This window comes from Jaculus jaculus, chromosome 10 (genome assembly GCF_020740685.1).
Source record: "Jaculus jaculus isolate mJacJac1 chromosome 10, mJacJac1.mat.Y.cur, whole genome shotgun sequence".
In the NCBI taxonomy this organism is placed as follows: domain Eukaryota; kingdom Metazoa; phylum Chordata; class Mammalia; order Rodentia; family Dipodidae; genus Jaculus; species Jaculus jaculus.
The window spans coordinates 55,390,806-56,544,238 of NC_059111.1; the positions used below are offsets into that span (position 1 = coordinate 55,390,806).

Genomic DNA, 1,153,433 nt, shown 5'->3' on the forward strand with positions numbered 1-1,153,433 from the left:
AAAAAAACATTAAAATAAAATAAAAATTTTTAAATGATGTTTAAAAAAAGAAAAGTAATTAATTTCCTCACCTTGCCTTGTTGCCTTCTCCTCAAACAAACTAGTATGATGCCCTGCCCAGGGAAGCAGGATACTGTGCCTCTCCCACTATTACTAAGGTGGAAACTCCCCACAAAGCCCTTTTGCAGGCTGCCTGCATGCTCAGGAGTTGTGAGACAGGTTTATTTTGATTTTTTATTAAGAACATACTTTGCATGGATACAACATGTGGTGCTACCATCCTTTCCCTCCTCCCTGCCCCCATTCTGCAGGGTGCCCTCCTCAGTAGGGTTGCTGGTATTCCCATGAGGTTGTGGGTTATGTCTTTAGGGAGCAGCCGTCAGTTATTAGGGGGAGGCAATGCGTCTGGGCATGGCATCCCAACTTGTGTTTTTTTTTTTTTTTTTTTTGGTTTTTTTGAGGTAGGGTCTCACTCTGGATCAGGCTGACCTGGAATTAACTCTGTAGTCTCAGGGTGGCCTTGAACTCATGGCGATCCTCCTACCTCTGCCTCCCAAGTGCTGGGATTAAAGGCGTGCGCCACCACACCTGGCACAACTTGTGATTTTTACAATCTTTCTGCCTTCTATTCAGGAGGTTACTTGAGTCTTGGTGGGTGTGTTTTTAAGTATACTTCAGTGATAAGCTCTCTGGGCCCTCTGGATTTCTGCTTTGGTATGTGTTGAGTATCCACAGCATCTGTCTCCTTCACCCTGGCACTGATTGTCACATTCACCATGGAAGCAGCATTCTTGCTCATCTCCTCAGTTCCTCTGTGGTTTCACCTGGGCCTTAACTAAGTTGCGAGGGTTCATTTATCTCATCAGGTCTTGCTACCTTCTGAAAAAGAGAAACTATTTCTCCAATGGACAGTGAAGTCAGCATAGGTTAAATTGTATAACTGCTATTAATTTAGAGAGAGTTTGATGGATATAGGCCCTGTTTTAGCCAAAGACTAGTGAGAGCTTGACACTGGAGAGCATAATCTTTGTCTCCCAATTCCAAATATGAGTTCCTTTCCACTGAGCAGATCTCCTAGCCAATCAGAAAGCCACTGGTTGCCCCCTAAGGCTGTGTGCCACCATTGCACTGGTGTGCACTTCTTGTCAGGCTGGTTGTTTCTGAGTCACTTAGACCCTGCTTCCTCATGCTGTTGTTGGCCACTTTCCCCCAGTAGTTAATGTAGTGCTTTCCATCAGTAGGTGAACTAACTGTTTGGGACTGGCTCTCTTCCAGATTTCAGCCAGGTCTCTCCATGTTCTGTGTGGTAGGTAGCATATGGTGTCTTCAGCAATAGGGTCTTATCTTTTACCTCGGGCAATAATCAAGTGCTTTGATAGAAGCCTGGTAATACAGGTTTATAAATTCATTCTGTCCACCCTTTACTTATAAAATTTGTAGAAGAGGCCAGGTGTGGTGGTGCACGCACACCTTTAATCCCAGCACTCGAGAGGCAGAGGTAGGAGGATTGCCATGAGTTCGAGGCCACCCTGCTACTACAGAGTGAATTCCAGGTCAGCCTGGACTAGAGGGAGACACTACCTCGAAAAACCAAAAAAAAAAAAAAAAAAAAAAAAAAAGTAGAAGAGCTATATTTTCATCTTTATAGTAAAACCCAAAATACAATTTCCATTTGCTGGGTATGGTGGTGCATACCTTTAATCCCAGCATGCAGGAGGCAGAGATTGCATGAATCTTGAGACTACATAGTAAATTCCAGGTTAGCCTAGGCTAGAGTGAGACTCTACCTGAAAACAATGCAATTTCCTTTATAAAAATCTTCCACAGTGCAGGAAAGATTGTTCAGTGGTTAAGGTGCTTACCAGCAAAGTCCAATGACCTGGATTCAATTCACTTATACACACATAAGACCAGATGCACAAAGGGGCACACGTGTCTGGAGTTTGTTTGCAATGGCAAGAGACCCTGGCACCCCCATTCTCTTTCTCTTTCTTTCTCTTTGTGTCTTTTTCTGCTTGAAAATAAATAATTTAAAAAATATTACACAAACACTTACAGGAATGGGTTCTCTAGTTTAGTTTACAGGAAAATTGAATGGAAGGTCCAGAGATTTCCCACATACTCCCCGCCTCCACTAAACACAGTCACCCCATGATCAAAATTCCCAACCAGAATGATGTATGTTTGATACCTGATAAGTCAGTATTGACATGCTAAAGTCTTGGTATTTTCTGTGAGTTTGGCTTACAGTGGCAGCTATCTACCATTACAGTATATTACAGAACAGTATCACGGCCCTAAATATCTCAAGTGTTCTCTCTACTCATCACACCCTCCCTGTTAACCCCTGACACCTGCTGATCTTTTTGTAATCTCCCTAATTTTCCCTTTTGTGGGATGTCATAATGTTGGAAACCTACAGTATTAAGTCCTTTCAGACTGGATACTTTCACTTAGTCTGCATTTAAATTTCTTTCTTGTCTTTTCTCAGATCACTTATTTTTGGTAATAAATAACATTCCATTATCTGGACATATTGCCATTTATTTATTCATTCTCACTCCAAGGAATATCTTGGTTACTCAGGAAGCTTTTTGAAAACCTCAAACTAATAGTAACTAATAAAGAGTAACTAATAGGTAACTAAGCTAATTTCTGGTCTCCTTGTCCTATATTATGCTCACCAGATATAATCCAGAAGGCACTTAAAATCATTGTTAAATGAATCAACACCAAACAAATCTTCATTTTCATGGAAGAGAACCAATTTGCTCAGAAGCCTGCTAAACCTAAGGGATGAAAGAAAAGCAGTTTTTAGTGTGTGTGTTCATGTTCATATGTGTGAGTGCAAATGTGCTTGTACCATGTGCCAGTGCGGAGGTAAGAGGACATCAGGTGTCAGTCTGCCTTCCACTTTGTTTTAGAGTCAAAAATCTTGCATTCACCACCGAGTTAACCTGGCTAGTTGGCTTACAAGATCCTGGGCTATTCTTCTCTCTCTCCCTTTTCATCCTAGGCATGCTAAGATTACAGACACTAGCTAGCACTGGTGTCAGGCTTTACAAGTGTTCTTAGGATCTATGCTCAGGTATATAGGCTTGTGGGACAAACACTTTTTCCACTGAGCCCACTTCCTAGTTCCCAACTCTTTTTCAATGTTCTGTATGTGTACCATTGTCCTAAATACTTTTGTTATATTTAGTGTCCAATAAACTTCATGAGATAGCTATTGAAATAAATCTCTTACTTGCCAACAAGGAAGCAGGCCTGGCAAAGTAAGTAATTTACCTAAGAAGCCACATTTGATAACCACTTGCAGGCCTAAACAGAAACCCAGGCTTTCCTGGCTGGAACACCAACCAGCAAGCAACGAGAGGGAAAACATTTAAATTTAACTGCCCACAGCAAAAAAAGAAACGTGCAGTTTTCGATTCAAAGGTCACTTTTCTTATGACCAAAACTGAGTCTTTTGAAAGAGTCCAGGTGACAACATTTCACCATGTATCTTTGCCCATATCGGTCATCATTCCTGCTTTTCTCTTTGCTATTCTGATTTCTCCAAGGCCAGAGTGAGGTCTTTCACCTTACTGTTTGACATTCCAAATTGTACAAAGGACTTCCGTTGCAGAAAGTGAACCAAGAAAATCTTTTTTATTTTTTTTTCTCCTCAGAACAATCACTCTTTTTCTTTTTCTATTCAACAAATATTTTTTGACTGAGGACTTTTAATGTTCCAGGTATTGATAGAGCTGTCAGGCACATTATGAACACTAGCTGTTCATCAAGATATCATAGTGTGGAAGAATTCTTTTGAAGAGGAAGAAAGTTCAGTAAAATGTAGACCTAGAAGGCTTGTCATTTGACCTCATTATCAATTGGCTTGAAAGACTGTAATGACCTTAAAGGTGTCTGAATTACCTGGGCTCAGCTAAATGGTTCTTCTCTCCTGGGGCTATAGTCAGATACTATCTGGGGCAGGAGCCCCATAAAGTCCTGACTGACAAGCTCATGTGACTGGCATGTGATAAGGTACTAAGCCAAGGGCTGGGCAGGACCAAGTCATGTAGCCACCCACTGGTCTTCGGCTTCTTTTCATAAGAAGGTGGCTGGCTTCTGAGAGTAAGGGAGGGAACATTACAGCTTAGGATCTTGTCTTCAACTTTGAAAAAAAAAAGGCTCAATTTTTTCAGGCAGAGCTTGAAGAGGAAAGAAGGATCCTTGCTTAATACTAGGGTATCCCATGCACTGTCTACCTTGTTCATCATATGCCAATATGGGGGTGGAAGGAGCATCCTCGTCTTGATTTTCTAAGGCTCCTTGAAGCAGGCTATTTCACCACCTGAAACACTGTCTCCTACCCCCATTCCCACCTCTCCTAACCTAATGTCTGCTTATTGTTGAGAATTCATTCCTAATTATCAAACACAGCAAATTTTTAAGATTTTCCATCTATGTCTTATTTCTTTTTCTTAACTTAAAAATTAATTATTTTTGACATTTTCACAACACATATAATGTATTTTTATCTTATTCCCCAAATTACACTCTCCCATTGACACCTTCTCCCTCACATCCATCCCCATCTTTTTAAATCTACTAAATTGAATTACGGTTGCTTGCAAGATCATAGGTAGAGGGTTATTTACCATGGAATGGGCACTAGGCAATAGTAGCTACACCACTGATAAACCTGACGTCCCTTCCTAACAATCATTAGCTCCACTAGGTGCTCTGGGAGGCTAGGGGGTCTCCTTTATCTTTCCACTACCAATGCTAAAGTACTTACAGGCTCAATTTTGTGCAGGAAACCACAGCTGCTGTGAATTCGTGAGTGTTGTATTTATGGTTTACCTACTTTAAACTTCAAAATAACTATAGAATCATATATATATATATGAATCTATATTCATATGAACTATAGAATATAGCAAAAGGCTTACATGGGATCATGTGTATCTGTCACTAACCTCTTCCAGTGATGATCTGTGGCTAATTGTAGTCTGTTATCAAACCCAGGAAGTTGGCATTGGTACCATACTGTTACTGTACTGCTGTTGCAGTTATCTTCTTGTTGCTTGGATGAAACACCTGAAGAAAAGCAGCTGGTGGGAGGAACATTTTGGTTTAGAGACTCCAAGGGAAGCTTCATGATGACAAGGATAAGATGATAGAGTAGAGGCTGCACATTACCTCTTTGCCAACAGCAGGTGGAAAACAGCAGCAGGAGTATGAGCCTAGTCCTAGCAAGTGGAGCTGGCTTTAATACCCGAAAGCCCCATCCCAAACAATGCACCTCTTCCAGCAAGTTCCAACCCCCTAAATTGCCATAGGCTGGGGATCAAACATGCAAAACACATGAGTTTATGCCAGACATCTGACTGAAACCACCACAACTACTCTAATTTCTTAAAAATTAAACTATATGCATGTGATATATATATATATATATACATACATACATATATATATATATATATATATGTGTGTGTGTGTGTGTGTGTGTGTGTGTGTGTGTGTGTGTATACATCTTTATAAAGATTTTATTTTCTCTTAAAACTTAGACACTATTCATACAGGACATTTTCCTTTCATTCCGTGTTGTGGATAAGGCTGAGGCAATGTCTCCTTTCCTTACATTTTGTGTAGAATTATACACCTTCAATTAAGAATCCTCTTCATATGTTATGTGTAAACAAATGACTTGTTAGATGTTAATTTCTGATCAAACCAAACTGAGGCACAGTCAGGTGATCGCAGGACTAAAAATCTCCAAGTAATCCTTTTCTCTAAGCCATAAACTTTGCCAACCACATGGCCTTATGTGGCAAAGGTAGGAGTCTCCCCAAAAGGTTTTCAAAATGGGAGCCAGAGGGTTCTGAAGCTCAATAAGAGAAAATTGAAAGTTAAAAGCTCACTCTTGAGACCTGAGGACAAGTGGCTCTTTGTGTGTCAGGAGATAGATTGAAGCACATTTCGAGATTGAATCTGGTGAGCCATCATTGTTCAGTGTTGGATATCACAGGATAACTTTTGGGAAGAAGTTACAGAAATTAAGAAGCCTGGCTGAAAAAAGAAATGAACTTAGCACATTGAAAATACTAGGGCCATCTGTATCCTCAGGGTCACACCTCAAAACCTTCTGTGTTGATGTGAGTCAATACAAACATGATCTTTCCTGCTGAAACAGTTCCTCATTTCCATCAACACCATAGCATCTTCCCAGACTTTTTTTTTTAATCATTTTTCCACCTCTCATGTCTAGCATTTGGTTGATTCTTGGTTCATCCATTGTTTTGTTAGCAGCTGACTCAGAGCCTCAGTAGCCTCACTACGTATGCATTTGCTTTACATAAAAGCATGTCAGTTAGCTTCCCTGGCTTTAGACTGAGAAATGATCACAAGCCTGGTATCTTGAAACAACTTTGCTTATTCATTCACATTTTCAGAAGCCAGAAATTCAAAATCTTGCAGGGCTACATTCCGTTTGTGGATTCTAGGTGATATTTGACCTGTCTCTTTCAGCTTCTAATGGCTACCAACTTTCCTGGGCTAATGGCTACATCACTCCTATCTCAGTTGTCATGGGCATACCCTTTGCTTTTCTTCTGTGTTAAATCTGTCTCCAGCTCATTTTATGAAGACACTGGGCATTAGACTTAGAAATTGGGGTGATCTCATCTTAAGATCCTTAGCATAAGCCGGCACTGCCTACTCTTGGCCCCTCACCAAATCCTGCAATTTACTTCACCACACATTTATAGTGCCAGCTATGTTTAAAAGACTATTTCTAGGCTTTTGGAGATACCAAGATAAATATAGTGCTTCCCTGCCATCACAGAACATATGACATGGCCAAAGACACATTTAACACATTAACACACTCACTTCTCACCAGGCCAGTGTCTGCACTGGGTTACTCCTGCAACCAGGGTTTCCAATATTACCCATGACATTTTGCAGCTGAGTACTTACATCACCCTGCAGTTTTATTCCTGCCTTAGCCTTTAGAATGTGTCCCTAATGAAGATGTTTCTTAATGACTAGTACTTCATTTGCTTTTCCTCAGCAGAGTCACTGTAACATTGCTTGAAATAATAGCACTGTGTCTTTTAACATGGCTTTGCCTGCAATAAAATGACTTATTGCATGTGAATTCACCTACTGAATGCATAAACTCACCACATCTACAAGGATCCATAGATTCCCTCAGGTCAATTTTAAAAGCAAAGTAAGTCAATATTTGAGGTACCCTTTAGAAGTGAAATTGGGAGGCTCTGCAAGGGAGGACCTCCACTTTTTGGGATTCTAGCCAGGACAACAGGAAATGAAGGGCAGCAGAGCCACAGTGGTTTCTCTGGATTGTCAACTTGATTGATTTATCATTACCACGGTAATGATCTTTGGGCATGTCTGTGGAAGATTTTCTAGATTAGGTTATTGAGATGGGAAAACCTACCCTAACTGTGAGCAGCACAATTTTTCATAAGAAGGAGAAAGTGATCTGAGTACCAACATTCATCTCTCTGCTTTCTGACTGGGGATACAATGTACTAGCTGCCTCAAGCTCCAGCTGCTCTGCCTTCCCCACCATGATGGACTCTACTTTCAAACTGGAAGCCAAAACAAACCCATCCTTAAGTTCCTTTTGTAGGGCTTTTGGTCTTCAGAATGAAAAGTTACTAGTAGAGAATACTGGTAAACTGGCATATAGCTATTGCTCTTGTCAACACTTTCTTTTCCATGCCTGTCCACCCACTAGAAGCACTTGGCTTTCAGCTGCCAAGGCCAGCAGCACAGGTTTATTGTTTTTCCTCAAGTCTCTATTAATTCTCCAGCTCTCTGTCATAACAGCTCACTGAAATCTTGATCACCTGCCCTTCCACAAGATATCATTCTGGTCCATTATATGGATGATGGTATGCTAGTTGGGTGAAGTAAGCAGGAAGCAGCAACCACTCTGGACATCAGAGGATGAGAAATAAAGTCAACCAAGGCCAAAGGCATTCTACCTGAGTAAAACGTCTGGGAGTTCAGAGGCATGCCAAGACATTCCTTTTAGGTAAAGGATTAGTGGTTATATCTGATCCCTCCTACCACTGAGAAGTACAATACCAGTGGATATATTTGGGATTTGGAGGCAGCACATTCCTCACTTGGGTGTGTTACTCTAGCCCATATACTAAGTGAAGAGGGGAGCTTCTAGTTTCAGTGGGGTCCAGAATTGGAGGAAGTTCTTTAACAGGTCCAGGCCACTATGGAGGCTGCTCTGCCACTTGGGCCATTTGCTCCAGCAGATATGATGGTACTTGATGTGTCAGTGGCAGATGAAGATGCTATTTGGAGCCTTTGGCAGGCTCCTATAGGTGAATCATAGCTGAGACCCTTGGGATTTAGGATGAAGGCCCTGCCATCATCTGCAGACAATTATTCTCCCTTTGAGAGACAGATCTTGGCCATTATTGAGCCTTAACGGAAACTGAATGCTTGACAATTGACTACCAAGTTACCATGAGAACTGAGCTATCTATCATGAGCTGAGTGTTATCTGACCCTCCAAACCATTAAACCATTGCACAGCAGCAATGTGTCATCAAATGGAAGTGGTACATATGTGATCTGACCCAAGCAGCTCCTGAAAGTACAAATAAGCTTCTGCCAGCAGGTAGACAAAACAGTCCATTAAGACTTTGGCCTCCAGATGCCCTTGAGTCATCAGGCTAAGACAGGAGTCACAGTAGTAACAGGAGTGATTGATCATGACTACCAGGGGGAGATTGGAAACCTCCACAATGGAGATAAGGAAATGTTGGAGTTACTTTCATGTTGCTCAACAAACACCTTACCAGAAACAGCTTATGGGAGAAAAGAGTTTATTTCAGGCTTACAGAATCCAATGGAAGCACAATAACCATTGATGAAGCTAGCTCACTTTCATGGATCAAAGCGGGGCAATACCATCAAACAGTCAGCAAGCACAAACAGCTGGAGCTCCAAGTGCTCTAAACACAACTTAGGACTGGACTATAGATCCACACCCAATGATAACTCCTCTAGCAGGGCTTTGCCTGCTGGACACAAGTTATTCACTTAATCAAAAATACTCCAGGCCCTGGGGGGCCTACTTTCATATTCAAACCAGCACAGGAAGGGTATTCCTGGTATGCAGGAGGTTCTTTAGGGTGTGTCTTAATGTTACCATGTCTGGTAATTAAGGTCAATGAGAAACTACAACAACCCAATCATAGAAGGGTGATATATGGCCCAGACCCTTTAAGAATGGATCTATGGGTCATTATTATATATACAAGCAAAGGCTACATGACCAGTTACAGAAACAAGGATTGTAATTTGCACATAATACCTGTTAAATTTTATTAAGAATATGTTTGTACATACACACACATATATTAGCAGATACTTATTTTTTCACCTATATTTTTGATGCATATATAAATAATATAGTATTGATTTAAATAATAGCAGCAGCTTAGTGTTCAAGGTATATTATTATAGTTAAGTCATGGGATATTAAAAGACTAAATATTCCTCAAGGGGCTTTGTCATCTATTTTGGGAACAGAATAGTGTATTCTGGTTATATGTGGCATAGTTACATCATGTTAGGTAGAATTAGGACCTTGTTATTATTTTCATTTGAAAAGTAAGAATGGCATAAGAGATGTTGTTCAGTGTCAAGCTGACAGGGGGTAGACTTGTGATGGTTAATCTCTGGTTGTTGATTTGACTTAAAATCACCATAGTGACAAATGTTTGGGCAGGTATATGCAATATTTTGTTTCTTAAAAGAAATTTTAAAATTTATTTACTTATTTGAGAGGTGGAGAAAAAGAGTGGGTATGCCAGGGCCTCTAGCCACTGCAAATGAACTCTAGGTGCATGTGCCACCTTGTGCATCTGGCTTATGTGGGTACTGGGGAATAAAACTTGGACCCTTAGCCTTCACAGGCAAATGTCTTAACCACTAAGCCATCTTTCCAGCCGGAGTTTTTCTTGATTAGGTCAATGGAGGTGAAAAGGCTCACCTTAATAAGAGAGCAACAGGAGTACCAGCATCCATCTTTCTCATTTTCCTGAGATTGCAACAAGACCAGATGCCTCAATTTCCTGACACCATGCCTCCCCCACTACAATGGACTGCATCCCCAAACTCTAAGCTAAGACAACCCTTCCTTAGGGTGGCTTTGTCAGATTTTGCCACAGCAATGGTAAAAATAATTAATATATCAGGTCAGGCAGACTCAGCAGGTATAACCTGAAAGGTTGTGCTTGCTATGCTTTCTTGCCCATCTGAACTGGGGAAAAACCTAATAGAATACAATTTTACTATTTTTTGTTTTTTAAAATTTTTTTAATTTTTATTTGCATTTTCCATGATTATAAAAAAAAAAATCCCATGATAATTCCCTCCCTCCCCACCCCCCACACTTTCCCCTTTGAAATTCCATTCTCCACCATATTACCTTCCCATCACAATCATTGTACTTACATATATACAATATCAAACTGTTAAGTACCCTCCTAATTTTACTATTTTTATAGCCATCTAAGAATGCTATTTTAAAAAAAAATACAGAAAAGTCACATACAAAGGAAACGTCCCACAGAAAATCTAAAAAACTATGTTTTTTGAAAAGTGAAACCAAGAATTGATATGGCTTAATACCTTTATTTGTGTAAATTTATCAAAGTGCTTTTATAATCAGCATTATTTTCAAAGCCTCAAACTTATTTAAAAAATAGGGGGCCAATGAGATGATAGCTCAGTTAGTAAATTCCTTGATTTTAAGCAGGAGGTCCTGAATTTGATTCCTAGAATCTCCAATCCCCATGAAGGAAAAGCAGGCATGGAAATACAAGTAATCTGAGCACAAGGGGGTTGGAAATGCTTGTGGCTTCCTGGTGCCACATGTTATCTCTCATCTGTGGTTCCTAAATTGGAACAGCTTGAATTGCAGGTACAACTGACAAGAAACTTGAGGGATAGATAAGAGGGATGAAAGGGTTTGGGGAGATGGGAACAGGAAGGCAAGGGGAGATAAAAAAAAAACAAATAGAAAATAAACTTATACCATAGAATCCTTCCTCTTGGGTAGCAGAATAAAAGATATAACCTTCAACAGGAGCATGTAAAGAGCATCTGGTAAGAAAGGCCCTGGAGATGGTGGGATGAAGGCTAACCCTAAAACAGTTGACTCTGGCTTGTAATTCTTACTATCAGAAATTGTTATACCCACATTGAGCTGTTGATCAGAGAGATCTATGAGCTCCCAAAAATAAGACAGGTTTCTGTCAAAGCACTTGATTACCCACTTGAAGTAAAAGGTCAGACCCTATTATTGAAGGCACTACATGCTGCTGACACAGAATATTAATAGATCTGGCTGAATCTGTAAAGGAGACAGATCCCAGATGGTTAGCCTTTATACTGCTGAAATGCACTACATGAACTGCTGGGAGAAAATGATCAACAATGTTGTGAGCAAGCAGGGGACACTGATATATGAAAGCAACCAGCCTGACAAGATATACACACCTGTGGAATAGTGGCACATAGCCTAGGTGGATAACCAATGGCTTTCTGACTGTGTAAGAGATCTGCTCAGTGGAAAGGAACCCATAGCTAGAACTGAGAACCAAGTAAAAATTCTATGGAGGCCAAGATTATGGACTCCAGTGAGAAGATTCCACTAGTCTTTCGCCAAAATGAGGCTACATCCATCAAAATCTCTCTAAATTAACAATGCTTATTCCCTTTAACATATGCTGATCTCACTCTCCATTGGAGAATCTGTTTTTCTTTTTTCAGAAAGCAGTGAGAACGAAGGACAACCAAAATCTATCAACAAGGCAAGAATAGACAGCCGACTCCCTGTTAGCACATGAACTACCACTAACACAGCAGCTAGGGTCCAGGTGAGACCACAGAAGAATTCTTGAGATGAACAAGAGTGGTGCTTCCATGGTGAGCCTGACAACCTGTGCCAGGTTGATGGAGACAGACAGTTAGAACACTCAAAATGCACCAAAGCAGAAATCCAGAAGCTGCTGAGAACACAACAGCAAAGTAAACTTAAAGCACACCCATCGAGGCTCAGGGAATTTTGTGAGAAAGGAGGCAGAAAGAATTTAAGAGCTATACCATGGGAGGGACTATACAGCGGCATTGCTCCCCCCACCAACAACTGACTGCTGCTCTCACAACTCAGAACCCACAACTCCACAGTAAATCTTGAGCCGTGGTGGGTGAGTTTTAAGTCTACTTTAGTGATGAGCTCTTTGGAGCCTCTGGATCTCTGCTTTGGTAGGTATTGAGTATCCTCAGTGTCTGTCTCCTTCACCCTGGCACTGATCATTGGTACAGCCTGGAAGTAGCACTCTTTACTTCAGTATTTTTAAAGTGGAAATACTATTGAGATCATCAGAGAGCCTTTTATAGGGGCATCAGATCAATGCACTCTTCATCACTACATCTCAGTCCACATCCCAGAACCTCCTAGTGACCTGTGCATTACATTGAAAGCCATAAAAATGTGGCAGTGTAGGACTCTGTGGGACCAAGTACAGGAAGTTAAATAGATGATTCTGTGAAGCCCAAAGTGCAGCGATACAGAAGAGGAATCAGCAAAATTGAAAGCAAGGTGGATAATTACTAAGGATGCAATAACAAATGGTAAAATAAAATGGAAAGCAAAGAATTGGAATACAGTGGCTTTGCCAACAGAGAACCCTCTTCAGATTCATTCATCTAAGGTTGTGTCTATGTGAAGGAAGGAAGATAATAGGTTGGCGATAATGATAGCTTCTTAGAATAACTGATTTAACTATGCTCACAAAGAATCCATTTTTGAATGTCAAAATTATCTAAGTTATCATTCCAAATATGGATATATGCATTTGCATACATACGCATTATATGTATTATATATTCCAACTGTATGTATACAGAGAAAGAGAGAGAGAGAGATCTATATTTCCATGATGTAGCTTCCATGAAGTAACTATCCAGGATGGGATGGGACTTTGTAGTAATGCAGTTGCCTTTGAATCACCCATTCTTCTTTAAGTCATCCCTCACTGGTGCTCTGTAACCCCCCAAAATTCATTGAATCACCAAAACTAGTTTTGGTTTAATCATTCTTTGGTCTAACATCTGTGTTCCATCTGGTGTGAATAGATCCCACCCCAGGAAGAATGTTTAGTGCTACACTAGGTGTCCAAATGTGGGGCACAGAAGAACCAAATGATGAGCAATGGGATGGTCCAGGCTATGGGTAGAAAGACATGTAACTGAGGCTAAGGGTGAGTATCCCCGAGGGAAATCCTGACATGGCTGTCCTTCTCCATGTGGTGTGTTATTGTGCCTTCTTGTAAAGGTAGTGAAGGAGAATAGGAGAAAGCTTGCTCTTTTAGGCAGTTTCAGTTAGAGATTGAGGCCCAGAGAGAACCAGGAGACGCCATGTCACATGCCACCTCACCCTGACATAAGAACAAAACTCACTCTGGAAAGATTGCTTAGTAGTTAAGGTACTTGCCCACAAAGCCCAAGGACCTATGTCCAATTATCCAGGTCCCATATGCACAAGGTGGCACATAAATCTGGAGTTCATTTATAATGGCTAGAGGCTGTAGCATGCCCATATTCTCTCACTCTATCCCTCCCCCTCTGTCTCAAATAAAATTAAATTTTAAAAATATCTTTAAATAAAGAACAAAACTCTTGGCAGAAAAGGACCTTGAGTCTGATTGAGAATGATGCACATTGTCTCCTGCTGCCCACAGTCTAGTACTACCTAGACAGATGGACCAGGTGAGCTGGCTCTGGATCCGCCATCCAAATCTAGCAATCAATTGGGTCTTTCCTTTGCCTATAAAGGCTTCTGTATTCTTCCTGTCACTGGCTGTGGCCCACTCTGCTCTCTGGAGTGCTCTGCTTTTCTAGTCTCCTTCTCTTCTTCCCTCAGGCCACAGGGACACAAGTAAGTCTGGTTTCTCCTCACCCAGCTACAGTTTCTTGGTCTGGGAGAACTTTTATGCTTTATAGTCTGAAATAACTTCTCACTTTGATTGCATGCATGATTGTCCTTTGGTCTCCTACTCTATCACATGCATATTTCCCATAAACCTCAGATCTACCATGTGGGTGCTTTCACTAACTCTAGGTTTTCTACCTGTGTAATTTCTTTAAACTTGGGATAACCATGAGTGTGACTCTCTTCATCATTCATTTCTGCTCTGAATTTCTTGGTCTCTGCTTTGATATTTTCTCTGTGATATTTTTCCTTAAGCCATGACCACTTGCTCTTTTAACTTTCTTCCCTGGGGAAAGCACATGGCAAATGTCTAATCTCCCTTATACAAGCTCCTAAATTCTATCCTTCACATGCTTGTGGCCCTACTAAAGTTTTCCTCTAAAACCTCAATTTCTCTTAAAAGGAATCTTATAAACTATGCAGCGTTTCCACATGAGAATGTGTTTTCTAAACCCCATAATTGTCATTTCTCCCTTAATAAACCCCACAATTAATTTTCCCCTTAAATAAGCAATAATTCATAATTTATCCTTCTTGAATCTGCTTTTATTAATCCTTTATTAAAGGTAGGGAAAAACCCAAAATTTGTGGTTCATAAAATCTGGGGGACTTTTCCTGAACCCCCAAATCCTATATCAGTGGCAGTTGTTTGGATATTACAATGGGTAGTAAGACATATACCTAAGGCTGAGCCTGTGGGAGGACTTACAGAGTAGCTATCTTTCTCTATATGGTATGGAGTGGTATAGGTGCTTGAAGAGTGGGGTCTGCTGTGGTATATGGGGATGCCCTGAAAACAGTTGAAGGGTTTGTGGTAGTGTGAATAGATGGTTCCCTATAATCAGTGTTTTCTTAGTTTGTAGTTTGCATCTGTAGTCACCTGGCTGGATGCCGTGCCACTGGACAGCTCTTAAATTGTGGTGGTGGGTTTGAGATTTCAATCTAAAGATATGCCAAATGTGCCTAGCTAGAGTTCCTGAAGTGTGCTGTGTGGCTTTTGGTTTTTAGGCTTGTGCTTCTCTCTGTCAGGGCTTGGACCTTTGAAGGCAGGCTAGCTTCTTCTGACATTATGGCACTTCCCTCTGGATCTGAAAGCTTCAATAAATCCCTTGCTCAATAACTGTGCCTGGTCTGGAAGTTCATCTCAGCAAACCTGAAGCTGTCTGCTACAGGGTTAGAAAATGTTTTGAAATACGTCAGTGTGACACATAAAGGACTAGAGTGTCGGAAGCTGCCATGGAGGTGGCCTGGCTGTTGTTATGAGTAATATGATGTACAGCTGAGGCCAAGATGGCTGTTCAGAGAAAACTTGGTTGTGTAAAAGAGGGGTTGTAAAGGGAGAGGGACATGCGGCTAGAGTCCTCTGTGGTAGTTTATGATTTCACAGATAAATTAGATAAAGGAGAATGAGGTAAAGGTGATAGAAGATGGCCTTCAGATCTGACCTTTAAGAGGGGGAGAGGAAGTCCAAGATTCAGTATGCAGGCAGAGGTATTAATGATGATAAGGTTTCAGGAGACCATGATAGGAAGTATCCTGCTTCTGAACTTCTTGAGTTGGGAAAGACTTTTAAGAAAGATGTGAAAGAATCTGTCTTAGCCTGGCTTGTGAGGCTATGGGACATGGGTTCAGATGGCATCTGTCTGAATGTAGAGTAACTGATTAATGTAACTACTCATCCTTCCTAGAGAGAAAGGCTACAAAGCCTGAGGCACTGTGAGGGAAACAGGTCCCTGATAGACTGGCTCATCCAAGCCATTAGGGACACTTGGTTATTACAGGCTGAGAGCCTCATGAATATTAGGGACTGGATGACAAGGGGATGGGACTTACTGAGAGAACTAAGACTGAGAGAAGCAGTGTTTGATGTTCAGCCTTCAGGACCAGATAAGACTATTCACAAGAGAATTACAACAGATAAAAGAATATATAGATATACACACACATACACATTATAAACAAGATGACTCGAGTTACATGAAAATTTAAGTTTCACACAGACCCTTTATTTTGATACTTTTGCAACATCTGTTATCACTTAGCATGACAATAATAACTAAAGTAAGAAAGGTTACACAAAATTACACATTTAATTTAGAGAACTCTTTGTGAGCACAATCCCATTGATTTATAATAATTTCTGAATCTTTCTTTCTACCTGACCTAAATCCCTTGTGTCAAGCATGCACAGGCACTGTCTCTCAACTCTGGTTTGGTTTGGTTCTGATTTGTTTGGTGGTCAGTCAAGGAAAGACCCATGTAGTTATTACTGAGCTTTACAATGAAGGTGGGAAAACAAGGAAAAAAATCTTTAAATTCTTTTGGAAATAATATAATGAAGTTAAAATCAGGATCCCTCCAATTTGATGATTATTTTTTCAATTTCAGTTCTAGTTATTTTTTATTTAATTTTTAATTTAATTGTTAATTTAACTCTAAGCTTGCTGAATTTATCTTTAATAGTGTCAGGAAATGTTCAACATATTAAATTTCTAATTTAATGGATGCTCGATTTTTAAACTTTGATTATGTGCCAATTTAAATACCAATGTTAAGGGTATTTAGCATCTTAAAGTGTTACATTTCACAAATGCTTTGCTCCAGCCTGGACCATTGAGAAATAGATGCCTTTCTGTGCCAGCAGTTGTTGGTGGGTGCCATGCTCCTTGACCTTGCCATTCTGAATCACGATGATTAGGTCTGCGTTTTGGATGGTGGACAGACAGTGGGTGATCACAATGCAGGTGCGGCCTTCTCTGGCCTTGTCTAGGGCTTCCTGAACAACCTGTTTCATAATTATACAATTATTTATGGTAGAAGCAGTTCTCTTCCTTTATTTTTTTTTAAATTTTTTGTTCATTTTTATTTATTTATTTGAGAGTGACAGAGACAGAAAGAGGGAGAAAGAGAGAGAGAGAGAGAGCGGGGGGGGGGGACAGAATGGGCACACCAGGGCTTCCAGCCCCTGCAAACAAACTCCAGATGCGTGCACCCCCTTGTGCATCTAGCTAACGTGGGTCCTGGAGAATCGAGCCTTGAACCGGGGTCCTTAGGCTTCACAGGCAAGTGCTTAACCGCTAAGCCATCTCTCCAGGCCAGTTCTCTTCCTTTAGCTCCTCCTCCATAACAAGCCTCATAATTTCTCCACCATGTCATTTATCATAGTGTCAAAGAAATGTAAATCAAAGCTGCACCGATTATCTTACCCCAGCCATGAAGAAAAAAAGGATAACAAATGCTGGTGAGAATATGGGGAAAGAGGAGCCTTTATACAACCACTGGTGGGGGTGTAAACTGATGCAGGCACTGTGGAAATTGGAGTGGAGATTCCTCAAAAAACCTTGGAGAGAGCTACCATATAATCCAGCTATTCCTACTTTTGAGCATATACCTGAAAGTCTCTAAGTCAGCACACCATAGAGATACCTTCACATACATGTTTATTGCAGTACTGTTTATAACAGTCAACATTCGGAGACAACCTAGATGCTCAACTGGTAAATGGATAAAAAATATGTGGTACATATACACAGTGGAATTTTACCTGGCTATAAGGAAGAATGAGGGTATGTTATTTGCAGGAAAATGGATGGAACTAAACATAATTCTATTAAGAGAAATAAGCCAGACTCAGAAAGACAATTATCACATGTTTTCTCTCACATGTGGAATCTAAACTTACACACACACACACATATGGCATGAAAGTAGAAGGGGGATTATGTAGATATTGCAAAGTGTCTACAGGGAGAGGGAAAGAGAGGGCAATGGTAGTAATACAAAATATTGCATGTTTTCTCTTATATGTGGATATAGATTTAACACTAACAACTACACACACTATAGACATAAAAGAAGAGGGACTATTTGGTGAGATAAAATGGGAATGATGAATTAGGGAGAGCAGTGGGAGGGTGAATATGAACAAAGTACAATGATATGTATGCATGAAAAGGTCATAATGAAACCCATCAATTTATATTGTAACTAAAAATTAACAAAAAATAAATGAAAAAATAAGAAAGAGTAGTATCAGTGAAATATAATATAAAATTTAAAAAATAAGAAATCTATCATTTCAGAAAAAACATGAAGCCCAGTTTGGACAAATCTTAAACAGGAGATCTATTTCTAAGGTTACAGCAGTAAAGACAGTTCATCCAATGGTTTCAAAGCACCTTTGTGTCCTGCCACACAACAACCCTACAAGTAGCCCTCTGGTGCAACCAATTCAGGAAGCCTGAGCACAGGCCAAACCCATCAGGACAGGAAGCATCTCATAATCTTCTGTCTTTTGCTAAATTCTGAGCCTTTTCTCAAGCTGAAAAGGGTTGCTAACATTTGTCTTAAGGTGTGACCAGATTTTCACCCTTGTCCTCCACCTTTTATATTGCTGTGCAGTCTCTGCTGCACAGATGGGACATACACTACTGGCTGGACACAGATGTGGAGCTGGCTGGGAGCATATATGCTGCAATGCTTGTCTTATATCACCTAAGGGCCCCTAAGTCTCAGAACATGTTTGGCTTCCACTGGAAGCTGACCTAAGCAGCAACCAACTATCTCAATGAATTGTTCTCATTACGTCAAAGAACAGCATAGATTTAAACTTCTTAAGGGCATCAGACTACAGCATGAAAGAACCCAACTCAGGTCCTTACCTTTTCACTTTCTGTATCCAGAGCTGATGTTGCTTCATCCAAAAGCAAAATGTGAGGCTGTCTAACAAGGGCACGAGCTATGGCGATGCGTTGTTTCTGACCACCAGACAGCTGAGTCCCTTTGTCTCCAACTCTGGTGTTATATCTCTATGAACAGAATTTGGTTATAATGAAAATAGAAATGATAATCCTCAAATGCAGTTTGCTCATTGAAAATAGGATAATTATAAAAATTAATTAGGTTCAGAAGCTAAGAATAGGTTCACATCAATCTAAACAATTCAGCAAGACTCTAAATGGTAAATTTAATACCTGCTTTGGCTTTAGCGTTATTACATTTAGTATAAACAAGCTAAACTTTCTTCGTGTAGAATTTCTGACGAGTCCGTCATCTTCTACCTTCTGATTTTATTTTATTTGGAACAAAGATTGGCAAGAGAAATTAAATATGATGTGAATAGGTATTCATAATAACTGAAATTCATTTCACTTAAAACCAGCAGGTGACACTCTTTACATGATTTTAAACCAAGGAAAGAAATTCTTGGGCTATTAGCCTTTTATTGTGTTTTTATGAAACCATCTCTAACAATTAAATGGTTTAAATGAATGTTAAGGAATTCAACCTTAATATCTAACTTTTATAATGGGAGGTTTTTTTTTTTTCTGCTTTTAGAGTTCCCAAAATTCTTCCCATATTATTTCTTAGAATAGAGCATTGTCACACATTATTTAAATAGAAAGGCAAGGATGGGGGATAAAAGGGTACATAGAAGAAAACCAAAGTGGGATGACAACAAATGTAACTAGAAACCAGATCAGTCATCTCAATATATGAGGTCCTTAGCAGGCTCAACCTATGGTCATACCAAGGAAAGGTTCTGATTAGTACACTATAAGACTAACTATAAAATCCATGTCCTACATAGTGATGAAAGTTTTACTAGTACCCCTAGTTCTATGGGGAGAAGAACAAGGTCTCCATTTGTAGAAGAGAAGCCCCTTGTGAGTATCTAGCAGTTGCTCAGACCCATTCCATAGCCATAGCACCCTCAGAAGGGACGCTCTGAAGTATGTCCATGTGAGTACAGGGTTTCTGGGCTCTGCTGACACATGGTGATGCTTGTGAGACAGGTAAGAGCACTGCGGGAGCCCTGGAGGAGGTAGAAAGCTAACCCAGCCTCAGCAGGGCAAAGCTGTTCTAGCACTAGACACTCGGGAGAAATGAGTGCTCAGACTGAGAGCAGGACTTTGTGTACTGGTCCAAACAACAATGGAAAGAACTAGGATGTCTACATAATTCTCCGAGTATCAGAGAGATCAGGAGTCCAGAAAGGTTAATCCTGGTGGTAAACAAACACCATAGGGACCAAATACTCTTAGAAGTTAGACATGTTTGTGTCCTGCGTCAGTATCACCTGGGCTTTAAATCAGACTTCCAGAGCCTACTACCTGATCTTTCTCATTCAGCAGAGTTGAGGTGGAGCCTAGAAATCTTCACATCTAAGCACTTCTAAGGTGATGGAGATCCTTGTTCACACTCTGAGAACCACCAACTTCTCATCACCATATAAAGGGGACTGCAGTGCTATATTTTAAATGTCAGATCTCAGGATTAGTCAGCTATAAATAGTTGGACAAAGTTTTCTCTTTTTTTGATAGAAAGAGAGGAGGGGGGGAGAGAGAAAATGAGAGAGAATTGGCATGCCAAGGCCTCAGCCACTACAGTAGAACTCCAGACACTTGCACCAACTGGTGGGTATGTGTGACCTTGCCCTTGCCTCACCTTTGTGCATCTGGTTTACATGATATCTGGAGAGTCCAACATGGGTCCTTAGGCTTTGCTAAGTTATCTCTCCAGCCCTAGACTCAGGTTTTTAACAAGAGGAAGGGGACAGGGCCATATCTTTGGTGTTGTGCTTGGTAGAAGTAGTTATCTGCAAAAGAGCCTAAGGTGAAAAGAAATCTTGGGAACAGGGACATCTGCTGTAGTCATCTTTGCCTGTGCGGTGACTGCTCTCCAGGCTTCTCTGACACTACTGACTTACTCTTTAAAGGATACACCCTTGATAAAAAATATACACAATGATAGTAGGATGGGATATATTATCTAGATAAGATGTGTTTAAGAAGTTAGACCATGGGGTGGAGAGATGGCTTAGCTGTTAAGGTGCTTGCCTATGAAGCCTAAGAACTGAGGTTCAATTCCCCAGAACCCATGTAAGCCCAACACACAAGGTGAAGCATGCGCACAAGTCCTCACATGTGCACAAGATGGCGCATGTGTCTGGAGTTCAAGTGCAGTGGCTAGAGGTCCTGGCCTCTATCTCATAGGAAAATAAAATAATAGGACTAGCCAGATGTGGTAGCACACATCTTTAGTCCCAACACTTAAGAGGCAGAGGTAGGAGGATTGTCATGAGTTGGAGGCCACCCTGAGACTCCATAGTGCATTCTAGGTCAGCCTGGGCTAGAGGGAGACTCTACCTCAAAAAAAGGTAGGACCTGAGAGGGCTTAAGAGAAGGTGGGAAGTTCAATTTACCTAGCATACTGGAGAAATTCAGAAGTCATTCATAGGATAAGAGCATAGAGAAGACTTCAGTTATCAATCACCAAGGGAGCTTTTGGCTTATGAGAGACAAAAGATGAGAAATCTCACATTGCCACAGTTTCTCAATGAGTCAGGTTTGTTCAGTGTACACTCTTTCCAGGAGGGTTCCAGTCTGGCCTGGCTCCAGAATGAGGCTTGAGGAAGAGCTGCAAAGTGACAGAGGAAACGAAACGAGGAACTGAGGAAGGATGGTCATGCCTGCTTCTTGGCAGAACCAGAATCAGGAAAAAGGAAAAGGAATCCCAGACACTACTTATTCCTAAGGCTGATGTGGGTGGAGCTGCAAACCTAGAAACTCCTAATAAAATTCCTGAATAGATCGAATACTTTGTTCCTTCCGCACAAGGACAGCTAGGTAGACATAACATTTCACAGGCATTAGAAACATTTGTATGTAAGTGCAATACTGGTTGTTCATTTCACCTTTGCGAAATCAGCCCTTTGATCACCAAGCACAGGCCTGAGAAGAATAGAGCTCAGTGATAGAATACTTACCTAGCATGATTGGGTTCAGTTCCCAGTATAGAAGGGAGGAAAGGAGGGAGAAAAACAGGAAAAAATTATATAGACCAGGGATGGTACATGACCTGGACTCTGAACATGGAAAGAGACCTACATCAGGCAGAGAATCAATGAACTGGTGGATGTTGGCCTCCTTGGCTGCTCTAACGATCTCATCCTGGGACACGACCCTGCTGTTGTCTCCATAGGCGATGTTCTCACTGATGCTGCAGTCAAACAGGATGGGCTCCTGGGACACGATGCCCAGGTGTGCTCGGAGCCACTGCACATTCAGTTGCTTTATTTCTTTGCCATCTAGAAGCTGCAAGAATATATCACAGATCAACTTCAGGGACCAGCACACTATAGACTTAGCAAAATAATTTCATATTTTAAAAGTGCTGAGTTGCTGTGAGATTAAGGAAAAGTTTTATTTGTTTTACTTTGGGTTGTCAGGGTTAATTTAACAATACAATGATTTGTACGCTTTGAGGAAATACCACATTTCTCATGTTTCACCTAGCTTCTGATTTATGCAGTAGTAGGGTAAATAACAGGCCTCCCCCCATTGAAAACTGAATATATCATTCTGTATGCTAATGAGGCTTTAAGATATCAAAAGGAATTAAAGCTGCTAGATAGCTAAACTTCAAGTAGATGATTATCCTGGATTATCTTTGTGAGTCCCACATAATCATAAGGGTTCTTAATTGAGGAAAAGGGGGCAGGAGGATCAGAGGTAAGCAGAAAGAAAAGACTGAAGATGGAGTAAGGAGCCACAAGCCACCACAGATTGTCCCTTGCAGTCTGGAGAAGGCATACTGCTGTACTGACACTTAAAGTTTAGCTGGGTGAGACTGATTTTGGATTTCTAGCCTCCATGACTATAAAAAAAACAAATTTATGCTGCTTAAAGTCATAAGAAACTAATACCATACCTGCTTTTATCTCTCTCATGTTTATGTGCGTGAATGTGTGGTATATCTACATGAGTGTATAGACGTGCATGCCGGAGGAAGATGTTGGACATACTCTTTTATTGCTCTTCTGCCATTCTCTGGGAGTGGCCATTGCCTGAACCCGTAGCGCCTGGGTTTTGGTTAGACTGGCTGAACCTGATGATTATTCTATGTCTGCCCCACTCAGTGCTGGGATTACAGACAGATGTTGATATTCCTGGCTTTCTATGTGGGCTCTGGGTATCAACCTCAAGTGCCCTGGCCTGCACAATAGGTGCTCTTACCTCCCTCCTCCCACCCCTCAGCCATGTCTCTAGCTCTTCCTCTTTCTTTTGAGTTTTTTTCTGGCATTTTAATTCTTATATTTAATTTTCACAGAAAACTGGCTGGGGTCAGAGTGAAAATTGGAAACTATATAACAGATTTTTTGGTCATGTTTCTGACCTGATCTGACTTTGAGGAATCAGAGGCAGCAGCTAAATAGTATGGAACATAGGAGGGCGGCTGCTGGATCTTTCTGTAGTTGCTATGTTGGGAAAGATAATTTCTCTGACTTAAATTCTTTATGGACCAAGCATGAGTGATGACAATTCCTAAGCTCAGAGAATGGAGGACTAAGTGAGAGCATACCTGGATCCTACACAACACAGCACAGAGCACAGAATAAGTGATTAAGGGCTCAAACAGTTTGTATTTATGTCTGTGACATAGGATGGACACACAGACAAGTACATACCATCTATAGCAGTGAACCAAATGAGCAGGAAAGGAGAAGCCACTTTCCCTGGTGACATGGCTTCCCAGACAATCCTGCAGCTGGTGAGATCCCACTACAGCCTGGCCAATGAAAAGCTTTCCTCTCCAATGCAGATGTATCTGTCCAATAGATCTGCTTTGCAAAGTAATGCTTTTGGTATTCAAGTGAGGGGAATGTTAATGCTCTCTGAAGAAGTCACTAGTGACTCTGCTTGGGGTTTTCTATCAGTCATGAATGTACTGAGTTATACAGACTCTTTGTACCCCTATGTGGGCCTGGTGGCTCTGGCAGACAGCTGGCCAGAAGCACAGTAGACCTTTGCTGCAGGAATCCAGCCTCTGTTGGGAAGCTAGCAGCTGCAGGGATGGAAAGCACAGCCATGACCTTGTTGGCACATAGTTGCTATGGAAACTGCTCTGAGCCACTATGTTCCTGGTTTCCTAACAGTTTGAATAAGTGAAGGTGGAAAATAGAAGGTGGAGAGAAGAAGCAAAATGATACCCAATGACGGGATGGATACAATAGGCTATGTCTACTCTCCTAGCATCCAGCAAGCTGGGACAGGTAAATTGCATGGTCTAGCCTTGGCAACATAAGGGAGTTACAGGCCCAAGACTGCTTCAAAATAAGCAAGAAAGCAAGCACAATCGTATAAGAATGTAGCAAAATAGCCAATTTTGTTATATGAAGCACTATATTTTATAAGAGGAAATTTGAGGAATTTTTTAAATTATTTTCATGTTTGAGGAGGGAGAGAAGGGGAGAAAGAGAGACAGACACAGAGAGAAAATTGGCACACCAGGACCTTCAGCCTGCTGCAAATGAACTCCACACATGTGTGCCCCCTTGTGGCATATGTGCAACATTGTGTGCTTGTGCCACTGTGCATCTGGCTACGTGGGACCTGGAGATTTGAACATGAGTTCTGAGGGTTCGTAGGCAAGCAACTTAATTGCAAAGCCATGTCTCCAGCCTTAAAGCAGTCATTTTGTAAAGCAGTCAGTTTATCTGAAATGAGATTTAGGAGGAGTAGTGGTAGCTCTCAAATTGTCTGATTATGTCCTATGAATCACTTTAAAGTCTCACAGCTTACATGCATTCATAATCACCTTTCAGTGAGGGAAAAACACATTTGATTATAATAGAATGTTGAAGTTGCAAACAATACTAAAAAAATTACATGAGAAGAGCCTCAGAGGCCCCCAACACCTCAGCACTGAAGCAGACCAAAAATGAACCCAACATGGCTCAGGGAAATTTTGCGGAAGAGGGGGCGGAAAGAATGTCAGAGTCACATGTTGGGTCATGATTTGCAGAGACATTTACCATACCAATAACTGGGGACTAACTCCACAATGCATGACCCATTTTCATTAACAAGGAGGGTCTAATGGGAAGGGGTAGATCACAGATGAGCCTAAATAATGGTACCAAACTGCCTGTATTTACTGAAAAGAAAACTAATAAATTAAATTAAAAAAAAAACAATTAGTGAAAACAGGGTGAGTATGTGATCAAAATACATTATATACATACATGAAAATGTCATAATAAAACCCATTATGTATAATTTAAAAAAAGTATAATAAGTCCATCTATCAAGAAAGTATGAGGGCTAGGGAAGTTGCTTAGTAATTAAAGGTATTTGCTTGCAAAGCCTGCTAAACAAGTTTTATTTCCTAGTACCCATGTAAGGTCAAATGCACAAAGTGGTTAAGTTCATTTGCAGTGGCAAGAGGCTCTGGCTTGCCCATTCTCTTCTTTCTTTCTCTCTATCTTTCTGCTCAACACTCAGGGGCTGAGGTAGGAGGATTGCTGGGAGTTTGAGGCTGGCCTGAACTACAGAGTGAGTTCCTGTTTCAAGACAACTTTAGAAAAGAAATGAGGAGCCAGGCTTGGTAGCACAGGCCTTTAATCCCCGAATTTGGGAGGCAAAGGTAGGAGGATCACCATGAGGCTACCCTGAGACTACATAGTGAATTCCTGAATTCCAGGTCAACCTGGGTGAGAGTGAGACCCTACCTCAAAAAAAAAAAAAAAAAAAAAAAGAAAGAAAGAAAGGAGGGCTGGAGAGATTGCTTAGTGGTTAAGGTGCTTGCCTGAGAAGCCTAAGGACCCATGTTTGCCTACTCACATAAGCCAGATGCACATGATGGTGACACAAGCATCTGGAACTGGTTTTCAGTGGCTAGAGATCCTGGTGTCCCCATTCTTTATTTCTCTCTCTGTCTAATAAATAAATACATAAAAATAAAATATTTTTAAAATAAATGATAATAAATACATAAACATACAAAAGTGAATATTTAGGTATAATTCCATATTCATAAATTAAAACATGGGCAAGTATCATCTCTACTCAGGGTAGGAAACAGGAATTCCTCTAAGTATTTCAAGAGATGAGTACATAATAAAAGGAATTAGGTTGCTATCTTGCAAGAGCTGGAAGACTGGAATTATGAGACTGATGTGCTACCTACTTCACTAACAAGGCTCCTTGGAGCAGCTGTGACAAGAGTATGATTTTCTTCAACGTCTTAGTCATAGAGTCACAACTGCTCCAAACCCTGACACAAGACCAAGTTCTGGTGGTCACAAGATCTCCCATAAGCCATATCTATCACATGTTAGCTCCCTGCTTCTGCTAAAGGAAGTTAGTATCTGCTTCCCAGAGTTTACATGTACCTCTCACTTTTAGAACCTAACTGAATTCTAGTAACATGGGAGCTTGGAGAAAGACTTCAAATTGCTTAATATATGGAAGGACAGATAGAAAAATATGAAACTGCAGGCTGATTGAGTGAAACAGTAACCATCTCTAGACAATAAACATTAAAAACAAAGTGTTCTCATTAATCACAGGAATATCAATTAACTTAATTCTGATTCCTCTCTAGCCATTTTAGTTCAGAAAACAAAAGAGCATTCTTTCTTATTCTCTATCCACTTCTCAGATGTGTCCATCTTACTTTTGGGGTTTTCTGTTTTGTTTTGCCTTGGAAGGTGTTTCAGTACCCTATTTAGTGGTATTGTCTCAGCCTCAACATAATACCTGTCCAGATTCCCCTTCTTTTTTTTTTTTCAAGGTAGGATTTCACTCTAGTCTAGGTTGGTCTGAAATTCACTCTGAATTCTTAGCGTGGCCTCTTCGAACTCATGGCAATTCTCCTACCTCTGCCTCTCCTGAGTGGTGGCATTAAAGGTGTGTGCCACCATACCCAGCAAGGTTCCCCTTCTTAAACACATTCCCTGGGCTCTCCTCACATTCCAGCTGCAGTTCTAATTTGCCTCTTCCACCTTTGATCTTCTTCAGGGTCCACACTCCCTTAAACCTGCATGTTCCCTCCTAGCCACCCTTCAGCCATGCTAAACTGTTTGCGCCCACCAGCCTCAGTGAGAATACAGAATGTCTCCACCAGCATGTTAATGGCCATGTCATAGGATGTCTTCTCAGTCCTCACCTTATTCAAACTTTGCATAACATCCCTTTCTTCAAAGATAACCTACCATGGCCTTTCACCCCAGTCTCCTAGAGCCTCTTTTCTGTCTCTCTGGCTACTCTCATTTTGTTGGCTTTCCTCAAATCAGCTTAAATCTAACCACAGCCAGGGAGATGGTTGTTTGCAAGTGAGCACAGAGGGGCAATATTGATGGAGAAGGTGGCTGGAGCAGATAGCACAGATTAGACATCAAATTTAGGCTGTCAGACTATCTAACAGGATCTGATGCTTAGAGATTTGAAAAACCATGACTTATGTATGATCAAGGGTTAAACACGTCCAGGAGTGTGGATGAAGAAAACCCAACATCATTTGCATATGAAAGTATGCTCACCACTCTTCCACCCAGGGGGTCATAGAACCTCTCAAGGAGCTGGACCACTGTGCTCTTTCCACAGCCACTGCTGCCCACCAGGGCCAGTGTCTGACCCTTCTTCACCTCGAGACTCAGCCCCTGAAGCACTGGGATGTCTGGTCGGGTGGGATAGTTGAACACGATGTCATGGAATGTTATATTTCCTTCCAATGTATTCTAAAAGGAGAATAACACTCAACTTGATTACTGAAATACTGAAAACATAGGATGGAGCTAACTTCATGTACCTTCATAAATCAGAGGGATCCACCTCTCCCTGGGGCACTGGAGCAAGACTTATTCACTGTTAGCATTGTTTGTTTGTTTGTTTTTAATTGAGATAGGGTCTCTCTCTAGTGGAGACAGACCTGGAATTCAATATGTAGTCTCAGGTTGGCCTCTAACTCACAGTGATCCTCCTACCTCAGCCTCCTGAGTGCTGGAATTAAAGGCATGCACCACCACTCCTAGCTTAAGTACTGTTAAATGTTACTACAACTGTTGGTTCTATGTTGAGCTTTCACTGACTTTATTATAAATACCTTTTGAACATTTTCTGTGAATGCAGGTTGTTTGATAGGCTGTGGTGGCTTGAATGTGAATGCACATTCCCCATAGCCCTATATATATATAAATATAAATACACACACACACACACACACACACACACACACATACACACACACACACACACACACACACACACACACACACACACATATATATATATATATATATATATATATATAGAGAGAGAGAGAGAGAGAGAGAGAGAGAGAGAGAGAGAGATTGAATGCACACCAGGGCCTTCAACCACTGATGAACTCCATGTGTGCTTCCCCATGAGGCACATGTGCAACATTGCACACTTGCGTCACTGTGCATCTGGCTATATGGGATCTGGAGATTTGAACATGAATTCTTAGGCTTCATAGACAAGTGCCTTAACTGCTAAGCCATCTCTGTAGCCCAACCTGCAATATGTTTGATTAAGGTTAAATTCCTACTTGAGTCTCCAGAAGCCTCTTGGATGAGGTCACTGAGTGTGGATCCTGTAGTCAGTCCTAAGGTGGGTCTAGAGCCAGTATAAGCTCTGGCTGTTGGTGTTTGCTGGTTTTGTTTCTGCTTTCTCTGCTGTGGATACAAGCTTGAGTGAACCAGTATTTTCCACCATGATGGAACATCCCCTGGATTCTGTAAGCCTGAAATAAACCCTTTCCTCCCTTAAGCTGCTTCTGGTTGGGTGCTTGTCCTAGCTATGAGAAGGTAGCTGCAACACAGGCCCTTCTAGTACACCTGGCTGCCTTGAACAGAAGAGTGTTAGCAAAACCAGCACTGCTTTTATGCTAGTCTGGCTCCTTTGAACACTATAAGTTCTGGGAGAAACCATCACTTCAATCATAGCTGCTTGCTACAAAAGGCCAACTCCAGCTGCTGAAGGCACTAGCATCAGCAATAACTTACTTAAATAGCTTCCAGTGGATTTTCTGCCATTACAAATCCTGTGAATTCCAGCAACCATTTTACCCAGAAGAGCACAGGACTACTGGCAGCCTATGATTAGTACAAATGCAATCCTTATTTGTAGAAGCAAAAATCTTTCATTTGCCTTAAAGGCTATGTCATGATTCGTGCAAACACACTTGCCATACTTTTTTTTTTTTTTTTTTTTTACTGGATCTATAAGCAGACTGAGACTGTTTAGCTCACTTTTCCACTGATCCAGGAGACACCCTTCTGTGCTCCTCAGTGGGGTTGCAAGATTAGTCCCATTAACTAGGTCCACTCTCTTGAGCGGTCTTTTCTTGTCTGCTTTTGGGCTTTGTCATTATAGGGTGGGTTGAACTGGTAGCAGGAAGACAAGAGAGCAAAAGCAGCAGTGGCAGTAGCCTTTCAGTGGGAGGGTGGCTGAGGGGTTCTGGAGTGACTAGGGTGGGAACAGACAGTAGAGACTACACAGGTTATGAACAGTTAAAGATTGAAAACCCTGGGCCTTCATTACTGGAAGAGTTTCACATAGCTGCCAAACCAAGCTTTAAGGACCAAAGGTCCTGACACCCTAGCCCAAGACCTTTAACACCAGCTGATGCTGGAGCTGAGTCCATTCGATAGCTGTGACACAAGCAGGCATGGGACTGCAATTGCTCACTGCTGTGAACACTGGGGAATATGACAGCTTCTAATTACCAAGATACCTGGTTGTTAAAGACAGTAGTAATATGTCCCCACCCTTACCATCTACAGACCCATAATGGTCTCCAGCCTCTAAAGCCCAGAGCAACAGGCTCTGAGTTATCAAAGCTTTGAGCTATAAGCCATGAGGCCTGCTAGTCCAGCCCCTAGGTCTTGAGATTCCAGGGCCTAAAACTCCCAGTGCTAGAAGACCTTCTACTCACATACTCATAGCTTCTATCCAGGTAGAGAAAAAGGCCCATAGCCAGTTGATTAGTGTGGTGGTTTGAATGTGAAATGTCCCCCATAGACATGCATGCTTAAATATTTAATCCTAGTTGGTGGCACAATTTGAGACTTTATGGAACCTTATAGGAGGTAAAAGCTTGCTGGAGGTAATATGTCACTGGAGAACAACTTGATATGTTACAGCTCAGAACCACTGGCTTGCTACTTCTTCCCTGCTGATGTGAAGATGTGACAGATGTTTCCCAATCAGGCCTACTATACTTTCACTTCCCTAGAAACCATGAACCAAAAATAAACCCTTGGGCTGAGGAAATGGCTTAGCCATGAAGCCTAAGGAACCTGGTTTGATTCTCCAGGACTCACATAAGCCAGATACACAAGGGGATGCATGTGTCTGGAGTTCGTCTGCAGTGGCTAAAGGCCCTGGTGTGCCCATGCTCTCTTCTATCTGCCTCTCTCTCTCAAATAAATAAAATATTTATAAAAAATAAATAAACCCTTTCCTTCCTTATGCTGTTTCTGGTTGGGTATTTTGTTCCAGTGGTAAAAAAGTAGTGGATATCAATAGTAACAAATGTAGTGAACTCCTATTTCAGCTAAGCTTCACTTCAAAGAGCTAAAATTTAATTAATAAGCTCTACAAGAAAGTCAATGCCTTAATATCATGGATTGTGAATGCAATTCATGCACACAATGCAATTGATCAAGCTGTTTCTCCAGAACATTAAAAAAAACCTCCTTAGTGTGTATATATATATATATATATATATATATATATATAGAGAGAGAGAGAGAGAGAGAGAGAGAGAGAGAGACAGAGAGAGAAAGAGAGAGAGAGAGAGAGAGAGAGAGAGAGAGAGATATGTAAGGGGCAGTATTCTTGTCTCCTTGTAACTTTGTTATGTAAAAGTACTAGATCTCAATACACATTAGCATTTAATTTATATTAAAAATACACCTAGGACATTTTATATTATTATTATTTTTTTAAATTTTATTTATTTATTTATTTATTTATTTGAGAGCAACAGACACAGAGAGAAAGACAGATAGAGGGAGAGAGAGAGAATGGGCGCGCCAGGGCTTCCAGCCTCTGCAAACGAACTCCAGACATGTGCGCCCCCTTGTGCATCTGGCTAACGTGGGACCTGGGGAACCAAGCCTCGAACTGGGGTCCTTAGGCTTCACAGGCAAGCAGTTAACCGCTAAGCCATCTTTCCAGCCCCATTTTATATTATTTTAAGTATACATAGAAGCACAAATACTACAATTTCTCTCCAAGTACTATCATCCAGCAGTTAGGAGCAGAACAAATAATTGAAAGAACTCACAGGTTTTAGTCCTTGTGTGCTGTAGGAGTCAACTGCAGGGACTTTTTCAAGGATCATGATGATATGTGATGCTGACACTTTGGCTTTGGTGTAGTCTGGAGCAAATGAAGTGGCATTCCCAGCTGCTAGGGCACCAAAGATAATAGCTGAGAAAACCCTAGAAAACAAAAGACAAGACATGTACACATGGTTCTGACTGCAATTCCAGTATTCTGATAACTCTACAACCAAGAGCAAGATGCTGGGTGACCACCATTCTGCATCTAGAAAGTCCTTTTACTAAAACTATACTTGGACCAGCTGGGAGAAGATACATTCCTTTGGTTTACTGGTAGTGCCACACTGAGCTTGGCAATGGGGAAACCCCAGCTAGGAGCTGACCTGGTCTTCCTAAGGGGCAGTGCCCCAGGGAACAAAGAATGAAGCTTCTCATAGTCTACATTTTGGGTGTGTGTTTCAATTTCAGTGGGAACATATTGGAAAGAAGCCTAATTAGCTTACAGAAGAACTTCCCTTTAGCTAGTATTATATTTGCACACATGCCTTCGATTTCAGAGATCACACTCTGTAGCCACCAGCTAGAATTACTGGAGTAAGTGCTGTGTATTTCTACCAAGGTAACCCTCTCCATATTTGGTGATTTTAAATCCTTCCCCAGCCTCCTAGATCGTGGAAACAAGCATGAAATCCCTACACCCTAATCCCTCAGCACACACCAATGTCTGACTGCTGTAGTTACCTAATCATGTTCTTTGCCAAAGAACTTTGGCGAGATTGTCATGTTTCCTTTTCTGTGCTCATGAGTTTGTTTAAAATTGAAAATTGTTCTTCTCTGCTACACAGAATTAAATACAACAGGATGTTGAGTTAACCTACTACATTGTAGTATGGTTTAATGTTTTTCATGTCTTCATATTAATTATGTTTGTTTACTTGAACAATAATAATCAAGAAATTACTTCTTAGTCATTAAAAATATGGAGGAATGCAGGAAACCCAGAGAACAAAGTACATCACTTAAAGACATTCTTTTTTTTTAAATTTGTTTTTGTTGTTTATTTATTTGAGAGCGACAGAGAGAGAAAGAGTGAGAGAGAGAAAGAGAGAGAACGGGCGCACCAGGGCTGCCAGCCACTGCAAACGAACTCCAGACGCGTGCGCCCCCTTGTGCATCTGGCTAACGTGGGTCCTGGGGAACTGAGCCTCAAACCAGGGTTCTTAGGCTTCACAGGCAAGCGCTTAACCGCTAAGCCATATCTCCAGCCCTTAAAGACATTCTTTAGAGATACTCATTTCATTTTTAAACACATTTTAAGTTTTATTTTTAGTGTATGTGTAGTGTGCATTTACAGATATGTGCATCCTGAGTGCTTACATGTGAAGGCTAAGGAACATGTAGGGTATGTCCTTGTCTATTGCTCCCCTACCTTACTGACCTGAGACCGAATCTCTCACTGAACCTGGAGCTCCCCATGTCTCAGTTAGAGTGGCTGACGAGAGAGTAAGCTCTAGCAACCCTTGTGTCACTGCCTACTGCAGCTCTGGGGTTACAGGTATGTGAGGCCATGCATGGCTCTTTACATGGGTGCTGATGATTGAACTTAGGCTTGCATGACTGTATAGCAGGGACTCTTACCCACTGAGTTACCGCTCCAAGTCCTCATCATATTTATTAAAAAAATATTTTTCATTACTTAAAATTAGAGAAAGAAGAAAACAAAACAAAACAAAACCAAAAAGTAGAACCAGGAAGAATTTTATCAAATGAAAAACAAGAATTTAAAAATGAAAGAAATAAACACTTTTCCTTATATGTTAGTATAACTGCAAAACAGCCCATTGTTTTTGACTTTCACAACACTGTTCTAAAAATGTTTAGTTTCAAACCCTTTGAATCTAGATTGACCTGATGACTTACTCTGGCTAACCAGATATGGTGGAAACCACTGTTGTTAGCTGCAAGCATATGACTCAGGCAATGAAGAGGGTCTTGTATGCTTGCTCATCCTCTCTGTCTCTCTAATCCTGCCACTACTAACATGAAGCAAGCATGCACTCAGAACAGTCATGACTCCTGGTTGATAGGCTGTAGCACCCTGCGATATAAGAGTAATTCCAGATGAAAACTGCTATGCCCAACCCAGATCAGCAGAACTGACTTAGATATATGGACAAAATAAATATTATTATTTTCAGGTCTTTGAGATTTAGTCACTGGTTGTTGAAGGAATAATCTGATTCTTTTTTGTTTTATTTTGTTTTAATGAGAGGGAGTGAGAATGAGAGAAAGAATTAGCATACCAGGGCTTCCAGATATTGTAATCAAACTCCACATGTGTGTGCCACCTTGTGTGCATGTGTAACTTTGCACATGCATCACCTTGTGCATCTGGCTTACATGGTTTCTGGGAAATTGAACATGAGTCCTTAGGCTTTGCAGACAAGAGCTTTAACTGCTAAGCCATCTCTCTAGCCCAATAATCATATTCTTATAAAATCTGTGGTATATATGGGAAGACAGTTCTTTAAGCACCACATTATATAGCTTCCAAGACATCTGCATCTTTCATCTCTGACACAGAATCAAAGGCACCACCAATGAAACACCCTTGGTGATATCAGGTCTATTATCAAGGTTCATGTCTGGATATTTCCCCTAGATTGGCTTGCACCCTGTTTTAGGAAGTAGTGTGTTTCATTGAGTCTATTGTTAAAACTTCACTTTAAAACAGGAAAAATCATTTTCCTTTTTCACAAGATGGCCCTTCAAGTACTGGAACATTGTCAAAAAGATCCTTGTTTTGTTGAACATTCCTTTCATTGCCTTCTTCTAGACACATTACAATGTATCTTTCTTTTTTTTTTTTATTAACATTTTCCATGATTATAAAATATATCCCATGGTAATTCCCTCCCTCCCCACCCCCACACTTTCCCGTTTGAAAGTCCATTCTCCATCATATTACCTCCCCATTACAATCATTGTAATTACATATATACAATATCAACCTATTAAGTATCCTCCTCCCTTCCTTTCTCCACCCTTTATGTCTCCTTTTCAACTTACTGGACTCTGCTACTAAGTATTTTCATTCTCACGCAAAAGTCCAGTCATCTGTAGCTAGGATCCACATATGAGAGAGAACATGTGGCGCTTGGCTTTCTGGGCCTGGGTTACCTGACTTAGTATAATACTTTCCAGGTCCATCCATTTTTCTGCAAATTTCATAACTTCATTTTTCTTTACCGCTGACTAGAACTCCATTGTATAAATGTACCACATCTTCATTATCCACTCATCTGTTGAGGGACATCTAGGCTGGTTCCATTTCCCAGCTATTATAAATTGAGCAGCAATAAACATGGTTGAGCATGTACTTCTAAGGAAATGAGATGAGTCCTTTGGATATATGCCTAGGAGTGCTATAGCTGGGTCATATGGTAGATCAATCTCTAGCTGTTTTAGGAACCTCCACACTGTTTTCCACAATGGCTGGACCAGATTGCATTCCCACCAGCAGTGAAGAAGGGTTCCTTTTTTTCCACATCCCCGCCAACATTTATGATCATTTGTTTTCATGATGGTGGCCAATCTGACAGGAGTGAGATGGAATCTCAATGTAGTTTTAATCTGCATTTCCCTGATGAGTAGTGACGTAGAACATTTTTTTAGATGCTTATATGCCATTCGTATTTCTTCCTTTGAGAACTCTCTATTTAGCTCCATAGCCCATTTTTTGATTGGCTTGTTTGATTCCTTATTATTTAACTTTTTGAGTTCTTTGTATATCCTAGATATTAATCCTCTATCAGATATGTAGCTGGCGAAGATTTTTTCCCATTCTGTAGGTTGCCTCTTTGCTTTTTTCACTGTGTCCTTTGCGGTGCAAAATCTTTGTAATTTCATTAGGTCCCAGTGGTTAATCTGTGGTTTTATTGCCTGAGCAATTATGGTTGTATTCAGAAAGTCTTTGCCAAGACCAATATGTTGAAGGGTTTCCCCTACTTTTTCCTCTAGCAGTTTCAAAGTTTCCGGTCTGATGTTAAGGTCTTTAATCCATTTGGACTTAATTCTTGTGCATGGCGAGAGAGAAAAATCTATTTTCATCCTTCTGCAGATATTTATCCAGTTTTCAAAACACCATTTGCTGAAGAGGCTGTCTCTTCTCCAATGGGTATTTTTGGCATTTTTATCGAATATCAGGTGGCTATAGCTACTTGGGCTTACATCTGGGTCCTCTATTCTGTTCCACTGATCTACATGTCTGTTTTTGTGCCAGTACCATGCTGTTTTTGTTACTATGGCTCTGTAGTATAGGTTAAAATTAGGTATGGTGATACCACCAGCCTCTTTTTTGTTGCTCAGTATTATTTTAGATATTCGAGGTTTTTTGTGATTCCAAATGAATTTTTGGATTGTTTTTTCTATTTCCATGAAGAAAGCCTTTGGAATTTTGATAGGGATTGCATTAAATATGTAGATTGCTTTAGGTAAGATTGCCATTTTCACGATATTGATTCTTCCAATCCAGGAACAAGGGATGTTTCTCCACTTTCTAGTGTCTTCTGCAATTTCTCGCTTGAGTGTTTTAAAGTTCTCATTGTATAAGTTCTTTACTTCCTTGGTTAGGTTTATTCCAAGGTATTTTATTTTTTTTGATGCAATTGTGAATGGGAGTGATTCTCTGATTTCATCCTCTGTGTGTTTGTTGTTAGCATATATGAAGGCTACTGATTTCTGTGTATTTATTTTGTATCCTGCTACATTGCTGTAGGTTTTGATCAGCTCTAACAGTTTGCTAGTAGACTCTTTAGGGTCCTTTATGTATAGAATCATGTCATCTGCAAATAATGATAACTTGATTTCTTCCTTTCCAATTTGTATCCCTTTTATGTGTGTCTCTTGCCTTATTGCTATGGCTAAGACTTCCAAAACTATATTAAATAGTAGTGGGGACAGTGGACACCCTTGTCTTGTTCCTGATTTTAGTGGAAAAGCTTCCAGTTTTTCCCCATTTAGTAATATGTTGGCTGTAGGCTTGTCATAAATAGCCTTTATTATATTGAGATATGTTCCTTCTATTCCCAGTCTCTGTAGGACTTTTATCATGAAGGGATGTTGGATTTTGTCAAATGCTTTCTCTGCATCTAATGAGCTGATCATGTGATTTTTGTCCTTCAACCCATTTATGTAATGTATTACATTTATAGATTTGCGTATGTTGAACCATCCCTGCATCTCTGGGATAAAGCCTACTTGGTCAGGGTGAATGATCTTTTTGATATACTCTTGTATTCTGTTTGCCAATATTTTGTTAAGAATTTTTGCATCTATGTTCATGAGGGAGATTGGTCTGTAATTTTCTTTTTTTGTTCTATCCTTGCCTGGTTTTGGTATCAGGGTGATGCTGGCCTCATAGAAAGAGTTTGGTAGAATTCCTTCTTTTTCTATTTCCTGGAAAAGCTTAAGAAGCAATGGTGTTAGCTCTTCCTTAAAAGTCTGGTAAAATTCAGCAGTGAATCCACCCGGGCCTGGGCTTTTTTTAGTTGGGAGATTATTGATAACTGTTCGGATCTCCATGTTTGTTATAGGTCTATTTAAGTGATTAATCTCATTTTGATTTAATTTAGGTAGGTCATATATATCAAGGAAATCATCCATTTCTTTCAGATTTTCATACTTTGTGGAGTATATGCTTTTATAGTATGTCCCTATAATTTTTTGAATTTCTCTGGAATCTGTGGTGATGTTACCTTGTTCATCTCTGATTTTATTAATTTGTGTCTCTTCTCTCTTTCTTTTGGTCAGATTTGCTAAGGGTTTATCAATCTTGTTTATCCTTTCAAAGAACCAACTCTTTGTTTCATTAATTCTTTGGATTGTTCTTTTTGTTTCTATTTCATTAATTTCTGCCCTAATCTTTATTATTTCTTCCCGTCTACTAATTTTTGGTTTGCCTTGTTCTTCTTTTTCCAAGGCTTTAAGGCGAAGCATTAGGTCGTTTACTTGTGACCTTTCTAATTTCTTAATATAGGCACTTAAGGCTATAAATTTACCTCTTAGAACTGCCTTCATTGTGTCCCAGAGATTTTGGTATGTTGTGTTCTCATTATCATTTGACTCTATAAATTTTTTGATTTCCTTTTTGATTTCTTCATTGACCCACTCATCATTAAGTAGTGTATTGTTTAGTTTCCATGGTTTTGTGTATGCTCTATAGCCTTTCTTGCTACTGATTTGTAGTTTAATTCCATTGTGGTCAGATAGAATGCAAGGAATTATTTCAATTTTCCTGAATTTGTTAAGATTTGCTTTGTGTCCTAATATATGGTCTATTTTAGAGAATGTTCCATGTGCTGCTGAAAAGAATGTATATTCTGCAGCCTTTGGATGAAATGTCCTGTATATATCTGTTAGGTCCATTCCTTCTATGACCTCATTTAGTCCAGATGCCTCTCTGTTTATTCTTTCCCTGGATGACCTGTCAATTGATGAGAGTGGGGTGTTAAAGTCACCCACCACCACTGTGTTTGGTGTTATCTGTGACCTTAGTTCTAATAGTGTTTGTTTGACGAATTTGGGAGCCCCCATGTTAGGTTCATATATGTTTAGGATTGTAATGTCCTCCTGTTGGAGTGTGCCCTTAATCAATATAAAGTGACCTTCCTTATCTTTCTTGACTAACGTCGGACTAAAGTCTACCCTGTCTGATATTAGGATAGCAACCCCTGCTTGTTTTCTCGGCCCATTTGCTTGAAACACCGTCTTCCAACCTTTCACCCTAAGATAATGTCTATCCTTTGTAGAAAGCTGAGTTTCTTGGAGACAACAAATTGTAGGATCCTGCTTTTTAACCCAGTCTGCAAACCTATGTCTTTTCGTTGGGGCCTTGAGACCGTTGATATTAAGAGATATTATTGAAAGGTGTGTATTTATGTTTGCCATTTTTGTGTGTGTGTGTGTGTGTGTTACTGGTTCTACCTGTGCTCTCTTCTGTTAACTGGTATTTGAGTATAGCTGGTTTTTTCTAGGTTCCTTATATGTGTGCTTTACCTTTTGTTCAGCATGGAGGATTCTATCAAGTATTTTCTGTAGAGCTGGTTTTGTCTTCAAATACTCCTTTAACCTGCTTTTGTCATCGAATGTCTTTAGTTCTCCATCTATTTGAATGGATAACTTTGCAGGATAAAGTAACCTTGGTTGACAGTTGTTATCTTTCAGAACTTGGAATATATCACTCCAAGCCCTTCTGGCTTTAAAAGTTTGTGTTGAATAATCTGCTGTAATCCTGATGGGCTTGCTTTTGTAGGTAACTTGATTTTTCTCTCTAACTGCTTTCAATATTTTTTCTTTGGTTTGTGTGTTTGGAAGTTTGATTATAATGTGGCGAGGAGAGGTTCTTTCTGGGTTTTGTCTGGCTGGGGTTCTAAAGGCTTCCTATATCTGTATTGACACCTCTTTCCCAATTTGGGGGAAATTTTCCTCTATGATTTTGTTGAAGATGCCTACTATGCCTCTGGAGTGGATTTCTTCTCCTTCTACTATGCCCTGAATTCTTATATTGGATCTTTTCATAGTGGCCCGAATATCTTGAAATTCCCACTCATACTTTTCTGTAAGTTTGTCTTTCTCTTTGTTGGACTGCATTAGGTCTGCCACCTGGTCTTCTAGCTTAGATATTCTGTCCTCTCCCTCATCCATCCTACTGGTGAGATTTTCTACAGAGTTTTTTATTTCATTAACTGTGTTCTTCATTGCTAGTAATTCTGACTGGTTTTTCTTTATTATTTCTATTTCCCTATTTATGTCTTGTATTGCCTTCTTTATTTCATTAAATTGGTGTCCTGCCTCTTCTTTGATTCCTTTGATTTCCTCTTTGATTTCCTCTTTGATTTCTTCTTTGATTATTTTCATGTGTTCTTTGACCTCTTTGAACATATTTATAATTATTCTTTTGAACTCTTTCTCAGGTATTTCCTCTAACTCTTTCTCACTGGAGGACATTTCTGATGCATTAATACTTTTAGGTGGATTTATATCATCTTGCTTTTTAGTGTTTCTTGTGTTATAATGTATATATTTTTGCATCTTGGATTAGGTTAATGCTTGGATTTTCTAGCTAGCTGTGTATTCTTAGCTGTATCAATTGATTTGATGTAATATATTTTCAGGGTAGGACCTTAAGGTATTAGGTGTGGCTCTTAAGACTCTCAGAGTATCTACAAAGATGTTCTTAGGGGTTGAGTTTCCCTGTTATAGGAGTATTCAAGCAGGCTGAGTGGAATAAAATGCAGGTAGATTCTAAAATTTAACTAAACACTGTACACATTCAATCAAAAACAGCCCCGAGTATGTATGCAAGAGTAGTTATTATAATGGCCAGATCCTCTATCAACAAAGAGGTTTAGATTTCTGGTTTGTTTCGGTATCCAAGTCAGCTTGTGACCAAGTGAGTCCCTTCCCTGGTGCAATCCCAGTTACCTTGGGTGATTTTGGTCTCAGTCAAGTTGCTGCCTGGGTCGTCGGGCTGCTGTTCTGATTTCTGGAGCTGGGCACTTGCTTTTCCTACGGGGCAAACCGAGCCGCTGCTGCTGCCTCTGCTGATGTCGTAGCTGCCACCACCGGAGCCACCACCACTGCTGAAGCTGCTGCTGCCGTGTCCACCGCCGCTGCTCCCCCCGAAGCCGCTGCCGCTCCTGGGTCCGCTGCTGCTGGGGCCGCTGGTACCGGTGCTGGAGCTGCTGAAGTTGCTGCCGAACTCTGCTCCTGCTTGGGTCCCGCCGTCAGCCCAAGTTGGCGTGGCCGGTCCCGAGCCGCTGCTGTGTTCGCTGGAGCTGGGTTCAGGCGTTGGGGTAGGGGAGGGAGCCGCGGCTGCTCTGGTTGTCTCACTGCTCCATGTGTGCTTATACCTCGCGGTCTGCTCCTCTGCTGCTCGCTGCCGCTCTCCCCTCATGTGTCCCGAGTTGCGGAGAGCGCGGTGTGAGGGGAAAATCCCGCACCTGGCTTCTCCTGCGGCTCGAGCCGAGAGTCTGGCGGTTTTCGGCTGCGCCGCAGTTGCGGCGATTGGCCGAGCTGCCGGAGCCGCCCTTCCTGCCTGTGCAGGCTCTGGATGCTCTATAACTCTTCCACTTCTCCGCTGCTGCCTCAATTTTCTATACACCTCACTTTTTAGTAAAAGTGTGTATTCTGCTGAGTTTTTTTGGTCTTTTTCCCCCCTAGGCTGCTTTGGCGTGGTACCTACGCCGCCATCTTAACCGGAAGTTACAATGTATCTTTCTAAATAGTGGGCCTGGAACAGTGATCACACTTAAGAATGACCCCAGAATACTGGGAATCTATCACATCCTCTTCACAGGACTCTACACTTGTGTCAAAGAAGCATGCTATAATTTTTTTGTGTTCCTGATTTTTTTTTTTTTTTTGTAGTCAGTGAATACAGTTAAGTTGGTACCATTGTTAGCCTACTCCCTGTCCTCACCCCTCCACAGGGACCCTCCTTGTTGGGGTATATGGGCCGTGTATTGTGGGGTTGTATGCTGTAATATTATAAAATGATTCTGACTAAACCACACAGGGGTCAGTTCTGGACCTTTATCATTTAAACCTGTGGGATCTTGTTCATCTGGTCTGCCCTTCCTTTACTTATTTGGAAGACTGATTTTATACATCAAAGACTATAGTGTCAGTAACTTTCATCACTGCAAAGGCTTAGAGTACAGCCATATATCAAATAATTACCAACCCAAGGTTCCAGTACTAATGACGCCTGATGCTAATCTCTGCTGCATAATCACAGGCAGCATCTCCACATCATTGTCAGACATACATGTCACAAAGTAGAAAACTTAAATCTTGGGGCTTACAGTTAAAGGAACTTGTTTGCAAAGCTTGAGGAGCCTAGATTAGATTCTGAAGTACCCATATAAAGCCGGATGCACAAAGTGGTACATGCATCTGGAGTTCATTTGCAATGGCTACCACTTCCCTCTCTTCCTTATTCTCTCTCTATTCTCTCTCTCTTTCTTTCTCTCTCTCTCCTTACAAATAAATAAATAAAACTTTTAAAAATCCTTAAATCTTGCTTATCCTGAACTAAATATAATTTGCAAATAAGTAAATACCTCAAAAGGACAAATACAATACTACTAACACATTTCATGGTGAGGTTCATATGATTCTGACTTTAATGTAAAACTGATAGTACTTACTATATTCTGTACTAAGGGCAGTCTTGCCTGTCAACAGCATTGAAAAATCTAACCGACTTGTGACTAGTAAACTATTGTTCTGGTGCTTTGATAGAATTCAGTTCAGGCTTGTCTTCCACCTTCACACTAACGTAGCAGGAAAACTTCAAGCTATGCCATCCTTGGCTATTTTTTGTTGTTGTTGTTTATTTTTATTTATTTGAGGGAGACAGACAGAGAAAGAAGGAGAGAGAGACAGAGAAAGGGAGAGAGAGAGAGAGAGAGAGAGAGACAGAGAGAGAGAGACAGAGAGACAGAGAGAGAGAGGGAGAGAATGGGCACACCAGGGCTTCCAGCCACTGCAAACGAACTCCAGATGCATGTGCCACCTTGTGCATCTGGTTTATGTGGGAACTGGGGAATCAAGCCTTGAACTGGGGTCCTTAGACTTCAGAGGCAAGCGCTTAACCACTAAGCAATCTCTCCAGACCACCTTGGCTATTTTTAATATGTCTGCTTCTTACCTTACAAACATCCTTTTTATCAAGGAAAAGGAATTTATCCTGTAATCTCCCAGGATTTGCAGAAATTAAAATGTCACTCCCACACCTTAGCTGCCTATGGGAAGCACTTTGAAGCTCCTTCTGATTCCTTGCTCAGAGAGAGGCTTTGGGAAGACCAAGGTCATGGCCTTCAAAAGATCTCTGAATTGAATCCCCCTCCCAGGCACAGATGCAGAAAGTCAGATATGTGTGAGTTAGCACAGGAAAGAGAAGTTGCTGAGGAAATGTGGTGCATCTCTGGTAACTTGTGGAGACTCAGAGGCAAAATGCTGATTTCTCAGGCTGGAGAAATGGCTTAGCAGTTAAGGTGCTTGCCTGCAAAGCCTAAGGACCCATGTTCAATCTCCCACCAGATCCCACATAAACCAGATGCATAAAGGTAGCACAGACATCTGGAGTTTGATTTCAATGACTGAGTCTCTGGAGTACCAACTCTCTCTCTCTGTAAAAAAAAAAAAAAATTTAAAAATAAAATAAAAAATGCTGTTTTCTCAATCTCTAAACTCTCTTCATGAGGCTTTACCATAGGGGTTCTTACCATAGGGGTTCTTATCTGAACACTAAGCATGTTTATCCCAGGATTCCTTTCAGAATTGAACTGTAAATATTAACTGTGTACTTACAACATAACATTTTGAAAATTCATGAGGTGATGGGCCACCAGGAAGGCCCCAAATTGGAAGCAAGCAGCATAGGAAAAATACATCATTGCCTGGGTGAAGGAAAATGTGATTCCAAAGATGTGTGCTTTCCTCAAAGCATTTCTGGAAAGAAGACATTTAAAAACTTATTATGGGCTAAGGAGATGGCTCAGACATTAAGGATCTAGCCTGCAAAACCTAACAACTTGGGTACAATTCCCCAGTAGCCAGGAAAAGCCAGATGCACAAGTGGTATATGCATCAGAAGGTCACTCCAGTGGCTGGAGGCCCTAGTGCACCCCCTTCTTCTTTCTATCTCTCTCTGCTTACAACTAAATAAGTGAAATATTTTAAATGCATATAGGCTTTTAAAAACTTATTCCACTATCATTTCTCCATCCTTAAAGTGCAACCTATGATGGCTGGTAGTGGAGCACAGATAAAAATGGATTAAATTTTTAAGAAATGAAATTTGATCCTCATTTTATTTGCCACTTGTGTGAATTTAGGAAACTACCTTGTCTCTGAGCCTTGGTGTCTTCGATGCTAGATTAATTACACCTCAGTGGGTTGATGTGAGGATAACCTGAGAGCTCTGTAAAGAGCCTATTTTCCTTTCATGAAGGAAAGTTTCTTCCCTTTCTTCCAAGCACTACACATAGAGTACATGTGTCCTCCAGAGTAAACATTCCTTCTATACATATTTATCCAACATCTACAAGCTGCAGGGACCTTCTAGGTAACACAGGGAAAGGGCATGTTCTTGCCCTTGAGGACCTAGAAGACGAGCTAGATCAGGTACTTTAAGAGAACTGTGCTGTAGGAAGAAAGGAGCACTTGACTCTCTGGGGGAGCTCAAGAAGGCTTTACAAAGGATCACAGTCCAGGACTTCCTGAGCAACATGGAGTTCAGGGATGTGGAGTTGTGGCAGGGTCAGGTAGGGTGGGCAGCCCTTTAGACTTCCTACTGCTGCTTTGACATACCAGAAATGATTCTATCTTTGACATACATTGTGATTTTAAACGGACACTTTTCCAGAAAAGAGATCCTATGATCACTTTATCATTACAAACATGTCTGAATCCATAAAATAAGGTACAGTTCTCTCCTTTTACTAGATCAGAAGCTGAGCTTCTAAGGTTAGGCTTGCAGACGTTCGCGTCAATTATTAAGCCTTCATGGATAAAGGGAGCAGAGAAGGCCTCCACTGCAGAAGGATGAAAAATATCCTCAAGAAGTAGCACCTCTCAGTGTTCCATGACACCCCTAATTTCATGTTCCATAAAAAATTCCCATAAATAGGGGCTGGACAGATGGAGTGGTTAAGCGCTTGCCTGTGAAGCCTAAGGACCCCGGTTGAAGGCTTGATTCCCCAGGACCCATGTAAGCCAGATGGACAAGGGGGCTCACGTGTCTGGAGTTCAGTTGCAGTGGCTGGAGGCCCTGGTGCATCCTCTCTCCCTCCCTCTCTCTGTCTCTGTCTCTGTCTCTGTCTCTGTCTCTCTCTCTCTCTCTCTCTCTCTCTCTCTCTCTCTCTCTCTCCCCCTCTTTCTCTTTGTCTGTTGCTCTCAAAAACATATAAGTAAAAATAAACAAAAAATAGAATTCTCATTAATAAAGAACTCTTATCCCAAAGTAAAGCATATAATAGGGTTATTTTATGAACAGCACCTCAGAGAGTCATTCTCGATATCCTCTTCCATTCGGCACCTGATGTGTGAGCCAACTTTACTGGTTCTGCCTCAGAGATTCTGCCCATGCTTAGGTCCTCCATTTCTCTTGGATAACTGCTTCCCAATGAATTTCTCTATAGTACTTTCCATGCTTGTACCCTGACTTCTGATTACATAATCCTCCTGAAAGCATTGCATGGAAAACTGCTCAGACTCCTTCCGCTGTTCATGGGCTCTCACCTGTATGGCACCTGCAAACTCTGTGCATACATATTTTCAAACCTCTGCTCCTGAGTCAACGAAACAACAGTGCGGAAGTTTTCTATTGCTTCAGTAGCGATCTGTAAGAGAGATCACCCATCATCAAGGGGCACAAGGGCAAACAGAGGAAAGTAATTTGAATTCTTTAAGATATGTTGTTATGATTATATATTTGTTTAGCATTTAGTATTATCTATGACCATATTCTCGTTTGAAAATACTGCATAATTTATCAAATTAAATTTAGATATGAGAGATCAATTAGTCCATCATATCTTACAGAAAGCAAAGCTAATGATTGAAGGGTGAATTACTTGCCTAAAGCCACTAGCTTTACATGGCTTTATAACAATAACTTAAGAACTCAGTATTTCACAGTATCTGCAGTGCTTTTCTTTTTATAATAGATACATTTATGTTTAACTTTACAGTTGTTTTATGCTATTTATTTATTTATGGCAATTTGTTTATTTATGGCAAAACTTTGATATGTAGTTCAGGCTAGCCTGGAACATGTTTAGATTTTTTTTTTAAAGTATAAGATGGCAGGGAACTTGAAAGCTTCCTGACCTAACCTCCTGAGTTCTGGGAATACCAGCAAGCATCATGGTGCCTGACTATATTTTTCTTAAAATTTGATATGTAGATTTTCTCTCCATACTTGCCATTAATGAAAATGAAAAAAAAAAAAAAAACCATTTGGACTACATTACAAAGATAGAAAGGTAATAAGAAACTACATTTTAGTGTATTTTACATGTTAGTAAAAATACTGGTTTTTTTCCCCAAGCATATATATCGTTAACAATAGATGGTCTAAATTCTATATTTGGTTATGATTTTTACCTTAATAAAACCAGGAGAATTTTCCAAAGTAACTAAACATACCTAAATAGTAGGCTGTGATTGATTACCTTAATATCCTAGGCAGTTAAACATTCCTGGTAATATTTTTAATTCTTTTTTATTTTTTGAGTTGCTTTTCCTTTATTCCTCCCATTCCATCACAAATGGAAATTAAAGAGCATTGGTCAAATGTGTGCATATCAAGGAGTGAAAGAGGGAATTACCATGGGATATTTTTTTATAATCATGGAAAATGCTAATAAAAATTTTTAAAAAAGAAGTGAAAAAAAGAAAAGTCAAGTAGTGAATTAATGAATATTTACTCCTAAGGGGCTAGCATCTATACTCAAAGCATCTCTGAGCAAATTAATGGGACTCACTGATATTTCCATATATATGTACACACACATATACTTGTATATATCCATATATATGATGTGTTGATCATATCAATCTACTCTTCTCTCCTTGACCCTTCCTATCCTCTTGTAAGTTCTCTTCTTCTCTAATTTCAATTTAAAATATTCTACATATGAAACAAAACATATACTTTTGTGTGTGTTATGTCATTTATTATATCCTCAATTCCATCCATTTTATCTCTTTGTGGCTTAATAATACTCAGTTATGTACATATGTGAGCATATTTTATATAACTATTCATCTGTTGATCAGCACTTATCTGATTCTGCATCTTGGCTATTGTGAAGAGAGCAATTAATGTTGGTGTGCAGAAATATATTCTGCATGCTGATTTCACTTCCTTCAGGCTATATTCATCTGGTCGATCTAGTTTTAAGTGTTTTTTGATTTGAACCATGATAATGTTTTCCAAAACAACTGTACTTTCATTATATACTAGTCCTTTTTCTGTACAACAACAACAGCATCTTACTTTTTTTATAGACATAGTTCTTATAATGTGTGATCTGGTAGAATACCAATTTCCTTTATGGCTAATGATAATTTATCAGTTTTCCATATTTTTCTGGGCTATTTGTGTTTGTTTGAAAAGCACTAAGATCATGTATCAATTAAATTGTAATACTTGGCTTTTTAATGTTTTGAATTATTTATATATTCTGGATGTCAATTCTCTTCAGATGAAAAGCTGCAAAGTTTCTTCCCCCATTCTATAGTTTGTCTTTTTACTTTACCATTTCTTTTGCTTTGGAATTTGATGTGATCCTCTGAACAAATTCTTGTTTTTATTCTTATAAATTCTTATAAAGTGTTACCTGAAGGGGTCTGATCCATTTTCAATTCATTTTTGTACAGGATGAGAGACAGAGTCATAATGACATTTAATAATATTAATTCCTCTAATGCATGAGCATGGACAACCTTTGCATCTTTTTGTGTCTTCAACTTACTTCATCAGTTTACTTTTATAAGTTTTAGTATATATTCTTAGGTTTATATTAGGTAATATTTATTCCTAGGCTTTTGTTGTCATTGTAGCTATTGTGAATGATATTTTTAATGCCTTCTTGGTGAGTTCTTGGCATGTTAGAATACCTATTGACTTCTATATGTTAACCTTATGTTCTGCTGCGTTACTGAATTTACCAGTTCTAATAGTCTTTTGGTGGAGTCTTCATGTTTTCTATGTAAAAAAATTACATCATGTAAAAACAGGAATAACTGACTTTTCCTCTTCATATTTGTATGCATTTTATTTGTTTCTCTTCTTAACTTCTATGGCTAAATTTTTCACTACTACCTTGAGTGGTAATAAAAGACACTTGTATTATTACTGATTTATAAGAAATGCTTTCAGTTTTTCTCCAATGTGATACTGGCCATGGATTTGGCATGTAAAACCTTTCATATGTCTATATGTGATCCTTCTATATATAATGATGTGCTTTTATCATAGAACTGTGTGAGATTTTATCTAACATTACTCCTACATCTCTTCAGACAATCAGGTGATATTTACTTTTTATTCTGTTTATATGCTGCATTACATTTCTTGAGCTATTCATGTTTAATCAAGCCATTCTTGAAATTATTCCATTTTGACCCTGGCATATGGTTTTTCCATTTTGTTTTTTGAGACAGAGTCTCATTATATAGCCTAAGTGATCTTCAACTCACAATGAAGCCCAAGTTAGAAACTAGCCAATCTTCCTTTTATCAGTCTCATGAATGCTGGGATGATAGGCATACATGATGCATGGCAGTATATTATCTTTTAAATATATACTTCTATTTTGTTGAGTTTGAAACACTTTTAGTATTTTTTAAGTATGGTAAAACTTATCAGTGAAACTACCTGGTCTTTATTTCTTTTTGTTGTTGGGAAACTTATTACTGATTCAACTTGTTATTGTCCCATTTTCTTAAGTTCTTTTCATTAACTTTGGTAGGTTCATATATGTCCATAAATTTATTTTCTTTTTTTAAAATTAAGTTTTGTACTCAGTAAATACTAGTCAATTGGTACCACTGTTAGCCTCCTCCCTGTCCTCCTCTCTCCACATGGCCATAAATTTCTCTCTTTCTTCTACATTTGGGAATTTATGAGCACATTCTAACAACCAAAAAAAAGTTCCTTAATGATGATCCTTTGAATTTCCACAGTATCAAGGTTAATGACTTTATTTTTTCATTTCAAATGTTATCTAGTTCTTCTCCTTTTTGGCTAATTTAGCTGTAGTCTTCTCCATTTTCTTTCAAAGAACCAGCTTTTTGTTCTTTCTAATGGTCTTTTAGGATCTATCTTAACTTTTGTCACAATCTTCATTGTTTTTCTACTATTATTGTTTTCCTTTTTCTGTTTCCTAACTTGAGATACAACACTGGGTTGAGATCTATTTTTATGGTATAAGCACTCATTGCTAAAAATTTCCCTCTTAGTGCTGCTTTTGCAATACTGAATTTTTGTATGTTGTGTTTTTGTTTGTTTGTTTTTAGGAATTTCTTGAATTTCCCACCTGACTCTGTGTTTACATAATTTATTATCTTGTAGTTAACATCAACTTTCATTCTATTTTGATCACTGAATATAAGCTGGTTAATTTTTTATATAATTTAAATGAAGGTACCCACTATCTCTCCCTTTAGTTCGGTAGTATTTGTTTTATAAAATTGAGTGCTCTGATATTTAGTTCATATACATTTATACCTTTTGGATGAAATACTCCCCTAATAATGACCTTCATCTCTTTTGATTCTTCCTTAAAGTCTATTTTGTGGCACTAAGCATATCCAACCTTATTTGGTTTTAAATTTTGCTTACAATATAACTTTTCATCCTATGCATTTCTTTAAAGGTAAGGTGAGTTTCTTATAGGCAGCATATTGTTGGGTCTTGTTTTTTAATATACATCATTCCACCTATCTTTTAATTGAAAATTAAGACCACTTATATTTAGTTATTGAAGACATATTCATAATCCTATCATTTTCATAATTTCCCTCTAGTTGTTTTGAATATTTTTATCATTCTCTTTTTCATTATTAAGGTTTAATGATTTGTCATACTGATATTTAATATTTTTGGTATTTCTCATTTGTATAGTTTTAGTATTTCTCATTTATATATTTATCCTATAGATTTCTAAATCTAGTCACATTTAGAAATAAGCTGTATTTTAAAAAATATTTTACTTATTTATTTATTTGAGAGAAATAAGAGCCAGAGAGAGAGAGAGAGAGAGAGAGAGAAAATGGGCACACCAGGGCCTCTAGCCACTGCAAAGTAACACCAGATACTTTGTGCATTTGGCTTTACATGGTGATGCGGTCAGGTTTGCACTGCTGGTAGAAATCATCCAACCAAGAGCATCTTGTGTGAAAAAGAGGTTTATTTTTGGCTTATGCACTTGAGAGGAAGCTCCACAATGGCAGGGGGAAACGATGAGCAGCGGGTAGATATGACCTCCTGGCCCACATAAGGTGGACAACAGGAACAAGAGAGTGTGCCAAACACTAGCAAGGGTGAGCTGGATACAACACCCATAAGCCCACCCCCAACAATACACTGCCTCCAAGAGGCATTAATTCCCAAATCTCCACCAGCTGGGAACCTAGCATTCAGGACACCTAAGTTTATGGGGGACACCTGAATCAAACCACCACACATGGGTACCTGGGTCTTTTGGCTTTGCCAGTAAGTGCCTTAACTGCTAAGCCATCTCTCCAGCCCTAGAAGTAAACATTGTAAGGAACATGGCATGGATTATTTTTCTCCCAAGAGTTTCTTTTTCTGTTCTTGAATTATGTTCTCATTACACATTACTTCCAAAAATTATACTTGATTAAGACATACATACATCCTTTGCCTCTTTTTGGAGTCTGAGAAAGGAACTGTAGAGAAGGCAAAGAACATCAGTATGCCCAAGGAGATCTTAGCCCTTATCAGCCATGAGATGTCACCCAATGAGAGCTCCACTTGTATCAGTCATAAGACCTCACCCAATGAGAATCAGCCTGTATAGTCATGAGATCACACCCAATGAGATCTCAGCCTGCAAACAGCCATGTGACCTTAAAGTACCATTCTGACTCATTTTTCTCACCTGTAAAAGGAGCTCATATCACCTATAAAAATCACTAAAGCTCCTTTAACTATAATGTTGTAGGTCATCAGGAGAAATCACTTTTATTGGTTAAGATTCTCTTTCTCTATTGATCTTTTACTATTCAGAAATGATTCTAATATTGATATACTCCATTGATTTTAGGGTATTTTCTAGAATACCTAAAGATGTAAAATCCTACTTACTCCTCATGGAATCCTATACAAATTATCTAAATTTCAACATAGTTAGAAAATATTTTATAAAACATTATCAGTTTTGAAGACTAATGCAAAAAACTATTAGAAAAAGGTTACCATATTCTTTAAAACTTATGTAAAACTAAAATTAAGCTAGGCATTGATCGCTTACTTCTAGAACTTTGGGATAATGTGGCAAATAGATCATAAATTCGAGGCCAACTTAGGTGATGTAGTAAAATCTGTTCTCCCTCTCACACAATATGCCTTAAGAATTAAAATATTATCTGATCTAGAGAAGATATTTGAACTATGTTTATCTTAAATTAGGCAATCAGGTATATAGAACAATACAGGCTTAGTGTATATTAAAATATATTATAAGTTCTTTTTACATTATTAAAAAAGTATACTCAGGCTGGAGAGATTGTTTAGTGGTTAAGCGCTTGCCTATGAAGCCTAAGGACCCCGGTTCAAGGCTCAATTCCCCAGAACCCACATTAACCAGATGCACAAGGGGGTACATGCATCTGGAGTTCATTTGCAGTGGCTGGAGGCCCTGGCACACCCATTCTTTCTCTCTCTCTCTCTGCCTCTTTCTCTGTCTGTCGCTCTCAAATAAATAAATAAAATTAAAAAATAAAAAAAAACTGGAAAAATATATTCATTTTAGATAATCCTGGAAGCAAGATAATAGAGGAAAAAAAATCACCCATACACAACCCTTGTTCAGACACAGAAATTATTTTAATTATAAGAGATCATACAAATAGAAGAGGGAGGCTGGATTAGTAAGGACATTCAACAAACTAGATCAATGTGTGCTGAAAACAAGTTTTACAGTCAATTTAAATTCAATGGTTTAAATATTTTCTGTGTGTGCATCATTTTATATGTTTTGATTGTGAGGAGATCGTAAATGTCATATTTTATTATGTAGCCAATCAAAGTAATCTGAGGCAGAGGCATTGCATGGTGAACAAAACAACATATTCATGTAATAGTCAAACTTGCTCATTTTCATGCATAGACAAGTAGGAGAAGCCTTAGTTGTTTGCATCCTCATAACATCATTCATCCCAAGAGTTTAAATAAGATTTAGTAAGGAGAACTTCTAGTTCAAATAGGAGTAAATAGTATTGTTTCTTCTTGAAAAAGCTATAATTTACTAAACCATTTTGGAGAAAGGAAAAATGTATATTTCATGAAAGAAAAAAAATGAACAAACCTCCTCATTTTCTTTTCTTCCTCACTTCAAAAAATTCAAATTTGATTATGACTTTTAGTGTTGAAAAGTGTGTCATTTTTCAGAAATACTCATTAGTTCATAATAATATAATCAGGGCTGGAGTGATGGCCTAGCAGTTAAAACACTTGCCTGAGGACCCACGTTTGATCTCTAGATCCAACGTAAACCAGATGCCCAATGGTGAGGCAAGTACAAAGTTGTATATGCCCACTAGATGGAACAAGCATTTAGAGTTCAATTGCAGTGGCTGAGGCCCTGGCCAATTCTCTCTCTAAAATTAATTAATTAATTAATTAACCATATGGTCAAACACTGCCAAGCACAAGTCATAAACAAGGGAGAACCCAGTTATCATGCAGAAAATGTGATTGGGACTGATTCCACATAGTCAAAGTATAAGTGATTAGGACTGATTCCACATAGTCAAAGTATGAGTAGACTGACTTCACATAGATAGCATAAATGGGATCTGATGACACAGAGTACAAGAACAGGCTGTGACTTTGTTGTCAGGATTTGAGCAGGTCTTGACATCACATAGTTAGGATATGAGTGTTCTCTGAAATCTCACAGACCTGTTCTGAAATGTCAAGCTTGCCTTGTGCCTTTAGGAGCAAATCATCAGAGATAGCTCTGTGCCTCACAGAGCTTACATTTTAGAAAGGGAAAAGAAGGTAAACTTTAACCATTAAATAAATAAATAAATAAGAATCAATAAGAGCTAAGGAGAGGTCATACATTCAAGTATCAGGAAAGGCCTCTGAAAATGTAGTAATTCTGAGACTGAACAATGAAAAGAAGCCACCTATTAGATCAGAAGAAACCAGTTTGTAGTGTTCTAGGAACTGTAAAAAGGCCCACGAGGCCAGAGCAATGTGAGAAATGGAGAACAGAGTGTAAGCGGCTAGAGAGTCATCAAGGTCTAGGCCATGTAGAGCTTTAGCCAGGATAAAAGGTTGGATTTTATTTGAATTGGCTAGAAACCACTGGAAATTTTTAAGTAAGGGCTAGCATGACCTAATTTGTATTTGAAAGATATAAAAGTGGATTTTGTGAAAAGAACATAGGTATACAAGGATGAAAGGAGTTTCAAGTCTGTTGTGACTTTGAGCAAGATACTGGATCTCTCTGAACCTTGGATTACATTATCTGTTCAATAGGGATAATTCACCATGGTTATTGACAGCAGTAAGTAAGAACATATATAGAATCCTCAGGTTGATGCCAGATATATAAAAATATTTACTTAATAAATAATGACCTGAGGCTGGGCGTGGTGGCACATACCTTTAATTCTAGCACTTGGGAGACAGAGGTAGGAGGATCACTGTGAGTTCGAGGCCACGCTGAGACTACATAGTGAATTCCTGGTCAGCCTGGGCTAGAGTGAGACCCTACCTCAAAAAACCAAAATAATAATAATAATAATAATAATAATAATAATAACAACCTGAGAATTATCATATGGGGTTTTCAAGATCAAATGGGTTGGCTGATATAGCAACTATCATAGTCACTGTGTGACTTTGTTTTTTTCTGAGGAGCCAGTTCTGAATTTATTAGACATTTATGACATTCCTCACTGTTACTCAGAAAATCTGCTATATCCACACATATTCATTTGCATCTAAATCCATTACCAGACTCCCTCTGAAAGAACCTTAAGAGTCTTATATGTGATGTACTGTTCAAAGGTGTGGTTTGCAATGAACCAGCTTAGGATTGCTCATCATCTTCCTATAAACAATAAAAGGCACCTTTCTGAGATGCTTCAAACCATCATTAAATAATAACACTATGGAACAGTAATGTTTTTCTAATATTACATTTCACTCTACATTTTCCCATGTTTCTTAGGTAAAGTCTTATTAAAAGAAAGAATCCCCAAATCTATTATCAACTGAAGTTATTGGCACAGGAGGCATCCCCTGGCAGTGAGCAATGTTACTTGGACTAACCATCATTGGGAGTTCAGTGTCACTCTGCTGAGAGAGTCTGCACAGATAACTCTGTGAAATCTTACCCCAAAGACACTTGTTCTGAGACATGAAAGCTTGTCTCAAGGGTTTTCCAAAAGGAATTGGAAGAAAACAGGGCAAGCAATCTGAGGACATGTAGTAATAAAAGGCAATGACCATCAACCTCCAGAACCAGCCCCATCACTCATGTTGATGAGGTACCTGGCCCAGACACAAAGTACCACAGACACTTTACCTACTGACAATCAGAACCACTTTCACCTGCCACTTTAGACATAGGTCCATCTAGGGGTCAGCTTGTTCTGACCTTTCATTTCTGCAAAGATCCAGATCATGTGATGTCTGACTGTGTTCCACCATAATATAACCTCTGTGATATGCAGCTAACAGGGGTACCACTGTCCCAATTTGAATAGTAGACACAAGCCTGAGCAGTTTAAACCAAAGGAATGTTGCCAGCTTATGCCTCAGCCTCACCTCAGAAATGAAGTAATGACAGAACTTATCTCAAAGAGTCACTAAAAGGAGTAAAGCATTGGCCAGGAAACCTAGTAAATGCCACGTAAGTATTTGTCAAGTGATGAGAAAAACATATAACAGCAGGACAAATAGTGTCAAGAAAAACATAAACAGAATCAGGATGGAAGGAGGAGGCACAACAAAAAGGAGGAAAATGGTGATCTTTTAAACAAGGGAATAAATTCTCTTAACTTTTCTGTATTGAACTTCTTTAATTGTGCATAATAAAATAGTTCTACTTTCCTAAATACAGGTATAGTCTTAAACTTGTGTGAAACAAAGAGGGAGTTTTTAGTTTTTGTTTTTATAAAAAAGAACATGAGAAGAGAGGAAAGAGGAAGAAAGCAAAGAAGTGAAGGAAAGAGGGAAGATATATAAGGAGAGAATAATGTCAATTCAATGGCCTGAACCCAGAAAAGCCTATGAAAAACAGATGTCAATCTTTGAGCCTAGGGGTGTTACTTCCTACTTTTCTTAATTTCCAATTCACAGTGAAATTTTCCAAAAAGTTACCTTAAGTAATGGTTATAAAAATATTCGCAGCATAGCTAGCAGGAGGGAGTAGCAAAACACAATTGATACTATTTTTATTCATAAGCCATTCAATTTAGTTTGACTCACCTTCCCAGAAGCTTCTAATTCTTTCTTTTCTTTCAGTGCTTGTCCAGACAGCATTTTAATTTCAATAGCTCCCCCTAATACTATGAGGGGTACAATTGCTAGCAGTAAAAGTGTTAACTGCCAGCCATAGATTAAGGATATGATAATTCCTGTCCCAAGATTTGCTATATTCTGGGTAATTCCAGCAAGTCTGGAGCTCACAGCCTGGAAAAAAACACACATTGCAGACCAATTTTATATTAGTATTAAAATGCATGCCTACAAGTAGTCAAGGATCAGGACAATTTACTTTCATGAAATATACTATCTTTTCAACTATTAAATAAAAGTATAGGTTTAATTTATGAAGCTTATTTTATTTCTAAAATGAGGATTTTCAAATATTAAAAGTACAGCAGAATTATGGAAATTAATTCAGAACTCAGTTACATATTTCTCTACTGTCTTATTTTTCATCACCAAGAAAACATTTATGCATCAATCATGACCACTAAAGCTCTAGAAATTAGCAAGGTAACTGGCCTTGACAATTATACTAACCTGAGAATGGTGGAATTTTCCCATGTTAGGTATAACTAATAATTAAAGGATAACATTTGCCTTGAAGGATATTCAAATATAGCTGAGCTTATTTGAAACATTAATCTGTTTAATGTACTTGGATTTGATTTTGGAGAAATGTAGTTGAAAGTTAACTTAGTTTAGAGTCATCAGGTATCAGAACCCTCCATTAGAATGCGCATGTGCATGACTTTCAGTATAGTGAAGGGTTCCCAACTCTCCACCAGCGACCACTCTGCAAGGTCACTTCAGCTCATGCCTTGATAATGCAGTCCACCCCATTTCCCTTAAGACAGAAGTTCCCAGTAGTCTCAAATCATTTCACATTCCTATTCTGGCCTCAGGCTCAGTCTCTGCACATGGTGTACGTTCTTTTCCACTGTCAAAATACCTTCTAATAGTGGATCTGGACTCAGCTAATGATTATGACAGAGTTCAGTCTAGTACCATATTATGATATGGATACAAAGTGTCCAAAAAGATCCATGTGTTTAGGACTTGGTGCTTATCTGGTGACACTGTGTTGAGATGTTGAGACATTCTAGAAGCATTAGGAAGTGGGACTTAATGGGAAGAAGTATATCACTGAGGCGGGGCCTCGGGATATCTTATTTGTGGCCCTTTCCTGTGTCACTTTCTCCTTCCTCTTTAACATGAGGTGAGAACCTCTTCTGTAACATGCTCCCACTGCCATGTCCTGTCTAAGTATATCAGAACATGTAACCATGGGCTAACCCCTCTGGAATTATGATCAAATATATATTTCCTCCCTCTAGGTTTGTTTCAGGTACCTTCAAATATGGCCATTGCCACTCTGACTTTAGGCAAATCTTCCAATTTCAAAATTGAGGAGGCACACTGATTAATGATCACAGCTTCAATGCATGTATTGTGTGACAGAATTCTTTATGATGCCCCACATCAGGCCCTCCCAACATGATTAATACCTCCCTGATATAACCAACAGACTAGAATGTTGTAGGGAAAAGGTAATGTAACTATCAAGACCACTTATAGACATCAACATCAGGAGGGAACTGTACCAGCCCTGAGATGGCATAAATAGTAAATCATGCTTATTTGTGTTTGGTACAGTCACCAAAGAGACCCCATGCACAGGTCAAAGAGCAGAGTGACCTTCAAAGCCAGCTCCCTGTTTGCAACATTTCCCATGTGAAGATAAAGAGAAGCAACCTGAAAAGTATCAGCCGCACAGGGATGCTGGGGTGCTCCTATTCCTAGCACCTACAAACTTACATAGTAACAGTTTTCTCATAGCAGTTGCTGATGTACAGAAGCACCCTAGGAAATAGAAGGCACTTTCCTGGTACTTCACATTTTTGGCATACACAGGTCCTGCTTTCAATGATAGTAGGGACCTCAGAAATAATTAAGATAAATCTAAAGATGACAAATCCTTGCTGTCTGAGGAATGCTACAGCTTTGGAATCTTTATACCTGCTGGTTTTCTGTAGGACACTTCTGCAGACCCTTGAAGGATGGCATGTTTCCTTCCTTTGTGTCTCTTGCCCATAAGGTCTTCCTGCCTTGATAACGAGGCAGACCCTAGCAGCTCATCCTGCTTACATTTTTCCTGTAGCTCTTTTATTTATTTATTTATTTATTTATATATTTTTAAAATTATTTATTTATTTATTTATTTGAGAGCGACAGACACAGAGAGAAAGACAGATAGAGAGAGAGAGAAAGAGAGAGTGGGTGCGCCAGGGCTTCCAGCCTCTGCAAACGAACTCCAGACGCATGCGCCCCTTTGTGCATCTGGCTAAAGTGGGACCTGGGGAACTGAGCCTTGAACTGGGGTCTTTAGCCTTCACAGGCAAGTGCTTAACTGCTAAGCCATCTCTCCAGCCCATCCTGTAGCTCTTTTAAACAATCTGACCTAGTCATACAGACTACATAAAGGCAAAACCATTGTCTGGTGCACAAAGTACACAATTATTTCTTACTTGTACATTGTTTTGCTGTAAAGTTCTATACCACTGGGATAAATATATTTTCTTTAAAAAGATCTATATTCAAACAAGAATTATGATTTTTAAGAATTAAAACTCTGTGTGCTTCCAAGTACATACCCTATCAGAACAGAAGCCCTACTTACCAGGCTGAAAAATCATCCATGTAGTGCTATCTTAAAGAAAGATTGAAAAGTAAAGACTAAGCTGGGCGTGGTGGTGCCCACCTTTAATCCCAGCACTTGGGAGGCAGAGGTAGGAGTATTGCTGAAAGTTTGAGGCCACCCTGAAACTACATAGTGAAAGTAAATTCCAGGTCAGCCTGAGCTAGAGTGAGACCCTATCTTAGAAAACCAAAAATAAATAAATAAATAAATAAAAATAAAGAAAGAAAGAAAAATAAAGACTGAGACATAACAGAGACCACAAAGTTTTCAAATTTCACATCACCTTGTAGTTATTGATAGAAAGTTATGACTATACAAAGAACTTAAGCAAAAAATCAAAACCAGGTGCTTTGAGAATTCAGTTATTTACTGTACATTGGCCATAACTTTAAATATGTTTTTAATTTCTTTTTGCCATTTTATATTTCTTTTAAATATTTTTTGTTCATTTTTAAAATTTATTTATTTGAGAGTAACAGAGAGAGAGAGAGAAAGAGGCAGATAGAGAGAGCGAGAGAATAGGCATGCCAGAGCCTCCAGCAACTGCAAATGAACTCCAGATGTGTGCACCCCCTTGTGCATCTGGCTAACGTGGGTTCTGGGGAATCAAGCCTTGAACCAGGGTCCTTAGGCTTCACAGGCAAGCACTTAACCACTAAGCCATCTCTCCAGCCCTCTTTTTACCATTTTAAAGACATTTTTTTCCTCCTCCTGAGCTGTCATGCCCAAACTTTCTGACAGTAAGTATATATGTATTGCTTCTTAAAGAAGCAATTACAATTTTCTGTTGACTAGTTGAGCATTAAAATAGATTGATTTTAAAGAATATGTTGAGGTACTGGACAGATTGCTTAGTGGTTAAGTGCTTGACTGTGAAGCCTAATGACCCCAGTTTGAGGCTCGATTCCTCAGACCCATGTAAGCCAGATGCACAAGGGAGCATATATATCTGGAGTTCATTTGCAGTGGCTGGAGCCTTGGTGTGCCCATTCTCCCCCGCCCCTCTTTCTCTCTCTCTCTGTCTGTCACTCTCAAATAAATAAATAAAAATAAACAAAAAACTTAAAAAATAAAAAAGAATATGTTTAGAATGCTTCCTTTTCTGTGAGCAATAACCATACCTATTCCTTTTAGAACCATTTTTGCATGCCTCTTATTAACAGTGCAAGTAGCAAAACTTAGATGTTATCTATAAAGTATACAATATACAATGTTCAATTTTCACATTTTTCTGTAAGTATGGGATACATTTGTGAGTTAACTATTTATTAACATTTTGTTAAAGACACTAGTAACAAACACCTAACATGAGAAAACCAGTGTTAAGCTGTGGGCCAAGGTGGAATTAAGTTGCCACCACAGAAAGGAGGCACATACCCCTTTAATATTCGCAGCATCATTGGAAAGTCTGGTGGTTAGCACTCCAGTGGTGTTCTTGTGATCATCAAACCAGCTCATATCCTGGGACACAAAAAGCATTTCATTATCTTAAAGCCTATTCATGAAACCAAGATCCAGAAGAAAGTAATGGGTCAGTTTTAACACATATATCCCTTGCATTTAACATTCAGAACTTAATGTTCAGTAAATAAGAGAGAGACTTAATATGCAAGCACATAACTAGATCATTTCATTTGTCATTTTCTTTGGAAATCCTACTATGAGTCCAGCATGATTTTAAGTGTTGAACAGTGAAGATTAACAACAAAGGTACTGCTGCTGCAAAGTCCCCAAGGCAAAGGCACACTGACCTGCCAACACACTAGCATGAAGCCTTAAGGGCTGAAAGTTGCCTGTAAAGAAAATGTTTCCTCATTTTTTAAACTTGCCACCTTTGTCCTCCTGTGGCTCCCCCATACCTTTGAGCAGTGACTCAAATGTACAGGGAAGACACTATGCTGAAAAGGGTGACATCATGTACATCTTTGTGATTGGGTAGAGGGGGCTGAATACAGGCCTTTAGGCAGCTGTACAGATTACAGACTTCCGTAAAAGAAATTAGGAAGCCTTCTGCTGCCTTTGGCCTAAGAGATGTGTTTTGACTCACATCTTAGAAGAATAATGATGGCTGTCATGAGGCCAAAGTAGAGGGTAGAGGATGAAGAAAATGAAACCAAACAGGAGGCTGTTGCAATATTAAACAGAGAGGGTAGTCATCAAGACCTTAGCCTAAACTAAAGAAGCATAAAGAGTAGATATGAGTAAGCCTAGTGAGAGAGGAGTCAAAAGTTCAAGTTTGTATTAAAGTTTGAAATATATACTAGACATCCAAAGTGAGAAGCTAACAAACAGCTAACTCTAGTCCAGGGTAGAAAAAGTAAACTGAGTTAAAAACAAAAGTAATCTAGACTGAAATGGCATTTAACATTGAAAAGGTTTTTCTGAGCCAGGTGTGGTGGCACTCACCTAAACTCCAGCACTTGGGATGCACAGGTGGGAGGATCATCATGAGTTTGAGGCCACCTTGAGACTACATAGTAAATTCCAGGTAAGCCTGGGCTTGAACAACCTTGAGAAGCCAATTTTTTTTTTTCTTTTCTTTGTCAAATCCCTTGAACTTTTAAACAAACTAGCAAGATTGTTATTTGGAAGCATGAATTTATGTCTGTCACAAACAACTGTGGCTTCTAAGATGCTACCTTAAACAGTGATTTTCATCAAAGTAATAACTCAATTTTATCAAAAAGATTTGTAGCCACATGCCCCACCCTAAATAGGGATCCCTAGATTAGACCCTGGAAGAGCTGGGCTCAATTCCCAGTGCAGACCCATGTAGAGACTGCCTAGGCACTGAATAGTGTACCCAGAGGCCCATGTGAGTGCTCCTTCCCCATATTTAGTCACATGGGTATAACCACAGCCCACACATGCACAGGTGGGATCAGCCCCACTTGGCACTGACCTCACTCCCTGGCCTGCCCACCTACTCTGCCCTGAATAAGGATGAAAAGATTGGGCCCCCACACTCCTCAGCCCAGACTACTGTGGAGACTACCTAGGGTACAGGTGAGTGCTACCCCAATGTCCATTCAGTAATTCAGGCATAATGCAGGCATGTGCAAACATGGATTGGGGATTATAGAGGATTTGGTCCATCTAGTGCTGTCCTCACTCCTCTGTCAACTGACAGCACCTGTCCAAAGTAGGGACAACTAGATTGTGCACTGGTCCCACTGGTCCTACTCCATAGGATTTCTAGCCCAGACCTATGTGGAGACTGCCCAAGCATGGAGTAGTTTGACCAAGGTCCAGTAAATTCAGCCTAGACCCCAAGATACAGCACTAGCTCATACCCACCTGGATCAAGATGATAACCATCAAAATTATCCTTCAAAAATATTTCCACAATAAAACTGGCTTTATAAATACATCAACACTAAGCCAGTCCTACAGGGAATAATGGATAGAATATTTCACATCAAAGAGAAGAGCAAAAATACTCAAGAGGCTACTGGAGGGAAAAAAATAATCAAAATTAGAACAGATGTAAAAGCAAATGAAGATGAAGAAAACACCAAACTCCACAAAGACTTAGCTCAAGTAGTAAGACAAGGGAAAAAAGTAAAAGGGATAAAAATTGGAAAGAAAGAAGTCAACTAAACCTATTTTCAGATGACATGGTTCTATACAAAAGTTATCTGAGCTACTCCACCAAAAACCTCCTGGAGCTGAGAGAGTCTCTTTCAGAAAAGTAGCAGAATATTGCAATGACAAACATAAGGAGAAAAAAAATCAGGGAAGCAGTCCCATTTACAGTAGCCACAAAAAAGTAGTTTAGCAGACTTCCAGTCAAGACGGCATCACAAAAAAGTAGTTTAGCAGACTTCCAGTCAAGACGGCATCTGCCTAACTGCACCGCAACTCCTGGGGAAGGAGAGGCAAGGCATTAAGGGGTCATTGGGTCTTTTAGGGGAGAGTAATCTCTAATAGATCGCCAGTGGGATGGGCAGAGGGGCATAAAAGGGAATTGGCTGACTCCCATGCTCTTGAGTAGCTCACCAGTCCCACAATTCCCCCTAGCAGCCATCCTAACCAGAGTCCCAGCCTCAGGCTATTCCCACACTAACTGCAGGCAAGGGGACCCAGGCCAGTAGTCCCACCTGTGCCATCGGGCACAGCTGATCACCTGGATCCCCGTGCCCACCTGCATGTGCTCAGACCCTCTCCACTCCACCCCAACCCCCCCATAACCTTGGATCCACTCTGCTCTGCCCCACCCTGCCCCTGTGTGACTTCAGACCCTCTCCGCTCCACTCTGCCCTGCCTCCCTGACTTTGGGCCCTCTCTGCTCCACCTTGCACAGCCACCCTGTGACACTGGACCTTCTCCACCCTGCCCCACCCCGCCCACGCGCTAACCACACACAGACCTGGGATCCAGTCCACCCACCTCTGGACCCATCCCCACCCCCACGAAGTGGCACCATTTCCCCCACCCATCACAACCACCATCCCATTCTCCCTGCCCCCACACTGTGATAGGCAGACTGCAACATAAAAGGAATAACATAAAAAGTCAAATACAAGTAAAACAAACAAGATCTCCCAGTCCTGTAATGGATGTCTCTAATCAAAGCATAGAAGAGACACAAAACCAAAGCTACTGAGAGTATTTCAGGAAATTCTCCACACAGAAGAATCAAATAATCAACTTTAAGTGCCTATAAGAAACAGATCACAATAACCAAAATCAGAGAAGGCACAAAAATATTCAAGTCCATGAAAATACCAAGCCACATAAACCAACATAATATGGCAGGGATCAAATCAAACCTCACAGTCATTACCCTAAATATCAATGGCCTTAATTCACCCATCAAGGGAGACAAGCTAATAGGGTTGATCAGAAAATTAGACCCTTCAATCTGTTGTCTTCAAGAAACCCACCTCACCACTAAAAACAGACACCTCCTCAGGGTGAAAGGGTAGAAAATGATAATCCAAGCAAATGGGAGTAAGAAACAAGTAGGTGTATAGCCACACGAATATCAGATAAAATAGACTTCAAACCAAAAACAATCAAAAAATACAAAGAAGGCCACTTCCTACTGATCAAGGGAACAATTCATCAAGAGGATATCACAAGCATCAATCTTTATGTACCAAACACAGGTGCACCACAATTCATAAAACAAAACCTACTTGACAATAAGACAGAAATAACCATGAACACCATCATAGTTGGGGACTTCAATATACCATTATCAGCAATAAATAGATCATCCAAAGAGAAGATCAGCAGGGAAGTGAGAGAACTCAACAAAACCATAGAACAATTAGACCTAAAGGACATCTTCAGAACATTCCACCCCAAATCAACAGACTACACATTCTTCTCAGCAGCCCATGGAAACTTCTCTAAAATAGATCATATACTGAGTCACAAAGTCTGCCTCCATATATTTAGGAAGATTGACATAATCCCCAGCATGCTATCATATCACAATGCCATATTGCTAGAAATTACCAACAAAAGACCCACCAAGAATCCCATCAGCTCCTGGAAACTGAACAGCACACTTTTAAACAATAAATGGATAGTGGACAAAATAAAAAATGAAATTGTGAAATTTTTGGAAAAGAATGACAATGAGAATACATCCTACAAAAACTTTTGGGACCCAATGAAGGCTGTCCTCAGGGGATAATTCATAGCACTAAATACCTTCATAACAAAGACAGAGTGATCCCAAATCAATAACCTAGCCATCCACCTAAAGAAACTAGAAAAGCAAGAAAAATCAAAACAAAAAACCTCCAGACAGAAAGAAATAATTAGGATCAGAGCAGAAATTAATGAATTGGAAAACTAAGAAAACAATTAAGAAAATTGATGAAACACAGAGCTGGTTCTTTGAAAAAATAAACAAGATTGATTTGATCAAGCAAAAAAAAAAAAAAGAGAGAGAGAAAGAGACACTCTAAATTAACAAAATTAGAAATTAAAAAGAAGAAATCACAACAGACAAAAGTGAAATTTGGAGAATCATCAGGTCTTACTTCAAAAACCTCTACTCCACAAAACTGGAAAATATGGAGGAAATGAATAAATTCCTAGATACATACCATCTTCCAAAGCTAAACTCAGAGCAGATTAATCTCTTAAACAAACCTATCACACCCATTGAAATTGAAAAGGTAATAAAAATCCTCCCCCAAAAGAGTCAAGGACCAGATGGCTTCTCAGCTGAATTCTAAAAACTCTTCATGGAAGAACTCAAACCAATCTTTCTTAAACTGTGCCACACAATCAGAGTACAGGGAAAGCTTCCCTACTCTTTCTATGAAGCTACTATCACCCTATTACCAAAACCAGGCAGAGATGCCACAAGAAAACTACAGGCCTATTTTCCTGATGAACTTAGATGTGAAGATCCTGAACAAAATCCTCACAAATGGAATCCAACAACACAACAAATCCATTATCTAACTTGATCAAGTGGGATTCATCCCAAGAATGCAGGGGTGGTTCAACATATAGAAATCTGTCAATATAATATAATACATAAATAAGGTTAAACACACAAAGAAACACATGATCACTTAAGTAGATGCAAAAAAGGCCTTTGACAAAATACATCACATCATGATCAAAACATTGGAGAGAATCAGCATAATCTATATTTTAACACAATAAAGGCTATATACAAAGCTCCTGAAGCCCAAATAACATTTAATGGAGAGAGACGGAAGGAATTCCCATTGAGATCAGGAACAAGACAAGGGTTGTCCACTCTCACCTCTGCTCTTCAATATAGTACTGGAAGTCCTAGCTCAAGCAATAAGATAGGAGAAAGAAATAAATGGGATACAATTTGGAAAGGAAGAAGTTAAGTTAGCTCTATTCACTGATGACATGATTCTATATGTAAGAGAGTGGAGAGTCCCCAAAATCTGAAAGGTGATAAACTTCTTCAACAAAGTAGCAGGATACAAAATCAATGCACAAAAATCAGTAGCCTTTCTATAGGCAAATGACAAAGATAGAGAGAAAGAAATAAGTGACATTGTCCCATTTTCAATAGCAACAACAACAAAATACCTTGCAATAACCTTAACCAAGGAAGTGATCTATACAATGAAAACACAAAAACACTTTAAAAAGAAATTGAGGAGGACTTCAGAAAATGGAAAGACCTCCCCTGCTCCTGGGTAGGCAGAATTAATGTAGTGAAAATGGCAATTCTACCAAAGGCAATATACAGATTTAATGCAATTCCAATCAAAATCCCAATATCGTTCTTTACAGAGAGAAAAAATGATCTCAAAATTCATATGGAAAAGCAAAAGGCCTCAGATATCCAAGCATATCCTCAGCAAAAGAAACACCTCTGGAGGCATCACCATACCTGATCTAAAGCTACATTACAAATCCATAATAATAATAACAGCATAGTACTGACAAAACAAAACAAAACAGGAGTGTAGACCAAAGGGATAGAATCAAGAATCAGAACTTTGGGTCAAGTAACTACAGCTACTTGATATTTGACATTGGCCCTAACAATATAGGCTGTAAAAAAGACAGCATCTTCAACAAATGGTGCTAGACAAACTGGATAACCATATGTAGGAAATTAAAACTTGATCCACACATCTTGACATGCACAACAATCAAGTCCAAATGGATCAAAGACTTCAAAATAACACCAGAAACTCAGCTACTACTGGAAGAAAATTTAGAAGGAGCATTACATGATCTAGGAATAGGAAAAGACTTCCTGAAAAAAACCCCAGTAGCACAGGATCTTAAATAATCACTCAACCAATGGGAACTTATTTAGCTGAAAAGTTTCTTCACAGACAAACATACAATAAGCAGAGCCAATAGACTACCCACAGAATGGGAGATAATATTTGCTGAATATCCAACTGTCAGAGGCCTGATCTCTAGAACCTACAAACAACTCAATGTCGGGAGCCATTCTGAATGGCTGGACTTGTATCCATAGCTCTGGGCTTCTGGCAGCAAGACATTAACAAAACTATAGCAGCCTTCCTACAAGCAGTGTCAGGAAGCCGTCTGGCAGCAAGGCATTAGCAAAATTATAGCAGCCTACCTGTAAGCAAGATTAGGTATCTTCAGCCATTTGGCTGGTCCTTTGTACTTAGAAATGATTGAAATGCAAAAACTCTGTAACAGGAAGGTTTTTTGATAGGAACTTGTAAAGCTCATAAAATCTTTGTCTATGGAAAAACTATTTGTAAAAAGATATAAAAAGGAATGCTGTGAAATAAACCATGTCTTCAGTCCTGGCTTCAGCCCTGGACTGGAGTCCATTCTTTCACTCTTTCTTCTGTCTTTCCTTAATCCTCACTCCCCATCAGGCGTGAACCCTTTCAGCCGGCAGGCTCCGGCAACTCAAAAACTTAAACAATAAAAAGTCAAACAACCCACTCACAAAATGGGGCAAAGAGCTGGACAGGCAGTTCACAGATTAAGAAATATAAATGGCAAACACGCACTTAAGAAAATGTTTATCATCTGTAATCCTCAGGGAAATGAAAATTAAAACAACTATGAGATTCCACCTTACCTCACTAAGGACAACAAACATAAAAAGTCAAATGAAAATAAATGTTGCTGAGGATGTGGAGAAATAGGAACCCTCAGCCACTGTTGGTGGGAATATAAGATGGTACAACCACTTTGGAAAGCAATATGGAGACTCCTTAGAAAGCTGACTATAGAGTTATCAACAGATCCAGTTATTCCCTTACTGGGCATGTACCCTAAAAGCTGCACAGCTCAGTTCAGAGAGATTTGGTCAATCATGTTTATAGCTGTTCAATTCATAATAGCTAAGAGCTGGAATCACCCAGATGTACATCATTAGACAAATAGTTAACTAAGATGTGGTGTATCTACACAATGGAATTCTACATAGCTATAAGGAAAAACAACACAATGAAATTTGAAGAAAAATGGTCGAACTTGGAGCAGATTATTATCAGTGAACTCACCCAATCACAGAAAGATAATCACCACATAGTCTCACTCATCTATACCTCCTTATCTGAATCTTCCCAAGTTGCAGGCATACCTACCAAGCATCTCGAGGACTGGACAATAGGGAGGGGGTAGGGGACACAAAACTGGACCCAAATGGCAGTGGTACCATATAACTCTAGATCCTAAAAAATAGACCAAATGGTTGAACCTTCACCAGGCCCTTAGAGGGAATACCTGATTCACAAGGTACTGGAGAGGGTACAACAAAAACTGACCTTTATTTCCTCCTATTTCTGTTTCTTCCCCCCTCTCCCTCTTCTCTATCATCTCTCTATCTCTTATATTATGTATCTTTTTCTTCCTTCTCTTCTTGATTGCTGACCTGTAACTCCCAGTACCAGCAGGTGGCTATCATCCACAATGAGCTTTTGATCAGAGAGAACTACGTGGTTTCCTAAAAGAATGACAGATTTCTGTCAGAGTGCTTGAGGACCCACCATAGGTTAGTGGTAACACCCTACTGATAAAGACACCATATGCTGTTGGCATGTAACATGGAGTGACATAGCTGGAAGATAGAAGAGAGTCAGTCCTCAGACAGTTAGTGCATTTAGTGCTAGAAGGTGCTACATGGGCGACTGGAGTAAAATGACCAATATCTGTCCAAGCAACATATGGTCTAACCTACTTAGCAGCAAACAAACTGACATGATGTTCACACAAGTACAATAATGGTGCATTGCTATGGTGGGAAACCAACTGCTCTTGATTTGGCTAACTGATCTGCTCAGTGGAACAGAACCCATTGGTGGTGCTGGGAAACAAGTCAGAACTATGTCCAAAAATGATCCCACTCTCCAATGTCAAGATTCCACCAATTGTAGGCTATAAGTGGGCCTATACCTATTAAACTCTCTCTGAAAAATAATGGTTATCACATTGATTTGGTGCCAACTTTACTCTCTTTTGGAGAATCTGCTTCTCTTTTTCAGACAGACACAGATCCTAAGGAGAGAATCACCCCATCATACCTCACAAGGGCCCCCGCTGAACTAAGAATAATTGGGAAAACATGCAAGAATGCTGTTTTCTTAGCAAACTGGGAACCAGTACAATGGTGAAGGAGATAGACACAGAGAACAATCAGCCCCTATAAAAGTAGATATCTATCCAGAGACACAGAGGCTCCCAAGATCTCAACACTGAAGCAGACCTTAAATGAACCCAACATGGCTCAGGGAAATTTGCAGAAGATGAGGTGGAAAGAATGGCAGAGCCTCACATTGGGTCATGATATGCAGAGACATTTCCTCCCACCCAAAACTGAAGGCTAACCCCACAATGCATGACCCAAATGCCCCATCAAGGAGGGTCCCTGTGAAGGGGGGAGGATAGGGAGGAGGATAACAATGGTACCACCTTGACTGTATTCACTGAGTACAAAAATAAAAAAGAAACACATTTAAAAAATAAAAAGAAAAGAAATGTATATATATATATATAGGCATAATCTTAACTAATGAAATGGAAGACCCCCTACAATGAAAACAATAAAATACTGAAGACATTGAGGACACCACAAAAAGTCAGATCCCCCATGCTTATAGATTGGGAGAACTAATAGCATGAAAATTCTAATTTTACCAAAAGCAATATACAGAATCAATATAATTCCAATCAAAATTTCAGCTTGATCTTCACAAAAATAGAAAATCACCTCACAACTCATATGGAAGCACAAAAAGCCTCATGTAACCAAAAATGTCCTCAGAAAGAATAATATTTGTGGTATCACCATACCTGATTTCAAGATATACTACACAGACATGGTATAAAAACATCATGGTACTGGCACAAAACAAAGATCAATAAGTTGTAGTAACTACACAACCTGATCTTTGATAAAGAAGACAAAAACATACACAGGAGAAAAGACAGCATTTTAAATAAATGGTGCTGGGGAAAGTGGATAATCACATGTGAAAGAATGAATCTAAGCTGGTTGTGGTGGAGCAAACCTTTAATCTCAGCACTTGGGAGGCAGAAGTAGACTGACTTAAGTTCAAGACTATCCTCAAAAAAATGAAAAAAAAAAAAAAAAGAATTTAACCCTCTTCTCTCACCTGCATAAAAATCAACTACAAATGGATCAAGGACCTCAATATAACAACGAAAAATGAAAAACTAGAAGAAAAACTATGAAGAACATTCCAGTAGCCCAGAGTATAAGACAAATGCTCAACCACTGGGATCTCATGAAGCTACAAAGATATTTTACACCTATCAAACCATCAGCAGAGTCAATAGACAATCTACAGGACTGGAAAAATCTTCACCAGCTATACATCTGATAGAGGTTTAATATTTAGAATATGCAAAGAACACAAAAACCTGAACAATAAATGAAAGTCAATCAACCCACTCAAAAAATGGATCAGGGGGAGCCGACAAGAGTTCTTTAAGGAAGAAATACAAATGCCCAATAAGCATCTAAACAGATATTCAATATCTTTAGCGATAACACAGAAGTACAAATTAACACTATTTTGAGGTTCTGTTTCATTCTGCCCAGAATGGCTATCATCAAAAATTCAAATGCCAACAAATGCTGGTGGGGTGTAGGGAAAGGGGAACCCTCATACAGGTGATGGGATTGCAAACACGTATAGCCATTTGGCAATCAGTATGGAGAGGTTTCTCAAGAATCTAAAAATAGATCTACCATTTGACCAGCTATACCACCCCCAATCCTATATCCTAAAGATACTACTCTTGCTCAGCCATGTTTGCTGCTGCTCTGTTCACAATATCTAGGAAATGGAATAAGCCCAGATGCCCATCAACTGATGAATAGATACTGAAAACATGTTACATATGCACAATAGAATTTTACTCATCAATAAGTTAAAGTGAAATTAGGAAATTTTCAGGAAAATGGACAGAACTAGAAAAAATATACTGAAGTTACTTAGACTCAAAAAAACAAATACTGCATGTTTCCTGTCATATGTGGATCCTGACATTGAACAGTTTGATTATTTCTTTGTTAAGTTGTAGTAAGCATCAGTAATGAAGCTAGAATGAGGCTTGGTGAGAAAAGAAGCAGGGAGGGATAAGAGGACAGGCAGGTGGAAGGACAGAATACAGGTGCAGGGGTAATACAGGGAGTAGATACAAAAACTAATGAGTCATGAATCAGTACCATATAAATATACTGCTTGGAGCTTCAAAGATGGTTTAGTGATTAAGTTACTTGCCTGCAAAGTCTAAAGACCTAAGTTCAATTTCCCAGTACCTAGGTAAAGCCAGATGCAAAAAGTGGTGCATGCTTATCTCCTTTGTTTGCAGTGGCTAGAGGCCCTGACACCCATTCCCCTATCTCCCTGACAAGCATGGTGGCACACGCCCTTAATCCTAGCACTCAGGAAGCAGTGGTAGGATGGTTGCTATGATTGGAGGCCAGCCTGAGACTACATAGTGAATTCCAGGTTAACCTGGGCTAGAGCAAGACCTTATGTTGAAAAACAAAACCAAAAAGAAATCTACCCCTTGGTTAGCTAATTAAAATACTTGTTTCTTAGAAAGAGTGTGAGGCAGGCACAGGAAAAGAGAAAGAGAGAGAGAATGGGTGGAAATTGGGCAAAAGTACCATGCAGGCATGAAAAATACTCTATCTTAAAACACAGGCTGTTGCTAGTAAATCCCAGTGCCAAAAATAGGTTACTTCTCGTAGTGGTGAGGGAGGCTCATGAGGTTCCCAAAACAATGCAGGCCATTGACAAAGCACATTAACCACCACAGTTAAATGGTATAAGACCCAAACTGCTAATGACATCACAGGGTACAGACACGGGGTACTGAAAGATCTAGCTGGAACTGAGATGAGAGCCAGCTTCCTACTTGCTACCTGTCATAGTGTTGGAAAAAATTATGCAAGCTGCTGAGGAACAAAAGTCACCAACAGCATGGACAAGCAGTGGGTACTGCAAGCTGCAAATTCAATCAGCCAGGAAAGGTGTGGACAGTGGTGCAATAGTGGCACACAGGCTATGGAGGTAATCAACTGCTCTCTGATTACATATGAAGCTTGCTCAGTTGGAGGGAATTCCACCTGATTCTGGGACTGATACCCAAGTTAGAAGCCTATGTCTTGGAAGATCATACACTCTAAAGTTTCTATGGTTCTTTGGCTAAAAGGAGAGACAATGCCCATCAAAAAGTCTTCTAGTGGCCTGGAGAGATGGCTTAGTGGTTAAAGCACTCACTGAAAAATCTAAGGAACCAGGTTCAACTCCCCAGAATCCACATAAGCCAGATGCACATGGTGGCACATGAAACTGGAGTTCTTTGCAGTGGCTAGAGGACCTGGTGTGCCTACTCTCTCTCTCATTTTCTCTCTCTCTCTCTCTCTCTCTCATAAACAAATAAATAAATAAAAATTAAAAAATTATCCTCTATGTTCTATGCTACTCTCAGTCTTGGATAGAAAATATGCTTTTTACAGGTGGCAGAAAATATTGGGGAGACCTAAGACCCATCAGACTAACAAGAAATAAAAAGCCAACTGCCCAATACCAGAAGTCACCTCTATCATATCTGTGAGGGAGAGGAAGTACCACATGAGATATGAGTGCTGTACTCATTGCTAGCCAGATAACCTTCCCCAGGTAGATGGTGGTAGATACTGAGGAGACACAAAACTCACTAAAGTAGAAAATCAGAGTTTTCCAAGAGTTCAGCAGTAAAGAAGACTTAGAACACACCCTCCAGAACTCAGGGAAGATTGCAGAAGAGGGTCTAGAAAGAATATAAGAGGCACGGGGTGGCAAAGGTGGACTCTGAGGCATTGTTCCCCCTACAGACACAGAAGAGTACATTCATGATTCACAGTGAATACTGATAATCCCACTGAGGGGGGCACACAGTAGTATGGGGGTAGGAGAAAGGAGAAATGAGAGTTATAATCTGAGAGAAATATGAGCAATTTCAATATGCTCATACAGTAATGTTCTCAAGAAAAAATTTCATTATACCCTGTATTCATTTCCTCCTAAGTATTCTCTGGTGCTTAATTCTTCCCCACTTAAATGTGACTTTCTTGGAGGCTGGGCCCACTCAGTTTTGAATGCATTACAAAACTTAGTAAAACACTTTGTAAGCAGTGGCTTTGATATTTTGGGGTTCCATTGAATAATTTCTGCAGAGGACATTTTAAGAACCGTTCCACCCTGTCCCCTTGGCTCTCATTGTATAATGGATCTGGTATAGAGACTGGTGCAATAATGGGGAATGTGGTGCCTTGAGCCTAGGAGTAATCTCAGTGATGAATATGGCTTGACCAGAAAGTCCAAGAACAGAACTTTCAAAATTACTGCTTTCTCAATTGTCAGATGCAATACTGACTGTTACCCTCACCAAAAAGCAAACACAAGTATCTTTTTAAGTGGTGGTGGGAAGACTTGGAAAGGAATATGGTACTCCTTATTCCTTATTAAAACAGCTGGAGAGATATCAATGTTCTCCAGATACCCAAACATAGCAAACATGCATTTTTAAACAGGTACAAGCACCCTTGGTCTACCTGGGGCAGGCTGCTAGAGCAACATTTTATTCAATGGCAAATCATGACTTATTATAGAAAGTTTCAAGTCACATATAAAATTTATGTGACCATTAAAATTTCCTCTTTCAACTGGGCTGTCCTGGGATCCATTCTCCTAATCCTATTTCTTCTTTTTCCCTGAAAAATATTCACATAGTCTGTTGTTAGGGTCTTTGAGGTACAAAATGTGAGATTCTATTAAGACCTTGTCAGCAATTAACACTGTGACATTAGTTAATGTATATTTCATTGGGGTAAAGATACTGGATAATAAGGAATGGGACATGGGGATGAGTTTGGATTTGTGGAATGACAGGTGTAAAGAGTGTCCTATAGTGTGTAGAGAGTCATAACAGAGTACACCGGAGAAAGAAGGAAAGAGATGAGGAAAGGAAGAGTACTTGAGATCACTTATGCTTACATGGCCTCCTACTGCTGACACCAAAGACTGGAGGGGAATCCAGTGCAGTTTTTTATGCATGCCTGAAGCACAAATACTGCAGGGTGTAAGCACATGGTTCACCTGAATTCATAAAATGAGTCTCAGAGAGGACAAACATGGGACTTCAACCTGAGCAACCTGTCAGAACTTGCAACACCTGGGTGCATAGGGCTCAAGTGTGAAGTTATAAACATACCATAGTGCAACCTCAACAGCCATACCTGCCTCAGCATGGACTTGAAGACCATGTATCGGAGCCGCTTGGTGAGGATCTCTCCAGCTTTGCCAAATGTGTATCCCTGTGAAAAATTAGAAGATGGAGGCTGGGAAGATGGCTCAATGGTTCAAGTAGCTTTCTTGCAAAGCCTGATGGTCCTGAGTTCAATTCCCAAGCCACCATGAAAGTCAAATACACAACATGGTACAAGCATCTGATATTTGTAGTAGCAAGTGGCCCTGGTACCTGCCCCCCCCCCAACACATAAATAACTAAATAAAAATTTAAAAATAAAGAATGCAAACATGCCATGCAGAAGACTTGTCAAATAGTAGTTACACAACAGAAGGGGGATTGATATCACTTCCAAGGCAGGATGTTAGACAAAGGCACAAAACCTCATTCCTTATGTTTGTTGTATTTCTATGACTATATACTCTAGTGTATGGGAATATGTGTAGTGCAATGGGAGCAGGACCAGCAGAGCCCAGTTTTGAAAGTAATTCTGCAACTCCCAGCTAGTAGACCAGAGGTTTATTACAAATGTATTTCTTTGTCTCCCATTCCTGGCTCTATTTATTTTCCTAACAAGGGTCTCTCACTCAGAAAGCTTCCAAAGATAGAGGAAAACCAAAGCACAGTGCCTACCTAAATTATCATATAACTGGAATACTTCTGGGAGAGAAATGGGGTGTTGTTAACAATTACACAAGAACTTGCAGTGAGATCTGGGGAAAAGTATTTACATTCATCTACCCATGAAGGATGCTGAGAACAAAGTTATCATATTCTTTTTTCTTTCTTTCTTTCTTTCTTTCTTTCTTTCTTTCTTTCTTTCTTTCTTTTTTTTTTTTTTTTGAGGTAGAGTCTTGATCTAGCCCAGCCTCACCTGGAATTTACTATGTAGTCTCAGAGTGGCCTTGAATTCATGGCGATCCTCCTACCTCTGCCTCGCAAGTGCTGGGATTAAAGGCATGTGCCACCATGCCCAGCAACAGTTACCAAATTCTTAGTTTCAATCATAAATAGCCAAAAGTTTGAAAACAGAACAGGTTGAGGAAGAGTGACCAAGAGAGAACCATCTTCATTGTATCTTCCCATCCTTCAGAGCCATCCTCCTCTGTGTCTCAAGAGTGGAATTTCAAAGGGGAAGTGGGGGGGGGGATTACCATGGGATACTTTTTATAGTCATGGAAAATGTTAATAAAAATTGAGGAAAAAAAGAGAGGTGGGAAAATCCAGAGGAATGTGGCTGCTGCTACTGTGTACAGATTTGATAATTAGGAGGCATGCACTAGAAATAAGAGGTATGGTGCAGTGAAAACATAATCTCTTCATAAAAAAAAAGGAATCTAAAGACTGAGAAAGGACAGGACAATGTGTGTGTACCACCATGTCTGGGGAGGAAGGACAACTGAGTCCTTCCTCCAAAGAGCTTGGGGACACCAGATTAGAAGGAAGCAGCACTCTCCTTTCTATCTGAAACTGGGAAGAGGCAGCACATAGAGATTACAGGTGGGGAAGCAGAGTGGAAGAGTTTAAATGGAACATAAGGAAAAGAGGCTCTGACACAGCCCTGGATCTCTTGCAGTCACAGAAAGAGGAGGGCAACAGTATGTTCCTTTGTGTTTTTACATCACATGCTGGGTATTATAGACAGGGAGGAAAGAAACACATGCACAAACTCTAGTCAACACAGAGCCAAGTCTTCTAAGTGGTCAGAAAAAGAGGCCATGTAACTGAAGTTGCCATAACCCCTCAGATAGCCAATATAAAGAGGGTACACAATGTCTTACCGACCACAGCTCTCTACTCAACACTGCAATGTTACAGACCTTCCACTAATATATACTTTCCACTCAGGGGTTAGAGTAAGAAAAATCCTAGGTGAATTGGGATTAAACCTAAAACTAGCAGTGTGTGAGTTCACATGGAAATTATCACAGGACAGTTTCTGCTATGGAAGAATGTGGAATATGAAGTGTCCTTCTCACATGGGGAAAATTACTACTGTTACTACTGTAGAGCTAACTACTCAGACACTATATTTACATACATTATTTCATGAAGACCTGTGACAGTGCTACAACCATGTTTCTGAAGAAATAGAGGTTTGGAGTAGCTGGCAAGTCACCCAGAGCCACAGCTCTACAGTGGCATAGTTGAAGTCTGAATTGAGGTCTGTGAGAGTCCTGACCAAGATGGACCCACAATCTGAGCTCTTGTCCCCACTGAGCTCCCTGTCTGTTCTCAGATGGGCAGTTTGACATATCACCCTTTCCAGGTATGGGCTGTGTTCTGCACTGTGGAGGTCCAGGAGACCATTGGCTGTGCTCACACAGTGTGGCAGTCAAGAAAGAATCAAGCTCCCCAAGTGCCTCCAGGTCATAGGTGAACTGCTTTCACTCCATATGACTTGGGATCCCAACTGCCAAAGCAGGGGCAACCAGAGAAAAGCCTGCCTGCCTCAAATCTCTTTACCAGCTTTTCACAGAGCCATCTGCCTTCTCTACACTGTGCTGTTCAGTTGGTAGGATACCCTTGCAGGTACCCAGTGTCCCATATATTCCACCAAAGTGAAATTCCCCAATGAAACTTTCAGTACTTATATTTTTCATTTACATTTTCATTTTCTTTTTTGTTGTTGTTGTGTTACCTGTTTTAATGTTCAGAACAATGCCTCATCTACTAATATTAAAATATGAAGAGATACTTACAATGTGTTAAAGAAAACTTCCAGTTTTAGCTAAAATATTGCATTGGTTTAACAGTTATTTAGTCAATACATTATTTTTACTAATGTTGATATGTTAGTAACTTAGTAAGTTGACACTGATTTATTCAATAAACTACTTTTACTAATGCTAACACAGGCCAGGGCACTTTTCTAACAAAGAAGAGGCAACATTTTCCCATTTTACAGATAAAAAACTGAGGCTCACATAGCTTACATTACTTATTTGTTCAAGGACACATAATTGGGAACATGTACAATTGGATAACCAATCCTAGATCTAATACCAAAATCCACAGTGTGTGCCTTACTTCGCCAAGCCTTGAGAACACTTACTCCTTTAGCAACCGCACCTGCTTTCTACAGGTCTTTTTGTGTGTCATACATGTAAACATGTGTGTGAACATGTGTACATAGGTATGTATGCACAGCACCCCAGGGATCCTCCTTTCTCCACTTCCCCAGTGCTCGAGTTGCAGGCATGCACAGCCATTTTTGGCATTTTTATATTTGCCCAGCAAGCACTTTACCATTAACTTATGTCTTCAGTCCCAGGATATATTTTTAGGACTGAAAATCTCCCATCTTCAAAGGGTTCTTTCTCCTTTAACAAGCACTGAATGATAAACTTTTCAAACCCCCTTTTAACTAGTGTGATCTTCTTGTAAAATTATTTTAATTGCTTGTTGTGTTTAGAATATAGGAAGACATTTTTTTGCAATATTTAAATTTACCAGCAGTATTTACATCATAACTTATATTCAGATGTTCCCCAAAGCCCATTATTGAGTGCCCATCTTTTGGTCATAATCACAATATTAGATCTACCAATCTCTTTTCTATGATTATTACATCAATAATTCCATGTGGGGGAGAAGTATGTAGTGAGAAGTTAAGGAAGTCTGAAGATGGAAAACAACATGGCTGTTATAGCCAAATTAATAAAGGAGCAATTGTATTAACAGGGAAATTATACAGATGTTTGCAGGTACACCCAAAGTGAATAAAACAATGTAGACATTTACCTGAAGGAAATACGTAATAAAAGAAATAATTCCAAAGACCAGAAAAAATAGTGAAAACAAGTTACAATTTTGTCGTTTTATTTCAGGATCATCATTTCTTGTAAAAACCTGTTTAAAAAAGTGTTTGAAAGTTGTTAGTTCCATTGCTGAGAAAAGCATACTCTGACTGCCCCATTTCTCATTCACAGTTTTGAGAGTCAGGAGACCCTTTGTCTGCTGGGACAGGGTTAGCTTCCAGAGAACTGCCTTCACACCATCTGCCTTCCTAGAGACACAGAGGATCTGTCATTCACAAACATCCAATATTCTCGTGCTGAGATTTCTTCTAAAGAGTAATGAGTGGCAGCCTATAGTGCAAAGAGGAATGCAAACAAATACTCCTGGAAGCCTTGGTAAGGAACTGTGCTGTGGGTAAAGCTCACTGTTTTCCTGTGTGGACATGTCAAAGTGTCCCATGGTGTCTGGACAGAATCTGATGATGGCTCTTGCTAACCAGAGGAGGTGTATTCACTCAGCCTTTCAGAAACAAAGGCAGTTCCTGAGCCAGCATTCTTGTAGGAGGGACAGGTAGACAGCAAGGTGATAGTTGTAGCCAGCTGACTGAGTATCACAGAGGGAAAACTTTCCAGAGATGATTAGAAGTATTAAAGGATATTTGAGGCTAGAAGAACACAGACAACAACCACTCCACAGGGAAAGAAATTGCCTCTCTCCCTCAAGGGCTAAGTCTGGTTAAAATAGATACCCTTCTAGCCCAACCCAGAAAACTTTATACTTTGCAAAAATAAAGTTTGTTTTTCTTGACTTAGCTTTCCTCTTCCAAACCAGGTATCTATTCACCCATCATCAATCTGAAGGATTTGAAGTTAAGGAGGCATGGCATACATGTGTGTATGGCTTAGTTCAATGGTACAAATAGGAGCACTTCATTCATTCTTCAGATGGTAACAACATATAAATACAAACAAATGGGCATAATAACTCACCCCTACAATCCTTGAAAACACTATAGAAAATGCTGGCTGCATAACTCCATTTATAGTGGCACAAAACACACCAACTATTAAATAAGGCCATTCTGTTAAATTCAGATTTAGGATTCTCCAAAAGGAAGCTGGAGGTACATTTTCTTCCTAGACATCATACAATATTACAAAAGTCAGTTTAAAAACTTGATAATTTATGCACATTCCATGTCAAATTTTGAATGAATTCATCTTGTTTTTATTCTTTATTGGTTGATAGCAATTCAAAATTCTAATTCTAAAAAGCACTGACAGACTGTTACGTGACCCCTTCATTTTGTATAAAATGGGCCAATGTGGCTACTAACACTAATGCTTGGCCCAATGCTTAGAAGATGACAAAAATATAACAATTAGGGATAAATGGAAAAGAAATTTTAATATTGGAATACCCATTATAATTTCTTTTTAAAAAATTACTAAACTGTCCTATCATATGAGGTTATAAAGAATATGTGCTTCTAATCTAATACCCACTAACATAATTTTTGAGGAGGGAAGCTTGAGAGATGGCTTAGCAGTTAAAGGTGCTTGTTTGTAGAGCCCAATGGCCTGGGTTCTATTCCCCAGTACCCTTGTGAAGCTGATGTACAGTGTGGAGAGATGGCTCAGTAGTTAAAGGTGCTTGCTTACAGAGCTTTCTGGCTTGGGTTCAATTCCCCAGTACCCTTGTAAAGCCAGATGTATCAAATGGCATATGCATCTAGAGTTTTTTTGCAGTGGCAGGTGGCACTGTTGTGTCCATTTACTCCCTTTGCCTCTGCTTGCAAATAATAATTCAGAAAATCTTGAGGTCTGGAGAAATGGGTTAGTGGTTAAGGTGCTTGCCTGCAAAGCCTCATGTTTAAATCTGCAGATCCCACATAAGCCAGACACACAGTGATGCAACTGCACAATGTTGCACATGTGCACAAGGGGGCACACACATATGGAGTTCATTTTCAGTGACTGAGGCCCTGGTGTGCTCTCTCTTGCTCTCTCTCTCTCTCTTTCCCTCTCCCTGTCTCAAATAAATAAATTTAAGAAATAATTTTGGTAGCTATATATTAACTTAAAACTATTATGACTAGATTCTAGATAATCTGTTTGTTCATATGCATATGGAGGATAAAATGGCATACAAAAAAGGGCAATGTTTACCTGATGAAATAGATATTAAAAGGAAGGGTTAGAGGGCTAGAGAGATGGCTTATCAGTTAAGGCGCTTGCCTGCAAAGCATAATGACCTGTGTTTGGCTCTCCAGACCCCATGTAGGCCAGATGCACAAAAGGGGAGGCGAGCGCAAGGATGCACATGACCACTAAGTAGTGCAAGTGTCTGGAATTCAATTGCAGTGGCTGAGGTCCTGGTGCACCAATTCTGTCTCTCTCTCTCTCTCTCTCTCTCTCTCTCTCTAAAGCAAAAAAAAAAAAAAAAAAGAAAGAAAGAAAAAGAAAAAGAAAAAGAAAAGGAAGGACAAAAGATGTAGCTCAATGGCATAGTCCCTACCTTGCATATGTAAGATCTAGTGCTAAATCTCCAGCACCAAAAAATCTTTAAAGAATTGTATTAATATTTATTCTTAAATTCTAAAATGAGTATAAAATTGTGCTATTTTGGTTCCTTGAACACTCTGGAGAACAGGACAGAAGAATTCTAGACAGTTTTATATTATTCCCTTTCCTACTCCTATCCCATCCCACCCAACCAGGAGAGCCATGGTAGGATTCAGGACATAAAACTACAGCCTCACACATACCAGGGCCTCTTTTGTACTAAGCTTTTTGTCTTCGGCTTGTGGACCATGCATACTCTGGTGAGTTAGTCTTCTTACTAGAGGAGATCCTGAGTCTTCTGAAAACAATTCAAAGGTCTCAGTTTGACTTCTTGGTTCATAAACTTCATTTTCTAACTCGGCTTCAGTTCCTCTTGTCTAAAATAAACAAGGAATATACATACACTGGTCAGGCTCAATTAACCAATGGAAATGGATTATTAGACATCAGTATTGAGAAAATTAAAATTTGCTTAATTATAGTGAAAAATGAAGTAAAATTCTATTTCTTCCTATGTGATACATTTGGAATGAAAACTACTGAATAAGAAGGATTACCACTGAATCTTATCATCTTCTTTCTGTAGTATTTCACTCAATGCAACTGTTTTGGATAAATACTATCAATAGAAATGTGGTGAAAACCATAATGTGAGTCACACTTGCCATTTAAATTTTTCTAGTAGCTACATTTAAAAAATGTGAAAGGAGGGCTGGAGAAATGGCTTAGCGGTTAAGCGCTTGCCTGTGAAGCCTAAGGACCCCAGTTCGAGGCTCTGTTCCCCAGGTCCCACGTTAGCCAGATGCACAAGGGGGCGCATGCATCTGGAGTTCGTTTGCAGAGGCTGGAAGCCCTGGTGTGCCCATTCTCTCTCTCTCCCTCTATCTGTCTTTCTCTCTGTGTCTGTCACTCTCAAATAAATAAATTTTAAAAAAATGTGAAAGGAGGGCTGGAGAGATGGTTTAGTGGTTAAGGCATTTGCCTGTGAAGCCTAAGGACTCATGTTCAACTCTCCAGAACCCACATAACCCACATGCACAAAAGTAAGGCAAGCTCAAGGTTGCACATGCCCACTAGGTGGCACAAGTGTCTGGAGGGCAATTGCAATGGCAGAGGCCCTGGTGTGCGAATTCTTTCTCTCTCACACTCTCTCTTAAATCAGTAAATATATGAAAATTAAAAAATATGAAGGGATCAAAACAGTACAGGGGGCCATTGTCCCTTGTCCCCAGTTGCTCTTTTTGCTGCTCTCAGAGCAGTCACTGTTGGAGGCTACCTCATAGTAAGCCAGAGGCCCTGCTGACCTCACAGCACAGGCACCAGTCCCTGGGCCTTCCCTGGGAAGGTACCAGTGGGAAAACTACACAGACAAACCTGGCATGTAGTGTTCTATGGAAGCTCCAGGACATTGGCAGTAAAAGCAGATTCCCCCTTTCATGAACAGTGTTGTAAACCACGGGAGCTTGATTCCCCCTAGCAACGCATCTCATTTCTACAATGAAGCTAATAAGAGTTTCATACACCAAACTCATTAGCTTGTGAACGCTTGGCTAACACTGGCGAGAAAGGGAAGCAGGAAAGAGTTAATATGGTAGCACAATCGCAGCATGTCGGTAAGGAGGAGCTTTCCCACAGTACAGCCATGGTGGTGCCAGTAGTAGAGGGGGAGTGCTGGGTTCTACATCCCCAGCGGGCCTTGAAGATGTTTTGTGAGTACATTAGCTTCACTTTCGGTACTAAATTAGAGCGGTTTCATTTCAGAGACTTTGCCTTGATTTTGTTTCAAGTAACTTCTGATCAGCACTCAGAAGATAATAGTGACATATTTTTACAATATAAGCATACTTTTTTGTACATTGTGTTCATTCTCGAATAAAGTGAGTTTAGTGTTGGCTTGTAAAAAAATGTGAAGGGGTTAAAATCAATGTAAATTACATATTTTGCCCAATAAATCCAAGATATTATTGTTACACAATGATATTATCCTTTCACTATGTAACAATAAAAAACTATTGGGATGTTTTTCATTATTTTGTAATAAGCATTCAGAATCCAGTGTACACTTTCTACTTAAAATATTTCAGTTCAGAGTAACCACCATTCAGATGCTCAGTAGACACATGGGCCTAGCAAAGATTAGTGGGTAGGGCACCACTAAGCCCTGTTAAAGGTTTTTAAGGGTTCTGGGCAACATGGTGGCATAGAAGCCATGCCAAACCAGCCTAGGCAGGGATTTAAGCAAAACCCTAGCAAAATATACTCTTCTTCTGAAAAGTAAAGGAGTATAGGTTATTCTTAGACACAGAGGAGAAGTTGAAGAGACCAAGACCCATCAGAAAGGAGGAAAATGGCCAGAATCCCCCTGAGGCGCTTGCACCCGCCTATCCACACAATCTGCACACCCACTGGGCACTGCCTCGCCAGGTGTGCCAAGAAGCATCAGCAGAGCCCAAACAAGGGGATAGTTCAACTTCATCAGCCTTCTTGCAAAGTTATGAAATCTGAAGGTCAACTAATGAGCTACTGAAAGGGATACAGGTACATAGGCCTGCAATGGAAAAGCTAATCTCACTTTCCTTGTCAGGGAAGGTTATGGGTTGTATATTCTTGGTTGGCTTTACTATTTTCAAGTAAACTGTATTTGGGGGTTGAATATTATTGCCTTTTATGCATTCATATTTATAGGGCCTATGTCTTTTGCTTCTGTCATTACTGGGGGCAGAGTCTGATCCAGATCCAGGCTAACCTGGAACCCAATTCAGAACAGAAATCTCTACCTTCCAGCTAACAAGATTAAGGGTATAGAGCAACACACACCCATAGAGATTTTGGCTTTATAAGACTATCTGTTTTAATCCCCACAATTGCATACTTTGTGCTGGTTTTTATTGAATGTGTATATTGATGAGTTGAAGTTCAGAATTTGCCAGTAAGTTCTGCCACCCAGTCCACTAGAATACTTGCTTAGCAAGCAAATGCAACACCTAGGATTACTTCTGAAGCTGGATTGGGGTACAAGAGCTACACCTAGTACCTTAAACTCATATCCTGAAAGTATATAAAGGTGGATCCTGAAAGTATATAAAGGTGGATTGTATATAAAGAACATTGCAGATAAGTAGAAAACCCAAGCATCAAATCGACTCAGGATGCAAAACTCACTATTTACAATACAAGAAACTCAAAGAATTAAGACAATACAACCCCACCAAAAATTATAAATCCATCAGAAATGATCACCAATGAGACTGTTCTATATGAAATGCCTGACAAAGATTTTTTTAAAAAATGATGATATCTATACTCAAAGAGGAAATGAAAGGAATCAAAGAAGGAAACAAAGGAATTAAAGAAGTAAACAAACTTCTGAAAGAGAACACAAGAAACAAGCTTCATGTAATAAGGAGGTCATTATAAGACATGAGTAAGGAAATATAAATACTGAAGAAAAACCAGGCTGAAATTCTAGCTCTGGAGAATATAGTCAGTTGTATCTTATCAAAGGTCTTTTCTGCATCTATCGAAATCATCATGTGGTTTTTGTGTTTAACGTGTTTATGTGGTGTATTACATTGACAGATTGCCATATCTTGAACCACCCCTGTGTTCCTGGGATGAATCCCACTTGGTCAAGTTGGATAATGTTTTTGATGTGTTGTAACATCACTTCATGATCACAACATTGGAGAGAATTGACATGGTTGGTTCATATCTTAACAAGACAGGGTTGTCCACTCTCACCTCTGCTCTTCAATATAGTACTGAAAGTCCTAGCTCAAGCAATAAGACAGGAGAAGGAAATAAAATGGATACAATTTGGAAAGGAAGAAGTTAAGTTAGCTCTATTCGCTGTTGACATGATTGTATATGTAAGAGACCCACGAGACTGACTCCATCCCAAAACTTCTGAAGGTGATTAACTCCTATAGCAAAGTAGCAGGATACAAAATCAATGAACAAAAAACAGTAGCCTTTCTATATGCAAATGACAAAGATACAATAAAGATAAGGGACATAGTCCCATTTTCAATAGCAACAACAACAGCAAAAATATCTTGGAATAATGTTAACCAAGGAAGTGAAAGATCTATACAGCGAAAACATAAAAACACTTTAAAAAGAAATTGAGGAGGACTTGAGAAAATGTAAAGACCTCCCATGCTCCTGGATAGGCAGAATTAACATTGTGAAGATGGCAATCCTACCAAAGGCAATATACAGATTAAATGCAATGCCAATTAAAATGCTAACAGTGTTCTTCAAAAGAAATAGAGAAAATGATCTCAAATTTCATATGGAAAGGCAAAAATCCTCGCATATCCAAACATATCCTCACAAAAGAAATACCTCTGGAAGCATCACCATACCTGTTCTAAAGCTATATTACAAATCCATAGTAATAAAAATAACATGGTACTAGCATAAAAACAGGAGTATAGACCAACGGAATACACTTGAGGACCCAGACATTGAGTCAAGCAACTATAGCTACTTGATATTTGACAAAGGCCCTAACAATATAGGCTGGAAAAAAAGACATCATCTTCAACAAATGGTGCTGGACAAACTGGATAACCATATGTATGAAACTGAAACTTGATCCACACATTTTGCCATGCACTACACTCAAGTCCTAATGGATCAAAGACCTCAATATAAGACCAGAAACTCAACTACTACTGGAAGAAAATATAGGAAGTATTTTCCATGATATAGGAATGGAAAAGGCTTCCTGAACAAAACCCCAGTAAATCACAATTTTTTTTTTTTTTTTTTTTTGGTTTTTTGAGGTAATCACACTCTAGCCCAGGCTGACCTGTAATTGACTATGGAGTCTCAGGGTGGCCTCAAACTCACGGCGATCCTCCTACCTCTGCCTCCCTCCTGAGTGCTGGGATTAAAGGCATGCACCACCATGCCCAGCTTAGATCACAATCTTAAACAGTCACTCAACCAATGGGATCACATGAAGCTGAAAAGTTTCTTTACAGACAAGCTTACAATAAGCAAAGCCAATAGATTACTCACAGAATGGGAGAAAATATTTGCTGGCTATCCAACTGTCAGAGGCCTAATCTCTAGAATCTATAAAGAACTCAAAACTCTAAACAGTAAAAAGTCAAACACCCCACTCACAAAATGGGGCAAAGAGCTGAACAGGCAGTTCACAAAGGAAGAAATACAAATGGCAAACGCCCACTTAAGAAAATGTTCATCATCCCTAATCATCAGGGAAATGCTAATTAAAACAGCTATGAGATTCCATCTTACCCCAATAAGGGTAGGAAACATCGAAAAATCAAATGAAAATAAATGCTGGTGAGGATGTGGAGAAGTAGGAATACTCATCCACTGTTGTTGGGAATGTAAGATGGTACAACCCCTTTGGAAAGCAATATGGAGACTCCTGAAAAAGCTGACTACAAAGATACCAACAGACCCAGTTATTTCCTTACTAGGCATCTACCCTAAAACCTTCAAACCATAGGCTAGAGAGATTTGCTCAACCATGTTTGTAGCAGCTCAATTCATAATACATAAGAGCTGGAATCAACCCAGATGTCCATCACTATAAGAATGGATAACTCAGGTATGGTATATCTACACAATGGAATTCTATACAGCAGTAAGAAAATAATGACACAATGAAATTTGAGGAAAAAATGGTTGAACCTGGAACAGATCATTCTCAGTAAACTCACCCAGTCACAGAAAAAAAATTGCTACATAGTCTCACTCATCTACAGCAACTAACCTGAATCTACCGAAGATGCCTTACTTACCCAGCAAGCATCTCATAGACTAGATAATAGGATGGGTGGGGAGGGAGGGGAGGGCAATGGAGGGGGGTGGGAAACACAAATCTAGACTCAAACAGCAAAGGTACCATAAAATTCTACATCCTAAAAGGCAGACCAAATGGCTGAACCTTCACCAGGCCCTTAGAGGGAATACCTGAGCCATAAGACACTGAAGAGGGTATGATGAAGACTGACCTTAATCCTCTGAAGCTTCTCTCTCTCCTTCTCTCTATCTCTTTCCACTCTAACTCCTTTATATTAGTTATCTTTTTCTTCTTTTTCTTAGTGTGCATTGACCTGTTACTCCCAGTACCAGCATGGGGCTATCATCCACAATGAGCTTTTGATCAGAGAAACCTACAAAGTTTCCTAAAAGAAAGATAGATTTATGTCAAAGTACTTGATGACCCATCAAAGGTTAGTCGTAAGACCCTACTGCTAAAGACACCTTATATGGTTGACATGTAAAATGGAATGGCATGGCTGGAAGCTGGAAGAGAGTCAGTCCCCAGACAGTCAGTGCACCTAGTGCCAGAAGGTGCTACATAGGTGACTGGGGGACAATGACCAATTTCTGTCCAAGCAACTCATGGTCTAACCTACTTAGCAGCAAATAACCTGTTGTAATGCTCATACAAGTGCAATAGTGGCACACAGCCATGGTGGGGAACCAGCTGCTCTTGATTTGGCTAACTGATCCCCTCAGTGGTATGGGACCTATAGCTGGATCTGGGAAACAAGTCAGAACCATATCCAAACATAAGCCCACTCGCCATTATCAAGCTACCACCAATTGTGGTCTTCAAGAGGGACTATACCTATTAAATTCTCTATAAAAAAAAAGTAAGGGTTACCTCATTTGTCTGGTTCTAACTTACTCTCTGTTGGAGAATCTGCTCTCTTTTTTAGGTAGATGTAGATCCTAAGGAGAGAGCCACCCCATCGTATCTCAAAAGGGCACCAGGTGGAACTAAGAAGAATTGGTGAAATAAGCAAGGGTGCTGTTTTCTTGGTGAAATAGGTACCAGCACAAGGTTGAAGGAGATCAACACAGAGAAAAATAAATTCCTACAAAATCAGAGATCCAGAGACCCAGAGGCCCCAACACCTCATCACTGATGCAGACCAAAAATGAACCCAGCATGGCTCAGGGAAATTTTGCGGAAGAGGGGGTGGAAAGAATGTTAGAGCCACATTTTGGTCATGATATCAGAGACACTTATCCTGCCCATAACTGTGGGCTAACTCCAGAATGCATGACCCATATACTTCAACAAGGAGGGGCCTTGGGGGAGGGGGTGGATCATGGATGAGCCTAACAATGGTACCAAATTGAGTGTATTTGCTGAGTACAATTAATTAATAATAAAATTAATAATAAAAAAGACTACAGTCAGCGAAATAAAAAAATAACTTTCTGGAAAGTCTCACCAGTAGAATGGATGAAGGACAGAACAGAATATCTAAACTAGAAACCCGGTGGCAGACCTAATACAGTCCAACAAAGAGAAAGACAAAGAAAAATAAGGACACTCCACAACAAAAACAGGCTAAAGGAATTTATGATAACCAAACCAGGTCTACAGAAAATCCTTGAAGGAATTCTTCATGCTAAAGAGAAAGTAAAACACACAGAGAAGGAAATAAGAAAAAATAAACCACACTCAAATAACAGTAAAACAAATAAGCAAAGGGAAAATAGGAAACACTACAAAATAAGAACAATAGTGAGAATAAATACATACCTTTCAATAATAACTTTTAATATCAATGATCTCAATGTACCATCCAAAAGACACAGGCTTACAGACTGGATTAAAAGACAGGATCCTGCCATTTGTTGCCTCCATAAAACTCATCTCTCGATAAAAGATAGACACTGTCTAAGAGTAAAAGGATGCAAAAATGATATTTCAAGCAAATGGGCCTATGAAACAAGCAGGGGTTGCTATCCTAATATCTGACAGGATAGACTTCAGACTAATTAGTGAGGAAAGATAAAGAAGGTCACTTTATACTGATTAAAGGAACACTCCAACATGAAGACATTACAATCCTAAACATATATGCACCTATGGGGTCTCCGAGTTTCATCAAACAAAACTATTATACTTAAGGTCACAGATAACATCAAACACAATTGTAGTGGGAGACTTCAATACCCCACTCATCAACTGACAGGTCATCCTGGCAAAAAATAAACAGATATCTGAATTAAATGATGCCATGGAACAAATGGACCATAACAATATCTATACAGAACATTCCATCTAAACACTGCACAATATACATTTCTCTCTGTATACATGGAACATTCTCTAAAATAGAACATATATTAGGACACAAAGCAAATCACAACAAATACAGGAAAATTGAAATAATCCCTTGTACTCTATCTGACCACAATGGGATTAAACTGCAAATCAGAAACAAAAAAAGGTATAGAGCATACAGAAATTCATGGAGACTAAACAGTACACTATTGAATGATTAATGGGTCATGGAAGATGACAAAAAGCAAATAATTAAATTTATAGAATCAAATAATGATGATAATACAACATATCAAAACTTCTGGCACACAATGAAGGCAGTCCTAAGAGGGAAATTTATAGTTTTACCTACCTATATTAAGGAACTAGAGAGTTCACAAATAAACAAATTAATGCTTCACCTTAAGGCCTTGGAAAAAGAAGAACAAGACAAACAAAAAAAATCAGTAGATGAGAAGAAATCATAAAGATTAGGGCAGAATTTAATGAAATAGAAACCCCCCAAACAATCCAAAGAATCAATGAAACAGAGTTGGTTCATTGAAAGGATAAACAAGACTGATAAACCCTTTGAAAATTTGACCACAAGAAAGAGAGAAGAGACAATAATTAATAAAATTAGAGATGAAAAAGGCACCATCACAACAGATACCAAAAATATTCAGACAATTATATGAACATATGTTAAGAATATATATGCCTCTAAGTTTGAAAATCTGAAAGAAATGGATGATTTCCTTGATTCATATGACCTACCAGAATTAAATCAAGATGAGATAAACCTATAACAAGTATGGAGAACCAAGCTGTTATAAAAAGTCTCCCAACTAAAATAAAGCCCAGACTCAGGTGGACTCACTGGTGAATTTTACCAGACCTTCATGGAAGAACTAACACCACTCCTTCTCAAATTTTTCCATAAAATAGAAAAGGAAAGAATTCTACCAAACTCCTTTTATGAAGCCAGCATCACCCTTATACCAAAACCAGACAAAGACAGAACAAAAAAGAAAACTTCAGAGCAATATCCCTCATGAACATAGATGCAAAAATTCTGAACAAAATATTGGCAAAGGAAATACAAGAATAAAAAGCTTATTCACCCTGACCAAGTTGGCTTTATCCTATGGATGCAGAGAGTGTTCATCATACACAAACAGATAAATATAATACATCATATAAATGTTCTGGAGGACAAAAATCACATGGACATCTCAGTAGATGCAGAGAAGGCATTTAACAAAATCCAACATCCTTTCACGGTAAAAGTATTGCATAAACTGGGAAGAGAAGGAACATGTCTCAACATAATAATAAAAGCTACTTATGACAAACCTACAGCCAAAATAATACTAAATGGAGAAATACGTGAAGCTTTTCCACTAAAGTCAGGTACAAAATAAGGGTGCCCACTGTCCCCATTTTTATTTAATATAGTACTGGAAGTCCTAGCTATAGCAACAAGGCAAGAGACACTCATAAAACGGATACAAATTAGAAAGGAAGAGATCAAATTATCATTATTTGCAGATAATATGATTCTATACATAAAAGACTCTACCAGCAAACAGTTAGTGCTGACAAACACATTTAGCAACTGTGGAGGTTTGATTCAGGTGTTCTCCATAAACTTAGATGTTCTGAGTGCTAGGCTTCCCAGATGATTGCAATTGGAAATTGAAACCTCCTGGAGGCAGTGTATTGTTGGGGATGGGCTTATGGGGTGTTATAGCCAGTTTCCCCTTGCCAGTGTTTGGCACATTCTCTTGTTGCTATTATCCACCTTACGTTGGCCAGGGGGTGATGTCCATCCTCTGCTCATGTTGTCATTTTTCCCTTCCATCATGGAGCCCTCAAGCATGTAAGCCAAAACAAACCTCTTTTTTTTTTTTTCCCACAAGCTTTTCTTGGTTGGGTGATTTCTACCAGCAATGCAAACCTGACTGCAACAGCTAGGTAGTAGGATACAAAAAACATACACAGAAATTAGTAGCTTTCCTATGTACTAACAACATTCAGAGGATGAAATCAGGGAATCTCTCCCATTCACAATTGCCTCAAATAAAATAAAGTGCCTTGGATTTAACTTAACCAAGGGAGTGAAGAATCTCTACAATAAGAACTTGAAAACACTCAAGTGAGAAATTGCAAAAGACACAAGGAAATGGAAAGACATCCCATGTTCTTAGATTGGAAGAATCAATATTGTGAAAATGTCAATCTTACCAGAAGTAATCAACACATGTAATGCAATCCCCATTAAAAAGTCAATGGCATTCTTCACAGAAATAGATAAAACAATCCTAAAATTAACTTGGAAGCACAAAAACTTTGAATAACAAAAAACAATTTTGAGCAACAAAAATAAGACTTGTGGTATCACCATAACCCATTTTAAGCTATATTACAAAGCCATAGTAACAAAAACAGCATGCTATTGGCACAAAAACAGGCATGTAGATCAATGGAACAGAATAGGGGATCCAGATAGTAATCCATGCAGCTACAGCCATCTTATTTTCGACTAAAATGCCAAAAACATTCATTGGAGAACAGATAGCCTCTTCAACAAGTGGTCCTGGGAAAACTGGATATCTATATGTAGAAGGATGAAAATAGATCTTTGTCTTTCTCCATGCACAACAATCAAATCCAAGTGTATCAAGGACCTAAATATCAGACTGAAACTCTGAAACTGCTAGAGGAAAAGGCAGGGGAAACCCTTCAACATATTGGTATTGATAATGACTTCCTGAGTACAACCCCAATTGCTCAGAAAATAAAACCACTAATCAACTACTGGGATCTCATGAAATTACAAAGCTTTTGTACAGCAAAGAACACAGTGAATAGAGCAAAGAGACAACCTACAGAATGGGAGAAAATCGGGCTGGAGAGATGGCTTAGCAGTTAAGCGCTTGCCTGTGAAGCCCTAAGGACCCCGGTTCGAGGCTCGGTTCCCCAGGTCCCATGTTAGCCAGATGCACAAGGGGGCGCACGCGTCTGGAGTTTGTTTGCAGAGGCTGGAAGCCCTGGCATGCCCATTCTCTCTCTCTCCCTCTATCTGTCTTTCTCTCTGTGTCTGTCACTCTCAAATAAATAAATAAATAATTTTTTAAAAAGAAGAATGGGAGAAAATCTTTGCCAGTTTCACATCTGACAGACGATTAATATCTAGAATATACAAAGTACTCAAAAAAGAGAACAATAAGAAATCAAACAACCCAATCAGAAAATGGGCTATGGAGCCAAATAGAGAGTTCTCATCAGAAGAAATACAGATGGCATATAAACTTCTAAAAAAGTGTTTTACATACTTAGCCGTCAGGAAAATGCAAATTGAAACTACCTTGAGATTCCATCTCTCTCCCATGAGAATGGCTACCATCAAGAAAACAAATGACAATAAATGTTTGTAAGGATGCAGTAAAAGGGGAACTCTTCTACACTGTTGGTGGGAATGTAATCTGGTACAGCCACTGTGGACATGAGTGTGGAGGTTCTTGAGATAGCTAAAAACAGATTTGCCATATGATCCAGCTATAGCACTCCTAGGCATATATCCTAATGACTCTTCTCACTACCTTAGAGATACTTGCACAACCACCTCTATTGCTACTCTATTCATAATAGCTAGGAAATACAACCAGCCTAGATGTTCATCCACAGATGACTGCATAATAAAGATGTGGTACATCTTCACAATGGAGTTCTATTCAGTGGTAGAGAAAAATGAAATTATGAAATTTGAAGAGAAGTGGATGGGTCTGGAAAGGATTATACTAAGTGGGGTAACCAAAGCCCAGAAAGCCAAATGTCACATTTTGTCTCTCATATGTGGATCCTATCTACAAATGTATAGACTTGTCTGTTATCTGGAACCAAAAATCAGTACCAGAGGCCTATAAGCTAGAAAAGGGCTATAAGGGAAGGAGGAGAGGGAAGATCTTAAGGGGATGGTATTTATATATGTAAATAGAACAAATTACAAGGAAGGGAAAGGCCTTAGTGTGGTCAGGGAAAGTGATTGTATAACAGAAAGGTGGGGGAGGGTCAATCAAAATTCAAGATATTCTGAATAAATCACATGAAAATCTACTTTCTTGAGTGATGGAACATCCAGAAGCCATAGATTGCTACTAGAAAATTTCCAGTGTCAGGGATGGGATACCTTCCAGTGATTTGTCAGCCAGTGAGTTCCCTGTTGCCTCCAAGATATTATAGGCTATTGCCAAGGCCCCTGGTTTCCCATGAGAAAGAGATGGCAAGACCCTATCGCTGAAGACTTCACATGCCTGAGCAGCAAAGTCACTGAGAAATCAAGCTGATCCTGAGCAGAAAACCTTCTCCCTGTAGAACAGCTAACTGAAAGCTGGAAAAAGATGTACTATATCCAGCCTTATGGGAGACAGAAGTCATCAGCAGTGAAAACAGTGGCATTGGAAGCCTCAAGTTTGGCCAGGGAGGCCAAATGACTGAATGAGTGCAATAGTGGCATGTCTGCTCTGGGGGAAACCAGCTGCTTTCTAGTTGGACTGAAGGCCCACATGCCTGGTACTTAAAACCTAATCAAAAGCCTATGGCAGGGGAGGTCATGAGCCTTAGGGGGGTATAAAGCCTGTTTCTGTCTGGATTATTCCATACATTACTCTCACCAAATTGTCCTGAAAGCACTATACTTAACGTTCATACTCATATATTAATGTTATTCTCACTTTTGGTTAGAGAAGCTTCTCTTTTCAGATGGTGATAACCACTGGGATGTCCCAAAAGGCAACATAGTGCTGAGAAGAAAAGATCAAGGAGTGTCCAGCACTGAAACATCTCACACCCTCCAAGGCTCAGGGTGCATTGCAGAAGAGGTGGTGGAAAGAATATAAGAACCAAAGTTAGGGTACCACTCCTTACATACAACTGTCTGGACAGAATTTGGCCTCGATAGCCATGACCTCACAGTACTTAGCAATACCTACACAAGACCCTCATAATAGGAGTGTTGCAGTCAGGTTTGCATTGCTGGTAGAAATCACCCAACCAAGAACACCTTGTGGAAAAAATGTTTATTTTGGTTTACACACTTGTGGGGAAGCTCCACAATGGCCAGGGAAAATGAAGGCATGAGCAGAGGGTGGACACACCCCCTAGCAACACAAGGTGGACAGTAGCAACAGAAGAGTGTGCCAAACACTGGCATGGGAAAACTGGTTAAAACACCATAAGCCCACCTCCAACAATACACTCCCTCCAGGAGGCATTAATCCCCAAATCTCCATCAGCTGGGAACCTAGCATTCAGAACGCATAAGTTTATGGGGGACAACTGAATCAAACCACCACATTCTGCCCCTGGCCCCCATAAATAATAACCATACATGATGTAAAATGCAATGCATTCAGTCCAACTTTAAAAGTCCCCATATATTTTTTTAAAACCCAATGATGTTCATGCATGCCCATAGTCCAAGGTCTTATAACTGAGCCATAATACCAAAAAAATCCCCCCAAAACTCATAATTGCTCAGAATAAATATTCACACTGAAAAGATGGCATGGGGCATAGCAAAGAAATATTCAAGCGATACATGATTTAAACAGAGCAAATACCAGGGCAAACATCAAACTGTAGCGTCAAGTCCAACAACTCTAGCCAGTGACAAATCTCCCAGTCTGATAATTCTAACCAGCAACAAGTCTTTGCCATTCCAATTCCACCCCCCAGCTAGGCTACTCACAGCCCTTGAAAACTTGATTGGGGCTGGCAGCTTTCCTTAGCAGCCATATCATGGTCCTGGCATCACCCCTGAGTCTCCACTGCAATCCACAGTTCATCCTCTTGGCCCCGTGGGGTCTCAAGCAAGGATCCAGCAAACCTGCTTCACACTGCCCATGGCCATTTCCAAAACACAAGACCATGTTTCAAACTCAATAACCCTCTCTTTCCTGCATTTCTTATACTCCACAATACCAGGTAGGTTACCAATTTGTTAATTTCAGGGGAATAAAGTAGACTTTGAAGAACAGGACACTCCTTGAGCACTCAGACCCCTTCAAAAGAGTGGACATTTTTTTTTTTCTGTTGTCCCAGTGCAGGTCAGCTGGCCCAATCTCAAAGGTTGTAATCTCTCAATTACAACTGAACAGGCAACAGCCATTTTCAGCCTAAAGATTTCTTTCTGTGCCATATCCCTCTGCTCACACCAGTTCATTTCTAGGCAAAGAAACCTGCACAATGTCTCGGGACACAGGCATAAGAGCAAGCTTCTCACAAAAACTGCTAGCCCAGTCCAAGCAAAGCTCTTTCTCACCCTCATAAGCCAAACGTCACAGTCCATAGTTCTTACTGCATTTCAGGTCTTTCAACTCTGACCAGAATAGTCTATCAAACTGTACTTACAAGGCTTCTCTTAGGGCAAGGGTTCAAATTCTTCCACATTCTTCTTGAAAATTATCTGCAAAAGGCCAAAGCCACACAGTCAGGTGTCCAACAGTAATCCCACTCCTCGGTACCACTTTACTGTTGCAGCCAGGTTCACATTGCTGGTAGAAATCACCCAACCAAGAGTAGGTTTATTTTGGCTTATGGGCTTGAGGGGAAGCTCCACAATGGCAAGGAAAATTGACAGCATGAGCAGAGGGTAGACCCCTGACCTACATAAGGTGGACGATAGCAACAGGACAGTATGCCAAACACTGGCATGGGGAAACTGGCTATAACACCCATAAGCCTGCCCCCAACAATACACTGCCTCCAGGAGGCATTAATTCCCAAATCCCTATCAGCTGGGAACCTATCATTTAGAACCCCTAAGTTTATGGGGGACACCTGAATCAAACCACCACAAGGAGAAAAAGATGATGACATCAAATTGAAAGAGAGACTAATGGAGAGATGGATAAGATACGATGGAGAGCAAAGTTATAAAGGAGAAAGTGTGGGAGGGGAAGGAAATAACATGGTTTGTTGTCTGTAAGTATAGAAGTTGTCAATAATATACATACACACACAAACACACACACACACACACACACATATATATATATCTAATTTAAAATTTCCTCTTTAACTCCTCTCTTATCAAGAAAAAATAATTTAATCATGGATCAGAACCTGCATATCCATAGCTTATTTCCTATGTTTCAAGATAATCAAATTTATTTGTAGCATTAAACAATCAATTTCAGCTTATTACTGAGATAATTTTGGAAAATCCTGAAGTTAAACTTCACCTGCATTGTGACCAGTTTGAAGTAAATTCCTCTCTCTTTCATGAGTTCATCATGATTTCCCTTCTCCACAATGACTCCATCACCAAAGCCAGCAATGGCATCAACGTTGCACACTGTAGACAAGCGATGAGCTATCACAATGGTGGTCCTACCTTCTCTGGCCTGATGAGAGAAATCTGACTTTCGGTATATGAATAATTCTATGTTAAACTTATTCATTCAACATCTGTTTATTGAACAATAATACTTTAAACTCTGTCAAACAAAGCTACAGAAAATAGACTCTCACTGCAATAAATGTACACTCATTTGGCATGTGATTATAGTAAACATAAACACTAATAGCATATTTGCATATTAATATTATGTACATTTCTAAGTATTCCATTTAATATACATCTATAAGCCTAAATTTGCAGTAATAATCAGGGGTTTATAAAAGCAACAAAACTCCACAGCCAGGCACTGGTCAATCAAAACACACACACAAGCCTGGGTGCTATACAGGCATAAACCAATTTGTGATCGCTCCTATGAATTGTAAGAGTCTGCATCTCACAGAGCCACTTGGGTTATCCTGACACAAATATGAGGCAGCAAAGCTTAGATTTCAATGTCATGTTGACCTGAACTTGAATTCTAGTTCTGCCATTTATATACTCCAAGCATCTATTCAAGTATTAATTTATGTGAGGCTCAGTTAATTCATCTGTAAAGTTGGTATAATAACAGTCTTAGTGTAGTTATGATGACTACATGGTGAAAGCTCATAAAATACTGAGCACTTTGACATACACAGAAGTGCTTAGGAAGCTAGTATGGCAGTGCAAACCTGTAAGCCAAACACATGAGGGGTGAAGGCAGGAAGAGCATATGCTTGGAGCTAGCTTGGCCTATACTATAAGATGCTATCTCACAAAACCAAAAATTTAAATTGTATGAAAAGAAAGGAAGGAAGTTAGTAATGGAGGGAGGGAGTGCAGGAGGGAGGCTAATAAATGGTACTCATTTCTTGGTAGAATAATTATAGAAAACTTCAAGATCTTTTAAAATATTTTTAAATACCCAATCTAATTTCCATTTTAACATGAATAAGAGAAAGATGATTAGAATTTGTCTGATTTTTTTTTACCTTTGTAACTTCCTAATTCTTATTTTTTTTCTCACTCTATTTCTCTCAGATAACAAAGCAATAAAGATACATATTCACACAACAATATCAGTGTCAAGCTGGAAAACCAGAAGTGGAGTACTTTGCAAAATTACTTGAGGTGAGAAACATTCAGTGGTAGTAACTAGAAAGTAGAGAAAATATGAATGACTTTTGGATATTTTTGTGACAAAGAGGACATGTAAAACTGCCTCCTAAAATACCATAAAGAAAAACATTTTCTGATTGTGTGTATGCACAATGTGTTTGTGCATGTGAATGTGGGCACATCATGGAGTGTGTGTGGAGGTCAGAAGACAACCTCAAATGTCTGCCCTTGTCTTTCACCTTGTTTTTGAAAGACAGTCTTTCATGTTGATTGCTGCATTCTCCAGGCTAGCTTTGGGATACTTCTGTCTCAAATTATCATTAGGTCTACACAAGAGGCTTTACATGGGTTCTGGGACTCTGGGTCATCAGGCTTGTGCAATAAGCACTTTTCCCACTGCATCAGCTTCCCAGCCCAAGAAAAACATTTTAAAAAGTTGCTTAATTTTTAAAAAATATTTTATTTTAGTTATTTATTAGAGAGAGAGAGAGAACATGGGCATACCAGGGCCTCAAGCCACTGCAAATGAACTCCAGACACAAGCACCACCTTGTGCATCTGGCTAACATGGGTTCTGGGGAATTGAACCCAGGTCTATAGGTTTTGCAAGCAAGCACCTTAACCCCTAAGCCATCTCTCCAACCCTAAAAGTTTTTTTTTTTTTAATTGACAATCTGATACATAGTCTCATTGTGGAATAAGAAACGCAGTTGTGATATAACATGTAAAAAATCAAGGGGGGGGTGGCGAGGGATGGCTTAGCACTTAAGGCATTTGCCTGCAAAGCCAAAGGACCCAGGTTCAATTCCTCAGGACCCACATTAGCCAGATGCATAAGGGGGCTCGTGTGTCTGGAGTTCATTTGCAGTGGCTGGAGGCCTGGCACATCCATTCTATCTCTCTCTTTCTCTGTCAAATAAATAAGTAAATAAAAATAAAATATTAAAAAAATCAAAGTGGAAAAATCAGCTACATGTAATTCTATGTGCCTGAATTTTAGTTCACAAAATGATGGTTAGCCAATCTCCCTCTCTCGACAATGGACTAAATGCTCTAACAGGGCATTTGAGAAAATAACAATGTTGTTTTATTAGAGAGAGAAAACTCAGTGTAAATATGGGCTCATCTTTGATATGTACAGTGACAGCTCAACCCAGGCGGCATTTATTTTCTTTGGAATTAATGTGGACTTTAGATTGATTTTCCTTTTATTTTTGACAATGTTGCAAACTCTCAAATTTGAATAACAGTTATTCCTGTGGATAATTTTTCAATATCATAAAAAATTAATTTTAACTTGTGTTTATTTTTCTAATTGTTTAATTAAAAATATTTGCAACTGTCTTCATAAGAAATGTACTCATTGGCACTTAAAAATCAGAGAAATAAAAATTGCATAAGAAAACAAATAAACAAAAAAGATTTAGGAAGCCTAATTTTTTTGTTAAAGGGTAAAAGAATTACCTAGAAGCTATCAGATGTTTCTTCTATGTCAAGAGTAAGAAAAATAGTGGGATATTATTTATATCATACATCAGATCTCTGAAAGTATAGATCACAGACCTTATCCAGGGCTGCCTGAACAACTGCTTCACTCTCTGTGTCCAGGGCTGACGTGGCCTCATCCAGCAGGAGGATCTTGGGGTTGCGAACCAGGGCACGGGCAATAGCAATTCTCTGTTTCTGTCCACCACTCAGCTGGGCCCCTCTCTCTCCCACCAGGGTGTCAATTTTCTATACCAGAAAACAGACAGGTTTACTAGAGCAACATAGCCCCTGAGTTCACATTTCTAATCCCATCAAGCACCCATGACTCATCAGTAGTCATTCTAGTCCAGTTCTTTTTTATTTTATTATGTTATCTTTTAGAGAACGACAGAGAGCAAGGGAGGGAGAGAGAGAATTGGTGTGCCAGGGTCTTAGCCACTGCCATCAAACGCCAGATGCTTCCTCTACCTAGTGGGCATGTGCGCCCTTGCACTTGCCTCCCTTTTGGCATCTGGCTTACATGGGATCTATAGAGTCTAACATGGATCCTTAGGCTTCACTGGAAAGCACTTTAACTGCTAAACCATCTCTCTAGCCCTCCAGTTCTTTAAGATCCAGCAACAACCAACTCCAATTTGAAAACTCTATCTACCACTATCTAGGAGCATATACTGTTAATAGGCTTAACTTGCAGCCAAGCAGGCAAGATGGATGAAACTCATCAAATAACTATGATTTAGCATCCCTTGTGCAGATATCACTGTATGTAATGCACCTGTGTGTGCACATGTTGATGACGTCATTGTGTTGAGTGTGCCTGTGTATACGCTCCCTATATAAGCACTGTGACTGAAATAAAGAGCTCAGCTCTGCCCTATCATATTTGGTATTGTAACAGGGGTCTGAAAATGTGTATTCCATGCACCTTCTTCCAGTTGGGCTCACCATTTTCATGAATTCCCCTGGAGCTGCCCACTCCTGACACACTACTTGCTAGGGTTAGAGCTTTAACATCCACAATAAATTTGATTTCCCTTTTAAGCAGGCTTTTCCAACTTATGGGAGTTTCCTCACTTTGTGTGGACTATATTAGGCCAGAGTTCTCTCTTCTCTGAGCTCTAGAATGAGGGGTGAGGAACTCACATGAGGTAGTTTCATAATGAAGTCATAGGCATTGGCTTCCTTGACAGCTTTCTCAATCTCATCCATGGTGACATTTTCACGACCATAGCGAATGTTTTCAGCTATCGTGGTGCCAAACAGCACAGGTTCCTGACTCACCACACCGATAATTTCCCTCAGATACCTTACATTTATGGTCCGAATGTCCTGACCATCAATACTGACCTGAAATAAAGCATAAGTGTGAATTTCATAATCTGTACTTAGAATCACAGTATGAGAATGGTAACTTCTGACAGCTCCATGTCTAACTCACCACACCCTCTGTGGGGTCATAAAGCCTCTGCAGCAGCTGGACAGTTGTGCTTTTCCCACAGCCACTGTTCCCAACCAGGGCTACTGTCTGCCCACTCTGCACCTTCAGGTTGAGTCCCTTCAGGATCTACCAGAACAAGGGAGGAGTCAATGGTAATCTCCATACACAGAGATGCATGAAGGTTCTATGGACTGATGACCCAATAGCAAGCTTTATTGTATACATAACATATTTTGTTCTGCAATCTCTTAGAGAATTAGAAGCTCTTCAACTGATTAATTTTTAATCTCTGATTTGTCAGCTATCACCATACCTGAACTTCTTTTCGGGATGGGTAGCTGAAGTGAACATTTTTGAATTCCAAATTTCCCTTAATATTATGTGGTTTATGCCCCTTCTTCGAGAAGCTGTCAATGCTTGGCTCCTACAGAAAAGTATTTTTTAATATATGTTTTTTTAAATTTATGTATTTGAGAGAGAAAAGGAGAGAATGGGAATGCCAGGATGACCAGCCACTGCAAATGAACTCCAGATGCGTGCACTCCCTTATGCATCTGGCTTACACGGGTCCTGGAGAACTGAACCAGGATCCTCTGGCTTTGCAGGCAAATGCCTTAACCACTAAGCAATCTCTCCAGCCCCCAGAAAAGTATTTAAGGAGATCAATAGGTTTCAATAACCACTTTATAGTGACGCTTTATGGAGAGTTATTATTGTGAAAATAAAACTGACTCAACTGAAAAATCTTTTATGTAGATGGATCAGTGGGCAGGTCAGTCAGACTTACATTATCAATTATCCTGAAGATTTCATAAGCTGCTCCTCTTGCATTTGAAAATGCTTCAATATATGGAGATGTGTGCCCAATACTAAATGTCCCCATTAATATAGAAAAGAAGACCTAGGATGGAAACATAAACCATAGAATTACTTTTTGCTTACCACAATAGAATAATTTTGTGCTCACCACAATTTTTTTCTCATATTTCCTTTTTTAAATAAAAAACCAATTGCATTTTAAATTATTCAGGCAATAAGAATATTGGGTATTAAAGATATTTAAGTTTATAACTAAGAGATTAAAATTTAAATTCCCCCTAAAATATTGAATGAATATATAGATGGCAATCATCTAGAGTTATGCCCACCACAATGCATGCATATGTCAAAATAGCACATTATACTATACAAAACTCATTGATGATTTGTCAATTAAAATAAGGTTTTTAAAAATTATGCATTTATTTGTATGTGAATGTGTGTGTGTGTGTGTGTGTGTGTGTGTGTGTGTGTGTGTGTGTGCGCACATGGGTGCATGCCAAGGTCTACTCTGTCACTGAAAAAAAAAAATTTCAAATACTTGCACCACTTATTGTGTCTGGCCTATATTAGCAGCTCAGAAATTGAACGCAGACAAGTAGGTTTTGCAAGCAAATACCTTTAACTGATGAGCCATCTCCCTTTCCCCTAAAACAGAACTTTTAAAATGAAAATTTTTCTTTTAAATATATCTTAATATGTTTGGTTCTTGCCTTTTTTAATTTTTAATTTTAATTAATTTTATTTTTATTTGAGAGAGAGAGGTAGAGAAGAAAAAGAGAGAATGGCTGCACTAGGGCCTTCAGCCACTGTAAACTAACTCCAGACACATGTACCACCTTGTGTATCTGGATTATGTGGGTCTTGGAGAATCAAACCTGAGTTCTTTGGCTTTGCAGGCAAGTGCCTTAACTGCTTAGCCATCTCTCCAGCTATACTTAATATGTTTGAAACGCAGGCTTAGTCTTACTTACTCTGTAAGACAACGATGAAAGGCCATCCTATTAAACAGAGAATGTTTTTTTGATTTCTTCAAAAGTTAAGCAGAAGGGTAAAATGTAAATAAACAGAATAAGGAAAATCAAAAGATTGGCATCTAAGTCCTGGAGTACTACTATATGTCATCAAGATACTCTTAGAATCTTTTGCCTTTAATTTTGTCACATGCAAAAATAGGTAAGACATGATGGTTCTCTGCAGTTGTCATATCAAATGAAGCTGCTGACACAACTGCTTTGTAAATTAGAAAGCAAACACCTAGGGTATGACTCTTTATCAATCTGAGTCAGGGAGCTTTGCTAGTGATATTATATTCATTGTTACACTTTATAAGAACACAGAAAGTTAGGGCAACTACTTCTTGTTACAGCTATTTGCTAGAAGAGGTACAAAGGCCTGAAGAGTTTAGACATCTGCTACAAACCATAATGCCATCAAATCCTGCACTCACAATTTTGGATGCCACCTGCTTGTAAAATTGATTTGTGCTCAGTGAACATTGTGTTTATATTGCTTATCCAAAGTTGGGGACGTAGCTCAGAGGTAGATGTGAATGACTATCATGTTTTGAGGCCCAGGGTTCTATCTTCAGGAAAGAGAAGGATTTGGGGAGACAGAGAAAGTAGAATGAGAAGAGGAAGAGAAACTGTTCATCTATATCATAGTAAGCAGACACATCTTATTACAACCTAGGTCCTCTGCATTATTACTACTCTAAAAATAAACTTTTAAAAAATAATTATTAAATTATTATATTTGTTTAGGAAAGTACAAAACAAAGGGAAGGAAAATGAATACACCCACATGGTCTGAAGAGCCCATGTAGCCCAAAAAGAAATATGAAAAGAGATTTGAAGAGAAAGTACAAAGAGTGCCTGCCAGGTGGAGGGCCGAGAGCCCACGTGGGGGTAAGAGGGGTCTCCGCTAGTATTGTCCTAGCAGGCCAAGAGGATGGAAGCTTACCAGACCCTCAAATCCCAGAAATAGGCCCCCAAACCCTGATAAATATATTATAACCTTGTGTTGGTGGGCCCTACCTTCTGGCTCAGGTGAGCCGTAGTGAGAATTGATTGGTTTGGACTAGGGGCTGGCTCATGAAGAGGCCATGACACTGAACTGGGGCTGAACTTATCCAACCACAACGTCAGGATTAGATTTAAATGAAAATAAACTTTTGGGGTCAAATATATTCATAAACAAATAGCCTCACAAACATTAGATGAGAAAATAGTTTGAGGTAATTACTACATATATGTTACATGTAAAATATATGTATTTGAATTCTGAGAAACAGAATTGTTTGCCAGGATTGGTAGTATATACCTATAATCTCAAATTTTAGAATCTTGCAGAAGGATCATAGATGTAAGGCTATACTAGGCTACTTAGCAAAACTGGTCATAACAGAAGAGAGGAAACTAAAGTCATTCACAACATGTGACCTGTCACCAGTCAGTATACTTTTTCCTCACTAAGAAAAAATAAATTTAAAAAAAATAGAGTGAACCCTCTTTTAAAAGTTAAATTAATTTTTTGCTTATGTGTGTGTGCACATGTGCATACATATATGTAACGTTGTATGTGGTATGCACATATACATGCCTTTGTAGTGCTCCAGGGGCCAGCATCAGGGGCTGCTCCTCTGTGGTGGCCAGAGTGGTACTTACAGTGAACCTGTCCATCACTTCTCTGCTTGGTCTTATATTGAGTTGAAGTATCCTTTTACTGATTCCCGATACCCAGGTCTTTGTTTCCCTGCCAGACTTATAGGTACACATGACCATTCCCAACTATTTTACAAGAGATCTGGAGATTTGAACTTGGGCAGTGTCAGGACCCTAAGGCCCTCATGCTTGTGTAGAAAACATACTTAACTTCAGAGCCATCTCTCCAGTCCCAGAGTGAACAACAGAGTAAGGTTGGTTTGTGAATTATTTCATTGTTATAAATGAATGAAAACATTAAAGGCTAAGGTTTCTGTACCTGTATACAGCATTACTATGTATAAAACCTCTAATTACAGCAGGCCATGGTGGCACACACCTTTAATCCCAGCACTCAGGAGGCAGAGGTAGGAGGATCAATGTGAGTTCGAGGCCACCCTGAGACTACGTCATGAATTCCAGGTCAGCCTGAACTAGAGTGAGACCCTGCCTTGAAAACAAATAAACAAACAAAACCCCTCTAATTAGAAGTTTCTTTTGTGGAGTGTAACAATTTATATTTTCACAATTTTGTAAGCTGCATCAGTTGCCATTCATTAAAAAGATTTGAAAAAAAGTTAAATTGGAATCTCAAGGTAGTTTTAATTTTCATTTCCCTGATGGCTAAGGATGTAGAACACTTTTTTGGATACTATATGACATTTGTGTTTCTTCTGGTGAGAACACTCTATTTAGTTCCATATCCCATCTTTTAATTGGATTGTTTGATTTCTTATTGTCCTGTTTCTTGAGCTCTTTGTATATTCTGGATATTAATCCTCTGTCAGATGTGTAGCTGGCAAAGATTTTCTCCCGTTCTGTAGGTTGTCTCTTTGCTCTATTCACAGTGCCCTTTGCTGTACAAAGCTTTGTAATTTCATGAGATCCCAGTGGTTGATTAGTGGCTTTATTTCCTGAGCAATTGGGGTTATATTCAGAAAGTCATTACCGATGCCAATATGTTGAAGGGTTTCCCATACCTTTTCCTTGAGCAATTTCAGAGTTTCAGGTCTGATATTAAGGTCCTTGATCTACTTGGATTTGATTCTTATACATGGAGAAAGACAAGGGTCTATTTTTATCCTTGTACATATATATATTGTTGAAGACATCACATGCCTGAGCAGCAAAGTTACTGAGAAATCAAGCTGGTGCTGAGCAGAAAACTTTCTCCCTGTAGACAAGCCAACTGAAAGCTGGAAAAAGATGCACTGTATGCAGCCTTCTGGGAGACAGAAGTCATCAGTGGTGAAAACAGTGGACACTGGAAGCCTCAGGTTTGGCCAAGCAGGCCAAATGACTGAATGAGCGCAATAGTGGCATGTCTGCTCTGGGGGAAACCAGCTGCTTTCTAATTGGACTGAAGGCCCACTCTATGGGAGGGAATACATGCCTGGTACTTAAAACCTAATCAAAAGCCTATGGTAGGGGAGGTCATAAGCCTTAGGGGTATAAAGCCTGTTTCTGTCTCGATAAATCCATACATTACTATCACCAAATTGTCCTGAAAGCACTATACTTAATGTTCATACTCATATATTAATGTTACTCTCACTTTTGGTTAGAGAAGCTTCTCTTTTCAGATGGTGATGACCACTGGGATGTCCCAAAAGGCAACATAGTGCTGAGAAGAAAAGATCAAGGAGTGTCCAGCACTGAAACATCTCACACCCTCCAAGGCTCAGGGTGCATTGCAGAAGAGGTGGTGGAAAGGATGTAAGAGCCAAAGGAAGGGTACCACTCCTTATATGCAACTCTCTGGATAGAAATTGGCCTCAATAGCCATGACCTCGCAGTGCCTAGCAATACTTAAGAGAAAAAGATGATGACATCACATTTAAAAAGGGACTAATGGAGAGAGGGAAGGGATATGATAGCGAGCAAAGTTATGAAGAGGAAGGTGGGGGACGGGAGGGAAATACCATGGTTTATTGCCTGTAAGTATAGAAGTTGTCAATATATGTATATGTATGTATATATACTTTTTTTTAAAGAAAGTTAAAGTGTATATTTTGTCTGTTATTTTATGAATAGTAATCAGAAAGAAGTGAAACATTAAGCAACAAGTTTGAGAAAAGGAAGCAATCTCATCACAACAAAGATTATGCTAGAGAAATTAGTAATGTTAGTATTATCTAGAGTACAGAAACACTGTAAGATTCAGAAAGTCAACAAAATCGAGCAACTGATTTTTTCTAGTCTTTAACTCAGCAACATACTCATCTCCTTGAAGTATTCAATAGCCATTCCAAGCACATTCTTCTAATATCAAGTTGATACCACTTGATTAAACTGGCACTTTAATGATTCATTTTATAACTCATGTTTTACTTACAGTGAGAACTTGTCCAATAGAATATTCATTGGAGAAGACCAAGGAGGTCCCAAACCAGAATGCCAGAGCATATGATGCATAGACTAGTAGGTAAGCAGCACCTATTGAAATGTTGGCTGTGACAGCTTTCTTAATACCAATAATTTTAGCTTCTTCTAAATTTTTATTGTACCTATGAGGAAAAGAATCATTACATTTACTATAAACCTTAGTAAAACATGCCAGTGTAGCATGATGTTTACTGGGTAGCTAGAATGCATCCAGCCTTGAGGTATACAAGTATTTTCTTCTTTTATTCCTACATGCAACTTATGATGTTTTATTAATACTTTGCTCACTTCTTATAGAAGAAATTGATGCTTATAGAGAGTAAGTTATTTGTGTATAATCTCCTAGAAAGATCCTTCTATGGCCCTAGCACAAGTGAAATAATTGGGCCGCAGAGATGGCTTAGTCATTAAAGTGCTTGCCTGTGAAGCCTAAGGACCCAGGTACTATTCTCCAGTACCGATAAACAAGATGGCACAGGCTTCTGGAGTTTGTTTGCAGTGGTGAGAGGCCCTAGTGCACCCATTCTCTCTCCTTTTATCTGCTTCTTTCTATCTCTCTCAAATAAATAATTTAATTTTTTTAAAAAGTAAAATAACTAAAATATTTAGCAAATGTCCAGATCATGTACTATTTTATACACAGGATAAACATGGATGTATATAGTAGCCATTCTTGTAACCCTCCACTAAGGGACTAAAGAAATACAATGCAAACATTAGCATTTGTAAAATATTGTTATTATTAAGCATATGAGAGGACTTGTCAATGTTGCCAGTAGCTACTTAAGAGCAAAGAATAGGGATGGGGCTCTGTAAGTAAAAGTGTTTGTTATACAAACATGGTGACTGGAATTCAATCCCTAGCACCCACAGAAAAAGCTGAGTATGGCATCACCTGTCTACAAATCCCAGCCCTAAGCTGGGTAGAGACTTCAAAGTAAGCAGTGTCCTGTTTGGTTTTTGCAGTCTTCTGTGTGAAAGCTTCTCTTTTCATGCAGTTGCAAGTCTTACAAGAAGAGGGAGTGATACATGCCAGTTGGAGGATATATTTGGAGAAACAAAGTGCTGAGAGTCATTGGGGGTATTCTGTAGGGAGGAATGTAACCAGTGCTTTGAGAAGTGATGTGAGGAAAGCCAAATGAAATACGGTGGAATGTTGCCACTAGGCTGAGTGAGACCTGAGGGATGAGAAAAGGCATCCCATGGTGGGGGAGGGATGGAATGGCTGGGAAAAAGAGTTTGAAATTTCCTGAGGTGGTAAAGCTGTGTTCTCTGGGTGATATCACAAGGTTGGATATAACAGGAGAATAACTGGGCCTCACTGGGCAACAAGTCTGACTGAAAACTACGAGTTTAGTGAGAGATTTTGTCTCAAAGAAAGAAAATAAAAGAGGGGGACCCCTGACATTTTTCTCTGGCCTCCATAGGGCATGCAGATCTGCACACACATGTGCATACTCTATATGTACACTATACACAGACAATAAAAAACTAAAATAACAAGGAAATATTTCTGATTAAGTAAACAGAAATCAATGCAAACAAAGATATGTTTGAAAGGCACATAAGAGAGAAGCATATATTAAAATATAAAGTAACCAAAATTTTTCTAAATGTAATTATGTCCATTTATAGTTCTGGTTAAATTTCCAATCCAAGGGAGCTAAATTACTCCTCCTCTTGCTATTTTGAACAGAAAGTCAGACTAAGACTAATGGTGGATGTAGTGGAGAGGAAGGAACGAACTAGAAAGAAAACTAAAGGGCTATGTTTGAGAATGATTGTGTCAATTCTACTACCCAGCTGAATCCAAAGTCTGGAAACTTCTCAACCTTCTCCTGCCCTCACTTCTTGATCAGGCCCTAATCCCTCTCCCTGGAGCATTGCATCAGCCTGTCCACTGGTCTGATCCCACTCAGTCATCAGACCCCTTACATAGAAAAATGATTCTGAAAATATAAGGAGAATGGCCATTTGTGTTTCACACCTTCAGACAGTTGGCCATGCCCTTGGAATGAAACCCAACTTCTTCATATCCCACAAGTTTTCCACAGCCTTGTCTCTATCTACCACAATACCTTCTCTCAAGTGAGTCCCAATTACATGACCTTGTGATGTAATCCAGAGCACACACAATTGCCACCTCGGGAAATTTTGAACACGTTTACTCAGCCATCATCCCTCCCTCAGTATGAGATGCCTTTTCTCATTCCTCAGGTCTCAGTCCAGAGGAAACCTAATATAAAATTTAAGTTTGCTTTCCTCAGATTACTTTTTAGAGCACTGCTTACATTCCTCTCTAACGAATACACTGATGGGGCTGGAGAGATGGGTTAGTGGTTAAGGTACTTGCCTGTGATGCTTAAGGACCCAAGTTTGATTCCCTGGTACACGTGTAAGCCAGATGCACAAGGTGGCACATGCATCTGGAGTTCATTTGCACTGGCTAGAGATCCTGGTGTGCCCATTTTCTCTATATATACCTACTTCTTTCTCTCTCTCAAAATAAAATTTAAATTTAAAAAAGAATACCCTCGTGACTCTTAGGACTTAATTTTTTAAAATATATTTTTATTTATTTATTGGAGAATAAATAGACATATAGATGATAGATATGGACAGACAGAGAGAAAGAATGGGCATGCCAAGGCCTCCAGCTACTGAAAACAAACTCCAGACACATGTGCCACCTTGTGCATCTGGCTTAAGTGGGTCCCAAGGAATCTAATCTGGGTCCTTTGGCTTTGCAGGCAAGTGCCTTAACTGCTAAGCCATCTCTCCAGCCCTTAGTACTTTATTTTTTTTCTCCAAATACATCCTCTAACTTGCATGCATCATTCCTTCTTCTTGTTAGAAGTGAAACTGAATGAGAAGAGGAACTTTCACACAAAAGTTTGTGAAAACCAAGCAGGACACTGCTTACCTTGAAGGCAGACATTAGAGGGATACAGTTAGCCTAACAATGTCTCCAGAATATTAGCAGTGATGTAATAAAGCCATTAAATAATATAAAGAAACATATTTATATTGGAAAACTTCTGTATAATAAACATAGATGCAATGACACATAATTTAACATTTCTAGCAACTTGGAAAAGAACTCAAACCTCTGAAGTTCTTTGTTTTGTCCTCCAAATGCGATCACAGTTTTAATGGCTGCTAAGACTTCCTCTGCTACTGCTCCAGCTTTTGCATATGCTGAGAGTTCTTTAGTAGTAAATGAAGACAATACCTGTCAAAATGCAACCTCATATCACTTAAAATTTTAACTTTATAATTTACGAATTAAAAATAAATTGATATAGAAGTTCTGTTTGTATGCTAATGCATATAAAAACAAAATCTTTAGATGGTTTTTGTCCTGACATTTCACCTGCTAAATCACTCTGTATGTCATATCTACATGATCAGTAGTGACTTCCCCTATCCTGATGCTTCTGGATTTTGAAAGTGATCATAAATGTCCATTTGTCATGGAGGCTCTCTTCATTTTACGTGCTCCAACTAGATGAATTCTTCTACTACTACTCTAGGTTCACTGATTCTATCATTTTCATTTGCATAGATTGACCTTCTCCAGTGTGCTCATATTTCTGTTGTATCTCTGAGCTCTCAATGTCATTTTGTTTCTTTCAGTAGTTCCCATTTTGTGGCTGGCATTTTCTATTGGCTCAAAAGAACTGATCATTAGTGAAGCATCTTCATGATAGTTGTTTAAAAATTGTAGACAGATAATTCCTATATCTGATTTACCTCAGTGTTTGGGCCAGTTTTCATACACATGGCAATTTTCTTGGTCCTATGTAAGACAACCATTTCCTATTGCATTCTGGACATTTTGTCTGTTATGTTAGTAAACTGATGGCTATTTAAGCCTTGGATTTAGAATGCAGTCAACCTCTTTAGGACAACATGCTATTGGTCTACATTTATAATCTGTAGCTCCAGTAGCTATTTAATATTTGAGTCTTCATGGTATTATTTTGGTCACTTGGTTTATCTGGTGCTGCTGGAGGCCCTATTGGCCCTGACTTCAGCCTCTAGAATAAATGGAAGAGGTTCCACCTGGACAGAGTGCCAAGCATCTCTTGTTAGAGGAAGTGTGGTGTTTTACTACCAGTGCCTTATACCCGTGTGTCCTTGTAGTGTATCTGGGTCAGGCAGAGGGTCTTGGACTGAGTTTCTTGCTGTACCTGAGGCCCATCCTATTCTTCCTGCTGAATTTGGTGTGTTGGAGTTGGAGAAGAAAGCCTTAAGCTCACAAAGAAACACAGGATTTACAAACTAGGGCATATATCTTTGTAAAAATGTTTGAGCTGGGCATGGTGATGCACATCTTTCATTATAGCATTTGAGAGGCAGGGGTAGGAGAATCATTTTGAGTTCAGGGCCAGCCTGCAACTACATACTGAATTCTAGGTGAGCCTGAGCTAGAATGAGACCCACCTCAAAAAAATGTTTGATAATCAGAGCACTTAAATGTGCTATAAATAATATCAAAAGATTAGCAGAGTAGAGATTAAAATGCAATTGCCAGAAGGTGGCCTAGCACTGTCTAAGTAAATATATAGCATCTAAAATGATGCATTATTATTATTATTTGTATATCTGTGTGGTGTATATGAATGTATGTGAATGTGTGTTTTGCATGTGTGTGGGTACCTATGTGTGTTTGTGGGCTAGGGGGTGATTTTGCATGCTTTCTTCAATCATTCTCCATCTTATATATATTTTTTTAATTTTTTATTTATTTATTTGAGAGCGACAGACACAGAGAGAAAGACAGATAGAGGGAGAGAGAGAGAATGGGCACGCCAGGGCTTCCAGCCTCTGCAAACGAACTCCAGACGCGTGCGCCCCCTTGTGCATCTGGCTAACGTGGGACCTGGGGAACCGAGCCTCGAACCGGGGTCCTTAGGCTTCACAGGCAAGCGCTTAACCGCTAAGCCATCTCTCCAGCCCTCCATCTTATATTTATTAAGGCAGGGCCACACTCATTTGAACCAGGGAGTTTGCCAGTGAAGTTAATCCAGGTAGCCAGCAGGTCTCACAAGCAGGAGGATTATAGGTGACTACCATGCCTGCCCTATGGCTTTTACATGGGAGCTAGGGATCAGACCTCCAGTCCTCTTACTTGAGCCAATTAAAATAAGCTTTTAACCACTAAGCAATCTCCCCAGCTAATAATAACTATTTATTAAAATATTAAGTTATAATCTGTTATCTTCACCTAGGTACAATAAATTCAAATACATTTTTAAAGATTTTCATTCAAGATGAAAATTTAGCACCTAACTTGCTCAATGCTCTACTAAACAGAAAAATCAACCAAGAAAAAGAAGCTTTCACTACATGTTTCAGCAAACTGATAACCAGGAAGAGCATTTCAGCCTATGTTACTCTGAGTAGCATAGTAATAATCTTTAGAATTTCAGTTTCTTTCTTTGTAAGATGAGATAATACCTTGCAAAAAATAAAGAATGTATCTGCTCAATAAATTGTAGTTGCTATTTGGACAAAACAGCATACATTTCACAAGAGATATTTGCTATATTTTCTTAATACATAGGGGCTGTTTTATTTTGCATTAGGCTTCCTTTGGTTGGCCTTCCATTATTTCTATCTTTTCTACATAAATTTGTAGCACCTTCTATACATTATTTGGAAGCCAGTAGAAACTGTGCACTGGGCCAGACTCTCCATTGCATATCTACTTATATGTTAAATCAGTTTATCAAATGAATGACATGCCCACACATACAGAAAAAATTCAGTTTTACAAAGTCATTGGATGCATGTGTACAGAGATAGGGAGGGTTACTTTTACTACTGCCACTTCATGATTGATAAAAAGAATGTTGACTAAGGATTTAGAAGTATCTAGGACTAGCATGTATCTATTTTTCCCCAAATTTTGTTATAGCTATGATTTTGTAAATTCATAAACAGAACCAGGTAAATGATGAAAATACCTACAAAATCCTTTTTTTTTAAATATCTTTATATATATATATATTTTAATTATTTATTTATTTATTTGAGAGCGACAGACACAGAGAGAAAGACAGATAGAGGGAGAGAGAGAGAATGGGCGTGCCAGGGCTTCCAGTCTCTGCAAACGAACTCCAGATGCGTGCGCCCCCTTGTGCACCTGGCTAACGTGGGACCTGGGGAACCGAGCTTCGAACCGGGGTCCTTAGGCTTCACAGGCAAGCGCTTAACCGCTAAGCCATCTCGCCAGCCCACAAAATCCTTTATAAAGTAAATAAAACCCTAAAATTCCACAGCTTAAACTGAAAATGCTAATTGAATGAGATAAGTCTTGTTCACTGAACTTGAGTCTCTACTTGCTATGTGGATATTTATTATCTACTTCAGAACACAGATGTTTCCATTTCACAGTATCATTTCTATGAAAACATATGGTGTGATTTAAGCTTTTTCCTTCTTTCTCACATTTTTTCCATATAATTACATGGCCAAGACTCTGGCGTCATGGCAGGGGTAGTGCTCAATGAGGATAGATCAGCTTATCCTGATGACTTGTTGTTGTAATGTGGTATCATGTGTGTGTGGTGGTGCCGCATAAGCTGGCCTGTGGAAAGAAGCACTTCCCTACAATGGCCAGAGTGGAACTTTGGGTGCCACACTCCTTGACTGGTTTTGTTTTGAGCCAGAATTTCAGATTCTGGAGTTTGTGGGGATCCAACAATTCTCAGGCCTCTGTTCTCCTGCAGGACTGGGGTGACAGGCTCATGTGGCCACACCCAGCTGTTTATTTGAGGTCTGGAGATTTGAACTCTAGTGGTATCAGATCCCTTAGGTGTTCATGCTTTCATAGGAAGTAAACTTAATCTCTGAGCCATACCTGCAGCCATATCCTACTAATTTTTACAAAAGGTTCACAAGAAAGTATCAAACCCACAACCAGAGATACTTTGGTTAAAAAACCCTTTAATGCAGTCGTGGGAGGAATTTAAAAATGTGGATTCATTGGGCTAACCTACCTTTGCCCACATAGCAGATGACAGTCCAATAACAGGGCTGATGGCCAAAATTACAAGGGTTAACTTCCAGCCACTTATAAATCCCACTATAAAACCAGCAAGAAATGTTGTAATTGACTGAAAGAACATTCCAATTTTCTCACCAATTCCATCACTAATTCTGGAGACATCACTAAAAACAAACAAACAAACAAACAAACAAACAAAACAGGTAGTATTAGAACCAAGTAGACTATATCCCAGAGATTCAGGGGTGGTTCAACATGCACAAATCAATAAATATAATGCATTAAATGGACTGAAGGACAAAAATCACATGATCATCTCATTGATGAAAAAAAAGCATTTGACAAAATCCAACATCCCTTCATGGTAAAAGTCCTACAGAGACTGGGAATAGAAGGAACATATCTCAATATAATAAACACTATTTATGACAAGCCTACAGCCAACAAAATACTAAATGGAGAAAAACTTGAAGCTTTTCCACTAAAATCAGGAATAAGAAAACGATGTCCACTGTCCCCACTTTTATTTAATATAGTACTGGACGTCTTAGCCATAGAATAAGGCAAGAGACACACATACAAGGGATACAAATTGGAAAGGAAGAGATCAAGTTATCATTATTTGCAGATGACATGATTCTACACATAAAGCACCCTAAAGACTCTACCGGCAAACTGTTAGAGCTGATAAACACTTATAGCCATGTAGCAGGATACAAAATAAACACACAGAATTCAGTCACCTTTCTACATGCTAACAACAAACACAGAGAGGATGAAATCAGAGAATCATTCCCATTCACAATTGCATCAAAAAAAAAAAAAAATAAAGTACCTTGGAATAAACCCAACCAAGGAAGTGAAAGATCTCTACAATGAAAACTTTAAAACACTCAAGTGAGAAATTGCAGAAAACACTAGAAAATGAAAAAACATGCTTTGTTCTTGGATCAGAAGAATCAATAATGTGAAAATGGCAATCTTACCAAAGGCATCTCTACATTTAATGCAATCGCCATCAAAATTCCAATGGCATTCTTTGCAGAAATAGAAAAAAACAATCCAAAAATTCATTTGGAAGCATAAAAAACTCTCAAATACCTAAAACAATTTTGAGCAACAAAAATAAGGCTGGTGCTATCACCAAACTTGATTTTAATCTATACTACAATACCATAGTAAAAAACAACAACAACAACAAAAAAAAAAAAACAGCATGGTACTGGCACAAAAACAGATATGTAGATTAATGGAACAGAATAGAGGACCCAGATGTAAGTCTGTATAGCTACAGCCACCTGATCTTTGACAAAAATGCCAAAAATACTCATTGGAGAAAAGACAGCCTCTTCAGCAAATGGTGCTGGGAAAACTAGATATGTATCAGTAGAAGAATGAAAATAGATCCTCATCTCTCTCCATGTACAAGAATTAAGTCCACATGGATCAAAGACCTTAATATCAGACCTGAAACTCTGAAACTACTGGGGGAAAATGTATGGGAAACCTTTCAACATGTTGGTCTTGGCAAAGACTTTCTGAATATAACCCCAATTGCTCAGACAATAAAACCACAGATTAGCTGCTGGGACTTCATGAAATTACAAAGCTTTTATATAGCAAAAGACACTGTGAATAGAACAAAGTGGGAACCTACAGAATGTAAGAAAATCTTTGCCAACTCTAAATATGATAAATGATTAATATCTAGGGTATACAAAGAACTTAAAAAGTTAAATAACAAGAAATCAAGCAACCCAATTAAAAAATGGGCTATGGAACTAAATAGAGAGTTCTCAAAAGAAGAAATACAGATGGCATATAAACATCTAAAAAATGTTCTACATCCTTAGCCATCAGGGAAATTCAGATTAAAACTACGTTGTGATTCCATTCTCACTCCTGTCAGATTGGCTACCATCATGAAAACAAATGACCATAAATGCTGGTGAGGATGTGGAAAAAGAGGAACGCTTCTCTACTAGTAGGAATACAATCTGTACCAGCCATTGTGAAATCAGTGTGGAGGTTCCTGAGATAGCTAAAAACAGATTTGCCATATGATCCAGCTATAGCACTCCTAGGCATATATCCTAAGGACTCATCTCACTACCTTAGAGGTACTTGCTCAACCATGTTTATTGCCTTTCTATTCACAATAGCTAGGAAATGGAACCAGCCTAGATGTCCCTCACCTGATGAGTGGAGAATAAAGATGTGGCACATTTACACAATGGAATTCTACTCAGTGGTAAAGAAAAATGAAGTTATGAAATTTGCAGGAAAATGGATGGATCTGGAAAGGATTATACTAAGTGAGGTAACCCAGGCCCAGAAATCCAAGCACCACATGTTCTCTCTCATATGTGTATCCTATCTACAAATGATTGGATTTCTGTGTGAGTAGGAAGAAAATTCAGTAGCAGAGGTCAGTAAGCTATAAAGGAGATGTAAAGGGAATAGAAAGAGAGGGAGGGGTGACTTAATAGTATGGTGTTGTATATATGTAAGTAAAAGAACAGAATTAATGGGGGTGAAAAGGCCTAAGTGAGGTCAGGGGAAGAGATTGAGCAAAGAAAAGGTGGAGGGAGTACTAATCAAAATCTAAGAGGATATAAATAAGTCATATGGAAATCTACTTTTTTGGACAATGGAACACTCAGGAGCCATAGATTGTTACTAGAAATTTTCATTACCAGGGATGAGATGCCTTCCAGTGAGTTGTTGGCCAGGAAAGTTCCTGATGCCCCCAAAACATTACAGGCCATTGCTGAGGCCCTTGGCTTCCTAGGAATATATGGTAACACTCTACTGCTGAAGACTTCACATACTTGGGCTACAAGATCACTGAGAAATCCTGCTGGAGCTGACTTAAAACCTCCTCCATGTATACCAGCTATCAGAAAGCTGGAAGAAGCCATTCTACATGCAGTTCAATGGGAGAAAGAGAACTCAACAGTGAAGATAGGTGAACACTGCAAGCCTTACATTTGGCCAGCCAGGCCAAATGAGTCAATGGGTGTAATAGTGGCACAATCATTATGGGAAAAACCAACTGCCCTCTAATTTGACTGGAGGCCCACTCCATGGGAGGAAATACAGTCCTGATACTTAAAACCTACAACAGGGGTATTCATGAGCCCTAGGGGTATAATGTCTGCTGATGTCTGGCTAAATGTATATACTATGCTCACCAAACTGCCCAGTAAGCACTTCATGTTCATACCCATATATGAATGCTACCCTCACTTTTGATTACAGAAATTTCTCTTTTCAGATGGCAGTGACCTTGGGATGACTCAGAAGGCACCATGGTGCTGAAAAGAAGTGCTCAGCACTGAAATACTTCAATCACACCTTCTATGGCTCAGGGTCCATTGCAAAAGAGGTGGCAGAAAGAATGTACAAGCCAAAGGAAGAGTAGGATTCCTTACAACATGCCCCTCCAGACACAAAATGGCCTGGATATCCATGACCTCACAGTGTCTGACACTACCTACACAAGACCATCATAATAGGAAGAAAAGATCATGACATCAAAATAAAAGAAAGAGTGATTGAGAGGGGGAGAGAATACAATGGAGAGTGGAATTTTAAAGGGGAAAGTGGGGGGGTGGGAGAGAATTACCATGGGTATTGTTTGCAATCATATAAGTTATCAATAAAAATAAAAATTTTTAAATAAGATTTTTGAAATGTCATAATTACAAAGCTAGAACTTTTCTCTTGAGTTGAGTTTTGGTATGTTCTGTTGAATGTGAGGAAATTAATGTCTAAGTTCTTTGTATAGTCTGTTTGGTTTTTGAAAGAAGGTACAAGTTATTTGTTTTTAGTGGGAAATTCATCATTAATAGTAACCTATGCTACATTGAGCCTCAAAAAATGGACATGGTGTGCTCAAGAACTTTCACTGTAGAAGTTTCAAATGGCTCAGAAATGTCTCCAGGGAGCATCATTGTTGCTCCACTGCATGGTACTGCCGGGCACAGTTTCTTGTGCTGGCCCATCCAATCCCTTATTCAGTGTCAGTCATGCAGGGCTTCTTATGTCTTGCCAGGAACTGAGAACAAAAAGCTGCACAAGTTATGGTTGCTGCTCTCAAGGAATTTGCTTTTCCTAGAGATGCAGTAGCATTTCTGGCAGATCTGATCCTACCTATTTCACACCATGAACAGCAAGACCACATCTGAATTCAACATAAAACTAAGTACTTACTCAGTGAGCCGGGTGTTAAGCTCTCTAACATCATGCACATCAAACCAGCCTATCTCTTGCTTCATGATAGCATGGAAAAACTGCTGCCTTATTTTGTGTATTTGTCTTCTGGCTGCCAGGCACCAGAATGAAACCTGAATGTAAGCAGCAATAAGCACACCAGCACCAATTCCAGTGTAATAGTAGGCATACCTGAAAGACAAGAGCACTGTTCATACCCTGCATTCTAATCAACGTCCCTCTCCAACCACATAACTTAGTCTTACATATTCAGTTATCTGGGTATCTTGCCATCCTTAACGACTAATTCAGGATGCAATTCACCTACATCAGTGCCAACACAGAGAAATGATTAATAATAGTTTATCCTTTGGTGCAAACCTCAGCTCTTCACTTAACTATGCAGTCAGGCAATCTAATTAACCTGCTAAGCCTCTGTTTTCTAACTGGCAAAATGGGGTTAAGAACTGTAATGTAGTGATGTGTGAAATGTACTTGGCCAGTGCTTCACACATAATAAGTACTTAGAGACTGTCAGTGATTGTGAAAAACTGCCTGGCATATTGCACTCATATAAGCAGTATCACTGTAGTCCTGTCTTCTTTTATTACACCAGCACCAATTGATGAGCCCCTTTAGGTTGCCCCTGCCTGTTGAGCGAGGGAAAGAAGCAATAGAAGTTTCCTAAAAGAGGAACCAAGAGGTAGTTCCTGATCGTTTCAACTATTAGTTTGGCAAAGTTTTGATGGTGTCAACTGAAAATTAATACTAGTGTCCAAATGGACATTATGAGCTATCTTAAAATGTTATGTAAATCAAATTTTTATGTTATAAAAGTTCTCTACTTGCTATATTTCAACAAAGAATGTGTTCCATGGAGAAGCTGCAAAAAAAGACTATGCAACAAACAGTTCATGCTTAATGTTTCAGAAATCATATTAACAAGTCATATCCTAGGTAGACCTTGGAGTTTTCAGTACATTTTTTAGAGATGTACTAAAAACACTAACTTTTCGTTAATATGTGAGCCAATAATTAATGTTATCCAAGTATTAATGATATAGCAAGGGAAATTCCATTTCACAGTGTAATTTATACTTTAGGAAACTTTAATGTGTTCCTTGTTATTATTCATTTATTTACTTACTTAGATACTTTTTAGTTTTTTTTTTAGAGCAAACCTCAGCTCTTCACTTAACTATGCAATCAGGCAATCTAACCTGCTAAGCCTCTGTTTTCTAATTGGTAAAATGGGGTTAAGAACTGTAATGTAGTGATGTGTGAAATGTACTTGGCCAGTGCTTCATACATAATAAGTACTTAGAGACTGTCAGTGATTGTGAAAAACTGTCCAGTCCCGGCTGGCCTTGATTTCATAATTATAGTGCCTCTGTCTTCCCAGTACTGATATGTGCCACCATGCTCAGCACCTATAATTTGTTTTAAATAATAAGACATTGTGTTTTGGTAGGAATAGTGGTTCATGGATATAATCCTGTCACTCAGAAGGCTGAGGCAAGAGAATTACCACACGTTCAAGACCAGCCTGGGCTACATAAGTGGATGAGAATGAGTCCTAACATCAAAAACACATTGTGATTTTCTCAGTATAAAAATCAATGCCTCTAGATAATAATATTTAGACATATTTAATTTTTGTCTTTCAAAGATAATCAGGTGTTTCCACTTTCTTCAAAACTATCACATCATTTATAGAATAATGTGGAATCATTGTTGCCTGATTCACTGACATAAAATACTTTTATATGTTAAAAGATAGTCTGGGGAGCAAGATTCAAGGTATGTAAATCACAAATGAAGCATTTCCTCAAAGTGAGTTAAGATTGAAAGGACTCTATTTCTTCTTGAATGCTTTGTTTCATTGTTTATAATTCGGTGATGAGGTAAACAAAATTTCCTACTTGCAGACCTTATCATCCTATCATGACTGAAAACAGCAAGAATGTATATTATCAATTAGAAAGTCACTGAAAAGGATTCTTTGTTCAACTATAGTTTAAAAGGTAACTTTAAACTGATTTCATTGTATGTGCAGTTCATATTTGCTAATGCATATCTAGGTCCAATTTAAGCTTAGCCATAACTTTATATAACTTATGCAGGCAATTTTGTTTTAAAAAATCAATATTGTATCCTCAAAAATTAACAATCATTCTCCTTAAAACTTCAAATTATATTACAGTAAAGCAAACTTTTATACATTTCTACAACTAGATTAAAGGTTAATGAAATAATGGTTAGGGAAATATGTAATTACATGGTCATGTTTTCTTCCAGATGGCTGGAGATCTGTGTACTGTTGGTTTCACCTAGACCACCACAAAATAAATGCATATCATTTAAAATAAGTACAAAAATGTAAATCAAACTCACTTTGATTACTAAATTGTGAAAAAAGAGGTCCAGATGACTTAATCTCAGTTATGTATAAATGCTCTGACACCCACTCAGCCACTTCTTGCTGGCTCTGTACACAGAGGCTAGATGTTGAGGTGCTTCTTTGCATGAAGAAACCCACATATACCACATATAAACACTACCACACACACAGTGCTCAGGTATATATTTAAAATCTCACACATTTCTCAAACTTATTTTTACTTAAAATCATCATAAAGAATATGTAAAAACATTGGTGAGCATCACCCAATATTAGGAAACACCAGTATTCTGGACCAAATACATGAGAAACTCCTTCATAACTTTGACCACACCCACACACATATACATACCGAAAATCTCTCTTTTCAACATTTTATGCACATATTATCAAATTTTCTTTTATGTATGTATACATACACATATCCAAATACACATACTGTGTTAGAGACAGAATCTTGGGCTGGATTAGTGATTAAAAGTGCTTGCTTACACAGCCTGCTGGTCTGGGTACAATTCCTCCATATCCAGGTAAAGCCAGATGCACAAAATCATGCATGCATCTGGAGTTCATTAGCAGTAGTAAAAGGCCCTGTCATGCCTATCCCCACCCCTACCTCTTGTCCTAAATAAAAATATATTTTAAAGAGAAAGAAAAAGAATTGTAATCTTTATTCATGGCCAAGTTTTAGTTGTTTCCAATATTTCGTGTTACAAATAATGCTGCATTGGGCTGGGGGCATAGCTCTGTGAGAATATGTTTGCCTAGCAGGTGTGAGGCCCTGGGTTTGATCCCAGCATCACAAGAAGTAGTAAATAATGAGGCTTGTACATGCATATGAATAATGCTAAGTACCTTGTAGGATTAATTATAATCAAGATTGCTGAGTTAATGTAGAGGCATACTTCAGATCTCATTATAAAATGTTAGGTAACTGTATGTGTGGGACTCAGTCAGAGAAGTCTGACCTTGACAGGTGTAAGACAAAGGAAAAGAATTTTTTTTTTTTTTGGAATGTGAACAACATAGACAAAGGTCTATCTAGAATATCTGAGAATGAGTCTCTGGTTCTCTGTACTTTTTTTCATTTCCTATGCAAGGATTTAACATCCTCTTCTACCCAAATAATCTGGGTATATCAAGATTCAGTGCCTTTGCTTCAACTGCCTAGGTGTTTGTTATTTAGACATGTGTAACCTGCTGCCTTCAATACAGCAATCTAATACCACAATGGCCTTTATTTAGATCTACTTCCAGACATTGGTCAGGCTCATTATAAACATGTGGATTCACAGAATAATCCAAAAATTTCTTGGTGGTTAGTTTCATCTACAAAAATCATGTCACCCAATTAGAGAATTCTCTATACTTTGTTCATCAGATTTGGTGGCAAAAACTGCAGATTTTACTATCCAACTAAAGAGAGCTGGAAATAGAATGTCAGGAAACTAGGAAAATAGCAGGACAAAGACTATGACTGATAATCAGCCAAGGTATCAGAAAAGCTCACAAGGGGACTACTGCAGCAGCAAGAAGGACAGGTCCACTTACACAACTATTATTACTCCAATAACAAAACACCAGGGTCCAGGCCACCATATACAGAGGAAATGATATTCCCTAGCACCGACCAAAGTGAAGAAAGGATTGAGCATCTGGGATTCTGGAAACTCAGGAGTCTGGCTTTTGCTTCAGAGCCTCACAGAGAGCCTTTGCCTTCTCTGGGACACCCCTGTCCCCACATGGTGAAATCCCCAAAGTGTCACAGAGTAGCAATGACAGTAGAGACAGCAGGATGTCTTTGGAAAGGCATGGAAGAATATAAAAGCGGAGGGGAGCAACAAGCAAGTGCAATGAGAAAGAAATTAATTGTATTTATTCTATTGTCTTTTTAAATGAACTCACAGAACATGTTTATTTTGCCTAAGAAAGAAATGCTGAGTAAACGTCATCGTCTCCTGGAAGCTTCTCATGATTCTTGTATATGCAGCCTAGTATTCTCCCCCACCTTTTCCTAACTCAGGTTGAATATCTCCATATGACTGAACTAATCATATTAAGAATGCATGTTGGAGCTAGGCATGGTGGTGCACACCTTCAATCCCAGCACTGGGGAGGCAGAGGTAGGAGGATTGCTGTGAGTTTGAGGCCACACTGAGACTCCATATTGAATTCCAGGTCAGCCTGGGCTACAGTGAGACCCTACCTCAAAAAAACAAAAAACAAAAAAACTCCAGAAAAGAATGCATGTTGGGTCACTTGTCAATTTCTTCAGTACATACAGATTCTTAAGGAGTGAGAAATCCTGGCTCATTGTGTCTCATAAGAGTTCAGGTCTGCTAGTTTTTTTCTTTTCTTTTCTTTCTTTTTTCAGGGCAACTGAGTTTTAATAATATATAAAATATTTAAATTTAAACTGACAGACATTTTGGTAAAGTACTATTTCTAATTATTTTTGTTTATTTATTTATTATTTATTTATTTGAGAGTGACAGACAGAGAAAGAGGCAGAGAGAGAGAGAGAATGGGCACACCAGGGCCTCCAGCCACTACAAACAAACTCCAGACGCATGTGCCCCCTTATGCATCTGGCTAATGTGGGTCCTGGGGAATCGAGCCTCAAACTGGGGTCTTTAGGCTTCACAGGCAAATGCTTAACCACTAAGCCAACTCTCCAGCCCCTGTTTCTAATTTTGATTGAACATAGTTTCATGTAGCCATTTAATGGCCTGCTATTCCCGGATTAGGGTAAGCACCAAAGCTGTTTAATAGTCCATAACGAGTCCAGTGGTTATTGTGCATATGTTGTACATCAAAGCACAGCATAGCTGTTTACCATCTTTCACAATGTTAAAACAATGTTTGTTGGGCTGGAGAGATGGCTTAGCGGTTAAGCACTTGCCTGTGAAGCCTAAGGACCCCGGTTCGAGGCTCGGTTCCCCAGGTCCCACGTTAGCCAGATGCACAAGGGGGCGCACGCGTCTGGAGTTCGTTTGCAGAGGCTGGAAGCCCTGGTGTGCCCATTCTCTCTCTCCCTCTATCTGTCTTTCTCTCTGTGTCTGTCACTCTCAAATAAATAAATAAATAATTAAAAAAAAACAATGTTTGTTACATTTCATAAAAGTGAGTGGGTTCAGAAATAGCAAAGATGTCTGCTGAACTTCTGAAGTACTGAAAGATCTCATTATTACACTTGTGAGAAGGCCACAACGTAATTACACTGAATGTTGATAAATACTGGATATAGAGAAATCAGTGAACACAGCAAGCACTGAAAACATCTTTTTGGTGAATATCAAAGAAAGGAGAGCTGGAGAGGTGTCACAGTGGTTGAGAGCACTTGTCTTCAAAACGTGTCAGTCGGGGTTAGATTTCCCAGTACCCATGTAAAGCCAGCTGCATAAAGTGGCACATGTATCTGGAGTTTGTTTGCAGTGGTAGGAGGCTCCAGTGCACCCACATTTAAATTCTCTCCTTGGAAATAAATATTTAAAAAAGAAAGAAAGAAAGGAGACAGGCTGGAGAGGTGGCTTAGCAGTTAAGGTGCTTGCCTGCAAAGCCTAAAGACTCATGTTCGACTCTCCAGCTCCCACATAAGCCAAATACACGGTGACTGAAGCATATAATGTTGCACATGCACACAAGGGGAAGAACACATCTGGAGTTCAATTGCAGTGGCTGGAGGCGCTGAAATGCCAATTCATTCTCTATCTCTGTCATTTGAAAAAAATAAAGCCAGTCTGTTGGATTTGCCTCAAAATGAAAAAAAAGAAGGAAGGAAAGAAGGAAGGAGGGGGGAAGGAAGGGAAGAAGAAAGGAAGAAGGAAAGAAAGAAAAGAGCCAATTAAAATGCACTGCAGCATATTGAGCCAGGTCCTTTTGCACACCTAAAGGGAGGTTCTAAATGCACAAAACTTTTACATAGCTCAAAACAGGTGTGGTGACTCCCATGTTTAAGCCTCACATTCTGGAGGCTGAAGCAGATGGATCATCATGAGTTCAAAGCCAGCTTGGGTTACATAGTAAGTTTCAGGTCAGTCAGGTTAGAGGAAGAGCCTACCTCAAAAAAAAGTAAAGAAAAGAATTTTTACATAACTCAAAGAAAAATAAAATGATCATATATTCAGAAAAATGGATGGACATGGAACTCAACATGCTAACTGAAATAAATCAGACTTATAAATGTTCTCATGTGAAACTTGGATTTTAATTTGTGTGTCTCTCTGTGTGTGTGTGTGTGTGTGTGTGTGTGTGTGTGTGCGCTATCATAAAACTAGAAAGGGGAAAACATTAAAAAAAGAGGAAAATATCTTAAAGGAGGGAGAGAGGAAAGAGGGGATTGAATATATGTACGTGGAAGTAGAAGGAGGGATTATTTGGGAAGAAGGGGATCAGCAAGAGGACAGGGAGGGCAGTGGGGAACTTTCACAGTTTCTTACTTCCTTATCTACCACCATTAGACTGATACTCACTTACTCTCTTTCCATCTGCAAGTGAATTGTCCTTGTTACTATCTTTAGTAAATATTTCTTCCTGAGAATTGGATCTCAGCCTTTCTCAAGGGTATTTCTTATTTAAAAAAATATTTTATATTCTCAAGGGTATTTCTAAAAAGTCTCTTTACTCTCCTTTCAAATGTCACTTTTCACTTTCTCTTTCTTTGAGATTATTTCCATCATAACACAAGTAGGATATGACATCTCCCATTATGAAACACACACACACACACACACACACACACACACACACACGCACGCACGCACGCACACACTTACATTTCTCCATCCCTGGGCCTGCTTTCAGACAGTCTGATTATGACAATACCCAAAACTCAATTTCTTATATTTACCACTCAGACCAACCCTCCATCTATTTCATCTCAGTTAAGAGAAACTGCATCCTTCTACTTTTCTGGCTAAAAACTTTAGAATCATTCTGGACGTTTTCTCTCTTACACTCATAACCAACCTGTCATGGACACTCATAATTGATTCCTTAGATTTTCCTAGTTCCTCCTGAAGCTTTCATGGATATTTCTGATGTTACAGAACCCAATCCTTTTTTACATATACCAGCATCTCTGCTGGGTATTCAGATGCTCATCTTTTCAAATTTATTGCAAACATGAAGTAGAGCTTTAGCCCTCTACCTGCCACAGCACTAACAACAACAGTGCATACTTAGTAAGATCCCTGAAAATGTCATTTTAAGTGACTTTTTTCCCTGCAAACTTCCAATAAAATCATTATCATTCACAATACTTACTTTGATTAATAACGTTTGGTAGGATCTTGTTTTCTGTATTTGTAAAGCTGTCTGTCATGTTCCCAAACAACAGCATTAAAAGGGGAAGTCCAATTCCATGAACAATGGCAGCCAGCGTTCCCAGCACCATATACAGCTTGTCTAGAGAATCCGCATAGCGAAACTGTAAACAGAATAGTGTCATGGATGCAGTTAGCCATTTCATGGATGGTTTCCAAACAAAGATTCCAAATCCAAACATATTTCAGACTGTCACTGCTACTAGCCTAGTTCAAGCTGCCCTCTGCCCTTGCTGAATGACTACAGTCACCCAAGTAGGGTATGTACTAGATCTTCTTAATTGTACTCAGTATGTGTTCTCTTATACCTGATGAGAGTTTTGAAAGGATTTAATGGGACAATAGTAGAAAAATAGTATTTACTGCTCCTGCTTCTTTTCTTTTGGCATGTGTGCATGTGTGGAGATCAAAAGATAACCTTGAGTGTTGGAACCTGACTTCCACCTTCCACATTGCTTGTGGCAAGATCATTCACTGTTCACTGCTACATGCACCAGGCTAGCGTCTTCCTGATTCCACTTCCTGTCCAGCAATAGTGTCCAGCTTTATGTGGAGGATATAAACTCAGGCACTCACATTTGCATAGTAAGGGTTTTGTCCACTAAGCAATCTCTCCAGCTCTGTTTTCTAAGAATAGAAATCACTTCTCATGCATTGATGGTTACCTTAATAGTGAATTTGACCTCTCTGCTTCCTGACTGCCAATATCATGTGACCAAATATCTCACACTCCAACTACCATAGTTATGGCTACTCTTGTCCTTATACCTTTCCTGCCATGATGGACTGTAGCTTCAAACTGAGCCAAAATAAACCCTCTGTTCTTAGGTTGCTTTATCAAGTATTCCGTCATAGCAACGAGAAAAGTAACTAATATATATCCCATGTAAAGAAACCTTGACTATCAAAGGCCCCTTTGAGAATACCACCAAGGAAGTTTTTTATCACTTAAAAATGAAAGTGTCGTGGGTAAGAATGCTTCTTAAGGACCTGACAAATTACTTTCTGGGCATACTTTTCTGGGAAGTCTTTTCTGATAAACTCTTGTCTTGCTCCTGTAGCCACATTAATCATATACACTGTAGTCATTCAAAACTATATCCCCTGTGTTCTTAAAGCATGCATTCAGCTTGATTAAACAACAACAATAGCAACAACAAAAACTAGGTATAGGCATGACTGCCTATGTCTTTGAGCAGCCTCAGTAATCAATATCTATGAGATACGTTAGACATGTTTTTAAAGAATGCTCCTTATTTTATCTCCCTAGAGAACTGATTATGATCCTGGTCCATAACAGTGAATTTATGGGTAAAATGTGGTAATTAAATTTAGGACCCTACTGAAAGCATTTAAAGTTGAAAGCAATGAAATTGACCATAAGAATGTTGAAAGCAGCATGTGGGCTTACTGTGAATGATTAGTGTGTGTAAGTGTGTGTGTGTGTGTGTGTGTGTGTGTGTGTGTGTGTGTGTATTCTGGGTCAACAGAGGTCAACACTCACCTTTAAGCCCCTTTCTTTGAATAGTGCATCAAGAAGTTTTAAAGAGAAAGTTCCTTATTCATGTATCACATAGTACTGATTTTTTCTATTTGATAAATAGAAAAGATGAGTGCTGGCTCAGCAGCAGTGGGCTCATTCTTGTTTTAAGTGACTTTAAGAGTCAGTTTCATTATTTCAAGCAGTATCCTGGAGTCAGATATGGTGGTGCACACCTGTAATCCCAGCACTCTGAAGACTGAAGCAGGAAGGGCATATGTTTGGAACATTCCTGTGATACAAGCTGAGACCCTATTTCTAAGTAAAAATAAAGCATTTGTATTGAAGTCCCAATGCACAATGGAATTAGCTTAAAAGTCTGCAAGGGAAACCTTGAGCAGTGAGTTTCTAGAGAGTTTCTCTGACAGACAGCATTCTACATTTGTTGTCTCAACTGCTTGCTGGAGAAAACAGGTGTAACCTATATAAATAACCCCACTGGGAAAGGACTCCTGAAATGTGTACCTGGCTTTCCCTGAGCTTTACTCTATGTGACTTTTGCCACCACTGATTTTGCTTTTTACACTTTATTTTCTGATTTTTTTAAGTGTGTGTATGTGGTGTTCATGTGTGTTTAAATGTGTGTTGACATGTGTGTGGGTGTGGAGTTCAGAGGTGGTTGAGGTCAGATGTCATTCTTCACCTTTTTAAAAATATTTTTATTATACACACACACACACACACACACACACATATACATGTGTATGGAGAGTGAGAGAGACAGAAAGGGAGAAAGAGAGAGAGAAAGAGAATGGTGATGCCAGGGCCTTCAGCTGTTGCAAATGAACTCCAAATGCATGTGCCATCTTGTGCATCTGGCTTACATGGGTCCTTTGGCTTTGTGGGCCAACAACTTAACTGCTAAGCCATCTCTACAACCCTCTACCTTGTTTTTTGATACAGGGTCTCTAACTAAACTTGGAGCTCAGAGATTCATCCAGACATCAGTCAGTAAGTACCAGGGATCTGCCTGTCTCTGCCTCCCCAGTGCTAGGATTAGTGTCCAAACTCAATTTCTCATGTTTGTGTGCCAAGTACTTTGCCAACTGAAGCCGTTTCCTAGTCTCTTGCTTTGCATTATTTTCCCCCTTTATTTGTTTATTTTTAATTTTTTCACACATATATGGTATATGTGTGTATGTGCATGTTCATAACTATATGGGTGCTTATGAATGTGTGTGAGTGTGAGTGTTTAGGCCAAAGATCAACATCAGGTATATTCTTCAATTGCTCTCTACTTTTCATCTTTTGAGACAGGGTTTCTTTTTTAAAAAAAAAAAAATTTGTTTTTTATTTATTTATTTAAGAGCGACAGACAGAGAGAGAAAGAGGCAGATAGATAGAGAATGGGCATGCCAGGGCCTCTAGCCACTGCAAAGTGCCTCCAGACGCATGCACCCCTTGTGCATCTGGCTAATGTGGGTCCTGGGGAATCGAGCCTTGAACCGGGGTCCTTAGGCTTGACAGGCAAGCGCTTTACTGCTAAGCCATCTCTCCAGCCCTGAGACAGGGTTTCTTGCTAAACCTAGAGTTCACTGATTCAGTTAGAGTAACTAGCCAGTACTCAATGCTGGGATTGCAGTGCATGTCACAATGCAGTTATTCAGACATAGTGGCTCATGGCCTTAATCTCAACATTTGAGAGGACAAGGGAGGAAGATTAAGAGTTTGAGACAAGCCTGTAATATCCAGCAAGATCACATCTCAAACAACAACAAAAATGATAGCATACAATGTAGCAGATTTCCTCTACCTAACTGCCAATGACCATCACTAAGAAATGTTTACATATAGGTAAAAGGTCATTGATAACATAGCTACTTAGAAAAATGCTGAAATCTAGAGTAGGCAGGGCTGTTGAGACTCAAATCACATGGCAAATTTTGACCAGCATCCCTCTAAAAGTAAGCTAAAACCAATTAATTCTGCTCTCAAATTTCCATATTCTCTGAAAAAGCTTTTTATCATATGGACTGTCTTATTATAGGGAAGAGAAAGCCAAATTTCCAATAGTGAATAAATCTAGAAACTCACCATTGCAAGTGTACTAACAGCTGCTTTCTTTTCTTTCTTCTCATTGTTACTGAAAATCACAGCAAAACTATTAAAGCTTTAAAAATTACACAAAATCTTTAAATTACCAACTTAAGTTACAAAATTTATATTTAATGATAACTAGAGCAAGCATACCTATATCTTACTCACATAAAATAACTAAATAGCATATAATTTAGGAAGCTTAATATATAAATTATATTTTAGATCTTTAACTATGTGATTTTCCCTGGGTATTGGGATTTCTATAAGGATATATTTTATAATGTGCATGAACACATATATGAGCACATATATCTACATATCTTTCATATGTTAAAACATGAAAATAGTTTTCTAGGGCTGGAGAGATGGCTTAGCACTTAAGACACTTGCCTGTGAAGCCTAAGGACCAAGGTTCGATTCTCCAGGTACCACATAGGCCAGATGCACATTTTTGGTGCATGCATCTGGAGTTTGTTTGCAATAGCTAGAGGCCCTGGCATGCCTGTTCTCAACCGCTCTCTCTATCTCTCTCTCTCTCTCTGTCATTTTCTCTATCTCTAATTAAAAATAATAAATAAATAAGGAAAAAATCTGAAAAAAATAGCTTTCTGTTTTTTATTCTAATTAGAGTATCATCACTGGGTATTGTGATATATACTGGTAATCCTAGCTAAGGTAGGAAACTGGAGGAAAACTCAGGCTATATGGGAAGACATTGTATGGGGGGGTAGGGAGAGAGAGAAGAGTAGGAGGAAGAGGAAGAGAAGAGAAGAGAAGGCCAAGACAAGAAAAAAGAAGACAAGAGAGAGAAGGGGAAAACAAAAATGAAAAGAAAAAGATAATCATTCATGTTCTCCAGAATTATTCTCCTAATTATCATCCTGGTAATTTTAGCTATAGATAGTATATCTACTATTTAGATATTCTTCTCCCCCATCAAACTCGGGGCCTCATGCAAGCACTATACCACTGAAATATATTCCTAGTGTCCTAAATACTATTCTTTTTTTAACATCTTATTTATTTATGAAAGAGAGAGACAGAGAGGGGGGGGGAGAATATGGCTGCACCAGGCCCCCTAGCCACTGAAAATGAACTCTAGATGCACGTATAACTTTGTGCATCTGGCTTTATATGTGTACTAAGGAATCAATCCCAGGTCCTTAGGCTTTGCACTAATCATCTCTCCAGCCCCCAAAATACTATTCTTAATCATTCTTTTTACTAATGGAGAGTAACAATCAAATGTTGGACATACTGAGCCTAACTTAAAAGTAATTTATCATTGGATGAGCAATTCTACTTCTGAAATGATGTCTGGGGTCCTAAAAGGACTATAATGTAAATAAACATAATCTTAACAAGCCATGGCCAAAATAAGATGTTCTTTCTATAAACTGTCAAGAAACTCTCCTTACCCACTTATTCAACACTTATTTAGAACTGAAATCCAAGGGGCTGCAACCCAGGAACCTGTATTTGCCACTACTAGTAACTGCCACTGAGGATGGAGAAGAAAATAATAACACACCAGCCTCATTTTTGTACATTTAAAGGAAGGTTATTGTAAAAAACAAGATGAATATTTTATACAGATGTTTATGTTTGAAAGTAAATTCACATATATGAAGTGAATTCAGAAGTAAAAGTCCTCAGGTCCTCATAAATGTGAAGTAAGCACTTAAACAACTGAGCTGTCTCCCCAACCCCAAGAGTACTTAATTTTTCCTATTCATTTTAGTGGACTGAAAATTGAATCAGTAAAATATCATGAGTTCTTTGTTGAAGATTCTTATTTAAATTTAATATATGCTCACATTAGGGCTAAGGTGGTAGCTTGGCAGTTAAAGGCTCTTACTTGTAAAGTCTGCTGGCTCAGATTCAATTCCCCAGTACCTACAAAACCCAGATCCACACTGGTAGGCCCATGTGTCTGGAGTTCATTTGCAGTGGCAAGAGACCCTGGTGGGTCCATTCTCCTCATGCCCCCCACCCAGATAAATAAATTAATATGATTTCCACTTTTGTACTGTTCTCCTTATAATAAAGTACATGATTTCTAGTATTAATGTATTTACTAATTTGCACTTCCTTTGTTTAAAATTTCCACTAACAATGTACCTATTAAGTAAAGTTTTTCTACTATAAATATTTAATAATCAATAAACAGTAACTATCACAAATATTTATTTGCATTCTACAACAAGATACATAAGGGTCTAACAGACATTTGGCAAGCAGTATATATCAATATGATTTTCAAGTTGGTCACTTAAATAAATACCATGCATGTGGGCATTAGGGGGTTTCCTGCAACTTTGTAGCATTTTTTTAAGTATGATACATTTTAAAAAATTGACACAAAATTTAAAATAAATTTTGACACTTTTATACATTAATAAGATGCATTTGATACCACTTGTCCATTTATTCTCGCTCTTCCCCCTTCCCCTCCCACTAAAACCTTTCTTCCAATTATATCCCCATTCTTTTTTTTTTCCCTCCCTCCCTCCCTCCCTTCCTTCCTTCCTTCCTTCTTTCTTTTTTTTGAGAGCAAAAGAGAAAGAGAGACAGGCAGAAAGAGAGAGAGGAGAGAGAGACTTGGCATATCAGGCAGGGCCTCAGCCACTATCCAACTCCAGAGGCTTGCACCACCTAGTGGACATGTGTGACATTGTGCTTGCCTCACCTTTGTGCATCTGGCTTAGGTGGGATCTGGAGATGGAACGTGGGTCCTTAGGCTTTGCAGGCAAGCACCTTAACTGCTAAGCCATCCCTCCGGCCCTCCCCATTCGTTTTTCATTTTTTGACCGACCCACTGATTTAAATTAGGGTTGCTTGCTTAATCATAGATGGAATATTATTTACTGGAGAGTGGACAATCCTCCAGTGGCTATATCACTTAAAGACATGACTTCCTCTCCCCCAGAAATCATGTTTCTAATATTCACTCTGGGAGGTGTGGGGTCTCATAGACCTCTTCCTGAGGGAAGTAAATTTCCTGTTACAGTCAGAGCACTGTGATAAAAATATACTGGAAATAATTATTCTATATCTGTGGCCATTAATTTTGTAATAAAGCAAAACGGACCCAAACTATAAATGTACTTTTGCTTGGTTCCATTTGTCATGCCACATGCAGTGTTCATGTAGTTGCTTATCAAGGAAGATACTAGACACAGAGTAGAGTCTCCCTATGGTGCTGGGGCACTAAGGACCACTATCGTTTGTAAAACAGAGGTACTAACACAGTAAAAGCACGTGAGCAATGGCCTCCTGTTGATGGATAAAAGCTGTGCTGTGCCCCACACAGCCACAAACTTGTGCTCCAAGTGGAGGAACTGCTTCTAAAGGCTTGTTTGCATCTCTTATGATTGAATCACCACCACTCATCATTTATTTCAGAGCTGGAGGCTAAAGACAAATCACCAATATGGGAAGGATGAAAGCGAAACAGAGCGGCTACCTCGTTTTGTCCAGCTTCCAATTCTTCCCTGCCTTTCCATCGCTGTCACCTTCAAGATCCATCGCGACCTGAAGAGAAACCACAGCCCATTAGCCAACTGTAAGGGTCCCAGATGGTCCTAGGAGCCAGAGCGGAGACCCTCCTGCCCCCCACCGCCACCGCCACCCGCCGCGGGCGCTAAGTAGGGGCCCCGTCCTGATGCTCTCAGAACCCAGATGTGGATTTTGGAAATAGACTGACAGGGACTTTGGTACAGGGACCTCGGAGCCTCTGAGCTTCCAGAGGTCAGAATGAGCGCGTACCTCCACGGACCGCCGAGTAAAGCAGCTTGGCTCGCAAGCGCAGCCACGCCCAGCCATCCAGACCCACCCCGCCCAGCCCGCCTGCCGGATTGCTGGGGAGACTGCGAAAGGGACATTGCAGGCAGAGCCCCTGGTATTCTCGCCCTTCGGAGGGTGGGTGTGTGCCTGAATTGACCTATACAGACATGTTTCTACATGTCCAGGTAAGTCTCCATATATTAGTGTATGTGCGTATATGTAACACAATTGCCTCTGCTGTGTCAATTAAAAGAAAACTTCCTCTGGCATTGTATCTGATCCAATCGTTCATAAAACAGCCTCAGGGCCTTGGGTTCCGTGGTTAATCCTCTCTTCCTTGAAGCCTTGTTTTAAAAAAAAGGGCTGGAAGGATGTTTTATGCACGGGTCTCTCTTCAACATGTTTCAGTTTTTGAGGTAGATGCATACGTTCCCCCCCCCCCCTCCAAGTGGTGAATAGAGAAATTTCTACTGGGAACATTATTCTGAAGAAGCCAGTAAAATTGTCAGTAGTGGGGGGACTGGGACGCGACTCGAGTCCACACTGCGGCTCTCAGAAGCCTGAGTAGTTCCCTTAGACTTTGAGGGACATCAAGGGGGCAAACCGAGGAGGAATATCTGGCTTAGATAAGAGCCAGCATGGAGATTTGATTACAGACAGGAAGAAAGCGCTCTAGAAAAAAATGGAAGCACCTCTGTGAGCATGGCTGTGGGCTTCTGTAAGAGAGGGCTACTGTGGGCGAGTGTAACATACCTGACTTGTTAATTGTGCTGGGATTCTTGATTTGCTGCTGAAAAGAGGCTTCATCCAGACTCCAGAATGAGGGGCACGTCTCCTTTTTCATGTCTCCAAAATTTATTTGTCTTTCTGTCTTGTCTCAAAATAACAAGTGGGTGGTAAGAAAAGTAGATTATTTTTAAATGATGTTGTTGGTTAGCATACAAAGTATTGAGCATCTTCATACACTTTACTCATGTTCCCCACTACCATCCTTTCTACAGCTAGTTTCCCTTCTTCCCTGCTTCTGCATTCCTTGGACATGCATTCTATTACACACCTTCCTTAAGATCTTTTCCTATCTAGAGAGTGTTTGTGTAAGTCAATAGAAAAATTACAGGTAGAAATGATATATTAATTTGTGTAGTATATTAAGCTTTTAGCTGTCAAATCAATGTACCTGTTTTTCCCAGTGAGGCAGCTTAGGGATGACAAGGCCCCAAAGTGAGTAGTTTTCTCTTGGCTAAACATAAGAATTGACCTTGAGCCTATAGGGGAAAATCTCTGCCTTCTTAGGGTGCCCTTCCACTCTCTTCTGAGAAAGCCATCCCTAGAACATTAAGTTTTCTGGGAGCATTGCCCTTTTCCAGAAATCCTGACCCCCAGACACTTGATGTCAGGACTAATTGGCTAGACAGGCCATGGGGCTTACATTTTAAACAAAAACAACAACAACAGCCTGAGTCTCCAGATGGGCTTTTCAACCCTACCCCCTTGCCTCCTGAAGCAAAAATTATGTCTTCCCTCCCTCCCTCCCTCCCTCTTGTCTTCCCTCCTTCCTTCCTTTCTTTCTCCCTTTCTTTTCTTAAGCTCTCTTTTTCTTCAAGCTCTCCCTCCTACAGCTATAAGCTATAATAAAATTTTTCTGAACCTTATCTTTTGGTCTGTGGATTTTATTTGTCAAATTCATAAGTAAGAATCTTATGATACCCCAAAATTATTGGTGCATTTGTATATCATATTGGTGCATTGTCAAGGAACCTCCGAAGTTCCTGTATTTTCATGGCTTATCAAAATTCTTACATTTTAAATTGGGATTACTAAAATTAATCTTGTAACATGATTTTGTTGTACTTTCTTTTTATGCTTACTCCTAGCTGAAACAGAAGTTCCCCCAACCAGTGCACCAATATGATACAAGAATTGGGATACAAAATTCTTGGGGTATCTTTGGATTGTCTCTTCTAAGAAGGGACTTCTTTCTAGGAAGATACTCAGGCTGAGTTCAAGAATAAACAGATCTAGGAAGGGAACTCCTTATTACAAAGACAGGCACAAGGACATTATATTCCTCACTTTTAATTTGGGGCCCAGTGACCCTAAACTACTCATAGCAATGAATAGTTTGGTCCTCTATTTTCAAATAAAATAAATGTCATTTCACAATTCAGATTCATAGGGCAGAGTTAATTCATTCCAGAGCTTTCATTTTTCTCACAAACATAGGAGAAGTAGCTGTTTTGTAGTCTGTAACCCTGCATTCTCGTATTGACACCTGTTGCCTTCCAGTTTGCTGCAGATGTTTAAAAGAAACCGCCTTCACTTCACTGTTGCCAGGCTGGGGATATTCCCCTCCTTTTCTTAGTGTCAAACATGTTCACACTTGTGTTTTTCTTTCTATTCTTTCCTCCTCTCCTTGCTTTACTTTATTTCTTTTCTTAGCCTCATAATCAAGGGGGGTTTTTTGCAAATATTTTTGAGCATTTTCTGTTATTTATTTGAGAGTGAGAGAAAGAGGCAGAGAAAGTATGAGAGACAAAGAGAAAGACAGAGAGACATAGAGAGAGAGAGAGAGAGAGAAAGAGAATGGGTGCACTAGGGCCTCCAGCCACTTCAGACAAACTCCAGATGCATGTGCCACCAGTGCGTTTGCTTATGTGGGTCCTGGGGAATTGAACCCGGGTCCTTGGGCTTTGTAGGCAAGCACCTTAACCACTGAGCCAGCTCTCCAGCCATGTTTACAAATTTTTAATTAGACTTAATAATAGACAATAGATTTTTCTTTGTTCTCATTGGCTATGCTTGTGTATAGGGTTGGTTTACTGATTAAAGGCTTAGCCATCTTGTCTACCTGGGGCAAATGTATAAGCCTTTATCTTCATTATGAACATTTTTTTAAAATTATTTATTTATTTATTTGAGAGCGACAGACACAGAGAGAAAGACAGATGGAGGGAGAGACAGAGAATGGGCGCGCCAGGGCTTCCAGCCTCTGCAAACGAACTCCAGATGCGTGCACCCCCTTGTGCATCTGGCTAACGTGGGACCTGGGGAACCGAGCCTCGAACCGGGGTCCTTAGGCTTCACAGGCAAGTGCTTAACCACTAAGCCATCTCTCCAGCCCCATTATGAACATTTTTATACTCACTCATATCTCTGTTTTATTTCCATTAATTCCACCTTTAGTTTATGCAAACTTACTATACCTTCATGTCCCTGCGACTACACTTCTTACTAAAATAATGCAGGATATAAAAAAGCATATTATGCTGCTTTTATTATTTCTATTAGGTTGAGCTTCAAGTGAATGTTTCTAACAAAGACATATGTAGGGTAAGAATCAGAATAAGCCAATTTTATTCTTAAAAAATAGGCCTGTGCCAAACTATTATATTTTGCTGAGTTTCTTTGCCACACTGACATTAAAATATGGATATAAGATATAATGGACTTAGAACAATGGAAAGGCCTAGCTGCTGCTATTCCCATACCATCATCCTTGACTTACTTAGACATTTAGAACATTTCTGTCTACCGCTTGGCCAGTGGCTTCTCTTTTTTTTTTTTTTTTTTTTTTTAGCATAAAGCCACAGAACAAGCCTTGGTTTTTATTATTTAAAAAAGCTTCATATTTATTTAGCTTTCTGGCTCTGTGCTTGTGCCTTTAACACCTTCACTGCTCCTCAATAAGGACAGCTCGCTTGATCTTGTCACGGACACATTTAGCACACATGGAACCACCATAGGCCCGGCTGACATGTTTTTTTGTTTTGGACAATCTCATAAGGACTTTAGGTCTCACAGCACGAAACCCTCTAAGTCGGCCTGGGCACACGCCGCAAGCTGACTTTGGTGCTTTCCCAACCTTCTTGGTGTACAGGTAAACAATTCTATTACCAGGGGTTCAGGACAGCCTAGTTTTGTTAGAGGCTGTGTTGTAGGAAAGCCTATGACGGTATGTCAAATGCTGGACCATTCTGAGTGCCTCTAAACACTGGCCCCGGAAGAGCCAGTGGCTTCTCTTTGAGCTTCATTAACTTCCAGTGAAATCCCATCCTGTCCCTTCATGGTTGTCATTCACCCATCCTTATTCAAATGCCTGCTTGCATTTTGTGAAGTGTGCTTCCCCACCACACATCCTTCGTATCTTGTGATGTAACCCTTGTGATGTCATTTCATCAATTTGTCTATATTTTCCCAACATTAAGGATTTCTTCCATTCTATGCTTTGTCCTGTATATGCTTGTGGAAAGAATAGTAACTAACATTTATTAAGCTTTGATCATATACAAAGGAACTGGACCAAGCACCTTAAATGGACCAACTGGAATTCAAATAGAAGCCCTATGAAGTGTTCACTAATAATGTTATTCCTATTTTATACTAGAAGAAACAGGTTTGCATTATTTGCTCAAAGTCACACATCCAGTAACTTGACTCTAGACCTAAAAGCAGTCCATCTCTTGTAACTACATTCTGGAACACCACCATGCATTATGGTCCATGAGTGAAGGACAATACTATATCAAATTTCTGAGCCCTGTGAAGCATGCTATCTCATTATCCCATATTAGAACAGCTGCAATGACCCCCTGCCACTGACTGTATCATAGCTAAAAAGTTTCATTTAGCTTTTAAGGACTGCATCACGTTCCCTCTACCTATCTTTATCCACTTAAGTTCTTTATACCATCTCTCTCAGTAGTTCATTCAGTCATCCTCTCAAACGATTTACTGTTTTTTTTTTTCACTCTGTGCTTTTGCACATGTAAATCTATGTTAAGTTAAAATAATTTTCTCCTTTAATACACGTGGTGGTTTGAATGTAATGTCCCAACTCTCTCCATAGGCTCATGTATTTGAATAATTGGTTAACAGCAAAGTGGTGCTACTTGGGAAGATGATGGTACTTTCAGGAAGTAGAGCCTTGCTGGAAGACATGTGCCAACTTGGGGCAGGATTTGAGGTTTTACAGTCTGGCTTCACTCTTAAATTGCATCTCTCTCTCTCTCTCTCTCTCTCTCTCCTCTCTCTTCTCTCTCTTCTCTCTCTTCTCTCTTCTCTCTCTTCTCCCTCCCTGCTGGTGTGATACCAGTGCCAGCATCCTGGTCCTGCTATGCTTTCCCTACCATGATGGACTGTACCCCCTGAAACTGTAAGCCAAATTAAACCCTTTTCCTTCTAGAAGTTGCTTCTGGTCAGGCATTTTGCTCCAGCAATGGGAAAGTAACTAATGTAGTAATTACTGTTTTAAATAATTTGAGTTTCAAAGTCAGAAAAGCATAGATCAATCTATATCTTGAAATACTTTTTTGTTTCTCACTGTTTTTTTTGGTAAATAATAGTTAATAATAGTACCTTAAGGTATTTTTGAAAAACTATATTTGTGTATTTGAAAATCTTACATAGTTCTTGAAACTCCCCAAACACTTGACAATATTTATGTGTGGTGGTTTGAATCAGATGTCCCCTATAAACTGATATGTTCTGAATGCCTGGTCCCCAGCTGATGGTAATTTGGGAGATGGACCCTTGCTGGAGGAGATGTGTTGTTGGGGGCAAGCTTAGAGGTGTTATATCCAGACTCACCCTTGCCAGAGTTTGGCTTACTCTGCTGCTGCTGTTTTCCACCTACTATTAAGAAGTGATATCCAGACCCTGCCCTTGTCATGTTTTCCCCTGCTATCATGAAGCTTCCCTTAGAGACTACAAAAATAAAAACCTCTGTGGTAGTTTGATTCAGTTGTCCCCCATAAACTTAGGTGTTGCAAATGGTAGGTTGCCAGCTGATGGAGAGTTGGGAATTAAAGCCTCCTGGAGGGAGTTTATTGTTGGGGAGGGCTTATGGGTGCTATAGCCAGTTTCCCCATTCCAGTGTTTTGGCACACCCTCCTGTTGCTATTGTCCATCTTATGTTAGCCAGGGGGTGACGTCCATCCTCTGCTCATGTCATTGTTTTCCCTGCCATAATGGAGCTTCCCCCTTGAGCCTGTAAGCCAAAATAAACTCTTTTTTTCCCCACAAGGTGCTCTTGGTTGGGTGATTTCTACCAGCAATGTGAACCTGACTGCAACAACCTCCCTCCCATCACCTGCTTTTTTGGTCAGGTGCTTTGTCCCAGCAATGAGAAGGTAACTGAAACACTATATATTAGTAATAAAACCTCCCTCTCAATCTGTCTTTTCCTTCTTTTGCATCCTTCAGCACTCATGTATGAAGCCACCTTTGTTGACTCATAAATGATTTACCAGTTGGTCTAGTAACTAGTATAAAACACAGAAAAAGTACCTCTCAACAGCAATAGCGAAGAAAAGGCTAAAAACAGTAAGTAAAGAAACCCATGGGGCTGGAGGGATAACTTAGCAGTGAAGGCGCTTGCCTTCAAAGTCAAATGACCCACGTTTGATTCCCTAGGACCAATGTAAGCCAGATGCACAAGGTGGCACAAGTGTCTGGAGTTCCTTTGCAGCAGCTGGAGGCCCTGGTGTACCCATTCTCCCTCTCTCTCTCTCTCTCTCTCTCTCTCTCTCTCTCTCTCTCTCTCTCTCTCATAAATAAATAAATTAATTAAATATTTTAAAAAAGAATTCCATAAGGGATGGAGGTATATCTCACTGTTAGAGCACTTGACTTGTTTGCGCAAACTCCAGGTTGAAACTGCAATAAAACACACAAATCATTAACACACACATGCACCTATGTGGCCACATTTCCCAGCCTTTTTCACCACAAATACTATGACAACTTCATAACTGTTCTCCACTTCTATCTTCCACCTTTCTAGAAACTTCTTTACCCCGTTTTACCAGTGTCTTCTTCAGAGTAAAATGTAGAATCATGTCACTGTATAATGGCTTCCATGTTATTGTAAAATCCAAAGTCCTTCCTATGGTATGTAAGTCTTTCCCTGCATATTGTAGCTACTCTTACCTCTCACATCATCTCTTATTATTGTTTCCCTCCTTAATTCTATTCCACTCTAGTGATGCTTTACCAAGGTCTTTGAACATTCATGCATGCAGCCACCTTTGTTGACTCATAAATGGTTTACCAATTGGTCTGATTACTAGTACAAAACACAGAAAGAGTATCTCTCAACAGCAATAGTGAACAAAGGGCTAAAGACTGTAAGTAAAGAAATCCATAGGGCTGGAGACATGCCTTAGTGGTGAAGGTGCTTGCCTGCAAAGCCAAAGGATACAGATTCAAACATGCCTCCACCATAGGCTACTGTCACTTATTATTACCCCAGACATAAAGCCTTTTCCCTTAAGTTAGGCTCAATGTCATGCCATTTTGTTTTAGCACCTCCCAAATGTCTCTTGCATGTAGTGTGTGCTCAAAAGACATGTGTTATGTGAATGAATGAAAACAAATGAGCAGGTTTAATAAATAAAATGTAGATTAAGTATAAAAATTATATAAAAGCTTTGAATTCTAAGAGAACATTGCTCTTATTTTATACAGTTTTGAAAAAAATTAAAATTATTTCAAGTTATGCTTATTGGGATGTTTGTTAGTTACTTTTACATAGCTATGACCAAAATGTCAGAGAACAATTTAGGGGGATGAATTACTTATTTTAGTCCAGGTTTCAGAACAGTCAGTGCCTTGTTGTGGGGAGGGAGTGACAGAACAGAGGTTCACATCATGGAGTCTAGGAAGTAAAAGAATCCAGAACAAGGTACAGCTTCCAAGGACATGTCCCCAGGATCTACTGCCTCCAGATAGATCCCCCTTCTATTTTCCAGTTCATCCTACTTATTCTATCATATTAATGTTCATTAGGTTAAAGGCTTCATGACCTAATCCTGTCTAGGATAACCCTCACAAACACACCTAGAGGTGTGCTTTCCTAATCTAGATGTTTCTTAGTCTAGTCAAGTTAATCAAATTAACCTTCCTAGGCTATTTCTTCAAAAATATGCAGTTAGGTTCAACCTAATGTCCTACAAACATTTACCTAGTTCCTGCCATATGTTAGACATTTTGCTGAATTGTCATAACATATGGTTTAAACCTTGTATCTTGTCTTCAGGAAAATTGTTAATTATTTGTAGACTTTCAGCTGCCCCACATAGAATCTATGGGCATTGTTGTTGGAATTGTTGATGTGATTGTGTCTTTGTGAAGGTTTGTGTCTTCTTTGTTTGTATGGGGTTTTCTCATGAGTTTTGTAAACCCTATATAATTATTTTCTCCCCTAGCTCCTCTATTTTACCAGTTCGAGTCCAAACTGAATGTACATTGAAAGAGTATATCCTGAGATAATGAATGAAAATTTCCTTTGGTTTATTTCTTGGCCTGAATATAGGAGAATCCCAGTGCAAAAGAAATACAAATGCCGGGCATGGTGGCACACACCTTTAATCCCAGCACTTGGGAGGCAGAGGTAGGAGGATTGCCGTGAGTTTGAGGCCACCCTGAGACTCCATAGTGAATTCCAGGCCAGCCTGGGCTAGAGTGAGACCCTACCTCGAAAAAAAAAAAAAAAGAGAGAGAAATACAAATGACTCACTTATGATAGGGGATGCTAATCAGAAATAAAGGGAATAAGAAGACTTTCTGCAGACAGTGGCTTCCCAAGCATCATGTAAGACGTATGGATATCAACTTCCTCTGACATAAATGACATGAATAGTTATCAGTAGTACCTTGGTAGATAGAAAATCAAAAAATTTAAGAATATAGCATATTTCATGTGTCAGAATGAAAAATCTTCAAGCTGTTTGTAACTTATTTTCAAGTGTTAACTTTCCATTGCTGTCTAAACAAAAATCAGCATTAGCCTTTCAGTGAGTAATAAAGTTCAACAAGATACTAGTCACAGACTGCAAAGTTAAAGATGAACCAATGGTGGGGGTGTTAAAACAGCCACAGAGCTAAAAGCTAAGCTGATAATACTTACTATAATTAGGTTTTCCTTCCAGCCAAAAGCTAACACAACTAAAAGGCAAGCTGACAACAAGAAGTGCTGTTAGTTATTCATTCCCTTTCCAAAAAGCTAAGTAGTAAACTGATGAGAAGAAATGGTTTTTAGTCTTCATGTCTTAGACACATACTCAGTTCTAGGTCAAACAGAACAACTATAGCTGACTGTAAGGTTAAACCAAATAATTTTAAGGTTAAATATTACTTCCTTGGTTGTGTTAAAAGGGTGTGGAGTGCTGTTTTCACACCCAAGGCTTGCATTCCCCTGAAATGAGGGCACTTTTCATTCCTCCAATAAGAACTACAAGGAACACAGCCCTGCGCATCTGGTTCTTTCTGTTTCTTATGTGCCCACCTTGTCTTCCAAGGTCTATATTTTTACTTTAACTGTATTAAAAGTGTAACTTCTGTTTTCCTCTTTTATATCTCTTCTCCCAAGATGTCAAGGTCCCCTGTTGATTTCTCTTAACAACAATAAAATTGTCCAAAGGTTTCTTTCTGTGTCCAGTTTTAAATTCTTTTAACAGTAAGACCAAGAACCTACAAAGCAGATTCTGTGTGTCCAAGTAATCCTAACAGTTACATGTAGTCCATAATGAAGTCTGTACCCAATAGTATGTAACTAATTATTATGTATGAAGGACATATTGATAATAGGGACTCAGAATGATCACCTTGACTTATCTTAGAACATATAGGATCATTTTAAATATCTTACATGTGAAAAATTTAGAGTCTAATTTGGTAATTTCAGAGGTGATGTTTAGCTTTTCATCAGTTAATCAACTTTGAAAAGTTGGGTTAAATGGTGAGTAGATATCAAAAAGTCAACTTAATGAAAAATTGAGTTATTGATCTACTCAATGGGGCAACTGTACTAGCCACAGTATAAAACTCTCAGGAAATTTGTGTCAGAGACACTTCGGCAAGTCAAGACTCTCATGGGGCTGCTCTGTCAATGCAGCAGGGTATCCATGGGGATCTTGAGATGTTACTGGCACAGATTTTCTCACTCTCACAGCAGCATGTCTCAGATAGTAGGTTTCTTTGGAACATGGTCCCCAAAGTTTCCTGAGAAAAGTGATGAAATCTCTTCTCTGAAGCTAGGTCATTGTATAGGCTCTAGGTCACTTGTTTACTTAAGCTGCATGTCTAAAGAATGTAACCTTCTGAGTCCAGCTGCAACTCTTTCACATTTACTCCTTTGGAGAGAAAATTACCCTCCCCAGTTGTTGGGGTATTCCATTTCTCATACTTTGTTATTCTCCTAGTCACTGGATTTTGCCAAGGTTTTTTTTTTTTTTCCCCTATCAGTTGCCCTGAGTTACCATGGCCACTCACTGGCTGAGACAGTTTATTTCTGCGACAGTGAGGAGCCAACTAGTGTTGAGTATATGATCCGAAACCTTCTTCCTCATCACCTGCCAGGAATACACACTTTAGTCATCCTCAATAGTAATAGACTTTGACTTTTCCTGAAGAGTTAAGACACAATCCAGTACTGCATCTGAAAAAGTAGACTTAAGGAAACAATCTGAGTTTGTGTTCTGATCATTTAATGGATAATTTATTTTCACTAAAATTGAAATTTCTAAAATTATATGCTGAATGTAAAGCTTAATACCTAGATATCTAAGTTCTGAATGTTGACTTGTATTGCTGTTGTTAACATGTCAATAAGTGGTTTATTTAAGAAGGAGTTTCAATTAAAAGGAAAATACAGGTATAAGTAATGAGCCCAGTTTTCTGTATGTGCTTAATAGATTTTCTTTGAAGGTTATTCCTTAAGGAAATTCCTTTTATGATTAATAAGTATTTGATTGGACCAATCATAATATAAACCTATTTAATCATCCTCTTTAAAGCCTAACCATTTGTCATCAGACATCAGCACTAAGGAATTCATGTATGAAAGCCCAGTGGTTGATTAGTAGCTTTATTTCTTGAGCAATTGGAGTTATATTCAGAAAGTTATTGTCTATGCCAATATGTTGAAGGGTTCCCCCTACCTTTTCCTCTAGCAATTTCAGAGTTTCAGGTCTGAAAAAAAAGTTTAAGGTACCTGGTCCACTTGGATTTGATTCTTGTACATGGAGAAAGACAAGGATCTATTTTCATCTTTCTACATATAGATATCCTGTTTTCCCTGCACCACTTGTTGAAGAGGCTATCTTTTCTCCAGTGAATGTTTTTGGCATTTTTGTAAAAAATCAGATGGCTGTAGCTGCCTAGATTAACATCTGGGTTCTCTATTCTGTTCCCTTGATCTACATGTCTGTCTTTGTGCCAATATCATGCTGGTTTTGTTACTATTTTTGTAATATAGCTTGAAATCAGATATAGTGATACCACCAGCCTTATTTTTGTTGCTCAAAATTGTTTTGGCTATTCAAGGTTTTTGTACTTCCAAATTAATTTTAGTATTTTTTCTATTCTTGTGAAGAGTGCCATTGGAATTTTAATGGGGATTGCATTAAATGTATACATTGCTTTTAGTAAGATTGACATTTTCATAATATTGATTCTTCCAATCCAAGAACATGGGATGTCTTTCCATTTCCTTGTGTCTTCTGCAATTTCTCACTTGACTGTTTTAATGTTCTCATTGTAGAGATCCTGTACATCCTTGGTTAAGTTTATTACAAGGTACTTTTTTTTCTGAGGCAATTGTGAATGGGAGAGATTCCCTGATTTCATCTTCTGCATGTTTGTTGTTAGTGTATAGGAAAGCTACTGATTTCTGTGTATTTATTTTGATTCCTGCAATGTTGCTAAAAGTGTTTACCAGCTCTAACAGTTTGTTGAAAGAGTTTTTAGGGTCTTTTATATATAGAAGCATATCATCTGCAAATAGTGATAGTTTGATCTTTTCCTTTCCAATTTGTATCCCTTATGAGAGTCTGTTGCCTTATTGCTATAGCTAAGACCTCCAGTACCATATTAGATAAAAGTTGTGACAGTGGACATCCATGTTTTGTTCCTGAATTTAGTAGAAAAATTCCACAGTTTCTCCATTTAGTATTATGTTGGCTGTAGGTTTGTTATAAATAGCTTTTATTATGTTGAGATATGTTCCTTCTGTTCACAGTTTCTGTAATAATTTTACCATGAAATGATGTTGGATTTTGTTGAATGTCTTTTCTGCATCTATTGAGATAATCATGTGATTTTTGTCCTTCAGTCCATTTATATGATATATTACATTTATTGATTTGTGTACATTGAACCATCTCTGCATCTCTTAGATAAAGCCAACTTGGTCAGGGCGAATAATCTTTTTGACATAATCTTGCATTCTCTTTGCCAATATTATTCTCAGAATTTTTGCATCTATGTTGATGAGGGAGATTGATCTGAAGGTTTTTTTGTTCTGTCTTTGTGTGCTTTTGGTATAAGGGTGATGCTGGCTTCATAGACGGAGTTTGGTAGAATTCCTTTCTTTTCTATTTTATGGAAAAGTTTGAGAAGCAGTGGTGCTAGTTCTTCCATGAAGGTCAGGTGAAATTCACCAGTGAATCCTTCTGGGCCTGGCCCTTATTTTAGTTGGGAGACTTTTTAGAACTGCTTGGATCTCCATACTTATTATAGGTTTATCTCATCTTGATTTAATTCTGGTAGTCACATGAACCAAGGAAATCATTCACTTCTTTCAGATTTTCACTTAGAGGCATGTATATTCTTTTTTTTTTTAAAAATGAAATCCTTTTATTTGCATCAACATAGATAGAATTATATATAAAAAAGCCTGAAATGCATTTGTTTAATTTTAAGCTTTTAATAAAGCATATATTTAATAAAAGTTTGTTCTCCCATAGATAAAATTATAATATATATATGTATATATATATATATTCATATATATATATACTAGATAGCATTATGTTACATGAAATAAGGTAGGCATAGAATGTCAAATAACACATGTTTCACTCACATATGGAAGCAGATTTACTAGAATGAACAGTAGAGTCCTTAGATGTTAGGAAAGAGAAGAATAGGAAGAATAAAGGGAGTATGATAACAGTTGCAAAAATACAGTTATATATGTGGAATCAGCTCTATTGTTCTACAATAGAGTAGGATAAATTTAGTTCACAGCTTACTAAATATTTACAGGAGATTGTAAAATGTATAAGGAGATTTGAATCCTGATTAGATCATTACACATTGTATACATGAATCACATTACCACACTGTCTTCCATAGTACGCAATTATATGTCACTAAAGTGCCTCTCTGCACTATTGGAACTTTTGTTTATAAGGTTCACAATTTAGTTTTCAAAACAAAAATATGCTAACATTTTAAGTTGGATAAATGGCTCAGCAATTAAAGGTACTTGCTTGCAAAGCCTAAAGGCCTAGGTTCAATTCCCCAGTGCTTCTGTAAAGCCAGATGCATAAAGTAGCACATGCTTCAGTAGTTTGGTAGCAAGGGCATGAGGTCCTCTCATGCTCATTCATATTTTCTCTCTCTCTTTCCTCCCTCCCTCATTCTCTCTCTCAAATAAATCATTTTAAATGAAAGTATATTAATATTTTAATATTAAATTCACATATTGCTTTCCTTTCTATCTCATGACCTTCAAGAGTTAACATTATCCTGCAAAGGTTAAAGAAACAAAACTAAATTGGAATTAAAATTTGAAGGATATACAGTGTTTGGTTCATTTTCCCCTTTTGTTTTATTTGTTTAGAAATACATATTCATAGAAGAGAACAGACATGATGTTCCACTTGTTTATTTCCATTCCTGACTTCTAGACAGCTCAAATTTGCTGTGCTGATATATTATATTCAATGCTTCCAATGCCACCTTATTTAGTTGTTTGGTTGGTCTTGTTGAGAATTCTTCTTTGCTAGACCATGTGAAATATAGGCATTCCATGCTTGCTTTTGGCATCCAACATTGCAATGCTGCTGGTTAATGTTTTTACCAGGAAGCTACTCAGGCAAAGGAAGAAGTCACCACATAGCTGACAGATCAACAACCAAGGTTAATTTTTTTTTAATTTAATTTATTAGTTTTCTTTTCAGTAAATACAGGCAGTTTGGTACCATTATTTAGGCTCATCTGTGATCTACCCCTTCCCATTAGACCCTCCTTGTTAATGAAAATGGGTCGTGCATTGTGGAGTTAGCCCCCAGTTATTGGTATGATAAATGTCTCTGCAAATCATGACCCAACATGTGACTCTGACATTCTTTCCGCCCCCTCTTCTGCAAAATTTCCCTGAGCCATGTTCGGTTCATTTTTGGTCTGCTTCAGTGCTGAGGTGTTGGGGGCCTCTGAGGCTCTGGTTCTCTGCTTTGGTAGGAGTTGATTTTTCTCTGCGTTGATCTCCTTCCCCTTTGTGCTGGTATCCGGTTCACAGGAAAACTTCACCCTTGTTTATTTCGCCAGTTGTCCTTAGTTTCAGTTGGGCCCCTTTTGAGGTATGTTGGGGCAGCTCTTTTCTTAGGATCTGCATCTATCTGGAAAAGAGAAGCAGATTCTCCAACGGAGAGTAAGTTAGCACCCGGAAAATTGAGATAAGACTTACTTTTTTGATAGACAGTATGGTAGATTTAGGCCCTCTTATACCCCATGATTGATGGTAGCTTGATATTGAAGAGTGGGCTTGTGTTTGGGTATGGTTCTTACTTGTTTCCCAGCTCCAGCTAAGGGTCTAGTACCACTGAGTGGATCAGTTAGCCAAATCAAGAGCAATTGGTTCCTCACCATGGCTGTGTACCACTATTGCACTTGTGTGGGCATCACATCTGGTTATTTGTTGCTAATTAGGTTAAACAATGTGTTGCTTGGACAGATCTTGGTCATTTCCCCCAGTCGCCGATGTAGCGCCTTCTGGCACTAGACAGGCTGACTGTCTGGGGACTGACTCTATCCTGGCTTCCTGCCATGTCATTCCATTTTACACATCAGCTCTATATGGAGTCTTCAGCAATAGGGTCTTACCACTGGCCTTTGGTGGGTCATCAAGTACTCTGACAGAAGTCTGTCATTGTTTTGGGAAACCTTGTAGGTTTCTCTGATCAAAAGCTCATTGTGGATGGTAGGCCCAAGCTGGAACTGGAGGTTGCAGGTCAATGTCCACTAAGAAATTGAGGAAAAAGATAACTAATATACAAGAGTTAGAGAAGATAGAGATAGAGGGGAGAGGGGGAGAGGGAGGGAGGGAAGATGTAGAAGATTTAGGTCAGTTTTAATCCTACCCTCTCCAGTGTCTTGTAGTTCAGGTGTTTCCTGTAAGGGTCTAGTGAAGGTTCAGCTATTTGGTCTGTCTTTTAGGAAGTAGAATTTTATGGTACCATTGCTGTTTGGGTCCGGATTACTGTTTTCCACCCTTTGATTCCCTCCCCGCCCTCCCATCCATCTTATTGTCTAGTCCATGAGGTGCTTGCTGGGTATGTAAGGCATCTTGGGCAGATTCAGGTTAGGTGTTGCAGATGAGTGAGACTATGTGTCGATTTTTTTTCTGTGATTGGGTAAGTTCGCTGAGAATGATATGTTCCAGGTTCAACCATTTTTCCTCAAATTTCTTTATGTCGTTTTTTTCTTACTGCTGTATAGAATTCCATTGTGTAGATATACCACATCTTTGTTATCCATTCTTCTAATGATGGACATCTGGGTTGGTTCCAGCTTTTAGCTATTACGAATTGAGCCGCTACAAACCTGGTTGAGCAAATCTCTCTGGCTTTTGGTTTGAAGGTTTTAGGGAAGATGCCCAGTAATGGTATAACTGGGTCTGTTGGTATTTCTATAGCCAGCTTTTTCAGGAGTCTCCATATTGCTTTCCAAAGTGGTTGTACCATCCTGCATTCCCACCAACAGTGAATGAGTGTCCCTGCTTCTCCATATCCTCGCCAGCATTTATTTTCATTTGACCTTTTGATGTTGGCTATCCTTATTGGGGTAAGGTGGAATCTCATAGTTGTTTTAATTTGCATTTCTCTGATGATTAGGGATGATGAACATTTTCTTAGGTGTGTGTTTGCCATTTGTATCTCTTCCTCTGTGAATTGCCTGTTTAACTCTGTGCCCCATTTTGTGAGTGGGGTATTTGTCTTCTTAGTGTTTAGACTTTTGAGTTCTTTGTAAATTCTAGAGATAAGGCCTCTATCAGTTGGATAACCTGCAAATATTTTCTCCCATTCTGAGGGTATTCTATTGGCTTTGCTTATTATATGCTTCTCTGTAAAGAAACTCTTCAGCTTCATATGATCCCAATGGTTGAGTGACTGTTTAAGAACTTGAGCCACTGGGGTTTTATTCAGGAAGTCTTTTTCCATTCCTATATCATGGAAAGTACTTCCTAAATTTTCTTCCAGTAGTTTTCGAGTTTCTGGTCTTATGTTGAGGTCTTTGATCCATTTGGATTTGAGTGTTGTGCATGGTGAAATGTGTGGATCAAGTTTTAGTTTCCTGCATGTGGTTATCCAGTTTGTCCAGCACCATTTGTTGAAGATGCTATCTTTTTTCCAGTCTATATTGTTTGGGCCTTTGTCAAATATCAAGTAGCTATAGTTGCTTGATCCAAAATCAGGGTCCTCAAGTCTATTCCATTGGTCTATACTCCTGTTTTTATGCCAGTACCATGCTGTTTTTATTACTATGGCTTTGTAATATAGCTTTATATCGGGTATGGTGATGCCACCAGAGGTATTTCTTTTGCTGAGGATATGTTTGGATATTCGAGGTCTTCTACCTTTCCATATGAAATTTGAGATCATTTTTTCTATCTCTGTGAAGAACACTATAGGGATTTTAATTGGAATTGCATTAAATCTATATATTGCCTTTGGTAGGATTGTCATCTTCACAATGTTAATTCTGCCTATCCAGGAGCATGTGAGGTCTTTCCATCTTTTCAAGTTCTCCTCAATTTCTTTTTTGAGAGTTTTTATATTTTCATTGTATAGATCTTTTACTTCCTTGGTTAACGTTATTCCAAGGTATTTTATTTTTTTGTTGCTATTGAAAATGGGACTATGTCCTTTATTTCTTTTTCTGTGTCTTTGTCATTTGCATACAGAAATGCTACCGATTTTTGTGCATTGATTTTGTATCCTGCTACTTTGCTATAGGAGTTAATCACCTTCAGGAGTTTTGGGATGGAGTCTCTTGGGTCTCTTACATATACAATCATGTCATCAGCGAATAGAGCTAACTTAACTTCTTCCTTTCCAAATTGTATCCCTTTTATTTCCTTCTCCTGCCTTATTGCTTTGGCTATGACTTCCAGAACTATATTGAAAAGCAGAGGTGAGAGAGGACATCCCTGTCTTGTTCCTGACCTCAATGGGAATTCCTCCAGTCTCTCTCCATTAAGTATTATTTGGGCCTTTGGAGCTTTGTATATTGCCTTTATTATGGTAAGAAGTGAACCTGTCATGCCGATTCTCTCCAATGTTTTGATCATGAAGTGATGTTGTATCTTGTCAAAGGCCTTTTCTGCATCTATCGAAATGATCATGTGATTTTTATGTTTAAGCATGTTTATATGGTGTATTACATTGACAGGTTTTCGTATGTTGAACCACCCTTGTGTTCCTGGGATAAATCCCACTTGGTCAAGGTGGATAATACTTTTGATGTGCTGTTGGATTTGGTTTGCAAGTATTTTGTTGAGGATCTTTGCGTCTATGTTCATTAGGGAAATAGGCCGATAGTTTTCTTTTCTTGTGGCATCTCTGCCTGGTATTGGGATGAGGGTGATACTAGCTTCATAGAAGGAGTTGGGTAGCTTTCCCTGTTCTTCAATTGTGTGGCACAGTTTTAGGAAGATTGGTTTGAGTTCTTCCATGGAGGTTTGATAAAATTCGGCTGGGAATCCATCTGGTCCTGGACTCTTCTTTTTTGGGAGGTTTTTTATTACTTTTTCAATCTCCATGAGTGTGATGGGTTCATTGATGTGATTGATCTGCTCTGATTTTAGCTATGGTAGGTGATATGCATCCAGGAATTTATCCATCTCCTCCACATTTTCCAGTTTTGTGGAGTAGAGGTTTTTGAAATAAGTCCTGATGATTCTGCCGATTTCACTGATGTCTGTTGTGATCTCTCCTTTTTCATTTTGAATTTTGTTAATTTGGAGTCTCTCCTTTTTTTGCTTGATCAAATTGGCCAGAGGTTTGTCAATCTTATTTATTTTTTCAAAGAACCAGCTCTTTGTTTTGTCAATTGCCTTAATTGTTTCCTTGGTTTCCAATTCATTAATTTCTGCTCTGATTTTAATTATTTATTTCCTTCTGGAGCTCTTTGGGTTGGATTTTTCTTGTTTTTCCAATGCCTTTAGGTGGATGGTTAGGCTATTGATTTGGGATCTTTCTGTCTTTTTTATGAAGGCATTGAGTGCTATGAATTTTCCCCTGAGGACTGCCTTCATTGTGTCCCATAAGTTTTGGTATGATGTGTTCTCATTGTCATTCAATTCCAGGAATTTTGCAATTTCATTTTTTATTTCATCCACTATCCATTTATTGTTTAAGAGTGTGCTATTCAGTTTCCAGTTGCCGTTGGGCTTCTTGTTGGGTTTTTTGTTGTTGGTTTCTAGGAATATAGCATTATGATCTGATATCATGCAGGGAATTATTTCAATTTTCCTAAATATGTGGAGGCTGTCTTTGTGACCCAGTATATGGTCTATTTTAGAGAATGTTCCATGGGCTCCTGAGAAGAATGTGTAGTCTGTGGATTTGGGATGGAAAGTTCTGTAGATGTCTGTTAGGTCTAAGTGCTCTATGGTTTTGTTGAGCTCTCTTACTTCCCTGTTGAGCTTCTGTTTGGATGATCTGTCTATTACTGATAATGGTGTGTTGAAGTCCCCAGCTATGATGGTGTTGGTGGTTATTTCTATTTTATTGTCAAGTAGGTTTTGCTTTATGAACTGTGGTGCCCCTGTGTTTGGTGCATACAGATTTATGATTGTAATATCCTCTTGATGGATTGTTCCCTTTATAAGTAGGAAGTAGCCTTCTTTGTCTTTTTTGATTGTTTTTGGTTTGAAGTCAACTTTATCTGATATTAATATAGCCACACCTGCTTGTTTCTTATTCCCATTTGCCTGGAATATTGTTTTCCACCCTTTCACCCTGAGGAGTCTTTAGTGTCTTTAGTGGTAAGGTGGGTTTCTTGAAGGCAGCAGATTGAGGGGTCTAATTTTTTGATCCACCCTGTTAGCCTGTGTCTCTTGATGGGTGAATTAAGGCCATTAATGTTTAGGGTGATGACTGTGAGATTTGATTTGATCCCTGTCATGTTGTGGTGGTAGAGGTGTGTTGGCATTTCCATGGAATTTAATTTTTTTTTTTTCTATCTACTCTGGGTTTGGTTGCTGTGATCTGCTTCTTGTAGGCATTTGTGTTTGGTTATTTGTTTCTTTTCTATGGAGAATTTCCTGGAGTACTTTCTGTAGGTTTGGTTTTGTGTTCATATAATTGTAAAGCTGAGTTTTGTCATGGAAAGTTTTCCTTTCACCATCTATTATAAGGGAGACTTTTGCAGGGTAGAGTAGTTTAGGTTGGAAGCCATAGTTTCTTAGAGTTTGGAGAGTATCATTCCAGGCCCTTCTAGCTTTCAGGGTTTCCATTGAGAAGTCTGAAGTAATTCTGAGGGGGTTTCCTTTGAAAGTGGTGTGCTGTTTTTCCCTAGCTGCTTTTAGGATTTTTTCCTTGGTGTCAGTGTTTAGAGTCTTAATGATAATATGTCTTGGGGAGTTTCTCCTTTGGTCTAGTCGATTAGGAATTCTGTTTGCTTCTTGAATCTTGATGGGCCTTTCTTTTAAGAGGCGGGGGAAGTTTTCTTCAATTATTGTGTTAAATAGGTTCTCCATGCCTTTGGTCTGAAATTCTTCTCCTTCTGGTATTCCATTGATTCTGATATTAGGACGTTTAAGTGTATCCCACAATTCTCTCATGTTCTGTACACAGGAACTTTTGAACTTACTGAACTTTTTGGACTCTCGAACTGTTTCTTCCATCCTGTCTTCCAAATCAGAATTTCTATCTTCCACTTCGCTGACTCTATTCTTGAGAGCCTCTAGTGAGTTCTGGACTTGTTTAATTAAGTTTGCATTTTCTACTACTTTCCTATGTATCACTTCCATCGCTTTGTCCAGCTCCCTTTTTGTCTCATTTTCTGATTTTCTTGATGATTCTTGGAAATCATCCTTGCATTTCTTTATATTTTCATTTAGTATGGTCAGCTGATTTTTAAGGTCTTCTTTTTTTTCACTCTCCCTCAACTCTCTTAGCTCTCTTTGAATTCCTTCCAGTGACTTATCATATTGCTCTAGCTTAGTGATGGTAGCATCCATACGATTATCTATTCTTTGTAGCTTTCCTGTCAGTTCTAGCAGTAGTTTGGTCAGGGTTGCATTGTTCATTGTTTCCACTTGATGTTCTGATCCTAAACACTCTTCTATGTTTTGGTTAGTTGTGATCCTTGTTGGACTGGGTGATCTGTCTGGGTTTTCTTCCATTTTATTTTTCGTGTTATTTCTTTTGCGCTGTGGTCTACCCATGTCAGTGTATGGGCAGGTAGGTGGGTGGAGCAGCCTGGGAATCTAGCTTAATGCAAATCCAAAGCAGCCTGGGACAGTTGCAAGCAGCCTGGGTTTTTGCTAACTCTTGGCAAAGCCGCCTATCTATAGCCTGACAGGGGCACCAAAGTTGCCTAAATTCTCACCCAGTAATGCATCTAAGCTTCCTGCCTTTGAGCTTGAAAGGGGACTGAGGTAGCAAGCCCTGAAGGTGCCCAGACTCTGGCTGGGTACACTGGGGTCTGTAAACAGTCTGTGCTCTCCTGCCTCAGGGGAGTGGGGGATGGATGGCGATGTACAGGTAGAGGATGGCACCTGCGCTGGCACTAGTGACTCAGTGTGGACTTGTGTGGCTCTTGCTGTGGGAGTGGGCCCGTTGCACGTGCAATTGTAGTGGAGAGGCAGATGATGTGGGTACGGAATCAAGACACAGCAGAGGCTGACCGGCAGCAAGTGATGTGGGCACAGCAGCAGGGGATCTGGCAGCCACCTATTCACAGCAGGAGTGGCCCCTACAGGCCTGAGAACCGAGCACCACATGGCTGGTCTACTCGCAGGATCAGAGAACAAGGGTGAGGTAGGAGGTCTCAGCTTCAGTGCAGCAGGCTGGCAGGTGTGACTGGTGGGTGCCCGATCAGAGCACAGCCACGCAGGACGTGCGGAGGGTGCATGGGCGGGTGAGCGGACGGGGGGGGGGGGGCGCGGGATGCGACAGGGTGTATGGCGCGAGTGGGGCACACAGCGGGGCGGCGTGGGGCGCGCTGGGGCACCTGGCAATCAGGGTGGGGCGTGCGGGAGGCAGCAGGGCTCAGGGGGTGCAGGGTGGGGTGCCCTGGAGGGGCAGGGGCGTGGGGCACTCTAGTCGGTCTGGGGGGGCGAGGGGCGCGCCGTGGTCGCGGGGGGGGGCGCGCACGCAGGGGGAGTGTGCGGGTCGTGGGGGGGACACGGGGCTGGCAGGGGTGCATGGGGGAGCATGCAGGAGGCGCGGGACACGTGGGACGCTGTGGTGTGTGGGGGGGCTAGGGGCGTGGGGTACGTGGGGGGGCACGGGGGGCGCAGGGTGTGCAGGGGGCGCAGGGTACGCGGGGGGAGGGTGCGCGGGGCACACCGGGATGCGGGAGGCCACGGGACGCTGCGGGGTGCTCTGGACACGTGGGGGGGGGCGGGGCACACGGGGGGGTCGCGGGGCGTGGAGGGGCCGGATCACGCTGAGGCACGCTGTGACTCAAGATGTGTGGGGGGGTGGGGGGGCGCTGGGAGGGGCGCTCGGGGGTGTGGCGCGGGGGTCGCAGGGCACGCCTGGGCACACGGGTGTGCTTAGGACGCGCGGGGGTGCGCGGGCCTTGTGCAGCGGGGGGACGAGGGGCGCGCAGAGTGGGGGGGGGCAGGAGGCACCGGGCCGGGGCACGGGGGGCAGGGGGCGCAAGGGGCGCAAGGGGTGCGGGGGGGTGCTGGATGCCCTGAGGCGCGTGGGGGTGGGGGCGCGAGGGGTGCGGGGCACACAGGGGCGCGATGCACAGTGGGGCGGCTAGGAGCACGGAGTGCGGGGGGGAGCAGTGCGCTCAGGTGGGTGCGGGGGGTGCGGGACGCTGTGGGACACCATGGGTGCTCTGGACTCGCGGGGGGGGTGCAGGGGCGGTTTGCGCGGGGCAGGGGTCACGGGTCACGCAGAGCACGCTGAGGTAAGAAGGGGCGCGGGACGCTGGGACGCCATTGGGTGCTCTGGATGCGCGGGGGAGAGCGGGGCACGCGGGGGGGGGCCTCGAGGAGCGCGGGGGTGGGCCACGCGGGGTGCTTGGGGGCGTGGGGCATGCCTGGGTGCCTGGGGCGCGGGATGCTGCGGGTCTCTCCTGTCGTGAGTGGATAGGGAGGGTGGGGCGCGCGGGGGGTGGGGCACAGGGGTCTCCGGGCGCGCGGAGGGGCGCGGGGGCGCGGGGCACGCCTGGGCGCCTGAGGCGTGGGAAGCCAAGGGGCGCTTTGGGCACGCCTGCTGCGTGTGGATAGGGAGCGTGGGGCACGGGAGGGAGGGGCGCGTGGGGCGTGATGGGCGGGGGGGGTGCGCGGGCGTGGGGCGCGGGGGTTGTGGGGCCCGCGGGGCTGCAGGGGCGTGTGGGGCTTGGTGCGCGCGGGGCCACCAGGGCACCGGGCCGCGCCTGATGAGTCGGGTCGAGGCAGGCGGGGTGGCGGGGCGTGGGTCACCAGGGTGTGTGGTTCCCTCTTTTACCCTAATATGTGCCCTCCCTCTTGCAAAATATTTCTGATTTCCCTTGTATACTTGCCTTTGTTTTCTTTGTTGTCTGTAGTGCTGCTAGGCGGTCGCCATCTTGACCGGAAGTCTCAAGGCGTGTATATTCTTAACGTATATCCTTATAGTTGCCTGAATTTCTTTGGTATCTGTTGTAATGGTGCCTTTTTCATCTCTAATTTTATTAATATGTCTCTTATCTCTTTCTTCTAGTCTAATTTACTAAGGGTTTAATAATCTTGTTATCTTTTGAAAGAACCAACTCTGTTTCATTGAGTCTTTGGATTGTTTTCTTTGGTTTCTATTTCATTAATTTCTGTGCTAATCTGTATTATTTCTTCTTGTCTACTGATTTTTGATTAGCCTTGTTGTTCTTTTTCCAAGGCCTTAAGGTGAAGCATTAAATTGTTTTTTTTGTGAACTCTAATTTCTTAATATAGGCACTTAAAGCTATAAATTTCCCTCTTAGTACTCCTTCATTATGTCCCAAATGTTTTGGTATGTTGTATTATCATCATCATTTGATTCTATGAATTTATTGATTTCCTTTTGGATTTCCTCAATCACCCATTGATCATTCAATAGTGTGCTGTTTAGTCTAAATGAATTTCTGTATGCCCTGTAGCTTTTCTTGTTGCTGATTTGCAATTTAATCCCAATGTGGTCAGATAGAGTACAGGAAATTATTTCAATTTTCCTGTTTTTGTGGAGATTTACTTTGTGTCCTAATATATGGTCTCTTTTATAGAATGTTCAATGTGCTGCTAAGAAAAATGCATATTCTGTAGCATTTGGATGTACTGTTCTATAGGTCCATTTGTTCCATGGCATTATTTAGTTCAGATGTCTGTTTATTTTTTTTGCTGGGATTACCTATCAATTGATCAGAGTGGGGTATTGTAGTCTGCCACTACAATTGTGTTTGATGTTATCTGTGACTTTAAGTCTAACAGTGTTTATTTGATGAAACTGGGAGCACCCATGTCAGGTGCATATATGTTTAGGACTGTAATGTCCTCCTGTTGGAGTGTTCCTTTAATCAGTATAAAATGACATTCTTTATCTTTGCTCACTAATGTTGGTTTGAAGTCTATCCTGTTAGATATTAGCATAACAAACCCTGCTTGTTTCCTAGGCCCATTTGCTTGAAATACTGTTTTCCATCTTTTCACCCTAAGGCAGTGTCTATCTTTTATTGAGAGAAGAGTTTCCTGGAGGCAACAAATGGCAGGATCCTACTTTTTAATCCAGTTTGCAGGCCTGTGTCTTTTAGTTGGTGCATTGAAGCCCTTGACATTAAGAGTTATTATTGAAAGCTATGCATTTATTCTTGCCATTTTTCTTATTTTCTTATTTTTCCCTTTCTCGTTTGTTTTAACTGTTATTTGAGTGTGGTTTATTTTTTCCTATTTCTTCCTCTGTGTGTTCTGCTTTCTCTTGAGAATGAAGAATTCCTTCAAGCATTTTCTGTGGAGCTGGGTTAGTTGTCATAAATTCCTTTAGCCTGTTTTTGTTGTATATTGTCCTTATTTCTCCATCAATTTGGATAGATAGCTTTGCAGAATAAAGTAATCTTGGTTGACAGTTGTTATCTTTCAGAACTTGGAATACATCATTCCAAGCCCTTCTTGCTTTTAAAGTTTGTGTTGAGTAGTCTGTAGTTATTCTGATGGGCTTGCCTTTGTAGGTGATTTGCTTTGTCTCTCCAACAGTTTTCAATATATTTTCTTTGGTTTCCATGTTTAGTAGTTTAATTATAATATGGCAAGGAGAGGTTCTTTCCAGGTTTTGTCTGTTTGGTGTTCTAAATGCTTCTTGTGTCTGCATTGGCATTTCTTTCCCATCTTGTGCAAAATTCGCTTCTATGATTTTGTTGAAAACACCTACTAAGCCTCTGGAGTGAAATTCTTCTCCTTCTGTTATACCCTGAATTCTTATGTTTGATCTTTTCATAGTAAATTCCCATTCATACCTTACTATTAGCTTGTGTTTCTCTTTGTTGTACTGTATTAGGTCTGCCACCTGGTCTTTCAATTTAGATATTCTGTTCTCTCCTTCATCCATTCTACTAGTGAGACTTTCCACAGAGTTCTGTTTATTTCACTGTCTGTATTCTTCAGAGCTAGGATTTCAGCCTGATTTTACTTCAGTATTTCTATATCCTCATTCATGTCTTAGAATGTCCTCTTTATTTCAGTAAGCTGGTTTCTTGTGTTCTCTCTCAGAAGTTTGTTTTCTTCTTTAATTCCTTTGTTTCCTTCTTTAATGATCTTCACTTCTTCTCTGATTTCTTTGAGCATAGATACCATTGTTTTCTTGAAATCTTTCTCAGGCATTTCATCAAAAACAGTCTAATTGGAGATCATTTCTGATGGACTTATAGTTTTTGGTGGGACTGTATTGTCTTGATTCTTTGAGTTTCTTATATTATATTATAGCAACTTTTGCATCTTGAATTGACTTGATGAATGGGTTTTGTACTTATTTGTAGTGTTCATAGGCATGGCAATATACCTCTACATACCCTCAGGATATGATTTCAAGGTGCCAGGTGTAGCTCTTGTCCCCTAGTCAAGCCACAGAAGTAATTCTAGGTGTTGGGTTAGCTTGCTAAGCAAATATTTTAGTGGACTTGGTAGAATAATTTACTGGCAAATTCTAAACTTCAATCAAGTAACATACACAATCAATTAAAACCAGCTCAAAGTATGCAATTTTGGGGATTAAAACAAACAGACCTATAAAACCAAAATCCCTAAGGGTGTGTGTTGTTCTAAACTCTTAATCTTGTCAGCTGGGAGATAGAGATTTCTGTTCTGAATAGGGTACCAAGTCAACCTGGATCTGGATCAGACCCTTCCCCCCATAATGACAGAAGGAAAAGACAAAGGCTCTATAAAAGTGAAAGTATCAAATGCAAGAATATTCAATGCTCAAATGAAGATTATTTGAAAATGGTAAAGCCAACAAAGAATATATAACCGATAACCTGCCCTGTAAAGAAAAGAGACATTAGCTCTTCCAATGTAGGCCTATGTACCTGTTTTTATGTTTTTTTGTTGTTTTGTTTTGTTTGTCTTTGTTTTTTGTCACTTGGCCTGATTACCTTTTGGGGTGGCTTCCAATCTCACCAATGCTGAGTGCCCACCTTGATCCCTCAGTGTTGTGCTGTGGAGCTGGAGCTCTGATCAGCTGTGCTGGACGTGCTGCCATGGGGGGTTGAACACCAGAGGTTCATGGGTCTGATGGTGGGGGATGGGTAGTGCAGACTTCTGGAGTTGCTCGCATTTTTGGTAGCTCTTTAGTTGATCTCAGCTGTCTTTCCTTTAGATTTCTTAACTTTGCAAGAAGGCTGATGAAGTTGAAAAATCTGTTGTTCAGTCTCTGCTGTTTCTGCCTCTTGGAGCTCCTAGTGGGGCAGCGCTGGGTCAATGTGTGGAGCTTGGATCATGGGCCATAAGTGCCTTAGTGGGATTCTGGCCATTATCTTCCTTTCTGATTGATCTTGTTCTCTCTAGCTTCTCCGCTGTGTCTTGGAATAACCTATACTCCTTCACTTTTCAGAAGAATAGTGTATTTTCCTTGGGTTTTACTTAAATCCCTCCCTAGGCTGGTTTGGCATGGCACTTATGCTAACATCTTACCCACAAGTCCCTATGAGTCTATTTTTGATCAATTTGATCTCATGTGAAGAAGCTAGTTGTAACCCTGTGGAAGATTTGATCTTTAACGTCTAATTATTGTAACTTGTATTTGTTGTAAGTACTTTGATTTGTCCTATTGTTTTGTTACTATACTATATTGTAGGACATATTAAAATTATAACACTTTTAACTTAATTATTATGTTTAAGGTAAGGTGATAAAACTAACAAACAAAATGTTAGGGCATGGCATGTTTGCAGCTCAGTAAGGTAGACACTCTTGTGGGGAAAATTCTATATGTCTTACCTTCAAAGTGTTTTCTCCTTTGTAGCAACTAAAACTTTGAAGTAAAAAGACATCTCTGAGGATGTTTCTTGTGATTCATTCATGGAGTCCTCAAAATGGACAGCTTGTATGGTCACAATTGACTCTCCTAGCACCCCAGACTGTGTAAGAGCCACTATCATCATGACAAAACCTAAGTGTATTCAGGAGTACTCCCACTCACCATCCTTGATGCAAAGTGAGTATACTGGATGAGATCTGGTGCTACCAGAAATATTCCTGTCTCACAACTTTCCTTCTTAAAATGTGACGCTAAGTTGAGCATGCTCAGTAGTATATAGCTTGAAATAAGCATGTGTGGTAGTTTGAATAGATGGCCCCCAATATATTCAGTGTTTTATTAGTTTGTAGTTTGCATCTGCAGCCACCTTACTGGAGGCAGTGTCACTGGGCGAATCTTAAGGTGTGGTGGTAGGTTTGAGATTTCAATCTAAAGATATGCAAAGTGTACTAGCTGGAGTTCCTGAAGTGTGCTGTGCTGTGTGGCTTTTAGACTGGTGCTTCTCTCTCTGTGGTCCAGTGAAAGGCCAGCTTCTTCTGCCATTATGGAACTTCCCCTGGATCTTTAAGTTTCAATAAATATCCCATTCATCCTCTATAACTGTGCTTTGTCTACTACAGCAAGCTTGAGAATATCCTCACCCCCAAAGTGCTTTCCCATATTACTGTGGATAGGCTCTTTGGCTTGAGGTGGGCAGTGTTTCTGCAATAATTCCAATGTTGTCCTTTCCTGCTTCATGTAATAAATCTTTCTCCACTCTTCTCTATGGACTCTGTTTGGACTCCGAATGATGAAATTCCATTGCATTCTGTTACAAAATTACAAGAAGTGGTAGAATCTGTGTGGCAGGCAAGTTATCTAAATATAAGAAACTCTGTCTTACAGTTTTCTATTAACAGATCATTGCTCCTAGAAGGCTCTTTCTCATTTAAAAACAGGGATCAAACTTTACTTTTATACCAATGTATCTTTGAAATCTGTACAGCCTTTATAAAATCCCTATAAATAATTTTCATTGATTTGATCACCTCTCCCTGGGGCAAAAAGTCATGAAATAAGCATTATTAAAACACTATTAAATACATTTAATGTACTATTAATGTTAATAAGAGACTTTCATTATATGCAACATTTTAAACATTTATGTCTTCTCTAAGCTAATATGTTCTAGGCCAGGTAATTTGACTCCCTACCTGCCCGAGTGATGGACTATCAGCCAAGCCAATTTTTTTGAAATTCATTAATCTGTATGTGGGCACCCAGGATTCTGATGTATCTTGACTTTTGTGAACAATGCCCTAGGAAATATGTATGTGCAGGTATACTACATGTATGTGCTATGATATACTGAGGATTCCTTTGAGTTTATATCCAAGAGTCCATATGCGCTTCTTTTGCAATGTGTCTCTTTAGATTATTAGCCAATTTTTTTATTGGACTACTTGGGGTTGTTGTTACCAAGTATTTTTAGTTTTTTATGTATTCTGGACATATATCTTCTATGAAATAAATAGCTAGCAAAGATTTTCTACCATTCTGTAGGTTATCTCTTTTTTATCTGTTATTTCCTTTGCTGTACAGAAGCTTTTGAGTAGTATTGATATTCTCCAGTTATTTAATTTGTTTTCTGAGCTATTACAATCATATCCAGGAAATTGTTGCTTGTGGCAACATCTTGGAGTATGTGTTTCTCCTATGCATTCTTCTAATACATTCAAAGTTTCAAAGATTACATGAAATAGTCTTTTAGCCATTTAGAATTGATTTTCATACAAGGGGAGAAATGAGGGTCTAGCTTCAAGACAACTAGATATCCAGTTTCCCTGGAAAGATTTATTGAAGAATGTGCCTTTTCTACAGTGTATGCTTATGTTTTCTGGCACCTTGGTAAAGAATCAGTTGGTTGAAGATGTAGTAATTTATCTCTGGGACCTCTTTTCTGCTCCATTGGTCTATGTGTTTATTTTTTTATGCCTATACCATGTTGTTTTTGTTACTATGATTCCTTAATATGCCTTATAATCAGGTACTATAATTTTGAGTCTTTTTAATTTTGTTCAAGATTATTATGGATATTTGGGTCTTTCATGTTTCCATGAGTTTTTGTTGTTTTTCTAGTCCTGTGAAGAATGTCAGTGGTATTTTGATGGGAATTCATTGGATCTTTAAGCAGTTTTGAATAGTATGGGCATTTCCCCAATGTTAATTCTTTTCCTGTGTGTGTGTGTGTGTGTGTGTGTGTGTGTGTGTGTGTTCAATGTCTTTAATCAGTGCTTTATAATTTTTATGATAGTGGTATTTTATTCCTTTGGTTAAAATATTTTTTAGAAATTATTTAGTATCTATTTGTATATAGCTGTTTTGCTTGTTTCCACTATACATTTTTAAAAATATTTTTATTTCTTTACAAACAGAGAGAGAGAGAGAAGAGAGAGAGAATGTGTATTTCAAGGACCTCAAGCCACTGCCAAAGAACTCCAGATCCATGTGCAACCCTGTACATCTGGCTTTATGAAGGTACTGAGGAGTCTAACTCGGGTTATTAGGCTTTGCAGTCAAGTGCCTTAACCACTGAACCATCTTTCAAGTCAACTATTCATTTAAAAAATATATTTATGCTGGGCATGGTGGCACATGCCTTTAAGCTCAGCACTCGGGAGGCAGAGGTAGGAGGATTGCCATGAGTTCGAAGCCACCTTGACACCACATAGTGAATTCTATGTCAGCCTGGGCTAGAGCAAGACCCTACCTCGAAAAACCAAGAAAAAAAAATTATATATATATGAAGCTGGGCCTGGTGGCACACGCCCTTAATCCCAGCACTCAGGAGACAGAGGTAGGAGGATCACAATGAGTTCGAGGCTACCCTGAGATTGCATAGTGAATTCCAGCTCAGCCTGGACTACAGTGAAACACTACCTCAAAAAAACCAAAAATAATAATAATAAAATAAAAGAGAGGAGAGAGAAAGGGGGAGAATGGACCTCCTGTTACTGCAAACAAACATCAGATGCATGCACCTCTTGAGCATCTGGCTTTATATGAGTACTGGGGAATCTAACCCAGGCCATTAGGCATTAAAAGCAAGTGCCTTTAACAGCTGAGCCACCACTCCAACCCTTGTTTCCTTCTCTCCCTCTTTTTTTGTGTGTGCTCATGTATATGAATGAATTCCATAGTGGCAGCACTAATTTACAATCCCACCAGTGGTGATTAAGGATTCCTCCCCTCCTGGCATCTTTGCCAGCATCTGCTGCTATTTCATTTATTAATGATAGCCATCCTCATTGGAGTGAGATTGTATATAAATGTAGTTTTGATTTGTAATTCTCTGGTGGTCAAGTATGATAACTTCTTTCATGTATTTTTATACTTCATTATAGAACTGTTCACTCGTCATGTATCGATCATCAGGTGTATAACTTTTTGAGTTCTTTATAAGCATTTATCCCATCAGCTGTATAGCTGGCAAAGACCTTTTCTCATTCTGTGTAGTGTCTTGTCACTTTTCTAAGTGTTTTTTTTTTTGTTTTTTTTTTTTTTAGTTTTTTGAGGTAGGGTCTCACTCTGGCTCAGGCTGACCTGGAATTCGCCATGGAGTCTCAGGGTGGCCTCGAACTCTCGGTGATCCTCCTACCTCTGCCTCCCGAGTGCTGGGATTAAAGGCGTGCGCCACCACGCCCAGCTCTAAGTGTTTCTTTTGCTATGCTTTTTAATGTCATGCCAATTCCCTTTGTCACTTTGGGGGATTATTTCCTATACTGTTGGAGTCCTTTTCAGAAAGTTTTTGACTATGTCTATATCATGATGTGTTCTACCAAAGATTTACTCTTAGTTTCAAAGTTTCAGGTCTTATTTCAAGCCTTTGATGCATTGATTTTCTGGAAAGAGGTGGTGGGGAGAGAAAGAGAGAGATTTATTTGCAAGAAGCGAGAGATAGTGTAGGTGTGCCAGGGCCTCCAGCCACTGCAAAGAATCCCTAGATACATGCACCACTTTGTGCACCTGGGTTTATGTGGGTACTGGGAATTGAACCTGGGTCATTAAGCAAGCATGTTAATCACTAAGCCATCTCTCTAGCCCCTTTATGGGTGTTATATTCTATTCACTAGTCTATGTGTCCATTTTTGTGCCAACACCATGCTGAGGTTTTTGTACATTATATTTCTATAGGATAATTTGAAATCAAAGATTATAATATGTACACCATTGATCATTTGCTCAGGACTGCTTTAGCTATCTTGGGTCTTTGTGTTTAAATATCAATTTTACAATTTTTTTAGTTCTGTGAATAATGTCATTTTGATGAGGATTATGTCAAGTCTATAGATCAGTTTTAGTAACATAGCCTTTTGTACAATATTAATTCTACTGATCCATAAGCATGGAGGACTTTTCAACCTCTACTGTCTTCTACAATTTCTTTTTTCATTGTTGAAAGTTTTCATTATGAATGTCTTTCACCCCTATAGTTAGGCTGACTCCTAAGTATTTCATTTGTTTATTTATTTCAGGCTAATATGAATGAGCTTATTTTCTTGATTTCTTTCTTAGCATGATCCTTATCAGTATATAGAAAAGATGCTGATGTGTTGAAAGTATTTATCAGATGTAAATATTTTCTACTGAAGTCCTTATAGGGTATTTAAGTATAGGTTATGTTATTGTCTATAGATCAGGATAATTTGCCACCTTCTTTTTCTATTCTTATCTTTTTTTAATTTTTAAGAACCAATTTTTTAGAAAAGCTAAATCAATCTATAATATCCCAGTTCACAGAATATATACATTCATGCACATTTTGGACAAGATAACTCCAATCATATGAAAGTTAATTTTCATTATATATACTTTATACAACCATTTCAGTAATTTGATACATTTATAACGTTTAACAAGGAAATCAGTTATAGTCTAAATGAGAGGACATATAATAAAATAAGACAGTATCACAACTTTATTTTTAATTCTTTCTTGAATTTTATGATGCAGTTAAAACCAATGATAATGGTTTTTGATGTTTGATAATGTCCCCATTTCTGTTCCTTCAGTTAGGGAGTCTCTGCAGACTCTGAGTTTGACTAAATGATTTTCATCATGATAGGTTATGTTAAACAGAAAACTACCAAACCTACTAAGTACTTTCTTTTAAGCTTTGAATAAATGCCATACTTTCATACAAATATTTAAACAATATTTAACATCTTATATGGTTATAGTTCCTTAGCGCTTTGCTCCAGCCTGGACGCTGACCATTGAGAAGTAGATGCCTTTCTGTGCCAGCAACTGTTGGTGGGTGCCATGCTCCTTGACCTTGCCATTCTGAATCACCACGATTAGGTCTGCATTTTGGATGGTGGACAGACGGTGAGCAATCACAATGCAGGTGCGGCCTTCTCTGGCTTTGTCCAGGGCTTCCTGAACAACCTGTTTCATAATCACACAAATTAATTCTAGTAACAATCCTCTTCCTTTAATTCTTCATGAAAAGCTTCACAATTTCTGTACTATGTCCTTTAACAGTGGTGTTGGTGAAATAAAACAGTTTAAAATCAAGGAGTGTGTCACATCAGAAGAAAATTGAACTCCAGTTTGGATCAGTTCTGAGAAACCTGTGTTAAGGTTACAGCCGAAAACACAGTCTATCCAATCATGTAAAGGCATCTAGGTACCTTTCCACACAACATTCCTACAAACAGCTGTCTGGTGCAGCTCCACAGCCTATTCAGTAAGCCTGAACACAGGCTAAACCCATCATGACAGAAACTATCTTGTAATCTTCTTTCACATAGGTGAATACCTAACCTTTTCTTAAGCAAAAAAGAATCACCAACATTTATCTTAAAGCATGGCCAGTTTCAGACCTTGTCTCACTTCTACTACTGCACATGATTGCTGTGCAATCTTTGCTGCACAGGTGCAGTCTGCTGGCTAGACACAGAGATGTGGAGCTGGCTGGGAACATATATGCTGCAATGCTTGTCTTGTATCACTGAAGGCCCCTAAGTCCCAGCTACAGAACATGTTGTGCTTCCACTGGAAGCTGACTTAAGCAGTAAACTCTCTGAATGAATTGTTCTCTTACTACGTCAAAGAACAGCATAGATTTAAACTTCTTAAGGGCATCAGACTAGAGCATGAAAGAATCCAACTTAGGTCCTTACCTTTTCACTTTCTGTATCCAGAGCTGATGTTGCTTCATCCAAAAGCAAAATGTGAGGCTGTCTAACAAGGGCACGAGCTATGGCGATGCGTTGTTTCTGACCACCAGACAGCTGAGTCCCTTTGTCTCCAACTCTGGTGTTATATTTCTATGAATAGAGTTTAATTATTATAAATTTAGAACTGTTATAAAGTTCAAACACACAGTTTCTCACAGAATATATGATAATTTTATAATAGTATAATTAGAAAAATTTAGGTTCTTTCTTCCTCTCACAACAGGGTCTCTGTATGTATCTCAGGCAGGCTTCAAACTTACTAAGTAACCTTAACTGGCTTTGAAAGCATCATCTCATTTCAGCCTTATAAGTCATATCAACATATGATAGTTATATGCCATTATGCCTAGCTTTAATCTCTCTTTGAAAGCAGATACCAGGGGCTTAAAAATGCATCCTTTCAAGTGCAAATACAACAAATTTGTATGTTTTAAGTTTTGACTTCATTATACTTGGACAAAGATTGGCAGGAGACAGGAAGTTTAAGCTGTTCTACATAATAATTAAAGCTTATCTTATTCATAGCTTGCAGGTAGTGATGGGCTCTGCAAGTGTGTCAATTCTCTCTCTCTTTCATAAAAATATTTTTAGAATATTAAGAAAAATAGGGGTGGAGAGATGGCTTAGTGGCTAAGTGCTTGCCTGTGAAGCCTAAGGATCCCGGTTCAAGGCTTGACTCCCCAGGCTCATGTAAGCCAAATGCACAAGGTAGTGCATATATCTGGAGTTCTTTTGCAGTGGCTGGAGGCCCTGGTCTGCCCATTCTCTCTCTCTTTCTCTGTCTGTCGCTCTCAAATAAATAAATACAAATAAACAAAATATAAGATTAAATAATAAAAATAGAAGAGGGTTGGGGGGGAAAGAGGTACAGTGATGGAATGGGCAAAGGTGGGGGACAAGAAAAAGGTAGTGGGAGGAGATTATGATGAAAAGTCAATAAAAAGTTTAAAACAAAAAAAAATGTTTTAAGCATCAAGTACAGTCAATCATGATTGTACTAGATTATTTAAGGAGAGGGAACAGGGCCTCCTCCTGGAAGCTTCTGGATGCTGTGCTTGGGAGGAACAGTTATCTGCAGCAGACCTAACAGCCTAGGGAAGACTTCAATGATCAGCTCTAAAGTTCTAGCTAGCTGCTCATGAAGGCTTGTGATTTGAGATTATACAATAGCATGGTTTCTCAATAACACAGCCCTATTCAGAGTGACCTCTTTCTAGCATAGGTTTGGCCTGACTCCCGAATGAGTCTTGATGTAGGAAGACTACAAAGTGGTAGAAGGAAAATAAATGGAAGAAAAGTGAGGAGGAATAGTCACACTGGCTCTTTTTGCAGCCTAGCCATAGAAGGAGGTCAGATGCTGCCTTCAGACTTTGACCTAGACTTGGAGGGAAAGGACTTCCCCATGGTGCATATTTATGGAGCTGAAGCAGGTGTACCCTCAAGCCTAGAAGCTAAAGAGTTGTTTAGTCCTGGCCCCCTGGAAAGATCTATTCTCTTATACCTGAACAGACCTAATACTTTGTTCCCTCCTCAGGACAGGGAGATGACCAGTCAGGTAAACATGATAATCTAACTGAGATAAAATGTGGACAGATGCTTTATACTACTACAGTATGTTCTGGTTGATAATTTATCTTCAGTTTTGGAAGACTAGTCTTTAGCAACCAAATAACAGGCTTGTGTATCTAGCTCAGTGGTAGAGCACTAGGAACAATACCCTGGGTTTTATATCTGAAATGGTAAAAATAATCAAAAACTATGTGAAAGTGGGGGGAGGGAAGGAATTACCATGGGCCATGGGATATTGTTTACAATCATGGAAGTTGTCAATAAAAAATTTTAGGTGAGAGAGGCTGCTAACTTTCCTAGCTCTACAAACATACGTCAGGCAAAGAATCAATGAACTGGTGAATGTTGGCCTCCTTGGCTGCTCTCACGATCTCATCCTGGGACACGACCCTGCTGTTGTCTCCATAGGCGATGTTTTCGCTGATGCTGCAGTCAAACAGGATGGGCTCCTGGGACACAATGCCCAGGTGTGCTCGGAGCCACTGCACATTCAGTTGTTTTACTTCTTTGCCATCCAGAAACTGAAAACAAAGGTTCACAGATCAACTTCAAGCTTAGCACACTTTAGATTTAGCAAAATTACCATCATTGTTTACTACCTTAAAACTGTTGAATTGCTGAGAGATTAAGGAAAAGATTTTTTTTCTAACAATTTTTTAGATGTCATGCAAAATAATGGATTTCACTATGACATTTCCAGAGATGTGTGTCATTGTACTTTACTCATACTTGCTCCTCCAGTATATTTGGTCCTCCTATCTTCTGCAGTTTCTCTTCCTCTTCACAAATCATTTCCCTTTTGTGTATAACTTTGGATTGTTCATGTTAACCCAAAAAATTCCATAGTTACATACTTTGAAAATATACACATTTCTCACATTGTAATCTGGCTTATGATTAATGCATTAGAATAATGCTCCACCTTGAAAATATACATGTCCCAATACCTGGAAACTGAATACATGATGTCACATTTCAAGGAGGTATTAAAGTATTAGATGGATGTAAGGCTGCTAATCAGCTAATCTTCAAATAAGATGCTCATCCTGGATTATGTTATTAAATCAAATGTAATCATAAGGGTTCTTAACTGAGGAAGAAAGAAGAGTATCAGCTGTGAGCAAAATGAAAAGACTTGGCCAGTCACTGCTGGCTTTGAAGATAGGGGACTGTGAACTAGAAAAGATGGAATAATGGTTTATCCTTTAGAGTCCCAAGAAGGAATACAGCTCCATTGACACCTTAATTTTAGCTTTATGGGACCTCCATAACTCTAAGGTAATAAATTTGTGGTGATGAACTGTAGCAGCCTAAGGAGACCAACATACTGTCTCTTTCTTCTGAGCTGTATCATGACCTTTTTATTCTTGTATCTCAGTTTTCCACAAAATAGTGTCTAGGATCAGAGTAGAAATAAATACCAACTATGACTACAATGGATTTGTAGATCAGGTTTCCAATCTCACTTGAGGAATCAAAGTGGCTAAGTATGAGATCACTGAGTATTGGAGAGTATCTACTATGACTTTATATACTTGATCTTGAGAAAAGGGAACTCATTTCTCTCACTTCCTTCCTGGGTCAAGCAGAAAGGATTATGATGCCTAAATTCCCACAATGGAGGATTCAATATCAAATAAGGATGCCATGAGGCATAGGATCAGATATAAGTGCTCAAGATATGGCAGCACTTTGTAAATCTTCATGTGTGATGTGCTTAGAAGGATAGACAAACAGGTTAGTGGATAATGGAGATATACAACATCTTTAATACTGAAACAAAGGTGTAAGAAAGGAGAGGCCACTCTTCTGCTCGTGACCTTGATCCCTAGATTATCCTGCAGAATTTGGAAAGAGCCTGCTATGCTCTGCAGACATATCACCCACTATCTTCTTTTCAAAAGAATTTTTTGGCATGTACATGAGAAAACTATTCATGTTTTCGTAGGTAGAAAGAACAAGTCAGCTTCAGCTTTTCCAATAGTGATGATCAGTGTGTGCAGAGCCACATACACTCTCCATATCCATGTGCCTGACAGGGCCTGTGGGAAATGACAGTTTGCCAAAAGCAGGATAGATTTTTGCTGCAGGAATACAGCTTTGGCGTGGGAGGTTGACAGGTGCAGGGATAGAAAGCACAGCCACAACCTTGTTAGTACCATGCCTAGTTGCCATGGAAACTATTCTACTATTCATGGGCCATCTACACAGCAGGTTTCCCTAACAGCTTTAATAAACAGAGATGGAAAATAGAGGGGGAGCAGTAGTAGAAAAATCATATAAGGCTGTGTAAACAGTAAGTCTTTGTGGTGGTTTGATTCAGATGGCCCTCATAAACTCAGGTATTCTGAATGTTAGTCTCCCCAGCTGATGGCAATTGGAAATTAAAGCCTCCTGGAGGCAGAGTATTGTTGGGGGCGGGCTTATGGTTTTTGTAGCTGGTTTCCTGTTGGCAGTGTTTGGCACACTCTCCTGTTGCTATTGTCCACCTTATGTTGGCCAATGGGTGACGTCCACCGTTTGCTCATGCCATCATTTTCCCTGCCATCATTTCCCCCTTGAGCCTGTAAGCCAAAATAAACCTCTTCCCTCCCCCCAACAAACTGCTCTTGGTCAGGTGATTTCTGCCAGCAATGGGAACCTGACTGCAACAGTCTTTATATGGAACATGACATTTGAGAAAAGTAAGTTTGAGGAAGTAAGGAATTTTTAAAAGTTCTTCTAGGGCTGAAGAGATGGCTTGGAAGTTGAGCGCTTGCCTATGAAGCCTAATAACCCCAGTTTGAGGCTGGATTCCCCAGTACACACATTAGCCAGATGCACAAGGGGGTGAACGCATCTGGAGTTCATTTGCAGTGGCTGGAAGCCCTGGGCCGCCCATTCTCTCTCTCTCTCTGTCTCTTTCTCTCTCTGCCTCTTTCATTGTCTGTCTGGGCCGCCCATTCTCTCTCTCTCTCTCTTTCTCTCTCTGCCTCTTTCATTGTCTGTCGCTCTCAAAGGCTTCCTATATGCTAGGCCAACATCCTATCAGCTGAGCCACATTCCCAAATAACATACTAAGTTGTAATAAGCCAATAACAAGGGTCTTTTAACTATAGCTGATGCATAGGATGGACCAGGGAAGGAAGAAACAGAAGACTCAAGCTCATAAAGTTTAAGCTCCAAGGAATCTCAACTTTGAAAAATCTCAGACTTGAAAAATGCTTTGGATGGAAAAGAGGCGAGTACTGTAGTCAAGACACTCTTCCTTGTAAGCGTTTATGGTGTGCTACTTAAAAAGTAAGGGGAACAAGAGCTTGATGTTCCAGGTTGGGATTTTGTTGTGAATACTTTTCATTTGAGGTAGCCACTCATGTACCTAATTTTGAATTAAATTTTTATTTTATTTAAATAGAATACCTAAAATCGCATAATTTTCAGGTCCTACAAACTTTGATCCATCCCTCTCCATAATTTTGCAGCTTGATATTCCATGATTCTCAATCGTTTACCCTAAAATTTTCTTCAAATTTATTATTTAAGCAAGAAACATTATAAATATAAAAGTCTAGTCCCAGCTTATTTGAATGATCCAGGGTGGCTGTGTCCTTTACTAATGCTCAAGGCCATTGTAATATGTATGATATAAAGTTTGAGAACTACCTCTCCAAGTGCAAGTTTCTCAAAATGTGAGTCAATTATCACTGATGTTTGTAATAGTTTCCTGATTTCAGGGTGATACTCTCAGTAAGTCTTTCATTCATTTCTTATCATCAAATGATTCTCAAAGCCACTTGGTGTCCATGCCCAGCCATTGACTCATTCTTCCATGTCAGTAAGAACTAATTGGTACTTAAATAGTAGTTAAGTTACTAAATGGTTTTAGCTGATATAAGTAAAATTTACACATTAACTTGAGGATTTTTTGATCCTTTTGCTAACAAGTCTAGCTTCTGTATACCTGGGGCAGCATTTTAAAGCTCTTCTGCAAATACCCAGAGCACATAGACAAATAGTACTGTGGTTAAGTGGGAACAACTTGATTTTTAGTGCAGTCATAGTTTTGTGATGGTTGCTAACCTATGACATCAACATTCACTTTTATCTTCTAGTCAAGACATTAGAAAGATGAAAGCTTTTAGTCATCCTCCCTCGGTTCTAGAACTAAGGTTCTATCAGTGAAAGGCACTGTGTAAAATCAGGAGACACACACCAGTCTCCTACAGTAGAAGTGGTAAGCTAATGTGTTATGACACATAGTTGTTGTGGCAGCCAGATTGTGGATTTGTGTCTGTAAATTAGCAACAACATGAGCAAAATTTTCTGCAATTTCCTAGTCCTAGGATTACAATGGTAGTGCTGCCCTTTGGGAACCTGGGAGAAGCCTCCTTTACTCCTACTCCTCTAACACTTCCAAAAACTAAGCACCTAAAGCCCTTTACCAAATATTCATCTACTTAAAATATGTAGCATAATTTCTCTTTCCTACACTGAACTTAAGTGATACTGCTCTTGTTTTGAATTGCTTTACTTATACTTATGAACTTGAAATATCATCATTACTCTCTTCTTATATAGCTGTTATTTTACTATTTAATAATACTGCTTTAAATTCTAACATTTTGTTATCACCAAATATTTTCCACTAGAAAGTGCATGTCTTAGAAATATGAGAGAAATATTTCATTAATAAATAATCAGAGTTTTCTGAGAATTACTAATCTCACTAAATTACATTTTAGCTGAACAGGTCTATTTATCAGTTTACGGCCACAGTTCACACCTCTGCAATGGCTATATACTCTGAGTACGACCTCTAGGTATAATCCATAACTAAATGCTACTTAATGGCACTTTCCTATTATAAATTCTGTTTCCTCTGGGCTTTTCCCCTCCCTCATTGTTTCAATAGCTATTTAAATCCACTATTCTCTCCAAGATTCCTTCTCATGTCTAGCTCCCAAGACAGTTCCCAACAGCCTCAAAGTTCTGCTTAGTTCTGATTCCTCCCTCACCATTTTAGCTCAGAAAAGAAAAGGGCATTCCTCCTTATTCTCTATTCACTTCTCAGATGTGTACATCTTACTTTTGGGGTTTTCTGTTTTGTTTTGCCTTGGAAGGTGTTTTAGTGCCTTATTTAGTGGTATTGCCTCATCCTCAACATAAAACCTCTCCTGACTCCCCTTCTTAAACACATTCCCTGGGCTCTCCTCACATTCCAGCTGCAGTTCTAATTTGCCTCTTCCACCTTTGATCTTCTTCAGGGTCCACACTCCCTTAAACCTGCATGTTCCCTCCTAGCCACCCTTCAGCCATGCTAAACTGTTTGCGCCCACCAGCCTCACTGAGAGTTCAGAATGTCCCCACCAGCGTGTTAATGGCCATGTCATAGGATGTCTTCTCAGTCCTCACTTTATTCAAACTTTGCATAACATCCCTTTCTTCAAAGATAACCTACCATGACCTTTCACCCCAGTCTCCTAGAGCCTCTTTTCTGTCTCTCTGGCTACTCTCATTTTGTCGGCTTTCCTCAAGTCAGCCTAAATCTAACCACAGCCAGGGAGATGGTTGTTTGCAAGTGAGCACAGAGGGGCAATATTGATGGAGAAGGTGGCTGGAGCAGATAGCACAGATTAGACATCAAATTTAGGTTGTCAGACTATCTAACAGGATCTGATGCTTAGAGATTTGAAAAACCATGACTTATGTATGATCAAGGGTTAAACACGTCCAGGAGTGTGGATGAAGAAAACCCAACATCATTTGCATATGAAAGTATGCTCACCACTCTTCCACCCAGGGGGTCATAGAACCTCTCAAGGAGCTGGACCACTGTGCTCTTTCCACAGCCACTGCTGCCCACCAGGGCCAGTGTCTGACCCTTCTTCACCTCGAGACTCAGCCCCTGAAGCACTGGGATGTCTGGTCGGGTGGGATAGTTGAACATGACATCATTAAAAGTTACATTTCCTTCCAATGTATTCTAAAAGGAGAATAGCAACAGTTACTTTGATTGCTGTAATACTGTAACTACAAGTACCAGGTTTCTGAAGGTAATGAACTCCTACTACAGTTAAGCTTCATTTCAAATCTCTGAAATTTAAGCAACACTATGTGGAAGACATAAAGTTTTTGTAGCATAACTTATTAATGTACTACAAATGTACAATACAAGTGTAATAAATTTGTTCCCTAGAATACAGAAACCTATATATAGAAATGCCTGATGAACTGAATTTCCATACACAGTAGAAACTATTCTTATCTTCCTATAAGTGTGTAAAAGTACTGGTTGTTAACATATATTATTAACATTTGTTAAAATAAACTCATTTTCTAGATCTATCATGTGCACATAAGAAGGACAAATTTTGTTGAATTTTTTCTTTAAGTGCTTTTGTTGAGGAGTTAGAAGCAGATAACACACTGAAAACATCAAACTCACAGGTTTTAGTCCTTCTGTGCTATAGCTGTCAATCTCTGGGACTTTTTCAAGGATCATGATGACATGTGATGCTGAAATTTTGGCTTTGGCATAGTCTGGAGCAAATGAACTGACCTGCCCAACTGCCATAGCACCAAAAACAATAGCTGAGAATACCCTAGAAAATGAAAGACACATATCATCTCATTATGGCAATGCTAACACACTGACATTTCTCTAAGTAAGGAGTAATTAGAAAGCAGATATTGCAAAATTAAACAAGCCCTTTTCTTTATATGTTTATGTCAGCATGACAGATTGATTGCAAAATTGCTTTTTTTAAAAAAAAATTTATTTATTTATTTGAGAGCGACAGACACAGAGAGAAAGACAGATAGAGGGAGAGAGAGAGAATGGGCATGCCAGGGCTTCCAGCCTCTGCAAACGAACTCCAGACGCGTGCGCCCCCTTGTGCATCTGGCTAACATGGGACCTGGGGAACCAAGCCTCGAACCGGGGTCCTTAGGCTTCACAGGCAGGCGCTTAACCGCTAAGCCATCTCTCCAGCCTGCAAAATTGCTTTTTTAAACCTGTGCTGGTATCCTCAACATGACCTTTGCTTAAACTTCCATCTAGGAAGTTTGTTTTCCAGCTGTTGGATCTGAATGGCCTTGTAAACATGACCACAGGATGTGGTGGAAATCGCAGTTCCCAGCTCCAAGCCTATGACTCAGCCTATGCTTTGTTCTATCTTTTTGTTTTGTTTTGCTTTTGTTTTTCTTTCATTGTGGTCAACTAGCATGAAGCTCAATGCCAATAGACAGTGATCACAGAGGAGAACCACAGTGCCTAATCTAGATCAAGAGAAACCACCTAGAGACTTTGGGCAACATAAATGTTTTTATAGTTCCATGTCACTGAGGTTGGTTGTTACATAACATAACTATGGCAATCAACAGTAATTATAGTCCATATTGTTGACATCGGATTCTTAGAAAACCTTATGAGCATTGCGATGGAGTTTCATAAATATAAACTAAATATAAATATATTTGATGCTTTTCTCAAGGTGCATCTGCATTCTTAATCTATTACATGGGAGTCACAAATGTCAGTAACTTTCATTGATTCATTGCAGTAAAGTGATCTATCAAAGAATTATCCAATCAAGGTCACAATTCCAGTGATGACTGAATAATTGTAATTATCAATAGCAATTGTGAAGCATTTTGCTAGACAAATATGTAAGAGGATGTAATATTTTAATCTCCTGTTAAGTTCATCTTGAGCTGACTATAATACATGAATAAATCAATGTATAAATAGGTTAGAAATGGCACAAAAATACATATTAACACATTATGTTGTCAGACTTATATGATTCTGGTTGCAAGGTAAAACTGTATGCATTCCAATTATGTAGCACTATGATAAGGCCAGACTCTTGTCTGGCACCAAATATAGATGTTCAGAAAGTTTATACACATTGTTGAAAAAGAAACTCCATCTTCAGGGGCTTACTTTAGTAAGATTATTTCTTTCAGGCTTGTCTTCCAATGACAAAATATAGCAATGTAAGAGGAAAATCCTCACATATACCTTCCTTGGTTATTTTAAATTCCTCTAGCTCCTAATTTGTAAATATTCTCTTTATCAAGAAAAAATAAATGTATCTTGAGTCTTCCAGAAGTTGCAACACTTAGTACAGCATCACCATACCTTAGCTGCCCTGTGAGAAGGCCCTTGGAAGGAGCTATCAGCTCCTTGACAAACTTCTTTCCAAAGGCCAAGGCCTCTGAACTGAGTCCCCCTTCCAGGCAGAGATTAAGAAAGGTCAGACATGTGTGAGTCAGCACAGGAAAGAGAAGTTGCTTATGAAATATGGTGCTTCTGTGGTAACTTAGAGATGTAGATGCAAAATGCACTTTCTCAATCACAAAAACAAATCTCTTTATAAGTCCTCACCATAGGGTATTTTATCTGTACACTTAGCATGTTTATCTCAGTTTACTTCCAGAGAGAAACTGTAAATATTAACTCACTACTTACAATAGAACATCTTCAAATACCATGGTCTCACGTGCCACCAGGAAGGCCCCAAACCGGAAGCAAGCAGCATAGGAAAAATACATCATTGCCTGAGTGAAGGAAAATGTGATCCCAAAGATGTGTGCTTTCCTCAAAGCATTTCTGAAAAGAAGGCATTTAAAAGCTTACTTCACTTTCACTTCTCCATCCTTACAGTGTAATTTAAATAGGTTAGTAGTGAAGCATAGACAAGTAACAAATAAGTTGGATTAAGTTTCTAAAATTGAAATTTGATCCTCATTTTATTTACCACTTGTGTGAATTTAGGAAACTGCCTTGTCTCTGAGCCTCTGGCGTCTTCATCTTTGATGTTATATTAATGACACCTCAGTGGGTTGATTGAGGATAACATAAGCCAAGAACTGTGTAAAGAGCCTATTTTCCTTTCATGAAGGAAAGTTTCCTCCCTTTCTTCCAAGTGCTGCATGTAGAGTACATGTGTCCTCCAGAGTAAACATTCCTTCCATACATATTTACCCAACATCTACAAGCTGCAGGGATCTTCTAGGTGACACAGGGAAAGGGCATGTTCTTGCCCTTGAGCACATAGAAGATGAGCTGGATCAGGTACCTTAAGAGAACCATGCTGTAGGAAGAAAGGAGCACTTGACTTTCAGCGGAAGCTCAAGAAGGCTTTACAAAGGATCACAGTCCAGGACTTCCTGAGCAACATGGAGCTCGGGGATGTGGAGTTGTGGCAGGGTCAGGTAGGGTGGGAAGCCCTTTAGACCTCCTACTGCTCTTTCAACATACCAGAAATGATTCTATCTTTGACATATGTTGGGAATTTTAAAACAAATATTTCATTGATGTATTTATTTGAGAGAGAGAGAGAGAGAGAAAGAAAGAAAGAGGGTGCACCAGGGCCTCTAGCCACTGCAAACAAACTCCAGATTCATGCACCACCTTGTCTACCTGGCTTATGTGGTATTGGGGAACTGAACCTAGGTCCTTAGGCTTCACAGTCAAGCACCTTAACTGTTAAGCCATCATTCCAGCCCATATTTTGGGACCTTAAATGGACACTTTTCCAGGAAAAAGGTCCTATTCCAATCATTACTCCCCCACAAAGCCTGCAAACCCATTGATAGGGTCCAGTTTTCCCCTTTTACTTTAGCAGAAACTGAGACTCCAAGACGCTGTTTGTTTATATTCATGTCACTTATTTGAGCCCTCATTGATATGATTATGTTAAAGGAAAAAGAGAAGGTATTCACTTGAGAAGAAAGGAATGAAAAATATTTTCAGGAAGTACCACTCCTCATTGCCCCATGACACTTCAAATCATGTTCCATTAAAAGCACTCATCCCCAACTAGAGCAAATAGCAGGGTCATCATTCAAACTGGATGTCACAGAATCATTCTCCATGTCCACTCCATTCCTCAAGTGTTATCTCATAGACACACCTGGATTTAGGCCTCTCCATTTCTCTGTTGGATAACTGCTTCCAAATTAATTTCTTTCTAGTACTTTCCCCACTTTGACCCTACCTTGTGGCTAAGTAATCCTTCTGAAAACAAACTGATTGGAAAACTCCTCAGACCCCTCCCCACTCTTCATGGGCTCTCACCTGTAAGGTACCTGCAAACTCTGTGCATACATATTTTCAAACTTCTGCTCCTGAGTCAATGAAACAACAGTGCGGAAGTTTTCTATTGCTTCAATGGCGATCTGTAAAGAGATCATCCATCATCAAGGGCACAAGGTAAAATGGGGGCAATTAATTAGAATTATATAAGCTAGATTAACAAAAGTTACAGTTCTATATTCTTCTTTAGCTTTTAGTACCATCTATTCATATCTTCAATATAAAAATGAATAATATTTAATCAAACTGAATTTTAGACTTTTTTTTTATAATTTTTATTTATTTATTTATTTGAGAGCGACAGACACAGAGAGAAAGACAGATAGAGGGAGAGAGAGAGAGAGAGAGTGGGCGCGCCAGGGCTTCCAGCCTCTGCAAACGAACTCCAGACGCGTGCGCCCCCTTGTGCATCTGGCTAACGTGGGACCTGGGGAACCGAGCCTCGAACCAGGGTCCTTAGGCTTCACAGGCAAGCGCTTAACCGCTAAGCCATCTCTCCAGCCCGAATTTTAGACTTTTAAGAGAGATCATATAATCTTACCTTCTTTACAGAGTGAAGGTGCTTACCTAAACCCACATAGCTTTATAGAATTAACATTATAGTTTATCATTTTATATCTTCTGCCATGCTTATTCTGGGCACATTTAAGTTAACTTTTATGTTATTGTACACATTTTTTTAAAAATGTGATATTGCATAGTCCCAACACTCAGGAGACACAGGTAGAAAGAATGCTGTAAGTCTGAGGCCAGTCTGAGACTATACAGTGAGTTCCAGGTCAGCCTGGGCTAGAATGAGTCCCTACTTTGAAAGACAAAAGTAACTACTATAAAAATGTGATATTTACATACTTTCTTTGCATATCTGCTACTCATGACAACACAACGAAGTCAAAGATGTTGAAAATGTAAAGAAGACATTAAAATTATATATTACTATATTTTCTAGTTACTTGCTTTTCCTATACATAGAAATCTTTAACAAAATAGGATTAAATTATTAACTTTGTTACGTAGTTATTTTGGAATTTATCAAACAAATATCAAGAATAGGGGGCTGGAAACATGGTTTGGTGGCTAAAATGCTTTCCTTTGAAGCCTAAGGACCCAGGTTTAATTCCCCACTACACCGATAAGCCAGATGCACAAGGTGGCACGTGTCAAATTCATTTGCAGTGGCTGGAGACCTTGGTATGCCCATTCTCTCTATCTGCCTCTTCTCTCTGCTTCTCTCAAATAAATAAACAAATATGTTGAAAATACATTAATAGTAATAATAGTAGTAGATCATTAAATATACATTAATAGTAACTTCGATTAGATTAATGCCTTCTTTATATCTCATGCAGTTAGGCATTAATAATAATGCTTTAAATTCTTTCCCTATTCAAACATTAGAAATAACCTTATATATAAACATTGTCTCATACTGAATGATTTTCATAGGAAAAGTTCTTATAAGTGAGATTAATAGGGCTGAAAGATGGCTCAACAGTTAAAGTGTTTGCCTGCAAAGCCTAAGGACCCAGGTTCAACTTCCCAGTCCATGTAGAAAACCAGATTCACAAGGTGGCACATGTGTCTAGAATTTGTTTGCAGTTAACTGGAGGTCCTAGTATGCACATTGTCTCTACATCTGTCTGTTGCTCTCTCAAATAGATAAATGAATAAATATGTTTTTAAGTCATATTTATAGGTCAAAAATACATTTTTAAACAAATATGACATGTTACTATTTTCAGGATAGTACCTATCATTGAATTATATTCTTCTTCTTCTTCTTCTACTTTTTTTTGTTGTTGTTGTTTTTTGTTTTTTGAAGTAGGGTTTCACTCTAGTCCAAGCTGACCTGGAATTCACTAGGTAGTCTCAGGGTGGCCTTGAACTCATGGTGATCCTCCTACCTCTGCCTCCCAAGTGCTGGGATTAAAAGGTGTGTACCACCACATCCAGACTGAATTATATTCTTTTTTATTCTTTTTGTTTATTTTTATTTATTTATTTGAAAGTGACAGAGAGAGAGAGGAAGAGAGAGAGAGAGAGAATGGGTGCACCAAGCTTCTAGCCATTGCAAATGAACTCCAGATGTGTGCGCCCCCTTGTTCATCTGGCTAACGTGGGTCCTGGGGAATCGAGCCTCAAACCAGGGTCCTTGGGCTTCACAGGCAAGCACTTAACCACTAAGCCATCTTTCCAGCCCCTGAATTATATTCTAATTGCATGCTCCCCCAACTCCCAATGAGACTGTTTATGTAGGACAATGCAGCCTTTGCCATCTTTTGGATTCTTGGTACAGGGATGTGAAGAATGCAGAGAATACCTAGATACACACATAGAGATTTCAGCTTGTATCAGCTATGAGACCTTGAATACCACTATGTTTCATTATCCTCACCTGCAAGAGGAGGAAGATGAATGCAGCCCAACACAAAATCCTAAACTTACAACATTATGAGAGTTTTTTTTTTGAAAACTGATCATGAGGTTCTTGAGCATAAACTTTGTAGAAGACAACACTACATGCAATATTAAAAGGTTGAACGGGGTTGAGAGATGGCTTAGCGGTTAAGTGCTTGCCTGTGAAGCCTAAGGACCCCGGTTCGAGGCTTGATTCCCCAGGACCCACGTTAGCCAGATGCACAAGGGGGCGCACGCATCTGGAGTTCGTTTGCAGTGGCTGGAAGCCCTGGTGCGCCCATTCTCTCTGTTTACCTGCCTATATCTGTATATCTCTCTCCCTGAAATAAAAATAAAATATTTTTTTTAAAAAAAAGGTTGAACGCTGTACCACAGAAACCTTGTTGAGCTAACTAAAAGATGTAACTGTCAATAAAGGAGAGTGAAAGGTGAAGAACAGTTTAGGCAGAGGTATCTCGAGGGGTAAAGCTTTCTTTACCCTAAAACCATGGGCTGTTGTTGGTAAATTCCAGGACCAGAATTGAGTTACCCACCACAGTGAGCTGTTTGAGAAGCCCAAGAGGCCCTCAAGATAATGGAGGCCATTACCAAAGCACTTGGGGACCCAACAGATATAAATGGTAAGACCCTATTGTTGAAGACATCACAGAATACAATGGCAAGACACTGAGAAATCATGATAGATCTGAGGTGGAAGTCTGCTCCCTACTTGCTAGTTTTCATAGTGCTAAAACATGCAATGTGAGCCACTGGGGGACAGTGTTCACCAACAGGTGAGCTAGCAACAAAATCAACCAGCAAGACAAGAAATACACTTCAGTGCAATAGAGGCACAAAGCTATGGGTGTACTCAAATGCTTTCTGACTGGATATGAGGCCTGCTAAGGGAGAGGAAATTCACATCTGACACTGAGAACTAAGTCAAAAGTCTATGGCTTAGAAGGTCATAAACCCTAGAGGGAAGCTTCCATTGTTCTTTGGCTAAAAGGAGAGGTTATTCTCATCAAATATCTGATTGAAAGAGCCTCAGTGTGGGTGGAAACAACTTGAGACATCATACCTGCAGAGACTGACTGAGGCCTTGGGGTAGTTTGAATGGATATCCTCCAAAAGATTCAGGACTTTTAGTCAATCTTATAACTTGGTGTCACTGTTGGTGGATCCTAGGTCCAGGCCTAAGGTGTTTGGGGGCAGATCTGGAATTTCCCCTAAAGACATGCAAAGTGCTTGAGTCCTGCCTGGGTTCCTGGAGTGTGCTTGCTTGGTGGTGCTTTTTGTCTCTTTCTCTCTGTGGACTTGTGAAAGGGGGCCAGTGACTGGCAATCTCCAGATTTTCCAATTAAGTGATGAGAAAAACAGAAGAACATGAAGAACAACCAGAGTTAGAGGAAGGGTAAACAGAATCAGGTATGGAGGGAGGAGGCACAATAAAAGGTAAAATATGGTGATCTTTTCAAGTGGAGAGAATAAATGCTCTTAATTTTACCATACTGAATCTCCTCATTATGCATAATAAAATGGACCCTTCTTTCCTGAATACAAGAATTGCTGTAAATTGGCTTACAGCAAAGTTGTGGGGGGACAGAGAAGATGGGAAGATACAAAAAGGTTGGCAGAATCAATGAACTGAAGGAAGGAGGGACCAGATAAGAAGAGAGGAGAGTGTGAAGACAATGGCCTCAGATCAGAAAAGCCTGTAAAGAGCAGGTGTCAGTCTTTGAGCGTAGGGTTACTGGTTTTTACTTTTCCTCAAATTCTAATCTGTGAAAAAGTACAATACTTATTTCCTTGAGAAATAATTATAAAAACATTTTCAGGGCTAGAGAGAATGCTTAGTGGTTAAGTGCTTGCCTGTGAAGCCTAAGGACCCTGGTTTGAGGCTCGATTCACCAGGACCCACGTTAGCCAGATGCTCAAGGGGTGGGGGGCACATGTGTCTGGAGTTCATTTGCATTGGCTGGAAGCCCTGGTACACCCATTTATTTCTCTCTCCCTGTCTCTCTCTCTCTCTCTCTCTCTCTCTCTCTCTCTCTCTCTCTCTCTCCCTCTCTCTCTGCCTCGTTCTCTCTGTCACTCTCAAATAAATAAGTAAAATACACAAAAAGAGTTTAAAAAAACATTTAATAGGTTGATATTGTATATATGTAAGTACAATGATTGTAATGGGGAGGTAATATGATGGAGAATGGAATTTCAAAGGGGAAAGTGTGGGGGTGGGGAGGGAGGGAATTACCATGGGATATTTTTTTATAATCATGGAAAATGTTAATACAAATTTAAAAATTTAGGGCTGGAGAGATGGCTTAGCGGTTAAGCGCTTGCCTGTGAAGCCTAAGGACCCCGGTTCAAGGCTCGGTTCCCCAGGTCCCACGTTAGCCAGATGCACAAGGGGGCGCATGCGTCTGGAGTTCGTTTGCAGAGGCTGGAAGCCCTGGCACGCCCATTCACTCTCTCTCCCTCTATCTGTCTTTCTCCCTGTGTCTGTCGCTCTCAAATAAATAAATAAATAAATAAATAATTAAAAATAAATTAAAAAATTAAAAAAATTTAAAATTTAAAAAAAAAACATTTTCAGAGCATAGCTAGTAACAGGAAATAGTATCACTGATAAGAATATTTCTTCTAATTAAGGAAACATTTATATTTAGTTTGACTCACCTTCCCAGAACCTTCTAATTCTTTCTTGTCTTTTAGTGCTTGTCCAGACAGCATTTTCATTTCAATGACTCCTGCTATTGCAATGATGGGTACAATTGCTAAGAGCAAAAGTGTTAACTGCCATCCATAAATTAAAGATATGATAATTCCTGTCCCAAGATTTGCTATATTTTGGGTAATGATAGCAAGCCTGGAGCCTACCGCCTGGAAAACACAAAGAATCAGAGAAACATTTTTATGTTATCTTTAGAAGGCACACTTATATATTAAGCATAATAATGACTCATTTCCATGGATATCTCACTTATAAAATAAGAAGCAAATGTGTACTTGTAAAAAGTTTTGGAGTTTCAAAAATGAGGATTTATTTGATTTATGAATAAATCTGAATGTAGACTGATAATCCACAATTCAATTACATCTTTCCCTCTATTTTGTCCCCATTCTCTTCCCTCCTTCCTACCTTTGTTCATGTATAGCCCAGACCCTCCTGCCTCTACCTGCATGATAGGTTTAAAGGTATGTGCCACCATGACTAGTTTAATAAACTTGGGAATAGAACCCATGGCTTCATGCATCCTAGGCAAACATGCTATTCACTGAGCTACACCCAACTCACTTATTCTTGTTTTTCAACATCAATAAAATCTTCCTGACTCAAAGCATGATCACTAAAGCTTTACACATTACTAAGGTAAAAAGTGTCTGACAATTGTACTGAAATGGAAACTGGAATTTTCCAGTGTTAGATATATTAACTGCTTAGAATTTAAGGATGATATTTGTCATTGGGGATATTTGAACATAGTTGAATATTAAACTTACTATGCTAAATATACTTGGATTTGATTTTGAAACAACAGAGTTGAAAGTTATTGAACTAGATTACAGTGATCAGGCACCAGAACCTTCTGTTAGAATGCCATAAGGTACATTGTGCACTGCTCTCAGTATTGTCCAGGATTTCAAACTCTCAACCTCAATCTACTGCAGTCCGTCACATCTCTTCTAGTACAAAATTACTCTGTACTCTCAAATCATTTCACATCCCTACTTTGGCCCCCAAACCTGATTTCTCTATAAATAGAACATGCCTTTTACTACTTCTTTTTCTCCTGGAGTAAGGCTAGTCTTAGTTAAAAGTTATAATGGAGTACTCTCTAGTATGGCCATTGCCACTTCTGTCACTTTGGGCAAATATAACTCTAAAAATGAATACCACTTAGTGTAATGACCAAAGCTTCTCTCTACTCTGAATTCTATGATGGCATCCTTTACAACTACCCACATTAGTCACATCAGTGTGACTTAATAGCAATCTGACACAATCAATAGACTGAGACTTAGTGGGGGAAAGGTGCCCCAACTTCCAGTAGCCTTGATATACATTAAATTCCTTACCAGATCATGAAACAGGGCTGACAGAGATAGCATGAATAATGAAGCACATTTATTTATATCCAGTGCAGTCATTAAGTTTATACTGATGAGACCCTTTTCCAAACTATGTATAGGTCAAAGATCAGAGTGGCCTTCAAAGACAGTTCTCTGCTTGTTGTAGGGTATCCCTGTTCTCAGTACCTACAATCCTACACAAAACTTCTTTACCAAAGCAACTGCTGCTGAACAGAGCACACAGAACATCCTCCAGGTCACAGTGCAGGTACTTCCCTGGTATTGAACATTTTACACATATTATAACACTGTAATGTTTCCTTCTACTTGCTTTCCATCCACAAATTCCTGTCCAAATCATCTTGTGTGGCTTTAAAACTCACCATTGAATTGAAAAGTTACCAAGTGAGTCTTTCCAGACCAGACATTTTTGCTAAGCTCCAGATATGCAAAGCTTCTTGCCTTCTTGACATCTCCAATTATCATCTAATGTGGGCACCACTAACTTAAGTCCCACATAAGATCCTCAAAACTTTCCCAAGTTTACTTCACCAACAAGATTCTAATTTCATTAAGAACCAAGCCTACTTTATTTTCAACTGTGCAACTCAAACCTTTCAGTCATTCTTTAACTTGTTTCTCAAATTCATCATCTAATTCAACCAACAACTTCTATAGAGTGTACCTTTAAAATATTTCCAAAATCAAGTATATTTTATTTACTTTTATTATAACTATACTCTTATAAAGCCACTGTGGCACTCTCTGCATTATTGCAGATTCTCTACCTTGATTCTTGTCTCCTTCAGCCTATTCATATAGCAACCATGTAACTCTCTTGATCAAAATTCAGCAGTGTTTCCCCAGCTGATTATATATACACTGCTGACCATAACCATTATCACTCTTCACTTTCATATAGAATTTTCTATCCTCTTTGCCAGAGAGGTATGAATGTTGTAGCCTCAAGGTCTTTGTACTAGATCATTTGATTAGAATACTCCTCCAGACACTTACAGGGATGGCATCTTTCCTTCCTTGGGGCCTCGAGCTTATATTACTACATCAGTGAAGCCCTCCTTCCAATGATAATTAGGCAGAACTTGGTCCCACATTCTCCTTTTTTCCTCTAAGACACCTTCTGACAATCTGATCTACTGTACAAATTCTGTATGAGCAAAACATCATCTGTTTTAGGAAGTTCAAAGTTATTTCATACAGTGTGCATCTACTTTTGTTAAATTATATAACCTGTATCTAATTCATAAATTTTGTTGGTTGTTCCAAGCAATAAATCACCTTAAAGCAAAAATTCCTGATATTTACATTGCAGTTGTGAAGTTCTGTGTTCTTCTACTTTCATAACCTCAGTTACTCATAAACCCAATTAAATAGACAGAAAAACTTCCTGCATTATACTGCCTTTCGGGATGATTAAAACATAAGATTGGTAGGGGCCAGAGATCATACATTTTTCAGCATCATAGTGTAGATTATTTCCACAGAAGATGTAGTTACAGGAGAAATTATCACTTCATCCAAAAATCAAAACCCATTAAACATTTCTATTTATATCAATTAGAGATTCAGGTAGCAATAAACTTTCAGTTTATAGTCTGTTAAGTTATGAAGTTTTTCCTTCCATAATTGTAATGTACATTTTGTTTTCTTCACTCTATTTTTAAGCATGTTTTCTTCCTTTGCTACTAAACCATAATGCTCCTTTAGTTTCTGACAGCAACTATACTATCCTCTTTTGTCAGTATTCATTTCAATTTTCCAAGCATTAAAAATAGATATTAAGGTACGATGAAGAAACTTCTTTTTGTCCTTTGGCATACACCTTCTTCATGGTATGAAGAGCATTGCAAAATGGAAGAAAGCCTATAGCTATCTGTATGCTACATAATATATTATCTTTAAATTTTGACATGCTTGGTAAAGCATGTGATACACTAGTGGGTTAAATATCTATTTACATTTTATTAAAAATAAGGCTCAAAACTAACACCAATTATGACAAAAACCAACTTCATACTAAGATTCAAAATAGAGTTAAGATGAACACGCATACAGAAAGGAGGCACATACCCCTTTAACTTGAGCAGCATCATTAGCAAGCCTGGTGGTCAATGCTCCAGTGGTGTTTTTAGGGTTATCAAACCAGCTGACATCCTATGGAACAAAGACATTTATCATCTTAAAGCTCTATTTATGAGACTCCAGGAGGATAATGACAGTCAGTTTTGTTTACCTTTCAGGATCTAACATCCACTAGACAACAAAGTGATTCTAAAAACACATAAATACATAACTTCATTTGTTTTTTGTTTTGTTTTTTTTCAATATGGGGTTTCACTGTAGCCCAGGATGACCTGGAATTCACTATGTATTCTTAGGGTGGCCTCAAACTCATAGCAATCCTCCTACATTTGTCTCGTAAGTACTGGGATCAAAGGCGTGTGCCACCATGCCCAGGCACTTCATTTTTAAAAACATTTTTTAGTCTCTACTTTGTCCAAAGCATGATTTTAAACTTTGAACAGTGAGACAAGTAATGACAAAGTTGCTGCTGTTTTAAAGGCTTCCTTCTAGCAATAGAAGGCACATATGAATAAACATGCCATCTCAGGTGATGATAAACATGGTGGAGGGAAAACAAGGTGAGGTAAGATATATAAAGTGAAGAAAGGTGCTACAGATTGGGAGACAGTGCAGAGAAAGCCTCTTTGTAAGGTGACATTTTCGCAAAGACCCACATGAAGGAAGGCTTAGGAGTATCTAAGGGAAGATATAACACTTAAAAAAACCCCGAGACAAAGTCTACACTTGATTTACTCATACATAGCAAGAAAGCCTTATAGCCTGCTAGCAACATAGGAAGCAAATTTGCTTCTTTATCTGTAATCCTCCCTCTACCTCTGGATACCACTGTTCTTCCCTGGTCATCTCTTTAACATGTTGTATAGTACCCAGTCTTGTGGGGGTATGGGAAAGATACTGTGTGCTACACATGAGTAGTATTGCAGATAATGTCTTTAAGGTGGGATGGGAAGGAATGCATAACATGTATGGCCTTTAGGCAACTTTGCAGACTTTTCCTTAATAATGTGTTTTTTTCCACATTTTAGAAGAACAATGCTGGCTTTTGTGAGGGCAAAATTCTGAATTGGGAAGAGGATAGAAGAAATAAACCAGCCAGGAGGCTATTGCAATATTAAACAGAGAGGGGAATCATGAAGGCTTTAGTTTAGAGAAGTGTAAAGAGTAGATATGATAAGCCTGGTGAGAGATGTGAACAAAAGTTCAAGTTTGGAAATGTTGGCATTTTAAACATTTATTAGGTATCTGAAGAAAGAAACTGATATGCAGCTAGCTAACTGTCCCAGGGTAGCATAAATTAACCAGATTAAAAACATTTTAAAAATTTAGATTAAAATGACATACTCAGAATAAGCAACAAGGATTTTTAAATTTTAATTCATGTCATAAATAGCTTTGGTTTTCAAGTAGTTACCTGAATTAATAGCTTGTGTTAAAGAAGTGACTATTATTTTTTTCAAGGAAACATTTAAAGCAAACAAAATGGTGTAACTCATTGTAGTCTACATCAGTTTGCTCTTCAGTATTCTCTAATGCTTAATGTTTCCCCCATTGAAATGTGACTTCCTTGAAGCTTCACCATTCAGATGTTTTTAAATAGTTTTTTTTATTTTTATTTGAGAGAAGCCGAGAGAGGCAAGGAGAGAGAATGGGCACACTAAGGCCTCCAACCACTGTAAACGAACTCCAAACCTGTGCTACCATGTGCATCTGGCTTATGTGGGTCCTGGGGAATCGAACCTGTGTCCTTTAGCTTTTTTAGGCAAGCAACTTAACCACTAATCCATCTCTACAGCACCTAGATTTTTAAAGAATAGCTCTGATATATGTGTTTTCTACTGAGCAATTTATGTAGAAGGGATTATAAGTTATAACATCCATTTCCTCAGCTCCCAAAGCATAGATGGATGATCTAGTAGTTGGCCTGGCATCTGCTGGGGTAATGGGCTATTTGGTGCTGGACCAAGGTAAGCCTTGAGCCTAAGGGAATGTCAGTAATAAATATTCTTTAAAAGCTGTGTATGCTGGCATACACATGTGATCCCAGAACATGGAAGGTGGTGGTAGTAGTATCAGGAGTTCAAGGTTCTTCTTGGCTACATAGTGATTTTGAGGCCCACCTGGACCACCACAACAAAAATCCTGTATGTATATATGTCTAAAATGTATATGTATATATACTTGTATATATATGTATAAGTGTGTATATATGTATATATATGTACATATATATATATATATATATATATATATGTATCTTTACATTTCTATATACCTGTATTGTGCTAGAAGAGTTCAAAAACAGGAACACTATTAAACAGTACTCTTTCATTCATCATGATCAGTACTAGCTGTGTCTGTCACACTACCTGGATATCATAAATATACCTTTTAAAATGGTAATGGAGTGAAAAAGGAGTATGAGTTCACACACAACTGGGAAGATGGATGGTCTTTTAGAAATCCAAACAAAAGATATGGATATTTCTCATCAGATTCTTTTTTTCCCAGTTACATGATCCAATGATGCCTTATCTATGCTAGGCAAGTGCTTTGCCTCTGACCTACATCCCCAGCCCTGTGGGGCAGCTTCCAGAGCTTTATGCAAGAGACTAGTGATTTTAAGAAGGAAATATTTCATCATATACAACATTTTGATGATGATTAAAGTTTCCCACTTGGAACTGGGCTGCTGTGGGTTACCTCCCCCAAGTACTCTTTCTCCTTTATAATGAGCACATTGATACTGTTGTTTGTTATACAAATACACATTGTAAAAGGCACTCTATTAAGTTATTGCTAGCTAATAGTGGCAGGATGAGTTACTGTATTAATCTCATCCCAGCAAAGAAACTGGGCAGTCAGGCATGAACATGAATCTAAATTTTGGAAGGAAGGTACAAAAGGTATCTATTGGTGTGGATGTGGGCGAAAGAAGGCTAACGAGAGAAAATATGAGGGATATAGAAAAATCACTTCTATTACTTTTTTTTTGGCTAATATCGCTTATGCTTACATGGTTCCCCACTGCTGAGACAAACTGAGTCATAAGCAGTCCAGTTCCTTGTGCACATCTGTGGCAAACACACTGCAGAGTAGCATAAGCCTGTACCTGCACCTCCAAAATGAGGCTCAGAGAGGACCAACATGGGACCTCAACCTGAACAATCTGTCAGAGCTTATAACACCTGGGTACACGGAGCTCAAGTGAGAAGTGAAAAACACACCAGAGAGCAATCTCAACAGCCATACCTGCCTCAGCATGGATTTGAAGACCATGTATCGGAGCCGCTTTGTGAGGATCTCTCCAGCTTTGCCAAATGTGTAGCCCTGTGAAGAATGAGAGCATCCCACACAGATTGTCAGACACTCAGGCAGTGATTATACAACAGGAGAAGGTTGATGACACCATTAAACCAGGATTCTAGACAAACTCACAAACCTCATTGTGTGAGTTTGTCATGCATATATGACCCTATGCTACAGTAAAATATGACCCTATCACTCCCATCCAGCTGACAGGCTGACCACAATTTCCTTAAAAATATATTCCTCCTCTTCTGATTCCAAGCTCTACTTACTTTCCCAGTGAACACATGCATATCACTCAGGAAGATACTGTGTTCCCAAGGCAGGGACTAACACTTGAAAGAAGATGGCTACATTATCTAGCATCTAAATTGGGATACCTGTGAAAGCCAAAGCACTACTATTAATAATTAAACAAGACCCAGAAGTATAATAAGGGAGTACAAGAATTTTTACTCCCCCAACTATAAAAGGTGCAGGGAACAGAGGTATCATATTCTTAATTTTCAAACTTAAAAGGTCAAATTTTTGTGAGCGAGTAGATTGAAAAAGGCAGCTGAGAGGACTTTCTGCATATTACTTCTTCACCCTTCAAGGCTATATAACCTTTTAGCTTAACAGAAGGGGAATAAAATGACTTGAAGAATAAGAAGACATAAGTGTGCTGCCATACTAGGCCACGTCTGGGGAGAAAGGCTGATTCTTCCCTCCAATGATCTAGGGGGCACCAGGGTAGAAAGAAGCACAGTCAACTTCCCATTTGACACTGGGAATTGATGGCCCACAGAAGACACACAGGGAAGTAGACTGGAGAGGCAATGGCCCACAGAAGCACACAGGGAAGTAGAGAGAAGTGATGGCCCACAGAAGACACACAGAGCGTGGTAAAGAAAAACCTTATTTTTATTTTGTGCTAAGTATAGTCAGCAGAACAATTCCCTGTGTACTAAAATGTTAATAAGTACTTGAGATGTATTAAATAAATAAAATTCAGAGTCTTAGGTAAAAATATTGTATATAACTAACCACTGATTCATTTAATAAGTAATTATTTACTATTGCTTCAGATTGGTCCAAGTTCTTAGTCACATGATCTCTGTTAATTAATGAGGCAATATTTTTGCTATTTACAGATTAAGAAAGCTGAGACTTACACAGATTTACTTATTTGTCCAAGCACTCATAACTGTGTACCTATACAAATGTTAACTGAACCTAGGTATAACCCCAAACTTTATACTGTATGCCTTAGCTCAATAAACTTTCAGAGTACTTATTTCCTTAGCAATTGCATTTGAACTACATGATTTGAAAGCTGCCACATTTGATTTATACATGTTTCCTACAGGGGGTTTTTGGTTTTGTCTGGTTTTTAGGACACACATTCTGCCATCATTAACTGGGTTCTTTCTCCTTTGTCAAGAGCTAAGTTATTTAACTTTTGAGCCCCCTTTTGAATTCAGTGTGATCTGCTTGGGGAGTTTTGTAATTTTTTGTTGCTTTTAAAATAAAGGCAGACATTTCTCTGAATATTTAAATTGACCAGCAATACTTACATCATAATTTATACCAAGGTCTAATACAAAGTCCATATTTGAGTCCCCACCTTCCATTTGTTATCATATTAAATCTACCAATATGTCCCCTATGATTACTTCAGGATTTTCAGTTGTGGAAGGGTTGGGTGGGGAAGAGAAAATAAGGAAGGGAGACAGAGAATGTAAAAACAACCTGACTATTAGTGGCCACATTAAGTGAGGAGAAATTGTAATATACTGAAAGTTACAAAGCTGTTTGGTTTATATTTCCTCTCCCAAATGAAGTAAAAATAGATAAATGGAGACATTTACCTGGAGGAAAAATGTAATAAAAGAAATAATTCCAAGGATAAGAAACAATAGGGAAAACAGGTTACTATTCTGTCGTTTAGTTTCAGGATCATCATTTCTTGTAAAAACCTATGAGAAAATATTTGAAAGATTATTAGTTTTATCACTGAAGAACTCATTCTGCATTCACCCCATTTCCCATATGACAGGATTGGCTTCCAACTAATGCCAACCTCCAAGGCATCTGTATTCTGCCTTCCTTAGAGACACAGGGGTTATGCCATTCACAGACAATTCCAATATTCTCTTGCTCATTTTTCCTCTTAGAGTAATGTGTGCCATCCTACAGTGCGAAGAGGAAGAGAATATGCTCCTGGAAGCCTTGGTAAGGAACTGTGCTGTGGGAAAGCTCATTGTTTTCCTGAGTGGACATGTCCCACAGTGTCTGGACAGAATCTGATGATGGCTCTTGCTGACCAGAGGAGGTGTATTCACTCAGCCTTTCAGAAACAAAAGAAGTTCCTGAGCTAGCATTCTTGTAGGAGGGACAGGTAGAGAGCCAGGTGATAGTTATAGACAGCTGACTGAGGTCCATAGAGGGAAACCTTTCCAGAGATGGTTAGAAGGACTAAAAGGACGCCTGAAGATGGAAGAACATAGACAACAACCACTCCACAGGGAAAGAAACACCTCTCTCTCTCAAAGGCCAAGCCAGTCTGGGTAAAAGAGATACTCTCCTTATCAAACTCAGACAATTTTATGCTTTGTAAAAAAGAAACAAAATGTTATTTTCAGAAGACATTAACTCAATTTTTCTTGTCTAGACATTTCAACAAAAATAAGAGCTCAAAAACACTGAATTCTCACTCTGTATCAGGTATTACTTTGGGCAGATTCACGTGCTAATCCTTGTTTTTATTACTTTCACTATTTTATGCAGAGAGGAGTAAGTAAAGCTCAGAGAGATAACTAACCTATTAAAGATAACATAGCAGGAGATGATCTAATGAAATAAATTCAGGTCAATTTTCCCAGATTTCACTGTTTATACTGAGGCAGATGAGATGGTTGCTTGCCTACCCAGTGGCATCTCAGAGCTAATATGCCTGCCCCATGTCTCCTACCGTCAGACATATGTTTTATAAAAGGAATTAGAAAAATTAAAAGTGCTTAAGTTAATATGTTGTTAAAACTTCCAAGCCATTTCTAACTTAGCTACTTTTAATCTTTTCTTTTGATGACACTACAGTCTCTCTCCAACACCACAAGACATATATTAGAATAGAGATAAGTAAACTAAAGTATGGTCCATCAGTCAAATTACATATAATTTGGTGGAATGCAGTTATGTTCATATGTTTCAACACTATACTTTGCTGATTTTTCATAAAAGCAATATTTTTTTTGCAACAGAAAACACATGACTGACCAGCAATGCCTAAAATATCTGCTCCTCTTATACTTTTTTCTTAAATCTTTTGCTTATGCTTGTGTGTAGGTGCACACTCACTGGTGTGCATGTGAAAGCCAGAGCACAACCTTGGATATTACCTCATTTTTAAAGACAGTAGCCTTCGTTGGTCTGGAACTCACCGATTAGGCTAGACTGGCTGTCCAGTGAATTCCAGGGATCATGCTGTCTCCACTTCCCTAGCACTGGGATTCTAGGTACATGCCACCATGCCTGGCTTTTATTTTTTTATGTGGGTTCTAGGGATCTGCTTTAGGTTCTAATACTTTCAAGATAAGCACGTTAGTGGCTGAGCTATCTTCCTGGAACCTCCTCTTACACATTACAGAAAAATTTCCTGGGCTCTGTTCTATAGTATATATTCTATAGATTCAGTTTTGTTTCCTTCTTAGTAATTTTTTTCAACAAATATAAAAGTACCTCATATAAGCAGGAAGTGACAAAATATCTCTTGAATAAGTACATTAAATATAAATATTAACCTAGATAGGCATATATAGACTTGAATAGTTATTATTTGTTATAAAATGAAGTCTTTGGTTCATGATTCTAATGGTGATTAATGTCTTTCTACACAAGTTTTTCACAGCATGACAGGGGTGTGCTTAACATAATGGCTGGAACATTTGTATTTGTCATTAAAGAGAGAATATGACTTCCTAGATTAAAACTTAATATTGAAAATGCCACTGATATGGGCTGGAGAGATGGCTTAGCGGTTAAGCGCTTGCCTGTGAAGCCTAAGGACCCCGGTTCGAGGCTCGGTTCCCCAGATCCCACGTTAGCCAGATGCACAAGGGGGCGTACGCGTCTGGAGTTCGTTTGCAGAGGCTGGAAGCCCTGGCATGCCCATTCTCTCTCTCCCTCTATCTGTCTTTCTCTCTGTGTCTGTCGCTCTCAAATAAATAAAAATTAAAAAAAAAAAAAAAAAAAGAAAATGCCACTGATAAAATCAGATGGAACCAATATGACTTCAATCTTCAGGGTATTTGTTATGGTTTGTATATGAAGTATCTCTCCAAAAGGCTCACTTGTTAAAGGCTTATTTTTCAGCTGATAGATCTAATCATTGAGAGGTGCTTGGATCATGAGTGTTCTTACCTAATCAATGGACTAGTCCTTTGAGAGATTAATATGTGCCCTCTTGGAAGGTGATGCCTCATTATAAGAAAGTAGACAGTATCTCAGTGAAGAGGGATTCCTAGAAAGTTAAAACCTTGTCCCTATTCCTTCTATCTCTGTTTCTGTTTCCTGGCTACCATGAGGTGAGAAGCATCTGCCACATGCTCCTACTGCCATGATTTCCTGCCTTACCTAAAGCCTGAAGAAATGGGTCCAGCTGACCTTACATTGAAACCTATGGAAATGTAACCAAATAAATCATTCCCTCTACTGTATTTCTTCGCTAAAAACTGGGCATGGTGGCACATGCCTGTAATCCAGGCTACTTAGAAGGTTGAGGAAGGACAGTTTCAAGTTCTGCCTGAGTTATGTGGCAAGCTCAGGGCCAGCCTAAGTAATTTATCAAGATCCTGTCTCCAAATAGAAATCAACAGGTCTGGGGATGTAACTCAGTGGTAGTGGATACCTAGCATACAAAAGAACCTTATATAACATTATCTTTTATAAACAGAAAAGGAAAATAATCTCAGGTATCTTTCACAGTGATTAAAATCTAACTAATATACAGATGTTTGTTCCTATTTTAGTCATGAGGTAAAAATTACATCCTACACAAGTAATTTGTGTTCATGGTCACGTCTTGGCCAGTGTGCATATTACACAACTGTTGACCTAGTCTGAGAAATGTTGCATGTTGGTGAGGTAAAAGACAGTTCATGACTTTTGCTGAGAGCTCAACATTGGGAAGTATAGGAAAGTGAGTTCCAGATTTCAATGACTTCTTCAATGAATGAGTGCCCAACCCACTAGAATAGAAATTATCAAGACCTCTGGATAGAAACCAGGATCAAAGAGTATCTAAAAAAATTATCATTCCTCTGATAAATCAGACTTCAGTTCTTACTTTTTAAGAAGCTGGTTTTGTTTGAAGGAATATGTTTCTTTATGGCTAATGCATATTCATTAAATAGTTCAGTCAGTATCAGTAAAGACTCATAAATAAATTAAAAAATACTTACCCCCACAATCTTTGAGAATATTACTGCAAATGCTGGTTGCAAGCCACCATTTATAATGGCACAAAATACACCAACCACAAAATAAGGCCATTCAGTTGAGTTCAGCTTTAGAATTCTCCAAAATGAAACTGAAGGAACATTTTCATCCTAAAAATCATAAAATATTTCAAGCTAGTTTAAAGAAGAACCTATCATTGATTTTACTAGTTTTTCTATAGGGATGAAAACGTTTTCTTAGATATGTTCTCATTTAGCACAGGCTGGCCATGAGCTCAATATGCTACAGACGCTGTTCTTGGACTTTTGATCATTCTCCTTTCAGTCCCCAACTGCTAGGATTATAGGAGTGACACAAAATTCTTAAGTGTATATTTAGGCGATTTTTATTCTTTAACAGTTGATAGTTCTTTAGTTTCTACTACAGTGATGACAAATTATTATGGTAAGCCTCTATTCTTTAAGAAATGAACAATGCTTTTAACTTTAGACCTGGAAATCAGCAGGTGATAAGAATATTTTATAAGTAGGAATAAATAAAATAAAAATGTAATATTTAAAGACCTCCTATCATCTCTACATTAAAAATTTTAATTATAAAAATCTGTAATGCTTATTCTTAATTTATAAATCTTTAATTCTTAATCCCTTTAATTTCTAAACTGACTATAAAATGTTGCTGGAACACTCAGGAGGTTAGGACCGAAGGATTATGAAAGCTAACTTCTTATTCCTGCTTCTTTTCTAGCTCTAACCCACCTACCTAGGAGAGCCACAAGGTGTGTGGGAATGTAAACTATGTACTCATCCATACCTGGATCTCTTTTGTACTAAGCTTTCTGTCTTGGCCATGTGGTCCATGGGTGCTCTTGCGAGTTGACCTTCTTCTTATTAGACTGGATCCTGCATCATTTGAAGACATGTCTAAGGCATCAGTTTCACTTTTGGATTCAAAAACTTCATTTTCTAATTCAATTTCATTTCCTCTTGTCTAAAATAAATAAGAAACATGCATAATTTAGTTATACTTAGTTAGATAATAAAATCTATTGATGAACATCAGAATCAAGCAAAATAGTAATTTATTTAAGTCATAGAAAGGATAAAATTAAGCTGCTATTTCTTTTTGTGTGCTATGTTGGGAAAATAAAAACCACTAAATAAGAGGGATTGCCTCTGAATGTACTGAAATAACATGACATTCCTTCCACATATCTTATGTAGTCATTTCCTTTCTGGAGGTATGTGGTTAAATCAAGTTTGCTTTTGGATCACTGTGTGAACAGAAATATGGTATAAGCCACATAGTGCTCCACACTTATAATCTAAAATTTTATAGTAGCCACATTTTAAAAAATGTAAAAAGAAAGAGCGTAAATAAATTGTTGTTATGCATCATATTTTCACAATATGTCAAAAATACTGATATCTAATATCTAATGACGTTACTTTATAAATTTCAGCATGTAATCACCATAAAAACTTACTGAGTAGGCTTATCTTTTAAAATCAGAAACAAGACAGAGATATCCACTTTATTATTACTCTTACTCAATATAGTATCTGAAGTCTTATCCAGTGTAATAAACAAGAAAAAGAAATAAAGGAATGCAAATAGAAAAGGAAGAAATAAAATTTCTATTTATAGATGTTCTGATAAAAAAAAAAACACTCAGAAAAGTAGCTGGATATAAAGTCCACATACAAATATAAGTAGTTTAGCTGGGCATGGTGGCACATGCCTTTAATCCCAGCACTCGGGAGGCAGAGATAGAAGGCTTGCTGGGAGTTCAAGGCCACCCTGAGACTACATAGTGAATTTCAGGTCAGCCTGAGCCAGAGTGAGACCCTACCTTGAAAAAAAAAAAAAAAGGTGGCTTCTCTATATGCCAATATTGAAATCAAGGTGAAATGCCAATACCAATTGCTTTATAAAATGCCTAGAAATAAGCCTAACCAATGAGTTGCAAAGACCCCTACAATGAATTCTTTGAGATATTCAATAAAGAAATTGAAAGATAAAATAGGAAATGGAAAGACCACCCATTTTCATGGATCAAAACTGAGACATGAAAATGACTATATTATCAAAACAACCTAAAGATTCAATGAAATATCCGTCAAAATCCCAATGACATTCTCCACAGAATAGAAATAATATTAATACAGAAACATGCTTCTTTTCTAGACAATACTATATGTGTTTAAGACAGAGAGAGAGAAATAAAGAGAAAGAGAAAGAAAATGAATGAATATGGGTAGAATTATGCTATGGACATGGATAATGGTGCACTCAGAAGCCATAGACGGTTATTATAAAAATTTCAGTGCCAGGGGTGGGATACTTTCCAGTTAGTTGTTGGCCAGGGAGATCCCTGATGCACCAAAACATTACAGGCCTTTGCCAAGGCTCTTGGTTGCCCTTCAGAACCAGATGATAAGATCTATTGTTGATGACTCTACATGCTGAAGGTCATTGAGAAATCAAGCTGGAGATGAGCTGGAGACCTCCTCACTGCTGACTAACTGTCAGAAATATGTAAAGAGCTATGCTGCATTCAGCCTTTTGGGAGAGAGATGTCATCAACAGTGTCAAGTGACAGTAGACCTTGCAAGCCTTAAGATTAGCCAGCTAGGTCAAATGTGTCAACTGTTGCAATAATGACATGTCTTTTATGAGAGAAACGAACTGTTCTCTAATTAGACTGGAGGTCTGCTCCATGGGAGGGACTACATGTCAGGTACTGAAAACCTAGTCAAATGCCTATGGCTGGGGAGTCATGAGCCCTAGGGGAGTAATGCCTGCTGTTGTCTGGTCTGGCTAACTGCATATATTATGCTCACCAAACTGTCCTCTAAGCATGTTTTTATGTTTATACCTACATATTAATGGTACTTTTGCTTCTAGCTGGAGAAACTTCCTTTCAGATAGCAGTGACCACTGGGGTGACTCAAAAGCCACCATAGTGCTGAGAAGAAATGACAGTGGTGTGTTCAGCACCAAGACACCTCTTTCATACTCTCCAAAAACAGCTCATCACTTACAAAGGTAAGCCTATCAGAACTGCATCCAATTTTTCAATGGAACTCTAAAAGCAAGGAGGGCTTTGAATTTTAAAAGACCCTGGCTTCCAACCCAAATTACTATACTCAAAAAAATTATCCCTTATCATAGAAGGTAAAAGTAAATTTTTCATAATAAAAGTAGGCTTTGTGAATATATGAGCACCAAAACACCCCTACAGAATATACTGGATGGAATACTTTATACTGAAGAGAAAAACAATAATTTGCAAGTTGCTACTGGAGGTAAAAAAAACAATATTGAAAACTAGAACAGACATGAAATCAAATGAAGATCAAGAAAACAACTAACTCCCCGAAGACTTCAACATTACAGGGATTAGCTCACTCTTCTCAATTATAACTCTGAACATCAATGGAGTCAACTTCCTAATGAAAAGACACAGAGTAGGCTGGAGAGATGGCTCAGTGGTTAAAGGCACTTGCTTGCAAAGCCTATAGCCTGGATTCTATACCCCCATTTCCATGTAAAGATAGATGCACAAAGTGGTGCATATATCCAGAGTTCGTTTGCAGTGGCACTAGGCCTTGGCACAATGATTCTTATTCATTATTTCTTTCTATCTCCTTGCAAATCACTAAATAAAATAATATTTTTAAATGGCACAGGTTAAGAGTTTGAACTGGATACATTCATCTGCTGTCTTCAGGAAACTTCCCTTCCCATAAAATATAGACACCACTTTAGAGTAAAAGAATGGAAAAAGATATTCAAGCAATTCTGTCTGTACTAATATCTGAAGAATAGACTTAAAACCAAAAGCAATCAAAAGAGATAAAGAAGGTTACATTATACTCCGCAAAGAAACAATTCAACAAGAGGGTATTACAATCAGAAAAATGTGCACCAAATTTTATAGAGCAAAAGCTACTAGACATTAATCAGAAATATATCCCAATACAATAATAGTGGGTGAATTTAAGACCTGACTGTCATTACTAGTCAGATCATCTAAACAGATAATAAGGAAAAAAAAAAAACAACCAATGGAGCTAAATAACACCATAGATCAAATGGACTTCACAAATACCTACAGAACATTTCACTCAAACACTACAGAATACACATTCTTCTCAGAAGTTCATCAAACCTTCTCTAAAATAGATTAATCAGGGCTGGAAAAACTGGCTTAGTAATTAAGGCACATTCCTACAAAGCCAAAGGACCCAGGTTCAATTCCCCAGTACCCACTTAAAGCCAGATGCACAGGGTAAGGAATGCATCTGGAATTCATTTGCAGTAGCTGCAGTACTTGGCACACCCATTCATTCTCTCTCTCTCTCTCTCTCTCTCTCTCTCTCTCTCTCTCTTTCTCATAAATAAATAAATAGATTAATAATACAATAGGACATGAAGCTAGTCTCCATAAATTCAGAAAAATGGACATACTTACCTTTCTAGTATTGGAATACAATGCAATAAACTAGAAGTCAACAAGACAGACATCAGAAAATACACAAATTCCTTGTGGTAGTTTGTATGGCCCCATAGACTCAGGTGTTTTATTAAAATTGAGTTTGCAGCTTTAGCGTCTAGTGGGCAGACTTCTGCTACTGGGAATGGGGCAGAGATTACTGGGAGTGCATCTGAATTCCAAACCAAAGGTATGCAGAGAAGTCTGAACTCAGCTAGGTCCCTGCTTGTTGCATTAATTAATTAGTTAATTAATTAATGATAAAGACAGGGGGGAGGGAGACAAAGAAAGAATGGGTGTGCCAGGGCCTCCAGCCATCTGCAGACGAACTCCAGACACGTGCACAACCTTATGCCCCTGGCTTATGTGGGTCCTGGGGAATTGAACCTGGGTCCTTTGACTTTGTTGTCAAATACCTTAACCACTGAGCCATCTCCCCATCCCTGATTCTTTTTAATGTGAGAGAGTGAGAGCAAGAGAGAGAGGGAGGGAGGGAGGGAGAGAACTAGTATGCCAGGGCCCTCTCTAGTCACTGCAATTGAACTCCAGGTGATGTGTGCGCCACCTTGTGTGCCACAACCTAGTGGCTTGCATCACCTTGTGTGTCTGACTTACATGGGATCTGGAGAGTCAAACATGGGTCTTTAGGCTTGGCAGGCAAGTGCCTTAACAACTAAGTCATCTCTCCAGCCCTGCTTGTTGCTTTTTAATGTTTGCTGGCTTTTTGGTGGTTTCTCTCTGCTTGGATCTATGAAAGGAAGCCAGCTTCTTCCATCACTGATGGAGCTCCCCCAATCTGTGAGCTTGAAATAAATCCCTGCCTTCCATCAACTGTGCTTGGTTGGATGTGCATCCCAGCATTGTGGAAGGGACTAATACACTCTGGGAGATTGAACAACCCACTGTAGAATAGTTAATGGGTTGCCAAAGAACTGAATGAGAGCAAAAGCACAACATACCAAAACTTATGGGGCACAATGAAATAAGTCCCAGAAGGGAAATTTATAGCTCTAAATGCCTATAATACAAAATAATCCCAAATCAATTACTTAACAATCCATCTGATGTCTTTGGAAAAACAAGAAAAAACAAATACAAAAATAGCACATGGAAGGAAAGAATCAAGATTAGGGCAGAAATCTATGAACTGGAAACAAAGAAAATAATTTTTTAATTGATTAATCAAAGAGTTGATTCTTCAAAGAAAAATAAACAAAGGCTAGAGAGATGGCTTTGTGTTTAAGGTGCTTGCCTTTAAAGCTCAAGGACTTGGGTTCAATTCCCAAGTATCCACATAAACCAGATACACAGGGTAGCACAATTGTCTAGAGTTTGTTTTCAGTGGCTGGAGTCCCTGGTGTGCTCATTTTCTCTCTCTCTCTCTCTGGCTATCTGCCTCTCTCTCTCCCTCTCTCCCTCTCTCCCTCCCTCCCTCCCTTTCTCTCTCTCTCTCTCTCTCTCTCAAAAATGAATAAATAAATAAAATATTAAAAAAGAAACAAGATTGACATACCCCTGGCCAAATTGATCAAAATAAAAAGAGAAAATAGTCTAATCAAGTGGATGAGAGATGAAAGGAGGTTTTACAACAGATATCAATGAAATTAGGAGAATCATTAAGACGTATTTCAAAATCATGTATCCCAGGAAGTCTGAAAGAAATGGATGATTTTCTTGACTCACATGACCTTCCAAAACTAAACCCAGAAAAGACAAACCATCTGATTAGAATGATAACATTTAATAAGATTGAAGGACTAGTTAAAATCCTCCCAATAAAAAAGTCCAGGCCCAGATAGATTTATTGCTGAATTTTACCAAACCTTCACTGAAGAAATAAAACCTCTTCTTCTCAAGTTATTTCACAAAATTGAAAAGAAGATATGACTCCTTGACTCCTTTAATGGAGCCAGCATTACAATAATACCAAAACCATACAAAGACAACAACAGGAAAATGGAATTATATAGCATTATCTCTGATGAATTTAAATGCAAAATTCCCAATAAAATTCTTGCAAACCAAATTCAAGAACACACCAAAAATATCCACCTTGATTAAGTTGGTTTTATGCCAGGATACAGGGGTGGTTCAACATACAGAAATCAGTAAATGTATTATATCATGTAAATAGATTTAATGACAGAATTCACATGATACTTTCAATTTTATATATATTACCTTCATGATGAAAACACTAGAGAAACTATGGATGGAGGAATCATATCACAACATAATAAGAACTACATCCAATGGACTTAAGACCCATATCATACTAAATAGGTAAACACATGAAGCATTTCCACTGTCTGGAACAAGACAAGGATGTCTACTCTCACCACTGCTATTAACATAGTACTTGAAGCCTTAACTTGAGCAAAAAGACAAAAGAAAGAAATAAAAGGGATACAAAATGGAAAAGAAGTCAAAATATCTCTGTTTGCAGATGATATGATTCTCTACATAAGTCACCCAAGAGACTCCTACAAAACCCTTCTAAAATGGATAAACTCTTTCAACAAAGTGGCAGGGTATAAAATCAGCACCAAGCAACAGCCTTATTACATACCATTGACAACATACAGAGAAAGAAATCAGGGAAACAGTCCCATTTACAATAGTCAACAAAAAACTAATTATCTTGGAATTTCCCTTACCAAGGAGCTTTATAACAAAAAAAATTAAAATATTGAAGGAAGAAATTAAAGAAGACACCAGAATATGGAAAGATTCCCCCATACTCACAGATCAAAAGAATTAGTCAAGAAAATGGCCATTCTATCATGAGAAATATACAGATCCAATCCAATCCCAATCAAAATTCCAGTACCATTCTTCACAGAAATATAAAACATAGTTTCAAAATTAATATGGAAGTAAGCACAAGAGGCCTCAGATAGGCAAAGGCATCCTCAGGAAGAAGAATAATACTTGTATTATCATCATACCTGATTTCAAAATACACTGCAAAGCTATATTAATAAAAATAGCATGGTACTGGAAGAAAAACATACATAGATCAATAAAAAATAATGGAAGAGAGTGCTGGAGTGATTGCTCAGTGGTTAAAACACTTGCCTGCAAAGCCTAATGACCTGGATTTTATTCCACAGTACCCACATAAAACCAGATGAGGAAAGTGGTGCATGCATCTGGAGTTTGTTTACAGCAGCTAAAGGCCCTGGTGTGCCCTCTTCTTCCCTCCCTCCCTCCCTCCCTCCCTCCTCCCTCCCTTCCTCCTTCCCTCCCTCCCTCCCTCTCTTACTCTCCTCCTCCCCCCTTGCAAATAAATAAATAAAGCATTCAGTTACCCACCAGAGCTTAGTCACCCATCAGGGTGGTAGATTGAGAGATAATGATAGACACAAAACTCATCAAGGCAGAAAATTGGAGGCTGCCATGTGGTCAGCACTGAAAGAGACTTATAATATGCCCTCCAAGGCTTAGGAAACATTCTGGGAGAGGTGATGGAAAGAATGTAAGAGTCACAGGGTGGCAAAATAGACTCTGAGGCATTGTCTCTTCCCCAAGAGACTGAATGGTGCATTCATGAACCTACAGTGAATACCAATAATTTGAGGATCCTCAGTCGAGTAGTAACTGGAGAGAGATAAGAATATAACCCTATGGCAATATGACTATTATGCAAGAAAAGAAGGGAGGAGAATAATTAATAGGTTGGTATTGTATAAACGTAAATAGAAGACTAGATTAACAGGGGTGCAAAGGCCCAAAGTGAGGTCAGGAGAAAAGATTGAGTAAAGGAAAGGTGGAGGGAGGGCTAATCAAAATCTAAGAGGATATAAATAAATAAATCATATGGACATTAGAACACATTTGGACAATGGAACACTCAGGAGCCATAGATCGTTGCTAGAAAATTTTCATTGCTGGGGATGGGATACCTTCCAGTGTGTTGTTGGTCAGGGAGGCCCCTGATTCCCCCAAAACATTATAAGTCATTGCCAAGGCCCTTGGTTTCCCACCAGGAATAGATGGTAAGACCCTATTGCTGAAGACTCCACATACTTGGGCTGCAAGGCCACTGAGAAATAAATACTTCTGGAACTGAGCTGATAACCTCCTCCATGTAGACCAGCTAACAGAAAGCTGGAAGAAGCCATTATGCATGTAGTTCAATGGGAGAAAGAGATACCACTAGTAGTGAAGATACTCAACAGTGGACACTGCAAACCCTTTAATTGGTGAGCCAGGCCAAATGAGGCAACTGGTGCAACAGTGGCACATCTATCATGATGGAAACTACCTGCCCTCCAATTGAACTGGAGTCTCGCTCCATGGGAGGGAATTCCCTCATACTGAAAACTTAAAACAGGTGTAGTCATGAGCCCCAGGGGTATAACATCTGCTGATGTCTGGATAAATGTATATACTATGCTTATCAAACTGCCCAGTAAGCACTTTTCTTAATATTCATACCCTTATATTAATGCTACGCTCACTTTGGGTAGAGAATCTTCTCTTTTCAGATGGCAGTGACCTCGGGATGACTCAGAAGGTATCATAGTGCTGGAAAGAAGTCACTGGAGTACTGTGTAACATCTCGATCACACCTTCCAAGGCTCAGGGTCTAATGTGAAAGAGGTGGCAGAAGAATGTGAGAGCCAAAGGAAGGGTAGACCTTCTGACAATGTGCTCTCTTCAGACACAAAATGCCCTGGATATCCATGACCTCACAGTGCCTGACACTACCTACCCAAGACCATCATAAGAGGAGGAAAAGATCATGGCATCAAAATAAAAGAGAGACTGATTGAGATGGGGAGGGATATGATGGAGAATTGAATTTCAAAGGGGAAAGTGGGGGGAAAGAGGGTATTACCATAGGTTAGTTTTTATATTCATGTAAAATGTTAATAAAAATTGAGAAAAAATAAAAGTAAAAGAAAGCTTCATGTTGATTTTTTTGAACTAAGCCTTCAGAATTCTGTGTGCATTTTTTATTTCTTTTATGATATTTGTTATCCATCATTCAAGTAGCAAGTAGCCATTGTAGCAGGTAGCTATTATAGTGGCTATCTTACTTTTAAATCTTATTTACTTATTTGTATGTTGGTACATGTATGTGTATGCGCACATGTACTAACCCATGTACATGGAGGCCAAAGAAGAATGTTTGGTGTCTCCCTACAATACTCATTTGCATATTTCCTTGAGACCCCGGAGACAGAATCTCTTTTCCACACTGAGAGCTACTGTTTTTGCAAGCTCCAGTGAGTCTCCTGTTTCTACTCCCAACAACATGTAGGTTACTGGCAGGTGTGGCCACACCCAGCTGTTTATGTGAGTGCTAGGGAATTGAACTCCAATGGTCAGGTCTTAGCTCTGTCAGACTCTCATTCCTTTTTATTTTATTTTATTATTAGAGAGAGAGAGAGAGAAAGGCACACACACACACACACACACACACACACACACACACACACACAGAACTAGTGTGCCAGGGCCTCAGCCACTGCAATCAAACTCCAGATGCTTGCGCCACCTAGTGGTCATGTGAGACCTTGTGCTTGCCTCACCTTTGTGCATCTGGGTTACATGAGATCTGGAGAGTAGAACATGGGACCTTAGGTTTTACAGGCAAGCACCTTAACTGCTTAGATATCTCTCTATCTCTAGACTCTCATCCTTAAGAAGCAACGTGTTTTTACCCACTGAGCCATCTCCCCAGCCCTAGTTCCTCTCTCTCTCTTTTTTCTCAAGGAAAATATATCTAAAGACTTGGCCTGATTCTAAATACCCAAATGAATTTTTTCCTACATCTTAAGTAACCAAATAAATAACATTTATCTATAGCATTAAACACAGCAGTATCAGCTTGTTACCTTTATAATAAAGGAAAATTCTGTAGTTATACTACACCTGCATTGTGACTAGTTTGAAGTAAATGCCTTTCTCTTTCATGAGTTCATCATGATTTCCCTTCTCCACAATGACTCCATCATCAAGCCCAGCGATGACATCAGCATTGCGCACGGTAGATAAGCGATGAGCTATCACAATGGTGGTCCGGCCTTCTCTGGCCTAAAGAGAGAAATCTAGATTTTGGTACCTGAACAATTAAATACAAGCAAACTCATTCATTTAATTTATGTTTACTGAATACTTTAAAACTATCACCCAAGAGTATCTGGCTTTAGTAAAGGTAAAATCAACTGATAATGGTTAAACTCTTGTTTTATTATAATAAATTTAAAATCACATTTATATATTAATGTAACTTAACACTTATCAATATAAACTTAGAGCAATTATCAAGCAATTAAAAATATAAAGCCCAATGTCCCAGGCATTAACCAAAACAAACAGGACAGGTGCTATATTGACTACATATATATATATACACATATATATACACACATATATACATACATACATACATACATACATACACATAAATTACATTTAGCCAGCAATCAACCTGAAGAATTACGGAATGATTCACTTAGAAAATCAAGATCCAAAGAGAAAGATGAGGGCCCAAAGTTCAGATGTCAGTGCTTGATTGACCTGAATCCAAATCTTGTTTCTTCAATTTATGAATTCTAAATATTTATCCAAGTCTTTTAAAAATGTTTTTTAAATATCCTTTCCACCTTCCTTTCTCCCTCCCTCCCTTCCTTCCTTCTTTCCTCCTTCCTTCCCTCCCTCCCTCCCCCTCTCTTTCCTTCTTTCTTTCTTTCTTTTGTAAGGTTGATGTATTCATATGTAAAACTTACAATTATTCATATGTAAAACTTAACAATTATCAGTTCTTAGGGTAGATAATAATGATTAAATAATGTAATGCACAAAAAGAGCTTCTCATTTTAAATAAAGTGCTTAATTAATGATATTTGCTTCAAGGTTCATATATGGATAAATTGAAGAGCAATGTGAATGTTTTTAAATGCTAGTCTCATTTTTTTTTTCCTTCTTTCTTTCTTTTTTTTTTTTTTTTTTTTTTTCGAGTTAGGGTCTCACTCTAGCTCAGGCTGACCTGGAATTCACTATGTAGTCTCAGGGTAGCCTTGAACTCATGGCGATTCTTCTACCTCTGCCTCTGGAGTGCTGGGATTAAAGGTGTATGCCACCATACCCAGTGCTAATCTCATTTTTAATGAAACATAGAACTAAGGCAGATAACCAGAAATTGCTTGAAATTTCTTTATCTAAATCCCTATGAATTCTGTCACTCTTTAAGGAGACAGAGATGAGCAAACAATAAGTAAACTTGAAAACAAAGTGTGGTAATACATGCTTTTAATCCCACCTAGTACTCCAGAAGCTGAGGTAGGAGAATCTCCATAAACTCAGAGCCAGACTAGGGCTACACAGTGAGTTCCAGGTCAGCCTGGAAGGTCCTCTTGGCTAATAAGCAGCAAGGTGTTCTTGGTGTTCCACCAAGCCATCTCCCCAGACCCAGCTCTCTCTCTCTCTCTCTTTCTGTCTCTTTAAGGAAAAAAATATCTAAGGATTGGTCTGATCCTGAATGCCCAAAGCAATTTTTGGAATTCAGTGAGATTGAATAAAATGAGACTATACCTCAAAAACAAACTCACAAAAGAAGTAAATGGAGATATGAACTCATAGATAGCCAAAATAAAGAAAACTTCCTCCATTTTAGCTCACAGAATGGTTCATAGGCTATTTTACCCTTCATGAACAATCTATTAAGAACATTGATAAGATGATTAAAGGAACATATATGATTTTTTATTAGGGGAGAATTAGAGTAAATATGGGCCCATTCCTATTTGAATCTATATTTCTCATTGTTTAAAAAACATAAAGTTTTGAAATTTTACTGAAAATGAAATTTTACTCAATTCTACTTTTTAAAAAATCAGAGAAATAAACAAACATTAAACAGGCAAACAAACAAAAAGACATCTACGGCCCAATGCTTTTTTCTAAGCCCAAGATTAAGAAACATGAGCAGTAGGATATTATTGTTACTATAAATCAGATCTTTGGAATTAGGGTTCACAGACCTTATCCAGGGCTGCCTGAACTACTGCTTCACTCTCTGTGTCCAGGGCTGATGTGGCCTCATCCAGCAGGAGGATCTTGGGGTTGCGAACCAGGGCACGGGCAATAGCAATTCTCTGTTTCTGTCCACCACTCAGCTGGGCCCCTCTCTCTCCCACCAGGGTGTCAAATTTCTATAGCAGAAAACAGACAGGAAGATTTAACAGAGCAATATACCACCTGATTTCACATTTATAATCCCATCAAGCACCCATAACTCACCAGTGTCACTCCAGTCCAGTCCAGTTCTTTAAGACACAGCAGCAACCAAACCCAATTTTAAAATCTCTCTATCTGGGGCTAGAAATTAAACATCAACACTAAACTTGATTCCCCTTTTAATCAGGGTTTTCAAATTTCGGGGAATTTCCTAACTTTGTGTGGACTATATTAGGCCAGAGCTATCTCTTCTCTGAGCTCTAGAATGAGGGGTGAGGAACTCACATGAGGTAGTTTCATAATGAAGTCATAGGCATTGGCTTCCTTGACAGCTTTCTCAATCTCATCCATGGTGACATTTTCACGACCATAGCGAATGTTTTCAGCTATCGTGGTGCCAAACAGCACAGGTTCCTGACTCACCACACCGATAATTTCCCTCAGATACCTTACATTTATGGTCCGAATGTCCTGACCATCGATACTGACCTGAAATAAAGCATAAGTGTGAATTTCATAATCTGTACTTAGAATCACAGCATCAGAATGGTAACTACTGACAGCTCCATGTGTCTAACTTACCACACCCTCTATGGGGTCATAGAGCCTCTGCAGCAGCTGGACAGTTGTGCTTTTCCCACAGCCACTGTTCCCAACCAGGGCTACTGTCTGCCCACTCTGCACCTTCAGGTTGAGTCCCTTCAGGATCTATCAGAACAAGAGAGAAATCAATGGTAATCTCCACTCACAGAGATGCATGAAGATTCTATGGACTGATGAACCAATAGCAAGCTTTATTGTATACATAACATATTTTGTTCTGCAATCTCTTAGAGAATTAGAAGCTTTTCATCCAATTCATTTTTAATCTCTGATTTACCAGTTATCACCATACCTGAACTTCTTTTCGGGATGGGTAGCTGAAGTGAACATTTTTGAATTCCAAATTTCCCTTAATATTGTCTGGTTTATGCCCCTTCTTTGAGAAGCTGTCAATGCTTGGCTCCTACAGAAAAGCATTTTAGGAGATAACTAGGTTTCAATAACTACTTTATAGTGAACCTTTAAGGAGAGTTATTATTGTGAAAATAACTGACTCTACTGAAAAATATTTTATGTAGATGTTGCAATGGGCAGATCAGACTTACATTATCAATTATCCTGAAGATTTCATAAGCTGCTCCTCTTGCATTTGCAAATGCCTCAATATTTGGAGATGCTTGTCCAATACTAAAGGCCCCAATTAATACAGAAAAGAAGACCTGAGAAAAATGAAGTTAAACCATTGGTGTATTTTATTTACTACCACTTTTTACACTTCCTCTTTTACCAACATAACTAATTGCATTTTAAAATATCATAGGAACATATAGATTTTAGGTGTTAAAAATATCTTAAGAGTAGGTATCAAAAAGACTTCTGGTCAAGATGGCATCCACCTAACCATTCCACACCTTCCAGGGAAGGAAAAACAAGACGTTAAGGGTTCATTGGGTCCTTTAGGGGAGAGCAGTCTCTAATAGACCTCCAGTGGGAGGGCATGAAGGGGAAACAAAGGGGAATCTGCTGATTCCTATGCTATTGAGTAGCCCACCAGAACTCCAATCCCCTCAAGCAGCTGTCCTAGCCATAGTCCCAGCCTCCTACACTAACTGCAGGCAAGGGGTCACAGGCCAGTATAGTTCCACTTGCACCACGGCACAAGGGCGATCACCCCACTCCCCTCACGCATGACCTCAGAACTGCTCCCCCCGCCGGCGCAAACTCAGACCCACTCCCCCTGCCCATGCAACCTCAGACTACCTCCCCCAGCCTGCATGACCTCAGACCTGCTCCCCTTATGTGAACTCAGACCCACTCCCTGCCTCTGTGTGACCTCTGACCCGCTCCCCCTGCCCCCATGTGAAAGCCACCCTGCTCCCCTGCCCCATATGAAAGCAGCACCACTCCCCCTGCCCATCACCGCCAGAGTCTCATTCTCCCTGCCACTACACTGTGATGGGCAAACCACAGCACAAAAGGAATAACATGAACAATCAAATGCAAGTAAACCCAATAAGATCGCCCAGTCCTAAAATGGATATTTCTAATCAAAACAGAGCAGAGACTTTAGAATCAGAACCCCCAAATGAAGTTATGAAAAATGCAAATTGACCAAGCTAATGGTAGAACTTGCAGAAAAGCAACAAAGGACTGATAATAGTGTGGATGCTATCACCACTAGACCTAATAGATAAGAAAATGGAAGGGATCCAAAGATAGTTAACAGATATGAAGGAGAGTGAAAAAAAAAAAAAAAGAGGACCTCAAAAACCAGCTGGCTTGGCTAAATGAAGACAAAGATATGCAAGGATGAATTCCAAGAAGCATCAAGAATCAGAAAAATGAGACTTCCGGGTAGGATGGCGGCATAGAGCCATACCAAACCAGCCTAGGGAAGGATTTAAGCAAAGCCTCAGCAAAAATGCTCTTCTTCTGAAAAGTGAAGGAATATAGTTTATTCCTAAACACAGTGGAGAAGCCAGAGAGGCCATGATCCACCAGAGAGAAGGAAAATGGCTAGAGTCCTACTGAGGCACTCGCAGCCCCCGATCTGCACTCTGCACGCGCCTCACTGCCCAGGGGTTATCGCTTTGCTACTCCTGCCCATGCATGACATTGGGCAGGCTCTGCCCACTGGCCCACCGATCTCAGGCTCCTTCGGTCCATTTGCCTGCCACACACACACACGCCACTGATCCCACTTGTGCAAGCTTAGCCTGTCTGTACATTTGTCCACTTACTGCTCTGGCTGCCACCCTTTCACAGGGGAGCTCAGGCCCATTCCACCTGCCCAAGCAAGCTCAGGTTCACTCTGCTTATCAGCCTGCGCCAGCTCAGGTGCAAGCCCCTGCCTGTCTACCACGCTGGCTGACCACCAGTGTCCTGTTGCAGGTGAGCTCAGACTGATTCTGTGTCCCAGTGTTCCGCCATGCACAACTTTTGGCTGCTTCAGTGTCTCTCCGAGCGTGAGCACAGGCAGCTTTGGCACATTACTGTGTGAGAGCTCAGACAACTTTGGCCCCACTGCCATGCAGGAGCTCAGACTGCTTTGGCATTGTGCCAAGTGAGAGCTCAGACTGCTTCAGCATCTTCTCAGGCTGCTTCAGCTTCCCACTCTGCTTGAGCTCAGGCCAATCCACCCACCATGTGTTCAATAGCAAAAAAATAAAATAAAATACCTTGGAATAACATTAACAAAGATGTGAAAGATCTATATAATAAAAAACATAAAAGCTCTCAAAAACAAAATCAAGGAGGGCTTGAGGAAATAGAAATACCTCCCATGCTCCTGGATAGGCAGAATTAACATTGTGAAAATGGCAATCCTACCAAAGGCAATATACAGATTTAATGTAATACCAATCAAAATTCTAACATTGTTCTTCACAGAGATAGAAAAAAATATTCTCAAAATTCATATGGAAAGGCAGAAGGCCTCTGATATCCAAACATATCCTCAGCAAAAGATACACCTCTGGAGGCATCACCATTCCTGATCTAAAGCTATATTACAAAGCCATAGTAATAAAATCAGCATGGTACTGGCATAAAAACAGGAGTATAGGCCTATGGAATATAATTGAGGACCTGGACTTTTGGTCAAGTAAATACAGCTACTTCATATTTGACAAAGGCCCTAACAATATAGGCTGGAAAAAAGACAGCATCTTTAACAAATGGTGCTGAACAAACTGGATAACCATATGCAGGAAATTGAAACTTGATCTGCACATCTCACCATGTGTCACAATCAAGTCCAAATGGCTCAAAGACCTCAATATAAGACTGGAAACTAAGTTACTATTGGAAGAAAATATAGGAGGAACTTTCCATGATATTGGAATTGGAAAAGACTTCCTGAACAGAACCTCAGTAGCTTAGGATCTTTAACAATCACTCAACCAATGGTATAACATGAAGCTGAAAATCTCTTCACAGACATACATACAATAACCAGAGCCAATAGATTACCCACAGAACAGGAGAAAATATTTGCTGAATATCCAACATTCAGAGGCCTAATTTCTAGAATCTGCAAAGAACTCAAAAACCTAAACAATAAAACGTCAAACAATACACTAACAAAATGGGTAGGTGAGGAGGGAGTGGAGGGTAAGAGAGGAGTGGAGCACACAAATGTGGACCCAAATGGCAATGGTACCATAAAATTCTACATCCTAAAAGACAGGCCAAATGGTTGAACCTTCATCAGGTGCTTAGATTGAACACCTGAATCAGAAGGCCCTGGAGAGGGCATGATGAAGACTGATCTTAATCTTCTCCTGTTTCTTTTCTTTCCCTCTCTCTCCCTCCCTCCTTCTCTCTCTCTCTCTCTCTCTCTCTCTTCACTCTTCTCTCTCTTCTATGTCTTTTATATTACTTATCTTTTTTTTTCTTCTTTTCTTGGGCACTGACTTGTAACTCCTAGTACCAGTATGTGGTTATCATCCACAATGAGCTCTTGATCAGAGAGACCTACAAAGTTTCCCAAAAGAAGACAGATTTCTGTCAGAGTACTTGATGACCCACCAAAGGTCTGTGGTAAGACCCTAGTGCTGAAGACACCAGATGCTGTTGAAACATAACACAGAGTAACATGGCTGGAAGCTGGAAGAGAGTCAGTCCCCAGACAGCGCTTCTAGTGCCAGAAAGTGCTACATGAATGATTGGGGGAAAACGGCCAATATCTGTCCAAGAAACTCATGATCTAACCTACTTAGCAGCAAACAACCTGACGTGATGCTCACACAAGTGTAATAGTGGTACAATGACATGGTGGGAAACCAACTGCTCTTGATTTGGCTAACTGATCTTCTCAGTGGAATGGAACAGATAGCTGGAGCTGGGTAACAAATCAGAATCATATCCCAAAATGAGCCTGCTTTCCATTATCAAGCTACCACCAATCATAGGCTACAAGAGGGCCTACAGCTATTAAATTCTTTGTAAAATAATAATAATAATAATAATAATAAGGGTTATCCCATTTGTCTGGTGCTAACTTTACTCTCCACTGGAGAATCTGCTTCTCTTTTTCAGATAGATGCAGATCTTCAAGAGAGAACCACCCCATCATACCTCAAAAGGGCCCCAGCTGAAACTAAGATCAACTGGCAAAACAAGCAAGGGTGCTATTTTCTTGTTGAACTGGGTATCGGCTTAAGGGTGAAGGAGATCAACACAGAGAACAATCAACTCCTACTAAATCAAACATCCACAGACCCAGAGGCCCCCCAACACCTCATCACTGAAGCAGAACAAAACTGAACCCAACATGGCTCAGGGAAATTTTGCTGAAGAGGGGATGGAAAGAATGTCAGAGCCACTCTTTGGGTCATGATACACAGAGACATTTCTCCTACCCATAACTGTGGGCTAACTCCATAATGCATGACCCATATACCTCAACAAGGAGGGGCCAGAAGGAGGGGGTAGGACATGGATGAGCCTAACAATGGTACCAACTTGACTGTATTCACTGAGTAAAAAACTAATCAATAAAAGATAAATTAATTAATTAAAAAAAAATAGAGTCAGCTATGTGGAGGATAGAAACTCAGACCTGGAAGACAAAACAGAAAAAACAGTTTTAGAGTTCAAATGTTTCAATAAGTATAAAAATTTCTGTGAACAGAACATGAGGGTGCTGTGTGATACCCTTGAGTGTCATAACATTCAGATCATAGGAATACCAGAAGGGGAAGAAATTCACACTAAAGGCATGGAGAACTTATTTAACAAAATTATCAAATAAACCTTCCCACTCTCTCAAAAGAAAGGCCCATCAAGATACAAGAAGCTAAAAGAACTCCAAACAGACTGCACCAAAGGAGAAACTCTCCAAGACATATTGTCATTAACACTCTAAAAACTGATACCAAAGAGAAAATCCTAAAATCAGCTAGGGAAAAATAGCACATCACATTTATAGGTAACCCCATCAGAATTACTTCAGACTTCTCAATAGAAGCCCTGAAATCCATAAGCACCTGGAACAGAACACTAAAAAGTCTAAGAACCTATGGCTTCCAACCCAAACTACTCCACCCAGCAAAAGTATCCTTCATAACAAACAGTGAAAGAACAACTTTTCATGGCAAAACTCAGCTTTACAATGATACGAATGCAAAGCCAAACCTACAGAGAGTATTTCAGGAAATTCTCCACACAGAAGAGTCAAATAGTCAACCTCAAGTCACTTCAAGAAGCAATCACAATAATCAAACTCAGAGAAGGCACAAAAAACTTCAAAGTCCATGAAAACACCAGACCAAATAAACCAACACAATATAGCAGGGATCAAACCAAACCTCACAGTCATTACCCTAAATATTAATGGCCTCAATTCACCCATCAAGAGACATAAGCTAACAGGGTGGATCAGAAAATTAGACCCCTCAATCTGTTATCTTCAAGAAACCCACCTCACCACTAAAGACAGGCACCTCCTCAGGGTAAAAGGGTGGAAAACGATATTCCAAGCAAATGGGAATGAGAAACACGCAGGCATAGCTATAATAATATCAGATAAAATAGACTTCAATCCAAAAATAATCAAAAAGACAAGGCACTTCCTACTTATCAAGGGAACAATCCATCAACAAGATATCACAATCATAAATCTTTGTGTACCAAAAACAGGGGCACCAAAATCATAAAACAAAACCTACTTGAAAATAAAAAAGAAATACCCACCAACGCCCTCATAGTTAGAGACTTCAATGCTCCATTATCAGCAATAGATAGATCATTCAAACAGAAAATCAACAAGGAAGTGAGAAAGCTTAACAAAACCATAGAACAATTGGACCTAAAGGATATCTTAAGAACATATCACCCCAAATCAACAGACTACACATTCTTTTCAGCAGCCTATGGAACATCCTCTAAAATAGATCATATACTGGGCCACAAAACCTGCCTCCATATATTTAGGAAGATTGACATAATCCCCTGTATGATATCAGATCACAATGCTATATTGCTAGAAATTAACAACAAAAGACCTACCAAGAATACCATCAGCTCCTGGAAATTGAACAGCACACTTTTAAACAATAAATGGGTAGTGGACGAAATAAAAAATGAAATTGCAAAATTTCTAGAAATGAATGACAATGAGAACACATCATGCCAAAGCTTATGGGACACAATGAAGGAGATCCTCAGGGAAATTTCATAGCACAAAATACCTTCATAACAAAGACAGAGAGATCCCAAATCAATAACCTAACCATCCACCTAAAGGAACTAGAAAGAATAATCCAACCCAAAAAACTGAAGATGGAAAGAAATAATTAAGATCAGAATAGAAATTAATGAATTTATACCTCAAATGGGCCCCAGCTGAAACTAAGAATAAGTGGGGAAACAAACAAGAGTGCTGTTTACATGGTAAACCTGGTACCAGAACAAGGGTGAAGGAGATAGACACAGAGAACAATCAACTCCTACCAAACCAGATATCCAGAAACACAGAGGCTCACCAGACCTCATCACTAAAGCAGACCTAAAATGAGCCCAACATGTCTCAGGGAAATCTGTGAAAGAGGGGGGAGGAAAGAATGTCAGAGCCACACTTTGTGTCTTAATATGCAGAGACATTGACTCCTACCCATAACTGATAGCTAACCCCACAATGCATGATGCATATTCCCCATCAAGGGTCCCTGCAGAGGGGGAAGGACAGGGAGTAGCCTAACAATGGTCTCAACTTGACTGAGTACAAAACTAATTTTAATTTTTTTAAATTTATTTATTTGAGAGCGACAGACACAGAGAGAAAGACAGATAGAGGGAGAGAGAGAGAATGGGCACGCCAGGGCTTCCAGCCTCTGCAAACGAACTCCAGACGTGTGCGCCCCCTTGTGCATCTGGCCAACGTGGGACCTGGGGAACCGAGCCTCGAACCGGGGTCCTTAGGCTTCACAGGCAAGCGCTTAACCGCTAAGCCATCTCTCCAGCCCACAAAACTAATTTTAAAAAGTATCAAAAAGATTTTTTAAAATCTTAAAAGTATACAACAGCAAATTTCAAATGATTCACCACACATAATGTCAAGTATGTGATAGATGACAATCATTTTAATTTCCATATGATATATATATATATATATATATATATATATATATATATATATATATATATATATCAAAACATCATACTATACTTCTTAAAACTAATGCAATAATTAGTTAATTAAAATAATATAAGAAATTTGGGGGCTGAAGAGATGGCTTAGCATTTAAGGTGCTTTCCTGTGAAGCCTAAGAATGCATGTTGAAATCTCCAGGTCCCATGTAGCCAGACACACAGTGACAAAAGCATGCAATGTCACACATGCACACAAGGAGGTTCACAGTGGCTGAAAGGCCCTGGCACACCCATTCTCACTTTTTCTCTCTCTCCCTAGTACCCTAGTAAAACTGGATGCACAAAGTGACACATGTATCTGGAGTTCACTTGCAGTGGCTGGAGGCTCTGTCATGCCCATTATCTCTCTCTCTATGTGCTTCTTTCTCTCTCTCTTTCTCACATAAATAAAAAATATTTTTAAGCCAAAGGACTAAGGTTCAATTCCCTAGTACCCACATAAAACTGGATTCACAAGGTGGCACCTGTATCTGAAGTTCACTTGCAGTGGCTAGAGGCTCTGTCATGCCCATTTTCTCTCTCTCTATGTACTTCTCTCTCTCTCTCTCTCTCTCATATAAAAACATAAAATATTTTAAAATATTTTTTAAAATTTCAATGTAAAAACATTTCTAACTATTAAGTAATTTCGTATAGTTTATAAATCAGAATATGTCTTAGTTGCTTAATGAAGTAATCATATATAAATTCTATAGTGCCACATTATAATAGAACCATTTTATTCTTGAGTGTCTGTGTGTGTGTGTGTGTGTGTGTGTGTGTGTGTGTGTGTGTGTTCATATACCTATGGAGGCCAGAACACAACCTCAGATATCATTTGTTAGGAATGCTGTCTAGTCCACATTTATTGAGTTTGGCAGGTTTTTCATTGGCCTGGAGTTCACCAATTAAGTAGACTGGCTAGCAGTTGAGCCCCAGCATTCTACTTGCCTCTGCCTCCCCACTGCTAAGATAACAGGTATTTGCTATCCTGCCCAGCTTTTATTTGGGTACTGGGGAACAGAACTCAGGACCTCATGTTTGTGCCACAAGCATTTTATTGACTAAGCCATCTCCCCAGGCCCTAAAATATATGAAACTTTCAAGTAGAATTTTTTTTAAGAAAAATGACACTTTTTCTATTTTAGTCATTTGAAGGGGGGCAGATATAGAGAGAAAACAGGTGCATGGGTGCACCAGGGCCTCTAACCACTGCAGATGAACTCCAGATGCATGTGCTACCTTGTACCTCTGCCTTAGGTGGGTACTGGGGAATTGAACCTGGATCCTTAGGCTTCGCATCTAAGCACCTTAACTGCTAAGCCATGTCTCCAGCCCCACTTTTTCTTTTATAAGTTTGTGAAGTAAGTTGAATGTAAACTAAACTGCATATTTTGTCATTTGTTTTGTGAACAATATATCATAAAGTGAATGTTGAAAAACCTATTATCAAGTTTAGCAAAAAGAAATAATGACATCAAATGAAACTTCATGTTACAGAAACTAGTAATGTTTAATATTATTTTGGCTACCAGAGAAACTATGCAGGACATCTACAAAAAAAAAAAAAGACAATAAAACTAATTTTTAGATACATCTCATTTTTTCCCTACTATTTAACCTAGTAATGCATGTCTCTTTATGTACTTTCAAATACAGATCCATAATTAATTATTGTTAAGCCAAGCCAGCACCACTTGATTTCACTGGCACTTTTAATATTAGTCCATTTCTGTTATATAACTTACAGTGAGCACTTGTCCAATAGAATATTCATTTGAGATGACCAAGGATGTCCCGTACCAAAATGCCAGAGCGTATGATGCATAAATGAGGAGAAAAGCAGCACCTATGGAAATGTTGGCTGTGATAGCTTTCTTTATCCCAAGTCTTTTGGCTTCTTCTAAATTTTTATTATACCTGGGAGAAAGAATACAATTTAGTACATATATGTATATAGCTTATGAAACTATGTCAGTGTAGCATGATGATTATTGACTAGCTAAAATGCGTCCAGCCCTGTGAAATTCATGTGGTTTCTCATTTTGTCCATATATTGGCCATATGATGTGTTATTCCTCCTTTGTTCTTTTCTTGTATAAGAGGAAATTTGGGCTCATAAGACTAATTTTCTTTTTTTTTTTAATTTTTATTTATTTATTTATTTGAGAGTGACAGAGAGAAAGACAGATAGAGGGAGAGAGAGAGAATGGGCGCGCCAGGGCTTCCAGCCTCTGCAAATGAACTCCAGACGCGTGCGCCCCCTTGTGCATCTGGCTAACGTGGGACCTGGGGAACCGAGCCTCGAACCGGGGTCCTTAGGCTTCACAGGCAAGCGCTTAACCGCTAAGCCATCTCTCCAGCCCAAGACTAATTTTCTTGAGGGAAAGTCTTATAACAGTTTCTTAGCAACAGTAAGATAGGAGAAGTAGTATTTAACTCCCCAAACTTGTAGTGCTTCATAAACAGTACAGAAGCCATAAACATTGTCTTTTCTCCAAAATCTGCTTGCTCTTTTATTAATAAACATGATTTAATGGTAGAAAACACTAAACACAAGAAAATTATTTAAATTCATGAAACTCAGGGTAGCTTTAAAGATAGTTTCCTCACTGCTATGAATGCTTTTGGGATTGTTGGCAAGACCAACTACATGTTAATATGTGAGCTCATGGTGAAAGCTATAAAATGCTTTTTGTGATTTTTTAATGTTTAAATATTCTGTACTGTTTATCTTACTCCCATAGCTATTTTTTTAAAAAAAGTTACTGACCTACAAAACTTATTTGGCTTGAAAATCTATAGTAGTTCATGACTATTTATTTTCTTTTATATTTTCTAAATAACCTATACATCCTTTCCAACAATTGCCTTATCATAGCTGCAGATATTGGTAAGAGGCTCTGGCCTGGTGGCTTGGGCCATATAGGTCATTTTGACTGCAAAGCTAAGAGAATAAAAATTTTAGCACATTGACAATGTTGTGACCTGCTCACAGCACAAAGGTCTTGGGGAATACTCTTCACACTTCTTATAGGAATATAAGGAATTACAATAAAGAAAGCAAACAAACAAACAAAACACTAACAAGGGCTAAAGAGAGTGCTTAGTGGTTAAGGTGCTTGCCTGCAAATTCTAAGGACCCACTTTGTACTCTCCAGATTTGACATAAGCTAGATGCACAAAGATGAGACAAGCACAGGGTCGCACATGCCCACTAGGTGGTGCAAGCATCTGGAGTTCAATATCAGTGGCTGAGGTTCTGGCATGCCAATTTTCTTTCTCTCTCTCTCTCTCTCTCTCAAAACAAAACAAAGCAAAACAAACAAACAAAAATACACTAGAATGTTGGAATCCACTGGCAAAATTTCTTTGTTCAGGTGTTATGACTTAAACTTACTCCTAGTGTAACATTCAAGTGCTTAGAAGTAGGATGGAAAATTTCTAACCTTAAAGCTACAAGAGATGGTGCCTATAGCTTTACCTTCCTTCGAAAAGAAGAATTAAAGAAGAGAAAATTGCAAATGTAGAACCAGAGTAAACTTACTAAGGAAATATGAGAGGTTGTAACTGAGCCTCCCATGTTTTTCTCTTTTTGTTTATTTGATTGTTGAAACAGGACCTCACTTTGAAGCCCAGGTTAGCTTTAGCTTGAATTTAGGATCATCCTGCCTTAGCCTTCCAAGTGCTAGTGTCATAGGTATCTACCACCAAACCTAGATTTTTTATTTTGCTTATCACAACACCCTGCAGAACCAAGAACTTTTATTTTCTTGCATATTTTTAAATGAGATTTAATTCTACATATAATTCATATTTTGAGATAATTGATTAATCTAACACATGATTATATGAGTACTGTTTTATATATTGATTTCTTTGAAAAATTCATTTTATTTGTAGGTACATCAGAGTTCAAGTCCTGCCAACATATAAGTGTATATTATTTCTTTCCTTGCTTACCACATTTTTTTAGCTGGGTATTTCATCAAGGTTACAAAACATGCTACTTGTTATTTATCTAAAAGTCACATCTATTCAAGATTTGATAGAAACTTGTAACAGTAAAATATGTAAAACCCCAAATTGCCAATTATTTTATTTAAACAAATATGTTAAGAAACATTTCAGTATGGGTTATATATATGTGATCTCCCAAGTTAGGTGTTGACCTGAAGTAAATTTCAAAATTCACTTGGCAAATATTTTACATAATTACATTAAGACTTATTCTTTACCATCTCCTTTTATTTTAGTTCTTGCTTACCGAGACTATTGGGGAAACCATTTCACTGATATGATGTTGTCCTATGCAGCCAGAGGAAACATGTGAAAAGGAAGAAGCAACAAGGGAAAAAAAAAAACTATTTAGATAGCATAAAAGGCTTTGAAAATAAGGGGGTAGAAGAGGCAGGAGACATAAATAATACTGTATCAACAAAGATGCTCTTGTAAAAAATTAGTTTTTCAACAAAATGTCATTGATATGAAGCCAGATTTAAAACTCATCTGCTCATTGGAAACTTTAATATGAAAATTATCATTAAAATAGGAATGACTAGCTGGGTGTGGTGGCACACATCTTTTATCTAAGCCCTCAGGAGGCAGAGGTAGGAGGATCGAGGCCACCCTGAGCCTACATAGTGAATTCCAGGTCAGCCTGGGCAAGAGTGGGACCCTACCTTGAAAAACCAAAAAAAAAAAAAAGAATGTCTAAAATAACAAAACCATTTGTGTTCACAAAACATTCTTAACTACTGGGAAAATATTTGTGACTTGTGCAAGTAGCTACTTATAAAAACAATTTTTGTAAGATGGAAAGACAGATTAGTGGTTAATGTACATGCTTGCAAAGCCTAAGGACCTAGGTCTAATTTTCTAGGATCCACATAAGCCATGAGCCATAAGACTTGAGCATGTGTCTGGAGTTTGTTTGCAGTGGCTAAAGGCCTTGGAGCACCCATTCTCTCTCTCTCCTTTTCTCTCTCTCTCTCTTTCTTTCTCCCTTTCTATTTCTCTGTCTCATTAATAAAAATAAAATATTAAAAAAACAATTTTGGCTAAGCAAATAAAGTCAAAAGAGTAAATAAAATAAAATGAAACCAAAAGAAAAACATATTTACATGAAACATATAACAGAAAAAAACTATGTATATGTGGAAATCTGTTAATGTATTTCAGCACATAAATAAACTTAATCACAAGAACCACATGATCATTTCAATAGATGCAGACAAGGCCTTTGACATAATATATTACTTCATGATCAAAATGCTGGAAAGAATATGGATGGAGGGATTATATCCCGATATAATAAAGGCTATATATGAAGAACCTAAAGCCCAAATAATATGAGTTCCCAATAAGATCAGGAATAACACAGGGGTTCCCACTCTTACTTCTGCTCTTCAACATAGTACTAGTAGCCCTAGCCCAAGCAATATGACAGGGGAAAGATATAAAAGGGATACAAAGTGATAAAAGGGAAAGGAAGAAGTCAAATTAGCCCTATTTTCAGATGACATGATCCTATACATAAGTGACCCAAAAGAATCCACTATAAAACTTCTAAAGTGGGCTGGAGAGATGGCTTAGCTGTTAAGTGCTTGCCTGTGAAGCCTAAGGACCCCAGTTCGAGGCTCGGTTCCCCAGGTCCTACATTAGCCAGATGCACAAGGGGGCACACACATCTGGAGTTCGTTTGCAGAGGCTGGAAGCTCTGGCGTGCCCATTCTCTCACTCTCCCTCTATCTGTCTTTCTCTCTGTGTCTGTCGCTCTCAAATAAATAAATAAATTAATTAATTAAAAAAAAAACTTCTAAGGTGATAAATTCCTTCAGCAAAGTTGCAGGATACAAAATCAACACACAAAAATCAGTAGTCTTTTTATATGCAAAGGACAAATATACAGAGAAAGAAATTAGTAAGGCTGTCCAATTTTCAATAGCCACACAAAAAGAAAAATCAAATATCTTGAAATAAAACTAACCAAGGATGTGAAAGACTTATATAATAAAAACATAACAACACTTAAGAAAGAAACTGAGGAGGACATGAGAAGATGGAAAGACCTCCCATGATCCTGGACAAGCAGAATCAATATTGTGAAAATGGCAATTTTACCAAATGCAATATACAGATTTAATGTAATACCAATAAAAATCTCAGTATCATTCTTCTCAGAGATATAAAAAATGATCTAAAAATTCATATGGAATGGCAGTAGGCCTTGGACATCCCAACATATCCTCAGTGAAAGAAACAACGCTGGAGGCATCATCATACCGTATCTAAAGCTATACTACAAAGCCATACTAACAAAAGCAGCATGGTACTGGCATAAAAACAGATATATAGACCAGTGGAACAGAATTGAAGACCCAGATCTTAGTTCAAGTAATGACAGCTACTTGATATTTGACAAAGGAGCCAATAATGTACACTGAAGAAAAGACAGCATCTTCAACAAATGGTGCTGGACAAAATGAATAACTGCATGTAGAAAATTACACTAGGCCTACTCATTTCACAATGCACAAAAATCAACTCTAAATGGATTAAAGGCCTCAATATAAGACCTTAAACTCTTAAATTACTCGAAGAGAAAGAGAAAGTAGGAGGAACTCTCCACTAAATAGGAGTGGGGAAAGACTTTCTGAACAGTACCCCAGTAGCCCAGGAAATTAAATAATCACTCAACAGTGGGATATCATGAAGCTCAAAATCTTTTGCACAAACATACCATTAACAGTCATAATATAAACCATTAACATAAACCATAAACAGAGTCAACATATTACCTACAGAATGGGAGACTATCTTTGCCAGCTATACCACTGACACACCTAATATCTACAATGTACAAAGAAGTCAAAAGACTATGAACAATAAAAATTCAAACAACCCACTCAAAAATGGGGCAGAGAATTGAACAGAGAGTTCTCAAAGGAAAAAAATACAAATGGCTAACACACATTTAAGGAAATGTTCAACAACCTTAACCATCAGGGAAATGTCAAATCAAAACAACTTTGAGATTCCAGAATGGCAATCATTAAAAAAAAAAAAAGTCAAATAACAATAAATGTCAGCAAGATGTCTAGAAAGAGGAACACTCACTCACTGTGAGTAAGAGTGCAAATTTGTACAACCTCCATGGAAATCAATATGGAGACTCCTGAAAAAGAGGAAAATAGAATGACCAACAGACCTAGTTATTCCTTTACTGGGCATTTAACCTATAGGCTCCATACTTCACTGCAGAGATACTTGTTCAGTCATGCTTATAACTGCTCAACTCATAATAGCTAAGAACTGTAATCAGCCCAGGTGCCCATCTTTGGATGACTGGATAATGAAGTTGTGATACATTTACACAATGCAATTCTACTCAACAGTAAGAGAAAAGGATATAATGACATTTGTAGGAAAGTGGACAGACTTAGAACAGATCATACTTCACAAACTCACACAAACACAAAAAGACAAATGCCACATGTTCTCACTTATTTGTGGTTCCTAATCGGGGAGATCATGGCTGGCATGACTGAAAGGCAACTCAAGGGCCAGACAATAGGAATGGAAGGATTTGGACAGGGAATGTGAGGTTGGGGTAAACTAGACACAAAACTATACCCAAAATGAACTTGTACCATAGAAACCTTTCTCAGTGATAGTAGATTAAAATATATAGCCCTCAACAAGAGTATGGGAGAGATCATCTGGTAAGAAGGGCCCTGGAGAGGAGGGATAAAGCCTAATCTTAAAATATTTGGCTCTGGGTTCCAGTTAAGATGGCGGCATAGGTACAATGCCAAAACAGCCTAGAAGGAAAAAGACCAAAAAAACTCAGCATAATACACACTTTTACTAAAAAGTGAGATGTATAGGAAATTGAAATGGCAGGGGAGAAGTAGAAGAGATCCAGAGCATCCAGAGCCCACACAGGCTGGCAAAAGCAGCCCCAGCAGGTCCGCCAACCGCAGTGGCGGCGGCGTACCAGAAAGCCACCAGGCTCGGCTCGAGCCACAGGAAAAGCCAGGTGCAGGGAGCTTCCACTCATACTGGAGCTCTCTGCAACTCAAGAAATGTGAAGGGAGAGTGGCAGTAAACAATGGAGGAGCAGACCATGAGGTAAAAGAACACATGGAACAGCAAGAGAACTAGAGCAGCTGCAGCTCCCTCCCTTCCCCCACTGCCTGTGCCCAGCAACAGTGAACACAGCAGCTGTCCCAGGACCCGGCCACGCCAACTAGAGCTGACTGCAGGACCCAAGCAGGAGCAGGGGCTGGCAGCAATATCAGTGGCCCTGGGACCGGCAATAGCAGCCTTAGCACTGTCAGAACCAGTAGTGGCAGCTTCAGAGGCAGCAGCAGCAGCTTCGGTGGCAGAAGTGGTGGATCCAGCAGTGGCAGCTTCAAAGGCAGCAGTGATGGAACCAGCAGTGGCAGCTACAGCAGCAGCAGTAGCAGTGGCGACAGACCCAGCAAAGGCAGCTTTCACAGCAGCAGCAACAGATCCAGCAGTGGCAGCTTCAGTAGCAGCAGTAGCAGCTCCAGCAGCGGGGGTGCCGATCTGCAGGGCCACAGTTGCCAGCCTCGGTTTGCCCCATAGGAAAAGCCAGTGCCCAGCTCCAGAAATCAGGACAGCAGCCCAACAACCAAGCCAGCAACTTGACTGAGACCAAAATCATCCAAAAAGGTAATTGGGATTGATTGCACCAGGGAAGGGTCTCACTTGGTCACAAGCTGACTTGGATCCCTCAAAAGACCAGAAATCTTAACCTCTTAGTTGATAGAGGATCTGGTTGTTATAATAACTACTCTTGCAAAATATTTGGTGCTGATTTTGATTGAATGTGTACAGTGTTTAGTTAAATTTTAGAATCTACCTGTATTTTATTCCACTCAGCCTACTTGAATACTCCCATAGCAGGGAAACTCAACCCCTAGGAACACCTTTGTATATACTCTCAGAGTCTTAAGAGCCACACCTAACACCTTAAGCTCCTAGCCTGAAGATATATAACATCAAATCAATTGATACAGCTAAGAATACCCAGCTAGCTAGAAAATCCAAGCATTAACTTAATCCAAGATGCAAAAATATATACATTATAACACAAGAAACACTAAAAAGCAAGACAATATAAATCCACCTAACAGTATTAATGCATCAGAAATGACCTCCAGTGAGAACTAGTTAGAGGAAATGCCGGAGAAAGGTTTCAAAAGAATGATTGTAAATATGTTCAAAGAAGTCAGAGAACAAATCAAAGGAGTCAAAGAGTAACTCAAAGAGGAAATCAAAGGAATCAAAGAAAATGCAGGACACCAATTTCATGAAATAAAGAAGGCAGTACAAGACATAAATAAGGAAATAGAAATAATAAAGAAAAACCAGTCAAAATTACTAGTAATGAAGAACACAGTTAATGAAATAAAAAACTCTGTAGAAAATCTCACCAGTAGAATGGATGAAGGAGAGGACAGAATATCTAAGCTAGAAGACCAGGTAGCAGATCTAATACAGGCCAACAAACAGACAGACAAACTTATAGAAAAGTATGAGTGGGAATTTCAAGATATTCGGAACACTATGAAAAGATCAAATATAAGAATTCAGGGCATAGTAGAAGGAGAAGAATTCCACTCCAAAGGCATAGTAGGCATCTTCAACAAAATCATAGAAGAAAACTTCCTCCAAATTGGGAAAGAGGTGTCAATGCAGATACAGGAAGCCTTTAGAACCCCAGCCAGACAAAACCTGGAAAGAACCTCTCCTTGCCATATTATAATCAAACTACCAAACACACAAACCAAATAAAAAATATTGAAAGCAGTTAGAGAGAAAAATCAAGCTACCTACAAAGGCAAGCCCATCAGGATTACAGCAGATTATTCAACACAAACTTTAAAAGCCAATGGGCTTAGAGTGATGTATTCAAAGTTCTGAAAGATAACAATTGTCAACCAAGGTTACTTTATCCTGCAAAGCTATGCATTCAAATTCACAGAGAAATAAGGACATTCCATGAAAAAAATCAGGCTAAAGGAGTATTTGATGATAAAACTAGCTTTACAGAAAATACTTGATAGAATCCTCCATGCTGAAGAAAAGGGAAAGCACACATATAAGGAACCTGGAAAAAACAAGCAATACTCAAATACTAGTTAACACAACAGAGCAAAGGTAGAACTGGAACCACAAAAAAAAAAAAAGACAAACATAAATACACACCTTTCAATAATATCTCTTAATATCAACTGCCTCAATGCCCCAACAAAAAGACATAGGTTTGCAGACTGGGTTAAAAAGCAGGATCCTACAATTTGTTGTCTCCAAGAAACTCATCTTTCTACAAAAGATGGAAATTATTTTAGGTTGAAAGGTTGGAAAAAGGCGTTTCAAGCAAATGGGCCTAGAAAACAAGCAGGGGTTACTATCCTAATATCTGACAAGGTAGAATTCAGTCCAATGTTAGTCAAAAAAAGATAAGGAAGGTCACTTTATATTGATTAAGGGCACACTCCAACAGGAGGACATTATAATCCTAAACATATATGCATCTAACATGGAGGTTCCCAAATTCATCAAACAAACACTATTAGAACTAAGGTCACAGATAACACCAAACACAGTGGTAGTGGGTGACTTTAACACTCCACTCTCATAAATTGACAGGTCAGCCCAAGAAAAAATAAACAGAGAGGCATCTAGACTAAAAGAGGTCATAGAAGGAATGGACCTAACAGATATATACAGGACACTTCATCCAAAGGCTGCAGAATATACATTCTTTTCAGCAGCACATGGAAAATTCTCTAAAATAGACCATATATTAGGACACAAAGCAAATCTTAACAAATTCAGGAAAAATGAAATAATTCCTTGCATTCTATCTGACCACAATGGAATTAAACTACAAATCAGTAGCAAGAAAGGCTATAGAGCATACACAAACTCATGGAAACTAAACAATACACTACTAAATGATGAGTGGGTCAATGAAGAAATCAAGAAGGAAATCAATAAAATTATAGAGTCAAATGATAATGAGAACACAACATACCAAAATCTCTGTGACACAATGAAGGCAGTTCTAAGAGGAAAATTTATAGCCTTAAGTGCCTATATTAAGAAACTAGAAAGGTTGCAAGTAAACCACCTAATGCTTCACCTTAAAGCCTTGGAAAAAGAAGAACAAGGCAAACCTAAAATCAGTAGATGGGAAGAAATAATAAAGATTAGGGCAGAAGTTAATGAAATAGAAACAAACAAAAAAAAAATCCAAAGAATTAATGAAACAAAGAGTTGGTTCTTTGAAAGGATAAACAAGATTGATAAACCGTTAGCAAATCTGACCAAAAGAAAGAGAGAAGAGACACAATTAATAAAATCAGAGATGAAAAAGGTAACATCACAACAGATTCCAAAGAAATTCAAAAAATCAAAGGGACATACTATAAAAGCATATACTCCACAAAGTATGAAAATCTGAAAGAAATGGACGATTTTCTTGATTTAAATGACCTACCTAACTTAAATCAAAATGAGATTAATCACTTAAATAGACCTATAACAAGCGTGGAGATCTGAACAATTATCAATAATCTCCCAACTAAAAATAGCTCAGGCCCAAATGGATTTTCCGCTGAATTTTACCAGACCTTCAAGGAAGAGCTAACACCATTGCTTCTTAAGCTTTTCTAGGAAATAGAAAAAGAAATTTTACGAAACTCCTTCTATGAAGCCAGCATCACCCTGATACCAAAACCAGGCAAAGATAGAACAATAAAAGAAAATTACAGACCAATCTCCCTCATGAACATAGATGCAAAAATTCTCAACAAAATATGGGCAAACAGAATACAAGAATATATCAGAAAGATCATTCATCCTTACCAAGTAGGCTTTATCCCAGAGATGCAGGGATGGTTCAATGTATGCAAATCTATAAATGTAATACATTATATAAATGGTTTGAAGGACAAAAATCACATGATCATCTCATTAGATACAGAGAAAGCATTTGACCAAATCCAACATCCCTTTATGATAAAAGTCCTACAGAGACTGGGAATAGAAGGAACATATCTCAATATAATAAAAGCTATTTATGACAAGCCTATAGCCAACATATTACTAAATGGGGAAAAACGGGAAGCTTTTCCACTAAAATCAGGAACAAGACAAGGGTGTCCACTGTCCTCACTTTTGTTTAATATAGTTTTGGAAGTCTTAGCCATAACAATAAGGCAAGAGACACACATAAAAGGGATACAAATTGGAAAGGATGAGATCAAGTTATCATTATTTGTACATGACATAAATCTATACATAAAGGACCTTAAAGACTCTACTAGCAAACTGTTAGAGCTCATAAAAACCTACCGCCATGTAGCAGGATACAAAATAAATACACAGAAATCAATAGCCTTCATATATGCTAACAACAAACACACAGAGGATGAAATCAGAGAATCACTCCCATTCACAATTGCATCAAAAAAATAAATAAAGTACTTTGGAATAAACCTAACCAAGGAAGTAAAGAATCTCTACAATGAGAACTATAAAACACTCAAGCGAGAAATTGCAGAAGACACTAGAAAGAGGAAAAACATCCCTTGTTCCTGGATTGGAAGAATCCATATTGTGAAAATGACAATCTTACCAAAAGCAATCTACACATTTAATCAATCACTATCAAAATTCCAAAGGTGTTCTTCATGGAAATAGAAAACACAATCCAAAAATTCATTTGGAATCACAAAAAACCTAGAATAGCTAAAATAATATTGAACAACAAAGGTAAGGCTGGTGGTATCACCATACCTGATTTTAACCTGTACTACAGAGCCATAGTAACAAAAACAGCATGGTACTGGAACAAAAACAGACACGTAGATCAGTGGAACAGAATAAAGGACCCAGATGTAAGTCCAGGTAGCTATATCCACCTGATATTTGATAAAAGTGCCAAAAATTCTCATTGGAGGAAAGACAGACTCTTCAGCAAATGGTGTTGGGAAAACTGGATATATATCTGTAGAAGGATGAAAATAGATTCTTCTCTCTCTCCATGCACAAGAATTAAGTCCAAATGGATTAAAGACCTTAACATAAGACCTGAAACTCTGAAACTGCTAGAGGAAAAAGTAGTGGAAACCCTTCAACATATTGGTCTTGGCAAAGACTTTCTGAATACAACCCCAATTGCTCAGGCAATAAAACCACAGATTAATCACTAGGACCTCATGAAATTACAAAGATTTTGCACTGCAAAGGACACAGTGAAAAAAGCAAAGAGGCAACCTACAGAATGGGAAAAAATCATCACCAGCTATATATCTGATAGAGGATTAATATCTGGGATATACAAAGAACTCAAAAAGTTAAATAATAAGGAATCAAACAAGTCAATCAAATAATGGGCTATGGAGCTAAATAGAGCATTCTCAAAGGAAGAAATACGAATGGCATATAAGCATCAAAAAAAATGTTCTACATCACTAGTCATCAGGGAAATGCAGGTTAAAACTACATTGAGATTCCATCTCATTCCTTTCAGATTGGCCACCATCATGAAAACAAATGATCATAAATGCTGGCGGGGATATGGAAAAAGAGGAACCCTTCTACACTGCTGGTGGGAATGCAATCTGGACCAGCCATTGTGGAAATCAGTGTGGAGGTTCCTAAAACAGCTAAAGATTGATCTACCATATGACCCAGCTATAGCACTCCTAGGCATATATCCTAAGGACTCATCTCATTTCCTTAGAAGTATGTGCTTAACCATGTTTATTGCTGCTCAATTTATAATAGCTGGGAAATGGAACCAGCCTAGATGTCCCTCAACTGATGAGTGGATAATGAAGATGTGGCACATTTATACAATGGAGTTCTACTCAGTGGTAAAGAAAAATTAAGTTATGAAATGGATCTGGAAAGGATTATATATGTGAGGTAACCCAGGCCCAGAAAGCCAAGCGCCACATGTTCTCCCTCATATGTGGATCCTAGCTATAGATGATTGGGCTTCTGCGTGAGAAGGAAAATACTTAGTAGCAGAGGCCAGTAAGTTAAAAAGTAGATATAAAGGGAAGAGAAAGGTAGGGAGGAGGGTACTTAATAGGTTGGTATTGTATATATGTAAGTACAATGATTGAGATGGGGAGGTAACATGATGAAGAATGGAATTTCAAAGGGGAAAGTGCAGGGGGGTAAGTATTACCATGGAATGTTTTTTATAATTATGGCAAATGTTAATAAAAATTGTGAAAATAAAAAAAAAAATATTTGGCTCTGGCCTATAACTCCTAGTACCAGAAATTGATTGCTACCCAAATTGAGGTGTTTATCAGAGAGACCTACAAGGTCCCCCAAACAAGGCAGGCTTCTGTCAAAGCACTTGATTACCTGCCTGAAGTAGTATGTAAGACCCTATTGCTGAAGACACCACAGGCTGCCAACACAGAAAATCTAGAGACCCAGGTGGAACCTGGAAGGGAGCCAGTCCCCAGATGGTTAGCTCATTTAAAGCTGGGAAGTGCTACATGAGCTACTGGGGTGTTGTAGTCAGGTATGCATTGCTGGCAGAAAACACCAGACCAAGAGCAGCTTGGGCGGGGGAGGGGTTTATTTTGGCTTATAGACTCATGGTGAAGCTCCATGCTGGCCAAGGAAAATGGTAGCATGAGCAGAAGGTGGACATCACCTTCTGGACAAAAGCAACAGGAGAGTGTGCCAAATACTACCAAGAGGAATCTGGTTATAACACCCCTAAGCCCACCCCCAACAATACACTGCCTCCAGGAGGCTTTACTTTCCAAATTGCCATCAGCTGGGGAATCTAACATTCAGAACACCTAGGTTTATGGGGGATACATGAATTAAACCATCACATTCTTCCCCTGGTCCCTATAAACTGATAACCATGCATGATATAAAATGCAATGCATTCATCCAACTTTAGAAATTCCCATACTTTTTAATTAATTGCAGTGTTGTTCAAACATTCCCACAGTCCAAGGACTTTTAATGGAGATGTAATAGCAAAAACAAACAAACAAACAAAACCATAATGGTACAGAATAAACATTCACACTGCCAAAGACGGCATCTGGCATAGCAAATAAATATTCATCCAATACAAGATCTATGCAGGACAAACATCAAAATCTGTACCACCAAATCAAGCAACTCTAGCTAGTGACAAGTCTCCAAGTCCAGTAATTCTAACCAATGACAAGCCTCTGGAGTTCCAATTCTGCCCCTCCAGCTAGGCTACTCACAGTCCCAGAGAACTTCATCCAGTATAAGCAGCTTTCCTTGGAAGCCACCCCATAGTCCTAGAATCTTCATTGGGTCTCTGCTGTAACCCACAGTTCATATTCATAGCTCCATCTGGTCTCTATGCATGTAATTCAATAAGCCTGCTTCACACTGCCCATGGCCATTTCCAAAAGACAAGACCATGTTGCAAATTCAATGACTCTCTTTCCTGAATTTGTTATATTCCATAATAACAGGTGGCTGGCAATTTGTTAATACAGTCAGGAATAAAGCAGACTTTGAAAAACAGGACACTCCTTCAGCATTCAGGTCCCTTCAAAAGAGTCCATATTCTTCCTATTATCCCAACACAGGTCAGCTGACCCAGTCTCAATGGTTGTAATCTCTCATACAAATGCAGATGATCAGGCAGTAGTTTCAGCCCAAAGATTTCATTTTTTTCTGTGTCATACCCCTCTGCTCACACCAGTCCATTTCTATGCAGTCTGTCTTTTTCAGAAGGTAGCAAGATCCAAGGAGATATACCACCTCTCACACTTCAGACAAGGCCCAGGTGAAACTACAGAGGATTTGGTGAGATGAACAAGAGTGCTGCTTTCATGGTGAGCCTGACAATCTGCACCAGGGTGATGGAGACAGACATTGAGGATACTCAATATATACCAATGCTGAAATTCAGAAGCTCCTGGGCGCTTAACATTGAAGTAGATTTAAAACACACCCACCATTCACACAGGAAATTTTGCACAAGAGGGGCTGGAAAGAATGTAAGAGCCACAGGTCTAGAGGGCATATACTCCCCATGACTGACTTTTGCTTTCACAATACATAGCCCACTATCCCATAGAGAATAACAGCAGTCCTCCACCCCAGGTGGGCCCTCAGTAAATCGTGGGAAGGGAGGAAGAAATGATGGTTTCATACAAAGTAGATTATTTCATTTATTAGAAAGAGAGAGATAGAACATGCTAAGGCCTCCAGCTACGGCAAAAGAACTTCAATGCATGTGCTATCCTGTGCATGTAGCTTATGTGGGCCCTGGGGAATCAAACCTGGGTCCCTTGGCTATGCAGGCAAGTGCCTTAACCACTAAGCTATCTGTCCAGCCCCAAAGTATATTCTTTGTAAAATAAAATAAAATAAAGGCAAAAAGTTAATGTAAGAAATTATGTATAAATATTTTGGGTGTGGGAATATTCTGACATAAGTCCTCAATATGCAGGTCTAGACTGGTCTGGAATTCAAGATTGTCTTGCCTCAGCCTCCCCAGGACTGAGATTATAGGCATGTACCTTACAAGCCCAGCAAGAAAAAAGATTTTTATATTAAGCCTAGGTAAAACTATCTTAATTATTGAATTAACAACACTTCCAATGCTGGTCAAATGTATATTCCAAGAGAACTAAACTCCTCCTTAACCTGCTCTTTTGAAGAGAAAGTGAGACTGATTACTGATCTGTAAGCAGAGAATGGAAGAGCTAGAAAGATAACTGAAAGATAATGCTTGATCTAAGAATAGTTGTAGCAATTCTACTTCCAAGCTAAATCCAAAAATCTAGGAATTTCTCAGTTTTTTCCTGACTCACCACTAGATCAGGTCCCTGGATCCCTGTATCAGCCTGTCCATTGGTATCTTGACCCCACCCACTCACCAGACCCCTTACAGACAGAGAAATAGATCTGAAAACAGAAGGAGAACAGCCATTTCTGTTTCACATCCTCAGATGCTTGCCCATGCCCTTGGAATGAAACCTTTCTTCATGGTCCACAAGTTCCTACATCCTTACCTTCACAAACCCCAATTCCCTCTCTCATGTGAGCTCCAGCTATACAGCCTATGACATATCCAGAGCACACTGAAATCATTGCCAAATGAGGACATTTGGAAGACTCTTCCCAGACTTCTTATTCCCTACTGCAACATGGAAGGCTTTTTACTCATATCTCAGGTTTCGACATATACTAACTCTCCTAAAAAAGATATTTCTTGATATCCTTGTTCTCAGTATAATTTCTTTTTTAACTTGTTTGGAGCACTTAAAAAATTCTATAACTTAAAGGACTCAGAAGATAAAACTTCTCCTTTGCAAACATAAGGATCTGAGTTCAATCCCCAGAACCCATGTAAAATAGCTGGCTATTGCAGCAAGTATCTGTAATCTCAGTTCTGGCGAGGTAGAAAAAGATGGATCCCTGAGGTTTGATAGTCATCCACTCCAGCCTAATTAGTCGAGTTCTGGGCTAGTGGAAGATCCCCAAAAAGGTGAAGACACCCAAGGAATGATACCTGTGGTTTTCCTGTGGCCTCCACATTCACACACATACATGTACACATACATACAGACTCCTACACATGAACATACACACAAATAAAAAGTACCAAAATAAATTCTACAATTGAATAATACCTCTCTAAAGAGTACCTCTATATAACTCTCAGAATATTTCATTTTATATATCCTAACAATATATCCTACAACTGATGTCCTAGGTACTTTTCTTGTTTGGAGTTACCTGTACCCTTCCATTCCTTTTGTGAGAATTTCATGAGAATATTAACTTCATTTGATAGAATGTCAGTCTATCATTCAGGAAGGCTGCTCATTTAACTAGTAAAACATAGTTTAATACAAATTAAAAAGTGTGCCCAAACTAAACAGACTACAGCTATTGCCTTCCTTGTAACTAAGGCACTTAATTATCACAATTTGTCTTTGCAGAAGTGATATATGTCAGGCCAACAAAGTTTCTCAAATGCACATATAAAATGTAAAAAAATAATTCAACTGTGACTATTTATATAAACACAGCTGAGGTCAAGAAACAGAATACTGATAGAAACTCTAGCCATGTGTCCTGCTCATCATACAACTTCCCTTCTTTCCAAGAGGCATAACCAGTATGCTGACTTATAAATATACTCACACTTTTATATGGCTTTATCATATAGTATCAAACCCCCTTAAACAAAATAGCTTAGCTTTTTCTTATTTAATATATATGAGTAACATTAAAATATTCTTTAGATTATCATAATCTATTAAGTCTTAAAGAAAGTTGTTTACTGCTAAGATATCAATGGGTATGATGAATAATATAAATTTGTATACAGCACTATGCTCTCAGAAATCTAGTGAAAAGTCACATGAATACTATAAAACAACACTTAATAAAAAGATTCTAAGGTTTTTTTCTTCTGTTTCAGTTTTTTGAGGTAGAGTTGCTCTGACCCAGGCTGACCTGGAATTCACTCTGTAGTCTCAGGCTGGCCTTGAACTCACAGCACTCCTCCTACATCTGCCTCCAAAGTGCTGGGATTAAAGGTGTGTGCCACCACTCCTGGTGACTCTGAGCTTTTGTACATGGTTTCTTAGATAATATTTACTTACTTCTAAATCATAGATCTCAACTAAACAGGATCTTGAGCATAAAAGGAAAAAGAATCACATTAAATTAACTGTTCAGATACTATTTAAAAACCCACTCACCCTTGAGAGGGTGCAGATTAGCTTCACTGGTAGAATAAAATAATCAAAAAACATTTTCAAGCATTAAGAAATTATTTTTATATTCTTACTCATCTTCTAAAACTCTAGAACATTCTTTGAATCAACAGATACAAGACTAGAGGTATAATTGCAATTTCCTCATAATATTAGTAATGATGTAATATGTATCCATTAAGTTATTTAAGGAAGCATTTACATTAGAAAAAAATCACCATATGAGATGACACAGAATTTAACATTTCTAGAAACTTGGAAACAAAATTCAAACCTCTCAAGTTCTTTGTTTTGTCCTCCAAATGCGACCACAGTTCTGATGGCTGCTAAGACTTCCTCTGCTACTGCTCCAGCTTTTGCATATGCCAAGAGTTCTTTATCAGTAAATGAAGATAATATCTGTAAAAATGCAATTGAGATCATTAAAAAGATTTGAACAGTTATAAATACACAAATGCTGGATGTCTATTGATGCATGTGAAGGACAAAATGTTTTAGCTATTACTGGTCATGGTGTTCTTTTTCTTCTTTTCTTCAATTTCTTTTTTGACTGAGAAGCTGTATAATCCATTAGATAAATTGCACAATTTTCCACTGAAAAGCTCATGGATTTTCATCTCAACAACAACTGAAACTTTTGGAAGATGTTAAATTTCTAAAAAGGATATATCTGCCATAATATCATCAAAAGCAGGCATAGAAAATATACATAATGGCATAATAAGTATAGCAAGATAATAATTTCATAAGGCTTCATAGATATTCATTTGATACATGTGAAATTTTTATGAGTAAAAATCTGTCTACTATATGCAATTTTGCATTGTTCAAACTAATTTATTCAGAAATGTTTTTAAACTACCAATACAAGTTTTTACCATATTTTAATACAATTTTTCCATTTCTCAACATAAGCTTTAGTCAATTTATAAATACTCTACTTACTTTAACTGTTTATTTTGAGATGATTTGGGGCTTAGATGTAACTGTAGAAGACAATACAATCACATTTCACATGTATCCCATCCAATGTCTCCTAATATTCACATCTTGAAAATTATAGAACACCACACCAGAATTTAACATTGATATACTCCAACAATATTATTCATATTTTTACTTTATATTCATTCATATATATGTACACTTAGTCCTAGAAAATGAAATCACTTATGTTGATTCATATGACTATCACCATATTACAATGTAGAACTTTAAAAAACAATTTTTATTAATTTTGTACTCAGTGAATACAGTCAAGTTGGAACCATTGTTAGTCTACTCCCTGACCTTCCCCCTCTGCAGGGACCCTCCTTGTTGTGGAATGTGGGTCGTGCATTGTGGGGTTAGCCATCAGTTATGGGTAGGAGGCAATGTCGCTGTGTATCATGACCCAAGGTGTGGTTCTGACATTCTTTCTGCCCCCTTTTCCACAAATTTCCCTGAGCCATGTTGGGTTCATTTTAGGTCATGATGCAAAACTTTTACAAGGAGCTTTCATGCTACCTTTACTTACCATGGCCACCTCTGTCCCTAGCTCTTGCCTCTCATCTCCTAACGGCCTTAAGTTTTGGCATCCACTAATCTGTTACCATCTCTACAACTAAATAGAATCATATGTTATGCTGCTCTTTGTCTATTCATACAAATCTGAATAAACTTTATTCATACAATTCTCTAGAAACCCATCCAGTATAATGTATACTGCATGTATCAGTAGTTCTTTAGTTTTCCTTGGTGACATGTTATCCATGATATGGGTGTACTATCTGTTTAATGATTTATTAGGATCTAAGTTGCTTAAACTACCATATATAGGTTTTTATCCTAATATAGTTTTCTTTCCTTGCAGATAGGTAAAACTCAGATGAATCATTGCTATGTCAAATGATGCCAGTATGTTTGGTTTTATAAGGCTGTTTTTCTGAGTGACTGTGCCTTTGTATGGCCGCCTCAGTAACTTCTGAGTGACGCAGTATTTCTGTACTGTAGCATTTGGCCTTTAGCCTTTTGCCTTTAGCCAGTCTAATACATGTGTTCTGATGTATTTCTCATGCCTGAGTACCTGACTTCAGCCCTCAGACCTCTTGTGAAACAATGGAGGCTGTGGCATTCTTCTGTATCCCAGCACAGTGACTGAGAAGGGAGGTGGAGACAGAATTCCCCAGAGGCTCTTAGCAAGTACAGCACCGACAACAGCAGAGAAATATTGAGAGAAACTCTGCCTCAAATGAGGGGAAATCGCCAGGACCAACCTGAAAGTTGTCCTCTGACCTCCACAGACACGCTGTAGCATGGGTGCACCTGCACTCTCATATACAAATGCATATACATACACACAAATGAATAACAAAAACTAAAAAAATGCATAATATATTTTCCATACTGTTATTCCTCTCAAGTTGTTGAATTTGAAGATTTAAGCTACAGGGAAACATTTCTACTGGTGTATATACAGAAAACATTTAAATTTAAGGTGGTTTGTGATAAATTAGCACCTAAGTCTACTATTTTATTATATTTTCTATATTTCCTCTCCTTTTTCATTTCCTTTCCTTTTTGCTGATGGGTCACTTGATAATTTTTAGAATTTATCTTACTTTGTTAATAATATTTATTATATTATTACAGTATCTTGGGGGTCTTAATAAAGTAAATAAATAAAGTGCTTATTGCACAAGCATGCAGACCTGAGTTTGGATCTCCAGTATCCACAGAAAAGGAAGCATGGTGGCACACATGTGTAATGCCAGTGCTGGAGAGAAGGCAGGAGGATCCCCAGGACTTGCTGGCTAGCTTGTCTAGCCTTATCAGTAATCTCTGAGTTTAAGGAGACATTTTCTCAAAGAACAGGATGAAAAGTAATTCAGAAAAATACTCAAAATATTCAACTTCTTGCCTCCACACAAACACACATGTACACATACACACATACACAGAGAGAGAGAGAGAGAGAGAGAGACATATACTTAGACATACAAGTGTCCACACACATGCATATACACCATACACATGCAAAAATCGATTTTATGTTATTTTATTATTTATTTACTTATTTGCAAGCAGAGCATGAGAGAGAGATACACACAGAGAAAGAGAGAGAGAGAGACAATATGGGTGTGCCAGGACCTCTAGCCACTGCAACCAAACTCCAGGTGTATGTGCCACTTTGTTTATCTAGCTTTATATGAGTACTGGGGAATCAAATCCAGGTCACCATGCTCTGGAGACAAGTGCCTCAACCACTAAGACATCTCTCCAGCCCAGAATATGAAAAAATAACATATATACATACATACATATATATATAATTTTATTTATTTACTTAGTTATTTGAGTGAGAGAAAGAGGCAGATAGAGAGAATGGGTGTACCAGAGCCTCGAGCCACTGCAAATGAACTCCAAATGTACACACCACTTTGTGCAGCTGGCTTACATGAGTCCTGAGGAATTGAACCTGGGTCCTTAGGCTTCATAGGCAAGTGCCATAACCGCTAAGCCATCTCTCCAGACCCATAATTTTGATTTTTATGTGAATTTCATGATTTCCTTGTGCAAGTATGTCTACTGATATCAACATCTTAACACTTCCATCTTTTGGTTCAACCATTAAATATGATTTACAAATCTCTTTAGAAAAAGGAAAGTTTCTTCTATATGTAACTACTTCAGCTTTCTATTGTTCCTTTTCTTTTATAGCTAGTCAAATACTTCTTTAATTATTTGCTTTCTGTTTGAAGAGCTTCACTAAGCCAGTCTTTAAGAGAAGATATGTTAGTAAAAGTATTTTACAGCTTTCTTTGATATCAGAGTGTTCCTGTTTTTAGTCTCTTATCATTCCTGAAGGAGCATCTTATCAGAAACAATAAAAACCTTGGTTAAATCTGTGTGTGTGTGTGAGAGAGAGAGAGAGGGGGGGGGGGACAGAGAGAACGGACTGTGCCAGGGCTTCTAGCCACTGCAATTGAACTCCAGAGTGTGTAGCACCTTGTGCACATGTGTGACCTTGTGCATCTGGCTTACGTGGACCCTGAGGAGCCAAACCTGAGTCCTTAGGCATCACAGGCAAGCACTTTAACCACTAAGCCACTTGCCACTTGTCCAGCCCTACCTGGGTATTTTTTATTTACCACTTGATAGATTTGACTAACTTTTTTTCAGTATTTGAAAAATGATTGTGCCAATTCCTTCTGATCATGGCTTCAGATGAGAAATGTGTTACCATTCAAATTGTTGTTCATCATTGGAGGATTATTTCTCTTTGGCTTATTAAAAAAAATAAAACTTATCTTTAGTTTTCAGTTCTTTAGGAAGGTTTTTATCCTATTTGGGATCAGTTCAGTTGCTTGCATCAAATCTGCTTTTCACATTCAGCCATTATATCTTCAGATCTTCCTAAAGCCTCATTTTCTCCTCTTCTTTTGAGACTCGTATGATGATATAAACTCTGTATCTTCTGTATTATCCTACATCTTCCTGAGGCTATCTTCATTTTCTGTTTCAGATTGTGTGAACACTTTTATTCTATCTCCAGGTTCACTGATTCTGTTCTGTCATTTCAATTTACATCAATCCCTTTTAATGTGTCTCTTATTTCTGTGGTTGCCTCTTAAATACAAATAATTCCAATATCTGATCTATATCAGTATTTTGGCCAGTTCTCATGCCCACTGTACTTTTTGTTATTCATAGGCATAGCAGTGACTTTCTGTTGTATTATAGACATTTTGTCTATTATGTTAGGAAGACAATGTTTATGTAAGCCTGGATTTTATAAGCATGAAGTGAGCCTCTTTAGGTTTTATGTGCAATTCTTGATCTACATTTATGGTCTGCAGCTCCAGGGGTTGTTTAATATTTGATCCTTCATGGTATTACTTTGTTCATGTGGTTTATCAGGAGCTGCTACAGGTCCCACTGGCCCTGATTTCAACTTCCTGAGTAAATGGAAGTGGCGTCTTTTGGAATCTCTTGTTGGAGGAAGAATGGTGTTTCCTAGTGCCAGTACCCTGTGGCTGCCTCACTGTCTCTGCCAGGAAGAGAATTTTAGACACGTGGGTACAAGTGGATTTCCCAGACCAGGATTCTTTCATTCCTGGGCCCCTTCCTGTTCGTCCTACTAGATTTGGTGTCTCTGAATTAGGGAAGAAAGCTTCAAGATCACTAAGAAACACAGGTTTCCCAAGCTAAGGAACACATTTTATATATATGTATATGTATATGTATATGTATATGTATATGTATATGTATATGTATATGTATATGTATATGTATATGACAGAAGACTGGGAATTAAAATTTAGGTCCCAGTAGGTAGCCCATCTTACAAACTAGAACCTGACTTACTCTGTTTTAGGCTTCATTTGATTGGCCTTCCATTATTTTTACTTTTTAAAAAATTCCATGTGTTTCCATATGTGCATGTTTGAGTGTGTATATGTATATTCTAATATGTGTTCGGGGGGCAGATGTTGATATTAAGTGTGTTACTTAATCACTCTCCAGATTTATTTTTGAGACAGAGTCTCTCACTGAACCCATAGCTAACAGTTTAGGCATGACAAGCTAATGAGCAAGCACTGTGGGTCCTCCTGATCCTTATCTCCAGTGCTGGGATTGCAGATGCACACTCCCTTGCCTGGTATTTTTACTTAGGTACTGGGACCCAAACTGGTGTCTTCATGTTTGTGTGGAAAGTAATTTACTACATGAGCCATCTTCTCAGCCCTTGCTATCTGAATTTGTATGCCACCTCTAAATTATATAGAACCCCACAAAACTACTTACTACACCAATCTCTTCACCACATAGCAACGCTTACATAACATCATTTTATAAAATGAATTACTGTTTGTAGAAAGGACTCATCAGTTAAAATCACTTGCTTACAAAGGCTGACAGCCCAGGTTCAACTCCCCAGTATCCATGTAAAGCCTTATGCACAAAGTAGCTCATGCAACTGGAGTTCATCTGCAGTGGCAGGAGACCCTGGAACACATATACTCACTCTCTTTCTATCTTTCTCTTTCTCAAATAAATAAATTAAATTAATTTCAAAATATAAAATGAATCATAGCTCACCCAGAAAGGAAAATAAATTTTACAAAATCATTGCAGGAATGTGTACAGAGGAGATGAAGAGTACTTCAACAGCTGTATTCACAACTGAGAGAAATCACCGGAGGCTAAAGATTTACATGTCCAAGGTTAGAGACTGTTTCTATAAATTATTTTTATAATAATTACTATGAATATGTATAAACATAGTACCACTTGCCATGATGACAAAACTATAAAATCAATTTACAGAGGAAACAAATTCTGCACACAACAATATTAAAAATGAAAATGTTAGTTGAATGGAACATATGTGGCTCATTGAATTGAATCTCTCCTTGCTGTATGAATACAATATTGTCCTCAGCTGAACACATATCTTTCTCAACATATCTTTTCTGTGAATGCATACAATGAGATTAAGCTTTTTCCTTCTTTGTCATGCCTTCCCCATATAATCACATGGCCAAAGACACAGTGAAGTACTGGTAGGGGTAGTGCTCCACAAGGCCTTGAACGCATGGTGATCCTTCTACCTCAGCTTCCCCAGTGCTAGGATTAATGGCATATGTCACCAAGCCCACCTGACTTTTGAATATATTTGAATATATTTATCACCATGGGTTTCTTCTGGCAAAAAAAGCATCATTGAATTTAGCCTGTGAGTGTTTACTCTCAGCTAGTATCTTTTGAATGGATGTCAAAATGCTTATGCACAATTTAAATTGAGTCATTTAGAATGTTTTCATAATGAAATGAATTTGATTTATTTTCATAAACTTATTCTTAATGGTGACCAAAGACAAAAATGGTTTGTTTATTTTGTGAAAATCCAGGTGAAATCAACAAAACAATGATCCTTGAAAAACTGCTGACTTTTAAAAGGGGTTTAAATTATGACTCACAGGTTTCACTTACTTACCTTTGCCCAAATAGCAGCTGATAGTCCAAGAACGGGGCTGATGGCTAAAATTACAAGTGTTAGCTTCCAACCACGTGTAAATCCTATTATAAAACCAGCAAAAAAAGTTGCCATTGACTGGAAGAGCATTCCAATTTTATCACCAATTCCTTCATTAATTTTGGAGACATCACTAAAAGAATAGATAATATTAGAAAGAAAAGTCAGGATTGGAAACACAACTTTCCTCCTGAGTCTAGCAGTGGTATGCATTGTTATGTGTACAGTAATTAATTTATGTCTAGGATCTTTGTATATGCCTATTTGTTTTACTTTTGTGGGGGTAGGTACAGGCTACTCATGTTTAGTAGAAAATTCATCATTAACAGTAATCTGTGTAGACCGAGCTTCAAAAAATGGACATGGTATGCTCTATAACATTCACTGTAGAAGTTTCAAATGGCTCAGAAATGTTTCCAGAGAGCATAATTGTTGCTCTACTGTACAGTACTTCTGGGCACAGTCTCTGGGTACCCCTTTTGCTGGCCTGTTCAATCCTTCTTTTTGGTACCAATCACACAGGGCTCCTCATACCTTGACAGATACTGAGAACAAGAAACATAAAACATGGTTGCTGTTCTCAAGGACTTTACTATTCCAAATGATGCAATAGCATTTCTGACAAATAATGGTATCACTTTCATGCCATTATGAGAAAAAGTACACCTGAATTCAACATAAAAGTAGGTATTAGGTACTTACTCAGTGAGCCGGGTGTTAAGCTCCCCAACATCATGCACATCAAACCAGCCTATCTCCTGCTTCATGATAGCATGGAAAAACTGCTGCCTTATTTTGTGTATTTGTCTTCCGGCTGCCAGGCACCAGAATGAAACCTGAATGTAAGCAGCAATAAGCACACCAGCACCAATTCCAGTGTAATAGTAGGCATACCTGAAAGACAAGAGCACTGTTCATACCCTGCTTCCTAATCAATGCCTGTCTCTGAAGTAGTCCACCTGGTCTTACTGTTGCACTTATCTGGGGATCCCACTACCCTAAACAAGTAAGGGGGCTATAAGAAGTGGAGCTATAGTGATTAGTATTTATCTATATCTACATAGAGGAATGGTTAATAGTAGATTTTACTTTGGTACACATCTCAGTCATTCACTTATTTACTGTCTAATTTCAGGCAAGCTACTTAACCTTCTAAGCCTCAGATTTTTAGCTGCTAAAATGGAGATGCAAATTGTAATACAATACATATGAAATGGATATACAAATTATAATACAATATGTATGAAATGTTCTTGGGCCAATGCCTTGCACATAGTAAGTACTCAGAGAACTCCAGTGATTTTGAAACACTGCTTGGTACACTGACACATCAAGTATGGTGTGCCATTGTAGTCCTGTCTTTTATTACATCATCATTAATTATTAGTAATTTGGTTGGATGGCCTCTGGAAAGAAATGGCAGAACTTATTAAAAAGTGGAACCAAGAGATATAAATGTTCTTCTGGCTGTTTGAACTATTGATGGAGCAGGATTTGGAAGGTAAAAGACAATTGAAAATTATAGTATTTGCATGTTATCTGTACAAATGGCCAATGTAAACTAGTCTAAAATGATTAATAAATCACATCGTATCACTTTCAGCTTAAATTTTGACAGTAAAAAATATAAGCCTTCTAAAACCAGACCTCTAATATTTAGAAAAGTTGAATGAATGTTTATTTGCTGAATCTTTACAGTTAAAAATGAAACAACTCTAGGGCTTCTCTAAGCAGTTACTGTTAATTTAAAAGGGCATGCTTCTTTCTTCTTTATGATGTGTAGATAGAACTCTTTTTTGTGGTGAATAGAATAGAACTCAAAGCCTCATAAATGCTAGGCAAATGCTCTATCACTGACTCATACCCCCTTCAAGACAAAACTTCTAAAATGAATAAAAAGAGACTATTTTTTTTTTTTGCAATTTTTAGGTTTCTAGTCGCTATCCTTTAATAATAACAGCACCACATATATGGTGTAGAATCTTTAAAATGGCAATATAAGGGCTGGAGAGATGACTTAGTGGTTGAAGTGCTTGCCTGCAAAGCCAAAGGACCCAGGTTCAACTCCCCAAGACCCATGTAAGCCAGATGCACAAGGGGGTGCACGCATCTGGAGTTTGTTTACAGTGGCTGGAGGCCCTGGCACACCCATTCTTTCTCTCTCTCTCTCTCTCTCTCTCTCTTTCTCTCTCTCTCTCTCTCCCTACTTCTGTATGTCTCTCTCAAATAAATAAATAAAAATCAAATATTTAAAATGACTATATCATAAGATAGTCCCTGATGTCATTGTTCAAAATTTCATGAGCAAACCATCAAGAATCTTGTTAAACAGATGTTTCCTCAAACTATACCTTATAAATTATATTTTATCAAGGAAGATATAATTGGAACACTAAATTTTAGTTAATAGATAACCATGTAATTAATTATTATCTTATGCTAATGCAAGAGAGAACTAAAAGGATATCTCAGTTAACAAGTAGAACTTATACTCTGAGAATCACTAAAGTATCTTAATTTGATATATTTAAACAACTAAAGTATTTCAGTTTTCCAAGTATAAGGAAACAATGCTTCTTCACAGGAATATGTGGAAGTATTTGATCTTCATTTTTAAATATAATGAAGTGTCTCTATTAGATCGTTTAGAGTATAATAAAGAATCACTATCATCTGATTCCCTAACACATACCTTTGGACATCTGTTGCATGCTCTTCTAGACAGCAAATGCCACTATGTGTAAATAATTAACTAAACAAAAAGTGAATTAAGGGCACGGTGGCAACACCTTTAATCCAGCCCTCAGGAGGCAGAGGTAGGAGGATCACCATGAGTTTGAGGTCACCTTAAGACTACATAGTGAATTCCAGGTCAACCTGGGCTACAGCGAGACCCTACCTCAGAAAAAATTTTTTAAAAAGTGAATTGTGTAGTAAGTATATTTCTCCCGGGAAGTTTTATTTTATTACCTATTATTAAATATGCAGTTTAAAAATCCTATTGGCTGATTTTACCATCATATCATGATTGAAAACAGCCAGAAAACAAACTAACCTTTATAAAATCATAGAAATGATTCTTAATTAAGCTACATTTTTAAGTAAGCTCTATTAATTTCTCTGTGTATGGTATTCCATATTTGTCAACACATGCATAAGTCTAACTGAGGCTTAACTGTAACTTTATACATCTTACACAGAAAATGCTTTTCTTTTAAAACATCCTACACTGTGGCCTACATGTAATAAAACCAATAATGGTATTCTCACAACTTCACTTTTTTAATGATAACACAGTTTTATAGATTATTATAACTAGATTAATGCAGAAAAAGTTAATAAAGCAGTAGTAAGGAAAATGTATAATTACGTGGTCATGTCTCTCTCCAGTTTTTCAAGGATCATTGTTTTGTTGATTTCACCTGGATTTTCACAAAATAAACAAACCATTTTTGTCTTTGGTCACCATTAAGAATAAGTTTATGAAAATAAATCAAATTCATTTCATTATGAAAACATTCTAAATGACTCAATTTAAATTGTGCATAAGCATTTTGACATCCATTCAAAAGATACTAGCTAAGAGTAAACACACACAGGCTAAATTCAATGATGCTTTTTTTGCCAGAAGAAACTCATGGTGATAAATATATTCAAATATATTCAAAAGTCAGGTGGGCTTGGTGGCATAATCCTAGCACTGGGGAAGCTGAGGTAGAAGGATCACCATGAGTTCAAGGCCACCCTGAGACTACATGGTGAATCCCAGGTCAGCCTGGGCGAGAGTGAGATCTTACCTCATAAAAAAGAAAACAAAATCTCAAATACATATTTAAGATTTAACATTGCCTTTCTCTAATTTTATTTCATTTTATTATTATTTATTTATTTATTTATTTTTGTTTTTTGAGGTAGGGTCTCACTGTGGCCCAGGCTGACCTGGAATTTACTATGTAATCTCAGGGTGGCCTTGAACTCATGGTGATCCTCCTACATCTGCCCCCTGAGTACTGGGATTAAAGGTGTGTGCCACCATGCCCAGCTCTAATTTTCTTTTTGTTTAAAAATTATTACATGTAAATGTAGGATAACAGACATCAGAAATTATCACTAAACATTAAGGAATGCTTGTTCTTTTTGGACGAAGGACATTAAAATTCTTTCATAGATTTACTACCCCAATCACACAAATAACTACTATTCAATATTTCTTATGTAGAACTGCAGATCTTTTAAGTGTTCATGTATATATATGTACAAGCACGCACACCTACTTTGTTTTTTTAAATATTTTTTGTTCATTTTTATTTATTTATTTATTTTTATTTTTTTTGTTCATTTTTTATTTATTTGAGAGTGACAGAGAAAGAGAGAGACAGAGACAGAGACAAAGAGAGAGAGATTGAAAACAGGCACACAAGGGCTTCCAGCCACTACGAATGAACTCTAGATGCATGTGCCCCCTTGTGCATCTGGCTAATGTGGGTCCTGGGGAACCGAGCTTGGAACCGGGGTCCTTAGGCTTCACAGGCAAGCGCTTAACTGCTAAGCCATCTCTCCAGCCCTTTATTTATTTATTTCAGAGTGACAGAGAGAAAAAGAGACAGACAGAGAGAGAGAGAATGGGTGCGCCAGGGCCTTCAGCCACTGCAAATGAATTCCAGATGCATGCACCCCCTTGTGCATCTGGCTAACGTGGGTCCTGGGGAATCAAGCCTCCAACCAAGGTCCATAGGCTTTACAAGCAAGCATTTAACTGCTAAGCCATCTCTCCAGCTCTACTTTGTTTTTTAAAATGATGGAATCTTAGTCTACATTTAGTAACCAAGTTGCTATATTAGTGTATCTTTCAAAATTATATCTATTTTTATTATCTGAAACATTTTATTTCTACAAATAATGTGGATTAAAGTAATTTATAATACCTAAGTACTTATGGTAAATATTTTATGGATAAATTATCACAATCAAAACTTCTGGGTCAATAAGGAGTCATACTTTAAACCTTATATACATTACAATAAAGTTGCAATATGTGAGGACCTCAGTAAATGTCTCTAACAATTACAGAAAAATTTTCATCTGTTACCTCTTCATTGCTAATTCAGGTTGAATACCTTTTATCTAAAATGCTTGAGATTAGAAGTATTCCCAATTTCAGAATTTTTTGACATTACTAATCCAAAAGTTCCAAGCCCAGAATGAGCCCAGAACTCAAAAGTTTCAGGCTTCAAGGCATTTTGGGTTTTGAATTTTAAGACTAGTCACCTTATCATTGCTAGGACTAACTTCGTGACAAAAATCCACTTAAAAGAGGAAAGGTTTATTTCAGTTCACAGTCTCATGATGGGGAAGGCAAGGTAGCAGAAGTTGGTCACATTCAGTACAACAGTGAAGAAGCAGAGCAGAGTGATGAATGCTTCTGCTCAGCCAGCACTCTCCTTGTAATACAGTCCAAAACCCTGCCCCATGGTGTGGTGCTGCCCACTGTTAGGTGCTTCCATCTCAACTAACCTATTCTAGAAAATTCTTCCTCAGGTAGGACCAGAGATTTGTTTTCATGGTGATCCTAAATCCTACCAAATTGACAACCAGAGATGAACCATCACAAGGATGTTAAACCTGTACTAGGTTTTTAAATTTTTATTTTTCATTTCATCCAGAACCAAGAGAATTTCTGTTTTTGAGGCAGGGTCTCACTGTCCCCAGGCTGCCCTTAAACACTAGGCAATTCTCCTGCCTCAGCCTGAGTGCTAGGATTAAAGGCATGAACCATCATGCCAAGGTTGTAACCAAGAAAATTTGAGCAAATGCTCATTGGCAATGGTAGTTTCTAATTCTTGAATAATTTGCATATAGCTTTAAGAGTAAAAAAACAAGTCTAAGGTCAAGATTGGCTCATTTTTGTGTGTTCAACTATACTGTACATAGGTTCATTCATCAGAAACCAACTTATTACCAAGTTTCTTTTCACTTATGTTTCAGTAGCATCAGTTGGAGTAAAAGCCAGTAGTAGAGGCCAGGAAGCCATAAAGGGACTATAAGGAAGAGTAGACAGGGAAAGACTTAAGGAGAGAGTAGTGTGTGTATGTGTGTGTAGAACAGATTAGAAAGTTTGAAAGAGCTATGCTGCATGCAGCCCTATGGCAGAGAGAAGTTATAAATGGTGGTAAACCTCAATGAAACTTGCAAGCCTTAAGACTGGCCAGCCAGACCAAATGTGCCAACTGGTGCAATAGTGGCAGGTCTGTTGTAGGAGAAATCAATTGCTCTCTAGTTGGACTGGAGGCCCACTCCACAGCAGGTAATATATGCCTGATACTGAAAATCTAGTCAAAAAGCTATGGATGGGGAAGTCACGAGTCCTATGAAAGTAAATAAAACCTGCTGTTATCAGGCTAAATGCATATATTATGCTCACCAAACTGTTCTGTAAGCACTTTTTAAAATGTTTATGCCTATATATTCATGCTATTATTACTTTTGGTTAGAGAACCTTCTCTTCAGATAGTGATGACCACTGGGGTAACTCAAAAGCCACTATAGGGCTGAGAAGAAGTGATAGTGGAGTGTTCAGCACTGGTACATTTCTATCACACCTTCCAAGGTTCAGAGTCCACTGCAGAATAGGTGGCAGAAAAAAATGCAAGAGCCAAAGGAATGGTAGGAATGCTTATGATGCAATCTTCAAGACACAAAAATATACATGACCTCCCAGTGTCTGGCATACCTATAAAAGACCTTCGTATTAGGAAGAAAAGATGATGACATCAAAGTAAAACAGAGACTAATTAAAAGGAGGAGGGGATTTGATGGAGGGTGAATTTGAGAGGGGAAAATGGAGTGGTGGAGGGAATTATCATGGTTTATTGTTTATAATTATAGAAGATATCAATAAGTTAAAAAGAATGGGCACAATCTCTGTTTATCAGACTAGAAAGATATAACACTGCCATCTCCAATCAACATTTACTTCCTCAAGTAATCCTTTATTAAATAAAAGCTCTTGAGTCCAAATATGTTTGGGCCTCACAAAATTCTTACACGAAATTCTAATCTTGAAATATGCTTTCTCAAAAATTCTAATGTAAATGACCTTAGAGAACTTGAAATCCAATATTTTTGGTGTGTGTGTGTGTGTTTGTGTGTGTGTGTGTGTGTGTGTGTGTATGATGTGTCCATATTGGTACAAGTTCATATGTGTGAGGATGGAACCACACATGCCATGGCACACAGGTGGAAGTGAGAGGACAGCTTTTGAGTGGGGTCATGATATGCAGAGACATTTATCATACTTTCTATCATCACTTTCTATCACATTTGAAGCAGGGTCTCTCGTTCACTGCTCCATCCATGGGCTAGCTGGCCTAAGAGATTCTGGATGATATCTCTGTCTTTGCTTCCCTTTTTGCCCCAGACATGATGGGACCACAAAGGTCCACTCTGAAGTTTGGGGATTTCAACTTAGGTACTCATGTTTGCCCAGAAAATGTTTTATCCATTGAGCCATCTCCACAGCCCCTTCTAGTACTTTTTTATATGTAAAATTCTCAAAGAGCTACTTGCCAAACAATGAAGGATACTTAAAATATTAGAAATTCTTCGGGCTATAGTAACAGTATTAGCCTAATTATCAGTGTAGAAAAGCTAAAATTTAACATAGCCTCTTTTAATGAAGTTCTCAGATTCCTGATTATTTTTGTGCCCATCTGGCTTATAGAACTTTTACCTGGTTTCCCCACAATTTTCATTCCTCTCCCTCAGTCTTCTGTAGATCTTTTGGCTGTCCCTCCTCCCTGTCAATTGGATTTTCCCAGAATTCCATGCATGTTGCCAGGATGGCCATGTCCACTTCTATAACTTCTAAATCTGGGGCTGAAGGGATGGCTCAGAGGTTAAGGAGCCTGCCTACAAAACCTAACAACCCAGGTTAGGTTCCCCAGTACCCATGTACAGTCAGATGCACAAAGTGGCCATGCATCTGGAATTTATTTGCAGTAGCTAGAGGCCCTGATGTGCCCACTCTGTCTGTCTCCTCTCTCTCTCTCCTTGCTAATAAATAAAAATATTAAAAAATTACTTCCAAATCTGTATGTGGAGATTCTCAGATTAGTGCTCTGGTTTGGTTCTCCTTCCCGACCTTGACTCTGACAAAAGCATCCTAACTGGTCTCTCTATTCCAGCCAGGTCATTCATATTGTCATTTGCATTTATCTTTAGAAACAACAGTATAATCCTATTGCTTTTCCATTTATAATCTTAAGTGACAGTCCACCCAATGTAAAGAATAAACTTTGAGGTCCATGACACGCCATGTTTACTATTTTATGACTTTACCACAGTATGAACTATATACATGGCAGAACAGTATCATTTAAATATCAACCAATGATTTTCCAGACATTATTTCTTTGACTCCACACCTTTCTACTTATTCTAGTATCTATGGCACTATGCAATCACTGCCCAAAGAGAAAACTTCTCTCATAAATAGAAATAGTATACAGGTTTCTTCTCAGCTTTGGGGTGCCCAAAATCCAATCCCTTAATAGATTAAGAGAGAAAACTGAGCATGCTAAATATTTTGTTTAAATTTCCTGAATTTAAGCTCTACATTTTTAAAACTGGTATTTTTTCCATGTGCTACAAAGAAAATGTACAGCTGAGAATTGACAAGAGTAACAGGCACTGGAGGATCCAGGAAAGACAAACCTGTCTCTGGCTACCTAAGCTGACCCTGGAGAAACCTCAGAAAAACAATGATTACATCATGAGTTGAGGAGATGGCTTCCAGAGCCTTCTTGAGGAGTTGAATGATCCCAGTGCTCCTATGAGGAAGAAGTGAGAGAGCCTGAGAAAATGCCTGTGTGGTGCTGAACAACATATGGCTTTTGCTCATTTGGAGTTGTTGTGGGGCTGGAAAGTAGTATAGTAGTTTGCCTAATATGTGGGAAGGTAAACATGCCAGGATCAAAGGTTTGATCCTCAACACAAAAACAAAACAACAATAACAACAACAAAGAAAAAAAATACAAAAGAAAAAAAACAAGACAGGGCTGGAGAGATGGCTTAGTGGTCAAGGCGCTTGCCTGCAAAGCCTGAGGACCCAAGTTTAATTTCTCAGTACCCACATAAGCCAGATGCACAAGGTGGCACATGCATCTGGAGTTTCTTTGCAGTGGTTAGAGGCCCTGGAATACCCATTCTCTCTCTCTCCCACTCTCTGCCTCTTTTTCTTTCTCAAATAAATAAATATTTTTTTAAATGCACATAAATATGACCTAGGATCCATGGACAAATAGCGAAAGTTCTACAATTATCTCTACTTATGTGCACATTTCTGGGAAAGGATATGGCCTACATCAGAGACAACATTCGAGCACTGATGTGCAAAGCCCTAGGTGTTTAATCCCTAGCACAAAATAAAAAGGAAAGCCCAAATACTGAAGGATCATTGTAAGCTAAATTGCATTGGTTATATTTTCAAGGCATTTAAACCATTTTACCACCTGACTGCAAACTGAGATGTAAGCTTTTGAACAATTTAGTTTGATTCAATCTCTGTTTGACTGAAGTGACCTAAAAATTGAAGCTCAGAGCTATCAACCTATTTCTACCTAATCAAGAGTGTGTATCACACAAATTATTTTAGTAATCCATTTATTAATCTGCTAGCTCAGGCTGACCTGGAATTCACTCTGCAGTTTCAGAGTGGCCTCTCAGCAATCCTCCTACATCTGCCTCCCAAGTGCTGGGAGTAAAAGTATGCACCACCATGCCCGGCTTTTGGAGGATATTTTAAATCCCCTTTCCTTGTCAATCAAATGTCTTGCTTCTAGCCTCACTGAGAAAACTGAAGTATAATAGTTTCCACTCTTATCCAGTTATACTTTCTGTGGCTTCAGTCTTCTGAGGTCAACCAGTAATTGTATTATATTATATCATCATAAAGAGGATGAGGAGAACACAGTAAGATATTTATAGAAAGACCACATTCACATAATTTTAATGTAGCATATTTTTATATTCTATTATTATTGTCATTAAGCTTTATCTGTGTTTAACTTATCACTTAAACTTTATCACTGATATGTATATAGAGGAAAAAAATACAAAGTTTATGTGGAAGTCCGTACTATCTGTGGTTTCAGGCATTCACTGGGGGATTGGGACATATCCTTGGCAGAAAAGAGTATCTATTGCAATCAACAGAAAATTTACAAAGATTCTTACCTCCTCATCTATCACCTCTGGACTGACACTCACATATTCTGTCTTCCCATATGTTATTGTAGATAAACTGTCCTTGCTCCTATCTTAAGCAACATTTTCTCCTGGGCATTGAATCTCATTCACTCTTAAGTATATTTCTAACAAAGCTCTTTGCTCTCTCTGTAAAACATCACTTTATGCTTTCCCCTATCTTTGGGATTATTTCTGTTAATACTCGAGGAAGGTACTACTTCTTCATGTAAACACACACAAACACACTTAAATTCATATACAATTTTCCTTGTTCCCACTCCTCTATTCCTGCATCGGCTTCTAGGTATCCTAACTCATGACTATGTATGAAACACAATTTCTGGCATGTGTTGCCCAAACCTACTGTTCCTCCATTTTCTCATCTTAGTTGAGAGTAACTACATCCTTTCAGTTTCTCAAGCTAAAAGCTTTAGAGTTATTTTGGATTCCTCCTTTGCATCCATAATCAGTGTGTACTCTAATACCTGATTCTAGTTTACCATTTAAGGTCCTGATTATATCTTTGTACTTCCTCCTAAAACTTTCCAAACATTTCTGAGTTCAGGGATCCTTCTCTATTTCAACCTATCTTCCCAGCACTTCCACTGGGAAGTCTAATGCTTAGGAATATTATTTTCTCAATCTCATTATAAAAATCGGCTAGAGTTTGTCCTCTACCACTGAGATCATTAAACACAATAGTGCATATTTAGAAAGTACTCCCAAAATATCACTTTAAGTGTGTGGGTTGGTTTTGCAAGTTTCCAATTAAAATCAATACCACAAACAGTACTTACCTTCAAGGGTAAAATTAGCTGGAATATTGGCTCCTGCACTTGCAAAACTGTCTGTCATGTCTCCAAATACCAGCATTGTGAGTGGAAGTCCAGCTCCATGGATAACGGCAGCCAGAGTTCCCAATATCATGTACAGCCTATCAAGCCAACCTGCATAGCGAAACTATAAAGGGAAAGAAAAGTATAACAGGATGACAATTAGCACAGTTTCATGGGTGTTTTCTTCTATCTCTGAAATCTATCTCAAATAAGCATTTTTCACACTGCTACTACTACAACTGTGGTCCAACTACCCACTGCCTTTGCTAATCTACCTCAATGGCCTAATCAAAAATGAGCATCTAACTCTTATGTTCAGGTCTGTCTTTATTCTTCATATTGGACTGAGACTGCCTTCTCTTCTTCTTCTTTTTTTTTTTTTTCAATTTATTTATTTAACAGAGAAAGAAGGAGAGGAGAGAGAGAATTGGTGCACCGGGGCCTCCAGCCACTGCAAATAATCTCCAGATGCATGTGCCCCCTTGTGCATCTGGCTAATGTGGGTCCTGGGGAATCACACCTGGGTCCTTCGGCTTTGCAGGCAAACACTTTAACCATTAAGCCATCCCTCCAGCCCTGCCTTCTCTTCTTAAATGACATATGGATGAGGAGTTTAAAAATTAGTAATACCATAGTAGAAATAAGATATTTGTTGCTCTGGATTCTAAGAATAGAGATCATTTTTCATCTCATGGGAAAGTACTGAATGCTAAGGACCACTCTGAAGATATTACTGAGGAAACCAAGATATCACTGGTGGGACACATGTGCTCTGGTAAACAGTGACTTTTCATAAGATTTAGAGTACAGCCATAATAAACAATCAGTGCAGATTGGCAGCTTTTCTCTAATGACAGACAAGTTACTGGAAGGAATGAAACTTTTCTCTGGATCTAAGTGATGGAAGGAGCACACAGGAAGGAGAATGAGTTCAGGACCCACCTGGGAGCAACTGATAGTTCTGTGTAACTCAGAAACTGGGAGCTTGGAGATAGAGAAAATCATTAAGTGCTTCCCTTGCAAGCATTAGGATCTTATTTCAATCCCCAGAGCCATATAAAGCCAGGTGTGGTGACAAGCACCTGTGATCCTAGTGCTGAAGAGTCAAGCAGATCCCTGAAGCTTCCTGGCCAACCAGTAGAGCCGGTCTCAAAAAGAGGTGGATAGTAAACTTGAGGAATGACATTCAAGGTTGTCCTCTGGCCTCCATGGCACAGGCACACACATGTATTTACTACACACATATAAATATGCATACACACATACATGTGCATGCACACACACACAAGTGATCAAATGAGCTTAAATTTCAGTTGATATAAATTTCAAAAACCTCATCTTTACAAATTAAGAAAAAGAAAAGAGTAGTTTGGTCATATTTCATATTTAAAATATTTTATATTTATTTATTTATTTTCACAGAGAAAAGAGAGACACGTACACACAAAATGGACACACGAGGGCCTCCAGCCACTGCAAATGAACTCTGGATGCATGGGCTACTTTGTACAGCTGGCTTTGTGTGGGTACTGGGGAATCAATCAAACTTGGGTCATTAGGCTTTGTAGGCAAGCACCTTAACTGCTGAGACATCTCTCCAACCCCACATTTCATATTTTATTAAACCACAGACTAAATGTTGCCAGTGCATTTGTTCTCTTAAGAAAAATACAGAGAATGAGGCATAAACCACAACCCCATGGAATACCTGTAACCCCACTGCGGAGGGTCCTTAATGGGATGGAGGCAGGGATGGTACCAATACATGATGTACCCATGCAAAATATGTAGTTGATAATAATAATAATAAATAAAGAATTAAATATATATATAATCTCATTTTATTGTCTTTGTAGAAAAATTGGCTTAAAATTGGATCACCCTTTCTCTTCTTATCTCCTCCCAGTTCAAAATGCTTGCATCTCTTCATGGCCAGCATTCTCTTATATCTTCAGTTGGGCTCAACACACTCAAGCCTCAGCAAAATCGTCTTTGTAGTTTTAGCCTTTTACCAGAATACAGGCTTAGTCTGCCCACGATAGCCACTCTGCTTCTTGTCATAATGCCACTTTCCCTGGGCATAGGAAAATCCTTTCCCTTCTTGTACTGGTTACTTTGTTGGGCTGGTGTTTGCCGCATTTCTTGCAGAAAGTTTGAAGAGTTTTACCAGTGTTCACCATGCTGGTGGGAGTGTTATCAGCACATGTACTGTGTTGAGGGCTAGAAATGATAGTATATAGAAGATACTTGTTCCTGATCTTAATGGAATTGTTTGCATAAGGTTTTACCTAGTAAATATAGAATAATGGTAGCTATATATCTGTTATATATAGCCTTTATTATTTTGAGGTACGTTCCTTCTATTCCTAGTCTCTTCAGGGTTTTTATCATGAAGATCTTTTCTATATCTGTATTATCATGTGATTTCTGTCCTTGAGCCCATTTATATGATGTATTCCACTTATTAACTTGCACATGTCAAGCCATCCTTGCAGCTCTGGAGTCAAGCCAACTTGATCATGGTGAATGATATTTTTGATGTGTTTTTGAATTCAGTTTGTAAATATTTTATTGAGATTTTTGTATACCTATGTTCATCAGGGAGATAATTTATAATTTTCTTTTTTGTTGTGCTTTTATATGGCTTTGGCATCAGAGTACTTTGAGCTTTAGAGAATGAATTTTTGCAGCATTTCTTACTTTTCTATTTTATGAAATAATTTGAGAAGGACTGGTGTTCATGATTCTTTAATGATCTTATAGTGAATCCATTGGGACCTGACTTTTTCAGTTGGGAGATTTTTCATTACTACTTCAATCTCATTGCTTGTTATAGACCTGTTTGTTTATCTCATCTTGATTTAACTTTCGAAGATCATATACATCCAGAAGTCTATCCATTGCTCTGAGTTTTCCAATTTAGTGGGAACTAAGTTTTTAAGGTATGTCCTAGTGATTTTCTGAATTTCATTGCTATCTTTTGTATATCTTCCTTTTTAACTCTAACATTAATTCCAATCTTTTCTCTCTTACCTTTTATTAGTTTGAGAAAGGGTTTGTTGATCTTATATATGTTTTTAATAAGGTATCGCTGTTTTATTTTATGTATTTCTTTTTATTTTATTTTTTGGGGTGGTGGAGGTTGAGGTAGAATCTCATTCTAGGTCAGACTGACCTGGAATTCACTGTGTAGTCTCAGGCTAGCCTCAAACTCACAGAGATCCTCCTACCTCAGCCTCCCAAATTCTGTGATTAAGGGTGTGTGCCACCATGCCCAGCTTGTATGACTTTTTAAAGAAATAATTCTTTGATTTATTGATTCTTTGTATCATTTTTCTTCATTTTTATTTCATTAATTCTGTCCTAATTTTAATTATTTCCCTCTATCTACTGGTTTTAGACTTGACTTGTTCTTGTTTTTCCAAGTTCCTAATGTGCATTGTTAAATTATATATTTTGGCCTCTCTGGTTTTTAATCGAAGTATTCGTCATTACTAGCCATCCCCTTAGGACTGTGTTCACTGTGTCTCATTAATTTTGGTATAATGTTTTCATTTTCACTCAGTTATATGAACTTTTAATTTCCTTTTTTACTTATTCAATAACTCATTGATCCTTCAATAGCATGCTGGTTAAACTCTATAATTTTGTGTATTTTCTCTTGTCTCTCTTGCTTTTGATTTTATTCAGGTAGAATTTTAGAAGTTATTTTTCCTACATTTGTTAGGACTTTTTTGTGTGTTAGGATCAAATTTTTGTGTTAGGATCAAATTTTCTTCACAGTCTGTTAGGTTCATTTGTTGCATGATGTAACTTAACTCTGATGCTTATCTGTATTTGGGAATGGGGGTAGGAATGACCTGTCTATTGGTAAGAGTGTAATATTGAAGTCACCTACTGTTATTATGTTGAGGTTAATCTGTGAATTTCTATCAAATAGTATGTTTTATGAAATTCGATGTTGCAATGTTCTCTTGATAGATTGTCCCCTCAATCAGTGAAGTAATCTTTATTTTTTTATCTTTAACTTTAGTTTTTATGACAACTGTTTGTTTTCCAGTTTTGTTTTCTTTGGATATTTTTTTTTTTCTTGCTTTTTACCTTAAAGGAGCATCTATCTTTTGTAAGGTATGTTTCTTGGAGGCAACAAATAGATGGATCTTGTTTTCTTTTTTAATTTTTTTTTGTTCATTATTTATTTATTTATTTGAGAGCTACAGACACAGATAGAAAGACACATAGAGGGAAAGAGAGAGAATGGGCGCACCAGGGCTTCCAGCCTTTGCAAATGAACTCCAGACGCGTGCGCCCTCTTGGGCATCTGGCTAACGTGGGACCTGGGGAATCGAGCCTCGAACCGGGGTCCTTAGGCTTCACAGGCAAGCGCTTAACCGCTAAGCCATCTCTCCAGCCCTGGATCTTGTTTTTTAATCTAATCTGTGAGTGTCTGTCTTTTGCCAAGGAATTGAAATGATTAATATTCCATTGTAATTAAGATGTGTGTGTTAATTCCTGTCATTTTTTTTATTTTGTTGTCTTTGGTATTTTCTTATCCCTCGTTTGCTTAACTGATATTCTTGTATTGTTTATAGCCTCTTGGATATGTTTATCTTTTTCTTCAGTCTGAAGGATTCCTTCCAACATTTTCTAATGAGCTGGCTTAATGGTCATGAATTCCTTTTGTCTATTTTTTTATTGAGACGTGTCTTTCTTATGACAGTTTTATTGGGTACAGTAGTCTAGGTTGAAAGTTACTGCCTTTCAGAATTGAAATATATCATTCTAAGCTCTTTCAGTTTTAAAATTTTCTGTTAAGATATCAGCTATTATTCTGATGGGACTGGCTTTGTATATGACTTGGGTTTTTCTCTCTTGTAGCTTTCAATATTCTTTCATTCTCTATATTTAGTGTTTAACTATAATATGATGTAGAGTTTCTTTCCTGGTTTTGCATATGTAGTAATCCCTTATATTTGTATGGACAGCTCTTTCCTTAGATTTAGGGACTTTTATGCTATTATTTTACTTAAAATGTTTTTATGCTTTGGATATTTGTACATGATTCATAGATTGGACTTTTCACAATGTCCTATAAATTTTACATGCTCTGTTCATAATTTTTAAAAATTTATCTTTGCCTTGGATGGAATGTTTCCATTCTTCTACCTTGTTTTTAAGCTTTTGTATTCTGTCTTACTCATGATAGGTTCTATTGGTGAGTCTTTCCACAGAGGATCATATTTGACTTACTGAATATTTCCCTTTGTAGCTTAGATTGTCTTCAGTATTTTTCTTTATTCAATTCTATTTTTTATGTCCTGCATGGACTTCTTTACTTCATTTATCTATTTGTGTTCTTTGCCCTCTCTTGGAATTCATTCAGGAGTTTATCTGTATCCTCTGTGATTTATTTGAACACACTTAAAATATTTCTTTGGAATTTCACCTAATTCAATGGAGGCCTTTGGGAAAGACATGTTAGCCTTGCTGTTTATTTTCTTTTTTAACATTGGGACTGGTACCTCTGGTATTAAGTCATTGGTTGTACTTTTTAAATTTATTTGTGCATATGCATCACCTTATGCATCTGGCTTACATGGGTTCTGGGGAGTTAAACCTGAGTTCTTAGATTTTGCAAACAAGCACTGAAACCACTAAACCATCTCTCCAGCCCTGAATGAATTTTATTTTATTTTTTATTAGTTTTCTATTCCACAAATACAGGCAGTTTGGTACCATTATTAGGCTCATCTGTGACCTACCCCCTCCCCATTGGCCCCTCCCTGTTGAGGTATATGGGTCATGCATTGTGGAGTTAGCTCACAGTTATTGGTATGATAAATGTCTCTGCATATCATGACCAAACATGTGGCTCTGACATTCTTTCCGCCCCTTCTTCCACAAAATTTCCCTGAGCTATGCTGGGTTCATTTTTGGTCTGCTTCAGTGATGAGGTCTTGGGACCTCTGGGGCTCTGGCTCTCAGATTTGGTATGTGTTGATTTTTCTCTGTGTTGGTTTCCTTCCCCCTTGTGCTGGTATCCAGTTCATCAGGAAAACAGCCAAACATCAGCCCACTCTCCAATATCAAGCTACCATCAATCATGAGCTACAAGAGGACCTACATCTATTAAACTCTCTATGAAAAAAGTAAGGGTTATCTCATTTGTCCTGGTCCTAACTTACTCTCCATTGGAGAATCTGCTTCTCTTTTTCAGATAGATGCAGATCTTAAGGAGAGAACCACCCCATCATACCTCAAAAGGGCCCCAGCTGAAACTAAGGAAAATTGGTGAATGAATTTTTTGAAATAACCTTTATTCTTTCTATGGAAGCATCAGTGGTGTTCAACAGGGTTCAGAAGGTTGTAGCAGGGCAGAAGTATCATTTTGCTCTGTTAGGCTTGTGTTCTGGATACCATGTTTGATCTCCAGTACTTCCCCAAGAATAGAATACTATTTACAGTAACAATCACTATCAAGGGGTAGACTCATTGTGACAATATGGTGATAATCAAACAATTGCCTTAAAGCACTAATCATTTTAGGTAAAAAGGAGGTACTGATAGAACTCTGTCAACTAATATTGTAGTTACTTTGGGTCTGAGCAGAAAGGGATAAAGGTAGAGTAAGATTAGTGATATGTATTGGGTTGATAAAGAAAATAAAGAGCACTTAATAAGTGCTCATGCTTGGGTCTATGTACTGGCATAACAGTGCCTAAGACAAGTTACATGTCCTATCAAAGCTTACATTCTAGTAAAATTAGGAAGAGGAAATAGACGCATTCAATAGTGATTCACTAATCTAGGTACTTAGTAAAGTACTGGGTACTGTCCTAGATCCTTAAGGCATAACAGTGAACAAAACATCAAACACTCCAACTGCATGTAACTTACATTTAGGGAGAAGAAAAACTAAGAAATGAGACAATGGTTAAGAATTCAGAAGACATGTGCCACAGTGACAGGCAGGGTTAGTGGGTTTAGATGAAAAGATCTGAGAATGTCAGAAAAGGGCCTCAGTGCCAGGAAGGATATAATCCATCATGTGGACAGAACATTCAGACAAGCATATATGCAAAGCCCTGGGGAAGAAATGAATTTTATATATATCAAGGATCAAAAAGAACAGACATCACAGCAAGAGCAGACAGAAGGAGATTTATTTGTTATTAAGTTATAGATAAGAGCAGTCAGATAATATGGATCATAGATAGGATAAGAAAGGGTTTTGGTTTTTACTTTGAAATTTCCCTATAAGTAAAAAGGAAAAGCATTCAATATCTGAAGGAAAGGACTAGGGTGATCTGCTTTGGCCATTATGGGTAAATCATCTGAGGTACAAAACTGGAGAATGGCTGAAACTAAAGGCTTGACTGGGAATGGGTGGTAGAATAATGCCTCCCTGGCACAGTTACATCTCAACTATAAGATGCTCTCTCAGAATATGCTTTCTTACATGGTGAGAGAGAGAGAGACAGAGAGAGGGGGGGGAGGAAGGAAGGAAGGAAGGAAGGAAGGAAGGAAGGAAGGAAGGAAGGAAGGAAGGAAGGAAGGAAGGAAGGAAGAAGGAAGGAAGGAAGGAAGGAAGGAAGGAAGGAAGGAAGGAAGGAAGGAAGGAAGGAAGGAAGGAAGGAAGGAAGAAAGAAAGAAAGAAAGAAAGAAAGAAAGAAAGAAAGAAAGAAAGAAAGGATGTTATGGATCTTGAGGAGAGGAGATTGCCTTGTGTTATCCAGGTAGCTCCATTGTCATCATAAGATGCTTCCAAGAAGGAAGTATGGGTTCAAAGGCTGGAGTGATACAAGAGACCACAAGTCTAGGAATGCAAGTCCCCTCTGGAAACTAAAAAGGGGGAAGAAATAAATACTTTTTAACATCCTCTAGAAATAATGAATTTAGAATTTGAATCTTGAATTTTGCCTAGTAAGACCTTTGACTTCAGAACTGGATGCATAAATGTTACTATTAAGTGGTATTTTGCTATTGCACAACTGAAAAATGAATATATAATGCCAATGGAAAGATAATAAAGAAGTGCATAGATTTCTTTAGAAGGAATCAGAAGTTGAGGTCAAAACTAATACATTTACCCTTATGATGTCATCAATAACAGCTGTTTTAGAAGAGTAAAATAAAGGTCCTTAACCCTAAGTGTAACAAACGAAGGCAGAGTATGGGTGGGACTTTTATAGACAATGAAGTAAAAGAATGTTGAGTCTAGGCCCAAGTATAAGTTCACTAAAACATTCACAAAGATAACTGGAGCATAGGTGAATGAAGCTGAAGAGTCAAATGCCAAAGCTCTCAATGAAGTAATGACAAATTGAAAAGAAATATCTCTGTAAATTGGTATAACAGCATAATTAGGCAGAGTGAACATAAAATGAGAAAGAGGATTTTTTATATGAGGATCAGAAATACTTTAGAAATGGCTGTTAAGAAGTAGCAGAATGTCAAAGATCTGTGGAAACAGTGATTAAGAAACTCTTAACTTCAAAGGCAAAGGTGACATAAGAAAATGCTAAAGAGCTGATATAAAATCATCCTGTGCTATCACAGAGAGAGGATAAAGATGATGACTGCCAGTGGCAAGTGTTTCTGAGATCAACAGAGAATTCCCAAATGTCCACTGAATTGAGTAACTGGTGGGAATAGAAAGCAAACTGGAATAGGTTCAAGCTGATTGGTAGGTGAAACTAAAGACAGAGAGACTTGATGCATCAATGCTAAAGGAGTAGAACTCAACTCAAAGACAAAGTGAAGATATGGAAAGGAAAGAGTGATAACAATGTCAGACAGAGTTAATAGGAGTCAAAGTTCAAGTGAGTGATGAGCTTTAGGAACTGGAGATAGGTATTATGGGTTATACCTATAATCCCAGTACTTCTGCTAAGGTAGAAAGGACATAAATTCATTTCAGGACAGCTTAAGGATATAGTGCCAGACTCAAAAATAAAATTTAGGTTGGGACAAAATGGCCTGGAATCTATGACTTCACAGTGCCTGATACTACCTACACAAAACCATCATAATAGGAGGAAAAGATGATGACATCAAAATAAAAGAGAGACTAATTGAGGGGAGGAGGGGATATGATAGAGAATGGAGTTTCAAAGAGGAAATCGGGGGGAGGGCATTACCATGGGATATTGCTTATAATCATGGAAGTTGTTAATAAAAAATACAAAAATAAAAAAATTGAGGATGGGGAAACAGATCAGTAAGTAAGCATGCATGTTATGCAATCATGAAGACCTGAGTTTGAGCCCCAGCACCCACACAAAAAGGTGGGCATGGCCCCACATGCATATAATCCCAGCACTGTGATGAGAAGAAGCAGAAGAATCACTTGGGCTCCCTGGTCAAAAACAGTGAGCTCCAGGTTCAGTGAGAGACTCTCATTTTAAGAAAATAAGGCAGGACACCCAAAGTCCTTCTCTGGCCTCTCCATGCATTACACAGGACATATACATCTCCATACACATGTACTCCATACATACCACACATCCTACACACATAAAACAAAATTTAAAAAATGGATGCTCTGCTTTAACATGAAAAACATATGTGAACATATCCAAATTCAGGTAGGTTTATAAAGTTACTTTAGTTATAAAGGTCAAGGAATAGTTATTTATAAAACAATAAAATGAGTTCTTGGGAGGATCAGTAATAGAAATATAGATTCTAAGCCAGGTGATAAAGTCTCCTATGACTAGATGATCATAAGATAACAGCATCAACAAAGAATTCTTCAGTTCACAGGAGGTAATAGTTTAATCAACCATAAGCTATCATAAACAATTATAGTTTTCAAAGCAAGTGCTCAGTTGCATATATGAGCCTTCCATTATTATAGTTATGTGAATACCTTCTCAAATCTTAGCTGTGAGCATAACATGCTGAGTTTTATGAGTCTCCTTAACAAGTCACTGAATGTAGGGTTCTTAGAAATAAGCAATATATATGGGTCTTAGATGCAGTTAAAAAAATGTTATTAATAAATATTGCAATAATACCAATATTTTACCCTTAAACTTTCAGATTATGTTCCTGTGTTCATAGATTTTATATACAAAGTTGGGGCAGTTTTCTATATCAACTTTTTTTTTTTTTTTTGGTTTTTCGAGGTAGGGTCTCACTCTGGCTCAGGCTGACCTGGAATTCACTATGTAGTCTCAGGGTGGCCTCGAACTCTCGGAGATCCTCCTACCTCTGCCTCCCAAGTGCTGGGATTAAAGGCATGCGCCACCACGCCCAGCTCTATATCAACTTTTAAGATAAGGTGAGAGAAAGACACCTACATAGCATAGCACTTTTCAAAAGACTTAGAATATATTTTCTCTGTATTGTTTTTGCTACATATTCTGGAGCAAGGTAAAGTTTGGCCTCAGTTTCTTCTGAATAATAATAATAATAATAATAATAATAATAATAATAATAATATCTACCTCAAAAGCAGGTTAAGGATGAAATGAGTTGGTGTGACAAGTCTGGCACATAGTGCTATACATGTGTAGCCATTACATTCTAACTGTAGCTGTGGAACTTAATTAGTGTAGTAGCCTTCCAGGTTTCCATGCCTGGAAGAGTTCATGCAAACTTTCACACTTAGAAAAAAGGAAGTATCCAAGGAGATAGAATAGAGATCATCAAAAGCCAGGCGTGGTGGCATATGCCTTTAATCCCAGTACTTGGGAGGCAGAGGTGGGAGGACTGGTGTGAGTTCAAGGCCACCCTGAGACTACATAGTTAATTCCAGGTCAGCCTGGACCAGAGTGAGACCCTACCGCGAAAAAACAAAAAACAACAAAAAAAAAAAAAATAGAAATCACCAAAAGTCAGTCATACTTATAAAATTCTTACCATATTACAAGTAAAATTAAAGGAAAGCTTCCAAATAACCACCATGTAACCAGAAAATTAAATGGAAGCACTATGCTGAAGTTTTCAAATGACAGATTTTTAGCTATTTAGCACAGGAGAATAATAGCATATGCTAAGTCATGGTAATAAATAACCCATTGCTACTTTTTATTATGATGGGTGCTTGGGACTTTGACCTCCATGCTGCTTGGATCTCAGAGACACTAAAAATAGCCTGCCATATAGCAGATTTCCTATGCCCAGAAGGCAAAGATAATAACTAGGTAAGATGTCTGCACTGGTCACAGATCACAGCAACATAGTGTATTAGGAAAATACTGGAATGTAAGCATGAAGGGTGGCTACTGAGATATAATTCATATGTTAAATCATGAATAGCAATCCCCTGAAAGTAATTTAAGTCCACAATTAGTTTTGTCTCTCCATTACCATATTCTCCAAGTAAATATTATAACAGATGAAGTATCTCTTTTCTAGGGATGAAAGAAGTCAAAATATTTAAGTATTTTGAATAGTAAATAAATTAAAAACTCACCATTGTAAATGTACTGACACTTGGTTTCTTTTCCTTCTTCTCCTTTTTACTGAAAAACATAGCAAAGGAATTACATAAAATTTTAAAATTATACAAACTTTTACAACTACTAAACCAATTTACAAAGCTTATACTTAATGATAATTAAGACTAAAGCATGTCTATATTACTCATTGAAAAACAGGGCTGGAGAGATGGCTTAGCGGTTAAGTGCTTGCCTGTGAAGCCTAAGGACCCCGGTTCGAGGCTCGGTTCCCCAGGTCCCACGTTAGCCAGATGCACGAGGGGGCGCACACGTCTGGAGTTCGTTTGCAGAGGCTGGAAGCCCTGGTGCGCCCATTCTCTCTCTCTCCCTCTATCTGTCTTTCTCTCTGTGTCTGTCACTCTCAAATAAATAAATTTAAAAAAAATTAAAAAAAAAGAAAAAAGAAAAACAGGTGCTACTATCACATTATTTATGAAGTTTAAATATATCTTAGAAACTAAATATGTAGTTATAGTTGGACATTAGGATATTCATATAAATATTTTTTTCTTTGTACTTCTTTGAGTATTTCTGGATTTTTTATGTTGAATAAACATGCAATACTTTTCTTTAAAGTTTTTTTTTTTTTTTTTTTTTGGTTTTTCGAGGTAGGATCTCACTCTGGTCCAGGCTGACCTGGAATTAACTCTGTAGTCTCAGGGTGGCCTTGAACTCATGGCGATCCTTTTACCTCTGCCTCCCGAGTGCTGGGATTAAAGGTGTGCGCCACCACGCCCGGCTCTTTAAAGTTTTTTAAATTTCATTTTTATATTTTATTTATTTATTTATTAGAGACAGCAAGAGGGGGAGAGAGAGAATGGGCACACCAGGGCCTCTAGCCACTGCAAACAAACTCCAGATGCATGCCACCATGCGCATCTGGCTTATGTGGGACCTGTAGAATCGAACCACGATCCTTAAGCTTTGAAGACATGCACCTTAACTGCCAAGCCATCTCTCCAGCCTCAAAAGGAATATTTTTAATAGATGAGAAAAAAAATGCATGGTAAAAAGAAAGGTTTGCACTTTTATTCTAATTAGAAAATGTTTTATTCTAATTAGAAATGTTTTCAGAATTAATCATCTTGGTTAATTCTGGCAGTAAACATTCTATCCACAGACTACCTAGACACTATTATTAATAATTGCCTTTACTAATGGGGAGCAGGAGCACTCAGATGTTGAACATAACTAGCCAACGAAACAAAATAATTAAATCACTATAAGGAAATCTAATTTTGAAAGGATATCTGCAGCCCGAAGTGAGCCATTATGGAAAGAAATGCAATCAAGAAAAGATGTCCTAGCCAGGCGTGGTGGCGCACGCCTTTAATCCCAGCACTCGGGAGGCAGAGGTAGGAGGATTGCCATGAGTTCAAGGCCACCCTGAGATGACAGAGTTAATTCCAGGTCAGCCTGGACCAGAGTGAGACCCTATCTCGAGAAACCAAAAAAAAAAAAAAAAAAAAGAAAAGATGTCCTATAAATTGTCAAAAGGGTATCCTTAGGCATGAAAAGATCAACTGTAATTTTGAGCCCAGTTTCAAATGACTCTAATTTAGTAATCTATATTTGCCACTGTATGTAACTGTGAATGAGGAAGAAAAAACAAACAAATGTAACAAACCAGTCTTCATTTTCCTATGTACAAAATAGTGGCCTTATTTTCACACAGATTTTTAGCTTTATTTGTAAGTTCAATTTTTTTCAGTCTTCTTTTAACTAAATAAGGTCAAAAGATAAATAAAAACCCTGAGGTTGTTTGTATTTGAATTGTTTGTATTTGGAGTGATGTTAGACAGACACACTATACACAAACATCTTCAGGTATCAAGCACTAAGTAAGCACTTCACATGGGATTTGTAAACTCGGAGGAAAGTATACTTTGTCCCTCTTCACAGAAGATCAATAATTAGCTAACTTGACTTAGATCTCACAGCTGGAACAAAGCAAGACTTCACTGTAAAATTTATCCCCTTACCTCCATGCTGTAAGATACAACCTCCGACTTTTGAGACATTGTATTGAATAAAATACACCTTCATACAATTCTCGCCCTTCATGGATTATTATTCACTATTCCTGACAATACAAAACAGTGTTTATAAAGGCAAGCTTTTTATCAAACACCTTTTTTTTTTTTTTTTTTTTTTTTTTCCGAGGTAGTGTCTCACTCTGGCCCAGGCTGACCTGGAATTAACTATGTAGTGTCAGGGTAGCCTCAAATTCACTGTGATCTTCCTACCTTTGCCTCCCGAGTGCTGGGATTAAAGGTGTGTGCACCATGCCCAGCTCAAACACCATTTTAAAGCACTTGTACAAAATGCTGAAAGCCTTGATTTTGATCCACAGTACCACAAGACCAAATAACAAAACATTTTAGTGAAGAATGTGCAAATACATATTGTCCAGGTACTACTATCATTGCTTATTCTATATAAGCAAAACCAAATGCTTCTTTATGAACCCATGTTAAGACACATACTTTCATGAACAGATTAAAGTAGTGATGAACATAATTTAATAAGACCTGGCTCAACTGAAAAATAATTTCTAGTTTGAAGAAAAGGAAATGAAAGAAACAATAATAAAATTAATTGTATGCACAAACACTTTTCTCTATAATTTCCTTTAACATAACCTCATACTTCTTATTTAGATGCATCTTACTGTTATGTCTTAAGAACATAGCTCTACTTTTTTGGCATGTGTATGTATGGTGGTGTGCATGCATGTGTTTACGCAAGTTTGCGTGTGTTTGGGCACTTGCATGTGTGGATGTACACACACGTAACTATTCATGTGTGTGCAGATCAAAGGTGAATACTGGGTTGCTCAGTCACTCTTCACTCTTATTTTCTGAGGTAGGGTCTCTCACTTGAAATCAGGGCTAGCAGATTTGACTAGTCTAGCTACTAAATTTCCCTGGGGATTCACTGTCTCTGCCTCCCAGACCCTGGGATTACAAGCAGGCCACACCCACCTGGCCTTCACATGGGTGCATACAATTTGAACTCAGATCTTTGCACCTGGGTAGTAAGCATTTTACCAATGAACCACTATGCAAACTCCAATACTGAGTTATTTTAAATATTGTTTATTTAAAGTAAAAAATTAAACTATCTATCCTTCCTATGTGAGTCTTTTTTGTTTATATAAAATTTTTAGTTATGAAAAATATGAAGTCAAAGGGAAATTGAAAGATTAGTATATAATTAACCTAGATTCATCAATTGCTAATATTTTGACCATATTTAGCTATATATTACCATTTGTATAGATTTAACCAATCTATTTAAGTCAGTTGCAAATATTATGGTATTCACATGTTCTACTATCATTATGTGCAACAAACTTAATGGCAATATTGATATCATTTAAAATTCAATTCACACATTCCCAAGTATTCATTCTGTAGCTTTTTTCTTCTTTATTCTTTATTACATTTAGTTATGTCGCTTTAGTATATCTTAATCTAGAAGTTCTCCTTTTTGAGTGGTCAGACCTTTTTTGAAGGGACAAAACATCCTATATGGTAGCTTTGTCTTTCAAACTGAGCACAAATGGAGATAGACAGATAGTGAGGAATGGTATACAGAAGCCAGATCAGGGAACTACGATTAGTACTTATTTCTACTCTTCCCTTCCAGTAGACTGAAAATGAACTATTATAAAATCATCAGTTCATATTGAAGTTTCCAATTCAAATTTAACAACCTTTTAAATGTTTACTTGTTACATATATTTTTTCCTCATGCTGAAAAGTTTGGTTTTTAATATTAATATTTAAATTTACATAACTGTTGTCTACTACCAATGAATCTACTGAGTGAAGTCAAAACAACTACCTCTTATAGGCACAGCACTGTGACCAAAATGTACTAAAAATAATCATCTTCCATCTGTGGTAACACAACTAATATATGCATACACACACAGAGAGAGAGAGAGAGAGAGAGAGAGAGAGAGAGAGAGAGAGAGAGATTATCACTACCAGTTCAAACTAAAACTAATTCTAGTTGCTTCTACCATTTCACAAACATGGATGTTTAGATAGCTGTTTATCAAGCAAGATACTATACACAGAGTAGAGCCCCCCCCCCCATATGGTGCTGGGGCACTAAGGACCACTATCGTTTGTAAAACAGAGGTACTAACACAGTAAAAGCATGTGAGCAATGGCCTGTTGAAGGATGAAAGCTGTGCTGTGCCCCACATAGCCACAAACTTGTGCTCCAAGTGGAGGGACTGCTTCTAAAGGCTTGTTTGCATCTCTTATGATTGGATCACCACCACTCATCATTTATTTCAGAGCTGGAGGCTAAAGACAAATCACCAATATGGGAAGGATGAAAGCGAAACAGAGCGGCTACCTCTTTTTGTCCAGCTTCCAATTCTTCCCTGCCTTTCCATCGCTGTCACCTTCAAGATCCATCGCGACCTGAGGAGAAACCACAGCCCATTAGCCAACTGTAAGGGTCCCAGATGGTCCTAGGAGCTAGAGCGGAGACCCTCCTGCCCCTCACCGCCACCGCCACCCGCCCCGGCTGGCGCTAAGCTGGGGACCCCTTCCTGATTCTCCCAGGAACCAGGCTTCCCAGAGCCGCGCCCGGCCCACCCGCCACCCGTGTGGGCAGAGGTGTGGGGCTGCCCGCAGGAAGGGTCTCCCGGGCAGCGCACCCAGCTCCTCGGCCGCCTGCAGCTCACAGGCCGGCCGGGCTGGGCCAGGCTGCGCCTGGGCAGCGGGTCCACCGTGCGCGATGGCTACGGGTTGCTCCGGAGCTCCTCCAGAGACGTGCGGCTCTGGCCACTTGTTCTCCGCGGACTTCAGAGACCTCCCACGCCCTCCAAGGAGCCCCTCCCACTGGGACACCGCTCAGGAAATTTGGGAGTTCGATGCCTCCTAGGAACTGTCTACTTCTCGCGCTCCTACCTCGGACTTTCCTTTTTGTCAAGAAGTGTCTGACAGAAGCAACGGAAACTTCAGTGGAGAGACCAGGAGATAGGAGCAGAGACTCCTGGAAACCGCTGCTCAACTGCGCCTCGACTTCCTGTACACAGGCAGTAAAGCGGAGAGCTTGACCCACGCCCAAGCAGTCCCTCCCTGTCAGCCAGCCAGCGAGTCAGCTCAGGCCCCACCGCCAGGCTTGACTCAAAGATAATTGCTGAAAGGAATGCCCTGTCTTCTTTTTCCTCTCTCTAAGGGCGAATAGACAAAAGTACATCCCCTTAATAATCAGGGACACACTAAGATTTATCTCAGCAAGTCCATTTGTCTCTATATGTAGAATTGCATTATGCTAATATATAGTTGGCCTTCTGCTTGTAGCATAGTTCAGAAAAACTGTCTCGGTGTAACATCAACTATGGTAAAACAAACAAGAAAACAGTGGGTACAGACCTTACCTATTCTGTAAATTTCCCTTCCTTGCAGAATGTCTGCAAAGGATAATGTTCCTGCAAGAGTCTCTCTTCACTTTCTTTCATGGTTTCTGGGGTATACCTGCTTACCTTTTTTAAATAAAAACTACATAGAAATAAAAAGGACAACTTTCTAATATGTATTAGAGTGGTTTTCAGTGTAGAAATGGTATTTAAAAGTGAGTGGTATTTGAAACTTTTAGTTGTCGAGCCAATATCTATGTTTCCCCAGGGCATCTGAAATTACTACATTTCAAATCAATGTTTTAGTTGTAATTTCTCTCTACATTTACTGCTAACATTTATGTAATCCATTTTCTTGTCTACTACCTTCTTCAAATTGACCAAAGGTGAATGGAATCTTCACATTTCAGATCATAGAACAGTGTTACTCTCCTGAGAGGGTCTCATCCTTCCTAAAAGCAACTGCCAGCCTGCATTTCTTACACTTGTCACTTCTTGGCTGGCTGCAAACATTTAGAAGCAATTTTTTGTTGCTGTTGCTTGCTGCACAGCATGAAGATACTTCTCTTTTTCTAACATAGTTCAAAGCCATAATTTCATTGTATCCTTTACTCCAAATTGTCCTTAAAGTGACTTTTTTTTTCTTGGCCATTTTTGTCAAGTTCCCCATCCCCCATATTGTGTGTGTGTGTGTGTGTGTGTGTGTGTGTGTGTGTGTGTGTGTTTATGTGTGTGGAGGCTAGAGGTCAACATTGAATATCTTCTTCAATCACTCTTCATCTTATTTTTGAGACAGTTTCCCATGGAACTTTCAGTTTACCAATTCAGCTACATTAGGTGGCCAGCAATCATCCCATCTCCTTCTCTGAAGCCACCACTTCTTTTATGTGGATACTGAGGATCTTAACTCAAGTCCTGATCAACTGAGACTGAACCATCTCCTCAGCCCCTTTACTAATACTGTCATACACTTTCTAAAAGCCATTAATTTATGTCTATGTTCTTACTAGGTATGGCTTGTTAAGCACTGGTTCACTGCTTTTTAAAGACTAAATTCCAACACTATGGTACACCTGGGCAAATGCATAAGCCTTCATTTTCATCATAAGCATTTCCTGTCTTATTTATGCTGCTGATTTCTAGTTCTACTTTAAATTTATTTCCTTTAGTCCACCTTTATAGTCTTAGCAGTAGCCAAAGTTCTGTCTAAAATAATGCAGGATATAAAAAGCTTTGCATTATACAATTTCTAGTCTTGAGCTCTAACTGAAAATTCAAGGATTAGAATTATTTTTTTTTTTTTTTTTTTGGTTTTTGAAGTAGGGTTTCACTCTAGCCCAGGCTGATGTGGAATTCACTATGTAGTCTCAGGGTGGCCTTGAACTCACAGCAATTCTTCTACCTCTGCCTCCCGATGGCTGGGAGGCATGCACCACCATGCCCAGCTTCAGAAATTTTTTTATAAAATATCTTATTATTTAATTATTAGGGGGGAGGGAGAAAATAGGGGCACTAGGTCCTCTAGCTACTTCAAATGAACTCCAGATATATGTGCCACCTTTTGCATCTGGCTTATGTGGGTACTAGGGACTCAAACCTGAGTCTTTAGGCATCACAGTCAAGTGTCTTAACCACTAAGCCATTTCTCCAGCCCCAGATATTTATTTTTTTTAATTTTTTGTTTTTATTTTTGTTTATTTATTTGAAAGCGACAGACAGGAAGAGAGAGGGAGAGAGAGAGATAGAATGAGCATGCCAGGGCTTCTAGCCACTGCAAACGAACGCCAGATGTGTGCACCCTCTTGTGCATCTGGCTAATGTGGGTCCTGGGAAATCGAGCCTCGAACCGGATCCTTAGGCTCCACAGGCAAGTGCTTAACCACTAAGCCATCTCTCCAGCCCCAGATATTTATTTTAATGAGATTATACAATATTATCACATTCTTCTTCCCCTATTCTTCCTCTTCCCCTTCTTTTATCTTCTTCTGGAACAGGTTCTCATGGGCCCCGACAGGCCTCAAACTCTATGTAGCAGAGGACAGCTTTGAATTCCTGATCCTTCTGCCTCTACTTTCAAGTACTAAAATTGTACATATGCAACATTATAGCTAGCTTCCAAATGTTTCTTAATTCTAATTCCTTACTTTTTAATTCCTGTGAAATTTTTATTAATAAATGTCCATATTTCTGAAATGTAGACAATTCAGTACTTTCAGGTGATATCATCAATAGAAAATCTATTAAATATGTTTCTATCAATTAAAAAGATTTTACAGGGCTGGAGAGATGGCTTAGCGGTTAAGGCACTTACCTGCAAAGCCAAAAAACACATGTTTGAATCTCCAGGTCCCATGTAACCAGACCCCCCAAAAGTGATGCAAGCATGCAATACCACCCACATGCTCAAGGAGGCACATGTGTCTGGAGTTCACTCACAGCAGCTGAAAGGCCCTGGCATGCCCATTCTCTCTCTCTCTCTCTCTCTCTCTTTCAAAAATAAAATAATAAAAAAGATTTTCCAGATATATTTTACTATTAAGATGATATATAGGGGGTTGGAGAGATGGTTCAATGGTTAAGGCACTTGCCAGCAATGCCTAACAACCTGAGCTCTATTCCCCTGTACCCATGTAAAGCCAGGTGCACAAGTTCATGCATGCATCTGTAATTTATTTAAAGAGGCTGGAGTCCTCTTTAACCCATTCTCCCCCCATCCCCCTTCTCTCTCTCTCTCTCTCTTTCTGCTGTGCATGGAGGCACATGCATTTAACCCTAGAACTCACAGAGGTAGAAGGATCCCTGTGAATTTGAGGGCAGCCTGTGACTACAGAGTGAATTCTAGGTCAGCCTAGGCTACAGGGAGACCCTACCTAAAAAAAAAAAAAAAAAAAAAGAATATATAGGCTCTGGTTGAATGAATGTTCACATAACTAACTTCTTCAACTGTTATGATGAGTATTTGTTAACAATAAATTTACTGAAGTTAAAAAGGGTTTCTCCTTCCCTTCTGTTACAATTTGTATCTGAAATGTCCCCCAAAAGTTCTGTGTGCTGAATGATTGGTCCCCAATGAAGCAATATTCAGATTCAGGTTTTTGTAAAGTTATTGGATCATGAGGGCTCTAACCTAATCTATTAATAGATTCATAATTTGATGGGCTATTGGGTTTTGATTGAAATTTAGGGCACAACACTTAGTTGAAGGGAGTGGGTTTTTCACCCTTGGAAACTGCATCTTGCCCTGTCTCCCTTCATTCTCTCTTTCTGCTTCCTGGCTGACATAATATGAACAGCTTTGTTATACAACATAATGATGCAAAACTGACTAACATGCCTTCTCTGAGTCTTTATCATTCACTGGGTGATTCTTTTCATGATTTTCTTTGAGACCTTGTGTCTCTTTCCCTGATCTGTACAATGATTTCCCCTATTTCTTCTCACTCCTCAATTTAGCCACTTTGAGTACAAATTGATTATACCTTAAAAGGAAGAATCAAGAGTTACATGAATGAATTTCATTGACCTGAGCTAGAGAAAGACTATAACAGGATCCCAATACAAAGACAAATGACTCATTTGTGCTAACAATGATAAAGGATATACAACAGTACAATGTTCACCTATCTATGTGTAACTGATTTTATGGATGGATATATAACTATCTTAACGACAGGGATACTGAATGACTGTACCCGAACTCATGCAATATTATATCAGAGTGCTTTCAAAAAATCTGCACTAATAAATACAAACTCTTGGGCTGGAGAGATGGATTAGTGGTTAAGGTGCATGCCTACAAAGCCTAAGGATCCAGGTTTGATTCTCCAGATTCCATGAAAGCTAGATGCACATGGTGGCACATGTGTCTGGAGTTTGCAGTTTCTAAAGGCCCTGGCATGCCCATGCTCTTTCTCTCAATCTCTCTCTCTCTCTCTCTGTAATGAATAAATAAAAATACAACTTTAAAAAATAAATAAATATGAAGCTATGTAGTGAATTCCAGGTCAGCCTAGGCCAGAGTGAGACCCTACCTCGAAAAAACAAAAAACAAAACAAAACAATAAATAAATAAATATGAACTTTTAAAGTAAATTTAGTAATATTCCAAGAAGTTGGGTATAATACTGTCATTTCTCCAATGTATAACAGCCACTATGTGGTGAAATAGTGATCAAATAACAATAACTTATCCTAAATGAAAATTAAATATGTAAGAGTTGTAGAGGATTCAAGGGTGACAACTACTAGGACAATATTATCACACCATTCAGGTGTTTAGTTTTTATTTTTACAAATGAAACTGAATTTACCTGGCTAAATGCTCACTATTCCTTCAGAGTAAATATTCATGCCTGCCAAGAAATATACTATTTGATGCTTTTTTTTATTGGTCTTCAGAATTTATGAGAACATACCATTAGTTGAATGTCCTCAATAGTAGCAAAACTTGCCTATTACTGGAGATTTAGAAATGAAACCACCCAGGATTCCAATTAAGGTTATAGATGTTAGCTGAAACCAATGAAGCCCAAGTCCTGCCTTGCCTTGTGCTTTCCCTCTATGATGTATGTTGGCCAGGTTGGTTTCAACTCATGGGTTCCATTGATCTTTCTACCTTGGTCTCCAGAGTACTTTAGACTATAGGCAAGAGTCACTATAACTAGGGAAGTTCTGGTCAATTAGCACAGGACAATTTATTCTTGAGACTGGAATTTCTGAAATTACACCAAATGTAAAGAAGTTGGCTTAGTACCTGGATGTCTAAATCCTCAAAGTTTACTTGTGTTATTGTTATTAATACACTAGTGCGTAATTTAGTTAAAAGTTTCAAATATTGGCTGGAGAAATGGCTTAGCAGTTAAGATGCTTGTCTGTGAAGGCTAAAGACTCAGGTTTGATATCCCAGTACCTGCATAAAGCCAAGTGGCACATGCTTCTGGAGTTCATCTGCAGTTGCTACAGGCCCTGGCACATGTATTCTCTCTCTTTCTTTCCCCCCACTTTCTCTCTCTCTCTATCTGCCTCTTTATAACTCTCCAATAAAGAAATTTAAATTTTTTTAAGTTTCAAATAAAAATGAGATATGACTTGGGCATGATGAAACACATCTGAAAAACTTGGGGGGTGGAGGTAAGAGGATCAAAAGTTCAAGGCCAGTATGAACCACATAGAAAGACCATCTTTCAAGAAAAAAAAAGACTGCAAATAATTAGCCCCATTTTCTTGAAAACTTAATAAATTTAATCTGAAAATGATTCCTAAATAGAGATGCCTTTGATGTTTAGTAAGTATTTGGTTATATCAATCCTAGCCCATGTGCATGCATATATATTTTTTCTTACCTTACTTTATAGCCAAGCCTTTTGCACTCAGACATCAGCACTAAGAAATTCCTGACATAAATGTAACTACATTACCTTAAAAGTTTTTCACTTTACAAAGCTCATAAAAAGCATCATTTCCCATTTATATTTTTTCATTGCTTTATGATTCCTGGACTTTGAACTTGTTTAATCTCAAATGAACTCTCTCTTAGGAACAAAGTCAAATCAGTTCAGTAAGCCAGCCAGTGTTCATTCATTATTAAGGGTGTATACTATTTCAAGAGGCATATCTACTGAAAATATACTTCCAAATGTAAGAATCATTATGTAGCAGACCAATCCATAGTTTGGTCATATTTCATTTTACAATTATAACAAGCTAGGGGATACTTTGTGTTAAATTTGTAGTAGGAAATCATTGGTTAATTCAACAGTATTGACTGAAAACTTACTAGATTTTATGTGCTTATCTTAGTACATGGTATGTGTCTACAAGCAAGAAAAAATTCTGTTCTGCTCATGTATATTGGTATTGTGGCTAGGTGGGTAGACAAAAGCATAGTAAGTGGTTAGTATATGCAAAGTAGAACGCATATGGAAAAAATGGAAGGGAGAAGGAGACTGGCAGCATCAGGCAGAAGAGATTATACTTTCACTAAATAGAACAGAACTGAAAAAAATATTAAATTGAGATCTTATAAGTCCTTAAATATTAGACTTTAAATTTTAATGTTTTTTCTACTAAAAGATAATTCTCATGTACAACTGTTTTTCTCTAGAACAGATGTGTGGGATTTCAATAAAGAATGTATAGAACATTCTATGCAGTTCCCTCAGGAAATGTGTCTCTGAAATGCCAAATAACTTGACCAAGGCTGTACAGTCAGTCAGAAAGCAGATCCAAATTAAAAATATGAGTTTTCTGACATGGACCTCACTGTTCTTTTCATACTGGGTGGGGGGATTCTAATGGTGAAGATTTCAGACTGGCCAACATGGAACACAGGGCAGTCTTGTTCTCCACTTGTTTAGTTCACGTTCTCTCATCTTGACTGTATTTGTGCCCTTGATGACTCAGACCATCCCATTTTCATTACCACTGTTCAGAACTAATGGAAGGGCTACAGATAGCAGATGTCAGTCTTATGTTTTTGCCCTAATAGTGCCTGTGCTCTAGATATCTAGCACCAAAAATAACTGAGAACTGAAATTTATTTTAACACGCAATACATTTTTTTTAAAGGTAAAAGAACTGATGCTCATTACAAAATACATTTGGTTCCATTGATTTATATTTATGTATAAAATATCTAAAAATCATGGGGCTGGGGAAATGGCTTAGCAGTTAAGGCATTTGCCTGCGAAGCCTAAGGACTCCAGTTCAATTCCTCAGGACCCACGTAAGCCAGATGCACAAGGAGGCACATGCGTATGGAGTTCATTTGCAGTGGCTAGAGGACCTGGTGTGGCCATTCTCTCTTTCTTTCTATTTACTTCTTTCTCTCTCTCTCTCTCTCTTAAATAAATAAATAAAAAAATCTTAAAAATATCTAAAAATCACATCAGCACATAGAAAATGAGGGGATAAACACTGTACTGTAAAAATAACTGTAAGGGCTGGAGAGATGGCTTAGCGGTTAAGCGCTTGCCTGTGAAACCTAAAGGACCCTGGTTCAAGGCTTGGTTCCCCAGGTCCCACGTTAGCCAGATGCACAAGGGGGCGCACGTGTCTGGAGTTCGTCTGCAGTGGCTGGAAGTCCTGGCGCGCCCATTCTCTCTCTCTCCCTCTGTCTTTCTCTCTGTGTCTGTCGCTCTCAAATAAATAAATAAAAAATGAACAAAAAATAATATAAAAAAAACTGTAAAACTTTTCTCTTTGACTTTTTCTTGACACATAGATAAATTTTTATTCTTATCTTTAAGTTTCCTTTGCACTAGTCTTTCAAAGTGAAGTATTCTGCACTCTGCCAAATAGCTAGTTGTAACTTCTCTATTGTTTGATGTATGGTACCATGACTTTGTCATTTATTGTGTTTCTACTTATTGTTACATCAAACTTCAATGGCTTTTTTCTAAGAACTAGCTTTATTTTGCAATTTATACTCTACTATTATGCTTAGTTTTGTTTCTTTTATTTTATTTTGATTACTATACATTACAACTAATTAGTTCTGATCCAAACCTAGTATGTTATGCCTATTACCATTTCATGACATAGCAATGGCAAGCCTTACCATAGGCAACTTTTTCATCATTCTCTATCAACTCTGTTGTTGTTTAAGGTAAGAAAATACTTTAAAAGTATGATGTACAAATTTCTACCTATGCATCTCACAAGCTAAATTCCAAAGCCCTGTACCCTGCATGATATGCCTCTTTTTGCCAATGTAGTTCATGTCATTTCTCACCTTAGTCTTTTTTTCATTTTTTTATTAACAACATATTTTGTATGTATACATCATGTGTTGGTACCCTCTTTTCCTCATTCCTGCTCCCATTCTGCTGGGGACTCTTCTCAGTGGGGTTGCAGGTATTCCCCATGGGATTGTGGGTTATGTGTTGTGAGAGCAGCAGCCAACAAAACTGGCATAACATACTAGGTTTGGATCAGAACTAATTAGTTGTAATGTATAGTAATCATATAAAATGCCCATTTTCTCAAAGGTACCCACAAAGCCACCTGAGGACAATGAACAGACATATCTGTGAGAAACCAGGCAAGTAAGGTGCCATCCTAGGTTGAAGGTGGGAGGGACAGAAAAACATTTCCTAGTTTATGGCATTTCAAAGTTCGTGTGTGACCTTGCATCATAAGGCACCAGATCAAATAAAGATTATCCAAGGTGAATGCCTCAGTAAGCAAAGTGTTGCAATCAAATGCAAATCACATAGAAATGTGTTAAGATTCAGCCAGTGTTTTCTTTTATTTTTATTCCTTTGTTTTCAATCTCTTTTGCTACATTGCAAATTAATTAAAAAAGAATTTTTTGGGTGCCTCGTCCTGTTTTATAATCCACATAAGTTTAGACACACAGTAGGGGCTTAAACCCCACTAGGTGAATTAATGAATAAGTTTGGGAAATATATCCAGTCTATTTGAAATTTGCTAGAATTAAGAAGGTACAAATGGACATCTTTCCAAAACAATCTACTTCTTTGGCTTCTTGTTTTGATTTTCATACCCTCTCATTCAAATTTCACATTGCAAACCAAGCCTAATTATACCAGGAAGATAAATTTGACCATGAAAACATCAGTGAGATGAACCATCTAAATGCTACTGCCCATTACCCCTTTTAATTATATGCAATGGCACCAGAACTCTGGATTCTGTTACCTGCTATACCTTAATTTCTTCCCATCCTCTGTTCCAGTATTACCTGTACAGTTGCAGTCCTGATATCCTCCATGTTTCATATACCAAGAGTTTGCTATTGGCTGCATTCTCTGCTTGGGATATTGTTCTTCCATTATCCACAGCTGAGCATCTACTCAGTATGTCCTTTTCTCTTTCTTTCTCCCTCTCTCTCTCTCTCTCTCTCTCTTTCTCTCTGTCCCTCTCTCTCTCTCTTTCTCTTATGGAACACATATAAAATTAATGATGCCCCCTTTGATGTTTAAATGTACCACATGTGTGGGGACAGGATGGGAGCACTTGTTAATGTGTTCTAATTATTGATGTCAGTGTTCATGTTTTGGGCTAGTCTCTCACTATTTCATTGGCTGAAGTTCTTAATTCATTTTTGTCACCTTAACATAATATGTGCTCAACCAATTATTGGCAAATGAAATTAAAAGAGATAAAATTAAGAAATTGAAGCTCATTTCACTGATTTAAAAATAATAATGGGAAACATAGTATACATCAAGTATTGTTCTACATTAATAAACAAAGCATACAGTTTTTCCCTGATAAAGTTTACCTACTAGTGAGGGATGATAAAATGTGAGCAAGCACATGAGTTAACAATATAATACTGAGGTAATGATGAGTGGTATGGAGACAGAGCAATCAGAGAAAATAAGCAGTTTAGAGGAATGATGGCTGCTATTTAAATTGTGTGCCCAAGTATGAGGCCTGACAGAAGTAAGTGAATGAGCCCTACTTGTATCTAAAGTAAAGCAATTCAAAGCCTTGAGAAAGGAGCTTCCCAACAATGTTCAGAACAGTAGGAATCCAGAGTGACTGCACAGAGTGACCAAGGAAGAAAGGTAATAGGAGATAATATCGAGAATTGATGTGATTAGGTACTACTGGGAATGGAAGTTGTAAAAACTGTGACTTGGAAGGAGAGAAAAAACCATTGCAGAGTTTGGAGCATAGGGATAATGTAATCTTACCACATTGCTAAACTGGCCCACAGCATATTTTTTTAATGTGTAATAGTTAAGATAATCTATGAATAAAACATGATGAAAGGGAAGAGGAGGACTGGGAAAATAGCTCAATCAATAAAGTGCTTGCTTTATAAACATGAGGACCTGAGTTTGATCCCAAGTGCCCATGCAAAAATGATAGATGTGGTGGCACAAGCCTATAATCCCAGTACTTGGGAAGTAGAGGCAAGTACATCTTTGTAGCTCACTGGATGGCCAATCTAGTCTAAGTGGTGAGTTCCAGGCTAATGGGAAATGCTGTCTCAGAGCAGGTAAACTACAACTGAAGAATGACACTCAAGATTATCCTCTGGCTTCCTCATGCACCCACCTGCATGATCACCCACACATCTATGAACATGGATACACACTATATATGTGCAAATAAAGGGGAGGAAAACAAGAGATTTTTATAAGAGTTTGGAAGTTTGAAAAGTTATATTTAATTAATTTTACCCTGGAAGGATGAGTTTTTAAAGTTATTTATATCTGCAAGCAGAGAGAGAGAGTAGAGAGAGAAAAAAGGAGAGAAGAAGGGAGGGAGAGAGAGAAAGTGGAAGTGGGGAAAGAATGGGCACACCAGGGCCTCTAGCTGCTGCAAATGAACTCCATATGCATGTGCCACTTTGTGCATCTGGCTTTATGAGGGTACTGGAGAACTGAACCCTGGTCTGTAGGCTTTGAAGGAAAGTACTTTAACTTCTGAACCATTTCTCTAGCCCAAGATGGGTTTTTAAATATAAACCACAGAAGGCAAAAATTTACAAAATCTTCATGGTTGGGAATAATAGAGATATATTTACAAGATGAAATACAATTAACTTTATGTTTTAATCAAAGATTGAAAAAGCTTAATAACCCTGTTTGGCTTTGTTAATTAGTACATTAGTAGTAAAAGAAGTAGAAAATGAAGTTTATGAACTTGTAAGTGAACATGATGACCACTGTCCAGTACAACATGTTTCAAAGAGAGCAGATTTTTTTTTTTTTTTTTTTTTGGCTTTTTGAGGTAGAATCTGGCTCTAGTCTAAGCTGACCTGGAATTCATCATTTTGTCTCAGACTGGCCTTAAACTCACAGCAAACTTCTTGTGTCTGCCTTCTGAGTACTGGGATTAAAGGTGTGTACTACCATGCCTGGGAAAAAGAGAAAGAGAAAAAAAATGCACCAGAGCCTCTAGCCACTGCAAATGAACTCCAGATACATGTACCACTTTGTGTATCTGGTCTTATGTAGGTAATGGACAACCGAACTTGGGTCATTAGGCTTTATAGGCAAGCTTTTTAACTGCCAAGCCATCTCTCCAGCCCAAGAAAGATTTTTTTTTTAATTATTTATTTATTTATTTATTTGAGAGCGACAGACAGAGAGAGAAAGATAGAGGGAGAGAGAGAGAATGGGCGTGCCAGGGCTTCCAGCCTCTGCAAATGAACTCCAGACGCGTGCGCCCCCTTGTGCATCTGGCTAACGTGGGACCTGGGGAACCGAGCCTCGAAGCGGGGTTCTTAGGCTTCACAGGCAAGCGCTTAACTGCTAAGCCATCTCTCCAGCCCCCAAGAAAGATTTTTAACATCAACTTGGATAGTAGTAATAATGTAATATAATGAGATCTCATCATCTCATACACCTATTTACTTTTTATGTGTTGTTTTGGTATTGTGTATTAGCTATGCTATAATATATTAAGTATGAGCATATCGTATACTTTTATTGGTTTATTGCAAGGTACAAAAAAGCACAAAGACAATTCAAAATAGAACACTTATAGGACTATGAAAGAGAGGGAAAGCCTGATAAGGGTGATAATGCTAACCAATCTGGAACTGGCAAAATTACCTAGGCTAAAAAATAAGCAACAAACAACAAACCACCAAGGTCAAAGTCAGTTCAAGAAACTATTGACAAAACACATAGTAGATTTTTGGAGACACTGAGACCAGAGTTAAAGTGCAGGAGCCCCTTCTAAGATCAGTTAATAACAGCTAACACTTGGTAGCACTTGCCACTCACCAAGCCTTTTATTTATTTATTTATTTATTGGTTTTTCGAGGTAGGGTCTCACTCTGGTCCAGGCTGACCTGGAATTAACTCTGTCATCTCAGGGTGGCCTTGAACTCATGGCAATCCTCCTACCTCCGCCTCCTGAGTGCTGGGATTAAAGGCGTGCGCCACCACACCCGGCTCACCAAGCCTTTTTTAAGAGCTCCATTTGGTTTTCATTTATTGCGTTCCCAAGTCTTATTAAATAGTTACTATCATCATTTCAGAAAACTGAAATACACAGAAATCATGTAACTTCCCTAAATTTGTATGTCATTGAAGGGATATGAACTATTGTATACTGTCATAGTGAAGGCAGTTAAGAGTTTTCTTTAGAAGTCTTCAGTGCAGCTGGAGAGATGGCTCAGTCAAAAAAAAAAAAAAAACTTGCTATGCAAATATAAAAAAGGCCCTCCACTTGGGTCTTTTTTATATATTTATATTTACACACACACACACACACACACACACACACACACACACACACGCTGGGCATGGTGACACCTGTAATCTTAGTTCTCAGGAGGTGCATTCATATTCCTGGGACAATATATCTGGAGTTAGACTAGCCAAGTTGGTCAGCTCTTGGCCAGATAGCTCACCACTTTAATCCCAGCTCTAGGAAGACTGAGGTAAAAGGGTCACTGAGGTAAAGGATAATCTGGGCTACAGTGAGACTTTATTCAAAAACAAAACAAACAAAAAAAACCCAGGACTTCTAGTCAAGATAACAGTCCCATAACCACACTTTAACTACTGGAAATCTGGTTTGTGTTTTTTTTTTTTTTTTTTCAGAAGGCAGCAAGACCCAAGGAGATAAACTCTGCACAATTCAGCCAACATCCCAGTTATACCACAGAGGAATTGGTGTGATAAGCAAGAGTGCTGTTTCCATGGTGAGGCTGACAGTGCCACAGTGAAGGAGACAGATTCTGAGGATACTCAATACTCCAAAGCAGAAATACAGAAGCTTCTGAGAATTTTTCACTGAAGTAGCCTTAAAACACACCCACCATGGCTCAGGGAATTTACAGCAAAAGGGGGCAGAAAGATTGTAAGAGCCAAAGGTTGGCACAGTATACCCAGAGGCATTGCCCCCCATCCAGTGATTGACTGCTGTTCTCACAACTCATAACCCAGAACTCCATGGGGAATACCAGCAATGACACTAAGGAGGGCCCTCAGTAGAATAGGGACAGAGAGGTAGGAAATAAAGGTACCAATAAAGGCACATGATGTGTTCATACATAGTATATTTATAATAAAAATGACAGAAAATTTTAATTAAAAAATGAATAATAAAAAGAAATATGTCTGAAGAAAAACAAGGGCTGGAGAGATGGCTCAGTGGTTAAGGCACTAGTCTGCAAAGCATAACAACCTGGGTTTGATCTCCTAGTTCCCAAATAAAGCCAGATGCACAAAGTGGTACATGCATTTGGAGTTCGTTTGTAGCAGCTAGAGGCCCTGGTGCATTTATTTTCTCTATCTCTCCTGTATATCTCTTTCTGCTTGCAAACAAATAATAAATAAATATTTTTAAGACAAAAAACTGAACATAACAAAAAATAACAGAACAAATTGGCCAGCTGTGGATTCAGTGAGACACTGTCTTAATAAACAAGGTTGGTAGAGACTAATGAAGACACCTCCCTTATATCAATCTCTGGTCTCCACATACATGCACACATACATGCATGTGCCTACACACACAAATGCACCCCCACATACATATGAATGCATATATACATACATGTGTACCACACACAAAAATTTCCTCAGTGGACTAGGCCAACATGCACAAGTTATGAATAAAGTGTAGGTGTGGAATGGAAGTGTGGGAGTAGGATATGAACTGACTAGGGTTGTGTTATTTAGTCTATCCCATGTATTAAAGTTCTGCCTGACCCTGAAAGTTGAGCATCACAAAACTAGTAAAAGAAGTACACTGAGATCTTCTGCTTTGGCGGTACTATTAAATTGTTTATTAAAGTTCACTTAAGTGGGGATGAAACCCAATCATTAACAGGACAATCTTGTATTCAAGGATTCCTGTTTAAAATCATTCCTCAGAGCCAGGTATGGGTCCTGCAATTCCAGCTACTAGAGAGACTAAGGCTAAAGGATCACTCGAGCGTGAGAACTGGGGAATATCTTGGGAAATAGATTGTCACTCATTTAAAAGCCACACCAAACCAAAAATTAAAAAACCTCTATTATCCTGGAAATTGTCTTTTATGAAACATACTTTGTCAAAATTGAAGGTAATGGTCCAGAAAACCAAAAGTTTTATTCTTATGTAAAAAAAGAATTTTCTAGTAACCACACTTGTTCTAGGTTAGGAAACACCAAGCAAAGGCAGATGACCTTATTTGGGGCAAATTGGTATGCTGCATAAGATTGTACAGTACTGTCACCTGTTATCAGAAAGCTACTTAGGCTTTAAAGGAAAAAATAGAGTTTCTAGTCAGAGACTATAAAAACCCAAGTGATGAGGGAAATTCTAATAAAGTCTTGCATTTTGACTACTTTCAAATCGTTATGGGGCAGCATTTTCCACTTGATTTCAAAACTCAAATCTGATCTTGTTTCTTCTTTCAAATTGTTGTTCTTGGTATTCTTAGGATGAAGATGGAAAATGCTTAATGTGGTCATTGAGCCTGTGTGTAAGTAAATCTTGGCTTCTTCTCTGCCCTTATGTGCAACTAAACCTTCTCACATACCCTCTGAGGTGATGCCAAGGTAACCTTATGTACAATGTATTTCCTAGAGCCCATGATCATTTGTACATAGTCTCTACCTCCTCTGTACTTTGCCTGGATACTTTCTCTCATAAGCTCCTCTACTTACTTAACTCCTATTCTTTCTTTACTTTAGCAGTCATTATATATTTTTTTAATTTTTATTTATTTATTTATTTGAGAGCGACAGTCACAGAGAGAAAGACAGATAGAGGGAGAGAGAGAATGGGCGCGCCAGGGCTTCCAGCCTCTGCAAACGAACTCCAGATGCGTGCGCCCCCTTGTGCATCTGGCTAACGTGGGACCTGGGGAACCGAGCCTCAAACCGGGGTCCTTAGGCTTCACAGGCAAGCGCTTAACCGCTAAGCCATCTCTCCAGCCCAACAGTCATTATATTCTGATATCCTTACAGGGATACAGTGCTGTTTCACTTCACAAACACAAGTGACACTGTCATTTTTAGGAATAGTGACTTCTCAAGTTTTGTCCTTCTCCTTTTATGTGATCTCATCTTCTTTGGATAATTTACTATACATTATAAACATGTATGCTTGTTTTTGATTTATAGATATCCTATCTATAGCTTAAGTTCTTCAAAAACAGAACTTATGTTCACTACTAAAAATCTATAGCCTAGAATAATATATCTCGCATAATAGGCAACTAAGTAATATTTATTCAATGATTAAAGTAATTCATAGTTTCCAAACCCTTAGCACCAGCAGTTTGATAGCTTCTCTGAAATTAGCTATAGTTCAATTCCCATAAGGATATCAACAGAAGTAGTTTGGTTGGGAAACTTACTATTTTGGTCATACTACATTAGTGTTAAGTACATTTTTATTCTCATGATCTTATTGACAAATACACAGCTTTTACAAAATGAAGCTATTTATGGAAAAAACATTTTTTTATATCATTACAAAGAACTCTGAGATGGCCTTCTGAGTTTCTGCTACCTAGAATTATTACTCCTGTGATTACATAATTTCGGATGGCAAAAAGACATTTTGCTGATATAAGGTTACTAATTGGCTAACCTTGAGACTAGAAATTATCTATGTTGGTCAAAGCTAATCATGCAGACCCTTTAAAACAAGCATAGGTCTAGAAAGATGGCTTCCTGGCTAAGGCAGTTGCCTACAAAGCCAAAGGACCCAGATTTGATTACCCAGGACCCATGTAAGCCAGATGCACAAGGTGGCACATGTGTCTGGAGTTTGTTTGCAATAGCTGAAGGCCCTGGAGCATCCATTTTCTCTCTATCTACCTTTTTCTCTCCTCTCTCACTCACATAAATAAAATATTTTTTAAATATTAAAGTCTTAATTTATTTTTCTCAAATAAAATAAAAATTTATAATTAAAACAATAAAATAAGGGGCTGGAGAGATGGCTTAGCAGTTAAGCACTTGCCTGTAAAGCCTAAGGACCCTGGTTCAAGGCTCAATTCCCCAGTACCCATATAAACCAGTTGCACAAGGTGGCACATGTATCTGGAGTTAGTTTGCAGTGGCTGGAAGCCCTTCTCTCCTTCTCTCTCTCTCTGATTGTTATTCTCAAATAAATAAATAAAAATAAACAAAATATTAAAAACTAAAATAAAATAAGCATAGAATTCCCCACCAAGTGACAGCAGAACTTAGAAATATGAAACATGAATGGTCTTTGATGCTCTGTTGCTGACTTGAAGATACAGAAACCGTATGTCAGCCAGAATTAAAAGGAACACACTCCTTCATATGCAAGGAGCTGATTGTGCCAAAAAGTGAGAGTCTGAAAGGAGGTTGACCACCCCCACCACATACACCCTACAAAAGCACCCAGAAGAGAACATAGCTCAGCCTACACCTGGATTTTACTTTAGTAAAACATTGAGAAATAAGGTCTGAGTTTTTACCAAATTTGATCTATAGAATGGTCATAATAATAATAATAATAAATGAGTGCATTTAAGGCACTAAGCCAGTAAAAATTCTTATGAAATAATAGAAAACTAACAATTGTAACTGATAACTGTAATTATGGAAGAGTATGTTCCATAATCTGCCAAGAAATATTTCCAAGATATTAACTCATGATGAATGAAATAGCTCTTAATCAAGAGCTAAATGACTACAACAATATTCAGTTTCCTTAGTTATATTCACTGACTGATTCAGAGAAATATACTTAGTCAAACTTATGAGTCAAAAGATGCAGTAGACCAAGTCTTGAACACCAACCAGAAATCTTAGTAGTCATCCGTTTACAAATGAATTGGCCCTGGGATTTCAAAGGTGAATCATTACTGTCTTTTCATATACTAAATATTGCATATACAAAATTTACTTGTGAACATATTAAGTTTTGCCAAAATATTTTCTCTCTTGATTTCATTGATTTATCAAGAATTTCATTTCTTTAAATTTTTTATTTATTTGTGTGTGAGAGAGAAAGAAAGAGAGAGGAGAGAGAGACAGATACACAAGGCACCATTGCCTTTTTCACTAGTAAATGTTTCAACTTTTTTGGTAGTTGTGCCATTATACATACTCTTATAACTAATTGTAACAGACTACACTGACGGTAAGAATGGCTTCTAAGACAGCCTCTACCTGGTCCAGGAAGGAGACCACTCAACCACTGGACTACCCCACGGGAGGGCAAAGTGAGGAGAAATGGTAGACTAGGATTTCTCAGTCCAGATGCTGGCGGCACAGCTTTGTTGTTGTCCCTTGGTTCTTCCTGCCCTCTACTCTGAAGAGTTGACTTCACCTTTTACTTCCTTACCTGCTAAAATGAACTCTGATTACATGATTCTATACTCGTACTCTGTTGTGAATTCTTCTTCTTTGGGAGCACAACTGAGGCTACTGCTGCACTTAGCACCAGAGGGTATGTGAAGAAGAAGCAAATCTCCCCATCCATTACAAAGGCAGAAAATCATATACGAAAGCTTGAGTGTCATTTTTTTTCTAAAATGTTATGTATGGCAACTGGATTTGTGGTACACATGGAATGTTCACATTTTCTGAGACTAAAAGAAATGTGGTTTGGTAATTTCTTTGGTTTACAGAACTTTGTACTTGACAAGTTTTACTTGTTGCATTTGTAATTTTTTCTCTTGAGCAGAAGTGTAAGGGTGGGGAAATAATAAGAAAAGATGAAGCGAGGCGTGGTGGAGCACACCTTTAATGCCAGCACTCTGGAGGCAGGAGTAGGAGGATCACTGAGTTTAAGGTCACCCTGAGACTACATAATGAATTGCAGATCAGCTTGGGCTAGAGTTAGACCCTATCTCAAAAAACCAAAAATAATAATAGTAAGGAGGTGGAGACAGGCAGAGGAGGAAAAGAAAGAGGAGGAGGAGGAGAAAGGATGGTATGTATTTATCCAATACTATAGAATTTCTATAGGTCTGATTTGGTATCTGCTGCTTCTTAGTGAATCTTTTTATATCCCAGAATAGTCTTTATTCAAATAATCAAATAATTAATTGAGATAGTTGCCAAAAAGTTAAAAAAATAGCATGAAAACTTATGGAGCTCTACAGTTGTAGAATACCATGTACTAATTACATAGTAATCTCCTTTTAGGTTAGTAATCTAGAGAGACCCAGGACACCCATCTCTGAATAAGTGAGGGAGAAAATTATCTTATCAAGTAAGGCCCCCCAGTGGCAGTTTAATTAAATACTATACATTCAAAAGGAAATAATTGCTTATATTATAGTAAAATATTAAGTATTGATATGTCAATTCAACCTCTCTAGAAGTAATATATGAAAAACAACATTGGTATCTAATAATTAGAGAAGAAATTTTATTTGTTAATCATAAATGCTACTTCATTGTGATCTTTATTCTCAAGTTTTGAACTTAATTGGGTTTAGAAATCACCATGGAGACATATTTTCTGGGTATGTATGTGAGGTAGTTTCTAGATTAGGTTAACTGAAGTGAGAAGACTCACCCTAAGTATGGGCAGTATCATTCCACTGGCTGGGGCCCTGGACTGAATAAGTAGGAGAAATCTAAATGAGCATCAGCACTTGTTGTTCTCTGCTTCCTGGTTTTGGATGTAATGTGAGCAGCTGCTTCACACTCCTGCTGCCAAGCCTTCTCCACCATGATAGACTGTAGCCTCAACCTGTGAGCCAAAACATAAAACTTGTCTTCCTTAAGTTGCTTGTCAGGTATTTTGTCAGAGCAATGAGAAAAACAACTAATACACTTATAGTTCAAATAACCTGAAAATGCACTTGATGCTAGAAAGCCAATTTTTGGAATAGTAACATCTTGCTTTTCTTGTTCTAATATGACCCCTCACTTTTGTCTTCTTGATAAATGCTTCAGGTCCTTCTCTCAGGACTTAACTAGCATAGGTGCCTAGAAGTTCAATTCTCTCCTTTTTTCTCCTCCCTTCCTCCTTTCTTCTCTTTTCCCCTTTTTGTCTCTTTTTAAGACAGGATCTCACTATGTAGCCCAATGTTCCATTTAAATCTGAAATGGCTCATGTTTTGAATGCTTTTTGACCCTGCTGGTGGTTCCATTTTGGGAAGCTGAAGAAACTTTGAGAGGTGGGATCAAGCTAGAGGAAATAGACCACTAGAAGCATGTCCTGGAGGTATATCATCCCTGTATGTTTCTTGACACTCTCCACATCCTCTCAGTTATGATGTGAATTGGTTTGCTCTGCCACAGTCTTCCATGTCATGATGAGTTGTGATGATTAATGTCTGGTTGTCAATTTGACAGGATTTAGAATCAACATGGAAACAAATCTCTAGGAATGTACTCAATTTTCTGGATTAGGTTATTTGAGGACCCACCCTAGCTGTGGGCCAGGGCCCTAGACTGAATAAAAAGGGCTGAGAGGGTGTAGTGGCACATGCCTTTAATCCCAGATTTGCAAGGCAGAGATAGGAGGATCACTGTGAGTTCGAGGCCATCCTGAGAATACACAGTAAATTCCATGTCAGCCTGGGCTAGAGTAAGACCCTACCTCAAAAAAAACACTTCCTTGTTGTGGATTGAATGTAACCAGCTGACTCAAGCTCCTGCCACCATGCTTCCCACACCATGGTGGACTGTAACATTGAAACATCCTTCCTTAATTTGCTTCTTGTAAGGTGTTTGGACACAGCAGCACAAAATTAATACATCCACTTCCTACTTAAGTCTCCTGAGTGGTAGGATGTCAAATGTGCTCCACCACTCCTGATCCTAGAGTTTTTCTCTATATAAGGGCTTTCTCTATGCAGTTTTAATTTGTGGTTAAAAATAGCAGTGCCATGTGGGAGAAATGGCTTAGCAGGACCCACATAAGCCAGATGTGAAAGGTGATGCATGCATCTGGAGTTCATCTGTACTGGCTGAAGGCCCTGGAATGGAAATGATCTCTCTCCCTCTCTCTACCTCTTTTTCTTTTTCTTTCTTTCCTTCCTTCCTTCCTTCTTTCTTTCTTTCTTTCTTTCTTTCTTTCTTTCTTTCTTTCTTTCTTTCTTTCTCAAATAAAAAATAGCAATGTCAATTTGAATAGTATTGCCTTTGTCAGTCTAAACTGCTGAGACTCTATATAGCCTGTGTAACTGTTTCCCAGGGGCCACTTCTGAATGCATATTTGGGTTAGCAAGAAAAGATACAATTTCCTAGGAGAGGTCTCCTTAGAAGCATCTATATCACAAGAAATGCTTGGGAACAAGTGCACTGATAGCTCATTTATACCTGTATGTGAAAAACACCTGCTTTTATTAATGTGAAAGAAAAATCTAGAGTTTATTCTCATATCCATGCATACTCATTATAATAACTTAGTTAAGACATTTTTCTAAATAGATTTTTATTCTACCATTAGGTTTTGCAGATTAAAACTGTCTTTGCCCTGATGATTTTAAATAGATTTTCAAGATTTAAACCTTCTGAAAGTAGTAACTATATATTTTTTTAAAAATTCAACATAGAATAACAATGTCTCCTTTCCCTACATACAAATACAAGGCTAAAAATATCTGCACTAAACTACATATCGTATTCTTTGAGAGAAACTTCAAAAATAGAGGTGGAAATTATATGGATATTTGAGTCACTAGAATTGTGATGTTTCAATAAAAATAGCAAATTTGACCTCCAATTAAAGTTTAAGGAGCGTTTGTTTGAGGTCACGTTATAAGCACAGCACTTTGTAGTAGGCTCCACGGGAATAGTAGTTACTAAGGATTTCAATCTACCGTCTGTACAATACTGGTTCCAAGACAGGCAGACAGCATCTTAGGTGAGGGAGGGCGGCCTGGGTCTCAGCTCAGCAGTCTCCCACAGGTAAAGCCTGAGAGATGGAGACTGCAAAGCTTCCTTAGACCTCTCGGGAAGCAGCCCCATCGGTATGGACCAGGGTCAAGCCCCAAGGGTCACTACCCAGGACGCGAGAGTGTACACTCACGCTCATTCTCCGCCCGGGCTTCACTCTGTGCTGGAGGAAGGGTGGGAGCTGTCGTGGAAGGTCCAGAAGTCCTAGACATCCCAAGAAGGATGGCCCAGGAGCACATTTCCCCCTCAGCCCATTGTGTCGCTGTTGACCAGGCCCAAGGTAGGCGCTGGGATCAAAGAACCCCGCCCCCCCCGTCTTGCTGGTCCTCCTGCACAGAGCGGGGTGCGGGCGCAGAGGCATCTTCTGTCAGAAACTAGGCTAGGCCCCAGGCCTAGGGATCTGGTTTTAAAGCTTGATACCCCGCCGCTTCCGCTGGGCCCCAGCCACTCTGTGAACCCCGCTTGCCATGGCCTGGCCCGGAGCCACACTGCGCGTCGGACCGGTGAGTCGCGGAGGGGCTCTGCACGCCGCAGGTAGCCTTGACAGACCCACGCGTCGGGGGCGGGGCTTCAGCACGTCGCTTTAAAGGTCCCACCGCAGGCCCCGCCCCCGCCTGCTACGATTGGGTCCCGAGGGTAGAGGGTGGATCCCATAGGTGGCCGGAGGGAGGGCTGCGTGCGTGAGGCTCCGGGCCTCACCGCAGCAGCCGCAGACGGGACCGGGAGAGATTAGTGACCAAGCGCGAGTGGTTATTCTGTGGGTGTGGCGGGGTCGCGCGCGCCGGCGGCCGGGGTCCCTGGGGACGGAGCGAAGCGTCGAACGCAGAACCTGAGCTCCTCGGCGGCTGGCAGCGGCGCGCGCGAGGGCGGAGGTGGTGCGTGCGTGTGCGCGCGCGCGTGTTCGTGCGTGAGAGGAAGCTGGGTGCCAAGCGCTTGCCGTCTGCGGTCCACACCCAGCCTCGGATCTTCGCTGCGTCCCTCACGTACCCTGGGGGTTGTGTACGGCGCGAGGACCCTGTGAAACAGGTGTGGGAGGCGTGCGGGGTCGTAGGAGACAAAAGGGGCCCAGGGGTGAGCCCTGCCATGGCCTCCCGGAGTCTGGGGGGCCTGAGCGGGAGCCGCGGCGGCAAGAAGAGCCTGAGCGCCCGCAATGCCGCGGTGGAGCGCAGGAACCTGATCACCGTGTGCAGGTACGGCGGCCGAGGCCGGGCAGGCGCGGGCTGAGGGCTGCGGGCTGCGGGCTGGCGCGCGAGCCCCTGGAGGGCCAGGGCCAGGGCCGGGGCTGCCGCCTCGCCCCGCGTGTCCGTCCGCGGCCCGTGCCCTGCAGAGGGCGGGCATGTGGGCGCCACCCAGGCCCCAGACTTCGCAGCAGGACAAGTGCTAGAGGCCGCCGCGGGAGGGCTTGGGGCGGAGCCGGCGAAGATTTGTTTTGAATGTGTAATTTAGTGTGGAGCGGTTGAGGAGGGCCTGGAGGAAGAGTGCTTTGCTTTGGAGCACGTTCAGCTATCAGGCAGTTTCTGTGAAAGTAATTACTCTGTTGGCGCAAATCAGCGTGCATTCGGTTGTGTGTGCTTGTTTACATGTATTTTCACTCCTTTGTTCCATAAAATACTGAATGCCTAATGCTAGTTACCAGATAGATAGATACTAGATAGTAACTAGCATTAACTGCAGTGCTAGTGCTGTTTTTGGGACTGTGACGGATTACTAGTCTTCATGTCAAAGATTTATTCCTAAGTCTACTGTCTTTCCTTAAATGTTTTCTAATTATAAAATGTAGTTTTCCCTTCCTGTAGGAAACACAGAAACGAAGGAATAACCGCTAGCAGTTCTAGTATTCAGATAGAACTGATTTTGAACGAGGCAATAGGTTGTCAAGTCTTACATTTGGAGTTTTTTTTTTTTTTTTAAGAATAAAATTCTGGGTATCCATTTTCTTAGAAACTATTCTAAACCTTAAATTCTTTTATTATTACTTTATTTCATCGAGTCACCAACTATCAGTGATAATTAATTATTAGATAATGATGACTCCTTTTTCTTTTCTGCAATTTATGTCTACACTTTTTAAATTTCTTTATGTAAAAGTGTGTCTAGCTTCTTAATCAGTTTGCTGATATTTGAAGTAGGAGTTATATTCAATAAATTTGAGTATCTTTTAAAAACTTTTGTTGTACATTTGTCTGCTTAGCAGGAAGAACATCACACTTTAAATTGCCACACTTCAAATTGTAAATGATAAAATAATTTCATCTATTTGTTTTGTATACGATGTAAGCTTTGTGGGAGATAGGCTTTATTAAAGTCTTTTAAACAAATAGCATTCTTAAGTAGAACAAAAAGCTATTCTTACCTTTGTTTTACAGATATTAGAAATGATAGTTCCAAATCAGGTTCCATCCTATATCATGCTTCTCAAATAGTATGTTTCATAGTCGCTTCAACAGAGTTAAACTTCGTGGAGGTGGTGATCACACCTGTTTTCTGTGTGATTTTTTAAAATTCTACTCAGTATTATCTACTGACACTCAGCAAATACATATTGATTGAATGATATTTTTTTCTTTACTAGTTTTGTCTTTGTTGGTTTTAGATCATTCATTGCTCATTTGTACTCTCATGAAGGCAGTCAAGAAAGAGACAGGCATTTGTATTTCAGCTTCATGTGAAGTAAATTTTAAACTATGTTTAAGACATTTCAGTAACATCACAGATTTGTATGGACAGCTATCCAGGATAGCTATTTCTTCATTGTTTAGATAATTATTTTCTGTTTTACTTGTTTGCAAGCAGAGAGAGAAAAGAGAGAATGGGCACACTAGGACCTCCAGCCACTGTGAATGAGCATCAGATGCATATGCCACCATGCATCTGGCTTTATGTGGGTACCGGGCAATCAAACCTGGGTCATTAGGCTTTGCAGTCAAGCACCTTAACAGCTGAGCCATCTCTCCATCCCTATTTTATGTTTTGAAATTTATAAATGCTGACTTTAGTTATAGTTTTTGCATAGTATGTGCATAGTATATTGACTTAGATTCAATCTATATAAATATTTATATTGATTGCATTATCTAAGCTGTTTTGTCCAAATTGTTAATGGTGCATATAAATTATTACTCATGGCTAACAATGGAGCCTATAATATAGGCTTTGTCTCAGTTGCTAATGTTTTGGAGAAAAAGTTATATTGACCTATAGGTGTAAAGAAATTGAATTTTGGTTCATTATGATTGTGTGTGTGTAATTATTTCATCACTTCTTCCCAAAGATCATTTGTGTATTGTACAACAAAACCATTTGTGTGATACTTATCTCAGCAAGTAAGATCTTATTATATGTTTCCACAGATTTATCACAGGGAAATTAGGTCATTTGAAGGCTCTAAAGCTTCCACACTTCAAAGTATTTGTAGAATGGCTTCATTTCTATCATTTAGATTAGAACTTTGAAAAAAAAATTTTTTTTCAATCGGATACAAGTCTTTTCTCCCCACTGTTCTTAAGCTTAATTGAAAGTTAAGAAAAGCTGACATATTCTTTTGACTGGTTCTGTTGGCAAAGGTAAATAAAATCTAAACTTTTAAAAATTGATAGTTATATCAAGATAAACATTTTTAAATGCTTTACAAACTTTAATATAAATCAGTATTTAAGAGAAACTTCTCACACAAAATCATAACAAGAAGGATTTAAGAAGATGGATAGTATGATGAAATAAGCAGGGTAGACACAATCTCATAATGTACTTTAATAACATAAAATATGTTTTAATAGATCAACATATTTCTGAATGTGAATATTTGTTTGATGTATTCAGGGAATAAAGACCTCATATTTTATAGTTAACTGATATTCATGTTAACTTTTAAATTTCATCCATCCACTGTAGTACTTCAGTCAACAACTATTATAGAATACAACCTTCTGTATAACTGGTTTGTAATTGAACCCACAATAAACAGCAGTTATACATTTTTGGTATATTGCTCAAAAGAAGAGGTTATGCATTTCCCTGTATGATTTAAAGAATACATGAAGCATAATGTAATGCTGCCCTTGGAGATTCTTGAGGTGCACTAGTCCTTTTTGCTAAATGGTCCTATAATTCCTTTGTTTAGAGTTCTTTGTTTTCACATTTCTACCATTTCTCCAAAATTAGCTGTTACTTCTTAAAGCTGTCTAGCAGGTCTTTTCTTTCTACCTCACATCTATACTTGCCGATTTATAACCATGGTGAACTAGGAAAGATATAACATTTTGCTAAAAAAAAAAGAAATGTGCTCAGAGGTCCTAGTTAAGTGAGTGACCTTTAGCAGTCTTACCATTTTAGTGTGGGATAATCATTTTTAAAAAGTCTGTTGCTCTTCAACTTAGCAGAAGAAATGTATTTAGGTAAAAGATTATATTTTCACACTTTATGTTACTACTTGCTTGAATTTGCCTTATGAGACTGTTCATACCTTGGCTATAATGAATATTTTTTTTGACTGAATTTAGGAGAACGTGTGTGGGGGAGGGCAGGTTCATCTGTGTGTAGATGCTACAGATAAGCCTTGGGTGCTATCCACATTTTTATTTTGGAAACTTTCATTGATTTGGCATTTGCCTGATTAGACTAAACTAATCTGGCCAGCCAACCCTAAGGAGCTATCTGTTTTCACATCCCTGGTGCTAATATTATATGTGTGACCACCACATTTGGGGCTTAATTTTTTTTTTTTTAAATACCTGAGTTCTGGGAATTGAACTCTAGTCTTCACCTCATGCTTTTAAGGCAAGTGCTTTACTAACTGAGCAATCTCCCAAGCCCTGTAGTAACACTTTGGGTTTGGACTTTGATCAACATTTCTAGGTTATTTCATAGCATCATAGAGTATCTGAATATGTAAAACTGAATTATTCCATGCTTCTCTCACCCAATTTACTTTATCTACTCTTGCACTGATAATATTTTATCAGTGTACATGGAAAATTATGATGAAAAGAGATTGCAGAAGGTCTGTTTGATGTTATTATTACAGACATTGTTGATTATAACGTAGCTTATTTGTGAAGACTTCTGTGAGAAATATTTGTCTTAACTTCATTGTTACCATTTGAATTTCTAGGAAATGGATTCATGCTCATCTGTTTGGCTTATGAATATGTAAATGACAACTTTATCTTTTTCTTATATAGCTACTAGAAATCTTAGTGTTAAATTTATGACCAATCTCTAAAAGATAGAGATGATACCATAATAATACATTTAGCTCCACTATGCCCCTACATTTTAATATGGATGTTTATTGATTTAGGCATGTAGAAAAGTACATGTAGCATAAATGTACTGCTTAGTGAATATTTTATTCCTCCTATTTTGTGCTGATTTTTTACTCTACAGTGTGTGTTGGTGGATTAAAATTAAATTATAAAGGATTTGTAAATTTTATGGTTAATGCTTATAAATTTCCACAGTTAACAGTTACTGTGATGTGCTTAATAAATCATCTTTATTCAAAGTTATCAGAATATTCTTCTGTTTTCTTCTAAAGCTGTGCTTTTTAAAATTTATTTGAGAAAGAGATAGAGACAGACAGAAAGAAAGAAGCAGACAGAGAGAAAGTGAATATGGGGTGTGCCACTTTGTGAGTTTGGCTTTATGTGGGTACTGGGGAATCAAATGTGGGCTGTCAATTTTTGCAAGCAAGCACCTTTAATCACCCAGCTATCTCTCCAGTCCAAGCTGTGTTGTTTTGCTTTGTACATTTATATCAACAATCTATCTGTAGTTTATTTGTAATGTTAAATGTAGGAGTCGGGATTAATATCCATGAAGAAAATCAGTTGACCTGGAATTATTAATTAAGAAGATACGCTTTTTCTACTACCTTCAAGTATCACAATTATCTTTTCATTTGAGTAAATCATTGTGACTTTCTTTCTAGACTTGTTCTTTTGTTCTGGTAGTGTACTTGTTTATCATTGACTTGATATCCTGCTATCATTAATAACTTACTCTATAATATGTCTTATTTAAAAGAAGAATTTTTTAGTTATTTTTGAAGATTGTCTTGGTTATCCTTAACTTTTTGCAAACTAAGTTGTAGGATCCATTAGTCAATTTTCATGAAACTCTTGAGATTTTTAGTAAGGCTGCATTAATTCAATAATATAATAAATGCCTTAATATAGTTAAATATTCTGAATTTTTCTTAAATATACTATATAGAATGGAATATATAGTGATAAATGGCTTTGAATATATATATTTTGTCAAGTTTATTTTTGTATATTTGTTATATTTTTAAATTGTGACAACTGAAATCATCCATTAAAAGTATTTTTCTTATTTATTTATTTATTTGAGGGGGAACAGGGGAAGAGAGAGAGAGAATGAGTGAGTGAGTGAACAGGCATGCTAGGGCCTCTAGCCACTGCAAATGAACTCTATATACATGCACCACCTTGTGCATCTGGCTTATGTGGGTACTGGGGAATTGGACCTGGATGCTTAGGCTTCACAGGCAGGCGTCTTAACCACTAAACCATCTCTCCAACCCTCTTTTTTTTTTTCTGGAATAAAAACTAAAATTTGCTTGTAAAAATACTGCCCTTGCATACTGGGTTTGCTTATTCTAACAGAGTTTTCTTAGATCTCTAAAAGTTTAGTAAAATCAAGGAGAGATTGGTTTATTCTTGTTTTTTCTTATAGTGTCTTCTCGTTTTATCATTGATTGATTGTCTTATATAGAAACTTCGAAATTGTTCTTTTTTTCTATTCTATAAAGGTTTATCTAAGATTAGTATTACTTCTTTTTTAAACATTTAGAGTAATTGATCAGGGAAGCAATGTGTAGACCACAAATTGTCTTTGTGGGGAATCTATTAGTAACATTCAGTTTATTTGATAGATGCTATGCAGTTCAGATTTCTGTTTCCTTCTTTTATCATTTTTAGTATTTTTCAAGGAATGTATCCTTTTATGTTATTAATTGATTTAATAACTTTTTCTTTTTTTTGGTTTTTCGAGATAGGGTCTCAGTGTAGCCCAGGCTGACCTGGAACTCTCTCTGTGGTCTCAGGATGGCCTTGAACTCACATTGATCTTACTACCTCTGCCACCCAAGTGCTGGGATTAAAGGTGTGTGCCACCATGCCTGGCTAATAATGTATTTTTATTGAGGAAGAATTTTGGTGTAAGGCCGAAGAATTTTAAATTCAACCCCTCCCCCTCCCCGCCCATTTCAGCCTCCTGAAGGCTGGGAATGCTAAAACTTTTTTGTTTGAAAGATCTTTGGTGATTTTTTTTCACTTCTCTAAAAATTTTTAAGTTATGTCCTCCCAGTTTTTTTTTTTTCTTACAAAGTCTTTTATACATTGTAGTAATTTTTTTTTTTCAAAGAATCAGCTTTGGGCTTTGTTAGTTTTCTCTGTCTACTCATAGATTATTTAAAAAAATAATATGTGCTTTGACGACCTGAAGCAATGGCTCAGTCAAGAAAATACTTACCATGCAAGTATTAGCATCTGATTTGAATTTCCAGCACCCACATAAAGACCTATAATTCTAGCACTTAGGAGGTAGAGGCAGGAGGTGCCCTGGGACTTGTTAGAACAGCTGAATTGGTGAGTTCCAACTTTAATGAGAGGTCTTGTGTCAAAAACTAAGTGGGAGAGCAATGGAGGAAGACAACTGACATCAGCTGTTGGCCTATACTGCATGTGCACACCCATGTACCTAAACGCTTATGTGTATGTGGTAGCTTGATTCAGGTGTCCCCCATAAACTCAGGTGTTATGAATGCTAGGTTCCCAGCTGATAGAGATTTGGGAATTAACACCTCCTGGAGGGAGTATATTGTTGGGGGCAGGTTTATGAGTGTTATAGCCAATTTCCCCATGCCAGTGTTTGGCACACACTCCTGTTGCTATGGTCCACCTTATGTTGGCCAGGGTGTGATGACCACCCTCTGCTCATACCATCATTTTCCCCTGCTTCCCCTTAATCCCGTCAGCCAAAATAAACCTCAGAAACTGCTGTTGGTTGGGTGATATCTACCAGTAATGTGAACCTGACTACAACAGTGAAGTGGTACCAAAGAGTGGGATTGCTGCTAAACACCTGACTGTGTGGCTTTGGCCTTTTGGAGCCGATTTTCAAGGGGAATGTGGAAGGATTTTAAATCTTGGCCTAAGAGATGCCTTGAAATGCTGTAAGTACAGCTTGATGGACTATTCTAGTCAGGGATGAAAGACCTAAATGCAGTAAGAACTATGGACTGTGAGGTTTGGCTTATGAGGGTGAGAAAGAGCTTTGCTTGGACTGGGCTAGCAGTTTGTGTGAGAAGCTTTCTGTTATGCCCATGTCCTGAGAAGTTGTGTAGGGTTGCTTTGCATAGAAATAAAATGGTGTGAGCAGAGGGATATGGCACAGAAAGAAATCTTTAGGCTGAAACTGCTGCCCATTAAGCTGCAATTGAGAGATTACAACCTTTGAAATTGGGTCAGCTGACCTGCACTGGGGCAACAGGAAGAATATTCTCTATTGAAGGGCCTGAGTGCTCAAGGATTGTCCTATTCTTCAAAGTCTGCTTTATTCCCCCCTAGATTAACAAATTGTCACCCTACATGGTATTGTGGAGTATAAGAAATGTAGGAAATAGAGGGTCATTCAGTTTTGCCACACGCTCTTGTGTTTTGGAAATGGCCATGGGCAATGTAAAGCAGGTTTGCTGGATGCCTGCATGGAGACCCCATGGGGCTATGAGGATGAGCCCTGGATTGCAGTGGAGAGACAGTGGAGATACCGGGACCACGAGATGGCTGCTAAGGAAATCTGCCAGCCCCGATTAAGTTTTTAAGGACTGTGAGTATCCTAGCAAATTGGAATGCCAGACTTGTTGCTTGTTAGAATTATTGGACTTGAAGATTTGTCACTGGCTAGAGTTATTGGACTTGAGGCTACAAAGTTTGATGTTTACCCTGGCTGTCTTAAATCTCGTATTGCCTGAATGTTTCTTTGCTATGCCCAATGCCATCTTCTGCAATGTGAATATTTATTCTGTGGCATTATGGGTTTTTTTGAGGTTATTTTTTGTTGTTATGGCTCAGTTGAAAGATCTTGGACTATGGGGATGTATGACCATCATTGGAATTGGTAAAAACTATGGGGACTTTTAAAGTTAGATGACTGCATTACATTTTACATCATGTATCGTTATCAGTTTATGGGGGCCATGGCCAGAATGTGATGGCTTGATGCAGGTGTACCCCATAAACTTAGGTATTCTGAATGCTTGGTTCCCAGCTGATGGAGATTTGGGAGTTAATGCCTCCTAGAGGGAGTGTATTATTGGCGGCGGGCTTATGGGTGTTATAGCCAGTTTTCCCATGCCAGTGTTTGGCACAGTCTCCTGTTGCTGTTGTCCACCTTATGTTGGCTAGGGGGTGATGTCCACCCTCTGCTCATGCTATCGTTTCCCTCTGCCATCGTGGAGCTTCCTCTTTAGCCTGTAAACCAAAATAAATCTCTTTTTCCCAGAAGCTGCTCTTGGTTGGGTGATTTCTACCAGCAATGCGAACCTGACTGCAACAGTGTACATGCAGATACAAAAATGTGCCTTTAACTTTCAAACACTTCAAAGTGTTCTAATCATCTCTTACTACTTTATATCTTAATTCCACTACAAAAGTGTGTATTTTAGAAATATTTCAAGCTTTTTAAGCCTAGAAATTTTATTGATATTTCTTTTATGGTATAGTAGATACTTTCATTCAGTATTTTCTGCAGGCTTGAATGTTGTATTATTGTTGGCTACATACTCTATACATACCTGTTAGGTCAATTGTGTTGCTGTTCATTTCTTTTTTTTTTTGTCTAGTAAGGAGAGATGTGATAAAGTCTACATCTCTGAGGATAGACCTGTCTCTTTTCCTATTTAGTTGTCATTTTTTTTCTGCAAACATTTTGTTGTTGTATTACCACTTACATGCAGACCTCGAGCTTGATCCTTTCCGTGCAACTTAATTCTTTATCATCATGATACATTCTTTTACATATCTCATAAAGCTATTTTCTTAAAGTCTATTTTACCAGCTGTTATCAAATTAGCTTTCTTTAGCAATTATTTGTATATCTTTTTTCGTAGTTTACTTTCATTCTTTCTGAATGCATGTATTTAAAGTTTCTGGTGTTGGTAACATAGATTTTTCTCTTATGTTATGTGAGGAATGAAACCCAGGGCCTCAAGCATTAAGTGCTCTACCACTGAGCTAGCTACACTTCACACCCTATGGGCAGGGCATAATTGAATTTCACCTTTTGTCTAGCATTAAAATACCAACCTAAAACACTAAAAAATCTACATGTGTATTAAATTCTACAAAATTATTTCATTATTGTATTTCATGGCCAATATTCAGGAAATACAGACTTGTATTTATCCAAATATTTACCCTTTTTGTTTTTATTCCAGTTTTGGAAAGAAACAGTATTAATCCTAGCCTTAAAATTAGCCCATAGTTCTTGAATTTAGTGAGAGGATTTGGTGCAATAATGAATCCTGTGGAAGCACTGGAGAAGAAACCAATTGCATTGATCCTCATATAGTAGAGTGCTTTAACCAGACACAGTCTTGAGAGTGGACTGCTTATTTGAGAGTTAGATTCTCTAGGTACCTGAAAAACAATCACAAGTCCAGGAGTCAGGAACACTCTGCCACAGTGTTTGGATAGGAAATTGCCCTGAAAGATGGTCTTGGGAAAGGGGAGGTTGGATAGGGATGGCCACCCAAAGTTTTAGCTGCAGGGAGTTCAGACTATGGAGGGTGAGGTGGTCGGTAGCTCTCTCTCCCAAGGATAAAAAAATTAAAAGAGACCAAACAGATAATCCTTTGGAATGCTCCAGACAGCTTGTTGGGCTGTGAGCATGTAGGCCCAGGCCCTGGGATATGAGTTGGTCATCAGCTAGGGAAGCTTTTGGAAAGTACCAGGCAGCTCACTCCAGCGTGCAGGCCCCAGACAGGGAAGGTTTCCAGCCAGTGAACCGGAAAGCACTAGACATCTCAGTATCTAGCATATAGGCCCAAGTCCCAGATATGGATAAGTCACCTGGGAACCAGAAGCACCAGGTGATAGGGCCCTGCCTTCCAGTGAGTTACAAATCAGCACTGCCTTTCCTCTCAATCCAGACTCTGGTAGGTCACTGGGGATCCAGGAGAATCGGACCCATTAAGCTCTTAGTCCATACTTGTGTCTCTTACTAATAAATCAGTCCTAATCCCAGCTACTCTGTACTCTCCAGTGAAGCCGCTATTGCTACATTCTCCACAGGACAAAAGGATTATCTCCAGATGAGTAACTCTTAATGGAAACAACACAAGAAGCCAAGACAAGATTTCACCATGAAGTCTACCTAGTCCCATAGTTGAAGCCTCCCAACAAAATCTATTTAGAGGAAACTCCAGGCAACGGATTCCAAACAATGATCATGATAATTATATACTACAAACGTAAAGTGGACATAAATAAAAGCCTGAATGAAATGCATAAGAATTAATTAAAAGAAATCAGTAGATGAATAAATTCAAAAAGGACACAGATAAATACTTGAATGAATTCCAAGACAACACAATTAACTAAATACAAAGAAAATCAAGCCAGGAAATAATAGTAGAACTCAATAAAAAGAAAGATATTGTGGTGGTTTGATTCAGGTGTCCTCCATAAACTTAGGTGTTCTGAATGCTAGGTTCCCAGCTGATGGATATTTGGGAATTAATGCCCCCTGGAGAGAGTGTATTGTTGGGGGCAGGCTTATGGGTATTATAGCCAGTTTCCCCTTGCCAGTGTTTGGAACACCCTCCTGTTGCTGTGGTCCACCTTATGTTGGCCAGGGGGTGATATCCACCCTCTGCTCATGCCGTCGTTTTCCCCTGCCATCATGGAGCTCCCGCTCGAGCCTGTGAGCCAAAATAAATCTCTTTTTCCCAGAAGCTGCTCTTGGTTGGGTGATTTCCATCAGCAATGCGAACCGGAGTGCAACAGATATGTTGCAAAAAAAGGAATACAAAATGAAATAACTCAATTAAAATGATTCCAGAAGAGCCATATCAATGCAATAGATCATGTGGATGACAGCATATCAGGATTTGAGGACAAGGCAGAGGACATAGATCAGGAAGCCAAAATCAATGACAGGTTCAAGAAAAGCATGAGCAGTACATGAAGGAAAGGTGGGGCACCTTTTAAAAAGACAAAACATTCCAATTTGAAAGAAAACATTTGAACCAATCATTAAATTTGGAAGAAGAGTTTCCAAATTTTATGTAAGAAAGGTCTATCTAGTTATAAAAGTATAACATATAACACCAAATCCAATACACAGAATCAGAAAAGAAATTTTCCATGACATAGTTAAAATAGTAAACACAGAAAACAAAGACATTACTAAAAGCTGCAAGAGAGAAACAGCTTGTCACTTACAAAGGTAATACCTTCAGAGTGACATCTGAAGGGCATGGGATATAGTCTTTAAGATATGGAATGATCACAGATGCCAACCAAAGCTACAATACCCAGTAATTTTATCCCTCACAATAAAAGGACAAAGTAAAGCTTGCTACAATAACAGCTGGCTATATGAATAAATGAGAACAAAGCCAGCCTTGCAGAGAATACTGGGTGGAATATTGCACAATGAAGAGAAGAATAAACATACTTAAGAGTCTGGAGGAGGGAGAAGAGAATAATCAAATTAGAACAGTTAAAGTGAATGATGACCAAGAAAACACCAGACTTCACAAAATGACAGAGATTTACTGACATCTTTCAATATCTGTGAATATCAGTGGACTCAACTGCCCAATGAAAATACAAAGATTAAGAGGTTGGATCAGAAAAGAGGAGCTATGCTTTGGCTGTCTTCAAGAAACACACCTATCAAAGACAGCACCTGAGGGTGAAAGGATGCAAAAAGATATTCTAAGCAAATGAAATTACAAAAAAAGTGGGTATAGTTAAACTATTATCTGACAAAATAGACTTTACAATAAAAAGAAAGAAAAAAAATAAAGAAGGCTACTTCATACTAATCAAGGGAACAGTTCACCAAGAGGTTGTTACAATTGTAAACATACCCACACCATAAACAGGTGTACCAAATTTTATAAAGTAAAATCTAATAGACATAAAGCCAGGTACAAATCCCAATACAATAATGGTGGGTAACTTCAATACCCCACTATTCCCATTAGATCATCTAAACAGAAGATAAGCGAAACAAGGGAGATAAATAATTCCATAGATCAAATGGACTTAACAGACATCTGTAGGACATTCCATACAAACTACACAGAATACATATTCTACTCAGCAGTTCATACAACATTCTCTATAATAGATTGCACATTATGATACAAAACAACTCTCTACATATTCAGGAAAATTGAGATAACGTAGTATTAAATTCAACCAAAATGCAATAAAGCTAGACATTGACAAGAGAAGCAATACAATATACATGAACTCCTGGAGATTGGACAATACCCTATTCAACAACAAACAGGTTACAGAAAGAAATCAAAACCTTCCTATAACTGAACGAAAATGAACACACAACATACCAAAACCTACGGGAACCAATGAAGGCAGTTCTAAAGTTTTTTTTTTTTATTTTTTATTTATTTGAGAGCAACAGACACAGAGAGAAAGACAGATAGAGGGAGAGAGAGAGAATGGGCACGCCAGGGCTTCCAGCCTCTGCAAACGAACTCCAGATGCACGCGCCCCCTTGTGCATCTGGCTAACGTGGGACCTGGGGAACTGAGCCTCGAACCGGGTCCTTAGGCTTCACAGGCAAGCACTTAACCGCTAAGCCATCTCTCCAGCCCTGAAGGCAGTTCTAAAAGGCAAGCTAATAGCTCTAAATGCCTACATTACAAAAATAGATCTCGGACTGGAGAGATGATTTAGCAATTAAGGTGCTTGCCTGCAAAGCTGAAGGACCGAGATTCCACACCCCAGAACCACGTAAATCAGACACACATGATGATGCATGTACACAAGTTCACACATGCACACAAGTGGTGCACACATCTGGAGTTCAATTGTAGTGGCTAAGGCCCTGACATACCAATTCTCTCTCTGATAAAAAAAAAAATAGATCTCAAATACATATGGTGCAAAATCTGAAGGCCTTGGAAAAGCAAAAACAAACTCAAATGTTCCAGACACAAAAAAATAAAGATCAAGACAGAAATCAATTAGAAATGTAGCAAAAAAAAAAAAAAATGCTGAAGCAAAGAAGTGGTTCTTCCAAAAGAAAAACTAGATAAGCTCCTAACAAAATTAACCAAAAGTAAGAGAGAGAGAAGACACTAATTGACAATATTAGAGGTTAAAGGTGATATTACAACAGACTCCAATGAAATTGAGAGAACCATAAGGATGTATTTCAAAAATCTAGATACCACCAACTAAAAAATGTGGAAGTGAATGGATGAATTTCTTGACACTTATAATCCACCAAAGTTAAATACAGAAGAGAGAAATAAATTTAAATAGAGCTGTAACAAGAAGTGAGATTGGCATGACATGGTGGTGCATGTCTTTAAGCCCAGCACTTGGAAGCAGAGGTAGAGGATTGCTATGAGTTCAAGGCCAGTCTGAGAATTCCAGGTCAGTCTGGGCTAGAGTGAGACCCTATCTTGAAAAAAAAAATGAGATTAAGGCTATAATTAAAAATCTCCCAACCCAAAATAATCCAGGGCCAGACTGATTCACAGCTGAATTTTACCAGGCCTTTATAGAAGATCTGGAACCACTACTAATCAAGTTATCTAATAAAATTGTAAAGGAGGAAAAGCTCCCTAAATCTTTCAATGAAGCTAGCATTAAAGTAATGACAGAGACACAGAAATAAAAGAAAATTATAGATTAGGATCCCTGATGAAACTTACTGCAAAAATTATCAATAACATTCTTGTAAATTGAATTCAAGGATCATCCACCTCTATCAAGTAGGTTTCATCCCAGGCTATATAGAACAAACTAAAGCCAGTATCATACTAAATGGAAAAAAAAAACTTGAAGCATTCCCACTAAGGTCTGGAACAAGACAGGGAATACCAGTCTCACGACCGTTGTTTAACTTGAAGTCTTAGCTTTAATAATAAGAAGAGAGAAATGTTTAAGCCCTTTGATTAATAATTTTCTCACTTTTGGTTAGAGAACCTTGTTTTTTACAATTGGCAGCAAATACCAGGGAGACCAAAGACTCACCCAAATAGGAAGAGAATGTCATAGCTTAAGACCTGACAAGTCCTCTCTATCATATTTGCCAGGGCTCAGGGAACATTGAATAGTCAGTCATAGAAAGAATAGAACTGTTAGCCAGAGAGCCATTCCTAGATGGTGGTAGACACTAAGGAAACTCAAAATGCATCAGAGTAGAAAATAAGGGTGTGAATAGCTCAACACTAGTGCCCTCCAAGACTCAGGGAACTGAGGAGGAAGGTGGAAAGACTGAGCCACAGTGTGGGCATGCATTGTGGTGCTATATTCCCAACATGAATGGTTTGGTGCATTTATGACCTCACATTGGTTACTAATGCCTTCACAAGACTAGCATGATTTTGAGCCCATCAACATTTTGACATGGAGGATGAAGGGGAACAAAAGGAATGAAACAAACAACAACAACAACACACACACAGAGGAAAGACTACTTTAAAAGAGATGGTCCTTGGGCTGGAGAGATGGCTTAGCGGTTAAGCGCTTGCCTGTGAAGCCTAAGGACCCCGGTTCAAGGCTCGGTTCCCCAGGTCCCATGTTAGCCAGATGCACAAGGGGGCGCACGCGTCTGGAGTTCGTTTGCAGTGGCTGGTAGCCCTGGCACGCCCATTGTCTCTCCCTCTCTCTCTCTATCTCTCTGCCTCGTTCTCTGTCTGTTGCTCTCAAATAAATAAATAAAAATAAACCAAAAAAAATTAAAAAAAAAAAGAGATGGTCCTCAGGGTATGGGGGTGAGTAAAAGGGGGGTAATTGGACAGGAACATGATCAAATTACCATATGTTTATATATTATATATTAAGATTCTCAATAAAAAATGAACTAGGGATATGGATTAGTGGTGAGTACTTGGTTAGCATGCTTGTGGCCCTAAGTCCATTTCATGGTACTGCAGAAAAAAATAAAGAAATACTTGAATACAGAAGATGATAAAAGTTATACATAATCACAACAATATTGGAAAATAATAAATTTCACCAGGAGAATAAACAGATGAGAATTACGAAATAAGCATGATTAACTCAGTAAACTATCAAACCTCTAAGTTGAAGGGAAAATTAATATACACATTCAAGTGATAACTGTAAAGACTGAAATCCATAATTAAAAGATGCAACCTACCTGAATGGATTAATAAACAACATTCAACTGTTTGCTGATGCCAGAACCTCACTTGACCAGCAAAGACCTACACAGACTGGAGTGAAAACATGTGAAAGTAAGCAAGGTTCAGAGCCACCATATCAGATTTCAAGCCAGAATCAGGGTACACACTTGCACATTAATACAGCGAACAGTCTAGCAAGATGATATAAGGGATTTAAAGATGTGCATCAGAGCTGGAGAGATGGCTGAGCACTTAAGGCACTTGCCTCTGAAGCCAAAGGACCTCGGTTCGATTCCCCAGGACCCATGTAAGCCAGATGCATAAGGTGGCACATGCATCTGGAGTTCATTTGCAGTAGCTAGAAGCCCTGGCATGCCCATTATCATTCTCTCTCTCCTCCTTTCCATCTCTCAAATAAGCAAATAAAAATAATATATTAAAGAGGTGCATCATATGTTAGTGCAACCAGTTTTGTAAAATAAGCATCATTGAACATAAAATGAACAGGTAAATCCAAATACAAATATACATTAATACTCCACTCTCATTAATAGATAGATGATCCAGGTCCGCATAGATGAAATGGACTTAGCAGACATCTACCTAGTATTCTAGCAGCTGTTGAGTACACCTTCTCAGCAATCTATGAAACTTTCTACAAAATAGATTACATTTTAGGACATAAAGTAAGTCCTAATAGATATAAATATTTGAATAAGTTCTCACCTTCATAATAGAGCACAGAAGTCAATAGCAAGAGGAACTACAGAAACTATACAAACACATGGCAATTTAATAATATACTTTTGATTGATTCATTCATTGATAATTGAAAATAATGGGTGTGAGGATTGAAATCTTCCTAGAAACAAATGAACATTAAAACAACTTCATGTAACCTTTGGGATAGAGGAAAAGCAGACCCAAGAGGGAAACTTAGAGCTATGAGTACCTGCATTAAAAAATTAGGAGACTGGAGAGATTGCACAGTGGTCAAAGGCACTTGCAAAGCCTAGTGATCTGTGCTCAGTTCCCTGGTACCCACATAAAGTAGATGGACAAAGTTGCTCACGTATCTGGAGTTCGTTTGTAGTGGCAGGAGGCTCTGACATGTTCATTCCCTCTCTCTTTCTCTCTTTCTGCTTGAAAATAAATAAATTATAAAAAATAGATTGATCTAAAATAAATAACATGAAACTAAAAAAACAAGTCAACCCAAAAGTAGTTAAAAGAAATAACAAAGTTTCAGTGAAGAATTAATGAAACAAAGAATAAAAATATAAAGATTTGGTTCCTTGAAGAGAGAAACTAGATTGACAAGCCCTTATCCTAACTACCCAGAATAAAGACCCAAATTAATAAAATTAAATACAAAAAGAGGATATTAAAAACAGATAACACTGAAAACCAGAGGATCTTTAGGGAATCTTTTGAAAAATTCTGTTTCTATAAGTTAGAAGATTGAGACTAAATGGATGAATTCCTAGAAGCATATGATCTGATAAATTTGAGCCAAGAGGATATATAAGCAACTGAAAAAGACTGGTTATTTTAAGCAAGTATATTTAAGCAGTAGTAAGGATTCTCCTAAGAACTAAAAGCCCAGGATGAGATAGACATTGCTGAATTCCTAAGAGACCTTTAAAGAAGAACTAGCGTTCCTTAAATTGCTCCATAAAACAGGGAAGAAAGGAACACTTTCATACTCGTTCTATGAGTCCTGACTTATCCTGATACCAAAACCAGAGAAGGAAAGACTAATAAAAATAGCAGTTGACCAAGTTTTATGGTGAACATATTCACAAAAAAAAAAAAAATTTCCACAAAATATAAATACAAGGTTCAAGGAATTTCATGGAAGAGGGGCAGAAAGAACGTAAGAGCCACAGGGTGGGAGGGTATCAGGTACAGCTGAGGCCACTGGAGCTTTAAGCAGTCCTGAGCTGTCAGACAGAGCTAAGGGCTCCAGGCCACAGGAGGTTGTAGCAGGTGACCCTAATAATCTTACCTCAAGAACTGCAGAAGTGGGGCTGCTCCCTCCACCTGCCTGGGGCACCTGGATATCCTCATAAGACTTAGGTTTCATTTTCCCCATGGCCATGTGACCTTTTAGAGCTCACCTGGAAGGTCCCTATATGTTAATGAGGTATCACCCAGCAGCCCTCATACAGCCAATCTCCATGTGACCCGTACCATATACCTTTTCCTACCACTACATGAGTGCTTTTAAGCCAATTCCCCTAACCAATGAACAAGCTGTCCTCTGACACAGTCTCCCAGTTGTTCCCATTGCACTCACAGCCACCCAAGACCCTGCTCCACAGTTGCCTGGACACCCGTGGGAAACCAATGTGCAGCAGTCCTAGGGCAGCCAGGAACCACAGGAGGGAACATTGAGAAGCATTGCCCAACCTCCACAGTAACTTACTGTTGCTCTCATAACTCATAACTCATAATTCCATCATGATTACCAACAATCCCACTCAGGAGGGTCCTCAGTGGACTGGGGACAGGGAGAAGTGAAATGATGGTACCAACACATGATGTGTACAAAGTTTCTACATAATTAAAAAAAAGAAAAAAATATATACATATAACACTTGCAAACCAGATTCAACACTCTAAAATAGTCATACACTACCATGGGTATGAAGATGTTTGAACATACTCAACGTACTCAAATACTCAACATACTCAACATATAAATAGAATCAAGTGCCAAAATCACATAGTATTCTCAGTCTAGTCACCTTTGTTCGGTGTGGTTCTTGAAGGCAAAGTCAGAGTAGGGAACCATGACAAAGAAATAAAAGGAATACAAATAGGAAAAGAAGAAATGAAATTATCATTATATTCAGTGTGGTTCTTATACCTAAAAGACCATAAAGTCTCTACCAGAGACTTCTTATATTTGTTTGAATTTTAAGCAGAGTATCAGAATACAAGATCAAAATGTAGAAAAATTGGCTTTTCTGTATACAATATCATTAGCAAGTTCCTTAAAAGAAAATAAACAGGGATGTGAAAGACCCCAAAAGTGAAAACTAGATAACATTGAAAAAAGAATTTAAAGGGAGGAGAAGATGGAAGGCTATTTCATTTTGAAAAATCTGTAGAATAAATGTGAAAATGGCTATAATACTGAAAATGACCTGCGGATTTCAGTGCAATGCCCATCAAAATTCCAGTGACATTCTCCACAGAAATAGAAAAAAAAAATCCTAAAATTCACATGAAAGCACAGAAAACCATGAACAGCTAAGGAAATCCTGACTAAAATTAGTAGTGCTAAATATACCACAATACTTGGTTACAAGTAGAACTATAAAACAATAATAACAGAAATGGCATAGTACTTGTACAGAAGAAGTCATGTAGAACACTGGAATGGAATAGAGGACCCATAAACAAACACCACTGCAGTCTTCTGATATCTTTATTAAAGGAACAAGATTGCCATGAGTTTGAGGCCAACTTGTGTTATAGAGTGTTATATCACTAGAAACAAAAACAAATAATTTTAATAAAGAGTGTTTTATACACTTAGATGGCATTTTATGTAGGAATACAACTTCTTTATCCAGTAGCAAATGAAAAAATTCATGTAAAACACTTTAGCATAAGTGAATATTAGGAAGCTACATTTTAAATATCTAGAAAAATTGCATTTTGAAACAGATGACCACTATAAATAAGACTTTCAGCATCAAAAGGCACTTGACTGACACTTGGCTCAACTGTTATCTAACCTTTGTTAAGACACTGAGACACACAGTCTTTAGTATCATTACTTGGTACTGCAAAGAAAAGGAATGGTGTATGGAAGACATTTAAAATAGGGTTAGCTTTCATAAAAACCACAGGTTAGTGTACATCCTCTTTCTTTTTATAACATCTGAGCACAGATAAAAGAAGCTGGAATTACAAATGTCTGCATGTAGAAAAAATGTATTACAAATGGGAAAGGTATTTTAAATTATATTTTTCTATTTCAAGTTTTTACATTGACAAAAACAAAATAATTTTTAGATATTTTAAAAACAATAAACTATGTGAGAGCTTTGAGTGCAAAGGACAAAAACTTGCATCCTCCTCAATAAAGGAAAGTCTTCCTAAAATGCGAAATAATGATGCAAAAAAGCCAACGAAAGTCAGAAAACTGAGAGATCTCCACCAAGGATGCCTAGTCCTACAATGGAAGCCTCCAATTAAATCAGAGAGAAATCACCAGAAATTCATTCCCAAAATGAAAGCACAATATCCAATCACACCCTTATCAAAAAAAAAAAAAAATCACTGAACTTGGGCTGGAGAGATGGTTAAACACTTGCCTGTGAAGCCTAAGGACCCCGGTTTGAGGCTCAATTCCCCAGGAGCCACGTTAGTCAGATGCACAAGGGGGTGCACATGTCTGGAGTTCATTTGCAATGGCTGGAGGCCCTGGCACACCCATTCTCTCTCTCTCTCCCTCTCTCTCTCTCCCTCTCTCTCTCTCCCTCTCTCTCTCTCTCACTCTCAAATTTAAAAAAAAAGTCACTGAACTGGAAGCAAAACATCAAAGAACCAACAATTGTATCAATGAAATTGAAGAGAATCATCTCCTAGAGCATTCAGCTTTTGACAGTAGGCTTAGCTTGATTGAACAAAATATTAGACCCCTCCAAAGAGATAGGAATAAATTGAAGGTGAATCAAGAAATGAAAGGTCTCAGCAACCAATTGATTAAGCTTAATGAAGACCTGATCAAACTCAAGAATGAAATTTAGGAAGCATCTGGAAAATCAGAACTCAAATTGAAAATTGTACCTCAAAAAAGAGATGGACATGATGCAAAAAACACAACAGAAAAAAAAACCACTAAAATAGAAATTATAAAAATCTACCTGAAACCTCTCACCAACAGAGTTACTCATGTGGAAGACAGAACCTCTGACCTGGAAGATAAGACAAAAGAAATTAATCAGGAATCCAAAAACTTTGCTGAGTTCAAAAAAAAAAAAAATCAAGTGAACAGAATATGAGGGAACTGTGGGATACACTAAAATGACCAAACAGCTGGATCATGGTTATGTCAGAAAGAGAGGAAATCCAGGCTAGAGGCATAAAGACCATATTCAACAAAATTATTGAAGAAAATTTTCTGAATCTCAATAGAGAGGTCCATCCAGATACAGGAAGCCCACAGAACACCAAACAGTCAGTACCAAAGAAAAAACTCTCCAAGACACATCATAGTTAAAACTCTTAACAACGAAAGCAAACAGAGTATTAAAAGCAGCAAGCAAGAAATAATTCACAACATATAAAGGCAATTCCATCAGAATTATGTCAGATTTCTCAGTGGAAACACTGAAAGCCAGAAGGGCCTGGAATTTAATGCTCCAAACTCTAAATTTATGGCTTCCAACCCAAGTTCCTATACCCAGGAAAAGTATCCTTCCTAATAAATGGTGAAAGAAAAACTTTCCATGAAAAAACTCAACTCTGTGATTATATGAACACAAAACCCAACTTACAGAGAATACTTGAGGTAATACTCCACACAGAACAGTCAAACAATCAGTCTCAAGAGCCAACAAGAAGAAGGTCACAGTAATCCAAATAGACTAGGCTCAAAATACTACAATACACAAGTGTGGTGGTTTGATTGAGGTGTCCCCCATAAACTTAGGTGTTCTGAATGTTAGGTTCCTAGCTAATGGGGATTTGGGAATTAACACCTCCAGGAGGCAGGCAGTGTCTTGTTTGAGGCGGGCTTATGAGTGCTATAGCCAGTTTCCCCATGCCAATGTTTAGCATACTTTACTGTTCCTGTTGTCTACCTTATGTGGGCCGGGGGGTGATGTCCACCCTCTGCTCATGTCATCGTTTTCCCCTGCCATCGTGGAGCTTCCCCTCAAGCCTATAAACCAAAATAGCCCTCTTTTTCGCAGAAGCTGCTCTTGGTTGGGTGATTTCTAGCAGCAATGTGAACATGATTTCAACAGTAAAGTGGTACCAAAGAGTGGGATTGCTGCTAAACACCTGACTGTGTGGCTTTGGCCTTTTGGAGTTGATTTTCAAGAGGAATATGTAAAGATTTGAAACTGCCATAAGAGATGCATTGAAGTGCTGTAAATACACCTTGATGGACTATTCTGGTCAGAGTTGAAAGACCTGAATGCAGTAAGAACTATGGACTGTGAGGTTTGGCTTATGAGGGTAAGAAAGAGCTTTGCTTGGACTGGGCTAGCAGTTTGTGTGAGAAGCTTTCTGTTATGCCCATGTCCTGAGAAGTTGTGTAGGGTTGCTTTGCATAGAAATAAAATGGTGTGAGCAGAGGGATATGGCACAGAAAGAAATCTTTAGGCTGAAACTGCTGCCCATTCAGCTGCAATTGAGAGGTTACAACCTTTGAGTTTGGGCAAGTTGACCGGCACTGGGGCAACAGGAAGAACATAGACTCTTCTGAAGGGGCCTGAGTGCTCAAGGATTGTCCTGTTCTTCAAAGTCTGCTTTATTCTCTGCTGGGCTCCTTCCCCAGGCAGGTAGGTAGTGTTGAGGGAAGGACCAGGCCTGCTGATTCCTCCCTAAGGGTTGAGGGGATGAAGAGTGTCGGATGACCCAGATCTGTCCTGGCCACCGGAGAAAAACCACACTGAGTCAGGAGTCTTTTCGAAGCAGGAACACAGAGAAAAAACTCGCTTTATTACTATGAGCAGTTGCCTATATCATGTTGGGGACGAAGGTGGGGATGTTAGGATGGGGGAAGAGGTAAGGGCCAATAGTAAACTTTAACTATTGAAATGGTACTTACAATTGCTACCCAGAGGTGGCAGGCCAGAAGCCATTAGGTGTCTTGCTGAGTCCTAGCTGGCCAGAGACAGGTTGCCAAATTTTAGCTAAGCTCAGGAAAATCCACTAGGCCTCACACCTGGGCCCTTCAGAGCCCAACAATTCTCCCGTGGATTAACAAATTGTCACCCTACCTGGTATTGTGGAGAATGAAAAATGCAGGAAAGAGAGGGTCATTGCGTTTGCAATATGATCTTGATTTTGGAAATGACTATGGGCAGTGTGAAGCAGGTTTGCTGGATGCCTGCATGGAGACCTGATGGAGCCATGAGGAAGAACTGCGGATTGCAGTGGAGACCCAGTGGAGATTTCGGGACCACAAGATGGCTGCTAAGTAAACCTGCCAGCCCTGATAAAGTTTTCCAGGACTGTGCGAAGTCTAGCTGGAGGGGTGGAATTGGAACTCTGAGACTTGTTGCTGGTTAGAATTATCGGACTTAGAGATTTGTCACTGGCTAAAGTTATTGGACTTGAAGCTACAGAGTTTGATGTTTGCCCTGTTGGTTTTAAATATTATATTGGCTGAATATTTCTTTGCTATGCCCAGTGCCATCTTTTGCTGTCTGAATGTTTATTCTATGCCATTATGGGTTTTGGGGGGATTTTTTTGGTATTATGGCTCAGTTAAAGGACCTTGGACTATGGGAATGTATGAACATAATTGGAATTAATAAAAATTATGAGGACTTTTAAAGTTGGTTGAATGCACTACATTTTAAATCATATATGGTTATCAGTTCATAGGGGCCAGGGGTAGAATGTGGTGGCTTGATTCAGGTGCCCCTCCATAAACTTAGGTGTTCTGAATGTTAGATTCTGAGCTGATGGATATTTGGGAATTAACACCTCCTGGAGTCATTGTATTGTTGGGGGCAGGTTTATGAGTGTTATAGTCAGTTTTCTCATGCCAGTATTTGTCATACTCTCCTGTTCCTTTGTCCACCTTATGTGGGCCAGGGGGTGATGCCATCATTTTCCCCTGCCATCATGAAGCTCCCCCTGAGCCTGTAAGTCAAAATAAACCTCTTTCTCCCACAAGCTGCTCTTGGTTGGGTGATATCTACCAGCAGTGAAAACCTGACTGGAACAAGAAAGCACCAAACCATATAAAACACCTCATCATGGCAGGGATTAAGTCAATCCTCACAGTAATAGCCTTAAATATTAATGGTGTTAACTCACCCATCAAAAGACACAGTTGATCAGGATGGATCAAAAAACTGGACCTTTCTATCTGCTTTCTTCAAGAAACCCACTTCACTAAAGATAGAACTCCTCCTCAGGGTGAAAGGCTGGAAAATGCTGTTTCAAGAAAATGGAAATTAAAAAAAAAAAAACAAGCAGGTGTTGCTATATTAATATTTGATAGAATAGACTTAAAAAGTAATCAAGAAGGACTAAGAGGGCCACTTCTTACTCATCAAGGGAATGATCCAACATGAGCACATCACAGTCATATACATACACCAAACACTGGTTAACAACATTTTTTACAAAACAAAATTTTCTTAACAATAAAACAACAATAAACACCAACACCATCATAATGAGAGACTTCAATATTCCATTATCATCAATACACAGATCCTCCAAGTAGAAAACCAACAGGGAAATAATAGAGCTCAACAACATCATAGATCAAATAGACTTAATGGATATCTACAGAACTTGCCAGCACAACTCTACATAACCTTCAAAATTGACCATATATTAGGCAGTAAAGCATGCCTTCATAAAGTCTGGAAAATTGAAGTAACTTCCTGCGTCATGTCAAATCACAATGCTTTAAAGCTAGAAATTAACAACAAGAGACACATCAAGAACTCCACCAGCTCCTGGAAGCTAAACAACACATTTTTTAAACTATGAATGGATAGGTCATGGAAGAAATCAAGAAAGAAATTGTAAAGTTCCTAGAATTGAATGATAATGAAAACACAACCTACCAAAACTTATGGGACACAATGAAGGCAGTCCTAAGTGTTAGATTTCTAGCCCTAAATGCCTTCATTACAGAGACAGAGAAATCCCAAATTAATAACCCGACTGTCCACCTAAGAGCACTGGAAAAAGAAGTATTCACCCCAATGAGTTCCAGATGGAAAGAAACAATCAAGATTATGGCAGAAATTAATGAATTAAAAACTAAGAAAACATTTTTTTAAAAAATCAATGAGCTGGTTCTTTGAAAAAATAAACAGGATTGACAAACCCCTCACCAATTTGAACAAGCAAAAAAGAAAAAGAGAAGTCTCAAATTAATAAAATCAGCAATGAGAAAGGAGAGATCACAACAGACATCAATGAAATTGGAAGAATCATCAGGGCATACTTCCAAACCTGTACTCCACAAAATTAAATAATCTGGAAAAAAAAATAGATGAATTCTTAGACACATACTACCTACCAAAACTAAACACAGAGCAGATTAATCCCCTTAACAAGCCTATCACATTCATGGAGATTGAAAAGGTAATCAAAACCTCCCCAAAAAGCAAAGTCCAGGTCCAGATGGCTTTTCAACTGGATTCTATCAAACCTTCATTGAAGAACTGAAACCAATTTTGCTCAGACAGGTCTTCATAATCGGAGATGAGGGAATCCTCCCCAACTCTTTTTTTGAAGCTAGCATTGCCCCAATTCCAAAAGCAGACAGAGGTGCAACAAGGAAATAAAAGTATAGGCCTATATCTCCAATGAACTTAGATGCAAAGATCCTGAACAAAATCCTTGCATGCTGAATTCAACAACACATCAAAAGCATTATCCGCCTTGATCAAATAGGCTTCACCCCAGGGATGCAGAGCTTGTTTAATGTATGAAAATCAATCACCATAATAAACTGCATAAATAAATTTATAAGAATCACATGATAAGCTCACTTGATGCAGTGAAGGCCTTTGACAAAATACACTACTTCATGATCAAACTGGAAAGAATAGACATGGAGGGTTTACATCTCAACACAATAAAGGCTATTTTAGCTCCTAAAAGGCTCCTAAAGCCCAAATAATACTCAATGGGGAAAAATTCAAGAAGTTCCCACTGAAATTGGGAACAAAACAGGGGTACCCACTCCACTGTTCAACATAGTACTAGAAGTACTAGTCCAAGCAATGCGCCAAGAGAAAGAAAAGGGATTCAAACTGGAAAGGAATAAGTCAAATTAGCTTTATTTGCAGATGACATGATCCTATATATAAGTGACTTGAAAGTTTCCATCTCAAAAGTTCTAAAAGTGGTAAATTCCTTCAGCAAAGTGGCAGGGTATAAAATCAGTGCAAAAACATCAGTAGCTTTTCTATATGCAAAGGACAAATATACAGAGAAAGAAATCAGTGAAGCTGTCCCATTTTCAGTAGCAACAATAAAATTAAATACCTTAGAATACCACTAAACAAGGATGTGAAAGATCTATATAATGAAAACAAACACTCAAGAAAGAAATAGAGGAGAACTTGAGAAGATGGAAAGTCCTCCTATGCTCCTGGATGGGTAGAGTTGATATTGTGAAAATGGCAATTTTACCAAAAGCAATATGCAGATTTAAAGTCATATCAATAAAAACAGGGCTGGAGAGATGGCTTAGTGGTTAAGCGCTTGCCTGTGAAGCCTAAGGACCCCAGTTCAAAGCTCAGTTCCCCAGGTCCCACGTTAGCCAGATGTACAAGGGAGCACACGCGTCTGGAGTTCGTTTGCAGAGGCTGGAAGCCCTGGCGCGCCCATGCTCTCTCTCTCCCTCTATCTGTCTTTCTCTCTGTGTCTGTTGCTCTCAAATAAATAAATTTTTAAAAAAATAAATAAAAACACCAGCATCATTCTTCACAGAGATTGAAAAAATGATCTCAAAATTCATATGGAGTGTCAGAAGGCCTCAGATACCCAAACATATTCTCAGCAAAAAAATAAAAAATTAAACACTCTGTTGTATCATCATACCTGATCTAAAGCTATATTAAAAAGCCATAGTGGCCGGGCGTGGTGGCGCACGCCTTTAATCCAGCACTTGGGAGGCAGAGGTAGGAGGATTGCCATGAGTTCAAGGCCACCCTGAGATGACAGAGTTAATTCCAGGTCAGCCTGGACCAGAGTGAGACCCTACCTCAAAAAACCAAAAAAAAAAAAAAGCCATAGTGACAAAAAGCAGCATGGTACTGGAATAAAAACAGAAAACTAGACCAGTGGAACAGAATTGAAGACCCAGACCTTAATGTCAAGCAACTACAGCTGCTTGGTCTTTGACAAAGGTGCCAATAATGTAGACTGGAGAAAAGACAGCATCTTCAACAAATGGTGTTAGGTAAATTGGATGGCCATGTGTAGAAAAATGAAATTAGGGCTGGAGGTATTACTTAGCAGTTAAAGCATTTGCCTGCAAAGCCAAAGAACCCAGGTTCAATTCCCCAGAATCCACATTAGCCAGATGCACAAGGGGGCACATGTATCTGGAGTTCATTTGCAGTGGCTGGAGGCCCAGGAATGCAGTTCCCCCCACTTCCTTCATCCCTTCTTCCCCCTTTCTTTTTCAAATAAATAAATGAAAATAAAATATTTTTTAAAAATGAAATAAGACCCACTCATTTCACCATACACAAAAATCAAGTCCAAATGGATTAAAGACTTCAATATAAGACTTGAGACTCTTCAACTATTGGAAGAAAAATAGGAGGCACTCTTCCCATTATAGGATTGGGAAAAGAGTTCTTGGGCAAAACCCTCATAGTCCAGGAAATTAAACAAGCACTCAACCAATGAGATTTCATGAAGCTAAAAAGCTTTTGCACATCTTATAAGTAGAGCCAATAGATTACCCACTGAATGGGAGAAACTCTTTGCCAGCTGTACCACCAACAGAAGACTAACACCTAGAATCTACGAAGAACACAAAAAAACTAAACAATAAAAAAAATATCAAACAACACCCTCCAAAAGTGGGCCAGAGAATTGGATAGGGAATTCTCAGAGGAAAAATTACATATGGCTAATACACACTTAATAAAATGTTGACCATCACTAACCATTAGGGAAATGCAAATTAAAACAACTGTGCGATTCCACCTTATCCCAGTAAGGATAGCAAACGTTAAAAAAATGAAAATAAATATTGGTAAGGATGTGGAGAAATAAGAACACTGATTCACTGTTGGTGGGAATGTAAGCTGGTACAACCTATGGAAATCAATATGGACACCCCTGAAAAGGATGAATATAGAGTTACCAACAGACTCTGTTATTCCCTTACTGGGCATTTACCCTAAAAGCTCCACATCTCAGTTCACCCATGTTTATACTTGCTCAATTCATAATAGCTAAAAACTGGAATTAACCTAGGTGCCAATCATTGAATGAGTGGATAACAAAGATGTGGTATATCTACACAATGGAATTCTACTCAGGAGTAAGGAAAAAAGTAGCACAATTAAATTTATAGAAAAATGGTCAAACTTGGAACAGATGATTCTAAGTGAACTCATACAATCACAGAAATTCAACTGTCGCATGGTATTACTCATCTGTAGTTCCTAACCTGGGTCAGCCCAACTTGCTGACATACCTGAATATCATCTTGAGGCTTAGACAATAGGAAGTTGTAGGACTTGGGGGAAGGGGAATGGTGGAGGGGGCCACAAAATTGAACCCAAGTGTACTGATACCTTAGAATCATATCCTGGAAGTTAGACCCTTGAGAGATCCTTTGGGGGGAGTACCTGAATCGAAGGGCCGTAGAGAGGGTGAGATGAAACCTAACCTTAAATTTCTCCTGGTTTTCTTTTTTCTTTTCCCTTGGTGCTGGCCTGTAATTCCCTGTAACAGGATGTGGTTTACATCCACAGTGAGCTGTTGATCAAAGAGACCTACTAGATCTCCCAAAATAAATAAGATAGACTTCTGTCAGAGTACTTGATAACCCACAAGAGGTTAATGGTAAGACTCTTCTGCTACAGATATGATACACTGTCATCATGGACCGTGGAGAGAATCCAGAAGAGAGCCAGTCCCCACACAATTAGCCCATCTAGTGCTAGAAGGCACTACATGAGCTATCAGGGGAAAGTGGCCAATATCTGCCTGAGCAACTCAAAGTCTAAGTGACTCAGAAGCAAACAACCTGACATGATGCTCACAGAAGTGCAATAGTGGCACACAGCCATGGTGGGTAACCAACTGCTCTTGGATTGTCTAGCAGATCTGCTCAGTGGAATGGAAATCATATCTAGAATTGGGAAACAAGTAAAAAATCTTACCTAGATAATGATTCTGCTTTCCATTCCCAAGTTTCCACTAGTCTTCAGCTATAAAAGGATATATACCCTTTAAATTCTTTCTAAATTAGTAATGGTTATCTCATTTAACTGGTGCTGACTTCACTATCTATTGGAGAATCTGCTTCCCTTTTTCATACAGGAGCTGGTACTGAGGAGATAAATGACCCAGTGTGCTCCACCCCAGCCTCAGCTGAAACCACACAGGAATTGGGAAAATGAGCAAGAATGCTGCTTTCCTAATGAATCTGATATCAGCACAAGCGTGAAGGATATAGACACTGAGGGAACTCACCTCCTACCAAACCAGAGATCCAGAGGTTCCTAAGTACCCATCAATGAAGTAGACTCAAAATCTACAGCATGGCTCAGGGAATTTTGTGGAAGAGGGGCCAGAAATATTGTTAGAGCCACAAGTTGGGACATTTTGTACAGAGACATTGCTTCTCCCCCATAACTGGCTGCTGCCCCCATAATGCTTGACCCACAATCCCCATGTGGTTGACCTGCATCCCTAACAAGGAAGGTCTCTTCAGAAAAGGGACAAGGAGGAGGGAAAGGATGGTACCAAAATGTGTTGTTTACACACTAAATATGTCCATATCTAATAAAAAAAAAGTTAATGGGAAAAATAAAGGAAAATACATATGATGATTGGGAAACATAACTTGTATTATTACTTGAAAATATTACTGAATTTAAAAAAATGCACAAAATAAAATTGAGTTTCTAGAGTAAAATTTGAATAAGCTAATGTGGTCTCTGAGTGTTGTGTGTATCACAGATACTCACTGTTTTATATTTGCTGTAATTTGTAACACTTCTTTTTGCAGCCATCTTGTTGATTATTGATTATAGCAATGTATTTTAAGTAATCTAACAACAAAGACATATAATAAGGGTTCCTATAAATTTGGTGTAAAACAGTAGTAAAAATTATCACAGAAGTTGTGTACTTAAAAATATCACTTTTGGGCTGGAGAGATGGCTGAGCAGTTAAGGTGCCTTCCTGCAAAGCTAACAACCTGGGAAATCTAGGTTAATTCCTAGTTACAACACTCATGTAAAGCTTGATGCACAAGGTGACACATACATCTGGAGTTCATTTTCAGAGGCTACTGGTGCACTCTTTTTCTCTCTCTCTCTCTGCTTCTTTCTCTCTCACGCAAATAATAAATAAGTAAAATAAAATATAACTTTTATTAGTGTCTTCACTCTTCTGAGCTTTTTAGTTTTGTAATGAGGATTCTAGATGCATTTGTTACTTTAATTATCATTGGATTTATTCAAATTTTTCCAGATATCTGTGATATATATCAATATATATGTAGATTACTATTGCAAGGCCTTATTTTATAAAAGGTTATTTGCCACTTCTTAATTTTGTTATAGTAAAATCTATAGAAATTTGACAAAGTAATGTTTATCCTGATCTTTTCTTATTTTTAAGTTACGTTAAGTTATTTTTAGTTACAATATTACAAATCCATATTATAAATCTGCAGTTAAGGAATTATGTTATTAATTAGATCCTATAAATATTGGTTTGGAACTCATTTCTCTTGATGTATTGCCAAAGGGATAAAGGTAGTTCATATTTTTAGTTTTAAAGTTTTTAATTGTATTCATTCTTTCTTATTTCTAAGTTAACAGAAGTTTTCTTTAGATATTGAAGGTAGGAAGGAGCATCTTTTAAGTCAGAAATGTCAAAAACTGTAATTTGGAAATGAAATATTAGTTCATAAATTTTTATTTTTTATATCCAAACTGTTACTTAGACTTGATTTAGTATTTCAGGTAGTCATGAATGGTCACTTATTTATTTAAAGATCAGTCCTTTTCAGGAAATTTATTACTAATATTGATAATAATTAATTACTAATATTAATTATAAGGAATAGCATATCTGTATGATACTTTTGATATTCTTTTACATTTTTGATTTTGATAGAACTTAGCTAGTTATTGTGTTTCAGAAGAAAGATTCTCATTACTGTGATGTAACAAAGCTAGCTACATGATATTAGAGAAGTATAGAGTCAGAAAATTTCACAAGCTGGAAATTTAAAATGAACTCTGTGGACCTGACTTTCCTTCTGAAGTTCTGGCTAGTATTTGCAGGAGTGTAGGACATACATGATGAAGCCAAGCTCAGGAACGTTGCATTTTTTTCTTTAGTAGTCCTCACATAATAAAATCACTTAAAATGCTTTCTCTGTAGGTATAGAAGTTGTCATTAAAAAAAATTCTTTTTTAAAAAAAGCTTTTTCATACTTAAATATCTATGTTTGGAAACAGTATAAGTTGTGTTTTATGGTATGCTTTGGGTATTGATCCTTTTGATTTTTAGTTTTTAAATGGCTGTCAAGTTAAAATTGATTCTGTGTTTTGTAATTCATTATATTGGGTTTAATCTTACAGATCTTCTCTAGGAATGTACTGTGAAGTTAACACGAGAATAAAATTTGTGTGCTTTGTTGACTGGCTTGATCTGTAAATGTCTTTTTCTTGATCCATAAAAATATGTATGCTAGCAACCATGGCTGTTTCTTTACACTAGCTTTTATGAAGTAGATAATTTTCTGTAATTCCTGGAAAGCAAAAGTTATTAAAAGCTAATTTAATTGTTAAAGATGGAAACTGAATCATATACTCATTTTTTGTGATATGTGTTCTGTGTTATTTTAAAACATTTCTAGCTTATTGCATAGATGTGCATTACTATCTTGGATGACATAATTTTCTAAAGCAGTAGGATTTTATTACCTTAAGGAATGTGCTGATAGTCAGTTTCTACCTAACAAGAATTAGAACCATTTATGAAATTTTTTCTAGTGAAGTCAAATGTAGGAGAGGAGGATCACATGGCTTTGGTTTTTCCTTTTTAGGCATGTGTGTGCTATGTGCACATCTGTGTATGCACGTTTATATGTATTTGTGCACACACATATATGGCATGCACATGCACATGTGTATGATTCTTGGCACCACTCAGGCAAAAAACTTGGGTATCTTCCTTAGGTATGCTATCCATTTAAGACAGGTCCTTCATTAGCTCACCAGATAGGTTAGACTATCTGGCTAGTAAGCCTTAAGGATCTGCCTTCTTCCACTGCCTAGTACTTGGAATGCAGGCATAAGCAACCCAACCAGATTTTATGTGGGTGCTAGTTATTGAACTCAGGTCCTCATACTTGCACAGCAAGGACTTTACTGATTGAGCTATTTCCCCAGCCTCAGTTTTTGCTTTCTGTTTTAGAAACACTTATTCTAATCTCCTGCTGAAAAAACTTCAGTTATTTTCTCCTATTAAAAGTTTGATAGGACTCCTTACAATGAGCTCCTCCAAACACAAAATGGCCTGAATATCAATGACCTCATAGTGCCTGGCACTACCTACACAAAACCATCAATATAGGAGGAAAAGATCATGACATCAAAATAAAAGACTGATTGAGAGGGGAAGGGGATATGATAGAGAGTGGAATTTCAAAGAGGAAAGTGGGGGAAGGAATTTCCATGGGTTATTGTCAACAGTTATGGAAGTTGTCAGTAAAAAAAAAATAAAAACATTTTTTTAAAAAAAGTTTGCTGGGGCTGGGCATGGTATTGCGTGCCTTTAATCCCAGCACTAGTGAGGCAGAGGTAAGAGGAGTGCTATGAGTTTGAGGCCACCCTGAGACTTCACAGTGAATCCCAGGTCAGCCTGGGCTAGAGCAAGACCCTCCCTCAAAAAAAAAAAAAAAAAAAATTTGTTGGGCCTGGAGAAATGGCTTACTGGTTAAGGTGCTCACCTGCAAATCCTAAAGACCCAGGTTCAATTCCCCAATGCCCACTTAAGCAAGGTGCACAAGGTGGCACATGTGTCTGGAGTCCTTTGCAGTAGCCGAAGGCCCTGGTGTGCCCATTCTTTGTAGCTGCCTTTTTCTGTCTCTTAAATAAATAAAAAAAATTAAAGTTGGCTGGTTATTGGCATCATTTTTCTTATAACTCAAATGGACTTATTAAACAAAACTTTTCAAATCCTTTCTGGTTTCTCTCTATATTCTTCTTGTTTGTATTCATGTATACATGCATTGCAGCTAATATTTATCTCACTAATATTCTTTAGGTTCAAGTGACCACCTTCATGAAAGTTGTTTCCTAGCTATTTTTCACCCCCTGTGGTATTATATAATAAAATTCTTCTCTGAGCTCCCATTTCTACTGTAGATACTACTATGTAGTTGAATTTGAATCTGTCTTAGGGTTTCTCAGTAAAAATTATTTACCTGAACAAAAGGAAAACAGGAAATTATTTGAGTCACAGCTTTCTTAACTCTGCATACAATTAGTACTATTGCAAGTTCTTAGGATCTTCCAAGTGATGAGGTTAAAGGCTTGTGCCACTATGCCCAGAACAATTCCCGTTCTTTAATAAATGTACAGTAGAGTTTTCTAGAACCAATATAACATGCAATATTAGAATAGTTTAATATTGAAAAACAAGATCTAATCATTTGTTTATTAAATAAACTTTAAAGGTATTTACATGCTGTATGTTCATATGGTTTAATTCACAATAAAAAATAAGATAATAAAAAGGAAAGAATGAATTTTATAAAGGTATTTATAAGCAGGTAAACAATAGTACTAGAAATTTTTGTTTTAGTTGGGGCTGCTTGAACTCTACAAGCTTGCTGGGGAAGCCGGCCCCTTGCTCCACCTTCCTGATCAAAGTGCCCCTGGGTCCCCAGTTTCCGGATACCTTGCATGCAGGGTGTGCAGCACAAAGTGAGTAGACCAGATCCCTGTTTCCCTACTCCTGCCAGTTTCCTGGTCCTGGTAGGTCCTCCTGCAGCTGGCTTGGGGCTGCTTGGATCCTGTGACCTTGCTGCAGAAGCATGCCCCTTGCTCTGCCTTCCTGATCAAAGTGCCCCTGGCTCCTCAATTCCCAGATACCCTACATGGAGGGTGCACCTGGCACCTAGTGAATAAGCCATATCTGTTCCCAGGCTCCTCCCAGTTTCCTGGTCCCAGTAGTTCCCCCTGCAGCTACCTTGGGGCTACAAGCTTGTTGCAGAAGCAGGTCCCTTGCTCCGCCTTCCTGGTCAAAGTGCCCCTGGATTCCCAATTCCCAGATACCCTGGGCTGCCTTGAGTGAGTAGGCCAGATCTCTATTCTGTGGCTCCTCCCTGGTCCAGGTCCAGGTCCTTCTGCCTGTGATTTAGGTCCCTGTGTGGGGGCTGTGGAAAGCAGGTGTTTTGCTCTGGTATCCTGACTGGTCCCTGGGTATCAATATCCATTTTTCTCTGAGTCAGAGGGTGCATGGTCCACTGTAGAGGTAGTCCTCTTGCCTCAGACTCTCCAGCTTCCTGGGGCCTGTTTCCCCAACCTATGATTCCTGTATGCTGAGGAGTACATGGAAGTGGATTGAGTAGGCTAGAACTCCCAGTTCCCCCCAGGTACCTTTGATATACCTGCAGCCTCCACAGTCTGCACATCTATGTTGGAACTCCATCGTACACCAGTACACCAATCTGGTTCACATTTAAAACAGAACACTTTCTGAAGATCCTACAAGAATAAGAACTTGCTTCCTCAGTAGAATAATGTGGCTCCCCAAGATGGGTAGACCACAATGCAAAAAGCCAGTGAAAGTCTGAAAACTGAGAGATGTCCACCAAGGGTGCCTAGACTCACAATAGAAACCTCCAGTGAAGTCATAGAGAAATCAAGAGAAATTTAACCCCAAAATGAAAACACAACAAATGTGACCCTGATCAAACGAATTGTGGAACTGGGAGAAAGACCATCAAAAAAAAAAAAAGTCATATCAATGAAATTGAACAAAATTGTCTTTTAGAGTGTTTAACTTTTGATAGTATGCTTCACTTAATTGAAGAAAACATTAGAACACTGAAACGAGATATGAATGAATTGAGGGTGAGTCAATAAATGGAAGATCTCAATAACCAATTGATTAAGCTTAATGAAGACTTGATCAAATGTAAGAATGAATTCCAGGAAGCATCAAGAATATCAGAACGTGAACTGGAATCATACTGCAAAAACAAGATGGACATGATGCAAAATAACACGACAGAAAACAAAAATTAAATAGAGCATATAAAATCCTCTCTACCCCTCACTAAAGAGTTACTCTTGTGAAAGACAGAACCTCTGACTTGGAAGATAAGATAGAAGAAGTTCGTTGGGAGGCCAAAAACTTTGCTAAGTTCAACAAATCAAGAGAACTGAATATGAGGGACCTGTGGGATACCTTAAAATGACCAAACATCCAGATCATGGGTGTATAAGAAGGAGAGGAAATCCATGCCAGAGGCATAGATTCAACATAACCACTGAAGAAAATTTTCTGAATCTCTTTAAAAGAGAGGCCCATGCAGGTACAAGAAGCCCACAGAACATAAGACAGGACCAAAGAAGAAACACTCAAGACACATCATAGTTAAAACTCTTTAACAACATCAATGGTTTTAACTCACTCATCAAAAGACACAGATTATAAGGATGGATAAAAAAACTGGACCCTTCTGTCTGCAATCTTCAAGAAACCTACCTCACCCCTAAAGATAGACACATCCTCAGGGTGAAAGGTTGGAAAATTATATTCCAAGAAAATGGAAATAAAAAAAACAAGCAGGTGTTGCTGCTATATTGATATCTTATAAAATAGACTTCAAAGATAATCAAAATGGACAAAGGGCACTTCTTACTCATCAATGAATGATCCAACATGAGCACATCACAGTCATAAGTATATATGTGCCAAACACAGGTGCACCACAGTTTATAAAACAAAACCTACTTCACAACAAAACAGAAACACCAATACCATCATACCAAAACCATCATAGTCAGAGACTTCAATACTCCACTGTCATCAATAGATCATCAAAGCCAAAACTCAATAGGGAAATTATAGATCAACTAGAACTAACAGATGGCTGCAGAACTTTCCACCCAAACTCTACAGAATACACATTCTTCTCAGTAGCCCATAGAACCTTCTCCAAAATAGACCATCTATTAGGCCATGAAGTGTGCCTCCATGAGTTTAAGAAAATTAAAGTAACTACCTATATCATATCAGATCATAATTCTTTAAAGCTAGAAATCAACAACAGACTCTTAATGAACTCCACCAGCTACTAGAGACTAAACAACACATGTTTAAACAATGAATGGGCTGTGGAAGAAATCAAAACAGAAATTGTAAAATTCCTAGAATTAAATGATAATGAAAGCACAACTTACCAAAACTCATGTGACACAATGAAGGCAGTCTAAGTGGAAAATTAATAGTGCTAAATGCCTTTATAATAAAGACAAAGGGATCCCAAATTAATAACCTAAGTTTCCACATAAAGTCACTGGAAAAACAAGAATCTTACCCTAAGCGCTGCAGATGGAAAGAAATAGTCAAGATCAGAGGAGAAATTAAAACTAAGAAAACAGTTTTTAAAACTGATGAAGCAAAAAGCTGGTTCTTTGAAAAAACAGAGAAGATTGATAAAGCCCTGGCCAACTTGATCAAGAAAAAAAAAGTCTCAAATTAACAAAATCAGAAATGAGAAAAGGAGAGGTCACAACAGACATTCATGAAATTGGAAGGGTCATCAGGGCATAGTTCTAAAACCTCTACTTCACAAATTGGATAATATTGAAGATATGGATAAATTCTTACCCTCAAACCACCTATCAAAACTAAACACAGAGGAGATTAATCTCCTAAATCAGCCTATCAATCACATCCATGGAGATTGAAAAGTTAATCAAAAACCTCCCCAAAAATGAAAGTCCAGGACCGGATGGCTTCTCAGCAAAATTCTATTAAGCCTTCATTGAAGAACTGAAACCAGTTTTTCTCAAACTGTTTTCACAAAATCAGAGACCAGGGAACCCTCCCCAACTCCTTTCATGAAGCTAGCATCTCCCTAATACAAAAACCAGACAGATGCAACAAGAGAAGAAAACTACAGGCCTATATCCTTGATGAATTTAGATGCAAAGATCCTGAACAAAATCCTTGCACATTAAATATAACAACACATCAAAAGCATTATCCACCTTGATCAAGTAGGCTTCATTCCAGGATGCAGGGATGGTTCAAAATACAGGCATTGGTCAATGTAATACACCACATAAAATTAACATAAGAACCACATCATCATCTCAATTGATGTAGAGACAACTTTTCACAAAATACAATGCCACTTCATGATCAAAACACTGGAAAGAATAGGTATGGAGGGTTTATATCTCAACACAATAAAGGCTATTTATATAATATACCCAAAGCCCAAATAATGGGGAAAGACTCAAGGAGTTCTCATTGACTTTGGGAACAAGACAGAGGTGCCCACTCCCACCACTGTTTTTCTAAATAGTACTAGAAGTACTAGCCCAAGCAATAAGACAAGAGAAAGAAAAAGGTTTCAAATTGGAAAGGAAGAAGTCAAGTTAGTCCTATTTGCAGATAATGTGATCCTGTATATAAGTGACCCAAAAGTCTCCCTCTCAAAACTTCTAAAGGTGATTAATTCCTTCAGTAAAGTGTTTGGATACAAAATCAATGCATACAATTCAGTAGGCTTTCTATATGCAAAGGACAAATATGCATAGAAAGAAATCAGTGAGGCTGTCCCATTTTCAATAGCAACAACAACAAAAAAATTAAATACCTTGGAATAACACTGACCAAGGATATGAAAGACCTATATAATAAAAACATAAAAACACTCAAGAAAGACATTGAGGAGGACTTGAAAAAATGGAAAGTCCTCCTATGTTCCTGGATAGGTAGAATTAATATTGTGAAAATGGCAATTCTACCAAAGGCAACATATAGAGATATAGCAGCTCCCCTTTTACTCAGCAGTCCCCCAGACCCTTACTGCCCCCACCAGGTCTCCCAGGCCAGGCCTCACTCCTTCACACAGCACCTGGAGCTTCCAGATCATCGAACAGTATGTTTGTGGATGAGTTAGAGTCATCCTTTGAGGCTTGCTTCATTTCTCTTGTGAGTCAGGATTATGTGAATGGCGGTGATCAGGAAGAAATTGGAACTGATGTTGATCAGTGTATTCAGAAGTTTCAAAACAGAGTGCTTTTTCCTACAAAAAAGATTGCAGTTATCTGTTCAGAAACCTGAGTAGGTTATCAAGGAGGATGTATCAGAACTAAGGAATGAATTGCAGTGGCAAGATGCTGAGGTCCAGAAGCACTTGACAAAGCTGAGTCATTGGCAGCAGGTGCTGGAAGACATCAATGCACAGCACAAAAAGCCAGCCAAAGTCCCTCAAGGCTCTTTGGTCTACCTCAAACAGGCATATGCCAACATCCCTGCAGCTATGAAGAAGACCTTAATACTCTGGCCAGCAAGGATTCCTGTCTAGACAGTTGATCAAGCTTCCTTCCTTATAGTATTTTGGAAGAACTATGTTGAAGAATAATTTAATGCTAATTTTATGTTCCCACTATTATAATTATGTTTGTTTGTTTGTTTGTTTGTTTGTTTGTTTGTTTTTGAGATAGGGTCTCACTCTAGTTCAGACTGACCTGGAATTCACTGTGTAGTCTCAGGGTGGTTTCACACTCGATGGTGATGCTCCCATTGCTGCTTCCCAAGTGCTGGGAGCAACCCACTACTATTTTTGTGAGTGCTAGCTCTCATTCTGTCCTCAGACAGGGTCTCACTGTCTATACCAGGCTGGCCTGGATCTCAGCCCACTGCCTCAGGCTCCTCAGTGCTAACTTCTTGGGTAGTTTGTAAAGTGCATGTCTTTGGTAAGGCAAGTAAGGGTTTTTGTTTTTAGTCAAGTTCAAACCGTTAAGAGGAATGCCACAGATTTCCTCTTGTTTCATGGATTCTTTGTTGGGTTAAATATCTTTTCATAGCTTCATCTCTATTTTTCTGGTTGCAAGTTTGTTACTATCCATAGGAAAAAAAGTAATAATCTGAGAAGCAGGAGATAAAGGTTTGATTGTTAGCTTTAATAACTATTTATCCGTGGTAGTGTAGACAGATACATAAATTTTCTGTTTCAAGGCTTTGAACTACCTCAAGAAGAGGACTCTAATACAGCACATAGTGCTTCCAGAACAGTATACAGTATGCATATTTTGTGAGTTACAAAAGGCTAAACTATGCTGTTACTGTAGGTTAGTATAGGAGGTTTGATGTTGGCTTCTACTTGATGAGTTTGTATTTGCATGTTGTTTACTTGGGGATGTATCTGGAGCATACTGCCCTAGTCAGTGTGAGAACAAAGCAGACTTCATCTCATTAGTGTCACAATGGGGACACAAGTGAACTGTGAGGAGTTAAAAGCTGGTGTAAGTTATCTCTATTTTGAGGTTTGTATAGATACCTTTTCAGAGCAGATTACATCCCTTTACCAGAGCAAACACTGCACTGTCCTCAGTAGTGTCTCCTGCTCATTGTCTTGGCCCATGTTCGTCTTTAGCCTTGATGGCCCCCTAATGTTAATATTCATTAGTGTCCCTTGTCTGATCTGAATGCCACCTGGTCTGAAGCTTCCATTGTCTCCAGGGCATAGGATTGTGTGTTTGTCTCTTTTACCACCCTTTTTAGTTTTTCCTTGTGGGTATTATGTCCATGATAATTAGGCATTAGTCCCCCTTGAACATAAAAGATCACATTTATTTCTTATATGGGTATTTTATCTTTCTTTGTGAGCTTGGTTGTGTGATACTTGTAACATGGACCTATGAATACCAGCCTAATGCCAACAGAGTCCCTATTAGTAGAACAGATAGGGTAAACAAAACTTTCAAAAGGTATTCTAGGCAAGAACTGGTGGCAGACATATAATCCTAGCACCTGGGAGGTAAAAGGAAGATCAGTTCAAAGTCATCCTCTCTTACATAGCAAGTATGACATCAGTCTGGGTTACATGAGACTCTTATATTAAAAAATCACAAAAATAATTGTTACATAAGATTTTGACTAGTGGTTTAATACTAATTATGCTAATTAGAAGCTCTGAGCCAGGGCTTGGTGGCTCACACCTTTAAAATCCCAGCACTTGGGAGGCAGAGGTAGGAGAATAGCTATGAATTCCAGGTCAGCCTGACTTTGAAGGAGACTCTACTTTTGTTGGGTGAAAGCAGCTCTGACTGGAAGTCGTAGATTTTTTTGGGTAAAAACCTAATGAGACTACATCTTTTAAAAAATAATTTTTAGGGCTGGAGAGATGGCTTAGCGATTAAGTGCTTGCCTGTGAAGCCTAAGGACCCCGGTTCGAGGCTCGGTTCCCCAGGTCCCACGTTAGCCAGATGCACAAGGGGGCGTACGCGTCTGGAGTTCATTTGCAGAGGCCTGGCGCGCCCATTCTCTCTCTCTCCCTCTATCTGTCTTTCTCTCTGTGTCTGTTGCTCTCAAATAAATAAATAAACAATTTTTTTTTAAAAAAACCTTTTTTAAAAAATAATTTTTACTGGGACTTTTACGAACGTATTGCAAATTAGGAATATTACCATCAGGTTATCCTATTTTGTCCTCTCTTCCCACCCCTTTTCCACTGAGGGTAGTTATCATTGGGGACATAGGTAATCACTGGCTCATGAATGTGCCAGTCTGTTCATGTCAGGCAGACAATACCTCAAACTACACTTTCCCATCTTGTGGCTCTTAATGTTCTTTCCACAATTTGTTACATTTTCATTTGTCATTCAGTAATAATAGTGTTCTTGGTAAAAATACTGGAAACTATTCCTGGTTCTTAATGAAAATATTTTTGATTAGTATATGAATAAGTTAATTAATTTATTAGTAAATTCAAGAGTAATGTCAAATAACAATTTTTCAGTCTTGTCAAAAAAGTAATATACAGATTTAATGCAATACTAATAAAATACCAGCATCATTCTTCACAGAGATTGAAAAGATGTTCTCAAAATTCATATGGAATGACAACAGTCCTCAGATATCCAAACATATCCTCAGCAATAAAAGAACACCTCTGGAGGCATCACTATACCTGATCTAAAGCTACATTACAAAACCACAGAAACAAAAATAGCATGGTACAGGAATAAAAACAGAAACATAGACCAATGGAACAGAATTGAAGACCCAGACCTTAGGTCAAGTAACTACAGCTGCTTGATCTGTGACAAAGGTGCCAATAATGTAGATTGGAAAAAAGACAGCATCTTCAACAAATGTTGCTAGACAAATTAGATGACCATATGTAGAAAAATGAAACTAGACCCACTCATCTTGCTATACACAAAAATCAAGTCCAAATGGATTAAAGACCTCAATGTAAGACCTGAAACTGTTCTCCTACTGGAAAAAAAAAAAAAAATTGCAAGCACTCTGCATGCTATGGGAGTGGAAGAATACTTCCTGAATAAGAGTTCAGAAGCTCAGGAAATTAAACAATCACTCAACCAGTGGGGTCTCATGAAGCTAAAAAGATTATGTTCTCCAATGTTAAGCTGTCACAAATCTTTGGCTAAAAGAGGAGTTACATACATCAAATTCTCCCTAAATTAATACTGCTTATCCCATTTAAACTATGCAGACTTCACTCTCCATTTAAGAACCTGTTCTTTTTCTGAAGGTAGCAAGACCAGAGGAGACAATGAAGTACCTCTTACACTGCAGCCAAGCCATAGCTGAATCCACAGAGGAACTGGGGAGATGAGCAAGAGTGTCACTTCCATGCTGTTCCTCATAATCAGTGCCAGGGTGTAGGATACAGACCCTGACGATATTCAACGCCTACCAAACGGAGATCTAAGGCTCCTAAGAGCTCATCACTGAAGTAGACTTAAAACTCACCCACCACAGCTGAGGAAATTTTGCAGAAGGGGCGTGGAAAGATTGTAATAGACACAGGTTGAGACATCATACCCAAAGGCATTCCCTTCCCTCCAAAATAACTGACTACTGCTCCCACAACACATAAACTGCAACACCATGGGTAATACCTGCAAGTCCACTGAGGAGCGTCCCCAACAGAATGGGGGCAGGGATGAGGGAATAAAGGGTGCCAACACATGATGTATCCATAGGAAACATCTTGATGATAATAATAATAAACATTAAGAAAATGAAATTTTCATTTTATAAAATATACTTTTTAAAATATATAATATATGGTAGATTTAGTTTATTTATAATTAATAAGTAGATAATCCTTTGTATGGTTATATTTTATTTACCACAATTGAGTTAAATAAAATTAGTTAGTATAGTTCTAATTTATCACCATATATTAACTGAGCAAATGTATAAAACACATTTTTGTTGGTAGTTCATCAATCCACAGATGACTGCATAAACAACAGAAGCACATCATGATTGACAGCTAGCCATTTCACTTCTTTCAAAGTCTATAAAGGACTGTTCATTATGCCTTTGTGGCATAGTTATGTACAGGGAGTAAAACTTTTCTTTCCTAATATTGATAAGCCTACATCAAATGGATACATAGATGAGTGATGGCCAATTTTCAAGATAAAAGTATAGCAAGGAAATAAGATTATGCTCAAAGTAAAATTTAAGTCAAACATAATTTAAGTTGCTGAATAAATAAATCACTATGAAAAAGCTGATAGTGCTGCTGTTTGAGCCTGGTGTGGTGGCACATGCCTGCAATCCCAGCTTTTAGGAAGCTGAAGCAAGAAGGTGGATTGTACATTAGCTTTGGCCCTGGTATACATGGTGAGACATTGCCCCCAAAAAAGGAAAGGGAAAGGAAAAGAATGGGAAAGAAAGAAAAGGCATTACTGCTGTTTTAAGATGATCAAGGTAAACATCTGGATGAATTTAGCAGAGGAAATTGGTTGTAATAGGAAAGAGAAAGATATCCTAAAGTAAATGGCAAAGCATTTCACAGTAAAAGACCTCTCAGAGATGTTTCACAACATTGAAAGTGTAAGGGAGAAAATGTAGGAAGCTGTCACCATTTGGATTGATTTGTATAGTAGAGAGATTTCATCAAGTTTGATACTGGTAACTTTTTTATGCTGAATGGAGGTGCTAACATATGAAGAATTAGAGTGATCACTGAGAAAGCTATCTTAGCTCACTTGGTGTGATTCACATTAAAGATGCCAATGGCCTGCTTTCCATCATTTTCATGGCAACAAGCCATGGATTTCCCTTACCCATGGGGGGTGGGGGAAGCTTCCCATTATTGCTGAACAGAGAGAGACAAGAGGCTGGCAGCCAGACAGAGTAGTAGCATGCTGATGAGGCATTTGCACTGCAACATAGAAGATAAATAGATTGATCGGTTTTTAAAATATGAAGAGTTGATCCACACTGAAAATGGGATAGGACAGTTGGCCAAGGCATGCTCATGTCTAATCATGTTACCCAAAGGGAAGAATTAAGACAAGCTCCAGTCTACTCTTGATAATTGTTTGCTGAAGAAATAAAGTACTTTAATCCTCAGTATTTTGAGTTGGAGTCTTATTCTATCCCAGAGTCTCACTCTAGCCCAGGGTGACCTACAACTCACTCTGTAGCCTATGGTGGCCTGGAATTCACAACTGGCCCAGCATCTCAAATGCTGGAATTACAGATGCCGCCAGTGTTTTTAATATCTTAAGTTATGATATTCTAGAGTAATGTTTTACTTTTTTTTACTTTCTATATTGTAATTGACTACATATTAGAGTTTTAAAATATTTTGAGATTTGTAAATGTCACAATTATAAATTATTATTATTATTAAATTATAATTAAAATTATTTTTTCATCAGTTACTAAGATCATTTTGCATGGTTTCAGTTTACCCAGTCATTTTTTATAAAATTATATTTTAATATTTTGTTTACTAATTTATTTATTTGAGGGAGGGAGAGAAAGAGGCAGACAGATAATGGGCACTACAGAGCCTCCAGCCCCTGCAGATGACCTCCATACACATATGCTACCTTGTACATCTGGCTTACTGGGGAGTTCAACCTGGGTCCTTAGGCTTTGCAGGCAACCACCTTAACCACTAAGCCATCTTTCCAACTCCTACTGAGTCGTTTTTATGGCTCTTTACTGTGCTAACTGAAGGCTTCCTTTCTTTAAAATTAAAAAAAAAATTATTTATTTCTTTGAAAGTGACAGCGAGAAGGAGGCAGAGAGAGAGGGGGGGGGGGGAGAGAAAGAATGGGTGCGCCAGGGCTTCCAGCCACTGCAAACAAACTCCAGATGCGTGCACCCCCTTGTGCATCTGGCTAAGGTGGGTGCTGGGGAATCGAGCCTTGAACCAGGATCCTTAGGCTTCACAGGCAAGCACTTAACTGCTAAGCCATCTCTCCAGTCCCCTTTGTTTAAATTTTTTATGTTTAATTTTTATATAGTAATTAATAGATATAAGCCATATGAAATCTCTTTATTTTCCTTTATACTTGTGGATTTTCTGTTTGGGTTGAATAGAACGACCATTAAGCCAACAGCCTAAGAAAGAGATTTTATTTTATTTTTCAAGGTTATTTTTCAGAGTTTTCATTTCTAGTTGTTTAATACCTCTTATTATTACTACTTAATTTCATTTTCCACTATTTGTCTTGGATACTCGTGCATTGTCCTTTAAATGATAAAACCATAAAAGGAATAGGATGAGGGAATTGTTTGAGGTGACAGATCTCTTTTCTATCCTGATTTTGATGGTGAGTATATGAGTCTATACGTGGTAAAAACTGTGTTTATTTTGCCCTAGAATCTACATTTAAATATTTCCAGTCTTTGAAAATGGAGTTTATGAATATATTAAGAAGTATGTCATAAGTACACTGCTGAAGGAATTGTCCATAGGGAATAAGGAAGAGTTCAACACTCAGAAGATGTGTGTCTGCCCTGGAGGAATTCATAAGTTTATATTCTAATAAGTAAGGGCTAGGTAACACAAATGACAGAAGTTAAATTGTATTTGTCTCTTTAGGGAAACAAAAATATTCATTTATTGTAGGAATATTGAGGATAATTCAGCAAAAAAAAAAAATGTCATTTAAACTGAAATTAAGAAAGTTCATTGACATTTGGGGTATGATGTAGCTCAGTGTTAAAGCGCTTGCCTACTATGTGAGTGGCCCTGGGTTCAATCCCCAGAGCCTTCCCATGCCCTCACCCACATTGTATAAAATGGAAAGGGCATTTTGATTTGTAGAGAAAGTGAAGCATTCTTTATAGGTGTATAGGTTTTTCTATTTATAACTATTCCTAAAATCTTTGGATTTACCATTCATGAATGCACAAATCCTATTTAATTCTATTTAAAATTCTTAGGCCCTAGGTTCTTCCTATTTTTCCATACTGAAGTGAATGAATTAACTCTATGTAAAAGCAATAATCTTTATGTTACAGGTATTCTGTGAAGACCCTGATTGACCGGTCTTGTTTTGAAACAATTGACGATTCATCTCCTGAATTTAACAATTTTGCAGCAGTTTTGGAACAAATTCTAAGTCACCGACTAAAAGGTAACAGAACTGATTTTTTTTCTAATGCTTTTCTTCTGATAAGCTTGAAATTGTACCAATGATATAGTATGGTTTTGATTGAGTTAGCAGCTATTCTGTACTTTGAGAAACATCAAACTGATTTCACAATGCATGATCTTTTGGCCTGTGTCCATAGAATCTGTATTCTCAGATTTACACTTTCTTCTAGAATTCTCAGATTTAGACTTACTTCTAGAATGTACTTATTTCTCGAATTTGTAGAATGTTGTGTATGTTTATTGCTACATATAGGAACAAAGTCACTTTTCAATAATACTAAATAGTGGACCATCCCAAAGCTTACTTATTCACTTTATTCAAGGAATAAATATTCTAAGAATTAAGTATTTTTGCTTACTATATATTACCTTAACTTAGGAATCTTTTAAAAAATAGCAGTAAGTACATTAAAATAATGTAGGAAATATTTGGCTTTGTTTTCTTTAATCAGTAAGTATATTTACATCATGAATATGAATCTCTTAAAACTTAAAGGGAATATAGGAAATATGTTGTCTCTGAATTCAGAATCCATGTGCATATGCATGTTTGTATGTGTGGATTCATGGATGTGTGTGCACCCATATGTGCACATGTGTGAGGAGTCCAGAGGACAACCTTGGGAGCTATCCTCAGAAATGTTATCTGCCTCTTTTTTTTTTTTTTTGTCATTTATTTATTTGCAAGCAGAGAGAGAGAGAAAGAGGAGAGAGGAGAGAGAGAAAAACAGAAAGAGAATGGATGCTCCAGGGAAAACTAAGCATTTGACTCACCAAGTTATCTCTCTAGCCCTGAATTGAGCATTTGGGGAGGGGGGTTGTTTTGAGGTAAAGTCTCACCCTAGCCCAGGCTAACCTGGAATTCACTATGTAGTCTCCTTAGGTTGGCCTCAAACTGACAATGACCTTCCTACTTTTGCCTTCCAAGCGGTGGGATTAAAGGCGTGCACCTCCACACCCAGCTTAAATTCAGTATTTTTTTTTAAATCAAAGTATCTCAAAATATAGTTCACAAAAATCAATAATTATATAGTACGAGTCTTGATAAAGTAATAACATATAATCACATTAATTCTGTTAACTAGTTTTAAAGGAAATTTAATTATTCCATTCTTCACTTAAGATTTTCTTTTCTTTATAATCTTAATTATAAATTTAAAGTTTGTAGTAGTACGATGCTTTGGTAATTCACAAGCATTTTTCAGATGTAATTTGAAGAGTAATTCCATTCTGTACTTTTTGATTCTGAGCGTATCACATTATGCTAAATTTTAACTCATTTGAACAAATGGTTCAATTTATATAGGCAGGAAAAAAATCTCTGAATCCATTTAAAGTTCTGCTGTTAAAATCAAGCCCATCATAAAATCACTGAAGCTTTTTCTGTTAAACTTGCTTTATTACATATTAAAAGGATTATTACTTTTCATTTTTACTGTCCTTAATTTTCTGCCATTAATATAATATTTTAAAGAAAATATATTTGTATAAAAGTGAGTAATATGGATATATTTTGAAATAGTGTAAGAGTTATACTGTGTAATCATATTTTAAAATTTTTATATAAAAATTTATAAGTAACACTGGCCAAAAAAGCATATATAATATAGTATATTGTAATTACCTTAATGTTCACAAACATTATCTATGAAAGTTCCCATGATGTGGTTTACCATTTAACATATAATTATCTCACAAAATATAATTTAAAAATCTGTCAGTAGAAAAGTATAAGTCTGTGTAGAGATTGCCAGATTGAGTTATTGGGCAGATTCTACCATGTGTAAGTGGAATTCCTCTTCTACAACCAGTTGCCATCTTCTGAATTATTCACTTCAAAATATAGACTATGAACTATCAAAATTACTTCCAGTCTATCAAATCTATTAATGTTACTTCCGAGAAATATTGTGATAAAAATATAAAATCTAATTGATTTGTGGATAAAAATTCTACTGTTGTAACTATGACAGAAAAAAAATAACCATGGAATTAAGGAAATTGCTCAGTGACATATGCAAGATCATAGGCTCAATCCCTGACACCATAGAAACAACAACAAGAAAAACACTGGGCCAGGTATGCTAGCGCACATCTTTAATCCCAGCACTTGGGTGGCTGTGGTAGGAGGATCACCATGAATTCAAGGCCACCCTGAGACTACATAGTGAATTCCAGGTTAGCCTGGGCTAGAGTGAGACCCTACCTCGAAAACAAACAGCAACAACAACAACAACAAAACCCACTGGTATAGTAACATCTGTTATGTAAGATCAGTGTTTCTGAACATGCTTTGGATAAGTTGGCTACTGTAGTTTTGAGATTGATACTAATCATGAAACAATATGTAACTTGGGGTGGGCAGATTGCTCAGTCAGAAAATAAAGTACTTGCTTCACAAGCATGGAGACCTGAGTTTTATACCCAGAACCCATGTAAGTTCTGGGTGTGGTGGTACAGGCCTATAATTCTAGCACTGACAGACAGGGGAATCTGTGGAGCTCACTGGCCTGCCAGTCTCTCCTAATTGTTGATATCTGGGAACTTAAAGCATTTGGACAGTTTAACTAGTTAGAAAATTCTTACGTTTTGAGGCCATCCAACTCATTGTGCTTTGTCCTTTTTCTGCTAAACTTTTCAAATATGAGCTTAATAAACATGACATGATTACTATCATGAAACCCTTTCAGGCCTTTTCTCATTATCCTTAATCATTCTATAATATATACAGATTTTAGAACATAGTGATTATATATAGGTATGTATAAGTATATATAATTTTCAACTTAGAATATTTTAAATACATTTTTAAAGAAATAAAAGGTTAATAAAAATTTTAACATCCTAAGAAGAAAAAGAGATCAGTCACTAAAGGTATAAAATGGGATAAAATTAAGAAATATAGAAGTTGTTGGCTGTAAGCAAGAGAAAGCTAAGGACTGGAGTTAGGTAAGAATTTTCATGTTGTGTGAGAATAAAGTATTTCCATGGATATGGCCATTACCCAGCGAAGTTGAAAAGAAAGAACATGTTTGGAAAAGGGAAAAGTCCAAGGTTGATTTGTGGACATTGAGGAAACTAAGAAAAAAGAAAAAGAGAGAAAGCAAGGAGAAAAGGAAGACAAAAAGTAGCAAATTAAAGAGATGCTTAATAGAAAAGCAGTCTCATTTCACAAAACAGAGTTGATTTTAGTCAGTTATTTTGGTACAAAAGCCTAAATAATTGATATCAAATATTAAGAGAAGACTAGTTTTTGAATTTGTCAGTTGTATTATGGTCTATCACTGTCTTGCAATCTTATTTATCACTAAATTTTTTTTGAATTTTCACTTACTCAAGTGTATTCATTTGTTTAGCTGTTTATTGAGTACCTACTATATGCTGTACACTGTTTTCATGGCTGGGCATACTTTGGTGAATAAGACAAATGTACCTGTTCTTGGAACAAGAAATGCTGGCAAAGATGTACACGTGTGGTGTATGTGCTCACCCTGTGTGCATGTGGACATAGGCTAGAAAGGGATGTCAAGTGTCATCCTCTGTTGTTCTTCCATTTTATTTCTCTAAAATAATCTCTCCTCAACCTGGAACTCACTGTTGTTTGGTTTGACTTCCTGACCAGGGAGTCACAGTGATAAGGTGGCTCTAATTCTGGAAAGTGGATCAGCAAGAGGAAATGTGAGGAACAGCAGTAGAGGTAGTGATAAATAAGGAAGTATAATTATATATGTATACAAACACCACAGTGAAACCTACTAACCTGTATGCTACCTAAAGAAAAATTTTAAAAATGTAGTATGTGAGTAGTTTGGATAATTCTGGCCATAAATTTGACAATTTGGAATAATTTTGTCAATTTCTTGAAAGGCATAACACAAAAAAGTAGGATAGTGCTATTCTATTTTTAGAGATAAATAAATGTCTTAAAGATGTTCTAACAAAGAAAATTCCAAATCCATTGCTTTTACTGTTAGTTGCAGCAAACCACCAAAGGAAGAAAAAATAATTGTATTGAATACCTTCTTGAAAACATGAGAAAGAACACTTTCCAACTCATTTTATGAGGCAGCATTAGACCAGTACAAAAGCTGACAAAATATTGTGAGAAAAGGAAACTGTATGCCACTATCTTTCCATGTCTTCTACATTATAATATTCAATAAAATTTGAACAAATATTAGAATTAAAGGATACTTCAGTGCTAAAAATTCATTTTCAATGCATTTATGTATTTTATTAAAATAATTAAAAAATAAAATCACATCAGTAAAACACATTTGACAAAATTCAGCATTAACTCATGTTTTAAAAATACTTTTCACAAAATAATTCTTAAAAAGAGAACTTTCTTAGAGTCCGTCAACATAAATTTACAAAAGACTTTCTCAATCCTAGTATATTGACCTTTACTCTATATCAGAAATCTAGGTAACATGTCATTTGCTCTGTAAATTCAGTGCACTCAGTTTCGGACTTTTTTTTCGTAGACAAAGTGATTCTAAAGTTTAAAGTAGGTTCTGTAGAATAGTCAGGCACTCACACTTTGTGGCAAATACTTTCTCCACTCAGTCATCTCCCCAGCCTTTATTGTAGAATTTACAGAAATTTTCATGAATATTAATGAAGTGAGTGGCATATTAATGATGTAAGGACCATTTTCCCTTCCTAAATCATGAGTGACTGAATCTCCTTTTTAGGGTGTTTCTTCCCATGATCTGCTAGAAGAAGTCACAAGGAAAGGGTCAAGACCTCAATGGAAGCTGAAGTCTTTCACTGGTGCAGACCCTTCCTTGGGTCACATATTTGATATGGGGACAACAAAATGCAGTTTTAAGGACATTTTAGCTACAAAGGACATTCAGACTGTCAGGAGACATAGCTATCAAGATATGCTGTAACTTTCTATATCAAATTCCTTTCTGAGATTACTCTAGGTTCATGGTTGATCTCATGACTATTTATTGTTTGAGACTTTGGTGATTTTTAAAATTGAGGTTTTACACTAAAAGTTGTGTTGGGGTTTTTACAGTACACTGGCAAAATGTACAAACAGAAAACATCACTTGGGCTATCTGTAGGACTGTTTTCTAAGCTCCACCCTCATGTCTATTTGCTACATAATAAAATTCCACCAAGTTTTCTCTGCACACTACTCTGGTACTCTGGAGTGTATAATGAGAAGTTGGAACTTTCATTCATTGCTTCTGGTGGGAGCATAAAATTCTATAGCCTCTTTGGGAAAGCTTGAATTTCTTTAAAAGGATAAACATACTCTTATTTCTCAGAAATCCCAGTCCTTTACTAACAAGAAATAAAAACTTATATTTATTTACAGAAGCTTTATTTATCATTGTCAAAATCTGGAAACAATCCAGATGCCCTTTATGTCATGAATGGATAAACTGCTGTGTACAGTATAAAAACTCAGTAAGAAGAAGGGAAAGTATTTATACTCACAGCAACATGGCTTATGTCAGATATATTATGATAAGTATATGAAGGAAAACTTCAAAAGGTTAGATACTATGCGATTCCAGTTATATGACATTTTTAAAAATTTTCTTTTTTGTTCATTTTTTATTTATTTATTTGAGAGTGACAGACATAGAGAGAAAGACAGATAGAGGGAGAGAGAGAGAATAGGCGCGCCAGGGCTTCTAGCCACTGCAAACGAACTCCAGACGTGTGCGCCCCCTCGTGCATCTGGCTAACGTGGGACCTGGGGAATCGAGCCTCGAACCGGGGTTCTTAGGCTTCACAGGCAAGCGCTTAACCGCTAGGCCATCTCTCCAGCCCCAGTTATATGACATTTTTCAAAAGGTCACATTGTAGTGTCGGAGAATGGATTAAAGGATACTAGGGGTTACAAGCTGGTGAGTTGACTACACGGCATCATGAGGAGGTTTTTGTTTGTTTGTTTGTTTGTTTGTTTGTTTTGTTTTCCGTTTTTCAAGGTAGGGTGTATTCTAGCCCAGGCTGACCTGGAATTAACTATGTAGTCTCAGGGTGACCTCAAACTCATGGTGAACCCCCTATTTCTGCCTCCTGAGTGCTGGGATTAAAGGAGTGTGCCACCACGCCCAGCTGATCATGAGTTTTAATGGATAATGGAAATGGTATGAATCTTTTGGTCATACTTACATATCACCCTCTGCATTTCTCAAAATTCATAGAAGTGGGCAACAGCACTAAATTTGTCAAAAATTAAATTTATAATATAAGTAGAGAGGGCCTCAGTTTTTCATTTTAACTTATAACATTCCAACTGTTTCATCCTCTGTTACTTTGGGAAGCTGTATATTTTGTCAGAGTGCACAGTAAAATAAGCGCCAAGGAACATTCCTGTAATGTCACCTTTCCATGTTTTTCTTGGCTTATTGTTACTGTTTTCCTTTACTTTGGAAATGCGTCATAACCTGAATTCTCTTGTTATTTTTCTGGAGTAAGTAGGTGCCTTAATTTTGGTACTTTACAGGTAGTTTTATTTTCTAATCCTTCTCCATCTTGTATCTTGTATTCCTGAATGTAGTCTATTTCCCCTTCTCTCCCTCTCTTTGTGTGTGGAGTATGTGTGTGTGTGTGGTGTTATACTATGTTTGAGAATGTACATGCCACAGTGCACATGTGGAGGTAACAGGGTAACCTTGTGGTGATGTTTCTCACCTTTCCACCTTATTTGGAACAGGGTCTCTCTTGTTTTGCTGCTGAGAATGTCATGGCCCATGAGCTTCAGGATGCTCCTCACTCTGCTTTCTTTTTTTTTTTTAATTATTTATTTATTTATTTGAGAGCAACAGATGCAGAGAGAAAGACAGATAGAGGGGGAGAGAGAGAATGGGCGTGCCAGGGCTTCCAGCCTCTGCAAACGAACTCCAGACGCGTGCGCCCCCTTGTGCATCTGGCTAATGTGGGACCTGGGGAACTGAGCCTTGAACCAGGATCCTTAAGCTTCACAGGCAAGCGCTTAACTGCTAAGCCATCTCTCCAGCCCCTCACTCTGCTTTCTATTGCCATAAGCCTAGGTGTGTTGGGATTACAGACACATGTGCTACTTGCCTCCAGATTTACATGGGTTTGGGGGATGAGAATTCATGTAAAGTCATCAGGTATATTCAGCAAACCATCTCCCCAACCCCTCTATTCTTTGTATGTCATTCATTGTCTTACTCAGGGCCTCATCCAAGCAGGGCTTAGGATAGAAAGATTAAAAGTATTTCTGATTCTGATGTAGTGAAAGGAATGAGCTAGTAATCTGTTCTGCTTGGTTTGGGGAAGACAGAAAGGCAAGAGATTTAACAGTGCTTCAACAGTTTAGTTATTTAAAATATTACCTTTGTCTTCTTTCATTTATGAGTTAGTAACTTAGATAAAGAAAAATAAGAAATTTAACAGTGAAGTTAGTAGAAGCTATCATGGAAAGTTCAACTAGGTGACATGGGATCTAATGTTATAAAGACTGTACAAAGTTATTAAAATGAAAGGCTTCTGAATAATTATAAAGAATTACAAATGAATGCTAACATGCCACATATTAAAGAAAAACAATATAAGTTATAACGGGATATGTCATTTCCTGTTAATCTTTTAACAGGGATTTTAGAGTCCAGAAAGAGTTTATGAACTCCAAACTGTAGGTTTTCCATGAAGAATTGAGATAAGTAGACTGAAATGGACAGAATACAAATCATTACATTTATTCAGGGGGAATGCATGAATCAAGGGAGGAGACTGGATACATCCATGTAGTCTGGGAGCCCAGGCGGAAGCCTGGGCATGGAGGGAAATGTAAAAGGAATTTTTCAGGGAAACTTTAAAAAGGTAGTAAGAGGGTGGAGAAAAAACACATCTTTCCCCCATTCTGGCAGATAGGGAATTACTAGTGCTGGGACCCTGAGGTTCAGGCAAGGAAAGAGGAGCAGCCAAGAAGAAGGGGAAATAGAGGAGCTTGCCTCACATACCTCCCTCAGTTCCTATTATGTATGTGTGTATGTGTGTGTGTGTGTGTGTGTGTGTGTGTGTGTGTGTGTGTGTGTGTGTGTGTGTGTGTGTTTTCTTCTGGTAGGCTTTACTCTTTACTCTTAAGTGAATCCAGGAGAGAGCTGAGTGGTTGGACTCAGGGGTCAGGCTCAGGAAGAGGCCAGCACACCTGAATAGGGAGTGATGTCATTGAGAGATGAGACGGGATCAGTATTTCCAATTCTGCTAAAGCAGGCAGTGTGACATTTCTTTTGGTTTCCCTCTTTAGGTGCTCCCTGAGTGAAAGAACTGCCTTGCTCCCATTCCTCCTTCAACCTGCTCATTATTCTTAATAACACTGGATTTGCTGATTCACTTTTCAACTTAGATTTTGCATTTTTCTGAACATTTTTCCAGTTACACTTGTATTTAGCTACTCTTTTCTTTTTCATTAAATTGCCACACACTATCCTTATCAGCTGTTTATCTTCTTGACTGATACAATCCACCACAGTGTATCATTGCATGCCTGTTCCTTATGTAGAGGACACACCTTTCCTGGTATCTGAATTATTAACTCTTCTGTCTGTTTGAAAATTACTTATTGAGGCCTAGCTCTTCTACAGTATTTAAAATCATAAGTAACCTCCCCTTCTCTCATACCCTCTAAAAGTTCTGGCATCTTTATCTCTGCATTACCTTTTACAAAGTCTTTATTCCCAATGATACTCATTATAATTATGTATCCTTTTTGTATGCCTCACCAGAGCTAATTATTTTTGTCACTTTTGTTGACATATTCCAAATCTCTAGCAAAGTTTCTGAGACAGTAGACACTCAGTGAAAGTTTGTTAAAAAAAACTAGATGTTTGTTTCAAGAACAATAAATAATTTCTCTTACTCCCCCCACCCCCAGCCAAATATCATTTGGATTCAGCTTTAAAAGAGTTAGAACTCCTGTAACTGGTATTCATCTGTAATCCAGTTGAGCTGTTCCATCTAAGCAGTGCTCAGGAACTCTGGCCTCAACCTCAAAGCTCTTCCTGATTTAGATGGTAAATAGTCACTCCCCATGAGGCCCTCTTTTGAACTGCAGGATAAACACTGTTAAAAACAATAGGTAGAGATAAACCTGTCCATTTGGTTTTTGAGTTTTCTTTGTCTATTTTTGAAGGCTTTCCAACTTTTGAGTTTTAGTATGCACACAGAATGAGAGCTGGATTGTTTCTGAAGTAACATGAGCAGAAGTCATCCAGTAAAAATCCAAATATTCAGGCCAAAACATGATACCAGAGATAAGAAAATGGCTGTGAGATTGCCAGAATTTGGTGTTTAGACAATGGTCAAGGCCATGCCGAGAACACCCTTTTAAGTTATGAACTTTCAGCAGCTCTTATATCTCAGGAAAGCCACAATACTCAAATATGTTTGAAGCATTCAGTTATATGTTCTCTGTTAATTTTTTTTCTGAGACTTATTGTAAATTTGATTTGACATCTCATACTTTACAGAGTAAAATTAGCCTCTAATTAATATTTCTTGATGACTACAAGGTTCAGATATAAATGTAAAATTGGAAAGCCCTAATCACCAAAGTAACTATAGTGAAAAAGGCTAGTAAGTAGAAAAATTTTAAGTTTCACTCAAATTTATGTACTTTTCATGTGTCATTTTCAATCCAAATTGTATTCCTATGCATTGTTTAGTCTTAAATTCATATATCCTATTGTTTCTTGCTTTTCTGATATCTTTGGAAAAGACTTCACTTTAATATTTTATTCCATTATTACCATATGGACCACTTGACTTTATTCCCATACCTGGTAAAAATAGAAGAAAAAAAAGCAAGGGGAAAAAGGAGTAAAAAGGCAGTGCAGTTGTTTCTTACCTTTGTTCTATATGTGTAACTTTGTCTTTTGGAGCTGCCTATCTTTTTAATTTTAGTTTTTGGCCTTTTATCTATCATAAAAGTAATGAAACTTCAAATATAATGTGGTAGTATTAATAGAAAGTACCAGAAATACCAGATATAACTGCAACCAACAATATATCTATTATATATCTATCATCATATGCATACATGTGCGTGTGATTTGTATATTTGTTTGTTTTTAATCTCTCTTAACCTTAGTAATGGTAAGTATATTTTCATGACCATATTTATTTTTGCTATCTCATTTCAGGTTTCACTGTTCTAATATTACATATAAATACCATGTATATGTGCAAACAAATAACTGATTTCTTATTATTTGCAAGGGAAGATATTCATTTCATTGTTGAGACATAATTATTTTAGTTTGTCATAATTATAGCTATACATCTTCTAATATCTTCAACTATAATTTAAATAATTTTGAATGTTTCCAAATTTAATATTTGTTAAAATGGTGCAAACTGACATAGGATAGATATGGCACAACATTGTAAATCTTCCTTTCAACTTTCTTTTCTTTCTTCTGGCATATATACTTATAGTATGTGTGGTTTGATATGCATGTAGTGAATGCACACATGTATAGATGCATGAACTCCATGTGCTTGTGTGTGGAGGCCAGAGGACATCTTTGGATGTTTGCTTTAGTCACTCACACTGAACCTGGAGCTGCTGTTTTGTAGTCAGACTGGTTGACCAGCAATTCTCTTATCTCCACTTCCTATAGCTCTGTGTGGCCTTGTAAGGCTTTTTATATGAGATGTGTGTGACCATCTCCCGAGCCCCTTCCTTTCAATTTTCATTCAACATTGCTATGTTATTTGATTTTATAAAGAATGTAAATATTTGGAAAGGTATATGATCATGTCTTATTGGCAATTTCATTAATTTCCTATAAGTGAAAAAAAAATGACATTTGTTGGAAATAGGATATCAGAACTTTGACTTTGGGACTTTTTCCCATGTTGTTACAGTAGCAAACTTCAAAAAAGATAGACAAAAATGCATAGTGCTATTCTAAATGTCAGTTATTTTTAATTAATTTACTTATTTATTTGAGTAAGTGAGAAAGAGGCTGAGAGAAAGACGGAGAAAGGAAGAGAGGGAGAGAATGAGCATGCCAGGACCTCCAGTCACTGCAAAAGAACTCCAGATGCATGAGCCCCGTTGTGCATCTGGCTTACATGGGTCCTGGAGAATCAAACCAAGGTCCTTTGGCTTTGCAGGCAAATGCCTTAAGTGCTAAAGCCATCTCTCCAATCCCCCAAATGGCAATTCTTAAAAAGTTGGAAACTTAGCAAATAAAACATTTTCCATAGAATAGGATTTTAGTCAACATTGGTATACTGATGAATATTTTGCTTGATATCAAAATGCTGTTCTTATTCCAGGAGAATACATGTTGAGGCCAATAAAACTCCTTTTGCAAAATGTATTTGTTTATAACTTGCAGAAAAGCCAACTATAAAAATAAAAAGTATTTACTTTAAGTTAGATATTTCTTAGCCAGAAAGTTCAAATATGACTATGATAAAACAATTCTAAAAATTTAAAAGTTATATGAAACAAATTTTATTAAATCCAAAGTGAAAAGTGAGCAAATTCATTCAGGCTGTTGCTTGGTTTGGGTGTTTTTGTCGTCATTTCATTACACTGAGAAGAAGTAGAAGAGGTCAAAGTTAATGGAACAATCTATACCATCTTGCTGCAGACTTGCAGTAGTACCCTGGCTGCGTCAGTGAATCAGGCCACAACCAGCCAACCTTACTTATACAGTTTAGCTCACATTCATCCTTATGCATCCTTGGTGCATCAAGGAACAGAGAATTGAATTCATTTTATTTATTAGACAAAGGTAGTATTTATTGCTTCAGTAACATGTATCTTTCTTGTTTGGAGTATTCAGTTTGAATCTATAAACTTAAAGGTAAGTTTCTTAAATATCTATGTGCTGTTTAGTTTTTAAAAGAGATTTCCTAAAGTTGCAGATGGCTAGCTCATCTCCAAATACCTCTTCAGGGTACTTTATACTGGTGATGTCTCCCACCACTGAGTTCTGTGGGAGCATGGAATTGACTTACTGGGGAGGGCTGTATCATTTAAGTATATTGCATGGATTTTGCAAAACTTCACCACCAGTTTTTTTTTAAATCCAGAAGGTACAGGTGTTCATACACAAATCTTTAAAATTAAAATTTCATTTTAAACCTATACAATACAAAAATCTGTTCTTTCTTTTCCACATGACCCTATATATTTCTATTAAGTTCTCTTTCTTTAATTATGGTTTTATTACTTATGCATATTGTTGTATTTATTATGACTTTTAATAATATAAGGCTTATTATTACTCATTTTTACGAGTGTTGTTTAGTTACATGCATACGGTGAGCTCAGAGAAGCAGTATGAATTTTCTCGTCACTCAATAAAACATAAATAGGTACAATCAACAATAATTAATTCATCATCTCAAACACTGGTAGAATTATATTTTTAGGTCTTTTCTTCCAGGTAGAATGAATGCCTTTATTTACTCATTCATAATATTTTTATTAATTTTCTTCCATATATAAAATATTGTTGGACTTCTGTAAAATGATCTAGCCTTCATATGTTTAATTAGAAGATACTTATTTTTCAAAGATTGGAGGAAAAGGGAAGGAAAAGGAAACAGAAAACAATCTAAATTCCCACAAGTATTCATGTTAGAGTTATGTAACTATGTATTCTATTTAGAAAGATAATAATTTATAGGAATGGAGATTCATATTATAATCAGTTCTTAATTCAGATTTCTTATAAACCTAGTTATCTCAGTTTTAATTATAGAAGATCAAATTAACTAATCTTTTTTTTTCAAGGTAGGGGCTCACTCTAGGCTAGGCTGACCTGGAATTCACTATGTAGTCCCAGGGTGGCCTTGAACTCATATGATCCTCCTACCTCTGCCTCCTGAGTGCTTCATATTATAGTCTAAAGTGTTCAGTTTTATTACTATTAGAACATTATTGTAAGAATGTGTTTGGAAAATTAATCAAAAGGCAATATTCAGAACTGGGTGGTTTAAATAAAAACCTCAGCCAACAACAGTATTTGGTTTAAAGGGAAAATACTCTGAACTTGTTACAAAAAAATAAAATATTTTTTTGTGTGTTTGAACATCAATTGAAAAGTGTTTAGTGGTATTCACAGTAAGAAGTTGCTATTAAAAAATTTAAAGTGTAGGCTGGAGAGATGGCTTATTGGTTAAGGCACTTGCCTACAAAGCTAAAGGACCCAGGTTTGATTCCTCAGTACCCACATGAAGCTAGATGTACATACAAGTTGGCACATATATCTGGAATTCATTTGCAGTGGCTTTAGAGGCCTGGGAACATCCATTCTCTCTATCTGCCTCTTCCGCTAACTCTGTCACTCAAATAAATTAAAAAAATTTTTAAAACAATTTCAAGTGAAAATTTAATGTCTAAATGTTAATATAGTGATAAAAGTTTTAAGTAGCCAATTCCCTTTAAGTATCTGCACTGTTTTACAGTGATACCATGTAGTTTATTAAACTCCTGTGGGATTATCTTATCCTTCATTGCTTGTTGAGATGAATAGCAGCTTCAAGATAATAAATAATCTTTGATATTTTCAGATAGATAGTATATTGTAATACTAACAGAACATCAGTTATGAGACAAGTTTTCATTTACTGCTTACATTTCTGAACACTGTTGCAAAAGCTGGAGAAGGGTATTTTATATTCCATCATTAAATGGTGACTTACTAGTCATTAACCACTGCTTAGCAGAGAACTACTTCAGAAAGTTTAGCTCTTGTTCTTACATTTTATTCTGAACACAAAATAAGACATAAACAAAATACAGACACATTTTAAGGTGAGAGCCTTTATCTCACCAAAAGATTATTCAAAAAGAGTGGGGAAATGTCTCAGTGGATAAAGAGTGCTTGCTGAACAGACACGAAGACCTGAGTTTAGTCCTAAGCACCTACTCATTGGGACTTACTAGGAAGCCAGTCTGACTGGAAAAAAAATGACAGCTCCACGTTCAGTAAACTGTATGCATGTGCACAGGGGCCATGCATCTGCACGTGTGTATACACCATATAGACCTCTCACATACATAAATGTACAAGAGTAATTTTTTTTAATTTTTTTATTTATTTATTTGAGAGTGACAGACACAGAGAGAAAGACAGATAGAGGGAAAGAGAGAGAATGGGCACGCCAGGGCTTCCAGCCTCTGCAAATGAACTCCAGACGCGTGCGCCCCCCTTGCGCATCTGGCTAACATGGGACCTGGGGAACCGAGCCTCGAACCAGGGTCCTTAGGCTTCACAGGCAAGCGCTTAACCGCTAAGCCATCTCTCCAGCCCTACAAGAGTAATTTTAGACTAATTGGATACAAGAGCTCATGAGTCACTTTCATATATGAAAAAGCAGTAAAGCAGTGTAGTTATAGGTAGTAGTCTTTTAGTTGTAAAGCTTTTTGCCACTCATTTCTGTACTTAACAAGAATTAGAGTTGGGTTATAGGAAGGGAAATGATTTGAAAAGCTTGCTTAATTTTGTCATTGATAAGCAATGCCAGCTTCTAAGAACACTTATAATTGAAAGCATATTATACACATACTCATTGAGAGTGCTAAAAAGGATAATTTTGTTAGTGCCAGTGTATATCTTCACTAAAATAACTTTTCTCCAACACACAAATTAGTCAGGTTTGGAGTTGGATTTTTGCTGTTTGATTTGTTTTTGTGGAGAACATGAAATGTTTAGGATTGGTTATCACTGTCATGTTTATTTATTTATTGTTTATGTATTTGTTTTATTTTGGGGTAGGGTTTCACTCTAGCCTAGGCTGACCTGGAATTCAATATATTATCTCAGGGTAGCCTTGAACTCATAGCAATCTCCTGCCTCTGTCTCCAAAGTGCTGGGATTAAAGGTATGGGCCACCACACCTGGCCCATGTTTTTAAGCAAATTTTGCTTGTGGCCTTGTTTCTTTATCTCCTACTGAGTACTAGCAGTCAGTCTATGTGTAAGAAAAAGTTAATATTTTAGTGAAATCTGAAATAACCATTTGAACACACATTTCATGCCTAAATTTAACTTCTTATATGTACAGAAATAATTTCAGTAAAATTTGAAAATATATTGGCAGTTTAAAAGCTTATTTGAGGGCTCTCACATGTGACTCTACTTTCTTTTAAATCAGATGCTTCTGAATGTGACCATTTCAGTCTCTTAAATTAAGAACTTCACTCTGGCAGGGTTGCATGCATGTAGATTAGGAAGGGAGATACTCAGATCCAACTTGTTGAATTTACAAAAAATACATATACAGTGAAGATACTACTGGTTTATTTAAGGTCTTGCAAGTCATAGTTATATACCATTCTGTGAATGAGTTTCTCACTTTTTAGTGTGAACAATCTTGCCATTATCTTTTGGGTAGAAATCTTTATAACTAGTATAGCATACATATAGAAGTAGTCCCAGGGACTTAGTGGGCACTCTTCTGTACAATCCAGACCTAGGTTTCTGTGTTTTCTAAACCTTTGTTTCCTATTTTAGGCTTAAAAAACAAACAGTAGCTCTTTTTTAAAAAAAAAAATTATTTATTTATTTGAAAGAGAAAGAGGGAGAGAGAGAGAGAGAGAGAGAGAGAGAGAAAGAGAGAGAGAGATTGGGGCACACCATAGTCTCCAACCACTGCAAATGAACTCCAGATGCATGTGGCCCCTTGTGCATCTGGCTTATGTGGATCCTGGAGAATCAAACTGGAATCCTTTGGCTTTGCAGGCAAATGTCTTAACCACTAAGCCATCTCTCCAGCCCAACAGTAGCTCTTTTTTGAAAATTACAAATTATTTTCCTTAGCCATGTGAAATATAAGAGAAAAGAAATTTATGAAAAACAAATTATACCCTATTCAAAGTGCTAGATTCCTGTATGTTCCCTGACAAAGGAAATTACACTTGGTGATGACAACCTGCATTCTATTTTTTTTTTCCCCCTTGGGTACCCATCTCAATTCCCTTTATATGTGATGGAAAATTAAAATAGTGCCCTTTTCTTGCCTTCCTCTGGCTTCTGTTTCCCCTAGTCTTTATTATTATTATTATTTTAGAGAGAGAAAGAGAGAATTGGAACACCAGGGCCTCAGCCACTACAATCGAACTCCAGACACTTGCAACACCTAGGGAGCATGTGTGACCTTGTGCTTGCCTCACCTTTGTGCACCTGGACTATGTGGGATCTGGAGAGTTGAACATAGGTCCATAGGTTTCGCAGGCAAGTGCCTTAACCACTAAGCCATCTCTCTAGCCCCGTCCCATACCTCCTTTTTAGAGAGATTAAGGACAACAGAAGATTTTTGTGATAAACTAATTGACAGTGTGTACTAATCATTTTTTTTTTGAAAGAAGTCAGGCAGATATATATATATATATTTTAAATCATAATATGATCTCTGACAATAAAAGATAAAATTAATTTACTGCAGAAGCATTTTGAGAAAGTAAATTAGAAATGTTGACATGGAGGACTTGAGAGGTGACTTAGAGATTAAAGTACTTTCTTGCAAAGTCTGACAGCCTGAGTTTGATTCCTCAGTATCCACGAAAAGCCAGATGCACAAAGTTGCACAGCTATCTGAAATTTGTTTGCAGTGCAAGAGATCCTAGCATGCCCATTCTCACTCTCCCTTTCTGTCTCTCTTTTAAGTAAGTAAAAATATGTTCATTAATAAAGAAATGTTAAACCAGGCATGGTGGCGCACGCCTTTAATTCCAGCACTTGGGAGGCAGTGGTAGGAGGATCACCATGAGTTCAAGGCCACCCTGAGACTACATAGTAAATTCCAGGACAGCCTGGGCTAGAGTGAGGCCTTCCCTTGAAAACCCCCCCCCAAAAAAAAAAAAAAGAAATGTTAGCTGGGCATGGTGGCATACACCTTAATCCCAGCACTTGGGAGGCAGAGATAGGAGTGCCATGAGTTCAAGGCCACCCTGAGACTACATAGTTAATTCCAGGTCAGCCTGGGCCAGAGTGAGACCCTACCTCAAAAAAACAAAAATAAAAACAGAAGAAATGTTGATATGGGAAAAGATTGATTAGGAATTGAAACTTAATTTTGCATCTTATTCCTCCTCTGTGTTGCAAAGAAAACATGGTCCCTTTAATGATGTGTGACAACAGTAATATTAGCAATAATTAATACCTACTACTTAATCTGAAGTAGTCTCTGCTACTTAGTGCATGTATATGAGCTCATCTGATATTCATGAAAGTGCTGTTGATATGATTTGCATTCGTCTCAGTTTACAGAAGTTGTTCAGATAAATAGAATTAACTTAAAGTCATTTGCTTCATATCACACAGCTAGAAAGTGATGGAATTCAGATTCACCTGTCTCAAAATCCCATGTTATTAATCTACTAGCCATCTGGAAAGTTGATGACATGAAACCTGCCCTGAAGTTAAACTATTTAGAGGTAGTTAACCAGGAGTGTTTTTTTTTTTTTTTTTTTGGTTGTTTTTAAGGTAAGCCCAACAGACTGGCCTGATTTTTAACATGAGAGAGCTAGAGCAAGAGAGGGAGGGAGAGAGAGAACGAGAATTGGCACACCAGGACATCTAGCCACTGTAATCAAACTCCAGATGTGTGTTCCACTTTGTGCACATATGCGACCTTGCACACTTGCATCACCTTGTGCATCTGGCTTACTTTGGATCTGAAGAGTCAAACATGGGTCCTTAGGCTCTGCAGGCAAGTCCCATAACCACTAAACCATATCTCCAGCCCTGACCAGGAGTTTTTTAAAGTCAAAGAATATTAGAAGCAAAGTAAAGTGATGAAGGGAGGTTATAAGTATTCATGTAAACTTCTATTTGTAGGTAGTAATCTATGATTTTTAAAAAGACATTAAACTATATAGCTGTTTTAAAATATGCAGTTAAAGTGCTTTTGCACTTTTATTCACATTGAAGCATGAGTTAATGTATTTGTCTAAAATGTTTGGTGTTTGTAATTTAGTGCAGTTAATACCAGCAATTTTGTGCTGATTTACTCTCTCATTTGTCCAACAAGTATTTATTGAGTCCCTGTGATGAGTCTAACCTAATATGGTGTTAAATGCTAAAGATCGAACTGAAGAGTTGATGTAATAGTGATCATACCACTTATATATGAGACAATTAGATAGAGAAATAATTATAAGAATCAGTTGGTATGGGGATGTAGCTTAGAGACAGATTGCCTAATATTCTGGGACCCTGGATTTCTGGCCAGAAGCACATAAAAAATTAGTATAACAAGTTGTGCCTCCAGTGGACCAACTGTGGAGAACACACGGTTGGAAGCAAGGAGGAAACTTGTTGATTGATCACAATTACATTATTAGAAACCCTAGAGGAATTTTTTGAAAAATACTATTCCTGCTTCCTTCACTAAGTATTTTGATTATTTTATCTGCAGAGAAATAAAAAATGAGTATTTTTTTTTTAAAATTGTCAGGTTTTGCTGCCATGGTTGGGAACTAATCAAATATCATCTTCAACATTGTCCTTTAAAGGCAAGTTGCTGACAAAACACATTTTTATGTCTCTGGAGAGAAGTTATTATTGGGTAAGGGAAATTTTGAGATAAGTAAGTAGCTCGTATTTAAAATATAAAAGCAAATATTTCTACATTAAGATTATCTAGCTTCCCTAGATAAAACTAATCACACTGGGCAACAAAATGACAGAAAGTGTAACTGTTACAAGGAAGTTCTATAGACAAGAATGGTTGGATAGGGGTTCATGACTCTTCAGGAAATATGCTTATTGATTTTATGTTCTTACAGGATAGATCACAGCTCATATTTGAAATATCCATATAAAGGGGAAGAAAAGAATTACCTTTTTTTTTTTTTTTTTGCTATTTTTCAAAGTAGAAAAAGGTTTAAAATTCAACCTTTAAATGAATGCTTAGCCAGTCAACAGAAAAGACAAGGACAATTTCTTATGACTTATCTAAAATATTACCATAGATAGTAAGATATTTTGAGTGCCCAGTTCTTTTATTTATTTATTTGAGAAAGAGAGAGAGAGAGAGAGAGAGAGAGAGAGAGAGAGAGAGAGCGCACGTGTGAGAGAGAATTGGCATGCCAGGGCCTCATCAAATGAAGTTGAACTCCAGATGCTTGTGCCACCTAATGGGATGTGCAGACTTGCACTTGCTTCACCTTTGTGCATTTGGCTTATGTGGAATCTGGAGAGTCGAACATGGGTCCTTAGACCTTGCAGGCAAGTGCCTTAACAACAAAGCCATATCTCCAGCCCCCAGTTCTTTTTTATTTCACTAAAAAAAAAAAAAAAAAAATTGGAGAAGAGGAGACTTTCTCAATGTGCTGAATATTAGTGGTTGATTTTAGAATTTCTGCTGGTTAGTTATCCACTTCCATTCTACTCAAGGTAGAAAGGGAACTATACTTAACAATTCTTTGAAGATCCATGCTCTTTCCATAAGGGCCCACTATATTCATTACCTTTACTTTTTTAGATTTTTATTGTTCTTACATTTTGAAAATTTTCTGGACTAGTTTTCTTTTATTTTGTATTACAATTTATCTCCTGAAGGTCAAGTAACCTGGTTTGGTTATGAAAGTCCTCGTAGCTTCTGGGACTATATCAGAGTGGCTTGCCGGAAAGTCTCACAAAATTGTATCTGCAGCATTGAAAATATGGAAAATGTCAGTTCCTCTAGAGCTAAGGTAAGATATACATAATATGCACTGTCTATAATTAATTATAAGCTTGTTTTACCTATACAGAAAATATTTTAACTATATACTGGAAAAAAAATGTTTCCTCCTCTTCCAGAGGCATGTTTCCTTTTGTTTTTCATCACATATAGCTATTTTAGAATGCTATTGCTTCTTCACTGTTGCATCTTGAATAGAAGAAGATACTAATGTACTCTATGCAAATTTCCTTTGAGGAAGTGTGACAGAATATGTCCTATTCTGATTTCTAGATTAATCTAAAACAATGGCTCTTCACCAGTGTCCTGAGGAATCTTTGGGGGTTTTAGCCTTTGTTTAGGTCCATTATCTCTAAGATTGGGATCTCTGCTCTCTTTGAAGCCCATTATCTCTAAACTATTTGTTTATAATGCCAGCTTGTTATTTGCTTTTCCATTTCCCTGTGTCAGCATTCACACGCACAAGCACAGCAAGAGGAGGTAGAATGGCTGGTGCCAGAGCACAGATTAAGGCAGTGGCATCAAGTAACACGAGTAGTAATTGAGCACTTTCTCATCATATAGAAAGCAAGTATAAAACAGCTTGCCTTGCTCAAAATGTCCATGATAGCACAGTAAGTGCTAATTTTATTTAATTCAGCTTTTGAATAGATATCTCCTTATAGATTCAGAAGAAAGTGGGAAATATGACTGGACATGGTGATTGTCACATGACTGTAATCTAGGCTGGATGAGTCAAGAGGACTGGGCTACATAGTAAATTCCAGGGCAGCCCAGGTTATATAGCAAGATCTTATCTCAAAAAATACAAAAATATGGGAAAATACATGAATTTTTTCTTAGCTTATTGAAATGTGTGGTTGCCTCTAGAAACATACTTGTGTGATTGAATTGTTAACTAAGCTGGGTACTTTAAGTTTTTTCTAATAACATTGATGTTTATATTAGGAAATGTATTATTTAATTGTATAATGTTATTGTTAATACTTGTGTTGGTTTAATTCAAATGTCCCCCATAAACCTGGGTATTCTGAATGCTAGGTTTCCAGCTGATGGAGATTTGGGAATTATTGCCTCCTGGAGGCAGTGTTTCGTTGGGGGCAGGCTTATGGGTATTATAGCCAGTTTCCCCTTGCTAGTGTTTGGCACAGTCTTCTGTTGCTGTTGTCCAACTTATGTTGGCCAGGGGGTGATGTCCACCTTCTGTTCATGCCATTGTCTCCTCTACTATCATGAAGCTTCCCCTTGAGTCTGTAAGCCAAAATAAACCCTTTTTTCTCAAAAGGTGCTCTTGGGGGTGATTTCTGTCAGCAATGCAAACCTGACTTCAACATCCACCTTAAACTGAGGTGTTCTGAATGCTAGGAGACAGCACCTTCAACAAATGGTGCTGTACAAACTGGATAACCACATGCAAGAAACCGAAACTTGATCCACACAGTTCACCATGCACTACACTCAAATCCAAATGGATCAAAGACCTCAATATAAGACCGGAAACTCTAATACTACTGGAAGAAAATTTAGGAAGTACTTTCCATGATATAGGAATGGAAAAAGACTTCCTGAACAAAACCTCAGTAGCTCACGATCTTAAACAGTCACTCAACCAATGGGATCACATGAAGCTGAAGAGTTTCTTTACAGACAAGCATACAATAAGCAAAGCCAATAGATTGCCCACAGAATGGGAGAAAATATTTGCGGGGCATCCAACTGATAGAGGCCTAATCTCTAGAATATACAAAGAACTCAAAATCTAAACAGTAAGAAGTCAAACACCCCACTCACAAAATGGGGCAAAGAGCTGAACAGGCAGTTCACAGAGGAAGAAATACAAATGGCAAACACATACTTAAGAAAATGTTCGTCATCCTTAATCATTAGAGAAATGCAAATTAAAACAACTATGAGATTCCACCTTACCCCAATAAGGATAGCAAACATCAAAAAATCAAACAAAAATAAATGATGGAGATTTGGGAATTAACGACTCCTGGAGGCAGTATATTGTTCTGGGTGAGTTTATGGGTGTTATAGCCAGTTTCCCCCTGCCAGTTCTGGCATATTCTCCTGCTGATGTTGACCAGGAAGTGATGTCCATCCTTTGCTCATGCCATTGCTTTTCCCTGCCATCGTGGAGCTTCCCCTCAAGTCTGTAAGCCAAAATAAACCTTTTTTTTTTCCCACAAGCTGCTCTTGGTCGAGTGATTTTGCCAGCAGTGCAAATGTGACTGCAGCAATACTTGACCTGCCTAAACACATGGTTTCCAAATAATACATGGAATTACAAAATAATGCATAAGTGAATGACTAATTAAAACTACAAGATAGGGCTAGAGAGATGCAGGTAAGGCATTTGCCTGCAAAGCTAAAGGACCTCAGTTCAATTCCCTAGGACCCGCCTAAGCCAGATGCACAAGGAGGCACATGCGCCTGGAGTTTGTTTGCAGTGGCTGGAGGCCCTGGCATTCCCATTCTTTCTCTCTCTCCCTCTCCCCCCACCCCTTCTTTCCCTCTCAAATAAATAATTTTAAAAAATCAAAAAATATAGCTACAAGATAAACCATGGTATGATACAGTATTAGAAGTTCATTTTTAAAAATATTGATGTAGCAACTAACTTTTAAATATTATCATTTGCTAAGTTTTGACTTAGCATAAAGAGAATCTCCACAAATGTTTTAATCATTAAAAGAGTTCCTGAAGGGCTGGTGAGATGGCTTAGCAGTTAAGGCACTTGCCTGCAAAGTCAAAGGACCTAGGTTCAATTCCCCAGGACCCAGGTAAACCAGATGCACAAGGTGACACATGCATCTGGAATTCATTTAGTGTGGCTAGAGACTCTGATGTACATCTCTTTCTCCCTCCCTCCCTCTCCCTCTCCCTCTCTCTCTCTCTCTCTCTGTCTCTCTCTCTCTCCCTTCCTCCCTCTGTCTCTCTCACTCCCCCTTTGTTAAATAAAATAAAAAGTCCCTGAAGCCATGCATAATTAAAAAAATGTTTTGTTTATTTATTTGAAAGTAGAGAGAAGAGAGGTGTAGAATGGTCATGTCAGGGCCTTAAGCCACTGCAAACAGTCTCCAAATGCATGTACCACTTTGTATATCTGGCTGTATGTGGGTACTAAGGAATCAAACCTGGATGGTTAGGCTTTGCAGGCAAGTGCCTTAATCACTGAGCAATCTCTCTAGCCCAGCCTTGCACATTTTTGCATACCTGTAATCCTATATGGCTTGTCAGTTTGAGAGACTATGTAGTGAGTTGCATGTTAACCTGGAATACAGGGTGAGACTCTGTTTCTAAAAAGAGAGAGGAAAACAAAAAAAAGGGAAGAGATTTCCTTTTCCTATTATCTGTGTGAAGCAAGAGTATCTTCATGCACTTCAACAAAATAACTGGTAATTAACTTGAAGACAACATGTAGCAGAACCTTTTCTCATTAATACTTTATACAGAAAAATAATAATTTTATGACCATGTTATTTATACTAACATGTAATGGGCTATTATTTTTTATGTTTTTATTTTGGCTATTATTTTTGAATTACCTCATATTCTAAAATTTTCTAGGTTTACATTATAATGCAGTAATTATTAGTAGATATAGCCCACATAAAATATCTTTTACAGTCCTCAGTAATTTTTAAAATTATAAAAGCCTGAGCTGCTGAAGTAAGCTATATTAGTGATAATTCACAAATTTTCTTCATGTTTTTATTGTGTTGTGGAAAACAAAGATTTACAGTTTGATCATCAATTCACAATTAAGATCATTATTTCAGAATTTTCCAATTGCAATTGTATCTGGGTTAAGTTTATGTTTTACTTTCATGTTTTCATATGATTTAGAAATAATATTTTGATTACTTTAGATTAAAGTTAAAAGATTAGTTATAGTTTGGATGAGTCAAATCTATGCAAGTAAAAATTTATGGTATATAAACTTTCTCATTTTTAAATTTAAACAAGTGATGTGAACATGACAAGTACATTCCAAGCCCTTCAATAGAGAGTGGAATATATTTATAGAACTTGCATGTCCTCATTGAGAAGTCAACAATCTTTAGAACTGTAGCATTTTGACTGAAGTTGGGGTGGACCAAAGAATCCTAAGCCCTTGCTTCCCAACTCTTAATTAGGCTCTTGGGATTAGTTCCTGTACAGGAAGTCACTCAGCAAAGACTTGTAATTGTTTTGTAAAGAACTGGTGTTGAGATTCAAAATAACACAGAAAATCCATGTTCTGAGCCATGGCTTTTGTTGTTGTTGTTGTTTGTTTGTTTGTTTAGTTGGTTGGTTGATTTTTTGTTTTGTTTTGTTTCGTTTTTGGGTTTTCAAGGTAGGGTCTCACTCTGGGCCAGTCTGACCTGGAATTAACTATGTAGTCTCAGGGTGGCCTCGAATTCACAATGATCCTCCTACATCTGTCTCCTGAGTGCTAGGATTAAAGATGTGCACCACTACGTCTGGCCTAAGCAATGTTTTTATGTATTCATTTTGTTCAAATTTCTTCCACAGATTCCATTTAGTGGAAAAAGATCTATGATTGGTCATGCTGTGAGAAGTTTGCATCAAAGATGGCTTTATTCATCATAGTTAGAAGAGTAAAGTGCTCAACCTACTCAGTAGATGACTCCTACCAAGTGTCAGGATTGAAGGATTCAGCAAATGTCTGAATTGCAGGTTTATTGAGCCTTAAGAAGCTGCTGTCTTGATTGACTACTAGCGTATGTCATATTGTCATTCTGCCTTGACACAAAGACAAAGAATCACCAGAATTAAAGCACTGCACTTACCTGATAAGCATAAAGCTGATAAACAGCTTTAGTTTTTGGTAGTACATAAAGGGACAATTTGATTACACTTTAGTTGTGCAGAAGATAGTTGAAACAATGAAAAATATAAATACACTGTGGAACAATAACCAGTTTAGTACAGAAGTGTTCTTAATGTGTGTGGGTAGGGGATACTAGGGATTGAACTGAGTAAGCACTTTGCTACTGAGCTATACAGATAGCCTCGTTCCATTAATTGAACTGATTGATTTGATTATGTGTGTTCTGACACTGCTATGCCACTGACACTTATATTATAGGACTATGTCACCATGGGGAATTTGATATTTTAATCTATTTAATTTAATTTTAATCTCTAGATTAAAAGGAATGTAGAGTTTTTCCTTTCTTTGGCTGAGCTCAAGCTGAGCCTGTTTCCTAGCATCTAAACATATCCTAACAATATGTTAGAATATTTGAATTTAAAATCATGTCTAAAGTCTTTCCATCTAAGGTATATTGTGGGCTGGAGAGATGGCTTGTTGGTTAAGGTGCTTACCTGCAAAGCCAAAGGACCCATGTAAGCCAGATGCACCAGGTGATGAATTAATCTATTTCTCAAATAAATAAATAAAAATAAAATATTTTTAAATTATAATAAGGTATATTGCATTGCTTTTTTTCCTTAATTATCAAAGGTAATTGGGACATAGGATTTCTAAGCATAAACTTATTTAGGTTCCAGACTGTATTCCAGCCCTCTTAGTAATGGCTTAATCTCAGTAGATAATTTACTTCACTTTGATAAATTCATCTGAATCTTCTGCTTCCTCTCTTAAGCTAATTATCTGTAAGCATATTTATGACAACTAAAAAAAAAAAACTCTTGGTGAGTTTTTAGTTACTATTACTGACTTTGTCCATATTTCATTATATTTTCTTAATATTCCAACTATTTCAAGTTCAAGAAATCCTTTCTGTACCTTTAAATTTTTTTCTTAGTCTCAAATACTGTTCTTGAGTCATTCTTATATATCTTTTGATTTTTTAGAGCAGTTCTTATTTTAGCTAGCTTTAGCTTTCCTTCTTTGAAGTTGCCTGTGTTTATATATATTTTCTTATTGAATTTAACATGCTAGACCAATTAATGTATACTCTAGTTACATTAACTAGGGTATATACATCTATCCTTGAATTATAATTTAAAATTATTCCTACCGTTATGATTTATTATATTCATTCATCATAAATAATGAGGTGAGAAGAAATACTGGGTAAGGAAGATAATGGCTCAGCAGTTAAGAGCACTTGAAGCTTATGCATGAGGGCCTCTGGAGCTAGAGACTGCCATGTTTGACTCCTCAAAACTCATGTAAAAATCTGGACATGGCCACACACATTTGTAACCCCAGGCAACAGGCTGCAGAAACTACAGAATTTCTGGGGTTCACTGACAGATAGCAGCTCTGGGTTGAGGAAGAAATCCTGTCTCAAGGGGACATACAATACCTGGGGTGCATGCAGCTGCACACAAGTGTGCATATACCACACATACACACCACTTATATATAATATGCAAATATAAATTAATTAAAATTTGGGGAGTATTAAAAAAGGATTAATATCAACTGCTGAAAAATGTTGTTATGTTTGGTAAAGTTATATGCTAATAAGAATTGTTTCTATGATTGTTTGCCAAAATGTGCCAATTCATTGAGGGTTTTGTATTATTGTATGTGTAGTACTAGAAATTAAATGAAGCCTGGAACATGACAGGCAAGTATTGTATCACTGAATTATTTCCAAAGTCCCTGGATATTTTTATAGTCTAAATATTTGGTGATAAATTTTACAATTCTCAGATGGGGAAGGCTTAAAATTTAATAACTTATGGTTGGTATACATGATTATTTATGTAATGTAATTTGTTGCCAGTAATATGAAAGCCTCTATCTGGAAGGATAAGAGGAAATTTTCTTAAAACTTTAATGCTAGAGTTAATGAAGAAGAACTCTGTTTCTTATGTGTTATAAGGTGCTTGCTTAGCATGTTGCCTTTGGGTATTTAAGTAGAATTATATCTTATCATTCAAAATAAGTGTCTAATCCAAGTAAATCATTAATGTTTTGTCTCATCAGGGGACAGACTTGGTTTGCTAAACCAAAAAAAAAAAAAAAAATCAAAACACATACTCGATGTGAGTTTACCTACTTTATCAATGTAGATATTTTTGTAGTTTGTATTTTTTAAAGTTATTTACTTATTTATTTGAGAAAGCAAGAGAGAGAAAGGATGGGTGTGCCAGGGCCTCCAGCCACTGCACACAAACCGTAGACACATGTGCCACCTTGTGCATCTGTCTTACATGGGTCCTGGGGAATTGAACTGAGGTACTTTGGCTTTGCAGGCAAACACCTTAACCACTAAGCCATCTCTGCAGCCCCATTGTTTGTATTTTCAATGAGTTGTTCCTTGTGTGCTAAGATGCTTACACTTTGACAGTATGCTGGGTAAAATATGTTTTTCTTACCTGATTATTTCTTTTACCTTTTAGGGTAGAGCCTGGATCAGAGTGGCACTCATGGAAAAACATTTATCTGAATACATCTCTACAGCTTTAAGAGACTTCAAAACAACCAGGTTAAAAAGTCCTTTTATGTTCTAATATTTATTTGAAACTTAAAAATAACAACAAAGTGGGGCCATTTAGTCTGAAGTTCGAAATTTTTATTAGGTCATCTATTCTTACTGCTCAGATAAATCTACTGTCTTCTTGGGAATATTATTTGTCAGCCATACATATATATCTGCCTTGTTGATTTATGTACAAGGTACACATGCATGGAACATAATTTTCTGAATGATTTCTGTCTATGAAGTCATTATGACATCTTTACTCTTTTCATACTATAGTGTATTTTTTGTTGTATCTTGAGAAAAGTATAAATGCATCATTCACTTCTTTAAATCTCGTATCTAGCTAGTGATTGTCTTTTTGGTGCAGTCTATGTCAACATTGCATTTCTTGAGTTATGTAGACTTTCCCTGTGAAAGCCAAGACCTTATTTAATGCTTATAATGGTAATGAAAGTTCAGATTTGGTCAATAGTATTCCTATTTAGCTCTGGTCTACTGATCTATATTTATTGCTTTTGAAGGAAACCACTTTTCTTTATATCAAACGTATTTGTAGGAGCTGAGAAGATTACTCAGTGGATAAGGTACTTGCATTGCAAGCATGAGAACCTGAGTTTAAATCCCATTTAAAATCCAGGTATGGATATGTGTGCCTGTAATCTCATTGCTGGGAGGCAGACACAGGAGGATCACAAGGGTGTGTTGGCTAGCCATTCTAGTAAAATCTGAGCTCAGGGTTCAGTGAGAGACCCTGACTCATAAAAGAAGGTAGAGAGTGATTAGTAAAGACATGTGATGTTAACCTCTGGCCTCCACACATGCACAAATGCATTTACACATACCTGCATACACATGCACCCACATACATGAAAAGATATATACATATTCACATGTAAAAGAAGTATTTTTAGGGGATGGAGAGTTGGCTTAGCAGTTAAATCATTTGCCTGTGAAGTCTAAGGACCCAGGTTCAATTCCCCAATACAAACGTAAGCCAGATGTACAAGGTGGCGCTGGGATCTGGAGTTTGCAGTGGCTAGGGGCCTAGCATGCCCATTTTCTCTCTCTCTCTCTCTCTCAAATTAATAAATAATCTATCAAAAAATAATTATTTGTTGATGAAAACAAATTAATTATCTCATATCTTTAGGCATACAATATATAATGCCATAAGCCACCATAAAGCCAAAATTATTTAGGGTTACAAAAAACTCCAAATTTAGTTATTTAATTGCTGTACCATATTTCAAGTACTCCATAGCATTTGGCTAATAGCTCAAATATAAATTATTTTCTTTCTCACTGATAAGAATGTTAGGTAGCACTGATGTGGATATTTATAAATTAAAATAGTTATGTATTTTTTTATTAATCATATTTCTCAAAAAGAAAATAACATAACAGGAATATGCCACTTTTAATTTAAAAAATTAGTCACAAAACACTTGTATACATCTGGAATCCTACTTCTGTTTTTATTATTGGGAACTTTAATATATGGACTAGGATCTTGAGTTCTATGTCTTGACAAAACATTTAATGTTCTGGATTTTGAGAAGATCTGAGAATTTATTGTAACATTCTTTTAGTTACTGTCTTATAGAGATAATAGTGTTTTATTTATATGCCATTGTCTTCATGGGTAATAAAATAGTAAACTTTTAATTTGGGAAATACAAAAACATATGATGACAATAAATTTATCCAGCTGGAAAGATTTATATATACAGAGCATTTTCATAAGGGAAATCTGATACATATTTATTAAGTTCTTTTTAAGAAACTTGATATTCTTGTGATATTTTAAGGTGGATAATGAAATGACTGATAAACACATGTTTGAAATGAATTTAAAAAAATGAAATATGTATCATTACTAGTAAAATAAGTTTAATTATGAAAGCAAAACACTAAAGATACCAGGACTGGAAATTAAAATCAGAGCACATTGTCAAAATTTATTAGACTAGACCTAAAAACTCTAAATTAATTAAATGAAAACCAAGCTTACACATTAATAATCTCGTGAACTATGGTATTTCATCTTTTCTAAATAGAAATTAAAACAATAATCTTTCTTAAGTGTTAATTCTGTTTCTTAGCTTAAATGATTGGGTGTGGTAGAAATAATTTTTGAATAGATTATTTTTAGAACAAGTAGTTCAAATATTTAAAAGGAAATGTTCTTTTTTGCCTTGTCCTTAGGTATTACCCATGTTCTTTGATAGAAAGGAAATGATTCAGCTTTAAACAAAGTCAATGAAGTAAAAATATTCTTATGCTATATACACATATTCTAGTCAAGCAGAATATGTATGTATGCATACACACACATATTCTAATAAAAGTGCTTAAATGTGGATAGCATGACTTTACTAACCACAAGATGAGAAGAGATACTTTTTTCATATTCTTCTTAGAGATACTATTATATAGTAACTAAACGCAAAAACTAAAATAGAAACTAGTATTTTTTGTCACTGTTTGTCATTGTCTTTGAAATGAAATCAGATAAACTTTTTAATTACTAATGAATGTGAATTTAAACTTTTGACCAAAAAAATACATGTGGAAGATTAGGTTTATAAAATATAAGCAACATATTGAAAGGAAAAGTTGTACTTTACCTTTTATCTGGATTATTATCTGAGGTAAATGCATATAGAAGGAGAAATTATTTCCAATCCGTTAGGAATCCAGAGAGTACCTAAACAAAAGAATTTCTTCTTATTCTGACTTCACAAAGAAAAATGATATCCTTTAAAATAGTGACAGCGTTTTCCTCAGTACAGCAGGAGGAGCTAAGGTAGGCAACTTTGCAGACACTATTCTGTGAAAATCTAAGGATAAATGTGGGTGGAGTAAGGGTGGGGAACTGAAAAACAGTAAGTTTTCTTGGAGATAATGACTGGCTACCAAGTATTAAAGAAATTTGTGTGATCTTTTTTGTTGAGGGTGAAGATATCTTGGAGAAAAACAGAAAAAGAAAAACAAGAGCTACTTTGAGGAATTCTGTGGTTCAGGGATTTGGGTATTATTGGGAAAAAAATCAGAACTGAGGAACAGGGAGAGTGAAGATTAGAATCTAAACTAAAAAAATAAAAAAAAAAACTGAAGAATTGCTTTGCTAGGTTGCTGGGTACTAGGAAAAACTACAAATGAGAAATAAAGTAAAGGCTGAATTAGTTTGTTCAGAGTTTTCATTTCTGTCTACCCAGACTAAAAAATAATCAGAAACACCAAACTAAAATTTATAAATGTGATATTAGAAACAAGATTGAAAACATTTTGGAAAAATAATAAAGTAACAAACATGGACAAATTTAGCATGTAGAAGATATGAAGTTAAGATAAGCTTCATAGAGACCCATGCATAGAAATTACACTACAACCAGGTGTGGTGGAGCACGCCTTTAATCCCAGCACTCAGGAGGCAGAAGTAGGAGGATCGCCGTGCATTCGAGGCCACCCTGAGACTACAGAGTTAATTCCAGGTCAGCCTGGGGTAAGGTGAGACTGTTCGAGGCCACCCTAAGACTACAGAGTTAATTCCAGGTCAGCCTGGGGTAAAGTGAGACTCTACCTCAAAAAAAAAAAAAAAAAAAAAGAAAGAAAAGAAAAGAAAAAGGAAATTACACTACAGTATTTAAATAATACTGATAGAAGTTGTATTACTAAGAAGTTAATCTTTATAATATTTTAGTGTATATGGGAAGAAAGTATAAGACTTTGTAAATTATTGAGCTAATATTAAATGATAATTGGAATTCTCAGTTCTATAAAAGCATGCAATATAAAATAGTAATAAAATAGTATAAAAATAGTAATATCACAAATTTTTTAATAGCCAAGAGAATGTTGCAGAATCTTAATATGCTAAGTATTTCATGTTAAAATAATCTTCTTAGATCTAAGGATGTGCTTTCCATGGTCCCAGTTAATTACTCATCATCTGAAAATATTACATGAAAAATTCATGCACTTTAAATAACTTTTGTTGTAGTTTATTATTAATAATTGTATATTATTTTCAATATCTTACTGTGGCTAATGTATAGGTTAAAATTTCTCATAAGCATGTATGTAGAGGAAAAAGAAGTTCTTTGACCTACAAGTGGAGTTATAGCTGAATAATCTTATCACAAATTAAAAAAAAATATGTCAAAAATGCATTTGGCTCATCTATCCTCCCAAGCATTAGAACTTAGTCTATTCTACCATCATATTCTTCATATTCTCACATAATCCTGTGATTGAGCAAAACCATTTTAAGCAAGGTTATTTTATATATCGTAGCCATGTGATTGTATAGCTGATGGGAGCTCAATTATGGTCACTGCCCAGAAGGACAAAGTATTGTTTGCTATATTTCTACTCTGGAAAGGATAAAAATTCCAAATCCAAAGTATAAGTTTCTACTGAATATATATTGTTTTCTCGATTACCCTTAGATCAAAAAAATTTATAATTGCACCATCATAGATTGAGGACTGTTTGTATAGACTTTGATATTATTCAGTTTCAGGCATTTGGTAAGTATTTCCTAATGTATCCTTCATGGATAAAGAAGAGCTACAGCACTTACAAAGATTAAAATAATAAACACTAGGACTGGAGAGATGACTTAGTGGTCAAGGGACTTTAAGGACCCAGGTTCGATTCTCCAGGTCCCACTTAGGCCAGATGCACATGGTGACGCATGTGTCTGTAGTTCATTTGCAATGGCTAGAGGCCCAGGTGCACCCATTCTCACTCTGTCCCTCTCTCTACCTTAAATAAATAAATAAGAAAAAAATGATAAACACTATCAAGAGTTTCTTAGAGGGGTGCTGGAGAGATGGCTCAGTAGTTAAGGCCCTTGCCTGCAAAGCCTAAGGACCCGTGTTTGATTCCCCTCTGCCTATGTAAAGTCATATGCATAGTGGCACATGCATTTGGAGTTTGTTTGCAACAATTGGAGGCTCTGGCATGTACATTTTCTCTCTCTCTGTCTCTTCCCCCTCCTCTCTCTATCACTACTTGCAAATAAGTAAAAATGTTTTTTAAAAAAATAAAATATTTATGAAAAAGAAGTTGGTTTTTAGTTGACCTATACATAGCCAATGCAAACCTCCAAATGGATGAGGCTTAAATATAATACTGCTAGAAGAAGACAGTTATAAATTTTTGTATTGACAATAGTATCTTTGTCATTATCATAAACATTTAAGGCTATGAGAGTCATTTTATATTCAAACCACCACTCACAGTGACAAATACATGTATGTGTGTGTATATATATATGTATGCACACACACACACACATACACACCAACACTAAAAGAGACCCTGTTCCAAGCAAGGTAAAAGGAGAGTACAAACATCTGAAGTTGTCCTTGGACCTGCACATATATTCTGTAGCATATGCATGCTTCTAAACATAAACACCCACACACTTTATACCCATATGTACATGTATAGACATACATACACATAGTAACATAAAGAAGAGTGTACTTAATAAGAACTGTACATTTCTTCTAGAACACAGTGATATCACAAAATTGCTTATGGCAGGCATAGTGCACACACCTTTAGTTCCAGCACTCTGGAGGCAGAGGTGGGGGATTTCTATGAGTTCGAGGCCGGCCTGAGACTACATAATGAATTTCAGGTCAGCTTGGGCTCAAATGAGACGCTACCTTGAAAAAACAAACTATAAAAATAAAACCAATAATAATTGCTTGTGTTTTTTCTTGACATTTAAGTTATAGAACTGTATTTAATAACATCCTTTACTATTCAACTATTTGGAAGATTTTATGTATTTTTATCTTAGTACTTTAAAATTTTATCATTGGAGGTCAGTGAATTTTTTTAGTTAAAATGTTCTCATAAAAATATTTTCTCTAGACGGGCTGGAGAGATGGCTTAGCGGTTAAGCGCTTGCCTGTGAAGCCTAAGGACCCCGGTTCGAGGCTCGGTTCCCCAGGTCCCACGTTAGCCAGATGCACAAGGGGGCGCACGCATCTGGAGTTCGTTTGCAGAGGCTGGAAGCCCTGGCGCGCCCATTCTCTCTCTCTCCCTCTATCTGTCTTTCTCTCTGTGTTTGTCGCTCTCAAATAAATAAATAAATAAATTTAAAAAAAAATATTTTCTCTAGAACAGAAAATATTTTTAAATGAGAAAAAAAATTCCTTAGTGTATACCTTACTATTATTAAATGCCAAAAATACTTTACTCTTTGCTTAGTGACTGTATAACCGTAGTTATATAAGCAAACTTTTAAAATATTAAAAACATAAAAAAGTTGAAGTTTTATGAGCTTTTGAAATTTTGGAAAGTGATAGTAGTCAGGTCTTTTGTAAAAATGACTAATAAATTCATCATACTAACAAGATGCATTAATTTTTCTAACTAATCTCTCTCTTTAAATACACATGAATGACTTTATCTTCAGTTACATGACCAAAATATCTGCTCAGATTAATTTAATTCAGTATTATAAGCATATTATCTCAAACCTGAAAGTATATCTTTTGCAGTGTTTTTTTAGCCAGAGCAGTGATGAAATATTCAACTTGTCATGGGCAGTCCTCATAGCTAGCCCTTTTATTTTTCCTCTCCTCCTCACAGCTGCATTATACAAAATCAGTATTGTGTGGTGTAATGCTTGAATTATGGTTTTATTTGAATGGAACTTTGTGTCATAGTTTGAGCCTAGTAATTTCACTTATCCTTAAAATTTGACACATTTACTAATGGATTAAGTGAAAAGCTCCTATAAGAGAAACATTTAAAAAGACTTCTTTAAAAAAAAATCTCTAGGGCTGGAGAGATGGCTTAGCGGTTAAGCACTTGCCTGTGAAGCCTAAGGACCCCGGTTTGAGGCTCGACTCCCCAGGACCCACGTTAGCCAGATGCACAACAGGGTGCAAGCATCTGGAGTTCGTTTGCAGTGGCTGGAAGCCCTGGCGCGCCCATTCTCTCTGTCTACCTGCCTATTTCTGTATCTCTCTCTCTCTCAAATAAATAAATAAAAATAAAATATTTTTTAAAAAATCTCTACAACAAGTTACTTTTTTTGTTTCAGATTCTTCAGTAGTCCTTAATATAATGTTAGCATCAGGATACAGGCAAGAATAGTCTCACCTGACTCATAGTATATAATTTCAAGCCAAATATGGTAGAGTGGTTCATAATGAGTGATAAAAAAAAATAGACCTCCTTACAAAAGAAATAAAGGAATTGATTCTCAATATTAAAATCAGAATTGTTTTCCAAAAAAATAACTTTCATTGAATTTGATTGTGTAGAACCATTGGGATGAAGTTGGTAGTGTAAGGCAGTAGTAAGAGGAGGTGAAGAAAGGAGCATGTTCTGAATCATTTATAGCGGCACACAAGCTGGACCTGCAGCCTGACTTCCAAGAGGGTGAGGGGATGTCATACTTTGATGGGCTTCTTTTACTTATGAAACAAAGTATGTAAAAGTTTCCATAGAATATATGTTAAATTCTTTTTACATAGCAGTTAGAATACAAATTAGAATGAATGGGTTCCAGACAGAACCCTAATCTGCAGAAACAGTCCAACCAGAATCTATTCACAAAGAGGAGGATGACGGGGTTCGGCCATTAAAAAAAACACATCTAGGCTTCAACAGAGCATTACAAATAGAGTTGCCTCCTTGAACAGTTTATTTATATGAGCTTGAACAAACTGTTTTAACCTTTTCTTGCTAGTAATTTTCTTGCTAGTAAAATGGATCATATCTTTGTTCAATTTTTGTTATTCTAAATGCCAAATGATATGTTTGTAAAAGTAATTGGCAAACTTTGAACAGCTGTTCAGAATTGATAGTGTAAGTTTATGTTTACATTTATAAACAGCCAACTTAGTAACCCATCTTTCTACTAATATTACAGTATTACTACTAATTATTATCCTACTATTATGAATATATTAAAATATAGTCTTTATGAATTCACTAAAACTCATTAAAAGAGCAAGATAGCTAATGTCAGGTGTTTTTAGTCAGTACAGTGGTATTGAGTGATAAAGTGCTATTCATTGCCTGAATGTTACATAAATAGCTAGAGCAGTGTAACAATCTCTGCAGTAAAATATACCAGTTTTTAACATAACACTTTTTTTGGTATATACTCCTAAATGAGTATGGCAATCACATGACAGTTTTTAAAATATTTTTTTTATTTATTCATTTGCATGTAGAGAGAAGGTAGAAGAGAGAGACAGAGACAGAGAAAGGGAAAGGGGAAATCACAGCCTCCAGCTACTGCAAACGAATTCCAGAAGCATGTGCCACTGTGCATCTGGCTTTATGTTACTAGGGAATCGAACCCAGGTCATTAGCCTTTGTAGGCAAGCACCCTAATAACTGAATCATCTCTCCAGCCACATATGCTGGTTTTCACCTTTCCACCTTCTGTGACAAAGTTTCACATCGTTCACCATAACTTTTTGCCAGACTTGCTAGGGCCTGGTCTCCTGGAAAATTCTCCTGTCTGCCTTCCTTCTTGCTTTAGCCATGGAATTATAAATACCTGCCACAGGCCTTTGTTGACATGAGTGCTGGTGTTCCATACTTGGGTACTCAGTCTTGTACAGCAAATGCTTGATCCACTGAGCCATCTTCCTAGCCTAGTAGTACGGTTTTAAAAGAAGAAAACTGTGCTGGGCACAGTAGTGTGTACCTATAATCATAGCAATGCAAGTGACTGAGGCAAAAAGATCATAAATTCAAGGCCAGCCTAGGCAACATAGCAAGATTTTATCACAGTAAAAAGAGTTAGAATAGAAAGAAGTAAATTCAACAGTGCTAGATTCTTTGTAGAAATATATCCTGTTATTTTCTTCAAAATAATTTTGAAATTATTGTTGCAGTTACATCTCACTAATGGTCAAACACCCAACCAGAAGCAGCTTATGGAGGGAAGGGGTTTATTTCAGGCTTACAGAATCCAGGGGAATCACCATCAATGGCAGAAAAAGTTGGCTTACTTCCACAGATTCATAGCAGAAAGACACCACTAAATAGCCAGCAAACATGAACAGCCAGAGCTCAGACTGCTTCTCCTCACACACCTAGTAGTGATGGACTACCAAATCCACTTCCCAGTGACACCTCCCCAGCAGGGCTCTGCCTGCTGAAGACTCAAGTTGCAAACTCAATCTTAAGTAAAAATCCCTCAGGTGGGCTGGAGAGATGGCTTAGCAGTTAAGGAGCTTGTCTGCAAAGTCTAAGGACCCAGGTTCATTTCCCCAGTACTCACTTAAGCCAGATGCACAAGGTGGCACATGTGTCTGGAGTTCACTTGCAATAGTTAGAGAATCTGGTGTGCTCATTCTCTCTCTTTCCCTCTTTCTCAAATAAATAAATAAATATTTTTTAGTTCCCTGAGGCTATTGAGGGCATTTACATGTTAACAAAAGCAATGTTCTGTAGAAATTAGCAAACATACATTTATACTCTCATTTTTGGCAAAGAGATTTAACCTCAGGTGGTGGCACTCTTGCCTTGAATCTTGTTTGAAGAAGAGTGTCTTATTCTCTACCTTGCTTGCTAGGATAGCTGGACTATGAGCTTCTGGGGAGTATCCTGTCTCTGAGTCTCATCTTACCATTACAGTGATGCATATGCAGATGCTTGCACTACTGTGTCGTGCTTTTCATGTGTTCTGGAGATCTGAACTTAGGTCCTTACACCTGCATGGCAAATGCATTAATCCTTGAGCCTCTCCCCATCTCTGAGTATATGTATGTATGTGTGCATATATATTTATTATGTACTTTAGTGGCCACTTGCACTATTAATATTACAATATTGTGGTTAATATATAATACTAATAACCACATCTTCCAAGCCATTAGTCAGTAAGTCTTGGAATTATACAAAAAATATTATAAGTAGTTTTGGAAACTGACCAATACAATTGATCCTGAATTTTCTACCTTTTACACTACATTAGTATTTTTCACCATTAGAGAAATTTCTGGGCATCCAAGGCCCATTGAGGAATCACTTTTGAAATTATTTATCAGAATTTTGAGAACATTTAGGGTGAGTAAGTTTTATAATGATACTATTGGTTTTTGTTTGTTTTGGTTTTTTCCTAAATGTCTTCAAGACTTCATCGATCAAATTTGAATTGTCAGTTAAATAATATTGAGCTATTCCTGTATTTTGGGGGCTCTGATTTCTCAAGATCAAAATAGTGGTGTTTTCAATATTTATATATCCAGTCTCATCTTTTTTAGGAGATTTTATGAAGATGGAGCAATTGTCCTGGGTGAAGAAGCAAATATGCTTGCTGGCATGCTGCTTGGACTCAATGCTATTGACTTCAGGTGCTTCACATTTAACTCAAGATTCATCATGTAAATTATTCTTCCTCACAATAGTTTCTACCTAGGATATTTCTCTTTCAGGTTTTCAAGTGAAGCACATAGTTGAATTTTGATTTTTGATTTATATTGTCCCCTTTCAAATCAATTAATTTTAAAATGGTCTCAAAAAAGGAGATGTTCTCAAGCATAATTGGGCAGGCCTGCTCTGTAACTTGAGTGACTGTAAAGATTAGAGTGCATTCTGCAAGCAGTGTCCCGCTAGCACTGAAGGAAGGTTTCTGAGTCTCTATTTTTTAGCTACTGCTTTAAAGTGAAAAAAAATAGACTCAAAACAAATTCAAGTTAAAAAAATTGTCATTTTTAATGATTGTAATGGGGAGGTAATATGATGGAGAATGGAATTTCAAATGGGAAAGTGTGGGGGTGGGGGGGGGAGGGAATTACCACGGGATATATTTTATAATCATGGAAAATGTTAATAAAAATTTTAAAAAATTGTCATTTTTGTCATGTGTCTAGATAACAAAGCTTCTAGCAGAATGTTTTGGATATCTTATATCTCAGGTTAGCTTTCTAAAATTTCAAATGATATTGCAAGCATTGAAGGAGAAAAATAAGAATGCTAGATTCTTTTAGGCATTCAGTGTAGAGACAAGCCCAGAGAGAATTGATGCTATGTCACCCTGGCATGAATGGAACTCTTGGTAGGAATGAAACTTGTGTCTGATCTAGACTCAGCTACAGCACCCCCTGCTGCCCACAGTCTAGCATACTCCCAAGAGGGCTGTTCTCGGTTGTCTGCCCCTCACATCTGTAAACCATATAAGGGTGGACCCCTTACATACCTGAATCTGAGGAGAACAATCATATCAACCAATTATAAAGGCTATCCCAGTTCATCCTTTTCTCTCTGTGGATTCCCTGTCATCTCTGCTTGGATACACATGAGTGACTTTCCCTCTCACCCAGCCTTGCTGCAGAAAGGGAGGGGGCAGAATACTGCTTCTTGGTCTGGGTGGTTTTTCTGTAGGCCTCTGCTTCATTCTTTGGGATAACTTCTCACTTCAGTTACTTGTCTGATTTTCCTCTGGTTTCTGAATCTACCACAGGTATATTTCCCTTACACTCGATCTACCGGGTGGATGCTTTCTCTAAACTCTGAGCCTGCTGCCTGTGTAATTACTCTAAACTCAGGGTAACTATACGTATGACTCTCTTTGTGACTCCTTTCTCATCTAAATTTCGTGTCTCTACTTTTCTCTCTCCACTGCCATTTGCACTCTTAACTTTCTTCCATGGGGAAACTCAGGATGGATGCTATGGTGTTCCTTCTAAACCTCCATATATTAAAATCTTAGATTCTATCTTCCATGTATTTATGGCTGGGCCCCAACTTTCTCTTGAATGAATCTCATGGACTTTGCCATGTTTTCCATATGAGTGCATGTTTCCTACTTCCCATGTGCTTATGGCTCTGCCATAGCCATCTTCCTGCACCTCAATTTCCCTTAAAGAAACACCACAATTTGTAGTTTCTCTCTAAATAAACTTAATAATTCATCATTTATCCTTCTCAAGTCCATCTTTATTATTATTATTTATTATATTGTTAAAGATACTATAGAACCCAAAATCAGGGTTCATAAACTTGGGGGACCCATCTTGAATGCCAAAATCCTGTATCAATATATACTTTTATTATCAACAAAAATAATTGGTTTCAGAATGACAAAAACTAAAATGGTTATTGTAAGTTTCTTTCTAGATATATGGACACATCATTTTGCATTTCTGTAACTGATCACAAATTTTGTTATAACAAAAGGTTTGCTTTTAAGTAAATTCAAAGGCAATAATATAGGAAGTATTTTTATTAACATATATAATATTTGAAAATTCAAGCAAATTAACAAAGTGAGACTTAAATGATCTTGAGAAGAATACTGCAGTTTTTACTGAGGTTATCTTTTTCTGGTAAATCACTTTTTTTCAAAATTTTTATCATTCTGTAAGTTTATCATTCTGAATGTTTATCATTCTATAAGTTGGTATTTCTCCTGTTTATGATTTAACAAACTACTATTGAGCTAATTGTTTTATTTTTTACAATGAACATGGTATGTACAATATGATTGTCTTTTGTAATTTAATTTTTTAATAATTTCATGCATGTATGTAATGCATTTTGATAATATTCAGCCCCCATTATTTTGTCTTGTCCCGTCCCTTGCTAAACCTCTTCTTTCTAAGTAGTCCTCCTTCTATTTTCATGTCTTTTTGTGTATGACTCACTGAGTTTAGTTAGGGTTGTTTACATGATTCTTGGTTGTGGTTTATTTACTGTAGCATGAGTAGTTTGCCAGTAACATCACCACTGAAGAGAATGACTCCCTGTCCCTGAGTAGAAGGTTGTCTTTTTGACCTGCATAAGGATGTTAACTTAATATTTAACAAAAGATTATTAAAATATTTGTTTAATATAACTAATTGCACAGTTTTCAAGTGAAAGTGAGTATCTTAAAGTATATAGTAATGTTTCTGCAAATAAAAGATAGCTCATGTTAAGTGATGCCACTTTAATTTTGTATTTGTTTGAATCTAGAATAGGATATGTATATATTATATATTGAAATTAGTATTTTAGACTAACTTACAAAGAAAACCAAAAGGTAGGAGTTCATAGGTCATATTTCCCCCTGAAATAGTCACCTCTCTGTCATAGATTTGTTTTATTAGCATTGTAAGACTGGCAGTATAACTTTTGACATGTCACTGAATCTTTTCCTTGGTCACATGATCTCACAAGAAAGAGATCATCTGGAGAGTAATGGGTGTTTAGTATCATTTGGAAGTCTAAGATCCCAGTCTTAACCTATTCAGTATGATCTTTTAGGGGATATATGGTATCATCACAGAATTTGCATCTAAATATGAAAAACAAATCTCTATATTGTCAAGTAAGAAAAGGGGACTTAAATTGATTTCTCAGTACATTATACTTTTGCTCATGAAACATTGTGTAGTAAATAGTGTACTAATTTGTACAATGCTTTATCATTGGTATTAAAAATAAAATATTTTGAGGTTATTGTTACATGTAACAAGTAACAATTAAATTGCATACAAAAAAAATCATCCCTTGTAGTTGGAAGAAAGAAATGTCTCTAGCAAGAGGTTGTTTATAATACTTTAGTTTACTATTTATATACTAATATGGACTATTTATTGTTTACTTTCATAGCTTCTGTCTAAAGGGAGAAGGATTGGATGGCATCTTCCCTGCAGTGATTGACTATACACCATATTTGAAGTTTGAACAGAGGTACTTGGCATTTTGAAACATTTACTACAGTCTTAATTGTAATTGAATGTTTTTGACATTTTTTGTGTAATTTAAAATTTGTGTACAATATTTGTTTCAGTATCATATCAGAAATTATTAGTGACTACAACTCCAACTTCAATGCTTATAATTATGAAAATTCACAATTTTTAAATAACTCCAATCATATTAAGTAGTTTATAGTACAAACATGTAGTTAAATTGTTATAGTTATTATGAAACAATAGAAACAATAATATATCTGAAATAACTTCTTGAGATTTCAAAACTATTTCACTAAATTCTTTTCTATTTCACAAGCATTATAAAGATTATTTTCTGCCCTTCTAGAAATAAACTTTGCTTTGTTTTTGTTAAATATTTTTGCTTATTATATGCAAATTCAGTGATATACTTATTGACTCTTAAAAAGGGTATGTTTATAAAAATTCTGCTAATTCATTTTGTGTATTATGTGAGAGCTCTGGGTCTTCCAGAATTTCATATGTATTGAAAATTAAATGACATCTGTAGCTGCTTCCATGTTTTGTTTGCAAATATTGATCTCATGAATAGCATGATTATCTACACACACACACACACACACACACACACACACATATATGTATATATGTATGTATATATATGTCAGTAGTGCTCTGTGACTGTTCCTGGGGAGATGTGAACAAACAACACTTCACCTCAAGTGGGCACCAATGACAGATTAGAGATGATTCTGCGCACGTCTAGCTGGGTGAACCTCCGAGTATATTAAGGTTACTTATAGGAACATCTGTAGCGTTAGATACCTTGTCTCAAGCAAGGTGAAAGATGAAGACAGACACCTGAAAGTTGTCCTCTGAGCAATACATGTGCCCCATAGCACTTGTGTGCCTGCACTCAAACTCATATACATCATACACACACACCAAAAATCAACAGTGTTTTTTGTTCTATACTAGTGAGAAATAGTTGTTTCCAATTAACTGCTTGATATAAATTTAGGCATTTTATGCATTTATTTATTTATTTAAGAGAGAGAGAGTCAGTGAAAGAGGCAGATAGACGACAGAGAGAATGGGCACACTAGGTCCTGTGACCACTGCAAACAAACTCCAGATGCATGTGCCACCTTGTCCATCTGGCTTAGGTGGGTACTGGGGAGTTGAACCTTGGTCCTTAAGCTTCATAGGCAAGCACCTTAACTGCTAAGCCATCTCTCCAGCCCATTTTAAATATTTTTATTTCAAGGAGAATAATGGTATATGCCTATAATTCCAGCATATGGCACATTGAAACAAAATGATCTTAAGTTCAGAACCAGCTTGCGCCACACAGCATTTTTAAATGCATTCTAAACCTTAAATTTCTAATAGGTTATCATTATTAGTCTTTTGTGATATTATCGGGGTTTGAATGTACAATGTTCCCCATAGGCTCAAGTGTTTTTAATACTTGGTCCCACCTAGTGGCACTGTTTGGGAAGGTTGTAGAATCTTTAGAGGCTAGGTTAGGGAAAGCTGTAGAGGTAGAGCCTTAGTGGAGGAAATGGATCACTGGAGGTGGACCTTGAGGTTTGATAGCCTGGCTCTACTTTATGTTTGTTGTCTGCTTACTAACTATGGATACAATATGACCAGCTGACCTCCTGCTGTTACTATAATGTACTGGACCCCTGAAATTGTAAGCCAAAATAAACCATTTCTTCCTGAAGCTCTTTTCATCATGTATTTTGTCATCACAACAAGAAAAGAAACTAATTTAAAATCCAAGGCATTCTCCTTATGTTATCCAGGGTGGCTGAGAACTTGATGTGCAGCCCAGGCTGGCCTCAAAATCATTCTGCTTCAGTCTCCTAAGTAGTGAGATTACAGGCTTATGCCCCAAACATGGCTTCAGTTTTCATTTTTAAACATAATGATACAATAAGCATTCTTAAAACTATCTTTAAGTATGATTATTTCCTAAAGAGACAAATTTCTATATTCAAAATTTCAGAGAGTGTAAATGATTAAGTGTGCCCCTGAATTGTCCTTCCTCTACTTAGAATCCTAAGTACTTCACCCCTCCCTTTGGGAGGGCAAACTCATCATTTTTGGTTTAAGGCTAGTCCTTTGACTTACACACCCCACCCCATCCACTCTCTTCATTAGTATCTGCTCCAGCAATTGATCAGTCTCATTAATTACCCCTTTTCTAGATCTTCTCAGCTATTACAGCTCTGAGGACATACTGGACAATCAAGCATGGTTTCTCTTTTTTAATTAATTAATTATTAGCATTTGTATGGATACATCATTTCTCTTGTTCCTTCCCCCATTCTACTGGGGACCCTATTCAGTGGGGTTGCAGGTATTCCCCAAAGGTTGTGGGTTATGTGTTATGGGAGCAGCAGTCAGCTTAGGGGGACAGAGAATGCCTCTGGGCATGATGTCTCAACCTGTGGCTTTTAGAATCTTTCCGCCCCCTCTTCCACAAAATTCCTTGAGTCGTGGTGGATGAGTTTTAAGTCTACTTCAATGATAGCCTCTTAAGAGTCTCTGGATTTCTGCTTTGGTAGGTGTTGAGTGTCCTCAGGGTCTGTCTCCTTAGCCCTGGCACAGATCATCAGTTTCACCATGGAAGCAGCACTCTTGCTCATATCCCCTATTCCTCTGTGGATTCACTGTGGCTTGGCTGAAGTGTGAGGTGTAGTTTATCTCCTTGGGTCTTGCTACCTTCTGTAAAAGAACAGATTCCCCAATGGAAAGTGAAGTCAGCATAGTTTAAATGGGATAAGCTTTATTAATTTAGGGATAATTTGATGTATGTAACCCCTCTTTTAGCAAAAGACTAGTGAGAGCTCAATCTTGGTTTCTCTTACCACATAGGCCATTTCTTATGATCTGAACTATGTGGGTACTTCTTCCCACCAGCAGGCAAGCATGTAGATCTGCAGTCGGAGCTAGCTAAAGGATATCTTCTAATTCAACCTACTTCTTATGCTGTCTACCTTGAGATAGTGTCAGTCATGCAAGACTGCCTTCACTTTAGTCACCGGTTGCAAGTCAGGGTCTATATGCCATCTAATGAATAGACTCAAGTTGGGGTTAGCCTAACCTTACCTTTATTACAGTTTAATTTGTTGTAGTATCTCACAAACTATCAGATAGTATAGACAAGGTAGGACTTAGAATTGCTTTATGGCCTATTAAAAGACAAAAGGCAAGAGTAGTAAATGGTATAACTCTATAGTTTCCATGACCTACCTTGAGGACAAGGAAATCCTAGTTTGTATAATAAGTGAAGGGGAAGAGGCAATGCTGAAAGAGAAGAGAGAGGGAAGGAAAGAAGAGAGAATATGAGTGGATTTTGCTTTCTGAGCCTTCAGATACTCCAATATTATAAGAAGACTGCCTTTCATCTTAACTGCTCTGAAGCTGTTCCAAAGCTGCTTCAGGAGCCAAGGACAAAAGGCCAAATCCTTTAACCTTATTGTTCTACTTATTTAGGAAATAACAAGGACTATGGGAATTAAATGCCAGAATGTTTGTGCATGCATGCATGTGTGAGTGTGTGAAGCCCTCCTGCCTCCCAAGTACAGAGCCTTATAAGCCACTCACATGTTCAGCTCTTCAGAAACTAATACCAAAATGTCACATCAGCTTATAATCACATTAATTTTTTATACCTTACTTATTTCTAGCTATTTCTCTATTCTCTTTTCTTTTATTACAAATATGTCTTCCATATTTTTTCCTTCATTTTATCTTGAACTACTTAAGATTGAATCCCTGCCTCCCCCATTAAAAAAAAAAAACAAAAAAAAACTGCTCTTATAAGTCAGCTTAGTATCTCATTGCCAAAGCTACGTAAGATGAAAAGACTACTGGATTTAGTGATTATCCATGGTATTCTCCTCTTGCCACTTTCCATGTGTGAATGGGATGTGTGCATTTGCACATATGTGCATATGCCACTCTCATATACACTACAGATATATTACAGCACCCATACGATACATGCAACAAAAAAAAAGTAGAATGAAGACTGGAGAGGTGGCTTAGTAGTTAAAGGCACTTGCTTGCAAAGCCTGACTTCCCAGGTTCAGTTCTCTAATACCCACATAAAACCAGATGCCCAAAGTGGTATATGTGTCTGGAGTTCATCTGTAGTGGAGAGGTCCTGGTCTGCCCTTACATATATATTCATATTCCCTCTCTCTCGCTCTTCTCTAATAAATAAATGATTTTGTGTTATAAATATATAGGGCATAAATATTTCCTGAAGCCCTACTTTATCATGTGAAAGTCTAATAAATTTTTGATCATTATAGTTTATAATATATTATTATAGTTTATAATTCTGTGGAGATGTTCATGGATATATTTGTATTGTTTAAATTTTATCTAGGGTAGTTTGAAGTGTAATTTTTTCAGATATTTTCAAAGCTTTTTATTACTGTCGTGGTTATTGAATGAAATTTGTGACCAAGTGTAGATTCTAGTCAGTTTTACGGGGATTCTTTACTGTACTTACTAGATTGATCTTATCACTGGTGATACTAATATTTGTAATATTCTTATCCTTTTTCACTGATATATGCTTGATCTTTTAAATTACAAAACTGATACATTAAACTTTTTCACCATGACGTTTGTTAGTTTTTTTTTTTTTAATTTTTATTTATTTATTTGAGAGCGACAGACACAGAGAGAAAGACAGATAGAGGGAGAGAGAGAGAATGGGCGCGCCAGGGCTTCCAGCCTCTGCAAACGAACTCCAGACGCGTGCACCCCCTTGTGCATCTGGCTAACGTGGGATCTGGGGAACCGAGCCTCGAACCGGGGTCCTTAGGCTTCACAGGCAAGCGCTTAACCACTAAGCCATCTCTCCAGCCCTAGTTTTTTCTTTTATGGTTTTATTTTTTCTTTCTATTTTGAAGCTAATTTGTCAGATGTACTCAACAGTTAGAATTCCTAATTTGTTTTGATCTACTTTTATTAAGTATGTCAAATCATAAGTATGTAATCATACTTTTATTCCTCAAAGTTTATTCTTAATGTTTTGTTTGATATCAGTAAAGTCCTATCAATTTTCTAGTGGCTAGTAGTTTTCTTACCTTTTTAAAAAACTACATTGTATTTCAGTCCAAAGACATTAATATGTAAGAAAATAGTTTGACAGTAATTGTAATATATAGCAATTGCCTCCCCCCATATTAGATACAATAGCATGCAAGAAAAACATGCAAAGGATTTATGGAACATAAGTAGATAGAACTTTCACCTATCTGTGCCTTTATGCTTAAGTATGCCTTTTAAAATGATATTAAATTTGAATTTTTTCTTTTCTGGTATTGAGCAAAGCCCAAACACACAAAAAAAACTCTATTTGACAAGTTTTTATTTGTATCAAATTACAGAGTACTGTAAGCAGACAGAGAAAGAGAATGGGCAGAATCCTCAGATCCTCTAGCCACTACAAGTGAACTTCAGATGCATGCGCCACCTCGTGCAGCTGGCTTATGTGGGTACTAAGAAATTGAACCTGTGTCCTTAGGCTTTGCAGGCAAATGCCTTAATTGCTAAGCCATCTCTTCAACCCTTTATTGCTATGTCTTTAATGTCTTTGGTCTCAGTGCCTAGCTTTCTAACAAAAGTGGAAGCTTCTAAGTTGTCCAGGCTGACCCTCAACTCAGGTGGACTTTGAATTTGAAATCCTCATTCATTAATCTTTCCTGTAGCTGGGATTTATAGGACCGCACCATCAGCTTTCACTCCAATTCTATTATCATTATCATTATGTTCACATTTGCTTTTTGGATTTTCAAGATAGGGTTTGATGTAGCCCAAGCTGACCTCAAACTCCTGATCCTCCTGCCTTTACCTCATAAGTGCTGGGTTATAGGCATGTGCCACTGTACCAAGCTCTAAATCTATTGATGGTAGCTAGTAAATTCTAATTTCAGTTTATTTAAAGTGTAGTAAATAGTAAATACTTGAAGTTGCAGTTACCTCCTTATTGCTGGGATGAAACACCTGACCAGAGGCATATTTTGGGAGGAAAAGATTTATTTCAGGGAAACAGATTCCATGAAAAGCTGCTTCAGGGCTGGAGAGATGGCTTAGAGGTTAAGCGCTTGCCTGTGAAGCCTAAGGACCCGGGGCTCGAGGCTCAATTCCCCAGGTCCCACGTTAGCCAGATGCACAAGGGGTCGCACGCGTCTGGAGTTCGTTTGCAGTGGTTAGAAGCCCTGGCACCCCCATTCTCTCTCTCCCTCTTTCTCTGTCTATCACTCTCAAATAAATAAATAATAAACAAAAAAATTTTTAAAAAAGCTTCTTCATGGCAGAGAAAGCATAGTGCATCTAAGATAGCAGGGGAAGGCAGTAGTCTGAGTGACCTCAAATTTTTAATTATTGATATGCTTTGCCAGTTAACTGAAGTGCTTGAGATATTTATTGCTATTTATTTATTTATTTATACTTATATATTTATATTTCTATTTATTATATATTATTAATTATTAATATATTATTAATATAATATATTATTATATATTATAATTATATTTATATATTTATATTTATATATATTTATTTGCTCTGATATATACTGCTGCATTTTTGGATGTTAATTCTACGTTCTGCCTTTTTTGCATTTCTTTTGCTAGTCTTGCCTTCTGTGGGGGTGGACTGATTTCTCCTCTTTGCTACATTTTATTCCTCTTCTAGTTTACAAGTTATTTAATCCGTATTACTTTTGCTGTTATGCCATTAGTTTTAATAGGCAGACTTAAAATGTGCTATATAAAGTAAAAATCTATACTGTCCATCCAGATAGTGAGGATCTTATACTGCTTAAACTCTAGTCATTTTGGTTTTTGGCATGTTAGCATATAATGTGTCCACTGTAGGTCTGTCAATGATTATTTAAAATTCAAAAAGTAGAAATCATTGTTACTATTTCAAGCCCTCAATCAGATAATCATTTTTGTTGACTTTCCTTTCTACTTGCTTTCTCCTATCATTTTTTCACTTTATTCTATATAAATGTCATAGGATTTTAAATATGGATTGTGATGGATGTTCTCCTTCTGATAATAAGAAATGCTGAGGAGTGACTGCTCCTTCTAAAACTGTTATATTCTCTTTGGCAAAGCTGAGCTGACCCTTGAACTCTGTCCTGTCTTGCATCTACAGCCATTAGTATGTACTACTCTTACCAGTACATCTGGAGTTTTCCATTCTCTTCCCTGGAAATCTTTTCTTTCTCCTATGGATGTTCTCCTAGTCTCATGTTAATTCCTTAGATCTCTTTAAGTCTCATGTTAACCATAGCATATCTAGGCTTGTTTTTTTAGCATTCTTTTTTTGTTAAATTTCAAGAAACTCAAGTCCTTATACTATGCCTATAATTATATCTTTACTGTCAAATGTTTTAAGTTTTCTCACCAATAGCTTACAAATACAGGAGTGCTAATTTTAGGAATTAAGTTTGAGAATATTATTTCACTTTTACCTTTAATCTCCCCAGTTCTGACAGTATCAGCAGTGACGAGGAGGAGCTGAGGACTTGGGGAAGCAGTGACAGTGAGAGCAGCACTCCAGAGAACATGGGGCCACCTTTCATCATGGATGAGAACAGCTGGTTCACCAAGTGCAAGAGAGTGAAACAGAAGTATCAACGTACCCTTGAACAGAAGGTATTTACCAGTTGTTAGAATTTATTTCATTTGACACTACTTCTTGCCTTTGGAAAGTCATTGTCCAGACATCATTTAGCTGATTAAAAAAATATATATTGTGGGCTGGAGAGATGGCTTAGTGGTTAAGTATTTGCCTGTGAAGCCTAAGGACCCCGGTTTGAGGCTCGATTCCCCAGGACCCACATTAGCCAGATGCACAAGGGGACGCATGTGTCTATAGTTCATTTGCAGTGGCTGGAGGCCCTGGCGCATCCATTCTCTCCCTCTCTCTCTCCCTCCCTCTCTCTCTTTCTCTCTCTCATCTATCTATCTCTATCTGTCACTCTCAAATAAATAAAAATGAACAAAAAATATTTTTAAAATATTGTATATCCATTAGTACTTCCCTGTTTCTGAATTAGCCTCTTTATTAAAAATGTAGAGCTACAAGATGGCAGATGGGAGGTACTCAGCACTCACCCACTGTCTAACAGAAAGAATCAAAATACTACAGAAGTAAGGCATGGTAGTGTCTGTAATCCCAGCACTCTGGAAAAGATAGACAGATGACAAGTTGGAGGCCAGCCTAGGCTACATAGCAAGTCTCTGCCTGTGGATTTAGCTTGGAGGTAGAGCACTTGCTTTGGCCAATACACTGGGTTAGATTTCTATCACCACAAGCAACAATGACAACAGTAGCAATGAAAATAACTTTGGGAGCACCTACTCTTAGAGGGAAGTGGCAGTGGGAAAGCACTGAAGTTCAGTAGCATGCACACAGACTTGGAGAAACCCAGAGATTTTGCTAGTGGAACACAGAGTAAGAGCTCACCTGCACGGAAAGGTAAGAGACTAGTGAAAATAGTTGACAAGGACTCAGACCTGTGCAGAAGTCAAATCTACACAGATAGTGAGGCTGGAGAATTTCTCTGTATGTTCCAGCACATATTCAGAGAACTATCTTGAGAAGGTCTTGTCTGTACATGCTACTCTGAGTATCAACATCCCCTGCATTTCCCTGTCTCCATTAACTGGCAGCAAACATGGCTACACTGACTTCACCAGTGCCCACTTTGAGACCTAGTTTGGTTCTCCAAGAGAGGCTGTGAACAAACCCACTGAAAAGTCTATTCAAAGGGAAACCAGTCTGTGACATGTGAGAGAACTGTAGATATTTCCCCTTTAAGACTGCCATCCAATTCTTACAGCAGCCATCGTGAAATACCAGCATCCATGGCGGTTGAGTTTAGGTGTTCCATTGCTCTCTCCAGACCTGCTGCTGACAGTTTCAAAGCCCATAACTTCTCACTACCCACTGAGTGGGCATCACAAATCGTGCAGAGGCTCTGCTACACTGCAGCAGCTGTCATCTTCCACGCTGGGAGTGTGGGGAGCCAGTGTCTTGGAAATAAGTCTAATGGATCAGCTCTGTGTTCTGCCCTAGCTCATACTCAAGAGCAAGGTAGATGAGAGGGATTCCTGATGGGTATAATAACCTGCCTAGGAACAGAAAGGAAAGAAGAAAGGACTGAAAAGGCCTCAGCTTTTGCTTTCTCCAAGAGGCAGTTTTCTAAGATGACATGGAAAGAAGCTCTGCAGAGATTGTGAACATCTACTTTTATCCACACTGCTGATTTTCTTACTAAAGAAAACATTAATTTTAATGTAAGAATTTTATTTATTTATATTTTGTGCGTGTGTGTTTCCTCCCTTCTTGTCTTCTCTTTTTTTCAACCAAAAAGAAAACCTTTCCATTTATAATTTTCCTTCATTTACATAATGCATTTTGACTATATTCCCTCTGTTATCTTCTTTTCTCCCAAACCCATCCTCATTCACTGAACCCCTTTTTCTAACTAGTCCCTGTTGTACTTTTTTACCTTTATTGACAAGTTCCATAAATACAGACAATATACCATGATCAAAATCCCCATCCTATAACCCCTCCTTTTCTCCCACCTAAGTACCCCTCCACTGAATCCCTTCCTCTTTCTAACTGGTCTATTTTCTATTTTTGATGTTCTCATGTTTTTCCCTCCTGTTATGCAGATTCTTGTATAGGGAGCATCAGCCACTATGAGATCATGAAAATCAAGGCCAATTTGTGTCTAGAAAATAGCATAGCAAAGCACTCCTCCCCTTTCCTTTGGCTCTTACATTCTTTCTGCCACTTCTCCTTCAGTGGTCCTTGAGCCTTGGAGGGTGTGATAGAGATGTCTCAGTTAATGCTGAACACTCCATTGTCACTTCTTAGCACTCTGGTGAGTGTTGAGTCTACCCAACGATCACCACCATCTGAAGAGGGAAGCTTCTTTAACCAAAAGTGAGAGTAATATTTATACGTGGGCATAAACGTAAGTTTTTAGAGATCAGTTTGGTAGACATAATATATCCAATTAGCCAAATTACAGTAGCAGTTCCCCCTAGGTTTTATGACCTCCCCAGCCAGAGGCTATTTATTATGTTTTCAGTACTAGGCAGAAATTGCTTCCCATGGAACGGGACTTAAAGCTTTTACATCCACTTCTGGTTAAGACCAGCAATGACTTTTCTTCCCCAACAGGCTACATAGGGTTTTTCCAACTTTATGACAGCTAATCAACAGGAAGGAAGGTTCCAGCTCAGCTCCAGCTTGATTTCTCAGTGACATGTGCCAAAACGTGTGGAGTTTTCAACAATAGGATCTTAATATCTAGTTTGGTGGGCAACCAAGAGCCTTGGGTATAACCTGCAATATTTTGGGAGCATCAGGAACCTCCCTAGCCAACAACTCCCTGGAAAGTATCCCACCCCTGGTACTGAAAGTTTTCTAATAACAATCTGTGGCTTCTAGGTACAACATACTCTCCTCCCCAGAATATAACTGCCCAAACTCCCCCTTTTTATCCTGTCCTATTAGCTAGCAATGAAGTAGGTTTCCATATGGTGTATTTGTGACATCTTAAATTTGTTTTTTGAGTTAGGGTCTCACTCTGGCTCAGGGTGACCTGGAATTCATTATGTAGTGTCAGGTGTCCTTGAACTCTTGGCGATCCTCCTACCTCTGCCTCCTGAATGCTGGGATTAAAGGCGTGTACCACCACGCCCGGCTGTGACATCTTAAATTTTGATTGACCCTTCTCCCATCCCCTCCTCATTTCCATCTTCTCCCTGATCTCACTTATACCATTTCACCCCCAGTATTCTGTACCCTTGCTTTTGTATCTACTACGCCTTTTCATTTAAAAAAAAAAAAATTCACTTTCTAGGACTAGGAAGATGGCTCAGTGGTTCCATTCATAGCCATTATGTAAAAGATGGGCTTATCCATACATGACTATAATGCACTGAGGGGGACCAAGATAGGAAGATTACGAGGGATCTCTGGTCAACTAGTATACCTAAATGTTAGGGAACACCAATTTCAGTGAGAGACTGTCTCAGGGAAATAAAGCAGAAGAAAATAGAAAAGGACACCTGACATCTTCCTCTAGCTTCCTCATGCATGCATACAGGTACACTAACACCACACATACTACATACATTCTCCTCAAAAAGTTTCAATTCTTGCCTTTCTCGTGCTTTTCCTTTCTTTTTTAATATTTAACTTTTTGTTCTTTTTTTCTTCTTTTTTGTGTTCTTTTCAGATTTTATTTTGTTATTATCATATAGCTTTTTAATTTATCTGGTATAACTTGCCCTCCATCATTTCTGTTGATTGGGAGATTGTGTTTGTTGTTGACTTTCTTTGTTTTTACTTTGTATTTTTATCTTGTTTGCTTATACTCATTGTTTTTGTTGTTGTTTTCCATTTTCTCTGTTTTGAGCACATTTGCTGGATATTTTATTGCAGACTAGCTAAAGGAAATCATATATTAGCGTATCTAAAACTCAATGCAATTTCAATCTTGATAGAAACTTAGAGAATATAGAATACAGAAGTCCACAGCTTCTATATTCTAGCTCCAAGTAGACATGGCTGAGGGAGCTCAAGACCCATATATGGAATTCCTGGATGCTCATTCTTATAGCAACAGTAGATAGAGAGAGAGAGAAATAACACAAATATTGTAGACACTGCATCTACAACAGGCATCCACACAAATGGTCCACGTATACCATGTTCAGACTATACATTGCTGAGGAATAATCACAAAGTACAGTTGATTTTTTTTTCTGTATATATAATACCTTTAGACCCACCAAAGGAAGACTACTTTTCCCAGGCCTCTAGAAAAAGCAGGTCTCTTAGACTCTGAAGTAGTTACATGTGTCATAACCCACTTATAGCAAAGAAGCCACAGGGTAACAACACTGTAAATTCTAGTTGAAATTGAACTCAGTACTGCACAATAAGTCAACAACTAAGGGAAGATACTGCTTAATAAGGTCACACAAAAGTTGTGTTATCTAGCTTTTTATAACTAACTGTGACAAAAGACTTGATCTAGAGAATAATTTAAAGAAGGTGGCTTATTTTGGTTCACAGTTTAATAGGTTTCAGTCAGTACATTGTTAGCTGGATCCATTACTTTTAGTAGTGTGGTGAGATGGAACAGTATTGCATGAGAATGTGGTAAATGAGGCTGCTCACCTTATGGTGATCAGGAAACCAGGAAAGTAAAAGGGCTCAAGGACAAGATACAACCTCCAGGAATATGCACCCACATAGTGACCTACTTCCTCCACCTAAGTCCTGATCAAAGCATGCTATAGGAGTTTCTCAGTGAAGTACATCAATTTATACAATTAATGTGCATTAACAATGATAACAAAAACATCAGGCAAAGTTTTAGGATTAAAATGAGGAATTCTTTTGTCATATATATATATATATATATGATTTTTTATTTTTGGTTTTCTAGGTAGAGTCTCTCTCTAGCCCAGGCTGACCTGGAATTCACTGTGTAGTCTCAGAGTGGCACAGATTTTCTCCTGTCTCTGCCTCCAAATACTGGGATAAAAGGCATGCACTACCACACCCAGATATAATCTATATTTTTAATTTATATATATGAAAATTTATTTCTTGTGAGTAATTTTATTTGTTTATTTAAAGTAATGTTTGCCTAAACACATAGGTGTCTATTTTGTAAAATTATATTATTTTAGCAACTTAGGGAAAGCAGAGTGTATAAGAGAAATATTCACTTCCATTGAATTTGTAACTTTCCCTTTTTTGCCATCTTGTTTTACCCCAACCTCCTTTTTCAAAATTTAGCATTATTATTGTTGAGAGATGCATGGAAATCTCAAGGAAATTAACAGAAGTATTACAACAACACAAATATATTTGGGATAAAGACTGCAGAATAAGCTTACAAATATAAATAATTTCCTATATATAAAAAGCTTCTGTTCAAATATCTAAACATACTGATTATGATAGCTACAAAAAGTTGCATATCTATATGAGTAGATGCTTCAAATCCTGTTTGAGGAGATTTCTGGTGCCAGTAAGGATAACTCAACAGCCTTTTGTTGTAAAAAATTTTTAATGGAATGTAAAATGCAAGTTTTTTTTAAATTTCATGCAGCACTTTCATAAAAACATGTAAAGAGCTGAAAATAAGAGGAATAAGAATAGGAATTAAGGCCAGGCATGGTGGTGCATGCCTTTAATCCCAGCACTCGGGAAGCAGAGGTAGGAGGATTGCGTGAGTTCAAGGCCACCCTGAGACTATATAGTTAATGCCAGGACAGCCTGGACCAGAGTGAGACCCTACCTCAAAAATCCAAAAACAGAATAGGAACTAATACCACTGCAAGCCCCAAGTGTGGGGATGAGTGCATAATTTTTTAACCTTAGGTAGCTGTATTTTAATACTAGTGGGAGAACAGCAAATAAGGCCCGCTACCATTCAAGATAGATAGTATAAAAGAAGCACACCTAAGGTGCAAAATGGTAGAGTAGACAAATTGGTAAATGAACTTTGTCTACATAAAACAACAAAAATGATGGTGAATATGGAATTACAGTTGTGTGCTTGATATTGTTAACAGCTAGCTTTTGCAGAAAGGAGATGGAGAAAGAAATACTGATTGTTGTGCCAACACTTTAGGGTAAACATTCCCATATAATCAGCTTAAAGCTACCAATATGACATTACTTCCTGTAGAATTAGGAAGAGATGCACAGTAAAACACTGTTTTACAGTATTTTGCCAGATAAATGAAATAGAAGTACATAGGTAACAGCAAAGTTATTATAAAAGGTTTCTAGTAGCTTGTTTTTACTCAATTCACTTAATTATATTAATATGACTACTTTTAAAAACAACAGTTGTTAATAATTGACTTAAAAGTTTCTGAAAATAATCACCTTTTGAGAGCCCACAAAAGCTGCTGCTTGCCCACACTAGGAGTTAAAAAAAAAAAGCATAACTAAACACTAACAGTGAAAAGATGGCTGAAGCTAAAACCTTTGGAGGTTTGACTGTCATGTAGGCATTTTGCAATGTACATGCCCATTTGCCAAGTTACTATTTAGGAATTGTACTTAAAAGAACAAATGTAGAATTTTTACCTTCCAAACTAATAATGGAAAAGAAAATAGAGCAAATTTGATTAACGCAATGAAGGGAAACAAACAGGAACGGTAAAAATAGAACAAAAAATAAAGTAGATCCAAATATAACCAAGATTCAATATTACTATAAAAGTAAATAATACTGGTATAATTGCCAGTTACAAATTTATTTTAGTTTAGTTTAGTTTAGTTTATATTTTATTTTATTGGTTTTTCGAGGTGGGGTTTCACTCTAGCCCAGGCTGACCTGGAATTCACTACGAAGTCTCAGGATGGCCTCGAACTCACGGCGATCCTCCTACCTCTGCCTCCCAAGTGTTGGGATTAAAGGTGTGCGCCACCATGCCCAGCCAAATTTAGTTTTTATATTATAAAATTTCACTATACTATTGTTTTTAGAAAGCACAAAATTTAATGATACATGAGAAAGTTAAAACTACCATATAATTATATTAGGCATTTGTTAACCAAAAGAATTCTATATCATTACACATAAATATTAAGAGGGAAAAGTATTATCACAACTAGGCAATTGCCTTTTTTTTTTTTTTTTGACATAAAATCTCAGTTGTAACCTAGACTGGCCTGAATTCACTATGTAATTTAGGCTGGCTTCAAATTTGTAACTGTTTCTCCTTTCCTGGCCTTCTAAGTGCTGGGATTAGAAGCATTATGCCACTATTTCTAGTGAAATTATCTCTTAAAAAGAAACAATTTAGCCTAGAAAGATAACTCAGTGGGTAAAGTGCTTGTCATAGCAACATGAGGACCCAAGTTTGAATCTACAGCATTCACATAGAAATTGAAGGCATGGTGGTACATGGCTTTAATCCCAGATCTGGGAAGGCTGAGGCAGGGAATCCCTGGGGCTCACTGGGTAGTTATTGTAGCTAAATAAGTGAGCTCTAGGTTTAGGAAGACCCTGTCTCAAAGACTAAAATGGAGAGCAACTGAGGAAGACCTCTGATGTCTAACTCTGACCTCCACATGCTTGGATACACATATGTATGTACATCCACAGCACATTCAGGCACCCATACATACATAAACATAGGTGTGCCCACCACACGTACACATGCAAAAAAGAAACAGTTCCCTCAAAATGTCTTATCAATGCTGAATTTACATTGAACAAAAACAAAACTTGTTCTAAAATATATTAAAATGTTAGAATGAATACATGTTATTGGGCTCAGAAGAAGAGTTCTTGCCTAGCATTTATGAGGCTCTAGATTCAGTTCCTTCTACCACAAAATAATTAACAATAATAATAATGGGCTTTCTTTTCAGGCACAAATGGAATAGCTGTGCAATTTTTATGTAACATACATATGTACAAATATCTCAAATGCCAAAGAAATTATATAATTGTGATCACAATACAATGAAGACAGACAAAATGTTTACTGTACCACACACATGCCACTTACTGGAACTAAACAGAACTTCAAATTATACGGGAAAAAGAAATAAGGAAATAGAAAATGAATGAGAGTAAAAATAATGCAAATTAACCATTACAAATTGCAACTTGACAGTATTTGTAGAAAAAAAGAGAAATAGAAATTAATAAAGCCAAAAGCTGATTATTTGCTACAAGTAATGTAAAAAATAAGGCCTTAGAAGTAAGATGTAAATTGGTATTTTAAAATATGAAAAGAAAATGAATGGAGTAACTGTATAAACCCTACAAATACTCATTAGAGAATAGTCTTAAAACTTTTATATCAATGCCTTAGAAAACTGATGGGAAGAATTTTTTAAAATAATACTTATCAAAACTGATGCACTGGCAAACTTTTAAAAACCTGAATAAAGGGGTGAAGAGATGGCTTAGCAGTTAAGGCGCTTGCCTGCAAAGCTGGAGTTTGAGTCCCCATTACCCATGTAAAGCCAGATGCATAAAGTGGCATATGTGTCTGGGGTTTGTTTGTATTAGCTGTAGATCCTGACATGCCCATTCATGTTTTTTCTCCTTGAGAATAAAAATAAAAAAAATATATTTTTTAAATGTTAAAAAAGCTGAATAAGCAATTTAAAATCTACCTTGACCACTAAAAATATCTTCAGACTCATGGTTTTAGAGGTAGATGCTACCAAATATTTTAATGCAGTGATCTCAATTTTATAGTGACTATTACTGACACTGGAAAAACAAGAAATATTCTGTAAATCATGGGCTGGGGAGCTGGCTCAGCAGGCAGTAAATGGCACTTTGCAAACTGTCAGTACAGTTTTAATTACCCAGGACCCATGTGAAGCCAGATGCACAAAGCGGTGCATTTGTCTGGCATGTACATTTTCATTCTCTCTCCCTTTCTATCTTGCTCTCTCTTTCAAATATAATAAATAAAAATGTTTAAAATAAATAAAAACTTTTTAAAAGGGTTGAAGAGATGGCTTGGCAGTCAAGGTGCTTGCCAGCAAAGCCAAAGGATCCAGGTTCATTTCCCCAGTACCTACATAAAGCTGGATACACAAGGTAGCACATACACCAAGAGTTTGTTTGCAGGGGCTAGAGTCCCTGTTGTGCCCATTCTGTCTATCTGCTCTCTTTTTCAAATAAATAAATATTTAAAAAATAAAAATATATTCTGTAAATCAAATGAATACAGTATAGTACTGATATTGATATAAAGTCATGTGCATATAATATAAGGTAGGAATATAATTACTATAAAGCATATAAACTAAAGAGCAATTAGACACTGTCTGGTTATGTGAAGATATGTGTGGCCTATGCATACATCTCCTAGGAACTCTTCTTACATGTGTATACCAGAAGACATGATACTGAGTTAAAGCATTATTGCTTTTATCAATTAAAAACATAATAGTCCAGTTTGGAGAGAGACTAAACTGTAATAGTCACATAATGCAATAATATACAGAGAAAAAGGGCTTGTTAAACTCATCAATGTAAGAGAATAAGCAAGTTTGAAAAGCATACAGACAAAACTTAGGGAAACTAAACAATTGATTGTTAAGACAACATACATTTGTAATAGAAACCAGGAAGAAAAGATGATAAAAATATCTCAAAATAATGCTATTCCTGCAAAAAAGGCACAAAATTATAAAGAACAGCATTTTACTGGCTCATAAGGTGGTAGTAATTAATCAAGATACTAGGTATTCTTCAATTGCTGATGTTTGAAAATATTCAATGTTTATATACAGAAATGTTCCATTTATAAAAAATTTTACTTTTTCCAGGCGTGGTGGCGCACGCCTTTAATCCCAGCACTTGGGAGGCAGAGGTAGGAGGATCACCACAAATTCGAGGCCACCTTGAGACTCCATAGTGAATTCCAGGTCAGCCTGGGCTAGAATAAGACCCTACCTCGAAAAAACAGAATAAATAAATAAATAAATTTAAGTGTTGAGATTCTAATTTGAACAACATTAACATGAGAATTATCAAGGAAAGTGTGAAACACAGTCATAAAGGCAGAATAATACTTGCCATTATGAACAGGTATTATAAAGCTAAAAGAGATGAAGCAGTTTATCAATGATATAAATAGGATATGTTGTACTGGGATAAAAGGTGAAACTATCATGGAGGTTAAGTAACTTGCATAGGAACCTGTAGTTAACAAGTGGTAAAATCACAAGGTAGTCCCTAAGCCCTGTGCAATAAAAATGTTATACTGCTTCTTACTGATATTTTAAGACTAAAATGTTAATATCGTCATGTTTTTGAAAGTAATTATATAGAGGAAGCTTTCCAAATTGGGTCTGGGCTTTGAAAAACTATGCATTTACTACAGTTGCATAGCTTAGAAATCAGTCATGTTTTTAGGCTGGGGAAATATCTCAGCAGTTAAAGGTGTTACTTGCAAAGCCTGCCAAACCAGGTTTGATTCCCCAGTACCCACATAAAGCCAGATGTACAAAGTAGTGTGCATGCTTGGGGTTCGTTTACAGTGGCAGGAGCTCCTGGGACGGCCATTCTCATTCTTTCTCTTATAAATAAATACATTAATATATAAGTAAGTAAAGATTTTAATAGAAATTAACAGTGCTTTAACCAAGTTTTGCCTTACTTTATAATTCAAATTTGTCTTAATTTGAAATATCTCAAGCTTAAAGAAACAGCTTTGCTGGCTGGAGAGATAACTCAGTTGCTGAGGTGTTTGGCTTGCAAACATGAACTGAATTTGATCCCCATGATTCACAGTGATGTAGGCTTATAATTCCACTGCTGGAGAGGTGGAGTCATGTGGATTCCTGGGGCTTGCTGGACAGCAAGTAGAACATAATTGGGAAGCTCCAGGCTACTGAGATGCCCTTTCTCAAAAAAAGTAGCCATCCCTGATATTGTTCTCTTGCCTCCACCTTCACACATTTGCAACCCCCCCCACACACACGTGCTCCTACATAAATATATTTGCACTCATACACATGAAGAAACACCACAAAATTATCTTTAACCAGTAGTGGTATGACATGCCTATAAACCCAGCACTCTGGAGTAGGGAGACAGAGGTAGGAGGACAGAGTTCAAAGCCAGCTTGAGCTATATACCTAGATTCTTATCTAAAAATAATAGACAAAATATCTTAAAGAATGAAGAACATTAAAGAATAACCACTGAGAGTGGCCAAGTGAAGAATAAAGTGGTTCCTTCCTTGGTTGAAAAGGAGGAAATTCATGGAAAGTTGTTGATGAATGAATAAGATGATCTGGACACAGGTGTTCACCTCTGGTGTACATGTTGAGTCCAAAAATTTGGAAGCATTGAATTACTCACTTTCTATAGAGTTACATTGTATGTTAACTATATCTTAATAAAGTTGTCATTAAAACAAAAGAATGGAAAGTAAATTTATATATTCAATTAAAACTACTCTTTATTAATTTATCAGTAATACTTTGAAATTGTTTCATTCTACTTAAGCCCTTCAGCATTTATTTTTATTTTATTTTATTTTATTTTATTTTATTTTATTTTATTTTATTTTATTTTATTTGTATTTACTTATTTATTTGACAGAGAAAGAGGGAGAGAGGGGGAATGGGCGCACCAGGGCCTCTAGCCACTGCAAACAAAGTCCAGATGCTTGCACCTCCTTGTGCATCTTGCTTATGTGGGTCCTGGGGAATCAAACGTGGGGCCTTTGGCTTTGCAGGCAAACACCTTAATTGCTAAGCCCCAACATTTGTTTTTAATACATCTCCTAAAAGTTTTGCAGTAGCTGTTATCTTCATGACATTGTATTTCCAGGGTTACCTTGAAGAACTCTTACGACTTCGAGAGAATCAACTATCTGAATCTGTCTCTCAGAATAAAATACTTCTTCAAAGGATGGAAGATTCCGAAGTGGCCCACAAACTGGAGAAAGAACAGTTAGAATATATCATCGTGGAGCTTCAAGATCAGCTGTAAGTGAGATCCTGTCATAAAAATGTTGACAGTGTATAATCATCAAGGCAAAATATGCTTCACTACAGTATTCAAATGCTATTAATTTTCTTGTACTTTAAAATTTTAATTTTGGCCAGGCATAGTGGTGCATGCCTTTAATCTCAGCACTAGGGAGGTAGAGGTAGGAGGACAATGAGCTCAAAGCCACCTTGAGCCTACATTGTGAATTCCATGTCAGCCTAGGCTAGAGTGAGCCAGACCCTACCTTGAAAAACCAATTTTTTTAAAATTTTTTTTGCTCATTTTTATTTATTTATTTGAGAGTGACAGACACAGAGAGAAAGACACATAGAGGGAGAAGGAGAGAATGGGCATGCCAGAGCTTCCAGCCACTGCAAATGAACTCCAGACATGTGCGCCCCTTATGCATCTGGCTAATGTGGGACCTGGGGAACCGAGCCTCGAACTGGGGTCCTTAGGCTTCACAGGCAAGCGCTTAACCGCTAAGCCACCTCTCCAGCCCTGAAAAACCAATTTTTAAAAAAAATTTTGTCTTTATTACAAAATTAATCTGTGTTTATTGTAGAAACATTAAAAATTACAAGAAAAAAATAAAAATTTCCTTTAGCTCTATTATTCAATAAATATCCTTCTAAACATATATGTTTAATTTTTTAAGTCCTCATTTTTGTTTTGGTTTTGCAGTGTTAAGCATCAGACCCAGAGCCTTACATATACTAAGATTATTCTGCCACTAAGCCACATCCTAAACTATTGATAGACTGATCAAGTGAAAAAAAAAAAGCTATTATCAGTGTTAGTACAGATATTATGAATAAAAACTGTTGCAAGGCTGTGCCATAACATCACAGTGAGCAATATAATGAACTCTGCTTTTTTGTATCGAGATATTTTTGGATAATAAAAGCTGCATACATTAAGGTACATTTTGGTACAAGAAGCTCCCTAACTTTCCACAGTTCAAAGCATTTATATTAGTCACACTATTTTGTCACATGTCCTTTTATTAATTTATTTTTATATTGGAAACCTCCATACATTAGTGTTTATTTTTATGGGGTGACTTTTTAAATGATTCATTTTGAAATATTTTCAGGCTTCTAGAAAACTTACAATGGTACATAGAATTTCCATATTTCCTTTCATGATTCACTAGTTTTTAAAAAAAAATTATTAACATTTTCCATGATTATAAAATATATCCCATGGTAATTCCCTCCCTCCCCACCCCCACACTTTCCCATTTGAAATTCCATTCTCCATCATATTACCTCCCCATGATTCACTAGCTTTTAAATTTTGTTTATTGGGCTGAAGAGATGACTTCGCAGTTAAGCACTTGCTTGTGAAGCTTAAGGACCCTGGTTCAAGGCTTGATTTCCCAAGGACCCACATTAGCCAGATGCACAAGGGGGCACACTTGTCTGGAGTTCATTTGTAGTGGCTAGAGGCCCTGGCGTTCCCATTCTCCCCCCCTCTCTCTCTCTTCCTCTTTCTCTCTCTGTTGTTCTCAAATAAATAAAATAAACAATTTAAATTTTATTTATTTTGCTTTGTAATTCTCCCCACATATATGCATACATACTTTTAACCACTTGAGATGTTGGATACATCATACCTCTTTACACCTTAAACTCCTTAAGTGTGTCTTTCTTAGAACAAGATCTTTACTTCTATAATCAGTGTTCAGTGATTATTTTAGAAGTTTAAATTCATTAGAAACTTTTGTATATACCCATATCGACTAGAACAGGTATGTGGGGGTTTGAATGTAAAATGTCCCCCATCACTTCATGTGTTTTTGATTAAGCCTTATAGTTAATCCCTAGTTGGTGGATCTTTGCTTGAAAAGGTCTGTTAGTGGGCCTTGAGGCTTTATAGAATAGTCATGACTCAGCTCACTCTCTTTATTTTTTCACTGTTGTGACAAGATGTGATGCCCAGCCATGCTTTCTCTTCTATGTTAAAACTTCCCCTCAGAACTCAATAAGCCAAAGTAACCCCTTTCCATCTGCAAGTTCTGGTCAGCTGTTTTCTCCCAGCAATGAGAAGGTCACTAATGGAGAAGATTGATGCTAAAACTTGGGCTGGTGCTGTGATAAACCTGATCATGTGGTTCTTAGATGTTTGTAACTAGTTAAAAGAGGAACATGGAAGTTTTTGGAACTATGGACTAGAGAATCTTTATATTACTATAAACAGAGCTTAATTCTGGTGAGAGTTTTAAAGACCAAGATGTAGATAGGAGTGTGGACTGTGGAGGCTTGGCTTACATGGTTTCAGAGTGGAAAGGACTTTATTGAGAACTTGGCTAGAGGCAAGGTGTGATATTCTAACAAAGATATTTGTTGGTTGTGTTTCACCCTTGTCCTAAGAACTTGAACAAAGTTAAATTTAAAAATAGTGGAGTGGGGGTTTTGGTGGAGGAAAGTACAGAGCAGAAAAATGTGAAAGATGTGAAGTTTGACACAGGAGAAAATGTAAATGGTTTTCATATCCATAGCCTAGACATTGCAGCTATTTCAGCTGCAAGTTTTTAAGAGATCACCACCATTAGGGAAGGGCCAGCTGCTCTGCACTGGGACCACAGGAAAAGTGCTACTCCTTCTGAAAGGAGGGGGCCTGAATAAAGAATGCTAAAGAGTTTCCTGCTCCTCATGCTTGAGTTTCATCATTCCTAGAAATATAACAGTTGGCAGTGTTGTCCACCTGGTACTGGTTCTGGAAGACTGAAAATACAGGAAATAAAGGGTCATTAAATACATGATTGTTCTGGGGATCCATCAAGGCTGGACAGTGTGAGGCATGGTTGAAGTCCCTGCAAGGTGGACCTGTGAGGCAATTCTCTGAATCTGTGAAGAAGAACTATAGGTTGCAGTAGATATACCAGGAATTATGGAATGGCTGACAAAGCTGCTGGCTTTGCATAGATTCTACCTGGGTACAAGCAGCATGCCTGGAAGGGTGGAGTTGCCCAAGCCTTTTGAAGCTCAGGTGATTTCATCACAAATTCAAAGTGCCAGATACAGAGCTATAGGGTTTTATGTTTTCCCTGTTGGTTTTCAATTGTAGGTTGGTCCAGTTTTTTTCTTGCTGTGCCCTCACTCCTCCATTTTGAATTAGAAAAGTTTGCTCTTTGCCATTATATGTTGGAAATATACAAGTTAAGTTTTAGTTTTACTCATAGTTAAGAGTGTGTCTTGGGTCTCAGATGAGACTTTGGACTTTGGAAGAGACTTGGGATTGGTAAAAATTATGATATCTTTTTTTTTAAATTTTTATTTATTTATTTGAGATAGACAGACACAGAGAGAAAGGCAGATAGAGGGGGAGAGAGAGAATGGGTGCGCCAGGGCTTCCAGCCTCTGCAAACGAACTCCAGACGCGTGCGCCCCCTTGTGCATCTGGCTAACGTGGGACCTGGGGAACCGAGCCTTGAACCGGGGTCCTTAGGCTTCACAGGCAAGCGCTTAACTGCTAAGCCATCTCTCCAGCCCAAATTATGATATCTTTTAAAGTTGAACTGAATGCATTGTGCATCATGAGATGGCTATAACTATGGTGGTTAGGGGAAAAACATAGTGGCTTGAATGTCAATTGTTCCCCATTGCCTCATGTGTTTGTGGTTAGGCCTCATATTAAATTCTCAGCTGGTGGAGTCTTTTGGAGGTCAATCCTTGCTGGAGGAGGTGTGTCTCTGGGAGTAGGACTTGGGAGTGTCATAACCTAGTCCCACTTGCTGAATTCATTTCACTCTGTCTACTTTCTCATTTCTAATGTGGAGATGTAATGCCCAACTATCTGTTCCTGCCATGCTTTCTTTGCCATCGTGAGGCTTCTCATTTAAACTGTGAGCTGGAAAACAAAAATACCCTTTCCATAGATGCTTCTGGTAGTGTTTCGTCCCAACAACACCAAGTTTAATTGTATAAATATCAGCAAATGTAGTCTTTAAAATTAAAAAAATGAGACAAAGACAGATGTTAGATATTAATAAAAGTCATACATCAAGAAGGTAAAAGTGTAACAAATAATTTTTAAATATTTTATTTATTTATTAGGGAGAAAGGCAAATAGAGAGAATGGGTGTACCAGAGCCTCCAGCCTCCAGATGCCTGTGCCACTTTGTGCAGCTGGCTTTATGTGGGTACTGGAGAATTGAACCTAGATCCTTTGGCTTTGCCAGTAAGTGCCTTAACAACTAAGCCATCTCTCCAGCCAAATTGTTATTTATATTTAATGATAGGCCATCAAATTATATGAAGCAAAAATGAACAAAATTAAACAGAAAATAGAAGGTTCTACAATAGTAAAGACTTCACTGTGTCTTTCAGTGGTCGATAGTATAACCAGACAAAAGATAAGGTAGTATCTAGGGTCCTTAAATAACACAAAAAACAAATTAAGTCTCTATGACATGTAACTTGCGATTTATAGTTATTATTATAAGTAAATTTGCATTGACTACATGCAGAAATTATTTTTAAATATTTTATTTATTATTTATTTGAGAGAGAGGCAGATAGAGTGAGTATGGATGCGACAAGGCATCCTGCACTTTGTGCATCTGGGTTTATATGGGTCCTAGGGAACTGAACCCAGGCCACCAAGGCTTTGAAAGCAGGCTTCTTTAACCACTGAGCCATCTGTCAACCCCAGAAGTTTTTTTGATGTTAATTCCACCTGTTTTCTCCTGTAACTATTGGAACACTCTAAATTACAACATGGCTCTTCTTAGATTTCTGTTGGATAGCCTTGGTCTGTACGCTTCCTTGATCTGTATGGTTCAGAAACTCAATTAGGGTCATCATTGGCTATGTGGTGAGGGCTACATGAGACCTGTCTCAAAAGGTCTAAGGACAACAAAAAAGAAGCAAATGAACAAAGCGTTGTTATCAGTCCTGAGTAAACAGATTTGTGGGTCTTTTTAAAAGAGTTTATAAATATTTACTTGATTAAATCTGTTTTTTCAAAGGAAGGAATTCTGGGTGTCTATTTCTTAAAATAATAGAATAATTTGGGTTCAGAAGAGTGTTGGTTATTAATTTTGAAGCCAAAATACTCTGCATTTACAGGAAAATTGAAAACTTGGAGAACAAGATGTAGGGAATTATTGAGAATAAACTACATGTAAGAACTAAGTAAAGGAAAAAGAGATGAGAAAGACATGCCTTGGATATAGGTACTTTTGTTATTTCACAAAGAAAAAAAAAATGGGCTGAGAAGATAGCTCTGTGGATAAAGTACATGATGCCTGGTACCTGTGTAAATTATCAGATGTGGTGGTACACATTTGTAATTCCAGTGCTGGGGAGATGAAGGCAGGAGGAGCTGTGGAGTTTGCTAGTTAGCTTACTTAGCTAAATGGGTAAGTTCCAATGATGCATCTCAAAAGAGGTGGATGGTTTCCAGAGGATAGCACTCAAGGTTGTTCTTTAGCCTCCTTATGCATATACAAATTATATGCATGTACATACACACATGCATTATGCAAAACTGAGAGGGAAAATTATATGCTTATATTAAATGCACATAGCATTAAGAAAATATAATTTCCTGGGTCCTATAATCAGAGAATCTTATTCTTTTTTTTTTTCTTTAAAAAAAAAACTTGATTGATTTTATTTGAATACAAATATGCAGATTGGACATTATTCTTGCTTATCATCTCTAATAATGAAAGAGGAGAATCAAGCAATATTTTAGTCTATAACTAGCAGTGAAGTGGGAAGTTCAGAGTAAAATAAAGAACACAGTTTTGAGTGGTGTCCTTAGCTGCTAAATGCCCTGTCTCCCTAATGAGGTTAGTTCATCAGTTCTTTATCCATAATATATTTCTGGAAGTCTCAAACCTATGATAAATTTCTTTCTATTTTTCATGTTGCAAATGTTTGGACAGAAGAAAAAATTATTTAATAATAGGACAGATAAAGTCAAATTCATAAATAATGATGTTTTAAAAGGTGAACCATTCTTATTACACACAAATGGCAAATTTTTGCATTATTTATATTTGAGTTGATTTTTGTCTGGATTCTTTTTTTTTTTAATTTAATTTATTAGTTTTCATTTCAGTGAATACAGGCAGTTTGGTACCATTATTTAGGCTCATCTGTGATCTGCTCCCTCCCATTAGACCCTCCTTGTTAATGAAAATGGGTCGTGCATTGTGGAGTTAGCCCCCAGTTATTGGTATGATAAATGTCTCTGCAAATCATGACCCAACATGTAACTCTGACATTCTTTCCGCCCCCTCTTCCGCAAGATTTACCTGAGCCATGTTGGGTTCATTTTTGGTCTGCTTCAGTGCTGAGGTGTTGGGGGCCTCTGAGGCTTTGGCTCTCTGATTTGGTAGGAGTTGATTTTTCTCTGCGTTGATCTCCTTCCCCTTTGTGATGGTATCCGGTTCACAGGAAAACATCACCCTTGCTAATTTCGCCAGTTGTCCTTAGTTTCAGTTGGGCCCCTTTTGAGATGTGTTGGGGCAGTTCTCTTCTTAGGATCTGCATCTATCTGGAAAAGAGAAGCAGATTCTCCAACGGAGAGTAAGTTAGCACCCGGAAAATTGAGATAACACTTACTTTTTTGATAGACAGTTTGATAGGTGTAGGCCCTCTTATACCCCGTGATTGATGGTAGCTTGATATTGTAGAGTGGGCTTGTGTTTGGGTATGGTTCTGACTTGTTTCCCAGCTCCAGCTAAGGGTCTAGTACCACTGAGTGGATCAGTTAGCCAAATCAAGAGCAATTGATTCCTCACCATGGCTGTGTACCACTATTGCACTTGTGTGGGCATCACATCTGGTTATTTGTTGCTAATTAGGTTAAACAATGTGTTGCTTGGACAGATCTTGGTCATTTCCCCCAGTCGCCTATGTAGCGCCTTCTGGCACTAGACACGCTGACTGTCTGGGGACTGACTCTCTCCTGGCTTCCAGCCATGTCATTCCATTTTACGCGTCAGCTGTGTATGGAGTCTTCAGCAATAGGGTCTTATCACTGGCCTTTGGTGGGTCATCAAGTACTCTGACAGAAGTCTGTCATTGTTTTGGGAAACCTTGTAGGTTTCTCTGATCAAAAGCTCATTGTGGATGGTAGGCCCAAGCTGGAAGTGGGGGTTACAGGTCAGTGTCCACTAAGAAATTGAGGAAAAAGGTAACTAATATACAAGAGTTAGAGAGGAGAGAGATAGAGGGGAGAGGGGGAGAGGGAGGGAGGGAAGATGTAGGAGATTTAGGTCAGTCTTGATCCTACCCTCTCCAGTGTCTTGTGGTTCAGGTGTTTCCTGTAAGGGTCTAGTGAAGGTTCAGCCATTTGGTCTGTCTTTTAGGAAGTAGAATTTTATGGTACCATTGCCGTTTGGGTCCAGATTACTGTTTTCCACCCTTTGATTCCCTCCCCGCCCTCCCATCCATCTTATTGTCTAGTCCATGAGGTGCTTGCTGGGTATGTAAGGCATCTTGGGCAGATTCAGTTTAGGTGTTGCAGATGAATGAGACTATGTGTCGATTTTTTTTCTGTGATTGGGTAAGTTCGCTGAGAATGATCTGTTCCAGGTTCAACCATTTTTCCTCAAATTTCTTTATGTCGTTTTTTCTTACTGCTGTATAGAATTCCATTGTGTAGATATACCACATCTTTGTTATCCATTCTTCTAATGATGGACATCTGGGTTGATTCCAGCTTTTAGCTATTACGAATTGAGCTGCTACAAACATGGTTGAGCAAATCTCTCTGGCTTTTGGTTTGAAGGTTTTAGGGTACATGCCCAGTAATGGTATAACTGGGTCTGTTGGTATTTCTATAGTCAGCTTTTTCAGGAGTCTCCATATTGCTTTCCAAAGTGGTTGTACCATCCTGCATTCCCACCAACAGTGAATGAGTGTCCCTGCTTCTCCACATCCTCGCCAGCATTTATTTTCATTTGACCTTTTGATGTTGGCCGTCCTTATTGGGGTAAGGTGGAATCTCATAGTTGTTTTAATTTGCATTTCTCTGATGATTAGGGATGATGAACATTTTCTTAGGTGTATGTTTGCCATTTGTATCTCTTCCTCTGTGAATTGCCTGTTTAACTCTGTGCCCCATTTTGTGAGTGGGGTATTTGTCTTCTTATTGTTTAGACTTTTGAGTTCTTTGTAAATTCTAGAGATAAGGCCTCTATCAGTTGGATAACCTGCAAATATTTTCTCCCATTCTGTGGGTATTCTATTGGCTTTGCTTATTATATGCTTGTCTGTAAAGAAACTCTTCAGCTTCATATGATCCCAGTGGTTGAGTGACTGTTTAAGAACTTGAGCCACTGGGGTTTTATTCAGGAAGTCTTTTTCCATTCCTATATCATGGAAGGTACTTCCTAAATTTTCTTCCAGTAGTTTTCGAGTTTCTGGTCTTATGTTGAGGTCTTTGATCCATTTGGATTTGAGTGTTGTGCATGGTGAAATGTGTGGATCAAGTTTTAGTTTCCTGCATGTGGTTATCCAGTTTGTCCAGCACCATTATTCTATTGATCTATTTGAGACAATATTTTCTTAAATGTTTGCCTAGTTCTCCTACATTGTCAGGTTTGCAAACTACTAGACCAGAAGTTTAGTATGCTCTCTAGCAAAGCAAAGTGCTATTTATTATAGTCTAAGAACAATGAAATTGGATCATAGCTTATTTTGAAAAATGATTAAAACAATTGTCTATTTCTAAATTCAATATGTATTGTACTGATCACCAAGTCCATTTTTGATAATACAGAATATATTTGTTCTGGTTTTTGTCATCTAAGTGCTTACAGAAGACACAGATATAGAAGCAGTTAAGAACAATAGCAACATCAGATGTTATGATAGACTTTCATATGATACCAAGTGGGACACAAAAAAATATTTTGAAATAAAGGAGGGGAGCCTTACATAAGGAGGTAATGTAGCTCATCATTTACTTCCTTGCAGTAAAATACATATTTGATATGCTGTGTGGGAAAGGGTGATTATTGAAGGCAAAGGAAACGCACCAACACACAGAAACATTGATGATATAATAAGTATAGGAAACTGCATGATGGCTTCTCAGTACTCAGAGGGCAAGTATGTGCACATCTTGGGAGATGGCCAGATAAAAAAGACCTGCCAGGAATGGAGAGATGGCTTAGTGTTTAAGGCACTTTCCTGCAAAGCCAAGGGACCCAGGTTTGATTCCCCAGGACCCACGTAAGCCAGATGCAAAATGTGGAGCATGTGTCTGGAGTTCGTTTGCAGTAGCTGAAGGCCCTGGCTTTCCTATTCCCTTTCTCTCTCTCTCTCTCTCTCTCTCTCTCTCTCCCTCTCTCTCTCTCTCTCTCTCTCTCTCTCTCTCTGGCTGCCTGTTTCTCTCCCCCACCCCTAACAAATAAAAGTGTTTTTTAAAAAAATTAAAGAAAAAGACCCACCATGCTAAAGATTCCTGTGATGGTACTAGTGTCATATCAGATTGCCATTTAATGTGTTAGATACGGAGATTTTAATGGTGAACAATGGACTTAAGGATATCAAGCCTACTGAGCAACTGACATCTGAATAATACAAAGATGCATTTGAGCATATACACATACATGTGCATTGAGAGAATATATAGTTTACAGAGGTATTACAAGAGCAGTAGTCCCAAGAAAGCATCAGTGGGAATTTGATATTGGAACCGGGATGTTCAGGAATTCTCCAGGTAACCAGGGGAGAAGAAAGGAAGTATTCCTGATCAAGAGAAGAACATAAATATGTGTAAAACATAGTGTGAGGATTAATGCAATGCAAAGTTTAAGTATTATAAAAAGGAAGTTGACATTCTAAGAACATTGAATCTCTCGTTGAGACTGGATATTTTTAATCAGAGATGTGTATCTATTAAGAAAACTTAAATTCCTATAAAATATTCCACATTATTAAAAGGGAAGGCTAAATACACTGTTCTTAGACCCTTGTATTCATATGACTAATTCTGAAATTGAATTTAACAAATTGCTTACTGGACAACTTGTTTGTGGGATGCTATTTTAAGGAGACAGGAAACAACCAAATTTTTTCTTTAAAAACAGTAGCCAACTGGCAATACTTACACATAGTTCTGCCTAGTTACATATAAAAACTCAAACTTTATTTTATAATTTTTAAATATTTTTTTGTTCATTTTTTATTTATTTTTTGAGAGCGACAGACACAGGGAGAAAGACAGATAGAGGGAGAGAGAGAGAATGGGCGCGCCAGGGCTTCCAGCCTCTGCAAACGAACTCCAGACGCGTGCGCCCCCTTGTGCATCTGGCTAACGTGGGACCTGGGGAACCGAGCCTCGAACCGGGGTCCTTAGGCTTCACAGGCAAGTGCTTAACTGCTAAGCCATCTCTCCAGCCCTATTTTATAATTTTTAATTAGCATATAAAGTACTAGGTTTCAAACAAGTGCTTTTAAACAAGATTTGTTTTTGTTGATTGTCTTCCCCACTTCTCCATTTTCATGCCTGTTGTTGCCTCCTTCTGTCACCTTTCCACTTTCATGTCGCATGTCTACTATTACCATTCCTCATCTTTCTCATCTTTTTCCCCATCTCATGGTCTCCTAGTTTCATAGCTTATACCTGTACTCACATCCATATGTATACATATAAATATAGATAAAAATTATAGAGATCATGAATTTTGTCTTTCTGAGTCTTAGCCACCTCACTTAATATAATGCTTTACAGATCCATCCATTCTTCTGAAAATTTCATGACTTTAGTTTTCTTAGTAAAACTGAGTAAAATTATATTGTATAGATGAACCACATTTTTGTTATCTGTTGATAGAAATCTAGGTTGGTTCACGTTTCTTTACTATTGTCAATAATGCAGGATATTGAGTCTTTTGAGCCCAGGAGTGAGTGGTGTAGCTCTGTCATGTGGCAATTCTATTTTTTTTTTAATTTTTTTTGTTTGTTTATTTATTTGAGAGCAACAGACACAGAGAGAAAGACAGATAGAGGGAGAGAGAGAGAATGGGCGCGCCAGGGCTTCCAGCCTCTGCAAACGAACTCCAGATGCATGCGCCCCCTTGTGCATCTGGCTAACGTGGGACCTGGGGAACCGAGCCTCGAACCGGGGTCCTTAGGCTTCACAGGCAAGCGCTTAACCGCTAAGCCATTTCTCCAGCCCGGCAATTCTATTTTTAATTTTTTGAGAAACCAGCATACTGATTTTCATAATGACAGTACTAATTAGTAATCTTACTTGCAGTGAATAAGGATTGTTCGTTGGTTGTTTTGTTCAAGGTAGTATCTCGCTACTGCCCACACTGATCTGGAATTCACTATGTAGATTGTAGTCTCAGGCTAGCCTCGAATTCACAGTGATCCAGTGATCCTCCTACCTCTGCTTCCCTAGTATTGGGATTAAAGGTATGCACCACCATGACCAGCCCTATTGGTTTTTTTTGTTTTTTTTAATTTTTTATTTATTTATTTGAGAGCGACAGACACAGAGAGAAAGACAGGTAGAGGGAGAGAGAGAGAATGGGCGCGCCAGGGCTTCCAGCCTCTGCAAACGAACTCCAGACGCGTGCGCCCCCTTGTGCATCTGGCTAACGTGGGACCTGGGGAACTGAGCCTCGAACCGGGGTCCTTAGGCTTCACAGGCAAGCGCTTAACCGCTAAGCCATCTCTCCAGCCCCCTATTGGTTTTCTTAATGATAGCCATTCTGACTGACATGAGACTGTATCTTAAAGTAATTGTAATTTGCATTTCTCTAATGTCTCAGAATATTGAGCACTTTTTAAAAATATTATTAATTAATTAATTTATTAATTAATTTATTTATTTGACAGAAAAAAAAGGAGAGAAAAAGAATGGACACACCATGGTTTCCAGCCACGGCAGATGAATTCTTGATGTGCCCCTTGTACATCTGGCTTACATGGGTCCTGGGGAATGGAACCTGGATCCTTTGGCTTTGCAGGCAAATGCCCTAACTGCTAAGCCATCCCTCCAGCCCCAGAGCATTTTTTAAAAATACTTATAAGCCATTTGTGTTTCTTCTTTTGAGAACTGTCTACCCATTTCAGTAGCCTATTTATTGATTAGTGGATTCTTTTGGTGTTTAAATTTTGCATTTCTCTCCTGCACGTGCACACTGTGTGTGTGTGTGTGTGTGTGTGTGTGAGGGGGGGGGAGAGAGTGGTGTGTGTGTGTGTGTGACTTGTGCATACACTAGTGTGCATGTGGAGATAAAAGGACAACTTTAGTTGTCAGTCTTCACCTTCCACCTCATTTGAGGCAGGGTCTCTCATTGTTTTCAACTGTGTTTGCCTGTCTGAATCACCCGTCTTAGTGTAGACATGATGGGATTACAGGTGCTCACCACAACATGCAGCTTTTGATGTGGGGTCTAGGGATCCAAACTCAATTATACAGAGCAAGCACTTTATTCACTGTGCCATATCCCCAGCCACAATATTTTCAGTTGTCAGTTCTAGATATTAGTCAACTGTCTGAAGCCTCGCTGGCAATTTTTTTTTTTACCATTCTGAATACTGTTTGGTTGCTGATAGTTTCCTGTGTTATGTACGAACTTTTGGATATCATGTGGTCCCATTTCTTAATTCTTTGGGCTATTTCCTTTGCTACTGGAATCCTATCCAGAAAGTTCTTGCTTATTCCTATAATTTATAATGTATTCCATGGGCTGGAGAGATGTCTTAGAGGTGAAGGCACTTGCCTGTAAAACCAAATGAACCAAGGGTTTAACTCCACGGAACCCATGTAAGCCAGATGCACAAGGTGGTGCATGCATCTGGAGTTAATTTGCAGTGGCTAGAGGCTGTGGCATGCCCATTCTCTCCCTCTGTCTGCTTTTCTCTCTCTCTCCTTCTCTCTTTCTCAAGTAAATAATAAAAATATTAGAAAAAATAAAAATGTATCCCTTATTGTTCCTCAACAGTTTCATTGGTTCTGATTTTAAATTAAGGTAATTGATGCATTTTGAATTGATTTTCTGTAGGGTGAGAGATATGGATCAAAATTTCATTCTTCAATTAGATATCTAGTTTTGCTGGTACCATTTGTTAAATATTCTGTCTTTATTCCAGTGTATGGGTTTTTTGATACTTTTGTGCATTTATTTATGGGTACTCTGTTCTGTTCACATATTTCTGCTTATTGACATACAATAATACCTCTGTAGTGTAATTTAAGGTCAATATTAGGATTTCTCCAGCAGTATTCTTTCTCCTTAGAATTGCTTTGGCTACTGTGTGGGTTCTTTTGTTTCTGTATGAAGTTTGGGTCTTTTTTAATTTTGGTTTTTTGAGGTAGGATTTTACTCCATCTCAGGTTGACCTAGAATTCACTATGTAGTCTCAAGTTGGCCTCGAACTCATGGAGATCCTACTTCCTCTGCTTCCCAACTGCTGGGATTAAAGACATGAGCCACCATACTTGGATGGACTTTTTTTTTAAATAGCTCTGAAGAATGTCCTTAGAATTTTGATAGGGAATGCATTGAATCTATAGTTTATTTTATTATTTTTGGTAGTATAGCCATTTTCACCATACCAGTTCAGGAGCATGCAGTGTTTTTTATTATGTGATTTATATGATTTCTTTTTCAGTATCTTAAAGTCTTCATGGCAGAGGTCTTTTACTTCATTGGTTAAGTTCAGTCCTAGGTACTTAAAAAAATGGAAGTATTTGAATAAAATATTTTTCATGATTTCTTTCTAAGGAAGTTTATTGTTAGTACATATGAGAGCTGCTGATTTGTATATATTGATTTTATGTCCTGCCATTTTACTGAAAGTGTATATTAACTCTAGTATATTTCTGGTATAACTTGTATTGTTTTTTTTTAGTATAGGATAATATTTTCTGTGAATGGAAATAATTTAATTTATTCCTTTCTGATTTTTAACTGCTTTTGTCTTTCTCCTGTCTTATTGTTCTAGCTAATTTCAAATACTTCATTGAGTAAAAGTGGCAAGAGTGATCATCCTTGTCTCATTCTGGATCTTAGGAGAAATGCTTTCAGTTTTTTCTTACTAAACTTTACATTCAATTGATATATTCTTTTTACCTACTGAGTAAAAAAAAAAAAAAAAAAACTTTGCAAAAAAGCAAGGCAAGAATTTGACAAGGATCTTTAAATAATTATTAGCAGTGTCAGAATGTAATTACAGAATGTAATTACTTCCTCTTCTGTGAGAATGTTCCTTATGAAAAAATATATATCAGACTTGAGAGATTGCTTAGTGGTTAGGGCATTTGCCTGAGAAGCCTAAGGACCCAGGTTCAGTTCCCCAGTACCCACATGAACCAGATACACAAGGTGGCACCTGTGTCTGGAGTTCTTTGTAGTGGCTGGAGGCCCTGGAATACCCACTCTGTCCTCCCTCTCCTTTCTCAAAGAAGTAAATTTTTAAAAACTATAACAGTCACAAATAATTTTAGATTGTTATCATGTATTTAAATGTATCCTTTACTAATATTGGCCTAGTACTCATTGTGAATATATTGTTTTCAGATATGAAAATGCTGTGAGGAATTCTGTTAATTAAAATATAAGGGGATGAAGAGATGGCTTAGCAGTTAAGGTGCTTGCCTGTGAAGCCTAAGGACTCATGTTCAACTCCCCAGATCCCACATAAGCCAGACACACAAGGTGACACATAGTGCAAGGTCGCACATGTGCTCAAGGTGATGCTTGTGTCCAGAGATTGATCAGAGTGATTGGAGGCCCTGGGGCACCAATTCTCTCTCTCATAAAAATAAATAAAATGAAATATTAGGCTAAATCTTTTAAATTGGCCATAAGTATTAAAAATAATAAAATATTCTGATAGCCTGTACATGTTTTAACAATTTAAAATACTTTCCCCTACAGAGTTGCCTTTCACTTTGCTTCTCAGAATCCCTACATTAGCATCAGGTGCGTCAGACCATGCCTTATTTGGAATCACCATACTCCTCAAGATTAAATTACATTTTATTGAAGGATGAAATTCCTTAATAATTCCTATGAGAATCAAAAAAGCAATGAACTCCTAGAGGTAGATGCCACAAGAAAGTTTTAAAAATTAACTGTGATTAAATATACGTCAATTTAGTCAAATAGTGGACCTTTAGTGGACCTTTCTTTAGGATCTTACCTTAATGAAAGAGAAGTAAATAGATTTATATAACAGAAAAGTGACAAGCAGAGTCTATCACATAGAGAATAATTTCACACTTAGCTGACTAACTTTAGCACTGGTTAGAATTTTAATGTAAAATATTAAGTATTACATATTTCCCTCTGCCACCCATTTAACCTCATCAGGAAGCCATTGTTTAATAATTTAAGCTATCCTCATTTTTATTTTTATTTATTTGCAAGGAGAGAAAGAGAGGAGAAAGGGTGGGGAGAAAATGGGCATGCCTGGTCCTCATGCCACTGCAAGTGAACTCCAAATGCATGGACTGCTTTGTGCATCTGACATTATGTGGGTACTAGGGAGTCAAACTAACCACTGAAATATCTCTCCAGCCCAAGGTAGACTTATTTTTAAGCTGTATCAAATAATAAAAATATTATCTTTAACAAAATGAAAGCTGGGCATGGTGGTGCACTCCTTTAATCACAGCACTTGTGAGGCTGAGGTAGGAGGATTGGTGTGAGTTTGAGGCCACCCTGAGACTACATACTGGATTTTAGGTCAGCCTTGGCTAGGATGAGACCCTAACTCAAAAGCAAAACAATCAACCTTAATTAAGTCACTTTGAATAGTTTTTGCTATTAACTTGATATATTTTACTTTCCTAAAGTAAGAGATGAGATTGTTTGGTTTGCATGCAACCACAGTAATTATTGAGCACAGTCTTCTTGAAAAGCTATCAGCAACTTATCAGAATAAGCACAGAAAGTACAAAAATAGATCTGGAAAGAAATAGATCTGAAAGTAGAGTCTTCAGGAAGGTTTCTTTGCTATCCCCACTCAGGCTCCCACAGCAAGAATAAATTCCTTTATTTATCATTCTGAATAAGTGCTTGCCATATTTCAATCCTGGATGGAACTTTAAGGTTAGCATAATTCATTTGTCAGTATAGAAGTATACCATAATGGGAAAGGTGGGGGGTGGCTCAAACAGGGTTTCTCTGGAAATCATTCCACTTCATAATAGCAGAGCAAGCGCCAGGATACGTAGATGTCCACATTCCTACAAAACATGAAAAATAGATGTTACAAGGACAAAAACTTGTTCCATACAGTGAAATCTCATCTCCTTTTTCAGAGGACCAGGCATTAGCATTTCAGTTTCTAAAGACAGAGGTTTAAAGACAATACCTTAATTTGGTATTATGCAGTTTTCTATGGACAACTATTATGTTGTAACCTTTGTGAAACTTTCATTCTTTTTGTATCTTATGAGGTATCAAACTTCACAGTACAGAAAAAATTATATAAAGTGGGAATTCAGTTACTTATCATTAACCAAGTTCTACCAATACCATTTCTTCACAGATACATGTTTACTTTTCTCACATCCTAATGTATTTCCTGTGGGTCATTTTATGGCATTGAAAGTTGAATTTTCCATTAATTTTGGCTAGGAATCATGAGGGAGTGAATACCTGAGAAATAAATCTGCTAAGAGAATGCAAAATAATGGCTGTGTCTTATGGTATATTAGTGAAAATAAAAATCTTAATTTCTGCTTTTCCTTTTGTGTGTGTGGGGGGGGCACATATGCATGGTGTGTATGGAGGTCACAGGACAACTTTGAGGTGTCTATGCTCTACCATCTTTGAGAAAGGGTCTCTTCTGTTATAAGTGAAATGACAGCCTGCAAAGGCATGTCAGACCAGCTGGCCCCAAAGCTTTCGATTCTCCTGGCTCTGCCTTCCATTGTGGGCTGGTTTCACAGATGTATGTCTCACTTTGTATCCAGCTGTATGTGGATGATGGGAATTGAACGCAGGTTAGCAGGCTTTTCACCTTTAACTACTGAATCATCTCCCTAACCACTGTTTCTGCTTTTTCTACCTTATAATTTCTTTAAAGTTTTTTTTTTGTTAAAAATTTTAAAAACCATGAAAGTCTTTATAAAGATTTTTTACTACTTTTCCAGTGAAATGAATTGTGTTACCTATCAAAAGAAAAAAGTGTGTATTCATAGGATAAGTCTCCGTTTTCTCTGTTGACTTTAGTATTAAACTAAGACAAACTCTAGTGTTTTTATTAGATGATGCTTCCTTGCTGACATAGTGGAACATATATACACACAGAATCTGTGTAAGATCAGAAATACCTTGTGGTCTATTTGAGACAGGAAGACACGGTTATCCTACGGAATCATTGGTGGCAGTTTAAAGGGTATACCATCTGGTTTTCTTGAGTTCAGGGTTGTTCTGCCAGCCCCTCACAGACCCCAGTCCTGCATCCACAAGGGTGTTGACTGTGGAGGTTACTGTTAAGCATCTGTACTTTCCCTGCTTCTGAGATGATATCTCAGATCTGTTGGACACAAGGCTTATAGATTTCTATTTGAAAATTCATATTGCCAAGACATTTTAAAGGCTTTTTTAGAGGTATAGTAAAATATTTGGTTTTAAATTTTCCTTTATCATTAATTCAAGTGTTGATTTGGTAATAGTCATTTCTGTTGAAAGCTTATGGGAGGGCTGGAGAGATGGGTTAGCAGTTAAGGCACTTGCCTGTAAAGCTTATGGGCCCAGTTTCATTTCCCCATGTCTCTTGTAAACCAGATGCACATGGGTCTAGAGTTTGTTTGCAGTGGCTGGAGGCCCTGACATGCCCATTCTGTCTGTCTGGCGCACTCACTTGTGCTCTCTCTCTCTCCCTTTTTCTGTCTTAAATAAAGATACAAACTTAAAACAAAAACTTATGGGAGTCTAGCATGGTGATGCATACCTTTAATCTCAGCACTCGGGAGGCAGAGGGAGGAGGATCATTGTGAGTTTGAAGCCAGCCTGAGACTACAGAATGAGTTCCAGGTCAGCCTGAGCTATAGAGTGAGAACCTACATTGAAGGGGAAAAAAATTAAGACAATCACATAGATTTTTTTATTTTGTATTTTTCTGTACTCTTCTTTTATATAAGGGCCATTTATTCATTTATTTGCTTTTTGTTTACTTAAGTTACTTATATAGGTTGTATATGAGTTTATAAGCCAAAAGATCATATACATGGAATCTTGGATTATAACAAATAAATCTGATAGTCTGCATCATTAGGATAGAAAAACTATTCTTTAGCTTAGATATAAAATGCCACTGGGTCCTTTAGTTCTTTACTGATAATCTCCATGGAAAAGAGAATGCTTGAATTAGTAACAATGATTCATCTTAGGAGAGAAAGACTGAAAAGCACATATTTCAGGAGACAAACTAGTCATGGTCCCAGCTAGTGTTGCAGTACTATTCAGTCTGCTAACATCATCCCATTTTTAACTGATGAATTTGGGGGAGGGGGCTCACCTTGTATCATTAGTTCCTCCACCATTATAGAACAGTGAAGACATAAGCACTCACCGTCTTAATATTCACAGGACTGTTCTAAAGAATAATGATTTAAGATCAAGACAAGAGTTAACTGCCCACCTCACCAACCAGTGGCCTTCCCCAGGAGCTCTGGATGTCAATGCTGTTGCCTTGGATACGTTGCTTTACCGAAAACACAATAAACAGTGGTATGAGTAAGTGTAATACTTTTTTTCCAACTAATTCCAAATTTAGTTATACTGAAACATGTGACTATCCACCTGGGCATCTCAGTTGCTTAGGACAACTTTGATGAGGTTACTTTAAGAAGTAGATGTCTGAACATTTTGAAGCCAAGGCACCCTGGGGAAGTAAAATATATGAGAATTTCTTATGCAGTAAGGTTTTTTTTCCTTTAGCTAATTTATTTATTTATTTATTTTTGAAGCAGGATCTTACTCTAACCCAGGCTAACCTGGAACTTACCCTATAGGTCAGGCTGGCTTTGAACTCAGAGCCATTCTACTACCTCAGCCTGCTGAGTTCTGGGACTCAGGAGCCACAGCTCTTGATGTCCTTCAGTTATATCTATGACCTTATGAGTTATTTTTTTGGAATTTTAGCTTTGTATTTTACTCGCCTAGATTTTTCCAATTTGTCAGAAAGCACAAAATTCCATCTCCTATATATTAATTTATACCAATATGTTCAGTACATTAAGATATACATTTTGCAGTAGGCTCAAAGAGTTTTGTTTATTTCATTAAATGTAATTTTTAGAAGATAACTAAAGAAAAAACTCCTCCTCCAATGAGCCACACTCTTTTTTTATATTTCTATGCCCAAATGTTCAAGAATGTCATTTAGTTATAGTATCTTAATATTTGAATGAGTTGCAAAGTCTTAGATAATCTTCATTTTCAAAAAACAAAACTTATATTGGAATCATTGGGCTTTTAGCTCCTGTCCATTTTAATCAATTGTATTCACTATATATTTCTACCTTTAATTAATTTCCTGACTTTTAAAAAATATTCTTTTCTCCTGTTATCTTTTTACTTATGCCCCATTCCTTTTCTCCATTTTCTCTTTTCCTTTTTTCTTTTTCCCTCCCTTCTTCCTTCCCTCTTTCTTTCTTTCTTTCTTTCTTTCTTTCTTTCTTTCTTTCTTTCTTTCTTTCTTTCTTTCTTTCTTTCTTTTTTTGTTTTTTGGTTGGTTTTTCCAAGGTAGGGTCTCAATCAAGCCCAGGCTGATCTGGAATTCACTATGTAGTCTCAGGATGGTCTCAAACTCATGGCAGTTCTCCTACCTCTGCCTCCCAAGTGCTGGGACTAAAGTCATGTGCCACCACACCCAGCCCTTCTTCTTTCTTTTTTCCTCTCTCTCCTTACTCCTTCTCTTTCTATTTTAGAGTCCTTGAATACAGATGTGACTGGTAGAGTCACACACTTTTACCCAGGCTTCTAGGGCTTCCTGCTAGGTTTGTGTGAGGAGTATGGATCTAGACGTGCTCCTTTATTCAGTTACCCCAACAGACATGTTCTGCACAGACCTGTCTTTCCACCTTTTTTTTTTTTTAATTTTTTATTTATTTATTTGAGAGCGACAGACACAGAGAGAAAGACAGATAGAGGGAGAGAGAGAGAGAGAGAATGGGTGCGCCAGGGCTTCCAGCCTCTGCAAACGAACTCCAGACGCGTGCGCCCCCTTGTGCATCTGGCTAACGTGGGACCTGGGGAACCGAGCCTCGAACCGGGGTCCTTAGGCTTCACAGGCAAGCGCTTAACCACTAAGCCATCTCTCCAGCCCATCTTTCCACCTTTTTTATTCTGTGAACTTTTGTTGTAATCTAGAATTCAAAATAAATTTGACATTTTGTTTTTAAAAGAATTGCTAGAACTGTTAGTGCTTTTCCTTATTGTCTTGATTATTAGAGATGAATAGATTATTTGTGGAAGAAATGAGAATTCTTTTCATCTTAGGATAAGTCAAGATGTTGACCAGGTAGTTCATAGATTATGATGTAGTTCTTTTATATATTCATCAGTTTTCATTAACTGAAGTATACCTTATGCTGTATATGTTTTTATCCTTTGATAGCTTATTCAGTTAATAGAAAAACAATTTATTTGTAATTTATCGTAGAAAATATATTTGTTTTATATATAGCACATAAGATGCTTTTGCATTTTTAACTTATAAAACATAACATTATTAACTCTGCTAAGTTAAAAGACTACTTTTATGTTTATTTTCATTTATTTATTTGAGAGCAACAGACACAGAGAGAAAGAGGCAGATAGAGAAAGAGAATGGGCAAGCCAGTACCTCCAGTCACTGCAAATGAACTCTAGATGTGTGTGCCTCCTTGTGCATCTGGCTAACATGGGTCCTGGGGAATCAAGCCTCAAACCGGGGTCCTTAGTCTTCACAGGCAAGCACTTAACCACTAAGCCATCTCTCCAGCCTTAAAAGACTACTTTTAAATGCAATATCCACACCACCATGTCAGATAGTAGGAAGTAAAAATTTTAGCTAGAAGATAAACTCTTGGCTGTCCACAAAATTATCTATTGAGGAGAATTGGAAGTGTATTATTTATTTCTATGTTATGGTTGCATGTGCAACATAGCTATTTTTTTTTCAAAGTAGTATATAGTAGCAGCAAAAGTGATTGTAATCTCAGAAAAGAAGGCAGGGCCTATTTCCTGATCATGAATCTAGATTTTGTACTTCTTGAATTAGTTACTTCAGCAGCTTAAGAAGAGATATCACTTCCTTTCTAACATTTTCCTTTAATATTATTTTTCATATGTTCACATGGCTTTGAGCTAGCTCTGTTTCTAAAGTGGTATCACTTATCAGCAAGTGTGCAGCTGGAGTTGTGGTACAGAAGTCACTGGGCCTGGAATAGAGAGTCAGTGATTGTCATTAATCTTTGCTTCTTACTTGCTGTGTAACACTAAGCAACTGCTTCCTTTCCTTAACCTTTTCTTTCTACATATACAATACTGGGGATAATGCATGTGTAACAGAATCTTATGTCAAATAAGGCTGTGCATTGTATGGTACTTAATAGCTTCTCACTGAAAATTTGTAAGCTGTATAGTTTCTTTCTCCAACCCTACATCTCTCATGCAAAACAGAATGAATACCCACCTAACATTCCAATATATGCTTTCTTAATGTTAAATAAAACTAAAATGAAGCCGGGTGTGGTGGCACACACCTTAAATCCAGCACTTGGGAGGCAGAGGTAGGAGGATCGCCATGACTTCGAGGCCACCTTGAAACTACAGAGTGAATCACAGGTCAGCCTGAGCTAGAGTGAGACTCTCAAAAAACCAAAAAAATAAAATAAAATGTACCAGGTAATCTTCAAGGGTTTTGAGTATATAATCCTACTATTTTAGAATTTTAGATTAGAGTTCTTTCTATAAATCATGTGTGAAACTAACCAGACTATTCATCAGACATTTTTTGAGAACTTACAAATTATATAAAAGGTCTAAAACTCTTATAATAAATGATATTAGCCCCCTTGATAATTTGGACAAACTGCCTCTATATTCACTACAGTTTTTTCCTGCTAAGGATATAAGATCCTAAAGCTATTTTTCTATAAGCTTCATGAGGTTACTTTACAATCTAGCCTAAGGTATCTTTTAGAAAAGTCTGTGTGTGATATGTATGTGTATGCACATGTGTTGTCAGGGCATGTGTATAGAGGTCAGGGGACAACCTCGGTTGATGGCCCTTGCTTTTTACCATATTTGAGGCTAGGTCCCTAGCTGTGGATAACAGGCTAGCTGACTTGTGAGTTCTCAGGTATTCTCATATCTGCTTCTTCTCATCACATTATCAGAGTTCTGGTATTATAGCCATGTACTACTGCAACTCATTTTTACATGGATTCTGGGCATCCAAACTCAGGTCCATAAGCTTGCACAGCAACCACTTTACTGACTGAGCCATCTCCTTAGTCCTTAAGACATTTTTAAGAATAAAGAGTCATCAGGGAAATGCAGATTAAAACTACATTGAGATTCCATCTCGCTCCTGTCAGATTGGCTACCATCATGAAAACAAATGATCATAAATGTTGGTGGGGATGTGGAAAAAGAAGGAACCCTTCTACACTACTGTGGGAATGCAATCTGGTCCAGCCATTGTGGAAATCAGTGTAGAGGTTCCAAAAACAGCTAAAGATTGATCTACCATATGACCCAGCTACAGCACTCCTAGGCATATATCCTAAGGACTCATTTCCTTAGAAGTACATTCTCAACCATGTTTATTGCTGCTCAATTTATAATAGCTAGGAAATGGAACCAGCCTAGATGTCCCTCAACTGATGAGTGGATAATGAAGATGTGGCACATTTATACAATGGAGTTCTACTCAGTGGTAAAGAAAAAATGAAGTTATGAAATTTGCAGAAAAATGGATGGATCTGGAAAGGATTATATAAGTGAGGTAACCCAGGCCCAGAAAGCCAACTGCCACATGTTCTCCCTCATATGTGGATCCTAGCTACAGATGATTGGGCTTCTGTGTGAGAGTGAAAATACTTAGTAGCAGAGGCCAGTAAGTTAAAAAGGAGATATAAAGGGAAGAGAAAGGAAGGGAGGAGGGTACTTAATAGGTTGGTATTGTATATATGTAAGTAGAATGATTGAGATGGGGAGGTAATATGATGGAGAATGGAATTTTAAAGGGGAAAGTGTGTGAAGGGGAGGGAGGGTATTACCATGGGATATTTTTTTATAATCATGGAAAATGTTAATAAAAATTAAAAATAAATTGTGACAAGAAAAAAAAGAGAGACTGATTGAGAGGGGGAGGGGACATGATGGAAAGTGGAGTTTCAAAGGGGTAAGTGGAGGAGGGAGGGAATCACCATGGGATATGTTTATAATTATGGAAGTTGTCAATAAAAAATATTTAAAAACAAAAACAAAAAAAAGAATAAAGAAAATGTTAGAAGCAAAAAAGAAAAAAAGACTAACAGCACCTATTTAAGAAAAGAATAATTTATGAATGAGGCAGTACTCAGAACCAGAAAGAGTTCAGAGAACTCCACACCAGCAGTGAAAGCAGCATGCTTTTATAGACCAAACAGGAAACAAAGTAGAGAAATCATCTGAGTGGCTATAATGAAGCACATGCTTTATCCGGGGTAATGTGATGAGACATCTATCTTTTTGGAAACAAAATGAAGCATAGTTCTGAATTACATTTGTTTGTTTAGGTTACAGTTTGTTATCAGAAACTCAATAGTAATGGTGTAGCCTGAGACTAATAGTATTCTGTTTATTTAACTTAATAAGTGTGTAGTACTGGTTTAATGAATGTGTTAATCTTGCTTATATTTTTAATTTATTTATTACAGACAGAGAGAGAGGGAGAGAGAGAATGGGCATGCCAAGGCCTCCAGCTACTGCAAACAAACTCCATACACGCCACCATGTGCATCTGGCTTACATGGGACCTGGAGAATCGAACTTGGATTCTTAGCCTTCACAGGCATGAGCTCCAATGGCTAAGCCATCTCTCCAGCCCCTTTGCTTATATTTTTTTAATTGAGTTTTGGTTAATTTGGTTATATTGTCACCTACACATGGAAGGATTCCTTTCACAATAGATCAGAAATTTATTTCTTCTTTCTGTATTATTTATAAACTTTAAAAATATGATTTCAAATTTATTTCTTCATTAATTAGACCTAGCAAGATAAGCATGCCACATTTTCCTTTATCTCAAACATGGCAATATCATGATAAAAGTTGAAAATAATCATTGTAGTTTTACAGTAAAAATAGTATGTAAGAAATGCTCCCTTGGGATAGAGAGAGGACTCAACAGTTAAGGCACTTTCTTGCAAAACCTGGTGGCCTGGATTTGATTATTCAGTACCAACATAAAGCCACATGCACAAAGTGGTACATGCATGTGGAGTTTGTTTTTAGTGACAAGAGGCCCTGGCATGTCCATTCTCTGTCTCTGTCTTCCTAGTAAATAAATAAAGACATTTTTAAAAAATTCTTTTCTTAACACAACATAGAATAATTGTTTATTTTTTTGTTTCTAGTAAGTTTTGTTTTAACATACCTTTTATTGCATCAAGTCTAGGTCACCTGAGCCTGTGGGAAAATCCTGTTAGATTTTCTCTTACTGAGTATTGTTATCTTATTGGCTGACCCAGTCTTATTCCAAGATCAGATTCATTTAAGTGTTTAATGTAGGATTGAAATTTTTATTATTACATAACTTTTAGAAAATTATATTTCTACATTCATTGCATTTTGTTGTCAAGAATTGTGCACTAACTGTGACAGATTAGAGTAGAAGTTTCAAAATCAGTTTGGGTTCACCAGTGTGAAGTTCTAAAGTGCAGTCACCATGCCAAAAGTTCAGTTGGCTTTGGATTTCTCAGCCGATCTTTATTTGTTCTCCCTCCAGGTGGCAGTCCTGCAGAATATTGTAAATGTGTAATATCAAACTGGGTTCTGACATTAGTCAATGAATGCATGTCTTTTGCTTATGAGTAGTTTGTTGTTGCTAAAATATTTCCCTATGTAATTAATTTTTATTTTTTAAATGTATATACACATATTCATGTGTATACAGATAAACATGCATGCAACCACAGGTGTGTGTGCATGTATTGGAGGCCAGAGGACAGTCTCTGATGTATGCCTTAGGAGTGTTGTCCACCTCTTTTGAAATAGGGTCTCTCATTGGCCTAGAACTCACCAAGTAGGCTAGACTGGGATTTCAAATACATGCCACCATGCACATCATTTACATTGATTATGGGGATCAAACTTGGGTCCTCGGGTTTACAGGCAAGTACTTTACCAACTGAAGTAGCTCCCTCACTCCCATTATTTCTGCATATCATTTAAAGTTTTTTAAATACTAGCACATGGATAGAGAGATGGTTTAGCACTTAACATGCTTGCCTGTGAGACCTAAGGACTAAGGTTCCATTCCCCAGTTCACACCTAAGCCAAATGCACAAGGTGGCACATACTTCTGGAGTTCATTTACACTAGAGGCTCTAGTGCACCCGATCTCATTCTCTCTCTCATCTATACCTCTCTCTTTCTCTCAAATAAATAAAATATTTTAAAAAATACTAGTATATCTCTTTTTAAAAAATATTTTCTTATTTTTTTATTTGAGAAAGAGAGAGAAAAAGAAGCAGATAGAGAGAAAGTGGGTGCTCCAGGGCCTCTAGCAACTGCAAATGAAGTCCAGACATATGTGCCACCTTGTGCATCTTGCTTACATGGGTACTGAAGAACTGAACTTGGGCCCTTAAGTTTTATAGCAAGCACTAAGGCAATTGCTAAGCAATCTCTCCAGCTCCATTATTTTTTTAAATATTCATATACATGTTTATATATATATAATATGTTTATATATATATAATATATATATATTATATATATATAATATGTTTATATATATATTATATATATTATATATATATATATATATTATAGACAACTTCTATACTTACAGACAACAAATTATGATATTTCCCTCCCCCACTTTCCCCTTCATAACTCTGCTCTCCATCATAGCCCCTCCCTCTCTCCATTAGTCTTTTTTAATTTGATGTCATCATTTTTTCTCCTATTGTGAAGGTCTTGTGTGGGTATTGCTAGGCACTACATGGTCTTGGATATCGAGGACAAGTTCAGTCCAGACAGTTGTATGTAAGGAGTGGTACCCTTCCTTTAGCTGTTACATTCTTTCCGCCACCTCTTCCACAGTGGACCCTGAGCCTTGCATGATGTGAGATGTTTCATTGCTGGACACTCGTCCATCCCTTCTTCTCAGCACTATGTTGCCTTTTGGGTCATCCCAGTGTTCATCGCCATCTGAAAAGAGAAGCTTCTCTAACCAGAAGTGAGAGTAACATTAATATATGACTATGAAGATTAACTGTAGTGCTTTCAGGGCAATTTGGTGAGAATAATACATGCATTTATCCAGACAAGAACAGGCTTTATACCCTAAGGATCATGACCTCCCCTGCTGTAGGCTTTTGATTAGATTTTCAGTATCAGGCATGCATTTCCCCCCATAGAGCGGGCCTTCAGTCCAATTAAAGAGCAGTTGGTGGGCTGCAGGGATGGCTTAGCAGTTAAGGCATTTGCCTGCAAAACCAAAGGACCCAGGTTTGGTTACCCAGGACCCACATTAGCCAGATGCACAAAGGGCGCATGTGTCTGGAGTTTGTTTGCAGCTGCTAGAAGCCTGGGCACACCCATTCTCTCTTTCTCTCTATCCCCCCCCCTTTCTCTGTCAAATACAAAAATAAAACTAAAATATTAATTTTTTTAAAAAATGAGCAGTTGGTTTCCCCCAGAGCAGACATACCACTATTGCACTTGTTCAGTCATTTAGCCTGTCTGGCCAAACTTGAGGCTTGCAGTGTCCACTGTTTTCACCAATGATAGCTTCTATCTCCCATAAGGTTGCATACAGTGCAGCTTTTTCCAGCTTTCAGTTGTCTGGGCTATAGGGAAAAGGTTTTCTGCTCAACACCAGCTTGATTTCTCAGTGACTCTGCCACTCACCATGTGAAGGCTTCAACAATAGGGTCTTACCATTTCTTTCTCATGGGAAACCAAGTGCCTTGACAATAGCATGTAATGTTTTGGAGGCAACAGAGACCTCCATGACCAACAACACACTGGAAGGTATCCCATCCCTAGCACTGAAAATTTTCTAATAACAATCTATGACTTCTGGATGTGCCAGTTTCCAGGAAAGTAGATTTTCATATATCTTATTCAGAATATCTTGAATTTTGATTGACTCTCCCTTCCTACCTTCCCCACCCTTCTTTTATACAATATTTTCCCCTGACCTCACATAGGTCTTTCCCTTCCCTGTAATCTGTTCTTCTACTTACATATATACAATACCATCCCCTTAAGACCTTCCCTATCCTCCCTCCCTTATAGCCTTTTTCTAGCTTATGGGCTTCTGCTACTGATTTTTGGTTCCAGCTCACAGACAAGTCTATACATTTGTAGCTAAGATCCACATATGAGATAGAACATGCAGCGTTTTGCTTTCTGGGCCTCAGTTACCTCACTTAGTATAATCCTTTCCATATCCATCCATTTTCCTACAATTTTCATAATTTCATTTTTCTTTATTGCTGAATAGAACTCCATTGTGTAAATGAACCACATCATTATTATCCATTAATCTGTGGATGGACATCTAGGCTGGTTCCATTTCTAGCTATTGTGAATAGGGTAGCAATAACATGGTTGTGCAAGTATCTCTAAGGTAGTGAGAAGAGTCATTAAGATATATACTTAGGAGTGCTATAGCTGGATCATATGGTACATCTATTTTTAGCTGTCTTAAGAACCTCCACACTGATTTCAACAATGGCTTTACCAGATTACATTCCCACCAACAATGTAGAAAGGTTCACCTTTTACTGTATCCTCACCAACATTTATTCTCATTTGTTTTCTTGATGATAGCTGTTCTGACAGGAAAGAGATGGAATCTCATAGTTTTAATTTATATTTCCCTGATGGCTAAGGATGTAGAAGACTTCTTTAGATGTCTACATGCCACCTGTATTTCTTCTGTAAGAACTCTCTATTTAGTTCCATAGCCCATTTTTTAATTTGGCTGTTTGATTTCTTATTGTTCTGTTTTTTGAGTTCTTTGTATATTATGGATATTAATCCTCTAGCAGATATGTAGATGGCAGATATTTCTCCCATTTGGTAGGTTCTTTTGAATCTATTCACATTATCCTTTGCTGTACAAAAGCTTTGTAATTTCATGAGATCCCAGTGGGTGATTAGTAGTTTTATTTTCTGAGCAATTAGGGTTATATTCAAAAAATCATTACCTTTGCCAATATGTTGAAGGGATCCTGATACCTTTTTCTCTAGAAATTTCAGAGTTTCAGGTCTGATATTAAGGTCCCTGATCCACTTGGATTTGATTCTTGTGCATGGAGAAAGACAAGGGTCCTTTTGCATCCTTCTTCCTATAGCTATCCAGTTTTCTCAGCACCAGTTGTTGAAGAGGCTATCTTTTCTCCAGTGAACATTTTTTGCATTTTCATCAAAAATCAGATAGCTGTAGCTGCCTGGATTAACATCTGGGTCCTCTATTCTGTTCCATTGATCTACATGTCTTTGTGCCAATAGCATGCTGGTTTTGTTACTATGGCTTTGTAATATAGCTTAAAATTGGGTATGGTGATACCAGCAACCTTATTTTTGTTGCTTAAAATTGTTTTGGCTAGTCAAGGTATTTTGTGCTTCCAAATGAATTTTAGGATTTTTTTTTTCTATTTCTCTGAAGAATGACATTGGATTTTTTTGTTTGTTTGTTTTTTATTTTTGTTTTTTTTTTTTAAGTATGGTTTTACCCTAGTACAGGCTGACCTGTAATTCACCATGTAGTCTCAGGGTGGCCTCGAACTCATAGTGATCCTCATACGTCTGCCTCCCTAGTGCTGGGATTAAAGGTGTATGCCACCATGCCCAGAGCCATTGGAATTTTAATGGGGATTTCATTAAATGTGTAGATTGTTTTTGGTAAGACTGACATTTTCACAATATTTATTCTTCCATTCCAAGAACATGGGTTGTCTTTTTATTTCCTGGTGTCTTCTGCATTTTCTATCTTGAGTGTTTTAAAGTTCTCATTGTAAAGATCCTATACTTTCTTCGTTAAGTTTATTCCAAAGTACTTTTTTTTTTTTTGAGGCAATTGTAAATGTAAGACATTCCCTGACTTCATCATCTGCATGTTTGTTGTTAGTACATAGGAAAGCTACAGATTTCTCTGTATTTATTTTATATTCTGCTACATTGCTAAAAGTGTTTATCAGCTCTAACAGTTTGGTAATAGAGTCTTTAATATATAGAATCATATCATCTTAAAAAGGAGACATAAAGGGTAGAGAAAGGAAGGGAGGAGGATTAATAGGTAGATATTGTATATATGTAATTACAATGATTGTAATGGGGAGGTAATATGATGGAGAATGGAATTTCAAATGGGAAAGTGTGGGGGTGGGGAGGGAGGGAATTACCATGGGATATATTTTATAATCATGGAAAATGTTAATAAAAATTAAAAAAAAATAGAATCATATCATCTGCAAATACTAATTTGATCTCTTCCTTTCCAGTTTGTATCCTTTTATGAATGTCTCTTGCCTTATTGCTATATTAAGGCTTCCAGTGCTATGTTAAATAAAAGGGGGCCTGTGGATGGCCTTGTTTTGTTCCTGAATTTAGTGGAAAAGATTCAAGTTTTTCTCCATTTAGTATTATGCTGGCTGTAAGTTTGTCATAAATAGCTTTCATTATGTTGAGGTATGTTCCTTCTGTTAGTAGTTTCTGTAATACTTTTACCATGAAAGGATGTTGGATTTTGTTGAATGCCTTTTCTGCATCTATTAAGATGATCATGTGATTTTTGTCCTTCAGACCATCTGTATGATGTATTACATTTATTGATTTGTGTGTGTTGAACCATTCCTGCATCCCAGGGATAAGCCAACTTGGTCAGGGTGAATAATCTTTTTGATATATTCTTGTATTCTGTTTGCCAATATTTTATTCAGAATTTTTGAGTCTATGTTCATGAGGGAGATTGGTCTGTAATTTTCTTTCTTGGTTCAGTCTTTGTCTGGTTTTGGTTATGAGGATGATGCTGGCTTCATAGAAGGAGTTTGGTAGAATTCCTTCCTTTTCTATTTTATGGAAAAGTTTGAGAATTAGTTCTTCCATTAAGGTCTAGTAAAATTCACCAGTGAATCCATCTAGGCCTGGAATTTTTTAGTTAGTAGCCTTTTTTAGTTGGGAGACTTTTTTTATAACTGCTTGGATTTCTGTGCTTGTTATAGGTCTATTTAAATGGTTATCTCATCTTGATTTAATTTTGGCAGGTCATATGAATCAAGGAAATCATCCATTTCTTTCATATTTTCAAACTTAGAGGCATATGTAATCTTAAAGTATGCCTTTATAACATTCTGAATTTCTTTGGTATCTGTTGTAGTGGTGCCTTTTTCATATCTAATTTTACTAATTTTGGTCTCTTTTCTCTTTCTTCTATTCCAATTTGCTAAGGGTTTATCAATCTTGTTTATCCTTTCAAAGAACCAACTCTTTGTTTCATTGATTCTTTGGATTTTTTTTTTGTTTCTATTTCATTAATTTCTGCCCTAGTTTTTATTATTTCTTCCCATCTACTGATTTTTGGTTTGCCTTGTTCTTCTTTTTCCAAGGCCTTAAGATGAAGCATTAAATTGTTTATTTGTGAACTCTTTAATTTCTTAATATAGGCACTTAAGGCTACAAATTTCCCTCTTAGGACTGCCATAATTGTGTTCCACAGGATTTGGTATGTTGTATTGTCATCATTATTTGATTCTATGAATATATTGATTTCCTTTTTGATTTATTCAATGACCCATTGATCATTTAATAGTGTACTCTTTGGTCTCCATGAATTTCTGTATGCTCCGTAGATTTTCTTGTTGATTTGCAGTTTAATACCATTGTGGTCAGATAGAGTATAAGGGATTATATCAATTTTCCTGTATTTGTGGAGATTTGCTTTGTGTCCTAATATATGGTCTATTTTAGAGAATGTTCCATGTGCTGCTGAGAAAAATGTATATTCTGCAGCATTTGAATGGAATGTTCTATCGATATCTGTTAGATCCGTTTGTTCCATGAAATCATTTTAATTCAGATGTCTCTGTTTAGTTTTTTTCTGGCATGACTTATCAGTTGATCAGAGTGGTGTATTTAAGTCAGCCACTACAATGGTGTTTGATGTGGTCTGTGACCTTAAGTCTAATAGTGTTTGATAAAACTGGGAGCCCACATGTTAGATGTATATATATGTAGACTGTAATGTCCTCCTGTTAGATTGTTCCTTTAATCAGTATAAAATGACCTTCTTTATCTTTCCTCAGTAATGTTGATTTGAAGACTTCCTGTCAGATGTTAGGATAGCAACCCCTGCGTGTTTCCTAGGCCCATTTGCTTGAAATACTGTTTTCCATCCTTTACCCTAAGACAATGTCTGTCTTTTATTGAAAGATAAGTTTCCTGGAGGCAACAAATAGCAGGATCCTGCCTTAAATCTCGTCCACAAGCCTGTGTCTTTTGTTTGGTGCATTGAGTCCATTGATATTAAGAGTTATTATTGAAAAGTATGTTTATTCTCACCATTTTTCTTATTTTGTAGTGTTTCCTGTTTTCCCTTTACTTGTTTTAACTGTTGAGTGTGGGTTATTTTTTCCTGTTTCTTCCTGTGTGTGTTTTTCTTTCTTTTCGCCTTTAAGAATTCCTTCAAGTATTTTCTGTAGAGCTGGTTTAGTTGTCATAAATATCTTTCATCTGTTTTTGTTGTGGAATATACTATTTCTCCACCAATTTGGATAGATAGCTTTGCAGGATAAAGTAATCTTGGTTGACAGTTATTATCTTTCAGAACTTGGAATACATCATTCCAAGCACTTCTGGCTTTTTTAAAGTTTATGTTGAGTAATCTGCAGTTGTTCTGATGGACTTGCCTTTGTAGGTGATTTATTTTTTCTAACTGCTTTCTATTTTCTTTTCTTTTTCTTGTTTTTCTTACTATTTTCTTTGGTTTCCGTGTTTAGTAGTTTAATTATAACATGTGAGGAGAGGTTCTTTCCCAGTTTTGTCGGTTTTGTGTTCTAAAAGCTTCTTGTATCTGCACTGGCATTTCTTTCCCAATTTGGGGAAAATTTTGTTCTATGATATTGTTGAAAACACCTACTAAGCCTCTGGATTGAAATTATTCACCTTCTGTTATACCCTTGATTATTATGTTTGATCTTTTCATAGTGTCCTGAATATCTTGAAATTCCCATTCATACCTTGCTATTAGCTTGTCTTTTTCTTTGTTGTACTCTGTTAGGTCTGCCACCTGGTCTTCTGGTTTACATATTCTGTTATTTTCTTCATTCATCATACTGGTGAGACTTTCCACAGTGGTTTTTTGGTTTTTTTCTTTTCTTTTTTTTAATTTCACTGACTGTATTCTTCATAGCTAGGATTTCAGCCTGGTTTTTCTTCAGCATTTCTATTTCCTTACTCAGGTCTTGTAATGACCTCTTTATTTCATTAAACTGGTTTCCTGTGTACTCTTTCAGAAGTTTGTTTTCTTCTTTAATTCCTTTGTTGTTTTCTTTGATTCCTTTTATTTCTTCTCTGATTTTTTTGAGCATAGATACCATCATTTTCTTGAAATCTTTGTCAGGCATTTCATCTAAAACAGTGTCATTGGTGATCATTTCTGATAGATTTATAGTTTTGGGTGGGACTGTATTGTCTTAATTCTTTGTGTTTCTTGCATTATATTGGAGTGACTTGTGCATCCTGAATTGATTTGATGCTTGGGTTTTCTACTTATCTGCAGTGCTCTTAGATGTGGCAATCTACCTTTACATACTTTCAGGATATGAGTTTAAGGTGCCAGGAGTAGCTCTTGTACCCCAATCCAGCCGCAGAAGTAATCCTCGGTGTTGAGCTTACTTGCTAATCAAGTATTCTAGTGGACTGGGTGGAACAATTTACTAGCAAATTCTAAATTTCGACTGAGCAATATACATATTCAATAAAAACCAGCACAGAGTATGCAATTATAGGGACTAGAACAGACAGTCTTATAAAGCCAAAATCCTTAAGGGTGTGTTCTACACCCTTATTCTTGCTAGCTGGGAGGTTATGAATTCTGTTCTAAATTGGGTTCCAGGTCAGCCTGGATCTGGATCTGACCCTGCCCCCATTAATGACAGAAGCAAAAGACAAAGGCGCTATAATTATGACAGCATCAAAGGCAACAATATTCAGCCCCCAAATACAACTTCTTGGAAAATGGTAAAGCCAACCAAGAATATGTAACCCATAACCTGTCCTGACATGGAAAGAGAGATTAGCTCTTCCAGTGCAGCCCAATATACCTGGATTTGTTGTTTGCTTTTTTTTTTTTTTTTTGTAAGTCTCATTACCTTTTGGGGTGGCTTCCAATCTCACTAATGCTGAGTGCCCACCTTTGATCCCTCCATGTTATGCTGTGGAGCTGGAACCCTGATCAGCTGTGCTCTGATCAGTGCTGCCACTGGGAGCTGTGAATGCCAGAGGTTCTCAGTTCTGATAGTTGAGGAATGGGAGACATTAGACTTCTGGAGTTGCTCACACTCACACAGTTCTACCTGTATCCCTTTCAGTAGCTCCTTAGTTAATCTTCAGATTTCTTAACTTTGCAAGAAGGCTTATGAGGTTGGAAAATCCCCTTGTTTAGTCTCTGCTGCTACAGCTTGGTGCAACTGGCAAGGCGGTGCTGTGCGGGTGTGGAGACCATGCGGATCAGCGGGCTGCAAGTGCCTCTGTGGGATTCTGACCATTTTGCTCCTTTCTGATGGATCTTGGTCTCTGTGGTTTCTACACTGTGTCTAAGAGTAACCTATACTTCTTCGCTTTTCAGAAGAAGAGTGTATTTTGCTGTGGTTTTGCATAAAACCCTCTCTAGGCTGGTTTGGCATGACTCCTATGCCGCCATCTTATTTGAAAATCCTAAAATATATTTTTATTATTTATTTATTTTATTTGAGAGAGAGAAAGAGGCAGATAGTGAGAGAACACATTTCTGAAGATGACAAAATGGAGCCAGGTGTAGTGGTGTACCTCTTTAATCCCAACAGTTGGGAAGTAGAGGTAGGAGGAGAGACATGTGGTTTGAGGCCACCCTAAGACTACATAGTAAATTCTAGGTCAGCCTGGGCTAGAATGAGACTCTACCTTGAAAAACAAAACATAAGTAAATTTTAAAAATGAGTGTCAGTAACTCCCCTTAAGACACTAATTTAAAAATATAACTTCTACCTATTGGGCACAGGAAAATAATTTGTAAAGAAATACTTACAGTGTCTCATTAGATTCCTATGTTCTTACTTTCCTATGTAGCTAAAAATACAAAAGTTTAATGAAAATCAAGTGGAAATTCCAGTGATATATTTAAATATAGTTTGTAGTGGTCTTATCCCAACAAATAAGGGTGTTCTTTGAAAGAGTTTCTAACAAAATAGGAAGGCAAATATTTATTTGGGACCTTTGTTTGATTCCCCAGGACCCACGCCAGATGCACAATGGGGAACATGCGTCTGGAGTTTGCAGTGGCTGGAAGCCCTGGTGTGCCCATTCTCAGTCTCTCTCTCTCCCTTTCTCCCTCTCTCTCTCTCTCTCTCACTCTCACTTTGACTCTTTCCCTTTCTCAAATAAATAAATAAATAAAATTGAAGAAAGGGGGGGGATAAAAAATGGTTACTAGTAAGATTTCACTAACTTTTCATTTACAACTGAATTTATCTTCTAATATAACTAATTTTAATTAACATAATAAAAATTTCTTTAATCAACAAATATTCTGATGAATATTAACACAACAGTATATTAATCAACATTTTTAAAATTAGTTATTTGAGTGTGTATGTGTGTGTAGATGTGCCATGGTATCAAATAATTGTCTGACTTTATGTAAGTGGCTGGGGAATTGAACCAAGGCTGGCAGGCTTTGCTAGCAAGCACCTTTACTCCCCAGGCCCTGGTCCACATTTTTGAGTTTCTAAATCGTCTAGGAATGCATAGTAATTTTTTGTTATGCAGTATCATATCAAGGCACTGAAGAATTCTGAAGTATTTGAGGCATGTGGTTATTTTTTAAACATTATCATTTATTTGAGAGAGACAGACAAGAAAGAGGCAGAGAAAAAGGGAGTACGGGTGGGCCAGGGCTTCCTACCACTGTGAAACAGACTGTAAATCCATGTACCACTTTGTGCATCTGGCTTTACATGGGTACCCTGGAATTGAACCCAGGCCATCAGGTTTTGCAAGCAAGCACCTTTAACTGTGGAGCCATCTCTTCAGCCCCTGGACAAGAGGTTGTTACTAAACTGCCAATTTTGTTTCTTCCTTTGGAGTTTTCTGCTTTTATGAAAATTATAACAAATCAGAAATTCCCATTTTTTATTGTCTGGATTAATAAACATTGATGTGATAGTTTTAAGTAGAGAAATTTTTTTCTGTGATTTAATGAATAAAACAACCTACCTCCAAAACAGATAGGGAAAAAGTATAATGCAGATCATACTTAAGTCTGATAATGATAATATTTAAAGAAAATATTAGGAGAAAATTATTCATAAAGTAAATCAAAACCTTTGAGGAATATCACAAAAATTCTCTTTTGTGAGAAAAACAAATCTAGTTTTTAATTCATATTTTACAGGAAAAGTTATCAAAGCCTTGACCAATTATCAGCAGAAGTTAGCTTTTCTCAGACATCCTTGGATCCAAGCCACTCACAAGGAGATGGAAAACAAGACACACTAAATTTAATGAGTGAAGGTAAGAGAATGGTTTCTGATATATCATATTTTAGGTTTTTATTTTACATCTTGTTTTATGACAAGGTATTACCATGTGTACAATTTGCATTCCTCCTAACTCAGCCTCTGGAAGAATGCTGTGATTAAAGGCAAGTCCCACTATGGCTGACCAAAAAGAAAGAGAAAAATACATTTTTTTGCATGCTTTTGGTGCAGAAATTGACAAAGAATACTAGTGATGCTTTTTTGTTAAGCGTATGAGTAATCAAGTTGCCCTTAGAATTAAGAATGATCTGCTCTTGTTTCTTATGTGTCTATGTCTAACTTTCTCAAAACAGTGGTCTGTAATTGTCACCTCATCTCCTTACTTCCTGTACTCCTTTTCACCATTGAATTTGGCAACATGTCTTTCAAGAAACTTTCAAGTTTCTTGCATAATGTAGTAACTACTCCTATCTTGTAACCACTGGTTACATAAGGGTGATATGTATTTGTGAGCTTATGATAGAGGATAAGAAATCTCTTAAGGCAATACATAAAATTAGGACATTTGTTTATCTACTTCTCCTTGTCCACACTGACTCCATTTCCATTGCAAACTTCTCTTCCTTAGAGTTGAGAATCTCATTCCCTAATGGTTAAATACTTCAGAGTCATTCTGGGCTCCTCTCACTTAACCATTTACCATCTAGTCCTACCAGTATGATGCTAATGATTTCTGTTTCTGTTCTATTCTCTGTATCCCTTCTACTGCTAGCCTGTCCACAATCTTAGTTGTTTCCCTAAATCCATTTTATTTTCCTCAAAACTTTGTTTTATAGAGGCTTCAGTTATTTATAAGGCAAACCAACATGCAATTCCCTATGGAAAGACATTAGTGACTGACTTCCATATAAGAATATGAACAAGAATGCAGTGTCTGAATTCAAAAGACTGAATTCAGGTGTTTTTGTTTTGTTTTGTTTTTTACTGAGTTTATGGCCTGTTTGGGTATACATTTATTTTCATTTACAAAAGCAAGAATACTTACAAGAACTAACCTCATGACGTTTTTATAAATTAAAAATGATAACTCATATAAGGCATAAAACAGGGCTTGGACTATTATTACTTGTCAATAAATACAATTACTGTGAGAGCTGATAATGATATTTGTTGTTGGCACTTTTCAAAATCAAAAGTCACCTTCTGTGAACTTCTTGTAAGTTAAGACTGAGTTTGAATTTTTAATATGTCAAGAGCCTTAGTCATTGTAGCAGGCAGCTTCAGGTTTGCTGAAATGAACTTCCAGACCAGGCACAATTATGGAGGAAGGGATTTCTTGAACTTTACAGATCCAGGGGAAGTTCTAGAATGGCAAAAGAATCTGGCCTACCTTCACAACCAAACACAGAGACAGAAGCACAAGCCTAGAAGTCAAAAGCCATACAGCATAGCACACTTAAGGAATTCCAGCTCAGGCACAGTTTGCATATCTTTAGATTGAAATCTTAAACCCACCACCACACTTTAAGATGCCTCCAGCCAGGTGGCTGCAGATACAAACAAATAAAACCCTGAATATATTGGGGCCCATCTGTTCAATATACCACAGTTGTCTTCTGTTTTCTAAACAAAATGATATCAAATATTGAAAGACATTCATTAGTACTCTGATTTCAACACTCCACCTATGCAGTTTCTTTTTGTTTTAACATCTCATCAAATTGAAGCTTCTGCACTTTCTTGAAGGGGCAGACCCATAAGACTTTGTCCATACCCGAGTGCTTCAAAGAGAAAACATGACTGATCTTTGTCTCATATGCCCTTCCAGTAGGCATCATTTACATTGATTTCAGTCAGAAATTTCTATTTTGAGGTAGATTGAATGAGTGGGTTACTTTTGGTTATTTAACAGGAACATTAAACTGAAAACTGGCTCAGTAATGAACCGATTTCATTATTAGTTGACAGGTGATTTGTCTTCTGTATTGAGTATAAAAACTATGAAAGGGGAACACAGATCTTAATTTAAAATTGTTCCTCCTACTCCTCAAGTCTCTCACAGAAAGTCAATGATTGCATAACATTGTCTGAAAAATTCAAACATACAAAAGTGGTTTTAAGGCCCTCTAGAAAAAAAAAAAAAAACATTTTGATGAAAAAAAAAAACAGAGATAATTAAAAACTTTGGAAATAGTAGTGAGAGTTGTATAATAGTTAAGTATAATGAATGCCACTGAATGGTATGGTTAAAATAGTAAATTAGAAATTATATGTTTTTACCATCACAGAGGAAATCTTTCCATGTATACTTATCAACCAATCTCTAAAAGATTTAGTCAGTCATGATGTATAAACTTAGAAAGGCTATCTAAAGTAGCTGTCTCCCTTGAACATTTGACATGACAGCAAAGTTTTCCTTGAAATGTCTTTCTGTGCTTAAACATACAAATTGTACTTAGAAGAGGGGAGAAGAGGCTCAGTGACAGAGCTTTGTCTAGCATGTCTTAGGCCCTGGGTTTAATTATTAGCTCCATGGGGAGGGAAAAAAAGGTACTTAGAGCATCTGTATGTCTTTTTGTCCTAATATTTTATAAAAATTTAAATATGCATATAGCAACAACTAATGTACATATTTTCCTAACACTTGATTTTTTTTTTTTTCTACACTGGCCAGCAAAAGTAGAAAGTCATCTTTTGTTACCTGTTCTCATTTTACAAAGGAAAGAAAGGCTCAGAGAAGATAGGCAAGCACTCAATTATAAATGATATAGGTGCTGTCTTATACTCTAATACTAGTCATAGTTCATTCATTATAGTTACTTAATGGTATTTAATATGAGTTAGGCACAAATTTCCTGTTCTATCTCAAATAGTTTACAATCTAATAGAAAAAAAAAGCCACCAGGGTACTTGGATAAGTGCATTTGAAATAATACATAGTACTCAAACACTGGATCCTAGTTTAGCTTAAACTTCTCTAAGAGTAAAAATCTACGTTTTCCATGTGCTCTGAAAATCTTCTCATTTTCAAATACCTTAGCCTGATACCAAGCCACTCACTTTGTGCTAGTAATTTGTACAGCTTTAGATACATTTTACCACCTTAAGAATAATCGTTTCTAATGGTTTTAGTACCTTGTTGCATGATTTTTTTAGGGATATTACTTAGTGTTATTTCATTTCAATTTTCAGGTAAAGAAGATACTCCCTCATTACTTGGTCTTTGTGGGTCGCTAACTTCAGTGGCTAGTTACAAGTCTCTAACAAGCTTAAAATCTAATGACTACGTTGCAAGTCCTACAACAGAAATTACGAGCCCAGGTCTAACTCCATCCTGAAAAACCATGCAAAAGCCAAAAGTTTCTATACTGAAGATATTAAATTTACATAAGTTTTACTGCTGGGGAGACTTGAAATTTTATATTATTCTGTCTGGAATTCTGTTGGTTAGAGTTTAGTCCAATCTATATAAATATCTGAGGAAAAAAACATAATGGTCTTGCTATTTTTCTTTTACAAAATCTTACACTTATCATTCAGGAGGTTTAAAATAGGCTTTCAGAATTTTTCAGATTGTCTTAATAACTCATTGCAAATTGTACATATATGTTATTCAGCTGATTTTTATATATTTGGTTAAGTATATCTTGGTGGCCAGAGATAGTTCAGGGCTTCACTCTAGAGACTTAAGCTTGTATTCTTTCCCTCCCATAGTCAGTGTTTAAATTAAAAAAAAAAAAAAAATTAACTGACTAATTTTACCAAGCCTTCTTATGTTTTAATGTGTAAATGCCATTTTGATGTGGGGGGTCTTTCAGCTGCAGCTCCAGTGGCTTCCCTAACATTTATTGTTTGGTACCAATTTAACATTTTATAAAGTTTCTAGGAATGTGTCTTTTTAGGCAGATACTGACTTAACTTGTAAGGTATACAGGGAATGAATTTTATATGTAAAAAAATAAATTTTTAATCTTTTGTTTTTCCATAATTTTCTTTAAAAGTTATCCATTTTAAATTGTAAGAGTGATGCTTGAAAAGTTGAAAACATTTCAAATTATAGAGCAAATGTTGAAGCTGTTATATCAGGAAGTTTCAAGTTCAGTTAAGGACGTGAGACATTTCTAAATAATGATCAGAATGACCACCATGTTTAACAATAAATGTGTTTGATATACAGTGCTATAATTTTTCCTCCCTTATGGACAGCAATGAGTTATATGTTTTTGTCTTACCATTATACCATAATCTCATTTTAAAATTGATATTCATGTCTTAAAATCTCTATACTTCTATGGGTAAATTAATTTTTAATAAGCTCTGTTTGAAATCTTTTTGTAGCTTTTTGTCCCTAAAAATTATACCATGTTGAAGATGAAAATATATGAATTATATTTTCTATAGTGATATGAAGAAAACATGATTAGTTGTGCCAAAGAAGTTTTATACATTGTTTGTGTGAAAAGACTAATGCTTACCAGGGACTCATAGGGTTATTTATTTAATATAGCCTTACATTCAAATGTATTAGCTCTGAAGTATAAGAATGTTCCTAAAACAACTTTTTAAAGAGCTGAACTCACACTTTTGATTCCTTATAATAAAAGTATAGGAGTATGATGGCTCTCTATAATATTGTACTCTCATAATTCGGAATATAAAATTATCAGTAGTTACAAGGTCAGTCTTATATGAAAGATAGTCTGAACAGCCCTTTCAGGAATAAGCAGACTTAGAAACCCTTAAACTAAGTCACATTAGGTATGCTAGATCACAAAGCTTTATTCCTTTTAGTGTAAGGCTTTAGTACTTGTAGAAACATAAATAATCGTAAGAAAGGGTACCTTTAACCTATTCTTATTATGTATACCTTAGTAAGAGTGGGGTATGTAAAGCAGCATTTTATCCAACTGGGGATACCAAACGAAGGAAGCAGAACCTTTGGCAGTATGAAATGAAGACAGAGTGAGGAGAATTTTGGAAATTTTACAATGGTCTTGAGCACTACTGGTACTTTCCTATAAGCTAACAAAATGTTTAAAAGATTTATCATTTATGAGCCACTCTCACTTGACAGCTATGATTCCTTAGTATTAAAAATATTAAATTTTTCCATAATTTTTATAAAGTAGAAGGAAATTCAAAATTCTATAACTCACAATTTTTCAGATTTGTCTAATATAAACAGTCATCTATGCATGTAAATGTACTGCTAACTGCAGACTTAGACATGACCACTGAGGATCATGGCTTTTCTTCCTTTCTTGGAGTTCCTGGTATAAAATTCATCAGCTGTTGTGAAATTCAGGTTTGTATACAGTTCAGTTCAAATTAGAGGTAGTTTGTGTTTGCATGAGTTAATGATGTATGTCTCAATCTTTAAAGTTGTATTATTTACTTTGCATATCCCCCCAGAAAGAATGCTGAGTTACATGTCAATATTTCTGTATTTTGTTGCTTTGATGTACTGTACTTGTTGCATGTATATTAAAGGTTTGGTACTACACATTAATCATCTTCTGTTCCTTGAAAAAAAGCTAACTCATTCAACTTATTCACTAAACTTTTGTTTCAACAAACATGGTAAATAGCAATAATTAAGTATACCTAAAATACTAAACTGATTATGATTTGGAGATACCCTTATTGGGATTTAAATGAAATTTGTTTGTTTTCAAGGTAGAGTCTCACTTTAGTCCCAGCTGACCTGGAATTCACTATGTAGTCTCAGGGTGGCCTTGAACTCGCAGAGATCCTCCTACATCTACCTCCCTAGTGCTAGGATTAAAGGTGTGTGCCACACTCCCGGCTTGAAATATTCTTTATTTCTAAAAGTTAGTTGTGTACAACATGACATTTTAGTGAAAAATTGATAAGATAAAGGACAGTGGTTTCAAAAAATTATAAGAGTTAAAAATTCCCATCCTTTACTGACATCACAGCTTTACTAATCTCATGGTTGAAAAAAAAAATTCTGAGATACCTTAAATTAGTTATAAAGGCTAGAGCATAGAGGAAAAGAAAAGTGGGTATGGTGGTGCACACCTTCAATTCCAGCACTTGAGAAGTAGAAGTAGGAGGATAACAATCAGCATGAGTTGCAGGCCAACATGGGGACTACAGAGTGAATTCCAGGTCAGCCTAGGCTAGAGTGAGACCCTGCCTCCAAAATAATTATTATTACAACAATAATTATGTTATTATTTGGGCTGGAGAGATGGCTCAGCAGTTAAGGCACTTGTTTTCAAAGCCTGATGGAGTCATTTTGATTACCCAGTACCTACATAAGACCAGATGCATAATGTGGTACATGTGCGTGGAGTTCATTTGCAGAGGCAAGAGGCCCTGGTGTTCCTCTACTCTCAAAAAAAAAAAAAAAATTAAGGCTCAGGCATAGTAGTACATGTCTTTAATCCCAGCACTCAGGAGGCAAAGATAGAATTATTGTGACTTCAAGGCCAGGCTGGAACTACAGAGTGAATTTCAGGTCAGCCTGAGCTATATAGTGAGACCCTACTGCAAAAAAAAAAAAAAAAAAAAAAAATTAGAAAAGTTAATCACTTAATAGCTTAAAGGTAAAACTCCCAACAAAAATATACTCACATTCCTTCGCAATGAGTTCAAAGTCACTCTGAGACTTAACAAGTGAATTCTAGGTCAACCTGGGCTAGAGCAAGACCCTACCTTGAAAAAAAACAAATATATATACTTCATATTCTGAAAACAAAAACCCTTGACTTAAATTGCATCTCCTCCCACTACCAGAGCCACCATTACCTTTTTAAAGTTTAAATAGTGTAGTTTGTTAGCCCAACAAATTCATAAGAAATACTAACTTCTATGGACTGTCCTACCATCCCAAAGCTTTCTGTGTTTTGAGTTACACTGTCATTCAGATACAGGAATTTGGGGTGTCTTTGAGAGTGATGGAGCCTTTCTTGGCTCTTGATTGGCTTACAACAGTTCAGGTGCCAGACATTCAGTCACACAAAACCTCCACCGAGTCAACGGTTTCCATGTTCTTGTCTTATGAATTCAACAAATAAAATCCATAGACCATAGAGAGTGAAGTTTAGAAAGATTTTATTGTAAAGCTTAAGAGAAGGAAAGAAGGCAGTTTCGGTAGGATAAGCTGGGGTCCCCAAAAATGGAAAAAAGACTCTTTTAAGGAAAGTAATACAGAAACTTTCCAAGTGGGAGGTTTTCTGAGTGGGGAAAACTGCCTGGTGACTCTGACCAGGGTCTCTTAGGGAAATCCACTGGGTGGGGGCTGAATTGGTCATCCAGCCCCCACAGCAGGTGTCCAGGTACTTCTTCAGATTTGTAGTAAATGGAATAATCCCATCTAAGAAGTGGGTAAGCTTCTCTTCTATGAAGGGGGTTGCTCCTCTGGAGAGGAAGAGACAAGGAAGGACTAGACCCATTTTCTGACATTTCTGGCCTCCAGAACTCCTTCAGGAAAAAAGTGAAGGAAGAAGCAGATTCCTCCCTATACAGGCTTGAGGACAATCCTCCCTCCACAGGCTCAAGGACATTTCCCACATTTAGTCAAGAAAAACAAACAAACAAAAAACTGTGCTATTCATTTTGGAGGTCTAGTTACCCTCAGATGCCTAACCAACTACTAGTTCTATTCATCGATTATTATGTAACACCAAGACAGGTTCAAATTATCCTCCCAATTTTTGTCATATAAACATTTGAGTTTAGTTTAGTGAATATTTACCCAACTGCTAGCTACTCTTGCTCATGGGTAGCTGTAGAAATTTGTTCTAAGACCTGATCTTTTTCAGCTCCTGTTTGTAACAGCTCAATGAACATGTATTCTATATGTCCCCTGGTCTCAGGAGTTGCAAGTTCAGGTTAGTATTGTCAATGGTGGCAACAGAGTGAGGTCTTTAAAGGAGCAGAAGAGTGTAAGTCTCTCTATGCCCAGTGCAGTGGCACAGTCACAAGTAGTTTTGGGACCCTTCAAGCTAAGGTAAGTCCTCCTGTTGGATCCTTCAAGTCTTTAAAATCAGTACCTACAGCATATGGCCAAAGCACTCAGGCTTTGTTGAGCCTCTCTGTTCTGGTTAACTCTTAATTAGTTACCCTGTACATCTGTGGCAAATCATTGATTTTTATTTTAGGATGCCCTCAAACTTGCTATTATACCTGTGAGGGTTCCCTCTTTAATTTGGTTTAATAGTATTTCTCTTTATTCTGGCTCTTTTTGTGTAAAATATTGTGAGCACATAGTAGTATCTTTTGATCTTGTGATATAATTACAACTTGGATTTGGTTACTCTTAAACAGCAAGATTAACTACATTTTAATTTTTTAAACCTTTTTTCTTAATTAAGAACATACTTTATAAGGTTATATCATGTGTTGGTACCATCTTTTCCCTCCTCCCTGCCCCTATTCTGCAGGGAGCCTCCTCAGTGGGATTTCTGGTATTCCTCATAGGGTTGTAGGTTATGTTTTGTGGGAGCAGCAGTCACTTATGGGGGGGGGGGGTGCAATGCCTCGCATCACAGCCAAGTTCCAGGTGAAAAACCACAGTGGGATTGAGGAGACAAGCAAGAGTGCTTCTTCCAATTTAAACCTTAATTTTAGGAAAGGGGAACTCCTTTCCAGAGAGGGACTCAGGTTGTTTATAGAAAAATGGATTAGACAAGAGATAAAAAGAGGTCAATTCTTGTCTGATCTCTAGCAAAGCAGAGACTGCAAGAGCATGCCCAAAGACATTCCTGGTGTTTACTTTCAGGGCCCAGTCACCCTAACTGCCTCAGTTTTCCTTTCCTAGAAACCTCACGTAATATTACTCCCTCCCAAGACACCTGATTAATTTGGCTTTTGCTTATTTTTCTCCAAAAGATCCCATTCCCATAAAAGTGCTCAGAATCACCTGGCAAGTTTTCCAATGGTTGGTGATCCCTCTTGTACAGGAGCTCTGCCTTCTTTTCTTCTCAAGTTCTGTAATAAAATCTTCCTAATCTTCACCCTCTATGGTCTGTGGATTCCGCCCCCCCAAAAGGCAAGGAGCTTTATTTCGGGCTTAAGCTTGGTCTCTTGACTTCACCAACACTACATTCCTATAGTCATAGAAAAGTTCAATTCCCTACCCCCCACCTGCCAAAATCCTAAGCCAACCAGAAGAGTACACTGTTTAAATCAACCAATCATGTACCCATCCCCTTCTTCTATGTTCAGATCCCTACAAAAACCCTAACCCTCCCACTACTCAGGTCTCTTATATGGATCCACTGCGTTGGTCTGTGGATTTTATATAAACAATTGTTAAGACAATAACCTGGAGGCCACTATCTCAGTGGATGTTTATGTTACTGTAATATCATCTTACCTTTGAAGTACCATAAGACTGGTTTGTTTGTTTTTTCTGTTTCCAGGTAGGGTCTTACTGTTTTGAATCACAGGGCTCTCAAAAAAATAATTAAATCAAGGTTAGAGAGCTTGCTCAGTGGTTAGGGCACTTGCCTACAAAGCCTAAGGACCCAAGTTTGATTCTGCAGTACCCATGTAAAGCCAGATATACACAGTGGCACACACATCTGGCATTTGTTTACAGTGGCTAGAGACTCTATCATATCCATTCCCTCTGTCTGTCTGTCTTTTCTTTCTGCTTGCAAATAAATATTCTAAAAATTAAATCAGTTCAATTTGCTCTTAAAAAAATAAGCATGAAGTGGGCACATACCTTTAATCCCAACACCCAGGAGGCTGAGATAGGAGGATCACTCTGAGTTCAAGGCCAGCCTGAGATTCCAGGTTGGCTTAGGCTAGAATGAGATCCTACCTCTAAAATTTAAAAAAAAAAACAAAAAAAAAAAAAAAACTTAAAAAAAAAGCATGAGGTACTTATCTCAGTGTTAGAGTGCTTGCAAGCATAAGGCCCTGGGTTCTATCCTCACCACAAAAAAATAAAAATAAGCAGCTTTGAAACACTTTAATTGATAGGAAGGGGAAGACAAAGTTATAATTTTCCTATTATGCCACAATTTAAACCTTTAAGTATAAATTAAAACTTGTTTTAAAACAGGTCACCTCGTTAAGTCTCATCTCCCACATGGGCAATTACATTTCCAATTTACAGGGGAGCCAAAAATCCTTCCCAGGTTTCCTATGATCAATCTGATCTCTTACCAACATTCCCATGTATCCAAGTTGCTCAATCTACATGGGTGAAGTCCCACAGTAGACTGAGAATCTCACATGCCTACACTTTACCTGGAAGACAGTCATATCTCAGATTTAGGGAACATTTTCTCCAGGCCTGACAAAAGCAGAAGGAAGAATTTAAAGGAGTCGTATGCAGTCAAAGAGAACAGTTTTTTATTAAAAAAAAAAATACAAGGAATTTTAACTCCATACCTACTTTTATGTCTATGTATGTGAGATGTGTGTACAAGCATGTATACAAAATGTGTACATGGAGGCCAGATGTCAATTGGATGCCAGAGGTCAATGTCAGGTGTTGTACTTCATTGCTCTCCACCTTACTTTTTGTGACAGGGTCTCTCACTGAAAGTGGATTTCACTGGTTGGGCTAATAAGCTAGTCAGAAAGCTATAGGGGTTGTATCTGGCTCTGGAGGACTGGGACAGGAACATATCACAAGTAGCATTTTTAACATTTTATTTACATAGTATTTCATTTATTTGAGACAGAGAGAGGGGCCCCTAGCCACTGCAAATGAACTCCAAATGCATGTGCCACCATGTGTATCTGGTTTATGTGGGACCTAGAGAATCAAACCTGGGTCCTTAGGCTTTGCAGGCATACGCCTTAATCACTAAGCCATCTCTCCAGCCCCACAATGACATTTTAAATGAGTGCTAGAGATCCAAAGTAAGGTCTCTATGTTTACATGGGAAGAACTTTACCCACTGAACTCATTCTTGCTTTATACATATCCTTTTTTGCTTTTTTGAGGGAGTTTCACACTAGGTCAGGCTAACCTGGTATTCACTCTGTGGCCCAGGCTGGCCTCAAACTCACAGTAATATTCTGAGTGCTGAGATTTAAAAAGTATACTACCAAGCCTGGCTCTGACTTATACCTACTTTTAATAAAGAGTCAAATGTATATATTAAAGGTTGTATTACTCCAATATTAAATTTCTTAAAAATGTTACATACAAGCAATAAAGTGATCCGTGTTAGTATGAACAGAATGAAAACTATTTTCTTCAGCAGCATCATTGTAGTAGTCACTGTCCTTGTTACTGTGACCAAATACCTGACAAGAAGCAACTAAAGAAGGGTCTACAGTGCCAGGGGACACCATTCATCATGGCAAGGATGGTGTGTCACCAAGAGCATAAGGTGGCTGGTCACATCACATAGGTAGTCAGGAAGAACAGGACTATCAAGCCTCAAGGCCCACCTTAGACTCACTTCTACCAGTAAGGCCCTGCCACCATCCAAAACAAGGCCACCAGCTGTGGACCAATGTTCAAACACATGAGTCCATGCAGTACTTTATTTCACAGGTGAAATAGTGATGGTAAAGTGGGAAATTTTCACCTTTTAAACCATAACTATCATGTTACTAATGATAATGGTATAGGCTATATTTACAAATATTGTAATTTTTAGAGTACATTGAAAAACTGAGAAAGCCAGGCAGGGTGGAGCACATCTTTTATCACAGCATTCAGGAGGCAGGGGTAGGAGGAGTGTCATGAGTTCGAGGCCACCCTGAGACTACATAGTGAATTCTTGGCAGTCTGGACTAGAGTGAAACCCTACCTTCAAAATCCAAAAATAAAAATAAATAAATAAAACAACTCTTAGGTAAATTTAATGTGTTTACTCTTTTGTGTTTTTTTTGTTTTTGTTTTTCAAGGTAGGGGCTCACTTTGGTCCAGGCTGACCTGAAATTCACTATGTAGTCTCAGGGTGGCCTTGAACTCATGGCGATCCTCCTACCTCTGCCTCCCAAGTGCTGGGATAAAGGCATGTGCCACCATGCCTAGCTCTAATATGTAATATTTTATGTGCCCCATACACTAGGTTTATCCAGGTACTACTACAATAAAAAATGAAGTTAAAGTGTTAATGCTTCTCTGCCAACTAAATTTATTTTATTGTTTGTGATTTATTTTTATTAACAACTTCCATGATTATAGATAATATCCCATGGTAATGCCCTCCCCCCACCCCACTTTCCCCTTTGAAAATCCATTCTCCATCGTATCCCCTCCCCCTACCAATCAGTCTCTCTTTTATTTTGATGTCATGATTTTTTCCTCCTTATTACGATGGTCTTGTGTAGGGAGTGTCAGGCACTGTGAGGTCATGGATATCCAGGCCATTTTGTGTCTGGAGGAGCATGTTGTAAGGAGTCCTCCTCTTCCTTTGGCTCTTACATTCTTTCCACCACCTCTTCCACAATAAACCTTGAGCCTTGGAAGGTGTGATAGAGATATTGCAGTGCTGAGCACTCCTGTTACTTCTTTCCAGCACTATGATGCCTTCTGAGTCATCCCAAGGTCACTGCCATCTGAAAAGAGAACGTTCTCTACCAAAAGTGAGAGTAGCATTAATACATGCATATGAACATTAAGAGAAGTGCTTACTGGGCAGTTTGCTAAGCATAGTATATACATTTATCCAGACAGCAGCAGACATTACACCCCTAGGGCTCATGACTACCCCTATTTTAAGTTTTCAGCATCAGGGAGGTATTCCCTTCCATAGAGCAGGCCTCCAGTCCATTTAGAGGGCAGTTGGTTTTCACCATGACAGAAGTGCCACTCTTGTGCCCGTTGGCTCATTTGGCCTGGCCAGCAAAATTTAAGACTTGCTGTGCCAACTAAATTTAAACAAAACTTCACCTCACCCTGCTTTGCATCTAGATACACTATATATAATATATGTTAGAAATCAGATTTATGTAACATTATTGTTCATGGAGAAGAATCTTCCTTTAGTGCAATACTAGGCAGCAGAGGAGATGGAAACCTTTCTGTTGTCCACAGGTAACATGTCGAAATATGTGACTGGTCTTTTACAGCACAATACTAAGGTTCCTATCTTGTTAATGAAGTATTTAAAAGAAGCATAACAAAACCAAGGTAAATTTAAGTTTAATGTTAAATGACAGTGTTCAGAATAAACTTTCATTTACATATTATATAGCATACATAATGATTTTATGTGAAAACCTTTTAGATAGAACAATGATACTTTTAAATAGCCATAAATATAATATCAGAAAGTCATAAATATTTATATGGACCTATATTACAATTTTACGACAAATCAACACAAGATAAAAAATAAAGTTGCATATGAAGTTAATTTCTGATGAAACATATGAATGCTTTCCTAATACAATACAAAATGTGTTCATTTCCTACCTATACTACAAGATTTGTCACCAAAATACATTCTGCTCTTTTTTTTTTTTTTTAATGCAGGGAAAATTCCTCATATTTTCATGAAACAAAAGAGAATGTAATAAAGTACTTTTTTCTTATGGGACACAAATCCTGAAAAAAGTTGAACAAAAATGTTAAAAAAAGAATACCATTTCTTGTTTTGCCATCTTATCTGTTTGCTTGCTTGCTTCCTTGCTTGCTTGAAGTGTTTGGATCCAACTCAGTGCTTTACATAAGCTGGCAAATGTTATATCACTGAGCTACATCCCCAGCCCAATCATATCATTTTAAAATCTAGTTCTTCCCTGAAATAATAAATATCTCGCTCATGTGCAATTTCTGGACAGAAACAGTTTCTTGTTTAGTCCTGCAGTGCATCTTATAAATTGAAATGGTGGGAAGTCAAGGGATATTTAAAAATTTTTTGTGAGAACTGGAGAGATGGCTTAGCAGTTAAGGCACTTACCAGCAAAGATGAAGGACCCAGGTTCGATTCCCCAGGCCCTGCATAAAGCCAGATGCACAAGGTGGTGCATACATCTGGAGTTTATTTGTAGTGACTGGAGGCCCTGGTATGCCCATTCTTTCTCTATCTCTCAGCCTCTTTCTCTCCCTCTCTCTCAAATTAATAAAGATGAAAATTTAAAAATATATATTTTGTGACTTTTATTAATGTTAAAGTATCTTTTATCCACAATGCTTACAAGTGTTTTAGATTTCTAATATTTTTTTTCCAAGTTAAGTTCTCACTCTAGCTGAGGCTGACCTGGAATTCACTATGTAGTCTCAGGCTGGTCTCGAACTCACAGTGATCCTCCTACCTCTGCCTCCCAAGTGCTGAGATTAAAGGTGTATGTCACTACACCTGGCTGATTTCTAATTTTTTTCAAATTCTGGAATATTTACACACACATACACATACATACATACACACACACACACACACACACACACACACACATATATATACACACACATACATGTGTGTGTGTGTGTGTATATATATACATATATACATACATATATATATATATATATATATATATATATATATATATATAAAATTTAAAAAATTTAAAGAAAAGGACCCAAGTCTAAATATAAATTATATTTCATATATATTTTATACATACACCCTGAAGACAATTTATGTAACATTTTTTAATGTGCTTGCATTTTGGGTGCTATCACATAAAGTAAGGTGTAGAATTTTCCACATGTGGCTCAAAACCACATTTCACACTGGAGCTCAAAAATTTGTCAGTTTTGAAACATTTCAGATTAGGGAATGAGATTTGTCTTGTTAGAAAAAATAAGAAGTGACCCAAAGAACTGTATGGACAACCACACTTGAGATATTAGTTAAAAACTAGACTGAAGCAGACCAAAAATGAACCCAACATGGCTCAGGGAAATTTTGCGAAAGAGGGGGCGGAAAGAATGTCAGAGTCACATGTTGGGTCATGATATGCAGAGACATTTATCGTACCAATAACTGTGGGCTAACTCCACGTTGCATGACCCATTTACATCAACAAGGAGGGGCCATTGATAGGTCATGGATGAGCCTAAACAATGGTACCAAAGTGCCTGTATTTGCTGAAAAGAAAACTAATAAATTAAATTAAAAAAAAAAAAAACAACTAGAGGCCATTCCTATGAACCAACTATTTCTTTTCTTTTTTAAAAATTATTTTCTTCATTTATTCATAAGAGAGAGAGAGAATGGGTGCACCAGGGTGTCTAGCCACAGCAAATGAATTCCAGGTGCATGTGCCACCTTGTGCAGCTGGCTTACATGGGACCAGGAGAACTGAACCTGGATCCTTAGGCTTCACAGGCAAATGCCTTAATCACCAAGCCATCTCTCCACCCCAACTATTTATTTTCATTCATCTACATACAATGTGGTTTTCCATTGAAGATCCAAGTTTGAATAAAGTATATATTTATTACCAGTAAAAACTATATTTATAGAAACATTAAATCCAGGGTTCTAAATCATCAAAAAAAATATCAAGATACACATCAGGCATACAATTATATTTTAATTTATGTAGATAAAATACACATGAGGCCTGTTACATGGGGACATAGTGCATTTCAATTAAAGTTAACAGGTATTACCTAGCAAATATGAACAATTTAATGACTGCCTCTATTACCTATTAAGATAATAAGATCTATTAAGATGTCAATGTCCATGATTAAAAAATTTGAACTTACACTCCTAGCCGACTGCTTTCAATACCATGGAATAATTTTTTTTTAATTAAATATTTTATTTTTATTTGAGAGAGGGAAAGAGGCAGACAGAGAGAATGGGCATGCCAGGGCTTCCAGCCACTGCAAACAAACTCCAGATGCATGTGCCACCTTGTGCCTCTAGTTTATGTGGGTGCTGAGGAAGCACACCAAAGTCTTTTGGCTTCACAGGCAAGTGCCTTAATGGCTAAGCCATCTGTCCAGCCTGGAGTAATTTTCTTTACAAGAGTGCTAAATGGCTAACATTTCTGGGTTGTTTAAGTATATCCAAACACAATAAAAATTATTTTAAAATAAAAGTTATGATTTAGAGGTAGAGCAAAAATTACTGTTTCTTTAAGTTAAAGGGAACAAAGACATAAAATCAATGTAGGAGAATATTATTGAAAAAAATGCTTGCCTAAAAGTCTTCGTTTTACTTTGTTATAGTTGGTATGTGGAATTAAGAGATCAGTATAATTACTGCCTTTGAACATTTTGTTTCTGGAAAAAAGTCTTTCCAAGTTCATATGTACTAATCATAATGGCACAAGCAGGAGCAATTTTAACTACACGAGGAATTAGACCTGAAAAGAGAAAAGAATATTTCCTTAGTTTTTAAATATGTATGTTACTTGGCTTTATCAATGGTGACCAAATTAAAGTGATGGATCAAAGCCTGCTAATAACATTACACTGGTAGGAAAGAAAAGCTATAATTCCTTACTCCCAAACTCCTTACCTCCAATTCCAGATCATACCGAAAGTTTCCTTATTGATATTACCCTATGATTTAATATTTAAGTTAAATTTATAGCGATGATATTTAGGAGAAAACAATAAATATGGAATGTTAACCTGTATCTTCTTCGTACAAGTAGTTTCAGAAGATGAGAAACTTAAAATGAATGATTCTGTTCAATAATTAATAAAAGCAACTATTTTACCTGTAAATAATCCAGAAAATCCATTTTCAGCAACAATATTCTTCATTATAGCCCAAGTTGACATATGCAAAGGCACAGAAACTAAATGTTTAAAGAAAAAATATAATGGAATAAAAATCTCAATTTAACAATTTCTAATATACTTAGTACATAAATAATGCTACTTATTGCTTTGGGAATATATCATTCCTTTATAACAAAACAGATCTGTGTACCTAAAGGGCAGCTATGTTCAATCTTTCTTATTTTATTTTGTTAAAATATGGTCTCACTAATAGCCCAAACTACAAGTTGGTTGCTCAAGATGACCTCAAACTTACAATCCTCCTACCTCAGCCTCCCAAGAGATGGACTAACAAATGTGAGCCAACATACCCAGGCTCAATCATTTACTACTTGGTTTCTTTAAAAAGATAAAGGCCCCACATTTAAAGCTGTATTCATCTGAATGTAACCAAGGAGGGATTTAGGGAAGACTTTTTTTTTTAATTGATGGGGTTGTTTCTTAAAATTGATAGTATTACTGTGTATACCTTTTCTCATGTCTGGCAAATCTTTTGGGGACTGGAGAAATGGTTCAGTGGTTAGGTGCCCTTTTGTCCACAAGCATGAGGACCTAAGACTGCCCAAGTTCAAATCTCCAGAGAGAATTCCAGGTCTGCCTGAGCTAGAGTGAGACCATACTTAGGAAAATAAAAAGAAATAAGGCAGGGATATAGCTCTATGACAAAGTGTTTGCCTCATGTGCACAAGGCCCTAAATTTAATCGTATTACCACAAAAAAAAAAAAAACAAGCAACAAAAAAGCAAAGAGGGCTGGAGAGATGGCTCAGCAGTTAAGGTGCTTACCTGCAAAGCCTCAGGACTCGAGTTTAAGTCCTCAACAGCCATGTAAAGCCAGATGCACAAAATGGCACATGCATCTGGAGTTCATTTGTAGTGCTTGGAGGGCCCTGGCACATCCATTCTCATTCTCTCTCTTTCTCTCTCTATCTCTCTCTCTCTCAAATAAATAAAAATTAATTAATTTTTTTAAAGTAAAAAGAGAGCTGGAGAAATGCTGAGAGGTTAACAGGTTTGCCTGCAAAACCCTAATGATCCAGGTTTCATGTCCCAGTATCCACATAAAGCCAGATGCACAAAGTGGCACATGTATGTGGATATCCTTTACAGTGGCTAGAGGCCCTGGTATGCCCATTTCCTATCTATCTAAGTCTCTTCTCTCTATCCCTCTCTGCTTGAAAATAAATAAATAAAAGGAAAAAAAAAGCTGAGTGAGGTGGTGTACACCTTTAATCCCATCACTGGGGAGACAGAGTTAGGAGGATCACTGTGAGTTTGAGATCACTCTGAGACTACATAGTGAATTCCAGGTCAGCCTCAGCTAGAGTGAGACCCTAACTCAAAAAAAAGAAAAAAAATCTCCTGAGGCCATATAAAATAGCTGGGTATGACCTCACTCCTGTAAACTCCAGTACTGCGAGGAAGCAGAAACTTGAGAAACAAGGGAGTCCCATAAGCTTTAGAATCAGTAGAAAGAGACCCTGGCTCAAAAACAAGTCCAAGTGGAAGACATCTAATATTCTACTTTGTCAGTATAGGCAAGTGTATGGGGCACTGCATGGACACATACACAGGCATACACCACAAACATACATACACATAAACCTGAGTGAACCTACATATACACATATTACCTACATGTGTGCACCTACACACACACATTACCTACATATGTGTGTGTGTATGCACACACACAAACACACAGAGATCGATAAAGGAAGATCCCTAGGGCTAACTAGCCAACCAGTACAGTCCACCTGGTGAACTCCATGTCAAAGAGAGAACCAGTCTCAAAAAAAAAAAGGCAAAATCCAAAGCAATCCTGAGAATGACACCTGAGGTTGTCATATGACTTCCACACAAACATATACTGGCATGCACACACACATAATAAAAGAAGCTAAAGATCAACTCAAAAGGGCTGGAGAGATGGCTCAGCAGTTAAAGGTGCTTGCTTGCAAAGCCTGATGGTCTAGACGGGTTTGATTCCCCAGTACCCATGTAAAGCCAGATGCACAAAGTGGTTCATGTGTCTGGAGTTAATTTATAGTGGCAAAAGGCCCTGGTATGCCCACTGTCTCTCTATCTGCCTCTTTCTGTTTCTCAAATAAATAAATAAATATATACATATATATAATTTATTATTTTTTATTAACAACTTCCATGATTGTAAACAGTATCCCATAGTAATGCCGTCCCTTCCCCCACCTTCCCCTTTGAAACTCCACTCTCCATCATATCCCTTCCTCCTGTCAATCAGTCTCTCTCTCATATATATATATATATATATATATATATATATATATATATATGTATATATATGTATAAAATTTATTATTAATTTGACAGGGAAAGAGGAAGAGAAGAAGAAAGGGAGAGAGAATGGGCACGCCAGGGCCTCCAGCCACTGCAAATGAACTCCAGACACATGTGACCCCTTATGCATTTGGCTTTTGTGGGTACTGGGAAATCGAATTTGGATCCTTTGGCTTTGCAGGCAAATGCCTAAACAGCTAGGCCATCCCTTCAGCCTAGTCTCTCTTTTTCAAATAAATAAAATATATTTGTTAAAAATCCAACTCAATAATAAAGGAATTAAATGTTTACATATGCTCATAATACCAAAACAATTTTTTCAGTGATTTTTCCTAGTCTTTATTTTAATTTGTATAGATTTATAGATTTATTTTATTAACTTCTAAGACTATTTACAAAGAAAAAGATAAAAGTGTTATTATGTTGAGGCCGGGCATGGTGGCGCACACCTTTAATCCCAGCACTCGGGAGGCAGAGGTAGGAGGAGTGCCATGAGTTCGAGGCCACCCTGAGACTACATAGTGAATTCCAGGTCAGCCTGAACTAGAGTGAGACACTACCTCGAAAAACAACAACAACAACAAAAAGTTATGTTGAAATAGATATGAAAACAAATTGCAGGAAAAGCCATCACTATTTCACTTTTGCCTTAGGGAAAAAAAATTTCTCTTCCCAGCAGGTAAGAGACTTAAGTGATGGCAATCATAAACAGGCTCTTATTTTATTTTGTTTGGGTTTAGAGTATATATTTTTTAGGGTTTTTTTTTTTTGAGGTAGGGTCTCTCTCTAGCCCAGGTAGATATTACATTCCAATAGTATACATGCATCTGTTTCATTAAGAAACTTTAAGGTGTAAGGAAAACAATCTTGAATCCTTATTTCACATATTCCCAACAACATCACAGAAGAACTAAAAATGACACGTTTAAAATGCTTCAAACTTACTTGTATGATTTTCATGTGTCCAAAGTTGTGTCTGTTTTTGTGTTTTTACCACATCAAATGGTAATGTTGCAACTGCTGCAAACTACCAAAAAGTAAAATTAACTTCAATCTTTTTATTTTTCTTAAAATAGTTAACAATTCCTCTAACTGATCATTACTTAATAAAGATAATGATAAAATCATATTTATACTGGTTTAAAATAAGGACAGATATATGTAAAGGAATGTTTGTATTAAAGGAAACAAGATATTTTTTATGTACTCTTCATACAATCTCAAAGTAAATAGTCTGAAAAACGTTTCTTTCTTTTTTTTTTCTAAGATCACTCAGCAAAGGTAGAATTCCAATCAGATCCCTGATTCCAAAACCAGCATTCACAGTTTATGATGCTGCTGTGTGTCTCATTACTCCCTTACATCACTGTATAGTATGTATATGAATGTGTGTAATGATTTGTTTTGTTTTTAAGAAAGAATCTCAGATAGCCCAGGCTGACCTGAAATTCACTGTGTAGCCAAGAATAACCATGAACTTCCCTCTACTGCACAAGTCTGGGATTATAGGCATGTGCCACTCTGCAAAAAATCTCTAGTATTGTACATAATAAGCATATAACTTTTTCCAGTCAAATAATTATAAACAATTACATAAATAAAAATAATTTTAAAAGTAAACATTAAGTAAATAACGAATGGACTTTGTACTTTTAGTAACACATATGTATGTATGCATATTTATCATGTACTTCTTAATGGGTTTTAACATATATATCAAATTAGGTACAAAAAACAAACTCTAAAATCTCAAAATTAATCCAATTTAATATGTACTTCTATATTTTATTGCCTTATATAAGATGCCTCTTTTTGGAAAAAGGAAAAATTACTTTAGGAATGTTATCATATCTGATACAATATCCATGTAAAGTAAAACCTGATCTCCATTTTTTATTTTCCAGTTCACATATGGACCACTATGTCTATAAAATGCTTTTTACAAAATAACATTTTATTTCATTCCAACAATGTGTTGAGTTCTTGAAATCAGTTTCAAAGATCAAAAGAAACATAAAATCAGTTATCTCCAGATCTGATATATATTTCCTTTGACTCATTCTAAGTTATATTGTTTAGACTATTATGTTTTGTGACTGTTATACTTGTGTTCTTTTCTGCTACAGCGACAAATCTTTAGGTCAAAACCTAGCAACATTTGTAGGTTATTAAAAATAATTTAAGCTGGGCTGGAGAGTTGGCTTAGTGGTTAAGCGCTTGCCTGTGAAGCCTAAGGACCTCGGTTCGAGGCTCGGTTCCCCAGGTCCCACGTTAGCCAGATGCACAAGGGGGCGCAGGTGTCTGGAGTTCGTTTGCAGAGGCTGGAAGCCCTGGCACACCCATTCTCTCTCTCTCCCTCTATCTGTCTTTCTCTCTGTGTCTGTCGCTCTCAAATAAATAAATAAATAAAACATTTAAAAAAGAATAATAATTTAAGCTGAGTGTGGTGGTGCATGCCTTTAATCCCAGCACTCGGGAGGCAGAGGTAGTTGGATCACTGTGAGTTCGAGGCCACCCTGAGACTACATAGTGAATTCCAGGTCAGCCTGGGCTAGAGTGAGTGAGACCCTACCTCGAAAAACAAAAAAAAAATTAAAATAATTAAAATAAAATAATTTAAAAATGGGCTGGAGAGATGGCTTAGTCATTAAGGCGTTTGCCTGCAAAGCCAAAGGACCCAGGTTTGATTCCCCAGGACTCATGTTAGCAAGCTGCACAAGGTGGCACATGTGTCTGGAGTTCATTTGCAATGGCTGAAGGCCCTGGTGAGCCTATTCTCTTTCTCCCTCTCTCTCTCTCCCTCCTTCCCTCTTTCCTCCTTTCTCTCTGTCAAATAAATAACTAAATAAATTTTTAAAAAAATAATAATTAAAAAATAAGTTTTCTATGTTAAGCAGAAATAGTAAAGCAGAGTCTTAACTCATATTACCATATAGTTGGTACATCTTGAAGCCATTATGTAAGAATATTAATTTCTTTTTCTGTACTAGTGTGGTTGTGATATACTAGACTGTTACAGGTGAGAATAAAAATTTAAATTTTGGCCAGGTATGGTAGCACACGCCTCTAATCCCAGTACCCCAAAATCAGAAGTAGGAGAATTGCTGTGAGTTCAAGTCCTACCTGGGACTACAGAGTGAGTTCCAGGTTAGTCTAGGCTAGAGGGAGATCCTATATTGAACCTCCCGCTATATACATATATATATATTGGGATGGGGAAAATGCTCAGAGGTTCAATGCATTTGCTTACAAAACCTGCTAGCCCAGGTTCAATTCCCCCTAGCCACTCACTTATAGATAGATACACACACACACACACACACACACACACACACACATTTATAGTGGTAAGAAACCCTGGCACATTCATACACATAAATGCAAAAATATATTTTTTTTAAAAAAATTAAGTTTTGCATCCATAGCAGTGACTTTCTTATCCTAGGTGTCTTGTAGAACACTATTCCATTTTTTTCTGCAACTTTCTATATCACTTCATTCTGGGCCCCCATCTCCCCTTTTTTTTGGTTTTGTTTTTTCAAGATATTGTCTCATTCTAGTCCAGGCTCATCTGGAATATATTATGTACTCTCAGGCTGGCCTCGAACTCACAGCAACCCGCCTATTTCTGCCTCCCGAATGCTGGGATTAAAGTCGTGAGCCATCATGCATGGCTCATTCTGCCCCTTTAAGGTAGGCTTTTGTATATATGTATATGTGTGTGTGTGTGTGTGTGTGTGTGTGTGTGTGTGTCTGTCTGTCTGTCTGTGTGTCTGTCTGTCTGTCTTTCTCTGTATGAGCATACCTGGGGGTCTCTTGCTGATGCAAACAAATAATCATCCTGCTTTACCTGGGTGGCTGGGGAACTGAACCCAGGCCAACTAGCTTTGCACGCATCATTAAAGGTGTGTGGTTTTTACTTTTCAGACAAGGTTTCATTATGTAGCTGACCTTGAATACAAAATCCATATGCTTCCACCTCTCAAGTACTAGGAACAGACTTGTATTATTACACTCAGGTACTCACAACACATCAATGTTATGCTGTATGTAAATTGTAATAAATTCATTTTGGATTTGTAACATTCAACAAAATATTTTAGGGCCACAGTCATGATGCCATACATCTGCATGACTTTCCACTAAATGGAGGAGTGCAAAAAGATGAGCTTTTTAGTACTCAGAAATGATAATTTGAGATTTTTCCTTTCATGATTCAATTTTCTTCAAAAGTCAAAATTAAGAAGTACTTAATAAACTAAATTATTTCCAAAGAAAGAGAAATTGACAGCAGACAATGGAACCTCTTGTAATATGTATATGAATATCACCTAATCATGTCTATTAGCATGTACTTACTAAGTTAATGAACTGTATAATGTACTCTATAAATAATAAAATGCTATTTAATTATAGTCACGATCATACTTATAACTATGTAACAAACATAAAACTTTCTCAGAATAATGTTAATGTATTTATAATAAGCAAAACAAATACAAAATAAATTTTAAACATTTTTTTTTTTTTGACATAGGGTCTCGCCCAGGCTCACTTGGCACTCACTCTGTAGTCCCAGGCTGGCCTTGAACTCACAGAAATCCTCCTACTTCTGCTTCCCACATACTGTGGTTAAAGGTGTGTGCTACCATGCCCCAAAAATTTTAAATTATTTTTATGATTAATATTTTCTTAAAATAGTGTGACAAATAAAATGCTTAAGTAAGCTTTAAGGCAGTGCAATTCAAAAAGCATTTTTTAATATATGAAGTGCTACATACTTTGTTCTCATACAAAAATTACCAGTTTGCTGGAATATTAACAACAAAAGAATAAACTTACAGAACCAGACAATGCCCCTGAAGTAAAGTTGATCATAAATGTCGGTTCATATAAACCAGATTTCTCACACAACCACTTCTTTAAAAATTCATAGTTATACCAGTACATTGCTATAAAAACAGAGAATGAAATGAGCACATATTTAGAAATAAAATGTGGACGTTGAACAGTTATGACATTATAAATGAAAAACAGAAATTCTATCATTGATTTACCCTGCTTTATTCTTTAAACTAGGTAAGATTTAAAAGAGGGACTGAAATTTTAAGTAGCATTCTAGCAGTCCTATGAGAAAATAAAAATAGAAACTTATACATCAATGAAGTAGGAGCATAACTGAAAATTCTGACAAGGACCATTAGGAGAGAGGAAAAGTATTGCAATCTACTGATGAACACAGGTGGAAAAACCCAAACAGACAAAAGCACAGAACAAAGCCAAGAAAAGCAAAGTATTTATAAAAGATCACCCTTTATGACTAGGTTGGGTTTCCCACAAATGGAAAGGATAGTGAATCCAATAAAACTTTTTAAGCTCATTGATAAAACTAAGAATGGAATTTCAAATGCGAAAGTGTGGGGGCGGGGAGGGAGGGAATTACCATGGGATATATTTTGTAACCATGGAAAATGTTAATAAAAATTAAAAAAAAAACTATAGGGTAACTAAATTGTGATGAAAAGCATTTGATAAATGTGACACATTCAAAACAAACAAATTCTTAGAAATCTAGAGCTAAAAGGGTATTTTGTCTAGTTATGCATGAAAAACTTATGGCAATAATAGTAATTATTATCACTAACATTTTTTTGAAGCAGGGCTTCACTCTAGCTCAGGTTGACTTGGAACTCACTTTATAATTCGCTCCAGGCTGGCCTTGACCTCGGTGATTTCTTTACAATGAAGAAAAAGGTGGGGGAGGGAATTAACATGGGATTTTTTTTATAATCATGGAAAATGCTAATAAAAATTTTAAAAAAAGAAAAAGAGGGATGTCCACTACAATACAATATTATTGAAAACTGTACTGAGGAGAAAAAAAGTAAACCCATAATGATTAAAAATAAAGACAGGAAGGCTGGAGAGACGTCTTAGCAGTTAAGATGCACGCCTGCACAGTCTAAGGACCCATGTTTGACTCTCCAGGTCCCACATAAGCATAAAGTGACACAAGTGCACAAGATCACAGATGTGCACAAGGAGGCACAAGCATCTGGAGTTCAACTGCAGTGGCTAGAGGCCCTGGCATGCCAATTCACTTTCTCTTTCACACATAAAGTAAAAGACCAGTCTGTTAGACTTGCCTCAAAAAAAAAAAAAAAAAAAAAAAGGGCAGGAGATACAGCTTAGTAATTAAAGTGCCTACAAAGCCAAAGGATCCAGGTTAGATCCCAAGGACCCATGTAAATCAGATGCACAAGGTAGTGCATGTGTTTGAAGTTTGTTTACTGCTGCTAAAGTCCCTGGTGCACCCATTTTATCTTTCTCTCCCTCAAGTAAACAATAAAAAAAGATAAGAAAGTCACAATTATATTATTTTACAGAGAAATTCAAATGACACTTAAGCAATCAGACTTTATGAATTTTAAAAGGTAGTTAGACATAACCTAACAGGCAAAGGAATTAATGGAAAATGTACAAGCTATAAAGCTTCATGAAACCAAACAGTACTTTAAAACTAGCCATTAAGGGGCCGGGCTTGGTGGCACAAGCCTTAATCACAGCACTTAGGAGGCTAAGGCAGGATGATCACCCTTAGTTCAAGGCCATCCTAAAACTACATAGTGAATTCCAGGTCAGCCTGACCTAGAGTGAAACCCTACCTTGAAAAACCAAAAAAGAACACCTTCTGGTTAAGATGGCAGTGCAGTAGGTACCACACCAAAAGTAGCTTAGGGGAGAAAAAGTAAAAAAAAAAAAAAAACAGCAAAATACACTCTTCTACTAAAAAGTGAAGGTGTATAATAAATTATCAACCACAGCAGAGAAGTAGGAGAGATTCTGAGTGTCCAGAGACCACAAAAGTGGGCAGAAGCAGCTCAAGCAGTGGCGCACAAGTTCCACACAGCCACAACCACAGCCACCAGACTTGGTCTGAGCCACAGGAAAAGCCAGGTGAAGGGATTTTCCACTCAAATCAACCTCCTCACAAACTCAAGAAACATGAAGGGAAGATGGCAGAGACCAGTGGTGAGCCTCATGAGGAAGAAAATTGCAAGGACCATTGTGAGAACTTCAGCCACCATCCACAGTCTCCTCTTCCCTCACTGCCAGCACAAGGAGCAGCAAGTACCAGAGACCTGGGGAAGGGAGTTCACCTACAAGGCACCAGGCACAGGTGATCAGAACAGTGATGCATGACCCAGCCAGCCTACCTGAGCCCACAGCTCAGCAAAGAGGGACCAAAGTGGGCACACAGCATAGCTGAGACCAAAGCCATCACAAAAGGTAACTGGGATTACACCAGGTCAGTACCTGCCAAAAAAAAAAAAAAAGCCTGGTATATAGGCCTATATCAGAAGTATTAATTGCACCTTCCATATCAAGGTAAATCATATGTTAAATCTGATGGATGGTCAGATTTGGCATTCTTAAATAAGCTGTATTTTGGGCTTGTCATTTGTTGCTTCCTGATTTACAGTTCCTTTGTCTCCTCTCCTGCCATTTGGTGGGGAAGGGTCTCACTGGGTCGTAAACAGACCGTGGAACCCTCTACACCAACAATATCAGCCTCCCAGGATGACAGGATTTAGGGTATGAGACAATTCATATATGTAAAGACTATGACTTTGTTAAAGGGTCTGTTTTTGTAATACCTACTCTCACATAAATATTCTGAGCTATTTTTCATTGCATGTATATATCCTTTAGTTAAATTTTAAAATTTGTCTGTATTTTATACCCATCCTACTAGAATACTCTCATAGCAGGCAAACCTACCACCCATGGTCACTTTTGTAGTTGCTCTGTGAGTCTTAAGAGCACACCTAGCACCTTAAGCTCCTACCCTAAAAGTATATAACATCAGATTAGTTGGTACATCTAATAACACTGCAGATAATTAGAAAACCCAAGCATTAAATTAATCCAAGTTGAAAACTCTCTATGATGTAATACAAGAAATACAAAAAACCCACCAAAAAGTATTAATCCATCACAAATGACCTCCAGTGAGGCTGATTTAGAGGAAAAGCCTGAGAAAGATTTCAAAAGGATGATTATAAATATGTTGAAAGAAACCAAAAAGGAAATCAAAGGAATCAAAGAAGACACACGAAACCAATATAATGAAATAAGGAGAACAATACAGGACATGGATAAGGAAATAGAAATAAAGAAAAACCAGTCAGAAATACTAGCAATGAAAAACACAGTCAAATTAAAAAAAAAAAAAAACACAACCCTGTAGAAAAATCTCACCAGTAGAATGAATGAAGGAGAACAGACTATCTAAACTTGAAGAACAGGTGGCAAATATAATACAGTCCAACATAGAGACAAACAAACTAATAGGAAGGTATGAATGGGAATTTCAAGATATTCAGGACACTATGAAAAGATCAAACCTAAGAATTCAGGGTATAGTACAAGGAGAATAATTTCACACCAAAGAAATAGTATGTGTTTTCAATAAAATCATAGAAGTAAACTTCCCCCAAATTAGGAAAGAGATGCCAAAGCAGATACAGGAATCCTTTAGAACACCAACCCGAAAAAACCTGGAAAGAACCTCTCCTCGCCATATTATTATTAAAATACCAAACATACAAACCAAAGAAAATATATTGGAAGCAGTTAGAGAGAAAAATCAAGTCACATACAAAGGCAAATGCATCAGGGTAACTGCAGATTACTCAACACAAACTTTAAAAGCCAGAAGGTCTTAGAAAGATGTATTCCAAGTTTTGAAAGATAACAACTGCCAAAGTTACTTTATCCTGCAAAGCTGCCCATTCAAATAGACAGAAAAATAAGGACATTCCACAACAAAAGCAGCCTAAAGAAGTATTTGAAGACAAAACCAGCTCTACAGAAAATATTTGAAAGGATCCTCCATGCTGAACAGAAAGAAAAGCACATATATAATGAACCTGCAAAAATAAACCATACTCAAATATTAATTAATACAAGAGAGCAAAGAAAACAAGAAAAATGTCAAAAATAAACACACTTTTCAATAATAATTCTTAATAACAATGGCCTCAATGCCCCAATGAAAAGACATAGGTTTGCAGACTAGGTAAAAAGCAGGATCCTTAAAATTGTTGCCATGAAGAAACTCACCTTTCTACAAAAGATGGACACTATCTTAGGGTGAAAGGTTGGAAAACAGTGTTTCAAAAGGGGCCTAGAGGTCTGGAGAGATGGCTTAGCAGTTAAGCGCTTGCCTGTGAAGCCTAAGGACTCTGGTTTGAGGCTCGGTTCCCCAGGTCCCACGTTAGCCAGATGCACAAGGGGGCGCACGCATCTGGAGTTTGTTTGCAGAGGCTGGAAGCCCTGGCGCACCCATTCTCTCTCTCTCCTTCTACCTGTCTTTCGCTCTGTGTCTGTCGCTCTCAAATAAATAAATTTTTTTAAAAAAAGGGGGGCCTAGAAAACGAGCAAGGGTCACGATCCTAATATTTGACAGGGTAGATTTCTGAACAACAGTAGTTAGATAACATAAGGAAGGTCATTTTATATTGACTAAAGGAACAGTCCAACAGGAGGACATTACAATCCTAAACACATATGCACCTAACATGGGGGCTGCCAATTTCATCAAACAAACACTATCAGAACTAAGATCACAGATAACACTAAACACAGTTATAGTGGGTGAATTCAACACTCCACTCTCATCAACTGACATGTCATCTCAGCAAAAAATAAACAGAAATGCATCTAGATTAAATGAGATCATAGATCAAATTGACCTTTCATACAAATGCTCCAGAATACACACGCTTTTCAGCAACACATGGAAAAGTCTCTAAAATAGACCATATATTAGGACACAAAGCAAATCTTAACAAATTCAGGAAAACTGAAATAATTCCTTGCATTCTATCTGATCACAATGGAATCAAACTACAAATCAATAGCAAGAAAGGCTACAGAGCATACACAAAATCATGGAAACTAAACAATACACTACTAAATGATGAATTGGCCAATGAAGAAATCAAGAAGGAAATCAAAAAACTCATAGAGTCATATGATAATGAGAACACAACATACCAAAATCTCTGGGAAACAATGAAGGCAGTCATAGTAGGTAAATTTATAGCTTTAAGTGCCTATATTAACAAATTAGAAGGGTCACAAGTAAATGACCTAATGCTTAACCTTAAAGCCTTAGAAAAAGAACAACAAGGCAAACCAAAATCAGCAGACAGGAAGAAATAATAAAGATTAGGGCAGAAATTAAGGAAACAGAAACAAACAAACAAAAAAAAAATCCAAAGAATTAATGAAACAAAGAGTTGGTTCTTTGAAAGGATAAATAAGATTGATAAACCCTTAGGAAATCTGACCAAAAGAAAGAGAGAAGAGGCACAAATTAATAAAAATAGAGATGAAAAAGGTAACATCAAAACAGATGCCAGATGGGCTGGAGAGATGGCTTAGCGGTTAAGCGCTTGCCTGTGAAGCCTAAGGACCCCGGTTCGAGGCTCGGTTCCCCAGGTCCCATGTTAGCCAGATGCACAAGGGGGCGTACGCGTCTGGAGTTCGTTTGCAGAGGCTGGAAGCCCTGGCGCGCCCATTCTCTCTCTCCCTCTATCTGTCTTTCTCTCTGTGTCTGTCGCTCTCAAATAAATAAATAAATAATTTAAAAAAAAAACAAAAAACAGATGCCAGAGAAACTCAAAAAATCATATGGACATACTTTAAAAGCATATACTCCACAAAGTATGAAAATCTGAAAGGAATGGATGAGGTCCTTGATTTATATGACCTACATAAATTAAATCAAGATGAGGTTAATCACTTAAATAGGCCGATAACTAGCATGGAGATCCGAACAGTTATCAAAAGTCTCCCAACTAAAAAAAGCCCAGGCCCAGATGGATTCACTGCTGAATTTTACCATACCTTCAAGGAAGAGCTAACACCATTGCTTCTTAAGCTTTTCCAGGAAATAGAAAAAGAAAGAATTCTACCAAACTCCTTCTATGAAGCCAACATCACCCTGATACCAAAACCAGGCAAAGATAGAACAAAAGAAGAAAATTACAGACCAATCTCCCTCATGAACATTGATGCAAAAATTCTCAAGAAAATATTAGCAAACAGAATACAAGAATATATCAGAAAGATCATTCACCCTGACCAAGTAGGATTTATCCAAGAGATGCAAGGGCGGTTCAACATTCACAAATCGATAAATGTAATACATTATATAAATGGATTGAAGGACAAAAATCATATGATCATCTCATTAGATGCAGAGAAAGCATTTAAAAAAATCCAAAATCCATTCATGATAAAAATCCTACAGAGACTGGGAATAGAAGGAACATATCTCAATATAATAAAGGCTATTTATGACAAGCCTATAGCCTACATATTACTAAATGGGGAAAAAAACTGGAAGCTTTTCAACTAAAATCAGGAACAAGACAAGGGTGTCCACTGTCCACACTTTTATCTAATATAGTTTTGGAAGTCCTAGCCACAGCAATAAGGCAAGAGACACACATAAAAGGGATACAAATTGGAAAGGAAGAAATCAAGTTATCATTATTTGCAGATGACATGATTCTCTATATAAAGGACCCTAAACATTCTACCAGCAAACTGTTAGAGCTGATAAACACCTACAGCCATGTAGCAGGATACAAAGTAAATACACTAAATCAGTAGTATTCACAATCACTCCCATTCACAACTACATAAAAAAAAAAAAAAATTAAAGTACCTTGGAATAAACCTATCCAAGGAAGTAAAGGATCTCTACAATGAAAACTATAAAACACTCAAGCTAGAAATTGCAGAAGAAACTAGGAACTGGAAAAACATCCCTTGTTCCTGGATTGGAAGAATCAATATTATGAAAATGGCAATCTTACCAAAAGCAATCTACACATTTAATGCAATCCCCATCAAAATTCCAAAAGCATTCTACATGGAAATAGAAAAAAAAATCCAGAAATTCATTTAGAAACACAAAAAACCACAAATATCTAAAATAATACTGAGCAAAAAAAATAATGCAGGAGGTATCATCATACCTGATTTTAACCTATACTACAGAGCCATAGTAATAAAAACAGCATGGTACTGGCACAACAGCAGATATGCAGATCAATGGAACAGAATAGAGGACCCAGATATAAGACCAGGTAGCTATAGCCACCTGATATTTGACAAAGATGCCAAAAATATTGATTGGAGAAAAGATAGCCTCTTCAGCAAATGGTGCTGGGAAAACTGGATATGTATCTGTAGAAGGATGAAAATAGACTTCTTCTCTCTCACCATGCACAAGAATTAAATCCAAATTGACTAAAGACTTTAACATCAGACCCAAAACTCTGAAATTGCTAGAGAAAAAAGTAGGGGAAACCCTTCAACATACTGGTCTTGGCAAAGACTTTCTGAATATAACCCCAATGGCTCAGGCAATAAAACCACAGATTAACCATTGGGACCTCGTGGAACTGCAAAATTTGGTACTGCAAAGGACACTGTGAATAAAGCAAAGAGGCAACCTACAGAATGGGAAAAAATCTTTGCCAGCTATATATCTGATAGAGGATTAATATCTAGGATATACAAAGAACTCAAAAAGTTAAATAAGAAATCAAACAAGCCAATTAAAAAATGGGCTATGGAACTAAATACAGAGTTCTCAAAACAAGAAATATGGATGGCATATAAACAATTAAAAAATGTTCTACATCCCTAGTCATCAGGGAAATGAAGATTAAAACTACATTGAGATCCCATCTCATTCCTGTCAGATTGGCTACCATCATGAAAACAAATGATCATAAACGTTGGCGGGGATGTGGAAAAACAGGAACCCTTCTACACTGCTGGTGGGAAATACAATCTGGTCCAGTCATTGTCGAAATCAGTGTGGAGGTTCCTAAGACAGCTAAAAATTGATCTACCATATGACCCAGCTATAACACTCCTAGGCATATATCCTAAGGACTCATCCTATTTCCTTAGAACTATGTGCTCAACCATGTTTATTGCCGGTCAATTCATAATAGCTGGGAAATGGAACCAGCCTTGATGTCCCTCAACTGATGAGTGGATAATGAAGATGTGGCACATTTATACAATGGAGTTCTACTCAGCGGTAAAGAAAAATGAAGTTATGAAATCTGCAGAAAAAATGGATGGATCTGGAAAGGATTATACTAAGTGAGGTAACCCAGGCCCAGATAGCCAAGGGCCACATGTTCTCCCTCATATGTGGATCCTAGCTACAGATGATTGGGCTTTTGTGTGAGAAGGAAAAAAACTCAGTAGCAGAGGCCAGTAAGTTAAAAAGGAGATATAAAGGGAAGAGAAAGGAAGGGAGGAGGGTACTTAATAGGTTGGTATTGTGTATATGTAAGTAGAATGATTGAGATGGGGAGGGGATATGATGGAGGATGGAATTTCAAAGGGGAAAATAGGCGTAGGAGTGTATTACCATGGGATATTTTTTATAATCATGGAAAATGTTAATAAAAATTGAGAAAAAAAAGAAAAATGAAATTTACAGGAAAATGGATGGATCTGGAAAGATTATATTAAGTGTGGTAACCCAGGCCCAGAAAGCCAAATGTTGCATGCTCTCTCTCATATGTACATCCTAGCTACAAGTGATTGGACTTCTATGTGACTAGGAATAAAACTCAGTAGCAGAAACTAGTAAGCTAGAAAGGGGATATAAAGGGAATAGAAAGGGAGGGGGGACTTAATAGAATGGTATTGATTATATGTAAATAGAACAATGGAAAAATGGGGGTGAAAAGACCTATGTGAGGTCAGGGGAAGAGACTGAGTAAAGGAAAGGTAGAGTGAGGGCTAAGAAAAATCTAAGAGAATATAACTAAGTTATATGGAAACCAACTTTTTTGGTAATGGAACACTCAGAAGCTATAGATTGTTACTAGAAAATTTTCAGTGTCAGGGATGGGATACCTTCCAGTGAGTTGTTGGCCAGGGAAGTCACTGATACCCCCAAAACATTACAGTCCACTTCTGAGGCTCTTGATTTTCCACCAGAAATCAGTGTTGCTGAAGGCTCCACATAGTTGGGCTGCAAGGTCACTGAAAAATCCTGCTGAAGCTGAGCTGAAAACCTACTCCATGTAGACCATCTGACAGAAAGCTGGAAAAAGCTACACTGCATGCCATTCAATGGGAGAGAGAGAAATCACCAGTGGAGATACTCAACAGTGGATTCTACCAGGCTTAAATTTGGCCAGGCAGGCCAAATGAGCCAGTGGGTAACATCTGCTGGTGTCTGGCTAAATGTGCATACTATGCTCACCAAACTGACCAGTAAGCACTTCTCTTAATGTTCATACCCATATATTAATGCTACTCTACTTTTGTTTAGAGAAGCTTCTTTTGTAAGACCTTGGGATGACTCAGAAGGCACCATGGTGCTGAGAAGTGACAGAGAAGTGCTCATACTGAAATACCTCTATCACATCTTCCAAGGCTCAGGGTCCATTGCAGATGAGGTGGCAGGAAGAATGTAAGAGCCAAAGGAACATTAGGACTCCTTATAACATGTCCCCCAGACAAAAAATGACCTGGATATCCATGACCTCACAGGGCCTGTGAGTGGTTTGAGTCAGGTGTCCCCCATAAACTTAGGTGTTCTGGATGCTAGGTTCCCCAGCTAACGGCAATTGGAAATTAACATTTCCTGGTGGCAGTGTATTGTTGGGGGCAGGCTTATGGGTGTTATTGCCAGTTTCCCCATGCCAGTGTTCTGGCACTTTCTCCTGTTCCTGTTGTCTACCTTATGTGGGCCAGGGGCTGATGTCCATCCTCTGCTCATGCCATCATTTCCCCCTGCCATTGAGGAGCTTCCCCTTGAGCATGTAAGTTAAAATAAACCTCTTTTTCCCATAAGCTGCTCTTGGTTGGGTGATTTCTACAAGCAATGTGAACCTGACTGCAATAGTAAAGTGGTACCAAGGAGTGGGATTGCTGCTAGGATCCTGACTGTGTGGCTTTGGCCTTAATTTTCAAGAAGAATGTGGAAGAGTGCCTAAGAGATGCTTTACAGTGCTATAAGTACAGCTTCATGGACTATTCAGGTCAGAGTTGAGAAACCTGAATGCAGTAAGAACTATGGCTTAGGAGAGTAAGAAAGAGTTTTTCTTGGACTGGGCTAGAGGCAAGTTGTGTGAAAAGCTTGCTGTTATATCCATGTTCTGAGAAGTTGTGCAGGGTTGCTTTGCATAGAAATGAACTGGTATAAGCAGAGGGATACAGCACAGAAAGAAAAATCTTTGGGTGAACTGCTGCCCGTTCAACTGCAACTGTCTGACAAATTACAACCTTTGAGATTGGACCAGCTGACCTGCACTGAGGCAACAGGAAAAATGTAGATGCTTTTAAAAGGGCCTGAGTGCTCAGCAAGCATCCTGTTCTTCAAAGTCTGCTTTATCCCCCCTTGTATTAACAAACTGACATCCTACCTGGCAATGTGGAGTATAAGAAATGCAAGAAAGAGAGGGTCATTGAGTTTGCAACACGGTCTTGTGCTTTGGAAATGGCCATGGGAAGTGTGAAGCAGGTTTGCTGGATGCCTGCATGGAGACCCATGGGGCCATGTGGATGAACTGTGTATTACAGTGGAAACCCAGTAGAGATGCCAGGACCACAACATGGCTGCCAAGGAGAGCTGCTGGCCCCAGATGAAGTTTTCTAGGACTGTGAGTAGCCTAGCTGGAGGGGCAGAATTGGAATGTCAGAGACTTGTTGCTGGTTAGAATCATCAGACTTGGAGATCTGTCACTGAATAGTTGTTGGACTTGGAGCTACAGAGTTTGATGTTTGACCTGTTTAAATCTTATAGTGGTTGAATATTTCTTTGCTATGCCCAATGCCATCTTTTGCAGTGTAAATGTTTAGTCTGTGCCATTATGGGTTTTTTGAAGTTATTTTTTGGTATTACGGCTCAGTTAAAAGACCTTGGATTATGGGATGTATGAACATTATTGGAATTGATTAAAACTATGGGAACTATTAAAGTTGGATGAATGCATCACATTTTACATCATGTACGGTTACCAGTTTATGGGGGCCAGAGGTGGAATGTGGTGGTTTGAGTCAGGTATCACCCATAAACTTAGGTGTTCTGGATGCTAGGTTCACCAGCAATTGGAACTTAACACTTCCTAGAGGCAGTATCTTGTTGGGGGCAGGCTTATAGGTGTTATAGCCAGTTTCTCCATGCCAGTGTTTGGCACACTCTTCTGTTCCTGTTGTCTACCTTATGTGGGCCAGGGGGTGATGTCCACCCTCTGCTCATGCCATCGTTTTCCCTTGCCATTATGGAGCTTCCCCTTGAGCCTGTATGCCAAAATAAACCTCTTTTTCCCACAAGCTGCATTTGGTTGGGTGATTTATACCACAGTGTGAACCTGACTGCAACAGTACCTGACACTACCTACAAGACCATCATAATAGAAGGAAAAGATCATGACATCAAAATAAAAGAGAGACTAATTGAAGGGGAGGGATATGATGGAGAGTGGAGTTTCAAAGGGGAAAGTGTGGCGAGGGAGGGATTTACCATGGGTTTTTGTCTACAATTATGGAAGTTTACAGTTAAAAAAAAAAATTAACTAGCTATCAAGGGCTGGCAGAGTATACCAGAGGTTCATTGCTTGCCTAGTTCATAAAACACACTGGGCTTAACTCCCAGCACCTGAAAAATAAGTAAATACATAACTTATACAAAAAATGGAGTAAGGGGTATACTCATAAATCTAAAATGAGTGCATACAACTCTATGAAGAAAATGTTCAATTTCAAACCAGGCGTGATGGCACACGCCTTTAATTCAGGCCACCCTAAAACTACATAATGAATTCCAGGTCAGTCTTAGCTCCATGAAACCCTGTCTCAAAAAAAAAAAAAAAAAAAGTTCAATTTCTACTAAAACACTTAGTTTTATTTTTAACATAATTTCATTCCTAGACAAGAAAAATAGCATAGCATAAAGACTTTTGAAAAGCACTATTAATCCAAACAGTGATATTAGAAAATTAATATTAGACAAAGAAATTAATGAAACAAATACAAGTATACATAAGAATTTGATGAGATGAAGGTAATATTGCAGATCCCTTTACCAACTATAATTCTTCAAAAACTGATAGTGAGAAAATAACCTATCCTTATAAGAGGAATATTTGGTTATATCCAAATCAAGTATTTAGTGGCCATCCTTATTAGTAATTAGAGAAATGTAAATCAAAGTGAGAAACCACTTTAAATTATCAAATAAACAAAATCTAAGAAGTTTGATTTTGAAAAAGCTTATAAAAGTATGAAGCGGCAGAAAATCTCATATTGTGATGGTAGTATATTGACGTGTGTGTGTAGTATACACTGCATTATACATGTTGTGTGCGCCATGTGCATATACGTGGAGGCCAGAGGAGAATGTATCCTTTCTACCACTCATCCAAGTGTTTTCTTGAGATGGTGTTATTTGCTGATCCAGAATTGCTCCACAGATTCTCCACTCTTCTCTCACATGACTGCTCTTACAGACATGCACAAAGGCACTCCCAGTTTTGGTTTTCTGAGACAGGACTTCACTATATGTATGTATGTATGTGTACGCACATATGTGTGTGTGTGTGTGTGTGTGTGTGTATGTGTATATATGTATATATATGTATGTATGTATGTATAAAATTAAAAGAGCTTTTAAAACTCAAAAACTAAATAATTTTTGTGCAATGTATTAAACAATACATTATTTAGTAATACATAGGAAAACATTTTATAATCTAATGGGTGAAAAATAAGCCAGTACAGTGACTACCACTGGGGATGTGACAGTGAAAATATATAAGACTTCATGAATGGAAATACTTGCAACATTCAACTTCACAGATTGAATGGGCAAGTTCAAAGGTGTTGTTACATACTTGTATCTGTTACTTTTTGCTTAACAACTGGTATATGATACTGATTACATATTTTATGTTTTGAAGCAGTATAAACAAAATTATCAATTTGATCTATACTAGTCTTTTACAGAATAGTTATTTGATGGTGTGATTGTTTATTTTTAATATTTGAAATTTAATAGTTTGGATAATATAAAGATGTTCAAATACATTTTGTAACATTTGATTTGTCACAGATTACTTACCTGATTATAACATTTAGAAAAATGTTAAAGGTAATGTGTATTCTGTGAATATGAATATCCACCAATGAATGTTTAACATAAATTAAATAGAAGGAAAAAAGAAAATGTGGCCTGAATTAGAAACTTCATTCAATAATGACCTGTGAAGATCTGAAATCCCAACAATCAGGAAATTGTAGTCACTATAGAAAAAAAACTTAACTTTAACATAAAATTTTAAACCTAGTAAAAATAATATAACCATAAGACAAGTTACTTAAAATTGAGCATGTAACCAATAGGACAATCCTACCTGAGAAAGGTACATCTCTAAGAACGGTAGGAGCCCAGCCCTTCCAGAGGGAAATCCAACCATCTTCAGACACTTTCTTGCTGATAAATAGATGCAGTTCTTTGTAAGAAAATTTCTTAGATTGCATCTTGGTTCTAATCAATTCTAATGGACTTATCATAGTTACTGCACCAACTAGTATAAATAGAAGAAAATAAAAATAAAGCCATGCACAATACAAACCAACATACAAAAGTCATTTCATGTTTTTATATGTTGGCCTTTTATTCAGAAATGTCTACAAAGTTTAAAATCAAGTGTCTAATTGTAACAACACATTTTTTCTCTTGATAAATGTGTCTATTTACATACATTTTTCTGCTCACAATTCTTTCAAGGGTAGTTCCAGAAATGTTACAGTCAACCAGAACTATTACAATCTCATCCAGTTAGTGCCCTTCTTATTCCACAGAAAATAATATTCTTCTGCACAGAGACAAATTTCCTTCTGTGTATGCTCTGAATCCCAAAGTTTCTTCTTTTTTTCTTTTTTTTTTTTTGGTTCTTCGTGGTAGAGTCTCACTCTAGCCCAGGTTGACCTAGAATTCACTCAGTAGTCTCAAGGTGGCCTTGAACTCATGCCATCTTCCTACCTTTGCCTCCCAAATGCTGGGATTAAAGGCATGTGGCACCACACCTGGCTGAACTACAAAGCTCCTAAAGGAATTTTTTTTTATTTTTTATTTTTTTAAAAATTTTTTATTTATTTATTTGAGAGCGCCAGACACAGAGAGAAAGACAGATAGAGGGAGAGAGAGAGAATGGGTGTGCCAGGGCTTCCAGCCTCTGTAAATGAACTCCAGACGCGTGTACCCCCTTGTGCATCTGGCTAACGTGGGACCTGGGGAACCGAGCCTCGAACCAGGGTCCTTAGGCTTCACAAGCAAGCGCTTAACTGCTAAGCCATCTCTCTAGCCCCTAAAGGAATATTTTTTATATGACAAGACTTTGGCATGAGTCATGTATGAATCCAGATGACACTTTTGAAGTATAGGTGATTAATAACCAACTTTAACATCATTCTAAAATGTTCCCAAGATTCCATCCATTAAGATGGGCTAACCCATTTCATTCTGATGACATCATACCATATGACTTTTGGAACATGGATATAAACAAATTAGTACAGACTAGAATGCAAAACATAGCTTATCAATATACTGTACATTACACAAATTCTTTGTGAAGGTCAAAATTTAAACAAATATTCTAAAAATAAATCAAAATGAATCTAGGTTAATTACTTACATCTAGCCACAATTCCAGCAACAATTGGTATTCGGGTTTCATTTTCTCCTAATTTAGACCTCAGAAGAGCAGATAATTGTTCATAGCAGGTAAAATAAACAACTGTGGCAGGAACTGCCATGACTCTGTTAGAAACAAACAAACATATTTGTTCAGAACAATAAAAAAAAACTACTAAATTCAAAGATTATAAGCTGAAAAAACCCTTGTATGTTAGATAAGCTATAAAATACAAACAAAATCTTATGAGATAACGTTTTATTTTAAGATTTAGTGCTTGGGCAGGAGAGATGGTTCAGCTGTAAAAGATGCCTTTCTGCAAAGCCTAATGACCGGGGTTTGATTCCCTACCACTACAAAAAGTCCAATGCCTAAAGTGGTGTATGTGTCTGGAGTGTGTTTGCAGCGGCAGAACGCCCTGACATGCCATTCTCTTGCTTTCTCTAAACAAATAAATTTTAAAAACAATAATAAATTTAGGGCTTAATTTAGTGAGCAACAAAAATAGCATGCAAACATGTTATGTAAGCACTATGTAACAAACTCAGATCATAATAACTATATAATCTCGGGTCATAAATAGGAAAAGACAAATTAGGATACTTCATCTCCTCACCTTAAAAAAAAATCTGTTTCTGGGATCTGGAGACATGACTCAGCAGTTAAAGGTGCTTGCTAACAATACCTTACAGTCCTGGTTCAATTCCCAATCACCTATGGCAAGCCAGACACACAATGTAGCACATGTGTTTGGAGTTCGATGATAGTGGCAAGAGGCCATGGAGTGCTCATATTCATTTAGTCATTCATATTCTCTCCCCCCACTCTCTCCCTCTCTCTCTCTCTCTCTCTCTCAAATAGATACATATTTTTAAAAAGCTGTTTCAGGGCTGGAGAGATGGCTTAGCAGGTAAGTTACTTGCCTGGGAAACCTTAGGAACCACGTTCAATTCCCCAGTACCCACATAAGCCAGATGCACAAAGTGGCTCGTGTATCTGGAGTTTGTTTGAAGTGGCCAGAGGCCCTGGTGCACCCATTCTCTCCTTCTCTCTGTTTGCCTTCTCCTCTCTCTCTCAAATAAATAAATAAAGCATTAATTTTTTCTGTTTTTGGTTTTCCAAGGTAGGGTCTTACTCTAGCTCAAGCTGACTTGGAATTCACTATGGAGTCTCAGGGTGGCCTTGAACTCTAGGCAATCCTCCTACCTCTGCCTCCCAAGTGCTGGGATTAAAGGTGTGCGCCACCACATCCAGCTTGAAAATATTTTTTAAAAAGACAGTTTCTCATTTCCTATCTCTGCCTTCCTAGTTAACATTTACCATGCCATGAAAATCAATGCAATACAAAGTTCATGAACATGTATAAAACACTTTAGCTACACCTCATATATCACACCTGCTTATAACCAAAAATAAATTATAATTAACATTGAACGTTTGTTTTCAAGTTTTAAAAGACAGTGTTCCATTCCAGGACTTTCTGGCTTGCAGGGTTTCCATTGAGAAGTCTGAAGTAATTCTGATGGGGTTACCTTTAAAAGTGAATATCTTATTTATTTCAGAAACAAATGCAGGGCTGGAGAGAGGGCTTAGAGGTTAAGCGCTTGCCTGTGAAGCCTAAGGAGCCCGGTTCAAGGCTTGACTCCCTAGGACCCACATTAGCCAGACACACAATGGAGCTCATGCATCTAGAGTTCGTTTGCAGTGGCTGGAGGCTCTGGAGTGCCCATTCTCTCTCCCTCTCTCTCTCTCTCTCTCTCTCTCTCTTCTCTCTCTCTCTCTGTCACTTACAAATAAATTAATTAAATAAAAATAAACAAAAAAAAAATTTTTTAAAAAGAAAGAAATGCAGAAAGAGAGAATACACATGCCAAAGCCTCCAGGCTCTACAAACGAACTCGAGACACATGCACCACCTTGTACATCTGGCTTATGTGGGTACTGGGGAATAGAACGTAGGTCCTTAGGCTTTGCAAGCAAGTGCCTTAAACGCTAAGCCATCTCCCCAGCCCTAACATTCCAAGTTTTAACAATTAAAATAGAAAAACTGACTTCAATTAACTTATATAAGTTGTAAAAAAAAAAAAAACAAATTCTAATGGTATATTCTTTTTAATGAAATTCTCTCAAGGGAATTAAGTAAATTCAAATACAAGTTGCAGGCACTATTATGGCACAAATATTAATGCAACAAAAAATAGCTAAGTTGAGGCTGGAGGGATGGCTTAGCAGTTAAGGTAGTTGCCTGGAAAGCCAAAGGATTCATGTTCGATTCCCCAAGACCCAAGTTAGCCAGATGTACATGGTGCACATGGAGTTTGTTTACAGTGGCTGGAGGTCCTAGAATGCCCATTCTCATTCTCTCCCTCTTTCTCTCTGTCAAATAAATAAATAAATATAAAAATATTTTTAAAAATAGCTATAAAAGTCAGGTGTGTGGCATATGCCTTTAATCCCAGCACTTAGGAGGCAGAGGTAGTAGGATCACCGTGAGTTTGAGGCCACCCTGAGAAAACAGAGTGAATTCCAGTTCAGCCTGGGCTAGAGTGAGACCCTATCTTGAAAAACAAAACAAAACAACAAAAACGCTATGCTTATGTATGTCTACAGGATACTGGCAGACCATAGTTTGGTATATATGCTTACTATTCTATAGTGAAGTTTGATGCTAAAACTTTAGAAATAGGACTGAATGGTGGTTTGGGAGCTGCCACTAACTTTATAATCAACCATTAAAATAAATGCCTCCAAACTGACTAATTTCTCCCATACAAAGATAAATGACATGCTTGGAAACAAAATGAGGTGGAAAAAGCCAATATATTTGGAGATCTCATATGCAATATTTCTGGTTTGTCATATTCATTTATTTAATTGTGACTAATGAAGAACTAGAATTATCTAGAAAGCAGAATGTATATACATCAAAACACAATGTTTTAATAAAACAAAAAGTCAAAAAAATACCAAAATCTTTATTTCTAAACATTAAAAAAAATGTTGATCATGTAAGCAACCCTAATTTAGCTCAATGGGTTAAAAAAGGCATGAAAGTAAGATGGGGATTATTGAGGAAGAAGGGTGTCAATGGGAGAGGGAGGAGGTAAGTGAGGGCAATTCAGAACATAAGATCAAAATACAATATGTACATGAAAATGTCAAAAATAAATAACACTTTTAAGTTTATGCAGCAGACTTAAAACAGTAGGCTTGGCTGCTTAAATCTTCTATATCTTTAGGGGGAGCCTATTTGTATGTTAACCTTTGGCCAGTTCATGAGAATTTAACCAATGGAATGTTCCTCACAATAATTCTTTACATATTCCTGAAGCACTAAACCAATTTGTCTAGTATGATTATGCAAACAGTATGATTTTAAAGGACAGAGTTACTTTCCTTTCAGTTGGAGTTTTGTTCATCACAAAGAATATGCCTACATAGCCAAAACCTATAAAAAAACTGTACATTCTGAAACTCTCCTGGGTTTTCCAAGGCAGAAATATTTCGTACACTTTGCAGCTAACTGTTGAAAGAATAAATACATCTTGTGTGATGCTATGAGGGAGGACTTTGGAAACCTACCATTGGTTAACTTCTGATATGTCTTCTTTCTCTTACCAATTCTACTTTGTACCTGTTAGCTATAATAAATCATAATTCATAACTATAACCTCCCTAGGTTCTCTGAGTCTTCCTAGAACATTATCCATGGGTAGCTGGGAGATTCACAAAACGATGCTTCAGAAAAAAAAGTCCTGATCATTAAAAATGCAACACTTTTTCCAATCATACTGATTATAAGAAAAAAACCAACATCATTTAGTGGAAAAAGTATTAAATTTTAACTTACAGAGTAGGAGGAAGGCCACTCCAGAGGGACTTAATGCCCTCATTTCGAAGGATTTTTAAAAAGGCATCCTAAAATTATAATAAAAAATGTATTTCTATATAATAGAAAAGTAATTCAAATATATATGATGTATAAAAATTCATAGAGATAACTTACTGGTAATTTATTCTTTTAAGTAATCATTTCTAAAATTATAACTTCTTGGATTTATGTATGTCTATTAAAAACATCAATTTTAACACAAGACTTAAGTATTTCTAAACAAGATTTCTTCTAGAATAATGTCTATATTATTTGGCTCTGGACTGGTATACTTAAACAAAGCTGTTAAAAGATTGCTATAGGAAGCAGAATCACTATAGATTACTATAGGAAGCAGAGAGTTGACCATATAAACTCTCCTGACCAAATATGAAATCCAAGAAATTATAATAAATGCTCATTTTTTGAAATCTACGGAGAAGAACAAAATCAGAAGCTAAAGCAAAGATTGCTATTAAGAGAAAACTCTTGCACTTAACAATAAAAACTTGAGAAGCCAGGGCATGGTGGTATACACCTTTAATCCCAGCACTGAGTAGGCTGAGGGACGATCACCTTGAATTCAAACCCATCCTGGGGCTACAGAGTGAGTTCTAGGTCATACTGGCTAAAATGAGACCATACCTTGAAAGAACCAAGCCAAAGAACAAAATAAAAATCCTTAAAAACTAGACAGTTCGCCCAAGAAGATACACATGAAAAAGTAATAAATGTCATTCATCATTATGGAAACACAAAGTATAACCACATCAAAATACCTCTTCATACCTACCAGATAAATGAAAATAAAACAGTCTGATACAGACCTAAAATCCCAGCTACTTGAGGAGAATGTGGCAGGAAGATAGAGAATTTAAGGGCAGGCTAGGCAACATACAGAAACCTCCTCTCAAAGCATAAAAATTATGAGCTGGAGAGATGGCTTAGCAGTTAAGATGATTGCCTGTGAAACCTAAGGACAAATAACAGTACCCATGTAAGCCAGATGCACAAGGTGACATGTGCATCTGGAGTTAGTTTGCAGTGGATAGAGGTCCTGGCATGCCCATTCTCTTTCTCCCTCTCTCAAACAAATACATAAAATTTTTAAAAAACGTTTTTAAAAAAAATAAAGGTCTCTTGAAAGGATGAAAGAAAACGATACAAAATACTAATGAGAATGTGGAGAACTGGAAGCCACATATACTGCTTGTAGGAATGTAAAGTGGTATGCCCACTGTGAAAAATAGTTTTGTAGAGTCTCAAAAGTTTAAACATGGTGGTACCATTTGCCTCAACAATTTCAACAATAGGTACATATGCAAGAGAAATTAAAATAAATGCTCACACAAAAACATAAATGTTCAAGCCAGGCATGGCGGCACATGCCTATAATCCCAGCACTGGGAGGCAGAGGAAGAAGGATCACTGTGGGTTCAAGGCCACCCAGAGAATCCATAGTGAATTCCAGGTCAGCCTGGGCTAGAGTGAGATCCTACCTTGAAAAACCCCCCAAAAAAGAAAAAAAAAAAACCTTAAATGTTCATAGCTATACTATTCATTCTCTTAGGTGGAAATAAACCAAATGTCCCCAACTCTTAAATAGAAAAATAAAACATGGTAGATTCGTAAATGGTATATAATATGAAAAATAAAAATATACTGATATATGCCACAACAATGATGAGCCTCAAAAGACTTCTGAGAAAAAGTAAGACCGACTACTTTACTCTGAAAAAAAACTGTGGGGCCATTTAATCCCAGCACTCAGGAGGCAGAGGTAGGGGGATTGTCATGAGTTCGAGGCTACCCTGAGATGACCTAGTGAATTCCAGGTCAGCCTGAACTAGAGTGAGACCCTACCTCAAAAAAACAAGCAAACAAAAAAACGGTGGCAGCACCAGCATCTTACCAGTGAAGTCCTCTGCACTTTTATGCCTGTTAAGGTTGCAATGAAGCAGCATAACATCTTTATTCGGTTGATGTTACAGAAGACCAACAGGGAGCTGAAACATTCATACTCATAAGATGACCTCCCTCCCCTACAGTCCAGGGTTAAGAGAGGAGAAATAGTAGAGAATGAGAACTTTTGCCATCATCCAATAAATGAGGCCACTCCAGCTCAGAACCAGAGGAAATGGAGTTAAAACTCCCACCCCTTCCAAACAATAAAAGGTTTTCCCTCAAACGTTTTGCCAGTGGAGGCAAGAGCAAAACCTGGATTTCTAGCTCTCTGGCAGTAACAATGTGGCACTTCCTTATGGTAGCATTGTAAAAAACAAACAAACAATTTTTTAAATTATAGACAGTAATTTAAAGCTAGTTTAAAATAGAATGCGTAAGTGAACTTCAGAATTTAATACAATACAAAATGTCCAGGTTTTAGTCAAAAACTGTTCATCATTCTAAGAATCAGATAGATATTCCACAAAATGAAGATAATAATCAGTTAGCCCTCAGATAGATTTCAAAGCAGCAAACATAAAAAACATTCAATGATCATTTATAAACATGTTTTAAACAAATTAAAACTTAGAATGCTTTTGAAAAATGTACATATAAACAAAACTACTATAGATAAAAATTATAAAAATGTAACATAAAAGCAAGAAAGATAAAAATAGAAAACAATAATGAGAAAGGGCAGAGTAAACACTAACATCTATAATTGCATCAGTAAAATTTACCTATAATTTAAAAATTAAAACTAACTGGATTTAAAACATGACTAAATTATATGCTATTTACAAGAAATGCAAAACTGGAGAGATGGCTCAGCAGTCAATGCACTTTCTTGCAAAGCCTGATGGACTGGGTTATATTCCCCAGTAACCACTTAAAACAAGATGCAACAAAGTGGAACATGCATATGGAATTTGTTTGCAGTAGCAAGAGGCCCTGGAGGGCCCAACCTCCTCCTTCTCTCTCCCTTGATGCCTATTACTCTTTCTAACAAATAATTTCCTTTTATTTATTTTTGGTTTTGGTTTTTCAAGGTAAGATCTCACTCTAGCCCAGGCTAACCTGGAATTCACTATGTAATCTCAGTGTGACCTCAAACTCACAGTGATCCTCCTACCTCTGCCTCCTGAGTGCTGGGATTAAAGCCGTGCACCACTACACTCAGCTACTCTTACAAATAATTTAATAAACATTTAAAAATTCATTTCAGGGCTGGAGAGATGACTTAGTGGTTAAGGCACTTGCATACAAAGCCAAAAGACCCATGTACCCATGTACCCACATAAGCCAGATGTACAAGGGAATGCATCTACCTGAATTCATTTGCAGCAACTAAAGGCTCTGGTGCACCCATTCTTTCTCTCTCTCTCTCTCTCTCTCTCTCTCTCTCTCTCTCTCTCTCTCTCTCTCATCTCCCTCTCTCTCTCCTAGCAAATAAATAAAATAAAATAATTTTAAAATTAAAAAAATCAATTATAGTGAAAGAAGCAGGTTAAAAATGCACTAGAAAAGCTGGGTGGGGTGGTGCACAGCTTTAATCCCACCACTTGGTAGACAGATAGATACAGGTGAGTTCAAGGACACCCCGAGACTACATAGTGAATTCCAGGTCAGCCTGGGCTAGAGTAAAACCCTACCTCGATAAACCAAAAAGAAAAAAGAAAAAAAAATGCATTGAAAGATGTAACACAGTAAATATTATCATTTCTCTCTAAATAGATGTATAGGTTTAATATAATTTCTTTAAAAATTTTAGCAAATTTCTAGTTACACACACGTGATTATCCTAAAATTTATATAGGAAGGCAAAATAACTTTGGAAATAGCTGAAAACAAATCTTGGGTGGTTTTTGTTTTGTATTGTTTTGTTTTTCACAGCGATCCTCCTCCCTCTGCCTCCCAAGTGCTGGGATTAAAGGCAAGTGCCACTACGCCCAGCTGAAAATAATTTTATAAATGAAATATAACAATGGCGGGGAAGGACTGGAGAAGTGACTTAGTGGTAGAGAATTAGCGTAGCATGTGTGAAATCCTGGGTTTGATCCCTACCACTGGGGGAGGGAGGCAGGAAGAATACAAAAGACAATATAATGGAGGAAAAATAAACTTCAACAGATGCAGCTAAATATTCACAGACAGCAGCAACAACAGACTTCAACATCAGTCTCATATCTAAATAAAAATAACTCAAAATGGATCACGAATTTAAATATCACAAAAAATTATAAAATATAAAAAAATATAATTTTGCCAGCATTTAAGAGGCAGAGGTAGGAGGACTGCAGTGGGTTTGAGGCCACCCTAACACTACAGAGTGTATTCTGGGTCAGTCTAGACTACAGCGAGACCCTACCTGGAAAGTAAAAATACACACACACACACACACACACACACACACACACACATTTAAATATAACAAAGAAAACATAATAGAAAATCTTCAACCTAGAGTTGATAGCGTTCCTAGAGTACATAGTAATTGTATGATCTATAATGTTTATTAGAATAAGAAGACAACTTAGTAGGAAAAACTGTTTGTAACCCACATACCAAACAAAGCATTAGCACCCAGAATAAAGAATTCAAGAGTACAAATACTAACAATTATGACATCATCAAAAAATATGAAGAGCCATTTCACTGAATAGGAAATGTGACAATTAGCCTATGAAAAGATATTCACTGTCATTAGACACCAAACAAATGCAAGGGAGAGAGCTAGAGAAATAGCTTTACAGTTCCTGTACAGCCTAAGGACCCAGGTTCAATTTGATTCTCCAGGTCCCATGTAATCCAGATGCATAGCTGGCACATGCGTCTGGAGTTCCTTTGCAGTGGCTAGAGGCCCTGGCATGCCCATTCTCTCTCTCTCTCTCTTCCTCCCTCTCTCTCTCAAATAAAAATAAGTTAATTTAAAGAATTACAATGAGAACAATAAAGTCTAAGTCTCCAAGGATCCCCAGATGACAGCAAGTACAAGGGAGACCCAAAACTTATCAAAATGATACGAGAAAACCTAGTGCTTTCACACCCACCAGGGTTCAGGGAACATTGCAAAGAAGTGGTTGAATAATATGTGTTGCTCTCACTGTTAGCCAGAGACACTTCTCTACTGACATTGCTGCAGATACTGAAGAGAATCAAAACTCATCAAAGTAGAGAATAAGAGACTGACAAGAGCTTAATACTAAAAGAGGTTTCTGCCATGTCCTCCAAGGCTCAAGGAATATCGTGGAAGAGGGGGAAGAAAGAATTTAAGAGCTATAAGGTACATAGGCATACTTGGGGGCACAATCCTCCGGCCATGAACTGACTGCTACATTCATGATCCCACCGTGGTTACTGATACATGAACAAGACAAGCACAATATGATTCTGAGCCCATCAATATTTTGACAAGGAGGATGCAGAACAAAAGGAACATGAAAAAAAAAAAATGGACAGGCTGGAGAGACAGCTTAGCAGTTAATGCGCTTGCCTGCAAAGCCAAAGGACCCAGATTCAATTCCCCAGAACCCATATGAGTGCACAAGGTGGTGCAAGTATCTGGATTTCATTTGCAGTGGCTAGAGACCCTGGCATGCCCATTTTCTCCCTCTCTCTCTCTAATAAAGAAATAAAATATTTAATAAAAGACAAAAAAAAAAAAAAAAGACCAGACATGGTGGCTTTCACCTTTAATCCCAGCACTTGGGAGGCAGAGGTAGGAGGATTGTTATGAGTTTGAGGCCAGCCTGATACTACATAGTGAATTCCAGGTCAACCTGGGCTAGAGTGAAATTCTACCTTGAAAAACAAAAAAAAAAAAAAAAAAAAAAAACAAGAAAAAGAAAGAAAAGGAGAAAACTACCCTGAAAGAGGAGGATCCTCATGGGAGGGAATAGATGGGAAATAAAGGACAAAAGAAGGTAACAAAACAGGAGCATGCTCATATTACTACATGTTCATATATTACTGTTATCAATAAAAAAGGAGATTTAAAAAAATGTTTGTTTTGAGGTAGGGTTTCTCTGTACTCTAGGCTGACCTGAAACTCATTCTATAGTCCAAGGCTGGCCTCAAACTCATGGCAATCCTCCTACCTCTGTCTCCTGAGTGTTGGTATTAAAGGCAAAAAAAGATATTTACAAGTAAAAAAATTACAATAAGATAGTGTTACACATCTACCATAATTGCTGAAATGAACATACAATCCTAGGTATTGGGGTGCACGCCTGTAACCCCATCTCTAAAGAGACAGAAGCAAAATGATTTCAAATTTGAAGTCATTCTGAGCTATATAATGAGTTCTAGAACTGCCTTGACTACAGAGTAAGACTGTATTTCAAAATGTATACATACATACATACAATTCAATATGATATGATACAATAAAATAACAAAAGTAAATACTAATGAAAATGCAGCGAAAATGAGGTCACTCAGACATTATTGATAGGAATGTAAATAGCAGAACAACTTCAGAAAACAGGTTATGCTCTCCACAATGTAACTTTCATGATCACTGAGCAAATGTACTCCTGGAACATTTAGCCCACAGAATGGAGACCTACTTTAACAAACACATGAAAATCTATGAACAAATGTTTGTAGGATTTTGGTATGATTCCATTTATATAGCATTTTGAAATGGCAAAATTTCATACCCTAAAACAGAGCAGTAGTTGCCAAGGGTAAGAGAATGGGAGTGAGAGCACAAAAACAACAACAAAACAAACATAAAACGATGTTTCTCTAAAAGAAACACAGGAAAAGTCTTGTAGTAGTGGAAGTCTTTAATTCTATCAATGTTAATATACTATTTGTGGCCTTTACTGGTTCTATATGACATTATCAGGCTGGAGAGATGGTTGAGAGGTTAAAGGTGCTTGCTTATAAAACCTGACAGCCTGGTTTCAATTCTCCAGTGCCCACTTAAGCCAGACACACAAAGGGTTGCATGTGTCTGGAGTTCATTTGCAATAGCAGAAGGACTTGGGAGTGCTCATAATCACACTATGTATGTCTCTTCCTGTCCCAAATAATTTTTTTTTTTTTAATTTCAAAAAAGATCTTCTTGAGCCAGGTATGGTGGTGCATGCCTTTAATAGGAGCACTTGGGAGACAGAGGTAGGAGGATCGCCATAAGTTTGAGGTCACCCTGAGACTACATAGTGAATTCCAGGTCAGCCTGAGCTAGAATGAAACCCTACCTTGAAAAACTAAAAAAAAAAAAGAAAGAAAGAAAGAAATCCCTATCACTATAAAAAACTAGGACAAACATACATGAGATCTATTTGCGTGTTTTTCTTACAATTGCATGTTGCTGTACAATTATCCTGAATTTAATTTAAAGAAATAAAAAAGGCGCACCCTCTTTGATTCTGTAAGCAGTACAAACAAATAAAACTTAAAAAATAAAAAAGGAAAGAAACACTTCCTTTTTCCTGCTTTATCATCTTTTGTATCTTAAAGAAGACAACATACTATAATTCTAAATAATATAGTTTCCTTACCCATGTTCCATGAAAATTTCCTGGCTTCTTATACCATGCTTTCTTGCCTCCTTCACAGATACACATATGATCCATGAGTCCATTACTATATACAAAACATTTCCCTAAAATCAAGATTATAGCAATCAATAATTATTTTCACATACTGTATTATTTTATAGATAAAATAAAAGCACAATGAGACTAGAGAATTATGGAAACAGAAATAACCATGAAAACCTAACTCTTCATTCTAGAATAGAATATACATTATTAACAAAATTTGTTTAATGAACAGGCCCTGGCCTCTAAACTCACTGTTGTAAAAAGCAATAAATGGAATAAATAGTGGATTTTCTATTTTCAGAACCATGTTATAAAATGTATATTGAAATTAAATTTTAGTTTACCCTAGAATGGCAGAAGATATAGGAGAAAAGCCTGTTTTGAAAGAACTGAAGTTGTGCATCTTTCTGGCATGCAAGGGAATTCAGATAAAAATATTCAGAACAAATGTTCTCCTCAATGTAAATAATGCAATGTTTTGTCTATTTGTACTGCTCAGTGTAGCCATTTGTCATGCCTGCCTCACTCATAGCAATTCATTTACTGGAGTTATTCGTGCTACCAAAATTGTTCTCTCTTTTCAGCCACTTATATAAATTTATGAGTTTCATAATGCGTAAGTCTAAGCATCTTCTTTGTTTGGAAGACATTCTTTAATCTGGAAAAAGAAAAAAAAAAAAAAAACCTAAGATCTCCTTTTACAATCCATCCAATCCTTATGTGAAACCTAACTGTTCATCCTACCTCATCTTTACATTCTCAATTGAGTGGCTTTCCTTTTATTTTATTATTATTTTATTTCTTTTCCTCTACTTTGATGTAACCCAGGGCCTCATGGGTACTAGAAAGGTGCTGTACCACTGAGCTACATCTACAGAACAAGGAGACTTTATATGAGCCAGTGTTGTCACAGTCTAATCTGCTTTCTGCTCTTTTTATTTTATGTATAACTACATTTATAAAGATTTAAGATTTACCATAGCTTTGATATTCTTTTCCGTATTACAAAAATACATAACTACTTATATAAAATTCCCATCAAGCAATTAACCATACTGCCTCATAAAAAATAATGAATTTCCAACAGTTAATTGGCTGTCATGAATGTTAGAGAATAGACATAACTATCAGACAACAAATGAAGTTTAATCCTAAATTCCCTTACAGGTATAATTCTGTTCTTACACAAGAAACAGATAGTCAAATATATAACCATGCTGTGCTTCCATTAGTAGGTCTAAGTAAGTGTAATGACACTGTATATCTTTTTCTGCCTATACTTCACCAGGTACAGTTGAATGGTTAAAAAACAATGTTTTTGAATGGGGCACCATTTCTTAAACATTAACAAAATGCTTATTCAAATAAATATGAACTCTATAAACTCATGTGTTTTGAATACTTGGTACCCAGTTGGTGGTAATGTGGAAGGTGGTGCTTGCTACAGGATGTGTGTTTCTAGGGGAAGGCTGTAGGCATGTTATAGCCAGCCCCCTCTTGTCAGAATTTGGGTTGAATCTCTTGCTACTGGTTTCTATCTGCTGTAGCAGAAGTGATGTATAACCTCTAACTCATGTCATGCTTTCCCCTGTCATCATGAAGCTTCTCATTAAGACTATAAGCCAAAATAAACTTTCCTTCCATCACTTGATTTTGGTCAGGTTCTTTGTCCCAGCAATGAAAAGGTAACTAACTATAACACTAGCCTACATACCTTTGGGGAATGGGTTGCTCTGGGCTTGGAGTCGAATTTTAACAACATCCAGGGGTGTCACTGTAAACACGTAAGTTTCAATTAGGAAAAGGTTCTCATAAATTTCACTTAAATTTTCAAAACAATATAAAATCTCAATTCATACTTTTCTTCATGGCTATGTAACAGGAAAGACTACTTATCTTAAATTTCTATTAAATACATGTTCACTTTTGAAACTATACTCCTACCCCTTGACTGTAACAGAAATTTTCGGCTCTTTAAGTCTATTTAAAGTGGACTAATGAAAAGACACTACAATAATTTCTCTCACAAGTACTACTTATATGTACAACTACAATTCCATAGCATCAGAATTAAAACACAAGTATATATTCAAAAAATAACTATGTTCTCTATATTAAGTAATAACAATTCCAAGGCTGGAGGGATGATGGCTTAGTGGTTAAGGTGCTTCTCTGCAAAGCCAAAGGACCCAGTTTTGAGGTTTGATTCCCCAGGATGCAAGCAAGCCAGATGCACAATGTGGTGCAAGCATTTGTTTGCACCCTGGCATGCTCATTTTCTCTATCTGCTTTTCTCTCTCTCAAATAAAATGAAAGAATTCCAAAAGTCCATTTCAAGATTTTACAAGAACTTTGTATTGCAAGGAATTAATAAGATGGCATTAGCTTTTCTAATCTGTTAAATTTAATTGTATCAATTAAAAGCTGGGGCTAGGGGTGTATCTCACTTGGTAGAGTGCCTGCCTTTTCTATGTAAGAAGCCTTAAATTCAATCTTCAGTACTGTAATATGCCAGGCATAATGGCACTTGCATGTAACCCTAGCACCCCAGAAGCAGATGCAAGAGGATCAGAAGTTCAAGGTCGTCCTTAGCTACATAGTGAGTTTGAGGCCAACTTGTAACATATGACATTATGTTTCAAAGTAAAGAATGAAAAAAAAAGCTATAGGAAATGAAAACTTAAGTAAGCTAGCCAAAAGTCATATTTAGCATCAGGTTATTTCATTTGGGAGTAATAAAACAAAGGCACATTGTTGTAATTTGCATGCTATATTTTTATGCAAGCAAGAAAAACATGTCAATTAGTGGATCTAAGACAACTACTCCTCATCTGAGAATGAGGAAGTCAAATCAGATAATTTCTAAGGCCATTATGATCCTAAAACAGAAAAATGTGATCCATATAAGTTGAAGAAATCATGTGGATAATATAAATTGCCAAAATTACTTTGTTCCATGTGCAAATACTTCATTATTTTTTAAAAGAATCAAAATAGTTTAATGTTTATAGGGAGCTCCAAGAACTTTTCTTTAAAACCCCAAGTTTTCAATAAAAAGATGAATTTCACAAAGAAGTATGTGTAGTAACCTGAGAAAAAACAAGCCCTAAAATTCAAATCTCTTCATTTTCTGTATTTAGGGTTCTTTTCATATTACCTTGCAGATGAACAACTATTAGCATCCTGGATACTGTCGAGATGACATGATGAATATTATTATTTCACAGAAAGCACAGAGTATTCAAAGTTAGCTAATACATCAGTAATATAATTTTACCCATTAGTGAGGTCAATATAGCTCCAGCACAAGAGGAAAGCATTTGCTGAAGTGGTGTCACTTTCAGCATCAGTGGGCCCTCTGTTTCAGCATCCATGTCTTTAATCAACTGAAGAAAAAGCAAAATATAAAAGTTTAGTGGCAAATACCCTCAAAACTAAATGCTGAAGGTGAAAATATAAATATAGTAATCAGGAGTGCTTGCCTAGCAAACACCAGGCCTTGGGTTTCATTACAAGCATTGTAACAAAACAAAACAGAATTTATAGCAAAGCACTTTTTAATTTTTTGAAAGACAGAGAAAGAGAGAGAGAGAGAGAGAGAGAGAGAGAGAGAGAGAGAGAGAGAGAGAGAGAGAAAGAATGGGCATCCCAGGGCCTCTAGCCACTACAAATGAACTCCAGACATATGTGCCACCTTGTGCATCTGGCTTATGTGGGTTCTGGGAACTCAAACTTTGGCTTTGTAGGCAAGCACCGTAACCTCTAAGCCATCTGTCTAGCATGTTTTTTTAATTTCTTTTAATTATGTATTTGTAAGCAAAAAAAATGAGAGTGAGTACACCAGGGCCTCTAGCCACCACAAACAATCTCCAGATATATGCACTACTTTGTGCAACTGGCTTTACATGGGTACTGAGAAACCAAACCTGAGGTTGTTAAGCTTTGTAGGCAAGCACTTTAACTGCTAAGCCATCTCTCCAGACCCCAAAAGTGCATTTTTTGATTAATATCAAATATAAACACGTAAGTTCTGTACTAAAAGCAACATACTATCATTAACTACACATGGCCTCTAATATTAAAGAACTGAAATACTTTACTTAAGCTGTGTGAACAGCATTATATTTGTAAGATAGTAATAATGATTTAATAAAATGTCCTCCACGTGACAGAATGAAAGCAGCTCAGCAGCAAGAATTTACAGAATATGTTAGTTTACAGATAAACACTATTCATAAATCCATGATAAGGTATCATGGATAATATAGTACAAACTTTATTGTTTACCCAAAATTGTTGCATGGGTTTAAAAATACTTAACCTTAAGCAGGGTATGGTGGTGCACACCTTTAATCCCAGCACTCAGGAGGCAAAGGTAGGAGGTTCACTGTAAGTTGGAGGCTACCCTGAGACTACAGAGTGAAGTCCAGGTCAGCCTGGGCTAGAGCCAGACCCTACCTCAAAAACCAAACCAAAACAACAACAAAATAAATAACCATTATTTTAACAAAAATTTGGTAAGAAAAACTGTATCTCTCTCTCTGTGCATGAATGTATGTGTGCATATATATTAGGAAATCAAATACAAAAAGTAAAAAAATATTTATAAGCTCACTATCAAAAATAACTATTAGGGCTGGAAGGTGGTTAAGGTGCTTGCCTGCAAAGCCAAAAGACCCAGGTTCAACTTCCCAGGACCCATGTAAGCCAGATGCACAAGATGGCGCATGCATCTGGAGTTTGCAGTGGCTGGAGGCCCGGTGCACCCATTCTTTATCTGCCTCTTTCTCTCTCTCCTTCCCTCTCTTTTGCTCTCAAATAAATAAAATAAATAAATAATAAAATATTTAAAAAAACAACTATCAGTAAGGGTGTCAGCTGTATAAATGTCTTACACACATACACACATATGTATGTGTGTGTGTGTGTGTACAAGTGCAGAGATTTTAAATGCAGGAATCAAACACATAAAGATATTCATGTACTTGTGTACATGTTCCATTTTTTAAAAAAATAGGTTAATACTACTTATGTTTGCCTAATAGCCTACTTTGCTGTTTATGAAGGTATTATAGATAATATACTAATATATAATAAGGTTTAAATATTCTTATTTCTTATATACCTAAGTTACTGTCAATTTCTCAATGATAAAACTTTTGATATCCTCAATCATCCATCCTTTGTAGTCTTTCTACAATTACTCTGGGAAGGAAAGTAAGATTGTGGAGCTATGTTATTCAAAAAACTCAATACAAAAAAAAAACCTGGCATGGTGATGGAATGCCTGTAATCCCAGTTCTCAGGAAGCTGAGACAGGGGACTGAAAGTTACACAATGGCTTTGACTTTATTATATAGCAAGACTCTTTCATAAACAATTGCTCAAATCCATTCTAGAAAAATTAACTTTTACTTCTAATAACAAAATATAAATTTTGACTAATTACATCACTAAATCCTGTCTCACAATACTTAATCTGAGCCATTCAAATTTAGATTCTTTTTATCATGGCCTTTCACTCTAAATACTTGAGTATATGATCATATATTCACAGCATTAATTAGCAAATTCAAGAAACTTAACTGTGACACAATACAATCCACATTCCAGTTTTGTCAATTATATCAATATTATCTTTTACAAAATTGAATGGTATCCCCATTTCCTTGGAATTTCATAATCTACCTACCTGGTTTATGTCTTCTTCAATTCGATCATCCAATATTTTATTTATAGCATCAGCACTTAAAACTCTATAATGAAATAAAAAAACTGCCTTATCTTTCCACATAGGAAAGGGGTACCAACTAAGAAAGCAATCAATATGCTTTAATAAATGCTTTAAATTAAATGTTTTCTTTTTTATTTTGAGTCTATGTAACTCAGCTAGTCTTGAATTCCTAATCTTCAGCCTCCTGAGTGCTAGGATTAGAAGTATGTGTCACCAGGCTCAGCTCTATTAATTGATTTGAGCAATACAAGGAATACTACACATATAACCATTAAAATAATGAAAGCATCTTCACAAAAAACTTCCTACATTACTAGTTAATGCACTTGCCTTTGACAATAAACAGTTCTAGAACCTGAACACATTAATCAACTATATATCATTTATAGTGAAACTAGACTTTTTACAAAATTAATAACCAGTAACTTTTGAGGGGGAAAAAGCTCCTCCAATTTGAATTTCATCAAGCTTTAGATCTAACTCTCAATTCACAGACAATCCAAAGACTTCATTTTTGATTGGAAACATGCCACACAACCGTTAAAGTTGAAATATTCCAATAGGAGTATTCCTTTGAATTCTTCAAGTCAAGGTAAGGTAGAGTTAACAGTAAAAGAGGGAGAAATCCTTGGAGACAATCTTAGATGAACCAATAACCAAAAGCATGCCATTTAAACAAATTTTTCAATTCCAGTGCCAGTGTAACTACCAGAATACGAACATGGGCTAGCACTATAAAATATAACTACTATATCAAATTACTGAATTTTGTAAAAATAATGGTACTTAAATTAAATGGATAATATCCTTTATGAAAGAGTCTTATTTTAAGGGCTGGAATGTTATGAGTGCTATAGTTTACAATAGTTCAAAAAGTAAATACACTGAAATGTTGCAGTATATTTAATGGGCAAATGCATTTTATTATTCTGTATTTTCTTATATATATGAAAACTTTCAGATTCTTTTTTTTTTTTTAATTTAAGAGCAACAGACAGAGGGAGAAAGAGGCAGATAGAGAGAGATAGGGAGAGAATAGGTGTGCCAGGACCTACAGCTGCTGCAAATGAACTTCAGATGCATGCGCTCCCTTGTGCATCTAGCTAACATGGGTCCTGAGGAACCAAACCTGGAACCAGGGTCCTTAGGTTTCTTTCACAGACAAGTGCTTAACCACAAACCATCTCTCCAACCCAAATTTTCAGATTGTTGATATTTATGGAACCTTAAAGTCTTTTCACAGTCATTGATATAAGAACAGTTCTTTGAAGCAGAAAAAATATGTAAATAGGACTGGAGAGATGACTTAGTTGTTAAGGCACTTGCTTGTAAAGTCTAAGGACCCAGGTTCAATTCCCTAGTACCCACATAAGCCAGATGCACATGGTGGCACATGTGTCTGGAGTTCATTTGCAATGGCTAGAGTCACCTCTCTCTCCATGCCTTTCTCTCAATCAAATAAATAAATAAATAAAAATAAAATATTTTAAAAAAGAAAAAATGATGTAAATATTCCACATGTAAATACTATTATTATGTCAACATGAAATGTCCCTGATTGAATAAATGGATTAATCCCTTGATGGATTTATGATGCCACTATATATAATGGAGATAGGAAGTGGCTCCTACCTGGAAGTGGAAAGTCACTGGAGTGCATATTCTGGAAAGATGCATCTCATCTCCTGCCCTTTCTTCTCTGTGCATGGAGGCCACAAGCTGAACATTTCTGCTCTACCACACCACTTTACCATGTTGTTCTGCCTCACCATGAGCCCAGAAAAAAATGCAGCCAAACAACCACAGACTGTAATCTCTGCAACTGTAAGCCAAAATAAATCCTTCCTTATTCTCTTCCTACCCCTCAGTTTATCTGTCACAGTAATAAACACTGTAATATAGGCATATTGATATTCTGAAGTAATTAAAAACCCTATAGTATATACAGTGGTATCCTTTACATCAAACTTGTACCTCAAATATGTTCACCTAAACTTAAGGTCAGAAAAATTGCTAAATTTCTAGGAATTGTTAAAAATATAAGGGAAACCAGCTATAAATTTAGAAGCAACATTTTTTGCCACAAGTATTAATTTTATTATTTTGGAAAAAATATTAGCATGTATGTTATATGTTATAATGGGATTCATTATAACAGTTTCCTAAATGTATATATTTTAATCATATTCACCCCTTATTATTTATAAGCTCTTATATCCCTCACCTTCTCACTGGTCCTCTTCCTCTTCCCAACTAGCCCATTAGTTACCTCCTATATTCATGTTTTTTTAATTGGGTGAAGAGGGAGATGACATAATGAATTAAATTAGGGTTGCTTATAGGAGCATGTGTAGGATATTTACAGGAGCATGGGGATAACTTATCAGTGGTTACAATACTGAAAAAAATTTCTTTTCCTCCCCCAAGAAGTCAATGGATTCTCAGGAAGTGGAGGGGCCTCATAAGCCCCTCCCTTATCCATGAGGGGGTGTTAACAGACTTAATCTTGGCCAGGTTTTAAGCATTTAAACACAGCTGATGAGAAGTCATGAGTGTAATGGCTATGTCATGTCCATTCCACAACATGCCCGCCCTTCCCCCAGTTCATGCATTCATTCTGCTCCCTCTTCTACAATGTTCTGAGAACACTGGAGGAGGTGTGTAGTAGTTTGAATGTGTGGCCTCCATAGACTCAGGTGGTTTTAATTAAGAACTGAGCTTGTAACTTGGGTCTCTAGCAGCCTGGCTAAAAGTATCACTGGGGACTGATCTTAGAGTTCAGCCCTAAGGTATAATGATATACATGTGTTAATAAGGTATATTTGGGGGACAGACCCTGAGTGCAACACTAAGGTGAGCACTATGGAGAGCAGTTGGAGCTTTGGCTGTTTGTGCATGGTGGTGTTGGCTGTTTGATGGTGTCACTCTGCTGAATCTATGGAAGTGAGCCAGCTTCACCTCTCATTGATGGTGTTCTCCAGATTTTGCAAGCCTGAAATAAACCCCTTCCTCCCATAAGCTGCTTCTCATTGGATGTTTATTCCAGTAACCAAGAGCTGACTGAGACAGAAAGTTGGTACTAAGAGTGGGGTAGTATTTGGAGAAGACTTACAATGGTGCAGTAAGCAGACATTTGATGGGCTATTCTGGTGAGTTTGAAAACACTAAATGCAGAGTGGTCTATGAAGGATTAATTTATGAACTTTCAAAGGGGAAGTGGAGAACTTTGTTGGAACTAAGCTACTGGCATAAAGGTTGGCTACATTCTTTTGTGCAAGCCCAGAGACTTTGATCAAGGTTGAATTTAAAAGTAATGGATGACTGGTGTGCTTGGTGGAAGGTCCTGACAATGAGGAGCCAACTGCAATATAAATTTCATACTTATTTTTGGTACTCTCATTAGGTAAAAATCTCTGAAATAGACTCTACCCACTTCAAAAGGAAGATGCACAAAAACAAGTATTTTGAAGGCAATTTGAGAGGTGTATCATATCCATTTAATAAAACAACAGCAATAGTTTCCCCACTAGGGCATAGAGCTAATCTAAAAATAGTTGTTACTGGGTTTTTATTATTATTTTATAATATATACTAAATATTTTTTGAGGTAGGGTCTCACTCTAGCCCAGGCTGACCTAGAATTCTAAGTCAGCCTGTCTAGAATGATTTTTTTTGTTGTTGTTGTTTGTTTGTTTATCGAGGTAGGGTCTCACTCTAGCTCAGGCTGACCTGGAATTCACTCTGTAATCCCAGGGTGGATTCAGACTCTTGGTGATCCTCCTACCTCTGCCTCCCAAGTGCTGGGATTAAAGCTGTGCTGCCACCACGCCCAGATTTAGTGACATTTTTATTTATTAGAGAGAGAGAAAGAGGGAGAGAGAGAATGGGTGCACCAGGGTCTCCAGCAGCTACAAATGGATTCCAGATGCAGATGCATATGCCACCTTGTGTGCATCTGGCTTACACAGGTCCTGGCTTACCTGGGTCCTTTGTCTTTGCAGGCAAGTGCCTTAACCAGCCCTTAAAAAATATTTTTATCCATCCATCTGTCATAGTAGTGCTACTGTAATTTACTTATTTATTTTACAAAGGTTATAGTTTTATATCCCTGTCTTCTGGACCCATTTTCCCTGAGGGTTCTCCTCAGTGGGGTTATTGGTATTCAGTGAGGGACAATTAAGACTTTAGTCAATCTCTATGTGCCACTACTGCACAGATGTATACTTCTTCCCTGGCTAGTTGGTTGTATAGATTGCAGGATCATCTGCTTATTCATTCTGTTGATAATCTTTATCTCCAAGCAGCTCTCACAGCACTTCCCCATGCCATGAGTTTCTGCCAGGAGAGGAGTGGGTTTCCTCTCAGTTCTGACATGGTCTCTCAGTGTCCCGTGAGAGCAACCTGTGGTGTCTTCAGTAATAGGGTCTTACCTTATATCTCAGGTGGATAACCAAGTGCTTTGGCAATGGCCAGCATTGTATTGGGGGACCAGTTGGTCCTCCCTGAACTTTAACATTTCAGTGAGGGGAATAGCCAAATTCTGGTCCTAAGATTGACTAGACAGAGCCCATGGCTTTAGGATTAAGCTTTTTCCACCTACCACTAAGCAACTTCTGCCTACACTTTCCATCCCTTTACTGAGTGGTATATTTTGTATGGTAGTGTTGTAGTCCATGTTGCTGGGATCAACATCCAACCAGACCCAATTTATGGGAGGAAGAGATGTAATTCAGGTTTAAAGAGTCCAGGAGAACACCATCAATGGCAAAATAAACTGGCTCCCTTTTATGGATACAATCAGAGAGACATCACCAACAGCCTACCTAAGCAAATATGAATGGCCAGAGCTCAAACTGCTCTGAACACACCTTTGGGCTGACAGAAAGATCTGCCCCCAAACACACTTTACAGCTGGACTCTAAGATCCACTCCCAGTCACGGGGGAGGCAGGTTTTGCCTACTAGGAGCTAAAGTAAAAAGTTTAATCAAAGATGAGTAAGTCTATGGGGCCAGACATTCAAACCATTACAGATAGTTCCCAGGGAAAGGTTTCTATTGTACTGATTACTTTTGTCTTTAGTTTTCATAATTCCCCTCCCACTCTCCCTTTCTACCACCCCTTCCCCTTCCCCTTATTCCCTTCACAACCCTGATCTTCCCTTTTCTAGTCTGTCAGGAATCTCCTCTTTTCCCTCCCTATATACCTTTGGGCTGGAATTCAGATCTGCCCCAATGATACACACCCCTGTAACAGGACTAGGCCTTTCCACTTTCTCTTTTCTGTCTCTCAGCTCCATCCTCCTGTTTCTGTCACAGAACACCCCCCCCCCCCGCCATATCTAGCAGACCTACACACATCTCTAGTCTCTCTCTCTCTGTTTCCCAAAACTAGCACAAAAACAAAGGCCTAGTTTTCAAGTTGTATCTTTTTTGAACCTATTTTTGGAATTGAGGGCCTGATGCCAAATTCAGAGTGACAGCAGTTACTGAGTTTTTATTCTGTGCCAGGCACTGTATTAACTAAGTTTTCAAAAACATTTCATTTAAGCCAGGTGTTGTGTTGTATGCTTTTAATTCCAGCACTAAGGGGGATGAGGTACAAGGATCACCATGAGTTGGAGGGTAGCCTGGAATACAGAGTGAGTTCTAGGTCAGCCTAGGCTAGAGTAAGACCCTGCTTTAAAAAAATTCAGAAAATGTTCTGTTTAATCCTCATGACTGAAAAGTGCCATATAGGTGCTGGTGAGGGATAACAGTTGACAACAGCATGAATAATCAGGAGATCCTGCAAGTGACAAAATCAACCAGATGGGCAAGAAGTACACACCTGAGCAACAGTGGCACACAACTGTTCTCAGATGAGTATGAGAACTGCTCAGCGTGGGAGAACTCACACCTGGTACCTGGAAACAAGCCAGATTCCCATGGATAGGAAACCAAAACTCCAGAAAGACCCTCCACTACTCTTTAGCTAAGAAGTGTGACCACACATATTAGTAAGTCTCTTAAATAACTATGCTTATCCCCTTTCCTCAAAGGTACTCTTACTTTTAGGTGAAGAATGTTTTCTCTTTAAGGTTGCAGAGACTGCTGGGCATATCCAGGATACATAAATAGAACAAGAAAAGAAAAACTGCCTATAACAAAATGAGTGGTCACCTCAACTACATCTGCAAAGGCTCAGGAGTCACTGCAGGAGAAGCACTGTAGCAAGTAGTACTCCCACTGCTAGCCTAAACACCAGTTCCAGGGAGATGGCAACAGACACTGAAGTCACTCAAATCTCATCAAAACAACATGCTACAGAGACAGAAACACTAAATGAGATTTATAAGAGTACTACATTTTTTAAAACAAAATAAAAAGTTCCATTTAATACTAGTAATTGCTGAGAAATATTACTCGTTTTCACAGATTAAAATTGAGACTCAAAATTACCCAAATACAGTTTAGTGAAGTCTGACCCATCCACCCCAATGTTGAAAGCAAATTCTATGACTTCTGACCCAGTTCTTTTCACAACTCTGGCTTTTTCTTCATTTTTCACTCTCATTTTATCATCCTCTTTTCATTACTACATCTTTTATTGCACATGCTATCCTAGACAATTCTGAGTCCCCCATGGTTTTAACTGAATTCTATTTGTTTGGTTGTTGTTGTTGTTAAAACCATTTTGTAAACATAGAAATCTTGTGCTCTTGCTGTAATTATTTTTAAAAATAGGTTCAGGACTGGAGAGATGGCTTAGCAGTTAAGGCGCTTGCCTGCAAAGTCTAAGGACCCAGGTTCGACTCCCCAGAACCCATGTAAGTGAGATACACATGGTGGTGCATGCATAGGGAGTTAATTTACAGTGGCTAGAGGCCATAGCACACTCATTCTCAATCTTTCTCTCTCTGTAATAAACAGATAAACAAACAAAAATAGGTTATGCTTCCCAAATAGAACTCATAATATTGAGTGTTAGTTCAAACTACATCACCTACCTCTCGAGATCTAATAACCCTTTTGGTATAACTTATGAGTGCAGTCTATCATCAGTGTAGACTGTCTCTCTCTCTCTCTCTCTCTGTTTTTGTTGTTGTTGTTCTTGTTGGTTGGCTGTTTTGTTTTTTGAAGCAGGGTCTCACTTTAACCCAGGATGACATGGAACTCATCCTGTAGTCTAGGCTGGCCTTGAACTCAAGGTGATCCTCCCACCTAGTGCTGGGATTAAAAACCTGAGCCACCACAAACAGCTCAGTACAATGTATATTAGCGTGTATCTATCCTCCTCCCCATCTCCTTCTCACACATTGAGCTCTCCAACCACCCAACAAACATAGCTTAATAAACAACTAGTTTCATGTTTGTTGCTCCAGGCTGTTTGCCCCAAAACATCTTCATTTAACAACCATGACCCATCACCTTGGCGTCCTCTATTTTGGCTAATGGTGCCACAGTGTACTCCAGTGCTTAAATACACTTATATGCAAAACGGTGATATTGACAGTGACTTTCCCTAAACTACTACTTCAAAAACCAATTACTATAATGAATGTCTATTGTATCCAGGAATTAAGAAATGTGAAACAGTAAAGAATATATTATTTATAAAGCAGTTTAGAAGCAGAAACATAGTTAAACAATTTTGGTGAGGCATTTTACCATTTATAAAGCAAATTTAATCATTTCACAGGCATTTTTCTCCTTATCATAATCCCATTATTAGTCCCATTTTACAGATGAAAAACACCCTTGAGACTCCATTTCCTACTCTTTTATTGTTGCAATAAACTTACACACACAAAAGGGCAGGTCCGCCCCGAACTAAAGTCCTGCAGGTGTCTCGGGATGCCCTCAGGGCCGACCCGCGCCCCGCCTGGCCACCTGGTGCGGCCTGTAAGCGGGGATGGCGCGCGGAGTCGGGCAGTGCAGATGCCCGCCCGGGTCCGGGGTGGAGCGCCCGCAAGGCAGCCGCAGGAGCGGCGAATGCTCATACCTGGTACGCAGGCCACTGGAAGGCAGGTGGTCCAGGCAAACCGAGGTGAGAAAGTCCCGGGTGGTGTTGCGGTCGGCCTCTGAGACTCACTGCGACCACTACCTGGCCAACACCGAGGCACGCGGACTGGTCAGCGGGGCCAGGACGTGACGCGGCTGAAGAGAGCTGGGCTCCCAGGCGGTGGGGCAGGGGCGGGGTCACGAGGCGGGGCGGAGCGCGGGGGCGGGGCGTGCGTCTCGGCGCCGGGTCGCGTGACGCGTTTTCAAATCTTCAACCGCCACTGCTCTCCGGTTCGTGCTTTTCACCTTCCTCCTCCGCACCCTGGAGCCGGAGCGGTAGGCCGGCTCGGAAACCCCGTGTGCTGACGCCGTTCCTCTCTTACCCCGAGGCTGTTGGCCCGGCAAAGGGTCCATTGGATCGGTGAAGCCTGGTTTTCGCCGTCGTCGGCGACGGCACCAGGTCGGGACCCAGAATGTAGGTGCCTGGAGATTGCCATGAGCTCGGAAGCCATGAGGATCCCCAACAAAGGACGTTTCCAGGGTACGTATGGCACCCCACCTCCGGCTCCGGGCCCTTTAATCCTTTGCCCCGCGCGGGTCTCCTCCGGGGCTCTTCGGCCGCCTCCCGGCGTGAGCGCGGCCGCGCGGGGCCTCGCAGAACCGGGGACGCGGGCCGCGCTCCCTGAGCCTTTGGCGTCGTGAGGTCGGTGATGGTGGGTGGGTTTTTGGTCTTCACATCCGTGTTCCTTCACTCATAACTACAGGAAAGGATGTGCGTTTGAGACACACATATTACTGTTTTCAACATTAAGAGACCTCGGAAAAAAAGCATATTTCCAATTTCATCACTTGATGTGGATGAAAAGTAAAAACAAAAGTCATCGTACGAAGTCTTTTCATGTAGTTAGGCCTGTGTGTAACAACCACCTACAAGAGAACCATTTTTGTTCTAACAGCAATCAAACTGTACGAAACTCAGATTCAGTAAATTGCCCTTTGGTACTAGGTAATTCTGGATAACACGCTTTTTGTCTAGCCAGATTGTTTAATATTTGAAACACCATTGTGTGTTTAATAGGAATGGTGATATTTGATGAGCACTTAATACCCATCTGGAGTTTATATGCTAAGAAAGATTTTTAGAAAGGCTCTATGTTTTCATACCGTGATACAGTAACTGGGAATAGATAACATGAATATTTCCAACTGATTCAACTGTTCAGTGTAGAAAGCATAGCCTATGTGGCATTTTACCTTTATCCTAGGTGATAATACAAAGAAATAGACTTAGAGTCCAAGAAAATAAGTTGGTGTGGTTACAGTGACTTTTCTTTCTTTGTGATATAATTACTAAATAATGAAATAATTTAAATTTTTATCTACATAAAATAAGATCTTACCCTGAATCTTTAATAGGTGGAATTCAAGTAAAAAATGAAAAGAATAAATCATCTTTGAAAACTGATAACAGACCAGAAAAATCCAAATATAAGCCACTTTGGGGAAAAATATTTTACCTTGACTTACCTTCTATCACCATATCTGAAAAACTACAAAAAGACATAAAGGATCTGGGAGGGGTAAGTAAAAACTGTATGTCCCCCCCCCAAAAAAATGTGTACTCGTACTTTATAATATGTATTTAAGTTTTTTTTAATTTTTTTTGTTTATTTATTTGAAAATGACACAGAGAAAGAGGGAGGGAGAGAGAGAATGGGCGCACCAGGGCTTCCAGCCACTGCAAACGAACTCCAGATGTATGTTCCCCCTTGTGCATCTGGCTAACATAGGTCCTGGGGAGTCAAGCCTCGAACCTGGGTCCTTAGGCTTCATAGGCAAGTGCTTAACCGCTAAGCCATCTCTTCAGCCCATATGTAAGTTTTTCATTTTGAAAAATTCATAGCCATCTTTCATCACCAACGTTTAAATTTGCATCAGCTGTTGACCGTTAATAAAATGACATTTGGAACTGGGGTTGTAATGTTATGGAGGACGGGTTGACTCACTGGGGAGTGTGAGAAGTTTTATTGGGCAAAAAAAAAAAAGAAGAAGAAAAAGAAGAAATCTGGTGCAACAGGTCTGTATCCCAGAGTTCGGGAATCTCGGGATGCAGCCTTGAACTGTTTGGAGTGTCAGCTTTTATTGGAAATAACCACATGATCTTTATAGGGGAAAAAAACACAAAAAAAAAAAAAACACGGTGGGAGTTAACCCATAAATCAGAAGCACTTGGAGGGGTTTGGGTGAGGTAGGCCTTCCACCAGGAGTCTGCCAGTGTCCCACTTACCTGTCCTGAAGGATTTTGCTCAACAATGCAGGCCTAGGGTAATGCTATTTAGATCAGCAGAGCTTCCTCATGTACCATCCATCCCCATCTGCTTAAAAAAGTGGTTTATTCCATTCTTTTATGAGCTTCTATAAGGAAAGAGTTAACCATGGAGGCCAATTATACCTAGACTAAAACCAATTATTAGTAGCTTGTCTCTGAAGTTTTTTTTTTTTCCTCTGAGATTTTTTTTTTTTTCCTAACTGAAGCCAATGTATTTTGGATTATTCCTGACTGATTGGCATAAAAGCAATAAGTTTTACCTAAAGTCATACATAGGCCCCCTTGTTTTATAAAAAGTAAGGCTAATTTTTTTTGTTTTGTTTTTGTCCTCTCTATTTTCATGGCCGTTGGTGTGATTAGGATTACTTGGTGGGGTCCCTTCCAGTGTCACAATATGGTGTCTCTTGATGTGAACTTTGTTGCTGGGCTGAAAGTGATAGGGGCAAACAGGGTGCGTCTGGAAAACACCCTTGACTGCCTGAACAATGGACTCCTGGACGTTTTGTAAGACTTGGATAGAAAGAAGTCTTTTATTACTAAAGTCAGTTATCTGTTCAAGACCCACTGGGGCAGGATGGCTGAGGTTTCATACATAATTTTAAATGGAGTAACTCCTTTTACATACAGGGTACACCTGGCCCTTAGCAGGGCGTAGGAAAGGGGTCCCACCCATCCTTCACTGGTCTCTAGGGTTAATTTAGTTAAAGGTTCCTTCAAGTTTCGATTCATCTTTTCTACCTGTCCTAAACTTTGGGGATGATAGGTTCAATGTAATTTCCAACTAATCCCCAATGTCTTGGTCAATTCCCTAGTGATTTTTTTTTTTTTAATTGTACATCACTCTTTTGTTATACTGATCTAGAAAAGATTTAGTAGTTATGCCCAAAATGAGAACTGAGCCCATGTGGCAGGACCAAGTAACTGGAACATGATTTAGAAATGAGATGTAGTGAAATACACACACCTAGACATGATCAAGGGGCATTTCATTTCACTGCCACAAAATAAAGCAGAGGAGGGATTCTAAGACACATGGCAGGAAGCAGTCCTGCCCTGCCTCTTCAATGCAACAGAGCTTAATCCATTTTGGTATAAGAAAGGGCTTATTTTCATTACCACGTAGGACTATTTCAGCCACCACTAGAAATCCCAGAAGGGTTTTTGTGTGGCATTATTTATAGATGTGTATGTATATGTGTATATTTTCTTAAATAAAAATAATGCATGAACTTAGTTCAAGATTGATCCTAATTTTCTGGGGTCGGGAAGGAAATAGTTGTTTTCTTAAAATCACCATGCAGGCTACATTTGTATTCTACTGGAATAACTAGAGCCCCCAGATCTTACTGTAGAAGAATGCAGAACAGGCTTTAGGAACAAAAATGGATTGTGGTTTTTAGTTGGTCATGTCTCAGCGTGGTTCCTCCCTGACCAACTTCCCAGGCAGGTCCTTAGTAAACAAAGCACTAGGAGAACTAGAACCACTACCTCAACTCTCCTAGGTAAGAGAATCATTGCCTGGGCTTGGACCAAGGACCTGCATCTCAGAAGTGCTATTCTGACTAGATTCTATGAAGGGAGTGGGTACAGGAGACAAAATACTAAAATGAAAATGGAAGCCACTGGTCCCCATCTGCAGCTACAACTTAAGACTCTAAAGACATAGTTAGTATGACAGGTGCTAGGGAGAGGGGCATGGGACATGGGGACAGGGCAGGTGTTCCTTGAGGTAGTAGTAGACTAGCTGGCCTTCACTTCTAGGGCTTGATGGGTTTCAAGTTCTTGTCCAGTTGGCAGGTTCAGCTCCCGTATGGCCTTTCCAGAGAGACCTTCCAGATGCTTGACAATGCCCCAAAGGCTGTTGCCATGGGCTGTGATCAGGACTCTTTTCCCTTCCTTGATCTAGCGGACAATTTCTTCATTCCTGAAAGGCAGTGCTCTGGCAGTCGTGTCCTTCAGACTCTCACAGAAGGGTAGCTGGTCCTCAGTAAGGTCTGCATACCTGTGATCCTTACTGATATTGCTGTAAAAGGGATGGTCGGGCTCTGTGGGCAGTGGTGGGACATCATAAGAGTGCCTCCAGATCTTTACCTGGGCCTCACCATGCTTGGCAGCAGTTTCTGCTTTATTGAGACCAGTCAAACCCCCATAATGACGCTCATTGAGGTGCCAAGTCCTCCCTACTGGCAGCCACATCTGGTCAATGGCATCCAGCACTGTCCAAAGGGTTCAGATTGCTCTTTTCTGCATTGAGGTAAGCAGATATCAAATTCATAGCCAGCATTTCACAGTGCCTACCCACTGCACTTAGCCTCCTCATGGCCTCCGGGGCTCAGGTTGGCATCATACCAGCCACTGAAATGGTTCTCCAAGTTCCAGGTGCTTCCACCATGCTGGATCAGCACCAGCTTGTAGGCAGCCATTCCCTAATGATTTTTGACATAAATGGAGGCCTATTATCTGATCTTATCCTGAGGCACAACTCATAGCGGTGGAATTATCTCCTCTAACAATTTCTTAGTCACTATTTGGGCTGTCTCAGACATGGTCGGAAAAGCTTCCACCTATCCTGAAAAGGTATCAACATAAACAAATGAATATTTATATCCATACTGATCTGGCTTTACCTCTGTGAAATTAACTTCCCATTATCTATCTGGCTTGTCCCCCCACCCCCACCCCAGCTCTCTCACCTCCATTGGTGGTACCTTACCAGAGGAGGCAATTGTCTGTTGGCAGGCCTGACAGTGGGTGATGATGTCCTTGATGACTGAGTCCTTGATGTCCTTGATGACCTGGGAAGGAAAACCCTTGCCTTAATAGCTTGGCTAGCTTGTTGCTTCCTAAGTGAGTTCCTTCATATAGTTGCTTAGCTAGTCTCTGCTGTAGGGCTTGGGGCAGCAACAGTCATCCATTCTCCAACTGGTACCATCTTTGTGGGGTCTGTTCCTTTATCAGATGAGTGATGAGCTATAGGTCCTGTTCCATGTATGTTGGTCACTCAGGAAGAGTAGGTTCTGGGAGGGTGACCAGACAATCTGATGGATACTGAGGGGCAGCACTTTTTGCTGCTAGGTCTGCCAGTCTGTTCCCTCTTGCTTCTGTGGCCTCCCATTTCTGAGGATCTGGACAATGGATCATTGTCTCTTTAGCAGGCACCCAAATGGCAGCCAGTAAGTCCAGAATTTCAAATTTTAATTATTTTTAATACTTTCTGCTGTTAATAGCCCTCACTCCTGGTAGATGGCCCCATGGACACATGCCATGGGAAAGGTATAACTGCTCTCTGTGTAAAGATTCATTGTCTTGTCTTTTCCCAATATCAGAGCCATGGTCAGTGCTATCAATTCAGCATTCTGAGCCGATGTACCCCATGGTAGGGCCTCAGCCCACAGAGTTTCTTTCATAGTCACCACTACCACCCCTGCATACCTGATTCCGTTCACGACAAAGCTGCTGCCATCACAATACATCACCAGATCAGGGTCCAGCCAAGCCACATCTGTCAGGTCCGGGTAGAGTCCATGGAAGGCAGAGGTGATTTCTAGGCAGTCATGCAGAGGAGCTGATGCCTCATCAGTTTCTGGCAGTAGGGAGGCTGGGTTCAAAACCTCAGTTTGGCAAAACTGAATCCTTGGTTGATCTAAGAGCAAAGCCTGATAGTGGGTTATGTGAGAGTTGGAGGGCCATTGGTCTGGAGGGCTTTTTAAAAGTCTCTATCAAATGTGGAGCCATAATTGATAAAGTTTGGCCCAACTTTTAATTTGTCAGCATCCTGTCAGAGTAGTGGCAGTTGCAATCGTCTGGAGACAAGGGGGCCAACCATCGGCTACTGGGTGTAGCTTCTTAGACAAGTAAGCCACTGGGCAATGCCATGGCCCCCAGTCTTTGAGTTAGGAAGCCTCTGGCTGTCCCCTTCCTTTCATCTATGTACAAATGGAAGGGTTTGGTTAAATCTGGAAGTACCAAGACAAGGGCCGATGTCAAAGCTGACTTTAGTTCTTGGAATGCTTGTTTCTCATTTTCAGTCCAATTAAAATTGGGCTTTTTGTTTGTTTTGTTTTGTTTTGGTCCTCTCCTGGCCTCATATAGAAGCTTGGCTAATTTAGCAAGCCTTGGGATCCAAATTCTGAAATACCCTACAGCTCTGAGGAATTCTCAGATCGGTCTCTTAGTGGGGATTTGAGTGATGGCCTGAATCCTAGAGGCCAACAGCATAGTCTTACCTTCTTGGAGTTCATGTCCCAAGTAGGTTGCCTTATGCACACACAGTTGAGCCTTGCTGGCTGATACCCCATAGCCCTGTTGTAAGTTGTCCAGGAGAAGCTCTGAGGCAGAGGGGCATTCCTCCTTCATTATTGTTGGAGACAGTTGCCTCAGGTGTTTCCTTGAAAAAACCTGCAAGTCTCCATGATGAGCCTCATAAAAGAGGGTGGGTACCTTGTTCTGGGTCTGTCCACTCAAAAGCAAAAAGTGGTTTGACTTCCCTTTGCCAATAGGTTACTAAAGAGAGCATCTTTTAGGTCCAGCACAGTATGTTTTTGCCTTTCTGGTGGAATCATACTGAGCAAAGTATAACGGCTGTCTCGTGGGGCTTTGTGCCTTTTGGAAGGTGGCCCCCATAACCTTAGCCATTTTCTTAGCCTATCTCCTTTAGTGTCTCTATTATTATATACCCTCACAGCAATCTCTACTGACTCTGAAAGAAGTTTACCCTGAAAGCCTTCTATTTTCTGAATCGCCTTTCTGATACCTGGTGCGGACTGAGTTACAAAAACAATGTTAATAGCTTCCCTATTCTCAGCCTTCGGGATCTATGGGGGGGGGGGGGTACGTCCTGCAGCCTTTCTAGGAAAGAAGCAGGGGATTCTGTGGCCCTTTGGGTCACTTCATTCACCTTAGACAAGTTGGTAGAGCGCAGAGCGGCTGCCTGGAGACCACCTATCACAGTCCGGTGAAAGAGGTTAAGGGACACCCTACCTTTTGGTGGTGTTAGGATCCCAGTCTGGTTGTATGGAAGCAAAGAACTCATCAATAACGTTAGGGTTCTCTGTGAGGTGGCTGTCAGCTCCCAACACTAGTTTCTTGGCTTCCCTCCTGATTCTTTCATGTCCCTTTGTGGTGAAGAGGGTCTGCAAGAGTTGCTGACGGTCCTCCCATGTGGGCTGATGGGTATAGAAGACTGTCTCAAGAAGGGCTGTCAGAGGGCTGGAGAGATGGCTTAGCGGTTAGGCGCTTGTCTGTGAAGCCTAAGGACCCCGGTTCGAGGCTCGGTTCCCCAGGTCCCACGTTAGCCAGATGCACAAGGGGGCGCACGCGTCTGGAGTTCGTTTGCAGAGGCTGGAAGCCCTGGCACGCCCATTCTCTCTCTCTCCCTCTATCTGTCTTTCTCTCTGTGTCTGTCGCTCTCAAAAAGAAGGGCTGTCAGAGAACCTGCTTTAAATCAGATTTAAGTTTACCAGTAAGAATGGGGTGCTGGGGAATCAAACCTAGGTCTTTAGGCTTCCCAGATAAGCATCTTAACTCTTATGTCATCATCTACATGATGCCCCCCCTTTTGTTAAGTCATCTGTTTATATCCTGATACATATTTTAGGTAAGTGTGATGTTTGTCTTATGTAAGGAGTTTGTAACTTGATGAAGTACCTTGACTCAGTTTACCTGTTTAATTTTGTGTGTGTATATACTGAGAAATTTCATCTAATCAATGGGACTTTAGATATTTAAAAGAGAAGAACTATAAAGAGAAACAAAGTTATATGCCGTTTGTTATTCCCTTTTTCTTGTCAGAGACAATTGGTCATTTTGTCTCTGCACAGGGTCAAGGGGACACATGGCTTAAACTTGCATGGGCTCTGAGATAAAGGGGGCACCATCCCTTTTTCCAGAGTCTACCTTGCCATGACTTTTAAATAGCATATAACAGTAAGCAAGAGCAAAAGGAAATGACAGAGCAAAGAGCTAAACATCCTAACAGTCCTTGTCTTACTCTGAAGTTATTTATTTTTACCTGGGAAATTTATTTTACCCATTTGTAATACATAAGGTGATAGGGTCTTGTCTATGTCTAACCTGGTTAGACTTCCAAAGAATATGAATTATATCTGTGCTTATGACTTTGTGATCTACCTAGCATAGGACATCACCTGTGTCTAATGTAAGCTGAATTTACATTAAGTCTATGTCAGAGCATCCTTAAAAGTCTGTAAACAGTTGAAAAATCTTTAACTTAAGGCATGGTGTTTAGGTATAGCCTGAAAATTAGATCTCTCCTATCCTTTTTACATACACATATCTTTGTCCACATACTTTTAACATTCTGATCTAAGTTTTACTCAAAAAGCATTTTTAACAAGCATTCTGTGTCAAACATGGAAAAATACCTTCTGTACTAGACAGCATGCAGGAACATGTGCTGCCCATCCTTTGCTTAATAGAAGTAGTAACAAGGGGCACTGCTGAGGGGTGTGAAGCCTGGCTTTGTGATGGGTTCCTGCTGGCTGGACTCAATACATATGGTCCCCTCCCTGAGATTGCCATCTGCTAACTCGGAGTCATCACAGGCCTCTGGCAAACCCTCAAGTTCTGGTTCAGACACTGCTTTTTGTCTTTGAGAGAAGGGAGAGCAAACTTCTGAGGTTTCTTTCTCAAAAGCAGACAGATATTCCCGCACACCCTTCCTGGATTGGAAAACAGACTCCTTCGCCACGAGAGCCATCAGTACCAGGTGTTCCAGAGCAGCCACAATACCATTGACCTCCCCACTGCTTTCAGCCAATCCTGACAGAGTCTCTTCCCAAGTCTTGACTTCCTGGATAGCTGCCTCAATAAAGTAGGACTCAGGAGTGTGCTTCTCCTCTGTGAGTTGCTGCTCCAAGGCTACTAACTACCTGGTGCAGCACCTGCTCCTTAGAGGCCAGCAGCAACTTGGAGTACTGGCTGTGCTGTTCATCTTCTAGATTGAATAGGATGATCTAAATTCATCCATTTGGATTTTGGTAAGGCCGCCAACACTCCTTTTTCTCTCTTCATCGGCTGGATTGTAATGGTATCACCCACAACATATTGGCGTGACTCTGGCAACAACACTCTTGAGATCCTTTTTATGCACAGAACTGTAACAGATGGGACATTTACTCCAAGTCTTCTCACTTAATGAAAGGTAGTGCAAGATGCATGCCCAGCAGAAGATGTGTCAACAAGGGGTTATCTTGGCTGAAATAGGTGGATAGAGGAATATTGTGTAAGATGGCACTTCATGGCTACAGATGAACACTTGTTCCACGAAGTTCCAGTTAACTAAGGTATTAGGATCAGCAAAATGAGCTATGTAGTCTTGGTCTTCAAACACTACAAACTAGCAGTTGGCCTGTAAAAAAAAAGTTCCTTTTTAAAAGGCTTATATGTCCCCTCTTCTTCCTTTTCACCCAGCTGCCATGTCCACTGCCTTCATAGTGACCTGTCTGGCCACAGGGTTCAAAGGTGAAATTCAACGAGTGGTTCAGGTTGATCTTAGGGCCAGAAAACTGGGCAGGGCTAACCTCTGCTATTGAGTCTCTGCTATTTCATCTCTTGAGTTTACTGCTGCTGCCACCTCTTTGAGGAGGCATCTTGTTAAAAGTTTTGCTTTTCTGTGAATTGGAGCTGTGGACTGCTAAAGTTTTCATTTTGGGGGTAGGAAGGTTCACGCTTGCAATTATAACACTTGGATCCATTTGAGTTCTTTCCATGGCTCTGGGGTTTAGACTCACCGGCTGGCCCCGCTGAGGCGGAGCCAGGTGGCTGCTGACCCTGCATTCGGGGAGCTCTGTGGCATCAAAGGGAGCCTTGGCTGTTGGGCCAGACTTTTAAAGACAAAAACCAAAAAACCTTGAAATAAATCAAATACCAACCAAAGATTTAGGAGAGAACTGTTGCACTATTTAGATTAATAAAGAAACCAAAAGGTAGGCTGGAGAGATGGTTTAGCAGATAAGGCATTTATCTACAAAGCCAAAGGACTCAGGTTCAATTCCCAAGGACCCACATAAGGTAGATGCATAAGGGGGCACATGCATCTGGAGTTCATTTGCCGTGGCTGGAGCCCTTGCACGCCACCCATTCTCTCTGTCCCTCTTTCTCTCTGTCAAATAAAAAAATAAAAATTAAAAAAAAAACAAAAGGTTTAAACCATGTCTTTTTTGTTTAAAGTCCAAACAAAAGAGTAAATACCAGGCACAATTCAAATTTAAATTATGTACTTATTGTTATCAAGCAATTTAAACGTCACATGGTTTTAAAATGTGGAGTCAGGCTATCACGTTGGAATGTTGAATTGGAGATGCTCCTGTCTCGGCTTTCCAAGTAGCTACGATAATAGGCCTAGCTTATTTTACTGTTTTATCTTTTTTTTTTCCTTTTTGATGATCTTTAAAGTGGTTTTTAACCAGTTTTAAAGGAGTTTCAGCAGATTGATTTTGACCCATATCTTTAAAGACAAGGACAAGCAAACAAATACCACACCAAACACAAACCTGCTAGCAATAATGGCTGTCCTGACAACTGCCAAACGGCTGCCAAACAGAAACTGAACCAGAAACAGACCTCCGTTTGAATCTCTAAATGGAGCCAGAGAGGGTCAGGAGCAGCCCCTTGATTCCTCATCCAGGGGAATTAATGCTGCATCCAGCTTCCCTCTTGGACCCAGAAAAAGCACAGGAAACCAAAAATAAAAAGGAAAAACTAAAAGAAGAGTGGAAAAAGCACCTCCAGAGGTTTCTTACCCAATAAAGGAGGGACCCAGCATTCCAAGGCAAAAGTTCCCCTCAGTGACTTGCTACCAACTCCAACTAGGAACGTGTAGATGGATGGAGATACGGTTCTTGGGCCTAGATTAGGGGTCCTTCCCAGGTTTGGTTACCCCAGAGTTGGGAGGGAGGTCTTGAAATGTGGATACAGGGCGAGCCCCCAAGTTACAGGGTTCAGTGTCGCACAGTAAGACCATCAACTTATGGAATGCGAGGCAAAGCTTTACTGAGTACAAAGAAGAAAGTGGTGCATCAGGTCTGTATCTCAGAGTTCGGGATCTCAGAATGGATGCAGCCTGGTACTGTTTGGAGTGTCAGCTTTTTTTGGAAATAATCACATGACATTTATAGGGAAAAAACAGGATGGGAGTTAAACCATAAATCAGTTATAGGAAATGTCTGGTTGAGGGGTGTGAGGTAAGCCTGCGACCAGGAGTGTGCTACTATCCCACTTACCTGTCCTTAAGGAGTTTGCTCAACAGTGCAGGCCCAGGATAATGCTCTTCAGACCAGCAGAGCCTCCTGTTTATCTACCATCCCCATCTGATTAAACAAATGTTTCATTCCGTTCTTTTATGAGCTTCTACATTAGGTATAAAGAAATGTAACAGATATAACATTTTGCTCAGTGGTATAGCACCTACTTAGCATGTGCAAGATTACTGAGTTCAGTCCCCACTACCAAATGGAAAAGAAATTTTTATTTATTTATTTAAAAGGAAAGATTGAAAGATGTGTGCTAGGGCCTCCAGCTGCTGCATTGAACTCCAGATACGTGGGCAACTTTGTGCATTTGACTTTACATAGATACTGAGGAACTGAACCTGGATCCTTAGGATTTGCAGGCAAGCACCTTAACTGCTAACAGCTCTCCAGCCCTGTTTTTGTTTTTGAAATTTATTTATATGAGAGAGGTGTACACCAGGGCCTCCCACCACAACAAACAGGAACTCTAGCCTCATGGACCAGTTTGTGCATATAGCTTTTCTTGGATATTAGGGAATCAAGCCTGGACAGTCGGGTTTTGCAAGCAAGTGCCTTTAACCACTAAACCATCTTTCCAATCCCTTGTGTTTTTTTTAAAGCTGTATCTTATCAAAACTTTCACATTTCTATGTAATATAAAAAATGAGACTCCCTTGTCTTAGTGAACTGGTCATTGTCTTCTCTGTATCTTTTTTTTTTTTTTAATTAAATAGAAACTTTATATGGATACATCATGTATTGGTACCATCATTTCCCTTCTCCCTACTTCTAATTCACTGAGGGCCCACCCTCAGTGAGTTGCTGGTATTCACGATCAGGTTTTGGGTTATAAGGTTTGAGGGCTGCAGTCAGTCATTGTGGGGCATGGAGGCAATGCCTCTGGATATTCTCTCCCACACTGTGGCTGTTACTATATTTCCACCCCCACTTCTGCAAAATTCTCTGAGCCGTCGTAGTTGTGTTTTAATATCTTCTTCTTGTTTTTATTTATTTATTTGAGAGCAACAGAGAGAAAGAAGCAAATAGAGAGAGGGAGAGAGAATGGGCGCACCAGGACCTCCAGCCACTGCATACGGCATCTGACTAATGTGGGTCCTGGGAAATTGAGCCTTGAACCAGAGTCCTTCAGCTTCACAGACAAGCGCCTAACCACTAAGCCATTTCTCGCCCTGTTGTAATATATTTTTATAATATTGGGCTGTCCTCCAAAACAGCAGGGATTGGGTTTTAGTCTTATGTAATAATACCATGTGTACATACATATTTTTAGAAGTACTAAATCTCAAAATTAATGTCATTAAGGGAACACACCTTTAGAATAAGAATTAAAACCTTTCCTTATAGTGCACAGTAATTTTATGATGAGAAAGGTCAGGCAAAAATCTAAAAATTTCTCAGGCTTAAGGTTAATTAGCAAGTGAGATTATTAAGATTTAACAACTTTCCTGGAACCATTTGTTAATTTGTTATCTGGAAAGTTTTCTCCCTTTTTTGCTGTTGATTTTGTTACACTCAAGATCTAAATGTAAGAGTTTAAATTCTCAGAAGAAAACTCTGGGAAAGTCTTTGTGCCATTAGATTTGGTAAGGATTCTTCAGACAGGATAACAAAATTATAGGAAATAAATTAAAAAATGTGTAAATTGGACAGTTAAAATTCATCTGCAGCCAGGCATGGTGTTACAAACCTTTAATCCCAGTACTGGGGAGGCAGAGTTAGGAGAATTGCCATGAGTTCAAAACCACCCTGAGACTGCAGAGTGGATTCCAGGTTAGCCTCGGCTACAGTGAAACCATACCTTCAAAAAACCAAAAGAAAAAGAAAATCTACTTCAAGAGACAATAACAAGTGCTGGAGAGATAGCTCAGCAGTTAAGGTGCTTGACTGCAAAGCCTAAGAACCCAATTTCAGTTCCCTAGTACCCATGTCATCCAGATGCACTAGTGCTTCTAGAGTTCATTTGTAATGACAGTAACAAGAGAATGAAAAGACAGTCCACAGAATGGTATCTGTTATATGATTTATAACCAGAATATGCAAAGAACTACAGTTAAGCAACAGAAAAATAATGATCAATAAGCACAAAACATTCTGATCATTAGGGAAATGCAAATCAGTTCATACTGAGTTATACCCATTAGCTACTATCAAACAACCAGAAAATAAGTATTAACAAGATTGTGGGAAAATGGAACCCTTGTGCACTGTTAGTGGGAATGTAAAATAAATCAGTCATGTGCAAAACAGTATAGGTAAGTTGAGGGTAAAAGTTACTTAGAGTATATACCCGAAAGAATTGTAAACAGGGTGTTAAGGAGATACTTGTATGTCTATATTTATAACAGCATTATTCACAATATTCAAATTTGGAAACAGCTCAAATGCCCAGCAATTAAATGAATAAAACTATGTGTGTGCATGTGCACCTTTGTAAAATGGAATATTTAGCTATAAAAAGATGTGGATGCTGGGAGTGGTGGTGCATGCCTTTAATCCCAGCACTCGGGAGGCAGAGGTAGGAGGATTGCCATGAGTTTGAGGCCACCCTGAGACTACAGAGTGATTTCCAGGTCAGCTTGAGCTAGAGTAAAACCCTACCTCAAAAGAGGAAAAAAAAAAAAAAATAGAGCCTTTGACATTGATAGGGCCTGATAAAACATTTGTAAACTATGTATTATAATAGTACTAGGATTATTGTGCTTAGTATTTAATTCTCTTTAGTTTAAATTTTTTTTTTTTTTTTTTTTTTTTTTTTTTGCCTCTGGTAGTTGGGTGGTGGTTAATAGCATAGATTTTGGTATACAGAGCATGGTGGTACACACCTTTAATCTAGGCACCCAGGAGGCAGAGGTAGGAGGATGGATCACCATGAGTTCCAGGTTACCCTGAGGAAGACTTAGTAGTGCATTCCTTTAATCCCAGCAATCAGGAGGCAGAGGTAGGAGGATTGTTGTGAATCCAAAGCCAGCTTGAAACAACATAGTGAATTCCAGGTCAGCCTAGGTTAGAGTGAGACCCTACCTAGAAAAAAGAAAATTTAAAAACTTAATGATTTGTGGCTTAGTGCTTAGGTGCTTGCCTGCAAATCCTAAGGAACCAGTTTGACTCCCCAGTACCCACATAATACCAGATGCACAAAGTGGCACATGCATCTGGACTTTGTTTGCAATGACTGAAATGCCCATTTTCTCTGTGTGTCTCAGCTTGCAAATTAATAAGTAATTTTTAAAGAAAAACTTAATGATTTAGAGCTGTCCTATATAATATGGTACCTAGTCAACACATTTGGCTATTTACATTCATTAAAATAAAATTAAAATTCTGTATCTTGGTCAAATGGCTAGCTACATTTCACATGCTCAGTAGCCATATATAGCAAATCCTTCCATTGGATAGTGTAAGGAAAGAACATTTCATTGTAGAAAATTCCACTGGACACTGTTGCTTCAATCAAAACACCTGTGTTCAAATTTTTTAAGGTGTCAACTCAAGCAAGTCACTTCAGTTTTCTCTGAAAAGTATGGATAAGTACCATAGGAGTATACGGATTACATTAACTAGGATAAAGGGTTTTTTTTGTTTTGTTTTGTTTTGTTTTTTGTTTATTGAGGTAGGGTCTCACTGTAGCTCAGGCTGACCTGGAATTCCTGCCGGGCGTGGTGGTGCATGCCTTTAATCCTAGCACCCGGGAGGGAGAGGTAGGATGATCGCCTTGAGTTCGAGGCCACCCTAAGACTACATAGTGAATTCCAGGTCAGCCTGAACTAGAGTGAGACCCTACTTCGATAAACCAAAAAAAAAAAAAGAAGAAGAATATCTAGCACATGCCATTATAATTTTATTACTGGAACTCCTATTATACTTCTTTAGAACATCAGATTCAGAAAAATACTAAGTTGCATCAATTTGAAATTTTATATTGTCATTGGGTTTGAAATAGTTTATGGAACTTTTCATATAAAATACTTTGTTTTCCTGTAGCGAGTGGAAGAATTTCTCAGCAAAGATATCAGCTATCTTATTTCAAATAAAAAGGAAGCTAAATTTGCACAAACACTGTGTCGAATTTCTCCTGTTCCAAGTCCAGAATCTGCATATACTGCAGAAGCTACCTCACCTCATCCCAGCCATGATGGAAGTTCGTTTAAGTCTCCAGAAACAGTAAGTGTGTTAAATATGCTTTGTGGCTTTCAGGAAAGCTATGCTGTAAAGGTCTCATGGTTTTGTTTTTATTAGTTTGTCTCTCCTTTCCTCCCCACCTTACCTCTCCTTTTTTGTCAACATCTCACTATATTGTCCAACTCAGACTGGCCTGGATCTCTCTGTGTTGGCCCAGAATCATCCCAGTGAGTGCTGGCACTACAGATGTGGACCACTACACCTGACTCATGGCATTTAATAGCAGGCAGAAGAATTCACTTAAGGAAAACAGTTATAAAATATAAATGTATGGATTTCTAGTTATTAATAAGGTTGCTATTTTTTAGAGAATTTAATTTTTTTCCTCTTAATAGTACAGTGTAGAACTACTTGAACCCTGATTCTTAAAGTACATACGTCCATTTAGGAGTGCCATTTATTTTATAGAATAACTTACAACTGAAAAGTTAAATACCCATGCATAGTTGTACACTTTTAAGCACTTGGGAGGCTGAGGTAGGGAGATCACTGTGAGTTCTAGGCCTGCCTGAGACTATTCCAGGTCAGTCTGAGCTAGAGCAAGACCCTACCTTGAAAAACCAAAATTAAATAGATTCTTGATAAGAAGAAACTATTTTTTTAACCTCAGAGCAGAGGTAAGTATGTAAACTACACAATTCCAGCTCATTGCCTGTGTTGTAGCCTATGATTTAAGCTTATTTTTGTATACTCAAGTCATTGGTGGTGGGGGGGATCGAAAGAACATTTTGTGACAAGTAATAGTTCCATGTTTTTTTATAGGTATTAGTGTTGCTTTTGTGCTTTGAGATTCAGTAGGTATGATAAAGACCACCTAGCCTAAAACGCATACTATCTGACCCCTTCCATAAGTACATTACAGAGCCCTATTAAAGAATTACAATACACTCCTGATAATCCACTACCAGTAAGTTGGAAGATACAAAGAAGGGCAAATTAGTTGATTTGAATAATTAGTGGGAGAAGAGATTGAGAGATAAAGTGTTTAATTCATCTTAATTTTGATTGAGTTATAATTGCCAATATTTATTCTGACCACGTGAAAAGCAAAGAAAATGAGAGGAAAACAGGTAGGGAAAATGAGTTGCAAAGGAAATTACTTGAGAAAAGAGGTAGACTAGATTAAGGCAAGCATATGCATTCTCTTATTTATTCGAACTAGGAAATAATACACTAATGAGTAGTTTCCACCTGGCTTCTTTCAAGTACTTTTCATGGTGTCTTATTTTAAAAGTGAAATAAATAATACACTAAGTCTGTTTTTCTTGAATCTTGACTTTAATAAGAAATTAAGCCAGGCCTGCTGGCATTGCCCTAAAATCCCAGCTGAGGCCAGAAGGCTGGCTGATTGTCATGTAAGTTCATGGCCAACCTGTGTAATGGTCTCAAATGAAAAGTAAATAGAAGATTTGGGATATAGCTCAGTGATAAAGTGCTTTCATAGAATGTGCAAGGAAGGCCCTAGGTTCAGTTCCCAGTAACACAAAAAGAAAAAAAAAAAAAAAGGAGGAAGAGAAGAAAGAAGGAAAAACCAAAACATTAGTCTACATATTGTAGATTTAAAATTCCAGCGTAATAAATAAAGTTTACCTGCTTATTTTATTTCACCTTTATAATCTTTTTTCTAATGAAGCATTACTGCAACCTTTATGTGTATTTTTCTTTACAGGTATGTTTAAGCCGAGGAAGATTATTAGTTGAAAAAGCTATCAAGGATCATGTAAGTACAGTGTGTGGACTGGAGATAAAACCTAGTTGGTAGTCTTTTTGCCTAGTAGTCATTAGGCTCTGGGTTTGATCAGCAGCAGCACCTGATCTAGACCTGATAGTGGACAGCCTATAATCCTAGCACTCAGAGGTGGAAGCAGAAGGATCAGAAGCCCATTCTTAGCTATATAAGGTGTTCAAGGTCAGCCTGGCAGAGACCCTGTTTCAAAAAAGGAAAAAAAAAAAATTCAATATATGGGGCATTTTACTTTGTTTTGTTTTATGCAGGTTTTGTTTGTTTGTTTTTAGTTAGCCTCTCATGTAGCCCATGCTGCCCTTAAACTCTGCCTCTACCTTTCAGGGGCTAGAATTACAAATGTGCTGTCACACCCAGCTTTGACTGAAATTGTATAATTTTTAAAAAATATTTTTATTTATTTATTGGAGAGAGAGAATATGGATACAACAGGACCTCCTACCGTTGCAAACAAACTGCCACTTTGCTCATCAGGCTTTACATGGGTACTGGGGAATTGAACCTGGGCCATCAGGCTTTAAAAGCAAGTGCCTTTAACCATTGAGCCATTTCTCCAGCCCTCCAATATTGAAATCCTCCATTAGTTTATTTTTAAGTGAAAATCCTGAATTGCAGCATCAAAACATTTTACCGACAAAATCTACTTTTTATACTGAAATATCTCCCTCTTGTGGCCTTTTAAGATATTACTAGAAACTGGAAACTGCTTTATACTGTATATAAATTATTAAGAACATGGAAATGTAAAGTGGAAATGCCAAAAGAAAAAGTCCTCATTGCTATTGTAATTCTTTGGGGCCTGTTATAAATAACATTTTAAGTAGTATGATGTTTTTAAATAAATAATTTAACTGTATTTTTTTATAGGATCTCATTCCTGCAAATAGTATATTGTCAAATGCCTTATCATGGGGAGTAAAAATTCTTCATATTGATGGTAAACATTTATAATTGCCTTTTGCCAATACTTGTTTTAACTCTGTCCCTTACTTCTTAACTTTAACTAGTGAAAATTTTGATGAAGGGTACCTGTAATGGTAAATCCTTTACCTAATTTTCTATAGCTCTAAGAAAATGTAATTGTTTGATTCTAAAGGCAGAATTGCTAATCTTAAGCCCTTTCTTTCAATAGACATTAAATACTACATTGAACAAAAGAAAAAAGAGTTGTATGTATTGAAGAAGTCAAATACTTCTGTAAGAGATGTGGTATGTTGTGTGTTTAAACTGCTGTTAAAAAGTGATTGTGATTTATGTATCTGTTGTTAATTTCTTGCTAAGTAAGAAATACTGTCTGACTATTCCATGTGAAATATCTATAGATTATGTAATGTATGTGTGTTTGTGAATTACTGTATATCATTTAGTATTATACTCATGATACCAAGGATAGTTGATGATGGGGATATGTTCATGTTGTTGGGAAAATACACCAGGCCAAAAGCAGCCAATAGGAGGAACAGGTTTCTTTTGGCTTACAGTCTTGAGGGGAAGTTTAAGGATGGTAGAACAGAGACAGAGCATGTCTTGCCATAGCAGCTAGAAAATAGCAGCAAGAGAGTTGAGCTCTAGCATGGAGGAAATTGGACTTTAATACCCTAAAGCCCACTCCAAGAAACATAACTCCTCCTGTAATATTTTATCTCCCAATTTCCCACCACTTGGGGACCAACCCTTCAGAACACATGAGCACCTGAGTTTATGGCGGACCTCTCATTCAAACTACTACAGTGGCATGGGTTTTGTTTCCTTCCCTTTTTTTTTTTTAATATATTTTTTTAATTTTTTATTTATTTATTTGAGAGCGACAGACACAGAGAAAGACAGATAGAGGAAGAGAGAGAGAATGGGTGCGCCAGGGCTTCCAGCCTCTGCAAACGAACTCCAGACGCGTGCGCCCCCTTGTGCATCTGGCTAACGTGGGACCTGGGGAACCGAGCCTCGAACCGGGGTCCTTAGGCTTCACAGGCAAGCGCTTAACCGCTAAGCCATCTCTCCAGCCCCCCCCCCCTTTTTTTTTATTATTGTTGTTGCTTATTTTTAAAAAATACTTTTATTAAGCTGGGCGTGGTGGCGCACGCCTTTAATCCAGCACTTGGGAGGCAGAGGTAGGAGGATCACCATGAGTTCAAGGCCACTCTGAGACTACAGTGTGAGTTCCAGGTCAGTCTGGGCCAGAGTGAGACCCTACCTCGAAAAACCAATATATATTTTATTTATGCCAGAATATGGGTGCTCCAGGGCCTCTTCCTGCTGCAGATGGAACTCTAGACATTTACGCTACTTGGATCTGGCATTACATGGGAACTGGGGAATTGAATCTAGGCTGGCAGGCTTTGCAGGCTAACATCATCTTTAACCATTAAGTCAATCATCTTGGCCACTTTTTTTAATATTATTTATTTGCTTATTTGAGAAGGAAAGGGGAGAGAATGAGTGGACACACCAGGGCATCCAGACACTGGCAAACAAACTCCAGATGCATGTGCCACCTTGTGCATCTGGCTTTTGTGGGTCCTAGAGAATTGAACTTGGTACCTTTGGCTTTGCAGGCATGTACCTTAACCACTAAGCCATCTCACCATCCCTCTTTTTAAGTATTCTATTTATTTGAGAGAGAGGACATTCCAGGGCCTTTAGCTACTGCAAACGAACTCCAGATGCATGTGCCTCCTTGTGCATCTGTCCAGCCCTATTTGTAATAAATACATTTTTAAATTCTATTTTTTAAAAAATTGCCTAGCCAGGCGCAGTGGCACACGCCTTTAATCCCAGCACTTGGGAGGCAGAGGTAGGTGGATCGTCTTGAGTTTGAGGCCACCCTGAGACTACATAGTGAGTTCCCAGTCAGCCTGAACTAGAGTGAGACCCTATCTAAAAAAAGCAAACAAACAAAAAGCCTATTATGTAAGATATTCTTAGTATAAGTAATGTTTTTCCCTTTTTTAACATGCAGAATGTGCTTTTCATTTGTTTTAAATGGTAACATAATAGACTCTTGTTATATCTTAAGGCTAGCTAGTCTGAGCTTGAAGTATTTGCTAAACAACCATATAGGTTGTTCTACTCTGTTAGACTTAATGTTTCCATAGCCTCAGTGTATTCAGTCTCTTCTACTTTCATCTTTGAAGTATTTATACAGATTTCAACCTTTTTTCAACCTTTAAACCAAATGCAAAAAGACCTCTCCTCTGACCTTATACCCTACTTAACTACTGCTCAGTCTTTATAATCTATCCCATTTGTATTTCTCAGATTTCAGTTCTACAACTGACAAGATAGGGAACTTCTAAAAAGTTTCTCTCCAGCCCAACTTTAATATTTTTTAAACCAATTAATGTTTTCCACTCTCATTATCTATTCCTTCTTTTACCTTCTCATCGTTTATATTCTATTGAAATTTCTCAAACCTCTTAGCTTCTTCTTCCTGGTTCTCATATTTCTTACACTATGCCTTTATAGTCTGGTTTTCCTTCAATCCTTATATGACTGGGATAGGAAAAATAAATTTTAGTCAGGCGTGGTAGCACAAGGCCTTTAATCCCAGGACTTGAGAGACAGAGGTAGGAGCATTGCCTTAATATCGAGGTTACCCTGATACTACATAGTGAATTTCAAGTCAGCCTGGGCTAGAGTGAAACCCTGCCTCTACAAAAAGACACAATGGTCCAAATAGTTTGATAATTTGGGTAATTTTATGTTGTATAATAGACAACTTAATGTTTGAGTGGGAGAGTGACATTTTCTACAGTTCCAGTACTATTAAACACATCTTGATCTCATCCTGTTCTTGAGGCTCTTTGTTCATTTTGGTTTCCCTTGACCTACTTATTTTTTTTGCGAGCAGAGAGAGTTGTGTGTATGTGGTGGGCATGCCAAGCCTTCTTGCCACTGCAGTCAAACTCCAGACACATGCGCCACTTTGTGCGTCTGTCTTTACATGGATACTAGGTAATTAAACTGAGTTTGTTAGGCTTTACAGGCAAGTACCGTAACCACTGAGCCATCTCTCCAGCCCTCCCTTTGTCTTTTTGTTCTTTCTCTTCCTTTGTGCAGGGGCCATGCTAATCTTCTCTGTATCGTTCCAATTTTAGTATATGTGCTGCCGAAGCGAGCACTGTTCTTTCTCTTCCAGGTGGATATTGTTACTCTTTATTTGGAGAGAGAGAATGGGTGCACTGGGCCCTCTAACCACAGCAAACTAAGGCCAGATGCACTTTGTGTGTCTGGCTTTATGTGGGTACTGGGAAATTGAAACAAGGTTATTAGGCTTTGTAGACAAGTGCCTTAACCACTGAACAGATGCTCCAGCCTGTTTTTGATTTTGGATTTTTGTGAGATAGGGTCTTGCTTTGTTTCAGTGTATTTTGTACTCACTATGTAGCCATGGCTGGTCACATCTAGTTCATTCGCATTTCTACTCAGAACTTGTATCTTTGTTCAGAAGGTAAAGAAAACATACATAAATTTCTTTGAACCACTATAGCCTCTTGTTTCTGTAGTCAGAAAGATGAAGGTAGTTCAGCACTTTGAGCCAGTGGCTCCGCTGCTACTGCCACCTCTATGCTGAAGGGTTTAGGTTTTACTCCTCTTCCACCATCTGTTTCCTTCTTCAAACTGTGTATGTATGCATGTTTGTGTATGTGTGAGTGTACATGTAAGAAGCCAGAGGTTGATAGTACTGTATGTCTCAGTTGCTCTCCACCTTTTCATTTCTTCATTCATTTATTTTCTTATTTGAGGTAGGGTCTCACACTAACTGGTTGAGGCTAACCTGGAACTCCATCTGTAGCCAGACTGGCCACAGATTTATGGCAGTCCTTCTACCTCAGCCTCCTAGGGGCTGAGAATACAGGTGTGAACAACCACATCCTATAAGCACCTTTTTCAGACAGGATCTGTCACTGAACCTAGAGCTCACCAGTTCAGGTACAACACTTAATTAGTAAGTCCTAAGATTATATCCGTCACTGCTTCCCCAGTGGTAGGATTACAAGCATGTATAACCCAGCAGGGCATTTTATGTGGGTTCTGGTTATCTAAATCTCAGGTCCTCATGTTTGTGTGACAAGTACTTTACTCATTGATTCAGTTCCCCAGACCCCTTCTTAAAATTTTTACATACTCATATGGTTATTTATTGAATGATCAGGGGTTTTAGTTACAAGCAATGGGATTAATTGCCTTTAGGATATGGATTTCACATTGGTCTAAACTATTTTAATAACTGTATAGTTTTCTTATTGCCTAAATCTTTCATTTTTCCTTTTCATTGTATGCTAAGCAATTATCTAGAACCCATGGGCTCCAGATACAACTAAGAACACAAGGCCCTAGGCTCAATCCTAGTACTGAATAAATAAATAAATAAATAAAGCCATAGGTACTGAATCCTATTCCATACTAATGGTTGAGATCCTTAATTCTTAAATGCTGATTGTCCAATTTATTGAATTGGCTTTAAAAAGCAAACAATATTTGGCCCTCTTTGGTGTAGTACTTTCCTGTGCCAGTTTTTTTATCTTGAAGATATTGAACTTTTGTCCTTGCCATTTTCACTGTACTATCACCCCAGTATACTATTCACTTTTTTTTAAATTTTGTTTTGTTTTTACCCCAAGGGCAAAAAACTTGGTGTTGGAACACAAAAAGTAAGAAGTAAGTATTCTGCTGTCCATCAATATATTTGTTTTACTTCTGGAACAGATTCTTTGTAGGATCTTCTAGGCTCCTATAAATTCACATTATTAATTCAAGGGTTTCTAAGTCATTTTATAATAATGACACCTGTGATTGCCTTAACTACTGTTCAGGCCATCATAGGTGCCATTTTCACAAACATTTTTTAAAATTTTTATTTATTTTATTTGCAAGCAGGGAAAGATAGAAGACAGACAGGCAGAGAGGATGGCTGTGTCAGTTCCTCCAGCCACTGCAAATGAACTCCAGATGCATGCACTGCTTTGTGCATCTGGTTTTACATGGGTACTGGGGAATTACTCTCAGGTCTTTCTGCTTGGGAGTTAAGTGCGTTAACCTCTGAGCCATCTCTCTAGGCCAACAAACATATTGATTAGATTACCAGGAAAATCAGTTATACCAAAATTTATTTAAAGTGAAAAACATAAGCAGTACTGAGATCTCCACAATTATCTGCTGTTTTCATTGACATTGAAGTTACAGATACTTTTACCATACTGTGGTTTCTTGCTTAGATTTATAATGTTCAATGTCAGTCAGAGTTTAGTGAAAATGACCACATGAATTTTTTCTGCCAATGCATATTTCTTCTGAATTCTGTTCATAGACTATTTGTGAACACCAGTCACTTTTAAGAATCCTCTGTGGCTGGTGTGATGGCACATATCACTGATCATGTTGGGCTACAGTTGGGAGACTATCTCAAAAAAAAAAAAAGAAAAGAAAAAAACCTCGGGAGGTAGTGGTATAGTGGTGAGCATATCTGCCTTCAAAATAAAGAAAAGAAAACCTCAGAATATGGAAAACCAGCACCAGAGGCTTAAAACTTTCAGTTAGACTGGTTGTTTTTAGATTTTATGGGGATTTTAAAAAAATTAATATATTTTATTTATTTATTTGAGAGGAAGAAACAGGCAGAGAGAGAGAGAAAGAGAGAGAGAGAATGGGTGCACGAGGGCCTCCAGCCATTGCAAGTGAATTCCAGATGCATGCACACCCTTGTGCATCTGATTTACATGGGACATGGAGAATTGAACCAGGATTCTTTGCTTGGCTGGCTAATGCATTAACTGCTAAGCCATCTCTCCAGCCCAGGTTTTTTTTTTTTTTTTTTTCCAGAATGTTTTGATGAGAGTTGAGGAAAGAAAGAAAAACATCATTGATTCATAGGTATTTGATGCCATGTTTTTTTTCTCCTCAAGCAGGAAGAATCAAAAAGCCTTTTGTAAAGGTTGAAGATATGAGCCAGTAAGTATCCAAGACAGTGTATGATTTAAGTATTGTTACTATTAAAGGAGAAAGAAAATCTCATTACGGTATCTCTATTAATACATGTAGGTTCCTTTTGTTATATTAAGGTGCTTATAGAAATAATTCACTTGTGTTCATAGGCTAAATTTGGTTTTGCCCTATTGTAGATAAATCTTTGGAGTATCTGGCTTTGAATAATAATGAAACCAAATCATTTTAGTATTTAGTATTTCAAATGATCTCTTGCTAAATGTGGGACAAGGTGTTAGACCTAGTAAAATGATTCCTCCTGTAATTGGGGGAGGGGGAGAATTAACTACTACTTTGAAATACAAACCTGAATATGACATATGATATGATGACATTCCAAAACTCACTCTTAAATTTTTTTTGTTAGATTTTTGTTTATTTATTTATCTGAGAGAGAGAGAGAATAGGTGTGCCAGGGCCTCCAGCCACTGAAAATGAACTCCAGACACGTGCACCCCCTTGTGCATCTGGCTAATGTGGGTCCTGGGGAAAAAAGCCTCAAACCAGGGTCCTTACGCTTCACAGGCAAGCGCTTAACAGCTGAGCTATATCTCCAACCCTGTAAGATAATCTTAATACAAACTTCAAAAATAAGTAAATTAGTTAGGGCTGGAAAAATTTCTTTTCTGACTTTTTGATTATTCATTTGGTCATATGTGGCTACTTCTCTTGAGTATTCACTGAGTTGACAAACGTATATTGAAAGCTTTTTAAGAACTTGTTATTGGGGCCAGCCATGGTGGCACATACCTTTAATCCCAGCACTCGGAAGCCAGAAAAGAGGGTCACTGTAAGTTTAAGATCAGTCTGGGACCACAGACTGAGCTCCTGGGCTAGAGTGGTATCCTCCCTTAGGGGGCGGGGGAGATAAGCATAGAAAAAAAAAATCAATAAATGGAAGTCATGGGCTAAGAAGACAATATTTTGTTAAGATTTTGATCCATGCTACCATTATTAGTCAACTTCTCTTTGCTAGGACAAAATACTGATCAAGAGCAGCTTACTGAAGGGAAGGAGTTTATATTTTCATCTCAATTGTTTCATGAAGTCCATCATAACAAGGAAGGCATGTAGCAAGAACTGGTTACAGACAGTCTAGCAGTGAGAAAGTGGAGGAGGGGGACGAATGCTAATCTAATCTAGAAAATAGCTCACAGACATTTCTAAGGATTTGTTTCTGTGGTAATTTTTAAATATTTTCAAGATGATAGCCAGAGATTAATTATCACAAATCCAGCATATGTCAACTTGACACTCAAACATAACACTTCTAGGACATAAATTTCAGGCTGGTGAGATGGCTTAATGATTAAGGCATTTGCCTGCAAAGCCAAAGGACCCAGATTCAGTCCATGACGACGTAAGCCAGATGCACAAGGTGATGCATGTGTTTGGAGTCCGTTTGCAGTGGCCAGAGGCCTGGCACACCCATTATTCTGTTTCTCTCTTGAATTAATTTTTTTTAAAAAAATAAAAAGATAGAACTTTCCACCCTTTATTCCAAAAGGCTTGTGGTCATCTTGTAATGAAAATGCATTCAGTTCAAAAGTCCCTATGGTCTTTAATAGTCACAACCCTATTAAGAAGTGAAGTATAGTTTCTTCTGAGACTAGGAAACTCTTAACCAAGTTCACATAACATCCAACATGCATAGTCAGTCACAAAGTAAATATTCACAATCCAGAGAGGAAGAAAGGACATAGTGAAGAATGACCATACTCAAAACAAGACCAAAACTCTACATGGCAAAGTCAAAAATCCTGCAGTTTCCTGTTGGTCATCTGTGTCTCCGAATGTGATTGTCTTTGTTCCAGAAGCATTGAGTAGCTCCACCATTCTGGTTTGGGTCCTGTGACCTTTCTTCTGGATTGGATCTAACCTGATCCTGTAGGTTTGTTTGGAAGACGTCCCAGTGTTCTTAATATTCTGGAGTCTCCATTGCAATTTAGGGGTCAACTTTATAGCTTCATGCAGTGGCCTCATAGAGAGCTCCTTGCAAGGACTTTGACCCTACCTCATATTGATTAGCCTCAGAGGCTCTCTTTTCTGTTGATTCAATCCATGACCACCTCAACATGTGAGCAATGCTGACAGTAGGGAATGAAACCTGTAGTCCATGGAATATGTAGTAGCTTCTCTATGCTGACCCTTGAGAGGATTAGTAGAGAAATGCAAACTAAACCATACTTAAAATGTACTGCTTCATATCTATCAGGATAGCTACTTTCCAAGAAATATGTATAAAATAGATAAAAAGTAGAAGCAACTGCAGTCTATCAACAAATATATTGACAAACTGGAGAATATGCATCCTAATATACACATGCATTGGGGGGGAAATAAAGTTCTGATACACAGCGTGGATGAGATGCCAGGTCATGATCCTAAGTGAAATAAGATGAAAAATGCTACATTATCCCATTTACATAAGTATGGTGGTTGTTAAAGGACTGAGGGAAAAAGGAACAGAGAAGTGTACTTACTGTTTATTGTAGTTTTAGTTTTACAATGTAAATATTATAGAGAAGGATAATAGTGGTGACATTTCCACACCTTAAGGGATCCTTTGTATAATTAAACTGTACAGAATAAGACTATAAATTGGTTCTTAGAAAAGAAGCCTACCACTTCTCAGTCTCTTTCTTACTTCAGATTCCAGTTGAATTGTATGATTTTGAGATACAAAAATGTGGAACTTGTTTTTTTTTCATCCTATAGAATCCCGTATTTCTCATTTTATTCTTTCAGATTTTATAGGCCATTTTACCTTCAGCTGGCCAATATGCCTTTTATAAACTATTCTACCCAGAAGCCCTGCAGTCCATTTGATGTAGATAAACCATCCAGCATCCAAAAGCAAACTCAGACCAAACTAAGGTTGGTTTGCAACTTTATTTTTAGAATTGCTACTTAGATTACCATCTCAAATAATTTTTCTTTGTAAACATCTGAAATGCTTTACTTTATGCTATAATAGTGGTGGTATGTGCTTTTAGTCATCATTCTGCTTGCTTTTTCCTACAATATTCTTTATATCACTTTCTTGATTTAGTCTGATTCTAAAAAATGTACTATTCAGGCACTGGAGATGGGGGAGTGGCACTTAAAGTATTAGCAAATAGTAGAAATATATTGTTTCTCTCAAACCATCTGAAGTATTCTGCAAAATATTTAGTATATTCCTAGTTTGCTTTTAAAAGTTTTAAAAGAAATATAGGACTGGAGAGATGGCTTAGCAGTTAAGACACTTGCCTGCAAAGCTAAAGGACCACAATTCAATGCCCCAGGACCCACATAAGTACAGTGGGGCACAGGCATCTGTAATTCATTTGCAGTGGCTGGAAATCCTGGTGTACCCATTCCAACCCCCCCTTCTCCCTCCCTCCCTCCCTCCTTCCCTCCCTCCCTCTCTCTCTCTCTCTCAAATAAATAAAAGTATATTTTAAAAATGCAATATGGTAAAGAGTATTTTTTGGTGCAAGCAGATTCTGTACATCAGAGTGTAACAGTAAATTTTAAAAATGCTTTATTGGGTTTAGCAGTTAATTTTTTACTCTGTATTCTGGTCACCAGAATTCATACAGATGGTGATAAGTGTGGTGGAGGTCCTATTCATATCCAGTTAAAAGAAAAGAAAAAGAAAGGATATTGTGAATGTTGCTTACAGAAATATGAAGATCTGGACACGGTAAATTAAATGACTTTGCACTTGTGGGATTGATATTTATGGAACTGAATATTTTGCTATTTAAATTTTATCTCTTTCAATTGTAATTTATAAATTGGTTATTATGGTTGCTATATTTTTTTTCATAGAAATGTTTTTTGTTTTGTGGGCTCAAACCCAAAGCTTTGCACATACTAGGTATAAACCGTGACACTGAGCTACATCTTCAGTAGCTGAAGTAGCTGTTTCAATACTGAAACAGTATGTTAAGAACTCCAAGGAGGGAAGTATATATTGAAACTATTTTTCTTTCATTCATTCAACATATTTGTTGAACACTTATATTCTGATCACTGCAGAGTGAACAGCAATGAAAACATTCCTTTTTTAATTTATTTTTATTAGTTATAGACAGTACTTAGTTTGTAACCAACACGTGTTGGTACCATCCTTTCCATCATCCCTGCCCCTTTTCCAAAGAGGCCCTCCTCATTGGGTATGTAGGTCATCCCCATGGGGATTGTCATGCATTGTGATGTCAGCAGTCAGCTATGTCTTTGTGCGTAATGTCCCCACTTGTAGCTCTAACAAGCTTTCCACCCCCTCTTCCACATGTGAGTTGCACTTTAAGTTTACTTCAGTGATGGGCTCTTAGGAGCTTTTGGATTTCTGATTTGGTAGGTGTTGACTGTCAAATCAGTGTCTATCTCCTTCACCCTTAGGTTAATATCAGCTTCACCAAGAAAGCAGCACTCTTGCTCATTTCCCCAGTTACTCTGTGCTTTCAACTGAGGCTGGGCTGAAGTGTGATGAGTCATTTATCTCCCAGGTCCCATTCCCATCCAAAAGACAGAAGTAGATTCTCCAGTGGAGAGAAAAGTCAGCACTGGTTAAATGTGATGACCATTATTAATTGAGAGAGAATTTAAAGGGTGTAGACCCTCTTATAGCCCAAATTGGTGGGAGCTTGACATTGGAAAGCAAAATCATTATTTGGATGTGATTCTGACTTGTTTTCTAGTTCCAGATATGGGTTCCTTTCCACTGGATGGATTTGTTAGCCAATCCAAGAGCAGGTGGTTACCCACCAAGGCTGTGTGCCACTGTTGCACTTGTGAGAGCATGACATCAGGTTGTTTGCTTCTGAGTAGCTTAGACTTTGAGTTGCCAGACAGATGTTGGCCACTTTCCTCCAGTAGCTCATGGAGTGCCTTTCAGCACGAGATGGCCTGTCTGGGGACTGGCTCTCTTCCAAATTCCACCCAGGTATCTCTGTGGTCTGTGTCAATGGCATATGGTATCTGCAGGAGTAGGGTATTACAATTAACCTGTGGTGGGTAATCAAGTTTTCTGACAGAGTCTGCCTTGTTTGTTTTGTGAATCCTTGTACGTCTCTCTGATCAACAGCTCTTTGTAGATGTTACCCATGTCCTGCTGCATGGAATTACAGGCCAGTGCCAAGGAAAAAGAAAAAGATGTGTAAAAAAGAGAGAAACGGGAGAAATTAAAAATTAGGCTTCATCTCACCCTCCAGGACCCTTCAGATGCTCCCCGTAAGGTCCTGTTGAGGGTTCAACCTGTTAGTCTGAATTCTAGGATATAGGTTTCTATGGTATCAGTTCAATTTGGGATCAGTTTTCTGTGCCTCCCACACATACACACACACTGTTCCCCTTCCCCCAAACCCTACCTTTCTTATTGTCCACGTCTCGAGATGCCATTTAGGTATGTCACCATGGGCTAAAAATAAACCAGGTTAGGAACAGCACATGAGTGGGACCATGCAACAAGTGTCTTTCTGTGATTGTGTGAGTTTGTCCATTTTTCTATGAATTTCGGTGTCTTTTCTTTCTTGCTGCTGAGTAGAATTCCATTGTGTAGATATACCGCATATTGGTTATCCATTCATCCAATGATGGGCACCTGGATTGATTCTAGTTCTTAGCTATTATTATTTGAGCAGATGTAAACATGGTTAAGCAAATATGTCTGAACTGAGGTGTGGAGCTTTTACAATAAATGCCTAGTAAGGGAATAACAGGGTCTATTGGAAACTCTGTATTCATCCTTTCCAGGAGTCTCCATATTGGTTTCCATAGTAGTTGCACCAGCTTATATTCTCAACAGCGGTGAAAAAGGGTTCCTGTTTCTTCACATCCTTGCCAACATTTGTTTTCATTTGATTCTTTAATGTTTGCTATTTTTAGTTGTTTTAATTTGCATTTCCCTAATAGTTAGGTATGTTGAACATTTTTTTTCTGCCATAAGTTCCAACTATTGCCTGAGTTTATCTTCAAGCAGCACAACTGATTGGAACTTTTCAGATCACTTTAAGTTAAATTGATTAATAATATATAATGTTAAAATGAATTTTTCATGGTTTGGGAGCTAATGTTCTCGATTATTTTTTTAAATATATATATAAATAAATTATTGACAACTTCTTTAAAAACCATGTTATGCCCCTCCCCCACTTTCCCCTTCATAATTCTGCTCATCATCATATCCCCTCTCTCTCCATTAGTCTCTTTTTTAATTTGATGTCATCATCTTTTTCTCCCTTTATGAGAGTCTTGTGTAGTTATTGTTGGGCACTGCGAGGTCATGGATATTGAGGCCAATTTCTATCCGGACAGTTGTATGTAAGGAGTGGTACCCTTCCTTTGACTCTTACATTCTTTCCACCACCTCTTCCGCAATGGACCCTGAGCCAATGGAGGGTATGAGATGTTTCAGTGCTGCACACTCCTCCATCCCTTCTTCTGAGCACTATGTTGCCTTTTGGGTCATCACCATCTGAAAAGAGAAGCTTCTTTAACCAGAAGTGAGAGTAGCATTAACATATGAGTATAAACATTAAGTATAGTGCTTTCAGGGCAAGTTGGTGAGAGTATTATATCCATTTATCCAGACAAGAGCAGGCTTTATACCATTAAAACTCATGACCTCCCCTGCCATAGGCTTGTTTTCTTTTTTTGGTTTTTCTAGGTAGGATCTCTAGCTCAGGCTGATCTGGAATTCACCGTGTAGTCTCAGGTTGGCCTGAGACTACACATAATCTACACATAACTTGCTCACAACAACCCTCCTACCTCTGCCTCCCGAGTGCTGGGATTAAAGGCATGTACCACCACACCCAGCTCCTTGCCATAGGCTTTTGATTAGGTTTTCAGTACCAGGCATGTATTCCCTCCCATAGAGCAGGCTCCCAGTTCTATTAGAGAGCAGGTGGTTTCCCCCAGAGCAGACATGCCACTTTTGCACTCGGTCAGTCATTTGGTCTATCTGGCCAAACATGAGGCTTCCAGTGTGGACTGTTTTCAGCACTAAGAACTTCTGTCTCCCATAAGGCTGCATACAGTGCAGCTTTTTCCAGCTTTCAGTTGGCTGCTCTACAGGGAGAAGGTTTTCTGCTCAGCACCAGCTTGATTTATCAGTGATGCCTACTAAGCCTCTAGATTGAAATTCTTCTCTTCTTCCTCTACTATACTGTGGATTCTTATTGTTGATCTTTTTATAGTGTCCTGGGTATCTTAAAATTCCCATTTATACCTTCCTATTAGCTTATCTTTCTCTTTGCTGGACTGTATTAGATCTGCCACCTGGTCTTTTAGTTTAGATATGCTGTTCTCTCTGTCAGCCATTCTACTGGTGAGACTATCCACAGAGTTTTTTATTTGACTGTTTTTTCAGTGCTAGAATTTCTGCCTGGTTTTTTTTCATTATTTCTATTTCCTTACTCATGTCTTGTAATAACCTTTTATTTTCTTAAGCTGGTTTCCTGTTTTCTCTTGGAATTCCTTCAGGAGTTTGTTTTCTTCTTTGTTTCCTTCAAGTATAGATTATATATATATATATTTTAATCTTTGTCAGCATTTCATCTAAAACAGTCTCACTGGGTGCCATTTCTGATGGATAATTTTTGGTGGCATTATATTGTCTTGCTTCTTTGTGTTTCGTGTATTATAATGCTGCGATTTTTGCATTCTGAGTTGATTTGATGCTTGGGTTTTCTAATAATCTACGGTGCTTTTTGATTGGAAATACAACTTTATGTACCTTTAAAGTAGGAATTTAAGGTGCCAAGTATAGCTCTTATACTCCAGTCCAACCACAGAAGTAATCCTATGTGTTCAGTTTGCCTGCTATTCAAGTATTCTAGTGGGCTGGGTATAGCAATTTGCTGGCAAATTGTAAAATTCAACTGAGCAATATAGATAATTAATAAATCCAGCACAGACTATGCAAGTGTGGGGATTGAAACAAAACACATAACCTTATGAAGCCATAATCCCTAAAGGTGTAGCTCTACACATTTAGTCCTATCTGCTAGGAGGTTGAGATTTCTATTCTGAAATGGGTTCCAGGTCAGCCTGGGTCTGAATCAGAGCCTGCCCCCAATAATGAGAGAAGAAAAAGACAAAGGCCCTAGGAATCTGAAAGCATTAAAAGCAACAATAGTCAACCCCCAAATATAGCTTAATTGAGTGGTAAAGCCAATGAAGAATATGTAACACATAACCTGCCCTGACATAGAAAGAGAGATTAGCACTTCCAGTGTGCGCCTATGTACGTGTTTTTTTTGTCAATTGGCCTCGTTACCTTTTGATGTGGCTTCACATCTCACCAATGCTGAATGCCCATGTCTATCCTTCCATGTCATGTTGTGAATTTGGTGTTCTGATCAGCTGTGTTAGATGCCCAGCTGCAGTAGCTGAATGCATTCTCTAGACGATTAGGGGTGGGAGAGTGCAGGAAGCCTGGAGTTGTACTGAAACTGCTCAGCTGGTCCCCCTGTGTTCTGCTGTCTTCCCTTCAGATTACATGACTTTGCAAGGAGCCTGTTGAGGTCAGAAAATAACCCTTGTTTGGTCTCTGCTCCAGGAGCTGGGCACCAGGTGGGTCCACATACTCTTCAGTGGGATTCTGGCCAGTTTCCTCCTTTCTGATCTATTTTAGTCTCTCCTGCTTCTCTGCTATAGCCAATAAGTACCTGTATACCTTCACTTTCCAGATGAAGAGTGTATTTTGGTGTGGTTTTGCTCAAATCCCTCCCAAGGCTAGATTGGTATAATTCCTATGAAACCATGTTATGTGGAAGTCGCCACCTCTGCTCTGATTTTGATTCTTTCTCTCTAAAGTTCTTTGGATTAGATTCTTGTTTTTTTCTAGTGCCTTTGGTTGGACAGTTAGGTTAGTAATTGGGAATGTCTCTGTCTTTGCAATGAAGGCAGTTAGGGCTATGAATTTTCCCCTTAGGACTGCCTTTATTGTGTCCCATAAATTTTGGTAGATTGGAGTTTCATTATCATTCAATTCTAGGAATTGTACAATTTCTTTTTTTTTTTAATTTCTTCCATGACCATTCATTATTTAAAAGTTTGTTGTTTTGTCTCCAGGACCTGGTAGAGTTCTTGATATATCTCTTGATGTGAATTTCTAGCTTTAAAGCATTGTGATTTGACATGGTGCAGGAAGTTACTTCAGTTTTCCCTGACTTTACGGAGGCACACTTAATGGCCTAATATAAGGTCTATTATGGAGTGTTCTGTGGGCTGCTGAGAAGAATGTGTATTCTATAGAGTTGGGGTCGAAAGTTCTATACATGTCCTTTAGGTCTAGTTGATCTATTGATTTTCTGCTTGGATGATTATCTGTTGATGATAGTAGAGTATTGAAGTCTCTGTCTGTGATGGTGTTTGTGTTTATTTCTGTTTTGTTGTCAAGTAGATTTTGTTTTATAAACTGAGGTGCACTTGTGTGTTTGGTGCATATATATTTATGATTGTGATGATCTTAGGTTGGACCATTCCCTGGGTGAGTAAGAAGTGGCCTTCTTTGTCCTTTTTGATTACTTTTGGTTTGAGGTCTATTTGATGAGATATCAATAAAACAACACTTGCTTGCTTTTATTTCCATTTGCTTGGGATATCATTTTCCAACCTTTCACCCTGAGGAGGTGTCTATCTTTAGTGGTGAGGTGGGTTTCTTGAAGAGAGCAGATAGAAGGATCCAGTTTTTTGATTCACTCTGACAACTTGTGTCTTTTTTGATGAGTGAGTTAACATTAATATTTAAGGTTATTACTGTGAGGTTTGAATTAATCCCTGCCATGCTGAGGTTGTTTGTGCTTTTTCATGTTTTGTACTTTGTTGAGATTGGTCTATTTTGCTTGTACTGATCTTTGTGGCTCTTGAGATTGATTGTTCTGTGTGGAATATTCCCTGAAGTATTCTCTGTAGATTTATGTTCATATAATCCTAGAGTTGAATTTTTTCATGGAAAGTTTTCCTCTTACCATCTATTAAAAGGGTTGCTTTTGCTGGGTAGAGTAGCTTGGGTTAGAAGCTATAGTTTTTCAGACTTTGAAGTGTTCCATTTCAGGCCCTTCAGGCTGTCCACTGAGAAGTCTGAGGTGATTCTGATGAGATTACTTCTGTTTTCATTGTTGAGAGTTTTAACTATGATGTGTCTTGGAGAGTTTCTTCTTTGGTCCTGTCTGTTTGGTGTTCTGTGCGCTTCTTTCAGTGGATGGGCCTCTGTTTTGAGTGACTGGGAAAGTTTACTTCAATAATTTTGTTGAATATGGTCTCTGTCTCTGGCCTGGATTTCCTCTCCTTCTTGTATACCCATGATCCGGATATTTGGTCATTTAGGATATCCCACAATTCCTTCATATTCTGTTCACTTGATTTATTTTTTTTTAATTTAGTAAAATTTTTGGCCTCCAAATCAGTTTCTTCTGGTTTGTCTTCCCAGTCAAAGGTTTTGGCTTCAACACAAGCAATTCTTCTAGTGAGGGGTTCTAGAGAGGCTTTTATAAGCTCTATTTGATTTTTGGGTCATTTTATGTTATTTTGTATCATGTCCATCTTTTTACGATACAATTTTAGTTTGAGTTCTGAATTTCTTGATGCTTCCTGGAATTCATTTTTACATTTAATAAGTCTTCATTAAGCTTAATCAGTCAGTTATTGAGATCTTCCATTTCTTGACTCACCTTTAATTCATTCATACCTCTTTTGAGGATTCTAACATTTTTCTTCAGTCAAGTGAAGCCTACTGGCAAAAAGCTGAATACTCTTTTTAAAAAAATATATATATATTTGTTTATTTTTATTTATTTATTTGAGAGTGACAGACAGAGAGAGAGAGAGAGAATGGGCACGCCAGGGCCTCCAGCCACTGCATCAAACTCCAGACGTGTGCGCCCCCTTGTGCATCTGGCTGACGTGGGTCCTGGGTGATCAAGCCTCAAACCGGGATCCTTAGACTTCACAGGCAAGCACTTAACCGCTAAGCCATCTCTCCAGCCCAAAAAGCTGAATACTCGTAAGAGACAATTCTATTCAATTTAATTGATATGATTGTTGGTTCTTTGATGGTTTGCTTCCAGTTCAGCAGTTCTGTTGATCAGGGTCTCATTGGTTGTTGTGTTTTGTTTGGGGATTGAATTTCTGTTCATTTCTCTGTTTTCACTGGAGGCTTCAATTGTAGGACTAGGCATCCTTGGTAGAGATCTCTGTTTCCTGACTCTCACTGACTTTTTTGTGTTGTGGTCTACCCATTTTAGGGAGATTCTGTATTTTACTGAGGGGGAAGCAAGTTTTTGTCCTTTGGCCCATGTACCCTCTGACTCAGGTGAACAGGGATATTGATACCTAGTGGCCAGTCAGGATACTAGAGCAAAAGGCCTAAAACAACCTCCAGATGCAGATGCTATCCAGTGTGTCCAGCCTTATGTAGGTAACTAGGGAAACTGAACTGGGTCTTTTGGATTTACCAGCAAGTGCCTTAACCACTAAGCCATCTCTTTAGCCAAAATGAATGTTCACTTTAATTCCTAACATCTACTTTCACAAATTTACCTTCTTTTTGGCAACGAATATGCAACTTTCTCATTTTCTGTTCCATTATTTTGTGATCACAAAATTAAGATCATAAACATTAAGAACAAGAAGCTATTAGATGATTCTAAGTCTCACTAATTAGTAAATTTAATTTTCAACAACAGAATTAAATGCAAATTTAAGCTAACAATATCCCCTCATTTATTATATAAACAAACAAAACAAAACAAAAAAAACCTGAAAGTATTGGATATAAAATCAATACACTCCAACACAGAAATGTGAAGACAGATACTTTATGAGTTAAGATATTTTACAGACTTAAACTTTCTCTTTAACTTTCCCAAGAAGTCCTAACAAATCCAAAGGAAACAAACATGGAAACAACCCTATTTACATCTTTCTTTCTTATTTATTTATGAGAGAGTGAGTGAGGAGGAGAGAATGAGTACACCAGGGCCTCTAACCACTATAAACAAATTCCAGACACATGCACCACCTTGTGCATCTGGCTTACATGGGTACTGGGGAATCAAACCTGGGTCCTTAGGCTTTGCAGGCAAGCACCTTAATCGCTAAGTCATCTCTCTAGCCCCTTCCTTTCTTTGAGATGGGGTCTTGTCATGTTGCCCAGGTTTGTCTTATGCCTACATACTCAACTGTTCCTCCTGAATCAGTCTCCTGAGTTAGTACTGGGACTGCAGGGATTTTTAGAGTACACCAACACATCTGGCTTTCTATCTATTTTAAAAGTTAGAAGCTGGGTGTAGTGGCTATATGCCTTTAATTCTAGTACTTGAGAGGCACAGGTAGGAGAAATCACCTGAGTTTGATGCCTGGGCTAGAGTGAGATACTACCTCAAAAAAAAAAAAAAAAAAAAGGAGGGGTCCTGATTCCCTTCGTTGGAGGATGTGTGAGCAGGCATCATGTGGAGTGAGTTGGCCAGATTCCTGCTTCCTGGATCCTCCCAGTTCCCTGGTCCCCACACCCTGTGCTGGACAGTGAGTGGCTTGGAGTAAGTAGGCCTCCCAGTTCCCTAGTCCAAGTAGGTCCTGGTGACCCTAATGTGCCCATTTCGCTCTTTGTATCCCTCTCTCCCTCCTGTCCCCCCTGCCTCTTTTTCTCAAATACAGTATTTTTTAAAAGAAATAAAAATAATATTCTATTATTTTGAATTTTAGGTTTCATAATAATTCAGTTGTACCCAAGCCAAGACACTAATTTAGTAAATACTTTTGAGTGCTGGAGATAAAATTTAAAAAGCAGACATTCTCTCCCTTTTATATAATTGTGGTCTGGCAGAGAAGGTAGAGCTGGTACATCTATTCACAATGTGAAGAACGTTACAGAAGTACAAAGTGGAATGATTGCAAGTAATGAGGAGGGTGTTAAGATGTAGCTCAATGGAAGGTCTATATGCTTGCTATGTTCAAGGTGCTCATTGCAATTCCCAGGCACAATAAAATAAAGTGTAAATCAATAAGATCTCTAAACCTATAGTGAGTATCAGAAAAGGCTCATCTAAGACATTTAAACCAAGACCTAAATAATGAATAAGTAGGTGGATAGAGAGGCAACTATGCAGAAATTAGGGTTTTCTTAATTTAATAAATTGTTATTCTCAGATTATAAACTGAATGTGAATTAATGGGTTAATGTTTCTTTTTAAAATGTAAAGTAAATAATTGGTCATTTTACATTGTTGGGCATTTGTAATCTTTTCTTTAAATTTTTATTATTTTTGAGAGAGAGAGAAGGAGAATGGATGTACCAGGGCTTTCAGGCACTGTAATTGAATGCATGTGCTACCTTGTGCATCTGATTTTACATGGGTACTGAGGAATCAAACTTGGGTCCTTAGGGTTTGCAGGCAAGTACCTTAACTGCTGAGCCACCTCTCCAGCCTGCATTTGTAATCATTATGTAGAAAATCTTACAAATAGGGATACACAGTATGCATTAATTTTGTAACTGAGCAGTGGAGAATTTGGTTATTGCAAATGCAATCATAATTGTCAAATTTAAAATGATCTGTAACTAGAGAAATGTCAACATCGAGTGCGTTGGGGTCCCTGGGTAAGGGTCTCGATGAAATCAGGACACAGGGGGTGCAGAGAAGTTGAATCAAATGCAACTGCAACTGAACACTTTCTTTCTAGCTCTGTTCGTTTTTGTACAGAAAGAAATCATGAAAGAAAGTCACTTCATACACACCAGGTGTTGTTTTTTAAAACAGTTTTCTAGTGCACACAACAATTGAGAGATAGTATAACTTCTTTCTTAATAATATTGAACAAAGTAGTGATGGTTTATATTCCCAATTAAACTTCAAAGTAACTCAAGCATGCAAAACACCTTTATCTAAGCAGAACCATATTCTCAGGCCTGAGCATAGGCAAAACATTCAGTCTTGAGGTCAAGAAGTATGCCTCTTGTTGACTTCAGCTTGCTGAAGCCCCATGACCTCAGTTTCTCCTGCTCCAAGGACACTCTGAGAATTGATTCTAATGCTTAGCCCATTTGAACCTCCTCAGAGAAACAAATGAGATTGTTCCATTATCTATTTGGTGCACACTTCTAGATACACTACAAAATGGTAGACTTTGCCTAGAGACCCCACTCATTCAGAAAGAACTTTTTTCCTATGATGTCTTTTTTTTTTTTTTTTTTTTTTTTTAGAGAGAGAGCGAGAACTGGCAGGGCCTCAGCCACTGAAATCGAAATCCAGACACTTGTGCCACCTAGTGGGCATGTGCAACCTTGTGCTTGTCTCACCTTTGTGCATCTGGCTAACATGGGATCTGGAGAGCTGAATGTGGGTTTTTAGGCTTCGCAGGCAAGCGCCTTAACCGCTAAGCCATCTGTACAGCCCTCCTATGAGTTTTATTACTATACTATGAACTTGTTTACTGCTACATTTAGTAGCTCCTAAGATTGAAAGTTACTTCTCTGCCCTCTATTATTTAATCATTGTGTAATTGAGATAATTTGCTTGCTCATCCTTTAATTTTACTGCACTTATTACAGTTTGTTTTATTTTCTAGTGTTTTGTAGGTTTTCGTTTGTTGTATAAGTTGCAAGACACAATATTCTATAAGACATTCCTTACTTAGATGGTAGTTAAAGTATTGGATTATAAAGTGTAGTGCATAACATTTTGATGTCTCGTACAGTGTTTGGTTTGGTATTTTTGTTTGCCTGTTTTGTTTTGACTTTAGTTTTGATATTTTTGTTTGTTTATTTGGAATAGTTATTGGGTATCTATCTTTAGAATCATGAAAATGTTAGAATTCCAAATCCTGAATTTCAAAACATTTGTTGGTCAAAAATTAACCTGATATTTTGTTTTGTTTTGTTTTTAGCACCTTCTTAGTGAACAGCACCGAAATTTTGCACAGAGTAACCAGTATCAGATCGTTGATGATATTATATCTAAGTTAGTTTTTGATTTCATAGAATATGAAAGAGACACACCTAAAAAGAAAAGGTAACTTGTAAGATTCTACTTAGATTATTAAGCTGTTTTATTATGACACTAAAGTACAAAGTCTTCTGTTCTTAGAGGGAATATGTATTTTTTTTACATAACTAGAGTTAAGAACAAATACCTTCTTTCCTTTTCTGCTACTATAAGAGATTGAGTTTAGTTTCATTCTTCACATAATGGACTACAAAAGGAGTTTTGCAAACTTTTTCTCTGAATACCTGCCAGATATTTTAAGATTTTATTTTATTTAACACACAGAGAAAGGCAGATAGAGAAAGAGAGAATGGGTGTGCCAGGGCCTCTAGCTACTGCAGATGAACTCCAGATGCTTATGCCCCCTTATGCATCTGGCTTACATGCATCCTGAGGAATTGAACCTGGGTCCTTAGGTTTAGCAGGCAAGTGCCTTAATCATGAAGCCATCTTTCCAGCCCCGATATTTTAAGATATTTGAAAGAAAGATCTCTGTTGCTCCTGCAAAGCTATGCTAATGTAGGATGAACATGGCTGTACAGCAATGAAAACTCAGAAAAATTGAGTAAGGTTAGATTTTGCCAACAGACTATATAGCTTGCCAAACTCTGATAAAGAATCATAAAGTTTATCACTTACTCAGCCTAAAAATAGTTACATAACCTTGCTCTTATCTCCTAAGTCTTGTTGTACCTTCACTAAATAATTCTGCATAAACTCTACTTATTAATAGTATTTGCTGCTGGGCGTGGTGGCGTACACTGTTAATCTCAGCACTCGGGAGGCAGAGGTAGGAGGATCGCCATGAGTTCAAGGCCACCCTGAGACTCCATAGTGAATTCCAGGTCAGCCTGGGCTAGAGTGAGACTCTACCTCAAAAACCCAAATAAATAAATAAATAAATAGTATTTGCTAAAGACACTGATAGGACCTTTTATTGTAAATACTATTTACCATAAGTGCACATTGACAAAGTGGGCTCTACTTAGATTACCTGCATAAATCTAAAATTATAAAAAAAATGACTTCATATGGGTATACCCTAGGGTTAATAATAATACAGTCTGTTGTTTATTTGTGAGAGAGAGGATGAATGGGTATGTCAGGTCCTTTAGCCATTGCAAACAAATGTCAGACTCAGTTGCTAACTTGTGCATCTGGCTTTATGTGGGTGGTCAGGAATTGGACCTGGGTCCCTTAGGCTCTGTTGGCAAGAGCCTTAACTGCAAAGCCGTCTCTCTAACCCTCCCTAATTATTTTAATCCTCACCATTATTAAACTCTGGTCACTTTCCTAAATAGCCCTGAATTTATGTAAGGTGAAAGAGCCATACTGAGACCTTTTTTTTTTTTTTTAACCATCCACTTGTTGAAAGAAAACATCCCCTTATTTAGTTTTTGTTTACAAGTCAAATATTTGTGTGAAATTTAAGGATTAATCTGTCATATTTAAAAGCAGAAAGGTACTAAATTTCTAGTTCGCTTTGTCATGAAATAATGTATTTTTAAATAGAAAATTATTTTTATCCTGATTTCCCAGTAAAGACTCATCTTCTAGATTACTAAGAAAACAAACTGGGCATGGTGTTGCATACCTGTAATCCCAGCACTCAGGAGGCTCAGTGTCCAAGGCCAGCCTGGAGCTATAGAACTTCTTTCAGGTCAGCCTGGACTACAGTGAGACCTTCCCTGGAAAAAGAGAAATGAAGCCATGCATGGTGGTGCACACCTTTAATCCCAGCACTTGAGAGGCAGAGATAGGAGGATTGCCAAGAATTTAAGGCTACCCTGAGATTACATAGTGAATTCCAGGTCAGCCTGAGCTAGAGTGAGACCCTACCTCAAGAAACCAAAAAAAAAAAAAAAAAAAAAAAAAACAAAGAGAGAGAGAGAGAATTGAATAAAATATGCATTAGTAGAAAGCAACACACTGAAGTTATGGAAATTTTCTGGATAATAAAAGGAAAACTAGTGTCACACACATTTCTTACTGTCATCTTTTTCTGGTTTACATAATGAATTTTAAACATGGATGGTGGTAATCTCTGGGAGAGAGACAAATGTGAAAAAGATAGGTACAGTAGTATTTTCAGCTATTACACACACACACACACACACACATATATATATATATATATATGTTTTTATTTTTTGCTTTAAAAACACCTGAAGTTGGCAAAATTATTTTATCTTTTCATCTGTTTATGAAAGAGAGAATGGGCATGCCAGGGCCTCCAGCCACTGTAAACGAACTCCAAATACATGAGCCACCTTGTGTACCTGGCTTACATGGGTCCTATTTGAACCTGGGTCCTTTAGCTTTGCAGGCAAGTTCCTTAACCACTAAGCTATTCCTCCAGCCCAGGTTTCTGATTTTAATGTTGGTATTATTGCTAATTTATAACTTTTGGTACATTTATTTTAATTCATTCATTTATTTGTTTGTTTGTTTATACAGAATAAAATATAGTATTGGACCCCTTTCTTCTCTTTCCGGAAAAAGTGTTCTGAAAAAGAATGAATCCAAAGAAGTGCTAGATTTGCATCCTATTTCCCAGGCAGGCATCAGGGAAAACAGTGGACAGGTGATCAGACAGAATATCCTCTATGAAGAAACCAAAGAGCCTGAACAGACACACGTGTTTCTTTCAGAACCTACCTACCCTTCAACGGGATTGAGAGGACTTGATGAGAAGACAATTAGTGAAGGCTCAATGTTAAATGCAGCTGAACACAACATAAAGCAGAATTTTACACAGCTACCTCCACATACCAATAAACAGGAATGTAGTCTTGATATTTCTGAACATAAATTAGTTATAAATGAAAATGGATTAGAAGAACTAAAGGTAGATGACTGTCAGAGTATGCTGCAGACATATGTAAAAGTTTCTTACTTCAATATAGATAATAATACAACACAACCAAAATTCAAGTTGAATCCTGTACAGTTCTCGGCAAAAGATGTGATGGAACAGGACCTTCATTCAATATTTGGTCATGATTCTGACGTGATGACAATAAAAACCTCAAAGGAACACCTAACCACAGAGGCAAATACTGCATCTTGTAGTTCTCAGGATCCCAATGAATGTGACAAGAACATGGACAAATTGCCTTCTGGTGAAATCCATAGGAAAGTGAAAGTATTATTAGGACAAAATAAAACAAATGTAGAACCAAATGTTGAATTAGATAAGAAAATAACTGAATTTCTTACTGTGCAAGAAGACAGCACTTGTAGTTCACCAATACAGTCTCTACTGGACTTATTTCAGACTAGTGGAGATAAATCTGAATTTTTGGGTTTCACAAGCTATACTGAAAACAGTGGTGTATGTGATGTTTTAGATATCTGGGAAGAAGAAAGTTCAAATGATCTGTTGTCCACATTTTTCTCTTCCCCCTCAACTTCTACATTTGTTGGCTTTTAATCTCCTTTTCAAAAATGATAAGTATCATATTCTTAAAATTGTTGTAAAATGTTTTGTGATTTTTCCCAATATTGTTTACAGAAGCATATGTAAGTATTAATAAACGTGACTGCAGTTTTCTATAGGACTGAATAGCTGTTACAAATTATAGAATAAACTTGTGACTCATAATGGTCATAATTATTTCATGATAACTTAATTTTATCACTAAAACTAAGATATGGGAAATTAAGGACCATAAACTTGGATATGCTAATTATACTTATGTATCAAAATAGGTTTCTATCATATAACACATTTTCTTTCAAAGCATTTCATACAGAAAGGAAAATGAAATACCAGTTGCTATGCTTCGATTCTTCAAGTTATTACAGATATGTAAGCCTGAACAAGTTGGACTCTGCTAGCATTCTAGCACTACAGAAATTAAACTGCAGTTTTTAGTGGCAGGATTGATGGCTTAGCAGTTAAGTACTTGTCTGTGAAGCCTAAGGACTCAAGTTTGAGGCTCAATTCTTCCAGACCCATGTAAGCCAGATGCACAAGGTGGCACATGTGTCTGAAGTTTGTTTGCAGTGGCTGGAGGCCCTGGTGCACCCATTCTCTCTCTTGGCCTCCCACTTTCTCTTTTGTCTGTCAAATAAGAATAAATTTTTTTAATGCAGTTTTCCATCATTCTTTTTGTTTATTGCTTTTTGTTTGTTTGTTTGTTTTGGTTTTTTGTTTTTCATGGTAGCCTGACCTAGAATTCACTCTGTAGTCTCAGGGTGGCCTCAAGCTCACAGCTATCCTCCTGCCTCTGCTCCTGAGTGCTGGTATTAAAGGTATGCACCACCACGCCCTCCCACTGTCATTGATTATGTTTTTATAGGAGTGAGGCATATGCCATGAAGGACACTTTCTGTAGTTAAAGTGCTATTGAATATTGCATGAATATGTTGTCACTCAGCATTAAGTTTAGGTAACTTTAGGAAACTACTAAGGTAATATGACACCAAACAATTGTAGGGCAAGCAGTGCCACTCACTGCAGATTGAAGAAACTTGGATTTTAGCTATATTTGCAGAGTGCTAATCACTTACATCTCTTAAACTTACTTATTACGTGATGATCTTACAAAACATGTTTTGTTTGTTTTGTTCCCAGAAAATTTCTAACTCTGCATTAAACAAGGCAATTAGAATACCATCTATTATGCTGCTTCATGTTTGGGGATGCAGAATGCAATAAATTGTTTTTTAGTTTAGATAGGACATTCAGGCATGTTCCTAACCACCATAACTAAAAATGTTACTGATACAGGTACATCCCTGGATCTCACCCCCTGGAACATTAATAGCATAATTATCAAAGCATGTGTGTGTGATGAATACAATTGCATATGGAGAAAATGTATATATTTTGACTACATTATCAGTATCTTTGTATTGTATCTATATTCTCAAGTATTGCTGCTCTTTTTTGTTGTTGGTTGTTTTTTCGAGGTAGGGTCTCACTGTGGCCCAGGCTGACCTGCAATTAATTCACTATGTAGTCTCAGGGTGGCCTTGAACTCAGGGTAATCCTCTTACCTCTGCTTCCCCAGTGCTGGGATTAAGGGCATCCACCACCACACCTGGCCCAAAAGTTCTATCAACTTTAAGGCATATTATACAAGAAAACTGCTTACTGCTGCTAAGAATTAGCAGCAATAGAGGCAGGCATGGTGGCACATGCCTTTAATCCCAGCACTGGGGAAGCAGAGGTAAGAGGATTACCCTGAGTTCAAGGCCACCCTGAGACTACATAGTGAATTAATTGCAGGTCAGCCTGGGCCACAGTGAGACCCTACCTCAGAACCTTCCCCAGAAAAAATTAGATTTTTTTCTGGCTCAGAAATTATAAAGGTTATAACACTTTCAATTTTTTAAGTAAATTAGGTATGCATTCTACAAGACAAAATTAATCTTTATGATTTCATACATATCTTTAAAATATTTATTGGAGGGAGAGAGAGGGTGTTCCAGGGCCTCTTGCTACTGCAAACAAACTCCATACAAATGCCACTTTGTGCATCTGGATTTGCCTGGGAACTGGAGAATTGAACCTGGGCTATCAGGCTTTGCAAACAAATCTCTACAAACTGTTAAGCTATCTCATCTTGGTGGTTCTTGTTTTTCGAGGTAGGGGCTCACTCTACCTCAGGCTGACCTGGAATTCACTATACAGTCTCAGGATGGCCTCGAAATCAAGGCAATCCTATTACCTCTGCCTCCTGGGTGCTGTGATTAAAGGTGTGTGCCACCACACATTGCTAATTTTTTATACAAACATTTCTCTGCAGTCTTTCCCCTGAGAATATTCATATTTAAGTAGGGCATTAAAAATGTGCATGCCAGGGCCTCTAGCCATTGCAGACCAACTCCAGAACTATGTGACACCATGTGTATCGCCTTAGGTGGGTTCTGGGAAGTCAAACCTGGGTCCTTAGGCTTCACAAGCAAGTATCTTAACTGCTAAGCCATCCTGCCCTTAAAACAGTTTTTATTCATTAAGAGCATTTTTTTTTAACTGATCTTTATTCAAGCATATGTGTGGATACCGGGTTTCGTATTGAGAGCCTGTAACCCCAGGTCCCAGGAGGTCGAAGCAAGAGAGGATCAGTAGCTCAAAGCTAGAGCTGACTCAAAAATTGATGTGAGGGTATGTATCTGGGGTTTATCTGTATCTGTAGGGCACCATGGACCACACTTTTCTCTGTATAATACTCCATCTCATTTTTTTCTTTAAGATAGCAAGACTTCTGAACATAATTTTAATTTCAAGGGCAATAGGAGATGGCTGTGGTTAAAGGTGCTTGCTTATAAAGTATTTGAGCATGAGAATTGTGAGATTAGTGTAAATGAATCCTCTTGTATCTTGTATGCCCTTCCTACACCATGTAATTACCAACATTTTACTATTGAAATATCTAATTATACAGTTGCAAAAGGTCATAGTTCTGAGGTCATAGAACCTTTTCAGGAAAAAAAAGAAGTAGGCTGTGCCAAAAAAAAAATAATTAACTCATCCTTAAAATAGAATTGCTTATTGTTTAAAATGACAGTTGGCAAATATCTGGCACTGCCAAAACATTTTGTCACATCACTCTTCCACTCCCTCCATTAAGACTTTCTAGAATATGACAGATTAAATCAAGTCTCACAATTATAGTCTTAAATATTAATGTTCTTAACTCATCCATCAAGACACAAGTTGGCCTGGTATGGTGGTGCACGCTTTTAATCCCAACACTCTGGAGGCAGAGATGGGAGGATTCCCATGAGTTTGAGTCCACCTCAAGACTACATAGTGAATTCCAGGTCAGCCTTACCTCAAAAAATAAATGAAAAATAGAGCCAGGTGTGGTGGCACACGCCTTTAATCCCAGCACTGGGGAGGTAGAGGCAGGAGGATTGCCTTGAGTTCAAGGCCACCCTGAGACTACATAGTGAAATCCAAGAGCAAAATCCTACCTCGAAAAACAACAACAAAAAAGTAGATGCAAGTTAACAGGGTAGATCAGAAAAATTGACACTTCTGTGTGCTATCTTTAAGAAACCTACCTCACCACTAAAGATAGACCCCTCCTTACGGTGAAAGGATGGAAAATGATACTCTAAGCAAATGGAAATAAGTAACAAGCAGGTGTTGCTATGTTAATGTCTGATAAAATAGACTTTAAAAGTTATCAAAAAGGATAAAGAAGGTCACTTCTTACTCGTCTAGAGAACGATTCAGCATGAGGATATTATTATCATAAATCTATATGCATCAAACATAGGTTCACCACAGTTTATAAAATAAAACCTACTTGACAAAACAAACACCAACACCACCATAGTTGGGGACATCAATATTCCACTGTCATCAATAGAGAACACAGGATTTTTTAGCATTGAGTTTCCAACCCCCTTCCATACCCAGAACTTTAATGTTGGGGTACATTAGGAATTTTCCTCTTAGAATCCCCCTCTTTTTTTCTTTAACAGCTTTATTGAAGCCCAGTTTACTTATCCTAAAATGCTTTCCCTAAAGCACTATATACTGTTTAATGGTTTTTGTTTTTAAGTTTTTTGAGGTAGGGTCTCACTCTAGCCCAGGCTGACCTTGGAATTCACTATGTAGTCTCAGGGTGGTCTTGAACTCACGGCAATCCTTCCTACCTCTGCCTCCCGAGTGTTGGGATTAAAGGTGTGGACGCCACCACACCCAGCCTGCTTAATGTTTTTCATCAAGTCAAAGTTGGGTAAATTGTCACCATAATCATTACAGATGTCCACTATCCCTAAAATTATCCTTCTCATTTAACACTGTTAGGAACCACATTAGAAAGGCTTCTTAATGCACTTAGTAACAGGCCAAAATGGGAATAGCCTAGGAACTTTGCTAGAAAGATGGTGTTGGCATTCATGACTTGATATTTTCCTTGCCTTGAGGGTTGCTATCATGGAGTGGTTATACTAGTATGCCCCATGTTCACAAGCACATACAATATGCTACTCTCTCCACTATTAAGCTCTGACTGAGGGCATTAAACTAAAAAAAAAAAACAAAAAAATACCATTATTTTATTTCATTGATGTTAAATGTGGTAACCTTAAAATTTAAAAAGGTGGATACCTGGGCATGGTGGTGCACACCTTTAATCCCAGCACTTGGGAGGCAGAGGTAGGAGAATCGCTGTGAGTTTGAGTCCACTCTGAGGCTCCATAGTGAATTCCAGGTCAGCCTGGGCTAGAGTGAGACCCTACCAAAAAAAAAAAAAAAAATCAAAAAGGTGGACTCAGCCTAAATTTTCTTTGTAGAAATACTATAGTCATTCTTGTTCTTTGATTAATAGTCAATTAATTCATAAATTTGGCAATGTAAGTTTTCTAGACATTGGACACTATATACATACATATACATCAAGGTTTGATACACTGCTGTTCACAACAGATAAATTATAGGCTCAAAAGCAGTGTCTATAAATAGTGGAACTTTTTTCAAACATAAAGACTAATGACTAAATTCCAAAACCAGACAGATACAACAGGAAAACTATAGGCCTATATCCCTGATGAACTTAGACACAAAGATCCTGAACAAATTCCTTGCAAACCAAATTCAACAGCACAACAAAGGAATTAATTTACCTTAGTCAAGTAGAGTTATCCCAGGAATGCAGGGATGGTTCCACATAAAGAAATCTGCCAATGTAATCCACCACATAAATAAACTTAACCACAAAAAAACACATGATCATTCCAATAGATGCAGAAAAGGCCTTTGACAAAATACAACATCACTTCATGATCAAAACATTGGAGAGAATAGGCACGGACAGTTTATATTTGAACATAATAAAGATTATATATAAAGCACCTAAAGCACAAACAATACTTAATGAAGAAAGACTCAAGGAGTTCCCATTGAGATCAAGAACAAGACAGAGGTGCCAGCTCTCACCTCTGCTCTTCAATATAGTGCTAGAAGTCGTAGCCCAGGCAATACGACAGGAGGAAAAAAAAGGGTTACAAATTGGAAAAGAAGTCAACTTAGCCCTATTTGCAGATAACATGATCCTAATCATATGATCTGAAAGATGCCATCTCAAAACTCCTAAAGGTGATTAACTCTTTCAGAGAAGTATATAAAAATACCAGGATTCAAAATAGTAGCAGCATACAAAATCACACGCAAGGGCTGGAGAGATGGCTTAGCAGTTAAGGTGCTTGCCTGCAAAGCCAAAGGATGCATGTTCAGTTCCCCAGGACACAAGTAAGCCAGATGCATAAGGTGGCGTATGCTTCTAGAGTTCCTTTGCAGTGGCTGGAAGCCCTAGTGCACCCATTCTCTCTCTTTGTTTCTCTCTCTCTCTCTCTCTCCCTCTCCCTCTTCTCTCAAATAAATAAAATACCTTGGAATAACACTAACCAAGGATGTGAAAGACATAAATAATGAAACATAAAAACACTTGCAAAAATTGAGGATTTGAGAAGATGGAAAGACCTCTCATGTTCCTGGATAGGCAGAATTAACATTGTGAAAATGGCAATCTTACCAAAAGAAATCCTATTAAATGAAATACCAATAAAAATCTCAGCATCAGGCTGGAGAGATGGCTTAGCATTTAAGCACTTGCCTTTGAAGCCTAAGGACCCTGGTTCAAGGCTCGATTCCCCAGGACCCACGTTAGCCAGATCACAAGGGGGCTCACACATCTAGAGTTCATTTGCAGTGGCTGGAAGGAAGCCCTGGCATGACCCTTCTTCCTCCCTCCCTCCCTCCCTCCCTCCCTCCCTCCCTCCCTCCCTCCCTCCCTCCCTCTCTCTCTCTCTCTCTCTCTCTCTCTCTCTCTCTCTCTCTCTCTCTCTCTCCCTCCCTCCTCCTCTCTGTTGCTTTCAAAGAAATAAATAAAAATAAACAAAAAAAACCCTCAGCATCTCAAAGGTCATATGGAATAGCAGCAGGCCTCTGATATCCAAACATATCCTCAGCAAGATAAAGACCTCTAGAAGCAGCACCATGCCTGATCTAAAGATGTATTACAAAGCCATAGTGACAGAAACAGCATGGTTATGGCATAAAAACAGGAATAGGGCTGGAAAGATTACTTAGCAGTTACGGCATGTGCCTGCAAAGCCAAAGGTTCCTTGTTTGACTCTCCAGGACCCACGTAAGCCAAATATACAAGGTGGTGCATCATCTGGAGTTCATTTGCAGTGGTTGGAGGCCTTGGTGTACCCATTCTCTCTCTCTCTCTCTCTCTCTCTCTCTCTCTCTCTCTCTCTCTCTCTCTCTCTCTCACACACACACACACACACACACACACTCGCTTTCTCATAAATAATAAAATATATTAAAATAAAAAACAGCCTTAGGCTGGAGAGAGAGCTTAGTGGTTAAGGTGCATGCCTGTGAAGCCTAATAACCCAGATTCAATTCTCCTGGTTCCACATAAGCATGTTCATCTGGAGTTTGTTTGCAGTGGCTAGAGGCTGTGGCATGCCCATTCTCTCTCTTCCTCTCTCTCTCCCTCCCTGTCTGTCTCTAATAAATAAATAAATAAAAACAGAATCTTATGTTTAAAAAAGAAGAAGAAGAAGAAAGAAAAGGAATATAGACCAATGGAACAGAATTGAAGACCCAGACTTTAGGACAAGTAACTATAGCTACTTGATCTTCAACAAAGGCCCCAATAACATAGACTGGAGAAAAGACAGCATCTTCAACAAATGGTGCTGGACAAAATGGATAACCACATGCAGAAAAATGAAACTAGACACACATATCTTGCCATGCCCAAAAATCAAGATCAAATGGATTAAAGATCTTACTATAAGACCTGAAAGTCTTCTACCACTGGAAGAAAAACTAGGAGCAACTCTCTACCATATACGAATGGGGAAAGACTTCCGGAACTAAACCCCAGTAGCTCAGTAACTTAAACAATCACTCAACCAATGGGATCTCATGAAGCTGAAAAGTTTTTGCACAGACAAATATACCATAAGCAGAGCCAATAGACTACCCATAGAATGGGAGAAAAATTTTGCCAGTTATACAACTGACAGAGGCCTAATATGTAGAATCTACAAAGAACTCAAAAGTCTAAACAATAAAAAAATCAGACAACCCACTCAAAAACTGGGGCAAAGAACTGAATAGGGAGTTCTCAGAGGAAGAAATACAAATGGCAAACACACATGTTCAACATCCCTAATCATCAGGGAAATGTAAAACAACTGAGATTCCACATTACCCCAGTAAGGATAGCAAGCAGTAAAAAATCAAAGGAAAACAAATATTGGTGAAGATGTGGAGAAATAGAAACCCTCATTCACTGTTGGGAATGTAAGGTGGTACAATCAATATGGAGACTCCTGGGAAGGGTGAATATAGAGTTACCAACAGAACCAGTTATTCTCTTACTGGGCATTTACCCTAAAAGCTCCATACCTCAGTACAGAGATATATGCTCAACCATGTTTATAGCTGATCAATTCATAATAACTAAGAACTAGAATCAACCCAGGTACCCATCATTGGACAAATGGATAACCAGAATTTTGATATATTGACATAATGGAATTCTACTCAACAGTAAGAAAAAATGACATTATGAATTTTATAGAAAAATGGTCAAACTTGGAACAGTACTTGGATCAGAACTCAGCTAACTCATACAATCACAGAAAGACAATCATTGCATGGTCTCACTCATCTACCATTTCTAACCTGGATCAGCCTGAGTTGCTGACATAACTGATAAGCATCTCAAAGCCTGGACAACAGGGAGGGTAGGGCTTAGGAGAGGGGAAGAGTGGGTGGGGGGACACAAAACTGAATGCAAATTGAATGCAAAAAAAATTGAACTGGTACCATAAAAACCTGTATCTTGGAAGATAGACTAAAATGCTTAACCCTCAACAGGACCTTAGGGAAGCACCTGAAAAGAAGGGCCCTGGAGAGGTAGAGATGAAGCCTAACCTTAAATTATTCTTGTTTCTCTTTTTCTTTTCCCTTGGTGCTGGCATGTAACTCCTAGAACCATGATGAGAGATACCTACAAGGTCTTCCAAAACAAGACAGACTTCTGTCAGAGCACTTGATTACTTACCAAAGGATAACTCTATGACCCTATTGCTGAAGCCACCATATGTTTTTGGTAAGATAGAGCTGGCTGCAATCTGGAAGAGGGCCAGTCCTCAAACAGCCCTTCTACTGCTGGAAGCCGCTACATGGTCTACTGGGGGAAAGTGGCCAACATCTGTCAAAGCAACACAAAGTCTAAGCTACTCAGAAGTAAACAATCTGACATGATGCTCACACAAGTACAATAGTGGCAGACAGCCATGATGGGTAACCAACTGCTGTTGGATTGGCTAACAGATCTGCTCAGTAGAAAGGAGCCCATATCTGAAACAGGGAAATAAGTCAGATTCATATCCAGATAATGTTTTTGTTCTCCAATATCAAGCTCCCACTAATCTTGGGCTATAAGAGTGACTCCACCCATTAAATTCTCTCTAAATTAATAATGGCTATCCCATTTAGCATTGTTGACTTCACTCTCTGTTGGAGAATCTGCTTCTCTTTTTCAGATGGGAGCACAACCTGAGGAGATAATATCACACTTCAGCTAGGCCTCAGATGAAACCACAGAGGAATTGGGGAAATCAGCAAGAGGCTCCTTTTTTGGTGAACCTGATAATCAGCACAAGGGTGAAGGAGGACACTCAACACCTACCAAACCAGAGATCCAGAGGCTCCCAGGAGCTCATTACTGAAGTAAACTTAAAACACACCCAACATGGCTCAGGGAATTTTGCAGAAGAGGGGAGAAAAGATTGTTAGAGCCACAAGCTGGGACATTATGCACAGAGATATTACCTCTCCCCTATAAGTAATGGTTGCTACCACAATGCAGGACCCATAACCCCCATGGGGACGACCTGAATCCCCAAGGAGGAGGGCCCCTTAAAAAAGGGGAAGGGATGAGGGAAAGGATGGTACCAACATGTGTTGTTTACATGCTAAGTATGTCCATAACTGTGGGTCCCTGGATCCTTGGGGCCACAGTTTCCCAAAGGTGTCCAAGCAACTATGGAGGGCAGGGTCTTGAGCTGGCATGAGTGTAACAGGAAATACACCTGGGAGACAACTTCAGGGAGTAGCTTGGTTTATTCAATAGGGAAATGGGTTTATAAGCAGTTGAGAGAGAGCAGGAAGAGGGTCCTAAGGGGATTGGTGGGTTCAAAGGTTGCTTGCCTAGGAATGTTCATTCCAGCACATAGGGAGAGAGTCAGGTGATCTACATAGTAGTGGGAAGAGGCTCACAGGGGGATGGCCTGTGTGAAGGCTGCTGCCTGGTACCATATAAGAAGTTTCCTAGGCAACTGGCCAAAGGTCACAGGGCTATGAGCAAAGCCTAAGTTTCAAGACATCCAGGTGTCCTGGGCTGGAGAGAGAGTGGCCTCCTGTAGCCCAAAGGCCCTTACCTGTGCCTGGTAGCTCAGGCCCGTGTTAACCCTCAGTGGTCCAGGACTCTAACCTGTGCCCCATAGCACCACCTTTGTTTTTATGATGGGGCAGTGTCATCATATTGAGTGAGATTTTTATAGTCTATCACAGGTACAGATAGAGCTAGATGGTGCACAAGGACCTGATTAGTAGCAACCTTAGCAATATTATTTGTTGTCTGAGAAATTTTATGAGGCAGGGGGCTACAAGTAATAGGGTTCCTATAGCAAGGAGGGGGCTAAGGTGGGGGATAAGTCAAGTGACTAAAGGGTTAGAGAACCAGCTGGTAGGAACCTCAGGCTTGTAGTGGTCAAGCAGCTCCTTATGATTTTTTTGAGAGTTTTAACATTTTGTTTAAGAACACTTGATTCATTAACAACAACAAAAAATCATTCTCCAAAGAACATACATGTCCCCCCATGTCTAGCAGTAATGATATCTAAGGCTAGATGATTTTGAAGTACCATACCCGCAAGAAAGTTCAGGTGTCTCTGGAGAGATTTGAAGCTGTTGGTCACCAGAGTCATCCAGAGACATTATCATGCTGAGGCCCACCAGCAGAGGGTTGAAAATCTCCATTGGTGCAGATGGAGTTTGTAGTCTTTTTCTTCCTCATAGAGATACACCTACGGAACAATCAAGACTGACAACAATAAGTGGGAGAGGAAACATTTATGCATGGGGTGGTTACCCCTTCACACCTCAGGGCAGCAGGTGTCTTGACACAAGTGATCCTATTATGGAAATATTGAGAAGACATTCAGCTCTCGTTGGCTTAGAGCTGGACAGGCAAAGAGGCACACCTTAACCAAAATCAAAGAGGGGGAGGCTTGTCTTTTGCAGAATCAGGGATGCAGTGCACATGATGGCAGCAATGCAGGCTGGCGAAGATCTGGGCTCCCTGAGGAGCTTGGAAATTTTAAAAACACTTCTTTGGTACTGGGAAAGAGATAAGAAAAATATTCCTGCCTTATAGTCACCCTAACTCAACCCTTCTTCATTTCTCACTCTCATGAGAAGACACTGTAACTGCTATTAGAGGGTAAGGGGGTAATGAAGTCAGATCATTAACTATTTCCTGCTGAATGGGGCATGAAGTTGTGGCAGTTAGGGAGTTTCTCCCAGAGAGGGGAACTATTCTAATAGATCCTGGAAGTGTATTGATGGAGTGCAGGACGATACTCTTGGAAGAGAACATTGGGGAAAAAGAATAAAAGTAAAGTATTAGTAAGAAGTAAGCACACAGCAAACTGGTTGCCTTCAGGGCCATCCTTCTTATGGTCAAGGGAACCCGAGTAGACAGAATTGGATTGTCCCAGGACCATCTGAGCATGAGCTGGCTGAGATTTTCTTCCAGAACTGTTCATCAAATGGCACAATAGTATTTGACATGGCCTGAATCTGTTTCCATAGCTTGTTAAAACAGATGAGATATTAGCAGAGTTATCAGCAATATATAAATATTTACCCTTGATAGTAGCCTTCCAGAGTGTACCTTTTTTTTTTTTTTTTTTTTTTTTTCCACAGTAGGGTCTCACTCTAGCCCATGCTGACCTGGAATTCACTATATAATCTCAGGGTGCCTTCAAACTCACAGCATTCCTCCTACTTCTGCCTCCTGAGTCCTAGGATTAAAGGCATGCATCACCATGCCTGGCTCCAAAGTGTACCCTTTCTAAATACTTAAGGATGTCCTGGCATAAGTAAGAATAGATTCACCATTGTTCCTAGTATAAGTAAGCCTTTTCAACCAAGCAACCTTTAGTCAGAGTCATCTATATATATTCTAGATTTGAAAATAACCCTTTTGACCTCTATGCTTGTTTTCCCTTATTATAGAATTAGAATTATTAGAGATGGGGACAACATGTCTTAAGGTCTTGTTTGTTTCCCTTCGTGGAAAGCTCTGGTTGTATTACTTAATAGGCCATTCATATATTTAAGGTATCTCTTTATCTTTGGTTATACATTTCTCCCTGAGTGTTTAAGACCAAGCAGCTAGTCAAAACTTAATCAAGGATTAATTTCTGAGGTCACTAATGGCTCTCCAAAGGAGACTTTAGGGACCCAGGAGTAACCCTATGGTTTACTGGTGTTTTCTGTCTGTTATAATGAGTCAGGGTTATGTTGGTCACATAATTTTCCCTTCTTTGGGAAGCCAGGAGTACTTATTATTCCTCAATTGTGACTCTCTTGATTCTGACCATGCAACAATTTTTTGTTTGAGTCTCTGTATCCTCCCTGCTCAGGAAGACAGGAGACTTACTAGAGGGGCAGTGTAGAAGAGTCCCATCATCTCCAGTGGCCTCATGACCTGGGAGGACAGACTAAAATATTGGCCTTTTTAGCTCTGATGATTCCAGTTGGCTTTGACTTCTACATAGTTATTAATACACATAGAAAGGAAGCTTTACCAGCCTGGATGTATGTAGATATAGAGTAAATTTTATTACTGAAATAGATTTAGTTAAAAAAATGGCACAAGAGCTTTTTAAAATCATTTTGTCCAACCTTTTAAAATTTTGTTGTCCTGTGGCAGCATAAGCCATATCTGAGGCATATTTTGCTGGGCGTGGTGGCACATGATTTTAATCCCAGCACTCAGGAGGCAGAGGTAGGAAGATTGCCATGAGTTCAAGGCCACCCTGAGACTACATAGTGAATTCCAGGTCAGCCTGAGCTAGAATGAGACCCTACCTTGAAAAAAAAAAAAAAAGAAAGTAGGCATATCTTACACTTTAAATATATAACAGTTTTAAACACAGGGAGCACCTGTTATCAGTCTTGAAAACAATACCAATTAATTTATAAACAAACCAATTAATTCAACCTAGAAATTTTCAGAAAAGGACAAGTAAGACAGTATAAAGTCTTAGCATCTGTGCTTGAAGACTAATCTTTGAATAATTCAGATACCTGTGTGTGTACCAATTAGCAAGAGAGCATTGGAAACAGAACCACAGAACTTGAAATTACTTCTGTGAGATGAGGACCATTGTTTGAGCATGAGACTGTACCCTAATATAGAGAATATGTCTTAAGAGTTAATTTTTTATAAGCCCTGAACTTGAAATGCCAGAAATGTGACAGTTACTTTCCATACAACAAAGCAGAATCTGGTCTTTGTTGAACCAAACCATCTAAGCTCTAATACAACCCTTGACAAATCTGTTTTGAAAGAACAAACACCATTTGACAACCAATGATTTTAGCTTAATCTTGATTTTATGTACCATAGGATTTTTTATTAGCATAGAACAATTTTATGTTTTACCCTTGACTTAAATTTAATAAAGCTTAAGCAACCTATCCCAAAATATTTTCCTAACAGGAACATGAAGGTTATAATGACTGAAATTAAATTTTGTAAAGCATACGTAAGAGTTTGTAAACAGTTGAAAAATCTTTAACTTTTGGATCTAAGTATCACTCAAAAAGCATTTTAAACAAGCATTCTGTCTGACATTGAAAACTTCCTTCCTAGTTTCTTTAATCAACTCATCTTACCCCATAATTAACTATCTTTCTTATAAGACTATTAAGAGAAACTATACCAAATTGATTAATCCTATTACTCACTGACAAGCAAGTAGTCTAGATTAAAACAATTTTATGTCATCAATACCTCTAGCACACTTGGAAATGTTTTTATTAGGAGTAACTAAGCAAATTTTTGTTTTTGTCTTGAGGCAGGCTGGCCTAAATGTCAAGACAGTTTCCTCCTCTTTTTAAGTAGCAAGACATCACAATCATTTTTAAATACCTGACAAATTATGAGTCACACCTCAGAATTTTGTTGAAGATGACCTAGAACATAAACTCAGTAATTATATTAATGATATCATGTAACAATGTATGGCATTGTTCATACAAAATTTCAGCTCGCTATAGGCTTTAGTTAAATGTGAACTTTTTTCTCTCTGCCACTTCATGGAGCCAGTGAGGCAGGCATTGGCTTGGCAGAGCAGGAGCTCACATGACTCACTACTTTCAGATCAGCCCCACCCTGCTCCCAGGCTGTCACCTGTGGTCAGGTCTGGAAGGCACGGAGGCAGTGGCCAAGATGTCACCAGCCTGGGGAGCACACAAGGGAGGGGGCTGGGGTCACCAGGAAGGGAAACGGGGCCATTCGGTGCCCTTGAGCTCGCTGCAGGACCTGAGCGGCTTTCGAGTGCTTGCGCAGCTGACTTGCAGTTTCACCACTGCCATAGTGGAGAAACTTGAAAGGAGATGAAAAGGGAATGAGGGTAAATTCCCTTGCAGAACTTTTCATCTCCTGGTTAGATAAGTTATGTGGATCCACATGTCTGGGTCATATGGATCCCCAGATATCATCCAGGGGCAATCTGGAGGACTTCTTCTAAGTCTAAGGAGATAGCTTCTCTTTGGGAGAATTTAATACACCTAACTTTCAAGATAGCCCTTAATCCATGAATCTGTGATTCCTTTTGGTGGGAGACAATATTGCTCATGATAGAAAAAGAGTGGAAATGCCAAGATGATGGCATGAACTGCAAGTAAAGGAGGAAAAAGAGAAACCTGACAGCCCTCAAAAATGTGGAGGCAAGGCCATAGGGGACTGATATCCCCCAGATTATCCGTCTGGGGAGCACTCACTTACTCTGGTGCACCTCAGAGGGTCCCTGTTCAGGCACTAGCTGTGGGTCCCTGGATCATCAGGACCACTGTTCCCTGAAGTTGTCCAGGCAGCCATGTAATGCAGGATCTTGAGCAGGTGTGAGTGGGACAGGAAATACACCCAGGAGATGACTTCAGGGAGTAGCTCGGTTTATTCAATAGGGAAATGAGTTTATAAGCAATTGAGAGAGAGCAGGAAGAGAGGGTCCTAAGAGGATTGGTGGGTTCAAAGGTTGCTTGCCTAGGAATGTTCATTCCAGCACATAGGGAGAGAGTCAGGTGATCTACATAGTGATGGGAAGAGGCTTGCAGGGGGATGGTCTGTGTGAAAGCTACTTGCTGAGGCCATATAAGGAGTTTTCTAGGCAACTGGCCAAAGGTAACAGGGCTATGAGGGAAGCCTAAGTCTCAGGACATCCAGGTGTACCAGGCTGGAGAGGGAGTGGCCTCCTGTAGCCCAGGGCCCTGACCAGTGCATGGAAGCTCAGGCCTGTTTTAACCCTCAATGGTCCAGAGCCCTAATCTGTGAACCACACATAACTAATAAAAATAAATTTTAAAAAGACTGATGAAGCTATTTCATTTGCAGGACAATGGATGCAGCTTGATATAATCATTAAGTCAGTCTCAACAACAAATATATGTATTTCTAGATTTTTTAAAAAATATGTACACATTTTGTATGGATACATCATATGTCGGTACCATTTTTTCCCTCCTTCCTGTCTCCATTATGTTGGGGGCCCTCCTCAGTAAGCTGGCTGGCATTCCCCATGAGGTTGTGAGATATGCATTGTGGGACCAGTAGTCAGTTACTGGGGGAAGGCAATGCCTCTGGGCATGATCACCGAACCTATGGTTCTTACACTATTTCCATGCCCTCTTCTGCAAAATTCCCTGAGCCTTAGTGAGTGTAGTTTTTCAAGGTAGGGTTTTGCTCTAGCCCAGGCAGACCTAGAAGTCACTATGTAGTCTTAGGGTGGCCTTGAACTTACTGAAATCCTCCTACCTCTACCTCCCAAGTGGTGGGATTAAAGGCATGCACCACCACACCTGGCTATGGATGTGTTTTAAATCTGCTTCAGTGATGAGCTCTCAAGAGCCTCTGGATTTCTGCTTTGGTATGTGTTGAGTATTCTCAGCATCTCTCACCTTCACCTTGGTGCTGATTGTCTGGTTCACCATTGAAGCAGCACTCTTACTTGACTCCCCAATTCCTCTGGGTCTTGACTGAGATGTGTGGGGTAGTTCATTTCCTTGGGTTTTGTTACATTCTGATAAAGAAAGAAGATTCTCTAACAGAGAGTGACATCAGCATAGGTAAATTTGAATATGTGTTATTAATTTAGGGAGAATTTGATAGATGTAGCCCCTCTATTATCCAAAGACTAGTTGCAGCTTGACACTGGAGATCACAATCTTTTTTGTTATTGTTTATTTTTATTTATTTATTTGAAAGCAATGGACAGAGAAAGAGAAAGAGGCAGATAGAGAGAGAGAGAGAAAAAATGGGTGCACCAGGGCCTCCGCACCCAACTCCAGACGCATATGTCCCCTTGTGCATCTGGCTAATGTAGGTCATGGGGAATTGAGCCTGGAACCGGGGTCCTTAGGTGTCACAGGCAAGTTGCTTAACTGCTAAGCCATCTCTCCATCCCCAGAGCATAACCTTTGTCTCCATAGGATTCAGAGCTGGTTCCCAGTTCCAGATATTGGTTCCTTTCCACTGAGTAGATCTCTTAGCCTATCAGAAAGCCACTGGTTGCCCCCTAAGGCTGTGTGCCACCATTGCACTGGTGTGCACTTCTTGTCAGGCTGGTTGTTTCTGAGTAGCTTAGAACCCTGCTTGCTCATACCATTTTTGGCCACTTTCCCCACTAGCTCATGTAACACTTTCCAGCACTAGATGAACTGTCTAGGGACTGGCTCATTTCCAGATTCCAGGCAGGTCTCTTCATGTTCTGTGTCAGCAGCATGTGGTATCTTCATTAATAAAGTCTTACCATTTATCTGTGGAGGGTTATCATGAGCTTTGACAGAAAGCTGTCTTGTTTTGGGGACTTCTTGGGTCTCTCAGATCAACAGCTCAATGTCAGTAATTCCTATTACTGGTACTTTGAGTTACAGATCAGAGCCAAGTTTTCTTTCTTTCTTTCTTTTTCTTTTTTTGTTTTAGACAAGCCCAACAGACTGATCTTTATATATATATATATATATATATATATATATATATATATGTGTGTGTATGTATATATGTATATATATGTATATATGTACATATGTATATATGTGTATGTGTATATGTATATGTATATGTATATGGTATGTATGTATGTATATTAGACAATTAGACAATGAGAGTGAGAGAGAGAGAGAATTGTTGTGCCAGGGCCAACAGCCCCTGTAACCGAACTACAGACAGATGTGCCATCTTGTACACATATGTGACCTTGTGCATTTTCATCACCTTGTGTGTCTGGATTACATGGGACCTGGAGAGTTGAACATGGGTCCCTAGACTTTGCAGGCAAGTGCCTTAACTGCTAAATCATCTCTCCAGCCCTGGAACCAAAAATTTTTTAAGGCTAGGCATCATTCCACCCTCTCCAGGGCACTTCTTTTCAGGTGCTCCCTGTATACTCCTGTTGAAGGTTGTATTTTCTAGTCTACCTGCAAGGAGAAAGGTTCCTATGGTGCCAGTTCTTTTGGGATTTAGTTTTTGTTTATTTGCCTCCACTCTCCACTTCCCCTCCCCTGAACTCTTCCATCCCTATTGTCTGGACCTTGAGTTGCCTATCTGGTATGCCAGCAACTCAAGCTGATCCAGGTTAGGAACCACAAATGAGTGAGAACATGCCGTGTTTGACTTCCTATGATTGTGTGTGTTTGCTGACTATGATCTGTCTAAGTCCATCCACTTTCCTACAAATTTCATTGCATCATTCTTTTTCTTAATGCTGAGTAGAATTCTATTGTGTATGTGTGCCACAACTTCATTAGCCATTCATCCAGAGATGGGCACCTGGTTGATTCTAGTTCCTAGCTATTATGAATTGAGCAGTTATAAATATGTTTGAGCAAATATCTCTATACTGAAGCATGAAGCATTCAGGGTAAATGCCCAGTAGGGGAATAACTGGGGTGTTAGTAGTTATATATGCATCATTTTCAGGAATTTTCATTTTGATTTCCATAGTGATTGTACAAGTTTGCATTCCCACCAGCAGTGAATGAGCATTCCTCTTTCCCCACATCCTCATCAGCATTTGTTTTCCTTTGATTTTTTTTTTTGTTTGTTTGTTTTATTCACTGTAGCTCAGGCTGACCTTGAATTCACTATGCAAACCTATGTCTTTTGGTTGGGGCATTGAAGCCGTTGATATTAAGAGTTATTATTGAAAGGTGTGTACTTATTTTTGCCATTTTTCTTGTTTTGTGTGTCTTTCTATTTTACCTTTGCTCTCTTGTATTAACTAGTATTTGAGCATGGTCTGTTTTTTCCAGGTTCCTTGTAGGTGTGCTTTCTTTCTCTTCAGCATGGGGTATCATTTCAAGTATTTTCTATAGAGCTGGATTTGTCTTCAAATATTCCTTTAGCTTGCTTTTGTTATGGAATGTCCTTATTTCTTCATCTATTTGAATTGTCTTGTACTGTATTGTTGAGAATTCCTCGTGTTTTTTTTCCAGAGGTTGAAGAGTTTTGGGTCTTTATTGAGGTCTTTACTTCATTTGGAGATGATTTTTGTATATGGTGAGATGAGTTGATCTAGTTTCATTTTTCTACAGGTGCTTATTCAATTTGCCCAGCACCATTTGTTGAGGATGCTATCTATTCTTCAGTCTACATTATCGGCACCTTTGTCAAGTAGCTATAGCTATTTGGCCTAAGGTCTTGGTCTTCATTTCTGTTCCACTGGTCTCTATTTCTGTTTTTATGTCAATACCATGCTGTTTTTGTTACTATGGCTTTGTAATATAGCATTAGATTGGGTATGGTGATACCTATAGAGGTGTTTCTTTTGCTTGAGGAATGTTTGGCTATCTGAGGCCTGTTGCCATTCCATATGAATCATGAAATCATTTTCTCTATCTCTGTAAAGAATGATACTTTAATTTTTATCAGAACTGCATAAAATCCGTATATTGCTTTTAGCAGAATTGAAATTTTAACAATATTAATTGTACCTATCCAAAAGCATGGGAGGTCTTTCTGTCTGTTCGAGTCCTCCTCAATTTCTTTCTTGAGCGTTTTGATGTTTATGTTATATATGAAATTAAAGGCTCCTGGAGGCAGTGTATTGCTGGAGTTGGGCTTATGAGTGGTTTAGCCAAATTCCTCTTACCAGTGTTTGGCACACTCTCCTATTGCTGTTGCCCATCTGGTGTTGGCCAGGAGATGATGTCCATCCTCTGCTCATGCCATCATTTACCCCTGCCATCATGGAGCTTCCCCTCAAGTCTGTAAGTCAAAATAAGCCCCTTTCCCCCACAACCTGCTTTTGGTCAGGCATTTTCTGCCAGTAATGTCAACCTGACTGCAACAGTAAAGTTGGTACCAAGAGTGGGGTTATTGCTGCTAGAAACCTGACTGTGTCTTTAGCTTCTGGGAACTGCTATGCGAGAGAAATGTGGATGAATTTGAAACCTTGGCCTAAGAGATGGTTTGCAGTGCCGTAAGTGCAGTGCCGTAAGGTTGATGGACTATTCTGGTCAGACTTGAAAGACTTGAATGCAGTAAGAATTATGATGGACTGTGGGGTTTGGCATGTGAAGGTGAGAAAGAGCTTTGCATGGACTTGGCTAGAAGCAGTTTGTGTGAGAGGCTTGTTGCTATGCCTGTGTCCTGAGAACTTTTGCAGAGTTACATTGCATAGAAATGTACTGGTGTGAGCAGAAGGATATGGTACATAAAAAATGAACTCTTTGGTCCAAAACTGCTGCTCATTCAGCTGCAATTATATGAGAGATTAAAACTTTCAAAACTGGGTCTGCTGACCTTCATTGGAACAACAGGAAGAATGCAGATGCTTTGGAAGGGGCCTGAATGCTAAAGGAGTGTCCTCTTCTTCAAAGTCTGCTTTATTCCCCTCTGGATTAACAAGTTGGCATCCCACCTGGTACTATGGAATATAACAAATGCAGGAAAAAGGAGGCCATTGAATTTGTAGCATATTTTTGTGTTTTGGAAATGGCCATGGGCATTGTGAAGCAGGCTTATTGGATTACCTATGTGGATATCTGATGGAGCCATGAGGATGAAACGTGGGTTGTAGCACAGACTCAATGGAGACACCATGACTATGGGATGGTTGCTAAAGAGAGTTGCTGGCAACAGATGAAGTTTCCTGGGACTGTGAGTAGCCTAGCTGGAGGAGCAGAATTGGAACTCCAGAGAATTGTTGTTGTTTAAAATTATAGGAATTAGAGATTTGTCACTGACTAGAATTGTTGAATTTGGAGCTACAGTGTTCGATGTTTGCCCTGTTTAAATCTTGTATTGGTTGAATATAGTTTGCTATGCCCAATGCTACATTTTGCAGTGTGAATGTTTATTCTGGGCCAGCATGGATTTTGGGGGGGATTTGTTTTGGTATTATGGCGCAGTTAAAAGACTTTGGATTGTGGTGATGTTTGACCATCACTGGGATTTGATAAATACTGTGAGGGCTTTTAAAGTTGGATGAATGTATTACATTTTACATCATGTATGACGATCAGTTTATGGGGGTCAGGGGTAGAATGTGGTAGTTTGATTCAGGTGTCACCATAAACTTAGGTGTTCCGAATGCTAGATCCCCAGCTGATGGCAATTTGGGAATTAAAACCTCCTGCAGGCAGTGTATTGTTGGGGGCAGGCTTATAGGAGTTTAATCAGTTTCCCCATGCCAGTGTTTGTCACACCCTACTGTTGCTGTTTTCCCTCTGAATTTGGCCAATAGGTGATGTCCACCTTCTACTCATATTATCATTTTCACCTTCTATCATGGATGTTCCCCTTGAGATTGTAAGCCAAAATAAACTTCTCCTTTCCCCCACAGGCTTCTCCTGGTCAGGTGTTTTCTGCCATCAATGAGAACCTGATTGTAACAGTTGTGTTCTCGTAATTATTCAATTCTAGAAATTTTACAATTTCGTTTTTGACTTCTTCCACAACCAATTCATTGTTTAAAGTGTGCTAATTCAGTCTCTAGGAGCTGGTGGCATTCCAGATGTGACTCTTCTTAATCTCTAGCTTTTTTTTTTCAAGGTAAGGTCTCACAGTAGTTCGTGCTGACCTGGAATTCACTATGTAGTCTTTAAGAGTGGCCTTGAGCTGGGCGTGGTGGCGCATGCCTTTAATCCCAGCACTCGGGAGGCAGAGGTAGGAGGATTGCCATGAGTTCAAGGCCACCCTGAGATGACAGAGTTAATTCCAGGTCAGCCTGGACCAGAGTGAGACCCTACCTCGAAAAACCAAAAAAAAAAAAAAAAAAAAAAAAAGAGTGGCCTTGAACTCACAGCAATCCTCCTATCTCTGCCTTCTGAGTGATGAGACCAAAGGCATGTGCCACCACACCTGGCCCTTAATTTCTAGCTTTAAAGCATTGTAATCTGATATGATGTAAGAAGTTCTGTCAATTTTCCTGAATTTATGGAGGTATGCTTTATGGACTAATACATGATCTATTTTGGAGAAGGTTCCATGGGCTGCTGAGAAGAATGTGTATATTCTGTAGAATTGGGGTTGATTGTTCTGTAGATGTACGTTAGGTTTTGTTATCTATGGTGTTGTTGAGCTTTGGTTTATTTTCCTGTTGATTTTCTGATTAGATTATCTGTCTATTGATGCTAGTGGAGTATTGAATTCCCCAACTATGATGGTCTTGGTGGTTATTTCTGTTTTGTTGCCAAGTAGATTTTGTTTAGTAAGCTGTGGTGCACCTGTGTTTCGTGCATATAGATTTATGATTGTGATATCCTCATGTTGGATCATTCCCTTGATAAGTAAGAAGTGGCCTTTGTTCTTTTTAATTACTTTTGTTTTGAAGTCTACTTGATCAGCTACCAGTGTAGCAATACCTGCTTGTTTCTTACTTTCATTTGTTTGGAATATCATTTTCCATCCTTTTACCCTGAGGAGGTGTCTTTCTTTAGTAGTGAAGTGGGTTTCTTGAAGACAGGTGATAGAAGCATCTCTTTTTCTGATACACTCTGTTAACTTGTGACTTTTGATGGGTGAGTTAAGATTGTTATTATTTAAGGTTGCAAATGTAAGGTTTGATTTAGTCCCTGCCATGACAGGGTGCTTTCTAGGGTTTGATGCTTTCTTGTGTTTTGTACTTTTTTGAGCCTGATCTATTTGTAGTTATTGTGATCTTATTTCTGTAGGCTCTTGAGATTGGTTGTTTGATTCTTATGTGTGGAGTGTTACCTGAAGTATTCTCTGTAGGTATGGCTTTGCGTTCATATAGTCATAGGGTTGCCTTTTTTTTCATAGAAAGTTTTCCTTTAACCATCTATTATGATAAATACTTTCACTGGGTACAATAGTTTGGGTTGGACACCATAATGTTTTTGACTTTGAAGTGTTCCATTTCAGGCTTTTCTGGCTTTTAAGGTTTCTATTATTATTATTTTTTTTTTTTTGAGGAAGAATTGGTTTATTTAGGCTCATGGTTTGAAGGGATGCAGTCCATTACTGTAGCAGAAGTATGGGTGCAGGAGCACAAGGCAGCCAGACACATAACATCTATACTCAGGAAGCAGAGGAAGATGAATGTTGGTGCTCAGCTGCTTTCTCTTGTGTTCCTTTCTTTCCCCCCAGCCTGGAACTCCAGCCCTTAAGATGGTTCCTTGCACAATCTGGTTGGGTCTTTCCTCTGTAGTTAAACCTCTATGGAAACATCCTCGTAGACATGCACGGTGCACGTCTCCTAGGAAACTCTAAATCTAGTCAAGTTGACAAGGAAGATAAACCATAATACCATCCATCACCTTCTACACTGCATAGAACAATGTCCTCCTATATTAGGAATGCCAAAGCTGATAATTGCTTTAGAGTGAGCTCCCAACTACAAGTCAAGTAAATTTGCAAAGTTTTTTTTTTTTTTTAATTGTTCTCTCCTAGGCTGGCTTGCTTATCCCTGCCTTCTACTTCCCACTCCAAATAATTCATGTGTGCATAATAATTTCACCTTAAAAATGTAATAGCTTTCCTGTGGATTATTTTTGTGCCCGTTTTTATGTGTTTCTATTATTTTTTAAGGTTTCTATTATTATGAAATCTGAGGTGATTCTGGTGGAACTGCCTTTGTATGTAGTGAGTTGTTTCTCTCTTGCTGCTGCTTTCATTGTTAAGAGTTTTAACTATGATTTGCTTTGGAGAGTTTCTTCTTTGGTCCTGTCTGTTTGGTGTTCTGTGAGTTTCTTATGCCTGGATGGGCCTCTCCTTTGTGAGATTAGGACAGTTTTATGCAATAATTTTCTTGAATATGTTCCTTATGTCTCTGGAATGGATTTCTCCTCATTGTGGTATACCTATGAGCCAGAAGCTTGGTCATTTTAGGGCATCCGACAGTTCCCTCATACTCTGTTTGCATGATTTGTTTGAACTTAGCTAAACTTTTGGCCTTATAATCAATGTCTTCTGTCTTTTTTTATAGTTCAAAGATTCTCTTTTCCATATGAGTAACTCTGTTAGTGAGGGTTCTAGAGAAAATTCCATTCTCCATCATATTACCTCCCCATCACAATCATTGTACTTACATATATACAATATCAATCTATTAAGTACCCTCCTCCCTTCCTTTCTCTTCCCTTTATGTCTCCTTTTTAACTTACTGGCTTCTGCTACCAAGTATTTTCATTCTCACACAGAAGCCCAGTCATCTGTAGCTAGGATCCACATATGAGAGAGAACATGTGGCACTTGGCTTTCTGGGCCTGGGTTAACTCACTTAGTATAATCCTTTCCAGGTCCATCCATTTTTCTGCAAATTTCATAACTTCATTTTTCTTTACCGCTGAGAAGAACTCCATTGTATAAATGTGCCACATCTTCATTATCCACTCATCAGTTGAGGGACATCTAGGCTGGCTCCATTTCCCAGCTATTATAAATTGAGCAGCAATAAACATGGTTGAGCATGTACTTCTAAGGAAATGAGATGATTCCTTCGGATATATGCCTAGGAGTGCTATAGCTGGGTCATATGGCAGATCAATCTTTAGCTGTTTTAGGAACCTCCACACTGATTTCCACAATGGCTGGACCAGATTGCATTCCCACTAGCAGTGTAGTAGAAGGGTTCCTGTTTTTCCACATCCCCGCCAATATTTATGATAATTTGTTTTCATGATGGTGGCCAATCTGACAGGAGTGAGATGGAATCTCAATGTAGTTTTAATCTGCATTTCCCTGATGACTAGTGATGTAGAACATTTTTTTAGATGCTTATATGCCATTCGTATTTCTTGCTTTCAGAATGCTCTATTTAGCTCCATAGCCCATTTTTTGATTGGCTTGTTTGATTCCTTATTATTTAACTTTTTGAGTACTTTGTATATCCTAAATATTAATCCTCTATCAGATATATAGCTGGCGAAGATTTTTCCCATTCTGTAGTTTGCCTCTTTGCTTTTTTCACTGTGTCCTTTGCAGTGCAAAATCTTTGTAATTTCATGAGGTCCCAGTGATTAATCTGTGGCCTGAGCAATTGGGGCTGTATTCAGAAAGTCTTTGCCAAGACCAATATGTTGAAGGGTTTCCCCTACTTTTTACTCTAGCAGTTTCAGAGTTTCAGGTCTGATGTTAATGTCTTTAATCCATTTGGACTTAATTCTTGTGCATGGCGAGAGAGAAGAATCTATTTTCATCCTTCTGCATATATATATTCAGTTTTCCCAACACCATTTGCTAAAGAGGCTGTCTCTTCTCCAATGAGTATTTATGGCATTTTTATAGAATATCAGGTGGCTATAGCTACTTGGGCTTACATTTGTGTCCTCAATTCTGTTCCAATGATCTACATATCTGTTTTTGTGCCAGTACCACACTGTTTTTGTTACTATGGCTCTGTGGTAGAGGTGAAAATCAGGTATGTGATACCACCAGCCTTATTTTTGTTGCTAAGTATTGTTTTAGAAATTCGAGATTTTTGTGATTCCAAATGAAGTTTTGGATTGTTTTTTCTATTTCCATGAAGAATGCTTTTGGAATTTTGATAGGGATTGCATTAAATGTGTAGATTGCTTTTGGTAAGATTGCCATTTTCACAAAATTGATTCTTCCAATCCAGGATCAGGGGATGTTTCTCCACTTTCTAGTGTCTTCTGCAATTTCTCTCTTGAGTGTTTTAAAGTTCTCATTGTAGAGATTCTTTACTTCCTTGGTTAGGTTTATTCCAAGGTACTTTTTTTTTTTTGGATGCAATTGTGAATGGGAGAGATTCTCTGATTTCATCCTCTGTGTGTTTGTTGTTAGCATATATGAAGGCTAGTGATTTCTGTGTATTTATTTTGTATCCAACTACATGGCTGTAGGTTTTGGTCAGCTCTAACAGTTTGCTAGTAGAGGTTTTAGGGTCCTTTATGTATAGAATCATGTCATCTGCAAATAATGATAACTTGATCTCTTCCTTTCTAATTTGTGTCCCTTTTATGTGTGTCTCTTGCCTTATTGATATGGCTAAGACTTCCAAAACTATATTAAATAAAAGTGGGGACAGTGGACACCCTTGTCTTGTTCCTGATTTTAGTGGAAAAGCTTCCAGTTTTTCTCCATTTAGTAATATGTTGGCTGTGGGCTTGTCATAAATAGCTTTTATTATATTGAGACATGTTCATTCTATTCCCAGTCTCTGTAGGACTTTTATCATGAAGGGACGTTGGATTTTGTCAAATGCTTTCTCTGCATCCAGTGAGATGATCATATGATTTTTCTCCTTCAACCCATTTATACATTTATATTACATTTATAGATTTGCGTATATTGAACCATCCCTGCATCTCTGGGATAAAGCCTACTTGGTCAGGGTGAATGATCTTTTTGATATACTCTTGTATTCTGTTTGCCAATATTTTGTTGAGAATTTTTGCATCTATGTTCATGAGGGAGATTGGTCTGTAATTTTCTTTTTTTGTTCTATTTTTGCTTGGTTTTGTTATCAGGGTGATGCTGGCCTCGTATAAGGAGTTTGGTAGGATCCCTTCTTTTTCTATTTCCTGGAAAAGCTTAAGAAGCAATGGTGTTAGCTCTTCCTTAAAGGTCTGGTAAAATTCAGCAGTGAATCCATGTGGGCCTGGGCTTTATTTAGTTGGGAGATTATTAAAACTGTTCGGATCTCCATGCTTGTTATAGGTCTATTTAAGTGATTAATCTCATTTTGATTTAACTTACGTAGGTCATATAAATCAAGCACATCATCCATTTCTTTCAGATTTTCATACTTTGTGGAGTATATGCTTTTATAGTATGTCCCTATGATTTTTTGAATTTCTCTGGAATCTGCTGTGATGTTACCTTTCTCATCTATGATTTTATTAATATGTGTCTCTTCTCTCTTTCTTTTGGTCAGATTTGCTAACGGTTTATCAATCTTGTTTATCCTTTCAAAGAACCAACTCTTTGTTTCATTAATTCTTTGGATTGTTTTTTTGTTTGTTTGTTTGTTTCTACTTCATAAATTTCTGCCCTAATCTTTATTATTTCTTCCCGCCTACTGATTTTTGGTTTGCCTTGTTCTTCTTTTTCCAAGGCTTTAAGGTGAAGCATTAGGTTGTTTACTTGTGACCTTTCTAATTTCTTAATATAGGCACTTAAGGCTCTAAATTTCCCTCTTAGAACTGTCTTCATTGTGTCCCAGAGATTTGATAAGTTGTATTCTCATTATTGTTTGACTCTATAAATTTTTTGATTTCCTTCTTGATTTCTTCATTGACCCATTCATCATTTAGTAGTGTATTGTTTAGTTTCCATGATATTGTGTATGCTCTATAGCCTTTCTTGCTACTGATTTGTAGTTTAATTCCATTGTGGTCAGATAGAATGCAAGGAATTATTTCAATTTTCCTGAATTTGTTAAAATTTGCTTTGTGTCCTAATATATGTTCCATGTGCTGCTAAGAAGAATGTATATTCTGCAGCCTTTGGATGAAATGTCCTGGATATATCTGTTAGGTCCAGTCCTTCTATGACCTCATTTAGTTCAGATGCCTCTCTGTTTATTTTTTCCCTGGATGACCTGTCAATTGATGAGAGTGGGGTGTTAAAGTCACCCACCACCACTGTGTTTGTTGTTATCTGTGACTTTAGTTCTAATAGTGTTTGTTTGATGAATTTGGGAGCCCCCATGACAGGTGCATATATGTTTAGGATTGTAATGTCCTCCTGTTGGAATGTGCCCTTAATCAATATAAAGTGACCTTCCTTATCTTTCTTGACTAACGTTGGACTAAACTCTACCTTGTCAGATATTAGGATAGCAACCCCTGCTTGTTTTCTAGGCCCATTTGCTTGAAACACAATCTTCCAACCTTTCACCCTAAGATAATGTCTATCCTTTGTAGAAAGGTGAGTTTCTTGGAGACAACAAATTGTAGGATCCTGCTTTTTAACCCAGTCTGCAAACCCATGTCTTTTCGTTGGGGCATTGAGGCCACTGATATTAAGAGATATTATTGAAAGGTGTGTATTTATGCTTGCCTTTTTTTTTTTTTTTTTTTTTTGTGGTTCCAGTTCTACCTGTGCTCTCTTGTGTTAACTAGTATTTGAGTATTGCTTGTTTTTTCTAGGTTCCTTATATATGTGCTTTTCCTTTTCTTCAGCATGGAGGATTCTATCAAGCATTTTCTGTAGAGCTGGTTTTGTCTTCAAATACTCCTTTGACCTGCTTTTGTCATGGAATGTCCTTATTTCTCCATCTATTTGAATGGATAACTTTGCAGGATAAAGTAACTTTGGTTGACAGTTGTTATCTTTCAGAACTTGGAATATATCACTCCAAGCCCTTCTGGCCTTAAAAGTTTGTGTTGAATTATCTGCTGTAATCCTGATGGGCTTGCTTTTGGAAGTAACTTGATTGTTCTTTCTAACTGCTTTCAATATTTTTTCTTTGGTGTGTGTGTTTGGAAGTTTGATTATAATATGGCGAGGAGAGGCTCTTTCCAGGTTTTGTCTGGCTGGGGTTCTAAAGACTTCCTGTATCTGCATTGGTACCTCTTTCCCAATTTGGGGGAAATTTTCTTCTGTGATTTTGTTGAAGATGCCTACTATGCCTTTGGAGTGGAATTCTTCTCCTTCTACTATGCCCTGAATTCTTATATTTCATCTTTTCATAGTGTCTCAAATATCTTGAAATTCCCACTCATACTTTTCTATAAGTTTGTGTTTCTCTTTGTTGGATTGTATTAGATCTGCCACCTGGTCTTCTAGCTTAGATATTCTGTCCTCTCCTTCATCCATTCTACTGGTGAGATTTTCTACAGGGTTTTTTATTTCATTAACTGTGTTCTTCATTGCTAGTATTTCTGACTGGTTTTTCTTTATTATTTCTATTTCCTTATTCATGTCTTGTATTGCCTTCTTTATTTCATGAAATTTGTTTCCTGCATCTTCTTTGATTCCTTTGATTTCCTCTTTAAGTTCCTCTTTGACTCCTTTGATTTGTTCTCTGACTTCTTTGAAAATATTTACAATCATTCTTTTGAAATGTTTCTCAGGCATTTCCTCTAACTCGTTCTCACTGGAGGTCATTTCTGATGCATTAATACTTTTAGGTGGATTTATATTGTCTTGCTTTTTAGTGTTTCTTGTGTTATAATGTATATATTTTTGCATCTTGGATTAAGTTAATGCTCAGATTTTGTAGCTAGCTGGGTATTCTTAGCTGTATCAATTTATTTGATGTTACATATTTTCAGGGTAGGATCTTAAGGTGTTAGGTGTGGCTCTTAATGCTCTCAGAGTATCTACAATGGTGCTCCTAAGTGTTGAGTTAACCTGCTATGGGACTATTCAAGTAGGCTGAGTGGAATAAAATACAGGTAGATTCTAAAAGTTAACTAAACACTGTACACATTCAATCAAAAATAGCCCCAAGTATGTATGCCAGAGTAGTTACTATAACAACCAGATCCTCTATCAACATAGAGGTTAAGATTTCTGGTCTGTTGAGGGATCCAAGTCAGCTTGTGAGCAAGTGAGACCCTTCCCTGGTACAATCCCAGTTACCTTGGATGATTTTGGTCTCAGTCAAGTTGCTACCTGGTTGTTGGGCTGCTGTTCTGCTTTTTGGAGCTGGGCACTGGCTTTTCCTGTGGGGCAAACTGAGCCTGGCAACACTGGCCGTGCAGATCAGCACGCCCGCTGCTGGAATTGCTGCTGCTAAAGATGCCTCTGCTGGGTCTGTCAGCAGCTGAGGCTGCTGCTGCTCCTGGGTCCGCTGCTGCTGGGGCCTCTGTTACCGGTGCCGGAGCCACTGATGTTGCTGCCGGACTCTGCTCCTGCTTGTGTCTCGCTGTCTTCTCAAGTTGGCGTGGCTGGGTCCTGGGACCACTGCTCTCTTCGCTGGAGCTGGGTTCAGGCAGTGGGGGAGGGGAGGGAGCCGCAGTTGCTCTGGTTCTCTCACTCTTCCACATGTTCTTCTACCTCTTGGTCTGCTCCTCCGTTGCTCACTGCCGCTCTCCCTTCACATTTCCTGAGTTGCGGAGAGCCCCTGTGGGAGTAGAAGCTCCCACATCTGGCGTCTCCTGTGGCTGCAGCTGAGTCTGGCAGCTTTCTAGTGTGCCACCACCGCCACCGCCGCCGCCATCGTGGTTGGCGGAACTGCCGGGGCCGCTTTTGCTGGCCTGTGCAGGCTCTGGATGCTCTGGATCTCTTCTACTTCTCTGCTGCTGCTTTAATTTCCTATACACCTCACTTTTTAGTAAAAGTGTGTTTTTTGCTGAGTTTTTTTGGTCTTTTTCCCCCCAGGCTGCTTTGGCGTGGTACCTACGCCACCATCTTAACCGGTAGTCCTCTAGAGAAGTTTTTAGAAGCTCTATTTGATTTTTGGTTTCTGTTGGTTTATTTTGCATCATGCCCATCTTTTTTTTGAGGTATGATTTCAGTTTGAGATCTGATTTTCTTGATGCTTCCTGGAGTTCATTCTTGCATTTTACCAAGTTTTCATTAAGCTAAATCAGCTGGTTGTTAAGATCCTCTATTTGTTTACTCACCTTTAATTTATTTCTATCTCTTTTAAGGATTCTCTGGTTCTGTTTTTATTTCAATTTTTAAGCCTACTGACAAAAGCTGAGTGCTTTAAGACATGATTCTCCTCAATTTCATTTATATGATTGTTGGTTTTTTGATGGTTTGTTTCCAGATCAGCAATTCTTTTGATAAGGGTCACATAGCTTGTTGTGTTTTCATTTTGGGATTAAAGTTGTATTGTTTTCTCTGATTTCATTGGTGACTTCCAATGTGGGACTAGGCACCCTTGGTGAAGATCTGTTTTCTGACTTTCATCGGTTTTATTGCATTGTGGTCTACCAATCTTTAGGTAAAAGTCTTATTTTATTGATGGAGAAGCAAGTATATGTCTTCATAGGCTCTCCAGTGATTATTTCTTCATGTGCACCCTCCAGAGCTGTGGATCCATGTGTTGGGGACCCAGGGCCCATTCAATCAGGGCAGTGGAGCAAGGGCCCTTTTAGTTTTAAGTTGATATATAAAACCATGTTTGTCTGTATGCATACAAAATATGAAAGTAGAAGCAAAGCTGTTTCAGCTTGGAGAACAAAGGGGACTAACAGGAGGGGTCAGGGAGAAGTAGAAGACCAAGGGAATATGGGGGAATAAAAGGAGGCTCATTGTACATTAGTTACTTGTACATAAGTGTCCTTATGTAACACAATACTCTGTATAATGAACATATATCAATAAAATATAGGTATCCTAGTGTATTCCTATAATCTCAGTACTTAAGAAATTGAGGCAGGAGGATCAGGAGTTCAAGGACAACCTCAGTAGTATAGCAAGATTGAAAACAGCCACATAGCAAGTTGACGGACCTCCTCAGCAACACAGTAAGCTGAAGCCATTCTCTGCAACATAGAAAGTTTGAAGATGTGTGATAATTTGAATGTATGGACCCATAGGCTCAGTCCATTTTTTTTTTTTTGTTTGTTTGTTTGCTTTGTTTTGTTTTTTGAGGTAGGGTCTTGCTCTAGCTCTGGCTGACCTGGAGATCACTATGTAGTCTCAGAGTGTCCTCAAACCCACAGCAATCCTCCTACCTTTGCACTACCACCGCCTGTGGTCTCAGTCTTTTTTTTTTTTTTAATTAAATTATCCATTTGAGTCCCTAGCAGGCAGAATAAGATAATCCCGAGGCTATAGTCACTGGTTATGGATGTTGGACTTGAACCACAGATACTTGATATTTACCTGATGGTTGTTCATTTGGCATTGGTCCAGTCTCTCTTTGTTATGCCTTATAGCAATGGAAATGTATACTGTATACCATTATGTGTTAGAATTAGGTAGCTTGCTTCAATTTAATGGGACACACAGTTCTTTCTTTTTCACAGTTAAGAGTCTTAAATCTCAGATGAGACTTGGAACTTTGAAGCAATCAAAGTTGGTAAAGCTTATGGGGACCTTTAAAGTTAGACTGGATACAATTTAACACTGTTAGATTGTCATGAGTGTATAGGGACAGAGGCAGAATGTGATAATCTGAATTTGATAGTTTGAATGTAATGTGTGGCCCCATAGACTCAGTCACTTTTGACTAAACTTCTAATTGAGCCCCAACAGGCAGATCCCTGCTATAAGGAGGCATGTTACTGGGGATGGATTTTGAACTCCAGCCCAAAAGTGTGCTTGGGAGTAGATCTTCTGTTTATATGGCTTACCTGGGTACTGAGAAATTGAACCTGGGTCCTTTGGCTTTGCAGGCAAATACCTTAAACACTAAGACATCTCTCCAGAGCACCACTTGGGCTCTTTGCCCCTTCTTCCCTCCACATGGCAGGAGCTCTTAGTTCCTTTTTTTCTTTCCTCTCTCTCTTTTTTAACTTTTTTGAAGGAAGCCTACTATGTAGCCTCTCAGACCACATGAGTGTATTCATTTTCCTTTACTTGATTCTATATTTCACTCAATAATGATAATAATTAAAAATTATCCTTTCTCAGACTCATTTTATCCAATTCTTCGCTTAGAGGTGGACATGAACCTAGGGTTTGGAGTTCAAGGACTTTCCTGAACCCCAACATCCTGTTTCAAGATGGGCATTCCTTTTCAGTGGCAAGAGACCATGGTGTGCTCCATACATGCACATGTGCATGCACACATGCGTGCACACGCGCACACACACACACACACACACAAATAAATAAAATAAAAAAATAAATTATGCTATTAATGAATGGAAGAAAATCAAAGGAAATTTTTATATCTCTGGGCTATAATTCTCTTTAACTATTAACATACATTAACATAACTATTCAAATCTTACTCAGACTACAGACAACTATATGTCATATAGGATTCTTACATGTCTCACTGATTTGAAGACTTGAAATTTTTGAGATAATTATATTCTATGACATATAGTTATTAAATGTAACAGAATGTCCTTTAGCCAAGAGTTTAGAACAAAGGGAAAAAGACTCTACTATTGCCTAAAAAAGGAGGTCCACATTATAGCAAACTCTGGATAACATCCTTTAGGTTGGACATTGACACTTTAGGATGAATTTTCAGATCATCGTGGTGGTGTAGGACTCTAATTCCATACCACATGAAACAAGTTTAAAACAAAACAAATCCTTCCCCTTACTCCAGGGAAGGAGGAAAACATGCAAAAGACATCATAATGGAGTGTTCTTCTGTATGTCCTATAGGACCAGAACCTGAACTAATGTAAAGGTTATAAAGCAGTTTGCCATCATGGTGATGTGGAAAAAGACTATCCACAGCATGGCACCTTGGTGCAATTCATTTAAGTTCTGGAAGTCAGTTTTTCCAAAGGAAATGTTCTCTTTTCTCTACTATCCCAAAGAGGAGCCAGTGCTTGAAATATGGTGACTGTGACTAAGAAACAGAATTTAAATTTTATTTGAATTTAAATAACCACAAATGTCTCATGGATATGACATGGAAGATATAGCTATAATCCTTCAATTTGTCTTTCTTTTCTCTTTTCTTCTGATCAAATTGTTGACCTATATATTCCAAATGTCAATATATATGAATTTCAAAAACTGTCAAATGCAATTGTTATCGTGTTAATAAATGTTATTACTATTTCATTATTATGTTTTTCAAACATTTGGAATCAGAGAAATATAGAATAAGCAGCCTGAAAAAAGTACAGTTCTTTGTGTCTTTTTCCTCCTCCTCCTCTTTTTTTTTTTTTTTTTTTCCAGGTAAGATCTCTAGCCCAGGCTGACCTGGAATTCACTATGTAGTCTCAGGCTGATACCAAACTCACAGTGATCCTCCTACCTCTGCCTCCTGAGTGCTGGGATTAAAGGTGTGTGCCATTTAATATAGGTTTGAGGATGGCAAATAGTGTAATGTTATATTTCTCCACATTTCTTTATATCTAGCTTAGAGAAAAATAGAAGTCACTCCTTGTAGCAACTCATAAAAGAATGGAATGGAACACTTGCTTAAGCAGATGGAGATGGTAGATAAACATAGGCTCCGTTGTTCTGGATAGCTCTACCCGGGCCTGCATATGCTGTAACTGTAACATGCAAATTGTGATTTATGGTTTAACTCCCGTCCTGTTGTTGCAATAAACATTTTGTAGTTTTTTCCAATAAAAGCTGACACTCCGAGCAATTTGGGGCTGCTCTCAGAGATCAGGCCCTCTGATGTGCAGTCCCTGTTGTTCACACCCAGCACTTTGTGAGTCAGTGCTGTTACTTGTACGACCCCGGACTCCACTACAATATTGGAGAAAGAGCAAAATATCCTGGAAAACTGAGCAACATTAGACTTCCAGTGCCTGACTAGACCTTCTCTACAGGGTTCCCCATTCCCCCCACTTCACACCCCCCTCAGTTAACCAACCTTCTCTAGGTATTACCAGAACATTTTCCACCGTGTTTTTTAAAAAACGATTTCTTATTTAAAAAATATTTTTATTAATTTATTGGCAAACAGAAAGAGAGATAGAAAAGAAACAGGCAGAGAGAATAGACCTGCCAGGGCCTCCAGCCACTGCAGACGAACTCCAGAGGCATATACCTCTTCGAACATCTGGCTTTAAGTGGGGAATTGAACACAGATCTTAAGGCTTTCTTTGCAGGCAAGCGCTTCAATGGCTGAGCCATCTCTCCAGCCCCAAAGCAGCTTTCTTAGTTACATCTGAGAGCAGGTGACTCAACCAAACAGCACAGTTTCTCGAATGGTTTACTTACAGTGTACTCAGGGAATGGTTCACGGATAGCGTAAGTAGCCACTTGGGGCCAACGTTACAGCTCCTTGCGAACGACGTGGAAGAATAGCAGCTAACAAAATTTCACAATGGTACATGTCCGGTACCCGGATCCCAAGCCGGCGCTTCCCGTGGGCCGCGCCTGCAGGAAGTGGAGGGAGAGCCTGGCTGTCTGGAGGTCCCTGGACTCGCGTGGAGAAGTGCGGGGTGAGGTGGGGAGCCTAGCGGGAACTACATTTCCCAGCCGACGCTCCTGCGCGCGCCCCCGCGGATGCGCGTGGGGCTGGGGCACCCGGCGTGCGTGCGTTCGCTCTGTCGCTGCGGAGTGCCGGCCGCCCTCCAGAGCCTTTGACAGAGGATGGGGTGGGAGGCGCTAGAAACCACTTAGACACAGACAACCGCCCAATGCAGCACTCGCTCGCTGCCCCCGCCGGCGGAAGCGCCCGCGAGGCACAATGCAGCACTGAGGTAGCGTCGCGGCTGAGGCTGCAGCTCGTCGGCCGCTGCAGCGTAGGCTCGGGCTGGGAGCGGGCGGACTGAGGAGCGGGAGGGCTCGGGGCTAGGTAGTAGCCTCGGCATGAGAAGCTGAGCCACCCGGGCGCGGCGTGCTAACCGGCGGCACCGGGCTGACGAGCCAGCAGCAGCACCATGCAGGCGGCGGTGTCCGTGTCCTTCTGGCTGCTCTGCGCCCTGAGGACCTGCCCCTTGGCGCGCTGCGTCCAGGCAGGTAAGTTTGCCAGCCTGGGAGGGTTTAGGATGTACCAATTTCCGGGAATCTTAGGAGACTTCAAGAGCGCCGACAAGGAGCATCCCCTTTCCCCAAGTGCGCGGGGAGATTTTTTTTTCGTTTTCTTTGTGGAAGGGTGGTAGGTAAGATAGGGAGCAAAAATACATGTGTGGGGGCTTGCAGATGCATCACCAGGCAGATACATTGTCTTTTCCAGAAGATGCGGAATGAGGAGAATGGGGAAAGGATGTTCTGTTTCTGGGCCCGGATCCTGCCTGGATGCTCTCAGATGAGCTGGTCCAGAGCTCTCCAGTTGGTGGTGTCTCTGCATCTTTCCCAGATGGGGTCCGAGAAGGAGGAGGCGGGGGAAATTTCGTGCGGGAGATAACCACAGGATGGAGGAGTGAGGGTCAGGGTCATTATTTTCGTCTTTTCTCTCCACTCCCTTCGTCCTCCCTGCCGCAAGGAGAGGCCTCATTGACAGAGTTGGAGAGGAGGAACGAAAACCGCTTCCTGGAACGCCAGAGCATCGTGCCACTGCGCCTCATCTACCGCTCCTGTGGCGAAGATGAAACTCCGCACGACAAGATCAACACGAGGGTGCGAGGCGACCCTGGCGGCCGGCAGGTGAGAGGTGGGGCAGGAGGTGGTCCTCACTGCAACCCCACGTTTGCTCCTAGTTGCCCCGGAGACAGAGTGTGTTCTTTGAAACCAGACCAACCTAATTCGACTCATGCACCATAAGCCCTGTGCAAAAGGAAAGGAAAATGGGGAGAAAAAGGATCCAAAAGCACAGGCTGAGCGCTATGCTGGAGTTTGTGTAGGATGGTTCAGGCAGTACAGTAACCTGATCAAGAGAACAGGGAGGCGGAAAACCCTCTCCGTCAAGCAAAAACCATGCGCAGGGCAGGAGAAGGCAAGGTTTGCATCATCATAATTTTTGTTAATCCTGAGAAACTTTATAACCTGAGATTGGTACTGTAGAAAAAGAGAAGAAAAGTAGGCATTCCTAAGAAATCCAAACTTAATAGGCCAATATCCAGCAAAAAAAAAAAAAAAAAATTTGTGAATAAAATTTATTACAATAATATCAAAAAATACATTTCTAGGGCTGGAGAGATGACTTAGTGGTTAAGCACTTGCTGTGAAGCCTAAGGACCCCATTTCGAGGCTCGATTCCCCAGGACCCACGTTAGCCAGATGCACAAGGGGATGCACGCATCTGGAGTTTGTTTGCAGTAGCTGGAAGCCCTGGCGCGCCCATTCTCTCTGCCTCTTTCTCTCTTTTTCTGTCGCTCTCAAATAAGTAAAAATAAACCAAAAATAAAAATAAAAATAAAAACAAAGAGCATCTCCTTTAAAAAAATAAAAATAAATGAACCTTTACTTTCAACCATAAGTGTCTTGCTTTATCTATCTCTATTTTTCCTCTTCTGTCATTTTGAAACAGTATCATTTAATTCATTTAAAAAATTCAGCAATACACTCTTGACAGTAAAATGTCTTTTACAAAACTAACCCTGATATTGTCATATATTTTAAAAATGTTTTTATTTACATGTTTGAGAGAGAGGCAAAGAGAGGGAAAGAGAGGAAGAGAAAAAAAGAATGGGCATGCCAGGTCATCCAGTTACTGCAAACAAACTCCAGATGCATGCACCATCTTGTGCATCTGGCCTACAGGGGTCCTGGGGAACTGAACCTGAGTCCTTTGGCTTTGCAGGCAAGTGCCTTAACTGCCAAGCCATCTCTCCAGCCCTATTATTATATTTTTAAAAATAATTCTTTAGGGCTGCAGAGATGGCTTGGCAGCTAAGCGCTTGCCTGTGAAGCCGAAGGACCCCGGTTCAAGGCTTGATTCCCCAGGACCCACGTTAGCCAGATGCACAGGGGCACAGGCGTCTGGAGTTCCTTTGCAGTGACTGGAGGCCCTGGCATGCCCATTCTCTCTTTCTCTGTCTCTATCTGCTTCTTTGTCTGTTGCTCTCAAATAAATAAATAAAAGTGAATAAAAAATAATTCTTTAGTAGAATAACCAATCTTTTCAGGAAAAACTTTCACTTACCTCAAAAATATTACATATGTATGCGTATATATATTTTGCATAACAAGTTTTTTTGAGCCAGGACCAAAATAATATCTATAGACTGCTATTAGTTTAGACATCTGTTAAAAGCTATTTTTTACATGTGTATGTGTGTTCACATATGTGTGTGTACACATGTGTGATGGTGCAAGTAGTAGTCAAAGCTGAAGTCAGGTGTCTTCTTTTATCTCTCCCTAATTTACTGTGTCAATGTCTCTCACTGGAACTCAGGGGTTGCTAATTCAGCTAGTTAACTAGCCCGTTAGCTCTGGGATCTCCTTATTCAGCCTCTGCAGCTCTGGGATTACAGGTGGGCCACCATGCACACCAGGGATTCAAACTCTGGCCTTCACTCTAGTATGGCAAGTCTGTTATCCACTGAGCCATCTCTCCAGTTCTCTTAAGTCTCTCTCTCTTTCTTTCTTTTTCTTTTTCTTTTTTTCTTGACTCACCTGACTTGAACTCAGGGTGTTCCTCCTACCTCTGTCTCCCAAATTCTGGGATTAAAGGCATGTGCCACCCTGCCCGAGTTTTAATTCTCTTTTAATGTATGATTGCTCTCTCCATTTTTTGTTTTTCTTGAAATTTATTTATTGAATTCATTAGGTCCTTCATAGTCATAGTTTTTTTTTTTTTTAATCTGGATTTTGCTGATATAAGCAGTGCTTTTCAACAAATCACAAGACTGTGAGGGAGGAGTAGTAGTAGAGTTTCAGAAAAAGAAAACCACAGGATCAGGTCAGGTTGGAGAGATGACTCAGTGTTTAAAGGCACTTGCTTTCAAAGCCTGACAAACGTGGGTTTGATTGTCCAGTAACCACATAAAAAGCCAGATTCACAAAGTGGCCCATGTGTCTGGAGTTTGTTTGCAGTGGCAGGACACCCTTCCTGGCATGCCCATACTTTCTTTCTCCCCTCTCTGTCCAAATAAATAAAAGTACTTGAAAAGAAAAGCAAACCACAGGATCAAATGTAGGATCTCTGAAAATTCTCCTTCATGGTGATCCTGCTTTAGTACCTCTGCCCATCTCTGTGTTGGTCAAAGGCCACCATTGTTTAGAAACAGGACAGTCTTCCCTCCTTTCTTACTGTTTATAGGGCACCATTTCTGCAGTTTCTTTTTATATTAATTTGCAAGGGGCGGGGGGAGAAAATGAGTATACCAGGTCCTCTAGTCATGGAAAACAATCTCCAGATGCATGCACCAGTTTGTGCATCTGGCTTTACATGGGTACTGGGGAATCAAACTCTGGTTGTTAGATTTTTGTGAAGGCAAGCGTCTTACCTGCTGAGCCATCTCTCCAGCCCCATTTTTTTTTTTTTAATAGTCCTCGCCACTTGGGGCAGTTATCTTCTTAGGCTTGACAGCAATAAAGTTCACAATTGAGAAAAATAACTCTAGCATTTGGTGGAACATGAACAAATTGGTAGAATTTAGTTTGAACCACATGTATACCTGATTAGTTCAAGTCAGACGTGGAAGGAATGCTACTGAGTTGCCATCAAAGTAATTATGACAAAAAATTATCTCTGGTACACAGTAAAGCATTCACACTACATCTTGGTGGGATGCACCACTTAGGAACTCATTGTAGTTTACCAGGTTCCTTAAACTACAGATGGGCATCATGGACACCTGGCATTCAAAGATTCCAAGACCAAGCTGCTTTTTTTTTTTACGTATTATTTTTTGTTTTATTTTTACTTATTTGAGAACGACAGACAGAGAGAGAAAGAGGCAGAGAGAGAGAGAGAGAGAATGGGCGCACCAGGGCTTCCAGCCACTGCAAACCGAACTCCAGACACATGCACCCCCTTGTGCATCTGGCTAACGTGGGTCCTGGAGAATCGAGCCTTGAACTGGGGTCCTCAGGCTTCACAGGTAAGCGCTTAACTGTTAAGCCATCTCTCCAGCCCCCAAGCTGCTTTTTAACCAACTTTTTCTTACAGGAAAGAGAGTTGAATTTGTTTTTTGCCCTTCAAACATTTCTGATTTCCAGAGATATTTCACCTGAAAAATATGTGTTTATTTCATGACACTTCCTATTTCTTTGATAATTTCAACAAATCACAAGACTGTGTGTATATTTTTAGCATTTCCCTTTGTATTTTAGGAACAAAATCAGGCTGAATTTTCTGGGAGCTCTCAAAACATTATAATAATATAACATAAATGTATTCATTTGTTGATTCATTTACTTAAAATGAATTTATTTACTGCTATTTAGCTTCTACTATTTTATGGGAGGCCATAGGGATTTAGAGATAAAAGACTACAGTTTTAGCCTTAAAGAGGTTCGTGGATCAGTGAAAGATGAATGAATGAATAGATAGTTACACTTTCCCCTCTTATATGATTTTCCAGAGGTGATCCCAGACTGATGTGGAAGCAGAAAAACCCAACAACTGTAACCCAAGATTGGTCAGAATGTACTCCTGGTAGAGGTGCTATCTGAACTTTGAGAGTGAGCTAGAAATTGACCAGATTAAAGGGGGAATAGTAGGCATATCCAACAGAAGGAACAAGTACATAGGTGTGTGGAAGTCAGAACATGTCTTTGTTAAGTGCAAATAGTTGAGATTTATGGGACAAAAGAGGAGTGCCGGATCTGTCTCTAAGCCTTAACACATTCCTGGCTTGCTGAGGAGTTGGGACTTTGTCCTGAAGGCTATAGAAGCATTTCAGCAAGGCGGATTAGCTAGCTAGATTCATGCTACTTGTGAGATAGTCCTAACAGTTAGAAATAAGTAATTTAAATTTCAAAGAGTGAGCAGGTATGGATGTTCACTGATAAACGGCAGTTGATATCATTAGGCTTCCTGAGAGCTAAGTTCTTAAACATACTGAAAATAGTCCATATGAGTTAAAGTTTATAAAGCACCAAGAGCAGTGCTGGGCATTAGTAAGTACGGTATGAGTCTGTTAAATAACATCCACTCCCTCAGTCTTCTTGAGTACTATTTAGAAATTTTATGTCATCATCATTTGAATGCAAAATGATGCCCCAGTTACCTGTCTTTAACACACTTCCAGAAGTTACAAATTGCTTACCTTTACATAAGGAAATGAAATTGAATAGTCCTAGTGAGAAGAAATCTTATAGGCCATTTAAATGAGTTTAGGAATTATTGATTGCCTGATGGAATCAAACACTTGACGAAGGATAAGGTAATTAGTTGTATATTACTGAAAAAATTGTACTAAGCTTTCAAGAACTAGGTGAGCATAAAAGTCTGATTTTTATTATTAATTGTCCTTATATTAGTTTTTATTCCTAAATGGGAAGATAAAACTTTTGTGTTGGAATAAATTTCATTTTAGTTATATTTACATGTTTGATGTTAAATAGTGTGACTGGTTGATATGATTTCATATTGTAAACATCTTTGCTTGGTGAGTTGCTTCAGAGTTCACTTAATTATTTTTTCCCAGGTGAGATGATGAGTGATGAATCCATACAGAAAGCTAATTGTTGATTCTGGCATAAAATCCTAGGAATGGTGGCCAAAACAATTAGACTTGATTGTGGGTAACCTTGATTATTTTTCTAATTTGAAGTAATTTCAAGCTTGGAAAAATAGCCCTAGAATATTTAATAAAATAGTCTTTTTTTCTTCTGCCTTGGTGTTATTTATGCTAAAGGAATTACATGTTTGTGGATAATAGGCTAAAACTTTTTAAACTTGCCACCAGCTTGTGTAAGGTATCACCTATTAAGTTTTACTGATGGTTTAATATTGATAATCCTGTAATTTTTTAGAATAAGCATCTTAGTAATTGTTTTGCCAAACAAGCATCACAAACCCACTGTGGCATCAAAAATTAGTAGCTTATTTCCTGTGCAATCATCCAATACATTTTATATAATTCTTTTCTTTTGTTGTTGTTTTTTGAGGTAGGATCTCACTATCTCAGCGTGACCTGGAAATCACTCTGTAGTTCAGGTTGGCCTGAAACTCACAGTGATCTTTCTACTTCTGCCTCCCAAGGGATGAGATTAAAGGCTTGTGCCATCATGCTTGGACTATAATTCATTTTATAGCAGTGATTTTATTTTTCTACAAAACAGAATAACTTCTTTTTATCAGATATGCTTAATGTTAGTTAATAGATGGGCTCCTCTTTATCTTGTCCTGTAGAAAATGTTGTAGTCAGCTGGGCATGGTGGGGCACGCCTTTATTCCCAACACTTGGGAGGTTGAGGTAGGAGGATTGCCATGAGTTTGAAGTGAGCCTGAGACTACATAGTGAATTTCAGGTCAACCTATGCTAGAGTGAGACTCTGCCTCAAAAATAAATAAATTAGTTAATTAATTTTAAAAAATGTTGTAGTCAAATGGAGCTAAGGACATAGATATTGTAATTCTCTATAGTTTGATAAGTAATAATGAGTGAGAAAAGCATAGATTATAACAAGATGTTAATCAGAAAGTTCCTGTATTTTATGAATATATTTATATTCATGCCTGAGCATGGATGAGCTATGCTCAAAATGGTTCTGCTTCACCTGGGAGCACTGACTCAGCTCAACAGTATCTATCTGCAATACAGTTTCCCTGGTGGAAAAGGGCTCCTAAGGATTACAGCTTTGCAGATACTTTTCAAGGGTAGCACAAATATTTTTTCTTTAAATGTGAATTTGTTAAACTAAATAGCTCACCACTGATAAAATTTTGCTGTCAATTGGAACTTTGTTGTGAGGTTATAAATAGGAAGGGGATATTTTACTGAGCATTTTTGTTCATTTGCCAACCTTTGTGACAACTGAATTAGGACAAAAATCTAAATTATAGTGTTTCCAATAAATCTTTATTCAAATTTATGTAACTATGTGTAATAATAGAATTCTAGAGAGAAGTCTAGATAGAAGAGCCTTTTTTTTATTAAGCAGGAACTTTATATGGACACATCGTGTGTTGGTACCTTCATTTCCCTCCTCCTAGTCCCCATTCCACTGAGGATCCTCCTCAGTGGGATTGCTGGTATTCACCATGGGGTTGTGGTTTATGATTTGTGAGAGCAGCAGTCAGTCATGGGGGCTCAATGCCTCTGGATATTCCCATCCACCCTGTGGCTAGAAGAAGACTTTATGAGTCATCTAACCAAAGTCAGGAACTACTGTTTCTGCTCTTTCATATCTCAACTTGTGTGTCTATATATGTATGTGCATATATCTATATTATGTTATATTTTATTATTTATTAGAGAGAGATAAAGAATGGGTTGCCAGGGCTTCTAGCCACTGTAGTTGAATTCCAGATGTGTGTGCCAGTATGTGCATCTGGCTTACATGGGTACTGGGGAATTGAACCTGGGTCCTTAGGTTTTGCAGGCAAGCACCTAAACTGCTAAGCCATCTCTCCAGCCCTATGTATGCATTTTTATTGTGTGATTGTGTTAATGCATATGTATACACACATAATAATTTTTACTGTGGACAAAAGGAAGCAATTTTTCATTATTTCTTTACACACAGAAAACTAACACGAATGACTCTAAGCTTATAAGTTGATAAAATGGTTTCTAGTTCTTTTTTATTTTCTCATATTGCCAAAAAAATGTCAGGTATCATTTTGTCATTGTTAATGATTGAGCCTCTTTTAGAACTACCTGGAGAGAGAGAGAGAGAGACCTGCTTTTTTAATTTTTTTTTAATTTTTTTCTCCTGTTATACAGAGAATCTGTAAGGTCAGTCAGCATGATTCAGCAGCTCCAGGGAGGCTAAGATAGAACCACATTTGTCATTAAGTCTCATGAATAAGTCCCAGAGGGAAAGAGGATGCTCAGAAAAGTGGTTGGAAGGAGAAAAGAAAGAACCTTGAAGAGCATGATGAGAAGCAGGAAGGAAAAAGGAATTAGGGAAAGAGAAAAAAAATATTGTACAAAATGTGAGCTATGTCCTAAAATATTTAATATATGGTGATTTATGTGGATACTTTTCATGTGCTAAACAGTCTTCTTGCTGCTTGGTGTACATTAACTCATTTCAGCCTCACAAAAGTCCACATAATAAGTAATAGCTTATCATCTTTAAAAAAAGCTGAGAGGGGATTTGAACTCAGGCACCTCAGTACCCTGCAGTGTGCTACACTGGCCCTATGGTAGAGGCAACTGATACTTACACACACACACACACACACACACACACACACACACACATATTTGTTGTTGTTATTTTGAGGTAGGGTCTCACTCTGGCCCAGGCTGACCTAGAATTCACTATGTAGTCCCAGGGTGGCCTTGAATTCACAGTGCTCCTCCTACCTCTACCTTTTGAGTGCTGGGATTAAAGTGTGTGCTACCACACTTGGCTTACTGATATTTCTTTGGATGACATTCAAGACATTCAGATATCATTATCATTGAGAACAAAGATTTCTTTTACTTGTCTCATTGGAGCTTTGTTTTTGTTGCGCTTTGAAGATTCTCTCTCTCTCTCCCTCCATATATATGTGTGTGTGTGTGTGTTTACGCAATACTGAAGAAGCTTATAGAACAGAATAAAAATTCTTTATATTTACTATCTTTAATAAATAATAGAATATATGGAGACATTTGCCATTTACAAGGTGAAAAAGAGTGCTTTAAGGCCATGTGTTCTGTTTGTAGATATATATACCAATAGTTATGCTTTCTCATTGTAAATCAAAGATTTTAGTGTTCAGTAATCAAACCAAAAGTATATATGTTCTTGTGGCCAAAGTTGCATTGACAGAAACATCAGATGCTAAATAGGGATCTTTATTCATACATCCATCATCAAAAGAAAAGTTAAGATACAATCCATGTCTTTATAGTACCAGTAGCTTGAGAGTTCCAAGTATCAAATCATTCAGTAAAACAGATTCATAACGAATAACAACCAAAAATCATGGCTACCATGAAAATCTAGTTGGATGTATTCACTTTGGTAATAAAAGCACTAGATAGAGCTGGGCATGGTGTATGTAGGAGGATTGTCTTGAGTTTGAGGCCACTCTGAGACTACAGAGTGAATTCCAGGTCAGCCTGGGCTAGAGTGAAACTCTACCTGGGGGGAGGGGAGCACTAGACAAGGAAAAAAATGGCACAAAGAGTTGAAAAAGAAGTCATATTATTAAACATTTACCTTGTACCAGGCATTGTGATTCAAAATTTACATTTATCTGTAATTAGAAGGTAGGTGCTATACCCATTTTGTAGGTGAGTAAGCAGGTTTATAGAAATGGGAAAAGGATTCTCAAAAAAATGTTTAGATCAACATAATGTTTTTGTAGTCTTTGCCACTGATTTAGCATGAATTGCTCATTCACTTCTGTGTTAATGTATTCCTGCCATTTCTTTAAGAGACTCTTGACTCTTAGTGACCTCCTTCCTGGTTGATATGTAGTTTCTTTTTTTTTTTTTTTTTTTTACATGTAATTAAAATAGAGTTCAATATGCTGTGTTTAAAAAGCATTTCACGTAAGAAATGATTTTAGATTTTTGGCTGCCTGCTGCTTCTGATTTTATCATTTGAGTTGCCTTTGAAATAAATCTGTTGTTCAAATCTGTTGTGTTTTCCCCAGAACAAGCTATTATATATAATTTTATTTTGAAAGTAAAGTAAAAAATCTTGTACTGCAATTCAGAAACATCAGTAGTTTTAACGGGAAAGAGAAGGAATAAAGAATTTACTCATTTCTCTTGCCCCCAGAATCTTTGCTGTCTTGAAGAAATTTTTAGAATCAAAAATATCAGCAAGGGTAAATTAATATATTTTTTTAATTTTTGTATTATTATTTTATATTCTATTTTTATTTCTTTATTTGAGAGTGAGAAAGAGAATGAATGGGTGCAACGGGGCCTCTAGCCATTGCAAATAAACTCCAGACACATGCACCACTTTGTGCATCTGGCTTCACATATGTACTAGGGAATTAAACCTGGGTCTTTTAGTCTTGAAAGCATGCACCTTAACCAGTAAGGTAGGGTCTCACTGTAGCCCAGGCTGACCTGGAATTCACTGTGTCTCAGGGTGGCCTTGAACTCATGTTAATCTTTCTACCTTTGCCTCCCAAGTGCTGGGATTAAAGGTATGCACCACCATGTCCGGCCTCTTTTATTTTTATTTTATTTTATTTATTTTATGTTTTTGGTTTTTTCGAGGTAGGGTCTCACTCTAACTTAGGCTGACCTAGAATTCACTATGTAGTCTCAGGATGGCCTTGAACTCATGGCAATCCTCCTACCTCTGCCTCGTGAGTGTTGGGATTAAAGGTGTGCACCACCACGCCCAGCCTGTTTTATTTTTTTAAAAATAAATTTTGTCCCAAGTCAAGATTATTGTTAGATAACCCTGTGAACTTAAGAAATAGATCATGCTTTTTTTGGAGATTAGCATCAACATCTCACATTTGATAAGTAATTTTACAATATTCTACTGCAGGCAGTTGAACCCCTGGTTGACAGTTTTATTAGACCACTTTATTCTATTTGGCATTGCATCTAGTTTGTAGGTTTTACTGCTTTTATTTTCTTTTGTAGTCAGTGGACTCATTTGGGAGAAAATTGCCTTCATTTCCTCCCCTGGTGAGATTAGGATGTGGAGGCTGGACTAGAACACACAATTTGATACTCTGTAAGGGTTTTCTTCTACCTGGATTAAACAGTGAGGTACTGCAAGAGGAGTTGCTTCTTTGCAGATTTTCTTGAATTCCCCAGTCTGCTTCTGATGCATCTAGAGTATTTTGTCAGGTTCTCTCTAGGACCTAGCTTTGGATCCTCAGCAGACATAAATGGTAGCCAAAGTTATTCACAGTTTACCTTTATTAATCTAAGGTATGGAGAAAGAACACAAAGACAGTGGCCAAAAAGTGATCTCGGACCTTCAAAATGTGGGCTGGATCAGGCTTTGGGTAAGGGAGGGAAGAACCTGAGGCTCAGGGAGATCACCGATATGTTATGGAGTGAGGGTAATGAGCCCACTGTATCGAAACACTCCACTATCCTTCTGGTTTAGCTAGAAAGAAAGCTGCCTGGAAGAGGCTTGGGCTCTTTCTAAGTTTTAAAAATGACCTATTTAAAAAAATAATTTTTTATTATCTTTTTAGAGACAGGATTTTATTAAGTTGTCCATGTTGACTTCCATGGTAGTTTGATATCCTCCCATAGACTAAGGTGTTATTAAAATTAAGTTTGTAGTTTCTGTCCCTAGCAGACCAAGTACTGTTACAGCAGATGAGGCATGTCACTGGGGGCAAGGAAAATCTGAATTTCGCCCTAGGGTATGCAGAGTAAGCTCTGTCATTGTCCCTGTGGTTTTTGGTGCTTGCTTATGTGTTTGTTTTTGATGGTTTTGGTGGTGGTTTTTGCTGTTTGGATCTGTGAAAGGGGCCCAGAGTCTCTTGCATATTGCTGACTTATGTGATTTTGAGGTTTGGAAGATGTGCTATAGTTGAACAAACTTTTTATTTTATGACTTACCTTTAATTTGTAGTTACTGGGGATTTTCTTTTTTCCCTTTGATTTTTTTTTTTTTCTCTTTGGTGCCCCTTAATTCATTTTCTTCATTTGATTTGGATTGAAGTATCTATTCTGTTCTTCACTGCTAAAACAATCTCCTTCCTTGTTGTCACTATTCTAATCCCCTCGGGTTAGTTTTGTGTGTTCAGTCTATCCTCTGTCCTTACTTCTTTGTGTCTTCAGTAGTGATCTATTCCTGCAGGATGGGGATCTCCTGCTGTGTTTCTGCAGAGCTCATTTGTGTACAGGAGTGTGGAAGCACTTCTATAAGTGTACCTAAAGTAGAACTTGCCTCACAGGCGTGGCATAAAATTGTGCATGCTTAAGTGTGTGTTAAGGGAGGGGCTCTGGAGACTGATACCTTAGGAAATGGTAGAAGCTATCTCCATGAGATAGACTGTAGTCTTGGGCTCACACCTGGCCATTTACAGTTATTATTGCTTGTTCACTGCTTAGTACTATGGCTGACCTTCAGTGATGCTCAGTAAGTATTAATCACCTGTTCTTGTGTCAATTTTCTATCTCAGAAATAGAGAGGAAAAGTTATATGACCATATATTACTGATTTGTTATACTTTTGAGATATTTCCCACAGTCATAAATATTTCCTTCCTCTAGGTTATTCAGATCTGTGGCTGGGAAGGGATGAAGAAGAATGTAGTTCTCCCACATTTATGCCTAATCACTGAACTCTTCATTCTCCTCCTCCACACAATCCTGATGGCTCAACAGAGCCATCCTGTATTTAATGTGCCTATGGTCTCTGGAGTTCCTAACAGTGACCCCATGTGCTTAAATAATTGTCCCTCTTGTTTGACTTGGAAACAGTATTAGACATAGCTGGGCCACAGTGATGAGGGAAGAGAATGGAAGAGGAAGTGGCAGGAACTTGGACCATGATGGGCATACTGACATTGCACCATATAAAGCTGTCTTGTCTTGTGGCTACTTTAATCACAGTGACATAAGCATTCATGCCAGTTTATAGCCCTGTCTTTCCTAACAAAAAAATAAATATATCCTATTTAACCTATGTGGTGACATTATTCACCAAACTTTGTCATTTGCTGCCTGGAGCATCATTTTCTTTAAGACAATGATGCATGTCTTGTGAGAGAGTGACAGTATTTTTGATAGATTTGAATTCATATGCCATATCCAGCTGAGGAGTTACCTTAATACTTATTCTTTTTAAAATAAGAAATATTTTTTATTCCTCAGATTAGGATGAGGCTTATTTGAGTAAATCAAAAGGCTGGGGAATTGAGGAAATCAGGAGTCAAGATGACAGAGTAGCTCTGGAGAGCATGTGTATGGTGATGGCCAGCCTCATGGCAATGGATGAGAGAGACCCTGCTTTGCTCAGAAAGGGCTTATTGATCACTTCTAGGGAGTGGACTGGAGTCAGGGGCCAGATTCTGTTTACAGGGTCCCTGCTCAGAATATTAGATGCGGACACAGCTCTTGGGCATCAAAGCATGTGCAGAGGAGCTCCTCTTTAAATATTTTTAAGTATAATTTTGAACTAAGGATATCTTCACTTTGTTCCCTATAGCTAAGCCACAGTTAAGTCTTATCTAATGATTTTGTTTTAACTTTTTTGTAATTATTACCTTCCTCTTATGAACAAAATAATGTATAATATGTTTAATATGAATTGGTTTACACAATTAATTCATTTTAATGTTTACTATTTGCAAAAAATATACTATAAAAGATTTATATAACCTAATATTTGTCAACTATGCAACTGATTATATTTGTTTTTTTAAAAATATTTTATTTTTATTTATTTATTTGAGAGAGGGAGATATAGAAATAGGCAGGTAGGGAGAGAGAAGGGGTGCACCAGGGCTTCCAGCCACTGCAAACGAACTCCAGATGTATGTGCCCCCTGTGTATCTGGTTTATGTGAGTCCTGGGGAGTTGAAACTGGATCCTTTGGCTTTATAGGCAAGTGCCTTAACCACTAAGCAATCTCTCCAGCTCCCCCGCTTTTTTTTTTTTTTTTTTGAGGTAGTGTCTCATTCTACTCCAGGCTGACCTAGAACTCACTGGGTAGTCTGAGGCTGGCCTTGAACTCATAGTGATCCTCCTACCTCTGCCTCCTGAGTGCTGGGATTAAAATCAGGTTGTACCATAACTAGCTCATTATTCTTTTGAGACAAGGTCTTGCTATGTAGCCCAGGCTGATTTTTAACTCTCACTCCTCCTGCCTTAGCCTCTAAGTAGTGTACCACCACTAGTGGCCTAATTTATTTATAATGTTAATCATATAAACTAATATATTTTGTAATTTTTTTATTTCTTATGCATCACCCTAAGGTATTTCATGAAATATCTATGTTTCTAAAATCTCTATGCTCATCTGTTGCAGTCAGGTTTGCAATGCTGGTAGAAATCACCCAACCAAGGGCAGCTTGTGGGAAAAAGAGGTTTGTTTTGGCTTACAGGCTTGAGGGGAAGCTCCACAATGGCATGGAAAATGATGGCATGAGCAGAGGGTAGACATCACCCCCTGGCCAACGTATGGTAGACAACAGGGACAGGAAAGCATGCCAAACACAAACAAGGGGGAGCTGGCTATAACACCCATAAGCCTGTCCCCAACAATACACTTCCTCTAGGAGGCTTTAATTTCCAATTGCCATCAGCTGGGGAACCTAACATCCAGAACACCTAAGTTTATGAGGGACACCTGAATCAAACTACCACATTCCACCCCTGGTCCCCATAAACCGATATCCATATATGATGTAAAATACAATGCATTCAGTCCAACTTAAAAGTCCCTGTAGTTTTTATCAATTGCAATGATGTTCAAACATCCCCATATTCCAAGATTTTTTTTTAACTGAGCCATAATACCAAAAAGTCCCCCCAAGACCTGTAATGGCACAGAAGAAACATTCACATTGCAAAAGATGGCATTGGGCATAGCAAAGAAATATTCAGCCAGCACAAGATTTAAACAGGGAAAACATCAAGATTGTAACTTCAAGTCCTCTAGTCAGTGCTAAATCTCCAAGTCTGATAATTCTTACCAGCAGCAAGTCTCTGGCATTCCAATTTTGCCTCTCTAGCTAGGCTTCTCATAGTCTTGGAAAACTTCATCCAGGGCTGGCAGCTCTCCTTGGCAGTCATCTTGTGGTCCTGGCATCTCCCCTGGGTCTCCACTCCAATCCATGGTTCATCCTCATGGCCCCATGGGATCTCCATGCAGGCAACCAGCAAATCTGCTTCACACTGCCCATGGCCATTTCCAAAACACAAGACCATGTGGCCTCTCTTTCCTGCATTTCCTATACTCCACAATCCCAGGTAGGGTGCCAGTTTGCTAATCCATGGGGGAATAAATCAGACTTTGAAGAACAGGACACTTGTTGAACACTCAGGCCCTTCAAGAGAGTCTACATTCTTCCTGTTGCCCCAGTGCAGGTCAACTGGCCCAGTCTCAAAGGTTTTAATCTCTCAAACAATTGCAGCTGAATGGGCAGCAGTTCACTCAAAGATTTTTTCTTTCTGTGCCGTATCCCTCTGCTCATACCAGTTCATTTCTTCGCCAAGCAACCCTACACAAGTTCTCAAGACACAGGCATGACAGCAAGCTTCTCACACAAACTTCTAGCCCAATCCAGGCAAAGCTCTTTCTCACCATCATAAGCCAAACCTTATAGTCCATAGTTCTTACTTCATCCAAGCCTTTCAACTCTGACCAGAATAGTCCATCAAGCTCTACTTACAGAACTTCAAAGTATCTCTTAGGCCAAGGTTTCAAATCCTTTCACATTCCTCTTGAAAATCAGCTCCAAAAGGTCAAACGCACACAGTCAGGTGTCTATCAGCAACCCCACTCTTGGTACTACTTTACTGTTGCAGTCAGGTTCACATTGCTGGTAAAAATCACCCAACCAAGAGCAGCTTGTGGGAAAAAAGAGGTTTGTTTTGGCTTATAGGCTCGAGGGGAAGCTCCACAATGGCATGGAAAATGATGACATGAGCAGTGTGTGGAAATCACCCCCTGGCCAACATATTGTGGACAACAGGGACAGGAGAGTGTGTCAAACACTAGCAAGGGGGAGCTGACTATAACACCCATAAGCCTGTCCCCAACAATGCACTGCCCCCAGGTGTCTTTAATTTCCAATTGCCGTCAGTTGGGGAACCTAACATCCAGAATACCTAAGTTTATGGGGGACACTTCAATCAAACTACCACATCATCTAAGTCAGAAAAGATTGGTATGTGGTAGAGAAGAATAGTTTCATGCATCTTTATTCTTGTATGAATGTGAGATCTGAGACTAAAGTTATAGTCACAAGAAAAGAGCCCACAATAAAAAGTGAAATTGTAGTAATTTTTTTTCCAGAAATAAACTCAAAAAGATCTAGTAGCTTCAGATGACCTACTATAACCTCAAGAACATAATTTCTATTTTTCTTAATATACTTTTAATAGCTTTTGCTGAGATAATTTGCATGTCATAAAATTTGCCTATTTAAATATCTGTAATTAAAAGTTTTAAAATGTATTTAGAGAGTACAACTATAACCACCATCAATTTCAAAACCTTGTTATCACCTTAGAAAGAAATCTCCCTAGTCTATACTCAATAGCATCCTGTATTCATTAGTTTTCTCATTTTTCTAAACAAATATCTAATAAGAATCAGCATAAGAGAGGAAAGATTCATTTTGGCTTATAGTTCTAAGGAATAAAGTCCATTATGGAGGGAAAGTGTGGCACCAGGAAGTAAGTGGTCACATTGCATATGTAGTCAGGAGGCAGAGAATGATGGATGCTGATGTTCAGCTAATCTTTTTTTTATAATGCATATTTTTTATTGACAACTTCTATACTTACAGACAATAAACCATGGTAATATCCGTCCTTCCCCCACTTTCCCCTTCACAACTCTACTTCCATCATATCCCCTCCCTCTGATCATTAGTCTTTCTTTTATTTTTTTTTAATTTATTTTTATTTATTTATTTGACAGAGAAAGAGGGAGAGAGAGAGAGAATGGGTGTGCCAGGGCCTCCAGCTATTGCAAATGAACTCCAGATGTATGTGCCCCCTTGTGCATCTGGCTAATGTGAGTCCTGGGGAATCAAACCTGGGTCCTTTGGTTTTTCAGGCAAATGTCTTAGCCACTAAGCCAACCCTCCAGCCTTAGTCTCTCTTTTATTTTGATGTCATTGTCTTTTTCTTCTGAGGGTCTTGTGAAGGTATTGCTAGGCACTGTGAGGTCATGGATGTCAAGGACAATTTCTCTCTGGACAGTTGCATTATAAGAAGTTGTACCCTTCTTTTGGCTCTTCTTTCCACCACCTATTTTGCAATGGACCCTGAGCCTTGGAGGGTGTGATAGGGATGTTTCAGTGCTGGAAACTCCTCCATCACTTCTTAGCACTGTGTTGCCTTTTAGGTCATCCTAGTGGTCACTGCCATTGTTTAACTAATCTTATCCTTTATATTCAGTTTGGAACCCCAACACGTGGAGTGGTGCCATGGTGGGTCACGTCATCTCAATTAACTTAATCTAGAAATTCCTAATGAGCATGCTGAAATAGTTTTCAGCTTTAAATTCACCATCACATTCCCATAGGTAACTACTTACTTAATTTCCATTCCTATAGATTTTTCCACTCTAGATACTTCTTTTTTTTTAAATTTATTTTATCATTGACAACTTCCATAATTATAGACAATAAATCATGATAATTCCCTCCCCTTCACTTTCCCTTTCACAATTCCACTCTCCATCATATCCCCTCCTACCTTAATCAGTCTCTCTTTTATTTTGATGTCATCATTATTTCCTCCTATTATACTGGTCTTGTGTATGTAGTGCCAGGCACTATGAGGTCATAGATATCCAGGCCATTTTGTGTCTGGAAAAGTGCATAGTGAGGAGTCCTATCTTTCCTTTGGCCCTTACATTCTTCCTGCCACCTCTTCCACAATGGACCCTGAGCCTTGGAAGGTGCAATAGAGATGTTTTAGTGCTGAGTACTCTCTGTCACTTCTTCTCAGAACTATGATGCCTTTTGAGTCATTCTACAGGTCACCACTATCTGAAAAGAGAAGCTTCTTTAACCAGAAGTGAGAGTATCATTAATATATGGGTGTGAATATGAAGAAAAGTGCTTACTGAAGAGTTTGGTGAACATACTATATATTTATTTATTTTGTTTTTTCCAGGTAACGTCTTGCTTTAGTCTAGGCTGACCTGTAATTCACTATGTAGTCTAAGGCTGACTTTGAACTCTCTGTGTTCCTCCTACTTCTGCTTCCCTAGTACTGGGATTAAAGGCATGCTCCACCACTGCCCGGCTCTCTCTTTTATATTTATTTATTTAGTTAGTTTTTCGAGATAGGGTCTCACTCTAGCTCGGGCTGACCCCAAACTCTTAGCAATTTTCCTACCTCTGGCCCCCAAGTGTTGGGATTAAAGGCATGCTCCACTACACCTGGCATTCTCTCTTTTATTTTGATGTTATCATTTGTCCTCTTATTATGAGGGTCTTGTGTGGGTAGTGCCAGGTACTGCAAGGTCATGGGTACCCAGGCCAATGTACTCTGGAAGAGTACATTGTTAGGGGTCCTACCCTTCCTTTGGCTCTTACATTCCAACACCTTTTCCACAATGGACCCTGAGCCTTGGAAGGTGGGATATAGATGTTTCAGTGCTGAGCACTCTTCTGTTACTTCTCAGCACTGTGGGGCCTTCTTAGTTATCCCAAGATCCCAGGCATCTGAAAAGAGAAACTTCTGTAACCAAAAGTGAGAGTAGCATTAATATATGTGTATAAACATTAAGAGAAGTACTTCCTGGGCAGTTTGGTGAGCATAATATATGAATTTAGCAAGACACCAGCAGGTGTTACACCCCAGGGTTCATGACTTCTGTCATAGGCTTTCAGCATTAGGCATGTATTCTCTCCTGTGGAGCAGACCTCTAATTAGAGAGTGGTTGTTTTCCCCCATAACAGACATGCCAGTATTGCACCCATTGGTTCATTTGGCCTGGCTGGCCAAACTTAAGGCTTGCAGGGTCCACTGTTGTTTATCTCCATTGATGAATTCTTTCTTTCCCATAGGATTGCATACAGCATAGCTTTTTCCAGCTTTCTGTCAACTGGTCTACAGGGAGGAGGTTTTCAGCTCAGCTCAAGCTTGATTTCTCAGTGACCTTGAAGCCAAAACATGTGAAGTTTTATCAACAGAGTCTTACCACCTATTCCTTGTGGGAAACCAAGGGCTTTAACAATGGCCTGTAATGTTTTCGGGGCATCAGGGACCTCCATGGCCAGCAACTCAATGGAAGGTATTCCATCCCTGACACTGAAATTTTCTAATAATAATTTATGGCTTCTTGGTTCACCACTGTCCAAAAAAGTAGTTTTTCATACAGCTTTTTCTTTTTTTTTTTTTTTTTAATTTAATTTATTAGTTTTCTTTTCAATAAATACAGGCAGTTTGGTACCATTATTTAGGCTCATCTGTGACATACAGCTTTTTCATACCCTCTTAGATTTTGATTATCCCTTCCCCCACCCTTCCTTTTCTCAATCTTTTCCCCTGACCTCACCATTATCTAGTCTTTTATATTTCACTTCTTTCACTTAGTATATGTTTTCAAGATTCATTCATGTTTTAGCTGTATGCTTCTTACTGCTCAATATTATTCCATTATTCATTATCTTGAGTAAAATTTGTACTATTTACATTCTATTGATATTAGGAATAATGCCACTAGGAACATTTGTGTAAAAATTTTTGTGTGGGCTTGTGGAAATACTAATATGTCCTTATTATACATAGTAGTATACTTTTTATTACAGTCTTTTTTATTTTCTTAAAAAAAAAAAACCCTGACCATGGTATACTGTTTTACAGCCTTGCTTTTGCTGAGAAAACCAACATGTTAGCACTGAGGAGCAAATCTACAACCTTACTCATGCTAGGCAAGTGCTCTATTACTGAGCTACAGCCCTATTCCCTAGTTTTCTTATATATTTTTAAAAGTTAGAACATAACTTAGAAGTAATTCTTATACTACAAAATTAATTATTTCAAAATGTACAATTTAGTTTTATTTATTTATTTATTGCACATGTGGGGAGGAGGTGGGCACAGGTTTGTGGGTGTATGTGCATGTGGAGGCCAGAAGACAACTTCAGGTGTGGTTCATTAGGCACAGTCCACCTTTCTTGAGACAGGGTCTCTCATTGGCCTGAAGTTCACCAAGTAGTCAGTCTAGACTTGCTGGCTAGAATGTTACAGAGACCCACCTGGCTCAGCCTCCACAGAGGATTGTCGCCATGTCTATACAGGGATCTGAAAATTGAACTTGAGTTCAAATGCATAGCAAACACTGTACTGAGATATCTCCCTACTCTATACTGTTTTCTTTTTAATTTATTTATAAGAGAGACAAAGAAAGAAAGAAAGGCAGATAGAGAATGGGCATGCCAGGACTTCTAGCCACTACAAATGAACTCCAGATGCATGCACCACCTAGTGTCTCTGGCTTACTTGGGTACTGGCAAATTGAACCTGGGTATTTAGGCATCCCAGGTAATCATCTTAACTGCTAAGCCATCTCTTCATCCCTGTAGTAGTTCTTCATACAGCTTTTAATAAAATTTGTAGTCATTCTCAATTCAGTGTTTTTTTTTTGTATGTGTTTACACTCTTCATTCTTATTACTGCATTGTTTCTGATACTGCTGTGTCAATAGAAATTTATTTGTTCAGTTTCTTTATTGATACAACTCCGGGCGGAATTTGGATGTAGTCTTCAAGTTAATGGAACAACTTCCATTTGTTACAGTAAATTCCCATATTTAATAAATATTTTAACAATCAACCATGTGTTCCTGAATTTCCAACAGTTTTTAACAAACATTCATTCAAAAATCTGTTATTATAAAGTTAATTGTTTGTGTTATTTCCCTTAAGAAATAATTAGGTTAGAAAAAGCCCGTATGCTTTCATTTTAACATCATATGTTCATAGCAGAAAGTGTTCAGGAAGAAAAAAGCTCCACATGTATATAGTATTGTGGCTGCTGCTGAAAGTGTGCTCTCTCTCTCTTTCTCTCTCTCTCTGTGTAGCATTTGTGGACCATCTCATCTCCATAAGCATAAGGGGTCATTCTTATTCCCACATTTTTGTTGATGAGGAAGCAGCTATACTTTTCTCTGTACTGTGTCCCTTATGCAGTTGAGTATTTCAGTTATACTTGTGCTATTAATCATGGCTTTTTATAGCTCTTGTTCTCTGCAGGGTGTTTTTACTAGAACTAGAGATTTTTGCCTTTCCTCTGCTGGATTCTGTCTTTGAATAATGAAGGAACTGGGGGATCTGCACATATTTAATAGACTTTTATTCTTGTTCCTTTTCTTACAGAGTTTTAACTTGCCAGCTGTGAAGGTCTACAATCAAAATTTCTTCATTTGCATTTCTTCTTCTTCCATATTATTTCTCAAGATAGGGTCTTCTTACTAATTTGTCTAATGACCTGGGTGCTATGTCACCTAGGCTGACCTCAAACTCAGTAATCTTGCTTCTGGAAAGCTAGGGTTATGAGTGTTTATTACCACACTTTGTTTTGTTGGTTCTTTTATATTTCAGGCTAGGGGTGAGTAACTGTTTTGGTTAACACTAATGCAACATATGGGTGCATACATGTATGTGTATGTGTGTATGTGCATGCATGTGTGTGACAATTATTTCCTATGCTATGATATGTAAACTGACTTCACAAATATTTATTGAGGACCTTCTGTGTGATAGACAATATTCTGGGTCCCTTGGGATATACAAGGGGAAAAAAATGTTTTTCTTTCTTCTGAGGCTCATGTATTAGCAGATGGATGGAGACATAGGAAGTAGCAAAATATATGGTTTGTTATCAGAGAGTAAGAGCTATGGAAAAGAAAAAAATAAAGGATGGTAATGAGAATTGGACTTGCAGAGCAATATGAAGGCATAGGATATATATAATTTTTTTTTTGCACTGTTGGTAATTGAAGTCAAGGCTTGTATATGTTAAGAACAACCATTCTACCTTAGGTCTTTCAAGGTAAGGTCTCCCTCTAGCCCAGACTGACTTGGAATTCACTGTTGTCTTAAAGTGGCCTTAAAGTCCTGGCCATTCTCCTAACTCTGCCTCCCAAGTGCTCGTATTAAAGGTTTGTGCCACCACGTCCAGCTTGGTTGTAATTTTTAAGAGTGGGCCTTTGGGTCTTAGAGAAATTCTCCTTTGGGGAGGGCAGAATAATCATGCAGGTATCTGAAAAAGAGCCTTCCAGGAAGAGAGAATAAACAATATGATGACTCAAGGCCAAAGTGTGTCTGTCAACTATAGTGAGATAACTACTATTCTGAAGAAGATTGATCCTAGAAAACAAATTTAAATGTATTTTAAAATATTTATTTGTGAGAGAAAGAGGCAGAGAGAGAAAGAGAGGGAGAGAGAGAATAGGCACACTAGGGCCACCAGCTGCTGTAAAAAAAACTCCAGACACTTGCACCACCTTGTGCATCTGGCCTATGTGGATCCTTTGGATTTACTGGCAAGTGCCTTAACCATTAAGCAATCTCTCCAGCCCAAAAAAGTATATATTTTGGGGAAAGAGGGAGAAAAGAAAGGAGAGAGAGAGAGAATTGGTGTGCCAGCAGCCTTCAGCTGCTGCAAACAAACTCCAGATTCATGTGCCCCTTGTGGTGCAAGTGTGGCCTTGTGCTCTTGCGTCTGGCTTTGTGGGACCTGAAGATTCAAGCATGAGTTCTTAGGCTTTTCAGGCAAGTGCCTTAACCACTAAGCAATCTCTCCAGCCCTAGAAAATGCATTTTTTGTTGTTGTTGTTGTTTTATTTTGTTTTCTGAGGGGTCTTCTTATGTAGCCCTACCTGGCCTGTAACTCATTTTGTAACCCAGGCTGGCTTCATATTTACAGCAGTTCTCTTATCTGCTTCCTAAGTGTTGGGTTTATAGGCATGGACTGCCACACCTAGGAAGAAAGTCTTACTGGAGAATTTGGAATCATCCCTATCTTTGGCAGGGTTTTTGCTTCTTATCTCAAAATACAGATTATCTCACCAAAGAAGAGCACACAGACTTTCACTAGTGTCTGCTTGTAAATTATTCTCCTCTACTTTCCATAATCTTACAATATTATGCATTTGAGTTATTTGTTAAAAGAAAGCTTATTTTGTGCTATTTCATGCACATGTGCTTTGTGTTAAGTGCATATGTGAAAATAAGTTCTTGCTTATGTGATTAGCTATATTTAGTGCCAACTCTCCATAAAAGCTCAGTAAGTAGTAGATACTTTCTACTGTGTGTAAAAAAATGAGAGGTATACTTCCAAGTCACCTTTGAACATATTCTATTTCACCAATGAAGGAAATAGACAACAATTGCATTAGCACACTTTTATTAGCTATCTAATAAGGAAAACAAGATGTTTCAGCATCAGAACGGACTGGCAGCTGAGAAAATGGAGAACTTATAAAGCAATGGAAGGGATATAGCTTAGTGGTAGAGTGCTTGCCAAGCATGCATAAGGTTCAACCCATTCAATGTCACAAAAACTAAACAAATAAAACAAATTTATCAAAGAGATTAAAAAATTAATTTTCTTTTTTTTTTTTTTTTTTTTGAGGTAGGGTTTTCACTCTAGCCCAGACTGACCTGGAATTCACTATGTAGTCACAGGGTGGCGTTGAACTCATGGTGATCTTCCTACCTCTGCCTCCCAAGTGGTGGGATTAAAGGCATGCACCAACATCCCTAGCCAAAAATAACTTTTTCAAAAAGGCTTTTTTTGTTTTGTTTTGTTTTGTTTCTCCAGGTTGGGTCTTACTCTAGCTCAGGCTGACCTGGAATTCACTATGTAGTCTCAGGGTGGCCTTGAACTCATGGTGATCCTCCTACCTCTGCCTCTCAAGTGCTAGGATTAAAGGCGTGTGCCACCATGCCCAGCTCAAAAAGGCTTTAATAGATCTTGGTTCCCTCAAAAGTGTGGGAAGGATTAGTCACTTAATTCTTTGAGTCTCTCAAGCCCAGAGTCCCATCCTTCTTTCTGTCTTGTAGATAATTCATATATCAGGTCATATAGTCAAATGACTACCAAACTCACTAATAAATGTTTGTTGAATTAAGAATTGTTTTAAAAATTGTATTTGTGTGGGTGTGTGTATGAGTGCCTCAGGGCCTCTTGTCATTGTAAAACACCACCAGACAATTGTGCCACTTTTTGCATCTGACTTTATATAGGTGGCTCGGGAATTGAACTGGGGCTGGTAGGCTTTGCAAGCAAGCCCTTTTAATATCCGGGCCATCTTTCCAGCTCAAGGATTTTTTAAATTAAAGTAACTAGAGAACATATGCTAGTAATGGGTGTACTCTTCGATAGTGATAATATTTATACCTGTTAGACAGCCAACAAAGAAACCAGAAAGTAGTTTATGTGAAAGCAAACATTTTTATAATCCTGAGAACTGCTTTCCATTTTTGACTAATTATAATTTGTAATATAACTTTTCTTTATATTATTATAAAATAATTGTCAGAGTTGGTTTGAATTCATAACTGAACACATATTTTGTGCCAATCAAGAGGCCAAACACTGGGGGACACAGAGGCAGTTGGTACTATGTTGAGATTGAAGGGGATGAGGTGGACCTCTGAGATAGAGGGAGAGAAGAATTGTGAACTGGAAGTGACAAGGGAAGCAAAAATAATTGTGATTCATGGTTCCAATATGAAATTTTGTTCCTATATGTTCAGGCCTTTGCTGCTCACATGACAGAATTAAGTACCTTACATTTAAGCACTTAGACTATCTGTACACTTAAGTCTATTCTGTCTACACAGTCATCCTCAGCAATTGCAATTTAATACATACAGAGCCTGAGGCACTGAAAGCATAAATAACTTTCCCAAGATCACTTAGTTTAAGAAGAGATAGAACTAGGATCTGAACATAGGAAGTGTGCACAAAGTCTAGAGTTCTAACCACTGTCCTATGCAACTTTTCAGTTTTTGAAGAAAGAAAACACTTTTTTTCTTTTGTTTTTTTTGAGGTAGGGTCTCACTGCACCCCAGGCTAACCTGGAATTCACTACATAGTCTCAGGGTGGCCTTGAACTCCTACTGCTACACCTAAGAAAATTCTTTGGCCTAAGGCAGTTTTTAAAAACTGGATTTTATTACTAGCTTGTACAATAGCAACATTCTGTTCAGACGATGAAGGTCTGTAGACAGGACCTTTTCCTCTGCTTGAGAGTCCACTATGGTCCTCATGGAGACCTCTCCTTTGGACACAGTGGAATTCAGTCTGGTGGTTGTAAGGCAGATGGTGGAGCAATCCAGGAAGGTCAGGGAAGGACAGAGGATGATGTTGTGGCAGTTTGCTGAGTATGCAGGTCTGGGAACATTTGAGTCAGGAGCCATTGCCAGGAGGAAACTTCCCAGAAATCCAGTGGGGGAAGTTCAGAGAGACTATCTACACAATTTTGTGAAATGAATAAATATTCCCAGGGGATTATTTAATAAATTAAATGAAAGGTGACCTCCATGATACTTTATTAATTTGCATCAGAACAAGAAGTTAAAAAATCATAAAACATAGAAAGAATGGCTATGCTCAGCCTTTTTCCTGTGAAAAAGAATCAAGTTGTCTTTTTTTGTTGTTGTTCATCTTTATTTTAATTCATGTTTGATCGCAGATTTATCCATTAAGCACTATACATTTACAGAAGTTCCAAAGAAACTGATTTGATGGACTTAAACTTAGGGAGGACTCCAGAGGGCTGGAGTTCAAACCCAAGCTTTTATGGGTTAATGTTTACCAACCAAGCCACATCTACTGCTCTAAGTAACAAAGGAGAGGCAGACACAATTGGTGCTGCAAATGTGCCAAAGGGTTTCAAATTCATACTCCAAAAGCTGTGTTCCATCCCTAGTATTGCACAAAATGAAATAAAGCCCAAAGGTCAAAACCCACAAAACATTACCAGCTCTAATTTAAAAGACCCCAAGTCAAGCATGTAGTCAGTTGCCACAAGTCATGTTTGGCTCCTCTTCTTTCCTTAATGAAGTTACTTGAAGTAGGAAACAAATTCTGCAAAAGATCGATTTTTAAAATAGATCAGTAGTTTGAAGCCAAGGCAATTTCTTAATCACGTATGACACAAAGAATGGGTGATATGATTATTTCATGCATGGTTTATCTCCTCAGTCATGGTCTACAGGACTGAGAAGCCATAGGAATATGCAGGTGCAGACTCAAGGCCCAGCTTCATCTCCAATGTTGTGGAAAGGGACTGTACATCCTAGGGCAGAGCCCTGTGCTCCCCTACGCCATTTGGACAGAACCTCGGGAGAGTGACCTCCTAAGATATTCAAGTTGTCTTGCATGAACTTTTCTTTAATTCAGCATGTCACATATACAAAGTTCTCATTAGATTGTTCTGTTTTGCTCCTAGTAGATGCAAGATCTAGGGAGTTTAGTTTATTTAGCTTTGTACCAAATACATTAACAGCATAGAGATATGGGTCACATACAGTACAGACAGAAAACAGTGTCCAAGGCCCTGGGAATGTGTATAGCTTTGTTGAGAATTGGACATCTCAGAAGAGGGAGAAAATGAATCTAATCTAGCTGTTGGCTCCATAGTTCCACCATTTTGTCCTAATGAAGCCATGGTTCCTTGTGATTATATTGGTCTGTCCTTTCTGTTTCTGACACTGTAGGGACTAACTTCTATCAATGCTTGATATGAAATTGTTTCTGTTGAGTTGGAGAGATTTCTCAGTGGTGAAGGCCTTTGTCTGTAAAGCCTAAGGACCTGAGTTTAATTTTCCAGGACCCATGTAAGCCAGATACACAATGTGGCATGTGCATCTCGAGTTGGTTTGCAGTGGCTAGAGACCCTGGCAAACTCATTTTCTTTTTCTGTTTTCTTCTGTCTCTGCCTACAAATAAAAATAAAAAAATAAAGAATTTATAACCTGAGCTGTAGTGAGACAGTACCTCAATCCCCCCTTTTTTTTTTTTTTTTTTTTTTTTTTTTTTTTTTTTTTTTGGTTTGTCGAGGTAGGGTCTCACTCTAGCTCAGGCTGACCTGGAATTTACTATGTAATAGCAGGGTGCCCTTGAACTCATGGTGATCCTCCTACCTCCACCTCCCGAGTGCTGGGATTAAAGGTGTGTGCCACCACACCTGGCTTCCAAATTTTTTTTTTAAAGAGTTGAATTCATGCCAGCTAAGAAATATAAGTGATGAGGCTAACAGTTTTATTCTCTTTTTATATTCACATATGAGGTCATGACACTAAGAAGAAAACTCTATGATTATGGGTTTTACTTCCTTGTAGAAAGATATATTCAGAGCTAAGGGGAAGTCCACCTGTGATTCTGATTGGATGTTTTGAGACACTGTTAGCATTTGTTAGGTCTAGAAGCCCTTTTAGTAAGGCTGTCTATGCTCTCTCTTCAATTAGAGCAGCACTTACTGCTTCTAGCTCTTCATAGTTGAACTCAACAGACTACACAATTTGCTTGTTTCAAATACTAGTTATTGTTTAGGTTACAGTTGGCTATAAACTTTCCCTGTAATAATGCATGCAACATGTGCACACACATATGCATATGTAAGCATAATGGAATGGTTTTATTTGTGGAGTTTTCTTTTTCTCCTAAAATGGCATCATTAAGGATTTTCTACTTCTAAAAGTTATTTAGGGTAAGTATATTTAAAAATACATTTTACATTTCTAGGGACAATGCTTAGTGCTCTAGATTAGGTGACAAGACTGATCTTTTTAGGGAAGGGGCTAATATTTACTTACTTCAATAAATAATTTAAGTGCAAGTAAAATTATCTCCAAGTCTCCTTTATTACCTTTATATAATTGAATAATTTAATTATTGTGCTACCATTTAGATTTACTTCTTTGTACTATGACTAAAAATTATGTTTATTAATATCTTTACTTTTTAGTTATTTAAATTTTTTGAGACAGAGTATTACTCTTCAACTCAGGCTGTCCTGGAACTCACTCTGTATCTCAGACTGGTGTTGAATCCACAGTCATCCTTCTGCATCAGCCTTCTACATGCTGGTATTACAGGCATGAACCACTATGCATGATTTCATTAATATTTTCAGATGCAGATGTTTTTAGAGGCAGAAGGAGAGAAAGAAAAGGCCTCTAACAACATGTATTTGTTTCCCAAAGAAGATGCAGTATAATGTGTATGTGTCAGCTCTTTACCATGGTAATCTGTTGAGTAATATTCCTGAGTTTTATTTCTATAAACACTGGGGAACTGGACGTTTAATGAAAATAAGTCTTTGCTTTCAGACAACTCTCATATCTGTAAGTAAGATTAGCTCAATCAGGCAAAAAGAAAGACATGATAGCTGGTTGATGTAAATCCTGTTGGGAAGAACTTACCATTCTTAATTTTATTCTTTGGAACTGACCTATTTCTGATGTTGCCTCCAGGATAGATCATGACCTAACTGGCAGAGATAACTCTTATTCACAAGTTTGCTTTAAAAATTATTTGGTTTAGAGATAAGCTGACTAATTCATTTGAGAGTATGATAGCTTAACCTTGTGTTTATTTTCCCCTTCTCCTCAGAGATGGTCACAGATAGTCTTTATTTAGCTTTCACTACCTACATTATTCTCCAGGACAAGTTCTTTCTTTAATAAACACATTAAATTTTTTTTCCCACAATACTCTATAATTGTGACTATTTTCAGTTCACATGTAAGAATGATGAGAAGCATAGAGAGTTTTGCTAACTCCATTCTAAATCGCATTTCAAGTCAATAGTGGGCTGAAAAAAGCTCTCATCTATTTTCTCCCAGGCCCTTCCTATACAAGAAGGCATATCAGTTTTCTGGGATTGATTCATCTGAAGCATTTTTTTTACCTGCTGATTTTGTGGTATCCAAATGTTGGAGTTCCTTGCACTCAGATTTAATTACAGCTCAGTATAACTATGTAGTATATTGTTCTCAGATGACTGGGCATCTTAAGGTCTGCTTTGACTCTCAGGATTATGTGAGTAAGCATCTTCTTGTTTGGGCCTGAAATTGAAGGCCTAGTAATTGGCAGTTAATGGCTAAGATGATGGAGAGACTGATTTATCAGAAGACAGCTGGGCATAAATAGGTAATGAGGCTGCCTGGCTTCCTGAATGGAGATGAGAAAATGGGAGCTGGTGCTAGTGTCAGCAGAGTTCCTCTGTCTCCACTTGCTGGAGCAGAGACCACCTTGGCAGCCCACGAATCAGAGTCTAGGGCTATTGATGCCCTAAGAACTGGAAACTTGGCAAGGCAGGTCCAAGGAATGTCTGTCAGGAACTCATACAGTGGAAGCCGTTCTTTAGCTTGCATGGGTGGCTTCAATTAGAGGCTCTTGGAAGTGGAGGTCTACACAACAGGATCTGTATCCTTAGAGATATCCCTAAATAAAGACAACAGTTTATATTTAGATTAATAGCAAAAATATTCATATTAAGTAAAGTCAATGACAAAAACTGAAATTTGAGTTAGAGAGCAAGTTCTACCTCTTTGAAATTCCATGGTAAATATCCACCTTGTAGATTCACATGGGTAGCTCTTTGATAACTACCATAGGGTTTCAGTCTTTGTCTGTTAATTAAAGAAACAAAACCAAGTTTATTGAGGCTACTCTTTGGGAGACAGTATGCCAAGGTCTGTGTAGAGATGGATCTGGAAATTAATCCCTTTTTCCTTTTTTGACTTTCACTGATTCCCTTTCCCTCCCCCCATTAAAAAAACCTTTAAAGCTGTTGTTATTTTTTTTTTAATTTTTTGTTAATTTTTCTTTATTTATTTGAGTGACAGACAGAGAAAGAGGCAGATAGATAGAGAGAGAGATAGAGAAAGAGAGAGAGAGAGAGAGAGAAAGAGAGAGAGAATGGGCACATCAGGGCCTCTAGCCACTGCAAATGAACTCCAGACACACGTGCCCCCTTGTGCAACTGGCCAACGTGGGTCCTGGGGAATCGACCCTTGACCCAGAGTCCTTAGGCTTCACAGGCAAGAGCTTAACTGCTAAGCCATCTCTTCAACCCAAGCTGTTATTTTGATTGAACTCAACAACCAAATTTAGGTACAAAATTGTCTAAAAAGTATACATTTTTTTTGTGAGAAATAATTTGGGAACGCTGGGTGTGTTGATGCACACTTGTAATCCTATCAGGGAACCTGATGCTGGAGAATTGCTGCAAGTTCAAGGTCAGCCTGGGCTACATAGCAGGTAACAGGCTAGGGAGGGCTACATAGCAAGGCTGTGTCTCAAGTGAATGGAAATGAAATAATAATAATATTCAGTAATTCAGCAAATAATGATCAGTTTTCAAAGTTAATCATATTTTGTCATAAATAATAAAGGGAAAAGATGAGAATTGAATATTATCACACATACCTTCATATCAATTTCCCACTGATTTCTGGATAACAAGTATATTTCTTAGGTCTGTTTGGAGTGGTGGTTTTTCAACTTGTGACCAAACACTAGAATTGGATGGGTACTTCTTTTAAAGACATTATTACTTAGAATCTATTTTTGACTAAATAATCATGAGTCTCTGAATTTGGGGCACCAATATTAACAGTTTAAAAAAAAAAAGCTTTCTGAGCAAGACTTACATGCACCCAGAACTGAGGCACAATGGCTTAGAAGTTTCTTAATGTCTATAGTTCAAGGCTGAACTATAGATGCCTCATCAATTTAGTATTTAATATGATTTCCTGATTGTGCTGAGATGTTCCTTATTTTTTGTGCCTTTTTTTTCGTGGAGTGTTTACCACTGTGTTGTCAGTGTGAGAAGCACCGACTCCCCCTCAATAAGCTGACAGAGGATGGCTGTTGTATATTGCACATATATCTATTACTTTACCTATACAAATTTTGTTATTATTTGCTTAGTAGCTTCCCTTTTATACTGTGAGATTTCTGGGTACAGAGCCACATCTCACTCATCTTTGTAGTCATAGGAACTGGTGTGGCAAGAAATGCCAAGACTGAATGGACTTAATTTTGGCAACAGATCTACAAAGTATATATTGTCATTCTTTTACTTTTTCAGAGAAGAGGACTTCTCATTCAAGAGGTGTTGCAGTCAGGTTCACATTGCTTGTAGAAATCACCTGACCAAGAGCAGCTTGTAGCTTGTAGGATAAAGAGCAAGAGGTGTTGCAGTCAGGTTCGCATTGCTCATAGAAATCACCTGACCAAGAGCAGCTTGTAGGTTTATTTTGGCTTACAGGCTTCAGGGGAAGCTCCATGATGGCAGGGGAAAACAATGGCAGGAGCAGAGGGTGCACATCAACCCCTGGCCCTCATAAGGTGGACCATAACAACAGGAGAGTGTGCCAAACACTGGAATGGGGAAACTGGCTATAACACCCATAAGCCTGCCCCCAAAATACACTCCCTCCGGGAGATATTAATCCCCAAATCTCCATCAGCTGGGAACCTAGCATTCAGAACACCTAAGTTTATGGGGGACACCTGCATCAGACCACCACATTATGCCCCTGGCCTCCATAAACTGATAACCATACATGATGTAAAATACAGCGCATTCCTCCAACTTTAAAAATCCCCATAGTTTTTATCAATTCCAATGACATTCATACATACCCACAGTTCAGGATCTTTCAACTGAGCCATAATACCAAAAAATAACCTCAAAAAACCCATAAAGGCACAGAATAAACATTCACACTGCAAAAGATGACATTGGGCATACTAAAGAAATATTCAAGCAATACATGATTTAAACAGGGCAAACACCAAACTCTGTAGCTCCAAGCCCAACAACTCTAGTCAGTGAGAAGTCTCCAAGTTTGATAATTCTGACTAGCAATAAGTCTCTGACATTCCAATTCCGCCTCTCCAGCTAGGCTACTCACAGTCCTGGAAAACTTCATCCAGGGCTGGTAGCTCTCCTTGGCAGCCATCTTGTGGCTCCGGCATCTCCACTGGGTCTCCACTGCAGTCCACAGTTCATCTTCATGGCTCCATGGGGTCTCCATGCAGGCAACCAGCAAACCTGCTTCATACTTTCCATGGCCATTTCCAAAATACAAGACTGTGTTGCAAACTCAATGACCCTCTCTTTCCTGCATTTCTTATGCCTCCATAATACCAGGTAGGGCATCAATTTGTTAATCCAGGGGGAATAAAGCAAACTTTGAAGAACAGGACACTTCTTGAGCACCCAGACCCTTCTAAAAGAGTCTACATTTTTCCTGTTGCCCCAGTGCAGGTCAGCTGGCCCAATCTCAAAGGTTGTTATCTATCAAACATTTGCATCTGAACAGGCAGCAGTTCACCCAAAGATTTCTCTTCCTATGCCATATTCCTCTGCTCACACCAGTTCATTTCTACACAAAACAACCCTGCACAACTTCTCAGGACACATGCATAACAGCAACCTTCCCACACAAACTGCTAGCCCCGTCTAGGCAAAACTCTTTCTCACCCTCATAAGCCAAACCTCACAGTCGATAATTCTCACAGCATTCAGGTCTTTTTACTTTGACCAGAATGATCCATCAAGCTGTACTTATAGCACTGCAAGGCATCTCTTAGACCAAGGTTTCAAATCCTTCCACATTCCTCTTGAAAATCAACTGTAAAAGGCCAAAGCCATATAGTCAGGTGTCTAGCAGCAACCCCACTCCTCGGTACAACTTTACTGTTACAGTCAGGTTTGCATTGCTGGTAGAAATCACCCGACTAAGAGCAGCTTGTAGGAAAAAGGTTTATTTTGGCTTACAGGCTTGAGGGAAAGCTCTATGATGGCAGGTGAAAATGATGGCATGAGCAGAGGGTGCATATCACCCCCTGGCCCACATAAGGTGGACCAAAGCAGCAGGAGAGACTGCCAAACACTGGCATGGAGAAACTGCCTATAACACCCATAAGCCCACCCCCAACAATACCCTCCCTCCAGGAAGTGTTAATTCCCAAATCTCCATCATCTGGAAGCCTAGCATTTAGAACTCCTAAGTTTATGGGGACACCTGAATCAAACCACCACAAGAGGCATCCAGAAACTTGCCCCAGTTTATTCTGCTTGTAAATGAAAGACCCAGAACTCAAGTTCCAACTACCTCATTAAAAATCATTCTGTAGGGCTGGAGAGATGGATTAGTGGTTAGGCGCTTGCCTGAGAAGCCTAAGGACCCCGGTTCGAGGCTCGGTTCCCCAGGTCCCACGTTAGCCAGATGCACAAGGGGGCGCACACGTCTGGAGTTTGTTTGCAGAGGCTGGAAGCCCTGGCGCGCCCGTTCTCTCTCTCTCCCTCTATCTGTCTTTCTCTCTGTGTCTGTCGCTCTCAAATAAATAAATAAATAAATAAATAAATAAATAAATAAATAAATAAAAAATCATTCTGTAAAGAGTGCAGGTTGTTTTGTTTCATTTGTTCTAAATTACCTGCTGCCAAGCACTATTTTGGCTTTTGTTATAATAATTCAGATGATTGGACTTAAACAATAGTCTTATTAAAGATAATATGTAAATGATATGTAGTGTATGATGGCTCATAAAAACTATGGGTATGAATGAGTTGACTGGACAGAATAGGGAGCTGTATCTTAGATACAGAAATATGGAGGAAAACTACTAGTGGTCTTATATATGTTCTGCTAGAACCCACTGTTAACAAGTGGCATTATAGTGCAATTCATCACAGGATTGTCTTATAGTTTAACTAACTAGCCACTCTCTTGCTGATATCTCTACAACAGATTCTAAAATGAGAAATAGTCATCTTGGTAGATGTGGGGATCAGTCTCTTAGCTCTACTGATGGAGGTCCCTTGAAGCAGTGGGGTAATGAGTAGGGTATAAGTGAGGCTATGGTGATTTATTTGATGTCAGAAAGAGGGATAATATATAAAAGTGATACTATTGGTATTTTTGTGTTTTACTGAACTCAAGATAATAGTCTTCTAGAATTACAATTATATTGGCAATTAAATGGCAAGAAGTGTTTAGGAAACAAGACTAGCTAAAGATTCTGTTATATAGTTAACCTTTTAAAATATTTTGTTTTTATTTATTTATTTGAGAGAGGGGGAGAGAGAGAAAGAAAGAAAGAATGGGTGCACAAACAAACTCTAGATGCATGTGCCACCATTTGTGTCTGTCTTACGTAGGTGCTGAGGAATCAAACCTGGGTCCTTTGGTTTTGCAGGCAAGTGCCTTAAACTGCTAAGGCATCTCTCCCGCCCAACGCTTCTTTTTGAATAACGTCAATTACTTTTACAATTGCCATATGGTATGAGACCATTTAGTTGGTAATAATCCCACTCCACTGCCATTGGTGGATTCATTATTCAAGCTGAAGTTAGTTAAGAACACTCACTACTTTTTTTTTTCCCAAGAAGATATTGTGTATGGATACAACATGTGCTAGAACTGTGTTTTCCCTCTTGTTTACCCTCATTTCACAGCAGATCCTCCTCAGTGGGGTTGTTGGCATTACCATGGGGTTGTGGGTTATGCTTCGTAGAAGCAGCGGTCAGTTCTTGTGGGGAGACAGTGCCTCTGGGCATGACATCCTAACATATGGCTCTTATGGTCCTCTGCCCCCTCTTCCACAAAATTCCCTGAGCCTTGGTGGGCCTTTTTTTGTTTTTCTTCTGGTTTTTGAGGTAGGGTTTTACTCTATCCCAGGCTGACCTGGAATTCACTATGTAGTCTCAGTTTGGCTGTGCTTGGATTTAAGGTGAGCACCACCACACCTGGCAGTGGGCGTGTTTTAAGTATACTTCAGTGATGAGCTCTTAGCAACCTGTGAATTTCTGCTTGGGTATGTATTGAGTATCTTTGACATCTGTCTCCTTCACCCTGGCACTGATTGTCAAACACACCATGGAAGCAACATCCTTGCTTGTCTCCCCAATTACTCTGTGGTTTCTCCTGGGCATTGACTGATGCATGGGGTGGTTTATCTCCTTGGGTCTCGTTACCTTCTGAAAAAGAAAAACAGATTCTCCACCATAGAGTGAAGTCAGCATAGGCTAAATTTGATAAGTGTTATTAGTTTAGGGGAGAGTTTGATGGATGTAGGCCCTCTATTGGCCAAAGACTACTAGGAACTTGATTTTGGAGAGCATAATCTTTGTCTTCATAGGATTCTGACTTGGTTCCCAGTTCCAGGTATGGGTTCCTTTCCACTGAGCAGATCTCATAGCCAATCAGAAAGCCATTGGTTACCCATCAAGGCTGTGTGCCACCATTGCACTGGTGTGTACTTCTTGTCAGGCTGGTTGTTTCTGAGCAGTTTAGACCCCTGCTTGCTCATACCATTGTTGGCCACATTCTCCCAGTAACTCATGTAGTGTTTTCCAGCACTAGATGGATGGACTGTCTGGGGACTGGCTGTCATCTGGATTCCAGCCTTGGCTGTTCGTGTTCTATGTTGGCAGTATACAGCGTCTTCAGAAATAGGGTTGTAACTTTAACCTGAGGTGGGTAGTCAGGTGCTTTGACAGAAGCCTGTCTTGTTTTGAAGACCTGTGGGTCTCTCTAATCAACAGCTCAATGTGGGTCACAACTATTTTTGGCACTGCAAGTTACAGGTCAGAACCAAAATTTTTTAAGGTTAGGCTTCATCTCACCCTCTCCAGGACACTTCTTTTTGGGAATTCCTCCAATGCTACTATTGAGGGTCATATCTTTTAGTCTACCTTCAAGGAGACAGTTTTATATGGTACCAATTCATTTGGGGTTTAGTTTTGTGTTATACCCAATCCTTCCCCTCCTTCCAAACCCTTTCATCCCTATTATTTGGGCCTCAAGTTTCCTGTCAGATATGTCAGCAACTCAAGCTGATCCAAGTTAGGAACCACAGAGGAGTCTCACTACCTTCTTTCTCTTTATGTTGAAGTTTTACCTTGATTGTTTCAGTGTCGAATTTTCTGTGATTAAAAAAAAAAGACTATCAATAAATCAGTCTGGAAATTTTGTCTGGGATATGTAGGTTGGCCCTAGTTGGTTGATGCTAGATGATGTGAGGAGAAAAGGACAGACTGCCAATAAACTCACTTCATTAGGAACATGGGGATTATATAGGGTATATGAGGTTCTTTTTCCCTTAAGATTCTATGATTCATTTTTGAAATTAGAAATTAAAATTAACAGCATTTAATTATATTGATTAATTAAGATTCTTGCCATCTGGATAGTTATTTTATGTTTTTACATTTTCCCCTTGAATCTTTGTTTCACAGCTTCTATAAGTGTTAGTCATATTTTATCATACTTATTTCATATTTCCTTAACAATGAGTATGTATTTACATTTGGAACTGCAGTATTCTCTCACCCTAAACTCTTTGGAAGAGTTTTCAATAGTAGAATTATCTTTTTTTGTTGTTATTCCAAAAAGCCTTGTTATTATTAGTCACATTCACTTTGGCACACCCCAGGTGTACCGAATATGCAATCCCAGGGATGGTTGAACCCTTGATACTCCAGAGTCTGGGGTGCCTTTTCCCGTGATGCTCTGGTTCTAGGGAGCAGGAGCACTGACAGCCTCACCATGCTATGTATAGCTGCTCAAATGGGTTTTAGCTGCAAATAATGTCTATTGTTTTTTTTCTTATTGTAGGAATTATACATGTTTGTTTTAGTTTTTTATTATTTTTCAAGGTAGGGTTTCACTCTAGCTCAGGCTGACCTGGAATTCACTGTGTAGTTTCAGGGTGGCCTTGAACTCATGGCGATCCTCCTACCTCTGCCTCCTGAGTGCTGGGATTAAAGGCGTGTGCCACCATGCCTGCCCTACATGTTTGTTTTAGAAAATGGGTACATGTTAAAAAAACCCCCACAAAACATAGTGAACACATAAACAGACTAACAAATAAACCACAATAATGTAAACAATAGATAACAGTCCTATGGTTTAAATATAGCTATGCTACTGTTTGTGTGTGTGTGTGTGTGTGTGTGTGTGTGTGTGTGTGTGTGTGTGTGTAGGAGAGTGTGGCAAGAGGACACTGGCTATAATACCCATAAGTCTACCCCCAGGAGGTGTTACTTTCAAATTTCCATCAGCTGGGAACCCAGAATTCAGGATACCTAAGTTTATGGGGGACACCTGAATCAAACCACCACATTCCAACCCTGACCCCTATAAATTGATAACCATCTATGATATAAAATGCAATGCATTCGGTTCAACTTTGAAAGTCCCTGTATTTTTATCCTAATGATGTTCAAACATCCCCATAATCCAGGGTCTTTTAACTGAGCCATAATGCCATAATGCCAAAACAAAACAAAACAAAACAACAAAAAAAAAACCAACAACTACAACAACATCCACAACTCAAAAAACTCATAACATTCATATTGCAAAGATGGCATTGGGCATAACAAAGAAATATTCAAACAATACAAGATTTAAAAGGGCAAACATTAAACTCTGTTGCTCCAAGTCCAACAATTCTAGTCAGTGAAAAATCTCCAAGTCCAATAATTCTAACCAGCAACAAGTCTCTGGCACTCCAATACCACCCCTTCAGCTAGGCTACTCACAATCCTGAAAAATTTCATCTGCTGTCTTTGGCAGCCATATTTTCAGCAGCTCTCTTTGGCAGCCATCTCGTGGTCCCGGTATCTCTACTGTAATCTATGGTTCATCCTCATGGCTCCATCAGATTTCCATGCAGGCAATCCAGCAAACCTGCTACACACTGCCCATGGCCGTTTCTAAAACACAAGACTGCATTGCAAATTCAATGGCCCTCTCTTTTCTACATTTCTTGTACTCTACAATACCAGGTAGGATGCCAGTTTGTTAATCAAGCAGGGAATAAAGTAGACTTTGAAGAACAGGACACTCCTTGAGCCTTCAGTCCCCTTCAAAAGAGTATTCGTTCTTCCTTTTTACCCCAGTGCAGGTCAGCTGGCCCAATCTCAGAGGTTGTAATGTCATGTAATTGAATGGGCAGCTGAATGGGTAGAAGTTTCAGCCCAAAGGTTTCATTTCTGTGCCATATCCCTCTGCTCACACCAGTCCATTTCTACACAAAGCAACCCTGCACAAATTCTCTGGTTATGGGCATAACAGTAAGCCTCTCCCATGAACTTCTCCTAACCCAGTCCAGGCGAAGCTCTTTCTCACTCTCACAAGCCAAACCTCACAGTCCATAGTCCTTACTGTATTCAGATCTTTCAACTCTGACCAGAATAGTCCATCAAGTTGTACTTACAGCAATGTAAGCTATCTCTTAGGCCAAGATTTCAAATCCTTCCACATTCCTCTTGAAAATCAGTTCTAAAGGGCCAAAGCTACACAGTCAGGTGTCTAGCAGCAACCCCAATCTCGGTATCAATTCTACTGTTGTAGTGAAGCTTGCATTGCTGGGAGAAATCACGCGACCAAGAGCAGCTTGTGGGCAAACAAGGTTTATTTTGGCCTACAGACTCGAATGGGGGAAGCTCCATAATAGCAAGGGAAAATAGTGGTGTGAGCAGAGGGTGGACATCATCCACTGGTCAACATCAGATGGACAACAGGAATAGGAGTATGTGCCAAAAACTGACAAGGGGACACTGGCTATAACACCCATAAGTCTGTTTCCAATAATACACTGCATCCAGGAGGTATTAATTCCCCAATCTCCATCAGCTGGGAATCTAGCATTTGGAACACCTAAGTTTATGGGGTGACATCTGAATCAAACCACCACAGCACTATATACATATATATTTTATTTTGCCTCCTTCATTCATATATTCAGTGTATTTTGATTCTACTCCTCCCACTCACCCCTTCCCCTCCCATTAAAACCATTCTTATCCCTATTATATTCTTATCCTCTTTCAACCCCTTGCCTATTTTTTTTTTTTTTTTGATGTTTTGAGTTAGGGTCTCATTCTAGCCCAGGCTGACCTGGAATTCACTATGTAGTCTCAGGGTGGACTCATGCTCATGGTAATCCTCCTACTCCTGCCTCCCAAGTGCTGGGATTAAAGGCGTGTGCCACCACGCCTGGCTCGCTCTCTCTATTTTTTTTTTTTTTTTTTGAGGTAGGGTCTTTCTCTAATCCAGGCTGACCTGGAATTTACTGTGTAGTCTCAGGCTGGTCTCAAATTCACAGTGATCCTATCTCTGTCTCCTCTGTGCTGGATTAAAGGCATGTACCACCATGGCCAGCTTTTTTGTTTGTTTGTTTTTTTGAGGCAGGGTTTCACTCTAGCTCATGCTGACCTAGAATTCACTATGTAGTCTTAAGGTGGCCTTGAACTCATTGAACTCATGGTGATCCTCCTACCTCTGCTTTTGGAGTGCTGGGATTAAAGGCATGAGCCACCATGCCTGGCAGCTAATTTTTTTTAAAAATTTTTTATTTATTTATTTGAGAGCGACAGACACAGAGAGAAAGACAGAGGGAGAGAGAGAATGGGCGCGCCAGGGCTTCCAGCCTCTGCAAAGGAACTCCAGATGCGTGTGCCCCCTTGTGCATCTGGCTAACGTGGGACCTGGGGAAGTGAGCCTCGAACCGGGGTCCTTAGGCTTCACAGGCAAGCGCTTAACCGCTAAGCCATCTCTCCAGCCCTAATTATTATTATTTTTTAATCCACTGGTTTAAACTAGGGTTACTTGCTTCATCATGGGTGGAAAGTTATTTGCACCACTTAAGGACATGACTTGTCCTTCCCCAGCAACTATTAGTTTCCACTCTGGAATGTATAGGGGCTTGCATGGACCTCTCCCTCATCTATAATAAAATATTGACAGACTCTTTCATGTGTAGGAAACCACAATTGCTATGAGGCCAGGAGTGTAGCAGAACTTGTATTCAGAGACAGAATTCTGCAACTTTACTTCCCATTCTCCTGTTCTTACATTCATTCTTTATACATCTCTGTATTTACCTCACTTTTTGCATAAAGAAATATGTGTGTTCAATGCTCTTAGTAGTACCAATCTATGGGAAGGAACATAGATTTTTAAAAGGTGGTTTAACATGCTATCCAGTTGCACATCCCTATTATTGGATTCCCTCTGGGGTGCCTAGCTACATATGTTTGAACAGATTTATTGTACCCAGTATGTAAAGTGGGTGTAAAATTCAGTAAGAAAGTAGTTTGTTACTGCCATCACATTCATGTGACTATTGTACCAGTGGGCATAGTTTGCCTGACAGATCAGTTGTGGTATGCACAGGGTTTGCAGCTCAGTAGGTTTGTTGATGGCTTTTCTTCCCCAGCAGATTGCGTAGGACCTTTTGGTACAAAGCTTCTAGCTTATTTCAAGAAAATGAAATGTATAGTTTCTTCAGCAATAGGTATTTACCATATAGTCCCTCCCTCTTTTAGGCAAGCTATCATTCTAGCCCTGACTGACCTAGAAATAACTCTGTAGTCCAGGCTAGCTTCAAACACATGGTAATCCTTCTACCTCAGACTCTAGAGTACTTAGATTAAGGATGTGAGCCACCATGCCCACCTACTATCTACTTTGGTAGGCAATCAACAGCAGTGAAAATAGCCCATATTGTTTGAGGGGCCTCTCAGATCTCTTGTCCAACAACTCATTAGAAGGTATCTCATCTCTGCCACCAGGATTTTCAATTAATACCTTATTTTACTGGGAGGTAACTTTCATTTAAATGCTTTTTTTTTTAAAGTTTTAAGTTGGCCTTCCAAATAGCAGTTTTTCATATGGTTTATTCATGTACTTAATTTTAGTTATCTTCCTACCACCCCCATCCCTTCTACATCCTCCCATCCTATCCCTGCTTAAATATTTTTCTTCCAGTATTACTACCCTTCTACTTACATGATCCATGTGTTCTACTATCCCTGAATAACACCCCTCCTCCCCCCTAGCCCTTTATAAGCTTCATGGTCTCTTCAAACACTCATTCTGACTTATACCCTGTAATCTAGATATTTGAAGATAGGATCTGCATATGAGACAGAACATGTGCTGTATGTATGCCTGAATCTGGGTTACTTCAGTCAATATGATTTTTCTAGTTATATCCATTTACCTACAAATTTCATTTTTATTTAGATGCTATATTTTTAGAGTCCCTTGTGATTCTCTCTAGAAGTTCATATGATATTGCATGAAACTATGATTTTTTCCAAGAAAATTTTGGTTAGTGAAATGTACAGAGGTTTCATTTTACTCTTAGAGAGATGTGGAAGCTATGACATTGGATTTGGCAAATTAGAACTGAAGTATTATTTATTTTTAAAAACATTTTAGGGGCTGGAGAGATGGCTTAGCCATTAAGGCACTTGCCTGTGAAACCCAAGAACCCTGGTTTGATTCCCCAGACCCACATAAACCAGATGCACATGGTGATGCTTGTGCCTGGAGTTCGTTTGAAGTGGCTAGAGGCCCTGGCATACCCATTCTCTCTCTCAAATAAATAATAAGGGCTGTAGATATGGCTTAACAGATAAGGCACTTGCCTTCAAAGCCAAAAGGACCAAGGTTCTATTCTCCAGGCCCCACATAAACCAGAGGCATAAGGTAATGCAGTATCTGGAGTTCGTTTGCAGTGTCTGTATGCCCTGGTGCAACCATTCTCTCTCCCTCTTTCTCTCTCAAATAAATAAAAAATTTAATAAATAACTAAACTTAGAAAATATTTTTTTTAAATTATTTATTTATTTATTTGAGAGCGACAGACAGAGAAAGACAGATAGAGGGAGAGAGAGAGAATGGGCGCGCCAGGGCTTCCAGCCTCTGCAAACGAACTCCAGACGCGTGCGCCCCCTTGTGCATCTGGCTAATGTGGGACCTGGGGAACCGAGCCTCGAACCGGGGTCCTTAGGCTTCACAGGCAAGCGCTTAACCGCTAAGCCATCTCTCCAGCCCAGAAAATATTTTTATTAAGTGCAGAGAGACAGAGAGAGAGGGACAGAAGAGTGCACCAGGACCTCTGGCCACTATAAATCAACTCAAGATGCATGCACTACTTTGTGCATCTGGCTTTATATAGGTACTAGGGAATTGAACCCTAGCCACTAGGCTTTGCAGGCAAGCATCTTAACTGCTGAGCAATCTCTGTAGCCCCTATAGTGTTATTTATTTTTCTTTTAAAGAGAGGCCTGCCCACCTGGTAAGCATATTTTTTATTTTATTTTTATTTATTTGAGAGAGTGAGAGAGAAAGAGGCAGAGAGAGAGAGAAGAAGGAGGAGGAGGAGAAAGAGGAGGAGAATAGACACACTAGGACCTCCAGCCTCTGCAAACAAACTCCAGACACATGGGCCACCTTGTGCATCTGGCTTACATGAGTCCTGGGGAGTTGAACTGAAGTCCTTTAGCTTTGCAGGCAAATGTTTTATCCTTTAAATCACCTCTCCAGCCTGCAGTATTATTTTTAAAGTATATATTTGAGGTAGTATGAAAGATTTTAAAAAGGATTGCCTATCTTCCTTGTAAATAGTTTGTATCATTTATTATTTCATTCTTGGATTAAGCACATTTTCCTTTTTAAAGGTCCAAAGCTCACTTTTGAAGGTGCTATTAATTTAATATACAATAAGATTAATAAAGTCTGAGAAAATTTGTGTTTTGCCACTTGAGACAAAGTATAGAAGGAGGGCTCTTGTCCTCCTTGATTGGATGGCATTTTACTTTGTGTTCTTAGAAGGTACAGATTTTGTCTTTGTGTGCTTGCATTTATTCTCATGTTGAATTGGCTTTCTCATTTGTGATACTGTAAACCTTGAATAAGTATTAAGAAATATTAATCACCTAATTGCATGGCCGAGTTAATAAATATGCTTAATCTCATTGATCTTGCAGTTGACCCATGTTGACCAGGCAAGCTTCCAGGTCGATGCTTTTGGAACATCATTCATTCTTGATGTCCTGCTAAACCAGTAAGTGTTTGCTGAGCCACCCTCACTTTTGTCAGATGCATATTGAATCCAATTTCTTGTCCTGTACAATCTTTTAGGACTATATTTTCCTTTGTCTTCCCATATTGGTTAAATACTGTATTTAAAACTATTTTATCTATTGACTTTAAAGTATTAACTGTGATATAGAATAAATAAATTATATATATGAAGGTGCAAAACTCTAAAACTTAATATGTAATAGAGGGCAAGAGTTACTTCATTATTTTATATAATAATATCTATGACTTGAGTTTAAATGCATGACAGATTTTGAAAATAATACTTAAGACATTGAAATGTCTTTCACAAGAAAAGCAGAAAAGAGAAAGCTGTATTAACTCATCTCTGCCAGAACTAGGTTTGTATTTCTGGGCTGGGCAATGTTGAATCACAACTTTGCTGGAACCATCTATGCCACAGTTCAAGAAGACAGTTTGAGGCCAGAAAATCTGACACGTAGACCATGAGTGAGATTTGGAGCCCGCATCCTTAATGTTGAGAAACCAGGTAGATGGAAAACTTTAACCTAATTTGCTAAAGAGTGTAAGAGTAATGATGTGTTACTTCACTGTCTAGATGGTAGCTATTAGCCACTTATAGCTATTTATATTTACATTAGTTAGTTAAGTAAAAATTGGTTGGATGTAGTGGTATCTGCCTGCAGTCCCTGTTGCTAGGAGGCCTAGAGAAAGGATCAGTTGAGCCTAGGAGTTTGAGACCAGCATGGACCATATAGAAATGTCATTTAAAACTTTAAAATTCAGTTTCCAACTTGCATTTAACAATATTTCAGGTGTTCAATGGCCAAGTATGGTTAATGATCAGCTTACTGGACAAGATTTGATGTCAGGTTCCTATTTCAGTAAAGCAGGTTTTTTTAAAAAATTATTTATGTACACAGTGTATATAGTCAATTTAGTACCATCATTAGCCTCCTCCCTGCCCACCCCGTCCACAGGGACCCTCGTCATTGGGGATTGTGGGTTGTGCATTGTAGGGTTAGCCATCAATTATGGGGAAGAGGCAATGTGTGCATAATGACCCAGTCAATGTGTGGTGCTAACATTCTTTCCACCCCCTCTTCCGAAAATTTCCCTGAGCCATGTAGGGTTCATTTTTGGTCTGCTTCAGTGATGAGGTCTTGGGAGCCTCTGTGCCTCTGGATATCTGATTTGGTAGGAGTTGATTGTTCTCTGTGTTTATCTCCTTCACCCTTGTGGGGGTACCAGGTTCACCAAGAAAACAGCACCCTTGCTTGTTTTTCCAATTATTATTAGTTTCAGCTGGGGCACTTTTGAGTTATGATGGGGTGGTTCTGTCCTTAGGATCTGCATCTATGTGAAAAAGAGAAACAGATTCTCCAATGGAGAGTAAGGTTAGCACCAGATAAATGGGATAACCATTTTTTAAGAGAGAATTTAATAGGTGTAGGCCCTCTTGTAGCCCACAATTGGTGGTAGCTTGATAATGGAGAGTGGGCTCATTTTTGGATATGATTCTGACTTGTTTCCCAGCTCCAGCTATGGGTTCCATTCCACTGAGCAGAACAGTTTTCCAAATCAAGAGCAGTTGGTTTCCCACCAAGGCTGTGTGCCACTATTGCACTTGTGTGACCATCACAAGAGGTTATTTGCTGTTAAGTAGGTTAGACCATGAGTTGCTTAGACAGATGTTGATCTTTTTCCCCAGTCGATTGTGTGGCACCTTCTGGCACTGGAGTGCTGGCTGACTGGGGACTGCTTCTCTTCCAGCTTCCAGCCATGTCACTCCATGTTACATGTCAACTGCAAATGGTGTCTTCAGCAGTAGGGTCTTACCACTAACCTTTGGTGGGTCATCAAGTACTCTGACAGAAATATGGCTTTCCTTTAGGAAACCTTGTAGGTCTTTCTGATCAAAAGCTCATTGTGGATGATAGCCACTTGCTGGTACTGGGAGTTACAGGTCAGTGCCCACTAAGAGAAGGAAGAAAAAAATAAGTAATATAAAAGAGTTAGAGAGAAGAGAGAAAGAGAGAGAGAGAAAGAGAGAGAGAGAGATGCTGTAGATGATTTTATGTACATTTCTTATTCCAAGATTTTCAGTTTGTCTTGTTTTTCTGCTTCTATTACTTTAAGAGCAGGATTGTAAAAAATTAAATAAAATCTCTAAAAGCTTTTTTTTTTCCCCCTTATAAAGCAATTCTAGGGCTGTAGAACAAGTAATTTATTTTAACTGGAAATGAAAACGAAATAAGTTTATGGTAGCTGGATTTTGTTGCAGAATGGATCCAGAAACACATATTTTTAGATTGGAATGGAAGGGAAAGTATCATTACATAATTTCCCTCAAAATGTTCAGTAAACAAGATTATGTATAACTAGATAATACAAGAGTTCATTCACCCTTAGGGTTGTAACTTCTATGGGAGGTTATATGGAAGGCTAAAAGCAAAAGGCACAGTCAGTTCTTATTTTGTCATAAATATGAAGAAAAGGGTGGGAAGCAATCTTCCTTCATGAGATTATAGTTATGAAAGTTTACTCTTTAGGACAGATATATTAATAAAAATCAAACATATGGCCTGGCAAACTTGTCCTCAGGCTACATTGGCCATTTCCAGTGGTCAACAATGGGCACTGTATTCTTTTGGAAAACATTCCCTGGGGGGGGGGGGGAAACAGGCTCAATAATGGTATCTAACCATATTACCTGAGCAATTCAAGCCAAGTCTTTCCCTACAAATCCCTCTAGCCCTTCAAGACATGAATAAATTCCCCAAAGCAATGCAAGATTACTTGGAAAGAAATTCCATTCAGCAGTATTCCTTGGTGTTTTTAAATCAGGTATTTTGACTATGCCCCCAGCCCCTACCCCATCTGTCCATCCATCCATCCATCCATCCATCCACCCACCAATCCACCCACCAATCCAGCAACCAAAGAAAGGAATGCTTCAAATGTACTGGGGTTAGTGATACTGCGATGGGAAACATGAAAGAACTCATTTTGTTTTATATAGCTAGTGCTTTTGGGAAGAGATTCTGCTGTAGAGCTCTCAGATCTTGGGTGATCCAACTGTAAAATATTTTGCAGTTCATCACACTTTTCTTATTTAAGTAACAACAAAATATTTTTTCTTTTACTCTGTGATCCTTACAGCAGTCTCTTTCCTGTTTTACAATAGGGGATGGGAGCTGAACTAAAAATTCAGACAGGACTTAAATCAGCAGATGGGGCTAATTATGTAAAATTAGAGATGTCCCGGAGACAGCTGGGGAGGTTGGGAAGGGATTAAGAGTAAAGTCAGACAAAGAACACCCAGATTAAGTTTTAATAGGCAGGTTTAGTCATGTCTTTCATTTAAGGGAATCACGGGCCAATTATTACCCTCTGGCCTGCTTTCCACAGGGGTGGTTAGAGTGGGGGCTTGAGTTCACAGGAGTGATAGGGATGATAGTAGATAAAAGACATGGTATGAAATTCAATTGGAATCAAAAGCTAGTTGTGGAAGAGTCTCATTTACTTAAATATGCTCTATTTACAATGTAGTTGATGAAGGTGATTAAAAATGAGAGATGAAAATAAGATTATAATTAAATGTTGTTTGTGATGATAATGAATAGCAGAACTCTCACTGTTATTCATAAATCTGTAGCTGAATATCCTTTTCTCCCACTCAGTCATTGTAGTAAATATTGCTTTATATATATATTTAGTATGAAATTATTATATAGAAGATAAATCTATGTTGAATAATTTAAGATCCATATTTTCATTTCACATATGTACACCCAAACATCTGTACACATGCACACATACATGTTTCAGAGAGTGAGTGTGTCATTAATAAAATGCCTGGTGTGGAGATTAAGGTGGTCTTTGAATAGTTATTGTCAGGGACATACCTTTAAGGAAGTGACATTTGTAAGAGGCTTCTAAGCAGAGGGAGTAACAGTATGGGTGAAGGTGCTTGGTATGTTTGAGAGAAGGAAAGGTAGTTTAGGAGTGAAACAGGGTGAGCTGAGAGTGTTAGTAAAGCAAGGTTAAAAATGTAAAAGGAAGGCTGGAGAGATGGCTTAGCGGTTAAGTGCTTGCCTGTAAAGCTTAAGGATTCCGGTTTGAGGCTCTATTCCCCAGTACCTACGTAAGCCAGATGCACAATGTGGCACATGTGTCTGGAGTTCATTTGCATTTGGCTAGAGGCCCTGATACACCCATTCTCTCTATCTCTCTCTGCCTCTTTCTCTCTCTGTCTGTCACTCTCAAATAAATGATAAAATAAAAAATATTTTAAAAATATAAAAGGAGGAGTTGGAGAAATGGCTTAACTGTTACAGGTGCTTTCTTTTAAAGCCTGTTGGACCAGGTTCAATTTCCTAACCATCCATATAAAGCCAGAGAGGCATTGGCTTACATTTGGCAAGAGATCCTGGCATGACCATATATACATACATGAAAATAAATAAATAAATAAAATTTTAAAAAATATTTTATATTTATTTATTTATTTAGACAGAGAAAGAAGGGGGAGAGAGAGAGAGAGGGAGAAGGTGGGAGGGAGGGAGAATGGGCATGCCAGGACCTCCAGCCACTGCAAACAAACTCCAGACGCTTGCGCCCCTTGTGCATCTGGCTAACATGGGTCCTTGGGAATCGAACCTGGGTCCTTTGGCTTTGCAGGCAAATGCCTTAACTGCTAAGCCATCCCTCCAGCCCAATAAATACAATTTAAAAAGTAAAATGAGCCCAAATATCTTGGGCCCCAGGCAACAGAAAGACACTGGATGTTAGTCTGATGATCTTCCTACATTATTTATTTCTTCCTTTATTGGATATTGTCCATTTATTCAACAGATTCCTTTTTTCATTCATTAATTAATTTATTACTATTATTAACAACAGCATATTTTGTATGGATACATGTTTTGGTACCCTCTTTTCCCTTTTCCCTGTCCCATTCCACTGGGGATCCTCCTCAATGTGGTTGCAGGTATTTCCCGTGGGGCTGTGGTTTATGCATTGTGGGAGCAGCAGTTGGATTTTAGGGGAGGCAATGCCTCTGGGCATGATGTTTCAACCTGTGGCTCTTACAATCTTTCTGCCCCCTCTTCCAAAAAATTCACTGAGCTGTGGTGAGTGAATTTTAAGTCTACTTTAGTGATGAGCTCTTAGGAGCCTCTGGATCTCTGCATTGGTAAATGTTGAGTATCCTCAGGGTCTATCTCCTTCACCCTGGCACTGATTATTAGGTCCATCATGGAAGAAGCACACTTGCTCATTGCCCCAATTCCTCTATGGTTTCAGCTGTGGCTTGCCTGAAGTGTGAGGGGTGGTTTATCTCCTTGGATCTCACTCCCTTCTGAAAAAGAACAGATTTTCCAATGGAGAGTGAAGTCAGCATAGTTTAAGATGGGCTAAGCATTAATTTAGGGAGAATTTGATGTATGTAACCCCTCTTTTAGCCAAAGACTAGTGAGAGCTTAACCCTGGTGAACATAATCTCTGTCTCCATAGGATTCTGCAGATCCATCTGTTTTATACTATAATTTTTTTAAAAAACAATTTCTTGTGAAGATCTGCTCATTGATTATGAGGAATGTTATCATCATGGCATTGGTTGTTGTATAAGATGTTGTAATACTTGGTATGGAAAAAACTCTCATTATTCATTTTGTTTTTATGGTATTCTTTGTGAAAGAATCAAATATAGTTGAGTACTAATGGACTATACTGAAGCAGTATATTATACTTAATTTGAAGAAATGGCACTAAAATAAACTACAGCTGTTTATTCTCATACTACTATGAAGTTTGCAGACTCAAATACTAATAATGGTTATTTAAAGTCAAATTTATAGGATACTTAGAAAACAGGTTAAATTGGAACAGTTTTTTTTTTGTTGTTGATTTTGGTTTTGGTTTTTCAAGGTAGGGCCTTAATCTAGCCTAGGCTGACCTGGAATTCACAATGGAGTCTCAGGGTGGCCTCGAACTCATGGCGATCTTCCTACCTCTGACCTCTGAGTGCTGGGATAAAGGTGTGTGCCCAGCTTTTTTTTTTTTAAACATAGAACAATAAACTCCCTTATCACACTGGCTAGGAGTGATTTATTGCCTTTCTGGGCTATACAGTTTTATAATATTTATTTGCAACAGTTTTATGTGTTCATGATGCAGCATGTCTTCTTAAAGACATGGAAGCAATTATTGTTTTAAATAAATTTAGAGGTGTTTTTTTTTTTTCTTTGTTTTTGAGGTAGGGTCTCACTGTAGCCCAGGTTGACCTAGAATTCACTATAGAGTCTCAGGCTGGCCTCACACTCATGGCGATCCTCCTACCTCTGCCTCCTGAGTGCTGGGATTAAAGGTGTGTGCCACCATGCCTGGCAAATTGAGAGTTTTAATATCATCTACCTTTAATGTTTGAATTGTTACACAGTCATAATACAAATATTCAGGTAATTTCAAACACCCAACAGTAATCACTAATATCATATAGATGAAAGTTCTCCAGTGCCAGTGCTTCTAATGTGTATATCACATTATAACAAAAGTATAACTATGCTCAAGATCCAAACTACCAGTCTTCATGAGCCACATACTGTATTACCACAAATGTTTATATTATGTTTATATAAATGTATATATTCACTGTGTGGTAGACTATAAATTCAATAGTCTCATTATTTCTCAAAATATCCACCAGAAGGTTTGATCCTAAAGACACTAAGCCTGCGCCCAGCTGTGCATTCTCTGTGTAATTTAACTGGAGCAATCAAATAATCCCTAGATGTTTCTCAGTGTGTGGAAATTAATTTTATTTTGGTTAAACTGGATAGTTTTTCTTGTGTTAATTCAAGGGGCTAATTGGACAAAAGTCCATTTATTTGGAAAGGAAAACCCTTTCCAGAGAAATTGTAACTTTCAAAGCCATTTACTTCAAGTTCAGCAAAGCCTAAGAACACATGTTCAAATCTCCAAGTCCCACACAGCCAGATGCAGTGACACAAGCACATAAGGGGGCACACACATCTGGAGCTCATGCACAGCAACTGAAAGGCCCTGGCATGCCCCCTCCCCAAGCTTGTTTCCAGTCTCTCATAATATTGTATCTTCAATCACAAATGAAACTTGTATCAGTTCTTTTTTGCATCACAATTAAAATAGAAGTATAAATTATTGTTTTTATTTTTAGAAAATTTCCTAAAGCATGATCTTGTGAAGAATATAAATTTTGTTATATATATGCTTATGTATATATTATCCTTATATGCATAGTTAAAGGCGTATGCTCTACTTCAACTGGTAACATGATCAAGACTAGCTCACATAAGTCAATAGTCAGCATTCTTTATGATAGTGAATACTAGAGGTATTCCTAAAACCAAAAGAACCAAGGCAAAAATACTATTATCATCACATAATACTGTTTAGAATAAAATATATTTATATTATGCTTATCTAAATTATCTCAGTGTAAATATTTTAGTTATTTTATACATACACAAACATCTTAAATATTATATTTATTTCAAGTTCTCTGGGAATTGTTTTTGCTTGCCAGTTTTTTTTTGAGATAGGCTTTCATGTAGCCCAGGTTTGACTAAAACTTCTTTTGTAGTCCAGAATGGCCTTGAGCATGTGCTCCTCTTGCCTGTATTTCCCACATGCTTAGATTATGGAAATGCTCCACTATCAAATATTTGATAATTTTTTTTTGATGGTTTATTGGTATATTCAGGTTTCCTGCTTGTTCTTCCAACTTTGGGAAATTATATTTTTTCAAAGAATTACCCAAATTATAGAAAATTTATTCTTTTTTAAAAAGTTTATTTGCAAGGAGAGAGAGAGAGAGAGAAAGAGAGAGAGAGAGAGGGAATGAATGAGAATGGGTGCACAAGGGCCTATTGCCACTGCAAACAAACTCCAGATACATGCGACATCTTCTGAATCTGGCTTTATGTGGGTACTGGGAAATCAAACTTGGGTCCTTCAACTTTGCAGTCAAGGGCCTTAACTGCTAAGCCATCTCTCCTACCTGAGGTGCCAAATTATTAAATCTTGCTAAATTATCTAGCAGTGACAACCATACAGCTGATGGTGGGATTTTATAAGAATATTCAATTGGTTTCCTTAGATGTATGTAGTATACATTAAATTTATGATATAATTGTTAAGGAATTTGGAAAACAGTCATGTGTGGTGGTGTGTACTTGTATTCCCAGTTATTCAGAAGGCTGAAGTGAGAAGGTCACGAGTTGAAGACCATAAGGGCAAATAGTGAGAGCCATTCTTAAGAAAGAAGAAAATTATAGAATTGTAGTAAAAAAAAAAAATCAATGAAACAAAACAAAATGAAAAGATACTGGGTAAGCAAAAATCTTTGCAAGATAAAAGATCCAGTTTGAGCAACTGGCAACTTGTTCTGTAATAGCCATATTTGCTTTATAGTTGTGACTGAATTTTAGAGTGTGGTATCAGGTGTATGCTTACTTCAGATGATACCATCTGCACAGAGCTGACTTTCATTTTGTCTCTGAACTATTTTTCTCATTATGTTAAATATCAGTCTGTTTTAGCATACTGTGAACATACATATTTTCTCATGCATTGGCATATAGTCTCAGTCAATGTGAGCTGGTATGACTATGACAGATGCTATTGTATACTTGTTCCCATGAATATTAATTATTAACCATTTCCAGTTTATTTCTATTTTGTCTAAAATTGAACAGTTTTTTGACTTTAAAAATGGCATAAAAGTAATAATTTCAGATATATTGCAAAGACTCATCCTAGCTATTAAAGTGAAAATTTTACAAAGGTTCAAGGCTCTTCCTAGAAACTGGTAAGATTAGCTGAATGTTCTTTGAGGAAATGATATTGGGGCCATAGAACAGGACTTTACAGGCAGCAATGAATGGTGCCATGTTTGATGTTAGGAAGGGTGTCACATACTCTGTTGAAGCATGGTGGCTTAGTCACAGCTGTGTGACTATAACTAGGAAGCTGTTTAGCAAGGTACCCATTACACAGCTATGGGATTTTACAGAGAAAGGCCTTGTGGTTCCATTTTTCTTTGAGGACCCTACTGGAAAAATTCGGTGTAAAATACATTCAGTTAGTATACTTCCCTTTACCTGACCTTTCCATTACCTCTCTGGGTCAAAAACATTGGAATCTTGGGCTCAGTAGTACTGTGCTTGTCTAGCATGCATGAGGGGGCCCTAGCTTTGAGTCAACACTAGACTGCAAAAAAGGTGATTTTATAGTAATGTGATCATAATTCTCACTCATAGTTATTTTGCTGGAGAACTTTAAGATGTTGAAATGTCTTTAAGTAAAATATTAGTTAAACATTTTAACAGGTTTCGTGTCGTAGTTACATGTTTTAAGAAAGTCTTCAGATGGTTTTCTGTAGCAATTATCTCACCTTAACTCATGTTTATCCAGAGCTGTGGTAAAAGTACAGAATAGAAGCTTGTTCTTACTCTTAGTGCTGCCTTTGCTCTTTTCTCCTCCTTCTCAGTCTCAGGTATCCTGTTCAGCAAGGTTGGAAGCAGCAGATAGATCTTGTAAACTCCCAAGCACACAGATGTCTCTCTGGTAGACATAGCTGTTAACTGTGTTTCACTGTGTCCCTTTATCCTAATCCAGAGAGTTCATTTCCCTGTCATATTCTTTTAAAAGGTATACTGTGGTTGAAACAAAAAAAAAAAGGGGGGGGGGGAATGGTTTTCCTTATGGTTTTCTGTGTTATGTTTGCTAAGAGAAGAGGGATTATCAAACAAACAGTTAATTCTACTCTATGATATATTGTCAGATCCAGAAGATAAAAATAGTCATAATATGTGCCTAAGTAGAACTATTTCCATGTGAACACTGTATGCATAGCTAAAGGTGTATGTACTACTTCAACTGGTAACGTGATCAAGGCTAGCTCACATAAGTCAATAGTCAGCATTCTTCATGAGTAAATGAGAAAGTAAATGAATATATAAGCAAGTAGTAAAAAATGAAGTCAGTTATGATACTTTAAAGCATCAAGTTGCTTACAAAGCAATAAAGTGAAGTGTAGAGTATAGGCTACTTAATGAGGTTATGATATGCCACCAAGCTTTTATTTATAAGTGACCTCTTTGGTAGTACATACCTATAGTCCCAGTTTCTCAGGATGCTGAGATGGAAGAATCACTTGAGCCCCAGAGTTTAAGACCAGCCTGGGTAACACAGCAAAATCTTGTTTCAAAAGCATAACAAACAGCAAAATAAAACATTTTTCCTTACATAAAATAATAGTTATGATAAGTTTATTTGGATCAATTTTAGAAACAGATAAAAAGTTTAGTAACTAATTTATTTTGACTCAGTTTTGTTAAGTGATTAAAAAAGAAAAATAGAAAGGAAAATGAGTAAAGGATCTCAATTTAACAGAGTAGCATTTATTGTATATTCAGAGAGTCAATAGAAACTAGTGTCTTTTATGATGGTTGTATAATATTTATTTTATATTTATAACACTGTATATCCATAATTCTTATTCATGAGATTGCCTGAGAGCATGATTAGAGCCTGAAATATCTTTAGAATAGAAGCAAAAACTTATGCTAATCTTTGATAGATAGAAAGCTAATTATATTTTATTTTATTTGCTATTATTATTAATACTATCTCCAGAGTTCTATAATTTAGTAAAATTAACTCCTTTCCAATTTAATGCATTAGGGCTGATTGTTTTGTAAGTGAGTTGATGCTTTAAGGTATCATCAGAGACTTTATTTTTTACGGTTTGCTTTTATATTCATTTACTCGTTCATTCCCTCATTGATCTATCCATTGAGTGTTTATAGAGCACTGTTAGGTCTTGAGGGTAAAGAATGACTTGCCTTTTAACATGGTAGCCTGGTTTGGGTAGAGATGCAGACAGTGATGGTATGGACTGTACTGTGCACAGAGCAGTATAAAATAGTGGAAATTGGATGGAATACTATGGAACAGAAGAATCTTGTCTGCTATAGATACTTAATAACTTTTTTCCTCACAAATCAACTCATATTATCTTTTACACTATACTTATTAAAATTCCTGTTTGTTTCACCACTTTAGGAAGTAGAGACTGGCAGATGTGAGCTACTGGCAGGATCATGTTTAAAAAACAAAAAATGTAACTGTATCTGGTCCAAATAACATATGAAAAATTCAAGAATACTTAGAATGCTTGTATAACTCTAAACATTATAGAATTTTGTCAACATTCTATAAGCCTATTATTCAGAGTTTATACATATTCAGCATTTTGGTGTGGGCACACTCTAAGTGTGCTCAATTTAAGATGTGCATTACCAACCATGCTCAGTTTAGGGACATGATTCAAGAAGATGTCAGACACATTCCTGGGCATTCTTAGCTCAAATTCATGAATCACATGTTTAAAAGGTCAAAGTGGCAGATAGCTCATTTTAAATCATACAGATAACAACTGGAATACTGCTGGGCATGTTTAGCTTTCTCCCGAATGGTTTAGCTGTAGTCAAGACTGTGTTAATGTAGGAGTGTCCTCATAAAGGGCCTGTCTCACTTAGTTGCTAGTACCCTCTGCTATGCATTGCCTTTGTCCATACACCTTGGGACTGTTCTCTGATCTTTCCATAATGACTTGGCCTTTTCTTTGTCCACATATGCAAATTTTCAGAGATGTTTGTGCCTCTTTGGATGAACTCAAAATATTGATTCTAAAAGCAAGTATTTCAGGACAAGTAGGAAGACAGATTGGATGTTAGGATAAATTTTAAATTTTATTTAAAAAAAAACAATGAGAGGATGATTTGAGCCCCCATGGATCTATATTTACACCAAACTTCTCAGTAATTCCAGGTAACCAGCCAAGGAAGAACAAAAATCAAGTAATAACTAATGCAATTATTTTTTTAAATTTTTTTGTTCATTTTTATTTATTGAGAGTGACAGAGAGAGAGAGAGGGAGAGAGGTAGATAGGTAGAGAGAGAGAGAATGGGCGTGCCAGGGCTTCCAGCCACTGCAAACGAACTCCAGACACGTGCGCCCCCTTGTGCATCTGGCTAACGTGGGACCTGGGGAATCGAGCCTCGAACCGGGGTCCTTAGGCTTCACAGGCAAGCGCTTAACTGCTAAGCCATCTCTCCAGCCCAACTAATGCAGTTACTAATGATGTATAATGTAAGTTATGAAAGCTTCTGAATTTTTAATGCAAACAGTATCCTTAAAAATCCATCCATTTTTGTGTGTGTGGTATGTATAGATGCACTTGTGTATATAGATGTGCACACATGCAGAGGCCGAAGGAGAATGTAGTATCCCCTTCTATTATTCCTCCACTTTATTTCCTTGAGATTGAGTCTCTCATAGAATCTGGAACTGCCACTTTTTTAGTCAGACTGACTGGCAAGCCCAGTGATTCTCCTGTCTTTGTCCCTGTCAGCAGTGGGTTCAAGGCATGTGTGACCATACTCAGCAATTTTTTTGTTTTGTTTTTTTGAGGTAGGGTTTCACACTAGTCCAGGCTGACCTGGAATTCACTGTGTAATCTCAGGGTGGCCTCAAACTCATGGCAATACTCCTACCTCTGCCTCCCGAGTGCTGGGATTAAAGGTGGGTGCCACCACACCTGGATCATACTCAATTGTTAGACCAGTGCTGATATCATGGGAATTATATCTACTAAAATAGATTTGAGGGCTGGAGGGATGGCTTAGCGCTTAAGGTGTTTGCCTGCAAAGCCAAAGGACCCAGGACCCACGTTAGCCGGGTGCACAAGGGGGTACTCATGTCTGGAGTTCATTTGCAGTGGCTGGAGGCCCTGGCATGCCCATTCTCTCTCTCTCTATTCCCCTCTTTCTCTTGTCAAATAAATAAATAAAAATAAAATATTTAGAATAGATTCAACTCTTTGTAATCATTGTTTCACATGAATATCATTTGGTACAGAAGTATAGTAAGTTTTATTACAACTTTCTGCCCTTCAAAACAACACAATACATGCACATTGCTACTTTTCTAAAATTAAACAATTTCTTAGCTCCAAAACACATCTGGCCCCAAGGATTGTTGAAGGATTGTTGTGGGAGTGTGATAAAAAGTTGCTCGTGAAAGATATTTTTGAAAGCATTTATATTTTAAAATGCTGTGAAATGGTACATGTGTAGCATCCACTACTTGAGAAAGGATTCTAATGTGTTCTCCAGATTCAAGTTTAGAAAACTAAAAATGACTTGGAAACAGATTATTTTATTTATATTTTGAAACTGGATCTCACCATCCCAAGCTAGTATTAAACTCATGACCCTTGTGCCTCTGTCTCTTGAGTGCTAAAATTAGAAATATACACCATCCTTTCTGGCTAGATTTATTGTTTTAAACATTCCTGTCCTAGATATTTGCATTATTATTGTAGATATGAAGAGAAAAGATGGAATACAATATTTATGAAACACTGTATGCTCATTTTATATACAGTCACAATGTGTGTGTGTGTGTGTGTATTTAATTCTTATATAACTCTTAGGTTGTTTTTCAAAGTTACATGGCTGGTCAGTATGTGGGAATGGAATTTGAACTTCATTTTGACTTCAAAGCCTACTTTATTCATGAAAGAATAGTGTAAGATCTGGGATTTAAACTCTAGTCCTGTCTAATCCTAAAAGCACCAAAACAGGTGTTTTAATACATAATTACAGATTCACAAATCCATTTTGAAATGTTTTAAATACTTAACATCTCGTAATGGAGAAACCTACAATGCTTAGTGTTTTTTTTTTTTTTTCTTTTTTTTTTTGGCCAGAATTCGTTTGGGTTAGTATAACAGTTACATATCAATAAAAATTTCTATTATTTTTTACGTTTTTTTTTTTTTTTGAGGTAGGGTATTGCTGTAGCTCAGGTTGACCTGGAATTCACTTTGTAGTCTCAGGGTGGCCTTGAACTCACAGTAATCCTCCTACCTCTGCCTCCCAAATGTTGGGATTAAAGGTGTGCACCACCATGCCTGGCAAAAATTTCTATTATTTTAGGATTATTTTTGTATCACTTCAACCTTATGATTAGAATCTCAGTCGAATAATTTACTTTTAGATAAAATGTAATCTTTCAAAATGACATTGTTAATTGGTATATAGCTCAGTGGTAGTCTTTACCTAGCATGCATGAAGCATGAAATTGGCTCTATCCCATGTACTAGGAAAGGACATAATTTACCAATTTAACAGTCATTTAGTCATTATTAAATACTAGAAATACTAATGTATTTTTTCAGTCCTGGAATATTCCTGGAGATTAAATGTTGTTCAGTTAGCGTTTATTATTCTTTAGCTGCCCAGTTTGTTAATCCTGCTATTTAAAATATCCCCATGAAAAATAAATAGCTCCCCTGCTGTTTATGTTTAAACTCTTCCTCACTGTTTTGGTTTCTTTTTTCTGTGTGCTTAAGTGTTGTCAGAAAGCAATAGTAGAGATTAAAAATATGCATCAATTAGAAGAGCAAATCGCAATGTAGTTTCATGCTAAGTATTTTAGTTGCTTCAAGAAAAACACAGCTGTAACAAGTGTCTAAATAGGAATTTCTTTTGAGTTGTTAAAATTGCATCTTACTGTTTTTCACTTTGTGGCTGTCATGGAAATAAAAAATGGGAATAGGCATACATATCAGAATTGTACATAATTTTGAAAAATGTGAAGACTAATCTTTTTACCAATGTTTTCAGTCTGTTCCTATTGCGTTGATTTTATATGCACAAAGAAAGTGTATACTTTTGCATTAGTCATGATGATACATTTTTAAAAACCTTGGCTTTTAAGGACCTTCAAGCTTCAGCAAAATGAATTCTAACTTAGATATAACATAATTGTTAGCAAAAGCTACTTATAAATGAAGTTTTGAAATAGAAAACTAGGCTGACAATTTGAATATTTATTTAGACTAAAGCTTGGGAAAATTCATAGTTATTTCAGGAAGAATAAACCCAATTTTAATGACATTTGGTATATTGAGAAATAAATGGAAAGGCAATAAAGAACAGATCTGGTGTTTTTGTTCACCCTGGTGTTAAGGAATGTGGCTCTGCAGCTCTTTTTCTTGCTGTTTATTGTTTTTAGCATTCTAGATTGGGCACAAATGTATTTGCCTTTTGGGGTTCTGAATAATTGATTAGATTTTATGTGCTATCCTCAAAAAAGGCACTTAATTCTCAGGTATCTGCCTATATTTCAGATAAAAGTAATAGAAACATATTCAGGAAAATAATATAGAATTTTTTGGCCAAGACAACATGAAAGGCAGTAGAAAGCTAATACTCAGAAATCAGTACTTCCTTCTTGCTTAGAGACATAGTTTACCACAGTCTTTAAGAATATGGGATGCCCTTATTTTAAAGGTCTGTATACTATGTTTATTTCAAAATGGGAGGATGAGATTGTGAGCCTTAAGGCTAGTGTGGTACTCTGTCTCCTAAAAACTTTTTTTTTAAGCTTATAGTAACCTAGTGATTTTCCCCATGCCATGGTGGCCTAATGTCTGTAATTCTCTTACTTACCAGTAGGTGAGTCTGTAGAGTCTGGCCTACACTAGCTGCAGCACTAGCAGGGTGAGATAAGCAGGATTTTCCTATTATATGTATTTAGAAAAGCAAAAGCATGACAGAGGAGGGACTCAAAAGACTTAAATTTGGGCTGTAACCCTGTTACTAGTTATATAACGTTGGCTATGTTGTATAATTTCTGTGGAAGTCAAATTTCTTGACTTTAACATGGCAAATGTTTTTGTCTGCTTGAATTGACAAGTTTTTTATTTTAATGGAAAGCAAACATCAATTTTGTCAAGTAGTCCCAGATGATATGTATCATTTGCAAATGGCAAACTTTTAACTTGACTTTGCAAAGGAAAGGATTTCTTGACTCATGGAAACCCATGTTTGTTCTGGTTTTCAGTCTATAGTTCCCTGTTTCACAGATCTCAATTCTCCTATGTTCCATATTAAGGTTTCATTCAGCCTACACCTTGTGTGCCTTCATGTTAGCACAATGGGGAGGACTGCATGCTCCTAGTGCCTCATTATCTCAACGAGTCGTGTCTTCCACCAGCTCCACTGGAGTAATGTTGACACAGGCTCATTCTTGAAAGTGGCACTGTAACAAGGAAGTACTGTGTGGTTCTTGTCAGAGTCCAGCCTGGTTCTGAGTGTGGAATCTGTCCTACCATATCATAGGAACTAGATGGGGAGGAGCTGACTTCTTTAAGGCACTTAAGTTCTTTGAGGAACCAGATAATACTGGGCCAAAAGAGCAATTGGCGGTGAAACAAAGTACTGTTATCTTTATCTTCTTTGTGAAGAAAATATTCAATGACTTGAAAGGAAAGGAAATAAGTAGCTAGTCAACAATAAAAAGTGAAGAAAGAAGAATTTTATTTAATAAATCAGAGAGGGAAAAAGCCCAGAAATTTATCAAGGAAAGGTAAGTACAATGATCTTAGTGTGGCAGAAGATTTTCCTGTAAGTGGCTTGGAAGAGAATTATCATAATGTGAATCATATATGTCCTACATAAACTATTGTGTTCTAAATGCTGAGTCCTAGCTCATGATAATTTGAAAACTGAAGTTTAACTGGAGGAGGTATGTTCTTATAGGTGAGCTTAGGGGTGTTATAGCCAGCTCCCTCTTGCTGGAGCTCAGCTCATTCTCTTGCTGCTATTTCCACCAGGAAGTCATACCATGCTTTCCTCTACCATCATGAAACTTTCCCTTGACAAAATAAGCCAAAATAAGAACTTTCCTCTCATCAGCTGCTTGTAGTCAGGTGTTTTGTCCCAGCAATATGAAGGTTACCACAAGAAGAATCATCACAGTGAGTGGCACTAACTCTACCAAATTAGGTGACCTCTCCCTCCCCCTTTTTTTAATACTGCACTAGGGATTGGACCCAGGATATTACATCTGCTAGAAAAGTACTCTACTACTGATCTGTACTCCTTTGTAAATTTATTTTCTAAAAATATTTTTATTTTTATTTATTTGAGAGAGAGAGAGAGAGAAAGAGGCAGAGAGAGGGACAGATGGAGAGAGAGAACAGATGTTCCAGGGTCTCCAGCCACTGCAAACGAACTCCAGATACATGTGCCACCTTGTGCATCTAGCTTACATGGGTCCTGGGAATTGAACCTGGGTCCTTTGGCTTTGCAGGCAAATACCTTAACTGCTAAGCCTCTCCAGCTGCCTCTTTTTATTTGTTTATTTTGTGGCAGAGTCTTACTAAGTCAACCCATGCTTGTCTTTAACTCTTCTGTAGCTTATGATTCTGTGATTCTCATGTCTCAAGTCACCCAAGTGGCTGGAATTATAATATAGTCCTTTGCCACCAGGCATGTCTAGATAACCGCTTTATGTGATGGTTTTTACTTCCTTCTTGGTCCTAACCTAAGACAATTCATTATTAAGGAGGTTGGGCTCAGGCCAAGGGAATAGAACTAGTAAAACTGTCCCCTAGATGAAATAAGAATATTATTTGTGAAGTGTTGGAAACTTTGGTTAAAACTATCAGTTCTTTGTCAGAAATGCATACATTTTGGCCAAAAAAGTAGCTTTGCAAATTGTGAAAGTTATTGTAATTTTCAGTGACCAACTGGGGACAGAATGAAAACATTTGATCAGGGAAAATTATGAAAACTCTAATAAAATTTTGTTTGGGAAGGGCAGACAGCTGCAGAAGGCATGTTGTTACTGTCCCAAGGAGAACAGAAAATCTCAGGAGATTTGGAATAAACAAATGAGCAGACTTAGAAAAGCAGAAGGTTAAACAGCTCTAACCCAGGAAAGAAGTGAACAATTTTAAGTTGCTTTCTTTGGAATAGAAAGATTATAATTATCACCTCATTTAAACTTTGTGATAATACTGTTTTGCAAAAGTGGAAACTCAAGTTTATAGAAGGTAAATCACTAGTCTGGTGTTTCAACTGATGCTCTGGAATAGAAGTGGGCATTAACCGGGAATCTAATAGAGTGGTGCTACTCTTAGAGTGGCATAACTCAAGTACTCCACGGTGCTTCTGGGGAATTAGAGCAAACTTCATACATGTGGATTCTTCCTTTAAATTTGATATATCCTAACAATAACTTTTTTCATTTTTTGTAAAGATGGTTACATGTCAGATAAAAATTAGATTTTGTAAAATATTTGGCAATGACAAATTTGGGCAGTGAAGTACAATGGAGGAAGATTTTATTCCTTGTCCTGTCCTGTCCTGTCCTCCCTCCCTCCCTCCCTCTCTCTCTTTCTTTCTTTTTATGAAGTAGGGTCTTGCTGTAGCCCAGGCTGACCCTGAATTTACCATGTAGTCTCAGGGTGGCCTAGAACTCATGGCTATCCTCCTACTTCTGTCTCCCAAGTGCTGGGATTAAATACATATACCGCCACACCTAGCCTGATTCTTTTTGTTTTTTTAAAGGATACTCTGTGTGAAAAGACAACTATTTTCAGAAATAAACACACAAACAAAAAAAAGCTTGAAACTGTTTAAAGGCAGCTAGTATTCATTGATAAAAATTTAAAAATTCCCTTGAAAAGTTTCTAAAGTCTGAGAAGTTTGGAGAAAGTGCCACATTATGTCCACCTCTGTATCCATATGCAGAGGAGGCCATGGAACCTGGGCCCAGGAAATCGCCTTTCCTGAGTTTCTTGCACATGCTTCCAGGTGAGCTGGCTATCAGTTATAGGTAGGTAGGCAGACAAAGGTTTGGGGCTGCAGAACAGTGAGGAGGGTGTAGGGGAGATGACTACTAAGAAAGTTTTGAAGGGCTGGAGAACTGGTTTAGCAGTTAACATGCTTGCCTGCAAAGTCAAAGGACTCATGTCTGACTCTCCAGGTCCCCCATAAGCCAGACAGATGCACAAAGTGATGCAAGCATGCAAGGTTGCACATGTGCACAAGGTGATGCACACTTCTCGAGTTCGACTGCAGTGGTTGGATGCTGTGGCATGCCAATTCTTTCTCTCTCATTAAAACATTTATGAAATACTATGAAAAAAGAGAAAGATTTGAAAATTTCTATGGATCTTTAAACATCCTAGAATTTCAGATCCCAAGACCCTTACTACCAAAGGATCATTTATAAGGAAAATACCCCAAATTATGAATATAAAATTAAGAGTGGATGTGGAAAATTGTATTAAAAAGAAAAGAATGTATTTTAAAAAGCTGAAAAATATAGCAGACATCATAAAATCAGTAATTACATTAAAACAAATTAATTCCCCAACACACTGTAATTCTTCATTTTAATTTAAATCTCATTTATTTATTTATCTAATTATTTGAGAGAGAGAGAGAGAGAGAGAGAGAGAGAGAGAGAGAGAGAGAGAAAGAAAGAGAGAGAATGGGTGTGCCGGGGCCTTCAGCCACTGCAAATGAACTCGAGTCTTATGCCACCTTTTACATTTGGCTTTCTGTGTATACTGGGGAACTGAACCTGGGTCCTTAGCTTTACAGGCAAGTGCCTTAACTGCTAAGTTCTCTCCAACCCTAGCCCTACATCTTATGATTACATGCTTTCTCATTATTTCCCAATGCAACAATGACCTTCAAATACATTTTCTTTACAAAGAATATTGAGATGATACAGTCTTTTCAGGAACATGGTTGTTTGTGGTTTATATTTTCTTATAAATTATATTTCATCTTTTTGCCTTTTATGATTTGTGAACTTGGGTAAAATTTGGGAAATTCTGTGTCCTAATGTCCTCTGTGATTTTATTCCATTTCAAGTTGTGCAGGGACAGTAAGTAATTTCAAACACTCAGAATTAATAACCTTATGGCATGGCCTGTCATCAGTGCCTACATTGGTAGAATATGATAAATTGCACATTATCTTCATGGATACCATTTTATGACAAATAAGTAAAAATATAATCCTTTTCAAGTATGCTCATGTGAGTTAAACTCTCTTTGTAGTTGGATTGCTAAAAATTCTCAAGAGCTTCAGGGAACATTGTGGTAGAGGGAGTGGAAAGTATGCAAGAGTCAAAGGATGGGGAGGAGTGCTGTAGAACACTGTTTTAGGGACATTAAGTGGCTATTTCATTCATGACCTCACAGTGACTATCTTTGACCTGCATAATATTTAGCCCATCAACAGTTCATCATGGATGGTGGCAAAGGGCAAAATAAAAAGAAATTAAAATAGACAAGTGATGTGTAAGAAAGAAGAATGGGTTTAGTGGAAGGTTATAGGGAGTGAGAGGTTACAGGAGGGGTTTATGTTCAAAATGCACTATGTACATATATGAAAATTGTCAATAAAAACTTTAAAAAGCAAAGAGCTTGTTCATTATTTTTCTTTCTTCTTGATAGATGGCTGCTTTTGTTATAGTCTGAAAAAAATTATAACATTTGTTTCTCAATGTCAAAATAACTTCAATTGGTTACATGACTGTTCTTTGTCAGTTTGCTTAAGATTTCATTATTTAAAAAATTCCTTTCAGCTTTTAAACAAATATAAAAGATGGGAAAACTCCTTTGTGTACATATATCCAAATTAAGTCTCATGCTTTTTCTAGTTTTATTGAAATGTCTTTCAAATTAGCTGTTAAAATAGATTTTGTCAAATATACCATTCTCATCAAACAAGAGGGTACATTTATGTGAAGTGTATTTTTGACAGGAGAACACTTTATATTTTCATAAGGCATCAGTGATAATGGAAGCCTCTACTTACTATTTTACATATCTGAGGACTGGAAATTTTTTTTCTGAAATTTATTTCCAACCTTTCATTTCTACCACTTGTATTTTTCATTGTCACACAACACAGGATACATTACTCCCTTGACTGGTCCTTGGGACCGTACTTTCTTTTATAAAAATTTTAATTCATTTGTATGTATGTGTTCTTGTGTTAGTGTGGGTCAGCTTGTGCTTCAGCACACGTGTGAAAGTCAGAAGATAACTGCTGGCTTGGTTTTCACCTGTCTGCCTCAAATGAGAATGTTCTCAGTCTGAATTCTCTCCATTGTTCTTTGCATTGTTCTTTGGCTTGTCTCTGCCTCCCATCTTACCATCAATGACAGCCTGGTAGGATAACTGAAGCCCAACAAAGCTTCCCCCTTGGCTTTTTGTATGTGGGGCCTGAGAATCGAACTCAGGTATTCCATCTTGATTGGCACTGCGCTTTTCTGCGCTGAAACTGGAGTTAGCAACCATGGGATAGAGGGGTGTTCCTGCTTGCAATATTCCTGTACACTAAAGCTGGAAACTTAACTATACATGAAAATGATATAAATCATATAAGCATTTTTTCTATTCTGTTTCTCCTTTTTCTAGATGCTTAAAATATCCAAAGGCACTCTAACTCCTTGTGGTTAGTGCTTTTTTTCCACTGGCAAAATATAAAGAAATAAGACCATGTGAATACAAATACACTGCTAGGTGTTTTGTGGGACTTGGTTGGAGGGGAACGGTGCTGGAACTGAGCCTCCTGGGGTCATTGTAGACCTGTGTGAAGTTTTTAGCCTATTGTTTTTCTTTAAGGATCTTTTCTCTGTTTTTCAGTTTTCTGTAGTTGAATGCACTATGCCTAAGAGGAGCTATTTTAGTAATTATCCTGTTTTATATTCTCTGAGCTTCTTGGATCTCTGATGTGCTGTCTGCCATTAACTTGGAAAATTCCTGACCATTACTAGTTCAAGTATTTCTTCTCCATTCTCTTTCTTGCTTTTTTCATATTCTAATTATGTGTATAAGACATTTGGAAACTGTCCTATAGTTATTGAATATTCTGTGCTGATCTTTCATTTTTTTTTTTCTTTTGGTCTTTGCATCTTGATCTAGAAGTTTCCATTACCTTCAACCTCACTGATTTATTCCTCATTTGTGTCCAGTGAACTGCTGAGCATATCTAAAGTATTCATCATTTCAAAGGGGAAAGTGTGGGTGAGGGAGGGAATCACCATGGGATATTTTTTTATAATCATGGAAAATGTTAATAAAAATTAAAAAAAAGAGTAGTGCCAGGCATGGTGGTCTTCACCTATAATCTAAGCACTTAGGATTCTGAGGTAGAAGGATTGCCATGAGTTCAAAGCTAGCTTGGGCTATAGAAAGTGCTTAAAGACATCCTGGGCTAGCATGAGACCCTGCCTCAAAAAGAGAAAGAGAGAGAGAGAGAGAGAGAGAGAGAGAGAGAGAGAGAGAGAGAGAGAGGGAGAGGGAGAGAAAGGGAGGGAGGGAGGGGAATGGGGTATTGAAGTCATCCGCTATTATCGTATAAAGAAGTATCTGACCTTTTATGCCCTTTAGTGTTTAGTGAAATTGAGAACTCCAACAGTCAGTGAATATATTTACAATTATTATATATACTTGATGAATTGTTCCCTTTATTAATATGTAGTGGCCTTTGAAAAATCTCTTATGGGGCTGGAGAGATGGCTTGGTGGTTAAAGCACTTGCTTGCAAAGCCTAACAGCCCCAGTTTGATTCCCCAGTTCCCACATAAAAGCCACATGCACAACGTGCCACATGCATCTGGAGTTTGTGGCAGCTAGGGGCCCTGGCCTACCCATTCTCTCTCTCTGCTTTCAAATAAATAAATAAAATCTATTACGATTGAAGAAAAAAAGTATTCATCAAAGCTGGGTGTGGTGGCACACGGCTTTAATTCCAGCCCTCAGGAGGCAGAGGTAGAAGGATTGCCGTGAGTTCAAGGCCACCCTGATACTAAAGATGAATTCCAGGTTAGCCTGAGCTATAGTGAGACCCTACCTTGAAAAAAACCAAAAAACTAAGAAACATTCATCAAGTATTTATAATTGTTTCTTAGATTTCAGTTCTCAACCTCCTCACTCATTATTTCTTGCATATTATCAGTTTTTTCCATTAAAGCACTTAGCCTGTTAGTTAACCATACTTATATTAAATCTCCTGGTGATCCCCAAATCTATATAGTATCTTGTTCTAGTTCTGAAACTTACTTTCTTTACACTGTGTTTTTTCTTGCCTTTTATTATGCATTATAATTTTTGCTTTGTTTTTGTTTTTCAAAGTAGAGTTTCACTCTAGTCCAGGCTGACCTGGAATCCACTATGTAGCCTCAGAGTGGCCTTGGACTCATGGTGATCCTCCTACCTCTGCCTCCTGAGTGCTGGGATTAAAGGCATGTGCCACCATACCTGGCTCCATGCATTATGATTTTTAAAAGATACACATAGCTTTATTAGGCACTTTTTATTATTTTTACTTATTTATTCAGAGAGAGCGAGAGCGAGAGCGAGAGAGAGAGAGAGAGAGCATGAGAGAGAGAATGGATGTGCTAGGGCCTCCAGCCGCTTATATGGGTCTTGGGGAATTGAACCTGAGTCTTTTGGCTTTGCAGGCAAGCACCTTAACCACTAAGCCATCTCTCCAGCCACATTGTAAATTTTTAATGAAGGTCTGACAAGAGGTATAACACAACCTGAATTAAGATGCCTTGAAATATTAGGTTGGGTGTTAAGACAGGAGTTTGTTGCAGTAGGTTCACATTGCTGGTCAAAATCACCCAACCAAGAGCAGCTTGTGGGAAAAAAGTTTATTTTGCCTTATAGGCTCCAGAAGAGAGCTCCGTGATGGCAGGGAAAATGATGGCATGAGCAGAGGGTAGACATCATTCCCTGGGCAACAAGGTGGACCATAGCAACAGGAGAGTATGCCACACACTGGCATAGGGAAACTGGCTATAACACCAATAAACTTACCCCTAACAATACACTGCCTCCAAGAGGCTTTAATTTCCAATTCCCATCATCTGGGGATACTAATATTCAGTATTTCTAAGTTTAGGAGGGACACCTGAATTAAACCACCACATTCCACCCTTGGCCCCCATAAACTGATATCCATACATGATATAAAATACAATGTATTCAGTAGGACTTTTAAGAGTCCCCATAGTTTTTATCAACCCTAATGATGTTCAAACAGCCTTATAATCCAAGGTCATTTAACTGAGCCATAATACCAAAAAATCCTTCCCCCATCCCCATATGGCACAGAATAAACACACGGCAAAAGATGGCATTGGGCATAGCAAAGAAATACTTATGCAATACATGATTTAAACAGGGCAAACACCTAACTCTGTAGCTCCAAGCCCAACAACTCTAGCAGGTGACAAGTCTCCAAGTCCCATAATTCTAACCAGCAACATGTCTCTGGAGTTCCAATTCTGCCTGTCCAGCTAGGTTACTCACAGTCCTGGAAAACTTCATCCAGGGACAGCAGCTTTCCTTAGTGGCCATCTCGTGGTCCTACTATCTCCACTGGATCTCCACTGCAATCCACAGTTCATCTTCATGGCTCCATTGGGTCTCTATGCAGGCATCCATCAAATCTGCTTCACACTGCCCATGGCCATTTCCAAAACATAAGACCTCTTACAAACTCAAAGACCCTCTCTTTCCTGCATTTCTTATACTCCATAGTACCAGGTAGGTGCCAATTTGTTAATGGGGGGAAGAATAAAGCAGACTTTGAACAAATCACTCCTTGAGCACGTAGGGCCCTTCAAAAGAGTCTACATTCTTCCTGTTGCCCCAGGGCAGCAACCCAATCTCAAAGGTGGTATCTCTCATATAATTGCAGCTGAATGGGCAGAAGTTTCAGCCCAAAGATTTCATTTTTGTGCCATATCCGTCTGCTTACACCAGTCCATTTCTATGCAATGTAACCCTGCACAAGTTCTAGGGGAATGGGCATAAAAGCAAACCTCTCACAAACTCCTTCTAGCCCAGTCCAGACAAAGTTTCTTTTCATCCTCATAAGCCAAACCTCACAGTCCATTACTGCATTCAGGTCTTGCAACTCTGTCCAGAATAGTCCATCAAGCTGTACTTACAGCACTGCAAGGTATCTCTTAGGCCAGGGTTTCAAATCCTTCTGTGTTCTTCTTGAAAATCAGCTCCAAAAGGCCAAAGCCACAGTCAGGTGTCTAGCAGCAACACCACTCCTCGGTACCATCATTACTGTTGCAGTCAGATTCACATTGCTGGTAGAAATCTCCTTACCAAGAGCAGCTGGTGGGGGGGAAAAAGAGGTTTGTTTTGGCTTACAGGCTTGAGGGGGAAGCTCCATCATGGTAGGGAAAATGATGGCACGAGCAGAGGGTGGCTGACCCCCTGGCAAACATAAGGTGGACCATAGCAACAGAAGAGTGTGCCAAACACTAGCATGGGGGAACTGGCTATAATACTCATAAGCCCACTCCCAATGATATGCTCCCTCCAGGAGGCTTTAGTTTCCAATTTCCATCAGTTGGTAAGACTAGCATTCAGAGTACCTAAGTTTATGGGGTCAACCCAAATCAAACCACCAGACTTCTACTCTGTTTTTTAGTCTGTTTGTTTTGGATATTTGGAGGTAGGTCTTATTGTAGTCCAGGCTGACCTAAAACTCAGCTCTGTACCATGCTGGCCTTGAACTCACAGTGATCCCCCTACCTCTGCCTCCAGAGTGCTGCAATTAAAGCATGTGCCACCATGCCCAGGGAGTTATACTCTCTTATTGCTTGCTGTAACTGTGTGTCAAGGGTTTCAAATTTCACAAATGTCTTTGTTTCTGTTTTCCTTGCTATCTTTGCAAAAACCCAAGAACTCCTTTTTGGTTTTTTGAGACAAAGTCTCATTTTATATCCCTGGCTGGCCTACAACTTCCAGAGCAGGTCATATTGACCTCAAAATTGTGGCAGTCTTCCTGCTTCTGGCTCAGAACTCCTTCATAAGGATTATGCCTTACAGCTATTTTACTGTGACCCACTGTGACTGTACTGGAACCGTACTCATATAGTAGTTAAATGTGCAGGGATGGGAAGTGGTCTAGAAACGTATGATTATATTAGAATTTGTCTTTTTTTTTTTTTTTTTTTTTGAGGTAAGGTGTCACTCTAGCCCAGGCTGACCGGAATTCACTTTGTAGTCTCAGGGTGGCCTCGAACTCAGTGATCCTCCTACCTCTGCCTCCCAAGTGCTGGGATTAAAGGCATGTGCCGCCACGCCCAGCTGGAATTTCCTGAGCTTTCTGAATTTTCTATGGTGAATGGTTTTCACTGATGTGACTCTATATTTCCATATGGATATGAAAAGTTGCAGATAGTGTTTTCCATGTTCATGTTTCAACTTTACTGGAATATAAGGTTAATGAGGATAAAGCTTTATTGAGATTCTTTACTAAAACATACAAATTATAAAGAGTTAAAAATATTTAATGGGAAGAACAAATTATTGTGTATATTTAAGTACCACTTATTTTACTATTTATTTAATATTTTCATGAAATTGACTCACTTTTCAATTAATTGATCTATTTTATCCTCTTCTAAGGAGTAATAGCATCTGCAAAATCATGGTTTTGATATGTTAATTGTATATATTTCTTTGGCATATGTAGCAAACATATTCAGGTTCGCTGAGATGAACTTCTAGACCAGGCACAGTTATGGAGGCAGAGATTTATTGAAGCTTATGGATCCTGGGGAAGTTCCATAATGGCAGAAGAAGCTGGCCTGTTTTCACAGGACCAAACACAAAAAAAGAAGCAGAAGCCTAAAAGTCAAAAACTACACAGCACAGCACACTTAAGGACCTCCAGCTCAGCATACTTTGCATATCTTTAGATTGAAATCTCAAACCCACCACCACACCTTAAGTTCTACCCAGTGACATCCCCTCCAGCCAGGTGGCTGCAGATGCAAACCACAAACTAATAAAACACTGAATATATTGGGGGCCATCTATTCAAAGTACCATAGCATATGTTCACATATTCTTATATGAATAAAAAGTTCCTAACATATCCTGTGTTCTGCTAGTAGCATGTACCTATGATGGCAAAAACCACTTTGAGCTAATAAGTCATATGTGACTAATGGTAGCACCAATTGCTGTGTTCTCATAAGAACTATCTAGGAATCAGATTACATTTGTGTGATTAGGCCTGGCAGATATTCTTTCTGCTGTGCATTGTAGGGAGGATGTGGTGGGCCTTGGTGCTGCTTCTGCTCTAGTGAGGTTCATATATTGCTGACTTCTCAGCATGGACTTTTATTTTTACTGCTTTCCCCCCACTCCCAGGTAGGGTCTCACTGTAGCCCAGGCTGACCTGGAATTCACTATGTAGTCTCAAGGTGGCCTTGAACTCATGGTGATCCTCTTACCCTCTGCCTCCCTAGTGCTGGAATTAAAGGTGTGTGTCACCATAGCCAGATGACTTTTATTTTTATTTATTTATTTTTAATATTTCACTTATTTATTAGAGTGAGAAAGGACAAGAGAGAATGGATGTTCCAGGGCCTCTTGTTGTTGCAACCAACTCCAGACACATGCACCACTTGTGTGTCTGGCTTTATGTGCAAACTAGAGAATTGAACCTTAGCCAGTAGGCTTTGCAAGCACATACCTTTAACTTGTGAGCCATCTCCCCAGCCCCCATCAATACTTTAAAATATATATATATATAAAATTTATTTATTTGAAAGAGAGAAAGAGGCAGAGAGAGAGGGAGAGAAAGAGAAAGGGAGAGAATGGGCTTGCCAGGGCCCTCAGCAATTGCAAATGAACTCCAGAAGCATGTGCCCCCTTGTGTATCTAGCTTTCATGGGTCCTGAAGAGTTGAACTGGGATCTTTTGGCTTTGCAGGCAGATGCTTTAACTGCTAAGCCATTTCTCCAGCCCAATACTTTTTAACAAGAATATATTATTGCATTATACTTTAAATTTGTGTGTCAGCTGATGAAAATTTCCTGGGAATATAATTATCAAGAAGTTAATTGGGGACTAGGAGAAGGCTCACAAGTTCAAGGCCTACCTTGATTTAGAATGAATTTAAGGAAAGCCTGGGTAACTTAGGGGAATATGAAAAATAGAAGTCTTGGAGTACAAGTCATTTTTAAAACACTTGCATAATGCTTGAGGTTCAATCCCTAGCACCACAGAATAAGAAAAAAATAGTAATAACAATAATCATGTTACATATATTCTGCTTTCACTGAACTCCTCTAGAATTCACTGTATCAAGCCCAGAAGTTGCTTAGGAGCCTGCAGGCTGCAAAAAATAAACAGACCTTGAAATATTAGACTAAGACATCATTTTATTGAGAGAGTAGAATTGTAGTGGTCCCCAAATACCCATTCTCAGGCTGGCTGTACTGCAATCACTTGGAAGAACTTGTGCAAAAATAATTCCCAAGCCAAACCCTACATAAAGAAAGTAGACATGATGGGGAGGACCTGGGAATCTCCAGAAATTATCGAGCTCCCCAGAGATTCTGGTAGAGAGCTGTGAATATATGTGTTCTGGTTTATGTAACTAGTGATCATTGAACTGTTGTAGAACTTTAAGTGTCCATCATACACTGTGATTTTTTTCTTATTCTAAATGATGTAATAATGACTTAATTAAAAAATTGACTGCAGATACTGAATATGCCATCTATCCAAAGAAGACATAAAAAGAGCTTTATAGATAATCTTAGAAAGTGTTAAGCTTAAAGTTGCTTGAACTGATTCAACCCTAAACAAATGTTATCTATGGATTAGGAGGCACTTAGTAAACAGTAATTAGCTGTGAAGTAGATCAAGTTTATCTTACTTTTGCAAAGCTGGAAAGATAGTCGTAAGATGACTAATTTTCCCATATCGCAGCAAAATAAGAGAACCGTGGATTCAGTCCTGTCGATGTAACCGTGCTGTCTCCATCATCCGGGCCAGCCTTCATTGTACATTTGGAATCCATCAGCACAGACATGCATAGCTGCAAGTGTTTGGTTTCAGGAAAGAGGTTCAGGAAAGCTAAGTGGTAAAAGGGATATGGTCAGATCAAATAAAAACGCTGCACTGATGACACTGGAGGGGAAAATGGAACCAGACCTCCACCCACCTCATTTCATTTTAGTGCATTATATCAGAGATAAGGAAAATTTAGAGAATACTAAAACCTACGGGACACCAGGCAGCTTGGGTTTTTCTTCAAGGATCCTGTCCCAGCAAATGAAGTTTAATTTTCTCATGTGTTGCTCTTTTATTATTGACTTAATAACGCAGCCTTCCATTTCCAGTAGTGAAATTTGTGGTGCAGAGTAGGGTTGTTTATTGCCCGTCCCCCCACCCCCCAGGTAGAGTCTCAGTCTAGCCCAGTCTGATCTAGAATTCACTATGTAGTCTCAGACTGGCATCAAACTCACAGTGGCCCTCCTACTCTGCCTCATGAGTGCTGTAATTAAAGGTGTGTGCCACCACACCTGACCTCAAATTCTTTTTTGGGGGGGGGGGATCTGAATTTTTTTAAACACACAGAGGGAATTAAAGGAATGATAGGCTTAGAAAATTTTCATTATGTTTTTCCTTATAATGTGTGTCTCAAGTTATGTTCTATACTGTCATGTTAATTTGTTGGAATGACTCTTAAAAATTAAGAGGCCTGGTTCCCATAACAGACCTGATAAACCAGCCTTGCTAGAGTCTGAAGCCCAGACATCTCTTTGTTATTAGGCAGCTTCTAAGTGATCTTGATGCAAATTAAAGTTTGAAAGTCACTTTTAGAAAGCTTTGTAAATTTCTTTCACTGTGTAACCCATTTTAATTACATTTCTAGACCTGAAATACAGCTATCATATCTTGTTATAGTATCCTATCTAAAATTATAACTTTCATTAATGCTATTAATATGAAGAAAATAAAATATAAAGTGCCCTCCTCTTAGAACATTGAGAATAGCTGGAGAGACTAAACTCTGGGTCCTAGCATTGCTATTATTATTGGGATATTACTTCTAGGTCTTTCTGTGAGCAGATTTAAAATTTTTGAGTCAATTTTGAATTAGAAATGCAATCATTGCAATTTTTGTTTTCCTAGGTAAGGTCTCACTCTAGCCCAGGCTGACCTGGAATTCACTCTGTAATCTCAGGGTGGGCTCGAACTCACGGTGATCCTCCTACCGCTGCCTCCCGAGTGCTGGGATTAAAGGCATGTGCCACCACACCCAGCTATAAAATAGTTTAGTAATACTTTGCATCTGCTTTGCATCTTAGTGTATTTCTAAAGAAGTATGAAGCACTATGTTCTAAAGACATCTTAGAGACATTTTATGTTTAGTTATATTACCAATTTGCTGTATATGTTGATTTGTTTCAGTTTGTTTTCATATAAAGCTGGAATTTTCTTTTTAATTTTTGAAATTCATAAAATGTATATATATTCAAACTATGTAAAATAAATAAGATTGCTGTGTGTGGTGACACATGCCTTTAATCCCAGCACTCGGGAGGCAGCGGTAGGAGGATCACCGTGAGTTCGAGCCCACCCTGAGATTACAGAGTGAATTCCAGGTCAGCCTGGGCTAGAGTGAGACCTTACCTAGGAAAACAAAAACTAACACAAAACAAAAGTAACATGTACTCAGAAGTTTCATTACATCTTTTTCATCCACTTAACTTCTACCTCCTCCCTAGTAGGTAATCATTTTTTGTTAATTTCTAATTTGTCTTTTCATTGTTTCTTTTTATAAATGTATACATCTACATATGTATATTATTGTTTATTCACAAAAAACAAAATATATATTTAAAAAATTTTTTTCATTTCTTTATGTGTTCAGGCATACTCTAGGATCTCTTGCTGGTACAAATGAACACCTTTTGTGCTACCCTTTGCAAATTTTTATTGGTGGCTTGGGAATTGAACTTGGGCCAGGGAGGCTTTGCATGCCAGCACCTTTAACTGCTAATCCATCTTCCTAGCCTTAGAAAACACTTTTTATCTGCCTTTTAAAAAATTTTTTTATCCACATATATATCTTGGAGTTCACGGAGGGCCTTTGCAGACTGTCACTTTCTCCTTAACTCTCCAAAGACAGAGATGTTCCCTTTGAGTTAATAGTTCATTTTGTTTTTAACTTCTCTTTTATTTCAGGTTTCCAAAGTAACTCTAGCAAAGATTTGTTGTCCAAGGTCAGGATTTATAACGATGTTAATAAATAGCACTCACAGTATATCTTGTTTGTCTGTTAATGAATGCACAGATTAGGCAAACACAGTTCCTGTGAGAAGATGAATTAGGTAATGGTTTTGCTTGTTTTTTTTTTGTCCTCTGAAAAGATTCACATGAATCACTCCAACGCCACCTATCTTTTTCATTTTGTTTAAGATGCCACAATGTACTTTTCTGTGTTTTCCTCTTTAAAAAATTCCATCACTTTAAATACCAGCACTGCAAAGGCTGAGGGAGGCATATTGCCTCAAAGTCAAGGCCAGCCTTGATTACATAGTAAGATCCTGTTTCAAATAAACCAAACAGAACCAAAGCAAAACAAAAATCAATCAATCAATCACAACCAACCAACCACATCATTAAGAACCTTTACAGAGAGATGTCATTTTTTGACTGCTCTTTGTGGTACCATTTATTTTATAAGTAAATTGTATCAGGATCCAGGTTTCCCCCAATCAACAGTTTACTAAATTAATTTTGACTAAAGCAGACAAAGTGTGTATAAAAATATTGAAACCAATTATAAATGAAGAGATGACTTGGATTGGATAGAAACATAAAGCATCTCCCCCCCCACACCCCCTTATTTGCAACATTCATTGACAGTAAGACATATTATTAAAAAAAAAAGAAAGCAAAGCCGGGCATGGTGGAACACGCCTTTAATCCCAGCACTCAGGAGGCAGACATAGGAGGATTGCCATGAGTTGGAGGCCACACTGAGACTACATAGTGAGTTCCAGGTCAGCCTGAGCTAGAGTGAAACCCTACCTTGAAAAACCAAAAAAAAAAAAAAAAAAGAGAGAAAGTCTTTCCAAAGGAAGATTTTCTGTTCAAGTTCAAATTCATTTTTAAGACTCTCAAAGGTATGTTCACTTCTTGTTTGTCTGCATGTGTCACATGAAGTCGGAACATGAAAACCCCAAATATATTTTATTTTATTTTTAAATATTTTTTGTCATTTTTATTTCTTTTTTAATCTTCTTCTTCTTTTTTTTTTTTTTTTTGGTTTTTCGAGGTAGGGTCTCATTGTAGCCCAGGCTGACCTGGAATTCACTATGGAGTCTCAGGGTGGCCTCGAACTCACAGCAATCCTTCTACCTCTGCCTCCCAAGTGCTAGGATTAAAGGCGTGCGCCACCACGCCCGGCTCCATTTTCATTTCTTTATTTGAGAGTGACAGAGAGGTAAAGAAAGAGACAGATAGAAAGGGAATGGGCGTGCCAGGGCTTCCAGCCACTGCAAATGAACTCCAGATGCGTGCACCCCCTTGTGCATCTGGCTAACGTGGGTCCTGGGGAATCGAGCCTCGAACTGGGATCCTTAGGCTTCACAGGCAAGCGCTTAACTGCTAAGCCATCTCTCCAGCCCTCAAATATATTTTAAATGGTTTCTTAGCAAAGAATATTGGTTCCTTAGCAATAAGTACTTCTAATTTTTATATAGTAATCTATAGAAAGAAAATTGCACAATTAATTTTCAAGAACTGATTAGACTAAGGCTTTCATATAAAGTGGTATCAGTATGTATTACTTTTGATAGTTTATTGCCTTGTGTGAAACTATATAAAATATTCTGAGTGTAGATATGATGTCAAAGCACATTATCTCATGATATATATCATGATGTATCTAGTGATTTTCTTTCTTGAAATCTAGAGCTATGCCATTTACTAAATTAAAACATTAATTTCAGAAGTGATCAATTTTTATTTTTTGAGGTAAACTCATAGTTTAGCATTGACTTAGGAATAAGATACATTACCCCTATTTTGAGACTTTTGTTTGTTTGTTTGTTTTGTTTTGTTTTCCAAGGTAGGATCTCACTCTAGCTCAGGCTGACCTGGAATTTACTATGTAGTCTCAGGGTGGCCTCAAACTCACAGTGATACTCCTACCTCTGCCTCCTGAGTGCTGTGATTAAAGGCATGAGCCACCACGCCTGGCTTGAAAATTTTTTTAAAATATTTTATTTATTTATTGGAGAGAGAAAGAAAAAAGAAAGAGAGAATGAGTGCCTCTAGCCACTGCAAAAAAACTCCAGATGCATGAACTACCTTGTGTTGATGGCTTATGTAGGTCCTGGGGAATTGAACCTGGATCCTTAGGCTTTTCAGATAAATACCTTGACCATTAAGCCATCTCTGCAGCCCTGATTTTGAAAATTGTAAGGAAATGAATTTACTTGTGAGTGTATTTTGTTCTTAAAACAATAATAAACCATGAAGACTACCTTGGTGTTCTATCACCTTCCATAAAACAGATAAAGGTAGTATTAAATCCCTGAAATGTTGTAAGACTTCACCAAAACAAGATGAATTCTCTCTCTTAATTGGAGTTTGTATTATTTTCTGGGGAATGCTAATAATTAGTTAGATATGGGCATGTTGATACATTTTCTCTTGAGTATCAATATTGTGTTCATGAATGAGTAGGGAGCATTAGTAATAGTGAGGGACAATGTGTACCCTCTAGCTGCCAATGTGGAAGAAACTGACATCATGGTATTTTGGCTTAGAACAAGTGGAGAATGGCAAGCTTATTGGTATTTTATCTCCTGGGGCCTCACTCAGGTCAGAACCACAGTATCTTTCAACTGGAAGCTGGAACTGGCAGTTGCTAAGGCATGAAAGAGTGGAGTTTTAAATAGTTCTCCCATTGTGTACGGAGAAAGGAGGGATGATGTCAGAACCCCAGGAGAGAATTATTTTATATGATGCTTTTACATGTTTAGAGAACAGTGTGTGTATGCCATGTGGATGGCTGTGTGGTTTGTATTTGGGCCCTTAAGCTGGCAGTGTCTACAGCATCTAAGCAGCGCTGTTGTCATGATTCATTTTCTCTTTTGTGATTATCCTCCCTCCTTTACTAGTCCAGCCTGCTCTGACAGTACTGCTCCTGAAATTCCAGAAGGTGGATTCTGATTCAACTTTGCTTATACTATTTCTCTATGGGAGAGGCCTAGCTAGTCAAAAGTCTAATAACAAATATTCTTAAAATTATAAACATTTAAATACTCTCATAGTCTATTTTATGGAAAAGTTTGAGAAGCATTGGTGTTAGTTCTTCTATGAAAGTCTGGTCAAATTCTCCTGTGAATCCATCTGGGCCTGGACTTCTTTTAGTTGGGAGATTTTTTATAACAGTTCTGATATCTGTGCTTGTCATAGGTCTGTTGAAATGGTTTATCTCATCTTGATTTAATTTTGGTTTTAATTTCTTTCAGATTTTCAAACTTAGTAGAATATATGTAGAGTATGGCCTCAAGATTTTCTGAATTTCATTGGTATCTGTAATAATGGTGCCTTTTTCATCTCTAATTTATTGATATGTGTCACTTCTGTTAAAGGTTTATCAATCTTGTTTATCCTTTCAAAGAACAAACTTTTTGTTCTATTGGTTCTTTGGATTGTTTTGTTTCTATTTCATTAATTTCTGCCCTAATTTTTATTGTTAATTTCCATGATTTTGTATATGCTCTATACCTTTTCTTGCTATTGATTTGTAGTTTGGTCCCATTGTGGTCAGGTAGAGTGCAAGGAATTATTTTAATTTTCCTGTATTTGTTAAGATTTTCTTTGTGTCCTAATATATGGTCTTTTTCCAAGAATGTTCCATGAATTGCTGAAACGAATGTGTATTCTGGAACATTTGTATGAAAGGTCCATTTGTTTGAAGTTTATCCTGTCATATATTAGGATAGCAACACCTACTTCTTTTCTATGTCCATTTGATTAAATAACGTTTTCCATTCTTTCACCTAAGATAGTATTTGTCTTTTATAGAAAGGTGAGTTTCTTGGAGGCAACAAATACAGGGATCCTGCCTTTAAACCCAGTATGCTAGCCTGTGTCTTTTTGTTGGGGCATTGAGGCCATTGACATTAAGAATTATTATTGAATGATGTGTGTTTATTCTTGCCATTCTTTTGTTTTGTAATGCTTCTTGTTTTTACTTTACTGCTTGTATTATTTGAGTATGGTACACTTTTACCTGTTTCCTTATGTGTGTGCTTTTCTTCTCCTTCAGCATGAAGAATCCCCTCAAGTATTTTCTGTAGAGCTGCTGTCATCTTAATGTGCTTGTCTTTGTCTATGACTTGATTTTTCTCTGTAACTGCTTTCAAATATATATATATATATATATAAGTTTATGAGTTTAGTAGTTTAATTATGATATGGTGGTGAGAGGTTCTTTCCTGATTTTGTCTGTTTGGCATTCTAAAAGTTTCCTGTATCATATTGGCATCTCTTTCTCTATTGGGGGGACATTTTGTTCTATGATTTTGTTAAAAGTACCTGTTATATTTTTAGAGTAAAATTCTTCTCCTTCTACTATACTCTGATTCTTATATTTGATCTCTTCATAGTGTTCCAAATGTCTTGAAATTCCCATTCATGCCTTCCTATTAGTTTGTCTTTCTCTTACTGGACTGTATTCTATCTGCCACCTGGTATTCCAGTTTAGACATGCTTTCCTCTCTTGATCTCTTCTACTGGTGAGACTTTCTACAGAGTTTTCTAGTTGACTTTTTATTTGACTCTTTTGCATTTCTAGTATTTCTGATTGGTATGTTTTCATTATTTCTATTTCCTTACTCATGTCTTATGTTGACATTATTTCCTTAAGTTGGTTTCCTGTGTTCTCTTGGGATTCCTTTAGGAGTTTGTTTTCTTCTTTGATTTTTTTGAACATAGATATAATCATATGTTTTGAATTCTTTGTCAGCCATTTCATCTAAATCAGTCTCATTGGAGGGCATTTTTGATGGACTTATAATTTTGGTGAAATTATATTGTTTTGATTTTTTGTGTTTCTTGTATTATGATGTAGAGATTTTTTTTCTCTTTTTCTCTTTTTTTATTGGGTTTGTACTCAGTGAATACACTCAAGTTGGTACCATTGTTAGCCTCCTCCCTGTCTTCCCCACTCCTTGTTGGTGAATATGGGTCATGCATTGTGGGGCTAGCCATCAGTTATAGGTAGGAGGAAATGTCTCTGTGTATCATGACCCAATGTGTGGCTCTATATTCTTTCCACCCCCTCTTCCACAAATTTCCCTGAGCCATGATGGGTTCATTGCTTGAGTGATGAGGTCTTAGGAGCCTCTGGGTCTCTGGATATCTGGTTTGGAAGGAGTTGACTGTTCTCTGTGTCTATCTCTTTCACCCTTGTGCTTGTACCAAATTCACCAAGAAAACAGCACTCTTGTTTGTTTCTCCATTTCCTGTTAGTTTCAGCTTGGGCCCTTTTGAGGTGTGATGGGGTGGTTCTCTCCTTAGAATCTGTGTCTATCTGAAAAGGAGAAGCACATTCTTCAATGGAGAGTAAAGGTAGCACCAGATAAATGGGATAATGATTGTAACTTTTTAGAGAGAATTTAATAGGAATAGGCCATCTTGTAGTCCATGATTTATGGGAGCTTGATAATGGAGAGTGGGCTCATTTTTGGATATGATTCTGACTTGTTTCCCTGCTCTAGCTATGGATTCTGTTCCACTGAGCAGATCAGTTAGCCAAATTGAGAGCAATTGGTTTCCCACCATGGCTGTGTGCCACTATTTCACTTGCTCATGTCAGGTTGTTTGCTGCTGAGTAGCTTAGATCATGACTTGCTTGGACAGATATTGGTGACTTTCTCCTAGTCACCCATGTAGCGTCTTCTGGCACTAGATATGCTAACTGTCTGGGGACTGACTCTCTTCCAGCTTCCAGCCATATCACTCCATGTTATGTGTCAACCACAGAGGGTGTCTTCAGCAGTAGGGTCTTACCACTAACCTTTGGTGGGTCATCAAGTACTCTAACAGAAATCTGTCTTCTTTTGGGAAACCTTGTGTGTAGGTTTCTTTGATCAAGAGCTCATTGTGGATGTTACCCACATGCTGGTACTTGGAGTTACAGGTCAGTGCCAAGGGAGAAGAAGGAAGAATATATGAGAATGAGAGAAAAGAGAGACAGAGAGAAACAGGAGAAGATTGAGGATAGGCTTTATACTACCCTCTCCAGGCCCCTGTCAATCAGGTATTCTTTCTAAGCACCTGAAGAAAGTTTGACTTTTTAGTATGTCTTTCAGGATATAGGAATTTATGGTACCATTTCCATTTGGGTCTAGTTTTTTGTCCCCCCTCACTCTTACCCTCCCCTCCTGACCCACCATCCCTATTATCCAGTCCTTGAGATGTTTATTAGGTATGTTGACATCGCAGGCAGATTTGAGTTAGGAGACTCAGATAGGTGAGACCATGCGAGGATTACCTTTTTGTGATTGGGTGAGTTTGCTGAGAATGATCTGTTCCAAGTTTTGCCATTTATCTTCAAATTTAATTGTGTCATTTTTCCTTATTGCTGCATAGAATTCCATCAGGTAGATATACAACATCTTAGTTGTCCATTTGTCTAATGATTCCAGCTCTTATCTGTTATAAATTGAGCAGCTATAAATATGGTTGAGCAAATTTCTTTGAGATGAGATTTGGAGCTTTTAGGGTAAATACCCAGTAAGGGAATAACTAGGTCTGTTGGTACCTCTATAGTCATCCTTTGTAGACTTCTCCATATTTTCATAGTGGTTGTACCAGCTTGCATTCCCACCAACAGTGAATGAGGGTTCCTATTTCTCCACAACCTCACCAGCATTTGTTGTCATTAGATTTTTTTAATATTTGCTATCTTTACTGGAGTAAGATAGATTCTCCTAGTTGTTTTAATTTGCATTTCCCTGATGATTAGGGATGTTGAACATTTGTCTTAAGTGTGTGTTTGCCATTTGTGTTTCTTCCTCTGAGAACCTTCTGTGCAGTTCTCTGCCCAATTTTGTTAGTGTGTTGACATTTTGTTGTTTAGAATTTTGAGTTTTTTGTAGATTCTAAAAATTAGGCCTTTGTCTGATGTGTATCTGGCAAAGATTTTCTCCCATTCCGTCAGAAATCTGTTGGCTCTGCTTATTGTTTGTTTGTCTATAAAGAAGCTTTTAAGCTTCCTAAGATCCTAATGGTTGAGTGATTGTTTAATTTCTTGAGCTACTGAGGTTTTGTTCAGGAAGTGTTTTCTCACTCCTGTATCATGTGAATTTCCTCCTGTTTTTTCCACCAGTGGTAGAAGAGTTTCTGGTCTTATGTTGATGTCTTTGATCCATTTGGACTTGATTTTTGTACATGGTGAAATGTGTGGATTGAGTTTCATTTTTCTGCATATGGTTATCCAGTTTGTCCAGCACCATTTGTTGTAGATGCTGTCTTTTTCCAGTCTACATTATTAGGGATTTGTCAAATATCAAGTAGCTGTAGTTACTTGATCCAAAGTCCCAGTCCTTGATTCTGTTACATTGGTCTATGTTCCTGTTTTTTATGCCAGTACCATGTTGTTTTTATTACTATGGCTTTTTAGAATAGCTTTAGATCAGGTATGGTGATGCCTCCAGAGATGTTTCTTTTCCTGAGGATATCTGAGACCTTCTGCCATTCCATATGAATTTTGAGATCATTTTTTTCTAGCTCTGTGAAGAAAGATCTTGGGATTTTTATTGGTATTGCATTAAATCTATATATTGCATTTGGTAAGATATTCATTTTCACAATGTTAATACTGCCTATCCAGGAACATGGGAGGTCTTTCCATTTTTCTCAAGTCATCCTCAATTTCTTTCTTGAATGTTTTAATATTTTCATTGTAAAGGTCTTTCACCTCCTTGGTTAATGTTATTCTGAGGTATTTTCTTATTTTTTTGATGCTGTTGAAAATGGGACAGTGTCACTTATTTCTTTCTCTTTGTCTTTTGCATTTAGAAAGGCTACTGGTTTTTGTGCATTGATTTTGTATCCTGCTACTTCACTGAAGGGGTGTTAATCACTTTTAAGAGTTTTGAGATGGAGGTTCTCAGGTCACTTATGTAAAGAATCATGTCATCTGCAAATAGGGCTAACTTAACTTCTTCCTTTCCAATGTGTATCCATTTTATTTCTTTTTCCTGTCTTATTGCTTGAGCTAGTAATTTCCATACTATGTTGAAGATCAGAAATGAGAGTGAACACCCCTGTCTTGTTCCTGATCTCAATGGGAATTCCTTCAGTTTCTCCCCATTAAGTATTATTTGGACTTTAGGACCTTTATATATAGCCTTTATTATGTTGAGATATAAACTTGCCATGCCTGTTCTTTCCAATGTTTTGATCATGAAGTGATGTTGTATTTTAGCAAAGGCCTTTTGCGCATCTATCGCGATGATCATGTATTTTTTCTGGTTAAGCTTATTTATGTGGTGTATTACAATGATAGATTTCCGTATGTTGAACCATCCCTGTGTTCCTGGGATGAAGCCTTAATGTAGAGATTTTTGCATCTTGAGTTAGGTTGATGATTTGGATTTATAATTATCTCAGTATTCTTAGATGTGTAAATCTGACTTTATATGTATCCAGGTGCCATGTGTGGCTCTTATATTACTCCCAGAATAAGACCAGAAGTGACACTAGGTATTGATTTTGCCTGTTGTGCAAGTGTTCTAGTAGGCTGAGTGGAGCAAATTATTGGTAAATTCTAAAATTCACCTGAGTAATAAATACATTCAATCAAAATTAGTACAGCATATTTATGCAAAAGTAGGGATTAAAGAAACAGATTATCTAAAAAGCCACAGTCTCTATGGGTGTGTGTTGATTCACACTCTTAAGTCTGTCAACTTGGAAGCTGAGATTTTTGGTCTGAAATGGATTTCAGGACAGCCTGGAGTGGAGTGAGACCCTGCCCCCAATAATGACAGAACAAACAGACAAAAGCTCTATAAACCAGGATACATCAGAGGTAACGATAGTCAATAACAAAATACAACTTATTTGAGAAAGGTAAATCTGACCAAGAATACATAATCAAATCCAACATATAACTTGCTCTGACATGGAAGGTGAGATTGACATTTTCAGTGTGGGCCTGTGTATATGCCTTTGTGTAAGTAAGCCCTGTTACTTTTTGGGATGGTTTCCTATGTTATCTATGCTGAGTACCCACCTTTGTCTGTCTCTGTTGTTCTGTGCATTCCTTTAAGCTGCTTGGGTTTCTGGATCTGGTGTTCTGATTTGTTGTTCTTGATGCTGTGTGGTGGGGTATATGGTTTGTGGCACTGGTGGTTGGGGGAAGGGAGGCTGTTTGCAGGGTGCCTGAAGCTGTACTGGAGCTGTTCACCTGGTCCCATTTGTGTTCTCCTTCAGCAGCTGCTCAGCTGGTCTCTGGTGTCTTCCCCTTCAGTATAGTTGACTTAGAGAGGAGACTGGTATGCGTGGAAAATCCCTTCATCTAGCTTCTGCTCCTGCGTCTCAACTCTGGGCTGGGCAGGCATACAGACTGGGACTGCAGGTGTGAGGCAGGAGCTGGTTCTGGCTGTTTCCTTAGAAGCTCTGGTTCTCTCCTACTTCTCTGCTGTAGTTGCTAATTCCTTACACACTGTCACTTTTCTGTAGAAGAGTGTATTTTGCTGTTTTTCTGCTTATTCCCTCCCCCCTACGCTACTTTGGGGTGGTTACCATGCTGCCATCTTACCTGGAAGTCCTCATAGTCTATTATGATTTTAAAAAGTGGGGCTGGAGAGATGACTTAGCAGTTAAGGACCCAGGTTTCAGGCTCTATTCCCCAGGACCCATGTTAGCCAGATGCACCAGGGAGCACACATGTCTGGAGTTCGTTTGCAGTGGTTGGAGGCCCTGGTATGCTTATTCTCCCTCTTTGTCTGTCTCTTTCTCTCTCTGTTGCTCTCAAATAAATAAATAAAAATAAACAAAAAAATTTTTAAAAATTAAGAAAAGGAGTGACTCAGGCAGGGCTCAATAATGAATAGATAACATTTGAAATAAGATTATTCTGGGAGAGTTTCTAATGAAACTACTCATAAAAGCATGGGGGTTAAAATAAAACCCTACTGGATAATGCAGTAACTTGGATCTTAGTAAATGAGATGGGAAAATGTTAATATTGGAACTTAGCTCATGAATTCTAAAATAGATTTAACACTTTGAGAGAAGTTACAACCTTCTTTGTTCTTCTTAGGAAACAGCCAACTCCAAGGATCCTGCTTGGGGGAATTAGGCATTTTGTTTTCTTTCATTTCCCTCTCTAATTTTCTGTCTTTCCCTTGTCGTATGAAGTAATATGTTTTTGATACTGTAACAAAATATATGAGGTTGGTTAAGTTGGAAAACAGAGAGGTTCATTTAGCTAACAGTTCTGGAGTTTCAGGAACATAGAGCTGGTATCAGCTTCTGGTGAGGGCCTCATGGTGCATAGCATCACAGTGGTAATAGTTTGTGAGGAGGATATCACATGGTGAGATAGGAAAGTAGAGATGATGGAGTGGCTGGGCTTGTTCTTTGCTACCTTCCAGCTCTTGCCAGAGCTAATGTATTCCTGTGAGGCCTAGCAAAGACCCTTAGACCAGCATTAATCCTTTTATGAGGATGACCATGATTAAATTACTGAAAGGCAACACTTTCAAATGTCTTATGACTTTTCAATAGTGTCACATCTGGGTTCAGTCTTCCACATGAGTTTTGTCCGGGACAAACCATTTTTTAACCTTAGTGTTCAATATTACCAGAAGCCACCAAGTGGGGAACCCTTTGCTTGAACCATAAATAGTAGCCAAGGGCTGTAGAGATGACTCAGCAGTTCAGAGCATTTACCACACAAACATGAGGACCTGAGAGGTCCTTAGAAGGCCCATGACCACCTAAGTTTCATTCCATAGCAGCCACATAATCAGCCTGGCATGGCTCTGCATGTCTATAACCTCAGTCCTGTGGGGGGCAGACACCAGAGAATCACTAGGGTTTATGAAAACTGCATCACTGGGCTCAGAGGGAGATTTCATTTCAAGCATAGAGGAGGACATCTGACCGTCTATACACACACACCAGCATACATCACACATCACACACCACATACAGATCACATTACACATACTACACATGCACATGTAAAAAACAAAAAGAAATCAGCCAGGGCTAGAGTGATGGCTTAGAGGCTAAGGCACTTGCCTGCAAAGCCTAATGACCCAGGTTTGATTTCTCAGTACTCATGTAAAGGTGGATGAACAAAGTGGCACATGCATCTGGAGTGCATTTGCAGTAGCAAGAGGCCCTGTTGCACATATTCTCTCTTCCTCTTTCTTCTTGAAAATAAATAAATAAATAAAATAACTTAAACTGTTAGGTAAGACAGGTTACATTAACATGAATGGAAAAATTATCTTTACTGCCTAGACACCTAGTTCTTAGTAATGGAAAGCATTTACCAAAGCCTTCCAGAGAACTTAACCCACTCTTGTCATTTTATGAGTAAACTGAGGAGTGGGGACTGATTTTATAAACCTTTAAATTTGTCTAAAATGAATGCATTGTTGGAAAGGGGTCCCCGGTGTATACCAAAGGCTTCTGAGAGTCACTTAAGACACCATGACACATACCCTATTCCTGTATTCTGGGTACTTTGTAAAGTCCATTTGACCTTAACGATAGTAGTAGGTTGCGTATTTTTGTATCATTGCCTTGTGTTTGCTATTAGTGATGTGGCTCAGAAATAGAGCATGGAAAAATATAATGTACTTTAAAAGTAGACTTTTTCAATGGTTTTTCAGGCAGTTGTCTAAACTGCTATCCAGAAATGAATACTGAATTTCAGAAATGATTGAAATTTTATTGAAAATGCTAAGTTGTGCATATATGCATTTGTCAGCACACTAGTGCCATGGTTTTCATCAAATTCTCATAGAGGACTTGGAAACACAAAAGATTGGGCTACAATGGGATGAAGGAAGTTTAATTAATTTCACATTTCTTCTTTCTGTCACTATGTACTGTTACTGTGACCCATGTTTTAGGTTTTATTATATTAGACAAAGATATTTCATGGCATTGAAATTCAGATGGTCTTCATAACTTGAATTTCTCTTGTGTGTTGGATTAATATGTGCCAAGTGGTTCTTGAAGTGTGTAGCAGTGTGATCTTTGTTACCAAATCTCATTATGGCTAAGTACTGGAATGATTTATGTTCAGTGAGAATATTTCAGTTGTATTTAACCAAGTGACAAACATTTTGCTTAAGTGATAAGATTTAGTTTGATAAAAAAGCTGTATACTATTTTTTTTTGCATAAAATTGTCACAAAATGTATAACATTTTTTGAAATTTGTAATTTTGTGACTTGTAAGTAACTTTAATAACCAACTATCATTATGTTTAAGACTTTCTCTAGGAATTAATTAGATTTGCAAATTTTAAAACTATGTTACTCATTTTTATTTTGCAACACATAGTTACCTTTCATTAAAATATTATATTAATATACAGTAAATTTATTGCTGCTATTTAAGTAAATGAACAAACATTAAAATGTTGCTATTTAAATTTCTAACTTGGCCAATATTACTAAAAGTTATATAACTCAAAAGACCTTTCATCAACTCCTTTTTAAATTTTTTTTTTTGTTTATTTGACACAGACACAGAGAGAAAGAGGCAGATAAATAGAGTGAGAATGGGCACTTCAGGGCCTCCAGCTACTGCAAATGAACTCCAGACACATGCACCCTCTTGTGCATCTGGCTTACGTGGGTCCTGGGGAATCAAGCCTTGAACTGGGGTCCTTAGGCTTCACAGGCAAGCGCTTAACTGCTAAGCCATCTCCCCAACCCCAGAAGCCTTTTAAGTTGCTGACAAAATTAAATATGAATGTTAATGGGAAATAAGAAGCATATATTTCATGTTCCTGACATATTTGAAATAATTCCTCGCCGGGCGTGGTGGCGCACGTCATTAATCCCAGCACTTGGGAGGCAGAGGTAGGAGGATCGCTGTGAGTTCGAGGCCACCCTGAGACTACATAGTTAATTCCAGGTCAGCCTGGGTCAGAGTGAGACCCTACCTCGAAAAAAACCGAAAAAAAAAAAAAAAGAAAAAATGAAATAATTCCTCAATGGGCATTTTGGATACATTGAACTTGTCCAGCTATGCTTCCCTATAATTTTCTGTCTTTTTTCTTTATCAAGTTGCTTGAAGCCTTCACTAAAAAACCAAGGTTTTTAATTGGCAGCCAGGTTATTGCCTCTCCTAAAGTTCAGAAATCTACTAATTCTTTTGTTGGAAAAATAACCATTCTTTTAAGCAGCATTTCTAATTAGGCCTAAGCAGATACTAAAAGGAATAAAGATTTAAAATGTTTCTCACACTACTAGTGATTACAGTTCAAATTAGTTAGCTATGTAAACCACCATGACAAAACAAAGCCATGAGGAAGTTTCCTTACCATTACCCTAACACTTTACTAAACTAGCCAGTGTTATATCTGTGTTGTGTTCTTTGATATGAAATCTCCGGGTAACCTGAGCCCATTCTTAGTTCTTTTGTTAATTACTTTTTATCCTTTTTTTTTTCACCTAACCAATGAGGAATTTATGAATTAGTATAAATTAACAAGTCCTCTTGATGATTTTTTTTTTTTTTTTTTTTTTTGAGGTAGGGTTTTACTCTAACCCAGGCTGACCTGAAATTCACTATGTAGTCTCTGGGTGGCTTCGAAGTCTCAGTGATCTTTCTACCTCTACCTTCCATGTGCTGGGATTAATGACATGTACCACCATGCCCACCCAAATCCTTTTGATTTTATCACCTTTAAAAAATATTTTGTTTATTTGTATTCATTTATTTGAGAGTGACAGAGAGAGAAAGAGGCAGATAGAGAGAGAGAATGGGCACACCAGGGCCTCCAGTCACTGCAAGCAAACTCCAGATGCATGTGCCCCCTTGTGTATCTGGCTAACGTGGGCCCTGGGGATTCGAGCCTGGAACCGGGGTCCTCAGGCTTCACAGACAAGCGCTTAACTGCTAAGCCATCTCTTCAGACCTTATCGCCTATTTTTGAAAGATTATTTTCCAGCAATTTGTTATAATAATAAAAAAAAACTTCATGGGTTTTATTACTCTTCAAAGAAATAATTGACTTGAATCCCTCATTTTTTTGTTTCCTTTTCTGATCAGAATGCACAGATTTTATTACATTGTGTCCATAACATAATTAGAATTGGCATTTTGCCCTTTCCACATAATGATTATCATAAACATTTCCATAAATTCTACATTTAATTATGTTTTCATAAGGTCTTACTTATTTATAATCCACAGTTTGTGATGAAATTCACATTTTATTGGACATTTGGGTTATTTTTGGTCTTGTATTATGCTATTATGACTACATTTTTGTATTAGAGCTTCTCTTTTGGGTGGCTATTTCTTTTCTTTTTTCCAGGGCTACACAGTATTTTTTGTTGTCTTACAGATAAGCCACAGATGATAGATAGAGTAAGATACAAGGCACAAAAAGCAACAGGTAGCTGGAAGTTGGTGGCTCATGTGTATACATCTCAGTACTTGGAAGGCAGAGGTTGGAGAATTGTTGCAAGCTTCAGGCAAGTGTGGGCTACAGAGTGAGTTCTACATCCATCTTGACTATAGAATGAGACACTGCTGTTTCTGTCTTACTCCAAACTTAGTGTCTCCCTTTAGTTTTCCCTGCGGCACAGTGGCACAGACTACAGAGTCTAGGTCCCAAAGTCCCCAAACTCCAGGTAAAGAACTTATCCAGGTATAGATCCAAGGTGGCAGATAGGCAGTGTGCTCAGAGACAAAGGCCTTGGGTGGCTATTTCTTCCAAAAATTCTAGTAATGGAATAAGGGGATCAAATGACAGATGATTATATAAGCATTAATAATTCAGTTTTACAACAAACTAGAGACTTTAAAAAAATTTGTAGCTACAATATTATAATAGTAGTTTTAAACAACTTTAAGCTTATAACAATGTAATTTTTATTCTTCATGGGCTGATCCCATACATAGTCTACCAAATTATTTTCTTTTAGTCCATTTTACATGAGACAGAGAGAATTATAACATAAAGGCCAATGATGAAGCTCAGTTGGTAGAGTGTTTACAATTTTCCACATTGTATAAAAAAGCCAAACGTTTTTGGCACATGACTGTAATCACAGTATTTGGGAGGCTGAAGCAGGAGAATCCAAAGTTCAAAGTCATCCTTGGCTACATAGGGAGTTTGAACTCAACCTCGGGTTTATAGCTAAGCATCTGTATATATTGATGGTTTATTTTTAGATTAAAATTCTTAGAAACCATATTTAAAATTTTAAAATTACACACTTTTTTGCTTACATGTGTAGTGTGCATGTGTAAGTATTCATGTTTGTATGTGTTTGGGCACACATTTTTGTATGTGTATGGAAACACACCTGTGTGAGTGTACATGTACATGTGTGTGCTTATATGTAGCGTGCACATGTATTCGTTTGTGTTTATATGTGTGTAGGCACACATCTGTATGCATGTATGCACATGTATGTGCATGTGGAAGACAAAGGACAAACAGAGGTGCTATCCTCAGGAATGCCATCCACCTCTTTTTGAGACAGGATCTCTCACTGGTCTGGAGCTTACCAACTAGTCTAGACTGGCTAATGAGTGAATGGCAGGGTCCACTTCTCTCTATTTTCCCAGTTCTGGGATTGTAAGCATATGCCATGATGTGCAGTGTTATACATGATTACTGGAGATAAAACTCAGGTCCTTAAACTTTCAAGACAAACACTTTACCAACTGAGCTATATTCCTAGTTCTTAAAATATGTACATTTACTTTGTATTGTCAAACTGCTTTCTGAAGTTTTTATGAAACTAAATTCCAGTAAATCTGGGTAGCAGAGCATGCCTTTAGTCCCAGCACTCAGGAGGCTGAGGTAGGAGGGTTGTTGTGATTTTGAAGCCACCTGAGGCTACAGAATGAGTTCCAGATCAGTCTGGACTAAAGTGAGACCCTACCTCAAGAAAAAAATAATTATTTATGTATATATATTTTTTTTCTCTAACAGTGTTTGTAGATACTTGTAAGTTTTAAATAGTCTTGTCAAAATTTTGTTTTCTAATAATTATTTTCAAAATACTATCTAAATCTTTTATATTTTTTATTTTTATTTTTATTTATTTGACAGAGAAAGAACTCTAGATGCATGTGCCCCGTTATGCATCTGGCTAACATGGGTCCTGGGCAATTGAGCCTGGGTCCTTTGGCTTTGCAGGCAAATGCCTTAACCACTAAGCCATCCCTCCACCCACCCTTTTTATTTTACTTTTATTTATATTTACTTTTCACCATTGAATTCTTAGATGCAAAAATAAGATTTTTATACTTAAATATGGGAGATTTCTTTCTTGAAAGGGGACAATGATTAGCCATCATTATTAACATTGTATAATAATGCTTTTCAATGTATGTTCTCATTCATGATGGTACCATTGCATTCTTCACAAAGGTGATAAAAGAATTATTAGCATAATGACAGAATAGATCTTAATTAAGTATTGGAGTAAACCAGACATGCTCCTGTGATGACTCAAACCAAGATGGTAGCAATAGAAATATTTTGGAAATACCCTGCAAACAAAATTGACAGAACTGTCTGATCAACTGGGTATAGGATGTAAGAGAAATTAAGGAGTCACTGATCATTGATGATGAGGGTAATTTAATAGATGAATTAGTCAGATAACTTTTGGGGGATGTGAGAAGAAATTAGCAAAAGACATTGAAAAGAAGGAAGAGGAAAAAAATAAGGAGAGTGTGGTGTCCAGTGCTGGCAGGAAATTGAAGGAGCTATTTTAAGGAGAAGGAAGTGGTCAACTATGTTAAATGCTGCTTGTAGGTTAGATGAGCACTGAAAATTAACCTTCAGTTTGAACAACTTGGGTATACAGATAATTAGTGACTTTGATAAGAGCAAGTTTGATAGAAGGGCAAAATGAAGACATGTTTAAGAGATAAGGAAGGAGATAAAGTAAAAATATTATTAGTAATTCCAGTGGTTTTGATTAGAGGACTGAAGGAAATGTAGTTACTATTAAATGTTGTTGAGAATTAACTCTTTTTTTCCTGAATTTTAGAAATAGAAGTTTATGCAGTAATGGGAAAGAGTTAGTATAAAGGGAAAGTTTGCAGATGTAAAGAGAGGGAAGAAGTTCTTGTGATATCAGTGAGTAGGCAAGAAAAAAAATGGATGTGGTACATTGGAAGGGGTTGAGGTGGATAGATTTGGATAATTACCTTCAGAGCTATCTATTCTTACTAACAAGAGGTAAGGCTGAGCAATGAAGACTTATAGTGGTCAGTGTAGAGATGTAGTGGTGGGAGTCTGTGCAAATTATTTAATTTTGTTGTTTCTTTTTTCCTCAGTGGTACAAGAAGTGAAAGACTATTCTGAAAATGGGTGGGGGGCAGTCTATGTTGAAGTTTTGAGGAGAGAAAAGACATGGAATATAGTAAGACATTTGGAGAAGGAATGATCTAGGAAAAGTAGGCATGATTGTCAGGAGGCTTTAAGGGACCACTATGAGTGTGATGATCTCGTGTTGGATCATTCCCTTGCTGAGTAAAAAGTGGCCTACTTTGTCTTTTTGATTACTTTTGGTTTGAAGTCTATTTCATTGGATGTTAATATAGCAGTGCCTGCTTGTTTTTTATTTACATTTGCTTGAAATATCATTTTCCATCCTTTCATCCTGAGGAAGTGTCTATCTTTGGTAATTAGGTGAGACAGCAGATAGAAAGTTCAAGTTTTTTTGTCCACCCTGATAAATTGTGTCTTTGGATGGGGGAGTTAAGACTGTTAATATTTAATGTTATTACCTGTGAGGTTCAAATCAACTCCTGCCATGATAATGTGCTTTATGGGGTTTGGTGCTTTCTTGTATTTTGTACTTTTTTTGAGTCTGGTCTATTAGTTGTGATCTTCTTCTTGATGGCTCTTGAAATTAGTTGTTTGACTCTTCTGTGTGGAATATTCCCTCATGTAATCTCTGTAGGTTGGACTTTGTGTTCATATAATCATAGAGCTGGCTTTTTCATGGAAAGTTTTCCTTTAACCATCTATTATGGAGGGATACTTTTGCTAGGTAGAGTAGCTTAGGTTGGAAGCCATAGTTTTTCAGACTTTGAAGTGTTCCATTATAGGCTCTTCTAGCTTTCAGGGTTTTCATTGAGAAATCCGATGTAATTCTGATGGAATTGCCTTTTTATGTAGTAAGTTATTTCTCTCTTGCCACTTTTAACGCTCTTTGTTTTTGTTGTTAAGAATTTTAACTATGATGTGTCTTGAATAGTTTCTTCTTTGGTCCTGTCTGTTTGGTGTTCTTATTAAGGTAGTACTGACCCAGAAAACCATTTAATATCTTTTTCCTAAAATTCTTTGCAACTCTTGAATGCCCACTGTAGAAGGTGCCAGTGCACAGTATTTCCTAAATTCTCATACGTTCTTCATTTTCTGACTCATCTGGTGAACTTGGGGTAGGAAGCTGGTCATAGACAACATGTCCTCCTCCTTTTGTCTGACCAAAACTTGAAGCAATGACATCCACTGCGAAGCTGGCTGTGGCCTTTGCTTCTTCCTCTGAAGTGGCCAGCTGAGGATTGACTTCAACAAAGTCCAGTGCCAACAGCAGCCCTGGAAGAATGAAGCATAAAAACCTCAGGTGGGGCTGGAGAGATGGCTTAGCAGTTAAGATGCTTGCCTGCAAAGCCAAAGGACCCAGGTTTGATTCCTCAGCACCCACTTAGCATAAGGTGCACAAGGTGGCACATGCATCTGTAGTTCATTTGCAGTGGCTGAAGGCCCTGGTGCACCCATTCTCTCTCACGTAAATATTATAAAAAATATTTATAAAAATATTTATAAAAATATAAAAATATCAGGCTACATAGATGGCTTAGCACTTAAAGCCTAACAACCTGAGTTTAATTCCCTAGTACCTACCTGATGCACAAAGTGGTACTTGTATATGGAGTTATTTTGTTTGTTTGTTTGTTTGTTTTTTGCATTGGCTAGAGGCCATGGTACACCCATTCTCCTTTCTGTACTAGGCATGATGGTGCACACCTTTAATCCCAGCATTTGTGAGGCCAATATAGAATTGCTATGAGTTTGAGGCCAGCCTGAGACTGCATAGTGAATTCCAGGTCAGCCTGGGCTAGAGTAAGACCCTACCTTGAAAAACAAAACCCGTCAGGCTGGAGAGATGGACTAGGGGTTAAGGTGCCATAAGCATAAGGTGGTGCACACATGGAGTTCTACTTCAGTGTTTGGAGGCTCTGGTCCATCAATTTTCTCACATTAAAAAAACAAAAAAAAAAGAAACAAAAACAAGACAACCAAAAAGATCCTCCTGAAATTCCTTGGCTACTACTTTCATTGACAGTCGTGCCTGAAGAAACAAGTCATTTTCCACCATAAAATTGCCCATTGTCAGTCCTTGGACCTCATCCTTACTAACTGTAATAGAAAATAGTATGTTAGAGTAGGACTGGAAGAAACCTTGAAGGCAGTGAAACAAATCTATCCTGTTAAGCTATTCTAACAGGCCCAGGTGTCAGGCCTTGTTTTGTTTTCCCTGTGTTATGGATGAACCCAGAGTCCTGCACGTACTAAACACATACTTCACAGTGGAGTCACATCTTCAGCCTCCTCAGTAGTTCTTACAGTACCACATGTCCTGAAATGTAGTTATTGCTATAACTTCTTATGGAGACGAGGACTTGCTGTACAGCCCAGGTTGTATTCCTCCTGCCTCTCCCAAGTGAAGCGAGCTCAACTACTGACCTTCCAGGTTCTTTACCTACTAAACAAAAGACCATTGTCAATATTTATGACAGTGGGACTAAGATAAGGCCATCTTGGTACTGTCAGATATAGGCATTACTTGCCTGAGGTTTTAGCACACTTTAGGACTCAATTTCTGTTTCATCCTAGCTAGTCATGGATTCCTTACAGACTCTGACCTAGAGTCTGTTTCTTTGTACACCTCAGTTTAATGAAATGGTTGCTATAGGACGTCATGTGGCAAATGATTAAAATTTTGCAAGAAAAGTTCATTTCCAGAAGTCTAAAGAGCCAGGAGCTGTTTAACAGAAGCAAAACTGCAAACAAGTCTGAGTTAATCCCCAAGAGCCACTCTTGATCCAGAATTCGTCATGTTTTTCTATCCATCATCCAGTCATTTTGAAAGTTCTGAGAAAATTTTACTACAAGACTTAGAAAGACCAGGACAGGGCTGGAGGGACGGTTTAGTGGTTAAGGCATTTGCCTACAAAGCCAAAGGATCTTGGTGTGATTCCCTAGGACTCATGTAAGCCAGGTATACAAGGTGGCACATGTTTCTGTAGTTCATTTGCAGTAGCCAGAGGCCCTGAAACACCCATTTCCCCCCACCATGTCTTTATCTCAAATAAATAAGATTTTTTTTTTAAAGACTAAGAAAAAAAACTTAAAGAAATTGAGGAAGACTTGAACAGATGGAAAGATCTCCCATGCTCTTGGATAGGTAGAATTAATATTGTGAAAATGAAAATTCTACCAAAAGCAATTTACAGATTTAACCAATAAAAATATCAGCATCATTCTCACAGAGATTAAAAAAGAATCTCAAAATTCATATGGAATGGCAGCAGACCTCGGATATCCAAACATATCTTAAGGTGGGGGTGGGGAGAGACCTCTGGAAGTATCACCATACCTGATCTAGAGCTATATTACAAAGTCATAGTAACAAAAACAGCATGTTACTGGCATAAGAATAGAAACATAGACCAATGAAACAGAATTGAAGACTCAGACATTGCATCAAGTTAACTACAGCTACTTGATTTTTGACAAAGGTGCCAATAATGTAGACTCAGGGGAAGATAGCATCTTCAACAAATGTTGGACAAATTGGATGACCATATGTAGAAAAATGAAACTAGACCTATTCATCTCTCCATATACAAAAATCAAGCCCAAATGTATTAGAGACCTCAATATAAGACCTGAAACAATTCTTGTACTGGAAGAAGAAAATAGCAGGCATTCTCCATGATATAGGGCTAGGAAAAGACTTCCTGAACAAAACTCCAGTAGCCCAGGAAGTTAAACAAGCACTCAACCAATGGGATCTCATGAAGACAAAAAGCTGCTTTTGCACAGACAAATACACCATAAGCATAGACAATAGATTACCCACTGAATGGGAGAAAATCTTCACCAGATAAGCCATTGACACATGCCTAATATCTAGAATCTACAAAGAACTTAACTAAACAATAAAGAATCAAATAACCCACTCCAAAAGTGGGGCAGAGAGCTGAATAGAGAATTTTCAGAGGAAGAATTACAAATGGCTAACATTCTTAAGAAAATGTTCAATATCCCTAATCATTAGGGAAATGCAAATTAAAGCAACCATGAGATTCTATGTTACTCCAGTAAGGGGAGAAATCATTTAAAAAATCTAAGGATGGAAAATGTTGGTGAGGCTGTGGGGAAATAAGAAACCTCATCCACTGTTGGTGGGAATGTAAACTTGTACAGCCACTATGGAAATCAATGTGGAGATTCCTGAAAAGGATGAACATAGAACTACCAACAGACCAAGTTATTCCCTTATTGGGCATTTATACTAAATGTTCCATACATCAATCCAGAGACATTTGCTCAAGCATGTTCATAGCTTCTCAATTCATTATAATAGCTAAGAAATCAAATCAACCCAGATGCCCATTATTAGATAAATGGATAACCAGGTTATGGCGCATTTACACAATGGAATTCTACTCAGCAGTAGGAAAAAAAATGGTACAAAGAAATCTGTGGAAAAATGGACATACTTGGAACGGATCATACACAGTAAACTCACAGAATCACAGAAAGACAAACACCTCATGGTGTCACTTATCTGTGGTTCCTAACCTGGGCCTGCTCAAAATTCTGTCATACCTGATAGACAATGCAGGGCCCAGACAATGGAAGGGTTTGGGGACAGGGGAGAAGAAGGGAATGAGGGAAAACAAACACAAAATTAAATTCAAAATGAGTTCATACCATAGAAACCTTCATCTTGGGAGATAGCCTAAAAGATATAACCCTCAAAAGGTATAAGGGGGAGCACCTGAAAATTAAGGCTCTGGTGAGGGTACAATGAAGCCTAAGCTTAAAAGAAATTTTTAAAAAAATATCTCTGACTTGTAACTCGTAGTGACAGTGATTGGTTTCTACCCACAGTGAGCTGTTGATCAGAGAGACCTATGAGGTCCCCAAATCAAGACAGCTTTCTGTCAAAGCACTAACCCTATTGCTGAAGATACCATATGCTGCTGACACAGAGCACAGAGAACTGGCTGGAACTCAGAAGAAAGCCAGTCTCCAGACAGCCTGTCTAGTTCTAGAAAGCACTACATGAGCTACTGGAAAAGTGACCAACAACGGTCTGACCTACTAGAAGTCTAAACTACTCAGAAGCAAATAACCTGACATGATTTAAATGCCAGTGCAATAGTGGCACACAGCCTCAATAGGTAGCCAATAGCTTTCTGATAGGCTAAGACATTCACTCAGTGCAAAGGAACCAATATCTGGAATTGGGACCCAGATCAGAATCATATACAGACCAAGATTATGTTCTTCAGTGTCAAGCTTTCACTAGTCTTTGGCTAAAAGAAGGGTTACATACATCAAATTCTCCCTAAATTAATAATGCTTTTCTCATTTAAACTATGCTGACTTCACTTTCTGTTGGAGAATCTGTTCTTTTTCAGAAGGTAGCAAGACCAGAGGAGGTAAACTACCCTTGCACTTCAGCCAAGCCTCATCTGAATCCACAGAGGAATGGAGAGACAGGCAAGAGTGCTGCTTCCATGCTGAACTTGATAATCAGCATGAGGGTATAGGAGACAGACCCTGAGGATTCTCAACACCTACCAAAGCAGAGATCCAGAGGCTCCTAAGAGCTCATCACTGAAGTAGACTTAAAATTTAACCACTGTGGCTCAAGGAATTTTTCCAAAGAGGGTGCCAAAGATTGTAAGAGCCGAAGGTTGAGACATTATGCCCAGAGGCATCCCCCCACCTCAAAATAACTGATCACTCCTCCCACAGTGTATAAACTACAACCCTATGGGGCATACCTACAACCCCATTGAGTAGGGTTTCCAGTGGAATAGGGATAGGGATGAGGGAGAAGAGGGTTCCAATACATGTTGTATCCATATGAAACATCTTGTTAATAATAATAATAAACATAAAAGATGCCCCGTTTTGTCCATACACGTACTTTCTCTCCCCACCCTGCTTTCTTTCAAGTAAATAAATAAAAGTTAAAAAAAATTACCAACCTAGGTAGATGACTTAGGAGTTAGGATACTTGCCTGCAAAGCCTAAGAACTCATGTTTGAATCTCTATGTCCCACATATGCCAGATGCACAGTGACACGAGTATACAATGTTGCACATGCACACAAGGGGGAACATGCATCTGGAATTTGTTTGCAGTGGCTGAAGGCCCTGGCATGCCCATTCTCTCTCTCTTTGCCTCTTTCTCTTTAAATAATAATATAATAATGGTAATAGTAATAATAAATTCCAAAATCTCCCATTTCTAGGTAATCTAGATGAATTTTGGTATAAGTTTTGGAAAGCTAACCCTTGATTCAGCTGCTTTGGAGAGGAACATGCCTGTCTCAGTTGACTATCTGTCATGCATTTCAAGAGGGATGGCTTTTAATTGTTGTGCTATTTTGTGTTCCTTGGTATCCCTGGCTTTCACCGTGGCAATGAGTCATAGGAACCAGAATATTCTAACAACCATTATATGATAATAGAGTTTTACTAGAATATTTATTAACTGGTCATTTGATTATACTTTCATGTTCTGGTGACATTTTGTGACATAGCAGAATATAGCTAGGAGTTACTGATTTGGCAGGTTTGGAAACTCCCAGACATTTTTTCAGCCCAATGTTGTGTTTATACTGTGAATCAAGGCTTGAAAAATCTTTGATTTATTCGAAATAATTTATATGAATAAGAGCTAAGATTAATGACAATGCCAATCTCAAATTTCATCTTAATATATTTAGTCTAAGTTCTCTACTCCTAACATTCTCACTGAAAGTTCCCTGATAATTTTTATCAGATTGTGACTTAGTAGAGGGAATTAAATTAGCCTCCCCTTTCAGACTATATAGAAAATCCTTATATATGCATAAACAGGAGAGGAGTTTTTATGTTTATAGGTTATAAAAATTAATTAAATGAAGCATTCCTCCAAAAAAGTAAATAAGAGGTAAGCTTTTAATAACCTTTTTAGTTTTAATTTCATTTAGTCTAAAAAATAGAAATCTTAAATACTGGCTATTACATGCTGAGGAAATAGATAATAATTAGAGCATCAAACAGTGTTGGAGAATGTATCATTTAATTCATAGTGGTATGAAGGTCTAGGTATTTTTAATCTATTTCTATAGTCAGAAGTCTGAAGAATATATTAGTCTTCCATAAAAGTATCTGGATGAGCAATTCTTTTTTTTTTTTTTTTTTTTTTGAGATAGGGTCTCACTCTAGCCCAGGCTGATCTGGAATTCACTATGGAGTCTCAGGGTAGCCTTGAACTCATGGTGATCCTCCTGCCTCTGCCTCCCGAGTGCTGGGATTAAAGGCGTGGCTACCACACCCGACAAGGATGAGTAATTCATGGTTAGAGTATGAAAGAGAGTATGTGAGGGATTGGTATGGAGCGATAGGAGTGATACATAGAATGGAGAGAAAAGGAAGAATATTTTCTTTGAAACTTTTCCACTTAAAATTTATTTCTCTTAAAATAATTAAATTTGAGGGATGGAGAGATGACTTAGCAGTTAAAGTGCTTGCCTGCAAAGCCTAAGTACTCAGGTTTGATTCCCCAGTACCCACGTAAAGCCAGATGCACAAAGTTGTGCACATGTCTGGAGTTGATTTATGGTGGCTGGAGACTCTGTCACACCTATTCTGTCTCTATCTGCCTCCCTCTCTCTCAAATAAATACATAAAATATTTTAAAAATTATTTGAATTCTTTTTTAGTTTTGTTTTTCAAGGTAGAGTCTTACTCTAGTTCAGGCTGACTTGAAATTCATTATGTACTCTCAGGGTGGCCTTGAACTCGTAGCAGTCCTCTTACCTATGCCCTCTGCTGAGTGCTGAAATTAAAGACTTGTGCTACCATGTTAGGCTAAAATTGAATTCTTAAAGCTTCTATCTCCTGAGTTCTTTTCTTCTGATAAGTTTTTCATAGCTTAGTGACCTAATGAAATCTTTGATTTTCATTATAACCTATGAGTTATTATTTTTTCTGATTTTCTAGGTAAATTATTATCATAGTTGAAGTTGTTAATCATTCTTTAGTATTTATATTATCTCAGGTGAATTGGATTGATTTTTTGGGAACTTGGGTGAAGTAAAGCATGTTAGTTTTGTGCTATGTAACAGTCATTGCATGGTTGAGTAAGAAGGGTTGGTTAGCCTGTTGCCTTACCATGTATTATTTCACTCTCTAATAGGACTGGAGGCCCATTCCATGGGAGGGAATACATCCCTGATACTGAAAACCTACAACAGGGGTAGTCATGGGCCCTAGGGGTGTAATGTCTACTGGTGTCTGGCTAAATGTATATACTGTGCTCACCAAACTGCCCAGTAAGAACTTCTCTTTGTGTTCATATTCATATATTAATGCTACTCTGGTGGTGATTTTGAGGTGACTCAGAATGCACCATGGTGGTAAGAAGAAGTGACAGAGAAGTGCTCAGCACTGAAATATCTCTATCACACCTTCCAAGGCTCAAGGTCCATTGCAGAAGAGGTTGTGGAAAGAATGTAAGAGTCAAAGGAGGGGTAGGATTCCTTACAAGGTGCTCCTCCAGATACAAAATGGCCTGGATATCCATGACCTCACAGTGCCTGACACTACCTACACATGACAATCAGAAGAGGAGGAAAAGATCATGACATCAAAATCAGAGAGTCTGATTGAGAGGGTGAGGGGATATGGTGGATAGTGGACTTTCAAAGGGGAAAGTGGGGGGAGGGAGGAAATTACCATGAGTTGTTGTCTATAATTATGTAAGTTGTCAATAAAAAATAAATTAATAAAAAAACCATCTTGAGCTGGGTGTGGAAGTGTACACCTTTAATCCTAGCACCTAGGAGGCAGAGGTAGGAGAATTGCCTTGAATTTGAGGTCACTCTGAGACTACAGAGTGAATTCCAGGTAAGCCTGGGCTAGAATGAGACCCTACCTTGGCGGGAAGGGGGATGTTTTTGATCTTTTTGGTTGTGTATAGTGTAGTTACATACAACATATTTACAGTGCATCTTTAGTACAGTTTTATAACATGAATATACTTGATTCCTTTCATTTTTATTATAGTTTAATTTATTCTTTTCTGTAAATTATGTGAGAAGAAAAGCTGAAACCCAACATCTTAAAAATAATCAAGGGCTAGAGATGCCATAGCATGGCCTGTGAAGCCTAAGGGCTTAGGTTTGACTCCCCAGAACCCACATAAGCCAGATACACAAGGTGGCACATGCATCAGGAGTTTGCTTGCAGTGGCTAGAGATCCCGGCACACCCATTCTCTTTGTCTCTCATAAATAAATAAGTGTAAAATAAAACATTTTAAAAAGTCAAAAAAAGAAAAAAGAAGATTTGTCATTGGCCTGGAGCTTACCAATTAGGCTAGACTGGCAAGATAGAAAGCTGCAGAGATGTTTCTGTCTCTGCTTGCCAAGTACACTGGCATTTTATGTGGGTACTGGTGGTTGAAATAAGGTACTCATGCTTGGAAGGCAAACACTTTACCCATTGAGCTCTCTTCCCAGACCCTACACTTCACATATATACAAAATATGCTAAATTCCCTCAAAATGCCCTAAAATTTCCTTCCATTATTACATTCAGGGCAATCCCAAGGCTATGGCTCTCACCATATAAATTAGGTGTAAGTAAAAATAAGGCTTCTTGGGGTTGGATGCGAGTTATGTGCAAATATTTGACTTAAAATAATAAGTTATTAGAAAAAAATATTTATTGCACATATACTTACGATAATGAGAGGTAGGAAAATGCTGGATGTAGAAAACAGTCATGTGTAAAAGGTAGAAAAAGGAGCTGCCAGGCAGCCATGTCCATAAAAATTCTGATAATGAAATAGGCATGCCACTACTTTGGGAAAATAGAATTACAGTTTATTTATTTGTTTTTGAGACAGGCTCTTATCATGTAGACTGTGAGGTGTTGAGCTCATGTTGGTACCCTTGACTTCCTGGGATTGTGGATGTGTGCCACCATTTCCAGTTGGGAATGTACACTGATTATAGCTATATTCTGCTTCTTGGGACTGGTTCTTTGTGGTTCTTAGCTCTACACACTGAGTTACCATTTCTTTTTCTTAAGAAGTAGCCCAGATTTTAAATTAAGTAGCTTTCTAGGCCTTAAAAGCTTCAAATAACTATTGATTTGGTTTTAAGCTGTGTAGGTATAGTAATATTATTCTCTTGAAAATTTGGTAAAATTATTATCCAAATTTTTTTAAATTTTTTGTTTATTTTTACTTATTTGAGAGTGACAAAGAGAGAGAGAGAGAAAGAGGCAGATAGAGAGAGAGAGAATGGGTGTGCCAGTGCTTCCAGCCACTACAAACCGAACTCCAGACACGTGCACCCCCTTGTGCATCTGGCTAACGTGGGTCCTGGAGATTCGAGCCTCGAACCGGGGTCCTCAGGTTTCACAGGCAAGCGTTTAACCACTAAGCCATCTCTCCAGCCTTCTAAAAAATTTTTTTATAAGACCCTCTTCAGCCTGGCCTGTGAATTAAGGGCCTGTGAGAAATGTCCTCAAAGTTCTTTTATTTAAAAAAAAAAATTCCTTGAGAGAAATAAAGAGAAAGAACAAAGGGGGGGGGGGAGAGAATAGGTGCGGCGAGCCCCTGTCCTGCAGGGAAAGAACGACCAGCAAACGAAGATCCTTCTTGATCACACTTTATTGGAGAGCCTCTTGGTTAACAGGAAAGCTGATGGCGGGGGGCGAGGGGCGCAGGAGTGTAGCTGCTTTTATAGGGCCGAGCACTACGGGGTGCCTGCTGATTGGCTGCCATAGGCTCACCCGCCCACAGGAGCCACGGGATAGGCTCAGGACAAGGTGCGTCAAGCGCATATGCAACCTCAAGCAAGGTTGGCGCCAAGGCGTTGCCTAAATAAGGAAATGTTTACCTCAAGACTGGCAGGAAGCCAGCATCATCTTGTAATGGCGTCTGCATTGGCTCCCTACAGTTCCCCCTTTTTTATTAACTTATGGCATAGCTCAGGAAAAATAGCCACCTTCCCGATCAGGTCCGCACCTCATGATGTGTTGACCGATCAAGGGAAGAAGTTCAACCTCCCCTTCCTCAGTGCAATGGGACAGATCCCCTGAGAGTGCCAAGGCGGCGATCAAACGAAAGCTACCAGATCCCTGCCCATCCTTGTGCAATGGGTACTCTGAGACCCTGAGGGTGCAAGGGCCAGGGGAGCTATTTGCCTTTTAAAGCTGACAGCCAAATTTGGGGGGAGGAACCACTTTCCAAGGCAGTGAGTGCTTGAGAAATGACCACCTTGTCTCTCTTGGTCTGGGTTCGCAGGCGGCAAACCAACCAGAGGCAAAGTACGCATCCTCCCAAGCAGCACACCAGGAACATTCCCACTCCTACCCATTCCTTAAAATAAGAGAACACTCTTTAGATGGGAATTTAGGGCTATCTGAGTCTCCAGGGCCACGGTAGTGGAGGAGGCCAAACTATTCAAAGTTTCAGCAGTCTGTACCGAAGTGGCTATGGCCACACCGGCTGCTGTGGCAGCAGCTGCTATTGCGGCCACAGCCGCTATCACCGCTGCCGTGATACCAAAATCTCTTTTTTGTCTGAATAGCGATAGCGTGCTGGGGGCCTCTACAGGCACGGGGACCCACCAGGGCACGCTAAGGACCATAGCATTCTTGAATACCTTGGCATTCCAGCATTGAGACAAGTAACAGGAAGCATTGGTACAATTACTGAAAGAGAAGTTACTAAGAACGAACAGAAACAGTGGATGAACACACACCAGCGCAGGGGCAAAGGAAGTATTCCTCCCACAGCCATGTCCAATGTCATTAACACCCTCTTCCACTTGATTCTCCGTATGGAGGGTCCCGGGCACATTATTGCAAGCTATAAGTCCTCCTTGTAACAGTACAAAGGGTGTAAAGTCCATGCAGCTGCCATTTGTTCCACATAAAATCCACTTTGAAAATGGAGTTGTAAAGAAGCGAGGGAAGACCGTGGCAGAATGGAGCACCGGCATAGGTTTGGGAAAGGTTGACAGAATACCCCAACGTGGCTCTCCTTTAATGGATTCCAGGCACAGGAGGAAGATTGTCCACAAGACCTTTATCATCTCCGCCCTGATGGACCTTACTGTCTTCTGGACCCTCCTCTGGAGATCGCTTGACTGTCCTCACCAGCCAGGCTGGAACCCAATGAGGAGAATCCTGTTCCTATGGAAAAACACAAACAGCTCCCCTGGATCTTATTAACAAGATCCGGTCCTCTTTATTTATTATCTAAGACATAGAAAGGGCAAGTTCGCTGAAAAATTAAAGACTGAAGTTGTAAAAGAATATTAGACACCAGACTAGCAGAGCGAACAGAAGCAGCAGTCTCTAGGCCAGCAACCGCATTAGCCACATATAAGGAATCCGTAAACAAGTTAAAAGAAGTAGAGAATGTCTGAAAGACCTCCAAAACAATTAGGCATTTAACATTTGAGGGGAATCGGGTCTAAACATTCTTACTATAGGCTCCGAGCCCTGCTGTAATAATCCTGCACAACAACGCAACGGAATAATCTGCACCTGGTCCAAAACCCTTGACAGCCTGAACCAAATCCTTTAGTTGTTTATAGGGAACTGGTTCATGTCTCCTTTGTTGAGTTACTGGGTCCTCAAAAACGGGAAAAGCAGAGGCCAGCCGTGACCAGGTTTTTGTTTTAATGAAGCGGCATGTGTCCCCAGGGGAGTTATAGGGTGGGGGTGCGGAAGGCTCTATCGACTGTAAAGGACCACACCCTTGGCCTTGAGGCCCCTTTGTCAGTAAAGGGCGTCTAGGCGGGGACCTATATCGCTCTTTTCTATAACAGGCCTCCTTTAGTCTTTCCTCTTCCCCTTTAAATAATTCTTCTTCTTCCTCCTCTGCAGAATCGGAGCTAGCCTCCTTATCTGTGTCAAGTACATTTGCATGTGTAAGCTCCTCAATGGGAGGGTAGAGCCTGTCAAAGGCTCCTTTTTCCCCCTGGGGGGGGGCAATTATAGATTTCACCTGTTTCTCTGAGCTCATCTTTTAAACTTTTATCTTTGTTTAATCCCTTCTTTTTTATTTTTTTTCTTTTTCTAGGCCTAGTTTTTGACTCCCCATTTGAATCTGACTCAGAAAGACTATCCTGATGCCTTGCGAGAACTTCCCGTCCCCTTCTAATAAGTTCCATGTGGTTTTCTTTACTTAAGCAAGAGTGAATCAGCCGCCAAAACGGCAGTGTACCCTTACCAATTCTGTCCTCTGAGTTGCCCATGTTGCGCTCATAGCAAACGACAAGGACAATAAACCACACAGGAATGAAAATAACAAGGATCAGGTAGGGATCTAAGTGAAAAAACATTATGACTGGGGATGACTTACCGACGTCTTCCTCTCCGACGTCTTCCTCTCCGTGTGTCAAGTTCTGGATCCTCTTCGGCCCCTTGCCCGGTGACCACAAAACACCTGGCGTTCCCGGGTTTCGGCACCACTTTGCGGCGAGCCCCTGTCCTGCAGGGAAAGAACGACCAGCAAACGAAGATCCTTCTTGATCACACTTTATTGGAGAGCCTCTTGGTTAACAGGAAAGCTGATGGCGAGGGGCGAGGGGCGCAGGAGTGTAGCTGCTTTTATAGGGCCGAGCACTATGGGGTGCCTGCTGATTGGCTGCCATAGGCTCACCTGCCCACAGGAGCCACGGGATAGGCTCAGGACAAGGGGCGTCAAGCGCATGTGCAACCTCAAGCGAGGTTGGCGCCAAGGCGTTGCCTAAATAAGGAAATGTTTACCTCAAGACTGGCAGGAAGCCAGCATCATCTTGTAATGGCGTCTGCATTGGCTCCCTACAAATAGGCATGCTGTGGCCCCCAGCTACTGCAAATGAACCCTAGATTCTTGTGCCACTTTGTGCATTGATTTACATGGGTACTGGAGAATAACTTTGCCAGAAAGTACCTTTAACCACTGAGCTATCTCTCCAGCCATGAAGTTCTTTTTTTGCTTGTTTGTTTTTTGATGTAGGATTTCACTCTAGCTCAGGCTGTCCTGGAATTCAGTATGGAGTCTCAGGGTGGCCTGGAACTCACGGCAATCCTCCGACCTCTGCCTCCTGAGTGCTGGGATTAAAGGCCCCCACTCCTGGCCATGAGGGCTTTTTTTTGTTTGTTTGTTTGTTTGTTTTTTCTAGGTAGGGTTTCACTCTCGCCCAGGCTGACCTGGAATTCACTATGGAGTCTCAGGGTGGCCTCGAACTCACAGCAATCCTCCTACCTCTGCCTCCTGAGTATTGGGATTAAAGGCCTGCGGAACCACACCCGGCTTCCATGAAGTTCTTAATAACTTTTTTGTTTAGATGAAATCTACAAATCATACCTTTAATATTCTTAGAGGGCTGGGTTGTAGCTCAGTGGTAGAGAACTTGCCGAGCAAGGCCCTGGATTTGGCTCCCCAGCACTAGTGGAAAAAGAATTTTTTAGAAATTCTCTTGTTTAGTTGAATAAGGTACCCTATGTACCTTAGAAACTCTTATATGTAGATCTGTGCTCTTAACAAAATAGCCTGAGGTCTCTTGAAAGTCCTATAATTGAATTCTTGTCTTCATCTTAACCTTGAAGTCACATTTTATTGGCAGCTTCTTAGGTTAAGTAGTTGTTAGGTTGTTTCTTTGAAAATTATTGTAAGGTTAGGGTTTTTTTTGTTATATTTTTTCTTAGGTATTTTTAGTGAGTATGCTGTGAGTTGTATGTTATTACTAAGACATTTCAAAGCACATAATTTGGTTCCTTCTAGTACTGATGATATGAACTGATATATGCCATTACTGGTGATATTAACTGGTTACTTGATTAAGGTGATGTACCCAGTTTTCATTACTGGAAAGTTATTACTAGGATACTTCTTTTTTTTTTTTTTTTCGAGGTAGGGTCTCACTCTGGCTCAGGCTGACCTGGAATTCAGTATGTAGTCTCAGGGTGGCCTCGAACTCACGGCAGTCCTCCTACCTGTGCCTCCCGAGTGCTGGGATTAAAGGCATGCTCCACCACGCCTGGCTTAGAATACATTTTGAATGGCCAATTGCCTAGTAGAGGCAACAATTATTATGCAGGAAACAAATTATGCAGGAAATGTGTCAAGTTTGAAATGCTTACTGACCCTCTAATGGAGACTAGTTCAGAAAGAGAGCAGCAGGTAGATTAGAAACATGAGACATTCCCCTCTGTTTCCATTTTCTTCATGAATATAGAATTAAGTTCAGTAGTACTGAAGAACCACTTTAAAGATCTGAGGAGTAAAAATTATGGATTTGTCTTCTTGGAATAAGGTGACTAGAAGAATATAATATACTTAAGGTCAGTGAGTGTTATGCTGAAGGAACAATTGATAACTATGGTCATAAACTGGACCTGTGATCCCTCAAGTCTTTCTTGGTGTTAGGCTTTGATTTATAGAATAATTAAGTTTTTCCATGCTGTTAATAAGAGTCTTAGTGAGGTTAAGAGTATGTAAGTGGGTAATTATCATGATAGCATATAAATGGTGGCTTAACTGGATAAGACAGGGAATGGGAGTGAAAAACTGACAGGTAGGGCCAATGGCTTAAAGGACCCAACCAAAACAGTTCAAGAGGGAGTTCTAGAGGAAACTTGAGTAAATAGGAAATTGTGAATAGAGAGTAGTTTGATTGAAATCATAATTGGTGAAATCACTTATATTCTATATTGCTCAACTTTTTGATCTCCTTTGTAGAGATGTTCATAAACATTAAATAGCAAAGCTATAGAGCTACTAAATGGTAGTGCTTAGATGGAAACTATCAAATAATTGTCCTTAATTTCCAAACCTTTGTATGCCAGCTCCCACTCATTTTTGATAGTTTCCCATTAAACAAGGGATCATCATTATGTTTGAAAATGGGTTTTGAGAGTTCTTTTTGGAGACAGAATATTGCTATGTAGTCCAGGCTGGTCTGGAACTGACTGTGCAGACTAGGCTGGCCTCAAATCCTCCGGCCCCTACCTCTTTTTATATATTTTTCTTATTTTAAAATTTTTATTAGCATTTTCCATGATTATAAAAAAAATCCCATGTTAATTCCCCTCTCCCCCATACTTTCTCCTTTGAAATTCCATTCTCTCATATTACCTCCCCATCACAATCATTGTACTGATATATATACAATATCAACCTATTAAGTACCCTCCTCCCTTCCTTTCTCTTCCCTTTATGTCTCCTATTAAACTTATTGGCCTCTGCTATTAAGTATTTTCATTCTCACGCAGAAGCCCAGTCATCGGTAGCTAGGAACCACATATCAGAGAGAACATGTGGCGCTTGGCTTTCTGGGCCTGGGTTACCTCACTTAGTATAATCCTTTCCAGGTCCATCCATTTTTCTGCAAATTTCATAACTTCATTTTCTTTACCGCTGAGTAGAACTCCATTGTATCAATGTGCCACATCTTCATTATCTACTCATCAGTTGAGGGACATCTAGGCTGGTTCCATTTCCCAGCTATTATAAATTGAGCAGCAATAAACATGGTTGAGCATGCACTTCTAAGGAAATGAGATGAGTCCTTTGGATATACACCTAGGAGTACTATAGCTGGATCATATGGTAGATCAATCTTTAGCTGTTTTAGGAAACTCCACACTGATTTCCACAATGGCTGGACCAGATTGCATTCCCACCAGCAGTGTAGAAGGGTTCCTCTTTTTCCACATCCCTGCCAACATTTATGGTCATTTGTTTTCATGATGGTAGCCAATCTGACAGGAGTGAGATGGAATCTCAATGCAGTTTTAATCTGCATTTCCTGATGACTAGTGTCATAGAAAATTTTTTTAGATGCTTATGTGCCATTCGTATTTCTTCCTTTGAGAATGCTCTATTTAGCTCCATAGCCCATTTTTTGATTGGCTTGTTTGATTACTTATTATTTAACTTTTTGAGTACTTTGTATATCCTAGATATTAATCCTCTATCAGATATATAGCTGGCGAAGATTTTTTCCCATTCTGTAGGTTACCCCTTTCTTTTTTCACCGTGTCCTTTGCAGTGCAAAATCTTTGTAATTTCATGAGGTCCTGGTGATTAATCTGTGGTTTTATTGCCTGAGGAAATGGGGTTGTATTCAGAAAGTCTTTGCCAAGACCAATATGTTGGAGGGTTTCCCTACTTTTTCCTCTAGCAATTTCAGAGTTTCAGGTGTGATGTTAGGGTCTTTAATCCATTTGGACTTAATTCTTGTGCATGGCAAGAGAGAAGAATCTATTTTCATCCTTCTGCATATATATATCCAGTTTTCCCAACATCATTTGCTGAAGAGGCTGTCTTTTCTCCAATGAATATTTTTGCACTTTTATCGAATATCAGGTGTCTATAGCTACTTGGGCTTACATCTGGGTCCTCTGTTCTGTTCCACTGATCTACATGTCTGTTTTTGTGCCAGTACTACACTGTTTTTGTTACTGTGGCTCTGTAGTATAGGTTAAAATCAGGTATGGTGATACCACCAGCCTTATTTTTGTTGCTCGGTATTATTTTAGATATTCGAGGTTTTTTGTGATTCAAAATGAATTTTTGGATTTTTTTTCTATTTCCATGAAGAATGCTTTTGGAATTTTGATAGGGATTGTATTAAATGTGTAGATTGCTTTTGGTAAGATTGCCATTTTCACAATATTGATTCTTGCAATCCAGGAACAGAGGATGTTTCTCCACTTTCTAGTGTCTTCTGCAATTTCTCGCTTCAGTGTTTTAAAGTTCTCATTGTAGAGATTCTTTACTTCCTTGGTTAGGTTTATTCCAAAGTACTTTATTATTTTTTTTTGATGCAATTGTGAATGGGAGTGATTCTCTGATTTCATCCTCTGTGTGTTTGTTGTTAGCATATATGAAGGCTACTGATTTCTACTGATTTTGTATCCTGCTACATGGCTGTAGGTTTTGATCAGCTCTAACAGTTTGCTAATAGAATTTTTAGGGTCCTTTATGTATAGAATCATGTCATCTGCAAATAATGATAACTTGATCTCTTCCTTTCCAATTTGTATCCCTTTTATGTGTGTCTCTTGTCTTATTGCTATGGCTAAGACTTCCAAAACCATATTAAATAAAAGTGGGGACAGTGGACATCCTTGTCTTGTTCCTGATTTTAGTGGAAAAGCTTCCAGTTTTTCCCCATTTAGTAATATGTTGGCTGTAGTCTTGTCATAAATGGCTTTTATTATATTGAGATATGTTCCTTCTATTCCCAGTCTCAGTAGGACTTTTACAATGAAGGGATGTTGGATTTGTCAAATGCGTCGAATGAGATGATCATGTAATTTTTGTCCTTCAACCCGTTTATATAATGTGTTACATTTATAGATTTGCGTATATTGAACCATCCCTGCATTTCTGGGATGAAGCCTACTGGGTCAGGGTGAATGATGTTTCTGATATTTTCTTGTATTCTGTTTGCCAATATTTTGTTGAGAATTTTTGCATCTATGTTCATGAGGGAGATTGGTTGATAATTTTCTTTTTTTTGTTCTATCTTTGCCTGGTTTGGGTATCAGGGTGATGCTGGCCTCATAGAAGAAGTTTGGTAGAATTCCTTCTTTTTCTATTTCCTGGAAAAGCTTAAGAAGCAATGGTGTTAGCTCTTCCTTAAAGGTGTGGTAATATTCAGCAGTGAATCCATCTGGGCCTGGGCTTTTTTTAGTTGGGAGATTATTGATAACTGTTTGGATCTCCATGTTTGTTATAGGTCTATTTAAGAGATTAACCTCATTTTTATTTAATTTAGGAAGGTCATATAGATCAAGGAAATCATCCATTTCTTTCAGATTTTCATACTTTGTGGAGTATATGCTTTTATAGTATGTCCCTATGATTTTTTGAATTTCTCTGGAATCTCCTGTGATGTTACCTTTTTCATCTCTGATTTTATTAATTTGTGTCTCTTCTCTCTTTCTTTTGGTCAGATTTGCTAACGGTTTATCAATCTTGTTTATCCTTTCAAAGAACCAACTCTTTGTTTCATTAATTCTTTGGATTGTTTTTTTGTTGTTGTTGTTGTTTCCATTTCATTAATTTCTGCCCTGATCTTTATTATTTCTTCCCGCCTACTGATTTTTGGTTTGCCTTGTTCTTCTTTTTCCAAGGCTTTAAGGTGAAGCATTAGGTTGTTTACTTGTGACCTTTCTAATTTCTTAATATAGGCACTTAAGGCTATAAATTTCCCTCTTAGAACTGCCTTCATTGTGTCCCAGAGATTTTGATATGTTGTGTTCTCATTATTGTTTGACTCTATGAATTTTTTGATTTCCTTCTTGATTTCTTCATTGACCCACTGATCATTTAGTAGTGTATTCTTTAGTTTCCATGATTTTGTGTATGCTCTATAGCCTTTCTTGCTACTGATTTGTAGTTTAATTCCATTGTGGTCAGATAGAATGCAAGGAATTATTTCAATTTTCCTGAATTTGTTAAAATTTGCTTTGTGTCCTAATATATGGTCTATTTTAGAGAATGTTCCATGTGCTGCTGAAAAGAATGTATATTCTGCATCCTTTGGATGAAATGTCCAGTATATATCTGTTAGGTCCATTCCTTCTAAGACCTCATTTAGTTTAGATGCCTCTCTGTTTATTTTTCCCAGGATGACCTGTCAATTGATGAGAGTGGGGTGTTAAAGTCACCCACCACCACTGTGTTTGGTGTTATCTGTGACCTTAGTTCTAATAGTGTTTGTTTGATGAATTTGGGAGCCCCTATGTTAGGTGCATATATGTTTAGGATTGTAATGTCCTTCTGTTGAAGTGTGCCCTTAATCAGTATAAAGTGACCTTCTTTACCTTTTTTGAGTAACGTTGGACTGAAGTCAACCTTGTCAGATATTAGGATAGCAACCTCTGCTTGTTTTCTATACCCATTTGCTTGAAACACCATCTTCCAACCTTTCACCCTAAGATAATGTCTATCCTTTGTAGAATGGTGAGTTTCTTGGAGACAACAAATTGTAGGATCCTGCTTTTTAACCCAGTCTGCAAACCTATGTCTTTTGGTTGGGGCATTGAGGCCGTTGATATTAAGTGATATTATTGAAAGGTGTGTATTTATGTTTGCCTTTTTTCTTTCTTTTTTTTTTTTTTTGTGGTTCCGGTTCTACCTGTGCTCTCTTGTGTTAACTAGCCTTTGAGTATTGCTTGTTTTGTCTAGGTTCCTTATATGTCTGCTTTTCCTTTTCCTCAGCATGGAGGATTCTATCAAGTATTTTCTGTAGAGGTGGTTTTGTCTTCAAATACTCCTTTAACCTGCTTTTGTCATGGAATGTCCTTATTTCTCCATCTATTTGAATGGATAACTTTGCAGGATAAAGTAACCTTGGTTGACAGTTGTTATCTTTCAGAACTTCGAATATATCACTCCAAGCCCTTCTGGTTTTAAAAGTTTATGTTGAATAATCTGCTGTAATCCTTATGGGCTTGCTTTTGTAGGTAACTTGATTTTTCTCTCTAACTGCTTTCAATATTTTTTCTTTGGTGTGTGTGGTTGGTAGTTTGATTATAATATGGCGAGGAGAGGTTCTTTTCCAGGTTTTGTCTGCCTGGGGTTCTAAAGGCTTCCTGTATCTGTATTGGCACCTCTTTTCCAATTTGGGGGAAATTTTCTTCTATGATTTTGTTGAAGATACCTACTATGCCTTTTGAGTGAAATTCTTCTTCTTGCCCTGAATTGTTATATTTGATCTTTTCATAGTGTCCCGAATATCTTGAAATTCCCACTCATACTTTTCTATAAGTTTGTCTTTCTGTTTGTTGGCCTGTATTAGATCTGCCACCTTGTCTTCTAGCTTAGATATTCTGTCCTCTCCTTCATCCATTCTACTGGTGAGATTTTCTACAGAGTTTTTTATTTCATTAACTGTGTTCTTCATTACTAGTAATTCTGACTGGTTTTTCTTTATTATTTCTATTTCCTTATTTATGTCCTGTATTGCCTTCTTTATTTCATGAAATTGGTGTCCTGCATTTTCTTTGATTCCTTTGATTTCCTCTTTGAGTTACTCTTTGACTCCTTTGATTTTTTCTCTGACTTCTTTGAACATATTTACAATCATTCTTTTGAAACCTTTCTCTGGCATTTCCTCTAACTAGTTCTCACTGGAGGTCATTTCTGATGCATTAATACTGTTAGGTGGATTTATATTGTCTTGCTTTTTAGTGTTTCTTGTGTTATAATGTATATATTTTTGCATCTTGGATTAAGTTAATGCTTGAATTTTCTAGCTAGCTGGGTATTCTTAGCTGTATCAATTGATTTGATGTTATATATCTTCAGGATAGGAGCTTAAGGTGTTAGGTGTGGCTCTTACGACTCTGAGAGTATATACAAAGGTGTTCCTAGGGGTTGAGTTTGCCTGCTATGGGAGTATTCAAGTAGGCTAAGTGGAATAAAATACAGGTAGATTCTAAAATTTAACTAAACACTGTACACATTCAATCAAATCAGCACCGAATATTTTGCAAGAATAGTTATTATAACAACCAGATCCTCTATGAACAAAGAGGTTAAGATTTCTGGTCTTTTGAGGGATCCAAGTCAGCTTGTGACCAAGTGAGACCCTTCCCTGGTGCAATCAATCCCAATTACCTTTTTGGATGATTTTGGGTCAGTCAAGTTGCTGGCTTGGTTGTTGGGCTGCTGTCCTGATTTCTGGAGCTGGGCACTGGCTTTTCCTATGGGGCAAACCGAGGCTGGCAACTGTGGCCCTGCATATCGGCACCCCCGCTGCTGGAACTGCTACTGCTGCTACTGAAGCTGCCACTGCTGGTTCCGTCACTGTTGCCTCTGAAGCTGCCATTGCTGGATCCACCACTTCTGCCACTGAAGCTGCTGCTGCTGCCTCTGAAGCTGCCGCTACTGGATCTGACACTGCTGGGGCTGCTATTGCTGGTCCTGGAGCCACTATTATTGCTGCCAGCCCTTGCTCCTGCTTGGGTCCTGCAGTCAGCTCTAGTTGGCGAGGCTGGGTCCTGGGACAGCTGCTCTGTTCACTGTTGCTGGGCACAGGCGGTGGGGGAAGGGAGGGAGCTGCAGCTGCTCTAGTTCTCTTGCTGTTCCATGTGTTCTTTTACCTCCGTGTTCTGCTCCTCCATTGTTTACTGCCACTCTCCTTTCACATTTCTTGAGTTGCAGAGAGCTCCGGTATGAGTGGAAGCTCCCTGCACCTGGCTTTTCCTGTGGCTCGAGCGGAGTCTGGCAGCTTTCTGGTACGCCGCTGCCACCGCGGTTGGTGGACCTGCTGGGGCTGCTTTTGCCAGCCTGTGCGGGCTCTGGATGCTCTGGATCTCTTCTACTTCTCCACTGCTGCTTCAATTTCTTATACACCTCACTTTTTAGTAAAAGTGTTTATTTTGCTGGGGTTTTGCTCTTTTTTCCTCCCAGGCTGCTTTGGCGTGGTACCTATGCTACCATCTTAACAGGAAGTCCCCCTGCCCCTACTTCTTAAGTGCTGGATTACAAATGATTGCCACCATGTCCTGCAATATGAATGAACACATTTATATTTGTTTTGCTTATTATGACATGTAAACATGTATATGGCAAAAGGGTAGGGTTTAGAATTCTTTTTTTTGTTTTTTTTTGTTTTTGGAGGTAGGGTTTCACTCTAGCCCAGGCTGACCCAGAATTCACTATGTAGTCTCAGGCTGGCCTTGAACTCACAGTAATCCTCCTACTTCAGCCTCCTGAATTCTGGGATTAAAGGCGTGTGCTACCACACCTGGCTTCATTTCTAATTTTAAAACCATTAATTCCTTTAATAAATGGCATTAAGAATTTGACTGTAAGGTAGTTTATTTTATTTTAATTTTTTTTGTTCATTTTTTATTTATTTGTTTGAGAGCAACAGACATAGAGAGAAAGACGGATAGAGGGAGAGAGAGAGAATGGGCGCGCCAGGGCTTCCAGCCACTGCAAACGAACTCCAGACGCGTGCGCCCCCTTGTGCATCTGGCTAATGTGGGACCTGGGGAACCGAGCCTTGAACCGGGGTCCTTAGGCTTCACAGGCAAGCGCTTAATCACTAAGCCATCTCTCCAGCCCAAGGTAGTTTATTTTTATCTAAGTTCATACCTATGTAGTTTTGAATAAGGTATTAACATAGTGAATGTTTTATACATTTACAGTAAAATAAACTTTTTAATGAAGAAACTCTTAGTATACTTCAATATGCTAATTTGTAATACTGATGAATTTACATTCATAAATAAAGTAGTTAAAGTAATTTAACAATAATATCCCAAAACTATATTTATTACCTTTACCTTAGTTGACCTGGAATTCACTATGTAGTCTCAGGGTGTCCTTGAACTCACTGCGATCCTCCTACCTCTACCTCCCAAGTGCTGGGATTAAAGGCATGTACCACCATGCCTGGCTCTACATTTATATTTGATAAATTCAAACATGGGATAATCTCTGGGTTAAGAAATTCATTATAGTGCCATGCCTGTCTGTCTGTCTGTCTTTATGTATGTATGTATGTATTTATGTATGTATGTAAGTAAGTATATTTTTTTGGTCTATCTAGTCATCCATATTTTAAGCTTTCTTTTCCTTTTTATTAAGTAGAAACTTTGTATGGATCCATCATTTCCCTTTTCCTTGCCCCCATTCCACAGAGGGCCTTCCTTAGTGGGATTGCTGAGATTCATCATGGAGTTGTGGGTTATGAGTTGTGAGAGCAACAGTCATTGTGGGGGTAGACAATGCCTCTGGATATCCCTTCCCACCCTTCCATTCTTTCTGCTCCCTCTTCTGCAAAGTTCCCTGATCCTTGGTGGGTGTGCTTTAAGTCTACTCTGGTATGGATTTCTGCTTTGGTGCATTTTGAGTATCCTGTTTGTCTCCATCACCCTGACTCAGGTTGCCAGTCTTGATGTGTATGCAACTCTTACTCAACTTCCCAATTTCTGTGTGGTTTCACTTGGGCCCTAGCTACTGTGTGAGGGGTGGTTCATCTCCTGCCAGGTCATCATAAACTTTAATGCCAAGGAAATTCTCTGCTTCCATATACTTATAAGGATTTAAATAGATGCTTAATAAATAATGTTGATGTAAAGAAAAGAACATGTGATAATTTTGATTATCTCTACTTTAGGATACTTTATGAAAATGCTCTTAGATTCTAACTTGATAGTAGTAAGGATGATTTCATGTTGAAAGAAAGAACAATGGCATTTTAAATGGAAGGCTTTCTAGCCTGATAATTAAAATAACAATATTTAGCACATGTTCACAATATTCCAAACAAACAAAACCAAATTGCATGGGCTGTTTTTGGTTTAAATTATATGGAACATTTTCTAGTAGTGCTTGTAGATTCAGAAGCTTGGTTGGAATGGCTGTATAATTCCTGAGCAGAGAGTTTTTTCTTTGCTGTAATTATACTCCTGTCATGACTCATACTCTCTTAATGTTTAGATTTTATAATTCACAAGAAAATGTTTCCTTGACATTTCAAAAATCTAAAAGACTTTAAATTTGTTCATCAGAAATTATTATTATTGTTACTACTACTACTGCTATACTGCTGTTCTTCTAAGGAGTAGTTTTATTTAGTTGCTCTTGAATTCATTCATGCTGCCTTGATAATGACACCAATAACAGTGATGGGATTCAAACCCCCAATCATCAGGGATACATTGAGGAATGTGGATTTCAGCAGCCAAGATTTGGGGTTTTCATTTTGTTGTTCGGCACTGGTACAACTCATTTTTGTTCAGCTGTCTTTCTCCTGTCTCCCCGCTTCTCTTTACTCTATCAGCTGAATTATTTTTTTCTAAATCTATAAGGTCAGATTCCAAAGATGGCTGGTTGTGCTAATAAACACTGACTCATATGGTAGTGTTTCTTTCTACTTCATTCCAGTAGCAAGGCCACACTTTTTGCAAAAATGTGGCTGGCACCTCTCATGTTTTGGGTATATACTTGGTTGGCAAGATGTGATGAGAATGGTGGAGCAACTACTAGTTTTGCTGAAGCAGATCTTTGCCTCACAGATTTAACATTTGTCAGAAATCCCTGGAAATTTGTTAAATATGTGACATTCCCAAGGAAGAAGTAAAAAGTACTACCATTGATTGGCTATAGAGGAGTTACCCTCCACTACCCTCCTTCCCTGTAATACTGTTTTACTGTCTGTGTTTCCCAGGGAATCCAGGGAGGAGACTCCACTGTTCAGGTAGTCCTTATCAAAGGTTGCCAAAACACAGATTTCTGGCAAGAAGCACTTGAGATGAATGCCAAGAGCTCACTCTTTTAAAGAAATGTAAAGCCCTTTTATTTTCTTTAATCTTGGGATATTTTTACCTTCATGAGATGCTTAGAATTGCAGCAACTGTTAAGGCTATGAGAGCAGCCAGTGAAGAGAACAGGTCAACCATCCCACTCACTTATGACAGAGCACTGTGGTGCTGAGCCATGATATGAACCTAGTCTATCTGCACATTTTGTTAACAAGTTAAATAGCTATAGGCAAGCTTAACATGATGGACCTGTGTGCTTAGAATCTTATTTTTGCATTATTGCAACAACGTTGGCTTGTTGACCTGCACAAGTTTTACCCCGGTAAACTTAGGTGTTCTGAATGCTCAGTTCCCAGTTGATGTTAATTTGGGAATTAAAGCATCCTGGAGGCAGTAGTTGGGGGAGGCTTATGAATGTTATAGCCAGCTTCCTCTTGCCAGTGTTTGTCACACACTCCTTTTGTTGTTCATCTGATATTGGCCAACTGGTGATGTCTACCTTCTGCTTATGCCATTGTTTTCTCCTGCCATCATGGAGCTTCCCCCAAGTCTGTAAGCTGAAATAAACCCCTTTTCCCCCCACAAGCTGCTCCTGGTTGGGTGTTTTCTGCCAACAATGTGAACCTGACTGCAAAACACAGTTCAGCCTGGGTTAGAGTGAGACCATACCTTGAGAAAACCACAACCAAACAAACACATAACAATAAAAAACCCACCAAAACTCCCAAATCTTTCTAATAAAAAGCTAGTTAAAAGTAAAATATTTCAAAATAATGATGTTGCTAATGTAGGTTCTAGACCTGATGGCTGAACAAGAGAGGTCAGCTATGTTAGACAATCAGATAACATGTGATATAGGCAATTCAACCTCCTGTCCTTTTATAAACACTGGGAGGGCTGTCTATGTCTCTTTTTTTCTATACAAGTATGTTCCTTTCTGTATAATGTTAGCTTTTTAAAAATCTGACTTAAAAATTGTTAAAGTAGAGATGTATGAACTTGATCTGAATTTTTCAATGCTTTACTTTTCTGGAGTCCTATATCTTTTCCACAATACTGGAGAACAGAGCCAGGGCCAGGAGCATGCTAGTCAGGAGCATGATAGTAGGCAAACCCTCTTCCCATGAGCTACATCTTCAGCCCCAAGGCCCTCTTTAATTATTATTTCTTTTTCTTGTTACAGTGAGTTGCTGTCCTCTGACTATATAGAGAGACACATTGAACATGGAGAAAAAATGGTGGAAATTAAAGTAAGTGCATTTTTCCTTTGTTGAGATGGGACTCTTTAAATACTACTGGTCATGATGTCAATTTTTAGTGATTCTTCTAATGTATAGTTTTTTTTGTTGTTGTTGTTTGTTTGTTTTGCGATAGGGTCTCATGTGTATCCCAATCTTGCCTTGAACTCACAATCACCCTGCCTTTGCCTCACAGGTGCTGGAACTATAGTCATGTACCACCATATTTGGCTAATTCTGAGCTTTTAACAATATTTTATAATTTATTAAAATAGTTTATTATCCATTTGTAGAAAAAATTATCTGTAGTTATTAGATATAGAATTCTTAGCATACTATAGAAATTATTGGACTAAGGTTTTTTATAATTCATAGAGCAGTAAGTATTTTTTAGATTATGACATAAAAAATACTTTATAAAATTTAGCTTTAATATTTTCACTAAGGGCTGATGATGTATCTCCCTAGAGTGTTTGAATTTGATCCCTTGCATCACATAAAATCACTCTCACCTGCAATCCTAGAACTCGGGAGGTGTATGTAGGAAGATCATAAGTTCAAGGCCAAGCCTGGGCTACATGAGATTCTGTTCAAAACCGCCACCAAACGAAAAAGAAAATTAGAATTGATAACCAAAAGACAAAATTTTTGGGTTCGAGGTAGGTATATGACTTTGGATTCATATGTTGCAGACTTTTCCCAGGTAAAATGTAAGATCATTAGGTTTATGGGGATATCTCAGGGAGTTCAAAATACCTGAAGCTGGAAATCTCAGGATACAGTCTATGATGGGTAAGGTCTTAAAGTTTAATACACAATTAAAAAACCAATTCTAGCTATAGGTACAACAGGATGAGTCCCCGCCCCCAGCCTACTTACTGGTAATGTAACCTTAGGATATAACAGATTAAAAGCATCCCAAATATGGCTTCTTTCTGCTCACTGTTTTGTGCAGTAAATTTTAACCGAGTTTATGTTTTTTCCCCTGAATAGTGTTCAGAATAATCTATTTTCTCTGAATTAAATGATAAACTATCTGAATAAAAACATTATCAGTGGGCTGAAGAGATGGCTGAGCAGTTAAAGTGCCTGCTTGCAAAGCCTAAGGACCCAGGTTTGGTTCCCCAGTACTCACATAAGCCAGATGCACAGATTATCACATGTGTCTGGAGGCCCTGTCACACCCATTCTCTCTCTCTTTCTCAAAATAAATAAATCAAATATTTTAAAAATGCATTATTTGCTCATAGTTGGCTTCTTTTACAGATTACAAATTTGATATATATTCCTTTTATTTTTGTAGAATTAGGATCAAACCCACAGCTTTGCATATGCTAGGCTAGTACTACACAGAGCTGTAGACCCAGCCCATGTTTTTTTCTTTCAAGGTAGGGTCTCACTTTAGCCCAGGCTGGCCTGGAATTCACTCTGTATTCCCATGGTGGCCTCAGACTCACAGCAATCCTCCTACCTCTGCCTCCCTAGTGCTGGGATTAAAGGTGTGAACCACCATGCCTGGCTTGAGCCTATGGTTTTTTTGAGACAGGGCCTTACTATGTAGATTAGGCTAGCTTGAAACTCACTGTGTAGCCCAAGTTGGCCTGCAATTCATGATCCTCCTGCCTCAGCACTGCCTCTAAGTGCTGAGAATACAAGTGTATGTCATTGTGCCCAGTAATATACCCTCAATTTAGAAAACATGTAAGCAGAGAAAAGTAAAGCAAGAAAAGAAAACTCATCCTTAAATTCATTATGGAGACATAAACTTTGCTTTCATTTTTGTTATATTTCCTTTAAGTACTTTTATCTTTACATATTTATCTTTTTACATAGTAGCATATATTTGCAATATTATGTTGTTTTTATTTTAATTTTTTAAAAAATTTACTTATTTGAGAGAGAAAGGGGGAGAGAGAGAGAAAGAGAGAGGGAGAGAATGGGCACTCCAGGGCTTCTAGATACTGTAAATGAACTCTAGATTCATGTGCTACCTTGTGCATCTATTGTATGTGGGTACTGAGGAATCAAACCTGGGTCCTCAGGCTTCACTGGCAAGCAACTTCACTAGTAAGCCTCTCTCCAGCCCTGATTTTTGTCTTTTAGAAGACACTATAACATATAGTGAACATTTTATTTTTCCATAAAAAAGCCCACAAGGCCATTTTTATAATTATATATGTTACTGTCATAAAGCTTTTTGTTGCAGTTAAACTCTGTTATCAATAGTCAAATTATAATGTTTGTCTAGAGAGATGGGCACTTGCTGTGCAAGTGTGAGTACCTGAATTCAGAACCCCAGGCCCACATACAAAGCCTGATACAGTAGTGTGTCTATAATAATAACATTCCTATGATGAAATGGGAGGTGTAGATGGGATAATCCTGGAAGCTTGCATGTCAGTTAGCCTGGCACACACAGCACTGAATAATAAAGGGACTCTGTCTTAGATAAGACAAAAGGTGAGAACTGATGCCCAAGTTTGTCCTCTGACTTCCACACACACGCTCTAAGTACAATTACATTTTAAAGTATTGGAGGTTAGCATGTCAACATAGTAATTATTAGGGGACAACAGCCTAGTTCATAATATCTTCCCTAAAAGCCTCTGAGGTTGTTATTTGTGTTATTTTTGTTTGTTTTTGTGTGTGTATGGTATGATACCCCTTGTACTTGGAAGCAGCATGGGATGAATGCCTAGTGGCCAGAGTGAAAGGTCTGGTGTCCATGCTCCACTTAGATAAGCTCAACATACAATACTAATAATGATAATGACTGATAATGACTGCTAAATGATATGGTAGCACATGTGTGCACACACACATGCACATATTTTCTGTCCTCAAAGAGATTTGTGATTATGAATACAATTGCTACCCTACTTTACAAAAACTAAGGCACAGGGAGGTTGCATAGCTCATTCATAGTAATGCAGTAAGAAAACTAGGGCTACAATTTAAACCTAGCTCATCTAACTACAGAGCTGACTTTAGTGCTGTATTATCTCCTGTATGATCTAGGTTGTATAAAGCATAAAGCATAAAACAGAAAAGTTGAAACATTTTATAATTCTATTTTGTATACATATTTAAATCATTAGGGAATATGATAATTGCTACTTTGTAATATTTAATAATTAGACTAAAGTGGTGGTGTTCTTAAAGACCCTTTAGGAATGTCTCTGAAATTTAATATGTCTTTGGGTAATTTGTTATGTTAGTTGTCTTAGGCCATATTGGTAATAATACACATCTGCTCAAAGCTTACTTTATTTTCCCCTTAATGACCATTTCAGGAAAATAGCCCCAGCAGAAGTTTTAGAGAACACTAGTGGAGGAACAGTAAGTTGTTTTTGCAGAACAGGAGCATGTATCAATAGAGAAGGTTTCTTAGGGTCAAAAAGTGAAAACATATTTCATTGTGGAAGCATGATTTATTTCACCTCAGTGAAAGACCATGAGTAGTCATTACTACCATTATTTCTGGTAGTATTTTTGGTATTTTCTTTCTTATGATCATGACTGAAAACAATGTCCACTGAATGTCTGTTGTTAATAGTTCAAATTATTTCTGAGCTACTATATATGAGCATTTCAACTATTTTTCAGTTAGAGTCCTAAATCTTAAGACACCCATTATATAGTGTTGACTTTGGTCTGGCAATTAACTGGTTTCTGTTTATGGCTTGGTTATATTTGATTCTCCCCAGGAATTATGGTTTCAGTCTTGATTTTGTTCACAAGGGCAGTAGATAGATGGATAAGAAAGCAAAGGAATGTGGGTCAAGGTGGAAGTCTGGAAATAGGTGAAGGAATTGGAGAGAGTGCTGTGTAGTGGGGAGCAGGTATCAGAAAAGGAAGTAGCTACTCATGGGTAAAAGTGGTTATTGTGACTCTAGGGGAACCTTTTACTCTGATTAAATGTGTTGTAATTTACATTAAAAATACTTTAACAGCAAACTGAAATGATCTTTGCCATTCCTGGAAAAAGAATAATAAGGAAGTTGATTTAGAGGCAGGGGGGAAAGCCTAATTTTTTTGAACAGAAGTTTTTGGCCTATTGCTCACATCCATCTTTCTCCTCTGTGGGGCTGGGGCTCCATGAATGTTATCTTACACAAACCATCTTCCTACAGGCACCTGCACTACTAACAGAGTCTGTAAATTCCTTTGACATGTCTTTTCCTAAGTCAGTTTTCTTGCTCATTTGTTTTCTCCTAACGAAGGCGGGAATGCCTTTAAAAAGATCCCACCTTTTTGTTTTTTATAATGAATGTGTCAATGATAAGGTGGGGTTGGGGCGATAACCCTAAAGACAGCTGTAAGAAATTACTTAGGAAAAGTTAAATATGGTGACTATCAGGGCAACAGATGTTTCCCTACATTGTAGTTCTCATGAAATTAAACATCATCAATAGAAAATAGCTTGTAATGTTTAATTATGTGTAAAGGATCTCTAGATTCCTAACCTACAGAAAACTCAAAAGGTGCACAATTTATTAAAGAAATTACATTTTATATGTCTTAAGTGAGTTTTATTTATAAAGAAATTCTCAGTAATAATTTAATAGTGTGTTATAATATTAACTCCTTTCTTAAGTAAAAAAATTATCAGTTTTTATTAATGATAGAATTGAGTTTATCTAAGATACAGTTCATTGTTTAGTGACTGCATTCTGCTTTTTCTACTTTAAAAAAGTATCTCCTTACTTAATAACTACTTTATGAGATTTTTTTTTTCTCAAGTTTCAGTGCATATACTTGAATGGTACAAACATACTTGTTTTGTTTGAGCTGTAGGGTGTACAAAAATAGCTAGTAAACTGTCAGTGTGCCTCTGCATTTATTGAGCAGGAAAGATGAACACTGGGGTTAGTCATCATTTGCTTATCCTGGATATTGAGTTTCCTTATTGATTTCCTAAGCTGCATTACTATAGAAAAGCCCAGTTCTTTCTCTAGAACAAGAAGAGTAAGCCATTAAGAAGAAAAGAAAAGCCAAGCTTTGATATGCACTGAATTCTGTGACATGCTTTAGTAGAAGCTAGCCACTGCATTGAGAGACCTTTCTTTTGTAAAGGTAGCTTTTTAGGGCGTCTTTCATTTTGGATGATGTTTATGAGATAAAATGTAAGTAGTGGCCACCATTACATGTGGTCTCTCTCTCCCCCCCTCTCTCTTTCTTTTTGAAAGTGTCTCACTTGAATTCATGATCTTCCTGTCTAGGTCCTTTGGCTTTGCAGGCAAATGCCTTAACCACAAAGCCATTTCCCCAGCCCAATTCTACTATGTTTTAATCATTAGCCCTTAAGTACTGACTTTTTTTTGACACAAAGTCTTGCTTCATATCCCATGCTGGCCACCAACTCACTATGTACCCTTAAACTCTTGTTCTTCCTGCCTCTACTCTCAAGTGCTGAGATTACAGGCATGCCCTACTATACACAGCATAAACATTTTTTTTTAAACTTCAGAATGATATTTAGACCTATAAAACAAATGTAAGGGCTGGAGAGATGGCTTAGCGGTTAAGCGCTTGCCTGTGAAGCCTAAGGACCCCGGTTCGAGGCTCGGTTCCCCAGGTCCCACGTTAGCCAGATGCACAAGAGGGCGCACGCGTCTGGAGTTCGTTTGCAGAGGCTGGAAGCCCTGGCGTGCCCATTCTCTCTCTCCCCTTCTATCTGTCTTTCTCTCTGTGTCTGTCTCTCTCAAATAAATAAAAAAAAAAACAAAAAAAAAACAAATGTAATATATGGTCATTTAATAAATTATTGAACTGAATTTCTGTGATGGTAGTGAGACTCAGTCCCAGGATCTTCTTATTTAGAAATCACTCTGTGATTACAAATAGAGTCAGTACAGGAAACATTGTCCTTTGGGTTCTGTGGGTTTGAGCTGCTGCCCATTTTAAAATACTTTCGTTTTAAAATAATGAATTGGATCAGAAGAATAACTCAGTTTTCCTAGTTACTAATGCAAGAGCCCAGATATTTTCACAAAGTTTTTTTTTTTTTTTTTTTTTTTTTTTTTGGTTTTTCAAGGCAGGGTCTCACTCTGGCTCAGGCTGACCTGGAATTAGCTCTGTAATCTCAGGGTGGCCTCGAACTCACGGCGATCCTCCTACCTCTGCCTCCCGAGTGCTGGGATTAAAGGCGTGCGCCACCATGCCCGGCCCACAAAGTATTTTAAATCTTCAACAAAAGTATGGCTGGAAAAAAAATTTTTTTTGATGGTTGGTGTAATAGAATCCTGGGGAGCTAATTTCCTTAGTTCTTAATTACTATATTGTGAGGCACCTTGTTTTGCTCTCTATTAACCAAGTGTCCTTGACTGAGGCTTATCTTAGGGATACATAACTGTGGCCCGTGCTTTAATGCTATTGTTTGGAAGAGTTGCCTTCTGCTTTTTATTAATACAAACCGGTAGTGCTTCATTGCCATTAGCATATTTTTCTAGTAAATGAAACATTTGCCTTCATGCTGTTAAAATATGATGGCTTTCTGTGTTCCTGTTTTATATCATTGTGAAAATTTTATATTTTACAAATTAATAATTAGCAGCTTTCTCTTGGGATTTCCTGTCTTACTCAACATTTACCCTCTTAAATATATGACCTGATAGGGTCACTACTAATAACTAGACTGAGGAATAATCAAATAAGCAATCATCATTGGATTAATATCTGTCACATATATGGCATTTACTGTATACTGAGCACTACTGAATATATTTAATCTATGTGAAGCAGTATTTTCTTTGTTATCCTCATTTTGCAGTGAAGAAAGTGAAGTATAGAAGCTCGAACTCTCTGGCTCCATATATGGAGCCAGGAAGTTTGATAGAAAAATTTGTGCTCTTATCCACCATGGTCTAGGAGCTCTATAATGACAATCATAATGGCAGAGGAACTATAATGCAAATATTTTAACTCCAGCATTTACCCAGTTTCCCATTTGCAGTCATAACTCCCTTAGCAGCTATTTTTAGTAAGCCATAACTTGTAGATATAATTAGTTCAGGTAAATCTCAAATATTCTAATATACAATTTCCATTCTTCCAAAGAAGACCAAGTGTCTTCAAAGGATGCCCTATTTTTTTTCAACCATTTGCTTGTGGTAATTTTTAGTACTTCTTTGTTCTCCATAGAAGTTGAATTGTGTAATATTCATTACAGGAGAGCAGACTGGTTTCCAGAGTACTATGTTTGAAATATGTTGCTGTCTTGCACATGGTAAACATATGGCATAGTTCATATGCTTAGGTTATGCCTACATATAAATTTGTCTGCTTCTGGAGAAAATGTGACGTTTCATGGACAAGAGTAATGAAGCTGAAACCTGTCATTATCCTGCCAAAAAAAAAAAAAAAAAAGGCAATATGTGGTTGCATCCTTGCCAAGGTGTTTTAAAGAGCTACCTTCATCCTCTCTGGCCCTTTCCTTTCTTTTCAACACACAATTCTTCATATAAGAAGAAAATAAAAGAGCTGCACAATCTAATAAACAAACAGAAAATATTTGCTTTGTTCTCACCCATATCACGAGTTTTTCCAAGTCTATCTCCTAATTGTACTTTTCATCCACCAACTGACATCTGCTTATTTACCATATCCTCTATGAGCTTGGTGATGTGCATGGTTTTTCCCTGGCAGGCTTATGCAGACATATGCTCCTGTGCCGTATTGTAATCATTGTGATTTCAGGAAGATCTTAGATCTCATGACTTAATTCTCTTTCAATTAGAGGGAAAAAACTCTTTGGGCCTTAAATAAATTTTGCTTTCCCTTGGGACTGAAGCCAGGTTTCTTTAGGCCCATCAATATGTATAATACATCAGCTGCCTTAATGGCTTTGCTAAGATTATAAGTGGCCATAATTTTGTAGCCTAAAGAAAATATATTGGCCCATTACCAGTTGATAGAGGTCAGGGCATCCTACTGCTATGAGTAAGGAAAAATGAAAAAATGACAGCTGCTGTCAGCATGAGTTCTTTTCCTAAGCTCTGTTGGTAAGCTTCTTGAGTAGAAAGGCCTGTTTATTTTCTTTCTGGTGTATGATTTTCTCCCAATTAACTATCCAAGGAATTATTTCATCTGTTAATAGTCAAGATACTATCCATAGACATAAAAGACATTTTCAGCTATAAATTAAAAAAATTAAAGTAGCATTAATGATATTTCTATGTATAGAACTAATTAACTACTTTATAATAGAATATCTTTTCTAGTTTAATTCTAATTATAAAACCATCCTTTCATTATATTATGCCTTTGAAAATCTATGGGTGCCACATTTTGAAGGCATAGTGAATTCTTATTAGAATAATTATAATTGAATAGGAAGTTGCAGAATGTTTTTGATAAGGTTAACTAGTTTGAATCACACATACACATGAAAAAAATCACAAATTATTCCCTTGGTGTCCCAAACTACAGTTCTTTTCTTCTTAATTAGTAAAAATTCTTACATTCCAGTGAATATGTATTACAAAATAAAGGCACATAGTAAAGAGCATAAAATCAGCGCCCTAGTGAGAGACTTGAATGTTTATAGCCATTCTGAGTAGCAGTGTATCAAGGGTCCATTTTTTGTTGAAATCTTTTTTTGCTCTAGTGAAGTAGAAAAGGAGTTAGATGCAGGTGGACTTGATTATTCCCATAGGAACCTCCTACAAACTCAGGCTTATGGAATTTAAGGAAATAGAAACCTGATACTAGGCATTTATGGCAAAATAGAAAGAAGTCAACTTTCTCAGGCATCCTATTTGTATTCTTAACTCTCCTACATACAGAAAATATGAATTGAGGATTTGCCATAGGCCATGCATAGCGATATAGATATGTAGAATCTATGGTGGAATTCTTGCTCTCATGAAACTTGTCTTTAAGGAGTTCCAAGCACAATGCAAATAATTACTAAAACTCTTGTAAATTATGTAACTAATGAATGCCAAGTAAGAAGTATATGTTGCCCTCAGAGCATTTTATGGGAGACCTGCTCCAGTCTGGGATGACAGGGAAGATACTTTCTTTGGTACTGAATATTGAACTCAAGCATTTTTTGAAAAAGTTAAGGATATCAACCTTCATGAAATATTAAGTTAAAGTTTGAATTATAAGGTGTGGCCAATTAAGATGTGAGTGGAATAAGTTTTTCAGGTAGTGGACCTAATAAAGGCACAGAGGCCTTGATGCAGGATCTTGATACAAGAAGACAGGAATAAACATCTTCATGGTCCTGACTGGGGTTGGTTTGTATTTCACAGTGCAGTTAGAGCTTTGGACAAATTATGTTCTTGAGGACATACTACCTCTCATTAAATTAAAATATATATATATATATATATATATATATATATATATATATATATATATATATATAAAACCATGTGCAGTGCTAGCAAATGTGACCCATCGGGTCTTTTATGTCCAACTCCAGGACAAATATGTAGTTTGGTGACAGTAAAGCTTAGACACTGAAAATGTAGTTAAGATTAGTCAGACCTAAACTCAAATCCTGAATCTGCCATTTAATAGCTGTGAGCCTTGGACAGTTTACTGATGCCTCTGTGATTTGAAGCAAACACCAGAACACTGACAAAACTTTGAACATGGAAAGCGCTCCGTAAATGTCAATTCTGTATAATCAAGGAGATAAAGTGCCAATGTGTAAAGGATCTCTGGCTATGTCTTTGGTGGCTTTTGTCCATCTTGCTGGTTTCCACATCTGCTTATGACACAGGCAGTTGTCAGGATCCATAAGAGCAGTCCTCTACTCTCTGCTTTATGAGTCTTCTAATCTCTGGACTATCAATTCCACAAGATAGAACTCCACAAAAGTGCTCTTGTAGGAGCTTGTGTTGTCTGTATACTTGATATCTGTCCCAATGCATGTACCAGTAACAGAGCAAATTTCCACCAAATGGAAAAAAAACAAAGGAAGAAGTTTATCTAGGTGTTACGAAGTTGAGTGACTTTTTCCTTTTCACACAGTTAAGTGTGTCTAGATCTAGAAGATCAGTCTGGGATCTGAGAGGACGGATTATTTTCTGTGCTATAAAAATCTATAATGAATAAAAACAAGAAAAATAAAAACTAGATAGTGAGCCTTACACTTACCTAATGTAATAAGTTCACCCTTTTCTGAGGCTGGCTCATGTTCAAATGTATTTTCTTCCCAAGGTATTTTAGAGCCACTGCTAAATCAATTTTCAATTGTGTGTTATAAAGGAATTTTGAGGGCTGGAGAGATGGCTTTGTGGTTAAACGCTTGCCTGTGAAGCCTAAGGACCCTGGTTTGAGGCTCGATTCTCCAGGACCCATGTTAGCCAGATGCACAAGGGGGCGCACACATCTGGAGTTCATTTGCAGTGGCTGGAGGCCCTGGCGCGCCCATTCTCTCTCTCCCTCTGTCTGCCTCTTTCTCTCTCTGCTGCTCTCAAATAAATAAATAAAAATGAACAACAACAAAAAAAACTTAAAAAAAAAGTAATTTTGAGTATTTGACCTTGGGTAGAAATTTTTATAATTTAAAACATACTAAGATTATATAAAATGTTATAAAAGTTATCCATGTGTAGATTTAACATATGGTGGTGTTTTACTATGTTTGTTTCAAATCTTTGTGTAGGGAGGAGGAGAGTGGGGGGATTGAATCTGGTGCCTTGTACATGTGAAGCATGTGACTCTTACTATAAGCTACAGCCCTGGCCCAGCTCCAAATCTTTTTATGGTTTCTAAAGGATACTTATTTTGGATCAGGGTGACTCCTATTTCCTTTCTATCTTGCTTTTTCATGCCTTTGCTCTTCTACTTGATGAATCCTTAGTTTGTTATATATATATATGTGTGTGTATATATAATAAAATATTATAATATATTATTATAAAATAAATAATATATAATAAACATATATAAGATATATATTTTAAGAATCAGCTTGATTTTTCTTTATTCCTGTATATGTTCAATAATTTCTTCTCCTACCTTTTAACTTTTTTCTACTTACACATAATTCTAATGACAGAGATGTTGGTACATACCTTCATCCCAGCACTCCAGAGGTAGAGACAAAAGAATCATAGGGGCTGGAGAGATGGCTTAGTGGTTAAGCACTTGCCTGTGAAGCCTAAAGACCCTGGTTTGAGGTTTAATTCCCCAGGACCCACATTAGCCAGATGCTGAAGGGGGCACATTGCATCTAGAGTTTGTTTGCAGTGGCTGGAGGCCCTGGCGTGCCCATTCTCTCTCACTCTCTCTCTGCCCCTTTCTCTGTCTGTCACTTTCAAATAAATAAATAAACATAAAAAAAATTAAAAAGAATCATAGGATTGTTGCAAGTTTAAGGCCCATTTTCTCTACCTAGAAAATCCAGGCTAGACAAGGCTACTTAGGAAGACCATATCTCAAAAAACAAACAAAAGCTCTGTTTTTCTTTGTACAACTCATTGAGTTTAATGTTTAATGTATTTATTACCAATGTTTTCTTTTTATAAGTCATTATTCTTTTCTCTAAGTGTTTAATGTTGTAAAATTTACTCTTGATGCCTTTTGGTTGTTGCTGGTTGTTTTTGGTTTTTACTTTTGGTTGTTGCTTTTTCTTTTATTTTAAATTTAATTTATTAGTTTTCTTTTCAGCAAATACGGGCAGTTTGGTACCATTGTTTAGGTTCATCCATGATCTACCCCCTCCCAATGGACCCTCCTTGTTGATGTAAATGGGTCATGCATTGTGAAGTTAGTCCACAGTTATTGGTACGATAAATGTCTCTGCATATCATGACCCAACATGTGACTCTGACATTCTTTCCGCCCCCTCTTCCGCAAAATAACCCTTACTTTTTTTTTTTAATAGAGAGTTTAATAGGTGTAGGCCCTCTTGTAGCCCATGATTAATGGTAGCTTGATATTGGGGAGTGGGCTTATGTTTGGATATGGTTCTGATTTGTTTCCCAGCTGCAGATATGGGTCTCTTACCACTGAGGGGATCAGTTAGCCAAGGAATCTTGAACTCCTGAGTTTAAGAGGCTCTCTTGGCTCAGCCTCCTAAGTGCTGAGACAACAGAGCATACACCACAATGCTCAGCTAAAATTTACTCTTAATTGGCATTTTAGTAGCATCTTGGGGATTCTATTACAAAGATTTTCTTCATTGTCCAGGTATACATATTCTATAATTTATACTGGTATGAAACTCATGAATTATTTAGATTTTAGAAGTAATTTTTAATTGTTTAAGATTTTCATACTTAGTACTTAAAAGTTCCAAGTATATAAGCATCTTTTGTTGGTTTTAATTTTTTTTTTTTGTAGTAAATGCAATCAATGAGATAGTTATTCTTTGGAAGTTGGCCTGGTATATAAATGGAAAAGGGCTAGTTATTATAGAGTTTTACAAACAGCTTGCAAATTATGTACCAAAAGGGACTCTGATTCTATCCCTTTCTTCATGTTATAGGAAAATAAGTAACAGAATGGATTAGTGATCAAGTCACAGCCATATAGACAATACCTGAGAAACTTAATTTTCTTGCTTAGCATCATGTTTTGTCAGACACAACCTTAAACACCATTTTGTCTTTTCCAGGAACATTGAGAATCTCTGACTTACCTTACTTATTGAGCTAACACCTTGTGCCTTGTGCAATCATTCAGAGAGGGTGAAAGTGACTATTGAGTGGTATAAGGCATCCTGGAGCACTGGGGTAAGGCTCTGGGTACAGAAAGAGTGCTGCAAGGGAAGCTTCTTTTAGCTGCTAGAACATATCTCTGTTTATGTTCCTTTTTACAATGAGAAGTAGATAAGAGTATGTTAAAACAGAACTGAAACTAACATGGAATACTTTCACAGTAATAACAGTGCAAAACATGCCTTTTTCTTTAGCCTTATATCCTCATGTAGTTACTCTATTTCCTTTCTTTTTGTTGTTTTAAGATGGAGTCTCATGTAGCTTAAACTGGTCTTGAATTCCTCTTACCTTAATCTCTTACATGCTGAAATGACAGGTATGCACCACCATGACTGGCTTCCTTTTTTTCTTAAAGTAAGAAAAAGTAACAAAAGTCTTATTCTTCCTTCATTTTAGAGATGCCAAACATACTTCCTATCTTCTGGTCATTATATTTCTTGTTCATATTCAAATATTAACTGCAGAATGAAGTTTCAGGTAATTTACATCCTTTTGCTAAAAAATCCACATAGAGCAACATATTTACATTTTATCATTTGTAAAAAGATACTATGACATATTTGTTTCTTGGAAAGAGTTATAACTTCATGAGTTTATAATTACATAGCCACTGTATGCAGGCTGCATTGATTTTCCACTCCCATTTTAGAACTGCATCTCAGAGAACCTGTGAGAACCTACTCTACATTACAGTAATTTGTTGCCCAGAAGCACTTTGTGGGAACCTAAAATTTTTCAGTACTCTGATAAGACATTATTGTATAAGTGGGTGTGTAATGATTACCTGACAGCTGAAAAATAATTTCTGTAGTCTATTCTGTGGCTAAAAATAAGCAATTTGCAAAGCTCTGTTTGACTTACTAATAAGTGGAAGATTTGGTTTGCTATCTTGGTAAAAATAACTTACCATTTTAAAGTGGGATTATAGGAAACTAAACTAGCTGGCTATTGGTTTGAGATAAGGTTAATCATATTGGATAAATGATATTGTGAGAGAAACCAGTTTATTCTATTGAAAAAAGTTCTTAGAAGCAAAACCTCCAAAATTTGAATATGAAAATTTGCTTATCTATGTTTTTATTGTATTTATTTGACAAACAGAGAGAATGAGAGACAGAGAGAGAGAGAGACAGACAGAGATAGAATGGGTAAGCTAGGGCCTTTTGCTACTGCAAGTAAACTATGATGTATGTGCCACTTTGTATGTCTGGCTTTATGTAGATACTGGGGAATTGAATCCAGACCAGCAAGCTTTGCAAGCAAGCACTACAGCCATTAAGCTATATCCCCAGCCCGTAGCCATGTGTAAAGATATTAGAAGTTATACTAGATTAAAAACTGTCTGCATAAAAGCCATGTTCTTGGCACCTGTGAACATAACTTTATTTGGAAACAGGCTATTTTCAGATGGCATCATAGTAGATTAGGTGGGCACAAATTCAATGACTCTCATCATTTAAATGTTCATTTTGTTTCAAGGTAGGGTCTCCCTCTAGCCCAGGCTGACCTTGAATTCACTATGTAGTCCCAGGCTGACCTTGAACTCTTGGTAATTCTCCTATTTCTGCTTCCTGGGTGCTGGGATTAAAGGCTTGTGCCACTAAGCCAGGTTTGGAATCTTTTGAAGAGGTGAATTTGAACATAGAGAGACAGACATAGGGATAAAAGATGAACCTACAAACCAAGAAGCAATAGGAAAGATATTTCATACAGAGAAAGCATGGGTCTACTGGTACCTTAATTTCAGACTTTAAGCCACCAGAAATCTGAAATAATATATTTCCATTGTCTCAAGCTCCACCATTTTGGATAATTTGTTATTTCAGCTCCAGTAAACCAATTCAGAAAATTATAGTTTTTATTTTATTATAAGCAGTATAGAAACCATTATTATATGCACGGGAGGTTCCCAAGTCTGCACACAGGATGGAGTGAAACCATACCTCTACAAAGTCCCTGTATCTCAAAGAGCTTAACTCATGTAAGAGCTGGAGCTCCAGGGAAACCCACTATCATAGATTTTATGCTTTGTTTTGCATGGCTGGCTTTGCCCAAGAGAAATCAGTGTAAGGAGAGACTTTACACAGCAGTAAAAATAAACTTTAAACCTGCTATGTTCCTTTTGTGCTTTTTATTTTTTTAAACCAGGAGCTCATAAGAAAGTTATGACCCTTACATTTTGTGATGTTCACCATCTTCTAATAACAGTAACTCCTTCCTTATCAGTTTTATTAATCCCAGCAGTGTTTTTGTTTCTGTCTTTTTCTTTCACGTGGAAATTTTTGCTACAGTAATGCTCTTATGTATGTTTTTCTCTCAATTAGGAACTTGCACTTCGTTTAAATCAAACTGCCCTTTCTGTCAGCTAGATTTAGCTGTTATTAGTTTTTATAATGTTTCCTTTTCTTTTATTTGATATTTTATTTTTATTTACTTATTTGAGAAAGAAAGAGAAATGCAGATTTGGGGGGGGGGGAGAGCATGCACTTAGACACACCAGGGCCTCTCGCCACAGCAAATGAACTACAGATGCATGTGTCACCTAGTGCATCTATCTGGCTTTATGTGGGTACTGAGGAATCATACCTGAGTCCTTATGCTTTGCAAGCAAGCACCTTACCTGCTAAGCCATCTTTCCAGCCTGTTTCCTTTCTTGATTAATGACTGCTACAAGTTCCTAGTCTTGTCAGTGAATATTAAAGAGTATAGACCAGGGATGTGCTTAGCATGGACAAGACATTGGGTCCAATCTAGCACAAAAACAAGCCAACAAGTAAGCAAGCAAACCATTTAAGATAATACACAGATTTGGATCAATTTATGGGCTTTAAATATTGACACGAGGATATTATGAATGCTGCTTGAGCAAATCATATACTGAAATAAGATGGCACACAAATATCCAAAGGTATCAACCAATTCTAGAAATGAGAAGGATGCTAGCTGTGATGAAATGAAAGGTATATGCTCAATTTTATTTTAGCTGTCTTGTCATTCAGGAAAATAGAGCTAGGGAAGGGAGCTGTAGCAGATAGCTTCAAGTTTGCTGATATGAACTTCCAGACCAGGCACAGTTATGGAGGAAGGGATATTTATTGAAGCTTACAGATCCAGGGGAAGTTCCATAAATGGCAGAAGAAGCTGGCCTGCTTTCACAGGACCAAGCAGAGAGAGAGAGAAGCACAAGCCAAAAAGCCACACAGCACAGCACACTTCAGGAACTCCTGCTAGGCATGCTTTGCATATCTTTAGACTGAAATCTTTTTTTTTTTTTTTTTTTTAACTATTTGCAAGTGTTTTTTTTTTTAAATTTTTTTTTTTGTTGTTTATTTTTTACTTATTTGAGAGCGACAGAGAGAGAGAGAGAAAGAGGCAGATAGAGAGAGAATGGGCGTGCCAGGGCCTCCAGCCACTGCAAACCGAACTCCAGATGCGTGCGCCCCCTTGTGCATCTGGCTAACATGGGTCCTGGAGAATCGAGCCTTGAACCCGAGTCCTCAGGCTTCACAGGCATGTGTTTAACCACTAAGCCATCTCTCCAGCCCTAGACTGAAATCTTAAACCCACCACCACACCTTAAGATACACCCAATGACACTGCCTCCAGCCAGGTGGCTGCAGATGCAAACTATAAGCAAATGAAAAACTGAGTATATTGGGGGCCATCTATTCAAACTACCACAGGAGCCTTACCATTAGTTCTATTAACTTTCAAAGATGGAAACCTAGGTTTCAACAGTTGTGTCAATTGATGAATATGAAGGACAGATATGTGAGAAAGCAATTGCTTTCAGACTTTAAAGTGCACAGAAATTACCTAGAACACTGGATAAACACAGGTGGCTGAGCCTCATCCTCAGAGGACTTTGCCATCTAGAATGAAGCCTGAGAATGTGCATTTGTAACAAGCAGTTGGATGCTGATGCTGTGGGCAGGAGACCATTCACTGGAGACTACCTCTGTAAAGAGACTGGACTCTATGGTAGACTTGTCTCAGTGAGGGGGAGCACTCTGCTTTCTCTTTCCTAAAATGGGGGATAATGATATTTATATCTTTTAAAAATATTTTAGTTTTCTTTATTTTTTTAAGAGAGAGAGAGAGCGAGAGAGGAGAGAGAGAGAGAGAGAGAGAGAGAGAGAGAGAGAGAAAGAGAGAAAGAGAGGGAGAGAATGGGTGTGCCAGGGCCTTCAGCAGCTGCAAATGGACTCTAGATGCGTGCACTCCTTTGTGCATCTGACTTACATGGGTCCTGCAGATGGAACCTGGGTCCTTTGGCTTTGTAGGCAAGTGCCTTAACCACTAAGCCATTTCTCCATCCCAGTGATATTTATCTCATTGGGTGTTATGAACCATCCCATACATCACCATGTATAGTGCCCAAATGATGGTTCATGCTTTCATTCTCTAAAAAATCTATCTCTCTGGTGTGTTTTGTATGGGAACACTTTGTTATTGAATGTTTTTAGGTCAATAAAGTGTTTTTTCACTTATGGACACGTTTGCAACAATAGAAATCCTGGAACTCTGATTCCTTGGAGATTCTGAATGAGCAGGTCTGAGGGTTGTCATGGGTATCTATTGGTTTGCAAAGTGGACCATGGTGTTTCCAAGTCAGTTTTGGGAGCTACTGATATTGAGCAGCATTTCTCTTATGCAGAGTTTCTCAAGTACTATACTACATAGAACCATCTGGAACACCTAAGACATGCCAATGTACCCAGTCCCAGGGATAATGACAGAATTGATTCTGGGCTTTAGGCACTGGGATGCTAAAAAGTCCTCAGGTAGTTCTGAAATGCAGCCAGGCTAAGAAAAAATAATAATAATAATAATAATAATAGAGTAAGAAAACATGGAGTCTTTTTTAAAATGCAGAGTTTGGTCCTCACCTTAGAGGTGCTGCAATAAAGTTTCTGGGATCAAGCTGGTCATGGTGGCGCATGCCTTTAATCCCAGCACTTGGGAGGCAGAGGTAGGAGGATCACTGTGAGTTCGAGGCCACCCTGAGACTAAATAGTGAATTCCAGATCAGCCTGTACTAGAGTGAAACCCTATCTCAAAACAAACAAACAAACAAAAAGGTTTCTGGGATCAGATATGGTGGCACATGTCTGTAATACTGCACTTGGAAGGATTGCTGCAAGTAAGTTCAAAGCCGACCTTATCTACAGAGTGAAACCCTAACTCAAAAGACAAACAAGAGCTGGAGAGATTGCTTAGCAGTTAAGGTGCTTTCCTGGGAAGCCCAAGGACCCATGTTTGACCCTCCAGGTCCCACATAAGCCAGATGCACTAAGGTGTCACAAGCGTGCAAGATCGCACATGGGCACAAGGTAGCTCATGCGTCTGGAGTTTGATTACAAGTGGTTGGAGTCTCTGGCATGCCAATTCTCTCTCTTTTGTTCTCTCACATAAAAGGCCAGTCTGTTGGGCTTGCCTCAAAAAAAAAAAAAAAAAAAAAAAAAAACACCAAACAGGAAAAATTCAACAACAATAAATATAAATAAATTACTAGCCAGTCTCTCTCTTCTTCCCTCCCTACTTCTATCTCTCTTTCTCTTCCTCCCTCCATCTTTCTCCTTTCTTTTACTTCTTCCCCTCCCCCAGTCTGAGTCTTGATATGGAGCTCATACAGAACTGGCTTCAAACTCACTATGTAGTCAAGATTGCTCTTGAACTCTGAACTCATAATCATCATGCCTCTGCCTCCCCAAGTGTTGAGAGTACAATGTGTGCTTCAATTGTTAATCATAATAAACTAGGAGGATCATAGTTCAAGCAACACTGGAGCATCCCTCACCTAGGAAATGTGGCCTGATTGTACCCTCAACTATATATACATGTATGTGCATTTACAGTGTACTTTTCTTTTTTAAAAAAAAATTTATTTATTTATTTGAGAGCGACAGACAGAGACAGAAAGGTAGATAGAGATAGAGAGAATGGGTGCGCTAGGGCCTCCAGCCACTGCAAATGAATTCCAGACACATGCACCCCCTTGAGCATCTGGCTAATGTGGGTCCTGGGGAATCAAGCCTCAAACTTGGGTCCTTAAGCTTCACAGGCAAGCACTTAACTGCTAAGCCATCTCTCCAGCCCACAGTGCACTTTTCTTATCTGATCCATCCTCTAGTGAGGCAGTTTGGGTAACAGAACAATAAGAACATCTTATTGAGAAACCCCAGATTCAGGTTGTCTTTCTTTAAACGCGCACTTGGAAATATGAGTCTACATCAGACATATGTTCCCCTCAAAGGAGACCATAGCCTGCTTGATTAGATAAGACAGAAACAGGAATGAAGGAAGGAATTAATGCATTACAGATTTAAAAATATGAAAATCTAGAAAATAGGGAAGTACTTTGTGATGTAGGATGACCTTTTGTAAAATGTGGTTTTGGCCCATCTTGGATCTGGGAAAGTTACTGAAATTCTGTTTGAGAATATAGATGGGGAGCAGATAACTGTGAACCTGACACTTTGTTCCAGTGGATCCCATATTTGGGGTTTCACCACTTTATAACTCATACCCCAGGCTATGTAACTTCCTTCTGTGTTATCATTTATAATAAATCCTATATTTTGAAATATTTATTTATTTATTTGATAAAGGGGGGAGAAAGAGAAATAATATAGGCACATCAGGCCTTTTGCCACTAGAAACTAACTCCATATGTATGTGCCACTTCATGTGTCTGGCTTTACATGCATACTGGGAAGTCAAACATAGATCTGCGGGCTTTGCAAGTAAGTGGCTTTATCTGTTGAGCCATCTCTCTAGCTTGACTCCTATTATTCTGTTGAGATCTTGTTGACTGAGTATAAAAGATATAGCACATCTTTAAAAAATAAATGATTGCTTTGACTTCTCTGAAATAAAAATTATAAGCCCTTTTTATCCAGATAAACCAATAAATAGGCACATACACTATTGCACAGTTCATGTTGATAAAAACAGGTCTTCTTTTAGGTATTAGTGTATAATCAGATAAAAATAAACATATGTACTGTTATGAATATGCTATTACATTAAGCTGTATGAAGAAAATTTTAAGGACAATGGATTTATTTCTGGAACAAAAGAGATAGTAAGAAATAAACCTGTGACTGGCAGCCAGTTACAGAACCCATCTCCGTTAGGATGTGTTGGATTTTCTGTTTCCCTACATCTGTCTTAGGTTATTGTATACAAGTCCTGTTTCCATAAAGCATCTTGTTTCTCAAATGCCATATGAAGATTTGGAAAAATGTTATAGTTGATAAAATTTGTGAAAGTTGGCTTAAGTTAGTGGTTACTTTTTATTATTTTAAATTATAATGTATAATGTTCAGTATGTAAGTTTATAAAAGTATAATTATATTCAGCCCTTTAACCATTTATTGAAATTTAAAAATAATCTTTGATTTACCAGGTTTACATTTGATAATTCCACATGTAAATATATTCAGATATATGAACGTATGTTTTTTGGTAGCATTGTTTATGATAGCAACCAAAAAATTCAAGCTTTCTATTAGTTCAGAGCTAATTAAATGAATTATTTTGAAAAATTATTTATTTATTTATTTGTGTATATGTGTGGTTATGTATGGGCACATGTCATACAACATGCATGTGGGTCAGAAGATAACTTTGAAATGTCTGTGCTTCACCTTCTTTGAGACATGTTCTTTTATAAAAAGAGATCCACTTCTTTTATTACTATACAGAGAATTAGGTTTCATTATATAGTTTTTAAACACTAAAAAAACTCCCATCGACTCTCTTTATTCCTTTTTTACCAATCTTGTGCCCTTGTTACAACTTAGGCTTCTTTTTGCTTTCTTACTGTTTCTTTTTGTCCTTTCTCGCTTCTTATCACCTCTCATTCTCTTGGCTCCTATTTTGAATCATAGACCATACTCAGTGTCACATCTCTTTATTTATAAGCATACAAACATTAAGAATTAGAACATACATGTAAGAACATATAAACAATGGAGTTTTACTCAGAGGTAGAGAAAAAAGAAGTTATGAAATTTGTAGGAAACTGGGTAGAATTGTAAAGAATTATACTAAGTGAGGTCTCCCAAGCTCAGACAACCATTTCTTTCTTCTTTTTTTGTTTTTTATTTTTATTTTTTTTCTCAATTTTTATTAACATTTTCCTTGATTATAAAAAATATCCCATGGTAATACCCTCCTTTACCACCACCCCAGCTTTCCCCTTTGAAATTCCATTCTCCATCATATCCCCTCCCCATCTCAATCATTCTACTTATATATATATACAATACCAATCTATTAAGTACCCACCTCCCTTCCTTTCTCTTCCATTTATATCTCCTTTTTAAATTACTGGCCTCTGCTTCTGAGTTTTTTCCTTCTCAAACAGAAGCCCAATCATCTGTAGTTAGGTTACACATATGAGGGAGAACATTCAATGCTTGGCTTTCTGGGCCTGGGTTACCTCACTTAGTATAATCCTTTCCAGATCCACCCATTTTCCTGCAAATTTCTTAACTTCATTTTTCTTTACCACTGAGTAGAATTCCATTGTATCAATGTGCCACATCTTCATTATCCACTCATCAGTTGAGGGACATCTAGGCTGGTTCCATTTCCCAGCTATTATAAATTGAGCAGCAATAAACATGGTTGAGCATGCACTTCTAAGGAAATGAGATGAGTCCTTAGGATATATGCCTAGGAGTGCTATATCTGGATCATATGGTAGATCAATCTTTAGCTGTTTTAGGAACCTCCACACTGATTTCCACAATGGCTGGACCAGATTGCATTCCCACCAGCAGTGTAGAAGGGTTCCTCTTTTCCATATCCCCGCCAACATTTATGATCATTTGTTTTCATGATGGTAGCCAATTTGACAGGAGTGAGATGGAATCTCAATGTAGTTTTAATCTGCATTTTCCTGATAACTAGTGATGTAGAACATTTTTTTAGATGCTTATATGCCATTCGTATTTCTTCCTTTGAGAACTCTATATTTAGCTCCATAGCCCATTTTTTGATTGGCTTGTTTGATTCCTTATTAGTTCTTTGAGTTCTTTGTATATCCTAGATATTAATCCTCTATCAGATATATAGCTGGCGAAAATATTTTCCCATTCTGTAGGTTGCCTCTTTGCTTTATTCACAGTGTCCTTTGCAGTGCAAAATCTTTGTAATTTCATGAGGTCCCAGTGATTATTCTGTGATTTTATTGCCTGAGCAATTGGGGTTGTAATCAGAAAGTCTTTGCCAAGACCAATATGTTGGAGGGTTTCCCCTACTTTTTCCTCTAGCATTTTTAGACTTTCCGGTTTTATGTTAAGGTCTTTAATCCATTTGGACTTACTTCTTGTGCATGGAGAGATAGAAGGATCTATTTTCATCCTTCTACAGATACATATCCAGTTTTCCCAACACCATTTGCTGAAGAGGCTGTCTTTTCTCCAATGAGTATTTTTGGCATTTTTATTGAATATCAGGTGGCTATAGCAACCTGGACTTACATCTGGGTCCTCTATTCTGTTCCATTGATCTGCATGTCTACTTTTGTGCCAGTACCATGCTGTTTTTGTTACTATGGCTCTGTAGTATAGGTTAAAATCAGGTATGGTGATACCACCAGCCTTAGTTTTGTTGCTCAGTATTATTATAGATATTTGAGGTTTTTGTGATACCAAATGAATTTTTGGATTGTTTTTTCTATTTCCATGTAGAATACCTTTGGAATTTTGATGGGGATTGCATTATATGTGTAGATTGCTTTTGGTAAGATTTCCATTTTCACAATATTGATTCTTCCAATCCAGGAACAAGGGATGTTTTTCCATTTCCTAGTGTCTTCTGCAATTTCTAGCTTGAGTGTTTTAAAGTTCTGATTGTAGAGATTCTTTTTTTTTTCGAGGTAGGGTCTCACTCTGGTCCAGGCTGACCTGGAATTAACTCTGTCATCTCAGGGTGGCCTTGAACTCATGGCAATCCTCCTACCTCTGCCTCCCGAGTGCTGGGATTAAAGGCGTGCGCCACCTCACCTGGCTGATTGTAGAGATTCTTATTTCCTTGGTTAGGTTTATTCCAAGGTACTTTATTTTTTTGATGCAATTGTGAATGGGAGTGATTCTCTGATTTTATCCTCTGTGTGTTTGTTGTTAGCATATATGAAGGCTACTGATTTCTGTGTATTTATTTTGTATTCTGCTACATGGCTGTAGGTTTCTATCAGCTCTAAGAGTTTTCTAGTAGAGTCTTTAGAGTCCTATGTATATAGAATCATGTCATCTGCAAATAATGATAACTTGATCTCTTCCTTTCCAATCTGTATCCCTTTTATATGTGTCTCTCACGTTATTGCTATGGCTAAGACTTCCAAAACTATATTAAATAAAAGTGGGGACAGTGGACACCCTTGTCTTGTTCTTGATTTTAGTGGAAAAGCTTCCAGTTTTTCCCCGTTTAGTAATATGTTGGCTGTTGGCTTGTCAAAAATAGCCTTTATTATATTGAGATATGTTCCTTCTATTCCCCGTCTCTGTAGGACTTTTATAATGAAGGGATGTTGGATTCTATCAAACTCTTTCTCTGCATCTAATGAGATGATCATGTGAATTTCTCCTTCAATCCATTTATATGATGTATTACATTTATAGATTTGCATATACTGAACCATCCCTGCATCTCTGGGATAAAGCCTACTTGGTCAGGGTAAATGATCTTTCTAATATATTTTTATATAATGTTTGCCAATATTTTGTTGAGAGTTTTTGCATCTATGTTCATGAGGGAGATTGGTCTGTAATTTTCTTTTTTTTTTTTCTATTGTTGTCTGGTTTTGGTATCAGGGTGATGCTGGCTTCATAGAGGAGTTTGGTAGATTTCCTTCTTTTTCTGTTTCTTGGAAAAGCTTAAGAAGCAATGGTGTTAGCTCTTCCTTAAAGGTGTGGTAAAATTCAGCAGTGAATCCATCTGGGCCTGGGCTTTTTTTAGTTGGGAGGTTATTCATAACTTTTCGGATCTCCATGCTTGTTATCGGTCTATTTAAGTGATTAATCTCATCTTGATTTAAATTAGGTAGGTCATATAAATCAAGGAACTCATCCATTTCTTTCAGATTTTCATACTTTGTGGAGTATATGCTTTTATAATATGTCCCTATGATTTTTTGAATTTCTCTGGCATCTGTTGTGATGTTACCTTTTTCATCTCTAATTTTATTAATTTGTGTCTCTTCTCTCTTTCTTTTGGTTAGATTTCCTAAGGGTTTATCAATCTTGTTTATCCTTTCAAAGAACCAACTCTTTGTTTCATTAATTCTTTGGATTGTTCTTTGTGTTTCTATTTCATTAATTTCTGCCCTAATCTTCATCATTTCTTCCCACCTACTGATTTTTTGTTTGCCTTGTTCTTCTTTTTCCAAGGCTTTAAGGAGAAGCATTAGGTTGTTTACTTGCGACCTTTCTGGTTTCCTTATATAGGCACTAAAAGGTATAAATTTACCTCTTGGGACTGCCTTCCTTGTGTCCCAGAGATTTTTGGTATGTTGTGTTCTCATTATCATTTGACTGTATAAATTTTTTGATTTCCTTCTTGAGTTTTTCATTGACCCGTTCATCATTTAGTAGTGTATTGTTTAGTTTCCATGATTTTGTGTATGCTCTATAGCCTTTCTAGATATTGATTTGTAGTTTGATTCCATTGTGGTCAGATAGAATGCAAGGAATTATTTCAGATTTCCTGTATTTGTTAAGATTTACTTTGTGTCCTAATATATAGTCTATTTTAGAGAATGTTCCATGTGCTGCTGGAAGTAATGTATATTCTGCAGCATATGGATGAAATGTCCTGTATTTATCTTTTGGGTCCATTCCGTCTATGACCTCTTTTAGTCCAGATGCCTCTCTATTTATTTTTTCCAGGGATGACATGTCAATTGATGAGAGTGCGGTGTTGAAGTCACCCACTACCATTGTCTTTGGTGTTATCTGTGACCTTAGTTCTAATAGTGTTTGGTGAATTTGGGAGCCCCCATGTTAGGTGCATATATGTTTAGGATTGTAATGTCCTCCTGTTGGAGTTTGCTCTTAATCAATATAAAGTGTCCTTTCTTAACTTTCTTGACTAACGTTGGACTGAACTCTACCTTGTCAGATATTAGAATAGCAACCCCTGCTTGTTTTCTAGGCCCATTTGCTTGAAACACCTTTTTCCAACCTTTCACCCTAAGATAATGTCCATCCTTTGTAGAAAGGTGAGTTTCTTGGAGACAACAAGTTGTAGGATCCTGCTTTCTAACCCAGTCTGCAAACCCATGTCTTTTGGTTGGGGTATTGAGACCATTGATATTAAGCGATATTATTGAAAGGTGTGTATTTATGTTTGCCTTTTTTTTTTTTTTTGTGGTTCCAGTTCTACCTTTGCTCTCTTGTATTAGTTAGTATTTGAGTATTGCTTGTTTTTTCTCAGTTCCTTATGTATGTGCTTTTCCTTCTCTTCAGCGTGGAGGATTCTTTCAAGTATTTTCTGTAGAGCTGGTTTTGTCTTCAAATACTCCTTTAACCTGCTTTTGTCATGGAATGTCCTTATTTCCCCGTCTATTTGAATGAATAGCTTTGCAGGATAAAGTAACCTTGGTTGACAGTTGTTATCTTTCAGAACTTGAAATATATTACTCCAAGCCCTTCTGGCTTTTAAAGTTTGTGTTGAGTAATCTGCTGTAATCCTGCTGGGCTTGCCTTTGTAGGTAACTTGGTTTTTCTCTCTGACTGCTTTCAATATTTTTTCTTTGGTGTGTATGTTTGGTAGTTTGATTATAATATGGCAAGGAGAGGTTCTTTCCAGAGTTTGTCTGGCTGGTGTTCTAAAGGCTTCCTGTAACTGCATTGGCACCTCTTTCTGAGTTTGGGGGAAATTTCCTTCTATGATTTTGTTGAGGACACCTACTATGCCTTTGGAGTGAGAATCTTCTCCTTCTACTATGGCCTGAATTCTTGTTTGACCTTTTCAGTATCCCGAATATCTTGAAATTCCCACTCATACTTTTCTTTAAGATTGTCTTTCTCTTTGTTGGACTGTATGAGAACTGCCATTTGGTCTTCTAGCTTAGATATTCTGTCCTGTCTTTCATCCATTCTACTGGTGAGATTTTCTACAGAGTTTTTTTTTTTTTTTATTTCATTAACTGTGTTTTTCATTGGTAGTAATTCTGACTGGTTTTTCTTTATTATTTCTATTTCCTTATTTATGTCTTGTATTTCCTTTTTTATTTCATTAGATTGGTGTCCTGAGTCTTCTTTTAGTCCTTTGATTTGATCTTTCACTTCTTTGAACATATTTACAGTCATTCTTTTGAAATATTTCTCAGGCATTTCCTCCAACTCATTCTCACTGGAGGTCATCTCTGATGCATTAATACTTTTGGGGGATTTATATTGTCTTGATTTTTGGTGTTTTTTGTGTTATAAGGTATATATCTTTGCATCTTGGATTAAGTTAATGCTTGGATTTTCTAGTTTCCTGGGTATTCTTTGATGTATATATTGATCTGTTGTTATATATCTTCAGTGTATGAGATTAAGATGCTAGGTGTAGCTCTAAACGCTCTCACAGTATTTATAGAAGTGTTTCTAGGGGTTGAGGTTGCCTGCTATGGGAGTATTCAAGTAGGCTGAGTGGAACAAAATACAGGTAGGTTCTAAAATTTAACTAAACACTGTACACATTCAATCAACAACAGTACCAAGTATTTATGCAAGAGTAGGTGTTATAACAACCAGATCCTCTATCAACAATGAGGTTAAGATTTCTGGTCTGTTGAGTGTTCCAAGTCAGCTTGTGACCAAGTAAGACCCTTCCCTGGTGCAATCCTAGTTACCTTTTTGGATGATTTTGGTCTCAGTCAAGTAGGCTGGCTGGGTCGCTGGACTGCTGTTCTGTTTTCTGGAGCTGGGCACTGGCTTTTCCTGTGGGGAAAACTGAGCCTGGCAACTGTGGCCCTGCAGATGGGCACCCCTCCTGCTATAAGTGCTACTTCTGCTGCTGAAGCTGCTGCTGCTGAAGCTGCCGCTGCTGGGTCTGTGGCTGCAGCTGCTGCTGCTGGACCCACCACTGCTGCAGAACCTGCTGCTGCCGCTGCTGAAGCCACTGTTGTTGGGCCTGCTGCTGCTGCTGCTGAAGCCACAACTGCTGGGTCCACTGTTGCTGCTGCTATAGCTGCCACTGCTGGAGCTGCTGCTGCCATGGCTGAAGCTGCTGTTGCCACTGCTGGAGCCACTGTTGCCAGTGCTGGAACTGCTGCTGTTGCTGTCGGAGCCAGAGCCATGGCTTCCACTGCCACTTCTGCTGCAGGAGTGCTTTGGCCTGCCTTTGTGGGCTCAGGATGCTCTGGGACTCTCCTACTTCTCTGCTGCCATTTTAATTTCTCACACACCTCACTTTTTAGTAAAAGTGTGTATTTTGCTGGGTTTTCTTTGGATTTTTCTCCCCTAGGCTGCTTTGGTGTGGTTCTTATGCCACCATCTTAACCGGAAGTTAGACAGACATTTCTTGATACTGCAAAACTCCCAGAGTGGAAGCTTCAGATTCTCCTGGCTCTTCTTCGCATAGTCATAGACACATTGGGATCACAGATGCTTGTAACATTGCACCTAGTAACTTGGGTGCTAGGGAATTGAACCCAGGCCATCAAGCTTTCCTAGCTACACATTTAATCACTGAGTCATGTCCTTAGCTATTATCATGGACTATCTTACCATCAGTGAAAGAATGTGGGCTCAGGGGCTGGGGAAATGGCTTAGTGGTTAAAGCGTTTTCCTGCAAAGCCTAAGGATCCTGGTTCAATTCTCCAGGACCCATGTATGTCAGATGCACAAGGGGGCAGATGTGTCTGGAGTTCTTTTGTAGTAGCTGGAGGCCCTGTCATGCCCATTCTTTCTCTCTGCTTCTTCCTCTCTTTCAAATAAACAAGAATGTGGGCTCATATAGGAAGATGCCAAAGTTACTTTAAAGAAACAAAAACTAGAGACAGAATGCTGCAATAGTATAAAACCATTTTTATACTAAGAATATTTGAATATTTATGTAGATAAAAATCGACTTAAATACATAGTATATTCCTGAGATGATCCATTAAATCTTTTATAAAGGCTTATCTTGGGACTGGGATGATGGCTCAGTAGTTAAATGTGTTTGTCTGCAAAGCCTACTACTCAGGTTCAGTTCCCAAACCACTCATATAAAGATGGCCTCCAAAGATGACCCACATGTCTGACATATGTTTACAGTGGTAAGAAGCCTTGTTTGTCACCCCTCCAACACACACCACTTGCAGACAAATGTAAAACAGGCTTAGCTTTTAAAGAAATTAAAAACTTTATAAATTTGCATGTCATTCTGTGGGTTCACTTCTGATATGAGCAGATGTATTTAGGAAATAAGAGTCATCTGAATTATGATGTTCCCTCAGGAACTTAGAATTTCATCATATGGACAAGTCACAATCCTAACATGTCAACAGAGGACATTTATACTTCTGTAAATTTTATGTGTGCTGCTGAACTGAGCACCAAAAGGCTTATATTAAAGGATATAACTGTACTTGCACAGTGTATATGAGGAGTATAATCTTACTCTTTGCCAAATATAATCAAATTTCTTATATTTTTTACCCAATAGTACCATTGAAAAGTAGTAGACAAAAATACTTAAAATATAAAATTGAGCTGGGTGTGGTGGCGCACGCCTTTAATCCCAGCACTCGGGAGGCAGAGGTAGGAGGATCGCCATGAGTTCAAGGCCACCCTGAGACTACATAGTGAATTCCAGGTCAGCCTGGACCAGAGTGAGACCCTACCTTGAAAAACAAAAACAAAAACAATATATATATATATATATATATATATATATATATATATGTATATATATATAATTGATTAAATTTATTTGTCCATTTTTAAATTTTAATAAATATAATTACATAAATTAAGGAACCCCATTAACATTAAAGCCTGTCTCCTGGACTTTACTATATTTTTAAGCATGTTAAAATCAACTTCATTACTTCTTGTTTATTCATTTCATTCACTCAAAGTTTGCATCCCTTCTTGGCAATTTCGCAGGTGGATAGTCATGGGTCTTCTAAGCTATAGTCTTCAACATTTAGGACTGATGTTAGGACTTAATGTGACTGTATATAAACTGAGATGAATAGGTGACAAACTAAAATTTATTTCTACAATTATTTAGAAGAGCTACACATGCCACCAATTGAGGGCCTCAATATCTGGATTATAGTAGCCCAGACTGAGGAGCTTCTCTCACCCTGCTGTTTATGCTTCTCTTGGAGTGTCATGGAAACATTCAATAATGATTCCACCACACTGAGCTCTTCCCTGCCTTAGCAGTGTTAGGCTTTTGTGCAGATGGATTCTGCTCATATGCTGTTTTTGGATTGATGCCTATTTTCCTGAATCAGAAAATAGTAAAAGATGGTTTTCTATTATTTACTCATATCTCTAACTCTGCTCTGTAAAGTGGAAGAATGTTCTGTGAAAATGAATTATTTGTCTCTTTTGTAATCATAATATGCCATATTTCCAGAGCAGGTATTTAATAATAACTTATAAAACACTGCTTATAGATTTTGCTACACATATGTCTACTTGTAGTGACTATTGACTTGCACTCTTTCCTAATCTGCTATCATAATTCTTGTTATTATCTTCTTTTTCATTTCTATTACTCTGTGTTTTGCCCATCTTCATGGGTTACTGTTTACTCCGAATCTCAGACCTGTGACTGGGAACATCACCAGTTAGGTTGGCTGGTGTTTAATATAAGAAAAACACTTTTAAACACAAGAGTTCTTTCTCTGTGCAGGTCATATTTTTAACTGTTGGCTTTTCATGTATGGTGTATACAAAGTTAGTGTGTTCACATCTGATGCAATTAGGTATGTCCAGGAAGTCAGTCATCTGAATCATAATGTCCTGTCACACACTTAGAAGTTCACCATTCTAATAGCTCAGTAGAGAGCATTTAGACCACATTTACTATAAATTTACAATTGTTTCTACTAAAATAAAAGAACAAAATAATAATGTGAAATAAATTAGCCTAATGGCTAGCTGATATTAGTGTTCTATAGCCCATATAAGTCCAACTCATAAGTAGTGTTGAGGAAAGTATACAGGCTTTATATTCACCCAAAGTGTGCATATATATTTGGTAACTTCTTAGGTAGGAAAGGTTGGATGTTTGAAGTTATAGCATTCTAAGAAGAATAGGGATAGCAATATTTCTTTTAGGATTGATGTTCACATTTAATGTGGTTGTGTATGTAAGTTGAGTATACACACAGTAATAATAATGATAGTCAACAGTTACTGAATGCTTATTATAGAACAAACATTTTTCTGAACCCTTTATGCCTATTAGCTCATTTAGTTTTCTTTCTTTCTTTTTTATTTTTTTTGAGGTAGGGTCTCAATCTGGTCCAGGCTGACCTAGAATTAACTCTGTCATCTCAGGGTGGCCTTGAACTCATGGCAATCCTCCTACCTCTGCCTCCCTAGTGCTGGGATTAAAGGCGTGCACTACAACACCCAACTTCATTTGATTTTTATAATAACTCTATCATTATTCCCATTTGACAAATGAGAGTGAGACACAGGCAGGTTCACTTGATTTCACAGCTTAGTAGTGAAGGCTTTTGTAGCTCATGCTGTTATTATGTACACTGCACCAACTCTCCTCATAAAATCAGTGCCCTACAGCTTAGTGTCTAGGACTTGTTTATGCTGGCAAATCTATGTGAGCTTCTAGATTCCATCCCTTTTCTAACCCATATGTGAAGGAACACTGTTTCTTCTCTGTCAGATACACACACGCACACACGCATGTGCGCATGCCTGTACACACACCCACACCCACACACACCCCTTTGCTCATGATGCTAATTCCCCTGGGCATTTTACCTGCTCTCTCTCCCTCCCCACATCTGAGTATCACCAAATCCTTAGGGATTATGTCATGAATAGGGGTGTGTTCTTAGGCCACATTGTTCTCAAGAAAATGCCTTCATCCCTTGTCACCTCTTATCTTCCTGTCCTTTCCCCTCCACTTGTCAAGCACTAAATTTTTTAAGTTGGGTTGGTGTTATAAGCCAAACTACAGCAGGTAAAATTTGTCCCTTTCAACCACCATCCTGTTAGTCCTTTCTGTTTTACTCTTTTTTATCTCAGGAATTCAATTTAATGTAAAGCTTCAACTGCTTAGGACACGGGAGATTAATGGGAGAAGCAGAGCTTCTTAGACCTTAAGGTACATAGGAATCACCTACTGACAAGGTTAAAATGCAGATTTTAATACAGTAGACCTGTGGTGGACTGACATCTCTAACAACATCCTGATCATCTCAGTGCTGTAGTGGTCTTAGGACCACACTCTGAATAGCAAGCATTTAAAGATGACACCTTAAGATGGCAGAATATTTCTTTACTGTTTTCTTTTCCAGTCATGATTAATCTAAAGAAATGACTTTCTTGATAGATTTAGGTAATGTAACACTTTCCAAAAGAGACTTCACTGTGTCAAAAACCCACTCTCAGGCTGCTTAGTAGTAAAGCAATTCCTTGTTTTGAGAAAGAACAGTATAAACTTACATATTTGGCTGTGAAGTTTTGCCATGAACACTGTAAATGCCTGTTCTTCCATCCATCAGGATAATTTAGTAATGCTAAAGTGATGTCTGATCCTTTTGACTAAGCTGCATGTGAAAGCACTGCTTTGCTAATGCTCAAGGTTGAATCTCTCATAACAGGGTTACTTTACTAAACTTATTAAACATGCATATTTCAACATCTGCTTCTTTGTGCCCTGAGATCATGTACATAAAAGCAAAATCAAGTCAACTTTTATGTCCCTGCCTTTGATTTAGAGTCAGTTCTCTAAAGACATTAATGAATAATTCTGTTTGAACTGGACTGATAATACTAATCTGGGTAATTAAACTGTTTGAATAGAACCCTTCTATGGAAGTGGTGATATGGAGTCTCCCTGGGTGACAAAAGCTTATGTCTTCTCTTTCTGTCTTCAGGGAGGAGAGCACTGCTACTACCAGGGCCAGATCCGAGGAAACCCTGCCTCACTTGTTGCCTTGTCAACATGCCATGGACTTCAGTAAGTGCCACAAAAATTACTTAGAACATTTGTTCTTTCAATAACATTGTCTCTATTTTATTGTATGGGAGTAAAAAAATTCATTTTATGTTAAGGAATAATTTTACATCAGTAATGGTTCTTGTCATTCTTTTCTTGTGGGTTTTTAAAAATGTTTATTCGTTCTTTTAAAAATATTTTATTTTTATTTATTTAGTTGAGATAGAGGCAGAAAGAGAATGAGTGTGCCAGGGCCTCCAGCAGCTGCAAACTAACTCCAGATGCATGTGCCACCCTGTGCATCTGGTTTACGTAGGTCTTACCTAGGCCCTTTGGCTTTGCAGGCAAGTGCCTTAATGACTAAGCCATCTCTCTAGCCCTTATGTTTGCTTTTTTTTAAACTAGGAAATTTAAAAGTTTGGAATTGCATAAACCATTCTTTGGAAGTATAATGCTATTTACTGATACTTGAGGTATTTTTCTAGCTTCATCTACATTCAGGCAGAAGTGGCTTAGGTGATTTTGGTTTCTGTTTCTATGGTTGTTTAACTCTTGGGTACCAGCTCTTCCTTGACATTAGTGTTTGTATTTTCATGGAAGATTTTAATAGATGAAAATTCTTGGCTCTTTGCACACAACACCAGAAGTCTGTAAATGACCTCAGGAGCATTCCCGCCCCCCCCCCTCCCTCCCTCCCCTTCTCTCTTTTTCAGCAATTTCCACATATCTAATATCAGCTTGTGGAAGGATATGTATTTTCTCAGAGATCTCCAAAGAAAAAAGTTTGTTCTTCCTTACTTCCTTTCTTATAACCTTTACTATCTCACAATGCTGACTGATGGTTAACATGGGTATACATTTTCCTGCATCCTGTCAATAACGGAGATGCACAGGTGGCTTTCCCTTATTTGTTTTGTAACTTTTTCAAAGGTACTGTGCCATTCCAGAGCATTCAAATTAGACTAAATCATTTTATTTCCTTCTCATTTGTTTCACTTGGGGGGGGGGTCATGGAAGAAGCTAGAACTTTACTTAGTTTTGTTGTGAAACTTTAAAATACTTTATTTCTGTATCAAGTTAGAACCATGCCTTTTTCATTTCATAACCTGTTATTAAGTGTCTGCTGTGTACTAGCTACTAGAAATGTTAAGGTAGTTGAAGCATGAGTTGAGAGAGCTTAGTCTAGCAGGGAGGGAAAATGCAGCCTGGCTTCCTGCTATGGAATGTAAGTTTTTAGCTTTAAGAGAGAGAGAAACTGAGAAATATATAAGCTGAGAGTTAGCATTGAAGGGCAAGTAGGAACTGAGTGTTCTGAAGGTTTGTCCCTGCAACAGGTGGAATGGGCCATGATGAAAGCTCTGGGAAGACCATCCAAGGGATGTTAGATTGACAGATTGCAAACCTAGAGAAGAAATGCTGGGGAGTTTGGCTCCTTTGCCTAAATGGCTCCTCTTGTTAGGCCAGGGAGGAGGTCTGTCAGAAATGCAGAAAGACCAAGTACAAGCACAAGTAAATAATCTTAGAAGGGGTGTGTGTGCCTGAGGCTATTTGTGTCATCTTCTTATAAATAAATTTGTAAATTTGCTTATTTTAAAGCATTTGTTGAGTAAAGAGAGATCACCATAGACATGGAATCCTTTCTTAATACCTAATGGCCTTGTTTGTGTAAAAGAAGTGTTGAAGTCATTTTACACAGTAAAACTGTGTGTCTTATCTCACCATGAGCACAGCTGTCAGCTAGGAATACTATAGTTGAGCCAGCTGACCTTTATAATGGCAGATGTGCATTGGAGGGAAGAGTGTTGTAAAACTAAGAGGTTCTATTCCTCTCCTTTCTCTGAGGATTTTAGTACAAGTCGCAATGTGAGGATTATGCTCAGTGCTTCTCAGTTTGTTTCTCAGTTTCCCAAATGGACATAGTGTTGTAAGAACCAAGGGAAGGCATTAGTCCCTACTTCCCTTTTTTGGAGACAGGGTCTCACTGTAGCTCAGGCTGACCTGGAAACTCACTCTGTAGCTCAGGTTGTCCCAGAACTCATGAATAGCCTCCTACTTCAGCCTCCTGTATGTTGTGATTAATGGCATGTACCACAATGCCCAGATTGTATTAATTCCTATTAAAGGCTCCACTAGAAACCAATAGATGTGTTCCATCTTGTCATAGTCATTTAAGCAAGTATGGAACCATAATGTTGAAATTTCATAGTGATTGAATCAAAGTAGAACACAGAATCCTAATCAGTTATTTTAACTCAAGTACATTTTACTTCAGCCTTTAGAAACCATTTCATTTACAGCTAAGCAAGATGCAACAGAAAACCCATAATTTGTCTTGGGCAACTGACAGAATTGTTTACAACCATGTTGGGGCTTTCTTAGACTATATTAACATGTTGGATGAATACACTTTGTACCTTTTGTTATAAACTATGAAAATTTTGATACGACTTTTGAACAAAATTGTTTCCAGCAATATTTTAGAGGGATATTGCTAAATATTAAGAATGTAGACTGACTCAATAGCAGTGATTTAGTTATTATCTATATAATTTCATATATGACTGATTTATAAATTATCAAGTAATATTAAGGTTTATTCATATTTCTGACTTACTGCATTTAGTTGAAGAGCATAAAAGGAGAAAAATAAAATTTAGATGTATTCTTTTGGGATACACTTATTCAGATTCAAAGGATTAGTAGGCAATGTTTTGATCCTAGTATATTTGATGTTTTAATAAAAATCTTGTAACTATGGAAACCTTAAAAAGTAGAATCAAATGTAAGTTTATTGCCCTCTTCTGGAAATTTGTAACAATGGCTGCTGTTTCCTTTAAAATCTTATTTTGACCCAGCTTTATAAAGATTTAGCTCAGTTGTTCCATAATGACTTGGTGCTAGCTGTGGGTTTCTATCAAGCATATACTATTTTGGACTTAACATATTAGAAATTAAAAAGAAATTAAATGATAACCTAACTGTGTTAGTACTTAAAACAAATGAAGCACTTTTTTTTTTTTTTTTTTTTTTTTTTAGTATTAAGGAACTAATAATGTCACACTGTCACGTTTCCTTACATTACACAGTGTTTAAACAAACAAACAAAACCTTGTCAACCTGACCCAAAGGTATTAACACCCAATATTGTTTATGCAAACTAATCTGCTTGGTCTTTAATCAGCATTGCTATGTAGCTTGAACTTTGGCAAAGGTTAATTGTTATATTATTTTCTCAGTGGGTCTGGCCAGTTCTCAACAGAGGTAGAGAGAACATTCACTACTGTATTTTCTACTGTTTTGAAGAGGATCTGCCCTGATTTCATATATCACCAGTAGCATCCTACTAACTACATCTGTTTATGTTTAAATTCCAATTTCAGTGTCATCCAAATTCTGAAAGTACACTTGTGTTTAAAAACTGCAGATGTGAAAATGGCCATTGCGTGGGTATATGAAAGCTTGGAACACGTGGAAGACATTATAACAGGAACCAAGAATTAGGTTAGAGGCAGAACTGGAAGCCATTATAGATGATAGCTCAGTGAAACCAATACATTTTACTAAGGCAACAACTAAAGACAAATACTATTCAATGTCATAATAACTAATCTGTTACATGGCATTTCTACCTTAAACTGAAAAATTATTGTAAAAGATCACAGCTTTGCTCCCCACAGATGTTTGAGTAGGACATCTCTCTTTGTCCTGTGATGCCTGATCTCACTAGAAAGACAGTGTTCTAAAAGGCGTGGCTATCAAGGACTCTCTGAGTGGGAGTTGAGGCCATGTAAAGCACACTCCAGAGGATTTCTCAGATGGAAAATAGCTACCTCCTGCCTAAATGGTCCCAGATCACTCTTAATTTTTGCTGTTTCCTGCACCCTGTACCCTGCGTCCCTGGGACTTTCCACTGTACTCTTCCTGTAGCTGTTGTCATCTTTTAATTACAACTTCATATTTCCAGTTGTTTAGGTCAAAGCCTTGGAACCTGCCAATTTTTCTTGTTCTTGAATAGTCCATACCAAACTTAATAACAGATCATTTTGACTCTACTTTCAAAATCTGTCCAGGCTGGGAATGTGGCTAGTAGAACATGTGCATAACATGTGAAATACTGGGTTCATTTCTCAGCAACAAGACACACACACACACACACACACACACACACACACACACACACACACACCCCCTTCCAAAGTTTGGCTAGTTCTCATCCCTTCTTCCATTATTATTATCTTCTTTCACCTAGATTACTATAGTAATCCCTACTTCTTGCCATCTAAAGGCTTATTGTGGCATAGTAACTGCAACAATCATTTTAAAATAGGGGAGACTGGTGTGTGGTAGCTTTCATCTCTAGGCCCAACAATTGGAAGACAGAAGCAGGAGGATTCCTGTGAGCTTAAGGTTTGGTTAGAAGGTGAGACTCTGTTTCTAAAGGAAAGAAAGAGATGAATTAATAATAGAAACAAAGCCTGGGAGGTGGTGTTCCCCTGCTTTGAGGCCCATGTGGTTGGCTTGTATTCTTTCAAAGGAAAAGGCAAAGCCTTCATGTGCTCCCCACTGGGCCTCTGATATCATTTTCTTTCCAGCACTCTGTATCTGGCCCACTCTCTTCCAGTCATGCTTCCTTCTTGCTGTTCCTGGGCCATATCAAGATTCTCTTACCTTAGTGCATCTGATAGGCTCTTTGAACAGATATATTTATGTTGCTGTCATCTTTGTGAAGCCTGGCTGTGACCTCCTAGAAGAATCAACAGTCTTCTCTTTCAGGTCCCCACCCCCACTCTTCTGACAATATTTATTATTCTTAACCTTCATAACTTTTCTCCTAAAAATTAGTCATTATCAAGTAGATATTTCCTTGTTTACTATATGTACTTTTTAATTACCATAGAATGTACATCAGCTCAATGAGGACAGTTTTTCTCACTCCTTTATAGCCAGTACCGGGAGCATCACATTGTTGACACTTTTAAATTGATAAAAATGAATGAAGATGACAACAAATTACAAATGAGAAGTTCGTGTACCCATTGTCTAGGCTACATTCTTTCCTGTATGTGCTGTTATTGGTTATATAATTGGGGAAATTACTTCATTTCTGTGGACTTCATTCTTCTTATCTGTAAAATGAGTAAAGTCACTGTATTTACTTCATATATTTGTGGGAAAGATTAAATGAGTGTACAGTACCAAGCTCAGGGCAAGTTGTTGAAATGTGTTTGCTCTTATTACCACAGCACCCTCCAGGAGTGTGGCATGCAGGCCATTTTCAGTTTGGTCCCTAGAGCACATGTCATCACTTACCTATGCTACCCATCTATCCCATATGGATGGCCTTGAGCATGCCAGGCAAGCACTTGACCATTGAGCTATGTACATAGCCTTTAAAAAATATTTTAGGACTGGAGAGATTTTCAGGAGCCACATAAGCCAGATGCACATACGTCTGGAGTTTGTTTGAAGTGGCTAGAAGACCTGACATGCCCATTCATTCCCATTCTCATTCTCATTCTCATTCTCATTCTCATTCTCATTCTCATTCTCTCTTTCTCTCTCTCTCTCCCTCCCTCCCTCTCTCTCTCTCTCTCTCTCTCTCGTTCTCTCTCCTTCTGCCTCTGATAAATAAAGAAAAAAGAAAAAAAAATCCCAGATGGCAGTGACCATTGGGATTACTCAAAACAAAAGAAAATTTATTTTGAACAAGATCTTATTCATTTGCCTTGAATTTGTAGCCTTCCTGACACTACCTCCTAAGTAGTTGGGATTACAGGTCTGAATAATCACTTCTAGTATCTGGAACATGTTCTGAGTTCAGCTTCTTGGGTCCTAGCCCTGAAATCTGAGGAGAGTCTTAAAGGTCTGCATTTTCACAAATATTGTAGGTGGCTTTTGCATAGTTTACTCAGAATTTTATATTAGAAGAGTAATGGACAACAGCTAGAAAATGGTAATCCTGAGCATGTGGGAATCTGAGAGAGAGAGGGAAAGAAAGAGATATATAGAGAGAGGGAGGAAGGGAGAGAGAGGAGCCTCTGCCTCTTAGCAGTTTGTGTGTGTGTAAGGGGGCCAGTATGCCCTTTGTCTGGTAGTGATGGGTGGGACTGGGAGACACATTAAAGTAACTAGTCCTCTGCTGCTGTTCCTAAACTGACCTTGTTCTGAAATGAGACTTGATAGCCATGCCTAATTATTTTCTTGTACTTGGCAGTGGGATGTTTTATGACGGGAACCACACATATCTCATTGAGCCAGAAGAAAATGAGGCCTCCCAAGTAAGTGTTCTGTTTGCCATGGAAAATGTAAATGTTGGTTCTGAGACCTTTTCTCCCTGTTCCCCCTTTCTCATATTTTTTTATGCTAAGATAGTAGATCAATAGATGTTATATAGAGGTTACATACATACATACATATACATGTACATGTACATGTACATGTACATGTACATGTACATATACATATACAGACAGACAGACAGATAGATAGATAGACCCACAATTTTGTTTTTAATGTCTTTTTCCTTGCTCTATTATGTTGGAACTTCTTTCTTTATAAGGTGCTCTAAAATAACTGCTTCTGTCTGCACCATTACATATGCAGATGTGTCTTAGTCAGCTTGGGTGACCATGGCACACTGTGTGATGCTTATACTACAGAAGTTATTTTCTTATAGTTCTGCAGGCTGTGACATCTGAAATCAAGATATCAGCAGGGGTGGTGTCCTGTGCGGGCTCTCTCCTTGGGTGATAGATGGCTTTGTTGTTGTTTTATTTTCACATAGCAAAGGGAGGGAGAGAGTTAGGAAGGGAGGAAGAGCAGAGAAAGACAGAGAGATTCTTATTCCTCTCTCTCTCTCTCTCTCTCTCTGAGGGTATCAGCCATGTTGGATTATGGCACCACCCTTTGAGCCTCATGTATCTATTATTTCCTTATAGACCTTCTCTCTAGCTATAGTTATATGACAGTTAAGGCTACAACATATATATTTTGGTAGAATACAAATATTCAGTTAATAACAGTTAAAATGCATGGAACATGATTTTCATCCCACCTTTCTCTTCTTTAGATCCCAGATTTTTCTCCATTTCACATTGCCTTTATGGCTTTATGTTATTGAAGTGTAGAGAAAGCTAGGACTTCCTAATTCTCTTTAGGTAAAAAATTTATTTGCTACAACTTAGAAAAGTCTTAGTCTTTTGGTTAAGATCAAGTGTACTATAGACTACAGGGAAACATACTCTTTAATGATATTTTTATGTAAATAAATGTACTCCTTTGTATCATGCAACATTGACCAAACACCTAGAAAGGCAAGTAATTCCCAGGAATATATGTTGTTTTGTCACCTACAAACAGCCTTGTTTTGGAACTATCTGACATATATTTTCTGGGTACCTACTACTGGTTTCCTTGTCACTTGCTTGACAGTATGATTGTTTCTTTGAAGATAGTATAAAACTTGTCTGTTTATGACATTCTAATTTTTTAAGCACTTGGATAAAGCCAGGTAAGCTTTTTTTTCTTAGCTAACTGAACTTATTTTTCTTAACCAGATGAACTTATTTTTCTTGTCCCTTAATTTTTCTTAGAAGGAGAGTATTGTTTTCATGTCCTGCTTCCTGATAGAACTGTCTCAGACATGACTGCATATCTGCTTGTATATATCATCTTCTTCTATGTTATGAGAAAATGGGTAGTTCTGCAGCTCTTACTTAGCTGAGTTATCTGGTTCTTAAAAGGGGGCAGGGATTTATGGAAGGAGCCAGTCATTAACCCATTCTTACATATATCTTACTTTCCCTTGGGGGAATAGGTCCATTCATTTATTTTTCATGACTGCAGCTTTGGCTTCTATGTCTATGAGGCATTTAACCTGCAGTTGGTGTTTCTGTGATGAGGGAGAATGCAGGAGGGCTTGTGCGATGGCAGGTAGTCTCTCCAAGCATGGGATAATGTGTGTTCAAGCTATGGTTCCCTTAAGGACCCCATCTTCCCCAGCTCTGATGGCCTAAAGCACATGTTTAACCTCTGTTCCTTGTATCGTTTCAGGAGGATTTCCAGTTTCATTCAGTTTACAAGTCTAGACTGTTTGAATTTCCCTTGGATGACCTTCCATCTGGTATGGAACTCATATCATGACATTTTTTTTGAAAGGATTCATTTACTACTTTAGAACTGGCCATGGGTCAAACACCAGTAATCCATAATTGCTCATGGCAATTGTGGATTACTATTACTGGGTGAGGGGAAGTGTAGCATCAACAGGAAGAATAAAATTCAAACCGGCCTCATGTTCATAGTTGAGATTAGAAAGATATGTCATAAACATGATGGATGGAAAGGTAAAAGAATTAAGACCCAAAGTAAGTAACTACAAGAGAAATAATTTTAGAACAAGAACTTTGTCTGGAGGGATAAAATATGTGAAAATCCACCCTTGCTGAAGTAACATGCTTCAGACATAGGAACAAATCTTGCTCACTGTTATTTTCTTCATCTCACTTTTTTTGCTTCATCACTTTTTTTGTTCATCACTGAAGAAAAATAATATAGTTTAATCTTTTACACAATTACGTGCTATTTGTGAAATTGGCACATATTTTACTCTCATGTATGTTTGTTTATATGTTCATGAGTCTATAGATTATGATTGGAGAGTTACAGTGGTTATGCAGAAGGCATTTTAGCTATATAGACTCATTCATTCTGAAGACAGGGCTCAAGGTATGCAGATGCTTTGTTTCAGTAAAATATGCCCTGACCATTCTGACTTTTAATTAATTTAATCTTTGAAACAGCTTCATAAAATCATCACTCCTCCTGTTTTGTAGATGAAATAGAAGCTAAGCTCATTTGTCATTTCCAATGTCACACAGCTGTTAAAGAACAAAGTGGGACACTAGACTAGACCTTACCAAAGGTATACCGTGAGACAGAGGCACAGAGGATATGGAAAAATTTCCAGCCTTAGAGTAAATCCTAAACTACTGCATAGAAAATCACTTCCAGTTTACATTGTCTCAGTTAGAAAACGAAAAAGAAAAAAAAAGTGTTTTCTAGTCTCCCTTTTCTCTGAAATAAGGTTGTAACTTCCTGGCCTCCCAAAACTCTTCAAATACACTCTTCTTTTCTTTCTTGTTGGCAGAGGGACAGAAGGGACTATTGAATGGGTTTGAAAGAAACCTACAAATGAACACATAGATGCTCTTACTTGATACAGGCTCTTACATTCCCTTCATACCCTTGTGAAACTTTTTATAATCCTTACTATGAGAAGAAAATAAATCCTGATTGGATGTGTGAGAATAAAGCAACCATGTATTAGGTATTACTAGAAACTACTAACATTGATTAATATTTAAAATAATAAATAAAGCTGGGCGTGGCGGTGCACACCTTTAATCCCAGCACTCAGGAGGCAAAGGTAGGAGGATTGCTGTGAGTTCAAGTCCACCCTGAGACTACATAGTGACTTCTAGGTTAGCGTAGGCTAGAATGAGATCCTACCTTGAAAAACCAAAAAAAAAAAAAACCACAAACAAATTAATAATAATAATAATAATAATAATAATAATAATAATAATAAAAACAATTTCCTTTAAAAATCTGAATGTAGGCTTGGTGCCATGTGACCTTATGTTTTTGAAAAACTTTATTGATGATTATTTTTCAGAAGAATTTTTGATGGTGACTTGGCAGTTTTACTGTTATGAAATTAATTTTTAGATTTATTAATTATTGAAAAGTCTGCTTCAATCAGTTGTTTCTAGTCTCCACCACTCCCTTCCTTTCTCTTTTTCCATCCTTCTCTCTCTCCTTAAGTCACCACACTTGGCCACTTTCTAGTTTTCTTATGAGGTTGACATTGTCAAATTTTAAAATGGCCTTTGTGTCCCAAGGTTACATATAATTTTCTATGATGTATTATAAGAAAATAAGAAATGAGAAACAGTAAGCTTATTTATTTTACATTGAGTAACATTTCAAAGGGCTGTGGGTTACTGCCACACTTATCTTTCCATGTGTTACATATATTCTAGAGATAGAAGTATAACCAGATTTTTCCAACTTAGACTATAGAACCATTTATATCACATGGCACATCTCTCTGGACTAATGTTCCAAAGAACACATTTTTGAAAAAAAATATTTTATTTCCAGTTGATTAATTAGCAGTTTACAAAAACTTGCATTCATTGTATATACTGCTTATTGACATACATTCCTATTGAGATATAGAGTGCTTTCAACACTGGAGCAACATTTTTTGCCTTTCCCAGTCCTTGTATGTCTGCATTATCTTTTTCTGCCTTTTTCTTTTCATTTAATCTTTCCAGTTGTGGGGATCTAAACAAATGCAACCTTGTTTTGCATGCAGCTGTTTTATCATATACAGCTATTTTTTTCTCAACTTATGCCTGTAATATATGTCTAGCTCTTCTCAGTCTTTTGTATTTCCATACCTATTTCAGTAGCAGGTTGTCAATTTCTACAGCTATTCTCAGATTCTTATATACTGTATTAAAACAAACATTTTATTAGTAGTGATTCTTCAAATCTCTTCATGTATTTAGGGCACTTTGCATGAGGTGCTGGGTTCAACCCCTAGCACCAACACCAAACAAAACAAAACAGATTTTCAGCTAGACTCAGATATACTGACTTTAAAAACAGCTTTAAAAAATGATGACTTAAAAAATTGTTTTACTTACTTATTTACGTGTGTGTGTGTGTGTGTGTGTGTGTGTGTGTGTGTGTGTGTGTACGTGCATGCCAGGACCTCTTTCTACTGCAAATGAACACCAGACACTTGTGCCACTTTTGTTTTTTTATTTTTTTCAATTTTTATTAACATTTTCCATGATTATAAAAAATATCCCAAGGTAATACCCTCCCTCCTCCCACCCCTTGTGCCACTTTTAGCATCTGGCTTTACGTGGGTGGCTTGGGAATTGAGCCCTGGCTTGCAAGCACTTTTAACCATGGAGCCATTTTCCCAGGCCCAAAATATATTTTGAAATTTCTATATGTTGGTCATTTTTAATATGGAGATTTTATTAGCTCTTTGTTGCTATGCATCAAATTAAAATTTAGTGGCTTTAAGAGATAAACATTTGTTATCTCTCAGTCAAAAGTCTGGATGTAGCAGACTTGGGTGCCTCTGGCTAAGTCTGTAGGATAATTGTCAGCTGGGTCCAACACCTCATCTGAAGACTCAGATTAGAAGGAATCACTTCTCACTTCACTTATGGGGTTATGGGAAGAAGTGTGTGCCTTTCTGATTAATTGATCCTTTTGTTATTATGAAATGACTACTCTTCATTTTAATGATCTTTACTACACTAAAGGTATGTTGTTTTATAGAAACATTTGCAAAATATATTTCTGTAATTTATTTAAAGATCCCCTGCATAAAACATATGGAGTTAGAGCTTGCAGTGTTTACAAACCCAGTTGGACAGCCAGTGCCATGCAGCTGTAATGTTTATTTCATTTGTAATTAGTGGATTATAATTAATGAAATTAATAGGATATGATGTGATTCTGTCATTTTCTCTTTCTATTTGTCTTGTCAGTTTATTGTAAAAACAAAACTAGTTATTCCTCTACTCAGAAAATCCCTTGTGTATATGCCCATCCTTCTGAGTAGAATGGTGGGAATGTGTTTGAAAACAAAATGATGAGTGGGCATGCTGGCACATGTCTTTAATCTCAGCACTCAGCAGTTAGAGGTAGGAGGATAGCTGTGAGTTTGAGGACAGCCTGGTACTACAGTGAGTTCTAGGTCAGTCTGGACTACAGGGAGACCCTACCTTAACAAACAAACAAACAAGTTCACAAAATGAAATGATGAGTTACCAAGATGTTAATTTCCTTAGTTTGACTTTATTATTCAACTTCATTGTCATAGATTTCTCCAACCATGACTATCTTTTCCTTTTCAAATTGATGCTGTGTTATCTCATATTTTTTTACGACTTTCCCCATACCTTTTATTTATAAACATCCATTCATATATTTTTTTAAAAGTTAGAAATTATTTACTTATTGCCTACCAGTATAGTTAAGTCAATGAAAAATAAAACTAGATAAATTCATTTAGATGAGTTTTGGGCAAAACCTTTGATAGATGAGAAGATTTTTCATAATTCTTTTGAAATTATATGTCAATAATGAAGTGATTTTCTTACAATGAATAATTCCTAGAATAAGAATACATTTTATCACATTTTGGGACAGTGTTGTGATTTCAGAAAATAATTGAGATTAGTGATGATTATGTACACTGAGTGCCATATAATTGTTCCCATGAGAAACCCCACATCCAACTGCTTTGTGATTTTTAGTCAACCATCAATGTTGTAGGAAATCTGTACCACAGGGAATGATTGTACTTCTTTCACTTTGTAGGAAGTCCTCCCTTATAAATAATATAGCTATACCAGTGAGTGTATATGCATAAACAATTGATCTACAATTCTGACTTAAAAGTCAAGAGGGGCTTAGATGTTCCCCTAAGAGCAAATATCCCAGAGGTAAGCTTTGTCATGTCTATGAGTTGGAAAACATTAAGCCAAAATTATTCTGTAGTAATTTCTTAATAGGTCATGTTAATGAATATGTGATTATTTGACTTGTTTCCATCGCTCTCCTTTATTTTGCTATCTGTAGAATAGTGATGGAAGAGAAGTTCAGGTTGACTATTTATCAGATACATAGTAAGAATGTGTTGGTATTCATAGGACAAGTATTGAAAAATGATAAAGGTCTGTAGAAATTGCTCAGTGGTTAGGGCACTTGCCTTTTAAGCCCAAGGACCTAAGTTCAATCTCCCAGCACCCACGTAAAGCCAGATGCACAAGGTGGCACATGCATATAGAGTTCATATTACAGTGATTAGAGGTTCTCGTGCACCCATTTTCTTTCTCTCTCTTTGCCTCTCTCTCTCTCTCTCTCAAATAAATAAAGTAAGTATTTTTTTTAAATGCTATAAACTGGGGCTGGACAGATGGCTTAGCAGTTGAGGTGTTTGCTTGCAAAGCCAAAGGGTACTAGTTCAATTCTCCAGGACCCACATAAGTCAGATGCACAAGGGGGTCCATGCATCTGGAGTTTGTTTGCAGTGGCTGGAGGACCTGGCATGCCCATTCTCTCTCTCTCTGTCTGCCTCTTTCTCTCTCTCAAATAAATAATAAAAAAATCTTAAAAAAATAACTGTTACTTAAAAAGTGCTATAAACTAGGGCAGGAATATTTGATATTTTGTGAATTTATTTATTACATATTCAGGGTTAATGCAACATGATTACTTAGATTAATATTTCTTGTGATCATTAACATTAAATATAACTATTTCTATAGTATGATATATATTTACAAGTACTGTAAAATTCTTGAAAAATGAAGGACTAGTAAAGCTTTGTACTAAAGAGACCTGGCAAATGCATTGTTTGCTTTTATTTCCTTTTAGAATTTCAGCACATAAACATTACTCCACCAAAATTTATTTTGAAGCCAAGACCAAAAAGGACTAAACGGCAGGTATGTGTTCACAGGTATTTGTCATGATATTTTAAAGCACTTTGCAACTGCTAATTTCTTGCATCTACATTAGGTGTCTCTGAGAGGGTGAGTGCTAGTCTATACCTTTGTCAAGGTGGGGTAAGTAGCACAGGTGACAGATGGGTAAAAGCAGCAAAATTAGGCTGTATGAAAGGATAAAGAAGTGTGGTTCCGGGCTGGAGAGATGTTTTAATGGTTGAGCACTTGCCTGTAAAGCCTAAGGACCCTGGTTCAAGGCTCGATTCCCCAGGACTCATGTAAGCCAGATGCACAAGGTGGCGCATGCATCTGGAGTTTGTTTGCAGTGGCTGGAGGCCCTGGCGCGCCCATTCTCTCCCTCCCTCTCTCTCTCTCTCTCCTTCTCTCTCTCTCTGTCTGTCACTTTCAAATAAATAAATCACAATTTAAAAAAAGAAGTGTGGTTTCTGCCACATACATACATCAAGAGGCCTCTGCTTATGAGCTTGTGATCATGAAGCCTCTGGCTGTGACACTACGGGTCCTTCCGTCCTTGCCAAAATGTAACCTGCATCATGGAGTCTGTATGCATCCTTGGTAGAGTTTGAAGGCACAAAATCCCCTTTTCTCACCTGAGTTGCTTTGAAGTCTACTACATAAAACTAGAAAAAACAAAAACAAACAAACAACAAACCTCCGAGAACATAGCTTTACAATCATTTAATTGGATCTAGGACTAAATTATAATAACAACTTTCCATGCAGTACTTTAAACCACATGGAGTAGGGCTTGTTCTTTCACAGAAAACAAATGCACGTTCTGACTATGACTTAGCATCAGAAAATGCTATGAAAATGACAGCATTAGAGTTCATAAATGGCTTAGAATAAAAGGTCTGACCATCAGAATCAAGACATCCTTCTTTACCAGAGTGGTGCTGGTTTGTGTGAGTGCAGGAAGGGATATAAAGCTCAGTTGAGGTTTTGTATGCAATACTGGAAGTTAAACCTAGTGCCCCTCATATGCTAGACAACTCCTCTACCACTGAACTGTAGTCCAAAACACTTGTTAAGTCTTTATTTTGAGACAAGGTCTCACTAAACTTGCTAGAATATTCATGAACTTGCTCTGTAGCCCAGGCAGACCTTCAGCTTGTGATCCTCCTATCTCAGCCTCCCAGTAATTGGTATCATGGGCCTGTACCATGATTATCCTTAAATAAAATGGGAGTTATTTATGTATCTGATTGATTGGACTTTTTGAGGCAGGGTCTCACTATGTAGTACAGGCTGGCTTGAAAGTCATGACATTCCTCTCTTGCCTCATTTTTGCTAGTGCTGAGATTATAGGCATAAGCCACCATGGTAGACAAGTAAAATGCATTCATAGATAGATTTTGCTGTGAATAACAGTTGTTAAATTATATTGAAGTTTTACCATCTGCCTGCCCCTGTTGCAAGGATTTTAATTATATTAACACATTTAATATTCATTATCATCCTCCTTAGGAAAGTACTATTATTATCATACCCATACACTCATAAGGCAGATGAAGCATAAGAGAGAGGTTGATGGCTGAGTGTGGTGGTGCATGCCTTTAATCCCAGCACTCAGGAGGCAGAGGTAGGAGGATTGCTGTCAGTTCGAGGCCACCCTAAGACTACATAGTGAATTTCAGGTCAGCCTGGGATAGAGTGAGACTCTACCTTAAAAAACAGAGGGGGATCTATGAATAATACTGTGGTGATGCTAGAATTCTGCCCTGGGAGGTCTGGTCTCAGTGAGTTGTCTCTAGCCATACATGCTGTGTATACTGCCCTCTGATATCATCAATTTGATATATGCTTTGGAGATAGAGAGGCATAGGTATCTTGAGGACCAAATAAGTACAAGTAATTGCTATCAAGATTTAATCCACAACAGTATTAGTTCCATAAATTCTGAGTTGAGATATGATAATATTCTTATAGCAAGCATATAGCATACAGTTCTTTTTAAAATATTTTTGTTTAATTTATTTATTTATCTGAGTGCAACAGACAGAAAGAGACAGGTAGAGAGAAAGAATGAGTGCGTCAGGACCTCCAGCCACTGCAAACGAACTCCAGATGTATGCACCTTCTTGTGCATCTGGTTTATGTGGGTCCTGGGGAATCAGGCCTCGAACCAGGGTCCTTAGGCTTCACAGGCAAGTGCTTAGTTATTAAACCATCTTTTCAGCCCTAGTTTCAGTTTTTCATAACCTTTTCAACATCACTTCTCACTTACTAAGTGGACAAACCCTTGATTTTTTCTATGGACTCATGAAATTGAGGTGCAATAAAACTGTGTGGCCCAATACAACTTTCTGGTGTTAAGAAAATGATGGGACTTGTTGGAATGTCTACTGTGTTTTAACTAATAAGTCACATACCAAGGAAGATCTTATTGTCCTAATAATATCTTTAATCTTTTTTCTTTTAAAAAACTCTTGCCACGGCCAGGCATGGTAGTACATGCCTTTAATCCCAACTCTCTGGATGTTGAGATAGGAGGGTTACTGTCGCGTCCGCCTCGACCAGCAAGGAAGACACAACCACCAGTTCTTCTTACAGCAGTTTATTCAGGCAACTTCAAGCTTCATCTCCCCCGAGCCTCGGGTGGGGATTCCTTATAAGCGCACTCACTCGCGCACTCACTCCGCCCAATCACTCCAGGCCACGCAACCCCTCCAGACGAGCATCAGAAACCAATGAGCGGCAGAGATGGCAAGCTCCTCCAAATATGGACTTGTTTGTCCCAAGCACTGAACTTCCGTCAAGCGCCATCTTTAGGGCTTGGCCAGGTGTACTCTCCCCATAGGCCTTGGCCATGCGGGCCGAGGGGCTCCCCACAGGTTATCATGAGTTCAAGACCAGCCTGGGCTACAAAGTGAGTTCCACGTCAGTTGGGGCTACAGTGAGATCCTACCTCAAAAAAAAAAAAACACCCTAAAATAAACAAATCAATAAAACCCTCTTGCCATTGGACACAGTTTAGTGTTACTGTTTGGTTTTCACCCTCGGAGATATGGTTCACTGTTCTCTAAGTGTTGTAATGTTAGTTTTTTAAGTTTCAAAAGTTTAGGACAAGAGAAAAAAATATATGTGGGAGCACATTTTTAGTTTTTTTTTTAAATGTAGAATTCAATCATGCACATGTTGATTCAGATTTGATCATGTTCCTTTATCACAGAAATGGTTTTTGAGCAAGAGAACAAGCTGAGCTGTGACATAAAGGAAAAAGTCACCTTATAGATCATGTTAAACATAGTTCCGTAGACTGACTACAGAGGTAACACCTGATCTACTTATAACATTCTCAGTTGTGGTTTTGAAAGGGAAGAAAATATTGTTGAGCAGAGATGTGGCTCTAATGGGTAACCCATGACTACCTGGGAACTCTCAGAACGCTCCTGATGAACACCTGTATGAATCTGAACTTGAACTATACCAGAGGAAGGAACATGTCTCAGACCCAGATTTGGTAAACAAATGAAAAGTAGCAATTGTCTCACTCTAGAAAGACTACTTGGGATTAATTTAAATTAAACCAGGAAGTATGCTCTTCGTGTATAATTTATCCTTGCTGTTGTTAGAAAAACGTAGCTTATAAAGAGGAAAGTGATTACAAAGACTTGTAAATCATATATTCATATTTAATTTTACTTATTTCACTATTTTTGTTAGAAACTACCCATTGTAGAAAAAGAAGTAGGCAATGGGTAGATGGAGAACAGAGGAAAGAGAAAAACTTCCATCATTTAAAAAATGTTTTGTGTTATTATTAACAAGATGTTTCATATGGATACATCAAGTGTTGGTACCCTCTTTTCCCTTGTCCATACCTCCATTCTGTTGGGGATGCTCCTTAGTGGGGTTGCAGGTATTCCCCATGGGGTTGTAGTTTATGCCTTGTGAGAGCAGTAGTCAGTTATTTTTGGGGGGGGAATGCCTCTGGGCATGATGTCTCAACCTATGGCTGGTACAATCTTTCCACCCTCTTCTTCTGCAAAATTCCTTGAGCCGTGGTAGGGGAGTTTTAAGTCTACTTCAGTGATGAGCTGTTAGGAGCTTCTAGATCTCTACTTTGGTAGGTATTGAGTATCCTCAGGGTCTGTCTCCTATACTCTGGTGCTGATTATCAGGAACACAATGGAAGCAGCACTCTTGCTCATCTCTCCATTCCTCTGTGGATTCAGTTATGTGGCTTGGCTGAAGTGGGTGGGTAGTTTACCTCCTCTGGTCTTGCTACCTTCTGAAAAAGAATAGATTCTCCAAGGGAGAGTGAGGTCAGCGTAGTTTAAATGAGATAAGCATTATTCATTTAGGGAGAATTTGATGTATGTAACAAGACTAGTGAGAGCTTGATGCTGGCAAACATAATCTTTTTCTCCATAGGATGATCTGGTTTCCAATTCCAGATATGGGTTCCTTTACACTGAGCAGATCTCAGCCAGTCAGAAAGCTTGTGGTTACCCACTGAGGCTGTGTGCTGCTATTGTGTTGGCATTTATATCGTGTCAGGGTAAAAATTTCCATCTTAAGCTCTTTTATGCTTTATTGATTTTTTTTTGAAGCACATAAATTTTTCATCTACTTAGAAAACTAAGAAAATTGATAAAGGTTCAAAGATAGATGCTAAAAGAACAAAAGGGGGAAATTTTGTTTCATTGATTTCTTCCATGCTTTTCAGTTTTCACAGATAAGGTAAGAGGGCTTACTTGGGTCTTTTTTACTGTCTTTCATTACAGCTTCTCCGTTATCCTCGGAATGTAGAAGAGGAAACCAAGTACATTGAGCTGATGATTGTGAACGACCATCTCATGGTAAGATTTGAGTAAATTAGTAGATAAAATAAATGTTTATAAGAAATAAAAGTCTCATCAAGTTGTGACCTGAAGAAGGCATGTTTTGTAACCAAACATTTTTGTTAACTAGCAACAACCCAGAATGTAGAAGCACTAGGGTGAGAATCACTAGCAATCATTTATAAGGTCCAAAAAGTATTTCTCTTAACTCAGAACATTAGCTATTTTAATTTGTTTAGCTAATAATGATTCATAGTAAATATTTGAATATTTACTAGTAAACATTTGCATTTCCTCTTACTAAAATTAAAAGGATTAAAAAAAATAGAGATTTCTACTTAATATTAGGAATAAAAACCGTGAGGCACCAGTTAGTTATCTGACTCTTTTATTTGCAGTGTACATCCCTATGCCAACAAAAGAAAAGCAATGATTTTGTTTATCCTTATATGCAGAAAATCATATTAAAATGCTTACCCACCAAGCAAAGTACAGTTCTGGAATAAGGACTTGGAGAAAGTTTGCTTGTTGTGCTGGAGTATTTCCACTGTAATATATATATTCCATTAATGGACATATTGCAGTTGGCATGGTTACATGCATAGTGTAGAAGTAAGTTATAATGCTAACTGTTCATAAAATCAGAGTTTTATACTAAAAATGTACAGTGATGCACATTATAGAATTTTATTTTCAGATAGAAGTCCACTTTATTTATTTTTAGTGAATTGTTTGAGGGAAATTGTGTTATTTGAATGTGATTATGTAAATGTCAATCTTTTTTTCTTGTCTTTTTATTATTATTATTTTTTATTTACTTGAGAGCATCAGACAGAGAGAGAAAGAGGCAGGTAGAGAGAGAGAGAATGGGCACACCAGGGCCTCCAGCCACTGCAAACAAACTCCAGAAACGTATGCCCCTCTGTCAAACGTGGGTCTTGGGAAATCGAGCCTTGAACCTGGGTCTTTAGGCTTCTCAGGCAAGCGCATAACCAGTAAGCATCTCTCCAGCCCTCAATCTTCTTTATAAATGTTGCTCATAATAATATTAGGGTTGAGTGGTGCTTCCTTGTTCAGGCTGCATCTGTTTTTTTTCTACTCATTTGAATCTAGTGAATGTTATTGCTCCCTAAAATGTTTATAAAATAAGAATGAGCTGCAAGAACATGTATTGTGAACATTTTAGGTAGTTACAAATTCAGATGTTTCTAGCCACCTATAGAATGATACAAGTAGAGTGAGACAACTGGTGGATATAATGAGGGCTATGGCTAAAGAGAAGGCATGTTGTGTCCAGGGAGCAACCAACTCAGTGCCTACCACTTGAGGTTGCTACTTTTACAGTTTTTTATTTTTATTTATTTGAGAGTGATAAACAGAGAGGAGGAGGAGAGAGAGTGAGAGAGAGAGAGAGAGAGAGAGAGAGAGAGAGAGAGAGAGAGAGAAAGAATGGGCCAGGGCTTCCAGTTATTGCAAACAAACTCCAGACGCGTATGTCCCACCGTGCATCTGGCTAACGTGGGTCCTGGGGAATCTAGGCTCGAACCGGGGTCCTTAGACTTCACAAGCAAGTGCTTAACTGCTAAGCCATCTCTCCAGCCCTGGGTTGCTACTTTTAAAAGAGGTTTGAAATGATTTTTAGATGATATTCTTGACTTTTAGAGCTTTACCTTGGGTTTCATGCCAGATAAAGAACTAGATGTCAATGCTGAGGATTTTTTTTTAATTAACAACATACTTTGTATGGACACATCATGTGTAGGTACCATCTTTTCCCTCCTTTCTGCCCCCATCCTGCTGGGGGCCCTCCTCAGTAGGGTTGCCGGTATTCCCCATCGGGTTTTGGGTTGAGTTGTGGGAGCAGCAAGCAGTCAGTTATTGGGAAGGGGGACAATGCCTCTGGGCATGACCTCCCAACTTGTGGCTCTTACAATCTTTCTGCCCCCTCTTCCACAAAATTCCCTAGCCTGGTAGGTATGTTTTAAGTCTACTTTTGTTTTGTTTACAGGAATTCCTTAGAGATCTTTCTGTCTTACCTTTATTTTTTCACTTTGCTGAGGTGATCATTTCCTTATAACTCTAAAAGCCCTTCATGTGTTTTCTGTTACTTTCAGTTTAAAAAGCATCGGCTTTCTGTTGTGCATACCAATACCTATGCGAAGTCTGTGGTGAACATGGCAGATTTAGTAAGTACCAACATTACTCAGTGTTGCTTAGAAGTTGTTGACAGATGGTTTGAAGGCACTGAGAGCTCTCTTGCTCTAAGCTACATTTCAGCGAAGGGGGCTGGGTCCCTGGAGCTCTTATCATAGACTCCTCCATCAGGGAAGAGGAACTAGCCAGAGATAGGCATGAAATTCCTTCTTGTGTGGTTCATACTGCAAAAGACAGAGGTTGGCTCATAGGCTTTTCAAAGGTATTCACAGTATACTTCTAAAAACAGGTGAAAAATGCTGTAGGAGTTATGTTTTTTAGGAGTACCTGGTGCTACTGCAGTCATGTCACTAAATAATTCTATTTCCTCGCCTTTCACCGTTCCATCAATTAGGCAGTTCCAGACACTTTCTCAAGAATTTAATTGCCACCAATCAGGAGATAACGAAATTATTTCCTGGGCTGGTGAGATAGCTCAGAGGCTAAAGGCATTTGCTTGTAAAGTCTGAAGACCTAGGTTCTATTACCCAGTACCCACATAAAGCCTGATGCACAAAGTGGCACATGTGTCTGGAGTTGGTTTGCAGTGGCAAGAGGTCTTGGCATGCCCATTATCTCCCTCTCCCCCCTCTCTATTTTTCTACCTCTCCTTGCAAATAAAGAAATAATTAAGATATTTTTAAAAAGGAAATCATTTCCTTAGGATCTGGATTGTCTATTTTTGCTAGAGAAACTTAAGGTTGCATGAATTTTACCTAGGCTACCAAAATTTGGACTTGCGGAGAGGAACGGATTGGGCACAAGTATTTGTTTAAAAAAAGTTCCCCTTGTTCATTGGGTATTACTTGGCAAATAATTTGATTCTCTGTTCTTCAAGGAAGTACATGCAAAGTAGAATAATGATCTCCCTTAAAATAATAGCATTTGTTACTTTTAACTAAAGCTCAAGGAGTTACCATGAAGAGCTTTGTAATTCTGATCATAACTTACATGATCTTGGGCTGGAGAGATGGCTTAGTGGTTAAGCGCTTGCCTGTGAAGCCTAAGGACCCTGGTTCGAGGCTCGGTTCCCCAGGTCCCACGTTAGCCAGATGCACAAGGGGGCGCACACATCTGGAGTTCGTTTGCAGAGGCTGGAAGCCCTGGCGTGCCCATTCTCTCTCTCTGTCTGTATCTGTCTTTCTCCCTGTGTCTGTCGCTCTTAAATAAATAAACAAAAAATGAACAAAAAATATTTAAAAAAAATTACATGATCTTACCACATGTACAACTGGTGTGTTCATTTTGTTAATATAATAGATATATAAAGACCAACTTAAGACAAGGATAGTCTTGGTTGCCATGGAAACCTGGGCAGCTGACAACAAGTTTGCAATATCTGAAAATCCATTGATCACCCTACGTGAGTTTATGAAATACAGGAGGGATTTTATCAAAGAGAAAAGTGATGCGGTTCACCTTTTTTCGTACGTAACTTTCCTAACATTACTTCTCGGGGGTTTCATGCCTAATATCTTAGTACTTGTTACTGAAATATGTCCTTTCTGCTATATGATGCAATTTGTATTTGATGTGATAGTATATTTAAAATATGTTTTGAGGTATAAATAGTTTGAAATTATCATGAAAATTTAAGTGATTTAATTTTGAGTTATTTTATTATTGCATGTATCACTGAATTTTGAAAAGATAATCAAAGAATTTACTGTGTAAAAGTATTGTCATACTCAGAGAATTCTTAGCAACAAATGAACATAAAAAAGATAAATTATATTCTTCAAAATTACTGTTTTAAATGTTAATATTCTGTCTTTGCTTCTAAGGTGAAATCTAAATTTTGGGAATTTAATTTTGTTTTTCTCTCACTCTTTTGTTTGGCAATATGCATATTTGATATAATAGGTACACACACACACACACACACACACACACACACACATATATATATATATGTAAAGTATATAAACGTATACTTTATAGACCTTTCATCTACTGAGGACAGTTATAATTAGATATAAAAGATGTATTTTCCTAATACTTTTTAATTTTTATATAATTTCAAATTTAGAGAAAAGTTATAAGTATATAAGGAAATTGCCAATGTTTTTCCACCTAGTCTCAGGAATTATTTACATTTTTCCTAATCTTTTATGATTGCTTCTCTCTCCTCTTCTTTTCTCTCTCCTTCTTTTTTCCTTTTTTTATTCTCTCTCCTCCCACCCTTACTTCCTTCTCTTCTTTGCTCCTCCTTCCCTCCTTTCTCCCTCCTCTTCCTTTCTCCCATCCTTTTCTCCTTCCCACCTTCCCTTCCTTTCTCCCTCTTTCCTTCCCATCTTTCCTTCCTTTTATCTATTCATTTATTGATTGTGTTCTTCTTGAGCCTTTCAAGTGTAGATGAGATACTTTCATACCTAAATACTTGAGTCTTTCAGTGTAAATCTAAAAGTAAAGGTATTCTCTTCAATTACACAGTCAATTATTAAAACCAGAGAATTTAGCACCAGTATAAAACTCTTCTGTAATTCATAGTATATTTTTAGATTTCATCAGTTGTCTTAATGCCTTTTTACAGATAATTTTGTCCCATTTAGCATCTAGTCCAGCACCACACATAGTACTTAGTCATCACATCTCCTAAAGCCGAAAGATTTTCTCAGCTTTTGTCTATGTTCAGCTTAATACTTTTGGAGAGTATAGGGTGGTTATTGTACAGATGGGTGTCCATTATGGAAACATCTAATATATTCTCATTATGAGATTTAATTTATGTGTATTAGGCTGAAATTCTACAGTGAGCCTCATATTAGTAATTACTTACAATAGATATACTTACATCTAAGATATATATTAATCATATGGGGAAACAGTACTTAGAAACCTTTTCCTTTGGTTGCTAGTGAACAACTTTTACATTCTTCATCTTGGCTATATATAGGTATATAAATCTTGTATGCATTGAGAAAATAAATGTGGTAAATTAATAATGAGAGTGTCTTGGTTGTTTGAACTGTGATTAGTAAGCACTTTTTGTTTTCTTTTCTAAAAGGGGAAGTCAATTTGAGAGTAGCCGGAGCGGGGCAGCTTATATTGGTGGGATTTGCTCGTTGCTGAAAGGAGGAGGCGTGAATGAAGTAGGTGTGAACATCTGTGCAATACAAAGTGGTATGATGGCTGAAAATGTTTTTCTAATATTTAAGTGATAATTTCTCAGTAGTCCACAGGCTCCAGATGTTAGATTTACTAGCAGTCATTAAGGCTTTTGTACATGACCAGAGGATAGAATAAGAACATAATAGAAGGTAATACCTGATAACTCTGCTCATATTCTATGTAGAATAATTTCTAGATAAAGTTATATAAAGTTACAGGTTACATCGACAAAATCTGTACCTTGACTTTTGCTGAAAATACTACCCATGTGTTTATCACTTTGAATGATGATTTTCTAGAGATTTGAGTTAATTCCCTGAAGCACTGGGTTTCTACCTAACACCCAGCTGGATATTTTCTTCTTTCTTCAATATTTGATAAACTTAGGAAGTATAAAAAATAGAAGGGTTTCTAGTTTCTAGAGTTTTCCTTACATACTGAACATGATGGAAAGGACCAAAAGGGAAATACTTAAATCTTTGGAAAGCTCATATTGGCTATAGAACATCATTATTACTTCCGGTTTCTCATTATCTTTTCATTTGGGATATATTTTGTAAGTCTAAATGGACATCTAAAGATGTCCAGGTGAAATTTGGATTCAGAACTACATTCAGTTTCCAAACTAAAAAGTGGTACTTTTCTTATTTTCAGTCTTTTATATAATATTGAATCAAACATTACTTTGTTACTATTTTATCCCAATGCATGTTCAGCACTAGCTATAAGATAGTTATGCTTTACTAAAGAAAATGTTTAAAAAATCAATGGGTGGTGGCATATGCCTGGAATCCCAGCACTCTGTAGACTAAGACAGGAGGATTTCAGTGAGTTGGAGACAAATCTAGGCAACATAGAGAGACCCTGTTTCAAAAACATAGAAAAGAGGAATAAAAAAAGAGAAAGTGCTTAGAAATGATATTTAAACTATATTGTACTATTTTTCTTTGGCCTATCTTAAATGAAAACAATTTGCATATATATACTTATAATTTTTGCTTTTTGTTTTCCAGTTTGGGAAAACTGATTTAATGGCAGTTACACTTGCTCAATCATTAGCCCACAATATTGGTATAATCTCAGACAAAAGAAAATTAGCAAGTGGTAAGTTTTAGACATGTGTGCTTTAGTTATATTTAAAAAAAAATTGTCTGTTCAATATTTTGTGGAATGATATTTCTTTGATTAAGTGATCAAAAGACCATGTGTATAGATTAAATAAATAAACCACAATACAAAATGTTGCTTTCAAAATTGATTCAAGGAAATATTTTACATTATAGATGAAAAACTCTCAAAGTCTGATGAACATTTAAAGTCATATGATAATAAAGTCAGTCATAGTTGAATTTAATCTATGAAAGGACAAAGTAAGCTAATTTTGGTAACTAGTAGAGGACACTGTGAGGCACAGTGTTTTATGATAGCTTATTTAAGATATCTCCACATGTGGCCACAGATAAGGAACTTCCTTTTCAGTATCAGACATGATAAGGGACCTAGTAAATTATAGGTCTAGAAAACTATGCTAATAATAGCATTTGTGAAAAAATGTTTTCCCAAGTATATAAAGTTACTTCACTATGAATGATCCAACCCTGTGTATTTGGAATAACAATTTGATTATCACCATATTTATCTTATTATTTTTTAAATAAATAGTGTAAATATACTTATACTACCATTTATTTATAGAATGCCCATTATTTGACAGATGATTGGATAAATGCCACATTTATGTACTTATTTATCTCCTTACTCTTTTAGTTCTCAAGAGAATCTCACAAGATAACCTTTGATGCCCTACTTTACAGATGAAAAACTAGATCTTAAAAGGGCATTTCTTCATGATTATATAGATAATTATGACAAATCAATATTTTCCAACCCAGATGTCCCTGATTCTGAGGCCCTTATGCTCAGTATACCACTATACCCTGCTTATACCAGAAGCCTAGTAGAGAATTGTTAAGAACAGAAAAACACTATAATAATTTCCCCAAAACCTGTGAAACTTGGATACTGTTGTGGTACCATAAAATTCTTTGTTATTTCACTGGTGTTTGTTATTTGATTGTCTTTTTTTAAAGCCATTTTTAAATATGGCCATTTTTAAACAATCAAAAGTTTTTGTTAAGTAAGATACATATGACCTTCATAGGGTCAAAATATTTTTGTTGTTATACATTGCATAAAAATGTTCAAATGAAAATAGAATTAGAAAGCAGATATAGCTTTTTAAAATTCTTAACAATAAAGAGAAGATAAAACAACTTTCATGCAGCTGTGTTCAGTTTATAAAAGGTGTGTACATTTTCTCTTAGGTGAGTGTAAGTGTGAGGACACATGGTCTGGATGCATAATGGGTGACACTGGGTGAGCCATTTCCTATTGAAAATTGCTTTAACTGCTGTTCAGTTGTCTTCTTAGTATGATATTCAATAACTCAGCACATGGAACCACAGACTATAAGCATTTAAGAATAAAAAGCAGGAATAAGCAGTTTCATAAGGTAAACCTCCTTTAAGTAAATATTTTCACAAGGTAACTTCTTTTTTTTTGGGGGGGGGGGTGTTTCAAGGTAGGGTCTTGCTCTAGCCCAGGCTGACCTGGAATTCACTATGGAGTCTCAGGGTGGCCTCAAGCTCACAGCAATCCTCCTACCTCTGCCTCCCCAGTGCTGGGATTAAAGGTGTGTGCCACCACGCCTGGCTTTACAAAGTAACTTCTTATAAAGAAAGCACTTGATGCTAATTGAAGAGATCTCAGAAACTTCTTTTAGTCTTGAATCTAGGCTAGAAATATAAGGAAGCAGCTCTGTTCTTGGTGGGTTATAGTTTTCTTACTAGTGCCCTTTCATCTGCTTCACTCCCACTTAATTGAGTCGATTCTCAGACTGAAACCAAACAGCCTGTACCTGTGTAGCTTCCATGTGTTCCATGGTCCACACACTTGTAGTGGGGAAGATGTCAGCCAACACTGAGGTCTTCACAGTGTGGGGTGTGGGTTGCTGAGCAAGGAGCAATAAGAAAAATATAATCTTCCTTCAGAAAGGTTTCCATTTTATACTGATATTCATATAGTTTTTATCCTCATACATCATCAAACAGCAGTTCTTGGCTTTCATTTGTTCTTAAGAAGTTTTACTTAAACATTTATTGTTTCGTGCCATTGTTTCTCAATAACATTCCAAACATGTGGCAATTTTCCAGGCCTTTTCTCTTCTTGAGCCCACTTCCAGCTTAGTAAAAAGTTATAGAGAAAACTATGAACAATTTTATAACAGCTTAAACAAATTAAGACACTGTCTTAAATTGTCTTGTGTTCCCCCCCAACTTGGTACTCCCCATTATTCTGTTTTATTCATATATCCCAGCTTACTTAATAGTCCTCTTTTGATTGGACCTTTGATCTACTTCCATGTTATTTTTTTTTTAATTTTTTTTTTATTTATTTATTTGAGAATGACAGACACAGAGAGAAAGACAGATAGAGGGAGAGAGAGAGAGAATGGGCGCGCCAGGGCTTCCAGCCTCTGCAAACGAACTCCAGATGCGTGCGCCCCCCTGTGCATCTGGCTAACATGGGACCTGGGGAACCGAGCCTCGAACCGGGGTCCTTAGGCTTCACAGGCAAGCGCTTAACTGCTAAGCCATCTCTCCAGCCCTACTTCCTTGTTACTACTATTATAAATTATGCTACCATGAGTATGTTTGTTCATATATCTTTGCAAACTTAGCTAATTATTTTAATAAGAAAGAAATTTATATTTTTATTTTTAAAAGAAATTTTAAAACAAGAATTACTAAATAAATAAATAAATATATTAAAAAAAGAAAAGGACTGGAGAAATGGCTGAGCGGTTCAGGCACTTGCCTGCAAAGCCTAAGGACCCAGGCTTGATCCCCTAGTACCCATGTAAAGCCAGATGCACTAGGTGGTGCAACATCTGGAGTTTGTTTGCAGTGTCTAGAGGCCCTGGTATGCCCTTGCTCTCTCTCTTTCTCAAATAAATGAATAGATAAAAATATTTGTTTTAAAAAAGAATTACTGATCTATTTTGAGGATTCTTACTGTATATTCTCAACTTTCTTTTTGTATATATGTTGTCAGGTTTCTTTTCTCTCTCAACCCTTTATTACTTAGATTTTACAAAATCCCAAGCTTGATAAAAGTTACAAGTTGAGATGGGGGCTGGGAGGGAGAAGAGGCAGAGGTAGGAGGATTTCTAATGAGTTAGAGGCAACCCAGAAGCTACATAGTTAATTCCATGTCAGCCTGGACCAGAGTGAGACCCTACCTCGGAAAAACAAACAAACAAACAAACAAACAAATGCTGCATCAGTGCTCCATCACAGAATATCCCCCGTACCACTGCAACACAGCCAGTGGGTCATGTGATTCTCAGCCCACATTCATGACCATATTTCAGTGATACCATTTATAACAAAACTTCAGAATGACATATCACATTATTCTTGTGTCTTCTTAGATTCTTTCAGTCTGCAACAGTGCCTTTACTTGTTCTTGACTTTCATGACCTGACACAACTTATATATTATAGAACTGTTATTTTGTAGAATTTTCTGTTGTTTGAGTTGTAGTCCATTTCAGTTTTATATTTAGGACTCATCATAACATAAAAATTCTCCATCTTTAATTTAAATTGTAGGTACTTTATATGTTTCTTTCCTTTGAATCTACATGATAATAAATGAAATAGCACACAGCCACCATTTGTTATAAAATGAATTTAGAAACATAATGAGTGACTAAAGCCAGTTAAATACAAAAAGAAAAATGTATTATTTTTAACAATATCAAATGTAAATATAGAACCTAAGTGAAATTTATTCTTCCATTTTAAAGCACAATTATATTTTTAACAATGTTCAAATTTAAGATTAACAAACAAGTGAAGCTAATGTTGTATCCAGGTATTGACTTTCTGCTCTCCTGCAGCTATTATCTCCCTAAAAAGTTCACCCAGTGTAATATTGAAGAATATCATGAATTCTTGAACAGTGGTGGTGGGGCCTGTCTGTTCAACAAACCTTCTAAGGTAATAAGCACCTAATAAGTTAATAAGTCTAGCTACTTACTACTCCTTCTACATTGTTATAAGCAATTGGATCTGAGTAGAGAATTTTTCAACTTGGCCTACATGTACATACTCTAGGAAGCTACAAATCTATGGCTTCAAAGTCAGCTTTTATGTGGGACATGCTAGTAAATAGAAAACAAATAGACATGAGTGGGATTTTTTTGTTTTATACTATTATTATGAAAGTATGTATAAGTATTTCTGTTCTATAATATAAAAACTGGTTGCTATTTGAATGAATATTATGAATATTTTATATCTAGTAATAATTATTAATTTTAGGAATTATATTTAAAATATAATAAAATTGATAGTACAAAAATAAGACAAATTTAAAATGTATAGTTGCCAGGTGAAAAAAATTACTTTAAAGCTGGGTGTGGTGGTGTATGCCTTTAATCCCAGCACTTGGGAGGAAGAGGTAGGAGAATCCTTGTGAGTTGAGGCCACCTTGAGACTACATAGTTAATTCCAGGTCAGCCTGGACTAGAGCAAGACCCTACCTCAAAAAACAAAAGAAGGGCCGGGAGTGGTGGCACACGCCTTTAATCCCAGCACTACGGAGGCAGAGGTAGGTGGATCGCCATGAGTTTGAGGCCACCCTGAGACTACATAGTGAATTCCAAGTCAGCTGAGCTAGAGTGAGACACTACCTCAAAAAACAAACAAACAAAAGCAAACAAACAAACAAAAGAAAACAAATTTGCTTTAATCTCTAGGTCAAATTGTTGCTGTGTTCTGCACTTTATATTGAATGGATCAGTGGGAATATAAATATTTTGTGATGTTTTCCTCATCTGAAAAATAACTTTACATATGTAGGAGATACAGATGGTGGATCATACTAGTAGTGCTATCATTTAGGAGGTTACTGAGGCAGTAGGCTTCCAAGTACAAGGTCACCCTGTGCTGCATATTGAGTGCTATGTCACCTTGGGTTACAGAGTAACCCTATATTGGCAAAGAAACAAACATAAAAATGAAGAGATATAATATGAAAACACTGTTCATTAAATGGAATAAAAAATCTTTAACAAGGGCTGGAGAGATGGCTTAGTGGTTAAGCGCTTGCCTGTGAAGCCTAAGGACCCCAGTTCGAGGCTCGGTTCCCCAGGTCCCACGTTAGCCAGATGCACAAGGGGGCGCACACATCTGGAGTTCGTTTGCAGAGGCTGGAAGCCCTGGCGCGCCCATTCTCTCTCTCTCCCTCTATCTGTCTTTCTCTCTATGTCTGTCGCTCTCAAATAAATAAATAAAAATTTTAAAATAAATAAATAAATAAATCTTTAACAAAACAACAGCAAATTGAACCAAAAATGAGATAGTTAATAAAAGGGTTTTTTCTGGATGATTAAACTTGATCCTCACAATATTTTGTACATCTAATTTAGTTAGATGGGCAGGAAATATTACTATTCCTGTTTTATAAATATTTTTTTAAAACTTTTTATTTATTTATTTGAGAGCGACAGACACAGAGAGAAAGACAGATAGAAGGAGAGAGAGACAATGGGCGCGCCAGGGCTTCCAGCCTCTGCAAACGAACTCCAAACGCCTGTGCCCCCTTGTGCATCTGGCTAACGTGGGACCTGGGGAACCGAGCCTCGAACCAGGGTCCTTAGGCTTCACAGGCAAGCGCTTAACTGCTAAGCCATCTCTCCAGCCCCTATTCCTGTTTTAGAAAGTAAAGTCTCTGAGGTTTTAGTTGTATCCAAATTTTATGGCTGAATATTGAATCCAGGGCTTCATACATGCTGAGTGCATGCTCTGATTTTGAGGTAAACCCCAGCCCTATGCAAGATTTTTTTTTTTAATTTTTTTTGTTTTATTTATTTATTTGAGAGCGACAGACAGAGAGAGAAAGAGGCAGAGAGAGAGAGAGGGAGAGAATGGGCACGCCAGGCCCTCCAGCCACTGCAAACGAACTCCAGACGTGTGCGCCCCCTTGTGCATCTGGCTAACGTGGGTCCTGGGGAATCGAGCCTCGAACCGGGATCCTTAGGCTTCACAGGCAAGCACTTAACCGCTAAGCCATTTCTCCAGCCCCCTATGCAAGATTTTAATTCAGGCCTTCTGACTCCAGATCTCCTACTTGGTAACTGAAATGGACTTTAGTAATCAAGCAGTATTGGCTTTAGTCACTAGCTATATCATCTTTGTTTCTATGATATTTATCAGACTCTATTTATGTTATATATGTAAATATATGTAAGACCACGTCCACATATTAAATGTGAAATGTAAATGAAGCAGATATACCCTAAATCCTGAGTTCTAAAATCATACTTTCAAGTTTAAAGTAAATAAGTCACTGTTATTATATCAGATATATAGGGCAAAAGATTTAAGACTCTCAAAAGCTTTCCTATTTCTATAGTTTAATTATCTTTATGGTTTTCTTCCCACAGCTACTTGACCCTCCTGAATGTGGCAATGGCTTCATTGAGGCTGGAGAGGAGTGTGACTGTGGAACCCCTGCAGTAAGTTCTGGTCATTTTGAGGATGTTTTTTAGGTAACTGGGAGTCATTCTCGATGCACACACTGATATGCAGTGCAAGTATCAGATCTAGTAATCCTATAGGATTTAAGGATAAGTAATGGTTTGAGTTTGTACATTTATTTTAGAAAATAATAATAATAATTAATAGTATTTCAGAAAAATAACACCATTTTCTGATTTTTTACAATTGTTTATATTCCTTAGGAATGTGTCCTTGAAGGAGCAGAATGTTGTAAAAAATGCACCTTGACCCAAGACTCTCAATGCAGTGATGGTCTCTGTTGTAAAAAGTGCAAGGTAAACAAATGCTGATTAATGACTAAATGACAGAAAGAAGGACAAAGGATACAAGATTAAATTATTAAGGCCATATAAATATAATCTAAGAATTATATATTACATATAACAGATGACTAAATCCAGAGTGCTTAAAAGATCCTCATAAATTTCTTTTAAGGTGAAGTCATATTATTATTCTTACCTACTAGTAGTGTCCTGGGGCTCTTATGCTAATAGGCCAGGGAGCTGGAGCTTCTACACCGCTACCCTGCAGAGGCTGTTCTCCCCATTCTGTCCCCCTGAAGCGCAGGTATGTCAAATGAAACAAGGCATTGCTATTGTCCAACTAGCATTTCCTTTTCCTTGCTAAGCCAAGAATATATTCTTCTCTTGCTGCTCAGTCTAATACATACTCTGGCACTAGCTGTTGAGCGACAAATGATTTAGACATGATAAGACTTGACATGTTTTACTGGTGTGGAACTTGAGAATGCATCTTTACACACTTTATCTAGCATCTTTATATGTACCTACAAGTATTTAAACCTTTACATCAAGACTAATGATTTCTTGGAGGCCATCTCTCCCCCTCCAAAAAAATCAACTGTTTTTTTCTTTTCTCATATAATCTGCAGATATCATTCTATATTACTTCTAAGATTTAATACCCACCTGTCTCCAGAGTTTGCACTTTATGGAGCAGAGCTGGGCACTTGCAAAGTAATTGGTATAGGTTTCAGTACATCTTTGTTGAATGGATAAGTAAATGTGCATGACATTCTCCTTGATCATTTGCTGATTGAATAGTCTGAATGAGTTAAAGGAGGATAGGATATAAAACTATTAGAATATTTTTGTTGTGCTGAACACTTAGTTTATGTCAGCTTATATCTACATTTCTGGCACTGCTGTCAGGTTTGGCTGGATCACTTTGTTATACAAGTCTGTCTTGTACATGTGCACAGAAGCTTCCCTGGGTTGTTCCCATTAGATTTTATTTTTAAAAAGTTTTTTTTTTGTTCATTTTTAATTTATTTATTTGAGAGTGACAGAGAGAGAGAGAGAGAGAAAGAGACAGAGAGAGAGAGATTGAGAACAGGCGTGCCAGGGCTTCCAGCCACTGCAAACGAACTCCAGATGTGTGTGCCCCCTTGTGCATCTGGCTAACATGGGTCCTGGGGAACTGAGCCTCGAACCAGGGTCCTTAGGCTTCACAGGCAAGCGCTTAACCACTAAGCCATCTCTCCAGCCCCCATTAGATTTTAGAAGCAACTCTCCCAGTTGACAACCAAATGTGTCTCCAGACATTGCCCGATGGCCCCTGAAGGGGCAAAATTACCCCTTATGAGGCCACTGTCTTAGATAATGCTTATAAGGACATTTTTGGGATAGGTATTATTGTCCTTATCATGACAATTGAGAGATTCTGGTCCCAAGTGCAGCAGCAGAGGCTTGCTCTGCTAAGAAGGCTTAGCTGGGCCGTGACCATATCCCAGATCTGCTGAGAGCAGGCCCCGTCATTTCCACGCTACCACCATTTCTCTGGAAGCCTTTTAAGACAAGAAAGGCCCTAGAAGACCTCTCTGAAGCATCCTCCAAGGGAAGATGAAACTGCATATGTAGCATATTCTATCATTTTGGCTGCTACACCCGCTTCCTGTGCCAGCTTCTCCAACTGCTGCAAGGGCCATGAGCAATGAACCATTTAGCTTACACCTTTTTTTTTTTTTTAGTTATTTATTTGAGGGGGGTGGAGGAGAGGGACAGATAGAAAATGGTTATGTCAGGTCCTCTAGCTACTGCATATATCTCCAGATGCATGTGCCACCTTGTGCATCTGGCTTTACGTAGATACTGGGGAATTGAACCTGCATCCTTAGGGTTTGCAGGCAAGCACCTAAACCACTAAGCCATCTCTCCAACCCCACCTATATGTTTTAAATCTGCTTACATGTAAAATACACGTTATTATACCTTTGTCTTCAACTTACATAATTAGAATCTATAACATAATAGTCATTACAAGGAATAAGTAGGAAAGGAATAAAATACATAAAATCAAAGTGCATCATTAACCACTATCCTAAAAAGTAAGCTACTAACCAAAATATTTTTTGTTACTTTTTCTACCTTCCCCTCACCCTAACTCTTACAAGACCTAGAGGCAGAAGAATGAGTGGAGGAGGGTAAATAGAAGATTGCATGAGGCAACATTTAATGGCAAACACTTAATGTGAAAGGCTAGATAGTAAATAACTTAGTTCTTATGAACCATTGTCTCCTGTGGTTTTCTAGTTCTGCTTTTTGAAAACAGCAATTGAAAATACAGAAACAAACCTATGTTTCTCTGTTCTAATAAAACTTTATACATACAAGTAGTTCACTTACTTGCTTATTTTTTCCCTCCATACATTGTAAGTTCCAATAGGGTAGGGACATTGATTGATTCACTTACTGCTGTATCTCAGCACACAAAGTATGTTTGCCTTTATTGTACTTTCTTTCCAAAGTTTCCTGGAAATTCTTGACTATACTCATCTAAACTACTTCAAATCTATTTATTAGACACTTGAAAATTGTGTCTTCCTTCAATTTTCAAGAACAGAACAAGAACATGTAAAATTAATTTATTTTGCTTTTTATCGCATATGTATCCCCATTCCCACCAATATAACACAATCTGCTTATGGGCAAGTTATTGTGTTTTGTTCTTTGTTGAATTTTCAGTTGCTGCTGTGCCCAGTTTATGCTAAATGCTTAGCAAATACATGAATGAACGCAAAATTTGTTTGTATCTACTAAAAATATTGATTGGAGTTAGCCCGCACATGATCTGAGAGCAGCAAGAGACTCGTATCTGTAGGCTTCCCATAGAAGTAGGGGCACTACAAGGAAAAAAAAAGTAGGGCACTACAATACTATGTATACTTGTGTGAGCCAAGGACAAACATAGAGTGGTGCAGTCTCTGATGTCAGCATTTTGAATGGAACAATGAGAGAATTTGAAGAAGGAAGGATAAGCATGCTAGCTTTATGAGTCCCGTTTCTGCTCTGTCCTGTAACTTATAAATCCAAAGAGGTTAAAGGTTTATTTGACAATTCAAGAAGTTTTTGAGGTGATTGAAAACAAAGAAGTAAAAATGAAACCCCAAACACTTGTCCATAGGACATATATTGGAAAAGAACAAAAGACACATGCCTTTAAGCCCAGCACTCTGGAGGCCAAGGTAGGAGGATTGCTCTGAATTTGAGGCCAGCCTTAGATGACATAGTGAATTCTAGGTAGGTCTTGGCTAGAGCAAGATCTTACCTCAAAAAACACACACAAAAAAAGAAGAAAATGAAAAAGAGTACAAGACCAGGATTTAAATCTTTGTAAAGATGAGGCAGTGCAGGAGGGAAAGGAAAGCTTGGGAGGAAATAACTTTGCTAAAAAGTCTAACTTTAGTGACTTAGCCCAGAGTGTAACTTTCTAGTTTTTGGCAAATAAAGCAGAAGGTGTGTGTGTGTGTGGGGGGGGGGGTTGGTGGGAAGTTATATAATAAAAATATCAATAAAAATGAAGGCTAAAGCCTAAATCTCAAAGCTGTTTGGCAGGAAGAATGTGTAGAAGTCAGGTGGCCTTGTGCTTGTGGAGTGTACCATTAAGCACTGTCCCAATTTCAGAGGATATCATGAAGCTCATGTGTGACAATTGTGGAAGTTAGTTCTCATACACACAAAAAACTGTCTCCTAAAGCTATGAAAATGGCATTTGTTTTCAATAACTGTTTTCACAAACTATCTATCACCTTACAATGATTCAAGGTATTCCTATCCAAACAATTTTCATTTTGCTTGTTTTAGATGGCTCTGTGAGCACCTTTGATCCTTTCATGACTTTACACATTCAATTTTGTTCATTTTAGTTTCAGCCTATGGGGACTGTATGCCGAGAAGCAGTAAATGATTGTGATATTCATGAAACATGCTCGGGAAATTCAAGTCAGGTAATTTATAAGATAATTACTCCAAGCTCTGTTAGGAGACATGGGAGCATATTCCCCCAGGAGAAATGTAAATAGACAAGATGCTCATGTATCACTTTCATACTACTCTCTCTCTCTTTTTCTCTTCATTTTTTTAAAGGAATTTGTTTCAGTAATTGAATCTTGAATAGGTGTTAAACATAATTTGGCCTTGATGTAGAGCTAACCTACAACTGCATGAATGCCTTAAATATTTTGGTTTTGGTTTTAATTATAGAGTAAAAGTCATTGCTGTCTACTTAGTAAATGAATAAACAAAAAGACTGCCCTGAAACAAGAGAATATCTGTAGAGCTATGGGCTCTGAGAGGGGACCCTTTCTCTTTCTTGACTTTTATTCATCTGAGCTAGAGACATCACCTCTATCATGAATATCTGTCTTTGAATTTAATAGCATTTACTTTTAGGGGAACTAGAAACAGATGAGTGCTCACTATTTCTAAATGAACTGTCTTCATGTACAAAGGAAGGGATGTGCTGTAGTCTTAATGAATGGAAAATTTATAGTTGTTTGTGATCTTTAAAAATTTTTGCCCAAGCATAAAAAATTCTCTCATTGATGGTTTTAAATGTATAGAGAAATGAAATAAGCTAATATTTAGTAAGTTAAAACAGCTACATTGAAAATTATTTTTGTTTTTTAAATTTATTTATTTATTTATTTATTTATTTATTTATTTATTTATTTATTTGAGAGTGACAGACAGAGAGAGAAAGACAGAGGGAGAGAGAGAGAATGGGCGTGCCAGGGCTTCCAGCCTCTGCAAACAAACTCCAGACGCGTGCACCCCCTTGTGCATCTGGCTAACGTGGGACCTGGGGAACTGAGCCTCGAACCGGGGTCCTTAGGCTTCACAGGCAAGCGCTTAACCACTAAGCCATCTCTCCAGCCCTATTTTTGTTTTTTTATAAAATATTTATCAGTAGTTTGAAATGTACTTGCTACTTTCTTGAAACCTTATGACACAGTGAGCATCAGTTGTATGCTTTACTGCATTGTTACCTTTCCTAAGTTTGGATCCACTCTCAATAGCTGATCCTGTGTTCTTAATGCCACTCACTGTCTCTGTGGGATGTGAAAGTATGCATGTAAAATGTATTGCTGGCAACACTGCCTCTGAGGCCTCTTTGCTAGTTATGACACACCTTCTTTATTGATGTTAGTGGATGTACCTTCAGTATACCCATGTGACTTCATCTTTAGAATTAGTCCCTTAGATATTTTTCTGCAATAACTCCTTTTATATGCATGTGAATTTTATGTCTGGTGTCATGACCTTTCAAATATTTTTCAGCATTTTTTTTTGTGTGTGTTGCTTGGAATCTACCCCAGGGCCTAGTGCATGCCAGGGAAGTTTTCTACCATTGGGCTATACCCCTAGCTCTTACATTTTTATCTTTATTGGCCAGTCTTTCTGTCACACAGTATCACCAGAAGCAAGGAGGAATATAACCACATGCTTTATGTTTGTGTTGTAAATTGAATAAACAGATGGGCAATGACTACTCACTGACAGACTTTGAAAAAAGAGACATAGTAGGTCACTGATTATGAAGGGCATCTGTTACTTGCCCAGATACCAGCTGACCGAAGCACTAGTTTCAAAGGTGTATATTATGCAGTTATTCATACATAACATAAATTGGAACTGAGTTTTATAAGGGATGAATATTATTTAACACAACCATAGAAACTGAAATTCAGTGGTAGGACAAGGACTGTATATTAGATGTATGCTCCTCCAGAGAAGGAGTCAGCCATTTCATTGTTATAAAGGAGTCATACAAAGAGATTTTTAAAATAAAAGTATTCTCCCTTTTTTACTGTGTAATTGCAGTGTTTCCTAGGCTAATAACTAATGATGACTAGAATTCAATGAATAATTACTTTGAAGGTTCCTAGGTAGAAATTCTATTAGAGTAATGTGTTTATAAATAAGCAGGATTTTTTATACAATCCTAAATCCAAAGTCAAGAGTTTTATGTTCTTGCATTAAATGAATTAGAAATAACTATATATTTGAGTATATTATTAGCTTAAAATAATGTGTTGTGTTCATTAAAACTGTTATCTATAAAACATTTTGATATAAGAAAATTTATATGACAAAGTAAAACAGAGAAATAGAATATAGGATGTTATCTATTTAACTGTACTGTTTAAAACTAATTTTCATGGAATAGTTAGAGATAATATTTACTAGAAGGTTGAAGTAGCTTCTTTTAGCTGGGGAATGATTTTTTTGTTGTGCTTTTACCTAACTTTTCATATTTATTAACTTTTTCCAAATGACTATATAATTATACATTTTATATCATCATGGGAATACATTTTAAAATTGATATCTGTTTATATTCTTATAAGAATTTTTCATAATTTTATAGTTGTTTCAAGGAAAAAAGAATGGTTTTATAAAATATAGCATTTTTTCCCAAGGTTAATTGTCAAAAGAAACTTCTATTTGAATCATTATGTGAAGTGAAAGGACTGCATTGTTTCTCATGTGAAAAAGGAGGAATCTGATCTTACTGGTTCCCCTGTGAAGATGTAATCCTTGCCTTTGTTTTATGCCCTTTTTTTGTTGTTTGTTTTACTGTTTTTTTTTTTTTGTTTTTTTTTTTTTTTGCTCTGAAATATACCATTTACTCAACCTATCCAAATGAGTTCTTTCCATTTGTTGCTATATAATTAGCTATCTTTGCCTCTGATAGGTTCATGTTTTTAGGTGGGAGGGGAAATGTAGCAATTATATTAATGCTTGCTTCCTCTTGATCTTGTCCTTCTAATGTCAATGATTTAAGAGATTAGGTGTTATCAGACATGACTTTTTTCAATGAAAACATTAAAGAAATTATGTCTGCCTGACATTTTGCTTGAGTTTGGTTCATAGTTTGCTCTTTTCTCCTAGTGTGCCCCTAATGTTCATAAAATGGATGGATATTCATGTGATAGTTCTCAGGTAGGCTATTTTAACATCCATTTTACATGTAGCATACATAATTTCTAGTCATATTTCTTTTTCACCTAACATAAGTAGATATTACATCACTATTGGATATTTGTTTTCTAATTTTAGGGAATTTGCTTTGGAGGAAGGTGCAAAACCAGGGATAGACAATGCAAATACATCTGGGGGCAAAGTAAGTGAATCATGTGGCCTGGTTATTATTACAGAGGGACTCACAGATTCTGTAAGGACATCTGGTCAGAAGAAAATGGTTGACTGATTTATGAGTAAGGACTTCTCAAAACTACTGCAGGTTTGGGCAGGATTGCTTTTCTAGAAATAGAGAAAAGTACCTTCTTTGAGAAGATGCAGCCCCACACATCCTGGAAAGTTGGCAGAGCCTATGGATAAGATAGAAGGCGCCTTTTGCTGCCAGACACGTGAACCATGCCTGGGTGCATAGCTCAGGAAAGGGAGCAGGTCTAGATTTTGGCTCCTCAGCTCAGTGCCTTTGAGCAAAAGTTCCCATATGGTCTTGTTCAGCACATGGGGTGGACATGGTCTCTGAGTAGAATATCCTTTTCTTAGACCTGAGCATTTTAGCTAGAATTGCCTTTTTATTCTCAACTATCTTAAATTATAGCTGACTTCCCTAATTATAGGTGACCTTCTGCTTTTCTTCATACAAAGGAAATTTTAATGTTATTCCCTTCAAAACCTGCCTGTTTCAAAGAAAAAAATATATATAATATTTGTATTTGAATAACATGGCTTAAATTATATTTAAATTTATGTTTAAATGCTGCATAATATGTTTTATAGAAATATTACTAGACAACAGTTTTGGAAGTAGTTTTTATTCTAAACTATTTTTGTTGCTATTGTTATTGTTTTTAAAGCTTTTTCAGATAGGGAATTACAATGTAACCCAGACTGTATATATAAGCTAGACAGACCTTGAACTTGCAAGCCTCCTACATCAGTCTTACAAGTGTGGGGAATATAGGCATATACTACCATGTCTGACTCATTTTACACTCTTTTGGAAGATAACTTATATTGGAAAAAACTTTAAAAATAATTGTTCTTAAGTATAATAAATGATGGTTGCAGTCCTCTCAAAAGAGGAAGTATATGTTTTTAAATTTTTTTTTGAAAAGCATTGAGATGGGAAGATAATTCAATCATGCAGATTTGTACTCTAAATATAAAGATATTGCTTTAATCTCTTCCTTTTAGCAAAAATAGCAGCTGGCAGTAAGAAGTAGGAAGCCATCAGCATAATTAAGCATTTAATATATACAGATTGAGTAGTCCTCATTTCAAATACCAAATACTCAAATACCAAAAGTGTTTCAGATTTTATATAATTTGGGGATATTTGCACATAGATAATGTGACATCTTCAGGATGGGTCTAAGCAAAAAGTCCATTGTTTCATATGTACTTTATACTATATATCCTGAAGGTGATTTTATATAAAAGTTTTAATATTTTTAGTATACCTGTATTTTGACTCAAACTTACTACTTGAAATCAGGTCATGGAACTTTCTACATTTGGTATTATATTACCACTCAAAAACTTGTGGAATATGAATCATTTTGGATGTTTTAGTGAGGGGCGCTTAATGTATACTGCCTTGTCAAATGACAGGGTCATTTGACTGGTTTACAGAAATTTTTTGTTGCTGTTGTTCAATTTTTATTTTTTTGTAAAATTTCATGTAGCTCGGGCTGACCTCAAACTTGCTGTATAGCTGAAGATGACCTTGAACTTTTTTTTTTTTATTATTAGTTTTGTATTCAGTGAATACAGTCAAGTTGGTACCATTGTTAGCCTCCTCCCTGTCCTTTCTCCTCCACTTGGACCCTCCTACTTAGGGTATATGGTCATGCATTGTGGGGTTAGTCATCAGTTATGTGTAGGAGGAAATGTCCCTATGTATCATGACCCAACGTATGGTTCTGACATTCTTTCTGCCCCCTGTTCCGCAAGTTTCCCTGAGCCATGTTGGGTTCATTTTAGGTCTGCTCCAGTGATGAGGTCTTGGGAGCCTCTGTGTCTCTGGATACCTGATTTGGTAGAAGTTGATTTTCTCTGTGTCTATTTCCTTCACCCTTGTACTGGTACCAGGTTCACCAAGAAAATGGCACCCTTGCTTGTTTCGCCAATTATTCTTAGTTTCAGCTGGGGCCCTTTTGAGGTATGATAGGGTGGTTCTCTCCTTAGGATCTGAGTCTATCTGAAAAAGAGAAGCAGATCCTCTGACAGCGAGTAAAGGTAGCACCAGATAAATGGGATAACCATTATTTTTTTAGGGAAAATTTAAGAGGTGTAGGCTCTCTTGTAGCCCACGATTGGTGGTAGGTTGATAATGGAGAGCGGGTTCATTTTTGGATATGGTTCTGACTTGTTTCCCATCTCCAGTTATGGGTTCTGTTCCACTGAGCAGATCATTTAGCCAAATCAAGAGGAGCTGGTTTCCCACCATGGCTGTGCACCATAAATGCACTTGTGTGAGCATCACGATAGGTTATTTGCTGGTTACCCATGTAGCACCTTCTGGCACTACATGCACTGTATGGGGACTGATTCTCTTCTAGCTTCCAGCCATGTCACTCCATGTTATGTGCCAACAGCATATGGTGTCTTCAGCAGTAAGGTCTTACCACTAACCTTTGATGGGTCATCAAGTACTCTGACAGAAATCTGTCTTTTTTTTTTTTAGGAAACCTTGTAGATCTCTTTGATCAAAAGCTTATTGTGGATGATAGCCACCTGCTAGTACTGGGAGTTATATGACCTTGAGCTCTTGAACCTCCTGCCTCGATCTCCCAAGTACTGTGGTTACAGGTTGTGCCACCATACCTGGCTGCAAAATCATTACTCTCAGATCACTATAAAAAAACCCTGGCTTCAGAAAAAATCAAAACTTGCAAAGAGGCTGGCATACTTTCAAATGTTAACTCGTGTTTCAGAGATTTAACAGGAATTCAATCCCACTTAAAAGCAAAATGAGGTTGTTTTTGATAGTTGTTAAGAATTAGTAAGCAAGGTAGAAATTATGCCACTGTTTCTTGAATCTAATTATATCACACAGCATTTTTAATAAAAGCGATGTTTTATGAATAAAGTTTGCTGATTGAGAATTTCATGCATTTGGCACTGACATTCAAGCTTGAGGTGCTTATTTAAGGACTCATATAAACACCCCCTAGTTAGTAGCCTAATCTTGAGGAGTATTTTTACAGACGATGGCCTAAATCCCATCAGAGATCTAAATATACTTGTTTTTCAACTTCAAATGAGCAGCCATGAAAAATGTAGCTGATCCATGGATGTTAATGATCTAAGAGAACTGTTGTAATCCATTGGGTCACTTTCTGTTTATCAATGATAGCAACATAGCAAGGGAAGTCCTTACATTCCAGTTTCCCTTACCACAAACCTTTTGAAGAGCTCACATGTTACCTCTATCGCTGATAGAAAATTATGTTCTGCTTCAGAGGTGATGGCATCGGACAAGTATTGCTATGAGAAACTGAACATCGAGGGCACTGAGAAGGGAAACTGTGGGAAAGACAAAGATACCTGGATACAGTGCAATAAACGGTGAGGTGGCAATATTAGCCCAGAATTCATTTTCAGCAAATTGCCATGTAATTTTTTTTTTTTTTTTGAGTGAACAGTAGAGTCTTGTTTTTTGGATCCTGCAAGGCTTGCTTTTCTTGCTGCTCACCTCTTCACTTCCCAGAGCTACCACATCACACAGGCTCCAAAATGGGACATACACCAAGACCTCTCTCCTGAGGTCTGGGTCATCTCTGCACTTGACAGAGCTTTCTCACCTAGATAGCATCTGAAGAGCAACCAAAATTGGAGCCACAATAAGATGTACATAATGCTGTTGAATGTATTAATTAGCATTTGTAAAGCTCTGGCCTTTATAAACTGTCTTTGTTTCACTAAGCATCTCAATGTCAAATCAAAGTCATTCTTCAATTTTGCCTCCCACTGACTGTTTTAATCTTTTCGTTGCTATTGCTGTTGCCCCAACTTAGACTTATAGCACTTCCAACTATTACATAATTCCCCTAGCAGAGGATCACCAGAAAACTCTCAGTATCCTTTTCAGTGTCAATTATTTGTTCAATTTCCACTAGTTTCACAGAGCTAACAAGGAGTCAAAACTGCCCCACATGTACTGAGTGCTGTTGTGACTGCACACTGCATCTATACATTATAACTTCTAAGACATGCTACTTAATCTGTGTGGCAGTCCTCTCATTTTGTGTGTGAAGAAGCAGGTAGAGTCAGTGAATTTGCCCAATGTCATGTAGCTAAGAGTAGAAATAGAATTAAAATTCAGGCAGTCTGATTTCAAACTGCTGTTCTTAACTACTTTGCTGAATGTCCCTGGACTTATCTGACAAGTAAAATGCATTAGCTTGGTGCCTCTTTCATGAATTGCGCCAACTTGCTTTGCTTTGTTTTTGTTTTTTTCTTTGTTCTTCCAAAGTCTACAAATTCTTACAATCCTTATTCATCGCCCTTTCCTGTGTTCATGCTATTCATTCCTTAGATGCAATTTTCACAGCCACACCATCACCAGTGGAAAATTTATCCAGTTTTCAAAGCCCAATTGGAAATACCAATACTCTCTGTAAATTATTTCCTAATTTGTTCTAGAAACAGATTATTTCTTTCTTTACCTCTGAACTCTCACAAACCTTTAGGCCATTCTTATGGCTCTTGTTCTGTATTCTGAATTTTATACTCGTTTGTGTTTGTGATTTATCTTAGTATAATCTCCTTGAGGGTAAAAATCATGTATAATTTTTGTTATATATTCTAAATTAAAAGAGTTAATACACATAAATGAAACTAAAAAGTTAAATAATTCATCTTCATTTTGAAAAAATCTTTTTGCTCATGAGATATGGAACATTTAGAACATTTATTATATATATCCATACCTATATATTGATACATTACACACACACACACACACACACACACACACACACACACGTATATAGTTTTTTCAAGATAGGGTTTCATTCCAGCCCAGGCTGGCCTGGAATTTGCTATGTAGTCTCAAGGTGGCCTTGAAACCAAGGTGATCCTCTTTACCTCTGCCTCCCAAGAACTTGGATTAAAGGAATGTGCCACCACATCCAGCAAACGTTTTTAAAAAATATTTTCTTTTTATTTATTTGAGAGAGAGAGGAGAGAGAGAGAGAGAGAGAGAATGAATATGGGTGTGTCAGGACCTTTAGCCACTGCAAACAAACTCCAGATGCATGTGCCACCTTGGGCATCTGGCTTATGTGGGTCCTGGGGAAGTGAACCTGGTTCCTTTGGGTTTGTGAGCAAGCACCTTGGCCACTAAGCCATCTATCCAGCCCCATTGAAAATATTTTAAAGTAAAAATTAATACCTTCCTATGCTCATGATAAATGTAAATCTTTATTGTTTCTATTATCTGTTTGAGAAAGTCTGATATTTTCATATGTAATTTTGATGGTTTACTAGTCAATTTTTACAAGATATTTAAACAAATATTGTATTGGGTGGGAGTGATGGCTTAGCAAAGTTTAAAGACCCTTGTTTGACTCTCCAGATTCCATGTAAGCCAGAAGCACAAAGGTGAGACAAGCGCAATATTGCACAGCCCACTAGGTGGCATAAGCATCTGGAGTTTGATTTCAGGGCTGAGCCCTGATGTGCCAATTCTCTCTCTCTCTAAAATAAAAAAAACACTAAATGTTGTCTGTCTTGATCATTGAAATGAGTTAGATATAAAAGATATTTACAATAGTATTTATTTCTAGTAAAATATCTTCTAATTTAGTTATAGTCATTTATGATAGAGTGGAAGTTAGAAATGTATTAAAGAAGGGATAGTGAGCTTTTGTGATTGGGAGCCTATTAAATATAAACTATATAATTTCCTTGATTTTCAGAGACCGTTTGCAATTTGCAGAAAGATCTATATTACAAAAGAATACTCATCCAAAAGTCACTCATATTTATTAACTACTAAAAATCTATCTTATATCCAGCAACCTATCATAAACAAATGTTCCTACAAAAGTGTTTTGGATGGATAATTTTCTTTAGATAAATACTTAAACCAGTGGTCAGCAAAGGACAAACTAAACTACCCAGGATTCTGGCTCACCAATATGATCTTCCAAGAAGACACTTAAAGCAGCCAAATAAATTTTGCTCACTTTATTTTGCTTGGCATACAAGTAAGGAATGTAGTTGATGAAAGACAAAATGCTAACATAAGAGAAGATTGTTATTCCAAATGCACATGATTTGCTATATCATCTGGGAAAGAAAGTAAATAATTGATGCTCTTTTAAAACAGGGATGTGCTTTGTGGTTACCTTTTATGCACCAATATTGGCAATATCCCAAGGCTTGGAGAACTTGATGGTGAAATCACATCCACTTTGGTTATGCAGCAGGGAAGAACATTAAACTGCAGGTAATTATTGAATCTTTCCATGAGAACATCAATTATTTTCCTAGGAAAATAGCTTAGAACTATTTCTGTTTTCAGTTCATGTCCATGTTAGTAAACTGAAGTAAAATCTAGTCCATAGAGGTGATTGAGTAAATCTCAACAGACTAGAAATGAAAAGAAGATAAGAATTATGGACTGTGGAGTATTATGTGGTTGTTGGAATGTTGCTTAGTTGGTTAATACAATCCTCAACGGTTTATTTTGCATTTCCTATGTAGGTAAAATCAACCATTAAATGTCTGCATCTACTATTGCTTTGTTCAGAAATTCCACCAAAATGAAATTTTGTTAGAGTTGACATATGTCTCCACAGGAAAGCACAGAAAGGCAAAAGAGCAACAGCAAAGTTTTCAAATACATAAGGAACATGGCTGTGTGAGGGAGAAAAGGAATTTGGGGAGGGGGTTGAAATAAGGAAGATAAATGAAAAACTGTCAGATGCACAGATTACTTTCCCAGCTCATCTACCTACAAAGAAGATTGCCCCCACCTGGAAGATTTGGGCTTTGCACAGGGAAAAGAAAGCTGTCAGTATTTATAACAGGGTTTATATAAGTGGTCCACCTTCAAGATTCTCAGTCAGAATGCCAAGTCATCTTCTTGGTGTCTCAACTTAAGTACGTGTAGACTAGCAGACAGGTAAATATGGTCTCCACCATAAAAAAAACAAAACAAACAAACAAAAAAAAAAGAAAACAGGGGCAGTCAGAAAACCCCTTAATAATTAAGAGTAACAAGAAACTTTGTCTTGAAACAAGAAAACAGGAACTATTAAAATGAAATCAGGAAGCTGGAGAGATGGATTAGTGGTTAAGGCACTTGCCTGCAAAACCTAATGACTCAGGTTCAATTCCCCAGTTCCCATGTAGGCCAGATGTACAAGCTGGTGCATGTGTCTAGAGTTTGTTTGCAGTGGATAAAGGTCCTGACACACCCATTCTCTCTCTCTCACTCTGTCTGCTTCCCATAAATAAACAAATAAATAAGACATATAGAGAAGAAAAAAAAAGTGCTGCTAGAAATTAAAAATATAATCAAAAATGAAAGTCAATAGTTAAAATTATCTTTCTGAAAATAGAGGAAAAAAACAAGGAAATAGAAGAGAAAAAGTTAACAAATTAGAATATAAATAAAAAACAGAGAAAATATTAAGAAGTAACTCTAGAATCCAAGTACTTCAGTTTTTTTGTTGTTGTTATTTTATTTTGCTTGATTTGGTTTTGAAGCAGGGTTTCTCTAGACCAGGCTGACATGACTCTCACTTTGTAACCCAGGCTGGCCTCAAACTTAACAATGATCCTCCTACCTCATCCTTCCAAGTGCTGACATTGAAGGTGTGTATACCACCACACCTGGCTTCTGGTTTTTGTTATTGTGGTCATATATTTCTTTTGAGGCAGGATCTTGTTTTGTTGTCCAGAACATCCTTGAACTCCCAATCCTCCTACCTTAGTTTACAAAGTGCTGGGATTACAGGTATGTTATATAGTATTCACTGAATTTCCAAGCTAACAGACTCACAAGAGGAAGATCTAAGCAGCATTATGAAAGCTTAGAACTGAAGGACAAAAAATATAATTCCTCACAGTTTCTACAGAGTAGGGAAAACAAAGGTATACAGATTAGAGTAGTTTACGATTTATCATTAGGCCACTGGGAGTCAGAAGACAGTGGAAAAATATTTACAAATTAAAATAGTATTCCAAAATATCAGACCAAAGTCAGACATGTAATCACATGTATAGTCACAGCACACAAGGCTGAAGTAGGAGGAGGAGTAGTTGTTACTGATTATATAAGCTTTTGGTTAAAAGGGTAGAGGAAAGGAAAAATCATGAGGGCAGTGAAGGAGGGAAAGAGCAAAGGAGATAAATGTTCAGATTTAATACAGGGAAGTCAGTTGATAATCTAAAAAATCTAAAAAAGAGTAATACAAACTCATTATTTATTTAAAGGAACATTTATAGATAATAAAGAACTAATCAAGAGTAGAAAATAGCTTTCTCCAGGGAACTATGTGCTGTGTGTGGTGGGGTATGACTGCTTTATTTCATTTAGGAAACTAGTTGATTTATTTGGTTCTACATACATGCATGATTTTTTTTTTCTTCTTTTGGTTTTCGAGGTAGGGTCTCCCTCTGGTCCAGGCTGACCTGGAATTCACTATGTAGTCTCAGGGTGGCCTTGAACTCATGGTGGTCCTCTTATCTCTGCCTCCCAAGTGCTGGGATTAAAGGCATGCGCCACCACACCTGGTTCTACATGTATGATTTTGATAAACATAAATTTTTATTTTTTTCCATTTATGAATACCATATGAATAAATGGATTATGAATATATGTTTTCAATTCTTTTAAAAATATTTTATTTTTATTTATTTATTTGACAGAGAAAGGAGAGAGAATATGAATGGGTGCGCCCCAGCCACTACAAACAAACTCCAGACGTGTACATCCCCTTGTGCATATGGCTAATGTGGGTCCTGGGCTTTGCAGGCAGATGCCTTAACTGCTAAGCCATTCCTCCAGCCCTACATTTTCGATTCTTACTGTGCTTGTCTTTAATTCTAAAAAAATGAGCTTATATATCAAGTATTGACTATAGTCATTTAGTCAATCTCATAGAATTTTTATATATTTAATATTTTGGGGAACTGTAAACCAAAAGCAATTCTGATCCTTGTTTGAAACACATTTTAAATCCTGAAATCTACTTATTAAACAAAATACTTATAATAATAGGTTATTTAACATTAGCATGGTATCTAAGACAAAATAATAAAAATGGTTTGGTTCAGACCATTGTTATCATAAGTATGTTTGAATTTTAAACTATATCGTTGTCTCTGAAAAGCATTATATCAAAAATCTTAGTTGCTTTTTCCATTTAGCAGTTCAAAATTATTCTGGATGTGATATGTGTAATCCCAGTACTTGGGAGGTGGAGGTAGGAGGATTAGGAGTTCATGACAACTGTTGCTTACATGGAGAGCTTAAAGCCATCTGAGGTACATGTGACCTTCTTTTAAAACAAAACAGCATTTTAATATGTGTATGCTACTGTCTTTTATTAAATTATAATTGGTAAATTGGAGAGTTGATACTGTACCCATATAAGTTTTGAGCATATGGACTGATAGAATTCTGTTTTCTTTTTGCTCCCAATTTATTTTTAGTGGTGGGCATGTTAAGCTTGAAGAAGATGTAGATCTTGGGTATGTGGAAGATGGGACACCCTGTGGCCCTCAAATGATGTGTTTAGAACACAGGTGTCTTCCTGTAGCTTCCTTCAACTTCAGTACTTGTTTAAGCAGTAAAGAAGGAACTATTTGTTCAGGGAATGGAGTAAGTATTCTGTACCTCACCATGGGACTCATTCATTTCTTTCACATCACATAAATATTTTTCCTATAATTCTTCCTTAATTATGAAAACACAGTTATCAATGTTTATGTTATGTGAACACTAATCTGACAGTGCTTGAATATTTTTGCTGTATAATCAGAGAAAGTTTGCCTATAAGGAAAATGATAATCTTCTTAACCAAATTCTTTTCTTTTTCTTTCGTATACTAATATGATGCCATATATCATAATGCAAATTTTCTGCAAGAGAATTATGAGACAAATTTTAACAAACTGTAACTAGATCTTTTAAAAAAGAGAAGTAAAAATATAGGGGTGATGGCCACACTATTTAAGTACTAACGTGGTCTGGGCAGCAATAATCAGACCTGCTATTGCCGGATAAAACCTAGAAATAAGATCAAAAGCATGCATAGAAGTGTTTCTTATTGATGACAAAAAGAATGGGACTTTTTGCCTGTTTTTTTTTTTTTTTTTAAGGTAAGATCTCACTCTAGCCTACGCTGGAATTCACAATGTAGTCTCAGGGTGGCCTCGAAGTGCTAGGATTAAAGGCATGCAACACCACACCTGGCAAGAATGGGACTTTTAATTCTGTGGTTTTTTAAAGTTATATTTTGGATAATGTAGCTCCTATATAAGTAAATTTATAAGTAAATATTCAGCCTCCATTAATGATACCAATTTCCTCATTTTCAGTCAGGTATTTCTATGATAACTTTTCAAATTCTTTAAAAAATTTTTTTTGTTCATTTTTGTTTATTTATTTGAGAGTGACAGAGAGAGAAAGAGACAGAGAGAGAGATAGAGAGAGAATGGGCATGCCAGTGCTTCCAGCCACTGCAAACGAACTCCAGACGCATGCGCCCCCTCGTGCATCTGGCTAACGTAGGTCCTGGAGAATTGAGCCTTGAACTGGGGTCCTTAGGCTTCACAGGCAAGTGCTTAACTGCTAAACCATCTCTCCAGCCCAAGTCTTCAAATTCTTTTAGCATGTACTGTAGTTTTCTTTTTACTATTACTCAGCATTCTTTCCTTGAACTATCTTTATTATACAGTTGAGGCAGAGGACCCCTGTTTCGGAATTACAAATGTCAATACTGTCATTCCATGTGATATTCTGGACTATGCCAAGACTATTTTGAGGAAGTAACTCATCATCACTGAAAAAGAACAGAAATTCTTATAGGACATAATAAAGAAAGCACATGTATTCCATAGTTCTGCTCCTGTAATTAAAAGGGTCTGCTAAGTCTTATTTTCCTAATCATCAGGAGTATTTTGGGGATATGATGGAATTATTCTTATTATTTTTATTATACATGCTAATACATTATCTTATTCATAAAATTTTGAATATAAAATGCAGAAACTAGATATAGCTTTGGTTGGTCTAATAAACTGGTAAGAATGATAGATGCAAGTAAATATTATGAAAGATAGCATTCCATAATTTACAATAATTTTGCATAATACAAAAGTATTATAACCTACATAATTCAACTACATGTATAAACATCAAAACCAGAGTAGAGTACTATTTAAATAATATACATCATTAAGTATATCTATTTTCATTCAGATGAATTTGAATCCAAGTTCTGCTTCTTATAAGTTGGTAAATGACTTTGTATAAGTTACCAAGCCTCTCTGTAACTCAATTTTGTTCTCTCTAAAATGAGATAATAATAGTGCCTACTTCAAAGGATTGTTATGAGAAACATAAGAATTAACAAAGAAATTAAAACAATGACAGGGACACAGTGAGTATCTAATAAGTGTTAGATATGCTTCCTATTATCTTACTTGAACACAGCCTCGCTGTCCTTGACACTGTGTCATTGCACTGTCATACAATATGGAAATGGACACTTGGAGATGCCAGGTGGCATGGTTAGGGCCCTTAATAAGATAGTGAAATGGAGACTCAAATTCAGATGTTTTGGCTTTAAGCCCAAACACTTTTCCTCCTATATGATTGTTAGTCTGTAGCTATTTATAGAGTTAGTTTATAATTACATTTAAATGTGGATATATGTTGTCTTCTGGAAAATGTCAAGATGAGACAGAGACACCCTTGCAGTGAAGAACTGACTCAGGAGGAATGTCATTGATTATACCCAAAAATAATAACCTAATTATTCCATTATGTTACATTGAGTTGTAGGATCTAGATATATGGGCTGGGAGATGCCTCAGTTGTTAAAGTTCTTGCTTTGCCTAACAAGCATGAGGATCTGAGTTTAGATCCCCGCTACTCAAATAAAACTCTGAGTATGGTAGCACATGCCTATGATCCTACCACTCTGGAGGCAAAGACAGCCAGTTTGCTGAGGTATTCTGGTTCCCTGTACTAGCTAAACAGGTGAGTTCTGTGTTCAGCAAGAGAACATATCTCAGCAAATGAGGTAGAAAATGATTGAAGTAGACACCTAATGTTGACCTCTGGTCTGCATACACACAAAATGTATACCTCCACACATAGGCACATGTATTCTTTACTCATATGCACTACATACACATACAGATGTCAAAAGAAGATGTAGATGTAAATTCTTCTTCATAGATAGATTAGTGAACACAGATTTGGTTTCTTGTGTAAATTTTATTTTGCTCTCCTCTCCCCATTCTCCTACTTTGCTTTTCATTCTATGTAGTGCTGGGATTGACCCCAGGGTCTTACACATGGCAGGCAACTACTCTACCATGGAGTGACATCTCCAGCCCTTTGGACTTGTCTTTGTTTCATTTTGCTTCCTAAAAATGAATAACATTTCAAAAATATTTTATTTTTGTTTATTTATTTGAGAGAGAGAGAGAGAAAGAGAGAGAGAGAGAATGGACACAGTAGGGCCTCCAGCCACTGTAACCAAACTCCAGATACATGCTCCACCTTGTGCATCTAGCTTAAGTAGGTCCTGGGAATCAAACCTGGGTCCTTTGCCTTTGCAGACAAGTACCTTAACCACTATGCTATCCAGCCCCAAAATTAATAACATTTTGACAAAGACCCTTATTTGGGAAACAAAAAAGTCATTGAATTAGATAGTTGACATGTAAGTGTATTTATGCATAGTCTATAATTCTCTCAACACTTAATAAAAATTGAAATGATGATTTAATTGATTTCTAATTTAGAATATATTAATTCTTTAAAATTCATTATTTCCTATAGGTCGGTTGTTGAAGTCTGGAAAATATTGTTTAGAATGAGAAATGAAGTAATCATTATGAAGAATTTTTTGATATCATCAAATCCCAAGAATAATAACTAGAAATTAATTTTACTTTTCATGCCTCTATATCAGAGAATTGATGTTAACCCTAGATTGACTTTGCATTTCAGGTTTGCAGTAATGAGCTGAAGTGTGTTTGTAACAGGCACTGGACAGGTATAGACTGCAATACTCACTTCCCTCACAATGATGATACAAAGGCTGGTATCACTCTGTCTGGAAATGGTAGGTACCTGATTTCATATCATTGCATCGTCTTTATAAAGAAGGAAAGAAAACTGCCATTTGGACATTTTATTTGAGTTATTTTGTGAAAATTCTAGAAATAAATTACTGTCACATATTAATGAGTTATACAACCTTATGAAACTGACCACTTCTATAAAATTGTAAGGATCTGTCATGCTGCATGCAACCTACTCTGCTGACTTAGTCTTATGTCCTGCATCAAAGATTTTGCAAGTACTGTGCTTATCTGAGATTAGAAACAAATACTAACATTTCTTTTAAATAAATTATTCAATTTAAAAAGTAATTATATATTAGGACAAATCATTGAGGAATTGATATTTATATTTTAATCCTTTGTTACAGAATCTCACCACTTCTTTAGTCTGCACTAGAAGTAGCAACCCTCACCAAGGTACTGGAAAGGGTACGAGGACAGGAATCAATAACAAGAGGGACACTTCTCAAAGTTAGGTTGGCTTAAGCAAAGAAGTAGAAATTCTTTTCACCCAGACAGGTTAAAAATCTTAGCCAATGCAACTTTCATAGAATGTTACAGAATGATTAAGCATTTGGGGTCCTCAGGCAGCAATGGTAAATGGTAGTATGGTGCTTGTTCCCACAGCAAATGCAGAGATGAAGTTATTTGTAGGTATATATGTTTCATTGGCTTATCAAGACATTATGTATAAATAATCAAGACTAGCATGTACATTTCTTGATCCCTATTTAGAAGAAAAAGGAGGACAGGCATACTAAGATTTAGAGTAAGAAAATGGCAGTGACCCAGAGGCCTTTCTGGCATCTACAGCACCCCACCACCACACACACAGAAGGCCTAGGCTATTGGAGTTGCCTAATCTTTGATGCCCTGCTCTGTTCTCCAACATGGCCTCTGAGTCCTCCCAGACCAAGGGACTTACTTCCACTTATGCCAAGGAATTGGACCTTCTCCAGCTATCTGAGAACACTGACCTCTGCTGCCTAGTGGTATGCCTCAGGAGTGGAGCAGACTGGGAAGAGCTGGTTTGCTCAAGATGAAAGGACTGCAATTAAGCTTGAAGCATGAATTTTTATCAGCAACACAAAGCCTCTGATGGCAGAGCCAGGCCTCAGATTAGCCTTTTCTGCCCTTGGTAGCAATGGCATACTGACCAAGCCTTCTACTCACTGTGATAGTATTTCTGCACTATCTGAGCTTCTGCTAGGCCCTGTGCTCTGCCTGCCTTCTGCTGCTACCTGTCTTGTTCTGCTTCTCTGAATGCCTGCCCCACCCTATCTCTTGCTCATGAGACCATTTTTCTTTGGATTTTATTTCTTAAAGTTGCCACAGCCTTGTCATTGGTCAGACGGGGAACTGTCAGCACAGTGCTTTGATTGTCTTCATAGAAAGCTGGTGATCTGCTGTCTCCCTTAAGAAGCTGGTATTCACTTTGAGAGACAGTATCACACACCCACAGTAACAGGACCTTGGAGCAGTAACAATTCTATAATTTTTGAGGCATATTTTCGAGCCAAAAGAAGGGTAGATTTTCTCCCCAGAGGGTGTTTATCTTTTTCTATATTTCTACTCTGTTATTTAGTGATGTCATATTTTGGGGGAAAACACGTGTAAAATAGAAGAATGGTACAAAATGCAAGTTTAAAATGCAGGAATTTAACAGAACTTATAAAAATTTAACACTTTTCATTTGAAAAATACTCATTTTTTTTTCCAAAGCAAATAATGTTGTTAGTGTGATGATTACAAATGTGGGAAATAAGATCCCTGTGAGAAGTTTGTGTCACTGATCTTGCTGATTTTTTTTTCCCTTGCAGGTATTGCTGGCATCAATATCATAATAGGGATAATTGCTGGCACTATTTTAGTGCTGGCTCTAATAATAGGAATAACTGCCTGGGGTTATAAGTAAGTGAAATCTCTCCATATGGTTACTATAAAAACACACTAATTTTTTTGACTAAATGAAAACATCTCAAAGGTTTTCTGTCTTAGCTTTGTATTTGTATTGAAAAGCAATCTGGGTCAATAATTATTGATTAGCTTTGGCATGATTACTAGTAGTATGAATTTATATTTTAAATTTTGAGACAACTTTTTTCCTATTCTAAAAGTACTGAATATTTCTTTAAGATTGCTGAAGTGAATTAAAATCCACCTAAACTGTGTCTTATGTGAAGCCTGAGTTGTTCTAGTGTTTTGTGACTGAGCTTCTTTTGACTTTAGTGTATAATCAAAAGTCTCAGTAGTCAGAGAGCCAAATGCTTTAGTAACAACTAGAATAACAGTGGTAGCAACCGGATAATAGTAGCAGATCTGTTAGTGAGTGCTTGTTATGCCCATAAATCATATTAAAGGTAAACTCCTTTATCAAAATAGGAAGTGGTCATCTATTGAGCTATGAATCCATAACTGGATTATTCCATTGATGTGTTCAGACATTCATAATCTAATCAATTTTAAATGACTCCAGCATTGAACACTGCAGCTTGGGGACTTTCTGCACACACAAATTTTAGAAATGTTTTGAATCAAAATCATAATTGTTCTTTGCAATACCTCAACATTAAGTTATTTTTTACTGATCTCTGATAATGATGTTCCATTCAGTCCACCCAAGGGTTTTTCCCCTTGGAAGACCTGCTGTCTTGTTAGGTACCTTCTCATTTTGTAGCATATTTTTATTTCTCATGGATCAAACTTTGGTCACTAACCTGGAATAGAACATTTAAGATTTTTAAAAATCACTTATCTTTGTTCTGTGGGTTACAATATGTAATTCAGAGTAGTGACAAGCCCACTGTGTTATGTAAACTTTTACTATATCACCGACCTGTTTATAAACCAAAACCAATTGAATTGAAGGAGATACCCTTAAAAATAATATATTAATAGCTTGTGCATTAAGATCCTTTTTTTAAAAAAATTTTTGTTTATTTTAATTTATTTATTTGAGAGCAACAGACACACACACAGAGAGAGGGAGGTAGGGAGGGAGAGAGGAGAGAGAGAGAAAGAGAGAGACGGAGAGAATGGGTGCGCCAGGGTCTCCAGCCACTGCAGAAGAACTCCAGACATATGCACCCTCTTGTGCATCTGGCTAACATGGATCCTGGGGAATCGAGCCTCAAACCGGGATCCTTAGGCTTCACAGGCAAGCACTTAACTGCTAAGCCATCTATCCAGCTTTAACATCCTTTTTAATTGACTGAAAAGAGTCAGTGATCATCTTACCACCAGACAACATTTTGTATGCTATAAATAGTAAAATATGGAAATTCATTTATGAAAGACTGCATTAACCATAAGGACAGATTGGATAGTATAGTGTGGAGAAGCACAGTTCGCATGGCCTAACACAGTAAAGGACCACACAGTGTCATGTTAGACTTTGTTCTGGTTAAATCAGTACCTAGCCCTATGTCAGTTTGTAGCAAATGCACAATACCTGTGAGTGTATGGCACACTGATATTTGCACAGTAATTTAGGCATTCCATTCGGAGTTGTAAAATTATATGTCACAAAGGAAAGCTTTTATGTGTATTTATTACTCCATGTCCCACAGGCAAACAAATAGCACCATTTTTCCTCAACTTTTCTGATATAGTGCATTTGTACTAGTTGTTGCCACAAGCATTGCTTTTTAAAAATTTTGTTTATTTTTATTTATTTATTTATTTGAGAGTGACGGACAGAGGGAGAAAGAGACAGAGAGAGAGAGAGACAGAGAGAAAATAGGCGTGTCAGAGCCTCCAGTCACTGCAAATAAATTCCAGACATGTGTGCCCCCTTGTGCATCTGGCTAACGTGGGTCCTGGGGACTCAAGCCTCGAACTGGGGTCCTTGGGCTTCATAGGCACATGCTTAACCACTAAGCAATCTCTTTAGCCCAAGCATTGCTTTTTTTTTTTTTTTGAACAACAGCTTATGGTTTAATTTACTCACATGGAAATGGCAAGGAAATTTATGTTAGAGCATATGATCTTACTGATATGAGTGGATATACCACTTCTATAGTCAGGAAAAAGCTATCCAGAAAAATATGAAACCAGAACATACCTTTGCTTATGAAATTATCTATGTCTATTAAAAATACCTATGTGTGTGAGGGAGGATAAGCAGTTTTATTAGTTTTTGGTTTTGATTTTTAAAATTATTTTCAAGGTAAAGTCTCACTCTAGTCCAAGTTGACCTTGAACTCCCTGTGTAGCCTCAGGCTGGCCTCAAATTCATAGATCAGCCTTCTGAGTACTGGTACTAGAAGTGTGAGCCACAATGCCAGGCCAGTATTTTTGAGTATATACATATAATCAGCTTCACATTGCTGGGATGAACATCCAAACCATATAGAGCTTGTGGAAGGAAGTGATTTATTTCAAACTTACAGATCCAGTGGAAATTCCATCAAATAGCAGAAGAATCTGCCTTCCATTCATAAATCCAAACAGAGTCACACCAACAAATGCCAGTGCCATGAGCAAACACAACCCGAGCTCAAAACTTCTCAGTATACCTTTAGGCTGGAATTCAGGTCCTCCCCCAGTGACACACCCCCATCCAGTAGCAGGAGTATGCCTACTAGGGGCTAAAGTTACAAACTCAAATTTTAAAAATATTTTATTTATTTATTTGAGAGGAGAGAGTTAGACATGGGGTGGGGAGAGCAGAGAATGGGTGCATGAGGACCAACCACTGCAAATGAACTCCAGGTAGAGAGAGCAAGAGAAGGGGTGTGCCAGGGCCTCTAGCCAGTGCAAATGAACTCTAGACTCATGCCACCTTGTGCATCTGGCTTACATGGGTCCTGGGGAATCGAACTTGGGTCCTTTGGCTTTGCAAACAACTTCCTTACCTGCTAATCCATCTCTCCAGCCCATACAAACACAATTTCAATAAAACACCTGAGTCTATGGGGGATGCATATTCAAACTACCACATATACTTGTGATAGGCAGTAGGAATTGCAGAATACTTATTTATAGCCCTAAATTCTGCTCAAGCCATCAAAATTGTGATTTAAAAGTAAAATATATTGAGTAGAAGGATGCTAGACTTATAGACTCCCTTTCTGATAGTTTCTAGAATGAGAAATAACACAAAATTGACAAAATTGGCAGTCATGATCTTTAGACTGTGAATAGGATGGATTGGCAGGTGAGGGTGCAATACACAATATCTACATGGATACATTATTCCAGGTCTCTGAGGAAGGAACTTCAGATCACCCTGTTGTTTGACTTTCTAACAGGTTCTCAAATTATTACTTCTTAATTATGTCAAAATAGAAAAAAGGTTACTGCTAGTGCACTACCACATCCTTCTGAACATTTTAGTGTAAGAGCTATTTATTTTGAAACTCACTTAAGTTTATTTTAGTTTACAATCAAATAAAAATAAAAACTGAGACTAAATATTTGAACAAATGCTTCCAATGTGAAACTTGTGTGAATAAATATTATCACCTAAGGAGAGTCATAGCTGCCACATATTAAATCATCCATATTACCATACATGATGGATGAAATAAAATGTTCTGGTGTGAATTTATGTTATACTTGAAATACTTAGGAAGAGCTGTAATTGGCTGCTTATATCCTGGTAGAAAGAAATTAGGACCTTACTTCTATAAAAATATAGTTGATGCTTATAACTTGAGTCATTCATTCTGCTGTTCAAATCAACATATATGACTAGACAGTATTCAAAATAATATTAACTTTAAGAACATTATTAAATGCTTAGTGCAACACAATTGATGTTAAGAAAGCTGTTAGTCTTTAATGATCACATTATGCTTTTGAAAATGGATATTTGACAATATTGCTCCTTTGGTGTCATTTTTCCTAATGGTAAAGTAAAAATTGTGTATCTATTTCTATGTCTAGTGAAGATATTTCAGTTAGAGTAGAGCTTTTATATTTAATACTCTGCCTGTGTTTCCACATATAACTAATGCTTGTGTTTTTTCCTCTCTCTTATAAAAAGAAACTATCGGGAACAGAGGTATGTGGTAAGAATGAGCTGAACATGACTGAAATGTTTAATCCATGTTAGCATTTCTGAAACTCAGACATTAGTCTTAAGTTGTTCACATTGTATTATGCTATATATCATGATTTTAAAATAATATTTTAATTGTTATTTTTATTAGCAATTTGTACATAGAAATTGATTGTTTTCATCAGAACAAACTTCCTTTATGTTAAGATGTCATGTTTGTTTACATTAGTTTATTGGCTTTTCTTCATGTTTATAATATTTTTATTGCCAAATACTGTCAGAGGGAATTTATTTTTATTTGTTACTATTGTTATATTAATAACTTCCATTCATAAATGACACAGTTTTTTATTTGTTCTTCTAGAGAAGTGCTTTGGCATTTAGTTGATTAATCATATCAGAAATCTAAGTTTGGTGGCTTTCCTTAGTAGAAAATAGAATTAGTGTGATAAAATCAAAAGTTGATGGTTCAGCTTCATTTCCATAGGAACTAGGGGTATGATGTCATTTAATGCTGCTGAATATACAAAAAGGAAGTAAAATATCTCAAATATGTAACATAAGTAAGGCTAAAACAGTACCCTAAGCTATGTTCTCACTAGTGATGTGATCCAGAATAAAGAAAATTGCCCACACTATACCAAAAGGATTAGTGTTTAGAAGAAAGCACTGATTTTTTATTCTAACTCATACCCATAATTAGAAACATTTTCACTTCATCTATTCCTTTGTTTGCCTGATGTAAGTTAATATCTGCTGGCATTGCCAAGTCATCATTTCATTAATTTAAGTACTCTTTTGCAATCTAGATCATATTCTAGGACATATTAAATATTTGTTTTCTATATTTTTTATTATATTTCAACAAAACGTTTTCCTCTTGGCCATAATTGATAAATGTTAGTTTTGTGCACAAGCATTCTCGAAGTGGAGAGTAACAAAGAATGGGCTTTAGATCAGGAAGCTGTGAATGTGTATGTATCTTTTGAGGGATTTTTTTTTTTTTGACAATAATGTATACTAGTGATTATAAATGATGTGGTCAGGCCAAGAAACATAAGCATTTATCAGGAAAATTTAAATCTTAGGTTAACTGTAGGAATTCAAATAAAGATTTGCCCACTTCCAAAAAATATCAGGAAAAGAAACTAAGGATTTTGATATTGTCCTTGCTGCTGAGGTAAGATTTCCCTTGAGGTTCTATGGCAGGAGGACCAGTAGACAAGGAATTAGAAATCTACTAGTATATGATGTTGGGAAATCACTTTACTTTTCTCAACACTAAAGCCAAATAAAATTCTTTGTAATCTTTAAAGCATTATGGCCAAGAGATAAAACTCATAAACCAGAACAAGGTACATATGTTCCCTTTGTGCTGATAAAGCATGCAGTTTTGCTTTGACATTAGATGCATCTAGCTATATTAACTATGTAGCTACTTTCCAGATGCTTATTAATATACTGGCTCAGAAATCACAAACTGAGCATAACTTTTAGATTGTTGGAAAAAACTGGCAAGTAATTATATAAATGAATATGATAGCAAATTTCTTACTTAAAAAATATACCCTGATTGCAGGGTATAATGAAGCCACCACCACACGCATATACATCAGTGCATGATATAGCGGAAGACCCCCCAACACACTCTCCCCAAATAGCATGCATGTGTACACATACACACACACACACACACACACACACACACACACACACACACGTCACTTTAAGTCTACAAGTGTTGCCTTGGGAATCTAAGGAACCATGAAACACAAAAGCCATAGTGGTGACTCAGTGCTTAGTAATTATAAGTTTGGCTACTCACCTTTTTCTTTAAAACCTCCAGGAAAGAACACCTTTATGTTTTTGTAATTGATTTCCTTGTTCTTGTACCTTAATTGCTTTAGCAGCCATAAGGTTTACAGCAAGAATTGTCATGAAGTTTTTTTTTTTTTAAGTCAGGTTTGCAAATAGAAATAGAATGAAAACATTAGCTGACCTTAGATTTATAAACCATACATACTAAGCTGAAACCATTTTCCGTTGTCTGAAATGCATGCACATCACTGTGACTCATGAATAATAATATCTTTCTGACTTGTGGTTTTACCTTAGGCAGACACACTTCCCCTACCTCATTTCTTTTGAATCTCTTATGTTTTAGTCATTTTAATTTCTACTTGTAGATTTTCCACTTCCCCCAAATCTTTTTTTTAATATTTTTTATTATTTCAGTGACATTCATTCATCTGCCAGCGTGACTTTGTACACCTTAAGTGATACTTCTTAAAATAGTAAAGTAACAATTCTCATATGTCTAGGCATTTGAAATATGGCTCCTTCTGCATTAGGTTAAGATGTAATTATTTTTTTTCCAGTTTTCTAACTTTCATTAGGCATAAGGATTGTTAAGATAAATATGGTAAGCCAATGAATGCTGTTAGAAAAAAAAAAACATATTTCCCTCATAAGCAAGACCAACAATTTGTCTGTAGTTTTTTTTTGGAGGGGGAGGATAAATCAAGAATGTCCCTTTTAATGTTTAGATGGGTAATGCTCAACTCTATATGATTTATGATCATGAACATATTATTTTCTGGAGCAAAAAAATGACAACTAACAAATACAAAAATTGTAGACCTAGGGAGAAATAATAATTACAATTTGTGTGAATGTGCTCCTCTACAATAATTAACCTGTAGAAGTTGACCTTTGTGTTAGGGAATGGAAATACCTTCAAAAGAACATTATTTAATAAAGTATATCAATTCAACCCAAAGGTTGTATAGGGAGAAAAGAAACACACACCTATCGTCAATGTAGGAAAGAGGATTTCTACAGAAAAAGAATTTGCTTACATAACATTTATTTTCTTTAGCTAATTGTTTAAAAAAACATACATTTGCTAGGTGTGGGCACAAACTTCTTAATCCTGGAACTCTGGAGGCAGAGGTAGGAGGATCTCTGTGAGTTTGAGGCCACCCTGAGAAGTGAAGGCTGAAACGAGATCCTACCTCCAAAACAAAAACAAAAAAACAAAAACAAACCAAAAAAAAAAAAACATGCATATATTTAAAGCATTTCCACATAAAGTGAGAAATGTGCTGTAGTTTTCTCATTACAAAAGTTAGTACTGGTCAGGCTGCCTAATTACTTTTAGGATTCAAATTTAAGATGTGAAAACAATCAAAATTTAAGAAGAAAGGCCTAAAAATGGTAAAGAATTAGAAAAGGTAATGCTGTTAAAAATTTTAAAGGCGCTGGGTGTGGTGGCGCATGCTTTAATCCCAGCACACGGGAGGCAGAGGTAGGAGGATTGCCATGAGTTCAAGGCCACCCTGAGATGACAGAGTTAATTCCAGGTCAGCCTGAACTAAAGTGAGACCCTACCTCAAAAAAGCACCCCCCCCAAAAAAAAATTTAAAGGGATCATTTGCTTAGTCTTCTATTATATTTCATAACAAATGATGAAAAGTTATTTTTTTGATATGGGACCTGATATTTTCTATCTTCACTCAAGCTAAAAGAAGAAACTAGTTAAAAATTATAAAGAATACATAAAGAAAGATTAAATTGCTAGACAGTGCTGGGTATGGTGGCGCATGCCTTTAATCCCAACACTTGGGAGGCAGAAGTAGGAGGATTGCTGAGAGTTCGAGGCCACCCTGAGACTACACAGTGAATTCCAGGTCAGCCTGAGTTAGAGTAAGATGTTACCTCAAAAAAACCAAAGGAAGAAATTCTAGACAGTGAATGATGTTAAATATTATTCTTTCTTTCTTTATTTATTTATTTATTTATTTGAGAGCGACAGACACAGAGAGAAAGACAGAGAGAGGGAAAGAGAGAGAATGGGCGCGCCAGGGCTTCCAGCCTCTGCAAACGAACTCCAGACGCGTGCGCCCCCTTGTGCATCTGGCTAACGTGGGACCTGGGGAACCAAGCCTCGAACCGGGGTCCTTAGGCTTCACAGGCAAGCACTTAACCGCTAAGCCATCTCTCCAGCCCAAATATTATTCTTAAGAGACCTTTAATAGAATTCATAATGATCACTGACATTGGAAATATCACTCAAACTGAAATGTAAAGTTATTTTATTTTTGTTCATTGGTGTTTTGAAGACTATTAAGTAATTTCTATGCTTTAGAGACTTTTACAATGGAGGTAGATAAAAATCCAGTTTGGTCAGGGTGAACAAAAAGAGGTGCAGCAAAAGTATATTGAATTGAAATTGTCTTCTAGTCACTTGACTGAAGCCCATAGCTTAATATTTGTAGGATGTTTGTGTACTATATCAAAAATGACCATAGACTCTAGAGTCATTACATTGAAGAGGTAGTGAAACACACTCAGGTCAGGGCAAACTGATGTGGGGGTGATCCACCAAAGGAGGATAAGGCACTATCAGATAGCTACCTGAGGCCTTGGTAAATGTGAAGGGAAGTGACTAGGTGAAGAGAAGGTCATTTTGGGGAACAGTAATGGGAAATGAGCTTCAGAATTCTGTAATAGCTTATCTTAAGTTGAATTTATTGAGGTACAGCTCATCCCCTATTACAATATTAGTTAAAGGTAATGACCAAAGGAATTTATAGTTATAAAAATACTACTGGATGTTAATGGGACATTCTCTAATATTTTTTATAAGTACTAAAAGGGGAATTTCCTCCCTGAGACAAAATCTAAAATACTGATTTTATTGGAGGCATTTTGTTCAAGTATTGAAGTGATAATTTTTCTGATAGGGGGTAAAACGACATACAGTTTGAGATCAAAGATCTCTTTCATAGAAAGAAATATTTGTTATGTGCTATTATGTATGCTGGTAACATGATAAATATGACCTCATACTATTTATCCTAAAGAGTAATATGTTTGTAGTAACTGGAAAAATATAGGATGACCACAATGAGGTGACATTGCTTATAGAATTAAAAAATATTTTCAAGGAATCTGCATTAGCCTAGGGTAGAATTAATCTTACCAGATAGTTTAGTAATTTTTTTCTTTAGTTAGTATACAGAGAAGTAAACAAAAAAAAATCACACAAATTAAAATTAAAATGTATACTTTATATACACTAAAATATCTTTCATATTTTTAGAAAGTTATGAATATGTAGTGTCCAAGTAACTCAGAAAAGGATGTTCAATCATTTAAAAGAACCAATGACTGTTTAAAGAATTTTCAATAATATGGGAATCAATATAAACAAACAAATATTGGAAAGTTGTATTTGAGGGTTGAAACTCAGCACCCACAAGAAATCCAGGTGGTCATGGTAACTAGAGAGAAACAAAATTGGAAACAGAGTTAGGGATTTTATACTTTCATTGTAGACTTATGTAAGTAGTGCTTTTGACACCATTATTTATAGTACTTATTTGCAAGCAGAAAGAGAGAGATAAAGGAGACAGAGAGAGAATGGGCACGCCAGGCCCTCCAACCACTGCAAACAAACTCCAGACACATGCACCCCCTTGTGCATCTGCCTTATGTGGGTCCTGGGGAACTGAACCTGGGTCCTTTGGCTTTGTAGGCAAGCACCTTATCTGCTAAGCCATCTCTTCAGCCCTTCCCCCCAGTTATAGTACTTATTGAAGTGGATCCAGTTTTTGATACAGTTATTTGTTTTGTGGAGGGAGTGCACATTAGTAAACTGACTGCCATAGGAGTGTCCATTAGGGACTCTGTCTAATGTTTCTACCTAGCTCCCTTAGAAGAATTAATAGAATTATGCCAATATTAGTTCATTCAAAATGAAGAATGGGTTTAGTTCCAGGGCAGATTAAACAGATGGCTCCTTGCTGCACTCTGTTGTGATGGAGATAGACCTGTCACCCACCATCTGTCATAAATGCTCAGATATTTTCTTCAACTCTTTTCTGCTCTCGCTAAGTTATCTTCCTTTACATGTACTAATGCACAAATGCAGAATTACCTTTTTGATTTAGCTTTGAATCTTTTCAATTTCTTTGTGTTTCTTTTAAAGCTCCATTTGAACACCAAACCTTAATAAGGTTTTGTTTGTACTTAATTATGGAATCGCATAAAAATCAATCAATTCTTTTAAAACTAAGTCAAGGTTATATTCATCATGTTTTCCAAATCAAAACATTTTTTTTCACATTAAAAAAAGCCTGTTGTATCTAAACAAGGACTGTCCAAACACATCTTCTTCAACATCAATTCTGAAAAAAGAACAAACTATAGTTAACATCTCTAAGTATAGTGACATTGCAGTGAAAATTACTCATCTTTTCATATTCCTACCCCTAAAGCAAGGCAAAATTCATGTAGCCTACAAAGACTTCAGTGATTGTATTTCTGTCCTCTTTAGTTAGAAGAACTTCAACTTGCCACATTTATGAAGAATTTTATGTGTTATATATTTGACTCATGTAGATCATTATCCCTACCTCTCTTTTTTTCTGAAATAATATTTGTAAATGTCTGTGTTCCTGTGTGTGTTTTGTTTTCTGACTCTGAAATGTTTATTATGCCTTAGACAGTTACCCCAGGGAGATTATGTAAAAAAGCCTGGAGATGGTGACTCTTTTTATAGCGACATTCCTCCTGGAGTCAGCACAAACTCAGCATCTAGTTCTAAGAAGAGGTCTGCTTTTCTGTCGCATTTTCAGATTTCTACCTGTTCCATCACACATTATTCCATTAGTCAGAACATTTCATTATTTTGCAGCAGGTTTGATTACTTCTTCCTTCTTTCTTGAATGTTAAAAAATAGTATCCTTTGTTCTTTGATTACTCCAAAATGCCATATGCTCAGAACCACTTGTGTAAATTAGGCCATAAAATGGAAATAAAATAAAATGAACCATGATAATAGTAAAAACCACAGGGTTTTCCTATTAAGCCCTTTGTATGGCTTAAGAAACTGCATAGTATTTAATAATAATTTAAATGGTGAGCTTTATGTCATGTTTGGCAGTCAAAGAAAAAGGTTACTGTCATGCTTCAGTAAAAGCAGTTAAGATAAACTGGTAATATAAGTGCTATATTGATAGTTTTTAATTTTATCTATATTGAAGCTGAGCTTGCTATGAAACAAAGATTGCTTCACTATGAATTTATATCCTTGAATACTATGATTTTGCTTTTTTCTGGAATGATTATTTGTAGATTTCATAACATCTTAGTTGAAAAATTAAGTACATTGAATTGCTTAACTTTTTACTGTATAAGAAGAATTAATATTTATGTATCTCAAGCCCTAATAATGATTTTTCTTATTCTAGCATATTAAGATATATGACTACTTTATATTTTTGTATGCTTTCTAATTAGTTAAAAAAAATAAGTGTCTAGAAGAACCAAATATTATCTTTTGAGCAGTGAGACATTAATATTGAAGGAAACTAAAATATTCTTTTTGGGAGAATTTCCTCAAATTTGTCAAATGAGGTTTAATGGATAGGGAAAGAACTTTCGTAGCTCCACTCATGACTCTGGGCACACTCATTACTTTGCAGAATGAGAGATCCACTTTATTGAAAGGGAACATGGTCCCATCTAGTATGCTAGATAAAGTAACTCATCTATAAAAAAGTATGGGCCAAGGTGTAGGAGAATTGCCATGAGTTCGAGGCCACCCTGAAACCTGAGACTACATAGTGAATTCCAGGTCAGCCTGGGCTAGAATAAAACCTTGAAAAACCAACCAGCCAATAAACAACAAACAAACAAACAAACAGTCTGTATTTTTGCTTAGTCCTTCTAGCCTTTAATAGGAAGGAATAGAAGGAATTGGTGAGGTCTTAGAAGTCTGTGAGGGCCCTTCTTTAGCATAAAGAAAGATGGATTTTCACATAGCTAATAGAATTGAAAGCAAAAGTAGAAATAGCAATTTTGGGCCAGCCCAAGGAGTATGATTCTATAGAACATTTTTTTTTTAAGTTAAGGACTTGTTGGCTAAGAAAAGAAATGACTAGGGCTCTACTAGGACTTTTTTACTTAAAAAATATTTTCTTGGTCATATGTACAATTTTAAATTAACATAGTAAAGGATGGTGAAATCAGTAATTTTCAGAAACATTTTTGATTTCCTTGTATAAAACTATAAATCATTATGTACTGCAGTTGCTATTGTAAAGGTTCCAACTTAGTACATTAGTATTTACTAATTGTATTGAATTCCCAGAATAATGTGTGGAAAAGTAGTTTCAGCTAGGTGTGGAGGCCCAAGTCTTTAATCCCAGTACTTGGGAGGCAAAAGTAGGAGGATCATTGTAGTTTGAGGCCAGCCTGAGACTACATAGTAAATTCCAGGTCAGCCTGGGCTAGAGTGAGACCCTACTTCAACCTGCCAGAAAAAAAGTCATTTCAGTACAGTGCTGTTTTGAAAGTACCTTAAAGAGTACTTAGAAATCCATTAAGCAACGCCTAGATTTAGGAAAAAAATTGCAGTGGATTATGTTTTTTTATAGCAGTTAGAAATATGTCAGTTTGTTAGAACTTTACACATGTGCAATTTATCAAAATTCTTTTCTTATGTGGTTCAGGTATGTATGCAAATTTTGTTTCTCGTAGATAATGTATTTATAAATACTAGAATACAAATGGCATAAGGGCTCATTGGTACATGGGCTTTGTGAGAGATATTTTCATAATAGCATCTAATTAAGTTCAGTTATTAGACCACATTTGTGAAGAAAATTACCAATTCTCAGAAAATAATTATGAAAACCTATATATTACTCTGATAAAGGGTTACCAGCTTCAGTTGAACAAATTTTATGTAATCTCTAAAAAGTCCATGTTCTCATGATTTTTGAATGAAAATCATTGCTTTACAATTAAGAAACATCTATGGTGGGACCCCATTATAACTCTGGCTGGTACTGGGTTTATGTAACTGAAATATATCTGAAAATATAATGAATTTCTATCTGTGGTTGCTATATTCTGGAGAATTGGCTTGTACTGTGTCCTGATACTTTTCATTTATAGACTATTATAATGGGGTTCCATTGTATTTGACTTTTCTTAAATTGGATGTTGTGTAATTCTGCCTTCTTCATGAAGACTTTCATGTTTTCTTCATTCTTTCATTTCAGATTTTTTCTTAATTTATTTTATTTAATGCACATTAATACCTAGAAATTTTGTATACTGATTCCAAAACTTTAATCTGATTACATTTTTGAACAACACACATGTATTTTTCATTTCAGGTCAAATGGACTCTCTCATTCCTGGAGTGAAAGGATTCCAGAAACAAAACATAATTCAGACATCTGTGAAAATGGGAGACCTCGAAGTAACTCCTGGCAAGGTATAGAGCAGCATTCTGAATCTAAACTCTGTATTCTGAGTCCCTGAGCTAAGATTTGTTCTTATAAATTCTTTAGCTCTTTTCTCAACAAAGAGATTACTAATGTAATGAGTCCGGAGTTTTTGTTCATTATTTCCATGTGAGTGTGTGGTGTACATGTTTATGGGTGTTCATGTGTATGAATATGCAGGTGTGTGTGTGTGTGTGTGTGTGTGTGTGTGTGTGTGTGTGTGTGTAGGCTGGAGGACAAACTCTTGTGTCTTTCCCAGTCATGCTATGTTATTTTCCAGGACAGGGTTTTCTCATTGAACCTGGAACTCACCAATTTAACTAGACTAGCTGCTTAGCAAGCCCCAGGGCACTTTACTGACAGCCATCTTCAGCCCCTGTTTGCTATTTGCTTTTCTTTTCTGGGATGAAAAATGAAAGAACTTATATCTCATAGGAAATACATATGAAATACTGGGGAAGCTGTGTAAATCTAAAGGTGCAGATATTAGGGCATACAATTATAACATATTCCCACTAGAAATACCATGTCATTGGACATAGAACTGTTATTTATTTACATGGAAATTAAGCAATAAACCCTCTTTTTTAGGTAACATGGGAGGCAACAGAAAGAAAATCAGAGGCAAAAGATTTAGACCTCGATCTAATTCAACTGAGTAAGTTGTAACCTCTAATGGGAAAAGACACTGTGCAAGGTTCTGTGCAATTAGTGTCAAATGTTAATTATGCAGATAGCAAGAATAGTTTCCTGCCATGCCTCTGGTCTTGGTTTTATCTTTTTAATTCTCTTTGCCCTTTAAAAATTAACCATGGCTTTTCTCTTTTACATAGGCATCTCCGCAACAGTGCCCATACCAATATTCACTGATAGTGAGGGCTTCACCCTTGCTACAAGCTTTGTCCTTCAGTCACCTGCATCCTGGTTTCTTGGTTCCCTTGGAAGGGAATTATGATAGCATCCCTTTCTTCTCATTACCTGGGTTCCAACCATTGCAAAGGGTGACCCTTCCTCTCCACAGTCCTCACACAGCCTGGTGACGCTTCAGGGAGAATTCCACTGTACTGGGCGTGACCATGCTCTCAGCCTTAAATGTCACTCCAAGTTCTCCACAGCTGTAATCTAAGCATTCTCTCAGACTAATGGAATAAGCGTCTTTTTAAATGCTCCTTCTGAGGACATTGAAAAGAGTATTTACCCAAACCTGCTCTTTAATGGAATCATTGTCACAAAACACATTATTTTAAATGATAGCTACTTTTTTGTGAAGTAGAGGTGGAACTGGAAATTACAGTTAAAGTCTTTTATAATGAAGTAAACACCATGCACTATTGCTTTTTTTTTTTAACCTCTGAAAGTACAAGCAAAACATAGCCACCCCAAATCTATAGCCCCATTCAGGGAATACCCTTAGTATATCTTTTGCCACTGACCTTGCCACTGGGTGATAATTAGCAGTACTTTTTGAAAGGTCTTGAACTTTTCTACTAATGTCTCACTATAGTGGTGGTAGTTATTCTGAGGATTGGTATTGCTTTTTATTACTTTAAAAGTCTGAGTAGCAGGTCTTTGTTAACTGCTTGTCAGAAATTTATGTTAGCTATTCCATCATATACCCTGCCTTTTTCAGTCCAGGAATAATAACATTGCCCTGAAATTTGGACCTTCCACCTGAATGGTATTATCTTGTAAGTGACTTATCAACATTTATTAGAGGATACTTTACCTTAGAAATAATAGACAATTTCAAGTGATACCATTGCATGGTCGAGAATGGCATCATAGGACTCCATCATAAATAACTAATCTGTTAGAGTTTATCCTATGCATTCCCAAAGTGCTTGGATGCTTAGGGCTCAGTGCCAATAAACTCTTCTTGGAATGTTATTTGATTTGTTTTGCATGAGGTCACGTGGTAAAAACTCTTTAGCTTATCTCAGTTGCTTATTATAATACAGGTAAACCTATAAAATGTTCTATGGAACTTCCTTTGTGAACTGTTTAGTGGTCCAACAGTATTTCCTCTAACAAGGCTTTCACAACTCCTAAGTGAATATTGGACAAGAGTTCAATAGTATTTTTAAAGCTATAAGCTCTGGACCCAAAGAACATTTGGTGTTTAGCAATATTCATGCACAATTTCCAAGATACTTATTTTTTCAAACTTTTGTGTAAAATGTCCATCCACATCACATGAAAAAATTATAATGCTATGGATAACCTTTGAGAAATCTGTACCTATCAGATACTTAAGTAATAATATTTAATGTATGTTACCATAATAAGATTATCTTAATGAGAGAGAAGTATCTAGGATTCCCTCCTGTTTTTCTGAATTTTTCTGATTTTGGTTACATAACTCATGTTAATTAAATAGAACCAAGTTTGTGAAGCTGATCACTATTCTGATAAAGCTTGTATAGGCACTCTCTATATTCTATTACATTCTTCTGAAAAATAAGAATTGTTGATCCATAGCACATCAAGAAAAATTTTTATATTTTCCATATATAAATAGTACCATTTGTTTCTGATATAATAACACAATTTGTATGACTACAAGGGGATCAGAATGACCATAGAAAACATCTTTTTTTTATATAAGAATAACTATTTCAGCAGTCCCTCTAGTACCCATCATCCCAAAGGATGATGAGAAACTGGGACATGAATTAAAACATGCACCATAGATGCATGCTCTGCTGATTAACAAAACTAAATGTCCTTGTTGGTTATATTGTTTTCCCACCCCAAACTTTTGCGTCTTCCTTGCTGTTGTTCATAATGTAAAAACATTTTTGGCTCAGACTTTGTATTATATATTGTGTTTTTACAGGAGGGAGCCCCAAGCACCTGAGCCTGGGAACTCCCTCGCCCAGACAATCCTATCCCAAGGCATAAGCCCAGGGGGCTCTGACAGCCCCCAGACAGGGAGTCTGGATCACAGGTCAGTCTCCACCTCCCCTTCATTCTGGGCTGCCAATTAATCTCCCTCCAAGTCCCTTTCTTTGCTGAGAACAGGGTCATTTGATCTTTGAGCCCTATAGCTTCTCAGTGGTGCTCCTGATGTGGCTTGCACCAGCTAAAGTTCTCCTGCCTTTCCATCCTGGGGAACATAAAGAGCTCTCCTATCCTGGCCAACGCTTTTTTTTTTTGCATGTTGTGCTAGCAGGCCAAGCCACACAAGCCGGTCTATTGCATTTTGATAAAATCCCATCCCTCCAGCCACCATGGCTTAGTGATGTTAGGAAGCCTGCTATAAAGATACTCTTTTAGGCAGGTCAGTCCCTAGAGTTTTCTTCAGTGACTCTGGGGAAATGACCATAGCCTTCTGACATGGTTCCTGAAATCAAGGAAAGAGTCCATCAAAGTGCAAGTAAGCCATGTGGTTGGAGATTTTGTGGATCATTCATAATGCCTGTCCTTTGAGTTTCTAAGATTGTGAGTGAAAGGAACAAAGGTCTCCTCCAGGAAGTGGCCACCTGTCTGTGGGCAACTCAGTTTGCTCTGTGGCTATGTTGCACCTGAACACAGCTGCATGGGCTTTTTCTACAGTTATCTCTGGGCCAGAGAATTCAATAGCCTTCATCAGTGGCTGTACTTGCTTTTTGACTTTTTTGTTGTTATTCAAAGTCTAAGTGGGAATGTAGTCTAAGTGGAAATGTTTATGCAAGTTTTAATTGGCTATCTCTGTGAAAAGTTGCCAATGGCTGTAGCTAAAAGTAAAACTAATATGAGTTCTTCCTGAGTCAGGAGATATTATCTTTAGCAAAAATGGTCTTACAAGCATAAAATCAACAAAACCCTCCATTCAGGAGGGAATCAATATACTATTTTCTAGAGTACCTTGGTTATTGCAAAAAATAAGAGAAAGGGGTGTGAAAAAGTAACTTGATTTTTTAATCTAACTATGGAAATATGAGGGGTTAAATATATTTACAAACAACTCACACACTAAATATGGAAGAAAGAAGCAAACTTTTAGCTAAAAACATAATGTATCTTATATTTTTCCCTATTTATCAACAAACAAATCTTATAGAACCTGGACCTCCAAATTTTTTAATGCTGATTTTGTTAAATTTGTATGAGGGCAAATTTTAGGGGAGTGTGTTTTAGCTTAGCTCCCAGAATAAGAAATCAAAGAAACTCTGGGGGAAAATCAGTATAACTCAAATTTTATTACCTCTGAACTTTGCACCATGATCCTGGGAGTGCTATTGTTAGACCCATCAGGGAGATGATGAGGCCATTATTCTTCTTGGGCAGACATTTACACATTCCCTACCAGACACTTGGAAGCCAACTTTTGAGGGCCGTTTTCTAATGCAGCCATGAACATTTGAGTCTGGAATACACATGGAAGGAAAGAGCCTTGGGACTGTAATTAAGTTACTAACCAGCTTCAGGATCACAGAGGCCTATTTGGTTTGCAACTCCAAGGTCAGAAGGGTAGGACCTCTTCTATACCTTGCAGAGAGTGGTACTCTTTCTGATGAAACCAGCTTGGAGTCTCTTATAGGGAGTTAGCCAATGGCTATGTAAAAACATTTTTTATACTGTAAAGAGAATTCTGAAAAATAAAAAGAGAATTATTCTCCTTTAAATTGCTCTTCAGGCTTTAGAAGCTTCCAGGTTGGAATGGTAGGACCTATTTTCAACAAGCACTATTATCTTTAAAAACCAAAGAACCAAATGATAGGTGGCCTGGAAAAAAAAAAATGCCACTTTGGAGTTGGGTGAATGGGACTGCTGTCAGCACGGAGATTGGAAGGAAGGTGTGATTCACTGTTGGAAACCACTAGAAAAGGCTTTGCCAGAAAAGCTGATTATATTCTAGAATGCCTTGAACCTTGTAGCAGCCGAGATTATTCTTTTGCCACTGTAAAGACTGCCTCATAATCACCCAACACCCATTCTGGTTTATTTGCCTAGTCACTTGCATTTGGAGGGTGAAAACATCCTGGCTAAGCTTGTGCTGTGTATTTTCAGATTTTCTATCTTGTTCTGCTTTCTTTGTTCCTTCCATTGCTTTCTGCAGGTATTTAAACCCATGGTTCAAAAGAGACTATAATGTAGCTAAGTGGGTAGAAGATGTGAATAAAAACACTGAAGGACCATACTTTAGGTATTTGATGAATTAATTTTATCTCCCTTTCAAACTCTCCCAGAACATACGAATACTGTATTGTGATGGGCACTCTCTCTTGTATCTTCAAATACAAGTTCTTACGGGGGGAAAGGGTCCCTATTTATTTGCTGCCTTTTGATCTCAGTTTTTAAGCTCCCTGAAGCAGTCTAGTTCATTTCTGAATGTTTCAAATGAAGCCATTTGAAAGGGTTGCCATTTAGTGCATGTTTCTGTCACCACCTTGAGCTTTTTAGTAGCTTTATCTTCTTCATTTTATGCTATGTAGTGTTCTATGGGCATTTTACACTAATAAAGCAACTTTCCACTAATAAAGCAACACTATTAACCTCAACAATTTAATTTCTAGACTCTATCAATTTCATAATGCATTTTTCCTACTTACTGCCAAAGAGTGAATAGTGCATACAAAAATTCAAGCAAAAAATGTTAAAAGGAACTAAATGAAATATCATGGAATTTTAATTGAAGTAGAAACAATGAGTTGACCTAACTGGAAAATTACTAAGTTAATATTAGCTACATGAAAGTATGGAATGGTTAGGTTTTCGTTGTTCAGTACAAACATCTATACCAGAGAAGGGTTGTGGAGAGAGGAGTGTTTCACGGATTCTCGGCAAAGCATCTGAAGCCTTTTTTTCATTCTAGTATCAATATTGTCTGATATTTCAAAATAGAGCAGGGAGCATGTAGGAAACACTCTTGACTGGCAAAAGAGATGAACTTAGTACATTTTAGAAACTGTGAAAATTACTCAATTCCCTGTCACTCATGTGAGAAGTCAGAGGAAATTTCCAAGAGGCCTGAATAACATGTTTTAATCACTCTTTACAATGTTAAAGTGGTTACTTAGAGATGAATGTCCACTTTATATCTGACCGCTTTGTGGAAAAGGAATGTAAAGAAGATACATAGATTCAATCACTACCTCTTTTGAAAACAACTTAACAATGAGTTTAATATTACTTATTGTCATATTAGTTATATATCGCTTATGAATCATTAATGAACAGATATGAAATTATGTATATATAGCTCTCAGTACCAATGTAAGATGGAGTTTCTCTTCTAGTGTGCCATTTAGTATAGTCATGTATAGTTTGAGAAAATGATTAGACCTATCTGCATTTTAATTTGATTCATAACATTTGCATATACTCCAAGGAAAGCATAACTCCTGCCTGCTCACAAAAAATATCTATATCCTGCTTTTATACCTATTCTTTCCCTCTTGCCCTGTTCTCTGCTTATGCCACACTTTCTCACACTGAACCTCATATACATACATTCACATTCAAACATCCCACCCTCACCTGTAGCTCCCAAGATGGTCAACATCAGGAAGACAGGTAAGATGACTTTGAATACTATTTGGAATCTTGGCTCACCTGCAGTCCTATTTTTTTCTTTGTAATTTATCAGGCTTGTGGGCAGATTATAATTTGTATAATCCACGGCACCCAGATAGGATGATTTTGGTCCTATATGGGTTAAAGCTTTTATTCCTCAGTGAAATTAACATTTTCACAGGAGTGATTTATGAAATGATACCCCAGAAGAGTTGATTCACCTCCCCTGGGTGAGCTGAGAAGTTGATGTGACTCCCAGAGAAGAGTTCACATCTCTTAAAAATCAGCCCTCAGGTCTGCCCAGAAGCTGCATGAATGACTAAATGCAATTTGGATGGGGAAATGCTTTAGCTCCCCTGGTTGCACGTGCAAAGCTGCAAGGTAAATTTTAGAGGGTTCCTTTACTTCCTCTTTTTATTAACATTTTTTTTTTATTTGAGAGAGAGATATACAGAAATAGGAAAGTAGACAGAGAATGGGTGCGCCAGGGCATCCAGCCATTGCAAACAAACTCCAGACATGTGTGCCCCCTTATCTGGCTAACGTGGGTCCTGGGGAATCGAGCCTCGAACCAGGGTCCTTAGGCTTCACAGGCAAGTGTTTAACTGCTAAACCATCTCTCCAGCCCTATTTCCTCTTTTAGTATGAGATGTTGGCTCCTACATGACGTAGTCCATTAAGAATGGATTATGAAACATCCATACTTTTCTTTAAAGAGTGAAGTCCAATGGAGGGTCATGGTTTAACTGTCATTTTTTTTGAGTAGTAAGAGAGACCAGAGAGTTAAAAATAAACTCGGAATTTTTGTGGCAGTGATGAATAATTGAGATGACCTAGTACTTTTAGCACCAATTCTAACCAAACAGAGAAACTTTCATCCATTTTCATCCAAATTAAGCCTCACTTAGGAGGCATCCACATGTTGGCCTGTGCTTTGCCACTCCTGTACATATGCTTGGGTCTGCTTCATCTGTTACTATTCAGAATCACCAAAAGGGGCAAAGTCACCTCCTGTATCACCCAGATAGTACTGAGTTGTGGCATTCTTATCAAAATTCAATGGAGACTTTGTGACTGCATCAAATTGGTCCAAAACATAGTGTTGCAATCAGCTTCACATTTCTATCAGAAAACCCCCAACCAAGATCAGTTTGTGGGAGGGAAAGCTCTATGATGGCAGAGGAAAATGATGGTACGAGCAGAGGGTGAACATCACCTCCTGGCCAATGTCAGGTAGACAACAGCAGCAGGACAGTTGTTGACAAGGGAGAAACTAGCCATAGCACCTATAAGCCTGCCCCCAATAATCCATCAGCTCCAGGAAGCTCCAATTCCCAAATTGTCACCAGCTGGGGACCTAGCATTCAGAGCACATAAGTATATGAGGGGACACCTGAATTAAATCCCCACACATAGCCTACCATTAAGAACATAGTATACTGGGCTTGCCTATGAAGCCTAAGAACCCTGGTTCAAGGCTTGGTTCCCCAGGACCCACGTAAGCCAAGTGCACAAGGTGGCACATGCATCTGGAGTTTGTTTGCAGTGGCTGGAGGCCCTGGTGCACCTATTCTTTATCTATCTGCCTCTCCCTGTGTCTGTAACTCTCAAATAAATAAATAAATTAAATAAACAAAAAAAGATTTAAAAAAAGGAGTTAAAAAAAGAATGTAGTATCCTTATGTTACTATGGAGAGCAAGAAATACAGATTATGAGTGATCAGAGGCCTTCAGTTGTGCTTCCTTAACTAGTTCTCATATAAAAGTAGTTTCTTTAATTGACCTTAGTATATATTTAGCCCTTCAGGAAGAGGCAAATGAGACCAAAGCAATAGCATTGTCTTACCACGTCCAGATCCTGGGAGCAGTTCTCTTGGCGACTCTGCCTTATGAGCTCCTAGGAAGTATGCATACTCTTGAGTTTTATACAGTTGTTGACTCATTTCATCAGGGGTTTTTATAAGTCCATATCCATGAACTTTTTTTTTTCAAGGTAGGGTCTCACTGTAGCTCAGGCTGACCTAGAATTCACTATGTAGTCTCAGGGTAGCCTCGAACTCGTGGTCATCCTCCTACCTCTGCTTCCCAAGTGCTGGGATTAAAAGCATGTGCCAACACGCCTGGATCATATCCATGAAATTATTAGAAGGTATTTCAACTCTGAAACAAATTAATAATAGTGTCAAGTGCCTACTGTATATCTTCATTTCTCCTATCATGAGATGTAGGCATTTTGATTCCCTTTCTGTGAATGGAGGAAACTGGGTGTAAACAGTGACTTAACTGGTGTCAGAACAAGAACTATAGCATAAGACTTGCTGACTCCAAAATTTGTTCCCTCTTCATTTTACTACAGTTACTTAAAGGTTGTAGAGAAGATATTGAATGCTTAGAGTCTGTCCAAAGATACTTAAACCTTTCTGGATCAGGTTGCTCTAAAATTCTCATATAAACACAAGCGTGTCAGGAGTGGCCATGTGTCTCTGTCATGTGACTTGGCCTAGCTGTAATGGTTCTGGGTGTCAGAAGTGGAGTGAGGGAGACTTGCAGGCTTATCTACAGAAAAAGAAAGGAAGAAAGAAAGAATAAAAAGAGTTCAGGCTGTCTGATATGGCACCAAGATTAACCACAATCTTTTGGCACACAGGTACTCCATCAAAATTTCTGTTGTACCCCACTATAGTTATAATGGTTTTTAAGAATGTTAATGATTAGACAATATTTACCCAAATATTTATTTTGCTTTGTAAGTGAATGACTTTGTTTAGCATCTGGATTTAAGTGAAAACAGATTATAACTGAAAGTCTTTCTTAGACATTTATGAGAAATAATTAATTTATTTCCCCTAAAATAATTTTCCCTACCTTGCTCCCTACTCTTATTTTGACCTCTGCTTTGGTCTTTTCATTCACCCACTGGGACTTGTATATTCCCAATAGAACTATCCTCCTTTGTTTCTCTTCTTCCTTTTAGAGTCCAAAATATGAGATAAGTAATGGACTAATGTGAGAAGAACTAAAGCTATTTCTTTGGAGTTCTGAAGCAAAGTTTGTGGTTTTGTTTTCTTTTGTTTTTACACACAGTTGGCTATGCCCAGGAAAAGATATTTTTACAGAAATACTGGACATTCAGCTCTCCACACTGGAGTGGTTTCATATATGTTCAATTTGGATCACTTGGACCCATAGCCAGATTAAGACTTGCATAGCTGTGAAGCTAGGCACTAACAGATCATGCAGTGGGCATACACTTACTGTACTGTAGCAAATTCAAAAGAGGAGTTGAGGGTCCAGAGAGATTGTTAAGTGCTTGCTGAACAAGCTCGATGGACTAGAGCCTGGATTCTAAGCACCTATATAAAGCCAGACATAACAAGCATCTGTATTCCAACTGTACCAGTGGCAAAGGAGTGAGTCAAGAGAATCATGAAGCTCTGGGATCAGCTAATCTTGTCTCCATAGAGACAAAACAAGAGAGACCCTGTCTCAAAATAAGGTGGAAAGAGAGGACCAACCCCTCGAGGTTGTCCTCTGACAACTACATGTGCAGCATGGCATGCATGTGCACATCAATACATACATACACATGTTCAGCCATACACACACAAAGTAATAATTTTAAAAGGAAGACTCAGTTTCCATGTCTCTAAAGCAAATAAGAATGGGCTGTATATCTGCTTAGCTTTCCTGGACAAAGGTTCATAGCCTTTATTTTAGTAGTATGTATTTAAATGAGCAATAAAGATGCTTGGCCTTATTTTACACATATTGAATCTCCTAAAGACTATGGTCCTATTTAAAATATTTTACTAAAATTACTTGATTTTTGAATTATAAAGTGTGTAGCAGAATGTTTATTTAATAGGACTTTAGAGTATTTGAAGCACTAGTCTTAGTTACATTCATCTGCCAAGAGAAGCCTAATGGTTACTATGTTCTAGCAGTTCTGGCTAGGGAGTGGTCTTGATTTATTTTTAAAATTAGAAGAAAAAAGAAATATTATACTTGAAAAGTAAATGGGACCACTTATGACTCTTAAATCAGTTAAAAATGTTCATTTGAATCTCTGAGTATATAACAAAAATATTTTCAAACTTCATGAAAACTGGCATCACCAGAGGCAAGGATATTATAGGGATGGGAATCTTTCCCATATTTGTCACCTCCCATCTTCCCAGGCCGAGCCAGTCACTGCAAAGAAGCTTCTGGCTCAAAGAGTAGTTGTGTCACTATGCGGTGGTATAACCAGTTCAGTGATGCAGGTGGTGCTTACACCTTGCACAGGAATTCAGTAGTCATGAGCGTGCAGTGGTAGTATTTGTGAAGGACACAGTTTTAAAGTTATCACATCTGTCTTCCCTTGATACATGTATGAGTGACCATTTTTAACTGAAACTTTTTTTCACTGTTAATAACAAGCTAGAGCTGGAAAGATGGCTTAACAGTTAAGGCACTTGCCTGCAAAGCCAAAAGACCAAGGTTTGACTTCCCAGTACCCATATAAAGCCAGATGTACAAGGCGGCACATGTGTCTGGAGTTCACTTGTAGTGGCTGGAGGTCCTGGCATGTCCATTTTCTCTATATGCCACTCTCTCAAATAAATAAATGGATGGATGAATAAATAAATTAATGGCAAACTAGGAGCAGATATTGTCTCTTCTATTGTACCCTGAATAGTTACAAGTACTACAATTGCACACACAAATTTCAAACCACTTGAGTGTAACAGAATACTGTTTCCCCAGCAATGTAGGTTACAGGGATTAATTAGACCATTTTTGTATGTCCTCATCAGACTTTGTTTGGCTGGAACTCTGCACTCCTTAATGCTTGCATGTTTACTAATTTATTATTATAACCCTTGTATTTGCCTTTGTTCCTTCACAACTAACACACTGGCCTCAGAATGCATGAGTTTTGTGTATACTACTGTGTGATTTAGCAACTAATGAATATATCAATGGTAATGTCTTTAAAATGTTCATTGGAATTATTGTACTTGGAAACATTTTTCATTAAGAATATCAATATGGTATTCAATTCATGATTATGAACTCTGAGAATAATTGTTTCCATCTCTGTGTTAGCTTTTTATTTAGTCTAAAGGAAATTTCATTATTGGCTTTGTGGTTACAAAGTATGATTCTGTGTATTAACATTTTGAAAAAAATCACTGTTTTGTAATTTTTAGAGGCTAAAATTCAAGCATTCCAGTTTGAGCAATGACAGTTATTTTCCTGGCACTTAAAGCTTTGCTGTAGCTGCTTGTAAAAGTAGAAGTCAGAGGGCTTGTTCAGAGCTAAATTTTCAGGTATTTAAAAATGATAGGTAGTTGCATAATATTTATTTCATATGTTTTCAATGTCTCAGGACTCTATCTCCTGCCAAGTCTCCTTCTTCATCAACTGGGTCTATTGCCTCCAGCAGAAAATACCCTTACCCAATGCCTCCACTTCCTGATGAGGAGAAGAAAGTGAACCGACAAAGTGCCAGGGTATGTGGCAACTTGTACATGCTTTATACTTGGTCATTATCACTATTGCTGAGCTCATTTAGTCCATTTTTCCTTTCTTTCCCCTCCTAACTACTTTGCTCTGCTCTGCTCTGTTTTTCTCTCCAGTTCTTTGTCTTTGAGACAAGGTCTTGCTGTGTCATACTGACTAGTGTGGTACTATAGCCCTGGCTGACCTTGAACTCATGAGAATCCTCCTACCTCAGACAACCAAGTGCTAGGATTTTAAGTATGCAACACCATTCCCTGTTCTAGTTTACACTTAAAATGAAAGTCAGTTTGCATCTTATTTGTAAGAAAATGAGAAATATTTTAAAATATTTGTAAATTAATCTGGACTGGTATGTTCTAGAGATAACAAATGTACGTAAATTAGTCAATGACTTGTACTTGTACTAAACTCCATGTTACAAAAACAAAGGATTCATTGTGGCTTGTTAGTTTCTGAATATCACTAGAAATGCCAGATACTAAGTAAAGTAGCCTCCTTTCCATGCCCATTTTGCCTGAGCAGACCTTTTACTAGCTAATAACAACTCAGCAGGATTTTAGAAATAGAAACTTGTGACATAAAAGACAGATCAGTATCTTGGAAATGAGGATATAATTTGGATATAAGGAAAGGGGATTTGGAAAATCAGTAATATTAAAAAAATTCTATACAGGGTATGATAAAAGTTTTATAGCCTTTTATGTTTAAAAAATAGCCAAATTTGCTTATTAGTTTGTGGTGCTGGGGATTTAATCCCAGGGCTTTGCTCATGCTAAGTGAGGGTACTACCTTTAAGCCATACCCTCAGCTTCCCCAAAATACAAATTTTAAAACAAATAAGGAGTTGTTCATTTGTTTATATAAAAATGACTCTCCAAGAGTTTTAAAAATTATTCCTCTGTACATTTTCATCACTATTCTACTGTGTGATAGTGTTCCTGGAACACATGTGTTTTGTGAAATTTGACATAGTTTATAGAGGCATACCAACCATCTGTAAATTAAAAACAGAACCAAAGAAAGATTGCTAATATCTGGACTGTTGTAGTTAGTTATATTGTTATGTGGGTGTAAGAAAGGTATATTTCAAAAAAGTAAAGCTTTAAAAGCTATTAGCAGAGGCAAGAGAGATGGCTCAGGAGTTAAAATCATTTGTAGATCCTGACAACTGAGGTTTGACTCTCCAGTACCTATATCTAGCCAGATGCACAAAGTGGGCACATGCATCTGGAGTTCATTTGCAGCAACAAGAGGCTCTGGCCTGCTTATTCCCCCCACTCTACCCATCCTCTCTCTTTCTGTATCCTTGTAAATAAATAAATAAAAATAGTTTTGAAAGCCTTAGCAGATTTTCCCTCAGTGGGTTCTATCTTCTTATGCTTTTTAGTCTTGAAAGATATGTTAGAGCCTGATGGATCCTGAAGCCAAATTATGGGTTCAGGAAAATGTAGATGATTTATATTTTGAATTGATCAAACCAGAGTCAGTAAGGAAATACAAATCATTAAAAGTTGATCAGAGCCAGGTGTGGTGGCACACACCTTTAATCCCAACACTCAGGAGGCAGAGATAGGAGGATCGCTGTGAGTTTGAGGACACCCTGAAAATACAGAGTGAATTCTAGGTCAGTCTATGCTAGAGTGAGACCCTACCTCAAAAAAAAAAAAAAAAAGGAAAAAAGAAAGTGATCAAAAATGTCATTCAAAATAAGCAATACAATTTTGTTAATTACAAAAAACACCTCTGTATGTCAATATCAGAAATGGTAAAAAATGGAGAAAAAATGTAACTCAGATTTCCAACACTCAGTGTTCTGGCCTTACAAGTCTTGCTGATAGACAGCCTGTTGTTCATAGTATGCTATGTTACAATGAACTCTAAGGCTGCTGTCAGTTTTTCCCTCCTTAGAGAATTGTCTAAGTATAGCACCCTACTTTTTTATTGCTAACTATATCACTGTTTTGCTGTATCACATTTGAGACATTTTTCTCAGTTGGTGTCATCAGAGATGTTAACACAGGAGAGCCCATGCAAATGATAGCTCTTGAGGAGAACTGAGTAGCCCCTGCTCTTTCCGTAGTCTTAGCAGGGTGAAGGTAAAATCTCTAACAGCTCTAAGAGTGGTGTGAAAGATCTGATTTGTTCTGTTTTCTGTGGAGTAGCCCTAGCAGAATCCTTCAGATTAGCAGGCCCTCTCATAGTTTTCTTGGTGAGCTGTGAAAGATTGAACAGGTAGATAGTCCTGTCAGAAGCCCTGTGTTATGGCCACACAGATACTGGCAAAGTGATGTCTTTTGCTTCAAGTGATGTGTCAGTTCTTTGCTCATTGTTTCTCACAAGCACAATCATGACTCTTAGGTCTTTTCATTTCTTTGTTTCTTATTCTTCATGAAATCTGATGCCTATTATCTCATTTTTCTTAATCACCACTGAAAGAAATTTAGGCTCTCTGAGATCAAAGTCTTGTCTTTTTTTAAAGCTTATTTCTATTTTTAAAAAATATTTTTATTTTTATTTATTTATTTGAGAGAGATAATGAGTCAGAGAGAGAGAGTGTGTGCAAGAGTGAGAATGGGTGCGCCAGGGCTTCCAGGCACTCTGCAAATGAACTCCAGATGCATGTGCCACCTTGTGCATCTGGCTCATTTGTGTTCTGGGGAATTGAACTGAGGTCCTTTGGCTTTGCAGACAAGTGCCTTAACCACTAAGCCATCTCTTCAGCCCAGCTTCTTTCTATTTTTTAAATTTTATTTTATTTTTTGTCTTTTTGAGGTAGGGTCTCACTCTAGCTCAGGCTGACCTAGAATTCACTCTGTACTCTCAAGGTGGCCTTGAACTCATGGCGATCTTCCTACTTCTGCCTCCCAAATGCTGGGATTAAAGGCATGTGCTACCACACCCAGCATATTTTTTGAAAAAAAAATTTTTTAAGCTTTAAATTTTTTTTGTTTTATTACTTATTTATTTATTTGAGAGAAAAAGAAAAAGACAGAGACAGAGAAAAAGAAAGAGACAGAGAGAGAGAGAGAATGGGCACGCCAGGGCCTCCAGCAACTGCAAACTCCAGACGCATGCGTCCCCTTGTGTATCTGGCTAACGTGGGTCCTGGGGAATCGAGCCTTGAACCGGGGTCCTTAGGCTTCACAGGCAAGCGCTTAACCACTAAGCCATCTCTCCAGCCCTGAAATTTTTTTAAATGACAGCTTACATACTTACAGACAATAAACCATGATAATTCCCTCCCCTCCCCTATTCCCCCTTCACAAATCCACACTCCATCATATCCACTCCTTCTCTCCATTAGTCTCTCTTTTATTATGATGACATCATCTTTTCTTCCTATTATGAGGGTCTTGTAGAGGTAGTTCTAGGCACTGCGAGGTCATAGATATTGAGGCCGATTTCTGTTTGAGCTATTGCATTGTAAGCAATCCTACCCTTGTTTCAGCTCTTCATTCTTTCTGCCACCTCTTCTGCAATAGACCCTGAGCCTTGGAAGATATGATAGAGATGTTTCAGTGCTGAACACTCCTCTTTCACATCTTCTCAGCACTATGGTGCCTTTTTGGTCACCTCAATGGTCATTGCCATCTGAAAAGAGAAGCTTCTCTAACCAAAAGTTAGAGTAGCATTAATAATATATGGTATGAATGTTAAGTAAAGTGCTTATAGCAGTTTGGTAGGCATAATATATGCATTTAGCCAGATAAGAACAGGCATTACATTTCTAAGTCTCATGACCTCCTGCTACCCCCAATGGGCTTTTGATTAAGTTTTTAATATCAGGCATGTATTCCCTCCCATAGAGCAGGCCTCCAGTCCAATTAGAGAGCAGCTGGTTTCCCCCATAACAAACATGCTACTCTTTTTAAAATTATTTTTGTTTTTATTAGTTTAAGAGCAACAGACAGAGAGACAAAGGCACAGAGAGACAAAAAGAATGGGTGCACCAGGGCCTCCAGCCACTGCAAGCAAACTCCAGATGCATGTGCTACCTTGTGCATCTGGCTTATAGGGGTACTGGGGAATCGAGCCTTGAACCAGGGTCCTTAGGCTTCACAAGAAGTGCTTAAGCACTAAGCCATCTCTCCAGCCCCCAGACATGCTACTATTGTACTTGTTGACTCATTTGGCCTGGCTAGCCCATCTTGAGGCTTGCAGTGTCCACTATTTTCACCACTGATGTCTGCTGTCTCCCACAAGGCTGCATGCAGTATAGCTTTCTCCACCTTTCTGTCAGCTGGTCTACACAGAAGACATTTCCAGCTCAGCCCCTGTTTGATTTCTTGATGACCTTGCAACCCAGGCATGTGGAGTCTTTAAGCAGTAGGGTCTTATCATCTATTCCTGGTAGGAGACCAAGAGCCTTGGCAATAGCCTGTAATGTTTTGGGGACATCAGGGACCTCCCTGGCCAACAACTCACTGGAAGATATCCTATCCCTGGCACTGAAATTTTTTAGTTAACAGGCTGTGGCTTCTGGGTGTGCCATTATCCAAAATAGTAGGTTATCATATGGCTTATTCACAATACCCTGAAGTTTGATTAACCCTCCCTCCACCCTCTTTTTCTCATTCTCTTCCCCTGATCTCACTTAGGCCATTAAACCCACAGAAATCTGTCTTCTTAAATATATACAATCCTCTCCCCTTGAGTCCACTCCTCTCCTCCCTCCCTTATAGCCCTTTTCTTTCTTTTTTTTTTAAACAATTTTTTGTTCAATTTTTATTTATTTATTTGAGAGCAACAGACACAGAGAGAAAGACAGACAGAAGGAGAGAGAGAATGGGCGCACCAGGACTTCCAGCCACTGCAAACGAACTCCAGATGCGTGTGCCCCCTTGTGCATCTGGCTAACGTGGGACCTGGGGAACTGAGCTTCAAACCGGGGTCCATAGGCTTCACAGCGATCGCTTAACCACTAAGCCATCTCTCCAGCCCCCCTTTTCTAACTTACTGGACTCTTATACCAATTTTTTCTTCAACTCACACACGTCTGAACATTTGTAACTAGGATCCACATATGAGAGCAAACATGTAACATTTGGCTTTCTGGGCCTGGATTACCTCACTTACTATAAGTGAGTATAAATCTTGTCTTTTGCCGTTAGATCCTGAACATTATGTCTTCTTTTCTTGGGATATTCTGTAAGTCTCCAATGAACTCTCCATCAATAGATGTGGTCCTTCCACTCACAAAGATCCTCATAGTTGAGACTTCCCTTTGGGTTTCAAAGGACAAGTGAGTTGGGATCTTTTCAATGATAGAAATATATAAAACTGGACTGAGGCAGATGAATAGGTTGTTTTTACAGTTTGTAGCATATGCTGCCATTTGTGTTAGAAGATTACCATGAAGGTTTGAGGGACTGTGTTAAGGTAACCAAGGTAACCTATATAGAAAGATGTATTTAGCCAGGTTTGGTGGTACATACCTATAATACCGGTACTTGGAAAGTAGAGGCAGGAGAGTCAGGAATGGTGAACCTCAGCTACATAGTGAGTGTGAGGTCAACCTGAGCTACACAAAACACTCTCTATCAAAACAAAACACTGGTTAGTCATTCTCCCCCAACCCCCCAAAGAAACAAACTCATCATGGGGATAAATAGAGGTTCAGCAGTTAAGGCACTTGCCTCCAAAGCCTAACAACCTGGTTCAATTTCCCAGTACCCATTTAAAGCCAAATGCATATAAAATGACAAAGATACAGAGAAAGAAATAAAGGAAATAGTCCCATTTTCAATAGCAACAAAAAAATAAAATACCTTGGAATAACATTAACCAAGGAAGTGAAATATCTATACAAGGAAAACATAAAAATGCTCAAAAAAGAAATTGAGGAGGACTTGAGAAAATGGAAAGACCTCCCATGCTCCTGGATAGGCAGAATTAACATTGAGAAAATGACAATCCTACTAAAGGCAATATACAGATTTAATGCAATTCCAATTAAAATCTCTACAGTGTTCTTCACAGAGATAGAAAAAATGATCTCAAAGTTCCTATGGAAAGGCAGAAGGCCTCGCATATCCAAACATATCCTCAGCAAAAGAAACACCTCTGGAGGCATCATCATATCTGACCTAAACCTATATTACAAAGCCACAGTAATAAAAACAGCATGATACTGGCCTAAAAACAGGAGTGTAGACCAATGGAATAGACTTGAGGACCCGGACTTTGGGTTAAGCAAGTATAGCTACTTGATATTCGACAAAGGCCTGAACAATATAGGCTGGAAAAAAGACAGCATCTTCAACAAATGGTGCTGGACAAACTGGATAACCATATGCAGGAAGCTGAAACTTGATCCACACATTTCACCATGCACTACACTCAAATCCAAACAGATCAAAGACCTCAACATAAGACCAGAAACTCAACTACTACTGGAAGAAAATTTAGGAAGTACTTTCCATGATATAGGAATGGAAAAAGACTTCCTGAACAAAACCCCAGTAGCTCATGATCTTAAAAAGTCACGCAACCAATGGGATCACATGAAGCTGAAGAGTTTCTTTACAGACAAGAATACAATAAGCAAAGCCAATAGATTACCCACAGAATGGGAGAAAATATTTGCAGGTTATCCAACTGATAGAGGCCTAATCTCTAGAATCTACAAAGAACTCAAAAATCTAAGCAGTAAGAAGTCAAACACCCCACTCACAAAATGGGACAAAGAGCTGAACAGGCAGTTCACAGAGGAAGAAATACCAATGGCAAACACATACTTAAGAAAATGTTCATCATCCCTAATCATCAGGGAAATGCAAATTAAAACAACTATGAGATTCCACCTTACCCCAATAAGGATAGCAAACATCAAAAAATCAAATGAAAATAAAAGCTGGTGAGGATGTGGAGAAGTAGGAACACTCATCCACTGTTGGTGGGAATGCAGAATGGTACAACCACTTTGGAAAGCAATATGGATACTCCTGAAAAAGCTGACTATAGAGATACCAACAGACCCAGTTATTCCCTTACTGGGCATCTACCCTAAAACCTTCAAACCACAGGCCAGAGAGATTTGCTCAACCATGTTTGTAGTGGCTCAATTCATAATAGCTAAGAGCTAAAATCAACCCCAAAGTCCATCACTAGAAGAATGGATAACTAAGATGTGGTATATCTACACAATGGAATTCTATACAGCAGTAAGAAAAAAATGGCACAATGAAATTTGAGGAAAAATGGTTGAACCTGGAACAGATCATTCTCAGTGAACTTACCCAATCACAGAAAAAAAATCACCACATAGTCTCACTCATCTACAGCACCTAACCTAAATCTACCCAATATACCTTACATATCCAGCAAGCATCTTGTGGACTAGACAATAGGATGGGTGGGGAGGGATGGGAGGACAGCAGAAGGGGGTGGGAAACACTAATTTTGACCTAAACAGCAATGGTACCATAAAATTCTACATCCTAAAAGGCAGACCAAATAGGTGAACCTTCACCAGGCCCTTACAGGTAACATCTGAACCACAAGACACTGGAGAGGGTAGGATCAAGGCTAACCTTAATCTTCTAAATCTTCCCTCCCTCCCTCTCCTTCTCCCTCTCTCTCTCTCCTCTCTAACTCCTGTATATTAGTTATCTTTTTCCTCATTTTCTTAGTGGGCACTGACCTGTAACTCCCAGTACCAGCATGGGGCTATCATCCACAATTAGCTTTTGATCAGAGAAAGCTACAACGTTTCCTAAAAGACAGATTTCTGTCAGAGTACTTGATGACCCACCAAAGGTTAGTGGTAAGACCCTACTGCTGAAGACACCATATGTAGTTGACACATAAAATGGAATGGCATGGCTGGAAGCTAGAAGAGAGTCAGTCCCCAGACAGTCATTGCATCTAGTGCCAGAAGGTGCTACATGGGCAAGTGGGAGAAAATGACCAATATCTGTCCAAGCAACTTGTGGTCTAACCTACTTAGCAGCAAATAACCTGTTGTGATGCCTCATCACTGAAGCAGACCAAAAATGAACCCATCATGGCTCAGGGAATTTTTGCAGAAGAGAGGGTGGAAAGAATGTCAGAGCCACATGTTGGGTCATGATATGCAGAGACATTTATCTTACCCATAACTTTGGGCTAACTCCACAATGTATGACCCATATATCTCAATAAGGAGGGGCCAATGGTGCGGGGTTAGGTCACAGATGAGCCTAATAATGTTACCAAGCTGACTGTATTTGCTGTATACAAAACTAATTAATAAAAAAGTATTAAAAATAAATAAATAAAAGAAAATTACAGCTAGATCAAAAACTGGCATTTGTAAACAATTATAAGGAAGAAATCAAGTTTTAGGAAATGCCCAGTGTCAGCCTGTAGTTGAAAAGACCAGTTTAATGTGAATAATCCAGCTTAATATGGACATGCTTTTTGGATAGATGAATAAAGATGGATTGATAAGTAAAACAATATATATTTATATAAAAATAAAATAAAGCCAAATACACAAAGTGGCACATGCATCTAGAGTTTGTTTTCACTGGCTAGCAGCCCTGGCAGGCCCATATTCTCTCTCTCTTTTCTTTGTCTCTCTCTGCTTGCAAATAACTAAATAAAATTTTAAAAACTCACTATGAAACATCTTATATATACAGTTAAAATGGAGTCTAAGTGGAAATTGTATATAACCTAAAGTATAGCCTTTCTTTTTTTTAAATTTTGTTTATTTTTATTTATTCATTTGAGAGTGACAGACGGAGAAACAAAGGCAGAGAGAGAGAGAGACAGACAGACAGACAGACAGACAGAATGGGTGTGCCAGGGCCTCCAGCCACTGCAAACGAATTCCAGACACATGCGCTCCCTTGTGCATATGGCTAACGTGGGTCCTGGGGAATCGAGCCTCAAACCGGGGTTCTTAGGCTTCACAGGCAAGTGCTTAACCACTAAGCCATCTCTCCAGCCTTTCTTTATATAATAGTTATATATGAGTCATAGTACCTGGAAATACTTATTTTACTGGCAGACTTTTTCTCTTAAATGGATTCTTTGGTGAACTGACAATCATATCTGACTGTGTCAAAGTTATTTGTAGTCCATTAAGGCAATTACTGAACACTGTAGAAATCCGATCTGATCAGGCATAGTATAAAGAACTGGTGGCATAAGCAAGGAAAGGGAAGAGATGGGGGAAGTTAAGGGAGTCTGCCCTGCATACATCTTTCTACTCTGACATGTTAGCTCCTCCAAGAACTATTTTCTGAGAGATAGTGACAAAACTGGAAAATATATGGTCTGGACATAGGCCCATAGTGATTTTTAAGGAGATAGTGCATTGTTGGAGCCATACTTCCCAAAGGACAGTAGTTCTTAGCCTTAGCTGTACATGGGAATCATCTGAAGAGCTTTCAAAATATTTTAAGCCAAAGTCTAACAGAGATTTTGATTTACTTGATGTGGTGTTACTACCTGGGCAGTAGATTTCAAAACATCTTTGGGGATGATGTAATACAGAACTGTGGCTGATAACCTCTGCTCTAGCTGGTGGTATCAGAAAACTAGGGAAAATAACACACCCACCAAGGCTCAGGAAACATTGTAGAAAAGGGGGAGAAAAGATTTTAAGAGTGGACTGGAGAGATGGATTAGCAGTTAAGGCACTTGCCTACAAATCCTAATAACCCACACTCAATTTGCCAATACCCACATAAAGCCAAATGCACAAGCTGGCACATGTATCTGGAGTTAGTTTGCAGTAGCTAGAGGCCCTGGTGTGTCCATTCTGTCTCCCTCCCCCCTTTCTGCTTGCAAGTATATAAATAAGTACAATTTTTAAAAAAGATTGTAAGAGCCATAGGGTGGGCAGGAGTATCCTGAGGCATTGTCCCCACCTCCACAGAGACTGACCAATACATTAATGACCCCACAGTGAATACCACTAACCCCACTGAGGAGGGTCCTCAGTAGAATGGGGGAGGAAGAGAGTAAAACCTGATGGGAACATGTTCAACATGCAATATATTCTTAATTAGGAAAAAATGAAAATAATCAATTTTTTGAAGTTTCATTATTATTATTAACAACATATTTCATATGGATACTTCATGTGTTGGTACTGTCTTTTCCCTTGTCCTGCCCCCATTCCACTGGGGACTGTCCTCAGTAGGATTGCAGGTATTCTCCATGAGATTGTGGGTTATGCATTGTGGAAGTAGCAGTCAGTTTTTAGGGGGAGACAACGCTTCCCCTAAAATAGGCATGATGTCTCAAGCTGTGGCTCCTACAATCCTTCCGCCCCAGCTTCCACAAAATTCTCTGAGTCACCTTGGGTGTTTTAATATACTTCAGTGATGAACTCTTAGGAGCTTCCAGACTTCTGTTTTGTAAGTGTTGCATATCCTCAGCATCTGTATCCTTCACCCTGGTGCTGATTGTCAGGTTCAGCATGGAAGCAGCATTCTTTCTCATCTCCTCAATTCCTTTGTGGATTCAGCTGTGGTTTGGCTCAAATGTGAGGTGTAGTTTATTTCCTCAGGTCTTGAAAAAAAGAACAGATTCTCCAACAGAGAATGAAGTCAGTGTAGTTTAAATGGAATAAACATTATTAATTTGGGAGAATTTGATGTATGTAACCCCTCTTTTAGCCAAGGACTAGTGAAAGCTTGACACTGGAGAGCATAATCTTTGTCTCCAGAGAAATCTGATCTGGTTCCCAATTCCAGATATGGGTTCCTTTTCACTGAGCAGATCTCTTAGCCAATCAGAAAACTATTGGTTACCCACCAAAACTGAGTACCACCATTTCGCTGGCATGCACATCCTGTCCAGGTATGTACTTCTGAGTAGCTTAGTCTTATCATTGCTTAGACCATTATTAGCCACTTTCTCCAGTAGCTCATGTAGCACTTCCCAGCACTAGATGGGCTAACTGTCTGAGGACTGGCTTTCTTCTGGATTCCAGCCAGGTCTCTCCATGCTCTGTGTTGGCAGCATATGGTGTCTTTAGCAATAGGGTCTTACTTTTTGCCTCAGGCAGGTAAGCAAGGGCTTTGACAGAAACTTGTCTGGATTTGGGGACCTCATAAGTCTCTCTGATCAACAGCTCATTGTGGGTAGCAACTGATTTCTGGTGCTGGGAGTTACGGTCCAGGGGGGAAAAAATTAATGTTACGCTTTATCCCACCTTCTCCAAGGCCCTTCTTTTTAGGTGCTCCCCTTACTCCTGTTGAGAGTTACATCTTTTTGTCTGTCTTCAAGTATAAAGATTTTTTATGGTACCAGTTCATTTTGTATTTAGTTTAGTTTTTTTTTTTTTCTTCACCCTCCCCTTCCACTCCCCCCAAACTCTTCCATCCCTATTGTCTGGCCTTGAGTTGCCTATAAGGTATGTATGTCAGCAACTTAAGCTGGCCCAGGTTAGGGAACACAGAAGAGTGAGACCATGCAGCATTTGTCTTTCTGTGATCGAGTGCGTTCGTTGAGTATGATCTGTGCCAAGTCTGTCTGTTTTTCTACAAATTTCATTGTGTTGTTTGCTTTTTACTGCTGAGTAGAATTCCATTGTGTAAACATACCACAACTTCATTATCCATTCATCCAATGATGAGCACCTGTATTCATTCCAGTTCTTAGCTATTATGAATTGAACAGCTATAAACATGGTTGTGCAAATATCTCTAGTGAAGCCTGGAATATTTAGGATAAATGCCCAGTAAGGGAATAACTGGGTCTCTTGGTAGCTCTATATTCATCCTTTTTAGGAATCTCCATATAATTTCCATAATGGTTGTACAAGTTTACATTCCCACCAAAGTGGATGAGGGTTCCTCTTTCCCTACAGCCTTGTCAACATTTGTTGCTGTCCGAGTTTTGAAGGATTGCCATCCTTACTGAAATAAGGTGGAATCTCATAGTTGTTTTAATTTGCATTTCCCTAATGGTTAGGGATGTTGAACATTTTTTTAAGTGTGTATTAGCCATTTTTAATTCTTCCTCTGAGAATTCTCTATTCAGTTCTCTGCCCCACTTTTGGAGTGGGTTGATTTTTTTATTGTTTTTAAAATTTTTGGTTCATTTTTATTTATTTATTTGAGAGTGACAGAGATAAAGTGGCAGATAGACAGAGAGAGTATGGGAGCACCAGGGCCTCCATCCACTGCAGACGAACTCCAGATGCGTGCACGCCCTTGTGCATCTGGCTAACATGGTTTGCAGTTCCCATTCTTCAGTTCTGTTCCATTGGTCTGTATTTCTGTTTTTATGCCAGTACAATGCTGGTTTTGTTACTATGGCTTTGTAATATAGCTTTAGATGTACGATGATACCTCCAGAGGGTTTTTTTGTCTGAGGATGTATTTGGATATCCAAGGCCTGCTGCCATTCCATGTGAATTTTGAGATTTTTTTTCTATCTTTGTAGAGAATGATGCTGGGATTTTTATTGGTATTACATTAAATCTATATTTTGGTTTTGGTAAGATTAGAATCTTCACAATATCAATTCTACCTATCCAGGAGCATGGAGGTCTTTCCATCTTCTCGTGTCCTTCTCAATTTCTTTCTTCATTTTTTAATGGTTAGTGTTAGTCCAAGGTACTTAATTTTTGTTTGTTGATACTGAAAATGGGACAGCTTCACTGATTTCTTTCTCTGTATATTTGTCATTCACATATTGAAAGGTTACTGATTTTGTGTATTGATTTTTGTATCCTGCCACTTTGCTAAAGGAATTAATTGTTTAGAAGTTTTGAGATGGAGACATTTGGGTCACTTATGTATAGGATCATGTCATCCTCAAATAGGGCTAGCTTGACTTCTTCCTTTCTAATTTGTATCCCTTTTATTTCTTTCTCCTGTCTTATTGGTGGGCCAGGACTTTCAGTACTATCTTGGAGAGCAATGATGAGAGTGAGCATCCCTGTGCTGTTCCTGATCTCAATGGGAACTCCTTGAGCCTTTCCCTATAAGTATTATTTGGGTTTTAGGTGCTTTATATATAGCCTTTATTGTATTGAGACATAAACCTTCCATGCCTATTCTCTGCAGCGCTTTGATGATGGAGTTGTATTTTGTCAAAGGCCTTCTCTGCATCCATTGAGATGATCATGTGGTTCTTGTGATTAAGTTTATTTATGTGGTGTATTACACTGACCAATTTGCATGTGTTGAACAACTTCTACATCCCTGGCATGAAGTCTGCTTGGTCAGTGTGGATAATGCTTTTGCTATGTTGCTGAATTCGGTTTGCGAGGATCGTTGTATCTAAATTTATTAGGGATATAGGCCTTGTGTTCTTTCCTTTTTGTATCTCTGTCTGGTTTTGGTATTATAGTGATGCTAGCTTCATAATAGGAGTTGGGGATCATTCCCTGCTCTCTGACCATGTGAACCAGTTTGAGAAAGATTGATTTCAGTTCTTCAATGAAGATTTGTAAGAATTTCACTGGTCCTGGATTTTTCTTTTGGAGGAGATTTTTAATTACTTTTTAATCTCTATGAATGTGATAAGTTTGCTTAGGATACTAATCTGCTCTAAGTTTAGTTTTGGTAGGTAGTATGTGGCTAGTCATTCATCCATTTCTTCCAGATTATCCAATTTTTGTAATAGAAGTTTTGGAAGTATGTCTTGATGATTCTTCCAATTTCATTGATGTCTGTTGTGACCTCTTCTTTTTCATTTCTGATTTCATTAATTTCAGACTCCTTTTATTTGCTTGATCAAATTGGCTAGGAGTTTATCAAACATTTTTATTTTTTCAAAGAACCAGCTCTTTGTTTCATCAGTTGTCTTAATTGTTTTCTTAGTTTCCAATTCATTAATTTCTGCTCTGATCTTGATTATTTCTTTTAACCTGGAACCCTTAAGGTTGTAGTCTTCTTTTTTTCCCAATGTCTTTAGGTGAACAGTTAGGTTATTAATTTGGGATTGCTCTGTTTTTGTTATGAAGGCATTTATTGATATGAATTTTCCCCTTAGTATTACTTTCATTGTGTCCCATAAATGTTGGTAAGTTGTATTTTCATTATCATTCAATTCTAGACATTTCACAATTTCTTTTTTGATTTTTTTGCACAAACCATTCATTGTTTAAAAGTGTTTTTTTCAGTCTTCAGGAGCTGGTGGAATTCCTGATGTGTCTCTTGTTTTTAATTTCTAGCTTTAAAGCATTGTGATCAGATATTATATAGCAAGCAACTTCAGTTTTCTTGAATTCATGTAGGCATGATTTATGTCATAATATATGGACAATTTTAAAATGTTCCAAGGGCTGCTGAGAAGAATGCGTATTCTGTAGAATTGGGGTGGAAAGTTCTATAGATGTCTCTTAGGTCTAGTTGATCTATGGCGTTGTTGAACTCTTATTAATTCCATGTGGATTTTTTCTTAGATGCTGTATTTATGACAGTGGAGTATTGAAGTCCCCAACTATGATCGTGTTAGTGTTTATTTCTGTTTTGTAGTCAAGTAGGTTTTGTTTTATAAACTGTGATGTACCTGTGTTTGGTGCATATAGATTTATGACTGTGATATCCTCATGTTGGATTGTTCCCCTGAAGAGTAAGAAGTGGTCTTCTTTGTCTATTTTGATTAATTTTGTTTTGAAGTCTATTTTATCCAATATTAATGGAGCAACATCTACTTGTTTCTTATTTCAATTTGCTTTGAATATCATTTTCCATCCTGTCACCCTGAGGAGGTGTCTGTATTTAGTGGTGAGGTGGGTTTCTTGAAAACAGCAGATAGAAGTGTCCATTTTTCTGATCTACCCTGATAACTTGTATCTTTTGATGGGTGAGTTAAGACCATTAATAGATTTTAAATATTTTGTTTTTATTTATTTGAGAGAGGGAAAGCGGCAGAGACAGAGTGAGAGTGAGAGAGAGAGAAAGAGAATGGGCATGCTAGGGCCTCCAGCCACTGCAAACAACTCCAGACGTATGTGCCCCTTGTGCATCTGGCTTTTATGGGTACTGGAAATTGAATTGAGGTCCTTTGGCTTTGCAGGCAAGCACCTTAACTGCTAAGCAGTCCCCATTAATAGTTTTTTTTTTTTTTTTAATGATAGAGAAAGAGAATTGGTGTGTAAGGGCCTCTATTCACTGCACTCAAACTCCAGGTGTGAGCCACCTTGTGTGCATTCATAACCCTATGTACATGCATCACCTTGTGTATCTGGCTTATGTGGGTTCTTGGGAGTTGAACCTGGGTCCTTAGCCTTCACAGGAAAGCATCTTTTAAGGTCATTGTTGTCTGGGTAGGAACAAACAACCATCAAAATACAGCAAAAGGCTTCCGGTTAAGATGGCGGCGTAGGTACCACGCCAAAGCAGCCTAGGGGGGAAAAAGACCCAAAAAACTCAGCAAAATACACACTTTTACTAAAAAGTGAGGTGTATAGGAAATTGAGGCGGCAGCGGAGAAGTAGAAGAGTTATAGAGCATCCAGAGCCTGCACAGGCGGGAAAAGCGGCTCTGGCAGCTCGGCCGCGGCGCAGCAGAAAGCCGCCAGACTCTCGGCTCAAGCCGCAGGAAAAGCCAGGTGCGGGATTTTCCCCTCACACCACACTCTCCGCAACTCGGGAAACGTGAGGGGAGAGCGGCAGCGAGCAGCGGAGAAGCAGACCGCGAGGTAGAAGAACACGTGGAGCAGCGAGACAACCAGAGCAGCCGCGGCTCCCTCCCCTCCCCGCCACCGCCTGAGCCCAGCTCCAGCGAACACAGCAGCGGCCCGGGACCGGGCCGCGCCAACTTGGGCTGACAGCGGGACCCAAGCAGGAGCAGAGTTCGGCAGCAACTTCAGCGGCTCCAGCACCGGTACCAGCGGCCCCAGCAGCAGCGGACCCAGGAGCGGCAGCGGCGGCAGATCCCGCAGCAGCGGCTTTGGGGGGAGCAGCAGTGGTGGACATGGCAGCGGCAGCTTCAGCAGTGGTGGTGGCTCCGGTGGTGGCAGCTACGGCAGCAGCAGCGGCTCGCTTTGCCCCGTAGGAAAAGCAAGTGCCCAGCTCCAGAAATCAGAACAGCAGCCCGACAACCCAGGCAGCAACTTGACTGAGACCAAAATCACCCAAGGTAACTGGGATTGCACCAGGGAAGGGTCTCACTTGGTCACAAGCTGACTTGGATCCCTCAACAGACCAGAAATCTAAACCTCTTTGTTGATAGAGGATCTGGTTGTTATAATAACTACTCTTGCATACATACTCGGGGCTGTTTTTGATTGAATGTGTACAGTGTTTAGTTAAATTTTAGAATCTACCTGTATTTTATTCCACTCAGCCTGCTTGAATACTCCTATAGCAGGGAAACTCAACCCCTAAGAACATCTTTGTAGATACTCTGAGAGTCTTAAGAGCCACACCTAACACCTTAAGGTCCTACCCTGAAAATATATTACATCAAATCAATTGATACAGCTAAGAATACACAGCTAGCTAGAAAATCCAAGCATTAACTTAATCCAAGATGCAAAAATATATACATTATAACACAAGAAACACTAAAAAGCAAGACAATATAAATCCACCTAAAAGTATTAGTGCATCAGACATGTCCTCCAGTGAGAAAGAGTTAGAGGAAATGCCTAAGAGTTCAAAAGAATAATTATAAATATGTTCAAAGAGGTCAAAGAACACATGAAAAGAATCAAAGAAGAAATCAAAGAGGAAATCAAAGAGGAAACAAAGGAATCAAAGAAGAGGCAGGACACCAATTTAATGAAATAAAGAAGGCAATACAAGACATAAATAGGGAAATAGAAATAATAAAGAAAAACCAGTCAGAATTACTAGCAATGAAGAACACAGTTAATGAAATAAAAAACTCTGTAGAAAATCTCACCAGTAGGATGGATGAGGGAGAGGACAGAATATCTAAGCTAGAAGACCAGGTGGCAGACCTAATGCAGTCCAACAAAGAGAAAGACAAACTTATAGAAAAGTATGAGTGGGAATTTCAAGATATTCGGGACACTATGAAAAGATCCAATATAAGAATTCAGGGCATAGTAGAAGGAGAAGAACTCCACTCCAGAGGCATAGTAGGCATCTTCAACAAAATCATAGAGGAAAATTTCCCCCAAATTGGGAAAGAGGTGCCAATACAGATACAGGAAGCCTTTAGAACCCCAGCCAGACAAAACCCAGAAAGAACCTCTCCTCGCCATATTATAATCAAACTTCCAAACACACAAACCAAAGAAAAAATATTGAAAGCAGTTAGAGAGAAAAATCAAGTTACCTACAAAAGCAAGCCCATCAGGATTACAGCAGATTATTCAACACAAACTTTTAAAGCCAGAAGGGCTTGGAGTGATATATTCCAAGTTCTGAAAGATAACAACTGTCAACCAAGGTTACTTTATCCTGCAAAGTTATCCATTCAAATAGATGGAGAAATAAAGACATTCCATGACAAAAGCAGGTTAAAGGAGTATTTGAAGACAAAACCAGCTCTACAGAAAATACTTGATAGAATCCTCCATGCTGAACAAAAGGAAAAGCACACATATAAGGAACCTAGAAAAAACAAGCTATACTCAAATACCAGTTAACAGAAGAGAGCACAGGTAGAACCAGTAACACACACACACACACAAAAATGGCAAACATAAATACACACCTTTCAATAATATCTCTTAATATCAACGGTCTCAATGCCCCAACGAAAAGACATAGATTTGCAGACTGGGTTAAAAAGCAGGATCCTACAATTTGTTGTCTCCAAGAAACTCACCTTTCTACAAAGGATAGACATTATCTTAGGGTGAAAGGTTGGAAGACGGTGTTTCAAGCAAATGGGCCTAGAAAACAAGCAAGGGTTGCTATGCTAATATCAGACAGGGTAGACTTTAGTCCGACGTTAGTCAAGAAAGACAAGGAAGGTCACTTTATATTGATTAAGGGCACACTCCAACAGGAGGACATTACAATCCTAAACATATATGCACCTAACATGGGGGCTCCCAAATTCGTCAAACAAACACTACTAGAACTAAGGTCACAGATAACACCAAACACAGTGGTGGTGGGTGACTTTAACACCCCACTCTCATCAATTGACAGGTCATCATGGAAAGAATAAACAGAGAGGCATCTGGACTAAATGAGGTCATAGAAGGAATGGACCTAACAGATATATACAGGACATTTCATCCAAAGGCTGCAGAATATACATTCTTTTCAGCAGCACATGGAACATTCTCTAAAATAGACCATATATTAGGACACAAAGCAAATCTTAACAAATTCAGGAAAATTGAAATAATTCCTTGCATTCTATCTGACCACAATGGAATTAAACTACAAATCAGTAGCAAGAAAGGCTATAGAGCATACACAAAATCATGGAAACTAAACAATACACTACTAAATGATGAGTGGGTCAATGAAGAAATCAAAAAGGAAATCAAAAGAAATTTATAGAGTCAAATGATAATGAGAACACAACATACCAAAATCTCTGGGACACAATGAAGGCAGTTCTAAGAGGTAAATTTATAGCCTTAAGTGCCTATATTAAGAAATTAGAAAGGTCGCAAGTAAACGACCTAATGCTTCGCCTTAAAGCCTTGGAAAAAGAAGAACAAGGCAAACCAAAAATTAGTAGACGGGAAGAAATAATAAAGATTAGGGCAGAAATTAATGAAATAGAAACAAAAAGAACAATCCAAAGAATTAATGAAACAAAGAGTTGGTTCTTTGAAAGGATAAACAAGATTGATAAACCCTTAGCAAATCTGACCAAAAGAAAGAGAGAAGAGACACAAATTAATAAAATCAGAGATGAACAAGGTAACATCACAACAGATTCCAGAGAAATTCAAAAAATCATAGGGACATACTATAAAAACATATACTCCACAAAGTATGAAAATCTGAAAGAAATGGATGATTTCCTTGATATATATGACCTACCTAAATTAAATCAAAATGAGATTAATCACTTAAATAGACCTATAACAAACATGGACATCCGAACAGTTATCAATAATCTCCCAACTAAAAAAAGCCCAGGCCCGGATGGATTCACTGCTGAATTTTACCAGACTTTTAAGGAAGAGCTAACACCATTGCTTCTTAAGCTTTTCCAGGAAATAGAAAAAGAAGGAATTCTACCAAACTCCTTCTATGAAGCCAGCATCACCCTGATACCAAAACCAGGCAAAGATAGAACAAAAAAAGAAAATTACAGACCAATCTCCCTCATGAACATAGATGCAAAAATTCTCAACAAAATATTGGCAAACAGAATACAAGAGTATATCAAAAAGATCATTCACCCTGACCAAGTAGGCTTTATCCCAGAGATGCAGGGATGGTTCAACATACGCAAATCTATAAATGTAATACACTACATAAACAGGTTGAAGGACAAAAATCACATGATCATCTCATTAGATGCAGAGAAAGCATTTGACAAAATCCAACATCCCTTCATGATAAAAGTCCTACAGAGACTGGGAATAGAAGGAACATATCTCAATATAATACAAGCTATTTATGACAAGCCTACAGCCAACATATTACTAAATGGGGAAAAACTGGAAGCTTTTCCACTAAAATCAGGAACAAGACAAGGGTGTCCACTGTCCCCACTTTTATTTAATATAGTTTTGGAAGTCTTAGCCATAGCAATAAAGCAAGAGACACACATAAAAGGGATACAAATTGGAAAGGAAGAAATCAAGTTATCATTATTTGCAGATGACATGATTCTATACATAAATGACCCTAAAGACTCTACTAGCAATCTGTTAGAGCTGATCAAAACCTACAGCAATGTAGCAGGATACAAAATAAATACACAGAAATCAGTAGCCTTCATATATGCTAACAACAAACACACAGAGGATGAAATCAGAGAATCACTCCCATTCACAATTGCATCAAAAAAAATAAAATACCTTGGAATAAACCTAACCAAGGAAGTAAAGAATCTATACAATGAGAACTTTAAAACACTCAAGCGAGAAATTGCAGAAGACACTAGAAAGTGGAGAAACATCCCTTGTTCCTGGATTGGAAGAATCAATATCGTGAAAATGGCAATCTTACCTAAAGCAATCTACACATTTAATGCAATCCCTATCAAAATTCCAAAGGCTTTCTTCATGGAAATAGAAAAAACAATCCAAAAATTCATTTGGAATCACAAAAAAACCCGAATATCTAAAATAATACTGAGCAACAAAAAAGAGGCTGGTGGTATCACCATACCTGATTTTAACCTATACTACAGAGCCATAGTAACAAAAACAGCATGGTACTGGCACAAAAACAGACATGTAGATCAGTGGAACAGAATAGAGGACCAAGATGTAAGCCCAAGTAGCTATAGCCACCAGATATTCGATAAAAATGCCAAAAATACTCATTGGAGAAGAGACAGCCTCTTCAGCAAATGGTGTTTTGAAAACTGGATAAATATCTGCAGAAGGATGAAAATAGATTCTTCTCTCTCACCATGCACAAGAATTAAGTCCAAATGGATTAAAGACCTTAACATCAGACCGGAAACTTTGAAACTGCTAGAGGAAAAAGTAGGGGAAACCCTTCAGCATATTGGTCTTGGCAAAGACTTTCTGAATACAACCCCAATTGCTCAGGCAATAAAACCACACATTAACCACTGGGACCTAATGAAATTACAAAGATTTTGCACCGCAAAGGACACAGTGAAAAAAGCAAAGAGGCAACCTACAGAATGGGAAAAAATCTTCGCCAGCTATATATCTGATAGAGGATTAATATCTAGGATATACAAAGAACTCAAAAAGTTAAATAATAAGGAATCAAACAAGCCAATCAAAAAATGGGCTATGGAGCTAAATAGAGAGTTCTCAAAGGAAGAAATACGAATGGCATATAAGCATCTAAAAAAATGTTCTACCTCACTAGTCATCAGGGAAATGCAGATTAAAACTACATTGAGATTCCATCTCACCCCTGTCAGATTGGCCACCATCATGAAAACAAAGGATCATAAATGTTGGCGGGGATGTGGAAAAAAAGGAACCCTTTTGCACTGCTGGTGGGAATGCAATCTGGTCCAGCCATTGTGGAAAACAGTGTGGAGGTTCCTAAAGCAGCTAGAGATTGATCTACCATATGACCCAGCTATAGCGCTCCTAGGCATATATCCAAAGGACTCATCTCATTTCCTTAGAAGTACATGCTCAACCATGTTTATTGCTGCTCAATTTATAATAGCTGGGAAATGGAACCAGCCTAGATGTCCCTCAACAGATGAGTGGATAATGAAGATGTGGTACATTTATACAATGGAGTTCTACTCAGCGGTAAAGAAAAATGAAGTTATGAAATTTGCAGAAAAATGGATGGACCTGGAAAGTATTATACTAAGTGAGGTAACCCAGGCCCAGAAAGCCAAGCGCCACATGTTCTCTCTCATATGTGGATCCTAGCTACAGATGACTGGGCTTCTGCGTGAGAATGAAAATACTTAGTAGCAGAGGCCAGTAAGTTGAAAAGGAGACATAAAGGGTGGAGAAAGGAAGGGAGGAGGCTACTTAATAGGTTGATATTGTATATATGTAATTACAATGATTGTAATGGGGAGGTAATATGATGGAGAATGGAATTTCAAACGGGAAAGTGTGGGGGTGGGGAAGGAGGGAATTACCATGGGATATATTTTATAATCATGGAAAATGTTAACAAAAATTAAAAAAAAAAAAGAAAAGAAAAGAGAAGGTTCTCTAACCAAAAAAAAAATAAATAAATAAATACAGCAAAAGAAGTAGCAGGTGGGATTGAGGCCATTGGACACCTTATTAACACAAGGCAGCCACATGCCAAAGTCATTGTACTGAGTCTGCTACCCCAAGGTGAGAAGCCAAACCCTTTGAGACAAAAGAATTCCAAGGTAAACCAACTTCTCAAGGTTTCCCTACCAAAGCTTGCCAATGTTCAGCTAGCTCCTGGATACAGATGGGGGCTTCTCCTGTATATAGATGGGGGCTTCATGCACTCAGATGGTACCATTTTCTGCCATGACATGTTTGGTTTTCTGCATCTCACAGAAGACGCTATGCAAAGTTCTGCAAACCTCTCCATGAACTGATCATGCACTTGCTGTAGGAAATACCCAAGGAGAACCAAGCCACCATTGCCTTACTGGCTCCCATCAGTGTCAATAGTGTCCCCGCTTCCTCAGACCAGTAACTGGCACTACTGAGTCCTCTTTCTTAAGACACTTTGCATTATAGAATGTTCCTGGATTCTTGTTTCTAATATTTAAAGGGGAAGAGGGATTTAAACTGGTCCTGCACATAGAAGGTTTGTTTAACACAGGAGAAAATATAGCCAAGGAAAATTGTCCTTTAATTCATTTGAAACCAGAAGGGAACTTTTTAGTTATATGTGTAACAGACACATTTATTGAATTATCACTATTTTTCCTAGGATAGCATAAAGCCCAACTACAATATGAAGATTCTTTCTTTGGCTTTTTTCTATCGATTATGTCATATGTGATAATTATTCACACCTACTTAGCTTTAAAATATGTTTTTTTTCTTTTTCCAATTTTAAAGGTCCATGATTTACTATGTTGTTTTATTTTGTTTGATTCATATGTTTCCTATATACATATAGCATCAGATTAAACATGTGTATCACTCAAATATGGGAGATGCTTTAGTTACAAGTGAATTTGTTCTCTCAGTCTTTCTCATGTTTAGCAGTGAAACAGGTTTTGTCCCCTTTGGAGACTCTTTGGAGGGTATTTTTTTTTATACTGCTGAATTTCATGTCTTTAATAGATAGACCCATGCATTCAACTTTTTGTCTTAATTCCCTTGTCATCTCTTTGGGGGATTTATATTACAAGACTTTAACACATTTTTGACCCAGGGCTCCTCTTGCCGGAAGCTTGAGTCCCTAACCAGTCATAATATTACTGATGTATGACTCATTTCTGTGCAATGTTCTGTGTTCTAGAGTCTGTATAGTGTTATTCATAGCCAGGGTTCTGATTTGTTGGTTTTTGTTTATTCCAGTAAAACATGTTAAGGTTTCTTTTTTTTTCTGGAAAAAGAAGACCAGAACACTGATTCCCATTCCATAATGCCTGATCTGGTGTTATTTCAGGTTTCATATTGTGTTAAAGTGTATATTTTTGTTTTTATTTTATATGTACATATAGTAATGCTAGGAATCAAACCCAGGGCCTAGCACATAGTAGACAAGTACTCTGTCAATCTCAGCTATGTCCCCCTTCTTAATTTTTGCCTTTTTAATTGTTTTAGTTTTTAACTTCAATCAATCATACAGAATTTTAATACATAGTCATGTGAATGTATCATATCTTCATCAGCAACAGAAAATATACATGTTTATTAAACTTGTTTACTATGTTAAGATTTTCCTTTTCTTCTTTAATAGCCCAAGCTTTTGAGTTTTTCAAGACATTTTTTTTTCTGAACTGAGGTACAGTTTCAGGAAAGAAGTTTAATTAAGTCAGAATTTTGTGTGTAAAAAGTTTTCTGTCCAGGTCTTTTTTTTTTTATTTTTTATTTTTTTGTCTATTTTTTATTTATTTATTTGAGAGCGACAGACACAGAGAGAAAGACAGATAGAGGGAGAGAGAGAGAATGGGCGCGCCAGGGCTTCCAGCCTTTGCAAACAAACTCCAGACGCGTGCGCCCCCTTGTGCATCTGGCTAACGTGGGACCTGGGGAACCGAGCCTCGAACCGGGGTCCTTAGGCTTCACAGGCAAGCGCTTAACCGCTAAGCCATCTCTCCAGCCCATGTCCAGGTCTTTTTGTGGGGTGTGTAAGTATGTGTAAGTATGATCCAACTAAATTTATTAGATTAAAAAATCATTAATATTTAAGGTGATAACTGTGAGGTTTGATTTAATTCCTTCCATGATGGGGTGTTTTATGGGTTTTGGTCCTTTCTTGTGCTTTGTACTTTTTTGAGCCTGGTCTGTTTTGGGTTATTGTGATCTTTCTCTTCTAGGCTCTTGAGATTGGTTGCTTGACTCTTCTATGTGGAATATTGCCTGAAGTATTATCTGTAGGTTTGGCTTGGTGTTCATATAATCATAGAGATGACTTTCTATTGGAAATTTTCCTTTCACTATCTATTATGAGTGATACTTTTGATTGGTACAGTAATTTGGGTTGGAAGCCATAGGTTTTTAGACTTTGAAATGTTCCATTCCAGGTCCTTCTGGCTTTCAGGGTCTCCATTGAGAAATCTGAGGTAACTCTGATGGTATATTGCCTTTGTGTGTAGCAAGTTGTTTCTCTCTTGCTGCCTTATTTGTTTTCATTAAGAGTTTTAACTATGATGTGCCTTGGAGAATTTCCTCTTTGGTCCTGTCTGTTTGGTGTCCTGTGAGGTTCTTGTGTCTGGATGGGCCTTTCTTTTTCAAGATTGGGAAAATTATCTTCAATAATTTTGTTGAATATGTTCTCTGTGCCTCTGGACTGGATTTTCTATCCTTCTGGTATATCAATGATCCCAATGTTTGGTCATTTTAGGGTATTCCATAGTTCTCTCGGATTCTGTTCACATGATGTTTTGAACTTAGCAAAGTTTTTGGCCTCCTGATCAATTTCTTCTGTCTTGTCTTCCAGATCAGTTCTGTCTTCCTGAGTGACTTTGTTAGTGAGAGGTTCTAATGTTTTATTTTTGTTTTCTGTTACTATTATTATTATTATTTTGCATTGTGCCCAGCTCTTTTTGAGGTACAATTTCAGTTCAAGGTCTGTTTTTCTTGATACTTTCTGAAACTTATTCTTACATTTGATCATGTCTTGATTAATATTAATCTGCTGGTTATTGAGATCCTCTACTTGTTGACTCACTTTCAATTCATTTATATCTCTTTGGAGGCTTGTCTGGTTTTCTTCAGTTAAGTCAACTCTAGTGACAAAAGCTGAAGGCTTCTAAGAGATGACTCTGCTCAATTTCATTTATGTGAAATTGTTGGGTTTTTGATAGTTTGCTTTCAAAAGTTCAGCAATTCTTTTCATATTGTTTGTTGTGCTTTCATTTGGGCATTAAAGTTCTGTCTTTTTTTCCTATGATTTCATTGGATGCTTCCATTGTGGGACTAGGCATCCTTGGTGGAAATGTCTCAGTTTTCAGACTTCCCATTCATTTGTTCACATTGTGGCCTACTCATCTTGCTGAAAAGTTTTATTTTATTGAGGAGAAAGCAAATATTTGTTCTGTTGGATCTTTAGTGAGTGTTCAGACTTAAATGTGAACCATATTGGTGTATGATGGAGTTATAACTTCAGATGTGCACATTGCGTAGATTGCAAGTACTTCAAAAGTACCTGGGAAACTGGGTGTTAAGGAAATGGAAGCTCTGGCCTCTACTTACCCCACTTGAATGCACTGTTTAGCAGATGTGAATCAGGCATTTGTGACCCACAAGCTGGAAGCTTGGGGGCCAGGGGCAAGAGGCCAGGTCTCACAGTGGCCTGTGTACCCTTTGGCTCAGGGGAATAGGGATTTGTGGACTTGGGGGACAGTCAATCAGGAACTCCAAGCAAAAGGCCTTCTTCCACAGCACATATGCAGAGACCAGGCCACCCACCCAGCAGCAGGGGAACTGGGAACTGGGAGGTGGTGAATGAGCTGGGAACTTGGGTCTATTCACTCCATGTGCATACCCTCTGGAGCAGGTGATCTGGGAGTTGGGGACCCAGAGGCCATTCAGTCAGGAAGGTGGAACAAAGGGCCTGCAGCCCCAAGCAAGGGATTTGGGAGGTGGGGAAGGTACTGGGAGCTCTGGCCTACTCACTCTATGTGTGTACCATCTGGACCAGGAGATCCAGAAGTTGGGGACACAGGGGTCATTCAATCAGGAAGGCAAAGTCAAATTTTTGATAGCATCTTTTATGTGCTTATTTTGTTCCTATGTATATAGTAAAGTAGACAATGTAAAAAAAATTATATAATGGAGAAAGCTAAATATTTTTGTGATAATTCATTGAATGTAATAAAAGAAAATAGCAGTTTTATTAGAAAGAAAAGAAAAATGGCAAAAATGGGGCTCATAGGTAGCTTTAAAACAATAATTTGTTTTCATTTGAAATACAGTATTTATTTTATCCCAAGTATTGAGGACTATTAAATGAGGATGTGAAGGTTTACCTTTTAGTTTTTGGAAAGGTTGAGACACAAGTTTAGGGAGAGAGCTAAATACCCAAATGTTTATAGAAATGTTTATACATATATATGGATGAAATTACCAAATCTTTTTCTTCAGAGTCAGAATGCCTATTTCCTGCCTTCATGCTGATTTTTTTTTCTTTCTGTTCTTGTGCAGCTATGGGAAACATCCATTTAAGAACAACTGTTTACATGTGACACATCAAAACTGTTTACTTCAACTTTTATAGAAACCCAGCCTCATGGAAACACTGCACAGTATCTGCTCTTCAGAATACAAAGACCCTCGCAGGTGCCACAGAGGAAAGAAAGCTATGACTCCTATCTGGATATGATTTTCTTGATTTTATTTTTCTCATTGTCTGACCCTGAAAAGATTGCTGAAATGTTACACTATATCATAGAACTGGTACTGGTATGTTAATGGATAATTTGCATGGCAGATATAAGTAGTAATACCAATACAAATTACTCACATGACCCAAATGTAGCAAGCTTCCCAAGGGACAGTAGTGGACTCAGAACTTGACATCCTGAAGCACATCTTCATTGTAAACAGCATTGCCATATGCATGAAGCTTCTGTTTATTGTTTTCCATATTTAAGGAAACAACATCCCATAATAGAAACTAGCATGCAGGGCTAAAGCAAATAGGATTTTTCTGCAGGACTTTAGAGTTTTGAGAGGCCAATATCCCATATGCCAACTTTAAACATGTTATTTTACTTTTTTTTTTTACTTTTCTAATTTATATCAGTATACAAGGACAATTGTACATATGCAAACATTTTTAAGACTGACAAAGTAACTTACACATAAGTGTATTTTGCAAAATGCCTAAAAACAGTCAGTCACAATCATATCACTGTCCTCCATCCAGTGGTCTTCAGAGTCCACATAAATGATGTAAATATAGTGGTCAGTGCTGTGAAAGTGTCTCTCCATAATTGGTATTTGTCCAACACATATGGTTTTCTTGTAAACTGTGTACAATGTGGAGGCATCTTTATTGAGTAATTAAGAGAACAAAGTATCTAGCCAAACTTCTGGCCTCAGTAGGTTGCTGAAGCAGGAGCCCTACAGTGCAGCTGCCATGCATCCTGAAGACACCCCATGGCTGAAGAGCTTCCTGATCATCAGCCAGCCTGTCCACTTCACATCCTGAGGCACATGGTACCTGCTGCAGAGGCTGTTCTCTTCCAATACCAGGGCTAGTTGTGTAGTTTCACCTGGAGGCTGTGGAGCCCCTGCAGTTTATCCTGCCAAGATCCAGCAGGTGCATGAAAGACTCCATGACTGCCAGCTGCCAGCAGTTGGGTAGTTTGCGTCTTATCAACCAAACCTATCTATCAAACCCTATCTGTCTGGAAGTTTTAGTTCCCTGACAAAAGCTTTTCAGCCACTCTTAGCCATTAAAGGAAAGACTTGTCACAAAACAGTTTCAACACACTTATTACCACTGGGATGTGAGTCCCAGCAGGTCATTCTGAGATTTTATGTAAGATTATGAATGGTTTTTCCTATTGAGCTGGGAAGTCTCAACAGGGCATAAAGAGTTAGGTGAAATTTAAAGCTACAGAAATGCAGCAACTGTATTAAACTAGAGATTCTGATATTCTATGCCCTTTAAATTTTAATCCATCAAAACATGGAGGTTCTATGTAAAAATCCCTCTGTGTAAAGCCAGAGTTGAATAATACAAGAATAGCTGTTATAATGTGGTCCCTTCATTCTAAAAGAAAGCCACTTTCATAAAGTCTGAAATTGCTAGGCTCAATCACATGGTCTGCTGTGAGGTATACTAGGTGCCTCTCCACCCTTTCTTTTTCTTGAGAGAAATGAAATCAGCAGACAACATTTAAGAAATGGCCTCTAAATTTGATTTCTTCCAGGAATTCCCAAAGACACAATATATTTCATCTCTGTATATAATTAATCATCTTAGATGCCCACACTGAAGGGCTAAGTTAGGCAATTTTATACTCTGTTCTTATCTTTTGCAATGGACCTGTCTTTGGAAAGTCTTTGAAAATGTTAGCAAAACATAATCTTCCAAAACTATGTGGTGAAAGACAGAATTTTTCATGACTAGAAAGGATGTGATCCCTTATACTTCAATAAAACAGTTAATCAGGCCAAGGTTTAGGTGAATTTTAGGCAATGTCACCAAACTTAAGCCAAGAACAGAAGGGCAGATAGATGAAAAGATGTAGCAAATGAAGTGACTTGACCAAGTTTACTTTAAATGTGCATTGAATGTTTTCTGATACTGAGTGTATAAAAGACTAATGTTATAAGGTTTATTTTGATTACAAGAGTCTATAGATTTGAATGAAAGATGCCTCATGTAAATATGCTTCCTAGTTATAGTTATATAAACTAATCTGAAAGAATCCACAAATGGCTAGTCAACTGATTTCTGCCTAGCTGCCCATCTTTCCTTGCCTTCTCAATTATTTTTACCCATTTTTTTAAATTTAAAATAAAAACCATTATCATGTGCCTTTGGGGAGATATGGTAATTCAAATGGTATAGGATTTGTAATCCTCCTTTGAGAATAAAAAGATGTTTCTGTGTAATTTGCAGACATTACAACTTTAGAAATATAGTAGCTTTAATGTTGTGGTCAAGGAAACTACTTTATCTCCCATGTTTAAACATTCTGAGAACCATTTGTGGAATTCTTTAACAAATTTTAGTCTTGATGGATAGATAGTTTTGGGAAGTATCTGTAAGTAAACTCATGATTGGTGTTCTAGAGCATTCCATCTAAATCTGTATGACTTTCATTTCCTGAGGTAGATAGGGTGGATTCATAGTACCAAGTACAAGCACAGTGATTATTTTTATTTAAATATCTATTTTGAGAGAAACTTTGAAACCACATAGAATCTTGCAACTAACACTTACATTTCCCACTCCATGATGGAACCATTACTAAGCAGAGAAGGGTTGTTATTTAGCCTTTAAGTTTATCACATGCCATTTCTCCTCTTCTAAAGTTCTTGGCATAGGCAGGACTTCAACTAACAGCTCAGCTGTCTGAGATGTTCCATTTATCCAGTCATTGCAGCTCCCACATAAACATTTAAGTGTCTCTTCTATGTCCTCAGAGTCCTCAAAGAATGAATTGGCCAGACTTACTGACCTCTAGCCATCTTCTTTAGATGGCTAAAAAGTACAGCTCCTCTAGTCAGCATGGTAGAAAAAGATTCCCAGTCACATACTGTCTGTGAAGAGAATCAGTACAGCTCAGACAGTGCAGTGTGAGGGCTTTCTGTTGCTATAGTTGCTGCATTTGTAAAGAAACCTAGCCCCTCAGGTGCTGAGGAATGACCTATCTTTAAAGTTGTTCCTTTAAAACATGACTAATTTAGGGCTTGAGAGATGACTTAGCAGTTAAGGTGCTTGCCTGCCAAGCCAAAGGACCCAGGTTTGATTCCCCAGGCCCTGTGCAAGCCAGATGCACAAGGTGGCACATGCACCTGGAGTTCATTTGCAGCAGCTGGAGGCCCTGTCATGCTAATTTTCTCTCTCTCAAATAAATAAATAATATATAAAAATGACTAATCTAGCAAATGTTGGTTAAAATTCCATCTTATATCTCAGTTTGATATTGTCACCTTTAATAAATGCCAGTTTCTCTCTTTCCTTATTGCTTTATCAAGATTTTAAAATGTTTGCATAGACAGGCAGTCCAGTATAGGATTTATGAACACAGGATTTACAGGTGTTTCTCAAACATGCTAGGAAGATTATTTTTTGCACCTCCCAAGAGCTATTCATGTTTGAGTTCCACAACAGGCTTGTTTTTCATTCTTTTCTGTTGATCTCCTTGTCTGTTTCCAGAATTTCATCCTGTCCATTGTCCTAGATCTTCAGTTACTTTCCCTATTACTTTTCCCAGCTTGTACTTTTTACAGTCACCTTTGAGCCAGAGTAGTACAGTATTTCTACTCACTTCTTTAAGTGTTCCAAAATCAAGCTTGTTTACTTATTCATGTCATCCTGTCATTTTCCATTGTAATATAGTTCTATCTTACTCTTAGATTTATGCACACTTCACATATTTCCTTATGTGTCTCTACATAATAGTCCCTCTTTCTAAAGGAAAGACTGTTTTACTCCACCTTGGTTAAGTGAAAGGATGAGGTGGACACCTGGCAGTGTGTGGCATATGGGAAGGGGAAAACTAAGTTTGGAACTGACATAGAAGCAAAACAGCTGTGCACAGCCTGATCAGGGCACCACTGGCTGCTGCCACCGAATGTCCCATATGGGGCATATTGTAAATATCATTCTGCTACTTAGTAAGCTGGTATGAATTTTCTAAGACACTCAAACCCTCATTTGTAGCACGTTTTCCACTTTTTATGTTCCTAATTATCTATTTTCCTTTCCATTTATGTTTTGCTAAAATTGCTACCTAAATACTTTTGCCCCTTTAAATGCATAGGGTAAAGATGATTTTCTTATTTTTTTCTCTATTAGCTTAAGATATATAAAAAGCAAATATTTCTGTAGAAGATGATTTAATTTGGGGCTCAAACATTTATTTTTGTCAGAATGGATGACTACTCTGATTTTGGATGTAACAGCTTTTCTCCAGGCACCAAAGAACAAAGGAGTTACATGAACAGCTTCCCCTTTATTGTATTAGCACCAGGTCTGTGGCTGGGAAAAGTAGGTGAGGCTGCAGCCCTTGTGGCTGTGAGTGAGCAGCATGCTGCCGAAGTTTACCTGCCAGAAGCTTGGCACTTGCTCACAGCATATGCGCTGGGAAGCAGCTGCTCTTCATGCTAAGAAGAATTCTTCTGCCACACCTGCAGGTGCAGAGCAAAGATGAGGCTACACTTGAGAAAACAGCGTGTCATATTGCCGTTCACATTTTATGCATTTTGTTGTCAGTTCACAACATGGAACGTGGTCAGCTTGTATGTAGAAAAACAAAATATACACTTTCAAACATGCCTTGTTAGTATTTCTCTTCTTCATATCCATGGCCTAATAACACGACTACCACCAGGTTCTGGATGCTTCCAGAACCTCCCTAATTGCAAAGCAGCACCCCCTTTATGAGCTGTGTAGCACTTTTCTTCCTAATTAGATGCAGGCCACTGCCTTCTTTGTCTAACAGTTGAAACTGGGAGATGCCACAAATACAGAGTAGGAACAGGTGCTTTATTCTTTCAGCATGTGGGCATGAATTATGCAACCTGGAAAGTCACTAAGAGATAGGTCCCTAGGGTGTGAATCTCAGGAAGGGGATGGGATCAGGAGCAGTATGCTTTAGGTCCTGGGATAATGGGAGCACAGGACATCCACATGAAGCATGTGGAAGAGTTCAGGACGTTCACTATACATGTAGGAAAGGTGCTTGTGCCTAAGGCAGTGTGTGCATCAATGTCAGCTCTATAAATACCTCCCTGCCCAGTGGTGTGCTCCTGCAGCATTTCTCTTAGATCTTTCATCACACTGGGAGGTGCTTCAGGAGCAGCAGGTTTGGGTCAGGAGCATCATCTCATCTTCTAAGTGTCCCTGGAATCAAATCTCAGGCAAAATGTTTGTTTGATTCTAAGAGATGTGTTTCATTCTACTATAGGGCATACAACAAGACAAAGCAGTCTTAAGAGAATGAACACAGAAACCACTGATTTCTGAAGGTTAGTTTTTCTCTTGATTTATGCAGATGTATACACACACACACACACACACACACACACACACACACACACACACAATCTGTATTCAACTTAGGGCATAGCCTTTTAGTTTACAATATTTAAGGTCATGATTTGTTTTGATGGTTAAGTTCTGAATAGAAACAGTCCAATCTTTAAATATAGAGGTGCTAAGTTTCATCAGAAAACACAATACAGAAAGTGCTGTTATGAATTCATACAAAGTAGTAATACAAGAGCTCCTGTTAAATTATACATGTATATCACTGCCTGACTTGAATCCCCCCTTTTTTTAGTCTAGCACAATATCAAACTTTGATTCTACAACCACTCTTATTAATGGATACAAGTAACCCAACATCTTTGTTTTGTATGGAAAACTTGTTTTGGTTTTACACTAACTGCAAAAATGCTTAGCAAAAGTTTTATTCAGAATAACAAAGCATGTACTCCTTTTTAAACTTATTGGAAGACCTGCCCCTCCAAACAAGCATCCCTGAAAGGCATTTTTCAGCAACTGAGTGTTCTACCTAACCAGAGTTCATGGTAGCCACATAGGTCTGCTCTAGTTTCCCACACCCACCACCCTGAAGGTGAGAGAAGCCACCCACTGAGGAAGTGTTCACAGCAGCATGTTTCCTTTTGGAACTAGGTTATCATATGTATATACGTAGACTCGCTCGCACCATCTTGACATTCTCTGCTATTCAGCACTTCCAGTTCTCATGCTATTTTAAAAATCTCTTGGTTTTGGCAACATAAACAGCAATGTATGTGACTGCTTTCTTGAGCAATGTGATTTGTTTCATGGCTGTTCAAGTTATACAATTTTTCTCACATCATAGGTAAAATTTTGCTGTTTTTAAAGGTCACTATAACTTGAGGTTCAAGTTTCTGGCACAATTTTATTAGCATCCACTTCTGAAGCTAGTAAGATGACAGAGTTTTCTGTTACTGTCATTGAAACATCAATAAAGTGACTTTCAATAAGCGACACATTATTTTGATGTCTGACTCCTTTGAGTCTCCTTTTCTTCCTTTTTTCCTCCCAGCCATTAACTGAGAAGTTTTGTTAGGGGACAGTTATTCAAGGAAGTTGATTCTGTTTCACACAAGTCCCAGAAGAGTCTATAAGAAATACAGTAGCCGGGCATGGTGGTGCACGCCTTTAATCCCAGCATTTGGGAGGCAGAGGTAGGTGGATCACCATGAGTGCGAGGCCATCCTGAGATTACATAGTGAATTCCATGTCAGCCTGGGCTACAGTGAGACCCTACCTCAAAAAACAAAAGAAAAAAATATATATAGTAATCCTTTAGGGATGTCTGGGTGCTCAATGTTTGGGCTGGCTCCTGAGTGAGGAAGCAAATGAATTCTTCTGGGCTTGCCTCCATCGCGAGGACTGACTTTTTTCAGCTTCCCCAAGGCACTGTGCACCTGTGCTGCATTCGTGGATGAGCAGTGAGCCTGGGAAGGCTTCAAGTTAAGATCTGTAAGTTTATAGCCAAAAAATGGCTGGACTTGGTCTTTTTAATCTTCTCCCAAGCAGCCATTTGAGCTACTCCTCATTAATGTGAACCTGCATTTGTCTACAGTAGAAAAAATGTCAAAGTGCTATTACGTGAGAAAAACAAGTCACTGAGGAAAGGCTAGCACATTTAAGAAAAAAAAAGGAGATATAAAGGGAAGAGAAAGGAAGGGAGGAATGGTACTTAATAGGTTGGTATTGTATATATGTAAGTACAATGATTGAGATGGGGAGGGGATATGATGGAGAATGGAATTTCAAAGGGGAAAGTGGAGGGGGGGAAGGGAGGGTAGTACCATGGGACATTTTTTATAATCATGGAAAATGTTAATAAAAATTGAGGGAAAAAACAATTATATTGATTACATATTGCTCCATTTCTTGTACTTAAAAGTACATTAGGCATATAATTTATTTATGTGTACATTAAAACTAATGCACTCCGTAGAGCAAAGCAGTCTACTCCAGAGAAAATAGAAATTTTAGCTCACATGCCATCTCAGGGCTGATGGTACCACCTGGAATATCACTAGTCTAAACTCCTACTTGGCTAAATAGGAGTGATATCTTTAATGACTGCTATGGAGTAAATCTATGCCAGATGTCACAGAAAGCACCAGGCCTCTGGCAGCCACCTTCCCATAGGAGTCTGGAAAATATGTTATAATTTCTTTATATATCATGAATATCTTGTAGCATAAAATTAAGGTATACATCTCCAAGATAAAAATGCAATCCCAAATTGAGGTGATATGAGGAACTGAATGCTCCAAAAAAATGATACATTCAAAATGGAGCTCATAGCTCTACCATGCTCCACCTGTAAGTTTTCATAAAAAGTAAAGACTAAGGAACAGTTTTAACTAAGGAGGCAGGCCAGATGTGGTGGTGAATAGCTTTAATCTCAGTACTTGGGAGGAGGCAGGGGTGGGAGGATCACTGAGCTTGAGGCCACCTGAGGCTACATAGTGAATTCCAGGTTAGGCTGGGCTAGAGTGAGACCCTACCTTGAAAAAACAACAAAATGTGGAGTCTGGGTGTGGTTTCTCACACTTATAATCTCAGCAACTGGGGGGCTGAAGAAGACTTGCTAAGTGCAAGGCCAGCGAGGGCTAGATCCTGTCTCAACTTTCTCTAGCTCCACACATGCAAAGAAGTGATCAGAACACAATGAGGTATACAGTGAATAAAACTCCACAAGGTAGAAATAAGATGACGCAAGATCCTCATACAATAAAGATTTTGGTGACAAAGGAAATGGATGTCAAATTCTTCAAGGGGGAAGGAAACGTGTGTGGTGTGGGCATGTGTATGAGTGTCTGTGTGGATGAATGTGTGCAGGTGCATGTGATGGCCACAGGCTGATTGATATCAAGTCTTCTTTCTCAGTCACTCTCTTATTTTTGAGATAGGGCCTCCCACTGAACCTAGAGTTCAGCGTTTCAATTAGACTAGCTAGCTATTTTAAGCTCCCCTCCCAGTACTGTCTGAGCAATTAGAGGTCTAAACGACTCAGAAGCAAACAACCTGAGGTGATGCTCACACAAGTACAATAGTGGCACATGGCCATGGTGGGTAACCAAATGCTCTTGGATTGGCTAAAAGATCTGCTCAGTGGAAAGGAAACCATATCTGAAACTGGGAAACAAGTCAGAATTATATCCAGATAATGAGTTTGCTTTTTAATATCAAGCTCCCACTAATCATGGGCTACAAAAGGGCCTATAACCATTAAATTCTCTCTAAACTAATAATGGTTTTCCCATTTAACCAGTGCTTACTTCACTCTCCATTGGAGCATCTGCTTCTCTCTCAGGTGGAAGCAGGACATGAGGAGAGAAATGACCCATCGTACTTCACCAGGGCCCCAGCTGAAACCATAGAGGAATTGGAGAAATGAGCAAGAGTACTGCTTTCTTGGTGAGCCTGATATCAGCACAAGGGTGAAGGAGATAGACACTGAGGACACTCAACACCTACCAAACCAGAGGCTCGTTAAGAGTCCATCACTGAAGTAGACTTAAAATGAGCCCAACATGGCTCAGGGTATTTTGTAGAAGAGGGGGTGGAAAGATTATTAGAGCTACAAGTTAGGTAATCTTACAGAGACATTGCCTTTCCCCTTAACTGATGGCTGCCCCCACAATTCACGACTCACAATCCCCATGGAGATGACTGGCATCCCCATCGAGGGTCCCTTTGGGGGGGCAGGGATGAGGGAAAGGATGGTAGTAACATGTGCTGTTTACATGCTATGTCCATAACTAAAAAAAAATAAATAAAAGATTTTAAAAACTGACCCTTCTGATTTTTAAAATAGAAGCACACACATTTATAAAAAACATTGGCAGATACTGAAATTTGAAATTCCATTAGTTAAAAAATAACCATTGTTAAGATTTTCATACATTCCTTTTGTCTTTTAGTCAATTTTCTTTTTAAAAAATTTTTATTTTTATTTATTTAATTTGGGGGGCAGATATAGAGAATGTGTGCATTAGGGCCTCAAGCCACTGCAAATGAACTCCAGATATATGTGCCACCATGTACACCTTGCTTACGTGGGTACTGGGGAATTGAACCTGGGTCCTTTGGCTTTGCAGGCAAGTGCCTTAACCTCTAAGCCCCAGCCCTCAATTTTATTTTATATATGTAAGACTTTTAACAAAAATTTGAATGGATGATAACAAAAGGTGTGATAGCCATTAGCAGTATTTGTCCCTGAGGTTAGCAACAGGTTTTAACCAAGGGTCTTTAACCACTGAACCATGCCCCAAGTCCCCATAGATAGGTTTTTTTTTTTTTAAATTAATTAATTAATTTATTTGAGAGTGACAGACACAGAGAGAAAGACAGATAGAGGGAGAGAGAGAGAATGGGCGCGCCAGGGCTTCCAGCCTCTGCAAACGAACTCCAGACGCGTGCGCCCCCTTGTGCATCTGGCTAATGTGGGACCTGGGGAACCAAGCCTCGAACCGGGGTCCTTAGGCTTCACAGGCAAGCGCTTAACCACTAAGCCATCTCTCCAGTCCCATAGATAGGTTTTAAAGAGGCAGACAATAACCACTTCACTCATAAGGCTAGCAAAACAGATGTAGGTTGCAAAGCCCATGTTAAATATCTGATACATAAATCTTGACATCCTACTGGCTCTATATTATCTATACAGGAATACTCCACACACAAAACTTTAAACCACTTTCTCTTAGGAGAGGAAAAGTAACAGTTGCAGTTTGACTAAATTTTTTTCATATATCATAATGAAAAATATTTAATATGATTTAATAATTTTTGCACACTGAGGTGTATATAAAAGAGGTTTAGGGGCTGGAGAGATGGCTTAGCGGTTAAGTGCTTGCCTGTGAAGCCTAAGGACCCCGGTTCGAGGCTCGGTTCCCCAGGACCCACGTTAGCCAGATGCACAAGGGGGTGCACGCGTCTGGAGTTCGTTCGCGGTGGCTGGAGGCCCCGGCGTGCCCATTCTCTCTCTCTCTCTCTCTCTCTCTGTGTTTGTCTCTCTCAAATAGATAAATAAAAAAATTTTTTTTTAAAAAAAAGAGGTTTAGCAGAAAAATAAGGTGTAATTGGTAATGGCTCAAAGAAGTTTTAATTGGTATAATGGACTTGATCTAGTATTATTAAAACTCTGAAGAATTTATTATTGAAATCAAAAATGAAGCTTCAGTTGTACATAAAGTAATAATCTATTTCAATGGCTGCCAGGGGAATGTTGCTGTAATTTTATACATGTTACAAACTGAAGCAAAGTCAAATTCCAGTTGGAATGTTGATTATGTTCATACAGCTTCCTTTTGATTCACACAGTCATGACACACTGAATGAACTGAAAGAAAAAAAAAATCAGTGTTACACAAGATCTCAAAATACTTAGTACATAGTCCATCAGTTGGCACCTTACATTTTAATTCTCTACCTTGGAATTCTGAGTAAGCAAACATAACTTCTAATAGATGAGATAGGTGGAAAGGTTCACATTTTTTAGGGAAGTATTTTATTACAATGAGTTTCTTACTTCTTACAAAGATATCACATCAATGAAGAAGGAAGAATTATTTAAATACCAAATAATATTTAAGAGTCTAGTCTAGAAATAGTCATGGTTAATGTAAAAGGAATTTTCAATGTCATGTCAGGACCTGCAGTTTTAGTACAGTATTCTAAAGTATTGTACTGTAAAGTATTGTAAACACATTAGTTCTTTTAAATCTGCTGTATTAAATAAATTCAAATGTCTACACATAGAAACAGAAAAGCCAACTCTTCTCCAGCAGTTCTGAAACCTGAATTCAGAAGCATCAGCATTTGCTATAAAATGTTGCCATCTCCACTAAACATATTACACCAGACTAAACCCTTCCTAGTAGTTTTCTTTGCTCTTCAACACTAGTAAGGAGTGTACTGCTAATCCTTGCAGCAGTTTGGCAAGGCCACTGAGTATTCCTATTTTAAGGCAGCTATGCTCACCATATGCCACCAATGTTGTACCTATCCCTAGTGTAGAGAAAGAAATTTAGAAATCTCTTAAGAGGTCCCATCTGAAGCCATGCCTTTCTCACCCCCAGGCTGCCTGCCTCAGTAAATAACTTGTTTTGTGAATTTAGATGGTGCCTGCTTTATGTTCTCAAGTAAGAACACAAGTGTGTGAAGTATAGCTTTAAGGTATTACAGCTACTTCTTAGTGATTGAGAGGTTTGTATATAGAAGGAAAACACAGTATAATATCTGCACACTAGGCCTGGAACACAAGTTTTGTGGAACAAATCAAACAGTGCTCTCATTTATTAAAAACACTAAGAGTAAGTGAAATTAATCCATTTCTTGAGACAAGGTGTCATTCTGAAGTCCATGGTAGACTGGAACTCACTATGTAGCTCACTCCAACTGCCTTAGCCTCCTGTGTGCTAGGATTACAGGTGTGAGCCACAACATCCAGCTTTATACAATGTTCTAAATTGCTAACTTTAAAAAGGATGCCCATTTTGTGTACATTACATCTTCTTAGCTCTTAATTTATTAATACTTACATCATCATATGAGAAGTTCACAACACCTTGCTGACCAGAATCCCGTCTTCGAAAGCTATCTGCAAAACAATATGGTAAAACTGTTTTTTCTAAACAGCTTTTCTAAAGTATTAATAGCTAATTATTACAGCAGTGGGTTCAAATGACAATAGCATTCACACTATACAACTAGTCAACATAAAAAGCCAAAGCAAGGGGCTGGAGAGATGGCTTAGCAGTTAAGGTGCTTGCCTGGAAAGCCAAAGGACCCACAGGTTCTATTCCCTGGAACCCATGTAATCCAGATGCACAAGATGGCACATGCGTATGGAACTCATCTTCAGCAGCTAGAGGCTCTGGTGCACCTATTTCTTTCTTTCTTTCTTTCTTTTTTTTTTTTTTTTTTTTTGTTTTTCGAGGTAGGGTCTCACTCTAATCCAGGCTGACCTGGAATTCGCTATGGAGTCTCAGGGTGGCCTTGAACTCACTGCGATCCTCCTACCTCTGCCTCCCGAGTGCTGGGATTAAAGGCGTGCACCACCACACCCAGCTGGTGCACCTATTTCTATATGCCCCCATAAATACAGAGAAATAACATTTTAAGAGCTGGCTTAGTACTAAGGGCATTTGCCTGCAAAGCCAAGGGACCCAAGTTCAAGTCCCCAGAACCCACAAAAGCCAAATGTACAAGGTGACACATGTGTTTGGAGTTTGTTTGCAGTGACTGGAGGCCATGATGTGCCCATTCTCTATTTGCCTCTTCCATCTCCTCTTACTCTCAAATAAATAAAAACAAATTTAAAAATTTAAAAATACCTTCAAAAAAAGGTCTTCTTTTAAAAATGTCAAAGCAAAAAGACATATGGATATTAAACAATTTCATGTGCAACTATGTGATATTTATTATTGTCAAAGGTAACCAGTTTTTTTAAATTTTATTTTATTTTTGAAATTTACCTCACACAGTTTATTTCAGTTTTTAGACCGTTTCTTCACTTGTATGATAACATCCTAATTACCCTTGCTGCTACTTAAGTATTTGAGTGCCTCCTATTGATAGAGGTGGGAGCGTGTAGCCCTCAGAGAAACAGAGTCCTTGTTATTAAGTGGATTCAAATTGTAGAGAGGGAAAAGATAAGTTCCATAATTATAGATAATAAACCATGGTAATTCCCTCCCCCCACCACATTCCCCTTCACAACTCCACTCTCCATCATATCCCCTCCCCTTCTCAATCAGTCTCTCTTTTATTTTTGATGTCATCATCTTTTTCTCCTATTATGATGGTCTTGTATAGGTAGTGTCATGTACTGTGAAGGCATGGATATTCAGGTCATTTTGTGTCTGGAAGAGTGCACTGAGTAAAGGAAAGGTGGGAAGGTGGGTTTTGTTAAAAATCTACTGAAGCTCCCACTAAAACCATTAAAACCTTGAGAGAAAGAAGTTCAGAAGCACCAAATCTAAGAGAGTAAGAGTAAGTCATATGGAAACCTACTTTTTTGGACAATGGCACACCCAGAAGCCATAGATTGTTACTAGAAAATTTTCAGTGTCAGGGATGGATATTGTCCGGTGAGGTGTTGGACAGGAAGGTACCTGATGCCCCCAAAACATTACAGAATATTGTCAAGGCTCTTCATTTCCCACCATAAATAGATGGTAAGACCTTAATGCTGAAGACTCGACATGCTTGGGCTGCAAGATCACTGAGAAATCTGTTGGAGCTGAGCTAAAAATGTCCTCCATGTAGACCAGCTGAGAAAACAGCTGGTAAAAGCTAACCTGCATGCAATTCCACGGGAGAAAGAGTGGAGGTAAACAGTGGACATTGAAAGTTTTAAGTTTGGCCTGCCAGGCCAAATGAGCCAACAGGTACAATAATTTCATGTCTGTTATGGGAGGCCCACTACACAGGAGGGAATGCATGCCTGATACTATGATGGGGGAAGTCATGAGCCCTAGGGATATAATAGTTGCTGGTGTCTGCCTAAATGTATATACTATGCTCACCAAACTGCCCAGTAAGCACTTCTCTTAATGTTCATACCCATACATTAATGCTACTCTCTCTTTTGGTTAAAGAAGCTTCTCTTTTCAGATGTCAAGAACCTTGGGATAACTCAGAGGGCACCATAGTGCTAAGAAGTGACACAGAAGTGCTTAGCACTGAAACATCCCTATCACACCCAAGGCTCAGGGTCCATTGCAGAAGAGTTGCAGAAAGAATGTAAGAGCCAAAAGAAGGGTAGACACCAGTTGTCTGTGTCAATGTGTAGCTATCTGAGAGAAGAATAATTTGTCTCAAAGTTAGTAAAACCTGTTCAACTTCCAAGACCATTACTTAATTATATGAAAAACATAGAATTCTAAACTTTAAATAACATAACTATTGTTTAAGTTAAATAGATAGAGTCCTTAGTATTATAAATAGGCAGTGGTCAAATATCTCACTCATTTCAGCCCTGCCCACTAAAAATAATTCCATTTCATTCTTTTTAAACATTTCAGATTATGAAGAAAAAACTTTCATAACCATACTAAATTTTAAAAAAAGGGCACGTATTTGGGCTAAGGGTATAGGACAGTGGTATAGTGCTTGCCTAACATATGTGAGTCCTTGCTTGATCCATAGCACCACAAACCTGCAAATTAGGTGGCTATGTCTGTAATAGTTTAGTAAAGTTAATATTATTTACTAATCTAAAAAAATTCAAAAAAAATCCATTATGTTAGACTTGCTTAATAGCATTGTTAAAAATCTACTGAATGGAGAATGGAATTTCAAATGGGAAAGTGTGGGGGTGGGGAGGGAGGGAACTACCATGGGATATATTTTATAATCATGGAAAATGTTAATAAAAATTAAAAAAAAATCTACTGAAGCTCCCACTAAAACCATTAAACCCTTGAGAGAAAGAAGTTCAGAAACACCAAGAAATGGCAAACGCCACATCTCAGCGCCTGGTCATGCTGACACAACATCTGGGACATACCTGTGAGAGCTCTCAGTTTGACACAACAGGCAATGTAGTCATCAAAGGTGATCTTCCCACTGGTGCTATATCGTTTTGCAACTGAATTCACAGTTTGCGGACTCAATCTAAATCCTGGAAGACAGAACAGTTATTATCCAGAGGAAAGGGAAAATTAAACGTTTACAAAAAAAGTCTACGAAGAATAAGGACAATTTTTAAGACTATAAGTCATATTAGTTATGAATACACACAATTTCTTACAAAACCGACAGTCTTCAAGCAAAACTTGTAGGGAAAAACAAACAAGTCATCTATTTGTAGCAGTACTTTATGGAACACTAGTCCAGTCAAGCGTACCCATAGTCATCAAGGCCTTCTGCAGCTCTTGAGGGTCCACCGTTCCACTTCTGTCACTGTCAAAACTGATGAAGTGTTGTCTCCAACCATTCAGCACAGCCCAGAGTTCCTTAAATTCATTGAATCCCATGGTGCCAGACCTATCTCTCTGAACTATAATCAAGGACCAGAACTACTGATGCAATGTTTCCTAATGAATATATAAAAGAACATGGGAGGGTAAGGGAAATTCAATGTTCTTTTAGGTAAAATGCTTTAAAAAGCTACTTGGTATAATAAAAAAGGTCTAATAGGAATAAATTATGGAGAAAAAGCTCTGTCCCCTCAGTTTTTTCTTGTGGGAAAAAGTTAATTTTGACTATGAGAAAACCATATGGTTTGTGAATATGCATTGTGAACCACAATAAACTTATGCTCATGGCAACCGTACTTAAACTCAGTGGGACACATACATAAAGAACTCATTAGAAGGACTACTTGGGAAGAAGGGATTATTAAGGAGGAGTGGGGAAAGAGAAGGTAATGGATGGTGATTAAAATATGCACATGTATAAAAATTGTTGATAAATTTTAAAAGCAGTCTTGTTGCTGTAACTGGGCTGTTTAGCTTGGGTGCCCAAGCTACACTGCTTACCCTTCTGTCTTAGGATCAACTTGGGTTCTGACATTCCCTTGCTAAGCCCAACCACACCCAAGGATTTTACTTGCAGAAAATGAGTTTCCATGAAAGGTACCGCAGAGTGGCACACTAGCTACATCAAGACCAGAAAGGGAATGTGAAAAAAAAATCCCATCACTTGAAGGTCAGGTGTGAACCATGCAAAGCAATGAACACTGAAGAAAAAAAAAATTCTATCTACATTTGTTCTGCTTTAATGCCTTGTTGAATTCTCCCCCCACCCAATCTAATTTTGAAGTACTGTCTCATTCTGTAGTGCAGGCTAACCTCAGCCTCCAGAGTTACTGGGATTCTAGGCATGAGCCACCACACCTAGTAGCCTACCTCCCTGGTGAATCTTGAGCAATACATTCTAATTACTAAGATCTCTTCCTATTTTCATAGCAAATTATATCCTAAAAGGTAATTATGTCACAAAACTTTCCAGTAGTTACTTGTATTTATTGGGTATTAACCCTTTTGTCAACAACTGGGGTTAAGGATACATCCAGCATTGAAACCATAAGTCGACAGGTCTCCAGGTTAAAAGCTGTAAATCAAGAAAAGCACATATACAGTATAATATAAATACAATGTAATAAATTCACACTGCATTGGAATCATCCAAATTAATTAATAATTTGATTAACTCACTTTTTAAAATAATTGGTTGTGTGGGCCTAAACTATATTGACCTTCAGAGCAGACATTTTTCTTAAAAAAAATTTTTTTTAGAACTCATTTAATCTGTGTGTGTGTGTGTTGTGTATGCATGTGTTTGTGCAGATGTGCCATGCTTGTGATGCGGAGGCCAGGGGAAAAGGCCAGGTATCCTCCTTTATATCCTTGTTTCCCTAAGAGAGACTCTCACCAGGAGCTCTAGGTTCTTTGATTAGACTGGCTGATCACAGAGCCTCCTCAGCACTGGGGTTACATGTGCAGCCATGCCCAGCTTTTTTTTTTTTTTTTTTTTTTTACTTATTTGATAGCAACAGGCAGAGAGAGAGAGAGAAATGGGCACACCAGGGCCTCCAGCCACTTCAAACGATCTCCAGATGCATGCGCCACCTTGTGCATCTGGCTTACATGGGTACTGGGGAATTGAGCCTTGAACCGGGGTTCTTAGGCTTCACAGGCAAGTGCTTAACTGCTAAACCTTCTCTCCAGCTCCCCATGCCCACCTTTTTATGTGGGTGCTAGTGCTTGAACTTGGGTACTTGTGCAGCAAGCAGTCATACTCAGCTATCTTCTCAGTACTGTTTTTTTTTTTTTTTTAAACTAATGAGTTTTACTACAAGGTCTTATTTAACATAACAATTCCGGCATCTTTTCTTTCCTACCTTTCATTATCTACATTTTGCAGGTCAGGTTAAGTAAGATTTCAGCAGCAACAACAACAAAAAGCTGTGAATGAGCATACATTACAAGTGGTCACGTGAAATGGCCCATCAATCACACTCGTATTTCTAAGATTCACCAAGTATAATTCCATCTCTAGGGAAGTAAATTCATACTTACAGCATGTAGTACATCACATTTATTTTTAAGAACATTTCAGAATGTTCTTTGATTATAGCATATGAAAGCATTTCCTCCCTTAGGTTTAACAGACGGGCATACAGTAATAATTTCCCAATACAAATCAGAGCATTTTATTTTTTTTTCCCATCACACATTCATTCATTTATTCAGAAGCTACACATTCCCATAGTTCTGTTGTTTTAAAGAGACACAGACACATGTATACACATGCACACACACAGAGTAAGAGAGAGAGAATTGGTGTGCCAGGGCCTCAGCACTGCAATCGAACTCCAGACACTTGCACCACTTAGTGGTGACCTTGTGCCTGCCTCACCTTTCTGCATCTGGCTCATGTGGGATCTGGAGAGTCAAACATGGGTCCTTAGGCTTTGCATGCAAGCACCTTAACTGCTAAGCCATCTCTATAGCCCAATCCTGTTTCTTTTGTTTGTTTGTTTTTGAAGTGGAGTCTCAATAGGCAAAATTGGCCTCAAACTCCCAACCTTCTTGCCTCCAATCACCAAGTATGTGGATGCAAGGCCTGTACAACCAAGCCTGAATTCTAAGTTTCATTTTAACAACTTTATATCATTTTAAAAATAGTTATTATATTATCTTTAAACTACTAATACAGCACATAATATCATGAGTTAAGTTCTCCACCATTAGCCATAATGAATTATACCCACCAGAGTCATCATGAAAGAAATGGTTGCTTTGTTCCTGTTCATGAGTGACTATAAGTAGCTGGTTTTTGCTATTTTTTATATGTCACTATTTTTTCTTTCTCTTTTCCCTTTATTGTCTGGAACTAAGCAATAATTTCTTATCTTCAATAGTCTATGATGTCTTTTCATGTAATTAAATTTATATATACAACCAAATGAGTATGCATGTTAGAACTGTGTATTGGATAACAGCTCTTTGCAGTAAGACTCAAGGACCAAGTCAGTGGTGGTGGTGGATCAGAATCCTTGACAAGGTACCCACAGTTTGGGGTGTTTCTGAGGCCATTTAAAAAAATAACTACTTGTTATTTATTGATTTGCAAGCAGAAAGAGAAAGAAAGAGATAACCGGCACACATGGGCTTCTTGCCGCTGCAGACCAACTCCAGATGCATGCTCTACTTTGTACATCTGGTTTTTTGTGGGTACTGGGAATCAAACCCAGACCAGCAGGCTTTGCAAGCAAACAACTTTAAATGCTGAGCCATCTCTCCAGCATTCTGAGGCTATTTCACTAACTCATACCAATGCAGACAAGTGGGCCACTAGAATCTAAGCATCAGGAAATTAAGAGCAAATCCCTTGCAACCTACATTGCATAGATGGAAATCAGTTACTGTGAGGAAATACCACATGCCAGCCTTACCACAGATGAGCCACTAAATTTAAGGAATGAGAAACTGAACTACCATCTTATAGACTAATGCAACTTTGTTCAACTCCATGCCTAAGTACCCTGGCCCCTGCTGGGATACTGCATTTTGTTTTAGAAACTGGGTTTAAAAGAACAATGAGGGCTAGGGAGATGGTTCAGCTTTACAAAGCCTACAGGCCAAAGTTTGATTCCCCAGTACCCACATAAACCCCGGAGTAAAATGTGACCCATATGTCTGTAGTACTTTTGCAGTTGGCAAGAGGCCCTAGTATGCCCATACGCTCTTTCTCTCTTTCTGCTTGCAAATAAATAAATATGCAACCCTGATGATACTCAACATTTACCAAAGCAGAGATCCAGAGGTTCTTAAGAGCTCATCACTGAAGTATACTTAAATATAACTGACTGCTGCTCCCACAACACATAACCCACAATCCCATAGGGATACCTGCAACCCCACTGAGAAGGGACCCCAGTGGGATGGGGGCAGGGAGGAGGGAAAAGAGGGTACCAACACATGATGTATCTATACATTATGTTGTTACTAATGATAATAAAGAAAAAAAATCATGCTGTATAGTTTCTGTTTTTCAAAACTGTGACAGGCCACAAGCAGGTTGGTTTATTATGGACACTAAGCAAATGAAGTAGACTGCATGGTTCTTGTATTTCAGGAAATGTCATCTCTATAATGTATAATGCACTGGTCTAAGGCCATCATAAAAGGGACTTTTTCAAAATTCTTAAGAGGACTGCTCTCTAAGGCTAGGCAATACACTTGGTTAGTGTGACTTTAAAATCAGATACACCTCTCCTACTGAAGCTTGGCTCTAAGCCCTGAAAGGCAGGAAGGTGGATGATGTACTAAATTATAGGGCAGGAGATCCAGTCTGTGAGGAATTGAGGACAGAGCGCAGAAAAACTAATGGTGTGAGAACTCAGAGCACAGAGGGGCCCTTTATGCTTAACGGGATGTCATGGCCAAGTGTTCATGTTGCCACTAGCAAGGCCAGGTTCCAGGGACCAGAGTGTAGGACTGACCACTGAAAGCTCTACATACTACCAGGCTTAGGACAGAGTGAGCACTTGGCAAATGCAGTGCATGTTAGCTCCTGTCATTAAAGAAACCTGACTCAGCAGGTATCATTTCAGCACCATAACTCATCCTCTGTTAGGAATGCCACCCAAACTGCCTCACTGTTTTCAATGGTTCCAGATACATGGACTCCAAATCCAAGAAATCCACTCACCTGTCCAATAGAGTGAAATACTTACTAAGAACTGCTTTCAAATCAACTTTTAAAATAATCACTTAGTGGAGCTTCATAAATTCTAACCTTGGCTGGGTCAGAAATCTCAGTTTCCTTCAAGGTATAATCACATTTAACACCTTACAAAGAAAGAAGGAGTGCCAGAAAGACGCTCGCACTTCAACTTACGTTTGTATCCTCCAGCAATGCCTGACTGTGTAAGACACCTCTGCAACTCATCAGCATCTATCTGCCCATCCTTTGAAAAAAAAAAAAAAAAAAGTAGGAAGAGGAATCTCCATGATGATTTGAATTTGCAAGTCCTTAAACCATAACAACAACAACAAAGTGTACCTGACAATTTTTTAAAGTAATCCCTTTCCAAATTAGGCATTCTTCTCTTTACCCAATCTCAAAATTATAAGTACTTGTTGTGGCAACTAGTCTTCTCTCTGTTAGCTAAGAAACTACCAGAAGTAAGCATTAAAAAATAAAATTATTTTAGGAGCTGCTTAAAAATCATATTCTTGCTGGTTGTGATAGCACATGCCTTTAATCCCAGCACTTGGAAGATAGAGGTAGGAGAATCACTGATAGTTTGAGGCCACCCTGAGACTATATAGCAAGTTCCAGGTCAGCCTGGACTAGCATGAAACCCTACCTTGAAAAGCCAAAAAACTAACTAAATAAAAATAAATTATATTCCTTCCTTCTTTCTTTTTTGAGGGAGGATATACAGCTGACATGCAGGCATCAGTAAATATAAGAACCAGTTCAAGCAGAAAGAAGCCATTGGATCACCTTATAATTTAGTACATGGTCTTTTAGGTATGTGTATTTTTATTTATTTTTTTATTATTATTATTATTATTATTATTATTTATTTATTTTTTTTTTTTGGGTTTTTCAGGGTAGGGTCTCACTCTGACTCAGGCTCAGGCTCAGGCTGACCTGGAATTAACTATGTAGTCTCAGGGTGGCCTCGAACTCACGGTGATCCCCCTACCTCTGCCTCCAGAGTGCTGGGATTAAAGGCGTGCACCACCACGCCTGGCCTATATGGTATGTGTAATTTTAAGGAACTTAAAATACATAAGTCTGCAAGTTGGAAAGTACTGTTAAGTTATATTTGAGGAGCAGGATCAATCAATTCAAAGATTATGAATGTGTGAAACAGAAGCCAGGGTTGTTGTAAGCTAAGCAGGCAGGGTCATTTACATACTGGAGGCCCTGGCAATCTAAGAATGCTAGTCTTGAGGTGTGCCATGTCTTGTGGTTTCAAAGATACAGATCAATTACAGATTAAGTAGATACTTAGGAAGGTATTCCAGCTTCAGGCTCAATTTTCCATTCAAATTCTTAAAGCTGTAGTTCATAGTACTACTTTAAAAGGCAGCCTTAGGTTTTTATTCACAATATTATAGAGCTTTTTCCAAATTATTAGCTTACTATATCTGGCTTCTGAACAAGACTAAGTTTAATTAATTACCTTCTAGGTATGTCTGAGTTGTATCAACAATATATTTACTACATGCAATGACCTTGTGAACTAGACAAGTGTCCTTCCTTAAGGCAACCCTGCATTTGTCATGTTAGCCAGGAATGGAGAGAAGTGAGACTTGAGAAATTGACATGAATTCTTTCTGTGGGTCAATAGAACACAACACCTAATGAGGACATGGAAAAGCTAGTTTAGTAAGAGCATGTAAACTAGGGATAGAGAAAACTGTTCACCATGTTATCTTCCTGATACTGGTGCTGTTGAGTTTAGAGGCTGATGGTTCATAATCTACTTTTTTGGTGGGGTAAATGATTAGCAGTCAAATTCAACTGAAAGGTGTCCATTATAATCTCACTACATAATTACTAACACAGGCCTTTAAGTTATATAACCAAGGATATATTCATGAGATCTTGAATTTCTTCTATGGAAGCAACCCTGACCCTGACCAGTTAGTTTGACAGGCATCCTGTTATGTTGCAGATCTTCAAGGTCCATTTATAATTGCTGTTTCTGTTCAATCTGACCCTAGTTCAACCACTAGCTTAGTTCTGAACTGAACTAAGTACAAATTTGTCCTAAATATTCACCATTAGGAGATACGATATTTTAAAGTAGTTTTAGGCAGGACTCATTTCCCGAGCATAGTTCATTTTCCTGCGCCACTAGATTAAATGCTGACACAAATACAGAATGTGATAATTCTTTAATATTAAAAAGAAAAACTAACCTGTCCAGCTACTGCAGCAAAGTAACCATACAGTGGATCCTGAGTTTGTCCAGGAAATGAAGGCCCTCCGGGAGCCCCTCCATACTGTGAAACAAGAAACACAAATGCATCACTGGAATAAACCAAGTTTATTTTTTTCACCACAGAGAGGGTTTTTGTGCAAAGCTAGACAAATGCCCCCTGTCAGCCCTTCACATGACTTTCAGCTCCCAGGCACCCTACACATTCCCACTACAGTGCCCACCTCGCTCCTCCACTAGGAGTCTGTTATTACTTCAAAGCTCACGTGGACCAAAATAAGTCGCCATAAAAGTGATAGCAATATATGCGAAGGCACTTCAAATCCCTATTCACCAGCAACTTAGAGGGGAAGGGAACCTAGGCAAGTACTGTAAGGGCAAGAGTCTCTCCCTTTTGCTTTTATAGTTTCAATGGTGTGGTTTTTGGAATTCACTATCTAGTCTCAGGGTGGCCTCGAACTCACTGCGATCCTCCTACCCAGCCTCCAATGGTGTTCTAAAAGCGCTTTAAAGTACTGGGTAAGGTGACCGCGGAGCTGGAGGAGACTTCCGTCACCCTGGCCGCTCCCACGACGAGGCTGAGCATCCCTGACACCCGACAAGAACAAGGTGGACCTCAGGACTTTCCTAGATCAAAATGGCTGTTGTTGCTGGGGGGGGGGGGGTAGGGAGGAGGAAGCCAACACCCAGCTTACACCCCTTCACGCGCCAAGTCCCGGAGTCACAGGGTGGGTTCCTGGGTGGCCGACAGCCGCGTCTGCGCCCCGCTGAGCCACCCAGAGAAGAAGGGGCGGAAGGATGGAGGAAGCCTGCTGGGGACTGGGGAGCCCCCGCCGCAGGTACCGGGGAAAGCGGGAGGGACCAGGGGCGCCCGGGACCCGCCCGCGATGTCGCCGCCCCTCGGCCGCCGCGCCCCGGGGTGTCCTCTTGGCGCCCCGGGAGCACCAGGCCTGTGCTCCCGCACTCACCCCGCCCGGGTAGTACCCGCCGCCGGCGCCAGGGTGCCCCGGGTACGCCATGGTGCAGACTGCACCACCGCCCTCACGCCCGGCGCCGCCGCCCGCCAGGGGCCGCCCCCGAGCGCGCCAAGCCGCCCGCCCAGAGGGGGACGCGCGCCACCGCCCCGCACGCACGCACGCACGCACGCGCGCACGCACGTCCTTATCGCCGCCGCCGTCAGCCCACGCCCGGGCCCAGCGGGATCCGAGCCCGGTAGTGACCTCGGAGCCCAGAGGCCGCGCCAACAGCGGCTCTCCCTTCTTAAGTAGTGGCGCATTCCGACACCCATGCCGCTTCGTGAGATTTTATTTTTCTTCCTTCTTCCCTCTTGGTTATTGTGTGGTACGTTTGTTACTTTAAACTACGTTATTGGAACTGGGAGGACCCGCCAGGACCATACTGAAGTTTGTTGGAAAGAAGCGAATAACTTAGAGCAACTCAGGTACTCGTGGATGACAGAAACCCGGAAAATCAAGATATGAAAAAAGCACCTTTGAAAAGGGGAATAAACTTAAGAAGCTGTGTGCAAGACATCTTTTTTATTTCGGAAATACCTTCCATTGAATGACCGTACTGTTTCTTTGACAAGGATCAATCGGTGAAGCTCAGAAGCAGACTGGGCTGGTGGGGTGGGGGGGGAGAGGGGTCAACCTCACCCAAATCGTTCTTAGGAAGTTTAATTCAAACAGACACGATCTCCAAAATTACCCAGCTACTTTTAATACAAGAAAGTTCAGAACTGGTCAATATTAAGGAGAGATGTGTATTTCCACTAGATTACTCTGAAAACGCTTTACACAAATTTTCCTTACTTTAATGTAGTTTCAACAACAGAAACATTGCTTGTTCTCTCTTCCTTGAAAGGAATAGATTCTTTTTTTCTTTCCTTCCTTCCTTCTCTGACCACCCCTTCCCCCCCCCCCCCCCCCCCCCCCCCCCGTCTCTCTTTCTTTCCACGGTTTCACTCTGTAGCCAAGGTTAGTCTGGAACTCACTATGTAGTCCAGGCTGGTTTCGATCCCATGACCTTTCTGTTTCAGCCTCTTACATGCTGCAATTAGAAGTATAAGCCATAGTTGCAGGCTGTTGTTTTAAATTTTTGAGAAATGTGTTTGTGGCAGGAGAAGGGAGGAGAGGGAGAGAACTTAGTATATGTAAAGAAACCAGTGACACAGAAAAAGCCTGGAGCCCCCCCCCCCCCATGCTGACATGTGCAGATACTTTCACCCTGTACAAATGTCCTAGGCTGCCAGCCATGGGCACCATTGAGCTACCTTTTTCTAGCTAGGTTTCTGGCCTTGGCCTACTTCCTTGCTTGAAAGTAATTTTTGTTGTTGTTTTTTGGGTTTTTTGTTTGTTTGTTTGTTTTTGCAAAGAACTGTTTCTATCAGTGTCTATCTTCCCTGGTCCAATTCTTAGTGCTCGGACACAAGAGAATCTAGGAATTCCAGAGGGCTCCCTCTGAACTCCAATATCCACCCACAATGCATTAATAATCAAGATTCCCAGTATTTTCTGTGGAGGTTACACAAAACCATGGAAAAGAGTCCTCAGGGGTTAAAAACAATTGGAGCACCAGTAGGAGTGTCATTTTCTACTCAGCATGGTGTTAGACTTTCCTCCATCCAAGTCCCTGGGCAGTTATTAGGCTCACTGTTTCATTTCGTGTGAAACTGGACTCTTACATACACAAACTCTAAAAATGCGAGCCCCAAACAGTGAGAAAAATTCTAATAGGACTTATTGTCGCATGTCACATAGCAAATAAATTATTATTTTTTTCTTGTTTTGTGTTTGATTCAGTAGGTAAATTACTATTTTTAAATACCATCCAGGTAGATGAGGCACTTTGAGCTCCCTGGCCTCTGCTTTGAAGCCTCAGGGCGGAACTCAAAACTGATTTTCAAGACTTGAGTCTAGAAAAGGGCACAGCAAATAAAATATTTGTAATTAATGTAAGATTAATTATATAGGTAAGTGATTATGCTGTTAATTCAGTAGTGTTTAGACATCCTCCTACTTCCTCCTTCTAAAGAATTGAATTTCAATGACTGTTAACAAATTACTGCTGCTTTAGGTTCTAAAAACAGCGTAGCAATTAATGATGGCTATATCATAACAATAATGTATATACATAGCACTTAATCTGTGTCAGACCTTCTTAAAAGGATTTTACGTATTTGCTTAACCCTATGGAATAGTTGCTGTTATCATCCTCATTGTGCAGTTGAGAAACAGGAGCTATGAGAAGGATGGAAGGGAAAGGAAGGGCCACAGAGCCAGTCTGTGCTTTTAGATCCTCTGGCTCTACATCAAGGCAAAGAAAATGTCCAGGTAGCAATCATTTTAGTTCATATCCTCACTCTAGTAACCTCTCAACTTTGCTGTCATAACCTGCAAGTGGCTAGGGATAGCACATACATGAGTGCTGTGCATGTATTCCAATAGAACTTTCTTTATGGACACACAGTTGAATTTCATATGTCACAAAACCATCTTTTTTTTTTTTTTTTTTTTTTTTTTGGCAACAGTTTCTTAGCTCCTAGCACACAAAAAAAGGCAAGCTGCATTTGGACCTCAGGCAATGTAGTGCTGGAAACTCCTCCAGGTTACTAGCTTATGACTCAAGAAGTATATGGCTTGTTAGCAAATAATTTGTTGGCTTCACTATAAAGACTAGGGGTAGTGATGGCTGAGTCACCCTAAGGAATGGTGACCTCCCCAGGGTGGGATTCTGTGATTCGAAAGGCTACTTCAGAGTCTTCCCATTGGCTAGGGAGATGATCAAGAGAAACATGGAGAAACCATTCTGTAGCAGTAGCCAGAAGATATGCAAAAGAACAAGGCTACTTTCTTTGCCATCTTTTAAATGTTTATCCCTGCAACAAACATTCCTTTATTCTTAGTTTGAATGTTATAGAAACTACCCCACAAAAGCATAAAAACTCATTAACAAATCCTATAAAAACATGTGCAATTTTCTTCTATGGTTTAAATATTACTTCCATGGAAAGCATGGAGGTGGAGTGAGAAAAATTAGCAACTACACTAATTTCTTGGTACATGCCAAGTGTCACACTAGATGCTTCCTTATGACATTGCACCTGAAGTATATCATCTTCAAAACAAGAGGTAATTATATTTTATAGCTGAGGAGATTGAGACATAACTAACTTTCCCAAGGTTACCTGCCAGATTTTAACTCCTTATCTAAGTTTAAAGCATAGATGTTTCAAAATAAAGACAATAAACCTAGCTTACATTTCCCCTTATGGTACTACTTCCTGAGGAGTTAGAGGGTGAAGTATACAGATAAAGATCTTAAAGCGTTAAAACCTCTCTAAAGATCATAAGTATGTGCCTCAGGCAACATCACACAAGTCATGAAAGGCAGATACTTATTCTATCCCTAAATTAAACCTATAGAAAGCTCACTCTTCCCTTGTTTTAAGTTTTTTTTAAAAAAGCTTTTTGTTTATTTATTTATGATTTAACAAGGTAGGGTCTCTAGCCTGAGGCTGACCTGGAATTCACTACGTAGTCTCAGGGTGGCCTTGAACTCATGGTAATCCGCCTACCTCTGGCTCCCAAATCCTGGGATTAAAGGTTTGCCCCACCACACTTGTCTTGTTTTAAGTTTAAATCAAATAAAAATCCCAGTGAAAGTTCTGAAGAGGTGGCTTAGTGGTTAAGGTGCTTGTCTGCAAAGCCTAAGGACCCAGGTTAAATTCCCAATTCCCCAGTACCCAGCTAAGCCAGATGCACAAGGTGGCACATGCATCTGGAGTTTGCAGTGGTTAGAGGCCCTGGCATACCCATTCTCTTTCTCTCAAATAAATAAATAAAAACATAAAAAGTGGAATAAAGATACATTATCCTTATATCTCTAAACTGTGAATCCTAGATATGGACACTGCAATCTACAAGCCATTTGACAGCAACAGAGCACCCAAGTTGTATATTTATGCAACTAGAAGAGAGTTATGATTGGGGAGCTGCAATACTATGTTATTGGTAGTAACAGTTTACTAAGTCTTAGAAAAAGGCTGTTGAGAGTTAATCATGTCACCCTGATTGAAGATTGTGGCAGCAGCATGGGCTGGAGGAGAGAGCTCTATCTGTTGTATAAATAAGAGGAGAATCATAGTGATTTTGAGATATCACTGGAATCACAGAAACCTTTGTGATCATCCACTCCAATCATGCTATTTTACAGATGAGGAGAAAAAAAAAATGAGCGTGGGAGAAGGCCAATGAGCTGCTCACTTTTAAAGCATTGACCTAGCTAAATGTAAGTACCTTACCCTTTCAAATGAAAACTGACATTATCTGAGTTTGCCTCTTAGAAGTGTTATGGATTGGATCGTTAATGCCCTGAGCACTAACTCTTGAAAGATTGATGGCCAGCTTGTGGTGCTACTGTGTGGTGGAAGAAACTTTTGCAGGTGCAATTTAGTAGAAGGAGGTTATGTCACTGTGTTCTTGAAGGGGTTAACACACACATCACATACATTTTCCCTCTCTCTCTCGCTCTCTCTCTCAACTTTGCCTCTCTTCTTCCTGGCCACCATGAAGTGAATAGCTGTGCTTCACCACACACTCCCCACCATGATATTCTGTTTCATTGCAGACCAAAATAAACAATGGATCTGACCATGGACTGGTCTCTAAGAGCCAAAGAAGCCTTTTTCCTTATAAACTTTCTGTTTATTACAGTATTTTTGTCACGGTGTTACAAAACTCACACAGAGAAAATCTTGTTCTTTTTTTATAATCTCTCCCCAATCCATCTCTATGCTTGTTTTTAGGATTAAAGATTGTGTGGACATTTACTTGCCCCTGAGGAAAAAATAGCATAGACATTATATATACTATCCAGGGAGAACTTCTTCCTTTACGTAAGTGGTGAAAGCAATCATGTAGCTAAGTAACTGCAGGAATTTCACCATTTCCTGCAGTTTAATTAATCACAGGTCTAATATATCAGGGAAAACATGTCAGATTAAGGTCTCAACTTTACTTTAGTTCAATCTGGGTGTGTTATTATCCTAAGACATACCTAGGGCTTGGGATATAATTCAGTGTTAGAGCACTTACCTTGCATATACAAGGCCTAGGTTTGATCTCTACAAGACACACCTTAGAAACTCACATCTCCAAGTTTGGGAATGTATGGAAATAAATGTTTAATAATAACACAGATGTTTAATAAATACTAGCTCCATTTTCTTATTATTTGGGGGAATGAATGTGAGTAGTATATTAGTGAATACTTTTTTTCTCTTATCAGCAAGCATGGACCTCCATTAATCATGTAATCACATAATTTTTCCTATGAATAGTGAAACTTCCATCACTGACGCTTTAGTACTTTCATGTGAAGCATTTACTAGCTTCTTGACACACTATAAGTAATAATGAATCATCAATCACAGCTGTTTAGCAGAATTTTCTGTCATGATGAAAGCATGCTATGTCTGTGCTGTCCAATACCTTTTACTATGTGTGCTATTGAGCACGTGAAATGAGAAACTGAATTTTAGCTTGATAGCCATGTGTCCAGTGGCTACTCTGCTGAACAGTACAGGAACACTTTCACCTGTATTGGCTGCCTCCTTCCTAGATCTCAGAGCAAGTCAGTTTACTCTCCTTGCCTAGAGTAGCCATGAGGATCAAGGTAAATTAGTGTTAACAAAGCACACCAGGGGCAGTTAGTTGGTCATAAACCCTATGGCAAATTCTCCTTTATTCTTATTCCTACCGAAGAGTATCTTACTAACCTAACTCTTCCCTTAGCAAATAATCATAGCAAAAATGGATGATCAGAAGTAATCCAGAAAGATGATTTAGGAGGGCATGCATATATTTGAATGCACTAGCTTCTATACATATATGTATATACATATGAGTTTGTGTATACATAACTTCTGGCCATCAGAGTTGTCTGAGAAGACCATCCAGAGATGAGCTGCCCATCAATGGAGGTGGTCCATCAGAGGCTGTCACTGATGCTGAAGGCAAGTTTGTACTTTGAATATGGGCTGACTAACATATTAGCCTAGATCTCAAGGTATGTTCTAATTGTCTTCTCTAACTTTGCCCAGTTCCACCACTTAGATTCCCACTTTCCAAGATGAAGAAAGATTGATGGTTTGTGACTACTGTAGGTCACCTGACTGACAGAAGCAACTGAGGCGTCAGAGGCATCAAATTCATATCTGATTTCAAATCTTTTCTCATCCCCACACTGTCCTCTCTTCCTTCTGTGATTTTGCAGTTCCATTAAACTAAGAATTTGGGGGAACTTCTCATTCTATTCCTCAACAGGATGTATTTCAGAAATCATAATATTAAACTTAAAGCAATGCCAAAACAAGGAACACTTATGATTGTCAATTTATAAAGTCTATTTTAGGGTAGAGAACTGGTTTTGATGAATAAGGTATAAACTAGTGTGCCTAAAAAGAAGGTCAGGAAATAAATGAAGAACTGACTATTTTTTCTCTGGGGTTTGGTGCTGATCCCTATGCTCTACAACTTTTTTTGTTCAAGTACAACCCAAGCCTGATCCTGTTTACCTTCTGAGAGCAGTCCCAATGAAATCAGGTGCATTCAGGATGGGATGATCAGAGGCTGAAGCTTCTACAGCTCTACTTCTTGTCGTCATTATATCTGAGACCAACTAGAGAGGAAACTATTGACTACTGGGGTTGTACTGCCAGATAGAAAGTTGCTGTGCTCTAGTGTGTGATAGGGTGTCCTCAGATCTTAAAGAGGCTATGTTTTATAATCTAGCTTTTATCCAGATTTGGATATGTTCTTTCATAAAAGTAACTTTATGACTGATTACCCAACAAGCACTGAAGCTTTTCTAAAGTCTTCAGCACTCTCCCAATGAAGGCCTGGCAAGCCTGGAGCCAGTTCAACCTAGGAAGTGAGGACTTCGGGCTTATTTTATGTCCATATCATCACCATTTCAGTCCTTTTTTCCTATCAGTCCTGATATCTCAAGGCCTATACAGAATCAGAGGTCAAGTAAGAATTCAGGTTGGGGGTAGGGGAAGGAGAGAAGATAGTCTCTATCAATTCAATTGGCATTGGGAGAGAGTGGGCTTGAGGGAGGAGAAAAGGACCAAATGACAGTTCCACAGAAGCAGGGAGGAGGAATGACTGCTTATGACTCATAGGCACCCAGGTGCAGTAGATACTTACAGAAAATTTAAATCTGCATGAAACATATATAATATTTCAGTATGTAAAGAGAGGGTTTATTAATTGTGAATAAGATATTTAGGGGCTGGGAAGATGATTCATTGGGTAAAAGCACTTGCTATGCAACATGAAAACCAGAAGCCACATAACAAAGCCAGGCTTGGTCATGCAGGCCTGTAACACTATTGCTGAGGGGTGAAGTGGAGACAGGATCACCAGGGCTCATGCTGAGACTCTGACTCTGGAAATTAAGGCAGAAAAGTGATAAAAAAAACAAAGGACACTTAATTTCTTCCTTTGGTCTCTGTTCAAGCATACATAACACACACACACACATAAAGAATAAGGTATTTCTTGGGTTGAGGGCATAGATCAGTGGTAGAGTGCATGCCCAGTGCACTGGGTTCCATCCTGTGCTCTGTAAAAAGAAAGTATGGCATTTCTTAGTTTATTTAATTTTTTTCAGGAAGTTACTTGTTTTCCCATGGTGGAAAGTCTGTGGCAAAGCTAGGAAAGTAACTTGGATTAACTTATCCCATTTCCATATTTTGTCTAAGAAACCATAAATTGTGATATTACTATTCTGGTAGGTTAAGTTTCAGTTAAAATTCAATGTTGCATTCAATGGTAGTTTATTATACATTCAAAATTATCAACCTATATTCTACATAGAATTAATTTATTCTATCTCCATCTAAATACATTATTGGAAGAATTATAGTTACTTTAATTTTAATTACATTTTATTCTTTATTGAATTTGCTGAAATTATTGTTTATAAAGGAATTTGTACTATTTCCACATTATTATATTCCACATGAGTTTTCATGGAAGTTGTGCTCTATAGAGCTTAAGTTGCTGTTGGCTTATACTACTTATACTATTCTCAGTGGGGAAATCTCAAGGTTGAGAATACATTTTCACATTTAAATAATTTCCTTTGCCATAATTATTAATTTCTAGACTTAATTATTATATGCTAGCCACTATCAAGAGTATTTCAGAAGGTCTTTCATAAAAATAAATTTTATGGTTATTCTTAGCCTGAAACACAATAGGTGAACAGAATTACACAGATTCTGGCTAGTAGACTCAGAACATAGGGAATAGAATTGTCTAACATTATGCATTTAACTTTTACTTACCTGCATCTTGAGTTGAGATCTTACAGATAGAAGCTGGTGACTCTTAGAAGAGTGTGTCCTTGTGGGGAGACTAAGCTGTTAAATCAAGATGTCTGAACTGTAATAGCCAATGAGTCACATTATCCTCCAGATCCTTGACAATCAGTAACCAATAATTGCCCCATTCTGTGTGAAGGCAGACTTCCTTTGGGTGCCAATTAGACTCCCTATGAAATGTGCTTGCTTTAGTGTCAGAAGGAATGGCCTTAGCTAAGCAAAGAGCTAGCAACAGCAGTATTAAAAAACACAGGTAGTCAGGTGTGGTGGCACTTATCTTTAATCCCAGCACTTGGAAGCAGGAGGATTGCCATTAGTTTGAGGCCACCCTGAGAGTACATAGTGAATCCAGTACAACCTGAGCTAGAATGAAACCCTACCTTGAAAAATAAAGAAACAAACAAACAAACAACACACACACACACCAATATTTGACATTGCTTTGGTATTATTGCCTTCATACATTCCTCTGAAGACCTGCAGAACTATGCACTGCACCTGAGGTGTTGAGAGCTCATACATACTGGATGATGACTTGCTGTTAAATACTATCAATATTACAAGTTAAAAAGTATTAGGGCTGGAGAGATGGCTCAGCAGTTAAGGCACTTGCCTGCACGGCCTAAGTATCCAAGTTCTATTCTCCAGTGACCACATAAAGCCAGATGTACAAAGTGGTACATGCACCTGGAGTTTGTTTGCAGTGGCTAGAGACCTTGGTGTGCAAATTCTCTCTCCAAATAAATTAATAAGTAAAAAGTTTAAAACCAAGGTACTCAAAGGACATTTCTTAATCTTGCTTCATTTGTACTGTTTCAACATGCAATAATTCCCAACTGTTGGCTCAGTAACATCATGTGAGTATCTTGAACTTGCATAGTAAGAATATTGATGCTATGAAAATATATTTCCACTACAAATGAAAAAATGATTTATTGTTTTATAGATTATCTGCTTGGACATGATGGAGAAATCATTAACTATACAACTATTCTGTCACAAAAGGCAAGGTAGAGAGCAATGGAGGAAGATACCAATATCACCATTTGGCTTCCACATGCAAGTGCACACACAGGAACACACACACACATGTGCGTGTGCATGCGCGCGCGCACACACAAAATCTACTTATTCAACACATAGAAATAGTAAAATGGTGGTTTCCAGGTGGTGAGGAGACATGTAGTTCTTCAGTGGGGATAGATATTTATTTATACAAGCTGAAAAAGTTATAGAGATCTGTTGTACCACAATATGTATGTAGCTAATGCTGCTGAAAATCAAGATGATAAGTTTATGTTATTTGTTTTTATCATATTGAAAAATTGAGCATGTAACTTATTCTGGATGAGGATAGGATTAGGTGTTAGGCATCTTGGAAGGTTTTTAGAAACTTTTTTATCGATAGTTTTCATACATGTACATAGTGTGTCATAATCCCTTCTAGTTAACTTCTCTTGCCCTGCCCCCAGGAAGTTTCTACTTATCCTTAGGAAAGTGATTTGAGAAATGTTTTCAGGAACTGTTAAGTCTGCTGCATTATCAAACAGGTAAACAGACAAAAGGTTCATAGGCTGAGATAGGAGGATTCCTCTGATTTGTTAGCTAGCTAATCTAGCCAAGTTGGTGAACTCTGTTCAGTATGAGATACTGCTGCAAAATATCAAGTGAAAGAGGATACAAGGGAGTTAGGAGAGGGGGGAACTTAAGGGGATGGTGTTGTATATATGTAAGCAGAAGAACAGATTACTGGGGGTGGAAAGGCCTAAGTGAGATCAGTGAAGAGATTGAGTAAAAGAAAGGTGCGGGGGGAGGGTTAATAAAAATCTAAGGGGGTATGAATTAGTCATATGGAGACCTACATTTTTGGACAATGGCTCACCCAGAAGCCACAGATTATTACTAGAAAATTTTCACTGCCAGGGATGGGATACCTTCCAATGAGTTGTTGGCCATGGTGGTAACTAATGCCCACCAAAACATTACAGGCCATTGCCAAGGCTCTTGATTTCCCACCAGGAATAGATGGTAAGACCCTATTGCTAAGACTCCACATACTTGGACTGCAAGGTCACTGAGAAATCCTGCTGGAGCTGAGCTGAAAACCTACTCCATGTAGAGCAGTTGGCAGACAGCTCCAAAAAAGCTATGCTGAAAACAGTTCCATGGGACAGAGAGTGAAGATATGCAACAGTGGACACAACCAATCTTAAGTTTGGCCAGCCAGGCCAAATGAGCCAATGGGAGCAATAGTGGAATGTTTGTTTTGGGGGAAACCAAGCACTCTCTAATTGTATTGGAGGCATACTCCATGGAGGAAATACATGCCTGATACTGAAAACCTATGGCAGAGGAAGTCATAAACCCTGGGGTTGTAATGTCTGCTGATATCTGGCCAAGTGTACATGTTATGCTCACCAAACTGACTGGCAAGTACTTCTGTTAATGTTCATACCCCTCTATTAATGCTATTCTCACATTTTGGTAGAGAAGCCTTTCTTTTCAGATGGCAGTGACATTTGGATCACTCAGAAGGCACCATAGTGCTGAAAGTGACAGAGGAGTGAATGACAGAGGAGTGCTAGGCACTGCAATATCTCTATCACACCTTCCAAGGCTCAGGGTCCATTACAGAAGAGGTGGTGGAAGGAATGTAAGAGCCAAAAAAAGGATAGACTTCCTTACAATGCACTCTTCCAGACACAAAATGGCCTGGATATCCATGACCTCACAGTGCTTGGCACTACTTATACAAGACCAGTATAATAGGAGGAAAAATGATGATATCAAAATGAAAGAGAGAATGATTGAGAGGGGGAGGGGAAATGATGGAAAGTGGAGTTTGAAAGGAGAAAGTGGAGGAGTGAAGGGAATTACCATGGTTTATAGTATGTCATTATGGAATTTGTCAATAAAAAATATATTTTTCAAAAATTATTTTTTTATTAGTTATGGAAATACTTAGTATGTAAACAACACATTGGTACCATCAGTTCCCTCATCCCTTCCCCTTTTCTGAAGGGGCCTTCCTCATTGGGGATGCAGGTCATTCCCATGGAGACTGTGGGTCATACATTATGGGGGCAGCAGTCAGTTATGGGGACAGACAATGCCTTTGTGCATAATGTCCCAACTTGTAGCTCTAACAATATGTCTGTCCCCACTTCCACCAAATTCCCTGAACCATGTTGGGTGTGTTTTAAGTATATTTCAGTGATAAGCTCTTAGGAGCCTGTAGCAGACAGCTTCAGGTTCACTGAGATGAACTTCCAGACCAGGCACAGTTATGAAGGAAGGGATATGTATTGAAGTATACAGATCCAGGGGACGTTTTATCATGGCAGAAGAAGCTGGCCTGCTTTCACAGGCCCAAGCAGACAGAGAGAGAAGCACAAACTTAAAGGTCAAAAGCCATAGCACACTTCAGGAACTCCTGCTAGGCACACTTTGCATATCTTTAGATTAAAATCTGAAACCCCTCACCACACCTTAAGATCTACCCAGTGACATTGCCTTCAGTCAGATGGCTGCAGAATGCAAACTACAAATAAATGAACAACTGAATATATTGGGGGGCATCTATTCAAAGCACCACATTCCACCTCTGGCCCCAAATACATTTATAACCATTACACATTGTGAATTGTACTCAGTTCAATTTCAAAGGTCCCCAGTCTTCACCAATTTAAGATATTAAGACTGTAAAATGAAACAAGTTAAACACTTCTAACATATAAAGGCACAGAGTAAACACTTTCAACTGGTATAAGGCATAGCAAGGAGAGACTAAAACAATGCAAACTCAACCACCATCAAACATCAAGTTTCTGCAGTTCAAGTTCAATACAACCAGGGACTGACAGTCTCCAGATTTTCCAATTCTGCCCCTCCAGCTGGGCAGAGTAGCCAGGGAACACTTCCATCTTAGGCCAACAGTGCACTCTATGGTAGCCCTTGCATTGTCCTGGTATATCTAAAATATCTTCAGGTTTTCATGCAAACCATGGTCCATCTTCCAAAGGCTCTTTCAGCCTATCAGGCCCTGCCTCATGCCACATCTCAGCAGCAGCTCCTGGAATGTGAAATTCATGACCATTCCTCACATTTTCCAAAGGCTCTTTCAGCCTATCAGGGCATCAGGCCCTACTCCATGCCACATCTCAGCAGCAGCTCCTGGAAGCATGTGCAATTCACAACCACTGTTCGCATTTTTCATGCTTCTGAAACCAATACTAGGTGTGCAGGACACAGACATATTTTTAATTCACAGACAAAATAAATCATAACCTTGAAAAGCAGGTTCCTTTTCCAGTCAACTCCTTCCAAAAGTGTTTGCATTTCTATGATAGTTTTTCCTCAGTCATCCTTTCCATGGTAAAGCAATTGGACCATCTTCCTTTAAGATTGCTAATGTGTTTGACAATAGCAGATTCAGTAACCTAAAACCAGTCTCAGTGCCTGTAATTTTAAGTTGCTTGAGGTTTTCCAGCTTAAAATTCTTAAATCTCTCAGTCCAATGTCTCTAGCCAAGCATACCAATCCATTATTAGTTTAACCTTGATCAAACTCTCTGGGCCTGGGCAATAGGATGCAGCCAGCCCTTATGCGAGTAGCCCTGTTCCAACAAAGTCCTCTGCAGTCTTTCCTTCTCCTTAGAAAGCTCATAAGGCAAGCCTCAACATTCAATACTGTCTGCACTTAGCATTCTCAAACTCTCATCAGAATAGTCCATAAAACTTGGCTTACCACTCCAGAGGGCATCGTCAGTTGGAAGCACCAAATCCATGCCTATTCCTCCAAAACAAAGGTTCCAAAACATCAAAATCCACATGGTCAGGTTCATCTCAGTCCACTCTTTGGTACCAAATTCTGTAGCAGACAGCTTCAGGTTCACTGAGATGAACATTCAGACCAGGCACAGTTATGGAGGAAGGGATATTTATTGAAGCTTACAGGTCCAGGGGAAGTTCCATAATGGCAGAAGAAGCTGGCCTGCCTTCATAGGCCCAAGCAGACAGAGAGAAGTGAAAGGCCCAAGAATTCAGAAGCCCAGAAATACTATCACGCTCCAAAGGGCGCTTAAGTGGGCCCCTGCATACCTCAAACTCCAGGCTTTACTCTCTGTTGGAAGCAAGTAAAGAATCCCTCTTCTCATTATATCAGAGCCCGCTCCTAATATAAAACTAGGTAAAAAGGGCATGAGATAGCCCTCAAGGATGGGAAATGAGTAATGAAGTGAACCACTTATTTGGTTTCTGTAAATAGCCTGCACCATAAGCCTTAATAGCCCACACCGTAAGCCTTAGTAGCCTGCACCATAAGCCGTAGCAGCCTGCCTCAGACCACCAAGGTATAAGGGGATTGATAACACACTCTGCTACCCCCACCCAAGGACCTATGCAAATGCTGACCACCAAGGTCATAGGAGACTGATACCACACTCTGCTACCCCCACCCAAGGACCTGCGCAAATGTTGACCACCAAGGTCATAGGAGACTGATTGGTCCACGAGGGGCTTGAACAAATTAAACTAATTGGCTTAGAAACTATGGAGTGGCACAAACTGACTGGCTTGCACCCCATGGGCTCCTGATGTTAAAAAAATGATTGGTCTAATGCACAGGCTTTGTTAGAAACCCTATAAAAACTGTCCCGTTCCTGCATTCGGGGCTCTGCAGTCCTCTACCCCTGCACGGTGTATGACTGTGGGCCCCAGCGTGCTTGGAATAAAATCCTCTTGCAGTTTCCATCAAGACCACTTCTCGTGAGTGATTTGGGGTGTCGCCATATCCGGGCAGAGCGTGGGGTCCCCACGTTGGGGTTCCTTCATTGGGGGCTCGTCCTGGATGTGAATACCACCCACACACCCTGAGAACCGACTTGGAGGTAAGGGGGACCCCTCTGGAGTGAATGTGTGCCGGCTGATGTTATTTGTTTGGAGTATCTGGTTTCTGCGATGCGCGCTTTTGGCTTGGTTTGATTTGCAGCCATCCTCTAGGGCTGTAAAGGACCAGAGGGCCGTAATCAGCAGATGTGCTAGGAGGATCACAGGCTGCCACCCTGGGGGATGCCCTGGGAGGTGAGGAGAGCCAGGGACACCTGGTGGTCTCCTACTGTCGGTCAGAGGACCAAGTTCTGTTGTTAGAGCAGAAGCTTCCTCCTTTGCGGCCGTCCAATTCTTTTGCCTGCTTGTGGAAGACGCAGACAGGTTGCTGGTGTCTGGATTTGTTAGTCTCAGTTGTGTGTGTTGTTGTTCTTTGTGTCTTTGTCTATAGTTCTAAAATGTGACAGACGGTGGCAATGCCCCTTAGCTTGACTCTTGACCATTGGACTGAAGTTAAGTCTAGGGCCCATAATTTGTCAGTTGAGGTTAGAAGGAGACCCTGGCAAACGTTTTGTGCCTCTGAGTGGCCAACTTATGAGGTTGGATGGCCATCAGAAGGAACCTTTATTTCTGAGACTATTCTGGCTGATAAAGATATTATTTTTCAGAATGGACCAGGCTCCCGTCCCAACCAAGAGGATTATATCATCACATGGAAGGGTTTGGTGGACAACCCACCACCGTGGGTCAGGCCATGGTTGAATAAACCAAGGAACTCAAGCTCCAGAGTCCTGACTCTCAAAAATGAAAAAAATCCCTCTCCTGAGGGAGCCAGAACTCCCATCGCATCTATCCCGAGATTGAGGAGCCCCTGGTGTGGCTGGAGACTCAGCCTGCCCCTTCCCCCCCTTACCTAGTCCCGGGAGCCGAGAGAGGGCCCCTCGCCCTTCCCAAAATTCCACCCTCCGCCCTTCCCAAGCCTCCGCCCTCCACCCTTCCAAGCCTCCGCCTCCTGGCTTACCCAAGCTTCCTCCCTCTGCCCCTCCTGAGCCCCTGGAAATGGGAGGGCCGGCCGCAAGATGCGGAGCCCAAGAGATGCTACCCCGGAGGGAGCAGATGGAATTGTAACACTACTGCTACGTGAGCCTACTTGGGACGATTGCCAACAGCTGTTGCAGACACTCTTCACAACTGAGAAACAAGAGAGAATTTTAATAGAGGCCAGAAAAAATGTCCCTGGGGCCGACGGGTGGCCCACGCAGCTGCAGCATGAGATAGACATGGGGTTCCCTCTGACTTGCCCTGTTTGGGACCACAATATGGCTGAAGGTAGGGAGAGCTTAAAAATCTATCACCAGGCTCTGGTGGCAGGTCTCTGAGGTGCCTCCAGAGGGCCCACCAATTTGGCCAAGGTGAGAGAGGTGATGCAGGGGCCAATGGAGTCTCCCTCAATGTTTCTTGAAAGGCTCATGGAAGCATTTAGGAGGTTCACACCCTTTGACCCCACCTCTGAGATTCAAAAAGGCTCAGTAGCATTAGCTTTCATAGGACAGTCAGCTCCTGATATCAGAAAGAAACTTCAGAGATTGGAGGAATTACAGGAAGCTGAGCTGCATGATTTAGTAAAAGAGGCAGAAAAGGTATATTACAAAAGGGAGACAGAATAGGAAAAGGAGCAAAGGAAAGAAAGAGAGAGAGAAGAACGCGAGGAGAGACGTGAGAAAGAGAGAGGAAAGGGAGGATAGGCGCAATAGATGACAAGAGAAAAATCTGACCATGATCCTGGCCACAGTGGTAGAAAAAAAAAGGAGAGAGAGAAATATTCAAAAATTTAGGACAGGCCCTAGGCAGATAGGGAACCTGGGCAACAGGACCCAACTTGATAGAGATCAATGTGCCTGTTGCAAGGAGAAAGGACACTGGGCAAGAGACTGCCCTAAGAGGAACAGCAAAGGACCTAGGGTCCTAACCCTTGAAGAAGATGAAGACTAGGGAGGATGGGGCTCAGAGCCCCTCCCCAAGCCCAGGGTAACTCTGAAGGTGGAGGGGAAACCAGTCAAGTTCCTCGTGGACACTGGCGCTGAACATTCAGTACTCTTGCAACCACTGGGAGGGCTAAAAGATAAAAAAATCCTGGGTGCTGGGTGCTACTGGACAACGGCAATATTCATGGACTACCTGAAGAACTGTTGACCTGGGAGTGGGACGGGTAATCCACTCATTCTTAGTCATTCCTGAATGTCCAGCGCCCCTCCTTGGTAGGGACCTATTAACCAAGATGGGTGTTCAAATTTCCTTCAAATCAGAAAAACCAGAAGTGTCTGCTGGAGGTTGACCCATCACCATGTTGACTCTCCAACTAGATGATGAGTATCGATTATACTCTCCCCCAGTAGAGCCTAATCAAGACCTAAAGCCCTGGTTAGAACAATTTCCCCAAGCCTGGGCAGAAACTGTGGGGATGGGCTTGGCGAAACAAGTACACCCACAGGTCATTCAACTCAAAGCCAGTGCTATGCCAGTATCAGTCAAACAATATCCCATGAGCCGAGAGGCCCGAGAAGGAATTTGGCCCCATATCCTAAGACTGATTCAACAAGGTATTCCGGTACTGGTTTAGTCCCCCTGGAACACTCCCTTACTGCCAGTTAGAAAACCAGGAACCAATGATTACCACCCAGTACAGGACTTGAGAGAAGTCAATAAAAGAGTACAGGACATACATCCAACTGTCCCAAACCCTTACAACCTCCTTAGTGCCCTCCCACCTGAGCGGATATGGGATACAGTGTTGGATCTAAAAGATGCTTTCTTCTGCCTAAGATTACATTTGGACAGCCAACCTCTTTTTGCCTTTTAATGGAGAGACCCAGACACAGGAAGGACTGGGCAGCTCACCTGGACTCGTTTGCCCCAGGGATTCAAGAACTCCCCAACCATCTTTGATGAAGCCCTACACAGGGACCTAGCCAATTTTAGAGTTCAACACCCCCAGGTAACCCTCCTTCAATATGTTGTGACTTACTCCTGGCAGGAGCTACCCAGCAGGACTGTCTAAAAGGTACAAAAGCGTTACTACTGGAGCTGACTGACCTTGGTTACCAAGCCTCGGCTAAGAAGGCCCAGATATGCAAAATAGAGGTAACATATTTGGGGTACTCCTTGCAGGATGGACAAAGATGGCTGACGGAGGCACGAAAGAGGACTGTAGTACAAGTACCGGTTCCAACTATGGCCAGACAAGTTAGAGAGTTCCTGGGGACAGCTGGGTTCTGCAGACTATGGATCCCAGGGTTTTCAACCCTAGCAGCCCCCCTCTATCCACTAACTAAAGAGAAAGGAAAATTCACTTGGACCTCTGAACACCAGGGGGCGTTTGATGCCGTCAAGAAGGCACTATTAAGTGCTCCTACACTAGCCCTCCCTGATGTGACTAAACCATTCACCCTTTACATAGATGAGCGTAAGGGGATAGCCCGGGGAGTCCTAACCCAATCCTTAGGGCCATGGAGAAGACCTGTTGCCTACCTATCAAAGAAACTTGACCCTGTGGCTAGTGGATGGCCTATATGTCTAAAAGCCATAGCGGCAGTGTCCACATTGATCAAAGATGCCGATAAACTAACTCTAGGGCAGAGGATAACTGTCATTGCCCCCCATGCCCTGGAGAGCATTGTCCGGCAGCCCCCAGACCGATGGATGACTAACACCCATATGACTCACTACCAGAGCCTGCTCCTCACCAACAGGATAATGTTTGCCCCACCTGCCATCCTCAACCCCGCCACTCTTCTGCCTGAAGAAACTGATGAGCCAGTGACTCATAACTGTCATCAACTGCTGGTTGAGGAAACTGGGATCTGAAAGGATCTTACAGATGTCCCACTGACTGGGGGAACATTAACCTGGTTCACAGATGGGAGCAGTTACATTGTAGAAGGTAAGAGGATGGCTGGGGCAGTGATAGTAGATGGAACACAAACAGTCTGGGCCAGCAGTCTGCCAGAAGGAACTTTGGTACAAAAGGCTGTGCTCATGGCCCTCACACAGGCCTTACGACTAGCTGAAGCAAAGTCTGTGAATATCTACACGGACAGCAGGTACACTTTTGCTACGGCACACGTACACAGGGCCATCTACAAACAGAGAAGGCTACTTACTTCAGCAGGGAAAGAAAGTAAAAACAAAGAAGAAATTCTAAGTTTGCTAGAAGCTCTACATCTACCAAAAAGACTGGCCATTATGCATTGCCCTGGCCACCAAAAAGCCAAAGATTTTATCTCCAAAGGGAACCAGATGGCTGACCAAGTGGCCAAGCAGGCTGCCCAGGGGGTCAACCTTCTGCCCATAATAGAAAAGCCAAAGAACCAAAAAAGTGAGCAATGATATACCCCAGGTGACTGGCAAGAAGTTAAAAAGTTAGGCTAGTTCTCTGAAACTCTGGAGGGGGCCTGTTTTACCTCAGAGGGAAAAGAGATTCTACCTCAAGTGAAGGGACTAGAGTACGTTCAATAAATACACCGCCTAACCCATCTGGGGGCCAAACATCTACAAAAACTGCTACAGACGTCTCCTTACCATATTCTGAGGTTGCCAGAGATAGCTGGCTCAGTAGTCAAGCATTCTGTACCTTGCCAGATGGTCAATGCTAATCTCTCAAGAATGCCTCCTGGGAAGAGGCTAAGAAGAGACAGCCCAGGTGCTCACTGGGAAGTGGACTTCACTGAGGTAAAGCCAGATAAGTATGGTAATAAGTATTTACTAGTTTTTGTAGACACTTTTTCAGGATGGGTAGAGGCTTATCCTACCAAGAAAGAAACCTAAACCGTGGTAGCTAAGAAAATACTGGAATAAAATTTCCCAAGATTTGGGATACCCGAGGTAATAGGATCAGACAATGGTCCAGCCTTTGTTGCCCAGGTAAGTCAAGGACTGGCCAAAATATTGGGGATTGGTTGGAAATTACATTGTGCATACAGACCCCAAAGTTCAGGACAGGTACAAAGGATAATAGAACCATTAAAGAGGCCCTCACCAAATTGACCACAGAGACTGGTGCTAATGATTGGATATCTCTCCTACCCCTTGTGCTCTTTAGGGTCAGAAACACACCCGGGCAATTTGGACTGACCCCCTTTGAATTGCTGTACGGGGGGCCTCCTCCACTGGTAGAAATAACCTCTATACATAGTACTGATGTGCCGCTTTCCCAGCCTCTGTTCTCTAGGCTCAAGGCGCTCGAGTGGGTGAGACAACAAGCGTGGAAGTGACTCCGGGAGGCTTACTCAGGAGAAGGAGACTTACAGGTCCCACATCGCTTCCAGGTGGGAGATTCGGTCTATGTCAGACACCACCGCGCAGGGTGGAAGGCCCCCTACCTTGTCCTACTGACCACTCCAACGGCTGTGAAAGTTGAAGGAATACCCGCCTGGATCCATGCATCTCACGTCAAGCCCGCTCCTCCACCAGGCCCCAAATGGCAAGCTGAGAGGACAGACAATCCCCTTAAACTTAGGCTTCGCCATGTGGCTTCTTCTCCAGCCAGGTGATGCCTCCAATCCCCATGCCCCCCAAAAGTTGACTTGGCAAGTGCTTTCTCAAACGGGGGATATATGGACTGCAACTAGGGAAGTGCCCCCCTGGACTTGGTGGCCTGTCCTGACCCCAGATGTATGTGCCCTGGTATCCGGGGTAGAATTTTGGGATATCCCAGAGCTCACCCCTGAGGAGGTCTCTAGAGAAGTCCACTCTCATGTGGCAAAGCGGACACTCACACAAGGGGTCATCTCCCAAGGTCAATATATGACAGACAACCCGGGATGCAGCTCTGGGCCAGCCCAACGTAAGATGCAGCATACCCCATTTTATGTCTGCCCCCAAACTTCTAAACGAAGTTGTGGAGAGACAAAAGAGTTATACTGTAAACACTGGGGTTGTGAAACTACAGGCAATACCTACTGGCACTCAGCTTCCTCCTGGGACCTGATTACTGTGCAGGAAGGATTAGATGGGAAAAAAGCAGTTCCTCTCAGCATCTCTTTCACCCCCCAAGGTCGAGAGTCCCGAGACTGGATAAAAGGAAAAACTTGGGGACTCAGGTTTTATATGACAGGATGGGATAAGGGCCTAACCTTTACTATACGACTTAAGATAGAGCCTCCCACCCCTAGACCAGTAGGACCTAATAAAGTTCTAGTAGAACAGGGACCCCCTAAAATGACATTACCCAAGCTCCCACCCACAGTGGCAACTAAGACCCATCACATAATGACTGCTAGAACACCCTTGACTAGCCCACTCTCGGAAGCCCCACATGGGACAGGACAGAGGCTCTTTAGCCTAATCCAAGGGGCCTTCCTCGCCATAAACGCCACCAACCCCAACATCACCTCTGCCTGCTGGCTTTGTTTATCCCCAGGACCACCCTACTATGAGGGGATGGCAACTATGGGAGAGTTTAATATGACTAAAGAACATAATAGCTGATGTACATGGGGGACCAAAAACAAGTTGACTCTCTGGAGGTCTCAGGAAGGGGGGCATGTATAGGAAAGGCCCCTCCGTCCCACCAACATCTTTGTAATGTTACTCTGACCTATAGTCAGACCTCAGACAACCAATATCTAGTGCCAGGGTATAACAGGTGGTGGGCATGTGATACTGGGCTAACTCCCTGTGTTTCTACTTCAGTTTTTAACCCATCCAAAAATTTCTATATAATGGTCCAGCTTGTCCCCCGGGTTTACTACCATCCTGAGGAAGTAGTCATCGATGAATATGACTATCATCCCACCCGATCCAAAAGGGAGCCTGTAATCCTTACCCTAGCAGTCATACTTGGCTTAGGGATAGCCGCCGGTGTGGGGACGGGGACCACAGCCCTGGTCACGGGACCACAACAATTAGAAAGAGGGCTTGATGAACTACATGCTGTCATAAATGAGGATCTCCAAGCTTTAGAGCAATCTGTTAGTAATCTAGAGGAGTCCCTGACCTCCTTATCTGAAGTGGTCCTACAAAACCAGAGGGGATTAGACCTACTGTTCCTAAAAGAAGGCGGATTATGTGCAGCCTTAAAGGAAGAATGTTGCTTTTATGTAGATCACTCAGGAGCTATCAGAGACTCCATGAGCAAACTCGGGGAAAGACTAGAAAAGTGTCGAAGGGAGAGGGAAACTGACCAAGGATGATTTGAGGGATGGTTCAACAAGTCCCCCTGGATGACTACTCTGCTTTCCACCCTGATGGGACCCTTAATGGTTTTGCTCCTGATGCTTTCAGTTGGGCCTTGCATGCTTAATAAGATTTTTATTTTTGTTAGAGAATGAGTGAGCGTGGTCCAGATCATGATACTTAGACAACAATACAAGGGCCTTCAGGGCAAAGAGGAAACTTACATTTAGTCCTTCCAAGTTCTAGGATTAGAACTATTAACAAGAGAAAAAGTGGGAAATGAACGGCCCAAGAATTCAGAAGCCCAGAAATACTATCACGCTCCAAAGGGTGCTTAAGCGGGCCCCTGCATACCTCAAACTTCAGGCTTTACTCTCTGTTGGAAGCAAGTAAAGAATCCCTCTTCTCATTATATCAGAGCCTACTCCTAATATAAAACTAGGTAAAAAGGGCATGAGATAGCCCTCAAGGATGGGAAATGAGTAATGAAGTGAACCACTTATTTGGTTTCTGTAAATAGCCTGCACCATAAGCCTTAATAGCCCACACCGTAAGCCTTAGTAGCCCGCACCATAAGCCGTAGCAGCCTGCCTCAGACCACCAAGGTCATAGGAGACTGATACCACACTCTGCTACCCCCACCCAAGGACCTATGCAAATGCTGACCACCAAGGTCATAGGAGACTGATTGGTCCACGAGGGGCTTGAACAAATTAAACTAATTGGCTTAGAAACTATGGAGTGGCACAAACTGACTGGCTCACACCCCACGGGCTCCTGATGTTAGAAAAATGATTGGTCTAATGCACAGGCTTTGTTAGAAACCCTATAAAAACTGTCCCGTTCCTGCATTTGGGGCTCTGCAGTCCTCTACCCCTGCACGGTGTACGACTGTGCGCCCCAGCGTGCTTGGAAGAAAATCCTCTTGCAGTTTGCATCAAGACCACTTCTCGTGAGTGATTTGGGGTGTTGCCATATCTGGGCAGAGCGTGGGGTCCCCACGTTGGGGTTCCTTCAGAAGCACAAACCTAAAGGTCAAAAGCCATAGCACACTTCAGGAACTCCTCCTAGGCACACTATGCATATCTTTAGATTGAAATCTTAAACCCACCACCACACCTTAAGATACACCCAGTGACATTGCCTTCAGCCAGATGGCTGCAGAATGCAAACTATAAACAAATGAACAACTGAATATATTGGGGGGCATCTATTCAAAGCACCACATAACCTCTGGATCTCTGGTTTTGTAGGTGTTGAGTGTCCTCAGTGTCTATCTCCTTCACCCTTGTGCTGATTATCAGGCTCACTGAGAAAGCAGAACTCTTGCTCATTTCCCCAATTCCTGTGTGGTTTCAGTTGGGGCTGGGCTGAAGTGCGCTGTGTCCTTTACCTCTTCAGGTCTTGCTCCCATCTGAAAAAGAGAAGCAGATTCTCCAACAGAGAGTAAAGTCAGCACAGGTTAAATGGAATAAGCATTATTAATTTAGATAGAATTTAATGGGTATAGTCTCTCTTATAGCCAAAGATTAGTGGGAGTTTGATATTGGAGAGCAAAATCATTATATGAATATGATTCTGACTTGTTTCCTAGTTCCAGATATGGGTTCCTTTCCACTGAGTTCATCTGTTAGCCAAGCCAAACGCAGTTGGTTACCCAACATGGCTGTGTGCCACTATTGCACTTGTGTGAGCATCATATCAGGTTTTTTGCTTCAGAGTACCTTAAATCTTGAGTTGCTTGGACTGCTTTTGGCCACTTTTCCCCAGTAACTCATGTAGCACCTTCCAGCAGTAGACAGACTGTGTGGGAACTGGCTCTCTTCCAGATTTCAGCCAGATCTCTCCATATTCCATACTGACAGCATATGGCATCTTCAGCAATAGGTTTTTACCACTAACTTATGGTGAGTAATCACGTGCTCTGACAGAAGACTGTCTTGTTTTGGGAGACCTTGTAGGTCTCTCTGATCAACAGCTCATTGTGGGTGTTAAACGCATCCAGGTACTGGGAGTTATAGGCCAGTGCCAAGAGAAAAGAAAAAAAAAAACCAAAAAGGAACAAGAGAAATTCAAGGTTAGGTTTCATCTCACCCTCTCCAGGAGCCTTCTTTTCAGGTGCTTCCCCCAAGGTCCTGTTGAGACTTCAACCTTTTAGTCTATCTTCTAGGACATAGGTTTCTATGGTATCAGTTCAATTTGAGCTCAATTTTGTGTTTTGCCCCCCTATACTTTCCCTCTCCCCAAGTCCTACCCTCCCTATTGTCCAGGCCTCAAGATGCCTATCAGATATGTCAGGAACTAGGGCTGATCCAGGTGAGGAACTGCAGATGAGTGAGAATGTGTGACAGTTGTCTTTCTGTGATTGTATGAGTTCACTGAGAATGATCTGTTCCAAGTTTAACCCTTTTTCTGAAGTCTCATTATGTCATTTTTTTTTTCTTACTGCTCAGTAGAATTTCATATTTCATTGTGTAGATATGCCATGTCTTCTTTATCCATTCATCCAATGATGGGCATCTGGGTTAATTCTAGTTCTTAGATATTATGAATCGAGCAGCTATAAACATGGTTGAGCAACTATTTCTGAACTGAGGTGGGGAGTTTTTTGGGGTAAATGTCCAGTAAAGGAATAAAAGGGTCCATTGGTAACTCTATATTCATTCTTTTCTGGAGTCTCCATATTTATTTACATAGTGGTTGTACCACCTTACATTCCCATCAACAGTGAATGAGGTTCCTATTTCTCCACATCCTCATCAACATTTGTTGATTTTTCAAAAAATAATTCTTTTTTTATTTTTATTTACTTGAGAATGACAGAGAGAGAAAGAGGCAGATAGATATATAGAGAGAGTGGGTGCACCAGGGCCTCCAGCCACTGAAAATGAACTCCAGATGCATGCACCACCTTGGGCATCTGGCTAATGTGGGTCCTGGGGAATTGAGCCTCAAACCAGTGTTCTTAGGTTTCACAGGTCAGCGCCTAACCACTAAGACATCTCTTCAGCCCTCATTTGATTTTTTAATGTTTGCTATCCTTACTGGGGTAAGGTGGAATCTCATAGTTGTTTTAATTTGCATTTCCCTGATAGTTAGGGATGTTGAACATTTTCTTGAGTGTGTGTTTGTTACTTGTATTTCTTCCTCTGAGACCTCCCTATTCAGTACTCTGCCCCACTTTGTGAGTAGGTTGTTTGATTTTTTATTGTTTAGATTTCTGAGTTCTTTATAGATTCTAGGTATTAGGCTCTGTCAGTTGTATGGCTGGTAAAAATTTTCTCTCATCATTGGGTAATCTGTTGGCTCTGCTTATGCGTAGTGTGCTTGTCTGTGCAAAAACTTTTCAGCTTCATAAGATCTCATTGGTTGGATGACTGTTTAAGTTCTTGAGCAACTGGGGTATTGTTCAGGAAGTCTTTCCACACTCCTGTGTCATGGAGAGTTCCTCCTATATTTTTGCCCAGTAGTATAAGAGTTTCAGATCTTATACAGAGGTCTTTAATCCATTTAGAATTAATTTTTGTGCATGGTGAGATGTGTATATCTAATTTCATTTTTCTGCATATGGATATCCAGTTTGTCCAGACAACTCATTGAAGATAATATCTTTTATCACATCTATTATTGGGGCCTTTGTTGAAGATCAAGTGGATGTACCTACTCGACTTAAAGTATGGGTCTTCAATTCTGTTCCATTGTTCTATATTCCTGTGTTTTTTTTTTTTTTTGCAAGTACCCTGCTGTTTCTGTTACTATGGCTTTGCCATGTAGCTTTAGATCAGGTGTTGTGATGCCTTTAGAGGTGTTTTGTTTTGCTGAGGATATGTTTGGATATTTGAGGACTGCTGCCATTTCATATGAATTTTGAGATCATTTTTTCTATCTCTGTGAAGAATGATGATAGGATTTTTATTGATATTGCATAAAGTCTATATATTGATTTTGGTGGGATTTCCATTTTCACGATGTTAATTATCCAGAATCATGGGAGGTCTTTTCATCTTCTCTACCTCTATCAGTTGGATAACCTGCAAATATGTTCTCCCATTCTGTGGGTATTCTATTGGCTTTGCTTATTATATGCTTGTCTGTAAAGAAACTCTTCAGCTTCATATGATCCCAATGGTTGAGTGGCTGTTTAAGAACTTGAGCCACTGGGGTTTTGTTCAGGAAGTCTTTTTCCATTCCTATATCATGGAAAGTACTTCCTAAATTTTCTTCCAGTAGTTTTCGAGTTTCTGGTCTTATGTTGAGGTCTTTGATCCATTTGGATTTGAGTGTAGTGCATGGTGAAATGTGTGGATCAAGTTTTAGTTTCCTGCATGTGGTTATCCAGTTTGTCCAGCACCATTTGTTGAAGATGCTATCTTTTTTCCAGTCTATGTTGTTTGGGCCTTTGTCGAATATCAAGTAGCCATAGTTGCTTGACCCAAAATCCGGGTCCTCAAGTCTATTCCATTGGTCCATATTCCTGTTTTTATGCCAGTACCATGCTGTTTTTATTACTATGGCTTTGTAATATAGCTTTATATCAGGTATGGTGATGCCACCAGAGGTATTTCTTTTGCTGAGGATATATTTGGATATGCGAGGCCTTCTGCCTTTTCATATGATATTTGAGATCATTTTTTCTTTCTCTGTGAAGAACACTATAGGGATTTTAATTGGAATTGCGTTAAATCTATATATTGTCTTTGGTAGGATTGTCATCTTCATAATGTTAATTCTGCCTATCCAGGAGCATGGGAGGTCTTTCCATCTTTTCAAGTCCTCCTCAATTTCTTTTTTGAGAGTTTTTATATTTTTGTTGTATAGATCTTTTACTTCCTTGGTTAACGTTATTCCAAGGTATTTTTGTTGTTGTTGTTGCTATTGAAAATGGGACTATGTCCTTTATTTCTTTTTCTGTGTCTTTGTCATTTGCATAGAGAAATGATACCAAGTTTTGTGCATTGATTTTGTATCCTGCTACTTTGCTATAGGAGTTAATCACCTTCAGGAGTTTTGGGATGGAGTCTCTCCGGTCTCTTACATATACAATCATGTCATCAGCAAATAGAGCTAACTTAACTTCTTCCTTTCCAAATTGTATCCCTTTTATTTCCTTCTCCTGCCTTATTGCTTGGGCTAGGACTTCCAGAACTATGTTGAAAAGCAGAGGTGAGAGAGGACATCCCTGTCTTGTTCCTGATCTCAACGGGAATTCCTCCAGTCTCTCTCAATTAAGTATTATTTGGGCCTTTGGAGCTTTGTATATTGCCTTTATTATGTTAAGATGTGAACCGGTCATGCCAATTCTCTCCAATGTTTTGATCATGATGTGATGTTGTATCTTGTCAAAGGCCTTTTCTGCATCTATCGAAATGATCATGTGGTTTTTATGTTTAAGCTTGTTTATGTGGTGTATTACATTGACAGATTTTCGTATGTTGAACCACCCTTGTGTTCCTGGGATAAATCCCACTTGGTCAAGGTGGATAATGCTTTTGATGTGTTGTTGGATTCGGTTTGCGAGTATTTTGTTGAGGATCTTTGCATCTATGTTCATTAGGGAAATAGGCTGGTAGTTTTCTTTTCTTGTGGCATCTCTGCCTGGTTTTGGGATTAGGGTGATACTAGCTTCATAGAAGGAGTTGGGTAGCTTTCCCTGTCCTTCAATTGTGTGGCACAGTTTTAGAAAGATTGGTTTGAGTTCTTCCATGAAGGTTTGATAAAATTCGGCTGGGAATCCATCTGGTCCTGGACACTCTTTTTTGGGAGGTTTTTTATTACTTTTTCATTCTCCGTGAGTGTGATGGGTTCATTGAGGTGATTAATCTGCTCTGAGTTTAGCTTTGGTAGATGATATGCACCCAGAAATTTATCCATCTCCTCCACATTTTCCAGTTTTGTGGAGTAGAGGTTTTTGAAATAAGTCCTGATGATTCTGCCAATTTCACCTATGTCTGTTGTGATCTCTCCTTTTTCATTTTGAATTTTGTTAATTTGGAGTCTCTCCTTTTTTTGCTTGATCAAATTGGACAGAGGTTTGTCAATCTTGTTTATTTTTTCAAAGAACCAGCTCTTTGTTTTGTCAATTGCCTTGTTTCCTTGGTTTCCAATTCATTAATTTCTGCTCTCATTTTAATTATTTCTTTCCTTCTGGAGCTCTTTGGGTTGGATTTTTCTTGTTTTTCCAATGCCTTTAGATGGATGGTTAGGCTATTGATTTGGGATCTTTCTGTCTTTTTAATGAAGGCATTGAGTGCTATGATTTTTCCCCTGAGGACTGCCTTCATTGTGTCCCATAAGTTTTGGTATGATGTGTTCTCATTGTCATTCAATTCCAGGAATTTTCCAATTTCATTTTGTTTCATCCACTATCCATTTGTTGTTTAAAAGTGTGCTGTTCATTTTCCAGGTGCCATTAGGGTTCTGGGTGGGTCCTTTGTTGTTGATTTCTAGCAATATAGCATTGTGATCTGATATCAAGCATGGAATTATGTCAATTTTCCTAAATATGTGGAGGCAGTCTTTGTGTCCCATTATATGGTCTATTTTAGAGAATGTTCCATAGGCTGCTGAGAAGAATGTGTAGTCTGTGGATTTGGGATGGAAAGTTCTGTAGATGTCTGTTAGGTCTAAGTGCTCTATGGTTTTGTTGAGCTCTCTTACTTCCCTGTTGAGCTTCTGTTTGGATGATCTGTCTATTACTGATAATGGTGTGTTAAAGTCCCCAGCTATGATGGTGTTGGTGATTATTTCTGTTTTATTGTCAAGTAGGTTTTGTTTTATGAACTGTGGTGCCCCTGTGTTTGGTGCATACAGATTTATGATTGTAATATCCTCTTGATGGATTGTTCCCTTTATAAGTAGGAAGTAGCCTTCTTTGTCTTTTTTGATTGTTTGTGGTTTGAAGTCAACTTTTGTGATATTAATATAGCTACACCTGCTTGTTTCTTATTCCCATTTGCTTGAATATTGTTTTACACCCTTTAACCCTGAAGAGGTTTCTGTCTTTAGTGGTAAGGTGGGTTTCTTGAAGGCAGCAGATTGAGGGGTCTAATTTTTTGATCCACCCTGTTAGCTTGTGTCTCTTGATGGGTGAATTAAGGCCATTAATGTTTAGGGTGATGACTGTGAGATTTGATTTGATCCCTGTCATGTTGTGGTGGTAGTGGTGTGTTGGCATTTCCATGGAATTTAATTTTTTTTTTCTATATACTCTGGGTTTGGTTGCTGTGATCTGCTTGTAGGCATTTGTGTTTGGTTATTTGTTTCTTCTCTGTGGAGAATTTCCTGGAGTACTTTCTGTAGGTTTGGTTTTGTGTTCATATAATTGTAAAGCTGTGTTTTGTCATGGGAACGTTTCCTTTCACCATCTATTATAAGGGAGACTTTTGCAGGGTAGAATAGTTTGGGTTGGAAGCCATAGTTTCTTAGAGTTTGGAGAGTCATTCGAGGCCCTTCTAGCTTTTAGGGTTTCCATTGAGAACTCTGAAGTAATTCTGATGGGGTTTCCTTTGAAAGTGGTGTGCTGTTTTTCCCTAGCTGCTTTTAGGATATTTTCCTTGGTGTCAATGTTTAGAGTCTTAATGATAATATGTCTTGGGGAGTTTCTCCTTTGGTCTAGTTGGTTAGGAGTTGTGTTTGCTTCTTGAATCTTGATGGGCCTTTCTTTTAAGAGACTGGGGAAGTTTTCTTCAATTATTGTGTTAAATAAGTTCTCCATGCCTTTGGTCTGAAATTCTTCTCCTTCTGGTATTCCATTGATCCTGATATTAGGACGTTTAAGTGTATCCCACAATTCTCTCATGTTCTGTTCACAGGAACTTTTGAACTTACTGAAATTTTTGCACTCTCGAACTATTTCTTCCATCCTGTCTTCCAGATCAGAATTTCTATCTTCCACTTCGCTGACTCTATTCTTGAGAGCCTCTAGCGAGTTTTGGACTTGTTCAATTAAGTTTGCATTTTCTACTACTTTCCTATGTATCACTTCCATCGGCCTGTCCAGCTCCCTTTTCACCTCATTTTCTGATTTTCTTGATGATTCTTGGAAATCATCCTTGCATTTCTTTATGTTTTCATTTAGTGTGGCCAGCTGATTTTTAAGGTCCTCTTTTTTTTCACTCTCCCTCGACTCTCTTAGCTCTCTTTGAATTCCTTCCAGTGTCTTATCATATTGCTCTAGCTTAGTGATTGTAGCATCCACACAATTATCTATCCTTTGTAGCTTTCCTGCCAGTTCTAGCAGTAGATTGGTCAGGGTTGCATTGTTCATTGCTTCCACTTGATGTTATGATCGTAAACACTCTTCTATGTTTTGGTTAGATGTAATCCTTGTTGGACTGGGTGATCTGTCTGGATTTTCTTGCATTTTATTTTTCATGTTATTTCTTTTGCACTGTGGTCTTCCCATGTCAGTGTATGGGCAGGTAGGTGGGTGGAGCAGCCTGGGATCTAGCTTAATGTGAATTCAAGGCAGCCTGGAGCAGTTGCAAGTAGCCTGGGTTTTTGCTCACTCTTGCCAAAGCCGCCTATCTGTAGCCTGACAGGGGCGCCAAAGTTGCCTAAATTTTCACCCAGTAATGCACCTAAGCTGCCTGCCTTCGAGCTTGAAAGGGGACTGAGGTAGCAAGCCCTGAAGCTGCCCAAACTCTGGCTAGGTACATTGGGGCCTGTAAACAGTCTGTTCTCTCCCGCCTCAGGGGAGTGGGGGATGGGTGGCGATGTACAGGTACAGGATGGCACCTGCACTGGCGCTAGTGACTAAGTATGGACTTGTGTGGCTCTTGCTGTGGGACTGGGCCCGCTGCATGTGCAATTGTAGTATAGAGGCAGCTGATGTGGGTTCGGGATCAGGACACAGCAGAGGCTGACCAGCGGTAAGTGATGTAAGCACAGCAGCAGGGGATCTGGCAGCCACCTATTCATGGCAGGGGTGGCCCCCACGGGCCTGTGAACTGAGCACCACGTGGCTGGTCTACTCGCCGGATCAGAGAGCAAGGGTGAGGTAGGAGGTCTCAGCTTCAGTGCAGCAGGCTGGCAGGTGTGGCTGGTGGGTGCCCGATCAGAGCACAGCCTCGCGGGGCATGGGGCATGTGGAGGGTCCGCAGGCGTGGGGGCGGGTGGGGGAGCACAGTGCATGATAGGGCGTTCGGGGCGCGTGGGGCACACGGGGGGGGGAGCAGGGCACACTGCAGAACTGGGTGCTCAGGGCCGGGCGTGCGGGAGGCAGCGGGGTGCAGGGGGCCTGGGGGGGGCACCTGGGAGGGGCATGGTGCGTGGGGCACTCGGGTCGGTCGGGGGGTGAGGGGCGCAAGGTGGGCGCAGGGGGGCGCGGGGCGTGCAGTGGGGGTGTGCTGGGCGCGCTGGTGCGCACAGGGCGTGTGGGGTGTGTGGGGGCATGCTGGGGGATGCGGGGTGTGGAGGGGAGGGCGCTGGAGGCGCGGGGCATGTGGGGGGTGGGGGGTGCGCGGAGGGGTGCGGGTTGCATGTGGGTGTGTGGGGCGCATGGGGGTGCAGGGGAGCGTGCTGGAGGTGCAGGGCACCGCAGTGTGTGTGGGGCTAGGGGCGCAGGGCACGTGGGGGGGCGGGGTGTGCAGGGGGTGGCGCGGGCCACACAGTGTGGCGGGACATGCGGGGGGTTGGGCACGGGGGTCGTGGGGCATGCGGCGCCGCCTGGGCGTGTGGGGCTCAGTGCGCGCGGTGCTGCCAGAGCACCTGGCCGGGGCGGATCGCGGGGGGGCGAGGGGGGTCGCGGGTCGTGGGGGTGTGTCCTTCCCTGTTTTACCCCAATCTGTGCCCTCCCACTTGCAAAACGTTCCTAATTGTCCTCTAATACTTGCCTATTTTTTTCCCTTTGTATCTGGAGTGCAGCTATGCGGTTGCCATCTTGGCCGGAAGTCCTCTTAATTGTTTTCTTATTTTATGATTCATTAATTTCTGCTCTGATCTTGATTATGTCTTTCCATCTGGATCTTTTTGTGTTGGATTCTTCTTGTTTTTCCAATGTCTTTAGTTGGATGGTTAGGTTATTGTTTTGGGAATCTGTCTTTGTTATGAAGGCATTTAGTGCTATGAATTTTCCCTCAAGGACTACCTTCATTGTGTCCTGTAAGTTTTGGTACATTGTGTTCTCACCATCATTCAATTCTAGACATTTTACAATTTCCTTTTGTTTTTCTCCACTCCCCATTTATTGTTTAAAAGTATTTTGTTCAGTCTCTGGAAGCTGATGGAGTTCCTGGCACATCCCTTGTTGTTAATTTCTAGCAAGCATTGTGATCTGATATCATGTAGGAAATTATGTCAATTTACCTGAATATGTGGAGGCAGGCTTTATGACCTAATATATGACATATTTTGGCAAAGGTTTCATGGACTTCTGAGAAGAATGTATATTTTGTAGATTTTGGGTAGAATGTTCTGTAGATGTCTGTTAGTTCTAGTTGATCTATGGTATTGTTGAGCTCTTTTACTTCACTGTTGATCTTCTGTTTGGATATCTGTCTATTGATGATAGTGGAGTATTGAAGTCCCCAACTATGATGGTGTTGTTGGTTATATCTGTTTTGTTGTCAAGTAGGTTTTGTTTTATGAATTGTGGTGCACTTGTGTTTGGTGCACCTAGGTTGATGATTGTGATATCCTCCCTTGATGAATAAGAAGTAGGCTTCTTTGTATTTTTTGCTTACTTTTGTTTTGAAGACTATTTTATGTGATATTAGTATTGCAATACCTACTTGTTTCTTATTCTCATTTGCTTGGAATATCATTTTCTAACCTGAGGAGGTGTCTGTCTTCAGTGGTGAGGTGAGTTTTCTGAAGATGGCAGATTGAGGGGTCTATTTTTCTGATATACCATATTAATTTGTGTCTCTTAATGGAAGAATTAAGGCCATTAATGTTTAAGTTAATCCCTGTAAGGTTTGATTTAATCCCTGCCATATTGTGGTGCTTTATGGAATTTGCTGTTTTCTTGGACTTTGTACTTTTTGAGCTTTCTCTAGTTATGGTTATTGTGGTCTGCTTCTTGTAGGCTCTTGAGATTGGTTATTTGACTGTTCTGTGTGGAGAATTCCCTGAAGTATCCTCTGTAGGTTTGTGTATATATATATACATATATATATATACATTTAAATATTTTTTGTTCATATTTTATTTTATTTATTTGAGAGCAACAGACACAGGGAGAAAGACAGATAGAGGGAGAGAGAGAGAATTGGCATGCCAGGGCTTCCAGCCACTGCAAACGAACTCCAGATGCGTGCGCCCCCTTGTGCATCTGGCTAACGTGGGACCTGGGGAACTGAGCCTTGAACCGGAGTCCTTAGGCTTCACAGGCAAGCACTTAACTGCTAAGCCATCTCTCCAGCCCTGTGTTCATATATTTGTAAAGCTGGCTTTATCCTAGAAAATTTTTCTTTCACTATCTCTTATGAGAGATATTTTCACTGGGTACAGTAGTTTGGGTTGGAAGCCATAGATCACTATACTTTGCAGTGACCCTTCTGGCTTTCAGGGTTCCCATTGAGAAATCTGAAGTAATTCTGATGGGGTTACCTTTATATGTAATGTATTGTTTCACTCTTACTGCTTTTAGGACTCTTTCTTTGTGTTTGTTGTTTAGCGTCTTGATGATAATATGTCCTTGAGAATTTCTTCTTTGATCCAGTCTGTTTGGAGTTCTGTTAGCTTCTTGTATCTTGATCTGACTCTCTTTTGAAATAAATTAAAAATAAATAAATAAAGTGGAGGGCTGGAGGGATGTCTTAGTGGTGGTTAAGTCACTTGCCTGCAAAGACTAAGAATCCAGGTTTTATTACCCAGAACCCATGTAAGCCAGATGTTCAGTCAAGGTGGCACATGTGTCTGGAATTCGTTTTTAGTGGCTAGAAGCCCTGGCATGGCCATTCTCTCTCTCTCTCTCTCAAGCTTTCTCTAAAATAAATATAAAACTGGAGACCAACTGGGGAAGATACCAATGTAGAACCCTGGCCTCTACATACAGGAGCACACAAGTGCATGCATACCCACTCAAATATATGTATATAAAATAGTTCACAATTTAGTCATGTTCTACTGTTCATGCTAGTTACTGTTCTTGTCAAGTACATGTAGTAAAGTGTACATTTTATTACATTCTCACAATATTTTGTAGTATTATCCAAATCTTGCAAATGATGAAATTGAGGGTCTAGCTGGGAGTACTGGTGGTCTCTGTACATATGTGATACTAACATGTGGGAGGATGTGGCATAAGGATTGCCATGAGTTTGTCTTCAACAACCAAAACCCAAACCAAAAGAAGACAAATTAAAACTTTTGGGTGGCATAGTGAGTTCTTGGAGAGCCTAAACAACCTGGTGAGACTCTGTCTTAAAAAAAAAAAAAAGAAGATAAAATGGGTAGAAAAATGGCTTAGTAGTTAAGGCACTTGCCTGCAAAGCCAAAGGACCTTGGTTCAATTCCCCAAGACCCATGTAAGCCAGATGCACAAGTTGGCACATGTGTCTGGAGTTCATTTGCGGTGGCTGGATGCCCTGGAACATCCATTCTCTCTCTTTCTCTCTGTCTCTTTCTGTCTCTAAAATAAATAAATAAATAAAAATGAAACATATTTTAAAAAGATAAAGAAAAAGAAAGTGACACTCAGATTATTGGTGAAGTAAGCAACTTACACAAGGTTGAAAAGCTAGTAAGTGATCAGGCTGGGGTGTGATTACCAGGAAGTGTGACTCCAGAGCACACATTCCTATTTACTTTCTGATTTCTCTCAGAGACAGAGAAAGAGAGAGAGAGAGAGAAAGAGAAAGAAAGAGAAAGAGAAGGAGAAAGAGAGTAGGCAAGACATGTGGAGGTCAGAGGACAACCTCAGGTGTTACTCCTTGCTTTCCACTTTTCATCTTGTTCTGTTCTGTGTATGCTAGGCTTGCTGGCCTTCCAGTTCCAGGGGTGATTTTCCTATCTGTGCCTCTCTTCTTGCCCTAGGACTCTAGGATACAGGTGCATGCCACCATGCCTAGTTTATGTGGGTTTGGGGCTCTAAAATCAGGTCATCACACTTGTACTGCAAGCACTTTTTTTTTTTTAATTATTTATTTATTTATTTGAGAGTGACAGACACAGAAAGACAGATAGAGGGAGAGAGAGAGAATGGGCGCGCCAGGGCTTCCAGCCACTGCAAACGAACTCCAGACACGTGCACCCCTTTGTGCATCTGGCTAATGTGGGACCTGGGGAACCGAGCCTCGAACCGGGGTCCTTAGGCTTCACAGGCAAGCGCTTAACCACTAAGCCATCTCTCCAGCCCCTGCAAGCACTTTTATCCACAGAGTCTCAAAATTCTTTGGATTACAGGTATGCATTACTAGGACTGGCTTTTTCCTTGAAAGATGTAAACTGTGCATTCACTCATCTCAGTTCTATACGTTTCTTTCTCTGTCAAATAATATTACTCTATGGAATCAAATACCTGATACTTTAAAAACTTCAGCAAATGTTACTAATAAAAAGATATCAAGTGACAACTTCCCTGTTAAATAGAAGACTTTCTGATTTCAAAGAAGTAAAAGCTCTGTACGTGATGTAATAATGGCAATACTTCCTTATTAGTTGGCTCAACACCTGCCTTCCTCCCCCTTTACTTAATTAAAACAATCACTGGATGCCTTTCCTGTGTCAGACACAATGTGCTAGGATGCTGTGAAGTTCAGTTCCATACGGAGTCATGTTCTGTAAGGCCATGCAAATTTCTCAGTACTTGTTTCTTCTAAGGTATATAAAAATGAGTTCTGCTTATGATAGACCTTGAAGAACCTCAGCTCTGATCTTTTTCATCATTAACCCCATATTTTCAAAAGTAGGACACCAATTCACTTTTCCATAATTTTCTTCCAAACAGTCTGGGTAATTCCCAGTTCTTATCTACATCGTTTGTTTTTCATTAGCTCATCTGCTCATTCATATGCTGAGCACTTGTTATAAAGCTAATACAGAGCTCTTGGCAATGTGAATAGAATGCAAATTAATCACATCTCCTTTGGGGTTCTGAGGTAGTGATGTGCTCAGATACAGATTTTTCATATAATGGTTATTTTCTTTTTTTATTAGTTATGTACACAGTGTGCATACAGCCATATTGGTACTATCGTTAACCTCCTCCATGTCTTCCCCCTCCAAAGGGACCCTCCTCATGGGGGATGTGGGTCATACATTATGGGGGCATCCATCAGTTATGGGGAAGAGGCAATGTCTCTGTGCATGATGTCCCAATTTGTTGCTCTAACAATCTTTCCTTTCTTTCTTCTACAAATTTTCCTGAGCCATGTTGGGTTCATTTTAGGTCTACTTCAATGATGAGGTCTTGAGAGCCTCAGTGTCTCTGTATATCTGAGTTTGGTAGGAGTTGAGTGTTCCCTGTGTCTACATTCTTATGCTGTTACCAGGTTCACCAAGAAAGCAGCACTCTTGCTCATTTCCCCAATTACTCTATGGTTTCAGCTGGGGCCCTGGTGAGGTACAAGGGGCTGATTCTTTCCTCAGGTTCTGTGTCCATCTGAAAAAGTGAAGAAAATTCTCCAACAGAGAGTGAAGTCAGCACCAGATAAATGGGATAATCATTATTATTTTAGAGAGAATTTAATATTTGTAGGTCCTCTTGTATCCCACAATTGGTAGGAGCTTGATATTAGAGAGCAGTCTCATTTTTTGGCAGCAGTCCTGGTGGGGTGATGGGAATGGGGAAGGAGGGGTGAAGGACAGCCTGCTGGACTGGGTCTGAGTAACCTTCAAGAAAGGCAGCAGGACCTGGTTCCCGCAGGGCTAAGGGGTGGGTGGGGAAGTTGGTTGAGCATGGAGGTCCCCTGTGGTGGGAAAGCCTAGGGAGGGAGGAATGCTAGCCTGCTTGGGAGGGGCGTGGCATCTGTGAGTGAGACAGTGTTCCTGTGTGCAACTCCACAGTAGTGGGAAATCCTAGGGTGGGTGGAACTCTAGCCTGCTGGCCTGAGTCTGCACACTGGGGTTGTTGGGGCAGTGGTCAGTGGAACAGTGCGCTGTATGGTGCTCAGCAGTGGCAGGAACACCTAGGGAGGAAGGAATGCTAGCCTGCGCGTCTGGACCCACTTAGCCTGCCATTAGTGCAGGAGGAACCTGTCACCTGGACTGTGGCCTAGACAGCTGTTTGAGGGTATTGGGGGACTGGTGGGCTATCTGTGAGCATGGGAATCAGTAGATTCCCTACTTTGCAGCTCCATGCCCTCCCACTGGAGGTCTACTAGGCTCTGTAAATCTCTAAAAACTCCTGTGAACCCTAAAGATCTTGCCTTTTCTTCCATATGAGGTGAGGCATGGTTAGGCAGATGCCATCTTGACCCCACTCTCGTATAATTTTCCAAGTATATTGTTCTGGCCTCAGCACTTTGCATACTTTGGGTTGTATATTGAACATCTAAATGCTTTGTGAATGTGTAATGTAGGTAGGGAAGCATGACTTCTACACAGGTAATACATACATCATATTATCAAAATAAGTTATAGATAGGACCCAAAATTCAATCAATTAGGAGTATATAGTGTGGCTGTATTCCCCTGAAAGGCTATTTGCAGCATTAAATGTCTTATCCATTTTCTACCTGAATCTCAGTTGAATAATTCCTTTGTTGTCCCTCTTACAACACACTTTTTAACACTTCTTGATTAAAAAAATCTCATCTTTCAGGGTTTTGATTTGTAGACTAGTAAGGTTTCTATGGAATTGATTCATTTTGCTATTAGTTTTGTGTATTCACTCCATCTCCTTTGCTCTACAGACAGTAAGGAGCATGAGAGACAATAATAGAAGAGCTACATAAAGGGTAACCCTAAAAACATAGGCTATGGCTGGTATTTTCCTGGGCCAGAATTGGGTCCCACCCCACAATGACCTGTTGGCCAGGGAGACATGTGGTCCCCAAAGAAATACAGACCATTGCCAAAACACTTGGTTACCTGCAAGAACTAAACTGTAAGTACCTATTGCTAAAGACATCACAGCTTATGGCCACAGGACATCAAGTGACCATACTGGAACTGAGTGGAAATCCAGTTCCCTCCTGGCCATCCCTCATAGTGCTGGAAAGTGCTATGAAAATTGCTGGAGAATAATCATTGCCAACAGATTGAATAAGCAGATTCTGCCAGTTACAAAATTGACCAGCTGACCAAGAAGTATAACTTGTGCAATACTGGCACACAGCTGATGTAGGTAATCAACTATTCATGGATTGGACATGATACCTACTCAATAGGAGAGAACTCATCTCTGGCTCTGGGAACCAAGCCAGATTCCTTGGGGACAGGAAATCAATAGGCTCTAGAGGAAACCCCCAATGCTCTAAGAAGAGTGGATAGACACATGAATATCTCTGTCTAATAACTAGGCTTATCCCCTTTTATTCAAACTGTTCTCACTTTTGTTTGGAGAATCAGTTCTATATTACAAATGGAGAATACTTGAGAGGACAAGGATACATCAACATATCAAGAATAGAGAGAGATGGGCTGGCTTTCCCAGGCTAGTGCATGGGTGGCAGGAAGTCCATAATTGCTTTGCATCATGGAGGCTGGGCTTGAGCAGCCTGGCACCATGTCTTCTCCCTGAGCTTTCCAACATGGCAGGTAGGTTTTCTATACATGCATAAAACCACACAAACAACTCCTGAAGATGCTGGGACTGACAGTTGCAAAGGGAAACACAAGCAAAAGAAAGAACCAAAGCCAGAACTGCACCAGTCCCAGAGTAGATCACAGACATCAGGCACCTCAGATGACTGCGTGTATCCTCCTACCTCCCCTTTGTCCTCACTAAGAAACCAGACAGACTAAAGCACTGAATATATAGCCAGGGGGAAAGTCAAGATAAAGAAAAGAGAGAATAAGAATAAATTGAAAGAGAAAAAAGGAGTCATCTGCAATGTCCATTGTCTACTCTGGTTCTCAGTCTTTGATCCACACCAATTGTCACTGAGATGGCTTCATTCCTGTCTGCATGTCCCTTCAGATATGGTGGTATGCTTTCTGAAATCCATGTTGTATGTGAGGGCATGCACTCAGTTCTGTCCCTTCACCACCCACCATGCTAGAGGACTACCTGCAAGGTCAACTAAAGTCTGCTCAACATGATCCCATCTCCTATCATTTTTTTCTCTAGTGTCATGTTGGTACCCCAATGACCAAGGTATCTCTCCTTTTTCCTCTTGCCACAGAATTGTGTGTGAACCTTACTGATTTTCTGATGTTCTATAGACCAGGGTACAGCTTATTTTGAAGCAGCACTGTCAGTATGCTGAGGTCTTTGTGGTACCTCTTCCTGCTTTACTTTATTATTGTCTTGCAGTCTCCACAAAGAAGAAAGAGCCAGTTTAGTTCTCTGGCCTCTTTTTATTTATTTTTATTTTTATTTTTTTTGTGTAGAGACAATGAAACTTTATTTAAAAACCAAACCACTAGGAAAATAGACTACAGCTTTGACACAGCAAATCCACTGGCTGTATCGCCATTTCAAGTAAGAAGTTGGTTAAGGAAAAAAAAAGACAACATGGTGCTCAAAAGATAAAGTGCCATGCTGGGAGCAGGAACACTGCATGGTGCAATGACCCCAGGCAAAAATGTCACTTGGCAGAGGAATTTGTGTGCCTTCTTTTGGTTTTATAGCAGTCCCAGCTTTTCTTAGCTTAAGGTGTGTACTGTTTTGGCCTTCTGGTTGTCAGAGGATTACCTCCAAAAGCTGTTAATTCAGGGGGCTCCATAATGCTGGGTGTTTAGGCCTTTATTTATTTATTTTTTCCCAAGTGCAATACTTCCCAATTTGCCAACAGTTATTATTTTACTGTTTATTCCTGGAATCTGGGGTCTCTGATGTGTGTATCTCACAACCAAACCCCTTTTCTCTTCAGGGGGAAATGTCATTGCAAGATTATTCTGTCATTCTATTGCAGAAAGTCTCCAGGCCCTATGAACTAGTGAAGAAAGCTGTTTTCACCCTCAGTGTGACATTACCATGCTTTTTCAGGGGTCTCCAGATTGAAAGATGTCATGGAAGGACTGACCAGAAAAAGATAAACACAAGGAATCTTTCAACATACTTACGTAATGGAATTAAGATCTAGACTTCTCCCCTTTTTTTCTTGGAAGGTATGGTTTCATTGTAGCTCAGGCTGACCTGGAATTTACTATGTAGTCTCAGAGTGGTCTTGAACTCACAACGATCCTCCGACCTCTGCCTCCTGAGTGCTGGAATTAAAGGTGTGTGCCACCATGCCTGGCTCCCTTTCCCTAAGTTTTGTTTTATAGCTTATAGAAAATGGTGTGGTGATACTTTTGGTAAACAGGTTGGCAACAGACACACTCCTCCTCCAATTTCTCTAGATCATAGGCCAGGTGGAGGAAATTGCCACCCCGTGGGTGTCTGTGCAGTCAGAGAATCCAGGATCATAGTCTCTGGGTTGGTATGAGGGCAGTCTCTACTGTTAGGGACAAGCATTTGCCACATGAAATTTAGGGTCTAAACATGCGTGTGCAACCTCTGATCCAACATTTAGCACCATTTTTTCACATTTCACTTCCTAGGATCAAAACACAGAGAAACCAGTGATTGAAGACTAACGAGCTGCTTCATTTGTTGCCATTGTGGGTTTCCCTACTTATAATCTTGGCTTAAAAGACAACGTTTCCATTCTTTTAAAACAGATTCCTGCCCTCAGTTCCAATGGTTATTGGCAAAGCTGTTTATTTCCCAATGGGTGAGAGAGACTCCTTCATCTTCTTGGTCATCGTTGGGATAGGTGCATGTGGTCATCCACACACTTGGCCACACAGCTATCCAGCTGCCGTTTTACCTGCAGCTCCTTGTTCCCTGCATCCATGGCGTCTCTGGCTTTGTCCATTGCAGTGCATGGTGCACCGGGCCAGCCGGTCCTGGAATTTTTCCAGCTCACTGGTCACCAAGGCCTGGGCCTGAGCCAGAGGCACATGGCAGCGCTCGATGCACTGGTGCACCTGCTGCATGGATGCCTGGTTGTCTTCACAGCAGCCAGCGCTGCACCGGAACATGAGGCCCTGCATCTTCCGGATGTTCTCTCGCTCCTTGTTCTTCACCATGGCATCTACGGCTTCCTGCACGCGGAGCTGCTGCACCTCCGCCATGGCGGCCCCGAGCGCCGCCTCTGGCCTCTTTTTATAATGGCAAATCTCATTCATTAGGTCTTCATACCCATGACTTAATTACCTCCCAGCACAGGGATTAGGGTTTTTATATAAGTATTTTAGAAGATACACATTTTCATGCATAACATAAATCTACTAATGAGAATTGTACAAACACAAATGAAAGATATTCTACAGAATAAATGATCTGTCATCTTAAAATTGTCATCATGATAGTGAAGATAAGATTAAAGAGCTTTCCCACGCTGAAGGAGATTGAAGAGATGCGAAACACACTCTTCCTCCTGACTTGAATCTTTTACCATAAAGAACATTATGAGAGTAATTGGGAAAAATTGGATGAGGTCTGAATATTCAATAGCAGCAATGTCTCAGTGTTAATTATTTTTTTTTTTACAATCCAACTCTCCCAATTTACAAATACAGATATTCAGCACTATTTCTGAAACAAAACCAAGTTTCAACTCGTATCTACTGAATTACAAGATACTGCAGTGTAACCAATAGGGATTGATTCAAGAAAATGTTTTGGAAATAGAAATCACTTAAAAAATATGACAAAGGTCTGGAGAGATGGCTTAGCGGTTAAGTGCTTGCCTGTGAAGCCTAAGGACCCTGGTGTGAGACTTGATTCCCCAGGACCCACGTTAGCCAGATGTACAAGGGGGTGCATGTGTCTGGAGTTCGTTTGAAATGTCTGGAGGCCCTGGCTGCCCATTCCCCCCCCCACCCCTCTGGCTCTTTCTCTGTGTCTGTCACTCTCAAATAAATAAATAAAAATAAACAAAAAATATGGAAAAAGTGATTTTACTTCTCATTTCCATTATTTTGAATGAGATATTAAAATAAAGAATAAAATAAAAAAGAGAGGGCTGGAGAGATGGCTTAGTGGTTAAGGCACTTACTGCAAACTCTAAGGACTCATGTTTGAATCTCCAGGTCCCAAGCATGCAAGGTCTCACATGCGCACAAGGAGGTACATGCATCTGGAGTTCAATTGCAGTGGTTGGAGGCCCTGATGTGCCAGTTCTCTCTCTCTTTCATTCTTGTATTAAAAAAGGAAGAAGAAGAGGAGGAGGAGGAAGAGGAGGAGGAGGAGGAGGAGGAGGAGAGCTGGCTATCTACCATGAGATGGGTCACCTCCATTCTCATCTCTCACGGTCCAGAAGTCATTACAGCAGAAGTTGTGATAAATTCTCTTTCTTTTCCCCCGCTGTGATATTAATACTGCATGACTAACGCTATCTTTCACTAAAGCTTGTGTCAATGCAGTATATACTGACAATATCCACAGGGTGGCAGTTTAACACTATATTTGGTTTGGAATCTGACTGGCATTTTCATTCCTGCTGATTTGTTCATTTGTAGAATGTTGCAACTTGAACTTCTCAGTGTCCCAGCATGCTGCTAGTTGCTCTAAAGAAAGCAGCTAGAACTGATGTTGGACATTCTTTAAAAAAAAAAAAAATTATGTATTTGCAAGGAGAGAGAGAGGGGAAGAGAGAGAATAGGCACACCAGGGCCTAGCGACACAACAAACAAACTTCAGATGCATATGCAACTTTATACATCAGGCTTTACAAGGGCATTGGGGAATTGAACCCAGGCCATCAGGCCTTAACTGCTGAGCCATCTCTCCAGCCCCATAGGCATTCTTAAGAAAGATGAGGGCTTTGCTAAGAAAAAATTCTGTTGGGAAATGCTTATCAGAACTGGAAAGTGAAAAGGAATGTTTTCCTCTTTTCCTAGTACCATTTACCCTTCTTTATGCACCTAGGAACAAAAGACAAAAGAATTTCAGCCATCAGGGAGCCTGGGAAATACAGTCTTTAGTGCCTACAACAGAGTTTAGTAGGAAAGAGGTGGCTTGGACCTGAGAGGCCATGTATGAAATAAACAGCATAAATCAAATAGTGATATTATATAAGAAGGAGAATGGTAGCTAGAGTCCTGGAGAATATAAACACTGATTCTTTCACTTTTTGAACAGTTAAATATGCATGCTATACAAGAGAAGGGTGATCACTTTCACCACTTTTATTCAACACAGTGCTGCAGGTTTTGGTCCTTAGTATGTAGACCAGAAAAAAAAAGTAAAGATCATCAAAACTGGGAAGTACAAATACACCTGTCCTTTGAAAATCATGTATTTAAGAAATTTCCTAACTTGGGTGTGGTGGTACATGTCTTTAATCCCAGCACTTAGGAGTCAGAGATAGGATGATCACTGAGTTCAATGCCAGTTTGGAGCTACAGAATGAGTTAGATTGAAATCCTACCTCAAAAATATATATACATATATAAAAGAACAACTAAGACACTGTTAGAACTGTCAGTCAGTGCAATGGCAGACTAGAAGATTAATATATAAAAATCAGTATACCATTTTCTGTATACCATTCATGAACTAGATGAAAAAGAAATCCACAAAATATTGTCAATTACAGCAACTACCAAACATCAAAATCAATTTATGATGGTTAATCTCTGGTTGTCAACCTGGATAGGATTTAGAATCACCATGGAAACAAATCTCTGTACATATCTCTTAGGGATTTTTGTAGACCAGATTAATTGAGGTGGGAAGAACTACCCTAACTGTGGGTGGCACCATTCAAGGTCACACACTCTTTGAAGTGCATGAAAGGTTGGAAGTGATTAAATCATAAAGGTAGAATCCTCATGGATGAGTATAGTGCTTTTATAACAGGGCTTGAAGGAATTCATTTCCTCTCCTGTCATCTGAGGACACACTCAATTTTTGTTCTCTTTTGCTCTTTGCATCTCCTGTTTTCCACTAGGTGAGGACATAATGTTTGAGGTACCATCTTGGGAACAAAGAGAGCTGCACTTTACCAGATGCTGATTCAGTCAAGGCTGGAAGCTTTGAGCTTGAACTTCCCCACCTCCATACTTGTGAGAAATAAATGCCTGTCCTTTATGAATTACTTGTCACAGGAATTTTATTGTAGCAGCATAAATTCAATTTTTCTATGCCTTGTTATATGATATCTTTAATTTTTTTACATTTAAAATTTGATGCATTTAAAATTTATCCTGGTATAAATATCTGACTGGTCTATTTTTTAGTCATTTTTCCCCAAATTTATGACTAATTGTCCTAAAACAATTTAGTTTTACTTCAGTAGCCACATTGCTTTATTTTTTATCATAAATTACTTTTCTAATACAGAAAAAGTTTTAATAATCATGCATATACTATGCATGTCATCTGCAATTAAAAGTGAATATATCGTGCTATCTTTTCTCTAAGCATCTCCATTATGAATTTTTAAAATATTTTCATTTGTTTTTGAGAAAGAGAGATATAGTATTTGTGAGTATGGGCATTTCAGGGCCTCTTGCCCCTGCAAATGAACTCCAGATACATGCACCATTGTGTGTCTGGCTTTATGTGGTAGTGGAAAATAGATCCCGAGCTGGAAAGCTTTGCAAGCAAAAACCTTTAATCACTGAGCCCTCTCCCCATTCCCATTATGAAATTTTTGATTGTTTTATTTATTTATTCATAAGTTATAGAGGGAGAAAGGGAGAGAGAAAGAGAGAGAGTGGGAAAATGGGCACGCCAGGGCCACTAGCCACTGAAAATAAACTCCATATGCATGTGCCATGATGTGCATCTGGCTAATGTGGGACCTGGAGAATTGAACCTGTGTCTTTAGGCTTCGCAAGCAAGTGCCTTAACCACTAAGGAATCTCTCCAGCCCCATTGTGAATTTTTAAATGGTTTTCAATCATTTACTGAATACAGATATATTAATAAACTATATGCAGTGCTAACATAAATTATTGTTGTTCATCTTTTCCTTAGCAAATTGAAATGCCACTTCTTGTAGTTTGAATCGGAAATGTTCCCTACAGGTTCATGTTTTGACTGCTCCATCCCTAGCTTGTAATGTTGTTTTGAAGAGTACGTGTCCTCTAAGAAGTGGGTCCTGGCTGGTGGGAATAGGTCCCCCAGACTTCTGGTCTAGCTCTCTGCCTCTTGTCCTGCAAAGAGTTGAGGAGCTTCTTCCATTGCCATGAACTCTGCTATGATAGACAGAAACTGTGAGCCAAAATACTTTCTGCCTTAAGTTGTTCCTGGTAGGTATCATGTCACAATGATAAGAAAAGTATTAAATAGAGACCTTTATCAAATACTAAATTTCCACACACACTTGAGTCTACAAACTTTCTTTTCTGTTTTCTTTGTCTGTGTATACTACATATTTTAATAATAGTGGATTAAAAATATGTCTTAATGCCTGGTGATGCTTAGGAATATCTGAAAACTTTAATTCTTTACCTTTAGGCTATTTATGCTAATTTTTTAAATTTTCTATGAGAGTTGGCGCTTACGATAATTACTTCTTTATTCCCTCTGATCTGTCACTCACTTTTGTTGAATAGTTTATTCTTATCATTTTATTATAAAATATGCCTAAGCTTCTGTTATTTGGTTTATCAGCTTCAAATAATACCCTTAGATCAAATTTTTTTTTACATTTTTTGTGTGTATGTGTCTCTGATATGCATATATGTCTGCATTTAATATGTGTGGAAGTGTACAAACATGTACATGTGTATATAAGGGCATGTGCACTTAAGTGTTGAGGCCAGAAGCCAATGTAAAGTGTCTTCCTCTCTCACTCTCCAACTTATTTTTGAGATCTTTCACTGAAGCCAGAGATCACCCATTCAGCTATACTAGCTAGCTAGCAAGCCTCCCCTCACCACCCCTGTCTTTAACTGCACACTGGGTTACAGGTGCTGCCACCATGTCTGGTTTTTATGTAGATGTTGGGAATCTGAAGTCAGATCCTCCAGCTTGCAAGACGTGCACTTTACCCACTGAGTAATCTCCCTATTCTTACAGTTTCTCTTATTGGGGATCTTAAAAGATGAAGGTAGGAAGCTAATGCTTCTACTCTTCTTCTTTTACAGACTTTTCCCTCCTCTTCCCTTCACTGTTATTTGCCTTATCTGTACGTTGATGGAACATTTGTAATTTATCTTTGGTTTTGTTAACTGTATTCTCATCATTTAGTCTTTGCTCAACAATGGAATGTAGTTACGATTTACAGCTGACCTTACCCTGGAGCTTTTGCAATCTTCTTGTTCTAGAGCCTAGATTGTGTTCCAGTAACTTTTTCAGGAAGAGTTTATTGAAATTTTTCCTAAGTCAAGTATGTTCACAACTCATAGTGACCTTTGTATTTTAAGAATAGTTCAACCAGATATAAAATCCTGAGTTCCTATCTTCTGCCAATTTAAAAATGCTAAAATCTCTGAGGAACACGGAGGAAGAGGAACATGAGGAACAGAAAGAGATAGGCAATGAAGATGAGGCAAAAAGATGTGATGCCAGGAAGGGAGAGACAAAGAGGAGAAGGACCAGAGACCAGATGCCCATCGACAATGGCTTTACCTAGAGAAATGGGTTCTTCTTGTGCCTCTGGCTGGGACCTACTTCTAAATTGACAGTCATTGAGCCCCTGAATGACTGCGTGCCACAGCTGCTTGTTCACATGGACAGATCACTTATACATTGACACAAGGTATGGAGCAGCCCTCAAAGGCTGGCAGAAGGCAGGAGGACCTGCTTTGCTTCAGTGGACAGTTGTCAAGGCACTGGTATAGAAAGCTAAGAGCAGCCAGCAAAAGTGTCTCCATTTGGGATCATCATTTTCCTGAATACTGATGAGACCTTTCATCTATACCAAGAATCTGAAATAAGGACATGTATCCATTGCTTGGTCAAGGATTGAAGCACTTGTCACAAAGAGGCAAGAATTCATATGTCCAGGAAGGACCCTTACTCTTTGATCCCCCAAATGGCTCACCTTGTATGTCTAGTATCTTAGAATAGCTAAGGCCACATATTGCATCCATCCTGAGGATGTTCTCAGAAGCTCAAGATGGTGGCAGAACTGGAACTTGTGCTGAGCTCTGAAATCTTGCCTCCCTAGATGTGTGTGAAATAGTAACTACTGAGTCATATGGTGCTCTGCCCAACTAAATTTGAGACTGTGGTAGAAAACACTGGCAATTTTGTTAAGTGATGCATAAAAAATTGGAGTTGCCCTTTCTTGTAATGCTTATTTTTTAAGTTTGGTGAGCATGCAAAAAGGAATAACAGGGCTATGTGATCATCACCCCTTCTATCAGCTCTTTCTGGAAACTTCTCTAATTATTCCATGCAAAACTTGTGATTTTTCTTTTTGGCAAAAATGTTGAATCTGCTTTATGCTAATGGCCATGTACTGCTGCTTCTGCCATCATACTTATTGTAGGGTATAATTACTATATTTTATTCTGAGGAGAGGACTGTGGTAGGTTGGTAGTAAAACAGATACTTGCTTAAGTGGTTCTCACACACCAGAGGGCCTTGATATGACTGGCTTTATCCATCATCCTCACCTCGTGACAAGCTTTAGTGAACTTATAAATCTCTGCTATTAATCCCTCACATAAGCATCCTGAATATCACCTGAAATATAGGCTTATGACTGAGGCCAACATTCATAGCAGAAGGTGTTCTGGGTGAACCAATCCTAGCATACATGGAGGGTACCAAACAAGGAAGAGAGAATCTCCATGCTTATGTACTACCTGAACTGAATGTCCACATCTATGCATGCCAGGTAATTTACCTCCCTAAAGAAACACTGTTGGGAGAAGTCACTGATCTCCATGTAGCATATGACAGTGTCCTGCCAGAAGTCATAGCTCTGGACTGGACTTCGAGGATGACCAACTGCTTTCTCTCTAGAGGCAGATTTAAGGAAAAAGTTAGGTTGGTCAGACACACTGTGTCCTACCATGAAGTCTGCAGACTCCAGGAACAGTTTGAGGCATATTATTTTTTTTTTTCCTTCTACCAAACATGGTTAGCTTATGGAGCATTTGTGGTGAAATTTATCATTTAATATATCAATGTTCAAAGTTCCTTCCCATATAACTGGGGCAAGACAAGTGGCCAAAATAAGGACATCTCTCCTAGAGGCTGTTAGTTAATTGGTTTGAGGACATACCACTTTGATAACTGTGCAATTTGCTGGCCATGGATTTCTCCAATAATTTTTGCCACTGTTAGCATATTTTAAAGACTACGACCCTGTAGGTTCAAGTAACCATAGACAAAGAGGGCCAAGATAAGAACAATTAGGAGAAGAAAAGTATTCTGATATGCCTGGATTGTGTCCACATAGCCCAATCCTAACTCCATGTCTGGTGGAAGTAGGCTCTGTAAGTCCTGTTGCCTACCTGACCAGTAGTCCACAGCTACCTCTCTTTGGTGAGATGTGCAGAGTGCATGTCCCTACTCTCCTACTTTTCCTGAGACCATATGAGAGCAAACAGCCCAAGGCTTCTTAGTGAAGGACAATTTCAGAACTATCAGAAAAAATGGTAAATTCAATTAAAGATTTGGCTTGAAGTCATGCCAAAGAACTATACAGGAATGCAGAGTCAACATGCAAACAGATCTGAGCCAGAAGACTCATGACTCCTCAAACATACTGAGGTAGCCATTGAGCAGATGAAAGACAGATTGTGATGAAAGCAGGGCCACCAGAAGCCTGACTAAGGAGGCCAGACAGCTTGTGTGCTGGTCAGTCTTTAACAGTGATTCTAAGAATAAAGTGGAAAGTGACTGAGGAAGACCCCCAACATCAACTTCTGGCCTTTACACACATGCACACACATGGGGAACAAAACCACAATAGGAACTATGCTTCCTATTTCCATGGCTTTGGTCAGTCCAAAGTAAAACTGAATGTGTGAAGAGGCCACTTCGGACATAAAAAAAGAACAAAAAATGGTCTAAGTTACAGTGTAACTGCTGAGTCTGGAGAGGGCAAAGAACTCACCCATCCCCCCCTTTTTTCCAAGTAGTATCTAGCTGTAGCTCAAACTGACCTGGAAGTCACTATGTAGGCTGGCCTCAAACTCACAGCAGTCCTCCTACTTCTGCCTCCTGAGTACTGAGATTAAAGATGTGTGCCACAACACCTGGATGAGAACTAATCCTTTATGTCTCAGTTAATCCCAGTGCCAAAATGCCAACTACTCAACTACACCCATTGTGCCTTCACATATTCGTGATGCTAATCTTACAGAGGAGCATCCTAAATTTGGAGTTTCAGGATGATTACTGACTCAAAAATCCTTTGTTCTTATTCAAAATACTTTCCCACTTACCCCCTAGTGCATGCAAATAAGCTTATTCTCTTTACTTTTGGTCATATGAATCAGGTTTTTGTTACTACACAGACATTTAGCTAGACAAGATACTGGAAGCTTTGGTCGTTTTCTCATTATAATATTTATAACACATAATATAAACTTACATTTCAGCTATCATATGGGCATAATTCAATGGAATTAAATATTAAATGTTAACATTGTTGTGTAGTCACTATAACACTATCTATCTGTATACTTTTTTGTTGTTAAACATTATTTATTTACTTATTTGAGAAAGACTTGGAGAGGGAGCATATGAGCATCCCAGGGTGGCTTGCTATTGCCAATGAACTTCAGACACATGTACCACTTTGTACATCTGGTTTACATGAGTACTAGGGAATCAAATTTGAGCTTTGCAAGCCAACACCTTTAACTGCTCAGCTCGCCGTTCCAATTCCATACTTCTTCTTTTTTTTTTTAATTTTTTTGTTCATTTTTTATTTATTTATTTGAGAGCAACAGACACAGAGAGAAAGACAGATAGAGGGAAAGAGAGAATGGGCGCGCCAGGGCTTCCAGCCACTGCAAATGAACTCCAGACGCGTGCGCCCCCTGGTGCATCTGGCTAACGTGGGACCTGGGGAACTGAGCCTCCAATCGGGGTCCATAGGCTTCACAGGCGAGCGCTTAACCGCTAAGCCATCTCTCCAGCCCCCACTCCATACTTCTTTAGTCATCAGTTGCATAACTTTCCCTGGGAGACATAAAAGAACGTCTGTTTCAGAACTAGTTGGCACTGAGAGCCCAAGGAATGAGTCATACAATACACATTGTCATGAGTAGTGTGTTTATGAAGGATTACTTAACAGTGTGGTGGATAGCCAATCTGCCACCTACAAAGACCCTATTTATGTGACATCTAACTAGTCAGCAGAACCCAACTGATGCAAACCCAGGCTTAGAGTGTTTCCTGGTGTAAGACAGCACAGGTGTGATAAATGCTGATAGCAAGGTACAGAAAAACCAGTTGCTGGGAAATACCTATGTTCATGTGCTTGCTTTTATAGGAGATTCTGAAGGTCTCAGCAAATACAGAGAGGATGGTCCAGTGCAGTCTAGTACATAGAAGGGCTAAATGTCAGTTTGGTGCCAGGTAAAGTTACCTTGGCTAGGATTTAAGGGCTACTCCTAGATCTGAAACTGGCATCTATATCCATTATATCAGTTATAACCAATTCCTACCCCAAACCCATTCTAATCTACTACCAATGAGCATCATTCTCCTTTCTGTCTTTATATAGTTTACTACATTTACCTCACACAAGTAAAATGCATGATTTTTTGGTGGGGGGGATTGCCTAGTTAACATGATATCCTTATGATTCACCCATGTGGTAGTATGTGCTGGAATTTACTTACATTTTCAGACTAAATGATAATTAACTGTATGTACATATCATATTTTATTTATCTATTCATCCACTGTGATCATTTAGGTTTCTTCCACCTTTTGAAAACTGAATAACAGTGCTGGGAACATAGATTTACCAAGTGTTCAAGCCTTTACTTTCATGTCATTTGGGTAAATACCCAGAAGGAGAATTTTTGGATCATGCAGTAGATCTACCTTTAATTTGTGAGGAGATGCCACACTGTATTTGTAGTGATGGTACCATTCACATACTCACCAGCAATGCACAGTGTTTCTAAATCTTCTAAATTCTTAACAAAAATCATTATGCTTTTTGACAATAATGGATATGAAGTGGAATCTCACTGGCATTCTTTTCAGTGCTAGGGCTTCAACCTAGAACCTCTCAAATGCTAGACAAATGTTCTACCATTGAGACATACCTCCAGCTCTTCATTGACATTCAAACAATGATGTAGAATGTCAAAAAAATCAATGTAAAAACTTTAAAAATTGTTAATTATATCTTTAAAATGTAGCTCAGGTATTTTTTTTAATCACAACATCAAACTCTGTAGAAGAATGTCAGAATGACTTTCATTTTTTTCTGAATGCTTGCAAGGTTATTTTTCTTAATTTTAAAGTTCAATAAAATTAGAAGATATATGTTACTCATTTGCCTCATTTTTACAAACAATGTTAAACTCTGGAAATTTCTTGAATCTCAATTTTCATTGCTTTGGGGTTACATCTTTAGGTGTCTTATGGTTACATGACTATACTTATATTGAATTTCCTTTGTCTGTTGGACTCATATTACTTGCTCCTGAATCATTTTAAAGACTCTTTTATTTTTGCTTGTGCTTATGTGTACTGTGGTATGCTGTGGTGTTTGTGTGCAGAGGGGTTGTGAACCAAGATTACTATATCAAGCAAAGGAATATATGACCACTAAGCCAGCTCTTACAGAAATTAGTTGAAGAGATCCTTCATGCTAAAGAGAAAGAAAAGCACATGCGTGAGAAAGCAGAAAAAAAAAAACATATTCAAATAATAGTTAATATAGGGAGTAAAGGAAAACTAGAGAAGCATCTGGATTACATGACATTATAGAACAAATGGACCTAGAAGAAGTATACAGAACATTCCATCCAAATGCTGCTGAATATACATTCTTTTTAGCAGCACATGGAATATTCTCTAAAATAGACCATATTTTAGGGCACAAAGCAAATCTTAACAAATACAGGAAAATGGAAATAATTCTTTGTATTCTATCTGATCACAATGGGACTAAGCTACTAATCAACACTAAGAAAAGATTTAGAGCATATAAAAACTCATGGAAACTGAACATCACACTACTGAAAAATGAATGAGTCATTGAAGAACTAAGAAAAAAGCACATGCATAAGGGATGCTATAAAAAGATCAAATATAAGAATTCAGCACATGGTAGAAGGAGAAGAATTTCACTCCAAAGGCATAGTAAGCATTTTCAACAAAATCATAGAAGAAAACTGTCCCCAAATTGGGAAAGAAATGCTAATGCAGATACAGGAAGCCTTTAGAACAGCAAACAGACAAAATCCGGAAAGAACCTCTCCCTACTACCAAACAATCAAACTAAAGAAAATATATGGAAAGCAGTTAGAAAAATCAAGTCACATACAAAGTCAAGCCCATCAGGATAACAGCAGATTACTCAATACAAACTTTAAAAGCCAGAAGGACTTGGGATGATGTATTCCAAGTTCTGAAAGATAGCAACTGTAAATTATGGTTACTTTATCCTGAAAAGCTATCCATTCAAATAGATGGAGAAATAAGGACATCCACAACAAAAGCAGGCTAAAGGAATATTTGAAGACAAAATCAGCAGTACAGAAAATACTTGAAAGGATCGTTCATGCTGGAGAGAAAGAAAAGTACATATATGAGGAACCTGGAAAAACAAACCATACCCAAATATCAATTAATATAAGAGGGCAAAGGTAAAACCCAAAGAAGTACAAAACAAGAAAAATGGCAAAAATAAATACACAGCCTTCAATAATAACTCCAAATATCAACAGTTTCAGTGCCCTAAACAAAAGACGTAGGCCTGCAGACTGGGTTAAAAGCAGGATCTTTAAATTTGTTGCCTCCAAGAAACTCACCTTCCTACAAAAGTTGGACATTATCTTAGGGTGAAAGGTTGGAAATTGGTATTTCAAGCAAGTGGGCTTAGAAAACCAGCAGGGATCGCTATCCTAATATTTGACAGGGTGGACTTCAGACCAGCATTAGGTAGGAAAGATAAGGAAGATCACTTCATATTGATTAAAGGAAAACTCCAACAAGAGGCTCTTATAATCTTAAATGCTTATGTACTTAACATGGGGGCTCCTAATTTCATCAAACAAAAATTATTAGAACTAGGGTCACAGATAATACCAAGTTTCATTGTAGTAGGTGACTTCAACACTCTCATCAATTGACACATCATCCTGGCAAAAAATAAACAGAGAAACATATGCATTAAACGAGCTCATACAACAAATGGACCTAACAGATATCTACAGAACATTTCATCCAAATGATGCAGAATACACATTCTCTTCAGCAGCACATGGAACATTCTCCAAAATATACCATATATTAGAACACAAAGCAAATCCTAACAAATACAGGAAAATCGAAATAATTCCTTGCACTCTATATGAACACAATGGGATTAAACTACACATCAATGGCAAGGAAAGCTATAGAGCATACATAAAATCATGGAACTAAACAATACACTACTAAATGTTGAATGGGTCAATGAAGAAGTCAAAAAAGTAATCAAAAAAATTCATAGAATCAAATGATATTGAGAACACAGCATACTAAAACCTTTGGGACACAATGAAGGCAGTCCTAAGAGGGAAATTTATGGCTCTAATAGCCAATATTAAGAAATTAGACAGTTAAGATGGTGGCGTAGGTACCACGCCAAAGCAGCCTGGGAGGAAAAAAGACCAAAAAAACTCAGCAAAATACACACTTTTACTACAAAGTGAGGTGTATAGGAAATTGAAGCAGCAGCAGAGAAGTAGGAGAGATCCAGAGCATCCAGAGCCTGCAAAGGCCGTGAAAGCAGCCCTGGCAGCTTTGCCAGCCGCGGCGGTGGGGCACACCAGAAAGCCACCAGGCTCGGCTCAAGCAGCAGGAAAAGCCAGGTGTAGGAGCTTCCACTCACACTGGTGCTCTCCACAACTCAGGAAACGTGAAGGGAGAGCGGCAGTGAGCAACAGAGGAGCAGACTGTGAGGTAGAAGAACATGTGGAACAGTGAGAGAACCAGAGCAGCTGCGGCTCCCTCCCCTCCCTCACTGCCTGAGCCTAGCTCCAGCAAACAGAGCAGTGGTCAGGGACCCGGCCACGCCAACTTGAGCCGACACTGGGAAACAAGCAGCAACAGAGTCCGGGAGCAACATCAGCGGCTCTGGCACTGGTAACAGTGGCCCCGGCAGCAGCATACCCAGCAGCAGCAGACCCAGGAGTGGCAACAACAGCAGACCCAGCAGCAGCAGCAGCTTCAGCAACAGCAGTGACTCCAAAAGTGGCAGCTACAGCAGCAGCAGCAGAGGCAGCAGCAGTGGTGGGCCCAGCAGCAGCAGCTTCAGCTTCTGACAGACCCAGCAGAGGCAGCTTTTGCAGCAGCAGTTCCAGCAGTGGGGGTGCTGATCTATAGGGCCACAGTTTCCAGGCTTGGTTTGCCCCACAGGAAAAGCCTGTGCCCAGCTCCAGAAATCAGAACAGCAGCCCAGTAACCCAGCCAGCAACCTGACTGAGACCAAACTCATCCAAGGTAACTAGGTTTGCACCAGGGAAAGGTCTCACTTGGTCATAAGCTGACTTGGATCCCTCAACAGACCAGAAATCTTAACCTCTATCTTGATAGAGGATCTGGTTGTTATAATAACTACTCTGGCATACATACTTGGGGCTGTTTTTGACTGAATGCGTACAGTGTTTAGTTAACATTTAGAATCTACCTGTATTTTATTCCACTCAGCCTACTTGAATACCCCCATAGGAGGGAAACTCAACCCCTAGGAGCACCTTTGTAGATACTATCAGAGTCTTAAGAGCCACATCTAACACCTTAAGCTCCTACCCTAAAAATATATAACATCAAATAAATTGATACAGCTAAGAATAACCAGCTAGCCAGAAAATCCAAGCATTAACTTAATCCAAGATGCAAAAATATATACATTATAACACAAGAAACACTGAAAAGCAAGGCGATATAAATCCACCTAAAAGTATTAATGCATCAGAAATGACCTCCAGTGAGAACGAGTTAGAGGAAATGCCTGAGAAAGGTTTCAAAAGAATGATTGTAAATATTTTCAAAGAAGTCAGAGAACAAATCAAAGGAGTCAAAGAGGAACTTAAAGAGGAAATCAAAGGAATCAAAGAAGATGCAGGACACCAATTTCATGAAATAAAGAAGGCAATACAAGCCATAAATATGGAAATAGAAATAATAAAGAAAAACCAGTCAGAATTACTAGCAATGAAGAACACAGTTAATGAAATAAAAAACTCTGTAGAAAATCTCACCAGTAGAATGGATGAAGGAGAGGACAGAATATCTAAGCTAGAAGAGCAGGTGACAGATCTAATACAGGCCAACAAAGAGAAAGACAAACTTATAGAAAAGTATGAGTGGGAATTTCAAGATATTCGGGACACTATGAAAAGATCAAATATTAGAATTTAGCGCATAGTAGAAGGAGAAGAATTTCACTCAAAAGGCATAGTAGGTGTCTTCAACAAAATCATAGAAGAAAATTTTCCCCAAATTGGGAAAGAGGTGCCAATACAGATACAGGAAGCCTTTAGAACCCCAGGCAGACAAAACCTGGAAAGAACCTCTCCTTGCCATATTATAATCAAACTTCCAAACATACACACCCAAGAAAAAATATTGAAAGCAGTTAGAGAGAAAAATCAAGTTACCTACAAAAGTAAGCCCATCAGGATTACAGCAGATTATTCAACACAAACTTTTAAAGCCAGAAGGGCTTGGAGTGATATATTCCAAGTTCTGAAAGATAACAACTTTCAACCAAGGTTACTTTATCCTGCAAAGTTATCCATTCAAGTAGATGGAGAAATAAGGACATTCCATGACAAAAGCAGGTTAAAGGAGTATTTGAAGACAAAACCAGCTCTACAGAACATACTTGATAGAGTCCTCCATGCTGAAGAAAAGGAAAAGCATACATATAAGGAACCTAGAAAAAACAAGAAATACTCAAATACTAGTTAAGAGAGCACAGGCAGATCCGAAACCACAAAAAAAAAAAAAAAAAAAAAAAAAGGCAAACATAAATACACACCTTTCAATAGTATCTCTTAATATCAACGGCCTCAATGCCCCAACGAAAAGACATAGGTTTGCAGACTGGGTTAAAAAGCAGGATCCTACAATTTGTTGTCTCCAAGAAACTCACCTTTCTACAAAGGATAGATATTATTTTAGGGTGAAAGGTTGGAAGATGGTGTTTCAAGCAAATGGGCCTAGAAAACAAGCAGGGGTTGCTATCCTGATATCTGACAAGGTAGACTTTAGTCCAACCTTAGTCAAGAAAGATAAGGAAGGTCACTTTATATTGATTAAGGGCACACTACAACAGGAGGACATTACAATCCTAAACATATATGCACCTAACATGGGGGCTCCCAAATTCATCAAACAAACACTATTAGAACTAAGGTCACAGATAACACCAAACACAGTGGTAGTGGGTGACTTTAACACCCCACTCTCATCAACTGACAGGTCATCCCGGGAAAAAATAAACAGAGAGGCATCTGGACTAAATGAGGTCATAGAAAGAATGGACCTAACAGATATATACAGGACATTTCATCCAAAGGCTGCAGAATATACATTCTTTTCAGCAGCACATGGAACATTCTCTAAAATAGACCATATATTAGGACACAAAGCAAATCTTAACAAATTTAGGAAAGGGCTGGAGATATGGCTTAGCAGTTAAGTCCTTGCCTGTGAAGCCTAAGGACCCCGGTTCGAGGCTCAGTTCCCCAGGTCCCACGTTAGCCAGATGCACAAGGGGGCGCACACGTCTGGAGTTCGTTTGCAGAGGCTGGAAGCCCTGGCGTGCCCATTCTCTCTCTCTCCCTCTATCTGTCTTTCTCTCTGTATCTGTCGCTCTCAAATAAATAAATAAATAAATAATTTAAAAAAAATTCAGGAAATTTAAAATAATTCCTTGCATTCTATCTGATCACAATGGAATTAAACTACAAATCAGTAGCAAGAAAGGCTATAGAGCATACACAAAATCATGGAAACTAAACAATACACTACTAAATGATGAATGGGTCAATGAAGAAATCAAGAAGGAAATCAAAAAATTTATAGAGTCAAATGATAATGAGAGCACAACATATCAAAATCTCTGGAACACAATGAAGGCAGTTGTAAGAGGTAAATTTATAGCCTTAAGTGCCTATATTAAGAAATTACAAAGGTCACAAGGAAACAACCTAATGCTTCACCTTAAAGCCTTGGAAAAAGAAGAACAAGGCAAACCAAAAATCAGTAGGCAGGAAGAAATAATAAAGATGAGGGCAGAAATTAATGAAATGGAAACAACAACAACAACAAAAAATCCAAAGAATTAATGAAACAAAGAGTTGGTTCTTTGAAAGAATAAACAAGATTGATAAACCCTTAGCAAATCTGACCAAAAGAAAGAGAGAAGAGACACAAATTAATAAAATAAGAGATGAACAAGGTATCATCACAACAGATTCCAGAGAAATTAAAAAAATCATAGGGACATACTTTAAAAGCATATACTCCACTAAGTGTGAAAATCTGAAAGAAATGGATGATTTCCTTGATTTATATGACCTACCTAACTTAAATCAAAATGAGATTAATCACTTAAATAGACCTATAACAAACATGGAGATCTGAACAGTTATCAATAATCTCCCAACTAAAAAAAGCCCAGGCCCAGATGGATTCACAGCTGAATTTTACCAGACCTTTACAGAAGAGCTACACAATTGCTTCTTAAGCTTTTCCAGGAAGTAGAAAAAGAAGTAATTCTACCAAACTCCTTCTATGAGGCCAGCATCACACTGATACCAAAACCAGGCAAAGATAGAACAAAAAAAGAAAATTACAGACCAATCTCCCTCATGAACATAGATACAAAAATCTCAACAATATATTGGCAAACAGAATACAAGAAAATATCAGAAAGATCATTCACCCTGACCAAGTAGGCTTTATCCCAGAAATGCAGGGATGGTTCAATATAGGCAAATCTATAAATGTAATACATTATATAAACGGGTTGAAGGACAAAAACCACATGATCATCTCATTGGACGCAGAGAAAGCATTTGACAAAATCCAACGTCCCTTCATGATAAAAGTCCTACAGAGACTGGGAATAGAAGGAACATATCTCAATGTAATAAAAGCTATTTATGACAAGCCTACAGCCAACATATTACTAAATGGGGAAAAACTGGAAGCTTTTCCACTAAAATCAGGAACAAGACAAGGGTGTCCACTGTCGCCAATTTTATTTAATATAGTTCTGGAAGTCTTAGCCATAGCAATAAGGCAAGAGACACACATAAAAGGGATACAAATTGGAAAGGAAGAGATCAAGTTATCATTATTTGCAGATGACATGATTCTATACATAAAGGACCCTAACAACTCTACTAGCAAACTGTTAGAGCTAATCAAAACCTACAGCCATGTAGCAGGATACAAAATAAATACACAGAAATCAGTAGCCTTCATATATGCTAACAACAAACATACAGAGGATGAAATCAGAGATTCACTCCCATTCACAATTGCATCAAAAAGAATAAAGTACCTTGGAATGAACCTAACCTAGAAAGTAAAGAATCTCTATGTGGTGGTTTGATTCAGGTGTCCCCCATAAACTTAGGTGTTCTGAATGCTAGGTTCCCAGCTGATGGAGATTTGGGAATTAATGCCTCCTGGAGGGAGTGTACTGTTGGGGGCCGGCTTATGGGTATTAAAGCCAATTTCCCCATGCCAGTGTTTGGCACACCCTCCTGTTGCTGTGGTCCATCTTCTGTTGGCCATGGGGTGATGTCCACCCTCTGCTCATGCCATCGTTTTCCCCTGCCATCGTGGAGCTTCCCCTCGAGCCTGTAAGCCAAATAAACCTCTTTTTCCCAGAAGCTTCTCTTGGTTGGGTGATTTCTACCAGCAATGCGAACCGGACTGCAACAGTAAAGTGGTACCGAGGAGTGGGATTGCTGCTAGACACCTGACTATGTGGCTTCAGCCTTTTGGAGCTGATTTTCAAGAGGAATGTGGAAGGAGTTGAAACCTTGGCCTAAGAGATGCCTTGCATTGCTGTAAGTACAGCCTGATGGACTATTCTGGTCAGAGCTGAAAGACCTGAATGCAATAAGAACTATGGACTGTGAGGTTTGGTTTATGAGGGTGAGAAAGAGCTGTGCCTGGACTGGGCTAGCAGTTTGTGTGAGAAGCTTGCTCTTGTGCCCATGTCCTGAGAAGTTGTGCAGGGTTGCTTTGTGTAGAAATGGACTGGTGTGAGCAAAGGGATATGGCACAGAAAGAAAAATCTTTGGGTGAACTCTTGCCTGTTCAGCTGCAACTGAGAGATTACAACCTTTGAGACCGGGCTAGCTGACCTGCGCTGGGGCAACAAGAAGAATGCACTCTTTTGAAGGGGCCTGAGTGCTCAAGGAGTCCTGTTCTTCAAAGTCTGCTTTATTCCCCCCTGGATTAACAAATTGGCACCCTACCTGGTATTGTGGAGTATAAGAAATGCTGGAAAGAGGGTCATTGAGTTTGCAACACGGTCTTGTGTTTTGGAAATGGCCATGGGCAGTGTGAAGCGGGTTTGCTGGTTGCCTGCATAGAGACCCCATGGGGCCATGAAGATGAACCGTGGCTTGCAATGGAGACCCAGTGGAGATGCCGGGACCATGAGATGGCTGCCGAGTAGCTGCCGGCCCCGATGAAGTTTTCCAGGACTGTGAGTAGCCTAGCTGGAGGGGTGGAATTGGAATGTCAGAGACTTGTTGCTGGTTAGAATTATCGGACTTGGAGATTTGTCACTGGCTAGAGTTGCTGGACTTGAAGCTACAGAGTTTGATGTTTGCCCTGGTTGTTTTAAATCTTGTATTGGTTGAATGTTTCTTTGCTATGCCCAATGCCATCTTTTGCAGTGTGAATATTTGTTCTGTGTCATTATGGGTTTTTTGAGGTTATATTTTGGTATTATGGCTCAGTTAAAAGATCTTGAACTATGGGGATATATGAACATCATTGAGATTGATAAAAACTATGGGGACTTTTAAAGTCAGACTGAAAGCATTGTATTTTACATCATGTATGGATATCAGTTTATGGGGGCCAGGGGTGGAATGTGAGTGTTTGATTCAGGTGTCCCCCATAAACTTAGGTGTTCTGAATGCTAGGTTCCCAGCTGATGGAGATTTGGGAATTAATGCCTCCTGGAGGGAGTGTACTGTTGGGGGCCGGCTTATGGGTATTAAAGCCAATTTCCCCATGCCAGTGTTTGGCACACCCTCCTGTTGCTGTGGTCCATCTTCTGTTGGCCAGGGGGTGATGTCCACCCTCTGCTCATGCCATCGTTTTCCCCTGCCATCGTGGAGCTTCCCCTCGAGCCTGTAAGCCAAATAAACCTCTTTTTCCCAGAAGCTGCTCTTGGTTGGGTGATTTCTACCAGCAATGTGAACCGGACTGCAACACTCTACAACGAGAACTTTAAAACACTCAAGCGAGAAATTGCAGAAGACATTAGAAAGTGGAAAAACATCCCCTGTTCCTGGATTGGAAGAATCAATATTGTGAAAATGGCAATATTACCAAAAATAATCTACACATTTAATGCAATCCCTATCAAAATTCCAAAGCATTCTTCATGGAAATAGAAAAAACAATCCAAAAATTCATTTGGAATCACAAAAAACCTTGAATATCTAAAATAATACTGAGCAACAAAAATAATGCTGGTGATATCACCATACCTGATTTTAACCTATACTACAGAGCCATAGTAACAAATACAGTGTGGTCCTGGCACAAAAACAGGCATGTCGATCAGTGGAACAGAATAGAGGACCCAGATGTAAGCCCAAGTAGCTATCGCCACCTGACATTTGATAAAAATGCCAAAAATACTCTTTGGAGAAAAGACAGCCTCTTCAGCAAATGTTGTTGGGAAAACTGGATATATATCTGTAGAAGGATGAAAATAGATTCTTCTCTCTCTCCATGCACAAGAATTAAGTCCAAATGGATTGAAGACCTTAACATCAGACCTGAAACTCTGAAAGTGCTAGAGGAAAAAGTAGGGGAAACCCTTGAACATGTTGGTCTTGGCAAAGACTTTCTGAATACAACCCCAATTGCTCAGGCAATAAAACCACAGATTAATCACTGGGACCTCATGAAATTACAAAGATTTTGCTCTGCAACGGACACAGTGAAAAAAGCAAAGAGGCAACTTACGGAATGGGAAAAAATCTTTGCCAGCTATATATCTGATAGAGGATTAATATTTAGGATATACAAAGAACTCAAAAAGTTGAATAATAAGGAATCAAAGAAGCCAATCAAAAAATGGGCTATGGAGATAAATATACCATTCTCAAAGGAAGAAATACGAATGGCATATAAGCATCTAAAAAAATGTTCCATGTCACTAGCCATCAGGGAAATGCAGATTAAAACTACATTTATCCTGTCAGATTGGCTACCATCATGAAAACAAATGATCATAAATGTTGGTGGGGATGTGGAAAAAGAGGAACCCTTCTACATCACTGGTGGGAATGCAATCTGGTCCAGCCATTGTGGAAATCAGTGTGGAGGTTCCTAAAGCAGCTAAAGATTGATCTACCATATGACCCAGCTATAGCACTCCTAGGCATATATCCAAAGGACTCATCTCATTTCCTCAGAAATATGTGCTCATCTATGTTTATTGCTGCTCAATTTGTAATAGCTGGGAAATGGAACCAGCCTACATGTCCCTCAACTGATGAGTGGATAATGAAGATGTGACACATTTATACAATGGAGTTCTTCTCAGCGGTAAAGAAAAATGAAGTTATGAAATTTGCATAAAAATGGATGGACCTGAAAAGGATTATACTAAGTGAGTTAACCCTAGCCCAAAAAGCCAAGTGCCACATGTTCTCTCTCATATGTGGATACTAGCTACAGATGATTGGGTTTCTGCGTGAGAATGAAAATACTTAGTAGCAGAGGCCAGTAAGTTAAAAAGGAGACATAAAGGGAATAGAAAGGAAGGGAGGAGGTTACTTAATAGGTTGATATTGTATATATGTAAGTATAATTATTGTGATGGGGAGGTAATATGATGGAGAATGGAATTTCAAAGGGGAAAGTGTGGGGGGTGGGGTGGGAGGGAATTACCATGGGATTTTTTTTATAATCATGGAAAATGCAAATAAAAATTAAAAAAATAAAAAAAAGAAATTAGAAAGTTCTCAAACAAACAACCTAATGTTTGCCTTAAAGCCTTGGAAAAGGAAGAACAAAAAAAGAAGCAAAGAAGGAGAAGAAGAAGAAGAGGAGGAGGAGGAGGAGGAGGAGGAGGAGGAGGAGGAGGAGGAGGAGGAGGAGGAGGAGGAGGGAGAAGAAAGAAGAAGAAGTCAGCAAACCAAAAAGTAAGCAGATGGGAAGAAATAAAGATTAGGGAAGAAATTAATGAAATAGAAACAAACAAAAAAATCCAAAGAATCAATGAGACAGAGAGTTGGTTCTTTGAAAGGATAAATAAGATTGATAAACCCTTAGCAAATTTGACCAACAGAAAGGGAGAAGAGACACAAATTAATAAAATTAGAGATGAAAAATTACAACAGATGTCAATGAAATTCAGAAAATCATAGGAATGTACTTTAAGAACATGTACTTTGTGCTGGAGCGATGGCTTAGTAGTTAAGGTACTTGCCTGAAAAGCCAAAGAACACAGGTTCAAATCCCCAGGACCCACATTAGCCAGATGCACAAGGTGGTGCATGTTGGGCCCTAAAAGGCCCAGGCATGAGGCCTAGTGGAACTTCCTGAGTCTAGCTAAAGTTTGGTGACCTGTCTCTGGCCAGCTAGGACTCAGCAAGATGCCTAATGGCTTCTGGCCTGCTACTGAAAGACCCCCAGAGGGAGACCTTCACTCAAGTCTCGAGATAGCATGCACCCAATGACACACGGGAGACCAAACTTGCTGCAAAAGCATGAGGTTTTATTCGGGATGACCAGAGCTCTGGGGCTGACACATATCTCATGCAGGAGACAGAGGAGTCGACCCTGAGCCCTATTGGGTGTTTCTTTTTATAGGGTTTTTAGCAAGGAAGGGAAAGGGGGGTTTCACAAGGGTATTTGCAAAGCTTGTACAGTTATGTCCACATATCTTATTTGTGCATAACCAGAGTTTAAGTCCTTGGTCAGGCTGTCTTGGGAAACTATTTTATTATTTTGGTTTTTCTCAAAACTGTATTTTTGTTTTTCTTCTTCCTGGTACATAAAGTTTAGGTTGACCCGACCAACCCAGATCTTGGTCCAACCGCAGCCTATCTTTTAGCCTATTTTTGATTTACTCCTTCCTGAATATACAGTTCAGGCTGTCCCCCAGCTGTTTCTTTACTAAGTTTACTTTAAAATTTTCCATCCTGCCTTTCACTACCTCTGCATGGCAATTGTAATTACCATTTCAATAGTTAAAGTTTACTATTGGCCCTTACCTCTTCCCCCATCCTAAAATCCCCCCATTTATCCCCAACATGATATACACAACTGCTCAGAGTAATAAAGCGAGTTGTTTCTGCGAGTTCCTGTATTGAAAAGACTCCCGACTCAGTGTGGTTTTTCTCTGGTGGCCAGGAGAGGTTTCTGAGTCATCCAATGCTCATCATCCCCTCAATCTCTAGGGAGGAACCAACAGGCCTGGTCCTTCCCTCGGCACTACCTGACTGGGAAGGAGCCCCACATCTGGCGCCTAATGTGTAGCTCTGGGACTCCGACAGACTAGTGCACCCCATGAGAGGTGGTCGTTGAGGAGGTAATTGGTGTGTGCGGGTGAGCATACCTTCATGAGCTATGAGGCAGTCTTCATATTTAGTGCACTAAACTTTGCTTCTATAACCTGTACTTACTTGTCGACATCTCTTCGTTCCCTTTCTCTTCCCCTTCCCCTTCAGTTCGCTGGCAGCTTTTGTATTTCTAAAGGCTTGTGCTGTTCTCTCTCTCTCTCTCTCTCTCTCTCTCTCTCTCTCTCTCTCTGCTTCGGCCTATGAAGGCAGGCCAGCTTTTTCTGCCATTATGGAACTTCCCATGGATCTGTAAGCGTCAGTAAATGTTCCTTCCTCCATAACTGTACCTGGTCTGGAAGTTTATCTCAGCAAACCTAAAGCTGTCTGATGATCTGAGATGAACCTGACCATGTGGATGTTAATCTTTTGGAACCTTTGCTTTAAAAAAATAGACATGAACTTGATGCTTACAACTAAATGTGTCTTCTGGAGTGGTAAGCCAAATTTTATGGACTTTTCAGATAAAAGTTTAAAAATATTAATTACAGACAACATTAAACTTCGAGGCTTAGCTAATAAACTTTCTAAGAGGAAAGAAAGACTACAGGGAACTTCGTTGGAAATGGGCTACTGGCATAAAGGTGGCTACGTCCTGCTGCCCAGGCCCAAAATGTTTAATCAAGGTTAAATTTGTAATAGACTGATATGCTTAGCTAGAGATATTAAATTAAAAGATTTAAGATTTGTTTTTTCTTTGCTTTGGTTTTTCAAGGTAGGATTTCACTCTATCCCAGGCTGACCTGAAATTCCCTATGAAGCCTCAGGGTGTCCTAAAACTCATGGTAATCCTCCTACCTCCACCTCCCGAGTGCTGGGATTAAAGGCGTGCACCACCACGCCCAGCTGAGACTTAAGATTTTAAGCTAAAAAACCACAAGCAAATTAAAATTACAGGCACTGAGACAAATTTTAGGTTATGATGGTTCAATTTACATTGTTTTAGTCTCTCCTTACTATACCTTATAACAGTTAAAAATGTTTCCTCTGTGCCTTTATATATTAGAAGTGTTTAACTTGTTTAATTTTACAAATCTCAACATCTTAAATTGGTCAAGACTGTGGAGACCTTTAAAATTAAACTAAGTACAGTTTATAATATATGATAGTTATAAATCTATTGGGAGCCAGGGGCAAAATTTGGTAATTTAAATAGATGGCCCCCCTCCTGGCAGCAGGGGCCCGACCCTCCCCTACTGGGAAATGGCAGACAATCCACCTTCTAGGAGACTGCCACATGGCCCCCTGGGACTGACCCAGGTGGGGACAGGGGAGACGTCCACCATCTTGTGGTGACTGGGCTCACTGACCTTTTCCCATGCCTACTGGGCATTGGCACATGCCGGAAAAAAAAAAAATCTAACCATGCCATTAGTTATATGCTTCAATATTTCGCCACTCTTGGGCTGCCTGATCAAATTAAAACAAATAATGGCCCCTACTTCGTAAGCAAGGCCTTTGTAGATTTTCTCCAGACCTGGAAAATCTCACATTCCACAGGCATCCCATACAACCCCCGGGGCCAGGCTATTATTAAAAGATATAATCATAGGCTGGAGAGATGGCTTAGCAGTCAAGCACTTGCCTGTGAAGCCTAAGGACCAAGGTTTGAGGCTCGACTCCCCAGGACCCACGTTACCCAGATGCACAAGGGGTACACGCATCTGGAATTCATTTGCACTGGCCCTGACTTGCCCATTCTCTTTCCCTCTATCTGCCTCTTTCTCTGTCTGTCGCTCTCAAATAAATAAATAAAAATATTTTTAAAAAGATATAATCAAACTCTCAAGTCTCAACTACAAAAACAAAAGGGGGAATCCTTACCCCCACATGACCAATTAAAAAGGGCCTTATATTTACCCTAAATATTTTATTTTTTTCTAACAATTTATAATGTGTGATGGTTATAAATCAATTAGATTCCAGGGGTGAAATATGGTAATTTAAATAAATGGACCCCAATATAGTCAATTGTTTATCTTAAGGTGTAATGGTAGGTTTCAGATTTCAATCTAAAGATATACAAAGTGTGCCTAGCAGGAGTTCCTAAAGTGTGCTGTGGCTTTTGGCTTTAGGCTTGTACTTTTAATGTCTAACTATCCTTCATACTCACAGCTTTAAAGTAGTTCCTGAGAAAGTTCAAACTGTACCTCCCTTTAAGATCTTGGGCTTGATCCTTACCATAGATACATACATAGATATCTGTTAAATGCTCTAAATACTAGGGTTAAAAGTTAAATCTTGTTTGGGGTGTCATGTAGACTTTCATTGGATTTGTGTTACTTCCAAAAAAATATAATATCAGCTAACAGCATTGGGAAAATACACTAAGAGATATTTGGCACAACGAAAATATTTCCTTAGATGTGATTCAGTTATATTCAGAGATTTTGTCTTTACAAAATAATCATCTTACTTTTGATACAGCTAAAGCTGCTGATGACTTAATATCTACTTTTAAGTCTGCCTTGCCTAGATAAAATTCTCTCACTTCTTGGATAGGAAGCTTTACTGCTACAGGTGTTTGTCTTTTACTCATTCTGTGTCTGCTGCCCATACTCATTAAATGCCTTTTAAGATCCTTTATGGATATCCGTACAGAAATACATAGGATATAGCTACGGACCTGACCCTGGCTTCCTGAGACATTATCTTAAAGCCCCTGAAGAGGCTGGTAGTCAAAGACAGGTAAGATTCTCTCAAGTTAGATCAACCTAAGACAGTGCATGAATGATAGAATTCATGTACTGATGACAGGTAAGGCCTAAATATCATAGAGAACAACCTAAGACAGACACAGTCTTTCTGCACTGAGACCCAGAGGGGCCAGGTTCATAAAAAACATAAATAAATAAAAAAGGGTGAATTGTTGGGAGCCATTTTGGCTGGACTTGTATCAATAGCTCTGGGCTTTCTGCAGCAACACTTTAGCAAAGCTATAGCAAGGCTTTAGCAAAACTATAGCACCTACAGTAAGCAAAATTATGTATATTCAATGTTGGAAGCCATTTGGCTGGCCTTAATAGTGTTTTGTACTGAGAAGTAATTAAAATACAAAAACTCTGTTAACAGAAAGGAGTTTTTTGATAGAAACTTATGTAAAGCTCATAAAATTTTTGTCCATGGGAAAACTTTGTAAAAAGAAAAAGACCCATTTGGGTACCAGCGAGAGACCTAAAATATTTATCCCAACAAGGGGACACTGACAATCACTTCTCTAGGGAGTGTCCCTAGAATGGTCCTTCACCCTGCTAAACTAAATAACTCTCTCCCTTGTGGAGGATTGCTGGCTTTGCCTCTGATCTGGGCCTCTCTAGCTAATTACAGTACAGTTGTCCATATGACCTTAAAAAACTGCTCAGCCACCTTCCCCATCCCCGTCCAGCTTTTCCCAATGTTTCCTCTGGGCATTTGGGCCCCACCTTCCCCTAATAATTCCCTTCTAGATGTGAGATACATTCATCCTTCCTTCTGTAGACAAGTAAGCCCAGTGCTCAATGCTGCCCACCTTCTGGAATGGTTTATATTTGTGGAGGTGAGATGGCCTATGACTTTCTGCCCACCAATTGGACAGGCCTTTGTGCCCCAGCCACCTTAATCCCAGATGTAGACATCATTTCTGGAAGCTAGATTCCCTGGCTAAGGTAGTCCTACAAAACAGGAGAGGACTAGACCTACTAACATACAAAAAGGGAGGCTTATGTTTGTTTTTACAGGAAAAATGCCACTTTTACACCAATAAATCGGGAATCATCCAGGACAAGATTAAGAGGCTCCAGGAAGACATGGAGAGGAGGCGACGGGACCTCAAGGACAACCTGCTGCAGACGGGCCTACATGACTTCTTACCCTACCTACTCCCTCTCCCTGGACCCCTCCCCCTCCTTCCCCTTCTCTTATCCTCACTGTTGTTGTGTAATTAACAAAATTATACAATTTATTCACCAGCGGCTAGAGGCAATAAAACTTCATCAGGTCGAGATATCACAGGCTGGCAACTCAGGAATTAAGTTCCTCAGATGACCCACTGCCACCTCCTCTGCCCTCCATGTGACCAATGATGGGTAAGATCCCCAGAGGGGACAACCTAAGACAGGCCATGGAGTGGGTACTCAGCTAGCTAAACACCTGGTACTCAATGATGGGTAAGATTCCCAGAGGGGGACAACCTAAGACAGGGGCCATGGTAACTAATACTCTTGCAAAAACAAAAGCGGGAGATGTTGGGCCCTAAAAGGCCCAGGCGTGAGGCCTAGTGGAACTTCCCGAGACTAGCTAAAGTTTGGTGACCTGTCTCTGGCCAGCTATGACTCAGCAAGATGCCTAATGGCTTCTGGCCTGCTACCTCTGCGTGGCAATTGTAATTACCATTTCAATAGTTAAAGTTTACCATTGGCCCTTACCTCTTCCCCCATCCTAAAATCCCCCCTTCATCCCCAACATGATATAGGCAACTTCTCAGAGTAATAAAGCAAGTTGTTTCTGTGAATTCCTGTATTGAAAAGACTCCCAACCCAGTGTGGTTTTTCTCTGGTGGCCAGGAGAGGTTTCTGAGTCGTCAGATGCTCATCATCCCCTCAACCCCTAGGGAGGAACCAGCAGGCCTGGTCCTTCCCTCGGCACTACCTGACCGGGAAGAGCCCCACAGGTGCATGCATCTGGAGTTCATTTGCAGTGGCTGGAGGCCCCGTTGTGCACATTCTTTCTCTCTCTCTCTTTCCCTCTGCCTCTGGAAAAATAAATTATATATATATATATATATATATATATATATATATATATATATATTAAATTTAATTTATTAGTTTTCATTTCAGTGAATACAGGCAGTTTGGTACCATTATTTAGGCTCATCTGTGATCTACCCCCTCCCATTAGACCCTCCTTGTTAATGAAAATGGGTCGTGCATTGTGGAGATAGCCCCCAGTTATTAGTATGATAAATGTCTCTGCAAATCATGACCCAACCACAAAGGGGAAGGAGATCAACGCAGAGAAAAATCAACTCCTACCAAATCAGAGAGCCAAAGCCTCAGAGGTCCCTAACACCTCAGCACTGAAGCAGACCAAAAATGAACCCAACATGGCTCAGGGAAATCTTGCGGAAGAGGGGGCGGAAAGAATAAAATATATTTTTTAAAAAGAAGCCGGGCGTGGTGGCGCTTGCCTTTAATCCCAGCACTCGGGAGGCAGAGGTAGGAAGATCGCTGAGAGTTCTAGGCCACCCTGAGACTACATAGTGAATTCCAGGTCAGCCTGAGCCAGAGTGAGACCCTACCTCGAAAAACCAAAAAAAAAAAAAAAAAAAAAGAACATATACTCTACTAAGTTTGAAAATATGAAATTAAATCAAGATAAGATAAACCAGGATGGAGGGATGACTTAACAGGTAAGGTGTTTGCCTACAAAACCAAAGGACCCAGGTTTGATTTCCCAGGACCCACGTTTGCCAGATGCACAAGGGGGCACACACATCTGGGTTGGTTTGCAGTGGCTGGAGGCCCTGGCGTGCCCATTCTCTCTCTCTCTCTCCTTCTTTCTCTGTCAAATAAGTAAATAAATAATAAAATATTTAAAAAAGAAGAGGAGATTAATCACTTAAATAGACCTATAACAAATAAGGCAATCCAAGCAGTTATAAAAAAAACTCCCAACTAAAAAAAGTCCAGACCCAGATGGATTCACTCATGAATTTTACCAGACTTCATGGAAGAACTGACACCAACGCTTCTCAAACTTTTCCATTACCCTAATACCAAACCAACAAAGACAGAACAAAAAAAGAAAATTATAGACCAATTTCCCCTGTGAAAACAGATGCAAAAATTCCCAACAAAATATTGGCAAACAGAATACAAGAATATATTAGAAAGATCATTCACCCTGACCAGGTAGGCTTTATCTCAGAGATGCAGGGATGGTTCAACATGTGCAAATCAACAAATGTAATACATTATATAAATGGACTGAAGGACAAAAATCATATGATCATCTCATTAGATGCAGAAAAAGTATTTGAAAAAATCCAACATCCCTTCATGATAAAAGTACTACAGAGACTGGGAAGAGAAGGAACATATCTCAACATAATAAAAGCTATTTATGACAAACCTACAGACAACATAATACTAAATGGAGAACACTTTGAAGCTTTTCCATTAGGATCAGGAAGAAGACAAAGATATCCACTGCCTGAACTTCTATTTAACATAGTACTGGAAGTCTTAGCCATAGCAATAAGGATAGAGACACACATAAAAGGGATATAAATTTGAAAGGAAGAGATCAAATTATCATGATTTGCAGATGGTTGAATCAGGTGTCCCCCATAAACTTAGGTGTTCTGAATGTTAGGTTCCCAGCTGATGCCGATTTGGGAATTAATGCCTCCTGGAGAGAGTGTATTTCTGGGGGCAGGCTTATGGGTGTTATAGCCATTTTCCTCAAGCCAGTATTTGGCACATTCTCCTGTTGCTATTGTCCATCTTATGTTGGCCAGGGGGTAATGTACACCCTCTGCACATGCCATTGTTTTCCCCTGCCATCATGGAGCTTCTCCTCAAGCCTGTAAGCCAAAATAAACCTCTTTTCCCCACAAGCTGCTCTTGGTTGGGTGATTTCTACCAGCAATGCAACCCTGACTACAACAGTTAAGTGGTAACGAGGAGGGGAATTGCTGCTAGACACCTGATGGTGTGGCTTTGGCCTTTTGGAGCTAATTTCCAAGAGGAATGTGGAAGGATTTGAGACCGTGGCCTAAGGTATGCCTTGCAGTGTTATAAGTACAGCTTGACGGACTATTCTGGTCAGAGTTAAAAGACTTGAATGCAGTTAAGAACTATGGACTATGAGGTTTAACTTATGAGGGTGAGAAAAAACTTTGCTTGGACTGGACTAGCAGTTTTTGTGAGGCTTGCTGTTATGCCCATGTCCTGAGAAGTCGTGCAGGGTTGCTTTGCCTAGAAATGAACTGCTGAGAGCAGAGGGATATGGCACAGAAAGAAAAATCTTTGTGTGAACTGATGCCCATTCAGCTACAGTTGCGAGGTTACAACCTTTGAGATTGGACTAGCTAACCTGCATTGGGGCAGCAGGAAGAATGTAGACTCTTTTGAAGGGTCCTGTGTGCTCAAGGAGTGTCTTGTTCTTCAAAGCCTGCTTTATTCCCCACCCCTGCCCCCGGATTAACAAGTTGGCACTGTATCTGGTATTGTGGAATATAAGAAATGCAAGAGAGGGTCATTGAGTTTGCAACACATTCTTGTGTTTTGGAAATGGTCATGGGCAGTATGAGGCAGGTTTGCTGGATGCCTGCATGGAGACCCTGTGGGGCCATGAGAATGAACTGTAGGTTGCAGTGGAGACCTCATGGAGATACCAGGACCACAACATGGCTGCCAAGGAGAGCTGCCAGCCCCAGATGAAGTTTTCCAGGACTGTGAGTAGTCTAGCTGGAGGGGTAGAATTTGAATTCCAGAGCTGGAGATTTGTCACTGGTTGGAGTTTTCCCTGTTTAAATCTTGTGTTGGTTGAAGTTTCAGTGCCATCTTTTGTAGTATGAATGTTAATTCTGGGCCATTATGGGATCTTGGGGGATATTTTGGTATTATGGCTCAGTTAAAAGGTTTTGGACTATGGGGATGTATGAACATCATTGAGCTGATAAAACCTATGGGGACTTTGAAAGTTGGACTAAATACATTGAATTTTGCATCATGGATAGTTAATAGTTTATGGGGGTCAGGGGCATAATGTGGTGGTTTGATTCAGTTGTCCCCCATAAACTTAGGTGTTCTGAATGCGAGGTTCCCAGCTGATGGAGATATGGGAATTAATGCTCCCTGGAGGGAGTGTATTTATTTATTTATTTTTGTTTATTTGTATTTATTTATTTGAGAGTGACAGACAGAGAGAAAGAGGCAGATAGAGAGAGAGAGTCTGAACACCATGGTCTCCAGCCACTGCATATGAACCCCAGACATGTGTGCCGCCTTGTGCATCTGGCTAATGTGGGTCCTGGGGAATAGAGCCTTGAACTGGGTTCCTTAGGCTTCACAGGCAAGTGCTTAACTACTAAGCCATCTCTCCAGTCTGGGAGTGTACTTTTAGGAGCAGGCTCATGGTTGTTATAGTCAGTTTCCCCATGCCAGTGTTTGGCACACTCTCCTGTTGCTATTGTCTACCTTATGTTGGCCAGGGGGTAATGTCCACCCTCTGCTTGTGCCATTGTTTCCCCCTGCCATCATGGAGCTTCTCTTCAAGCCTGTAAGCCAAAATAAACCTCTTTTTCCCACAAGCTGCTCTTGGTAAGGTGATTTCTACCAGCACTATGAACCTGACTGCAACACAAATGATATGATTATATATATAAAAGACCCTAAAAACTCTACCAGCAAACTGTAAGAGCTGATAATCACTTATAGCAATGTAGTTGGATACAAAATAAACATTCAGAAATCAGTAGTCTTCCTATATGTTAACAACAAGCATGTTGAGAATGAAATCAGGGAATCATTCCCATTCATAGTTGCATCAAGCAAAAAGTACCTTGGAATAAACCTAACCAAGGAAGTGAAGGATCTCTACACTGAAAACTTTAAAACACTCAAGATGGAAATTGCAAAAGTCACTAGAAAATAGAAAGAGACCCCATGTTCTTGGATTGGAAGAATCAATACTGTAAAAATGTCAATCTTAAAAAAAAAAAGAAATCTACACATTTAATGCAATGCCCAACAAAATTACAATGGCATTCTTCCTGAAAATTGAAAAAAATAATCCTAAAATTCATTTAGAAGCACAAAAATCCTCGAATATCTAAAACAACTTTGAGCAACAAAAATAAGGTTGGTGGCATGTGGCTATCATCCACAATGAACTTTTGATCAGAGAGACGTACAAGGTTTCCCAAAAGACAGACAGATTTCTGTCAGAGTACTTGATGACCCACCAAAGGTTAGTGGTAAGACCCTACTGCTGAAGACACTATGTGGTCGACACGTAAAATGGAATGGCATGGCTGGAAGCTGGAAGAGAGTCAGTCCCCAGACAGTCAGCGTGTCTAGTGCCAGAAGGTGCTACATGGGTGACTGGGGGAAAATGACCAATATCTGTTCAAGCATCTAACCTACTTAGCAGCAAATAACCTGTTGTGATGCCCACACAAGTACAATAGTGGCACATAGCCATGGTGGGAACCAACTCCTCTTGATTCAGCTAACTGATCCCCTCGGTGGTACGAGACCCATAGCTGGAGCTGGGAAACAAGTCAGAACCATATCCAAACATAAGCCTGCTCTCCATTATCAAGCTACCATCAATCGTGGGCTACAAGAGGGCCTACACCTATTAAATTCTCTATATAAAAAAAGTAAGGGTTATCCCATTTGTCCTGGTGCTAACTTACTCTATGTTGGAGAATCTGCTTCTCTTTTTCAGATAGATGTAGCTCCTAAGGAGGGAGCCACCCCATCATACCTCAAAGGGGCCCTAGCTGAAACTAAGAAAAATTGGTGAAACAAGCAAGGGTGCTGTTTTCCTGGTGAAACAGGTACCAGCACAAGGGTGAAGGAGATCAATACAGAGATAAATCAGCTCCTACCAAATCAGAGAGCCAGAGACCCAGAGGCCCCCAACACCTTATCACTGAAGCAGACCAAAAATGAATAACATGGCTCAGGGAAATTTTGTGGAAGAGGGGGTGGAAAGTATATCAGAGCCACATGTTGGGTCATGATATGCAGAGACACTTATCCTACCTGTAACTGTGGGCTGACTCCACAATGCATGACCCATATACCTCAAACAAGGTGGGGCCAAGGGGAGGAGGTAAGTCACGGATCAGCCTAATAATGGTACCAAACTGGCTGTATTTGCTGAATACAAAACTAATTAATAAAAAAAAAAAAGGCTAGTGGTATCACCATACCTGATTTTAACCTATATTACAGAACCATAGTAACAAAAGCAGTGTGGTACTGGCACAAAAACAGACAAATACCTCAATGGAACAGAACAGTAAGTCTGAGTAGCTACAGCCACCCAATCTTTGACAAAATTACTCTTTGGATAAAATACAGCCTTATCTACAAATGGTACTGGGAAAAACTATACATATCTGTAGAAGGATGACAATAGAAGTGTATTTCTCTCCATGCACAAGAATTAAGTCTAAATGGGTCAATGATATTAATATCAGACTTGAAACTCTGAAACTGCTAGAGGAAAAAATATGGGAAACCATTCAACATACTGGTACAGGCAAAGACTTTCTGAATTTAACCCCAATTGATCAGGAAATAAAACCACAGATCAACCACTGGGACCTAATGTAATTACAAATCTTTTGTGTAGTAAATTACACTGTGAATAGAGCAAAGAGGCAACCTACATAATGTGACAAAAATCTTTGCCAGCTATACATTTGACAGAGTATTAATATCCAGGATATACCAAGAACTCAAGAAACTAAATGATAAGAAATCAAATAATCCAACTAAAAATGGGTTATGGAACTACATGGAGAGCTCTCAAAAGAAGAAATACAGATGTCCTATAAACATCAACAAACAAACAAACAAAGTTCTACATCGTTAGCAATCAGGGAAATGCAAATTAAAACTACTTTGAGATTTCATCTAATTCCTGTCACAATGGCTACCATCATGAAAACAAATGACAATAAATGTTGGTGAGGATGTGGATAAAGAAGAACCCTTTTACACTGTTGGTGGGGATGCAATCTGGTTCAGCCATTGTGAAAATCAGTGTGGAGGTTCCTGATACAGCTAAAAATGGATTTACTATAGGACTCAGCTATACCACTCCTTGGCATATATCCTAAGGACTTGTCTCACTGTCTTAGAGATCCTTGAAAATCCATGTTTATTACCACTCTATTCCCGGTAGCTAGGAAATGGAACCAGCCTAGATGACCCTCACTTGATGAGTAGATAATGAAGATACATTGGAGTTCTACTTGGCAATAAAGAAAAATGAAGTTATGAAATTTGCAGGAAAATGGATGGGTCTAGAAGGAATTATACTAAGTGAGGTAACCCAGGCCCAGAAAGCAAAACATCATATGTGCTCTCTCATATGTGGATCCTAGCTCCAATGATTGTACTTATACGTGAGTCAGAATAAAACTCATTAGCAGAGGCCAGTAAGCTAGAAAGGAAATATAAAGGGAATAGAAAGGGAGGGAGGGAGGATTTCATAGGATGGTATTGTATATATGTAAATAGAAGAACAGGTTACTAAAGGTGGAAAGGCCTAAGTGAGGCCAGGGGAATAGATTGAGTAAAGGAAAGTTGAAGGAAGGGCTAATCAAAATCTAAGAGGGTATGAATAAGTCATACGGATACCTACTTTTTTGGACAATGGAATACCAGAAGCCATAGATTATTCCTAAAAAGTTTTCAGTGCCAGGGCTGGGATACCTTCAAGGGAGTTGTTGGCCAGGGAGGTCCCTGATGCGCCCCAAACATTACAGGGCATTGACAAGACTCTTGCTTTCCCACCAGGAATAGATAGTAAGACCTTATTGCTGAAGACTCCACATATTTCGGTTGCAAGTTTATTGAGAAATCCTGCTGGCTCTAAGCTTAAAAACTCCTCCATGTAGACCAGCTGACCAAAAGATGAAAAAGCTACACTTCATGCAATTCAATGGGAGAGAGAGAAATCACCAGTGGAGATACTCAGCAATGGGCACTGCAAGACTTAAATTTGGTCAGCCAAGCCAAATAGCCAATGGGTGCAATAGCGACGTGTCTGTTACTGGAGAAACCAGTGGCTCTCTAATTGGAATGAAGACCCACTCCTTGGGAAGGAATACATGCCTTATACTGAAAACCTGACAGGGTTAGTCATGAGCCCTAAAGGAGTAATTGCTGCTGGTGTCTGGCTAAATGTGTATACCTAAATGTATATACTCACCAGATTGCTTTAATTCTCTTGCTTCTCTTAATGTTTATACTCATATACTAATATTAATTCACTTTTGGTTAGAGAACCTTCTCTTTTAGATGGAAGTGACCTTGGGATGACTCAGAAGGCACTATTTGCTGAGAAAAAGTGGCAGGAGTGTTCAACATTGAGACATCTCTGTCACACTTTCCAAGGCTCAGGGTCCATTGTGGAAGAGGTGGCAGTAAGAGCCAAAGGAAGGTATTGCAGTCAGGTTCACATTGCTGGCAGAAATTACCTACCCAAGAGCAGCTTGTGGGAAAAAATGGTTTATTCTTGCTTACAGACTTGAGGGGAGCTCCACAATGGAAGTGGAAAATGATGGCATGAGCAAATGTTGGACATCACTACCTGGCCAATATCATGTATTAAACAGGAACAGGAAAGTGTGCTGAACACTGGCAAGAAGAAACTGGGTGTAATACCCATAAACCCACCTCCAACAAGCACTACCTCCAGAAGGCATTAATTTCCAAATCTCCATCAGCTGGGAACCTTGTGCTCAGAACACCTAATATTATGGGGGATACCTGAATTAAACCACTACAAAAGGGAAGGACTGCTTACAATGCACTCTTCCAGACACAAAAAATGGCCTGGACATCTGTGACCTTGCAGTGCTTGACACTACCTACACAGGACCACCATAGTAGGAAAAAACAATGATGACATCAGCCAGGCATGGTGGTGCACGCCTTTAATCCCAGCAGAGGTAGAAGGATCACCGTGAGTTCAAGGCCACCCTGAGACTACATAGTTAATTACAGGTCAGCTTTGACCAGAGTGAGACCCTACTTTGAACTTCCCCCACCAAAAAAAGATGATGAGATCAAAGTGAAAGAGAGACTGATTGAGAGGGGGAGCAGATATGATTTAGAATGGAGATGCAAAGGGGAAAGTGTGGGGGGAAGAAATTACCATGGTTTATTGTCCATAATTATGGAAGCTGTCAATAAAAATCTCAAAAAAGAAGGAAGAAAAAAAATCAGAAAATCATAGAATCAAATGACAATGTTAACACAACATATGAAAACTTATGAGATACAATGAAGGCAGTCCTAAGTGGGAAATTTATAGCTGTAAGTGCCTATAGTAAGAAATTATTAAGGTCAGTTAAACAAATTAATGCTTCACCTTAAGGCCTTGGAAAAAGAATAAGGCAAACCAAAAGTCATTAGATGGAAAGAAATAATAAAGATTAGGGCAGAAAATTAATGAAATAGAGATAAAACATATTTACAAAGAATCAATGAAAAGAATGTTGGTTCTTTGAAATGATAAGCATTATTAAATCCTTAGCAAACATAACCAAAAAAGAGAGAAGAGACACAAATTAATATAATTAGAAAAGAAAAAGGTGTCATTACAATAGATGCCAATGAAATTCAGAAAATTATAAGGACATACTTTAATAACATACTCCACTAAATTTGAAAATCTAAAAGAAATGAATGATTTCTCATATGACCTACCAAAATTCAATTAAGATGGTATACATGATTTAAACAAATCTATAACAAGCACTGAGATCAAGCAGTGACAAAAAAATCTCCCAACTAATAAACAAAAACAACAACAAAAAAGCCATTCAGGCTGAGATGAATTCACTGGTGAATTCTATGAGACTTTCATGAAAGAACTAACACCAATGCTTCTCAAATTTTTCCATAAAATAGAAAGTAAGGAATACCATCAAACTTCTGTGAAGCTAACATGTCTCTGATACCAAAACCCGACAAAGACAGAACAAATAAATTTATGCAAAAAAATCTCAACAACAGACAACAGCCAGCCAAGATGGCATCTGCCTAACCATGCTTCACTTCCCAGGGAAGGAGAGGCAAGACCTTTAGGGTTCACTGTGTTTTTTAGGGGTTTGCAGATTCTAGTAGAACTCCAGTGGGAGGGTTTGGAGGGGCAAAGTATGGAATCTGTTTATTTCCATGCTCTTGGGTAGCTCACCAGTTTCCCAATCCCCTCAAGCAACCATCCTAGCTGCAATCCCAGCCCAGGTTCCTCTTGCACAAACCACAGGCAAAGTGGACCCATACCAGCAGGCTAGCATAGCTCCACACACAAATGCCATCCCACTCACCACTGCCACCCCACTTCATGTGCAGATCCAGGCCAGCAGGCCAGGATCCCCTACTTCTCCCCTTACCCTAGGTGTTCCCACCACTGTGGAGCCTGACCCTCAGCAGTCCCACATAACTGCATCAACCCCCTGCTATAGGATCCCAATGGACCTACCATCCTATCCCCTCACCCCTCAACATCACAAACCACCACACATTTCCATCCTCCCACTCTTTGCAGCCCAGGTGCCATACCAGTCTGCTTTGTCCTATTTCCCCCTACCCCAGTCCCCTTGGGCCACCTGACCATGCAGTCCCATCAAACAGCAAGACCCTTCATCAGGTCCTCTGGCCTCAACTAGAGCCTCTTGGGCTTCTTTCCTCTGAGCAGGCAGGCCTCATTGCCATCAAAAACCTAGTCAAAGCAAACATAAAAGGGACTAATCACTGAAGATACTTCAAGGGTAGACTATAGCTTCCTCCTAAATTAAATAAGATTCCTACACTGTGAAGAGCAGACCAGAGTGTAAAAGGAAAAATCAAATTTAAGTAAATCCAACAAGATTTCCCAGTCCCACAATGGATGTCTCTAATCAAAACATAGAAGAGACAATAGGATCAGAAACCCAAAATGAAGATACAAGCACCCCTGGTCAAGCAAATAGCAGAACTTGCAGAAAATCAACAAATGGCCAATCATTGTATGAATGCTGTATTTGGGGGTTGAATATTGTTGCCTTTGATGCTTTCATATGTATAGGACCTTTGTTTCTTGATTCTGTCATAATTGGGGGCAGGGTCTGATCCAGATCAAGGTTAACCTGGAACCCAACTCAAAACAGAAATCTCTACCTCCCAGCTGACAAGATTAAGGGTGTAGAAAAACACACATCCTTAGGGATTTTGACTTTATATGACTATCTGTTTGTTCTAATCCCCTCAATTGAATACTTTGTGCTGGTTTTTATTGATTGTGTATGTTACCTGGTTGAAGTTTAGAAATTTCCAGTAAATTATTCCACCCAGTCCACTAGAATACTTGCTTAGCAAGCAAACTCAACACCTAGGATTACTTCTGTGGCTTGATTGGGGGACAAGAACTACACCTGGCACCTTGAACTCATATCATGAGGGTATATAGAAGGGGATTGCCACATCTGGGAACACTGTAGATAAATAAAAAACCTAAACATCTAATCAATTCAGGCTGCAAAAGTTGCTACAATATAATACAAGATTCTCAAAGAATGAAGACAATACAGTCCCATCAGAAATTATAAATCTATCAGAAATGATCACCAATGAAGCTGTTTTAGATGAAATGCCTGACAAAGATTTCAAGAAAATGATGATATCTATGCTCAAAGAAATCAGAGAGGAAATGAAGGGAGTCAAAGAAGAAAACACAAGAATTAAGGAAGAAAATAAACTTTTGAAAGAGAACACAGGAAACCAGCTTAATGAAATGAAGAGGTCATTACTAGATACGAGTAAGGAAATAGAAATACTGAAGAGAAACCAGGCTGAAATCCTGACTCTGAAGAATAGAGTTAAAGGAATAAAATACTCTGTGGAAATTCTCACCAGTAGAATGAATGAAGGAGAGAAAACAATATCTAAACTAGAAGACCAGGAGGCAGATCAAATGCAGTCTAGCAAAGAGAAAGACAAGCAAATAGCAAGGTATGAATGGGAATTTCAAGATATCCAGGACACTATGATAAAATGAAACATAAGAATTCAGGGTATAACAGAAGGAGAAGAATTTCAATCCAGAGGCTTAGTAGAGGTCTTCAAAAAAATCATGGAAGAAAATTTTTGCCAAATTGGGAAATAAATGCCTATGCCAATACAAGAAGCTTTTAGAGCACCAAACAGACAAAACCTGGAAAGAACCTCTCCTCGCCATGTTATAACTAAACTACTAAACACTCAGACCAAAGAAAATATATTGAAAGCAGTTAGAGAGAAAAACAAGTCATGTACAAAGGCTAACTCATCAGAATAACTACAGACTACTCAACACAAACTTTTAAAGCCAGAAGGGCTTGGAATGATGTATTCCAAGTTCTGAAAGATAACAACTGTCAACCAAGATTACTTTATCCTGCAAAGCTATCTATCCAAATTGATGGAGAAATAAGGGCATTCCACAACAACAACAACAACAAAAAGGCTTAAAGGAGTTTATGGCAACAAAACTAGCTCTACAAAAAATACTTGAAGGGATTTTTAAAGCCAAAGAGAAAGCAAAACACGCACAAGAAAAGATAGGAAAAGAACAAAACAAACAACAACAACAACAAAAAGACAACACCCAAATAACAGTTAAAACAAACAAGTAAAGGGAAAACAGGAAACACTGCAAATTAAGAATGGGGAGAATAAATGCATACCTTTCAATAGTAAATACCTCTTATTATCAATGGCCTCAATGCACCAACCAAAAAGAAAGACTTGCACACTGGATTAAAAGGCAGGATCCTGCCATTTGTTGCCTCCAGGAAACTCATCTCTCAAGAAAAGATAGATTCCACCTTAGGGTAAAAGGACTGAAAATGGTATTTCAAGCAAATTGGCCTAGGAAACAAGCAAGGGTTGCTATCCTAGTATCTGACAGGATAGACTTCAAACCAACATTAGTGAGGAAAGATAAAGGAAGTCATTTTATACTGATTAAAAGAACACTCCAGTAGGAGGACATTACAATCTTAAACATACATGCACCTAACATGGGGGTTCCCAGTTTCATCAAACAAACACTATTAGACTTGAGGTCACAGGTAACATCAAACACAATTGTAGTGGGAGACTACAATACTCCACTCTCATCAATTGACTGGTCATCCCACTAAAATATAAACAGAGAGACATCTGAATTAAATGTCATGGAACAAATGGACCTAACAGATATCTACAGGACATTTTATCCAAATGCTACAGAATATACATTTTTTTCAACAGCACATGGAACATTCTCTAAAATAGACCATATATTAGGACACAAAGTAAATCTCCACAAATATAGGAAAATTTAAATAATCCCTTGTACTCTACCTGACTACTGTGAGATTAAGCTGCAAATCAGCAACAAGAAAAGCTAGAGAGTATACAGAAATTCATGGACACTAAACAGTACACTATTGAGTGATCAATGGGTCATTGAAGAAATAAAAAAGGAAATCAACAAATCTGTAGACTCAAATGATGATGATAATACAACATACCAAAACTTTTGGGACACAGTGAAGGTAGTTGTAAGAGAGAAACTTATAGCTCTTAGTGCCTATGTTATGAAATTAGAGAGTTTGCAAAAAAACAATTTAATGCTTTACCTTAAGGTCTTGGAAAAAGAAGAAGAACAAAGCAAACCAAAAATCAGTAGACAGGAAGAAATTATAAAGATTAGTGCAGAAGCTAATGAAATAGAAATGAAAAAAAAAAGTTCAAAGAATCAATGAAACAAAGAGTTGGTTCTTTGAAAGGATAAACAAGATTAATAAACCCTTAGCAAATTTGACTAGAAGAAAGAGAGAAGAGACAAAAATTAAAATTAGAGATGAAAAAGACACCATTACAACAGATACCAAAGAAATTCAGACAATTATAAGGACATACTTTAAGAACATACATGCCTCTAAGTGTGAAAAATCTGAAAGAAATGGATGATTTCCTTGATTCATATGATCTACCAAAATTCAATCAAGATGAGATAAGCCACTTAAATAGACCTATAACAAGTACAGAGATCCAAGCATTTATAAAAAGTGTCCCAACTAAAAAGAGCCCAGGACCAGATGGTTTCACTGGTGAATTTTACCAGACCTTATGAAAGAACTAACAGTAAAACTTCTCAAACTTTTCCATAAAATAGAAAAGGAAAGAATTCTGCCAAACTCCTTCTATGAAGCCAGGATCACCCTCATGCTAAAAGCAGGCAAAGACAGAACAAAAAAAAAGAAAAAAGAAAATTGCAGACCAATCTCCCTTATGAACATAGATGCAAAAATTCTGAACAAAATATTGGCAAACATATTTGCTGAATAGAAAACTAATTAGAAAAATGCAAAAAAAAATTGGCAAACTAAGATTATTCACCCCGACCAAGTTGGTTTTATCCCACAGATTCAGAGGTGGTTCAATATATGCAAATCAATAAATGTAATACATTATATAAATGGTCTGAAGGACAAAAATCACATGATCATGTCAATAGATGCAGAAAAGGCATTCAACAAAATCCAACATCCTTTCAAAGCCATAGTAACAAAAATAGCATGGGATTGACACAAAGACACACATGTAGATCAATGGAACAGAATAGAGGACCCACCTATTAATCCAGGCAGCTACAGCCACCTGATTTTTGACAAAAATGTCAAAAATATTCATTGGAGAAAAGACAGCTTCTTCAAAAGTGGTGCTGGGAAAACTAGATATCTATATGCAGAAATATGAAAATATATCCTTTTCTTTCTCTATGTATAAGAATCAAATCCAAGTAGATTAGGGACCTTAATATCAGACCTGAAACTTTGAAATTGCTAGAGGAAAAGGTAGGAGAAACCCTTCAACAAACTGTCATAGGTAATGACTTTCTGAATATAACCTCAATTGCTCAGAAAATAAAACCACTAATCAACTACTGGGATCTCAAAAAATTACAAAGCAACCTTTATAATGGGAGAAAATCTTTGCCAGTGACTCATCTGACAGAGGACTAATATCCAAAATATACAAAGAGCTCAAAAAACAGAACAGTAAGAAATCAAACAACCCAGTGAAAAATTGGACTATGGAACAAAATAGAGAGTTCTCATCACAAGAAATACAGATGGCATATGAACATCTAAAAAAGTGTTCTCCATCCTTAGCCATCAGGAAAATGCAAACTAAAACTACCTTGAGATTCCATCTCTCTCCTGTCAGAATGGCTACCATCAAGAAAACAAATGACAATAAATGTTGGTGAACACTTCTGCACTGTTGGTGGGAATGTCATCTAGTACAGCCATTGTGGAAATCAGTGTGGAGGTTCTTGACACAGCTAAAAATAGATTTACCATATGATCCAGCTATAACACTCCTCGGCATATATTCTAATGACTCTTCACACTACCTTAGAGATACTTGCACAACCATGTTTATTGTTGCTCTATTCATAATAGTTAGGAAATGGAACCAGACTGGATGTCCATCCACAAAAGAATGGACAATAAAGATGTGGTACATCTACACAATGGAGTTCTATTCAGTGGTAAAGAAAGATGAAATTATGAAATTTGCAGGGAAATGAATGGATTTTGAAAAGATTATACTGAGGTAACTCAGGCCCAGAAATCCAAATGTCACATGTTCTCTCTTATACGTGGTTCCTAGCTACAAATGTATAGACTTGTGTGTGATCTGGAACCAAAAATCAGTAGCAGAGACCCATAAGCTAGAAAAATGCTGTAATGGAGAGAGGAGAGGGAAGGTCTTAAGAGGATGGTATTGTATATGTATAAGTAGAACAGATTACAGGTAAGGGAAAGGCCTAAGTGAGCTCAGGGGAAGAGATTGTATAAAAGAAAAGTGGCAGGGGAGGGTCAATCAAAATTCAAGATATTCTGAATAAGACATATGAAAATCTACTTTCTTAAATAATGGCACTTCCAGAAGCCATAGATTGCTACTAGAAAATTTGCAGTGCCAGGGATGGGATACCTTACAGTGAGTTGTTAGGCAGGGAGGTCCTTGTTGCCTCCAAAACATTATAGGCTATTGCCAAGGATCTTTGTTTCCCCTGAGAAAGAGATGGTAAGATTCTATTATTGAAGACTTCACAGGCCTGAATGGCAGAGTCACTGAGAAATATAGCTGGTGCTGAGCAGAAAACCTTCACCCTGTAGCCCAGCCAACTGAAAGCTGGAAAAAGCTGCACTGTATGTAGTCTTATGGGAGACAGAAGTCATCAGCAATGAATATGGGAGACACTGGAAACCTCAAGTTTGGTCAGACAGATCAAATGACTTAACGAGTGCAATTGTGGCATGATGTCTGCTCTGGGGGAAACCAACTGCCCTCTGATTGGACTGAAGGCCCACTCTATGGGAAGGAATAGTTGCCTGATATGGAAAACCTAATCAAAAGCCTATGGCAGGAGAAGTCATGAGCCTTAGGGGTATAAAGCCTGCTCTTATCTCGATAAATGCATATTGCCCTGAAATCACTACACTTAATGTTCATACTCATATATTAATGCTACTCTCACTTATGGTTAGCGAAGCTTCTTTTTTCAGATAGTGATGACCACTGGGATGACCCAAAAAGCAACGCAGTGCTAAGAAGAAGGGTTGTAAGTGTGTCCAGCACTGAAACATCTCACACCCTCCATGCCAAATGGTCCATTGCAGAAGAGGTGGTAGAAAGAATGTAAGAGCCAAATGAAGGGTATCATTCCTTACATACAACTGTCTGGATTGCCCACAGAATGGGAGAAAATTTTTGCTGGTATACAACTGATAGAGGTCTAATTTCTAGAATCTACAAAGAACTCAAAAAGCCTAAACAATAATAAATCAAACAACTCACTCACAAAATGGGGCAGAGTACTGTACTGGGAGTTCTCAGAGGAAGAAATACAAATGGCATACACACACTTAAGAAGATGTTTATCATCCCTAATCAACAGGAAAATGCAAAATAACACAACTATCAGATTCCACCTTACCCCAGTAGTGATAGCAAACATCAAAGAATCAAATGAAAACAAATTATGGTGAGCATGTGGAGAAATAGAAACCCTCATTCACTGTTGGTTGGAATGTCAGCTGGTGCAACCATGATGGACAAGAATATGGAGACCCCTAAAATGGTTGAGTGTTGTTTTACCAATAGACCCAGTTATTCCCTTACTGGCCATTTACCACAAAAGCTCCATGTCCCAGTTCATAGAGATTTGCTCAACCATGTTTATAGCTTCTCAATTCATAATAGCTAAGAGTTTGAATCAACCCACATGTCCATCATTAGATGAATGGATAGCCAAGAATTAAGGAGAAATGACACATTGAAATTTGAAGAAAAATGGCCAAACTTAGACCAGATCATTCTCAGTGAACTCACCCAATCACAGAAAGATAATCATTGCATGGGCTCACTCATCTGTGGCTCCTAACCTGAATCTGCCTGAGATATTAACATAACTAATAAGTATCTCGAGACCCATACAGTAGGGAGGGTGGAGCAGGATAGGAGGGTAATGGTAGGGGGGAGGGGGGGAGATACAAAACTGGACCCAAATGGCAATGGTACCATAAAATTCTATATCCTAAAAGATAGACTAAGTGGTTGAATCTTCATCAGATCCCTAGAAGGAACATTCAAATCACAGGGCCCTGCAGAGGGTATGATGAGGACTAAATTTAATCTCCTGTTTATCTCTCTCTCTCTCCCTATCTCTCTCTCTTCTCTCTTTCTCTTATATTACCTATATTTTTCTTCCTTCTTTTCCCTTGGTGCTGTCTTGTAACTCCCAGTATCAGGATGCAGTTAACATCTACAATGAGCTATTGATCAGAGACACCTACCAGGCTTCCCCAAAGAAGACAGATTTCTGTCAGAGTACTTGATGACCCACCAAAGCTTAGTGGTAAGACTCTACTGCTGAATACACAACATGCTGTTGGTACAGAAAAAGGAGTGACCTGGCTATAATCTGGAAGAGTCAGCCCCCAGACAGCTCATTTAGTGCCAGAAGGTGCTACATGAGTGACTGAGGGAAAATGATCAACATCTGTCCAAGCAACTCGTGGTCTAAGCTACTCAGCAGCAACAACCTGACGTGTTGCTAACACAAGTGCAATACTGGCACATAGCCATGATGGGTAACCAGCTGCTCTTGATTTGGCTTATGGATCTGCTCAGTGGAATGGAACCAATAGCTGGAACTGGGAAACAAATCTGAACCATATCCAAAAAATGAGACTGCTCTCCATTATCAAGCTCCCATCAATCATGGGCTACAAGATGCCTACACTTATTAAATTCTCTCTAAAATAATAATTGTTATCCTATTTGTCTGGTGCTGACTTCATTCTCCATTGGAGAACATGTTTCTCTTTTTCAGGTGGACACAGAACCTGAGGAGAGAATCAGCCCATCACACCTCACCAGGGTCCCAGCTGAAACCATAGAGTAATTGGTGAAATGAGCAAGAGTGCTACTTTCTTGATGAACCTGGTACTGAACAAGGGTGAAGGAGATAGACACAGGGAACACTCAACTCCTACCAAACCAGATATCCAGAGACACAGAGGCTCCCAAGACCCATCACTGAAGTAGACCTAAAATGAATCCAACATGAAATTCATGGAAAAGGGGAAGAAAGATTGTTAGAGCCATATGTTGGGACATTATGCACAGAGACATTGCTTCCTCCTCATAACTGATGGCTTACCCCACAGTTCATGACCCACAATCTCCAAGGGGGAGGGTCCCTTCAGAGGGACAAAGACAGGGAGGAGGGTAATGATGGTACCAACATGGTTGTATACACACTGTGTATATAACTACTGAAAAGATAAAAGGAAAAAGAAAAAAAAATGGATAACAACAAAAAAATCTCAGCAACATATCTGTAAACAGAACATAGGAATACATCAGAAAAGCCATTAACTAGCCAGGTAGATTTTATCCTAGAGATGCAGGGATGGTTCAACATACATAAATCAATAACTATAATATACTATATAAATGGACTGGAGGACAAGTATCACATGAGCATATCAATAGATGTAGAAAAGGCATTTGACAAAATCCTACCTCTCTCCATGGGAAAAGTCTTAAAGAAGCTGTGAATAGAAGGAACATATCTCACCATAATCTATTTATGAAAAACCTACAGCCATCATAATACTAAATGTAGAAACATTTGAAGTGTTTCCATTAAAATCAAGAACAAAGCAAGGGTGTCCAACTGTCCCTACTTTAAAAAATATTTTTTTAAATTTATTTGGGGGGTGCGGAGAAAGAGTGTAAGATGCAGATAAAGAAAATGGGCAAGCCAGGGCCTCCATTCACCACAAATTAACTCCAGATGCATGCACTAATTTGTGCATCTGGTTTATGGTTTATGTGGGTACTGGTGAAACGTATCTGGGTTCTTAGGCTTCTCAGGCAAGCACCTTAACCACTAAGCAATCTCTTCAGACCCACTCATTTTTATTTAATATAATACTGGAAATTTCAGCTTCATTTATCTACCACTGGGATCTCATGAAATTATAAAGCTTTTGTACAGCAAAGGACACTGTAAATAGAGAAAAGAGGCAACCTACAGAATGGGAGAAAATCTTTGCCAGCTATACATCTGACAGAGGATTAATATCCAGGATATATAAAAACTAAATGATAAGATAAGAAATAAAAAACTGGGCTATGGTAAGCTGGGCATGGTGGCACACACCTTGAATACCAGCAATCAGGAGGCAGAGGTAGGAGGATTGCCGTGAGTTCGAGGCCACCCTAAAAATACAGACTTAATTCCAGGTCAGCCAGAGCTAGAGTGAGACCCTACCTTGAAAAAACAAAAAACAAAACAAACAAACAAACAAACAAAAATGGCTATGGCCAGGCATGTTGGTGCATGCCTTTAATCCCAGCACCTGGGAGGCAGAGGTACGGAGATTGCCATGTGTTTGAAGCCATCCTGACACTACATAATGAATTCCAGGTCAGCTTGGGCTAGTGTGAGACCCTATTGTAGCAGACAGCTTCAGGTTCACTGAGATGAACTTCCAGATCAGGCACAGTTATGGAGGAAGGGATATTTATTGAAGCTCACAGATCCAGGGAAAGCTCTATAATGGCAGAAAAAGCTGGCCTGCTTTCCCAGGACCAAGCAGAGAGAGGAAACACCAGCAAAAAAGTCAAAAGCCATACAACACAGCTAGGCATACTTTGCATATCTTTAGATTGAAATCTGAAACCCACCTCCACCTTAAGATCCACCCAGTGGCACTGCCTCCAGCCAGGTGGCAGTAGATGCAAACTACAAACAAATAAACAACTGAATATATTGGGGGCCATCTATTCAAACCGCCACACCTACCTCAAAAATAAAAAATACAAAACCCCCCAACATGGGGGGAGGTTATGGAACTAAATAGAGAGTTTTCAAAAGAAGAAATACAGATGGCCAATAAATATCTAAAAACATGTTCTACATCTTAGACATCAGGGAAATGCAAATTAAAACTACTTTGAGATTCTATCTCTCTCCTGTCAGAATGGCTATCACCAAGAAAACAAATCACAATAAATGGTGGGAAGGATGTGAAAACTCATCAAAGCAGGAAACAAAGGGCTGCTGAGAGCTCAACAGTAAAGGAGATTTCCAACATGCCCTCCAAGGCTCAGGGAATATTGCAAAAGAGGGGTTGGAAAGAATTTAAGATCCACAGGGTGGGAAGTTATACTGTGTGGCATTGCCCTACCCACAGAAACCATCTGATACATCTATGACCCCACAGTGATTACTGGTACCCAGGCCCTTAGAAGAATGGGGGTGGGAGAGAGTGGACAAAAGAGGGTAACTGGATGGGAATATAACTGATTTATAGTATATTCATATATTAAAGTTCCCCATAAAAATTATTTTTAACAAAAAAGAAAAGAAAAAAGAGTGGTACCTAGGCTAAACCCATACTTTCAGATTCAGCTGTTTTCAGTTTCAGCCATGCCACACTGTGTCCCTCCCTAAGACTACCAGCTGCACAATGTTCTTTTGCACACAGGTTTGTAGGGCACTGTATATTTTTAGGCCTTTAGAAGGCATATTATTATCCTTTATTAGGGGACTAGAATTTGGGAAAGAGATTCACTTTCCTCACATATTCTGTTATGTGGTTTTCCTTTTATATATGTCTGACATGTAAATGGACAATACTTGGTGACATCAATTGTTGAGGCATAGGCTTCAGTGAAGGCATAATGCTAAGTTTATCATGAGATATTAATAGTAAACATATTTTTCAACATCTCTGACAGTGCCATTTATGCTTTGTTAGTTAAATCTTCTAAGAAGCAGATAGACAGTAAGGAAACATAAGAAGATGTGTGTGAGTGTGTGTGTGTAGTTGTTGGAATCAGGGCCTTACTCATATTAAACATTCACTCTACCACTGAGATATATCCCCACTCCTAGCCTAGGATATTTATTGGAGAGAAATTCCACATAGTGTAAAGCAGGAGGGAATCTTAATATTCCAGTGAAGGTCTTACACTTGCCCAAAATGAAAGAGGGAAAATTGAGTAGGAATAATTTCAGTGTAGTTATGAAAAATTCTTGGCTGGGGCTCTGGAAATTCTCAAGCAAATACTGTGCATTAGAAGATGTTTGTGTGGGACAAGAATGGCTTACTTCCAGTAGCTCTGTTATCACTGTCACTGGCTGGGAGCAACCCAGAGCCAGGGTGGTGTGTGGATGATGTGGGTCATTACAAAGTGTGGCAGTTGAAGGTTGTCAATAAGTTATGTTCCCTTGCAGAAGGTTCTTTAGAAGTGACATCTGAGTAGGTCACTTTCTATGACTGCTACTAATACCTATGTGATAAATTTAGCAAGTTTTTTAAAAAAATTTTTATTTATTTATTTATTTGAAAGCGACAGACACACAGAGAAAGACAGATAGAGGGAGAGAGAGAGAGAATGGGCGCACCAGGGCCTCCAGCCTCTGCAAACAAACTCCAGACGCGTGTGCCCCCTTGTGCATCTGGCTAACGTGGGACCTGGGGAACCGAGCCTCGAACCAGGGTCCTTAGGCTTCACAGGCAAGCACTTAACCGCTAAGCCATCTCTCCAGCCCAAATTTAGCAAGTTTCAATAAAAAGATACTTTATCATAAATTTCCTTTGTGTTAAAGCAGTTTTCACAATGTCTTCTTCATATGATGAAAGAATTCCATCAGGGATGAAATAATGTGTAAATTTTGATGTGGATTATTCCTTAAATGTCTGCTAATAATTTAAATGTTATTTTAATTAGAGACTATAAAAAAGTAAAAATATAATTCATTATTTAGCAGTCCATTTATCATTGCTCAACTATACCATTGGATAATATGCTACTACTTTAGCCTTGTCAGTTTGTTAGAAGGAAAGCCCTCATTACTGTCTGAAAAGTATAAAATGCATGGCTGGCTATATCTGTTTCTGATCGGTCTGTTCTTTTGACCCTTTTGATTTTGATCTACAACCAATTTGTATTCATCAGAATTACCTGCTTCCAAAAGGACTAGCAAATCTCCTGCCCTGCAAATCAAGTCATCTGTGGCCTAGTTCTGATTTGTGACAATGTAGCTGTATGACCTTGCAGAAATTGCTTCACCCCCTTGGGGTTCAGTTTCCATATCTGAGAAATGAGTTTATAAAGTTAGACAATCTCCAGGTATCATTTAGCCTATGAAATATTGTAGCTGAAGTGGGAAGTTATGGATAAAATGTCTCTATCTTTGTGATCAACATCCAAAACAATGACATGGGAGCCATATGTAGGAAAATATAGATAGCATATCTTTTGGAAAATTGAATTAATAGTTAAAACAATCTTCTATGATGGATACCAGGTCAATTTGTTAATTTCTTTATTTTATTTTATTGGTGTGCACATGTTAATGTAGTATGTGTGGTTAGAAATGGTGTGTATGGTGAATATGTGTGTGCACAGATATTCTTGAGTATGTGGAAACCAGAGGAGAATTTTGGGTGTCCTTTTCTGTTGCTCATCCATGTGTTTCATTGAGACAATTTCTCTCTAAACCTGTAGCTGCTGTTTTTCAGTCAGTCAAGTCTGAGTAATCTTCATGTCTCCACAAGACTGGAGTTATAGGCATGCATGGCCACATCTAGCTGTTTAGGTGGGTGCTAGGGGATCAAACTCAGTGTGACACAGGCTCTCTCTTGGCCTTCATGCTTGCACAGCAAGTGCTTTTACCCCAAAAGCTACCTCTTCAGCCTCTAATTTGTAATTTCTATGAGATAAACTTTAATAAAAGTAGATGGGTCATTAATTAACAGGCTTTAACTTATTTACTAGAGAGAGTGAGAGAGAAAGGGAGAGAGAGAGGTGGGGGAGAGAGAGACAGAGAGAATGGGCATTCCAGGGCCTCTAGCCACTGCAAAGGAACTTCAGATGCATGTGCCACCTTATGTATCTGGCTTGCATGGGTACTGAGTAATCTAATTTATGTCTTTAGGTTTCACAGACAAGCACCTTAACTGCTAAGCCATCTCTCCAATCCTTAACAGCCTTTAGATCTTAGGTTTATAGAGGTATTGCAAAGATAGAATGCTTATTTATTTTTGCTTGGCATCTGAGTTTGAAAAAAATTAATCTTAATCCACATAGACTGGATGATATTGGTGGTGGAAAGCAGGTAATTATGGAAAACAAAACAACAAGAAAATCAGTAAATACTCGGGTTGCACAAGCAGAATCATCATTCCACATAGAGGAAGCTCCAGTCCTGTCCTGCTGCATCTCTTCAGGACTTTTGGTTTCTTGAGTATTTGCAGAAGAGAGACCAGGAAGAGGAAGGATTTGGAAATCACTACACAAGAGGGATAATTGGATGCCCTGGAAAGGTTTTGTGTGAATGGAAAAAGGCCTGGGTGAGATATATAACCAAATTATTTTTAAAGTAATTTCATTTTTTATTAAACCAAGATTATATAAAAAGGCAGACTGTGCTACTGTTCAATGGCTGCTTCAGTTTTCATGCACCTCATGACGAGTGAAGTAGAATGCATCTGTCCCCCATGAACCCTATTTACACCTCATGCACTCTTTTTGCATTGCTGTTAGCATTCTCTCAGAATTGCATTCACTTCTAGAAGCTGCAAGCTGCTTACATGCACACTGTAACATTCTACTTCTGGGCCTTTGTTCCTGGCCATGGTGCCATAGGGAAAAGCTCAGAAGCCTTCTCTTGCCCCAAACACCTGTGATTTGGTGCATAAGAAAACCAATTTTCTCTCCCATTGAAGTAGATAACTGAGTTACATTTGACACTGTCATCCAGAGTTTCCCAGCAGGACTGAGCTCCAGTAGCTGACTGGAAAAACTGACTTGAAAACCCACTTTATGATGATAAAAAATAAATATTTGCTTGTGTGTGTGTGTGTGTGTGTGTGTGTGTGTGTGTGTGTGTGACACGCCAGGTTCTCTTGCTGCAAATGAATCCCAGGTGCCTATACCACCTTTTGCTTCCCACTTTACATGGGTACTGGGGAATTGAACCTGGATCAACAGACTTTGCAAGAGAGCACCTTTACTCGATGAGTCATCTCCGTAGCTGGGCTCTGTCTCCTTATATTCCATTCTCAGTATTGGGTGATTCACTTCCAGATTAACCTATTTGCATGAGTCCTGGGCTAGGGGGGACATCTCTGAGTGCTATTCAGTAGGTGGGCTGCAGATGGCGCTGGTGAAAACAAATGTTACAGCTTTTTGATAAATTCAGAAATTGAAATTGAAGGTAGAACCTTTTATTGGACATTCGATATTGCCACAAAATTTAAGTATAGGATTTTGTGTTTTAGAGACCCCATAGATTGAGCTGTAATGAACTGGTAAAAAAAATAATACTGGGTTTCTACTATTAAAATGATAACACTAAGAAAAATCGTTCCAAATGAAAGTAGGAAATCTTTGGCTAGATACAAATGAAAACTTCTTAATGATTTCCCAGAGTGCTTAGAAGTGGCTATTCCTTCTGGTGGACACCAGTACTCTCCAATGAGAAAAGGCAGAGCTGCATGGCTGGCTGTTAAGAGATTACAGACAATGCCTGTTCTCATGTACTTAGTGAACCAAGAAAAAGAAACTTGTCCTTCACCCTATTCTATCTTATTAGCATGAAAGAACCGGTTAAGAAAAGCAAAACTTCTGCCTCTCCTTTCCACTTTTTTCTTTCCTTCCTTCCCTTCCTTCTTCCCTTCCTTTCTCTTTCTTTTCTTCCTCTCTTCCTTTCTTCTTTTTTCATTGTTTCCTCGACAAAAAGTATCAAATGGAAAGTGTTATGAAATTCCTGCATAACTCACTAAATCTCAAGAACCAATAGGCTCATTCAGTACCAAGCACGGAGGTAGAACCAGAGTAAAGACATTTGCCTTGAGCTTCAGGAGAGGAGCTATGCTCCTGGAAGCTCCTATTGGAGTTCAGGAAGCCTGTGGTCAGACAGTGTGGGGAGACCAGGATGGCAGTTGTTCTGGGGCTGCACTCAATGTAGAAACTATAGGTCCAACACTGCAGAGTGCATTTAAATCCTTATAAGAAAACTTGGGGAAGGGATAATTAGGAATGTTTAATATCACAATGAGCTTTGTGTTAAAAAAATGTTTCAGAACAAAGTTGCTCGTGGTTGGATTTATCTAATCTAATCTGTGGATTCCAAGGGAAATTTGGAGGGCAACATGGAATGGAGAGGGAAGGGTCTTGTAGTCAAGGCCTGGATTTAAACCCCAGATCAGCCTCTTCCCAGTTGTGTGAACTTAGGCTAGGCACAAAGGGGTTTCTGCAAAAGAGAATTGTTATGAGAATTACATAAGATAATGAATGCATGTTGTATTAACACAGGATTTGCTCATATTATGTGATAAGCATCATTTAAAGCATTTAAGATTCCCTTGTAGCAGGAAATGGTACTGAATATTTTAGTTCTAGCTGGGCTGAGGCCAGGGTGCACTGTCCCACTCCTCCACAGTCCCTTTCTGCCAGTCACTGTCCTTTTCCTCTTGGAGTCTTCTCCTTCTTCATTCAGATCTTCAGGGTTTGTCTTGAACTTGAGTTAAGGTAATGCAAGAAAATTAACTTATTTTCTTTTCTTAAGTCCTTCCATGGATATTTTTAAAAGAGGACTTTTTAAAAATTTTATTTTTATTTTTATTTATGAGAAAGAGCATGAGAAAGTGAGAAAGAAAGGGAGAAAGAATTAGCACACCAGGGCCTTAGCCACTGCCAATGACGAACTTTTGATAAAAAAAAAAAAAAAAAAAAAAAAAACCTCTTGATAAATTTCTAATTAAGTAGACCTCAGTTGGGGCTTTTGCTTTTGCTTCTAGTTTCACTCAGGTTGCCAGACCTTTCCTTGTCAGTTTCCTTTGCTTTTGAAAGCATGATAAGACCCCTGAAGGCTGAAGCTATCCAGTTGTGCAGGGCATTTAAAGGCAGGTCATGCAGTCTAAAGTCTACTTGTCAAGCCATGAGTTCTATCCTGGTGGCACCTGCCTGGAGAAGCAAAGCATCTTTTTCCAATTTTCACAAAAGTTCAGGATAGGACAGTTTAGCCTTCCCCTAGCTGGCCAACTGACACCCTCTAAGGGTTACATTAAAAGACTATTATGCAGCTGAGTTCAAACATAGATTGCACAAAGCTGTAAATCCATGCCCTGCCTCTCCTTTTCCTTACCCTTGAAGGGAGGCATTTTTAGTCTGGGTTGCTGTAACTACAATGGTTCACAACCTTTCACTGATTTTATTTGGGATGTTAATGAATGAAAAACATAATTAAACAAAACAAAAACATATTTTGAAAGTATTGTTTAATGAGTATACACTTTCATCCCTTAACATGGCAAAAGAAGCATACAAAAATAAGTGGTATAAGAACTTCATAAAATTCTTCCTAGAATATAGGAAACAAAGGCCAGCAGTAAGTTCAGTGTAACATTTTTGTTGTTGGTTTTTGAGGCAGTATCTGTAGCCCAAGTTCTGTAGCTAAGCCTGGCCTTTAACTCCTGATCCTCTTGCCTCTCTGGTATTACAGGTGTATGCCATTATATTTGGCTCAGTGTAACTTTTAAAATGTAGAACAGTTTTGGCTAAAATGTAAACAGTTTTTGCTAAAAGTAACAGTTCACTCAAAACACTCATTTCCACCTGCTCTGAACTCATTCTCTCCACCTATTAAGGTGATGAGGTCACTGCTTAGGTTTTCAGCAGAGGAGGTGGGTAATGCTAAGGGTGGAAGGAGAATGTTGGATTTCTGTGGTCGATTGGTAGGTCTTGGAACATTTGTCATTGGGATAAAATTTAGACTTGGCAATTCATTCCTTATTCCCAAACCACAAAGTTTCTCTTTAATTTCAGGCTTGATGGGTAGTATTTATTACATACCTATATAGAGCATTTTAAGTTATAAGTTATTAAAAGTAGAATTCAATTTTTACTATATGCAAGTGCTTTTACCTAGTTGTCTCATGTTTGGGTAAAAATCTTACTGAAGTGGGTACACAGTTGACTAAACCAAAATGATGATGTTCAAGCTGTCATCAGCCAGCTCTCTAGACAGGCACACTTGGTTGTTTTGCATAGCACAGATGAAGAATGGTATTTTTGTCTTCACTGATGTTCCAGGAGTGTCCCCTCTGCTCATATGGCATCTCTGCATAGTCTTTTAGCTCTTGGTATCCTTGGTTGAGCTGACTAAGGATAGATTAGAGAGCACATCCCTCAAATTTTTATAGCTATTTATGAGAAAACACAAACCTTAATAAAACTCCAAGCCTATAATGGCATGACAAAACCAAAACCTTTGTTTAATGCAACTGGGACTGATAAATCATGTTAGGAATTTCTCAATTCATAGCAAATGATAACAAACACTTTAATTTTGTCATCTTAACTCTTGGCAAGTATTCAGAGAAAATAATAAAAGTATAGAAATATGTTGTACAAAGACCATCTCTGAATTGTTTTAGTAAACATGGATATATCCTACATATTCAACTAGGGAAATACTTAATTAAATGTTCATTTGATGAAATGAAAGCTTTGTATAAAAATATTCTGAATTGTGAAAAATGTTTTCATACATCTATGTCACTTTATATGATATCATGTATAGTGTGTGATAATAAAAGTTTTAAAATGAATGAAAAATAGATTATCTTGGGTTGGGGAGATGGCTTAACAGTTAGGGTGCTTGCCTGCAAAGCCTAAGGATGCATGTTTGACTCTCCAGATCCCATGTAAGCCAGATGCACAGTTACACAAACACACAATGTTACACATGTGCACAAAGGGGTGTACAAGTCTGGAGTTCGGTTGCAGTGTCTGGAGGCCCTAATACCCCAATTCTCTCTCTCCATATCCCTCTCTCTCACATAAAAAAATAAATTAGCTTCATAGATTAGCAGAAAAAACAATCTCAAACCCATTGCCTTCTAGCTAGTTCAGTGATATGTGGGAAGATTGTACAAAAATCTCCTTTTAGCTTCGTGGTAGAACTAGGAAGGCTAATTCTGCTGATGGTCATTTTGGAAAAGGCATGTGTGCACAGAAAGACAGCAGAACCAACTGCATCCAAGCAAGAATATGGGAATAAAAATGGTCTCATGTAACTGCTGCTCACACTGATTTTCCAATAGACTTTCCATAATTCCCTCTCACCAATACATTGGCCAAATTTATATTTTCAGATAATTTGTTGAACTTTACTGCTTAAAATATAACAGGCTAAGATTATTGACATTATATCTTTGTACTAGAAATTCATTTTACAAATGATTAGTATTGAACAATATTTGGGATATGTAATTTACAAAGCATAACACAATACCTAAATAATATAACACCTAACATAATGAAATTTTATATCATTTACTTAATTTTATAAGTAAAATTTTGGATTATTTGAACTTTTTGTACAAAGGCTTTACCAGTCCTCCATGCTTATTGCACAATGAAAAAATCCAAATGAATTGTTACTCAGTCTTTACTCACTGTTTGTAGAGGAAGAATCTTCTGGAAACAATGAATTTGCATATATGAAAAGCATAGTTACTTTCAACAAGTTATGACATTTTTGTTGCAGTAAAAAAATAACTTGCCACAGTAAAGATACTGATGTTAGTAAAGCAGTATCAAGGTGGTACATGAGACTACAGAACTCTCAATGGCAGGGTTGGGGGTATAGCTCAGAAAGACAGTAGTTGTGTAGTATGCACAAAGCCCTAGGCTTGATCCTCAGCACTATACCAAAAGAAAAAAATAAAACACTGGGCTGGGAATATAGTTCAGCTTTACTATTATGTATGAGTACCTAGATGTACTTCCTATCACTGCACAAACAAATGCCAAAAAGCCAAAATCTCAAGCAAGATAAAAATTTAAAAACTAAAATCATTACAATGCATATGATTACATCAAAAGCAAATAAACAAAATCTCATTCCTGGATACTTTGCTTGGGCCTCTTCTTTGGGCATACCAAAGAAAACTTTCATCAACATTACTTTCTCTTTCACTTAGTTTAGTTCTTGAATTGGAGAAGGAAGTTGCATGTACTATTCCTGCATTGTGCAAAGGATTACATAATGTGTGTTGCCCACAATCAAGAAGCTTCTTAATGAGTTCCCACAAACCTAATCGTAGTGGCAGCCTCAGGGCTTCTGGAGAGAGCCACAGGAACCTATACTAATTCATCACTGCCCTGAGATAAAACAGTAAACCTTCCAATCTGTTTCCCAAAGTCAGGCACTACTTCATTCTGTGTTATAAATTTCTAGTCACAATGATTGAAACAGCTGTCTTAAATGCATCCATTATTCTTCTCTAAATATCCAATACAATAGTTCAGAGGTTATGAACAAGTCAACTTTGCTTCAAATATCTGATTTTCCATGCAGGGTTGATTTTGAGTTTCTTGGGTTTCTTTCCCAACCTTGGCGAATCTGCATGAGGGTCTTGTCTATGCATGGCATGATGAGGATAAACTTGATCACCAGCACTGTGCAAGGAATGATGAGTGCTAAAATATAGGCTGAAGGAAGATACCATCTTAGAATCAAAGGGCTGAGGAATTTCTTCCCACCATACACCAGTGTATGGGCTGTGCATAAGATTAGGGTCAAATAACCCAGTTTGGACTAGGAACAAGAAACAAAAATGAGAAAGTTAACATTACTTACATTTTAAACTGACACATCTCAAACCAAAGAAGTGTATTTGTCAACAAATATATTATCTTATACAATATTGTTGTATTTAAGACACTCTGCAAAGTGTAGAAAAACTATAACTCTTCTTCAGGATGGTAAAATTTCACCAAAAATGTTAAAAGATGGTTGCTTACAAATGACAGGTATCTTTTCCTTAACCTGCCTAGATTGAAACTTTTTCTTGGAGTAAACACTTCTGAGTTAGACTAAATGATTTGTATTGATCCCCAGTGGTGAACTGTTCTTTAGCATCTTACCTGGATGTCAGAGATAACTATTACAATAAGAAGCTCTATGCTACTGGGTCAAAACAGATTCTACCGGATTTCTTTCACAAGAGCAACTAGCTCACTTTACTTTACTTTCTGAGGTTCATTGTTTATTTCTGTAATGAGGAGAACATTGTGGTCATGTTTGGTCCCTTACAGATACTGTCGTATTTGGTAGTTAAACCTAACTTCAGTTACTAACAATCTATTTTATTATACTGTTTCACCATGAACACTCATCAAAACTGTATGGAGGACTTGTTAAAATAATTTGCTGCCTGACCTCAGAGCTTCTCATGCTAGGTTTGGGTGTGGCCTTGGGCTTTATGTGTCTAACAAGTTCCCAGGTGATGCTTCTGCCACTCCATTTGGTGCCATAGTTTGAGGACCATGGGTCTCTAGAAATAGTTACTGCCTTTAATGAGTCATCTGGTGGTTGACATGTGGGAAGAAATGTATTTCACTCTTATAGAATAGCTGTAAGTCTAGGGTAATAGTATCTACCAAGTCTTTCTTTTAAGGATTTAAACTTTATTGCAGCATCTCTCTTTTCTCATCAATATGTCCATATTTAAGGTTAAGTTTCAGAAGGTAAATTCTTTTTTTGTCTTCAGGGTTTTTATTTCCACCTTCTACCTAATATACCTTGTGCTTTTGTTTTTGGTGCTCTTTATTATCCTAATTGTTGCTCTGTAAGCAACTGGGATTTCTGGCAAGATGTTCCTACCAGGAAATTAAATCATTCTGGAATTGTTAGTGCCTGATTTCATTGTATAATGTTAATTTTCACTGAGATTGATTGATACAAGAGAAAAACTAGAATATCTATATAGCTATGTTCATTTTACAATAACAAGAAGTTGAAATCTTGAAGTCCTTACCTGGACAAATCGGAACTCTCGCCAGTTGACCATGTTGCTGACAGATGGCAAGGAAGTAATTCCCAAGACGACAAACAGAAAAAATCCTAGGATTCCCAATGACACATAGGAGTCACTAAGCCAGGCTGAAGAGGTACTAAATGGATTATCTTTCTTGTCAATGGCCTACAAAAATTATAAACAATTAAAAAAATTACATTCTTTAGAAGCTGTCCATACTTTCAAGGGAATTGAAACATATCTATGCATTGGCTATGCACAAATCAAATTGTATGGCATTCCTGATTAATCACTTAGAATTGTGGAAAATATATTTAGGGATAGTTTTGGTTAAATAAAAAGAATTGGTTCTGCTGGAATTTTGTTATAATTCATGACTAAGTAGTCTCACAGGAAGTTTTAATTTGTCCTATCAATTCTACAACAAAGCAAACATTTACTTAAACCTTTTCCGTGTGGCTTTTTGTTTCCCGAACAAAATCTGATATGCTCAGATGATTACATCAAAATTCTGATTATTGGTTTTATACATTGCTTACACACACACACACACACACACACACACACACACACACGTCTTCCACATTTATTATACTATGATATAGGATTAAGTCCATCATATCACAGTGTGAGAGGACTCAAACAATGGTAAGCCTTATAGTATGACTTACTCAAAAACCATTGTCAAATTAGTTATTGACTAATACTATTTGATATAATAGTAAGATATATCATACCAAGACCATTTATTTTAAAATTTAAAATTTATTTTCATCAAATCAAGAATAAGGTTTCATTATGTTTTTTCTTTGTTTGTTTTCTATTTCTCCATTTCCATTTCCTTCTTGTGTCCTACTCACAACAGAGCTTCCTTTCTGCTTTTATACTACATGTTTCCTTTGGTCTCCCCCCACACTCCATCTCATCATTTCTTGTTTCTCTCTCATGGTCTCCCATCTCAAGATATAGCCATACCATACTCAGTTCATATCCCTTATTTACATTAATGCAAACATTAAAAGTTAGTGTTCACAGATAAGAGAACATGCAATTTCTGTTTCTAAGGTAGGTTGGACTTCTAGCATTTTTATGTGAATACTATATGATAACTTGGGCTGAATCTGAGTCTGTGGAGTATACCTAAGACAACTTTTAATATTTGTTCAAAATTGTAAAGTTTTATGTTATTTAAGACAACTTCTCTCACACCAGTCAAACACTAATGGGTCTATAAGCACCCTTTTGTGAATTTGTTTGTAGTGCTGTGGCAGATGTTTGAAGATTATGGTTTGACAAGCCTATATATTTAGAAGATTGCGGTTTATATTGCCACAAGGAAGTAGCATGCATAAAAATAGAAGCTTGGATTGGAGAGATGGCTCAACAGTTAAGGCGCTTGCCTGCAAAGCCTAATAACCTGTGTTCAATTCCTCAGTACCCATGTAAGCCATTTGCAGTGGCAGGAGGCCCTGGCACACCCATACTCTCTCTCTCTGTGTGCATGTGTTTGTATTTTTCGGTTTACAAATTAAAAAAAATAGAGAATCTTGAAAACACGTGGGTTTGGATTTATTGATTCCCATGCAAAGGAATTCACATATGTGTCATTAGGTTTCCTGAGCCCTGGATCTGCCAGTTTGTCAGTATCTCAATGAGCTCGGGCATTACAGATCTGGATCCACGTGAGCCTGGGAATGAATCTAACCTTTATTCTCAGTAATTCTAGAAGATTTTAACTATATTTATTAAAAAGTACAGACATAAAGACTCCAAAATAATTTTACTTTTTAACTTAGAAATATGCAAGACAATTCTTCCTATTTCCAAATACTAACTTTAAAAGCAAGATCCTGAGTTTACAAACAACATATACTACACATACATGAGGTTTTGAAAATAGTAACTTTAACAACTAAAACACCATAAGAATATTCATTGTTAATGTATATTTTTCTACCCAGTCCAGAGTTGAACTGGTATTTTTTTCTTATGAGAGAAAGAGATAGAAAAAGAGAGAGATAGTGAGAATGGGCACACCAGGGCCTCTAGCTACTGTAATTGAACTCCAGACACATGTGTCACCTTGTGCGCATGTGTGACCTTACACATGTGTCACCTTACGTGGGATCTGGGGAGTCAAACATGGGTCCTTAGGCTTCACAGGGAAGTGTTTTAACTATTAATCCATCTAACCAACCAAACAATATTCTTAACATAATGACTGTCTCATTCTCAGTACTAATTGAGGCATCTACATCACTCCCTCCAAGGCTCAGAAAAAATTGAAAAAGAGGGCTAGAAAGAATGTAAGTGTCAGAGGACAGGCAGGATTCCTGTCTTCCAAACCTGAAGTGTCTGGAGCATTCATGACCTCACAGTAATTGTCATTACCTGTCCCAGACCTGTACAATATTGGGTCCAGAGGCTTTCTGGCTAGCTAATCTAGCTGAATTCATGAGTTCCATGTTCAGTGAGAGGCCCTGTCTCAAAAAACAATGTGGAAAGCAATAAGGTGGAAACACATACTGACCTCTGGTCTTCACAAACATGTACTCATATCTGCACACACATATACACACATGCCCATACATAGACAAACATATACATACATAGGAATACACACACACACACACACACACACACACAAAGATGCTAGCTGGGGTGGGAGGTTGGGATGCAGAGATAGCTCTGTGATTAAGGTGCTTGCCAGCAAAGCCTAATAACCCAGGTTGGATTCCCCAGTACCAACGTAAAACCAGACACACAAAGCGGCACATGTACCTGGAGTTTGTTGGCAGCGGTTAGCAGCCCTAGCATGCCCACACTATCTCTCTCTGTGTCTCTCTCACTATTTGTATCTCTGTGCTTGCAAGTAAATAAAATAAAAGATGCTAGCTGGGTATGATGTTCAATGCTTGTTATCCAGCACTTGGGAGGTAGAGGCAGGAGAATCAGGAGGTTTGGTTGGTCTCCATAAGACTCTGGTTCAAAAACCAAAACAAGGAATGGAGAGGTGACTTAGCAATTATGGCACATGCCTACAAAGCCTAATGGCCCTGGTTCAATTCCTCAGTAACCACATGAAGCCAGATGTGCAGAATGGCACATGGATCTGGAGTTTGTTTGCATCTGAGTTTCTTTGCAATGTTTAGAGGCCCTGGTGCACCCTTTCTCTCTTTCTCACTCTCTCTCCCTCCCTCCTTTGGAAATAAATAAATAAGAAAGGAAAGCCAAATCAGAACCGAAATACAAACAACCACAAATGTTTAAGAGAACAATTTTCTGTGATTATGAAATGGGATGTGACATATAGCAAGATTCCTCTTTGATTTAAGGAGTAAGAGAATTTAACTGAGTAGAAATTTACCTGGGCAATTGTTAGGTTTCTTAACCTCCATCGTACATAGTAGCGTATGGGAATCACAAGTGTGTAGATGACGTGAAGGAAGGCAAATCCCAGAGCCACCAAGCCAAGCTGCTTTCTGCAAAGCATCCAGTGGTCAAGCCAGCCTGGGAATCGGTGGTATTTTGTACCTTGGTACAGCTGCAGCATGGCAGCTATAACTCCGGGGAGGTAAACCAAAGCAAGCAGTATCAGTGCTGTTATGGGAAAGACACGGTTTGGAATGGAAATAGCTAGGCGAAATGTATTGTCTTCCTTCTGATAAACATAAGGGTATATTACTTCTCTTATAACACAATAGAAAAGGAAGAAAATGCACAGCACAGCAGACAAGTAGAAAGGGAACCTCCACATTGGAAACAGTTGCAGAGGGTAGTTTTCAATGTCACTGGCTGCTACAAGAGATCCTTGATCCAATGGAGTAAGTCCAAGTGCGCGGACAAGATCCATGATGTTTTGCTTGGCTTTGCTGTTATTTCCACAAACTAACACCTGGGATAAAATAAGTAATGCTGTGATTATTCTTTCTCTTGGCTTAATATTTATTTTTAAATATTAAATTTAGAGTATAAAAGTTTATAAAAGCACCATGGAGGACAACGACATGTACTGAATATAATTTTTTTTTTCAAATAAAGATGAGGAATTGACATATCTAACATAATGATGCTTTAAACTTGCATGTGTGCACAGGCTGGGAAAATAACATTAGTCAAGGCTGATTTTAGGGTTCATCATGTTGATTTAAGATGAGATTCTGAGCTGGGGTACTATGTCACTTATGATTTTTGTTGCTAATTTCCCCTGTGCACGGACGTTACCAGATAGGAGGAGTGAGCCTGTTCTGATAGAAAGCATTAATGGAACCAGTTTCATATAAGGTAAGGAGTGGTAAAATGTGTCCCACAAACTTTTGTTAGTTTTCTTGTTGACAAGTGGATTCTAGGTTCTGACATTGTTTCTATCAAACTAAAAATTAGTGGGAAATGAATCACAATTGCCTACATTACTTTGTTAAACCCAAGAAAGTTATTCTTAGCACATATTAGAAAAATGAAATATTTATAAGGCACTTAGTTTTGGATTTGTATTTTGGGACCTTTGAAGTGAGTACATATTAAAGGATTCACTTTTAAAAGATGGGTGCAAATTAATTAGTCTTACCTGCCGACTTGCATCTAGTGATCCTGACTGGAGAGCCCAGGCTGAAATGGTGTTAAATGCTTTTATCACATGCGCTCCTGGTACCAACTGTGCAAGGTACTCAGCATTAGATTCTGGATATTGATTGATTTTGAGGTTATTGCTGACATCGACCAATATTTTCCCATTGAGAATATCAATTAGTTCTGAGAGAAAATCAAAATGTTCTCTGTGGATGGCAAGAATTATGATATCAGACTTCTGGGCTGCTTCTGAGTAGCTCAGGACTTCTGCACCACTGGGAAGGAGGCTGGACATCTGAGGGTTTCGACTTCCAAAAACAACAGAATAACCACATTGAAGCAATTTAAATCCCAGTGATCTTCCAAAATCCCCAGTTCCGAAAACACAGACAATCTCTTGCTTTTCTGAATGCAGAGTAAGAGGAAGTGCATCTGTGTAAGTTTTCTCCATTTCTAACAAACAAACACAAAAAGCCAACAACATATGAATGATCTTGGTATGGGAAAATGAAAGAGGCAGACATACATAGATACAGGAACTGCTGCAGTAACTGAAGCCCTAACTTTCCAATTACCCTCTGACTAGTCCCTCAAAAATCAGATGATAGTAAGGCTATAATATAAATTTTCATATATATTTTACTTAACAAAATCACTGGTTGGGCTGGAGACATTGCTCAGTGGTTAAGGCACTTGCTTGCAAAACCTTACAACCTGGGTTTGGTTTCCCAGTACCCATGTAAGGCCAGATGCACAAAGTGGCAAATAAATCTGGAGTTCATTTGCAGTAGCTGGAGGCCCTGGCATGCACATCCTCTCTCTTTCATTGCAAATAATTAAATAAAACATTTTTTAAAAAAGAATGTGCAAATAATGAAATTATAGATGAATTTACTTATACCTAAATGAAGGGTTAGCAAACAGTATAAAGCAGCTATTTAAGAGATATGAACATTGATCAAATAGATATTATCCTGAGAATAAAAACAGTAGTTCTATAAAGTCACTATTAAAATTTATTAATGTAACTAAGTATATTAGAAAATTTATGGGAGAAAAGTAGGGTCATATCTATGTGTGCTAAGTATAATGTTAAAATTCAAATATATTTGTCATGCATTGAAAGAGTGAGTCTATATTTGCTAACATGCAAACATTAGTTAATTCAACCTAAAATCCAGTTTAGGATTAAAGAGAATTAATTAGTAGAAACATTCCATATAAAATTAGGAACTAGGCAAATATGTCTTGGTATTTTTGTTCTGGGAATTATATTTAAAACAGGTAGATGAGAGAAAGAAATTTGAGGCATAGAAATTCAAAAGAGGTTATAGATAAAAATTATAAACTTAGAGGCTGGAGAGATGTCTTAGTGGTTAAGGTACCTACAAAGCCAAACAACTTAGGTTTTATTTCCAGGACCTACATAAGCCAGATGCACAGGGTGGCATATGCATCTGGAGTTTGTTTACAGTAGCTAAAAGCCCTGGAACACCTATTGTTTCACTCTATCTGCTTCTTTCCCTCCTTCCCTCTCTCTCAAATAAGTAAACAATAAAAAGACAAAAAAGAGTCATAATCATAGGAACCCCAAGAAAGTTAACTGAAAAGTGCCATAAATACAAGCTAATTCAACAATGAGGAATCCAATCCAAATCAATATCATACTATATTCCTAAAACAAACTAGCCAGAAAACTTAAGAGAAGAGAACCCTACTTGATACTCAACAAAATAGAAACAACATATATCAAAATCGCGGATGAAGCCCAGAATTGTGTTGCCTCCCACAGTGAGTTGTTAGCCAAGGAGAACCATGAGGGAGACTCCAAAACAATGTAGGCCATTGCCAAATACTTGATTACCTGCCAGAGATAAAGACTCTATTGCTAAAGATGCCATAGGCTGTGGTCAAGGAAATCACAATATCATGCTGGAACCAAAAGAGAAACTAGCTCCCTCCTGCCTAGCACTCATAGTGCTGGAAAGATCTATGGGAGCTGCTGGAAGAAAATGGTCGCCAACAAGCATGAATAAACAGGATACCCTGAAGACTATAAAATCAACCAGCTAGACAAGAAGTACACACTTGTGCAACAGTGGCACAAAACCATTGTAGGTAACTAACTGTTCTCTGATTGAATATGAGACTCACTCAGTGGGAGGTAACTCATATATGGTACTGGAAACTAAGTCAGAATCCCATTGTCAGAAAACTCATAGACTTCAGAGTAAAGCCCCCACTGCTCTCTGGAGAAAAGTGGGCTTGAATACCAAAATGTCACGTAAGGGTTGGAGAGATGGCTTAGAGGTTATAGTGCTTGCCTGTGATGCCTAAGTATCCAGATTTGATTCCCCAGTGCCCACTTAAGCCAGATGCACAAGATGGTGCATATGTTAGCAGTTCATTTGCAATGACTAGTGGCCCTGGTATGCCCATTCTCTCTGTCTCTCTATCTGCCCCTCTTCCTCTCTCTTTCACTCAAATAAATAAATAAAATATTTTAAAAGTCCCTCAAGTTACTTTGCATATCCCCTTTAACCCAAGCTGCTCTCACTGTTGGTGGGAGGATGTGTTTTATTTTACAGAAGGCAGAGAAAATGGAGAACTATGATGCATAAATAAGACAAAAAGAGAGCCAACTGCCCACTATCAGAATTTCTACCTCTACTATATTTTCCAGGGCCCAGGAAAAATGACAGAGGAAGTGGTGACATGAATACTGCTCTTACTGCCAGCCTGACAACCAGCTCCAGGGCAATGGTGATCAATCAAAACCCATTAAATTAGAAATACAGAGGCTACAAAGAGCTTGTAGCAGACAGCTTCAGGTCACTGAGATGAACCTCCAGACCAAGTACAGTTATGGAGGAAGGGGTATTTATTTGAAGCTTCCAGATCCAGGAGAAGTTCAATAAGAGGGAGAGACTAGAACAAAGTAAAATATCAACAAACAAACAAACAAACAAGCAAACATTAAACTTTCATAATTTAAGTTTAATCATAACCAGTGACTGAGAGTTTTTGGAATTTTAAATTCTACCCCTCTAGCTGGGCTGAATATCCAGGGAAATCTATCATCTCTAGCTAACAGCCTTTATGGTAGCCCTTGTATAGTTTTGGCATACCCAAAACATAAAAGTTTCACAATGGAAGAAGTTGGTCTGCTCTTACAGGACCAAACACAGAAAGCAAAAAAGCAACACCATACAGCACACTTCAGGGCATCCAGGCAGAACTCAGGCATATTGTGTATCTTTAGATTGGAATTTCAAATCCACCCCACACCTTAGGCCTGGTCCCTGAGATCTGCCCAGTGATACCTCCTCCAGCTGTAAATGCAAAAAGTTTTAATAAACTCCTGAATCTATTTGGGGGAAGTTATCCAAACTACCTCATTTGACCCCTGTCCCCAGTAGATTTAGAATCATCCCACAATGTAAATTGTACTTAGTCTAATTTTAAATGTTTTTACAGTCTTTACCAACTTAAGTTAGTTTCAAAGTCTCAAGTCTCATCTGACATTTAAGATTATCCCTTTGAAAAAGAGATACCACCAGTGAATATACTCAATAGTGGACACTGCAAGGCTTATAATTGGCCAGTCAGGCCAAATGAGCCAATGGGTACAATAGTGTCATGTCTGTCATGGTGGAAACCAACTGCCTTCCAATTGGACTAGGCCCGCTCCATGGGAGGGAATACATCCCTGATACTGAAAACTTAAAACAGGGGTAGTCATGAGCCCTAGGGGTGTAACATCTGCTAATGTCTAGATAAATTGATATACTATGCTTATCAAACTGCCCAGTAAGCACTTCTCTTAATATTTATATCCTTGTATTAACGCTACTCTCACTTTGGGTAGAGAATCTTCTCTTTTCAGATGGCAGTGACCTTGGGATGACTCAGAAGGTATCATAGTGCTGGAAAGAGGTGACTGGAGTACTGAGTAACATCTCGATCACACCTTCCAAGGCTCAGAGTCTAAGGCGGAAGAGGTGGCGGAAAGAATGTAAGAGCCAAAGGAAGGGTAGGACTCCCTATAACGTGCTCCCTTCAGACATAAAATGGCCTGGATATCTATGACCTCATAGTGCCTGACACTACCTACACAAGACCATCATAAGAGGAGAAAAGATCATGACATCAAAATAAAAGAGAGACTGATTGAGATGTGGAGGGGATATGATGGAGAATGGAATTTTAAAGGGGAAAGTGGGGGGGAGGGAGGGTATTACCATGGGATATTTTTTATAATCACGGAAAATGTTAATAAAAATCAAGATAAAAAGATTATCCCTTAGCTGTGAGTCCTGTAAAATCAAACAAGTTATATACTTTCAACATATAAAGGTACAGAATAAACATTTTTAATTGGTATAAAGCATAAGAGGGAGAGGCTGGAACAATGTAAACTCAACAATAATCAAACAAACATTAACCTTTTGTGGTCAAAATTAATTTTTATTCTTTTAGCTTTATTAGGATGTGGTAACAACATTGACATACATAAAAGAAACCTGTATTAGACCCAGTTAATATGCCCCTAGCCAGGTAACAAACATTAAGTTTAAATGTTCTACCACTATTTATGAGCAGAGACAATGTTCCCTCTCTAATATCATCTGTCAGTGGATTTCAGATTCTTGTTTTCTTTTTCTTTTCTGAGAGAGAGGAAGAGGGAGAGAGAGAGAGAGAGAGAGAGAGAGAGAGAGAGAGAGAGAGAGAGAGAGAGAGGGAGGGAGGGAGGGAGGGAGGGAGGGAGGGAGGGAGGGAGGGAGGGAGGGAGGGAGGGAGGGAGGGAGGGAGGGAGGGAGGGGGAATGGGCACAACAGGGCCTCCAGCCACTGCAAATGAACTCAACACATTTGTGCATCTGGTTTACAAGGGTCCTTGAGAATCAAACTGGGATCCTTTGGCTTTTCAGGCAAATGCCTTAACTGCTAAGCCATCTTTCCAGCCTGATTTCAGATTCTGTACCACTGTAAATTCTGAGTCTTGTCACTTGTCACCATGTGAAACCACAGTGGCAAAGTCTGAGGAGGGAAGGCTACAGTGGTTCAGGTGCTTTGGAGACCTGGACTTGGCACCATAGAGCTTACTGGTGTTTGCTGAGATTGGTGGCCTGGGCTCAAAGCCAGTAGTGGGCTTGATAGGCTGGTGATGCCACACCCCATACCTCAGGTGGCAAGGAATAGGCATGGGGAAGGACCAACACCTATTCTGGAGGGAGGGAAACCAATAAAGGCAGACTCCTTAAAACATTCTACAGCAGGGCCCATTCCTGAGAAAGACCTGAATTATGCAACTGCACTTCCTAAGCTTTGTTCTGGAAAACCTGAGTAACCCCGGTCCATCTCCATACTGCATCCCAGTGTGCCTTATTACCCTCATCCTGACCTCCTGTTATAGCCCCCCCACCCCAACTCAACATGGGTGGCGCTTCGGCCTTCTAGTTCAAGCTCCTCTTCAAGTATCCAAATGGTCCACATGTTTAGAGTAGATTCCGTTCAACAGGAACCAGATAATGCCTTCACAGGGATAAAAGACTGGATTTGGGAAGCAAGGAGAGTATGAATGCTGATAGGCCCTGGGGTTAAGCAAAACTCTTCCAGTATATCCTATGTTCATTTCTGGAAAAATGAGTTTAAACTGTTCTTAACTTTTATAAACCCAGAAGGTTAAAAAAATATTTTGGAGCTAGAGATGGCTCAACGGCTAAAGGCGCTTAGTTGCAAAAAATATATTTCATTGTTAGACGGTAGGCAGTGTAGGAAGCTATCCCAAATACCTGTTTGCTCCAGAATAACAAGTCACTTGAACAGGACTATATGGAGCTGCCTAGCTGAAGCAACAGTGTTCACAACCCTACTTTCTTATTTCTGATTTAGAGCTATGCTAAAATCCTGCTGCAACATAGTTTAGGGGATAGAAATTGTCTGCTCTCAGCCCTTACACACTTTATGACTAAAACCTCAGTCATCTGTGCTAATTGCTGTTTTGTTAAACTCAGAATTACAGGTTGGGAAGAAAAGTAAACTATGGGAAGCCCCATTTGTTCCTCAGAGGAGGAAAGCCCATCATCCCTTGCTTGTAGAGTGAGCTCCTTGTGGGAGTTCTTGGTTCCTTTGAGGGTGATTAGAAGAGGTGAATCAAAGGGGATTTTTTTAATAGTCAGCAACTCTAGCATCCATTTTGGCAAGATCTAGGATCTAATATTCTCTTTGGAACCTGGATGGAACACGAGTCCAAAAGTATAGTGGTGCTAGGATCCTTCAGGTCCAATGCCTCCAGAAGCACCATTCTGATCTTTGTCCTGACTACTTCTGAAGCTGGGAAATGGCTTCTCTCAGCAGCCAGGACCAGAAGAGGTCACACCCGGCCCTCACTGAGCTGAGTTCTTGGGCAGGGAGTTGTGCCAGGCCTCGACATTCTATGCATGAATGCTTCCTTTCCAAATCTTGTTCAAAGTGATGGAGCCATCTGTCCCTCTGAGGCTAGTGAGGAAGGTGAAGAGTCGCTAAGGTACGGCCTGGGGAGATGAGCTTCCCCTTTCAAAGAGTGGACTCCAGTAGTGACTGGCTCCCACCCAACTGCCCTATCCAAGCAGGAAAAAACAAAACTGACTCACACCCGGTCCCAACAGTGCCCCCTTCCGGGGCTTGTGTGCTCCCACCTTCTTTGTGCCTAGAAGGCCAAGGGGGCAGGTCTGAACACAAGCCTTTATGTCCCCAAACCCACCCCCTCTGAGTATTAGAGTCGTAGTGGCACAGTCCCTCACAATCCTCTCAGTCTGGCTCCAGTGATCATCTTCTCTTCCCTCCCCGCTGGAGGGAGGAGCTATTGGTGAAGATAGGCATCCAGTCAGAGCTGCCCCGACTCCTTCAGTGAGTAGCAGGGGCTTAGACTGATACTCTATGCCGTACTTGGCGCACAGGGACTGCACGAGGGGCGCCACTTTGTGGTAGTTGTGCCGAGGCATCGTGGGGAGGAGGTGGTGCTCAATCTGGAAGTTGAGATGCCCACTGAACCAGTCATTGAAGGCCAACTGGTGGACATTGCACGTTGCCTGGAGCTGGGTGGAGACCTAGTCCACCTTGCGGTCGTGATCAATGTGCATGGGGATGTGGTTCATCTGGGTCACCCACACAAACCAGTTGCTCTCTAGGAACCTGACAATGAAGAAAAGGCCCAGGAAGCCCTTCAGCCCCAGCAGCGGCAAAACATTAAACTTTTGTAGTTAAGTTTAATCATAACCAGTGACTGACAGTATTTTGATTTTTTTTTTGTTGTTGTTGTTGTTTTTTGAAGTAGGGTCTCACTCTAGTCCAGGCTGACCTGGAACTCAATATGTAGTCTATGGGTGGCCTTTAACTCACACGATCCACCTACCTCTGCCTCCCAAGTGCTGGGATTAAAGGCGTGCACCACTATGCCCAGCAGTATTTGGATTTTTTAATTCCGAACTTCCAGATGGGCTGAATAGTCTGGGAAAACTATCATTTCTAGCTAACAGTCCTCATGGTAGCCTGTTGGGCACAGCCAGGCACAGGTTGGAGCCTGCAGGAGATGGGCCTGAGCTGCCAGGCATGGCTAAGAACACCCCCTAACCCCAGGTTACAGGAGGCCACTCTCTATCAAAGCTGGGCACACCTGGAGCCCTGTGACCTTTGACCAGTTGTCTAGGAAACTCTATATGGTATCAGCCAGCAGCCTTCACACAGCCCATCCCCCGTGACCCTCTTCCTGCCACTATGTAGATTACCTGAATCTTTACTACATACTGGAATGAACATCAATAGGCATTGACTAGCAACTTTTGAACCCATCATTCCCCTTAGAACCCTCTTCCCACTCTCAACTGTCTATAAACCCATTTTCCTATTGAATAATTGAAAACTACTCTATGAAGTTGTCTCTCCTGGGTATATATCCTGTTGTGCCCTTATCATTTTGCCCTTGCTCCTATATCCCTAGGGCCCTACTTAGTGGACTAATGGTATTCAGTGTGGGGTCATGAAGGCCTCAGTCAGTCTCTGTGGGGTAGTGGGGTAACAATATTCTTTGAACTATGGCAGGCCTGTTGGCAGTCTGATTTAGTGTTGAGCTCTGTGGTAGCTTGACTATATGTCCCCAAATAGATTCAGGAGTTTATTAAAACTTTTTGGATTTACAGCTGGAGGAGGTATCACTGGGCAGATCTCAGGGACCAGGCCTAAGGTGTGGGGTGGATTTGAAATTCCAATCTAAAGATACACAATATGCCTGAGTTCTGCCTGGATGTCCTGAAGTGTACTGTATGGTGTGGCTTTTTTGCTCTCTGTGTTTGGTCCTGTAAGAGCAGACCAACTTCTGTCATTATGGAACTTTATTTATTATTTATTGTTAGTATTATTATTTTTGCTTGGTTTTTCAAGGTAGAGCTCACTCTAGCCCAGTCTGACCTGAAATTCACTATGGAGTCTCAGGGTGGCCTCAAACTCATGGCATTCCTCCTACCTCTGCCTCACAAGTGCTGGGATTAAAGGTGTACACCACCATGCCTGGCTGGAACTTTATGTTTTGGATATGCCAAAGCTTTATAAGGGCTGATGTGGGTCCCTGGTTCCTTGGGGCCATAGTTCCCCAAAGGTGTTCAGGAAACTGTGGAAAGCAGGGTCTTGAGCAGGGAATATTAAAATCAAACATGAATAAATTATAAATAAGAACAATTCACACTTGAGCCATTTCTATGTCTGTGTTTTTAATTAATAATAATTAATAATTAATTCTAAATTACTGTAAATTGTAAGAACGAAGATATTGGCTATGTGGTACTGCTTTTTGTTCCAAATACTACTAGTAATGTAACATTGGGCAAATTATTTCAATGCTTTGTGCCTTGTTTTTATTATCTTTGAGAAGAGAGATAGTACCTACTTTGAGAGATGTTTGAAAAATATTTTTATTGGCTTATTTATTATTTTTTAATTATTAGAAACTTTAATATATGAACATATTGCAAATTTGTTGTATTTCCACTGGGTTATCTTCTTATGTTCCCTCTTCCTTACCCTGCCTCCTCTGAGGGCTCTCTTTAGTGGGTTATTGGTCATCACTGTAAGGTCAGCTTTAAGTGATACTGAGGCTTAGATAAGGTCATGTAACTAAAAGAGTTCTTGGGACATAAATATTCAATAGAATAGTTATTTTTAATTGGTTATATAATTTACCAATTTTCTTAGTAATGTAACTGGTTAGTGGTATAATTCATACCACTTATAAATTGTTTCAATGGGGCATTAATTATGCTTACCTGGCTATACTAAATATGTACATAATCATTATCCAAACTTGAGTTCAGATATTTTAAGGAAGTTCCTACTCTTCCCATTGATTAATTATATATAAAATCCTATAAGAAATGGCTTTGAATTTACAAAATGTAGCTGAAGAAGTGGCTCAAGTGTCAATACCTCTTACTTATAATTTATTCATGTTTTATTTTAATATTTCCAGTTTAAGATGTATCTTCCTAGTCTAAGAAAACATACTTGGGCTGTAACCTTAACAAGTAAAATTATTTTTACTCTCAAAACCTCAGAGACATTACAGAGAAAACTGAAGATAATATGGAAATACTAAAGAGATACTAAAATATCACTGGTTGACTTCATACAAAGAAATACATCTATATATTTATTGGGAAATTCCTTCCTTCTTATGCAAGTATAGGAACTCTAAGGTTGCAATTTATTGGGCAACATCTTTAACTTCATTTTAAATTCCCTTGACTCCATATCCAATTTCTTGGCAGCAACTGAGCTCTGCTCAGCTCATGTTACACTACAGAAACTTAGTTTGGTGTCTCACATCATGTCCCTCTTGATTCTTGACCTGGGGATGCTCTGAGAACCATTGCTGCTTAGCATTCAGATATGAACAACCCATGGAGCCAGCGTAGACCAACAGGGAGCAGGACTCTGTGGACAAGGGCTTTCTTTCTCTCCAGACACATAGTTCTGACACATTTCTTAAGACTCTTCACACAGCCCCAGTGGAACAGAGCACACATTATCTGTAGCTGTGGCCAACTTAATTCCCTATTTCACAGTCTTTCCCATGTTCCTTGGCCATGGCCTCTAACCCTCACTTCAGTCTCCTAATAAATCTTTAGCACATAAGCCTCTGTCAAGGCTCTGCCTGCAAGACAACCCAAGATAATACAATACTTTTAATAAAAGTGCTATCAGACTTAAAGGTACCATAATTGGGATGGTGAAGGACAAAAGTGACTCCATATTGTGAACTTTTATAAGGAAGTTCAGTTTAGCTGGTACCTTAGGATATGGTTTCACCTGCACTTGAACTTTATGCCTGGCTTGTTTTAACATAATGGGTCACAACAAGAGAAAATATTTTCCTCACTATTGCTAATTGCAATCTTTAGCTTCTGTATTAACTGCTGCTTGCTTGTAGTTGTAGGAGAGGAAAAATGCAGGGAGGGGAGATTCCAGAAGTCTGTTTTTTTTTTTTTTTAAATCATCTGAAATTAACTCTCTTGGTTTTGTAAGATTATGATTACTAATCTTCTGAACTGTAAGACTAAGAGGTGCAATCTTATGGATTTCTCCTATAACAGAAGCCCTGAAGTACAGGCTGGCACTGCATTCAGGCTCCCAAGTCCTAGATGTAGTTGCCAGCCAGCTAATAAAGACTCCTTTCCTACTACTTGGTGTCTGTTTCATCTTCCCTGGGGGTCCTCACCATAACAGTCCAATAATAATGATCTAAATAAGGCTGTTATACCCATATCCTACATATTTGTAGTTCAAAATTGCTACCTGTAAACATGAATTTATGGAGGTGGTAAGGTTTCTTGTTTTGATTTGAAAAAAAAGTTTCCATGAGTTTGAGGCCAGCCTGGGCTAGCGTGAGACTCTACCTTGATTTGAAAAAGAAAAAAAAAAGTTTCCCAGTCCTAAATTACTTTTAGAGGTAGGATAGAGAAAATAGAGAAATTGTAAGAAAGGTAGTAAACAGAAAAACAGAAAGACTGCCTATTAAAAGCAAGCTGGGTTAAATAGTTAACTAAACATAATAGAGTGTTATTTCCTTCCTTCAGTTATATGGACAGTACACAAACTTCAGCTGGGCAACAGAAACCAACAGGATTGTTCTCAGCTTGGTTTACCTACTATGGGAGTATCTCCTGAGAGACTCCTTGAGTGAAGAACCAAGGTAGGCAAAGTAATCCCACTGGAATGTTTATATAGGTTGGGGATTAACATTCCATGATGCAGATACAAAGGAGGCAGAGATGGCTTTGAAGGACAAAGAGGCAGCTCTCATGGAGGTGTTTGTGCATGGGGGGGTATATGCACACACGCATGTGTAGAAGTATCTTGCTCATCAAGCCCTTCTGCTGCACATGGGAATTTGAGGCAGCACTCCTAAGAAATATTCCCATATAGCCATCTCCAGAGGATGTTAGGGCCAGTGTGGCTTGAGGGGGATAAACTGCAAGCAGGATACAGATGGTTTCATCACTGAAGTACCCTCTTATGCTGCACCTCTATTGTCATCTCCCTCCCCCCTGTCAGCCCTATCCCTGAAAACCATTAATCTGTTCCATATAGTTTTATCATTTAAGATACACAATTGCATGTAACCTTTTGAGATAAGCCCATAGGCCTTTTTACTCAGGATGAGGCCCCTAAGGTTCATCCACGTTCTTGTATATTAGTCTTTCCGTGTTACTGCATGGTATTACATGACATAGATCTATTACACTTTGTTTAATTTTTTTGTTTTTGTAATGGAGCTGGGATTGAATCCGGTGTCTCACATTAGCCAAGTAAATGCTCTACCACTGAGGCACATCCCTAGCCCTATTTAACTCTACATCTAATATAGAATATTTTGCTTGTTTTCAATCTGGGCCACTGCAAATAAAGCTGCTATGAATATTCAGGTATGAGCATTTGTGTGAAAATAAGTTTGCATCTGTCTGGGCAAGGTCTAGCAATACAATGGCTGAGTCATATGACATGTGAATATTTAGTGTTATATGAATCTGTGTTGCTGCTTCCTCCCTCCTCACATTGTGGTGGCACTGCTCTCCTTTTCTGCTAACAATTTATGACTTTCAGTACTTTTCATTCTAGATATTCTAATGTGTCAATGTGGTTTTAATGTGAATTTTCCTAGTAGTGTATGTTGCAGTTACCTTTTCATTGCTGAGACAAAACAGCTGGTCAAAAGCAGCTAATGGGAGGAAAGGGTTTATTTTTGGTTTATAGCTTTGAGGGTAAAGTTTAATCATGGTGGAGAAAGCATGGCATGAGCAGGTAGCTGGCTCATATCTTGTCGTATGTCTAGGTGGAAGTAGGCTAACCTCTGTGTCTGGAGCTGTGTTAATAAACCTCAAGGCCCACTTCCCCTGCCAGAGACATACCTCCATCCACAGGGCTCCACCTCCCAAAGGTTGTACCAGCTGGGGATTGAGTAAAAGGCTTAATTGCAAACACATAAGACTATGGGGGACAGAGGAGAGAATGGGAGTGCCATGGCCTCCAGCCATTGCAATTGAGTTCCAGATGCATGTACCTTGTGCATCGGTTTTATGTGGGTACTGGGGAATCAAACCTGGGTCCTTTTGCTTTGCAGGCAAGTGCCTTAACCAGTAAGCAATCTCTCCAGACCTGCAGCCCTTTTTGAAAACGCCATTATGGGGCTGGAGTTAAGTGGTTCAGCAGTTAAAGGCTCTTGCTTGCAAAACCAGATGGCCTGGGGTCAATCCCAGTACCCATGTAAAGCCATATACACAAAATGGTGTAAGCAGCTGGAGTTTGTTTGTAGTGGAAAAAGGCTTTGGCATACCCTTACTCACTCTTTCTCCATCTGTTTTTCTCTTTGTCTCTTTCTTTCTCTCTTTCTCTCAGATAGATAGATAAATAGGTAGATAGATATTAAAATCATAAAAGCCATCACTTTCTTGCCTTGAAATGGGCCATTTGTTTCACCCAAAGGTTTTACAGAATGAAGAGGAAAATATTTAAATACTCAAGTATATAAGACATTTCTAGTAGGCAAAGGAAAGAAAATCTTCCCCTTTCTGTGGTGCAGATAGTGTTAAAAAGCATCATCAGCTGCTATGAGTTTCTCTGATATCTTTAATTCTGAAAAATATACAGAAAATTGAAATTCCTGTTTGGGAGAGATGGCTTAGCAGTTAAGGCACTTGCCTGCAAAACCAAAGGACCCTGGTTTTGTTCCTCAGGACCCATGTAAACTAGATGCACAAGGCGGCACATGCATCTGGAGTTTGTTTGCAGTGGCTGTAGGCCCTGGTGTGCCCATTCTCATTCTCTGTCTCTCTGTCTTTCTCTGCCTCTTTCTCTCTCAAATAAATAAATAAAATATATTTTAAAAAGATTTAAATTCCTTTATGTAAAGGATCGACTTTATTTGCACATACCACTAGAAGTCTTTACTTGCTCCTTAGGCTACTCTTTGATTTTACATATTTATGCCATCTAAAAACATTAAAAAATTTTTCATATGAAAAAGACTTGGAGGTAATAATAAAAACAATCATAATTAGACATGGTATTGCATGCCTTTAGTCATAGCACTTGCTTCCAGTCATAAAGACAAAACTATCATCAGTGCAACAAGTGATTTTTTTAAACTTTATTTTTATTTGTTTATTTGAGAGAGAGAGAAAGAGGCAGAGAAAGGAAATGGGCATGCCAAGGCCTCCAGCCACTGCAAACAAATTGCAGATGCATGCACCACCTTGTGTACTTGGCTTACATGGGTCCTGGGGCATTGAACCAAGGTCCTTTTGCTTTGCAGGCAAGCACCTTAACTGCTAAGCCATCTCTCCAGCCTGAAACAAGTGATTTTTAGTAACAGAAAGTAGAGTGCTGGAATCTATCACAAGACAGGCAGGGAAAGAAGGACTCATCCACAGAGGCTTAGGGGAGTGTGGGAGGAAATGAGACACCTGGTGTTGCATAAAAACCTCTCTTTACTGGGCTGGAGAGGTGGCTTTGTGGTTAAGACACTTGCCTAAGAAGCCAAAGGACTCAGGTTTGATTCCCCAGTATAGACATTAGCCAGATGAACAAAGTGGCACATGCATCTGGAATTTGTTTGCAGCATCTAGAGGCCCTGACATACCCATTCTCCCTCTATCTTCTTGTCTTCCTCTCTCTCATAAATAACTAAATTTTTTTTTAAAAAAACCTCTTTTCTTACCACAGTTTCCTTTCTTCCTTCATCAATCATTAAAGTACTTTTTTAGAATTGGTAAGAGTTGTGGAAATGTTGATGCAAAGTGTTGCACTAGAAGCCATTGGTTCTCAACCCCTGGCACACGTTCCAGTTGCAGGGTGGGGGTGCTTGCACAAAAATTGAATAACTAGACTTTTGGAGAATTGCAAACAATCCTAATTGTTCAATAGTATATATAGCGTGGGGACTGTATTTTTATTTATTTATTATGTCATTAATGAAACTCTTCCAGGTGATTTGATTGTACAGCCAATTGAGAATCTGTGACTCAAATCTTTGTTAGCTTTTGCTAATGGCCTGTGGTAGTGGTTTTCCCTGGTCAGACATTAGTATGAGCTGGGTGTCTGCTAAAATTATCATGAGCTTCTGAATCCACTGACCTGAGGTACAGCACAAGCATCTGAAATTAAAAAACCCAAGCCCAAATAAACTTTGGGATTCCAAAGAGCACCATGGTTGAAAATTCCTAAAAATGGAAAAAGATAATATCTTTATTCCTGGGGAGTAATGGTGGGGAGGAGAAAGAAAAAGGCAGGGTATTGATGAGGTTGAATGATTTACAGAAATATTTCAACTTCTTCACTTTTCCTTGTAAGGACTCTTTGGCTGAAAGGCTAGAATTTCCATTTCTATGAAAAACCAGAGGCAAAATGAGGCTTGAGTGAGGAGCCTCTTGTGGGAAAGAGTTCAGGCAGGGAAAATTTCAACCTGCTGTCAGGCTTCAGGTACAGTCACTTTGTTGTTTTGTCAAAGAAGCCTTGAAGAGCTATGCTCTAACAGCCACAGAATTATAGTTTGAACACATTTGAAAAATCTCCCTCAATAGCAACTCTCAAAGAGTGAAGCACAATATCTTGTTAATCATTTAATGAAGCCATTATTAAAGTCACTGCTCTGTCCACTTGAGAATTCAGCTTTGGATTCTGAAATGATTCTTCAAACATTTGAATTCCTGGGCACTGTTTCCTCCAACACACTGGTGTTGTAGCATGCAAATCCAGTGATCTGTCTTGGAGTCTTTCAGAGTTAAAATACAAATAGCACTTTCAAACTGTACACTGTATGGGTGTGCCAGGGTCTCTTGCAAATGAACTCCAGATGTATGTGTCCAGCTTTATGTAGGCACTGGGGAATCAAACTCAGACTAGCTGGCTTTGCAAGCAAGAACCTTTAACTGCTGTACTCTCTCTCCAGTCTCTATGCCTATAGTTTTTTTTTTCTTGTCTATTTTTATGATTTCTTCCCTCTATGAAAAACCTAGATAATGTTTCAAATATTTATGATGAGCTGGAGCTATTGAGCAAATATTGACTTTTATTCAAGAAAGGGGCAGTTGAAAATCTGTAGCTATGTCAGCATTCTTGGGCGTCAAAACAGTTGTTTCAATGTATCCAAGAGGCAATCAGAGAGGAAAGATTCCTTTAAAGATGTAGAACAAGGTGTGGTGGCACATGCTTTGAATCCCAGCATTCTGGAGGCTGAGGTAGGAGGATCACCTTGAGTTCCAGGTCAGTGTGAACTACAAACCCTTCCTCAAACAAATGTTGAATCCTTATATAACACAAGAACCTCCATGCAACTCATGCACTGAGCTATTTTAGTTCTTAGTGAGATCCAGGCTTTTGGGGGATGATGAGCATTCACATTTGAGCACATGTTCTTTTACTGCACATACGCTATATATTACTCTAGCAAAGTTAAAGAATCTGGTTTAATAGACCACTGACGGCAGTTTATATTTTAGGAAAAATAATGTGCCCACAATCAGTGGATTCTGCAGATTTTTTGAATGGTTCAATCTTTAGTTATAAGTTAATTTAAAACATACATGTACATTTTTCAGTTTTAGTTTTGTACTTAGAAATAACTCTATTTGTAAAGGTAATAATTCTCAAGTTGTTTTTTCAGTATATACTTTAGAATATCCCTTCACCAAACTTTTATTAATTGCTTTGTTTACTGTGTCCTGTTCTATGTGTTGAGGATAAAGAGGTGAGAATGCACATATCTTATAAACTGAATTCCTTGAAAGTGACCAGCCAGAACTCTGAATTTGTATGCTTCAAAACCTGTGTGTGCATTCTTGTTAAAAACTTGGACAATGTATGCATAAATAATAAATGGGCTGATTTCAAATGGTAGAAAGTTCTTTGAAGAATACAGAACAGAGCAATGGAATAAAAATAAAAGTTGCTGTGAGGGAGAAGAGCATAAGTTTCTTTAAGGAGGTGTCACTCAAGTGAGAGTTACCAGATTTAGCAAATAAAAATAAATGATTAAAAAGATAAAACTCAATTCTGGAAAGGATGCTGTCTCTGGGAAGCATCCCTTCCTTAGTTAGTTGCCCCTGAGACCAGGAGCCAATAATCCTTGAGACCACAGCTTCTTGTCATGGTTTGAATCACATGTGTTGCAGAAACTCATGTGTTTTGAATGAAACTCCTTTAAAAAATAAAATTTAAATAAGTGTATTTCGGGGCTGGGGACATGGCTTAGCAGTGAAAGCATTTGCCTGCAAAGCCAAAGGACCCTGGTTCAATTCCCCAGGACCCATGTAAGCCAGATGCACAAGGGGGTGCCTGCATCTGGAGTTTGTTTGCAGTAGCTGGAGGCCCTGATGTACCCATTCTTTCTGTCTATCTGCCTCTCTCTCTCTCTCTCTCTCTCTCTCTCAAATAAATAATCAAATAAAAAATAAATAAATAAGTATATTTCAAAAACTGACTCACAGGTCTTATATTCTTCATGCTGTCCTGGGAAATACATTTAATACAAAGGGCTGCATCCACTGAAATGTCTCCAGGGCCTTGAAATGCTAGTCTGCTAACATTTTGTCACAGAATCATCAGAACCCTTGCTGCACATATTTAAAGTACCAACATTTTATCTTGACCCTCCACCATGTAACACATGATCTGTATGCCAAATGCCAATGAACGATTTCAATTATTAATAAACTAATTAAACTTCTGAGTGGGTTTTGGAACTACATATGCCAAATTGTTGTATCTAGAAAGAAGCAAACACTTATACAACTTATACATGTTAAACATCTTACACAGGGGCTGTGAAAATGGCTTAATGGCTAACTGTGCTTACTACCCAAGCATGAGGGCTGGTAAAAGCCTGATTAGCACAGAGTTCATTTCGTGGCCCACACTTAAGCAACTGGGAGTGGCCATTAACCCAATCTTCTGGGGAGCAGAGACCCAATAATCACTGGCATTTGCTAGTGAGCCAGTCTAACTAACCCCCCACCCAAGATTTATATTTAGTAAAGACTCTATCTTAAGGAAATATGCAGATGAATAAAATGAGGACACCATGTGTTCTTTTCTGGTCTCTGCATGTGCATGTAAAAGGCACATACAGCTATACACACATACATACAACAAGCACTCAATTTAAAAAGCACACATTTGTGCTGGAGAGATGGCTTAGTGCTTAGGCACTGGCCTATGAATCTTAAGGACACCAGTTCAAGGCTTGACTCCCCAGGACCCACATTCGCCAGATGCACAAGGGGGCGCACGCATCTGGAATTCATTTGCAGTGGCTAGGCCCTAGCATGCCCATTTTCTCTCTCTCTACCTGCCTCTTTCTCTCTCTCTCTCTCTGTTGCTCTCAATTAAATAAATAAAAATAACAAAAAAATTAAAAAGCATAAATTTAATTAAAGATGAAGGAAGGACTAGGAGGATGGCTCAGCGGTTAAAGGAACTTTCTCCCAAAGCCTGCCATCCTGGTTTGATGTGCCAGAACTCGTGTAAGTTGGGCATACAAATTCTGGCACACAAATGGCATGTGTTTTTGGAGTTTGTTTGCAGTAGAAAGAGACCCTGGCAAGCTCATACATATACATATATACAAACAAATAATTAAACAATCAAGAGGAAGAAGGTCTCTTGCTGCTGCTGCTAATGTCAGATGTATACATCATTTTGTGTCTGGCTTTGTGTGAGTGCAGGGGAATTGAATTTGGGCATACAGGCTTTGAAAGCCAGCACCTTTGATTGCTGAACCAATTCCTTACTTTATCTTTTATAAAAAACTGCTGAAGCAAGTTGATCATTCAACAGTTAATCTGGGGCTGGGGCAATATGAGGGAGAGACAGACATGCTGCATTTTCTCTCAAAGGGTTAAAAAGATAGGAAATCCTCTTTCTTGAGTCAGTGGTCCTAGAGACCAAAGGAGTTAACAATCCTTGAGACTAAAACTTTTATTTATGTATTTGGTAAAAGGTTCCTTAATCTTCCATTTCTTTAGGTTTCTCCAAGAAACTGCATAATTTTTATATTGTAGCCAATCACATGAGATTGTGAGGTCAAACCCTAACTCAGAGAAATATGAAGGATCTTTTTTTGTGTTAAAGAATATAGAAAGGTCAATAGACCCTCTGATTTTGTGCTTGCTTGCCAGAATGATTTAAAAAGTTTTTCACACTTCTGCAAAAGTAAACATTGCCTTGCCAATATACTTTGGATTGGGTGGTCATTCACAAACCATAGACTCATTTCTAACAGAATTAAATCAGAACTTTAAACTAATTTCCAGGAAGCTAATTATCATGAGCTTCTCAAAATCTACTAGTAAAAATAAATTGAGGGCTGGGAGAACAGTCAGTGGTTAATATGCTTGCCTGAGAAGCCTAAGGATCCAGGTTCAATTCCCCAGTACCCATGTAAACCAGATGCACCAGGTGGTGCATGCATCTGGTGTTCATTTGCAGTGGCAAGAGGACCTGGCATGCCCATTATCTTTCTCTATCTCAAATAAATAAATAAAATATCTTATATAAAAATAAATAAATTGAAAAAAGCTAGTAATCATGCACTATCTTAAAATTTAAGTGTAAATTATAACCCTAACACATTATATACTTAATTTATACACTTTATAACACAACATGCTTTATATTTACCATCAAAAGTTTTGAGATTTTTCTGAAGAGTACCAAAGTGCTATAATTGAAACATGTTGATTATGTATACTACACCATGTGAGATTCTTTTTGAATGAGCATTTGCTGAACATTTTCCATCTATACAGAGAAGGCAGATGGTTAGTGAAATTTGAAAAGCCCATGCAGGCTTAAAGGGTTTGAAAAAGGTTAGACTAACAAGGTGCAATACAAATAGGACAGGAAAATTTTAATTCTTTGTACCTCATAGTTAATGATCTTAAATTACCTACTCTTAGACAATGATATCCTGACCACCACCTCATGACACTGGAGATCAATAGACAACTCTTAAAATAATGTAAACCTTCTTGGAAAGCTGAAGCAAGAGAATCTCAAGTTAAGCATTTTACCAACTGAGCTATTGCTTCAGCCTCCAGCTTTGTTCTTAATGCATTTTTTTCCTTTTCAATATTGGGTGTTGAAGCTAAAAAGATTATCTAGTTTGTCTTCCACTAACAATTCTTTTAGGGCTGTACTATTTAGTTTGATATTACTGATTAGTGTTCTTTTAATTTAGACTTACAATTTCTAAATTTTCAAAATTACCCTTTTTAACACATTCTCTTTCCTTTTAAAATGAAAAGTGAGGGCTGGGAAGATGGGTCAACTATAAAAGTGCTTGCTCACAATGCCTGTTGGCTTGGGCTGATTCTCTAATATCCATGTAAAGCCAGATGCACAAAGTGGTACAAGCACCTGGAGTCTGTTTTCAGCATTAAGAAGCCCTGCTGCCCCATTCTCTTTCTTTCTTTCTTTTTCTCTCTACTGGCAAATAAAAAAAAAAAAAAAAAAAACTAAATGAAATGAAAACTGAATTTTATCCTAATGTTAGAAATGATCAGGTAATCTACATTTAAAAGAAACATGTATCTCTCAACATAATTGTTCAGAAACATGCTACTGTCAAAGTACAATATGGTAAGCCTTCTACACACATGGTTGAATTAATTCTGGACATTGTGAAGAATTAAATTAGAATGTCAATGTTCTGCCTACAATTAAAGTGGAAATATTTGACTTAGTAGATTAGTACATTCTTTTTACAAAGATATGTATGTTTCTGAAAGGCAATCTCCAAACAATGCAAGCATTCTTTAGTAATTTTGAAAGAAAGCATTATTTAGATATAGAGGCTAAGTAATTTTCTTATCATACATTTTTTAAGTATTTGTTATCCTTTATTTATATAATCTATTCTTTGTAGTACTGATTTAATTTTTTAACAAAAGAATGACTATTAATTGGAACCATTTTGAAAATCACCTAAAAATCAGTGAAAAAAACTTGAATAGGTTTAACATATCATGTATGACTCCTCAAGTCATTTTCATAATTTGATAATGGCCCATTCTGTTCTCTGTGTATGACTAGAAATAGGTAACTATAGTGGGCTTATCTTTGTAAATCTTCCTTATATTATTTTTCTAACATTACTTTAGAAAAATCCCAAAGCTCACCAAGAAAAACATTTTATGAGCTGTTTATTCTTGATTCTATGGTGGCAGTTATGGGTAGATGTACCTAACAAAGGGTCTCCTCAGAGGATCTCAATAAAACTAGGTGCCCTAAGAAGCATTTCAGTTTGGAGCAATATGTTGTTGTTGCTTTTTATTTGGTTATTTGTTTCACTGGTTTTGCTTTGGTGGCTGACCAGTCTTTCTAATATTTTCCAAGAAAATGACTTTTAAATAGCAGTCAATGAAAATATATCTAATTATTCAGAGGTATTAAGATCATGTTTTGGGGAATGACTACAGAACCAACTATATAGTCATTGAAAGAAGAATATAGACACTTTAAGTAATGTTATTGGGCTGTGGAGATTGCTCAATGGTTAAGGAGTTTTCTAAAGTAAAGCCTGCTAGCTGGGGTTCCATTCCCCAGTACCCATGAAAAGCCAGGGGCACAAAGTGGCACATAAGTCTGGAAGCTGTTTGCAGCTACACAAGGCTCTGGCATGTCCCTTTTCTCTCTCTTTCTGCTCATAAATAAATATATACACAAATAATGTTAAAATAAATAAATAATGGTATTCATAATTTGGATAATTTAGAGTTAGTTCTTCAATATCCCAGAAAAATTAGGGTGATGCTCAGGGTTACTTCAACTTTAAAACTCTATGACAAATGAACCTATTTCTCTTAAAAGTTGCTCACAACAAAGTGCAAGGCCTAGGGTTTCCATTTACTTTCAGGCCTATAAAAATCAATTTGGTTCCTTCTAAACAACAGTTAGTAAGTTTAAGGAAACAGATGTCTAGAAATCTTTCTCAAGTTAGAGGTCAGGCCTCGTATATGCTGGTGTCTGAACTGCCAGTTGCTATGTGAATTTCAGCAAAATCATAAACGTTGCCAAATGGAGAAAGTGCTCTGACCCAATTTCTCTGTACACATGTGCCATTTACTTTCCAGCCTTGAAGTCTGATAATAGTGCTTCATCCTTCTTTCAGGGTTGTCAGGGTTTTCCATGCAAGTAGAAGGCAGGCAGGTAGAGTTTCACACCGTGCTGAATTACAGAATTCCGAAAAAACCCAGGGCCTTGCAAAAGGCCATATCTCAAAAAGTACTGCATCAAATAAATGTACCATTTTATAAATCCACCTACTGTATCAGAAAAAAAATGTTCTTTCATGTGAGTGACATTTATATGCCTGCCATTTATATAGAATAGGACTTTCTCACATAGCAAGGCTGAAGAATAGCTTTGAAAACCCAGAGTCTTCTCTGAATGATAAATGCGGTAGTTTAAAGATGCTCCTGTGGGACCAGTGAGGTAGCTTCCTTATAAAATCAAAGACTTCCTTATTATGAAGTGTACATATTCAGTTATACTTGTGTCATCACCAAGACTTTCAACATCTGTTAAATCTGCAGCATCTTGAGTCCTATAGCTTGTCACCTTGTTTGAGTTGGACTTTTTACAACCTCTTGATCAAGAGCTTTTCATTTTATATTTGTGGAACTGAGGCTGGGACAGTGACCTGCTAGTTAGAACCAGGAATGGAATTCTCCATCACCTCCCTCATGCTCCACACAATTTACTTTCCAGGCCACCAGTGCAGTGATCTTTTAAAGAAAGTGCTTAAATTCCCATTTGGAGGAAAACAAAACTAAATTAAACTAAAACAAGACAAATAAAAATGCCCTTCTACCTGCCAATGGGTAAAGAAACACGGCTTTCTTTTCTCTTTGAAGTAAATCACATCCTAAACAGTATTGCTCAACTGCTGAAGTATATTTAAATCAAGATCAAGGACAGGTTGCAACCAATTTCAGCCCTGTCTCTGAAAGGACTAAACTAATACCATGACAGGCTTCAGCAAAGCATCACCCTAGCTAGGCCTGAGTTTCAATTTCCTAAAAGGACTAACAAGAGTTTTGAAATGTAGAACAAAGTGCTATTTCATCAGTAACTGTTCTGACCAGAGAAAGGCTGAGTCACTTCCTGAAAAGTCATAAGACTAACCCTTTTGGCCCTGACCAATCAAGAGTGTACAAATGTAATTGTTGCTTGCTTAGCCAATAACTATAAGGAATTACCTCACCAGTCCAAATTCCCCTGTAACCTAGCATTAAAGATCCTAAGACCAATCAAATAAGAACAAATGTAGTAATTGTTCAAATTAACCAATCAAACTATAGGACAAAGTACCTGCTGAAATTCCCTTAGTTGTGCTTAAAAGTAGCCTTCAAGCTCCTCTTGGGGTTACAATTTTGTATGAATGGTTGCCCCCTGCATGCTGGCTAATTCTGCAGAATAAACGCTCTATGCTTTTACATACTATTGGAGTCCAGGTCTTTCTTCAGTGATTTTCAGACCTTTACATTTGGGGGCTCGTCTGGGACCGATGGGGGACCTCCCCCCCTTCCCAGAACCCAATAGTGGAGCATTTTCTAGGGGAACTATTGATTCACCACTGATCAGTGAGTGGAGCACTTCTCTGTGTCTTTCATCTTTGTTTTACTCTGTTTCCTTAGAAAATCTGGTGTCCAGACACAATCTGGAGGCCCATGGAGGTAAGACTGATGAGGCACATATTACCTTGGGGCCAGGGGCCTCTGAGGACACTCTGGACCCCCTTCTGTTGGAGCTGAAGAGCTCAAAACTGACTCTGGTTTTAATAGAAACTGATGGGTCGGGCCTGTCCGGTGGAACCTGTTTATGGGAAAGACTGCCATTAGTAGCATTTTGGTTTCTTTTTTGCTTCCCGGGGAATTTGTTTGTATCTGTGTGTCTGTTTTCTGTTCATTTTTGTCTATTTATTTGTAAGATACCATGGGACAGGCCATGAGTTCCACTCAACTGGACTTAGTCCTGACACATTTCAAGAATTTCTGACACATGGCAGAAAATCTAGGTTTGACAGTGCATCGGAAAAACTATCTTGTAGGAATGAGTGGCCAACTTTCAATGTGGGATGGCCAGAAGGGGGTACTTTTCATCTCCCCACTATTTACAAGGTGAATGACATTGTGTGTATGGGAGTCCTGGCCACCTGGACCAGGTTCCCTACATCACAGTCTGGCAATGCCTGGTGGAGAGCTCCCCCACCCCCCACCATGGCTAAGCCCCTTTTTACTGCCTATTTCTATGATCCTGTTGGTTAAAGAATCAGGGTAACCAGAAGACTGTAAGCCGGTAGTCTTATCCCCTTCTGTTCCTGAAGAGGACCTCTATCCACCTCCCTATGTACCTCCCCCTGTGCCAGAGCCAATACCACAAGCGATAGCAGCTGATCTAAATACAAGGGAAAATGAGAGAAATATGGCAAGTCCTCCTTGTACATGGGCCCAAGTTGCAAAGCAGGCAGAGTTCATCACTCTTGTACTGCCATTCCAGGCTATGGCCCTCCTGGCCAAGATGGCCAGCAGCTTGTGACTCATATCTCCTTTTCCACTAGTGACTTATATAACTGGAAAATGCAAAATCTGAAGTTTTCTGAGAAACCTTCTGCCCTTCTAGACTTATTATATTCCATAATGATAACCCATCAACCCACTTGGGATGACTGCCAGCAGCTTTGACAGGTTCTCTTTACTACAGAAGAAAGAGAGCAAATTGTAACAGCTGCCGTTAAACTGGTCCTTGGACCCAACAGCCAGCCTACAACTGTACAGGCAAATTTGGATGCAGTCTTTCCTTTAAACCACCCAGATTGGGACCCCAATAGCCCTGCAGGTAAGAAGAGACTGAAAGTCTACCACCAGCTTCTGATAGGAGGTCTCTGAGAGGCTGCAGGAAAGTCCACAAATTTATCTAAGGTAGAACATATTATACAAGATAAGGAGGAAAGCTTAGAGGTGTTATTAGAAGCATATCAGACCTACACATCCCTGGATCCAGAAGCCAGAAAGAACCAATCTGCCATGAACATGGCTTTCATCAACCAAGCTGTGCCAGACATCTGCAGGAAACTTCAGCGACTAGACAGTTTTGTGGGTAAGCAAATGTTGGAACTAGTAGCTATAGCAGAGAATGTCTATAACAATAGGGAGACCCCAGAGGAGAAACAAACCAAAGGCTTAGCCAAAATACTCTTAGCTGCCATGGTTTAAAGTCTGACTAGAGAGAATTAAAGGCCATAGCTTATGGGAAAGGTAGAAATAAATCAATTTCACAGTCCAGAAGAGAGGGACAACCTCAAACCCATCTCCAAAAGGACCAATGTGCTTACTGCAAAGAGATAGGACATTGGAAAAACCAATGTCCAAAAAAGGCTAAAGGACAAAACTCCAAAAGTTCTAGAAATAGGAGAACTCAATGACTGAGTGCATCAGGGCTCACATCCCCTCCATGAGCCCTGGGTAACCTTATAGGTGGAGGGGAAACCAGTAGACTTTCTAGTTGACACTGGGGCTCAGCATTTGATCCTGAAACAGCCCACAGGACACTTGTCCACCAAAAGGACATGGGTCCAAGGAGCCACTGGAACAAATCAGTATTAATGGACTACCCAAAGAGAAGTGGACTTAGGAATTGGACGTGTAACCCACTCATTCATGGTCATCCTTGGGTGCCAATATCCACTATTGGGGAGAGACCTTTTGACTAAAATGGGGGCACAAATCCATTTCAGCCCCAAGGGAGTATAGGTTCTTAGTCAGAATGGTCCTGTACACATGTTAACTGTGTCACTGGAGGAAGAATATAAACTCTATACCTCTCCCTCCCATGCACCCCTAAAGCCATTATCTGAGGGAACTATGGGAAAGGATTCCAGGTGTATGGGCAGAAAGAAATCACCCTGGGCTGGCCAAGCATTGGGCCCCAATCATGGTCCAACTGAGGGCTAATGCCAGCCCAATCCAAGTCCGCCAATACCCTATGCCCTGAGAGGCCAAACTGGGAATAACACCTCACATAAACTGACTTTGGGAACAAGGGATATTAGTCCCTTGTCAGACCACTTGGAATACTCCTTTCCTGCTGGTAAAAAAGCCCACTCCAATGACTTCCAGCCTTGCAGGATTTGAGGGAAATTTATAAATGGGTGGAAGACATCAACCCCAGGGTACCGAACCAGTACACTCTGCTAAGCACTTTGTCACCTGAACACAATGTGTACATGGTGCTAGAGCTCAAAGACGCATTCTTCAGTCTTCCACTAGCCCCAGCCAGTCAACCCTATGCTTTTGAATGGATCCAGAATGTGGATTCAATGGACAGTTGACTTGGACTAGACTACCACAAGGATTTAAAAACTCACCCACCATCTTTGATTAGGCACTTCATGAGGATCTGGGGTGAGTGCTGCCAGGCCTATCCCCAAATAACCCTCTTGCAGTATTAGATGACCTTCTTATAGGAGCCTCAGATAAAGAAGGCTGCTGCTCAGCCACAGAGGCCTTGCTGAGAGAACTGGACCACATGGGATACTGAGTTTCAGCCAGAAAGGTGCAGCTCTGCCAGAGGGAAGTAATTTACCTTGGGTATATACTCAAGGGGGGCCAACACCTATTGTCTGAAGCCTGCAAAGAGACAATCCTAACATTCCCCACCCCAGAACCTGGTGACAGGTACATGAGTTCTTGGGGGCAGTGGGATTTTGTAGACTCTGGATACCCAGTTTCACAGCCTCTCTATGAGGCTACAAGGGGACAAGACAATCCCTTCAATGGACCCCAGAAATGGAAAAGGCCTTTCTCCAGTTAAAAAAAAAGCTCTCCATTAAGCCCTGACATTAGTTTTTCCAGACATCCACAAAACTTTTCATCTTTATGTTGATGAGAACAAAGGCATAGCTTAAGGGGTATTGACACAAACTCTTGGCCCTTGAAAGAGGCCAGTTGCTTATCTATCAAAGAAATTAGACCCAGTGGCAACAGGATGTCCCCCATGCCTCTGAATAATAGCAGCCACTGCTTTATTGGTCAAAGACTCAGATAAACTGACTTTGGGCCAAACCCTGAGAGTGGCTGCTCCTCACGCTATTGAAGGAGTGTTAAAGTAGCCTGCCTGACAGGTGGCTGGCCAATGCCAGACTGACTCATTATCAGGCTATTTTTCTTAACTCCCCACAGGTTCAATTTGCTGTCAGGCAGGCCCTCATTCCTGCAATGCTGCTACCTGATCTAGATCTGGACAGTCTCATACATGACTGCTTGGAGATCTTGAGCAGTTTATAAGGGACCCTACCAGATCTCAAAGATGTCTCCCTTAAAGAGGCAGAGCTGACCTGGTATACAGATGGAAGCAGCTTCCTTAAGGATGGTATCCAGTATGCAGGAGCTACAGTGACAATGGAAGAAACAGCTGCATGGTCTGAAGCCCTCCCTCCAGGTACATCTGCTCAGAAAACTGAATTGATATCCTTAACCAGGGCCTTGCAACTAGGCCAAGGGAAGAGACCTAACATCTATACTGATAGCCGTTATGCTTTTGCAACAGTACATGTTCATGGGCCATTTATAAAGAAAGGGGACAATTGACAGCAGAAGAAAAACCATTAAAAATAAACAGGAAATTTTGGACCTCCTGTGGGCTATATGGCTCCCCAAAGAGATAGCAATCATGCACTGCCCTGGTCACCAGAAGGGGGAGGATCCTACTTCTAAAAGGAACAGGGTTGACAAGGTACCATGAGAGGCAGCCCTTCAGATTACTACTGTCCTGGTGGTGAAATTGCCTCCAATGGTGGCACCAACTTTGCCAGAGACAGCAGACAACACTGATTCAGAACTATGGAGGATTAGGATGTGCACGGCAACCTATAAGGAACAAGGATGGTATAAGACTCCTGATGAAAGGATCATCCTCCCATCAGACTTTGCTAGCCAACTCATTAGACAAATACACCAGAGCACTCATATAGGACAACAGAAGATTGAAGACTTACTTAGATGGGCTCACCTTAAAGTTTTTGACTTGGGATAAAAGGCAACAGAAGTCATAGTCTGATGCCATGCCTGTCACCTAGTAAATGCAAGAAGTGGAGTTTCTTGGTCAGGAATCAGGGAAAGAGGAACCTGACCAGAAGTAAATTGGGAAATTGACTTTATAGAGATAAAATCTGGTTTATATGGGTATAGGTATTTACTAGTATTTATAGACACCTTTTCAGGATAGGCTAAGGCTTTTCCAATTAAGAATGAGACTGCCTCAACTGTGGCCAAGAATCTGTTAGATGACATCATTCCAAGCTTTACTGCAGGTGCAAGAACATCTCTGGCCCCAGCTACAGGCCATCTATGAAAAGGCACCTCCACCTCATGGGTTCATGCCAGGAGATCTTGTACTCATCAAAAGACACCGAAAAGAGACTCTTGAACCCAGTTGGAAGGGACTCTTCACTGTGATCCTGACCACCCCAACTTCAGTCAAGGTGGATGGCATCCCTGCCTGGATACATCACTCACACATGAAGCCTGTTGATCCACACGCGGATCTGGATGACTAAGCTCCTGAAAAAAAAACAGGACTGTGGCAACCTATTGCACATCCACAAGACCCACTTAAGCTAAGGACTCGTAAGCTAGAAACTCAATAATGGCTAGATCCTTTTGTGTTGTGACGGTCTCCTGTTGCTTTTTAACCTCAATTGCTACAAACCTTCATCAGCCTTATAACCTTACATGGGTCATTTCTAATATGGATACAGGGACACTAGTCAACTCCACATCCCATTCATCACCCCTAGGAACCTGGTTTCCTGACTTAATATTTGACCTATGTGGCTTGGTGGGGAAATCATGGGATTATACACATGCAGATGAAGATTGGGAACTTAGTTCTTCCCAGCTATGGGTGTAATTTACCTGATCCCAGAACCAACAGGAACAAACAGGTGTGTCCTGGTCATGACAGAATCCCTGAACAGCAAACTAATTGTGGTGTCCCAGAATCATATTAATGTGCAACTTGGGGATGTGAATCTATGGGAGATATTTATTGGGCTCCCCCTATAAAGACAGATCACATTACTGTCACCAGACCTAAGGAATCAACCTCCTGTTACTGGCCCCCATGGTGTAATCAGTTACTAATCAAGTTCACAGACAGAGGAGAAGCTGCCAGTAGATGGGAAGTTGGTAAAAATTGTAGATTAAGATTATATGTGTCGGGTACAGAGCCAGGAATATTATTTAACATATGTTGCAGTCAGGTTTGCATTGCTGGTAGAGATCACCTGACCAAGATCAGCTTGTGAGAAAAAAGAGGTTTTGGCTTATAAACCAGAGGGGAAGCTCCATGATGGCAGGGGAAAACGATGCCATGAACAGAGGGTGGACATCACCCCCTAGCCAACAGAAGGTGGACCATAGCAATAGGACAGTGTGCCAAACACTGGCATGGGGAAACTGCCTATAACACCCATAAGCCCACCCCCAACAATACACCCCCTTCAGGAGGTGTTAATTCCAAATTCTCCATCAGCTGGGAACCTAGCATTCAGAACACCTAAATTTATGGGGGACATCTGAATCAAACCACCACATTCTGCCCCTGTCCCCCATAAACTGATAACCATACATGATGTAAAATGTAATGCATCCATCTAACTTTAAAATTCCTCATAGTTTTTATCAATCCTAATGATTTTCCAACATACCCATAGGCCAAGATCTTTTAACTAAGCCATAACACCAAAAAAATAAAAAATAAAAAAAACACCCCAAACCCCATAATGGCACAGAATAAAACATTCACACTGCAAAAGATGGCATTGTGCATAGCAAAGAAATACTAAAGCAATACATGATTTAAAACAACCAGGACAAACATCAAACTGTAGTTTCAAGTCCAACAACTGTAGTAAATGAGCAAATCTCAAAGTCTGATAATTCTAACCAGCAACAAGTCTAAGGCTTCCAATTCCACCCCTTCAGCTAGGCTATTCACAGTACTGTAAAACTTCATTGGGGCAGGCAGCTTTCCTTATCAGCCATCTTATGGTCCTGGTATCTCCACTGAAACCCATGGTTCATCCATTAGGTCTCCCTGCAGACATCCAGCAAACCTGCTTCACACTGCCCATGGCCATTTCCAAAACACAAGACAGTGTTGCAAACTCAATGACCATCTCTTTCCTGCATTTCTTATACTCCACAATACCAGGTAGGGGGCCAACTTGTCAATCCAGAGGGGAATCAAGCAAACTTTGAAGAACAGGACACTTCTTGAGCACTCAGGCCCCTTCAAAACAGTCTATATTCTTCCTGTTGCCCCAGTGCAGATCAGCTAGCCCAATCTGAAAGATTGTAATCTTTCAAACAATTTGCAGGTAAAGGTGCAGCAATTTAGGCCCAAAGATTTCATTTTTACTGTGCCATATCCCTCTGCTCACATCAGTTCATTTCTATGCAAAGCAACACTGTACTTCTCAGGACATGGGCATAACAGAAAGCCTCACAGAAACTGCTAGTCCAGTCCAAGCAAATCTCTTTCTCACCCTCACAGTCCATAGTTCTTATTGCATTCAGGTCTTTTAACTCTGACCAGAATAGTCCATCCAGCTGTACTTACAGCATGCAAGGCATCTCTTAGGCCAAGGTTTCAAATCCTTCCACATTCCTCTTGAAAATAAGCTCCAACCAAGAGCAGCTTGTGGGTAAAAGAGGTTTATTTTGGCTGACAGGCCTGAGAGGAAGCTCCATGATGGCATAAACAGAGGGTGGACATCACCCCCTGGCCAACAGAAAGTGGACCATAGCAACAGGAAAGTGTGCCAAACACTGGCATGGGTAAACTGGCTATAACACCCATAAACCTGCCCCCAACAATACACTCCCTCCAGGAGGCATTAATTCTCAAATCTCCATCAGCTGTGAACTTAGAATTCAGAACACCAAAGTTTATGGGGGAACACCTGAATCAAATCACCACACCATACGACTTAATGTCCAGCCATTGGAGGCCAATCAGGCTGCACTACCCATTGGACCAAACCCCACATTGGCCTTGCCACCCATCAGACTACAGCACACAGCACCAGTCTCAGTTTTGGACAGTTCTCCAGTCAAGCGTACTGCTCTAACCTCTTGGCTGTACCCCCTCCTAGAGTCCCATATACTTCCCTTGTATTCAAATTACAATCAACTCAATTTTACCTATGGGTTTCTTAACTCCACCACGAACCTTACTAGAGAAGACTGTTGGCCTTGTCTAGACCCACGACCCCCATATTATACTGGCTGGGCTACCCCAGGAAATATGTCAGCTTCATCAAAAGGCCGACGGAAATGCTCATGGGGAAAATCCCCTGTCCTACTGGAGTCCAGGTCTTTTTTCAGCGATTTTCTGTCCCTTACAGGCTCAAGGAGGGCCTGGGATCCGCTAAGACTGCCAACCCATATTCTTCAGGTTTCCTCCAAAGTTAGATATAGAAAGAACCCAACCCTGTATCTATCTGCTTCTGATCACCCTGCGCTCACAGGTGGCAGGTGGTTCAATGAGCTTCAGGAAGCTAGAAATCAGCGGAATTGCTCCACTGATCTCGCTGCAGCCTGGGGCGACCTTTGTCCCAGAGGAGTGGGGGGGGGGGCGGGGACTCAGTGTGCCCCTGTGGGTTTTGCAGAGAGGCTGGGGGTGGGCTGCAGGAGAGGAAGGAAGCAGCCCGGGGCAATGCAGGACCCACCTGCGGCCAGAGCGGGCGGTTGTCTTGCGAGGCTGCTGTGGGCGGGTCCAGGCCTGGGAGCGAGCAAACAGGCTTGCCAGCGGAGGTGAAGTGCTTGCTTGCGTTTCCAGTTTCCACCCAGCCGTCGCTTAGGCTCTGCTGCTATAAGAAGCCAGGGAGAGAGGGAGGGCCCGCTAGCTTGCGCAAGACAAGCAGTGAGGCAAGGTTTCCAGGAAGAGTTCAAATTGGGAATCCCAGACAGCTGGAAGGACCTGAACTTCCTGTGAGGTTCCCTCTGCAGATGTGGCTGCTTTCCTGTGGTGAGCAGGGCTTATAAGGATTTTCCCCTTGGGATCTGTGCATCCCAGGTCCATAACTGCTTGGAGGGACAAAGGAGCGATCCTTTCCTGTGGGAGCTCCGAGTCTAGGCTCCTAGTATATTTCCCTTGTTATTGTCCTGTCTGCTCCGAGTCAAAGGTGCTTGGAGCCTATAGTTCTTACGGGCTTCATAATTTTGATTATCTCGAGTTTTCAAGTCTTAATGAAGTAGACAAATCATTCTAAAAAAACAACCCAAATACAAGAGCGATGAGAAATCTTATCTTACAAACTGTCCTTCTGTAACCTTGAATTGTCACCAGGGCACTCCTCACTCCCTGCCTTTCCACCATGGATAACAAGGTTGCTTAAGTCTCTGTATAATGTATGCACCAACTATGTGTTTTGATATTTTTGTATTTTATATTTTATTTATGTGTGAGAGAGAATGTGTGTGCCAGGGTTTCTTAGCCACTGCAAACAAACTTCAGATGCATGTGCCACCTTGTGCATCTGGCTTACCTTGGTGCTGGGGTATCAAACCTGGGTCCTTAGGCTTTGCAGGCAAGCCCTTTAGCTACTAAGCCATTTCTCTAGCTCATCCCCTCCCACTTTTTGAGACAGGGTTTCAAGTAGACCAGGCTAGTCTCAAACTGTCTATGTAGCTGAAGATGACCTTGAACTCTTGATTCTCCAAACTCTACCTGGAATCACAGGCATGTGTTACCACACTCAGGCACACCTTTTGTATTAATTTTAAAATTATCTCTAGGTGACAATTGAAGGACTCAGGAACCAGAGAGATGCCATGACAAGCTTTAGAGTCTTCAGTAGGCCTGGGTTTCTGTTTCCCAGTAAAGGTGAACAGTTACTAGAAGAACCATAAAAGTGCTTACACCATACATTCATTTATTTTGGATTTTTGAGGTAGGGTTTCATGGTAGCCCAGGCTGGCCTGGAATTCACTCTACTCTCAGGGTGGCCTTGAACTCACGGTGTTCCTCCTACCTCTGCCTCTCCAGTGCTGGGATTAAAGGCCTGCCCCACAACGCCCACCTACACCATACTTTCTGGTAGCTATAGATAAATTGTTCAAAGTGATTGAGCCAATCACAATAAAGGTTACCTAATCTGCCTGGAATTTCCCCAGCCTGGAAATAAAGCTCCTTGCCTTTGCATACGTGTTTGGTTCTCGTTGGTGGTCACTGGGGGTGCCAAGAACTGGGCATAACATAATAGCTAATGGAATGTAAATATATTGTTTGGGGGATAATAACAAGAAAAAAAAATCTACACATTCAGTATGGGTGGAATCATTTTATCTAAACAGCTTGGATTCCCAGTATGTTGAAGGCACAGATAAGGAAGCCATGGATGTGGCCAGTGAGCCACAGTATATGCGATTGGGACGGTATCTTTCTATAACAGGAGGATCTCAGAGCCACAGCCATGGTGGTTTAGGGTGTAAATAATCATCATAACCCACAGGGCAGCATTCTTCCCAAACTTTGCAGTCTAAAACTATCCTCCTAACTTGTCTCCCACTAAGCCATCTGGTTGTAAATTCCATGGCCCACTTGCCAAGATTCAGATTCATTTATCTGGGAGGTGTTCCCAGCCTTTTTCAGTCAATTTCCCCACTGCAGGTCCTGGAATCAGCTCAGAACACAAGTGCTTTAAAAGTCTTCTCTAAGCTGGTAGTTTTGTTTGGAGGGTTGAGGTTCAGGAATAATCCTTGAACCCCAAATCCTGAGCTCATGTGTGTTTTTAACCAAAGAACTGGATAAACCAAACTGAGAAGGATAATTTATAAAACATCACATTTTATTCAGGAAAATACGAGGGATAGGGAGGGTCCATGAACTGCGAAAGGGAAAATGGGTACATGTGTTCTATGAGCACATGTGGGAGAAAAAACATGAGCCTTGGAACATTAAAGGCAGGGGGAGGTCTAGAGCCCACGTGGGGAGGAGGGGAGGTTTACTAGGACAGGAACCTGGAAGTTCAGGAGAGAGGAACAGCCAGCAAGGAGAGGCCTACCCACCTGGTATTTACTTATAACCTTATTGGGTTGGGCCTTACCCAGGGGAGGAGAAGGGGAAGTGTTACAAGGCAACCTATCTGTACTTTGCTGAGAAAGGCAAAGGGCCTTTTATGAAGGATAAAACCTATAGAATTGGGGGTGTGGGACAGCAAAATGATGCTGATTTTACCGGATCATCTTTACAACCCACTGCTTTCTTCCCAATAATGTTCACTGCATTTTTACAGTGTAGCATGCAAGTAGTTTTTGGCTATTACTGGTGTATTAATGGGGGGGGGGATGGGACAGGGAGGAGAGGAGATGGATGATTGGTTAAAATTAGGGGCCTGACTGGGGAAATGGTGAAGTAATGGAAAGAACAACTAAGCGACAACTTAATTCTCAGTCAAGAATACGTTACCTTTTCAAAATATTTCACTGGCACCAGAATGGTAGACTGTGAGAGACTACTTCAAAGGTGTGATGTTCCATACCTGAGATTCATATCACCCAAAAAGGACAAAGCCAGTTCCTAAATTAACCAAAGCTGCCATGTTAGAGATAGAAACTGAAGCAGGAAAGCCTTTATTTGGAGAGTATATTCAGGCAGATTATTTTGCCTCAGAGGTGTTAATATTAAAATTAGAAAAAATACTTCCTCTTTCAATCATGAAGGTATAAATACCAGTTTATTATACCAGCTAGTCCATCAAAGCCATTGGCTGAAGTATTGCTGGAAGGACAGAGGGAGATAGGAGAGCCTGTTCTTAAGGTGAAAACCTCTTAGAGCCTGGTTTTTCAACTTTGAACTCTGAAACTTAGTGGTAGGATTCAGTCACTGACAACACAAATTTCAATGAGTCAATTGAAGACTTGAATACCTCAAAGGCCCTGGTCTCAGGAAATGAATAACTTTCATATTGGGGTAGTGGTTTACATGAAAACACAAAATAAATTTTTCAGATTAACTGATACCCATAATGTTCTGTCTTGAATCAGGAGACCCATCAGTTCTTGGTATCATCTAGACCTTTATCTAGAGCTATATTGTTAAATCATTTTAAGCATGTGTTAGATATCTGAGAATGAAAATTTTGTTTAAATGTAAACTTCATAGCATACTGTCAGTTTTTGTCTTAATAAAGCCATATATATGTATATATGTACATATATATATATATATATACAGACACACACACAACACACACACACCTGTGTGTGTGTGTGTGTGTGTATATATATATATATATATATATATATATATATATATATATATAATATATTTTAAATATTATTTTAAAATATATATATATCTTATACATAGTATTCATTGATTGTATAGCATTGAATTTTCCTTGTTTGAGGACTTATAGATAAGAAGCATTTCAGCCTAAGGAATATGGCCTGCAGCTGTGTTCTTAATAGGCCTCAGGGCTGCTCAGCTTGATGGCTGGGTCAGAAACAGATTGGGAGGACACGGGGTTTAAAGTCTAGAGTTCAAGAGGGCGGAAATGCTTTGCTCTGATGATTTAAGCCTGATGGGTACAGAAACCTGCCTCTTGACACACAGACCCTATTTACATCTAGAATATAGATTTGTTGGTTGCCAATGAAACATAAAACAGTTATTGTAAAAAGACAGCTGCTGAGGGCACCAGACATTCTGACCCACACATTCTTGTCCTCTGGGTATTTCTCATGAAAGCCATGGCATAGACTAGAGGCTATTTGATAAATAGGGATTCTAATGTTTTTCTGGTACCTGACTGGGAGAGTCAGCTGTGTCTGTGGTGATATAGCTTACAATAATAAGACAACAATGAGCAATAATAGCTAGTGATGTTTTTGCAAGCATGGGAGAGCACATACACACACATACACACGTGTGTGTATTGTATGTGTGAGGTGTATATATAGACATGTATGCCCCATATATATGTGTTTGGAAGCCAGAGGAGAAGGTTTGGTGTTCTCTTATCACATATCTACCTACTTCCTTGAGACTGGGTCTCTTCCTAAACTAGGAGCTGTTGTTTATCAACAAGGTCCAGCAATTTATCACTCCCCAGCCTTCCATCCCACACCATGGACTAAGGTTACAGATGTGTGTGGTCATCCCCACACCTAGCTTCTTTTCTTACGTGGGTTCTGAGGCATCAAACTTGGTGCTATCCAACCAAAGAAGCTTTTATGCTTAAGCAGCAAGTGCTCTCAATTGCTGAGCTATCTCCAATTCCAACAAATGACCTCTATTAGTAAACACTGGAGGCTCTTGACTTATCTTGTGGTTTGTGAACTGAAATGCTCAGAGAAAGCTGAAACTGTGTTAAAGACTCCAAAGGCTTCTTAGCCCTGGTTTATAGAATATGGTGATTGTGGAGATAGAATATTTTGTAGGTGAAGATCCAAAATTATTTGAGGCTATCTCTAGCCCATTTTAATAGTCATTTACTATCCACTTTTGGATTCACTAACCACTTTGACTTTTTTTTTTTTAATTTTTTTTGTTCATTTTTATTTATTTATTTGAGAGTGACAGAGAGAGAGGAAGAGGCAGAGAGAGAGAGAGAGAGAGAGAGAGAGAGAGAGAGACAGACAGACAGACAATGGGTGCGCCAGGGCTTCCAGTCATTGCAAAGGAACTCCAGATGCGTGCACCCCCTTGTGCATCTGGCTAACATGGGTCCTGGAGAACCGAGCCTCCAACCGGGGTCCTTTGGCTTCACAGGCAAGTGCTTAACCACTAAACCATCTCTCCAGCCCTACTTTGACTTTTAAACAGACTCTTGAAATGTCTCACTAATCTTGACACACTAGACTCCACCAACCCTAAAGCTAAGATGGTGATAAAGACCACTTTAACAGCCCATGATTTTCCTCCCTGCCTACTTGATGACACTACCTATTGTGTTTTGCAAACGCTTTGATGGATGACTTTCTCTCCTGTACTCCTGCACCATTTTCCATGGTGGATCATTGAAGCTGGGTTACCAGGTCATTGCCACTTGTATTCAGCTTGGAATAAACTATTTTATTTTTTTCTGTAGTGTTGGTACTTTATGCTGACAAGTTTAAAGACTGATTTTTTTTTTAGGCCTAGTAAGGACACACAATTCATAACTGCTAGTTTTTCTTTAAACCCTTGCTATAGAGGGAAATTAAATCCTTTTCTTCATTGTGGTACAGTCTTAGAATCCCAGCACTTGAGAGGCCGAGGCCAAGAGCATCTTATGATCCAGGCCAACCTGGGCTATAGAGTCCAAGTCAGCCTGGACTACATACTACCACCCTGTACCATCAAAAAAGACAAACAAACACACAAACAAAAAAAACATTACAAAGCCAAGGAAAAACATTTTCTTCCTCTCAGGGACTCCTATCTTTTTAATCTTAGCTATAGCTCACTTTCCCTCCTCCCCAAGGATGTTTCAAAATTGTTCCACATCTTCTCATGTGGGTGGGGAATTTTTCAGTCTCTGGCCCTAGATGTGATGACATACTAGTTTATTATTAACATGTGTATGGTAAACTCTTATTAGCTGAACTCTTATTGGTAAAGAGTTGCCCTTTATCTGTCTTCCAGGAGCAGCAGACAACTGGGATGGCTGGAGCAGATTACTTTGGTTTCTTGGCCAGGTTTGGACCCATTATTTATTGACATGATGGACAAACAGGTCCCCAAATGTGCACTCCAACTAAGAAGAGAATCATGCCTTTACATATTTGTTATTATTAAGTGGATGAAAATATTTGAAACTTGATTATAATGAGAGCCAAATACATTTCAGTTACATAAATGCTTTTCTTTGCTGAAGGCAACTGGAGATCTACAGGATTAAATTACTGGGATATGAAGGATGAAAGGACTGGTGCTTATTAGTGATAAAACTTGAGAGGCACTTGACTTATTTATCTTGTGGTTTAAAGACTGATTTTCCCTTTGGGCCTAGGAGGGACACACAATTCATAATTCTTTTCTCCTTAAACCATTACTGCTAAGAAAAATTAGCCTTCCAAAAGATGCCAGTTACCTGAATACTGAAGGATTTGGTGTTGGCATGTTTCATCCTTCTTCCTGTGGCTGTTTCATCAGATCTCACATGCCATGCACTATCAAAAAGTTCCTGATTAGAGATTTCCACATTTACCACGCTCCTGAGACTTTCCTGATACTTCTAGCAATGGAGCCAATTAAAACAGGTACCAACAACTCACCAAAGTAAAATGAACACCCTATCTTTACAATTAAAAGTATTTTTATTTAGTTAGTTGCGAGTGGCACACACATGGAGATGACTATGGGCACACCAGTGCGTCCTGCTGCTGCCAATAAACTCCAGATTCATGTGCCACTTTGTGCATCTGGCTTTACATGGGTACTGGGGCATTGAACCTGGCAGTCAGACTTTGAAAGCAATTATCTTTAACCACTGTGCTATCTCCTCAGCCCCTTTTATTATTTATTTGTGTGTGCATGATCATGTGTATGAGTGTACAGAGGCCATTGGATAACTTTCAGGACATCCCTTGCTTTAAAAATATTTTTATTATTCATATTTGAGAGAGAGAAAGAGGCAGAAGGAGAGAGAGAGAGGGAAGAGGTACATCAGGGCCTCTTGTCACTGCAATCGAACTCTAGACGCATGTGCCACCTTGTACATATGGCTTCCATAGGTCCTGGGAATCAAACCTGGGTCCTTTGGCTTTGCAGGCAAGTGGCAAGCGCCTTAATCACTAAGCCATTTCTCCAGCCCCCAAAGAGTTAACTTTCTTTTGCTTGATTGATTGTTTGTTTTTTGAGGTAGTGTTTCACTTCTAGCTCAGGGTGATCTGTAGTCTCAGGGTGGCGTTGAAATCACGGCAAACCTCCTACCTCTGCCTCCCAAGTGCTGGGATTAAAGGTGAGAGCTGCCACTCCTAGCCATTCCCTCCTTTTCCAATTCAGATTGAGGCACAGTTTCTCCCTCTGGATTCTTGCTCTGCTGTTTGCTGCTCTCACCTTAAGATTCTGGAAGGTTTCTCCCATGAGTATCAGGATCAGAGTTCTGGAATTTCAGAAGCCCACCACAGCTTCTGGCTTTTACATGGGACTCCAACTTGGGTACTGCAGCTTGAGCAATGAGTGATTAATTCACTGAGACCTCTCCCTATCCTCCTATACCTATTGTTTTTGAAAAATGAAGGAGCAAATGAGAGAAATGGAAGTACTACCAGTGATATTTCTGTCTAATTCAAAGAAATGGTGAGAAATTATGGCCTCTGGAGATTATGAGGTTAAAGAAGATTTCATGTTTCCTTGCCTATGGACAGGGACTAGGGAAAGGTGCTGGAGGAGGCACTCAGTCTCAACAACCCCACTGCAAGAATCTGAAAATGAGTGTATTAATGAGTGTATTAAGTTTTGTTTCTTTCTTTTTTTTTTTTGTTTTTTGTTTTTTGTTTTTCAAGGTAAGGTCTTGCTCTAACCCACCTGGAATTCACTATGTAGTCTCAGGGTGGCCTCAAACTCACGGTGCTCCTCCTAACTCTGCCTCCTGAGTGCTGGGATCAAAGTCATGTGCCACCACACCAGGCATATTTTGTTGTTTTGATACCTGACTGATTTCCTGTGGTCCTTGCTCTGCAGTACAAGTTTCCCTTTCTGGTAACTATATCTTCAGTTTCCTCTCACAAACATTCTTGTCCCTGTGCATCAGATTGAATTGGCACATCTCCTGGGGTTTTAGGAGCAGGCACCTGACTTGAGCATGTCAACCAAAGCGCAGAGCCACAGCAATAGGTTGGTTCTGTGATGACATGTGGATGAAGCTGGGCAGATAGTGTTCCCTGGAATGTTCTGTAAGGCAGCACATTCTGTTACTTCACTATTTTATGAACCTGGGTGAAGGTAAGGAGAAAGCGAGCCCCAAAAGAAACCACTTCAGGGAAAAGAGAGCAAAAAGATAATTTCTGAAGCTTTTGCAGTTCCTATCTGTAGAGGGATCTAGACTCTAGGGTTTTTTGTTACATGACTCTGTTATATGTAGATTTCTGACTGATACCACATGACTCTGATCATATTCTTACTGAGGTGGAAACATCACAACATGCCATTGGAAAGAGAATCTTCATTCATTCATTGTTCAAAACAATAGCAACCAAAAATACTTTTTCTAAGTTGTGTTATAGTAGATTTGAGACTTCAGAAAACATTTGTGTTTTGTGGCTGATGTTTCTCAGCTACTTCCCGGTATATCTGAAATTTAATTTCCTGTTTTGGCAACTTCTGCTTTTTGCCTACTCTGTGACTGTGGGGAAATGGGTAAAAATAGCTCCTCCTTGACCTTCCAAATCACAAAGCTTATAGTGAAGAATCCAGGCCATTGACCTGGTTTGAACCAACTTCTGGGATTTCCACCAACACATACTAGGAAGCAAAACCAAACATTTTTCCACCTACCTGTACCCAAAAAGTACTTATGGGGAAATATGCCAGATACTCACTGCACTAGAGACTGGGCTGGATGGTGGTGAGGAAGGGATAATAAAGAATTTAAAAATAAGACATGCCCCAAAGAACTAGACTCTGATTCAAGAGAAGGTAAAAGTGAAAGAGGTGAACAAGGGAGATAAATAATTAATAATTTTTTAAGGATAAAAGGTAAAACCCAGGGTGGGGAATAGCTGTGGCTACATTTGGGAACTGAAAATGGGAAAAGAATCCTTGTACACTTTATCTGCATTTTCTGACTTCCTGAGTGACAATATTTGTGTTAACTTTGGATGCTCCTGGGGTAATGGCAGGGCTACAGATCACATATTATCAAATCTGGAGTGGCTCAAACTATACCTACTGACCTTAGATGAATCACTTAGTTGTGATATTATCATAGAAAAAGAAGTTTGAAATAGTTGGCAGAGATTGGCAGGCATTTATCCTGTTTGATAAGTGCATTAATAAAAATGTTCTATTAGAAGTGCAAAAACAGAGGCCATTCTAGTTTTACCTCTTAGTACACATGGTGATGTATGCATCTGCTGACAGACATGAATCACCTTGTTGGTGGCCATTTTTAGCACTAGAAATGTTATTGTTAGAGGCAATTCCAGTTCAGTCAATTTGTGCAGTAAGTGGAGGTTGGTTAGATTCTCATATACTAAAAAGGAGACACACACACACACACACACACACACACACACACACACCAAAAACTAAATAAAAACTAAAGCACTCCCCATCCCCCAAACACCACCAAAACCTATGTGCTCCTCTTCACTTTAACGTGGAATTATCAATGAACTTGGCATAAAACAGACCATAGGAGAGAAAACAATGGTAGGAAGAGTGACAATATTAGGCCATTTTTTTTTCCTGCAAATCTTTGACTATAAAGATGAATTACTTGTTAAAAATAACATTTTAAATTTTATTTCATATACATATTATACTCTTATCCTCTCTCCCCAACTCCTGTTACCCTGGGAGTCCTCCTCAATGGGATTATAGTATTTACCACTGTGGGGTCATCAAGGCCTCAGCCAGTGCCAATGGGATAAATAAGGGATGTGCCTCAGAAAGTAAGGTTTTGTGTTTTTTAATTTTTTTTTTTTTATTTTTCTTGAGGTATAGTCTCACTCTAGCCCAGGCTGATCTGGAACTCACACTGTAGTTCCAGGTATGGAATCCATAGAGATCCTTTTACCTCTGCTTCCTGTGTGCTGAGATTAAAGGCATGTGTTACCACACCCAGCCTGAAAGTTATTTTTCTTTTGTGGAATTGCTTTAAAGATAGTGATAAAACTCAGCTAGGGAAATAGCTCAGTTGGCAAAGTGCATACTGTCCAAGCATGGGAACCTGAGGTTGATCCTCAGTACCTTGTAAGAGAAGCCAGGTGTGGTGACACACAATTGTAATTCCAGCACTGGGGAGGCTAGACAGATCTTGGGGTCTCACCGAGCAGGCAGTACAGTCTAATTGTTGAGCTCCCTGCTTCTAATAAAGGTGGATGGTGTCTGATGAGGACAATACTTGAGACTGCCCTCTGGCTTCTACACACATGTGTACACAAATGTGTGTGTACCCATATGCATGTATGCACTTGTACATATGAACACACAAACACACAAATATAATGATAAAACTTTCACTATCATGACATCAGTACTATATTCACAAATTGTTTGTCAAATGATTTAACTACTATAGGTTTTTAAAAATATTTTTATTTTTATTTATTTATTTGATTGACTATACACACACACACACACACACACACATACAGGGAGGGAGAGAGAGGGGGGGGGAAAGAGATAGATAATGGGCCTGCCAGGGCCTCCAGCCACTGCAAACAAACTCCAAATGCATGCGCACCCTTGTGCATCTGGTTTATGTGGGTCCTGGGGAATCAAACCGGGATCCTTTGGCTTTGTAGGCAAATGCTTTAACCACTAAGACATTTCTCCAGCCCCTACAGGTTATTTTTTACATACATTTATACTTCATTTACAAGAATTAAAGGCTGGGTGTGGTGGTGCATGCCTTTAATCCCAGCACTCTGGAGGCAGAGGTAGGAGGATTGCCATGAGTTTGAGGTCAGCCTGGGCTAGAGTGAGACCCTATCTCAACAAAAACCAATAAACCACCACCTCCAACAACAAAAAAGAGTAATAGCACACTGCCAACTAGTCCCAGTCTTCTCTATCTTGCTTTCCCAAAGCAATATACCTTGGAGGTTATTCACATTAGAACAGTAAAGTCAGTTGTGCTCATAATCACACACATTCTCCACTTTCCTTCCTACATTCTGCCTTATGTCTACAGAGCTTATTACTTTCCAATACAGTGCAATACATTTATTTAATAGGTTTATCACTTGCATTCTCATGGAACTCACAAGTCATGAGGAGAAAGGTTTTTTTTTTTTTTTTTTTTTTTTTTTTTGTATAACTTATGCCTTGCTGTATAGACAACACTTACAAAGGTGATGGACTATGTTAGGGTCTGAATAAGTATTCTTGAGTGAAAATTATGGGCTGATATAATCTATAAAAGAAGTACATGAAAGTTTAACAAACATGAAGTTAAAGCTGGGTTTCACCAGCCCTCCCTCTCGAGAATGCTCACATAACCACCTCTCCTGATTGCCAGATGTTCTTGAGCTAAAATTGCTCAGAAAAGGCCAAATGCCTCTGGCTATTTTATCTTTTGCTATTCCCAGGATTATGTTTTTTTTTTTCTCAGACTCCCTTTTTTATCTATAACCTTTTCATTTAATTACCTCTTTTCTAACTCCATATCTCCTTTGTCTAAAATTACATTTTATGAAAATATAGTAGAGTTCCAGGGTCTTTTTTTCTGAAATTATTTCTGTAGTGAGATATTGCTTCCAAAGTCCCAAGAGTTGGCACTTGTAAACACACCATGGAAAGCTGTCTAGCCTAACTTATTATATACAAGGCATGGACATGTTTCCCTCATGCCATGGAGCTGCATGGCAGACACTGCAAGAGTTCTGATTCAGAGTCACTGGACTCTCATGTTGTACAGAGACTGTTGGAAGAAGGGGAAGGGACATGTACTTTCAGTTGGCGAGTAGAAGATAAATTTTAATCATTAAAAAAAGGAAATAGGGGCTGGAGAGATGGCTTAGTGGTTAAGCGCTTGCCTGTGAAGCCTAAGAACCCTGGTTCAAGGCTTGATTCCCCAGGACCCACATTAGCCAGATGCACAAGGGGGTGCACACATCTGGAATTCCTTTGCAGTGGTTGGAAACCTTGGCATGCCCATTTTCTCTCTCTCTCTCTCTCTATCTGCCCCTTTCTTTCTCTCTCTCTGTCACTTTCAATTAAATCAATAAAAATGAACAAATTTTTTTTTAAAAAGGCAATAGTAAGAGACAAAATAATTGTCCCATTCTACTTGCCTTTGGTAGGATGGTGGGCACTTTAAAATATTCTTAGTTTATGCTTCCTTGCATTTTGTAAAGCTGTGGTTATGATGCATCTTATATATGAGAAAGGACAAATTAGATTGTAGGTAGGTTTTCATTTTTATGTCATGATATGAATTCATTAAAACCCTAAGTCAGAACTATCTGAACACTGAACATAAATACAGCACCCTCCATATCTTAAGGATGATTATTCACTGAGAAGAATATTTGCAAGCAAATTAAGTTTTTATTGAAGGTTTTGGTTTGAACAATTTTAGCTGGACGTGGGAAATTTAAATTGAGTAGTTTGTCCAATCTCATCCAAATCTTTCCAGGAATAAAAAGATGACTGTACTTATGGAAGGAACTGATATCATTCAGCTCCAGTACCCTGTCTTTAACCAAAGAACTGGATAAATTAGACTAGAAGGAGAATTATTAAATTATTACATTTTTTTATTTGGAAGTCAGGAGGGATCAAGGAGAGTCTGTGGACTAAAGAAGGGAAAACGAATGTCAGAGGGGGTTAGGTGGGGAAAGAAAAAGTCCAGGATCCACAGGGTGAGGAGTGGAAGCATCCCTGTGGTCTAAGGGCCACATCAAAGTCCATGGGCCTAGGTGCAAACAACAATATCCTTCTTCTCCCTGACAGCAGCTAAACTGTCAGGCTGAGAAGGACAAAATCTTACCTGTGGTGAAAATCTCAGGTGCTCAGAGATGAACAGCCTAGGAGCAGGCAAAAAGGAAAAAGCCCTAAAGCCCTGCTGAGCAGCTTGGCTTTTATTTTGGGCCCTGGGATCAATGCAGAATGAGCCATCACAGCTCTCAGCTTCAGTGGAAGAATACTATTAGTGAGAGATGATTATGATGATAGATAGATAGACACATGATAGATGATAGACAGATGATGATAGATAGATAGCTTGAGTGAGTATGGGTGTATCAGGGCCACACTGTTTTTGCCACTGGAAACAAACTCCAGATGCATGCATCATTTTGTGCATTTGACTTTAGGTGAGTACTGGGGAAGTGAACCCAGACAAACAAGCTTTGCAGAATCGTGCCTTTAGGGCCAAGATGGTGACTGCCTAACTGCGCCGTACATCCCCAGGAAAGAAAGGCAAGGCATGAAGGGTTCACTTGGTCTTTTAGGGAAGAGCAATCTCTAGTAGATTGTGAGTGGGAAAAAAGGGAATCACTGACTCCCTTGCTGTGGGTAGCCCACCCCTCCCCCCCAAGCAGCTGCCATACCCACAGTCCCAGCTTCAGGATACCCCTGCACTTAAGGTAGGAAATGGGACCCAAGCCAACATAGTTCCACTTGCCTCACTTCACAAGGGTAATCGCCCTGCTACACCCGCCCGTGTGTGACCTTGTGCAAGCTCTACCTGCTGGCCCACTGGTGCTCAGCTCCTTCAGTCCATTTGTCCATCACACATGCTGATCCCTGCTTGTGCAAGCTTAGCCTGCTCTGCACATTTGCACATTTCCTGCTCCAGCCGCCACTCTTTCCAGTATGAGCGCAGGCACATTCCACCTGCCCATGAGAGCTCTGACTCACTCTGCGTGTCCACCTGTGCCAGCTCAGGTGCAAGCCCCTGCTTGACTGCCAGTGTCCTGTTGCAAGTAAGCTCAGACTGCTTTTGGGTCCCAGTGTTCTGCTACACTGGGGTTTAGGCTGCTTCGATGCTTGGTGCTTCAGTGTCCCTCCAAGTGCAAGCACAGGCAGCTTTGGCTCATCATTGTGTAAGAGCTCAAGCAACTTTGGAGCCCCTCCCATGCAGGAGCTCAGGCTGCTTTGGCATTGTGCCAAGTGAGAGCTCCAACATCAGCTTCCCACAGCACTTGAGCTCAGACTGATCTACCCACCCAAGTGTTAGCTCAAAACCATACAGCCCATCTGCCTGCCTGCTGGCAAGCCAAGGCCAGCTCCCCCAAGAGGCACCACTTCCCCCACCACAGTCCTACTTCCCTGCCCATACACTGTGATGCACAGACCACAGTGCAAAAGAAATAACATGAAAAATCAAATGCAAGTAAATCCAGTTACATCACCCAGTCCTACAATGAACATCTCTAATCAAAGCACAGAAGAGACATTAGGATCAGAACACCAAAATGAAGCTATGAGCAATGCAACTCTGACCAAGTGACTGGTAGAATTTGCAGAATAGCAACAAAGGACCAATAATTGTGTGGATGCTACTATCACTAGACTAGACCTAATAGATAAGAAAATGGAAGGAGTTCAAAGACAGTTAAGAAATATGAAGGGGGAATGAAAAAAAAAAGAGGATCTCAAAAATAAGCTGGTGATGCTAAATGAAGACATAAAGAAATGCAAGGATGAATTACAAGAAGCATCAAGAAAATCAAAAAATGATGTGAAAAGGGAGCTTGACAGAGGGACAGAAACTATACACAGAAAAGTTGTAGAAAATGCAAACCTAATTGAACAAGTCCAAAACTCTGTAGACGCTCTCAAGAATAGAGTCAGCCATGTGGAGTATAGAAACTCTGATCTGGAAGACAATATGCAAGAAACAGTTCTAGAGTTCAAAAGTTTCAATAAGTTCAAAAATTTCTGTGAACAGAACATGAGGGAATTAATCATGGGATACCCTTAAATGTCCTAATATCCAGATCACTGGAATACCAGAAGAAGAAATTCAGACCAAAGGCATGGAGACCTTATTTAACAAAATAATCAAAGAAAACTTCCCCACTCTCTTAAAAGAAAGGCCCATCAAGATACAAGAAGCTAATAGAACTCCAAACAGATTGGACCAAAGGAGAAACTCTCCAAGACACATTGTCATTAAGACTTTAAACATTGACACCAAAGAGAAAATCCTAAAAGCAGCTAGGGAAAAACAGCACATCACTTTTAAAGGTAACCCCATCAGAATTACTTCAGACTTCTCAATAAAACCCTGAAAGCCAGAAGGGCATGGAATGAAATACTACAAAGTCTAAGAACCTGTGGCTTCCAACCCAAACTACTCTATACAGCAAAAGTATCCCTCACAATAGATAGTAAAAGAAAAACTTTCCATGACAAAACTCAGCTTTACAATTATGTGAACATAAAACCAAATGTACAGAGAGGATTTCAGGAAATTCTCCAAACAGAAGAATCAAATAATCAAACTCAAATGCCCACAAGAAGCAGATCACAATAACCAAACTCAGAAAAGGCACAAAAACTTCAAAGTCCACGAAAACACCAAACCACATATACCAACACAATATGGCAAGGATCAAATCAAACTTCACAGTCATTACCCTAAATATTAATGGTCTTAATTCACCCATCAAGAGACACAAGCTAACAGGATGGATCAGAAAATTAGACTCCTCAATCTGTTGTCTTCAAGAAACCTCTCCACTAAAGAAATCTCTCCACTAAAGACAGACACCTCCTTGGGGTAAAAGGGTGGAAAACAATATTCCAAGCAAACGGGAATAAGAAAGAAACAAGCCAGCATAGCTATATTAATATTGGGTAAAATAGACTTCAAACAAAAAATAATAAAAAAAGACAAAGAATGCCACTTCCTACTTATCAAGGGAATGATCCAGCAAGAGGATATTACTATCATATATCTGTATGCACCAAACACAGGGGCATCACAGTTCATAAAGCAAAACCTACTTGACAATAAAACAGAAATAACCACCAACATCATCATAGTTGGGGACTTCAATACACCATTATCAGTACAGACAGCACACCCAAACAGAAACTCAACAGGAAAGTAAGAGAGCTCAACAAAACCATAGATCACTTAGACCTAATTGACATCTATAGAACATTCCATCCCCAATCCACAGACTACACATTCTTCTCAGCAGCCCATGGAATATTCTCTAAAATATATCATATACTGGGTCACAAAGGCTGCCTCCATATATTTAAGAAGATTGACATAATCCCCTGCATGATATCAGATCACAGTGCAGTTGACACGTAAAATGGAATGACATGGCTGGAAGCTGGAAGAGAGTCAGTCCCCAGACAATCAGCACATCTACTGTCAGAAGGTACTACATTGGCAACTAGGGGAAAATGACCAATATCTGTCCAAGCAACTCATGGTCTAACCTACTTAGCAGCAATAACCTTTTGTGATATTAACACAAGTGCAATAGTAGCACATAGCTATGGTGGGAAACCAGTTGCTCTTGATCTGTTCAGTGGAATGGGACCCATAGCTGGAGCCTGGAAACAAGTCAGAACCATTTCCAAACATGAGCCCATTCTCCATTATCAAGCTACCATCAACTGTGGGCTACAAAGAGGGCCTACACCTATTAAAATCTCTATAAAATAATAAGGGTTATACTGTTTGTCTGGTGCTAACTTTACTCTCCATTGGAGAATCGGCTTCTCTTTTTCAGATAGATGCAGATCCTAAGGACAGAACCACCCCAACATACTTCTAAATGGCCCCAGCTTAAACTAAAAATAATTGGCAAAACAAGCAAGGTGCTGTTTTCTTGGTGAACCAGGTACCAGCACAAGGGTGAAGGAGATCGATAGAGAGAACAATCAACTCCTAACAAATCAGATATCCAGAGACCCAGTGTCTCCCAATACCTTATCACTGAAGTAAACCAAAAATGAACCCAAAATGGCTCAGAGAAATTTTGTGGAAAAGAGGGTGGAAAGAATGTCAGAGCCACACATTGGGTCATGATACACATAGACATTTCTCCTACCCATAACTGAGGGCTAACTCCACAATGCATGACCCATATACCTCAACAAGGAGGGGTCAGGGGGAGGGGGTAGGACATGGATGAGCCTAACAATGCTACCTACTTGACTATATTCACTGAGTACAAAACTAATTAATAAAGAAAAAAAGTGCCTTTAACTGTTGAACCATCTCTCCAGCCTTTAAAATTATTCTTATTAATATTTAAAATGTGAGTGTTCTCTGTGTCTATCTCCTTCACCCTTGTGCTGGTACCAGGTTCACCAAGAAAGCATCTTTCAGTTAAAAACAAATGTGACCTCAGGTTTAGGATTTGCATTTAAACCCCCATAAAATAAAACCCTATCACAAAGCAACTATTAAGTATGAATTTAGGGAGCAACCAACTAATTATAATTATACCAGCTTCAGAGGATTATTGTTCATATGTTAGTAACTTGTTCTGAAGATTTTTATATAATGACATTTATTAGTTGTGGTGTTGGTATTATTGTTAAACATCCCTGAGTGCTGGGCATTTGAGCATAGGTCTGTAACTCTAGATACTTGGGAGGTTGTCACAGGAGAATACTGAATTAAAGGCCAGCCTGAGCAATTTAGTGAAACTCAAAATTAAAAATAATAATAGGGCTGGAGAGATGGCTTAGCAGTTAAGCGCTTGCCTGTGAAGCCTAAGGACCCCCGGTTCGAGGCTCGGTTCCCCAGGTCCCACGTTAGCCAGATGCACAAGGGGGCGCACACGTCTGGAGTTTGTTTGCAGAGGCTGGAAGCCCTGGTGCGCCCATTCTCTCTCCCTCTATCTGTCTTTCTCTCTGTGTCTGTCGCTCTCGCTCTCAAATAAAAAAAAAAAAATAATCATAATAAAGCTAGGCATGGTGGTACATTCCTTTAATCCTAGCACTCTGGAGGTAGAGATGAGAGGATCGCCATAAGTTCAAGGCCACACTGAGACTACATAATGAATTTTGGGTCAGCCTAGGTCAGAAGTAGATCCTACCTCAAAAATCTGAAACAACAAACAAACAAAAAAGATAATAGAAAACAAGCCAGGGGTGGTTGCACATGCCTTTAATTGCAGCACACGGGAGGCAGAGGTAGGAGGATTGCTATGAGCTCGAGGCCACCCTGATACTAATTCCAGGTCAGCCTGGGCTAGAGTGAGACCCTGCCTCAAAAAAAAAAAAAAAAAAAAAAAAGAAAAAAGAAAAACTAAAGCAGCGGTCGTCTTGCTCATTTCGCCAATTACTCTTCTTGATGGGCTGATTCTCTCCTCAGGATATACAGCCTTTTCATAACATTTTTTTTTTTTTGAGGCCAGGTATCACTGTAGCTCAGGCTGGCCTTGAAGTCATATGATCCCCCTTCTTCAGCCTCTTAAGTTCTTGGACTAAAGGCATAAGCCACTGTGCTGGGCTTGGAAAAAAATTTGTGAAATTTATTTTACATGAATTCCTTTTGCATTCTCACATGTGTAGAACAATCTCTTAGTAGAAAGTCTTAGTAAATCAGTGATTACTGTACACTATGAATCTTCTATACATCAAGGATGGGACTACACATTATAGAGGGGACAAAGAAGAATAAAAAAGGTTCTTTGTATAAAGATACAGGTTTATTGTTGTTTTTGAGGTAGGATCTCCCTCTAGTCCCAGGTGGCCTTGAATTCACAGTAATCCTCTTACCTCAGCATCCCTAGTGCTGAGATTATATTTGTGAGCCAGCACACCTGGTTAATATGTAGGTTTCTTGTGTTTAGTAAGTCTAAAAATAACTATACATCTATAAAGAATTGGATAATATCATTAAAGATAGTGAAGAAACAGATTGATTAACTATATATGACTTTCCATTCATCTTTCTAATTATTAGATGACAAACTACTTTATATTTGGAAGAGAAAATATACTTATGAAGTTAAATATGCTGATAAATATATACCACAATACCTTGGTATCTAGCTTTAAAACCTTAGCATTTGTAAAGTATAACAACATTTGGACATCATACAATATTCCTTTCTGAATAACATGCCTGCAAATATTAATTTATCTGCACAGTTCAGATTACATTTTCATTTTGTACTACATTAAGAGTTATTTTTCCAATTGTCTTAGAAATATGTAAACCTGAAAGTACTAGTTTCAAAGAATATGTATATATCATTAGATATGAAGTATAAATTATATAAAACTTACAGAAATCATTTAAGCACAAATATAGGTAGTATATCTGAAACAATTTTGGCCCAGCTCAGTGTGGGTTGGGTGGTACTTAGCCTAGTTTGCTAAGAATTGGGAATATCCTGGCCCAGCATGGTGGCACAAACCTTTAATCCCAGCACTCAGGAGGCTGAGGTGGGAGGATCACTGTGAGTTTGAGGCCAGTGTGGAGCTATAGAGTGTATTCCAGTGAAACCCTTCCTTGAAACAAATAAACCAACCCCCTCCCACCTCCCAAAAGAAGAGGGAACATTCTTAGGCAGTAGTGACCTAAAGGGATGTCTGTCTTTATCCTGATTTTATACCTTACACTGGCCACACTATGCAGTGCTGGCCTGAGCACAATTTATTTCAGAGGTGAGTCCTGGGAATTCCTGCTTTGGGTTTATAATTTCTCAAAGTACTTTAATTTTTTTGTCTAGCCACAAAGACTGCATAAATTCTATTTCCATTGTGCATCTTCATAAATGCTTGGAGTTTCCTGCACAGATCTGCAAATGCTGGTAGTTTATGATGTGCAGTTAAAAAAAGAAAGAGTGTCATGGTGGGGAAAACCTGTTATTCCCTATAATCTCAGCACTTAGATAACTGAAGCAGGATGATTATGAGTTCTTGGCCAGCCTGAGCTACCTAGCAACACTTCATCTCAAAAAAAAAAAAAAAATTAAATTAAAAAAAAGTATCTACAGGGCCCGGGGAGTGGACCAGTGAACCAAGTGTTTGCTTCTCAATATGAAGTACTCAGATTAGATCTCCATACCCCACATAAGAAGCCAGAAATGGTGGTCTACATAGTTCCAGCACTCTTGAGAGGGAGATGGGTTGCATTGCAGGGAGGCAGTTAGACAGGAAGACCCACAGGAGATGGATCATGATTCCTGTCTGCCAAGTGAAGGTAAAACAGACTATATTGCACATTCACCCTGTTTGCAGTGCTGGGTGCCTGCAATTTGTGCATCCTGCCCCTTCCTGACATTGCCGTCAGGTGTGCTGACTTCTGCATTCTGCCTCGCACCCAGGATAAAAAGCCTGGCTACTCATGAGCCTTTTGGTGAGATAATTTTTCCCCCCTCTTTTCTGGCCCCTGGGCTGCTTATCTCTCAGTGCTTGAGGTTTTCCTCACCAGTAAAGTTCTGTCTACCTCTGCCTCTGGAGTGCTGGTATTATTCATTTAGGAATGTGCCACCATGGTAGGTAAATTTGTCAGTATTATACTGAGGTGTACCAGGCTTCCAGAGAGGTATATTGAACAGAAAGTGTTAACTTCCTCTGCTAACTCAAGAGACAACTAAGGTAACTAACACTAAATCACTTGTTCCTTTTGAAAACTGGTAATTCAGTACATTTTCTTTTCTTTCAAGGATAGAGATGAATGACATTCCAATCGTCCAAAATGATCCAAGATCTTATGTCCTCTGGTTACTTTACATTTTATTTTTTAAAAATATGTTTATTTATTTATTTGCAGAGAGAGAGAGAGCAAGAGCAAGAGCGAGAGCGAGAGATAGCGAGCAAGAGAGAGAGAATGAATATAAGTAAGAGAGAGAGAGGAAATGGGCACACCAGGGTCTCTGACCACTGCATACAAATTCCAGACACATGTGCCACTTTGTGCTTCTGGCTGTGGGGTACTGGGAAATCCAACCTAGGCTTTCAGGCTTTGCTAATGATGCAGGATTTGGGATTCTAGAGGAGTCACCCAATGTATGAACCCCAAGTTTTGGCTTAACCTTTAATAAAGAATTAATAGGGCTGGAGAGATGGCTTAGCAGTTAAGGCACATGCTTATGAAGCCAAAGGGCCTAGGTTTGATTCTCCAGTCCCACAGTGCACATGGTGGCACATTCATTTGTAGTTTGTTTGCAGTGGCTAGAGGCCCTGGTGCTCCCATTCTCTCTCTCTTTCTCTCCCCCCCCTTTCCGACAGTAATAAATAAATAAAAATAAAATCTTGAAAAAAGAATTAATAAAAGTAGATTCAAGAAGGATAAATTATGACTTACTAAGTTTATTGAGAAATCACAAATTGTAAGGCTTATTTAAGAGAAAAATCAGAAATTGTGTGGTTTTTTAAGGGAGACTGGGATCTACAAAGGAAAGCTTGAACAGAGTTATAAACCCATGGGAGTAGGAAAAATGCTCTCATGTGGAAACACTCTATAGCTTATAGGGTTCATTTATGAAAAATGAGGGTTTTTTGGGGAAAATCAGAGTAGAGTCGCAAGTGCATGAAAAACAGAATCTAGGAGCTTGTGCAGGGAGACAGAAGAAATCAGCATGACATGTGCCATGTGTTTCTCTGTGTTGGGCAGTTAAGAAGATAGATGAGGAGGCTCAAGGAAAAGATGAGAGGGTCAGAGACCAGGAAAGTCAGAGGATAAATTAGTGATGAAGAGAGTTACACTCATGGTTACCTCAAGCTTAAAGAAATTACACAGGTAATTAGCCTAGAGTTGGTGAGAGCACCCATGTGGTAGATTTGGGGTGTAAGGGAAATATGCATGTGGTGGATTAGGAGACCAGAGGAAAATCATGCATATAATCAAAGTGTGAAGTTATCCCAAACTATAAAGCAGTAGCAGAGGCAAGCAGAAAAGTTCCTCCAGACCAAGAAGCAGTTTTATGCTCTCTGTCCTCCCCACCCCATCCATGCTGGGTGGTTGCTTAGTGTCACCCAGGCTTCCTTTGCAACATTGTTTGTAACTTTTAAAAAATATTATTTTCAATTCCCAGCTGACCCCTCTTGTTGATGCCTGTGTTGCCTGTGTTGTCCACATTCATGCCCATTCTATCTTATACCTTGCCACCTGGTTCATTTTCTCAAAGCACTAAGATTAGTCTGGAAAAAAATTTTCACCAAATGTATTCTTCCTCTATGAAGAACCTGTACACAGCTTTGAATTCCAGCCAAGAAACTACTCTTTAATTATGGTGGAGCAGAGCAGGAATTTTGAGAAGTCTATGACAAATACTTAAAATAAATAAGTACTCCCTCCTTTCTTTCCCTCTCTCTTTTCCTCCCTTTTTTATTTTTATTCCCTTTACCTTTCCCTCTCCTTCCCTTTCTCCTCCCTCCCTCCCTCCCTCCCTCCCTCCCTCCCTCCCTCCCTCCCTCCCTCCCTCCCTCCCTCCCTCCCTCCCTTCCTTCCTTCCTTCCTTCCTTCCTTCCTTCCTTCCTTTTTCCATTGTATACAACCAAATAAGCTAGTAGTAAGTGTATATGCATAAATTCTGAGTATTAGAATTTAAGATCTGCACTGAAAAATCAGGCTGGAACTGAACTGGAAGTCTTCTTTCTGTTGACTAGCTGTCAGGGTGCTAGAAGGATCGATATAGCCTGTTGGGGGAGAAAAGTCATCAGTGGTCTTAACCAGCAGTGGCCCCTGCAAGCTTTATGGCTGGTCAGCCAGGCCAACTGTACCAATTGATGCAATGATGGCATGTCTACTATGGAGGAAACCTACCTACTGCTCTCTGATTTGGACTTGAGATCTGCTCTACAGGAGGGAATTCTTTCCTGGTGCTGAAAACCTAATCAAAAGCCTGTGGCTGGGGAGGTCATTAGCTCTAGGGGGACCATCTACTTTTGTTTCTGGTTAAATGGATATATTATGCCCACCAAACTGCTCTCCGAATACTTATGTTTTTATGTCCATATATTAATGATACCCTCACTTTTGGTTAGAGAAGCTTTTCTTTTCAAATGCTGATAACCACTACAGTGACTTAAAAGTCATTATAGTGCTGAGAAGAAGTGACAGTGGAGTGTTTAGCACTAAGTAAAACATTGCTATGACACCTTTCCAAGGTTCAGGGACTATTGTGGAAGAGGTGGTAGAAAAAAGTAAGAGCCAAAATATGGAGAATGCTTTATAATACTGTCTTCCAGACACAATGTGGCCTTGATATTCATAACCTAACTATGGCTGAAGCTACCTACACAAGGCTTGCATAATAGGAAGGAAGAAAATGATGATATCAAAATAGAAGAGAGACTAGTTGGAAAGAAGGCATTCAGTGGAACTGTGGGAGGGATTATGATCATGGTATATTGTCTATATTTATGGAATTTTAATAAAAATTAAAAACATAAAAGAATTTAAGACCTGTTTTATTTATTTATTTGAGAGAGATAGAGAGGCAGATAAATAGAGAATGGGCATGCCAGGGCCTCTAGCCACTGCAAATGAATTCCAAACTCATGTGCCACCTTGTGTATGTGGCTTACATAGCCCTGGGGAATTGAACCTGGGTCCTAAGGCTTTGCAGGCAAGCCCCTTAACTGCTAAGCTATCTCTCCAGCCCCAAGACCTCATTTCAACTAATGGAAACCAAATGGAGTCAGAAAAAAAGAAGTGGAGCATAGAGCCAAAAATAAATGACTCTCAAGGGATGTGAATGTGGATGCAGAATCCTGGGCATTCCTTTGTGACTGCTCCATAATCTTCGAGTGCCTCTGTCTATCCTTTCTTTTGAGATTCTTTCTCTAAAATGTGTGCATAGCTCCTAAGTAAATAAACATCAAAACATGGACATCTGTTCTCTTTGCCTTTCTTACTTTCTGAAAATTCCTATTCTTTGAAATTTTGGTCATTTATCATCTTCACTGTGATATTTTTCTGAAAATTTCCAATTTTCTGAAAATTTCTCTCCTTCCATGTCCTCAATATTTATGTATTAGAATGAAGTACTTTCCTCTGGACTATGAATTTATCTGAGACTTGAGCAAGATTTATTAATTTTTCTGTTCTTCTCAAACAGTAAAAGCAGGGCTAATGTATAGTATTTCACTATAAGTGCTTACTTAAGAAATGAATCCCTTAGGATTCTCCTTTTCTATGAAGGTACAGTATAAAGTTGAGCTTATAAGCATATGTGCTCACTGACATAGAAAGGCAGCATAGTATGTAAAAGCAGTGGGCTCCAGAGCTGGTGTGTTGGAGTTGAATCCTGGATCTGGATCTTGCTGGTGTGCAGCCAGGGTCATGTTACTCACCATCTCTTTGTCTGCAGAATGTGACATTCATAGTACCCTCCTACACAGAGTGATGGGTAAATATTAACTAATGACATAATATTTGTAAAGTGTTCATAGAAATTCCTGGCTCTCAGTAAATGGTACCTATTATTATTGGGAAAAAAATTATAGCACAGATATTGAGTAGTAAATTGGGGAAAAAGAAAAGAAGCAGAAGGGGGTATTTTGAACCATTTTTACAATGTATTTTTTTTTCCTTTCTTTAAATATTTTTTTAGTTTTCTAATCCCATTCTTTTTCCTTTTCTTGAGTGGTCAATGGTATTGTGATAATCAGGATGAGGACTGGGAGTAGAAATAGCAGTCATAGCAGGAAGTCACTTGATTAAACAGTGTAGAATATAATAATGATAAGAATTTGACATATGTGAGTTGCTTGGAAAGTTTCCAGGGCATGAGTCAAAATGGTTTCTGGAGGAATATGTAAAGATAAAATGAATTGGCCAATGTATAAAATGCATTTGCAATCTGTTACCCATCTTTCCATCTCAGTTCTTTTGTTTGTTTGTTTTTCTTTAGCTTTTTTTTTTTTTTTTTTTTTTAGGTAGGGGCATACTCTAGCTCAAGCTGTCCTGGAATTCACTGTGTAGTTCAGGGTGGTCTGGAGTTTAAGGCAAACCTACTATGTTTGTCTCCTTAATGCTGGGATTACAGGCATGAGCCACCAAGCTGACTGTATTTAATGCAAATGAAATGCCACTAACATTATGAGTTAAGTACACTTCTTTGTTTACAATGACATTGAGGGCTCCAAGGTTGAGATTCCTTATATCATAAAAAAGTTTACTTTTCAAATCATGTACTTGTAAACCTTAATCTTCTGAATTTTTTTTTTTAATTTTATTTGCAAGCAGAGAGAAACAGAAGAGGAACAAAGAGAGAGAGTGTTATGAGCATACCTGGGCCTTTGGGTACTGTAAACAAACTCTAAATGCCTCTACCACTTTGTGTGTCTGGCTTTATGTGGATACTGGTGAATTGAGCTCAGTTTGCAGGTGAGTATCATTTGGTCTTTGGTAGTTATATGAAACATGCTCTATCCAGGGCTGTTTACATTATTTAGTCCTTGAAATTCTAAGTATACTTGCAAGTCCTTGTAGTACAATGGTTATATACTGCAGAACTACATTTTATTGCTGTTGTTTGATTAGTTTGGTGCTACAAAATATGTTTTACTTTATACCTTTAGATTTATCAGATTAGTCCATTGAAAAAACAAGTATCATAGTGAGCTTTAATATTTTAGGTGTATTGAGCTTCTCATTTAAACATTTATTTAGGAAAACATGAAGGTTGACATAGGGCATAAGGTATTATGTTTGAACAAAGTAGATTTTGCTATGGTGTTCAGTGTTGCACAAGTAAGACCGTTGACTCATGGAATGTGAGGCAAAGTTTTTTATGGGTGAAAAAGAAAGAAAAGAAAAAAAAAGAAAGTCTGATATGTTAGGTTTGTACCCCAGATTCTCAGATTGCAGCCCTGAACTATTCAAAATGTCAGCTTTTATTGGAAATAACCACATGAGGTTAGAAATAAAAAACAAAAAACAGTGGGAGTTAAGCCCTAAATCACAATTTACATGTGACAGTTACAGCATAGAACTGAAATAAAAAAAAGGAACTTGTAAACAGATTTATTATTATTTTTTTTTTCCTGGGGGTGCCAGGTAGGCCTGTGATCAGGAGTCCCACTTATCTTAAGGAGTTTGTTCAACAATGCAGGCCCCAGGAAATGCTGTTCATCCCAGCAGAGCCTCTTGTTTACCTGCCATTTGCAGAGCCTTCTCTTTGTCTACCATCTGCAAAGCCTCCTACAAGGAAGTGACTTCTATAGGCTAGGTATAAAGAAATGTAGAGAAATATAACATTTTGCTGTCTTTACAATTCCAAGGCTACAGTTAAGACTGAGATGTTAAATATAATGTTTAAGCATCAGGGAAGCCCAAAGTTAGATGTTTTTATAAATAAATATTCCATGAAGTAACTTAGCTCTTGCTAAGAAGAATGTGTAGCTTAAGTCACAGATGAGCATGATGGAGAAGTATAGGCACTGATGATTGGAAGCTGCAACAAAGGCATTTACAAAATGACTGGAAATAGATTTGGATGACACATTAACCACAGAGGGGAAGCTTAGGCAGCTTTTAAGGCCATAAAAATTCATAGGTAAGAGAATACACTTATTTACAGTGTTCTTTAATAAAGATGCAGATGGATGCCTCAGAAGGTCAATAAATGACACATATTAAATGAACTGTTATGCTGGTTTTTTCCCCCAAGGCCTTGCTTAAAAAGTATGCCTAATATAATAGGTGCAACAAAGTAAAATGCCCTTGCTTTTTTTTTTTTTTTTTTTTTATTTAAATTTTTTTTTTTTTTATTATTTACTTGAGAGCAACAGACACAGAGAGAAAGACAGATAGAGGGAGAGGGAGAGAATGGGCGCGCCAGGGCCTCCAGCCTCTGCAAACGAACTCCAGACGCGTGCGCCCCCTTGTGCATCTGGCTAACGTGGGACCTGGGGAACCGAGCCTCGAACCGGGGTCCTTAGGCTTCACAGGCAAGCGCTTAACCGCTAAGCCATCTCTCCAGCCCCTGCCCTTGCTTTTTTTCATTTTCTTTTTTTATTAGTTATATATATATATATAGTGTGTAAAAAGCCATGATGGTACCATTGTTAGACTTCTCCCTGTCATCCCCCCATGAGGATTGTGGGTGTTGCATTGCGGGGGTGGCCATCAGTTATGGGGGAGAGGTAATGACTCTACATAATGACCCAACTTATGGCTCTAACAATCTTTCTGCCCACTCTTGTGTAAATTTCCCTGAGCCATGTTGGGCTCATATTAGGTCTATTTCAGTGATGGGAGGTCTTGGGAGTCTGTGTCTCTGGATATCTGATTTGGTAGGAGTTGAGGGCTCTCTGTGTCTATCTCCTTCACCCTTGTGCTGAGACCAGGTTTACTGAGAAAGTATCTCTTGCTCAATACCCCCAAAACTCTATGGCTTCAGCTGGTGCCCTGGTGGGGTTCCATGTGCTGCTTCTCTTCCCAGGCTCTGCATCCATCTGCACAACAGAAGCAAATTATCCAATGGAGAGTGAGGTCAGTGCAAGATACATGGATACCCATTATTATTTTAGAGAGAATTTAATAGGTATAAGCCCTCTTGTAGCCCACTATTGGTGGGAGCTTGATATTGGAGAGGGGTCTCATTTTTGGATATGGTTCTGACTTATTTCCCCATTCCAGGTATGGGTTCTATTCTACTGAGTGGATCCATTAGCCAAATCAAGAGCAGTTGGTAATCCACTATGGCTATGTGCCACTATTGCACTTGTGTGAACATCACATCAGGTCGATTGCTGTTGAGTAGCTTAGTCCATGAGTTGCTTAGACAGATGTTGGTCATTTTCCTCCAGATGCTCATGTAGCACCTTCTGGCACTAGACAAGCTAACTGTCTGGGTATTGACTCTCTTCTAGTTTCCAGCCAGGTCACTCAATGTTCTGTCCCAACAGCATATGGTTTCTTCAGAAGTAGGGCCTTACCATTAACATTTGGTGGGTCATCAAGTACTCTGACAATTCTGTCTTCTTTTGGGAAACCTTGTAGGTCTCTCTGATCAACAGCTCATTGTGGATGTTACCCACATGCTGGTACTTGGAGTTACAGGTCAGTGCCAAAGGAGAAGAAGGAAGAAAAATATAGGTAATATAAAAGAGAAAAGAGAGAGAGAGAGAGAGAGAGAGAGAGAGAGAGAGAGAGAGAGAGAGAGAGAGAGAGGAGACTATTGAGGATAGTCTTAATCACACCCTTTACAGACCCCTGTGATTAGGTATTCTCTCTAAGCACTTAATGAAGGTTTGACTTTTTAGTATGTCTTTCAGGATTTTATGGTACCATTTTCATTTGGATCCAGTTTTTTTGATCCCCCCCTTTTGCCCTCCCCTCCCGCCACACCATCTCTATTGTCCAGTCCTTGAGATGTTTATTAGGTATGTCTGTTTCAAAGTGCAGTCAAGCAGAAATTGTTGCTTATCTTCAGTTTTCACATTTTTTTCCTGGAATATTTGTTTAATTTTGTTAAGACATTTTTATGACTTTTGAGTGTCCAATGCAGTAACTCAGTAGATTTCTGCCACAAAATTCAGAATTATTAAAAATAACAGTCTGTTTATAGATGCCCGTTGATTAGGGAGAATTTTGCCATTGTGAGGTAGGAGAATGCAAGGAAACTTTTGATTTAAGAGCTCAAGAGAATGAGTATCTACATTTCCTCGGGTTATTTCCATATCCACAAAAAGTAAGAAGTGGTGTAGGATAACATCTTTTAAGATCTAAATAACTAAATTTTACTTGATTAATAAGCTATAAAATGTGACACCTGCTAGTATTTTTTCTTTATTCGGTTCACATGAGAGGAGAAGAAGGAAGATGTACATTTCAAATAACTTCTAATTAGTACGTTAAGCATTTTGTTTCTTTATCACACCTTCAAAGGCTCAAGGTCCATTGCAGAAGAGGTGATGGAAAGAATGTAAGAGCCAAAGGAAGGGTAGGACTACTTACAATTTACTCTTCCAGACACAAAATGGTCTAGATATCCATGATCTCACAGTGCCTGACACTATCGACACAAGACCATCATAAAGGGAGGGAAAGATGATGACATCAAATTGAAAGACTGACTGAGAAGGGAGGGGATATGATGGAGAGTGGAGTTCCAAAGGGAAAATGTGGGGGAGGAAATTCCTATGATTTATTTTCTATTTTATAGAAGCTGTCAATAATAAAAAGAAACAAAAAGTTTGTTTCTTAGTCATAGTAAAATAAATACAACAAGCATTTATACCTTAATTGTTGGTCATTTTTTTTTCTTTTGAGGAAGGGTCTCACTGTAGTCCAGGCTGATCTGGAGTTCACTCTGTTGTCTCAGGCTGGCCTCAAATTCACAGTGATTTTCCTATATCTGCCTCTAGAGTGTTGGGATTAAAGGTGTGTACCACCATGCCTGGCCACACTTTATTTATTTTAAAGTTTACAGGTCAGTAACACTATAGTATAACCTGTTCTACCATGTATTCTCAAAACTCTTACTTAATATTGTCTTTTGAGGTTAAATACTCCTGTCACTAACCTACCAAGTATGAGCATTAAAAAGCAGATGCTGTTTAAGAATATAAACTTAAAGAATATAATAAATAGGAAACATGATTAAAGAGACTTTCCAGTTGGCATGAGTATAAAAGGAAATGGCAAGTGGGCCATGTTCCATTTTGTGGTATGGTAAAAATATAAAATATACTTATTCTGTCTCTACATCCTTATAGCATGTCAGTACATAAAATTTTATTATCTGTTTAACTGTCAAGGATTAAATTAGATACCACACATGGGGTGATCTAGCCAAGCCACAAATCAGATGAAATAGCAGGGTCATAGTTTTTATTCTGGGGCTTCCAAGAGGCTTTTCATAACTCTCCAGAGTGCCTTTTTGCTTCAGTCTCATGCCTTCTACAGTCACCCCAGGCAGCAGAACATTAGGTCACTGAGAGAGCTTCATTTTCCCAGGCAGGAACATTCTTTTCCCATGTTCTACATGGTCAGGAGTAGAGATCAGGAAAGCTTTGTAGAGTTGGGAATCTGTAAGCATGTCTGGATAGTCTGTGTTTCCCTTCATATGAAGGGGAGCTTGAGTACAGAGCAGGACTGGGCTAAAGAATGACTGATTAAAGAATGTGAGAAACACATCTTTCCTTATAACTATCTAAATGTAAGCATTGGTGATGTTATATTACAACCAATGTTTTAATAAACTAAAATAAAAAAGAGTAGGAAAATGCAACATGAATGTCATTTAATTAAATAGTTTGTAGGGGTGTATGGTTAGTGTGTGTGTGTGTGTGTGTGTGTGTGTGTGTGTGTGTACATGTTTATTTTGTTTATGTGTAGGAATGGATGTGGGTATTGCAAATGGGTGTTTGTGTGCACTGGAGAATTTTTTTTTCTTAACAAGGGTCAAAAAGACAAATTATCTTTCCAAAACCACTTGTTTTTAATTTTTAAAATATTTTTATTTATTTATTTGAGAGACAGAGAGATACAGAAATAGGCATGGAGAGAGAGAATGGGTGCGCCAGGGCCTCCAGCCACTGCAAACAAACTCCAGATGCATGTGCCACCTTTGCATCTGGCTTTCGTGGTTCCTGGGGATTCAAACCTGGGTCTTGTGGCTTTTCAGGCAAGTACCTTAACCACTAAGGCATTTCTCAAGTCCATGTTTCTAATTTTTTAAAAATATTTTTGTTTATTTTTATTTATTTGAGAAAAACAGACAGAGAGAGAAAGAGGAAGAGAAAGAGAGAGAGAGGAAGAGAAAGAATGGGCGCTCCAGGGAATCCAGCCACTACAAATGAACTCCAGATGCGTGTGCCCCCTTGTGCATCTGGCTAACGTGGGTCCTGGGGAATTGAGCCTCAAACTGGGGTCCTTAGGCTTCACAGGCAAGCACTTAACCGCTAAGCCATCTCTCCAGCCGCCAATGTTTCTAATTTTTACAGTTTATTTTTCTCAAGATATGAGCTAACATCTGGATATAAATAAAGCATTTATAAACTTTTTCCAGACTTTTTTTTATCAAATAAATCTTAGCAATTCATGATAATCATCAGAGATTGGATAGCTGGCTTATCCACTGAGGTGCTTGCCTATGAAACCTAAGGACCCAGGTTCAATTTCCCAGTATCTACATAAGCCATATGCAAAGGATGGCACATGTATCTTTGGATTAGGACATATTATCTTTCTCATTTTGCAGACCAAAGAGTGAGCCCCTGAGAGCTAAAGTAAAGTGTCTTAATTCACAGCTGGCATATGGTCAGCCAGGATTTCAACCGGTACATGTGAGTTCAGAGTTTATAATTCTGACCACTATATCATTCCACTTTCTCCATGCTAAATAGAAACAATCTGAAAATGAAACTATTTATACTTATATTTCTAGTGTTGAATCTGTGACAACATCTAGTTAAAATGATTAGCATACTTCTATTAGAATTCTTTCTGATACTTTCTTTTCAGAAGATATTTGCCCCATTCCTTGGTTATTGGTGTGGTGGAAGATGCAGTGTTTCTATGTTCAAAATGAAGCTAGCTTAGAGTTTACTTATGCGCCAAGAAGCTGGTATCCATGTACAACAAATAGTATCCATTAAACAAGGTGACTTTTAGTACAAATTTTCAGATATTACACATTTCCTTTTGGTTGCCAGATACTGAATGGGGGCCCTAAGAATGACTATGTCATCTTTAATTTAAGTTTTATTTATTTGTGAGGAGAAAGAGAGAGAGAGAGAGAATTGCAATTAAACTCTAGATGCTTATGTCAGTCTGTGCATCTGGCTTTATGTGGGTACTGATGAATAGCCCAGGCCATCAGGCCTTCAAGCAAGTGTCCTTAACTATTGAGCCATCTCTTCAGCCTGATCACCCATCATTTATTTATTTATTCATTCATTTTTGTTTTGTTGAGGTAGGCTCACTCTCCCTCTAAAACAGGCTGATCTGATCAACTCACCCTGTCATTTCAGACTGGTCTCGAACTCAGTGATTCTCCTTCTTCTGCCTTCCAAGTGGAATTAAAGGTGTGTTTCACCATGTCCAGTTTATCTCTTTTAAACAGAAAATGGGTTAGAGCTATTAAAGGTCATTATATATATATATATATGTATATATATATATATATACATATATATATATATATACACATATATATTACTGAATTTTTTTAAAAAAAGGTAAGGAGACTTATGGTTGAAAATGAGGTGTTTGATGCTATTGGCCTTGGATGTCTGAATGACTTTGGACAGCAACTTTATGGGTTTTGTATAGCTCATACCCAAACCTCATTACCATCCTTAAGACTTACTGATGCTGGTTGTCCTACATGGCTTTCAGTTGCCAGTGCCTGCATCAGTGTGCCAGAGGTCAGCTCTTGAATGATTGCCTGATCTTGCTGTAAAATTTCTGTGCTCTTGTCCTCCTGAAGCAACTTTCCAATAACTGACAATATGTGCATAATTTTCCTCTCTTTCTCATGCCAAGGGGTAGGTGGATTAATTCTGAAGCCTGGATTAATTCAGAACTTCCCTGACTGGTTTTGTTCCAGACACTGTGTATGGCAAGAGGTTATGGCAAATTGTAATCTAGTCCCAGATTCTTTTTCTCCTGCTTACATGATACTGAAGACTGCCCCCCCCCCCACATCAAAAACTGCAGTCTGGGTGGTCATGTGGCTTGTTTTGCTCCTTGGACAATTAGCAAACATAGCACAAAATTTTCTGGGGAGAAGCCAAGGAGTGTTTGCTCACAATAGGCAAAGAGTACTCCTTACAGACCAAAGGCCAATTTCACCCAAGTTCCCTAGTGAACCAATGAGTTTTCTGTACAGAGCATGGGGAAAGGATTTCTTCAGGACTGTGGACACCCCAAAGCAGCCATAGCATTGGAGAATCACATCTGAATGAGGACCTCACCAAAGATGCATAGTTGGAGTTCTCTTTCTCCTGGCTTCCTGCCCTCTACACCAGACCAAGTGCATCATCCTTGAGTACAGCTAGCACAGTGGATCCAAAGATCACAGGGGAGGGTCTGATAAGCCTTCCTGCTCCTGTTCTGTGAGGAAAGGTCAACAGGCCCAATTTGGAATCTGTTATGGAGCAATTGCAGTTGCTTCTGATGAAGATAGATATATTTGTTTTCTTGGAGAACCTTATAACACCTCACCCCGTCCTCCTCAGACAGACAGACAGACAGACACACACACACACACACACACACACACACACTATATATATATATATATATATATATATATATATATATATATATATATATGCATAAGAGTCTGGCATGGTGGCACATGCCTTTAATCCCAGCACATGGGAGGCAGAGTTAGCAGGATCATTGTGAGTTCAAGGCCCCCTGTGACTGCCAAGTGAATTCCAGGTCACCCTGGGCTAGAGAAAAACCCTACCTTAAAAAGCATATACATATATACATACATATATAAATATATAAATATATATAAATATATAATATATAAAATATATATATATATAATATATAAATATATAAGTATATATATATATATTATATATATATTAGCATCCTGAGTGCTGAGATTAAAGGCATGCACCACTACACCCAGCTAGGCTATTGTTACCTAGTTGGCACTGTACCTGTTTCTTTAAAAGACTGTCCCACAATTCTGTCAAGTCAACTACTTTTGGATGGTGGGGAACATTGTAAGTCCAGTGAATTCCATGAGCATGATCCCATTGCCATACTTTTTTGGTTATGACAAGAGTTCATTGGTCAGAAGCATTGCTGTGTGGAATAGCATGGTGGGGTATAAGACATTCTTTAAGTCCATGAATGGTATTTTGGCAGAAGCATTATGTGTAGAAGAGGCAAAATCATACGTAACATGAGTTTCTATTCCACTAAGGAAAAATTAGTCTTTTCTATGATGTAAGTGGTCCCATGTCATCACTAGGTTGCTAGCTGGTTACCCAGGAGAATCATGACACAGTGGATCTCATTGTTGGTCTCTGTCAGCACTCAGTAGCAGTCATAGCTAGGTTAGCTTTGGAGACAAGAAATCTGTGATGAACCTATACATAACCTCCATCCCTGCCACTATGGCCACTTTGTTCATGGGCCCATTGGACAATGACAGGGATGGCTGGAGAGAAAGGTTGATTGTTATCCACAGAACAAGAAATCTTATGTACTTAATTATTAAAGTTGTTCTCAGATGAGGTTGTCTTTTCATGAACACTTACATGGGACATGAGTATCTTTATATGCTTTATCCATTCAGACATCTATCCACATTTCCCTCTCCTAAATGTCTTTCTCACCAACTTTCCAGTCATGCTCCTTCCCAGTCCCTGACCATTCAGCAAAGCCATTAGTTACAGCTCATGAATATAATTGCATATCCATCCATTTCTCCCCTTCCAAGCAAAATGCACAACCATGCACACTGCTCAAAGTTCTTCCCAAATTGCAAAGATTTACCTTTACAGCTGTTCAAAGTTGTCCCAGAAAAGGGTTATAATACTGTGGTTTTTTACTTCTGGGTGGTATCTGTATAGTATCCAGATCAATCTAGAAACCAGGTCTTAGTCTACTCCTCCTTAGTCATTTGATAATGGGGCATACTTCATGATGCCATAGGTACATGCTTTGGAACAGAAGACATGATAACAGGAATAAGAACTATATGTTTTTGGAAAACTTCTTCATATGCCTTACTTGTGCCTTTAGGACCTGTTCAAACCTGATCACATATATACCACTTCCATTTCATGATGAACTGCTGCTGTGAATGTCCATCTTTATGGTTTGTTGGATCAGATGACACCCACCACATGATAGATAGCCCACATCACATGGTAGCTTGGTTATCCATTATAAAATGTTCATTTTTTTTTTCACCGTGGCTCAATGGCAGATCAGAACTGTCTCTCAGAGGAAAATTAGTTGTCTGCAGATAACAGCAGGGTCTTGCTCCAAAATCCCAAGTACATCCACTGTGCTTCACCTATGAAGATCTGGCAAAGGCTCCAATCAGCACCCCTATATGCCACTGATACTTCAAGTGACATCAGCTCTGATAGTTCATATGGCCCAAGTCACAAGGAACAGTAGCCTGGGCATACTGAAGAGCCTTCACATGTTCTCAGTCCCATTCACTTGTAGCAGCTGAGTCGCTTAGTATATGGGCTGAATTAACACACCCAAGTGAGAAATGTGGTGCCGTAAACATCCAAATTAAGTCTACTAGATATGTGTCTTTCTTGGTGGTAGGAGGGGCCAGGCACAACAGCTTATTCTTCACCTTAGATGGAATGTCTCTGCATTCCCCATACCACAGAATTCCTAGAAATTTTACTGAGGTAGAAGGCTTTGAATTTTGGCTGGACTTATTTACCTTTCTCTGATGTGCATTTGCTGTACTAATAACTTCAGAATAGTTGCTACTTCTTGCTCATTTGGTCCAATAAACATATTATCTATATAATGGACAAATGTGATGCCTTGTGGAAGGGACAAGTGATCAAGATCCCTATGAACTAAGTTATAACACAGAGTTGGAGAAATTAATATAATCTTGAGGGAAAATAGTAAAGGTGTACTGTTGACCTTGCTAGATGAAACAAAATTGCTTCTAGTGGTTCTTGTGGACAAGTATAGAAAAGATTTGTAAGATCAATAGCTGCATATCAGGTAACAAGGAAACCACATCTGGTATAATAGCTGCAATTGAAGTCACTTAATTGATTAAGTTTCCAACAGTCAACTATCATTTTCCATGATCTGTTTTCTTCTGCACATGCCAAAAAGGACAGTTAAAGGGAAAAGTGGTAGAGGCACTTTTTAAGACCTTTATGGTGGCACCAATTTCTGTACTTCACCACCCTCCAGCCAGGGATGTAATATTGTTTTGGTTCACTATTTTTCCAAGTAGAGGCAGAACTAAGGCTTTTGTTTTTTCTTTCCAGTTATAATAGCCCATGCTCCACAAGTCAGGGAACCACTGTGGGGATTCTACTAATTTCTAAGTATATCTATCCCAATCATGTATTCTAGGATTGTGGAATCAAAGGCTGATTATTGGGGACCTCCCAGACAAACTGAGTCATGATTTGGCTAGAACTCTATTGACCACCTGACCTCCATAAGTGTCTAAGTAGAGGGCCATGATGCTGTTGGAGGCCTCCTGGAATCAGTGTTAATTCAGAGCCAGGGCTGTCTAGTAGGCTTCCAAAATTCTAATTATTTTATTTTCCCAATGTATAGTTACCCTAGGAACTGTATGCCTTTAAGGCCTGTCCTATCACTGCCACAGCAAGAAGGCATGCCTCCTTACCCCATGTGGGATGACTCCCTTGAGCAGTTCCTTAAGTTGCACACCTTACTATCCAAAGCAATACTATGCAATCACTTTTTCAAAACTCATCTTTTCCTCTGTTGTGACCTTATTTGGGTGTCAAGTATAGTGTGAACCCTTTTCTGGGAGAAGCCAAGGGTTACTTGCTCCTCAACAGACAAAAGGCTAATTCCACTACACTCTGGGGACCAATGAGCTTGTTGGGATTCATTACCATGCATGGGCAAGGGATTACTTATAGGAGCATGGACCCCAAAGAAGCAGTAACACTGATAAGGCTCCTCCCATATGAATGACAATTTCCCTACCACTGCATAGATGGAGCTCTCTGTTCTTTGATCTTTCACCCTCTCTACACTCTTATCAGCCCTATGGCCATTAGAGCATGAGTGACATTGCATACAGCTGGCACAGGGGACATGTCCAATCCAGAATCTCTGGTGAGTGGTTGCAACTGCTTCTGATAAAGATGGTAATAGATTTTTTTTTTTTCCTCAGACGATGTATTACACAACACTCAATAAGATGCATATAAGGTTTGTTTTGTCTTGCTTACTTTCCTTTAGGTCCTAGGATTGTTTCTTAAAACAGTCTTAGCCAGTCTGGAAGGATGAGACATGATATAGACTTGAGTTGTTCTAGTTTAAACACCCTAGACCAAGCACAGTGTCTGGCTGGCTAATGTATAGTAACTCAAGCTAGCCTAATGCTCAGCTGAATATAGAAATCATTTGAACTGGCCTGGACAAAAGCCACCAGGATGATTCACAGATGTAGGGAAGTCTGAACCTTTTTAAATTTAAAATATTTCATTTTTGCTTATATATTTGAGAGAGAGAGAGAGAGAGAGAGAGAGAGAGAGAGAGAGAGAGAGAGAGGGAGAGAGAGAGAGAGAGAGAGAGGGAGGGAATGGACATACTGGGGTTTCCTGCCACTGGAAACAAACTCCAGACTTGCATGCCTCCTTGTGCACCTGGCTTACATGAGTCCTGGAGAATCAAACTTTGATCTTTGGCTTTGCAGGAAAGCACTAAACTACTAAGCCATCTCTTCAGCCCTGCATATTTGTTTTTTTTAAAGCCAGCAAGTGTTGGCATGATTTGTCATGGAGCAAAAACTAACACACTTGCTTAGCAACTTCCCTTTGGCTGCCTTCCCTCCTTTGTATCTCCTTACTATTTTGCTACTAGAATTTCCTGAACCTCCCAATAACATATTTACCTAAAGTTTTACTGCAAGAGGTGATGATTAAGGGAATTCAAAATAAAACCGTATGTAATAATGTGTCATACACACTGAAATTTTCTTTGTTAGGTATTCTCTATAGGGATTGCAAGTTCTTAAGAAGGCTGACAAGAAATAGAGCAAAACCAAAGATGACATCTTGTCCATGGGACAGCCTGCAGTGCTCATCCTTGACAAGCTCTCAGGTGGAAAAGTCCTAGACCGATATCCTTCCTGATTTCCCACAGAGTGGAGTGCCCCACCATGACAGTAAGGATCCTATATAAGCTTTTTTCCCCTATATAAACTTAAAAATTTTTATTTAGTTGAAAGAAAGACAGACAGAAAGAAAGAGGCAGACAAAAGAGAGTGAGTTTGGTGTGCCAGGGCCTCCTGCCATTCAAACAAACTCCAGATGCATGCAATACTTTGTACATCTGGCTTTACATGAACTGGGGAATCAAGCCCAGGCTATCAGGCTTTGCAAAGAAACACTTTTAACTGCTGAGCCATTTTTCCAGTCCCTAGTTATATAAACTTTTAACTAGAACTCAGGAATTTTTCCTAGGATTAAGTTGAAGTATAGAGTTGATCACATTCTTCTATGCTATGAACAGAAGGCAACTACTTCTATGAAGCTTCATTCTAAGTCATTTCTTCTGTAATAAACTGATGTTCAGAATTATTTGAATAAAATAATTCATAAACTTAACCATATATGAGTCAAAGATTCAATTTCTTTTTTTAAATATTTTTTTAAAAAATTTTATTTGAGAGAGACAGACACAGAGAGAAAGACAGATAAAGGGAGAGAGAGAGAAAATGGGCGTGCCAGGGCTTCCAGCCTCTGCAAACGAACTCCAGACGCGTGCGCCCCCTTGTGCATCTGGCTAACGTGGGACCTGGGGAACCGAGCCTCGAACTGGGGTCCTTAGGCTTCATAGGCAAGCGCTTAACCACTAAGCCATCTCTCCAGCCCAAGATTCAATTTCTTTTGGATTCTTCTTAGGTAGCAGAAAAGCAAACCTAGGCTGTATTATAACTAGATTACCTGAGAGCAGAACATTTGCTAGCTAAAACTGCAGAGAAATAGGAATTGTTTTTAGAATCATGGCAGTACTATTGGGTGGGGGTGAGTGTGGGAGATAAACACACATGGAGAGAGAGATGTAGAGAGAGAGAGAGAGAGAGAGAATGAGAATGAACTTAAATTTGGAAGCAGGCAAATTTTAGATTGGGAGAAATAAAAAACAGATACATTTTCAGATAAATATATACTTATTTTCAGGTATATATATATATATATATATATATATATGTATGAATACAAATATATTCATAGTTTCAGTTTTTATAAACTATCATTTGATAGAAATAAGACTTCACATGTTATTATGTGGATAAACATTTTTCAAATGCTTCTTTCATAATCTCTTTATGAGGTGGTTATATAATTATGGTCACATAAGTCTTAAAATACTCATATATCAAAAACTGGTGTAGTGATTAATTCTTTAGCTGTTTCAAAACCAACTTGTGTATGTCATCTCACAGGGAGTGTTAGTACCAGAAGTTGTCTTCTAGCCTAGGTTATTTATTCTATCTGCATCTTTCTCTGGGGAACTTTTACATTTACTTGACATATGACTTTGGGACTATTAATATTACTTTGGCTCCCCATTGTAGCCTCTTGACACTGCTCCATTATAAGAAAGGTTGATATTTATTATTGTTTCAATGTGGCAAAATAGGAGCCTATCTTTAAGAAGTATCACACAAATTGTTCTCTGTCATTGAAACAAATAGCTGCTTCTCTCTCCACTCTTTTGCACACAGTGAACATATTTTTCATCATATAGTTCCAAATATGTAGCAGTTTTATTAAATGGTAAAATGCAATTGTTATGGATGACTTAAACAGAAGGTTTTCAAATAAAATTATACATAATTCAAATACTTGAGGGCAATCTAAAATAATTTGCTATGTTTCCTTCCAGAACTTTTTTGGGTAAAATGTGTATTTGTTTAAATAAATTGGCATTATATCATATTAAAAACAGGATGTATCTCAAATTAAGACTATACTATAATTACTTTTCTTTTTTATAAACATTTTATTTATTTGCAAGCAGAGAGAGACTGAGAATATGAATATGAATATGAATGGGTGTGTCAGGGCCTCCAGCTGCATGCCACTTTGTGCATATGGTTTTACATGTATACTGGGGAATCGAACTTCGGTCAGTAAGTTTTTCAGGAAAGCACTTTAACAACTGAGCTATCTCTCCAGCCCTATAATTATGTTTCTAACCCCATAAATATTATAACATAATATTAATGGATTCATTGTACCTCTCTGCATTCATGTTCACAGCTAGTTTTACTCAGTCCCTATTGTGAGATATTCATGCAACCCAGGTTCTCTTGATTATGATTACACACAAAACAAACATCCTACTAACTGAATCTCTTTGTAAGTCTATGATTATCTTTGTAGATTCCAGGAGAAAAATTGCTAGGTTAAAAAGCAGTATAAATTTTGAAACTATTGATGTATTTTTCTGTTAAAGATCATAATTATTTTTATTTGCTAAGGATATGTTTTTATATTTTTGTTGCTCTGTGCAACACTACCTTTATAGTCAGCCACCAACAAATATCCCTAACTAAATAAAATAAATATCTAGCTCGCTATGTCTTTTAGAAGGTACTTGAGAACACATATAGGCTGTGTATTTATCTTCTCCTAGAAGACTTTATAAAAGAAAACTGATAGCAGTAGAGTGAATCCATTTCTCAAGATCTCTTCCACATACCATCCTTTGTATAATGTCCTGTAGACCTCCGCCCATATCAGGGGGTTTGGTAAGAATTTCAGAGTTACCTGCTATTGTGTGGCATGATTGTCTTTGTGTATTGTACCCTAGTCATGTTTGTTTAAAGATCGTATTGCATCTCAAGTCAACATTGATGTTGTATGAATGGAAGTTGAACTAAAGCTTTGGCCTATTTTGTTACAAACAAATGGAAGGGAGGTTAAAAAAAATCTCAAACAAAATATTATGAGATATAAAATTTAATATATGAAAGCTTAACTTTTCTTCTGTCTGTAATGGAAACTAGTTTGCAGGTGGAGTGATATTGTGAAGATAAATTTGAAGATATCTCTTTCTTCCACAATATCATAACTATCAGAGAATGTATTTGGTTATTGTATGTGGATTATTGGAAAAATAATAGCAAGAGGGAAAAGACCTGTAGGAGGAAACTTTTACAGTCAGTGCAGATGTTTAAGTAGCATGAGATAGTCTGACATCTTTGCATCTTTCTTAAGTTTCCTCTTCCTTTTATGACTAAAACCTGGAACGGCCCTTAGGAGCACCCATCACTGCCTTGCTCTGGTTGTAGATGTAGATATTGAGACCTCAAAGAGCCTCTCTCCCTTCCTGATGGTCAAGGTGCCTCAGTACCTGTCCACAGCAAGTGTGTGGGGAAATACCATCAGATGGGTGAACTATTCCATTTCTGGGCCTAAACCTCTGAGGACTCTCCTCTTGAGGAATATATTTAATGATAGTATGTAACCAGAGCTATAAGGGACTCAAGATAGGCCACCCTAATCCTCCACACACATTGTTTTTTAAATTTATTTTTTATTGACAACTTCCATAATTATAGACAATAACCCATGGTAATTCCCTCCCTCCCCCCACTTTCCCCTTTGCAACTCCACTCTCTAGCATATCCCCTCTCCCTCTCAATCAGTCTGTCTTATTTTGATGTCACCATCTTTTCCTCCTATTATGATGGTCTTGTGTAGGTAATGTCAGGCACTGCAAGGTCATGGAGACCCATGCCATTTCTCTACACACATCTTTGATAGTCTGTGAAAATGGAAATAGCTTAGTGTTTAGATTTTAGTCATTTTATTATTTACCAAATTAATAAACATTAAGGGAGGACTTTCTGAATCATTTACTTCTAGTACTGTGGACTGTAGTGCACAAAAGCATGCAAGCAAGTTCATGGCTGTAATGAAAATTGCAATCTAGAACTTGAGACTACATAGTGGATTCCAGATCAGCCTGGGCTAGAGTGAGACCCTACCTCAAAAAACAGAACAAAACAAACAAAAAAAAAAATGATGTATGAAAAAAGGGACTTCTGGATAAAATAGCAGCACATTAGCCATGCAGAAGCAGCCTAGGAAGGTAAATATGCAGAAAAACAGCAAAATACATACTTCTATGAAAAAGTGAAGGGGTATAAGTTATTTTCAAGCACAGCACAGAAGCAAGAGAGACTCAGATATTCTAGAAGGTCAAAAACCAGCCAGAATCCCACCAAAGCACCAGTGGCCACAGTCCATGCACCAACCACCTTGGCTGGCACAGAACTGCAGAGCAGAAACTAGGTGGAGGGATTTTCAACTCACATAGGCCTCGTTGAAAAGTTAAGAAACCTTAAGGAGAAGACAGCAGGGGCCAGCTGAGCAGTTGCTGAAGGAGAACACAAATGGGACCAGCTGAATAGCACTGGTACAACTCCAGTTATCTTTTATTATTATTTTTTATTTTTCTTTGTTTTTTTGAGGTAGGGTCTCACTCTGGTCCAGGCTGACCTGGAATTAACTATGTAGTCTCAGGGTGGCCTCAAACTCATGGAGATCCTTCTACCTCTGCCTCCCCAGTGCTGGAATTAAAGGCATGTACCACCACTCCCAGCAACTCCAGTTATTTTGCACAGCCTCCCATCCCCCAACTTTCAATGCTGTGAACCTCCAGAGTACTCTTTCAGCCCCCAGCTGCAGGTCATCCAGCACAGCCAAGCAGAACATGAGATCCACAGCACAACAGAGAGTGATGAAGATGGGAACTCAGCTCTGGTGAGTTTGGAAGTAATCTGAAAAGGTCACTATGCCTACTTACACAAAGGCAGTTACATAGGCCTGCACTGGAAGTACTAATCTCTCCTCCCATGTCAGGGCAGGTTATGTGTTACGTATTCTTGGTTGGCTTTACCATTCTCAAGTAATCTGTATTTTGGTGTTGACTATTGTTATCTTTGATATTCTTTGATTCATAGGGCCTTTGTTGTTTTCTGTTTTCATTATTTGGGGCAGGGTCTAACTCAGACACAGGCTGAACTAGAACCCATTTCAAACCAGAAATCCCAACCTACCAGTTGACAGGATTAAGGGGGTGGGGCAAAATACACCCTCAGGGACTTTGGCTTTATTATATTACCTATTTGTTTTAATCCCCACTAGTACATAAATACTCTGTGCTGGTTTGGATTGAATGTGTACACTGTGCAGCTGAATTTTGGGATTTGCCAGTGAATTTCTCCACCCAGTATACTAGAATACTTGAATAGCAGGCAAACTCAACACCAAGGGTTACTTCTGCTGTTATCTTGGAGTATAAGAACTATACTTGGCACCTTAAACTCCTACTCTGAAGCTTCTCTTTTCAGATGGTGATGACCACTGGGATAACCCAAAAGGCAACATAGTGGTGAGAGGAAGAGGAGTGGCCAGCACTGAACCATCTCACACCCTCCAAGGTTCAGGGTCCAATGTGGAATAGGTGGCAGGAAGAATGTAAAAGCTAAAGGAAGAGTGCCACTCCTTACATACAAATGTTCAGACAGAAATTGGCCTCAATATCTATGACCTTGCAGTGCCTAGAAATACCTATACAAGACCATCATAATAGGAGAAAAAGACTAATGGAGAGAGGGAGATGATATGGGGATGTGATATAGAGCATAGTTATGAAGGGGAAAATGGGGGAAGGAAGGGAAATACCATGGTTTGTTGTCTGTAACTATGGAAGTTATCAATTATATATACAAATTCAGGGCATAGTAGAAGGAGAAGAATTCCACTCCAAAGGTGTATCAGGTATTTTCAACAAAATCATATAAGAAAACCTCCCCCAAATAGGGAACATAATGCCAATGCACATACAGAAGTCTTTAGAATATTAAACAGACAAAACCAGGAAAGAACCTCTCACTGTCATGTTATAATTAAAGTATAAAACCAAAGAAAATATATTGAGAAAAATCCAGTCACATACAAAGGCATCATCTGGATAATAGCAGATGATGTATCACAAACTTCAGAAGTCAACAGGGCTTGGAATGATGTATTTCAAATTCTGAAAGATAACACTGTCAACTAAGACTACTTTATCCTGCCAGCTATCCATCCATCCAAATAGATGGAAAAATAAGGACATTCCACAACAAAACAGGCTAAAGGTATATATGATCACTAAACCAGTTGTACAGAAAATACCTCAAAGGCTCCTCCATGTGGAACAGAAAGAAAAGCACACACAGAAAGAACCATGAAAAAATAAACCATACTCAAATAATAGTTAATAAAAGAGAGTAAAGGAAAAAACTGGAAGAACTATGAAACAGAAGAATGTCAAGAATAAACACAAACCTTTGAATCAGAACACTTAATATCAATGGCCTCAATGCCTGAACCAAGAAACACAGGTTTTCAGATTGAGTTTAAAAGCAGGATGCTTCTACTTGTTTCCTCTAAGAAACCCACTTTTCCATAAAAGATGGACACTATCTTAGGGTGAAAGTGTGGGAAATGGTGTTTCAAGCAAATGGGCTTAGAAAACAAGCAGGGGGTGCTATCCTACTATCTGTCAGGATAGACTTCAAAACAACATTAGTTAGGAAATATAAGGAAGGTTATTTTATCTTGATTAAAGGAATACTTCAATAGGAGGACATTACAATCCTAAACATACATACGCTTAACATTGGGGCTCCCAATTTCATTAAACAAACACTGTTAGAATTAAGGTCCCAGATAACATCAAATACAGTTTTAGTGGGTGACTTAAACACCCTACTCTCATCAATTGACAGATCATCTAAGCAAGATGAGATAAACAATTTAAATAGACCTATAACAAGTACAGGCAGTTACAAAAAAATCTCCCCACTAAAGAAAGTCCAAGCCCAGACAGATTCATAGGTGAATTTTACCAGACCTTCAAGGAAGAACTAGCATTAATGCTTCTCATACTTTTCCATAAATTAGAAAATGAAGAAATTCTACAAAATTCCTTCTACAAAGCAACCATCACCCTGATACCAAAACTAGACAAAGACCAAACAAAACAAGAAAATTACAGACCAGTCTCCATCATGAACACATTTGGAAAAATTCTCAACAAAATATTGGCAAACAGAATATAAGAATATACCAGAAAGATCATTCACTCTGACCAAGCAGGCTTTATCACAGAAATGCAATGATGGTTCAACATATGCAAATAAATGTCATACACTATATAAAGGGACTGAAGGACAAAAGTCACATGATCATATCATTAGATGTAGAAAAAGCATTTGCCAAAATCCAACATTTCTTCATGATAAAAGTCCTACCGAAACTGGGAATTGAAGGAAATATCTCAACATAAGCAAGGTTATTTATGACAAACTTACAGGTAACATAATACTAAATGGAGAAAAATTTGAAGCTTTTCCACTAAAATCAGGAACAAGACAAGAGTGTCCACTGTCCCCACTCTTATTTAATATGGTACTGGAAGTCTTAGCCATAGCAATAAGACAAGAGACACACATAAAAGGGATACAAATTAGAAAGGAAGATATATTATCATTATTTGCAGATGATATAATTCTATATATAAAGGACCCTAAAGACTCTAGCAATAAACTGTAAGAGCTGATAAACACTTATAACAATGTAGCAGGATACAAAATAAACACAGACATCTGTAGGCTTCCTATATCCTAACAACAAACATGCTGTAAATAAAATCACGGAATCACTCTCATTCACAATTGCATAAAAAAACCACAATAAAGTACCTTGTAATAAACCTAACCAAGAAAGTGAAGGGTATCTACAATGAAAACTTAAAAACCCACATGACATAAATTGAAGAAGACACAAGGGAATGGAAATACATCCCATGTTCTTGGATTGAAAGAATCAATATTGTGAAAATGCCAATCTTACCAAAAGGAATCTACACATTTAATACAATCCCCATCAAAATTCCAATGGCATTCTTCCCAGAAATAGAAAATCAATCCTAAAATTCAGATGGAAGCACAAAATACTGCAAAATCCAAAATGATTTTGAACAACAAAAATAAGGCTGGTAGTATTGCCATACCTGTTTTTAACCTATATTACAGAGCCACAGTAACAAAAACAGCCTGGTACTGGCGCAAAGACAGACATATAGATCTATGAAACAGGATAGAGGACCCAGATGTAAGTCTGGGCAGCTACAGCCACCTGATCTTCAACAAAAAATACACAAATACTCATTGGAAAAAAGATAGCCTCTTCAATAAATCCTTATCACCCCCATTCCCAAGAGTTAAATCCAAATGGATCAAAGACCTTAATATCAGACCTGAAACTTTGAAACTACCAGAGAAAAAATAGGGGAACCTTTCATCATATTGGCATAGGCAATGACTTTCTGAATATAACTGCAGTTGCTCAGGAAAGAAAACCACTAACCAACCACTGGAACCTCATGAAATTACAAAGCATTTATACAGCAAAGGACATTGTGATTAGAGCCAAGACACAACCTACAGAATGGGAGAAAATCTTCTCCAGCTATACCTCTGACAGAGGATTAATATCCAGGATATACAAAGAACTCAAAAATTAAATAAAAAGAAATCAAACAATCAAATTAAAAAATTGGCTATGGCCAAGCATGGTGGTGCAAAAAAATAAATGTACAAAAATCAGTAGCTTTTCTATATGCAAAGGACAAATATACAGAGAAAGAAATCAGTGAGGCTGTCCCATTTTCAATAGTAACAAAAAATGAAATACACTGGAATAACACTAACCAAGGATGTGAAAGACCTACATAATGAAAACATTAAAAATACTCAAGAAAGAAATAGAGGAGGACTTGAGAAGATGGAAAGACCTCCTATGCTCCTGGATAGGTAGATTTAATATTGTGAAAATAAAAATTCTACCAAAATCAATATACAAATTTAATGTAATACCGATAAAAATACATGCATCATTCTTCACAGAGATTGAAAAAAAGATCTCAAAAGTTATATGGAATTGCAGCAGGCCTCAGATATTGAACATGTCCTCAGCAAAAAACAAAACAAAACACATCTCTGGAGGCATCACCATACCCAATATAAAGCTATATTACAAAGCCATAGTAACAAAAACAGCACAGTACTGGAATAAGAACAGAAACATAGACAAATGGAATGGAATTCAGTCCTTAGGTCAAATAACTATAGGTACTTGATCTTTGACAAAGGTGCCAATAATGTAGACTAGAGAAAAGACAGCATCTTTAACAAATGGTGTTGGACAAATTGGATGACCATATGTAGAAAAAATTAGACCCACTCATTTTGGCACACACAAAAATTGAGTCCAAATATATTAAGGACCGAAAATAAGACCTGAAACTCTTCAAATACTGGAAGAAAAAATAGAAGGCACTCTCCATGATATAGGACTGGGAAAAGACTTCCTGAACAAAACCCCAGTAGCCCAGGAAATTTAACAAACACTCAACCAATGGTATCTCATGAAGCTAAAAAGTTTTTGCACAGACAAACATACCATAAGCAGAGTCTATAGATTACCTACTGAATGGGAGAAAATCTTTGTTCTCTATACCACTGGCAGAAGCCTAATATTTAGAATTTACAAAGAACTCAAAAAACTAAACAATAAAAAAAATCAAACAACCCACTACAAAAGTGGAGTAGAGATGTAAGTAGGGAGTTCTCAGGGGAACAATTAAAAATGGCTAACACACTTAAGAAAATGTTCAACATCCCTATCCATCAGGGTAATGCAAAGTAAAACCACTATGAGATTCCACCTTACTCCAGTAAGGATAGAAACATTAACAAATCAAATGAAGACAAATGTTGGCAAGGATATGGAGAAATAGGAACCCTCTTTCACTGTTGGTGGGAATGTAAGTAGGTACAACCACTATAGAAATCAATATGGAGACTCCTGAAAGGGATGAATATAGAGTTACCAACAGACCAAGTTATTTCCTTACTGGGCATTTACCATAAAAGCTCCACATTTTAGTTCAGAGAATTTTGCTCAACCATGTTTATAGCTTCTCAATTCAAAATAGCTGAAAACTGGGATCAACCCAGGTGCCTATCACTAGATGAATGGATGACCAATGTGTGATATATCTACATGATGGCATTCTACCCAGCAATAAAAAAAAAAAAATGTCACACTAGACTTTGTAGAACAATGGTAGAACTTGGAACAGATCATTCTAAGTGAGCTCACACAATCACAGAAAGACAACTGTCACATGATCTAACTCATCTGCAGTACTTAACCTGGATCAGCCCAAGTTGCTGACATACCTGAATGGCATCTTGCAGCTTGAACAATAAGGAGATTAGGGCTTGGGGGAAGGGAAAAAGTAGGAGGAGACACAAAACTGAACCCAAATTGAACTGGTAACATAGAATCCTATCTTCTGAAAGTCCAACTAAAAGGTGGAACCCTCAAGAGGACCTTAGGTGAACCACGTGAATTGAAGGGTCTGGGAGAGGGGGTCAGATGAAACCTAACCTCAGATTTCTCCTGTTTCTCTTTCCTCTGTTGTCTTTCTCTGTATTCTTTTCACTTGTAACTGGCCTGTAATTCCCTGTAACAAGATGTGGGCTACATCCACAATGAGCTGTTGATCAGAGAGACCTACTAACTCTCTCAAAATAAACAAGACAGACTTCTGTCAGAGCACTTGATTACCCACCAGAGGTTTATGGTAAGACCCTACTGCTGAAGACACCATATACTGTCAGCATGGACCATGGTGAGACCTGGTTGGAATCCAGAGGAGAGCCAATACCATGTAGTGCTGGAAGGTGTTACATGAGCTACCTGGGGAAGGTGGCCAACATCAGTCCAAGCAACTCAAATCTAAGTGATAGAAGCAAACACCCTGATGTGATGCAATAGTGACACACAGCCATGGTGGGTAACCAACTCCTCTTGGATTGGCTAACAGATCTGCTCAGTTGAAAGGAAACCATATCAGGAACTGGGAAACCATTCAGATTCATATCCAGATAATAATTCTGCTTTCCATTGGCAAGCTTCCACTAATTATGGCATATAAGAGGGCATACACCCTTTTAATACTCTCTAAATTAATAATGGTTATCCCATGTAACAATTGCTGACTTTATTCTCCATTGGAGAATCTGCTTCTCTTTTTCCAGATGGGAGCTGGACCTGAGGAGGTTAATGACCCATCACACTTCAGCCCGGCCCCAGATGAAACCAGAAAGGAATTGGTGAAATTGCAAAAGTGCTTCTTTCTTAGTGAATCTTATATCAGCACAAAGGTGATGGAGATAGATATTGAGGACACTCAACACCTACCAAACCAGAGATCCATAGGCTCCTAAGTGCCCATCACTGAAATAACCTTAAAATGCTCTCAGCATATCTCAGAGAATTTTGCAGAAGAGGAGGCAGAAAGATTGTTAGAGCCACAAGTTGGGATATTTTACACAGAGACATTGCCTTTCCACCCACCCATAATGCATTACCCACAATTCCTGTGGGGTTGACCTGCATCTCCAATGAGGAAGGCCTCTTCAGAAAAGTTGAAGGGAGAAGGGAAAGGATGGTACCAATATGCTCTGTTTACATACTAAATATGTCCAAATCTAATAAAAAATATACTGTAAAAATGGCCTACAAAAATAATAGAGAGTTCTCAAAAAAAGAAATACATATATCATATAAATATCTAAAAAATATTATATACCACTAGCCATCAGGGAAATGCAAATTAAAGATACTTTGAGACTACATTTCACTCCTGTCAGAACGGCTATCATCAAGAAATTAAATGAGAATAAATTATGTCAAAGATGTGGAAAAAGATAAACCCTACTACACTGTTTTGGGGAATGCAATCTGGTCCAGCCATTGTGGAAATCAGTGTGGAGGTTTCTGAGACAACTAAAACTAGATTTACCATCTGACCCTGCTATTCTATTCCTAGGCATATATCCTAAGGACTTGTTGCACTACCTTAGGATACTTGCTCAACCATTCTATTACTACTGTAGTCAAAATAACTAGGAAAAGGAACCAGCCTTGATGTCCCTCAACTGATGTGTGTATAATGAAGATGTGGTACATTTGTACAGTGCAGTTCCATTCAGTGGTAAAAAAAAAATGAAATTATGAAATTGCAGGGAAATACATGGTTCTGGAAAGGATTATACTTTGTGCTGTAACCAGGCCCAGAAAGCCAGATATCGAATGTTCTCTCTCATATGTGGATCCTAGGTACAAATGTTCAGATGTCTATGTGAGTTGGAATAAAACTCAGTAGCAGAGGTTAGTAATCTAGAAAGGAGATATAAAAAGAACAGAGAGGGGGGTGGGTGGAGGATTGCTTAGCGGTTAAGGCATTTGCCTGCAAATCCAAAGTATACTGGTTATATTCTCCAGGATCCACTTGAGCCAGATGCACAAGGGGTGCATACAGTTGGAGTTCATTTGCAGTGGCTGAAGGCCCTAGCATGCCCATTCTTTCCCTCCTTCTCTGTATCAAAAAAAAAAAAAAAAACAGAAAGGAAGAGTGGAAGGGGGTACTTAAGAGGATGGTATTGTATATGTGTAAGTAGAAGAACAGATTACCAGGGGTAGAAAGCCTAAGGGAGGTCAGCAGAAGAGATTGAGTAAAGGAAAGGTGGGGGGAGGACTAATCAAAATCTAAGAGGGTATGAATAAATCATATGAAAACCTACTTTTTTGGACAATGGCACACAAAGAAGCCATAGATTGATAGATTAACATTAGAAAAATTTCAGTGCCAGAGGTGACATACCTTCCAGTGAGTTGTTGTCCAGGGAGGTCTGATGCCCCCAATGACATTACAGGCCATTGCCAAGGGTCTTTGTTTTCCACCAGGTATAGGTGGTAAGACCCTATTGCTGAAGCCTCCATATATTTGGGCTGCAGGATCACTGAAAAATGAAGCTGACAATGAGCTTAAAACCTCCTCCATGTAGACCAGCTGACAGAAAGCTGGAAAAATGCTACACTGCATGCAGTTCTGTGGGAGAGAGAGAAGTTACTAGTGGAGATAAATAACAGCAGACAATGCAAGCCTTAAGTTTGGCCAGCCGGGCCAAGTGAGCCAACAGCTACGATAGTGGCATGTCTGTTGTGGGGGACAAAAAAAAAGACAAAAAAAACAAACAAACTGCTCTCTATTTGTACTGGAGGCCTGCTCCACAGGAGGTAATACATGTCTGATACTAAAAACCATTACACGGGAAGTCATGAGCTCTAGGGTTGTAATGTCTGCTGGTGTCTGGCTAAATGTATATACTATGCTCACCAAACTTCCCAGTAAGCACTTCTGTTAATGTTCATACCCAAATATTATTGCTACTCTCACTTTTTGTTAGAGAAGCTTCTCTTTTCAGATGGTAGTGACCTTGGGATGATTTAAAGGCACCCTAGTGCTGAGAAGAAGTGACAGAAGAGTGCTCAGTAGTGAAACATCTCTATCACACTTTCCAAGGCTCAGGGTCCCTTGTGGAAGAGAGGGAAGAAGAATATAAGAGCCAAAGGAAGGGTAGGACTCCTTACGATGTGCCCCTCCAGACACAAAATGACCTGGATATCCATGACCTTGCTGTGACTACATATACAAGACCACCTTAATAGGAGGAAAAGATGATGACATCAAAGTAAAAGAAAGACTGATTGGAAAGGGAACAGGGTATGATGTAGAGTGGAGTTGCAAAGGGGAAAGTGTGGGGGCAGGGAATTACCATGGTTTACTTTCTATAATTATGGAAGTTGTCAATAAAAAAGTTCTACATTCTCAGCCATCAGAGAAATGCAAATTAAAACTACTTCCAGATTCCATTAGACTCCTGTCAGAATGGCTATTATCAAGAAATCAAATGAGAATAAATGGCTGTTGAGGATTCAGAAAAAGAGGAACCCTTCTACACTGTGGGAATTCAATCTGTTCCATCCATTGTGGAAATAAGTGTGGAGGTTCCTGAGACAGCTAAAACTAAATTTACCATATGGCCCAGCTATACCACTCCTAGGCATATATCCTATGGAGTCATCGCACTGCCTTAGAGATACTTGCACATGAACATTTTTTTCTTCTTTCTTTTTTTTATTAATTAGTTTTGTTCTCAGTGAATATAGTCAAGTTGGTACCATTGTTAGCCTATTCCCTGTCCTCACCCCTGCCCTTGGCCCCTCCTTGTTGAGGAATATGGGCCATGCATTATGGGGTTAGCCCTCAGTTTTGGGAAGGAGGAAATGTCTCTGTGTATCATGACCCAATGTGTGGCTCTGACATTCATTAAACCCCCTCTTCTGCAAACTTCCCTGAGCCATATTGCGTTCATTTTAGGTCTGCTTCATTGATGAGGTCTTAGAAGCCTCTGTGTCTCTGGATATCTGATAGATTGTTCTCTGTGCCAATCTCTTTCACCCTTGTGCTGGTACCAGGTTCACCAAGAAAACAGCACCCTTGCTTGCTTTTCCATTTATTCTTAGTTTCAGCTGGGGCCCTTTTGAGGTATGATGGGGTGGTTTTCTCTTTAGTATCTGCATCTATCTGAAAAAGAGAAGCAGATTCTCCAACGGAGAGTAAAGTCAGCACCAGATAAATGGGATAACCCTTATTTTTTTAAGAGAGAATTTAATAGGTGTACGCCCTCTTGTAGCCCACGACTTGTAATAGCTTGATAATGGAGAGCAGCCTCATTTTTGGATATGGTTCTGAGTTGTTTCCCAGCTCCAGCTATGGGTTCCATTCCACTGAGGGGACCAGTTAGCCAAATCAAGACCAGTTGTTTTCCCACTATGGCTGTGCATCATTATTGCACTTGTGTGAGTAGCATGACAGGTTATTTGCTGCTAAGTAGGTTAGACCATGAGTTGCTTGGACAGATATTGGTCATTTTCCCCCAGTCGCCCATGTAGCACCATTTGGCACTAGACACGCTGACTGTCTGGGGACTGACTCTCTTCCAGCTTCCAGCCATGTCATTCCATGTTACATGTGAACCGTATATGGTTGCACATCCATTTTTATTGCTGCTGTATTCACAATATCCAGGAAATGGAACTAGCCTAGATGTCCCTCAACTTACGAATGGATAATGAAGAATATGGTACATGTATACAGTGGAGTTCTATTCAGCAGTAAAGAAATATTGAATTATGAAATTTGCAGGGAAATGGATGGGCCTAGAAAGGATTATACTTGGTGAGGTAAGCCAAACCTAGAAAGCCAAGCACCACATGTTCTCTTTCATATTGGGATCCTAGCTATAAATATTTGCACTTGCTTGTGAGTTGGAATAAAACTTGGTAGCCAAGGTCAATAAGCTAAAAAGGAGCTATAAGGGAAGGAGGAGAGGGGAGCACTTAAGGATATGGTATAGTATATATGTAAGTACAAGAACAGATTACAGGGGGAAGAAAGGTCTAAGTGAGGTCAGGGGGAAAGACTGAGTAAAGGAAGACTGGTGGACGATTAATTGAAATCTAAGAGGGTATGAAAGTCATGTGGAAACCTCCATTTTTGGACAATGGCACATCTAGAAGCCATAGATTGTTACTAGAAAATTTTCAGTGCCAGTGATTTGTTTGCCCAGGAGGTCCCTGGTGCCTTCAATATATCACAAGCCATCGCTGAGGCTCTTGGTTTTCCACCAGGAATAGATGGTAAGACCTAATTGCTGAACACTCCATATGCTTGAGCTACACATCACTGAGAAATCTTGCTGGAGCTTAACTAAATACTCCTCCTGTAGACCAGCTGACAGAAGGCTGGAAAAAGCCTCATTCAGTTCAATGGGAAAGACAGAAGTAATCAATGGAGATAAACAACAGTGGCCACTGCAAGCCTTAAGTTGGTCCAGCCAGACAAAATGAGCCAGCAGGTACCATAGTGGCATGTCTGTTATGGGGGAAACCAACTGCTCTCTAATTGGGCTGGAGGGCCACTCCATGGAAGGAAATACATCACAGATACTGAAAACTTATGACAGGGGAAGTCATGAGCCCTAGATTTGTAACTTCTGGTGGTGTCTGGATAAATGTACAAATTGTGCTCACCAAACTGCCCAGTAAGTACTTCTCTTAACATTCATAGCCATATATTAATGCTTCTGTCACTTTTGGTTAGAGAACCTTCTCTTTTCAGATGGTAGTGATCTTGGGATGACTCAAAAGGCACTATAGTGCTGAGAAGTGACAGAGGAGTGCTCAGCAGTGCAACATCTCTATCATACGTTTGAGGCTCAGGGTACATTGTGGAAGAGGTGGGATGAAGAATGTAAGAGCCAAAGGAAGGGTAGGACTTCTTATATTGCACTCTTCCAGACACAAAGTGGCCTGGATATCCATGACCTCACAATGCCTAGCACTACCCACACAAGACTAATATAATTACAGGAAAAGATGATGACATCAAAATAAAACAGAGTGATTGAGAGAGGGAGCGGATATGATGGAGAATGAAGTTGTGAAGGGGAAAGTGGGCAGGTATGGAATTATCATGGTTTATTGTCTATAATTATGGAACTTGTCAAAAATAAAAAAAATTGCAATCTAGTAGGTCTGACAGGCAGTTAACAAATATGTAATAGTTTTATAATAAAATGTTAGACAGTGATAAGTGTAGTGAATAAAATTAATTTTAAGATGATGATAAAGTAGGGGATACCTTTCTTTTACCTTTTTATTGACAACCTCCATATATATACACACAAAGTGCACCCTGATCATAATCCCCTCTTTTACTGCATTTTGTACCCTCTTTATTCCCCTTTTGTTGAGTCCCTTCTTTCTATCTAGTCTCCTCTCCATTTTGATGTCATCATTTTGTTTTCACCTGAATATTATGCAGTTTTTATGTAAGTAGTGTCAACCACTGTGAAGTCATCAATACAATGGAGTTTGTATCTGCAAGTCAGTATTCTTTATTGTTTTTATTTATTTGTGTGTGAGAGAGATATGGGAAGAGAGAGAGGGAGAGAGAGAGTGGGTGCGCCAGGGCCTCTAGTCCCTGCAAATGAACTCCAGATGCATGTACCACCTTGTGCATCTGGCTTATGTGGGTCCTTGGGAGTTGAACCTGGGTATTTTGACTTCCTAAGCAAACACCTTAACTGCTAAGACATCCCTCCAGCCCTGCAAGTTAGTATTCTATCACTCCCCTCAATTTTTGTTTTTTGTTTTGTCAAGGTAGAGTCTCGTTCTCATCTAGAATGATTGGGGATTTACTATGTAGTCCCAGCTGGCCTTGAACTGACAATTATTCTCCTACCTCAGTCTCCTGAGTGCTGGAATTAAAGGCATGCACCACCACACCAGGCTGCAAGTCAGTATTCTAAAGCATTCCTCATCTTTTGGCTCTTATATTCTTTTTTGTCACCTTTTCCACAATGGTTCTCGAGCCTTGGAGGTGTCATAGAGATGTTTCACTTAGTGCTGGACACTTCACTATAACTTCTTTTCAGCAGTTAGGTGAGTTTTGAGTCTCCCCAGTAGTCATTGCCATCTGAAAATAGACACTTCTATAACCAATTTGGTGGGCATATTATATTCATTTAGACAAACAACAGTAGTAGGTTCTCCCTAAGGGCTTATGATGTTACCTAGTTAAAAGCCCATGGCTTTTCATTATTCACGTATTCCTTCTAGTGGTTCAGGCTTCAAATCCGACCAGAAAGCAGTTGGTTTGCCCATAATAAACTTATTACCATTTCACAAGTTGGCACCCTTTGCCTGGCTGGCCAGTTGTGTAGCTTGCAGTTTCCAATGCTGGTTAAGATTGTTGATAACTTTTCTCCTCCAGCAGACTGCATAGCAGTTTTCAGCATGTTAACAGCTAGGTAGCAGGAAGAATGTTTCCAGTTCAATTCCAGCTTGATTTATCATTACCCTGCAGAGAAAGCATGTTTTATCTTTAGCAATAGCATCTTGCCATCTAATTCTGGTGGGCAACTAAGGGCCTTGGTAATAGTTGTATTATTTTAAGGGCATCAGAGGCATCCCTGAACAACTCACTAAGAGGTCTATTTTTCTAGATAGTTCACTATGAGGTATATTTTTCTAGATAGTTGAGAGAAATCTTTTATGAGAAGATGGTAGTTGACCACACAACTGAGGAAAAATATCTATGTACCACAGAAATACCCAGAGGTAGGTGTATGCTTGAGAACAAAAAATGTTATGTCTGACTAAGTGAAGATAGATGTGATGAGGTGAGAAATAGCTGAGTAAGGTAAGTTAGGTAGTGAGGGGGTCCATACAAGGTCTAGATAATGCAGAGTTGATTCTGTTTGAAGTGTAACCAAAAGCTGCTGTTGATTTTTAAGGCAGAAACGGCATGATCTCTGACCTTTGATGACTCTTTTGTTCTTCATATTGACATTTTTCATTTCTGATTTCATGGTCCTGTCTTATGGCATTGATACAGGTGAACATTTTTTTTCTTATTTTCTTTTGCTCTTGTCAACATCAACCATATGAGAAACAATTTTATACAGACATTCTGTCTGCCAAAGCCTTAATTCAAAAATTGTGTAGCTTAATACAGAGGATTTAGAGTGGTTTTCAGAAATAGAAACCAACTTAGATTGCTTCAGCAAACTTCCTTGGGAAATGGATAGCACCATGTATCTTTAAAACTCCATGTAAGAAGCATCTAATCCTGAGGGAGGTGGGCTTCTTGTGGGGAGGGGCACTGTAGCATAAAGCATGATGGTGTTTCTTCTGCTTTTACATTATTGAGTTCAAGAGGCTTTGGTCATTTTTCAAAAAGTTCAAATTAATGGGTGAGAGCATGTGATTACCTCAGTGTGACCTAGGTATCCCCAAGGGAACAATGACAATAGAAACACAGCTGCTGTGAGGAGATTTCTGGGTGAGGTGTGTGGTTCCCAGTGATAGCATGAAGAAACAACTGTCTATGAAATGATCCAGAATTATATTGTGGTTGCATTAGTGTGCTTTGTGCAAGAACTTTAACAGAAGCAGGATCTTGAAGCAGGTGCTTCTTGTTAGGAGCTACACCTTCCCTTTTTTTTTTCTTCTGCTGGAGAGTTGCTCTTCCAGGTATTTTGCTTGTAGCCTTTTTGATGGCAAGAGCAAGTTTTATTTCATGTTGTATGTCTTCACATGAAATAGACAGCTGAGAATATTTATGGTGTTTAATTTTGCTTTGGGCTTGGTTTTGCATGATCCTGAAACTGTCCTATAATGATCTAGAATTACAAGTTTTATTTTGCTTTTTATTTTTTTTTTGAGGAAATTACAACACACTGGCCTTTATTTATTTATTTTTTTAAGGAAGAGAGATGGAGAAGGAGAGGGAGAGAGAGGGTGTGAGGGAGAGAGAGAGAGAGAGAGAGAGAGAGAGAGAGAGAGAGAGAGAGAGAGAGAGAAGTGGCATGGCAGGACCTCCAGTCACTGCAATAGAACTCTAGATGCATGCCCCACCTTGTGTGCATGTATGATCTTGCTTACTTGCATCACCTTGTGGTACTTTTTGGCTTACAGAGTACTTAGAGAATCTAATATGAGTCATTAGGCTTAGCAGGTAAGAGCCTTAACTAGTAAGCTATCTCTCCAGCCATTATTTTACATACTTAAAAGACTTGCTGCTAATTTGGAAGGCAGTACAATTTTATTGTGAAGAAAGTTTTTCTTGTGTTCACAGGTACTGTTGTGGCAAGGAGATGGAATTTGAAGTGAGGAGACTTTTAAGTCTAGTTCCTGGGAAAGCTTGAATTGGAGATTTTTGAGTGGGAAGCTTTCTGGGGAGTATTTTGGGATCAACACCTGCAGTGGGTAAGAGAACCAAAAACAGGCAGAGGGAGAAGTTGAACCTCATAACAATTCTAAGAGGCTTCACTTGTTTCTACAGAGATGGTTGAATGCCTATCAGTGCTACTCAGAGTTGAGTCATGGGAGGGTCAAGCCTCTGAATCTTGCAATGGCTCCTCTGGGGAGAATACATATAATGCTGGGAGTTCAGCTTACATCATTCTAAGGCAGTATCATGAGAGGGACACAAAGGTGAACTGTCCATTACCATCTTTTTTTAACTTAAAAAATTATTTATTTGAGGGCTGGAGAGATGGCTTAGCGGTTAAGCGCTTGCCTGTGAAGCCTAAGGACCGTGGTTCAAGGCTCGGTTCCCCAGGTCCCACGTTAGCCAGATGCACAAGGGGGTACACGTGTCTGGAGTTCGTTTGCAGAGGCTGGAAGCCCTGGCGCACCCATTCTCTCTCTCTCTCCCTCTATCTGTCTTTCTCCCTGTGTCTGTTGCTCTCAAATAAATAAATTTAAAAAAATATTTAAAAAAATTATTTATTTGAGAGAGAGAGAAAGAGGCAGATAGGAAGAGAATGAGAGAGAGAAAAAGAAAGAATGGACTTGACAGGGCCTGTACCCATGGCAAACAAACTCAAGATGCATGCGCTACCTATTGCATCTGGCTTACGTGGTTACTGGAGAATTGAACCTGGGTCCTCAGGCTTGAAGGCAAATGCTTTAACCATCCCTTCAGCTCTTGTTCTATTACCTTTAAATGTTATATGCTTTAACTCTGAGGACCAATACTTAAAAGGTGACAAAATCAGGAGACAGAACCAATTCATGGAATGACAACCAGCTAGAAAAAAAGTGACTCTCTAGGTGATTTTTTTCCCAAAAGGCATACGAAGCACTTTTTGGGACACAACATTCAAGAGGGCAAAGTTTGATCACACATGGTCACAGATATATTTTAAATCATTTTGTGAATAATTCATAAGCATAAAACTCAGTGTAAACTAACAGCATTCTCAAATTTGAGTTGAGAGGGAAATTATCTCCATGTTATTGTGAAATCCCTCTTTTAAAATTATCTCATGGTTGCCTTGTTAGAAAATGACAGATTTAACTAAAATTTTGACTTATGCTATATTTTTCTGGAAAAGAGTCAAATGTTGCTACTAGAATGTATCATTTTATCAAAGGCATTACTCCATAAATTACTATGTCTAAAGTTCTGAATTTTCCCTAGTTTATTCCCCTGCCTTAGCTTCATTTAGTAAACTCTAGATACCCCCAGGGCAAAGTTCAGTGAGGGTCAGTGGATTCTCATGCCTGTCCTGTGTTTACTTTTTATCTCCACTTGATGAAGATTAAAAAGTCAAGCGTTTTAGCAAGAGAAATTTTATGAAAAGGAGCAATGTTAGTTAGACAGTGGTTAAAATGAATCTGAAAATTCTATCTGTATAATTGTGGAGAGTCTGAATGAATCCAAAATGTTTGGTTGGTTTTTTGATCACAGGTTCACCAGTCAGCTGTAATGGTGGTCTGAAAACATGTTAATTAGGGCTGTGTTTCTTATCAATCTGTGAACCATAGTGGTTATAAATAACCTGCTCACTTAATTGCACTTTGGATATGTCCAGAGAACTTTTTGAATACATTTTTATTTTTATTTATTTATTTATTCTTTTGGTTTTTTGAGGTAGGGTCTCACTGTAGCCCAGGCTGACCTGAAATTCACTTTGGAGTCTCAGGGTGGCCTCGAACTCATGGCAATCCTCCTACCTCTGCCTCCTGAGTGCTGGGATTAAAGGCGTGCACCACCACACCCAGCAAATTTTTATTTTTATTGACAAATTCCATAATTGTAAGCAATATTCCATGGTTATTCCCTCCCTCTCCCTACTTTCCCCTTTGAAACTCCACTCTCCATCATATCCCAACCCCCTCTCAATCAGTCTCTCTCTCTCTTTTTTTTTTTTGATGTCATGATCTTTTCCTCCTATTATGATGGTCTTGTGTAGGTAGTGTCAGGCACTGTGAGGTCATGGATATCCAGGCCATTCTATATCTGGAGAAGCACATTGTAAGGGGTTCTACCCTTCCTTTGGCTCTTACATTCTTTCTGCCACTTCTGCAATAGACACTGAGCCTTGGAAAGTGTCATAGAGATATTTTAGTGCTGAGTATTCCTCTGTCACTTCCCAGCACCATGGTGCCTTCTGAATCATCCCAAGGTCACTGCCATCTGGAAAGAGAAGCTTCTCTAACCCAAAATGAGAGTAGCATTAATATATGGATATGAACATTAAGAGAAGTGCTTAATGGGAAGTTTGGTGAGAATAGTATACACATTTAGCCTGATACCAACAGACATTACACCCCTAGGGCTCATGACTACCTCTGTTGTAGGCTTTTAGTATCAGGGATGTATTCCCTCCCATGGAGCAGGCCTCAAGTCAAATTAGAGGGCAGATGGTTCCCCTACAACAGACATACCACTATTACACCCATTGGATCATTTGGCCTTGCTGGCCTAAGTTAAGGCTCACAGCATCCTCTGTTGAGTATCTGCACTGATGATTTCTCCCTCTCCCATTGAATTGAAAGTAGCATTGCTTTTTCCAGCTTTCTGTCAGCTGATCTAAATGGAGGAGATTTTCAGCTCAGCTCCAGCAATATTTCTTAGTGACCTTGCAGCCCAAGTATGTGGAGCCTTCAGCAATACGGTCTTACCATCTATTCCTGGTAGGAAACTACGGGCCTCAGAAATGGCCTGTAATGTTTTGGGGCTGTCAGGGACCTCCCTGGCCAACAACTCACTGGATGGTATCCCATCCCTGGCACTGAAAATTTTCTAACAACAATCTATGGCTTCTGAGTGCTCCATTGTCCAAAAAATTAAAAAAATAGTTTTCCATATGAGATATTTATATCCTCTTAGATTTTGATTATCCCTCCCTCCACCTTTCCTATACTCAATCTCTTCCCCTGACCTCACTTAGGCCTTTTCACCCCCATTAATCTGTTCTTCCACTTACATAGATACAATACCATCCTATTAAATCCCCCTTCCCTCCCCTTCTATTCCCTTTATGTCTCCTTTTTATCTTACTGGCCTCTGCTACTGAGTTTTATTCCTACTCACATAGAAGTCCAATCATTTGTAGCTAGGATCTACACATGAGAGAGAACATTTGACATTTGGCTTCCTGGGCCTGGGTTACCTAACTTAGTATAATACTTTCTAGACTCATCTGTTTTCCTGCAAATTTCATAACTTCATTATTATTTACCACAGAGTAGAACTCCAACTCCATTGTATAAATGTGCCATATCTCTATTATCCACTCATCAGTTGAGGGACATCTAGGTTGGTTCCACTTCCTAGCTATTGTGAATAGAGTGGCAATAAACATGGTTGAGCAAGTATCTCTAAGGTAGTTGGACGAGTCCTTAGGATATATGCCTAGGAGTGGTATAGCTGGGTCATATGGTAGATATATTTTTAGCTGTCTCAGAAACCTTCAAACTGATTTCTACAATGGCTGGACCAGACTGCATTCCCAACAACTTTGTATAAGGGTTCCTCTTTTTCCACATCCTTGCCTTCTACAGTTACCCCAGGCAGCAGAACATTAGGTCACTGAGAGAGCTTCATTTTTGCAGGCAGGAAAATTCTTTTCCTATGTCCTATATGGTCAGGGGTAGAGATCAGGAAAGCTTGGTAAGGTTGGGAATCTGTAAGCATGTATGGAATAGTCTGCGTTTCCCTTCATATCAAAGGGAGTTTGAGTACAGAGCAGGACTGGGCTAAAGAATGACTGGAACTGAGAAACACATTTTTCCTTGTAACTGTCTCACTGTGAGCATTGGTGATATTATATTACTACCAATGTTTTAATAACCTAAAATAAAAGGGAGTGGGAAAATTCCACAATGAATGTCATTTCATTAAATAGTTTGTAAGGGTGTATGGTTGGTGTATGTGTATGTGTATGTGTGTACATATTTATTTTGTTTATGTGTAGGTATGGATGTGAGCATTGTAAATGGGTACCTGTGTGCATTGGAGATTTTTTTTATTCAACAAGAGTAAGAAAAACAAATGTTCAAACCACTTGTTTTTAATTATTTTATTTTCAAATTTTTTGTTTATTCTTATTTATTTATTTGAGAGCATCAGACAGAGAGAGAAAGAGAGAGAGAGAGAGAGAATGGGTGCGCCAGGGCTTCTAGCCACTGCAAATGAATTCCAGAAGCATGCACCCCCTTGTGCATCTGGCTAACATTGGTCCTGGGGAATTGAGCCTTGAGCTGGGGTCCTTAGGCTTCACAGGCAAGCGCTTAACTGCTAAGCCATCTCTCCAGTCCTATTTTCAAATTTTTATAAACAACTTCCATGATTACAAAAAATATCCCTTGGTAATGCCCTCACTACCCCCACTTCCCCCTTTGAAACTCATTCTCCATCATATCCCCTCCCTATTTCAAAGAGTATCTCTTTTATTTTGATGTCATGATCTTTTCCTCCTCTTCTGATTGTCATGTGTAGGTAGTGTCAGGCACTGTGAGTTCATGGATATCCAGGCCATTTTGTGTCTGGGAGAAACACATTGTAAGGAGTCCTCCCCTTCCTTTGGCTCTTACATTCTTTCCACCACCTCTTCCACATTAGACCCTTAGCCTTGGAAGCTGTGATAGAGATATTGCAGTACTGAGCACTCTCATCATTTATTTCCAGCATCATGATGCCTTCTGAGTCATCCCAAGGTCACTGCCATCTGAAAAGAGAAGATTCTCTACCCAAAGTGAGAGTAGTGTTAATATAACAGTATAAATATTAAGAGAAGTGCTTACTGGGCAGTTTTATAAGCATACTATATACATTTAGCCAGATAGCAGCAGACATTACACCCCAACGGCTCATGACTACCCCTGTTTTAAGTTTTCAGTATCAGGGATGTATTCCCTCCCATGGAGTGGACATCCAGTACAATTAGAGGGCAATTGGTATCCACCACATGACAGTTGTACCACTATTACACCCATTGGCTCATTTGGCCTGGCTGGCCAAATATAAGGCTTGCAGTGTACACTGTTGAGTAACTTCACTGGTGATTTATCTTTCTTCCATTGAACTGCATGCAGAATGGCTTCTTCCAGATTTCTGTTAGCTGGTCTACATGAAGGAGGTATCAGCTCAGTTCCAGCAGGATTTCTCAGTGGCCTTGTAGCCCAAGTATGTGGAATCTTTAGCAATAGGGTCTTATCATCTATTCCTGGTGGGAAACCAAGGGCCTTGGCAATGGCCTATAATGATTTTGGGGCATCAGGGACCTCCCTGGTCAACAACTCCCTGGATGGTATCCCATCCCTGGCACTGAAAATTTTCTAGCAACAATTTGGCTCTGAGTGTTCCATTGTCCAAAAAAGTAGGATTCCATATGATTTATTTATATTCTCTTAGATTTTGATTAGCCCTCCCTCCACCTTTCCTTTACTCAATCTCTTCCCCTGACCTCACTTAGGCCTTTTCACCCCCATTAATCTATTCTTCTACTTACATGTATACAATATCATACTATTAAGTACCCCTCTCCCTTCCTTTCTCTTTCCTTTATACCTCTTTTCTAGTTTACTGGCTTTTGCTAGATGATAAGACCCTATTGCTAAAGACTCCACATACTTGGGCTACAAGACCACTGAGAAATCCTGCTGGAACTGAGCTGATAACCTCCTCCATGTAGACCAGCTAACAGAAATCTGGAAGAAGCCATTCTGCATGCAGTTCAATGGAAGAAAGAGAAATCACCAGTGAAGTTACTCAACAGTTGACACTGCAAGCCTTATATTTCCTTCCTACTCACACAGAAGTCCAATCATCTCTAGCTAGGATCCACATATGAGAGAGAACATGCAACACTTGGCTTTCTGGGCCTGGATAACCTCACTTAGTATAATCTTTTCCAGATACATCCATTTTCCTGCAAATTTTATGACTTCATTTTTCTTTATCACTGAGTAGAACTCCATTGTATAAATGTGCCATATCTTTATTATCCACTCATTTGTTGAGGGACATCTAGGCTGGTTCTGTTTCCCAGCTATTGTGAATTGAATGGCAATAAACACAGTTGAGCAAGTATTTCTAAGGTAATGGGATGAGTCCTTAGGATATATGCCTAGGATTGGTATAGCTGGGTTATATGGTAGATCTATTTTTAGTTGTCTTATGAACCTCCTCTTGGAATGTTCCTTTAATCAATACAAAACGAACTTCCTTATGTTTTCTAACTAGAGATTGTCTGAAGTCTACCTTGTCAGATATTAGGATAGTGACCTCTGCTTATTTTGTAGTCCCATTTGCTTGAAATTCCGTTTTCTGACCTCTCACCCTAAGATAGTGTCCAACCTTTGTAGAAAGGTGAGTTTCTTGGAGGCACCAAATGAAAGGGTCCTACTTTTTTATCCCAGTCTGCAAACCTATGTCTTTTGTTTGGGGCATTGAGGCCATTGTTATTAAGAGTTATCATTGAAAGGTGTGGATTAATTTTTATCATTTTTCCTGTTTTGTAGTTTTTCTGGTTTTACTTTTGCTGTCTTGAATTAACTAGTATTTGAGTATGGTTTGTTTTTTTCCAGGTTCCTTATATGTGTGCTTTCCTTTTTCTTTAGCATGGAGGATTCTTTCAAGTATTTTCTGTATAGCTGATTTTCTCTTCAAATATTCATTTAAACTGCTTTTGTGGTGGAATGTCCATGTTCCTCTATCTATTTTAATGGACAGCTTTGCAGGATAAAGTAACCTTGGTTGGTGGTTGTTATCTTTCAGAATTTGGAATACATCAATTCAAGCCCTTCTGGCTTTTAAAGTTTGTGTTGAGTAATCTGCTGTGATTCTGATGGGCTTGTCTTTATATGTGACTTGATTTTTCTCTCTAGCTGATTTCAATATATTTTCTTTGGTTTGTGTATTTGCTAGTTTAATTATAATATGGTGAGGAGAGGTTCTTTCCAGGTTTTATCTGTTTGGTGTTCTAAAGTCTTCCTGTATCTGCACTGGAATCTCTTTCCCAATTTGGGGAAAATTTTCTTCTATGATTTTGTTGAAAACTCCTACTATGCCTTTGGAGTGAAATTCTTCTCCTTCTACTACACCCAGAATTGTTATATTTGATTTTTTTTAAATAATGTCCTCAAATATCTTTAAATTCCCATTTATACTTTCCTATTAGTTTGTCTTTCTCTTTGGTGGACTGTATTAGATCTGCCACTGACAGGTCTTCCCAGCAAAAAATAAACAGAGATGCATCTGGATTAAATGTGGTCATAGAACAAATGGACCTAACAGATATATATTGGACATTTAATCCCTTCACGGTAAAAGTCCTACAGAGACTAGGAATAGAAGGAATACATCTGAACATAATAAAGGCTATTTACAACAAACCTACAGCCAACATAATACTAAATGGAGAAAAACTTGATGCTTTTCCACTAAAATCAGGAATAAGACAAGGGTGTCCACTGTCTCCACTCTTATTTAATATACTACTGGAAGTCTTAGCCATACCAATAAAGCAAGAGACACACCAGAGGAGGGAGTGCTTTTGCCAGGAGGCACAAAGAACATTCCATTGAACTGGGAGCTAAGACTTAACCCCTTGGCTACTATGAGATTCTGATGCCCTTGAGTGAACAGGTTGAGAAAGGAGTTACAGTGGCAGCAGGTGTGACTGATCCACACTGTCAGGGGGAAATTGGACTGCTCCTCCACAATGGAGGTAAGGAAGAGCATGTCTGGAGTGTAGGAGATACTTTAGGGCATCTCTTGGTGTTACCATGCCCTGTTATCAAAGTCAATGGACAACTGAAACAACCCAATCAAGTAAATGTGGTAATTGGCCCAGATCCTTCAGGAATGAAGGTGTGGATCACTCCTCCAGGTAAAAAAACCAAGACCTGCTGAGGTGCTTGCTGAAGGTGGAGGACATACAGAATGGGTAGTAGAAGAAGGCAGTTACAAATACTGTCTAAGTCCATGTGACCAGTTACAAAAATGTGGACTGTAATTGCCATGAGTGTTTCTGTCTTACCTTATTAAGAATGTTTGTACATATCTCTGCCAATATTAAGATTCTTTTGAGGAAGGGAGGTGGCTTAGTGGCTAAGCGCTTGCCTGTGAAGCCTAAGGACACCAGTTTGAGGCTCAATTCCCCAGGACCCATGTTAGTCAGATGCATAAGGGGGCACATGCATCTGGATTTTGTTTGCAGTGGTTGGAGGTCATGGCACACCCATTCTCTCTTTCTCTCTGCCTCTATCTCTCTCTGTCACTCTCAAATAAATAAATAAAAATGAACAAATTTTTTTTTTAAAGTTTCTTTTGTTCTTCCACTATTTCTGTATTAGGTAACTAATACTGATTAAGATCATATCACTAGTTAGACACTGTTGAATTTGTACTTGACTTATTATATTAGAGGCTGAGCATTCCTCATAAAACCTTGCTTTGTATGAGTGGGGGATTGTGTGTTTCCAGTTGTACAAGGGATAGTTATATCATGTTAGGCAGAGTTATGACTTTGTTACTATCTTCATTTGGAAATTAAGTATGATGTAAGAAGATACAGTTTGGGGTCAAGTTGACAATCACAAGTGGACTTTTGATTGTTAAGTTTGTGTCAACTTGATCTCTTTAGGAATACACAGACATTCTTCATAAGTGGGTCTCTGAGGTTGCTTCCAGGAAGGACTAACTAAAAGAGGACTCTTCCCCCAGGGTGAACTCTTCCCTCAGAGTGGGGGGCCTCTCTCAGAGGGGAAGTCTTATCAAAAGAAGCTTGGGAAAAAAAGTATTTTCCAACCCTCCCACCTGGCTGCGGGTGCTGCTTCTGTTTGCTGCTTTCCAGTATGGACTGAAGACCAGGGTGGACTGAAGAGCAGAGTCTCTCCAGGATGACACCTCCAGGCCTTCAGTATCATATTGGGAGTGCTGAAGCATCCAGACTCATGGACTGAGCAGCTACCAGTTTTCTTGATTCTCAGGCCTGTAATCTGCTATTGTTGGACTGTCAAAAGATAATCTAATAAGTTCCCTTTTAATACAATTAATTCTATCAGTCGGTTCCTCTAGAGAATTCTGACTAATACACCCAGTTACCTTTTGGGATGGCTTTGGTGTCAATTATGCTGTGTGCCCACTTGGGTCCCTGTTTGCTGCTGTGCTGTGGGCTTAGGTGGGCTGGCTGGGTTGGTAGGTCACTGTTCTGATTGCCTATTCTGGATGCTGTATAGGTGAGCTTTCTTCCCCAGGGCTCTGGTGCTTGCTGGCACTGGTGCTGGCATTGGGGGAGGGGAGGCTGTGGATGGTGGCTGAAGTTCTCCCACTGGTCCTCGTGATCCTCTTTCTCAGGAGCTGCTCCATTGGTCCCTACCATCCTCCATTAACATTTCTTGAGTTTGCGAGGAGGTCAGTGTGAGTGGAAAATCACCTCATCTGGCTTTTCCTGCAGTTCATGCTGAGCCTTGTAGCTGTGGCCATGTGGATGTGGTGCCACCACTGCTGGAACCTCTTCTGCCTGCTTCTGTGATGCTATGGATCTCTCCTACTTCTCTGCTGCAGTTGATAATTTCTTATCTCCCTCACTTTTTAGTAGAAGAGTGTATTTTGCTGCTTTTATTTTTCTTCCCTAGGCTGCTATCTTAACCAGAAGTTCCCAGAAAATATTTTGAACATTATCTAGTATCATGTATTTTGGCAGTTTGATTCAGGTGTCTGCCATAAACTTAGGTGTTCTGAATGTTAGGTTCCTGTTAGGTCAGGACCAAATGGAGTTAATGCAGGAGTGCAATAGAGGAGTCATCCATATTCCTCAAGAAATTGTTTAGCCATTATCCCTCCCTTGCCTAACAAGGCTCCAAGACTAGATTTCCTGCCCCCTTATCTCTCACTGGATCATTTCTGGTCTCACCCTATGGCTAATGTAAAGAACAGAGATTCACTGCCCAAACAAAGAGATTTCTTCCCTTCCTCACCTTCCTCCAACTGAAGAGCCTATAAAGGCCACTATCTGTAATTCCAAACTGACTGCTCCATAGATGACCTTGCCCCAACAGCTTCTTGGCTCTGGCTCCAGCGCTGGCTCCCTCAGCCTCTCCTGACACCCTGCCTGGTAACAAGGTCTGCTTTTAGTCTCTGGAGTTGTAAAAAGCAAACAGAAATGCATAACTTCGGAATAAACAAACGAATAAATGAATATGTGGAGTAATGGTTGTCTAGAGTCTATATGAAAATTACACTTGAAATGAATGTGTATATGTGAGTATGTACATGGCTCACAGCCCTAAGGTTGCAAAATGATTTCTATTCTGAGCAGTGCCATTTCACTGTGGGGATGATTTCCACCAAGCCCACTGTATGAGATGGCATAGCCAATTTTTACAGTTGTCTCCAAGAAAGAACACTAAAAGTAATTAAGATCATAGAAAAAATGCAAGATTCTCCTACTCTTAAGAAGTTGTAGAATGACAGGTTTTAAAGGCAGCCTATAGTCCCGAGGGAACTTTCCCTGGAATTTAGGGGGAAAAAATGGCTCTTTCTTAGCTTCCCTGCCTTGCAGAGCCAGAGAACTACAAGCATAAGGAGTCTCAGAATCCTGGCCCCAGCATGATGATGAATGGATGCCAAGTCATTATGGGGACTTCCTATAAGAAATTTGTAACTGTTTTATGCTTATAAGAAATGTGTAATTGTTTTATGCTTATAAGAAATTTGTAACTGGCCGGGCGTGGTGGTGCACGCCTTTAATCCCAGCACTTGGGAGGCAGAGGTAGGAGGATTGCCATGAGTTCAAGGCCACCCTGAGATGACAGAGTTAATTCCAGGTCAGCCTGGACCAGAGTGAGACCCTACCTCGAAAAACCAAAAAAAAAAAAAAAAAAAAAAAAGAAATTTGTAACTGTTTTACGTTTACTTTATCTTTCTGTGCTTATATGGAGCTACTAACAGACAATAGCTTCACGATTTATGTTTAAACTTAAAAGTACTCAATACTAAATTTGTAAACAAATTTCTAGAATTTCAGATAATACGATAATACTTAAGTCTGCTTTGATTTTTTTTAAAAAAATGTGTTTCAGGAAAGTTATAAAAAACAAAGTTCCAAAATCTATGTTAATTCTGGGTTAATAGCATAAGTCAAATCTGATCTTTAAAAAATTCAGGTCAAAAGGCCCTTTAAAGGGAAAAATGGTCATATTAAAAGTCTTATGATAAAGACAATAAGTTTTTGTTGATAGTTATGAGATGAATATATGACTGAGAAAAGAAACTGGAGAGAAAACTTTATATGTTGGATGTTAAATGCTTGATGAAGAAGATTGTTATAGAGTAGTTACATGAATTGTAAGGTAAAAGTATGTGGATGAAGGTATGAGTAAGCTTAAACAAGTTAAAGACAAAGTACTTAATCAGATTACTGACTTCTTGAGATAAAAATGATTTAGCCTAGGGCTTACATCAGACTAATAAAGTATGACCCTGATTGGTAGCAGGATGCTATGGTATTCAGGTTGTAAAGTTACCTTTAACTCATTGATGTTAATCTGGTTATAATAATGGTCATGAAAGACTGAATTTAGAGTACCCAACCAAGTTAACTAGTTTTTCTATTTGTCAACCTTTTAACTAAATTTTAAAATTGACTTGGTATTTAATTCTCTCCTAAGGTTATTATATCTAAAACCCTGCCTCAAAAAAAAAAAAAAAATCTCACAGAGGAACTATTCACTCATTTTTCCCTATTTTTTAAGGTAAATTGACCACATTTAAAACATTAAACAGTATTTATTGTTATGCCCAGGTCTTGGCACCCCCAGTGATCACCAAGGAGAACAAACACATATGCAAGGACAAGGAGCTTTATTTCAGGGCATCTTAGTTAGCTTTTAAGAGTGCTAAATCTTCTCAAAAATGTATGTATATAAAGATATCCCATTTCTGATAAGCTTAAAAATTATCTATTTTTTCATGCCTTCATATTTAAGCCAAAAATGTTACTATATAATATAGATTTATTGTTTATTTTAAATTCTGTCAGCAGAACTTCTGTTCATCATTTACTCTTTGTAGCCTAATGTGCCTTAAATATGTAAACTCTACTTTTTAGTAATATCAGACTTTTCCAGATGTCAGAATATTAAAATATTGTGGTTTGATTTATATAAAATCCATGATGTTTAGCTATCAATAAGCATGCACCATCATGTCTAGCTAAAACTCTGTAATTTTAAGATGGTTCTTGTCTTATTCATGCTGGTTTTACTAGATGATTATTGAAGGGTCAATGGCTGACCCTGCAATCACAAAGGGAACTAAAGAGTTAATGGCTATCCCCAAGGCTCAGGACAATAAAAGAAACAACAGAGGCATTCAGCCCCTTTAAGTTTGACACCTTTCCCGATTTCCTGATTGATGTACTCTCCATCAGCCTAGATGGCCTTGATGGACCAGGGATCATTTGAGTATTCTCCCTTAGGCTTTCCTGACAGAGGAAGCCTATTCTGAACAAAGACACAAACAGCTATAATTTTTTCTCATCAACTGAACCTGGTACAGCCTGGTTTTTCCTTGGGATTCTCCTTATAAACTTACACCCTAGCCCGGCTCAGTGCTTCCACCTTCATCCTGTCAGAAAGCTGAGGTCCCTCGCTGTTTTGTCTCAATGAAGCAGTCTTGTCTGTAGAGATCAAGTCTAATGTTTCCTATTCCTTTTTTCTTATGCTTTCCTTACAATTATCATTGAAGTTATAATTTAAGTCTTACAAAAAGTGACTTGTTGAATTGCTTCTCAGCCTTTTGGCTAAGGTCAAATGTAAAAAAATGGCTTATTGTGATTTTGTTCTTAGAAAAACTAAAAAAAGCTCCTCATGTCTTATAAAAATCCACTGTATACAAACAAGGTTAATATAGTTTGTCTAAGCTTCATGTAAAAGTCATAAATATTTCTTTAGTTAAGCTTTAAAAATGCTCAATGGAAAAAAATTACTTTGTGTCTGTCATATTGTTTCTAATAAATGTTAGAATCAGGCTTGCTTAACTCAACAATGACCAAGTTTTATTATATTCTTGAGCTATGTATAATCAATCTCAGTGAAAGTTTCATTTAATTGTCTCATTTCTGGTATCTTAAGTTCATTACTTATGGAGATATTGATACATGTTTCCTGCCCTAGAAAATAATCATTTAAATTGCTGTTTTACTTCCAGTTTGGGGGGTAATTGGTACTTACATTAATATACAGACTAACCAAAGTTGTTTTCAAACACAGATGCTAAGTTTTTATACTGTCTTGTCTTTTCCTAACATACAATTTCTAAATTAAATTAATTACCTTAAAGATATTGATAAAATACTGTCTTTAGGGCTACTAAAATGTTCTGCCTATACTTGTAACTGACAGGTACTCAAAAGACAGAATGTGTATGCTTTATATGTCCTAGATGTAGCTTACACTGTCACCTGACTACTAAACTTAAATATTATTCATGATAGTTTTAAACTATTGTGTCATTCTCTAACCAGATGTGCTTTGCTAACCAGATATGTTCTATAACCTTTTAACTAGTCTGTTCTGCTAATTAGATATGTACAGTCTCTCTGAGTGAGCAATAACCATATGTAGAAGCCAAAATCAATTGGAAACGGAGTTAAAAGAATCTTTTGGTTCCTGCTCCTGGGTCAAAAGGCCATAGTTGATGATAGGACACTTGAACTTCTAGCCTGTGGTAAGTTACCTATCTTCTTGATCACAGAGGATGTGGAGACCCAGAAATGAAATCCAAGTCAGCATATCTGCAACAGGAGAATCACACTGGAGGAAAATCAGTCCTCCAGGCTTCCCAAAAGAGGGACAGCCACTTGGTCAGCATGGCCTTGAGTTATTCTAGCAGATGAGAGTCCTCCTCACAGGTTCCTGAAAGTCTTTCCTACAGAGCCATTATTGACCTTCAAAGTATACAGTTAATTCTGACAGCCTACATGGTCTTAATCACTCAAAGAGAAAAATATAACTACAGTATAAACAATGAGTCAGACTAATAGGCTCCCCTTGTCTGATGCTGATTTATGATACTAAACTTTAACATTAAGTCATGCTTTCTGCCTCTGCCTGTCCCTGTTTAACTTCACCTACTCTGACCCCAGCTCCTCCCACTTGTCTTAGCCAGAATCAAAGCTATTCCTCTGACCCCCTCCTTCCTTAGCCCTTTCTGCCTCCTCTTGCTCCAAGCCCTCTATCTCTCACCTCTGAATGCTCATCTTCCAGTTACACCTGATGTTTTGATATCATAGCTGTTGATAAAAATAACAAGCTCCTTTATTTTCCCGTCTGTCTTCTCATGGGGTACACAGATCCCATCTCCCTCACCTTATCTATAACAGGTGTCTGCCAGTGACTGCTCTGATTATGAGAGAAGTCTCTGCTTCACTCAGGACCAAGTCGTAACAACATGCTACACTGACGCTGTTGATCTCACCACTCTGCCACCTCTAGCCACCATGGCCTCCTCATCACCTACCCTGAAAAGAGACCCATCTACTGCCTCTCCCATAACAACTAATTGCCTTTGTGGTTGGCATGAACTTTCATCTCTTACTAATAACAAAAAGCTGGAATGTTAGGTCAGGACCAAATGGAGTTACTGCAGGAGGGCAACAGAGGAGTCATCCACATCCCTCAAAAAATTGTTTAGCTATTATCCCTCCCCTGCCTAACAAGGTTCCAAGACTAGATTTCCTGCCCCCTTATCTCTCACTAGGTCACTTCTGGTCTTACTCTATGGCTAATGTAAAGAACAGAGATTTACTGTCCCAACAAAGAAATTCCTTCCCTTCCTCACCTTCCCCCAACTGAAGAGTCTATAAAGCCCACTCTCTGTAACCCCAAATTGGCTATTCCAGTCTTGAGAGTCAGTCCTGGCAGCTCATGTCCCCCCACCCCCCTGCAAATAAAAACTTCCATCTTTGCCTCAGGGTGGTCTCCGTGGCCCTTGATCACTCCCGAACCTTACATTTCCCAGTAGATGGAGATTTGGGAGGAAACACTATTTTTCCCCAAAAGCTGCTCTTAGTTGGGTGATTTCTGCCAGCAATGCAAACCTGACTGTAACATGTATCGAATGATACAACAATATAGAAATGCATATTACAGCTAAAGACAATTTTTGTTGTGTTTTATATCAGAGAAGAAAAATTAGTCTTGAGCACTTTTTTTGTTTCCTTTTTGTTTTCAGAGCTAATACTATCTTCTGGCTTAGAGTCTTGAACAAACAAAAATGCTTCCTATTATAAAATGCAAACCACATTAAACTTAGGCACACTAAAAATGCTATCACACATTTTCACCTTTTACAGCATTGGTTCTTGGTGTGTGTGTGTGTGGGGGGGGCGCTCATTTGCCTTAGTTTTTATGTGCAATTATAAGCACCTCCCTAACATGTTATCTACCTACAGCAGGTATGTTGTTCACTAAAAGCAAAATACATCTTAAGATCTGGTGAGATCGATCACACCCAGATTCAACATTAAGATTTTTGTTCCATCATGACTATCTCATCATCTTCATCTCTTCAGACGCCATGCACATCTGGACCATATGTGAGTACTCTGACAAACTTTTGTTGAGTTTGTTCAGATCGTTCACTTCATTTCTATCTTCGTGTCTCCTCTTTTCTCAAAGTGAGAGTTGTCTGGTTTCTTTTCTCCAAATTTAAAGAAATAAGAAGCTGCACAATGATTGCACATTTTACTTTTTCCCTATGTGTCTATCTTCTGATGTCTCCAAGCCACAGTTAACTACTGTGTAAATTTCTTATCTACCCTTACAGAATTGAATAAAATGCATAGGCAAACAGTAATGTCTTATTTTCCTCTATCATTTGAAAGAGAGTGCACAGTACATGTACAACTCACTGCTTTTTCACTTAGCAATTTTTGATGGGAAATCTTTCCATAGTAGAACATAAGTGTTTGTATATTCTTTATCACAGCCACAAATATTTGATTATATGAATGTACAACAATGTATTTAACCATTCTAATGTAAATAGACACCTAGGTTCCATTTTCACACTGCCATAAATAACCCTCACACAAAAGATTTCAGCATCTTAGTGTACAAGTACAAGTACAAAAGTGGGATTGAAGGGTGAAGGAGTGTGTATGCTGTCATTTTGATAGGTATTGAAAAATTATATTCTAAAAAGATCATCATAATGGCAACATATGAGAGTGCCAATGCCCCAACAGCCTGCACATCAGAGAGTTATTATAATTTTAAATTCTTTTTTTAAAATTTATTTATTTGGGAGCAACAGATAGAGAAAGAGGCAGACACAGAGAGAGAATGGGCACGCCAGGGCCTCCAGCCACTGCAAACGAACTCCAGATGTGTGTGCCCCCTTATACATGTGGCTAACGTGGGTCCTGGGGAGTTGAGCCTTGAACTGGGGTCCTTAGGCTTCACAGGCAAGCGCTTAAGCACTAAGCCATCTCTCCAGCCCACAATTTTAAATTGTAATAGTGGAATATGTAAAATGTATAGTTTGAAGACACATTTTTCTTTTTCTGAATGAGACTGAGACCTGTAGTTGAATTTGATGAGTTTTTTGAATTCCTGTTAGATGTTCCCCTTGAAGTCTCACATTTACAGGCAATGATGGAGTCATATGGGGGTTGTTCAGATGGTATATCCTAACACAAGATCACTTAGCTACCACTGATTATGTATGAATGCTAAATTGACCCAGCCCAGGTAGGTATACTTAACCTATGTTTTTCAATTTTTTTAGAGCGAACACACTACCTATTTGTCAAGTGGCTGAATTTATCAACTAGTAGTTTGTATTCTGCAAATTTGTGTGTTCTTTTTTATTTATTTATTTATTTTTTTGAGGCAAGCCCAGTAGACTGGTCTTTTGTGAGAGAGAGTTGACATGCCAGGGCCTAAGCCACTGCAATTGAACTCCAGATGTGTGTGCCTCCCTATGCACATGTGCGACCTTGTGTGCTTGTGTGCTTGCCTCACATAAGCGCATCTGGCTTATGTGGGACCTGGAGACTCAAACATGAGTCCTTAGGTTTCACAGGCAAATGCCTTAACTGCTGAGCCATCTCTTTAGTCCAACTTATTAGTTCTACGATTGCCAGTTTACTAAATCAATTGTCTTTATTTTCTTTTTTTTGCCTAACACATTCTCTTTCTTGTGAAAATTCTTTGAAATTATAATTAAGGGATAAAGCTTTTCTTTCCACTCTCCTTTATTTTCTCCTTTCTCCTTCCTTCCCTTTCTCTCTCACTTTCCTGTCATTTCTCTATTCTTTTCTTTTTTTTAAATTTAATTAATTTATTTATTTGAGAGCAACAGACACAGAGAGAAAGACATATAGAGGCAGAGAGAGAGAATGGGCGCGCCAGGGCTTCCAGCCTCTGCAAACGAACTCCAGACGCATGCACCCCCTTGTGCATCTGGCTAACGTGGGACCTGGGGAACCGAGCCTCAAACTGGGGTCCTTAGGCTTCACAGGCAAGCGCTTAACCACTAAGCCATCTCTCCAGTCCCTATTCTTTTCTTTTTTACTGATAGGGATATAACCCAGAGTTCTATGCATACTAGATGAATGTTCTTCCAATGAGCTATGAGGTCTCATGATAAGTATTATCATCATGGTGTATCTGAAATTCTCCATTTGGACCATGTGGAGAGTAAAACGTAGAAGGTTTCCCTGTCAGAATTGTTGTCTGGATAGTGTTGCACTGCATTTTCTTCTATTCAGGTATACATAGTTGATGGCAGAAGCTGGATGTGTATCTATGAAATTCAATATCCAGCTGATGCTCATTGAGTGCCTACTGCTGCTCTAGGTGCCTTTCACAGCTCAGAAAAAGACAAAAACCAAAACAAAAAACAGACACTGAGATTTCATCAAACAGCAAGTAGGATAGAATATGCATGGACAGCACATATTGTACAATCTATCAAAAGATCAGGACCAAAAATCAGGACACTCAGAATCTGTTCTTGGATTTGCCCTTATCGTGCTGTGAGTATTGGGAAATCCTTTCTTCTCTATGGGCCTCAGATTTCTCATCTGTGAAAAATGTAATGTTGACTAGAATAGATGATATTTACAGTCCTTCTAAATTTAACACTCTAAGATCATAATGCCCATATGTTGCTTTATAATTTAAAAAGTACCAAGAATCCATGATAACATGCTAACAAACTTAACTGTGTCTATTTTTTATTGTGCAGACTTCTCAAACTATTCATAAATATTCCCATTTCATCTAGAGGTACCATGACTTACATAGTTTATAAAAATATTTAGAATTTATCTTTATTTATAATATATTTTGTAATATAATAGATTTTGTCATCATTTGCACCTAAAAATCTTCTAGGACATTAAATATTCAACAAGCATAATATATTTTTCTTGCAGTATTTCCAGGTGAGCAAAATGTCACAAATATAAATTTCAGCAAAAAGCTTTAACAGCAGATAGAGTCAAAAAAAAATAAAAAAGCCGAAATTATCTGGAGACTGGCTACCAGAAAGGACACTACCTAGTCCTGTTCTACAGAGAGATGGTGAACAATTGAAATGGAATGCCTTTTATCTAACTCTTCATCTAGAACTAAGTTACTGGTTACAAACTTAGAAGCATGGATTCCTTTGAAGCATGGTTAAAAATACCCCCCAAGTTCTTTTGATCAAATCCTATGCCCATCTCCATATCTCTCTGCTAGTCTCTACTGTCTTCACCCTGGGGCATTCTTCATGTTAAACAATTTCACCTTCCAAAGCAATAAGTTCAAACTGTTTAAATTTATCATATTCTAATGATTTTTAATCAAATTTTAAGCAAGTTAAATTTTATTAGTTATCTCTAGTGCAAAGTATCCAGATGAATGTTATTAACTTACCATGATCATTTTGGGTATATAATTAACTGCTCTTTATTATGTGCAAATTAACATGATGGAAGGAAAGAGAATACAGTTTTGGAGTCATTTGTTTTAAATACCAGCTGCATTGATTACCCTTGTAATTTATTATTTCATCATTTATCTGCGTCTCAGCTTGTTTACTTCTCAAATGATGATTCTAATAACTGTCAGATTTGTTTTGCTGTTAGAAACAATGTATGAGTACATGAAAGTGATCACAGCAGGTTCTTAAGCATCAGTTGTTTTGCTATCATCATTATGAGCAATCAGACAAAATGTAACACCAGCACAAAAAATTTCCTCTAGATTTTTCATAGAAGGAAATATTAGGAAATTGGTCCTGTTGCTTTACTTCATTTCATATTCTTATTTGAGAAATGTTTATTTCTTATAGCTACTTGAGAACATCTAGTAATTTATATAGCAGGCATCTGACCATTGGACAAACTCAAGAGATGAAACCCTGCTCACATATATGATGTTGGATCACTGTGTATAGAACATGCCACACATAGACCTAAAATGCCAACAAAAATGCTTTTTAATAAGCTGTTTTTTCCATATGATTACTGTTCCCAAACTCATTACCATAAAAATATCATCATCACATTTTATTTAATAAAATTGGCTTTTGTTAGTTGTTTGAAAACTCATGAGAAAATCAACTTTGTCCTTATAGGAGAAAAGATTACTAGAATCTTAAAACCAGGCAATGCTTAGGGTTCCAAGAAGGATTGCAGACCTCAGTGGCTCATTCTTCCCTGTCAGTGGACCCCACTCACAGCATCAGTTCAGAGCGGAGCCTCTAGGTGGCGGGGGAACACCACAAGGCAAACCTTAAGGCTGGTAGGATGCAGCACCTCAGAAACCTGCCTATCTAGCAGCAGGAAGGGAGTAGTTAGGATTGCAATAGCAAGGAAATGAAGACATTAATCATGTTGTCATCATAAATACCTAACAATGTATGCACTTTTGTAACAGGAAATTTCTTAAATATAGGGGAGCATGTGGAGATGTACAATAAAGCAAATCTAGTTTGAAAAAGAACAGGTTCTTGTGATATTGGCCTTTCAGTTTTTTTTTTTAAAGACAATAGCTTTGGGTATGGAGAGACCTTTAAGATGGAAGCCTGAGAACTACAAATAATGTATGTTTGAATCCTGGTTATCTCATTTTCTGTGTGTCTTTGGACAAGATGCATGGACTGAACTATGGGTTGCAGTCTAGAGATAAAAGTATAGCATATACAACTTTGTGCAGTACAAAATACTTGATAATAATAATTAACATATGTGTTATACTATGTTACTGGCTTATGTATTTACTAAATTTTCATCCTTATCTCAGAATGTACTCTATCATGACAACATTTATTATAAAACAGTATGTCTTATTATTATAGTTGAAATTTCATACATCATGTCCTTTGAACTGCATCTCTTGGTTGTGTAAAGAGGTCATATTATGTAACAGACATATACTGCTACATTGTGCAACTACTCTATGATATTCACATAACAAGGAAACCACTTAATGATGGAGCTCTCATACCATCATTAAAAATTCATGTTTGTGTGTGTATGTGTGTATTGTGTCAAAATTCATTAGGTATTATTCTTGCCATCTTTATTAAAGTGTTTAAAATGCTAACTAGTTATGAAACACATGCATCTGAAGCATGAAGAAACCCCTCAGGCAAACCTTTCAAAACTTCATCTTCAACATAACACCCAGGAAGTGTCAAGCCATTCATCATGTATAATTAATACATCCTTTCTCCTTTTTTCTTTTCCAGCACAAACATTGTAAAATGACTTGTGCAGTTTTGTCATAAATAACACTGTTTTCAACTATTTGTTTCCATGAGTAGCCAAATGTAGCATTTAGTTTGTCAACTCTGAAAATTTATTTATTCTTCTTAGATTTTTCTTATATATAAATGTATGTATCTGCTTTTCCAAATAAGTAATAAAATCTTCATCTTGTAATAAGAAAGCAGTAGTGTTTGATTACAAATCTTTAATTTCTATATGATTTATCAAAATCATTATGACAATTGAGTAAGATAGGATGGTTTTATGAAAAGTGTAAAGTTTAAGGGTCATGAGACCAATATAAGCATTAATCTATTCAATTTCATTTTGTGCAGAGGCTATTGGTCAGTGACTTAGAAATGCAAATCACCCATATGAAATCAGCTTGGTTTTAAGTGACTAGCAAAGCAATACCAATACAAATGCAGTTGAAGAGTAATTGAAAAATAATTCTATTAATTTTGCTATTCAATCACAGTAGTAAAGTCTAAAAGTAAAACAGATTCTTATATTGCTAAGTTTTTCATGAATAATTAAAGCATGTCTGTATTTTTTAAAGTTCTTCCCAGTCTTCAGGACAAATGAACAATAAAATCAGCAGTTGAAGCAGTTATTTCAATTACTTTATCAAAAACTTCAACCATTTACATATGTGCATATAACTGAGGCCAAAGCAGACATTTTAGCTGAAATAGATCAGCAATTCCTTTGGTTTCCTAGTGTGATGAGCAGCCATCTGTTACTGAAATGTCTGCTCTTTTTTTTTCCCCCCCAATGGGTTTTATTCTCTGTTAATTTCAGGAAATCTCTTGTTTTTAGAGAATTATGGAAATTAAATTTCAATGTGTGTTTCTATCCTTAGAACATATTGGTAAGCCATCTAGGTGATAACCATTATCACCTGGACATTTTACTGGAAGATGAAATTTGATTTTATAAACTCTGAACATCATGACATATCAAGTTACCTGCTCTGGTGAGTAACTAAGCTCTCATAGCCAAAGTCGAATGGGTTTTTATCTTGTCGCCTTAAGTTGAAGCCCTCATTGCTATTCCCAGAGTCATATTTTACAGGGGAGTTCATATGGGAAGAGAAGAATTATCTGGTGTTACAGACTAAACAAAGATCTTCCAAACACTTCTCTGATCTGTAGACTATGTTGTGGGATTCCACTTATGATATACTCATATAGGAACTTCCCACTGAACATTTAGTCAAGGACAAAAATACAAAAATGAAGAAGTCTCACAAAATTTGCAGATAAAAAAAATATTCAAAAGAAGACATCCAGAAAAACAATGTCTCTGTCTCTACCTCTGGACAGGTCAGTGTTCTGCATCCTTGAACATGAGCTCTTCCCTTACCTCTTGCACATAGACATTTTTGATTTTTCTTTATTTTGCAAGTGGGAGAGTCCCTTTATGTACATGAGATCCAGGAATTCTGTCAGGAAGAAAAGGATGTATGCAGAATGGTTACTCGCCTTTGAATCCTTTCATTTGGAGGTCTTGATTAGAAATAACTATTTATTTTAACTGTGAACCTTCACAAGCTTCTGGCCTATGGCATCCATTGCAACCCTTTGTCTTTCATTCACAAAGCACCCTGTTCAGCAGTGATCTGAATGCTTCCTTCCTCCTTTTAAATGTATGTACTTTTAAATGAACAGTGTCACTTCTCCATTTTCATAACTTCTAAATGGATGTCACAGAGGATATATGCCTGGCATGCCTCTCTGACCCCAATTTATTCTACATAGTCTGTTCTGGAGTCATATTCGACTGATGAAAAAGAAAATAATACTGTTTCTTGGCAATTTGCTGCATTTAGAAATCTCAGATATATGGATGAGCTAAGGTCCAAAGGAAAGGTTGCAAAAAATGGAGTCATAAAAAGAAGTATACTGCTGAGACTGTCTTTGAAAGTGTGTAACTTGAAATAAAGTGGCTGATTTTGTCACAGCAGTAAAATTGCAGCAGGTCAGCTCCTGTAGCTTTGATTGCTGCTTAGGACTTCAGAACTCAGATGTTATGAAAATGCAGGAGCTATCTATCATGTGAGTGTTTAAAAGACATATACTTTAAAAGGAACAAGAAAGAGTTCACATCACCACTGTATATCTTCTTGTACATACTGTAAAATTTTCATATTTTTAATTTATATTCTAAATTGGGCTTTCTATAACCATTGACATGCAAAAAATTGGAAGGCATGGAGAGTACATAATTTAATATAAGACGTTTTTACTTGCCAAGAATAGAAACAAGACAACTCAGTATTATATAATAATGCCATAATTCACACAATAAACCAATCTTAACTTAAGAAATTAGTTTTGCATAAGTCTGGCTATTAGTATCAACTGCCAGAGGACTGATGTATTTCATTATTTTTATTTTCCCTTGTTGAGGGCTTATTGGAGTGGAATTTATGTGTATGAAGTCTTAAAAGAGTGAGAAAATAGTGAAGAGCACAATAAATTTCTCTGACAAATTCAAGAACTGAAAAATGTAACCTTGACTTAATGGGATGCTCAGCAAAGTAAACCACACATGATGGGGTGAAGACACATTTTTTATTTTCCTTAACAGTGAGGCTAACTCCCAAACAATCAGAAAATTCCTGCTAAGGAATACATAATAAAACCAGACACTGAGGGCAGATTTCTTACCCAATTCCCCATTTAACCTCACTTGATACTGGCTTTCCACAATATCCAGGTTAAGTTATTCATACTGTGACTTTGATGATCAGCAAGAAGAACAGTTCCCTCTTCTAGCTTGTTCATTTGTGATATGTCAGGAACTGCACATTAATCAATTAGCAAACTAATAAGTTACAAGAGTTGCCCCAGGAAATAATGATCCTTGTTTTTGAGATTCTCAGACCTGAAAAGCACCTTTGGCTAGGCAATTAAAATCAGATGTACCTCATTTGGCATCCAACATTCTCAGTTACCCATCTCCTATATAAACCAGCCTTATACCATCAACATCTAAGAAAGATGGTCCTTCACAGAGCATGCCACTCTCTAATGAGCTAGGCTTATTACAATAAATTCTTTCTCTATCACAGTCAATTATGACCAATTGATTTTTTTTGTATGGTGAGCAAACTGAGCAATTTTCATGGAAACAATAGTGAAGTACATGAAAATAAGCAACCATTCCTTACTGGAGGTAAGAAAAGGGTATAGCCAGTGGGGCAAGAGGCATGGAAGTGAGGGCAATGGGGAAGGGAAATGATGAGAACTAAATATAATGACACATATGAATGAAAATGCCATAATTAAACCCATTATTTTGTGTGCTCAGCTAAACAATTAATATGTTAATATAACATTAATTATATGTAATTAGTTTACATATATAATCTTTTTTAAAAGGTTCCCCTTTTTGAAATGGAAATATATTTATATATATATATATATAAAACATATATATATATTATATATATAAGAATGCTTTATAACATAGTTATTTTAATATAATTAATTCATTATTATATGCAGTTATGTTTAAATATAAATAAATATAGTCTTTTAAAAAGACTCTGCCTTGTGAAATGGCTTTAAAAAGTTTTAGTGTGGGCTGGAGAGATGGATTAGCAGTTACGGTGTTTGCCTGTGAAGCCAAAGGACCCAGGTTCAATTCCCCAGGACCCATGTAAGCCAGATGCACAAGGGGCACATGTGTCTGGAGTTCATTTAGAGTGGATGGAGGTGCTGGCATGCCCATTCTCCTCTCACCATCTTTCTTTCTCCTCTCTCTATCTCTCTGTGTGCAAATAAATAAATAAAATAAAAAAATTATTGTGTCACTGGGAGAAAGGATTAAGGGAGCTACTTACTGGCAAAGATATTAAATTCTTGAATAGGTCCTGTCTATTTTGTTTTGTTTTGATTGTAAAAATCAATAAAGCTATCTGGTGATGTTCCTATGGTTACCACACCTCGGCAAATAACCAGAAATGGTAGCCCAAACAAAAATCAGAACATAGAATAGTAATACTACTCTGGTGAACAACCTTCATCACCACCTGTGATACTTGCAAACTAGTTGCAGAATTAAGAGATAGAGAGGATGGAGGCATGAAAGGCATCAGGTTGGTTGGAGGCAAAGGGATGGAGATAAAACTGGTGTCCACTGAACATTAATTTTCTATAAGCAATCATGCAACTTTTCAAGTTAACTTGAAAGTAATCAAAGAGCTTATTCTTGCTTGTGGTGGCACAGGCAATTAAGGAAGCAAATCTAGTAAACTGCCTGTTTAATTGACAAGGTTGGGAGTGGGGGCTGTGGAGGAAAGCAAATACCAAAACCAAGTGTGAGTAAGCTCTATTTGAAGGTCATGTTCTAATTATATCTCACCGTTATGTAGGGTGTGTGTGTGTGTGTGTGTGTGTGTGTGTGTACACGCATGTATGTGTGTGTGGTTTAATTGGTATTTTCAAGATGAGTATAAACTTTGGCAGTGTTTGACAGCATTGGTGTCCCTCTTTCCCTCATGCATGTGGATATGATTCAGAAGTGATTTAACTAAAAGCATTTTAAAGCTTATTTTCCCCTTAGTGCATGTACTCAAGAGAAGACTATAGGCACATGATTGTTACTTGCCAGATGGAGCTCTCTAGTAGGTCTGTTTCTTCTCTTTTCTACATGTCCAACAAATCCCTTTTCTTCTGTTTTTACTAACAATGCTTTTCAGTTTTCTTCTTATCACCTTTTTCTTGATGGTAGTTACTTTTCAGCATTTAATCTGAAATCTTTTCTTCCATGCTTTGTTGGCAAAGTGGCTGCTCTGTAGCACTAAGTTCATCATGTGAGTGACATAATCATTAAGTAGCTTCTAGGAACAAATCATCACTTTTACCTTCATGTTAAGTTCTTGACAACATTTTATCCTGTTATTTATCTTACATGATGAATACATCTCTTTCCAGTTCCTAAACACATTTTATTTCTTTCCTTCTCAGTAGTGCTGAACTCTACCTGTTCAACATCCCTGCTGATTAAAAAAAATTTTTATTGACAACTTCTGTAATTATAGGCAAAATCCATGATAATTCTCTTCTCTCCCCCAACTTTCTCTTTAAAAATCCACTTTCCATCAAATCCCCTCAATTGGTTTCTTTTATTTCTTTTATTTTTTTATTTGCAAGCAGAGAGGGAGAGACAGAGAGAGGAGATAGAGAGAGAATGGGCACACCAGAGCCTCTAGCCACTGCAAACAAACTCCAGATGCATGCGCCCCCTTGTGCAGCTGGCTTACATGGGTACTGAGGAATTGAACCTGGGTCCTTTGGTTTTGCAGGCAACCACCTTAACCACTAGGCAATCTTTCAAGCTTCTAGCTTCTTTTATTTTGTTATCATCATCTTTTCTCCTATTATGAGGGTCTTGTGTAGGTAGTACTAGGCACTGGGAGGTCATAGATATTAAGGCCAATTTATGTGTGGAAGAGTTCATTGTAAGTAGTCTTCTCCTTTCTTTGGTTATTACATTCTTTCCACCACCTCTTCCATAATCACCTTGAGCCTTGGAAGGAGTGATAGAGATATTTCAATTCTGAGCACTCCTCTGTCACTTCTCCATACTATGGCGTCTTTTGAAACATCCCAGAGGTCACTGCCATCTGAAAAGAGAGGAAAGAACTTACAGGACCGGCTGGTGAGCATAATATGTGCACTTCACCAGACAACAGCAGGTGTTATACCATTGGGTTCGTGACCTCCTGTGCCATAGGCTTTTGACCAGGGTTTTAGTATTAGACATGCATTCCATGCCGTGGGGTGAGCTCCAGTCCAATTAGAGAGTGGTTGGCTTCCCCCAATACAGACATGGCACTATTACATTGTTGGGGCATTTTGTCTGGCTGGCCAAATTTAAGAATTGCAGTGTCCACTGTTGTCTATCACTACTGATGACTTCTCTTTCCCATAGGGATGCATGAAGCATAGCTTTTCCCAGATTTCTGTCAGCTTGCCTACAGGGAGGGGGTTTTCAGCTCAGATCCAGCTTTATTTCTCAGTGACTTTGCAGCTCTAGCATGTGGAGTACTCATAAAAAGGGTCTTACCATCTGTTTATGGTGGGAAACCAAGAGCCTTGGCAATGGCCTGTAATGTTTTGGGGGCATCAGGGACCTCCCTGGCCAAGACTCAGTGGAAGGTATCCTATATGTGGCACTGAAATTTTTCTAGTAACAATCTATAGCTTCTGGGTATGCCACTATCCAGAAAAAGTAGGTCTCCATATGGCTTATTCATAACATTTTAAATTGTTATTAGTCCTCCTCCCATCCTTCCTTTACTCAGTCTCTTCCTCTGACCTCACTTAGGTCATTCCAGTAATCTGTTCATCTACTTACACATATACAATAACATCCCCTTAATTCCTCTCCTCTCCTCTCCTCTCCTCTCCTCTCCTCTCCTCTCCTCTCCTCTCCTCTCCTCTCCTCTCCTCTCCTCTCCTCTCCTCTCCTCTCCTCTCCTCTCCTCTCCTCTCCTCTCCTCTCCTCTCCTCTCTCCTTTATAGCCCCTTCCTATCTTACTGGCCTCTGCTACAGATTTTTTTTTATATTTTATTTATTTATATTAGAGAGAGAGAAAGAGGCAGAGAAAGGGACACACACACACACACACACACACACACACACACACAGAGAGAGAGAGAGAGAGAGAGAGAGAGAGAGAGCGCACCAGGGCATCCAGCCAATGCAAACGAGCCCCAGATACATGTACCACCTTGTGCATCTGGCTTATGTGGGTCCTGGGGAATTGAACCTGGATCCTTTGGCTTTGCAGGCAACTGATAAGCCATTTCTCCAGCCCTGCTACAGATTTTTTTTACTTCAATTCACATACAAGGTCTAAACATTTGTAACTAGGATACACATATGAAAGAGAATATGTAGTGTTTGGCTTTCTGGGCCTGGGTTACCTCACTTACTATAATCATTTCCAGATCAATTCATTCCCATGCAAATTTCATTTTTCTTTACTGATGAATAGAACTCCATTATATAAATGTACCACATCTTCATTATCCATTCATCTGTTGAGGGACATCTGGGTTGGTTCCATTTCCTAGCTATTGTGAATAGAGCATGGATGAGTTTTATTCACAATATCTAGGAAACATGGGTGAGCAAATATATCTAAGGTAGTGAGAAGAGTCCTTAAGATGCATGCCTAGGAGTGATACAGCTGGGTCATATGTTAAATCTATTGTTAGCTCTCTCAGGAACCTCCTCACTGAATTTTGCAATGGACAAACCAGTTTATATTCCCAGCAACAGTGTAAAGGGTTCCTCTTTTTCTGTATTTTCACCAGCATTTTATTGTCTTTTGTTTTCTTGATGATAGCCATTTTGACAGAAGTGAGATAGAATCTCAAAGGAGTTTTAATATACACTTCCCTGATGGCTAAGGATGTATAACTTTTTAAAAATATGTTTATATGCCAACTGTATTTCTTCTTTTGAGAACTCTATTTCATTCCTTAGCCTATTTTTAAAATTGGGTTATTTGATTTATTATTAGTTTTTTGAGTTCTTTGTATATCGTGGATATTAAATCTCTCTCAGATGTATATTTGGCAAAGATTTTCTCCCATTCTGTAGGTTGCCTCTTTGGTCTATTCAGTGTCCTTTGCTATCCAAGAGCTGTTTAATTTCATGAGGTCTCAGTGGTTGATTAATTATTTTATATTCTGAGCAACTGGGGTTATATTCTGAAAGTCATTGCCTATGCCAATATGTTGAAGTGCTTCTCTTAATTTTTTATCTAACAGTTTCAGAATTTTAGTTCTGATATTAAAGACTTTGATCCATTTGGATTTGATTCTGGTGCACAGAGAAAGATAAAGATATCTATCTATCTATCTATCTATCTATCTATCTATCTATCTATCTATCATCTATCTATCTTCTCCAGTTTTCAGATCACCATTTGTTAAAGGGGCTGCCTTTTATCCAATGTATATTTTTGTCAAAAATCAGATGGCTGTAGCTGCTTGGATTTACTTCTGTGTCCTCTGTTTGTTCCATTGATCTGTATGTCTGTTTTGTGCCAATACCATGCTATTCTGTTTTTTTTTTTTTTTTTTTTCCTTGAGGTAGGGTTTCACTGTAGCTCAGGCTGACCTGAAATTCACTATGTAATCTCAGGGTGGCCTTGAACTCATGGCAATCCTCCTATCTCTACCTCCTAAATGCTGGGATTAAAGGTGTGCACCACCACACTTGGCTTTACCATGCTGTTTTTGTTACTATGGTTGTATAATATAGCTTAATATCAGGTATGGCAATTATGCCAGTCTTCTTTTGATTGCTCAAAATTGTTTATGGTTGCTGAGGTTTCTTCATGCTTTCAAATGAAATTTAGGATTGTTTTTCTATTTCCATGAAGAATGTCATTGGAATTTAGATGGGCATTTCATTAACTTGCTTTAGGTAAGATTAACATTTTCATAGTATTTGTTGGGAGCTATGAAGCAAACCTCGGCCATGTTAACAGAGACTGCCATATAGCAAGTTAAGTTTCTACTTCCTCACCTAATATTCAACTACCAGAAACAATGGGATCGTACACCTGGCCAAACACTCCCCCATCCTGCTGGTAGCTAATGAAGAAACAAAAGCATTGCGGTTTAACCAGTAACTCTGTGATCTTTGCCCTAACTACGTCCCCTTCCCCCTACAACTCCTTGCCCTGACCACGTCCCCTTCCCCCTACAACCCTATATAAACCTACATGTAAGAATAAACTCTCGAGGCCGTGACAAACACCTAGCATGGTCTCCTTCTTGTGTCTGTTTGCCTTCTTTCACCCAGGCTAGCTTCTCCTTGAGTCCTTGTTCAACTCCCCGCTGGCCAGGGCAAATATTAATTCTTCTAACCCAAGAATGTAAGATGTCTTCATATTTCCAAGTGTCTTCTGCATTTCTCTCTTGAGTGTTTTAAGGTTTTCATTGTAAAGATCCTTTATTTCCTAGGTTAGGTTTATTTGAGTTTTTTTTTTTTTTTTTTTTTTTTTTTTTTTTTTAGGCAATTGTGAATGGGTGAGTTTCAGTGATTTTATTCTCAGCATTTTTGTTGTTAGCATATAGAAAAGCTACTTAGTTTTGTGTGTTTGTTTTGTATCCTGCTATGTTGCCAAATGGGATTATCAGCTCTAATCGTTTGTTCATAGATTCTTTAGGATCCTTTATGTATAGAATCATATCATCTGCAAATAATCATACTTTGATCTCTTTCTTTCTAATTCATATCCCTTTTAGATGTGTTTCTAGCCTTATTGTTATAACTAAGACTTGCAGTACTATATTAAGTAAAAGTGGGAACAGTGGACACCCTTGTCTTGTTCCTGATTTTAGTGGAAAAGTTTCAAGTTTTTCCCCATTTAGTATTCTGTTGGCTATAGGTTTGTTATAAATAGCTTTTATTATGTTGAGACATGTTTTTCTATTCACACTTTCTTTAGGACTTTTGTCATAAAGGGCTTTTCAGTTTTGTCAAATGCCTTTTCTGTATCAATTGAAATGATCATGTGATTTTTCTCCTTAAGTCTATTTATATAGTGAATTACAATTGTTGATTCTTGTATGTTGAACCATCCCTGCATCTCTGGGATACAGCCTGCTTGGTCAGGGTGAATGATCTATTTGATGTATTCTTGTATTCAGTCTGCCAGTATTTTGTTAAGAATCTTGCATCTATGTTCATGAGGGAGATTGACCTATAATTTTCTTTTTTGTTCGCCTTTGTCTGGTTTTTGTATCAGAATGATGTTGGCTTTGTAAAAGGAGTTTTGTAAAATTCCTTCATTTTCTAGTTTATGGAAAAGTTTGAGAAGCATTGGTGTTAGTTCTTCTGTGATGGTCTGATAAAATTTACCTATAAATCCATCTCAGCCTGGATTTATTTTAGTTGGGAGATTTTTTTTTATAACTGTTTTGATCTCCATGCTTGTTGTATGTCTGTTTAAATGGTTTATCTCATCTTGATTTACTTTTCTTAGGTGATATAAGTCTAGTAAATCATCCATTTTTTTCATATTTTCAAACTTAGTGGAGTATATGTTCTTAAAGTAGGTCCTTATTATTTTCTAAATTTCATTGGTGTCTGTGGTAATAGTGCCTTTTTCATCTCTAAGTTTATATTGCTTTTGTCTCTTCTCTCTTTCTTTTGGTTAGATTTGATAAGAAATAATCAATCTTGTTTTATCCTTTTAAAAAACCAACTCTTTTTTCATTGATTCTTTGTATGTTTTTTTTTCTTGGTTTCTATTTCATTAATTTCTGTCCTAATCTATATTATTTCTTTGCATCTACTGATTTTTGGTTTGTCTTATTCCTCTTTTTCCAAGGTCTTAAGGTGAAGCATCAAGTTATTTCCTTGCAACCTTTCTAATTTCTTAATATAGTCATTTAAAGCTATAAATTTTCTTCTTAGGACTGCCTTCATTGTGTCCCAAAGGTTTTGGTATGTTGTGTTCTCATTATCATTTGATTCTATAATTTATTATTATTATTATTATCAACAAGATGTCTCATATGGATACATCATGTGTTCATACCCTCTTTTTCCTTCTCCCTGCCCCCATTCTGATGGGGATGCTCATAAGTGGGGTTGCAGGTATTCCCCATGGGATTGTAGTTTATGCATTGTGGGAGAAGTAGTCATTTTCTTGGGGGCAGGGAGGGAATGCCTCTGAGCATGATGTCTCAACCTGTGACTCTTACAAGTTTTCCACCTCCTCTTCTGCAAAATTCTCTGAGCTGTGGTGGGTGAGTTTTAAGTCTACTTCAGTGATGAACTCTTAGGAACCTCTGGATCTCTGCTTTGGTAGGTGTTGAGTATCCTCAGGGTCTGTCTCCTACACCCTCGTGTTGATTATAAGATCCAGCATGCAAACAGCACTCTTGCTCATCCTCCCCCAAATTCCTCTGTGCATTCAGTTGTGCCTTGGTTGAAGTGTGAGGTGTACTTTATCTCTTTGAGTCTCACTACCTTCTGAAAAAGAACAGATTCTCCTATAGAGAATAAAGTCAGCATAGTTTAAATGGGATAAGTAATATTAATTTAGGGAGAATTTGATGTATGTAACCTGTCTTTAAGCCAAAGAGTAGTGACAGCTTGACACTGAAGAACATAATCTTTGTCTCCATAGGATTCTGATATGGTTGTCAATCCCATATATTGGTTCCTTTACACTGAGCAGATTGTTTAGTCTACCAGAAAACTATTGGTTAAATACTGAGACTGTGTGCTACTATTGCACTGATGTGCACATCATATCCAGATGTTTACTTCTGGGTAGCTTAGACCTATGGTTGTTCAGACTGTTGTTGGTCATTTCCCCCCAGTAGCTCATGTAGTGCTTTCCAGCACTAGACAGGCTGTGTGGGGAAAGGCTTTCTTTGGGATTCCAGCCAGGTCTCTCCATGCTCGGTGTCAGCAGCCTATGGTGTCTTCAACAAGAGGGTCTTAGCTTTTGCCTCAGACAGGTAATCAAGTACTTTGACAGAAAGCTGTCTTGATTTGGGAACCCTGTAGGTCTCTCGGATAAGCAGCTCAATGTGGGTAGCAACCAATCTCTTATACTGGGAGTTACAGGTCAGAGACAGAAAAATAAATTCTTTTAAGCTTAGGCTACATTCCACCTTCACCAGAGCCCTACTTTTCATGTGCTTCCCCATTACTTCTATTGAGGGTTTATCTTTTATGCTGTCTCCAAGGGTAATGGTTTCCATGGGATCAGCTCATTTTGGATTTAATTTAGTGTTTGTTTCCCCCCTACCTTCCACTCCCCCCAAATCCTTCCATCCTTATTGTCGAAGCCTTGTGTTGCCTATCATGTATGACAGGAAATCAAGCAAGTCCATGTTAGGAACTGCAGATAAGTGACACCATGCAGCATTTGTCTTTCTGAGATTGTGTGAGTTCACTGAGTAAGATCTGTTCCCAGCCTGTCCATTTTTCTACAAATTTCATTGTATCATTTTCTTTTTTCTTAGTATGGAGTAGAATTCCATTATGTAAATGTACCGCAATTCCGTTGTCCATTCATCCAATGATGGGCATCTAAGTTGATTCCATTTCTTAGGTATAATGAATTGAGCAGCTATAAACATGGCTGAGCAAATGTCTCTGTATTGATGCATGGAGCAATTAGGATAAATGCCGAGTAAGGGAGTAACTAGGTCTGTCCTTAGCTCTATGTGCATTCTTTTCAGGAATCTCTAGTGATTTCCAAAGTGGTTGTACAATTGTACATTCCCACCAACAGTTGACCTCTTTCCCCTCATCCTCATCAACATTTGTCATTGTTAGATTTTTTTTGTTTTGCTTTTTTTTTTTTTTTTTTTTTGAGGCAGGGTCTTGCTCTAGCCCAGGCTAGCCTGGAATTCACTATGTAATCTCAGGGTGGCTTGAACTCACAGCAATCCTCCTACCTCTGTCTCCCAAGTGCTGGGATTAAAGGTGTGCACCATCATGCCTGGCTCGTTGTTAGATTTCTTAATGGTTGTCATCCTTACTAGAGTAAGGTGGAATCTCATGGTTGTCTTAATTTGCATTTCCTTAATGGTTAGGGGTAATGAACATTTTATTAAGTTTGTATTTGTTATTAGTAATTCTTCATCTGAGAACTCCCTAATCAGTTCTCTGTTCCACTTTTGGAGTGGGTTGTTTGACTAATTTTTGATTTTTAGTTTTTTTTTTTTTTTTTTTTTTTTAGTTCCTTGTAGATTCTAGATATTAGGCTTCTGTCAGTGGCATAGCTGGCAAAGATTTTCTCTCATTCAGTGTGTATCTATTGGCTCTGCTTATGGTGTGTTTGTGCAAAAGCCTTTTAGCTTCATGAGATCACATAGGTTGAGTGATTGTTTAACTTCCTGGGCTAATGGGGTTTTGTTCAGGAAGTCTTCCCCACTCCTACATTGTGAAGAGTGCCTCCTATTTTTTATTTCCAGTATGAGAAGATTTCAGGTCTTATACTGAATTCTTTAATCCATTTGGACTTGATTTATGTTTATGGAGATGAGTGGGTCTAGTTTCATTTTTCTACATATGGTCATTCAATTTGTCCAAGACACATTTTTTGAAGATTCTATCTTTTCTTCAGTCTACATTATTTCACCTTTGTCAAAGATCAAGTACCTGTAGTTACTTGACCTAAGGTGTGGATCTTTAATTCTGTTCCATTGGTCTATGTTTCTTTTTTTTATGCCAGTACCAAGCTCTTTTTGTTACTATGGCTTTGTAATATAGCTTTAGATGTCCTTAAGCCAATGTAAATGAACTCTAGGTGCATGTCCAACCTTGTGCATCTGGCTTACATGGATCCTGGGGAATAAACCCTGGGTTCTTTGACATTGCAGGCAAATGCCTTAACTGTTAAGCCTTTCCTCCAGCCCAAGGCCATTAATATTTAAGGTTATTACTGTGAGGTTCAAATTGATTCCTGCTATGATGAGGTGCTTTATTTGGTTTGGTTCTTCCTTGTGTTGTTCACTTTTTGAGCTTGCCACGGGACGTACCAGGACCAGGGCACTGGGAGGAGCTTGGGAACAGGGATCTGGCCTACTCAACCCAAGCTGCATGCACCCTCTGGTACAGGGTATCTGGAAATTGGGGACCCCAGGGCACTTTAATCAGGAAGGAAGAGCAAGATGCCTGCTTCTGTAGCAAGCTTACAGGGTGCAAGCCACCCCAAGCCAGCCCTCAAAAACAGCTACAGGGGACCTACTGGGACCAGGGAACTAGGAGAAGCTGTGGAACAGGGATCTGGCCTACTCATTTCATGCTGAGCATCTAATTCTATAATTTTTTAATTTCCTTCTTCATTTCTTCATTGACCAATTCAGCATTTAGTAGTGCATTGTTTAGTTTCTATGATTTTGTGTATGTTTTGTAGCTTGTATTAGTGTAGGATTGTAGTTTAATTCCATTGTAATCAGATAGGTTCAAGGAATTATTTCAATTTTCCTATATTTGTTAAGATTTGCTTTGTGTCCTAATATATGGTCCGTTTTAGAGAATGTTCCATGTGCTGCTAAAAAGAATGTGTATTCTGCAGCATTTGGATGAAATGCTCTGTAGATATCTGCTAGGTCCAATTGTTTTATGAATTCCTTTAATACAGATGCTTCTTTATTATTTTACTGGGATGACCTGTCAATTGATGAGAGTAGGGTATTGAAATCACTCAGTACAATGGTGTTTGGTATTATCTGTGACCTTAATTTGAATAGTGTTTGTTTGATGAAATTGGGAGCCTCCATGTTAGTGCATATATGTTTAGAAATGTAATGCCCTCCTGTTGGAGTGTTCCTTTAGTCAAGATAAAGTGACCGTTGTCTTTCTTCACTAATGTTATTTTGAAATGTGTCCTGTCAGATATTAGGTTAGCAACACCTTCTTGTTTCTTATGCACATTTTCTTGAAATACTGCTTTCCATCTTTTCTCACTACAATACTGTCTCATTGAGTTGAGTTTCTTGGAGGCAATAAATAGAAGAACACTGTCTTTTAATCCAGTCTGCAAGCCTCTGTCTTTTAGTTGGGACCTTGAAGCCATTGAGATTGAAAGGTGTAAAATCATTCTTGCCATTCCTCTTGTTTGTTGTTATGTTTTTCCTTGCATTAACTATTGCTTGAATATGGTTTGCTTTTTTCCTGTTTTCTCATGTGTGTGTTTTTATTTCTTTCCAGTGTGGAGGATTCTTTCAAGGATTTTCTGTAGAGCTGGTTTAGTGGTCATATATTCCTTTAGCCTGCATTTGTTGTGTAATGTCCTTATTTCTCTATTAATTTGGATAAATATCTTTGCTGGATAAAATAATCTTGGTTTACAGTCATCATCTTTCAGAACATGGAAGAAAATTGTTTTGAATAATCTACTGTGATCCTGATGGGCTTGCCTTTGTATGTGACTTAATATTTCTCTTTAACTGCTTTCAATATATTTTCCTTGGTTTGTGTGTTTAGTAGATTAATTATAATATGGAGAGGAGAAGTTCTTGCCTGGTTTTGTCTGTTTTTATTTATTTTTTCTCAAGGCTTTCTATATCTGTTTGGCATCTCTTTCCTTATTTGGGGGAAATTTTCTTCTATGATTTTGTTGAAAATACAAACTATACCTTTGGAGTGAATTCTTCTCTTTCTACTATACCCTGGATTCTTGTTTGATCTGTTCATAGTGTCCCAAATGTCTTGAAATCTCTATTCATACCTTCCTACTAGATTTTCTTTCTCTTTATTGGACTGTACTTGATCTGCCACCATGTTATCTAGTTTAAATATTCTTTCTCCTCATATATCCATTCTACTGGTGAGACTTTCAACAGAGGTATTTTTTTTTTTTTTGTCTGTTTGTTTTTTGAGGTAGGGTTTCACTCTAGTCCAGGCTAGAATTTACTGACCTGGAATTTACTGTGTAGTCTCATGGTGGCCACCAACACTCACGGGGATCCTCCTACCTCTGCCTCCCAAGTGCTGGGGTTAAAGGCAAGGCATGTGACACCATGTTTAGCTGGAGTTTTTTTCTTTTATTTGACTTATTCTGATTTGTGTTTCTAATATTTCTGGTTGGTATGTCTTCATTATTTCTTTTTCCTTACTTATGTCTTATATTGACCTTATTTCATTAACTTGATATCCAGTGTTTTATTGGGATACCTTCATGTGTTTGTTTTCTTCTTTGATTATTTTGATTTCTTTGAATATAAATATAATCATTCTTTTGAATTCTTTGTCAGACATTTCATATAAATCAGTCTCACGTGAGATTATTTCTGATGGATTTATATTGTCTTGATTTTTTGTATTGTAGAGATTTTTGCATATTGAGTTAATTTTGTGCTTGGGTTTTCTAATGTCTATAACATTCTTAGAAGTGTTAATCCAACTTTATATATCTTCAGGGTTGGAGCCTAAGGTGCCAGGTGTGGCTTTTACATTATTCCCAGTTTAATAGCAGAATGACCCTATGTTGAATTTGTCTGCGATGCAGGTATTCAAATAGTCTGGGTGGAGCAAAATGCAAACAAAATCCAAAAATCAATGGAGCAATATACACATTCAATCAAAACCAGCACAGAGTATTTATACAAGAGTGAGGATTAAGTACACAGATAATCTAACAAAGCCACAGTCCCTAATGGTGTGTGTTGTTCTATACCATTAATTCTATCAACTGGGAGGCTGATATTTCTGATCTGTAGTGGGTTTCAGGTCAACCTGGAACCGAGTGAAACCCTGCCCTCAAGAAAGACAGAAGCAGAATGCCTTATAAATTAGTAACTATACATAGCAACACAAGTCAGCCTCAAAGCACAACTTATTTAAGGATGGTAAAGCTGACCACTAGTACATCAATCAAACCTAACACATAACCTGTCCTGACATAAAAGGTGCAATTAGCACTTTCAGAGTGGCCTATATATCTGGCTTTGTGACAGGCATTAGTCCAGAGTAAGGAGGCCCTGTTACATTTTGGGAGGGCTTCTCTCTCACCTATGCTGAGTGCCCACTTGTGTGCCTATTTACTGCACTGTGGACTCAGCTAGGCTGATTGGGTCAGTGTATATGGTGTTTTGATTGGCTGTCCTGGATTCTGTGTGGCTGATCCCTTGGAGTTTGCCAATGGTTGCCAGTCCTGGTGGTTGAGGGAGGGGCAGTTGTGGAGAGTGCCTGAAGTTCCTGGGCTTCTTTGATGGTCCCTGCTGTCTTCTTTAGGAGCTTTATAGTTTGCCATTGTTGTCTTCCTCTTTGGGTTTCTTGACTTTGCAGGGCTGGAGTGAGTAGCTATTCTCTTCATTGTGGTTCTGCTCCTGTTACTCAGGCTAGCCAGGTGTGTGCTTAGCTCTTGCCAATGGACCAGCAGCTGAAGCCACAGTGGGAGCTGATTTTGGCTCCATGTGTGGTTTCTAGAAGCTCTGGGTCTCTCCTGCTTCTCTGCTGTGATTAAAAATTCCTTATACAACCAGGCATGGTGGCACACACCTTTAATCCCAGCACTTAGGAGGCAGAGGAAGGAGGATTGCCATGAGTTTGAGGCCAGCCTGAAATTGCATAGTGAATTCCAGGTCAGCCTGGGCCAGAGTGAGACTCTACCTCAATAAAACAAAACAAAACAAAAATTCCTTATACAACTTCACTTTTCAGTAGAACAGTGTGTTGTGCTGTTTTTCTGTTTATTTCTCCCTCTAGGCTACTTTGGTAGGGCTACTGTACTGCCACCTTAACCAGAAGTCCAGACCTGCTTTTTGAAGCATCAGTTAGAATCTGTGGTCTCTCCTGCTAGCAAGTAGGGGTAGAGCAGTTAAGAAAGGAAAACATTTAGCTGACTGGTTTCATAACACCAGGTATTTGTCATTTATTGAAATGGCATCCTGTCAGAAAGTCCTTTTTGTTGCCATTTGAAGTTCCATTTATACAAAAGCATTTTTCCCTCTCTCAGTTTCATCAGGAAGGTCATTTCTGTGTGTTAAAACCTGTTCAGAAGCCGGGCGTAGTGGCACATGCCTTTAATCCCAGCACTCGGGAGGCAGAGGTAGGAGGATTGCCATGAGTTCAAGGCCACCCTGAGATGACAGAGTTAATTCCAGATTAGCCTGAACCAGAGTGAGACCCTACCTCGAAAAAACCAAAAAAAAAAAAAAACCCAAAAAAAAAAAAAACCTGTTCAGTTTCTTTGATAAAATGTTATTCTCCTAGTACTAACAAAAGTTTCAAGAAGTAATATAAATATTAGCATTTATCTTTGAGGAAAAATACAATACTAAAATATCTAATCACAATAGGAAGCTCAATGGAGGTATAGCAGTAACATAACTTTATTGGACAACTGGAACTCCTGATCCTCCCGATTCTGCCTCTTCAGCAATATCATAACAGTGTGTGCCACCACAACTGTCTCATCTGACAGCTCTAGTGGAGAAGTCCAAGTAAGCCAGTTGGGAGACATACAGCTGTGAGGAGAATGACCAAATTATTATCCAAGAGTTATTGGAGAACATTCACACCATAAGAGCACTGGATAATATCTGGGTATTCCCTCCATAAGAAACTAGAGAAAGCATAGCAGAATCACTGACCATTTTACTGATGGCAGGTCAATGCTGATGCTTCAAAAAGCATAGATTAGAGAGTTGGCATTTTAAGAATGAGGAGTACCTTGCTATTTATAACTATTTGTAGCCTGGCTAATGCAGCAGTAAACAATAAGAAACTCTGAAACACAGTGGAGAGTGAGGACCTACTCCTAGGTTATCCTCCAACAGAATGTGCACATCTGCACTCACATACATGAACATACACAGGACACACACACATACAGACACACATACATGCATATATCTATACACACACACCACCACTACCACCATCACCAAAGCTAATTGAAACAAAGAAACTCCTATAATCTAGTTCATGAATTAAGGGTATAAATATAAACACAACATAGATCTTAAGTTACAAAGTCAGTTCTGTAGTTGTAGGGAGGAAACAGTTATGAAACACTATGTAAAAATACAATTACCCAATTATTGTTTGGTTCAGCAAACCTTAAAATGAAAAAAAAAAAAAATCAGAAGAGTGAAACCAAGAAAGAACTGGTAAAAATTTCAAAAACATTTGAGTTTAGGCAGTTCATGTGTGCTGGGCTCCTTCCCAGGCAGGTAGGTAGTGCCGAGGGAAGGACCAGGCCTGCTGGTTCCTCCCAAGGGGTTGAAGGAGGAAGATGAGCATACGATGACTCAGAAACCTCTCCTGGCCACCGGAGAAAAACCACACTGAGTCGGGAATCTTTTCGATGCAGGAACTTGCAGAAACAACTCGCTTTATTACTCTGAGCAGTTGCCTATTTCATGTTGGGGACAAAGGCGGGGATTTTAGGATTGGGGAAGAGGAAAGGGCCAATAGTAAACTTTAACTGTTGAAATGGTAATTACAATTGCCATGCGGAGGTGGCAGGCCAGAAACCATTAGGCATCTTGCTGAGTCCTAGCTGGCCAGAGACAGGTCGCCAAACTTTAGCTAGGCTCAGGAAGTTCCACTAGGTCTCATGCCTGGGCCTTTCAGAGCCCAACACAAGTGAGGTAGTTTAACACTACAGGTACATACACATACAATTATGAAGTCAAAATGCTGCTTCTTATCAGTTATGTAATAAATAACAACATACACTTATATTATGGTATAAATAGTTAACTAATTTTCAAAATAGCTGAGTATTACCATAATTGGAATAGAAAAGGAATATTAATTTTACTTGTTTAAGTGAGGTAAAATATCAGGGGAATTAAGTATCAAACAAATTATTTTATGTCTCAGTAACTCATCATTAAATTTATACTTTAATAAGTATCAAGCTTTCTGATTTTCTGATAATGAAGATATTGATAGTGAAATAAGTTGGTGTTATTTTTTAAAGCATTTGTCAGGGTATATCCTGAGCTAAGTATACATTAAACTTATTTGTATTTTTTGAAATTCCAATTTACAATATTGTAAAATTATTATTATTTTTAAAAATTTTTTTGTTTTTATTTTTATTTATTTATTTGACAGTGACAGAGAAAGAGGCAGAGAGAGAGAGGGGCGAGTGGGCATGCCAGGGCTTCTCGCCACTGCAAACGAACTCCAGATGCGTGAACCCCCTTGTGCATCTGGCTAACATGGGTCCTGGAGAATCAAGCCTCGAACCGGGGTCCTTAGGCTTCACAGGCAAGCACTTAACTGCTAAGCCATCTCTCCAGCCCGTAAAATTATTTTTTAAATGCCCACTTTATGACACTTTGAATCATCCATCACCACAGTAGATTAGAGTTCTCTAGAGAAGCCCAAGGATCTGACATCAGCAAACCAAACACTCTGGAAAACTAGTGATGTAATTCAAGCAACCAATTGGCAGCAAGCCTATGCTCTACATTCTATGCTCAGGTTGAAAACCTGAGAACCATAAAGACCAAGGGCATGAGACTGGTGCTCCAACTCAGTAGTCAGACAGAAAGAGGAGGAAATCCAACTTGCATTCATTTTTTAATTCTATTTGAGATATTGGGGTGGGGTGTCTGCTTTACTCAGGCCTTCAGTTTTAACTACTGGAAACATCCTTACTGATATTCCCAGAGACAATGTTCAATCAGATACCATGGTGTCCTATAGCCTAGTCAAGTTGACACAAAAGTTAGTCATCAGACACAGATTAAAATGTTAGTTACCAAAAAAGAACTTGTAAAGATGTACTTGTAAATGTACATAGGGATGAGATAATTTAAGTTATCTAGAGAATGAAGTTAATTAGAACACCTCACCCTTGAGATTTTGCTGTCACCTTGATATATGAAGATGAAGTTATCAGTTATCAAAGCTGTTGAGTTATTTTCCAAATCTGACAATGGGTTAAGATGATGTTCACACACACACATAAGCTATACCTACAGAGCTTGGTGACCTGTGTATCAATGCCATTCTAACCAACTGAGATAATGATATTGATTGTGAATTCTGAAAAGTACCATCCTCATATAAAGTGAATTAAAAGTAAGAATGGTCACTTTTTATGCTTGGAAACTTGAGAACCTAGACATAATACAGTCATGAAGAAATTAAGCCCAAAGTACCTCAAACAAGAATGGCCATGAAAACAATCTAGCACTGAGAACCTTTTCATCATAGTAAATTGTCCTTAGAGTGATTTGATTAATGTAATCACTATAGGTAATGGGTGACTTAGGTAATTTAATTATTAAAATATTTTTAGTTAGAGGAGTTCAACTTATACAAACATTCTAAGAGAAATTCATTTTGATCAGAACATATTACTTTATTAGTCTTGAAATTCTGTCAAACCTCCTGACTAATCAAAACTATGTTTTGAGTGATTTTCTGTTATGAATTAAGCCTTTTGAAACTTTTTATCTCTCTTTTCAATTTCAATATTAGACTTCTCTGTTGCTTGATTTCCATCATAATTAATTAATTTTTAAATAATGTATACCTCATCATCTCCCTAGAAAGGATTTAAAGAGGCTACATTTCACTAGGAAACTAGTATAAATTTATAAAGAGATGAATTTCTTATTGTCTCTTCCATACCTGGAGGTCACTACTCCTTGCACAGGAAAATAAGGCAACATAGCCTCATCTTTTTCCTAATCTATGTGGCTCATCTTAGGGTGTGGCTGATACATATCCTTAGGGATTTAGACCAATTCATATTCTGCTTCTTCCTAGAAAAAGAACTTCATTTCTCTGTACTTATTTTCTATCTTTAAAATTGGGATAATAACAGTTATAGGGTAGTTTAAAGGCTGAATTATTTTGTTTTTGTTTATTTTATTTATTTATTTATTTTGGTTTTGCAAGGGAAGGGCTCACTCTACCTAAGGCTGGCCTAGAATTAACTATGGAATCTCAGGGTGGCCTTGAACTCACGGTGATACTCCTACCTCTGTCTTCTGGATGCTGGGATAAGGCTGAATTTTTATGCATAGCAGATACACTAATATAGGGAAAGAATATTGGGGCCAGAAGAGTTAGCTGTGAGAAATGAGGGTAGGGAAGAGAACTACACAAAACTAAAGACTAAAATAGTACATTAGGAAACACCCCTGAGACACAAGTGTATGAGATATAACTTCCAATTGAGGGAGGTGGATGGAATAGACTGATAGATTCAGTAGAAGGTGGAGGAAACTTAATCCTAAAACCATAGGCTCTAGCTTGTGAAACCAAGGTCCAGAATTGGGTTACTCCCCACAGTGAGCTGTTGGCCAGGGATAATGTCCCCCACATCAATTTAGGCCATTGCCAAGCACTTACCCAATAGAGCTAAATTGTAATATCCTGTTGCTAAAGACACCACAGGCTGCCATCCCAGGGCAGCAAGAGACAACATAGGAACTGAGAGGAAAGTTAGTCCTCTCTTGATAAACCCTCATGGCACTGGAAAGTGCTATGGGAGCTACTGAATATGTTCATCAACACATGAATAAGCAAGAGACCCTGTAAACTATGCAACTTACCAGACAGACAAGAAACCTACCTCTTTATCTGGCTCTTCATCTCCATCCATAACCATACCCTTAAATAGTTAATTAACTGGTAAACATAAACAAAGTTTCATATGGGTGATATGAGCCTCTTTAATTATTGAACCACAGGAAGGTGTCATGGGAGCCCATGATTTTGAAGATACTCAAGAAAGATCACCTTAAAATAAGACATTTAGGCATTTTATTATTCAGAAGTAAGAACACTATGTGGCAGCAGACCATCAGAAATGTAGTCAAAGTATTTCTCTAAGCTACTCTACTTCAAGATGGTCCTCCAAAGAACATAATTGTGATGACTCCCCTTACCTGGCAACTTACAAAGCAGGAAAGATTAACTCAGATTAAAGTCTAGAAATCTGGAGGTTGACAAGTTCTGCCCAGATGTTCTTCTGAGAAGTGCTCTGGGACAACTAGCCAGACAGACCTTTTTATCTATTACTCACCATTTATTTTCTTCCCTCATCATGTCTCCATAACTTGTATCACTACCACCCCACAAGAAGGTTCTGTCACTCAGGATGCTCTGTAAGAACCAATCATCTGACCCTTCTTTAAGTCTCATTTTTGTGTAACTAGTATGAATTTGTATGTAATTAGATAATTAATTAGACAATCAGTCATTTCAATGTAGTTATAGCTCAGTTAAGAAAACTAGATGGGTGGTAGGAAGCCAGTTTGCTTGCCTCTGTGATTTGTAGCAGATGATCACAAATATTGGAGGCTTGGGCATACAAATGTCATTTGCAATGGGGCCAGGCTTGTGGGCTTACCTCTTAACCAGTGGATCTCAAGCCAACTCAATGTTTATCATATTGTGACAAGGGCCTAAGCTGCAGGACATGTTACTCCACATTGTGAACTTATATAAGGAAGTTCAGCTTAGCTAGTACATGAGGATATGGTCTCACCTGTACTTGAACTTTATGCTTGGCTTGCTTTAACACAATGGGTCACCAACAAGGCAAATGCTTTTCTCGCTATTGTTAAATGCAATCTTTAGCTTCTGTATTAACTGCTGCTTGCTTTCAGTTGCAGAAGAGGGGAAATGTAGGGAGGGGAGATTCCAGAAAAGTTTCTGCTTTTTTCTAAAATCAACTGAAATTAACTCTTGGTTTTGTAAGATTATGGTTACTGAGCTGTAAAACTAAGATGTTCAATCTTGTGGATTTTTCCTATAAAAGTAGCCCTGAAGTACAGCCTTGTATGGCATTCAGGCTCCCGAGTCCTGGATGGAGTCGCCTGCTGGCTAATCAAGATTTCTTTCCTACTACTCGGTGTCTGTGGGGTCTTCCCTGGGGAGTCCTCACCATAACATTCTTGAGGCCCCAGAGAGATCCCTAGGGTTTCTAAGATCCTGGAACTTGGAAACAGTGCTCTCGAGACCATCTTGAGGGGAGGTGCCACCAAAGACATTCCATGGTCCCTAGGACTCACTTAGCACTGCCAAAGGTAGGAGGAAAGACTCTTGGAAAACCTCCGGAGGTAGGTCTGGTTTGAGTTAACTCACTGGTGGGCCACTTTGGGTGTCAGATAAAACAGTAACCCCAGTGTCCGGAGACCTGAGGGACACCCTGGTTGTGATTCAGAGTAATTGAACTAGTGGCCACCGAGTGACTGTGCTGTGTAGCTGCTCTATGTGAGGGGTGCTGTGTATCTAAGTGTGCTGTGTTCTGACACTTTAGTGTTTGACTTGTTTTTGGGCTTATCCACCTAACCTAGAGGATCATGGGAAACTCGGGAAGCTGTCCCAAAATGTTTTTGAGGTGCATGCTAAAACACTTCAAAGATGATTTTGTAGGTGACTTTGACCATGGTATTTCTTTTTCCCCAGGAAAACTAGGGCTCTTTGTGAGGTAGACTGGCTGGCCTTCGGAGTTGGCTGGCCAGATGAAGGAACTTTAGAAGTCCCAGGGGTCCATGCCATTTGGTGTGTGGTCACCATTGATTCCAGACATCCTGATCAGTTCCCCTACATTGACTGCTGCTTGTTCTTAGTCCTCCACCACCCCCACCATGACTGAAAACTTGTGCTTTCTTGCTGGGTTTCATGTCCTTTTAGCCCAGGCTGTACAGGGGAAGAAACCTAAAGCACAGCCAATTCTCTCAGCTCCACCAGAGGAGAACAACTTCCCCCACCACAAGCACCAGGCAGACCTCTGCCTAGTCCTGGGGCCAGGGGAGCATCCTATGGGGATCTGGTCTTATCCACTTCAGACTCAGCCTCCCATCACCAGGTGTAGAACAGATCTGTATACAGAGAAGTGAGATAGGCATTTAGAGAAGCTAAGGCTGTGTTCCCCCCTTCCACCTCATACATGAGATGGATCTGTTTATGGGAGACAGTCACCCAGAGAGGCAGGGGCTGCACCTCTTCTTTCACTCAGAGAAGCCCACCAGTGCAGGGCAGGGACATCTCAGCCCCTTCGGAAACCCCCACATCTGTTTATGGTTCATGTTCCTTTCTCTACTGATGATTTGCACAACTGGAAAACCCAAAACTTCATTTTCTCTGAGAAACCACAGAACTAATCACTGTCCTTTCACACTGCCTTTTGCACACACCACCTCACCTGGCATGATTGTCAACAACTTCTGGCCACTCTCTTCATGGTGGAAGAACAAGACCAAATTAAAATGGAAAGTAAAAAGATTGCTCTTGGACCAGGAGCAACCTCACTCCCAGACATGGAAACTTGAATAGAGTGGATCTTTCCCTCTAATTGGGACCCCAATTCTGATAGACATAAAGAGTATCTGGACAACTTTCACCAAACTCTTCTAGAAGAAATAAAGTCAGCTGCTAGAAAGCCTACAAATTTGTTTAAGGTAAGAGAGGTGACTCAAGAGCCTCAAAAATTGCCTGTTAGGTTCCTGGAGTATCTTAGGGAGGTTTATCATGTCTTTACTCCCTTAGACCCACATGCCTCATCAAACCAGTGAGCCATAAATATTGCCTTTGTCATGAAGTTGGCTCCAGACATTAAAAGAAAGTTACAAAAATTAGGATTTGAAGGCATGAACAGGTCTCAGTTATTAGAAATTGCTCAAAAATTATGTAACAATAGGGATACTGCAGAAGAAAAGCAAAACAAGAAAATGGCTAAGGTGGTAGAAGCAACTTCAAGGAAAACAGATAATAGAAAGCCCAGAGACAAAAATCAAAGACCCTTCTCAGGGAGAACAAAGTTAGAAAAGGATCAGTGTGCCCAAACAGGAAAAAAACAAAACAAACAATCAAAAAACCCAACTGACCTCTTGATCCTTCAGTTAGAAGAAAAACAGTTCTGGACCTGAAGGATGCTTTCTTTCCTTTGCCTCTGGCACCTATCAGTCCTGAGGGAGGGTATGTGGGCCAATTGATTTGGACTAGACTACCCCAAGAGTTTAAAAACTCACCTACTCTGTTTAATGAGGCCCTGGGTGTGGACCTCTCAGAATTCTACCAAAAGCACCCAGAGTGCACACTGCTCTAATGTGCAGATTACCTGCTTGTCACCTCTGAGACAGAGGAGGAATGCGAGAAAATCACTGAGGGACTTCTAGGAATGTTCCAAGCCCTGGGGTATCAAGTATCTGCAAAAAACCTGAACTCTGTTCACCCCTGGTGACCTACCTGAGGTAAAGTCTGGAAGAAGGGAAACATATTTTGTCTCAGAGCCACATCTCAGCCATCCTGCAGATTCCTGCACCAAAGACTAAGAAACTGGTACGTGAGTTTCTGAGGGTGATGGGTTACTGCCACTTATGGATCTTGGGATCTGCAGAAATAGCCAAGCCCCTATATGCCAGTCTCAGAGGGACAGAATTTCTCAAGTAGACTGAGACTGAACAAAAGGCCTTCTTTAAGACCCTGAAGGAGGCCCTTGTGGCTACATCTGTGCTGGCCCTCCCAGGCCTCCCAGATGTCACCAATCTCTTTCATCTATATGTAGATGAAATCAGAGGGATATCTAAAGGGGTCTTTGCTCAAATATTGGGACCTTGGAAATGGCTGATGGCTTATTTATTTAAAAGGCTGGCCAGCCTGCCTGAAAGCTGTAGCTGCAACAGCAATATTGGTGAAAGAGGCTGATAAATTAACCCTAGGACAGGGTCTTGTCCTCAGTACTTCCCACTCAGTTGAAACCCTTCTGAGAGGCACTCCTGAATGCTGGATGATAAATGCCCAAGTGACTCATTACCAGGCCCTGCTTCTGGATCAGTCCTGTATAAGGTTTATAGAACTTCAGCCCTTGACCCAGCCAGCCTGCTGCTGAATGATGATCCAGGATAACCTCTACATGACTGTACCAAGGTGACTGATTAAATCCTGTGTACTAGACCAGACTTGATAGACATCTCACTGACCCAGGCCAATGAAGTATTGTTCACAGATGGGAGCAGCTTTGTTCAGGATGGCCTCAGGTATGCAGGGGCAGCAGTTGTCACCAGAGACCAGACTATCTGGATTCAGTCATTAAGCTAGGGAACATCTGCCCAGAAGGCTGAACTTATAGGCCCTGTATAAGGCTCTTAGGTGGGGAAAAGACAAAGCTATTACAATATATACAGATATAGATATGCTCTTGTTACTGCCCATGTGCATGGGGCATGATACAGAGAATGGGGACTCCTCACTTCCATTGAGACAAGAAATAAAGATGAGATTGTGGCCCTGTTGGAGGCCATTTGGCTACCAAAAAGGATGGCTATTGTCCATTGTAAAGGACATCAGAAGAGAGACTCCCCAAGATATGAAAACAGGACAGAAGGTTTAGTTGCCTGGGAAGCGGCCCTAGAACCAGTGGGGCCCCTCAAGGTCCTTACCAATGATACCAGAACCCAGCCTGCCTTGCAAGCTTACCTATGCCTCAGAGGAAGAAGCCTGAGCAAAAAAGGAGAGTACTGAGGGACAATGGATGGCTGATGTTACCAGATGGGAGGCCCAATCTCCTAGGTACCTGGGAAGGCAATTAGTGACCAAGCCTCACCAGACTATACATCTGGAGTTCACAAAGATGACTAAACTCCTCAGACCCAGGTATTATATCCCCAACTGGACCAGATAATGAAGGACACAATGACCAGTTGTCTGCCCTGTGCCCAGGTAAAGGTGCTTTTCTCACTATTATTAAAGGCAACTTTTAGCTTCTGTATTAACTGCTGCTTGCTTGCATTTGCAGGAGAGGGAAAATACAGGAGGGGAGATTCCAAAATGTTTCTGTTTTTTTTTTTCTAAAATCAACTGAAATTAACTCTTGGTTTTGTAAGATTATGATTACTGAACTTCTGAACTATAAAACTAAGATGTGCAGTCTTATGGATTTGTATAAAATGAGCCTGGGAACACTCAGCTCCTACCAAAGCAGATATCCAGAGACACAGAGCCTCCCCAGAAACTCATCACTGAAGTAGACCTAAAATGAACCCATCATGGGTCAGGAAAATTTGCAGAAGAGGGGGCAGAAAGATTGTTAGAACAACATGTTGTGACATTATGCACAGAGACATTTATTCTTACCTATAACTGATGGCTAACTCCACAATGTAGGACCAACATTGCCCAAAGAGGAGGATCCCTGAAGAGGGAGGACAGGGAGGAGGCTAATGATGGTACCAACATGGCTGTATAATACTGTGTACATAACTAATTAAAAAACACATGGAGCACAAAAAAGATCCATGAAGTACAGCCTGGTACTGCATTCAGGCTTCCAAGTACTGGATGTAGTCTTTTGCTGGCTAATAAAGATTCCTTTACTACTATTTCATGTCTGTGTGGTCTTCCCTGGGGGTCCTCAACATAACAGTGTCAGGATTGAATTGATTTGAAGGACATTGAGTTGGTATCCAGACAGTTTAGAGAATTGCTAAATGCAGAAAAACACCTAATATTTGGTGTGCAGAAATACTGTGAGAGCCGGGTGTGGTGGTGCCCTCCTTTAATCCCAGCATTTGGGAGGCAGAGGTTGGAAGATCACTGAGAGTTTGAGGCCACCCTGAGACATAGTGAATTCCAGGCCAGCCTGAGCTACAGTGAAAAACAAAAACAAAACAAAACAAAACAACCTAACAATAACAACAAAAAGGAAATATTGTGAAAGTACAGTGTAACTTCAAATTATTACACAGTAATTTGTTAGAAAATTGTTTTCACTAATTCTTTGAAAGTATAATGGCAAAAATGTAAATGTCATTTAGGTTTTTAAGGTTTTGTTCTTGGTTATTCCTATAAAAGGAGCTCTTACAAATCATATTCTTCAAATGACTGTACTAAGATACTTATTCTAAGGGCAGGACAGCTCCAATCAGAGGTCATGTTTTGCAAGAGCCCCCTCTACTTTTCCAGATTCTGAAATTTTAAAATGTCTCCTGTTTGCCTCCATTACCAGAACTTTGGTCTTGTTCCATATGTGGGCCTTCATCAGGGGTGCATAGAATTGTCAACAATCTGTGGAGCTACCTTGGCAGCAGAATAGCAAGTACCTGCCACTTAATAACTTTATACTGCCTTTGTAAAAGAGCCTCACCAGTGAGAGTTAACTCTGCCAAGGAGTAGGTGCAGAGAGAACTCAGTGGAGACCCATTCTTTGGTAATATTTGCATTTTATAAGAAGCATACATATACATTTCCCATTCTATAGTAATATGATTCTAATCTTAATGAATGCCATTTTTTTAGTGGTTCTCTTCAAAATTAACATCCGAGGTGAATGAGAAATGTTAAAGTGTTATTAGCCTCCTGAGAGCTTTGCTTCTGGCTATGCAGTTTCAGAGATTTCATCATACTTTAGGGATAGCAAAATACCACCATTTCTGCTTATTAGAATGAAACTCTCTGAGGTTTCTTTATATTGCAGGTTAGGGCTTCATTTTTTCAAAACAGAAAGAAATTTTTTTTTTTTGTCCCAAAGTCTGAATATAATAAGATGTCAAGAATTAATTGAAAAGTCCAGAAGTCCAAAAGCCCAAATTATCCTAAATGTTGTTAGAAATCTTTTTTAAATTAAATGACAGCTTTCTTGCGAGTAAGATATTGCTTACTTAAGTCAACTAACTAATACAATTCTAGATTTTCATTATCGAGTATTCAGTACAAGGGGTATGAAACTTTTAAAATGTAGCTTCACTTACACACACACACACACACACATACACACACACACACACACCTATCTTACCATGTACAATTCTTTTGATAGAACCTGTATTTTTTTTTCATTAAAATTCTAAGGTGATGTGCTTTCATAACAAAGAGAGTCAAAAAAAAAAAAAAGAGTAACAGATACTGTAGCAGTTACATTCTTGTTGTTGGAACAAAGCACTGAACCAGAAGTAGATTATGGAAGGAAAAGCTTTATTTCCTGTTTACAGTTTCTAGGAGAAATTTCATCACAATAGGAAAATCATGGTAGGGACCGATAGCTGGGGGTCACATCTTCACATCAGTATAGAGGAGGTTGACCAAGTGAGCTCAGTGTGGCAAGTGAGGCTGGACTATATAACACCCCACAACTCACCCCATGTGATTGATATAGCTCCTTCAGCAAGGGTCTACCTCTCAAAGGTTCCACGAACTTTCCACATAGTTCCACCATCTGGGAATTAAGTATGAGATTTAATCACAATACATGAGAAGATGGGAGACATTTTACATACAAAACACCACAGGTACCAAAGCACAGGTAGGTAGAAGGAATAAGGTCTTGCTTTCCATAGTGATGTGGGCTGACTGTAATCTACAATAACATGTATAATAGGCAATCTATATGTATTTTATAACGATCTGAGGATAGGAGCTTGAAGATCTCAAACATGAAATGAGAGAAATGCTGACCACACTTGGCCATCCTGTTTTTCAAAATTATTAATTAATTAACTTGCAAGCAGAGAGCAACAGGTAAAAAGAAGAAAGACAGAGAAAGAATGGACATGCCAAGGCCTCTAACTGCTGCAAACAAACTCCAGATGCATGCATTACTTTGTGTATCTGGCTTTACATGGGGATTGGATCATTGAACCCAGGTAATTAGGCTTTGCAGGCAAGCACCTAACTACTCACCAATCTCTCCAGATCCACACTGCTTTAAAAATATTTATTTATTTATGAAAGAGAGAGAGAGAGAGTGAGAATATGAGGTAGACAGAAAGAGATTGAGGACTATGGGCATGCCAGGGCCTCTTGCCACTGCAAACTCCAGATTTATGCACTCCTTTGTGGTGTAAGCAGTCCTTCCTTTCTCTGTTACATTCTTTCCATCACCTTTTCTGCCATAGACCATGGGCCTTGGAAGACGTGATAGTGATGTTTCAGTGCTGAACACTCCTTTGTCACTTCTCTGCACTGTGGTGCCTTGTGAGTCATCTCAGAGGTCACTACCATCTAAAAATAGATGCTTCTCTAACCAAAAGTGTGAGTGGAATTAATATATAAGTATTAACATTAAGAAAATTGCCTATAGGGCAGTTTGGTGAACATAATATGTGCATTTAGACAAATGCCAGCAGGTGTTACACTGCTAGGGTTCATGACCTCCCTCATCATAGGCTTTAAAAAATTATTTATTTATTTACTTGAGAGAGAAAAGGAAATAGACATAGAGAGAGATATAATGGGAATTCCAGGGTCTCTAGCCACTGCAAATGATCTTTGGATGTATGCACCACCTTGTGCGTCTGGCTAATGTGGGTCCTGGGGAATTGAATCTTGGTCCTTTGGCTTTGCAGGCATGTGCCTTAATTGCTAAGCCATCTCTCCATCCCCTGTCATAGGTGTTTGACTAAGTCTTCAATACCAGGCATGTGTTCCCTTCTGTGGAGCAGGCCTTGAATCCAATTATAGAGCGGTTGGTTTTCCCAATAAAAGACATACCATTTTTGCATCCTTTTACTCACTTGGCCTGAGTGGCCAAACTTAAGACTTGGAGTGTCCAGTGTTGTTTATCTCCACTGATGACATATCTCTTTATTAGGGCTGCATGCAATGTAGCTTTTTCCAACTATCTGTAACTATCTGTCAGCTGGTCTATAGGGAGGAAATTTTCAGCTCAGCTCCAGATTGATTTCTCAGTGACTTTACAGCCCAAGCACGTGTAGTCTTCAGTAGTAGGGTCTTACTATCTGTTCCTGGTGGAAAACCAAGAGTCTTGGGAATGGCCTGTAATGTTGTGTGGGCATCAGGGACCACCCTGGCCAACAATTCAGTGGAAGGTATACCATCCCTGACACTGAAATTTTTCTAGTAACAGTCTATAGCTTCTAGTTGTACAATTGTCCAAAAGAGCAGGTTTCTGTATGGTTTACTCATGCAATCTTAAATTTTGATTAACCCTCCCCCTACCCTTTCTTTACTCAGTCTCTTCCTCTGACCTCACTTAGGCTATTCCATCCCTAGTAATCTGTTCATCTACTTGCATAGATAAGCTATCATATCCTTAAATCATCCCCTCTCCTTCCTCCTTTATAACCCCTTTCTAGCTCACTGGCCTCTGTTATGGACTTTTATTCCAGTTCACATACAAATCTAAACATTTGTAGCTAGGATCCACATATGAGAGAGAACATGTAGCATTTGGCTTTCTGGCCCTGGGTTACCTCACTTAATATAATCTTTTTCAGACCATCCATTTCCCTGCAAATTTCATAATTTCACTTTTCCTTTACTGCTGAATAGAACTCCATTGATAAATTTACCACATCTTCATTGTCCACTCATCAGTTGCGGGACATCTAGGCTGGTTCCATTTCCCAGCTATTGTAAGTAGAATGACAATAAACATGGATGTGCAAATATCTCTAAGATAGTGAGAAGAGTCCTTAAGATATATGTCTAGGAGTGATAGAGCTTGATCATATGGTAAATCTATTTTTAGTTGCCTCAAAACTCTCCACACTGATTTCCATAGTGGCTGAACCAGTTTACATTCCCACATACAATGTAGATGGGTTCCTCTTTCTACATCCTCTTGCTGATAGCTATTCTCTCAAGTGAGATGGAATCTCAGAGTAACTTTATTTTGCATTTCCCTGATAGCCAAGGATGTAGAACTTGTTTTAATATGTTTATATGCTATCTGTATTTCTTCTTTTGAGGACTCTATATTTAGTTCCCTACACCGTTTTTTTTTTTAAACTGGGTTGTTTGATTTCTTCTAATTTAGTTTTCTGAGTTCTTTGTATATTCTGGATATTAATTCTCTGTCAGATGAATGGCAAAGATTTTCTCCCATTCTGTAGGTTTCCTCTATGCTCTATTCACAGTGTTCTTTGCTGTACAAAAGCTTTTTACTTTCATGATGTGATTGATTAGGTTTTCTATTTCCTGAGTAACTAGGGTTATATTCAGAAAGTTGATGCCTGTGCTAATATGTTGAATGGTTTCCCCTATAGAGTTTCAGGTCTGATAATGGTCTTTGATCCATTTGGTCTTTATTCTTGTTCATGGAGAGAGAAAAGGATCTATTTTCAACCTTCTACATACAGATATCCAGTTTTCCCAGAACCATTGTTAAAGGGGCTGTCTTTTCTCCAATAAATATTTTTGGCATTTTTGTCAAAAATCAAATGGTTCTTGCTGCCTGGATTTACATCAGCATCCTCTATTCTGTCACATCGATCAATATGTCTGTTTTTGTGTCAGTAACATCCTGTTTTTATTACTGTGGCTCTACATTATAGCACAAAATCAGGCATGGTAATACTGCCAGCCCTATGTTGCTACCCTCCCCCTCCTTTTTTTTTTTTTTGCTATTTGAGGCTTTTTGTGCTTTCCAATGAATTTTAGGATTTTTTTTCTATTTTCATGAAGAATGCCATTGGAATTTTGAATAGGATTGCATTAAATGTGTACATTGCTTTTGGTAAGATTGACATTTTCACATTATTCTTCCAAGCCAAGGACATGCGGTTTTTTTTTTTTTTCCCCCCATTTCCTAGTGTCTTCTGCAATTTCTCTTGAGTGTTTTAAAGTTTTCTTTGTAGATTTCCTTAACTTCCTTGGTTATGTTTATTTCAACTTCCTTAATTATAGACAATAAACCATGATAATTCCACTCTCCTCCACTTTCCCACTTTCCACTTCACAAATTCACTCTATAACCAAAAGTGAAAAAGCGTTAATATATGTGTATGAATCTGAACATAGATATAATCATTTCTTTTAAATCTTTGTGGGCATTTTATATAAATTAGCCTTATTGGAGGGCTTTTTTGATGGATTTGTGAATTTTGGTGGAATTGTATTATCTTAATTTTTTCTGTTTTTTGTATTATAATATAGAAAATTTGGCATCTTGAGTTAATTTGATTCTAGGGTTTTCTAATTATCTGCAGTATTCTTAGATGTGTAAATCCCACTTTATATAATTTCAGGGTATGAATTTAAGGTGTCCGGTATGAATGCTATTTTACTCCCAGAGTAACAGCAGAAGTGACCCTAGGTGTTGAGTTTGCATGCTCTGCAAGTATCCTAGTAGGCTGGGTGGAGAAAATTATTTTCAAATTCTAAAATTCAACTGAGCAATATGCACATTAAATCAAAACCAGCACAGAGAGGATTAAAACAAACAGATAATCTAATAAAGCCAAAGTTCCTAAGGGTGTATGTTACCCCACACTCTTAATCCTGGTTTGAAATGGGTTCCAGTTCAGCCTGGGATAAGTGAGCCCCTGCCCCCAATAATGACAGAAGAAAAAGACAAAGACCCTATAAATCAGGAAACAAAACAGGCAATAATAGTCTACACAAAAATACAGCTTAGGTGAGAGAGGACATCCTTGTCTTGTTCCTGATCTCAACGGGAATTCCTCCAGTCTCTCTCCATTAAGTATTATTTGGGCCTTTGGAGCTTTGTATATTGCCTTTATTATGTTAAGATGTGAATCGGCCATGCCGATTCTCTCCAATGTTTTGATCACAAAGTGATGTTGTATCTTGTCAAAGGCCTTTTCTGCATCTATCGAAATGATCATGTGGTTTTTATGTTTCAGCTTGTTTATGTGGTGTATTACATTGATAGATTTTCGTATATTGAACCACCCTTGTGTTCCTGGGATAAATCCCACTTGGTCAAGGTGGATAATGCTTTTGATGTGTTGTTGGATTCGGTTTGCGAGTATTTTGTTGAGGATCTTTGCATCTATGTTCATTAGGGAAATAGGCTGGTAGTTTTCTTTTCTTGTGGCATCTCTGCCTGGTTTTGGGATTAGGGTGATACTAGCTTCATAGAAGGAGTTGGGTAGCTTTCCCTGTCCTTCAATTGTGTGGCACAGTTTTAGAAAGATTGGTTTGAGTTCTTCCATGAAGGTTTGATAAAATTCGGCTGGGAATCCATCTGGTCCTGGACACTCTTTTTTGGGAGGTTTTTTTATTACTTTTTCATTCTCCGTGAGTGTGATGGGTTCATTGAGGTGATTAATCTGCTCTGAGTTTAGCTTTGGTAGATGATATGCACCCAGAAATTTATCCATCTCCTCCACATTTTCCAGTTTTGTGGAGTAGAGGTTTTTGAAATAAGTCCTGATGATTCTGCCAATTTCACCTATGTCTGTTGTGATCTCTCCTTTTTCATTTTGAATTTTGTTAATTTGGAGTCTCTCCTTTTTTTGCTTGATCAAATTGGACAGAGGTTTGTCAATCTTGTTTATTTTTTCAAAGAACCAGCTCTTTGTTTTGTTAATTGCCTTGTTTCCTTGGTTTCCAATTCATTAATTTCTGCTCTCATTTTAATTATTTCTTTCCTTCTGGAGCTCTTTGGGTTGGATTTTTCTTGTTTTTCCAATGCCTTTAGATGGATGGTTAGGCTATTGATTTGGGATCTTTCTGTCTTTTTAATGAAGGCATTGAGTGCTATGATTTTTCCCCTGAGGACTGCCTTCATTGTGTCCCATAAGTTTTGGTATGATGTGTTCTCATTGTCATTCAATTCCAGGAATTTTGCAATTTCATTTTTTATTTCATCCACTATCCATTTATTGTTTAAGAGTGTGCTATTCAGTTTCCAGTTGCCATTGGGGTTCTTGTTGGAGAATCTGCTTCTCTTTTTCAGATAGATGCAGATCCTAAGGAGTGAGCTGCCCCAACATACCTCAAAAGGGGCCCAACTGAAACTAAGGACAATTGGCGAAACAAGCAAGGGTGATGTTTTCCTGTGAACTGGATACCAACACAAAGGGGAAGGAGACCAACGCAGAGAAAAATCAACTCCTACCAAACTAGAGAGCCAGAGCCTCAGAGGCCTCAAAACCTCAGCACTGAAGCAGACCAAAAATGAACCCAACATGGCTCAGGGAAATTTTGCGGAAGAGGGGACGGAAAGAATGTCAGAGTCACATGTTGGGTCATGATTTGCAGAGCCATTTATCATACCAATAACTGGGGGCTAACTCCACAATGCACGACCCATTTACATCAACAAGGAGGGTCCAATGGGAGGGGGTAGATCACAGATGAGCCTAAACAATGGTACCAAACTGCCTGTATTTACTGAAAAGAAAACTAATAAATTAAATTTAAAAAAATACAGCTTATTTGAAAATAGTAACGCTGACCAAAGATACCTCAATCAAACCTAACATATAACCAGTCCTAACATGGAAGGTGAGAGTAGCACTCTCAGTGCAGAACTATGTTCCTGGCTGTGTACGAAGGCCTTGTTATCTTTTGTGATAGTTTATAGTCTCACCTATGCCTCAGTCCCTCTCAGTTATGCTGTGGACTTGGTTAGGCTGCTTGCGTCAATGGATAGATTTTTTTTTTTTTATCAAACTGTGCTGGCTGCATTGTAGCTGGGGATTGATGACATCTGTGGTCATTCACAGCCCTTGTGTTTAGGAGATAGGAGGCTATGCAGTTGCAAATGTTGCAGTCAGGTTTGCATTGCTGGCAGAAAACACCTAACCAAGAGCAACTTGTGGGAAAAAGGGTTTATTTTGGTTTACAGACTCAAGGGAAAGCTCCATGGGGAAAATGATGACATGGGCAGAGGATTGACATCACCTCCTGGCCAACATCAGGTGGACAATAGCAACAGGAGAGTATGTCACACACTGGCAAGCAGACACTGGCTATTATACCCATAAGCCCACCTCCAACAATATACTGTCTCCAGGAGGCATTAATTCCCAAATCTCCATCAGCTGGGAACCTAGCATTTAGAACACCTAAGTTAATGGGGGACACCTGAATCAAACCACCACTCTGTAACTGCTTTCATCTATTTTGTTTGTTTCTGTGTTTAGTAGTTGAATTATAATCGGATGGAGAGAGGTTCTTTCCTGATTTTGTCTGTTTGACATTCTGAAGGCTTCCTGTATCTTTATTGGCATCTCTTTCTCTATTTGGGGGAATTTTTCTTCTGTGATTTTGTTGAAAATACCAACTATACGTTTGTAAATGTATGGGCACACCAGTGTCTCCAGCTGTTGTAAACAAACTCCAGATGTATGTGTCACCTTGGACATATGGCATACATGAGTCCTGGAGAATTGAACCTAGGTCTTTTGGCTTTGCAGGCAAGTATCTTTACCACTAAGCCATTTCTCTAGGCCCCTGAATTCTTATGTTTGATCATTCATAGTTTCTCAAATGTCTTGAACTTTCCATTCATGCCTTCTTATTGGTTTTTCTTTCTCTTTGTTTACTGTATTAGATATGTCTTTGCTTCTTCATGTTTAGATATTCTTTCCTCTCCTTGATCCATTTTGAAACTTCCTACAGAGTATTCTGTTTGACTAGTTATAGTACTGGGCATAAAATTCTTCCTGTGGAATGGCCTTCAAATCCAATCTGATAGCCTGTGGTTACTCTCATAACATTCATGCCCCTATTACACCAGTGGGATTATTTTGCTCATATGTGACATCTGATGTTATATGTGTGTGTGTGTGTGTGTGTGTGTGTGTGTGTGTGTGTGTGTGCATTAGTGTGGGTATAGATTATGAACCATAAAGAAGATCATAAGAGGTGGAGAAAGGTGAAGAAAAGGGAAACAATAGGACACATGCAACATGAAAGTAAAAAGGAGGTGGGTGGTATGGATGGAAAGGTGAAAGGTAATTCAACAGGATGGAAGAAAATGGAGCAGAAAAATCAACAAAAGCAAAACAAATTTTATTTGGAAATGTTATAAAGAAATTACATATTTTGTATGTTAAATAAAATTAGAAAATGCTAAACTCAGTACCTTAGGGTCCAAACAAAATTTTAATTTGAATGCAAAGTTTCATTCAAGATTGACTCTAGTACTATGTTTTATTTGTTCACTTATCTGTGTGTCTGTGTATGGGGGGTTACATACATGCCATTGTGTGCATGTGGAGGTCAGAGGAAAACTCTGGTTTCTATTGCTGAAGACTCCATATGCATGGGCTAAAGGTCACTGAGAAATCAGGCTGGAGCTGAGCTGCGAACCTCTCCCTGTGGAACAGCTGATAGAAAGCTGGAAAAAGCTAAGCTGCATGCAGCCCTATGAGAGAAAGAAGTCATTAATGGTGGTAAACAGCAATGGAAATTACAAGCCTTAAGATTGGCCAGCCAGGCCAAATGAGCCAACAGGTGCAATAACGACGTGTCTGTTATGGGGTAAGCTAGCCGTTCTCTAATTCAGTTGGAGGCCTGTTCCATCAGAAGGAATACATACCTGGTACTGAAAACCTAGTCAAAAGCCCATGGTGAGGGAGGTCATGAGCCTTACAGGAATAATGCCTGCTGTTATCTGGCTAAAAGCATATATTATGCCCACTAAACTTCCCTATCAGCACTTTTGTTATTATTTATACCCATATATTAATGCTACTCTCACTTTGGGTTAGAAAAGCTTCTCTTCTCAGATGACAGTGACTACTGGGATGACACAAAAGTCACCATAGTGCTGAGAAGAAATGACAGTGGAGTGTTCAGCATTGAAACATCTCTATTACACCTTCCAAGGTTCAGGGTCCATTGTGGAAGAGGTAGCAGGAAGAATGGTGGTAAGAGCCAAAGGAAGGTTAGAACTGCTTATGGTTCTGTCTTCCAGAAACAAAATGGTCAGTATATCCATGACTACCTACACAAAAGATGATGACATCAAAATAAAAGAGTGACTAATTGAAAAGGGAAGGGGATATTATGGAGAGTGGATTGTGAGGGGGAAAGTGTGGATGGGAATTATCATGGTTCATTGTCTATAATTATAGAAGCTGTCAATAAAAACATTAAAAATTATTTGTGTGTGGGGGAGGGTACATACATGCCATTGTGTACAAGTGGTCAGAAGACAAGGTCTCTTTGTGGTTACCACAGTTAGACAGGGATGCTGTCTCTCCTCATCTTGCCTTAGGCATACTGGAATTGTAGACATAGACTACCATTTCTGGTATGGTACATTGTTGCAGTCAGGTTTGCATTGCTGGCAGAAATCACCCAACCAAAAGCAGCTTGTGGGAGAAAACAAGATTTATTTTTGCTGACCGACTTGAGGGGAAGCTCCATAATGGCAAGGGAAAGTGATGGCATGAGCAGAGGGTGGACAGCACCCCATGGCCAACATAAGGTGGACAATAGCAACAGGAGGGTATGCCAAACACTGGCAAGGGGAAAGTTGCTGTTATACCCATAAGCCTGGCCTGGAAATCTAGCATTCAGGACATCTGAGTTTATGGGGAACACCTGACTCAAATGACTACACTCTTCCCCTGGCTCTCATAAACTGATAACCATCCATAATGTAAAATGCAATGCATTCAGTCCATCTTTGAAAGTTCCCATAGTTTTTATCAACCTTAATGATGTTCAGACATTCTCTTAATTCAAGATGTTTTAACTGAACCTTAATAACAAAAACTCTCCCCCAAAACCCACAATGGTATGGAATAAATATTCACACTGCAAAAAATAGCATTGGCCATAGCAAAGAAATATTAAACCAATATAAGATTTAAAACAGGGCAAACATCAAATTCTATAGCTCCAAGTCCAATAATTCTAACCAGCAAATATCTGGAATTCCAATTCAGTCTCTCCCGCTAGGCTACTCACAGTCCTGGAAAACTTCATCCAGGCCAGGCAGCTCTCCTCACAGCCATCTCATGGTCCTGGCATCTCCACTGGGTCTCCACTGCAACCCACTGTTCATCCTCACAGCTCCATTGGGTCTCCATGCAGGCATCCAGCAAACCTGCTTCACACTGCCCATGGCCATTTCCAAAACACAAGACCGTGTTGCAAATTCAATGTCCCTCTCTTTTCTGCATTTTTTATACTCCATAATACTAGGTAAGGTGCTAATTTGTTAATCCAGGGGAAATAAAACAGACTTTGAAGAACAGGAAATTCCTTGAGCATTCAGGCCCCATTCAAAAGATTGTACATTCTTCCTATTGTCCCAGTGCAGGTCAGTGAGCCCAATCTCAGTGGTTGTAATCTCTCAGTTGCAGCTGAACAGGCAGCAGTTGCAGCCTAAAATTTTCATTTCTGTGCCATATCCCTCTGCTCATACCAGTTCATTTCTACATAGTGCAACCCTGCATGCCTTCTCAGGACATGGGCATAACACAAAGCCTCTCACACAAACTGCTTCTAGCCCAGTCTAAGCAAAGCTCTTTCTCACCCTCATAAGCCAGCCTCATAGTCCCTAGTTTTTACTGCATTCAGGTCTCAGTTTCACCGGAACAGTCCATCAAGTGGTACTTACAGCACTGCAAGGTGTCTCTTACATCAAGGTTTTAAATCCTTCCACATTCCTCTTGGTACTCAACACCAAAAGGCCAAAGCCACACAGTCAGGTGTTTAGCAGCAAATGATCCTATTCCTGTTACTAACTGTATTGTTACAGTCAGGTTCACAATGCTGGAAGAAATCACCCGACTAAGAGCAGCTTGTGGCTTACAGACTTAAGGGGAAGCTCCATGACGGCAAGGGGAAATAATGGCACAAGCAGAGGATGGACATCACCCCCTGGCCAACATAAGATGGACAATAGTGACAGGAGGGTGTGCCAAATACTGGCAAGGGAAATTCCTATGATATCTACAAGCCTTGCCCCAACAATACACTGCCTCCATGAAGTGTTACTTTCCAAGTATCCATCAGCTGGGAACCTAGCATTCAGAACACCTAAGTTTATGGGGACACCAGAATCAAACCACCACATACATGATGCTGTTTGCCTCCTGTACTGTTTTACTGGTATTATTATGAGTTAAAATGGCCTGTGGTCATAAAACCAGAACAATGAAATCTTTTCTAACTGCTTGATTTCTCCATGTATTCTGTTGATCTTGTCACATTCTTAATTTTCAAAAAAAAAAAAATTCTCTTTGCTCATGCTTTTCAAACATTAGTGGTTACTTCTAGTAATAAATCCCACTTTAAAAAGTAAAGAAAAAAAGAGAAATTATAGATACAAGTTTAAGATGGTGAAGCATGCTTGCTTAATGCATATGAAAGGAATTAGTTATTGCGGTTGAAAATTGACAGTTGGAGAGGTGGCTTAGCAGTTAAGCACTTGCCTGTGAAGCCAAAGGACCCTGGTTTGAGGCTTGTTTCCCCAAGAGCCATGTTAGCCAGATGCACAAGGGGCGCATGCATCATCTGGAGTTTGCAGTGCTGGTGGCCCTGGCACACCCATTCCCTCTCTCTCTGTCTCTCTCTCTCTCTCTCTCTCTCTCTCTGTCACTTTCAAATAAATAAAAATGAAATTTAAAAAAAAAAGAAAATTGAATGTAATTCTCAACTTTTGGGAAGTGAAGTAAAGCAGGAATATGGAAGGGGCTGTTGGCTACTCAAAGTAGTATGAGTAGAATCATTCAGGTTCATCTAGAGAGAAATATTTCTCCCTGCTATTGACTACTGAGGAGACTGTGTTTGGCATCTCTTTGTTTGCAAGTCCATATGGTAGCACAATATATTTTTACAAAAATAAAAAAATACAAAAGAGTAAATGAAAGATAGTAAAATATTCCTTTCTTAGCCTTCAGTAAATGCTAAGGTTATCACTTTGAAGTTATATTTTATGAATCAGTTTTGGAGAATAACATAAATAATATGCTGGGATATTATTCTTGAGGATCAAAGAACTGAATTCAATGACAACAATGTGAGAGACTTTTCTAAATGTGTAATTTAGTAGGTCCTTAGAATAAACCTCCCTTGTACATTAGATGCACATCACCTCAGATTTAAAATTAGATGTACAATCATTTTAGTAAGTGCTAGTTCTCAGTAACTTTGAGTTTTCAGATAAGTATGTGTGATGGTTTATCTTGATTATCAAATTGACATGACCTAGAATCTCCTAGGAAAAGAGTTTTTGAGTATGCCTCTGGGGATTATCTTAATGAGTTAGTCAGGAATGGAAGACCCACTTGAATTGTTCATGGCACCACTTCCTAGGATGGGGTCCTGAACTGAAAAGGTGAAAACAAGCTGAGCACTGGCATTCACTCTCTGCCTCTTTACTGTGGACCGAATGTGACCATCTGCCTCAAGCTCCTGCTTTGATGCCTCCCCCGCCATGACATATTATAGCCTTGAAAGCTGTAAACTGAAATAAACCCTTTCTTCCTTAAGTTGCTTCTCGCCAGATGTTTGACCAAAGCAATAGGAAAGTAACGAATATGGTATATAAAGTGATAAATGTTCTGCTGTTGGCTGGAAGAGGCTTAGAATACCAGGTATATTGGCAGTAGTGTTAATATCCTACTGACAAACATTTTTCTCATCTTAGTGGAAACTCTCATATTGCAAATTTCTTATTCTTAAAAATTTTATTCATCGATTTATACATTTTGAGAGAGAAAGAAAGGAGACAGAAAGAGAGAGAGAGGGAGAGAGAGAGAGAGAGAAAATGGGTGTGCCAGGGCCTCCAGCCATTGCAGACTCATGTGCCATCTTGTGCATCTGGCTTATGTGGGTCCTGGAGGATCAAACCTTGGTCTTTTGACTTCATAGCCAAATTCCTTAACTGCTAATTTATTTCCCCAGCCCCTGAAAATCTCTTTTGGTTAGGAAATGGAAGGCACCAGTATGTTTTGAGAGTGCATAGGTTAGTTTTCAACTATGTTTTAAAATAAATCCCTTTAATATCTTTTCTAGAATTACTAAGAATGGTTGTTAAAGATTATTGATGCTTCAAGGCCACCCTGAGACTACAGAGTGAATTCCAGGTCATCCTGGGCTACAGTGAGACGCTACCTCGAAAAAACCAAAACAACAACAACAAAAAAAGATTATTGATGCACACACATACATATACAATAGCTGAAAACAGACTTTAAAAATAAAAAATGTAGTCCACCCTTTTAAAGATCATTTAACCTTAAACAGTGGTGAGGCCCAGTTTTACGATGGTTGTTCTGTTTAATAGTGGAATGATTATTGGCTCAATCATGATTTCAACTTTCAATATGTTTGCAGATTGATACAGGAATAAATTCTCCACTGTTATTTAGTAGAAATAATATTTTATTGTGAATAAGGACAAAGCTGAAAGAATTTTGGAATTTTATTCCAGAGTTGCTTGGAAATGCTTGCTAAAATGCAGAACAATAATTCATATGAACACTAGATTCTCCATCTAAACCTAAACCCTCAGGTGATTCAGATGCAAGACTCTTAGCTGACACTTTGAGAAATAATGGATGAGAATGATAACCTTATATTTAATGGGTTGACTGGTCATTTTGGCTGTGTGGGGATTGAGTTAAAATGTGACCACTAAGGTCATCTATAGAGACTATTTCTATTAATCACCTTACAATTTTACTTGAAGGGAGTTATCCATGTTAATGTGCAGGTATGAAAATGTAATGGTCTGTTTTATTATTGTTAATTTACGCCTAAGCTCCCCTTTGCTCTTATTTTTAACCAACATAACAATTATACATGCTATTTGCCTCAGGGAGATGCTGTAATAGAGTTAATTAAATATTTAATATATTAAAGGATTTAAACAACCTTGTAAGTGATATGTTAAAAGGAGATAAAATCATGACTATGCCTTTAGTAGTAGGAGGAATGTTAATGAAGTACCAGAGGAGGTCTGATGCTCATGCCCCTTATCTTTTGGGAGGCAGAATAGCAGAATGGTTAAGTTAATGACCTTGGTCACCTCTGGCAGTTCTTCTACTTCCTAATTTTGAAGCCTAGAGTAAATTTCTTAAACTTTCTAGGCTAATCTTATTTTTCTCACTTATTAAGTGAGGATAAAAATATCATCTGCCTTTTCAGATTGTTTTTATAGCATATATGTGTCCAATAAAGGCTAGCAATTTTTTTAATATGAATTCATACCATGGACTACAGATGTTAGTTACTGAATTTGTAACTTATAAACCTTTTTAGAGTAGAAATAGCTCCAGAATTCAAAACTAGATGCATACATTTAGAATTAATTCAGTTTGGAAAAAGGGACAAGGAATGAGAGGAAGAAATGAAATATGCCATGGTTAATTTTAGGTGTCATCTTGACTGAAGTAGTGAATTCTGGGAAGCCCATATTTTTTAATGTGTCAGTGACAGTATTTCCCAAGGAGGTGGATATGTGACTCTTAGAGGAGTAAATAGGGGAAGATCCATCTTAAAGTGTGTCTCAACCATATTATCAACTGGGGAACCAGATGAAGTATAAACAGAGTAATGGTGAATTGATTTCTCTCTCTTTCTCCTTGAACCAGGGTTCATTCTTCTTTTTCCCTTGGGCACTATAACTCCAGGATCTGTAGTCTTGGGATTAATCTCCATTTCCCCCATCATTCTTAGAATGTTCTTAGAATTTTAGATTTGGACACCACCATGAATAGATATATCTAAAATATTTTTGAAAACTTGTCCTAGTTACAATATGCTTCTTCAAGTTTTTTTCTTTGTACTTTAAGATATTTTTATAAGATATTTTTATAATTTATATCCTAATGATATAATTATAGACTAGGCATAGGGGCAAGTCATGAGACTTCCTAAAATTCAGAGTCACTTTCCACTCCCTCCACCCTTTTTTTTGTTTGTGTTTTTAATTTTTCCACTTGGTAAAATCAATTTTTTTTTTTTTTTTTTTTTTTTTTTGTGGTAGGGTCTTCCTCTAGCCCAGGCTGACCTGGAGTTCACTGTGTTGTCACAGGGTGGCCTCAATCTCACCACAATCCTACTTCTGCCTCATAAGTAATATTAGAGATACTTCTAAGCCATTCAGAGCCATGATTATAATCTTTTTAAAGCAGCTCTAGGATTGGACTGAAAAGGCGTTTAATGAACTTGGATTTTTCATGGTAGTGGTATTCGGATAACTCTGCTTTCATGTTTTCCTTAATGGAACTGTGTCTTTTCTGATATTAAATATTCATGTAATACTTTGCGAAAGACTTTTGTCATACATAAACTAGATGCACCAACAGGTCAACATTTTAAAATAGCTTTTACACAATTTTTTTTCTTCAAAGCCTTATAGTACTGTAATATTTTTTAAATATTTTTTTTTGAGAGAGAGAAAAAGAGAGGCAGATAGAGAGAAAGAGAGAGAGAATGGGTACATGCCAGGGCCTTTAGTCACTCGCAACACACTCCAGATGCATGCACTCCCTTGTGAATCTGGCTTACATGGGTCCTGGGGAATCAAACTGGGGTCCTTAGGCTTTGTAGGCAAACACTTTAACCGCTAAGCCATTTCACCAGCCTGACTGTAATATTTTTGAACTCATTTTTAGGAACAACTAGAAATGTAGTCCTATGAAACATTCAGTCATACACCCATACACCTCAAGTAAACCAAAACCTCAATTGAAGTGGACAATTGTTTAATGGTTATAGTAGTTCCTGGTGGTGACAAAAAAACAAGCAAAAAAAAAAAAAAAAAAAAAACAACCCTACAGGGCTGACTGAAACATCTAAAACTGTGAACCTTTTTTTCTTATAAAGTTTATAAAGCTGAGTATTACAGGTTAGTTACAGTGGTGGAAAGCTGACACAGACACAGTAAAATAATGTAATTTGATAATATTAATGTGTTTTCTTGTTGGAATAGAACATAGAATGAATTTAAAATGAGTAAGATAAACACTACTACAGCTGCTCAAGTGATTAAAAAATTCTTATGAGTAATGCAAACATGATTCCATAATCACAACATGGCATGTGTTATTAAAGTAGGAGAATACACACACACACAAACACATTTTCATGGGAACAAGTAGTCTTTCTATTTATATACAAATATTTAACACTAATTTTATAACAAACATAGTTCAAAGAAAAAGAGCATGATCATATAATGAGTCCTATAGGGAACCAAGCTTTATGAAACTCATTTTTATTCACTTGAAATTCCTCCAAGTTTGAAAATGATCTTTACCAAATCATCACTGAATAGGTCTCTTCTTCCCGAGCTTATAAAGGCATTTGGAACATTAGTCTGATACTAACTCATAAAAATGTTAAGTGTCGGTTCATCAAAGACTTCATCTTGGAAAGCAGCCCTGCCTGATTGGCTTTGCCTGAGTTGGTAACTTTTTATTCCTCATGCGACTAAAGGCTTCCCTAGGCTTCTTCCTCAAAGACAGACCTTTAGATATTCTTTCTATAAACTCTTTCTAGTATGGTGTGAGGTAGTCTAACAGGAAAGGTTCTCTTTGGATGGGGGATAAAACATCATATGAAAATAAGCAAATATAGCCAATGAAATTCACAAAATTGGTCCAAATTAGAAGTACACTATTAAAAAAAAAAAAGATAACAAGAGGGCCAGGCATGGTGGTGTACACCTTTAATCCCAGCACTCAGGAGGCAGAGGTAAGAGGATCATGGTGAGTTCAAGGCCACCCTGAGACTACATAGTGAATTCCAGCTCTGTCTGGGCTATGGTGAGACTCTACTTCAGAAAACCAAAAGAAAAAAAAAGAAAAAGATAACAATCTATAGTATCTGAGAAGATAACTGTGCTTCCTCCTTGGACCTTTTCCTTCTTGGGCAGTATTCATTATTCCTCATTTAACTTTTCTAATCCTACTCTTCCCAGGGCCCAAACTCCCACACTATATAGGTCATGGGATGGTGCTGAAACTGACAAAACCTTATGAGAAGTTTTGAGGTTGAATCATGTGAGTTTACTAATCATTGTTTAACTGAATACAAAGCCCAATGGTGACTCTTCAACAGAAACCATCATGTCACAAGCACATACATGCTAATGGGGAACAGCAAGGCAAGATAGGGGGAAAAAAATGAAGCAAATGCAAAATCCACTGTTATCTTGGTAGAAAACATGAAGGTAAAAACATACACACACATAAATCAAAACTATGGCTGGTGAGATGGCTTAGCAGTTAAGGCACTTGCCTATGAAGCCTAAGCACTCAGGTTTGATTCCCCAGTTCCTACATAAATCAGATGTGCAAGGTGGTGCATGCATCTGGTGTTCGACACCTTGGCATGCCTATTCTCTATCATCTGTTTATCAGTCATCTACTCTATCTGTCTATCTTCTTTTTACTATCTATCCTATCTATCTATCTATCTATCTATCTATCTATCTATCTATCTATCTATCTATCTATCATCTATCTATCTATCTATCTATCTATCTATCTATCTATCTATCTATCTGCCTCTTTTTCTCTCTGTCTATCTCTCAAATAAATAAATATTTTTAAGAAATTAAAACTACACAGGCAATAGACTTTTTCAGTGCATCGTGTGTAAGTAGTAGTGACATTTTTTCCTTCAGATAACTAGGGGATTTAGAATTTTAAAATAAGCCCTTTGTTCTTTATTTCTTCATTCTCTCAGAAGCATCTATTTAGCTATTGAGTGATAAATGCCGGCCTGGACATTAATAGCACTTTTGAGGAACGGAAAAGGAAATGATGACTTCTTTCTTCCTACATGACACTTAAGTTGAGGAGAAAAAGATGGGAACCTATGCAATAATTTGAGAAGGGTTACTAGTACAGATGGCAGAAATTCAGAGTAAGAGCAAAAGTTCCCAGGAGCATAGATGATGGGTTTGGCAAACCTTCTGGTGGGAAGACTTTCAAAGAAAAGCAAATTTTTGGCAAAGAGACTGCAGAGATTATATCAGGGACTACATATGTTATACATGTTGGAAACTAAGGAAAGATAGCATGTGTTTAAGCTTGTCCCAGAGGGATCTTCTGCCCTTTAGTTAATATATTTATGTTTCCATTTGCCATTCTGTTCCCTAGAGACATTCACTGATTCCATAGAGCTTCCATGGACAGCTGATTTATGACTTTAGGATAGTTTGTGTATCCCAGAACCTGCCTCATTGAATTCTTCTTAATTACATAATTGATCTGTTTACCCTTGTCAATAACCCTGTTTTATTTTAAGGGCAAAGAAAAAGATAAAAAGAACAATTAATTGGTTTACCAAGACTTGTTTTAGAATTTTCAGAATATGCAGAAAATAATATTGAATTGTAGCTGAGAAGCTGTTATGATTTTCATGATGCACTCAATACTTGTGAATTCCATCAGGAGAAAACTTTCCTCTAGGTCCAGTTATCTAAAAGAGAAATTATATAGCCTGGTACTTTAACTATTGGAGAAAGGTCCACCTCTCCGAAGAAAGTAAAGCAATGTAATAAATTAAGGAGGATTGTAGAGCTTTGTTTTTCATTGATGAGTGAATATGGATGAGCTTAAGCAAGATCCTTCTCTGCTAGACTTTTAAAATATGAATAATAGGACTTCCTTATAGTTCACCATGAATACAAATTATCTAAAAATGTCCAAAGAGGAGAAATGTAAGATGTATGTTGAGTTTTAGTATAAACTCAAGAATATATGACTTCTTATGATACACAATCCAAACTATACTGCCAGTTTCATAAAACAGACATATTATAGTCGTTTTCTGATGCACAAACCATCACTAGATATTTAAAAGGAGGCAGAAGATAATATCTAGAAGTCTTCAAAAATGAGATGACTCAGTTTTTGCAAGATGAACAAGAGAACATTATTTATTTCTTATAAATTTTTCATATCATTCTATTTCTAAGGTGTTTATTCTTAGAAGATCCACAAAATTCATCTCCATTTATGGTCTGCAACAGAGTAAGAATGGAAATGACTTAATCTGGGATCTTGTTGTTCTTTGTGAGTTACTAATATGCTGTCCAGTGGTTTGATCTCTGTTGGGCATGAAAATCCTGGGAATTTAATTCCATATATCACTCCTCTATTACCATTTTCAGGTTTGTGTGAGTCTCAGTTCTTCCTATATTTAACGAAGAACACACTAAACCTCAAAGTATCTGAACCATTAGTGAGGTTTATTCAAACATCTAGACCTATATAAAAGAGTCAGTGTATTGCACAATTTGGCATTTTAACATTTATCTTATCATTGCTGGGACAAAACACCAAGCCAGAAGCAGCTGATAGATTGGTAATAAAGAAATGGTACATTTATACAATGGAGTTTCATTCAGCTGAAAAGAAAAATGGAATTTGCAGAGAAATGAATGGATCTGAAAGGATTTTACTAGGTGACTGGGCTCAAAAAATCAAATATCATATATTCTTTCTCATGTGTGGATCTTAGATTCACATGTTTACATTTGTATGCAAGTTGGAATACACATTAGTAGGCATGGTCTGGAAGCTAGAAAGGGGACATGAAGGAGGGCGGAAAGTGGCATCTAAAGGGGGAGATCTAGTAGGCACAGTAAGTAGAGGAACAGAATATTGGGAATAAAATCATCTAAATGTGGTCAAAAGAGAAGACAGAGGAGAGGAAGGTGTGGAAAGAGAGTTAATCAAAATTAAAGATGTTGTGAATAAGCCGTATAGAAACCTACTTCTTTGCTAGCTAAATAATACATATGTTAAAGAAAAGTTTGGGCCGAAGTATCCTGTGGATAGTGCTGTGTTCAGAAGCCACAGATTATTACAGGAAAAATTTTAATCCCAGATAAGGGTGTGATACCTTTCAGCAAGTTATTGTTCAGGGAGGCCTCTGATGCTCCCCAAACATTACAGGCTATTGCCAAAGCTCTTGGTTGCACACCAAAACTAGATAGTAAGACTCTATTGCTGAAGATTTCAAATACTTGGACTGCAAGTCACTGAGAAATCAAGCTTGGGCTTAGCTTGAAGCCTTGTCCCTATTGACTAGCTATTAGCATTCTGGAAACCACTATTCGGCCTGTTAGGATATAGTCAGCAAGAGTCTTAAACAGCAGTAGACTCTGCAAGCTCTTTGGCTGGACAGCCAGGTCAAATATGCCAACTGATACAATAGTGGCATATCTATTATGGGGAAACTAACTACTGATTGATTTGAAATCTGCTCCTGGGAGGGAATTCATCTTATTACCACCAATGTAGTCCTTGCTCCTCTGCTCTTCTTCATAACCACCCCTGTAATTTGGAAGATACAGATTTTCATATTTACTGCTAAGTTCTGGATGAACTGAATTCAAAATTTCCCAACCTGTAGAGAGAGAAGAAAATTTAACCAATGAATGCATTAATTCCACTTCACTCTTTTATTTATTCATTGTATATTTGAATTTTATAGACATTTTTTACCTCGTGAGAGAAGAAAAACTACTAACAAAAGGATGGATATGAGGAATGAGAACTTGGTAGCTGAAGTTTCCCTTAAATATTTGTGAAAAGGATTTTTCAGGCAGGTCAGACAGGTTCCCTAGGGATCAATTTCAAGGCAGAGGGAGGCAAAATGAGTCTTACATACATGAATAGAGAAACATTTCTCATTAAGATATAAGTGTAAGGTTTGTGAGTAACCAAGACCAAGGAGACCACTCTGAGGCAAAGATGGAAGCTTATATTTGGGGAAAACAAGACCTGCCAGGACTGACTCTCAAGAGTTGGAACACAGCCAACTTTGAGATTACAGATAATGGTCTATATAGAGCTCTCCAGCTGGCGGAAGGTGAGGAAGGAAAAAGAACTCCTGTGTTCTTTTGCCATTTCACATATTTAGTGTGTGAGACCAGAAGTAACCAAGTAGGAGATAAGGAAGCAGGAAACCTAGACCTGGGGCATTGTTAGGCAAGGAAGGGATGATAGCTGGGTAGTTCCATGAGGAATGTGGATGACCACTTCCTTATGTCAGTGTTGCTATCCTGCTGTGACTCCATTTTATCGTGACCTAACCATAAGTTGTACTGAAGAGGAAGTAGAAAGGGCTAGAGACCTCTGAAGGAAAGAAATAGATATCTGTGAAGATAAACTGTGGGAAAATCTGAAATCTGAAGCACCAGTTGAGGGCCTGTGTTGCCTCCTCTTAAAAACAGGTCCAAGGTTCAGTTCATTTGTATTGCACTAATAACAAAGAATTCTTGGCACAGACTTGTGATTTTAAATACACAGAAAACAAATGCACAAAGGAAAATGCAGCATACAGCTTGTGACCACCAGTGTCCTAAAGAACATTGAATTAGAAATCAATGAATGGCTTCAAAGAAGATTAAAATTTGTGTTTGTTAGTCTATTTTAATACTTTTTTTCACAGGGCTAGACAAGGGGCTTATATAAAGTTTAGCTTGCTTTTTGTAAGATAATCTAAAAACACCTTTTTCTACCTTCTGCACTCAGATCTGTCAGAAAAAAAAAAAGCCCTGATCATAGTTTCTTAAAGTATAATTACTTTGTCAAAGAAAAATGTAATTAGAACTGATATTTTAAAAGGTACCATAATTATATTTAAAGATTTGGTAATTTGCTCACATATGAAATGTTCTGTTAATTTAGAACAAGCAACAGCATTGAAGTCAGGAAATGATCTGACAGTTTTTCTCTTTCCTGTTTTAAAAAAAACCACCCATTCTCCCTTTTTGTCTATTCAAAGGGGTAAAGTAAATTTTCAGTGGTGGATTGAATTAAGTGCTTGACACAGCATTATGAGCACCCAGCCCATTTATGTCCTGTTTTCCACCCATCTCAGTTATGTCTCATAGCATTGCAGCAGAAGAGTAACAACAAAGAAGCTGGGTTCCAGCCCATCCCTTTAGGTCTATCTATTTGTAACTTCAATCAGCATAAATCTGCTTCATAAGAATAGACATAAACCTATTCCTTGCCCTGAAAATGCTACAGATCCTCTCCTTCCTTCTACTGTTCTCATTTATCACTTTGGAAAGAATCTCTTTCATTTGTCAGCCATGCTTTGAATTTCTGCATGAGTAGTTGTGTGCTTGCCATGTTGCTCACATGCAGATTTGGATCAATAAATCAAAACTTTCTGTAATAAAACATTTCTTGGAAATGAAAGTGGATTCTTTCCCCCATAATCATACAACTGCTGAAAATACTGGGTTTCAGAAAGAGAAGTTATGTGGGGGGAGGTTGAAGGGGATCAGGAGAAGATAATAAACAGGAAAGAATTATGATCAAAATACATTATAAACGTGTATGAAAGGTAAAATAGGTTAAGAGCTGGAAAGATGGCTTAGTAATTAAGGCACTTGCCTGCAAAGCCAAAGGACCCAAGTTCAGTTCCCCAGGACCCACATAAGCCAGATGCACAAGGTGGCACATGCATCTGGAATTCATTTGCAGAAGCTGGAGGCCCTGGTGCACCTGTTCTTTCTCTTTCTCTCTCTAAAAAATAAATAAAAATAAATGAAAATAAAAATAAATCTTTAAAAAACCAAAAAAGTTAAAAACTACTGGGTTTCAGGGAGACCCAGATACATCAATTTTTTTAAGGTTGAGTAGAAAACAGATTAAGTGAATTAATCACTTTTGGTCCATATCATCAAAAATTAGAATTTAAAAGTGTGATGGTTAAGCTCTATTGTCAACTTGATAAGATTAGGAATCCAGAGACATTCATCTTGCATAGGTGAATGAGATTGTTTCCATGAAGGCTTAGCTGAAGAAGAAAGTCATTCCTCCAAAGTGGGTGGCACTAACGGGAGTGGACTATATATAAGGAAGATCCAGGAGAACACAGCCCCTTTTCGCCTTGCTGCTCTCTATTCACTCCTACATGAATCCACCTTGCTTTGACTAGCCGTTGTCAGCATTAAAACCAAGTTTTATCAGTATTCCAATGTGGGCTGAAGACCAGTGGCTTTCAACAAATCCCCCTGGCCTTCAGTGTCTGATTAAGATGGCTGAGCAGCTACTAAGTTCCTCAAGACTCAAGCCTGCAGGCAGCTATTGGTGGACTGCTGTAAAATAATCTAATAAATCCCCTTTATAATGCCAACTCATTGTACTGGTTCTGTGTCTTTAGAGAATCATGACTAGTACAGATTGCGGCATCTGGTTCTTGAGAAATAATCTTAAGGATGGATTTCTGTAGTGGGCTTGGTGCTATCTGGAATTGGCTTTCTAACTTTAGTGCAATTAATAGCTTTGCTGGTAGTAAAGACAGTAGTGATAATCCATGTTGCAAACTATTTAATTATTTGCTTTATTGTATTTTATTTCCTCATAGTGTCCTTCTTGTTGCTGGGACAAAACACTGGACCAAAAGCAGCTTCATGGGAGTAAAGGGTTTCTTTTGGCTGACAGTTTTGAGGGGAAGTTTCATGATGGCAGAAGAAATCATGGAATTATCAGAGGCTGGACATCACTTCTGCTACAGTGGGTGGAAAACAGCAAGAGAATGAGCTGATCTCTGGCAAGGGAGAGCTATCCTTGACACCCCAAAGCTTGATCCTAGCAACACACTTTCTCCAACAAAGTTCCACCTCTCAAATTGTCACCAGATGAGCACCAAGCATTCAAAGCACATGAATTTATGGAGGGCATCTGATTCAAACCACCATAAAAAGCCAAAGTAGATGACTCTCTCTCTCTCTCTCTCTTTTTGTTTTTCTGTTGAGAATGTTTCTCTTGGTTTGTGTCTTCTTTTCTAAGGTGTTGGCAATGAGATGAGAGATTGGATCTGACATGTGCTGTAGGAAGCGTTTGGGAGGACTGATAAATAGTGGAAACCTTGGGGGCATGCTGTGACCTTTAGTTCCAGCTCTTCATAAGTCATTGAGCAATACCTAAGTTAGTCAGTTTCCCTCAAATGTGAAGGGAGAATAGTGATAGCTTCTATGCTTTTTGATTGTTGTGAAGAATTCCCAAGTATCTATTGTTACTACCAGCGTGCCTCGTTAAATTCTAAGGTCTTATCAATTAGATGCCTTTCCTGGGACTAGAACAGTTCTCTTAGAATTCATCTTTTGACTAGTTGACATTGACTCAATTAATAATCAGAAATTTCTAGTTTTGTTTTTCTTTAAAGCTGTCTTTAATTGAAATAAATTCTGCAGTGATCGTTTTCTAATTTTGTACTCAAAGTAAGAACACATAAAGGAATTACTTGGATAAAATAGAGCTTTCTTACTACTGAATTTCACTGTGCATTAGACTAACTGAAAGACCACACAAAAAGTACATTTGTAGAATATAAATGTCAGTTGCTTATTGTGTCTAGGTCTTTTTTTTTTTTATCATGATCTGATTCATTTGCAGAAATAGGAAAGATGGAAAAGGAATGACAATCAATTTAGATAATTAAAATATTTGAGCAAAAGAAAGAAATTCAGTGTTGGCTTTAGTTGCACTGTAATGATAAACTCTCACTTCTGACATAAATTGTGTAGCATGAAATTTATGAAGATTAAGACATTTAATGTTTTATTTTATCTGAAACATTGGTGTTTTATCAATTTATTTATGCATCCCTCTTGTCCTTCCTTTAGGTTTAAAAAGATAAATTGCAAAATAATTTTATTTTTATGCCAAACTACAATAACAATAGGTAAATCTATAAAAAAAAACCCTAAATGTATTTTTTAATCTTATTGGATATTATTATATCTTTTAAGGTCTGTTTGATTTTTGATCTGACTTATTAAATATGAATATTCTAACCAGGTTGAACTGTAGGATCTGGATTTTTATTTTAAATTATTAACTCACTTAGTTGGCATACAAAAAATACTTTGATTCTTTTAACTTTGATAATATATGCAATTGCATGCATGTGTGTGCACATATGTAGTTGTGTGTACATCAATATCAGGTGTTATTTGCTACTTCACTGAGCCACTTTCTTTCACTTGAACACAGGGCTTTCTAATTTTGCTAGTATAGTACTGGATTATGAGGTAGGCTGCCATGCCTTCATAGAACTCATATATGTGCTTGGAATATGACCTTTGGTCTTCACACTTGTGTATCAAGCACCTTACTCAATGAGCCCTCTACCCAGCTCTGAAATGCTTTCTTATGAAACTGTTAATTTTCAAACAATGTAGATCCACTGAGTTGCCCACAGAGATGACTTTGAATGGAACAAAAGAATAATGAGTGCATAGATAATAATCATTTTGGAAGAGTTAATGAATATTCATAGAGGTAGATTTTTATGCAGGACCTCAGCTTTGGCAAAAGTGATAGCGACATCCATTATGAAGTAACAAGCTAGACTCATAAAGGAGTAAAAACCAAGGAAGGGTCTGGAGAGATGGCTCAGCACTTAAGGCTTTTACCTGCAAAACCTAACATCCTCAATTCAATTCCCCAGTACCCACGTAAGATGCAGATACACAAAGTAGCACATACATCTGGAATATGTTTGCATTGGCTGGAGGACCTGGTATATCCTCTCTCTGTCTCTCTCTCCTTGCAAATAAATAAATAAAAGTATATTTTTTAAAAGCCAAAGAAGCAAGAAGCAAGGGATGTCTTCATGTTTTAATATTATACCCACTGGCAAAATTATCAGTATCTACTCTATCAGCTTATTGAGTCTAGTTAAATACTTGCTGTTGACATAAGGAAAGTAGTACACCAGAGAACACTCAAGGACCAAAGGGTTATTAACAAGGTTGGCTTGGTTTGAGTTCCCAGAGGAATATTGAGCTGCATTTTTCTGTTTTCTTTAAATTTGATTCTGTCATCTGAAACTGGAGAGATGTGGACTACTATCACATAGATGTTATTTAATGCTACATTTTCTTCAGACTATACTATATAATTATCATTTCAATATAATTGTATGGTACCTGTCATTAGGAATGAGACTTCTATAATTCAGTAAACATTCTAAAACATAGATTGTATATAGATTATGTCTTGCTAATTGGGTTGAATAGTCGCAATATTTGCTACCATATTCCTCTCCTTCCTTTCTTTCCTCATTCCTCACTTGGTGATCAGATAGTAAAATATAACAGGGTTAGGGAGATTGTTCCAAGGTTCTGTTTTGAAAAGTCTGCCAGCCTAGGTTCACTTCCCCAGTATCCACCTGAAAAAACCAAATGCACAAAGCTGCACATACACCTGGATTTTTTATAGCAGCAAGAGTCCCTGAAACACCTAATTTTTTCTCTCTCTGCAAATTAAACAAGTAATAAGTAAATGTGGAAAATATAATAGCATCTGTTCAATGACCTAGGAAACCTTTTCCATTGTAACTCAGAATGATAGGATTCCTTTCAATTTTGTTCAAATTTAGTAAATATTTACTATAGCTCTAGGTTGCATCAAGCAATTTGCTAGGTATTTATGGCTGTAAAAATGAGTATGACCCAGTCTCATCCTAAAAATTAATCATATGTTGGTGACACGAGCTTGTTTTAATCTATGTTTGTGTATATGATCTCCCTCTTTCTCTTTTTCATTTGTGTGTATTTGTGTGTGTATGTGCATGCATGCATGGAGGTGAGAAGACAACTTTAGGTATTGGTCCTCACCTTCTACCTTATTTGAGAAAGGGTCTCTTGTTTGATGCTATGGCCACTAGGATAGTTTTCTCATGAGCTTCCAGGGAATCTCCTGTCTCTCCCACTCATCTTACTGTCAAAGCATTGGGAATGTTGATGCCTATGGTACCATGTCAGGTTTTAGATGGCTTCTGGGGATCTAAAGTCAAGTCCTCATGCTTAAACAGAAAGCCTTTTAGCCACTGAGCCATCTCCCCAGATACCAAATCACTAAATATAAGATAATTTACTAAAGTGAGCCTTACAAGGGGTCCTCATTTTAGTTTATATCGATTCTTTTTCTTTTTTTTTTAATTTTTATTAACATCTTCCATGATTATAAAATATATCCCATGGTAATTCCCTCCCTCCCTACCCCCACACTTTCCCATTTGAAATTCCATTCTCCATCATATTACCTCCCCATTACAATCATTGTAATCACATATATACAATATCAACATATTAAGTATCCTCCTCCCTTCCTTTCTCTACCCTTTATGTCTCCTTTTTTACCGTACTGGCCTCTGCTACTAAGTATTTTCATTCTCACGCAGAAGCCCAATAATCTGTAGCTAGGATCCACATATGAGAGAGAACATGTGGTACTTGGCTTTCTGGGCCTGGGTTACCTAACTTAGTATAATAATTTCCAGGTCCATCCATTTTTCTGCAAATTTCATAACTTCATTTTTCTTTATGCTGAGTAGAACTCCATTGTATAAATGTGCAACATCTTCATTATCCACTCATCTGTTGAGGGACATCTAGGCTGGTTCCATTTCCCAGCTATTATAAATTGAGAAGTAATAAACATGGTTGAGCATGTACTTCTAAGGAAATGAGATGAATCTTTTGGATATATGCCTAGGAGTGCTATAGCTGGGTCATATGGTAGATCAATTTTTAGCTGTTTTAGGAACCTCCACACTGTTTTCCACAATGGCTGGGACCAGATTGCATTCCCACTAGCAGTGTAGAAGGGTTCCCTTTTTCCACATCCCGACCAACATTTATGATCATTTGTTTTCATGATGGTGGCCAATCTGACAGGAGTGAGATGGAATCTCAATGTAGTTTTAATCTGCATTTCCCTGATGACTACTGACATAGAACATTTTTTTAGATGCTTATATGCCATTCGTATTTCTTCCTTTGAGAACTCTCTATTTAGCTCCATAGCCCATTTTTTTGATTGGCTTGTTTGATTCCTTATTATTTAACTTTTTGAGTTCTTTGTATATCCTACATATTAATACTCTATCAGATATATAGCTGGCGAAGATTTTTTCCCATTCTGTAGGTTTCCTCTTTGCTTTTTCACTGTGTCCTTTGCAGTGCAAAATCTTTGTAATTTCATGAGGTCCCAGTGATTAATCTGGTTTTATTGCCTGAGCAATTGGGGTTGTATTCAGAAAGTCTTTGCCAAGACCAATATTTTGAAGGGTTTCACCTACTTTTTCCTCTAGCAGTTTCAGAGTTTCAGGTCTGATGTTAAGGTCTTTAATCCATTTGGACTTTATTTTTGTGCATGGCGAGAGAGAAGAATCTATTTTCATCCTTCTGCAGATATATATACAGTTTTCAAAACATCATTTGCTGAAGAGGCTGTCTCTTCTCCAATGAGTATTTTTGGCATTTTTATCGAATATCAGGTGGCTATAGCTACTTGGGCTTACATCTGGGTCCTCTATTCTGTTCCACTGATCTACATGTCTGTTTTTGTGCCAGTACCATGCTGTTTTTTTACTATGGCTCTGTAGTATAGGTTAAAATCAGGTATGGTGATACCACCAGCCTCTTTTTTGTTGCTCAGTAATATTTTAGATATTCGAGGTTTTTTGTGATTCCAAATGAATTTTTGGATTGTTTTTTCTATTTCCATGAAGAATGCTTTTGGAATTTTGATAGGGATTGCATTAAATGTGCAGGTTGCTTTAGGTAAGATTGCCATTTTCACAATATTGATTCTTCCAATCCAGGAACAAGGGATGTTTCTCCATTTTCTAGTGTCTTCTGCAATTTCTTGCTTGACTGTTTTAAAGTTCTCATTGTAGAGATTCTTTACTTCCTTGGTTAGGTTTATTCCAAGGTATTTTTATTTTTTATTTTTTTTGATGCAATTGTGAATGGGAGTGATTCTCTGATTTCATCCTCTGTGTGTTTGTTTTTAGCATATATGAAGGCTACTGGTTTATGTGCATTTAGTTTGTATCCTGCTACATGGCTGTAGGTTTTGATCAGCTCTAACTGTTTGCTAGTAGAGTCTTTAGGGTCCTTTATGTATAGAATCATGTCATCTGCAAATAACTTGATCTCTTCCTTTCCAATTTGTATCCCTTTTATGTGTGTCTCTTACCTTATTGCTATGGCTAAGACTTCCAAAACTATATTAAATAAAAGTGGGGACAGTGGACACACTTGTCTTGTTCCTTTGCATATGTTGAACCATCCCTGCATCTCTGGGATAAAGCCTACTTGGTCAGGGTGAATGATCTTTTTGATATACTCTTGTATTCTGTTTGCCAATGTTTTGTTGAGAATTTTTGCATCTATGTTCATGAGGGAGATTGGTCTGTAATTTTCTTTTTTTGTTCTATCTTTGCCTGGTTTGGTATTGGGGTGATGCTGGCCTCATAGAAGGAGTTTGGTAGAATTCCTTCTTTTTCTATTTCCTGGAAAAGCTTAAGAAGCAATGGTGTTAGCTCTTCCTTAAAAGTCTGGTAAAATTCAGCAGTGAATCCATCTGAGCCTGGGATTTTGTTAGTTGGGAGATTATTGATAACTGTTTGGATCTCCATGTTTGTTATAGGTCTATTTAAGTGATTAATATCATTTTGATTTAATTTAGGTAGGATATATAAATCAAGGAAATCATCCATTTCTTTCAGATTTTCATACTTTGTGGAGTATATGCTGTTTTTAAAAAAATTATTTATTTATTTATTTGAGAGTGACAGACACAGAGAGAAAGACAGATAGAGGGAGAGAGAAAGAATGGGTGCGCCAGGGCTTCCAGCCTCTGCAAACGAACTCCAGACGCATGCACCCCCTTGTGCATCTGGCTAACCTGGGACCTGGGGAACCAAGCCTCGAACCGGGGTCCATAGGCTTCACAGGCAAGCGCTTAACTGCTAAGCCATCTCTCCAGCCTGAGTATATGCTTTTATAGTATGTCCCTATGATTTTTTGAATTTCTCTGGAATCTGTTGTGATGTTACCTTGTTCATCTCTGATTTTATTAATTTGTGTCTCTTCTCTCTTACTTTTGGTCAGATTTGCTAAGGGTTTATCAATCTTATTTATCCTTTCAAAGCACCAACTCTTTGTTTCATTAATTCTTTGGATTATTCTTTTTGTTTCTATTTCATTAATTTCTGCCCTAATCTTTATTATTCCTTCCCGTCTACTGATTTTTGGTTTGCCTTGTTCTTCTTTTTCCAAGGCTTTAAGGCGAAGCACTAGGTCATTTACTTGCAACCTTTCTAACTTCTTAATATAGGCACTTAAGGCTATAAATTTACCTCTTAGAACTGCCTTCATTGTGTCCCAGAGATTTTGGTATGTTGTGTTCTCATTATCATTTGACTCTATAAATTTTTTGATTTCCTTCTTGATTTCTTCATTGACCCATTCATCATTTAGTAGTGCATTGTTTAGTTTCCATGATTTTTTTGTGTGCTCTATAGCCTTTCTTGCTACTGATTTGTAGTTTAATTCCATTGTGGTCAGATAGAATGCAAGGAATTATTTCAATTTTCCTGAATTTGTTAAAATTTGCTTTGTGTCCTAATATATGGTCTATTTTAGAGAATGTTCCATGTGCTGCTGAAAAGAATGTATATTCTGCAGCCTTTGGATGAAATGTCCTGTATATATCTGTTAGGTCCATTCCTTCTATGAACTCATTTAGTCCAGATGCCTTCCTGTTTATTTTTTCCCGGGATGACCTATCAATTGATGAGAGTGGGGTGTTAAAGTCACCCACCACCACTTTGTTTGGTGTTATCTGTGACCTTAGTTCTAATAGTGTTTGTTTGATGAATTTGGGAGCCCCCATGTTAGGTGTATATATGTTTAGGATTGTAATGTCCTCCTGTTGAAGTGTGCCCTTAATCAATATAAAGTGACCTTCTTTATCTTTCTTGACTAACGTTTGACTAAAGTCTACCCTGTCTGATATTAGGATAATAACCCCAGCGTGTTTTCTAGACCCATTTGCTTGAAACACTGTCTTCCAAACTTTCACCCTAAGATAATGTCTATCCTTTGTAGTAAGGTGAGTTTCTTGGAGACAACCAATTGTAGGATCCTGCTATTTTTTTTCTTTTTTTTTATTTTTTAAATTTTTTTTTCTTTTTTTTTTTTATTTGAGAGCGACAGACACAGAGAGAAAGACAGGTAGAGGGAGAGAGAGAGAATGGGCGCGCCAGGGCTTCCAGCCTCTGCAAATGAACTCCAGACGCATGTGCCCCCTTGTGCATCTGGCTAATGTGGGACCTGGGGAACCGAGCCTCGAACTGGAACTTAGGCTTCACAAGCAAGCGCTTAACCTCTAAGCCATCTCTCCAGCCTGGATCCTGCTTTTTAACCCAGTCTGCAAACCTATGTTTTTTTGTTGGGGCACTGAGGCCATTGATATTAAGAGATTTTATTGAAAGGTGTGTATTTATGTTTGCCATTTTGTTTTTGTGGTTCCGGTTCTACCTGTACTCTCATGTGTTAACTATTATTTGAATGTTGCTTGTTTTGTCTAGGTTCCTTAAATGTGTGCTTTTCCTTTTCTTCAGCATGGAGGATTCTATCAAGTATTTTCTGTAGAGCTGGTTTTGTCTTCAAATACTCCTTTAAGCTGCTTTTGTCATGGAATGTCCTTATTTCTCCATCTATTTCAATGGATAACTTTGCAGGATAAAGTAACCTTGGTTGACAGCTGTTATCTTTCAGAACTTGGAATATATCACTCCAAGCCCTTCTGGCTTTAAAAGTTTGTGTTGAATAATCTGCTGTAATCCTGATGGGCTTGCTTTTGTAGGTAACTTGATTTTTCTCTCTAACTGCTTTCAATATTTTTTCTTTGGTTTGTGTGTTTGGAAGTTTGATTATGATATGGCGAGGAGAGGTTCTTTCCAGCTTTTGTCTGGCTGGGGTTCTAAAGGCTTCCTGTATCTTCATTGGCACCTCTTTCCCAATTTGGGGGAAATTTTCTTCTATGATTTTGTTGAAGACACCTACTATGCCTTTGGAGTGGAATTCTTCTTCTACTATGCCCTTAATTCTTATATTTGATCTTTTCATAGTGTCCCGAATATCTTGAAATTCCCACTCATACTTTTCTATAAGTTTGTCTTTCTCTTTGTTGGACTGTATTAGATCTGCCACCTGGTCTTTTAGTTTAGATATTCTGTCCTCTTCCTCATCCATCCTACTGGTGAGATTTTCTACAGAGTTTTTTATTTCATTAACTGTGTTCTTCATTGCTAGTAATTCTGACTGGTTTTTCTTTATTATTTCTATTTCCTTATTTATGTCTTGTATTACCTTCTTTATTTCATTAAATTGGTGTCCTGTGTCTTCTTTGATTCCTTTGATTTCCTCTTTGATTTCTTCTTTGATTCTTTTGATTTGTTCTTTAACCTCTTTGAACATATTTACAATCATTCTTTTGAAATCTTTCTCAGGCATTTCCTCTAACTTGTTCTCACTGGAGGACATTTCTGATGCATTAATACTTTTAGGTGGATTTATATCGTTTTGCTTTTTAGTGTTTCTTGTGTTATAATGTATATATTTTTCAATAAAAAACAGCCCCAAGTATGTATGCAAGAGTAGTTACTATAATGACCAGATCCTCTATCAACAAAGAGGTTAATATTTCTGGTCTGTTGAGGGATCCAAGTCAGCTTGCAACCAAGTGAGACTCTTTCCTGGTGTAATCCCAATTACCTTGGATGATTTTGTTCTCAGTCAAGTTGCTGCCTGGGTCGTCGGGCTGCTGTTCTGATTTCTGGAGCTGGGCACAGGCTTTTCCTGTGGGGCAAACCGAGCCTGGCAAGTGTGGCCCTGCAGATCAGCACCCCCGCTGCTGGAACTGTTGCTGCTAAAGCTGTTGCTGCTGGGTCTGTAGCTGCTGCTGCTGAAGCTGCTGTTGCTGGGCCCACTGCTGCTGCTGCCTCTGCTGGTGCTGCTGTAGCTGCCACTGCTGGAGCCACCACTGCTGCTGAAGCTGCTGCTGCTGTGTCCACTGCCACTGCTCCCACTGAAGCTGCTGCTTCTGGGTCTGCCACTGCTGTTGCTCCTGGGTCTGCTGCTGCTGGGTCTGCCGCTGCTGGGTCTGCTGCTGCTGCTGCGACTGGAGCTGCTACTGTTGAGGTCGCTGATACTGGTGCCAGAGCCACTGATGTTGCTGCCAAACTCTGCTCCTGCTTGGGTCCTGCTGTTGGCTCAAGTTGGTGTGGCCGGGTCCCGGGACCGCTGCTCTGTTCGCTGGAGCTGGGCTCAGGCAGTGGGGGAGGGGAGGGAGCCGCAGCTGCTCTGGTTCTCTCGCTGCTCCACGTGTTCTTCTACCTTGCGGTCTGCTCCTCTGTTGCTCACTGCTGCTCTCCTTTTGCGTTTCCTGAGTTGCGGAGAGCGCTGGTGTGAGGGGAAGCTCCCGCACATGGCTTTTCATGCGGCTGAAGCCGAGCCTGGAGGCTTTCTGGTGCGCTGCCACTGCGGCGGTTGGCCGAGCTGCTGGAGCCACTTTTGCCGGCCTGTGCATGCTCTGGATGGTCTGGATCTCTCCTACTTCTCTGCAGCCGCTTCAATTTCCTATATAACTCTCTTTTTAGTAAAAGTTTGTATTTTGATGAGTTTTTTTGGTCTTTTCCCCCCAGGCTGCTTTGGCGTCGTACCTACGCCACCATCTTAACTGGAAGTCCCTAGATTCTTTTTCTAAGCAGAGAAAAGAAAGAGGATTCCTAGTTGAGGAATAGGATGTCCAGGCATGGGTGTGACACATGTTGTACTACATTCTTTGGAAAACCATATATAGTCTAATATATAGCAAAGTACAACATATCTACTTTGTTACTTATTCATCAGTCCCTTTGAAGCTACCATCCTTTTTGTTTGTTAATTGTTTGTTTTTATGAAACAGGGCCCGGTTATATAGTCTAAGTTAGCATTGAACTCCAATTCCTTCCTTTCAGTCTCTGGAGTGCTGGCTTCACAGGTATGCACCATCACTGGCCCAGCTAGTCTCTTCTTTAACTAATCTTTCTGTATGTATCTTGCAGTGTACCACTTATACCACTCACTGAAAAGAATGTCAAATTATAAAGGTTGGAAGTTGAATTAAAAATTGATCCATGGTATCACTTGATTTTTTTTTTTTTTTTTTTTTGCCTGGGTGCACCATTTGAGTTTATAAATGTTACAACACTCATTAAAGACTTTAGAGTTTGAGATACTATTACTTTTTATCTATTCAAAGAGATCCACTTGAAGATTGATTAGAAGGTTGGGTAAGAGATTAATCCAGAGCTTTACTTTGAAGGATTAGCTCAAAAGTGGATCTAGCAGTTCTGGCAGATGACTTTTGCATAGAGGTTGTGCTTTTTCTCTGTGTACCTTCCAAATACCTTAGTTCTCAAATCACCAGCACTATATTTTATTATGAGAGAGATCATGTTCAGCAAATGTCTGTGGGAAGCATGGGAAGCTATAGGAAGATTAGCCATCCCCATTGGATCAGTTGAAGCCCTAATTCTTTGTTTAGACTATATTTTACATTGGAGAGAAATGTCACAACTCTTAGAATCTGTCTTCCAAAACAAACTCTTTTCAAGTAGAATGTAAAATCAAACATTAGGTTCCTGTCTAGGGTATGGAGTAGTAAGAGTTAACTGTTTAGAGAAGAAAGTTTTAAAAAGTTGTTAGTAGTTTGTAGTATGGTCTAATAATTGCTGATTATAAGTCTCCAGATTTTAATTCCTGCCTGAGGTTTTAATTAGTTTTAATGAATGTAAATCATGTGGTCCTCAACTGACCTGCTCAAGTTCATTACTCACTAGGTTGTCTGAAGCTGGTTGTTTCAGAATTAACTGTCAGGCTTAGAAAGAAGGGTTTTTGTCACTCACACAGTTGCAAACAAGAGTGATTTTCTTCTGATGATGTAATGTACTTTTCACAGAGTTTGTGGCATTAAGTGTCAGTGTGTGTGCTGTGACTCCTTAGGGGACCTAAGAGTAGAGGACTCACATATGCTAGCCAAGCATGGGTCCCAGGTACAAACTGGACTCCAGAAATACCTTTTATCAGATTTGCTTTATTATTATAATATGCCAACATGTACTTGCAGGTTATTATTGTGACTGAATTTGACTTTTTCAAAAAATAGGCTATAAGTTTTGGGGATTAAACTCAATGTAACATATTGTGAGATCCTTGTACATGAGAAAGCAAGTGCCTACACTTGTATGGTGCCTATACTTGTATGGTTCTCAAGTTTGAGTATACTTTTAATCTTCTATAGAGCTTTGAAAAGTCCCAAGTTTAGGCCTTATTCTAAAATCCCAGCATCACTAGGGCATCTTATTTAGTAGGTCTGGGTCTTGGTTCTGCTTCTGCTTCATAGTTTTTGTTCCTTGGTTTATTTTAAACTATATGAATTTTATATGAAATTGTAAGAATTTAAGTATATCCTGGATCTACCTTCATTAATTTTAATATTTTATCAAATTTGCTTTATTGTTTACTTTCTCTACGTATCTTGATATGATCATTTGAAAGAAGGTTGGGTACTGTATGCCTTTTTACCAAATAATTATTTAGATTATGGCTCTTAAAAGGAAGAATTTTAAAGCATGATCAACATATAACAATTAAATTCAGGAAATAAGATTAAGAGTGCTTTTTAATTAATAGACTTTATTTGAAAATATTTTTATTTATGTATTGGCAAACATATAGATGATAGATAGATGATAGATTGAATAGGTGTGCCAGGGCCTTTGTCCACTGCCAAAGAAACTCCACAGGCATGCACCATTTTGTGCATCTGGCTTTACATGGGTAGTCCAGGCTATCGGGTACCTTAATTGCTGAGCCATATCTCCATATCCAAAACATTTCATTTTATAGTCATAAAATATGTATAACATGTGATTCATATTTTAACAAGAAACTTAATAATACTGATATAAGTTGTTGTTCAATCTGAAAAATTATATTCTAATTTTGTCCACTGTCTCAATAGTGTGTAACCTATGTTCATTTCACTGTGCCAATGGTGCTCATTTATTTGGACACATACTATCATAGGTGTTACCATGATGATGTTTTGGGGCTGGACTAAAGAAGTAAAACTCAGATTGTCCACTGGATGTGAGTGAGCCCCATTTATTCAATTTAAGCCTTGACTAGAGAGAAAGAGTGGTCCTTGAAAACTAAGACCTGGGTGCTCTTGTGTTCTATGAACAAAGTCAATCATGAGAATGAGCACAGTGGTGAAAGACTGTGGGAGCAGACACCCTGAGCAGACAGTATACTTTGGAGTAAAGTTTCCCATCAATTGTTGAAACCAAGAAGGAAAAAAAAAATATTTAATAAAGAAAACAAGCAGAGAAGTCTTATAGTTGAATTTTAGTTTAGAAAAGCATTATTAGTGTCAAGGAAAGGAAATTGCATTTCATAATCTGTGATTTTTCTTACCAGCAAGTAGTGTTATTTGTGTTACAAGAAACTGTCATATCTTTATTCTCTTACAAAATGAATGACACCATTTAGTTCTGAAAATGTTGCAAAATACCTGATTCTTTGCAGTGACAAAATACTATAGATAAATAATTGAGAAATACAATATTGATGTAATGATGAGCTTAGGAAATGACAGCCGCTTCACAGTAGGTGACATGGAAGATAAGCAGGTCAGATCTGTGCTGTCCTTAAATCCCAGGAAAGTAGCAAAATATTATACCTGAAGTGCATAGTTAGCCACTGGTGTGGGTGATGTGGAAATGAAATACTTCTGTCTAAAAAGTTAAGAAATTGTCAATCAGGGGCTGGGGATATAGTTCTTGTTAGAATGTTTGCCTTGTATGCATGAGGCCCTGATTAAATCCTCAGTATTTCAAAACTAGTCAATTTAAATGCACAAATCTCCCAAAATAACATGTGGCTCAACTAAGACTGGAAACAATGTGAGAACATGTACTCTATTATCCAAAAAATGAAGTTATTCACTTTGAACAATTCTTTTCTTTAATATAGAGAAAAATAATTATTGAAAATATGCATTATAAAACAGATACATTGATATTTATAATATAATATTAATAAAACTACCTAAGCTATATTACCTCTGTGGGTGGTTAGAGGGACGGTTAGGATGTCACTTATAAATACCCAGGGTCTTCATCATAAGGAAGGCATTTTCAGTTCTCATGCTAAATAGAAAGTAATGAATTTGGTAAGTAGGTAAAAGTACTTTGATAGATTTGATGCCTATCTTCAAGAATGCAAAAGGACCCTCTGTACTGTGGTTAGATGTGGAAAGGAAACTCACTTAGAAAGTAGAGAAGAGAATGCATATTCTTCAGAACATGATTGAAGAAAGAAAAGTATGAACCAATGGGTAACACTTGGTCCCTAGTGATTTTACTGTGAGCAGGGTACAAATGATAGTGAAATATATTGTACAATATGACAGAAATCTTAGAAGAGGATTTGTATGGTCATACCAAAATTATCACCAGGCCTCTTAAAGAAGACTATAGACTAGAATTGTCCCTGATGACTCACTTAAGGGCTTTGTTAACTTCTTAGTGAATAGAAGCTGGAAATGGTTCCAATCACATTATATTTTCTGGTTGCAACAGACAAAGGAACTGTTTAATTCTCATATATAAGTGGGTTCAAGGTATATACACTTTCGTTGATGGATTTGGCTCTTTGAACTATAATTGTTATCAGTGAGATGTTAATTAGGACAGCTGGACTCATACGAAGCATTAACTTGGTTCAGTTGTCTATTGTAGGATTTCTATAATACTGTGAAAGCCCAGAGATGTGCTTTTGTTGTTTTTTCTTTTTAAAAATTTTTTAATTTTTATTAGATGTGGACATATTTAGTATGTAAACAATACATGTTGGTACCATCATTTCCCTGCTCCCTGCCCATTTTCTGAAGAGGTCCTCATTGTTGGGGATGAAGGTCAACCCCATGGGAATTGTGGATCATGCATTACAGGGGAAGCAGTCAATTATGGGGGAAAGGCAAGGTCTCTGCAAAATGTCCCAACTTGTGGCTCTGATAATCTTTCTGCCCCCTCTTACACAAATTATCTGAGCCATGTTGGGTGCAGTTTAGTTCTACTTCAGTGATGGGCTCTTAGGAGCCTCTGGATCTTTGTTTTGATAGGTGTTGAGTATCCTAAATGTCTATCTCCTTCACCCTTGTGCTGATATCAGGCTTACCAAGAAAACAGCACTCTTGGTCATTTCCCCTATTTCCTCAGTGATTTCAGCTGGGGCCAGGGTGAAGTGTGCTAGGTTGTTTATCTCCTCAGAACTGGCTCCTAAAAAAGACAAGCAGAGTCCCAACAGAGAGTGAAGTCAGAACCAGTTAAATGGGATAACCATTATTAATTTAGAGATAATTTGAAGGGTGTAGACCCTCTGATTGTCTAAGTTTCATGGGAGATTGATATTGGAAAGCAAAATAGTTATCTGGATATAATTTTGACCTGTTTTTCAGTTCCAGATATGGTTTCCTTTGCATTAAGTGGATCTGTTAGCCAATCCCAGAGCAGCTGGTTACCCACCATGGTTGTGGGCCACTATTGCACTTGTGTGAGCATCACATCAGAGTGTTTGCTTCTGAATTGATTAGACTTTGAGTTGCTTGAACAGATGTTGGCCACTTTTCCCTAGTAGCTCATATAGTGCCTTCCAGTGCTACCTGGGCTAATTGTATGGGAACTGACTCCAGAGTTCAACCGTATCTCTCCATGGTCCATGCCTACAATATATGGTGTCTTCAGCAATAGGGTCTTACCATTACCTCTGGTGGGTAATCAAATGCTCTGAAAGATGTCTGTTTTGTTTGTTTTGGGAGATCGAGTAGGTCATTTTGATCAACAGCTCACTGTAGATGTAAACCACATCATGGTTCAGGGAATTACTAGGTAGTTTCAAGGGCAAAGAAAAAAGAAGAAGAGAAGAGAGAGAAACAGGAGAAATTTAAGGTTAAGCTTTGCCTCACCCTCTCCAGGGACCTTCAATTTAGGTGCTCCCCCAAAGGTCCTGTTGAAGGTTCCACATTTTCGTCTAACTTCCAGGATATAGGATTCCATGGTATCAGTTCAATTTCAGTTTAGTTTTGTGTCCCCACCCCCACCACCTTTCTCCTTCTCCTACACCCTACACTCCCTTATTGTCTAATCCTCGAGATGCCAGTCAGGTATGTCAGCTACTAGGGCTGATGCAGGTTAGGAAATGCAGGTGAGTGAGATCATGGGATTATTGTCTTTCTGTGATTGTGTGAGTTCACTTAGAATGATTTGTTCCAAGTTAAACCATTTATTTTCAAATTCCACTGTGTCATTTTTTTTTTTTTTTTCTTGCTGCTGAGTAGTATTCCATAGTGTAGATGTACCATACCTTGGTTATCCATTCATCCACTGATGACCACCTGGATTGATTCTAGTTCCTAGGAATTATGATTTCATCAGCTATAAACATGCTTGAGCAAATATCTCTGAAATGAGATGTGGCGCTTTTAGGGTAAATGTGTAGAAAGGGAATAACAGGGTCTGTTGGTAACTCTATATTCATCCTTTTCAGGAGTCTCCATATTGATTTCCATAGTGGTTGTACCAGCTTACATTCCCACCAACAGAAAATGAGTATTCCTATTTCTCCACATCCTAGCCTACATTTGTTTTTTTTAATGTTTTCTATTCTTCCTGGGGTAAGATGGAATCTCATAGTTGTTTTAATTTATATTTCCCTAATGGGTAGGGGTGTTGAACATTTTCTTAAGTGTGTGTTAGCCATTTCTAATTCTTCCTCTGAGAACTCCCTATTTAGTTCTCTTCCCCACTTTTGGAGTGGGTTGTTTGATTTTTTTATTGTTTAGGTTTGTTTTTGGTATTTTTATTGGTTTATTTCAGAGTGACAGACAGCGAAAGAAAGAGAGAGAGAGAGAGAGAGAGAGAGAGAGAGAGAGAGAGAGAGAGAGAGAATGGGCAAGCCAGGGCCTCCAGCCACTGTAAATGAATTCCAGATGCGTGCGCCCCCTTGTGCATCTGGCTAATGTGGGTCCTGGGGAATTGAGCCTCAAACCGAGGTCCTTAGACTTCACAGGCAAGTGCTTAACCACTAAGCCATCTCTCTAGCCCTATTGTTTAGTTTTTTGAGATCTTTGTAGATTCTAAATATTAGGCTTGAAGCAGGTAATCTATTGGAACTGCTTATGGTATGTTTGTCTGTATACAAGCTTTTTAGCTTTATGAGATACCATTGTTTGAGTGCTTGTTTAATTTCAGGAAGTCTTTTCCCATTCCTATATCATGGAGAGTGCCTCCTATTTTTTCTTCCAGTATTTGAAGAGTTTCAAGTCTTATATTGAGATCTTTAATCCATCTGGACTTGATTTTTGTGTATGGTGAAATGAGTTGGTCTAATTTCATTTTTCTATATATGGTCATCAAATTTATACAACACCATTTGTTGAAGGTGCTATCTTTTCTCAGGTCTATGTTATTGGCACCTTTGTCAAAAATCAAGCAGCTGCAGGTTCTTGACCTAAGGTCTTGGTCTTCAATTCTGTTTCCTTAGTGTATGTTTCTGTTTTTATTTAAGCACCATGCTGTTTTTGTCACTATGGCTTTGTAATATAGCTTTAAATTGGGTATGGTGATACCTCTAGAAGCTTTGTTTTTTTCTGAGGATATGTTTGGATATCCGTGGCCTTCTGCCATTCCATATGAATTTTGAGATTATTTTTTCAATCTCTGTAAAGAATGATACTGATATTTTTATTGTTATTGCATTAAATATGCATATTGCTTTTAGTAGAACTGCCATTTTCACAATATTAATTCTACCTATCCCGGAGCATGGGAGTTCTTTCCATCTTCTCAAGTCCTCCTCAATATCTTTCTTAGGTGTTTTTATGTTTTCATTATATAGGTCTTTCACATCCTTGGTTAGTGTTATTCCAAGGTATTTTTTGTTGTTGTTGCTGTTGAACATGGGACTGCCTTGCTGATTTCTTTATCTGCATATTTGTCTTTTGCATATAGAAAATCTACTGATTTTTGTGCATTGATTTTGTATCCTACCATTATACTGAAGTAATTTATCACCTTTAGAAATTTTGAGATGGAGACTTTTTGGATCCCTTTTATATAGGATTATGTCATCTACAAATAAGGCTAACTTGACTTCTTCCTTTCCATTGTAAAGACCTTTTATTTCTCCTGTCTTATTGCTCAGGCTAATACTTCTAGTACTATGTTGAAGAGCAGTAATCACAGTGAACACCCCTGTTTTGTTCCCAATCTCATTGGGAACTCCTTGAGTTTTTCCCCTTTAAGTATTATTTGGGCTTTAGAAGCTTTATATATACCTTTATTGTGTTGAGATATAAACCCTCCATACCTATTCTTTCTAGTGTTTTGATCATGAAGTGGTGTATTTTGTGAAAGGCTTTCTCTATATCAATTGAGATGATCATGTGGTTCTTATGGCTCAGTTTATTCATGTGGTGCATTACATTGATTGATTTCCATATGTTAAAGTATCCCTGTATCCCCAGAGATGAAGCCTACTTGATTTAAGTGGATAATGCTTTTGATGTGTTGTTGAATTAAGTTTGCAAGGATTTTGTTCAGGATCTTTGCATCTAAGTTAATTAGCGATATAGGCCTATATTTTACTCTCCTTGTATCTCTGTCTGGTCTTGGTATTAGAGTGATGTTAGCTTCATAAGCGAAGTCAGGGAGGAGTATTCTCTGATCTGATTATACAAAAGAATTTGAGAAAAATTGGTTTCATTTCTTCAATGAAAGTTTGATAGTATTCAGTTGAGAAACCATCTGGTCCTGGACTTTTCTTTTTAGGGAATTTTTTTTCATTACCTTTTCAATCTCCGTGTATGTCATAGGTTTGTTTAGGAGATTAATTTGCTTGAGTTTAGTTTTGGTATTTGGTATAGGTATAGGAAATTATCCATTTCTTCTAGATTATTCAATTTTGTGGAGTAGAGGTTTTGGAATTATGCACTGATGATTATTCCAATTTCATTGATATCTGTTGTGATCTCTTCTTTTTCATTTCTGATTTTGATAATTTGAGAATTTCCCCTTTATTATTATTTTTTATTAAATTGGCCAGGGATTTGTCAATCTTATTTGTTTTTTCAAAGAAACAGCTTTTCATTTCATGGATTTAAAAAATCATTTTCTTAGTTTCCAATTCATTAATTTCTGCTCTAATCTTGATTAGTTCTTTCCATCTGGAGCTCTTTCAGTTGAATTCTTCCTGTTTTCCATTGCTTTTAGGTTGACAGTCAGGTTATTAATTTTAATCACTCTGTCTTTATAATGAAGGCATTCATAGCTATGAATTTTCCCTTTAGGTCTGCCTTCATTGTGTCCCATGAGTTTTGGTAGATTGTGTTTTCATTATCATCCAATTCTAGGAAATTTATTATTTCTTTTTGGATTTTTTCCATTATCCATTCATTCTTTAAAAGTGTATTGTTTAGTCTCCAGGAGCTGGTGGAGTTATTGATGTGTCTGTTGTTAATTTCTAGCTTTAAAGCATTGTGATCTGACATGATGCAGGAAGTTACTTCAGTTTTCCTGACCTTATAAAGGCATGCTTTATGGCATAATATATGGTCAATTTTGGAGAAGGTTCTGTGGGCTTCTGAGAATAACATGTATTCTGTACAGTTGGGGTAGAAAGTTCTGAAAATATCTGTTAGGTCTATTTTATCTTTGATGTTGTTGAGCTCTATTATTTCCTTTGTGATTTTTCTACTTGGATGATCTCTCTATTGATGATAATGTAGTATTGAAGTTCCTGACTATGATGGTGTTGGTGTTATTTCTGTTTTATTGTTGAGTAGATTTTAGTTTATAAACTGTAGTGCACCTGTATTTGGTGCCTTTGTATTTATGGTTATAATTTGCTCATGTTGGATCATTCCCTTGATGAGTAAGAAGTAGCTTTCTTTCTATTTTTTAATTACTTTTGGTTTAAAGCCTATTTTATCAGATATTAATATAGCCAAACTTGCTTGTTTTTTTTTTTATTTCCATTTGCTTGGAATATCATTTTACAATCTTTCACCTTAAGGAGGTGTCCATCTTTAGTCATGACGTAAGTTTCTAGAAGACAGCAGATATAAGGGTCCACTTTTTTGATCCACCCTGATAACTTGTGTCTTTTGATTGGTGAGTTAAGACCATTAATATTTAAGGTTATAACTGTGAGGTTTGAATTAATCCCTGCCATTATAAGGTGTTTTAAGGGATTTGGTGTGTTCTGTATTTTGTACTATGTTGAGCCTGGTCTATTTTGGTTATTATGGTCATCTTCTTGCTGGCTCTTGAGACTGGTTATTTGACTTTTCTGTGTGGAGTATTCCCACAAATATTCTCTATAGGTTTGGCTTTGTGTTCATAGAATTATAGAGTTGAATTTTCATGAAAAATTTTTGTTTCACCATCTATTATGAGAGATACTTTTGCTGGGTAGAGTAGTTTGGGTTTGAAGACATAGTTTTTTAGACTTTGAAGTGTTCCACTTCATGTCCTTCTGGCTTTCAGGGTTTCCACTGAGAAATATTATGTAAGTCTTATGGAATTGCCTTTGTATGTTGTGAGCCAGGGAATAGGGATCAAGCCTACTCATTACCTGCCTGCACACAATCTGGCCCAAAGATCCCAGACCAGGGAGGGGGTGAAGCCTGTAAAGAGCGGTCTGGCCTACTCACTTCTCACAGCTGTACTTGCCAGAACCCAGAGCAGGGCAGGGAACCCAGAGCAGGGAACTGGGAGGAGCCAGGAGGCAGGGATATGGCCTACTCACTCCTCACTGCCATGCCTGCCTGCTCCTTCTGCTTGAAAGAGCCAGGAAACAGGGGTATAGCCTACTTCCTCCACACTTGGGCACCTGCAGTACACAGGCTGGCACAGGGAACCCAGCCAGAGATGTGCTTTTGCAGAACTCAAATTTTATACATAGAACTTATTAGAGTACAGGCACCTGCCCACAGGTAAGTGCTCAATATGACTACAGTTAAATAGAATTCCCAGATTTTAACTTTTTAAGCACATAATTCTATCATCACCATTATATATTGCAGTCCTAATCCTCACTGTGATAACAGGTGGAGATTATGCCTTTGAGTGGTGCTTACTGGATATGATGATGGGTTTCAGGGTGGTATAAGTAAACTTATAAGAACAGATAATGAGAAAGAGAGAGAGAGAGAGAGAGAGAGAGAGAGAGAGAGAGAGAGAGAGGGAGAGGGAGGGATCACTTTGCCATGTAAGGACAGTGAGGAAGTTGCCATTTGATCTCACTAGGAACTTACTTAGCAGTACCTTGATCTTGGTCTTCCCAGCCTCCAGGGCCATAAGAAATAAAATGTCTGTTGTTTAATCCCATAGATGTGCATAGGAAGGACACATATGATCATAAACTACTGATTATTTATCAGAAGATATATTAAGATAGTGGGTTGGAAATAATTGAAGTCCTTGTTCTTGATGAATTCTTGCTCTACAGGCAGCAGAAATGAGAAATCAATTCATCATCAGACAGTGGTTGGGTAATCATGGACTTTGGAGAAGAGACACTAAGGGAATTCAATGTTAAGTGAATGGCTTGATGATCAGGTTGAAAAATCCAAGAGATGGTATATTACATCAGCAGTTTTTAAACTAAACCTGTCTTTTAAATTAACCCTGTCTTTCCACTCTTAAACCCCATGTTTTCCTCCAATCTCTGAAGTGTTCCTTTGTCATCTCCTTAGGTGGCTTGTTATCATGTTAATCTAAGCAAAATATGTACCTACACCTGAACATGTTCTGAATTTTCCTTCCTTTGCATTTTTATTGTGCATAGCTTCTAAAACATTCACTTCTCTTTTTCCTGTTCTAACAAAATAGCTACTTTTAACAATCACAATCACCTCATATTCCTCCATTGGAGAATTCTTATAAAGTAATTCATTCATGTTTAAGTGTTATATAGTGAAGTTCTCAGACTAGGGAATAATTACATAAAATCAGTTGGGAGATAAGTGAACTGAATATATTACAAATATAGGCAAGGACATAGATGAAACTTGGTTACAAATTTCAATGGGAAAATAAAGGCAACACAGTGTGTGTGTGTGTGTGTGTGTGTGTGTGTGTGTGTGTGTATGTGTAATGAAGCCATAATAAGATAAAGACAAGTCACAAACACAAAATTAACAGAAATTTTGCTTCTAGAGATAGAAACTGGTGAACATGCTAGATGGAGCACATAGAAAATGAACTTGTAGAATAAGGAAGTTAACTTGGGGAAAGTTATCACAGGTATTTATCATTTAATTGTGCTCCCTGACTTACATGTATGTCCTTGTATGTGGCAACTCTAACAAATGAAACATGAATGAAACATTTAGGGGCTGGGGAGATGGCTCAACAGTTAAAGGTGCTTACTTGCAAAGTCTGTCAGCTAGGTTAAATTCCTTACCCACATGAATCTAGATGCACAAAATGGCACATGAATCTGATGTTCTTTTGTTGCTCCCATACTCTCTCCTCATTCTCCCCCATGTGCTTGCACAAATAAGTAAATAAAAAAATAAGTTTGTTGCATATTAGATAGACAAGGACTATCATGGGGAGTACTACATTAAAAGGCAGCATCATGCAGTCTGGTTGATGGACTGTCACCTATGAGAAGCTGGTTGGGACAATGGACTCACACAAGATACAAACTCTTCAAGTGTCCATTGCATGATTTGAAAAGGCTTTTTCCTTTTTCCTTTTCAGATATGCTTTTTCCATGATGAGAATGCTTTGGGGGACACAGACTCTTCCACCTTCAGCTGAATAAACCTAAACACATTCCTTATTTTCTCATTAATCACATAGAAAATGTCTTGCAAATGGTCAAGAACAAGTAAAATTTTTCACTGTTGAGAAGTTTCAGAGGTATTAGCCTCAGCTTTGGACAGGGTAGACACAGTAGCATAGCTAATGATGTGAACTAGTCAACCTTACATGAGAAGATCTATCAAACTTATGGCTAACTTATTAGTACTCAAGGAATGACTCCTTTTCCCAGTAGCAGAATTCCTGTGCCACTTAGTAGAACAACTATTTTTCCAATGTTGAAGGGTCTAGAAATTTCGATTTCAATTTTAAAAGAATGCTTGGGGTTTGAATTTTTATCTAATTATTTTTTTGATATTAAAATTTCAGATTTTATCATCTAACCTCAAATCTGTCTACCCATTTATACCTTTCTTTTATTTTTTTAAGAGCACAGAGAACTTTGTATGAAACCTACATGATGAGGGAACCAGTTATTTCTTAACTACAGTATGAGACATATATGAGATATTAATAGGAACCATGTCACAATTGTTACATGTTCAGATTTGCTTAGATTTGGAGATGGCAGTATTTATTTCAGGCCACCTGGACACAGGGTCTAATGAGGCAATCTCTACCACCTGGGCAAATGCTCCTGCACATGCTCCATTAGGGCATGGAGTGATCCTCACTTCTAAGTGCTAGACAAATGGTACCACTGTAGGGTCTTAGGGATTCTTCAGGTTTTCATTTCCTTCTGTGGTTATGTTGACTATGTCTCCTAGTTACAGAGTTTCTCCTGGCAAGTTAGGATGCCAAAGAATAATTTTGGCATGGTAAACTACTATAGACTTATTTTTCTTGAGAGAAAAAGTATTTCCTATGTGTGACTTTGGGGTGTTTCTAAACTGTTCACTTGAACATTGATGGACAACTCCTTAAAATTCTCTAGAATGGATTATTCAGTGGCTAGAGGCACTTGCCTGTAAAGCCTGATAGCACAGATTGGATTCTCCAGTAACCATGTAAATAAAGCCTGATGCACAGAATGCAAAATGTGTCTGGAGTTTGTTTGCAGTTTGTGGAAGGAAGCCCTAGTGCACCCATATTCTCTCTCTCCCCACCCCCATATCTCTCAAATAAATAAAAATAAAAAGAGAACTACTGCAGCTATAGATTAAGAGTACTAAAGTTCTTTAGGTAGGACACAGGTGTTGTGGTCTGCCATCTGAGCAACTGTTCCAGGTATGGTTGGTGGTCCTTGTCCCAGAACTGTGTTTCACATCTAACTCATTTTTGGAAGTTCTCAAAAGATGATGTGAAGAAAGCAGCAGTAGTTGGGAAGCATGAGAGATGATAAACATAAGGCTTTATGGAACAGAACTTAGGCTGTGAGGTAGCTACCAATTTGAAGGGACTGCAGAGAGGAAAAAGGGGTACTCCTTCGTCACTAATTTTTATTGTTTTTTTCTAAATAATTGAATTTAAGAGAAAGTTCCTTTTTTACCCTATGAAAACAATGAAGTAATATGTTCCTTGTCCCAAAATCATTCTTTATGAAAAAGAAACCAAACTACCAAACAAAATTATTTAAGTTTTATTGGTTTATCTCTTTTGAGTCTAAATATTGAACTGTTTTAAAAGTTTTATTTGTTGTTTTTATTTATGAGAAAGAGAGAGAGGGGGGGATATGCATCTAGAGAGAGAGACAGTGAGAGAATGGGCATGCCAGGATCTCCAGCTGCTGCAAACAAACTCCAGATGCATGCACCCCCTTGTGCATCTGGCTTGTGTGGGTCCTGAGGAATTGAGCTTGAGTCCTTTAGCTTTGAAGGCAAGTGCTTTAACCATTATGCCATCTCTCCATCCACATAAAAATTGAATTCTTTTAATTGATCCATCTAAGTACATTTTTCCCCAATTATTTTTCTGGTTGTAATTTATCTCTTTAATCATTCATCTGCTCATCTATCCATTCATTCATAGCTTTCTTCATCTCCCCAAGTATACTGAGTGGCTTGCAGAAAATTCTCATAATGATCAGTATGTAATGTTTTCCAAATATTATTATGTGATGATATTAATAAATTCCATGAAACCCACTTTATGTTCAGATTTACCTGGATTTTTAAAATTAATTTATTTTTTATTAACAGCTTCCATGATTGTAAATAGTATCCCATGGTAGTGCACACCTTCCCCCCACTTTCCCCTTTGAAACTCCACATGCCATCATATCCCCTCCCCCTGTCAATCACTCTCTCTTTTATTTTGATGAAATCATTTGTGTCCTAATATATTACCTATTTTAGGGAATGTTCCATGTGCGGCTGAAAAGACTGTGTATTCTGCAGCATTTGGATGAAATGTCCTCTATATATCTGTTAGGTACATTTGTTCTATGAACTAATTTAATCCAGATGCCTCTCTGTTTATTTTTTGCTGGGATGACCTATCAATTGATGAGAGTGGGGTGCTGAAGCCCACTACATCTGTGTTTGGTGTTATCTGTGAGTTTAGTTCTAATAGCATTTGTTTGATGATGTTGTGAGCCCCCATGTTGGGTGTACATATGTTTATGATTGTAGTGTCCTCTTGTTGGAGTGTACCTTTAATCAGTATAAAGTGACCTTCCTTATCTATCTTAACTAATGTTGGTCTGAAGTCTACCTTGTCAGATATTAGGATAGCAACATCTGCTTGTTTACTAGGTCTATTTGCTTGAAACACCATTTTCCAACCTTTCACCCTAAAATAGAGCCCATCCTTGGTAGAAAGGTGAGTTTCTTGGAGGCAACAAATTGAAGGATCCTGCTTTTTAACCCAGTCTGCAAAGCTATATCTTTTGGTTAGGACATTAAGCTGTTGCTACTAAGATATATTATTGAAAGGTGTGTATTTATTTTTGCCATTTTTTGTAGTTCTTCTGGTTTTACCTTTGCTCTCTTGTATTAAATAGCATTTGAATATGGTTTGTTTTTTTCCCAGTTCCTTATATGTGTGCTTTTCTTTCTCTTCAGCATGGAGGATTCTTTCAAGTATTTTCTGTAGAGCTGGTTTTGTCTTTAAATAGTCCGTTAGCCTGCTTTTGTTGTGGAATGTCCTTATTTCTCCATCTATTTGGATGGATAACTTTGTAGGATAAAGTAACCTTGGTTGACAGTTGTTATCTTTCAGAACTTGAAATATATCACTCAAATCCCTTCTGGCTTTTAAAGTTTGTGTTGAGTAATCTGCTGTGATTCTGATGGACCTGTCTTTGTATGTGACTTGATTTTTCTAACTGCTTTCAATATATTTTCTTCATTTTGTATGTTTGGTAGTTTAATTATATGTCGAGGAGAGGTTCTTTCCAGGTTTTGACTGTTTGGTGTTCTAAAGGCTTCCTGTATCTGCACTGATATCACTTTTCCATTTTTGAGGAAGTTTTCTTCTATGATTTTGTTGAAAATGTCTACTATGTCTTTGGAGTGAAATTCTTCTCCTTCTACTATACCCTGAATTCTTATGTTTGTTCTTTTTTGTTTGTTGTTTTTTCTTTTTGTTTTATTTTTCAAGGTAGGGTCTTCACTCTAGTCCAGGCTGACCTGATTGAGGGTACCTTGATATTGGAGAGAGGGCTTATGTTTGGATATAATTCTGACTTGTTTCCCAGCTCCAGCTATGGATCCGGTACCACTGAGGGGATCAGTTAGTCAAATCAAGAGCAGTTGGTTCCCCACCATAGCTGTGGGCCACTATTGCATTTGTGTGGGCATCACAACCAGTTATTTGTTGCTAAGGAGGTTAGACATTGAGTTGCTTGGACAGGTATTGGTCATTTCCCCCAGTCACCCATGTAGCACCTTCTGGCACTAGATACACTGACTGTCTGGGGACCGACTCTCTCCTGGCTTCCAGCCATGCCATTCCATTTTACGTGTCAGCTGCATATGGTGTCTTCAGCAATAGTGTCTTACCACTAACCTTTGGTGGGTCATCAAGTACTCTGACAGAAATCTGTCATTCTTTTAGGAAACCTTATAGGTTTCTCTGATCAAAAGCTCATTTTGGATGATAGCCCCATGCTGGTACTGGAAATTACAGGTCAGTGTCCACTAAGAAAATGTGAAAAAATATAACTAATATACAAGAGTTAGAGGGGGAGCAGGGGCAGGGGGAGAGGGAGAGGGAGGGAAGGAAGATGTAGAAGGTTTAGGTTAGACTTGATCCTACCCTCTCCAGTGTCTTGTGGTTCAGGTAAGGGCCTGGTGAAGGTTCAACCATTTGCTCTGCCTTTTATTAAGGAGATTTTATGGTACCATTGCCGTTTGGGTCTAGATTAGTGTTTCCTACCCCTTCAATGCCCTCCCTTCCCTTTCTGTCCATCCTAGTATGTAGTCCATGAGATGCTTGGTGGGTATGTAAGGTATCTTGGGTAGATCAGGTTAGGTGCTGTAGATGAGTGAGACTATGTGGCAATTTTTTTCTGTGATTGGGTAAGTTCACTGAGAATGATATGTTCCAGGTTCACCCATTTTTCCTCAAATTTCTTAGTGTCATTTTTTCTTACTGCTGTACGGAATTCCATTGTGTATGTATACCACATCTTAGTTAACCATTCTTCTAGTGATGGACATCTGGATTGATTACAGCTCTTAGCTATTACAAATTGAGCTGCTACAAACATGGTTGGGCAAATCTCTCTGGTCTGTGGTTTGAAGGTTTTAGGGTAGATGTGCAGTAAAGGATTAACTGGGTCTATTGGTATCTCTATAGTCAGCTTTTCCAGGAGTCTCCATATTGCTTTCCAAAGTGGTTGTACCATCCTCCATTGCCACCAACAGTGGATGAGTGTTCCTACTCCTCTACATCCTCACCAGCATTTATTATCATTTGATTTTTTGCTGTTTGCTATCCTTACTGGGGTAAGGTGGCATCTCATAGTTGTTTTAATTTTCATTTCTCTGATGATTATGGATGATGAACATTTTCTTAATTGTGTATTTGCCATTTGTGTTTCTTCCTCTGTGAACTGCCTGTTCATCTCTTTGCCCCATTTTGTGAGGGGGATATTTGACTTCTTACTGTTTAGATTTTTGAGTTCTTTGTAGATTCTACAGATTAGGCCTCTATCAGTTGAATAACCCGCAAATATTTTCTCCCATTCTGTGGGTAATCTATTGGCTTTGCTTACTGTATGCTTGTCTGTAAAGAAACTCTTCATCTTCATGTGATCCCATCGGTTGAGTGACTGTTTAAGATCATGAGCTACTGGGATTGTGTTCAGGAAGTCTTTTTCCATTCCTGTATCATATAAAGTACTTCCTAAATTTTCTTCTAGTAGTATTTGAGTTTCTGGTCTTATATTGAGGTCTTTGATCCATCTGGATTTGAGTCTAGTGCATGGTGAAATGTGTGGATCAAGTTTTATTGTCCTGCATGTGGTTATCCAGTTTTTCCAGCACCTTTTGTTAAAGATGCTGTCTTTTTTCCAGCCTATATTGTTTGGGCCTTTGGTTTGAGTTCTTCCATGAAAGTTTGATAGAATTCAGCTGGGAAGCCATCTGGTCCTGGATTCTTCTTTTTGGGGTGGTTTTTTATTACCTTTTCAATCTCCATGAGTGTGATGGGTTCATTGAGGAGATTAATCTGCTCTGAGTTTAGGTTTGATAGATGGTATGTGTCCAGGAATTTATCCGTCTCCTCCACATTATCCAGTTTTGTGGAGTAGAGGTTTTTGAAATAAGTCCTGATGAATCTCCCAATTTCATTTATGTCTGTTGTGATCTCTCACTTTTCATTTTGAATTTTGTTAACTTGAATCTTCTCCTTTTTTGGCTTAATCAAATTGGCAAGGGGTTTGTCAATGTGGTTTATTTTTTCAAAGAACCAGCTCTTTGATTTGTCAGTTGTCTTAATTGTTTCCTTGGTTTCCAATTCATTAATTTCTACTCTAATTTTAATTATTTCTTTCCTTCTGGAGCTCCTTGGGTTGGATTTTTCTTGTTTTTCCAGTGCCTTTAAGTGGAAGTTTAGGTTATTGATTTGGGATCTTTCTGTCCTTTTTATGAAGGCATTGAGTGCTATGAATTTTCCCCTGAGGACCGCCTTCATTGTATCCCATAAGTTTTGGTATGATGTGTTCTCATTGTCATTCAATTCCAGAAATTTTCCAATTTCATTTTGTTTCATCCACTATCCATTTGTTGTTTAAAAGTGTGCTGTTCATTTTCCAGGTGCCATTAGGGTTCTGGGTGGGTCCTTTGTTGTTGATTTCTAGCAATATAGCATTGTGATCTGATATCAAGCATGGAATTATGTCAATTTTCCTAAATATGTGGAGGCAGTCTTTGTGTCCCATTATATGGTCTATTTTAGAGAATGTTCCATAGGCTGCTGAGAAGAATGTGTAGTCTGTGGATTTGGGATGGAAAGTTCTGTAGATGTCCCTTAGGTCTAAGTGATCTGTGGATTTGTTGAACTCTCTTACTTCCCTGTTGAGTTTCTGTTTTGATGATCTGTCTATTACAGATAATGGTGTATTGAAGTACCCAGACATGATGGTATTGGTAGTTATTTCTCTTTTATTGTCAAGTAGGTTTTGTTTTATGAACTGTGGTGCCCCTGTGTTTGGTTCATATAAATTTATGATTGTTATATCTTCTTGATGGATCATTCCCTTGATGAGTAGGAAGTAGCCTTCTTTGTCTTTTTTGATTATTTTTGGTTTAAAGTCTATTTTATCTGATATTAATATAGCTACACCTGCTTGTTTCTTATTCCCATTTGCTTGGAATATTGTCTTCACACCTTTGCCCTGAGGAGGTGTCTGTCTTTAGTGGTGAGGTGGGTTTTTTGAAGGCAACAGACTGAGGGGTCTAATTTTTTGATCCATCCTGTTAGCTTGTGTCTCTTGATGGGTGAATTAAGGCCATTAATACTTAGGGTAATGACTGTGAGATTTGATTTGATCCCTGCCATATTGTGGTGGTAGATGTGTATTGGTGTTTTCATGGGCTTTGAAGTGTATTTTTGTGCCTACTCTGGGTTTGGTTGTTGTGATCTGCTTCTTGTAGGCATTTGAGTTTGGTTATTTATTTCTTCTTTGTGGAGAATTTCCTGAAATACTCTCTGTAGTTTTGTTTTTGTATTCATATAATTGTAAAGCTGAGTTTTGTCATGGAAAGTTTTTCTTTCACCATCTATTATGACAGATACTTTTGCTGGGTAGAGTAGTTTCGGTTGGAATCAATAGGTTCTTAGACTTTGGAGAGTTACACTCCAAGCCTTTCTAGCTTTCAGGGTTTCCATTGTGAAGTCTGAAGTAATTCTGGTGGGGTTACCTTTTAAAGTGGTGTGCTGTTTTTCCCTAGCTGCTTTTAGCATTTTCTCTTTGGTGTCAATGTTTAGAGTCTTAATGACAATATGTCTTGGAGAGTTTCTCCTTTTGTCCAGTCTGTATGGAGTTCTGTTGGCTTCTTGTATCTTGATGGGCCTTTCTTTTAAGAGACTGGGGATGTTTTGTTCAATTATTCTGTTAAATAAGTACTCCATGCCTTTGGTCTGAAATTCTTCTTCCTCTGGTATTCCACTGATTCTGATATAAGGATGTTTAAGTGTATCCCACAATTCCCTCATGTTCTGTTTTCAGGAACTTTTGAACTTACTGAAGTTTTTGAACTCTTGGACTGTTTCTTCCATCTTGTCTTCCAGATCAGAGTTTCTATCCTCCACTTCATTGACTCTATTCTTGAGGGCCTCTAAAGAGTTTTGGACTTGTTCAATTAAGTTTGCATTTTCTACTACTTTTCTATGTATCATTTCCATCCCTTTGTCAAGCTCCCTTTTCACATCATTTTCTGATTTTCTTGATGATTCTTGTAATTCATCCTTGCATTTCTTTATGTCTTCATTTAGTGTGGCCAGCTGATTTTTAAGGTCTTCTTTTTTTCCCTCTCCCTAAAACTGTTAACTCTCTTTGAACTCCTTCCAATCTCTTGTCAAATTATTCTAGTTTAGTGATGGTAGCATCCACATGATTATTGGTCCTTTGTTGCTTTCCTGCAAGTTCTATCACTAGGTTGGTCAGGGTTGCATTGCTCATAGCTTCAATTTGATGTTCTGATCCTAATAACTCCTCTATGTTTTGCTTTGATGCATTTAGTGTAGGCCTGGGTGGTCTATCTGGGTTTTCTTGCATTTGATTTTTCATGTTATTTCTTTTGCACTGTGGTCTGTCCATGACAGCGTATGGGCAGGTAGGTGGGTGGATCAGCCTGGGCTTTAGCACAATGGAAATCTGAGGCAACCTGGGGCAGTTGCCAAGCAGCCTGGGATTTGGCTCCCACTTGCTCAAGCTGCCTATCTACTTCCTGACAGGGGCGCCAAAGTTGCCTGAATTCTCAAGCAGTAAGGCACCAAAGCTGCCTGCATTCTGGCTTGGAGCATGACTGAGGTACCAAGCCCTGAAGCAGCCCAAACTCTAGCTGGGAACACTGGGGCCCAGAAACAGTCTGTGCTCCCTTGGATTATGGGGATGTCTGAACATCATTAGGGTTGATAAAAACTATGGGAACTTTTAAAGTTGGAGGAATGCATTTCATTTTAAATCATATATTGCTATCAGTTTATGGGGACCAGGGGCAGAATGTGGTGTTATGATTCAGATGTCTCCCGTAAACTTAGGTGTTCTGAATGCTAGGGTCCCCAACTGAGGGCAACTGGAAATTAACACTTCCTGGAGGCAGTGTATTGTTGGGGGTGGGCTTATGAGTGTTATTGCCAGTATGCCCATGCCAGTGTTTGGCACACTCTCCTCTTGCTATGTTGGCCAGGGGGTGATGTCCACCCTCTGCTCATGCCATCATTTCCTCTGTTATTGTGGAGCTTCCCCTCGAGCCTGTAAGCCAAAATAAACCTGTTTTCCCACAAGCTGCTCTTGGTTTAGTGATTTCTACTAGCAATCCGAACCTGACTACAACACTTAACATTGTTGTTTCCGGGCTTGTGGTGAGGTTGAACACTAGGGCCAAGAGGGAATGGTAGAAGATCAGAGCTGCTTAGCACATGAAGGACAGGAAGATGAGGGATAAAGGGGTCTGGGATGAAATATCTTTCCATATTATGAACCCAGTGGTTCAGTTTCTTCAACTAGGACCTACATTCTAGTTTTTTACCCTTTCCAATAATGGCATTGTATTATGAGTCTCTCAAGGGAGAACTCCATCATTAGGTAAGAGTTCTCATGATCCAACACTCCCGAAAATTCCATCAGCTAGTAACCAAGCCATAAATACATGAGTCTTGGGACACATTTCAGATCAAGCCATGACACACTGTGACCCTATTTTCAAGTTCAATATCCACTTCACTGCTTGTACATAAACAGTTTCAACTAATTGAAAGACTTTTAGAGGCCAGAAAGTGTGGATCATGTTTCCCCCTAATGCTCTTAGGGGCCTGAACATCTTCATCTTTCTATTAGCTGAATAAGACTTTTGTGAGCAGAAGGGGAAGGGGAGAATGCAGAGTGACACACTGCTTGGGCTGTGACCTGAGAGGTGCTAAATGCCTGTCAGATGGCATACTTCTCACTGCCATGGAGCCAGCCTTCTGCTGCAATGGAATAATTCTAAGCTTGGTCACCAAAAAATGCCGTATTAAAAATAAATGTTGTCTGTGCACATTAGCTCAGATACCACCTTGAGAACAGCACATGGGGGCTCCCAGCTATAAGCAGGAAAAGAATAAGTGTTCTTTCAGGCCAGCACATTTTTCAGGAGGATTTGAGTGTGCTAAACAAGGTACCAAGGAGCTTGCCATTGCCCCTTCCTCAGCTTTACACTCAGCAGACAAATAAAGGCACTCTTAGGAGAGAGCAGCGACTAGGAAGATCAGTGGCTTCAAAGCTTTGTCTCCTGTTGGGTAACTTTCTCTTCTATCACCATCTATTTCCTTTGCTTTGTTAAAATGATATTGAAAACAGTCAGATTCTTGGCTATTTGTAGGCAGAAGATTCTCATGTAAGTTCAGTGAGAAAGAAACACTTTGGGGGAATATGTTTAGGCTGAAAAATCAGGCTTAGCAGATGTGTTCATGGCTTGGTAAGAAAGCAGGATCTACAGAGTGGCTACATTTAACATACATGCACATCCTCACAGCCAGTTATAGAGCTTCATTTCCATAAGGCTTTTCTCCTGTTAGAGATGTTAACACCCAGACAGACTTACACATTTTACTGATCCATGTTCTGAGGCATCCTAAGGATTTATTTGCAGTTTCAGAGAAGGTAGGAAAGGATCCCCGTAGAATCCTGTTACAACTTTGGCTTGTTTTGTGAGCCTCAGTCTGCTTAGTTGGAATGGAATCCACTGGTTTCAAAGTGAGCCATGCATTTCCCTCTCCTTCAGAAGGGGCATCTTTCTGAAAATTGATAATCTGTGAGCACAGACATTAAGCAAAATTTTAAGAATATTTTTTTTCAAACTGTATAGGACTCTAACATTACTAGGTGAACTGTCAATATTATTTTCTGTAGTTCTAGAATTTAGCTCCTGGGTGGGGGGTTGTTAGTATTTGCTTCTAGTGTTACACTATGTACAAAAAGGTAATATATCTCCAAAAGATGTAAGGGACTTTATAGTTGACATAAAAATATTATCATGTACAACTCAAAAAGCTATGTATGAAAAGATGAAACTGAATCATTTCATCAAATACAGTACATTTTCTCTCCAAGTGAATAGATTTTAGATGAATTCCCTTCATCTCTTCTACCCTGTTAGGCCCAGCTGCTTTCTGTGAGATATAGCTAACTAGGAAGGAGATTGTTGTTATTTGATGGCAAATTAATTTGACCATTCAACAAACATTTATCAAATGCTTACTATCTGCCAAATATCATGGATGTGCTAGGCATGCAGAGAGGAATCAGATATAGTGTTTACTTCCAGGGAGCTAACTAACACTGAGGGAGTCCAGAGACTTGCTTGTAATTAACTATAATGTAATGTGGTAAATGCTGTACTAGCAGCAATGTGAAAAAAATAACATACTGGAGGAGGAAATGGTCTATTTTGTTAGCAAATAGGAAAGGTTGTTTCAGGAAGAAGTCAAAAACTATTAGCAGAATTCTCTGAACTTCAGATTACCTGCTGAGTATTTGGCTATGATGCACTAGGATTGAATCTGGGTTAGGGACAGATATGAAACTAATTCTGCCCATAAGTTTGCAAAAACAAGTATTTATGTGATGTCTGATAACAGACAAAGTGTTTTTTCATGGATTACCTCACCACTCCTCACAGAAACTTGGTGAGATATGAATTACAGAAGTTCCTGTGCTTATTTATAATCATTCAAATGATATTTCCTAGTCCAGAGTCAAAGCATGTCAGTTCTATTTTCTCAGACAGATGGCAATGGTGGATACACTGGGTATAGCCATTCATGGCCTCAGGTTTGCTCATAATTGATTGTAAACGCAATGTTTTGTAGTTTGCTGCCTACTGCTTTACATGCGAAGGTGTGGGGACTGTGGTAAAGGCCAGTCCCAGTTAGTCACAATGACTCGCTTTTGATTTTAACAGCAGCTTTTGTGGATTTCATGCATGCTGGTAAAGTACATGGATGTTACTGTCTAAAGACAAGCTCAGTCCACAGTAAGTAGGAGGCTATGGACAAACCACTCAGCCTTATGCCCTTTTGGTGGACAACTGTGAAGTGCATTCCCAAAAGTCCTGGCAGAACTGAGCCATAGTGTATGCTATAGCAACCAGTTTGGTAGAGCTGTACACTTTCATTGGCTTTTCCTCAACCTCCTGATAGCTCATTTATTTAGAAATTGTCTTCTTCAGAATATAAATTACATGAAAAGATGGATGTTTTTCAGTATAACTCAGTGTTCTAGGCAAGTAAATCTTGGCAGAATGGTTTACAGATAAAAATCTAGATAACAGCAAGCTGGAAAATGAAGTATCTGGAGTTAGAGCTTGGGAATCACAAACTCAGGCTCTTATGTTGTAGAAATACATTAAGTCCTATAAAATTAATTGTCTTATCTTTGAGTACAAACAGGTGAACTTAGGGCTTAGGATATAGCTTGTAATGAATGAAGCACTATATGATACTGTCTGCATTTTGTACATGAGAGCTGAGATGAGAAAACTTAGTTACTTGCATGGGTTCTAAATGCTATCACCTCTGTCTTCATAACACAGTGCTAAAGGGAGATGACCCATATTCACAGAGAAGGCAAGGTGAAGTCCAGGAGAGCCAAAGCCACAGCAATGAAAGGCTCATCTCCAGAAAATAGAAGGTGGCAGTTTCCTTCACCTGTGGCTCCAGGAGTGCAGCTCTTCTAATGCTTTATTTATTATTTACTCATTTATTAGATACAAACAACAGGCTTACTTATAGAGTTTTAATAATGTATAATTTTTATTAACTTCAGATTTCTGAATGATGAGTAAATAAATATTTTCTTATAAACCATTTGGTTTGTGGCCTGGTTTATAATGGAAGTCTGAAGAAATCAGTCCAGAGGCTCAATGACTTCAAGTGTCTCAGAGAAAGAAAAACACGCCCCTGAGGAAGCAGGCTGCTTACTTAGCATTTTCAAATACTTAGTGGTAAAATTCCTTCCTGGAAAACTGGTCCCTTTCCCCTTTCAAACAGCCTTTGCTGTGGTGACTCATGCCCTCTAGTGACTCTCATGGAAGGGTGATCATCTAGGGTCACATGCTCAAGCTTGGCACATATCGAGCTTTGCAACTAGCACAAGTCACCCTTGCTGCTCTCCTAAACCACTCTAGTAAATGTTTAAAATGAAAGGGACTTTTGGGCTTATTTACACAAATCAAAGCTTGGAATGTTTCTCAAAAAGCCAAATTTTAAAAACAAACCCCAAAGTTAGAATAACTAGAAATATTCCTTCCACTCTCCCTCCAGGGGTCATGGACTAGCACAGTGTCCAACCGTACACATTCCTTTTCCTGACAACACTGCAACCTATATACATGCATGTGTGCACAAAACTCGGTAGTTAGCTATAACTTTGTGCCACCAAAAGATAGCCTTTAAAAAGCAATGTGTCTATCCATAAATGAATGAACAGATCAATTGTTGTATATCAGATAAGAGAATACTACTCAGCAATGGCAAGGAATGAACTTTTACATGCAGCAACATAAATGAATGTCAATATCATGTTTAATAAAAGTAATCCAATATAAGATCTCATATCCTATTTGATTCCACTAATGAAATTGTAGAGAATATTAAATTAATCCATACTTCTAGATGCCTTTTCATGGTAGAATGACTATTAACAATAATGTACTATTTCAAAATGGAATAAGTTTCAATGTGTCCCCTATAAATAATTACTAATGTTTGAGGAACTAGATATGTGTGGGATAATTTAAATGTTACACTTGCCTAGACATGCAACAAAATCTCTCATGATACTCCATATGTACAACTTGAGTGTTTTTACAAATTCATTAAATACATTTAAATATTTAAAAAGTTTTGATACAAAGAAAGAGTTTTGCTTCTGTGTGTCTGTAGGTGTGTGTGTGTGTGTGTGTGTGTGTGTGTGTGTGGTGTATGCAGGAGTGTGTACTTGTGTAGCACTCCATGAGCTCTGCTGAGAAGTGTACTGGCCTGTGGCAGGGTGCACCCACTTGCAGTGGCCAAGCAGATAGTTAGGTATTCCTCTGTATCTCTTCCACCCATTCTGGCTTGAGCTAGAGTCTCTCACTGACCTTGGAGCTTGCCATTTTTGCACAAGCTCCAGCTATGCCTTAGTCCCTACTCTACTTCAGAACTGGGGTTTACACACACACACACACACATACACACACACACACACACACACACACACACACACACACACACACTTTTTCAAGGTAGGGTCTCATTCTAGGCCAGGCTGGCTTGGAATTCACTATGAGGTCTCAGGATGGCCTTGAATTCATGGTGATCTTCCTGCCTCTGCCTCCCAAGTGCTAGAATTAAAGGTGTGTACCACCACACCCAGCCACACCTAAATTTTTTAAATGTTTTTCTTCACTAATTTGTAATATTCCTTAAACATTTACTAAAGGAAAACATCTGTGTTCAGTTTGATCTCAACCAACTGTTCTTCTCATATCATTATGCCTTTCCAATTTACTTCCATTTTGTGTGTGTGTGTGGGGGGGGGTTGTCTGTAAGTATGTTTAGATGCATGCACACACTTGAGGGTGGGAATCAGAGGGCACCCTTTGGTGTTGGTCAGTCCTTCCCTTTCACCTTGTTCAATGCTGAGTATGTCAGGCTTTCTGGCCTATAAGCTTCTTGGAGTTTTCTGTCTCCATGTACCCTCTCCCCAAAGGTGCAACATGTTTACAGAGGCTTGCATTATCCTGTCAGCTTTATATAGGTTCTGGGAATCTGAACTCATAGTAGAAAGTCCTTTTACCCACTGAGCCCTCTCTCAAGCACTTACTTCCAATTTTCAAAACTTGTGATAGTTATCAGGGAAAATCCCACTTATTTATACTTTTCTTTGTTTTACTCTTCCAAACTTTCATCACTCAAAAGACTTTTGTATTACATGAAGATGAGAAATACCACCACTATGAGTTTGATGATTGTAACTTTAACAAATCAGCCAGAATTGCAATAACCTTGTCCCATTTCTGATGATAACTTCTCATTTATTCAAGATTTCATGTGCCTCTCCAGAATAAATGAAATTCTCTCTCTGGAATTAAATGTACATTGCCTACATACAGGAAAATTTGATGATTTCATATTTATTTCTTAGTTATTCAGCCACCTTGGTATAAAATCTCATTCATATCAATATTTCTCTAAATGTTACTTATTTTGACATTTTATCTTTTGATTGTTTCAATTTCAGCACATTATAATACATAGAATATCATTAATGTCTGTCATGTTTCTGACATTGACATGAATATATAAGATATGTTGTTGATAAGTGCATGTATATTAGCCACTTAAGATGTGTATTCAGTCATGGTGGAAACCAACGCTCCTCTAATTGGACTGGATGCCCGCTCCATGGGAGGGAATACATCCCTGATACTGAAAACTTAAAACAGCTGTAGTCATGAGCCCTAGGGGTGTAACATCTGCTGCTGTCTGGCTAAATGTATATGCTATACTTATCAAACTTCCCAGTAAGCATTTCTCTTAATGTTCATACTCATATATTAATGCTACTCTTACTTTTGATAGAGAATCTTCTCTATTCAGATGGCAGTGACCTTGGGATGACTCAGAAGGCATCATGGTGCTGGAAGGAAGTGACCAGAGTGCTCAGCACTGCAAAATCTCTATCATACCTTCCAAGGCTCAGGGTCTATTGAGGAAGAGGTGGCGGAAAGAATGTAAGAGCCCAAGGAAGGGTAGGATTCCTTACAAAGTGCTCCCCCCAGACACAAAATGGCCTGGATATCCATGACCTCATAGTGTCTGACATTACCTACATAAGACCATTATAATAGTAGGAAAAGATCATGACATCAAAATAAAGGAGAGACTGATTGAGATGGGGAGGGGATATGATACAGAATGGAGTTTCAAAGGGGAAAGTGGGGGGGAGGGTATTACCATGGGAAATTTTTTATAATCATGGAAGTTCTTAATAAAAAAAATTACAAAAAAGATGTGTATTCAGTTACTGTGGAGACTGGTCTGGTTAATGGGTAAGAGTGCTTACTGCACAAGCTTGAAGACGTGAGAGAGCCTGAGTTTGATACCCAGAGGTAAGAGACTCTGTTTCAAAGAAAGAAAGAGTAATAGAGGAGGATACCTCATCTTCTCGTCCAGCCTCTGCAGCCATATACACATGTGAATACATAATTCCTATGCACATCATACATGGTCCATACACACACACACACACACACACACACACACACACACAATGTATTCCTAGCTTAGTGAAATAGTTCAGTGGGCAAGAGCATTTGTTATGCAAGTGGAGGACCTAAGTTTGACCACCAGTACCTAAATATAAAAAGTCAAACATGGCCTAAAAGCCTGTAATCCAGCACTTGGTCACAGAAAAGAGGATCAGGCTCATTGGAACTCACTGATCAGCCAGTCTGACCAAAAAGTAAAGAGCTCTTAGTGAGAGACTCCATTCCAATGAAATAATATGCAGAAAGACACCTAAAGTTCCCCCACACATACATACATACTACACAGAACACACACACACATTTATACTTACACAAAGGTGGATATTCTCAAGTATCTAAAAAAAATATATTTTAAATATTACAATGATTCAATTTGTCAATTAGATTTTTATGCAGATGTTTACATCTTCTTTTAAAAATGCTACTTGCACAGCAAAGGTATTTATTCTTCTGGAATTAATAGCAACATTTAAAGTTTTTTTTTCCAAATCACCTATTATTAAGTGTATTGAGTGTTTTGGTATTTAGCATAGAGTTATGGAGAGGACCTATCACTTACAACCTCTTCGCTTTTGCTGTTTGCCATATTCAACTGTGTGTGCACTAGTCTTTTCATTAGCTTGCAGAACATTCTAGAGATGTCTTGAACTTATTTTATGAAAATAGTGTCTCATATTTATCTAATAGTCTACTTACTAGTTTTCCTCTATCATATTGCTTGTTTATATTTATAGTTTT

General features: G+C 38.6%; 8 protein-coding genes, 2 long non-coding RNA genes, 2 other non-coding genes and 5 pseudogenes across 48 annotated transcripts; 6 read left to right on the plus strand and 11 right to left on the minus strand.

The window, feature by feature from the left end:
* Window positions 1-16,034: 16,034 nt before the first annotated feature.
* LOC101595257 (multidrug resistance protein 2-like) lies at window positions 16,035-130,360 on the minus strand. 14 transcript variants are annotated; one of them, XM_045160420.1, is made up of 28 exons: window positions 130,343-130,360; window positions 130,041-130,108; window positions 126,569-126,617; window positions 122,936-123,098; window positions 117,548-117,599; window positions 115,270-115,461; window positions 111,047-111,218; window positions 107,147-107,271; window positions 103,990-104,161; window positions 98,921-99,034; window positions 98,447-98,557; window positions 98,134-98,259; window positions 97,839-98,042; window positions 96,771-96,941; window positions 93,949-94,110; window positions 78,852-79,025; window positions 77,074-77,220; window positions 76,088-76,195; window positions 72,333-72,410; window positions 58,493-58,576; window positions 54,415-54,618; window positions 44,454-44,554; window positions 42,522-42,662; window positions 31,148-31,304; window positions 27,375-27,572; window positions 21,940-22,146; window positions 18,712-18,858; window positions 16,035-16,835 (listed from the first exon to the last, which is right to left on the minus strand). In XM_045160420.1, the coding sequence occupies exons 2-28, from the start codon at window positions 130,100-130,102 to the stop codon at window positions 16,635-16,637; spliced, it is 3,822 nt and encodes a 1,273-aa protein (XP_045016355.1). In that variant the 5' UTR covers window positions 130,103-130,108; window positions 130,343-130,360; the 3' UTR covers window positions 16,035-16,634. The 14 variants fall into 14 exon arrangements, with proteins under 14 accessions (XP_045016355.1, XP_004662350.2, XP_045016354.1 ...); XM_004662293.2 differs by lacking the exon at window positions 130,343-130,360 and adding an exon at window positions 130,281-130,336; XM_045160419.1 differs by lacking the exon at window positions 130,343-130,360 and adding an exon at window positions 130,301-130,314.
* Window positions 130,361-133,989: 3,629 nt separating this feature from the next.
* LOC101596439 lies at window positions 133,990-134,333 on the minus strand (annotated as a pseudogene).
* A 2,100-nt stretch (window positions 134,334-136,433) lies between these two features.
* On the plus strand, window positions 136,434-159,531 carry LOC123464027. The gene is made up of 3 exons (XR_006639319.1): window positions 136,434-136,488; window positions 157,071-157,245; window positions 159,483-159,531. It is a non-coding gene; the product is annotated as an uncharacterized LOC123464027 (long non-coding RNA).
* LOC123464026 lies at window positions 159,529-195,291 on the plus strand. Its single transcript, XR_006639318.1, has 4 exons — window positions 159,529-159,585; window positions 162,288-162,435; window positions 188,979-189,036; window positions 195,169-195,291. It is a non-coding gene; the product is annotated as an uncharacterized LOC123464026 (long non-coding RNA).
* LOC101594396 (ATP-dependent translocase ABCB1) lies at window positions 162,059-266,527 on the minus strand. Of its 2 annotated transcripts, XM_045160430.1 has the most exons (28): window positions 266,408-266,527; window positions 265,848-265,915; window positions 261,449-261,497; window positions 249,988-250,150; window positions 242,316-242,367; window positions 239,648-239,839; window positions 238,907-239,078; window positions 232,202-232,326; window positions 214,873-215,044; window positions 206,098-206,211; window positions 205,845-205,955; window positions 205,532-205,657; window positions 205,235-205,438; window positions 204,754-204,924; window positions 202,643-202,804; window positions 193,075-193,251; window positions 192,264-192,410; window positions 188,673-188,780; window positions 186,766-186,843; window positions 183,502-183,585; window positions 180,016-180,219; window positions 174,922-175,022; window positions 173,311-173,451; window positions 171,283-171,439; window positions 170,623-170,820; window positions 165,173-165,379; window positions 163,233-163,379; window positions 162,059-162,495 (listed from the first exon to the last, which is right to left on the minus strand). In XM_045160430.1, exons 2-28 carry the CDS (start codon window positions 265,907-265,909, stop codon window positions 162,292-162,294), a joined length of 3,828 nt encoding a protein of 1,275 aa, XP_045016365.1. In that variant the 5' UTR covers window positions 265,910-265,915; window positions 266,408-266,527; the 3' UTR covers window positions 162,059-162,291. The 2 variants fall into 2 exon arrangements, with proteins under 2 accessions (XP_045016365.1, XP_045016366.1); XM_045160431.1 differs by lacking the exon at window positions 205,845-205,955.
* Window positions 251,336-252,206, minus strand: LOC105944308 (annotated as a pseudogene).
* Window positions 266,528-288,458: 21,931 nt separating the features above from the next.
* Rundc3b (RUN domain containing 3B) lies at window positions 288,459-435,297 on the plus strand. 6 transcript variants are annotated; one of them, XM_045160433.1, is made up of 11 exons: window positions 288,459-288,817; window positions 333,451-333,566; window positions 353,115-353,248; window positions 360,571-360,656; window positions 370,913-371,032; window positions 374,244-374,324; window positions 381,843-382,011; window positions 393,732-393,889; window positions 412,429-412,569; window positions 429,704-429,822; window positions 432,981-435,297. In XM_045160433.1, the coding sequence occupies exons 1-11, from the start codon at window positions 288,711-288,713 to the stop codon at window positions 433,124-433,126; spliced, it is 1,377 nt and encodes a 458-aa protein (XP_045016368.1). In that variant the 5' UTR covers window positions 288,459-288,710; the 3' UTR covers window positions 433,127-435,297. The 6 variants fall into 6 exon arrangements, with proteins under 6 accessions (XP_045016368.1, XP_045016367.1, XP_045016370.1 ...); XM_045160432.1 differs by having other exon boundaries at window positions 288,460-288,817; window positions 412,429-412,575; XM_004662287.2 differs by having other exon boundaries at window positions 288,462-288,817; window positions 370,913-371,002; window positions 412,429-412,575.
* LOC105944306 lies at window positions 322,971-326,506 on the plus strand (annotated as a pseudogene).
* Window positions 435,298-445,169: 9,872 nt separating the features above from the next.
* Slc25a40 (solute carrier family 25 member 40) lies at window positions 445,170-493,788 on the minus strand. Of its 5 annotated transcripts, XM_004662286.2 has the most exons (11): window positions 493,594-493,788; window positions 483,156-483,264; window positions 481,593-481,652; window positions 479,834-479,937; window positions 472,356-472,423; window positions 468,506-468,630; window positions 467,219-467,392; window positions 453,588-453,697; window positions 449,691-449,772; window positions 446,367-446,447; window positions 445,170-446,006 (listed from the first exon to the last, which is right to left on the minus strand). In XM_004662286.2, exons 2-11 carry the CDS (start codon window positions 483,250-483,252, stop codon window positions 445,900-445,902), a joined length of 1,008 nt encoding a protein of 335 aa, XP_004662343.1. In that variant the 5' UTR covers window positions 483,253-483,264; window positions 493,594-493,788; the 3' UTR covers window positions 445,170-445,899. The 5 variants fall into 5 exon arrangements, with proteins under 5 accessions (XP_004662343.1, XP_045016446.1, XP_045016444.1 ...); XM_045160511.1 differs by lacking the exon at window positions 483,156-483,264; XM_045160509.1 differs by lacking the exon at window positions 472,356-472,423.
* An 82-nt stretch (window positions 493,789-493,870) lies between these two features.
* Window positions 493,871-536,683, plus strand: Dbf4 (DBF4 zinc finger). Of its 4 annotated transcripts, none has more exons than XM_004662285.2 (12): window positions 493,871-494,133; window positions 495,009-495,172; window positions 509,175-509,354; window positions 511,042-511,092; window positions 511,984-512,053; window positions 512,249-512,325; window positions 516,738-516,774; window positions 518,019-518,064; window positions 520,846-520,974; window positions 521,671-521,785; window positions 532,978-533,102; window positions 535,533-536,683. In XM_004662285.2, the coding sequence occupies exons 1-12, from the start codon at window positions 494,088-494,090 to the stop codon at window positions 536,506-536,508; spliced, it is 2,016 nt and encodes a 671-aa protein (XP_004662342.2). In that variant the 5' UTR covers window positions 493,871-494,087; the 3' UTR covers window positions 536,509-536,683. The 4 variants fall into 4 exon arrangements, with proteins under 4 accessions (XP_004662342.2, XP_045016830.1, XP_045016831.1 ...); XM_045160895.1 differs by having other exon boundaries at window positions 518,022-518,064; XM_045160896.1 differs by lacking the exons at window positions 493,871-494,133; window positions 495,009-495,172; window positions 511,984-512,053 and having other exon boundaries at window positions 509,267-509,354.
* On the minus strand, window positions 497,662-498,344 carry LOC105944305 (annotated as a pseudogene).
* On the minus strand, window positions 515,127-515,234 carry LOC123464200. The gene has a single exon (XR_006639439.1). It is a non-coding gene; the product is annotated as a U6 spliceosomal RNA (small nuclear RNA).
* Window positions 536,684-570,923: 34,240 nt separating the features above from the next.
* Window positions 570,924-826,125, plus strand: Adam22 (ADAM metallopeptidase domain 22). Of its 11 annotated transcripts, none has more exons than XM_045160147.1 (33): window positions 570,924-571,312; window positions 571,779-571,939; window positions 613,748-613,824; window positions 688,592-688,658; window positions 720,405-720,487; window positions 726,681-726,744; window positions 728,519-728,588; window positions 733,940-734,010; window positions 738,762-738,836; window positions 740,933-741,004; window positions 742,272-742,438; window positions 744,019-744,103; window positions 745,136-745,226; window positions 746,447-746,498; window positions 749,085-749,184; window positions 751,635-751,706; window positions 751,932-752,024; window positions 755,915-755,995; window positions 758,943-758,993; window positions 759,111-759,174; window positions 762,491-762,596; window positions 765,364-765,483; window positions 768,699-768,867; window positions 772,234-772,348; window positions 774,170-774,260; window positions 778,339-778,356; window positions 784,862-785,056; window positions 787,545-787,645; window positions 788,247-788,313; window positions 790,492-790,602; window positions 792,697-792,783; window positions 799,525-799,648; window positions 825,939-826,125. In XM_045160147.1, the coding sequence occupies exons 1-33, from the start codon at window positions 571,234-571,236 to the stop codon at window positions 825,957-825,959; spliced, it is 3,000 nt and encodes a 999-aa protein (XP_045016082.1). In that variant the 5' UTR covers window positions 570,924-571,233; the 3' UTR covers window positions 825,960-826,125. The 11 variants fall into 11 exon arrangements, with proteins under 11 accessions (XP_045016082.1, XP_045016083.1, XP_045016084.1 ...); XM_045160148.1 differs by having other exon boundaries at window positions 570,925-571,312; window positions 784,862-784,969; XM_045160149.1 differs by lacking the exon at window positions 792,697-792,783 and having other exon boundaries at window positions 570,925-571,312.
* Window positions 597,109-597,310, minus strand: LOC123464247. The gene has a single exon (XR_006639478.1). It is a non-coding gene; the product is annotated as a small nucleolar RNA SNORA73 family (small nucleolar RNA).
* Window positions 826,126-836,625: 10,500 nt separating the features above from the next.
* Window positions 836,626-849,484, minus strand: Sri (sorcin). The gene is made up of 8 exons (XM_045159895.1): window positions 849,382-849,484; window positions 848,394-848,477; window positions 846,352-846,421; window positions 842,513-842,556; window positions 841,349-841,496; window positions 841,010-841,123; window positions 838,038-838,096; window positions 836,626-836,836 (listed from the first exon to the last, which is right to left on the minus strand). The coding sequence occupies exons 1-8, from the start codon at window positions 849,430-849,432 to the stop codon at window positions 836,810-836,812; spliced, it is 597 nt and encodes a 198-aa protein (XP_045015830.1). The 5' UTR covers window positions 849,433-849,484; the 3' UTR covers window positions 836,626-836,809.
* A 39,994-nt stretch (window positions 849,485-889,478) lies between these two features.
* LOC123463940 lies at window positions 889,479-889,972 on the minus strand (annotated as a pseudogene).
* A 54,924-nt stretch (window positions 889,973-944,896) lies between these two features.
* On the minus strand, window positions 944,897-984,001 carry Steap4 (STEAP4 metalloreductase). Its single transcript, XM_004662279.3, has 5 exons — window positions 983,841-984,001; window positions 952,519-952,973; window positions 951,319-951,846; window positions 947,952-948,116; window positions 944,897-946,729 (listed from the first exon to the last, which is right to left on the minus strand). The coding sequence occupies exons 2-5, from the start codon at window positions 952,969-952,971 to the stop codon at window positions 946,466-946,468; spliced, it is 1,410 nt and encodes a 469-aa protein (XP_004662336.1). The 5' UTR covers window positions 952,972-952,973; window positions 983,841-984,001; the 3' UTR covers window positions 944,897-946,465.
* Window positions 984,002-1,153,433: the final 169,432 nt, after the last annotated feature.

Bases quoted from the DNA above. Each gene is read 5' to 3' on its own strand.
- Dbf4 (XM_004662285.2), top strand. From the start codon at position 494,088: ATGAGCTCGGAAGCCATGAGGATCCCCAACAAAGGACGTTTCCAGG. The intron at 495,173-509,174 runs GTAAGTAAAAAC...GTTTTCCTGTAG, and splicing joins ACATAAAGGATCTGGGAGGG to CGAGTGGAAGAATTTCTCAG. The intron at 512,054-512,248 runs GTAAACATTTAT...TTCTTTCAATAG, and splicing joins AAAAATTCTTCATATTGATG to ACATTAAATACTACATTGAA.
- Adam22 (XM_045160147.1), top strand. From the start codon at position 571,234: ATGCAGGCGGCGGTGTCCGTGTCCTTCTGGCTGCTCTGCGCCCTGAGG. The intron at 571,940-613,747 runs GTGAGAGGTGGG...TTGATCTTGCAG, and splicing joins GCGACCCTGGCGGCCGGCAG to TTGACCCATGTTGACCAGGC. The intron at 787,646-788,246 runs GTATAGAGCAGC...CCTCTTTTTTAG, and splicing joins TCGAAGTAACTCCTGGCAAG to GTAACATGGGAGGCAACAGA.
- Sri (XM_045159895.1), bottom strand. From the start codon at position 849,432: ATGGCGTACCCGGGGCACCCTGGCGCCGGCGGCGGGTACTACCCGGGC. The intron at 848,478-849,381 runs GTGAGTGCGGGA...CTTGTTTCACAG, and splicing joins GCGGGTACTACCCGGGCGGG to TATGGAGGGGCTCCCGGAGG. The intron at 841,124-841,348 runs GTACGCTTGACT...TCTGTCTTCCAG, and splicing joins GAAGGCCTTGATGACTATGG to GATTTAGATTGAGTCCGCAA.
- Steap4 (XM_004662279.3), bottom strand. From the start codon at position 952,971: ATGGAGAAAACTTACACAGATGCACTTCCTCTTACTCTGCATTCAGAA. The intron at 951,847-952,518 runs GTAAGACTAATT...ATTTTATCCCAG, and splicing joins CACTAGATGCAAGTCGGCAG to GTGTTAGTTTGTGGAAATAA. The intron at 946,730-947,951 runs GTAAGGACTTCA...TCTTGTTCCTAG, and splicing joins GAGAGTTCCGATTTGTCCAG to TCCAAACTGGGTTATTTGAC.
- LOC101595257 (XM_045160418.1), bottom strand. From the start codon at position 130,102: ATGGATCTTGAAGGTGACAGCGATGGAAAGGCAGGGAAGAATTGGAAG. The intron at 115,462-117,547 runs GTAATTACATAT...CTTGTCTTTCAG, and splicing joins CTGGAAGAAAACATGACCAT to GTATGCCTACTATTACACTG. The intron at 27,573-31,147 runs GTGAGTTCTTTC...TTCTCCTTTTAG, and splicing joins GCACACAAGGACTAAAACCT to AATACATTGGAAGGAAATAT.
- LOC101594396 (XM_045160430.1), bottom strand. From the start codon at position 265,909: ATGGATCTTGAAGGTGACAGCGATGGAAAGGCAGGGAAGAATTGGAAG. The intron at 192,411-193,074 runs GTATGGATGAGT...TATGATTTTTAG, and splicing joins TTAGTACAAAAGAGATCCAG to GATGAAAATGTTCCTTCAGT. The intron at 162,496-163,232 runs GTAAGGACCTAA...ATTATGAAACAG, and splicing joins TGGATACAGAAAGTGAAAAG to GTTGTTCAGGAAGCCCTGGA.
- Rundc3b (XM_045160432.1), top strand. From the start codon at position 288,711: ATGGCCTCCCGGAGTCTGGGGGGCCTGAGCGGGAGCCGCGGCGGCAAG. The intron at 371,033-374,243 runs GTAAATTATTCT...TTACTTTCATAG, and splicing joins TTTAACTCAAGATTCATCAT to CTTCTGTCTAAAGGGAGAAG. The intron at 412,576-429,703 runs GTAAGTGTAATA...CATATTTTACAG, and splicing joins CACAATAAACAGTGGTATGA to GAAAAGTTATCAAAGCCTTG.
- Slc25a40 (XM_004662286.2), bottom strand. From the start codon at position 483,252: ATGGATGCTGAAACAGAGGGCCCACTGATGCTGAAAGTGACACCACTT. The intron at 481,653-483,155 runs GTAAAATTATAT...ACGTGTTTACAG, and splicing joins TATATTGACCTCACTAATGG to TGACACCCCTGGATGTTGTT. The intron at 449,773-453,587 runs GTAAGTTTATTC...ACTTTTTGGTAG, and splicing joins CAGGGGCATTGTCTGGTTCT to TTTGCAGCAGTTGCAACATT.